The sequence below is a fragment of the Camelus ferus genome, chromosome 21, assembly GCF_009834535.1.
Source record: "Camelus ferus isolate YT-003-E chromosome 21, BCGSAC_Cfer_1.0, whole genome shotgun sequence".
Taxonomy (NCBI): domain Eukaryota; kingdom Metazoa; phylum Chordata; class Mammalia; order Artiodactyla; family Camelidae; genus Camelus; species Camelus ferus.
The window spans coordinates 1,109,653-2,242,710 of record NC_045716.1 but is presented as its reverse complement, the minus strand read 5'-3'; the positions used below and the strand labels follow the sequence as shown (position 1 = coordinate 2,242,710).

Sequence of the window (1,133,058 nt, the reverse complement as noted above, 5' to 3'; positions counted from 1 at the left end):
CGTACTATCTGTGTGACGACAATGTGTCATTTAATTTATCAGCCATTCACTCATCTCATGGGTAACCTGAGAATTATAATATCTGCCTCCTGGGGTTATTATGAGGATTACACAAAGTAATACATACAAAGTTCTTAGAATTGAGTCTGGCACAGCCTAAGCACAGTGAAGTGTTAGTTATTGTTAGTTTTTATAGCTACCTGAGGCATTCAGTATATGTTCTTTATACACCAGAGAGAAACAGCACATTGCTGTGCTGCTAAACCTTTTAATTTAATAGCTGGCAAAATAAAGTTGAAAATAATACTAAACCCAAGAACTGAAAGAGAAGCTTGCATTTATTATTACCAGAGCCTGGAACATAGTGCCACCCTCAGATTTTTTTTCCTAGGTTCAGAATTTTCGATTGTGCTTCTAACAGTAGAGGATGGGGAATGGAAAATAGCTGTGGGCTCTTCAATGACCCATGCATCACTGTTTGGAACAGTGATACACACAATGAGAGCGCACCTTTTACTGAGTGATTTTAGAGGAACAAGCAGATCAAAGAGGCACAGATGAAAAAAGTTACCATCACTGGAAGATTTGAAGTATTTCCGTGTATATGGGATAGGGCGGTACGTGACATGACTTTTTGCTTTAAAACTGGCACTCTTGAAGCAGTAGGAGTAGGAGATTGGAAGACAGAGACTAGGAGCAGGTGAACCCTTCGGTGACCCCTTATTACCAATGGTGGAGCCCCCAAATAAGGAAGTGGCAGCAGGGATGGAGGCAAGGGAATGGAATGAAAGATATTTAGAAAGAAGAATCAACAGAACCTAGAGATGGAAGATACAGTTAGCCCTTCGTATCTGTGGGTTCCACATCCAAGGAGTCAATCAACTACAGAAGGGAAATATTTTTAAAAATCTAGAAGGTTCCAAAAAGCAAAACTTGAATATGCCACATACTGGTAATTATTTACATAACATTTACATTGTATTTGCAACTATTTACATATCATTTACATTGTATTAGGTATTGTAAGAAATCTAGAGATGACTTAAAGTATACAGAAGAATATGCTATAGGTTATATATATAGGCAATTACTATGCCATTTTGTTTAAGGCACTTGAGCATCATGTATTTTGGTATCTGCAGGGTCCTGAGACCCGTCTCCTGTGGATACCAAGGGACAACTGTACTTACATTTGTTATTTATTTTGTGTAACAAATCACCTCTAAACTTAGCAGCTAAAAACTGCAAATTTATTAACTCACACAGTTTCTGAGGATCAGGAATCTAGGAGCAGCTTGACTGGGAGGTTCTGGCACAGAGTTTTTCAAAAGGTTGCAGTCAAGCTATTGGCTAGAGCCTTATCATCTCAAAGTTCAGCTGGGACTGGAGAATCTGCTTTAAGTTTCACTTTCATAGTTGTGGGCAGGCCTTGATTGCTAGCTGGCTGTTGGCCAGAGGTGGCGCACAAGGGAGCCAGAGCTCAAAATAGAAGGCACAGTCTTTTTTTTTTTTCTTTTCTTTTCTTTTCTTTTTTCTTTTCTTTTTTTTCTTATTTTATTGAGTTATAGTCAGTTTACAATGTTGTGTCAATATCTGGCACAGTCTTTTAAAGCAGTCTCAGAAGTGGCCTGCCATCCCCTTTTGTATGCTATTAGTCAAAAAGACCAACCCTAGTCGGGGTGGGGGGTATAGCTCAGTGGTAGCGCGCATGCTTGGCATGCTTGAGGTCCTGGGTTCAATCCCCAGTGCCTTCCTTAAGTGAAAAAAAAAAAAAAAAAAAAAAAAAGAATAACCCTAGTACAATGTAGGATGGGAATTCCAGGAGGAAAGGATCATTGTTGCCATGTTGACGGTTGCCTACCATAGTAATAAAGGAATCAGGAGTGACACCCAAGAATCAAAGCCTGTGGGACATTATGTAGGGAGGCCCACCAAGCGTTTACATATGTTGATCTGAAGCTCAAAAGAAATTTGGATAGGAGATAGAGGTTTAGAGGAATATAGATGGTAGTTGAAACCATGGGAAAAATAAGGTTGTCCAGGCAGAGGGTATGCAAAGTGCTCAGAACAGAGCCTGGGCATGACTGGTACTTGGTGTGCTTACAGAGGAAGCTGCATACGAATCTGCGATGGAGGGATCAGGAGGGATCAGAGACATAACATGGGAGCAGAGCCATCCTCAGAGGAACTCCAAAGGCCTCAAATATGAGGGGTAGTGATGGTAAGAGCTTTCCTTCAGGAGTTTCATTCTTGGAGGAGAATGTAAAGCTCAGAGAGAAACAGACACTTGGCAAATGTCACCAGCCCCGAGGGACCAGGGTCTCCCAACCACACTGAAGGCTTCTTTGAAGTGTGGAAAGCCCTGGAACCTCAGCAGCTGGGTACCACGTGAGGTTCCACTCCCAACCACCTCATCATAGGCTGAACCCCAGGCTCAGGACCCAGGCTCCAGGGCAACTCAGAAGCAGCACAACTTACCACGGACTTCCTGGGCTGCAGGGCAGGAGGCCAGAGCTGGAAGACCAGCATCCACTCCATCCTGGCTCAAGGGAAGGGAAGACTCAACCCAGGGCAGTGGAAGGACTTCCCCAGACCAAGGCCAGTGAGCTGGTAAATGGTTGCTACTCTCTGCTCTGGCAGAGGATGGGGGGGAAAGCCCAGATTTGTAGTGTTCGCCCATTTCTGTGGTCTAAATATTCCCATGAGATGGAGATCAAGACGGCAGAATAAGAGGATATGGAGCTTACCTCGCTCACAAACACTTCAAAAATACATCTACATGTGGAACAATTCTCACGGACAACTAGCTGGAAACCAGCAGAAAAATTCCTATAAAACTAAGGCTGCAAGAAAGACCCCCATGTAATCAGGTAAGATGGGAAGAAAAGCATCAGGCTGGGACCTGTAACCTATCAGGGAGGGGACTAAGCAGAAAAGGGAGCTCACACAGGTGGACACTAGCTCTGGGGAGTGAGTGGGTTGAGCCCAGACTGGGCATCCCAGACGTGAAAGAGACAAGCTCCTTTAGCTGCTTGGAGAATGGCCGGGACAGATAACGGGGCTGGAGAAACCTAGACTCCACTCGTGAGGAGTGTGCAGATGCTGGCTTGCCATCAGACAGGGCGGAGAAAGGTCTGCCACAGCAGCTGCCTCCTTGCCGCGCTCCCCAATATGAGCTGGGAGAACACCCCGGCCCCACTTACTCCTCACCACAGCTTGGCAGTGGACTTTGGGCAGCCAGGACCTGGGAAAAGACTTGATCTACGGATGCAGAGGCAACCCAGGGGTCTGGGGAGCGGTCCAGGTGGGGCATGAGTGGACATTGTTGGCAGTTACTCAAACAGCGCCACAGAAGCAGCCCAGCCTCTGAGGTCAGCAAGGCTGCTTCAACTGCAGGGACCCTCAGTCTCAGCCTGGTGAACACGCTGACTCCACCCACTCTGCACCAAAACTTTCCATTGGATGTGGGATGGCCGTAAATGTGTGTGTGTATGTGTGTGTGTAAGGAACAGGCTTGTTTGATTTTGCCAACATTGTTTGACTAGCACCTGCCTTCTCTGCAGAGTGATTGGATCAGTCTGTTTTACCAGCTGGGCGTGGTGAATCTCACGTCACCACATCACCACCAATCCTTGACATTATTTTCTTTTCTAATTTCTGCCAGTCTAGTGGGCATGTGGTGGTATCTGATTGATGTTTTAATTTCTTGATTCCTCTTACTAATGCATTTGAGCACCTTGAATATACTTTTGGTTTTTCTCTTCTGAAAATTACTTCTTCTTGTCCTTTGCCCATTTTTCTGTGAGGATTGCTGCATTTGTTGTTGTTGTTGGTTTGAAGGAATTCCTTGAATAGTCCAGAAAAGGCAGTCATCTCTTGACAACCTTAAGCATCACGAGTATCTACCCCTACTCTGCCAATGGTTAACTTCCTTCATGGTGTCCTTTACTGAGCAGATATCCTTGCTTTTCACATAATCAGCACCTTTAGTTTTTTGCCTTATGGTTTGTACATTTTTTCTTTAAGATGAGTATTTTTTTATAGATCTTTCCCATCACCCTGTGTGATATCCAGGTTCCATGGACACACTTGTGAAAGCGCCAGAAGAATTTGGCTACAGGATAACCTGGACTGGAAACCTCCCAGGAATACAGAGAGCACCCACCTTGCCTTCCTCTGGAGATCTTGCCTTTCTACCCTGTACTTTCACTTCTTTTGCCTTTTTATATGCTCTTAATGTAAACCTACCACTTTTAATCTAATTTATTCTGGGTTTGAAAGTGTAAAGACTATAATGATTCTGGGAGAATTCTGAGTACAAAGACCTTCAGCCTATTCAGCATATAGGCAACTTCCTATGACTCCAAAGTCTAGCCACTCAAGCTATTAGGAAATCTCTGTGAGCCTTTAAAAAGACAAAAACAAAAACAAACAAACAAATTTTATCCCCGTCTGGATACCGCATTGTATGTACTAGTACAGGAGTGTCGAAGGGCACAAGTGTTACTGGTTTTCACAAGCTTGTGAGTGGGCTCAAAACTTCAACAGCTCTGGCCTCCTCAAGACATCATGACCTTGCTTAAACCCTAGCTCTGGTACTTGGTTTCTTATTTAGTTCCTCCACCCCCAGCCCTTTGCTATTTTGAGAAACAGAGTAACCAAAACATTCTCTCCCCTTTCCCACCATCCATTCCAACAATAACAGCCAGTTATAACCATCTCATTCTCCTTGCCCGAAACTCCGCCTCAGTCTGTTGGATTGGCAGAAATAACAAATAACATGAGAAACTCTGACAGTTTTTTTTCCTATACAACCCACAGATTGAATTTTATACGTATTTTTATAATCTTTATTTTTTACTACACTCAGAAACTAAGTTGATTGATTCATAAATTATTTCTAGCCAAAAAAAGTAAACAGGAAATATTAATTAGTACAATTGAAAAAGACCTTTCATTATTTGATTATTAAAAGCAACCTGTAGATTCAGTTTCAAATTCTTAGGTAGGAAGAATTTGTTGCTTATTTTCTTATCAAGCTTAAAAAAGTTCCTGCACTGTTCTATGCTGCTTTGCTAGCCTCTGTAGTCTTCTAGATAATCATATACTGGGAACAACTGACGGCTGTATTGAACTCTGTCCACTCTTTGTACTTCTGGAGCATGTTTTTGATACTTCTTCTGCAAATGTTAAGGAAGATCTTAGAGGATGCTAGTTGCGAAGGGTAACCTACAAAGGTAATGCCAGTCATGGCTCCCAATCCCCTGGTGACTCTAGGTCTCAGGTGCAAGGCCTAAATTAAGAGCCAAGTCAATGATAAAATTCTCTGTAATCCTTGAGGGCTAAAGATCCCCTTCGGGAAAGTTTATTTATACTTAATATGTTGACACTTTTGCTGTGCTCATTAAATACTACAAAACACTTGCAATCCATTTATGCCAGTTGGGGTTCCCTTATCATAAATATCAGGCACCTACTGCTTTAAGCACCCTGAAAAGGACAGAGAAAAGATTCAGGTGTTTCCCTAAATGATTTTATTCCTAGTTGAAGAGAGCAAACACATGCAGAAAATTTTAAAATGAGTAAATGCTAAACTCTGTTATTCTGATTGTAGGAGCAACAGAATTTTAAAGGGATTAATCACAGTGATCTGCTAGAGTTAAGGAAAAAACATAATGAAAGAGGTGAAAAATAAGGACGGTAGGTTTGATGGGGCCAAATAATTGATTAGTCTGGATTCTCTGGAACAACTCCAACTTGAAATTTTGTGTGTTGTTTCCTTCGTATGACAAACTAACGTTCAAAACTTTAATAGTGACTACTACAATAGTTAAGGATACAAATTGTTCCAAAGACTGAGGACAAAAGGATATCCAATTTGGGCAAAAACAACCTTGCAGGTTTTATCTATTCGTTAAACTAGTTTTTACTGAGCACTTGATGTGCTCAGCCCTAGCCATGCAGGGTTCCTTCCTTCCTGAGCTTACTTCTCTTTCAGGAGACATTCGCGTTAGAGTATCTGAACCACTACAGTAACAATGCCTATTATGTGCCAGGTACTGCGCTAAGGTCCCTTCACATGCCATCTCATTTAATCATCCCAACAACCCTAGAAAGTTTGCACCTGAGGTTTCCGGTTCTGTCTTCGAAGGGCACCTCATCTACCAGGGGTCCCTATGATAGAAGCTGCAAAACATTTTGCTGCATCAAAATGCTATAAATCCCTAACGCCCCCAAAACGTTCAAAAGTAGGTAGCTCACGGCAGGAAGAAGCCGGGTGGGGGTGCAGCCAGCAGGCACAGAGAGTCTCCCAGGCGACGGGACGCTTCCAGCCGCTAGGTTGCCGTAGCCCCTCCCCGCCCCCGGGGCGCCCTCGGGCCCAAGCCCGCTTTCTGCGCATGCGTAGCGCGCTGACCCCGCCCCCTTGGCGCCGCGGCCGGAGCCATTTCGCCGCCGCCTCCATGCAAGTTGAGGTGCGCTCGCCGGTTGTCTGTGGGGAAGACAGGAGTCGCGGACTATCCTGAGAGGGCTGTGCTCTCGGGCACTAGGAGGCGGACGCCGGTAAGGAAAGCCGTCCTTGTCACCCGTTGGGGCGGCAGGGGTGCCCGCGACTCTGCAGCCGGGCTTTGTTGCGAAGCGCGGGCCGGGTGGCGGGTGGGGGGAGGGGGAGGGGAGCCGCCCCGCTGGGTTCCCGGATTGTGGGCTGCGGGCTGCTCCCCGCGCCGCGCTGCTCGGGGCCGCCATGGGGCCCCCAGTTGTTCGCCAGCCGTTCGGGGTCCCACTTCCTCCCCCGGCCTGCACGCGGGGGTGGCTCTGTTGCCGCGGCGCGGAAGCGGGGGTGAATCCCCTGGGGGTGGGCCCGCCGAGGCGGCACCCATGCCAGGATCTCTTCCTTCATTCATTTGTGCCACAAGCAGTGGGTGCTGTCCTGCAGGCGTGGATAGAGCAGTAAGCAGGTTAGGCATGGTCCTGCCCTTCCTTCCCGGGGGTGGGGGTGGGGGGGCAATAGGCAAACATGCCTGCAGGTTTAGGTAAAAAAATCGTGAGAATGAGCGTAAAGAGAGAGAGCTACTTTACACAGAGTGGAGGGAAAGGCTTTTTTGAGGAGGTAGAGATCTTTGAGCTGATGTCTCCGGAATGCGTCAGCTATGAAGATGCGGAGAAAAGCAGATGTCCACTGAAATAAATGCACCGCCTGAAAGTTGAAAGTTATGTTTTATTTGGCGGACATTTCTGAGGACTCACACCCCTTCGACCGGGTTGACAGCCTCCCAGGTCGCTCTGAGGGACTGCTCCAAAGAGATAGGGGAGGAGCTAGGATATATAGGAGTTCTACAACAAAGACCAGGCAGTCCGAACATTAAAAATTACTTGTTAACTGAAGAAAGCCAGACATCTCAAGTTAAAGAATTTAGCGCTGCTCTATGTATGGGAGGGAGCAAACATTTGGGCTTATTGAAGTCATTCCTTTGACAAGCATTTAGCTATTTAGGGCCAGTATCCTGTCCTTCATATTTTAAGTCCTCTCAGGCTGCAGAAGCTGAGCTGCAAGCTTATCTTCACTGTGAGGGGTGGTGGCAGTGACTGATGATTTGATGGCTTTTACTGATAGGGCTTGCAATATTTTTGGTTCACACAGAACAGAGAAAGAAGGGATTAGTTAGTGTTTACTGGCCGAGATCGGAAGGAAACCGAAAAAAGGCCATGTGACTGGAATGTGGCGAGAAGAATGGAGGTAGTGTAGCCAGAGTGTGGGAATTGCTTAGGGCGTTATTGTTTTTCTGCAGGTGTGCGGTGGTGGTGGCAGGGGAAATGGAGAGAAGCGAATGGATTGGATGATGTTTTGGAGGCAGAAGTGCACGGTAGATCAGGACTACCTGGCTTGAAATTCTGGGTCTCCCAATAAGGAGCTCTGTCTCCTGGGGCAAGTTATTCTTTGTCTCAGATTACTCTTCTGTAAAAAGGGAATGATAATAATAATGCACTTAATAAGGGCTCTACAGCAGATGGCTATGGAGAAAGATCTTTAGGGTGTGAATGAAAAATCCTGCAAGCCATATCGGTTAACAAAGAATGCTGAAGCCATCAGGTCAGCAGCCACTGCCGCCAACCCCCAGTGAGGACAAGCCTGCAGCCCAGCCTTTGCAGCCACTCACAGTGGTGCACTCTGAGGGGACTCACAGTAAGAAAGGACAGGATACTGGCCCTAGATAGCTAGATGCTTGTCAAAGGAATGAATTCAGTGAGCCCAAAAGTTTGCTCCCTCCCATACATAGAGAAGCGCTAAATTTTTAACTTGAAATGTCTGGTTTTCTTCAGTTAAAAACTAATCTTTTAATGTTCAGACTACCTGGTCTTTGTTGTAAAACTCCTATATATCCTAGCTCCTCCCCTATCTCTTTGGAGCAGTCCCTCAGAGCGCTCTGAGAGGCTGTCATCCCGGGCTCGAGTCCCCCCGCCAAATAAAACAACTCTCAATTTTCAGGCTGCGTATTTGTTTCAGTCGACAAGGGACTGGATAAATCCCAGGCTGTGACTTGCATAACTTGGTGGGTGGTGGTGCCATTTAGGAGATGGGAATTACTGGGATTGTCGGGAAGAGGTACAGGTTTGGGGAGGAAATTTAAAATTCTAATTTAACTGAGATTCCAAGTTAGGTATTCAAATGGGTACTTTTGTGCTGCAGTTGGATGAACTTGATTTTGGAGCATAAAGAAAAAAGACTAAACCTTCGGTACATATTTGAACATCATTAGCATATTGTTGATATTTAATATTATGGAGTTAGCTGAGACTACCCCGGGAGGAAGGAATTTGATAGTGTAGTTCTTCATGTTTCATGTTAGTCATTCACTCTGAGGGCTTGTTTTTTAAATCAATTATTTAGGGTTGGAATTTGTAAATAGATATTCAGCTTTCCATAGATTCTTAATAGAATGGTCCCCAGGGTTAACCTATGACTGAAGAATAAACTTTATACTAGGGTCCAGTTCGATGACACAACTTAGGTGCTAACAAAATGCTCTAGACATTAACAAGAGACACAGACAGTGCTAGCAGTGGGGTTTCTTCTGACATCACAGCAAACTAAATTTATAGCATATTTTCTCTGGTTCTAAATTTGGTCCCAAATACCTTGTTTGTAATTTAAACTTAAGTGCCATCTTTTGCTGTCGTATGAACTGGATTAGAGGGAGAGTGCCAACAATTGTGGCATGTTGCATTTCAAGAAAACGTAATATCCTCAAATTTTAATAAATAACGAGATCCGAAGGAGAGACTTGGTACAAAATATTTAAGTTAACTGATTACTATTTTCAGTTTAAGTACTGAATACTTAATATTTATTTGGACTTACTAATATAATATTGCCTACAACTTTGAGGACAGTCTACTAAGAGACATAATCCAAGTGAGGATAAACTATTGGATTTATATACAAAATGATTCGTGACCATTTCTTAATATACTAGTTTGTGTTTGAATTGAGGCCTTCACAGTGGGTGACTTGGAAAAGTTACTTAAACTTTCTGTGCTCTAGTTTCTTCCCCCGTAAAAAAGATGATATAGTAGAATCTACCATATATAATGTTATCTATCGTTATGAGGATTAAATTAGTTAAAATACATAAAGTGTGTCTTGTAAAAAGTAGAACATTAAGTAAAATGTTTTTTTAAAAAAATATAAAAATCACGTGTAGTTACTCAAGGATAACCATTTGGATGGGAGGGAATGTTTCTTCTCCAGTCTTGATTTATGTATGTGTACTTACTGTGTAGTTCAAATCATACAGTTTTGTGTCCTGCTTTTTCTTACATCATAGACCTTCCAATTATGCCATTAAAATTTCTTCATAGGCAGTGTTGATAGCAGCAGGATAGAATATCCTGTACTTAACCTAGATTTCCGGTGAATTCCAGTTATTGGTTATTTCCAGATTGGTAATTAACAATGTTTGTTCTTGTAAATAATGCTGTTTTTAACTAACTTGTTTTCTTTCTTAGGTCTGAAGAAGATTTGAATCATGGGTGATGTTAAAAATTTCCTGTATGCCTGGTGTGGCAAAAGGAAGATGACCCCAACCTATGAAATTAGAGCAGTGGGGAACAAAAACAGGCAGAAGTTCATGTGCGAGGTACTAAAAAAATACCATTTACATTTATGTGACTTTTGAGGCTTATTAGAAGAGTGTTTTCTGTTTGGAAATGTTAATGTGTTGTATGATGGAGAATTTTGTTTATTGTGACTTGCCTGCTATTCTATTTCATTGTAAATCTTTTTTTTTTTTTTAATAGATTTATTGCAAGGGTCTCACATGATTGTGGGGTTTGGCTGGGTATGTTTGGCTGGGTGGTCAGGGAGGGCAGGCTGGGCTGAACCTACTTTCTATAGGTAAAATTTCTGCTTTTGGGGAACCACAGCTCTCCTCTTAAGGTCTTTCAACTGATTGAATCAGGCCCATCCAGGTTATCTAGGATTATCTCCCTTAGAGTCAACTGAGTATGGATTTTATATATATCTGTGTATATACATATATATAATACATACATATAGAAGCATAGTTGACTTACAATGTTGTGTTAGTTTCCCATGTCCAGGAAAGTGAGTCAGTTATATATACATACATTCTCTTTTTGATTCTTTTCCATTATAGGTTATTACAAGACACTGAATGTAGTTTCCTGTGCTACACAGTAGGACCTTGTCTTATTTATCTATTTTATATAAACTCCTAAATTTATCTCTCCCACCTCTTCCCCTTTGATAACCATAGTTTTCTATGTGAGTCCATTTCTTACAACTTACTTGTAAATAAGTTCATTTGGTTTTTTTTGTATTTTGTTTTTTGGGTTTTTTTTGTAAATTCAGCATGTAAGTGATATATTTGTCTTTCTCTGACTTCACTTTAGTATGATAATCTCTAGGTCTATCCATGTTGCTGCAAATGGCATTATTTCATTCTTTTTTTATGACTAATATTCCGTTGTGTATATACACTATACCTTCCTTATCCATTCATATGTTGATGGACACTTGGGTTGTTTCCATGTCTTGGCATTGTTAATAGTGCTGTGCTGCCATAAGCAAACATTGGGGTGCATGTATCATTTTGAATTAGAGTTTTCTCCAGATATATGCCCAGCAGTGGGATTGCTAGATCATATGGTAACTCTACTGTCAGTTCTCAAAGGAATCTCCATACTGTTCTCTATAGTGGCTGCACAAGTTTACATTCCCACCAACAGTGTAGGAGGGTTTTTTCTCCACACCTTCTCCATCATTTATTATTTGTAGACATTTAATGATGGACATTCTGACTGGTGTGAGGTGATACCTCATTGTAGGTTTTATTTGCATTTGTCTAATAATTAGCAGTGTTGAGCATCTTCTCATGTGCCTGTTAGCTATCTGTGTCTTCTTTGGAGAAATGTTCATTTAGGTCTTCTGCCCATTTTTTTGATGGGCTTGTTTGTCTTCTTGATATTGAGCTGTGTGAGCTGTTCATATATTTTGGAAATTAATCCTTGTCGGTGGCATCGTTTGCAAATACTTTCTCCTATTCTGTAGACTGTCTCTTCATTTTGTTTATGGTTTTCTTTGCTATGCAAAAGCTTTCATGAGGTCCCATTTATTTATTTTTCTTTCATTTCTAATACTCTAGGAAATAGATCCAAAAAAATATAGCTGCGATTTATGTTAAAGAGTGTTCTGCCTGTGTTTTTCCTTTTAGGAGTTTTAGAGTGTTACATTTAAGTCTTTAATCCATTTTGAATTTATTTTCTATAGTGTTAGAGAATGTTCTAACCTCATTCTTTTACATGTAGCTGTCCAGTTTTCCCAGCACCACTTATTGAAGACACTGTTCTTTTCTCCTTGTCTTAAATGCATGGGTTTATTTCTGGGCTTTCCATTCTGTTTCACTGATCTTTGTGTCTGTTTTTGTGCCAGAACCATACTGTTTTGATTATGGTAACTTTGTAGTATGAAGTCAGGGAGCATAATTCTTTCTCAAGATTATTTTGACTATTCAGGATCTTTTGTGTTTCCATTCAAATTATAACTTTTTTTGTTCCAGTTCTGTGAAAAATGTCATTGATAATTGGATAGGGTTTGCATTGAATTTGTATATTGCCTGGGTGATATGGCCATTTTAACATTGATTCTTCCAATCCAAGAACACGGTATCTTTCCATCTGTTTGTGTCATCTTCAGTTTCTTCCATCAGCATCTTACAGTTTTCAGAGTACAAGTCTTTTGCCTCCTTAGATAGGTTTATTCCTAGGTATTTTATTTTTGATGAAATGGTAAATAAAATTTTCCTTAATTTCTTTTTCTGCTATTTCATTGTTAGTGTGTAGAAATGCAACAGATTTCTGTATATTACTATTGTATCCTGCAACTTTACTGAATTCACTAATGAGCCCTAGTAGTTTTCTGATAGCATCTTTAGGATTTTCTATGTATAGTATCATGTCATCTGCAGACAGTGACAGTTTTACGTCTTTTCCAATTTAGATTCCTTTTATTTATTTTTCTTTTCTAATTGCTGTGGCTAGGACTTCCAGAACTATGTTGAATGAAAGTGGCAAGAGTGAGCATTCTTGTCTTATTCCTGATCTTAGAGGAAATGCTTTCAGCTTTTCACTGTTGAGTATGTTAGTTGTGGGTTTGTCATATATGGCCTTTATTATGTTGAGGTATGTTCCATCTGTGCCCACTTTCCGGAGAGTTTTTATCATAAATGAATATTGAATTTTATCAGAAGGTTTTTCTGCATCTGTTGAGATGATCATATGGTTCTTATTCTTCAGTTTGTTAATGTGGTATGTCACACTGATTGATTTGTGGTTATTGAAAAATCCTTGCATCCCTGGGATAAATCCCACTTGATCATGGTGTACCATCCTTTTAATGCATTTGGAGTTGGTTTCCTGGCATTTTGTTGAGAAATGTTGCATCTGTGTTCGTAAGTGAGATTGGCCTGTAACTTTCTTTTTTTGTGATATCTTTGGTTTTGGTATCAGGGTGATGGTGGCCTCATAGAATGAGTTTGAAAATGTCCCTTTTGTTCTCTTGTGATTTGGTGCCTATCTATATAGTGTTACGTATGGATTCCTTTTTCTTTTTGGTGTGTATGTCCATTAGAGGTTTTTGGTTTGTGGTTACCATGAGGTTTTGGAATAGTGATCTATCTATTTAAGGGCTCAGGAAGTCTTTGGGCAGCTTGTGTGCTGTTGGAGGGGAATGTGCCCCCACCTAGTTAGTTGTTCAGCCTGAGGCGTTCCAGCACTGGATCCCACAGGCTGTTGAATGGGGCCAGGTCTCGGTGCTAATGACCCAAGCAAGGTGTCAGCCTCCAGGAGAGTTCATGCACATAAACACTCTCCAGTATGTCTGCCACTGTGTCTATGTCCCCAGAGTGAGCCACAGCTGCCTCCCCAGGAGACCCTCCAAGACGAACAGGTAGGTTTGGCCAAGCCTCCTACGAAGTTACTGCTTTTGCCCCTGGCCTGCCGAGTGTGAGATTTTGTGGGCGTCCTTTTACAGTGAAGTCTCTCTTTCCCCCAGTACTGTGGAGCTCCTGCAATTAAACTCTGCTGGCCTACGAAGCCAAATGCTCTGGGGGCTCCTCTTCCCGATGCCGGACCCCCGAGCTGGGGAGTCTGCTGTGGGACTCGGAGCTCTCACTCCTGTTGGGGAACCTCAGTGATATAATCATTCTCGTTTGTGGGTTGCTGCTTGGCAGGCGGTGGGTGTGGGATTTGATTATGTCCTGAGTCTGCCCCTTCTACCCATCTCGTTGAGGTGCCTTCTTTATGTCTTTAGTTATGGAAGATCTTTTCTGGTAGGTTCTCGTCTTTTTTATTGATGGGTGTTCTGTGGTTAGTTGTGATTTTGGTGTTCCTGGGAGCAGTTGAGGTCCGGTTCCCTCTACTCTGCCTTCTTGGCTGTCAGCCCTGAGTGTGTAAATCATTTTCAAGTGAGCATTAACTTGAAACAATCTGATAGGTAAATTATTCTCATTAGAACATGAATCTCCCATAGCTCCCACCGTACCAGTAGTGCAGATTAGAAAAGGTGGGTCAGCTGTTCATAACTCTGGTAGAAAGTAGATCAGCTCTTGTTTGCTTCAAGTCAAAGTGCTTTAGGATAAATACAAATATAGAGCTTGTTCTTGGGTCTCATAAAATTTTAATGTGGAACATTCTGTTACATGAGAAGAAAGTATCTGAGCCGTGTAAATTAGCATTCTTTTTCTTGGATTAGCTTATCATTGGCCAACATGATTCAAGCTTCTTTATAAGGCAATCCATGAATTCTTTTAGCTGTTATTTTCAGTGTGTTTACAGGGTATATCTCTAAGTTAACTATTATCCCTTAAGGGACTAGTGAATTATGAATTTTTAAATCTTTGAATTACCCAGGTCAATTTCTTAATGTATTTTTCTCTTGACTGTCAAAGGTCCGAGTGGAGGGATTCAATTACACTGGCATGGGCAATTCCACCAATAAAAAAGATGCCCAGAGCAATGCGGCCAGAGACTTCGTTAACTATTTGGTTCGAATTAATGAAGTAAAGAGTGAAGAAGTCCCAGCGGTTGGGGTAAGTATGGCCGAGCGCTTGAGACATGCATTGTGCAATTATGCTCATCCAGTGTGAAGGAGGCCCAGGGTGATCATTCTTCACTGTTGCTTTCAGATAACGTATTAATGTGTTCCTTAGTGAACCTTGGCATCTTGTTTTCACAGAGAACTAGGAAGAGTTCCTGAAGGTTTGGATTTCATTCTCATTATGTACCTGACTTGTGGGCTTGGGAGAGTCCTTTAGTCTGTGTGTCTTACGGTTTTATATATTTCATTTGTTCATAAGCTGATTTTTCACATTTTTCCTATTGTTTTGTGTACTTCCAAAGATAACATTTTAAACAGAATATAAAAATTAGTAACAATTTAACATTAGTAAAAATTAGTGACGTTAGTAAAATTAGTAGAATACAGTGTTTTCTCCCGTTGACGCTTAGCTTTGAAAAGGTAATATTTAGTGCATTGGAATGTCATCCTTGTGTTTTTGAGATCATGATTATTTTAATTGTGAATATGCAACAAAGACCCCTTTTTGGTACTGTTTTTAAGAAATAAGCTTTATCATTAAAAAAATGAAAATACTAAGTTTCATAAAAATAAGAGGTATTTGACATTATAGAAGGATTCACATTATGATTTAAGTAGATCCTTTTATGTATTACATTAAAGATCCAGTAAAACCTTGGGAATAATATATTAATTTTAACATTTTTTACTGAGTTTTTGTATTCTGATTTGCTTATAAAGGTAAAAATGTTTTATTTTCTTCCATTGCTTTTATCCAGAAATTAAGAGATTTACTTTCCTAGTATATTGTACCACAAGATAACTTTAGAATTTTCAGTTACATTGGTTGAAATGGAGGGATTGGACAAGATGACCTTGAAGATTCCTTCTGCTGTGAAAGGAATGTTGCAAATATCTTCCAAATATTTGAAAACATTTGGTATTTGCTCTATCTGTTTTAGCCTTTTCCCCTCTCTTGTAGTATAGGTTTGCCAGTGACAAATTCTCTTAAATTTCTTTTATGTTAAAGTATTTTTACTTTATCTTCTGTCTTGAATATTATTTTGCACTGGATGTAGAATTCTGAGGTGCCAGTTTCTTTCAGCAGTTTAATTTTCCATTGTTATCTTACTTGCATTGTTGTCTGATGAGAAGTCAGCAATAATCATATCAGTTCTTCCTGTACGAAATGTGTTTTATTTGGTTGCTTCCATTTTTTTCTTTATCTTTGGTTTCCAGAAGTTTGATTGTGATGTAACTAGGTGTGGTTTTCTTTGTACTAATAATGCTTGCGGTTTGCTGAGATTTTTGACTGTGTATTTTTAAGTCCTTCACCAAATTTGGGAAACTTTTGGCTATTTTTTTTTTTAAATGTTTCTTCAGTTTTTCTCTTCTTTTCTGGGACTTTCATGTTATGTATGTTAAACCTTTTATATTATCCCAAAGGTCCTTGAGGCTGTCTCATTTTTTTCCTTTCTCTCTGCTCTTCAGACTGGATGATTATATGTGTGTGTGCATATATATATTCACCATATATTGAAGAGAATCAATTTCTTCTATATTTCTGGTGGCATTTCTTTTTCATTTATTGTAAGAATATGTTTATAATATGAATGTGAGTTTGTTTTATGTCATTGAGCATAGTTATAATAGCTGCTTTAAAATCCTTGACTGCTAATTCTAACACCTGGGCCATTTCAGGATTGGGCTCTGTTGATTGTGCTTTCTCTTGAGGTTTTTCCTCTTTGTATGTCAAGTAATTTTGGATTATATGCTGGGCATTGTGAATATTACCTTGTAGAGATTAAATAATATTATTCCTCCAAAGAGTATTTCTTTTGTTGTTGTATTGTCGAGTAGTTAATTTGGACTCAAACTGCAAACACCATTTTTTGAGTAACAGCTTAGATCACACTTCCGTTTTCTGATCCTATGTTAAGGAGTCTTCGAATTTTTCCTGTATATATGTAGTTCAAGGGTTAACCAGAGATTTGGGGAGTTTATACACAGAATTTGAGCTTCCTCCTTTCCTTTCCAGGATTCCCTTCTCACTTTGTAGCAGCTTTGGTTTCCCCAAATTTTTATCTTCTGATTCTTCAGGCCAGAAAGACTAGGTATTCTGTTGCGTTTTAGCTGCCTCACCTGATCTTCCTTCAGGCTACAAGGCATAATAAACAAAAATTACATCCTTGCTATTTCTTGCTTTCTCATTTCAAGTTCCTTCTAGAATCTGCCAGCTTTTGTTCACTTTTTAGTGCCTGCATGTAGTCGTAGTGACTTAATGTGTATTTTTGTTTTTGTATTTGTTTTCCTAGAGTTTGTTACCTGTAGGAGGATCAGTCTAGTAGAAGCTTACTTGGCCCTACCAGAAACGATACACTATTCTCAGTTTTTTCATAACAGCATTTTAGCACATTCAGATCTTTCCCATTGAATGCTTTGAGTATGCATTTCCTATTTTCTCCCTCACTTCTTCCAGCGACACTGGCCTTCTTGCAGTTCCTCAAATAGGCCAGCACCTTTTCCACCTCAAGACTTTTGTGCTTAACTATTCTTTCTGCCTGGATTGCTCTTCCCCAGCCATCCTGTTTGAAATTGCAAATCTGCTACCCTGGTACTTCTTACCTCCTTTCGCTGTTTCATTTTTCTCCATGGCACTTAGTTAAATTAGCTTAAAGCCCAGTTGACAAAAATCAGCTGGAGGTGATTTTGTCCCCCAGGGACATTTGGCAATATGTGAAAATATTTTTGTATTTTGTTGTTAGAACTGGAAGTGGGTGGCGGCTACATTGACATCTAGTAGGTAGAGGCCAGCCATACTGCTCAACATCCTGCAAGCACAGGATCGCCTCCTACAGCAGTTATCCAGCCCAAAATGTCAGTCGTACTAAGATCGAAAAACCCTCTTCTACTGTTTTCCCCCTTGATCCTCATATTAGAATGTAAATTCATGAGTGCAGGGGATTTTTTTTTCTGATTTTAGTTCATTGCTGTGTCCTTAGCATCTAGAATAGTTCCTGGCCCATATAGCAGGCACTTAAAAGTTTTTTGGTTAAATGAATGAAGGAGGAATGGATGAATTTGGAGAAATACTAATTACAGCACAAGCCAATCTCTACTTTGAGCTGCCATCTTTATCTCACCTCCCCATCCCTGCCAGGCTCTGTTTGTGTCCACTTCACTTGCTCTTTCACTCTGCAGATGGCACTTGCCCAAGATTACCTGTTTCTAAGTGCAGAGGATACTTAAGTTTTTTATTGTGCAAAATGTCAAACATGTATCAAAGTAAGAATACGAATAATATTGTGAATCCCTGTGTTCCCATAATCCAGTTGCAGTACTTTTCAACATGGCCAATCATGATTCATCTCTAGTTTCTGTCTACCTTCTTCTAGATTATTTTGCAGCAAATCCCAGACATCTGTCATTCACCTGTTACTATTGCAGTTTGTATCTCTAAAAGATGATTCTTTTAAAAAAAAAACAGCAATTCTATTATCAAACCTAAAAAAAAAAAGTTAAGTATGGTTTCCTAAATGTCCCCAAATATACATACAACAGACCCACACTATAAATTCCAGTGCTACCACCAATAATACGATTACTGAAAAATTTAAATTTTTTTGTAGTTCTTATCATATTTAGGGTATGTCTCACTTACAGACATATAAATTACTGCCCTTTAAAGTTTGAAATAATTTATCTTGGTCATTATACTATCATCTCTGTACTCGAGTTCATTTGTTTCATTTTGCTTTTGATTTTTAGGGATTGGCTTTTTAAAATTAAATAATTATATGAAATATTTACATAGTTTTGATGTTAACAAAACTTAGAAAAGTCTGGCTTCTGTCTCTGCCTTCTCCATCCTTTTTTCAGTCTTCTAGTTTTCTGTTTTTGTTTTTTTAGTCTTTGGTCAACCTTCCTTTTTCTCATAAGCAAATAATGTGTATATTAATATCCCTTATCTCAACTCTTTCTTAACACTTTTATTGTGTACACTTTTTTCTTTACCTACCTGTTTTTTACTTTCATAGTACCATAGTTTATTCAACTAGCCTTTATAGGTGGATTCCTGTTTCTTTTTACTGTTACCTATAATGCTGAAATGAATAGCCTATATATTATGCATATGTATTGTATTTTTGCTAGTCTCCCTATGGGAGAGATTCCTTGAAATGAGACTGCTGGATCAAAGGATATATGCATATGTGATTTTTTTTTCTTAGTTGAAGTATAGTTGTTAATTTACAATGCTGTGTTAGTTTCTGGTGTACAGTGTAGTGATTCAGTTATACATGTATGTGTATATGTTCTTTTCCACATTCTTTTTCATTATAGGTTATTACCAGATACTGAATATAGTTCCCTGTGCTGTACAGTAGGACCTTGTTTTCTGCATATGTGAGCTTGCAAGCAGTTACCATTTTCTCTCTCCATAGGATAAGGTTGTATTATTTTGCATTTCTACCAGCAGTGGTTCTCAACAAGGGGCAATTTTGCCCCCCACCACAGGGGGCAATTTTGCCCCCCACCACAGGGGACAATTGGCAATATCTAGATACATCTTTGACCAAGGGGGAGGAGGGTTGCTACTGGCATCTAGTGGGTAGAGGCTAAGGATATTGCTAAACAATATCCTGTTCAGGACAGTCCCCCACAAGAAATTAAGTGGCCAAAGTGGTGGTGTCAGGGTAGAGAAACCTGGGTCTGCAACATCACCACCGCTGGATTTTTGTCCATCTGTTGTAGAAATGTCAGTGTACCTTTAATTTGCCTTTCTTTTATTCTGAATAAAGTTGAAGATCTTTTGGCATTTAAGTCCCATGTATTTTCAATGAACTTGTTCTTACAGCTAACCCCTTTTTCTGTTGAATTCTTGATCTTTGTTTTTAAGTTATTTGCAGTTAGCTGTATTAACCCTTCATCTGTGATATGTCACAAGTATTTTCCCCCAGTTTGTCCTTTATATCTTAATTTTTGCTCGTGGTATTTTTTGCCGTACCAAGAAAAATGTTCTTAGTGTAAACTGAATACTCCTTTACTCCCCTTGCCTAATCAGCATTCAGCTTTATTGTGCCGTCTCTACACACTCTTCCTTTGTCTTCTCGAGCACCCATTTTTCTTGATGTTCTTCCTGTCTTTCCCACTGCTGCTTAACTTTTTCATCATCCCTTCACTTAGTAGGGTGTGGTCCCATACCCTTAAGTCTAAGTATTCCATCCTGTCGTTATCCCATCCTTTGTCCATCCTGCTCTGTGAGCTTTGCATTCTGTCAGGTATTGGTACTTGTATCTTTTTGTAATGAATGTATCAATTCTCAACATTTCCTTAGGCTAAATCATAATTAATCTTCTGTTATTACTTGACAGGGAGCCATATATTCCTTCATCTTGAATAAGACCTTTAATCTCAATAGATCAACTTTAAACAGGCATTCCAAAAGACAGAGTGACTACCGTGAGAATTCATGAAAGTTCCCTGTGCAATTCTTTCCTTAAACTTGAATTTTTGTATTATGTATAGTGAGCAGTCTTTCTGGCGTTGCTTCCTTCTATTAGATGAAAATCTTTTTGGGTTTTGATGGGGATTTTGTTTGATTTATTCATAGGAACAATATGCTCTCTGAAATAGTGAACCTATATTGCCACCTGTTTTGGGCGGGGGGTTGGTCACACCAATCAGTAGGTGAGTATATGTTGAATATTATAAATTCTTAATGTGATATTGCAAGATTATCAGAATTCTTGAACCATTTTACATTTCAGTGTATCACTTATATCAACAGAGTTAGTATTTTTGGTGCTCTTTTTAAAAAATTATTTGTTAATTTGAGAGATAAAGATAGTATGTTTTAATTTGTATTTAGTATTAATAGGTCTCTTCTAAATGTTTTATCTTTTCATTTGTATTTCTTTAGTTATTAATAAGTTTCTTTCTTCTAAGTGTTATTTTTAACTTCCTTGTTTGGATTATCTACTCGCTTATCTATCAGTAGTTTGTGTTTTACTAACTGTAAGTTCTAGAATTAAAAAAAAGTGTTTTTTACAGTAATTAGTACATGTTGATTGCAGAAATTTTGGAAACAAAGATTACAAAAAGATGACATAAATGAACTATTGTATTGCCAGTGTTGCTAAAGTCTTTGTATTTTTATTTAGATATTTAAAAGTGTATTTTAACATGATGGTACACATTATTGCATTTACTATTTTATAACCTCCTTTTTTCGTTTAACATCGTAAACATTTTCTTGTTTTATTAAGTGTTCCTTAGGCAGAGCCAAGGTTATACACAGTGACACACTTTTAATACCCTTTCCTGCACCTTAAATCTTAATTGATGAATAAATGTAAAAAAAAAAAGGAAATCTTCCCTGTGTTAGTTAGGGCTGCTGTAACAAAGTATAGTAGATTGGTGGCTTATAAACAAGAGAAACTTATTTCTCACACAATCTGTAGGCTGGGAGGTGTAAGCTCAAAGTTCTGTCTGATTCAGTATCTGGTGAGAGAGCTCTCTGCTTTATTTTTAATAGGGGCACTATACCCAATTAGGGGGGCTCCACCTCATGGCCTAATTACCTCCCATAGGCCCCAGCTCCTAGTACTGTCACATTGGATGTTAGGGTTTCAATATATGAATTTAAGGAGACACAGGCATTCAATCCATAATACTCCCTATCACTGGAAAATAGGAGGTTGGTTGTCCCAGTAAAAAACCTCGAGGAAGAAATTTTTTAAGTTGATGTAGATAGGTGGAGTGGAATTGTGGCCCTGGAGTGGGCAAGGTGGTGGAAAGAGGAAACACAGGTCAGCGTTGTGACACCAGGGCTGACCACTGCATATTTCCGGGGACCTGCTGTTAAGGCTGTCCCAAGACTAGGCTATACTTTGTCTCCACAGCCTAACCTTGGAGGGGGTATCATGCCTCAAGCCCTGTGCTATGTGTATAAAATAATCTTTTAGTCAGAAAGATTGAAAGTAAAGACAAAGTGTACAGGCAAATGAGATACAAAATAAAGTAGGAGTACCAATATTAATATCACAGGAACCTTTAAGGAAGGAAGCAGACAAGACAGACATCATCTCACAGTGTCCCAATGTGTCTAGCATTAGAAATGCTGGTGTATATATTGGTAAACTAAGTGGTAATGTGAACAGGTAGCAAAGGGACCAAAAAGTTCCAGACACTTGGAAATTTGAACACTAAGTTCTAAATGAAAGTTTTGAATTACAATTACAGACTATTTAGATAACATTGTCTATCAGAACCCTGGAGAGCTAGAGGAATAGTCATTTATTCAAAGGAACAGCATCCAATGCTTTTATTATTATGTAAGGAATAGTTTTTTAAATGAATGAAAAAATAAGTTTCGACTCAGAAAGATACACCAGATAAAACAGGAAGAAATTAATAATGACAAAATCATCTTGCTGAGTTAGAAAAAAAAAAAGTAAAAGTGATAAGTAAAAATTGTGAATTCTCTTTGTAAAAGAAATAAAATAGTCCATCCCAAGTCTAATAAAGAAAAAAGTAAATACTATAGATTCCTAGATAAAATCAAAGAATCAAAAAGCCACGTGGTTAGATTGGTCTGGAAATTGAGAATGTTTTGTATTTTAGAAAAGTAATGTGGTGCACATACCATATCTTATATGACATTCAGCACATTTGAATTAGAACCTTGTAATCAGACTTTCTTAACTACATCATGATGAGTTTAGAAGAGAAATATCTACTCGGTGGTCAACTTAATAGAGGCTTTAAAAAAATTTTGACTAAATTAAATGATTATTACCAATAAAGTACTTTGGAAATGGAGTAGAAAAATACTTCCTGACGTGCTAAAAGGCATCTTCTAAAAATAACAGTAAGCGCTGTTCTAAAAACAAGCCCTAGGGCGGTGCCGCCCAAAGTGTTTGTTACAGTTTGTGAGGAGGGAGGTACAGAAATGAAGCATTTGGAAATTCTTAACAGTTTTGACAGCAAACGTACATTTGTTGAGTCTAATAAGTAGAAAATTTGCACTTGTATTTTGTATGCTTTTCTGTTTCATATTTCTAGCAATTCATTTTTTAAATACTTTACAAAAATATTGTTCCCAGTGGATTAAGGGGGGATCTCAAAGCCAGTTCTTCATCACATACAGTTTGAGATACCCTGCACTAGGGGAACTTCTGTTAAGTTAACAAGACTGAGGTGTCCACTGTCAACCACAATACTTAATATGATGCAGTAAATAAGAAGAAATTAAAGGGACGTGCAATATAATAGAAAGGAATGAGGTATAAATATTATAAAGAATTTGATTGGAAAAATATTTGACTATAATAGTAAAAATTATAACAGAATTAAGAATGTGTAGTTTGTAGGACCTGTAAGAACAATACAGCAGATTTTCACTGAAGAATGGCATCAAGAACTCTTAAAAGAGTCAGATTTTACCGTGCTTGCAAGCTGACAGTTCAGACTGGCAGGTTCATAGATGCCGGCAGAAGACACAAGACTTATGAATCAGAGGCAAAGGATGTTATTACTCGGGGGATAGCAGGCAGCGTGAGCTTTGTGTTTGCATTGGCGTACCCCCATTGTCCCTAAATCCCGTGGGGGACAGTGTGGCGTGGGTCCAGGTGGATACTGAGGACACAGTGGGTTTGTATCACAGCTGAGGCACTTTGAGCTTGGGGAATTCCCAGTCTTACAAGGGGGCTACTGGCAAACCTACCACCTAGCTTTATCATTGTTTTAGGAAACAAGCCCCCCTCCTACCCTAGAGGAAGATATTACCTCCATCTTCCATAGTTATTTGCTATCCAAACATGCTTGAAGAAGCGTTTAAATAAGACTTGCAGAAACAAGATATCCGATCTCTGGAGAATTGTCTCAGCAGATAGAAGACTTGATGAAATGTAGAGCCATGCCCTGTTTCTGGGTGGGTGGTTGTGTTATTTTAAGATGTCAGTCAGTTCTCCCTGAGTAAGTTACATAAATTTAACATATTACTTGATAAATTAGACTAAGCTAATTAGGAAAAATAATTGCTAAAGAATACCCAAGAAAAACTGAAAGTTAAAAATACTAGTCACTCCTATCACATATTACTAAAGAATTTTAATTATTTTAAATCTACTGTAACTAAATTTGCATGACACTAGCTTCAAAATGGGAAGGGGAATGTGTGTGTGTGTGTGTGTGTGTACGAAAATAATGTAGGACAGGTCTCAGGATAGGGAAGGCCATTTGTGGAGGATGTCACAAGCAGAAACCAGATTGGACTGCAGAAACAAAGATAAAATAGCATTAAGCAGCATTTAACAGAGTTGAAAAGGACAAACAAAAATTACTTGCAACTTGTATAAGAGTGAATAGCACTGAAATAGTAAATTCTTAGTAATCAGTGAGAATGATGAATATCCTGATAGAATAATGGGCAAAAAAAAAATGTAAATGAAAATGATAGGTTGCCGTAACAAAAAATAAAACTAATACTGGTTGGTACAAGTGTAAGACACATGCTGTAATTCCCAGAATAGGTGAGGATATGGGGAAATAGATTCCCATATGTCATGCTAGTGTAAGTGTGAAAGTCAGCAAGCTTTCTGTAGAGCACTGTGATGCTTTTTTAAATGTTGATGCCTTTTAACCCAGGGATTCACTTCTATGAATTTTTCCTGAAAGAAGTAAGCCAAAGTGCAAAGAGTTTATGGCAATACTGTTCTATGATTAAAGATTGGCTACAATCGAAATGTCCGTTAACATGGTATTGCTTGAGTTCTGTATAGTAGCATCCGCACAACGGATTTGTAAGTCAGTCAGATACATGTAGATCAGTATTTAAAGTAGAAGATGTACATAAAATGGTTTGTATTTGTCTTGGAACTTGGTGTTCCCTCTCTCTGGAAACCTCTTCTCCCAGATATTCTTAAGAAGTTGGCTCCGCACTTGCTTCCTGTCTCTTCTCATGTCGCCTTGTGAGTGCAGCTCTGCCTGTTCTCGGTGTTCAGACGGTGTTCTCCCACAATCCCCGTTTTCCTTTTCTGGTGGTATTGTATCATACTTAACGGGCCACGTGACTTGTTTATTTAGCTCTGTGAGAATACAGAATTAGAGTGTAGATACTTGAATGTAGCTCTGTAAGTACAGAGTATCTGTTTTGTTCCTTGTTTTACCCCCAGTACCCATAGCAGTGTCTGTCAGAAGGAAGTCTCCTAACAGATGCTTCTTGAAAGTTGAACATATTTATAAAGATATTAAGTGGAAAAGGTGAAATTATAGCACATACTGATCCCACTCTGGGAAAATTCATTCATCTAAATAATTATGTAATCTCCAGGTGGAAAATTAATTTTTTTTTACTACCCTTACCCTCTCTTTTGCCTGAAGTGAGAATATAACTGTTTTATAATCACTGAAACAAGATGTTAATATTATGGAGAGACAAGGGCTGACACATGGGCCTCCTCTAAGCATAAAGGATTTAGCAGTCTCTGGAGGCAGAATTACTGACACCGCCTTGACTTTGCCTATTTCAGGTGGCACCTCCGCCCTCAATTACTGATACACCTGACACTACAGCAGATACTGGGGGAGGTTTACTGACAACCATGGGAGGACCTCTTCCTCCACATCTGGCTCTCAAGGCAGGTAAGGGACTTGCATGTGTGCACACGACTGAGAATAAGATAGACACAGTCTTGGTTGATCACTGTCTCCCTTTCTCACTTGGATAGATTGAAGTAATGGTACTAAACATAGTGTTGAGAGAGAGAACCCAAGGCCTTCGTAAATCTGCAAATACCACCAGATTACTTAATCTCTCTAATAAAGAGGTACAGCTTAATTCCTTGTTGTCATTAGCTTTTACTAGTTTTTGAACTCTAGATAGATTTTGCACAGAACATTTGGTTAAAGGGTCTTATTTACTGCCGTTTCTTGTTTTTAACTTACTTCTATCAGATACGTTGTAGGCTTGTTTGTTTGCCTTATGAATCCCAGTCACTGCTGAATTCTGTATATTACTAAAACTTTTATGTAGGCTAGATTAACTAGGATATTGGCCAAATTACCTAAGTCTCAGATCCAGTATTTATGAAACAAGAATAATGTTTGTATTTACTTCATAAGGTTGTTGTGAGGAGTAATTTTTAAAAAGCATGTGCTGAACTTAATAGAATTTTAGTCAGTATTAACTATTGTTTTTAGTTACTCTGCTTTCTCATCAAGATTCACTACTTTTTAACACCTTTTCAGCTTCTCCTCATTTAAATCTCTAGCACTAGCAGTTAGCTTTCTTTCAGGGTTGTCTTTAGCAAAGAAACAATTTTATCATTTAATCAGTTGTTACTGCATACGTAACAAAGTTAGTACATGTGGAAAGCAAAGCTGCACTGATGATGTATGCTGGATTACCAGCTACTTCTGATCATTACCAGTGGCATCCCCTGCATATGGAATGCTCTTTAAGTAAGTCGTAGAGATTTCAGGCCCACTTCCAAATAATTGAAACCTTGGATTTCTAATACTGGAGAGCTAAAATCTTAATTAGGAATATATATTTTTTTAAGATCTGGAATCTTCCTACAGTTTGATTGCTCAAGAGAACAACCGTTTTCTTCCCTTAATAGAAAACAGTTCTGGAGTTGGGGCCTCTGGCTATGGTGCTCCTGGGCCCACCTGGGATCGAGGAGCCAATTTGAAGGATTATTACTCAAGGAAAGAGGAGCAGGAAGTACAAGCGGTAAGGCTGTCCCCCGTGCTGCGTCTCTGGGACTGAGCTCACGGCAAGGCTTGAGACACTTGCAACTTAATAATTTGGTGATTGTTTTAAGTAGTTGTTTGAGACTCTTTGCTGACACAGGACACCATAAACCTGAGCAGACTGTTAAATCTGGTCACTAGAATTGCCTGTGGAATAAAACAGTGTTTATCCTGGTGGTGGAAGGTCTCCTCATCTGCTTTATGGAAAATGTAGTGGGCTTAGTAAGCCTCATTTCATGAGCACTCACAGTACAAGTGCTTTGATAAGACAGCTTACTTTTCCACTTAATACGTTTAAAATGTTAAAGCCAGCATAAAAAAAATTGTTAAAGGTTTCTCAGGAACAGTTTAAATACAGCACATTAACTACTAGCTCATTTATACACTAGGGCCATTAGATGGAGTAAAACCTAATTCTGGCTCAGTTTTGACTAGGATTAGAAACTATTGAAAAAAATAATAACTTTTGCATTATGAAGCATGTGGTACAAAGAAGGTATTTTTATAAATGTTTGTACCTTAAATATGCATAGCCAAACTAAAATTTAGCACAGCCAAGTTTAAGTCTCATTGATTCCACAGACTCTGGAGTCCGAAGAAGTGGACTTAAATGCTGGGCTTCACGGAAACTGGACCTTGGAAAACGCCAAGGCTCGTCTGAACCAATACTTTCAAAAGGAGAAGATCCAAGGGGAGTACAAGTACACCCAAGTGGGTCCTGACCACAACAGGTTTGCTTGTTTCAGTCTTCTCCTTCTATAGTAAGTTAGGGGTTTATATATTCATTGTTCCGTTTTTGTACATGTTATCTGGTTCAGTTTGTGGATTGATGGATTGTGAGAAGAAGATGTGTTATTTTGCACAAGAAAAATTGTCATTGATTTGTAATGTACAGTTGACCATGGTGTTCACTTATGAGTGTGATTTTTAGCTGTGTAAGAAGTTCTGCAAAAATCTGCTGTTTGTGTTGCTAGACTTTTAGGTTCTCATATGAATCTGAGAGGCAAAAATCACAGCCACAAGAGTGATGTGTCCATAATTGACTCGAAAAGTCCGCCAGTGGCAGTGAGTTTATCTCCTTGGTGTTGTTAGAAGTAGTCATGATGTTTATTTCTTTAATGGGTTGAGTTAGACACTTAGGTTTCACAGTCCTCAGAGGTAGATGGCTTTGCATCTAGAACCAAATTTCCTACCAGCTCTGATAGTTAACTACCTCTCAGGAGTCCTGTTCTTGAAGATTCAAGGGCTTATGTAAAGCTGAGACAGCTTCATCTTTGTGAGTTAAATTAGCACACTTCTATTACATTTATAAAGCTGAACACAGAGGGAGGAGGTGGTTCTGACAGTGGCAGTATGTTTCTCAGCCTGCTTGCTGTTCTTCCTGAGAGCGTTCCAGGGTGTGGTCATTGTTACTCCCGGGAAGGCTCATGTGGATTAGACCTTCTGGGGACACTGTGCTTTACTGGAAGGGAGGGAATGTTACACTAGAAACATCCTGGATGATTTAATTTGCTGTCCTTTACTTGTATGAAATAAATTACTCAAAATATATCAAAAGTATTTTCCTTGAAAATCCAAGTGTTCTCCTTTGATGCATCTAGCAACCATAAAATAATTATTACTAAAATAAGACTTCAACACTGTGGTCAAAATGATATTCAGAGCATGGTTCCCCCTGCTTCCTGCTGTTTTGTTCAGTCCTGAATTCTTAAATACTTAATTTTGATGTCAGACTTTTTCAGCTCTCAGATTGTAAAGCAAAGATTCATTTGTTGATGACTTTTCTTTAATAGTTTGTTCTAAACTGATAGAGCTAGGTAACAGTGGTGATTTTAAGAGAAGTTAGATAATTTGAGTATGCCTGAAGCGTATTATAAACTTTTTTTAAATTATTTTTTAGAATCTTACTGACTTCTGATACAAAGAGTTGAAGGATTCAGGCTGTGACAAGGAGGGCACAGACAGCTGGGGGAGCTAGGACAGCCTCGCTTCTTGTATGTCCTTTGTTTAAAGGCGCAACAGACAGCGACACCAGAGGTCTGTGTTCACACACATGTGCTGCTGCTTAGGCTGAACTAAGCAATCACATGGGAAACTCATGTAAACTGATTTCTGGTGTCGCTGTTCCCCCAGGTGGAGGAGAATGAGATTGAGTGCTGACTTTAAGCCTGGCTGAGAAACATACTGGCATCGGTGTCATTAATGAAAGGGTGGATGTTGTTCCCCTGAAAGCCAGTGGCCTTTGACCCCTGAAGCCGCTGTGCCTGAAGGTCAGTTCACAAGAGGTATAGGAAGGAATCTAACGTTTATTTTTTCCTTAAGCCTCATCTAGCCGTATACTCAGCACACGGCACGATTGGCATATACCTGAGCAGTGAAGGATCAGAAAGCAGTTTTCAAAGGACAGTTTTTCCTTTATTAAAACCTAAATTTCTTCTCTTGAGTCTGCTAGAAATTTTAGCTATAATTTTCAAAAATATTTTGTCATCCAGGACCTGATTTAAATAATTGTGATACAAATAAGCTAAACTTTTGTTATCAAGGGCTGCTTCCAACTGCAGGCAGATACCAGACCCCTGCCTCAGAGCCACTGTCGTATGCACAGAGTTTGTATGCCCATGTGTATGTGTGTGTGCATATGTTCAGCTTCTCTTAACAGATTGAAATCGTTGGTGGGTGGCGCATGCAAAGGAATCCTAAAATAATCATGACTATAATTTAAAGAGTTTTAGGTCTGTTTTATTTCTTGGCCTCAAGCTTAGTGGATTCCTTTTCACTGAATGTGTTCTAGCTACTCAGACTGCAACCTTTGGAATAAGAGTTGAGTAAGTAAGTACAGAATCAAGAGCCCTAACACTTTCTTTTCATGAACAATTGGCTCATCAACTTTGAGTATAGCTGTTTTGTGCCATGTTGTGCATTATTTGAAGTTCACATACTTCATTTGTTCTAGGATTAAACAGAAATGAATGTTGACAGTGATTTTTTTGCTGTGATTTGCCCAAGCAGTTGGAAAGCTTGCCAAATTTGGGAGTCCTGGATTTAGTAATTTCTAATAGTGGGATTTCTAACCTTGTTCATATATGTTGTTACAGGAGCTTTATTGCAGAAATGACCATTTATATCAAGCAGCTGGGCAGAAGTAAGTGTTACTGCTTCCCTAATATTCTGAATCGTGTATGGTGTGGTAATACTCACTTTAAAGTCTTGAGGCACATATATGTGAGTTTATTAATTTGAAAGAGTACATGATGTAAGGTAGCATTTAGGGTATTTTAAAATATTAGGAATTAAAGGGCCCAGTTTCCCATTTTTGTATGTGGGAAAAAAAGATTGTACTAGGGTTACATTTCATAGGAGAAGAGATCGTAGGCTACTGAGGAACCTGCCAGTGTCAAAGAATTTTAAAACATTTTTTTAATCTTTCTATGTAAAAGCTAGAGTTCCTTCAGGTAAAACTAGCTAGATGACATTGAGAAAGGAGTATATCAGATGATAGGGTTGGAAAACTAAAAGTGGATGTGTAAGCGTTTAAGAGTCAATAGAGTCAAAAAAAGAAAAAGAAAATCTGCATTTCAGTTACTCCTTGGGTTTTATTAAACTACTCATACAGTTCTTTAGTTAGTTTGTGAATTATGGACAAAATAAGATGCTCTTGAAAGCTGTATTTCCTAGAGACTCCAATAAAGAGATTTTTATGGAATTTAAAAAAAAAGTCAGAGTTGAGAAGGTGAGAAGGTTACTCTGAGGAAACACTTAAGGGATAGATGGGGTTTATTCATAAAAGAAGTAAAAAGGCAAAGATATGCATGTACTCTATTTTTAGTAAGTTTCAAGCAGGCAGTGTGTCATGCTTGAAAGTAAGAAATAGTAGGGGAGGGTAATAGTTCATTGGTAGAACACACACTTGGCATGCACGGGGCCCTGGGTTCAGTCCCCAGGACCTCCACTTAAAAATAATAATAATCATAAGGAATAGCCCTGTGTACTTGGTTTTGTTACTAACAAGTTTTGTGGTTTTGAATAAATCACACCCTGAGTAAATTGCTGGGACTCAGGAGAACTGGAACTCAAAGTGAGAGAAGTGGCCTAAGAGTCTTTCCAGCTTGAGAATTCTGCAGTTAACTGTGATGATTTAAATTTAGTGTATGGGCAACTTCTAATAGAATCAGGCCTTTGAATGAATCATCAGGAGATGATGTTGAATTTTTTTTATCCTAGAACTTAAAAATAAGTTGTTTTGAGTGGATGGGTTGTTAAGGGAAGAAGATAAAGAGTCTGTCAGCCCATTCTGACCGTCAGAATTAATTTGACTAAATCGACCAGTCAGGCAGGAAGGTACCTCTGCTCCTTCCTTCCTTATGTCATGTCTCCTGAAGCTGACTGGTTGGAGGAGAGGAACCTTTATTAACATTTTCTTTAAGAGTATGGGTAATTACTCGCTTCAGTCTAATGCCAGGATCAGCAGACTACAGCTCTGTGACCAAAGACAGCCTGCTTTGTTTTATAAATGAGTGGCTTAACTGTGTTGCAATAAGACTTTATATTTAATAAGTTTATTTTAAACTTACTGCAGTTCAGCTAGTCATTCATTTACATCAGGGGGTAGCAAACTTCTGTAAAAGTCCAGATAAATATTTTAAGCTTTGTGAGTCACGTGTAGCATACATTGTTATTTCTGTCTTATTTTTGCAACTCTTTAAAAACATAAAAACAAGTTAAGTTCCTGGGCCTACAGTTTGTCGAACCCTGGTTTAAGTCTTGTCAGTGAATGCTTTCTCGCTTCAGAGGCAGAGTTGAGTAGTTACGACAGACCGGGTGGCCTGCAAAGCCTAAAATATTTATTACCTGACCTTTATAGAAAGAGATTGCTGGCTCCTGGTCTAGGCGCTTTGGGCCCATTTTCGTTCCTTTGATTGATTTACTTTTTGACGCTTTGCTTTTCAGAAGTTAAACTCTCTTCCCACTTTAATCCACATGTTGTTCACAATGACAGCTTTGTTGAAATAAGTGTGTTTGCTTTTATGAGGATTTGTGTCTTAGTGTCTGCCTGTTATCAAGATGGTTGGTCACTTAGTTGATAAGCTGTTCTGGAATTGCTTTTGGTTAGCAGTTAGAATGAAAAGGAATGTAAAACCCATAACATACTCAGTTTTAGGGCAGCTTTTGTACCTATGCCCCTAGTTGCTTATGGTAAGATGTTCCTTTACTCAGGTGATTTATTCTTCTGTCTTTGGTAATCCTGACATTAAATTACAGGAATTTTTGCACGTGAACACGGATCAAATAAAAAACTGGCAGCACAGTCCTGTGCACTGTCCCTCGTCAGACAGCTCTACCATCTTGGAGTGATTGAAGCTTACTCTGGACTTACAAAGAAGAAAGAAGGAGAGACAGTGAGTCTTTAGACTTAGTAGCCCAGAGAGATATTGTAAGGTTCAGTTTGGCTTCTGTTTAATATTTGGCTAAAGAAGTTTAATTGATAGTTATAGGACTTTTGCCTCAAGAAATGGAAATGATCCTGCTAACCATCTGTGGCGTGATGCTGTGTTCATGGTTGGCAGCGAGTGAATAATCCTTTAAGTAGTTCTTCCACAAGGGAACGGACTCACTGGCTTTAGGAATATTGTAGCCTGGGTGTGGACTACGTACCCTTAACCCTACTATAGTGGATGTGAGTAGTGCTCGTGGGCATATGTTACATGATTTTCATGGCCATCCCTATTCTGTAGGTGGAGCCTTACCAAGTGAACCTCTCTCAAGATTTGGAACATCAGCTGCAAAACATCATTCAGGAGTTAAATCTTGAGATCGCGCCCCCAGTGAGCATACAGCTGTTTGGTTCACCTTTGTATTATTGAACTTCTCTAGTCAGACAAGCAACTGATACTGTTTTTTTGGTTTTGTTTTGTTTTGTTGTTATTTTTTAATAGCCTGATGATCCTTCTGTTCCTGTTGTCCTCAATCTTGGCAAATTGGCTCATTTTGAGCCATCTCAGCGACAGAACCAGATGGGTGTGGTTCCCTGGTCACCTCCACAGTCCAACTGGAATCCGTGGACGAGCAGCAACATTGATGAGGGGCCCCTGGCTTATGTGAGTGCGGTGTTGGCTTTGAGATCAGACTCTTCTGTTTTCCTTTTGAATGTATTTCATTAGGATGTCTAGATAAAAAAAAGGTTTCATTTGAAGCTAACTTACGCTTTTGGCGGCTGCCTTCCCATTTACAGGCTACTCCGGAACAAATAAGCATGGACCTCAAGAGTGAATTAACGTACCAGCTGGAACAGGATCATGATTTGCAAGTAGTAAGTCTGTGGAGTATTTAGACATACGGTGCTCAGAGCTTCAGGACTTTCTAGGTATGGGCAGAAGGACAGTGAATAACATATTTTTGCGTTAGGGAGGTAGATCAAAGATATTAACCTAAATGCTAATCCTCGTTACTTCTATGGTAGTTGTTAAGGGCCTGTGATTCTCAGTGTAAGTGGAGAGGTGGATAATAACTTTCTTGATGTGTTTTGGTATTTTCTGAATAAGACAACTTAAAATGTTAGAAGAAAGGGAGTGCATATGAAATATCTAGGGAGAAGAGGAGAGAATAAAGGTGTGGATAAGGCCAAAACATAGATGCTTCAGAAATTCAGGGAAAAGAGGCAGTTCAATTAGAGATGTAAATATATACGTTCTTTTATGAAAAAGCATATTTTGACTTAAGCCAATGTAAAGGAGTAACTTTTTACAGAGATGGCAGATATTTTTAGAATTGCTTCTAATATATATGCTGGCAGAAATTTGAGGTGTAACTTTTCTGATACAGATCTTACAGGAGAGAGAATTACTGCCTGTGAAGAAATTTGAAAGTGAAATCTTGGAAGCAATTAGTCAAAATCCAGTTGTCATTATCCGAGGCGCTACTGGATGTGGTAAAACCACGCAAGTTCCCCAGTTTATTCTAGACGACTTTATCCAGAATGACCGAGCAGCAGAGTGTAATATTGTAGTGACTCAGGTAAGTGGCAAGCCAGCCTACACGGGTGTGTCCCCGGTGTGGGTTGTGTTTGAGAGGTGGAAACACCCAGAAGCCAGTCTCTTTCTAATTCTTTGATCAGCTCCCCTTTGGAGCCACGTAAAGTTCTGAAAGTGATAGACTAATAGGCCCTTTAAAATAAAAAAAATAGAAAAAGAAAAAAGACATGAAAAGAATTTAAATCTTGCGCTAATCCCCAGTGTCCTTCACTGACAGGCTGAACTGAACCATGCGGGGAGTTCTTTTTGTCTGGACTAGAGAGAGTCTTTGGGTCTAGAATTAAACAAAACTGAGAGTACTTTCTCCTTAAGTTCACATCCAAATCTTGACTCTCTTTATCTTATCACCTCAATATTCAGTTTAAAAAAAAAAAAAAACAACAGAGCCAGAGTAGACAAGCGAGGCAAACGTAACAGTTGACTTTGGTTGAATGCTTACCGTATGCTCAGTTCTGTACAGTTCATATTTTTTAACTTATTTAAATTTTATGACTCTGAGACATAAGTGCTATTTTATTTAGTATTTCTCTTTTAATCACTTAAGGCACAAAGAGATTAAAAAATTGCCCAGTGTTACCATAGGAAGTACTTGAAACTAAGATCATAACCAAAAAACCTGCCTTCGGTATTCCTCCTTTTGACTGCTGCGTGCTGCTGGCTTACCAGCAGTGAGCGATGCCTGCAGGTTTGTCCGGCTGCTCAGGGAGGAGCTGACTAGCTCTTCGAAGCCTTCCTAGGTTAAAGCAGTTCCCTCAGCTCTGACCTGGGTTTCCGGCCCTTGGAAAGAGCAGTGTGAGAGGCCAGGTAACGCTCTTCATGCTGCGCGGACCTTGACTTAGGGATTCTTAACCTGTGAAGCATAGTTGATACTCAGGAGAGTAATGCACCTTGAAATAGCAAACAATGTTCGTGCAGGTGCATTTATGTGTATGTACAAGTCATATTGCTTAAACATGCCTGAAAGGGAGACATGTCTTATAATTGACATCTATGTTGTAAATGAAAGTTGGGTTTGGGGGCCTAAAAAAATTACTGAAGGACTCAGTGTTGCGTTTAAAATTGGTGATATCTTAAGCTTGAAAAAATTCGATAGGTCTCCCTCCATTTTTCTGAGATAGGACCCTTAGGTTTCTTCTTGAAACATTCTTTGATTGCCCTTCTCATTCCCCAAACTGGCTATGAATTCTTTGCCTCACAGTGGAAGTTCCTACTCCAGGTACATTGATCAATAAAATATCCTTGCTCTTAAGGTTTATCTGATCTCTCAGGAGGTATACTGTTCCAGGATGGCATCATTTTACAGAAGAACTTTGAGTTCTGCTCTGCTGTCCCTCCTTACTACCACTGTTCCATTTCTAAACTCAAAAAACACTCAGCCATATAGCAAAAATGTGGAACGCAGCAGATAAGCTGAAGCCCTGTGTTCTCACGCAGAAGTTGTTTGCATGTCATGAGTAGGAAGAAAACTAACTCGTGCCCAAGTGAGAAGTATTTTTTTTCCCTTCCTGTCTCACTTGATCAAAGCCCGGTTGTTCTAGACAGAGGTGGTTTTTATATTGTGGTCTTCAGCTTTGAATAGTTTGCTTACTAACTTGAGTCCCTTCCCAGATAATGTGGACATTTCCAGTGGGTTTCATCTGTAAAGTGCGCAGATTTCTGTACGCAGATTGTAACAGATGTAAGAACATTGAGCTACAGGGGGAAGAGCTACATGTTCTTCTTTTGCGTAGAAAACAGCTCTCACTTACCTACGAGTCCTCCTGCATTTATATTCCTTCATAAAATGATGGACTCATGGAGTTAGAAGATACTTCAGAGAATTATTCTGTCTTTTTATTTAGGGTGGAATGTTCATAATAGGTGGTCACCTGACTTCTGCTTAAAAATTTCCAGTCATGTGGAGATGTGGCCTTGACTTCTGATTTGGGATGAATGCCTGAACCGTCGTATTAGGTCTGCATCCTGTGGCTTCCATGTTCTTACCCAGTGCTTGTCCCCGGACCAGTCTCTGTACCGCTTATGTATAGTAAGCCTCCAAAACTTTGAAGACTTACATAGTGTCCTAGTGTATCTCCTTTGTCTTATAAATGTCTGTGATTCAGCCATGAGGTTAGGGCCCAAGGCTATTAGCCACATTCGAAGCATCAGCATGCCGGCTGTAAAGGCAGGCCTGAGCGTGCTGCTGGGTCACTGCAGAACACAGGTTTCAGTGTTTCTGACGTTATGTGTAGGACTTCTGTCAAGGTAGTCTGAGGCCATGTTAGTAACTTTTGTAGTAATGCCACTCTTGTGCCAGTTTTCCTTTTTCCTTCACTTGCAGTCATGTATAGGACACCACATGAAGTCATTACCTTAAGTTTTTTATGTGCTTTGTTTAAATATGTTATTTCAAGTCCTAGAGCACAAGTTGAAAGTTATTATGAACTAGAATAAAACAGAGTGAGTGGTTCCGACCTTAGCTCCTAACCTAACCACCAGCCTTAGTGTAAATTCTGTACCAAACTTACTGTATTCTTTCTGGGCCTTCAGGCTGTTCATACTGAAGCCACTTAAAACTGTGGTGTGAGTGAATTAGCAGTTGAAAATAGTTATTTTCTGATCTTAAAGATGTTTGAGAGAGAGAAGTTATAACTGCTAGGATGCAAATCAAGTGTGTTAAATTACCATCTTCTGTGACTATTTTGGCAATCCCAAGTACCGTCATTTTGGGATACAGCTGACCCTCGTGTAAAATAAACTTGGACCTTAAGAAAGTAGAGGAAGTGGAGCCCAATATGTTTTGTGGTATCTGATGCCTTAGAAGTCTTGTGTTTTTTTGCAGCCTAGTTCTGCTACCGTGCATTTGAATACCCAGATGAGGAATGGAGGTGCAAAGCTCTGAAACTTGTACTCTTTCAGTTAGATATCTCTAAGATTATAGTTCCAGATAAATGTTGGAAGGGGTGCAAGAGATGCAGATTGCAGAATACTGTAAAAGAGCACCTTGAGACAGGTCGATAGCCACCTGTGGTATGGAAAATTTTATTCCTAATATTAGCTATTTTAATTAATTAAAGTAAGCAAAGAACTGTGAAGAGGAGGTAATCACTTTACTCCTATGGCTAGACTCCAGGCTAGAGTAATAAGATTCTGGAGAGCAACTGAGAGCAGATAAATAAGCGAAAATGAAGAAAAGCTCGTATGCTGGAGGATAATTTGAAGTGCTCTGCTGGAATGACTTAACATCGTCCCTTGCGTTCATCGCCACTGCTTTTTAAATTAGTTTCACTTAAATGGGTTATTGTCTTATTTTTAACATATTTAATCCAAATTCAACATAAAGTTACAACATTAAGAGGCACAATAGTTGATAAAAGGATTAGATTGGGAGTAAAGAAAATTTGTATTATATCTAAAGTCACGTATATGAATTTAGGCAAAATAACTCTTTGAGCTTGTGTTTTTGTCTACTAGAATGGGAAAAGCTGTTATTCTGAAGCACAAGTAAAATAGTATATGCAGTCCTGGTTTTTACTGATACTAATTATGATTGTTTTGGGGGTTTTCATAGTCTTAATTATATTTCCTTTAGGCTGTAGTGTATTTCTGTATACTGTGAAGTATTTGAGAGGGACAGTTAAGCCACGTGTGGAGAGGTGTAGAAAGAAGATGATGTTTTACCAGTGAAGCTTGCTTTGTACTTACTGTAGGACAGTATGTAGAACGATTATTTAGTATCACGGAAAAAGGTAAGTTATTCAGGGGATAAGTAGAGCGACTTCTTTATACGCAATCGGGTGGCGTGCAGTCTGAGAAGTGTTTAAACGTTCATTAATCTTTTGTGTTAAGCATTGTTCTCCTACACAAAATGCCTGTCCTGTGAGTATTTCTAATGAGCTAAGAATTATGAGAATAAGATTTAATTTTTAAATTTTTTTTCTGACTATAACAGTAATATATACTCATTGGGGGAAAAAAACCAGAAAACAGTAAATTTTAAAAGAAACCGAGGCTTACTCAAGATCCCACCATCCAGCAGTAATTTTTACTTTTGGTCTTTATCCTTTCAGATTTCATGTGTGTATACTGTATGTTCACCATCTTAACCTGTCCCCTTTATGTAACAACACGTGTGGTATTAAAGCAACAGCTTAATTTCCTAATGACTTCATAATTTTCCATTTTATGCATATGCCTTTATTAAAATGATGGAGATATTTCAGGATTGTTTCTAATATTTGGTACTGCATATGCTGGGATGAACATACTTGTACATGCATTTTGTGCTCTCATTTGATTATCTCATTGGAATAAATTCCTAGACATGGGATTGTTGGGTTGAAGTGTATGCATATTTTAACTTTTTATGCAATTGCCATACTCTCCTCAGGAAAAGCTACACTGATTTCCAGGTGAATCAGTTATGAATAAAAGAAGCACCTCTGTTTTTAGTTTGTATTTTGAATGCTTTATTTAGAAGTCAGGGCTATTGACGTCGGAAGGCGACAGGTTAGAGAAGCACACAGAGCACGGCAAGGAGACACGGGCTGGTTCTTTGCGGTGTGAGTAGTCGTCTTCATGTCGATGTTTTCTCTTTATGCTCAGGGAAATTTGGCCTGTGCGGCTTCTGGAGATGATGCTTCAGCACCTACTGTATTAGTTGGTAACCACCTCTGTTGTGGATGACTTGGGGGTGGGGGCAGTACGTTAAGAACTACGGCAGGTACTGCTCGCGGAATATGCCGTCTCCTGTTCATCTTCGTTTTAAAAGGCTGGAAACTACAGAGATGACAGACCCCAAAGTAGCCTCAAGGTGATGAAAGCAATCCTTGAGCACCCAGTAGCGTATGAATGCACCTCAGAAGAGTCAGATGTCCTAACCGATCTGAAGTTCTTCTAGAAGCCAGCTGTTTAGTAGAAATGTTGAAAACTGTAGGAAAGACAGGAGAGGAAGGGGATAATAGTAGTGTTGAACATTTATACCTGTTCTTTATAGAAAGCAAAGAACTTATTCAGAGTGCCTGGAAAACTTTGTATTTTATACCTTTAGTGGAACATCGTCTTCACATTCCCTGACATAAGTGTATAGCAGAACTCTTCTGTTGGTGGACAAATGCGTACTCAGGCCTTCATGTAACACTTTTATTCAGGGTTAGCGAGGTGCAGAGAACTAACTGGTCAGTGGTGGTCATTAAAAGCTAGCATCGTTCAGCAAGTGAAGGCACATAAACCAGACATAATAAGACAATGTAAGCTCAGGAAAATACACAGTATGTTTAAGATGGCATCTTTTAATCCCTTACCTCTGTGGACAGATTAAATATGAACTGGGTGCTTATATATACTTATCTGTACTGGTTACTAGCTCTATACCATGAGGGACTCATGCAAGGGAATGGAGTAAATCAGGTTTTATATTAATCCAAGGGATATTGATAACTCTCATGAAGTTACTCGTCTTCTGAATTTTAGGGGGTTTTTTTTGTTTTTTGTTTTTAAAGATTGTGTCTCCTTCTGTTTTCCTGAATAGTCATGTCATAACCTGGGGTATAATCATATAGGTACTTAACTAAATGTGGAACTCAGAAAAAGTTTTTTCATTCTAAGAACTAAAACACAATCTGTCATCAGGAACTTTTTGACAAAATCAAACACGAGGCAACCCAGAAGCGTTCAGTCTATAAATCTACCTGTGTACCTTCATAGCTGAACTTCCAGGATGTAATGTTAGCCATAGTATTCATCAGGTAAATGCAGTTTTGTGTACTTAGAAGATAGGGAACACTTTGGAAGTTTTCGGAAAAATCAGGGTCCAACACTTCAAACACGAACCTGTAGCATTCTCTAAGCTTAGGGTTCAGTTACAGCAGAGGAGGAGATTATTCACCTTCCTAATTAATATCCGTGCGTCTCAGTTAAATAATTCTTTAAACGTGTGCTTTCACCATGGCAGGCAGTTACAAGAACAAACTTTCCCCTTGTGTTCTGTGTGCTTCCCTACTGGAAAATCATTCGATACCATTAAGAGTTGGGCCAATGGTAAAGAAATTTTTTATTTATTTTTAATAAAAGTCTTGGAATCACTTTACATACAAAGTAAAAAAAAAAAAAAACACTTTTTTAAGTGCCATAGAATTAAGTGGTAAATTTTTGTCTTTTTTTTTTTTTTTTTAAACTAAATTTTGGAGCTTCCCAAAGATACCGTGACTGTTATTGTTTCTGTTGACTACTGAGCTGGCAGTGGGACAGATTTATTACAGTAATTTAATAACCCTAATAAACAGGTACAAGTGTCATTTTGTAGCTTTTCAATTGTGTGTGTTTGTTTTGTCTCAGCCCAGGAGAATCAGTGCCGTTGCTGTGGCAGAGCGAGTTGCGTATGAGAGGGGAGAAGAGCCTGGGAAAAGCTGTGGCTACAGTGTTCGATTTGAGTCCATACTTCCCCGCCCTCATGCCAGTATCATGTTTTGTACTGTGGGTAAGTAACGTGGGTTTTTTTGGTCTTTCATTTAGGGTTTATATTTTGGTTATTTGTGAAGAAAACTTTATGGTAACAGCACAGAATGACTAGAAATGGTAATCAAAAAGCCAGTCTCAGAATTCTTATTTAAATAGAACCTTTGGCATTTTTTTTCTGAGAGAGACTTTTGAGGTACCTGCTGGTTGATGTAGCTTAGAGAAAATGAAATTATCTTAGGTTACTAGAGTTATATCTTTTAATACTCTTTTCACTAAGCAAGCGTGTTGCAGAGTACACGATCACCTTTTTAATAATTTAAATATACCAGTGATTATCCTTCCCCTAAAATGCTAGGATTATATTAAAGCGTAGTTGATTGTCTAGACATTTTTTTCTTTGCATTTTTCAATACCTCCCTACTTTAATTAATATAGAAGCTCATCTTCAGTTTTTCCTCTGATTTTCTTTTCAAGGTGTGCTCCTAAGAAAATTAGAAGCAGGCATTCGAGGAATTAGTCATGTGATTGTAGATGAAATACACGAAAGAGACATAAATGTAAGTAACTTGAGAGTTACGGTAAAGTACAAATGCTAGTTGTTCTGAAAGAAGAGAAATCAAAGTAGAATGTCTTTTATTTTATTTCCCTTTTCCCACTGCTGACATCGTCTTGTCAAAATTACGAACTTCAGTCACTAAGATATCGGTTACCTTTTAAAGCAAGGCCATTAAACCTTTTTTTTTTCCTTTGGTAAAGAACAGAATTCTGAAAGTAAAGACTTTCCTGTAAAGCAAGTGTAATTGCAGTGACCACTGAGCTATTAGCATGATTCAACTGAGCTAATGATTTACTGTTGAACAGCTGATGAAATTTTAATAACCAGTTTTTCTTTGGATTGGAATTTATCTGTGATAAATTTTACAATTTTTAAATGTAATATAATTAATAGTGTATTTTTGGATGTTTGCAGCTCCAGTCTTTTCAGATGTTACTGACAATCATGTCAGAATTAAGAAATTAGAATGTATTTCACATCCTCCCCTCTTTTGGTCCTTGGCAAAACTCGTATAGAATTAACTTATTATACAATTGTATAATTCAGAGAGTGTTACCATAAAGCAATGACTTATTTTTATGACAGCATTTTGCATACCAAAGGCGTCGGTGGATTGATAGTATGTCATTCAAACTATTGCCAAGCTGCTATTACTCAAAACATTTGTTGGAGTTCCTCCTCTTTAGAAAATCTTCCATCACCATTATTGTTAATTATCTTTGGTTTTAGTAAAATTTTGACCTTCGTGATTGAGCAAAAGCAAGTAAGAAAGTTTGCATGGTTTATCAGATGACCTTTTAAAATCAGAAATCTGACTATTCAGTAGGATAAAATTTTTATTTTTGTCATTCAAAATCTTTTGTAAACACAATTTTTTTCCCAAATAGCTTAACCAAACTTAAATGCTTCAGTTTTTGTTGTTGCTAGCATGGTAACATACTAGAGTTCTTAGAGTTTAAATTATTCCAGATCATACTGAAAACATGGATCATTACTATTTTCCAAAAAAATAAGTGGTTTTGGTCAACTTTTCTTGAAAGTTTGATTGTCAGGTCCTTATTAATGTATCCTTCACAGTGAAAAATGGAAAAATGACTTTGCAGAAACATGTTCTCTTTCAGAGGAACCTTATCTAAATTTCTCACTCTACAGTTGAAACCGAAAAGAACTTATGGACTAGTTATTATAAATAATAGAATATAAGCAGATAGCAATGTGGCTGGATGAAAGGATGACATACAGAAGTCAGTTGCATTGTATACACTATAAACAAACAGATAGAAAACAACTAGAAAGATACCACTGTACTAGTTAGAGTGTCAAGTACCCAAGTCCAAGAAAAAGACCTGTAGAACCTCCACAGGAAAAATAAAAACTTCATTAGAAACACTTATAAGACTACATTGTGTTCACGGCTAGGAGGACTTAATATAATACAGACGTCAGTTCCCCTTAAGTTGATCCATATTTGAATGCAGTTCTAATCAAATTCCCAATAGGTTTTTTAATAGCCTAATTATAAATACCTGTAAGGAAGACTTATGGCCAGAAATAACCAGGACTCTTACAGAGGAACAGAATGGAGGGTCTTGCTTTATAGATACTGGAACTTAATTTGAAGCTGTATTTTTTGAGAAAGTATAGGACACGCATTGACGGTGTGACCCGTGGAACGATGCAGAGTGTGTGTTGTCTGCAGCTTTGGTACAAGAGTGAGAGAGAGGCGGCGTGTTGCATCAGTGGGAAAGGGAGTGGACTGTTCAATGGATGGGGCTGGAAACAAATGGTCGTCCACGAGGAGATCGTTGAAGTTGGATCCTTACCTCATAACCAAGTGCAAAAATCAACTCCACATAGATAAATCAAGTCTTACATGCCAAAGCAGTTCTAACTCTTAAGTGGAAAGTGTTAAGTGGGCACATGGACAGCACTATCAATAGAAATATAATGTAGACCACATGTAATTTTTAATTTTCTAGAAACATATCTTAAAAGGTGAAAAGAAACAAGAAAAATTAACTCAGTGTACCTAAAATATTTTCATCACGTAGTCAATTTAAAAAATACTGAGGTTTTAAATAAATAAATAAAATACTGAGATTTTTTACATTCTCTTTTTCGTATTGAGTCTTCAAAATCTGTGTTTTACACCTAGAGCACACCTCAGTTCAGATTAGGCACATTAGTTTCATGTGCTCGGTAGTCAAAACTGTATTGGACAACAGTTCTAAACCTGCTGGAAGAATTTCTTAAAATACGAAATGCATTAATCATGAAACAAAAGACTAAGATTAAGATCATTTATTTATTCGAAAGCTGTGTTAAGGAAAATCACAAGCTAGAATATTTCCAATATAGCCAGCAAAGCACTGGTGTAGAAATATATCAACACTTCCTACAGATGCGTGAGGAAAGTACAGATGACTCAATACAAAAATAGGGGAAAATACAGGCACTTTACAGAAGAGGAATTTGGCTGATAGACATGACGAGGTGTTGAGTCTCGTTGGTGAGTAGGAAGATGCAGGCCAAGACTGTAATTTGATAATTGATCAAAAGGATATAAAACCAAATGGCTTTATATCCTTTTGATAAACAAAAATTTAAGTGACGATGCCAAGTTTTGGAGAATATAAGCAGCAGCAGGATCTGTTGCTCATTGTCATGGTGGCTTGTAAGCTGGCGGAGCTCCTTGGGGAGATGGCTGAGCATTATCTCCTAAAGCTCAACATTTACACGCCCTGTGAGTGCAGTTCGATACCCACACTTAGGAAAAGGTAAATTTAAAAATGTGTGTATGCCTGCATGCGTGTGTGTGTTTAGGAATCTAGGTGAGAGGAATGGTACGTAAAAGGAACAATAGAAGATTCAGAATGGTGGATTCCTCTAGTTTGGGGGGCAGAGAGTGATGGGACTTGAGGACCACACAGGCAGAGGAGTTTTGTCAGAGTTCTCCAGCTTTCATATTGTTTGGTGGGTGATGGAAACTTTACATTATTAAATAATAAATGTCTTTTAACCATTGTTTTGTTTGAACTAAATAGTCTTTTCAGCATTTTTAAGATTAGCCTTACAGGTGATTGGAAAACTGATTTTTGGCTCATTATGTCTTTCCCCTTTTATCTAAAGTTTTTGTACCTGCAAATTCAAATTTCGCTGAAATTTTTGAGGTGAATTCTGTGCTCTCATTAATGTTTTTTTTTCTCTTCCCTTCTCGTACCCGAATAATACTCGTTTCTAATCCTCACAACTACTAGGCTACAACTGTTTTGAAAAACAGTTATGCATCCCATGGTAATTTTTTATTTTACTTCTGTAAGCCGCGTAAGAAAATGAATTCACTGATGTCTTGTGGCTGTATAACACGAGATCTTTTAGCTTTATCTTATTAGCGAGGACTTTTTAGTGCATCAATTTTTCCATTTGTGTTTGTGTTTTACAGACTGACTTCCTTTTGGTAGTGTTGCGTGATGTGGTTCAGGCTTACCCTGAAGTTCGCATTATTCTCATGTCTGCTACTATTGATACCAGCATGTTCTGTGAATATTTCTTCAATTGCCCCATCATTGAAGTCTATGGGAGGACTTACCCAGTTCAAGGTAAATTTTTTTTTGATCCTAGAAATTGGAGTAACAGCTTAAAGGATATTTAAAATACCATCCAAATTACAGTATCAGGTGCATCGTCGCATTCTTGGGGTTTCAGTCAAGCAGTAGTGAGTGTCACTCACTATTTGAGTTTGCATATCAAGTAAATTTCTTGCCCTTTACTTATAGCTAAACTTAACTTTTAAGATTTTATACAGTCAAATAGAAATTAATATGGCCTGATGGTGTTCATGGGAAATACTGTTTACAAGTTTAAGCACCTAAGGTCAAATTAACAAGAGAATTTTTCCTAGAGCCAGAGCAGGCAGATTTGAAATGATATGAAAGTGTTTCAAGGTCAAGTATGTTTGATTGTTCAAAAGCTGCTTTATTTAGAAGATTTTATCCTCACCATTTTCCAGATAGTCATCTAGAAACTTGGTTTAAAAAATGAGTTATGGCACAGTCTAATTGAGGGCATGAAAATAAGCTAAAATATTCTCAGTGTAGGTATGAAATTACAAATGGCTATCAGGGTGCCAGCTTTTGAAATTCAAAAGTATGGGTAGCTCTGAAATGAAAGTGTATTTATATCTCACAGGAGTCCAGGTTAGCAATCCTAAAACTGCTTTGTGTGTATACTAGGATTGAAAAAATAAGTAAATACAAGGCAGATGGTGGGAGCCATGTTTGCTGCTGGTGTGAGGTTACAGGTAAGTAAGGGAAGCTCGAGTGAGTCATGGTACTGGATCACAGTTGGAGACATCAGTAAGGACTCATGTTCAGACACAAGTGGGCGGCTACATGGATCAGTATGCATGGACACATCTCCTAGCTCTGTCTGCTGCAGGCTTAGAAGCAGTGGCATCCCAATAGCAGGGATCGTGCCCAACACCCAGCTCTTGTTTCCAGTACCAATCTCCACTTGAAGGAACCAGGTGTCCTTGAGGAGATGGCTGATTCTGAGGCTGAGGCAGGGAATATGCAAGGTGAGCCTAGAACATCTTGTAGTGCCAGAAAGTCAGGAGGTGCTTAAAAAACATGGTACAGGGGAAAAAGAGAACATAGGAGTACAACCGGAAAGCAGTCTCAGTGGCCAAAAATGGAATAGTTTGAACAAAAAAATAAAAAACATAGTATTGGATTATAACCCACAGTATAAAATAAATACACATGAATTTATACAATAGTTGAATAAATAAGTGGGTAACAAAGCTCTCATGTGGAAGTATTTCAAAAAAATTATGTAGATACTCTCACCTCAAAAAGTGGCGCTCATTAACTCCGTATGTTTTGAGTATACTATGGTTAATGACTTGCTTCCAAAGAGTGGAGTGTGGAAAGGGGGGCATGAGTGACTGCAGTGGAGTAACTTGGCAAACACTAGTAAAGGTGGTAAAGTTTTAACATCATCCGTGATGAGTCATGTTGATAGTATGTACCTTTGAAACAGTGCGATGAGAATGGTAATTTGGGGCTCTTGAGGCATAGAGGGAAAGCGTTGAGATTGAGGCACTTCTGGAACACTTTGAAGAACCTCAGGAGCATACCTGGTCAGCAGATGTTCCAACTTTGCATTGAGATCTTTTTTTAGAGTAATAACTGGAAGGAGCCCATTTTATGTGTGTATCCTGACAGAGGAAGGAGGGGCTGGGGTGTGTTACTGATTGTGTTGGTGTCGGTTTCTTTCCGTGTGTAACTCCCACACCTCGCGCACAGTGTGCGTTCCATGAATGCTTGGTTGAATATTGTCCGTAGAGGATACCCCGACTGGCTTTGTAGGCACACATGTGAGAGATGCCCTCACCCTTCTTCAAGGTCCAAGAGAGGGGACAGTGAGTTTGATTAGGAAAAGAGGTTACTGGCACTGGAATTTCTTGGCAGTTGTGAGGAGTCACATTGAAGGATGTGAAGGCAATTTTGAATTATGAATTAGAAAGTGAGTTTTAAAGACTGTTCCATTCTGCAAGTTGATGGTACCTACCTGACTGGCTTGTCCTTTCAGAATATTTTTTGGAAGACTGTATTCAGATGACCCACTTTGTTCCTCCACCAAAGGACAAGAAGAAGAAGGACAAGGAGGACGATGGTGGTGAGGATGATGACGTACGTCATTTCATGAGGAGTTTTCTTTATGGGCAAGTTATTGCAGAGAACGATTTTAGTAAAAGCATGCGATGAGTTAGCATCACAAAGAACTTATAAAAACTGTTTGTCTTTGAATTAATTGGTGTATTTCACCCCAAAGAATTTCACATTCAGTAACAAGTTCTTTTCATACCGTGAGTCCATGAGTTAAATCATCTCTGGCATAAAGATTTTTTTAAAAAGAGGGAAGAATAAGATGTTTAATAACTTTTATAAGGCTTTGCTGCTCAGAGTGTTTTCCATGAGACATAGCACCTGGAAAACTGGCAGGAAGGCAGAATCCTGTGCCCCACTCCAAGTTTACTAAGTCAGAATTCACATCTTTAACAACCTCTCTAGGTGAGCCTTCTATGCACAGTAAAGTCTGAGCAGCAGCAGCAGCTGTAGCCCAGGTTAGAGAGACCATATGGAGAGGGCGTTACAGTTGCGAGCAGCGAGGGGGTTCCTAAGGAGAAATGGGGCGGGGGGTGACACTTCATATTTGTAGTGCTCGAGAGCTGGACCAATGATAATATAAAAGTGCATCTTGGATCTGGAAATGTGAACAGAATGAGTACTGTAAGATAGCCAGCAATGCAGAACATGATAAAAGCATGACCTGGGGTAGGATGTTTTTAGTTAGAAGATTTGAAGATGTAAATGAATAGCAATTTAGAAAGTTTATCAGAGGAAAAAGATGAGTTGTAAAACCTTTCTCATTGCTGAAGGCTTGGTTTATCATTGGTTCTAAGGTAGTTTTTGGAAAATACAGACCACATTATTTCAGAAATAGATGAAGGTGATCAGATACCCTGCCTGCAGGACACCGATGTAAGAATTAAAGGACTTCATATTTGGTGTGAGTCGAGCCTGGGAATTACACAGGGAGGCATTGTGTATATATAGAGTAATTACGTGATAATTGATACAGAGGATCATAGGAGCAGTTCCTTAACTAAGGAACGAAGCATTTATAGTCATAAGAGAGGAATACACTATGTAGAATGAGCCGTTAGAAGTTTCAGAGCTAAGAGTTTGCTTGAATTTTAGTGATGTCTTGTGAGAAATACTGGTCAGTGGAGAAATTCAGTATGTCAACGTGCAGTGATTTTAAGTTTTTAAAAATTAAATTTCTTCTATATGCCAATGTGACTAATCAGCTGAAGGATATTAGGTGTCATTTGAACATTGAGAACAAATCTAGGAGACTTAACTCCTACCTGTAGTAATTGAGACAATCCAAAATATGTCTGTTTTTTTACAGGCAAATTGCAACTTGATCTGTGACGAGGAATACGGCCCAGAAACAAAGATGAGCATGGCTCAGCTGAATGAAAAGGAAACTCCTTTTGAACTCATCGAGGCTCTGCTTAAGTACATTGAGACCCTTAATGTTCCTGGAGCTGTGTTGGTTTTTCTGCCTGGCTGGAATTTGATTTATACTATGCAAAAGCATTTAGAAATGAATTCACATTTTGGTATGAGTCTTTTTTGAGTTCTCAACTATTTGAGAGTGAAAAATGCATATTTTTGCTAGTGCCCTAGCCAATACGTGAAAACAAAATTTAGTTTTTTGTCAGTTTTTGATTAAAAATATGCGTAACATAGCACAGTTTTAAACTAAGCTCCTATTTTTAGACCTTAACCTTTCCATGTTGTTATAGGAAGCCATAGGTATCAGATTCTGCCTCTGCATTCTCAGATTCCTCGAGAGGAGCAGCGTAAAGTATTTGACCCAGTACCCAGTGGAGTAACCAAGGTAAGTAGTCAGCGTTACAGCCGTGGGGTTGGAAGTGGTGTGGATATTAACCAAATGCTACAGGCCTTCTAAAAGCTATCCAAAAAAATTGTAATCCATCTAAATTGAGGAAGAGAAAAGAAATCCTTTTTTCCTCAGCTTGATAGGGTTTTCAATTATCCAGTCAATGAGTGAGTGATTTTTTTTTAAGACTTCTGTAATTCTCTTCTCATTTGTTACGTAAGCAGATCAGTCCTTTTAAGTACATAATAGGAAGATATTTTTTGAAGTGTAATTTTTCTTAATGTTTCTTCATAGGTTATTTTGTCCACAAACATTGCTGAGACGAGCATTACTATAAACGATGTTGTTTATGTCATTGACTCCTGCAAGTAAGTCCCCAAGGAACCCATTCGCCTAGAATAAATCTTTAGAGTGTTCCACATAGTGTCAGTTAACAGAAACAAGAACACCTTACTTTTAAAGCTTGTGTTCTTGCACTGTCACGGTTACTGGGCTTCATCTGTGTGTACCAGGCAATTAATGTTTCTTCCTGGTGTTGATCATCATGTCAGTATCGTGATGGCAAGTGCCAAAGCTTAACACCGCCTGTGGCCGCTCCCCGCTGCTGTCTGCTAGGGCCGCGCTCATTCCCCAGTGGGCTTTTCCGCTGACCGCTGCCATGCAGTAGTGGGAGCAGGTGCTGTTTGGTGTATGAAGATGTCCAATATTTAGCTCGTGACAGTCGTCCTACTGGTAGGACACTCATTTAAGAATTAAAAGACTTCAGGCCCTTTTTCACTCCCTCCCGCACTGTGTCTGTGGAGTGTGCACCTACTTTTACTTTAACCTGAGCACCCAATTCCCACACCTCTTGCCTTGCCTTTCTCTTGCCTTACATTCTATGCAGTATGCATCTCTCTAAATAAATCTACCTTTACTCAAAAAAAAAAGAAATTAAAAGACTTCATATTTGGTATGAGATGAGCCTGGGAAATACACAGGGAGTCATTCTGTAGAGATAAAGTAATTACATGGTAATTGATACACAGAGGATATATCATTATCACTTACTTACATGTACGTGCCAGATTCTGTTTAAATACTATACATTCATTAATTCACTTAATGTTTATAAATAAAAATGCTATGAGGTAGGTAATATTATAACCATTTTCAGATGAGGAATATCAGGCACAGAAGGATTAGCCAGGTGGCCAAGATCATTCAGCTGGTGAGCGGCACACGCCTGTCCCGTGGCCTCGGTGGCTGGCCACTGGGAGGGTGCTGCCTCAGGTCCTCACTGCTGCTGTTCGCAGACAGGTCGTCAGTAGGCGCTGACTGTCTGGAAAGCACCTACCACTTAGTGGAAATGTGGTGGTTATGTGTTCATAGTACATACGGGTTTCAGGATTAACCACTCTTTCCTGTTTAGGCAAAAAGTGAAGCTGTTCACCGCTCACAACAACATGACCAACTACGCCACAGTGTGGGCATCCAAAACCAACCTGGAGCAGCGCAAGGGGCGTGCTGGCCGCGTGCGGCCAGGGTTCTGCTTCCACCTCTGCAGCCGAGCTCGTTTTGAGAGGTAAGACCAGTTCTTGAATAAAGAGTGAAGGTTTTTTTTCTTAGCCCTTCACACACACACCCCTTCCCACGCCTCTCTGCCTTGCCATGAACTTAATGAACTCACTACATAAGTGCCTCTAGTTAAGTTCATTAGAGGAAACTTAGCTTAGATAGCAAGCTTGTGGTGAGAATGAAAATCAGAAATTATCAGTGGTGGCACATTTGATACCAGGTTACTATTTATTAAAACCTTTTGAAAGCAGGGTATAGAAACGTTATTCTGGCACTGTGTAGCTTTATCACTTGGAGATTGCTGGTATTTATGGAATGGTTAAGCTTCTGAAGAATACTTTTGTATTTGTAGAATTCCCACACACCCATACTGACTCACACTGTTAGCACATCACCTCTCTTGTACGATCCTCCTCGTGTGCCTGAGAAACGGGGTATTATTTGGAAAAGGGAACCAAAGCTTAAGGAGCATAGCTGACTTCTTCAGGACTGAAACCCAGGTCTGTTAACACCTTGTCCATTTCATTTATACCACAGAGCCTTTTGGGGAATGTTAGTGGATGGGACCAATTGGTTACAATAATTCTTCTCTGTGAATTACAGATGTTAAGATAATGTATTTAGTTGTATGTTCCTGGAAATCCACGTGGTGTATGTTAGCTCTAACTAGTTGATACTAGAGGTAGAATTAGGAGTTTTGCGTACATGTATGTGTGTTTACCACAGTGAAGAACTGAGGGACAGACTAATTTAGGTGGCCAGATGCATATGACACACTGGAGAAAAATCAAAGAAGCTTTGGTTTGCTTTTACGTTGGTAGCATATGGCTCCCTCGTAACTGTAAATGTAGGTTTATTGGAGCATCAGAGGTTAACCCAGGAGACTGGCTGCAACATTTGGGAGATACTTAGTGCTTTTTAAAGGTTGGATTGTCCCTTGAACAGAAGAAACAAGTACTGTACCCTAACATCTTAAGAGGAAAACCACCTACTAGTATTAATCAGTAACAGCATGAATAGATTTATAAGGGGTTTTTGTTCTTTTCTCTGTAGGATGAGGAATGTTGTCTGCGTTTATGTAATCCTGGTTTAAGCTGATCTGAGTCTTGCCAGCAGTGTTGGAATTCACCTTTAAATGGTTCCCATGAATCTTCATTGTAAATAGTGTATGGAGAATAAGCCTGGATTAGAAATGTAGAGACCTGGGTTTTAATACTGTTTGTGCCTGATATGTTACAGAGCCTTAAACATTTGCACTTCTAAGCCTTTGTTTCCGCATTCTACAAAGTAAGATTAAGCTACCTAACTTTTCTGCATCTCTTTCCTTCATTAATAAAGGAAGATAATGTGATACCCAGCCCAAAGGATTTGTGTGAGAATTAGTGAGTCAATGATGTGAAATACTGAGAACAGTGCTTGGCACATGGTAACCTCTCAGTAAACGTTAGCTGTTATCATTGTTAATTTATATTAATAGTTGTTGTTATTAAAGTTTTAAAGGGTTAGATAATCTGTAAGATCCTTTCCAGTGGTACTAAATTTATATGGACCAGGAAGGGCGGGAGGAGGTTACAGGAAAAGGTTTGTGTTAGCCTGCGTTTCCCACAGAAGGTGTTGCTACCATTTTTAACCCTTGTTTGTCAGCAGACAGGACCTGAGGAAGCCATAGTGGAAGTAGTAACATTAGAGATTTGGGATAATTTTTCATCCTCCTTCACTTCTCGGCCAAAAATACCTTCAAGCTGTAAGTGTAAAGTCATAAGCCACTACTCAGCCAGTTAAGAGGGTCTTGTTCAGAGTCTCTGGTAAATGTAAAACGCTCTCTGGTAATTGTAAAAGGCTAAGGGAAGGGCAGTTCTAGATCCCTGAGTATCTCTCTGCAAAGATTTTATTAAACAAACTGTGTATATGTATATAAGAGAAGATGGTTATTTTATGCTAATTTTGTCTTAGACTCGAAACCCACATGACACCAGAGATGTTCCGAACACCGCTGCATGAAATTGCTTTGAGCATAAAACTGCTGCGTCTGGGAGGCATCGGCCAGTTCCTGGCCAAGGCGATTGAGCCTCCGCCTCTGGATGCCGTGATTGAAGCAGAGCACACGCTTAGAGGTACCTGCGAACACGTGCCTACCCAACACATGCCAATTCAGTCCTTGTCTTGTCCTGGTAATTAACACTTAGCTGTGAACTGAGAAGGGGATGCCGTCCACAGGGCTGTGACAATGTGGCTTCCAGTGTTGCTTCATGTGCTTGGTATAGTCAGGATGTAAAATTAGCAACACGAGGTAAGGGATAGTGTGAGTCTTATTTAGGGGACAGAGATGGAGAAAAGGCAGTGTCTTCTCTGATCCAGGGTTCAGTGATCAGAACATGAATTACTCATGAGACCCACAGTGTTCTGTGCACTTCTCTTAGAACTTGTGTTTCTGTTTGTTGCAGAGCGAGCGGCAGCACGGCACCGTAGGGGGTCGGCGGGGCACGGGGGCGCGGGGGGTCTGAGCCTGAACTTCGAATCTCCCAGTGCTCATCTGCTATGTGAACTTCAGGCTTTTATTCTCCAGATTTCATTTCTTTCTAAGACTTGCCAGGGGCGCTGTCGGACTTGGCGCAGCATGTGGCTGCTTACGCTGCTGCTGCAGTTACTGCAGCTGTTACAGACTTCTCATGGACTGCGCTCAGCTCGACAGCCTGCAGGGCCTCGTTCTAGTGACTTCTTCGTATCTGGTGCTCTAGAATGTGGCTTTGTTCTGTTTTTAAGTGAAGAGAGTTGTTGGCTATGGGCATGGTGCTGGCAGTTGGCTTGACAAATGATGAAAACTTAAGTGCAATAAGGAAGTACTCCATCTTTGCCCAGGTTGCAGGGGTGTTCGTTGCTGTTTAAACTCACAAAGAAATATCTCCCCACAGAGCTTGATGCATTAGATGCCAATGATGAATTGACTCCTCTGGGACGGATCCTGGCTAAACTCCCCATTGAGCCTCGTCTTGGCAAAATGATGATAATGGGGTGCATTTTCTAGTAAGTGCTTTGTTTTATTGCTGATAGTTAAATGGGAGAACAATTTCAGAATCTCACCCCCTCCCAGTAACAACAGTATGGGCTCGGATAGAAGAATATACTAAATATCCTTCAGTGCAGAAGTGACATAGTTTAGTTACTGAGGGAAGCACGAAATATGAACAGTGTTCCAGTAGATGGATACCTGGGCCCAACTTGTTGTGGGGAAGAATACAGATTTCTCAAAAGAGAAATGCAATTCCTCAATTAAGTAGTCGTCCTTGAGAAAGAAATACCATTAGGAAAACAGGTGTATTTTATCAGAAAGTTTTAAAGATTAAGGAGAATAGAAAAGGAAAAGCATAACATTTGGTCACAGTTTGTGGTAAATATGCGTCCATCAACATCAGAGCCCGTTGTTTTTTCCCTTTTTGCTTCTGGAGAGAAGGCTGTGAGTTTCTTTGTTAAGCCAGTCTCAGTGCTGATACAGCAGTACCATAGCCAATACTGACTGACCCACGGTGAGCAGTACTGCCTGAGTTGCTGGGACAAGAACGATCTAGACTGAATTTTCCTGTTTGTTCTAGTGTGGGAGATGCTGTTTGTACCATCTCTGCAGCCACCTGCTTCCCAGAGCCTTTCATCAGTGAAGGAAAGCGACTGGGTTATATCCATCGAAATTTTGCTGGAAACAGATTCTCTGATCACGTGGCCCTTTTATCAGTATTCCAAGCTTGGGATGATGCTAGGTACGGCCTTGAAAGAGTGGAGTTACAAGATGTGGGGGAACTGTCTCTGGTTCATGGTCTGTGCCTGGTTCTCTGGGCTCTGTGCGTGACTCTTACCTTGCCTGTTTGCTTTAGAATGGGGGGAGAAGAGGCCGAGATACGTTTTTGTGAGCACAAAAGACTCAATATGGCTACACTCAGAATGACCTGGGAGGCCAAAGTTCAGCTCAAAGAGATTCTGATTAACTCTGGATTTCCAGAAGGTAAGATTCTCGCATTCTCCACACCTGTCTGAAGTAGCCTCTGTATAATACATGCGCGTTGATAGTGCAGTACATTGTAGCTTTGGACTCCAGGCCCTGTGCTTTTTTTATGTTCCTGGCTGTTTCTTAGTTCTTTGAACTATAGTGACAATCAGTTTTTCACATTAGTTCAGTTTCCCAAAAAGGATGCAAAAGATTATGCTGTTCACATTGTACTGCAGTGCACGGGTGATTAGTAGGTGGTCTGAGAATTGTGCTGCTTTGATGGGGAGGGTTTTTAAATCTCTGTTTCGTGAAGAAGGTAGTTGGGCCAGATCTAAATAACTAAACACGGTAGTTCTCTTCTATTGTAAACTGACTAAATTTGTAATTTTTTAATCAAAGGAAAAAGGAACGTTTTTATATGATAGACTCTTTACAGCCCCTGAGATGCAGGTATCATTGCTCCATTTTGTAGATCAGGAAACTGACACAGGAGGTTAAACTACTTGCCCGGACTCACTCAGTTAGGCAGTACAAGACTAGGACTCAGGTTTTCTAGCACAGTATTTCCACACTCGCAGTAGCTACCATCGTACTTTCCAAATGCTGCGGTGCGCGTGAAGCACCAACGGTGAGAGCGGCAGCCTTCTCCCAGCGGGTCCCTCCTGAGTCGTCACGCCGTCTTCTGTAGGAGGAGTAGCTGTTCAAGAACAGCAGGTGGAACACGTTGTGGTCATACGGTCTAGTTCTGTTTTTTAAGTAATAACTCCAAGCTTATATTATGTTGAGTTTGTAAGAGAATACAGACATTTTAATTTCCTTATTATTTGAAGACTGAGCAGAATTTTTCCTTGCACTTAATCTGAGTGCAGGGGTTCTCAGGAGAGGAAGTTAGGCAGGTGTTTGAAAGAAGAGGGTTGGGAGAGGAGTCAGTTCCTCCAATTCTTGTAAATGGTTTGCATGCAATGTGAGGATCAGCCAGATACCTGATTTTTTTTTTTTTAAATCCCACTCTTAACAGATTGTTTACTGACACAAGTGTTTACCAACACTGGACCGGACAACAATCTGGATGTTGTTATCTCTCTCCTGGCCTTTGGTGTGTACCCCAATGTGTGCTACCATAAGGAGAAGAGAAAGATTCTCACGACCGAAGGGCGCAACGCACTCATCCACAAGTCATCTGTCAATTGTCCTTTCAGCAGCCAGGACATGAAGTACCCGTCTCCCTTCTTTGTATTTGGTGAAAAGGTAAGGAAAGTTTACATTGAAACTCCAGATTCTCTGTACTTACTAATGTGCAGTGGGAACATGAGTTTTAATTTTCAAAGCGTAGCACATTATCATTATATGGTAGTTGATTGACAGTTGGAATGTCGACTATATCCTCTTGCCTCTTTCTCCATTCTTCAGATTCGAACCCGGGCCATCTCTGCTAAAGGCATGACCTTAGTCAGCCCCTTGCAGCTGCTTCTCTTTGCCTCCAAGAAAGTGCAGTCTGATGGACAGATTGTGCTTGTAGATGACTGGTATGGATTTTCAGATATGCACTCAACTGAATTTAGAATTGAAATGCAGTGGAATTCAGCTGCTAATCTAACTTAATTTATGAAACAAACATGGCAAAATTTGATGGCACAAATGAGGAAACGAGGTGCTTTGTAACAGTCTTGGTAGTGTATCTTAGGAGTACAGTTCATACTTGGTGGTGAAGTCGTAAGTCGACTGTACCAGTAGAAGCAAAAGCATTAGGCGTTGGAGCCACATCCACTACCATGATTTTTTTTAATATATTTGTGTGTTTGTGTGCCTTAGAATGTTCTGTATGTTTTGGGGTTTAGAAGGCTTGTTTTGTTTTATTTTTTCCATTTTTATATAATTCCTTATAATAAAATTTTTTATTTTTCTTTAATTGGAGTAGAGTCAGTTTACAATGTTGTGTTAATTTCTGACTTACAGCACAGTGCTTCAGTTACACATGTATTTATATATTCCTTTTCATAGTCTTTTTCATTGTAGGTTGTTCCAAGGTGTTGAATATAGTTCCCTGTGCTACACAGCACAGTAGGACCTTGTTGGTTACCTATTTAGGGATTAGAATCTAACTGGAACTTAGGTGCCTCTTTCGTGCACTTGAGATTGCTGAGAGACGAGTGGTGAGTGTGTAGTAAGCACTTGGCAAAAACTGAATAGAATTTAATGAATAGGTATTAGGCTCAGTCATTTCATGAAAACTTTCAGAACTCCAACAATCCAAGTGTCTTACTTCATTCATTCTTTTACTGGAGGCTGAGGGGTCTGTGTTGCTAAGAGTGTTCTGCTTGTGATAGACTTCATGGTTCACAGCTCCTGCCAGTAGCTAGCGGTGAATTGTAAGAAGTGAGCGTAGATTCTTGTTGTTCTGCATACTGTGTTTGCCTGAGTCTGGGGCCACTGCAGTAGTTGATACTTGGAGGTTGATACATGGAAAGAAGCTGAATTTATCCCATCACTTGCCATGTATGAAGCTGAGGTAATAGTCCTTTCTGTGTGTACCACCTGTTATTTTTAATGTTTTCCTTTGTTAGGATCAAACTGCAGATGTCTCATGAGTCTGCCGCCTGTGTCACTGCCCTCCGGGCCGCCGTGGAGGCTCTGGTTGTGGAAGTAACCAAGCAGCCTGATATCATCAGCCAGCTGGACCCTGTGAACGAACGCATGCTGAACACAATCCGCCAGATCTCCCGGCCCTCGGCTGCTGGCATCAACCTCATGATTGGCAACACACGGTGAGCAGCGTGGTGACTTCTGTTTGAACTGAGTGGAGGGCAGTGATCTCACACTCGCCCAAAATCCCCAGTTAGTTTCTCAAAGCCTTGTCATTTAAGTTAAAATTCTAGACAAATGCTGAAAGAACGTGAAGTTTAGTTGTGGTTAACACGCTCAGAGAAAAGGGTTTTGCGTTTGTGTTAATGATCTGTTACAGCCGTTCACACAGAGACAGAAGGCTACAGCCGGAAACGTATGCAGGGTCACGTGCCAGGAAGGTCACAGCCCAGGCAGCCCTCTTCCCACAGGACTGCTTTGTCTTCTCTGAAGGAAAAATTACGAGGGGTTAACTTGCTCCTTCAGATGAAAAGCATCAGGGTTTATCTTCAGGAAATACAAGAATGTGGGTATCTTAAACCAAAGAAGTGTGAAATTTCTCTTAATTCTTAAGATGTTTTATTTGCTTTAGTTTTTTTCACCTTTAAAGTTTTTCTCTGCCCACTGCTATTTGGAAATACTCGATACCTGCAGAAAAGGCAGGACAGTAGTGCAGTGAGCACCCATGTAGTCTCTTAACTTAGGTTCACTGACTGTCAGCATTTTGTGACGCTTGCTGTCATACATGTATTACACCCACACGTACTTCTTTTGCCTGATCATCTGTGATTAAGATGCAGACATCATGACATTCTACATCAGTATGCTTCATGTATCTTTTAAGAACATAGCTGTAATACCAGATCACACCCCAAACATGTTTTGTCACAGTAAAATTAATATGCAAACATTAAATTTTTTTCTAGTCATTCAAAACTATTTTTTAATCTCTCCATCAAGGATCACTTACTGCATTTGATTATAAACTGTTACAGTCTTAATGTATAGAACCATGTGGCTTATGGATTCTGACTTCCCATTTTGGCCATAACTGAGTTAAATTAACTACTCTTTAAAATGAATCAAACACATAGTACTTAGGGTATGCCACACTGCTGAGTGCTTTTCTCATGTTAACTCATTTTAATATTTAATGTGCCTGAAATGTAGTCAGAGCATTATCCTCTTTAGTATAAGTAAGAAAAGTAGGCAGAAAAGTTGAGACCCAAGGTCATACAGCTAGCGAATGATAGACCTGGGTTCAAACTCAGACAGCATGCCTCCCATTTATTATTGTGGTCCTCTCAGCAGGTCAGGTGTGTAGAAGAACTGTTGAGAAGGAGAAACTTCAGACATAAAGATGGAAGATAAGTGGCCTAGGCAGGAGCAGATGCGGTGCTCAGGTGTTCAGGAGAGACTTTTGTTAGGACGGGTGGTAATCAGGGAGGCTTCACATACAATCTGCTGTGTGAGGGACAAAAGGCCAGAAACGAGAAAGGATGGGATAAATACAGAAAAGAGGTTAGGATGTGTGAGTCTAACGGTGGCCTTAATTGCACTAGGGAGAATTGAAATGAGAAGTAGACAGACTAGACAGATTCGGTAGGAGTTTGTGATGGATTAAAATGGGGAGAGCAGTGCAGTGAGGGAAGGGGGCAGGTCCTGCCGTGTTTCTGACTCGGGCAGCAGCTGCACTGGTAGTGCTGGCCTCTAAGAAAAGCTGCACGGAAGACTAGGCACTTTGGGGTCTGGTGGGTTGTAATTTTGGTGAGACATCTTGATTTCCTGCAATTCATTACTCATTTTCTTTGTTTGCCTTATGGAACAGATTTAGGTGTAAACAGATTGACCCTAAGGCAGTTTTCAGAAACATGCTTCAGAGTTAATGCAGGAAAACGTTTTGTGGTAAAGGGCAAGTAATCTGTTGTCAGCTCTGGGAGCCTCTGTCTAACACACGTTGCTTTCTGAGAGTGCCGTGTAGTTGAGGTGAGTGAGAGAGAACTGACTTCAAGCCATAAGGACATATGGCCGAAATTTAAGATCTTTGAGAACAAACCAGAAAGAAACTTTAGAAGCACATGGTTATACTTACGTCTCTTCTTCTGTCTTTTTTGGATTTAGCAAATTTATTTTGTTTTAGTTTGTATTTGTGCATTTGGCTTCATTCCCTTTATGCGTTAAATTTTCAAATATGACTGAATGTTTGTATTGTGTGACTAGCTGAGGAGTATTAAGGATATTGTGCTGAAGTGGTGGTTTTGTGCTGTTCCCAGGTATGGAGATGGTCCGCGTCCCCCCAAGATGGCTCGCTACGACAACGGGAGTGGATATAGGAGGGGAGGCCCCAGCTATGGCGGCGGGGGCTACGGCGGCGGGGGCTACAGAGGTGGGGGGGGCTACGGTGGCGGCGGCTACGGTGGCGGCGGCTACGGTGGCGGCTCCAGCTCCTACCGGGGAGGCTACGGTGGGGGGGGTGGCTACCGAGGGGGCTCCCGAGGTGGCTACAGAGGTGCATCAGGAGGAGACTACAGAGGGCCCACCGGAGGAGGCTACAGAGGGCCCGGGGGCTTCCAGCGAGGCGGGGGCAGAGGGGGCTGTGGGGGTGGCTACTTGGGACAAGGGAGAGGAGGAGGATGTGGCTACTAAAGCTTGGGTATGGCAGCGCCTGTGCACAGACCGCGGGGGGAGAAAGCATGCTACTTGTTTTCCCAGGTTTACTTGCTGCCGACAAATAAACCCATTTCCCACCCATTCTGTGGTTCATTGTAGTTTAAGGAAACAAAGCACATAGATGTATTGGTGGTTTTGTTTATATTATGTAAAATAGAATGATCTATTATAAAAATACCACAGTTTGTATTTTTTCTTTAAGGAGTAAAGATTTGCCCTTAAAATTAACTTGATATTTTCATGGCTTTAGTTTAAATACAATAGAAAATAAAGTATTACATTGAATACCGGCTACGAAGTTAATTGTTGATCATGCACATTAGAATAATTTTACAACCCCAGTTACGTCTGTTTAAACATCAGAGGAAACACTGTACTGTTTCACAGATACACCAACTGATGTCGTTGCGTGTGGTTAGAGTAAACAGCGTGGACCTCTGTACCTGAGTAAAACTTCTGACCGAGGGCTGGACATACTTACTTTTTCCCAAGCGTTGTCTTTGAAAAATCTGAGACCAAGGTCAGCATTCTCTTTTCTAGTTAGTTTAAAAATTAAAATTAATATAAAATTTTATAAAAATTAATAAAAATTTTAGAATTAAGAATTGTATAAAAATTAAAGTTAATATAAAAGTTTAATTAGAATTAAGAAGGAATCCACATAACTCTTGAGTGAAGATTGATTATATTTAGCCAAAGAACTAAAGTAAGTGGAGCCGCACCGATGCGTGAAGTTCAGGTAGGTATCTGACAGCTCTGTCCACATTAACGTGTATTTCAAAGGACATTTCTAAGCTAGTTTATTTTAGTGGAGAAGTTTATATGCTTATAACACTTCACAGTTTGCAGTGAGTTTTCACATAGTTCCCATTTCAGAAACAGCACAGCACAGTGGAGATTACCGAGGCTGTGGATTAGACAGCGGAGCTCAGATCTTAACGCTGCCCTCTGACACATGAGTGGTCTTCGGCAAGCTGGATTTTGTCTTTGTGTCCTTTTCAAAATCCTCTTGTTCTACGTATGTTCTTTAGATCACCTTCAACAGTTACTAATGATAAGCTCACTAGTCCAGTTTATTTACAGACTCTGGAATCTGTATCTCCAGCTGAGATTTTCCGAGCATCAGACCTACATAAACTGCTAACTAGACATGTATTTCTGTCCAGAAATAAGTACTTTCCAAACTGAAACAAAAAACTCCCTAACTCACCCTGTGTCCTATACTGTCTCCTATTCAGCAAAATGTTTTAGTCGCAGGAGTTGTAGCTACATAAATATCGCCATACCTAGTCAATTCTGCTTGGGAAACACCTTCCAGTTGTAACTTATAAGCCAGCTGCCTCTGCCCTCCTCGGGCTGTCCATTAACTTGCACGTGCAGTGATGCAGCGACCTCAGGTCAGCACCACGCCCCTCCCGGCTCACACCGTGCTTCCTGTTGTCTTCAGGGTGAAGGCTAAACTCTGCACTAAGTTCCACTCAGCAGCCATACGGAGCATCCCGCCTCGTCAGTGGCTGGCTTCTGTCCTTTGCACATGTGAACACTTACATAAAAGGTATAGATTCAGTGATGCCTCACTTGACGCTTACATATTCCTCCAACTTCTTCAACTAGAAATGAGAAGTCAAAGATGGCCAAGATGTCAAATTTACATTCTCTGAAGTTTGAAAGAACCACTCAGGTAGTCATAGTTACAATCTTTTAGAATTCAGCTGAAAACATAAGGGAATTGGCTATGGTGATTTCTAGAACTATCCTCTAGAGCTCCCTCTGTGTCCTGCCCCACAAATCCCAGCTACCGTCCTCAGACCCCAGTGCCTGTCTCCAGCTCAGTGACACTGCTGTGCAGCCTCTCCTGTCAAGATCTAGCGCCTCCACACCGAAAGGGTGATCATAAGCTCACCCAGCTTCTTCCCTTCCTTGGGGGTCACAGCTCTACATTGCCTGTTCAGTGTCTGAAAGCAGTTGACTCATGTAAATGTATACACACATAAACATACAGTTTGCGTATATATTGTTTTTTAAATAGAATTTGGTTTTCTAGTTGTTTATATGGGGGAGGAAATCAAGTACCAGTTACTGTCGTAAGTGCAGGTCAACTTAAAGTCACTTCTAATTGTCAAAGATTCCATTATGACACCTAGAAGTCATCTGTGCGATGGGTTTCCTCTCATTCTCAACCACAGTCTGCCTAGAACAAAGAATATTTGGTTTGTGATGTTGCAGCAGGTGTGAGATGATTGGAAAGTTCTTCCAAAACAAGAGAGCTGATTACACCCCCCTCCCAGTCGGGAGATGAAATAAAAGGGGCTGGACACAGTAGGGGGAGAGAATTTGGGAAGAAGGAACATGTGGGGAAATGTCAAGTTGCTGCTCACCACCATTCTCATTACACATCGGGGTTTGAAAGCACAGTGAGGGGTGGTCTGCCTTTCTAGAAATTCAGGCAGGGGTGAATGGACCTGGTTTTGCACATGTTCTGTGACTGGCAGCTTACATAACTGGCGTCTTCACTTTGCACTAGTAAACAGGAAGGTTGTGGTGACAGCCCAACAGCTTGCTTTAGGGCAGAGAGAGGTGTGGAAGAGAATGGTACATTTCCTTTGGGCTCAGAAATGCTCAAAGGTTAGTAACTGAGGGGATAATCTAATGTGCCAGTTGCAGGAAGCCACGCTGCCGAGCTGCCTGCTGCAGTGTGATGGGCTCTCCCACACTGTGAAGCTGCACATAAAGCTGCACATCACCTGTGCCAAGGGAATAAATCAGGAGACTGAACGGCTGTGTCAGCTTGGGGTCAGCATAGACGACTTCTAGAAAGAGGATCAGCGACCGTGCCAAGCACATACTAGAACGCTAATCTCCCTCCCTCCGGATCTAGAAGGGAATAGGGGTGGGAGGAGAGTAAAGAACCAGAAATGCAATTTTTGATTGGACTGGGACCGATTTATGAATTTGGCTTTTGACTAGAAAAAGGTTCCTGCATCCCACTGGGTTTACTACCTGAAAGATTTAGATTTGAATTGGCCCAAAGACAGGAAAGTTATTAAAAGAGTATTTGTGCACTTTTGACATTTGTAGACTGTCCTATTACATGTGATTTTTTTTAAGGTTTCTCAATCATGGGGAAATGTACAAGACACCTCAGAGAGATTACAGGTTTGGTTCCAGATCACCACAATAGAGCAAATAGCAGAATAAAGTGAGTCACATAAATGTTTTGGTTTCCCAGTGCATATGAAAGTTACTAAAAAAAAATTACATACCTTAGTTTAAAAGTACTGTACTGCTAAAAAATGCTAACCTCGGAGCCATCAGCGAGTCTATCTTTTTGCTGGTGGAGAGTCTCGCCTCGACGCTGATGGCGGCTGACTGATCAGGGTGGGGCTTGAAGGCTGGGGTGACAGTGGCAATTTCTTAAAACAAGACAACAGTGAAGTCTGGTGCATTGGTTGACTCTTCGTTTCACAGACGATTTCTCTGCAGTGTGCAGTGCTATTTGATAGCATTTTACCCACATAGGACTTCTTTCAAATGGAGCCAATCCCTCTCAATCTTCACTAATTAATTAATTAAAAACTCTGCTTTATCAACTAAGTTTGCTATATTCTCAACACTTTGTCACTTCAACAATCTTTGCAGCATCTTCAACAACCAAGAGTAGAGTCCATCTCAAGACGACACTTCCCTTGCTTGTTCATAAACAGCAACTCCTAATCCATTCAAGCTTTATCGTGAAACTGCAGCAATTCAGTCACACCTTCAGACTCCACTTCGAGTTCCAATTCCCTTGCTATTTCCACCAAATCTGCAGCCACTTTGTCACTGAAGTCTTGAACCCCTCAAAGTTATCCATGAGGGTTGGAATCAATTTCTTCCAAACTCCTGTTAATGTTGCTGTTTTGACCTCTTCCCATGAATCACGAACGTTCTTAATGACATCTAGAACGGTGAATCCTTTCCAGAAGGGTATCAGTGTACTTTGCCCAGACCCTTCATAGGAACAGCTACCTATAAGAAGACTTCAAAGTTGAAATTACTCCTTGACCCATAGCCTGGAGAATGGATATTGTGTTAGCAGGCATGAAAACATTTCATCTTTCTCCGCATCTCCATCAGAGCTCTTGGGTGCCCAGGTGCATTATCAGTGAGCAGTAATATTTTGAAAGGAATCTTCTTCTGAGCAGTAGGTCTCAACAGTGCACTCAGAACATTCAGTAAACCATGTTGTCAACAGATGTGCTGTCATCCAGGCTTTGTGAGCACAGGCAGAGTAGATTTCGTGTAATTCTTAAGGGCCCCAGGGCTTTTGGAATGGTAGATGAGCACTGCCTTCAGCTTCAAGTCAGCAGCTGCATTAACCCCTCATAAGACAGTCAGCCAATCCTTTGAAGCCAGGCATTGACTCCTGCTCTGTAGCTGTGAAAGTCTTAGGTGGCATCTTCCATTGTAAGGCTGTTCTGTCTATCTTGAAACCCTTGTTCAGTGGAGCCACCCTCAGTAACTGTCTGGGTACCTTGCTGCAGCCTCCGTGTCAGCAGTCGGTGCTTCTCCGTGCGCTTTGATGTTATGGAGACAGCTACTTTCCCCAAACCTCAGGAGCCAACCTCTGCTAGCTTCAAACTTTTCTTCAGCTTCCTCACTTCTCTCAACCTTCATTGAGTTGAAGAGAGTTAGGGCTTTACTCTGGATTAAGTTTTAGTTTGACAAAATGTGGCTGGTTTGATCTATCAAGACCACTAAAACTTTCTCCACATCAGCAATAAGGCGGTTCTCCTTTCTTATTCATGTGTTTACTGAAATAGCACTTCTGATTGCCTTCAGAACTTTAACTTTGCATTCACAACTTGGCTAACTAGAGAGACAGGGGACTGGAGCAGCCAGGACACACACATGAGTCCGCTGTCTGTTATGGGCACAATATGCAGTGCTCCAGAACGATTATAATACGAACATCAGAGATCACTGGTCACAGATCACCATAACAAATATACTGATAATGAAAATTTGAAATATTTCAAGGATTACCAAAATGTGACACAGAGACATGAAGTTATTAGCAAATGTTGTTGAAAAAATGGTGCCGACAGACTTGCTTGATGCAGGTTTGCCCCAAACCTTCAAATTGAATAAAACAAATCTGTGAAACACGTTAAAGCAAAGTGCAATAGGAGGTCTGCCTGTACTACTGAGTCTGTCAGAGTTACTGATGGAGGTCCCCTGAATTTACCAGACTGAGTGGTAATTTAGCTTTTAAGAAAAGCATCTACTTCCTAGGAACTAACTAGAAACTGTCCCATCTTCACCCAGATTGTGGTTTCCTGAGACATGAGAAGTGCTAAAACTGAGACAGTAGTCGGCAAACTGGGGCGAGTTGGTGGCTCTAGGATTAACCTTAATGGGAGATCTTTCAGGAACTTCCAAACTTTGAAACTGTGTATTTCTTTCAAATCTAGAAGTAAATTTAAGATAAAGGAAATAAAGGAATTGGCTACAAATCTCATATTTAATGTTTCTCAACTGGTAAACCTATATAATATTTTCATGTTAACCTGTGAAATATGTACTTGGTGGTTATTTTTAATACTTTAGTAATTACTCATTTAAATAACTGAAATTTTTAGCTCTTTTCAAAATAACAGGAAGCAAAATAGGGTTAGGTTAACCTGCTGATCTAAATAAAACCTAAGTGTTTTGGCAGGAATAGTTGTCCTGAGCATTTCCCTGTTAACCTAGTATTCTAATACCACCTGCCAGTGGCTTCAGAATTTTATCAGGAAATAAAACAAATGTTTATCTTATGCAACTGCAAAATCTGAAAAATATCAAACTACAAAAAAATGGTATGTTTAGTATTAAAATATTAATGATATAAAGTTGCCTGAGTTTTCTACAGAACAAATCAGTGTTCTGTAGAAAGAGCAACACATTTTGTTAAAAGACAGCTGTTTTAGGCCTCGATTGAATAATAATGAGGACTGTGTAAAAAAGAAACTTAAACACTATCTAGTTCAGTTGTGTTGAGCTTTTGGGGGCTAAGAGGCTCCTTTGAGAATATGGTGACAGTTGTGGACTCTCCAGCAAGAGGCGTGCACACAAAGATCTTACTTAAGATTTCAGGTAGTTCGCACTCTTGGAACCTGTCTATGTACCTCGGCCTAAGAACACCTGATTTGGTTCAGTCACTGAAAATATAGGATTTTCTCATTTTTTGCTTTAATACTTTGGAAAAATTAAGACTCTTGTCCTCAAATGTATTGCTTTCTGGTGATAACTGTTAAATATATAAGACAACGTGCATCTTGAGCGTCTCACGAAGAACGGTGACTGGCTCCTATGGTATTAGCAACTTGTCTGTGCCCGTGCTGCTGGGGAGCGCCTCCCAGCCCTTTGGCTTGTAGCCACCTGCCGCTTCCGTTGCGTCCACCTTCCAGACCGACAAGAGGCTCTAGCACTGCGGTCCCCATTCTGTTCTTCAGTTGGGGCTTTGCCACAGCTGCTCCTGGCCCTGCAGTGGAGCAGAGGAAGTCTCCACTCCTCCTGCAAGTACCTTATGTAAAACCAAAAAGGGGTTCTCCTTCATCCCTTTTGGTTCCACACCAAGATCATTCTTCTCATCTTGATTTATCCAGTCTTCACCTCGAGAATCCTAACATTTCCATCCCCAGCAACCGTGATGAAATGTTGTTCAAAGTTCTGGAATGTAAATCTCATTTCAGTCTTTTGCATAAGCATTGACCCACTGGTAGCATTCTTTTAAAACTTAACAGTTACTACTCGCAATGCACAGTACAGGGTGGGGCATAATGGTTACTGAGACCCCACTGTCTGTACTCCAAAATGTACAATAAAGCAGGAAGCCAGGTCTGTGCACAAACAGGAAGGACAGCCGAAATAGGGAACCTCTCTTCTTTAGGTTCTAAATTAGAATCTCTTTTAAATGCATACAAGCTATACATTGGATAGTTCATCTTGATGGAAGAAACTTCTTAAATCCCACTTGAGGAGGAGAATTAGGATTTGCCTTCCCCTAACCTAGAAAATTGGTTTAGACAGGTGGCAAGCAGAATAATGTCCCCTCAAAATGTGCACGTCCTAAGTTCCCAGGGCCTGTGAACACATCTTACATGGCAAGAGGGACTTTGCAGATGTAACTGAAGTTAAGGACCTTGAGATGGGGAAATTATCCCGGATTATCCAAGTGGGCTCAATCTGATCATGTGAGTCCTTAACTCGTTCACTGCCCACTGTGGATCGGGTGCCCCTGAGGAAACACAACTGTCACCCAAATTTGGGTGACGTGGAGATCAGTATGCTAAAAGTGGAAGGAGGGGGCACGAGAGTGGGTAGGAAGAAAAGACTGAAGAAGAGGCAGGAAAATTCCAAAGCAGGAAAGAGACTCAATCTCGTGTTGCTGGCTGTGGTGATGCAGGAAGGACGTAACCCAAATGCCATTAGTTACTAAAGGCTGGGAACAGCCCTCAGCTGACAACTATCAAGGAACTAGTTCTCAATCCTACAACTGCAAGGAACTCAATTCTGCCAGCAACCCAAATGAGCAAGGACACAAAATCCTCCCCTAGAGCATCCAAAAGAAATAAAGCCCTGTCAACACTGATTTTAGCCCAGTGTGCCCTATGTCAGACTACAACCTGCAGAGCTGTGTGATGATCAATGGTGTTTAAGCCTCTAAACTCGTGGTACTTTGTTATGAGGGAAAATGTATGGGTGGGAAGGTGAAGGAGGGAGAAAACTTAAACTTTATGAATGTTCTAATTTCTTAGAAGATCTTACAAATGCTTTGTGCATGATTAATGGATATGAGAATAGGGAAAAAAACCCTGTATTCTGAAGTGAGCTTGGGGAAAAGAGTAATTAGTTGGAAACCAATGGCAGCAGCAGAAAGGAGGCAGATGACCCAAGAGCTGAGAAGTCTGCTCATGTAAGGCTACGGTTTTCTGCTCACTCTCAAAAGACCCTATCTTCGTCCATCACCTACCCTTCCTAAAGCCAAAAACAGGTAGAGGAAGAGGACTGGAAAGGAAAATCCCCTCTTACAGCTCATGGAACTCATTATGGAGAGACTGTTCTTGTTAAGCCTCCACAGACAATCCCTGTCTTACGTTACCTGGCTAACAAGACCTTGTGGTTTGGTTTGGTTTGGTTTGGTTTTGAAAGCTATTCAATGAAAACACTGAAGAACATCTACTATACTTTAATCCACTCAGCCTCCAGAGATTCTCCACAGCAACACAGGGTCACCTTTGCTGAGTTAACAAAGTAAAAGTCAAATTAAGGAAGGGAAGGTTAAGAGCTAAAGCCTGAGTGCTCATTTCCTTTTATATTCCAAAGTCAAAGTAAGTTCTGCTTTGTGAAAAAGACCAGTTGTGTCTTAGAAAATGAACACCCTATTTTAGAGGACACATGGCCGTCCATTTTAAAGATCGTATTTCCTGGCTTCATTTGCAGCTAGGTTGTAGCCACGTGGTTCAGTGCTAGCTGGAGGGAGGCATGAAAGTTGAAATAATGTGTGCAACTTTGTAAAGAGGCCCCTATCCCTTCTGCTTGGCTGGAATTTACAGGTAAAGGCTTGAACAACAGTTGCTGTCTCGGACCATGTGGTGATTGTGAAAGGAAACCATACAAACGGTAAAAACAAGATAGAAGAAACTTGGGTTTCTACCACTTAACACCCACCCACCCACAGTCCTGCGCTGAGAACCCACGTGAACACCCACTAGCTCTATACTGAGCACCTCCGGACTTCTTGAATGTGAGGGAGGAATACACTTCTCTGTTGTTTGCCTCTCTTATTTTGGATTTTCTTATTTCCTGTAGTTAAGCCTAATCCTGTATAACATAGTGCTAGCTTACCTTAGTCCTTATCTCATCTGCATAGATAAATGGAAATGACTCAGGAACTGGCTATAAATTTTTTTTTCTATTCTGTACATAGAACACCTAATGCTTCTTATTGGACTGAGAGTATGTAAAACAATATTTAACCACTTTTGCTTTTGGACTTAATTGGTGATGATGGTGCTACCATATGCTAAAAATATACTAAATACCACTGAATTATATAGTTTAAAAGGATGAATTTTATGGTGTGTGAATTGTATCTCGAAACTGTTATTTAGGAAAACATGTTAAAATGAATCATTCCGTGAAAGAGCATTAAATATTAACTTTTTTTAATTAAATAAGTTTTGAATTTAATTCAAAGTACCATTAATGTGGGATATGAGAATTATTTATTAAATGTCTGAAATATAAAGCTTTAACATAAATCCAGATGCTTTAATTTGTGACTATTCTGATATCCCCCTTTAAGTTTGCTTCTATTTTATTATTATTCATTTCCAGATTCAGATTTTGCATTACTTTGGAGATCGTATTATCATCTTTTTTATCTCCGGAAGCAGCCCCTTTGTTGAGGGCTTCTTCTGCTACAATAAAAAACTGTTCAGTTGGTTGAAGAATGCTTACTCCATAGCCATTGTTGCTGTAAATATGATTATTAGTCATCTTCAACTTGGGTGTTGGAAGAACCTGTTAAATTATTTAAGGAAATTAGTTTTTCAATAATTTCTATAAAAACAACGTATGAACTAATGAACATGTCATAAACTCTAGAACTTATTCCTGAGTTTGCACATTTTCTTCTTTGTTTTTGTTGGTTTTTGTTTTTTGTTTTTTTTCGGTTAGGGGGAGGTAATTAAGTTTATTTTTTTATTCTTAGAGGAGATACTGGGGATTGAACCCAGGACCTCCTGCATGCTAATAAGCATGTGCTCTACCAGTTGAACTACCCTACACGTTTCTTTAAAACAACTGAATCTCAGTTTTAAACAAGTGTTATTTTTCTTCGCACTGGATTAATGTAATATTAACTGCAAATATGTGTATCAAGGAAATATTAAATAAAGTTTTCAATTTATTTTTATCAGTTATTGATAAAAATAACTGATCCTAGATGGGGATACAGCAATATCCCAAGAAGCTGACTTTTAATATAACATGAGAAATCTGAAAATAATTTCAGGTAACAAAAATGATGAAGATGAAAATAATTTCAGATAATGAGATGTAAACTAGAGTTCTAGGGGAAAACGTCCATTAACTATACAAGTATAGAGAGGGACTTAGAAAGGCAGAATTTATAGAAGTAGAAATGAATAGAAAGGCATTTCACTTATAAATTATTGCTATTAAAGTTTTAATTGGTTAGCTTGAATTATTTTACAAAGTTTAAAAGACAAAAAAGTTCTTAATATATTTATTATCCTCTTAATTTGCTTTACTTTGTGAAAGTGTTACAAATCCGCTCAATGAAAAATCTAAAACATATTTATAAGAGAACTTAACTACTTTTTCATATTCAAAATTATTTGCTCAAAGAATTTAAGTTGAAACTATTAAATTATGAGACTAAACTTGTTTCCTATTAACCATCATTTAAACTGCATTCTAATTATTTGTATTTCTCCAAATCAACAATAACATTTAGACTAAAATTTAAGACTAAAACTAATAGTATCTTTCTAATGATTATTTATATTTCTTACAACAATTCTATGTTAAAAAATATGAGATCACACGGCAGTGGCTGGAGCAGATGCGAGATGGTCATCCATCCCCAGGAGGGCAGAGGGGGGCAACGAAAGAGCCAAGGGGGAGAAGCATCTCAAAGACATGTCCTTCTCCAGGCGAGATGGCAGAGTAGTAGGTCCACAAGCTCACTCCCTCTCACAAACACATCAAAACCACACTGGCTGCTGAACAACTGTCAGTAAAAAAGGCTGCAAACTACCAAAAAAGATCTTCTTCAATTGGAGACACAAAGAGGGAACCACAGAGGGACGGTAGGAGGGGTGCACCTGGGATATAACCGGGTCCCACACCTCCCGGTGGGTGACCCATAAGCTGGAGAATAGTAACACTGCAGAGGCTCAGGCGCAGGAGTGAGAGCTTGGAGCCCCACACCAGGCTCCCCAGCCTGGGGGCCTGCATCAGGAGGAGGATGCTCCAGAGCATTTGGCTTCGAAGGCTAGTGGGGCGCAATTGCGGGAACGCCTCAGGGCTAGAGGAAGCAGAGGCTTCACTCTTAAAGAGCACACACAGAATCTTATTTGCTCCAAGACCAACAACCCAAGCAGTGATTTCATAGAAACCTGGGCTGACCTGCCTACTGGTCTTGGAGGATCTCCTAGAGAGTGGAGGGCACCTTTGGCTTACCCAGGGGACATAAAAGCTGGTGGCAGACATTCAGGAAGTATTCAGCCTCATGAACTTGCCTGGAGGCAGAAATCTCGCTTGGGTCATTAGCACCAAACCTGGCCCCTCTCAATAGCCTATAGGCTTAAGAATTGGAATGCCTCAGGCCAAAGAACTAACTGGGTGGGAACACAGCCCTACCCATCAGCAGACAGGCTGCCTAAGGACTTCCTGATCTTCTAGACATGCCCTTGGACACAACTCTGCCCACCAGAGGGCCCAGCTCCACCTACCTGTGAGTAGACACTGGCCCCACCTGTGAGGAAACCTGCACAAGCCCCTAGTCCAGCTTCACCCACCAGGAGACAGACACCAGAAGCAAGAAGGACTCTACCCTGGGACCAGCTGGCTCCTGACCTTTGGGTCACAAGAGGGGAGTGCACTGCTGGGACACACAGGACATCACCTACAAAGGGCCACTTCTCTAAGGTTGAAAAACTTAAACTATCACATATATATATATATATATATATAGAGAGAGAGAGAGAGAGAGAGAGAGAGGGAGAGAGAGGGAGAGAGAGAGAGAGAGGAAGAGAGAGAGGGAGGAAGAGAGAGAGAGAGACATCTATACCAAAACCTCATGGTAACTGCGAACCAAAATCTATAACAAATATACATACAAAAAAGAAAGAGGAATCCAACAATAGTGCTAAAGATCGTTACCAAATCACAAAAGAAGAGAACAAAAAAAGAAAGGGGGAAAATACCTACAAAAACAAATCCAAAACAATTAAGAAAATTAGAATAAGAACATACATATCAATAATTACCCTTAAAGGTAAATGGATTAAATGCTCCAATCAAAAGACAGACTGGCTCAATGGATACAAAAACAAGACCTGTACCTATGCTGTCTACAAGAGACCCATTTCAGAGCTAGAGACACATACAGGCTAAAAGTGAGGGGATAGAAAAAAATATTCCATGCAAATGGAAACCAAAAGAAAGCTGGAGTCCCAGTACTTGTAGCAGACAAAATAGACTTTAAAATAAAGACTGTTACAAGAGACAAAGAAGGACACTACTTAATGATCAAGGGATCAATCCAAGAAGATACAACAGTTGTAAACATATGCACCTGATACAGGAGCACCTCAATATATATGGCAACGGTTAGCAGACATAAAGAGAAATTGACAGTAATATAATAATACTGGGGACCTTAACACCCAACTTACAGCAATGGATAGATCATCCAGACAGAAAATCAGTAAGGAAATACAGGCCTTAAATGACACATCAGAGCAGGTGGACTTAATGATGTTTATAGAGCATTCCATCTGAAAGCAGCAGAATACACATTCTTCTCAAGCGCACACGGAACATTCTCCAGGATAGATCACATGCTAGGCCACAAAGCAGGCCTTGGTAAATTTAACAAAACTGAAATCATATCAGGCATCTTCTCCAACCACAGTGCTATGAGATTAGAAATCAACTACAAGAAAAAAATCTGCAAAAGCCACAAAGAAAAGACGTGGAGGCTAAACAATGTGCTACTAAACAACCAATGGATCACTGAAGAACTCAAAGAGGAAATCAAAACATACTTAGAGACAAAAGAAAACAAACATGATGATCCAAAACCTCTGATATGCAGCAAAAGCAGTCGTATGAAGGAAGTTATATCAATACAAGCTTACCTCAGGAAATAAGAACAATCTCAGATAAACAACCTAACCTTACACCTAGAGAAATTAGAGAAAGAACAAAACCTGAAGTTAGTAGAAGGAAAGAAATCATAAAGATTAGAGCAGAAATAAATGAAATAGAGACTTAAAAAAAACTAGAAAATATCAATGAAACTAAGAGCTGGTTCTTTAAAAAGATAAACAAAATTGATAAGCCTTTGGCCAGACTCATCAAGAAAAAAAGAGAGAGGGTCCAAATTAATAAAATCAGAAATGAAAAAAGGAAAAGTTACATACAACTGACACCACAAAAATACAAAAGATCGTAAGAGACTCATGAGAAACTATAGGCCAATAAAATGGAATATCTAGAAGAAATGGATAAATTCTTCAAAAGGTACAATATTCCAAGTCTGAACCAGGAAGAAATAGAAAATATGAATCAGTAATTTAAAAACTCCCAACAAACAAAAATCCAGGACCAGATGGCTTCACAGGGGAATTCTACAAAACATTTAGAGAAAAGTTAATACTTATCCTTCTGAAACTATTCCAAAAAATTGCAGAGGAAGGAACACTTCCAAACTCACTCTATGAGGCCACCATCACCCTGATACCCAAACCAAGCAAAGATATTACAAAAAAGAAAGTTACAGGCCAATATCATTTATGAATATAGATGCAAAAACTTCAACAAAATACTAGTAAACTGAGTCCCACAATATATTAAAAGGGTCATACACCATGAGCAAGTGAAATTTATCCCAGGGATGCAAGGATTTTTCAAAAACCACAAATTAATCAATGCGATACACCACATTAACAAATTGAAGAATAAAAAACATATGATCATCTCCATAGATGCAGAAAAAACTTTTGATAAAATTCAACATTCATTTATGATAAAAACTTCACAGAAAGTGGGCACAGAGGGAACATAGCTCAACATAATAAAGGCCATATATGACAAACCACAATATAATACTCAATGGAGAAAAGCTGAAAGCATTTCCTCTAAGACCAGGAACAAGACAATGATGCCCACTCTCACCACTTTTATTCAACATAGTTTTGGAAGTCCTAGCCACAGCAATCAAAGAAGAAAAAGAAATAAAAGGAATCCAAATCAGAAAAAAAAGAAGTAAAACTGTCACTGTTGGCAGATGACATGATACTATATATAGAAAATCCTAAAGACACTATCAGAAAATACTAGAGCTCACCAAAAACTCTGGTAAAGTTGCAGGATACAGAATTAATACAGAGAAATCAGTTGCATTTTTATACACTAACAACAAAATATCAGAAAAAGAAATCAAGGACACAATCCCATTTACCACTGCATCAAAAAGAATAAAATACCTAGGTGTAAATCTACCTATGGAGGCAAAGGACCTGTACTCAGAAAACTGTTAAGACACTCAGGAAAGAAACTGAAGATGACACAAACAGATGGAAAGATATACCACATTTTTGGATTGGAAGAATCAGTATTGTTAAAATGGCCATACTACCTGAGACAATATATGGATTCAATGCAATCCCTATCAAATTACCAATGACATTTTTCACAGAGCTGGAACAAAAAATTTTTACATTTGTATGGAAACACAAAAGACCCTGAATAGTCAATCTTGAAAAGGAAGAAAAGAGTTGGAGGAACACACACACCCTGACTTCAGACTATACTACAAAACTACAGTAGTCAAAACATTATGGTACTGGCACAAAAACAGACACAAAAATCAATGGAACAGGATAGAAAATACAGAAATAAATCCACACACTTATGGTCAATTAATCTACGACACAAGAGGCAAGAATACACAATGGAGAAAAGACAGTCTCTTCAGTAAGTGATGCTGGGAAAGCCGGACAGCTGCCTGTAAAAGAATGAAATTAGACCATTCCCTAATATCACATACAAAAATTAACTCAAAATGGATTAAAAATCTAAATGTAAGACTGGAATCTATAAAACTCCTAGAGGAAAACACAGGCAGAACACTCTTTAACATAAATTGCAGCAGTCTTTTTTTCAAATCAGCTCCTAGAGTGATGGAAATAAAAGCAAAAATAAACAAATGGGACCTAGTTAAACTTAAAAGCTTTTGCACAGCAGAGGAAATCATAAACAAAACAAAAAGACAACCTACGGAATGGGAGAAAATTTTGCAAATGATGTGACCGCCAAGGAACTAATTTCCAAAATATATAAATAGCTCATACAGCTTAAAAGCAAATAAATAAATAAATATCTCAATGAAAAAATGGGCAGAATACCTAAAAGACATTTCTCCAAAGGAGACATCCAGATGGCCAACATGAAAAAATGCTCAATATTGTTAATTATTAGAGAAACACAAATCAAAACTACCATGAAGTATCACCTCATACCAGTCAGAATGGTCATCATTAAAAAGCCTACAGAAAGATAAATGCTGGAGAAGGTGTGGATAAAAAGGAACCCTCCTACCCTGTTGATGTGAATGTAAATTGGTACAGCCATTATGGAGGCTCCTTAAAAAACTAAAAGTAGACTATTGTATGATCCAGGAATCCCACTGCTAAGCATATATCCAGAGAAAAATATAATTCAAAAAGACACATGCACCCCAATGTTCATAGCAGCACTGTTTACAATAGCCAAGACATGGCAAGAATCTAAATGTCCATCGACAGGTGAATGGATAAAGAATTTGTGATAGATACACACACACACACACACACACACACACACACACACACACACACACACACACACACATGATTATTACTTAGCCATAAAAAGGAATGAAATAATGCCATTTGCAGCAACATGGATGGACCTAGAGATTATCATACTAAATGAAATACACCAGAGAAAGACAAATATCATATGATATCACTTATATGTGGAATCTAAAAAAAGATAACAAATTTTATTTATAAACTGGAAATAGACTTATGGATATAGAAAACAAACTATGGTAACCAAAGGGGAAAGAGGCGAGGGATAAATTAGAAGTTTGGGATTAACAGATACACACTACTATATATAAAATAGATAAAACAAAGACCAACTATATAGCACAGTGAACTATATTCAATTTCTTGTAATAAGCTATAATGGAAAAGAATCTGAAAATATATGTGTGTGTGTGTATATACATATATGTATGTATAACTCAAATGCTTTGCTGTACACCTGAAACTAACATTGGAAATCAACCATACTTCAATAAAAAATAAAATTAAAAAATATGAGAATACCTTCATATTAACTCCACCTAAGGTGCTTTTTGAAATGTCACTGGTTCTGAGGTTATTACAGTGATGAATTTCATTCCTTTCCAAAATAGCCATGCTCCCAGGATACAGTTCAACACCAGCACCCTGAAAATTAAAAGCAAATAAAACAATCTACAAAAGATACATACCTCTCCAAAATTTTCTTCAGATTTAAAAATTGTAATTTTATATTAACAATTTAAACACATTAAGTTACATGAAAATATGTGATAGTGCAAACAACAATTTACTGTGGAGATAAAGTTTTAAAATGTTGAAAACAAAGATTATCTGTGTCAGAGAATCATTAGACCCAGAAGGAAGGCTGAAGTCATATGTTCCATTACATTGGTCTCCCACCCAGATGAAGTCTCTAGAAGGGAGTCAAAAATCTCTTTAAGCAATTATTTTTAACAGTTATAAAAATTTATTTATATATATTCTAAGTCCATCATAATGCTCTTAAGGTCTATTTCCTTCATTTTAGTAGAAATTAAGAAAAAGTCATTCTATAAAAATGTCTTATTTTTCTGCTTCCTTTAATCTTTTTTTCATTCAATTTTCTAGCCCTTTAATGATCTTTGGTGATTGTTATCTTTAGACTCAAACTGTCAGAACTGATCACAATACCTTCTAGCAATGTCTGATAACTTATGAGCAGTTATTCCTTTTTATGTAAACCGTCAAATAACTGACTCATGACTTGTTTTACAGCCACGGATTCCTAGATTTTAAAAAAATCACACATAATTCAAGGCTAATAATTCCTTACTTTGGACTGAGGCAGTTCACTTTTCCTAAGTGTGCTATGACATACTTGTTTGTCCTTTTTTTTTTTTTAAATATGGGATGCTGCACAAATTTGCATGTCATCCTTGTGCAAGGGCCATTCTAATCTTTGTATCATTTCGATTTTAATATATGTGCTGCCAAAGCCGGCACTTATGTTTGTTCTTGTCTTCATTTTGTTTATTTTTATCAGTGCTTAAGTTTAATTATATAATTCAATTCAAAGATAAAATAATTGTTACCCTTTGTTTACATATTAAGGTCACTCAAAGTTGTCTCTATCCATACAAAGCCATAAATTTTATTAAATAAAATACCTGGGCACCAGTTATTTCACTGTCTGTGATTGTCAAAGCAGCCCCTGTAAGAACACACACTCCTGTTCCTTCACATTTTAATATACAGTTTTCTAGAGTCATGTGACCAGACTCCACTACCACAATACCATCAACCGTCCCTTGTTGTATCAAAGACAGATGCATTAGTTTCACATTATCAGCTTTGGACACCACAAAACTGTCATGAGAAGGTTCAGAAGTAATCATAATTTCCTCTCTCTTCCCAATTCCTGATTCACAGGGAGAAAAATACATAATTCAATCAGTAATCCCAAAGCTTAAAGCCCTCTAGTCACTCAATAATATTTGTTATTACTAAGTTTTTCTTTTCACATATTTTTAATAATACTGTAATTACTCAATTAACTAAGTAGATACTTAACCAAAACATAATCTTTTGTCCTTAGTTTGATGACATGGTGGAAGAATCTGGGTTTATAATGAATCTAAATATACCTACGGTATTTATTCAACATACTCATTCCACTACATATTTCCCCATATTATACAGTCAACAGTCATCTACAAAATATCTAAGATACAAAAAGTCTCTTGCCATAACCTGGTTTCAAATCCATAATAAATTACCATAACTAAAAAAGACTGGCAGAGACTCTTGAATTAGGGTATAAGATTAACATAATCACATCCACAAGTAGTCCGAGCAATCATTTAAATTTAACATCAGTCCAAAAATTGGTTTGATCTTCAAGAAGGCTACAATTTTTAAAAATTACAAATATGATCCTTATAACCCATATAATTCAGCAAAATACTGAATTTCAGTCATCAAATGATCACAGTCATCAAAATCTAGTGAAAATTTTGCTCTGTTTTTAAAGTGATAGGCAAAATTTAAAACACCTGTCTTTTCTTTTGGCCAGACAGTAAACTCTGCTTTTCTACTTCTATTTTAATAAGCTAGCATGTGAGTTAAACTTTATGAGAAAATGCTGAGTATATTTGAATAGAGCCTTACATCTGGGTTTTCCTATGAAAGTGATACCAATTGCTATGGGGACAGAGCAGACAAAAAGTAGTTTGGGTAGAAATATAAATGGGGCTAATAGAAAATATGATGAACAGATTTTTTTGTTTTTTTCTGTTTTTGATCACTTATTTAGACTCTGTGCTTGCAGTGCTACATTATCACGGGGAAGAAGCAGTCTCATTGATCGATTTGCTCTGGTACAGTATGTCAACACAAGGTCACTTGTACATACTCCTGAACAAGTGGAAAATCTTAATTGTAAAATGCACATAAGGGATTTTTGTGAAACATAAACTCTTCTAATGTCTAATAATCTGATTAATCATGTTTATAATATGCAATTTGTCCAGTATGTAGACATTAAAAGATTGCAAAGGATGCCCTGCTAACCCTTTATAATGATGTCATCAGTCAATAAAGCAAGATTTACAGCTTGATATTCTCCTGGAAAAATAACTACTGTATCTCCACTATAACAACTATCCAAAGCCAAATCCAAATCATCGTGCTGCTGGAGAAGTGTGTCTGAAGATAAGTCCTTTACCTGAAAAGAAGAAACAAAACAATAGGTAAAACTGAAACAGGTTATTTAAATCAGTTAACTTCATTCGTAGCATGTGCTTTTCCCAAAGACTCGCCTTGTATAGGTAATATACTGTAAATACTGTATGTATTTATGTTCATTAATTGCTCAAAGTATCAAGTCTATGAAGGAACGAGGAAAGGAGGCTTTCTTTACGATCACTAATAATTTTACAGCAATTAAATACAGCCAGAAGTCATATTTGGACCTTTACATACTACCTCTTAAGCTTCACAACAGTTCTTTAGGTCAAGTATTATTATCCCCTTATAAGGTTAAGAAACTGACACTCAGTGAGACGAAATGATTCGCTTAAGGAAATAGAGGTAATGAGCAATGAAGCTAAGCTTTAGCTCTAGGTTTTGATGATGCCAGCTCTCTTTCCTACTGGAAACTACTACTTTGTTTTCTTTAAATCAGACTGACCCTACGACTTTGCTAAATCAAAAAAATCTATATATATCATAGATTCTAGAACTAACAGAAATACCAGAAATTTGCACTGGGAGTAGAAAAGGGGAAAGAACTTTAAAACAAAATTTGGAAACTAAAAATATACTCTGAAAAAAAGCCTATTTTATCCCAGTAGGATGGCATTATCAGTCCCATATCTTTTTTTTATTATAAGAGGGGTACTTGTTTAAAAACCACAGAAAATGAAACAAAGCATAATAACAAATATGGAAAATTTAACCTATAAATTTTTACCTAAATAAAATATATTTATATAGATTTTTCCTTCTTGTCTTTTTTCCATACATATATTCATTTATTCACAATACCAATATATCATACCATAGATGCATATGGTTTTGAATCCTGATTTTTTTCATTGCATTTATATATCACATTTTCCCGTGCCTTCAAATATTTTTTCAAAGCCTAGTTTTCAATGGTTGTAGTAAGTACTCAGTAAATGTTTACTATTACTGCCACCACCACCACCACCACCACCACCACCACTGATACCACACAGGGTTTTCTGAGGATGAAATAAGATGTGTAAAATACCTGGCAGTGCCTGGCACACAGTGGGTTTTCAGCAAATTTATTCCCTTTTCTCTTACCCTTATTGCTTGTGTGCTTCGCTGACCAACATTACTACAAGTTCTTCTCAGCATCTTTACCTCATGTCTCACTAACATACAACAGTTCTAAATTTCAATTTATTATTTTTTTGTACACAGCCCGTCTCCAGTCGTCCTGTATTCTCTATTCAGTTGATGTCCTAAATATCCTTCCAGTCAACCAAATTAAATGTCTTTACTTTTCTGATGATATGCAGCTAAAACTTAAATGAACAAATAAAAAAAGTGTATTTCTTACCATGTCAGTAGTCATCACTTTTGCTACGATGTGTGTTATAGTCTTTCCAAAGTCTCTTTTTCCTTTCCTACGCCTCAGAATTCTTGGAAAAAATGGCCCATGAACTCTAAGGTTGAAAACATTATTTATGGTTAAATTAACATGAAAAAGACTCAACATATACTTAGAAAATAAAACTTGAAATAGGTTTCACTGTCTCTAAGCTTCTGGAGAGCAAAGAGCAATTTGAGAGCAATAGAATGACTGAAATCTTTAAGATAACTGAGTATTTAAACCTTTGTACTGTGAAATATTTTCATTTTAGTGAAAGTCTACATGCAACCTACTACAATCAATATGACAATTATCTCAACTTTTCAATATGGTAGAAAACTTTTTGATTGTACTTTCATAATCCATGGAATTGAGAGATGGGTTATGTCTGTGACACTGAGGTATAAGATGTTTTTGGGACAAGCCTAATTTTAGATACTATGTTTAATTAACAGATTTTTTTTTTGTTTCAAAGGATAAAGTCCCCATAGATACAGCTGGCTGCTGGCCTCCCAGCAGAATAACTCCAGCTTCTTTCTTCATTGTTTTCTGTTTACTGTTCAGCACTTTTAGTTAATTCCACTCATTCTCTTCTTTATGCTTCTCTTTACAGGTCCTGTTTCCTATCAATCATTTAAGTGTCATCAAACAAAGGAAAAAAATTGAGTGTAACTTTTACCATTACTGTCAGACAAAAGGGCCACTCCTTTTCCAACAGATGTAGATTTACCAGTAGTCTCCTCAGGTATAATCTTTTCGGTTCTCTGCAGCACTTTGACTACTGCTTGATGCTAATGGAATGCAGCATTAGTACCATTATTTTTCAGCTTATATTTCAATTATCGATATTTTTTGAAGCTTAACATTTCAGGAAGTTACTTTTAAAACTTTATCATGCCAATTATTAAATTTCGAATTCCAAGATATTAGCAATGTCCTCCAAAGCAAAAGTTTGATTTAGTATTTCAAAATCAAAGCCATTCAGCATTTTTACACCAATTTAAGCAAGTGGTTTTGATTTTGAGAAAGAAGAATATTCATGATTTTTCACCATATACCTAATTATTGGTTGTTCAAAAAGAAAAGCATCATGCATGCAGGAAACCCGGTAGTTTATGATACAATCCTAGTTTGAAAATTAAAGGACATTTATCAGAGATTTTTAAAAATTGTACCCTATTTTAAGTAAACCATTCTATAAGATTTCACAAATGTATACACCCATTTAACTCATAATAATCAATATACAAAACATTCCCATCACAGATAAGCTCCCCATGCATCTTTGCAGTCAGTCCTCCACACAAACTCCCAGAAATCCACTGACCTGCTCTCTGTCATAGATCTCCCTTTCTTGGAATTTTTAAAGAGAATTTTAAAGTGGAATATGCTATGTACTCTCGTGTCTGTCTTTTTTCAGTCAGGCTATTTTGGGATTCATCATGTTATTCTGTGTATCAGCAATTTCTTTATACTGCTGAGCACTATTTCATTACAGGATTCTTTACATACAAGATCCTGTTATTTGTAAATAGAGATAATTTCACCTTTTCCTTTCTGACTTGGAGGTATTTTATTTCCTTTTTCTTGACTATTGCTCTGGCTAGAACCTCTAGTACAATTTGAATAGAAGTGACAAGAGTGGACATCCTTGTCTTGTTTCTGGTCTTAGAGGGGGAAACATTCATTCTTTCACCAGTAAGTATGATGTTCGTTATAGGTTTTTCATAGATGGCCTAAAACAGGTTGAGAAAGATCACTTCTATTCTAAGATTTTGAGAATTTTTATCATGAGTGTTGAATTTTATCAAATGCTTTTTCTGTGACTATTGAAATGATAATGTGGCTTTATTGTGTATTACATTAATTTATTTTCATATGTTAAACCAATCTTGCATTCCTGGGATAAATCCCACTTGGTCATATCTGATTCTTTTTATATGTTGCTAGACTCAGTTTGTTAATGTATTATTGAGAATTTTGCATCTGTATGCAGAATATTTTCTGTAGTTTTCTTTTCTTGTGATGTCTTTCGATAGTTTTGGTATCAGGGTAACAACAGTAGCTTCATAAAATGAGTTGGGGAGGTGTTCCCTTCTCTTTCACTTTTTGGAAAAGTTTATAAAGAACTGGTATTCATTTTTCTTTAAACGTTTGGTAGAACTCACCAATGAAGACATCTGGTTCTTGGTTTTTGTGAGTAGTTTCTTGAATTTGTTAATCTAATCTCCTTAGTTGCTCTAGGTCCATTCAAATTCTCTGCTTTTGCCTGAGACGGTTTTGTGACCATAGGTAATTGATTTTAGGTTTTTGATCATAGGTTTAGGTTTTTGATCATAGGTTTAGGTTTTTGATCATAGATTTTAGGTTACTGATCATAGGTTTTTGATCATATGATATATGATCAACATCATATGATATATGATATATTGATCATAGGTTATTGATCATAGGTTTTTGATCTAGGTTATCTGTTGGCATATGATTGCTCACACGATTCCTTAATTCTTTTTATATCTGTCCGGTTTTCATATGGATATGTTTTCAACGTATTTGGGTAAATACCAACTAGGAGTACAATTGCTGGGTTGTATGGTTAGACTAAGTTTAGCTTTTAAGATACTACCCAAACTGTCTTCCAAAGAGGATGTACTATTTTGCATTTCCATAAACAATGAATGTATTCCTATTGCTCTACATCCTTGCCAGTAATTGGTATAGGCAGATTGTTTTTTTGGTTTTTTTTTTTTTTTTTTTTTTTGCTTTTTTAACCATTCTAATAGGTTGTAATTGATTCTTATTTTAATTTGTAATCCCCTAATGACAATCTTGACCATCTTTTTAAATGCTTATTTACCATCTATATATTTTCTTTGGTGAGGTGTCCAAATCCTTTTCCCATTTTTAACTGGGCTATTTGCTATCTGTGGATGCAATTTAAGAGATTTACATATATATTAGATACAAGTCTTTCATTAGATACTTTTGGCAAATATTTTCTCCAGATCCATGGCTTACTTTTCATTCTCTTAAGTGTCTTTCACAGAGTAGAACTTTTTCATCTCAATAAAATAATTTTATCATTTTTTTCTCTCATGGATCATACTTTTGGTGTTATATCTAAAAGCTCCTCATTGCCAAACCCAAGGTCACATAGGTTTTTCTCCTATTTTATTCTAGAAGCCATACAGTTTATTTTACAGTTAGGTATATGGGTCACTTCGAATTAATTTTGTGAAAGGTGTAAGGTCTGTATCTAGTTCATGTTTCTGCATATGAATACTCAATTATTCTAACACCATTTTTTGAAAAGAATATCCTTCATCCATTTCATTTCCTTTGTCAAAAATTGACAAAGACAAATATTATATGATATCACTTATATGTGGAATCTAAAAAAGTGACACAAGTGAACTTATTTATAAAACAGAAACAGACTCACAGACATAGAAAACAAATTTATGGTTACCAAAGGGGAAAGGAGGGGGTATAAATTAGGAGTTTGGGATTGACAGATACAAACTATTATATACAGAATAGATAAACAACAAGGTCCTACTGTATAGCACAGGGAACCATATTCAATAGCTTGTAATAACCTAAAATGAAAAAGAATTGAAAAAAATATATTTGTCTGTAGAACTGAATCATTATGCTGCAATCAGAAACCAACAAACATTATAAATCAACTATACTTCAATAAAAAATAAAGTGACTATTGATATAGTTGGATTAATATCTAGTATATTTGTAACATATTTCTATTTGTTATATTATTTTTCCCCTTCTTTTCTGCCTCTTCTAGTTTTAGATGAGCATTTTGTGATTCCATTTTATCTACCCTCTTAACACATTATTTGCCATGTCACTCAAATCTGGGTGACAACTGTGTTTCCTCAGGGACTCCCTCACCCAGATATGGGTGATGCTTTCCTTCATCCAATTATGCACAATTTATTCTGAATCTATTTCATGCAGAATAATGACATTCCAAGAAGAAATAAAACTGTAAAGAGGTTGAAAATTGAAAATAAAAAATTGTTTTTTAAAACAATTCTAATGATACTGGAAAAACAGATTAATTATAAGCACATACATTGTTAGTGCATCACACGGTGGTGAAATGTGAATTTGGGCCCCACAGGAAACCCACCCAATCCACAGTGGGTAATCAACATGTGAGCATATCAATTTAAAAAAAAATTAGTTTGCCATATAGATGGCAATATACATTTGTAACTAAGTCCATCTTCAAATAACACTATACTACTTCACATGTAGTACAGGTACCTTTTAACAGAGTATTTTCCCAATTCTCCCCTCCCATCCCTTCTGATATTACTGTCACTTATTTAACCAATCCATATACTATTATCACCTAATATCATAAGTACTATTATTTTAAATAGGTAGCTTTCAGACCAATTGAGAATAAGAAAGGATTTTATTTTCCCTTCTTTTATTTCTTCTCCAAAGCTCTCCTTTTGTATACATAGATCTGAGTTTCTGACCTTTAATAACTTTTCTTCTCCCTCAAGAACTTCCTTTAGCCTTTCTTGCAGGGCCAGTCTATTGGTGACAAATTTCCTTGGTTTTCTGGCTAAGAAAGCTATTTCCCCTTAACTTTTGAAGCATAATTTCACTGGATATAGAATTCTCAGATGATGGTCTTCTTTTAACATGTGAGTATTTCATTCCACTCTCATCTTGTTTTCATGGTGTCTTATAAGAAATCTGTTGTATTTCTCACTCTTGTCACCTATCGGTAAGGTTGCCCCCCTAACCCCTTGGCTTTTTTCAAGATTTTTTCTTTATCTGTGGTTTTCTTCAGTTTGAATATGATATTGCCTAATTTATACATTTTTTGGTATTTATTTATCCTCTTTGGTGTTCTCTAAGCCTCCTGGATTGGTGGTTTGGTGTCTGCATTTAATTGGGGGTAATTTTCACCACTATTTTTTTTTTCTGCTGTATTTGCTCCCTTCTCTTCTGGTATTCCAATTACACAGATGCTACATTCTTTGAAACTGTTCCACAGTTGTTGGATGTTCTGGTTTTTTTTTTTCTTTCATTCTTTTTTCTCTTTACATTTCAGTTTGAGACAATTCTACTGATATATCTTCAAGCTCTCTGATTCCTTCCTCACTTGTGTCCCATTTATTAAGTCTTTCAAAGGTATTCTTCATTTCTATTTACAATGTTTTTGATTTTTAGCATTATCTTTTTTTGAAGATTTATTTAATTTTTTTTGGAAAATTTTACTAAGTGACTATTTTATATTATTTTTGTGAGCTTTTGGGGGGAGGGAATCAATTAGATTTATGTATTTATTTATTTACTGGAGGCACTGGGGATTGAACCCAGGACCTCATGCATGCTAGGCACACACTCTACCGTTGAGCTATACCCTCCCCCATCTTTTAATTCATTCTTAGTTTCCATCTTCTGCCTACATCTGCTCTTCCATGTTGTGTACTTTTTTTTCCACTAAAGCCTTTAACATATTAATCAGTTATTTTAAATTTCCTTTCTGATTAATTTCAAAGTCATACCTGAGTCTGTTTCATATGCTTGCCTTCCCTCTTAGTTTTTTCTTGCCTTTTAGCATATCTTACAGTTTTTTGTTGAAAGCCAGGCATGATGTATTGGCTAATAGGAAGTAAGGTAGATAGGCTTTTAGTGTGAGGTTTTATATTAATCTGACCAGGAGATAGCCTGTGTTTGTTTGGTGTAGCTTTCGGTTTCAGAGGCTTCACATTCCAGTAGTTTCCATATTTCTGTATCCTCTATATCTTTGGGCCTCCTTTAAAACTCTTTTGTAGAAGATTTTGTGTCTTGCAGCTCTTTTCACTATAATCCAGTTATTATACTGGAGCCCTGTCGCTATCATTTTAAGGTTCCGCAGAGAGGAAGTGTTCTGTACTCTTATGATTAAGTATCAGTCTTTTAGTGAGTCTATGTCCCTGGACACAATCTTCACAAGTGTTTCTTAATCCCCTCTTCCTCCAGATAGGCAGGCTAGAGTGGGGCAGAGTTAGGGAAATGCCCTTCCTCTAGGTGGGAAAAAGCTCTGGTAAAAGTTTTTTCCCCAGGGGAGCAGATCTTTGTTATGGAGCATGCTCTGGGTATATTTCAAAATGCTTACTTTTCTCTTCACCTTGCCAGAGTCACAATGGGATCTTTCTTGGCTATTTACCTGAGAACCTAGTAAGATTCCCAGAGGTAAAAATACACAAAGGTATGGGGTCTCCCTAAGAACAGCGGCCCTCCAGGAGTTTCTCACTCTCAAAATAGTCAACATTCAGCCTCCAGCAATCTATCAAAATTACCATTTAAATGTCCTTACAATTTATGGCTCTGGTGGGTTCTGTTCAAGGTAAAAAGTTCTTAGCTGTGACTCTGAATTTACCTCTCTCTCCAGATTTCAGGGTGGCAGTTTGCCCTGTGATCTCAGTTCTATAATGGGTCCAATAAAGTAATTTTCAGTTTGTTCAGCTTTTTTCTTGTAAGGATAGGAGTGATGACTCATAAGACCTTTGCAAGTCAGAGCAGAATCTGGAAATCCTTGGTTCTGTTTTATAGTTTTAATTTCTCTGTTGAGATTCTCTGTATACTTATGAACAGTACATTTTCCTTTAACTCTTTGAACATACTTATAATAGCTGCTTTGAAGTTTTCATCTGACAAATGTAACACCTGGCCCACTCAAAATCAGATTCTATTACCTCACCTTTTTCCTCAGTATGGATCTAATTTTCCAGTTTCTTTGCATGTCTATTAATTTTTGGTTGAACACTGGAGATTCTGGATAATTCTATCCAAAGAGAATCTTTGGATCCTAGTAACTCTGGACTGTGTTACGTTCTTCTAAGGATTGTTAGTCTTGCATTCTAGCAGGCAGTTAGCTTGCCTAGCTTCAAAATGCAAAATGTTTCCCTAGAGGTATGCAGCAGCTGACATCTCTGCTCAGTTCTCTCAACTTCCATGCTTCAACATCATGATGCCTTATTTAGCAAAGTTCCCAGATTTCTCTCCTCTGTCATTGCTAGCATAGTTTAGCGGGCAGCCAAGGAGCTAAGCAGAGTTTATGCTCAAATTTGAGGTCTCACCCTTTCTGCAGTTCTCCCACTTTCAGAATATCCTAACTAAATTTCCAGCTGCCCTGACAGCCTGAACTCTGTCCTCTGACACCTTGAAACAGTTACTGCGTTCTTTGCTGCCAGATCTGAGAACTGATGACCATTAGACAAGAAAGCCACAAGTTCCCATTTCTTACCCATTCCAAGGATAAATATATTTTAAGGATAAACTTTTCTGGTTGCTGCCTGCTTTTGGTCATTTAGTAGTACCTTCAAATAGATGGAGACTTTTAATGTTTTGTCCTGATTTCATAATTGTTATCTATGGAAGGGTTTGACCAATTAACCACCACCCCATAATGAGATTTTCTGTGACTGTAACTTTTAAGATGACAGAACTCTGTGTTGCCTTATACCATTAGAATCTAAAGTCAAGTGATGATAAGAACTTGTATTAAAGTTCAGGTTTTTTTTTGAATCTGGATTTCTAGATAAGTGGATTTCAAAAATCTTATCTATACTGATTTCCCAAAGTAATCCTAAGGTTTTATCACACAGGAATCCAAATAACAATGAAACATCAAAAACAGGCACTAGAATGAGACTGTTAGTGATTTTTTTAAAAGGTCAAACTGGAAAGAAAATACAAAAAGATTTAGGCTAATAAGTAATAGTTAGACTAATAAAATATGGCTCAGAATTCCTAAGGCAAAGAATGAGTAAAGGTGGAACACAAGGAAGGAGTTTAACAATTAAGTATGAAATAGTTGTTAAGTCCTTTGGCTGCACTCAAGATTTTCCATTAATTTTGGGAACATGAGCAAGACTTCTTGTTTCCTCTCAACTTAAAATAAAGACAGAAATATAAACTTTACTGCACAGTAATGTAAATAAGTATTTTAATACAGTTGGAAGTATTCTGGAGAATGACGCTGTTTAAATCTGCATTGTTTTATCATCAAAAACAACTCATTAACTTATTTTGGTTAGAAAAGAAGAAATTATGACACACCCAATTTAGTCAACTCTCTATCTACTTTGCATATTATATGTGGAGAAGGTCTAACTACTCTTTTCCTATGTTCTGGCCAAAGTCAAGAAGGAGAAGAAGGAGAAAAAGAAGAGAAAAGAAGGAAGATTAGGAGGAAGCATAAGGAGGAAAAGGAGGAGGAGGAGAAAAGAAGGTAAAGAAAAAAGGTAAGGAAAAAACTAGATTTATGAAAATTTTTCTCTTTTTTTTTCTTTTTCAAATCTTGGTATGAGATTTTTTTCATCAAAAAAATCCAAAGCAATGATTTCAGTGAATTCAGCTAATATAAAAATAATTTTCCAATGTTGGTAGCTGCACTTTGTGTTTATCTAAGAAACTGGACATCTACTTTAATAATCTATTTCAATCAGGGTAACATATATGACAAGGTAAGTGATACAATAAAAGAATGACCATATAATCTTTTTGTTTCCATTTAAAATAGAGCAAGTTATTACCGGAGACGTAAATCTTCCCACATTTTCAATAATCCACAGAGCATTACTATCTCATAGTATTTTTTCCAGCATTCAACAGCCTCTGCTGCAGATGGATCTTCTTTAATATTACTCTGATACTCAACGAGCTCAACACGCTTGTTTTTATACTTCTCCAAAGTTTTTTTGAAACGTTGTGCAATAGGACCAGGTATTGTTCCATCTTGTATATCACACCACCTGAAAAGTAACAGTACAGTTACAATGTCTATCTTATATAATGTGATGAATAAGTTTTTAGCTATACTTACAAATTAATTCTTTCTTCAATCAAAGCAGCGTAATTCTCACAACTTTCTTCATCATCCCAGTCCCTCCAAAGAAAGTCATAAAAAAACCTATGATAAATCAAATTGAGGTGAAAGTGATCAAAATCAGCCAGCAGCAGGTTCAGAATTAAAAAGACATTCTGATGTCACAAATCTTTATATGAATCTTAATTGCTAAGAAAAATATTTTAAAATGATCTTTCAGTGAACTAATATTAAAAGTAAAACTTTAAAAAATAAATCTGGATTCTATTTTAGGTTATTACAGATAGGATGTTTCTTGAAGTGGGATTGTAAAATTCAAGTTCCAAATTTCATAGATTGTGGCTATGATTTTGTTTACCAAAGAAATAATACTTGAGATATAATTGTATTGTATATTGTTGAGGGAGCATTGTAAAAATAAAAACATGCCCCCAAATATTCTTTACTATATTCATGGATAACTTCTCTCAAATGATATCAATTTGTAATGGGGATGATGGTATCTAGTATCTGTAATGACTTTAAATGTGAAAAATGAATTCTAATATATTTAAGAAGCTTAATATGAACAGAATTTAGTGTTACATATTTCCAGAACTTTTAAAACTCAATTTCGTAACATATAATACCAAAAATTGCAAACTTCATTGCCCATATATAATATTTCTGCAAGAGAAAATGTTTCAAGTAAGAGTTACAAATAAATTCATTAAAAACAGATGAATTCAGCAATAAAATTAAATCAAATAAAGTGCCTATATGAATAAAACTTATATTAAATTAACTTTTTGAATGTGAGAACTTTAAGAAGTAAGAAGCTCTAATACCTTACAACTTCCAAGGCCAAAGCAATATCATGTAAATCAGAATCTTGTCCTTCAACAGGGTACACTTCCAAGAGAGGCACATTATGTTCTAGCTCTTCCAAAATCTCATTGACCAAATTCCTTGGAATATTTGCAATGTTAGAAGAAAAGGGCTCAGCAATAGAAACAGTAACATTGAAACAAGATGATGAGCTTGGGCATGGTTTACAAGTCACCTAAGATAAATGTTATAAAATTTGTAATTACATGTGAAAGTAAACCACAAGGATTCTATCTCATATATGGGCCACTTAACAAAATTTCTTCTTTTAAGTTTTTATGACTTCTCTAACCATCAATATACATAATAATAATTAGATCAATGTTAAAAAAATGTCAATACAACTTTTCAAGCCCTACTTCTTAAATAACATTAGTTTTAACACCTTTATTGTGGTAATATTCCTATATAGTAAACTACACATATTTTAGATGTACAATTTGATGAATTTTGATAGACTAAATTACATTAGTTTTTAAGGTTCATGAGAGGAATTGCCTAAGTTTGAGTTTCCAGATTTTTGGATTTTATAAAACAGTAGTATTACAAAAATTTTTTGACTAATTTTGCCATGAAAGTATGTTTTTAAAAATCCTACTATTTATATTACATTATTTGTAAAAGAAGGAGTAATCAAATACCAAAAAAAGTAGAAAGAACATAATCAAAGAGTAAAGTCCTGAAATTGAATAAATTTAGCTTCATAAACAACACACTATATTGTTTACTTGTCTCATTTCACCAAAATATAGTGATAACCTCCAGCATGTCTGAAAACCAGTGCCTGAGAACCAGAGTTGACAGTAGCTTTAAAAATTAATAACTTATAACTGAAAGTTTGTACCCTTTTACCAATTTTTGTTAATTTTTAATTTTGTGTTAATATTTAGTATAAGTTATTAATTTTTCTGAGGACCTAATAAATAACATAGCGACTATAGTTGATAATATTATATTGTATATTTGAAACTTCCCAAGAGAGAACTTAAATGTTTTCACTAAAAAAGAGAGGGTAAATATGTGAGGTGATAGACGTGTTAGTTAATTTAATGGGAGGAAATCCTTTCACAATGTGTATTTATATCAAATCATCACATTATACACCTTATCTTTCAACTTTTTCAATTATATCACAAAGCTGAAAAAACAAACACTTCCAATAATCAATTTTGAAATTTATTAAGTACACATCCAGTAAAATTATTTTTAGGTAGAATTTATTTACCTAACACTACTTATAGCAGCTTTATTCATGACTGCCAAAACTTGGAAACAACTAGTAAGTCCTTCATTGAAGAATGGATAACAAACTGTGGTACACCCAGACAATGGAATATTATTCAGTGCTAAAAAGGAATGAGCCATCAAGCCATGAACAGACATGGAGGAACCTTAAATACACGTTACTAAGTGAAAGAAACCAATCTGAAAAGGTTGTATACCATGTGATCCCAACTATGTGACATCCTTGAAAAGGGAAAACTTTTTTCCTACTCTTATACTTAACTGGTAGCATAGAATTCTAAGTTAGAATATCACTTTTCTTGAAAATGTATTTTCTTAGCCTTTTAAAGTTACTGTTGAGATGTCAAATGCTATTCTGCCTCTTGACCATTTACATGAACCTACTGTTTCTCTAATATTCCTCGACTTTCTCTTTGGCCTTCATATTCTCAAATTTCACTCTGTGCTAACAATCAGTGGGACCTTTCAATCTGGAAATTCATATCCTTTTGCTCTGGGAAACTTTCATGATTTGACAATTTGTTTTCCCCTGTTATTCTTGTTTTCTCCTCTTCCTACTTCTCTCACTCTCCTCCTCTCCTCCCCTCATGTTCTCTCTCTGGAACATTTATTTGGATGTTGGACTTGATCCCCTAATTACTCTCCTCTCTTTTCATTTCTTAGGCCTTCAGTGCTACTTTATGAGAGATTTACTCAACTTTATCTTCTAGTGCTTCTAATCCTTCTAAAACTAAAGTTTTTCACTTCTGCTATCATATTTTTAATTTCCAAAAGCTCTCTTCCTTTCTTGGAATTTTCCCATCATATCGGTTCCAGTTCTTGTTTCATGAATGCTTTGTCCTTTCTGAGAATACAGTTTTATATATGTGTGTATTTATCTTCTCCTTATCATGTTTCTTCCAAATGTCTTTTCTGCTATTTTAACCACCCTTTTGATATTAGAGTTTCCTCAAATGTCTGGTGACCATTGGCTGTCTGCTCATATTTAAGAGTGGAGCACTATAAAAGTAACTGGAAGGTCTGTGTGTATGAGTGGAACACGTCTACTCTGGATTCACTGTAGGATGTTTTCCATGGGAACTTCACATATTGGTACTTTGGGTCTTTTCTTTTGAACTGACCAGAGAAAAATCTTCCAACTCTCATGCCCAGAGGGATATATCTTAGCTGCTTCTATTCTAGAAGCAGAACTGGAGTAGAAGGCAAAAGGATCCTAACATTCAGTACCAGTAGACTGTCACTGTCACTTATTCCCTTCTTTCTAGTGGGATACTCCCATCCTTAACCATACCTCTCAAGCTAGCTTCTTAAATCTGTAGATTTGTCTTTTGCCAAGTTTGGGGAATTTCAGCCATTACTTCCCTCTTTTTTTTTTTTTTTTTTCCCAGCCCAACCTTTTTTCCTTTCTTCTAAGACTCTGAAGACATGAACGTTAGGTCTTTTGTTATAGTCCAACGTGTCCCTGAGGCTCTGTTCATTTTTTTTTTTCAGTCTATTTTCTCTAGGAGGTTCAGTGAGGTCATTTGTTATTCCATCTTCAAGTCCAGTTTCCTTTTTCTTCACTCTTCTGTTGAGTGCAGCCACTGAGTTCCTTATTTCAGTTATTATATTTTTTTAGTTCTAAAACTTTGGTTTTTATGTCTTTCATTTATTTGCAGAGATTTTCTATTTCCTTGCAAAGACCTGTTTTTTCATTTTTCTAGCATGTGTTCGTAATTGCTCACTGATGCATTTTTACAATGCCTGCTTTAAAATCCTTGTCAGATAATTCTAACATCTGTGTCATCTCAGTGTTGGTATGTATTGTTTTATTTCATTCAAGTTGAGATCTTCCTGAGTCTTAGGAGTGATTGAGAAGTAATAACAAGTGATTTTCTATTGAAACCTGGACATTTTGAGTATTATGAGTCGTGATCTTATTTAAATCTTTTATCATTCTTCTTCTGACACCAGTCTGGCATGGAAAAGAGGTTACCACATCGTTACTGCCAGATGGGGATGGAAGTCCAGATTCTCCACTCAGCCTCTGACACTGAGGGGTAAAGTGTCTGCTCATTATGCTATTCAGGGGTGGGGGCTCAGATTCTCCACTAGGCCTCCACTGACACCGCCCTGGCAGAGAGACAGAGGGAGCACCTTATTACTGCCCATCACATTGTCTCCACTGACATCCTGGGGTGGTGGTGAAAGTACTGATTCTCCACTAGGTCTGTTCTGACACCACCCCTGCAGAGAGTGGACAGAGTCCAGGCTTCCCGTGTAGTCTACACCGTGGGGGGCAGGGAAAGTTCCTTATCACCCAGCCCCCAATCTTCTGCCCACTAGGTTTCCTCTAGCATCACTCTGGCAGCAGGGCTAGTGCGCCTTATTACAGCTTGGCAAGGTTGGAAGTCTAGGCTCTTCTCTTGGTCTTTTCTTGAAGGATGGAAGTGAGAGGCAGCAGTTTTTTTCTGTGGTGTTTGGCTACCCTTTTCCTGACTTTGACTAGAGAAAGCAGGCTTTTGGAGGGACTTCTCTTTTTTTTTTTTTTTCCTACACCTGTTGTTGTTTCCAGATTTCCCGCTCCTCTGGTACCCAGTTTAGGATATATGAAGCGACGCCTAGGGAACTCATCATCGTGTCATTCCCTAAGTCACAAGGTCCCTGGCCTATCTGCCTTCTCTCCAACTTTCAGATCTTATAGTTGTTTATATGTATAATCCAGAGTTTTTAGTTGTACTTGATAAGAAAGAAAGGGAAAAGTATGTCTACTCCCATCTTTCTGGAAACAGAAGTCCCTGTTTCTTAAATAGCTTTCAAGCAATTCTTCTTGAATTTAAGCTCCCTCTTCAACCCAACCCAAGTTGTAAGTATAGTCAATTCTTAAGCCTTTGGGGTTTTACAGTGTAAATGAAGCTGCTTTTTTTTTTTTTTTTTTTTTTGGCTTTCCCTTCTGCAAACTTAGAATTCACTTTCTTAGCTCTACCAAGTCAGCTGTCATTTATTTATATGTTTTACACCTTCTAAATTGTGTTGCTACTGTCTCCTTTTCCATCTCTTGTCCTTGGGCAACCTTTAAAAAATTCCTTTGTTGTCATTTTGGTGGAGGACTCTGGGGATGATACAAGAGAAGATACCACAAGTTGTCAGACAGGAAAAAAGAAGTATCATCAAAAAATCAATATTACTGGATTCTTAACCAACAACACTGGAAGCCTGAAGACAGTAGAATAGTATTTTACAAATTCTGGGCATGAAATCAAACCTAGAATTCTTGTACTCAGTCAATTTATCAAATAAATATGAAGATTCCATAAAAATATTTTCAAGTATACAAGATCACAATAATTTTATCTACTTTGTGCCCTTACCCATGAAGCTATTAGGATAAGATCCTTGGCCAAAATGAGAGAATAAACTAAGAAAAAAAAGAAGACAGGAATTTTGGGAAATAAGTTATTTACACAAGAGAACGATGAAAAGAATTTTTAGAATGATGATAGAAGGAGACCCCAAAAGCTATCCAGTAGGTCTAGAGATCACCAATCCAGATTGTAGATCAGAAGGATGCAAGAGATACCCTCTTTAAGAAGACAAAACTGATAGTTATGTTTGAACATGCTGAAGATTTACATAATTAAGGAAGAGTTTGGGGATAAATTAGTGAGAAAACTAAACACAATGTAAAAACAAGGTTATTAACTCAAGGAAATTTCTTCCTAATGTTCAGGAAAGAAAAATTAGCCATAGTATACTAAACGCTTTATCTGTGAGGTGAATACTATCTATCTATGAAGGTAAAGACTGAGTATCTGATCAAATAAAAATTATTTTATAGGTATTTTGGGAACATGAGCATGTGAAAAATATGAGTATAAGGTGGAACAGGGAATGGTAGTGGCAATGGTACATAAAAGTGTTACCCATTTTTCATAGTGGAAGCTATATGTAAAACCTAAAATAGAGACATTAAAGAGCAATATAAGCATGATACTTGGAGATGGAGAATTAATACTATAATAACTGATTGAAATTCGTTGCATCTGGAAAATACAAGAAATGGCAGCAGAGGGTGTAGAGAGATTGGGTAACCACATCATTTTGTAACAAAAATTATAATTCTGACTCTATAAACTGCGCATGTTTAACTCTGACAAAACTAAGAAAACATTTAACAACGAATGGACAGGCAGAAGGTAAGCAAACTGAGACATTTAATGTAACTATTTGGGGGCCTCTACAGTGAAACAAAGGAGAGAGACAGGATAGCAGCCGGAGGGAAGAGAAGGTCCCAAGCAGTCTAAAATGTGAATTTAAATGCCTTCCCATTTGTTCAGAAAGCAAAGTTATAGAACAGGCTTTACAACCAGGGAGTCTATTACTAGAGTTTCAAAGGGACTAGTTCCTCTTTAGAACCATGATATAGTAGAATCCGGTAAATAGCCAGTTTCCAGAATCCACCGAGAATTCCCTTAAATATCTGCAAATTAAACATTAAAGCCTGATCAAGGGATATAAACAAAATACTAAAGCATATTGCCCAAAAAGTGAGGATGAGTATGTACAAAAAAGCTTACTGATGGTGACTAGACATGCTTTTGTACAAAATTTTAAAAAATCAAACATAATGCTATCACCAAAAATAACCACTGTTAATCTTTTGCTCTTTATCTTCCAGTTTTATTCCTATGAACTTTAGCTGGATCACATTGTATATCTAGTTTTGCATCTTCTGTTTTATTTAACATACACAGTGAAAATGTTCCAAATGATTTTTTGTTGTAAGTTTTATAACTACATGATATCCTATCTTAGATATATCATCATTTATTTGACCAGTATCTTATTATTAAACTTTCATGGTGTTCCCAGTCTTTAGTTTTATAAATATCACAGTGATCACCTTAAACACATAAATCTTTTCATACATTTCTGATTTCTATAGAACGAATTTCTAGAAATAAAGTGAACTTTTAAATTTTTATCTATTTTTCTGTGCAGTGGGACCTACTTACTTGTTTTTATTATTTTAATTTTTTCCAGCTTTACTGAGAAATAACTTACAATGAGTAAACTATTTTAAAGTTCTTAATATATTTTGCCAAATTGCTTTCTACAGAGCTCATAAAAGTTTCCTTAATATCCGGCCCACTTTGTAACCAAGATTAAGGATATGCCCTTCCAATCAACTATAATACTTCCAAAATTTTAAAAATTTGTTTATTGCTTGTATGGATCTGTAGTAGGCAGAATAATGGCTCCCAGATGGTCCCCTAATACTTAGAACCTGTGAATATATTACTTTATAAGGCAAAAGGGACTCTGCAGATATAATTAAGGTTAAGGAGTTGAGATGGGAAAGTCATCCTGGATTACCCAGCTCGACCCATTCTAATCATGAATCTTTTTAAATGGAAGCATCTTTCTAGACTGCAGAGAACCACAGAGATACAGTGCAAGAAGGACTTTGAAAATGGAGAAAGGGAACCATAAGTCATGGAATGCAGGCAGCTTCTATAGGCTGGAAAAGGCAAGGAAACATTCTTACCTAGAGCCTCCAGAAAGGAATACAGCCCTGCCTACATATTGATTTTAGCCCAGATAATCTCATGTAAGATTTCTTTCCTATAGAACTGTGAAATGATAAACTTGTATTAAGCCACCAAATATGTGGTAGTTTGTTACAGCAGAAATAGAAAACTAATACAGCATCTAAAGAAAAAGACAGAGAGTGAGGTCCACAGGAATAAATTATTGTGACTTCGGAACAAGGAGCATTATATACCACTGTTGATATTTCAATCCACATAAGACTAAAGTAGAGGCAGACAAAACAACAAGTCTGAATTGTACAGCATAATCTTAAGAAGTCCCATGAGCTAGTCTCACTGCCTTATAATTCAAAGAATTAGAATCCGTCGATATACTATATTCTGCCTTTTCTTCTGTTCTTCCTTTTCTTCCCACCTCTCTAATGTTTAAAGGACATTAGCATCTCCTAGAGGATTTTAAAGCAATCTAATTACCTGTAATCTTGCTTGTTACTTTCGGACCAAGAAAGAGAGCAAATAATCAATGTATTGCCTGTAAAATCTTAGAACTTGATAGAATTTTTAGATAACCTAACCCAGTGAATTTCCATGTAACTTTAGGGATCTTGAAAGGTTTTATGGAGTAGGGGCTATCATGCAATGTTGAGAGAGAAACCAAGCAATGGCCAGGATACCATCCCACATTTCAGTCAATAATGTTCTGTTTTAATGTGCTGTACATATTGGGCTTCATCATAAAACTTGACTGAAAAAAAAACCTAAACTGCTAAAAAAAAATGTTAAAGACACCGATACTGTCCATCTCCTCTTATTTTATCCACATGAAAAAATTCCAAAGAAGTTATAAAAGTTCTCAACAAAATCTACTCAAAATCTGAAGTTGAGCAATCCTCAAAGAAACACTAAAAATAGAGCATTACTGGAAAATTAATCCCAAGACTCTTTCATATTCCTTTGTGGCCTCTATGACTGTATGTATGCTACCCTTTATTGTAAAATACCACTAATTTACTTTTCCATAAAGCATAGAATTGAATTGTTTTAAGGTAGTGTGCAATGTAATGAGTTTCAAACATAAATTTTTCTTGTCACCAAAACCACAGATTTGAAATATCTATCTGAGGCGATTTGTGATGGTAAATATTAATTTCTATACAAGGATATTAACTTTTAGGGGAATCGAATTTATGATGTCAAATATGCCACAGTATTTACCCTACAGATCTTTAAAAGCAAAAGTTTATCATATGAGGTCTTGGAAGTAGACGCATTGCAATAAAAGGGCACTTTTCATAGGAAAAAATTTCAAATTTTACCAACAGTTTTCTGATCCATTTTTTTTCTTTCTCTAACTAAACCTCATAATTCAGATAAATGAAGATTAAAGAGAAATAATGAGAAAAGAGGTGCAAATTAGTTAAAGCTTATGTTACTAATTTTTAAGAAAAGCATTTTTGTTATTTTTATGGTATTTCATCAATTAAATCTAGACTAATAGATATTATCTGGTACCATTAGATTTAATGATAACTGTCTATAAGAAAATGGGTGCTAATATACCTCCTTACCTTTTTTTTTTTATCCTATTTGCTTACAAACTTAAAGTAGAAGTAAACTTTTGTCAACTTCTGTTTAAGTATGAAAGCCCCAAATTAATAAGGTGCTATTTTGGTCTTAAAAAGAACTGATAATTTCATGCAAAGAAGAAAGATCAGGTGAAAATTTTTACCTCAACCAGTATACCAACAAAAGGTATAGAAGCTTCTTCATATTTCATAAAGAATAACTCAGGATTAGTCTTCCAGACCCCAAGCCATTTGTCTTTCAACTTTAATTTTTCTGATAGGTATTTAGTCATAGCGTCATCAGCATCTTCTGCCTAGCAGCAGAAAAAAAAATATGAAATTATAGATTTATAAATAAATATTTTTCTTATTTAAATATGAAACCAATATATCCTTAAATAATGAAAAACCTGGAAAATAATAGATTTTAACTAAATCTATAGTTAATGGAAAATATCATGAATATTAAAAAATTAAACTTAAAAGAGATCTATTCCCTCAATGGAGTAATTCAGAGATGAGACATCTACTTATTATTTAAGTTTTAAATAATTTGTTTTATTAATCCACTGGATAAAAATACTGTAACTATACATAGAAAAAATAATTATCATCTTAAAAACTTAATTATTTTTTCTGAACTTCAAAGATGTAATGACCTATTTAAAACTTATTCAGTACATAAAAATTTAAAATAGAAATCCAAGCTATAAAACAAATGAGCACATTAAGCATTCAATAAATACCTGCCCATTTGATTTTCTACATTTAAATTCAGCTACCCTCAGGATGATAAATAATGTAAGCTATTATGAAACTCAGTCATTAGACCCTGCCTGATTAATGACACAGTAATTTATATCAATGTGTTTCAACTGGCTTTAAGAGATCTAACCTTCTCCAACACTCAGTATCAGATATAAGTTGCTCGTTAAATACCACCCTAGTGTTATTATGATAATGGTATTTTTAAAAATAAAATTTTCTTCTGATTATAAAATGTTTAACCTACAGACAATCTAAAAAATACATATTAACATAAGGGAAACAAAAACCACCCCTAATCCTGGCAGCCAGAAAAACCATTGCTGATGTTTTGGTGCATTTCCTTCCAGTCTTTTTTCTATATATTTATTCAACCACACACATGAATCATATGTTTAATCTTTTTTTTACTTAACATTATAGCATAAGCATATGTATAGGTCCTGAAAACAATTTTTAGAACTGCGTGGTTTTCCATTATATGAAGCCATCACAAATTCTTTACTACGCTCATAGTTGGAAATTTAGTTTCTAGTTTTTAAGTTTTATAAACATCAGTGCAACAGAATCCTCCTACACAAATTCTTCTGCTACACCTTAAATAAAAATACGGTAGAAGTATACAACATCTGTTCTGTTCAGCGTCACCAGGTAGGTAGGTAATCTTCTTTTACAAAACCTCACTACACATCCTAGACTAAACGTTTTTAGTATTGTAGCGTAAAAGTCAAGGCTGAGTAATCTTGTCCTTATGTTCGGGCACAGGTTGTTAAATTAAAACACTAAGACGCATACTTGGGCGACGACAAGGCCTATCTATCTTCAGATAACCAGAAAACACTCCATCAGAGTGGATGCTGTCCGAAGGAAAATGTAATTGTAACTCCTTCAACAGGGCCCTGGAAATGTGCAGTAAATGTGGTTTTTCGAAACGCAGGTTTTCCCTGTGCCCCCTGTACCCGCACCGCCGTAAAAGGGGGCCCCGCGTCCCCGCGTGCGGGTTCCCGCCCGTTGCCCTCTCCACCTACTCACGTTGCAGCCCCGCAGCACCTCGTCGCAGTACAGCGCCACCTTCTCGTCCCGCCACATCCCCCTCATGGGGGACCCGCAGACCGGGGGCAGCGGCCGCGCCTCCGCGTCATCCTCCTCCGGCTCCGAGAGAAGGGGCTCCTCATCCTCCTCCCGCGGCCCCTCTCCCGGGCCCTCGGCCTGAGACACGGGCGGGAGCTGCAGCCGCCGCCGCGCCGCCTCCCGGCCCGCCCTCCCCTTCACCGGGCGCGGGGACGCCACCACCGACCGCACCGGGGACGCGGTTCTCTTCAGGCTCCCTGCCGCCGCCGCCGGGTCTCCGGTGGGCGCGGAGACAACCTTGTCGCCTCGCCGGCCGGGGCTGGTCGTGCGGACCGAGTCGTCAGGCGCCGCGGGCCTGGGTCCCGACGCCATCCCCTCGGCACCCTCAGGACCGGCCGCAGCCGTTGGCCAATTTTCCCACCTGCTCCGCGCCGGCCAGTGGGCGGCGGCAGCTCGAGGGCGTCGCGCGCCCGCGGGGAGTTGGGGGATGGGGTGTCGGGCGCGGGCGGAGATGTCGGAGGGTGACGCTGGGGGCTGGGGACGGGCAGGGACGCTTTGGGGCGTGACGGGAAACGGTGAAGGGCAAGGTTCCGAGCGAGCTGTTGGCCGGGCGCGGCCTGAGGGCGGGGGCGGGCCGTTGCGGGGGAGGCGCGGGGCGAGGGCGGGGCGGGGGCCGGGGAGGAGCGCGTGGAGCCCGGGTGGCGGCGGTGCAGCTCCGTGATGCCCGCGCCTTGGGCGCGCGCTCCGACCTCACCTCTGTCCCTTTAGAGCCGTGCAGAGGCGCAATTCTTCCCCCGAGGAGAGTTTTCATAGATCTCACACATCTTCAGGGTGATTGTGAGTCACCCTCCAGTTCATCATGACCTAACACACGTAGGTATCTAGCCCTCCGCACACCCGTATCTGCGCAAAACACAGCCTGAAAGAAAATTTATTTTTATTCGGGGAGGCAGCGGTAACTGGAACCTTCTGGTTATTACTAGAGGAAACTCTAGTGCCAAATCCAGCGACCTAGGCTTCCCCCGACGTATTCACACGGTTCCCAAAATAAAGTTTCCTTCACATGTTAAGCAAGACACTCATTCTCTGCCAAGAAGTTTAGGTTAGTCTCTTTCCATGTCCCTGTTGTGCTGCTCAAAATTCTCACATGAAAGATTACATTATGTAATTGTTAAACGGGACGTACATTTCCAGCTGGGAGAAATGTGTGCAAACTGTGAAGACTTTCACAGTAAAAGTCTGCCCAAGACAGTGCATTTTGGAGAACAGAGGCCACTTTTTTCTGTTATTTTGCTATTGAACGTACGTTGAGCCAATTGGAAAAACTTTTGTTTACAGTCCAGCTGTGGAGTACCGCCCTGGGGCTGACAGCTCCCACGGAAAAGAGCAGCACTGGGGAAACACCTGCCTGCCTTCACCCTCATCTGGAAGGACACTGTGTTAAATCTGGAGTTTATTTTGAGGAAAATATTAGTATTAATATCGTGTTACTATAGTTCAGGGAATAATTGCAACATTCATCATGTTTGACTCCAAGTTTATTTCTTTTGTCAGAAGTCCTGGACTTGGGGGAAAAAAAAGATTTCACTCACTAAAAGTAAAACCGATTATTCTAGCATTTCTTCAAAAAGTTTTGTTTTTAATAAATTTTGGGTTTGTTCTTAGGTTCAGAATAATAGAGACCACTTGTCCTAGTCAAAAGTGCAAAGCCAACAGCAACCTCCCAGCTAAAAAAAAAAAGAAAGAAAAAAGAAAAGATGGCAAATAATTTTTAGGAAACTGCTATGTGCCAGGCAATGCATAGATGCTAAATTTATAGAAATAAAAGACAAAATTTCTATCCACATAATCATAGTGAAGGGTGCAGATGGGTGAATAGATAATTGTATTTGGTTAGGACCATGGTAAAAAGCTTATATACACATATGTAAGTTTTAATATATATATTTTCCACATTTTGAGAAAAAAGGACTTTTCTTTTCAGAAGCGATACTTAAACTGAGTCTTGATTATGAAAGTAGTATCTGTTCTCTGAGCCAATTTGGGCAATACAGAAAAGCATAAGAAAGAAGAAAATTTAAATAAGAAAGAAGAAAATTTAAATACCTTGTACTTCCAGTGCCTGGCAATAACTACTGTTAGATTTTGTCATATTTTTTCAGTACTTTTTCCTATCACATTATTACAAAGTTTTGATCCTATAACTTCATTTTGTTTTTCATTTAGTTTATCATAAGCATTTTCTTATTATGAATTATTAAAACACATCATTTTCAGTAGCTACACACAATTTTTGTATGGATGTAATTTCCATAAGCCTGTATGTTCAGATATTTGGGTTACATTAATTTTTATAATAATAAGTATGCCATTTTTATCTTTGTTCATAAATTTTTGAAAATTTCAGATTTCACCCTTCCCAGGGAAAAATGGAATTCCTGAATCGCTTTAAGGCTCCCAGTATTGCGAAATTGTTTCCGGAAAAGGATGTATTAACTTCTACTCCAATTAGCAGATAAGATTCCCAGATGGGCTGTGCTATAAAATAGAAGGCTGTAGGCACCTAAGGCAGGGGTAGAATGGGGAATGGAGTAGGGTAAACATTCTAGGCAGAGAGAGTTGTTAGTGGTTTTACAGAGGGCTAAATATAACTTGACCTCGGTAGCTTGGTATTGCTGGAATAGAGGGGGCAAACTGGGACACAACGTCAGGTTGGAAAGACATGCAAAAGCCATTATCACAAAGGGTCACATATATGATGTATATAAGGAGTTGAATTCTAACCATCCTGATAAACTCTCTTATCCAACTTTATATTCTGCTCTCCCGTCCATCGCCCTCAGTATCGATTCCCATATAAACTTTCCCGACTCCTGCCAGTACATATTGGCCACTCCTTCAGTATCCTCATCCTCCATTAGCAGACACAGCACTTCTCTGGCTGGGTTATGTTGTATCTTAACCCTATTTATTGGACTGGTGGCCAGGAGGAAATTTGGGGTAGATCCTCAGAAGTGGTGCACGGAGACTTCGAAGGCAGAAACCTACGCATCACCTCCAGGCACAGGGGAACTAGCCTTTAACAGGGGAGATGTGTGCTCAGAGGGTTTAAAGGATTCTGGGGAATCAGTACTTTCAAATGTGTCAACCAACATGTCCCCAGCTCTCAGGATCTCAGTCCTTCCCAGTCAGAGCCTGACTTTGGTTTAGCAATCTTACTCTGGCTGAGAACTCAACCTTCTCTGAAACTTCATTCCTCTAATAAAAACCTGGAGCTCAGTTTTTTTCTGCCCTTCAACAGGAAAGGAGTCTTTTTGTTTGCTGCAGTGCGGGCTTCTGGCCCCTCACCTTAAATTGGTGATCAATCCCGCAGCATTTCTTTGCCTTTTGCTGGTGAATAGGATAGGTAAGACACAGCAAGAGCCTTCTGAGTCCATAGTCCTCATGAGAACCGCTTGCACCAAACTTCTCAAACCCTTACATTGTACCACCGCTGAAGCTCTCCCCTTTTGCCCACAGTGAAAGTGTCAACAACTGCACCTGCGTATCAAGCTATGAGTTATCAGCGTTCCACCCACCACCCGTGACAGGGTCCTTGTTGACAGTTGGCTAAAAGGTGATCCGTCTCCAAAATATCATTTTGTAAGCTGCTTCCATACCAATGGTGGGGTCCCCTAGGAAACAGGGTCTGAGATGGTGACTTGCATAAAGAGAATTTGAGGGAGTACTTGGAGAACAACATCTGTAAGGGAATGAGGGAAGTGGAAACGGGCAAAGAGAGATATTGAACTGTGATACATTTGGAACAGAGTCCTCAACCATTTCTGCTGGAAGCTCTGGACTGAGGTGGCCCTTTAGAGTTGAGGCAAGGGGTCATTGTACCCCTGCACCTTCCAGCCATTGGATGTGAGCTGCCTACAGAGAGGGGGCATCACCTTGGTATGGCAGCTGCCTTTGTAAGAAACTGCCAAACTGTCTTCCAAAGTGGCTGTACCATTTTGCCTTCTTAGCAGCAGGGAATGAGAATTCCTGTTGCTTCCCTTTCTCACCAGCATGTGGTGTCATCAGTTTTCTGGATCTTGGCCTTTCTAATAGATGTGTGGTGCTGGCAACTCCCTTTGGCTGAAGGCAACTCCCAGAGAGGGATTGTGATGTGAGTCTTCAGCAGGCAGTACTCCCAGCAGCTGGAAGAATGAACATGTTGTCCTAAAAGAGGGACTGGGGCAGCTCGCCACAGTATCCACTACATGCAGTTATCACAATGGGGTTATAAGATAGAGTAGAACTCTACAACCTTGGACTTGACGATGAGTCATCTGAGCTATTGGCCTAAAAGACAGCGTTAGTTCCAGCACTTGAGATTATTGTCTTGAAGTCAATCAATCTTAGCTCTGGTTTTGATCGAAAATTAGGCAACTACATTAGACTATACAGAGTTTGGTTTTTTTAATTTTTTAAAATTGAAGTACAGTCAGTTATAATGTGTCAATTTCTGGAATACAGCACAATGTCCCAGTCATGCATATACACATATATTCATTTTCATAAAAGGTTATTACAAGATACTGAATATAGTTCCCTGTGCTAGGCAGAAGAAACTTTTAAATCTGTTTTTATATATAGTGGCTAACATTTGCAAATCTCATACTCCCAAATTTATCCCTTCCCACCCCTTTTCTCCAGTAACCATAAGATTGTTTACTATGTCTGTGAGTCTTTTTCTGTTTTATAGATGAGTTCACAGTGTCCTTTTTTTTTCTTTATTTTTTTTAAGATTTCACTTATGAGTGATATCATATGGTATTTTTCTTTCTCTTTCGCTTACTTCGCTTAGAATGACAATCACTAGGTCCATCCATGTTGCTGCAAATGGCATTATTTTATTCTTTTTATGGCTGAGTAGTATTCCATTATATAAATATACCACAACTTCTTTACCCAGTCATCTGTCAATGGACATTTAGGTTGCTTCTATGTCTAAGCTGTTGTAAATAGTACTGCTTTGAACATTGGGTTGCAGGTATCTTTTCAAATTAGAGTTCTCTCTGGATATATACCCAGAAGTGGGACTGCTGGATCATAGGGTAAGTCTATTTTTAGTTTTTTGAGGAATGTCCATACTGTTTTCCATAATGGTTGCACCAAACTGCATTCCCACCAACAGTGTAGGAGGCCTCCCTTTTCTCCACACCCTCTCCAGCATTATCATTCATGGACTTTTGAATAATGGCCATTCTGACTGGTGTGAGGTGATACCTCACTATAGTTTTGATTTGCATTTCTGATAAATAGTGATATTGATCATTTTTTACATGTGCCTGTTCACCATTTGTATGTCTTCATTGGAGAATTGCTTGTTTAGGTCTTCTGCCCATTTTTGGATTGGATTGTTTGTTTATCTTATTAAGCTGAATGAACTGTTTATATATTCTGGAAATTAGGCCTTTGTCAATCGCATCATTTGCAAATATTTTCTCCCATTCCATAGGTTATCATTTTGTTTCACTTATGGTTTCCTTTGCTGTGCAAAAGCTTGTAAGTTTAAGCTTAATTAGGTCCCATCTATTTATTTTTGCTCTTGTTTCTATTGCCTGGGTAGACTGCCCTAGGAGAACATTGCTAAGATTTGTCAGAGAATGTTTTGCCTATGTTTTCTTCTAGGAGATTTATTGTGTCTTGTCTTATATTTAAGTCTTTAAGCCATTTTGAGTTTATTTTCGGGTCTGGTATGAGGGAGTGTTCTAACTTCATTGATTTACATGCTGCTGTCCAGTTTTCCCAACACCACTTGCTGAAGAGACTGTCTTTTCTCCATTGTATATTCTTGTCTCCTTTGTCAAAGATTAATTGACCATAGGTCTGTGGCTTTATTTCTGGGCTCTCCATTCTGTTCCATTGATCCATATGTCTGTTTTTATGCCAATACCTACTGTTTTGATTACTGTAGCTCTGTAGTGTTTAGACTATACAGTGTCAGTCACCCTTGCCCTAAGGCTGGGACTCGGGATTTAAGGGATGGAGACATGCAAAGGAATTGAAAAGCCTGAATGTCCATAAAACTGATCTTATTGGACCCCTGTCTTTGAGTTTTCTTTCTATCCAGTACTTTTTCTCAATTCATTTCTTTGCTGAATTTATATTACAAAATGTATAGTCAAAAGCATGGACCCGGGCCAGACTGCTTGAGTTCAGTGGTTTGGCTATGATGTTAAGATAAGTTTCTCCTCCTGTCTGAGGCCTTAGTTTCCTTGTTAATAGAATGGGATTTAAATAAGTTTGCGGTAATGAGGTCACATGTTTTGCTGTCTAGCTCGTGTCTGAAGCACACTCCATCAATGTTAAATCAGTCTGTACTTCCTCACAGCAGTTAAAACAATTCTCATTTGATTAGTAACTCTAACTAACAAGGCCTTGGGTGCTAAATGAGGCCAACTCTGGAGGAACTTGGAGGGAAAAACACATTTCCTCTCTTTTTCCTTGGAGGCTTTTCCTTGACTTGGCTCTTCCTGACCCCTGAAGTGGTAAAATGTGTGATGTTGATAGCTGAGTGGATGCTGCCAGGCCTTGTGGACGTTAGGGCTCAGGCCTGCCAAAAATGAGGAGAGTGTCTGTGGACCCTGCATACTCGGGCTAGTTTCCGTATTGGGTTTTGTGGCCAAAACCTCCTGGTCTTGTCTTACTCCTCACAGGGACCTTGAAGGGGATGCCTGACTACAGCAGAACTGAATTTGAGTAAACTAAGGTCCTGGATGTCTTAATCTCTTGCTCCCGGGGCTCTGACCAGTAGCCATTGTCCCACCTTGCCCATGCTGTCTTCCTCGCCTGAAATGCCTTTCCTGCTTGCCTCCACCTGTGAGGATTCCTCTAGGCCAGGTTCTAATATATGTCCCTTGACAGAACTAACCTTTCTCTCCTCTGTGCTCCCAGAGTGCTTTTTGCACAGTATTGTAACACACTGAAACACTTCATGGGCTGGGACAATGACATTCGTAGTTTTAATTCTCAGCCTTAGCACAATCCTTGGCACATAGCTAGTAAGATTTTTTAAATTGAAATGTGTGTCTGTCCTTCCAGGTTGTCACCTCGCTGGTGCCCAGGATCGGGTTCCACTCATCTTTATGTCCACTGCCGAGCCTTTTAACCTAGAGGCCCCATATTGCTGGTTGTCGGTGCATGTGTGCTTAAGTTCTTTAGAGCACCGTGAATGTTTGTAAGCTGTTATTCTCTTTGAGCTGGGCTATCTGGGGGAGCCCTGGGTTAAATCCAAAGGCTGTCTCCAGTATACAAATGATCTAAATAACAAAACTTTGTTTAAAATTTAGAACTCGTTATTTTCTATCAGAAAACTATTTCTGATCAAAACTTCTTCTCTTCCTAGTTCCCTGTAAAGTAGAAAGTAGGCTTCTTTCAGTCCTGCAGCCTGAACATTAATTCTTTGAGGCTTTCTTTTCTCTTTCTTGGTTGCAGAAGGAAAGAACAAAGCACTGATGAGTTATAACAGCTAGCCCTAAGCAAAGCGAAAACCAGACAAGGCTCACCGACATTTTAGAGATCCACCCAGACTCAGAGTTTTCTTGATATTTTATTGCTATCAAGAGTAGGGACTTGGGATCAGGAGGAGCGCAGATCCACTTGATAAAAATACAGAGGTTTAATAGAGTTGGAGTGTAATAAAACCAGCTTTGGGATTGGAGGAATGTACTAGAGAGAGAGCAGAGACCTGGAGGATTTGTGAAATGTGAGGTAAAGTGGAGTCACTTACGTCAAGGGGTTTTAACATGGAGCCAGGAGACCACTAAGGATGTGGACCCTACGCATGTCCTCACCAGGTGGAACCATGAGCTTTTGAACCAGGCCAAACCACAGACAGTCCAAGAACTCTGCAAGAACACCTGCAGCCTGTCACCGTCATGGACTTCTACCTCTCTCTAGTGATAACCTTAGCACTCAGTCATGTTTAGTCAAGCCTAGCTTCTGCCTCCAACACCAAAGAAAAATCTTTGTAGTACAAACCTCCGATTTTTGCCTTTAAAAGCCCCTGACTCTTACTCCCTAGCAGGACACTGTTTGGGTTGCTGTCTGAATCTATTTGCCTTGAATTGCAACTCCTTGATACCAAATAAATGCTTTTTGCCTGATTACTGCCTCCTATATTTGTTTAGATCAGTTCATGTGGTTTTAGAAGCGGGATCTGAAGCCCTCTCAAAGCCACAGGACTGATGCCTCCTGGAATCCGTGTGGCACATTCAGACCCTCTTGAGTTCACTGTTTCCACACAAACTGGCATCTTCTTCAACTGTGAGTCGTCTCAGGCTCAGGCCTCCCTTCTGCAGGTTGAGGCTGTGTTCGTTGCCTTTCTTTGGGATCAGGTGGGCAGTCGCCCTGGGGATGATTGTCTCACTTTGTCACTTTGTGGCTGTGTCACTAGAGGAGCTTCCCTCTGGTGGGTACTCTGGTTTCTTTGGACGTTTCTTTAATTAAGGGACTGTCCTCTTCTAAGTTCCTCCAAGAGGGTTAAACCCAAGCAGTTTTTATGTTTCAAAACTGGTCCTTCATCTTGTAAATTTCTATCTCAATGGACTGATAACACCAAATACGATTTATAATTACAGTGGCCACACTGGGGTTCTTTTGAAATCCCTAAACTTATTTTTCTGCCCGATAAACTTGAAAACTGCAGAATTAAGCAAATTGAATGGATCATTTACTTTAATTGGTATTTTGAGGCCTCTAAACAAGTCTAAGACTCCAAAATTACCTCCCTCGAAGACTCAGATTCCAAACTTTCTGAAAAGAGTTCTCAGTCACAAAAGACTCATAACTCTTCTGTCACCCCTCTTGCTCCTCAAATCTGTCCACTCCCCGCACCCCCGCTTCCTTTTGCCCTTCCCTTGCTAAGCTCCCTTTTTATCCCTAAGACCCCAAGGCTTCCATTGATCTTCCAGCCCCAACCTCTTCCTTTCAAACCAGTTCAAATTCATTCCTTTAAATTGAAACCCAATAACAAGGGTACCCTTTTAAATGTAATTTACACACTTTGGACTAAGGCAGAATTGTGAGCTATTGCTAAAGAATTTCCCAAGGTTACGGAGGGTCCTCACCATTTTGCAGAGGAATTTAGCATTGCCATTCAAACCTAGGAGGCTGTGTTTCCTGATCTTTATCAATCAGTCCACATGCTTGAGGGAGAAGGCCAGGCCCAACATTGGGTGGATAAAATAGCGAAAACCTCATATGAAGCCACCCGCAGGCTTTCCCAAAACCTGTTGATTGAAATAAATCCAAGCATACACTGAGGACAGAGGACCCTGTGCATGACTATTATAACCAACTGGAAATTATTTTTAAGGAAAACTCTGGACCCTTTTTAAACACAGAGTTCACTAAGGTGGCCTTTAACTCCATGTTGATAAACAGCCCAGATGAAGATTGCACAATTCTAGTGACGTGAGCACAACTTTATTGGGAAACCACAGCAATTCATGATTTGGTTAATCCAGCAAACCAACTGGCCTGGACTATTCAAAATTCAAATAAATGAAAGGCAACTAAAATAATGAATTTATAGCTTCAACTCCAAGACTCCTCCAAGAGGCTTCAACAAGCTGAATTGAAACCTCCAAACTCTAAGCATGGCTGCCATTTTTGTAAGTAACCTGGTCATTGGAAAAAGGATTGCGTGAAACTGAAACACTTTCAACAATCCTCCAGTGTTAAACCTTCAGCTCCTCTTGTGGACTGAGCCTGCTCCAAGGAAAAACAGGAGGTTTTTCTAAGCCTTCCCTTTACTCATCTGAGTGAAACTTCCCTAATGTTTGGAAATGAAGTCCTTACTGTCTTAATTGACACTGGAGCCGCAGTTTCTGTGCTCAACTCCTCCAACCTCAGACCACCCCTTCCTCAGACCACTGGGAAAGTTCAAATGGTTAGAATATCTCATAAACCCCTCGTAGCTTATAAGCCCCTTAACTTACTTTTCCAGTTGGGCTCCCTCCAGGACAGCTCTTCTTTTCTGTTGGTCAATTCTGCTACTGTCAACTTCCTAGGAAAAGACTTTTTAGAAAAATATCATGCTGCCATCTTTTTTCTCTAAGGTGGAATATCCTCGAAGTTGATTCAGCCCGCTCCACAGCTAATGGCATTCCAAGCTCCTCAACCCTATTAGCATTTTTGCCCTTAAGATAAGCTTTGAAGACAACATAAATTTAAAACTCCTCGAAGAAGTCCCTGAGAGACTCTGGGCAAAATCCACTGTCAACATGGGGTGGATTCATTCAGCTTCCCCAATTCAAGTTCAGATTGACCCTGGTAAGCCTTTTCCCAATAGTAAACAATATCTTTTAAACCCTGAGAACTTAGGAATTAAACCAATCATGAAGGAATGTAAGACACAGGCCTCACAGGCCCCAGCACCAGTCCTTGCACTGCACCCATTCTCCTTGGTAAGAAACCCCACGGAAGGGGGTGGAGATTTGCCCTGGATTTGAGGGCTGTTAATACCATTGTCATCTCTTGTCATCCAGTAGTCTCATACCCTTTTCACGGCAGCACCTACAGAGGGTAACATTTTCACCTTAGTAGACCTCTGTAGTGCCTTTTTCAGCATCCCGGAGGATCCTGAAAGTCAGTTTTCACTCTTTCACGTGAGAAGAACAGTACACCTTGCGATACTGAAAGACCTTTCTGCTTTGTGCAGAGCCTAAAAGCAGACTCAGCAGATGGCATTTTTCTATAAGGGTCTGCCCTCTCAACAATATGCTGGTGAACTTTTCTGCTCCTCTTCCAGGCAAGCAAGTCAGCGAGACAGCATCCATCTCCTCAAACTGTTAGTAACTAAAGGTCTCTAAAGAGATTACAACTTGTTCAAATTCAGGTCAAGTATCTAGGACACTTGATCTCATGTCAAGGACTTTTTTAGATCCTAGTAGGATTCAAAGTGTCTCAGATTTCCCATGGCCACAGACCAAAAGACATCTTCTAGGATTTGGGGGTCTGACCAGTAACTGTAGGAACTGGATACCTAACTTTTTCTTAATCACCCAGCCTCTTTTTACATGGCTCAAAGCTGAAAGGCCAGATCCCTTAGAGTGGGAAGAAAACACCTTTTTTTCCCCAGTCCCCCTGCTTTAGGACATCCTAATTACCAGCTCCCTTTTTGCTCTTTGTGTGTGAAAAGGAGGGTAAAGCCTTAGGAGTGCTCACTCAAAGGCACAGAAGTCAGCGCTGACCGCTTGGCTATTGCGCCTGTGGCCAGAGGTGTTTCCCCACGAACGAGAGCTATTTCAGCAGCATTAGCTCTTACAAAGTCAGCTGAGGAGACAGTTATGAGCTGTCCATGCACCATCTGCAATCCCCACGCAATAGAAGCCTTGCTCAACTCTCATCACACTCAGAACCTTTCTGTAAGCCCTCTTACCTCCTATGAAATATTGTTACTAACTTCCCCTCACATAACCCTTTCCTACTGCAACGAACTACCCTGCACGCCTTCTCTTTCTGCCTACTGACAAAGCTCCTCATGACTGTGTGACCCTGACTGATCATTTAATTAATCCCTAGTGCTGACTTACAAGAAAACCCTATTGCCAATGCAGAGATTTCATGGTTTACTGATGGTTCTTATTTGGAAAATGTGAAGGAAAGTATTGTGCTGGGCATGAAGTCATCTCCTTTGAAGGCACTGAGGCGGCTCTGCTGCCAACTGCTGCTGTGGTCCAGCGCACAGAACTCCATGCTCTAACGAGAGCTCGCACACCAGCAGAAGGAGGAACTGTGCCTGTCTATACAGATAGTCGCTATGCCTTTGAGGCAGTTCATGACTTTGGCATGCTGTGGAAACAAATCTTGACAATGGTGGTGGTGGTGGGGACCAGATTAAGAATGGAAATTGGTATGATCCAACTGCCTTTTGTTCTAGCCATCATTAAGGTGCTTGGGCATTCATTCAAAAAAAATTTTTTTTCAATGGGTATTCAAAATTACATCTAGCTGAAACCAAAGGAAGTAATTTGGCTGATCAGGCCACAAGGACAGCTAATTTACAAGCTACCCTACCTGGAACTGTAATAGCAAATTTTGACTGCATTCTGAATGAGGATCCAATGAAAATGGTCAAAGATGCCCAGTCCAAGGTACCACATTAAAAAAAAAAAAGGCTTTCTTAGGCAGATAATAGTTGTGTTTTTAGCCCGTCAGCTAATTTATAGGGTGGCCCAAATAGAAGACTTGTCTTGCCATTGTCCATGAAAAGATCCCTCATGAAAATGACTTATCAGAGGACCCACTGGGCAGAAGATGAACTTGTAAGCTTTGTGAAACAACACTGTTGGGGAAGTATTACTAAGGCCACCAGGGAGGCATGATTAACTTGTGCTCTATGCCCTGAATAGCACCCATATCCAAACTGCCCCTGGACATCTTGACTTACATAAAGGGCCTTTCAAGTTATGGCAAATGGATTTTATCCAGTTGACTTCTTCCCAAGGCTATAAATTTGTTCCTGTGCTTTGCATGTTTTCTCATTGAATTGCAGCATCCCTTTTGCCAATAGGCTACCACTTCAACAGTTGCAAAAACATTGTTAGAGAAGATTATACCCACCTGGACGGGCCCTCAGCACGGCACAGTGACCAGGGAACACACTCTACTGGCCATGTTACGAAACCAGTCTGTGCGTTTTGGCCTATCCTACAGCATTTCCGTTGTGTTTATCACCATCGGTCTTCTGGACTCATGGAAAGAACAAATAGCATCAGTAAGACTCACTTGGCAAAATTTATGCAGACTTTGAAATCGGCTTGGTTTAAGGCACTTCCTTTGGTCCTTTTGAACCTGAGAGCTGCCGTCTTTGGGAAACACAGGCTGTCACTACTTGAAATCATTACCGGCCGACCTGCATTTGGCTCTCTCTGCTCCTGATATATTCAACTAATTAAAGGAGACAGGATTCAGTATTGCAATGGACTAGTCAGAGTCTTAGATAAAAACCATACCGGAGTAGAATGATCTTTCCATGGTGCACTCCCGGGAGACAAGACAACAAACATCGCCACAATCTACATCCAGATGATTTCTGTCTACTTGAAACGACATATTCAAAAAGATTCTTGGGGAGAGGGTATTGCACATGCTTAGCATACATGAGGTCCTGGGTTCAATCCCCACTACCTCCATTAAAAAATAAATAAACCTAATTACCCTCCTCAAAAAAAAAAAAAAAAAAAAGATGCTTTAAAACCTAGATGGAAAGAACCATATCAAGTACTTTTAATTAATCCTCATGTTATAAAGCTTAAAGGTGTCGATTCTTAGATTCATGTTTCTCATTTTAAAAAGGCTCCAATGCCCCACTGGACTTCTGAGCTGACTGGAGACTTTAAATTACTAGGAAGTGAAGCAGACTTCTGATGCTGACAGCTTTCCCAAGATTGGAGACCAGGCTGGTACACACATACACACAGCTCTCGCCTCATTGCTGATCGTTTTCATACCAGATCTGTTCTATCTCACTGACAAATGTACTGAGTTTAATGACACTAATTCAACATTCTTGCTAAGGAAGTATCCCCCAGTGGGCTGGTGGTTTCAGAGTTAATGACTTACTTTCTTATATCCAAGGTGGTGAGTGGTCAGCCTTTTGCTGGAATCTGTTTAATCTTAGTTTTTCCCTTCCTGAGGGTACTTCTTTCGGCAAATGGGAAGATAATATTCTAGCGAACTATTCCCAGACTACAGCACCTGGGTGACATCTCTGAGTACTGGGTCTGTCTCCAAAGATCACGGTCATCCATTTCTAAGGACCCCTTGTTATAACCATCACCAGTTTCTCCTTGGTTCCCAATGCTATGTTAGCTTTTAAGTGTCCAGCCCCTAAAATTGTCTGCAGAGTAAAACTATATGATCAGGAGTCTCCACCTTGCTTTTGGTTGACACTGTCCCAAAACATGTCTCTAAAGCCCTGCTCCTCTAGCCTTCTAACCACCTGTACCCTTTTTTCCCTTTACCTCCAGCATCAAACAAATGGCTCGCCAAAACTTGTAAGGAATGTGGTCTCACCAGTCTATGTCAAGCCTTTCGTCCCACTTGGGGTAGATGGTTGTCAGCTGACCCATAATGGTCTGCAATGGCCACACTGATCTTTGGCAAGAATATATCCCTAAGTTCATACCTCCCAGTGGAAATGTGAATAACCACACTCATGGCAGCATACTATGTCCCCCTCTGGGTACACCTTTGTATATGATTACAAGGGGGGACCATGGGCTTATGAATGTCTAGACAGCTGGCATATGATAGGACGATGCCTTTTGGAAAATTATAGCATTTTATTTCAAGTTCTTGTCAAAGGAAAAATCCAGCTACAATCTCAGAAGCCCCGGAGAGACTTGGCAGCCCCCTTTTTATACCCAATCTACTCTACATTGATTACCGTTGCCAAAGAATTTGTTCCTCGGATTGATGCAATCCATAATGACTGGTTGATAAAGAATGTGTCCCTAACCAGAGCTAAATTAGAAGGTTCCACCACTCGAGCCTTGGCTCAACAGCAATGCTCTCTGGATTCCCCAGGGGGGTCTGCACTAGATAACCGAAAAGCACTTGATTATCTCCTCGCGGAACAGAGCGGTGGCTGTGCCATAACCGACACCTCTTCCTGCACCTGAATCAACCCTTCTGGTGAAGCTGAATTAGAACTCAAAAAAATTAGAAAAATAGCACAAGACCTCTCCAGTTCAGTGTCCTCTGGTTCCCTAGTGATGTTTCCAGCTGGTTTCCTCCAGGTACAGGCTCTTGGACAAGATCAGGGCTTCAGAGTCTGCTTTTGCTTTGGGATTTTGTTCTGTGTGCTTGTGTTTGAGCTCCTTATGCTACTCCTCACTCAGATCTGCTCCAAAACCTCTACGAACACCAAGAGTATGGTCACTCGACAGACTGAAATGGTAGATACGGCTTATTCACCTGAACCTTCATATAACTTGATGAAATTCCCAGACAAGGAAACTGCCCAGGAATCATTTCCTGAATGCCTCCCTGTTGCTCAAATGTGACCTAACCCCTAGGATGCTCACTCCGTGAAATAGTCATTGAAGATTAAAACTCCCCCCAGTGCGGGACGTGGCTTTTTGGGACAAGTCCGTCCTTGCAGTGTGAGACAGAGCACATCTGTAAGTTGATTAGCAGTGCCTTTAGAGAAAGATCTTAATCAAGAGTGGGAAGTGGGAAATGTAGAATAAAATGGAGTCACTTATGTCAAGGGGTTCTTAAAAATGGAATCAGGAGGCCATTAAGGAGGTGGACCTTATGCATGTCCTCACCTGGTGGAACCATGAACTTTTGAACTGGGCCAAACCACTAAAACATTTGACCATGAACGATGTTGGGGGTTATCATGTAGGAATATGTGAAAATAATGTGCTAGCAGTATTAAGAACTTTCTGAAACTGCAGTTACTCCTTATTGACCTGTATGCCCTATCCGAATTGCCCCCTGGGAATGACTGGATGATGGAAAACACTTTCCTTCCTTGCGGCTGTCATGGTTTTCCTCTTGACTTTCTTTATATCTTTACTCCAATGTCACCTGTGGGTGAGTCCTACCCTCCCTGCTCTGTACAATGATTGCATCCCAGCCCCACCCTGCAACCCCCCCATCCCTGCTCTGCCTTTTAGTTTTATCATTCTTCATAGTACTTACCACCACTGAATATACTATTTTTTTAAATTGGAGTATAGTTAATTTACAATGTTGTGTTAGTTTCTGGTGTACAGCAGAGTGATTCAGTTATGCAAACACTCCAGTCAGCTATTTATTCCCAAATACTTTAATTTTCCTCTCTTAGAACTCTAAAATTTTTTCTCTTCCTTAACTCCTTGACTTTAACTTTGTGAACAAATAACTATAAATGTTGGGACGATACAGAACAGTTCTCTGGTAAGCATGTAGCTCCTCCTTTTGGCCAGAAGAGGGCACTAGAGAGCTTTTGGGCTGTTGAATCCCAAAGGGCTGGGTGGAGCCTGAAGCATTCCTGCAGCCCCGCCAGCTCCAGCCCTGACTCAGAAGCAGGCTACACACCACTTTGCTGAAGGACAAGCTCAGACACGTTTCTTTAAAGTCTAACACTTCTTTAACCTCAAGCGTGATGTTCTGCTAAACCTTTGAGCTTTGACAACGTGTGCTCACTCCCTGATACTTTTGTGTTCTGCTTTTGTTTTTAGCTCTTTTTTGAGGCAAATACAGGATTTTTATTTCATTTTATGTAAACCACACGAAAGAAAAGAATCACCAGACATCTTTCAGGGCACATGCACTCCACTAAAGAGAGACAATACAGGGTATGGACAAGGCACAGCCTAAAAACTCTGCCTATCTCCCCTGGTAAAAAGCTGGTGGCCCAAACTTGCCTTAATACCGATCAGAATTCTTACATTTCAATCTTGACAGTAAAAGGCATGAAGAATGACGATAGCTAATTAGCCTAAGCTTTGAACCGTGCGCTGGCATCTAACAGTGGAGCAAACATATTTAAAATTGATAGTGACCAGTGTAAGATATGCACTCTCCACCGCTGTTAATGAGGTAGAAAATGTTAAAAACTTTTAGGAAGCAATTGGCAAAACCTTTCAAAATTTTGTATATGCTTAACTTCAAGCCAATAATTCCGTCTTTAGAAATCAGTTCCCTTGTATATGTGCACCATGATGTTACATATAATAATTATAGTAATAGTGATAATAGTGTTTAGCACTTACTATGTGCCAGGCGCAGTGGAAGAACTCTACATATGTTGACTAATTTAATTCTAAAAGTAGCCCCGTAATCCCCACTTTATTGACGAGGAAACCGAGGCGCAGAGAGGTTAAGTAACAGCTATGAAGTGGTAGAGCCAGGGTTCAAAAGCACACAGTCTGAGTCCAGAGCGCATGCTCTTAGCCACTATGCCGTGTCTTCTGGGCTGTTTACTGTTGCGTTGTTTATAACAGTGTAAAACTGTAAACAACCTACGTCTGTTGCTGGTAGAATAAATAACTGATGGTTAACATCTACTTTATCAAAATAAAGTCAGTTTAAATGTGCTGACTCACAGAAAAAGCCCCGAAGACATATTGTAGGGAAACGGAGGGAAGGGAGAAGAAGCAATTCTCAGAATAATGCATATCATGTGATGCCATTTATGGCTTTTTAAATTACATATTTGAATTTGGACACACATAAAAGCATAGAAAAAGGATGGAAGGACCTACAGACCTACTAGTTGTAACCTTTGGGGAGGAGAGTGATATTGGGGATGAGGGTGACTGTGAAACGTTTTACCCTCTATAATTCTGTATTACTTAAATGTTTTAAAATAAAAAATATTTACGTACTATAGTAACATCCATTCAAAGAAAGAAAATGATACTGTGTAAAAATAGAAGTGAATCTTAGCAAGCAGTCCAGTCATGTTACAAAAGAGGAAACGGAGGTATTAAGAAGTAAAATGGAGTGTAATGTATTGTAATATGTACGCTGGCTGAGCTAAGCCAGAGCCGGCCAGCCTGACTCCTGCCCCAGGGTTTTGTGTTGTCTTGTGAAACCTCTGAAAATGAGTTATGCACCATCTTAATGGGATTTCACAGTCACACTTTATTACAGAGATTCATAATTATGTGGCCTTTAAAAAGTTTTGGAAGGATATATAATGTCAGCCATTCAATCAACTAATATTTATTAAATCAAATGATTAGATATTACTAATTAGATGCTAATTGCTACATGCCAGGTATTGTGCTAAGCCCTGGAAATACGTTAATCCAGAGAAACACAGTTGTTGCCCTCAAGAATTATGAGAAAATGCTTACCACATAACCATATATGAAAAAAAACAAAATGTGAAGCTGTATGTGATAGGAGAAAACGCACAAAAATGTGAACTGCATAGTCTTAGGCGTTTTAGGGGGTTCTTTACATATTTCCAAGTTTTCTTTCTATTAAAAGTTTGAAATTTGCATGTATTTCTGTCACAATCAGAAAAGCAGATTTTAAAAAAAAATCAAACTATACTCATTTACAATGTGTCAGTTGCTGGTGTGCAGCGTAATGTCCCAGTCATGCACATACGTACGTATATTCATTTTCATATTCTTTTTCATTAAAGGCTATTACAAGATATCGAATATTGTTCCCTGTGCTATACAGAAGAAATCTGAGAAAAACAGATTTTAAAGAATCAGATAGTAGCTCCTTGTCTAAGTTTTGAAGCATATTCAATTATGTGAAAAGGGGAAAAGGCCATTTTCCTGGAGGAAATAAAATGTTTCCTGGGGAAGAACAAGGTTTGGACAAGCTCTTCTACTCCTGGCTCCAAACCGTACATCGATGGGATTCTCAGGGAAGAGGCTTCTCAGAGGGCACAGGATGGAGGAGGGAACAGCAGGCAGTAAACTTCAGAAGAAAGAGCCCGGGAAACCAGTTCAGGTGGGCAGGTCAGCCCTCGGGCTCTGGAGAAAGACAGCTCAGCTCCACCCGGTTCTAGGTGTGCAACTTCAGGGAATGCACTTGCCTTTCTGAACTTTGGTTTCTCCACTTGTAAATGGGAACAAGGTAGAAATTGTATCATTGGGTGGTTATGGGAGTCAGGCGAGATGACGTCTGTAAAAAGTTCAAAGCCATGATTGGCACGGAGTTGTGCTTGGTTTCTGTTGCCCGCTACTGAGCTCAGCAGCGGAACTTTATTCTCACCTCCCTGACCGTCTCCGCCCCAACCCCACCCGCTACAGTCTGTGCACGCGTGTAGACCCGCACACTGAGAAACACAAGCCATGCCACGGAGAAAATGCCATTAGTGCAATCTCAGCCAGTCATACAAATTAGCGCATTTATTTAACAATCAGTCTAGAAATAGAACAAGCCGGAACATTAAAATGTAATCAAATAAATAGAGAATGATACATTAGAAGAAAAATTTTCACATTGTTATTTAGGCTTCCTCTATGTTCAGAGAAATACGTCTTAATATTTTGCAATATCCATTGCTTTATTTTTCAGATCCCTTACAAATAACCAGTAATGCAAGGATTCTGGAGAAAACTGGCCATACAGTAATGCAAGAGGGCCTGGCCCTGAGCACCAGGGCTCCCAAATAAGCAAAGGCTGGGGTGCTCCCCTGACGTGTGGCTAGCAGAGCTGTCCAACTGGAGGAGACCACGTGCACTTGGACAGCCAGGACGTCCACGGAGCCCCTCGTGACTTAAGCCTTGGTTGCTGTCCTGCACCGCAAGTTTGGTGCTTCAGCACTTCGATACTTCGAAGAACCACTAGTCAAAGACGCTGCCTCTGTGTAATAATGCAGAACGTGCTACATTTTGACGGAAAGTGAAACAGCTCAGTAAACCTACAGAAGCCAACCTGGAACAGAGCCAGCACAAAAAGGACAGACAGAAAGCTACCCAGGGCCATGATCCAGCTATGCTGGGAGCTTGGAACCATCTCTGGACTCTTCAATTATATGGGCTAATAAATCCTTATGCTTTAAAAAAAATAACCAATAATGGATAGTTTATATTGTATATATTAGTGAAGCCACCAGGGATTTGGTAAAACAAGTGCATTTCCTATTCTGGTTTTGAGTCATAGAACAAAATTTTTTTTCTTCCAGGTTCATTGAGCTATAAATACAGCATTGTACAAGTTTAAGGTGTACCGCATAATGATTTGACTTACATACATCATGAAATAAATGATATCACAATAAGTTTAGTGAACATCCACCACCTCATATAGATAGAGAGTAAAGAAACAGAAAAAGCACTTTTTTTCTATTTGTGATGTGAACTCTTGGGATTGACTCTCCACAACTTTCATCTATAACATACGGCAGTGTTAATTACGTGTTGTGCGTGACACACTAGTGCTTATTTATCCTACAGTGGTAAGTCGTACTGTTTGACTGCCTTCATCCAGTCCCTCTACCCACTCCCCGACATCCCATAACCACAAACCTGATCTTTTTCTATGAGTTCACTTGCTTGTTTGTTTGTTTTTGAATATGATTGACCTTCAGCACTGTGTTAGTTCCTGTTACACAACATCAATATTTCTATACATTTCAAAATGATCGCCATTATAAGTCTAGTTACACTGCCACCATACAAAGATATTCTATAGTTATTGTCTATGGTCCCCACACTGTACATTCTATACCCGTGACTCACTTACTTTGCAAGTAGAAGTTTGCACCTCTTAATCTCCCTCACTGATTTCTTTCCTCCCCCCAACCCACCTCCTCTCTGGCAACCACCTATTTGTTCTCTGTATCTCTAACTCTGTTTCTGGTTTGTTATGTTTGTTTATTGTTTTGTTTTTTAGATTCCACATATAAGTGAAATCAAATGGTACTTATCTTTTTCTGTCTGACTTATTCCACTTAATATAATAACCTCTAGGTCCATTTGTGTTGTCACAAATGGGATTTCGTTCATTTTCATGGCTGAGTAATATTCCACTGTATGTATCCATACCATATCTGTCATAGAACCAAATTTATGGAGCATGGACTTACGCAGAGTCACACCAAAGTTTTAACAGTAGTACATTTGCTCCTTAACACTAGAGATTCCAAATCCTACTTTTTTTGGAATACTTTTAAACTCAGATTCATCTCACATGTATTAAAAGTCTAAGCCATAAGTATGTTTTACTGATGAACACATTTCCTAAGTCAACTTGTCGGCTGCAGGTTTGGAAGGCTCACCAAGTGAAGGAATCACTCTGGGAGGGAGGTGCCGGAGCGCTGGATGCCCTGGGACTCCGGCCAGACCTGGGCTGAGCGAGGGACTCAGGGGTCAAGGGAAGCATGTGAAGAAGCACTGATCCAGGAAGTCACTCACCCATCTTTCTTCTGGCTTTGTTGCTAGAGGGAACATGCCAAACACTAAGGCAAGGGGGAATGAGGTACATTTTAGATAAGGAATTGTCTGACCTAAGTAGAATTTCTCCATACCCTTCTCTTAGCTCTCAGGGAGAGTCGGCGGGGGTGGAGGGGTGGGGGAATGTGCTAGTAGAGAGGTGAGTGAGAAAAGCAGTCATGTCTTTGCCTTATAAATGCTAATAGACTTGAATCGCTGAATACCTTTAACTGCCATTTGCCTGTTTAGGTAATAGAAACCATATATTCAGGCAGCCTAGGGAAGGATGTAGTAATGGGGAACTGGGGGACCCCAGGCAAGGCCAATTCAAAGCAGTTTCCAGTCTGATTTATAAATGTCATTCCTTTTATTGAAACAGTAATACCTTTTTAAAAAACTTAGAGTCAGAGGGTAACTAATGAGTGAGAAAAAAATGGAATGGTTTGGGGTAGAATGATTTGTGGTGGGTTGGGACCCTTCCGCCTCCCCGGTGCCAAACAAGTGAAGATTCCATTACATTCATAATCAATGGCATCTCCCCAGCCTAGAACAGAAAGCACGCCACAAACTGGTCCATGTTTCCTCCTCGCCTTGTCTGCTGCTAAACTTTGTCCCATGCAAACCCCTGTGATTCCTTTCATACCGTTTCTTAGCTTTTTGCTTTTATTCAAGCTGCTCCATTCCTCCTTGGAATGCCCTCTTCCTCTCCATCCCCTCGGTACCTGCCCATCAAATTTAAACTCTTTATTTAAAGCACAGCTCGAAGTTGACATACTCCAATGTGCCTTGCAAAGTTCTCCCAGCAGGAAAGAATCTCCGTCCTCAATGAATGTTACTCATAGTATTTTGCTTGCCAACATGGCACACTTACTGCTGTCTGCCTTGTATCACATTTACTTATGTGTTTATCTTCCACGCTCGGTTTCCAGCTCAGAACGCAAGGGTCACGTGTCCCTCTCCCCTTTGAGCCTCCATCCGTGAGCTCTGCACGTGGGGTGCAGCTCAGAGACCCAGTGCCCTCCTGTGTCCTTATAGTCCTTGTGTCCTACCTGTAATAATAGTTCACTTGTATTCACTCAAGCACTATTTTAAGGGCCCTACATATATTGACTCATTTAAAACACATCACACTGCTGTGAGGTAGGTTACTGTAATATCCGCAGTTTACGGCTGAAGATACTGAGATATTACAATAAATTGCCCCAAACTGGGATTTGAAACCAATAGGTTGGTTCCAGAGTCATGCTCTCAACCACTAAGAGATGTATGTATAGTCACCATGAACCTCAAGCACTGTATTCTTTTGGAGAATTCAGAGACTTTGATTAGCCACGCATTGTGCGTGGAATTCTGGAGGTCTAATCTAAGTACTAGATCAGGAGAAGTTGACTGAACATGGGTATACCCACTGAAAATCGGAAGCTGTTTAAATAGACACTTCTTACATTTTCAGGCTGCCAGCATCTTTTGATCACTCGTGCTACGTCTAGGAAATCTCTGGCTTTAGGAGTCCTGCTTCCCCGAGAGAGAAACCCAGAAAACTCAATCCCCCAGGATCCTTTGAGTTAGTTCATAGGCATTTCAGACTTTATTTGGCAAGCTGCATGAAGAGACTGACTCTGTCTCCATTTTGCAGACAAGGGCAGAAGCAGAGGGGTTGGCTGTGGTCGTAAGGTTGAGTTCTCACCCGGGACTCGGCTTGTCTGCCAGCAGCATGGACACTGTACGGTCAGCCTCTGGCAGAAAGGCCGTGATGTGCCTTCTGTCAGGGAAAGCTGGGCCAGCAGCCGCAGGTTCCTTGTTAGACCAGCTCTCACCATGGTTTTCAGTGCTGTTCCTGAAGTGCAGCCTCAAGCCTGCTCCCTCCAGTGTCCCCACTGATTCTGGGATCCACCCTGTGATACTGTGATTTAAATTCAGTCTTTGTTCTAGTGATGACAGTGATAAGAATGACTTTTATAATGGTAACAAGGTGACTTTTAGAAAACTAGGTAACCCACAGGTGGGGGCTGGTTGCTAGGGGAACCAACCAAGTGATTAGAGGGTTGGAGCTTTCAGTAACCCCTCCCACTCCTCCTCCCCCTCTAAGGGGGGGAGATGGGCTGGAGATTGACTTCACTCACCAATGGCTAATGAGTTCATCAATCATTCTCACGTAATGAAGCCTCTATTAAAAACTCAAAAGGACCGAATTTGAAGAGCTCCCAGGTTGGTGAACACCTAGAGATGTGGGGGAAATGACGTGCTCAAGGCAGTATGAAAGCTCTGTGCCACTTCCCACACACCTTGCCCTTTGCATCTCTTCCACCTGGCTGTTCCTGGGTTACATCCTTTTATAATAAACCAGGTAGTCTGGTAAGTAAATTGTTTCTCTGAGTTCTGTGAGCCATTCGAGCAAATTTATCTAACCCGAGGAGCGAGCCATGGGAACCTCTGATCCATAACCAGTTGGTCAGAAGCACAGGTGACAACCTGGACTTGCTAACAGCGCCTGAAGTGGGGGGATGGCACAGTCTTATAGGACTGAAACCTTGATCTTCGGGATCTGATGCTAGCTCCAGGTAGACAGAGTCAGAATTGAGTTAATTGCTTACTGGTATTGAAAAAATAAAAAAACACTGGCACCCAATATCCTCTTTTGCAGCTTTATTGAGCTATGGTTTATACACCTGAAAATTCATCTGCTTTAACACAAGTATCTTTTAAAAGCTGCTTAAATATCCGGAGTCAGCTTCTGTTGTTTGTAACGGAAAACTGATTGAGGATTTCATAGTCATAAAGTGATGATGGCATTTTCTTTGGGATGTTTTATTGCTACTTTTACTATCATAAAATTGTTAAGTTTTTCATGAGTCTCTTATTTTATTTGTTCAGTTGCATTTCTTTGGCATGCTTTATCACATCCACGATATATTTTAAAGATAAGGAATGTCATTAAATGCCCTGAAGCAATATTAAAGTAGACTCTCTTCTGATGCCCTGCGCTACCTGGCCCACCTGGTGCCCACAGCATTAGCTCTTGTGGCAAGGTGGCTGTCATGCTGCAGCTGTCCTCAGACCTCTTTATGTCAGTTACCCTTCTTGTATGTTCAACCTACGTCGAATTTGACAACGAAGCAGTTTTAAATGATTTGATCTTATTGTGTGTTTCCAAAGCATTCAACTTACTTTTCACAGAAACAATTTTCTTTCTTTTTACTCTTATATTTTATTGACTTAGGTAATTTAAGAAATTAAATTTTGTAATTAGATAAACGCAAATGGAAAGGTCAAAGTGAAATGTTACCAGTCAGGAAACCTATTCTTGGAGGCTGCTTCTGCCTAGTGGCATTGTGATATAAAATTATAATTTATAATTGTATTATATAGCATATAAGGTATAGTTTTACATATAAAGTATGTACAATACGTACATATGAAATAATGTATATTATTTACATATAAAATATACACTATATATTATATAATAATATATTATATAGTAATATACTATGCACACCTCGAGACAAAGCTAAGACTGTCCCTGTGTCAGTGCCCAGAGAACGTAGCTTGCTCATCACCAGAAGGGAAACTGAAGACAAACTTAAGAGCTTGAAGCAGCTCAGTCCTGTAATTGAAAATTGACAGGTACAACCAAAGAATGCAGAGTCCTGTCCAGTGTAAGACTCTGGTATCTAAATGATAACAAAATCAAATCAGACATGACAAGCTGCTGGGTTTTCCTGTTGTCTTTTTTTTTTTTTTTGGTAATCTGAGGACTCAGATGTTAAACATTAAGGCAGCTTATCTAGAAAGTGTGTGTAAAAATGGCCTGGGATGACTTCAAGACAGTAAGATATGGGTAGAATTTTCAAACGATATTTTTAAGATAAATCTAATCATGCCCTTTGTGCATTCAGAACTCAACCACACACAAAGCTATGCCACAACAAACAAAGGTCCAGGGCCTACGACAGGTAGAAGGAGTGAATGCTCCTCGGAAGCTCTTTCTAGCCAGAAAGTAAATACAGCCAAACAATGGAGCATGGTTGTGGTATTTGCCAGATAGGAGCTAAATTCAGCATGCTGTGTTACCAAGCACGAATTACTTAGCATGAACTGTTCCAATTCACAAGGAGGTGTGGGGAGGAGCTCCAGTTTACTTTACCTGCAACCATAAATTTTGGAGGAGAATGAAGTTTAAAAGTTAGTTTTCCTCATTCTAAGGTTTACGTTTGGTTTCTAAGGACTCCATGTCTCTCAGGACATCAGGCAAAGCACATTTTTCTTTTCACTGTAAAGTTACAGTAACTAACTCTAGTGGTTTTTAGAAAGACATAGAATAAGGTTGGTTTGTCGGCAAGCTGTTAGAAATAGACTGTTGATGAACCCCGGCTCAGGGTCTGATGTTTACCTTCTTGAAGTAAACGTTGGCAGGTCATAGCAACGACTCTAGGTTTTACATGTCACTTCAGGTAGAGAGGTGAAGGCATTAATGGTAAACCACGCATTTGATCAGTGTGTCAGTTCCCCAAGGTTAAGAGCTAAAAGTGAATTAAACTTACGAATGAAGTCAGTCTCTTAGATTCTAAACTATAAATTCATAACAATGTCAAGAAAAAATTTTATTACTTTACAATTGCAATATGAAGCCATGGTTTTTGAAATTAAAAAGTTTGCAGCAGAAGAACTACAAAATCTTTCAAATGTTCTAGGACGTGGTAGGAGCCAAAACATTTTAGTGGTTGCTTGATTTCTGGAAATAATTACCTGCAGGAGATTAACACCTATCAACTCGTTAGTGGCCCAGCTCTATGCTGTTTGTTTTTTTTTTTAACATTTTTTTATTGAGTTATAGTCATTTTACAATGTTGTGTCAAATTCCTATGCTGTTGTTTGTTGGTAAAGGGGTTATTCATTTATAAAGCTGGACCCACACAACCAAACAGAGAGACTCTTGGTGGCTGCGCAGGTGGACTCCAGGCCAAGAAGAGGGACTGCTCATTTCCTCAAGACCGAACTTTTGATCAGTGCTGTGTGGCCAAGCTAAAAAGTTTGATGAGATTTTAAACAAGGGTTTAATGGCATTCGGAAGCTGCCACCAAATATCCTCCACTAAGGAAGCAAAGTAACGAGATAGACGGAGTCAGACAGGAATTTATTAAAGAAATTCACGTCTGTTACTACAACGGGCATAGAGCTCTTTTGGCATCTACTGTCAAGGCTGATGGATGTTTTACAAATAATAATAAACTATTCACTCTGGCAAGTCTAAGGGTGTGATATAGGTCTTATTCACAGCTGTCAAGTTTTTAGCAATTAAAATGGGATGGAGTTTTCAAGATACTAGGGTACGACAGACAAGAGACTGACCATGCTCCCCTTCCCAGGGACCTTATGTTCTAGTGCTGGAGACAGGTGTAAACATCTTCTTACAATATATTTTAATAAATTGTGATTAGTGTTTTGAAGGAAAGAGGGTACTGAGAAGAAAATACCAGAGAAGAACTGATGAAATAGTGTGGTCAGAAAAATCCTCTCTGAGTTGGGGAATTTTTTCCCTTCTATTTTTTAATTGAAGTATAACTGATGTAAATATTATATAAGTTAAAAGTGTACAATATAGTGATTCACAATTTTTAAAGGTTATACTCCATTTATAGTGATTATAAAACATTGGCTATATTCCTTGTGCTGTACAATACATCCTTGTAGCTTAACCTCCTACCCCTATCTTGCCCCTCCCCATTTCCTTCTCCCCACTGGTAACCACTAGTATGTTCTCTATATCTGTGAGTCTGCTTCTTTTTTGTTATATTCACTAGTTGTATTTTTTAGATTCCATATGTAAGTGATATCACATAGTATTTGTCTTTCTCTGTCTGACTTATTTCACTTAGCATAATACCCTCTAAATCCATCCATGTTACTTGAAATGGTAATATTTCATTCTTTTTCATGGCTGAGTAATATTCCATTGTGCGCGCATGCACACACACACACATATTCTTTATCCATTCATCTGTTGATGGACACTTAGGTTGCTTCCATAGCTTGGCAATTGTAAATAATGCTGCTATGAACACTGGGGTTCATGTATCTTTTTTTTTTTTTTGCATGTTGAATCTTTTTTTTTTTTTTAACATTTTTTATTGATTTATAATCATTTTACAATGTTGTGTCAAATTCCAGTGTTCAGCACAATTTTTCAGTTATTCATGGACATATACACACTCATTGTCACATTTTTTTCTCTGTGAGTTATCATAACATTTTGTGTATATTTCCCTGTGCTATACAGTGTAGTCTATTCTACAATTTTGAAATCCCAGTCTATCCCTTCCCACCCTCCACCCCCCTGGTAACCACAAGTCTGTATTCTCTGTCTGTGAGTCTATTTCTGTCCTTTATTTACGCTTTGTTTTTGTTTGTTTGTTTGTTTTTGTTTTTGTTTTTGTTTTTTAGATTCCACATATGAGCGATCTCATATGGTATTTTTCTTTCTCTTTCTGGCTTACTTCACTTAGAATGACATTCTTCAGGAGCATCCATGTTGCTGCAAACGGCATTATGTTGTCGGTTTTTATGGCTGAGTAGTATTCCATTGTATAAATATACCACTTCTTCTTTATCCAGTCACCTGTTGATGGACATTTAGGCTGTTTCCATGTCCTGGCTATTGTAAATAGTGCTGCTATGAACATTGGGGTGTAGGTGTCATCCTGAAGTAGATTTCCTTCTGGATACAAGCCCAGGAGTGGGATTCCTGGGTCATATGGTAAGTCTATTCCTAGTCTTTTGAGGAATCTCCACACTGTTTTCCATAGTGGCTGCACCAAACTGCATTCCCACCAGCAGTGTAGGAGGGTTCCCCTTTCTCCACAGCCTCTCCAGCATTTGTCATTTGTGGATTTTTGAATGACGGCCATTCTGACTGGTGTGAGGTGATACCTCATTGTAGTTTTGATTTGCATTTCTCTGATAATTAGTGATATTTAGCATTTTTTCATGTGCTTTTTGATCATTTGTATGTCTTCCTTGGAGAATTGCTTGTTTAGGTCTTCTGCCCATTTTTGGATTGGGTTGTTTATTTTTTTCTTATTGAGTCGTATGAGCTGCTTATATATTCTGGAGATCAAGCCTTTGTCGGTTTCACTTGCAAAAATTTTCTCCCATTCCGTAGGTTTTCTTCTTGTTTTATTTCTGGTTTCCTTTGCTGTGCAGAAGCTTGTAAGTTTCATTAGGTCCCATTTGTTTATTCTTGCTTTTATTTCTTCTAGGAGAAAATTTTTGAAATGTATGTCAGATAATGTTTTGCCTATGTTTTCCTCTAGGAGGTTTATTGTATCTTGTCTTATGTTTAAGTCTTTAATCCATTTTGAGTTGATTTTTGTATATGGTGTAAGGGAGTGTTCTAGCTTCATTGTTTTACATGCTGCTGTCCAGTTTTCCCAACACCATTTGCTGAAGAGACTGTCTTTATTCCAATGTATATTCTTGCCTCCTCATGTATCTTTTTGAATTAGTGTTTTGGTTTTTCTTGGATATATACCCAGGAATGGAGTTGCTGGGTCATATGGTAGTTCCACTTTTAGTTTTTTGAGAAACCTCCATACCGTTTTCCACAGTGCCTACACCAATTTACATTCCCAACAGTGTACGAGGGTTCCCTTTTCTCCACATCCTCACCAACATTGTTACTTGTGTTCCATAGCCATTCTGAGTTGGGGACTTTTAAATTGAGACTTGAAAACTGAAAAGAAGCCATTCATGGGATACCTGTAGGAGGAACAGTGCCGGCAGAGAAGCAAGCAGGCAAGTGCAGAGGCCTACAAGGCAAAAGATTATTTTAAAAAACATGACAGAAGGCATGTGTGACTGACGCATCAGGACCAGCTGCTGTAGGAAGAATAAATTGAAGGGCTACAGAAACGGATGCGTTTGCGATCAGTTGCCGTATTCCTGCAGAAGCCCAGATGGAAGATGATAGTAGCTTGGGCTAGGGTCGTAGCAATTAAGGAGAAATATGTTCAGATTCAGGATATGTTTTAGGGGTAGAACCAACAGATCATAGTAGTGGGCTGGGCAGGTGGGGCTGAAGGAAAGAGAGGCATCAAGAGTCAGTCCCAGGATTCTGGTGTCAGTATCTGAAAGACCAGTGATGCTGTTTGTTAGGGTGAGGAAACCTAGAGTAGGACGGGACATGTGGTGGAAAATAAAAAATTCCTCTTTCAACATTCTGAGCTGGAGATGACGCTGAGTCATCTAAGCAGTTAGTCATACGACTGGGGCTCAGAGAGCCAATCAAATTAGTCTAAAACAAATAAATGGCATTAAAGTCATGGAAGCAGACGAGCTCGCCTAGAGAAAGTATGGGAACAGAGGAAAAAAGTAAGGGCTTCGGAAGGATTCCAAGGAAGTCCAGTGTAGACAGGCGGGGTTGGGGGTCAGGAGGGGCTGGCAAAATGCACCCAGAAGGAGGCCACTGGAATGGGAGCCATGCCAGCGGGCTGCGCTGCCCTGACCTGGGCGGAGCGGTCCTAGGAAGGAAAAGCTGAGCTGAGGGCTGTTGAGGAACCAAGCACAGTGAGAACAGACAGTTCCCCACCTGGCACTATGGAGGCCTTCGGTTACCCTGACAGGGCTGTTTCAGTGTAGTTGAAGGAACAAAAGCTAGGAGAGAACCTGCAGTCCAGAAATGTCACTCCTCCGGGAATGGAAACCAGAAACGCTTTCCAAGTGCACCAAGAGACTCCTGTACAAGATGGTTATAGCTGCTTTGTTTACTGGAGCGAATTACTGGACATGACCCAGATTTGCATCCTTAGGAGAAAAGACAAGTAAATAAATCGCACTATATTCATCGAATGGAGAAGTACAGCGTGATCAAAGTGACTCTCGCGAGCTTCACGTTGACCAAAAAAAAAAAAAAGCCACAAAATACCTGCAGTATAATTTTATTTATGTGAAGTTTCAAAAGTGAAGAACCAAACAATACATTGTTTAAAGATACATTAAACAAGGGAAATTCAGAAAGCCTGTTACCTAGGACATACAGGGATGCTCAAAGATTATATATGTGTTATGTATACATTTTGGTGTGTACAGAATATTTCCTTAAAAATAGCTAGCTAGAGGGGAGGGTATAGCTCAAGTAGTAGAGTGCATGCTTAGCATTCACGAGGTCCTGGGTTCAATCCCCAGTACCTCCATCGAAAAACTAAATAAGTAAATAAAAAAAACCTAATTACCGCCCCCTGCAAAAAAAAAAAAAAAAAAAAAAAAGCTATCTAGCTTTGTCCACTGAATAGGCCTAAATGCATTTATGAACCCACTAGCAATGAGCACTGCTAGCAACCAGACCGTGGTCTCAAAATACTCTTTCCTACTAAAAGGAACAAGGACTCTTTAGGAAAAGGACTGATTTTGAATACAGGACAGGGAATATACAGGACAAAGCTTGAAAGTCTTGTCTTTGGCTGCAAGAAAGGTTTTGAGACTTCTAAGATGATGTCAAAAGAACTCAGAAGTCGGAGGGTGGGAAGGGATAGACTGGGATTTCAAAATTGTAGAATAGATAAACAAGACTATACTGTATAGCACAGGGAAATATACACAAGATCTTATGGTAGCTCACAGAGAAAAAAATGTGACAATGAGTGTGTATATGTCCATGTAGGAGTGGAAAATTGTGCTGAACACTGGAATTTGACACAACATTGTGAAATGATTATAAATCAATAAAAAATGTTGGAAAAAAAAAAAAAAGAATAAAGAACTCAGAAGTCAATCTGAAGAGGTTCTTCCACTAACAAAGGTGGGAAAGTTTAGGCAGCCATAAGGATACATGGATTGAAAAACACATCAAATATATACACTTACCTACTTTTCTTATATAAACTACTACAATTGGTTATCTAAGTGGTAAATAAGGGAAGTTTTATAGTAGTCTAGGTAATAAATGAAGAAGAAGTGAGGAAATATAACCATTTTGCAAATTGTAATCAGCTCATAGCATTGTTCATCAGCTGCTAACGTCAGGAAAAAAGAGAATCAGACGTAAACGCCTCCTGATGGAAGAACACAAACCAGCGTTGATGTCTGGAGGAAAGAAATCAAACCTGAGTCTGATCGAGCTTCTTCATCCGACTACCAACTGCAGGAAATACAGACAGCAAAGGAATATTTTAACTACACCACAAAGATGCAATCTGCAAAGTTCATACCATGGAAAATTCTAAAAGAGAAACAACTTTTTTTTTTCTACAATAACAACAATAAGAACAACTATAACTTCGCAAAGGAAAACTGAGAGATGGAAGAGGAACCTGTACATTCAAAGAGACTTAGAAGTTACCGCAACAAATCCCAACGTGGACCTTATTTGGATTCTGATTTAATTAACGTTTAAACGTTTCTAAGAAATGTATGTGATAAATGGAAATTTGAGTACTGTGAGTAGATAATGAGGATATTAGGACATTATTAAACATGTTTATATGTGATACGGTATTGTGGTTTTATTAAAATTAACTTTACATTTAAAATTAGTTTGGTTTGAGGGTAAAATTAATTATAAAAAGAGCTAAATTAGGTTAAATAAAGGAAAGAAACAGTTAAAATAGCTGATCGAATGTACTTTTACAGTTGTTTCAGTGATAGAAAAATGTACACATATATGTATGAGCTTTAAAGTCAGAAATCCACAAGTACAAAAGATAAAGGGAAAAAAAACAACAACAGAATTTTGGACTTGGAGACACAAGGCCCATGTGCATATGGGGTGTACCAAAAACGGGGAATTAAGGGAAAGCTTCCTTGGCCCATGCAGCTTGGAGAATGTCGGTTTTATCACTTTAATTTGCATTTCCCTAATCAAGAATGAAGTTGATCATCTTTGTTAGTGACCATTTAGTTTCTTTTTTTGTGATTTGGCTGCTTATATGTTTTGCATAGTTTTCTATTGGGTAGTTTGTTTTAAAATGTTCTGAATCCTTTATTGGTCATGAATGCTGCAGATACCTTCTCTGAGGCTGTCACATGTATTTTTCCTTTGTTTTTGATGTCTTCTGTCATACAGATATTTTTGATATTTATGTAGTCAAATCTATAGATATTTTCCTCTATGATTTATGGTTTTCATGCCTTGTTTAAGAAAACTTTCTCTTCTAAGGTCATAAGGGTTTTTCGTGTATTTTCTTCTAAAAGTTTTAAGGTTTTACCCTTCATATTTAAATCCTTGATCCATCTGGTACTCATTTTGGTGTAAGATTTGAAGAAGAGATTTAATAGCCTTTTAAAAAATGTGAATTATCCAATTGTCCCAAGACCATTTATTGAATCGCTCACAAATTTCCCATTCGTTCACATAGCTTTTTCTATCACATACCAAGTTCCCAAACACTCATTAATCTGGTTTTTTTTTTTTTTTCATTCTGTTTCACTGTCACTGATCTATTTGTCCCTTTGCCTGTGGTTCCTTTTATCTAAACCTATGTTTGAATTCTTACAGCATCGAAATGAATCTTGATAGGCATTTGGGCAAGTAGAGAAGGCTTTATTTTTTTAAAGTAAAATCAAAACATATTATTAGAAGAGAAAGCAATTAGATTGAGAAGGGAGAAAAGGCCATGAAGTGCTCCATTTTAAATCATCTGTAATGGCTCATTGTCATTTTTAATCTTCAGAGGAGAATTAACAACATGATTTTTCTCAGCGTAGGATTTGTTCTGGAAGAAATTGAAATTTGTGTTACAACTAAAAGTGAACAGAGAGTTCATACTAGACAGGAAATTGCCCTTTTGAACCTAGTTGTTTATGTACAGGCTTAATTTTCATCCAAGTACTGATCAAATATTGGTAAGCTTTCGTAGGAAGTGAACACATTATGAGTAAATCATCTGGATGAGTTACTTAACTTTTTGTCTTAAGTACTTAAGTACAGCTTGCTACGATGAAGCATATACCAAAGCATGATTAGGAGAAATAAATGCATCTGGTTTTGAAAGAATTTCTAAATTAATAGAACTAATGACTTCCATTAGTGGTTCTCTTAAAAACTGTCTCACAAATAAAACTTGTCTCACAGATATGATCTCTATTTGAAAAAATAAATCACATTTATAAGCATAATTTTTAAATGATAGAGTCAGTTTTATGACACACCAACTGCAGTATGGAAGATCTGGAAAACTCACAGGGAACTATATTCAATAGCTTGTAATAGTCCATAATGAAAAAGAATATGAAAAGGAATATATCTATATGTGTATAACTGAAACTCTATGCTGTATACCAGAAATTAACAGACTGTAAATTGACTATACTTCAATAAAAACAAATCAATTAATAAAAAGAAAATTGGAAAACTAAAGCCAAAAAATCACCGACAATTTCAGTGCCCTAACACAACATTTACTATTATTTTAATGAATTTCAGTATATATTTCACTTGAATATATTTTTATTAATAACTTCTTATTACATTATACATAGACATATATAAATAAATTATTACAGAGTGAACACATCCTCTAACACCACCCAGAGGAAGAGCGTTAACAGAATCCACGTGTCTTCCCCTCCCCACTTCCAACTGCTAATGCTTTCTTTCTTCTAAAGAGAATCAACTATCCTGCCTCCTAAAGCCATAGGTTAAGTTTGTCTGTGTTTTAAGTTTATGTAAATATAACTAAACAGTAACTTTTCTTTTGTCTTTGGCTTCTTTTATTCACTATTCTGTTTGTTTTATCCGTGTTGCTGCATGTAGAAATAGTTGGTTCATTTTAACTGCTATATGTTACTCTATTGCATGGCTAAACCACAATTTATTATAATCTTCATGGACATCTGGATTGTTTAAAGACTAGGGCTAATAAGAATAATGGTGCTGTAAATATTCTTATAGTTGTCTTTTACTGTACATGTCTCTTTATTTCTGTTGGATATGTATCTGGGGGTAGATATGACAGGTCATAGGCTATGCATATGTTTAACCTTAGCAGACAACGCAAAAGTTTCACAAAGTAGTTATACCCGTTTACTCTCAGCACGTAAGAGTTCCAGTTGCAACACATCCTCACCCAGCTCTTGCTATTATTGGTCCCTTTAATTTGAATCATCCTGATGGGTGAGAGTCATATCTGATTGTGGTTTTAATTTGCATTTCCCTGGTGATTAATGACGTTGAGCACCTTTTCATGTTTATTGGCCATTTGAATATCTTCATTTTGAAATCTTAAATCTCTTTCCAATTTTTCTGTCAGGTTTTCTTATTGATGTGTGGTTATTTTATATAAGCTGGTATATCTGTTACAAATACCCACTCCCAGCTTGCGGCTTGCTTTTACCCCTCTGTCTTAATGTTGTCTTTTGGCGAAGACAGGTTCCTAATTTTAATGTAAGCCATTTTATAAATGATTTCGTTTATGCTTAGTGCAATTTGTGTCCCATTCAAGAACACTTTCTTTAAGATAATGAAAACATTCTTCCAAGTTATTTTATTGAAACTTTATTGTTTCACCTTTCACCTAAAAGTTAGACTTCTAATCCACCTAGAATTAATTTTGTATATAATGAGGTAGAAGTCAATACTTACTTCTTCCTAAATTGTACTGTCCTAGGATCATTTATTGAAAATACTATTCTTTCCCCACAACTCTGCAGTACCGCTTTGGTGTAAATCAAGAATCTATTAACCGTGAGTCTGTTTTTTGGATTCTCTGTTCTCTTCAGTCTGTCTATTCTGTGCCAATGCTTCATTGTTTTAATTATTGTAGCTTTATCTTGGTATCCAAGGGTGCATATCCTCCAACTTTGTGTTGAAGATTTTCTTGGTTATTACAGAATTGCTCTTTGCATTGTTTCATACATTTTAGAATTGGCTCATCAATTTCCATGAAATAAAAAGTCATTGGATTTTCTGATAAGGGATTACACTGAATCTTTGGATTTCCTGGGAAAAAACAACTTTGCAATGTTGATTCTTCTAACCCATCAACATGGTGTATCTCTCCAATTATTTAGGTCTTCTTTAATTTCTCTCAAGAATATTTTATAGTTTTCTGTGTAAAAGTCTATCCTTTATTTATTCCTGGGTATTTGATGATTTTCTTGGTACTGCCTCATTATTAATATTCATTTTCTAATTGTTCTTCTATGGAAATATAATTGATTTATGCTATCGACCTTGTATCCAGAGACTTTGTAAAATTCTTTTATTAGTTGTAATAGCTTATCTCCAGTTTCTTTTGGATTTTTTTACATACACAATCATGGCATTTCTGCATTAATGTGTTCTATTTCTTTCTTTCCAACCTTTTTGCTTTTTCTTTCTTTTTCTTGCCTTACTGCACTAGTTACGGATTCAGGACTATGCTAAATAGAAGTTGTGAGAATGGCTTCCTTGCTTATTACAAATCTCAGGGAAAAAGCTTTGAACATTTCACAGTTAAGTTGGATGTTTGCTGTATGCTTTTGATAGATGTTTTTTATTATGTTAAGAAAATTCTCTTTCTCTTCTTAAAAATTGTGAGTGGGTATTGAATTTTACCAAATGTTTTTCTTTCACATCTATTGCAATGAACAACTGATCTTCTCCTATATTCTGCTAATATGGTAAAGTAATATGTTAATTTTCAAATGTTAAATCATTTTCGTATTCTTGGAACTACTCCAACTTGGTCATAACGTATTAGCCTTTTTATGTAACACTGGGTTTGTTTGCCCATGTTTTGTGTAGGATTTTGTATGTAATTCACCAGAGACATTCTGTGTTTTTTTTTTTTTTTTAATGTGTTGTCAGTTTGGATGTGAAAGTTTGCTGACCTCATAAAACAAGTTGGGAAGTGTATATACCTTTTTTGTTGTCTGGAAGTGTTTGTAAGATGTTATCTCTTCTTCAAATGCTTCATAAAATTTACTGGTGAAACTAACGGGGCCTAGAATTTTCTTTGTGGGAAGGTTTTAAAATTACGAATTCAGCTTTTTTATTAGATGTAATACTATCCATTTTGTAAAATTGCATTTTATAGGAATTTGTTCATTTCATCTACATTTAAAATTTTATTGTCATAAAATTATTCTTAATAATCTCTTACTGCCTTTTTCATGTCCAAAGCGTCTGTACTGGTATCCTTTTCTTGTTCTTTAGCCTTGGTAATTTATGTCTTTTTTTAGCCAGCCTTGCTGAGATTCATTAATTTTATTCATTGTTTTAAAGAACCAACTTTGGCTCTGTTAATATTTTTCCATTCTGTGTTAGTTTTTATTTCTCTCAATTTTGCTCTTATCTTTATTACTTTATCCCTGCCAGTTGAGGGGGGAGGTGTTTAATTTGCTATACTTAAATTTTTTTTTAAGATGTTTACTCCAATAATTAACTCTCAGCTTTTCTTCATTTCTAACATATACTTTGAGGAAACTTTATACTCTTTCCATAGCAGCTACCATTTTACATTCCTACCAACAATATGCAGAGGTCCAGTTTCTCCACATCCTTACCTACATTTGTTATTCTCTGAGCTTTTTTGGTAATAGCCATCCCTGATGGGTGTGAAAAGTGGTGTCCCATTGTGGTTTTGATCTGCATCTGCCTAATGTGTAGTGATGTTAAGCCATTGTTGACCTTTTAAAGTTTCTGATACAAATCATAACATTTACTTCTCCCCAGGCGTGGAAGGACCGGAGAATACTTGCTCTCCATTTTCCCTCTTACTGCCTTATATACAGCTATCGTTATATAATTTAATTCTAGATGTATTTTTAAATCCCCTAAGGCATTATTATGGTTTCACAAAGTCGCTATTGATTTATTTTCCTGAAAATGTGCTCTGTGCCACATTGGCTGTTTGTTCTCATCTCTGTTTCCCTCTGTTCCCCTGCTCTGCTCTGTATCACATGGAATCACATTTCCCAGGCTCCTTTGCTAACTGCTCCCGTTAGGTTCACCTGAAAGGGGACACTGGCAAAAGAATGGAAGATAGGGGGAAGGGAGAAGTCAAGGGGTTCTTCTTTTTCAGTGCGCTTCAGGCTATGTCTCCAGCAGTCACTGTGCCTTTTCAATGGCTGCAGCCCCTATGGGACGACCCTCTCCTTGGGGTCCTAGCATCCACTGGGCACCCCATATTGTGGCTGCCTCCCCCTGCTCTGCGGCCCTGCCTTCTAGGCTCTGATGAGAGCTCTCATCCCACTGCCCCTGCTGGTACTGGGTTGCCACCGTGTCCCTGTGAGGCATCTCTGCCTTCATCACAAACATAACCAAGTCTTTGTGTTAAAACCCCTTTGTTCATAGACCTTAGAATGGTTTCCGTTTCCTGACTGGGCCTTGTTATACTCTACAAAATTCATTTTCTCACCGAGGTATCGCATGAAGAAGTTACATAGCTATTCTGAAAAGAGATCCAATAAAAGGAATGCAATAAGGTGTGTGTTAATTGTAATTCTGGAGCATGTGTGGGTTGATTTTTGTTCTGTTATAAACCTTGGAAGCCCCAGATCAATGTTTGCCAAATAGGAAAAAATACATTGGTATTTAGGGGAAGGAAATGTTATTTTTAAGACTCTAAGCTACATATTTAAAACAATAGAATGCTTAAAAAAAGAAAATGTTAAGAATATATAAAAATAAGCCGGTTTCCTCTGAAATACTGCAAATCATTATTTCCTCTATGAAAAAAAATTCAGTCAGTACCTGGTTGGAAGATAAAAATATTCAATTATGTTTTTCAAAACAAATTTAAATTAATTGCTTTAAATTTTTTAATTTAAGTTAAATAATAAAAATATATGGGGCACTCACTATGTACTAGGTAAGTATTATGAAGCATACAAACACTAATAATACAAAAATAATTTAAAATTCAAAGTACAGGAAGAAAAAATGTACGTATCTGAAGATGTGTAAGTCCACGTACTAGCTCTCTATTCACTTAAGTTAAATTTAACTACCTTTTATATAATACTTTTTCTGCTTATCATTGAATCAGAATGAAGCTTTAACATTAGGTTTCTAGCGATATAGTGCTAATTTCATCTTCTTCCATTTCCCCTTTTAGTCGCCCATTCCTGCTGTACTGGACTTACCGCTACCCCTTGAACAAGCGAAGCATGTAGCAGGGGCAATGGAAGATAGTACACAAAATACAAAAATAATACATAAAAATATTAAAATTTATTACTGATGATGGGTGCCAGGAGAAGGGAGTTACAGATACGGAAAAGGAGTAAGCTAGAATGAACACTGTATTGGGTTGGAATTAGAAGTATCGGTGTGCGGCTCATGGATTTCAATGTATATAGATGGGCATAGAAATAAATATAGGTATAAGATACCTGTACTCCCTGATTCTGGCCTAGAGCAACACCCCTCCCCCTCGCCCAACAGCAATAAGCACGCCAACTGCGCAAGTTGGCTTCTACATGCCACTCTCCACTAAAAGGAGTCAGGGCTCCTTATAAGAATGGCTGACTCTGGAGTTGATGCAGGGAAAGTGAAAGGTGAACTTGGAATATTTTATTGTGCCAGACAGAAAGGAAATGCTTAACGGATGATGGGGACATGTCAAAAGGACACAGAGTTCCCACTGGCCAAAATGGGGACTATTTGAACAACAAGGTACTGCTTGTAACAGGTTATGAATCCATGAGTCCATGTTAACATAAATTAATACATTGAAGGTTTGGTGAAACTTTACAAAGTTTCAAAGTACTGCTTTACAAAATACTTATCAATGGGGAAGGGGAAAAGAGTAACTATAAAATGGAGAAGTTTGGCAAACATCACTTTAATTAATTGATCAGACTGGAACAAATCAAAATTCTGTACACCTCGATTAGATGGAATGAGAAGAACAGAGCAGAATAATGTTCCCTACAAAGGAACAATACCTGAACTCACAAGGAAATCTCAGACAAATCCAAGTTGAAGGACATCACACAAAAGAACTGAAAAAAAAATTGTCATGAAAGTCAAGGAAAGACTAGGAACTGTTTGAGTCTAAGAAACACCACAAGTAAATGTAATAGATAATTCTGACTGACTCTGTTTCCTGTAAAGGAGATCATAAGTGTTTGTTTCCTGATTGTGATGGTTGCATTGTGGTTATGAGTTTACAAAACATTCCTATTGTTAGGGCATCAAGTCAGCAACTTAACTCTCAGATGATTTGGGAAAAAGTTCTTTGCTGTGTATTTGCAACTTTTCTCTAAGTTTGAGATGATATCAAAATAATATGATGTATATGAAGAAAAGGAAGGTAACGCTCTCACAATTCTCTGGGTTAGAGATTGAGGCAAGACTCAGCTGGGCAGTTTTTGTGCTCCATGTAGCAAAGGTTGGGGTCACTCACTCAGCTGCATTCAGCTGTAGCTCTGGCTAGAAGTTCCAAGAAAGCTCCTCCCACTGGTTCCTCTGTGCTCCTCCACGTGGCCCCCTCTGTCTCTACATGGTGACTCATCATTCAGGAGTCTAGCCCAAGCTTCTTTCAGCCTGATGGCTGGATTTCCAGAGCAACAGAAGGAACAGCCAGACCTCTTAAAAGTGTCTTCACCTGGCTGGTGGTTGCATAGGTGTGTTCACTTTGTAAAAAATCAATCAGGCTGTATACTTAAGATTTTGTGCCCCTTTTAGTATGTAAGGATGTACTTCAACAAAAAAAAGTAAAAAATAAATTATGATTACTGTTTTCCTAATTGCACATCCTCCTTTCTTACCTTTCCAATTAACACCATGTGTTGTTAGGTAAATTCCTCCTGGGAGGAAGCTAAGATAATAACATAAGCACATGCATTCGATGACCTTACTTTCAAAACGTCTACTAAAACAGCCTAGCAAATATAAAATGGATATATTTTGTCTGACCCTGGAAAATAAATACCTATCTCACCTATATATCTCAAGACTCAAGGACTTTTCACCGAGCTGACGTAAGCAAGAAAGAGGAGCACCAACCTGTTGGCAGTTACTTCTAACCATGCTCTCTAGAGCAAGGTAGGGAGAATGGCTTCGACTCAGGTCCTTTTTGCTTGCTAGGAGAATTGACTTGTTCACAAATACTTATTAGCCTCCTGCCCTGGAGGAAGCCTCTTTATGAGTTTGCCCCCAGAGAAAGACGTGCCTGGTCCTGCTCTCAAAACTACTCAACAGAAAGGAAGCCTGCTTGAAGACATGCTCCAGGGAGATTGCAATCAGTGTGGCTAAAGACTCGGCTCCTGCTCAAAGGAAGCAACCTAAGAAAAAAGAAATGTATTTTAAACAAACTCAGTTAAGATAGATTGTAATTAAATGAGCACCAAATTATGGAACATTAATTGTGTGAACTAGATCTTGGTCAGCTATTTCATAATGGAGAACAAAAAGGCTGATGGAGATTATTAGATAAAAGATAAAAACACAGAATGTAGATGTAAGTAATCTAATGTTGTTTTTAATGCGTTTCAGAGATCAAAACACGGAAGTGAAAAAAAAAAGAAAACAACAAAAATTTATAAGTAGATATGCAGCCAAGATCACTGAAAAAAAATGTATACCTAGATATGTTCTGATAAAATTTACAAATTTCAAAGATAAAGAAATGTTGCATACATCCAGAAGGAAATATACTTTTCAACAAAGTAAAGATAATCAGACTGTATTATTCCAGATAGTCACAAAGATGGATGAAATATTGGAAACAAATTAAATGCTTCTTGATAGAATTTACAGGTTACTTTTTTGAAGGAATGACCACCTTCACAATATTTAGTCTCCTTGTATAGGAACATGATCCATCTTTCCATTGTCAGATTGTCTTTAGTGTCTTTGAGTAAAATTTTTAGTTTTTTCCATTTGGGTCTTGCTCATATTTAATAGATTTCATCTTTGACATTATATGGATTTTTGTGTATTTATTTGTTTTCTACTATATTCTTTTCATTACATTTTATAATGATTATTACTGGTACATACTGCTACAAATAATGACCATTTGTCTATCCCATTTCAAAATTTATACTTTATTTTTTCTTATCTTATTGCAATGCTTAGTGCCTTCAGTACAATGTTGATATTATCAGTCTTTGCTTTTTCCTGACTTAAATGGGATTGAACTAATGTTTCCCCATTAAGTATAATGTTTGCCATAGATTCTGGTAGGTCAGTCTTATCAAGATATATTCCTAGCTTGCTAAGTGGGTTTATAGATGTGAAAATTTTATTGAATTCTATTTTTTTTTTTTTTTTGGTCATCTTTTAAGGTGATAACTTTTATTTACATTTAATCTGTTAATTAGTGAATTTCATGCTTAGATTCCATAAAGTTGATGCGTCTTTATATTCATGTGATAAATCTAATTAAGCAAAAGTACTGTCAATATACTGCAGGATCTAATTTTCTAGTATTTATTTAGCATTTTTACATCTTTGTTTATTAGTGAGGCTGCCTATAATTTTTTTTTGATGTGCTATAATTGTATTTTAGAACTAAAACCACGGTTATGTCTGATTCATGAATGTGTTGGAAAGATTTTTTTAAAACACATTTTCCTAAATAGTTTCTACAACATAAAACTTATTGAAACTAATGAAGAAGTTGTATAAAACTGGTTAATTTTTTTAAAGTGGTTCTTTGACAGATCCAATTTCTTCTATTTTAATGTATTCATTGTTTCTACCCCTTCTTGAGTCAGAAGTAACATTTATGTTTTCCTAGAAAATCATCCATTTCAAATTGTCAAATTAATTTTGCATAGTACTTAATAATATTATCTAAGAATGTCTAGTCTTGCTATATGCATTTGTATCCCTTTCTTGCTTTGAATGATGTTTAGTGATTTCTTCTCATTTTTTTCTTGGTTAGTCTTACCAAAGGTTTTTCTATTTTACTGATACATTCAATAAAGCAGTTTTTGGTTTTCTCAATTAAGATTGCATTTTTGTATTTGGTTTGGTTCATATTTATCAGCTCATTTCTTTATTCTATTAATTATTTGGGGGTTTTATTACGCTTTCCTCTAACTTCTTGAGTGGAATATTTACTTCCTGTATTTAATTTTTAATTTTTAAAATTTACATCAAAATAATATATACAAATAGATGAAATTATCAAGTGGAGCTAAAGGCTTACGTCAGGAAGTAGTCTCTCCTCTTTCTGCCGCCAAACATAACTCCTGAGGGACAGCCATTTTCAAATCTTTTAGCTCTATTTTCTGCTTTTTATCTCCATCTTTTAAAAATTATACCTATGTTGCTGTTTCTTGATTTATCACTTTTAGACAGAACCTATAGATCACCTGCTATGATAGTCGAGGATTTACCTCTGTACTTTCTTTCTTCCATTCTCAAAAAACTTGCTAAAGCATCAGCCAACATGTATATTCATCTGATTATGTAAATATTGTTCACTGTTGGACCAAATAATATACTTTGATATTTTCTGTACATCCTTCTGGTTTTCCTGCAAAATAATTGCCTTTTTTTTATTTGCTTAATTTTTTCTCTCTCTCTCTTTTTTTTTAATTGAAGTATAATCAGTTACAATGTTTGAATTTCTGGTGTGCAGCATCATATCCCAGTCACACATATATATACATATATTCATTTTCATATTCTTTTTCATTAAAGTTTATTACAAGATATTGAATATGCTTCCCTGTGCTATTATGTTTGTTTTTTCTGTACCCAGCTCTAATTTTTTCCAAGTGTTCCTACCATTTATTTTTCCAATAAACCTAGCAATAATTTTTCCAAATGCTCAATGACATCAGATAATCTATGAGTTCCATTTTTATTTTGCTGGATACCGTTGTCCCAAAGTCCACCATCCTCCTGATTCTAATATGAACTGATTGCCCTCTAGGCCTGGTGTGTAGTTGTTAAGATGGAACATTTCTTTATCATCCTCCAGTGGCAGATCCCCTGTTTTCTAGTTCCCATGTGTATTGCTGTAGATTCTTAATAGTCTAGAGGATATTATCCAGCTAGTTTAAGCCCAAAGAAATTTGTTTGACTTATATACTCATTGAAAGAGCTAAAAAAAGAATCTCTAGACTGAACTTCTAGGACCTCTCCCAAAGTCACATCGTGGAACTAGGAAGTGGCTGACTCTGTCATGATCAGGAAGTTGCTGAATCAGGAAGCTGCCTCCACAATGGCTGGCACCAGACACAGGCCACCCCTGCCACATCAAAGTTGCTGAATCTAAAAGCCTCCTATTAAGACAGGAGGATCCCTGGGAATCAGTACGCCACAGCTGCCAGCTCTAGAACCGTATCTCCTCTTCACGATCTATGTCAGTCTCTACCCTCACATAATTCACCTCCAAATCAAATTCTTTCAAAGTGTATCTGCCTGGTTCAATCCAAATAGTCTGAATCTGGAAGCCTGCCACTTGAATCTAAATTCTGGGATGAATAGCTTTCAGCTTTCCAATCTCTGCATTTCAGGAAGGCACTCTGGGACGAGGGTGAAGTAGATGTCGTGCAAACCATTCTACAGTATGAGCGACAGCCCTCTTGGCCACCCAACACCTATACACACCGTCTCCCCCATACTTAAACTTTCAACAAGCGTGTATTCCCACTGAACACTACACTTTGTACAAACGAAAACTTCCTCACCATCTCTCCCAAAAGGAGACCCAAAATCTTCTCAGTCACTGCACTCATCTCTGGGTGATGCTCTTTCTGCCTCTAGTTCAGTCACAATCCTCTCTTGAAAACATATGACAGGTGGACTGAATAAACTCACCACCACCACCACACCCTATAGAAAGTAGCAGAGGAAAGAAAAAGGAAAAAGCAAGCAGGAAAGAATCTGGATCCCCCAGACTGTTAAACTGCCGTACCAGCCCAGATCACCTACCAGGATTTTTATAGGAAAGAAAAATACATTTCATTTCTATTAGTTTTTTACCTTGTTTAAGCCTCTGTATTTTCAGCCTAACCTGTAATCTAACTTGTACAGCCATCAACAGTAGCAATCACTAAATCAGCCTTGATGAGAGAAAGTACATTTTGATGAGCCCATACGTAATCTCCATTATTGCCATCACGGGTACTTTGTACTTGAGTTCATTAAACATTCATTAGAGCGGCTGGAGAAAGAAATTGACTTATATCCAAAGAGCAGATCAGCTTGTCCTCCTGGTTATTTAGCACTTTCTCTAATGTGGGGTGGGACAGCGAGTTGGATGATCATTTACATGGAACACAAATATCCTTGCATTCTGAATCTAGGCTGAGAGGTTCCTATGTATAGCTTAGCCACGTCTCCCTGTGATCATTTCTCCCAGTGAGCATTCTTTCCCGTCCCTGACCATTCATCCAGACTACTGGAGAGTGCCATAAATCATGTTGCTTTTAACCTTTGGCTACCCATCCTTCCAGGCAAAGCAGAGAACCCATATGGTAGCTTAAAGTTCTTCCACCACGAGGGGAATTATCTTTCTGGGCCACTTCTGGATGGAGTTCTAATTCCTTTTTTTTTTTTTTTTTTTGGTGAATTTATAAAATTATTTTTGTTCTGCTTAACAGTGTTTTATTTTTAAATTTTCTTTTCTACTTTTTTCAGTTTTATTGAGATATAATGAACATACAGCCCTGTATAAGTTTAAGGTGTACAGCATAATAACTTGATGTACATATATGGTGAAATGATTACCACCATCTTAATTAGATACAAAAAAAAGAGAAAAACGTTTCTTCCTTGTGATAAGAACATTTAGGATTTACTTTCTTAGCAACTTTGAAATATACTACCCAGCAGTGTTGACTGTAGTCATCGTGTTGTACGTTACATCCTCAACCTTTTACCTTATAACTGAAATACTATACCTTTTGACCACTTTCATCCATTACTCCTCCCACCCCAATCCCGTCCCCAACTTGGAGTTCTAATTCTATGACAATCTGCTTCTTGCCAGTACAAGCATATATTCCTAAAACATCTGCAGGTCAGGCTTGAATTTTTCATCCTGTTACTCGATGATACTGGATTTCCATGAGGCCATGTGTGTGGGTTCAAGGAGAGGAGCCGGTGTATAGTATAAGTGTGATGGAAGAATGAACCACCTGTTCACACGACTCACCTGTCCTTTAAGGACCTGCTTCAAACCAAACTCAACTTGCCGCTTGCACTTAATGATGGAGTGCACTGATTAGGCCCAAATTTTCACTGCGATGGATTAGATAAGAAAACACCCAGTTTGTGATGAGTAACGAGGCTAATTAATCATTTAGTGTCTTATGGTCAGGAGTATAATCTTGATCAGGACCCAACAACAAATTAAGAGATATATCAGAAGGAGAGCAGTTATTTGCTGAAGAGAGAATGTCTTTGTGTTAAAATCCAAAAGAGCTTTAATATAATTCTCTTGTTTGGACATGCCACAGGTTTCTGCATAGCATTCCAAGTTAGTCACAGATAGGTCAGTTGCCATTGTATTTTCTGGGTCTCAGGGACCAGGTACTTGCATTGAAGCCTAGAGCAGTGACATTCTTCTCTTACTCTAGGCCTATTCCATGCCAGTGGCTTTATAGGTTACTCAGGGAAGGCCAGAGATGTACATATTATGGCACATATTACAGTACAGTTAATATGGCACATATTAACTCCAAATGCAAGTGTTGTTCCTTTTTCTCAAAGTAGAATTGCAAGGTGCACCATTGTATATTTCTTTTTGGAAGGAGTATCCCGATGTGTCTCAAACAATCAGAATCTCAGAAACTTTACTGAAGTGGCAGGACCACGCACTTTTATGGGACTTGTCTTCCACTCTTTGGCACACATGACATCTTCTTACCAAGATCGAGAAGCTGTATTGCTGTCCACATTAGTGAAAGCAAGCTGTTTCTAGTGTTCTCAGCTTGTTGAGATAGAAAAAAAAAACTCGCTTATCAAATCAATAGCTACATACAAGATGTGGCACTTTGTTGAACTGACCTAGAAAAGAGCTCAAAGGTGCAACTGTATATTCTTTCTGATCGAGCTTATGAGTCCAGAACCTATTTGTCTTCTGCACAGGCCAATGTCAAGTTCAATGGAGACAAGGTGAGGACTAGTACTCTTGCTTGTTTCAAGTCTTTTAAACCTTTTCAAGACTGATTTCTGTGATTCTCCCAGAAATGCTGTTTTCATTGGGAACAGTGTTCTCTTTGACCTTTTCTACCACAATAGTTATTATTACTTGGACTTGGGGCCAATGCTAGACTTCTACCAACTACTGAGTATACAGTTCCAATTATACCCTCTGGAATAATGGAAGTAACCATAGGATGGGTTTGTAAATGTCAAGACCCACTGTTAAGATGGACTTGAGCCCCCCTGCACTTATGACCTGCCCCGTATAAGTCAAACTCAACTGAGTGACTCCGGTAACATTCTGGGTTCCCAGGGATTCACGGCAGCTTGGAGCTACATGTACAATAATACATGAGGAGTATTTCTATGTGTACAGTCATGTCAGTAAATGACACAGGGTCTTTGGGAAAAATCTAGGAGCTCTGGGTTAGAAATTGACTCAGTATTACGGTGAGGGGTCATGACTATTGAAATGTCTCAAATTGGACTCTATATATCAGACCTAAAAGTTGTTGTTTGTTTGTTTGTTTGGTTGATTGGTTGTTTGGTTGGGTTGACTGGGTTGGTTGGGATGGTTGGGTTTGCTTATACAGATCATATAGAACTTTAGTGTGCTGCCCAGCTATTTAGTCCTAAGGACTCCATGATCAGAAGATCCTTGAGGATAAAACAACTCTGACTGTCCCTCCAGCTTTGCTGCCTGTTGCGGTGACCATGCCCATTTTGTCTCTGCGGTTAAGTGTTGCTGATTAGCCTTTGCATTCCAGGTTCCCATCATCTCCATTGAAATTAAGGATCCCATTCAAATGGCAGCATCTCTTTCCTTCATTCCCAGCCTACAAAGGACAGCCACTTCAATACATTTAAAGAAGAATCTCATTCCTTTCACCATTAACCTTTTTATGCCCAAGTAAAGGAAATACCTCTTGAGATATCCTGAGAGGATACAGGGAATTGCTGAGTTGGTCACACGTGATCAATCCACTCCAAAATCCCTATATCTCTGAGTGTTTAGACTTGTTCTTCTCTATCAGTGATAGTCCTGGGGATGCAACCACCTCCTGAGGGGATTTTGGAAATCTGTAGGACCATTGGTTATCACAGTGACTGGACATGCTGCTAGCTTTTGTTGGCAGGGGCCAGGAATAGTAAGTGTACTACAAGTCATGGGATAGACTCACTCAGCAAAGAATTGCCCTGCATCATAACAACAACGGTCTTACAGCGTTACTGTATGTAAAAACTCTGTTTATAATAATCTGAGCCTGAAACCTAACACCATCTAATATATCAATGCAAAATGCTTTCGTGAGGCTTTCATGTATACTAAACTTTCTGGAAAGCAAGAATCATGTAAATAAAGCTATTAATATATTGTTTTGTTCATAATTTCACCAAAACTCGTTTCATCATTGTGGAAAAATTGTATCCCTGACTGTAGTACCGCCTGTGAACTTTTGTCTTCAAAACTGCACGTCTGTAACAGCCCTTGGGGCTGTCACACCCAAGTAATTCCACTTATAGATTTAGACATATGACTGCTCTGTTGCCATGTCTTCTAGCAGAGGTGTGCTTAAGCACTCACACATTGAAATAATAATACTTTCCTTTTATTTCTTTGTGTTAGTTGGAATATTATGTTGATTTAAAAATAATATGTATAAGTAGGTTATATTAACTATGAATTTCATCTGAGAACAAAGGGAATATTATAGAAAATTATCATAAAAAAGGGGCATGAGTTCAAAGAGGGCTGAGAATCACTGTTTCATGTAATACCAAGGAATTTCTGTTATCTTAACTCAGCATAGAATACCATTAACTCAAAGCCAAGAATTAGGACTATTCTTAGATGCTTGAGTTAGCTCACTGAATCCAGAATGTCTCATGGATACTGCCAAGTGATAAATTCAGCCCAATGTAAAATTATATTCCTGCTTCCTAATCGATCATCCTTGGAATTCATTACCTCACGTATTCACTGTCCAGGATTTGGACAACATAAATGAGCAGTTAGAAGCAGCCAGCGTGACTGACAATTTTTGACTCCTTGCACCGCCCCGCTCCTACCCGACCCTTCGCCTACTTTAGATCTGTTGCAGCGGACATGGCATCCTTAGGTCTTGCCTTCGACAGCCGCTGCCTTCAGAATTATCACAGGTGGTAGTGTTTTATCACTGGTGCTTGGACTAGCAACGTCCCATCTTTTTCTCATTATGGTTTTCTGATATTGTTTCATAGAAGATACGTCTTCTTGCATTTTATGGAAGAGGCCAAAACCAGAAATTTTCTTCTGAATAATGTTCTAGATAATTTCAGAATTACGTTTTACCCCTAACCCCCGCACTGGATTGTCAGTCGAGAAATATTTTATGGAGAATCTATTGTATGCTAGGTATTAGGTTGGTGTCAGAACTGTAAGACTGGCATTGTCTCTACATGTTAGAGATACTGTTCACGTCCTAAGTTCTGCAGGAATTTTTCATGGTCCATATTTAGTTTTTTACCTCTTTCCTCATTTCTCTACGAGGTGAAATCTTTCCAGACTTTATATTTGTCTTTTTCAAGATCAGTGACGGTTGCACGGACCCTTTTACGTGATTCTGGATTATGCCTGAGTGTCTGCTAATTTAATCCAAAGAGCACGTGTCTGCTGCATGCAAAGCACTGTGTTAGGAGGTGTGGCTAATAACAGTCATAGCTAGCACTTACTGAGTGCTTAATAAGTGCAGTTACTTTTGTTTATATTGAAGTCTAGTCAGTTTACAGTGTGGTGTCAATTTCTGGTGTACAGCATACTGTTTTGGTCCTATGTCTACATACATATATTCATTTTCATATTCTTTTTCGTTATAGGTTACTACAAGATACTGAATATAGTTCCCTGTGCTATACAGAAGAAACTTGTTGTTTATCAACTTATATATAATAGTTAGTATCTGCACGTCTCAAACTCCCAATTTATCCCTTTCCAACCCCTTCCCCCCTGGTAACCATAAGTTTGTTTCCTACGGCTGTGATTCGATTTCTGTTTTGTAAATAAGTTCGTATGTGTCTTTTTTTTAATTTTTAGTTTCCACATATGAGCGATATCATATGGTATTTTTCTTTCTCTTTCTGGCTTCAATTACTTTTTGGTACTCTGCATGCATAACATGTTTAGTCCTCAACCATTCTATGAAGTTTTGCTATTATTACTCCATTTTATGGATGAAGAAACAGAGGCATTAAGAGGTTCAGAAGTTTGCTCAAAGTCACACACCAGTAATTAAATACAGGAGGTCCACATCCAGGGCCAACTCTCTTAACCATTTCCTTATGACAAATAAGACACTAAGCTGAAAAAATATGACTTGCTTCAAAAAACTCGCCACCAAGTAGAAGCTTTAAAAATTACTGCAACTTATTATTAGGTGAAAAAGGAGTCCATCAAGATTCTTAAAGTTTTTTAGAACAGCTGGCTCAGGTAACTTTTCTGTCGATTATTTTTCTCTTTCACTTTTTTTCCCCTCTAGTGACTCACTTGACTATTCATGAAATTGTACTTCACTATGTTGACCCTTTGCTCTTATCATTTATCTTCCCTATTAAAATGATTCCTTGAAGGTAGGAACCACATGTTATCTATCTTTTTATCCTCAGCACCTAATACATAACAGAAGATCGCTAAATATCAGGACTAAGTAAATAATTATATTCAAAATAAGTAGCAGTACTTATCCATCCTTAGTATTTACAAATACATTTCACCTAAGGGCACAACAGTGTCTTAACACCTTTGATTGAGTAAGTTTTAGTCACATTCTCATAGGGGAGCTGAACCTTATTATCCAGTTTCATGATCAAGGGCTTAATTGTCAAAAGGTCAAGTGGCTTATCACAAGTTACAAAGTCAGTAGAGGAAAAAACAGCATCTAAGTGTTTCTTTTCTTATAAAAAAAAAATTCCCCCAAGTTAAATGAATACACATAACAACACACACACACACAAAAGCCCCAACAAAAACATAACAAAGATATTTTATCAAAACCAAGCGCTATTTAAACACAAAACATTCACTTATATTAACTTTGTATGAGTAAGTTATTTTGAAAAGCAACTATAAAAATTATGTTCCAAAACTCCTTTCCACGCTATTTTTGTTTTCTACACATTATTTTAGTAATCTGGGCTATATCCTCCCATGAGATCTCCAGGGCGGATATGAGATAAGCCACAGATGAGTTAACTTGTTTTGGCTTCAACAAGGAAATGTGGTTGCTCCAGATGCTTCCATGCTCCCAGCACATCGGCTCTAGCAGGCCATAGAAACCGGGCTAAGACTCAAAGAGGGCTGGTTTTAGCTAATAACAAAGGCTACTGCTTCAGTGTTTCGTAGACAGCATTTTTTTTTTCAAGAAAAATGTTATTGCAACATAGTTATAGAACAATTCTTGGTAAACAAACTCCAGCAAAGGATGATGCGAGGGTCTTGAATCTCTAACTGCAGAAAGTTATTTTTATTCTTACATCTGTTCCAATGACTGTTTTCCCTACCTCGGTTCATGGCTTTACAGTCCCTTGAACAGACCAAGCTGGACACCTCAAATTTTCTGTCCCTGTTCATTCTCCCTCACCCTCACATGTCAGTGGTTTTCCAAGTCCCACCCACTTTATCTTCTAAGTAGGTATAGCTCTTCATCTCTCTCGTGGACTGTGTGGCCGTCTCCTAGATGGTGTTCCTGCCTCCAGTCTCTCCTCTTTCCAGTTCTTTTTCCTCACCAATCTGATAAAGTTATTTACTTACCTAAAAACTACGAATGGCTCACCCTTGCCTGCAGACCAGAATCCAACCTCCTTGGTGTGATATTCAAGCCTTCCCCAATCTTTATAATCACCTGATCTTCTTCTACTTCCCTGAAACCCTCTACCCCAGCTACGAGCTTCTTCTTGCCATTCCCCAGACATCTGCAGTGTCTCAGGCTCTCTCATGCACACGATGTTCCCTTAGCCTGCAAAGCCCTTCCTCTGTGTTCATCACGAGGCTGACTCCTGGACTCCCTTCAAATCCCCACTTAAATGTGGCCTCCCTGGGAAGGATTTCTTGACTCTCCCATATAATTATTTAATCACTCTCACTTCAAACTTTTGCTTCTCACTGAGTAATCTTTGGATGCCTCACATTTTCCAGCTCCCTGCTAGTGAGGTGGGGCCATGTGACTTCTTCTGGTCAAAGAGCCATGAGTGGAAGTCAGATGTGCCACTTCTGGTCCAAAACACTTAAGAGTTGGTACATGACCTTCCAACGCTCTCTTCTCCTGTTGGCAGCTATGGGGGTCTTGTGATGAGATGGCAGAACCACAAGACGGAAATGGCCTAAACACACCACGTGGGCGGAGCACTCTGGAACGTCCTTTGAAACTGCATTAGAGTTCACATAAGCAAGAAATAAAGTGTTGATTAAGTCACCGAGCTTTAGAGTTTATTCGTTACTGTGTGTAATCTCATGTATCCTGACTATTTCAACATTCTGTGTCTCTATTTAGCCTTTTATTATGTTGAATGCAATAATGTGTTCATTATTTTTCTCTTATATTGTGAACCCTCAAGGTCAGACATCATGCCTTATTTTGCATCTAACACAGTGTTATGACCAAAACTGAACTTGTTGAAAATTGAACTCAGCATTTCAAACTTTACCCGCAAATCTGCTCTTCTTCTAGCATTTATATCCCATTAAAATCTCCATTAACCCAGTCACTCAACCAAGAATCTGGAGGTATATTTCCTATTGTCTTCTTAATCTTCTAAAGTCAAGAAATACTCAGGAGGTATTTATTCTACCTCATATGTATGTCTTGAGTTTGCCATGTGTCTCCATCCCCTTATCCATCATTATCTGTCTCCTGTTGGGATAATAGCCACCAACATTCTAAATGACTGTCTTCCATTTGTGATTCATTTTTCATCTGCAATGAGAGAAATCTGCTTTAAAATTTACAGATATGATCATATTACCTCTATGCTTAAATAGTTTCCAGTTATTTAATATTTACTATTCCCTTCAGTAACTTCCAGTTCTGCATTTATGTCATATCCCATCTTACTTTATTATAATTATTTACTAAAATTTTTGTCTTCCTTTTTTGGATGTTCTGAGACCCAGTTTCCAATGGTGGTAAGAGGGATAAATTCCCCACACCAACAAACAATTCTTGGACACCAGAAGCATGTGTTCAAGAATTCAACTCAATTCTGTCACTACCTACTAGGAGATACATCAGATTCTACAGGTTAAGGATGCAGTCCTACGAGGTTACCACCCCACTGCATATAAACTTCAGACACCAGTAGGCTATTACCTGTGGTTTTGACCAACCAGCCAGCTTGGAGGCTCCAATGACCCCCCCTCCTTGGACTTCAGATTCCAGGCCCAAGTCCAGAAGTTACCTGTACTTATGGCCAACTGGCTATAAATCGGAGCTTCCCACGACCACCTCCTCGGGTTTGATTAATTATGCTGGAGTGGTTCCCAGAACTCAGAGGAGAATTTTACCTACTAGGTCACCAGTTTATTATAGAAGGATATAACTCATGAATAGCCAGCTGGAAGAGATGGAAGGAAGAGCCAGCTGGAAGAGATGAGGAGGGCAAAGTATGAGGAAAGAGTTGTGGGGCTTCCATGCCCTCTCCAGGTGCACCACTCTCACAGCACCTCCACATGTTCACCAACTGGGAAGACCCCGAGCCCCTTCCTTTTGAGTTTTAATGGAGGCTTCATTACATAGATGTAATTGATGACATCATTGACCACTGGAGGTTAAACTCCGTATGCTTTCTCTCTCCCCTTCTGGGGGTGGTGGTAGGGGCAGGGTGTGACTGTAAGTTCCAACCTTCTAATCACATGTTTGGCTTCACTGGCAACCAGCTGCCATCCTTAGGTGCTTTCCAAAAGCCACCTCATTAACATAACAAAAGACACTTTAATCACTCTCAACACTTAAGAAATTCCAAGAGTTTCAGAGATTGTGAACCAGGAACAGTGGATGAAGACCAAAAATATATGAGAACTGTATTTTGATCATCTGAATGATAAATATATATGTATATATATATATACACACATATTTCTTATAAATCACAAGATTACGTCTCCCCTTGAATTTCAAATGTTTTCAGGGAATAGCTCTGGCTTGTCTGTTTATTACTATATTTCTAGTTGCTGATACACAACAGGCAGTAAAAAATATTTGTTGAATAAATGAACAAATGATTAATAGTTGGAAAGTAGTAGGTGCTCAGTAAGTGTTCCTTGAATAGATTAACAGCCAACGACTCAGATATACTCAAGCAAATATGAATTTCAATACATTCTGAAATATTCTATAGGTGTATATCTTAACTCTCAGTCCTTTTTCTCTTCTTTTATGTCAGTCCACAGCCTTTGCAGTCTTTAAAATTTGAATGCATGGGTCACTGATTCATTACTGGGGGAGAGGTTCTTTGCATATTAATTCTTATGCACATATGTATTTGAGTTACGTATCACTTAAATTTTTGTGTTATTTTATAAATGTGTTTGAATAATTTTTACGGAATAATTTTTATATTTATGTACCCCATCTTCTTGACTGAACTATAAACTCACTGAAATTGAAACCATGAGCCTTGTTTGCTTTGAAACTCTTAAACTCCTCTCACACCCTTAACCCTCCTGGCGCTTGGCACTGTACTCTGCAGAAAGGGATCACTTAGTAAGTCACAGTGATGGAAGGATCAGCAAGGGTGAGCCTACAGGAGTGAAAGATGGATGGGAGAAACGCTCAGAAGACAGAAGACTGGCATGGTGTTGTGTGTTGCTCTGATATGATTTCAGATCCACTTGTTTGATCTAGGAATGAAGTTGTTTTGTTCTAAGAGGGAAGTTGTTTACTTTGAGGAAGCTGTGTCGAGATGTCATCACGGACCATCCATCGGTGGCTGTGGATAAGCATTCAGTGGCTCAACTACTGATAAACACTGCGAGGGGCTGATTGAGAAGAACATGTGGTTAGGGGACATTTCAGCTTTAAATTCCAAGGGATCTGACCTGCAACTCAAGAGTGTTCAGTCTGGACAAGGCAACCCTTTGCTGATCTATATAGCTCTCCGAAGACACTGAGGCGTTGGCCCCTGCTTGGGCAAGGCCATTCTTTGCCAGGCAGTGGTGAAAACCCTGCAGCAGCCCCTCGGTGGTCACTGGCACCTTCCTGCCCTAGCAACATACTCTAGCAACGAGGGACTTCCACTTTGGCGCCTGCAGTTGGATGTCAGTTCCTGGTGGGCTAACGCAACTCTCCTGAGAACCAGCTTGTACAAAGGTGCACCTCGACTGAATTTGGATGGCACTGTTTTCATCCTCCCCTTGCCTGGGACAATAGTGTGATTAATCCATTACTGGTGGAGCAGGTTATTTCTTTATTAAGAGTCATTATCCTGTATGCTCTTGGCTTGTGGAATTATTTTAATTCCCATGGTGAACCTGTGTTAAATAAATTATTGGCAAAGACAACCTTGGTCTCTGAGCATAGTTTGCTGCCCTAAAACAAAACAAATGGATTCATGGCTTTGTCTCAGGGTAAACATGAACTTTGGGGCTGGCATTTAGGGCTTGGGTCAAAGGTACCAGGTTCCTGGTGTTGGTTATCTTACTTTTGAGGGGCTTCATCCCAAGATGCATTTTTCCCAACTCAGTCAATCAGGCTTAATGGCCACATGTTACGTGTAAGACACCTTAAAAAACAATAAACGTTGAAGAAAATTTAACTTCTCTAAGGTTCTTTTAAATTTATTGGAAACTTGCAATACCGAGGTAAACTGCATTTATTCATTAGAAATTAGTCGATATTAAGATCTAACTTCTCTTTACTTTTTTTTCCTTATGATTTCCTTCCCATCTCTCATTGGTATCAATATTTAAAACAGAATCAAAGCCAGAAACCTTGGGCTTTTTCACATGATCTGGAATATAAAAGATGCATCTCCTGTGACTGGAATCAGGCACACAGGTGAATTTCTTCTTTGTGCGTCACTGACCGTTGCCCCGCCCCTGCCTGTGCTAAGAGGGGCTCTTCCCTTGGCTGTTCTGCCCCGGCAGTGGGAAACATTCTATTTTCTGTAGCTCCAGTGCTGCTGTGTAATTATATATCTCAGATGAGGGGATAAGACGGATCAGGAGAGCAGCCTGATGACAATGATTCTTTCATGCACTCAATGGACATTGACATGATGCTTTTATAATGAGCTGTCTTAAGACGGAAGTTTCAGAATAAGAAATACTCCAGTATTTCAGGATAAAGTAAAGCTATCCTGTTACTTGAAATGATCCTATACACAAAATGAAAAAAATTATTACAGTTCTTAATTCTTACACTTGACTTCCTTGAAAATGCTCAGATGTTACACATGCTGAGTGAAGAAAGTCCGTTCTTACTAAAATCACCAAAATTAAACTTTACCTAAAGTCACAAGATTTGAGAGTTGAAACATACCTTAGAACTACAGGCATAAAGGACTTTGGCATCTTGTTGTGTCTGCTTGAGCTTAAATGAGTTCCTAAGGAGTTACTTTTGTTGGCATATTTTAGAGGTCAGTGAATATTAGATTGTGACAAACTTGGACATATTAAGATATTCCTATTTTTAGGTTTCACAACTGATTAAGAAAAACAGCAGGCTCACCTTCAGTCCACAAAAAGAATCACACTTTCTGAGATACAGCAGGTTCACTTTGCATCGACTGAAACAAAGTGAAGGTAGTTTTTAACAAGTGGTCGTCAGCCCAGGCTGCTTTAACAAATACCAAAGACTAGGTGGCTTAAAGAACAGAAATTTATTTTCTGACAGTTTTGGATGCTTGGAACTCCAAGATCAGGGTGCTGGCCAACCAAGCTTTTGGTAAGAGTTCTCTTCCTGGCTTGTAGTCAGGCATCTTCTCATTGTGTCTTCACGTGGCAGAGAGAGAGAGAGAGAAGGTGAGAGCACTTGCTCTCTGGTGTCTCTTTGCATTAAGGGCAAGAATCTCATCAGACCAGGGCCCCACTATCATGATCACATCTAGCCCCGATGATCTCCCCAGAGCCCCAGCACCAAGTACTGTCACATTAGGAAGTAAGGCTTCACCATGTAAATGTTGTGGGGGGACGCAAACATTCAGTCTGTAATGATAATTTAATGGGTTTTTAAAAAATTTTCTTGAAGCACTTGGACTGTTGGGAGTTGCCATGGTGCCCATTTCCAGAGTGTGTTCTTTTTTTTGGCTTTTACTTCCCAAACTTTGCTTTAACCTTAGTTTTGTGACATACTCAGAATACTTTGGAAGTGGTTATTTTCTTTTTCTGCTTAGGAAGCCATGTGGAATGTTCTCACCTACTTGCCTTGTATAGTGATTGTTCTGTATTCCTGCTTTATAGCCTGGGGTACTTTCGTTGCTAAGAATGCAGTGATGTCACAGAGGTCCTTTCTATTCAGACTGTCCTTTCCACAACTCATTCTCAAATAAATGACCAATGCTTCCATTAGCACAAATATTCGGATGCTATTAAAAACAAAACAAGGGTTCCTTATGCCTAAAAAGTTCTACTGACGTGCATGTAAAACTGGACATCTAAAAGACCATCCATCTCTTTGAAAGAAAATGTCATTCTCGTATTCAGTGAATACTCTGATGTCAGATTACTTCCTGGAATGACTTTCCCATAAAATCATTTTGAGTCAGTATTAATTCTTGCTTTGGAAAGCATATCTTGTGTGGTTAACAAATGGGTATAGTGAACACACGCCATAGATCAAAAGTGAAAGGTTAGTAGAAAACTGTTTTTACTTCAGTCAAATATGATTGGATAAAGGATTGAAAACTCTATACCTAAAATTGCGGCATGCTAACACTTAAAAGCGAGTTAAGGACTTCCACGTACTATATAATTTACTGAACAGTTAAAAAAACGTGATATGTGGGGATAGGATTGCTCAGCTTTGCTGTCATTAAGTTTACATGGATATTAGACCGATGATCCTGTCTTGGATGAACATGGATCCTTTCCCCTTCATGTAGACCCAATACCTAATAAGCCTTATCTCTGCAGCATATTTATGAAGTCCTTGAATGGCTTAACATTAAAGTTTAACTTTTAAACATTAATAATTTAGGTTGCAGCCATGGAAAAAAATAACTTGTGTGCATAACTTAAGGCAAACTGAAGTTTCCTTTCCCTCAACTGCTATTATCTTTAAGTCATTTCTTTTGTTATAGAATTCAATCTAAGACTATGTTTATTTTTATGTAATTATATTTGTCCTAAATATTATTATTTGCAGGTAATTTCTATTGTGCCTACAAATTATATTTTTAAATTTTAAAAATTGGAAAGAACTTTTATTTTGAGTAAAGCATCCATTCAGAAATAAATGGCTCACCATTTCTGACATAATTATCAAGCCTGGGTGAATATTAATTTGATAATACAGTACATGCAAACAGATGGGCTTGACAGCCTGTGTCTTTGATAAGTCTGTATAGCCTGAGAGGTAGTATTATGCAGTAGTGAAAACAAAGACTCTGCAGCCAGACTGCCCGTGTTCAAATCTCAGCTCTGCCACTTACTAGCTGTGTGATCTTAGGTAAGTTACTGAACCTCCCTGTGCCTTTGTGTGCTCATCTATAAGATGGGATGATAATAAAACTCATAGGTTTAGAGTAAAGATTAAATGCATTAATATATACTGAGATTAAATGCATTAATATATACTGAGCACTTGAAATGTCACTACTGCCGAGAGAACTCCAAATAAGCATGTATTATTTGTGTGCACAGTGCTCAGCAGCATCAGCTCCAGTGCCAGACATCCTGAGTTTAAATCCGGGCTCCTCCAGCAGCTGAATGACCTTGGACAAGTCACTTAACATTGCACTGCCTGAGTTTCTTCATCTGAAAATGAGGATAACAGATATGACAACTAATTGAACTAATAGAGCCAAAATGCTTAGAAAAGTGCCTGAGACATAGTAAAAACGCTGAGTAAATATTAACTATGGCTATTATTAACACAGAAGGCAGAGTAAATTATATTCATGCCTCCCAAATATCAAATGAAATATAGTATCAAATGAAAAGTGTTATATCCTCTTTCTCCAGGCTGGAGAATAACTTAAGGTCACATATTTTTAGTAGTAATATGATGCCAAACATCTATCCCACTTATTTTGAAAATGTCTTTCTCATCGATGGATGACTGGATAAAGAAGATGTGGTATATTTATACAATGGAATACCACTCAGCCATAAAAACCAACAACATAACGCCATTTGCAGCAACATGGATGCTCCTGGAGAATGTCATTCTAAGTGAAGTAAGCCAGAAAGAGAAAGAAAAATACCATATGAGATCGCTCATATGTGGAATCTAAAAAACAAAAACAAAAAAACAAAGCATAAATACAAAACAGAAATAGACTCATAGACATAGAATACAAACTTGTGGTTGCCAAGGGGGTAGAGGGTGGGAAGGGATAGATGGGATTTTAAAATTGTAGAATAAATAAATAAGATTATACTGTATAGCACAGGGAAATATACACATATCTTATGGTAGCTCACAATGTGACAATGAATATATATATGTTCATGTATAACTGAAAAATTGTGCTCTACACTGGAATTTGACACAACATTGTAAAATGATTATAAATCAATAAAAAATGTTAAAAAAGAAAAGAAAAGAAAAGGTTTTTCATTTTCTGGGTCTCCATATGATGCTAAGTCCAGGAATCCAGGCGTTGTTACTCAGTCTCAGGGGGTCAGTTCTGATGACTGTTCTCTGCTATTGAAAGGCCACTGCTGGCCCTGCAGTGCACATTCATGGTACTGGTCAGAGAGGTTCTGGTGCCAGCCCGCTTTCCATTTTGATCAAACCCCAGAGTTCTCTTTCTCACCTCCCAAAAGCTCAGCTAGGGGCAGATTCCATGATCCAAGCAAGACAATCACAATGACAGACAGTACATTTCTTAAGGTTCCAATTATTAAATTTTAAATCATGTTGGAATAACAAACGGTATAATAACAAAGATGATTAAGAAATCCCCATATGTTTGGCAATTAAGCCACACACTTGTAAATAACCTATGGGCCAAAGTAGAAATTACAACAGAAATTAGAAAATATTTTGAACTGAATAATAATAATAATGACATGGCACATCAGAATTCATGGAATGTAGCTAAAGTGGTGTCTAGAGGGAAATTCATATACTTAAACATATATATGAGGGGGAAAATGGCTAGAATTATGTATCTAAGATTTAGCCTCAAGAAGTTAGAATAGAATATCAAACTCAAAGTTGAAGGAAGAGAATAATAAAACAGAAATGAATGACATTGTAGACACATAATACAGAAAAACTACAAAGCCAAAGCTGGTCATGTGTAACAAGTAATCAAACTAATAAATCCTAGTAAGTAAAAAAAGAGAGAAAATACCCGTCTCAGGATTGAATAAAGTTCCTGCCATCATTAAAAAGAGAATAAGAGGTTATTATGAATAACTGCATGAAAATAAATTTGAAATTCAGATGAAATTGACAGATACCTTGAAAAACAAAATTTACCAACACTGACTATAAAAGAAACAGAAAATTTAAATAGTTCTATATTTATTTTAAACACTTAATGTACTATTAAAATATCTTCTCCTATCCTTCCCCATCCAAAAAAAAAGCAGGCCCAGATGGCTTCACTGGTGAATTATTCCAAACATTTAAAGATGAAGTAACACTTAAAATAATTCTTCTAGAGACTAGAAAAAGAGAAATACTTTCCAATGTGTTTTGTAAATCCAGCATAATTTTGGTAATAAATCCTGACAGGTATGTTAAAAAAAAAAGAAACGGACATTAACATAGAATTCATATATTAATAGAATAACATTACATAGAATAACATAGAAAAAAATTCTAAATATAATATTAGATACTAAATTCAGTGATAGATAAAAAGATGATAGCACAATCAAACTGAGTTTATACCATGAATGCAAGATTAGTTTAGTATATTTAATCAATAATCAATCTAATTCAGCACATTAACAAAATAATATCATATGGCATGCAAAATAGAAGTCATGTGTATTTCAGAAGATGCAGAAAAATCATGACCAATTCCAACATTCATTCATAATTGAAAAAAAGACCTCTTATCAAACTAGGAGTCAAAAGGAAATTCCTTAATCTGATAAAAGGTAAACATAGAAAATGTACAGCTCATTATACTTGATGGTGAAATGTTGACTAGATTTCCTGTAAGGTCAAGAATAAGATAAAGATGTTTACTATCACCATTTCTATGTAACATTAAACAAAATATGTCATGAACAATGCAGGTTGAGAAGAAAAAGAACTAAAAGATATTTTTAAAAAATAAGAAATACAGCTGTTACTATGTATAGATGACCTGATTGTATAGATGGGAAATCTAAAAGAATTTTCAAAATCTTGGAAATAATAAGTGAATTCAGCAAGGTTTCTGGCTTGCTAGATACAAGGCCAATATAAAATAATCAATTGTATTTTTATATTCGAGTAACAAACAATAGGATAAAAAGGAAAATACTTATCAAAACTTTTGCTTTGAAGATGTGCAAGATTCTACACAGAAAACTATCATAGATTACCAAGATACTCTAAAGAAGACCTAAGTAAATGGAGAGGCATATCATATTAAGGGATGGAAGACTCAATATTGTATAGATGTTACTTCTTCCCAAATTAATATATAGATTGAATGCAATCACAAGCAAAATTTGGGGTATATTTTTTGTTGGAATTTGACAAGCCAACATTAAAATTGCAAGGAAAAGCAAAGTTCCAAGAATGATCACCATGGTCTTGAAAGAAAAAAAGTGTTGGAGAACCTACATTATTGGTTATCAAGACTTATTACAGAGCTACAATTTAAAAAGTACAGATACCTGAATCAGACCACTTGGCACTTGATTCATGATAAAGGTCATACTTCAGAGTAATGGGGGAAAGAATAGTCTTTTCAGTATTAGTGATTAAGCAATTACTAGGCAGCCATATAGAAAAATATACCTTGACCTCTCTCTCACACCATATACAAATATCAATTCTAGGTGAATTAAAGATTCAAATGTGGAAGATAAAACAAAATTTCCAGATTATAGCATAGGAAGATATGCTAATAACTTTATAAAGATTTTTTTTTTAATGAGAGTACAAACAACACTAACTTTAAAGTTCAAAATTAGATTATATAAAAATGAAGAATTTCTTTCATCAAAGGACACCATTAAATCAAATAATACAGTGGGAGACTGGACAAGATGGTGGGGTAGGAAGACCCTGAGCTTATCTCCCCCTACAGGTGCACCACAATTACAATAATTTACAACCATTACAACTGGCCTTAGATGACACATTTGATCATATACTCTTAATAAACATATATAGACCAATCATCCAAAAGCAGCAACATACACATTCTTTTCAAGTGCACATGGAACATTCTCCAAGATAGATTACATTCTAAGCCACAAAGCAAGTCTCAGTAAATTTAAGAAGATTGAAATCATATCAAACATCTTTTCTGATCACAATGCTATGAGACAAGAAATCAATTATAAGAAAAAAAACTGCAAAAAATACAAACACATGGGGGCTACACAATATGCTACTAAATAACCAATGGATCACTGAAGAAATACAAAAGAAATAAAAAAATACCTGGAGACCACTGAAAATGAAGCTCAATGATCCGAAATCTATGAGACACAGCAAAGGTATTCTAAGAGGGAAGTTTATAGTGATACAAGCCAAATAATCAACCTAGCATCATACCTAAAGGAACTAGAAAAAGAAGGACAAACAAAACCCAAAGTTAGTAGAAGGAAAGAAATCACAAGGATTGGAGCAGAAATAAGTGAAATAGAGACTTAAAAATCTACCAAAAAGAGCAGTAAATCTAAGAGCTAGCATTGGAAGTCCTAGCCACAGCAATCAGACAAGAAAAAGAAATAAACAAAATCCAAATTGGAGAGGAAAAATTTGAACTATCACTCTTTATAGATGACATTATACTATATATACAAAATCCTAAAGACACTACCAAAAACCTACATCAATGAATTCAGTAAAGTTGCAAGATTCAAAATTAGTATACAAATAACAAGTTTATACACTGTAGCACGGGAAACTATATTCAATATCTTGCAGTAACCTATAATGAAAAGAACATGAAAATAAATATATGTATGTACATGTATCACTGAAACATTATGGTGTACACCAGAAATTGACACAACATTGCAAATTACCTACACCTCAATGAAAAATTAAAAAAAACTAAAAAAAATTAATATACAGAACTCTATTTCACTTTCATACACTAACAATGAGCTATCAGAAACAGAAACTAAGAAAACAATCCAATTTACAATCACATCAAAAAGAATAAAATACCTAGGAATAAATCTAACTAAGGAAATAAAAGATCTGTATTGAGAAAACTATAAACCACTGATGAAAGAAATTGAAGGCAACACAAACAGATGGAAAGATATACCATGCTCATGTATTGGAAGAATTAATATTGTTAAAATGACCATACTACCCAAGGTAATCTACAGATTCAATGCAATCTTTATCAAAATACCAATGTCATTTTTCACAAAACTAAAACAAATAATTCTAAAATGTTATTGGAACACAAAAGACCCTGAATAGCCAAAACAATTTTGAAGAAGAGAAACAAAGCTGGAGGTACCATGCTCCCTGAGTTCAAACTATACTATAAAGCTACAGTCATCAAAACAGCATGAGAAAAAAAACAAGCATGCACTGGCACAGAAACAGACATACGGACAAATGGAACAGAATAGAGAGCCCAGAAATGAACCCACTTGCAAGTTGGCAATTAATCTATTAATCTATGACATTTCTTTTTTATAGGAGGCAAGGGGGGGGATGGAGAAAAAACAGCCTCTTCAATAAATGGTGCTGGGAAAACTGGACAGCTACATGCAAACTGTACTACTTTCACACATCATGCACAAATAAATTCAAAATAAAGACTTAAATGTAAGACCTGAAACTATAAAACTTCTAGAAGAAAAATAGGCAGTATACACTTTGACATTGTTCTTAGTAATATTTTTTTAGATGTCTCCTCAGGGAGGGAAACAAAACAAAAATAAACAATTGGAACTATGTCAAACTAAAAAGCTTTTGTACAGTGAAGAAAACTATCAACAAAACCAACAAGCTGCCTACTGAATGGGAGAAGATATTTGTAAACAGTATCCAATAATATTCAAAATATCCAAAAACCTCATACAATTCAACCTCAAAAAAACAAATAATCTGAATATAAAATGGGCCAAGGAACTGAATAGACATTTTTCCAAAGAAGACCTATAGATGGACAACAGGCATATGAAAAGATGCTCAAATCACTAATCATCAGGGAAAAGGAAACCAAAATCACAGTGATACATCACCTCACACCTGTCAGAATGCCTATCGTCAAAAAGACAACAAGTAACAAGGGTTGGTGAGGATGTGGAGAAAAGGAAACACTTGCACACTGTTGGTGGGAATGTGATTTGTGCAGGCACTGTGGAAAACATCAATGGAAATTCCTCAAAAAATTAAAAATAGAACTACCATACAATGCAGTAATTCTACTACTGGGTATTTATTCAAAGAAAACAAAAACACTAATTAGGAAAGATAATGCACCCCTATGTTCATCACAGCATTATTTACAATAGCCAAGATATGGAAGCAACCTAAGTGTCCATCAATGGACGAATAAAGAAGATGTGGTACGTATTTATGTGTGTGTGTCTCTGTGTGTGTGTGTGTGTATACAATGGAATATTACTCAGCTATAAAAAAGAAATAAAAAAAAAGAAATGAAGCTTGTCATTTGCAACAGTATGGTAAACCTAGAGGATATTAAATTAGGTGAAATTAGTCAGAGAAAAACAAATACTGTATGATTTCATTTATATGTGGAATCTAAAAAACAAGACAAATGAAACATGACAAAACAGAAAGAAAGTTATTTACAGTGAACAAACAATTGGTTGCCAGAGGGAAGGGGGATGGGGGAGGAAAGAAACACATGAGCTACAAACTTCCAGTTGCAAAATAAATGAGTCACAGGTATGAAATGTACAGTGTGGGGAATATAGTCAATAACTACGTTATCTTTGTATGGTGACATATTATAACTAGACTTATCATAGCGATCATTTTGAAATGTGGAGAAATATTGATTCATTATGTTCTGTAACAGGAACTAACATTGTGTTGTAGGTCAATCATACTTCAGAAACAAACCAACAAACTCAGAGAACAAAGCCATGAGATTTGTGGTTACCTCGGGGTGGAGGGAGAGGGATTGGATGAAGGTAGTCAAAGGATACAAAGCTCCAGTTATAATAAGTACTAGGGCTGTACTGCACAGCGTGAAGAATGTAATTAACATCGCTCTATGTTATACATAAAAGTTTTTAAGAGAAAATCCCAAGAGTTCTCATCACAAGGAAGAAGTTTTGTCTATTTCTTTAATTTTTTATCTGTATAAGATGATGGATGCTCACTAAACTTATTGCGGTAATTATCTCATGATGTATGCAAGTCAAATCATTGTGTTGTACACCTTAAACGTATACAGTCCTTCATATAAATCATATATCAATAAAAACGGAAAAAAAATAAAGTAAGTGAAATTGCATAGTGTCGGTAATTCGGCTTCAAAATAATTAAGTGGTGATGGTGCTGAGGTGGGGGAGAAGGGAGGGAACAGAGCTGAAACAAGATTGGTCTTGCATCTTTTTTGAAGCTGGGGTTTCATTGCATAATTTTCCCTACTTTAATGTATATTTGTATTTTTCCATAATAAACGTTTAAAAAGAAGAGACACTATTAAAGAGGGAAAAGACAGCCCAGAGTGAAGGAAGATGTCTGTAATACACAGAACCAGAGAAGGGGCCTGTCCTCAAATGTATAAAGAACACCTATATAGCAGTAAGAAGATGACGGCGAACTCTATAGAAAAATGAGTAGAAACGTGAAAATGTCCAAAAGAGAATACCCAAATGCTAACAAAGATATGAAAAAGATATTGGTTTAATCAGTAATCAAGGTATTAGAAATTAAAGCCACGGTTTAATACTACACACCCAGTAATACAAGTAAGCTATCATTCGTTCAAATACATATATAACCCCCCTTCAGATACATATGTAAACCAGAATGAGAGGCCCTCAGGCTCTGCCCAGTACCGTAATACGGTGGCCCAGTGTGGACTGCGCAGACGGACAGCACCCAGTGATCCTGAGGATGCAGTGTAGCTACAACCCTTAAGCACAGCTGGTGGGGGGGAGTACGGCACAACTGGTTCGGAAAACGGTTTGGTGGCATCTACCAAACTTGAGTACATGGCTAATCCTATGCCCCAGCAATTCCATTTCTAAGCATATGTTCACAAAAATGTGTGTTTGTGTGTGTGTTTCCAAAGGTCAAGAACTTAGATAGCAGCATAATAACATTAGTCATAATAGCCCCAAACTGAAAATGACTGAAATGTCCACCAATTTTAGAATGAATAAGCAAATTATAGCTTATTTATACACTATAATACCACACAGCAAAGAAAACTAATGAACTACTGTTACATCTATCAGTATGGATGCATATCAAAAACATAATACTGATCAAAAGAAGCCACCCACACACAAAATACATACTGTGTGATTTCATTTAAATAGCAGTCAAAAACAGCAAAACTAATCTATGGTGACAGAAGTAAGGACAGAAGTTACATTTGGGAGAAGGGAGGGGTACTGATTGTCAGGGGACAGGATGGGGCTTTTGCGCTGGAGCCATATTCTATTTCTGGACCTGGGTGGTGATTATACAAGTGTGTGAACTTTGTGATATGAACTACTGAATTATATCCTGGAATTTGTATGTGTGTTGGGGGGCGGGGTTGCATGCAAATTGTACTTCAATGAAAGATGTCTATTAAAACAAAAGAATGATTAGGGCTAGAAGAGGGAATTCTGATAAAAGAAAAAGTCATTTTAGTGTAGGAGAATTATGGATGAAATTGTAAAAATCTTGCTTTGGTTTGGCTGTTACAACAAACAAAATTTCAGTGAGAGGAAAAAGTAACTTAGCCTTTGTTCGAATACACATATCAACTGGAGATGGAGGCCCTTGAGTTCTTTTTGAGGACCATAACAAATTCCATTAGAAAAAAAATTAAAGCTAGTGTTATTATAGTCCCAAAGAGAGCCTCGCTCAAAGAGCTGTGAACTTCTAATTTTGAATAATACAATTTCTAGGCACAGCCTCAAAAAAACAAACAAACAAAAAACCCAAAACCTGCTACACTATATATCTAAATAATTGAATGAGGTAATGAACTATAATCCAATTAAATGTTAGGAGAAAACTACCAATAATAACTCTAGTTTTGAAAGAATTACCCTTTCTAACAGTAATTTAACCACTAAGGGTCAATGCCTTATTAAAGACATTCTGAGTTCCCATGATAAAACCATGTCATCTGCATATAAAAGATTTTTTATCTCTCTCTTCTCTCCAGCGGGAAGCATTCCACAACTGGTTAGTAGAAGAATAAAATTTGTGAGATGTGACGTTCTCTGTTCCTTTCATGGGAAGATTCTGGGTGGCGGAGGGTTTTGGCTTTGCTCCTCACCTTTGGAAATATTTCCTTTTAAAACTGTCTTTGTAACAAGAAAATTCCAGTTTAAATCTTATAAATTATGATATGTCCTTTTCCTCTCCTTTTAAAACTATCACATGGCTTAAACTGGGTGCGTGGGGCTGGGTGGGAAGGACGGGCTTTACCTCATGTAACAGGAATCCTGTCTTCACCTGAGCCTGGCCGCAATGCTATCTTATCTTGTTTTGCTTGGACTTGTCCCAAGGACCCAGGCAGGGTCTATAAACCTAACACGAAGAATCATGTGTAGTTAGTGTAACTTTGAAGAGGGATACTGTAATTCCCTTCTGGTATCATATTAATTTTCTTCTAGTATCAATTCCCATTTGATAACCTAAAAGCCTTGGAAGTTTGAGAAAGCTCTTCCTTTACCCTCTTCTCTTCCATGATCTTTACACAACAGAAAAGGAAACAGTACTGGACCGGGAGACGGAAAGCGCAGGCTCCTGTCTTGACTTTGCTGTTACTTAATCTTTTCGAGCCTTAGATTCCTCAACTGTGCATAATTAATATCCCTTGCTTCAGAGTTATTACATTTTGAAAAGTGTAAAACAGAATGTGAATATAGACTAACATCATTATATAATTGGTAGTAACTGTTATCCTTAGGTTGCCATCTAAATATAAAAAAAGATAAAGTTTATAATACAGTGGTGCTTAACGCTTGTAAAGAATATAGGGAAATGAGGTCAGAAAGACCAGGAATGGAAAAATAAACACATTGGTACTTATAAAAGGATAAAAAAAAGGGCCAACTTGCGTACAAGGTCAATACAATCTTTTAAATTATGTTTCTAATTGTGTCACACACTCTCATTCTTGATGTAGTGGGCATCTGGTGTTATTTATTTATTTATTTTTTTTTTTCTGCTTTATAACCTGCCCTCTTCTGGCAACAGCAACCTCTTTCCTTGGAGACCTGCTTTTTCCTAAGCTCCATGGTTTTCTGAATCACACTAGTCTATTCACCTAGCTAGGGGTGGGTACGCTCAGGAATCTGCAGTGACTCAAGCCAGGGGAATCAGCATCCTTCCCTGAAACTGATTGTGCAGATTCTGATAGGGGGAAATCTCTTTTCTTTGGAGTTCTTAGTGCAATTTTTTAAAAATTCGGAGCTCCTTTGTACAATAATCAACTACATTCCCTCATCCCACCGTTCTTACAGCATAGAGGCACTCGTGATTGGGCACTAATACCATCTTCTGAGGGATCTGAACTCCTTTCTCCCACACCTCCACATTTTTCATGTAAGTACCACATTTGTTCACTATATAATGGAGTTTCCAAGCAGTTAAGAACATGTATTAAAGGGCTCTGAAATTTTTGGTAAAAACAGGGCAACTGGAAGTAAAAGAAAATCTCACACACTTTCACTTAAAAAAATACTAAGTCTATTTAAGCAACAGTGGCTTTTCCAGGTACCTAAAATACTCAATTTGTTATAATCAAAGCTCTAATTAGTGTTCAAATTTCTCAAATTGTCTTAAAAATTTGTTTTAACTTTTGGTTTGTTTGAATCAGGATTCAAACAATGGAGCAAAATTTTTAATCATCAAGCACACTGGCTGGTTATATTTTTACCTCTCTTCAAAACAGGTGTCTCCTTGTCACTGTAACACACTCCCACGATGAGCAATGGATTTAGAAATTAATTCAAAGTTGCTTTATGTGCTCTACAAATACCAGCTGAGGCTCTGCTAATGAAATTGTGGGGCAGGCAAGCATTAGTAATAGCTTGAAGTTACCCTTGGACATGAGAACCCAAAAGGGGGCAATGACAAGGAAGACATTTATTCTTTTAAACTCTTTTTTTGGGGGGGAGGTAATTAGGTTTGTTTGTTTATTTAATGGAGGTACTGAGGATTAAACCCAGGACCTCCTGCATGCTAAGCACGTGCTCTACCACCGAACTATACCTTCCCCTGCAAGGAAACATTTATGTGGACTTGCTGCCTTTGAGATCTCCTTAGGGTGGAAAACAAAGGGAGACCCATGGTTTGGTTTGCCAATATCTAATAAAATATTGAAAATTTATATGGCAAATGCATTAATATGTGTATTTAAACACAGTTACTAACTGGACAGCAGCATGTAAATCAGTGAAGCTAGAACACCCCCTTACACCATACACAAAAATAAACTCAAAATGGATCAAAGATTTAAACATAAGACAAGATACAATAAACCTCCTAGAAGAAATTATAGGCAAAACATTATCTCACATACAACTCAAAAATGTTCTCCTAGAACAGTCTACTCAAGCAATAGAAATAAAAGCAAGAATAAACAAATGGGACCTAATTAAACTCACAAGCTTCTGCACAGCAAAGGAAACCATAAGTAAAACAAAATGACAACCTACGGAATGGGAGAAAATTTTTGCAAATGAAACCGACAAAGGCTTGATTTCCAGATTATATAAGCAGCTCATATGACTTAATAAGAAAAAAACAAACAACCCAATCCAAAAATGGGCAGAAGACCTTTGTTTAGGTCTTCTGCTTCTGTTTAAGCAGTTCTCCAAGGAAGACACACAAATGATCAATAGGCACATGAAAAAATGCTCAATATCACTAATTATCAGAGAAATGCAAATCGAAACTACGATGGGTATCACCTCATACCAGTCAGAATGGCCATCATTCAAAAGTCCACAAATGACAAATGCTGGAGAGGCTGTGGCGAAAAGGGAACCCTCCTACACTGCTGGTGGGAATGAAGTTTGGTGCAGCCACTGTGGAAAACAGTATGGAGATTCCTCAAAAGACTAGGAATAGACTTACCATATGACCCAGGAATCCCACTCCTGGGCATATATCCAGAAGGAACCCTACTTCAAAAAGACACCTACACCCCAATGTTCATAGCAGCACTATTTACAATAGCCAGGACATGGAAACAGCCTAAATGTCCATCAACAGATGACTGGATAAAGAAGTAGTAGTATATTTATACAATGGAATACTACTCATCCATAAAAACCGACAACATAACGCCATTTGCAGCAACATGGATGCTCCTGAAGAATGTCATTCTAAGTGAAGTAAGCCAGAAAGAGAAAGAAAAATACCATATGAGATCGCTCATATGTGGAATCCAACCCCCCCCAAAACAAAAAACATAAATACAAAATAGAAACAGACTCATAGACATAGACTACAAACTGGTGGTTGCCAGGGGTACGTGGGGTGGGAAGGGACAGACCAGGATTTCAAAATGTAGAATAGATAAACAAGATTGTACTGTGTAGCACAGGGAAATATATACAGGATCTTGTGGTGGCTCACAGTGAAAGAGAATGTGACAATGAATGTATGTATGTTCATGTATAACTGAAAAGTTGTACTCTACATTGGAATTTGACACATTGTAAAATGACTATAACTCAATAAAGATGTTAAAAAAGTTATTAAAAACATCTGTAACTTTATGTACATAACTGACATCCTTATCTTTGTCCTTTATGCCCTCATTTGTTCTCAAGTACAGTCAAGGACTGGGATAGACTGTCACCCCCTATAGGTATAAGTGAATACATTTATTTTGCTTTAACTCGAACGCGAAAGGAGTCAAAACTTTGTTACCTACAGCTCCACAACTTTCTTCATTCAAAGAGTAGCTGCCAAAGGGTGAGGAGTTAGACTTTGAGCCATGCATGCATAATCTCCACGCATCTCATGAAATGAATTAACCATGTACTTGCTAAGCAAGCTCACCATTTCGACAAGTCCCCTAGCCCCTCCCCGCCCAAAGACCACTGGGGTCCTACTAGAGCCATCACTGACGCCAACCATAGTAACCATGAAATCTACTTATTTCATTATTTCACATCCCCACTATCCTTGTCTTAAATGGGACAACTGGATCCAAAACCAGGTTATGCCCCCCACCCCTACCCCACACCGTGTATTTATTATTCTCACTTTACTGTCAAGATCTTGAAAAGTTAAAATAAAAAAATCCGTCTCAGAGCATCCAGTCTCCACACCCACTTTGCTTGGGTACTCCAAAGGTTTAAAACCCGCCGCCCTCGGCCATCCACTTTCGCAGCACCCTCCCTTCGCTTCTTTGCTTGTCGTATCAGCACTGGGTAAGCGCCCAGGTTCTGCGCTCGGACTAAACCTCATGATCTTCTGGCTCAGGTTCTGTGAACTGAGTCATCCTGGCACGGAGAATATTCCGTGACTCAGCAGGCCCGAAAAGGAGGATGTCAGATCCAGATAATTTCAAGTCTTTTAAAGGCAAGCTGGGGAACATAAACAACACAGTGGAAGAATTTCACAGTGGGTCTGCGTACCCAGGGGGAAAATGTCATTCCATTCCCAGACTTTTCACTTCCTTCCTTGCCCGGGCTAAACGACTGGTTACACTTTAATTCAGAGGCAGGAAACCGCTTCAGAAAATTCATTTCGATGGGGTGACCAGGCCCTTTATTCTTCGGGGACCGTGTCAGTCCCCTCAACACCCGGGACCTCTCCTCTGAAAGCGCAGGAGCCGGCCCCGCGCGTCAGGGCGCAGCGCCGGAGCGGCCGGCCGGGCGGGGAGCCTGCGGGCGGCCCCTACCGTCCGGTCCCGCGGGTCCCCGCCTCGGGGCGCGGCCCGCCGGACGCCAGAACCGACACCTGGCGGGGCGGGGATCCGCATGATGCGGCCCAGATTGGAGCGGGGCCCAAAAGCCCACTCCCAGAGACCTCATCCACCCGGCGTCGCCCGCTTTAAGGGCCCCTCCGTTACCCCCTCCCCCCACCCGGGGTCTTCCAAGGCCTCGGCGCCGGGGGACCCCGGCGTCCACCTCCCGCGGGACGCTGGCTCTTGGCGGCCTCCCCTTCCCTCCCGGCATGCACCGCCCCGCCGCCCCTCCCTCCGCACTCCTCCCGCTGCCGCTCCCCGCCCACCCCTCGCGCCCCTCCAGGCCCCTCCCCCGCCGATCGCGCGCCGCCGGCCGGAGCGCCAGATGCCGCCGCCCCCGCCGCCGCCGCCGCCGCCGCCGCCGCTACCGCCGCGAGTCTCCGCGGAGGGCGGGGGAGCAGCTACGGGGGCCGAGGGAGCCGCTGCGAGGAGGCCGGGGTTGGGCTTTCTCTTCGGCCAGACCCCACCCCACCCTGCCGACCCCACCCCCTGCGCCTTCCTCCCCGGGGGCGCGCGCTCGAGCACGCGCTCGGAAGTCGGGGGTCGGCGGCGAGTGCGGGCTGCGTACCGGGTGGGTGAGGAAGGCGCGGAGGCGGCGCGCCGGGCGGTGGTCAGCGAGCCGCGCGGTCCTCGCCCGCGGTGCCTGCCGGCTTGTCCCTCCGGTGCCAGCCGCCGCCGCCACCGCCCTCCCCGAGAGTCCGGCCCCCGGGCGCCGAGGCTCAGCCCGCGGAGCGGCCTCCGGGGAACGCCGCTGGGCGAGAGGAGCGCGCCCGCGCCCTGGCCTTTGCCGTGGCCCGGCGCGCGGCTGCGGGGATGAGGGCCGGCGAGCGGGCCGCGCCGGCGCTGCGGCCCCGGGGCCGGCTCTGGCCGGTGTTGGCGGTGCTGGCGGCCGCCGCGGCCGGCTGTGCCCGGGCGGCCATGGACGAGTGCACGGACGAGGGCGGGAGGTCGCAGCGCTGCATGCCCGAGTTCGTCAACGCCGCCTTCAACGTGACCGTGGTGGCCACCAACACGTGCGGGACTCCGCCCGAGGAGTACTGTGTGCAGACCGGGGTGACCGGGGTCACCAAGTCCTGTCACCTGTGCGACGCCGGGCAGCCCCACCTGCAGCACGGGGCAGCCTTCCTGACTGACTACAACAACCAGGCCGACACCACCTGGTGGCAGAGCCAGACCATGCTGGCCGGGGTGCAGTACCCCAACTCCATCAACCTCACGCTGCACCTGGGTAAGCGGTGACAGCCCCCTTATCCCCTATTGCTGCTCGCCAGCAGCTCAGCTCCCGGGCCATCTTCACCCCCTGGCCCAGCCTGCGGGGCCCAGACAGCCGCGTGCTGGCCCTCCTCTCCCCAGCATGGGCCACACAGGAATTCCCTTCTCCGACTTCTAAGCTCGATCTAGCACTTAACAGCCCGCGAGCCAAGGTGCTTCCCGCCAGCATCTCTGTTTTTCTGTTCTAACCTAACCGGATTCTCGCTTCCTCGATTACTCGGCATTTCGGCTGTTTTGGTCCCTCTTTTCTGAAGCGTTAATCAGAAACTTCCATCCTCTCTTGTCCACCTTAAGCATTTTTACCTTATTTAAAACGTCTGTCTCTCCAGGGTTGAGGGTGATTGCTGAAATAAACTGGAGAGGAAAGAATCTAAGTTAAGGGGATTTGAGGGGAGCCCATGCCTTTTGTGTCGCTTTTGCCTGTGTGTAATTAGAATAGAAGTTCACTTTTAAAGTGCTTGTTCTTTAGGGTTGTTCAGCTTTCATTAAGGGCCACAAAGCGATTTTACTGCTAATCCTGGTACAGAGGAAACAAAAGGAAGTATCTGCACTCACTGTAATTGTTGGGTATAGTTTTGTCCCTGGGTAAAAAGGCTCTCCTCATTGTGTTCCCTTTTGCTTTGATTCAAAGCGAGTGTGGAAACGTGTAAGTGACCTTTCAGAAATCAAGGAAAGGATGTATAGAAAACTTCATTGCTGGGTGCTGGATGAGGATGGACATGTTTATCCCAAAGTATTAAAAATCATGTTTGATCTAGGTCAGTTTTTCTTCATCCTTGAAATATATAAACAAGCAGAATGATTCACTATTGTGTTTAACAGAGTAACATATGCATAAGAAAGTGGCATCTGATGTGTAGACAGCTTCAATCCCCATTGCGTTGAGAGACTTGTTACCGGCAACTAGTAGTAATGAACTTCTAGAGAGAAGAGAGTACCACGCCATTCTTCTGTCAAAGCAGGATAGTTGCAAGGCTACAAACATTATGTGGGGAACCTTGAAAGGAATGTTTGGAGGGCACGTGGTTCTTTTGGTTGTGGTTTGTATTTTTCTTCTCATTACTCTTTGGTACATTACACTTTATGTGTCAAGATTCCAGAGAAAGAATATGACTTACAAAAAGTACTCTGAAAAGTGGAGTTAAGTTTCTGTGTGTAGAGTAAGTTTTATAAAAGCAACATTTATCACCTTTATGGTAAATATCATTTTATTTGTAGACAAGTCATTGGGAAGATGAAACTTTTTGAGTGTAAGTCCATAAAATGAAACTCTGAGACAGTTGTTTTTCAGAGATGGAAGAAGTAAACTGGGTTCAGTTTTTCAAAGGTTTTGGAAACATGCAGAACTAGCGATATGTTGGAACAAGTGCCTTTCTCCAAAGATTCTGCAAGAGACCTAGGGACTCCTAAGACTTTGTGGGAATGTTCTTTAGCTATTTTTTCTTATGCATTCATTATATTTTAAAACTTGGCCAAAATTATTTTTGAAATTTATATCCAATTATTTTTGAATTTTGCCTTGTTAAGGCTTCTGTGTTGAATTTTGAATGCCCATAAAGTCTTATTTTGTCTATTTTGAAATGTTAAAAATTTCAGAGCAGAAGTGTGGCCTTGATGTCTCAAATGCCTGAGATTCAATTGAAAATTTCTCAGAATTTCTTATTTAGGTAAAGATAGGGCTGTCAGGCTCAGCCTTCTGAATTTTCTGCTGTTAGCACTATTAGCAAAAGGTTATTGCAGGTGATTGCAGATTACTCAGTGATTACTCCTCTGTTACAAAGATAATGTGTTAGGTAACACAATATCTGTCAAGTTAGGTTGTTGCTACCTGGAGGCAGGTATGTTAGCCGAAGGTCGAAAGAGATCTCAGAGTTCACCTAGTTAGGACCCTTAACATGAATTTTTACTCTGTAAATCATGTTATATGCTTGAACTTGTTTTGCTGAAAAAAGTCTTCAGTTTTTGGTAATCTTGCTAAATGAAGTTGATAGAACTATATAGATTTAAAACTTCTAAGAAAAAAAGTCATGCAAAATAGTTTCATACAAGTATTGTACTGTAAAAACATTCACTTTAAACTTTTTAGATAGACAGTTTCTAAAAACTTGACTAGAACTCATTGAACTTACTCTTGGGTCAGAAATGCTGTCTGGGAGGAAATTGTGTGTGGTGGAGGAGGTGGGGAAGGGGAGGGAGATTTGTGCGTGGTGGGGCTGATGTCTCAATTTGTCTCTGTCTCTGCTCTCTCAGTTTTAATGGCAAGGATGTATGTATTCATGCATATTATGATCTATAACTTACGGCAGATGGGCAAGGCTTTATGTTTCACTGTGTGTTTTGATATTCAGCATATTCACTCCCTAACTCCAGTTGCTCCATGGGCTCTGGCTTACTAATTATTTCCCATGGATTCAAGGACCATGACTGTTTGTGCATCTATTAAATCTCCCATCCAGTTCAAATTTCACATACCCTTAAACAAGTGATGCATATTGTGCCTTGCCCTTCCAGAGCATGTGAAACTCGGAGTGAGCAATGTGAAAGAACTAGGTCTAGCCGCCACTTTTCTAGCCTGCCTTTTGGTGCTAAACTTCAAATAGAGTGAACTTTAAAGTAAGCAAAGTCAGATCGCACTTTAAGTAGTCACAAGAAACATGCATATTTTGCCACTGATCATAAGTCTTTTTTTTAATTGTAAAAATAAAACATGTCATGGTGAATTAAAACAGTAACTATAATGACTAGTGAGTCTCTTCATGTCCAATTACTGAATTTCCCTGGAGACCACAGCTCACAATTTCTTACGTAACTTTCTGGAAACTTTTCGTGCATGCACATGTATATAAAAAATGACACGATCATTTTAACTGGTACCTTTTTTTGGTGCGGGGGGGTGGTGAGGCGTATTTTAACAGATGGCAAGTACAAATTAGATGATTGTACCATTATCATCACTTGTACCAAAGCCAGGAAAATCAGCGTTGATTGTGAAAGCAGCTATGTCTTAAGCACCATATACAGTAATGTATTAAGCATCAGGGTTCAGGGTGCAGTGTCTCCTTGGCTATAAGGAGTTAAAGTTGTGGGAGTCAGGACTGCCTTTTCTGCCTATTGTGAAGAGAAATCTCAGCCAGGCACCCTTTTCTAAAAAGTCTTTCTTACTTTGCCTTCAGTTTCTGGATCTTCTCTTTTAACTTCTGTATGGGTTAGTCAACTGCTTTTTGAAAGTTTGGCTTTCATGTTTTATAATAAGTCATAATAAGTTTTTTTTTTTTTTCTCTTGTCAGTAGAGTAGTTGACAGTAAGATTGTCGCTGAGGATGTGCCTTTTATTAAACAATCCCTTTAATTAACTTGATAGTCGCTGTGGATGGAAACTTGGCAGACTGGGTTTTGATCTTGGAGGAAGGTAGCTCTCCCTCTTTCTAAAAACAATTAGATTAAGGAAGAAAGCACGTATAAAACCAACTCAGTCAAAGTTTATGGAACTCCTAAAATTTACACCAAGACCAGATCTGTTGCCAAGCTCCTCATAAGCTTTGGGAACAGGTATTGATTAAATGACACTTTTAAGCTGTATCTAAATATCTTGTGTGTGTGTCTAAATCAGAATAATTGGTATATAAGGCTATTACTGGTCCTCCTGGTGTAAAATTCATATGAAACAAACAGCAGTTTTTCCCCCAGGAAAATCTTTGCAAGGTAGGCTCTGGCTCTGTCAGGGAATAGTTCACGCTGGTGACTTCACTGTGGTATTTGTGCACCCCGAGGGGACACTGTTTCAGTTTGTCTCACAGAGGCTTGATTTACATTTTGCAGGTTTCAACTTGAGACGTTAAGGAGCTCTCCTTTAATGGCCAGCTGTTGCTGAACACGGTTTTATAAAGTTGCTGTTGGCTGTTTTCCTGTTCTACAATTCACTGCTTTTTCTGTAAATACCTTCTCCATGTTTCTAAAGCATTTAGAAAAACAATTTACACATTAGAAGAGAGAATTTGGGACTGTAACCCTCCCTCCCCCGTTATTTTGTCATTGGCCACATTTGTAGGAGGGATAAAGTTTGACTAGTTCAATTCTGAATCCTTTTCAGAAGTTGGGTATGCCTTTTACTATGCACTCCTTCCCTTGTGCATACGTTCTCCTGTTGCTGCCAGATACTCTGCAAACATATTTTACATACCTCCTAAGTACATAGTACCTGGCAGAAAGTTGTAGAAAATTGAAAGTCCCATCTTCAGAAGTTTATGCTTTATGAAGTGGAATTTTCACACCCAGATGTAATGCCATTACACTAAGAAATCAGAAGTGCCTTTATAATATTTTATAGTGTATAAAGCCTCCAGTTTCTCACTAAGTAGATTTTCACAACCCAGTGAAGGAAGGCAAAGATGAGGATCTGGAGGTTATGATTTGCCAAAAATCACAGAGGAGATAGGTTTTTGACTCCTTAGTCTAACATACTAGCTCCTGCAGCTCTTAGCTTCCCTAACAAATGTCTCAAAAGAATGACTGGTTTATTCCAGAGCAATTTTAAAATACAAGTTCATGTACACACTGATTCAGATACTGACTCCCTTGGTTTTCTTCCTTCTCCCTCTGTTCCTTTTCACTTATGTTTTGAGATTTCTTTCTTTTTCATGCTGCTCACTCTTCCTGAATGATCCCCTCTTAATCTTGAGGCTTCATTTACTCTTCACAAATCAATGAATTCTAAATTTGTATCTCCAGGACAGCTCTTTCTCCAGACCTCAAGACTTGTTGGACACGGTTAGTTTGGGATGTCCAGAGGCCATGTCCAAAACTAAACTCATTCCTCCTTGTCTTATCCAACTCAAAGCTGTATGTTACTGAACAGCAGTGCTGTTTAATCTGAGGCTCTCAACCAGTCTTTTGCCAAGTCTCCCATGAAAGGTCCATGCTTGATATGTTTTCGTTAAGCCTATTAAGATTACTGTGGCCAGCAGATAGGATCTGCTGTTCGTAGTCTCTGGGCAGCTGTAATTCCACCGCTTTCTTTCCCACCCATCCTTACTCCAGTCTGCCCGAGACTCTACCTATATTCAGCCATCATGTCTCTCGAATCCTTATCTTTTTCTCTGCTTTAATCTAGCTCCCCATTGAATTTCACCTCGATTATTGCAACAACTTGCTAACTAATTGGTGGTCTTTCTGCCTCCAGTTTTGCTCAGTTTGGGCAGCTACATTTTGGACTGAGTGATGGTTCTTAAAATGTAAATCTGATATCATTTCCCAGATGAAACTTGTACAGTGGCTCCTCAAGCCTTTAGGGTGAAGAGCAGACTCCTTGGCATGACGTATAAGGTACTTTTGGATTTGGACCTTTTTAACCTCTGGGCTTATCTTTTGTCATTCCACGTGCTCAGAGGGCTGCTGCTTCGGCTTGGAACGTGTCTCCCAGGTGTTAACACTTTCAGGACTCCTTCCCCAGTTTCTCTCTCTCAACCCTTTCCATCCTACTCCCTGGCCTGGATTAGGTGTCACACTTGTGCAACCGTGTAGGTATCCACCACAGCACTTATCACACCGTATTGTCTGTTTCTTTACTAGCCTATCTCCACTTCTAGACCATGCGGTCTTTGAAGGCAGGGTCAAGGACTTGGTCACCTTTTTAGTTCAGTTGAATATAGCTAACATTGGTCCATTGCCTGCTGTGCCCCAGCACCATACAGATTCCTGGATGTATAATGATTCATTGGTCATTGCCCCGACCTCATGGGGCTTGTGGCTTAGGTGTGGAGACCAAGGTCTCTAGACTAGGGTAGGCAAATTATAGCCCACAGGCCAAATCCAGCCCTGGGCTGCCTGCCGCCTACTTTTGAATGGGCCATGAGCTAAGAATGGTTTTTACATCTTTCATTGGTTCAAAAATCAGAAGAAGAAGAAGATTTGGTCACATGAAAATTACATGAAATTCAAATTTTAGTATCCATAAAGCTCTGCTGGAACACAGTCAAGTTCATTTATTAGCATATTGTCTCTGGCTGCTTTTGTACTTCAGAGGCAGAGTTGAATAATTGTGTAATAGTGTGTCCTGGCTCACAAAGCCTTTTTTTTTTTTTTTTTTTTACTATCTGATCCTCTACAGCATAAGTTTGATGACCTCTGCTCTAGACCAGTATGTTCAGCGTTATATAGTAAGTTTTTAGGTAAAAGGTGCACGCGCAGAAAGCATCATTTAAAGGGAGGCTGGAGGGCTTTATCCCCAGTGCTTAGCAATCCGTCTGGCACAGTGTTCAATAAATATATGAAGAGTGAGTAAATAAAATGAATGCCTGAATTATCAGAAGTCCCAAAACACTGCACATTAGTTTACATGCTTAGCAACACTTCGGCTTGGAACGTGTCTCCCAGGTGTTGCCACTTTCAGGGCTCCTTCCCCAGAAGAGCTTGTGTTTATTGTTATCAGTGCCATCTCTGTTTTCTAGAGGTATATGTCGCTGTGAATGTGGTATATGGTGGTTTTATTTCTGTAGCTCTAAAAAAAGTACTAAGTTGGGTATGGAACTGATGGAATTTTAAGATCTGTGATTGTCCTTTTTGGGTAAAAATTCTGCTTTTATATGACTTGAAGCTGGATAAATTTTATGAGTAAACTACCTTCTCAGATTTGAATTTCACATATGAATATGTTTCTGAAATTTTAATGTTAATCTTGTGTGTTCTTTAGAAATGGGCATACATTTTATTTTAAAATATATATTCACGTGTCTGCTATTGAAATAGACTCTTAAAGTGTATCATTAAGCAGTTGTGGGGAACGGTTACAATGAAAATTTTACTTGCTTATTTTGTATGGCATCATGTTTAGTTTGTTTAATTCACTAGGGGTACAGTTAGAAGACAGGCACACTAAGGTGTGTCTTGACTGCAGGACAGTGAAGACAGTGAAGAACACATTAAAGTGGTCAGACAGATGAATAACAACTACTTGTCTAGAGTCCACAGGTGGCAGAGCCAACAGATGCTCCTTTACTTGTTCCTTTTTTCCAGCTGTACTTAATTGACAGCTCTGGTACTGTTCTGTTTGAGTTTTAGGGGAAAGTGTCAAACTTTAGAGCAGAGCTATTTGTTTATTTTTACTGCCCAGAATTCCAGAGACGATTTTTAAAAAATACGGGATTATCTGCTCCTTATCTTAAATTGTCAGTTTCAAAGGATAGCATTTTAAGATGACTGTTTGCTGGGTTCTATTACCTCGCCTGTGTTTCTTGCTCAAAGGTTTGTAAGGGGGCCTTGCTAAGATTTGCAAGCATCTCCTTTCTTGTTAAATGATGAAGTAAGATGTTTGCTCATTTGGGCCTAAAATGGACAGCTTGCTAAAAAGAGTTAGCAGAAGACTCGTTTATAGAAACGTCGCTGAGGTTTTAGAGCGGTGACACTGATTAAGTTTCTCTGGTTTTCTTTCCATGGGCTCTTCCAGGGGCCAGCCTAAAATAACTGGGCCCGGTCAGCCTGGTGCCCTCTGCAGCCACATACTCATGAAATAAAATAAAACAGACTTACTGTTTCTTAGACCATGGCGCTCTCAGGTCTCCTGTGGGAGGAGAGCCTTGTGGCGAGGCTGGGAGATGAACGAGGGGATTTACTTACGTGATTTCTTTTAAAACTTCAGGAGTTATATCCCCTCAGCTCCCTTCTTTTGCTCTTTGTTTCCAGCTGCGTGGCTGCTTCCTATTATATTGCAGGCGACTCTGGATTTTTGCTTTATCATCTTTTTGAGATTTTTGTTATTTTATCTTCTCTTTGTTTTGAAAAATCTTGGAAACAGGAATTCAGAATCAGCCTCCTTCACATTTCTTTTTGTAAAAGATTTCTTGAAATAAAAAAATACAGGTGATCTTGAATAGAGTTAGGGACTCAATGAGTTTTGTGTCACGATGATAAATCACAGTGTATGTGAAGATTTGTGCGACCCAGAACGAGTGCCCGTGGCAGTGACTGCAGAGGTGGCTGGCAGATTTTCAGAGACACTGCTAATGATCAGTCTTTTTCTTCCCTCCTTGGTAGTTCTGACTTTACAATTCTATATCTTGACCTGCACAGAGGTTACACAGGTGTATACTTACATACAAATTTAGAGGTGTGCTTTTAATATTTGTGTGCTTCATTGTATGGAAATTATTCCTCAAATTAGAAAAAAGAATTAAACATTTCAACCTATTAAAATACAAAAAAAAAAATAGGTGATTTTGTTTGTTTGGGGCATGATTTTGGCTTAAAGTAGGACAGCACAGAATCTGTGATTTAATCATAGGTGATATATTTCTTTATTTCTCTTACCATCTTTATACTCTGTACCAGAAGGTGCTGGTGTTCAGAGGCGTTAACAAGTATTTTTTTGAGTGAAGGGACAGTCAAGCCAATAAGATGATTTTCACTGAGGTATCAGCGGTAAACCGAAGTACCTGTAGACTGCGTTCAGAAAAGCATTCGGGTGAGTGTCACGGTAAGTCTCAGGAAGGAGAGTGAGGGCAGGTGTGCAGGAAGAGCTGTTCTCTGCTCTTCTCCTGACTACCTTTAACCAGGTCATGGTTTTGGTTGGTGCTTTGTGGTTTGAAGTGGTAAAACAGTAAGTTTGTGTTTTGGTGGGGGGCAAGTTTAGAGAGTTCTTTAAGATTGTCCCTGTGGCATGTGCTTTGATTACAATGTCTGGGTTTTATAAAACTTGTTACTTAATTTCTACAGTGAAACACCCTAAATGTTCCGCAGATTACATAAAATGTATAATGTGAAGACCCCGTTTTCTTTCTTTCTTTTTTTTTTTTTGGACATGTTTTACTTAGTGGCTTCTTCTCATTGAGCCTTTTAGAAATAAGTGTGAAGCTTGAATTGTGTGACTTTCTTAGAGAAGTTTATGGAATTTGTGAAGTATTTCCAATCAAGGGAAAAGACTTACCTACTCAAAATGAGATGAGTCTGTTGGATTGTGATTTTAATTAGTTAGTGGACAAAGTTCTTATGCAAATAAGAAAATTCCCATTTTCTTGCTTAGAAAATTCTTCATTTATGGGCATTGTAATATGGGGTGTATAGGTAACATTCGGTGTTGAAACTCTGTCTCCTCAGGTAATTTGTAATGTGTTTGAGGAGATGTGACGAAAACATTCATGTACAGGAAATCAGTGGGAGATCATAAACACAGTAAAGAGAATTCAGTTGAAACTTTTTAAAGCGCTAAGGGAATACCTGAAGAGCATCTTGAAGAGTGTGGATGGAAGTCAACCAGGAAAAACTTCTTGGGTCTCGAAGAAAAGTAGTGGGTGTGAGTGGAGGACTTTCCAGGAAGTGTGATTTGTTTGAATAAAGGTCTGAAAGTAACCAGACAGTGGTGGAGGCGTTGTTTGCTTTTCATGGAGTAGTGGAGACGTGGAGGATGTGTTCTGAGGAGATGAGGATCTTGAAAGCTAGGGGAGAGCAGAAAGCAAATTACGTTTCGTTGAGCACCTCTTGGTTGCCTCTTTGAATCCTTTAAAAAATCTTGAGAACTGTTGTTACCCCTGTGAATAGTGATATAACTGGTGACTTCTCTGAAGTTCAGCTGGCTGAGTTTGGGTTCAGATCCAGACCTGCTGTGGATGGATTGCGTGCTTGCTCCTGTCAGGTCAGCACAAACCTGGTAAGTGACAGAGAAATGAAGAAGGCTCTTTAATTGGGAAGTGAAGTGAAAGCATACCAGACCCAAGGACTGCCCCTGGCTCCTCTGCCCGACCTCTGCTTGAGGAGCTCTGGGTTTGGATTGCTTCTTTTAAAAAGGGCTTTGCACTTATTTGTGAAGAACAGAGGATTGTTGGCAATGGGAAAACACTAGGTTTTGGATACTTATACTGGTTTTATATTTAGCTGTTAACGCTTCTAGGAATTTGTAAGGAATTTATTGAATTTCAGAATGAGATCCTGTGTTTTGTCAGTGTCTACTGATAGGAAAAATGTACCAGCTGCCCATTTCCTGAGGGGTGATCGGGGAACCCCACCTTATCTCCCTTCTGCTTTATCCATGACTCCTTTCTGGTTGTTGAGAATGGCTAAGTTTAGTTCAGTTGCTTACTTTATCTGACAGCCTTGAAGATAAGGCTGCCAGGTCCATCTCTAAGTTCTATTTCGTTTCCTCTGCCTCAAGTAAATTCTAACTTACTTGGTGGCTTTTTTGTTCTAGTTTGCAAACTGAGTAAGTCTAACCACCTTTTATTGATAAATAACCACTGTGGTCCTACGAGAGTTCTTTGTCACCAGTTTCTTTTAGGCTCAGAAGTGACTCCCTTCATCTCGATTTCTGGATATGTTAGTTTGTAAATCTGTAACTCTGTCTAATCTGTCTTATCTGTGTATCTGTCTGTTATTCAGTCTTTATCTCTTTAGTTTCCCCAGAGCATTCCTAAGCTAAGGTTCAATCAGGGGACTCTTAGATGTCTTAAAAATTAAAAAAAAATTTCTTTTTGCTTCCTCTCTGAAGGAAGGGGGTTATAGTTCCCGCCTAGATTTTGTATTTTGGGTTGCTCCCCACTGTGTACTATCTTTGCTTCTAGACCTCAAGATTAAGTACTATCGGATCGCAGTCCTGCTTTCTCAGCTTTCTTCACAGGCTTGCGTAGCACGCACTGCGCTTCTGCATACGTGTGGCCAGTGCGCCGTCGCGGTCTGGTGACTGGTGGCTTCCAAGCTCGCACGCTCAGCTTTCTTTCTTGTGGGGAGGAGGGCACCCACTGCTACATTTGAGGGCTGACTCGGGCTTAAAACTGCCTGCCGCTTTTGCCAGTTAGTAAAATGTAGAAGCAGAAGTATTTTCTAAGGGCCTTTCCATCACCTTTCTTCAAAGAGAATAAAAGGATCTTAACTATTTCCAAGAGAAGAGCGTCACAGGTTTGAAAAGGGGTTAGTGGCAGCTTGATGAGAATGAGTTGAACAGCCTTGCTTGGGCGCCCTGTTTGTCGGCGGGGCCCGGGACGCGACGTTTTCCTGCTCTGACAGCACAAATCCCGGTCAGAGGCGGGAATGACCCGCCAGATGTTCTCAGAATCTGAGGTCATCTTACTGTCAGGAACGATTAAGGAGTAACTTATGGTAGCTCTGCACTGTGAAGTGATTAGATCTAGAGATGTTTTTTTGTGTGTGTGTGTTCTGACCCTATCCTGTACAACATTTAGAGCTTTCGTTTTCTGGAGTGTCGGCATCCCATGGACTTTTAAGTATGTGGCTAACTAGAATAGTTCCGGAGTTAGAAAGAAGTGTAAGAAAATTTTGGCTGTAGAAAACATGTTTTAGAGATGGGTCCAGGTTTAATTTATTTAATCTCTTATCCAAGAAGTTAGGGTATAGTTGCTTTGGTTTAGCAGTTTATCTGCACCCTGTGCCTCAGGGTTGCTGTTCCTCCCCCAGTGGTTCCCACTCTTTATGGCCCTTGTTCTGATAAACCCGATGACTTCTCCTGTTGTCTTGGTGTCACTGTTTTTAGGTTATTATTACTTAAATGCCAGTTGTGGGCGGCAGGGGAGGATATACCGCAGTGGTCGAGCACACTCTTAGCATGCACAAGGTCCTGGGTTCGATCCCCAGTACCTCCATTAAATAAATAAATAAAACCTAATTGCCCCCCCCCAAATAGTAAAAATTAAATGCCACGTCATGATCTGGTAGAGATGAGCATCCTGAAATTTTCACTGAAATTATGTTCTTTTTGGAAGTGGAAAGAAATACAGGCTAAAGGTGAAGGTTGTGGAGGGAGGGGGAGTTGGAAACCAAAAGAGCAATTGTATACTTTAAAAAAAAATTGTATACTTTAATTGCTCTGGTCCTGTGATTGCTCCTTCATGGGAAAGAGGTCATGTTCTGTGGGACTGAACATCTAGGATTAACTTTTAGAGTGGCTCTATGCATAGTTGTGAATTTATAGTGAGTATTTTAGATAAGTTCGTGGGATAGAAAGTCTGTCAGATACTAAATTCTTAGAACTCTACTACAGATTATGCAAGTTTGTGGGACCATCTGTTATGCAGCTGTAATAAAATTTGTTTACTTTATCAGGATTGTGTTAGAGGCTCAAGCTGGGTTGTTTTTTTTTTTTTAACTGCTGTTCTCAGCATTTTTGCTGCATGCCAAGAAATAAGTTAGCATCAACTCTGGGTGCAGTTGGGATCATTCAGTTTTGTGGATAAAGCTTTGGTTTTAAACTCATGCCCACTCTAAAGCCCTAATACCCTGCCACAGGACATCGATGGTGAACCTAGGGTGTCAGAAGATGGACCGGTTCTGGAAAGTGACATACTTGCCAGATGTTTGGAGAATGTAGGCTTGTTTTCTGTGCTGCTTTTTGTGTGTTCTGTGTGTATCTGTATCTGTGTTCTCCTGTGTTTTTATAGGAAAGCCCCCTGGGGTTGGAGGAAATCTGCTTTTTGGATTGGGAAATAAAATAGGTATTAAGGCTTTTTTGGCAAAATCTTTGGGTTGGTATTGCCATTTCTGTAAGAGGAAGGAGAGGCAGCTTCCCTTAAGGGAGACTGCTGGGAAGGTAGTGCTGGGGTGAGGTGCTGCGGAAGTAACTAAAAAGACTTCTTCACATCTCTAGTGATTTTCAATTATGAAAGGGGCCACTGATGCTCTGAATCGGCAGCCCTTTAACCATGCCTAACTAAATAGACCTTGTTTTTGAAATTCACAGTGGTGTCTAGATCCCTGCTGTCTTTTTGTCCATCCTGCTAATACACAGCTGTTTTTGTTCATACATCATTTTGTGTTCAACTGCCTGGTTACTTCCTCGGGTCCCTTTTATGGTGAATAATGGACACATGGGAGTTTGAACACCCAAGTGTGTGGTCATTCAAACAGGAAGTCTCAAAGAAGCACAGTAACCTTGTCAGAAGAACAAAAGGTGGAACGGGAAAGGCCATTGATGGTTCTAGGCTTAAAACATCTGCAGGAAAGCATCTGACAGTTTCTGAGACACGGGCATTCTTCAGCTAACAAAAGGGATGATTTATTTGGAACTTGTTTCATTTTTTCCAAACATTGGGAGTAGTAAGCCCTAATCTATAAAACAGATTGAAATGGAGATGAAAAAAGCAGCAGTGTGGCATCATAGGCGTTAAAAACATCCACCTGTGGGGATGGCTGTGGGTCTTGGAAAGAAGGTGCAAGAACTCATCTTTACCAGAGGTCACAGGGAGGCTGTACGCAGGAACAGGCAAATAGGTGGGACTTGACAGGGACTGTCGGAGCTGATGGGAGTGGATTAAAAGATGATTTTATACAGAGCCTTTGATTATTGACCACTGGAAGGATATGAGATAAAGAAGAATGTGGGTTATACATAAAGAGCGTGGAGTCTAGTGGGAGACCAAGAAAGTGTGTCAACAAATACACTGTGGGACAAAATATCAAGGGCTGTAACAGAAGGATACAAATTCCGTGTGACCGCAAAGGACTGATGACAGCTGATCAAGATAAATGACTTCTCACAACATTTATCTGGTGACCTTTCAGATTCTTACCAGCCTTCAGGTTCTTTGATTCTATGATGGAGGATTTGTTAGAACTAGTCAAATAAATCCTGATTTTAGATATAAAAATGAAAATTATATCTGAAAGTTAGAGAAGGGGAGAGCTCTGCATTGACAGTAATTCATATTAAACAGGTAGGGTGATGCAAATGCTAAAGAAAAGGATTCAGGCTTTGGCTTAATTAGTGGAAGCAGCAGTATTCAGAGGAGTACCAGATATGTTCTTGTGTGACTGGAGCTCTGCCCTTAAGTTCCAGTCGTAGTAAACGTGTTCAGACAGCGTGGGTGCTGCATCTCTGCCTGGTTCCTTTGTTTATTTGGCTGCGTCCTGATTGTCCTTCAGAGCTCAGGGCAAATTTCAGTTCCTCTGGGAAGATTTTGATTTCTAATTCCTCCTGCCCCTCCATAGCATTTGCCGTTGTATCGTTCAGTGTGCAGACATTAGTTCATTTCTAAAAATCACTAAACATATTTTAAAGATATATATATATTTATTGAAGTATAGTTCATTTACAATGTTGTGTCAATTTCTGGTGTACAGCACAATGCTTCAGTCATATATATGTTTTCATATTATTTTTCACCATAAGTTACTACAAGATATTGAATATAGTTCCCTGTGCTCTACAGTATAGACTTGTTGTTTATCTATTTTATACATAGTAGTTAGTATCTGCAAATCTCAAATTCCCATTTATCTCTTCCCACTCCCTTCCCCCCCAGTAACCATCAGTTTATTTTCTATATGTGAGTATGTGTCTGTTTTGTACATAAGTTTATTTGCCTTTTTTTTAGATTCCATGTATAAGTGATATCATATGTTATTTTTCTTTCTCTTTCTAGCTTACTTTGCTTAGAATGGCATTTTCCAGGGCCATCCATGTTGCTGCAAATGACTTTATTTTACTATTTTTTATGGCTGAGTAGTACGCATTGTATAAATATGCCACAACTTCTTTATCCAGTCATCTGTCAGTGGACATTTAGTCTGTGTCCATGTCTTGGCTATTGTATATAGTGCTGCTATGAACATTGGGGTACAGGTATCCTTTTAGTTAAGGTTCCCTCTGGATACCTGCCCAGGAGTGGGATTGCTGGATCATCTGATAATTCTATTTTTAGTCTTTTGAGGAATCTCCATACTGTTTTCCACAGAGGCTGCACCAAACTGCACCAACAGTGTAGGAGGGTTCCCTTTTCTCCACACCCTCTCCAGCATTTATCGTTTGTGGACTTTTGAATGATGGCCATTCTGACTGGTATGAGGTGACGCCTCATTGTAGTGTTGATTTGCATGTCTCTGATAATGAGCGATATTGAGCATTTTTTCATGTGCCTATTGGCCATTTGTATGTCTTTATTAGAGAATTGCTTGTTTAGGTCTTCTGCCCATTTTGGGGTTGAGTTGTTTGTTTTTTCTTGTTAAGGTGTATGAGCTGTTTATATATTCTGGAAATTAAGCCCTTGTCAGTCTCATCTTTAGCAAATATTTTCTCCCAATCCGTAGGTTGTCTTTTTGTTTTCCTTTGCTTACGGTTTCCTTAGCTGTGCAAAAGCTTGTAAGTTTAATTAGGTTCCATTTGTTTATTTTTGCTTTTATTTCTATTGCTTGGGTAGATTGTGCTGAGAGAACACTGCTGAGATTTATGTTGGATAATATTTTGCCTATGTTTTCTTCTAAGAGGTTTACAGTGTCTTGTCTTATGTTTAAGTCTTTAAGCCATTTTAAGTTTATTTTTGTGTATGGTGTGAGGGAATATTCTAACTTCATTGCTTTACATGCAGCTGTCCAGTTTTCTCAACACCATTTGCTGAAGAGACTGTCTTTACTCCATTGTATGTTCTTGCCTCCTTTGTCAAAGATTAATTGACCAAAAGTTTGTGGGTTCATTTCTGGGCTCTCTATTCTGTTCCGTTGATCCATGTCTGTTTTTGTATCAATACCATGCTGTTTTGATTACTGTAGCTCTGTAGTATTGTCTGAAGTCTGGGAGGGTTATTCCTCCAGCTTCACTCTTTTCCTTCAGTAATGCTTTGGCAATTCTGAGTCTTTGGTATGCCTATGATGTGAGAGGTGCTAGATTGTTTTCTCCCATTAGACTGAATTCATTGAGGACAAGGTGAATTATTGGTTTTCTGATTCATTCACCTAACAAATATTTATTGAGTGCCTGTTCTGTAAAAGGCACTGCAGAGTGCTGGAGACAGGGCAGAGAGGAAGACCTAGAGCTTAACTTCTGGATGAAAAGCATGTGGAACAGAAAACCTAACTCAAGGAAGGTTTTGTTGGCTTTCTTTTTTACGTTGGTTTTTATAGTCCTAGTGTATAGCATAATACATTTCATACAGTAGTAGGTGCTCAAAGGCTTGCTGAATGAATGAATTCCTGTTTCTGTGAGGCCACAGGTGACAGAATGCAGATGAGGGTGAGAAATGGCAGTTTTGTTTAGATTTGCCCAAGATGCAGTTTGCCTTTTAGAAAGGGTTATTGAAATTGGACAGGCGGAGTGGGGTGGCTCGTCCATGGTGTAGCTTCCTCACCAGGGTTGTTAGGTAGAGACTGCAGCCACAGTAGCAAGGAGCCCTAACAGTGAAGTGGTTGGAGAAATGTAGAGGTTTCCCTTCCATGTGGTAGTCCTGAGCGGGCTGCAGGGTGGTTCTGACTCACACAGACGCTCTGGGACCTGGGGTCCTTTCGTCTTCATGATCTGCCTTCCCTAGGGTGCTGTCCTCGTATGTGTGTTTGAAGCTGGGTGATAGCACCTCTGTGTTCCAGATGGGAAGATACTGTCAAGGGGTATATGCCTAGTTCTCAAGACTGAGACCCAGCAGTGGGCCACGTCATCGCATCGTCTGCCTTTGGAGAGCTCTCAGTCACTTGGCCATCATATACGCAGTGGGGGCTGGGAAACGTAGTTTAGCTGGGCAGCCTTGTGCCCAGCCACAAATGTGTCACAGGGGCGGAGGGGAGAACTAGTTTGGCAGATGGTACTGGCATGCTGACCCTTCTGCATCTGATGCTGTGCCTGCCAGTTCCTGTGCTGCAGGATCCTCTCTTTCCTGAGCTTTGCCCTCCTAAAGTGCCTTCTTCTGTGCCTAGCAGTTTTAGGAGGTGGATCTAGAAAAACTAGCAAACACACTGTCTGTGGGCCTTCATAGTCTGGGTCTTTGGGGGGAAGAGCCTCTGAAGGAAAGGGGTGCATGCTTGTCCTGCTCCTCTCGCTGCAGCCTGCACTCCCTGCCTTCGCACAGTTTGTCCTGAGACTACCAGTTTCATTCCCGCGGGCCCTCTTGGCACTGAGCGCTCACCGTGCTGGTGTTAGATGCTTCGGCTGACAGGCTGTGTGTCAGATCTGTCTCGGAGGAGCACATCCTTGCAGGATCGTTAAGTCTTGATTTTCTTGACAGTGCTGATCATGTTTACCTTCAGCTGTGATAGATGAATCAGAGCTGTTTTAAAATGCAGATGTGTTTCAGAAACAAGGATTCCAGAAGTGATAAAACAGTGCCTTTTTTTGGTACCACTCACAGTCTTGTTCTGGAATCTTTTTTAACGTGTGTTCATCTTTTCCTTCAAGATGAGTTGAGCTCGTTGAGAGGCAGCAACTGTATTTTAACCATTAGGGCAGTGACTTAGAGCCAGGTACCTCATACATGGAGTCATAGTAAATTTAATGAAATGAATGTGCATTATGCAATACTCACAGCAGTAACCCCCCCCCAGTCAAATACTCACTCTCTCTACAGTGAAATGTATTCATACTTTTATGAATTAAAGGCTGCTTAAAGGCTACAAGGGCTTCACACTAGATCAAGTCATGTTTTGTTGTCATATGTTATTGAAAATTCTCTGCTGTTTAGATTTTTTTTAATTTAGAATCACAGATAAAGGATAATGGACTGTCTCCCATTTGATTATATAAGTTACACCATTTTTACAGATAGTGATAATAAAACTATTAAAGACTATGTAAAAATTTGGCATGCAATAGGTATTTGATAAATTGGTTACTATCTAAATGATTGAATAAAGCCCATGTAATAGGAACTTTTGTTTCATTGAAAGGATGTATTCTAAGACAGTTTGAGTGGATGGGTTATTAAATTATGGTAAGAGTATTTAGAAGTCCAAATAGAGCATTAAATAAATGTTTCAAAGAACTAGTAGCAGTTTAGAAGTCCAAACAGAGCATTAAATAAATGTTTCAAAGAACTAGTAGTAGAAAGCTGACAAAAAATTAGCTATACTAAAATTACTTCTTTTTCTGTATGGACATTAGTTCATTGTTTGTTTTTGTTTGATTGTTTTGTAGAAATACAGTTCATCTCCAATGCCTGTCTTAGGAACCTGGCTGCGCCAAAGCCATTTCATGTGAGATACTTTTTGAATTGGAAGTTAATCCTGATTTTCTTCTTGTTCTCAGAAGCAGATGATTCTGGTGATGTCTGGGACCTTACTCTCTCCACACTTTATGCATCTCCCTACTTACCACAGCATTTTTTTCTCTGTCCAGTTGTTTTAAATCGGTGTCTCCAGGAATCTTTAAAGAATCATTTATGTTGAGGGTGACTATGGTATAATGATTGCTTTTGCCTGTAGGGTTCTCTCAGCGTTGTTTTTGCTTTCTAAAAAATTGTGGTCTCCTTGACGTCTTTTTTTTTTTTCCCTTAGTCAGACTGATTGTCTTTATTTGCCATCACCTTTTGCCTAAATATGTATCATGTTGTCCTCTGGGCTTTGTCATCCCAGCTTCTTTTGGAAGGAAGTTGCCTTCTCTCTCTAAATTCTTTTCAACATTCTGGAAGTGTGATACAATAGTGCTTATTGTGTCGTTCATTGGTCACTTGAGCATACCATCTTGTTGTGGAATCTTTTTAATGTGTGTTAATTTTGTTTCTTCATATGAGCTCACTGAGGACAGGAGCTATGTTTTAAACCATTAGGTCAGCAACTTAGAGTTAGGTACTTGACTCATGAAGTCGTAGGCATTTGAATATTCCTTGGTTGTTTTGATGAATCAGGAGACTCAGTTCTAAACTCACAGTGAAGCAGAGGGCTAAATTCAACAATTAAGCATGTCCAGACTATGGCTTTGGAAAATTACTTGAAAGAGATGTATTTACTAATCTTTGGAGAAAGTCCATAGGTCTACTTTGTCAAAATTTAAGACACCATCTTTGTGGACGTTAGAAGACTTGCCTGATTGTTCTGATGAACTTTCTTTTAAGAACAGAAAAACAGCTGAAACCAATCACAATTTTGTTTCTTTTAAAGAAGCTTTGTACTCCTTTCCAGGGTCCACAATGCCAAGTTAAATACCTTTCTTTTTTTAGGAGAGCAGAGTTTCTCAGACTGAAACTTTTAAGAGTTTCTGTTTCACTAAGGAGAAAGTCCTGTAAATTAGGTGTTTAAATTCCTTCTTCATGTCATTTGAAGGTTATTACAATGTAACACTTCTTGTAAATTCTTAACACTAATTGCCAGTGAACCCAGGGATTATTCCTGAGGGAGGAAATCGCATTGTCACCTAGGCTGGAGGTCCTCGAGTACTCACCAGTAGGAAATTGAGTCCCCTCTTTTGTTTTGTTTTGAAATATGTATGGTCAGCTGTGGATTACTATGAGGTGTTGTTTTGTACTCACAGGTAAATACAAGATAAAATAGATAATTCTGTTGTTTGTACAGCAGATACTCTGTTTCCATGCACAGAAATCTAGAGAAGTGAACTCCTCTGAAGTAGATGCATAACTCTAGGAGCGTTTCTGCCCGACCTCCCCACCCTCGGTATCCACTACCCTAGATTTTATGTTTTATTCCCTGGCTTTTAAAAGAAAGTAGCTTTATAATCCTTCGACAAGGTATTGCTAGTTTTTGACTTTATAAAAATGGCTTGTGTAGTCATCGGCACCTTGACGTCTTCACTTAGTCCGTTTCTAAGGTGTAGCTGTAATTCACTCACACGCTCCTTCCTGTGCGTACTCTGTTGTGGTTACTACAGCTGATTGATTGATTATCCTACTGATGGGCTTTTTGTGTTGGTGGTCATAATGAATAATGTCCTGTGAGGATTCTCTCATGTGCTTCCTAAGGCTTATGAGCACATCTCTCCAACTGGGTTGCTGCTGGTTCATAACGAACGTCTTCGTTTTTATGAGTGAATCAAACTGTTTCCCATTGTGCCTGCTTACTGCTCATCAGCGGTGTTAATAGACCGTTGATCCACATTTGGTATTGCTTGAATTCTTAAATTTGGGCTCATTTGGTGGCGTAAAATCACATCTCATAGTCGTTTTATTTATAAGGGTGAACGTGAGCATCTTCTCGTGTGTTTATTAGTCTTTCGTATTTCCTCTCCTGAGAAATATCTCTTCATGTTTTTGGCCCGTTTTTTGGCTTGCCCTTTTATTGACTTGTAGAATGCTTCTTATATTCTGGATATTAATCCTTCATCAGTTACATGTTATCCGTATCTTCTACCAGTGTGTGATTTGTCTTTTTATATTCTCTATGGTAGATTTTGGACAGAATTTCTTAAATGTGATAGTTGATTTGTGTGTTGTCTTCATCTCCTAGGACAAATCCCTTTCAAACTTATTTTTCAATTTTAGAAATATCCTAGCTGTCTTTGGGCCTTTGCTCTTCCATGTACATTTCAAAATCAGGTTGTTAAGTTCTTCGATAACCTCCATTTGGATCTTGATTAAAAATCGCATTGACTTAATGCATCTGTTTGGGTTGAATTGACATCTTGAGAGGTTTGAGACTTTCTGTCCATAAGCATAGTATAATTTAGGCATTCTTTAATGAATTCCAGTAATGTTTCATAAGTCTATCCATGTGAACCTTGCCCTTGTTCTATTAGATTTATTCCCGGGTACATTTTATTTATTTATTTGCTTGTGATTTTAACTTTTTTCTAAATTACATTTTCTAAGTCTTTGTTGCATGTAAAAATGTAACTGGTTTTTCTATATTCATCTTATAACCACTTAATTCTCTTATTAATTCTTTTTATCTTTAGACTCTTTTGGGTTTTATCTGTAGACAGTCATCATCTGTAAATAAGAACAATTTTGTTTCTTCTTACTGACCCTTAACTCTTTTTTCTTTTCTTTGACTAGAACAGTATACAAAGTCCCTGTGTAAACATTCCCCTTAAGTACTTGACTTTTGCAAAGTGTTGCTGATTTGATAGATGAGGAATGTTTTTATTGTAGGTTGCATTTCCTTTGTGATTGTTGAGGCTGTTCTTTACTTTGCTGTGTAATATTTATTTCTATAAGCTGCTTCACTCCCTTTTTTTGGTAAAGAGATGCGGTATTAATAACAAAATCTCTTTGAGCTTAGTTTCCAACTATTTTACTGTGAAACCACCTTAAGGAATGTTTTGGGCACAGGTTTCAGTAAATTGAAATAGCTCAAATTTAGTAATACACAGGTGTTACTCACCTCTTTGGTAACGTACTTACCAACTTACAGAATAGTTGTAATTCATACTATTTGGCGTGATAAGTGATATTTTGGATAATGAAAACATTGCTATTTATAAAATTTACTGAAGACTTGATTAATAATATTTGTTTCCCTAAAAACCAAAACAAACTGTCTCAGTGGCAACTCTGTTAGAGGGACCTGAGTCTTAATTTGTCTTCATAACTGAATCACCCTTGAATTTATCTTTATAACTGAACTGAAGTTTATCAGACTTAGATAAATTTCCCATGAGGCCAGTTGTCATGGTTTTCCTATCGTTAATGTGGGTCATAGACTTTAAGCTTTTTTCTTTTCTTTAAAACTGTCTTAATATACTTTGAAACCTTATTTATAATCTGATAAGTGGATTGGATTTAGAGGTCTTGGAACAAAGAATAGTGATGGGACTTTGTAGAAAGATTGTCTTGTACAATGCAAAATGTGATAAATCTGAAGTTTTTTAAGTCTTTGGAATAGATAAGCCTCATGGAATCAGCTGTAAACCTCATATAAATGGTCTTCCAGGGAGTGTGGTGCTGTCCATTTAGGGGCATTTAGTGGATAGGAGGCAGAGGGGATGAAGTGGGGAGGGGAGGCAGTTCCACCAAAGAAAAGAGTTGCCCAAATCCTGCCCAATTTTTTTATTTCTCATTGGATATTTATGCTTTTGAAAACCTGATTATGAATACTGAGCCTAAAACATAACTTTGTCTTTATACATAAATGTAGCTTTTTCTCCATATAACTTCATTATACATAATTTCCCGGGAATACAACCACCATGTAAATAAATAGTTTTTGAGCTTAGCAAGAGCTAGTTCACCAATTAGGAAGTTATTCTCATAGTATTCTCTGCCAGTAGCCTTGCGGTATTCAAGTTGCCCATTCAGCTCACATGTAGATCCCACTACGTTTCGCGCACTCATAGAGTGATTCTGTGTACATATTTGTATATTCTTATTTGGCCTCTTTTTTCTGAAATATCAAATGTCAAGAAAAGTGTTGATCATATTCAAATGAAATTTTGGAATTTACTTTTACAGCTTTTCCTGCACATGAATAGTTGCTAACATGCCTGTCCTGCCAACATATTTTTTCTTAGGAGCAATGAAATCATTGAGATTAAGTGAATATGTTACAAGGAAACAAGCTGATAAGGTTGGCAGAGATGGCATCATTCTAACTTAGGTTCTCCACTTTGACCGTCTGTAATTTGTCCTGACCTGTTACACCTACTCAGTTGAGGTGATATTTCTCTTTATCTTAAAACACGTAGGTTAATCTGGTGTGTTGTTACTTTTGCTTACACCGCTTTTTATTGCAGTGTCCCCTGTACTTCTGCCCCTTCATTTTCTGTATGTCTTGTACAGAATGGATCCAATCCTATTTTTTAAAATGCAAACTTGCTTGTTATGTAAGGAAGTTGGTGCAGGTGTCTGACCGCTTTGTTACCCCTCCTAGCAGTAATCTGATGTTTGGTCTATTGGAATGCATGTGTTTCCTTTTAATTCCTGCACTGTGTTGCAGGTAGGGTGAGCAGGGGGCGTTCCAGAATGTTTGTTGTGAGAGGGACGGGAGTCAGGGAGGCTTGAGGCTCACCCTGTAGGGTGATCTCGCGTGGGCAGGCTTCTCACTCATCTCCTGCCTCTAGTTTCTCTCTCCTGTTCCTACAACACCAGGTGCTCCTCAGGTGCTGTCTTGTACTACTCTTCGGTGTGTACTTCGTCTCACTGGCTGGAGACATTGATGGGCAGGGACTGTAATTTCTTTGTATCTCCAGCGTTAACATGGTTCTTTGTGCTCGTGTGTACTCCAGAAGCGTTTGCTGGTAGTTTTAGTCTGCTTTTCCCCTGTTATAGTAGAAACCTGAATTTGGAGAAAATTCTCCATGTTTCCTTACTAACTCTCCCTATGTTTTATACACACTGCTCTTTAAATAGGTCTCAGCAGCGAGTATCTTGATATTTTCCATGGTAGAATGGCATATGCATCACCCCTGGATGTAGAAAAGATGCATAGAAATGGCAAGGCCTTAATACTGGTCTGATTCTAATTATAATAGTAGACTAAGTTATGGCAGAAGTGTTTTTAAAAATGTGTTTAATTGTGGTAAAAGAAGTCTTCTTTTTTAAGTTTATTTAAAAATTTTATGTCAACATTCTTGATTTTTTTGATGGCTATTTTCTCCAGTTTTGAATTTGATTTATTGTGTATATTTTTGTCGTTGTTTCCTGGTGAAGAAATTTCTTTTCTCCTTAAACACCATGCTCTCCTATTCTCACTAAATGAAAAAAAATTATTCTGAACCTTCTCTTTTCTGTACCAGTTTTATTTATTTTTTAACCTGAGTATAACAAGAGGAGTTTGTGCAGTATTGACAGTAAATTATATCTGTAGTGGGCAGCATTTTACATGTGTTTCTATGTGTTACTCTTTCCAATTCAGTATATTTATTTTGCATCCTGTGTGCAGGAAATACAGTTCCCAATCAAGATAGTGTTATTTACGAATTGATCTTTGTCAATCACATTTCAAAGTTGCTGTCGTTCCCACTGTATAAGGTTTTATTACCTGTTTAATCTCACTGTGAACTTTATTCTATTAATAATATAACAGTAATCTTTGGAAAGACACTTGTGTCTATATTTAGGTATTTAACCCATCTCTTTTTATAATATAGATTACTTTTACTTTGTGACAGTGAATTAGTACTTTGATATATTTACCTGACTTTGTGTGCCTTTCTGGTTGTTTCCTTAGATTAAATTCTTAAAGCTGGAATTACTGAATTAAAATACATGAATATTTTTAAGGCCTTTAGCTGTTTGTCATCTTTTTTTTTTTAAATTAAAAAACAGCTTTATGTTAGTACAATTGACATACAACATAACATTCCCGTTTAAGACAAAAAATAAGAGTAATAAGGTAAAATATTTAAATGCTTTCACTTAAATATTTTTGGTCAAGTACTGTCGATTGCTCTGCCTTTCAAGTTTTAATTACATTTAGCTAATCTTTTTTGTTACTTTCGTATTTTTCATTAAAATTTTATTGAGGTACCATTGTTTTATAATATTTGTAAGTTTTATGTGTACAGCATTGTTTTTCCACTTCTGTTTACCCTACAATGGGCTCACCACCAAAAATGTAGTTTCCATCCATCCAAGTGTTTCAGTCTTAAGCTCTGAGTGGTAAGGTCTGGGAATATCTGTTGCTATGGAAATTCCCTTTTCCTTATGTCCTTTTAATGTGAGGTAGTCAAATGAATTTTTCTACACCCGAGTTTTAACATTCCCAGTATTCAATAGTTAGCAAATCATGGCTGCCTAAGATGCAGCCATGGTTTAGGTTGTGAGGATGGATTAAAGTTGACCACAAACGCTTGGCCACGCCTCGCTTTGCATGTGGACTGCTTTGACCAGCAGTGGGGCAGCAGATGTGGTGCTGCGCCAGCTCAGTCCCAGGCTTAGCCTTGGAGAGGGGGGCGGCTCCCACCTTGGTCTCCTGGGGCCTGAGCCGCCATGTTGACGGCTGACCACACTAAAGCCCCCAGGCTTGGGGGAGCATGGAGGGACACTCTGGTGGGTGTTCTCAGCAGTGTCCATCCTTCCATCCATCCCTGCCAAGGCACCAGGCCTGACCAGCCCAGCCAAGTTCTATCAAGTGATTTCAGTCAATACCTTGGGGAGTGCAAGAATGCCCCAACCAAGCCCTTCCCAAATTCCTGACTCTCAAAATCGTGAGAGAAAAATGGTGGCCGTGGTAAGCCGCTGAGCCTTGGAGTAGCTTGCTGGGCAGCAGTAGATAACTGGAACAGCTCTTGCGTCTCTGGGGTATTGACTTGGAAAGCCCAAGCTGTTTTTCCCCAAAGGGAGTCAGCCTTTTTTCCTTCCTGGAATGGTTGCTTAAGGGGGGAAAAAAAAACAAAACTGTGGAGTCCCAGCAGAAATTCCCCTTGGCTTCAGCTAGCGAGCAGAGGGAGAGAAGCCAGAAGGATCCTGGGGCTGTGCATTTTTGTGTGAGAGCTAAAGCGTGGCGGGAGTTTCAGACCAAGTTGCTGTCAAGGGAATCTTGTGTCTGGTCAGCATCCTTTTGTGGCTACCGAGTGGGAGGCAGGTGCAGAACCCCCCTGTAAGATGGCCTTGAGGAGAGCCGTAAGTGTGGGCAGGCGCCATGAGAGGGCAGGCTGTGCTCAGGTTCTTGGTGCCCATAGGTTCCTGCCACCCCCCACACCAAAAAGCTTCCCTTTCACCTCCTGCCAAAGGAAATAGGCACCCCCTGCTGCTGTCCAAGGCCCCTGATGCTCTAGGCCCAGCACTGCCCACTGCCTTAGCCGCCACCGCTTTCCTGCAGGCGTCTCACTAGCTCCCTGTCCATTTTCCTGCAGCTCTGGTGCCTTTTCTTTGCTGTTCTCACCTCCTTCAAAAGCACCTCAGTTTCTACTCCTCATCCCATGTCTCCCAAACTGTGCCAGCTGATGACTCTGTTCATACTAAAAGGCTAATAATTTCAGTTGCTTTCATTTTCTGGACATCCTGTATTTCTTTATTCCTCCTACTCATGCTTTTCCTCTCCCTCACCTTGAGCACAGTCAGCTTGGCTTCTGCGGTGTTTGTCTTACATTCCTTAGTAGATTATGAGCAGTTTGGGGACAGAGAAGTTCTTATTTGTTTATAATACACAATAGTGTTCATCAGATTGTTTGGATTGAGTAGACTCCTTTTCTGTATTTGCATTTCCTTCTCTCTTCCTCGGAGAAGCTACATGAAAGTTCTCTAAGGGTTTGGGCACTGGGAACTTAAGGAATTATTGTCTTGAGAGCATGTGGGTTTCCTTATGCAAATACAGGTAGATGAGGCAAGAGACTCACACAGTGGTTATTCTGTTCTTCCTAGCGTTGGCTGGAGTTCTCCGTCATTCTGCTTCCTGTCTGGGGTGGGTGGTAAAGATCAGTCATTTCTGAATTTATTTTTTTGAATTTATGGTACAAGAATGCTGTAAATCAAATCTCTTGCTAAGGTTTTACAGTGCATTAAATGTAAAAACTTGAAAATTTTGCTTAAGATTTAAAAACCTTAGTTTCATTGTCAATTTTTAATAGATCAGTTTTCCCCAGGTATTTCTGACTGTAGCCCATTATAAGAAACACACTTTCTATTGCGACCTAGTCAGTACCTATAACTGAAACAGGTGTCTTAAAATCAGGCTTACTGTGGTATTTTCCGTTTTGTTCTAATTTTTATTTTTTAAGTGCTGATCTTGATCTGCCAACTTTTTTTTTTTTCATTTCAAGCTAACATGTTATGTGAAAAATACTGAGTTAGGTAATGCTTAATTGGTAAGGGTCTGATTCTGAGGCTGGCCAGCTTCCCTGAGAGAATTAATGTTTTAAAAAGACCCCATTGGTGAATGAATCTGATCAGAACAGTCACATTTTGTAAAAATCTTGTATAATTCAAAACTTAACGTAAGGAAAGATTTTCTTACTGGGAAGAAATGTAAGGTAGATGGAACCTGTAGTCTCTGCTTGAATGATACTTTTTATTTTCTCAGCATTATCACTAGTGTTTTGCAGAATGCACACTCTCTCTTTCCCTCTGTCTCCCTTTCCCGTCCTCTCTGTCTCTGTCTCTCTTTCTCTTTCTCTCTGCAGTAGCACTGTCTGAGGCACTTTTGGTCTTGTTCTCTATAAATGGTTTTTATCACCTCCAATTTTCATCTTAAAGTTACTGATTTTTCAGGGGCGTTTATAGCACTAGGGGCGTTACCACCTGCACTTAGCAGCTGGCACACTTACCGAGCAGTTACTCTGTGCCGTGCATGGTGCTGAACGCTTTCTTATATTAGCTTAGCTTTCAGAGCACACGGTGGGGACAGTAAGCTCTCCCGATTTACAGACGAGGAAGCTGAGACACCAGGAGGCCACACACCTTATTTGGAACAAGCCAGGATGTGGCCCCTGGGGTCTGAGTCAGTCTGTGACTCTACCTCTTGAATGAAGTGCCTCCTATGAAGTGTGGCTGTTCATGACTTTGGGGGATCGTTACTGCTTGTAACTCAGCCCTGAAACTCGAGGTCGTCTCCAGCATTCTCATGGCTCTGACACTGTACTGCTGCCCCTTGGAGGTTGATATTCTGGGATCATGTGAAGAGCGAAAACTGGTGTGAGTAAAGTCTTTTTGATACTTAAATGGACCTGGTTGCTTACGGGTTCAAGGTTAATCTACCTTGTGTATCACCTTAAATAATTCTATGCAGAAGTTTCTCTTAGCTTGAAGTTTACTTAGTTGATAAAGCTGCGAACATTTTATGCATTGTCTGTTGTATGCTAGACACCGTAATTGACTCTAAGATTACAAAAGTGAATGTAGGAGACCTGACTCTGATGAGATGATACAGCTCTGATTTATTCATGGACTCCCAGGACCACAGGCACCTGAGAGAAGTTTTTTCACTGAATGCTCTCTGCCAGTGAGGAAACAGAGCCGGAGGGTGGATGGCTCCTCCAGGTGCAGTCAGGGTGCCCCACTCTGTTGCCTTCTCTTCTGCTGTCTTATTCTTTTGGTCAGTGAGAGCCTTGCACCTTCTCTGATGATCGTTTCTTTCACCAGCTTGTGCAATGCAGTGGTAGATATTTTTAACCACTCACCAGTGACTGATTTAGCCGCGTTCTTGACATTTGCTGAGGGTGACTTAGCCCCTCGAAGCCTCAGGGTTCTCATTTGTAAAAATGGTGAAATAGTGCACATAGTAGGACTGATGTAAGGATGAAATGGGTTAAGTGCATTAATAGTGTTTACGGAGTGTTTGGCACAAAGCAAACATCCAATGAATGATTATTTTTTAATGAGCTTAATAAAACAGAATCTAGTTGAGGACACTTCTTTAAAGATACATTAGATATTATAAAGTCACTGTTGCATTAGAAAAATCTCATGTATGGAGTGAGGATTGAGTACTGTTTTCATATTTTCACTTTCCAAATGTCTTCCCTGAGCAGGGCTTGGCTAGCATTGGCGCAGACCCGTCTCCGGCCGCCCAGCCGTGCGGGCGGGCAGTGCGGTGCAGGGGTGCGTGTGCGTTGCGGTGGCACGTGGATCTCATCGCCTGCCTCAGCAGCTTGCCACCGTGTGACTTCTGAAAGCTCTTTTCAGGTGTGAAACTCCTTCATTTTCTTGGGTGTAAACAGTGGGTCATAGTACTTGCATTGTGAGCCTGTAAGGAGTAAGTAATAACACGGTGAATGCCGGGCAGCTGGTGCAGCCCTGATCGCAGGGCCTGCCCTCTGCCTCCTTTCCCTTGTCTCCGACACTGGAGGCTCCTCGTATTCTGGCTCCTCCCCAGGTCCTCCTTGTGTGAACACTTGACCTTCCCAGATCTGGTGTGTCTGTCGTCCCCTGGACACACCGCTGTCTGTGCATCCTGACCAGAGCTGTCTTCCTCCTTGGGCTCCTTCGCCGTCCCCACGGCACCTCGTTGCTCTTTCGCTCCCTCCTGACCTCTCCAGGGCCACCTGGGTGACACCCAGCCTCGTGAGGCAGGATGAAGGCGCCGCAGAGAGCTCGGCAGTCATTTCTCCCCGCACGCTCGTCTTACTGCTGGGGATGCTGAAGTCCAGGGAAGGCTGATCACCGGAGGTCAGGTGTCCTGTTTCTAGAGTAATGCCTTCTTCACTATGCCATGGGCCACGTCATGGAGCTTATTAAAGACAAACAAACAAACAAATGGGGGTTCTGTGCACAGACCTGCGCCTCATGGGGCAGAAGAGCCTCTGCCAAGTGTGCATCCTGCTCATGGTCTGTGTACCGGTTCTGTTTAGATGGTGGGTATAATGGTTGAGTAATACTCTCTTATTTAAAATCACAGCACAAGCACTAATAATGATACATTACTAAGCACTTTAGGCAAAGCTCTGAGGACTGTGAGCTTTACGCAAGGGGCTGTGTCTTTGAAGAGCTCACAGCCTGCTGGGCTATTTAAAAACCATGGGGATGTGGAAGACTCTGGGGCAGGCCTGCACGCTCGTGGGTTTGCTGAGTGTTGTTTCCCCACAGTACGGACTCAGAGAAACACGGTCTGTGCTCGCCGCACGCTCTCCCCTCAGCTCGCCCAGGAGAGAAGGCGTGAGGCGCTGGCAGGTGAGCGTATGTTCCAGCGGTGCAGCGGCGCCCGCCTCGTGGCCTTCTGAAGGCTGTTGGGGCTGTCTGGTCAGCCCTCTTTCCTTACCGCTCCCTCAGCCGTCTCTGGTGGGTAAACGGGTTACACGCTACAGGCCCATGTCCAGAGAGGCTAGGTTGCCTGACTTTCTGGAAACTTCCTGGACCATCCCAAACCACAGAAACTTATTTGAAAATTCTAACAGCTGTCAACTATAGCCTAAGCTGGTAGGGTTGAGAAGTTGAAAAATAAGTGTATATATCACGCTCATTTAGTCTTTACTGAAGTTTTTCTTTTTTCCCTTTTTCTTACATAAATATTCCGTGTCCTAACTAAACATACCGTATATTTTATTATGCCCAACACCTCAGAAGTAACAGAAGTCATAATCAGCAGCCATCTTTAGAAGGATTTGCTCCTGTTTAGCAAATAATAACAGACTTCATCTCTTTCTAAAAATACCCTGTCAGCTTACGTCACAGAGTATACTGGACGCTTCTAAAAAGAGGCGCTCTCATTCTCTCTAACATGGGAGGACATTCATTTTGTTGTCTGTGATGTAATTTTCCGAAAGTTCATCAGTATTTCTGTTCTAAATTTAGTAAATTCTTGGAAGTATACTTAAAGAGTCAATTTAAGGATTTTATCTCAAACCTGCCGGTTGTGTGGCCGAGTGGCTGTGAGCTTCGGCCAGCCGCTGTGGCTTACGCCGGTGGTGCGGGACAGTGGGGGTGACGGAACTTTACAGTGCTTTGTGAGTTTCTGCAGCCTCGTGCTTGTCTGCTTCCTGAAGTGAGCGCACTACCTTTTGTTCTGAAGATTCCTCTGTGTATAAGTCTTTCACCTCCTTGGTTAGATTTATTCCTAGGTATTTTATTACTTTGGGTGCTGTTTTAAAGGGGATTGTTTCCTTAGTTTCTTTTTCTGTTGATTCATCATTAGTGTAAAGAAATGCAACTGATTTTTGAACGTTAATCTTGTAGCCTGCTACCTGGCTGAATTCTTCCTCTGTGGTTGTTTTAATTTGCTTGGCAGGTGTAAATTTAAGTCTGATCCAGTTTCTTCTCTGCAGTGGTTCGATATAATAGAGATCCATGTTATTTTTTGTCCCCAGAAAACACTCAGTGAAGTGAAGAATGATGGATTTGGTGATTTGGGAGTTTTGTGTGTGAATGAATCATTAGGAAAACACATCTTAAAGACTTAAGTTTTGTTGTTCTTACACGTGTTTCCCTTTTTTCTATAACATTTTCTTGTGTCTCAATATGGTAATATTTTATCTTTACTCATACTAATGTTTCTTGTTAAGCAGATTGTCTCCTAGGACTGTTTCTCTAGACTTGAAGTATTTTTTTATGTCTCTGGGTGTGGGTGTTCTATGTACCTCCCAGAAAACCTCCTGGAATTTTTGCCCACCTGCTTGGTTTCCCTGGAGGGTGAAAGAAGGTGATTAATGGAGGAGAAAAAACTTGCAAAAAGCCACCAACAAAAATCTACCTACATGTTTATTAAAGGTAAAATCCATCAGCTCCAATCTCAGTAGTCAAGGGTTTTTCAGATAAGGTGATATCTATATTCTGCTCTGTTTTATTACACGTAAGTTTTTCTTGCCTTGGAATAAAGTCTCTGAAGATTTTCTGGAAAGATAGCTGTGCTACATGACAGGCTCCGTTGGGCGATGTGTCTCAGTCTGCTGGAAGTTTACCGTAGGTAACTCCTTCCATCGTGATCCCTGCAGCTCTTGCTTATCTTGTGATTTTCTTAGATTCACATGGTAGTAAAGTGGCCTCTAATTCAAGCCTTCAGGTATCCATGCTTAGAAGAAGCTGTGTTAGCAGAACAAGAAACCTGCTCAGACATAAGAGAGGAGGCTTCACTGTTGATGACTTTGTTAACTCAGATTTGGCTTCCTGGTTTGAGAGATGTAAATGTTGATGGATGGACTTTTAATAAGTAATACCGTGGTGGACCACAGCATCCCAGGTTGTAGCAGTACACTTGCCCTGTTATATGCCAGCATTTGTGGTTTGTATTAACCCCAAGTGTGTGGCAGGAGAAGGTGGAAGTGATCTGAGAGACCGCCTGGCTTCATTCTTCATTTCAGCCAAGGGAACTAGTTAAGTGACTTGCCCAGTGTAAGTCAACACGTTATTTGTGACAGCCTTGAGCATAGAACCCATGTCCTGCAGCAATTTACAAGACAGACAAAAGAGAGGGCAAGGAGAGTAGTTCGGGGTGCGTTTTGTATGGCCTGATGGATGGAGACTACAGAATCTAGGAGTGCGGTTTGAATGGCATCTGCCACTTACAAGCTGTGTGTTATTCGGACAAGAAACTTAATTTTTCTGACTCTAAGTTCCTTCATCTTAGAGATGTTGTAAAGATTAAATATGATGGTATTAAGTGTCTGGCACAGTGCATGGTACATAGCAGGTTGTATTGTCTCAGTGGGGGGGGGAAGCAAGGAGAGAAGTGTTAACATGATGATAATGGGGAGAGGTGCTGGTCGGGGCTCTCCAGAGAAGCAGGACCAATAGGAGATCCCCCCCGCCCCGTCTCTCTCTCTCTCTGTCTCTGTCTGTCTGTCTGTCTCTCTATATATGTGTGTTTATGTATATATATAAAGAGTTTTGTTATGAGGAATTGGCTCAATTATGGAGGCTGAGAAGTTCCCCAAGCTGCTGTCTGCAAGCCGGAGACCAGGAAAGCTGGCGATGTAATTCCAGTCTAAAGCCAGAGGCCTGAGAACCAAAGGAGCCAGTGGTGTAAATCCCAGACCAAGGGCAGGAGAAGTCCGATGTCTCAGCTCAAATAGGCAGACAGGAAGCAAAAAGGAGTGAATTCTTCTTTCTCCTGCTTTTTTCTATTCAGGCTCTCAATTCATTGAATGATGCCCACTCACATTAGAGAGGGCAGACTACTGAGTCCACTGATGCAAATGCTGATTGCATCCAGGAACACCCTCACAGACACACCTAGAAATAATGTTTAATCTGAGCATCCCTTGTCCAGTCAAGGTGACACGTAAAATTAACCAGCACAAGAAGGGTCTGTTGATCTTGAAAGGAGAATCTGTTCAGAGCAAGTCTTTAAAAACCTCACATCTAATCATGTCACTGCTTAAAAGTCATCCTAGGCTCCTCATCATGGATCTAGAAGTTCAAGCCCACATGAATGGACTTCCAGCTTTCCTTCTTGTATTTGTAATGCTGAATCTTTTGCAGTTCCTGGAACATGGCATGCACTCTCATTTTTCTCTTCAATAGCAGTTGCCCCTTTATCCTGTCCCACCACTCCCCATTAAGTCATCCTGCAGGACTTAATTCAAATTCCATTTCTTCTCTGCAATCTCTTGGACCATGGTTTCTCCATCTCTTACCTTCTTCTGTGGTGAATCACCACCTCTATTGTGTTTCCATAGTACCTTGTACACAGTATTACGACAATTATTAAACTGTGTCCTAATGATTTGTTTACATGTCTGACTCACTGAATTACATTCCCTGTGGACAAAGATCAGATCTTAGTCATCTTTGTATCCCTAGCACTATCGCTAGTGCCAGATACACGGTAGATACTCATTAGATGATTGTATGAATGAATGAATGAAAACGGAGACCCTAATTAGAGGTTCTCTATCTTAAGCTGATATGACAGTGTGAGCAAAGACAAGGATGCAAAATTAGCATGATTTTGACGGGAAGAATGAGACAGTTTAATTGGAAAGAAGAATTTGTGCTGAGAAGTGGGCTTCTGTAAAAGAGAGAAGATGTGATCATTTCATTCGGGAGGCTTTGAACAGGAAGCAGAGTGGAGAGGTGTTATGGAAGGGAGCCATTTTAATTCTTTGTGAGAGGAGTGACATGGTTACATAGCAGAGTTACTGGAAAATGAGTCTAGTGACTGGGTGGTTTGGAATGAGGAAAAGCTTGAATCCTGGGATACTAGTTAAATTATTGTAGCAATCCAGATGTGCGTTAATGACGGCTGAGACTAGGGAGATGTGCCAGCCAGAAAGGCAAGAGGAGAGACATTTAAAATAACAAACCAGTGGTGGACCTAGCTTACTTGTAGATTTCTGACGTTTTGGTTTGCCAAGGGTTTTTTTTTTCCCTCCTTCCCTCCCTTCAAAAGTAAAGTCCTTTCCATCTCAGTCTTTTGGTATTAGAGTCTAAAAACTCCACCGAAATCTGAAACTTTCTACTCTGGTTTTTCAAAGAGGAAGAGAAATTCTTTCTGTACTAACTCTTGCCTTTAGTTTCTTTTTTTTTTTCTTTTGTCTTCTGTTTGTTCTGGGCTCATCTCTGCTGGGCTGTGGGCCGAGAAGGAAATTTGGGAAATAATTTGTCAGTTCCCTCTGGCATTTACAAGATGTTCCTATGGTTTCCTTAGTATAATGTGGCTTCCTGACAGCCGGCTGTGGTTGTGATTGACAGTGCTGATTGGGAAACAGCACCGGTGTCCTTTTTTCTTTCCTTTTTTAAGGTTCTTGTATCTTTTTAGTTTTATGTTTCTTTGAGATACTCCTGTAAGTTCCTTTTTTATGGATGATGAAGAAAGAGAAAGTATTCTAATCAGAAATCAGTCCTGCTTTGTGAACATGTACATTAAAAAATGAATCCTCTAATTGATAAACTGCTCGCTCTCATTTACATTTACTGTTGAGGTAAAGCGCACAGGCCTTCTAAGAAGGGAATGAAAACTAACATGGGTGCCTGCCCTGCCCCAGTCTTGGAGCTGGGAGCTCCACAGACTTTCTGTTGAATGCTCACAACACCTGATAAAGTAAATATTAATAATTTACTTTATTAAGGAAACTAAAGCTTTGTGCAATTAAATTGTGTCACTGTGCATAATTGGGAGGTAGTGAAAAAGGAAGCCTGCGTCTTTTTAAATATGCTCAGTGGACCCTATACATTTACATACAACAGTTCTAAAAACTTTCTTAGTAACAGGACATTGTATCTAATAAAATCAAACTCCCAATGTGTTAAACGGGTAAGAATAGTGTTCAGTTATATATATTTATTTTTTTCAGTAGACTAAATTTCAGTTTGAGAGTTGTGTTTCAATCTTCAACCAGTTTCATCTTATAACTCATTTATGTATACATTTTGTTTGCAAAATGAGAGTTCAAAGTCATGTGGATAAGATAATTCTAGTAGCCTTATTTTGGTTGATTCATTATTATTTAATATTGTTTTTCTTGTCAGAAAGTGCTAAAAATTACAGTGTAGATCTTTAATAGCTTTTTAAATAGCTTGTCTTGCAATTTCAGGGTAGTGTCTGATTACATTGATCCAGAAAACTTGAAGGAGAAATAGTAGGAAATTATGTTTTAAAGTTGAATTACTAATCGTATTTAGTGATGTCCATATTCCTTATCAGTTAAATTCATTCTGGGCACGGACAGGGAGTTAGTGAATACCCCTGCATCCAGTTTCATTATTCATTCACTGTTTGGCAGAAAATGATTTTTGAATATACATTGTAACATTTTAAGATGTTCGTGGTTACTTAAAAAAAGTCAAAAGACTGTCAGCTTTTTTCTCAAAGTCTCAGGATAGTCAGATTTATTTTGTTTTACATGATGAGTCCAAAGACTTGTCTGCAGGCATTAGTATAGTAAGATTGGAGCTTTTTGTGGAAGACAGGCAAATTAATACGTAGATGTTTTGTTTCAGAGTTAATTGATGAAATGTATCAACCAAAAAGTGATTTAAAAAATTTCAGTAGAAATATTTAAATCAGCAAATTGCTCCAGAGCACATAGCAAACTTAGGTATAAAAAAAAGTTGAAACTGCTAGTGTATGGGTATTGATAGCCTGGAAAACAAGCATTTCCAAGAGTCCCTAGTGAAGCTGACGGCTCTCTGTCCTTGTCCGCGACTGTCTGGGAGATGCCAACACTGGGTGCTTACTGCTGAACACACGGTGCAGTTGCCTCTGTAGGGAGTGTGCTGCTCCTCCCGAGGGCTTTTCTGTCACTGCTTTAAACAGTGCGGTATAATGTCCTGTAAATCCTCTTTATAATGTTTTCTGCAGATGCATGTTAAAAGACAGACAAGACCGAGGCACACCTGTCTCATCAAATTGGATGGTTGGAATGAGTTTAGCCAGTTTCAGACCTTGAATGAACTCATATGCAAAGGATGCACTTGCTTGGAATCTTCCCCGGGCAGTGTTATGAGATAATGATATTAAATTTATTTCCACAGTTGCTTGCTCACACAGCAAACTTAATTCTGTGTTTTTTTCCCCTTTTCTTTTCTTTTCTTTTCTTTTCTTTTTTTTGGATAATATTCGCTACCCACATAGCTCATTCTGTGATATGGTAATTTTTTTTTGAATGACAAACTACTTACATTTTTATTGTCAGATTATAAGTTTAAAATACAGTAAGACCTGACACTTTAAATATGTTTTAAGGTATTATGAAGCAAAGTGGGTAACATCTTTATTATTGTAGAATTGGCTTTCACACTGTGGCAGGTGCAGGCACCAGGGGAGCAGGTGTGTTTAGGCTTTCCCTGGCATTTGACTGTGGCACGTGAGGACAGTAATAGTGTGCATGCTTAAAAATTTTGCACAAGTGGACAAGCTCCAAACTGAATTTGCATGAAGACAAAGCATAACTATATATAAGTGGCCTAATTAAAGGCACATGTGTAAGTTCAGATACACCCGAGAGATAGAGAAGAGTTTTGCCGGTGTCTGCATAAAAACAAATTAACTTGTCTGCATGAGTTAATGCATTTGGGGTTAAAATGTTATATATAATACATTTAAGTGTATGTATAAGTCAGAGATCTCTGAAGAAACACAGTGAGTAGGAGAGGGAGGTGTGTGTGCGCGTATGTGTATAAATCAGTATATGCTTGCCATCATATATATGTTTACATACAAATTTGTTTGTATATATTGATTTATTTTAAGAAATTGGCTCACATGATTGTGGCAACTGGCGAACTGTGAAATCTGTAGGCAGGCCAGGCCAGGAGGCTAGAAATTCAGAGTATATATTGCAGTCTTGAGTTCGAAAGCTGGAAACTCAGCCAGAATTTCTGTGTTGCTGTTTGGAAGCAAAATTCCTTCTTCTCTGGGAACTTTAGTCTTTGCTTTTAAGGCCTGCAGTTGATTGGACCAGGCCCACTCACGTTGCGGAGGTCATCTGCATTACTCAGAGTCTGCTGATTTAAATGTTAATCACGTCTAAAAACTAACTTCACAGCACCATCAAGACTGAGGTTTGACCAACTATCTGGGGGCCATAACCTAGCCAAGAAGACACATAAAATTAACCATCACAGTGAGTATTTTTAAGTTTTGAAACATTAAAAATACTTTAAAAATTTAGTTCAATGAGAGTTCTGTGGAAGCCTAGAGCTCTGAGAAGAATGGAAAGTTCTTTACTCTGAGAGGCGTGTGGTATTAAAAGAGCCAAGAATTTGGAGCTGAGCGACTTGGGTTCAAATCACAGCTCTGCCGTTTACAGTTCATGTGACTGTGGTCAAGTTTCTAAAATTTGAATTCATTCCCCCCTTTATAAAATAAGGTGTCACTTCATCAGACTACTCTGATAATTACAACAGAGGATGCTGGTATAGCTCCCAACATAGTGACTGGCATATAGTGACATTCAGTACACAAAAATTTATCGTTGTGATTATTCTTACAGACTTACATTTACATTGCTTTTTAAAGTTTTAATGCTCCCTTATATCTTTTCACAAAACCTAATACAAAAGTGTATGAGTACATGATTAGTATATCTTATGGGGAAAAAATAGAATAAAAACTCAGCATGTCTCAATTTTATCATTCTTTTAAAAAAGAATATTATAATTGAATGGTGAATAAAGATAAGCAGTATTATGATCTCAAAGAGTTGTTTCAAGATTAAATGAGGGATCCTGAAAAGCGTCTGTGAGCTTGGGACAGTAAGTTTTATTCGTTGTATTTTAGTCACTGGTATATAATTTTTCTGAAGTCACAGGTTATGGTTAAGCACATTCTAAGAGAACATCTGAAACTTGATTTCTTGTTTTGATACTAGTGCTCATTGAAATGGAGCCGTATCTTCTAGAAAATCTTTAAGGCAGGTCATGGCCTTACAGATTTCACACGCAGGACCTTTTCTAACAATTATGATTTACAGCTCTGGGATGTGACTCAGAAATAAACAGTAATCTTGATTTATAAGGGTTTTCAGGTTTTTTTTGAATTCTCTTTTTTTAAGTATATTTTTAAAGTTATGAAAATATTTTTATGTTAATTAAAAAATGATTAGTGTGTCTTCTCTTAAAACTGACCACACAACAGCAGAAGGAGTTCTGTGTGTTTCTTCAGCACTGTAGCTCTGCCCTGAGTGTCCTCAGCTTGTCAGCATTGACCGTGATGTTAACAGTGTTGGGAGTGTCACGGCAGCAGAGGGGGCTTTGGAGAGATCTGTTCCGGGGGCTCTGCGTGGGCGCTGCTGTGATAAAATGAATGGCAGAAGGGGCTCAGCTGTTTGTACCTGCTGCTCCCGATCAATCTCCCAGAGAGTAAGAGGATGGAGCCCATTATGCGAGCTTCCTAGAGCACAGCGTGTGTAGTCACCTCTTGTGTAGAAAGCACCTGGAAATACTCAGTTTCTTACTTGAAAATGGAATTTTTTTTTTTTAAAAAAGGCCTTTGCTGCCGTCTTACCGCCTAAGATGATAGTACGTTGTGACAGGTTATCCATTTTGTCTTGTGGTTGGTTTCTTTTTGTGAAGAATGACACTAAATACAGTTATCCCAGTCTCAGATGCTTAAGTGAACTTTAAGTGTGAGGCAGTTATTTTTATGTAAATTGAAGTGACACCTAGGATGTTACAGTACAAGGTAGAAAGAGTAAGCTGGAACGCATTTATCGTACGTCAGCCAGGAAGGGCAGGTGTGTCCACTGGGGTGGGAATGAAGAAGAAATCAAAGCTGGGAAGGTTTTAGGGGCATCGGCACGCTTCACCCATTGGTCCCGGAAGGCTAGCAGTAGCCACTGCTCCTAAAGAAGACCTACCACGTGCAGGCATCGTGCTAGCATTTGATGGTCGTTATCCTCACAACCACGCTGTGAAGTCGGTGCTAAGGGATTGCAGGTCTGCAGTCCCGACTCCAGCACCCTTGGGGCAGAATGTGTTTCAGAACTCATGATTTTCAGAGACATAACACAATGTGTATACCTTTGTAGTATGGACTCCTCCTCTCTCAGTACCCCGTAATTGAACGTATGACAATTTCTGCAGTGAAATAAAAATTCATGCATAAGTGGAATAATGGCTATAAATAGCCCCATGTCATTTCAGGTCAGATTTTGCTAAGAGTGAGTTTCCTGCCAAAGGAGTTTGCTAAGTTTAAAAAAAAATGGTAACAAAAACTAATTTATAGAGCCTTTTAGGTTTCAGATTTGAGGATAAGGGATTATGGACCAATATTTCTGTTTTTAAAGTTAAGGAAATAATGGCATTGAAAAATTAAATAATTTTTCCAAAGGTATTTGAACCTATACTCGTATATTTACCACTGACATTTCTAGAATAAGAATACATATAGATATTTCCTTTCCTCTTTTCCTTTTGTCATTACCTCAGTGTTTCTGATTTTTTATACATCATTGCTTTTCAGAAATAGTACAAGTAAATACTGACTTTTCTACCTCATTCTGTTCCATACAAATTAATGTGCATTTTGACCTGATTTTACTACAATATTGGTAAATTTCAGTTGTGCAGGTGAAATTAGATTTCTATTCATTATTTTCTACAAGACCTGAGTTTTCCCTGTTCCACACACTTCCTGTATCTTGCCCCCTGGGGTGTTTTGCTTATTGGATACCTTCCACTGGTAGATTGTTACTAACCATCCCTTAATTTTATCTCTTTCACAAAATACCAAAATAACCTATTTGGCAGTAAGCCAGTCATGTGTACTGGTTTGTATATGGAAACCACATAGTGTTTAAGATTTTGCTCTGTTTTTCAGGGTCAAAAACACACCTGTTAGTATTTGGGGATTAACTGTAATGTATTTTACCATAATTAGTGTTTACGTTCTTGATTTGATTTGAATGGGAAAAGCTGAGGAAACTCAGAATAGGCTCACGCTGTCAGGGAGATTTTTGCGAGCCTTGCAGCTTAGCTGCCGGGGTCCCAGCCCCGCTGTCTTCTCAGTTTTACTTAGGGTGATGGGGAGGACTGAGTGAAGAGATGCTTGTAATGAGCTGAGAGCCGCACCTGACACACAGCTCTTACCACTGTCATCCCAAGGAGGATGAAGGTTTTAACCAGACGTAGCTCTTTGTCAGATTTGCATTTACGTTTAAGCATCTTGTTGATGCCTCCTCATTTTCAAGTAAGAGGCCTTCTCACCCTTTTTCGTACCCCGTCGCTCCTGGGAGCTGTAATGTCAGGCCCATGGCCGGGCGTGGCAATGACTCGCAGCTGAAGGAGGGGGGCCCTGGGGAGAGGGAGGGACTCCATCTGGGGACGTTTTCTCAGAGTTTACCGAGTCTACGGTGCATTGATTGGTTTCTGCTCCATTCTCTGGGGGCCCTACCGCAGAATCAGTGAGTAAGAAGTCTTAGTGACTATTTCAGAACTTTTAAGTTGTTCACCTCTGATTAAAAACGCACCAGAATACTATGGTCTGGTGATGAAGAGTTAATTAAAATGTGTTTTTTCATGTGACTCATTTCTCAACTGAAGAGAGAAAGCAGAGCAGGTTTACAGCTGAGTGTCTGTTTTTGATAGTCCAGCTCTTTGCCCTTAATTATTTAAGCCATATAGCTTTTTGCAAGTTCCTTTAAATAATACGTGTATGTATGTCATTGTAGGTCTAAATTTCAGTCAGTCATAGAAGCCTCTGTTTCACTGAAAGTCAAAGGTTTGGGGGTCCCTACTCGTTTACACGTGTGAGCGTTGAAAACCTGTTATGTGCAGGCTGTTGTGATAATAATAACTGCTTTTACTTGACGGAGATGAGTTTAGATGCTTTTTCAGTTTCAAGATAATGGAAGGAAGCTTTTGGAGACCAAGTTGTGAATTTACAGAATATTTCTCAAATAATGATTTTTAAATGCTTTTGCCACAACTCCAGTGTTTGTACAACAGAAGTGGTTCAGCAATTGCACGCTGGACTTTTCTGATCCCGTTCTCTCCTTTCTCTTTGTCATGGTGATCTTCCTCCTCTTCTCTTTTTCTTTGAAGTCAACACCAAGAAAATTAGATTCGGTTTCCACACGATGCTACTGAACACTGAGCTTAGCCTTGTGCTCACTGTAGTTCTGTAGATTTTTCTAACGTGATGGGTTCTTTCGCCATTAGAGAATGTGTCAGAAAACTTTATCGCCCATAGTTTTGCTGACTTCATTTGCTAATTTGTCAGTAAATAAAAAGAGGAGATGTTACCTAATATTTAAACATAAGTATGCATCATGAGTCATTTTCCCAGTCTGTAGCTACCAGTTTGCGTTTGATTTCACATCAAACTCTTCTTATGCCTTATGTAATGCTCTGGGGTTAAACAAAGCCTTTTAAACCAAGTGTAAACCATCCTGAACTAATAGTGAAGTTAATTTGTTCCTCTTTTAAATGTGCAACTTATTTGCTACTTGGATACTAATTCTACTTGGTGGTCCTTACTGGGCTATATTATTGCTGTAAAGTAAAGAATCATTGGAAAGAGTGCCTGTGGGAGGAAGGAGGTCTTGGTGGCTCCCAAAGATGAGGGTCTGTTTGATGTAGGTATTTCTCAGCTTTGGAGTGGAATGAGGTTTTGTTATCTTCATAGATGATTGAAGTGAGTTCTTCATAGGGAATTTATTAAAATTGATACTGTTTCCATCATGGTGATTGGGGAGCAGGGACAGATGATGGCAAATAGTGTAAAATGCTGATGCATTGAATATTTGTGCCTCAGATGGTGGAAAGAGTAACAGATGAAATGAAATTATGAGGTTGTGTTTTTTTATTTTTAGAGTAAGGGTAGGAAGTGGCAGGCGTAGAAAGAAGTGAGTATTTGCGCCCACAGTTCTTAAATTTGGTCCTCAAATAATTTTAGTTTACTCATTTATTGATTGAGTAGACATTTACTATATGCCAGGCATGTAGCTGTAGGAAATTCTGAAGACACACCTTTGAGGAACTCAGCCTAGTGGGGAAAGTCTAAATGAGAAACTCTTACCCAGTTATTGGATACATGTAATGAGAGGAGTGCTCTGGGTTCATGGAAAGGGTAGGCACATAACCCAAGAGGTGTTAGGGCAGGCTTTCTAAAAGTTCTGTCATCTGAGCATCTTGAGAGATGAATAGCGGTTGGCAAAAGAAGATTAATGCTTGCATCAGCCAGTGACTTAAAAATGACAAGATTTCTCTCCTCATTGGTGGACATCCCCATCGCATCCCGCATCCCACCCCAGTCTTCCAGTTCAGCAGTATCAGGAAGTGCCTGGTCACCATCAGTGACAATTGTACATAGGAATAGTGTTTCCTTCAATGAGGAAAGAATAAGTTTTTTCAACAGAAGATGCTGGACCAACTGGATAACCACATGCAAAAGAATGAAGATGGATCTCCTAACACACCATGTACAAAAATGGGCTCAAATGCGTCAAAGACCTAACTGCAAGGACTAGAACTGCAAAATTCCTGGAGGAAAACAGAGGTTAACTCTTTGTCCCTCTGTACCTTGGATTAGGTGTTGGTTTCTTAGGTATGACAGCTAAAGCACAAGCAACCAAAGGAAGAAGTAGGTAAACTGAACTTTATCACAATTAAAAATTGTGCTTCAAAGGACACTACCAGGAAAGTGAAAAGATAGCTCACAGATCAAGAGAAAATATTTGCAAAGCGTGTATCTGATAAGGACCTAGTATTCAGAATTTATAGACTCCTACAACTCAACAATAAAAAGATAAATAACCCAACTATAAAATGGGTAGAGGGTTTGAATAGACATGTCTCCAAAGACGATATGTAAACGGACAATAAGTGCATGAAAAGGTGCTCAGCATTATTAGTCATTAGGGAAATACAAAGGGAAACCACAGTGAAATGCTGCGTCACCCCCACTAGGGTGGCTGTAATAAAAAGGGGGGCCAATAACAAGTGTTGGTGAGGATGTAGAGAAATTAGAACCCTCATACACTGCTGCTGGGAATGTGAAATTGTGCCGCTGCTTCCGAAAACGGTTTGACGGTCAGGTTAAACACAGGATTACCATATGACCCAACAATACTACTCCTAGGCGTGTTGCTGTTATGTGTCAGCTCAGCTGGGCATTGTACCCAGATGTTTCCTCAGACATCATTAGGAGTTTTTTTGGATGAGATGGGCATTTATATCAGTAGGCTTTGAGTAAAGCAGATTGCCCTCCGTAATTTGGGTGGCCTCATTCAATTTGTTGAAGACCTTACAAGAACTAAGACTGAAGTCCCATAAGTAAGAAGGAATTCTGCCAGCAAACAGCCTTCAAACTTGAACTACAACACTGGCTCTTCCCTGGGTCTCCAGCTTGATGGCCTTTGGCCTTGAACGGCAAATGTCAGTTGTCCTCTGGGGCTCCAGCTTGCTAGCTCACCCTGCAGGTTTTGGACTTGTCTGCCTCCATAATCATGTGAGCCAGTTCCTTAAAATAAATGTCTTTCTCTCTCTGTACATATCCCGTTGGTCACATTTTTTGGAGAACCCGGACTAATACAATATCCAAGAGAATGAAGAACATGTGTTCACACAAAAACTTGCACACAGATGTTCATAGCAGCATTATTCACAAGAGCTGAACCATGGAAACAATCCACATGCCCGTTATGTGATGAGTGGTTAAACAAATGTGGTGTATTCCTGTAACGGCGTACTACTCAGCCATAAAAAGAACTGAAGCGCTGATACGTGCTACAACGTAAATGAACTTTCTAAACGTTTTACTTAGTGGAACAAATCAGACATACAAGGCCAGACATTGTAGGATTCCATTTATATGAAAAATGCAGCGTAGACAGATCCATAGAGACAGAAAGTGGATGAGTGTCACTGGGACCTAGAAAGAGAATGGCATTGGGAGTGATGGCTAATGAGTATGGGGTTTCTTTCTGGGCTGATGAAAATATTCTGAAATTAGATGGTGGCAGTGGTTGCACTGCTTAGTGAATATGCTAAAAACCACTGAATTACATGCTTTAAGTGGGTCGATTTTACAGTATGTGAATTATGTATCAATCAAAACAAGAGTAGTGTTCTCAGAGAGCTCTCATCCAGCATGTTATACTTGGCACCTTAATCCAGATCTCTTGGGCTTTGCCCATTTTTTATTTATATAATAAATATTGAATTAATTCAGTTACCATGTCCGAGGTACTCTAGGGACTAAAGGGACACAGATGCCAAACACAGATGTTAAAACACAGATTATATATTCTAGAAATAATGTAACCCATATTTGTGGAAGGATTTGTCATTTATTAAAAAATTTTCGCGTATCTTATCTCATTTGATCCTTACTGCAGTCCTGTGATTTGAGTAGGACAGAATTATAGGTTTCTCGTCTGTGTTTTCCAAAGCCTTTCCATACCTTTCACTGTGGTGCCCTTCTTCACAGCAGTGTATCTGTTTGCATGTTCTTCTTAAAGCCCTTATTTATCTTGTCTGTCAGCTAGGAGGAGCTCAGTCAGTGCTTTGTTGCTGGAATCATTTATCCCCATCTTCTAGTTGAGGAGATGCGCTCTGAGGGTTGAGGGGACGTGCTCGTGTTCCCACGCTGGGGAGGAGCATTGTGGTGGGGTAGAGCCTAAGGATGCTGGGCTCTGTCTTTCCGTTTTTCCTCATTTGACCACCTGCAAGAAGGAAGGTGGCCGTGTGCCATGAGGGAAGCTCTACAGAGGGTTTCTGGGCTTGGAGGCGAAGGCAGTGAATTCTGAACGGAGGCTTGAATGGAGATGGTGAAGTGGGCATTTTTTGTCTTGTTCTTGATTTTAAGTAAGAGAATGGTTTACTGTGTTATGGTTGAGCGTGGTACTTACTGAAGGCTTTCTGTAGATAACCCTGTTAGGCTAAGGAGTTCTCTTCCCTCTTTGAGATGCTGCGGGCCTGGAGAACCCTCATTCGATGTTTGTTCCTTTTTTGGTCTGTTTTGCCAATCTGGTGCTTTAGGAATGCAGCCAACCTAAGGTGAGAGATTTTCACTTAAAGGCGGAAATTGGAAAGTACTGTCTCAAAGACATTTGGGTGACTTAAAATGTTTGAGGGAAATAATGATCTCAATATTAAACTTTTCCTACCTTGGTGATGCCTGTTTGAGGCATAAAGATTTTTTGAAATTATATTTCAAGAGTTTGTCCAAATTTACAGCATAAGCTCTAAGTGTGGGTTTTGGTCATAGGAGAAACCTGAGTAGGCTGCAGTTCGGGCACAGAGAGAAAAGAATACTCTGTGGGGTGCTTGGCAAGGACTCAGATCTCTACTGCGTTGCTTAAGGATGGTGTGACCTTGGTTTTGAGCTGTTAACATTTTTAGATCTTGATCTTCCTTAAACCCCCAAAACAAGGTTCTTTTCAGAAGTAACCTTTCATGAATCTGGTAGCTAGTCTACTTTATGTTCCTGCGGTGTTTAAATGGGTTGTACCTACAAATTTTGATAAATTAAATTACTCAAAACCTATCACTTACTGGTTGAGCTTTAGAAGAAATAATTTTACCCTGAAATAATAACAGAAAGCTCAACGATACTCCCGTTTTAGAGGAATTTAATAGGAAATGGCCTGATGGTCAGTTTTTTGTCTTGTTACTTGTTTTTTTTTTTAAATTAAAAAAATCATGGTTGAACTCTGCATGATTTATGCATTTTAAATTTTAACATGTACCTTCACGGCATAAACTGTACGGTACCTGCCGTGCTGCCCGTTCCAGCGACTTCAGAAGAACCAAGTTGAGTGGTTTTAGGCTCATTGTCAGCGAGTGTTTTAGGTCACTTTACCCACTGGCAAATAGGCATTTTAGCTGGCCTTTCTTGCCAGATTCTAAAAACAGCCGTGTATGTTTCTGGGAACAGTAAATACAGAGTTTCATTATCCTTGCTGCTCTAACACATGTTCAGAGTGAGACAGATGGGAGCTATTCACCAAGATACAGAAAACCTCATTATTAAAAAATGCAGTTGAATGTCCTGCTGCGTTTGTAGACTTAGAAGATAGGGCATTGCAGGTGAAGACGGTATCATGGGCACAGGCACTGAGTCCAAAAAGAGAGTGGCCTGGCTGAGTCATTTTAAGCAGTTTGGGATGGCACGGTGCATGACACACAGCAGACCCGTCGTAAATCACTGCTCAGAGAACCAGTGAGCCCATGGCCAGATGAACGAATGTGCTGGGTGGCAGGCTGTGTGAAGGATCAGGTAAGAGACACGTACACTTGGCCATGAACATCTTTCAGGCCATATGTTAAGGAGCTTTTTAAAAGTTCCATCGTGTTCTGGCAAATTTTTGAAAGATCTGAACAAGAGAATGAAATGACTGGATTTGTATCTTCTATAATTTGGAGCTTTTTATTGCCTAATAAAACATCCCTCCATAGCCCCTTTGTGAGGCAGATATGTACTCATGTAGATCAGTCTGTGACTCAGTAGTTGTATTGGCAAATTTTTTAAATCTCTGGGCCTATTTCCTCGTCTATAAATGAGACAGACTTGTAAGGTGACCCTTACAGTCATCCCACCTTAGAACAACTGTGATTTTAAGTAAAGGAACGGGGGCTAGTGCTTCTGTTGGGGCTTCAGAGCTGAGCCCCTTCTGTTGGGTTCCGTGTCCTGGCTCTCTGAGCATCACTCTGGCCTGCTGTGGAGTTGGGGTGACTGAGCTGCTTTGTGGGTGCCCAGATGTTCCTGGGGTACTTCTGGCTTTGTAGGTGATGGTGACATCTGTGTGCCCTTCCTTTGTTGTCTGGGTCATGCTCTCACTGCTGCACCATCGTTGCATTTATTTAGCCGCTTCGATCTCTGGGGTAGTGAGGTGAAAGCTCCTGTTGGATTTTTATAATTGTAAATGGAACACATGCCATATCTAGTTAGTAGTTAGGGAAACTTTACTCTCTGGAGGTGGTTAGGGAAAAAGGATTTACGGTTCCTTGAGATAACAGTGCTGTATTTTAAATCTGTGGCTTAAGGAGATTTTCTTTTAATGTAGAGAATTAGAAATTATTATTATTTTGGGGGAATTAGGAATTTAGAAATTTTTTTTCCCCATTTGAATTCAGTGTAATTCTCACTGTAATGTCACCCTTGGCAAATTTTTTGTGATAATACGTAAAGAATTAATCTGTAAAGGATTCTTGTACTGGTGGAAAGGGTTGGTGAGCAGAGGGTAAGGGTGAGTTAAAGGTGGAGATGGGGCTGTGGGACTGTGTGCTGCTCTGTTCCCTGCGGTGGTCTGCAAGTGTGTGTGGGAGGCATTTGTCCTCGTTTCCTGTTTCATCACTCCCTGCCACCTGCTGTGTCGCTATACAAAGTAACAGTGCTTTTCAAGATTGCTGTTTAGGAAATCATGTTTTGTATGTCAGGAAGCTGATTTTGTTGTTGTTGTTCCACAAAAGGCTGATCCAGGAAATGTCTTTTAAGGCTCTAAATTTGAAAGTTGATGTGTGTATATATACATATATATATATATATGTATATATACACACACACACACACACACACATACACATATATATGTTGTCAAGTTAGGAGGATTGGTGATTGATGCAGGAAGAGACATAATGAGTAACTTGGAATTGTGTGTGGATGTTTTGTCTACACGTGGGTGGAGGAAAATACACTGTGTTCTGTAGCTGTTAACCCTGTGGGATTTCTCACTTGAAAATTGAAACTGTATCCAGATACAGCTGTAATTTAAAATAATAATAAAGAGTAAGTCTGTATTTTCTTTCTTTGGTCACCAGGAGGACTGAGACGGAACCTGTGTTGCTGTTTGAGGTATATGTGTGGACCCTACCCAGTCCATAGTCGCTGTTCACAGATTTAGTATTTGCAAATTCCCCTTCTCACTGAACTTTATTTGTAACGGAAAAATCAACATTCATGGTACTTTTGCAGTTATTTGGAAACATGCTCAGAGTGGTAAAAAAAAAAAAAATGAGTCCCCTGACACACATACGTCCTGAGCTGACGGTGCAGAAGGTGATGCTTTGCCCTCTTATCTCAGCTCTCATACTGTGAAGTTTTAGTACCATGTTTTTTGCATTTTGGTGCTTTCTCTTGGTGATATTGCTACCTAAAATGGCCCATAAGTGTCTAGTGTTTCTAAGTGCAAAAAGGCTTTTATGTGGTGTAGGAGGAAAATATGTGTGTTAGATCTAGGCTTTGTTCAGGTATGAGTTATAGTGCTGTTGGCTTTGAGTTCAGTGTTAGAAACAAAAATGTATGTTAAATAAGGTGTGCTAAAACAGAAGTACTCATAAAGTAAGGTTGTATATTGATCTGCTGACAAAATGTTGTGACCAGAGGCTTGCAAGAACCTAATCCTGTATTTACCCTGGGAGCAAAAAAAAAAAAAAAAAAAAAAAAAAAATTTGCTGATTTAGTGTTCATGGCAATTTTATAGAACATAATTACCAAATAGTGAAAATTGACTCTGTATAAAGGAAGTTTATTGGACCTACTCATGGTTCAGATGTCTGGGTGAACATAGGGAATTTTTTTTTTATTGAAGTATATTTGGTTTACAGTGTTATGTCAGTTTCAGGTGTACAGCAAAGTGGTTCAGTACATGTATATATATGTACTTTTTCAGATTCTTTTCTCCTTCATTATGGTTTATTACAAGATATTGAATATAGTTTCCTGTGCTATGCAATGGGTCCTTATTGTTTATCTATTTTATAAATAGTAGTTTGTGTCTGCTTATCCCAAACTCCTAGTTTATCCCCCTTCCCCTTTCCCCTTTGGTAACTATAAGTTTGTTTTCTATGTCTGTGAGTCTATATCTGTTCTGTAAATAAGTTAATGTGTATTTTTTTTTAGATTCCACGTGTAAGTGATATCATATGATATCTGTCTTTCTCTGACTTACTTCACTTAGTATGATAATCTCTAGATCCATCCATGCAGCTGCAGATGACATTATTTCATTCTTTTTTATGGCTGAGTAATATTCCATTATACACAAACACACACATCTTCTTTATCCATTCATCTGTCACTGGGCTTTTAGGTTGCCTCCAGTCTTGGCTATTGTAAATAGTGCTGCTATGAACATTGGGGTGCGTGTGTTTTTTTGAATTAGAGTTTTTGTCTTTTCTGGATATATGCCCAGGATTGGGATTGCTGGATCATATGGTAACTCTATTTTTAGTTTTTTAAGGAGCCTCCATACTGTTCTCCATAATGGCTACACAAATTTACATCTCACCAATAGTGTCAGAGGCTTTGAACGTGGGGAAAACTTTTATGCTTTTTTAATGACTAAAAAGGTCTCTTGAGACTTAAAGGAACTGTTTAGTTTGGAGCTAAGAGCAAATAATAATGCACAGGTAAAGTCTGACTTCCTGAAGTCTGTTACTTGGGGACACCATCTGTGGTAATGTGACCATGGTGAGCTCCTGAGTGTAGGTAAAGTCTTACTACAACACATTCCAAAGGGAACATTTAATTCAAGTGGTCCTTGCAAGATCTGCAGAAAACTCTTTGAATATCTTAGACTCCAGCAGTCCTGGCTGACTGTGTGTGTATCTGCTTCTGCTTCGTTAGAGATCCCAAGTCGACAGCCAGGGAGCCCCTCACTCCACTGGTTTTCAAACACTTGTGTTCCTTTTAGGGAGACCCTTCCTTATGGGTATGGGCCTTCCAGAGTGAATGGTGGGACAGAGTTTTCTCACGTTATGGTTGCAACAGAGCTGTGAGGGAATCTACTTGGGTGTGGTGAATGGATGCCTTGGGGACGCAGGTTAGAGGACAGAGTCTGTTGGACATCACTGCAGCGTCATTGCTTGGTGTTTTCTTTCAATACCGTTAAAACTGAAGTCTTGCTTTTTAAATTCACCTGTGACCTTCAGTATCCTTCCTCTTTATTTGATCTCATTTACTGTTGTCTGAAGAGTACTTCTTAAACCAATTTTTAGATCAAATATATATGAGAAGTTAAAAGAAAAAGAAAGTGCTAGGTAGGCAGTGCCAAACTAAAAATACTATTTGTATAGTTATTCTAGGAGATGTTCTTTGAACCTAAAGGAGACACACCCATTTTTATATGAATCTTTAGATGAATCAAGTATGTAGGACTTTTGCCTGAGTTGGATATACTCCAAGTTCTCAACCTGATCTGCTGTGTAAATTTTTTCCCATAAAAATTGTTAAATTTAAGTCAGCTTCCAAAGTCTGTTTGAAATGATGCTTGTTATGGACTGAATATTTGTGCCCCCCCCCCCCCATGCTTACGTTGAAGCCCTAATCCCCAGTGTCATTGTATTTAGAGGTGGGGCCTTTGGGAGGTAACTAAGTTTAGATGAGGTCATGAGGGTGGGGTTCTCATGGTGAGATTAGTACCATCACACAAAGAGGAAGAGAGACTAAAACTCTTTCTTCCTTTCTCTGCCACGTGAGGAAACAAGAGAACGTACCCCTCTGCAAGTTGGGAAGAGGGTTCTCACCAGGAACTAATCTGCCAGCCCCTGGATCTTGTGCTTCCCAGCCTCCAGAGGTTTGAGAAGTAAAGGAGCTGTTGTTTAAGTCACCCAGTCTGTGGCATTTTCGTATAGCAGCCTGAGCTAAGACAACCAGGCTCTAAAACAAAGAATATATCTTGTCTTGGTCCTTGGTTCTCGGCACAGCGCTTCAAAAACCCTTTGAATTTCCTGAATGTTAGGAGTGTGTCTGTTATGAAGTGACTGTTGGTGGGTCCCTGGCTAGCTTCAGGGTGGGGCCTGATCACCAGAAAGACCAACTGTGTAATTAGAGGGTTGGAATTTTGGCTCAGCCTGACCTCCAGGGAGGGCACAGGGACTAGGGGTTGAGCTCAGTCACATGGCCAGTGACTTAATTAGTCATGCTTATGCAACGAGGTCCCCCCAAAACTCTGGACACTGAGGCTCAGTGGAACATCCTGGTTGGCAAACACACTGATGTGCCGGAAGGATGACATTCCTGGATTCCATGAGAAGTGTACACAGAAGCTCTGCCCCCCCCCACCCCCCGGCCGCCATCTCACCATGTGTGTCTCTCCATTTGGCTGTTTCTGATCTATAATTTTAAGTATAGCACTTTCCTGAGTTCTGTGAGTCATTATAGCAAATTATCAAACCTGAGGGGGTTATGGGAAGCCCTGAATCTACAGCCAGTTGGTCAGAAGTCTGGGTGGCCTGGGACTTCTGAAGTGCAGAGGGCACTTGAAGTTAAGTCAGTCTTACGGAGCTCCGAGCCTTAAACACCTGGAGTGTAATGTCAACTAATGTCAGGACAGTACTGCACGCACGCAGCTGGATGAAAACGGAACCCTGCATTTACGTTTAACACGGCGGGAAGCTCACTACTGGCTCATGGATTTGTAACACTTTATATTGACAGACCTTTTAATTTTTACCAATCTAATGGGTATAAAATTGTATCTCATTGTGGTTTATTATTTCACTGATTAAAAAGCTTGAACATCTTTTAGTTTGTTTGTTGGCTCTAAGTTCTTCCTCTGCTCTTTATATTTTTGTCTTCTTTTGTGGTGGCTAGATTTCTATTTAGTAGTATGATGTCAAGAAGTAGGCATTTTTGTGTTTACGGAATTCACTTTACCACTGAGTGTGGTTTTGCTAAATTAAAGGTTTTTTGTGTTTTTTTGATTAATACCCTTTATCAGGTTAAGGAAATTCTCTTTTATGTATTGTTTGCTGAATTTTTTTTATCATGAAAGAATATCTAATCAAATATACTTTCTTTGCCTATTGAAATAATTAGATTGATTTCTCAAGATGATAGATTATGTTAACATGTTTTTAAAATTGTTTAACGAACCTCGCATTCCTGGAATTAGCCCGACTTGGACATAATGCAGTATCTTTTTTATATGTTACTAGAGTGGACTTACTTCTGCCTCTGGTAGTGTTCAGTGAGGATTTTTAGCACAGTCTAAGTGGCAAAAAAAATCTCAAAGTGCTATCAAAATAGGTAGGAATCTTTGAGTATAAACCTAGAACAAGTCAGGAATCACAGGGGTAACCCTTGAGTGCATTTTCCCATCAAAGAAATAGCTACAAAACAGATTTTGGCTGCCTCACAGGGCAAGGGAAGCAGAGTGAAAGTGTAGGACTTGTCAAAGGTAGGCAGTCTGGTAACCTTCCCAGACCTTCAGCTGGGTCCCTAAAAGGCACTCATCTGAGAAAGGGGAGGACAGAAACATACCATCCCACAAATAGACTTGAGCCAGCTTTGCATCTCCTGATAATCCAGGGGCACTCAAGCCTTGGACTTGAATTAAGGGTGAGCCAGTTTGGTGTCACTCCCAAGTGCCTGGCATAAGCAATTGAACTTTATTTTGTAGGAAGATACTAGCTTTCAGATTATATATGTGTGCACGCACGTGTGTGTGTGTGTGTGTGTATGTATAAAATGTGTGTATGAGTCACATGTTGTACTAATGAAGAGGAGGCTGAGTCCTTATCCAAGGAATACACCTTACCTATTCCTGTGTGTATTTTAAAAATACAATGTCTAGTGCATAGTGAAAGATAACCAAACATACAAGAAAACAAGATACAGTGAAAGAAAATAAGCAAAATAATAGACAAGTAAAGCAGACACACAAATTTCAGATATTGAAGTTATTGGAGTCAAGAGAAATTTAATTTCTGTAAAGAGAAATTTGAGGTTAATTATGAAATTATTTAAATCAGGTGCATAGTAACATTAGTCATATGTGTCTTTAGATAGACTTACAGGTTAGTGTTACTGAATATGCATAAATTTTTCTCACTCATGTAGTGTTTTTATAAAGTAAAGTGACTGTGCCTTTATCACGTAAGCCCTATCAACCTGTAGCTTAGAAAGAGTGAGTGTTCAGAGTCTGAGTGATATTTGCCTGTGGAAACAAGTGCTGTTATCTAAAAAGTACATCCGTACAGACCTACCGTACAGGGTGTGGTTCACTCTTACCATCACGTCATGCACAGAAAACAGAAAGATATAAAGCCACATAAGCATGGTTTATCAAGCATTCCCCCAATATTCACAGGATGTGATTTGTAATACTAAACTTGAGTCACATGTTTTATTAATGAAGAGGAAGCTGAGTTACGTACCTAAGGAAGAGCTGGATGATAGAACACCTTTTCCGTCTACTCCATTATGGGGTATTTGGACGCTTTATAAGTCAGAAAAAATTATATTTTTCATTCTGACCTGTTAATTTTATCAAAAAAAAAAAATCCTGGAAGCTCTCTATTCAGTGCTGTAAGAATGAAACATGAAACGTTCCCTGAATATCAGGTAACTGAAAAGCAGTAATTGATTCCTTTCATTTATTTATCTACCTGTGAATATATAGACTTGCCTTTATCTCATTTAGTTTTAAAAAGAAAACGTATTTCCTCCCAAATTCAAACACAAACTCAGTCCTACTTAAGTCTAAAAGAATTGTGCTGAAGTAAGATTTGTCCATTGCTTATAGTTTTCTTGTCTAATGGAAATATTTTCCAAAACAGGTTATTAAAATTATAGATATATTTGAGCAAGGATGAAAGGATGTTGCATAAGTTAAGAAGTGAACTCTCAGGTTATTTCAAAGTTACCCCATGTTTGAGTCCCTTGATAAGCATAGGTTCTAAGGGGCCATCTGGTCTCTAAAACTTTTTAAATCAAGCACACTAGTAGTAAAATACTTCTTAGCATATATCCATAATTTATGTTTGTGTATTTTTAATATACTTTTATTGAAGTATAGTCAGTTTACAATTTTGTGTCAGTTTCTGGTATACAGCACAATGCTTCAGTCACATAGAAACATACATATATTTGTTTTCATATTCTTTTTCACCATAAGTTACTATAAGATACTGAATATAGTTTCCTGTGCTATACAATATAAACTTGTTGTTTATCTATTTTATATGTAGTGATTAGTATCTGTAAGTCTCAAACTCATAGTTTATCCCTCCCCTCCCCCTACCAGTAACCATAAGTTTATTTTCTATGTCTGTGAATCTGTTTCTGTTTTATAAATAAGTTTGTCTTTTTTTTTTTTTTTTAAGATTCCACATATAAGTGATATCACATGGTATTTTTCCTTCTCTTTCTGTCTTACTTCACTTAGAATGACATTCTCCAGGTCCATCCATGTTTCTGCAAATGGCATTATTTTATTCTTTTTTATGGCTGAGTAGTATTCCATTGTATAAATATACCACAACTTCTTTATCCAGTCATCTGTCGATGGACATTTAGGTTGTTTCCATGTCTTGGCTTTTGTAAACAGTGCTACTGTGAACATTGGGGTGCATTTATCTTTTTGAATTAAGGTTCCCTTTGGATATATGTCCAAGAGTGGGATTGCTGGATCAAATGGTAAGTCTACTTTTAGTCTTTTGAGCGATCTCCATACTGTTTTCCACAATGGCTGCACCAGGCTACATTCATGCCAGTAGTGTAAGAGAGTTTCCTTTTCTCTACACCCTCTCCAGCATTTATTGTTTATGAAATTTTGCATGATGTCCATTCTGATCAGTGTGAGGTGATACCTCATTGTAGTTTTGCTTTGCATGTCTATGATAATTAGTGATATTGAGCATTTTTTCCAAGTGCCTCATGGCCATTTGTATGTCTTCATTGGAGAATTGCTTGTTTAGATCTTCTGCCCATTTTTGGATTGGGTTTTTTTTCTTTTTAAGTTGCATGAGCTGTTTATTCTGGAAATTAAACCCTTATCAGCTCATATTTTGCAAATATTTTCTCAACATTTCATAGGTTGTCTTTTTGTTTTGCTTATGGTTTCCTTAGCTGTGCAAAAGCTTATAAGTCTAATTAGGTCCCATTTGTTTATTTTTGCTTTTATTTCTATTGCTTGGGTAGACTGCCCTAGTAGAGCATTGCTGAGATTTCTGTCTGATAATGTTTTGCCTATGTTTACTTCTAAGAGGTTTATAGTGTCTTATGTTTAAATCTTTAGCCATTTTGAGTTTATTTTTGTGTGTGGTGTAAGGGAGTATTCTAATGTCATCGATTTACATGCAGCTGTCCAGTTTTCCCAGCACCATTTGCTGAAGAGACTGTCTTTACTCCATTGTATGCTTGCCTCCTTTGTCAAAGATTAATTGACCAAAAGTTTGTGGATTTATTTCTGGGCTCTCTGTTCTGTTCCATTGATCCATATGTCTGTCTTTGTACCAATACCATGCTGTTCTGATTACTGTAGCTCTGTAGTATTGTCTGAAGTCTGGGAGGGTTATTCCTCCAGCTTCATTCTTTTTCTTCAGTATTGCTTTGTCAATTCTGGGTCTTTTGTGATTCCATATAAGTTTTGGGATTATTCGTTCTAATTCTGTGAATAATGCCCTGGGTAGTTTGATAGGAATCACATTAAATCTGTAGATTGCTTTGGGTAGTATGGCCATTTTAACAGTATTAATTCTTCCAATCCAAGAATATGGGTATCTTTCCATTTCTTTGAGTCATCTTTAATTTCCTTAGTCGATATTTTGTAGTTCTCTGCAGATGAATCTTTCAGATTTATTCCTAAGTACTTTATTGTTTTGGATGCAATTTTGAAAGGTATTGTTTCTTTACTTTCCTTTTCTGCTATTTCATTGTTAGTGTAAAGAAATGCCGCTGATTTCTGTTTGTTCATCTTGTATCCTGCCACCTTGCCGAATTCTTTAATCAGCTCTAGTAGTTTTTGTGTGGAGCCTTTAGGGGTTTCTATATATAGTATCATGTCATCTGCATATAATGACAATTTTACCTTTTCTCTTCCAATTTGGATCCCTTTTATTTATTTTTCTTGTCTAATTGCTATGGCTAGGACTTCCAATACTATATTGAATAGAAGTGGTAAGAGTAGGCATCCTTGTCTTGTTCTAGATTTTAGCAGGAAGGCTTTTAGCTTTTCACCATTGAGTATTATGCTGGCTGTAGGTTTGTCATAAATTGCTTTTATTATGTTGAGATATGTTTCCTCTGTACTCTCTTTGGTAAGAGTTTTTATCATAAATGGGTATTGAATTTTATCAAGTGCTTTTCCTGCATCTGTTGAGATGATCATGTGATTTTTGTCCTTTCTTTTGTTGATGTGGTGTATCACGTTGATTGATTTACATATGTTGAAGCATCCTTGTTCATCCCTGGGATGAACCCAACTTGATCATGGTGTATGATCTTTTTTCTGTGTTGTTGGATTCTGTTTGCTAATATTTTGTTGAGGATTTTTGCATCTATGTTCATCAACGATATTGGCCTATAGCTTTCTTTTTTGGTAATGTCTTTGTCTGGCTTTGGTATCAGGGTGATGGTGGCTTCATAGAATGAGTTTGGAAGTATTCCCTCCTCTCAGTCTTTTGGAAGAGTTTGAGAAGGACTGGTATGAACTGTCTGGCTTTGATATCAGGGTGATGGTGGCTTCATAAAAGGAGCTTAGGAGTATTCCGTCCTCTCAGTCTTTTGGAAGAGTTTGAGAAGGACTGGTATGAACTGTTCTTTGTATGTTTGTTAGTGTTCCCCAGTGAAGCCATATGGTCCTGTTTGCAGGGAGTTTTTTTATTGCTGCTTCTATTTCACTTCTAGTGATTGATCTGTTCAAATGATCTGTTTCTTCTTGATTCAGTTTTGGTGGACTGTATGCTTCTAGAAACTTGTCCATTTCTTCTACATTGTCCAATTTATTGCCATTTGGTTGTTCATAGTATTCTCTTATTTTTTTTTTTATAAATGATAACATATGTAGGCTATAGTAATATATTATGTATCTTACAAATACAGTAAGTGGAAAGTTTAGAAGGATAAGACAAAACTAAATATAGAGTTTCTAATATGTTCTTCCCACACATCGCAGTGGACCATCTTGTTTGCTCATTTTGGATAGCTACAATCTGGCCTCCTCTGTCTTTCCCCAAAGATAAGGAATTTACAACTTCTGGAGTTAGCCATTTCAGGTATGGTGTTAATTTGTATAGTGCATTGGAATGAATGGCTACAAGCACTTGGTAGGGTAAACTCATATACTTGGAGAGTTTTAAAACATTTCATTTCCTTTAAAACAAATCATCAAATTCTGGGTGTCTGAAATGTTTTAGCTTGTGACTCTTGGCTGTCTCCTGTGTAGAGAGGAAGGGTAAGAGGTAGAACAGTAACAGTTTCCTAATCTCTTGGCACACTGGGACATATGAAATCAGTGGATTCGACAACGTGTTGTCTGGCCAATTTCTATAAATGCTTCTGCAGCTGTCATAAGCAGTGTATCATAAAACCTCATTCTGTCATTTTCCCAGATCTTACAGCTATTATAAAGAGAGAACTTGCTTTCCTTGGCAAGTCCTTTCCAACAGTGAATCTATAAATATGCCTCTACAGTAGTAACGAAGGATGGAAATGAAGCACCTATTCACCCTGTGAAAGGCTCTGTCCTTACCAAGCTTTTTTTTGTGATTGCCAGGGACGCTTCACATTAATGCCTTCAGCTCCCTTTCATTTGCCTTTATCTCTGAGTAGGGAAGGACATTTGGTCTGAGTTTTTATCATTTGTTTTTTAGCAGTAGGGACAAAAAGAATGTTGTCATGGGATTCTTTTTTTTTTTTTATGTCAAATGGGAAGCATGAGGGAAAACACCTCAGTAATATTTTGTTCCATTAGCATGTTTGATGACTATTCATTTGTTCATCATCCTTTGCCATCTTTGTCCAGCAACCTGGGGATACAGTGGAACCATGCTGGGGGCTGGGCTGGTAAGCCAGGAGGGGTTAACCTTTTTCCATCTTCCCTTTTTCTACGATGACTGAGCGCCAACCTTCACACATCAGCACATCCTGCCTCAGGACCATCGTAGACCTTTAGGATGAGACAGTGCCTGGACCTTACTGCTACTGCGTCTAATACTGCATTAGAGCAAAGGCAGTCTTTACTTGTTTCCCCTGCTTTTCTGCCTTCTCAGTTGTCAGCTCACCATGTGAATGTACTTTCTAACCAGTGTTATAGGTTTGAATACTGAATGCTTGATACAAATTTTGACAAAATCACTTGGTATCCAAAACATTTGTGCACATGCAAAAATAAAAACATTATTTTTTCTCTTAGAGCCTCAAGTGTGTCCCCCTCATTCCTGAACCCCACCAGCCATCCAGTGCTTTGTCATAAACATTTAAGCACAAAAGTATTTTAAGATCACGCCCAACTAGTTACAGAAGGGCCTACTGATTTTAGTTGTTACCTATCGAGTCACTGGCCTTTTCACTAGTTTCTTGAAGTAGCCTGAAAGGCCAAGGTTGGACTTGATGAGTTCATTTTGGTAATTGGTTTAACTAAGAGGTACTTAGAGGAACAGTTTGGGTTGCTTCTTTCTGATTTAGAGAGAACAGAAGAAAGGACCTAAAAATACAATCTCGAACCTAAATTGCTCCTCCATTTCTCCTTTTTTTTTTTTTTTTTGAAAGTTAGGTACACTTGCTGAAAGCTTTGGGGAAGTGGGGATTTCTTTGAAGTACCTGGCAGAATAATTCTGTAGCATTTTCTTTTCACACTGTGATCCCAGAGGTAATCCTGTTGAGTCATTTTGAGTGGGGGACAGTGCTGACTATTTGCAGGAATTCCTTTTCCCTTCTTTCCTGTTCTGCTGCGTCTTTTAGTTGCTTATGTTGACTAGTTCTTACCAATTTTCTCTCTTATCTCTTTGGAGTTGACTTGTTTGGGGCAATAAAGTTCTCTCAAAAGTTATTCAACTCTGGTGTTACTTATTTCTTAACCTTTGAAAGTTGTGCTTTGCTTTTTGTTTACTTGTGTTTCTGTGTTTTAATATACTTTTCCCCTTGATATTCTAGATTCAGATTCAAATGATGAAAGATAATAGTTCAGGAAGATTATTCTTAACAGGACTTTATCTTAGTTGTTTATTTTTGACTAGTTACGGATCCTTTGAATTTCTGCATCTGGAGAGAAGGTGTTACCTGAAAAGACAGGTATCACATTGGAATGTTAATTGCTTTTTTAAATGCACTTCTTAAGTCTACAGGCTCAAGCAATGAGATAAGATCTTCAGATCCCCAAATCTGGAGTCAGAGTGAGAAGATGAAACCTAGCAGATGGAGTAATTTGGACTCACTCTATGTTGTGACTAAAGGCAACATCGTGAGATCATGACGTACAATCAGTGTAAGAAACTGTAATGGCAGAAACTTCAGTGACATGTAAGGAGTATTGAAAAGGGAGAAATAAAGAGTAAAAACTTCAATCTTTGTCCCATTCTTTGGGAGAGAGAGTGCTCTAATTTTAGACAACTGGTCTGATTATTTTTAGAGAGAAGTGTCTCTAGAACAGAGAAGGGCAGTTTGCCATAATTTGATAGAACTGTGGCCTGAAAATGGTCCGCCCCCATTTGCTCCCGTTCTCTGCTAGCCAAGCAACTTCACGAGCTCGGGTTTGGTCTCCTGTGAGGACTTGCCCTGCGCAGATATCTGCTCCTGTTGTTTTGACAAAAATAGTTTATATCAGAAATGAACGTGTGGTTGTTTATGTTGATAAATCAGTTCAGTTAGCATAAGTCAGCTCCTAAGAGCCTAATCAGATTTAATGGACTGATAACAAATTAAATTACTGAATTTGAAAAGCTGCAGATCAGATGATTTTGTGTAAAATACTAACCAGTGTTACCAGTCTTTGTAATAGAGTCCATGGAATTCTACTGAATAGAACATAAATGTACTTATTACTGTGGACGTAACAAAGGGATAGCTATTGAGTAATGACAGTGCTGTGAAAATGAAAAAAAAAGGGGGGGGAGTTTGTTATGTTGGTTATGTTTTCCACAGGTGATGTGTAAGATAACAAGATAGTTTCTACAGTTTCTAGGCAGTATCCTCCATCTTTGGTTATTCATTTCCAGAGAGCATTACACTGAATAGTGATGAAATATACATGGGCACAACTTGGAGTGTGGACACTTATTTTAGCCGTAGCTTCTGAGGGGGCCAGATGGGACGGGGTGTATCCCTGGAGTCCTCAGAGGATCAGCCCCATCTTCCTCCATCCCCAGTGTGCAGTAGCATTATACCTTAAAAAAAAAACAAACAAAAAAAAAACAGAAGGTACATGCCTTAGTTTAAAAGTACTTTATTGCTAAAAAATACTAACCATCATCTAAGCCTTCAGCAAACAGTAACACCAGAGATCACAGATTACCATAACAAATAGTATTCAGCACTTTTAATTTTAAAGCCATACCTGCCTTTGATAATCAAATTACATAAATCTGGGTTAAATTTTTTGCCTCTTATAAATCAAAACAAAACAAAAAAACCTTTTATTCTGTGTTCTATGTAAGTATCCAAAACTTGTATTGTTTGAGGTCATTTCAAGCTGATTTGATTTCCTCACAGTAATTTGTGGTCTAAAATGAAATAATTGGGAAGATTTATAAGAACGGGAATACAGAGCAGCTGTCCCTTTTCTGAAAAGATAATTTAAGGAGGAAATTCTTTTATTATATTCAGGCATATATGGTATTTATAAATAGTCTCTGTCCTTATCTGTACATGTATTCACTTAAATTTTCTGTGGGTTCCTCACAATACTCCCTTTTTTTATTCTGGCATTAAGGGTGACAATGCCAGGCATTTTACTCAATGTGAGTATTCTTAAAACTAAAACACCAGGAGAAGCACTGAAAGAAAATGCTGTTAAGGATATATATTATATTGGTCGGTTTTGTGAAAACCACCCACTTGTATTTTATCAGTTATTCAAGAGAAGAAATCTAAGTTTTTCTATAACTGCTTTATAAAAGTTTCTGGAGTCATTCATTTGGAATCAGTCTGCCCTGTTCATGCCTTTGCTAAAATGTAGCACATGCATTCTTCTCTGTATTGCCCTTGGATTTGTGGTTCCACGAGATTTTAAACTTTATGAGGGCAGAGAACACGTTCATCCGTACGTATTCCATCACTTTGGGCAATGTGCTTGGAAATTAAAAAGTAGGTGCCACTGAAAAATGTTTTAAACATGTTTTATCAATTCTACAGATACAGAAAACTGGTGAAAATCGGTTTATGTTCATACTGTCCCTTCGCTCTTGTGTTTCACCACTTAGCCCTTTTCCCATTTTCATATTCCTTTCATTTCTCATGGTAATATTTTTCTTTCTAGGTTCTCACCGGACACTTAAGCGCTTGGAGTGTTTGACCCTTAGCACGTGTCCACTTAGTCTAGCCTTTTAGGTGAGCTCTCAAAAGTGTTGGAAACAGCACATAAGTGTAAGCAGGCAAGTTAAAAAAATGTAATGCTTGTTACTTATTTAAAAATAGGCAGACCGGCCTACTTTATGCTAAATCACACGTCTGTGTTACATGGTGGACTTGAAGTTATGTTGCTGTGGGAGGAAGGAAAACGTGGAGAAAAACCTAGAGATAGCTCCCTTGACTTCCCCGGGTGGGATCACTGGGCGGTGTGTGCCCCATGACTGCTTCGCAATTGTGATCCGCCCACGTGCGTAAGTCAATGGGGTCTTTGTTCCAAACTTGTGGAAGAATGCATGAGCCAAGTTGTGGTGGGAGTTCAGTTCAGTTCCACTGTTTTGCAAATTGGGCTAATTTTCAAAGGGATCCAGATGGTGACTTTTTCAAGTGAGAGAAGCGAGAGCAGAAAATCCATTCTTCCCTGCTACTGAAGAAATTATCCTAAAACACTATGTGTCATTTGTCCCTCGTGGCTGGAGGTGGACAGAGATGTTTGAGAATTTGCTGAGAGCCTGGAGATTGAACTGCTTCATCTTTTGTGGTCATAGAAACCAAGAGTTATTTTTTTTCTCATCAAAAGTTGGAAGCAACTATTTGAGAACCCTCTGTTCAGTCAGAGAGATTGTAACCTTAAAAATGGAACCTTAATTTCTGTTGTCCTTTGTGGATTATTCGGTGCAAATTCACCTGAGATTATAGGACTTGACTGAGCACAGAATATTGGCAAAAGCATTGTATTAGGCTCAGAAAATTATTTTAAGTCTTTATAGAACTGAGGTTATTGGAAAGCAGCTGCTATTTCATGCCTCTGACGTCATTGGTCTTTGTGAAATCAGTTCCTATGGCATTTTAACATTTCTCTAGAATGTTACCATAAGAAGAGAAAATATTAAAAAGATCTGGTGAGGGAGGTAGCCTTAGAAGTGTCGCTGACATGTGAGATTGTGGAATCAAGCTTTTTGGATCTGGGCATTATCTTGTCAAAACTCTTCTATGGATGAGGAAATATATGGACATTGCTCCTTGCTCCCTAGTTCAGTACTCCTCTCGCTTTGCGTTTCAGTTACTTGTGTCTTCCCTTGCATCTCATGTGGAATTCCTTCAGCGAAAGGACGGAGTCTTACTTCACCCTTGTGTCTTCAGTACCTAAGCATTGCCTGGCACACGGTAGGTTTTAGGGTATCTTTGCGAAATGAACGAATTGGTGAATGAATGAACCAAACAATAAACTGGACTTACCTAATCACTGACTGTCTCCTATTGGCTTGCTGCTTGCTTTACAAGTCAAACATTTCTCTCCTTTTAAAAGGCAACAACAAAAACGTACCTCAGAATAAAGGGATAGCAGGGGACGAGAGTCCTGGTCCTAGAAAGCTTACTCTCATGCCTGTGTGTGTGTGTGTGTGTGTGTGTGTGTGTGGTGTGTGGTGTGTGTGTGTGTTTTGGGGGGGAGAGGAGGGTTCATATAAACAAAATAGGAAAAAACAAATGAGATAATTTTAGGGGCTGATAATCCAAGGAGAAAAGTGCCATGAACGTAAGTCACGGAAACTGAGTTTCCTAAGAAGTGCCCAGATGTCTCCTCCTCCACAGCGTCTAACCCACGGCGCTGGGCATCAGTCCCCCTCCCTACAGAGAGGGGATGCTCGCTGCCACCCGGAGGGCTTATCACATGCTCACGGTTGAAGGAGTTCTCCTGGAGCCAGGGCTGTGAAGAAGGATGAGCTCAGGCTGGGCTGGTGGCTTCTGGTCCTCTTAGGGATGCCACGTTGATGAGTAGGGTTTTTGCCTTTTAGCTTTAGGAAAGGTTTTTTTTCTTTGATCTTGTTAAAAGCTGCCACATACAAAGACTCTTTTTTATGTTCTGTTTTTCGAATAATTGGAAGAAGTTCTTGAAAGGCATCATCTTCAGCTTTATGTCAGTATCTAGAGAGCATCCTTCCGTTGTAGAACTCTGCCCTGTCGTGTGCAGTGGACGGGTCAGCCAACACCAAACAAGTGTTTATTGAGCACCTGTTTTGTGCCAAGGACAGTGCCCGAGGAATTCTGCAGTGTTCTCTGGGTTGTAGGTTACAGCCTCCTAATGTCATAAAATCAGTTATGTGAGCTGTGATGAGCATTTTCTGAGAAATGAAATGGAGAATGGAATAGAGTATCAGATTGCCTCATAGGTAGAATTTTGTTGTTTTTAATCAAACTTGAGTTCAGTTGTGTGTGTGTGTTGAGAGTTGGCAATGTAAAGTGTCTTTTTACTGTGCGTTACGGTCAGAAAAACTTGAAAAATCCTACCATAGAGGATATCCAGAAAGTATAGATGGATTACTTGCTTTTGAATAAGTTAAACTTTGAAACTAATATATTGTTGTAAATCAGCTATACTTCAATAAAAAAGAAGTTAAACTCTTGTGGGGAGAAAGAAACTTACACAGAGGAGTGAATACTCAAGGACTGAATTACGTGGTTTGGGTCGTAAGTACTGTGTGTTCCAAAAAGTTAGATGATAACACAGGTTGGAAGTGTTGTGTAGACAGTGGCACTTGAACTAAACCTGGAAAGATAGGTAGGGTTTGGAAGAACTGAAGGCCAGCAAAGGACTGAGAGGTGAGGCATGGCATATAGATGGCGAGACTGGCACAGAGGTTTCAGCTTGCATTGGAGAGTTTTAGGATGTGGTCTGGAGGCATAAAATGAAGCTCAATTGTTCAGACGTAGGAATGCCTTGCAGTAACACGTCTAAAGAGTTTGTACTGGATTCAGTAACTGGGGAGCGTTACAATGTAGGGTGGGTTTGTAGAGTATTTCCAGCTCCTTCCTGGCTCCTCTTTAGTGGCGGAGCTCCTGCGGGAACTTCTTCTAGGTGGGTGTTGGATACCAAGTCTCTGGCATCAGATCAAAGAGAGCTCGAAAGGACTTTGGCTGCTGTCCAGAATGTAAATAGAAAGGTGGAACAGTCCCATTGTGGTGCCTGCGAAATACTCCCACGGGCGGGAACTCAGCGCTGTCTGTCTGAAATATGGTGAAGGATGGGTTAGAAGAACTTTTCTTCTGATATCACTGCTAAATATTTGCTCTCCATGTAGAAGGCAAAGCAGATAAGAAAGGTTCATGTTTTTGAAGTGCAGGGACTCCGACCCACCTGCCCGAGGCGCGCTGTGTAAATAACGTGTCAGGTGGCCTTCCCCTTTCCCTCCTCTGAACGTGGCAAATGCATAATTTGTAAAATAGTTCTGGGAGTGATCACAAAAAGTTCCTCCTTGCTGAAAAGGGACATTGAAACTCATGTATTGCTTTCTAATTGGAGAGAAATTTAAACAAATAAGCCTCTGAAATTTTAATGCACATTAAGGAAAAGGGGATTTAATTAGAAAAAGTATATTTAAACATGACTATTTAGTCTATAACACTAAATGCACCAGCCTTTTTGATTGACTTTTGATTGGAAGTTTTGATTCTTTGTTGTGGTGGATTGTCAAATGTTTTACCTGAAGGCTGTGCTAGAGAGTACTGAGTGCTTGTTTAAGTCGTCAGAGGGAAGCAAACAGATACGTGCATCAGGAGTGCAGGGTTGTTTGCCAGTAATCTAGGGCCATGGCACACGTTTTAGATACTTGCTGGGGGCAGAATACAAACGCAGTAGTCAGTTCAGGCACAGCCCACGCGAGATGAAGGGATGTGAAGAGCACGAACTTTGGTTCTAAGAGAGAGCGTGTAGCGTGTGCATTTCTTTTCCTCTGCAAAGAGGCGGGTAATGAATGAGAAATGAAGAGGGTGTATTCGTTTACCCTTATCTGACAAAGGCAACTGCTCACAATCAGTTGCTTGTGGAGAGGGTGCCAGCTGGCAGGGTATTTTTGTGATGTGAGTTGTCCATCCTGCTCAGAAGAGCTGAAGCACGAGGAAGCCTGTGTGGAGGACTGAACTCCTACCCAGAGGACAAGGGAGGGATGTTCTCACAGGGACCTACATGGGATCTGCTCGCGTTTTCCACTTTATTTGCAGTTTTCAGCATCACTGTTTCCTGCCGCCGCGGCTCCTGTTGCCGTGGAGCTGATTCATCAGTTCTCCTCCTTTCACTCCTGCTGCTTGTTGAGTCTCCACCGGGGGCGGGTCTGAGGGGGGGGCACCGCTGGGGAAATGGGGCTGCGTTTTCCACCGGTGTTGTTTTCCTTGTCTTTCTGTGTGTCTGGTTTACCTAGGGGACTGTGTAAGAGCTGAAGGTTACTATTACAGATTTGATTTCTGAAATGAGTTAAATCTCCATCCCCTCTCTTTAACTGCTGATCTTTTGCTTGTTCATTTGAAATAATAGTTTTCCTAGGAAACAATAAACTAAGTAATTTTAGGTATCAAATGGATTGGAACTGTTACTAATCTTGAAAATTTTCTATGTAGACTTCGTCCTTCCATATTTTATGTGACCATGGGGGAAAAGTTCAGACTTTTAATTTTAAATTTTAAAATAGGATGGCCTGCTGGACAGAGGTAGACGAGGCTTTAGTAGAACTTTTTTGTTTTTATAGTTGATTTCTTAGATCAGGAGCGGCAGATGTTTTCCATAAAGGGCCACACAGTAGATATTCCAGGCCATGCTGTCTCTGTCACAGTTGCTCAGCTCTGCCCTTGGAGCCAGAAAGCCGCCAGCAACAAAGTGCAATGAATGTTCAGGGCTCTGTTCTGTTAAAACTTTACAAAAAACAGACGATGGGCTAGACTGGTCTGTAGCCTGCAGTTTGCCAGTCTTAGATTTGAAATGACTAAAAGTGTGTCTTAAGGCTTGATTCTGGAAGGAGATGGGATCAGTGACCTTAAAGTATTTCTAAAATGAAAAGAACGCTATAGATCAGGTGTGAATGTTGTGAGAGAATTTAAAATCTAGAATATCAAGTCTGAATTTCCAAAGTGTCTTACAGTAATTCTTCAGTCACAACCCCCCCTTCCCCCCCCTTCCCCGTCTCTCTGATATCAATATGGATGTCTGGTTCTTTGATCTTAAGCATATATATATATATATATATATACACACACACACACACATAAAACGTGTGTGTTTTTAAAATGAATACCTGAAATTTCTTCTCTGAAAACTAAATATTTCTACATTGGTCTTTAACCAACAGAATGTAACACTCTCCCTGAAAATGCCAACACTACCCGACACAGACTGGGGTTAAACAAGTCTAGGTTTCTAGACCAAGGGGAAAAAGTGTTTTCTTATCTTTCTGAGTGTACTGAAGCAGAAGTTAACTCTTTGCTTCCAGATTTGTCCCTTGCCATTGAGAGTTGTCACTGGCGGTGTATCATTTTATTAACTGTTAGTAATTGTTCGGAGGAGTCAGGAAGGACAGAGACCCAGAGGGGATGGAGAATTTGGATTATAGGGAATTTTGGTCAATATCTGTATGAAAAGTATAGCCCTGTGAAACCACGAGCAGTGGGTGGCTTTTCTCAAACTCAAACACACATTTCTCCTTGCCTGGGAAGTAGGGCCTGGAGGATCCTTGCTGAATGACGGAGGAAACTGGTATGGAGAAAAACCTTGCAGAGCTTAGGTCCAGCTGGTCCAGTCGTCCCCAGCCTCCGTGGGTGTGGAGTGAGCAGCCCCTGTGGAGTTTAACAAATGTGTGTGTCTTAGAGAAGACAGACCACTGTTATTCTGGTTCACTGCTCATGCCTGCAGTTAACACTTGTAATAAATTTCACCTTAAGGTCCATGACATGTGCAAGTTGAAGTCACCACTCATGAGTGCCCGAGTGCATGGGGCAGAGCAGCACCAAGGGCAGAGCCTTGCCCACCTGAGTCTTCACAGGGGGCAGCCAGAAACAGGAAGAGCTTCCAGCAGGGCAGTCTTATCTCAGTTGTAATCGTGCATAAGTCACCTTGGGTGCTTTTTACAATGCACATTTGGGGAACTCACCCAGAACCTGTCAAAATGAAACTTCTGGGGATGAGGCATGACAGCTTGCATTTTTTCAGAAGCTCTTGTTGATTCTAACCGCTAGTCTGGTACCTTGCTGCGAGTCAGATTGCAGGACCAGGGCAGCAGGAAAGGCTGGATGGGGCTGGCTCTCCTGGGGAGGGCCTTCCCGGGCTCCTGTGGGTTTTTTAATGGTTTGGGTACCAGATCACTCTTTTTAATCTGAATACTTACTGTGATTCCCATTAATTCCATTATTCTTTCTTGAGGGAAATCTTTGGGAAGGCTTAAAGAACTTTACTGGCACCAAAATGAGTCTCTTTAACCCACTGTAATCCATCTACAGCACCAGAGAAGGTCCTTACCTGTTCAGTGTAAATTTAACTGCTGCATTGGATCATTCCCATCAACACAATATATGACTGACTTCCAATTTTAAAAAGTAATGTCTCCTTGAACCCCCCTTTCTCCCCGCCATCTACCACCTCATTTCTTTACAGCAAAATTACTTGGAAAAAATATGTCTTTATTAGCTGTTGCTTAAGCCACAGCTTCTGTCCCATGTCCAGTCCATCAGTGAAACTGGTCTGCTCTACCCTCAAGATACTGGCTGGAATCTGATCACTGCTCACCACCGCCACCCTGGACCAGGCTACTGTTATCTCCTGCCTGGGTCATGGCAAGCCCCCTTGACTAGCTTTCTCATTCCTCTGTACTCCCCTCCATTGTCTTTTGTCAATAAAGCAGACAGAGTGATCCTTTTAAAATACTAGTTAGATCGTGTTACTCCCTTGTACAAAGTCCCCCCATGGGTTTTCATCTCATTCAGCCGAGAAGCCAAAGTCTTACAGTGGCCTAGAGGCCCGCGTGATAGGCAGGCCCTCCCTCCCCTCAGCCTCCGCGGCCTCGTCCCCCGTGCTTTGCTCCTTGTTCGCTCTTGCTTCACCACGCTGGCCTCGTCATCACTCCCTGGAACTGCCAGCTCTCCTGCCTCAGGGCATTTGCACGTGTGCTCCTTGGGATGCTCGTTCCCCAGGCGCCCGCACCGCCTCGTCAGTGCTCCCCTCGAATGTCACCTTACCCTCATCAGCGAGGCCATCCCTGATGACAGTGCGTTCAGTGGCACTCCTGTGCTTTCTGTCCCCGCTTTATACTTCACCACGTCATTTATCATCTGAGACACACATGTTTTAAAATTTTTGCTTTCTGTCTAACCCTTACCCACCCCTACTCTCTGCTGCGCTGTAAGCCCTACGAAGTTGGGACCTTGTCTGTCTGATTCTCTGCTGTAGCCCCAGTGCCGAGGACAGTGACATAATAAGAACTCAGTAAATATTTGCAGAATGAGTGGAAGAATATGGACTTGCAGTTACCAAGAGCAGACGTGGCTGTTAACCTGGACCTAACGGGTGGCTGTGGTAAGGAATTACACAGCGGTGAAAACCAAGAATGACATTTTAGTATCTAAGATATGTTATGACATTTGTAACTGTTCTGTGAGGACAGACACAGAGAGTATATGATCTGGGGGAGTAGGAGGCTGAGTTTATTAAGGCTTAAGCTGGAGAGTAAAAGGCACTCAGGCAAAGTGAAGGGTTGGGTATTCCAAGCAGCTTTGTCATGGCGCGCTGTCCCTTAAATTCACTTCGCAAGTAGTTATTGACGAAATAAAAGTACACTGTTAGTCAACTTTTTGTGACTGTTGGGGAGGGTTTATTAAAATTGATCTCAGTCTGTTATTGCAACATTATGACTGTATATTAGGATCTCTCTTTTTTTCCCAATCAGAGTTTTTTCACTATGCTTTTACAATTCTTCACTCTCTGTTATGGATGAAAGCCAAAAAAATAATAATCTCAACAGTGTATGGAATAAGAAGAACACGAAATAGCTTCCTAGAAAATTATGGTGCCTTTTTTCCTTTTCATGTCCCACCAGTTAGACATTTTTAAAGTATAGGTTTTACTTAATGCAATTTATTACATTTCACTGCCTCCTTATTTCCTTAGTGTTATAATTAACTGCTTTCTTCATGTGACTCCATTAAATCTTATACACCAGTCAGTTCCTTGTAGTTAGAACTCTGTTGTTCAGCAGAGGGGATCTTTTTTTTTTTTGCCTCAGCTTGGGTGAGTGGGAGTAAATGCTGGCTGCATTCCTTTAGCTTGGCTCGAGGATTTCAGGCATGCTGGTGACCTACTAGCCTGAATCAGGGCTGGTGTTGGGTCTGCAAGCACGTGGTTGGGGTTAATAAGGCATATACCCAGTTCTTGGCTTGGAATTTCACTTGGGAATTTTGCTTGTCTTTTCTGGTGAAGATTTCATATAAAATGGCAGAGATATACACAAATTAGGATAAGTGTATCTTATGTTTCAATAATGGAAAGTATCTATAACCTCTAACGGTAACCTGTACATACTGAAATTACCCTGTGAAAGTATTTGGTATTGTAGTGTTAAGACTTTTCTCTGTTCGCATAACGGCTGTCTGATGATCTCACATTTAATTAATGTGTAAAGCCAAACCGATTCGACCCTTCAGTTGGCCGAAGGGCATGCAGCATTTGTCACTGTTGTAGTTGAGTAATACAGGCAGAAAAATTCTGTTACTTGAGGACTGCTACGCTGGGTTAGTGCCATGGTCTTACTCGGTAGTCGCACCGAGTGGAAGTTCAGCGGGTGTTAGGGAGAGAGTAGAACTGTCTTCTTTGGCTTAAACTTTAAATTTGGTACTTTACGGGATGTCTAGTTTCCTTAAGGGATTTTGGGTTTATTTTCCCTCAAATCGTACCAATCAATTTCAAAACTTTTGTTTTACTCTTAGCTTCACTGTTACAGCCTTTGGTATGGAATTTTATTAGCTTTTTAAAAAATTCTAAAACGATTATCTTCACTTCCCTTTTATCTGCCTACTTTGTTATAGTTCCCTGTGGCAGCATGGGGTTGAAACTGTTCATATTCCATCACTGCTCATCTTGACATGTCTTTTTGTCGTGATGGGGGCTCATGTGTGATAGGATGTGCTTCTTGCGTGTACTCAGGGAATTTGAACCATTTTGTTTACTCATTTGAATGGGCTGCTTTCTCAAATTGTGAATGCCACAGCCTTTGTTTTAATAAACTCGATTAAAAATGACTTTCATATAAGCTATAAAGGTTACTTAGTCCTCATTTGTAAGTTGTGCTGATTTAGATGGAGTTCCGATGGGATTGTCCCCTTATACACCCTTGGCATTTAGCTAATTGGCAAGAGAGAAGCCATGAAGAAAGAGCACTGAAATTTAAGGGAAAGGAACAGGATAATAAGATTTTAAAAACAATCTATTTTGAAGATGAGTGTTGAGCGGTAGAAACCAGCCTTTCATCAGGCAGTTAGGACTGAGTCTTCTGGCAGCTGGAATGACTCCATGTACCCAGACCACCTCAACACACTCTGTGTGTGCTCGGCTGTTCCTCTCCAGGCTTTCTGATCGCCCGTCTGTGTCTACTTGAGGACCCCACGCTCAGCATCCGCGTGGCCCTGGGTCACCCTGGTTGGCGAGGCAGCTGTGTTTGTACGGTGAGGTGGAACAGTAGCAGCTGGTACGCAGCTGTACACGCCGCCCTGGGAACTCTTACCTCAGCCAGCAGTTACACTAACAAAACTGGAAACGTTTTCAAATAGTTGCTTTCTGCGACTACTGTTTGTGTTAGCTGTTTGGAGAATCCCATTTAATAGCCTAAACATCTCCCGGCTCTCACTGACTTTCTGTGCTACAACCTCATTAAGGCTTCCTATTCTCAAGGTCAAGTCTGCATGGAGAACAGTCATTTTCTGGTTCTCAGGAGGGAGCACGTAGGAACAGCGGTGAACCAGTGGCTCCTAACGTGACGCTTGAGAATGAGCTCGTTCTCTTCCTCTGATTCAGGCCACGGAGGGGCATTTTTAAGTTTTGTGAAATTCTGTACAGCCTTTGTCGCTCGTTGCTTCACTGTGAAGAAGGCTGTTTCACAACATCCTCGTGGAATTCTTCTGAGCTGCGCAGAACAGAGGAGCATTCATGTTCCCCAGCAGCTAGTTCTTGAGTCCAGTTCTGAGACAGGAAGGGCTTCTCCCCTACCCAGAGAGATTAGAAATACTTGACCACGTAGGAGGCTTAAGCAGAATTCCTTGGAACAAAGGCTGGATTCTCACTGTCCGGCTGCCCCCTCCCCTGCTCCCAGCCCCTCAGCCGGAGTGAACTGTGGCAGTCGGGGCAGGAAGTGGTAGTTAATTTTGTGTGCTTCATTCTGAACATCTGTGCTTGAGCCTTTTTGTTTACGGAAGGAATGTGGCAGGGGGAGCAGGGAAGGCAGTAGGACATTGAGAAGCTAAATATCTCCCCGCGGGCGTGTGTCTCCTTGGTAAGTCCTCACGTGCGTGGACGTGAGGTGAGCGGGGAAGACGTCCTAGTGGTCTGGCTGCTGGGATGCTTCCCGGATGTGCACGTACTGACTTCCTCAGTTGTTTGTCTTGGTTCTGTTACCTTAACGTCCTACTGTCTGCCTCTGCGTGCCCGCACGGTGTGAAGATAGTGCAGTAGGCATCTCTGGACTGGTTAAAAAGAGACCTGGTCCTGTTTTCCGTTCGGCTACCATTTGACTAGATCTTACTTTGTCAACGGTGAAATGTGTGGGATGGACAGATCAACGGAAGTGATTTGAGAGAGAGTGAGAGAGCACATGGTAGGACCCACCTGTGGCTGTTCAGTGCAGTAAAAAGTACTCTTGGTTTTCAGTTCTTGATTATACATGGTTTCAGGTGGTTCCGGGTAGCACCGAATGCTCAAGCCTTGGCTCTTACGCTCTCTTTTCTGTATTGGCTTCCTTATTTATTCAGATTAGATTCCAAATTCCTCGAGGTAACTTCAGTCCCCCTGCCTTACGGTCCTTCCGTTGCTCCTGTAAAGGGGGTGCTAAGTGCTGCTGCAGAAAATCACGCCTCCGCCAAGATGTCCGCACCCTCTTCTCGGCAGCCTCGTCCTTGCCCCACAAGCCTTCTTTCGCTCTGGTCAGCTCTCTGCTAGTCTCTACAGTCTCTTCAGATACTCCCCGTTTAACGTTCCCCCATGGCTTTGCCCACAACCCCTCAGCAGGTGCCCTTGATTTTCATGGCACAGAAAAGTAATTAAGTCATCAGTGAGCACTCTTTCAACTTCCATCCCTTAAAACCGACTAAGTCACTTGCATTCGCACCACCCAGGCAGAAAGCAAGGGTGCCGGTTTCCTCCCGTGCGAGGCCAGTCCTTTCACCAGCACTGAGTCACGTCCTTGTTCCCCAAGTTCGTTTCCGCAGTCAGTCTTTCCCTTTCTGCTGACTGCGTAACACCGCCCTGTGTTTCCTGCCACAGAAAAGAAAGAGGGAATCTTCCCTTGCCCCAGTACCCCCTCCAGCTGTCATCTGTCCCTTCTCCTGTTTGGCCGGATGTCACACGCGGTTGGCTGCCCTCGCTGTGTCCACCTCGCCGCCTCCTGTCTGCCGTGCATCCTCAATTCCTACTCGTCACGATCCCTGCCCGCGGGACCGCTCGCTCTGAGCACGGCGGTGCCCCTGTGTGACTTGAAGCCAGTGGACACTTCGTAGCCATTCTCTGACTTGGCTCGCTTAGCAGATTTAAACACCGTTGATTCTTTCCTCCTTGAGACCCTCCTGGCTTCTGTGATACTTGTGCTCTTCTGCTTGCCCTCCCCGCTCTGGGCTTCACAATGTCATCTTTCAGCTGCGCCTTAACGGTCCAAGCTCCTCGGCACGATCTCAAAAGTCAGCTCAGTCAACACTCCTGCCTCGTGGGTCTCAGCCGTACCCAGATCTTCAGTATGCACCCACAGGCTAATGAATCCCAAATCTGTGTCTCTGACTCTGTCTCTCTTGGGCCTTCGGACCATTCACATCCAACTGCATACTAGACACTTTTTCTTGTCCAGATGACCACAGACACCTGAAAACTTGTGTGTCCAAAATCAAAGTCACGCCCCCATCCTGCCCTCCACTCCTGCCTCCAGGCCTGCTTAACCTCCTTTGTTCTCAATTTCAGTGCATGGTACTTCTCTCTGGTTGATTTTTTTTAAACTAGAAAACCGAATGTTATTCTTAATTGTTCCACTTGTGGAATGAGTAAAAGAAGCTTTGACAGTGAAGCAGAATGCCAATAGGGGAGAAGTAAAGAAGCCTTTCAGAAGTGACTCCCGCTGGCCCAGCCCCGCCGTCAGTTACCAGATGACTGTGGCAGTCTGATAACTGCGTCTCGCCGCGGTCCATGCATTTCCCTCCAGTCCAGCAGTCCCTGCTCTGAGTTCAGCCACTGCCGGCCAGAATTACTGCCCCATCGTCCTAACTGTTCTCCCCGCCTTTAGTCCTGTCCCGTCTCATCTCCACACAGTAGCCAGACTGATCTTTCTAGAAACCAGACCTCCTCATGCCTTTCCTGCCGTGAGTCCTTCAGGGACTTGCCATCAGCCTGGGGACATGAAGCTGCTGTTCGATGCGGGCTCAGGCCTGCTGTCCCTGCTTGCCCGCTGGCTCGTCTGCCACCCCTCCTCTCCAGTTCTGACCACGCTGCACAGCTCTGACTCCTCCAGTGGCCACTCCTCCGTGTCCTCGGGGCTTTCGTACATGCTGTTCCATCTGCCTGGACAGCTGACCTCTGTTGCCTTAGCTGATTCCTCTGCTTTGCTCAGGTCTTGGATTTAGGTGTCACTTCCTCTAGAACATGTTTCTTGACCTCACAAATCTAGGTTAGGTGACTTTCCTCCATGCTCCCAAAACATCATGGCCTTCCCCTATCATAGTGGTCCTCACGCGAAATTGCAGTGATCTGTGTCCACTGCTGGATTGACTGCAACTCTGAAGGCCACGCACATGGCCACCTTGTGTGGGACGTGTGAGCTGCCTTTACAGACTGCCACGGAGCCCTTTTCCTCTCTCAGCTGTAGCTGTGGGTTAGCGTGAAAAAGGCAGCTATGAACAACGAGGCGTGGTGAAGGGCCAGGACCAGCAGGCTAGGCTGCTTCAGAGTTTCACACGAGCAGAGTTGCTTTCCTGATGTTCTGACGCCCATCACTCCGTGTCTGTGCCAACAGCGAGTGACCACAGATGCCTGTTTCTTTCAGAGTGTGGCTTTGTGATGCAGATGTTGGTCTGGGACACAGGATACCCTGATCCATTTCCCCTTCTCACCTTTGATCCATTCGCCTGTTGGCTGGGTTGCTAAAGAACAATGAGATGGCCGAAGTGTAGGCAGAGAATAGAAAAGCAGAGGTAATCTGTAATCCACAGATTAGCGTGTAAGCCTTTGAACATCCCGAGCCACCTACTCAGGAGTGAAACAGAATTGTTTTATTATCCCAGAATGTTTCAGATAGTCTCTGGAATGCCACACATACTGCGTTATAGCCTCGCCCTCATTCAAAGGTGATGTCCTTACATCTTCGACACAGTAAAGAGATACATTTGCGTACTTTTTACAGGAGGGTTCTGAGCTGTATTTGCATGACTCGTGTCCAGCCAGAGCATCGTGCTGCATCGTAGGAAGGAGATCCAGATTGGTGTTACATTCTTTGGCAGCTGTAGCAGGTGGTCCCTTGTACAATCAGGCACTTATGTGTGAACATACTCAGAGTCCTAGTTGAGGAATTTTCTTCTGAACCCTCCTATCATAGTGCCTTGTATTTGTACAGAGTTCTAGAATTAATTAAATAAATGTAGGATCTTAGTTTGCCCTTCCAACCACTCTTGGAGATTGGTGACTCAGGGGTAATCACCCTCATTTTCACGGAGGAGAAGCTGATGGAGCAGAAGTCACGCAGCTAGCCATTGAAAGAACGAGGATCTGAATTTGGGTCTCACAGTGCCCAGCCCTGTGTTCTTTCCATCATACCGTACACCTTTATGTTCAAGACCTTATGTGTGTGAGTGTGTTTCATGAATAGGGGGACAGTTCATCAAACCCCTTGTTTATGATCTGGACCAGCTGTGAAATAGAGGCAGGTATGGCTGATCATATCAGGTGTGTTAGAGCTAAAACTGGGTTGAAGAACAGAGCCTGGGCATGTGGCTTACATGGGCTTTCTGCTCCCACCCCCACCCCAACTGAACTCACCCACTTAGTCTCAGATCCAGTAGCGGGGCAGCAGCAGCCCCCCCTGCACAGAGCCAGAGGTGCTGTCTTGCATTAAGGAGTGGAGGAGAGGAGAGGGGACTCAGGTGGGCAGTGAGGAGAGCGCTCAGGAGATTCCAGGCCACACGTGAGCACCCCGCCTTCTCCCCTGGGGATGGGTGGGTGTGAGGAAGTGAGAATGGCCCCGTGCAGGAGTTCCTCTTCTGTGCACTTGGATGGTGGTTCTTCCTTGAAGGTAATTCACTTGGGCAGGAGAGACTATAATCTCGTTGAGTTCAAGGACCCCTTATGTCTAACACACCCTGCCCCCCAAAGTTTACAGCATGGGGCTTAGCATGTAGTTGTGCCCAGTAAACACCTGTTGACAAACGGTGATCTTTACTGTAGCGTAGAAGTGGCAAAGTGTAGACATTGTCAGCGATAGAAAGACCCAATATATGAGTGAATGATGATTAAAAACAGCTGCACGTTATCTTTTTTACCCACCTGAAAGCATGCTGACTGACAACCATGCTGCCCCGCCGTCTCTGCTCTGGGCTCTGGCTGCCGCGGGGAGCATCTGATCCGGTGGCTCTTCTTCCGGGGGGACGACAGCCCACTGGCTGCCCCCCCCCTTTGCTGTCATTCCCTGCTCAGCGCTCATAGATGCTGTTTTGAGCACAGTTTCTTTAAACTGCCTTTCTCGTCTCTCTCTTTCATCTCTTTGTTCAACTACTGCAGGATTTTTTCTTTTTTTCTTTCCTCCTCTGCTCCCTGCCCCATCTCTCAGTCACTGTCCTTTACTCTTTCTCAGATGCTCTTTCTTAGCCGGTAAATGAGAGGAAGAATACTGAAGACATTCTTCCTGCATCAAGAAGTGACGTCACAATGAGTTGAAAAAATGGGTTTTTAAAAATCTTGGAAGTGCCCAGAGGACTCATTAGAAAGCCAGCAGATACTTTCTATCTGTTGAGTGAGCTTTTGCTGAAGCAGCAGCATTAAGAATAAATGCACCTTTTCATCCACTTTTCTTTTTAACAATGTAAGTGCAGACCGAACACATGCTACCGTTTTTCACGGCAAACAAAATTTCAACAACACACATCGTAAACAGGCTTTTCCGAGCCAGCTTATGAACCCACTGTAACTTGTCATTTCTGCGGGAAAGCGTGCACCGTTTCCAGGCCTCGCATAGCCCACGGGGCACAGCCAGTGTGTCGTGTGCTCCTGTGTGTCGTGGCACCTTCCTGGTCCAGTGTGCACGGGTGGTTCGTATCCTGTTTCTTTGCTTCATGCACATGACTTAGGAACTCTGATGTGTTTGTCCCACAGGAAAGGCTTTCGACATCACATACGTGCGCCTCAAGTTCCACACCAGCCGTCCGGAGAGCTTCGCCATCTACAAGCGCACGCGGGAGGACGGCCCCTGGGTCCCGTACCAGTACTACAGCGGCTCCTGCGAGAGCACCTACGCCAAGGCCAGCCGCGGCTTCATCCGGACGGGCGGGGACGAGCAGCAGGCCTTGTGCACGGACGAGTTCAGCGACATCTCCCCTCTCACCGGGGGCAACGTGGCCTTCTCAACCCTGGAAGGCAGGCCCAGTGCCTACAACTTTGACAACAGCCCTGTGCTGCAGGTGGGCTCCTGGAAGTCGACGTTGTAGCCAGTTAGCTCCTCCACATGCAGGATGCAGGGAGACCGCCGTGCTGGGGCCTGTGGTCCCACTGCTGAAGTCAGGGCCAGGGGTGGGAGACAGGCAGCGGGCTTTGCTCTGCTCCCCCGTGTCCTCTTAGTAAGTGAAGGAAGGTCACCGTGTTCTCGCTGCCCAGGTGATGTTTGTTCTTACGTTTTCATGCACTTGTATGTGTATCCTGGGACGTAAATTTACCAATTTTTTTCAAGTGCTGAACAATTTTAACTTGAGTCTCTGTACTTGCAGTGGAAACGTTTTGCTTCTGACTTTCCTTTTAAAGGAGAGTGTTTGAATCAACCCAGTTTTTTCGTATTCTTTCTTACCTCTTCTTTGGTTTGACAAAATTGGTTTTTTTTTTTTAATATTAGCAAGAGGAAACAATTGAGGCAAGATGTTTAAGAACTCTGCCTTTCTTCATTATCGTACAAGGAAATTTTGTTGGGGTTTGTCTGGCACTGTTGTCAATCACTATAAAAACGCCTCGTCACCTTAGAGCACTGGTGTTTGTGACAGGATAGAAATTCATTTTAAGGACAGTGGCAAACTTTTCCCTCTGTGACAAAAGAAAGAATGAAAGCTTTCTCTTTTTCATGAGTTCCGTGTGTGTATTCCTCATACACCATAATTTGGAATCTTTCTGTATCGCTTAGACGTCTGGAACCTTTTCTGATGTTCTGGCTGTTTGATTATGGAGAGGCTGATAAGTCTCACGCCACACTCAGCACATTATCATAGAACCGGAGACGCTTCTGTCACGTGGCTGAAGTTAACATCCAAATGTGGGCAGCCTGTACTCACCGTGACGAGAAAGACTGGATGTGGGTTTGCAAATGCCGTGTGCATTTTGTGAGAAGCTTCTAAGCGCATGACTTCTAAGTAAGGCTTCCTCCTGTTGTTCTGGGCTTCCTGCCTTTGTGTCCTCTCATTCTTTCTCTTTGGGACTTTTTATGTTTAAGGACTCTCTTTCTCATTTGCTCCTGTGGCTTTGGACAGTGACAGGATGAGAATGTATTTCTCTCTGGGTCCAGTTCTTCATTTGCACTGGATTTCTGTAGTTTGCTGGGAGATCGTAAATCTTGATTAAACTCTGAGGGTTATGGTGAGCATCCAGCCTGTTTGCACAGGCCTTTCAGAAGAATCTTTCTTTCAGTGGCAGTGAGATGTGTTCAACATAAATGGCAGAAAGAATAACCGACTTCGATAGAAAAGCAGGGAGTGGATTGCCTAGGGGAGAGGAGGTCCACAGACACTCTTTAAGTTGATCAGCTAGCGCACATTTTCTAGCTTTGATTCTTCCTACACAGATGGCTGTGTTTTACTATCCTGGGGAGGGGACAGTATCGTCAGTAGGAACACGTGGTGAGGCGACACTGTGACCGTGGCTTTCTGGCCCCTTTGCTAACTGCACGCCTTGTCAGCCTGCCCTGCAGCGTTCTTCCAGCTCTGGGAATTCTGATGTTAGTTACTCCTCATCCCCCAGAAACTCATAAGACTAACTGTGGCAGAAGGCTGTGAGCGTCTGTAGTAGATTTGGTCAGTTGGTATCGTTATGCAGAAACATTGATTATGTGTCTCTGGATGTAAGAGCTCTGGTCCTGATACGCAGTCGCTGAGGAGGGTTAGCTGATCTGACAGTGAGGACGGAGACAGTTGGCTTCTGTCCCCGGTGCCCCCTTTGCCTCCCTTTAGAGTGTGTGGTCTCCCGGATGGGGAGAGCAGCCCCTTCCTGGTTTCAGGGTATATGAATGTCACCAAACACGTAGTGGTTTATAAGAATATTAGCACTTACTATAGCACTTGCCATCACGTGCTGCAATGTGACAAGTATTGTTCTAGGCCTTTTAGATACTTTAACATGTTTAACTGTCCAGAGAACTCTGTGAGGTAGATACTTTCATTATCTCCATTTTGCAGATGAAGAATCAGAGGCTTGGAAAATATCAAATCACTTGCCCAAATCATACAGTTTTAAGTGACAGAACTGGGATTCGAAACCTAGAAAGTCTAGTTAAGAAAAATCTAGAAAGCCTAGAAAGTCTTTTTAAGATGCCCATTATGAAAAAGGGAGAGTGTGTGGCTTAGATTCGGCCCTTGAGACGCTTTTGTTTCAAGGAGAGCTGTGATAGAGAGGAAGCCTGTGGAAGGTACAGTAAGCATTGAACCCAGAGATGTGTCTAGCCGTTTACGTTACAGAGCTGAAAGGTTCCTGACATTGTGGCCGTGCGTGGGCGTTGTCATTGGAGCCCCAAGTGCGGGTCCGGTGAGATTGTCATCTCTGCTCCTTTCTAAGTGTCTGTGGAGGCTTCGTGGAGATTAGCCCTTGTGAGCTCCCGGTGTTGCTCTGTGTGCAGGTGTTTGGCACGGTGCGGGCAGTGACTCCTGGTCAGGGGTGTGCCTCCCGGGTTCACGTGAAGCCTTCTGAAAACACAGATGGCCGCCTCTGCGCTGGCTTGTTCTGCGTGTCGGCGATTCTGATAGGCAGTCCCTGGAGAGGACTTAAAGGGGGCAGGGTGTCTTTAGGTGGCCCTGTGTAATAGACCACTCTAAACCATAATGGTTTTAAGCAACCATGATTTATTGTTTCTCATGACTCTGTGATGGCCTGGGCTCACTCCCTGGCAGGTCAGCTGGGAGCTGGGTTTTTCTCTCTCTCCCTGTGGTCTTACATCCCCGAGGGGACGAGACTAGGCTTCCTCATGTGATGGTGGAAGTTTTCCAGGAGGGTGAGTCCCAGGGCACAAGTGCTTATCAAGCCTCTGCTTGTCACTTCTGCTGATGTCTCCTTGGCCCGTAAGTCACACCCCCAAGCCTAGAATCAGCGTGGAAAGGGACTGCACGGGGTGTGGACACTGGCAGTCCTGATTCATTGGGATCATTATTATGACAATCTACCGCAGATGTAAACGTCTGACTGAAATTAGCTCAGTGAAAGGGCGTGTATTCTAAGTGCTTGGATCTCACAGAACCCAGGGGAAGATGGCCCAGCCTTCCTTCTTGTCCTTTGCCATCGGGGCACACCTACCGATTTGGCCAGTAGTTCAGATTTGTTCATTGGCTTGGCAGACGTCACGCGAGCACCAGGCATATGCTAAGCACTAGTCAAACTGCGATGAACAAAACAAAAAATTGCTCCCCTGTGGGGCTTCTAATCAGGTGGTGGTGGGTTGGGGGGTAGTGCCGATGGAAGCAGGCGACTTAAACAGGGAAGGGGAACAGGGGGTTGTGGGGAGGGCGGTTTTACATAGGGCGGCCAGGGAAGGTCTCGCGAGAAGTGACATTGTGGGCGGAGTCAAGACCAAGAGTGCGCCTCGTTGGTTCAGGCCAGCGTAATGATTTATTGCTTCGTACTTGGGTGTGTCTCCCAGCTCTGTCGGGAGTGGACTGGAAGTGGAGGGGGAGGTGGTATGGAACCGGCAGGAGGAAGCAGTGACCAGCGTATGACAGTTGTGACACTGCACGTCCTCTGATGGCGTCTCGTGACTGGCTTTGGGGTGTGGACTCAGAGTGGGGAGGTGGGACATGTGCATTGAGGACCTAATGCATGTTAAGCATTTAAAAGTATATGTCTAAAAAAATTTTAAGAATAATAAAAATTTTTAAAAAGTCTATTTCACCGGTACCTCTATCAAAAGTAATAAATAAATAGATGAACCTAATTACATCCCCCCTGAATTTTTTTAATTAAAAAAATAAATAAAAGTGTATTTCATTTCAGTCTCTCTGTAACCTTGTGAGGAAACTAGTATTATTCCTGCCTCGGGGAGGGCTCTGAGTGGTGAAGTAACAAACTTAGATCACAGAAAGGAAGAGTCAAGAAGGAGGAAAATATTAGGAAGCTAAAGGAGTCCTCGAGTGTTAGAATAGATTTCACGCCACAAGAGGGTATAAGTTAAATGATACCCTAGCTGCTTAGAAGATTATGGCACATTTATATCTCTGCTCTTCAGTGCCTTTATCTCCCTTTTCTGTGTTTTTGTTTCCTGGCAGGAATGGGTTACTGCCACTGACATCAGAGTAACTCTCAATCGCCTGAACACTTTTGGAGATGAAGTGTTTAATGACCCCAAAGTTCTCAAATCCTATTATTATGCAATCTCTGATTTTGCTGTGGGTGGTAGGTAAGTAAACCATTAAATAACCTTCGAAGTGTTTGGAGCTTTGGTTTAGAAGTGAATGTAGCATCTTGTTAACAACCATATTAGTAATGTTGTTAGACCGCATTATCCTGGAGACAAAGTAATTAGGTTTTCTAAAACCTTGTCCAGTCAACACACTTAGTGAATTCTTATTGAGCATTTAAGTGCAAAGCTTTGTGATAGGCACTGTGAAGCTACCGAGGAAGTGTAAGACTGACAGTCACCTGCTGAGAAGGACCTGACCTTCCAGGATCCTACAGATGAATGAACGGGGCAGGCGATGCATGAGTGTGTGAAAAGTTAAATACTAGTACAGTCATAGTATTTTAGATTAAAAGAGGCCATGTGTCCAAGAACATCACAGAATGTCTGGTTAGAGAAGCAGACAGGATCTAAGCTGGGTCTTGAAGAATGGGTAGGATTTAGATAAGGAGGGAGGACAGTGAGGTTTGGTGCAGAAAGATGAGCATGTCATGACCAAAACGTAACGTTAGAAGAGTTCAAACCTTCTTGACTTCAGGAAAATCTTACATGAATTTGCAGAGCTGTAAACCAGCGAGGAAGTCTGGCAGTCGCAGACCGCAGACAGCAGGCCAGGGACCTTGGGCTTGCCTCCCCTTGTGTTACTAGGCTGTGAGGTCTCAAGAGCAGGAACATTATTTTTGCTGGTGAGGGGCTGAGGCGTAGTGAAAGCTGACGGAAACTGTGCCCAGTGTGACGCCATGTACTTTTCTGCAGTAGGGCTTTGGTATTAAAACGGTAGTTTAGGAAGATTAGCAGCAGACAAGGTGAAGGTGGAACACGATCAAGAGAATTTATATTCCTGTTGTCATGCTGTGATCTAGTTGTGGGGTGACAAATATCTGACACTAGGGTGGTGACAGCAGAATGGAAAGGAACACTTAGGTGCATTTTATTGTGAAGGAAGAATAATTAGAACTTCAGTCAAAGATGATTTTAAGGTTTAGGGATCAGGAAAGTGGTGGCACCATCAGCAGAGTAAATCAGGAAGGTAAGCTCATTTGGGGAGATGGTGAGCTTAGCTGCAGAATGTAAAGCTTTAGGGCTTGGAGGATATCTAAATGTGTGCAGCAGTCAAGGACGGGAGCTTGGAAGAAAGGTGAGAGCCAGAGATACAGATTTCGGGTTCATCCTGGTCCACCATGGATGTTTGGGGAGGATTTGAGTGTGCTGTTAGATGGTAGTTGAAGCTGTGGAACTGATTGCTATCTGTACAGAGGCAGGTGAGGGAAACGGCAGTACATCAGAGTGCATGTTAGTATCTCAACATAATAAAAGCTATTTATGACAAACCTGCAGCCAGCATAACACTCAGTGGTGGAAAGCTGCAAGCCTTCGCCCTGAAATCCTCACGGAACAAGACAAGGATGCCCACTCTCACCACTTCTATCCAATATAGTGGTGGAAGTCCTAGCCATAGCAATCGGACAAGAAAAAGAAATAAAAGGGACCCAAATTGGAGGAGAAGAGGTAAAACTGTCATTATATGTGGATGTCATGATGCTATATATAGAAATCCCTAAAGGCTCCACACAGAAACTACTAGAGCTGATAAAAGAATTCGGCAAGGTAGCAGGATACAAGATCAACATACAGAAATCAGTGGCATTTCTTTGCACTAACAATGAAATATCAGAAAAGGAAAGTAAAGAAACAGTCCCTTTTAAAATTGCATCCGGAGCGCATGGGGATTTCCACGCGTCTGTGGTGTATGGTGGTACCTGCATCTGGGGGATCCCCCAAGGATTCTCGCCCCAGACAACCGGAGGGATTATCAGTCTGCCAGAGATCCACATGGCGGTGATATACCCTCAGATCAGAACACTGTAGTATCATGATGGCAGATAACTGCTGACATTTCCTGGCTTGTCATATGCCCGTGCAGTCCTAGGCACATAAACCAGAGCAAGCTCTTGATCTTCTCAGTAACTCTGAAATAGACATTCCCGTCATGTCAGGTCTACAGGTAAGGTGCAGAGGCTAAGTCACTTCAGTCAGTCACAGCACAGGGTTTCAGACCCAGGCAGCCTGGCCTCGGAGTCCATGCTTCCTAACCACCGCCCCTGGCTGCCTCTGGAGACACACATTGCACTTCAGGATGTGATCCTACAGGTGACCTTAGGGACTTGCTTCTCATGTCTGGTTCATGCCCCGTCCCTTGTTAAATGAAGCTACCTTTTTTTGGTCTTGTTTAATTTTTCTTCATATAGGAAAACACACAACCACTACTTAATCTTGTCAGTTTCCAGTTCTGAATGGTAAACTCAAAACCGTTCTGATGTACAGCCTTTTTCTGTGTTCATTTCTGGGACTTTATAGCTGTTTCATTCTTTTTGTTTGTTTGTTTCATTCTTTTGAGTGTCTCTTCTCTCCTCAGGTGTAAGTGTAACGGACACGCAAGTGAGTGTGTGAAGAACGAGTTTGACAAGCTGGTGTGTAACTGCAAACATAACACTTACGGGGTGGACTGTGAAAAGTGTCTCCGCTTCTTCAATGACCGGCCCTGGAGGAGGGCGACTGCCGAGAGTGCCAGCGAATGCCTGCGTGAGTGCCCCTTGGCGTCCACCTGCTAGATTGTCTTGAGGATGTCCAGGGGTGGGAGAAGGAGTGGGTGACTTCCTTTGATTCCTCCCTGAAACGAGAAGTCTGAAAGGCAGTGCTTCTTCCATAATTTGAGAGCATAGAACAACAAGCTGCATGCAACTGTCCATAAACATAAACTGCTGGTTTTATATTTTCTTCTTGAAAACGCATCACAGAGAAGGGAGCAGCATCTTCAAGGTTCAGCCTTTTGCTTAGATCCAAACCCCGGGCCGGTGTAGCCTGCTCTACAGTACAGTGTCTCTAGTCTTGTCTTTGTTGCCCTTTTTTAAAATACTCTTCTTCCTACCGATGCTCATTTACTCAAGCAACCAGGTTGTTGATTCACACGCGTCAAGTATGATGAGTTCTAGACCAAGACTGCCTTCAAAAGATTATTTATCAAAGTTACTTTTTCTTTATCTCACTGAAGAGCACAGCGGGGGAGGGTTTTCCCCCTTCCGTCATGCAGAGGTGGGTGGCTTTGAGAGGAAGAGCAGAGCCTAGTGTTCCTAGGAAAGGGTAAAATGAAAAATAGTACGCCGCGTGTATTCCTTCATAATATCTTGGTTTATTCTGAAGAGAGAGGAGTCTCAGGAGAAAAACTGTGAAACCATGTCATCATGATTTGCCAAGGACTTAAAAATAAAGCATCTGTAATTTTCTTAAGTCCTTATAAATATTCCTCATCACACTCTCCTGGTTATAAAGGGAATAAGGAGGAAGACACTCTGAACTTGCAGGAATTATTGACAGAAACCTGGAGAAAGGACCAGCATCTTGACTCATGACTGTTTCCATGAGCTTCCTACAGCAGATTTTCTCGTTCATCTCTTCTTTTCTTAACAAATCCCTGATTTTAAGATAAATTTTATAGCCTCCCCTGGCATTCCTAAGCACTTCCTTGAATCTTTAATTCTTTTACTGAACTGTAGTATCCACTGTTGGAAGCTTCATGATAAATGCTGATAAAAGAAAGAATGAAATACTCCTGAGATGTGACATTTACATAAATGTACACGTGTGCTTGGAAAGTAATCTGCTTAATGATGTCATATTTTGAGTCTGTCCAGGAACATCATGGGAACATCATGGGAAAAACAGGTGTAACATATTGCCAGCTTCTCATTAGCAAATGAACTGAATACAGCAGCTAACGGGCTTTGATGAGGAGCTAAGCCAGTTTGCTTTCCTCTTTGGTCCCTTCAGCACCGTGACCCCTCAAAGCGTGCAGTTTCTGGCGTATGTCAGGATACTGGGGCTAGGGAAGGAAAAACGACAGCTGCCTCCCTCTTACCAGCTGGGGTGGGAGCCACTGGCACCTGCTCTAATGGTGGGTTAGGGCAGTGCAGCTGTGGGAACTGTTCGTCCTCATGGTTTCCAGGCACCAGACCACATAGGTGCGATGGGCTGTGCTGGTGGCGAGATACTCTAGGGAAGCTTAAACAAAGAGACGGAGCTACTAAAGAAATGAAAGGGAGCTTTAAAAGTTACTTAACACCACCCTAATTCTTGGTGCCAGTGATTCAAGTTTCTAAAGAGTTTTCAAATGCAATGATACGAAAGAATTGATTGTAAACGAAGGAAGGGGAAAAATACGTATATTCAAACATTTTTTTAAAAAGCAGCAACTTCCTGCTCTGTCTGAAATCAAATAAAATTTTATTTTTATTTAGTGCTCAAGATACTGCCTGTACTTGGGGGCAGAATCAGTAATTTGAAGAAAATCATCTTAATGTAAACATAATAAAGAAATTTAGTGACCACAGGTACTTGTTCTTGAAATACGCTTGTGCCCTGTAGGGAATAGAGTCACTTAGCAGGTGACGCATTTGGCGTTGTGGCTTCCTGGTGGATGGACGTACCTAGCAGGTAGAGAGTTCCCTTCAGTTCTGCTTCCGTCCACAGAGGCACTAATTTTAACCCACGTGTCTCAGATTACCCCAGTCTGGGCCAGGAGTTCATATCTAATGCATTTGAATTGTCTGAGCCCTGAAAAGTTAAGATAAATTGAAGCCTGCGTATAAATTGGCCCCTTGCGCTTGGACTTGGCATCGGAATGAGGGATAAAGATTCAGAAAAATCGTAAGCTGACTTGGCTCTTTCTTGTATACGTACAACTACCTGGAGATTCTTTTCTAAGTACAAGAATTCGTCATGTTTTATGGTGGTGCTGTCTTTTGATAAGGATGAGTATTTCTTGGGAGGCCAGTAACCTGGCTGTACAAACCCTTTGCTGACAGACATGCTGGTTTTGTTTTCTGATGAAGAAAGCATCTGGTGCTCATTCTTACTGTCCGTCACAGAGGTGTGGGAAATTACGGTTCGGTTTTCTTTGAGTGTCTTTAAACTGCCGTTTGTATAGGAACATGGACCTGATTTAACTTGATGTTTTGGCCAACAGCCTGTGACTGCAATGGCCGATCGCAAGAGTGCTACTTTGACCCTGAGCTGTACCGTTCCACTGGCCACGGTGGCCACTGTACCAACTGCCAGGATAACACAGACGGAGCCAACTGTGAGAGGTGCCGGGAGAACTTCTTCCGCCTCGGGAGCCGGGAAGCCTGCTCTCCCTGCCACTGTAGTCCTGTTGGTAAGTGACAGGCAGCGTCTGCTTCCGCCTGATGGGGGGGAAGACAAAATAAGCGTTCCCTGTGCCCTCAGGAAATAGAGCTTTGTTTCCTGGGGGTTTGCACAGGTTAAGGACGGAAGAGTGCACATCGAGTAACATGTCAATGGTTCAGATCTGCCTCCGCTCTCTTTAACCAAGTCAAGCTTTCAGATGACTTTCTGGTGTTTATAAAAGGGTTGGCCTGAGTAATGGTTGTGTAAATAATTAGCAGTAAGATCACAGAGGCCATTTGAACTTTGGCTGTAAAAGGTGAGCTGCTTCGTGAGTTCTTCCTTGTTACTGATTTTGTTTAGTCTAACCTCCTTGGAGGGCTGAACTTTTTTCAGCCCATTGGTGGTGTTCAGAGAAGCAGAGTTCTCTTAGTCCATTCTGCTTTTTCAAGAGTTTTAACTTTATTTTTGTCATTCATGCCTGTATATCCTTAAATCTACACACAGGCCATGAGGAGTCTGTGTTTGTCCACGAAGCAGTGACTGGTTTTGTGTGCAGTTTATCACTGGATACAGGGTGTTAGTTAGTTAGCGTTTTTCAACAATTATGAGTAGATTCATCTTAAGGTACATGTCTGAAAAGTTTAAATGTCATGATTTAAAGGGGTATGGTTTTTATAATATCGCTAATATATGGAATCTAAAAAAAAGATTCAAATGAACTTATTTACAAAACAGAAACTCACAGACAGAAAACAAATTTATGGTTACCAAAGGGGAAGGGGTGAGGATAAATTAGGACTTTGGGGTTCACAGATACTAACTACTATATATAAAATAGATAAACACCAGAGTCCTACCGTGTAGCACAGGGAACTATATTCAGTATCTTGTAATACCTATAATGAAAAAGAATATGAAAAAGAATATGTGTGTATAACTGAATCACTCTGCTGTACACCATATAGTAACACAACATTTTAAATCAACTATACTTCAATTAAAAAAAAGGGGGGGTATGATTTTGAGAGAGCTATGATTTAAAATTTGATCTTTATTCTCTTGGTAACCATCTAGATATTGAAAACCAGTCTACATACTGGTTTTCAAGTATTGCTTTTAGTTACCAGTTTTCTTTCTTTGAGGCATTAATTTTATTTACATACCTGGTTGACAAGGAGCTCTTTAAATCCCAGGATCTCTCAGCACACAGTGTGATAGCTACGGCCGATGCAGCTGTAAGCCAGGAGTGATGGGTGACAAGTGTGACCGTTGCCAGCCTGGGTACCACTCTCTCACCGAGGCCGGGTGCAGGTAAGATTGTTCAAAACCAGAGGAAGGGGGCAGACTCCAAATGGAGCTGATTCTTAATGGATCTTGAGGCTTACTTGCAGCAGTATGAACATTTTCCCCCATAATAATTGTCACCAAATTTTAAGTTTTCTTCTAGCTGTAAATGATGAGCCAGGATTGTTTGTACAGAGATTAAGTGGAGTTTTCAATGTCTAAATGTGATGGGTATCCTTGATTGAAACCAAATCCAAATATAAAAGTAACTTTAGGATTCATTTTGCTGTTATGTATTCCTTAAAAAAAAAATCTATTAACAGGCAAAACAAAAGATTGACTGTAAGAGTGGACTTCCTTTATCTTTCCTCTTCTTTCACTGTTTTTCTCCATTTTCTGTCCAACAGGCCATGTGCCTGCAATCCTTCCGGCAGCACAGATGAGTGTAACGTTGAAACGGGAAGATGTGTTTGCAAAGACAATGTCGAAGGCTTCAATTGTGAGAGGTAGCGCATTTCTCTAGCTGTGTTGTGTTCTCTCTGTTAGCATATTTCAGGTACCCAAAGCACTGATTGTGTCTTCATCTTTTTCAGATGCAAACCTGGATTTTTTAATCTGGAATCATCTAATCCTAGGGGTTGCACACCCTGCTTCTGCTTCGGGCATTCTTCTGTCTGCACAAATGCCGTCGGCTACAGTGTTTACGCCATAACTTCTACCTTTCAGATTGGTAACGTAGACCTCTCCTTCTCCCCTGGAATTGTCCATCTAGACTTACAGTGTTTAAAAAAATCAGTAACTCTGAGGATTTTTGGAAGGTGTCAACATTTTGGTTTTTAATGTACATGATTTTTCTTGTATGGCTTTCTAATTTAATGAAAACATATATAAATGATTTTAGAATTTACCATAGTGAGTATAAATGTATAAAATAAAGCAAAATACAGCTCAAAGGGTACAGCATGTATAGATACTCTTGTAGCCTCCATTTATTCAAAAACCTTTGTTGATGACTTTCTGTATATATTTTGTGGTACACAGAGGACTGGAATTCAGGATGTTTATAAAGTAATGGCACCTGTGTTTTCATCCTCTCCTTGCAGATGAGGATGGGTGGCGTGCCGAGCAAAGGGATGGCTCTGAAGCATCACTGGAGTGGTCCTCAGAGAGGCAGGACATCGCTGTCATCTCAGACAGCTACTTTCCTAGGTACTTCATTGCTCCTGGTAAGTACGGCTAGGGCGGGCGCTGGCCTGGGGTGTGCGCCTGTCTGTTTCAGTCTCACGTTCCCACTCCCCGTTTGTCTGCCTTGCAGCGAAGTTCTTGGGCAAGCAGGTGTTGAGTTATGGTCAGAACCTCTCCTTCTCCTTTCGCGTGGACAGGCGAGACACTCGCCTCTCTGCAGAAGACCTTGTGCTTGAGGGAGCTGGCCTGAGAGTGTCTGTGCCCCTGATCGCTCAGGGCAATTCGTATCCGAGTGAGACCGCCGTGAAATACGTCTTCAGGTAGGACAGTTTTTTGTTTGTAAAATCTGACTTGACCAGAGTTTTCTTTATCTTTATAAAGTGGTTTCTTTATCCAAGCTCATCAGGCCTCAAGGTGTATATTGAAGAAAAACTTCTGGGTTCCCAAGGTGACTTTGTGAAAGGCAGTCTGCCCTTTCCAGTTGTACTGTGAAAACAACAGACGCATTGCTGACCTGGTTAGATTGGCAGAGCAAGGCGCTGGTGGCAGAAACGAGTGAGACGTGCTTTCTCACTTCTCAGAATTGTCCTCACAGAGATTAACGTGGCCACTCCCTCCTCTCCAGGCTCCACGAAGCGGCAGATTACCCTTGGAGGCCTACTCTTACCCCTTTCGAGTTTCAGAAACTCCTGAACAATTTGACCTCCGTCAAGATCCGTGGGACGTACAATGAGAGAAGTAAGTTGTGATATGATTTAGGAGAATCGTTTAGGAAGATGGTTAAGTAGGAGGAAGTTAAGTACCTCTGAAGTCCTAATACTGTAACACTGATCCTGAAGAAGTGGTATAAATGTCTTCATTATATGTGAATTGTGTATAAAAAATAAGGCATTTTTAAACTACTTTTAAGGACCTGGAGAAAATGAGCCAAAATTAATAAATAGTGTTGTTTTGTAGTGAATAAGCCCTATTGAGGTTGCATGATATATAAATTGATTCTTCTAAGACTCCCAAATAGAATTCTGCTGGCTCTCATTTTTTTGTTCCTTGCTCTGTAAATTACCAAGCCCTTTCAACTAAATTGTCTCCATTATGAAAAATTAAAAATTACTGAATGAACATTTGTTATAATTTTAGATAAACAAAGTTATTTTTAAATGTGCCTTTAAAGATTTCTTTCTCCTATAAATTTTTTCTAATGAAGACCTTTTTCTGTAGAAAGGTGCAGCTCTCTGGGGGAGAGGAGTCAGGATGGTGGTGTGACATTGGAAATGGCATCGCAGCTTGGATGTGTTGTTTTTTGAGATGCCTACATGGATGTCCAGATGAAAATGTCTTATAAATAGTTAGAAGTATGGATGGGGCTTAAGAAGATGTCAGGACTGGAGGTCTGGAATTGAAGGTTGTCAGTGTAAGGGCAATAATTTTTAAACTTGAAAATATGACTGAAAAAAAAGTATTGAAACTGAAGTTAGATTGCAGTGTTTTGATAAGTTTGAAGGTGAAGATGTAAAATAAAGGTTTTTCTTTTAAGAAGTTTGGCTGAAGGGAAGGAAAAGAGATGGACTGTAATTCGGGAGTAGGCACAAGACTGAAGACTACCTTTAGGGCATAGAGACATAATGTTTAGAGTTGAAAGTACATTAACCAGTGGAGAGTTATCTCATGATCTAATGGCTGAAAAAAGCCCATGAATATATTAAAAGTTAACTAAGTTTGGGGTAGTCATGAAAGAGATGTCCTTCGGCCTCAGGTTGTCAATTTCTAAGAATTACATAATTAACAAGTGATATTTCATAATGTGGGGAAATACACTTAAAGGTAAGGCTGCAAGAGGCAGGGGTGGGAGGGAAATGAAGGGGACCTGTGGTGATACAGTCAAACCTGCCGCCTGCATGGGGCGCTGCTGCCGAGCCTGTCACGTGCCCTGTCAGGCTGGAGGAACCGCTGGGCTAAGCCAGTATATGGCTTTCTCTATTTTACTCTCTTCTGGAAACGGGAAAGCATTGTGATACACGGCATAATGGCGTTGTAGTAATTATGTATTTGCCAAAGTAGCCCTGGTTATCAGAACTTGGTTACGTACTTTTGTGGTTTTATGTAGAGCCAAGAATATAACTGAGTGGTTCCGGTTGACTGGTGCTTCTCCTGCTTTCTTACCCTGAACTCTGCAGTCAGTACCTGCTTTGTGGCAAAGAGAACAAAAACATGGCTTCATGGCTACAGCCCTGAACCCTTCTTGTTCCCACATTCCTCTTTTGTCTTTTTCTGCCCCAGATTGTTGCCTTATGCTTTTCATTTTCCACATTGGTGACTGAGAGAGCTGTAAAATCCAACACATCTCTGTGTGTGTACATGCGTGTGCATGTGCATAAAAAATACAGATGTACTGGGCCGCCATTCCACATGCTTGGCACCGAGTACCACCTGATTGTTCTAAATGCAGTTTCTGGTTGTCTCCTTCAGTAAATGAATTAAGCTAATGGCTGACTGGCTCTGACACTCTTTAGCATTACTGACTTTTCGTGAGCTTTTGGAAGACGGAAGCCAGTTCAGTGTCCTCTTTTCCACGCCATACACAGGTGCTGGGTATTTGGATGACGTCACCCTGGCCAGCGCTCGCCCTGGGCCTGGGGTCCCTGCAACTTGGGTGGAGTCCTGCACCTGTCCCGTGGGCTACGGAGGGCAGTTTTGTGAGACGTGCCTCTCGGGTTACAGAAGAGAAACTCCGAGCCTCGGGCCATACAGTCCGTGCGTGCTTTGTACCTGCAATGGACACAGTGCGACCTGTGACCCCGAGACAGGTGAGGAGGTGATCTTTGGGGGCTGCCAGACCTACGTTCTCCTTAGCGGCAGGAAATGCTCGTTGTTACTTGCTCACGCCCTTGCCTGTTTCCTCACACCCGCTCTCCAAACAGGTGTCTGCAGCTGCAGAGACAACACAGCCGGGCCGCACTGTGAGAGGTGCGGTGACGGCTACTACGGGGACTCCACCCTGGGCACCTCCTCGGACTGCCAGCCCTGCCCGTGTCCCGGGGGCTCCAGCTGTGCCGTCGTCCCGAAGACACAGGAGGTGGTGTGCACCAGCTGCCCCACGGGCACCACCGGTACGCCTGCTCTCCTCGCAGAGGCACCTTGCGGGGAGGGCTTTGGAGCTTTTTGGATTTTCTTGCTTGGTTCAGTGATTGGTTTTCCTAGTAGGCAGAAGTTTTGTAGGAAACAAGGTTTATTATGGATTCATAAAATGCGTATCAGACACTAATAATGATGGCTAACACGCTTGTGGCCAGGTGCTTCTCGAAGCACTTTAACCTCTACTGCCTCGTCAGTCCTCACAACCCTCCGAAGTGGCTTCTTCTGTTGTCCCCAGGTGACAGCTAAGGAGACTGAGCACAGAGACGCTAAGTCACAGGTCCGAGGCTGGTCATCGGAGGAGCTGGAATTCCGGCCCAGGCATTTTGGCTCCAGAGATGATGGTCATTGCAGTATCTTCTCCATTATAAGATGAGAATCAAAACTCGATTTTTAGATTGTGAGGCTGCCCTGGGATTCTTAAGTAAAGTGGCAGTTTTACAATTCTTTAAATTCTTTCTCTAAATTGTCCTTTCAGTGTATCAGAGCCTATCACCTTTAGTTGGGAAGAAATATTTTTATAGCTTTGGATAGACCTCTGTTCCCATTCTCCGAGTTTCTTTCTTTTTGATAAGAACATGAAACTAGACCTTTCCTAGCTACTCAAGGAACTGCCTGTGCTGATTGACAGGAGACGGAGGCTCACTGGTGAGCCTCGTCTCCCAGTGACGTAAGCCTCCGCATCGTGGGGAGGTTCTGGCCAGGCTTCGGATACAGCCTTGACTCTATTACCAGCTCTTTGGTCACAAGATAATGCTGCAAAACATGAACATAAGTGAAAAAAAAAAAACAAAACACGGAGCTAATAATCTATCTCCTGTGTCTCGTCAAAACATTCTTTAATCATTGGGAAACATGAAGACTCTCCATCTTCCTTCCACTTCTCCCCGGCCCCCCACGCCGGGCATAAGGGCAGTGCCACACAGAGAAATCCAGTCATTTGCTGAAGATGGTTGAGGAAATGAGTAGAAATTAGTGTAAAATTTCATATTTTTGACTAGTTTGTGCTTTTTTTTTTTTTTTTTTTTTTAAAAAACAGCGGCCCAACAGGGTCTGTTACAGACAGTTTTCCAGCCTGTTCCCCACCACCCACTCCTGCACTTGTCACTCTCCCCCAGCCCTCCTGGGCGTCTTGTAGTCCCTCCAGCGTGCCTGACTCTGGCCGGCCACGTGCTGTCCTTTCCCCGGAGTGCTGACCTGATTCTTTCCTACCCAGACCTCGCTTTTCTTAGCCAACTCTGGTCTCTTCTGTGCGGTTGGGTTGAAACGTCCCTCTCCTGGGGTGGTTTTCTCAGTGAGCGCCCTGCCCTGCCCTCCTGCCCCAGGTTCTCAGGGCCCTTTGCTCTGCTACCACAGTGCGCAGTAGGCGTCCCATGGGCAGCGTCTGCTCTCGGAAGTGCTTAATAGAACATTTTGATGAGCGAGCCCTGTACTCATTCTGTGTCTCACTGGACAGGGAACTGAGACACCTCAGCATCTCAGAGTCATTCTCCTGTCTGTACTAAACAGGGCAAGTGGTGAAGTGACACTTCTGGGGGTGCTTCGTGGAGGGAGAGCGTGTCCTGTGGGAGATCTCAGAAAACGCCATAGACAGGCACGAATCAGATGCTTCTCAGACAAGACTTGTGAAACACACAGTTGATCCTTGAGCAGCACAGGCTTGAACTGCTCAGGTCTGAACTGCGTGGGTTCGCTTACACACGGGTTTTTTCAGTAGTAAGTACTACAGTGTTGTGATCCCTGGTTGGTCAAACCCATGGGTGCAGAGGAGCTGCAGATAGGGGAGCTGGCCAGCTGCAAGTTGCATATGGATTTTTGACTAGCAGTCAACGCCTGCTTCGTTCAAGGGTCACCTGTGTGTGTTGTTAGTTATCACCTGGTTTGAAGGGAATGACCCATAGCAGTGCTTGAGGACGTTAATTAGAACATAGAGGTCTGCATGGAAACAGCACAGACCCACAGACCCTGTGAGAAATTATGCCATCGCTTCTTACGTTCCTATACGCTGCTGGACTTTTTTTCACAGAAGTTTTCAACAACTTGTTATTTCCATGTTTATGTATTTCTGCATTGCCTGTCTCCCCCTCCACTCCTCCACCTGCAGCTTAAGCTCCAGGAGAGCAGGGACTTTTGTCTCAGAATAATGTTTGGCACATGTGTTTGTAAATATCTGTTGAATAAATGAGTAGAGATCGCAGATACAAAGTAAGATGTTTCTCATGTAGACAGCTATCGAAGACTGTGAGTAACTGCTGATAGTCACTGAGACCTTCACGCATGGTATGCTTATGCTTCTAAGTTAATACTGAAAACAGTCTTTTGAGATAAATTAGGAATAATCTATTTTCAACAAAGTGTTTTGAGTGCATGGCTTTGGGCATATGAAGATGAATGAAGGATGGTCCCTAGTCTTCAGGGTCTGAAGGTGGGGAGGAAGGCACAGGTCATTTCAATACAGTGTGGTTAGTTTAGATACAGGAATGCACACAAGATGCTAAAGGGGAAGAAAGATGCCTCTCCCAGTGCTGGAGGGGTAATAAGGGAAACCAAGGCTAAAAGAAGTCTGTAACTTACTCGAGGTCATGTAAGTAGGACTTGTATCTACATCCGAGACCCTACGACAAAGGGGTAGACCAGCTGCACTTGTGGAGGGTCCTTTGCAATGACAGCTTCTCACGGGCGACCATGTAGCTCTGTTTTAGGTTTTCCAGAGGATTTTTTATTAAGTTTTATTTAAAATAGGTTTTAATACATTTTAAATGTGGATCATATCTAGACTAGCTAAATTATCTGAAGAAAAAGGAGAACTGAAATGCTGTCTTAATTCTAATCTGGAGAAGGATCGTGGGTGAGTCTGGAACCTGTTTACGTCAGAGGCAAGCAGTGCCGCTAGCGCCCTGCCTCCCTCAGCATCCTGTGCCTTTGCCTCCTGCCCCGCCCCCGGCCACCCTTCCTGCTGCCATGTCAGTGGGCCCTGCTGGCCAAACGCGGTGGTCGGGTTTCAGTGCTCGTCTGACCTGGTCGCTCAGCAGCGCTGGGCGCTGTTGACTGACTGCTCACTTTGCTCATCGTTTTTGTGACATTTTCCTCTCCTCGGTTCCTTCTGCCTCTCTTCTCTCCTCTTGGGTCTCCTTTGATCACTTCCGTTTCTCACCTGAGGGCTCTCATGTCATTTATATTCTCTCCTTAGGTGAGCAAATCTTACCTTTAGGCTTCAAAAACCCTTCTGTGCCTGCAACTGCAAAATCTGTCGTTAGCCCTGACCTCGCTCTCTTGAGCTCTGGCTGCCTACTTGGCAGCCCCGCCTGGATGGTGGGCTGGAAGCCTTCCGTCTGCCCCTCCATATCCGTTCTTCATCTTTCTCCACCCTGATGAGACCCACACGTGCTCCATCAAGTGGCAGCCTCCGTTTGAGTGCAGGCGATGGGAGCACATGGAGATCAGAGAGGGAGGCAGGGTGCTGAGGGCAGAGAATGTATTCCAAGGCCCCCTCCCTGTAGGGTCCCCGTGGTTTGGTGAACTTAAAGTTCTCAGCTCCTGGCAGGTGGCCTTCTCCAGACAGTCCTCTGTTAGAGATAGAAACTCTTAAATTCTGGTAACTTCTCTGTTCACCTACCCCCTGCGGCCGAGGTGACGGGGCCCTGCAGTCACCACCCCCGGTGCTGCACTCTCCTTGTGGCTCCCCCACACCTCCCCTTCCTTCTGTAGATGGTGTCTTTGTTAACTGCCCTCAAGTCTTGCAAATTTGAATGTGCCAAGTATTTTCTGTCGTGATCTGGATTCAGATGGCTGAAAGGAATCCCACATTTAAGCCAATCCAAGCCGGAGCTTTGATTTTTCTCCAGCCCTAACCCTGCTCTTTCCCCGGTCTTGCTCATCTCAGTAAAAAGCACTGCCATCCCCATAGCTTCTCGGGCTGAAGTCCTAGGCTTGTCCTTGATCCTCCTCTCCTTCGTTTCCCAGGAGCATTCAGCCGTTGTTCACTGATTCTCTCACTGCCACCTCCCTGGCCTACACCACTGTCGCCTCTCACCTGCTTCACGGTGCTCTCCTGCAGCCCGCTCTCCATGCAGCAGCCAGAGCAGTCCCATGTGAACCAGACCTCCTCTCTTCACAAACCCTCAACAACATCTCACTGCACTTTCATTCAGACCCGCATTCCTTACTGGGACCTTCATGGCTGGCTCTTCCTCCTGCCGCAAGGTCGCCTTACCCTTCTGGAACATTCTTCCCTTGGATATTTAGTGGCTTGTTTCTTGTGTCTTTCCGTTGTTGTCCCAGTTGTCTCCTTACAGAGGCTTTCTCTAACCACCCACTGTAATGTAGCCACAACCCTGTCCGTCTGTCACGTGGCTCTCTTGTGTTTCTTTTTTTTGGGGGTGGGGCAGGGGGAGGTGGGTAATTAGGTTTATTTATTTATTTATTTTTAGAGGAGGTTCTGGGGATTGAACCCAGGACCTCGTGCATGCTAAGCGTGCCCTGTACTACTTGAGCTGTACCCAGCCCCCCGTTTAACTTCTTGATGTGTGTCCCCATCTGTAGTGATCTTGTTGGTCTCCCCCAGCCACAGCATGAGCTTGGTGAGAGCAGAGAGCCTGTCCACCCTGTTCACTGCATCATCCCGACAGCCCGGCGCAGCGCCTGTGCACTGCAGAGGCTCAGCTGGTGTCTGTGGGGTGAACACACGAGCAAACCTCTGTTTCTACAAAAAGTTTAGGCTAATTCAGGCCCAGGTGGCTACGGAGATACCAAGAACTTGAGCTAATAATGGTGGGAAAGTGGAAAAAGGAGGAGCAGTGAGTTTAGTACAGTGGAGAGTGCCTGAGTTCCAGCTCTGTCCCTTTTACTATGAGCTGTTTGGTTGTGGGCACGTTTCTCAGCCTGTCTGTTCCCTTAGCTGTGACAGAAGCGAGCGGCAGGTGGTGCTCGCCAGGTTCCTCTGTGTGCTAGCGGACACTGCTCAAATGAGGATTAGCACCTGCCTTTTATTTTCTTGGAGAATGATGCTGTTCTCCCTGTTGTGTAAGAAATTTGTTATATCAAGAGTCATCCTTTGGGGGTGGGGGGTTATAGCTCAAGTGGTAGAGTGAATGCTCAGCACACAAGAGGTCCTGGGTTCAATCCCCAGTACCTCCTCCAAACAGAAATAAATGAGTAAACTAAAAAAAAGTCATCTTTCATTCTTCTTAATATTATCAACAGAAACAAACATAGATGAACGTGCCCGCCCTTGGGACTGGTGAGGCTCATAAACCCCGAGCCAGACCCATTTACAAAGCACTCTTAGTGCATGACTTCAGTTAATCCTCAAAACGACTAAAGCGAAGTAGGCAGGCCAGGCGTTGTCTTCACAGTAAGGAAATGGAGAGGTGTCCAGGGTCACCCTGTTGGTCTGGCCCGGCGCCAGGACTGCCGCTCCGGTCCCCTGCTCTCTGGGCTGGTGCCACATCCACTGCACCCGGTTGCCCCACATCTGATGGTGGCTCCAGACTGTTTGTAACCAGTAGCACTAGAGACGTCCAAGGCCTCTCTTTCGTAACATCAGATTGTCTCGTTCTCAGGTAAGAGATGTGAGCTCTGCGACGACGGCTACTTCGGAGACCCTCTGGGTAGGGACGGCCCCGTGAGGCTCTGCCGCCTGTGCCAGTGCAACGACAACATCGACCCCAACGCGGTCGGCAATTGCAATCGCCTGACGGGCGAGTGCCTCAAGTGCATCTACAACACCGCCGGCTTCTATTGTGACCGGTGCAAAGATGGGTTCTTTGGAAACCCCCTGGCTCCCAGTCCAGCAGACAAATGCAAAGGTACTCAGCCATCGGCCCGCTTCTGTCACAGTTACTCTCGCTCATCCTGAGAACCCATCGCACGGCCTCTTTACAGGTCTACTGTAGTCGGGTCTAACGCAGTGCTGTTCGGTGGCACTACAGTGCAAACCACTTACGTAACTTAAATTTTTCTAGTACACACGGTAAAATACAGAGAAATGGGCAAAATCAATTTTAATACTATGTTTTATTTAACCTAATATAGCCAACATTATCATCTCAACAAGTAATCAGTAAAAAAATTGTTGAGGTTTATGTTCTTCTATTCCCCCACCAAGTCTTCAAAGTCCAGCACGTGTTTCACATTTATGGCACATCTCAGTTCAGACCGGCCACGTTTCAGGTGCTCAGTAGCCACCGGTGGCCAGTGGTCACCGTATTGGACAGTGCAAGTCTAAAGAATCTGTTCGTGTCGTCTGTTCCTGACTGTTTCTCTCGGGTGACGTGCATCTTTTCGCCATCCCTGTCTTGCTGCCTCAGCCTGCGACTGCAACCCCTACGGGACCGCGAAGCAGCAGAGCAGCTGTAACCCTGTGACTGGGCAGTGCGAGTGTCTGCCGCACGTGACCGGCCGGGACTGCGGGGCTTGTGACCCTGGATTCTACAACCTGCAGAGCGGGCGGGGCTGCGAGAGGTGAGGCTACTTCGGAGTGCCTTTGGTGCAAAGCAATCTTTGCTTTTTTGTTGTCAGAGACGAAGTTTTGCGAGTTACATTTCATAGTTGGCTTGACTTTGTTCAGGAATTATTTGAGTGCTTAAAATAGGCAAGGCGCCCTTAGAGTCAATATACTGGAGGGTTGTAATTAAGGAGTGGGAGGAAAGAGGGGAATGCAGTGGCACCAGCTGCGTCAGAGTCACCTGAGCAAGATTTTTTAAAAATGCAAATTGCAAGGTCCTTTCTGAGATGCTTGGAATGAGGCCTTCTAGGGTGGCAGCTGTCTGGAAATTCATGTTTTCAAAGCTCCCGTTCAGTACCCATAGGGGGCCAGATTGGAGAGCCACTGGTCGTGGTTTTAGTACTGGAATAACGGTATTTGTGTGGGTTAGGTTAGAAAAAGAAGTTCTGAATAGAACTCATCAAAATTACTTGAACCTCAGGGGCTTAATAACCCTTAACAGCTGTCTTAATAGCCCTTAACGTTTTGTTTTCTAAAACGAATTACATCAGTCCTGTGCTGCAAGGGGGAAAAAATAGAAAGGATTGCTTCAAGTCTATTTTTCTTACCTGAGAAGTGTCATGTGTTCATTTCAGGTGTGACTGCCATGCGCTGGGTTCCACCAACGGGCAGTGTGACATCCGCACTGGCCAGTGTGAGTGCCAGCCTGGCATCACCGGTCAGCACTGTGAGCTCTGCGAGGGCAACCACTTCGGGTTTGGACCGGAAGGCTGCAAACGTAAGGGGTGTGGGTGGCGTGGAACCCTAACTAGGTCTCCTCTAGCTCCAGCTAGAGCTGTGAGTCCAGGGAGGGCTTGAGCAGTCTCGGTCAGGCCGCCCGGCTCCCAGTCAGGGCAGTACCTAAATCATCATAGACGCTTCACGCAAGGAATAGTGGCTGTTTCTAAAACTCAGAGGGCTCAAAGCCTCTCCAGTTTCTTTGCAACTACCCTGTTTATGTCTTATTTTATGGTGTTCCTGATTCTTTCTTTTTTCTAGTCTTTTATTTTTCCAAATGATTACCCCTTGATGACTGAGCCTTCCCCTTAATGAAGCTTCTACATCAATCCCATTCTTAGCGCAGATAATGAAGCAGTTAGAGGGATTCTGCGCAGATGTGTTTGTTGATGCACTGGCTGCAGTTGCTTCCCACCCCTGGGGCCCTTTTGGTGCGGTTACTTGTCCACATCTGCTGCTTCTTGGCATAAACACTTGCCTGGAACTAGGCCGTGGAACAGTTTGGTTTTTGCTTTCTGAATTCCTTCATTTCTCCTGTGGAATGTAGCATAAGTCATTGACTCTGTTCAGAGAGCAAAGTGGGTAAACAAACTATAAAATAATGCAAAATAAGCATGAGCATTTGGGTTTTCTATTTCCTTGGTGAGAGAAGAATTAAATGGTGTAGAGATGAATTTTTGAAGTGCATGGGAAGGGCACTGATGAGTTTAATAGACTAATTTCTGTAATTATTCAGTCACATGAAATGTACCCCCTCCAAAGGGTGCCCATTTTACTTTAAAATTCGCTTTTGTTTAAAAAAAAACTCTGTCTTCTCTGCTAAGCAGACTTAACCATTTAAATTCTCCTAAATCAGCCTGTTTTTCGAAAAGGGTCTACTTACAATGATAGTGCACTTGGCTTAGTGATATCACTCTGAGTTAAAAGAAAATGCACTCTTCCCTTCTTTTCCTTACCATGTGCCCTCTTCCCTCTATTCCGCAGCCTGTGACTGCCATCCTGAGGGGTCTGTCTCCCTCCAGTGCAAAGACGATGGTCGATGTGAATGCAGAGAAGGCTTTGTGGGGAGTCGCTGTGACCAGTGTGAGGAGAACTATTTCTACAACCGGTCTTGGCCTGGTTGCCAGGAATGCCCTGCTTGTTACCGGCTGGTGAAGGATAAGGTCAGCTGTCAGCAGTGCATGCGTCCCTTCCTTCAGCAGACCCTGAGCGGGCGCTCCCGGTGCTCTAAGCCCTAGGGAAGAAGCGGTGAACAAGATAGACACAGGCCTTGCTCCCAAAGATTCAAGTTCCAGTTGAGAGACAAGTAATAAAAATTAAAGAAATGCTAGCTGAGATAAGTACTAGAAAGAATACAAACAGAGAATAAGTGGGCAGAGCTACGTTCTAGAAAGCCTCTAGGGAAACTCACTGCGGGTGAGGTCTTAAGGACGAGAAGCAGCAAGCCTGGGGAGAAGGGGTGGCTGGGCTGTTCCAGGCAGGGGAGCATGGAGAGTGAACACCTCGAAGCTGGAGGCTGTCTGGAGCCTCTGAATGAGGAGGGAGGGGTTGGTGATCAGACTGGAGAGGTTGGAAGAGACAGCTTATGTGGTACCATGTTGCCCAGAGTAAGGACTTCAGGTTTTATTCCACATCTAGTGAGAGTGCACTGAAGCGTTTTAAGCTAGCAAATCCAGTTTATATTTGAAGAAGAACACTCTTCCTGTGTGAAGATTGATGGTTAGGAGCGAGGCAAAATAGGAGCTGCAGATTGAATTGAATAGATATGTGCATTCAGCGAGGCAGGGCATGAGAAGGGGCAAGGACAGGGAAAGAGAAGAATCAAGGATGGATGTTGGGTTTTTGGTTAAAGTGGTTGGAGACATTACTTACTGAGATGGAAACTCAGAGAATACACATATAAGAGGGGAAAAAAAACCAAAGATGTAGTTCTGGATGTGAAGTTGAGAACACCTATCAGAGAGCCAAGTTGAGACATCAGGGAGGTGATCTCAAACACAGGGGAGAGGGCAAGACTGGAGAATTAGCAGCATGTAGAATTTAAAGTCAGAGGAATCAGCCTGAGAGTTTTTCTTCTGAAGCCAGAGAACTCTATGAGGAAAAACTACCCACATTATCTGTTTGGAAGCAGACGCAGAAGGAGTGTGCAGACCTCCGTGTCTGCGGAGGGTGCCTGTGGTTGTGATTGTTGCAGGCGGTGCCGTTGCGCTCCTCAGGGATGTTCCTGCCTCCTACCTTCCCCTTTTCTTCCTTCATCATGTTTAGGTCGCTGATCACCGAGCAAAACTCCAGGAGTTAGAGAATCTCATTGCAAACCTGGGAACTGGGGATGAGATGGTGACAGATCAAGCCTTCGAGGACAGACTAAAGGAAGCAGAGAGAGAGGTTACGGACCTCCTTCGTGAGGCCCAGGATGTCAAAGGTACACATGATTAAACAAGTGGGTCGTTTCTGTGAGACGGTCCATCTTCAGATGTGGCTCCTGATTCAGGGTGACTCAGGATGGCTTTATAAAATTATTTCTCAATTTTTAAACTGTGTTTAGAATATGAATTATTTTTTTAAACATGTAAAAAAGAGCCTGTCAACTTAATGTTTTAAGATACACTAAGCATAAATGATTCTCTCGACATGCCAGAAACTATAAGATGTTAAAATTCCAAGCATTTTATAAATCCATTCCATTACCAGGTGTTTTAAAATAGTTTTTAAAAAGCCATTTAAAGTATGTGTTTTGGATGTGCATTATTTTAAGCAAAAAGTTTGAACTTTGATTTTTGGTCATTCTGGTGAGTGAGCACGTATCTTAATGCACTGCTTTATTTCCTTAGAAAGGACTCTTCAGGAAAAATTGTGGTCTTTAAGCACTGATTGAACAGCTAGCTATGAAATATGTAATACTTAGTATTTATGAAAGTAAATATTAGAAATTAGCATCTGCTTATGATATTCTCTGTTTAATTAGTGAACAAATGTGCCAATAACATCATGTAAAAGTATATACGTTCTACTTTATACACATATTTAATGTCCTTGCAATTAGATGGATTAGTCTTCTGTACTTTTATCTTATGGGACTGAAAGTCAGCAGAAAAAGGGTGGTCTTTAGATTTAGAAAACTATTTTAAAACACTGACTTTAAAATTAACAGTTTTTTAAACTTTGAGAATTAAAAATGTTATTTTAAGTGATTTGTTTGATTTTTAAATGGCTGTAAAATTTTATTTTTTATTTCTTACTCTCTGGATTCAGCTTCTTTTCTAAATTTGGACAAGCCCTTTTCTGCGTTACTGTGCGCCTGTAGCATGCCAGGCGTTGTGCTGAACAGCAGTAAGGAAAAGGTGACTGCTTCTATCAGGGTGCTCACTACGGGGCCGCGGTCACGTTTGTTTTGGGGTTTCCCATCATCGAGATACAGGTGCTCACCAGATACTCAGTACATTTGCATTAACATTAATACACCCGGGCCTGCAGTGATCAGCTTCCCTGTTAAGTGTGTGACTCTCTCTCCATGTGGAGTTAGAGAAGTCCTCTTGTCAGAGTACAGGTCAGCAAAACGTAACGTGTCGCTTGTTTCTTGTTGTAAAATATCCCTAATATACAGAGTTCCGATTTTGTAAAATTAGGGAAGTGGAGAGGGAAGTGACTCGGTGTATCTGGTTTGGGCCAGTTTGTTTAATCTTTATAGGTGAGTCCAGAAATTGTTCTATGGGGTAGCTTTTTAAAAACTGAAAAATGAAAAGAGAGGTCAAACACTTATATTTTTGGCTTTGGTGGTGGTTACATTTTAAGTCTTAAAATAGATTTATAAGAATTTAAATATTTCTTGTTCTGTATAAACAATGGTAGGTTTTTTTTAGGATGTTCATTTTCAGCTACAAACTTGGACACACATTTTTCCATTAATGTATTCTCTTGTAACAACAAATTCACATCTGTCCCGCCATATCCAGTTGAAGAATTGAACGTGAGTTTATCATTCTTCAGTGCCGATCAGCTCACCTGAGAGGCGGGGTTTGGCGCGCGGCTCTGGTGCCAGCACCATCAGCACCTGGGCACAGTCAGGCGCGAGAAAGGGAACCACTCCTCCAGGCTCACACGTCAGTGCAGCCCTGGCTACACCGAGCTCCCCTGGGCCACAGAGACTACACACTTTCCTCTCCCCAAGCAGGTGACTCTGTTGGACGGAAGCTCTGACAGAAGCCCTGGCCACCGTACCCCCCGCCGCCCCGAGCCACCTGAAGGGCCGGGTGCATGATAGGCCGCTGCTTCTGACAGCTTGGGGAGCTCCACAGTGAGGCTGGGGTTGAAATACCCTCCCACTAAGACCTGATTCATGGAGCTCCTGACTGGCCCTTCCTACTTAGGTTCAGACTAGCCAGGAGTCCAAATATCTTCATTAAGATTTATCTGTTCAGTCTTCATTTGTAGTTTAAGTTGGTTTAAACTGTTTGTTCTGCAGTCTTGAAAGGAGATGATATGGTGCAGTTGGGTCTTGCAGTGAGACACTTGGAATTAGAGGCTTTGAAGGGTCCCACTTAGGTTATCCCTTCCCCTTTCAGGATACTGTTGTTTCTCTAAAGAACTGGCCAGAGGGATCGCTGTCTGGTACCTTCCTGACAGGTCTGAAGGGAAGGGGCTTCTGTAACGTCATTGGCTACTCATGCTTCCTAATTCTAAGTGATTTTCTATGATTTCAACTTGTTTTTATATTTTGTATTTTCTTTAAAAATCCTTAGGTTATCAAAGAATTGTTTAAATAATCATCTGAGCAGGGCCATTTTATACAGTTAGGTGAGAATTTTTCAGTCCACCAACTTTGCACGTGGCCCTGCTTTTCCCAAACGTGTATTCATCCTTATTGATAAATAAGTTTGACCTCCCATCTCTTTTACATTCTTTGGGAAATTTGGACGCCAACCCTGAGCATCATGTTGAAATTAGAACTATTCAATTTTGAATAGAACTGACTTAATGGTCTTTTGTATATTAATATAACTTTATGACACATGAAAATTTTAATGTCATAAGTATATTTGCATGGGCTTTATATTTATCTTTTGATTTATTAGGACCCAGGCATGAGGTGTAAGTTGAATGGGCGTAATTAATAAAGAATAATTTGAAGAACTATTCAAAAGCAGAAATCAATTTAAAAGAAATTACATGGAGGTGCCAGGAGGGTAGGGAGTGGCAGCGAGAGTCTATCTTGTTTAAAATACAACATGAATGTAATGTGCCATCTGTCAACATTTGTTTTGAACCTATTTTTTTCCTAGTGACAAAAATGTCCAGCTCTCAGGACTAGTGGTGCTTTTAATAACATTGTATTTTGATGATTAAATCTTGCATATGCTGGCGTATCAGAATCTTTCCTTCATCAGACATTTGTTTGAGTGTCTTCTCTTTGCTGGTCACTGTGTAAGACTAGGGGTACAGTGATGGGTAAGAAAGAGGAACGTGTGGTCAAGTGGGAGAGACAGTATGTTAGTCTCCAGTTAGGCACTGGTTGGAGACCCTGGGTTGACTGTAACCACGGAAGTGCTCCTGGGCGCAGTGGAGACAGACCAGCTCTGCCAGCGGGCCTGGGGAAGACTTGTCAGAAAGGTGCTGTGTCTGAAACGGTAAAGACAAGTAGTGCCTCAGAGTCCATGTGAGATGATATGTTCCCCCGCTTCAGATCATTTATGGACTTCCTTCTGCACTGCTATTGCAGATGTAGACCAAAATTTGATGGATCGGCTTCAGAGAGTGAATAACACCTTATCCAGCCAAATCAGCCGTTTACAGAATATCCGGAATACCGTTGAAGAGACTGGAAACTTGGCGGAGCAAGCACGTTCCCGGGTGGAAAGCACGGAGCAGTTGATCGAAATCGCGTCCAGAGAACTTGAGAAAGCAAAGATCGCCACTGCCAACGTGGTGAGTGACGGGGGGGTGCGGAGGGGGCAGGAAGTCTGTTCCTGGCAGTGGAGTGCTGCTTCAGCTCAGGTGACTCCTTGTGTCTTTGTATTTGTCTCCAAACATGGAGCAAGAAAGCCACATTGCTCACAGTTGCCCCGAAATAGTTAATCAGGAACTGGATTAAAACCAGCGGATATCTGGGTCCCTTCTCTAGCCTTGTTCCTTCTGTGGCACCAGGCAGCTTAAGCTTCCTTTATTCTTTGCTGGAAATAGAAATAATAATCTGCAATCAAGGATGCTGATATTTAAGTAAAGAACTCTGAAATTAAGAGGAGGCTTTTTAATTTTTTTCCACTAAATAACCCTAATAAAAACTCAGTTTTGGCACTTGCTTCATTCAAGTGTTTCATTCCTTTGAGATTAGTGCTTTGTTTATTTCCTCTTTAGTCGATCACTCAGCCAGAGTCCACCGGGGACCCAAACAACATGACCCTCCTGGCAGAGGAAGCGCGGAAGCTTGCTGAACGGTAACCTCCAGATCCCGGTTTAACGGTTGAGTTATGGCTGTCGTTACAGTGGATACACACCTGTTGTCCCTTCCTGTACCCAAGACACTTTGGACAGAAGCCACTTTTGCAAAGTTTGCTCTTTTTTTCCTGAAATGTAATCAGCTGCGTGGTACTGTTTTCTTCCCTTTGCTTTGAAATTAGAACATTTACTTTGAATGTTAGAATATGATGGTTTGGAGGAAAATTTCGTTTGCGCATCTAAGGAAAACCATAACACTTTTAGGTTTTTAATTTTGAAACCTGAAAATTAGTAGATAATAAAGAAGCTCAGTAGAATTCAGTTAATATTATTTTTAAGTTTTAGATTTTTATTGTTTAATTTTTAAGTTTCAACAGAACACACTGAATAACCCATAGTACATTTTGAAAATCAGCAAAAGAAACAGATTGCTTCATTCCTGATCAGATGTAAGGTATTTCTTGAGAAGACTTTAGATTGTAGGGGTCATCAAGGTAGAGAATTTTTTTTTTAAAAAACAAGTTAAAATGTAGGCTCCACGAAGGCAGGCTTTTTTGTATGTTTTATTCACTGCTGAAGTCCCAGTGCTTAAGACAATGTCTGGCATACAGTAAGCACTCAATAAATGTTTACTGGCTGGATTGCAGAGCAGCTGGTAGACCTCATGGATCTGGGGTGCTTAGGTAAACTTGATGTTAGAATTTTAGCCTCAGTGTCCGAGCAGTTATGTTGGCTTCTTGCTTTAACGTGTGCGCTCCTTCTGTTCTTTGTGAATCTGAGTGTGTGAGCTGTTGTAATTTAGTTCATAGATCATTCATGTTTGCATAGCTGGAGCTTCTGATTAGCAGAAGACAGCTGAAAACATTACAGAAAGCTCCCAAGAAAATTAGGTCTTGGAGATAAATTAATAGCGGTGTACTTAATACATGAATTTTGAAGGAACATTTATCATGCCTAAAAGAACGGCCACATACTGCAGTGTGCCAGTGTAACACGAAGTTTTAGAACTGAAACAAAAACGTTAGCGGCGACTTAGCTGAAGTGCACGATTTGTCTGGAGTCCTGTTGCCATGTTCTTTGCCATTTGGTGTTAAGTTGCTCTTCCTGGCCAGCAATTTGGTTCCATGTGAGAAATCTGAGTAGTCAGAGTTGTTTCAAGACTAGGTAGTAACTGAACCAGAGTAGCGATTAAAAGCTGAGGTCTGGATTTGTGTCTGAGAGAAATAAGTTCTTGCTAGCATACACGGTTTTATACATAAGTTAGTCTTAATTATATTTAAAAGCAATTTTGAAGAAATACAAACATTTGCCCCTATAAATGTTGTGCCATTAATTTTCTTGGAAAATACCATTCTCAGCTTACAGAATGCTATTTAAAAACTCAGCCTCAGTTTCAACGATTGATTGCAAAATTCCAAATTCACAGGATGTTCCAATACTTGCAGAACTCTGCCCGCATTAGTACACGTGTATAATAAGGTAAGCGTCGCCTGAATTCCACTGCTTTCTCTGTTCCATGGTCTGTGTTTCCTTTTATGTTATGCAGCCATAAACAAGAAGCTGATGACATTGTACGGGTGGCAGTGACAGCTAATGATACATCCACTGAGGCATATAATCTGCTTTTGAGGACGCTGGCAGGAGAAAATCAAACAGCATTTGAGATTGAAGAGCTTAATAGAAAGTGAGTGTAATTTAAAAGTAGCTTATAGCCCTTCCGTTGTTCTTGTCTGTAATACCGGTTCAACGAAAAATTAAATGCCAGTGAATTCAGGCCATGCAGTAAGATTTCTTTGTTAGTCATGCTTTTGAAATGATGCAGTAATTAGAACAGGGGATGCAGAGCCACAGAGGTTTTATTTGATCTGGTTACTCCATCAGCAGAGAATGAACAAGACTAGCCATGATGCTTAAAATTCTGCATAAAGGAAAAAAGGAAAAAAAATGTCCTAGAGTCAGTAGAGAAAATACACTTGAGTTACAAATATTTAAAAGGTCTCCGAAATAAGAAAGCATGTGGCAAACCATATGCTATAAATAGAAGCGATGAGATGAAATATAAATTTAAGCTATATTGGTATTAAATAATAACATTTTAATATAGCACTTCTTTGAGATTTTGGAAATACTGTCACAGTGACTTTAACTAGAATGAATGTGGTTAACATTAAGGTGCTAAAAGCAACTAAGGTTTTCATGAAGTCACGTCTGTTGTTCCTCAGGTATGAACAAGCAAAGAACATCTCTCAGGATCTGGAGGAGCAAGCTGCCCGAGTTCACGAGGAGGCCAAGAAGGCTGGGGAGAAAGCTGTGGAGATCTACGCCAGCGTCGCGCAGCTGAGTGCCGTGGACTCGGAAGCACTGGAGGTACGGGGCTGACGGCCTGTGTGCGCAGGCGCTGGTGGCCGCTGCGCCCCCGCCCACGGCCCCGCCCTCTCCCCACCGCACCCCTCAGTCTGGGCGGGGGCCCTTCTGTCCCCTCCTCAGTCCTCTCAGTGACTCACGGTAAAGTTGAGTTCTAGTTTAGACATGTTAATTGAACCTGTTGAAGTTGGAAAAAAAAAGTCCTGTAATTATAAACATTAAAGAGAGAACAGGAGCCAAGATGGTGGAGCAGAGAGACGTGCAGCTTGCCCTCGCCCACAAGTACACCACGGATTATATCTGCAGACCCGCTGAGTCGCACAGAGCACCTGCTCTCTGGCAGAGGGTCTCTCGTTTCGAAATGCAGGAGGATTCTGACAAAATCCGATAAACAGCAAGTTCATACTGCGCAGGAACCACATTCAATAACTTGTAGTAACGTGTAGTTAAAAAGAATATGAAAATGAATATACGTCTGCTCCTATATGACTGAAGCCCTGTGCTGTGCACCAGAAATCGACACAACATTGTAAACTGACTGTACTTCAATCAAAATATATTAAAAAAATAAAAATAAATTTTTAAATAAAATAAACATTAGATAGTAATGTCTCTTTTAGCGATATGAATCGTCACTCCTAAATCTTGAATATAAATTCAGATTATAATAATATTTGAATTAAAGCACAGTACACCCAGTTCGTTACTCCCAGACACTATCTGGTTTTGAACAAGAATGAAAGAAAGGAGAATCTTTTAAATGAGAGAACTGTATCAGGGAGCTTTGGGGCAAGTAAAATACTTGGGGACTGGTAGTAGTTAATTTCATCTGCACTTTAATCGTGACTCTTCCTACCGGGTTTTCTATGAATCGTGTACTTTTTACATTCAGTTTAAAATGTATGGCTTCTTACGTCTGAGGTGCTGGCTTGGTTTTTACTGTAAAGGTTTAGGTCTCCAGACATGTTCATACTGTTACGATTCCACATATTTGGAATTTGACAATAGGCAACCTAATCCGTGTTGATAAAAACCAGCCCAGTGGCAGCTGCGTTGTCGGAAAGGTGGGTGTGGAAACTGACTGGAAAGAGATACGAGGGAATTTCCTGGGTGGAAATATGCTGTCTCTTGATTGGAGTGTTGGTTACACAGGTGAATACGTTTGTGAAAACTCATCAAACTGAGTGTTATGATTTCACTGTGTGTAAAGTATGCCTCCATTTTTTATAAAAGGGCCATAATATCTCAGTCTGTGCCCTTCTTTTAAAAGTACCTACTAAGTATTACAGAGTTACGAAGCCTGCCTTTTCATCAGTTTAGTTGCTTTGCCTGAAATGTCATGATTTTACTTGCTTTTCACAGAATGAGGCAAATAAAATAAAGAAGGAAGCTGAGGATCTGGATCGTCTGATTGACCAGAAGTTAAAAGATTATGAGGACCTCAGAGAGGACATGAGAGGGAAGGAATTTGAAGTAAAGAACCTTCTGGAGAAAGGAAAGACTGAACAGCAGGTTGGTTTGCTTGGCAAGTTGCTTCATTTCTTGAGGCGAGAATGGAAAGCGTCCAGCTGTAAGCTGTGTCTGCGGTGTTACCACAACCGGAGAAGCAGCGAAGCACGGAGTATTCCAGGAGGGCCTCCCGCTGCCAGTGCTGGCTGGGGCGCGGGGTGGTCGGCAGCTTGGAGGTGCCTGGTCCGCTAGGAGAGAGGAGGGGTTTACCGTGGAGGGTTCGCCCTCTAATCTGCCGCGTGTTTGCAGACGGCCGACCAACTCCTGGCCCGAGCGGATGCGGCCAAGGCTCTTGCAGAGGAAGCTGCTAAAAAGGGACGAAATACCTTACAAGAAGCCAATGACATTCTCAACAACCTGAAAGGTATGAGGGGGCTAGGTAACGGGGGGGTTGGTACGCGCATCCTCCACTAGGGTGGTTTTCTTTCTTTTGTGAAACATTTTTACCATGAGACTTTCTGAACATACACAACATGAAAGACAGTAGTATAATAAATCCTATATACCCATCATGCAGATTCAGCAGTTAATATTCTTACTGCATTAATTTCATCCCCCAGCACCTGCCCTAATTTTTTTTATGCTAAAGTATTTCAAAGAAGAATCCCAGAGCTCATGTCATTTTACCCCTATATCTCAGTATGGAACCCCCCCACCAAAAGAGACATTTTTCTTATGTTAGGATCACTCTTGTAACCAAAATGCCTTTAGCTGACTTAATGGCATTAAGTGGAGATTATCTTTAATTTTCTCTGCCAGTTGCATCTCAATCTTTGTGTTTTCTTTCCTCACCCAGGGTTAAAAAAGAAATGTGCTCAATTCACTGTGCAGCCTTGGCCTTGCCTCTAATAAATGTAGGTGCTGTAAACACAGAAGCTTTACAGGGATAATGGTTGAATATATGGATTCTGAGTCCATGGGTTTGGGTTAGAATCCCTGATCCCCCTCTTACTGTGAATCCTTGGAAAAATTATCCACCTCTTTAATCCTCAGTTTTCTCACATGTGGAAGTGACAGGGTGCCAGCATCGCAAGCACACAAGGCTGGTACCTAACACATAGTAAACATGAAATGAGCTTCAGCTTTCCACACGGGGTGAGGTGGAGGCTATGGCCTCCTCAGCGCTCTGCACGGAAGTCAGTTTTTCAAGTGAGAATTTGCCTTCCAGAAACAGGTGTTCATTCATATGAGTCTCCCACGTAGCTCTGTGTGCTTTGTTCTCCTAGGATTTCAGTCCATGCTGTTTTTCATCCTTTCCCCCCAACTTTCAGTTGTTCATAAAATAAAAAAACCCAGTGGCAGCTCCCTGAAAGCTTCCCCTTTGGCTTGTTGAAAGCTCAGTTCGAATGCAATCCTTGTACTTGCTTTAGATTTCGATAGGCGAGTAAACGATAACAAGACTGCTGCAGAGGAGGCGCTGAGGAGGATCCCCGCCATCAACCAGACCATCATCGAAGCCAACGAGAAGACGAGGGAAGCCCAGCAGGCGCTGGGCAACGCCGCCGCAGACGCCACCGAGGCCAGGAACAAGGCCCATGAGGCGGAGAGGATCGCCAGCCTCGTCCAGAAGGTGTGCGACCCCCTCTCTTCCGGGGCAGAGCGTTGGCACGTGTGTTTCTCTAGTCATTTTCCAGTTTCTTTCCAGCCCCCCCAGAAGCTCTTGCAAGGTTTATTCCTTGACTCCAGTGAAGTTGCATCACACCATCCTTGTCGTTCGTTCATTTTTTCCTTAGAGCAAGTAACCACACTGATTGTGGAGGGAGAATCAATCAAAGGGTCCTTTACTCTAAAACTTCTACGATGTCTCAGTGGCAGGGTTATGAGTTGTGAGGAGCCAGGGTGGCTTCAGGGACCCATAGAACCCCCTCCTACACACACACACACAAATCAGACTCTTTCTAAGTAAATACAGTTCCTCAACATGCAGAGTGCGAAGTCAGGACAGTCCTCAGGCCCCTCCTTCCAAGCCTGGTGCCGTATGTAAGCCCCTCCCATTTAGGGTTCTTGCAGCCCCCAATGCTGCGATTCTTCCTACTCCTCTTACGGAATAATTTCTTTTGGCGGGCTTTCTCTTACTTAGAGATCAATCTATTTGTTTTATTTAAAGGCGAGATCAGAGCTGATTTTCAAATTATGTGTTTAAGAATCACACATTTTTCAGTTTCTTTAGAACAGTTGGTTCTTGGATTAATTATATTTTATAAAATAGATCATATTTCAGGATTATGGTCTTTCTGTACATTGGGATGAACTGCCAGGTAGAATAAGGACTAGCTTTGAATAGAAAATGTATCCAAGTGAAAAAGTCTAATCAATATGTTGTGATGGAAAGTACATACCATTCTAAAATGTTGCAGCTCGGTGACACAGGTGGAAGTGCTTTGTAAAATATGAAATGTTATTATGTTTGGTGGTAATGTTATTTTTTATTACTATTACTTGTAGCCCAAATGAATGATAAGTCAACATATCGTACAAAGTACTGTCCTGGTCTTTCTGGATCGTATCTTTGATCCATTTTCAGGTTATAAAAGGGGTAGCAGCATACTTTAGAAAAAGGAAAAAAAATTTTTAATAACTTCTCCCCCATTTTTAATCCTTATTTTTTTACTTTTTGTTTTGTTTTGTTTTTTTAATTTTTGGTGGGGATAATTAGGTCATTTATTAATTTTTTAATGGCGGTATTGGGGGTTGAACCCAGGACCTCATGCAGGCTAAGCACACACTCTACCACTGAGCTATGCCCTCCCCCCAGGAAAGCTTCTTTTCATTAGCACTTGTTTATTTTGTGCTTAGAACGCTACCAGCACCAAGGCAGAAGCTGAAAGGACTTTTGCAGAAGTTACAGATCTGGATAACGAGGTGAATAATATGCTGAAACAACTGCAGGAAGCAGAAAAGGAGCTGAAGAGAAAACAAGATGATGCTGACCAGGATATGATGATGGCGGGGATGGTAAGTGGTTCTGGCACATGTGCTAATGGGCAGAAGGTGAAGGCTGTTTAATAGTGAAGATCCCTCACTTGTTGAGAAGAGTCCCCGTCATAGTGACTTCTGCTTTTCATTGTGTTTTCTGGCCAAGAACTGGGTTAGTAACTTACATAGAAGACAGAGAATTTGGATCTTCCACCAGGCTGTTGCATAGTAGTTCCTTCCCAAAGCTACTCTCAGCTAAAAGCAAAGCGTTGTTTTACACATTTGAGGTTTTAGGACATTTAAAAGTATGTATTTACATTTTTGAATGGGTAATTCATAGATGGTATGAAATCAGAAAGGAACAAGGAAGGAAAGAAAAGTGAGTTTCCTTCCTCCTCCTGTTCTCCCCAGCAACTTGCTCCCTAAAGGCAAAGGCCAGTTTCTTGTGTAAAAGGACGTTTTTATAGATGACAAAACATATCAAGCTTACATCTAATTTAATTCTTCACCTTTTTTGATGATGTGTATACATAACAAAATTGGCTGTGAACGCATGCCCAGCAAAGGACTGGAGTCCATTCTTCTGTTTTATGCTATATTTCACTTTTGAAAGACTTTGATGGGGTCACAATGGAAATACTCCTTTCCAGTTCCACCTAATTGCAGTCACTGTAACGACAGACATGACCCTGTTTGTGCGTTTTCAGTGCAAGGAAGGGACCCCCCCCCCCACTCCTGCTAAAAACCACGCCCTTCACTGTAGGTCATTTGGGATGGAGAGAAGATACACTAAGCCTGTGAATCTAGGTAAAGAAATCCCAAGGGCAGTGATGTGCAAATCCCTTATTTTATTAGGTATTTTGGGGGGTTTTTTGGTTTTGAATTGTCATAATTTTCTGTAGCAAGATATGGCTCAAGTGGAAATTCCCATTTAGTAAAAATGTGTTTTTTTCATATGTGCTGAGGGTCTCTTGATTTTATTGTTTAATACCATTTTAGAAACATTAGATTTAGAGCCTATTGAAAGAAGGGAAAAGATATATATTCTCTGTGAGCCTCAGAAAAGGGTATGGATTGAATTTCAAGGGTAGAAAGAAGATCCGTCTTTTGTACCAAAAGGTAAGTAACTTCTGCCGAGCGCAGAGCACCCCCACGTACTGTCCCACTTACTATCAGTCCTGAAAGGCCAGCGTTGCACCAGTGTTGTTGGAGTCTGTAACCTGTTTTGTTTTTTTAATGGAAAAGAGTGAAGGCTCCCAGTTGTTCCTGGAAGAGGAGGCTGCAGGCAGCAGGTTAGGATGGACAGGGAGGCTCTCGCAGGCTGTGGCAGCGTCCTTTTCTGCTCTCCTAGAGCACTCGCAGGCAGCCGGGGACGGCGCAGGGAGAATGGCTGAGATTTGAACAGAGGTTAATTATTTATATGTGAAGGATTTTCCCCCTCGCTTTCTTTTCCTTCTGAAAATCTTTGCATTGTTTCTATCCAAAAATTTTACATTGCCTTGACCCGGAGAACTAGGAGCAACAGCTCTGTGGTAGGAAGCTCAGAGCTACTCACTCATGACCAGGACTGTTAGTGATCGCGTCTGTTTTCTGATGCTTGGACACTTCCTGTCCGTTGCTGTTTCCTGTGACTCACGCACAAGTGTGTTTGTTCAAGTTTTTTCACGGAATTTTCCCAAATGTATTTACCTTTGGTTCATTTGTTAAATGTAAGTTGTATTACTGGTGTGTGTGTGTGGTGTGGTGTGGTGTGTGTGTGTGTGTGTGTGGCTGCAGAGGGAGAGGGGTCTGTAGAAGAATGTCACAATTATGAAAATTGTCTGAGACCAGGACATTTCCAATAATCAAGTCCCTCAGTGTCCTGGAGGTCATGCTTTGGTTTTAAAATGTAGTTTCTCTACACATCCTTAAAAAAATAACCTGTTTCTGCTTGATGGGTTTTTATTATGCACACCTCCATCTATGCCTGAGTGAGAAAGTGAGAAAAGGAGATACGGATCTTTGAAATAAAAAAATGATCAGTGCAGGCGTAGTGACCGCCCCTTCATGACTGTCGTGTGAGTAAAACCCCGACGTCCTGGACGTGAGGACACCACCCCCCAAAAGACCTACAGTAAGAGATTATAGTGTCATGAGTTAGGCGGGGGGAGCATCTGAAAATTAGATTTGTTTACTCATTGGGGGAAAATTTCAAGAAGACGAGAACGTGCCATCAGGATGACCTGCGTCACTTACCTGTGTTTTCCTGCGCAGGCTTCACAGGCCGCTCAGGAAGCCGAGGTCAACGCCAGAAAGGCCAAGAGCTCTGTCACCAGCCTCCTCAGCCTTGTCACTGACCTCCTGGAGCAGCTGGGTAAGTGCGCAGAGCCGTTTCACGCAGTCTCGGAGTTCCCTGTGCTGTTCTTGGGACCTGAGACAGTTGACTCAAAAGCAGGTTTTATTGTGTAAAGGTTTGCACGAATTGAATTGTGTCTTTAAATTGTATAATTCAGTAAGTTCTTACTAGGTCCTTCGCAGAATCTGATCACAGTATTGGAATCTGTGGTCCAAGGACTTAATACAATTTTGGAAATACGCTGCCAGTCAGGGTGGCTCATTTATAGCCGAGGTTTATGATACAATGAACAGGGATGACTCTCAGCTCATCCTGCTGACAGCGTGTCTTTAAATAAGGATCTAAAGTGGATTTCAATGATAGAATAAAAGAATACTGTAAAGGGTCATTGATTAGAGGATAATCTGATGAGGGGACAGTCCTTCTGCCAAAAGAAAGAAGAGGCTTTCTTTTTGAAGGAAACGGAAGGCACATGGAAATGTCCGTTTAGTCCAGGTGGACAGGGAGCGGGCCTCATTACAGGGCAGGGGTGCTTTCGTCACCAGGCTCCGTTACAAAGTTGCAGCCCTCCAGCGTGCATCCTGTTTTAATGCTCTAGCCTGTAATGTTTGGCTTTGGCTGGTGTTTTGTGGGAGTGGTTTTTTTTTTGGGGGGGGGGTGATATTTTATCTGTCTTAATTGTCAAGAATAATAAATTATATGCCAGCAGATGGATTTTAAAATGAAAGTAAGCTAAAAGAGGTAGCTTTCTATGGCAGAAAAAGCTAAATTTTAAAGGTAGTCAGACTTGAGTTAGAATCTTTGTTGCCTATAAGCTGTTGAAAATTTGGGGCAAATTACTTAACATCTGAGAGTCACTGATGTGAAAGGGTCTTGTGAGAATTTAATCAAGTACAGTTTGCATAAACTGCTGGTCTTTGGGCAGCTAGCTGTCTGCTTTCATTTACTATAGAAGCAATTCCTCTTAAAAGAACCTCTTCTTGCTAATTTTAAAGCAAAGCTTTAAAAATTTGCTGAAATTATTTCAGCATTTCAACCCTGGCCATTTTCCATAGGAGGACTCCTATAATGAAGTCTAACTCCCAGGAGCAGGACATGACCCCCAAAACAACCCAGCTTCTCTGCAGTCTAGAGCTGAGGGCTCAGGGTTCTAGCTCAAAGATTTTTATGTTCCTTAGACGGCACTAAAAAGGCACGAAGATTGCATACATAAACGTGAAAAAGGTGTTAAACATTACCAATTGACCTTCAAAACCACAAGTGAGGCTGAAGGTCTGGAACGTGATAGCTGTCTATTTAGCAAACATTTCACAAAAACCATTTTCTCAGAAAAAAAATCCAGCCCCAATGTTCATGTATTCGACATATGTTCTGACCCATCCTTGCTGTGTTAGGTCAGTGTCGTACGTGGTTTGCGTTGTCCGTGCCCTCGTATGACAGGCGTCAGGTTCTCGGGCGACTTGGGTGCAGTGGCAGGTGCTGGGCTTCCTTTTAAAACGAGGCTGGCAGAGGTCCTTGTGCGGTGATGTGATTCGTACTGAACGTGTCTGTCCTCTTCCGTGTCCTCTCTGACGCTGCAGGGCAGCTGGACACAGTGGACCTAAACAAGCTAAATGAGATTGAAGGCACCCTGAACAAAGCCAAAGATGAAATGAAAGTCAGTGATCTAGACAGGAAGGTGTCCAACCTGGAGGACGAGGCCAGGAAGCAGGAGGCGGCCATCATGGACTACAACAGAGACATCGAGGAGATCCTGAAGGACATCCGCAACCTGGAGGACATCAGGAAGACGCTGCCCTCCGGCTGCTTCAACACCCCGTCCATCGAGAAGCCCTAGCTACTTCCGCTCGGGCTGGAGGGCGGCCACCCCGGCCGGGCAGCCGTTGCTGAGGCCACAGAGTGCCTTAACACAAAGATTACATTTTTTCCAGACCCCCACTTCTCTGCTGCTCTCCACCACTGTCCTTTTGAACCAGGAAAAGTCACAAAGTTTAAAGAGAAGCAAATTAAACAGCATGAATCGGGAACAAAGGGTTTTATCTAATAAGGTCTCTTCCCCTCACGGCGCCCCCTCTTCCCCACACTTCCCCCCTGCGTTGCACGAGGACGTCTGGGCGGCCTCCTGCAGCGTTGCCCAGCGGCTTCAGCACCCCGTGGGAGCCGCTGTCCGCCGGGGCTGAGCAGGTAGCCCTCCCTCTCCCACTGATACCAGCAGAACTCAGCCTCAGCACTGTCGTTTCTATGAAGGAAGAGCTTGGCTACTAACAGTCGCGTTGTGATGGCCAGTATATCCAGTCCGCAGGGAAAGGAAATGCGTCTCCATCTCCCACCCCTCCTCCTTTTAAGCAAAAGGAAATACACGTCCTGTGCCAAAGGTATTATTGGTCATTTAGAATGTCAAGAGCCATCATCAGTTGTTCGAGCTATTTTGAGTATAGGACACTGAGCCATCCACGGGTAAGGATGCAATGATTTATGACAGCCTCCAGGATAACACGAGACTGCAGAAGTAGGCTGAACATCTTCTCAGATGTTGATAATTGACTAGGAAGATAAGCTTTCTTCAGATCTTTGGGCAGCTGATAATTTAAATCTGGATGGGCGGTCTGCGCTCGCCAGTAGACATCTTCTGTGCCTGTAAATGGAATCTATACAGAAGACATAGGGATGTGATAACCACTAAAGTTCTTTTTTTTCCAAAATCAAATGAATTCTTAGAGCTTTTTTAGTATATTAGTCTCAGAACTAGTGTCGTTACCTGGCAGAGAACAGTTGGTCCCCGAGATCTTGACAAAACAGAAGAAAAGCCTCCTCGTCCTAGTCTTTTCTAGCAGAGGGGTAGACCTTAGATGCACCTTGTCTTGTCGGGGTCCCACATCCTCATTGTTCTTTCCGTCGGGGAGAGATGAAACATTTGACCCTTCGCCTCAGTTTCCTCCGGGTGTTCCCATCTCGTAGAATCCCTCAAAACACGTTGCCAAGTCCTGGTGGCAAATACTTGCACTCAGTGTTTCACACAGCTGCCAACACCGTCTAGTTCCTGCACTTTGTGGTTTAAGCCCGCTCTGAGCCTCCCCTCCGAGTGCAGAGGGAAGACCCACATGCGGCGTGTCCTAGTCGGCTTCTCCACCTTTGATCCTCAGCTCTGGGGTTTCCTTCTACGGTCACAGCGTGACGGTTCCCTGCCACGAGCCCCTCCCTCCGACCAGCCCACCTTTGAGATTCACATATAGCCTTTAACACTATGCAACTTTGTACTTTGCGTAGCGGGGGGGAAAGAAACTATTATCTGACACACTGGTGCTATTAATTATTTCAAATTTATATTTTTGTGTGAATTTTTTTGTTGTTGTTTATCATGATTATAGAGTAAGGAATTTATGTAAATATACTTGGTCCTGTTTCTAGAATGGCACTGTCTGTCCCCTTCTTCACTGGCACAGCGTGTCTGTACCTCCTTCCCTTCCGTCTGCGGTTCTTCGGGTTGGATTTGTTCCCCGTGGCTTTGCTCTCCGCCTTGTGTTTGCCGCATGTCCGCATCAGCCTCCTTTCCTCCACACACAGCCACTCTGAAGAGGTACCTCGACCCGTCTGCCGTTGCAGCCCTGGTCTCCCTCAGCCACACACACTGCTGTTCTCCGTGCCTGGTCCAGAGAAGGGATGACAGGGCGTGAAGGAATTAGCAAATTTTGCTCAAGGGCGTCTTCACCATTGAGGCGAGTCTAGCCAGGAGGGAGCTAGCAGTGTCCTTTCTGGCAGTTGCTGGAGCCGGATGGGTCATTTTTCAAGGGGGTGTGTACTGACTGAGCGCTTGCAGGGCATCAGGGGTCGCACTGCAGTGGGAGCGGGAGGGGGGTCCCTCCCAGCTCATCCTCTTCCCGTCTCCTTCATGCCTGCTGGAGCTGATGCCCGTGTTGTGACTTGGCATCCTCCTGAGCTTGCCCTCCACGCCTCCTCTCCGGCCTCCTCCACTGTTGCAGGAGGCAGGGCTCTTTCTTGCCAAGTGTTCACATCAGTGTTTCCTAGCTCGTTCCTCTTGTTACGTGGCCACATCCTAACAGAGACGTGTTGGTCGAGGTTGCAGGAAGAGGACAGAAGGTAGACGGCTCCGGTGGTTCTCCGCCTGGCCTGGGGGGCAGGTTTACTCCCGTCAGTCTTAGGCCACAGGGGAATCTGGGCGGTTCGTTGTCCTTGTTGCTTCTTTCCTCCTTTTCCATCTGTGTGGTGTATTTTTAAACAGAATTTTATTTTTAAAATAAAAGTTCTTTATAAGACGATACCTTAATTACACTCCTGCAATATAGCCATTATTTTACTGTAGAGTTCCAGTTCCCTGTATCTTACGTGATGAAGGTGACGGGTGGCCACTGCAGAGTGCTGGGCATCACAGGGAGCACACGCAGCTGCTCCCGGGGTTCTCCCTTTTAATTCCGACTGTGGCCCTTTTCCATGTGCCTTCACTTCAGCTGTTTGCCTTAATCTCTGCGGTCTTGCTCTCCAGGGTGGTGAATAAAATGCAACACTTGGCATTTTTTATGTTAAAAAAAGAACAGTATTTTATTTATAATAAAATCTGAATATTTGTAACCCTTTATACTTGGTGTGTCCTGAGTGTGGTCCTGGGGATATAAGACGTCTGAAAAGGTGCAGTGAAGAGAAAGCTCCTCGTAATGCTGTCTTCCTTGGGTTATTTATTTTCTTGAGGACAGTATGGGAGCGCGCGTGTGTGCGAGAATATACGTCTATTATATGTATATAAAATTTTTTTTTTACCATTCTCAGGTTGGGGTGCTCTGGTACGGGCCAGAGGTTGGCAGACTCTTGCCGTTAAGAATTAGACAGTAAATACTTCAGGCTTCGCGGGCCGTGCACCGTGGGTCACAGCCGTGCTGCTGTTGCAGCAGGAGGGCGGCCGCGGACAGTCAGCCAGCAGGCGACCGCGGCTGTGGTCCAGGACCGCTGTTCACAGGAGCAGGCCCAGGCCGGCGGGCCGGAGTTCACTGGACCCCTGGTGTGGTCTCAGTCCTCGATTAATGACTGCAGAGGACTGTTTTCTTTTTTTTTTTTTCCTTCTTTCTTTGTTTTTCCTGAGGACTATTTTCAAATCCCTTGCTCTTCCTAAATTGGCAGATGTATGTAAAACGCTGTCTCTCCGCCTTTTAAATATACACATGTCATCAGCTAAAGGAACGGTACCTTCCTCACGTGATGAGAAACACTCTGAGACATAATGGGAGGAAACCGTAAGGGAACGTGCTGGACCAGCAGGCCATCTGGAGGGCTGACCCCGCTGGAGTAGCTGGAGAGCAGGCGGAGAGGTTTGGAGCTGCAGGGATGGCAGCGAGGCCTTGCTTTACTCCGCGGTGCTGTTCACGGCCCGTGAGTGCCTGGTGCCACCTTCCCGGGCACGTAGAGCGCTGTCACCGGGACGCCTGTGAGGAAGAAGCTGCCCCCTTCCCGCTGGGCGTCCGTGCAGGCGGCCTCAGAGGGCACTGGCTACCAACCCTCTTACATACCCTGTTCTTAACCCGCTTGTAGGATGTGGTTCAGATGCAAATATGGCTCCATAGTTACTGTGTCAGCCTGATGGGTGGGATTTTAGAAATGTGTTCTCATTCCTTTCGTTGTTTCAGAGTCAGCCGTTTCCCCAAAGTTGGCATCAGCACAATCCGATTCAAAATATCCCCAAAGGTTTACCTCTTAAATAGGCATTCTAGCCTCTTAGTCAAGCTGCCCTGACCAGCCCCGCTTCCATTACGCTCAGAATGGAATGTCTGCAGAAGACAGGCCTCCGGGCACCCAGGTGAGTCACGAGGTGGGAAAGCAGGTGGCACGGTCCACGTAAGGCGAGAAGGACCCACCCAAGGAAAGGTCAAGTCTCCCTGGGCCCACAGCTTATGGGAACAGAAATGAGACGGCTGTGAACAGCAGGTCATCTTGTCTGTTCACACTAAACAGGGTTAAATGAAGTGGGTCTTAGTAGTTGGAGTGAGAAGTAAGAATTCTCATTCGTGGGTCATCAACCAGAGTGTCTTCTGCTTGTATGGAGTCTCCTAGAGAGACGATACCTGCTCTAGCCAGACAGATGAAATTCTAAATAACAATCGTGTGCTTAAGAAAGGGGAATGTCTAGCAGAAGATCAAAGAAAAGCCCAAATAAGAATTCAAGTAAGAGAAACCTCAACATTTCAGGTGTGGTTATAAGACCTCCCTGTCTTTACTTTAACTCTTCTCTGCCCAGAATGTTTTGTTTTCCCCTCCCCAGTGCAGGAACGCCTGAGGTCAAGGTGTTACCTCCTCTGTTGAAACTGTCCAGTCCTTGCCTGTGTCCCCCACCCCCTCAGCCTGGTGCACGGCCCTTGGGCATGTGTTTAGGGGTCAGGTGTGTCTCACCTTTCCAGCCCCACTCCCTCCTAGCCGCTAAGATCAGAGTCTTAGTCATTCCCATTTCACACCCTCAGGGCGAGGAGGCAGGCAGTCATCACTCAGGTTGTCGTAGTGGCAGGAAGGTAGTCAGCCTTTCGTCCTGTTCCCCCATCCCTGTTGCGTTTCCCTGCTGTGAGCAGAGAGGGAGCCTTGTGGGTGCTCGTTAATTTCTCTGTCTACCTCTCTCTCTCCCCTTCTCCTTCCCACAGCGTTCTGCTCCCTCAACACTCCTACCTGAGGGTGGATTTGCAGGGAAATAACCAAAACCACTGTCTTTCACCCAGTGGCACAGCACAGACCACACCTGGCTGTGCAAGCAGCTGGTGTGAGCTGGTCTACGAGGCCTGGCCCTCTGGCCCTCGCCGTTCCCAGTGCTCTGTGTGCATGTGTCTGTGAGCTTTACCCGCAGTCCCCTCTGTAGGTCTCTCTGGCTCCTGACCCAAGTTATGACATGAATCCCCTTTCTTTTTGTCTAACTCCTGGGAATGGTCCCAGTCAATTTCAACACTTTGGTTGGTGTTTTGTTTTGTTTGCTTCCTACCTTAGAAAGCCTTACAATGCAGGCCACAGAGACACCACTTACAATTACCTCAGTGCAGTTTGTGTTCATTCCTGTAAAGAGCTGAGCATCAGGCCTCTGATCACATCAGAACGTAACCCTCTGCTACAGCATCGTTCCTGTGAGAGTGTTCAGCGCGTTTCTCTGTGACAGGCGCCCCGTCGTACCTGTGAGGGCCACCCTTCCGTCCTCCCGGAGCCCTTTTCCACCTTGGCTAGCAACAGAGGATGCTACTTGAGCTTTAGACGGATGCTTTTGGGGCCCATCTGTGGTGCCTGCCCTAATCCCGAGATCCTCTGTCATTTCGGAAACTAAATGCAATCACCAAATTTTGCAGTGGCAACTAGTGTTAAGGGTTTCTGGTGCCATTTTGTTCTGAATATTCACTGCCTGGTTTCTAGGATGTGTACGATCCTGATATTCCTTCCTCTTTGTTCCGTGATCCCAGCCGTTTCTTCCGTGAACCCTTCTTTCCTCCTGAGCATGGCTTCCAGGTTGAGATTAGTGCAGGGTAAGCACCGGTCCAGCCAGGAGCAGAAATGTCTGGGGAAGATGTGCTGCCCTGGTGGGGATTACACGTTCCTGGGCTGCTGAGCCAGCGTCCCAGAGAAAGGCTCGGGAGCAACGGCTGTGATTTGGGTGATTACACGTTGAGCGTGGTTGGGGAAGTTTGTGTTACAACTTGCTGATCCCTCTTGGCTCAGACAGTCTGCTCCCTGTGCTGTCTCGGGCGGGCAGATCCAGAGGTGAAGACCTGGCCACACAGGTGAGTTTTTGCCACGTAGATTTCAGATAGGCTGCCTGCCCTCTTTAAGTTTCTGAGGGGCTCAGGAAGGACTAGCGCCGTCAAGGTAGCTCGCATCACATCCCATGTTTTAAAAGGCACCTGCATGTTGGGTGTCTCATTTGCCCCTCCTGTGATGAGGCTTTCCATTTGACCACTGAGAAAATGCAAGCCGTGGTTTGCTGCCCCTTCTCCCTAGCCACCAGGTTAGCTGCTGCCTCATTTTCTCTCATAGTTTTGATCCATTTTCCTTTTAAGAACTTGTGTCATATATACATGTATTTTATTAAAAGCTTCCTCAAATCCCTTTTTTTGGAGATACCAAGACAGGGTTTAGGAGATTGAGATTTGCACAAGTAACCATTGTATATAAAAACAGATTAAAAAAAACCAAGTTTCTCCTATGCAGCACAGGGAATTATAGTCAATATCTTGTAATAACCTTTAATGAAAAAGAGTATGAAAATGAATATATGTATGTAGATGCATGCCTGGGGCATTACGCTGCACACCAGAAACTGACACATTGTAACTGCCTATATTTCAGTTAAAAAAAAAAAAGACAGGATTTAAAAATATTAGTAACTTGCCGGATATTAAGGAACCAGTTAGTGTCAGAATTACTACTTGGAACCCGATTGTCCTCAAGCAGCCTGGGCCGTATGCACCTCCCAGTTCACACTTCTCTCTCCTGTCTGGGTTTCTCCCTCCCTTTCTCTTCCCCCTACGTGGGCTCAGGGATAAGGAATGTGAAGCCTGTTCATCTAGCTTTACCCTCACCCAGCTTCCTCTAAAGTTAACCCGTCATATAACCGTGATACACTTACCAAAACTAAGAAATTAATATTGGAGGAAAACTATTAACTAAATACAGTCTTTGCCTTACTTTTAAATACCTTTCTAGACACCATTTAAAAAGTAGTACTGAATTTTAAGACAGAAAATGAAAATACTCAACATTAATACCCACACTGTGGGGTAACAGGAACATCAAGTCCAAAATAATTGATTTTACCTTCATAATGCACTCAGGACTGCCCCATGTATGTAACTTATTCATAGTTAATTGCAAATCAGTCATTAAACAACCTGCTAAAATGTCCTTAATGTTTCAAAAGAGATTTTTAAAGATCCATCAGAATGTACATGTCATTCATAATATGACACAGATTTAAGTATTTATTATTAGAGATAAGAAATTTACTCACAAAGACCTCATTAAAATTTTTTATTCTTATTACATAATTTCAGACTTAGAGAAAAATTTCAAGAATAGTACAAAAAATTCTCCAATACTCTTTCGTCAGATTCCACAAGTGTTACTATTTTATTGCATTTGCTTTTTGACTGCTCTCATTCTCGCTGTCTGTGGGGGGTGGGGGGAGAACTGTTTAAAGTTGCAGACGTGGTACCCCTTCAGCCATAAATATGTCAATGTGTGTTTCCTGAAGACAGGAAACTTTCCCACATAGCGACAGTACAATTGTCAAAATCAGGAAATCCCCACTGATGTAACACCATTATCTAATCGACAGCCCTTACTCAGAGTGCGGCATTCGTGGGAGGCAGAATAAAGACCTCCCCAGAATGTCCACGTCCTAATCTCTGCAACCTGTGAATGTTCAGGTTACACAGGGCAGAGGGGAATTAAGGTTTCTGATGTAATAAGGTTGTGAATCAGCTGATGTTAAAATAGATTATCTTGGATTACCTGGCTGGGCCAATATAACCATGAGGATTCTCATAATTGGAAGAGGGGGCAGAAAAGGAGGTCAGAGTGATGCAATGCGGTAAGGCCACCACTGCCAGCTTGAAGATGGAGGAGGGGCAGGGGCCGGGGAATGTGAAAGCCTCCAGAAGTTCAAAAAGGCAAGGGAATGATTCTCCCCTAGAGCCTCCAGAAGGAGACTAAGCCCAGGGGGACCCCTACCAGACTCTAACCTACAGAAGTATGAAATAATAAGTGTGTATGCTTTTAAGCCACTAAGTGTGGGGTAACTCATTACACAGCCGTGGAAACTGAATACACCATTTGTCTCAATAATGTCCTTCACAGCAGAAGAAAATCTGAAGTTGTGTGTTGTGTTCAGTTGTCACATCTCTTTCATTTCCTTTAATCTGGAACAATTCCTGAGTCTTCCTTTGTATTTCGTGACACTGACATTTAAAAAAAAAAATACAGACATTTATTTTGTAGAATCTTCCTCAGTTTGGTTTGTCTGATGTTTTCTTTTGATTAGATTCAGGTTGTACGCTCTTGGCAGGGAGATCATAGAAGCGATGCTGAATTCTTTTCAGCACATTAAATCAGGAGGCACGTAAGTAATCACTGGCAACATTAACTTTGACATTTGATTGGACTGGTACCTTCCAGGTTTCTCCATTGTATGGTTCCTGTTACCCTTTATGACTAAGTATAAATAAAGAAGAAGGTATAAATAAACTAACTGTTACCCATTAGTTTTAGTATCCATTGATGGTGACTGCCACATAGAGATTTTCTAACTCCATCATTCTGTATTTGTTAGTTGGCATTATGATGGGAGGTAGAGCTGGAGCTTTTCCCTCTCTCGCATTTATCTATATCTATATTTATATTATTTTAGATTGACGGATTCCTATTTTATTTAATATGTTGTTCTTGACATTTATATTGGTCTTAAACGTCCCTTATTTGGCCAGTGGGAGGACTGTAAGCCCGGCCTCTGTGGACTTTTGATGCATTCCCATCATTCTCTGAGCGTTGTCTGACTTTTTGCACATCAAGTCATTTACAGGCTTGTCTTGGACTTTCTCTGCCCTGATCCAGGAATCAGCCACTTCTCCAAGGAGCAAAATTAGGTTTGTTGCTTCTCAAAATTATTGCCAATAGCTAACAATGACAATGACAATGACAACAAAAACAGTTTGCTCGAATGAGTGCAAAAACTCTTGAAACTCATGCTGAATTTTAAGCGAATTGTTCATTAGGCTGCTTGACTTTAGGGGACATGGTCTGTTCTCTCCCCAAAGATGACTGCCTATTTTATGCTTTATCAACAAATATTTTTGGCGTCCTCATTGCTTGCATAGCCTACCTAGTACTGGTACCCGTGGATTTTAGAGTGTGACAAAAGCAATTACTCCTGCTTTGATAAATTTATTTCAGTCAAGGAGGCAACAAAAAAAAAAAAAGAGGAAGATCTATTTCTATAAAGTGGAAATATGTGAGCATGTTGGTAAACAGATGACTAGGGACATTGTGTGTGTGTGTGTGTGTGTGTGTAATAAGTGAATGCTCAGGACTGTTTATTATGGGCAGTGGTTGAAGGACACATTATATTTGTATGAAAAGGTGAGTATTTTTAGAATGTAGTCGGGGAAATGAGTTCGGGGACACTGACCCAAAGATGAAAATACATGCACAGAGAATTCAGAGACGCACACTGTATAGTTGAGTTTTCTTCCTACCCATTCCTCCCTGTGTGTTGAAGACATTCCGGAACCTGCACCCTGTGGTCTCTAATACCAAGGAAAACTCACACTCTGTGTCCTCATTTCCACGTTCTCGTGTTTGATTGATGACTGTCAGCTACTCTTGTACATGATGCTGTCATTTCATAAGACCAACTACAATGTAGCAAATGATTTAGTTATTTCAAACTCTCACTGCTCATTTGAGGCTCTGAAGAAGTGCCTCGTCATTAATCAGGACCCAAACCAGAGAGAGCGTGCCATGCTGAGATCAGAAAGGGTAGTTAATCAAACCATGAGTCGTTTGTTGGTACCGCATCGTAAGTACGAGCTGGCAAAAACTGCCGTTGGCCTAATCGTGCTCTTCTGCTGAGCACTGCGAGGGTTAACTATGTAATAAAGTGAAGTTTGTACTCATGTAGAATTTTGGACTCAGAATGTCTCCTGGAGCAATAGTTCTCAAAGTGAGACTCTGGGACCCGCAACATCTACCTTGCCCGGTAACTTGTTAGAAATGCATCATCTCCGACCCCACACCAGACCTACTGAATCAGAAATTCAGGGGTGGAAGGGTGGGGGGTAGTCTGTGTTCTAACAAGCCCCTTCCAGGGGATTCTGATGCTGCCTCGAGCATCGCAGACGGCTGTGCTCTGTCCTCAACAAGTCCCCCTCCTTGTGTTAACCCTCGTTGCTGGTGTGTCCTGTGCGTCCGCATGTTGGACTCGGCCGAGCGTCGTCTTTACTTTCAGCTGCCCTTGCTAGGAAACAGGTTGTAACCTCTTGAATTGAGGAGAGAGAAGTTCAGAATGTGTTCGTGCTAAATGCAGCGTTAGAGACGATGTTCACTCTTTTCTGTGCTTCTTAAAACTACGGAGAAACTCTTAAGTATTACAGAACACTGAGTTGTTTGATTAATCAAGACATTCCTCCTACGGAGTACAGAGGCCTTCTTAAGAAGCAGGTAGAGATTCATGCATCTATTTTTCAAATCTTTTAATGTAAGTATTTAATCTCCCTGTTGACTTGTCCACTTTTCATAAGCTCTTCTAAATAGTCATTTCTATCCACTAGATGTGAACAGGCCAAAAGATTACAGGATAGACTAGACTTTTTATGACTCATCATTACCACCCACTGCTGTGAATTCGGTGAGCTTGCTCTGAATGATTCTGCAAGTATAAAATAAGAGCGCCAAGTCACTTAATGTGGGGGAGGCGTTTGAAATTAGAATGCCCCAAAATGCACTTAAAGCCATCAAAAGAATCTCAATTCAAACCTCAGGCCCTACTGGGTGGCCACAATGAATTAATGGACGACTCAGCTGTGTGGTCTTAGCTTCATCCTCGACCTGCCAGTGTTTCCCACAATGGGGCCAGCACAGCCTTACCGCGTTGTTCACATAAGCGGGTAAGGATGCAAAACTATACAAAATTTAGTATAGTCAGATAAACTAAGTTTTTGTAGAGCCTGAAGCTTGTGCAATTTGGGGCCTTCTTTAAAAGTATATATATATATAAAAGATCACAGATGCAAAAGTAAGCATAGAGCTGGCAAGGGGCCCATGCGCACCATCACATCCACACGGAAATCCACGTCTGCGTGGTTCCTACGTTTATTTTAAGCCGAGGGAAGGCCGAGCAGTGGCTTCCTTTCTGTCACTGTGTCATGGGGCGTGTGCATGACTGTACTTCCCCTCCACTGCAGACATCTCAGCGGCCGTCTGGCCAGGGGAACCTGTTTGGTCTGCTCACTGCATGACGACGGTGGGTGCGGCTCGGAGGGGAGTGCCCGGCCTCCAGAATGTGCCCAGCGGCTGCAGAATCAGACTTTTTGCCAAAGGAAAAGACGGCGCCCCAAGGCAGGTACTCACTGGGGAGACGGTGGAGGCCTGACTGGGCAGGGCCCACGCTATCTTCTTTTTTTATCTCAGAAATGGAAAGAGAGAGAACTCACTTCTTTGAGATCACTTCTTAAAATAGAACTCCATCCACATCTGTTCTCAGGGAATTAAACACCAGAGACAGTCCAGTGCTGGAGCCACGTCGAGGTGCTTCAGGCTCCAGACTGCTCTAAGCATGCACCGCACTGAGCAGGACTTGAACCCCGGACAGCGAGGACGCAGGCCCCGAGGTTTCAGCCTGGACTCGGTGGCTGGGTTTGCTGTTATTAAAGCAGAACAAAATGGCCAACACAATAAAAGCATTGCTGGTTCAGTGAGCTGGAAGAGCTGAACTCTTAAGCTTGTCTTTCTGAGTCTGTTTTTCTGGATCAGACAATCAGTGTGTCCTTCACTGAGGAAGCCCGCTTCACTGGACACACCCCAGAGGACCCAGTGGACATCTGCTCTCTCAAGTGGCATTGTGAAGAATACGCTTTTTGTTTTTTGGGTTTTTTTCCTTTTTGGGGGGGTGATGGCAGGTAATTAAGTTTATTTATTTATTTATTTTTAGAGGAGGTACTGGGGACTGAACCCAGGACCTTGTGCCTGCTAAGCATGCGCTCTACCACTGAGCTATACGCTCCCCATAAGAATATTCTGGTCAGAAAACACTGAGCAGAGCTTCCATTTAGGACTAGAACACTTCAGATATTTCCCTTTTATCAAAGGAAAATGATTTTGGGTAGTTATTGATCCGGTACTGAAACAGAGCCATTGCATGCCCACCTAGCCTGCTGAGAGCCTCGCCCGTGACTTTCTGAAATACCGAGGAGGGAGGCCTGCCGCCTGTGAACGCCCATTTCTCTAGGCCCGTGTCCGTGGGGGCCGTCGGGAACTCGAGTTCATGTTCATCTGACGTCATTATACAAAGGGGATTGTTAGCAAGTCTTCCTTGCTGACCTTGAGTGCCTAAGAAACGACCTGCCATCCTACACCTCTACACTGAGAACCAGCTCTGGGCAAGGCCCCAAGCTACGTGGCGGGGCCACAGAAATGTGCCAGCCAGCCACAACTCCACCCATTCTAGGGGAGGAGGCACAATAAACGATGGGAGAAATACGAGTCAGCGAACCGGGTGGCACTCAGAGGGATCCAGATGCTGTTCTAAGACCTGCGCAAATATTAAGCCTACAGCCTGATGAGCTTTTTATGAGCTTTCATAAACAAGGAAAGTGAGCAATAGAGAGATTCTTATTTTGACGACCTGATAAGAAACACAGTCGGGCCTTGACCTCAGGCAGATGGACTCCAGGGCATACCTGTATCTTAACCACCACCTTATACTGCCTCCAAGCGCACACTGATGTCTGGTAGGGTAGAAAGGAACACGATTCTCTGTGGAGAAAAATAAAGCAGGGAAGCGAGGAAAGAAAAGTGTTTAGGGGGTGGAGTGAAGCTTGCAATTTTATACAAGATGGTCCAGGGTGGGATCGTGAAGCTGTTACAAGGACCAGCTCTCACTCGGAGTGAGAGGGAAGCCATCGGCAGCTTCTGCAACAAGGCGCGATGTGGTCTGGGTTATCCTGTGACAGGAGGAGTCTGGCAGGGGTGCAAAGGCAGACGAGAGGGGGCAAGGGCAGAAGCAGGGAGATGAGACAGGAAGTGATCACAACAATCTTGCAAAAGAGGAGGGGCCTGGATGACGGCGACTGCAGTGGAGGTGATGAGAAGTGACCGTATTCTGATCACGCTCCAGAGGTAGAGCGGGGCGGCAAGACCCGCTGGGAGGGGAAGAGAGAAGTTGAGAATGACTTCAAGGTGCTTGGCCTGAAGACTAGAAGGACGGGAAGACTGGAGGCAGAAGAGGCATAGGAAGCAGAATACCGGAGCTCAGCTTGGTGTTACACTGGGGACATTAACTACCCGTCCAAGTGCAGATTTCAGTTGGGAAGATGAATGTGATCTTAAGGATTCAAGGGGGACCATGCAAGTAGGTGAAAGATATAAAGGTGAAAGTCATCAGCAGATGTGCTTAAAGCTGGGACTAGCTGAGAGAACCAAGGGAGTGAGCAGAGACAGAAAGGGGATGAGGCCTCGGGTGGTTTCTTCTCCATCAGAAGAGCCCTTCTGTGGAAAGAGGTCAGCAAGATGAGGAGGAATCAGCGAAGCAGACCAAGAAGGGGTGATCCGTGAGCTAGGAGAAAAGCCACGTGGCACACGATGTCCTGGATTGATGATCAGCCACGCTAAATGATGCTGAAAAGGCCAGGAAACGAAGGCTGAGAGGCGGCCATTGGGTTTTGTCCCGTGGAGGTCCTTGAAGGCCTTGGCGGGGGCATGTTGGTGGAGTGGTGAAGGCCAAGACCTACTCACAGAGGTTGGAGGGGCTTCCTGAACTCTAACTGCAGCAGCTGCAAGAGAGACTGCGAAGCAAGAACCCAAGGAGGGCACAGATAGACAGCCCTTCTTGTCCCCAAGGGAGGCCACCGTAAAAGGGAGCAGAAAGGACAGCCGAAGTTGAAGCGTAACGTGGGCCCAAGGGAGTTGTTTTTAAGATGGGAAAAGTCCAGGAGAAAAAGAAAAACCGATGACTCGGGAGAGAAGGTGACGACCCTTCTCCAGGGGGTGGAGCGCGGTCCTTGACGAGGGCAGGGAAGGAGCCCCCTGTGGGCCTTAGATGGGGACAGGATGGGGTGCGGGTAGAGGGGGGCAGGCTGATGGATCTGGCAATAAAGCACATGGTAGAGGTTCTCTTCCGCGGTCTTCTGTTTTCTCAGAGTCTTAGGAGATAGGTCACTAGCAGAGTGACATGGGGACGGGGTGGGAGAGGTTTGGAGAGAGGGGGAAAGTGAAATGGTCTTCAAGCAGAATGGAAGAACCAGCGGACGTGGGTGACGGAGCCTGAGTGCTCAGGACCCCTTGAGGTTAATGAGCATAATTTCAAAGCGTGACAGTGAGTTGTGTGGGGGATTCTGGTGGGACTCAAAGGGAGAGATTCTAAAGACTGACCGTGGCACTGACCGTGGGCCAGGAGGGCCGTGATGGCGAGACGGTGTGGAGGAAGTCCAAAGGCAGTAGGTTCAGTGCACTGTAGGCCCCAGTGGGGCTGCGGTTTCAAAGTCTGGGCACCAGAGAGACTGACCTCCAAAGATCAGAGGCAGTGAGTAGAGACTGGGGGCTTGAAACTGAGGCTCCGGAAGACGTACGGTCATTTGAAATGTCAAGGTCTACATGTGATTGCCGGAGTGAGTAGCTGAGTAGGGTGTGTTTTACTAGAGAATTTACTTGGTTAAATACCACATTTTTCTCTCTTTCAACCCTGTCCCAGTGGAAGCCGCCTCAGTAAATTGCCCCAAAGTTTTAGTGCTCAAATGAAGCCAAATGAAATCTTTGTTCACTGGCAGCCCACAGACCAGAGTGAACCATGGTGATTCATAGATGCTCCGACTGTCCGCGCCCTGCACACAGACACATAACGGGGACATCTGGTGGGAGTGGATGGGTCCGAATCCCGAAAGAACATTAGTGTACATACTTGGGGTTGATGAAGTATACCTGAGTAATTTCTGTAAAGCTGGTGATTTAAGTAGAGATATTTGATTTGCTCTAACCAAATATCAGATTACTGCATTTCCTTTTGCGGTTGCCACATGCATTCTGCAATCTAGCCTTCGTTTAAGTGTTCCCCTAGGCAAAGAATTTGAAAACCATTTACCCAGAAATCCTTAATCAGAACTCTTAATCTGACTGAATTTTTTTTTCAGCAATTGAGTTAACTGAAAAGAAAAACATCTCAAAAATAAAAGCTCATATCAATGATCTCGCTGAAAAAAAAAGACAAGTATCAAAAAATCTCCAAATGAAGTCGAACGGTGAGCAAAAATTTGGCTTACGCTGTCTACATTAATGGTAGTGCTCAAGAGTAAACATAATGATTAAGAATGAACAAGGTCCAAAATCTTCCAGAAAGATGGTAATAATCATGCTTTAGGCAACGTGGGTGACAAGGGAGGGCGCCTAAGTTGTAAAATGCAGGCATGAACGCCTTAGTCTGCAAGGTGAATGAGCCACGCTGTAGAAAACTCTGTTAGCAGAGGTTTCGGTAGCCAGAGACCATATTTGGCTTCACCATTTTCTTTCCTGAACTTTCCATTTAATCAAGGATTCTCCATTTGCTGCGTTTACAGGAAGTGGGAAATTGAGAAGGCTCTGAGCTGACCGGGGTCATTCCTTCTAAAAATCTTCACCGTGATTACAGTGGAGCTGTTCAAGGGAAACCCCCACGACTCGTTTTAATGGCCCGAGATACCAGGTCCACACAAAGGCCTGTTTTCAGGTGTTTGTGGAGGCACAGCAGAACAGGACAAGACAGGAACCCAGGCCTCCACCGCAGGGGAGTGGATGCGCCTGTGCACCACGCCACGGGTGGGTTTCCAAAGAACTGCGTCAGAGCCGCGGAATGCCGTGGCTCGGGCTGGGCCTGACCCGAGCATGTTAACGGTCTCTCTGTCTTGAGGTCAACTTTGGAGGAATGAACAAGTGCCTCATTCTGGCAGCCTGTGCTTTGGAAGCAAATTTGGATGGCTTTAAGAGAAAAGGTATTCTGATAGAACGCAGTCAGTGGTGGCTGAAGCCTGATCCGACCCAAACATACACTCATCAGTTTCACAAGCAGTCTTGCCTAGGAGATGTCCGTGGGGTTTCCCAGCCAATTATCTGAATTCTAATTATTCTAATTCTGAAACACAGAATTTATTCTCAAGTTGCTTGGTGGTGTGTGGTAGGTGGTGAGGGGTGTGTGTGTGTTTAATTTTTAAGAGCAGATGGATCTAAAGAAAGGGGAATGACAGTCGCTTCCTTTTTGGGGAGGGGCAGGATTCATGCCCACAAAAGGAGCCTAGTGGCCCAGAACACTGAGAGCACATTTTAGGACATGCTGAGGTAACCAGTTTAAACTTGCCAAAGGATGCTTTTCCACTTGGCTCACAGCTATTCATTCACATTGGCTCATTTTATTTTTAATTCCTTATTCATTTTCAGATCTTTCCGTGTAGAGTTACTGAGGAATTGCTAATTCCAGAGCTGCTCTTTGTGACACTTGACTAGAAGATTAAGTCAGGTTTTAGAAATCTTGTTTTTGTCCTTTTTCCCCTGTGCCCAGCTTAAGAACACCCCAAAGAGTAATACTTAGTTACAGAAAGTGGTGCGTTTTAAAAGGATAGCAATTTGAGGGAAGTCGGCTTTTGATTAATTTCAGTGGCCCTTAGTAAAAATAAAATAATTCATTCAAACAAAGATTAGACTAGAAAAATTACTGGAGGAGAAAAGACAAATCCCTGACACAGAAGGATTCCAAATAATTCTAAGTACTCTGCCCTCGCGCAGGTTGGGGGTAACTCTCCACCCTCACGTGTGGGTGGCGTGTAGGGACTTCCTTCCAAAGAGACCGATGTGGAAGGTGGAGAAAAGGTAATTTTACAGTGGAGAAACCTGGCCAGCACTGTCTCAGCCAGGCGACCAAGGTCAGCTTCAACAGTGAGAAGTCATGTTGACAATGTGTATCCTTGATACAATGAAATGAAAATGCCTCTGACCTTTGTGATCTTCCTCCTAGAAACTCACAACCCCAGCCTAATAACGAGAAAAACATCAGAAAAATCCCAGTGGGGGGACATCGTACAGAACACATAACCAGGACTCTTCAAAACTGTCAAGGTCATCGAAAACTGGTCTGAGAAACTGTCACCGCCAAGAGGAATCTAAGGAGACACCGCAATCATGTGTAATATGGTGCCCTGGACGCATCCCGGGAGCAGACCAAAGGACATGAGGTAAGAACGAAGGAAATCTGGATTAAAATACGGACGTTAGTTGATAATACCGTATCCACATCAGTCCATCAGTTGTAACAAACATGCCATCCTAACGTAAGATGTAATGGGGCAAATGAACGCGGCGTATGTGGGAATTCTCTGTACTATATACTCAATTGTTCTATAAATCTATAACTTTTCTAAAAAGTAAAATCTATTTTTTTTTTAAATTGCTTGGCTGAAAGGTAAACCCCACTGCTCTCATAAGTCCATCTGACGCAGAGAAGTCTGATGATGAATCGGGCAGTTCGGGGCAGTCGGAACCCTGTAAGGACGAGCTCCACAGGCCAGAGATGTGAAGGGAAGAGAAGTGTGTCCCCAAGCTCCCCGCCCCTCGCTTCTGTGCACTTCCCCTTCCAAAGGTGAGCGCTAATACGTACGTGGTAATTCACCCACTCATGGCTTTCCGCCTGCACGGTAGCGCACGCTGTGAGGTAGGTAAGTGCTGTTACTGTCATTTTATCCAGGAAGAAAACGAGCCCTAGCAAGCTGAAGGACCCGAGATCACCGTGCCTGTAAGGGTGGAGCCGGGGCTGGGATAAAAATCACGGTCTGGGCCCCAGGGAGAGTGGGTTTATATGGTTTTTGTTTTTGTTTTTTATTGAAATATAATTAATTTACAATATTGTGTTAGTTTCAGGTATACAGAAAATGATTCAATTATATATATATGTTTTTTCAGATTATTTCCCTTTGTAGGTTAAGACACTGAATAGAATTCCCTGTGCTATACAGTAAATCCTTGTTGCTTATCTGTTTTCTATATAGAAGTTTGCATCTCTTAATCCAATACTACCTTCTCTCTCCCTGCCTCCCTTTCCCCTTTGGTAACCTTAAGTTTGTTTATGCCTGTGAGTCTGTTTCCATTTTGTATATAGATTCATTTGTATCACTTTTAGATTCCACATATAAGTGATATCCTATAATATTCGTCTTTCTCTGTGTGACTTACTTCACTAATTATAATATTCTCTAGCTCCATCCATGTAGCCGCAAGTGGCAACGTTTCATTTTTTTTTTTTAACGTAAAGCCAGTGTTCTTTAAGCCTCTCTTATTTGTGGACGGCCCTCCCCCATTCACTCCTTCCCTTCCAGGGATCCAGGGGTTCACAGTCCTGTCAACGTGTGTCCTTGGACTATGGGGGCTGGAGTTGCTATGACCCGAGGTGTCGGCGGTACTCGGCGGACCCCGCAGAGAAATAACGGTGGTGCAGGGGCGCGCGAGCAGGGCGGGAGGCGCCGCTCTCTGGAGTTCCGCCTAGTTGCTAATTACGGCACTGGCTCTGATTCCGCGCTCGGATCCCCCGCGGGGGCGTGCAGTGATACTGAGTCCCATCCTATAGTTGATTCTAGCCCTAAACCTAACATTGTGCCCACCTGATGGCTTGGAAACAACCCAACCTTGGGGCATTTTCAAGTGGTTTCTGTAATGAGCATTAGAGAACCCACAGGTGTGCCTGGGTGAGGATTTGGGAGGCTGAGCAGACTTTCCCAACCCTGTATTTCAGAAAGGCTCACTCCTTTTTATTTACAGAGTAAGACAAAATTGTATATACCAGCCCAAACAAAGAGAACTAGGTTCTCTTTTTTTTAGTTTCTTTTTTTTCTTTTTGCATGATACTTAAAAAAATTATTATTATTTTTTGTGGGGGGCATTAGGTTTACTTATTTGTTTTATTTTTTTAATGGCGGCACTGGGGATTGAACCCAGGACCTCATGCATGGTGAGCAAGCCCTCTACCTCTGAGCTATACCCTCCCTCTAATAACTAGGTTCTCTGACATGTTTGCAAAAGATGTGCAGAAGATGTTGAAAAAGTAATTTGAAACAGCAACTTCTCAAACTCTGTCCTTTTCCATAAATTTCCTTAAATGGTCAGAAAGTTCACAACTTTATAAAGACTCTTAGAAAGGCTAGTCAAAGAATAGACCCATTTAGAAACTTCATAAATACAGGCAACTAAAAAAATAAAATATTCCATCACAACTTCCTGCTGGAAAAGTCAAAGCGAGTTCAGATCACATGGAGGGAAGACCTCACCTCCGGAAGAAGCTGTTTGTTTTGAAAGTTCCCCGGGGTGTGGGATGGTGACAAGTCCTCTCTTTTCTTCCCCCTTTGGTTATCTGTGTTTTCTAATGTATCTCCAGTGGACATGTATTGCTTCTGTCATAATAGAAATAAACAAGAAAAGCTATGAAAAATAAAGATAGATCGGATCGCTGTTTTGGCAGGAAGCGGCTCACCTGGAATCTCATGATGTGAATGTGCACAGCGGTGGTTCTTCCTGTGACTGACCAGTGCTGCAAGAGGGCGACTTCTGTGGCTGCAGAGGACTCCAGGGAATGCGTGCTGCTGGTGGACTGAAGATCTGGTCGAGAGTTTGAATCGCCTGGTTCCACAGAATTAACAAATAACTGTAAGACAATGCAGAAAATGAAGCAAGGGGGAGGGGAGAGCTCAGTGGTAGAGCGTGTGCTTAGCATGCACGAGGTCCTGGGTTCCATCCCCAGTACCTCTATATAATAAATAAGTAAATAAACCTAATTACCACCCCCCCAAAGTTTGTTTAAAAATAGAAAACAAAGCAAAACGAAACCAACCAACGAACAAAACCACACATGGCTAAGATTGGAACACAGGTAACACAAGGAATCAGGACTAATCAGCCTGGAGGAGTGGAATGAGGATAAGCCAGTGGGCTTTCCTTCTGAAGCTGCTGTGTTATTTTCTTGTTCAGCTCTGCTCAGGAAAGAACAAGAGGGGAAAAAATCAACATAGGCTGACAGGTGAGCAACCTACATTGATCCCACTGAGTCCAGTTTTCTCTCATCATGTAGTTGTGTCATGATTCAGGGGATTGGACTCAGCTCCAAAGCAGGCCCATGTTGACCCAAGCCAGGGGCTGGCAAACTTTTTCTGTAAAAGGCCAGATAGTAAATGAGGATGTGTAGGCTCTGTGGTCAGTAACTGCTGAACACTGCTGTTTTATGCAAAAGGAGCCACGGATAATCTGCAAAGGAAGAGCGTGACTGTGTTCTAATAAAACTTCCAGAAACAGCTGGTGGGCAGGATTTGGTCCACACCCGTAGTTTGCCGACCTCTGGCCTAACTAAGCCAGTCATAGTTTTTCCGTCTCTCTTGCCAATGATCAGGATGCCCCAGCTTAAACCAATCAGCAAGAAGCATTTTCCTGGGGATAATGACTGGTTCAGAGGCAGGCATACGACCTAAATTGGCCCAGTCAGGAAGGGGAAAGATTTTTGGGTGACATTTGGGAGAGGAGAGAGGGTTCTGCTCCTCTGACCCCTACGTGAATCAGGATGCGCATAACCCTGCTTGCTACTGGCAACCAGTCTGCGGCTAGAAGGGAATCGGCCCTGAGACGAAGTGAACTCTGGATGACAGAGGAGAAAGATGGGACTAGGATCCCTGACAGTATTGTCAGACCGCAGGGTGATTTAGCCCTATTTCCCACTCCACCTCTGGATTTTCAAGCCTTGCGCAAGCCTCGAAATTTGCTTATGATAAAAAACCACTTTGAGTCGGGATTTCTACTACTTGTAGCTCAATGCATCCTATCTCATGGGAAATTTTAAAAAATAAGTTTATGGCTCTCAAAGTTTTTTTTTAATTTAATAGACTTTATTCTTTTAGAGCAGTTTCAGGTTCACAGCAGAATTGAGCAGAAAATACAGAGTTAGCACGTAGCCCTCCCCACCCACACATACATCCTCCCCTCCCCTCAGCATCTCTCATCAGTGCGACGTATTTGGTACAATCGATGAACCAGCATGGACACATTATTATCAACCAAAGTCCACAGTTCACATTAGGGCTCACGCTTGGTGTTGTACGTTCTGTGGGTTTTGACAAATGCATAATGACATGTAGCCACCATTACAGTATCACACAGAATAATTCCATTGCCCTAAAAATCTGTTGTGCCCCATCTATTCATTCCTCCCTCCCTCCCTCCCTGTCCCCAAAACCCTGGAAACCACAATCGTTTTGTTTCTGTTGCTGTGTATGGCTCTCAAAGTTTGCAAACACTAAAAAGAGTTGACACTGTTTCTATCAAATTTCCTTTCTGTCTTTAAACATAAATGGAAAATAGAGAATAAAACCACGACAACTCTTTTTAATTTCCCAGATTGGTAACGATGTGTCTTCCAGGGAGCAGAAAAGGTTGGGTGGAATGACTTTTAATGTGTGGAACTGCGGAATATCTGGATTGAAGGACACTTACTCTGTGATGAGACCAAGAAGGTGGATGCAAAGACGCCCTTGGGATCGGGACTTTCTCTCCGTCTTCCCTTCACATCCTTTGTCGTAAAGGCAGGTCTCTTCCCTGTTTCATCTTCAAGTTCTAAACATAAGAAAGTACTTTTTATAAGCAATGTGTCATTTTGAAATCTGATTTTTTTTACAACACTTTTATTATAGTTATGTGCAATTCTTCTATAGTCATTTTAGTCTCTTTTACTCGTATACATTTATAGCTTTGGCAATCTGTGAAATTATCTTGATAAAATAAGAGAGCTTGAGCCTTAGAATTGTTTTTCTTGCAAGCAGTTATAGTATTAACTTAGTCATCTTCCTAACGTTCTCCAGAAGTAATTTAGATAAGATATAATTTCCCTCATCATATTAATATGTAAACTGGGATATAGAAACAGGTAAGTGAGTTCAGTCTTGCAAAATCAGTACTAAACATGTATTATTCATTCAAAAAGATGTCACCGAGGGCCTACTAAGAGCTGGGTGCTGTTCTAGACATAGTTACAGCACAAAGTCCCTGCTGTCCTGGGGCTTATGTTCTAGAAGGAGAGATGGATGAAAAAAAAATGTAACTCTTATGTCGAGTGATCATAAGTGGTAAGAAGAAGCAGAAAGCAAAGGAAGAAATAGAGAATGATCGGCAGGGGAGGGTGGTGGCACCTGACCACAGAGTTCTCAGGTGGGCTGGGCCCTGAGGTGCATGGGCTTCTTGTCTGAGAAACAGCAGAGGGGCCAGTGCAGCTGGACGGAACGAAGGAGACAGAGACCTGGAGGGGACTGGCTGGAGGCGTGGCGCAGGGCACTTCGGGTATGACCTTAGAGGCTGCATAATGGCTCTGGGGTTTATTCTGGGAAAGATGGGACTCACTGGAAGGGTCACAAGCCTACAGAGTCTCTGATCAGCCTAGATGTCCCCAGCAATACCAAAGACATACGATTTATGAATCCTTTCGGCTCATCAAGCTGATTTATAGTCTGAGCAAGCAGTGGAGTAGCCATTTATTCGCTAGATTGAAAGGATTCATTCATTTCTCTCTTTCAGTTCAACTTACTGTACCAGGATGAGCCTTTGAAACTGCGCGCGCCCTTCACGCCTAATGAACTGTGTTCCTACAGCACCTGTCTTATCACCCTTCTCCCACTGATTATACAGAATGAGCTGTGTTACTTATCAAGTGTCTCCCACCATGCCTGGCCCACGGCACATGCTCAGAAACATTCACTTAACAAGTAGATGGAAGAATGAGCACAGGACAATGTTTTATTGTGATAAAACATTCTCTGCGTAAAAATTATCTCCATAAAATACATTTCTCAGACTTATATAATTTAGCCTAACGTCACTGAAAAATATAGCTTACGAGCATTTCTTTCCTCTTTCTTACATCACATTATTTTCCTTAAAAAGATCAAATCATAAAATCAAAATCTGCATGGTGGTGATAGCTTTTGTAGGTAAATTCCTTTTGTAGGTTATTACAACACCTGAGTAAATTTTCAAGAGTGTTCTAGAAGGCAATTTGAAATACATTTTTGGTGTTTTTACATATGCTAATTATTTAATTCCTCATAGAACACCCCTCAAGTATAGCAATGTGAATACCTTACTTTGCAATTGTGAAAACAAAAAATACGTGCAGCTTTCCAAATTTTAGACTCAAGAAGGTGAAACTAAAAGAGTATAAAACTTAACACCTCATTTCCAGGCATCTGGTTTATAGGACTGTATTAAGACGAAAGCAATATTTGCCAGTAGAAATGTAGGGTTATTTGGAAAAGTTTAGGTAACACATAAGATAAACTTTCTGCTGGGTAAAATGTTAACAGTCAAACAATAAGTTGTTAAGAATGTACTTTCAACAATTTTTTTTTCACCACACACGATTTTATATACCCACTGATTTTGCAAGAACTCAAATTAAGGGACTGTTGACTATAACATACAACACTTAAGGGTGTAGCTCAGTGGTAGAGCGCATACTTAACTTGCACGAGGTCCTGGGTTCAATCCCCAGTACCTCCATTAAAATAAGCAAACCTAATTACCACCCCCCCCAAAAAAAAACCCCAAACCAACAAACAAATTAAAAAAAAAAAACACTTAGTTACAAGTGACCATTGTGAAGGAGGTGCTGAGTGAGATTCCATTTACAAAAAGGGTACCAGAGAAGGTCTTGGACCTGAGCTATTTATGTAATATGGTAGCCTCTAACCACATGTGGCTAATTAAATTTAGATAAAATTAAATAAATGAAAAATGTAGCACCTCAGTGCACCAGTCACATGTAAAATGCTCAATAGATACATGTGGTTAGTGGCTCCCCTGTTAGGAAGCACACATGTAGAGCATTTCCATCACTGCAGAAATGTCCCCTAGACAACACTGCCTTAGAAAGTGCAGACAGGGGACTCAGGCTGGCAAAATCTTTAATAAAGGCAGGCAAGCAACTTACTCTGGAAAAGGAAGCATGGATTCTGGGAAGGAGACATCCGATCACACTAGCATGGCCCTTTGGGAGTATAAGTGAGTTTCGAGACAAGACAGAAACAATAGTTGTTTGTTTCGCTGTTCCAAAATTCCACACCAAAAATAATTTTTCAACTTTCATTACCCTAGAACCGGAAGTCCTATTTTGTTATGCAGAGGGAACTTGCTTAGAGGGGGGAGTGGGAAGGTTTTTGGATGGAGGAAAATGTGCTAAAGGCAATGTTCTTCAAAGACTGGTGTGGTAAGCAACGCTTTCTAAAATGATTGTAAATTACCTGGAAGACATAATACATGGTTTAATCTTCCAAACGGTGTTTTGCTAAAGTTAGTGCTAAATATCGATGCAGAGAAAAGAAACTTTTTTTTGGAAAAGCTCAAAAGAACCTGAGTAAGCAGAAAGTTGAAATGTGAAATTCAATGAAAACTGGTGTTAATTGTTATATTTAAGGGAACGTAAATGAGAATAACAAAACGGTGGTATCTGGATCCAGCTTTACCTCAAAGGCAAAATCAAGAAGCCATGTGGACTGATTCTTTCATTCCCATTTCCCACTGATGGCTGAAAGGAGCCCCAGTGGAGAACAGTTTCCTTCCTTTGGGTACATGCAGGCCCGTGCCCGGGTGTGTGGCTTGGCAGGAAAAGCTCCCTGCTGGATTTTAATACTCTATCCCCACCCGCTCCCCACCGCTCCCAGCCCCCGCCCCGCCCCCCAGCTTCCTCTGCCGGATACTCTTATGCTGGCCACAGCGGTACAAGGTGACCCGCATGGGGCCCTCCATCCAAAACTGTTATGATGCCAGTTTGCAAGCTGTGGTGCATCCAAGCGTAAGATGCTTTTGCAAACTGGTCTCTTTTTGTCAATACACACATGGGAAAGCTTGGCAATGTCCTTTAAAAAGCAACCAAAATCATCACAAGGGCAGACTACTAGATGAGTCTAAAAATAGGACTTTTCAGCCAGAAGGGCAAAGGACATATATTCATAAAGTCACAAGGGATTGGGAAATGGTTGAAATATACTCTGGTTTAGCAAATGCTGAAGTACTAGAACCAGGGATGATTAAGAGGTCCTTTTAGTAAAATAAAAGAAAGTTGACTTTATATAGCAAATGAAAAACGTCTAGAAAATACAGATATTTAAAAGGGAGAGTTGGTTACATTTATAGGTGATAATTCCATAGTATGCTAATAAGTACATTTTAAGGAAATTTTGGACTGTTTTCCTAAACATTTAAAGTTAGTGTCATGGAGGCAACCCACCCCCTACCCCCCAAAACCTCCGCGATGCTCCTGAGAGGTCCAGCCTCGCTCTGTGTGAGGGGACACTGGCCCGAATCAGCTGCATTTTGTGTGTTCTCACTCTTTTGACTCTGTCAGTGTTCTGGAGGGAAAATCAACCTTGTGGTTGACTGGTTACACAAGATCTGGTTCTGAAAGGAAGCTCATTAAATTAATTTTTATTAATACAAATTTATTTATAAAGTTAGTAAGAATTCTTCAGAAAATTTCAACAGGAAAGATTAGCATAAAGATAACATTGGGACAGTTACCTCTGAGATGGATTTTCCATCAGGCCCTGGAGGGGAGAAGATTTGGATTTGCCCTTTTCTTAGAAAATATTGAATGTAGGAGCAAAACCTAAAAACCCAAACAACCAAACAAAAGCCCATAAATTTTACTCCAAAGGAGATTTTCTACCTAGAGTCCAAGTAATACATTCCATGTGTGTGTGTGTGTGTGTGTGTGTAATTAAAGCCTAAGTGAAATCCATTTTTAAGTTTATGTGAAGCATGTAAAATGTATTCAGTTCCACAGAAACAATTCTGCTGCAAAGCCAAGTGGTTATTCTGCTTTAGCTGAGATTTTGTAAGTTGCTTCCCAGGGCTGTACTGACAGAGGACCTCGCGATAAGGAAATAGCAGAGGCATTAGCAGCTTTGTAAAGCATGGCAGTTAAACCTTGCTTTGCTCTGCATTCATACAATAAAAGGCAAAACATTGAAACGATTGTTCAGATGATTCAGGCCTGAAATATATTCTCCTAAAATAGCCAGACGGTTGAGACAAGTGTGTCATTTTGGTTTACATGTCTGAATCACTGCATTAATTTTTCTACTTAATCTAAGTAGACATACCGAGGCTGAGAGAAATTTTTAGGTTAATGAGGAATGTCTCTAGATTTTTATGTGGTTATTTGGAGCTCTTTGCATAATTGCAGTGATCCACAGTTTTACCTTTTAACCGAAGTCTAATCTGCGGGCTTCCTGCAAAAGACCCACCCAGGAGTGTTTGGGGATTTCTGTGTAACCAGGCCCTGGAAAAGCTGAGCCCAGGGAGACAGCTACTAAATCCTGCAGCTCTTTCCGGCAGCTTGGACTCTTTACATCACGCCGAAAATAGTTTCCAATTATTCTAAGGAGTTGAAGAATTGACTAACTTAATAAAGGGCTCCCATACCTGGATTAAGGCATCAGGTCAAGAGAAAACCATCAGGACCTGACTGGATGATGGCAAAGGATTTTGCGTAAAAATCCGAAGTCATTGTACACTGAGGAGTTACGAAAGGTAATGTGAAAAGGAAAATGCACCTCTAATAGCCAAATCTCTATTGCTGATCTTTAGGAGCGGGTGGGGGGTCCACTGCAGAATATAGTATATCTTGTAAAGATTAGGCATTTAGTAGGTCAATTATGCTTCAAAAAACAAACAAACAAACTCATTGAAAAAGAGGGCAGATGTGTGGTTACCAGAGGTGGTGGTGGTGGGGTTTGGATGAAGGTAGTTAAAAGGTGCAAACTTCCAGTTATAAGATAAACAGGTGCTAGGAATGTAATGTGCAACATGATAAGTACGATTAACACCGCTGGATGTTATATATGAACGCTGAGTTCTCATCGCAAGCAAGAAAAGTTTTTCTATTTCTTTAATTTTGCATCTGTATGAGATGATACACGTTCACCAAACTTATTGTGGAAATGCTTTCATGGTATAAGTTAGACAAATCATTATCATTATGCTGTACCCCTGAAACTTATACAGTGCTGTATGTCAATTACAGCTCAATAAAACTGGGAGGGGGGATTCCCTCAGCAAAAATTAAAATAAAACGTTTAGGCATTCCATCTTTTATTTGAAATCCGACTCAGCTTTTTTTTTTAATTGGAGAAGAATGTGTTTATTCAAGTAAGAGGCTTAATTTGTTTTTACATTGTAGTTGAATAACTCTGGAGTGAGGTATTGGCATGGATTTGTGAGGGAGCCTGGGTAACCTCAAAATGCGGATAATAATAGCACCTGCTTCAGAGGACAGCGGTGAGGAACCAGCTCCAAAACCCCTGCAAGACTCCCAGCACCGAGCTGGGCGCACACAGAGCTGTCAGTATTGTAATTGTCAAAACTGTTACTAGATGTTTCAAACACATCCAGAACTTCCTATCTAAAGGCAGAGGGTTAGACTCTTAAAGGCTGTTGAGTTCTTCAGACCTTATAATGTTATAAATTATTAAAGGTGGGAAGTTACAGACTGAAATTAAGACACACACATAGAAACATTATTTCTTGGACTCGCTTCTTACTTCTGAAAGGCAGGGGCGGGGGGGGGGCGGTCTCTGATATAAGGGTGGCCCCCCACTACCCAGCTTTCCACTTATCTTGTCACAGCTGCAGCCCTGAGCCCCACCCCCGCAATCCAGGGAAGAATTTCACTGCAGTGGGCTCCTTAACTCTCATGCAAACCTGAATATCTGTGTCCTCTTATTAGAGTGGGCGAGGAACCACGGGTGGCATTCAATCTACTAGTGGACGTTCCACACGCGAGTGGATGACAGAATTTCAGTCAAAGGGAACGCATTCACAGGTGGCACCCTTCCTGAGTCTACTGAAGTTTCCTTGCAGTATCTTTCATCCTCTCTTGTTTGTTTTTTTCTTTTTTTTTTTTCTATTTTGCCCTTTTTTTAAATCATGTGCCCCTCTTCTCTCCACTCCTTTCCATTTGTTTACCACTAAGTAAGTAATTGATGTGAGTATCTCTCTGTAACAACTACACCAAGAAGATGCAAATGAAGTTGTTCTTCGTGCGCAGCTCTTGACTTCCCCTCACCTCCCCGGCCTCAGGTGTATCACCAGCCGAGCACAGAAGGATCATCTCCCCTTAAAAAGTAAAAAGGCATCACTGGAGCTCTGGTCCGGCTTCTGCTGCTCCCTGAAAACTAGCTGTGGGAGCAGCATATACGTTTCCGTGGAAGATGGAAGCGTGCCACTCCAGCCAGGGTGCTTGCTTCAGAGAACGTTGTTTTCTGGAGTCCGGCCAAGCTCAAGGAATTCGCCCAGACGGTCCAGGAAACGCTGAACCATTTCCATTTATGGACATTTTCCTTTACCAATTAAGAACAAAGGGGAGTTGTTGGTTTGTTTTTTTTTTAACCCCCTGATTGCTGTATTTTTGCCTTTAAAATTTTTATGCAAATGCTGACGTAATTAGAACTATCTGGAGAGATTAAAGGCTTGGAATGGAGACCAGGAGCCCTGTCTGTTGCTGGCATGTTAACAGCCAAGTGCTTCAGTTTTTATCTTAAGTGAGTTTGAAAGCGGGTGACATGCCAGACATTCCTGCTGAAAGTTAACTAAGGTAATGATGGAACGCAAGGCGAGAAATCAACATGTCACTTGCAGTTCTGTTTGGGAGGTTGGGGTGGAGAGATGACAGTTCTGTGAAGTGAGTTGCACAGCCCTGTGAGGAAAAGTCCCCTGCTGGTGACCAAGCTGCAACTGAAACGGGGGACAAAGGGGATTTCCAGGGCGTGGGCTGGGACTTCAGGAGGCTGGCCATGCCCTGTGGAAATGCTCCCGCACCTTCCTGTCTCTGAGCCAAGGCCTTCTGCACAAAGCATTGTCCCCACTGATACCAGGGGTTACACTCTAGGTGACTGTGACAGCTTTGGAAAAGACAAGAGGAAAATCCACGTGCTGACTTTCTAGGATGAAAGTCCAAGGCGGGTTTGAAATCTGTGCTCTGAAGCAAACATTTCAGAAAGGCACCTCTTACCTTTTGTAAATTACCAAAACAGACGCCCCGAGGGGAAACTGCAGTTCTGGGGGGGGGGGGGCATTTCTACGTGAAGCCCTGAGATGCTCTTCTGCTTCAGGTTTCTTGGAACTTGTCAGAAATAGCAGCACGTCAGGCTGGAGTCCGTGCTGGGGCTCGGTCACAACTTGTGCAGCACTGGTGTGTTTCTAGTTCTGAGTTTGACACATTTGAATGAAAGTATTGTCTTCAATTATTAAATAGATTTTTGAGATGTTTTCTCTTATTTTTTAATTTCAGTTTTATTGAGGTATAATTTATGTATGATCAAATTTACCTGTTTTCAGTGTACAATTTGATTATTTTTGACCACTAATCCTATTTCAGGATATTTCCTTCACCCCCCCAAATTATCCTCACACCCTATTGCAGTCAGTAGCCCTGATAACGACTGATCAGCTTTCTTTCCTTGCAGTTTTACATTTTCTAGAATTTCATATCAATGGAATGATACAGAATCTGGTCTTTTGTGTCTGGCTTCTTTCCCTTGGCACAATGCTTTGATATTTAATCCACGTTCTGATGTATCAGTGGATCATGCCTTTTTATTGCTGAATAGTGACAAGATTTTTTTCTCAGTTTTCTTGTGTTAAAATATAACATAAAATTTACTATCTTAACCATTTCTATGTGTAGCTCAAGTTGATTTTTGTCTGAATTTGAAAAACAAAGATTTATTTGGGTCATAGGGAAAAGCAAGTAGATTTTTGTTGCCTTTTTGAAAAGCGTGCGTTAATTGAAGCTATTCGTAAGGATGTATTCAAATCCATCTTACCTTTATATTTTCCCTCAAGTATAAGATTCCACCCCTCAACTTATTTAAAATGAAGTTCTAAATGCAAAACTTTTGAAACATTAGTAAGGTGAATGCAAATCTGAATGAGAAGAAATTTTCCAGATACGTAGCAAGAATATAAATTAATTAATAACTTTCAAGTAAATGTTGGTAATCAGGACACGGACCTGGATTAGACCAAGAGTTTCACAGAAGTTTAAAAACACCCATCTTTCTCATATGATATTTGTTAGTAATTATTTCAAGGAAAAACTAACAGTGCTTAGTGATAGTAATAGCAACAAATATTACTCTTATTAATACTTTATTATTATTATAGCTTACTTGTGTAGTGCACATTATATGCCTGGGCACTAGATAGGTCATTAACTCATTTACTTTTCCCAACAAACCTACTAGGTAGGTGTTCTATTATCATTCCCATTTTACAGGTGAAGAAACTGAGGCATAGAGAAAACTAAGTAACCTGCCTTGAGGAGGGGTGAAGCCAGGATTTGGTTCTGGGAATCTGCTCTGAGCCTTGACATCTGACCCCAGCAATGCACTAGAGGAATATTCAAGTTGGCAAGAGGAGTTGATATTGTCCCTGTGCAAGGGAGGAGATTAAGCCAGAGCTGAGGTTGCAAGCCTGGGCCACACAGGTTGTTTCGACATGTGAAGAGGCCCAGGATAAGGCAATGAGAAGGAATAGGAACTGAGAGACCCTGGATCATACTGTTCACGTGGAAGAGGCGACTCTTGGGCTGGTGCCCAGGGACCTGCTGCCCAGTTTCTGCCCCAGGTCTAATGACCCCTGGGGGTCCCTTCAGAGCTAACACATTAGGAAAACCAGAAGTATTTGTTCAGAGTTCATTGTGACTTGGCTTTATTGATGTGGGCCAAGGGTCCACAGTCTGGTTGGGTTATAATGGAGATGTTGATAAATAACAACACTGACTGCGTATTGAATTCATTCAATATTGTGAATTTGTCTTTTTCATGGTGCTTTTTAATCTGACCTAACAAAGAACTTATGGACTTAGAAGTAGATTTCCTGGGTCCGAATCTTGGCTGTGTCACTCTCGCAGTGTGACTTGGTGCCTGTTACCTGATCTCCCTGTGCCTCTCTTTTCTCTTCTGTAAAAATGGGGAAATGAGTAGCGTGCCTGTTTCTCAGCATTGTTTTGAAAACTGAAGGGTTAGGTAGAAAGGATACACGGCACTTAGGGCAATTAGGCACCACATATGTGTTACTATTATGGTTATCATTATCACAAAAATGAGGGCAGATGAAAACAACTGCCCCAGTGTTTGATTTGTAATCTGTACTAAGATGAAATCACCTTCCAGGCTTTACAGCGCAGGGCTCCGCTCCTTGTCCCTGCAGGGCGGGGCGGCGTTGCACGTCACCGATGAGCAGGCACACAGGGAGCAGAGAACTCGGAGAACTGACTTCAGCCTCTGCACTGCACCAGGTACCAGGAGGGAAAATTCTACATACCTGGTCTCTGTGACCTGAAACTTTGGCAATCATCAGACCTTGTGAATTTGGAGAGAGAACAATCTTTGTTACTTTTTGGAATCCTAAACAGAATAAAGGAAAATCAAGCTTGGCGTAAGAAAATTGGAGTTTACTTTCTAGTCCTCATTTTTCGTTGCCAGAGATTTTAGAGTAAGTGTTGGCCAGTTGGCAGTAACCTGCCTCGCCCCTGTGGGTCTTTGGTGCTGTGTTCAGATCCCAGGCATTCACTGGCTTTGTGCTCCATGTTCTGGACAGAGCCATCCCTCGCTGTCCCAGGCAGCCCGCCCCGGCCTTGATTACACGCATAAACTGAACTCCCTACACCCTTGACACTTAACCACATACTATCTTGTATTGTTTGTTACCTTATGTTGTTAATCATCTGTAGAACTAACTAGAGAACATCCATTTAGTCAGTGAACAATAATTTACTGGGGCCTTTGCAGGCCTTGATGGTGAAAAGTAAGGGTGATTGTTTTAGACAGGTTGTAGATATGTGTGTGTGTGTATGTACATACCAATACACACACACACACACACAAACCCCTGGGAATTTTTAAATCTCTCATAGGCACTAAAGCCTCCTCCCTGACAGCCACCTCTTTGAATTATTGCCGCCAGCCTCCCTGGGGAAGGAGACAATGTAGGATTTCTACAGTTTTCTACAGTTTTCAGTTTTCTAGATGCCACCCACTCACGTAGGACAACGGACTTGGAAGATACAGCTGGACTCAATGAACATACTCTAAGGGCCCAGAGGGGTTGGCCTAGAAATACGCTCTGTGATGTAAAAGGAATCTGAAATCTGGATCCTCTTTCTTATTCAGTCCAAGAGGATATTAATTGAGCACCAACTGTGTGCTAGATACTGCCCTAGGACACAGGGTGATACCTAGCCTTCATATGGGAGGCCCACCAGTCGACACGTGACTTGATGAGTTGCTAGCCCCCGCGATCAGAGAGGAATGGGGATGCAGGAGAGGAAGCCTTGGTCCAGCCTGGTGATAGTGAGGGAAGGAATGAGGAGCGGTAGAGTGGGTAGGTAGAGGTAGGGCTGCTGCATTTCAGAGAGAGGTTGAGCCCAGGCGGGAGAGTGGAGAGGACCCTGCTGGGACTGTTGGACTGGCGTACTTTCCTTGATGTCTTTTAGACCAGAGCCGATGATCAGGGCTGCTGACTTACTTTTGAGTTTGCGCACTTGCAGCTGGGCCTCCCGGTTTGAGGAGGGGGTGGGCTGCTAGCTACCTCTGGATTCTGCCCTGGACCACCCTGGGAGAGAAGGGGGGCTCTGGGGGATCTGGCACATTCCTCCAGAAGGATCCCGGGGCCGCAGCCTCGGCACCACACCCTTGGCCCAGGCCAGGTGTGCGCCCGTCTTGGGGTGGGGGCGCAGCCGGGGCCAGCGCTTTTACAGCTCCGTGTGTGCTGCGTGTTTGTCTGCCTCCCGAGGGCTGGGTCCTCCTTATTCACAGGTGAGTCACACCCTGAAACACAGGCTCTCTTCCTGTCAGGACTGAGTCAGGTAGAAGAGTCGATAAAACCACCTGATCAAGGAAAAGGAAGGCACAGCGGAGCGCAGAGCGAGCGCTCGCAGCCCGCGCAGCACCCCTGCGGCGGCGAACGCGGCGGCCCGGCCATGCCTGCGCTCTGGCTCAGCTGCTGCCTCTGCTTCGCGCTCCTGCTGCCTGCAGCCCGGGCCGACTCCAGGAGGCAAGGTGAGTCGGCTTCCAGGGGCCAACGTCGCGGCCCTGGGCTGTTTGACCTGGCCTTCCTCTGCAGACCGTGATGGCTGAACGCACCTCCAGGAGCCCCACTCTGAGAACCCCTGTAGCGCTCCCTCCTCCTCCCCTACCCGGGGCTTGCCCAGAGATTGGTTTACAGGAATATTGTATTATTATTTACTAATGCTGTATAAAGCTGTCTGATTTTCAAATCTGAAGCTGATAGGTTGTGCCAAGTCAGTTTTCCTTACTTTAAAAATGTTCCGTCTTGATTGCTTTTTTTGCTCAAGGGGCACGTTTATTTAATCAGTAAGATCGTAGTATGTTGGTATATAAATCCTTTTCCTAGTGTGTGTTTTTATTGATGAGATTTTGGTGAGAGTGTTTTTCTGTGGCCGTGAACCCCACAAAGACTGAAAAGGAACCTCTTCGATAACCCTTCTGGAATTCCCGTTTCATCTTTAAGATGGAAAATTGAGCCTTGAGAGTCTTAATAATGCTTTACTTTTGCGTAACATTTTTTTTATAGTTTTCACATAATATTCATTCAACAGGCATTTATTGCACACCTATGTCATAGATCATTTGATCTTATCTAGGGCACCCAGTGGCTGTCACGTTGTGAGAGGTTCAGCTGCTGTAAACAAAACTTTCTGAGCACGTAGCAACAGTTTCCTGAACGCGTGTGTCAGCTGCAAGAACATGTAACGGGTGTTTTCTTTAGTTTTACTTAGCAGTTGCTTAGTTTTACCGATGCCATCTTGCCTATGTAAGTTTTGCCAGTGATATTTGCCTTTATAATTACCCCAAATTCTCATGTTTATTTTGGCTTCCTGCATCTGCTGGCATTTCAGTAATCATTTCAGAAGGTCCAAGAGCCATCTTCACACATGTGCATGTGTGAACTTCAGACCAGGTTCACGGGCGCAGGGAATTACCTTAGATATCCCGTTTATTACTGTGCAGTCTGGGTGATGCTGGCCTGAATTGTATTTGAATGGCATAGATGTTTTTACCCTGGGTTTGAGTGTGTTGATACAGTCCTTTTATTTTTTCTAAAATAGTCTTGGAATTAACTTCCAACCCATCATCTTTGACTACCACTTAAAAATCACTTGTGAAAATGATCACGTAGGTTGGGCTCCCTTAAAGTTAGAATAAATAGCCTTAACCTAGTGAGAAACACCCAAAAAGAAAGAACAGTCTTCCAATATTAGAATTCAGAGGGACTGCTTATGGATTCAAAGACTAGACTCCCTTGGCTTAAAAAATGAAAACATGGGCATGGATTTGTGCAAAGCTACATATGTAGCTACAGGCAGAGATACATCGGGCACTTGATCCTGGGGTTCTGAGCCTGGAGCTTTGGGGACCACATTATAAAGGTAGTAAGGGAACAAGGTGCACATGTTTTACATAATGGGTATTTATTGAACCCATTTCCCCCTTGGCTATAGTTGAGTGTACGTGTGTGTTAGCATTAGATAACAGAAATGAACACGGAGGATGCTATCAGTTGTTTAATAAAATATAACAAGAGGACAGAGCTTGGACTCTCAATTCTCAAGGATGGACAAGCTCTGAGTATTCCCTCCAAATCACTAAGTCAGAAGCAATGTTGAGTCTCACTTCCAGACCTTCCCCTTCCTTAAAGACAGGCCACTTAATATACTAGGCTGCCTCCTCAAAGGCCTTTGCTCAGGGTTCAATGAAGTTGTGAGAAGTTTGCTATTAGGGTCGAGCACACATGCTTTTCCATTCATGGGATGCTTGGATGCAGTAGAAGCTGGACTGAAATCACAGTATTTGCCATCTTCCAAAGTGACCTGCATCTGTGCACCCCTGAGAGCCTAAAGCGATGACGTTGCTTCCCGGGTGTTCCCTTGCAGATGAGATTACGGTGCTGGATATAAACAGCAAGATTCTCAGAGTTGGTTTTAGCTAAAGCGCAGGTTTTGGAGTCAGCCTGACCTGGCTTCAAATTTTGACCAATTCCCTTAACTAGTTCCTTATTTGTAACCACTCAGGCTCCTCGGCTGCTTGGAGTCTGCTCTTTGCTTGTTAAGTAGAGGCAACAGTGCCGTGTAACCTTGTAGGGCTGTTGAAAAGATGAGAGATTACAGTAAAGTGCCTTAAAATGCCTGGGACCATATTTCTCTAAAAAGTCTGATGCCAACAGCACAGGTGTAGTGAACTCGGATGCTTAGAGATTAAGAAAGATAAAGACTCCCATTGGGGAGCTCGCAGTGGGTGTAAATGTGGCATGTGGCTCCAATGGTCTGCAGCATAGTTCACTTGGTGGGGTGGGGGGTGACTGGAGAAAGGAGGTAGGAATGAGACTAGAAATATAGCAAGAATCCGGTTGTGAAGAGCCTTGCATGTCAGGCTATGCAGTTGGGCTGGCGCCCTGTAGGCAAAGATGGGTTGCAGGTGGTTTATAAGCATGGGTGGACGTGGTCAGTTTCATGTTTAGAAAGGTCCTTAAGCGAGCGACCTTAAGGAATTTGAGGATGGAGGTGAGCTATGAGAGGCAAATAAATGGCCATTGCAATAGTCCAAATGGGAGATGACAACGGCTTTCATCATGGTGGTGGAATAGCAAAGAGGAAACAGATTACAGAGACGTTTAGAGGGTAAAATGGAAAGAATCTGGTGATCCAATGAGTGTGTGTGTGTTAGGGATAATGGGAAAGAGAAAGTGTGAGTGAGAAGGAGTCCGAGATGGGTCCAAGTTTGTTTAGTTGGTTAGACAGTGATGCCATTAAAGGAAAAGAGGACTACAGGAGAAGGGTCAGACTTGGGAGCAAGGATGGGTAGTGGCTGGAGAGGAGGGAGTGAATTCCCACGGGGACTGGTTGAATTGAAGATACAAAGGGAGATGGCCAGCCATCCCAGGAAACAGCTGGAACTATGATTTGCTGGAACTTCGATTTAGAAGAAAGGTTTGAAATCTAAAGTTGGATGCCCAAAGGTGGGAAGCAAAGTCTTGACAATAGATGAGATGACTCTGGGACAAAGAGGTGAAAGAAACCTCAACACGTAACAAGGAGAAGGAAGAACAGTGAAGGGGAAGGTGGGGAATGAGCCTTGAGGATAGAGGAGCATCAAGACAGAGGTGAGTTTTGTTAGCCTGAGAGAGTTTCAGCAGTGCAGGAGTCAAGTAGAAATATGAATATACAAAGAACGCGGACTAAGACGGCACTGGTGTTGGATTCAGGCACCAAGTAGGTTTTGAAGCAGCTGGTCTAGAATGGTGGGTTCAGAATCCAAGGTTATTATAGATCACTAACTTAATTTCTTCCATGGCCTGATACTGGAGAAGAAGTACTGTGGGTAGTAGTGGGGGTAGTGGAAAGGTCTGGAAAGACCTTCCTGAAAAGGTCTCTGTTCTCATAGATTCTGTCATTTAAATTGCTGAAGTAGTGTAGCTCATGGATTGGGGTGCAGACTCTAGCAAGACTGCCTGGGTTCAAATCCTGGCCCCACCCTTTACCACTTAAGGGATTGAGGCAAGCTACTCCACGTGTTACCCAGTTTCCCCATCTCTAAGATGAAGGTAATAAATTGTTGTGATTATTACACGTGAAACATTTTGCACAGCGTCCAGTAAACACTCCCTATGTGTTCAGTATTGCCATTCTATAAGTAACTGCTCCGCCAGTACTGAATGTGAGAATAATGTCTTCTGAGTTTTAAGAGGTAAAGTTTTTGAAGAGGCTTCTCTGGTTAGTCCAAGAAAGGTGATGAGGAGCCCTTTGGCTCAGGCTGAAAGGAACCCCAAATTTTTCTCAGTGAAACAAATGGAATTTCTGACAAGGAACCCAAAGCAGACTAGAATTTCAAGATTGGATTTCACATCATTTCTTCTTGCCTTTTGTCACCACCAGACCTCACCACATGCAGAGTCAGCATCTCTGTTGCTCTCTAGAACATGCCCACGTGTAAGATGACCTCGCACTTCCCAGGGGAAGACCTCCCCTTCACACCACCAAAAAAAAAGGTTTGGCCAAGTCGATTATGAAAACATTGAGCAATATAGATGCAGTGGTCACATGTCTTTATATTTAATTTAGTATTAAATTAAATTTAATATTAAATTTGTCTTACAGACACATTTATTTTTTTTAGGTTGTGCTTTTTTTTTCCTTTTTCAGTTTTATTAGGTAGAATTATTATAGTTTGACTGCACATATACATTATATTGCATTACAAACATATTTAAAGTCACATAATTTATAAAATAGCTGAGAAGTATCTGTTCATTTATATTTTGGGTAGTAATTATATTCAAATTCCATCTTTAATATTCCTAAAGCCACTTTAATACAGTTTTTCTCTACTTCGGACTAAGTGGCTTGGGACGCAGCTCTATTTGAATCTGCTTTTGATATTGTCATTAGAAAGTACACCATTTCCAGAACGTGAAAAAAATTTTTAAGTGCACACTGTGATCTTCGCAGCGTAATCATCTTAAATACTTACGACAACTTTCAACGCTCACAATTGTGAGCTAAAGAATAATTATGAGAATCGTATCTGATGGCTTGGCCTCTTTTTTTTTGTTTGTGTGTTTCTTCTTGCAGGGAGAGGTAATTTGGTTTATTTATTTATCTATTTATTTATTTATTTGACGGAGGTACTGGGGATTGAACCCAGGACCCGTGCATGTTAAGCACATGCTCTACCACTGGCTATCCCCTCCTCCAGCCTCTTCCTTTCTGATAAATATCTGTAACACTGATTGAGATCATTTCAGGTTAAGTGTCTTCCCCAAACAATTTTTTTGAAAAATAAGGTAATTAAGAAAGTGCTGTGTAACATGAGAGATTTGGAAAAGACTTTTAAAGGTGACCTTATATTCACCTTATATTCAAGTATGCACAGTAAATTGGAGTGTAGAACAGATTGGAGTGCAAGCTGGAAATTCCCATGTCGGCTTTAATTCTGGGTGTCCTGATCGGGTGGCAGCCATGGGCTTAGCTCCACTGATCTAAGAAGCTGAGGAAGAATGTTGATTTGTGTACAATGTTTGTGGGAAAGTCAGGAGCATGAAGTTAGGATGTTGAGGCAATCCTGGGAATGTTTTTCCCATTTCGGTCCTTAGTGGCTCAACTGTACTGACATTTTTTTTTTTTTTCCTGGAGAAATTTGCCAGGATAAGACTTGAATCATCTGTTACAGACCAGTATAGAGACAGGAGCTCCACAGATTCTGGAATACTCTAATTCAGTCACAAATTAGACCTAGTAGATTACTGAATCATTGCTGGGCTGTGTTCTAATATAACCCCCAGGTAGATGGTGTAATATTTGAATCATATCCAAAGCCAAAAGCTGAGTCTTTCCAGTGTCTGTGGGTGACTGTATGTCTATGTGCCTCCCCAACAAGCATGTGCCACCTTGTGTCATAAAAGAAGAAAAGAATGATTCTTCCTCCAGTGCTGATCCGCGTGAGGACTCCTGCTGGATCAGAGGAAGGTGGAGACCAACAGGACAGACGTGTTCGCATCCTGGACTTCTTCAGGCTTGTCGACCACTTATAGAATTCCAGTGGGTCCTTCTCCAGCTTTAGTTTTTATTCATTGCGTGAATGTGGATCTTCACATTCTGCAAGTAGTTAAATTGCAACCCGATCATTTCCTGCACTAACTTAAACATTGGGGAAAAAATGATCAAATCTTCAGCTGCACTTCTCTGGGATGTTTCTTACAAAAAGATTTGCATGTTTCATTACTTTGTTATTACAGCAGCATGAAACTTCATGATAACGGGTCTTAAGGATTCTCTGTAAGAGCCTCTGCTTTTATAGGTAAGGAAAATGACACGCAGGGAGGCAAAGAAACTGTCCCAGTCCTCGCAGTTGCTTAAAGCAGAGCCAGGCTCCGGCATGTGTGACCTCATTTATAGACTGGAAAGCTGAGGCACAGGAAAGTGACGGCCTTGACCAGAGCCAGTCAGTGAGTGAGAGATTCCAGCCGCTAGTTTAATACTCTTTACCAGGATTCCTCCTTGGCTTATTTCTCATTCTTACTAAGAATTTTCATTTAAATCAATTTTTCAGACCTGATGGAATCTTGGTCTATTACAAGAACATTCTTTCTGTCTCTAGTTGGGGCATCTGTACCCTGGCTATTCAGGAGCCTCGTCCGTGTACGTGAGCCCACGGAGTGGCCTTTCCTTTAAAAATGTCAGCGAACAACAGGTGAAAACCAAGCACAAACTCCGGTTTCTGGGGCATTGGCTAGAGAACAGATTTCAAATTACCAAGTTTCCTCTTCTGTTTGTTCAACTCTGTTGTTAGATTATCACACAGGTTGGAATTGACCAAGTGGCTCTGGACAGTTGAGGGACAGCAAGAAGACTTCCTGTTCTGCCGTCAATGTTTTGAATTGATTTATGCGTCGTTGTGACCTGGGGTTATTTCCTCTCCCTGCTAGAGACGATTGGTATAAATTTTGGAGTCTTTTCGGATGGGGTCACTTTCACGGCCAGGACATTGATCGTAAAGTTTTAAACATACTTACTGCTCTTTCAAATCACTGCCCATTTTGTTCTTGGTTAAAGGGGATTCCTAATGTTTAAAAATCACTTCTCATTGCAATAGGCTGGTCTACTTTGCAACAGCAGTGAATTCAACAGTATCCCCAAAGCTGTTGCTCTTGCCTCATCCACGGGGTTGTACGTGGGGCAGGACAGGAGGGGGTCTTCATATGCTGAGATCTGCGGGGACAGAGGCCAGGCCATAGCTGACCTGGTGTGGGAAGAGGACCAGCAGCACATTTGTCCAGCTGGGACGTGGGTACGTTGCTTCCAGTCCCTGCTGGAGGCTTCACAGTCAGCCTCTTCCTGTAATATTTGTTACTTCTCTTTGTGGCTATATAAAAATGGTCATGTTCCTAAAAGACCATTTAATTCATTCTCCTGACTTTAAGCGTACAATTTTTTTTTCAGTCCTTTTTTTTTTTTTCTTTGAGGAGGGGAGGTAATTAGGTTTATTTATTTGTTCTCAGAGTGGGTCCTGGGGATTGAACCCAGGACCTTCTGTATGCTAAGCATGTGCTCTACCACTCGAGCTATACCCTCCCCTCTAAGCAGTACAGTTTTAACTGTTTTCAAATGGATTTTTTTTTTCAGAAAAGAATTTTTTAAAAGACGCTATATATTTTTTTCCCCAACATTGTACATGCACATGAGTTACCATGTTCTTTTGTCAAAACGGAGAACCATAATGGTGCATAGCAAGCCTGCACATACCTCGCTGTGTGTATCCTTGTGAAGGGATGCAGTGATAGCAAAAAAAAAAAAAAAATGTGGCTGATCTCCTTGAACAAAAATATGTTGTTCATAAAAGCAAGAAAAGGTTTAAAGAGGAAGAATCATTAGGTCACTTTTATTTTTAAGGAGCCAACAAAACACAATTTAAGCGATTGAAAAAACACATTTAATGCACACTCCAAAAAGCGTTTCAGTACAAATCAGAATTTCCTTTTAAACTTTTCTTTACTCAGACTCTTCATATGTGATTTCTTTCTTTTTGTTCCTCTGTTGCTACAGGGGTCGCCTCCAGCTGCCCTGGACTTCAGCTATTCTTAAAGGGGCATATGACACCTTTTGCTGGGCCATGTAGCAAGTGCTCAAAGAACACTGTGCTCTTTGAATAGCAGACAGTCAAATGTGCTTTCTGTACCGGAATGCTTTTCTTTATAGATGGTCTCATGGAAATATAGAAATTTCTACAGCAATTTCTGTGGTCGGAGGGTGTGGGGTTACATGTGGGCGATGAATTCTTTCAGATAGAGTCCTCCCCACGGTCACTTGCTGAGTCTCCATCCTGCCTCTTTCGTGTTGTCTCTTGTGTCCTAACCTTCTCTTCCTGTTCATCTTTGCTACTTGGGCAAAAATTGGCACCCCTGGCCTCCCTGTTCACTGGGACCGTCTTCCCCTCTCCCCACTGCCTGCCTGGGCCCCGGTGGGGCGCTGGGGGAAGGTACCTCCAGGTGTGGTCTCCTGGTCTAACGCTCACCACGCTGAGTCATCCACAGTCCACACGTACCCTTTTTAAGTCTACACTGCAATAAAATGTTCTATGAACTCTTCAGGAATAGAAGTGACTCCTTTTAAGCCATAACCAGTTAAAAGGAAAGCGTGGTGATCTGAGTTTCATTGACTCTTGATGACTTCAGAGTATTTACAGTTGAACAGATTTGTCCATATTTTATCATTCGGACTTGCCCGTGGTTAGAACACTGACCTCTGCTGTTCGTCTCCTTGGAGCACTTCCTGTCACCTCCTTACACCGCTTGGGCATTCCCAGGTCCTGGGGTGCAGATGGATCGGCAGTGGTTCCGCCGCAGTGGTTTGGGTGGCGTTGGCTTAAAAGGCAGCTGTGAAAAGTGTGAGGCACAGAACTGAATTCAGATAAAAGACTCTCAGCGAGGGAAGAGCCACATCACTCTTCTTGTTCTAATTTGAAAACATATTGTGACACCCCTGAAGAAGATGTGACTGGAAGAGACATTTACACACAAAACCATGAAGTTCAAGATCAGTTCCAATGATGAAATGTTCATATTTTAAGTATTCACCCAAGCTGAGAAACATACTAAACCTTGGAAAGAAAAAAATCTCACCTGGGAGGGTTGAAAGCTAGAAAATACCTAGGATCATTTTCATCATCATCTTTCTGTTATGATGTAATAAGGTCACTCACCTCATCATCTGGAGTTTCTCAGGTTTGGGGACTTCAATTTTTGCAAATAGGATGACACCTTACAATGCCTGTGACACCAAACTGATGGATGTCAGGTGTTTGTTGCTTCCGACTTCATAAGCAATCTACAGCTTGAGTATTTGTAAAAAAAAAAATTTTTTTTAAATGCATTAGAGTAGGTTGCTACTTAAAAGGCACTTTCAATATTGCCTTTTTCCTGAAAATCAGCATTTGCCAGGTATTTTTTTAAAGTGAGTAAACTATTCTTGTCTTTACTTTCACTCACCGTTTTCAGTCCAGTGCTTTGCGTTCGGACTTTCTGATGAAGGCCCTGATTACAGCTGACTTCCTGGAGGTGGCAGCTACTATCTGTGAGCAGAAAAGGGCTCTCAAGTTTACACGAGGCCAGGTCTTTGACGCAGAGGAAGGAAATATCTAAATAATAAAATAAGACTGAATTTTTATTTTAATTTCTTTGAACAAACAAAAATGAGGGGGTGGGATTGTTAACCCCAACTCACATCTCCCCACTGCAATGCTTTTCTTTTAAAACAAGAATGTTAAGAAGTGGAGGAAGGAAAGACATCGAGTATCTGTGAAACGAATGGGAGAGAGATGAAGAGGTCCCAGCAGGGAGTGTTATATGAAATCGGGCTGGAAAAGTAGATAGACTTAGACCATGCAAGGCTTTGCAGGCAATGTTAAGAATTCTGGTCTTTATCTTTAAAAGCAAAGAAAAGTTGTCAGAGTTTTAAGCAAAGAGGTATTAGTAAAATTTTAATCTGGGGAAAGTTTTCCAACTCCTGAGTGGAAGGAGGCAAGAAAAGTTGCAGGGAATTCAGTTAGGAAGCTATTGCAGGCAAGAGGTGACTGGGGTTTGGTCTAGAGTAGATGTGGGTGGATTTGAGCTATTTAGTGCATTTTATCAATAAAATTGGGTGCTGAGTAGAATATGGGCAGGTGAGAAAGATGGAGACCGTGTAAGGACAGCTTCCAGCGTTCTGACTTGAAGGAACGACAATCACAAGGTCGCTTTTAAACATGCTTTGTGTAAAGAGATTTTGAGACAACCACTTGGAAATGTAAAGAGCGGAGGGCTGGGCATGAGGGTCCAAAGCTGAGAATGAATTCTGGACCAGAGAAGTATCCTGGCATGTCAGCCCCTGTCGTGGTTCCTGAAGCCCTGGGCTTGGATGAGAGAGTTCTAGGCTGAGTCATGGGGGTTCAGGACTGAGCCTGGAGGGACACCAGCCTTTAGAGGTGGGGTAAGGAGAGGATCCCGCACAGACTAGGATGGGGTGAGAGGTAAGGTCAGAAGCCAAGAGGAAACCTGACAGTAGGGCATGGAGCATCCAAAACGGAAGCAGAGGAAAGGATTCGATGTGCCAGAAAGGGAGGGAGGGGCACAAAGAGCTGGGAAGGAAACGCAAGGCACGCAGCACCGCTCCTCTGCGGGAGCGAGCGCGCTGAGCCCCGCCTCGAGGCGGTTGACGCGGGGGCTCACCCGCAGCAGGTGACGGGCGGGCGGCGTGTTGATGAACTTGCTGCTGTTTAACTGACTCGCGTTGGTGCACTAAGCAGCTGAAACGGCAGCAAGGGCGGCGAAGCTGCACGGAAGGGCAGCCGGCACGCGCTGGCAGGTTCCAACACGGCGCTCGGATGCCTGGCCCCTGAGGTAGTCCCGCAGGCCGCCCAGGGCCCTGCGTCTCCAGGCTGCCGAACGCGGCAAGCTGAGCTCATGGCCGCGCGCCTGCCTCAGGCCTCGCGCCTCCTCCCGGCAGCCCGCGGCTCCTGCCCTGTGAGACTGCAGCTCCAGGCTCCCGCACAGGTGGGAGGCGTTCCAGGCACAGGAACAGTCCGTCCGGTGTGACAGACACGCAACATCACAGCATCCTGAACGTCTCGGACACTCAGAATCACAGTCCTCTCTCAGTTTTTTCTGTTCCCATCTCAGATTGTTTTTGTTTCAAACATTAGCTGTTTTTTTTTATACCCCGAATGCTATGTGTGCCCACCATGAAAACTTTGTAGCTTGTGTTGAGAAAATTTCACATTGGGTCCCTGGACACCTGGGAGATCTCTGTATGTTCTGGTTCTGGCTTAGCTTTTCTTAGAATCAGACTGCCTGCCTCCCTCTCTCCCTCGCTTTTTTCCTCCTTCTGTCCGTTCTTGCATCTACCTTTCTGGTCAGCCACCCTTCCAGCCACCGACCCAGCAGGCAGGGTCGCAAGCCCTGTATTAGGTACTGTGGGGACACCAACGTGAGAAATGCTAGAAAGGAAGGAAGTCCTGTGCACAAATGGTGATGACTCAGGATAGAAAGTGACAAATGCCCGGGGAGGGATGGGGATGAAGAATTGTGGGCACTCAGAGGGAGAAGCTGTTGAAATGTTATCAGTAGGAACCGCATGCGATCCGATGTGTGCCTCCGGACATAGTTCTGGCTGCGGAGGCGGGGACTCGGGGAGGGTGGGAGCAGGTAGGGCCCCAGGCAAGGGAAACAGCCAGCCTCACGGCGGGAAGAGCTTGGTGCTTCCTAGGACTCGTGGGTGCAAGGGTCTCTGTGTCAGAGTGCAGTGAACAAGAGAGAAAAGAGGACCGAGCCCAAGTTGGAGAGGCCAGCAGGGCAAGTCTGCAGGGGTTTGAAAGGAGTCTGGATTGTTAACTTCGTTGTTACTGTTAGAGCACTAAAAAGCAGTGGTCCACCGTACAAGACGGACATTAGATCAGCATGGTAAAAGGCAAGCATGTTTTTTTTTAAATTTAGAACAATAGAAAGAGGATCTGCTTATACACAGATGATCATATTCAAGCCAAATTGTTAGAAGTTCTCGTAACTGCTTGCAGCATTTCCTACGGGGAATCTAAGATGAGGCCTTGATGAGCTGAAGCCCCTGAGGCTGATCATTCCAAGGCCTTGCCGGAGTCCAGCCCTAGGAAATATTTTCCATTTCCTTTCATTCTCCTAAGGATGCAGCTTGGAAGCAGCCTTTGCCCCTGAGCTTCCTGCCCCGACCCGTTGGAGCTGAGTTCTGAGTGAGGCTGGGAGGGTTAGGTGAGCCCGGGGCGTGCCGCACACCTTGCTCCATTGTTTGCCGACTTTCCAGCTCCTGGATGCGCCTCTCATCTGGGGGGGTGGGGTGGGGGGGGAGTGTGGGGGAGTGAGGGTGGCGGTGGGCAGACCAGTCTGTGTCTGGCTGCCCCGCAGGCTTTTCTAAGAAGCACCTTGAGGGTCAGCTGTGGTGTGCTATTATAGTCATTATGATAATAAATGCTTACGTGCCAAGGAAGCAGCGCACATCCCAGGCAGACGGGATGACCACCCACGCTTTTCTTGACTGAAGGATATAGGTGAAAATCTGTGTAAAATGGTTCCGTTTCTGATGTGTTTATGCAGGGCTTGGGGGTAAGTGTGATGAATCTTGCTCGCTTAGCTGTGGAGAGCACCCTGGCAGACAGGGCAAGGATTTAGGGAAGCGGAGTAAAGGGATGGAGGGGGGACAAGACAAACCTTGAAGAGCGGTCCCTACTTTAGAAAAAGCACCGTGCAAATGAAGAGCCAGATAAGAGTAGTGGATGGGACCCGGCTCCTGTCACGCAGGGTTCAGTGAAGGAGGGAGGAAGAACCTGCTTGTTTTAATTCCCAGACCCTGTAAGGCTTCCAGGTCGGTTCAGGGTCTGGGCCTGATTTGTTTGTGTGTTTTTCTGATGCGGTGGTAGCTTAATGCCAGGTCCTGGACCGGTGCCTGTCCGTGGTGGAAGGAGGAAAACATCGATAACGTGACGAGTGTGTGACAGAGCCCAAAGCACATCAGATAAGTCTGTGCTTAAGGTCTTACCTGACAGAGGAAAACATTGCAGCTCCCTTTTTTGGAATCTTGCTGGCTCATGAGATCCCAGGGTCCAGCACCCCGTGCAGCCTCCCTGTTAGATGTGACGGGACGCCTGTGAAATGAACGAAGTAAATGTACACCTCACTGACTGAGGACAGAGAAGGAAGGGGGGAAGGAGTAAGAATCAGTAAAACAAAATCTCTCAGGGAGGTTCTTTGCAGAGAAAGGAGACGTGTCAGGGGAGGCAAAGAAGCACCTGTAACAAAACGGCAGGTGATGGTTTGATACGTTTGTTATATGAATAATTCATGACAATTTATAAGAACAGCATTGTTCCTGATAAACAAATGGCCAAAGACCATAAACAGACCAATACCAAAATAGAAATAAAACAGCAAACAAGCACATGAAAATTTTCAGCCCTCCCTTCCTACCCGCTTTACCCCCCTCCAACTTCCTAGTTCGTTTGCGGCTTCGTGTATTTCTCCATAACAAATGTCACTATCCACGTATTCTCTCTATGTTATCTGTCTTGTTTGTTTTCTTTTCCTCCAACTCGCATGAAAACTCTACGAGAGCTGGGCCATCCATTGGTTTTGTCTGCCGCAAAATCCCCCGTGCCTCGAACAGGGCCTGGCACAGAGATGCTCCATGTGTATTTGTTGGGAGAATGGACTCTGATAACTGGTTCCCAGCCAACCCGGGACATGTCCAAGACCCTCATCTTTATACCTCCATCTCTTACTTTTGTATGAAGGCTCCCTGATGGAAACTAAACAACATAGTTATAAAATTTATAGCTGGCCTTAAATTTGGAAGATGAGCAAGTAGATTACAAAATAAAAATGAAAAAAATTTGAGACATCAAATTGAACAAGGCTAAACATAAAGGAAGGAAAGTATAATAAAAAAAAATTTTTTTTTTAGGATTTCCTCTTGTTTTCAAATGTGTTACAGAAGTGTATGCAGGTCTGTTAACCAGATAAATCACTATAGTTACCAAGAAAGGCTGTTTTCTGGATTGGGGTCACGTGGGGGAAAAGTGTCCCCTCAAGGAGTGGGGAAGAGAGTGATGGCTTAATATTGGTATTTGTACTCATAAGGCGTGTCCGGACATGTGGGGACGCATGGAGTCCTGTAGATGGCAGAAACACACCTAGGGGTTTCCTGAAGCTCAAGAGAACATTCATTCATTTGTTCATTAAAAAAAAAAGCCTTAAGTGCCTACTGTGGATCACTCTCTGTGCTGTGCAATGGGGCTTTATGCTTTCTTTTCTGAAGCATGAGATGTGTTTTCTGCCTGTTAGAAGAGCAGGGTGAAGTGCAAAGATTTGCCCTTGGGCACAACTTTATTTTTAAAACTTAAAAAAAATTTTTTTGTCAACATTTGAAACTCAGTAGATTTCATAAAGAAAGTCAAATTTCTGCCTTTAAAAAAGCATAAATGGAAACGCTTATTGCAATGGGCATCATTCCCTGGTGGCTACCCTTGGCGGGGGGTGAGGGGATGCTTCTCCCTTTAGCCTTTTGTCAGAGTCCCCACTGCTCCCTGCTGCCTGACCCCTGGCCTGGCAGTGCCCTTTGGCAACTGATGTGTCCATAGTAGTAGTTGGGCAGAGATCGGTCACAGAATAAAACAGACCAGGCACAAGTTATATGGGGCCCATTTCATTAAGTCCAGTGGCAAGAATATCCTGCAATTTGAAATATAAATATTTTTCCCCCAGTAGTGAGAATAAATTATAATTGGTTTTAGGGAAGTTAGTCTAAATTTGAGAGATTTGCGAGAGACCCATGTTTCAAATGCATCGATGACACGAAGGATTATTCTCTGCAAAAGGAGCAAACGCTCTCTCGTTCTCTGGGTGTGGGTGTTTAGAAGGCTCAGTGGTGAGCTCAGTGCAGTGCAGCTGAGTGTTGAGCTCAGCGCAGCTCAGTAACTTAAAAGACCCCCAGGCAAGGCCGGAGACGGTGTCTTCATGGCTGTCTCCTGTCATGGCCCACAGGTCCCCTCACTCCAGCCTGCATAACCCTGGGCTTTGACGGAAGCCCATTTGAGAGAGAGGAGGGTAGTTTAGCAATAGGTTGGTAGCTGTTGGGCCAGTCCCTGAGTGGAGATGCTGGGTCAAGAGCTCCCTTATTGGAACTGTAATTGAAAGGAAGAACTTCAGTTCTTTCAGAGTTTTAAAGAAGAAAGGACAGAAGGAGAGGGAAATGGTTTAAAGAAAAGATTATAACAAGCTTATCTATTTTTAAAATAAATCACTTCCTTATGAAATTGATCACTACCAGCCAAAAGTTTGTTCTGAATAATAAAGGCACAATGGACAATTTGTAATTATTTTGAGATTGCTCCCAAAACACAAGGAGGGCACTGGCTCAGCATGTGATGGGCTGAATAACCTCACAAGGACGGCTGGCTGGTGAGTTTAGCTCTTGTACGTGCCTAACAATGTGCTCGGTGGAGATTTCACAACACATGACAGCTGTGTGGCACATCTGTTCGCAATCCCAAGACATCAGTTACACAGGCATTTGTTCGGAAAGACTCAGCTTGGCACCAGCTCTGTGAACGAGCCCTGGGAGCTTGGACTGAATGCAGACTTAATATGCTGTGAGTTTAATGAGAAGTGAGGCTCAACCATGGAATTATAATATCGAGTCCTGTTGTTAGCTGAGCTGTTCAAACCACACTTGAAGAACTGTAATCAATTCTGGTCATTTAAAGAAAGACATTGAAAATTAGAGTTTGTTCCTAGGAGAGTTGTCCAAAAGAATCTAGAAATCATGACCTGGAGAATGGTTGAAAGTCCTAGAGGTGACAGGTCTTCAGTTTAACCTGGAGAAGGAAAGACTAAAGAGGGAGATGCTGTAACTATCTTCAGATATTCAAAGGCTGATGCAGTGCCTCGTAAGACAATGCCTGGAATAAATGTCTGATGAGTAAGTAAATAAATGAAGAAGAGAGTAGGTATGCCTCTGTGTGTGTGTGTGTGTGTGTGTGTGTGTGTATTTTGTTTTCCAGGGAAGAACAAGAACACGTGGTAAAAATTACAGGAAGGGAGGCAGATTTAAAACTGCATACAAAATAATTTACAACAACCAGTGTTATCTAAGGAGGGCCAGGACGTCTTACTAGATGGGGAAGAGTTGCAGAAAGGGCTGAGTGACTCTCTAACGGGGGGGTTACAGGATGAACGCCCACATGCATGGTAAACCAGATCCTCGAGGTGCAGGGTAACAGGGAAAGGCAAGGGCTCTGTGGCCAGACGGACCTGGGGGCAATCACATCCTTCCCATTTAGCTGCGTGACTTCAAGTGAGACATCTGCCCCCTTGAAGCATTCATTTCTTTGTCAGTTGCATGGGAATAATTAAACCCTGTTAAAATGTTCCTGCGAGAATTCCCTGAGCTGCTGAGTGTAAGCAGAGGGGGCTCTGGATAGATGCTTTGATTTTGCCTGGATTAGGTGGGATCCAAAATAGTAAGAGGCTGAGTTTTAGAAGCCGTTGTAAGAAAGTCACTTAGGAAGTTCATCAGACTGCCTTAGTCCCCTCTGTGCCTTCCAAGCTGGCGCGGCCTGCTCAGGGCAGCTGCTCTGGACATGTCGCTACATTTGCTGACTTTGAAATCAGTGCTCCGGGTAAGCCATGGGCCTGGGCACTGCCAGAGCCAGGCTCTCACTGGAGCTGCACAGCCAATGGAGACAGTGTGCCTGGGGGGAAAGAAAGCGTGTTTTGGCATCAGACAGAGATTCAAATCCCAGCTCTCCACTGGGTCAAGTTACTTAACTTTCCTGAGCTGCATTTTTCTCCTCTGAGGCAATGCCTGTCTCATGTGAGTGAGGAATGAAACAGTGTTAGACGAAAGACTCGGCGTTCATTTCTCAGTGGCATCCTTTCAAAAAGCCAGGCGGGCAGATAATCAGCCCAAGTTGATAAAAAGAAGAAATGAGATGCAGAGAGTCAAAGAGATTTGCCTAAGGAGCTAGCAGAACGGGCATTCGACACGATTCTTTTAACCTCAAGGCTCACTGTCTTTTCTAAACCATGGCTGAAACATTTCTCGAGTGTCTGTGGTGCACCAGGGACAATGGGAGGCATGTCCCCTGTTATCTCGTTGACCGTTGTGGTCCCTCATGGAGCCGTTAGTCACTCTGTGAGTCTCTTTGAAACAGGCACAGGGCGAACTTCCCCAAGCACTTGAGAAGAGCCACTCTTCATGGGCCTGGGGTTCTTTTGGACAGCTGGCTTTGGGAGAGCCGTGGCACAGCGAGGCAGGAGGGGGTGCCTGTCTGACAGTCATAGCTCCTCAGGCTGGACCGTCGCTGGAGGGAGGGAGCTGTGGGTCTTGAAAGGCTGACGTCACTGGCTGTTAGACAGATGTCCGAGTGCACCAGCTGGTGTCCTCAGGTCTTCTCCAGGCCATGGACTTGTTCTGTGGGGTTGCACAGAGTTTGAACAATGAATTCCCTGCTAATATTTACATCAGGACTTTTCACCTAAAAACACATGAGATAAGATTTTTGGTTTCTCTTGTGGAATCGGACCGTCTGGCAACCCTGAACTCGTGTGTGTTCTCCCAGGCAACGCGCCCACCGCCCTGCTTCCTTTAGGCAGAGTGGGAACTCCCACCACCCCCACGTGGCCCATCTCGCCCTCTTACCTTATGCTACTGAGCAGTTTAACTTAGTACGTAGCATCCGGGCATGATTTATATCAATGATAATAAAACGCCTGGGAGAGTTGCCCCTGGCTTGTTTTCTGCTGACTTCGTCTCTTTTCCTGTCCCGACCCCTAGTCTGTGACTGCAATGGGAAGTCCAGGCAATGCGTCTTTGATCAGGAACTGCACAGGCTGACGGGAAACGGATTCCGCTGCCTCCACTGCAGCGACAACACGGGTGGCATCCACTGCGAGAGGTGCAAGGAGGGCTTCTACCGACAGAGAGAGAGGGACCGCTGCCTGCCCTGCAACTGTGACTCCAAAGGTGGCTGGAAAGAAGGGGCGGGAGGGAGGGGGTGGAGAGGGAGGGAGGGGGAGGGGGCCAGGATGGAGGGAGGGAGAGGGCAGGGTAAGAGGGGAATGTTCAATTCCTTGAACAACTGGGAATCTACTGGACACTGGTCTTGTTGGCAATTCCAGCCTGAAAGGAAATGTGTTTTTCTTAAATCTGGTTTGTGGGAACCAGCTGTGCTCTCAGGGCACATTCGTTTGAATTCTAGTACAAAATGGGGCACACAATTACTTCTCCCAGCAGTTGACAGGCGTTGAGCCTGGCTTGCCGTGTTTCAGTGACAATTCTTTGTATTCATAACCATCCCTTTGCCCCACCTCTCAGAAAATGAGAGATTAGAAACAGTAACACTGTTTCTGGTGCTATGCTAGGTGTTAGCAATATAAAATGATGCTAATGAGACGAAGAAGGCAGATTAGAGTCATTCACAGGGTTGTGAACGAGCAAAGATAGAGTAACAACCCGGAAGCGGCTAGCAGAGCGGTTGGTTCATAGGAGGGCCTGTTTGAATGTATCACCCGATGCTGTATTCGCAGAAGCACAGGCGATTTTCGTGCACACAAATGCACACGGCGTGCTATGTTCATCGTGGGCAGACGGTAAAGACACGTTAGTAAATACAGAGAGGGAGAGAGTGGGAGTTCTGTTAAGTCAGTTGGGACTTTGTAAAGCTTCCTTATTTGTCTGTTATCTTCCTTGACAGTATCTGTTTCTCCTCTTTGCCAGAAAGTGTTTCACAGCATAATATGATAAATATTAGTCTATCTAAAAGATACAGCCTTAGTGCGTGGCTAAGACTCAGTGTAGTTCTGTGGGGCCAATTCATAGCCGCAGCTGAAAGAATCTAAAAACGGGCAGACTTCGGCCCAGCCATGACTCGCTGGTATTGTGTGTTGGGGTGCCTTAGAGAAAACGGGGGTGACCCTGTGGTGATACAGACCCGTCTACCAGCAGTCATTCCCCAGTTCACCAGAGCCGCTGTTACGATATGGTTTGTGGCTGTGACTCAGCATCCAGAACCCTTGGGATTTAGCAGTTCCCCCTGTGACTCAGAGAACTTCGTAAAGAAAAATGAAAAGAAAAATGGTTCCACTTTCATGGGCATTTAACCTCTCTGAAGAGCCCACATGCCCTGAGGTTATGCAGCTTTGTGTGAGTCATCCCAGCAAACCCAGCAGCCAGAATGTACTGAGAAATGTAACTGGCTCGGCTGGAAAGCCTGGCCTGAAGACAGGGTTGCTAGTCTCCGAGCAGAGGAGGCTGCCGCCCAGCAGAGAGAGAAGGTGATGAAGGACTCCACGCCATCTCTTCTTGTGCACTGCAGTCCATTGCTCGCCCGGCAACAATGAGCCTGGCTCCTTCTTTCCTTTTAGGGAATGGCTATCTCATGTGAACAGCCTGGTAGGAAGCGGTGGCGCCCAGCGATGATTTATATCCCGAATGAGAGCTAACAGGCGTTACTCGTTACACTGTGCCAGGCAATTTTCTAAATGCTTTGATCCCATAATTAATTTAATCTTCCCCAATAACCCTGTAAAGAGGGCGCTATTATTATTTTCAGTTTACAAATGAGGTGTCAGTGGCTTAGGGAGGGAAATGGAACTTGTCGCTGGTGGCAGGACCGTTCGCACCGTGCGCCATCCCCGGCAACGTGCTGGCTGCACGGATCACTAGGTCAGTGGCACAAGTTTAAGTCCCCATGTGATTGCTCAGTCTCCCAGTCAGCCAGAGGGGATTTTTCACTTTCAAATACTAACTGCCCAATGGAATTGGTTGTCTATTCAATTTCAGATGCAGAAAAAATGCATCTTACCCAAAGCTCCCATTCCATGCCTGGCAAATGAAGCCAAGAGCACGCATAATCCCCAATGTGGTGGCAGATTTGGAATGTCACATCAGCTTCTCCTAAAGATTGCAACTAGGCTTATTTTTAGGTGATGAGTTTGTGGGCTGAGTTATTCTCAATTCTTGTAACCACGGGTGTAACCTCTTGCAGCTACTTTGAAATTTACTGTGTGTGTGTTTCCCTCCTCTGACTCCTAAATTCTTGAGATCCGTGTGGACATCAGTGATGTTGGTCTTGTTCTCTTAATTTTATGTTTTTAAACATATATATGACCCAACAGTGGATTCCTCAGACTGTAACATTTGGGTTATTATTTAAAACATGTCTTAGATAGTAATTTAATTATGATTGAATATAATGATTAAATAATATTAATAGTGCTATTTAAAAACGCAAGTGTATGTCGTTTTAAAGAGCTCTCAAAAGGAAGCAAATTGTCCTTAAATATTAATCGATTCAGAATACTCTGGAACTAGAATACGCCCTGAGTCCTGAACTGCGTGGGGACCGTGTCTACTATACAGAGTGTTTAGAGGGACACGAACTTGAAACAGGAAGCTGAAACCTTCCTCTGTCTTTAAACCCAGTTGTTCCCAGTCCCTAAGAGTAGCTCACGATGTAGGAACTGGGACACGTGTTTTTATTTTAATGAGATACTTTGAAAACCCCACGCTATTATTTCGGAAGTTTGGGAACATGAAGTAAATCAGTCCCGTTCGGAGTGAGAGCCTGTGTAAGTCTCCATTCCAACTTGGCAAGACTTGAAGAAAACCTAGAGATATAACCATAAACTACCTTTTTGAGTATAAACTACGTTTTTGAGCATCTACTCTGGGTGAGACATTGACTTATCAGAGCACAAATACAAAAAGGAATGTGCCTTCTCAGCTCTGTCTGCTGCTTGTCTCTAAATGCCAACCCCAGCGGCCCCTCCCCACTCTCACCTGGTTAAATGCTCTCCTGCCTCGGATCCTGAAAACCACCCCACCCTCCTCCTCCCTTCACCCTCCTCAGCGTTCTGCCCCCTCGACTTTCACTCCCCTGAGACCTCTTCCCCCTCCCACCACCCTTTCCCTTAACCAGTGAGGTTCCATTTCTGTCCTAGGCACCTTCCTCTCCTCTCTCTACCCGCTCCCGGAGTGAGCCTACACTCGCTAAGACTTCCTGTCTCACCCATGGGCTGAGGGCTCCTAGCCTTTCATCTCCAGCCTCTTTCTTGAGCTCCAGGTGAACACGTCCGCCTGAATATGCCACTAGAAACTCAGTGTCTGTAACTAAACCCATCACCTTCTTTTGATGTGTCAGTGTGAGATCCTGTCCCACCTTTCCACCAGAAAGCCCTCTCTGGTTTGTCAGTAGCCTCACACCTCGTGTGCACTCCGGGGACCTGGTGTCATCCGTGTGATCCACCCCTCCCCTGTCATCCATACCCCAAGTCTGTTCATTCTACATCTGCAGGGGCTCTCAGAGCATTTCCCTCCCTCCCCTTCCCACCCAGACTCCTCTGATCCAGGCCACCATGTCATGGGAGGACTTTCTTTCCACGAGAGCCCGCTGGCCTGCCGTCCCCGAGCCGTCCTGCAGTTGCTCTGGAGTTGTCCCTCAGAGCTGCTCGTCTGATCTTGTCGCCGCCTGCCTGAACCTCCGGTAGCTCCCCATTATCCACAAATGGATTAGTTTTCCCTCTCTCGGCTCTTAATTCACCAGTAGATACCATGAGCTAATACACATGAAGCGCCTAATTCAGTGTCTCACACACAGCAGGTGCTCAAAAGATGCAGTTGATCGCTGAGGGCCCTTTCAAGCTGTGCAGAGATGACATGGAGACTTTCGCAGACTCTGACTGTGAACGTGACTAATTTATGTCACATTCCACCTGTGGCATAAAAGCCTTTACACAGGCATGGAGCCAATACCTTTATTGATTTGAATTGTACCCACAAGTGAATTGAAGTTTCCTAGACAGATAAGAGATTAGAAAACGAGGCACAACTGGTTAGTGTTCTGCTGGCTTTATAGACTGTGAGTAGCCTGATGACCACAGGTGGGTGAGACACATGGATTGATTTCTAGTTCTGCCAGGCGCAGGGAAGCCACAAAGTCGGTGAGACACCTTCCACCTCGGCTTCTGGCTTCCTCCTAACTCCTTTTTCTTGGCATCTGTGCATTAATTCAGCAGATTTCTGGGCCTCTTCGTGGTGCCAGGCACAGGGAATCCAGCTGAGGTGCTCAGAAGTGAGCAGGGCTAAGGACTGGGGGAGCAGTGGGGTGGGTACTTTCCATGCGGGAGTCAGGGACCATTTCTCTAGGAAGGACTATTCAATCAAGACCCCAACTGCAGCAAATGGGCCAACCAGGGGGGGTTGTAGGGAAAGAGCATTCCAGACTGAGGGAGCAGCAAGTGCAAATGCCCTGAGGTAGGAAGCAGTTAGCACATTCCAGAAACAGGGAGCGGGGCAGCGAGCTGGACCTTAGTGAAAGAGGGTAGAAGATGAGGTCAGAGAGGACTAGTCTTGTAGGCAATGCTGCAGAGTTTGCATTTTATTCTGCTTCTACAGGGGACCCACCAGAAGACTTAGACGAGTCCTATGATCTGAATTCCATTTTAAAAGGAGCACTCTGGCTTCTATAGAGAGATTGGAGCTGAGGGAGGCAAGGATGGAGGCAGGGAGGCGACGGAGGGGCAGGATCCAGGGGACAGAAGAGGGAGGCTGGAACTGGGGGGCTAGAAGGGAGGTGGTGAGAAGTGGCTGGATCCCAGAGTGGGCTCATCTGTTGGTCTGAGCACTCTTGTCTTCCATCAGCATCCAATCTGGGAGGTCCCACTTACAGGGAAGAGCATGTCTGTAAAATATTATCCACAGGACAGGTACCCTACCCTCATGCACCAAACCAGATACAAGGCACAGGGTCTTCACTGCCCACAAGGGGTGATGCTCCCAGGGTGAGAATGTCTACCGCTCCAGGTATGTAGAGCCATTTTTGGTTAAGAGGCCTTTCTGTACTCTTAGAACAAAAATCGTACCACGCAAGCACTGACCCTGAAAAGGTGGTGTTTGCCGGCCCGAGATGAGGGAGAAGGCGGCTCACGGTCTCGTCCTGACTCCCTTCGTGGAGGCTGCTGTGCTCATTCACAAATTGTCCTTCTTCTTGAGAGCTCGAGGGTCTGACAAACTACTTAATGTTGACACCAGAGCAGATACACTAACTAATACTGCTTTCAGGAGTCATTTCTGTTCCTTTCCCCGAGGAAGTGCTCCTCGGCTGTCAGTGCTTCCTCTAGTGGGCGGATGCATAGCCGGTGTGAACAGCTTGCTGGAAGCAGCAGGTGGGGGTTACTACCTAGGGCTTACTGAGCTCCCAGAGGGTGGCAGGTGCTTCCTAACACCATATACACTAAATGTTGCCTTCTCTTCTTTCCTTCCCCCTACCCTGTGGTTGCAGGTTCTCTCAGTGCTCGGTGTGACAACTCTGGACGGTGCAGCTGCAAGCCGGGTGTGACAGGGGACAGGTGTGACCGCTGCCTGCCGGGCTTCCACACCCTCACTGACGCTGGGTGCACCCGAGACCAGAGGCTCCTGTAAGCACCTGCCCCACCACTGCGGCTTCCGCTGTGAATAAAGGCAATCGTGTCCACGTCGGGGGCCACGTACATTTACTGAGCACCGATGTTGTGCCAAACACTGTTTCGAGGGCTTCTGTGGGTTATCTCATTTAATCCTCACAATAACCCTACAAGGTCGGGACTAACATTGTGCTCATCTGAAAATGAGAAACTTCAGTGGTGAAAGGTTAAATAAGATGCCCAGCGCTCCTGTTGAGGGTGGACCTCATGTTCAGACTCCGAGGTCTGACTCTGAGCCCAGGCTCTTCACCTCGACAACCCCCCCACCCGCCCTCCCCACTTTAGATGAACGAGGATGGAAGTAAAGAGTCACTCAAATTTTAACCTGGGACTCATTTCAGTTAAATGGATTTGGAGACGAGCTTTTTGGCATAATTATAATCTCCTTTAGCTTGAAGCATTCTCCATCCCTCCTCAACCTCTTTTTTGGAAGAAGATGGAGCCTAGGTTATAAATCACGCAAGCAATCCATGGAGATGCAGAGCCGGCAGGGTGTTGGGGCGGCTTAGGTGGGGGGAGCTTGGCAGTGAGGCCACAGGCTGAAGGCCGCCCGCAGCGGAATCTCCTCCCCATCGCGGGTAGAAGCCCCGCCGCCCCCAGCCGCGGCGCACCGTCCCTGCCACCGAGGTCCCAGGTTCTCTTACCTTCCGGGTCTTCGTGTGGATTACTCTCTCCCAGCCTTCCCTGACCCCTCCCTGGGCCCTGTCTCCCTTTTGTAACCCTTTTATGTATGTATGTATGTATGTATGCATGTATTTTTTATTGGCAGATAGTCAGTTACAATGTGTCGATTTCTGGTGTGCAGCACAATGTCCCAGTCATGCATATATGCACACATATTCATTTTCATAGTCCTTTTCATTAAAAGTTGTTAAAAAGATATTGAATATAGTTCCCATGATACACAGAATAAATTTGGTTTTTTAATCTACTTTTATATATAGTGGTGAACTGTAACCCTTTTAGAACACGAAGGAGGTTGTACCACTGCTTGGCTCGCCGCCCTCCGTGACCTCCTTTCCCACCCAGAAGGAGGTCCAAACTTCTTATCAAGGCCGGCAGGGCCCTGCCAGACCCTCCCGCCCTCTCCATCCTCTGCCTTAGGCTCCCGCTCCATTTCTCACCCCCTCCCCTGGCTCCCTGCATCCAGCCACCCAGCCTTCCTTTCCTTCCTCAAAGAAGCCAAATGAATGTGACCCCAGCCTTGGCCTAGAGCCCTCTTCCCTCCCACAGAGCCAGGCAGAGGTCACGGGCCTCCGGCCCCACCTCGTCCATCTCCTCCCAGAGGCCCTTCTCACCGGTCCTCACCCTCCAAGTTCTGATAATGCTGTTTTAGAATCTCTCCTTTTCTGTATGTGTCTGTCTGTCTGTCTCTCCTACTGGGATGCAAGCCCCCTTGGGCTTTGTCTTGCTCACCGCTGCAGGAAGAGGCGCACAGAGGGTGCCAGCCGCTCACATACCCACCCTGGGGAACAGCGGCCTTTTCCTTTTTCCTACTCTCCCCGCTGCTTAGCAACCAGTAGCGGCTGAACACCTGTTTCTCAGAGGGCCCAGATGGCAGTCTGGAGGGGCCAGGGAAGGGGGGAGACCATGGGAACTGAGGGAACTGAGGGAAAGAAAGCTTCAGGAGGCCTGATAGGACTTGGCATCTGATTGGATGAGAACTGGGAGGGAGGAGGAGGGGGTTCAGACAGGATTTGATGGGATCGCAGAGCAGTCAGAGGAGGAGCAGGTCAGCTGGGAAAAGACGAGAAACTCAGTTTTAGAACCGTGAGGTAAGTACACATGCTCGTGTGCCAAACTTGGTGACAGATCAGTGCGTCAGTCACCGGTCTGCACAAGACTAGGCAATTGTGCCAAAATTAAATAATGAAAATGCTGGGGGTTTTTTTTTCCACTGAGAAAGTCTTGCAACCGAAAATAAAAAATCAGCCAAAGTAATAGCAGTTTCACTCCTAAGTATACATTCAAGAGATTTGAAAACACACGTACCTGCACAGAAGCGTGCACACAGCTGTTCGTGTTAGCATTATTCATAATAGCTCAAAAGTGGGAACACCCCAGATGCCCAACAGCTGGTGACCGGATGAACACAGCATAGGACACTCATGTGATGGGACTTTATTCAGCTGTAAAATGGGTAAGCTACTGAGTGGCACATGGCGCAACATGGATGAACTTTGGAAACATACCAAGTAAAAGAAGCCAAACACAGACGCCACATGTTGTGTGATTCCATTCACAGGGAACGTTCACAATAGGCAAGTCTGTGGAGGCAAAAGTTTGGTTAGTGGTTCCCTAGGGCCGGGGGTAGGAAGTGGGGTGACTCCTGAGGGGCACAGCGTTTCTTTTCGGAGTAATAAAAATGTTCTGCAATTGGTAATGGGGATGGTGGCACAACTCTGACAGCAACAAAAACCACTGAACTGTACACGTTAAAGGGGTGCGTTGCATGGTGTGTGAATCACATCTCAGTAGAAGTGCAACTAAAAGCAAGAACTAAGTGAACTGAAAAGCAAGTTCGTGGAGTCAGTCGTGATGAAGGCAGACACCGTTGAATTAAACAACAGAGAAATAAATGATACACTTTTTTAAAATGTCAGCTGACCTGAACAGTCAACCAAAGGAAACTAAACAGTTTAGCGATGAATTTGGTCTACATTCCGGCGCAAACCCTCCTGCCTTTAGGAGTGGGCAGCAAGCGGTTCCTGGCCTGGCTGCCGCCCGCGGACCACACTTTGAGTAGCACTTGCACGGACAAGCGAATTCTTAACGGATCTGAGAGAGATTAGCGTGGACAAGAATAGCTGAGAGAGGCCTCCCTGAAGATGAGAGATTGACTCAAGTTGGTGCCATTTGCTTATGAGCACTTGAGCTTTCTGTGTACGTTTGCAAAGCATTTGGAAACACATCCCCAATTTCTCTTTCTTCTTTCCCAGAGACTCCAAGTGTGACTGTGACCCAGCCGGCATCTCGGGGCCCTGTGACGCCGGCCGCTGCGTCTGTAAGCCAGCTGTCACCGGAGAGCGCTGTGACAGGTCTGTGTGAACTGTGGCCCTCCAGGCACAGTGCGGAGAGTCCCTCTGCAGCTAGCATGAGAATTCATCCTCTGAGTGCAGTGACGGAAGAAGGACAGTTAACAGATACCGATTTCTTTCTTCCTGACCACTGTCCTCAAAAACTTAAAAAAAAAAAAAAATGCAGCCAACCCCCAGGTCTCCCTGGGCTCCTGCTTTTGCTGGGTCCCTTCTCTTTGTCTGTGCTGTGACGGGGGACACGCTGTCCAGCTGGCTCTGCATCCCAGGTGCCCCGAGACGAGGGGCGATGCAAGGATGGGCTTACATGCCTCAGCCCGGTCCCCTAATTAAACGTGTTGGGGAAATCTTAGGAGCAGAGACTGTCGCAACATATGGCCATACAGAACCATCGTGTGCAGAGAAGAGCCCAGCCAGGGATGGGATGGTGGTTACACGCACACCCACGAGCCGGGGGGAGATGCAAGAACCCTCTGGGTCTCACCTTTGGGTGCCACGTTGGGGCAAGTGGTGCCACGAGGCTGATCCATCCTCAGTTGCTGCTGCAGGAAATTCCTTACGTACAAGCAGTGCTCAGACTTAAACCTTTTCCCCTCCCTGAGATGGTTGTGAGCAGAGGGCTGTGAGGTAGGCCCCAGAGGTGAAGGCTCGCTCCTTACTTCCTTAAAAGTAAGAAAGCAGGTCTTTGGCCTGCTGCCAATCGCTTATACCTGGGCAGAGGAAATGCCAGGTACATCCCTGGCTTGTGTTTTCAGGGGGTTCTTTGCTGCTGAGGTCAGGGTAGGGAAACAGTGTAAGTGTTACAAGAGGAGTCACTTTGGAAGAACATTTTGGGTTTCAAACTATAAGACAGAAATAGAAAGTCACATAAAACAAATGTTGTCAGTGCCACCAATGATGTGAAACAGGGCTTTGCTAAAAATATGCCACCCCCATGATCACACCCTCCCTTCTTCCTAGAAGTGACCACTATTCTGACTTCCTTACTTTTCTTCATAATTTATTGCCCAAGGACATCCTTAAACACTATCGTTTAGTTTTACCTGATTCCCTTCACTTCCCTCCCTCCCTCCCCCTTTCTTCCCTTCTTTTCTTAATCTCTTTTAATCTATAGGTTTCCTCCACAGAAACTATAATGATTTTTTTAAACCCTTGCCCTATAGGGGAAAACCACAATATTTATTTACAGCTGTTCTCTGAAGTGTCTGCTGTTCACAGCCAACCTGCTTTTCTGTGCTTTTGCACGATGAACATTAGACCACGTGATCTAGCGGCAGCTGTACCTGAGTTTGAATCTTCCCTCAGCCACTTACCAGCTGTGTGACCTTGAACAAGTGTCTTAACCTCTCTGGCCTTGGTCTCTCCAGCCAAGCAAATTGGAAATACCAACTCCTGTCTCACGGGTTGTAGCGAGGGTTAAATGAGGGAGCATAGGTACGGCGCCTGGCATATCCCAGGTGCTGAGTAGATGATCATTGAAACTGCTATCATTTCATGTAGAATGATGTCCTTCACCTGAACAGAGAAAAAGCAAACCCTTGCCAGCTTCCCCTGCCCTCTTCTCTATGACCCCAACATCTGGGACTTGTCTGGCAACTGTGGTCCTCAGAGAAGCCACTGGAGGGCTTGAGCTGGGAGCAGAGGGGGACCCTAGCCTACCTGCTGCTTTTGTAGAGAGCCTCCAGCCATCCTTCTGTGGCATCTCCTCCGCTGCCCCGTCCCCTGTGGGCCAGAGCCCAGGTGCAGGGGGCAGGGGTGCCGGGCAGTGCCAGGGAGGGTGGAGTTCTGGGGAGTCAGCACAGCTCAGCGGGTGCTGGGGCTTTCTTTTCCTGGCTCACACCTCCCACCCTTTTGTCCCCATTAAACACCTGCCCCAGGACAGGGCCAGCTCTGCATATCCCTGCTTGATCCCTTTCCATCTTGCCCATGCGACCTCCACTCAGTTCCTCACCAAGGATGGGAAAATCACTGCTTCCAGACCACCAGGTCAACATGATTCTGCTCTACCAGAATGAAAGTGAATCTTCTTCATGCGCACCCAAAGGGGGGCTGTGTTATCCATCAGGGAGTGGGGCTGGTGCGTGTGACGTGGTGTTTCTCACCTCTGGGAATTAATGGGCTGTGTGGGGAGAAAGTAGAAGTGGTCAGTCATCATCTTCCTTGCAGGGATAAGAAATAACCTGTAATATTGTCCCGATTTCTAAACGCCACTGCAGGTGCCGACCGGGTTACTATCACCTGGATAGTGGGAACCCTGAGGGCTGCACCCAGTGCTTTTGCTATGGGCATTCGGCCAGCTGCCACAGCTCCGGAGGCTACAGTGTCCACAGAATCACCTCTACCTTCCACCAAGGTAAAACGTTCTGTATTCTAGGTTTTTTGCTTTTAATGTTGTATAGGATTTTGTGCTTATAGCCTTCCATCCTCAGGATGGGGTCCTCAAGTCATCTTAGCAACTCACTTCTAGCATTTTTTTTTTTAATTGAAGTATAGTCAGTTACAATGTGTCAGTTTCTGGTGTGCAGCACAATGCCCCAGTCATGCATATGTATACATACATTCTTTTCCATTAAAGGTTATTACAAGATATCTTCTAGCTTTTAATGTATGTTATTTTCTCAGGCAATAACGCAGAGCCTAGTGTCTTGAAAAAGTTAGAGCTGAACAGTTTGCTCATTCCACCTTATGAATAATAACTTAAAAGAATAACGAAGAAGAGACCAGATTTTCCTCTCCCTGCTTTTCCCACCCCATCTATTTCAAAACCACTAAAGAATCACTCCTTTGGATTGGGAGGTGTAATGTGAGTCTTCCTGGAATTCAGTCACTCATGTTGCTGCTTTCACATACGCCAAGCAAGTTAATTTATGTGAAATTAATTACCAAACTACAGAGCACTCTAAAAACATGGGAGATTAATATGACTGCAACTCTGAGTTTCTCTTTGAACACACCGGACCTTCTTACCTCACTAAGATCAGACCCTGTTTCTATAAATAAAATAAAAATGCAAATTACAGGCGGATGAAAACATGCTCTCTTATTGTAAGAGTCAAACTCACAGACGTCAAGGCAGCTGTAGGGTAGGGGCAGGTGATGCTGAGGACCAAGTAGAGAGGTGCACAGAAGTTTTGAGGACTGAACACGAAGGCAGAAATATTAAGAAAAGTCTGCCTGCTGCTCACTGCTAGGACTTTTAGCAACCAAGTCTTGCTTCATTTAACTCAACAGAGGATGAGGTTTGTCCAAATGCAGAACGGTTTTATTTGTGTTCCAGGTGTGGATGGCTGGAAGGCTGTCCAAAGAAATGGATCTCCTGCAAAGCTCCAATGGTCACAGCGCCATCAAGACGTGTTCAGCTCGGCAAGACGATCAGACCCTGTCTATTTTGTAGCTCCTGGTATGTGTGGTATTTTTCCTATAGGAGCCAACTTGTAAGACCAGGAAGTCAGGATAGAAAAATGGAGTTAGAAAATATGGAAATCACATCACTTAGTGTTCAGGGGAGCAGCATCTCCAAAAGACAGGTGGGACTTCAGCCCTATTTGACAAAGTCACAGCACAACAGAGCAGACCTGGGTGTCCAGGTGGTCAGACCCCTGGTGAGGATTCCTGTTTTAGTCCAATGGGAAGCTTCTAGGTTCTCCACCAAGACAAGAAATAAGGACTGTGGTCAACTCTGTGGGTCTACCGAGAAGCAGATGGAAAAGTGAACACAAAGCATTTCTCAAAGCTTTAACCACTTATAAATTTTAAAAATATGTCTTAGTCAGAAAGCCTGGATGGAGGAGCTCTGGCTGGAATTCTACCCCTAGCTCAGATCCCTAGCTGTGACTCCTGGGCAAGGTGTTCTCTTTACCTCTCCAAATGTTAATTCTCTCAGCTGCTAAGTGGGAACAGTAATGCCTCCTGCCAAGTATCATCACCAACAAATGTGGTGATGTTTGTGACCGCGGGCTGTAAACTGGAAAGCACACGTGACGAACGGCACTGTGGCTGGTCTACCTGGGCCCTTTACACGCTGGTCTGTCATGAGGGTCATGCCATGACTCATCTAATGATGGAATTGTCTTATAATGAGGCTGTTTCAGTATTTCAATAACTAACCCATCTTCATAGCCAGTAGCAGTATGCCCAGTGCCATGAACAGGCTCGTCTGGTAGGGCGGTTTGCGGAGGGTGGTGGCCAGATAACGTAGGACTCCCAGAGGGATCACAGCCATCAGCGCTAACTTGCTCACTCATTTGCCTCTCCAGCCCCACAACCAATCTCAATCTTTTCGAATTCTATTTCACAGCCAAATTTCTTGGGAATCAACAGGTGAGCTATGGGCAAAGCCTGTCTTTTGACTACCGTGTGGACAGGGGAGGCAGACGCCCATCTGCCCACGACATGATCCTGGAAGGTGCTGGTCTGCGGATCACAGCTCCCTTGATGCCGCTTGGCAAGACACTGCCTTGTGGGATCACCAAGACGTACACGTTCAGGTAAAAAGAGAGACTTCAGAGTGGGTCAAATAGAGCAAACTGGTCAACCATTCATTCATTCAACAAGCTTTTCTGAGCACCTTTTACATACCAGATGTGGTGTTATGTGCTGAGACAGGTCAAGATTTCTGCCCACAAGCCCTGACAGGCTGATGGGAGAGGAAGATAAACAGATGATGACAGCGCAGCTTGTAAGCGACAAGGGAGACAAGGTGGACACAGGTGTTTTGAACACACACGGGAGGCACCAGTAACTCACGCTGGAGTAATCAAGGAAAGCTTCCCGGGACACAGTGGCAGGTGCAGAGCAGCTCTCTAAGAAAAGGGGGAAAGGTTCACAAGGCAGAAGAAACATGCTTGAGGAAGTTTCGTACATTTAGGAAATTCCAGGCAGTTAAGCATGAGTGGAGCATGGAGTGGGGTGGGGGTGGGGGGGGGACAGTGAGAAGTGAGGTCAGAGAAAGCGGAGGCGAGGTCACGGACGGCCCTGTGTGTGTCCAAGGAGGTTACGTGTTATCCTGCAGAATGGGTGTTTTTTTAAGTGTAATTGACTTACAATGCTATGTTAGTTTCAGGTGCACAACATAGTGATTTGACATTTCTATACGTTACAAAAGGATCACCACGAAAATTCTAGTTGTCATGTGTCATCATGCAGTGTTCACATTATTGACCAGATTCCCCATGTGTACATTTCATCCCCGAGGCTCCTTTATTTTATAACTGGGCGTCTGTACCTCTTAATCTCCCTCACCTGTTTCACCCATCCCGCCACACCCTCCCCTCTAGCAAACACCTGTTGTTCTTTGTATCTGTGTGTGTGTTTCTGTTTTGCTATGTTTGTTTTTTAGATTTCGCTTGTAAGTGAAATTATACAGTACTTGCCTTTCTCTGAGTTATTTCACTTAGCATAATACCCTGTGTGTGCATCCATGTGGTTGCAAATGGCAAGATTTCACTCTCTTTTATGGCTGAGTAATATTCCACTGTATATGTATCACAATATCTTTATCCATTCATCTGTTGATGAACACTTAAGTTGCTTCCATATCTTGGCTATTGTAAATAATGCTGCAGTGAACATAGGGGTGTCCGTTTTTTCTTCAGAAGGATGCCCAGAGGTGCACTTGCTGGATCATATGGTAGTTCTATTTTTAATCTTTTGAACAACTTCCACGCTGTTTTCTGTAGTGGCTGTACCAATTTACATTCCCTTCAACAGCACACAAATATTTCCTTTTCTCCTCATCCTCACCAGCGCTTGTTATTTGTTGTCTTTCTGATGATGGCCACTCTGACAGGTGTGAGGTGGCATCTCATTCTGGCTTTGAGCGGCATGGCCGTGATGACTGGTGCTGTTGAGCATCTTTTCATGTGTCTGTTGGCTGTCTGTATGTCATTTTTTGGAAAAATGTCTATTTAGGTCTTCTGCCCATTTTTCAATTGGGTTGTTTGTTTTTTTGATGTAGAGTGGTATAAATTCTTTATATATTTTGGATATTAACCCCTTATCCAATATATCATTTGCAAATATTTTCTCCCTAGGATGGGAATTGTGAGTGGTGGGTACAGAGCGTCAGGGGAGGGGACTGTGCCTACCAAATGCTTAGTGCTGTGTTAGGGGCCGAGAAATCAAGGTGAAGAAACATGGTTATCGTCTTCCAAGAGCTCATGGTCTAGTTGGATATGTAACATGTCGAAGAGCGCACATAACACAATACAAAATCACTTCCGTGGTGGTGCGTGCTCAGGGGGACTTGGGAGGAGAGGGAAGAGTACCTTCATTCTGCCTGGAGGGGTCAGGAAAAGCGCCACAAAGGAGGCAGTGTGTGGACTGAGAACAGAAAGAAGCAAGGGCTTTCCCAGGGATGAACTCAGGACAACCTGTACACGTGAGTCTATGTGGGAAGGTGGAAAGGCATAAAACAGGGGGGTTGGCCAGCAGTATTTATGGCTGGGACGCAGCATGCATAGGGGGCATGGGCAGATAAAGTTGAGAAGACTGGAAAAGGACCCAGCATAGTGGGCCTTGGACGTCATGTCAAGGTGCAGAGATCTTGCCCATACCTTAAGATGATGGAAAGCTACTGAGAGGCTGGAAGTTGAGAAGTGGCAAGATCAGGTGTGAAGGCTGGGTGCAAATACTGTGTGGAGGTAGGGTCCTTAACTGAACCATCTGAAGACAGTTGCAGTGGTTCACGTGAGGGTTGTTGGGGGTCCACCCCAGAGCAGAGGTAAAGGGAATAGAGAACAGAAGACCCGCAGCGCACACACCCAGTGCCATTTATTCTAACGGTACCCACAGCCAGCTCTCCAACCTGGAACACCAATCCATCTTCTCAGCTTTCTCAGCTTAGTGAACTTACTCTTTAACATTCAACTTACAGGTTCTTCCTTTGTATGAGCCTTCCCGGAATCCCAGGTAGAGTTTCTGTCCATCGTGTGTTTCTACGGCATCCCGTTCACAAATTTGTTACAGCACTCACTGCACTGTATCATGGCTTTTTGCATACCTGCCGACTCCCCTGGGTAGACACTGATCACCTCACTCTAGCTGTCTTTGTGTTCTCTGTCCTAATACAGCTTCTGGCCCAAACCAAGGGCACAGTAAACTATTGTTTAACGAATCAGTGAATGAAACAAAAGAGTTAGGGTTGGCCCTGGAAGAGCCATTGCAGTAAAGAAAAAAACAACATAAAAAGGAATTGTGCCGGGGCTGGTGGTGTGATGCGCTGAGACACTATGATGCCAACCTAGGAAGTATTTGATGTGGACAATGTGGAAGGTGGGGACTGACTTTTGAAAATAGGAGGAGGTGAAATGTGCTCAGATAAGAAATCATTCAAACAACAAAACCAAAAATGAATGACAGTTCTCGAGGACCAGAGCTTCCTGCACTCAGAGACGTCCCTGATACTAGGTTTTGCATCACTAAGAATAGAAAGTGGCCTCTGAGGACTCGGACCAGCACTGACACCCTGACCCCTGGAGCTCGGCTTCCTGCGCTGGGACGCCCTCCATCACAGCCTGTGAGATTTGCGCTCCCCATGGGGTGAGAAAGCTCCAGATCTGCCTGCGAGGATGTGGCTACCAGTCCTTCATCCCCCTCAAGGCAGGACCGCAAAGGGGCTTAGCTGTTCCCACAGTCTAGGGCATACTTCATATCAGATATACAAATTGTAAGATTTGATAAGAGTTGGATTTTTCAGCTTTTGGTTTTAAATCATGCAGGTTAAATGAACACCCGGGCAGTAACTGGAGCCCCCAGCTGAGTTACTTTGAGTTTCGAAGGCTACTGCGGAACCTCACATCCCTGCAGATCCGGGCTACCTACGGAGAGTACAGTAAGTGGCCAAAAGAAATGAATTCCTCTCTTCTTAGGTTTCAGTTTAATTTGCTTCAGCCCTCTAAGGTGGCCTCAGTCTCCAAACAAAGAGACGAACTACTTGATGGCTTTGGTGTAGAGTCGCCGATTGGGTCTAAAGTTTTACATTCTAGAAGTTGTTAAAAAGGAATGTTTCTCCAGCCAAGAGGTCAGCACCAATGAAGAATGAATGATGCTACTTTGCTGAAGGAGTCTCTGAATTTAGATTAAAGCTGATTATTTGAAGAAGATAACCAACAACACGAGGGCACGTTCCCTTAGCTCGGAAACGGCGCCTACGAGACTGCTCTCTTTATTTCTTGAGTAGCTTTCTTCTGGGATTATACTCGGGGCTACCGTGTTCGCACATCACCACGTGTGCTATTCATCCCTGCTACTGAACTTCTACCTACTTGCTGTGTACTCCTAGTCCCTATGGGAAATATTTAAATAGGAGCTCCTCGAGCTTTTTAGCGCTCATGTGAAAAGGAAGCATGGCCTGCACGCACCATTCCCATGCCGCTGATACAGCAAATAAAGCAGGAGGTAGATTCCTCACCGTGCGCTGAATCGTCACCGTGTGCCAGGCTCACTGTAATGTATGCGTTGTCTCATTGAATGTCCCAACAGACAGAGGAAGTAGACACCACTGTCATTTCTCTTCTGCGGTTGAGGAAACACAGTCATGGGGAGGCTAACGTGACTTGCCCAAATCACACAGCTGGTGAGGGTGATTTAAACTCGATTGTTCCCACACCAGAGCCTGTGCCCTCAGTCATGTCAGACCGTGGGCATGGTGAGGGAACGCCACCTGTCTTTGACGGGGCTGTCAATGAAAAACGAATCAGCAGTCAATCTAAGAAAGAAATGGAAAATTTTATTTGAGCCAACCTGAGGAGGATAATCTGGAAGAGAGTCTGTCCAAGCTTTCTGAGAACTGTTTCAAACAGGTGAAGGGGGAAGCCAGCATGTGTGTGAGTTTGGAAGGGTGTGGTACATGCAGGCATGCACACCTCTTGGCAGAAGGTCACTGCTGTTTGCAAGGAACAGATATCTTAGTTAATGGATTTAGCGCTTTTCAAAGCATGGGAAGATGTGGGAAACTGGGTTCATAAAATTTTCTCCTGAGAATACCTCCCCGTCTGAGGGCCAGTTCTGCCAGTTTTCCCAGGGCACAGAGTTCCTCACCCTGAATTCCTTGCAGGGTGTATTGCAGATCAGTCACTGCAGTGGCTAATGATTTGATTCTTGCCGAACAGGACGGTGGGCAACGTCCTTTATTTTACAGTCCCTTCTTTTTAGGGCTTCATTTTATCCCAGGTTTGGGAGGCATTTCTTGACCCATTTGTCCCACGGCGCTAGGAATGCTCATTCCCAGGTCGGGCGAGGACTTCCCTGATGGGTCGCTCAATGTGCCGATACTGGACTGGGTTCTGCGAACAGTAAGCAGAGCCTCTGGACGCCTGCCTCGCTGCTTACTCCCTCTCAGTCCAGGATGGCTCCTTCTTGTTGCTTCTTCCCAGGGCTGGAATTACACTCTGACAGTCACTGACCTTACAGCACTGCATCTTTGATCAAATTGTTTCAAGTCGCCTGATCATCATTAACTTTATCTAAGGCTCAGTCTCACGTTTGGTGATGCAAGCTCGTAACATTAATAGGTCATAAGTATTTAAGCGAGAACTTGCATTAAGTGTGGCCCAGCATCACCCCAGCTTGGCTGACCGGTCTGTTCTGCACCAGTCGTTGTCTTTAAGGGAAATTATGTATCGGCCCTGTACGTAAAGTTCACCAAGGATGTCTGCACCCGCATGGTGAGTAGTGGGTCATCGTGACCCCCGACAGGACTGACAAAGGAACGTTGTCCTCTAAGGAGTCGCATGGCTGGCGCCAGAGGGAGAAAAATGGATCTTCACGGTTGAGCAGGCACTTCTGCCGCAGGGGAGGTCCGGTTAACACGTATCGCAGATACACAGTGCAGCTGATGGAGGGGGAAGGAGGAGGCTAAAGCACAGAAAAAAGTTTTATGTTCAAATTGCTCTTGTCTTGCCTTAAAATGTGAATTTTTGTTTCATCCGGGAGTTAAGAAAAATAAAACCGAAAGAGAGGCCCGGCCTTAGACCCTTGGCCCTTACCGTCTGCTACGTCTAACCTGTTCTCTGTCCTGCAGGTACTGGGTACATTGACAACGTGACCCTGATCTCAGCCCGCCCCGTCTCTGGAGCCCCAGCACCCTGGGTTGAACAATGCGTGTGTCCTGCTGGGTACAAGGGACAGTTCTGCCAGGAATGTGCTTCTGGCTACAAAAGAGATGCAGCCAGACTGGGACCCTTTGGCTCCTGTATCCCGTGTAACTGCCAAGGGGGCGGGGCCTGTGACCCAGACACAGGTGAGTGAAAGGACACCCAGACCAGGCGGTCGGGGGTGCAGCCGGGTGACGGGGTCTCCGGTGGAAGAGAGAGCGGCATGAAGGCCGGGCCTGAACTCATTTCAGAGATGGGAAAGGGCTGTGGGAAGCGGGGCTGGAGCCCGGGGAGATGGACACGGCACTGCTCTGTTACACTCAATCCTTCTCATTGTGGAAATGCCGCGAGGCGGTGGGAGAGGTGCTAGGTTCCAGGAAGTGGCTGTCATGGTTCAGTGCTGGGTGAGGGGGCTGGCGTCAAGTTGCCAGAGTTGTAGGGGGAGATCAAAGCAAAGTCAGGGCCTGAATGAACATGCTGACAGATGGTGCCAGGCCTGGGGGACGGGGAGTGGGGTTAAGTTATGGATGGTTAAGGACAGAGGTGAGGGCGGGCATTCAGGCACTCTGGGGAAAGCTTCCCAAAGGGACGCCTTGAGCTACCAACCTCTGGCTCCCATGCACCATCTGTATTAAAGGAGGGGGAGAGTTTCATTTGTCTGCCCCTCTTTTCTTCCTCTGCCTCCCAGGAGACTGTTATTCAGGGGACGAGAGCCCTGACATCGAGTGTGCCGACTGCCCCCTCGGTTTCTACAACGACCCACGTGACCCCCGCAGCTGCCAGCCCTGTCCCTGTCCCAGTGGGTTCGGCTGCTCCGCGATGCCCGAGACGGAGGAGGTGGTGTGCAACAGCTGCCCCCCGGGCGTCACCGGTGAGGCCAGCTGCCCGCCCCGCCGCTGGGCCTGCCCTGTGCACACGCTGTGAATTCACGTCCAGAGAGTTGTCATTGCTAGGTTTTCTAGGGCGCTGTCATCCCTCAGGGTTAACCTAAATGGTCTCATAAAGACAAGCACAGTTCAGTGCCTGAGAGCAGAAGTGAATGGAGGAAGGGCGGAGTGTGCAGTTCTGGGAGGAAGTGCTGAAAGCTGTCTTAGGAGGCTGGTCATTAGGAGGTGAAGTTTTCAGACGAAATTCAGGGTTTAGCTAAGTTTTTAAAAAAAAAAGTGAACCAAGGTAAAGAAGGAAAACTTCATGACCTTATAAATGTCACACCTCTCTGCCGGTCAGAGCAGTGCCTTAGAGGTGTGGCTCTAAGTCTGACTTTTTCCCAGCCAGCTAGTTGACTGTCTGGAAGGCTCCCAGTGGTGCTGTGTTCCACCATCTGTGACCACCCTCGCGGGGGGGCTTCTGTTCCTGAGGCTACTGTTCTGGGGTCCAGGGGGACACACCTCGAGAGGGCGACTTGTGCTTGTGGCCTCTGCGTCTGGTCTTGCTGCCAACGGATGGTCACTTGGGCTTGGCCATTTGTCCCTTCCAGGTGCCCGCTGCGAGCTCTGTGCCGATGGCTACTTTGGGGACCCCTTTGGGGAACGTGGCCCAGTGAGGCCTTGTCAGCCCTGTCAGTGCAACAACAACGTGGACCCCAGTGCCTCCGGGAACTGTGACCGCCTGACGGGCAGGTGTCTGAAGTGCATCCACAACACGGCCGGGGGCCGCTGCGACCAGTGCAAAGCAGGCTACTTTGGGGACCCCCTGGCTCCCAACCCAGCGGACAAGTGTCGAGGTAGGACTGTGCCCCCAGTCTGTGTGTGTGTGTGTGTGTGTGCGTGTGCACACGTAAAAACACACAAATCAGCAAGGCCAGCCGCGGGTAATAGCGTGATGCCACTTTGGTTTTTCTGACCAACTGGCTCATGAGCAGCCTGGACCTCTCACCTGTCAAAGGCCTGAAAACCAGCTTCCCCCGCAGCAGGGCCCGGGGAGGATGTCGAATGGGTTAAAGCCTGGTGGGAGAAGTGACAAAGGTCAGGTTTACATTCCAAAGTGGAAGAGGAGCTAAAATGGGGCCGCGTCCTCTGCCCCGTCCCGAGGCTGGTGGGCAGGGAAGCGGCTGCCAGACCTGCAAGAGGGGGAGTAAATGACTCGAGACTAAGCCCGACCCCACTGAAGTGGGAGGGGCGTGGGTCGTAAAGGAGCTGAAGGGGCCCTCTCAGGAGGTCAGGGCGACTGATGTGTGGGGGGTGACGGCCCAGACTTCCGTGAAGGAGACGCAGCTTCAAAGCAGCAGCTCTCGTGGAGCCCTCCCCGGGGCTGCTTCAGATCAAAGCGTGAATGAGCAGCTCAGGCCTCTCGCCGGTCCTTCCTCCAACCCTCCGCACATGCTCTGCACTCGAGGGAAATCAGTTCTCAGGAGCCGGCCCTGCCCTGCAGACTCACCCCTCACTCACGGAGGCCCCAGACCAGCCCTACTGCCCGGAACTCAGGTCCAGAGTGGCTCTGGGGACCCAGCTTGGAGGATTCCTGGTTTCCCAGGAGGTCTGCAGGGAGCTCCCCCATCACACCAGAGTCCCCAGCCCTGGAAATGCCTCAGGACCTTTCTGCAACTCGGGGCTCCTCCCTAGGGGCACAAACTCCACCTGCCCTGACCCCAACCTGTGGGTTAGCTGTGATGTACCCACGGCAGGAGGTGTCCACGTGACGTCAGCAGTACTGAGTTCAAGTCCAGTTTTCTAACATGCCTATTGTATTGCGCTGGTCATGCCAGTTAAGCTCTCTGAGTCTCGGTGTCCTCACATGGATGAATAACATACAACTCAAAGTGGCTGTAAAGCACACTGTAAACTACGTAATTCCAGCTATAAGGTGCTGTTCATAGACTGTTCCCTGCCTTTAGACCACACATTTCTTCACTCAGTTATCTTTTATCAAGCACTTATCATGTCCCCAGTATGGAGCTAGATACTGAGGTTATAATAATGGGTAATCAGTCCCAGCTCCCAAAATGCTCATATGCTAATAAGAAAGAGACACAAACATGTAAACAAATGGTGACAATACACTTAGATATATGGTCATACTACCACGTGCCAAATGCTTTGTGAGCACCAAAGAGGGAGTAACCTAGAGAAATCACTGTGGCGCCATTAGAGCAGCGTCTCACCCATGCTTACGTCCTCTGCTCCCAGAATAGAACATGGCACATAGTGGTACTCAATTAACTTGACTGAATAAAGGTACTGCTTTACTGCACTTCCTACATCAAAGGCAGCAGAGCAGGAGGAAAAGAGCATTGGCTCTTTCCAAGTTCTCATTCCAGCCTGCCATTTTCTTGCTGTGTGTCCTAGGACAAACTGCGCAACCTCTCTGAGTTCATATTACTCATCTGTAAAATAGAGGGAGATGTGTACATCTGGCACATCATAGGCCCAGAAGAAATGTTATCCTCCCTGTGAGCAAAGCCCCAGCATCTGCAGACCATCTAACAGGCTTACAGTTTAATGGGGGGAAGTCAGTGCCACTAGAAAGGATGGGCGGTTCTAGTATCTCTCCCTCCACACATACCCCAAACAGACCTGCCAGGTGGTTCCTGAGACCTCTCTGTACTGGGAACGTGCTTGGAGGCACAGCCGAGAGATGAATCTAACACAATAGGAATCAACAAGGGCAAAGGATTCCTCGCCCTTGGGTGACTGGATCTTCCTTCTACCTTTCCTATACCTCCAGGTTCTGGAATTAGCTTGACATGAAAGCTGTTTGTCTGTCTTCTGTCTCTAGCTTGCAACTGCAGCCCCGTGGGCTCGGAGCCCGTGGAGTGTAGAAGTGATGGCAGCTGTGTTTGCAAACCGGGATTCGGCGGCCTCAACTGTGAGCACGCAGCATTAGCCAGCTGCCCAGCGTGCTATAACCAAGTGAAGACTCAGGTGTGCGTGCTAACCAGCCCTCACCCCCAGGAGTAAACCCCTCAAGTGTCTCCTGGGCGGATCTGTCACAAACCCAGGACCCTCCTAGTCTCCTGGGGACTGGCTGGGAGTTACCACTTGTTTCTTTAAGAGTTGGTATATTGTACAAACTTGTGGTTGCCAGAGGGGAGAGGAGGGAAGGAAGGGACAGACTGGGAGTTCGAGATTTGTAGATACTGACCGGTATATATAAAACAGATAAACAAGTTTATACTGTATAGCACAGGGAAATATATTCAAGACCTTATAGTAGCTCATGGTGAAAAGGAATATGAAAATGAATATATGTATATTCACGTATGACTGAAAAATTGCGCTATATGCCAGAAATTGACACAACATTGTAAACTGACTGTAACTCAAAAAAAAAAAAAAAAAGGGACAAGGAAAAAAATGCCCACACACACACACAAAAGAATTGGTATATTGGAAAAAATTTTTCCATATAATAGTGATAGTTGCCACCTATGGGGGGGAGGGGATAAGCCAGTGGTGGAGTGTGTGCTTAGCATGCGTGAGATCCTGGGTTCAATCCTCAGTACCTCCATTAAATTTTTTTTAAATAAATAAATAAACCTGATTACCTCCCCTCCCCCCAAAACAAACAAAAAAAAACCCCAAATAATAATAATAATAATAGGACTTCAGGCTTATGTTTTTATACATATCATTTTCAAAACCCCTTCTGCAGATACTGTCTTATTTGGTAGTCATGGTAACAGTCAAATTGGAAGAAAAAGCATTCTGATTTCAGTTTTCACTGAGCAAAGTCTTGAAAAACTTACAATGTTGCAAAGCCAGGCGGGCAGGTGGAGCCGAGAGTCCCACCTGGGTCTCCTGAATCTGAGTTCAGTGCTCTTTCCACTCACATGCCGCTTTCCGGTTTGGATTTTTTCCCCGGAGATGTTCTTACACAGCAAATGAAGAAAAACACACAAAAGGTGCGAGGCCCCCAGAGGTGCCGCGGCTGTCCAAACAGGTGAAGGCTGTCCCCTCCACCCTAGAAGTATCTCACTTAAACGCCAGAGAAGAATGAAATTATGCTGTTGTTGTTAATTATTAATTATTGCTTTGCTGGGGTGAAGGGTGAGGGAGGAGAGAACTCAGACAGAACCCAAATGTAGAACCCACTCAACCTGTGCTGTAAACTGATCTATTTAACCGGCCCTCCGTAGCCTTTCCCGTATTCCAGGCACTGCCTGAAGCACTACACAAACACTGGCTCATTTAGTCCGGGTGACATGTCTGCGAGGTGCTATTACCATCACCCCATCCCATGGATAAAGGAGGGACTTGCCCGAGGTCACACAGCCAGTGAGCAGTGGGGCCGGGATTCAGGCTCAGCACGGCTGGGCTCTGGAGCGTGCCCTTTGCCTGCCGTGACGTGCCAAGCGCTTCTGGGCTCCTAGCTGCTCTCCCCTGGCTGCCTGGTGACTTCCCTCGTCTGTCCTGACCCTCCCTCCTGTGTGATTTCAGATGGATCAGTTTATGCAGCAGCTCCAGAGCCTGGAGACCCTGATTTCGACGGCTCAGGGTGGCGGGGGAGCGGTGCCCAGCACAGAGCTGGAAGGCAGGATGCGGCAGGCCGAGCAGGCCCTTCAGGACATCCTGAGAGAAGCCCAGATTTCAGAAGGTGACCAAGGCCAATTTCCTTTCACACAGGAGAGAATTCACAGTCCTAGAAAGCATTACGCTAGGTTATAGAATCGTTGGCGGGTAACAGCCCAGCGGACACCTCTGCCTCGTGCGTGCAGAGGAGAAGGACTTTCTGTGACATTCTCCTGGGCCCTGAGTGGTGAAGATAAGAGCAGCTGCATGCATCTATAGGCTGGGTTTTCACCATCTTGCCATAAGCCAGTCAAAGTCACTTGTTCGACCCTCCGTTACTGTTTGATTCCTTGCCCCCCAGAGTGCTCATCCTCCCTTTCCTTGTTGGTGCTCAGGTGCTATTAGATCCCTCAACCTCCAGCTGACCAAGGCCAGGAGCCAGGAGAACAGCTACCGGAACCGCCTGGATGACCTCAAGATGACCGTGGAGAGAGTTCGGGCCCTGGGCAGCCAGCATCAGAACCGCGGGCAGGATGCCCGCAGGCTCCTCACTCAGATGCGCCTGAGCCTGGAGGAAAGCGAGGCTGCCCTGCAAAGCTCGGTAGGTGGTGCTGGGTTAGGGACTGAGGTCATGGCTGGAGGGGACACCCACCTGCAGGTGCTGCTGGCTCCGCTTGTCTCTCGGCTTTTCTGCTCCCTCCGGCGGACAGTCCAACTCATCTTCCTTGCAGAGTCACACCCATTCTCTGTGTTCTTTGGCTTCCTACACATTCCCATTTTACTGCATTATATTCTTCTCCTGGTTTATTTCTCGCTACCCAGAGCCCTGCCTCTTCTTCCTTCTTTCTGCATATCTTCTAGCTTGTTAGCTCCCAGAGGGGCAGGATTCCATTTCATCCACATTTACATTCCCAGCCCATTGCCCAATATGTGGCTGTGATGAATGTTTGCTGCTTGAAAGAAGGAATGAATGAATGAACAAAAGAACAAATGAAAAAGGAAGGAAGGGAAGGGAGAAGGAAGGAAGGACCCCAATGAATAAATGGCTCTGAAAGCAGGGGAAAAAAATTGCCAGGCTGATTTTCTTAATGATGTGATTCGTAGTGCGGCAGGGGGGAGAGGTCTGCAGGAGCACCCTTCTCTTTCTGAATAGAGAAGGCAGTGGTGACAATGATATTAAGTGGGTGGATGGGAGGTGGATCAAGAATAGTGGAAGATAATCAGATATTATGCTGAGAAAATGAAGGATTTAAAAAATAATGTATATTGATTTTCCTTTTGTAGAAAATTCAGAAAAGAAATAAAAATCCCCTATAACCTCATTCCTAAGAAATAACTACTATTAAAGCCCGGTGTATATTCTACTAGACTTTAAATCCATACGAAAATATGAACATATTTTTAAATGCATCTATACCTATATATGGACTTTTTTTGAACTTGGATTTCTACTGTATTCTTGTCTATGCATTTTTTTCTTTTTTAATGTCATGATCATGGTGACCAGGGACTCTGGGTGTGCAGGGTGCAGAATGCTGTGTGGCTCTGACAGGACAGATACAGAACCTGCTTAGGCTCCTTGTCTCATTCTTAGGCTCATGGCAAAGTCCTAACCAATTTTCCTTTTCCACAGAACATTCCTCCCTCAGACCACTATGTGGGGCCAAATGGCTTTAAAAGTCTAGCTCAGGAGGCCACGAGATTGGCAGACAGGTGAGCAGCACTGGGGCACCTCTGCTTCTGACCACCTGGGCAAGGCCAGCCTTGAACAACAGTGCGAGGTATTGGGGACCAAAGCACCATATTCATGACCTCCGGGCTCCCTCGCAGACACACCCCCCACCGCCCCGCCTTGAAGCCACTTCTTAGCCACTCAGCTTTTAGTGTATGTAGGTGGCCACGGGGCAAGGTCGTTCGGCAGGTGCTGGGGGTGGGGCTGTTTCTTTTCCAGATTTCTCTGTGACTCACAGTATGGCTTTGGTGCATGTCAGATGTAATTCCTTGGGCACCGTGAACTGAATCAGCCCTTGAAAGAGAACACTTTGCAGCTTTGAGGGACTCCCAGGCCCCCACACCAAGCCTGGGAGCAAGTAGCAACGAGTTGTTTGCTAGCCTGTGGGAGCCAAGCCTGCACAGGGGGAGCTTCCTGAAAACCGGCTCTGCAGGGCCCCCGTGATAGCAGGCAGCTCCTTCATCCCTGCCTGGCTACCAGTCCTGCCATGTGAAGAGGTTTGTTCCTGGCGGTGGGCTCAGCAAGGTGGCCGGCTCTGCTACTCCCAAGTGGAATTCAATCAGCAGAAGGAGGTGGCTTTGTTCTTGCAGCAGGAGCTGCCTCCCGGGCTTTATTCCATCACTTTCTAGAACTAGGAGGACAAAGCACCTGGGGGACTTTTATTGACACGCTTTGTTCCCCCTGAGGGGTGGGTCCAGTTTAGAGAGTGAGTCGGGAGTTGGATCCTGGATGAAATAAAACCTAGGGGTTTCTTCTTGCAGAAAACAGCTTACAAATATCTTACCACCCTGAGACTTCTCCCACGCATCTCCATCCCCCGCCCCAGGCTTCCCCTGATTATGCCATAAATGGAGAAGGTCACCAAAAATGTCTACAACACGAGGCTCCTTCTCCAGAGCATCTTCTGCGTCTTGGTAGTTCCTCTAATTCCATCTAATCGGGTGTCAGTTCCGTTTGGTTTTTCTAGTCAAACCAGTTCCCTTACTCCTCTCCCTTCATTTAAGTAGAAGTCCTAAAGGAAGCCCTCTGGTATGAAAACTCAAATTCTTTGTTTTTAATCCTTTCAGCCACGTTGAGTCAGCCAATAACATGGAGCAACTGGCAAGGGAAACCGAGGACTATTCCAAGCAGGCGCTGTCCTTGGTGCGCAAGGCTCTCAGCGAAGGAGGCGGCAGCGGCAGCCTGGAGGGCTCCGTGGTGCAAGGGCTTGTGGGAAAGTACGTTTCGACAGGTCCTCCCACGGACCAATAATCCACCGCCTCGCAGGGTACAGGGTAAACTGCGACCAGGGGTGCTGCGTTTAAAATATACCCATAAAGAGAGAGATGAGAGAATGAGAGTGTTACTTTGGAGAAAAGCAGATGCCTGTAAGGCTGGAAGAGAAGGTTGATTAATCTAAGTAAAGTCTGTGTTTTGATGGAGGGATTGCATCCTTGAAGATAGGGTCACCCTCGGTGGTGCCTGAGGGATGTGAGGACGCCCATCGGATGGCCTGGAGGATGTAACCCTAACACAGTCGTGCTGTCAAGAGCTGGGGGACTTGGGTTGCATTTTTCCGACCCAGCCTGTATAAAACTCTAAGGTTCATGTTGTGAAGGTGGAGAGGGACACATCTCTGACACCTGTGCTCAACTGGTTCTTGCAATAATCCCAACGACATGCTTTTAAAACAACAAGATGAATTTTTGCTTTTAACAGAAAAGAGCAAATGCTCAACGTCCTCTTTGTTCATTCCCCTGCAGGCTGGAGAAAACCAAGTCTCTGGCCCAGCAGTTGCTGAGCGAGGCCACTCAAGCTGACCTTGAAGCAGACAGGTCTTACCAGCATAGTCTCCACCTCCTCAGTGCCGCGTCTCAGCTTCAAGGGGCCAACGACCAGTCCTTTGAGGTAAGGGCATCTGGCCTTTGCGCTGATGTGCAGAGGAAGGACCGCCATGCTTTCTCCTCTGGGGGTTAAGCTGTGTTGTCCAAGCATTCAGTTTTTTCTCTTCCTTTAGATTAGGAAGAGTATTTATCCTTCTCATTATCCATTTCCTTGTTCTTAAACCCAATCTCAGTCCCTGAAAAGTCCTTGGCTCACATCCTGAACCTATTAGTGGATAAAGGTTTTCTATCTCTTCCCTAGTCCTGGGGACCATTGAAGCCCGAGGAAAATTATATATATATGGGGGCTGGAAGTAGTTAGGTTTATTTATCTAATTTTTAAATTTTTAATGGAGGTACTGGGGATTGAACCCAGGGCCTCAGGCATGCTAAGCATGCACTCTACCACTTAAGCTATACCCTGCCCCCCTCTGGAAATTGTTATAAATAAAAATTTATATTTACATTTGGTTCCAACCTATAGCACATCTCTGTGCACAGCCACTCAGAAAGCTTCTGTTTTTCTCAGAAGGTTTGCATTTTTTCTGTCATCAATTCCTTTAACTATTGCAAACTTACTAGATTAAGATTCAGCTTTCTACATATGGCAGAAAGCACTGATGATTCCCTCAAATGTTTGTAATATGTTTTCATGTGTGTATAAGCTAATTCATAAAATAATGATAAAAACCAGACACAAACCTTGTGTGACGCTTGGGGGCCCTGCTGCCCGGCTTTCGTGAGGACAGTTGCTTTGTTTCTGTTAGACTTGGGGCCTGGAGTGTTGTTTTTGAACAATGATGTCAGGTCCTAAGAAGGCTGATGTGGCCACTGGTGAGCAGAAAGTCAGGCTCATTCACTTTTTGGGGCTCATAGGTAGAAGTGAAGAGGATCAGACAAAAAGCAGAGTCTCTCTCAAGCCTGGTGACCAAGCGTATGGATGAGTTCAAGCGTGTGCAAAGCAACCTGGGAAGCTGGGAGGAAGAAACCCAGAAGCTCTTACAGAATGGGAAGAACGGGAGACAGGTACCCTGTGTTAATTTTTCAATCAACGAACATGTGTTGGATGCCTCCCCTGTGAATAAATGCAGTGAGGAGAACCGTCGAAAACTCTCTTAAGGAAGGTCGTGGCACTGCTGCTTATAGAGGAAGTAACTGAGATACAGAGACCCTAATGTAACTGGCTCAGCTCCACCCACGGAGTCAGCCCTCAAATCTAGGACTAGGACTCAGGCCTCCTGGGTCCAGTTTTGGTCTAGCTCTGTCCCCTAGCTTGGCTTCAGGAAGTGTCTAGAGTTTAAAATTAGGATTTGTAAAAGTGTGCTTGTCCCTGATAGTGAGCCAGAGTTTTAGACTGCTCTGTGTGTGGGATCCCTTTGGGTCACTGGGTTACAAAGTTCTGTCCCAGGTTGTGGAGGGGTTTGCCACCGCATCCCCAGACTCCTCAGTGAATCGCGGCCCTCTGTCGGCATGGAGCGCAACATGACAGAGTGGCTGTGCTGGCAGGAGGGCACTTCCGAGGTGTGTGTTGCGTTTGCTCTAATCTTGTTCTGCCTGCCTAATTGCAGAAATCAGATCAGCTGCTTTCCCGTGCCAACCTTGCTAAAAGCAGAGCCCAGGAAGCGCTGAGCATGGGCAATGCCACTTTTTATGAAGTTGAAAACATCTTAAAGAATCTCAGAGGTGAGCATTTCATGGCTCAGGTCATTTGAGTATTTTAAAGATATAAGTATGAACTTTGGTTCATTTTGAATCCTCACAGACCTCTCCAAGTGACAGACACATGGAGGTATTAATAGACAATAAATCTCTTCCTGAAGAAAATCATTTTATTAATATTTGATGTAGTAGAAAGAATTGAACCAGGTGTCAGAAGCCTTGGGTTCTGATCTCTGCTGAACCACAAGACCAGGCTGAGCTGGCTGTGTGACCAGAGGCAAGTCACATAGCCTTTCCAGACCCTAATCTCCCTCTTTAAAGGGAGAAATTTGAACTAAATGTCTCTAAGGTCCCTCACAGACCCAACACCCCATTACTATATAGATATTTCTTTTTTATTTCCTTTCTTCTCTCTCTCTTTTTTTTTTTTTGGTGTAGTCTGGCTGGTTCCCATACAGAACCAGCGAGGTTGCTTTGTGGTGATGGTGCAGGGAGCTTTATTCTAGCATCTAGATTCCAGGAAATTTGGGTTTGTGCCTTGCACAGATTTGGTTGAAGTTTCAAGCTTCTTCACTAAAGAGCAAAAAAGAAACCTGAAGTCCTGGGCTTTGCTTCGCAGAAAGTCCCTCTCCACCTGTCCTGCCCAGTCCTCGTGCGCGGCCTTCGGCAGCTTAGGGTTTAAGGCTCCGGCTTGAAACTTCGGTCTTCAAAGAGTCCACCTGCTTCTGAGTCACTTTGCGGTTCACTTTTGCAATAGTGGGGGCCCTGGGCAGGCTGACCGTTGACTGTCGTCTCCTTTAAGATGCTTTCTCCCCGATGAGAAGGAGTGATGGCCACAACCTCCCACACTCTTACCCCCAGGCAGTATGAACACCCTTTCTGTAATTTTTCTGCAAAACCTCGGCCCCTTTCATCTCCGCTTGTAAGTTAATCTGCATCTTTATGGCAGTGTTTTCTTATCTTCGTTTCAGAGTTTGACCTGCAGGTTGAAGACAGAAAAGCAGAAGCCGAAGAGGCCATGAAGAGACTCTCCTATATTAGCCAGAAGGTTGCAGACGCCAGCGACAAGACCAAGCGAGCAGAAACAGCCCTGGGCGGGGCTGCGGCCGATGCCCAGAGGGCAGAGAAGGCTGCCGGGGAGGCCCTGGAGATCAGCGGCAAGATAGAGCAGGTAAAGAGAGATGGAGGCGCAGGCTGGCAGGAGCAGCTCCACGCTCAAGGGTCACGCTGGAGGAGCGAGCGCATCGTGCCCACTGTGCCCCGAGGGCTCAGAGTCCTGCTGTGGCCCCAGACCTACTTGGCTGTCCCTTCTGTGGGTTGATTCACAGGGCTGTCCTTAACTCAGTGCTAAAGCCCACCCCCTCCCCTGCCCCCCCCACCACGTTCAGCTCCTTTTTTGGACAACACCACGGGAAGAAGCATCCAAGACTGTTTTTTATAGACTGCTGTATTAGTTCCCTAGGGCTGCTATCACAAAGCACTGCAAACTGGGTGGCTTAAAACAGAAATTTATTCCCTTAACAGTTCTGGTGGCTAGAAGCCTGAAATCAAGGTGTCAGCAGAGCCATGCTCCCTCCGAGACTCTGGGCAACTTCCTTGCCTCTTCTTAGCTTCCGGGGGTGGCCCTCAATCCTTAGCATTCCTTGGTTTGCAGAGTCTTCACTGCCTCTGTCATCACATGCAGCTCTTCCTCCTGGGTGTCTCCAGCGCTTCTCATAAGGACACTAGCCACGCTGGATTTGGGGCCCCCTCTACTCCAGTATGACGTGCCTTACCTAATTACGTCTGCAACAGCCCTGTTTCCAGATTAGGTCACGTTCTGAGGTGCTGGGGCTTAGAACATCAACATATCTTTTGGGCCAGACACAATTCAGTCTATACCAACTATACCAGTGTTTTTTTTTTTAATTGAAGTGTAGTCAGTTTACATTGTTGTGTCAATTTCTGGTGTACAGCACAGTAGTTCAGTCATACATGTACACACATAGATTCATCTTCATATTCTTTTTCATTGTAGGTGACTATATGATATCTTATTCTTATGATATTGAATATAGTTCCCTGTGCTCTACAGTAGAAACTTGTTGTTTATCTATTTTATATATGGCAGTTAGTATCTGCAAATCTCAAACTCCCAATTTATCACTTCCCACCCTCTTTCCCCGCCCATAACCATAGTTTGTTTTCTATGTCTGTGAGTCTGATTCTGTTTTGTAAATAAGTACATTTGTCTTTTTTTTAGATTCTACATATAAGTGATCTCATATGGTATTTTTCTTTCTCTTTCTGGCTTTCTTCGCTTAGAATGACAATCTCCAGGTCCATCCATGTTGCTGCAACTGGAATTATTTTATTCTTTTTTATGGCCGAGTAGTATTTCATTGTATAAATATACCACAACTTCTTTATCCAGCCATCCATCGATGGACATTTAGGCTGTTTCCATGCCTTGGCTATTGTAAATAGCACTGCTGTGAACATTGGGTGCATGTGTCTTTTTGAATTGAAGTCCCCTCTGGATACATGCCCAGGGGTAGGATTGCTGGGTCATGTGTATTGCAGCGTTATGATTCAAGGTTTTGAAATTCTGCAGTTCTCGATCCCTTGTCCCCATGTCCTGTGTCTTAGATCCACTTACTCATTGACCTCTTACCCTCCGCTCTGTGCCAGCGCTGTGCTTGGGGCTGGGGATATGCACATGGGAAAGACTCAGCCCTTTTTTTCAAGGAACATTCAGTGTCATGGGCAGGGACAGTCTAGGAACATTTCCAACCCATATGTTAAAGGCTACTGTGGAAGAAATGCTTCCCAACTGGAAAAGAGCTTTGTAGATCTTATTTAAGCACAGCTTCTAGAAAGCTTAAGCAACTCTAGAAAACTCAGCAGAAACTCTTGGTATCTAGATGGTGTGGGCTCAGTCTTGAACCACTTAGTAACTTCCAGAAATAACCTCAAATCTTAGGTCCCTTGAGGGTAGACACCAGTTTCATGTGCTTCTCTTTATATGGCTTCTGGCACAGAGACACCTGCAACTTGATGCTAAATCCTAGCTTATTGGTACAGATATTGGTAAGATTTGTCCAGATAAAAACAAAAGTCAAAGCTGTAGCACATTCATTCTCCGCAACCCAGACTTAACTGTCCTAGGGAGTTAAGCCATTCAAAAGACAGTGACAACAAAGAAACGTGACAGAGAATGAGGTGAGTTTCTCGCCCTCTGGGTTTCCCGACTGGCTCCTATTTCGGTCTCCATGTGGTGAGACTGACCTCAGAGGGGAGCAGTGTCTGACCGAGGACACTCCTAGTCCCTAGGGCCGTACCCGAGGTTAACCTGCTTGAGGCAGAGCTTGGGGAAGGGTGTGTCGTGTCCCCAAGTCTGACTCTCTCATTGTTCATCTAAATGACTCCATCAGAGCCTGGCTGCAGCTGTATTTTTTCTGCCGTTGTCTTTGGGATGTTTTTGTGTCTCATTCCTCTCTCTCCTTCCGTCCCTGGCTCTTTTCCTTCTCCCAGGAGATCGGGGGTCTGAACTTGGAAGCCAATGTGACAGCAGATGGAGCCTTGGCCATGGAGAAGGGACTGGCCACTCTGAAGAGTGAGATGAGGGACGTAGAAGGAGAACTAGCAAGGAAGGAGCAGGAGTTCGACATGGACATGGACGCAGTGCAGATGGTGGGTTCCCCTTGCTCTCTGCGGGAGGCCCCTTTGAACTTGCCGGTACGGGAACACCCTTTCAGGGTGGGTTTGTGTGTATCTTTTCCTCAGGTAATTACAGAAGCCCAGAGAGTTGATAACAGAGCCAAGAATGCTGGAGTTACCATCCAAGACACGCTCAACACATTGGACGGCATCCTACACCTGATAGGTATGCGGGCTCTCCGCAGCCTTCCAGCCCCACGTTCCAGGGCTTCTCCCCGGAAGCCTAACTAGACCTGGCCCTGTTGAGTGGGAGTCTCAACTTCCCTTACGAGTGTCAGGAAATTGGCTTTGTTTCCAGGCCCAGATACTTCAGGCAGGACTTTACATTTTCTGGGCTCCGTTTTACCGTCTCTAAGATGGGTCACTGAGCACCTATTGCCCTTAGAGGTAAAAGTCTTTAGGTCAAAAATTTGGGTGTATTTTGGGAAGGTGTATTGAGGCTCAGAGAGGTTAATGATGTCCCGAAGATCACACAGCAAGTTGTGGAGGCAGGATTCGAACTTCACAGCCAAAGAGAAGACTGGCCAGTTTGCAGCCCTGCTAAGGATTCTGACCTTGATCCTGAGAATCTGGTGGAGAGTGTTAAGCAGAGGAATAATATCATTGCTGTATATTTAGGAAAGACCACTAGGACGGCTGAGTCAGGGAGAGGTTGAAGGCAGGTTAGGCAAAAGGCAGGTGAGATCATTTAGGGGACAGTGGCGGTGGCCGAGGGGAGAGGTGAGGGCGCCTGCTCTGAGGCTGTGGGAGGGGTCGGGGGGAAGATTCTTCCAGTCTGCGAGGTCAGGATCACTTGCTGATTCTGCTGGTTTTCCCTCCCCAAACCACATTATACCTTGATGCAACCAGTTATGGAAGCTTGGTAGATGACCCAGAAGAAATGTCCAGGTGTTTGGTCCACAGGACAGTGCAAACATTTAGGGATAAAATAGATTTGCTGGCACTATGTGACAGCAGCTCAGGCTTCCTCCCAGAGTCCCTCCAAAAGGAAAACTGATTTGAATTAAAATTCTGTGTTTAGACAGAACCGGTGTCAGACCCGCCGTCGGCCGGTTTTATCAAGCTTGGACTGTGGCGGATGGGGAACCAGGGACTCGGTCAGAGAGTCCAGCGACGTTCAGGAAAAGGCTTGGTTCTACTTTTCCAGTTCAATTGAATGACTTTGAAACCTGATTTTTCGGTAGAGTGTCACCATTGCCCTGAGAGACCAATATTGCCTGAGTCGTTATCCTGGTGGGTCGGCATTGTGATGCACTGAGCCCCAAAGACTAAAATACCCTCTAACGTTTAAACACACACACACACACATACACACACGAAAAGCAACTTCCCCAGTTGAGAATTTAGCAGCTTTGCTTAGTGTTCTGGAAACGGTAATGAAACTAACAGGGCCTTTAAAGAGCAAACGAGACAGTGGGGACACACTCGAGCATGTACTGCTGTCGGTCACTATGCCAGGTTTTCCGTGGTGTAAGATCATTTAAGTCTTTTAAAGGTCTCATGAGGTGGGTTTTACTATTCTCATTATTTTATTTCACAGAGGAGTAAACTGAAGCTTCAGGGAGTTTAATACTGTCCCACAGATCACATAGTAGTTGGTGGAGGCAGGATTCAAACCGAGGTCTCTCACTCCAATGTACCTGCTGTTTTTGAGAAGCTCAGGCTGCCTCCCCAAGGACGTTTTGTCCCCAAGCCTGCTTAACTTTCCCTGAATGTCATAGGACCTTAAAATCTGGAATTCTCCCCTGCACCCAGGCTGATCCATTGGATCAACATTTTTATTACAGAGCTGTTTTTTGCTCTCTTGAGTTCTGGAACAGTAACTGTTTCCTCTCTCTAGGTGTAATAAACTTCCCCAATCAAATGCCATCACTGCACCTGACCTTGAGTTTGAAGTCACTAAGCTCCACTCAAACGTATTCCACCCAAGTGGGTCTGGCCAGGTGCACTTCATGCTGACACTCGTTTCAGATCATTTATAGATAAAAACATACCTGAACACACGTGACCACATTTCGTATTGGAAATAAACTCATATCTAGCCGGTTTCCCACTGTTTCAGGCCAGAATGAAGTCTTGCATCATTTCCTGACAGCTGGAATTCATCCCCCAAATAGCAAAGCACACCTTGGCTTTCCCGAACCCTGGAGCCCAGCCAGTTTCTAAAGTCTTCTAACAGAAGACAGCAAGCTGTTCCCTAAGGGTGGTTCGGAAAGTGTAATTTGGAGTTGGTTCTGATCTTAGGGATGAGCTGCCGTGGGCAGACACCTCGGGCAGTATTCAGTCCCCTGTGGCCTTCAGTCTTCATCTTGTCAGAGCAGGAGCTGTTGACCCTAATATGACAAGAAAACTCCGAGCTTCATATGGCATAACTCCAGAGCCCAGAGGCTTAAACTGGACTGTTTAAAACCCAGTAACTAGGCTGGTGCACTCAGAATTTTTTCTAGATTATTTCTTATTTAAAATAAGCTTTTTATGTAATAACCTTTAATGAAAAAAATATGAAAACAAATATATGTATGCATATGCATGACTGGGACATTGTGCTGCACACCAGAGACTGACACATTGTAATTGACTGTAGTTCAATTAAAAAAATAATAAAATTTAAAAAATAAATAAGCCTTTTAAATGTATGGCATACTATTTGCACCTGGGCAGGTAGAAACAGAAATTAGTTAAGGGTATAAAGGGCCCGCATGTGTTCAAGGAGATGTAACCACAGCTTTTTTCTGTTAACTCCTTTCGTGGTCCCTAAAACAGACCAGCCTGGCAGTGTGGATGAAGAAAGGCTGATCTCGTTGGAGCAGAAGCTTTTCCGAGCCAAGACGCAGATCGACAGCCAGCTGCGGCCCTTGATGTCCGAGCTGGAGGAGAGGGCACGTCGGCAGAGGGGCCACCTCCGCTCGCTGGAGACCAGCATAGACGGGATCCTGGCTGATGTGAGAAACCTGGAGAACATTAAGGACAACCTGCCCCCAGGCTGCTACAACACCCAGGCTCTCGAGCAGCACTGAGGCTGCCTTGGAGAGTCCTCGACCGAGGTTCTCGGGACATAGACCTCGGCTCACACGGGTGGGGCGGGATGGGGACATCTGAACACGCTGAATGCGCGTGCTCAGGCCAACTGAACCTGGTCCTATCCTGGAGACCTTGGCCAGATAGATGTCTTATTGTACCAGTGTGATGCTATTTGCTTCCTGATGCGGGGCAATGGGGCAAATATCATTGGCTACGAGACTCATCAAGGGCCTGGACACCAGAAGGTAGACTGGATGGAAGGACAAACTGCAGGGGCTGATGTCTGCCTCAGAACAGTCATCAGCTGAGTCCCGGCATACGGACAAGAGCTGCTGGGTTATCGGCAGCTCATTCTTTGAGTAATGTGACCAAAGGAAACTTTTTTTGGCTTTGCCCACGCATCAGATTCTTCCTATTGTCAGAACAGAGAGTGAATTCCAGTCCTACTGTGGCCAGTAAAATGCTATTGCCTCATAGTGTCCGATGTGTTCTTTTTGATAAGAGTGCCTCCCACTTACCGGCCGGTGCATAAACACGTACGTACTCCACTGTCAAGCTGGAAGAAGCGAGCAGTGATGGAGCGAGGAGCTGGAAGGCTGGCTCGCTTGGAGCGGTGGTACCTTGCCACCTTTGGGTTCTCTGGGCCTGAGAGTGACAGCCCTTCCCTGATGCTGCCGAGCAACTTAGAGACTACATTTTTGTTAAAGCATTTCCTGCCAGCAAAGTAAACATTGAGAAAGTATTTACTTTTGGGTTTCAAAGTGATGGCAAATGTAGCTTGGATATTGAAAGAGATGCAATTATCCAGAAGATCAGTCCTAATTCCAACCCACGTTTCAAACCCTAGAAATTATATGCCTTTATGTGTTTTTTCTCTCTCTTCCTCTAGCAGACAATGTTCCTACTCATACCTGAGCTGGGTAGAATCCATCCTTTTATCCTTCCATCCGTCCATCCTTACAACATATGTTTATTGAGTTCCTATTGTGTGCCCGGGGCTGGGGTACAGTGGGGTGACATCGTCTCTGCCCTCATAGGGTTGTCTAAGTGAGGAAGACAAACCATAAAAAAGAATTTTAACTCACAAATCCTGTTCATCACAAGTGTTGTTTATTGCAATCACCCCTTGGTTTGCAACCTCTTTTCCTCAATAGAACATATGTTGCAAGACATTTCCATGGGGACACTTGGATGTTTTGGCAAATAGCTGAGGTGGCTCTGGGTTGTACACACTTCTTTGCATTCCAGCTGTCACTCTGCCCCTTTCCACAACTGATTGCAACAGATTGTTGAGTCATAACACCAGTGGGGATTTCTGGAAAAACCAGAGGCACATCCAACCTCGGCTCAGAAGATTTCGGTACTGCCTCACCTCTGTATTTCCTTGGCTTTTCATGGACGTGTTTTTAAATAAAGAACAGCTCTTAGATGGTGGCCAGTTTCTAATTTGTTAAACTCGAAGCTTAAGGTGGAGTTACCAAAGCAGTGGAAATAAAAAACGCTTCAGAAAGAGCACTGAGCTCTCGAATTAGCATCTTCAACACCTTTTCCTGAGCATCTTGTTTTGTCCTTTTCAACCATGCGGGCACTTCATGAGATTTCATGGATGTGGTCTCCTAAGCAAAAAGAAGGATTTATTTCTGGAGCAACTAGAGCACGGTGGGGGTTATAATGAACATTTTTGTCTTTTTCCTTCATCAGCTATAAAATGAAGGTAGACTCAATGGTCTGAGGTACAGTGTCATGCTTTTTAAGAAACTAAAATTTAATTGAGATCCTGAATTGGCCATCTACCCAAGCGGCTGGGGAAAGGATTCTGCTCCTGTCTACATGGACCTCCCAATTTCTGACACCTTTGATCACTTTGCTTTACCTTCACTGAAAGTGAATTTTTAATCCTGCCTTAGAACACTCATTCCTGTATCCTACAGATTCGATTAGATTAGCTGCTGTATCACACAGACCTAAAAATGTGTGTAACTCATTCATGGCAGACTTTTTTTTTCCTTGCTCTCATAAGAGATTGGATGGGGAGAAGGTTGGCAGGCTGGCCCTCCACAGTCATCCAGGGACCTTGTCGTTTACAACAGCGACCTCTACGGTGGCCCTAGCAATCATCTCCATCCCAGTGGAAGGAAAAGAGCCACAGAAGAAGGAGGCGCATGGAAGGCTTGCGTGGGCCAGGCCTGGGGGGGGGCCGCACCTCACGTTCTCTCACACCTCGTGGTCCAGACCCGCATCTGGTCAGAGATGACCCCATCTACCTTGCAGAGGGTCTGGGAAACATAGTGCTTGGGAGGAGGCCACTTCTCAGTGATGGTTCTGTACTATGAGAGGGCAGAGGGCATCACTAGTGCCTGGCTGTCCCCGCCAAGTGTAGGATGAGGCAGTACATCTTCCAGGGAACTTGGTGGCGAATCCCATCGGTTAATAACCGAGAAACACACAACGATGAAAGGATTCCTCAGTGGGATAGATTGATAAGAAAGTCCTAAGAATGTCTTCCCTGACAAATGGGAGATGACCCTGAGTAGAGATGGGAAAAGGGGAAGTGACCCATGCGACTCCCTTGATACAGAAATGCTTCCCTCATTTCTGAGGACGTGGCAGATTGTCCCTAAGAGAGTAGGGGCCTGCGGCTTAGAAATCACCTACCCAGGAGGGCAGCGTATTGCTCAGTGGCCGAGCGCGTGCCTAGCACACACGAGGTCCTGGGTTCAATCCCTAGTACCTCCATTAAAACAATAAATAAATAAGTCAAACTAATTACCACCCCCCACAAAAACAGTAAAAAGTGAAAAATAAAATAGACATTAAAAAAAAAAAAAAAAGAAAGAACCTACCCGGGAGTTAGACTCTATTACCAGCCTTGACCCGACGCTGCCGGGTAAAGGGCACTGCCCTTCTCGTCTCTCATCAGTGTTTATGATTTGCAGTGAAAACTCTCCTGTGCTTCTCTGAGAGTTTTCTGACTAATTGTGCCACGGGTAGGCTGCCACACATTTCTTCTACTTTGACTCATGGGGATTTCTCTTTGGAGAGGCAGGTAGAAGTAAAACCGCCCGTAACTTCATAGCAGGTGTATTTCTGATCTTACCCCAGGATGTGGTTTCTTTTCAGGACTCCTGGGAGGCTGGACAAAAGGCTAAGAAGATGCTCAGTAATGTCCGATGTTTGGAACAAGTCTCAAGGACCAGGAATATGTTTATCCAGTCTTTTAAAAAATGCTTTGCATGGGCATGGCAATGTTACAGGTTCTTGCTGTGGTTCAAGTTTCCCACCTGAAAGCAAAGAGTAGATTTTTTTTCGCTCTGCTTTCTTTACACTATGGGCTACACGGAACTTTCCAGGAAGTTCCAAGATCTGAAGCTTACTCATGGGTCATAAGGGAAAAAATGCGTATGTACATGTATGTCAACTCATGTTTAGAGTATATATTTTATAAATTAGCGTAAGTAAGCAAAATAAACCAATGTTTATACCCAGTTTTAAACAAGATCTAATCATTACGTAGTCTCAAGACAGAGGGGAAAAAAGTGTTTAGCTTTGTGACCAAAACAGCAAACATAAATACAAGCCACCGATTTATAAGCCATGTTGAGCACCAGCGTGATACGCCACCAAACCCACATGGATACACACAAAGTTGACTAATCTCTGTCTTGAGGAAAAAGATACTAAGAATCAAAATGACTTAAAAAAAAAAACAAAAAAACACAACCAATCTAACAAACAAGGAGCTGAGCCTTAAATGAGCTGGCTGAATGGGAAACTCGTCATTTTACCTTCTGAATCATGACTGATACTGGCTGATGGCGATCACTATTTAGACTTAAACCCATACGTAACGTATGTCCCAACTGAAAATGAAATGGAACTGATGCTCACAGCACGATTGAACAATGAAGTTACTCATTTTTTAAAATTTTGTTTTGTTTTGCAGGGGGAGGTAATTAGGTTTTTATTTTTTAATTTTAAACGGAGGGACTGAGGATTGAACCCAAGACCTTGTGTGTCCTAAGCATGCGCTCTACCACTCAGCTACACCCTCCCCCACCTTTTTCATTTTTTGCTTGTTTGCCTTGCCAAAGAAAACCAGCTGTGAGTTTAACAATTTCTGTCTTCCTTGAGATTCTTTTATGTCAAAAAGTAAGTTATTCAGGTTTCTATTTTTCACAAATATATTTTTAATTCGCAAAGAACTCATTTCATTAAGGATCCAAAGCTAGCTAATGCTGGACCACACAGATTAGGTACAACCTAAAATTTATTTTTTAAAAAAACTGAGAAACTTAGGTACAATTGACAAATCTGTTAAATATTCTTCCCTGCTCAGGACCCTTGGGTTTGGGTGTAGCTGCTTCCATATTACACATATGACGTCAGCTAAACCAGGCAGACAAACTGCTCTAAAAACATTCTTACAGCTGTTGGTGCCTGCCAAGTCAGACTGTGAAGAAAAAGGGATTAATGCTGCAACTCACAGACAAGACTCTAGACCAGGACACAAGACTCTAGTAGCTTCATCTTGTTTATTAACATGATTGAAACATTTTGCCGATAAAACTTTTGCCTGTGACTATCCTAGCAACAAAATTTTACTCAAAATATTTCACTGTGAGGTGGTGTTGCAACTCGAATGTAGTTTTTATTACTGTGTTGACTTCCATAAAGCAAATCTTAAAATGGCAGATTCAATGACCAAAAAGTGATTGAAAAGAGCTTCCGCCTCCCCATGCCAATCCTTGAGCCTGCTTGGATCCAGCTGAGGTCTGGGCCCCGGACTTAGACTGAAGGAGGAAGGAAAGAGGGTAACTCCTGCCTAACTGACCGGTACAGGCAAATCGGACATTCCAAACCGACACAGCACAGAAGCCACGCGAAGACGAGGCGTGGATCAGGTGAAATGGACAGCGCGCATCCGTCCTCTTTCCCGCGATGTCATCCCCAGGGTGCCTGGACTGGATGAGTTACAAAATCGACCCCTGTTTCCATCCTTCCCCTCTCACCTGCCCGCCATCCTGCCTTAGCTTTGGGAGAGACCCCGAGCTTTTCATAGTCTACTGATTTATTTTTGATGAATAAAATATAATAACATGCTTCTCTCTCTTGGTCTGCTGAAGTGTGTGCGTGTGGATATGCGTGCGTTTCTCAGTTTGGGAGTGTGGATTTGGGCTAGTAAAATACAAGTCATTTCTCCCTGTATTTCTCTACCTTTTTGCTGTAGTTGGTTTACGGAGCCTCACTTTTTACTTAATTAGAACAGTGAGTTCTTTTATTCTTTCTGAGAAGCTGGAGCACGAGACTAGAATGTTGGGGAAAGGTTGGCCAAGCTGGGTCAGGAAGAACAGCGTCTCTGAAAGCTCTAGTTCTGGGGTTCAGGCACTTCAGTAAGAGACTTTCCTCCCCTGTTCCCACGTACATTCAAGGAGAATGAAAGCAAGAAGGCTGCCTGGGGTTGGGGAGGGGCTTAGGGAGGGGGGAGACGTAAGAGGTTCCAGCTAGCAGCTCAAACCCCACCCCCTCCCACTCCCCGGGGCCATTCCTTGAGGAGAGAGTCATTGACACAAAGGGTCTCCCTCTGGCCCGTTCTTACACATATCAGCCACTTTCATAAAAGTGGGAGGGAGTTTTTTTATTGGTAGCAGGAAATGAGGCTCTGACCCATCTTGAAGTAATCATTCTAGCCCATGCCTTTCTCATAACCTCTGAGCCCTCGGGCTGACCTTTGTAGGAAGGGGCAGGACCACAGAGTGGAAGTCGGGCCATCCTGGGGCACTACTTCAAACTCTGAGTCATCTTTCTGCTGTTGGCCTTGGCTGGGTCACTGCCACCGTGTCCCGCCCTGGACTGAGAGAGGGACTCTGACTGTCCCCTAGCAAACGAAGAATGGAGCAGGGCAGGGAATGGACAATTCTACCCAAAAGGGGATTCGCTTTTCCTTGTATTAAAGAGAAGGTATTTTAACACAATGCTTGTAATTCATCAGGATAAGATCTGCCCCATTTCATTCCTAGAAATCTACTTCTCTGCGCCTGCTCTTTACCTTAGCCCAGCCCACTCTCCCTTCCAACCCGCCTTTCGCCCCCACACTGAATGCCAGAGCCAGCCCGTTCCTCCCAGGGGCTGTGGACTAGACAGGGCTTGACCACAGAGCCCAGCAGAGTCCGAGTGGACTGAAGAGACAAAAGACATCTGGTCTTTCTCAGATCTGCTCACTCGGATCTTCAGAGTAAACGCTACCCACAAACTCCATAGCCTTGAAAACGTGTGTTCCCCAGGGAGCCAGCTCCCTGTTTCCATTTGTTTCATTTCCTGGCTTATGACTGTCTTGCCTAGACAAAGGCTCGTTCTTCTGTCTTTCTCTGCAGCACTAGTGTCATCTTGAGTACCTTCTGGGTCTTTGCTTTCCACAAAGCAGTCCTTTCTTGGATTCAGAGGGTCACCTTCTGGGATTTCTCCAAGTTGTTGAGATCTCTAGCTGTTGATGTCTCAGGGAATCCTAGCGACAGCCTTCCTCACCACCACATCCTCCCCCAGGACTGGCAAGCACAATTCCATATGCAGGGAGCATCTGGGACAGACATAATTTAAGAGAAAGATGCCAGGTAAAGGCTGAAAATCATGTGTCACCTGGTCAGTGTCATGGGGAACAAAGGGTGTGATGACCTGAAGGTGAGGGAAACATTATCCTTTTGCCAGCCTTTATATCTGCTGTGTGACTTTGGACCAGTCATTTAATTCAGTGGCTCTCGGCTTCCTCATCTTTAAAAGAAATGTGGGATCAATTAATCTCTAAAAGTTTTTTTTCAGTTTTTAATTCCATGATCCTTAGCCAAACACTGAGACCCAAGAATAGGATCTTACTTTTGTCCTTTCGAGATGATTTTCACAATCCAAGAGGAATAACCCCCACCCCCCACCCCAATGCTACTCTTCCGTTGAGTTTAGTGTCTTTTCCTGGAGGCCACTGAAGGATGCTACAGAGGTGAAACGTGTGGCGAAGAGCATCGTCCCTGGTGTCAGATCCCACCTGACCCCTCCTGGGCCATAGCTGGGACTAGATTTTGATAAACTAGCTTACTGTTCAGGGACCATTCCTCAAAAACCCCGAAACCCAAGAGCCAGAGACTGGATGAGAGACACAGGGCACAAGAGAGTAATTTCCTTTTGGTTTTCCAAGCAGGACACGAATGAGGTCTGAATGACTAGGACAGAGTCTGTCAAAACTATTTGCAAGGCAGCAGAGGAAGGTAGAAAAGTGGGAAGAAGAGCTGTGAAAGAGTTTAGTGGCTCTTGAAACTCCCCCGAGATCTCTGTTCTGTGAACCCACGTCCCTGCCGGGCGGAATTCCTCAGGCAATGACTGTGGCTGCTGGGCTCAGAAACAAGGCTGAGGCATGGCTTCTAGAGAAGGAACTGACCTCAGGCAGCGCCTGCGTTTCCAGAGCTAGAGTGGGTGAGAACCACCGGTTCGCATCAGGGAAACAAACTGCTTTCTCTTAGGTCATCCTGGACTTGCATTATGACAGAGACATTTCCCAGCCAAACAGGCCATAAATCATCCCAATTAGCAAAGATCTCTAGGACTGAGTGAATTCCTAGCGTGTTTTATCTCAGAGAGGACTGCATCATTGGGATTTTGTGTTGCCTATGTGATTCTTCTCAGAGGCAGGAATGTGGCTAAGTGTGGCCTCCAAGGGCTTCCATGGTGATCTGAAGGTCCCTTGGAAATGCCTGGGCTGGCAGGGAACCCACACTCTGCCATCAGTCACAGCCCAAGTAAGTAACTGTACAGATGCCACCAAGAAACGGGAATGGGCTGGCTCTGCGTGATCACGCCCAGAGCATCAGGAAAAATGGCCTTCTGAAACTAAGGAAATGGACTCAAACTCTCCTGGGAATTCCTACTGTCCCCAGACTTGCAGCCCATGTTTCAGAACATGGAAGTCTCAATCTTGACCCCAAACTGCTGTGCGGGTGTTGGGGGTGGGGTGGATGGTTGGGGGGCATCGGGAGAGCGGAGGTGGCTCAGCCTCGCCCACTGGGCCTACCCCTCCCACACTTTCCGGGAGCTGAGGCTGGCTGCGGTCTCCTAGCAGAAGGCAAGGAACACCACGGGAATGCATCAAGACTGCAGACATAAAGAACCACGGACACGGATTTGATCCAAGTTCTATGAGGAGTGAACAATGACAACAAAAAGCAAAAAGAAAGAAAAGAAAAGAAAAGAAAAGAAAAAGAAAGAAAGAAAGTTAGCCCTTTGTGGCAAAGGGCACGCCGGGAGGGCGCGGGCCAGAGCCGCCTCCCGGGAGCATGCTGGGAGACGGACGCCAGCACCACCTCCGCGGACCGCACTCCCCGCCCGCCCCTCCCCCACCCCACGCGGAGCCCGGAGGGAAGTCTGTCCGAGGATGACTGCGGAGTAGGGTATGCCGTGGTTCTCTGCAGGCGCCCCACACTGTGGGGGCTTGAGTCAGCAAGTGGGGAGAACAGTCAAGAGGAGGAGATGGAGGCAGGAGGGAGACGGGGGCCGACGACGGAGGCTGGAGGGGCCCGTGTGTTGGCGGAGGACCAGGCGAGAGTGGAGCGGCGCGGAGCGCCCCGTGGCTGCTAGCCCGAGGCGTTGATGTACAGCTGGCTCTTGAGAATGTAGTCGATGACCGGCTGGGACAGGTAATCCACGACGTGGCCGTCCCCGTGCTGCAGGGCCAGCCTGGGCGAGAAGAGACGGTGATCAGACGCCACCCCTTCCCGAAGCAGGGCAGGAGCATCGAAGGGCGAAGGGTCCGCCCAACGCCCAGTTACCAGTCTGCGCTTAGGCTGCGTACATGGCATCTCCGCCCGGAAAAGCCCTTTTGCCCCCAGGATCCTCCCCCAGCCTAGTAGCTCCATTTCATCCTGGCTTTGCCACTTCTCCCTAACTGAGGAGCCTTGGACAAGTCGTGTCAGCCCGTCTATTTTTCCGTTTTCTCCTCTGTAAAATGGGGGCAATATTTGGGCCAACCTCAGTTATTAAAATGATGACATGAGTCATTACACAGAGCACTCAGAAAAGCCCAAGCAGGCAGTAGACTTGTATTTATATAATACTTAGATTTAAATATAAGTATTAGCTGTTCTTTTTTTTTTTACTTCTTTGTGTTTCTCTGCACCGTGGTCTCACAAAAATGAGTTTCATCATTGACCACTTCCTTTCCTTCCTTTGGAAACCCTGATGCCTTCTCTTTTTCTCACAAGCCTTGGTCCGGGGAAGGCTGGCATTACCAGCGACTGAAGGGCTCTGGTCATGCACTTTGGTTTCTGCACAGTTTTGCTCCAGTCTTCGTCTGGCTGCTTCCCATTTTTTTTTTTTTTTTCCCCTGTGCAACACATGTATTTACTCCTGTGCTTATTCATTCAATTGATACTTATTTTCATGTTCTGTTTCATTATAGATCACTGCAAGGTACTGAATATAGCTCCCTGTGCTCTACAGTAGAAACTTGGTGTTTATCTATTTTATATATAGTAGTCAGTACCTGCAAATCTCAAACTTCCAATTTATCCCCTGCCACCCCTCCCCTTCCTGGTAATCATAAATTTGTTTTCTATGTCTGTGTCTGTCTGTTTCTGTTTTGTAAATAAGTTCATTTGCCTTTTTTTAGATTTCACATATAAGTGGTATCATATGGTATTTTTCTTTCTCTTTCTGGCTTTCTTCGCTTAGAATGACAATGTCTAGGTCCATCCATGTTGCTGTAAATGGCATTATTTTATTCTTTTTTATGGCTGACTAGTATTCTATTGTATAAATATACCACATCTTTATCCAGTCATCTGTCGATGGACATTTAGGTTATTTCCATGTCTCGGATATTGTATATAGTGCTGCTATGAACATTGGGGTGCATGTATCTTTTCAAATTAAAGTTCCCTCTGGATATATGCCCAGAAGTAGGATTGCAGGATCATAGGGTAAGTCTATTTTTAGTCTTTTGAGCAATCTCCATACTGTTTTCCACAGTGGCTGCACCAAACTGCATTCCCACCAGCAGTGTAGGAGGGTTCCCTTTTCTCCACAGCCTCTCCAGAATTTGTCATTTGTGGACTTTTGAATGATGGCCATTCTGACTGGTGTGAGGTGATAACTCATTGTAGTTTTGATTTGCATGTCTCTGATAATGAGCGATGCTGAGCATTTTTTCATGTGCCTATTGGCCATTTGCATGTATTCACTGGAGAATGAATTGTTTAGGTCTTCTGCCCATTTTTGGATTGGGTTGTTTGTTTTTCTTATTAAGGTGTATTAGCTGTTTTATATATTCTGGAAATTAAGCTTTTGTCAGGTCTCCTCTTTTGCAAATATTTTCTCCCATTCTGTAGGCTGTCTGTTTGTTTTGTTTATGGTTTCCTTTGTTGTGCAAAAGCTTGTAAGTTTAATTAGGTTCCGTTTGTTTATTTTTGCTTTTATCTCTATTGCCTGGGTAGACTGCCCTAGGAGAGCATTGCTGAGATGTATGTCAGAGGATGTTTTGCCTATGTTTTCTTCTAGGGGACCTATCGTGTCTTGCCGTACATTTCTCTGTGCTTCCCATTCTCATGCACATGATGGTCTTGGGATGTCAGGCCCCAGGGAGCTGTTTGTATGAACTCATATACTCCTCCAAACAGCAAGATTCTAAAAGGCGTCTGTGCACACCTTGCATTGTGAGATCTCCCCAGAGGCTGGCTCACTGCCTTTTCAATGTGTACAGCGTCCTGATCTCTCAGCAAACTAGGTCCCTAAGTGCCTCCCTGCCCAGCTGACAGGGAGGCTTCTTGAAAAAATGGTTCTGTATCCGTGGTTTCCTAATGCCAACCCCAACTTCATGAGAATCACCCAGGAACCAGATCCTTCGGCCCAAACCCCGGAAATTCTGATGCGGTGGGGCCGAACAGGGCACAGGGATTTGTGATGCTGTGTACATTTTCATGGTAGTTGTATTGTGCGGCCATGTCTGGAGCCACGGCCTTCCCCCCACCCCTCACCGGCCGTTGTCACTGGGTTTCCCTCTCGCCTCACAGTTAATGCTGCCATTTCAAGTGTCTATGTAATCACCTTCCTGGGAAGCAGTCCTGTGGACTTTTTAAAATCCTGGGCTCATTTGATTTCTCTGAAACGTGCGACACAGATGACAATGCTCTGCATTTTTGTCCCCTCTCCTGCCTTGGTTCTAGGGCCACCTCTGCCGGTGCTTTCTGAGTGCTCCTTAGCCTTCTTTTAAATGTTAATACATTTCAAATCCTCCCCATATTCGTCTTCTCTTTGCATTGACTCTCCCTCTGACTCAGCTACATCCCCAACTTTCATTTAAACTTACGTGGTCTTGCCTCTTAGTTTCACTGCACTTCAGACCTCTGTACCCCATGTAGCTTACCATTCCACTGGACATTTGCACTTGGGGCTGTGATGGAGACCGTTAACTGGTCCCAAGCAATGATTCTCTCTTTCTTCTGTTTAGTAGAACCTTCCAAGTTTTAGATGGACAGTTGGCTGCCAAGCTATAAAGTCTGCTCCCAGCCTCACAGGCCATGGACTGAGACTGAGACGGTGGGATGAAGGGGAAGTGACACGTGCAACTTTGGGTCACCTTCTGAAGGACACAGATCCTTGCCCTTTCCCACTGGCTAAGAGGAACAGCCACCGTAGCAGCTGTGGACCCAGAGAGGGAGGCTGCACTTTGAAAAGGCTGGGGACTCAATCTCTTTTGACTTCAGTAAACAGGGAATAAACATTTCTTTTATTTAAAACTCTGACTGCCGGGGGTCTTTTTGTTATGACAACTTGACCTAAACCCTTACTAATACAATACTCATGGAAGCTAGTCTAGTCTAGTTTGGACTCTAGCTTGGACTCTAATTTGAGTCCAAACTAAAAACATCCTCTTCCCTCCTCAAACCAGCTAAAATTAGCCAATGGCCTGTGCCCCTTGTAAAAGTAAATGACTGGGGACAAATAAATGAAGTCCAAAAAGAAGGCTGAATACTAGGGCAGCAGGTGTTGGCCAATCTAAGGTCAGCTTGGACTGAGTTGTATGGAAACTTGTAGGCCAGCTTGACCGAGGTCTCTCTGGCCGTTTGTCAAACGTACCTGCTCTTGGTTGAGCTGACAACAGACATGGGATGGTTGATGTCATCCTTCACCACCATGATGTTGTTCTGGGGACAGAGCAGAGAGGGCAGGTTGCCAGCGCCTCACACTGAACCCCCTTGTGCCCTCACTCCCCTGGCCCCCGGTGTCCGGCCTCTCAGGGAAGGGCCACATCGCATCACTACACCAGCAGGGAGATGGAGGACTCACTTTGTATTTGCGGAGTATTGAGGAGTGGTTCATGATTCTGTCTGTGTCGGCTGCGTCCCGGGGCACCACCACGATCCCAAAGTCCCCAACGATTACTTCCATCTGAAGAAACAGAGAGAGAGAGAGAAGGAGGCCCTTGGTGAGATCCTGACACCAAACCCGTACCAAGCAACTACTTAGCAGGGTGGAGCTAGCTTCCATTGGAACCCCAAGCCTTAGTCCCAAACTTGTCTTTTTATCCCCATCAAGTCAGCTCCTTCAAGTAACAACCTGTAACAGTGTTCATGGAATGAGTGGAAACTTCACCTGGCACATAGAAGACACTTAATAAATACCTCTGGACTGAATTAATAAATGTGCTCCTGCGTGTTTGGGCAAGATCTCGCCATTTCCTGCAGCTCCTGTTGAGCTCATAATGCTGAAGAGAGCATGACACATGGTCCTTACCTGGTAAATACCCTCTTGGGTGACACAGAGCTGCCCAGCAAGTAGACCCCACCCCCAGCTGGTCTACTGAGAGGGGCTGGAACCTACCTGGGCTCAGCCACGGCAGAGCCGCGGTGGGACTTGGGGCAGCGAAGAGCAGGGAAGGACTTGGAAAGCAACAGCGTGTGCACAGGCAGTGACGGGGGAGGATTACTATGGGGTCACTTCTGAAATCAGACTCTGATAGACATTTGCTACCATCATGAGAAAGGAAACTTTCTCATTAAAAAAGCTTTTTTTTTTTTTTCCCTGATTACAGACATAACATAAGCTTGGGAAACTCAGGGGGAAAAAAAAAGAAAGAAAGAAGGAAAGAAAGAAAGGAAAGAAGGAAGAAAGGAAGGAAGGTAGGAAGGAAGGTAGGAGGAAGGAAGGAAGGAAGGAAGGAAGGAAGGAAGGAAGGAAGGAAGGAAGGAAGGAAGGAAGAAATCACAACCACACAATCCAGATAATCACTGTTACCATCTCAGTATTTCTGTCCAGGGTTCTCTTCTCTACAAGTAAGTGTGTGTGTCCACAATTGGATTGAATTGCAAAATTCATCATCGTACCTACATATTTTTTTCACTTAGCATTATATTGCGAGTATTTTCTCAAACTGTTAAAAAAATACGGGAAAATACGTTTTGACAATCTGTATATTTCACTGCCCGCCTGCACTGTGACATATCATGATATATTAAACCAAAGTCGTATTATAGAGCGTGTACAGCTACTTCTGATTTTTTGCAGTTCTAACAACACTTTGTTGAAGATCTCTATACATAAATCTTTTACCACATCTCTGGGTTATTTCCTTAGGATAGGAAGTAAAATAATTGGATGAAAGGATATGACCTGGACATACTTCAAGCTCTTGAGACGTATCACCAAGCTGCTTTCTGGAAAGTTGTGCCAATTTTTATGTTCAAAGAGCCTGAGAGTTATGACATCTAATAGACTTGTGCCTAGTCTGGGCATATTACTGTTTAGATCTTGCCAATTAAGGATCCCAGAGGGAGGGAGAAGATGGGGAAAGGCAGGCTGCTCCTGAGCAGTGCAGCTCATTGAGCAAGACATGCTCTAGGGGCAAAAAAACCAAACAAACCGGTTTTTCCTAATAATTCTCCAAACAAGTGCCACAAAAACAGACATTATGGAGCACTATGGCCGTGTCTTCCCTATCAGAGGATTTCTGTCCCGGCAGAATCCCACTTCTAAGTCCGATTCACTGATTGTGTGTGTGCGCACGTGAGTGCCCTTGGCTATTTCCACCTGCCTTTACCCTGCTTCTCCCATTGCTTACACCTGGAGCTAGAGCTGCAGTGAAACACTGGCTGAAGCTGCCCTAGGAAGGAAGTTGTGGAGAGAAATTAAGAGCTGGGTGTACAGTATCAGAGCCCCCACTGGATCACACCATTTGGAAGATACAGAACATTACACAACACGCTGCATTTATCGGTGGCATTCAGATCCCATAAGCTGGCCCCAGGTCTCTGTCCTATAAATCAGGAACATTAGGGAGAGGCAGGGCAGAGAGCTGGAGGTAGATCCACCTCCTCCTGCCGCAGAATTTAGAACGTTGCGCTGGGACTCACCACTTAGGTGATCGAAGACACTGGTGCTCAAACTTGGCTGCACATCGTGCGGCTCCCTTGTGGAGCTTAAAAAAAAAAACCCAAAGCCCAGCTCAGACCCAAGATCAATTAGATAAGAGTCCCTGGGAATGGGGCCCAGGCATCAATATTTTGTTTTTATTCCCTAGGTTTTAATTCCAGTGTGCAGCCAAGTTTGAGAGCCAGTGATCTAAGTACTGAATTAAAACTCCAGGGGGACTGTTAGGATGGCACAAGAGACAGAAAAGAGAAGGCAGGAGAGGAGAGAAGAGGAGAGAAGAGGAGGGAAGGGAAATGCAGGGGATGGGAGGAAAGGGAGGAGAATCTATCTGAGCAGGTGGACATGGAGGTTCGTCAACTGTCTGGCTGTGCAGATGTTTCAGAACCCTGCTGTCAACTGCATAACGTAAGATGTGAATTCAATTGGATCCTGAGGATTTGATGGATGTTTCATATATGATGTGTGAAATAATAGTTTAAAGCATGAAAGCAATGACTCAGAATGGCGGGAGCCCTCACGGGGGGGACGGCCCAGTGGGCCACATCAGTGCACCTGCTGCTTTCTACTCAAGAGCTAATGACCTGAGCGGCCAGTCAGTGACAGTGCGGGCTGCTCCATGGGTGGCAGGCAGAGGGACACCTCGCTGTTGGAGACAGATTCCTTTCCCAGAAACAGGTGGCAGACTTGCCGCCTGGGAAGCATGGATGGGGAGAAGGAGACAGGTCCACGAGACAAGACACACAGCTTTACCACATCCAGCTGGCATCTCTGCAGGGGTTTGGACCAGCGACAGCTGACCTTTTCTGCTCCTTTGACCGGACCTGAGGGTATGGGCTTGATTTTTCTCCTGGAAGGTGTTCGTGTGGGTGTGTGTTTGGGGTGGGGGTGGTGCCAGGTGCTAGAGTTGGTGAGGTGTGCCCTCAGTCCCATAGGCACCCATCTCCCTCCATGGGGCTTAGCTGTCCTGCCCACCTGCACCCCCATTCTCTGCCTCCTGTCTTCACCTGGCCTCCAGGATCCACCCTCCCCTGATCGCCCTCCCACCTCGCTGGCTGCTCTTCTGCGGGCTCCTTGCGCTGGTTCCTTCTCAGCTCCCAGTTTTGAATGACTGGAGTCCCCCCGGCCTCAGTCCCTGGACCTCTTGTCTTTTCTCTGTATATCTACCTTTAAGGATTTCATTCCATTTCAGGGCTTGAAAGACACACAAAAGGCTCCCAAATTTATTATCTCCAGCATAGACTTCTCTCCTGAACTCATACATCCTAGTGACCTTTCCAACATGCCCACTTGGATGAGATATCTCAAACCTAATACGTCCACAATCCCCTGAACCCTCCAACATCCATCAGTCAATCCCCTCTGACATCAATCAATCCCCTCTACCGCCCCTCCGCCCCCGCCACACACACCAAGATGCTTTTCCCGTAGTCTCCTACAGTTCTCATTTCAGTGAATGGAAATTCTCTCCAACTGCTCAGGCCAAAGCCTTGGCATCTTCCTTGATTCATCCCTTTCTCTCATATCCCACATCTAATCCATGCAGCAACCCAATCAACTTGGTCTTCAAAACAAATCCAAGAACCTCTCATTTCTCACTATTTCCATCACTTCTACCTGGTCTAAGCCTCCTTTGGTAGGTTAAGTAATGGCCCCCTCCCCAAACATCCAGGTTCCTAATCCCTGGAACCTACTGAATGTTACCTTACGTGGCAAAAGAGACTTTGCAGATGTGATCACACTACGAATCTTGAGGTTATCCTGGATGATGGAGGTGGGCCCTAATGTAGTAACTCGTGTCCTTACAAAAAGAAGGCGGAGGGAGATTTAACACAGGAGAGAGAAGGTGGTGCGAAGATGTGGCAGAGAGGACGCTACATTGTTGGCCTTGAAGGTGGAAGAAGGAGCTGAGGAATGAGACAAATGCAGCTCTCAAAGAAAGGCAAAGCCCAGGAGACAGATTCTCCCCAGACCCTCTGAAGGGAATTCTGCCCTGACAACTTAGTTTTGGTCCAGTGAAACCTATTTCGGACTTCTATCTTCCAGAAGTGTAAGAGAATAAATTGGTGCAATATACATATTATATGATTATATATAATATATATTATATATCATGTGATATAGAAAATATTGTATATCATATTATATAATATATTGTATATTCTATTATATATTATATATCGTATTCAATCATGTGATATGTAATTGAAGTATAGTCAGTTTACAATGTTGCGTCAATTAAATTGGTGTAGTTTTAAGCCACCAGGTTTGCAGCAACTGCAAACTAATTCATCTCTATCCTCTCTCACTTGGATTTCTCTGGTTTCCCTGTTTGATCTTGCCTTTTGCAGTCTATTCCCAACAGAGAGACCAATAATATAAAAATAGCAGTCAAATCATGTTGCTCCTTGGCTCAGAACCCTTCATGTAACCATCGCCCTCTCAGCGAGACCTCCTCTGGCCATGCTATGTAAGCCCGTGTCTGTGCACCTATAGACCCGCACCCTCTCCACACCCTCACTACCGGCTTCATAGTCCTCCGAGCATTTGTCTCCAACATCTTGTATATGTTCTCTGTTTAACCTTCTTTTGTCTCTTTCTCTCTCCCTTCTAAAGGTAACCTTCATGAGGACAGGGAGTTTTGCGTGTTTCCTTCATTGCCACGTTCCCAGGTGGACAGAACCTGGCACATCGTACATCCTCAGTGTATGCTGTTGAGTCAGTGGAGTCCTGCAGAGTCTCCTCCGGCAGGTGTTCCCGAGTCAGCTGGTAAACCCTCCCCACCTCAGGACCTGGAAGGAAGCCCGTGGCACCTAATGGGAGTCATGGGAGACCCACAGAAGTGGCCCTAAAGAGACTTCAGGTCCCAGTGAAAAGCAAGGGTGATCTTACTTTTGCAGGTTCCCTAACTTCTAACTTCATCTGATTGATCAGTAGAATCACCTGGGGGGGGGGGTGTGGAGCTTTAAAAACAGTAACAACCACAATAACAATGACCACAGCTCCTCCGGGTCTCACCCTAGGGATTCTGATACGACACGTCCGCAGTGGGCTGGAGCCCCTCCCTTTACAAAGCTCCCTAAGCCCCCCTGGTGTGCACCCACCGTTGGAAAATTGTCCCTTTAAGTCATATAGGCAGTTGCTTAAGCTGCCAATACTGTTTGATTTGGGATGAAGTCAAAAATGAGATACTCGTGGGATGAGTACCTCTGGGGACGCCAGCAAAAATGAGGACACCGACCTCGTTCCCTGGGGAGAGAGGGTGGGGAGGGCAGATGTCTAACCCCAGGAAACAGAGGGTTCCTCAAGCTCTCCCTGCCCACGGAGCCGAGCCCCTCCCCTGATGGGGACCACTGTGACCTCATTCGGCCACACCGCAGTGAACAGTATCGGGGTACCACCTTCTCCCCACCACAGTAGACAGTGGCCTCTCACCGTAGCTCTGGCCTCTGTCGTGTCTCAGAGGTGGGGGGGGGGGGTCTGTGACATTCATCCTGCTTCAGCTTCCTGCTCACAGGCACAGCTTTGATCGTATCTTTTCATCTTCTGGTCAGAGGCTCCCCAGGGGAGGCAGTGGGGGGGATGGGGAGAGGAAGTGGGAGGGCGCAGACTCTGCTTCCCCAAATGTGGGGAATCTGAAGAAAGGATATGAGACATGTGGAGGCAGGAAGCAACTTGGCCTTGGGAGAGAGAGCACGGCAACTGGGCGGCCAGTCTCTCAGAAGGAATGTGGACTTCTCACCATCCCTCCAGGAAGCTGAATTTCAAGACCTGCCCTTCTGGGTTTCAGGGATACTCTGGGTGGGAGGATGCCCTGTGGTCCTAGCCAGGCACTTTCCTGGGCACCAGGGACAGAAGGCTGAGCAAGACAGACATGGCTTCATCTCTTGGATCAAACACTCTCTAATGAGAGACATTAAACAAATGATTATTTCAAACGTACTGCTCTGAAGGATAAGGGCAGGTCACTCTTAAGCGGCTAATGTTGTGCAGTCACTAACATCTTACGGGTAACTAGTAAAAGTTTAGGTCACATCTCATGGTGGAGGCTCCCCCAAACAAGCTGTTCCCAGGGACCCTAACATTCTTTCATTCAGCAAGCTTCCACTGAGTGTATGTGACGAACTGTTCCCATGTTGCCCAATAAGACAGACAAGTCTACGTGCCCACAGAGCTTACCTTCCACAGGGAGAGATCATCAACAAATAAAAATGCTGGTGCAGACTTTATGGAAAACAGTATGGAGATTCCTCAAAAGACTAAAAACAGACTTACCCTGTGATCCAGCAATCCCACTCCTGGGCATATATCCAGAGGGAACTCTAATTTGAAAAGATACATGCACCCCAGTGTCCATAGCAGCACCATTTACCAAAACCAAGATATGGAAACAACCTAAATGTCCATCGACAGATGATTGGATAAAGAATTTGTGGTATATTTACACAGTGGAACACTGCTCAGCCATAAAACAGAATAAAATAATGCCATTTGCAGCAACATGGATGGACCTGAAGATTGTCATTGAAAGTTAAGTGAGCCAGAAAGAGAAAGAAAAATACCATATGATATCACTCATATGCAGAATCTTAAGATGAAACAAAACAAAACAAACTTATTTACAAAACAGAAGCAGACTCACAGACATAGAAAACAAACTTACGGTTATGAGCAGGGGAAGGGGGTGGGAAGGGATAAATTAGGAGTTCGAGATTTGCAGATACTACTTTATATAAAATAGATAAAAACAAGTTTATACTGTAGAGCACAGGGAACTATATTCAATATCTTGTAGTAACTTATGGTTAAAAAGAATCTGAAAACAAATATATGTATGTTTCTATATGACTGAAGCATTGTGCTGTACACCAGAAACTGACACAACATTGTAAACTGACTATCATTCAATTAAAAAAATTTTTAAAAATATGTAAATAAGAAAACATCAGGTGAAGTTAGTACAATATTGAATGTAAACCAAAATGACTTTTAAGACAAAACCTAAGTGACAAGAAGGGGCCAGATATAGAATAGCTGGGGGAAGAGCATTCCCAGTGAGGCCACAGCTAGTGCAAAGGCCCTGAGGTGGGAAAACTGCTCAAATAAAGAAACCAGGAGGAACTGGAGCACAGAGAGGCAGGGGAAGTAAACGAGGGCCAGCTCATGATAAAGATGACATTCATTCCAACAGTAAAGAGAAGCCATTAGAACATTTTGAACAGAGGGCTCGACTTCTGTTAGCAACAGAATCCAGTCTTCACTGACCCGCCCTGGCAAATCTAACTGGTGAGACCCTCTGTAGAATCACTCTGAGATCAGGATGCAGAATCCTGACCATCTCTCCCAGGCAGGCCTCCTTCTACGTACAGCACGTGAGTTACTCAGACTCACTTGCGTTTCTTCTCCAGAAGAAGATACTCAGGGCTGAACAGGTGACTACCAGCAAGAAGGGAAGCGATATTGTTATGGTGCCTGCTATGCACCAGGCACGGTACTAGAAGCCTTATTTATTATCACAGTCAGTCCTTACAACAACGATCTTCTGAGCCATGTGCTTGAGTTCTCATTTCATAGATGGGAAACCATGACCCAGTTAAGATTCAGCAACTAGTCTGAGCTGCACAGCCAGGAAGTGAATTTGAATCCCTCCTAGCCTGCTTTAAAGGCTCTTCCCATCACATCACACCTCTTCTAAATCCATTTTTAGGTCTCACATTTTAGTGACTTGAAGCTTTTTTGGCCTGAAAATATTTTATTTTTTCTCCAGGCTTAGCCCGAGCGAGGGCCTTAGTTTGTTACTCTACATCGCCCCCTGGAGTACAAAATTTTGTGTACTTCTGAGCAGATTAAAAGATGCACGGAGCAGCCCATCCACGCAGCAGGTGAGGGGCTTCTGAAACATACCCCACCCGTCTCAGGAACGCATCCTCCTCCCTCGTCCTGGTCCCTGCTCCTCTCTGGAAGGAAGTCAGGGCCAAGGCGGGAATGCATTTCCAGGATGGCTCTCTTAGTGCAAATAAGAAATGGTCCTTCAGAGGGGTTTCCCAGAGGAAATCATCCCCACTCCCACTTCCAGTTTGCGTGGGGGTGTGGGAAGGCATGGGATTCCAGACTCAGATCAAAAGCCTGAAAACCAAACCAACAGTGCCTTTCACAGGAGAACCAGAGCTCCCACGGCCGGGGCTCAGCCTCCTTCCCCTGCGCTGAGAACGCAGCACTGGGCTTATCAGTGCGGGGCCCTAATCCCCAGGGTGGAAGTGTCCACCGGGCTTCCTGGCTGGGGCTGGGCTGTCTGATAAAAACCATCTGAGCCTGAAAAACCAAATGTTTGTCTTTGTTCCATTTGTCCGGGAGCCCTGGGATTTCTCCTGGAGTGGCCAGTGCCCCCGGCTCTTCCTCTGTTTGCTTTCTTTGGTGCTTTTCCCATAGCTGGTGGATGTAGGAAGCAGTTAGCCCATGCCCCGTTGGCTGGAGAAATGTAGACTGTGGCCAGTTAGGGCCAGCCTGCGGAATGCCGGGCTCGGAGAAGCGCAAACAGAAAGGCAGAAAGGAAAAGCAATGTCCTCATCGGCCCATCTCTGCTGCCTCATGCTCCAAGTTTAAGTTTTCAATCCTTTGAGTTAAGTACTAACCCTTGCTCATTTAAAACAAAAATACTGTTTTCAAGCAGCTAATAACAATTAATCGTTAAACTGAATAATTTTGCCTGCTTGCTGAAAAGTCAAATCTTCCCAGATAAAGACCAGGATAAACCTTCTATTTCAACCGACCAGAGCCATCTTCCCGGAAGGTCTTACTCCCACCGCTGGGTCTTTTATAGCCTTCCCCAAACCCCCGAAGCCCTACTCCTCGCACCCACGTAACCCAGTCCTGCCCGTCATTCACAGTCCAGCTCAAGTGCTACCCCCTTGTGACCGGTGGTGAGTTACATGTCCTTTCTTCCCACTTGTCTCTTTCATCTGGATTAGGGACCTGAATGTACGCCAAGTCCTGCTCTGTTGTTCGGTAGCTAAGTGGTTCTTGGACAAGTCAAAATCCATGTGAGCCCTGGTTTCCACGTCTGTAAATGGGAACCAAGATTCCACTTTGCAGGGTCGACTGAAATAATCCACGAGAAACAAAGAAAGTGTTTATTATCTGTCTCTCCCGCTAGGAAGTAAAAGTGCACAACGGTCTGGAACTCTGTCTGTTTTGTTTCTGTGTTCCTCCAGCCCCAGAACAGTGTCTGGCACATGGCAGGTACTCAATAAATATTTTAAAACCAATGAATGACTAACAGCCAACATTTACTGAATGCTCACTAGGCTCAAGAACTCATCTAAACTTTTTACATGTTTTATTTCATGTAATAAAAAGAATTAATAGAATAAAAACCCAGATTTTTTTAAATTGTCAGCGCCTCCAAGACAAATAATGGGCTTATGTTCACACTGGGCACCCAGGGTGAGTTGAAAGATTGATTGAAGGAAAGAATGCTTGAATCAGAATTAATTTGCCAGACTGCCTTCCATTATAATATGATGGGCAGAGCATCTGGCAGCACAAATCCCTAGACAAAGGGTTTTGTTTGGGGGGAAGGGAGCGAGTGTAAGAGTTTCCTGCTCCACAAATCCGTCCGTGGCTGACCCTTCGGCTTTGCCTTGATTTCCCACAGGTCCTGGCCCATGCCTGGACACCCGCCTCGGTGCTGGTGTCAGGATGCAGGACAGCAAAGATCCGGTCTCCCAGGGAAGACTAGTTCTAACGCAAAGTCTGGGAATGGGATGGGCTGGACCAACTGGGTCCTGATTGCCAAGCTGGGTCCTGATTGCCAAACTGGACCTTGGTCTTTCTCAGGAATGAAGAATAAAAATGCCAAGTGCCAGGCCACACAAGCAGCTCTTTTGTATTTCGCGGAGAGAAACTGGATGAATACGTATGGAGTTTTCTCGCCATGGAATGTAAGGGGGAGGGTTGTATCACTGGTCAGAGGTCAGAATTCACTGTGGGCTAATGGATCTCTGTGCCTGTTAGGAAATACCCAAGGGAGGTATCTTGGAGGGGGATGGTTCCTTTAGTTGCATAATTAGATTTCTGGATGGAGAGCAGAGGTCCAGGAAGTCAAAGGAAGAGGAAGAGCAAGGCTGACTCAGCGGAGAGTCTGGGATTGCGCCGAAACAGGGGCTGGCAGCGCTGCTGCAGGGCAGACTGTCCGTCCCAGCGGCTTCCCAGCCTGGGCGGGGCGGGGGCTCCGCTGCCGCCCGGCCCCCACTGAGCGCCCTTTCAGAAGGCGGAAGGACTCTGACTTCCCCCCAGACCTGTTTGAACCGGTGGCTTCTCTCCTGCTTTGTTCTGAGGATTCTGGAGAAGGCACGGGGGACCGGAGGGCATGCAGAGCAAGGGCCTAGGGCTTGTCCGAGAAACCTGGCTCTCTTCCCCGCCTTCCTGTCCCATCATTGGCAGATTCGGGGCTTTTGGGCTCATGGTCATCACTGAGCACAGGTCTGTGGCCAGCAAGTTTCACTTGGGACACCAGGTAATAAAGAGAAATGTGTTCTGATACAGGGTTGAATAAATGAATGAGACCTGGGACAGAGGCGGGTGTCACACCTCACGCCTGGTAACCTCATGGTTAGGAGCTGAGATCCTTAAAATGGGCTGCTTCCAGGCAAACTCCAGAGGGTAGGGCCTTCTGTTAGAATCAGCAGGGCTCCCTCTGTACCAGTTTTGAAAGAAAGACCTTCCTTTTCTAGACCCTGAGCTCCAACCTTGTCCAAATAAGGACAGTGGAATAATTCACTGTTACTTGCTAGTTTCTGGCCCCTATATCCACCTGTGCCCAATCCCCACCCTATTTCAGGCAGAGAACCAGATCCTTTAGGAGAGGAACTTGCAGGGCAGAAAACAGAACATTTTGAAGTCAGTGGCTTTAAACACACTAAGGAGATTTCCCCAGGTGTCCTGAGAAGGGAGAGAAAATCGGGAATGGAATATTTTATCTCAGACTAGAAAGAAGAGGTTCAGCTGTCCCCCCTTCCACGTAGAAAGAAACCAGAGGTCTGTGAAACCTGTCCCGCCCTCCCTCTCTCCCGGACAGCACCCTCATGGCAAAGCCTCACAAGGAAACAGAGCCATGGCCATGGGTGAGTGGGGCCCGGCACCGGGCTTCCCAGGTGGGCCTGGGGCTGCCTGCCACCCTCCTCAGGGGACCGCGGAGGCCCTGACCGGGAAGGTGCCTGTGGCGACCGCGGTGAACGGTTCTTTGTGCTCAGAGCCCACAGGGCCTCTCAGGTCCTGCGAGTCAGTGATGACTGAGACTAACTTCCCATGGTCCCTGTGGGATAGTGACTTGGAGTTGAATCTTAATTTGATTTAAATAAATTAACTGTGATATTTCTGGCACACCTCTGCTGTGGCCTGAGATGCACGCTCCTTATATAAGGAAAAGGTGCCGTGATTGTTGTTGCTTCTCCTTTGGCTGTCGCGATTCTAAGGACCCCACAGACCGGGTGTGGGTTGAATTAGGGAACCGAGCAATGGGCGGGGGGTAGCGGGGGTCAGGGGGTGCAGGGTGGGTAGAGCTCTAGGCTCTAGAAAGTCCCTGAGGGTCTGCTTCCCCCATACCCCCTGCCGCCCATGCTGTGGACTGGAATTCTCACCACCCTGAACAGGAGAGGTGTGGGGTCCCCGCTGGTCTGGAGCGGTGTGCCTCTGGGAGCAGCCGGGCTGGGCGCTCTGATCTCCAGGGGGACTTGGCAGTGGGAACTTGGTTGAATAGGTGAGGGTCTCACTCCACCTCCGCTGTCACGTCCCCAGTAAATCAATGGCTATCGGTTTCTCAAATTTTCTGTTTTAACTAACACATCCCTTCAGTAGCAGGGACCGAGCGGAAGAGGAGCGGCCTGGGCTCTTCCCCCTGGTCTCTGTGTGCATTATCTGCATTCAGAGGGGCAGCTTATTAGGTTTCTTCACTGATTTCCGCTTGGTGGAGGTACCAGGATTGAACCGGGACCTCTCGCGCACTGAGCATGCGCTCTGCCACTCGTGCTACACCCTCCCCCCTCTCTGGTCTCTAAATGTCGGATCTGACAACCTCACACTCAGTCTTTGGAGAGAAGTTAGAGGCCCTGCAGGCAGCAGTCTCTCTGGGAGGAACAGGGAGGGACAGGCCGTGCTGCAGGGGCCCCCAGTTGTGTCAGTTTCAGGCCCCACAAAGCCGGGGTCTGCCCTTGAGAGGCACACATCACACGCCACACTTAGCAAAGAGGCCCTTCAGGCTGCTGGCCCTGCCGACTGCCTCCCTCTCAATCCCTCCCCGGCTGCCAGGGCCTCCCCACTGGCTGGGGCCTCGGGCCACTGCCCGGATTTGCCTGGATTCTTGAAAGAGCTTTGCTGAAATTTTGTACAGAACTTCGCCCGCCTTGCTTTTTACTTTCAAAGCAACTTGGGAAGCAGAGAGGAAAGTAAAAGTTAATTAAGCCTCTTAATCCAGGACCGAAAGGAGGTTTAAAATTTCACCTGCAGGAAATTGCTCAGGGGTGGAGACGAAAGGCTGACACAGTTTAATTTGCTTCCCTGAAACTCTCCCTCCCCTCCTGGTGGTCCCACGGCATGTTCGCACTTAAGCCCTTCACCTTGAACATCTATGTGTTTACCTATATGTCTATTTAGATAAATTCACTTACTAACATTTCCTGTCCGTCACTGTGTGTCAGGGGTCAGGCTAAGCCCTGCACGTGGACAATCTCATTTAATTCTCCCCAAACCCCATGTGATAGGTAGTATTATGATGCCCATTTTACAGATGGGAAAAGCTGATGCTTAGAACATATTTTGTCATGAGCTGCACTGGAACAGAACCGGAATCTTGAGTTTGATCCTGAAGTTCCTCTCTTTCTCTGTCTCTTCAGAGACATATATGTACATGAAAAAGTTTCATATGCAGACATCTTGCCACTTAAGACTTGGGGGCAGGGACTGCACTGTGTATTTCTTTAAAACCTCAGAATGCTGCAGATAACTCTCTACAGATTTAAAAAAACAGCCAAGGCCCAAAGGAGTTGAGTGATTTGCATGGGGTCACACAGCAAGTAATGAAAAAGTACCAGGTCTGAAATGTCTGCCCTGGGAATCCAACTTTCACAGGGCTGTGGGCTTGGGAGCCGGCACTGGTTTTGGCCGTCAGATGAATGAATCAATGAATTAAGAACAAAAATGAATTTATGTCTGAAGGGTGAGTGACCTAAGAATCAGCCAGTTTAGGACCATCCCAGTCAGAGCTGGTAACGAAAGATGTCCACTGAATTTCTAAAGGGTACAGGTTTGACCTGGTTCCTTCTATCCCGAGTCAGTTGCCAGAAGACTCCTCCTGACCTTTGCCATTAACTGCTCCCCTCTTGACCCCTTTTCTCTTGTTAAGGGAATTCTAAGCTGGTATTTACAACCTCTTCAAAAGAATCACAGGAAAACAAAACACACAATAATCTCAGAAGGGGCCACGGCTTTTAAAAACTTCCTCCCTCCCCCACCCTCCCCACCAGCACACACCACCCCAAGCACCACTAGGAGAAGGCGTTCTGTGACCCGGATTGCTTTTCTCCCAGGGGCTTCACGGGAGCAAGCGTGAAGGGGAATGAGTGCAAAAATACAGCAGGAGATAAAGCTTGCGGTGGGTGAGAATTTTCCTCCATCACGATACGAATGGATTGGTCTCCTGGGAGCTCACAGGAGATGGGAGGCTCAAGCTGGGCAGGGAGGCGGGGAGGGGAGGGAAGACCAGAAGCCAGAGCCGAGTGCCCCCCCCCCATTCCTTCCCCACGCCAGCTGTGCGCCAGGCCATAACCTTGCTACTCACATCTGCCTCGTTCCAGAGCCCTGGGATGCAGAAGGACTCCAGGAGGTCACTGCCACACAGCAGCAAGATCCGCAGCTCTGGGGAGGCGGAACAAAGTTTGCGAAGGGAGTAAGTGGAGGCCTGGGAAACGCTCGAGTCTCAGCCCTCTTCCCCCAGTGAGCACAGAAGGGTCCCATCCTTGGGGCACCAGAGCCCAGTTCTTCCGGGCACCCCGGCACCAGGCTCCTTTACAGACCACCCTCACTCCCTGCGGGACGAATCCCATTCGGGGAGAATGGAGCAGAGATGGAGACTATTTGTTCTGCTTGGCTGGTATGGAGGAGTTTTCAGGACAGGTTTTCAAGCTAAACCAGGATGGCTGGCCACCCAAACAGAGACTGAGCCGGCCACGTGCTTTGTCTAAGGTCTAAGGGCCTCTCTCTTGCTCCATTGCAAACTGAAGTGCCAGTGGAGCTCGGCTCCTCCGCCGCGGCGCGTCAGTCGGGGTTGGTCTGAGGGTTGGTCTGCGTCACAAGTGCCCACGCGGTGGCGGGCAGGAGACACGGAGTGCACCCGGGGCAGCTCCGCTCATCAGATGTCCTCTCTTCACGTGGCCACTGTCCTCAGCAAAGGGGTTGAGAAGCAAGACTGCCCCCACCACCTTCCTGCCTCCCAGGCGCGCCTCTGCTTGCCAGCAGTCTTTCTTCCCTCATTAAGCCCACTCTGAATTATCCCAGCAAGGCCACTGTCGTTTAAGATAGGCAGCAGACTGACTCAGGCATGAAAACCAAGCAACAGGGGAAAAAAGAATCCTGGGGGTCTCGGAGCCACGGGGGGAGAGACCTCCACCTGGGGCGTGGCTCAGTGGTGGGTCTGGGTCCCAGGCACCCCAGGCCCTTCCAGCAAGAGGCTGTGGCTGTGGGTCTCTTGCCTGAAACAGTGAGACAGCCCTCCGCTGACCTTCCGGAGACCACTGCCGCCCTGGACCCTGAGGCTGACTCAGACTCTGTGTCTAGCTCTGAGACCCGACAAGGACTTTCAGACAGCGAGCCTGCCCCTGCGGCAGGCTCAGTGGAAGGCTGCCGGGCTGACCACAGACAGTGCCAACATCTCATTGTCCCAGGTCTGGGCAGCCCATCCTCGGGGCGCCCCATGGAGCACCGGGGCCTGAACTCCTAAATATCCTGCAGCCCCTCCTCTCCCCTCTCCTCCACATCACACTGTCGCCTAATGACCTGTTTATGCCCAGGGACCTCATTTGATCTTTATTTCCCCCGGGCCTGGCAGAGTGACCTGCACATCGTAGCTGCTCTGGACATGTTAAATGAGGGAACAACAGACGTGCTGACCACAGAGGCCATGCAGGCAGGCTGTCTAAGAGCCTCCTGGGCGCTCCGGGACGGCAGTCGGGATGGACGCCGTAGCCTCTGCTTTTGCAGCAGGAAGACCCTGGGGGAGTGCCCACCCCAGTCAGTGGCATCTGCCTCGCTCCGTGTCAGGCCACCTGCAGAGGTGAACCAGCCTCGGGATGGCTGAGAGGAGCTGGACCGGGCTTACTCTGGGAACCTGTTGTTCCCTGTCCCCTACTTGGAACCACCCAGGGTTCCAGGTCAGTTTTCTGCTGAAAGGCTGAAGCTTTATAGCAATGCGCCTAAGAGTTCAGTTAGGTGGCTGTGTCCAGAGGGTGTGCCCTCAGCTTTTCCTACGTCAGTGGTTCTCAACGGGGGCAATTCTGTCTCTAGAATTTGGCGATGTCCGGCGAGATTTTCGGTTGTCAAGGCTGGAGGGGGGGGTGCGCTGCTGGCACCTAGCGCTGGGAGGGCAGGGGTGCTGCCCACGCCACCCACGGCTGCCCCGGCAGCACAGGGCTATCCCATCCCTGGTGTCAGCAGTGCCGTGGCTGAGAAACTGTGCTCTACAGCCCTGGAAATGAACCTCTTGCCTGTTCCCAAGCCGGAGACTCACTTTCCCACTCCAGTAAAATGCAGGATTATTTTTAAAGCCAAAGCAGGGCAAGTTAGAGTGGGGTTTCCACCTTTGCTTGCGGGACTGAAACAGAGGAATTTGCCACAGACCAGAGGCCCTAGTAGGGCTTGATCCCACGTGTGGCCGCTGGAGGGCAGCAGTGCTTTCTCCGGCTTGCAGTATGAGACTAAGGAGCTGGAATCCAGCCCACAAGCCCTGGGTCTGGGGCAGGTCCCGGAGCAGTCATCCCGTTAAGAACATGGAAATGGAGTCGCAGATGCTAACTGAGCTGGGAGAAGTGGCTTTTTCCTTCTTGTGAAGTGTGCAAGGGGATTTAAAAGGGGCTTTGTGAGCCAGAGGGCCTCCCAGCACCACGGTCTGGAGGCTGGGCAGCTCCCTCCCACCTCCACTGGGTCCTACCTCCTTCCCCAGTTCAGGACCCAGGACCTGGAGCCAGAACCTGTGGCCTCCTGTCACACGCTCCTCCCAGGAATCCTGGGTGTGTGAATCCCCAGGCCCCACGGCCTTTCCCAGCTCCCACTGCATGCGAGGCAGCCGCCACCTGCACCCCCCGTCCCCAGGCCACGAGTCCCTCCAGACAGCTGTGGCCACCCAGCTGTCCACTCTCTGAAAGAGGGGTAAGCAAGAGGGGGCTGGGGCTAGCCCTGCCCCTCACAAGGCCGCAGAGGAAGAGGCCGGGGTGGGGGGGGGGCACAGGGAGTGTGGCCACGCAAGCACCTGTCACACGGCCTCCCTGTAGGAGGGGAGCTGCCCAGGGCGGGACAGCCTGAGACACTGGCCCTGGGCGCTGGGACGGTAGCCGAGGTCCCAGCTGAAGCTTGGCCACAATACATTCTTTCTGGAACAAGGGGTTGGAGAAAAATATACACTGGAATACAGCTGAAAGTCTGAAGACCGCTCTGCTGGTCAGGAAAGACTTCTCCTGGGAAGGCAGTTCTTGGCCAGGGCTGGAGCCGCAGGGAAGCGGGAGGGCAGGGCTCTTGGGTGTTGGGGAACCTGGGGTCAAACGCTCCTGCCTGCTTTGGGGAACACCCAGAAAGGCAAGCGCCCTTTCCTGTGGCCCTCAGACAGCAATGTCCTGGTAAATAAAGGCTATGAAAACTTAATAAAAGAATTAGGAAGTGAGGAGATTTGAGTATTTATTACCTTTGGTTTTAATGCAATGTATTTAATTTCTACTTAATTTAATTTAATTTTTTTTTTTTTTTAGTAGTTTTAGTATTGGCTGCATTTGACAACCGGTTGGTAAAATGTCCCAAAATTTTACAGATGGTTCTAGCAAACCACTCTGAGCCAACTCAGGTGCGCCTGGGATTAGAGGACGAGACCCGGGGAAGCCCCTGAAGTGCCGTCACGCCTGCCGGCTCCCCCGGGAGAGCCCGGTGCCCAGGGGCAGCCCCGCACCTTCATCCCGGGACAGAGGGCCCACGAGGGGGTCCTGGAGTGTCTTTGCAGCTGGAAGTTGAAGACTGAGCATGTCTGCTGGACCTCAGGCTGCCCCTCATCGAAGAAATTCAAGCATTCCTGTTGTCACTGACCCTCCTTGTCACCGGCTACCTGCGTCAGCTCCAGCTCCAGTCTTGTCTGTCTGCCCTTTCCCCAGCTGCAGACACTGGTGTCTCTAACCTACTCTGGAACCTTGGAAAGATCTGTTTCCTGGTTTGCTTCTGTCTTCCATGGGGGTCAGCTCCTTCCCGTCCTGACAGCTCCGGGTAATCCGCCTCCTCCTGCTCTGGCCGGGGGCCTTCACGGCCCTCACACACACCGTCCAGGTGTTAGTCTCCAGCCCAGGCTGCCCTGGAAACAGCCCTCTGGTGAGGAAGGCAGGGGGGCCCTTCTGCCTCAGGCACAGTGTCTGGACAAAAGAAGAGTCTCTCTGGCCGGCACTAAACTCAATTTTCCTGTCTTTCGGGTGAGGGGGAAGAGGCTCCAAAGGGAAACTTGCCAACTGACCCAGCCCTGCCCCCTGGGAGCCTGCCTGGATCCAGGGAAGTGATGTTAAAGGGGAGATAACTAAGAATGTGACCTTAGCTTGGGAACAGCCACTCATCCTTTGAAGAGCTTTGCTAAGACCCTGCAGCAACCCCCACCCAGGGTTTTCAAGCCTCTCCCCCGCGACTATGTCTGTGGAGGAAGCAGGTGGCTCCAAAGGAGCCCACCTTCCCAGCCCCACTCACCAATCTCTTCATATCGCATCACCGTGCCCAGGTTGGCGTTCTCATCTAGGGAGGAAAGAAGAAATGCAGAAATATCAGGGAATGAACCTCCTGGTACCTGATGGGCATTCTGCCTCAGAGAGAAAACTCAGGATGGGGTAGGTGGTGGGGTTGGTGGCAGTAGGAACATTTGAATGAATGCAGAGCAGGGTCCAGCCTACAATGGACAGGGAGCATCTCCTTGGGCTCTAGGGCCAGGGTTCACTTTTCTGGGACTTTCAGAATGAGACAGCCTGGGTGGGGAGCCAACAAGGGACACACACACGCTCATGCTGGGTGCCTTCTGTGTCTTTCTGTATTGGAGGAGGCTGGCCACAAGAGCAGCATCCTCAAGACCCAGGGAGACAGCTTTCCGGGTCACTAGAAGGTGGCCCTCTCTTGTTCGGGGTTACCTGGTTCAAAGAACAAGCTGAACTGAGCATGCTGGGCTTTTTCACGGGGCAGAATGCAGAGCTCGGGGAAGACGCTAGAGGCTTTGCTGTGCGCCTCGAGCGTGCGCAGCACCGCGGGGATGCTGGCTTGGCCCCCTGGCTCCCTTCCTCCTCCACCACCCCTCTTAGGACCTTTCCAAGGTGTCTGAAATTGGAAATCTCAGGAATCAGCCCCAAACAGTCAAAGGAATGAGGGCCTGACCAGCTCTCCTGCACAGTCGAATTTGGGGTTTGTGGGAGAAAGATCCCCAGAATCAGATACTCTCATCCTTAGGGGAGCAGCCAAAAAAACAAGAGAGAATTAAGGAAAGGGCTGATGTGTTCTTAGCCCCTCAGCAGGAGCACTGACAGTGCCAGAGGTGGGAGGATTCCGGGCCCCTGGGAGCTCTCAGGCGTGCGCACACACTCTGCAGGGGGCTGCGGGGAGCACGGAGCACAGCCCGAGGAGGGGCTGATGGCACGGGAGGTCTCCAGGGGGTCCACAGCCAGGGGGATCATCCCTCTGGGCCCCCATAACAACTTGGCCCCGCGGGCCTGGTGACATCCTCTGCTGTCTCACTCACTGCTCTATAAATGTCCCAACCCACAGCAGGTGCCAGGCGTGTCTGCTGAACAGTGAAGGGAGGAGGGAAAGAAAAGAGGTGGGATGGGTAAAGAAGGTCCTTGCCCCCTTACCCACAAAGGTGAAGCGCTCCACGGGCGGGCGGACACAGCAGATCCGGCTCAGGCTTTGCCCCACCTTTCCCAAGATCTTGGCTGTGGGAGAGAGCAAGACAGACAGGGACAGAGGGAGAGAAGCACTCACAACTCACACTCGTGTCAGCCTGGGGCTGGGGCCACTGTGAACAAAGGGGCTGCTCCGGAGGGGTGGGGACCGGGTCGTGGGAGGCAGAAGGAGGGTGGAGAGAAAGAACAGAAACATGACAGCCAGAATTCCCTCTTCTCATTCACAGCCCAAGGCATCTTGAGCCCTAGACAGGAATCTACTTTCTGGCCATGTTTATTATACTGTTGAAAAGTTGGAAAATATAAGAGATGAATATATATAAAAAGGAAAATTAAAAGCATCCATAATTCCACTGCTAGAGAAAGCCACCACTAAAGCACCTGCATATTGCTTATTTTCTCCCACTTTTATTATGTGTATTATGCAGATATGTCTGTAACGTGCACTGGAGCATCTTCTGCATTTAAAGGGCACGTGTGACACACTTTTTTCTTTCTTTGATTTTGTACCTGTATGAGAGGATGGATGCTCACTAAGCAAACTGTGGTCATCATTTCTTGATGTATGTAAGGGAAATCATTATGCTCTACACCTTAAACTTACACAGGGCAGTATGTCAATTATATCTCAGTAAAACTTGAAGAAAAATATAAAAAATAAAGGACACGTGCGCTGTTAGCATTTTTCGTTTTTTAACATCGTGAGCGCGTCCTCGGCCACTCCCAACGCTAAACAATTACACTCAAATCCACGGAGACCGGGCCAGCGGCAAAGAACTTGCTTGGAATAATTTCTGCTGGGCGAAGGCTTTCCTTCTTATGCGGACGGTCTTTTAATCAGATAGCCTGCTTGGGCTGAGAGGGGTCTGGTTTTTCAATGATCTCTTTGGGCTCCAATCTGGAAAATGTTTCTGAGCTCCCCACAGGTGGCTGTAGGCAAACTATGGAATTCTGGCTCTTCCTTGTGACCTTCCCTATTTCTAGCAGACCGATAACAAACTGGCTTATGGTCTCTAGGCTTGAGAAGTGAACACCAGGACCTGTCTCTTGCAATCGGCCTGGAAGGCAGTATTAGAAAGCACACGGACCTTGGAATCACACAGTCCTGCGTATGAATTCTGCCTCTTTCACTGTGGAGCTGGGTGACCTTAGGCAAATCGCTTCCCTTCTCTGAAGCTCGGCTTCCTCTTTGTAATGGGAACGTACTATCTGTATCACAGAATTACTGCGTTAAACGAAAACCCGCGCAAGGCACTGAGCCCCCTGTAAAGCACCGAGCCCTGTGCAAACATATCGCACTAGGTGCTGAGTAAATGGCGGCGGGGGCCCTTGCTCTTTGTCACGGAAGGGATGGCTAAGAGTGTGGGACTCAGGGTGCAGACCGCCTGGGTTTGACTCCTGGCCCTGCTACTTCTTGACCATGTGATCTTGGGCGAGATCCTCACCCTCCTTGGACGAGCCAGAGAAAAGCATTCCATTTTGTATCTTTAACTCCCAGGTAAAGCAATCATATTTATATTAAAATGCACTCCATCACCTGTCTCTCTTTCTCTGTCCCTGTCTCTCTTTGTGACTGCTTCTTGCTGATGTTCTGTATTAAGAAGTCTCTAAGTATGGTCCCTGGACCAGAGCATCAGCATTGCCTTTTTAAAAATGCAAATTCTCCTCCTTCTCCCAGACCTTCTGAATCAAATTCTGGGGCGCTGCTTGGCCGTCTGGGCTTCCACAGGCCCTCCAGGCGATCCTGAAGTTAGAGAACCGCAGCTATGCGCCCGGGCTCCCCTACCTGCGGTGGGCTTGGCGGGCACGTTGCTGTTCTGGTAAACGGGCTGGGTGGTCTCGTTCTGGGGCTGTCCGGTCACGGGCGTCATGGAGGGTGTGTTGACGTTGGAGAGGATGCAGCCAGTTACCCGCTGGGGAAGGAGGAAGGGCAGAGTCAGTGTCGTCAGCTGAATGACTTACGGAAGCATTTCCCAGGTATCTCCAAATACTCATCTGCTTGGCCATGATGGTGAGCTGTCCCGGAAAGAGGACTGGGGGTGAATTCTAGACCTGGCCACACCCTGGGACCACAAGGCTGGCAGGAGGCAAGATAGCTCAGTGGGAGCAGCATGGGATGTGTTACCGCACAGACCTGGGTTCAAGGGTGAGCCCTGCCCTCTTCGGGCTGCATGACCTTAGCTATTTACTTAACTGCTCATGAACTTCAATTCAAGAGCGTAACACAGAGAGGAAACAGAGCTGCCCTTCCGGGTTGTGGCAGGATGGCACGAGCGAGCAGACGTGAAGTGCCTTTAGAGCGTCTGGCACGTGGCAAGAACTTTGTACCCTACCTGGATGTTGTGACCTTCTGTGGAACATGCGTCCCTGCCCTCCCTGCCTGCTTTGTGGGGCTCAAACGAGGTCAAGTCTGCAAAAGGGCCGTGCAAGCTTGGGAAAGGTCGTGCAAACACCCGGTGCTATCACCACCTGCCGCCTCTCCAAGCCAGAGATGCCAACGGCAGGCCCGGCCGGGGAGCCGTGCCAGGCAGAGCAGGATGTGTCTGTGCTGCAGGAAGGGGGGTGGGGCTCGGGGCCCTCTTGCGCCTGCTCACAGTGTGAAAACACATTCCAGAGCCAAGCGGAAATTCTCTGTGCATTATCCACTGTCCTGTGCTATCTGGCCGGCTGCTTCTCCCCAGTGCCACAGCAAACACAGAGCTGATAGCGCAGCATTCTTCACAGCTGACCCAGAAGCAACCCCCCTTGCCCGCGGTGAGTGGGGCAGCAGCTATTAGGCAACAGAGAAACAAAGGATCAGTTTTCACAGGGCTGTTGCTCATTCAAGTTCCCGTCCCTGACAGTCAGCCTCCCCCCATCCCTGGTCCACCACCCTTTCTGCATGACCGAGTCCCGCTGCCGGAGGACCCCCCAAGTCCCAGGGCCGGGGTCACCCTCCAAAGGCACCTTCCACACGCCACCCTGCAGGCAGATCAGCACATGAGTCCTTCCGAGCCCTGGAAGGGCAGGCGTTTGTCTAGCGGGGTGACCTGTCACTTCTGTAATGTTCCTGACAGGAGACGGTCATGATAGCATCCAGCCACATCTGGAAGCCAGCTGGGGTCGGGGGCCGTGGGGTCTTCTCAGCCTGCTTCACAGGCTTCTCTGCCCGGCAGCGGCTGGTGGAGCGGAAGGGACAGCCCGCCTCCTTTTTTATTATTACTTCACCTCCAGAAGAGAAAACGCCACATTCTCATTAAATAACTGGTCAGGTAGCTGAGGAATTCCTTCCTCCGGCCGCACGCATCGCTGGTCCCATTTGACTTCTTCTACGCCGGAGAAGAAAATGCTGGCCACGTGCCCCGCCTGCCCCCCACAGGCTCCCCCGTCCTCGCAGCCTTGCATCGCTCATTACGCCCTGTGTCTGTCTCTCCGACAGGTCTCCTCTGCATGCTGGAAACACCGGCCTGATGCTGGGACTGGGAGACTGGGCGTTACAAGCAGCTCCCAGCTCCCGCCCCAAGGCAGGGGGCCGTCATGACTGACCTTCTCTGCTGGCCTGGGACCATCACTGCAACAGCGGGGGCTCCTGGCCAGGCACCCCTGGCCCAGACTCGTGCCTCTGGGCACGAGTAACAGAGGGAGGTTCAGGAAGCCCAGACATTTAGACATCAAAACAGTAGTGAGGTTTTCTGGCTGGTACACCCAGGGCCCAGGCACGCCTGCAGGGCCCCTGATTCCTCCCTCCCATCGTGGGCCCGGAGGCTTCTGGATGAACAGGAGGCGCACAGGCCCCCAGCAGCGCCCCCAGCTGACACATAGCGTGAGAAATAAACGTGTGTGAAGCCACTGAGATTTGAAGGATGTTCGCGTATCTAGCCTATCCTGACGGACACACCCTGAGCGGGTAAGACAGGACGCCTCTGTTACTCCTGTTGTTGAGACCAGCCCAGAGGAGCAAGTCAGTGCCACCCTACGTGGCATCAGAGCCCTTTCAAGGGCACCAGGAAAGACTCTGGATGTGTGTGAAGGGTTCTGAGAGCAGAAAGACAGGAGCCAAGTTTTCTTCAATTCCATGCAAGTGGATCTTAAGAGATGAAGCTATAGCCAGCGAGTCCTTCCTACTGCTCTCGCTCTTTGACTCCTGGATGGTCTGGATCCCCAGAGTCCCCCATCTGTTAAAACAAAGCACTGTGCACAGCTGGTGGCGTGTGGGGTCACTGGGGCTGCTGCCAGCCCCTCAAGGAGAAGATTCTGACAGGCCCCTTGACGGCAAACCCAGATGCGATGGAGGCGCCCCTGTGTCAGGACGATGCCCTCCTGACTGCTGTTGAGGGCCAGGCAGGGCCCCGCGTCAGGGCAGGGGAGCAGGATGGACCACATCTTGTCTTGGCAGGGCGGGCTTCTTGCTGTCGACGGCACTGCTTTTCATCCCATCACCGTGGGAGTCCAGGGCTGGTACTGACCTGCGAGGGGAGCTCTCTGCACACTCTGGCCGGTGCTGCTGGCTGGTACAGAAGCTGCACTTAACTAACAACCAGCTCCTCAGTCACTGTGCCTGGCCGAAGCCTCAGATACCCCGGTTCACCTCTCTGTGTTTCCTTTTACCCACAAATAAAGCAAAGGTCAGAGCACCACCGTCTGCCCGTGGACCCTTGTAGGAGGAAGGCGTGTGCATGATGCCTGGCGGGTGTGAGGGCCCACAGTCACAGCATCCTGTCCTGGAGTAAGAGGACCCACGGGTCCCCAAGAGGTGCGGCAGGAGGACCTGGCTGCTGGTACCTGCTCCCAGAGCGCCTCTCTCCTCCTGACTTTCTTTGCCCACTTCTCCTTCTCGCCTCACTTTCTGAAGTTTTCCAACTGTGGTCTCCTTAATCCTACCTTGAACTTGCTGCCAGAAGATGAAAACTGCCCTAAGTCGCATCCAGGGTGGGGACAAGGCAGGGAGCAGTGGCCGGTGCTGCTCGGACCCTGGTCTCCCCCACCGCTGGCTGAGAAACAGGAGACCATGGGCCAGCAGCATCCTTCCCGCAGCCTGCCCGGCTTCTGTGGTCCACCCAGCCCTGAGCCCGGCCCAGCTCACCTTCATGAGGTCCCGATGGTGCTCGAGCACACTGCAGGTCGTCTGCCAGGTGTCCTGATAGCACTCCCACGGGTCCACCCTAACAATCAGAAAGACGTCCCCCTTGGTTTCCATTCTCACACTCTTTCCTTATTGGTTCCTTCCAAAGACATAGCTCAGAAAGCTCTGCAGACCTGGTCGTGCTGTGTACTTAGATCTCAAATCAGATAAAACAAGGGCTTGGAACACCTTCCTGAGCCTCCGATTCCCCTCTGTAAAATGAGAGGAGTATGACACCGGCTTCCATGAGCAGATGCTGGCGCTGGTCTGGCCAGGTTTAATACCAGCACCATAACTGTGGGGCTTTGGGAAAGTTATATGATGCTTGGTGCTCACTTTCCCCATCTGTAAAATGGGAATAACAATAATACCTCTCTTGCGGGGCTATTAGAAGGGTTCCATGAGCTTCATATGCAAAGTGCCTAGTATACATCGTACTCTCATTCTTAGCTGCAGAATGGGAATTCTCCTCTGGACCTTATAGGATTGCAAAAAGGATTAAGTGAGCCAGGCCCTCATCAAGTGGTGACTGCAGTTACCTCAAATGGGGACCCTGCCTGTGGCTGCCTCCCTGTGCAGGGAGGTGCTCTGTGGGCATGGAGGTGGGCGTGGCGCCTGGACCGGAAGGCACAGCCCAGCAGACTGCGCCCCCCACCCCGCCGTACAAAGGATGCGAAGTGAGTGGGGACCCAGCCCCAGACGGATGCAGCACTCGGGCTTAATCGCCAACTTGATGAGCTGCTAAACTGGGATGTTTCTCAAACGTGTTCTTAGCAGTTGAGCATTCCCTGCCCACCTCCCACCACGCAGCGCACCTAAGCACACCGAAGATGAGGTCTCACGAAATGAAAATCCTTAGAGAACCAGTTTCCCTGAGCCTGGCTCCCCCCAGATCTCTGATCACCCTCCCCTCTGAGATAGGCAGACACCTGACCTGGCTAAACAGACTCCCCTGTGTCCAGGGGCCCTGAGCACCCAACCCTCATCTCCACAGCTAGCTCCAAGCCTTCCTAGTGACCTCAGTTCTCGGAATTCTAATTTTCCCAGTGCCTGGAGCAGTGCGGGACAGGCAGTAAGTGCTCAGTAGATATTTGTTGAATGAATGAGGGATTGTTTCAGAATATTCTAATCACACACAAGCAGGAACAGCTTCCTGCCAAGTATTTTCCCCACTGGGCCCCACTTTCCCCAGGAGATCACGAGGTACAGGGTTGAGAAGCTTCATCTCCACCCTGACTCGACCACGGATGTGCTGTTCATGTTCAAGGCCCTTGATCTCTCCTGAGCTGTCTCTCCGCCTAACCGCTCTCACAGGCAGGGATGAGGAAGTCCGTACAGGGCACGTGCTGCTCACACAAACCACTGCACGTAAATGGCAAGGATCACGATTTAATTATTACCGTCGCCTTCCTCCACTGTTCTCATTTCCACCCACCCCCTGCCTCTCCGCTAGCTCTGAGCCCTTGCTCTGAGCCCCTTCATTTCCCTCCTTTCATGGAAACCTCTAGGTGATTTTTTTTTTCTTCCATGGTAGGGAGATGCCAGGACAAATGGTGTGCCATTACTTTTTTAAAAACATCATCTTCTCATGCAAATTATAACTGCAGGAGCTTTGGGGAGCATAATTAGCATAATTAGTGGAAGCCTGCTTTAATTACAGCGCAAGCTCAGCGGATAACAGCGTCTGCTGTCTTAGCGAGGGGACTGCGCGGGGCGCGTCAGAGGGAGAGGCAGTGAGTGAGTGCGCACCGCCCGCACCCCTGGCCCACCGTCAGCCCAGAGCCCAGGGGAGCCTGAGTTCAGGAATGGGAAAGAGCCAAGGCCTGGGACATTCCCTGAAAGGTAGTGAGAGCTCCTGGAAGCAAGTGGGGATAGAATTGGAGAGGCATTTTGGATTTTCTGGCCCTGCCTCACCCCAAACCCAGTGATGCTTTTGGAAGCTCTGGATCCAAAGGTGACAAGGCAGATGAAACACGAAAGCTCCCTCTTAGTTTAATGGGCCTCGTGGCTTGGTTAAAAAATAAAGTCATCAGTTGGACCCCCCTGGAATGTTCACATAATTATCACCTGCATGGGGTTAATATCTGCCCTCCAACCGCCTCCCCAACCCTGTGGGGTCCAAATTGCCCTGAGGACTCTTCCTCTTCTCCACGCATCTCCAGGGAGTCCCAGGGCCACCCATACCTCCGGCATCAACAGGCCAGCCCTACCTGATCCAATCGGAGTTCTGGACGGCCAGCTGACACATGATGAGACGGTGCCGGCTTGACACGAGGCCCTGGGAAGCAACAGAGCAATTGCTGGGAGGCTCGCCCTGCTCCCCACAGCCTCCCCAACACTCCGTCCCAAGCCAGCCCATTATAAAAGTGCAGCGTTTTTCACTGGTGACAGAGAATGGGGTGTGACCCCGTATGTGTCCATCTGCCACACACAGGCACAGAGTGGCAGAAGGGAAGGAAAGGAACGGATGGGAGATGGAGTAGACCCCCTCCAACAGCATCAGATGAGCATCAGAAGGTCAACTGCCCCACCAGCCGACGCGCGGCCAGCACAGAGACGAGACAGCGTGGTGGGTGCTGTCTTGTCTCATGGCTCAGTCTGGCTGGGTGATATCCCCGGGGCTCACCAAGTTGTATCTAGGGGAGGAAGTGAAGGCCTGGGAGAGACTCTAGATTTTCTGAGATGTGTGGCAGGGAGGGAGGAGCAGGGAAATGAATTTTAAATCAGCTAATAAGAGCCACAGGCCTTTTTCTCCTATAATGCTGGGAAAGACTTGCCCAGCCCTTAACCAGCCGCCAACCTGGCGTCCGTGCCAAGCCACCCTTGGCCCTCAGCAGGTGTGCCTGCTCCTCTTTGGGTGCGTTCTGACTGTTCCTCCGAGCTGCTGCCCAACGCCCCCTCGCTCAGGCCTGACTGTGGTCCAGAGATGGGACGCGGGACACCTGCCGTCGGGTATTTTGTGTTCCCAGAATCGCAGCAGAGATGGCAGTGGGGCCGTTTTATACCAGAGGAGCCTTCAGGTCCAGAAGAGAGGCTAGGGAAGAGAGGGGCAAAGGTGGACCCACCTGTTTTCCATAGGAGTCGTGGACCGGAGAGACAATCCCGCCAATGACGATAAACCTTCCAGTTTTGTGCAGATAATCCCTGGCTCTTTCTAACGAAGAGAAGAAAACCACACATGATAAAGAGGAAAGGTGTGGATTAAAGGTGATAATTGAAATCAATACGTTCAGCTCTGTAAGGCTTATTTCCCATCTTTCTTGCCATTTAAATAGAAGGTGCCAACTTTCAAAGCAAACGTTGGTGATTCAGAAAGTTATGGAAGCAGATTTCAGCCCTCAAAGCAAAAGGATTTAGAACTCAAGGGGATTAATCCAGGTTTAAAAGTCCTCTGCTGGACAAGCTTAGAGAGATTTAAAATAAGCACATCACTCAAAGCTAAGAGAGCAGCAGATTGCATTTACCCCTTTGAGCACTTGCAGAAATTGCAAAGTGGAGGAGTAATTTTTGAAAAAGAAAGAAGGAAGAAGCCTTCTTATAATATGAAAGGTGGGCTGATTGCCTAATCTAGTTGCTCGAAAGAGAAAAACCACCAACATAAATTTAAAGGGCCTTCTACATAATTAGGGAGAATTAACAATCAGACCAAAAAACCATCATTACAGTTGGCTGAGAAAAGTTCATCCAGAGAAAAGCCTTTTTTTTTTCTGCTGAAAAAAAATCTGTGATGTTGCTTTTTCAAATTTACCAGACAAGCCCTGTTTCCTTCTCGTGAGAAAATTCAGCCAACTAGGAAGGGATGAAAAGTTTGGTTCTGTCTTACTTCCAATCACTCACTGGATAAATCCAAAAGGGCCTGAGATTGTACGGTGGAGGGAATGCAGTGTGGACTTACTGTTTAGGTGAGGGATTCCGTGAGGAAACGGGGGCTTGGGTGCCAGCAAAACTGGCTGTGGAGTTTACAAGCAAGACTCCAGGATTAGCTTTTGGCTTTCTTAAAACTTAGAAATAATTCTCTTCACACTTGCCCCTTTGTTTCTTTCAATGTGAAATCTCAAGAGATTTTTTTTTTTAAGTAATAAATTATTTTTAGCACAGTTTTAGATCCACAGAATAATTGAGCAGAGAGTAGTACATAGAGTTCTGTGTACTGAGTCCCCCACCCTCTGACCTCCCCGACCCCCAGTTCCCCCATTATAACTATCTTGCATTGGTGTGGTATGTTAGCTATGTTTGTTGGGCCCGCATTGACACATTATTATTAACTATAGGCCATAGTTTACATTAAGATTCACAGTTTGTTTATTATTGTTGTATTTAATTATTCTTATTTTTGTAGGGGGAGGAGGGAGGTAATTGGGTTTATTCATTTTTAGAGGAAGTACTGGGGACTGAACCCAGGATCTCCTACATGCTAAGCACGCACTCTGCCACTTGAGCTATACCCTCCCCAAGACTCACCCTTTGTGTTGTACAGTTCTGTGGATTTTGACAAATGGGTAATGGCATGTGTCCAACTACAGTTTCATAAAGAATAATTTCTCCACCCTCATAATCCACTGTGTTCCACCTACTCACCTCTCCAACCGCTGGTAACCACTGACCTTTTTACTATCTCTATAGTTTTGCCTTTTCCAAAAGGCCAGATAGGTAGAATCATGCATGATGTAGCCTCTTCAGACTGGCCTCTTCCACTTAGCAATTCATATTTAAGGTTCCTCCATGTCTTTTCCTGGCCTGAAAACTCATTTCTTTTTATTGCTGAATAATATCCCATTGTCTATATGTACCAATTTATTTATTCATTGATGGAAGGACATCTTGGTTGCTTCCAGTTTTCCCTGATTATGAATAAAGCTGCTAAAACATTCTTGTGCAGGTTTTTGCATGGACATAAAGTTTCAACCCAGGTAAATATCTAGGAGTGTGATTGCTGGGACACATGATAAGCGTATGCTTGGTTTTGTAAGAAACCACCAAACTGTCTTCCAAAGTGGCTGCATCACTTTGCATTCCCGCCAGTGATGAATGAGAGTTCCTGTTGCTCCACATCCCCACCAGCATTTGACATCATCATTTTTTTTTTTATTTAAACCATTCTAACAAATGTGTCTTCTTTGCTTTTTAAAAGAGTGACATTACTTCATTTGTTTTCAAGTCTTATTTTGAAGCCAATGATAAATTGAAGGCCTTGTAACAAAAACCTTTTTGATATCTGAATAAATTCCATAGCCCCCCTTCACTTCCCTTGGCCCTTTTATACCCCAGTCTTCCTCAGGATCATTTCTGTTCGGCCCTTGGCTGTGATGGATCCTCTACTGCAATAAGTCAGACCTTCATTCTTCTCTCCGTCTTACAAAAAGTGCCGTCTCTCTGCTCTCCACTTACCCAAGCTTTTCATTGGAAGTTCAGCTCTGCCCACACCCAGCATGCCTGCTCTTTGCTGGGCTTACTGACCTACTGGCTACCTGTGCATCCTGTTCAAGGGACCTGGTCTGGAAATTGTTTCTGAAAGTTTATGCCTTCCCTCCTCTTCTTTACTGAATTCTTCAAAGCCAGGCACTTTGCTGTAGATAAGAGGTCCCAAGCTGACAGATCAACGAGATGTACAGTTAACACACATATGAGAAGCAGGTTGAATATAAGATGGTTTACAGTCAAACAACCCTGACCTGTTACACTGCCACTTGACACACTGCAGGCTTAAGAAAACACCCTTGCCGTCCACAAGCAGCTCAGCTTGTCACCGATGCCGAAGACTTCTTGAGCTCTTACTCACTCAGCACAGCGGCTTGCTTGCTGAGCAACACATGCTCAACCAACACTCACACCTAGAAGCTCACGTAGCCACCTTCCTGTGGCGTTTCCTTCCACCGCGCCATGTTGGTCCAGAGAGCCACCCACTCCGTTCCTCAGACGCTCCGGAATTTCCATGGGAAATTTGTTGCACCAAGCAACCTCATTGCCTTGCGAAATGTTACCCTTTTCTTCTTTACCCAAGATGAGAGGCCACTTCCCCTGGCAATGCTCCAAAGTTCATTGTCTCACGAAGAAGCAATGTCTGAAAGGCAGAGCCCCGACCCCACAGCCTGAAAAAGGATGCTTGATCTGAAAGAGTTAAACCCAGAGGAGCCATGATTGTGATCATACAATCAATTCAATTTAGTTAACATTTATTGAGCACAAAATACCACGACGGGTGCCAGAGGGATGAGACGGTAAAGACGGCTTTATTTATTATTCTCCAAAGGTTCACAGTAATGGAGAAACAGAAGGCTATCCTGATGGCTCTAATTAGAGGCAAACTGGGTGAGCGCTGCGGCCGTGGCTGTCAATGCTGTTGCTAGTGATGGGGTTTTACTACAAATCACAGTAAAAAAAAAATCTTATATCCTGATACAATACATACATATGTATGTATACATATAATTAACTGAAAGAAATATTACAATATCTCCTAGTGTATCCCATTCTAGTAATCATAAATTTAAATAAAAAGCTGGGTACAACCTATTAATGTGTGTCAACCTATAGTTTGAACAACTCTGCTGATATCGAAGGGCAAGGGGGAAGAAGGACAGGAGAGATAACTTTGTCTTTCCAAGAAGAGTGAGAAGATTCTGCAAATACCCAGAAGTTGCACAATGTGTAAAGCAGGTTCACCAACTGGTTTAGTCTTAAGCACTGCGGTTGGGCCGTAGCGGGTCCGGTAGGAGAGGCATGGGGTGAGGGGGAGGTACTGTTGTGTAAGCAAGTGGGAATCAAGCTTCAGAGGCTCTGAACGCCAAGCCAAGGAGCGTGACCTTAATTCCATTGTTTGGCCAACGTGTATTCTGTGGACCACTTGCACTAGAATCACCAGGGGGGAGGCTAAAACACAGACTTCTTAGGTCCCAGTCCAGAGTTCCTGAGCAGAAATCTCTGGGACTGGGACTTAACAGTCTACTTTTTAAATTAGTTTCTCCAGGTGATTCTCCTGTTCTCCAAAATTTGAGAACAGCAGCCATACATAGACAGTGACTAAAGTTGAGAAGTCTAGACAATAGGGAATCATTGAAGGCTATTGAATAGAGGAGCAGCATGCTCTGAGCTGGGAGAAAAACTCACAGGAGGGATAATGAAGGTGGTGAAAAATCCTACATTAAAGGAGACAGTCATTCCTGGGAGGAAGTTTTGGGTCAAGTGATGAGGATTAGAGGAAAACTTCCCAGAGAATGTTCGGGGACCCTGGAAAGCAGGGTTTCCGCCTCTCTTCAGACATTTTTGTTTGCTTTGCCTCTGGGGCTTTGCTGTTGGCCGTGGCAATGCCACATCACTCGAGCATCAGTCTTTCAGACCATACCTTTATGACCACACTAATAGCACCGTGTTTTATACTCTGCAATTCACTGGTTCCCTTGTTATCTTCTAACTTAACTGGATGTCAGGCCAGAAAGAAACTGGAACCCAGCTAAACAAACGTGGCCAGGAGCAGATATGATTATTCTCTTTCTTTATTTCCCATAGAGATTCTAAATGCTTGAAAAGTCTACCCAGTGATGTCAAAACTCAGGAACTGTGGTATCGTGGAAACAACACTGACTTGGGATTACAAGACCTCTGGGTGTTAGGGAAGTCACTTAATTTCTCTGAGCCTTAGTCCATGTTTGTCAAATGCCTTCCTTGCAAGGTTGTTATAAGGATCAGCTCAAATTCTGAATATAAAAATGCATAAGGACAAAAGGTTTACTGGAGAATCCCACCAAACATTTAAAGAAGAACTAAAACCAATGCTACAGAAGGATCTAATGTAAAACACGGTGATTCTAATTGACAAGTAAAATGATACTAACACTCAATTCTAATGTGTGTGCATGTATGTATGTGTTTCCCACACCATCAGGCAATTCTTGGACATTAACAAGGTGTCCTAACTCAGTTCTGACACTGTGTATCTGGAGATGAGCATCAGGTCCCCCAAGATAAGGATCCAGTCTTACAAGGGTGCCTCCTCCCCTTCAAACGCCAGATTCCAAGCTCAGGCTGTTACTGTGCTTCTGACCAACCAAGTGGCTACAGACTGGAGTTTCCCATGACCCACTTCTTGGACTTCATATTACAGTCACAAGTCCAGGTTGTCACCTGTACTTCTGACCAACTGGCTATAAGTCAGAGGCTCCCATGACTGCCTCCTTGTGTTTGATTAATTGGCTAGAGCAGCTCACCGAACTCAGGAAGCCCATTTACTCACTAGATTACCAGTTTATTACAAAGGATATTACGGGATAAAAATGAACAGCCAGATAAAGAGATGCAGAGAGTGGGGGTCCAGAACAAAGGAGACTCTGTCCTTATGGAGTCTGGGACATGGCACAGTGCTATGTGGAAGCATTCTGGTTTCCCAGCCTAGAAAGTCTTTGAACCTCTTCCTTTTTGGGTTTTTACGGTGGCCTCATTATTTAGGCACGATTGATTAAATCATTGGCCATTGGTGATTGATTCAACCTCTAGCCCCTCTCCTTTCCCTGGAAATCCAGGGGTAGGACTGAAAGTTCCAACGTTCTATTCTTAGTTGCTTTCTAAAGGTCATCTAATTAACGTCAACCTAGTAGCGGTGGAAAGGAAATGAGGCGAGAGACTAAGTATTGTAACAAATGATGCTCCCACTGCTCTGACTGCTCAGGAAGTTCCGAGGGTCTGGGGAGCTGTCTGTGAGCCGGCAACTGTGCATGAAGCCAAATATATGTGAGAAACATACATGTGGACATCTGAATGACCACATATATATATATCTTATAAAACACAATGTTGAAATAATGCTGTTATTAAAATTGCTAGGACAATGTTCTCATCAAAAAAAAAAAGTAAACAAGTGAGGTGATGAAAGTGCTAATTAACTAGATGGGAGAAATTCTTCGACAATGTATACTCATATAAAATCATCACAGTGTGCACTTTAAATATATTAACATTGTGGATGTTAACTATATCTCAATAAGACAAATTTTAAAAAATTCTAGAGTCTCTTCTAGGAAAAAAAAAAAAGGAAGGAATGCTTTCCAATCCATTTTATGAAGCTGGCATTTCTCTAATACCAAAACCAGGCAAAGAGAGTACAAATCATGCAAAAATCATTAACAAAATATCAACAAATAGAATTCAGCTATATATAGAAAGAATTAGACCCCACGACCAAGTGGTATGTAATCCAGGGATGGAGGGCTGTTTCAAAATTTGAAAAATATTTGAAAAAATAAAAGTCACCGCATTAACAAGCTAAAGAAGAAAAATCACATGATTGCATCAACTGATGCAGAAAAAGAATTTGATATTCATTCATGATAAAAACTCGGAGAATTAGGAATGGAGGGTGTTGACTGAAATAAAATGCACAAGCTAAAGGTTGAGAGTTATGTTTTATTTGGTGGACATTTTTGAGGACTTAAGCCCAGGATGACAGCCTCTCGGATCGCTCTGAGGGATTGCTCCGAAGTGGCAAGGTAGAAGCCAGGATATATAAGTTTTTGCAACAAAGACCAGGTGGTCAGAACATCGAAAGATTACTGTTAATTGAAGAAACCTAGATATCTCAAGTTAAGGAATTTGGCACTTTTCTACGTATGGGAAGGTACAAAGGTCTGGGCTTCCTGAAATCATTCCTTTGACATGCTCCCAGCTGTCTAGGGCCATTGCCCTGTTCTTCCACATCCTGAGCCCCCTCGGGGGGCACCACTGGGGGTGGCAGCAGAGGCTGGGCTGCCTGCTTGTCTGCATCCTGAGTTCTCTCCGCTCACTGTCCAGGGTGACAGTAGTTGCTGATGGCTTGATGGCCACAGCATTCTTTGTTTACTGATATGGTTTGCAACGTTTTTAGTTCACAAAGGGAACTCTTTAACATGATAAAGAATATCCATGAAAACCTACAGCAAACATCATACTTAATGGTGAAAGACTGAACGCTTTCTCCCCAAGATCAGGAATAAGGCCAGGACGTGCACTCTCACCACTGCCACTCAGCATGGGACTGGAAGTGCTAGCTAGTTCAATAAAGCAAGAAAAAGAAATAAAAGACGTAGAGATAAAAAAAGGAAAAAAAAAAGTCTGTCTCTATTTGCATGAAAGTCTACTTAGGAATCCCAAGAAATCTACAAGGAAATACTCCAAAAACTAGTAAGTGAGTTCAGTAAGATCATAAGATATAAGATCAATATAAGAAGATTAACTGTATTTCACATGGAAATTGAAATTTAAAATATAAGATGACATAACCATTCAAAAAATGAAATACTTAGGGATAAATATAAAAATATATATAGAACGTGTGTGCTAAAAACTACAAAATGCTGATGAAAGAAATCAAAGAAGATCTAAATAAATGTTGAGACATATTGTGTTTATTGTTGGGCCACCTGACATCCTTCAGAGTCCACCGCCCCCCATTCCTAGGCTCTCAGATGTCTGCCTGTGATCCCCCAACAGATAAAGTACATTCTTTACCAGGTGTGTTCCCCTAACAAACTATTAGTCCTAGGCAATGCTTAATCTCACAGTTGCTCAGGCTGGCTTGTCTCAGCCCACCTTATCAGAGTCATAAACCCCACCACCCTTCACGGACCCCCTAAACCTCTTACCTCACCTACAACCAATCAGAGACTTGTGCACAAGCTGATCAGGCACCTTGTGACCCTACCTTATAAAAGATCCGAACAACTGGCCCTCAGTGCGCACATGGGCACCGCTCATCTGTGTGGCCTGCTGTTGTCTATGGCAGCGTAAACTAATAAACTCCTTTCTATTCCCATACTTCATCTCTTGTAAATTCTTTTACCAACCTGCGTGTCACTGACTCACTGATTGGCCGCCCCTCTGTGTCCCACAACATTTATGAATTAAAAGACTCACCCACCATAGCAGAGATACTAATTCTCCCCAAATTGATATGTAAATTGAATGTACTTCCTATCAAAATCCCAGTAAGATTTTTTTTTTGCAAATGAAGACAAAATAATTCTAAATTTTATATAGAAAGGTAAAGGAGCTAAAATAATTAAAACCTTTTTTAAAAAAAGAATAAAGTGGGAAAATTGATCTTTCCAAATTTCGAGCTTTATCTAGCTATAGTAATCAAGAGTTTGAGGTACTGGCAGGGAGACAGACACAGAGCTCAGTGAAACAGAATAGAGAGTCTAGAAATAGCCCCACGAAAGGATGGCCAACTGAATTTTGACAAAGGTGCAAAAACTGTTCAATAGAGGAAAGCTAGTCTTTTCAATAAATGGTGCTGGAGCGACTGGACAGCCATGCACCAGAAACAAAATAAAAACAAAAGCAACTTGACCTAAATCTCATACCCTAATGCAAAAGTTAAGTCAAAATGGATCACAGATTTCAATCATGTAAAATGTAAAACTATAGAACATTTAGATGAAAATACAGGAGAAAATCTTCGGGCCCAGGGCTTGGTGATGACTCTTAGATATGACACCAAAACAGGATGCATGAAAGAAAAAAGCCCAATGAACTGAACTTTCACAAAATTCTATAAAAGACCTTGTTAAGAGGATGAAAAAAGTTATAGATTGGGAGAAAAATATCTTCAACCCACGTATCTTAGGACTCATATTTAGTACACAGAAAAGATCCTCAATACTCAACAGTAAAAAAACCAAGAAACCAGTTAGAAAGTGGGCAAAAGACATGAAGAGACATTTCACCAAAGAGGACACATGGATGGCAAATAAGCACATGAAACGACATTCAGCACCATTAAGCATTAGGAAATGTAAGTTAAGACCATGGGGAGATAACCCCTGATCACCAACAGAATGGCTAAAAGAGAAAAGAATGTCAACGCCAAATGCTGGAAAGGATGTAGAGAAATTCGGTTTCTCATTCATTGCTGGTGGAAATGTAACATGGCAAACTACTTGGAAAAGTAGTTCGGCAGTTTCTTAAAGAACTACACACACACACTTACCATATGGCCTCACAATTGCACTCCTGGGTGTTTATCCCAAAGAAATGAAAACGTGTCCTCACAGAAACTTGTAAGTGATCACTCATATCAGCTTCATTTGTAACAACCAAATACAGTAAACAAATAAAACGTCTTATCCTAAGTAAATGGTTAGACAGACTGTGGTACATCCATACCGTGGAATACTACTGAGCAACAAAAAGGAACGAACTGATTCGGAGCAAACAAAAAGGAAAAATGATAAATGCAACGTCTGAGATGGATCACCAATTCATCCTGTTGCGTGAAAAAAAGCCAGTCTCAAAAGGCTGCGTACTGTATGATTCCATTTATGTAACATTATGTAACATCTGCAATTATACAGATTAGTGGTTGCTAAAGGTTAGGGATGAGGGTACCGGAAAGGGAGGTGGGCGTGACCATAAAGCTGTAGCTCCAGGGAGATATTTGTGGTGATGGACTAGTTCTGTATCTTAATTGCATTGGGTACATGAATCTACACAGGTGATGAAATCATGTACAATTACACGTGCACTTCACAGCAATGTCAGTCTCCTCATTTTGCTATTCTACTGTACTTAAATAAAATGTAAGTTTTTTTGGAAACTGGGTGAAGGGCAGATGGGATCTCTCTCTGCACTATCTTTGCAACCTCCTACGAATCTATAATTTTCAAAATAAAGGGTTTTTTAAAGAGTTCATGGTAAACCATGAAACACCATACAATTTTAAGGTAGCAGTGTGCAAATCCAGGCAAATGGAAAGCAAACTCATGGGGTGAGATGCTTCTGGAAATTTAGCTCAGCTCATCCCTTTCCAGTTTTGTTGCTATCTGGGTTCCATGATTTGGGGTTGTTATGGCCTGGGAAGTGTTGTTAAAAGCAGTGTTTCTCCAAACTTATGTGCATGTGACTTCTCTGGGGATCTTGTTAGCATGTAGATGGTGATTCCAAGAGGCTGGGTGGGGCCTGAGATCAGGATTAGGGTGAGGTGAGGGGCAGGGGCAGGGTTGGTCAAGGTCAGATCCTGTCTTCATTTGAAATTGCAATATTTTGTTCATCATGGATTTTTGCATTAATTTTGATTTTTTAAAAATATTATTTATCATGATTACTGAGTTTCGGGGCACCCACTTAAATTTTGCACTAGAGGGGGCCATCCCTCTTGGCCTCACCCTACTCCCGGCCCTGCCTAAGATTCAGCATTTCTAATAAGCTCCCAAATGAGACCAGGAATGCTGGTCTATAGAGTGTATTTTGAACAGCAAGGGACTACAGGCAGGTGGGGCGCCCACTGCAATGATAGGGTACCCACAAAACAGCTCTCCTCCCTCGTCCATTCCACCACTACCTCCACTTTGCATGACAAGGGCATTTCTGGACACTGGCAGGTAGCCCACTGGCAGAGCTGTAGCTAGGGCCCTGGAATTTAATTTCATGCCAAGCTTCCCAAGATGTGGTCTATTTTTGTCCATCAGCTCTGTCCCAGGGACAGAGCCAAATCACTCTGACATTTTGCACTCAGGTCTGACCCACCCTCCGTTTGGCCTACATTCCTTTCTCCTGTTCTCACAGAGGAGGAGCCCAAGGCTGCCAGGGGCATGGTCATGCCCTGCCCTGGGTACCAAGGATCCACTAGTGTCACAACTCATTCCAGGCCACCTGGAACCAGGTAAATCTCCCTTCCTGACAGGCTACGCTGGACCCATCAGCGAAGGATGGACACAGCCCAGATGATTTGTCCATTAATAATAAGTCAGAGGCAGGCATGTTTTGTCTGCCTCCTGGCTGCTCAGTGAACCCAGCTGGTGTGTAATCTGCCCTCCTTTTCCAGGAGGTTAATGGAGGAAACACTGCGGTCAGGACATCGATACTAACTCAATTTTGCCTCTTCAGCTGCAATTAGAAATGACCCCTTCTGAGTTGTATTCACAGCTGAAGCTGCCTGAAGTTTCCTTGTTTGCGAATTTCACAAAGGCAGCCTGGATTTGCAAACGCTCTAAGTCTTAGAAAGCACTGTTAATAAAAGAAGGAACCAAGCTCTGAGTCCCTCCAGGCAGGGTTATTCCTGCTTAGGGGTTAAAAAAATATATATGTATTTTAAAGGAATCATTCTTGTGGCCTAGTAAATTGAACCTCAGGCATTCCTTAAAAAAAATTAATGAGCGTTTATTATGTTCAAGGCTCTGCGCCAGGTGATGGCAGGGGACATAGAGAAGTAAAAGATATAATCCCTATCTCCTGGAAGCTTAGCTTTTCAATACAGGGACACGGCGTCCTCTGCCTGGATACTAGCACCTAAATGAACAGCAGAGACCAATACCGGAGTGAACAGAAGTGTGACAGGACTTCAGGGGAGGGAGCCATCCCAGCGGAGTGAGGTGGCCTGGGAAGCTTTCCTAGAGCAGGTGAGACTCGAGCTGTGTCCTGACCACAGGGAAGAGGAAGGCATATTCACTGTGTCTTTTTATTTTCTATTTCCTGATGCTTTAACACCCGGGGCCTTGCGGACCCTGGAAGGGCCACCCTCCAAGGGTTAGCCAGTTCCTGGAGCTAGTAAACAACTTACCCTAGAGACAGAGAACAACTCACTCAAGAACACACCCTTTCAATGCAATCCAGCGGGTCCAGAGCCCACACCTCCCACCACCTCCCCCGCCTTGCTCTTACACTCAGGGCCACTGGTCCCCTGCTCCGATCACCCCAGACACCTCGAGACAGCTGCCAAGTCACAGAGCCCGCTGGAAGCATTCACACTAGTCCATCCTAAGGCTGCTTATCCCGCCTCCCCGTCCCTTCCCGCAGAAGCCACTGTAAAGGCTCCTGCTCACGGTTCTCCCCCTCCCAGCCTCCCTAACTGACCCTGCTGCCTCCCCGCGTGGCCCCCACCCCTGCAGGATGGCATGTCCTCCCTTCCTGGGACCTGTGAGTATAAGCGTCTTCTCAGTGCAACCGTCTCCTGACCTGCTGGCCTTGCCACACATGAAACAGTAATGCCTATGTTTTGAAACAGAAGGAAGACACTCATTCCAGGGGGGACAAGGTGACGTGAGCAGATGAACTGAATCAGGAGTGGCGTCTCCAGGCCCGACTGAAGGCTCTGTGGCTTGGCTTTCTTTGTTTGAAAACCAACAACGTCACTTGCGTCCACTGTCACTAAGGATGTCTCGCCCTCCCCCACACAGCCTGAGCACCCTCTGGATCTTCCTTTAGTCCCAAATCCTCCAGCGCCGATCTGTCTGGGGAGCAGGGAGCCGGACGATCGCATCCCCCGGGTGGGAGGAACAGCCATTCACACCGGGTCCTGCCTCTGAGCTGTCCAGTCCCAACTGTAAGACAGTTGTCAAGTGAGATTCCTACTGGAGTCTGAAATGGGGATGAAGGGGGGGTGCTGTCTCTGATGCTGATCCGGGGTGAGGCCGCAGGAGCCCACCGCGCCACCCCTTGGACGCCATGAGCTGAGCAGTCTGAGAGCCCTGTCTCATTAGTGCAGGCTAATGATGAACTTACTCCCCTCGAGGAGCAATTAGCTTTGCTCTTCCTTGAAGCAGCCCTGCCCCTGGCCAGCCATGTACAAACGCCTGCCATCACGCGCCAGCACAACTCAGGGAGAGGGTGTGGGTTCACCAGCACGGTAGCCTGTCCCCTCCTTCATAGTCTTTACCTGCAACTCTAGGAGAAGCGATGAAATAGGAAGCCCCTTGAGGTCACGAGAGCACAATTTTTCCTTCACAGTGAAAGACAGCATTTTAGTCCTGCCTCTCTGACTCAGGAAGGCATGTGATGGAACCTACACTTCCTGAGGGGATGATAGGGTCTCCAGGTCTGGTGCAACCTTCTGTCCAGTCTCTGGGGCCAGTGGCTGATCAGCAGAGGTGATCTGAGCTGGGATACACATGGGGATCAAGCAGAGGTCCTTGAACAGACTCATGAGCAGAGCAGCCCTGCAGTCCTTGAGAAGCTCCCCTGGACACAGAGCCCAGCTCTGGGGACCGTCCGTCAGCTCCCACCATCTGCCCCCACCCCCACTGCGTGCACCTCAGGCTATTCCAGCTCATCAGGGGGAGTAACAGGAGCTTCCCAGAACCCCCCGCATGCCTGGCTTTCCTCTGGTTCCTGGACTTCTATCCATTTCTGGCTTTTGCAGCCCTGAGCTGGCTGTCAGGGAGAAGCAGAGTGGCCCCACCCCTCCCATTACTGCTGGTCTTACTTGCTCCGCTCCCTCTGGCTGGGGAGAATGTGAGTCCCTTTGTTGTCACAGCTGGGAAATGATTTATGACCCTCACTTCCTCAGCTGGCACTTGGGACAGACCGTGTCAGGTGAAACTCTCACATGCCCCAGCTGCTGTGCACCACCCCCAGACTTCTGGCCCCCATTCCAATCCTTTCCACTTGAAAAGGTCCCCCAGATCTCCATCCCTCAGCCTTTTCCAACCAGGCTATAAGCTTCTTGGAATGCATCCGTTATCGAAAAAGATTTTTTTTTCTATTTATTTCCTCAGAAATAGAGAGCTAAATATATACATAAAAATATGGCATGAACTGGTTCTCCCTTCAGTGAGACACATAAACACATGAGAGAGTTATTTTAGAAACCCACAGACTGTAATACTAAATATAACTGGGTGGGTGGGTGGTTTGGGGCTGGGGGCAGAGAGGAAGGTGAGGGGGAGAGGAATAAAGACAGGCAGGGGACATGTGACGCAGAAAACTCACCATGGCTTCGCATTAAGCTGACGAGTCTCTGTCATTTGCAACAGATCATGCTCTATTTTTAACTACAAGTCTGTTACTCCAGACTTTATTAACCATTAACCTTTCTAAATGTAAGTTCACTATACAGGCTTCTGATTTAGCAATAATTCAGGCTTTGAAGTAGAGTTTATTGGCTTTGCTTTTATCAAGTAAAACAAGTGGAGAACACGAGGCAGAGAAGGTTTCTTTCAGGAAGGACGTGGTCCTGCTGAGGCTGTCACGCAGGGTAGGACTTCTTAAAGGTTAAAGGCTGCTTTTCTCCTAAAGGACATTATTGGAAAAACACTGTTTCCTTTACAGTTTTCTTGTGTTCATCTTCCCTCTCTGCTTCCCCAAGAGTCAGCAGAAATACCTCTAAACAGGGGAGACAATGGCCCCTTAGCTAAGGGCAACCGGCTGCCCAGTTTTGCCCAAAACTCTCTTAGTTTTAGCACTGAAATTCCATGATCTGGAAGACCTTTCGGTCCCCAGCACACTGAGATGGTTGGTGTGATGTGCTGAATAACAGCCCTGCAGAGATGCCCGTGTCCCAATCCCTGGAACCTGAAAATATGTTACTGTAACGTGGCTGAAGGGACTTTGCAGATGTGACTGAAAGATCTTGAGATGGGGAGATTATCTTGGATTATCCAGGTGGGTCTGGCGAAATCACAGAGGGGATGCAAGAGGGTCAGACTCAGAGGAGATGTGACAACAGAAGCAGAAAGCGTAGAGAGTTTTGAAGATGGGAAGAACTGTAGGACCAGGAAAGCAGAGGGCCTCTGGAAGCTGGAAAAGGCTCAGAGCTTCCAGGCAGAACACACCTTGATTTTAAGATCTCCAGGCCATAAGGTCATAACTTTGAGTTTCTTTAAGCCCGGAAGTTTGTGATAATGGGTTACAGCAGCAGAAGTAAGCCAGCACAGTTGTGCCCTTACCCTGCCTCGCCCAGGGTGCCCAGGGAGCCCGTGGACCACGGAACCTCGCAGTCTTGTTCTTCTGCATCATGTGAGCCAAAGAACAAGCGTCAGCTCCCCCAGAAGCGGGCAGAAGAAAGCAGCTCACAAAAAATGTATATGTGCTGGACTCTTTCGAGGCCAGAAAGGACACGATTTTAAAGTAATTCCACTGTGATTTTGGCATTTTTCTCGTAAAAGAAACCTATTAAGTCAAGAAATGTACAATAACTTATAAACATCCCAAAATAAAGCCTTCGTAATTCCTCAGGTTAAGACACCGAGCTCACCTAGGAGGCAACAGAGCACAACAGGCTCCTGGTTCAAATCCTGCCCCCGTCCTAGAACCTGGGTTTAAACCCTGCTCAGGCCACGGCCAGCTGGGTGATCTTGGGTTAGTTACTCAACTGCTCTGGCTACCAAATCATCCCTAAGCTGAAGACAATAAAATTCTTCAGCTCACGGCATTGTGAGCTGGTAGACGCAAAGCGCTCAGGAAACACTGGCCATACTTTTCTTTCTTAAGGAGGCCTAACAATTCCTTTGGGGAGGAAAGTTTGTGGAATGATAGAAAATATACATATTGGTCTCTGCCCCCAGCTCCTGGCACAGAGCTTCTAAAACTTTTATAATTTCCTAAGTGATAAGAAAACTGAGCACATCTCTTGTTCTAATATTTATCTTTGACCCCATCCCTGACTCAGAGCTCAAAACACCCTTGCAAATTCCTAAGTGATCAGAGCCCAGGGAACATCTTTTGTTCTAATGAGGCACCTCTGGGTGGGCTCCTGGGTGGCTCCTGGATGCTGGCCGATCACCAAAAAGACCAGGCCATGATTCCAAGCTTGGAATTTTCAGCACCACCACTACCCGCCCCCCGGCCCCTGCCCCCACATCCTCCAGAGGGGGTTAAGGGGCTGGAAATGGAGTTAATAATTGATCATGCCTATATGATGAAGCCTCCATAAAAATCCCAATAGAAGGAGGTTCAGAGAGCCTCCAGGCTGGAAACACAACACTGGGAGGGTGATAAACACCAGCTCCACAGGCACAGAAGCTCCTCTGCTCAGGACCCTCCCAGACATTACCCTACGCTTCTCCTCATCTGCCTGTCTGTTCATCTGTATCCTTTATCATATCCTTGGATAAATTGGTAAACATAAGTAAAGCTTTCCCCCCTGAGTTCTGTGAGCTGCCCTAGCAAATTAATCTAATCTAAGGAGGAAGTTTTTTTTCCCCTTTTTCAGTTTTATCAGGTAGAATTATTGTAGTTCTACTGCAATTACACATTATATTGCATGTAAATACATATATACAGTACACTGCACAATTTTTTTAGTTTACATATATGTACTGATAATTGTTTCTAAGAACAGATTAGAGCTTTAGCTTTTTAAACTCACATAGTTATCAAAGGAATAAAGCCAACTGCAAAAGAAGAATCAACAGAATGCAGTAATCCAATCACAAAGGACAGTCAAATGTGCCTACACATATTCAAGAAATCAATCATCTTAGTTATAAATAATAAGGAAGGAGTTTTTAGAACCTCCCGTCTGTAGAGTTTGGTCAGAAGCACAGGTGAAAGGACTGGCTTTCTCCTGGTGTCTGAGTGTGTGTGTGTGGCGGAGTTGGGGTGGGGGAATGGGACAGGCTTGTGGGACGGAGCCCAAGCTACCATCTCCGGACAGGTAGTGTCAGAAGTGAGATAAATTATAGCGCACCAGGTTGGTAAGGCAGAGAATTGTTGCTTGTTGTGGAGAAAAACCTCCACACATTCGGTCACCAGAAGGGGCAGAAATGTGAGTGTTTTGTGCGAAGGGTAAAGGAGACTCACAAGGAAGGGTCTCAGAGCAGGGAAGAGCTGGGGTTTGCCCTACCGAGGAAGGCTGAAAACTGAGATTTTTTTTTCTTTATAAACAAAGTGAAGCTAGGAGAAGAAAAATTCAAAAACCCTTTTTAAAAAGTATGCAGCTTGCCCATGTGGGGGTATTAAGTCTAAGAAGTCTTGCTTTTGACCTGCCATGCTTGTCGGGGTCCCCAGTGAGATGCTTTTCGCTGTGCTCGCTGCCTGTCCTGTCTTGCCCTTCCCTAGGAGAGAAGATGTGCCCCTCTCTGCTTGAGAAGCCACCTCTGGAGACCGAGTGTCTGGCCATTTCCAGACCCTGGTCACCACTCATCCTTAAGTGAAACCAGACAGAGAGCTCTGAGTAATGTCAGCGGGGCCAAGACCGAGGGTGGGGGTGGCGGGCGTGCTGCACTGGGCAGAGTTCCGCTCCATGAGCCTTCGCTGAGTCGCCAGGGTGTGTCTGGATGATGGATGGGAGAGAGAGCTGCATTCAGACGTTTGGCTGGCCCACTGCTCTCCAGGCATCGACTGCGCTCTGCCGGCAGCGGGGACAGAGGAGGTCTCGGGTGCGATGGATGAGACTGTTCAGAAAGGGTTCACTGGCCTTTGTGAAACTCTCAGAGACCACAGAGGTTTTTGCTGCCTCTCCCTGAACCGACCTGAATGCACGACTCCACAGGACACCAGCAGGAAACAATCTTACAATGGCCTTTAGGATTAGGATGTGAAATAAGATACCGTTCCTTAAGGCAAATTTTTTTTTTAAAATGATACTAATTAGTGTCAGTGAGGAGGAAGGGAAGGTTGCATTCAACACACTGTTGGTGGGAGTATAAATTGCTGAAACCTCTTAGGAAAGCAATATGCCCAACAGCACCCACCAGAATGACAAACGGGCGTAACATTGGCTCCAAATTTCACTTCCAGGAACCTGCAATGCAGAAGAAGCTTATGCATGTGCACACAGATGTGTTCTACAGGATGCTTCACTTCAGCATTATTTGTAATAATAAAAGATCAGAAATCAATACCCCACCCAGTCAGAATGGCCACCATTCAAAAGTCCACAAATGACAAATGCTGGAGAGGCTGTGGAGAAAAGGGAACCCTCCTACACTGCTGGTGGGAATGCAGTTTGGTGCAGCCACTGTGGAAAACAGTGTGGAGATTCCTCAAAAGACTAGGAATAGATTTACCATATGACCCAGGAATCCCACTCCTGGCATATATCCAAAAGGAACCCTACTTCAAAAAGACACCTGCACCCCAATGTTCATAGCAGCACTATTTACAATAGCCAAGACATGGAAACAGCCTAAATGTCCATCAATAGATGACTGGATAAAGAAGATGTGGTATATTTATACAATGGAATACCACTCAGCCATAAAAATGATAAAATAACACCATTTGCAGCAACATGGATGTTCCTGGAGAATGTCATTCTAAGTGAAGCAAGCCAGAAAGAGAAAGAAAAATACCATATGATATCACTCATATGTGGATTCTAAAAAAAAAAAAAAAAAAAAAGACAAATGAACTTATATATAAAACAGAAACAGACTCACAGACATAGAATACAAACTTGTGGTTGATAGGGGAGAGGGGGATGGGAAGGGATAGACTGGGAGTTTGAGATTTGTAGATACTGACAGGTATATATAGAATAGATAAACAAGTTTATACTGTATAGCATAGAGAAATACATTCAATATTAGTATCTCATGGTGAAAAAGAATATGAAAATGAATATATGTATGTTCATGTATGGCTGGGGCATTGTGCTGTACACCAGAAATTGGCACAACATTGTAAACTGACTATATCTCAAAAAAAAAAATCAATAAGAAAGCTGTTAGACAAATTATGGCACATCCATCTAAAGGAATGTTATGCAGCCTTTAAAAATAATGAAGTAGGCCTATCCAGTCTGACATGGAAGATCTCTAAAACACATTGCTAGGTGGCGAAAAAAAATCAAGTCACAGAACAATATGTATAGTATGGTGACTTTTGAATAAAACTATACCAGTGTAAAATACTTCCGATAATGACACTGAGGGAAGGGAAAATGAAACAGAGGCTGTGGTGCGGGTTGGCTTCTCCGTGGAAGTGACACGGGGGCAGAGAAGTTAATGATAAGGCATCAGCTGCACAAAGATCAGGAGGGAACGTGTGGCAGATCACAGGGAGCAGCTGGTACAAAGTCCCCGAGGTACAAGAGCCAGGCTGATGCTGAAGTCAGAGAGGTTTGAGGAAGACCTGCGAGGAAGGGCCTTATGAGCAGGAAAAAAGGTTGCGATTTTATTCTCAGTGCTCGGAGGGCTGTAGGCAGGAGAATGATCTGAGTTACACTTCTGGAGGCTCAAAATTGTCTGTTGGGTGGAAAATGAATTGTGCAGGAGCAAGTGTGGAGGCAGCGAGACCAATTAAGTGACAATCATGGGAGTCCAGGTGAGAAATAGTCATGAAGCTGCTAGTCACCAGGCCCTGTCATTCACTTCTGACAGAGATATGTTAACGTACATCTTACAAGGTGTTTGGTAACCAGGCTATTTTTGACAGTAAAAAGATCTCCATTAAGTGGAGAGTAATATTATAGGAAAACTAAATTTTGTTATAGCTGATTAATTATGCAGGTTATTTTGTGATGATCTGGTCAAATTCTTCCCCTAGCACATAGCAGTTTATTCAACAATCTGAAATTATATTGTTAGTTTAGGAAACGGGTAGCAGAATGGCTCCCCCAAACCCAAGAGTCAAAAGGAGACCCCAGGAGTTATGAAAATTGTACAAGATTCGTAAGTATGGTCCCATAGTCTTAGGCTGTTAAGTATGTCTGCATGTGCTGAAGCATACTTCTCTCTCTGGTTTTCCTTCCTTTTTTTAGCTGAAGTTACAGTGCCCCCTACAAGACCAGTCTTTCTTTATTTAATTTTTAATCCTAATTTTAAGCATAGCAAATATTTTTCCTGGATGCACTTTCTCAGCACTTTCCTGAAAATACAGGGCGGACACCCAAAGAACCATGGAAATTTACCCTGGGCGGTCCATAGCTCTGTCCTTGGAATGTAAAAGATGCATTTCACGACCTTCCGCAGAGAAGGCAGTTCTAATTAGGAAGGAAGGAGACTGCCAGGATTAGGTAAATCTCTAGTCAGCCTAGGCGAGGCTCAGATGGACCCTCCCAAACATTCTTGAGATGCTGTATTTTTGATTATTCCAAGCCCCTGGCCTGGCAATCTGGAGCTTGGTATCTCTGGGTCAGCTTCCCAATCCTGCCCTGATCCTTGTGTCAACAGCCAGTGAGGAATGTGACACAGTCCTAACGCTTTAGAACCAGCACGTGGAAAAATACAGCAAGCCTCAACTCCCACAGTGCCTCAGATATCAAAGCACATCTACTGCTCTTCCCTCCGTTAGCCCAGCCTTGAATCAAATGCCTCCAGCTGGCTCTGGTTCCTCTCCTGTCCCCAGTAGTTTCCCAAGAAGGCCAGAAAGACTCCGTTCATTGTTTGTTTGTTTGTTTGTTTGCTGGAGGGGGTAGTTCGGTTGGTTTGTTTGTTTATATGGAGGTACTGGGGATTGAACCCAGGACCTCACACATGCTAAGCACACACTCTACCACTAAGCTACACCTCCCCCAAGAAAGACAACCCCCCATTCTTAAGGAAGTTTCTAGATTAGTCATTCAAAACTGGGGTTGATTTTGCTCCCAGGGGACATCTGGCAATGCCTGGAGGTGAACTGTGGTTGTCACAACTGGAAGGAAGATGCTACCGGCTTTTAGCTGGCAGAGGCCAGGGCTGCTGCTAAAACCCTGCAAAGCACAGGACAGCCTCCTACAACAAAGCATGATCTGGTCCAACATGTCAGTAGTACTAAGGCTGAGAAAGCCTATTCTAAATAACTAAAACAAGGCCTTGGTCTTGGTAAAGTGGAAACTAACAATGCTAACACAGGTGGAAGAATTTACAGCCCCAAGAGGGGGAAGAAAAAGGGGGGTGAGGTTTGGGATTTCAGAGACTGCCTTTCCGCCTCTTTTAGCACAAGGGACTGTTGGAAAAAGTGGCCAAGTCAAATACCATTATGACCAAATGCCTGCATGACAAAGGGATTTCCAAGCCGTCCACATTAGGCCTAGGACCCGTGCTCCCCCAAGGGCAGGCTGTACACATGCCCTGCCCCTCCGCTAGAGTGAAGGATGGACTAGGGTCTGGGACAAGCTTCGGCTCACCTGCCTGCTTCCTCTCCATCAGCTCGCTCCATCCTTACAAACTGAGTCCCTCTAGGGAGTCCTGCATCTCAGCTTCAACCCCCGCCACCCCGCCCCGAGCTGACAGAACAAATGATTTCTGTGCACGGTAGTTAAGGAGCACAGGATTTTAGGACAAGCAGACTGAGTGATTGAGGGAATTCTTGGCTAAAGATCAAGGGACAGAGACCCTTTCTCCTTGCAAGCCCTAATTAGTTAATTGCTTCTTTATGAAAAGCTGTGAGGGAGTAATTCAGACAAGCAGCAGTGGAAGGATTTTCCAGCAGCCTGTTTTCTAGACTGAAAATAATATTATGTAACAATCAGGCTAAATGAATTGCACTGGTTTCTTGGCACTCCACTGGTAAGGAGTTCTTCTTTTGAAAGTTCAAATGGCATGGATCTCTTTGCACTGTCTTGGCAGGTGTGGACCAAGAGGCTGGTCCCTAGTCAAGCTCCCTGCAAGGACCTGCTTCCCACCTCTCAGGTTGGAGGGCAGGAGGGGCTGCTTTATAATCAGGTGATTAAGAGTCAGTGTAATGTAGTTACGACTCTTCTTTTGTCTTGTGGCTCCTAAGTGGACTGCTGCCCAGACCAGAGTAAGATGGTTGTGTGATACATCTCAGACTTCTGGCCACACACACACACACCATCATCATCACCATCATCCTGGTATTCTGCCCAGTTAAACCAAGCAAATTCAGAAATTTATAAGCATATTATGAAATAAAAAACAGTCAGAGAATCATTTTTTCCAGGCACGTTAGTCACAGGTTTTTGTTATTGTTGGGGGGTAATTTTTTTTTAATTTGTAAATAATTTCAGACTTAAGAACAATTGCAGGAATAGTACAAAGAACTCTATATACCATTTACCTAGGTTCCCCGCATTGGCTAACGTCTTACCACATTTGCTTTATCCTTTTTGCTTTCCGTATATTCATGTTATTATTACTTTTTAAACTATTTGATACTAAGCTGTCCCTTTGCTCCTAAATACGTAAATGTGTATTTCCTAACAAAAAAGACATTGTAGTGACAGTTTCTTAAGCCCCTCCTTTTCCAGGTAAAGGAAAGCTGAACATTTGACAAATGGCTTCCAAGTCTGGGCCGGCAAAATCGGATTTTCCAAGGATCTCGTGGTCTATCTGGGTTTAAAGCCTGGCTTTACCACTTTCCAATACCTTCTTGTCTCAGTTTCTTTATCTGTAAAATGGAGGTTATGCTGGTATCTCTTTCACAGGTTGCTGTGAGGATCAAGTGAACTGAGTCACTGAATAAGACTATGCATGGACGTGTTAAACACACACGTGAAATAACACTCAGTAACAACCGTGCTTCTGTATTAGCCACCGTTGCCTCCTTCACTTCTCATCATTCAGGATACGTGCCAGTATTTCTCCAACCGGGGCCCTTTCCTATGAAGTCCAATCCCACGGTTTTCATTGGCGGAACTGGCATTAAACGTACCATCTCGCTAATTTCTCCCTCTCTGCTGCCAGGCCCCCTCCCCCCACACATCAGTCTTCTGTTCATTTTAACCATGACAGGTTTAGAAATTTATGAGCATATGATAGAACAGAAGAGAACAAAAACTCACTTCTTGTAAGGTTATGAAGTACTGTGCTTAAAAGTAGGACAACCACAGAGACTCCAGCATGCTGGCAATCACAGCTCGTCCGGAGCAATAAAGAGCAATTTGCATGATTAGCACCGACAAGGGGCGGTACCTCGCTGCTGGGTATTTGGGTCGACCCGCAGTACTTTCTTTCCCTCGGCGTGGATAACTGGGCATTTGGTTGGGGGGGGGGAGGAATCTAATGTTCAGAATATATTTACTATATTTCTGGCACTCTCACCAGGTACTCAGATATTTCCATTTTCAAGCATTTCCTTTTGAGAAATATACCTCTTAAAATCCAACAATGCACATATAATTAATCACTAATTATTACCAATGCCAGCTCTGAAGGGGAAGGCTGGAAGAAATGCCTTGAAACAGAAAGCTAGGTTTGGCGCCGGCTGCGGCTGGGTTTTCTCTCCAGGGCCCTGCTGGGTGTGGCTGTTGGGAACAGGGTGGCTTTGCTAAGCTACAGCTCTGGGTCTTGTGTTTATAAGGATGAAGAAAGCAGTTGGCTGAGAGTCAGAAGCAGCCTTCAGGGTGATCCAGTGGACCCTTGTGCCTGTCTCCAGAGTCACCCATTCCCCCTCTAATATGCCTTCAAACCTTTCACAACTATTTGCCTGTAGAGTGAGGCCCTAACTCCCAACTAGTGCGCATCTGGCCTTTGAAATCTGAACCCTGCAGCCCCCCTCCTGCAGCTCCTGCCGCAGCCCTCAAGCGTGCCCCGCGCCCTCCAGTGACATGGATTCATGAACACACCCACTGGTGCCTTCAACCATGTGCTCCTTCTGCCTCAGACGTCCTTCCCCAGCTGCTGACACCTGCCAGCCCTTCAAAGTCCATGTCACCATGCCACCTCCCCAGGCCCTCAGCGGCGAAGTTCATTCATTCTTTCCACAACTCTGGATGTACGGCCCCTCTTTATCAACTCATATTCCATAATATGCTACAGGCGCTCATCAAGTGTACAGCTCTGAGCTGAACCACAGCACAAGGTGTGTATAAAGGTACCAGCACCCAAAAACTAGAATTTCCAATCTGAAGGTGCTTTTTTTCACATAGGAATGTAGTAACTTGTTGGCAAACAAACCAACAAACAAGCCAAAAACCAAAATTCCTAATGTCACCTCATACAGATTTTAAGAGCTACATAATTATGTCAAAAGTTTAAGTGAACACTCCAACTTAATATTCCACCCAATTTTTTTTCTTATTATCTAGAACATCGTCCTACCCCAACAAAAAGACGTTGCTTACGATAAAAAAAAAAAAAAATGGAAGAGCACATTCATCATACTGTGATGACCATCTGTACCTGGTTCTGAAATCACTCGGGGCAGACAGAAATAAAAGGCTTTCTGCACATGCTTTTCAGAGGGTCCATTTATATTTCAACTGTTTTAACAAAATAACAAGCACCGAGTTCCCCACTGCTACAGTACTTCCACGTCGGTAAATGCAGACGAGCGTCGTGCGTGTTTGGCGGCGTGTGTATGACTAGTGCAGCTTTCCTTCAGAGGGTAACACCCACCGAGGACACGTATCGTGTGTGTGCGCATCTAACTCCATGCAAATTAAAGACATTGCGTCCAAACTGCTTTTAAAACATTGAGTGGCCCACGAACTGAGCAAGCCACCAAATTCAAAGTAACCAAAGTCTTTAATCTTTGACTCATGGAGGGTTTTTTCCCTCCTTAAAGACTACTGAAAAAAAAAAAAAAAAAAAAAAACCCCAGCTCTCGGGGAGGGGTCAGCCTGTGTTTCTCTTCTTGGGCTCATTTCCGCCCACCCTACACCATCTACAGACCGGGTGCCGGAGGCAGTGAGGCAGCTTGCCCTGGGAAAAGCGGTGACATCACAGGCAGAGTCCCCTCTGACACCACATGCTCGGTTCCCAGGGACTCTCCCCGCTGAAATCTGGAATTCATTCTGACACAGGTCACAGAGAGCCATGTGAACAACGAGGAGGGAGCGGGTGGCAGGGCCGAGTGTCTGTGTCACCCGGGGTCTGTCTCCCGGACTCCTCTCTGAGATCAGCGGCCACTCTGTGGGATGGGGCGCAGAGAGGAGGGGGCTGGCCCATCTCCTGCAATGCAGGCTCCCCAGCGTGAAAAGGGAGCCGACTCACACCAAACACATTCTTCCTGATCCATTATCTCTTTCATGTCTGTAACGACCACATGCTTAGCCAAATGACAGCCCCAGGTTTCTCCCCAGGCCTCCGTAACACCCGCTCCAGGCCCAGGGCAGGCCAGCCCACTAGGCATCCTGGGCCTTCGAGCTGGTGGCCGTGGGTCCCCGATGGACTGTCCAGGAGTGCTCTGGAGGGCAGGACTGGATCTCACCCAGCTTGCTCCCTTACCCACCCACCCCTCCTCGCCCTTTGCAGAGCATCTTAAGTATATTACTGATACTCAACAAACAGTGAGTGAGTGAACAGGAGCGCTGTCCCCACAGGGACGTTGCACACTAGGCAGAATCTGTTGGAAATAGCCCCCAATCCGCCTCCCCTTCCTCCCACTTGTGGAAACAGGTTTTTCCCTGCAGCACCGACTCCTCCTGCTGGGCCCTGGTTCTGCATTTTGGAATCTCATTCATGTCCCTGGTTTGCCCCATGTTCCAGACCGCAGGGCCTCCCTCATGCCCTCAGCTGGCTGCCACTCAGTCTTCTGACACTGCTAGCCACTAGACAGGTATCTATTTTATAAATGTTACCTGAGCCATGTCTAACGTGTGCATTTTAACAAGAGCAGAGTCTCCCCCCAGAAAAGTGACTCTAAACTAAAGATGGCATTTCAGGAATTTGCGTCAAGGTTGGGGTAGATCTCGCTAGACTGGGGCCCTCAGGCCATACCTCCAAAGTGGCAGCCACAGGGCCATGGGGCCACAGGGCTGCCGGTCAGCCCTTTGACTGCACACAGTAGCGCAGCTGCACCTCACAAAGCTCAGCCCCACGTCCCCAAAGCCGCCCTTAACCCGACCCCCGGTTTTCTGAGTCCTTGCTAATCCCCGGCCCTCCGCACTGCAATCAAGTCACCTGAGACAGTTCCTGGGAGCAAGACAGCTCTGTTAGAATTGACCCAGTTTCCCCACATTTTTTTGCCCTGAGACTGCCAAAGATAACCCCCTGGGTTGGAAAAGGATTCTTGAACCCCCACCCCAAGTCCAGTAACTCTAGGAATTTTGTCACTGGTCAAGGGAAGGGCCTAGACCCAGGTTAATGCCCAGAGCTATTCAAAGAGTTCTGACTAGGGCCCAAAGTTATGTGTTTTTAAATTAGTATCAACTGTGAGCTGGACACTGTGCCAAACCCAAGGGGTACGAACAGGGCACCCGGTGTGGGAGAGAGATGCGTAAACAGACACCACGCAGTGCTGGAAGTTACAATAACGGCTAGATTTCTGAGTGGTGGGTGGGTGCCGGGCACCAGGCTGCAGGCTTGGCAGTCACTATTTTAAGGACAGAGGTAAGTGCGTGTGCTACGAGAGTGCTGAGTTCCACTGACAGAGTGGGAAACTGAGCCTCTCGCCCTGGGCCCTGGGCCCGGGCTAACCCGGTCTCTGCCCCACCTGCCCAGCAGGCCCCGGGACCGCAGCCCTGGATCCTGAGAGCTCCGCTTCAGCTTTGTTGGGCCTTTGGGGCCCCCATCCGGAAGCTGTCTGGTCTGTTTGCAGACGCTAGCCCAGCCTGTCAGAGAAAAGCCCAGGGCAGATGAAGACTTGGGCTGGCCTTTGGAGCTGGCTTCTTGCTTGAGAGGAGAAAGGGGATGCAGAGGCGATGGGCCGCAGGAAAGGAGGAATCGAGCTGAGGTCTGTGTTTAGAAGCCAGGTCAGCTCTGGAAGCTTTATTCCCCATTGGTTTTGGAATTTCGAAACTAGAGCAAGGTCATCTTGCCCTCCCTGAGAAAGGAATTCCCCCAAAGAGGGGGAGGAAACTCTGAGGGTTGGTGTCTCTTGAACAGGGAAGGGAGGGGAAGGGGAGGAGAGGGCAGCAGATCACTGCGCAACCGTCCTCTCCCTGGGAAAAGTCCGAAGTCCTTCCTGCCTCGGGTGAGCCAGAGGCCACGGGCTCCACCTGCAGAGACCTTGGAGATACACACGCCAAACAAGCCCGAACTGCTGACCTCCACCTTCGCCCGACTTCCTAAAGGCAGATGCAGGAGCAGACACGGAGCTCTGTGGCCTGGGGTCTGGGTGCCTGGGGCAAGAAGTGCTAAGGATGTTTACAGTCACTTTTTGTTGTTACTGTTTATTTAATCATCACCTCAGCTCTACTGGGGCTGCTAACAGTAAGCACAGTTTACAGATGAGAAGTTCAGGACTTGCTTGCAAGGGGCAGAGTCAGGAGCCACACCAAGTCTGGACTCAGAGGCCCGTACACTGGGGACACAAGTATGCGCCCACCGCGACATGATGCGACCCAGGCCTGCCACAGTGGACACCACCCCGAGGTAGAGGTCAAGATCGATTAGCTCTGGTCTTAACTCCCCCCGAAACAGGTTGGTGGCTCTGGATTTTAGTTGATTCGTTAAAAAAAAAAATCTGCTTTGCTTTCTTCCCTTCCACCAACACTGAGCACCTACTATGAGCCAGTGCGCTATGCTGAGTGCCAGGATACAAGGATCTAGGACATCAAAGTCCCGTCCTGGGGTAGTTTGTACGCCAGTGTGGGGAGAAAGACATACCCACAGATGATTTCAGCGCAAGGCCTGACGTGCCCGAGTGGTCATAAAGTTTAAATGAGATGATACATGCAAATCCGAGGACCACCCTGATTTCCCCAAGGTTGAGCCAGCTCTCCTGTGGGCAGGAGGAGCCCCAAGAACTCCTCCAGAGAATTTCAGGGCGAGCCCACCCGCTCGGCAGTGCCTCCGCTCAGCAAGACCAGGGCTGCCTGCTGCTTCTACCTGGCGCGGTGACAGGGCCCTTCTTTCCTTCTAACCTTTTTTTCCTTCCTCCCTCTCACTCTCTCTCTAATACCTCCCTCCCTTCCTCCCTCCTTTCTCTCTCTCTCTTTCTCCATCGTTCTATGAGTATCCAGGGATGTCCTTGGCGGGTAGACCAGCAGGTATTCCTCTCCCCTCTGACCAAAGTCAGCAACTGAGGAACTTCTCAGCTGGGAGGGTTGGGGATGGAGTGAAACCTAGGAAGGCCTCAGAAGAGACTTTTCCACAATCTGCTCTGTCTTTGAGTGTCTGCGATGTGAGAGAGCTCCCATCCTCTCGTTCCCGTTTTCCTGGACTTACCCAGTGTGACAGGAAGCTCATTTACCCATTTCTATGACCAGCCTGTCCTCTTCTCTGCCTATAGAGGGCGACCCTGGGAGAACACTGTCTTCTCTGCTGAACTGGAGTAAAGGAAAGAGGGGGAACTGAGAGAAACCAGACAGAGTAGATTGATTTCCTCTGGAAAGTAACTCCCTGAGACACTGGTGGAAGAGAAGTAAATAGATCCTGAGAGGGAGATGAGAAGAAAAGAATGACGCAAACATTCCAGGTTCAGGGAGAGTTGTTAGGGGTGTGGAGCGAGGTGACGGTACTCGAGAGGTCACTGTATTTGAAATGTATATGATGAGACAGGCTTTTTCTTTTTTAAAGTGTTGCTCTATTTTGAGCAGAAACCACTTTGCATGTCCTTTGAGAGACTTTAGCAGAGACTGAGATTTCCTTGTGAATGGCTTTTTGTCCACCCGACAGGACAGCTGTTCCTCTGAGTGCATCGCCACGCCAGGACTGGGCCACCAGGCAGCCGTGCTTTGTGTGGGTTACACCAGCATTCACAGAATTCGGTTGAAAGTCATCAGTTCTAACCTCTTCATTTTATTACAGGTAAAGAAACAGAGAGGAGCCAGGCAGACCCCAGTGTTTTGTTTCTCACCTAATTTCCTGACCAGGCAGTGGAATTCCCTCCCATCCTTCTGCTGCTGAAAGGGAATGAGGGGAGACTGGTGAGCAGAGATGAAACAGGAGAGGAGGGGAGAGAGAGCAACCGTCTCCCCCAACTTCTCACATTGGTGCCCCCACATCTCAGCCACCTCCATGCTGGCAAGCAGATCCCGTCCCCTCTCTGACTTTTCTAAAGCTGCGTGGCTTTGGGCAAATCACCTCCTATCTGAGCCTTAGTTTCCTGCTCTATGAAATTGGATTAATAAGAGCGACTAACCTGCAGGGTAGTTGGGAATTCCAAATGAGAGCATGGAAGCGCAATCTGACCTGTAAGCTGTAAGTTGTGATGTGACGAAACCAAAATGTCTACCCCTCCAACCCACCAGAGAGAATCTTTCATGCCAACCTAATTCCACACACCTTTCTCCACTTTGGAAGAGGATGCATTCTTTCCTCCTAGGAGAGAGGCCAAATCATATATAAAATGAAGGGCTCAGAGAAAGAGAGAGGGGAGGGGCGGGAGGAGAGGAAGGCTCAGAGGCTCAGGTAGAATACAGTTTATTTAGGGGAGAGGTTTGAGAATGTCGCTGTGACAGCAGCTTTAGTGTGTAAACTGTACAAGTAGGAAAAGAAAGATTTCAATTAGTGTTGCTGGGACCACACATTTGAGTGCCTTTCACATCCCTGACCATAAAGATGGAATTCCTTTTAAATTATAAGTAAACGTTGAGCTGGTATTTCTGAATGTGACACCCCTCTGAGACCCCACTATCTGGGTTTATGCGGGACACACATGTGAGGGATCACAGAATCATCTGCCTGAGAGAACCCCGGGAGAAGGACACGTCCAGGTGTGCGGTCCCAGGCTCGGAGTGTGGCGGGCCTGGACCTCCGCTTCTTCCCTATTCTGTGCTGCACCTGCAGCCTTGAGGCTCACGAAGCATTGCAACCACTTAGGACTATGTGGCTCCTTCTCATCTAGAAAGCTCCCCCTCCCCCCACCCATCCAGCTGGGCAGACCTCCCCCTCCCCCTACCTGACTCCTCACAAACTGCCCCCAGCCGGGAGCTCCCGCAAGTCACCAGACTACGAGTCTGCAGAGGGAGCAGCAGCAGCCGGCAGCGCATCGCTGGTCCATCCCCTGGGGCCCCAGTGCCCCTGGAGCAGCCATCTGGAGACTCAGCTCTTTTTACCCAAAATTTCAGAACCACACAGTGACGTCAAAGCCCCATTTGAACACTTAAAACTATCTATTGTCCATTCTCACGGTTTCAAATACCATCTGTCTGCTGACATCTCCCAAATTTCTTTTTTTGGAGGGGAGGTAGGTAATTAGGTTTCTTTGTGTATTTTTAAATTAATTTTTTACTTTATTTTATTTTTTAGTGGAAGTGCTGGGGATTGAACCCTGGGCCTTGTGCATGCTAAGCACACACTCTACCACTGAGCTATACCCTCCCCCTGACAGCTCCCAAATTTCTATCACCTTGCAGGCCTCTCCTCTGAGCTCTAATCTCCAAAACTGAATTATCTGCTTGACATCTCTCCCTCGAGTGTCTCACACAAACATCTCAAAACTATTCACATCCATCCGCAAATCTGGAAACGTTTGGGAATCTGAGAATGGAAAGAACTTGGCCCCACTGTGCTCAGCAACTCTGGAAGGAGACAGAGATTCTAGCACCAGCCAGGGAGGCCCTGTTCACGCAGATGAACAGATTTAGGAAGAGAGAGGGCCTGAGATGCCACCTTCCCTGCACACCCTCCCCTGCCCCTCCCGTCATCTTTGCTTCCTGTAAGATGGGGAGTAGCTCTGACAGAAAGCCATGTGCCAAAGCAGGACAAAGGTAAGCTGAGAACTGAGAGCTTGGGGGCCTGATGGGGGGTCGCCAGAAAGTGGGCAAAAGGCTCCAATGTCGGCAGCTTCAGGGCGGGTGACCAAACTGGGACTTGAGACGGGGCCTAGTGGTGAGAGCTGAGACGAGGGCAGATCCCGCAGCAATCACTTCATGTTGTCCAGGGCAAGGGAACAAGTGACAAGACACATGAAAGCAGCCGATACCATCAGAAGGCTAGTGTGGGTCAGACACCCCTCCTTCAACAGCAGGAAGGTCACGAGCCCCTTGGAAGTTTGAGCAAATCCAGAGAGAAAGGGAGAAGGAAAAAGAGGGGGAGGATTCTGAAACTGCTGAAAAGTACTAAAAGCGAGCCCCAGGACTGACCAGGCCATCTGCCCTGTGCCCCCGCACAAGGGGGAAGCGGGCCTTCATTAGCGGAGTCGCATCACAGGAAAATTAACAAAAATAAGTCTTTGCAGAGGACGGTTTCACAGCGGTGAAATGTAAGTCCAGTCACACTATTTCCCTTACTTAAAATGGAATGCAAGCCCCTTACTTTGACCCAGAAGGCCCCCGCATGGTCTGGCTTCTACCCGCTTTGTCCTCCTCATTCACACCCGCTGACGTGAGCTGACTCTCCAGTTGCTTAGTGGTAGCACTGGGCCCGGGTCTGGGCTGCCGACTCCCAGGCAGCACTCTTTCCCCCACATCAGGCAGCTTCATCCTGAATTCAGTTCTTCCTCAGTGTAAGTACAGGAATTTTATTCCCTCTCCTTCAATTAAATGCAAACACAGCCAACTTGTAAAGGGACTGAAATTCACAGATACTCTGGAGAGATACATACATTTATCTGCATGAAAAAAAAAAAAAGTGTCATGTTCTTTAAGAGACCCAGGGAAACCTTCCAGGTTTTCTTTAAACTGCTTTAATGCTGTGATGGTTTGAGGAAGGCACATCAGAAATCTCTAGAGAAAATTCCAATGGCTAAATAGGCCCCAGACATTACACCTGGGCTGGAGCCACTTTAAATAAAACCTTCTTTCACCTCATATTATTTCCCCCGCGGAGCAAAATAAGTCTGTTGTCACTCCTTTGTTCTGTTTCTTTAAATGCAATTTCAGTGTGCTTCGGATATTAAAAGAAGCCAACCCCTTTCCTCCCCTCACACTCAGATAATAGTTAAATCACATGTTATGACTGTCAGCCCTAGGTGAGCAGTCTGTTTAATTTCCTCACTATTTGCCCAACTCACAATGCAATTCTTTGCACATAGTAGGTGCCCAAAAAAGCGGTGAATAAAACCGTATTGAGCATCTGCTCTATCCTGGGTACCCAGCCTGGGCGCTGACGGTCAGAGGTAGACCAAAGAGACATGTCTCTGCCCTCCTGGAGCCTGCAACCTGGAGCAGGGAGACAGGCAAGACAGGTATTTATTTTGAAGTACAGACACAAACACTCTTTCGTGTGTGAATGTACTGTGGAGAAAAATGGCATGAAAAGTAGTGAACAGAATGCAGCAATCAGGCACACATGGAACGCGTGAAGAACACTACTTAGCTACGGTCACCAGGGAAGAGAAGTTTGAAAAAACAGTTTTCCTTTGAGACATGAATGAGGACGATCAAGGCAGAGATTAGAGGGTCAGCATTCCAAGTGGAGGAACAGCAGGGGCAGCCTCTGGGACAGAATAAAGTTTGGTGCGTTCCAGGCCATGAAGGGTCCAGCGTCTCTGGAGTGGTTCAGAGGCCACATACCGGGCATTCTCTAAGGGGAATGTGATGTCACTGATGAGATTCAAGAAAGGGAGTGACATGATCTCACTTGTGTTTTAAGAAAAGCACTCTGGGCTGTGGGGAGAAAGGATTAAGAAAGAGGACCAGCAGATGAGGTGGGAGTGGGTGAGGGCGATGGAAAGGGAAGGATGGGCTCAAGACACACACCGGAGGAAGGATGACGGGGCAAGCGGAGGGCCTGGCTCCGGGGCTAGGGAAGGGCTCAGAGAGCCCAGCGCGTGCACAAGGACTGGGGAAGGAGCAAGATAAGGAGAGGAACAGAGTTAGTCTGCGATCATACCGCACAGGGGCACGGGGCTGGGATGGCTGTCACCGTCACCATTTCCCAGCAGCGTTCATGGTTTTGTTTGTTTTCAAGTGATAGGAAAATAGAGACAGAAATTGGTGAGGTAATTTTTCTCAGTTCACAAGCAAATTCTGGAGATCTGCTGGCACAAGAATTGCCAACCCGGCCAACCAACTAGACCATCTTTCCACGCGATCCTCCTTGTTACCTGACGGTTCATGTGTGCCCGTGTCCTCTTACTATGTTCCAACAGCTCTTTGCGTTTTGAAAATCTGCACACCGCACAGAGACTAGGATTTCCCAGAATCGCTCACCGTGGTGGTAGGGCGAGTGGCTGAAGAAGAGAAGGGATGTGTACTCAGCAGCACAGAGCTCCCTGTACCCCCAAACCAGGTGATTTCCTGGTGCACAAGGACATTCACGAGTCACTAGAGCAGATCTCTTGGGGGTGGCGCCTGAAGAATTGGAAATAAAAACAGTTCCTTTGGACGCTGGCTTTCTTCTTTTGCCCTGGGAGGCGCTGCTTTCCCTCCCCGCTCCCTGGCTCCCCTGGGTTTCAGAGGAGCTGGCACTGAACACCACCTCTTCTCACTTGACATCCTCTCCAATGGAACAAGGGACTTTCTTGCCAAATCTCTAGGTCGGTGGCTCATGGGATGTCAGCTGCCCCCGCAGCTTCCAGGGCAGGCAGGGAGGTTGCGGCAGCCAGCGAGGAGAGAGGGAGGCGTCCTGTGAGGGCTGCGTCACCTGGCCCCGGAACCCGAGAACACACAGCTCTGTGGCTGGACTCCAGCCATTCGAACAGACTGAGTTGGCAGGTCCCTGTAAAAGGTGAGGGGCCAGACACTACTGGCCAAGACCCCGGTTTCCTGGCTTCCCCCCGACCCAGCTGCCCCACCCCTTCTCACCTCCAGACCCTGTGGAGGGGCCGTGCTTTCTGTGGACATAATCTGAGGCTGAAATCAGCAGAATCTGGACCCTTACAGAGCATTTTGGAAAGAACCTCTGTGGTGCTAACCTAAAGGTCAATGAGCCTTTCGAGGAGAGTCCTGTCTGTGATTCACCATCCCTGTCTCTTTGCCACTCCTCCGATGATCCTGGCCCTGTGTCCTCCAGTCCTTTCTAAGGAAGATGGAGATCAGTGCACAGCCCTGGGCAGCCCCGGCCACTGCTGATCTGACCTCAGGTTTGCTTTCAGGGCCAGCCATCCTCCCAGATCTGGTCCAGGGGGCTCGTCTCCGGGTGCCCTGCCTACCGTCCTTCCCAACCCCAACACTTAGTGCTGCCGGGATGAGCTGCAGTAGAAAAGTCTGCCTCCTGCCGGGGAGATCTCATGGAACGTCTGCCCAGTTCACAGCATCGCCCTGTGCTATACCCAGGGACCCACAGAGACAGGAAGCTGGCTGCCATCTTGTATAATGTGACCTCACTCTCCAACTCCACTCACAGTTAACTGGACTAGAAGGACCGAAAGGAATCTCTTCCCTGGTATAAGAATTAGAGGAGAGACAGGAAAACATGGAGATGGAGAGATCCGGCCTTTCTTTGAGGCTGTGGTTGGCCATTTTGTGCTGAGAATTTTGAGATGTAAGAGGCAGCAAGTCAGCAGGAAGAGTGAACAATGAATCAGACACACAGAAAGAGGCAAAGATGAGAGGTAAAAACACTTCAGGGATTCCTTACAGCCTTCCAGATCTGAGTTTCCAGCCTCCCTGAGGCCCACTCCCCCCCACAGGGCTTCACGCTTAGTCAAACAAAGTCCCTCTTCTTGCTAACGTCATTTCTCTCCCCACCACCAACACAGACGAAAGCAACAACAATACTGTCATTTTTCTTTAATTCTAACATGCACCACCAGTTTGAATAATGCTTGTGTGTGTGTGTGTGTGTGTGTGTGTTGGGGGAAAAACAACATTAAAAATAAATACTGTGGGTTGTATGATTTATTCCAATTTCAAAAATGTTCAACATGAAAAGTATGCAACTTAACATTGAGGAAATAGGACACTTCAATTTTAAACTCTCTGATCTTGACTCTCAATTAGGTAAAATGATCTATTTAAATCCAACTAAAGTGTATACGTCTCCAAGTCATTAAGGAGTAACCGGAATGTATCTGCGATCACTTACACGGGAGGAGGCCCACTTGGCTTAGCCTTTAGCTGGCCTGGAGCAGCCTTTGGCAGCTTCCTTGCCGTGGGGAATCATACCATGAGGACCAGCATGGATCATAATCATAAGAGGATCTCCCTGTTAAGAATATCATCCAAGCTCTTACTGTCACTCTCGTGGAGGGACACAGTCAGAGCCACATTAAGCTGCCACATTTCCAGAGGAGGCTGCCCACCCACTGGCTTTTTGCCGAGCGTGTTCACTTTCCTCCCTGCCTCCATCTTCCTCCAGAAATCCCCAAGGTGAGGTCCAGGTGGAGGCAGGGATGGCCTGGCCCAAGCACAGCTGAGCACTCCATGGAGGCCTTTCGAACATCCAATGTTAGACTGGTTTGGAAGCCATCTAGTCCACTCCCTCCTCTGCAAGATGTGGCACTGGGGCAGAGAGCTTAAGGGAGTTGCACACGGTGACTTGTCCAGACAGTGGCATAACCCAGAAAAGACCCAGGTTCACTGGCCTCTGGGGCTGGGCTCTACTCACCCTACCACCACTCCTCTTACGCCAATGCAGGGAGGCTGGCGTCTAGCAGGGATACAAAGGGAGCTGTCATGAGATGCAGCATGGCAGGTGATTAAGAGCATGGAGCTGGAGCCAGAGCGCCCCGGTTCAAATCCCAGCTCCACCACTCCCCAGCTGCATGGGCTCAGGCCAGCTACCTAGCAGCTCTCCGCCATGATCTCCTTATCTTAAAATGGGGATTAAAACATTGCCTGTTGCACAGGATTGTTGCAGCATTATTTTAGTTAGCATGAGTAAAGCATTCTGAACAGTGCCTGGCACGTGGTGTGCTCTACAGGATTGTTAAATAAAATCAAGCAGCTTCTGAAGCAGTGGGGTCTGACCGGAGTCTGGGGGTGGATCCATCCTGGGACACCAGGTGAACAGAGTCCCTCAACCCCAGGCTGAGGAGCTGTGTTACCGAAGCAGCCATGCACAGACCCGAGGAAAGGAGGGCAGCCTGGGTGACCGCAACGCGATGCCCATCACCTTCCCTCCCGGAAACCTCCCTGTCCTTCCTAAGTGCACCTTAGCTCGTGGTGCCCTGAGAACATCGTTGGTGGCAGTGGGACCACATGCTGAAGGGCCAGCCACCTCCAGCCACCCTCCCCACAGCTGGGCTGGTGGAGGAGAGGGTTTCAGAGGCTCCTGCTCAGGAGGCCGTGAGAGCTTCCAGAAGTCTGGGTCAACCTGCCATAAGCTCTAAAAGCGTAGGGCAGGGTCACAAAAGGAACTCCTATATAAAGGAGGTGTTCTAAAAACACATGGTGTTTGTTTGTTTGTTTTTTGCCAGCTTGCATCTTTAAGAGTTAATTCAAACAGGAACAGTGAGGTGAATTCCGTCCTGATTGGCAGTGCCTCCCCTTGGAAGGTCCTCCCTCTGAGGCTAGAGTGAAATATACAGAGAACCCTTTTCGCCTCCTTCAGGGCTCAGCGCCCCCAGTCCTGTCTGTATGATCCTGACAGCCATTCAGACCGGCACTCAGCCTCTCAGGAATGCGGACAGAACCTTCTCTGCTTCTCTCCTGTGCTCAGGCTCGCTCTCGGTCCCTCTGTCTCCCTACCTCTCTGTCTCTGTCTCTCTCGCCCTCTCTCCCCTTTGTTTCCTTCTTCCCTCCCTCCCTCTCTCACTGCCCCAGGTTTATTCAAGATGCAGGCTTGATGTCCAGGCAGAGACGACAGCCTGAGACTCAGCTGGGGTCCCCTCCAACCGGAACCCCTGACGGCAATTCCAGCAAAAGAACTGAGGCACGGGGGGTGGGGGTGGGGAGTGGGCAGCCGTGCCCTGAGCATGCGCACTGGAGAGAGGGACCCGGCAGGGAAACCAGGGGAGGGGCTGGGCGGAGGGCTCCCGGCCACCGCCGCCAGCCCGCCCCGGGGACTTGGGGGGAAGGAGGGCTGATGGGGAAGCACGAGGGGAGAGGCGGAAGCTGGAGGGTGAGGAGCTGGCAGGGGACGCTGCTGGATGGACAGGATGAAAGGGGAGACGGTGCCACGGGGCTGCGAGGCGGAGGGGAGCGGAGGCAGGTCTGGCCCAGGGGTGGCCCAAGGGAATCAGGGGGGCCTGGAAGATAAACACCTCTCTTCTAATGAAGCACCGCCAGGCTTCCTTTTTGAACTGCCTTCCTTTCTGGAAGGCTCCGTGCTCTCTATGGGGTCCTCTTGCTGCGGTCTCAGGCCTGAGTCCTTCAGAGAGAGAGAGACCCACACTGTCGGTAATTCAGGGCCCCCTCCCCAGGGGAACACAGTCTGCCCCCCACTCACCCAGGCGGCCCTCTCGCCCACAGCAGCGCCCCCCCCCCCACCTTTGTAACCCTCCAGAGGGAACCTGTATCCTTGGATAAGAGCTCTGCCAAACATCACACGTGCCTCCCAGATCCAGCTTTGTAAACAAAGGGCCAGTGGGCCTTTTCTAGAATTTGCATGCAGGGCCCAGAGTCACAAAGTTAAGCCTGTTCCTCTCTGTGTTTTCTGATCTCAACAACATAGGATTTTTTTTTCAGACAACTTTATCTTATCTGACTGTCTCTTGGAAACGTGATAACCCAGGATACACAGCAGAGTTAAGTTATAAAAGGCAGGATGTAATATTAATGACTGAGAACATTCAGTTTTAAAAGCACCAAATGCTGAATTAATGAAAGCACTCAGTCATGTAGATGAGACCAGAGGGAGGGGAAACTGAGGGCAACTACAAAGGAGACAAGACTTCAAATGCAGCCCAGGATCTGCAGGAGCACGTGGCGAGGGGTGAGGTGCAAGCAGATGCTGTCACCAGCCGGCCCTGCACCGGAATGGGAAAGAGATTCTGAAATGTCAAGACTGCCTTTGAGTCTGAACGACAGCACGCTAGCTAGGCCCACGAGGACCACCCCAGAATCACTTTTACATTATCCTGGACCAGAAGGAAATCCCATGGCTTGCTTGCATCTAACCATTTCTCTGGGGATCCAGACTCACCATGGAAAATTCCCAGCCTCACCCAGTCCGGCCGCCCTGCCCTCCCACCCTTCCCACTGTTTTCTGAGCCTTGGTAACATCTGCCCAGTTTTCCTCACTTTGTTGGCAGCAGTGACAGCCATCAGCCTGCCAGGAACCACAGGGCAGTGGCAAACTTAAAGATAACGATGGAGAGAAGTTGCCACCAGGCCTACGGCCAGGGCAGGCTGCAATGTCCGTGTTACCAGGCAACGCTGCCCGTTCTGGCACAAAGCCGGGATGCATCGGGCTCCCATTGTGGAAACCCCAGAGAGAAGGACTCCACCCAGCTGTCCAAATTCCTTTCAGGGGAAGGAACAAAACCCCGGAGGAGGCCAGGGCCAGAGAACCCTCCAGGGGATACTTAGAGCTGGTAAAAGCGAGTCCTGGAAACCCCAGCGCTCAGAAGTACTGCTCAGTGTTTCCAGAGAGCTCCGAAGACAAAAGGAAACTCACACTGGAGGTGGGCTGAGAAGGTCACGTCTACTGCAGAGGCAAAAATGCTTACACCCTCATTTCCAGAACCTGTACAAACATCACCTTTCGTGGCAAAGACTTTGCAGATGTGATTGAGTTAAGGATCTTGTGATGGGGAGATTATCCTGGATTATTTGGGTGGTCCCAATGTAACATACGGTTCCTTGTAAGAGGGAGGCAAGAGGGTCAGAGTCAGAAAAGGATATGTGTCGAGGAAAGCAGAGGTCAGCATCATGCGAGTCCACAAGCCAAGGGATGCAGCCGTCTCTGGAAGCTGGACTAGGCAAGGGAACAGATCCTCCCACAGCCTCCAGAAGGGGAAGCAGCCCACCTGACCCACCCATTTTAGACGTCTGACCTCCAGAACTGCACATACGCATTTATATTGGTTTAAGCCACCGAGTTTGTGATAATCTGTCACAGCAGATAGGAAACTAACACTCTTATAAGCCACTTGACTTCTACGAACCATTTCTGGGTAAGCCTGAAACGTGGGCCCCTCTTGACATCCTTCACGGATGACCTGCCCCTGGTGTTCACCTCTCCTGACTTACTGATGCTGCCCTTAATTCTCTCACTTCCAGCTGTGAATTCGTCCTCCTCAGTTTCCTCAGGGACCCACGTGTGCAGTCTAATTGCCCCCAGTAAGAAAGCTGGAAGGCGGAACAGAGGCTTTGAGGAATGTGCATGATGCCTTTTCCTCACTGACTGAAGAGGATGCTGGGAAGGGTCCCCCCAGCACAGAGGTGATCAGACGTTCCTCCATCAGCCCTCCCAGCCACACCAAGACAAATGTCTTGCGTAGTGTGTCACGCAGACTGTGGTTGGCTGTCATACAATGCTGTCTCCGGGGGTGTACAGGGCCCAGGGCCTCCCCTACAGGACAGGACAGCAAGTTATGTGTCCCCACCCCACCCACTGTCACCTGGGCAATCCTGATAGACAAATGGTCAGAGACCTTCCTTGGCCTTCCACACGGCCTCCTCCAGCGAAAGGTGTTTGTCTCTATGCGCCACTGCAAAGGCACAGGCTCATTTCAGGATTCTCTGAGCCCCAGCTGGCTCAAGCCACTCTCTTCTGCTCCAACTTTCCCACCGTAGGCAGCTGCTCTCAGGCCTTCGGGCCCCACCAACATTTAATGCTTAAGTCCTGTTACATTTCAGCACATCTGTGCTTTCTCAAAGCCTCCTGAGGTTGACGGGCATGATCAGCTGAGCTCATTTCACCCGGGAGTCCACCTGCGCCTTCCTGAATAGGGGCCGGGGTGGGCAGCCAAGGTGAGCAGGGCCCCACCCGTCTGTCTGCTCCCAACTCAGACTCCCACGGGGCTGAGCCCTGGTGGTGGGGAGGCGCCAGTGCGCTCCAGGGAGGCGGCTCTGGCCCACTTCCTGTCGGCCCTGGTCAGCGGGTCAGGAATAGGTAACATGATATGGACCTACGTGGAGAGAGAATCAAGTTACTAGAGCACAGTCTGGGGCTCAGTCAGTATGTGTCTCCCACCTCCTCACCGTGTGGATGAATAATAATTGCCAGATACAGCTTCCCAGGCACTTTACAGATGTCCTCTCATCCAATTCACTCGCCGCCTCCACCATCCGCATCTCGCTGGGCTTCTGTGACGTCACCAGACAACCACAACCAAAGCAACAAGTCCCGGCACAGCGGCCTTCCTCCTCCTGAGTAGGTACGGCCTTCATCCACGGCCGCACCGACCGCTCAGACGCCCAGCCAGAAACGTCAGGTAGAAGCCACGTGATCTTGTCCTGCTCCGTGTTTCTCCTCTTCATCCGTCTCCGGGTCCTGAAGAATCCACATCTCCGGCTGCGGGTGCAAGCGGGAAGGAGACAGCTCTTCCCTCCTGAATGTGAAATGCGGATGAAGCATCGCTCGGCCATCGTCTCCGCAGCCCCTTGCGGTGGAGTGGTGGGGGTGGGGCATCCTTTTCTGATCCGTGGTGGCTTTTGCTTGAAGATGTTTCTGCTCAGGTCACCTCCAGCTACGCCTTGGCTCCGTCTCCTTGGGATGAACATTTCACCTGTCTACATGATGCCTCTCTGAAGCTTGAGGGAAAAAAATATAACTTCCTGGAGGGAACAACACCTTGGTTCCTCTGGAAGCCTTCCTTGTGCCCCATGGTGGAGTTGATCAAGCCTTTCTCTGCGCTCCCACGTAAACTTGTGCAAACTTCTTTTTGCAGTTTTGCCCAAGCACTGTCATTTATTTCACTGGATTATTTTTTTTATATATGGTCCTTCAGCTAGATTGTACGCTCTCAGACATCAAGACCAGGTTGACCTTTTAATCCCCAGCCTAGCTAGTGCCCGGCATGTTACAGATGCCCATCAGTGTTTATTGGATAAATAATCTATGAACATAAGAGGCTGGCCTATGCGTTGTAGCACAGGATGGTCTTAGGAGATGAAGAGGTTTACAAGGAGAGAAGGAGGCAGAGACCATCACAGCAAGAGTGTCTAAACTCTCTGAAACTCGTTTCTGGGAAGCACTAAAGCCTGAACCTACATGATTTCCTCTAATTACCAGCTTTATTCCCTGGCAACAGACTTTAATGGCTCCCTAAATCAGCACAATGAACTTCAGTTTGTTGGCTTTTAGCCAGCATTTGCACTATAGTGTCACTAGATTAGCACCAAGATCAAATGTAAGCCTCACGGACTAGATTAGGAATCAAGCTAGGGGGACAGGATTAAACATGATAACTATTAACATTATGAGTCACCGTCCCCTCTATCTTTCTTTTAATCCTTACACATGGCAGACTGAATACATGCATTTATTTCCACTTTCTTGAAACCCCCACCAAACTGACATTAAAAGAATAAAAAGGTAAAAATGTCAAGGGTGAAGAAAATGGGAAGGGAGAAGAAAGATGCCTACACACGTTTGGAAGTTGCAGAATAAACACGTGAGCGGTGACGGACAGCGCAGAGCGGAGCAAGCCTAGAGCTAAGTTGCGCTGCTGAGCCTAAGAATGACTCAGGATTTGAGGCACAATGACCTTAGAAAGCATGCAGCCGAACATGGAATGGGTCAAAATCTGTCTAAGGCTGTTAGATTCACACACCCCGTGCCCCCCCCCCCCTCTGTGTGGCAGGTTTGTTGTCCCTCCCTGACCCTGGCAGGGAAATGGGGCCATTATTCTCTGGAGCAAATGATCTGAAAAGTTTCTAGACTCTGAAAAACCAAAGTAAAGGGCAGAAGGAAAGTGCTTTCTGGAACACAAGGGGAATAAGTGAAAGTCTCTGAGCTACTGAAGAGTAAGATTCACCGCTCCTTTTTTGTGAGGCTCTCAGAACACTTGCAGACTAGTTTACGTTCCTCAAGCAGAAGATTGAGGACTCCTCTTTTTTTTCTTTTTTTCAATTTTCCCCTTGAGCATTTTTTTTTTTTTTGATGTTGCTTGCTTATTTATTTATTTATTTATTTATATTTAAAATTTTTTTTTATTGAAGTACAGTCAGTTTCAATGTGTCAGTTTCTGGTGTGCAGCACGATGTCCCAGTGAGAACTCCTCTTTGGGGAAACTGAGGGGCTCAAGAGAAACATGGACCGATATCAATGGAACCACCCTTGCATGTCCCTAAAACCCACTAGTCAACAGGCTCCATCCATGATTCAGCAAGGCCCAGCTTATGAATGAGCAGTCAAGGATCACCAGTCATTTGAAGAAAGCATCTGATATAAAGGTGGGAAATCAAAATAAACAAAAAGGGGTGGTGGTGGTGTGGGAAGGAACTCAGAGAAACAGAAGAAATGCAGAAAATAGAAAAAAATGAAGATATTATAACATCCTCAGAGAGATATAAGATCTTGCTTTCATGAAATGAGAACAAAAGTCTATAACAAAGAAACAGTTATTCATTCATTCATTAGATATTGACTGTGCCTATTGGTACATGGCACTATCCTAGGTGCTGGGAACATAGCAGTAGCAATAATTAAGAAAACATTTAAACATCCCTGCCGTCATGGAGCTGTCATTTCAGCAAGAGAGACAGACAGCAAACCAAAAAATAGGTAAAATATAGTATGGCAGATTATGATAGATGCCATGGAGGTAAAAAACAGCAGAGAAGGGAGTTAGAAAGAGCTAGAAGAAGGGGCTTATCTAAGTTCAAACATGATGACCAGGGAAGATCTCATGGAGAAGGTGACATTGGAACAAAGAAGTGGAGGTGGCTAGGTAGCAAATATGAGACCAAGGAAAGACTCTTGCCAATTAAAAATACTGAGGCCAAAAATTAAAATTCTAAGAAAAGTTCAAAGATTTGGTTGAAAAAAATCACATAAAGTAGACCATAAAGACAAACCACAATAGGAGAGGGTAAAAAGGTAGAAGATAGAAGATCAACCCAGGAGGTTGAATCTGACCAAAAGGTTTTCCCGAGACCCACACATATACGGTCTACTGATTCTCAACTAAAGCAAAGGAATGGGGAAAGGAATGTCTTTTCAGCAACAACAGTTGGGGCTGAAACTACTAGATAAAAGTATGGGGATAAAAAAGAACTTCAGCTCCTATCCAGACTTTCACAAAAGTTAACTTGACATGAAGCATAGCATATTTATCTAAATATAAAAGCTAAAACTCTAAAGCTCCAAGAAGAAAATATAAGATAAAAAACTTGTGACTTTGCAATAGGCGAAGATTTCTTAGGACAGAAAAAGTACTGACTATAAAAGAAAAAAATGGTAAACTGAACTTTGAGAGAATTTAAAACTTCTGCTCATCAAAAAATACTTTTAAGAAAATGAATAGGCAATTGACCAACTGGAGAAAATATTTGCAACATATGTAACTAAGGACTTCTATCTAGAATATATAAAGAACTCCTACAATTCAGTAATAAAAAGATAACTGAATTAAAGGAAAATGTATGAAAACTTGAATACATAAGAAAACTTAACACATATTTTTAACCCTTTTATTTTGAAAATAATTACAGTCATAGGAAGTTGGAAGGAGAGTACAGAAAGGTCTTGTGTGCTCTTTGCTGAGTTTCCCCCATCGGTTACATCTCACATCACTTTACACAAATGCGAAGACCTACAATTAAAAAGGCTGACAATGCCAAATATTGGTGGTGACAAGGAAGAACTGGAAATTTCATACACCACTGGTGGGATTGTAAAGTGGCAACCACTTTGGAAAACAATCTGATATTGCTTAATAAAGTTAAACCAATACTTATGTGATTCAGTAATTCTATTCCTAAGGACTTGCCACGTAGCAATGAAAATGTACACCCGCAAAAACACTTCTACAAGAATGTTTATAGCAGGTGTGTTCACAATAGCCGCCAATCAGAAACAACCCAAATGTTCATCGACAGATCGTACAAACTGTGGTAAATTCATGTAATGGAATACTGCTTAGCAATAAAAAGGATAAACTACGCTACTTGCAAAAAAACATTATGTTGAGCAAAGAAAGCCAAACAATTAAACTAATATATACAGTATAATTCTATTTATGTGAAGTTCAAGAATGCAAAACTAATCTCTGATGGCAGAAATCAGAATGACAGCTGTGTATGGGGGATATGGATTGCCTGGGTGAGGGATAACCTTCTGGGGAGATGGAGATGATGTGTATCTTGACTGGGGAGTTGGTTACACAGGTGTACCTATTTATCAAAGTTCAGTGACTTGTGCATTTACTTGTCACTCTATGTAAATTTTGCCTCAGTTTTCAAAAATGAAAAGAATGAGGGGAAATATCTTTTTTTCCCCTCACAATGAGAGAGGGAATGGAGGGAAGGAAATAACTGGAAAAATAGAAAGAAAAATTAACTTTAAAATCCTCATTTCACTATTTGTTATATTATTTAGTGTTACTATAGCAACATAGATATTATAAATAAAAACTTGAGACAGAAAGAAGGTAAGTAATCCACAGAAAAAAATAAGGTCCTGAATCTAGGTTTTCTTACTACTGATAAACTTGACCACCTCCCCTCTGTGGCAAAAAAAAAAAAAAAATACCATATGTTTGAGAAGCATCTATAATTGAGAACTGCCATCAGTTTGTGGGCTATTGTAATTATCCCTTCAAGAGTAATGGACCAAGGATTCAGCTGAAGCTTCTCTCTGTTGGCAACAATCCTTTCCTGCTCCATTTTTAAATTCTTAATTACTTGGATACCTTGAGCCATCAATACTCTATATCCATTTGCACTATTACTGCCATTCTCCAAAGATCTAAATGCCTCGTGGACGATGCTAGAAGATGTCACAGACCAGGCTTCTTTATGGAGAGAGCGGCCGTGCTGTGCTCGGAAGTTTAATGCCCCAGTAATGGGGCTGCAGGAGCGTGCACACACTGCTGGGGCTGTTTCTTTATTTGCTCTCCAAATCTAAGGAGTAAACTAGTCGTTCTCTTATTAATTTCAAATAGGTCCCCTCCCTGAAGAAAGTGTGTTCTGTGAACTATAAAAACAGAAATGTTACAGGATGCAGACAGAAAAGTGGGAACAGGTCTGAAAGATCATAACCCTGATACCAGTATCATAACTCTGAGTTCTTCAGATGAGTAAGGATTCACTGGAAAACTGAAAGACACTGGATTTTATTTGAGAGCTCACAGGGTCCTCAGAGATCATTTATTCTAAACACCCTCATTTTACACATGAAAAAAATTGAGGTTCATTGTGTGTGTGTGTGTGTGAACGGGAGACAGACTCAGAGAAATAACAATGTGGAAACAGCACTGAAATTTCAATTAAGAAATCTTGGTTTCATGTCCTGGTTTTCACTTATTAGAAGTATAATCTTGATCAAGTGCTTAACCAAACCACAGATTCTCTTCTGTAAAATGAAAACAAGAGAATCTGCCATGATTACTCACATGGTCTTAGGAGAATCAAATAAAACAGGGTCTGAGAAGCTGTTTCGTCAACACTATATTAATGCCTGTTATTAATACTGCCCAAGTTGGCAAATGGAAAAGCTAAAACTAGAACGCAGGTCTCCTGAGTGCACTCCATCAGTCTGAAAACCGCCCCTAGGCTCCTCAGCAGTCATTTACCTCGTGGCTTAGGAATCGGCATCCGGCTTCAGGGGGCTGTGTAGGAGGGGTGGCAGCTGACCGCCACAGTGAGACAGTGCAGGCTTGGGGAACAGCAAGGAGCAAGCAGAAACTGCCATGGCAGAGGATTTGGCCAGGCAACCTTCTGGAGACTGCCCCCTTGTCTCAGGAGAATTGGGGTGGATTGGGGTGGGGAGGGCAGGACTGGGAAGAGAGAAGGAAATGTCTGAAGGGATCAGGACCAAGTGTGTCTATTTCACTGTTCGCTGAGTTTGAAGGTCCAGCCAGTGGCCTCTTCTCCCCCAGTCCCTCCACAAGGGCTCCCCTGGGGACTAATGTCCCATTATGGACAGGCATAGCAGCTCCGGCTCCTGGGATCACAGTTCTAAATCCTCAGGGATTGATGTCCAGAGTGATGTCCAGATGTCCCTTTCAGCATTTTTGGAAATAGTTCAGGGTTAAGAGCTCCTCTGTGGAGGGAAGCCCAGCTCAGAAGAATCTGGATTCAAATCCTGAGGCCAAGCTGGAGGTTCCGGAGCAAGCGATTTACCTTCTCTGAGCTCCAATGTCCTCCCGCTTGAAATTGAGATACGAGCAATACCTTCTTTATAGGGTTATTGTGAGGAGGGTAATAATAATAGCGATTAACGTTAACTGAACATTTACTATGTGCTGTGCACTGTTCTAAGCCCTTGACATGGATTATCTCAGTTGTCACACAGTGCATTTTTGATAAGTTCTCTGGCAGACTGGGAGGTACCATATGCACCAGTAAAACGAAGCTTCTTTGGGATAGCAGCTCCATCTCTGCCTTCTAGGTGACCCAGGGAGAGGCCCGGAAGGGGGCGTGCCTGCCTCAGGGGGGGATGGGAAGCATCCATTAATGCCTGAACACACAGGCACGTGCAGGGAGGTGAAGCCATCGTTACCATTAAAAACCAGGACCATGCAAACACAAACATGTGAAACAGGCGTGGCCCTTTGAACGCCAAGAGAGCCAGCTGGGCTGATTAGAATGGTTACAATGCATGGAGAGTCTGGTCCCATCATCGCCTTCATTAGGGTCCACCGCCAACCAGCCTTGCAAGGGGCCTCAGCTTAGAGAATCCGACTTCTCCCTTCCTGGGTGCTGCCTCCCTGCAGGGATTACTAAAGAGCAAACAGTGGAGCTCCCAAGCCCTGCCTCTCACACGCCTTCCGGGGAAGGCACACCTCGCAGTACACACAGCTGACTGGTACCCAGGCCGTGAAGTAGCTGGTGCCAATGGCCATCTGAATCCTGATGCTGCTTCCTCTGGTTTGCTCCTTCCTGCGAGCAGCCAGACTGGGAAGCCTTTCCAAACACCTGCTTGACTTAGGTGTGAGCATCCCTACCTGGGTGCTGGGAGGTGTCTGTCCAGGCTTGCCAAGCTGGGCTGAGGAAGAATAACCCCAGGATGATCTGCCAGGTTGCTGGTTTAATTAGAGCCTCCAGCACGTGCACTAATCGTGGGGAGGAAAAGGGTCATGACCCAGAAGCCCCCGCTAACAGCTGGAGTTTCCACTAAGGGTGGGTAGTGGCTATTAGCGTAATAGCGTTCCCTGGGTTGGGCCGTCGTTCACAAAGGCTCCACGTGTGTTATTGCCTCAGATCCTGATGACAAGCCGTGAGCCAAAGCAGGACGTGCCCTTGTGTTACTGACAAGGAAACTAGGTTCTGACAGGCCAGGAGGCTTCCCCACGGTCATACGGTCGGTGGGCAGCTGAGCCAGCACACTGCTTAGAGCTGGCACTTAGCAGGTGCTTTATGAATGAGAAGTCAGTGGACTGACGCAGGCTTTCTCAGCCTCAGCACTGCTGACGTTTTGGGCCAGATGACTGTTTGTTGTGGGGACTGTCCTGTGCATTGTGACAAGCTTCGCTGTGTCCCTCCTCTACCACGGGGTGCCGGTAGTGCCCCCACCCCAGTTGTGACAGCCAAAAAAAATCAGATGTTCCCTGGGAGAGAAGATTGCCCAGGTTTGAGAGCCACTGGGCTCGGGTAACAGGACAGGAACGCCCGCTGAGAGCCCAACCCCGCCCCTCACCCAGCTCTGCATCAGCGCCGCGAGCGACTGGTGACCTGGTGAGGGCTGGCTTCTAACTGTGACCCTGACGTCGAAATAGATCTCCTAGTTTAGAAGCCATTCTCTCCTGACCTCCATGCCAATCCTAATGAAAATGAAATGAATCTAACTTCCCCTATAATTCAACTACCATCTACCAGTAATAAAACTAGCCCTTACATCTGGCCGACCTATTACTGAAGGAATCCAGCAGGGCTGGAGGTGGAATTCCTTTAGTCCACCTAGACTTCCCTTTGAGATAAGGAGAAAACATAAATAAATTTGGAAACACTTCCAGACAATACAAAATAAAATATTTAGAATGTTTACAGCCCTCATTAAGTACCAGGAGGTGTACTGGGCATTTTACATGCTATTTCATTTAAACTCTGTTTTCCTAGTGGTGGAAACTGAAGCGTATTTCCCAGGACCACACAGCCAGCGATGATGGAGGCTAGATTTGAGCACTAGAGGATGAGATTCAGTCTGACTCAGGCAGGGCCAGAGGGGCTCCTCCAGGTCTCCCAGGTCTGCTCTCAGCGGGGAGAAGGAATGTGAGGGTGGTCATCCAATCCCATCTTCCCTCCCAAGGCTTATTCCTGATTCCGCGTGTTGAAAATCTCCCCGCCATGGCCTATTGTCAATTAAAATCACTCTGCTAATACACCACCTCATCGTGCTCCTCCCACCCCTCTTCCTCCCCCTGGCTGACTCATTTCTATTCATAAATTCACCCACCTTACCAAGCCATTAAGCCCTTGAAATCATCTTCGACTCTTCCTGTCCACTTCCTTCTCTCCCACATCCAATCATTTGTCACCTCTCACACCTTTTCCTGATTCCCAGTCTCAGTTCTACCTCTCGGCTCTTTGCCTCACCCCTGGACTGTCAATGGCCCCTCTCTGGGATCCCCTGCAGGCTTTTAACCCTCAGTCCCACTGCATCCCCTGCCGCCAGACTACACACCCTGGAGCCAGCTCTGATCTTCACCTGCAGTGGTTCCCAAGGTCAATACGGTTGAGTCCAAACTACAGACATACTTTGACTTGCCCTCCCTCTACTCTTCCAGCCTCTGTCCTGCTGTTCCCCAGCCAAATGATCCCCTGCACGTCTGCCCACTGCCCTCTGTCTGGGACAGCCCTGCAACCCCCATCTCACCCCATGATAGTCATTTCCTGCCCCCATTTTTTCCTGTGACAAAGCAAAGGGCCAAACATACAGAAGCCCTCCTGACCCTTCAAGACCAAGCTCAGATGCCACCTCCTCTATGAAGCCTTCCTTGATCTTCCTGGTTGGTAGTGACCTTTCCTTCCTACAAACTACCATAACACATCCACTGCATCTTCCCCTCCGGCATTTTATCCCTTTCTCTGTGAGTGTTCTATCCTTACTGTATGGCACAAACTCCTGATTCAAAATCTGTAAAATGGGGATGATACTGGAGCCTTTCTCATGGAACTGTTGAGAGGATTAAATTAGATAAAATAAATTATTAGATGGAAAATGCTTGGGAAATTTAATACCTAAGTAAGCTTTCTAAAAATGTTTGCTATTATTATCATCTTTATGTCTTTGATGCACTTAGCACTGTACTCTGGACACAGGAATTTTTAAAAATATTTTTGTGCATATGAATGATTGCCCTAGTGCTGTTCTTTGAAGATGCACTATAGCTGACCAGCATAGAGCCAGGAGTCCAGTTACATCCCAGATTTGAATGGAAATGATTTTTTCTTGAGTTTTGCCATTCCCCTCATGGTAGATGAACCCCAAAGCATCCTATTCTTTTGGACCAGTTGACTCGAACCTTTTTTTCACGCCGATGCTCTGAGAGATGACACACTGGCTCACTGTACCAGCAACTCAGGCTGGGAGGAGTGAGTGAGGACGTGTACACTGAGAATCATCCCCAAGGGAGTTCCTGATACACCTCTCTCCACCTCCCCTTTAAAAAGTGTGTCCTCACCTATCTTTCTTAAAAAGACAGGACTCGTACATCAAATGCCCTATTCCTTAATTCTCCCAACATGGTGATACATTTTCTCCTTTTCAATTCAGCCCGAGGTTTCGTTAAAACAGTGGCAACCCAGCAAAGACATCTTCTACAGGTTTTTTCAGTCCTTTGAAATAATAAGCAACATGGTGTGTTTGGCCCTAATCTGCATGTGTGACGTGTGCACGCACGCGTGGGTGTGTAGGTGCATGCACAGGCAGCGGTGGGGATGGAAATCACTTATTCTGGCGACGCTGAGTGAGTTACTGGTACACCATTTCTGTCTTCCTTCACCATCAGTGTCCATCCATTGCGCTCCCCAGTGTTCAAGGAGCTGTACCCAGCACAGAAAGATCAGAGTCACAAAGATATTTGTATTCTTTGTCTCTAAGATCCCTGTACTAGTGGGAATATAGTGGGAAAAATAATAATAAAAGGAGATGGGAAGGGGGGTGGGTGACAGAGAAAAGCTAAATGTTTTTGCATAATATGCCAGACCAGCCTTGCAGCCCAGATAATTTAGAAAGCCCCGGGAACAAAGGGTCTTCCACAGTGCGAGCAAGAGAAGGGGCATTTCAGCAGGCTTCTTTACCTTTAACAAAACAAACCCAAACTCCTCTCCTTCACTGGCTCCTGCCACACTATCCAGATACAAGGACGATATTGTGCTTCCTGAGGCCTTGAGTTTTGGTGAGCCCTCGACGCCTGACCGACGGAATTCACTATTCGAGTCCTGATCCTTTCATCAGCTAATGAGCATAGCTTTTCCTTGAAATGACAGCCCCAGCAGAGGATCAGGAATCGAGTCCTTAGAAGTCATTGAAGTTTCTCCTCATGTCACGCTTAGGAGAGCCCGTGACCCAGGTCAGGTCTGTACAGGAGAAGGGGACACTAATGTGAACACAGCGGGCACTCATGCTGCCCCGGGTACGTCGGCTGCAAAGACCGAGGCGGGCAGTGAGGGCGTGACCGGGGGAGTCCTGCCAGCAGCTGCTGACCCACAGCCCAGCCTCACCTGCTTCATCATCCACACTGTCCTGGGCACTGATGTCTGTGTTCAGAAATAGCCCAAGTGAAACCTGTCAAATGGATTATATTTCTCCCAAAGGACAGAGCTGCTGGTTTGCAATCCTGAATCATCAACTTAATAACACCATTCTGCACGGTAGATTTGAAAGCAGGCTTGCAAATGTTTGCTGCCAAATTTAGGTACCTCGGCTTCGTTAGGCAGCCTGGGAGGAATGGTCCACAGTCACAGCCAACATCTCAAACTCTGACTGTTCACAAAAGGACCAGCCATCCTTAAGTGGGCACAGAGACCGAGGAGGGGCAGGACGACTCTCAGGCAGCTCAGATGCTGAAGGCAAGGGAAGAGCAATAAATGAAAAGACTTTAAAAGCATTCTCTTTCCAGCCCCCACTGAGAATTTTAAATGCCTTCTACCCTGACATATTTGAAGCCCGCATTTTATTGTCTGTTTAACTTCCCGGCAAGCTTCCGGGGCAGGCGCAAGCTGTGTGGTTGCATGTTTGTGTCTCCACTGAGGGTGCAGTTGACACTCAAAGCCATAGAGGGAAAAAAATAAAACAGCCAAAATCCGCTGCAGCAGTGCGTGGCCTGGGCCCAGGATGTAAAAGCCAAAGGAGAAATGCCCTGTCTGCATGGTGTGAAGACGGCATGCGATTTCCAGAGCTGCAAACGTGAACGCTGGAGAAGGAAGGGAACGTGTACTGATTTCTTGCTGGAAAGGTGTCTTGGCCTTGCCGACTGGGAGCCCGGCAGGGAGACCAGGGAGGCTCACTGCTCTGGGAGAAAGGCTCAGATGCCATCCCCGGGCTGACCCTGCTGGAAGAGGCAGGACTCAGTCCCCAACAGGAGGCCCCCTTGCTGGCACTGGAGGCTCCAGAGCGCAGTTCTTTCCAGTTCTTGCGATGGGCTCCCGCCCCGCGGGGCCACAATCACACACATGCATGCATTCTTTCATTCGCCCTTCATTTACTGAATTCCTGCCGTGCACCAGGCATCGTGCAAACACCAAGCCCGAAAAGGTGCATGAGACCCGCACAAGTCCAGCATCCATAGTCATCCTCCTCAGAACGTAAGTGCTTTGAATAAATAAATTGGAGAACATGATAATCCAGGTCCGCCTTCTTCTCTACTCCCTCACACACCACGCAAGAGCCACGATCTAGAGTGTCCAACAGGACAAGGTGGCATCCCCATTCCCACCCCATCAACTGTGAGATCAGGGGACCGTCCTGGCCAGCCGTGGAGAACTTGGGAGGAAAAGCTGACATAAGTCCAAAGATACCCTGCAGGCTGGAGGCCTTGATGATAAAGGGAAGAAAGAAAAAGGGTGAAGGAAGGCAGAAGGAAAGAATTATTACATGATTTTATAATTCAAAGTATGTAAGTTATCTTTAGTGAGAAAAATGCATGCCTGGCTTTCAAAGCCCAATTCTAATCTGTCAAAATTCACCTTTGCTATTAGGCTTGATCACAATTCAGCCCCCGGAACACTTGAGTGAACAATTTTAAGCCTAGAGAAGACTCCTGGGAGTGGAGTAAAAGGAATTCTTGATGGACACATTCGAGGGAGCTGCTCCCAGAAATAAAAGGAGAAAGGGTAATTTCCACTGACTGCATGTCTGTCACATGACACACGCTACATGTAATTTCATTTAATTTCCCAAATAGTATGTATTATTTTCTCATTCTTAAAGCAGAGTGAACGAAGGCCCGGAGAAATTACATCCCTTAAGATCGCAAAGCTATTAAGCGGTACAGCTGGGATTTGCTCACTCAAGATCAACCTGGAGGGGGAACGCACTACTTCCAGAATTGTGTCGGCAAAACTGGCAATGAAGGCACACCGCGGAAATCTGTTTTGAGGACTGGGGAAGGGGATGTCCTTGGGAGCCGTGTCCTGTCACCATTACCCGCCAACTTACCATCGCTCAGCATTTCCACTCTTCCCTTCAGAACAGGCCTCATCCTCTGATCAGGGCCCCGGCACCTGGGCCCCACCTTCTTAGGGTCCTGGCTCTTTGCTCAGCCGCTTACATCTTCATCTGTCACTGACTTCACTGTAAGTGATTTGCATTATAATAGAACCTTTTGGAGACAATGCTATAACCAAAGCATGGTGGGATTTTCAGACGCTCTGACAGCCTCATGGGGCCCTAGCAGCCGGCTATTACCTCCATGCTATGCCCAACCTTGCCCTTACAGCTCTTCATGTGGTTTGGCTCCTGTCATCAAAATAGCAAATGCTCAGAACCCTGGATAGACAGAAGCAGTGACTGAGGCAATCTCCAGGGATGCGAAGGGTACAAACCACCAAGGCTGTCAAAGTCTGAGCCCTCCTTCTCTGCAGAACTTCCGAAAGAGCCAGCTGCCCGTTCCTGATCTCATTTACTCCTCTCTCACGTCCCCTGCAGCACCTAGGGGAAGACCACGCCCGCAGGGCCGGTGCTGCACACACAAGTGCACTGGTGTGTCTTCTCATGGCTTTATCCCTCTCAGCCTAGGGGCTTGGTGGAAAGGACTGAGAACCCAGAAGGTGGTGAGCTCTCCACTACTGGCAGCATTCAAGCCTAGCAGGCTAGGACTATCGCACTGGGAACTTGTGTTCTCAAGTGTTGGACTGGAAGAGTTGCTGGTCCTTCCGCAGCTCTGGAAGAGGCTCTAGTGGGCTTCCTGTAAAAAGATAGAAATCAGGTGCCCTTGGAAAGGGACGCTGTTGACAATCAACCCATCCTAAGGGGACATCAGTAGATCAGGAGACCAGGTGCCCAGGGTATGATTTAAGTGGACATATCTGCAAATGATATTAAGATCGAGACAGCTGAAACCCGATGAAGTGTAGCGTGTTACCAGCAGGGATGTGGTCTGAGTGGACCCCAAAGGAACAGAACTTACCAGCACTTCCTTTCCCAGGGTGGCCCTGGGAAGGGAACAGCCAGCTCAAGGGGAAGTGAGCGTTATGCTATAACCTAAAAAACTGCCTGTTGCTGTCAGGGATGGTTCATCAGGGGTTCTGTCCCAGACAAAACATCCTTTGAGGTCATCCACTTCCGTCTGCCCTGAAACTCTGATCGCTAAGCAAGCTTCTGATTACTTATTCTACTCTTCCAAATATTCTGATACTGGATAAGAAATGTGAGAATTCTGGTCACGGAAATAGAGTAACCCCCATTGTAAAATGCGTGTACGGACATCTGAGTTCATATGTCATTTTATTTCAAACTTGGTTATTGTGAGTCAGTCCATGAGACCTGGACCTATAAGCTAATGGCTGGTCACAGGACCACAGTGACCACACTAAGGTCCTGCATTATAGGAGGGTCTTGCCTGAATGAAGTCTTAAAAGCCTCAGGCAGATGCCTGCTCATCTCTCTCTGACTGAAGTACTTTCAGCTCTAACAGTCTATGATTCTAGAATTCTCTGAGTCCTCTTGCGAGGGTGCCTGCGTGGCCTGGGCACGCAGTTTGACCAGACAAGCAAGGGGGCATGAAGAGGGGGCCTAGGGAGAACGCTTGGACCATCTTTTTCTAAACACATCCCCCTAAAGAGGCAGTTCTCAGAGATCTTTCAGAAACAGTCTGCAAGATCTTTTCTATTCAACGTTCTCTTGGTATTTTTCAAAATCAGAAAAGTTGGAAGATTTTGGAATGCCCTGACAAAGAGTTTTAAGCTAGTAGAAAAATCTCACTTCATTGGTGCTTTGAAGTCCATCACTCTCCGTGAACAGTGCAGTGGACAACGGGAAAAGACGCGTTATGAGATGGCGCGTCTAGGGCCTCTACCCTAAGACCACATTACCATTTGGAAAATCATCTGAAACTCTATCAGATGCCAGGGAACCATGTCGTCACAGATCTTTCCAATCTGAGACATGAAAATGAAGAAATACAAGAGATTTTCAAAGCAGCACTTGACTCATCCCCATATTACTGGCTTCCTGGCCTCAAAAAAGAGGTGGCATCACCATTGCCATGGGAACTCCCACTTTGACTCACTGGTATTCAGCTCTCCAGCTGCGAGCATCCTGTTCCTGTCCCTAATTGCAGCTCCTTCCCTACTTCTGCGTGCTTGAACAAGAGGCCCTGGTGAGATACCCAGGAGCCAGGAAGCCCCAGACTCCCACTCTGGAACTGGCTTCATTCCTTCTCTGGCAGAGACGAAGACATGTTAGGCTATGGTTCAAGGTTGCCACAGTGAAATAAGGAGGACAGTATTCAACTTTCTCTGATAAATATTTCAAGAGTTTAGTAGACAAAGCTTGCAAGGCTAGAGCACCTGGATGTGTGGACAATCCTTTCTTCCCACCATGTTTGTCACCCTGGGAACCTAAGCCCACAAGTCTTTTATCAAACCTGCCAGAGCCACGTCTTCATCTTCAGGGAGCCCAGTGCCATAGGAGATGGCTTAACTAGCCCAGAAAAGTGACTGATGGGTATACACCAGCATGAGGACAAAGGTGGGAGAGGAGAAAGGGGGAGGAAGGATGAGGGATGAGGTTAAATAAAGACTGTCCATAGCTGGGGACACAACATGTTCATCACTTTCTCAGGACGATCGTCAGAACTGTCCGACTGCTGTGCCATCTCACTTACCCGTAATCAGCCTTAATGCTTTCCTTTTCTTCTCTTTCTCCCACATGTAATATAGCACCAAATTCTATCCATTTTGCCTCCAAACAATATCCCAGATTTACCGCTCAGCCAACACAGGCACCACCCACGTCCAAGCCACCATTTTTAGCCTGGACTTCCGTAAAAACTCCTTAACCACTCTCCGGCTATCATTTTTGCTTCTCTTCGATCCATCCTTTACACAGTGGCAATAAGCTCAATTTTAAAACTATGAATGAGAACACGTCGTTCTTCTGTGCGGCAAAGGCATCCTACTGTACTTAGCATATAACCCGCAACATTTCCGTTCATCCCCCTAGGCCCTGATGACAACATGACCCCTGCCCCTTTGGCTTTACCTGAATCGCTCTGCCACCACCTCCTCTGCTCCAGCCACACTGGCCTCTTTGCTCCGACAAACCACGCTCCCTTGCTCCTCGCAGCCCCCATATCTTCCCCCCACTCTTTCCCACCTATTCACCTTCAGATTTCAGTTTAAATGCTGTTTTCTCAGAGAGGGCTTCTGAGGCTCTTCCAGTCTGAGTTAGGACCCTCTGATCCACACTCCCAGAACTCCCAATATTTTTCCCCCAAAGAACTTATCACAGTTTGTCATTATATATTAGCGGTTCTCCAACCATAGTTTCTAGACCGACCATCAGCATCGCCTGGAAACTCACCAGGAGATGCAAAAGACCGGGCCCCCCAACCCCAGACCTGTGGAGTCAGAGCTGAGGGCAGGCCTCAACTCTGATTTTCCAAACCCTTCAGGGGGCTCAAACGCACCCTAAGGTTTGAGGATCGGTACCTTATTGTTATTCTTGTGGCAGGTTGATTGACATCTGTCTTCCGTACTTGAACGAAAACTCCACGTGCTCAGTGCCTGGCACACAACAGACAATTCTGCTGAGTGAATGAATTCATCAGTGTGCATCACGTGGGTTGCTTGGGAGGGATGCTAACGAGGCCAAGATCAGACGTGCAGCCCTGGCCCGGTCTCCTGCAGCCGTGTCTGCTCCCAGCCTCTAATGGCGAACGCAGCAGCCGGGCCCCGGCCCCGGCCCCCACCCTGCTCACAGCGGGTCTCTGGGCCTGTAGAGGTCATGATGCTATTCTAACCCATGGAGCCTCTGCTGTACAGACGACGTATCTACTGCCCTTCTCCCAGCCTCAGCACTTGGAGAAAGGTTTTTGGGGTTTTCTTGTTTGTTTGTTTTTTTTTGTCGGGGGTGTGGGTAATTAGGTTTATTTATTTATTTTAATGGAGGTACTGGGGATTGAACCCAGGACCTCGTGCACTGCTAAGCACGTGCTCTGCCACTGAGCCATGCCCTCCCCCTGGAGAAAGGGTTTGACAACCAGAGTTGTACCATCATCCTCTCTACTTTTTGAATCTTCCTTTTGGAAATCTCAGGGTGCCACTGAGGGGAGAGCAGGTTCAGCTGAGTCTGTCGAGAGCCGTGCTTCCTGCTTAAAAGCCAGAACCAATGGGCCAATGGAGAGCGGCTTCCAGGGACGCTGAGTGCCTACTGCTGAGCGCATGGGACTGATCCTCTCACATTAGCCGGCACGTACTGAGCACTCACCCTGTGACTGACGCTGTTGAGAGAGGCAGAATTCCATGGGATCCTCAGAACAATGCCATGAAGTGGGCTATGACTCCATTTTACAGATTTTTTTTTTTTAAAAAAATGAGCCTTCATGAGGTACCTTGTTTTACATCATTCCTTTAGTAGTGGTGGGACCAGGACTTTAACTTAGTTCTGTCCAAACACTCCTCATTCTTTCTTTTTTGTTTTTTTTAACTGAAGTGTAGCTGATTTACAACGCTGTGTTAGTGTCTGGTGTGCAGCATAGTGATTCAGTCATACATTTATATATATATTCTTCTCCATATTCCTTTTCATTATAGGTTATTACAAGATATTGAATATAGTTCCCTGTGCTGTACAGTAGGACCTTGTTTATCTATTCTGTACATAGTAATTTGCATCAGTACTCCTCATTCTTAATCCGTTATGCTGTGTACTATTCTCCATAAGTCAGAGAGAGCCGCAGAGTTTTAGAGCCACTTCTGGTGAACAGCCAGCATGCTGGGTGCATCTAAGCATCTCCCTGGCTCCGAAGGCTTTCCAGTCAGAATCACTAGATGGGTGCCAGGACACCTCCCAGCCCTGTGGGTTGTTTAGCAGAGCACCTGCTAAACGGCAGAGCACAAACGTGCGGCATCATCACCGGGCATTTGTCCCGGATCTCAAGTCTTTTGTTTAAACTTGTGCTCAGACCTGACTCCCATTAGACCATGGAACCCACTAACCCCACGCCAGAGACAAGACCAGCTGGATAAACTGTGGGCCTGAGCCAACTGGTTAAGACGATCTGAGTTCACAGCATGTAAACAAGCAGAGTTAACTACCAAGGAGGTGAGAAATGCTCACCTTCTGAGGGTGCTAAGTTTCCCTCCAGCTGCCAGTGGCTATTTATGGCAACGGAAGATGGAGTTATCTAGATTAAACTGGACATGTCTGAAAACGGACATCTAAAACCTGAGCAACTTTTCACTAACAAAATCAGGTCTACTGCTACAATTCATAGCTAATATTCTACTCAATTTAAGTGCCCACAGTGGTCTGGATCTGTGCCATGTGCTACAGATAATATGGAAACGAATAATAAGACAGGCACCTGCCCTCTAAAAGCTTCTGACCGATAACACGGGCTGGCTGTGGGGGTGGTGGGCAGAGCAGAGAGTGGAGGATGTTGGTGAGGATAGAAAAAATGCACTGAAGTCATCTATGGCAGAACCTAGGTGCCACAGCCCAGTGCTTGGGCGCCTCAGGGAAGAGAGATGATAAATTCAATAGAATATTGCAGGGGGGCCCTCGTGAAGGACATGACTTTCTGAGCTGGGCCTTGAAGGAGGAAAGGGGGAAAGGCTCAAGCAAACTGCAGAGGTGAAACATTGAAAACATACTCTGCAAGATCTTGAGCTGAGTGTCCCAACTGAGAAGAGAGAACTGGAGAGCAAACCAGAGTGGGAGCTACCAGAGAGAATGGTGGGGGACATCTGCCTTGTCACATTCCCCTCCTCATCACTCGGTCTGACAATTGCAGTTGCCTAAACATGCTGGGTCTAAAATCTTTCCAGAATCTTCCAACATGCCAAGAATGTGCAGCTTCCTTCTTTTTCTGTCCTCTCACATTCCTCTCCTCCTTTCTGGCTGGCTACAAATGGAAAGATCCAGGCAATACACTAAAGCTAGTGCCTGCCTCCTGCCAAGACACTCCTAATTCACTCAGGCATGAATGAGCCAAAGCTAGCTGGCAGCATCCTGGTGATGCAGGGGGGAGGGGAGTCAGGAGATACGGCCTCTGCGCTCTCTACTGCTCGCTCCGTGCAACCTTAGGCAAATGACTTAACCTTTTAGTCCTCAACTTCCTCAACTGTAACCAGATGGTTAGATCAAGTGATCTTGGAGGTCCTTCCCCATTATGAGATTTTTCTGACTCCTTCCATTTGATCATTTGCCTTCTCTTTGAAAGGAACCTTCTTCCTGAAGGGAAGCATCACTTAATCAAAACAAGATTTAATGGTGGAGCATAAATAAAATGCTTAAGGGTTGGGAGTAGAGGGGAAAAGCTCAAATGACTTCAAATATAATAGTGGCATTTCAGCCCATGATTGAAGGAATGTGTGTGCCTTGCAATGGAAAACTATGCTAGTGTCAACATGAACAACGTTTGTGTATGTAGGCCAGCAGAAAACAGCTGGACAGAGATGGCACGATTAAAATGTCATTGTTCGTTGAGTTGTTCAAATACAGAATTTTCTTTTGATCTTGGTTTTTCTCTTAAAAACGTGATGTTAATTCCAGTTACAGAACACGTAAAATTGATTTTACCACATAATTGATTTCATTACACAATTTTAATAATTCTATCACACCTCCAAAAATATCCTTTTCTTTTGGAAGTGGGAGGTAGGGCATATCCTGGGTCCCTTAAGGCCTAATGCCACACTTACCAACAGATTACGTTAGTAAAATAAGAACTTCTTCATAACACACACCCAGTGCTGCTGTTAAGAACCTTTCCACAAGGAGATGAAGAACTCTCAGGAAATGGAAATCCTCTCTTCTCCCCATTGCCCACCCAACAGACAGGGACGAGAAGATAGCACGGTGGTGTGCGAACCCCCTGATTTGTTTGTCAGGTGGAACGACACCTCGGCCCATCTTGCACTGTCTGGTTGCTGTAGGATGAGAACAGAAGAAAGCCCTGAAAAGCAGATGCCAGCTGTCTTTGCCTCTTCATTTCCTGGATCAGTTTATATTTGGAACTATGTGAGCTCTGAACTCTGCCCTTCCCTCATGTGAGGCTGCGCTGGCCCTGGGCAAACCTCTTTCTGAGCATAGGAGAACAAGACAGAGGGCGTCTGCGCCATTTGTCAGGGACACATGCGATGGAGCCAGTGCAAGGCTGGGCTGGCGGGAGGCTGCCCCCTTCCTGCCCCTGGCCAAGATCTGGCCCAGTGCTGGGAGAGGGGAGACGGGGAGATGCGTGGCTCTGCGGTAGGACACAGGCGTGCTGTAAAGGCAGGAAGCCCTGGAAGGCATCTGTTCCTGGAACTTTAGCCTGGACATAAACATCTACTAGTTATTTGTCCTGTACAGAGACCTGCAAAAGAAGGATGGCAGTTTTGCTTACAACATCCTGGGAGCTTTCCTCCTGTGTCCCTGTTGTCTGCCCAAGCATACCCTTGTCTTTACTAAAGTTACATGTAAAACAATGAACTTTTGCTCGTTTTGGACTCTTTCCTAGTGGGCTGTTAAGTCTAAATGTGAATTAAGTACCTCCACAGACACTTGGGTTCTTCCAAACCCAGTGATGGGTCACCCGACCTGTCCCCCATCCTCAGTTCTCTATTATTTCACACTTTGCTCCAGAAGCCTATGTGATACATTTCAGGCCAAAGCTAATTAGATCTCCCCACATCCTTGGAACAGAGGGAACATGAGGCCCATTTCAGAGGTGAGAAAGCTAAATCTCAGTTAAGGAAAAAGAGCCTGGTAGAGCTGACATGGAAAACTTAGGGCTGAGTGAGACGGGAGAGGCACGGCCACCCAGGGTGACACGCTGGAGACAGCTTGTCTTCTCGCATCTGGAAGGATGCTGGCTGCTCACCTCTTCCTCTTCTCTCCTCAGCCCCAGGTTCCACCCGTGAAAGTTCGCAGAGTCCCCACCACTCTTGAATCTCTGAAAGGAAAGTCCTGCTTGCAGACTCCTGTAAGGGTCGCCCGTCTAAGCAGGGAGGAACCTGAGAGGCGCCCTCGGCAGGGCTGAGGTCTGAAAATGCCTGCCAGGTCATCTATGAAGATCAAAATTATAACACATTTGCCCATAATGGAAACACAGGCTGAGGGAGCAAGGGGAGTCTGTGAAACTGGCCCCGTACCCGCCTCTCATTGCACACACTCCAGTCTGTGGGCTGCATACAGAGGACTGACTTTGGGTTTCCTGAGAATTACAATAAACACAGATGCCCCAGGTTTTGATTTGTTTTTCCCCAAGTGCACATGCTCTATTATCGGTGGAAGCATTTTTACCAGCCGTGTTTTCTTTTAGAAAGTAACGTGTGATTGTAAAAAATTCAAACATGAAAATAAGGGAGAGTGAAACATCCTTCCTTTACTTTCCCTCCCCCTTCCCCTCCCCCTCCCCACCCCACCCCTCCCCCTCCCCCTCTCCACTCCCCAGAGACAACCTTTATTTCAACTGCAAATCTGAGAGATGCTTTTTTATCCTTTAGGTGATCATCTCAGAGCCACGCCACCTGCATGTGTGCAGAAGAGGCAATAACAATAACAAACGCTCTGCACACTCAGAGTTTGTGCCAAGCACTGTTGGAAGCATTTTTGCATGCATAACTAATTCAGTCTGCACAACGTCCCCAGGAGATGGTGGGGCCAAGATTCAAACCCAGGCCCTTGACCCCAGGGTCTGGGCTGAACACGACTGGCTCCACCACCACGTGTATCTTCCCCTCCCTCACGGCTGCACTTGGCCGCCCCCTGCTCGCTCTCCACTCTCCAACCCAGCACTCTGACCCCCAGCTTTGGAGTCAGACAAATCTTGGCACAAATTCTGTCTCTACCGCTCACTGGCTGTGTGACTTGGGGCAGCTTTCTCAACCTCTGTGAGTCTCAGTTTTCTCATCTGTAAAACAGGGAGGCTTATCTGTGAGGGAAAAATGTAAAAAACGCCAACACCATTAGCAAAGTATCTGGTACACTCTAGATGCGCGATAAATACTTCTTAATGGATGAACACAAGAAAGGGGTGACGGCAGATCATAGCATTGCATTTACCTTTATTATACTGCCGTATTGTACAGATCGGGGGCTGTTGTCTCCTATTGACTGTACGCTCTCAGCGCACCTTAATCTCTGTGAGGTACTTTATTATTATTTGTATTGAATGACATTTGTCACACTGGACCCCAAAGGGACATTCTTTTCTTTTTGGCTGTTTATCAAGGACCTCATTTCCAAGCCTGTTATGTATAGACACTCCCAGCAAGCATTCTGTTGGTCATTTTACTGGTAAAGCCTAACTCTTGGTACTGCATCAGGAAGGAATGGGAAATATGGATAGACCAACCACCAGGACTGAAACTGAATCAGTCATTTAAAAACTCCCCCCAAAAAACAAACGTCCAGGGCCAGGTGGCTCCACAGGTGAATCCTACCAAACATGTAGAGGAGAGTCACCACCTCTCCTTCTGAAACTATCCAGAAATTGCAGAGGAAGGAACACTTCCGAACTCATTCTTTTGGCCACCATCACCCTGACACCAAAACCAGGCAAAGATATCGCACAAAAAGGAAAATTACAGGCCAATATCACTTATGAATATAGATGCAAAACTCCTCAACAAAACACCAGCAAATCGACTCCAACAGTGCATCAAAAGGCTCACTGCAATGCACCATGATCAAGCGGGATTCATCCCACAGATGCAAGGATTTTTCAGTATCTGCAAATCAATTGATGTGATTAACCCCGTTAGCAAACAGAAGAGTAAAAACCATAAGATCATCTAATTCAAAACCCTTTCATCACAGGAGAAGAAACCCCACACTCCTTGGCAGTCACCGTTCCTCCTGTCTCCCGGCCCCTGGCAACCACTCACCTACTTTCTGTCTCTGTGGATTTGCCCATTCAGACATGTCATATAAATGGGATCCTACAGTGTGTGGCCTTTTGAGACTGGCTTCTTTGACTTCTTAGCAAAATGTTTTCAAGGTTCCTTCATGATGTAGCCTATATGAGTTCTTCATTTCTTTTATGGCTGAATAATATTCCATGATATAGATATACCGCATTCATTTATGCATTTATCAGTTGATGGATATTCGAGGTCATTTCTACTTTTGTCTGTTACAAGTAATATTGCTGTAAATATGCACGTGTAAGTTTCATGCAAATATATGCTTTCAAGTCTCTTGGGAGCGGCATTGTTGGATCATATGGTAACTCTATGTTTAGCTTTCTGAAGAACAGACAGGCTGTTTTCCAAAGCAGCTGTACCATTTTACATTCCCACCAGCAATGTACAAGGGTTTCAACTTCTCCACACCCTCACCAACACTAGTTTATTGCCCACCTTTTTTATCATAGCCTTTCTAGTGGGCGTGAAGTGGCACCTCACTGTGGGTTAGACTTGCATTTCCCTAATAACTGATAATGTTGGGCATATTCCATGTGCTAATTGGCCATTTGCATATCTTCTTTGGAGAACTGTCTATCCAAATGCTTTGTCCATTTTAAATATTGGGTTTTTTGTTGGCCTCAGATATTTTTGTAACAGCTGTTGTCTGTGTGGTATGTCGGAAGGCTCACAGGCTTACTGTGTTTGACCTGAACTTGAGTCTGGCTCTATCTCTTAGCTATGTGACCTCAGGCAAGGTTATTTCATTTCTCTGAATCTTAATTTTATTATCCATAAAAAGGGGGTCACACTTCTTTCTCAGGATTGTTCTGAGGAACAAATGAGATGTAAAAGCATCAAGCACAGACTGGCATGCCCAACAGACACTCAAAAGTTTGTTAGACCCTTTTATCTCTGTACCCTCAGCTTAGACATATTTTCCCTTGGGAAGATGTATTTGACCCTGCGGGACAATTTGAACACGGCCAATGGAGTGGACTGAAGTCTCAAAGGCAGGGCCTCCAGTTGGAGAAGGTCAACGAGTTTACTATGAGGTCCCCCCAATGCACACAATGCCTCCACTTTGGGGTGAGGCGCGACCACAACCTTGCTGATCTCTGCATGAGATCATCTGAGCAAATATAAGCCAGTAGCCTGAAAAACAGGACAGAGACAGTTATAAAAGAGGGACTGTAACCCCTCGTGCCAGCGTGAGTACTCTGTATAACCTTCGTGATTCTGAATCGTAAGACTTCAAGAATGGGTGGCTTGAGAGGGCTGAGTAACATGACTTTGAGCCTGGCTTTTTATAAGAGCAAGTCTGGCTCTTGCTTATTAACAGTCTGGTAATGCACAAGGCCTGTCATTTGTTCTTTCTCTAATGAATGGATAGGCTGTTTAATTTCCTGATGGGCAATCTAGTAATTTTAGTCTCCCGCTCCAAGCCTTTGTCTGATTTGTTCCATGTGCATAAAAACAACCTTCTTCCTCTGGCTCTCATGTGCTGTTTTTCTTTCCATTAAAGTTCAGCTCGAAGGCCATTTCCTCTAAGTAGTCTTCTCTGTTAGGGGCTATAAGCCCTGAGGGAGTGGCCAGGCTGATAACTGCACTCAGTTATCAATGCTATAATCATTTATTGAGCATGTACTATGTTAAAGACACTGTGCTGTGTACTGGGGACACAGAAAAGAAGACGACACAGCCTGCGTCTTCAAAGGCTCACGATGTGTTGGGGAAGACGGATGTGTAAACAGATATTTACAAATAACATCATGCTTCAGTGATCGCCCCTCGGTGACTCTCACCACTGGCGCACATGGGGTAGAGCTTGCAAGGATAGCAGACACCAAACTTTTATCTTTCCTCACGCATCCTCTGAGCGACCCCTCCAACCTCACACAACCATTAGAAGGGAAGGGAAGAGAGAAAACCACACACCTTCCTTCATTTTTCTGTGTCAAAGCACACTGTGGAGAAGCGGACCAGCAGAGAAGAAATAAAATCAAACAGATTTTTGAAAATAGTTCTCTAAATAGAAAAATAAAAGGAGAAATCATAGGAAAATATTACAATCAATTTACAGTGCAGTTTTGTTATGTATGAGTAGAAGCTGCAGGGAAGAACTTAGGGAGAGTGATCCTACCGCCTTTGTCCCCCAGAATCTGACAGTTTTTCATCCTGACCCTGCGACTGGGATCCTCAGCCTTCTCTAGACTTCCGTTTGCTCACTTTTAAAATGAAGAGGTTGAACAAGCAGGTCTTGAAGATTCCTTATAGTTCTGAGAATCTACGAATAAGAGTGGGAAGTCTATTCATGGGTTTATTTTTAGCTGGGAAAAAGGAAGAAAATATGAATATCAGGAAAAATGGAGGTGCCAACGTTTATTTGGTTGTAGGGGACAGTGAAGGGGTGAGGGGGACACTGTTCATTGCTTTTCTTTCTCATTGGTGGGACAGAACCACAGCACCGTAGCACAGAGTCCTGTGGAAACAGACAGGAAGCTCAGGGAAGGTGAAGAACTGAGGAAGACAGCCAGTGGGTCCAGACAGCATTGTTTTTCTAGGTTAGGAAATGTGCAACCAATAGTTTGGAGTAACCAGGCTTTAATGCGATAGAGAAGATGTGGGTATCAAGGATGAGTTTTTAAAATAAGGGACAAAGGCAGGTGGCCAGCAGCCCCCAGTAAATGTCCAGGACTCTGTCCTATTTAAAACCCAGGGAGGCCGCTCCCTGGGGGACACTGGTCACGATGTTTCTGTAATGAGGACTGGACAAGGCAGGATGCCAGCATCACCCTGCAGGCACAGACTGCAGGTAAACTGCCCCTGACTCACATCTCCAACTGACACAACACCTTGGATCAGCCACCTTCCTTTCTCTCTTCATCAAGGATGCTTTATCCTCTGATTTCTTTTGATCACATACATCAAATGCCCATGCTCTCTGATGCATCACTACATCATGGGTCAAATTACAACTGCCCAAACAATTAGTGTCTCCTTAGAAAGAAACCCAAGAAATATTTCCCAATCTACTAACTATACACATGGCACAACTTATTACATGCCCTAACCCATCCTGCTGACCCCATTCATTTATTCTCCCATGTCTGTTTTCATTCATTCATTCATTCGTTCGTTCAATGTCGAACGTCCATAGGCTGTGGACCTTGAGCTCTCTGTGCCTCAGTTTTCCAGAGGTAAGTGGAATAATGGTATCTATCTTACAGGTCACTGTTAGAATTAAGTGAGTCATTACATGCACGTGAAGTGACTAGAACAGTGCCTGGCACGTACTAAGGACCATAGACGCATTAGACGTCACCGTTATTATTATTCATTCGTCTTAGCACCGTGCAGCAAGCCAAGCACTCTGCTGGCTTGGAGATTCCGAGACCATTAAACCTCCTCCTTCAAAGGGCACACAATGGCCGCAAACAGTCGCCTTGGAAAAAGAAGCATCATTATTAACATTGAAACAAAATGCACTTTACATGTGGCCAGGAGATACAGTTGAACAGATGGGGGATAGGAGAACAGATGTTAGAGGGGAGAGAGGGGAGGGTCTGCAGTGGGAGCAGGGATAAATGGTGGGGCCACTGATACACTGAGTGTGAGCTGATGGAGAGACGTTCGGGGCAGATGGATACACAGATCTTAAGCTAAGATGAGAGATCCAGAATAGAGACATCAATTTGGAAGCCAGAGAAATGTAAACAGTAACAGGAGGGAATGAGAGCCAGCAAGAGGAGGCTCCAGAAGGTGAGACGGGAACCCAAGATGGAACCCTGGGGCAACAATCTCATGAAGAGACAAGTGGAGAAAGAGACGCCTGCCAGGAAACGGAGAAAGTGGGAGAAAACCAGAAGAGGGACCCCGAAGGGATCTCAGGAGAGGAGAGTTTCAAGGAGAAGCGTGTGATCAGTGGTGTCGAGAAGACTGAAGAGTCCATGGGATTTAGCACCAGGAGTCCACTGTGAGCCATTCAGGAAGATGGAGGGGCCACATCCAGTCCTGACTGAGTCTAGATAGGGGTGAAGGTGAAGTGTCTACAAAGAGGTTTGACTATCATAAAACCTGGCAGCCCAGGCAAAGGAAAAGGAGTGAGTAGCTAGAGAGGGATGGAGGATGGAGGAAGCTCACCTCCCACCTCCCCTAGGTGGTCCAGCCAGGCCCACTAGGGTCTAGCCACAGTGAAGTGCAGGAAATGCCATGCTCTGAATACGCTGTGTCATTTGTAACTTTATGCCATTTTTTGACAACTGTGGTAAAATGTAATATAACATAAGATTTACCATTTTAACCATTCTTAAGTTCAGTGGCATTAAGCACCTTCACATCGTTGTGCAACCATCACTTTCATCCACCTCCAGAACATTTTTGTCTTCCCCAACTGAAACTCTATGCCCGTTCAACATGGACTCCCCATGCCCCTCTCCCCGCAGCCCCTGGTAGCCACCCATCTACTTTCTGTGTGTAGTTCTGACTGCTCTGGGCACCTCGTGTAAGTGGAGCCACGCAATACGTGTCCTTTCGTGGCTGGCTTAGTTTACCCGGCACGTCTTCAGCGTTGATGCCTGTTGTGGCATGTGTCAGGATGTCCTTTTCAAGGCTGCACAGCGTTCCGCTGTACGTAACGCATACGCCCAGTTTTGTTTACCCATTCATCCATCAGTGGATATGTTGGTTGCTTTCACTTTTCGGTTATTGTGAATCATGCTTCTATAAATATGAGTGTACAAATATCTGTTTGAGCTCCTGCTTTTAATCCCTTTGGGTATATGCCCGGAGGTGGACTTGCTGGATCAGATGGTAATTCCATGTTCAATTTCTGAGGGACCACCCTACCGTTTTCCACAGCAGCCGCACCATTTTATACTCCCACCAACAGTGCACAAAGGTTCCTATTTCTCCTCATCCTCAACAACACTTGTTATTTTCTCTTTTTAATATTAGTCATCCTAATAGGCGTGAAGATCTTTATGGCTTTTTTTAGTGCTAACATTAGCCCAAATTCCCTGCCTCCTCCTGTCGTCCACACAAACCATGGTTCTCCCTCAGCACCTTCTCAGGGTCAGTTCCTCTGGGTGGTATCTGAGAACCACCCCTAACAGAGTTAACCACGCTTTATGCCTCAGGTTTGTTACTAACACGTGCTGACTTGATTGCACATGTTGCACCGTGCGATGAAATTATTCGTTTGCAATTGTCTGTCCTCATCTTAGCCATGTGCCCTTTAGACAATGGAGATCAATTCCTAGTCATTGTTTCAGCCCCATGTCCTAGCACAGCACAACCATGCTTTTCTCAGCTGAATAGATAAGCCTAAATAAGGTATAGCCCCTGCCCTCAAACAATTTATGGTTTAATCATAATTTTAAGACAGGCCTAAATATTTGAAACCTTAAATAAAGGGAGGTCAGTGCAAGAAAAGAGATGTCTCAAAGGGGACAGTAGACTTCAAATATTTTTGATCACATAACTCAGAAAAAATATTTTAAGCACAACTCATCATATGTAATATGTATTAATATGTATATGTTGTATTATATAGAATATGTTATAAGGAAGTAAATTATATATGTATCTTTACTACTGTATCTTTCAAATATACACAAAAATTAAAATTAAAAGAGGATGTGATAGAAAAGGCTGCCTACTAAACGGGAGAAGATATGTGTAAATGATATAACTGATAAGGAGTTAATATTCAAAATATACAAAGAACTGATACAACTCAACACCAAAAAGAAAACCTGATTGAAAACTGGGCAGAGGACCTGAATAGACATCTTTCGAAAGAAGACATAAAGATGGCCGACAGACACATGAAAAGATGCTCAACAGCACTAACCATCAGTGAAATGCAATTCAAAACCACAGTGAGGTATCACCTCACACCTGTCAGAATGGCTATTCTCAAAAAGACAACAAATAGCAAGTGTTGGCAGGGATGTGGAGAAAAGGGAACCACTCGTGCGTGGCGGGAGCGTAAATTGGTGCAGCCACTATGGAAAACGGCACGGAGGTTCTTCAAAAAATTAAAAACAGAACTACCTTATGATCCAGCAATTCCATGCCTGGGTATGTGAAGAAAATGAAAACACTAATTCAAGAAGACAGATGCACTATGTTCATTGCAGCATTATTTACAATAGCAAAGATACAGAAGCAACTGAAGTGTCCATCCATATATGAACGAATAAAGAAGATGTGGCATATATACAATGGAAAATTACTCAGCCATAAAAAGGATGGAATCTTGATATTTGCAACAACATGGATGGAACTCAAGGATATTATGCTAAGAGAAATACTCCAGAGAAAGAAAGACAAATACTGCATGATTTCACTTATACGTGGAATCTAAAAAGCAAAAGTAAATGAACAAACATAACTAAACAGAAACAGACTTAGAGACACAGAAAACAAACAGGTGCTTGCCAGAGGGGAAGTGGGGGGAGGGGTTGAGTGAAGCAGGTGAAGGGGATTAAGAGGTAGAAACTTCTCAGTCACAAAATAAATAAGTCGGGGGGTGAAATGTACAGCATGGGGAATATAGTCATAACACTGTCATAACTTTGTACAGTGACAGATGGTAACTAGACTCATGGTGGTGATCATTTTGTAACATATAGAAGAGGGGGTATAGCTCAAGTGGTAGAGCGATGCTTAGCATGCACAAGGACCTGGGTTCAATCCCCAGTACCTACTCTAAAATAAATAAATTGACCTAATTACCTCCACCCACCCCCTGCCAAAAAAAAAAAATGTAACATATAGAAATACCGAATTACTAGGCTGTGTACCTGAAACTAACATAGTGTTGTAGGATAATTATATCTCAGGTTTTTAAAAAAAGAAATTCAAACAGAAGAAAAAAAGAGAGAGAGAGAGAAAGAACACGGTGGAATACAGGCAGAGATGCCAGTACTTTCTCCTGTATCCGGGGACCGGCAGCCTGCCGCAGTGGGAGATGAAATGGGGGCCCCCAGCCAGTGTCCGGGCAGCACCATTTTGTTACTGGTCTGTGACACACATAATAAGCACAAAAATGGAGAGGAAGCATCCAGAACCTTTTACAGCAATTTGACTACATAATTCACACCTGCTGGATATCATAATTTCAAAAGTGGCCTTGTATTTTACACTCTGCTTCTTGTTTCATTTTTGTAATTTATTGCTTCATGTCCTTATCAGATGAACTTAGTAATTAGTCTTTACTGTATTTTGTAAGCGCATGCACTCACGATGGACTGGAAATTAAAACGAAACGAGCCAGAAGCCTGGTCTTTCACCACAGAGAGCTTGGGGGGCAGCAGACAGTTACGTCTTAGGGCCCCGAGCTGCCCTGCAGGGGCAGGGTCCCCGGGGCAGAACTGGAGGACCTTCGTGGCCGCAGTGGACCAGGAAGGGTCTCCAGAGAGCAGGGCCAAGGACAGGGAAGCCTTGTCTCCTGACTGCTCCTGCCCCAGACTGGGATGTCCGCTCCTTCCTGAGCAACCAGAGGCCTCTGGAACCGCACAATGAACGTCACTGGTCTGGAATGAGTTAGGGTGTTTGGGGAGAATTACAGGCAGGAAGTCTGAAGGGACTCCTGTCCCCAGATCCAGCACGACACAGGGCGTGGGCGGGGTGAACTGCCTTCCCGCCTCTGATCCACTGCCAGCCGCCTGCTGCTCTCCGATCTGGACTCTGAGCGCTTGGCATTCTCGCATTCCCCGTGGACACTCCATAAATGTTGGTGGGCAAGGCCAGTGAAAACATTAAAACACCATTCTCTTCTCGGACATACTGTGTTGATGCCATTTAATTGGACGTTTTCCTGCCTGGGTTCATAATTCTTTTGTTCTAGCTTAACCACCAAACCCAGCCTCACGTCAGAGCCCATGACCCATGGTGTGAGGCTGTGCAAAATGGGGCAATTTAGCCAGCAGCCTTCCATTTATAACCCCGGTGCTCGGCCCGGGCAGCGGGGATGCTTCCATTAAAATGCACAGTCACCAGCCCCTGACCTGACAGCTGCCGAACCACGAGCTGCTCCGGACACCAGCTGTGAGACCTCCTCCCACGGCAACCCCCAGCCGGTGACAGGAGTGCTCGCCAAGGCTCCGCCCTCGGCCCCTCAGGCCTCCCTGGTGAAGCGTGTAAGAGCTTCTGTTTATGGAGCATTTCCTACGGCTCTGTTCTCAGTGCTTAACGAGCACCAGCTCACTCAAGTCTCCGCCACATCCTTTGAGGCAGGTACCTTTTGTTTTACTGTGATAAAATATACATAGCATAATACTTATCAATGTAACCACTTCTAACTTGTTCAATTTAGTGGTACTTAGCACATTCACATTGCTGTGCAACCATCACCACCATCCATCTCCAGAAGTTTTTCATCATCCCACATTGAAACCCAGGATCCATTAAACAGCAACTCTCCATTCCCCTCCTTCCTCCAGCCCTTGGCAAACACCATTCTACCTTCTGTCTCTATGACCTGACCGTGCCAGGAATGAGAACTGTATTCTCATTGCCATCCCCTTTACAGAAGAGGAAACAGACAGTTTAAATAACTTGCCCAAGATAACACAGCTAGCACACAGAAGAGCTGGGGTTAGAACTTGGACATTCTGGCTCTGGTCCCACCAGGTCATGTGAGAGTGAGCAGAAGTCCTCTGGGGAGACAGCCAGGTACCTCACTCCTTAATGCGTCATCTATCCAGGGCACATGGCTGTACCCTGATCTGAACCAGGACAGCGAGGTGGTCTTCAGGACCGAGACTCAAGGTAGGGGAAAAAGAAACTGGGATGATTCACACCACTCGGTGCATCCTTTTCTAGCACATCCCACCACACACGTGGGGACACACACACACACACACACACACACACACACACACGGCTGAAGCACCTGACTTTGGGATTCAGACAGACCTGGGCTCCGGGCGCCGTTCTGGGATGTACTAAAATGTCTGGACATCACACAGACGTATCTGTCTTGGATGGTTGGTCTGAACTTTCCTGAACTTCCATTTCTGCTTCATTAACATGGGGATGAGATTACCTACCTTACAGGTAGGCTGAGAATAAGGGTTAAAAGAAATGAATCTGTAAAGCCACCAGGCACAGAGCTGACACAGAGCAGTGACCTCTGTGCCCCCTCCTTGTCCACTGCACCCTTCCTTGAGAAGGAAACACGCTGGAGCCCAAGTGGCCTTCGGCTGGTGGGACTGCCAGGTGTGCCGGGGGACAAGGGTGAGGAAGACGAAGAGCTGTGGGTGTTGGGAAGTTACAGGTGAGCCTTGCTCACCCTGGGGGAATGAAACAAAATCCCCAGAAAAATATGTGCTGCCTCTTTCTTTTTTTCTGTTTGAATTTTTTCTTTAATTTTTTTTTTATTGAGGTATAATCAGTGCACAATGTTGTGTCAATTTCTGGTGCACAGCACAATGCCCCAGTCATACATGAACATACATATATTCGTTTTCATGTTCTTTTTCACTGTGAGCTACTACAAGATATTGAATATATTTCCCTGTGCTATACAATATAAACTTGTGATAAATGCTGGAGTGGGTGTGGAGAAAAGGGAACCCTCCTACACTGTTGGTGGGAATGCAGATTGGTGCAGCCACTGTGGAAAACAGTATGGAGATTCCTCAAAAACTAGGAATAGACTTACCATACGATCCAGCAATCCCACTCCTGGGCATGTATCCAGAGGGAACCCTAATTCAAAAAGATACCTGCACCCCAGTGTTCATAGCAGCACTATTTACAATAGCCAAGACATGGGAACAGCCTAAATGTCCATCAACAGGTGACTGGATAAAGAAGATGTACAGAACTAAAACAAATCATAATAAAATTTATACAGAACCATCAAAGACCTAGAATTGCCAAAGCATTACTGAAGAGAAAGAAAGAGGCTGGAGGAATAACTCTCCCAGACTTCAGACAATACTATAGAGCTACAGTCATCAACACAGCATGGTATTGGTACCAAAACAGACATATAGACCAATGGAACAGAATAGAGAGCCCAGAAATGAACCCACAAACTTCTGGTCAACTCATCTTCGACAAAGGAGGCAAGAATATACAATGGAATAAAGACAGTCTCTTCAGCAAATGGTGTTGGGAAAACCAGATAGCAGCATGTAAAGCAATGAAGCTAGAACACTCCCTTACACTGCACACAGAAATAAACTCAAAATGGATCAAAGACTTAAACATAAGACAAGATACAGTGAACCTCCTAGAAGAAAATATAAGCAAAACATTATCTGACATACATCTCAAAAATGTTCTTCTAGAACAGTCTACTCAAGCAATAGAAATAAAAGCAAGAATAAACAAATGGGACCTAATGAAACTTACAAGCTTCTGCACAGCAAAGGAAACCATAAGTAAAACAAAAAGACAACCTACGGAATGGGAGAAAATTTTTGCAAATGAAACCGACAAAGGCTTGATCTCCAGAATATATAAGCAGCTCATGTGACTCAATAAGAAAAAAATTAACAACCCAATCCAAAAATGGGCAGAAGACCTAAATAAGCAATTCTTCAAGGAAGACATACAAATGATCAAAAGGCACATGAAAAAATGCTCAGTATCACTAATTATCAGAGAAATGCAAATCAAAACTACGATGAGGTATCACCTCACACCAGTCAGAATGACCGTCATTCAAAAATCCACAAATGACAAATGCTGGAGAGGCTGTGGAGAAAAGGGAACCCTCCTTCACTGCTGGTGGGAATGCAGTTTGGTGCAGCCACTGTGAAAAACAGTGTGGAGATTCCTCAAAAGACTAGAAATAAACTTACTGTATGACCCAGGAATCCCACTCCTGGGCTCATATCCAGAAGGAACTCTGCTTCAGGATGACACCTGCACCCCAATGTTCATAGCAGCATTATTTACAATAGCCAAAACATGGAAACAGCCTAAATGTCCATCAACAGATGACTGGATAAAGAAGGTGTGGTATATTTATACAATGGAATACTACTCAGCCATAAAAACTGACAACATAATGCCATTTGCAGCAACATGGACGCTCCTGGAGAATGTCATTCTAAGTGAAGTAAGCCAGAAGGAGAAAGAAAAATACCATATGAGATCGCTCATATGTGGAATCTAAACAAACAAAAACAAAAATAAACAAAACAACAACAACAACAACAAAAGAAAAGCATAAATACAGGACAGAAATAGACTATAGACATAGAATACAGACTTGTGGTTGCCAGGGGGGCGGAGGGTGGGAAGGGATAGACTGTGATTTCAAAATTATAGAATAGATAAACAAGATTATACTGTATAGTGCAGGGAAAGATACACAAAATCTTATGGTAGCTCACAGAGTAAAAAATGTGATAATGAGTGTGTATATGTCCATGTATGACTGAAAAATTGTGCTGAACACTAGAATTTGACACAACATTGTAAAATGATTATAAATCAATAAAAAATGTTTTAAAAAAAAGAAGATGTGGTATGTTTATACAATGGAATACTACTCAGCCATGAAAACCAACAACATAACGCCATTTGCAGCAACATGGATGTCCCTGGAGAATGTCATTCTAAGTGAAGTAAGCCAGAAAGAGAAAGAAAAATACCATATGAGATCGCTCATATGTGGAATCTAAAAAAAAACACACAAAGCATAAATACAAAACAGAAACAGACTCATAGACATAGAATACAAACCTGTGGTTGCCAAGGGGGTGGAGGGTGGGAAGGGATAAAAAAAAAAAGATGTAATATATTTATACAATGGCATACTACTCAGCCATAAAAAAAATGTGCTGCCTCCTAATAGGAAAATTAGAACAGGTAGACACTGGTGGGCTCACACTAACACTGATGCTGTTAAAAAGCCATATCCTTGCCCGAACCCTCCATCCCTTCGGCTAGCAGGCAGGCCAGACAGCTCTTGCAGAGCCCAGTGTGTATCTTCACTGGATCCCCAGAGCCTCGCAGCAGGCTGGGCACACAGGGGAGAGCGCAGTAAATGCGCACTGAGTCAGTGACTGAGTGAGTGAATGCTTGTCACCTGACCACAGTGATTGGAGTGCATTTTTACTTAGGAAGAGCAAACTGTCCGGATAAATATTTCAGGGTGGATTCCCCCAACGCCGTCCACAAGAAAAAAAAATTGAAGTTGAGGGCAGGGGGATTTTGAGTGAAGCTTTCAGTCATCTGGGGCATAAGACAAACTTCTTGAAACCGTAAATCCAAGAAGTTTAAAAGGCCTGAGACTCTGGGGTGCTCGTGAGTTCTGCTGGGATTTGCTTGCAGCTGGAGGGCAAGGAGAGGGGGCGCTGCTATGCTTCCCAAACCTCTCTCCTTTGCAAGGATCCAGGGTATCATAGAAACAATAAGAGCTGGGCGTGCTCTGGCTGCTTCTCGGGAGAAGCAAGGGACGGCTTTAGGGGTACATCCAAAACAAGTAAGGGGCTCCGGAAAGCAAAGCTCACTTCTCTAGGAACTGGGCTGCTGGACATTGGCTAGTGAAAAAGCTTACAGAGAGATTCTCAGCAAACCAGAAAGACAGAGACACAGAAAAGAAGGAGAGAAGGCAGAAGCAGAAACAGTGATGGCAGAGAAATAAACACACCACAGAAAGCCACGGAAGAAAGTCAAGGAGAGAAGGGAACAGTGAAGCCAGGGGGTGGGGACTGCACGAGGGAGTGAAAGCATGGCTGCCGAACAGGGCCGGGAGAGTGAGACGGGGAAGGCTTGGCCTTCAACTGCCGAAAGTCAAGCATCGTCCGCGCGGGGCCACCTGTGCAGAGTAGCGGATGGAAAGCCAGGTCCCTCCGGTTCCTCAAAATTAAGTAGACTTTTTAGTGAGACTAAACTTCAGAACTTATTGCAAAATTGTTTGGCTTCCTGTCCTCTTCAAAGTTTTTGCTTTTGGGAAAAAAAAAGTAAAAGTGCCTTTTAATTTAACAGCTAGATAATTTCCAAGGAGACTGGAAATAAAAAGGTCACACATTTAGGGATGAGGGTCTGCGCCAGGTCCCTCTAACCCTATGCTCACACTCTTAATCATACACTATAGTACCATAGAAAAATCTTAACAAGGAGCATTAACAAAATTTTAAAAACACAATGATGGGTTTACCAAAAGGAAAAATAGACTCCAGGTGCCTGTTTTCATGCCCCAGGCTCCAGGCATCCTCTCCTGGGCAATGCCACTCCTGGAAGTCTGCCCTCAACAGGCTGCAGCCTCAGCACCTCCCACCTCCCGGAGAAGAGCCTCTCTCCCTCCACTTGTGGGGGATCATCTGCTTAAACTAGGCCACAGCCATAATCATTCATTCCAGAAGGGGCTGTGATTCACATCTGAGCTTCGGAAAGTGGTGTTAGTTTAATTTAAAGGGGAGAAGAAACCAAAATAAAATGCTCCGATGCTGACAGATTTCTTCAGACCTTAATTTGCATTCATTTTGCTTTCAGAGCATTTGATTTGTTTTTTTTATTTTCAAACTGTGTTGCACCACATGCAAGGAAAATAGATTTACTTAATCTGGATCCTGTGATTTCATTGTCTGTTGATGTCAATACCGAGCAGATGAGGAGCGCTAAGAGAGAAACATGAGATGGTTTCTCATCTTCCCTGCAGGAAGGATGAGAATCACCAAGCCCAGGGGTTGGAGGCTTCAACAGTCTTGGGGGCTGTCGGTCACACTGTGGGTCGCCTGCCCAGAGCCTTCCTGGGGGCCACACTAACCTTGGCACCAATGCAATGAGGAGGCGCCATTCCTCTCTCTCTAGGTGTAGAATGCGTGTTCATGTTCCCAGTGTGTCCAAACACACCCTGCATTTAACCTGAGTGTTGACATCCATTGACCCACAAGCGTTTCCAAAGAGAGAAGCATTCCAGCCTGGCTTCTGAATCAGGCCTTCCAGGACTGGGGGCTGGGAGGCCATCTAGGGTGAGCACCCTGGTTTCCTGACTCACATCCCTGCCCATGTTCAGCTTTGTCTCTCGTTTGTCCTCCACAGAGCTGCCATCATAATACGGCTCTACCACCTTCTTCAAAGGTCTTCACCATTACCTACCAAAACAGATAAATAAAATAACAACAACCCACGTGTCTGTGCTGCCGTTTACTTAGCCAATCATTTGACAATTGTTCGCTAAGCATCTGCTCTGTGCCAGCACGACCTGGTTCTGACCAGGCTCTCCTGGCACATCTACCCCCCACTCCCTCCACTCCAGACCCCCTCCCTACACCTGCACATGCTCCCTCCGTGCCTTTGCCCAGGCTCTTCCCTCCCCCACACCCATACCTCCCAGCTCCACCCAGCCTCAAGGACAACTCAAGTGCTACTTCCTCTATGAAACCTTCCCATTTTTGTCCCAGGTCAGCACTAATTACTTCTCTGACCCCCTCATCCCCAGGAAGAAGCCCCTGTTCCTGGATCGGAGCTCCTGGACTGCCATGCTCTTTCCACGGCCTTCTGTCATTTCTTTATGACTTGGGAGTATTATTTCTCTACTACTGCCCATCAAAAGCAAAGCCATGCTCGTTCCCCTCCCTCCACCTTAAGACCAGAACCAAGCAGGCCACTCAGAGGATTCTGAGTAAATGGGCACGTGAACACTGCCTCCTCAGAGAGCCCATGGCACTCGGCACTCATAATTAGGTCACTGATCACACACTGCTTAGTATTATAAATACCCGTGCACATAATAATTATAAACCACTGAAGAGCAAAACTCATGTCTTACTTATCCTTTTATCTCTAAAAAGAAATTCCTCTCTCAAAGTGAGCACTTACTAAATGCCATTAATATCAAAGAAAATAAACGTCAATTTCCATCCTTCCAGGCAGGCCTGGGGAGGCACTGGGAGAGGACGTAAGGCGTGCTGGGGAGAGCACGCCAGGAGGCCAGCTCAGTTCAGCTAACATTTATTATGTATATACACATGGCAACATACATATATACACACATACACATATATAGTATCATACTTACACACACATATATAATTAGCATTAATGTATTTATGTAATATAGTATGATGTTAACAATTTAGTAATTAATATTCATCATTATTATTAGCCGACATCTATTAAGTGGGCCACTTTTGAAGGTCAAGTTAGAAAAACAAAGGCGAATGTGACACGATCCTGCCTTCCAGGGGGTCACAACAAAAATATAGAAGACCAAAGTACACAGAAAGGCAGTCATGCCCTACAGCAAGCCCATGAGTACAGGGCCTGTCTGGTCCCTAACTAGGCATTCATTGATCTATGATGAGAAAGATAAAAAATTAAGTTCACTTTTTTGAGTTTTTAATAGGGCTAAATTTTTTTTAGCTTTTTATTTTTTTTGCTGTTTTGTGTGTGTGTTTTTTTTTAATTAATGGACTTTATTTTTTTAGAGCAGTTTCAGGTTCACAACAGAATTGAGCAAAAATACAGAGAGTTCGCACATAGCCCTCCCCACCCACATGTATATGCTCCCCTCCCCTCAGCACCCCTCCTCAGTGCGGCGTATTTGGTACAATTGATGAACCAACATGAGCACATCATTATCAACCAAAGTCCATAGTTTACATTAGGGTTCACTCTTTTTGATTTTTTTAGTTTTTTTTTGGGGTGGGGGGAGAAGGGTAATTAGGATCATTTATTTATTTATTTGATGGAGGTACTGGGGATTGAATCCAGGACCTTGTGCATGCTAAGCATGCACTCTACCACCTGAGCTATACCCTCCCCAGGGGTCACTCTTGATGTTGTACATTCTATGGGTTTTGACAGATGCACAATGACATGTAGCCACCACTGTAGTATCATACAGAATAATTTCATTGCCTTAATAGGCCTAAATTTATTCCAAGTAAAAGGACTGTTCACTATTCCAAAAGTACATCCTTTGTACTTTGGGAGGAGGAGGGGATATTAAATGTCCTTTCATATTGAAATGATGGGATTGCAAATGGGTGCTTTTTGGTCTGAAAAATTAAAAGTTGAGAACCTGATGTTGAGCCTCCCAATTTTTTTGTTTTAATTTTACTGATTCATGAAATCCAAGCCTGGGGTCTACAGTTCCTCCATATTGAACTTCGTGAACTTGAAGATGCATCTGACAGTGGGGTGGCTAGAGTGAAGACAAGCCTTAGAAGATATTTTCCAAGAAATATCTTGGCCCTGTCTACAGGGGCTCCAGCAGCCCCCTCTGTACTGCGTTAGAGTGGCCATGTCTTCAGGCCTGAGAACTGACTGGGGGCCTTAACTTTCACAATAAAAGTCCAATTCTGCTCAGTTGATTGTCAAACATAAGGCTGTCTTTGAGCATTTTTCCTCCAGGAACCTCACCAAAGGTTTTCAGGAATGATCAGGGAGAAAGCTCCCATTGTGCTGCTGGCTGTGGGGTGGAGAACAACAGCCTGCTGAAAGTCCATCTCCCTTCTGCTCTCTGAGGAAGGAAATATTCAGCGGGAAGGACACAGCACATCTGGAAACCTACAGAAGCTGGAGTAAGGGGTTAGGGAAAGAACAAACCAGGAAAGCTCTCCCTCTGGTGAGGCTCTGCCTCTGGTCACACATTTACATCTGGAGGAGGTCTAAGAACACTTGAGAAAGCCACACCCTGAGTTCCAGATTAATAGTGCTGCCTACAGCGGAGACTTGATTGGAACATCAGAGAATGGCGCCTCCCCACACCTATCTTCTTCACACTAGAAAGCATCAAGTAAAACTAATAGCGACAGACAGCTGGGAGACCTGCAAAAGGCAGATTCTCTCCAAGCAGCAGGGCAAAAGGAGACTCAGGTCCAAGGAGGAAGACTAAAAGCCAAGCAGAGAACAGACTTTGACAAAAACCTTCTTATAAATTAGTTTACACAGTAAACAGAAGTTATCATTAGAGGAAGTCAAAGACTTTGGTGCATACAGATGTTGGAGCTATCAGATTAGGAATTTAAAATAATTATGATAAATGTGTTAAAGGGTCTAATGGAAAAAGCAAACAACATGGAAGATCAGATAGATAATTTCATCACAGGGTTGAAAACTATAAGAAAGAATCTAATTTAAAATACTAAAAATCAAAAATACAGGACCAGAAATAAAGAATGTTATCAATGAGCTCATCAGTAGACTTGGCATAGCCAAAGGAATAATCACTAAATCAGTGAACTGGAAAATAGGTCAATAGAAATTACTAAACTGAAACACGAAGAGAAAGAAGAGTAAACAACAGCAATAATAGACTAGACAATTTGAGAGATGTGAGACAATATTAAATACATAGTATTAAATATATATGTATTTGGAATCCACACACACACACGCACACACCCCCCAACACACACACACAGAAGAACAGCCCTGCATGTCTGGGTCGTGGAGAAGCTGACGGAGGACTCCTTTACAAGTGGGCTCCATGGCCTAGTGCCCCTGTCCCCACCACCCATGATGGTACACTGAGGCCCATGAGGGGTCACTGCCGAGGTTTCCACCAGCCTACAAGCATGGCAGCCACCCCCTTCAGCAGCCACCCATGACTACTATCGATGCCGCCTGGGTTCCACTTCAGGTAACATTCCTGTGGACCCTGGAAGTGCTGAGGACACTGAGGAAGTCATCCCCCACCACCCTGGTCTCCCCAAACCCAAACCAGGACACTGGTGGACTAGCTTCTTTTTCAGGGAGTCCAGTCTCCCATTCATGGCCACAGAGCTGGAGTTCCCAGAGCACTGGGAATCACCCCAGACCTCCACCTGCATGATCACCTAGGACCTGGCTGGGGATGCCATGGGGGAATAGCAGCCTGGAGGCCAGCCTGGCAAAACCAACTCTAGGCCCCCATCATGAGTGGCCACCACCAGCTGCCAGGCCTCCTTCCAAGGCACTAGGCTCATAAAAGCCCCACCTTCCTCACCTGTTCCCTCCCCTCCCCGAGACAAAGTCTGCAGCAGTCTCGGAAGTAGTGGGGTCCTTTAATATCAAAACAGCAAAACACCAAAAAGGAAGTAGAGAAAACCCCACTCTTTACTACCCAAGCCACATGAGAGCCTCCCTGACACCTCATAACCCTGTGCCTTGCACCAAGTAGAAAATAAACTCCAAGCAGCCATCAAAAAAAAAAAAAAGAGAGAATGAACAAAAGAAATATTCAGAGAAACAGCAATAAAGATTTTTCCAAAATTAATGAGAGACACAAAACCACAACAGACCCAAGAAGCTTAAAGAGAAAAATCTTGAAAGTGACCAGAGAAAAAGACACATTACCTATGCTAAGAGTTACAGAAGACTTATTATCACAACCATTTAAGCAAGAAGACAATGGAGTGCTATTTTTAAAGTGCTGAAAGGAAAAAAAAAAATCAATCCTGAATCCTATACCTAGCAGCAATGGCTTTCAAAAGTGAGGGAGAAATAATGACTTTCTCAGACAAACAAAAAACTTAGGGAATTCACTACCAGCAGACCTACTTTGTAAGAAATGTTGAAAAAAGTCTTCAGCCAGAAGAAATACAATATAGGAAAAAATTTTGAATCTACATAAAGAAATGAAGAAAGAAAATATTTTTTCTTATTTGTAATTGTCCTAAGAGATACCTCACTGTTTAAAGCAAAAGGAGTGACAAGGTGTTATATGCTAGTAGCATAGGTTAAAGAGAAATAATATAACTACCATGGCACAAAGGGTGGGAAGGAGGAGCTGAGAATATACTGTTATGAGGTCTTTACATTTCCCTTGAAGTGGTGATAATATTATTTTAAGGTAGACTCAGATTATTTTAAAACATGAATTATAAACTGAGAACAGTCACTAATGTAAATAATTTATCATTAAAGAAGATAAAAATAGAATTGCAAAAAAGTTCTAATTAAGCGTAGAGACAACAGAAAAAGAAAACATAAGCAAAGAACAACTGGAACAGATAGAAATCAAGAAGCAAGATGGTAAGTTTTAATTCAATCGTATCACTAATCACTTTAAATATGAATAGTCTAAACACACCAGTTAAAAAGACAGATATTGTGAGATTGGATTTTTTAAAAAGACCCAATTCTATACTATCTTCCAGAATACCACTTTTAATATAAAAAATAGGTTAAAAGTAAAAGGATAGAGGAAGATATACATGCAAATACTAACCAAAACGAAGCTGGAGTAGCTAAATCAATGTCATATAAAATAGACTTCAGACCAAGGAATATTTTCAGGGATAAAGAGAGACAAGACATAATGATAAAGAGGTCAACTCAACAAGACATAACAATCATAAATATGTACGCACCTAACAACAGAACTTCAAAAACAAAGATCTGCCCTTGATCAGTAACCAAAGTTACCTGCACTCTAGCTAGGACCTGGCCACAGATGCTATGGCCTTGAATTCCCAAGTATTCACAAAAGGTATATTCATGGTATATTCATATTAATTCAAAGAATTTCTTTAAGGATAAGCAGCCTATCCATTTCCATAGTTACTTTAAAATTTATTATTTTATCTAGCCAAACCATTGAAAGCTGTGCACTTGATCTGCCACTATTTTAGTCCCTTTTGGAGCTGTTTTCTTAACTGTATTTTGACGTTCTGCCAGCAATTTGAACTAAGAGATGTTACAAGAAACAGGCCTAAACACCTCCTTATTGGGTTTAACATAGGGTTACTGTTGAGAAAGCTGTCCTTTAAGAGCCCATGGCATTCTCTTCATAGGGGCCATGGAAAGATTTTTCTTAGGGTTCAGAACTAGGAAAGTCTCTATTTCTCTGGTCATAATTCTCTGTTTCCTTTGACTGCTGGGAAATTTGCTCAGAGACAAATTTTAGCCCGTGGGAATTTATGGTGTGCATTTTTTATGCTAATTTTACCCCCGAATTTATTTTGTTTTTCCATTATCTCAATTTTCTCATCTGTTTATTTTTATTCATTCATTTATTGTATGTATATATATGCTTTTACTGTATTCTTCTTTTAAAATCAACTTTATTGGAGTATAATTTGTAGGCAATAAAATAAACCCATCTTTTTTTTTAAACATTTTTTAATTGATTTATAATCATTTTACAATGTTGTGTCAAATTCCAGTGTAGAGACAATCTTTCAGTTACACCTGAACATATATATATTCATTGTCACTTTTTTTTCTCTGTGAGCTACCACAAGATCTTGTATATATTTCCCTGTGCTATACAGTATAATCTTGTTTATCTGTTCTACAATTTTGAAATCCTGTCTATCCCTTCCCACACTCCACCCCCTTGGCAACCACAAGTTTGTATTCTATGTCTATGAGTCTATTTCTGTTTTGTATTTATGCTTTGTTTTTTGTTTTGTTTTGTTTTTGTTTTTATTTTTTAGATTTCACATATGAGCAATCTCATATGGTATTTTTCTTTCTCTTTCTGGCTTACTTCAAAAATAAACCCATCTTAAGTATACTGTTCAATGAGTTTTGACAAATACCACCATGTTTTTGTTAGTCATCTAAAAGCATTTTGAAATAAGTAAAGATAAAAATAAATGTCACAAGGCAATCTGTGCTAAGCATTATCACAGAGATATAAACAAGTTACTATGGGAGCATGAGAGAGGATGAAATTCTGACTGGAGGGATAGTGGGGTGGAGAATGAAGGATCTAAGGGAAAAAGCCTCATTTTAAAAGTAGTATCTCATCTTAAATTTTAAAGATGGAATTCAAAAGATAGACGTAGCAGGAAAAGTAATTTGGAAAAGGAAATACCTGAGTAAAAGAATGAAGCAAGAGGTATAGCTACTGATTCAGTCTGGCTGGAGTGGAAAGTGCACAAGAAAGGAGTGTGGGGAAATGAGCCTCCAGCCGTGTTGTAGGAAGTTCTGAAAGCCAAATGGTGTCTTCTTACATTATTGTGCAGGCAATAGGGAGCCATCAAAGGTTTCCAGCAGAGAAGAAACACAATGAGATTTGTTTTAGAAAGACCTGCAGTGTGAGAACTGGATGGGGATGTTGGGACTGGAGGTAGAGACAACTGTGGGGAGGCTTTCCAATGGTCCCGGAGAGAGAGAAAAAGGACCTGAACCAACCATTATGAGAATGAGACAAAGATGAAATGGGACACCCTGTACCAGGCAATCTCTAGGAAGGGTCAAAGAATTGGTTGTGAGAGTAAGTGAGAGAGAGATAAACTATATAGATGACCAGGGGGATAGGCATGCCCATGATCCCTATTTTGGACAGAAGATGGATAAGCCCTGGGTCTTCCTTCTGCCAACCTCTGCAAGCAGAGAAGGTGCAGGTTACCAACCCCAAACTAACCCCTACTTTGCCTGTGGGAGTGAGGGGGTCACCCCATTGGGGCTGATCATGGTAGTCAGTCCCTTTACAGTTAACCAGAGCCAACAGCAGATGTATTAATAATAGCTGTACATTTTCTTACCTCAGTGTAAAAAAAGTAAAATGGTAATAACTAACACTTAACATAACAGTTTTTGTGAGGTGCCATTCTAAGCACTTCACATATTTTAACTCATTACTCCTCACAGAATCCCCATGAGTAGGAACTATTATATACCCATTTAACAGATGAAAGAATTGAGGCACAGAGAGAATAAGAGTCTTGATCCAGATTCCATAGCTGGTAAATGGCAGAACCAAGACTCAAACCAGGCATGTGATTTCAGAGTCCAAGCTCTGTGTCATTATGCTCTAATGCTGACTGCTCTGGACCCTGCAATAATTTCCCAACTCATATCCTCACCCAGAGAGTGAGTGTCTCTCACCGCCTTGAGGTAGGAGGTGCTGATACTCCTGGCTAAGAGAGTAACACAAACTTGAGGAAGGCTTTGAAGATTGATGTCTATGGTGTATTTGGTGCCCCATTAGTCATCAGGTATGGTCAAGCAGAGTGTTAGGTAGGATGTAGCTTATAAACTGGGAGCAAGATCATTGCAATGTAGGGAATAGCCATAACAAACACTTTGTAAAAATCAATGCCCATAGGTACACAGGAGCATGCGTATTCTTGTGTGTCTGGAAAACATGTTATTAATGGTGGTTAAGGTCGGCTGAAGCAATGGTCTATGACCCACAGATGCCAGAAATTCCTGGAAAGCCATTCACCAGCTATCTAACAATCTAAAAGCACACCTTTGGAAGACAGCCTTGGAAGGAGACAGGCAATGGTCTAGTTGAGCTAAAACTCAAAGCAGGTTAGCAGTCTACAGACGTGCTACACTCGCACATACCCCATGAAGACAGGGCTGTGGCCTGGCACCATCACAAAACCAAAGTCATGTGATACAAACGAACAGACCGAGCCTAGATTTTTGGGTTTTTTCCAGAAAAGCCTCCCCATTTAAACCTCAGGCAGTGCCTGGACTCCTTTCATCACCTCATGTATGAGTCTTGGCCACCCATACATTTAAGCAGCAGATGGCAACGATCTTAATATGTATTGCAATCAACAAATATTAACGTCTGCATATGGCATCATTGAAAATTTATACCAACTCTCTTAAGATACTACAATGATTCCTTATCACAGAGGATTGTGTGGCACTTCCTTGTTCATTCATTCCTTCAGGCTTTGGGCCAGGGCCTGAGGTAGTGAGCAAGACACAGTGTCTGCCCTCAGGACTCCTAGCGTCTAGTTAGAGGGCCACACAAGAAAGTGGGTGCACATGAGGCCAACTGGTGAGGCTCCCAGGGTGCTGAGAGCACAGAAGGAGGGCACTGAGCCACTGTGTCAGGGGAGCTCTGGGGAGGAAGGGACACTGGGAGACCCACGGTGCCCGCCGGGAGAACTGTACCAGGGAATTTCAGTTTTTGTGTTCTTCTGGGTCTAACGCTACAGTGCCCTTTGTGCATCTGTGTGTAATAAAGTTTTACCCTCAGCTACAAACGTCAATTTGCATAACAGAAGAACAGTTCTGGTTTTTTTGTTTTTCCTATTACTAGCTATTCATGAGCTCCACAAACGACTACATACTACATGGCTACTTTTTTATTGTTAAAGAATTTTTAATTTTGTGCAAAACATTGATGCAGTAATATCAAAAAGTAGTATGAAATAGGCAGGATACAGAATTATATAAATATAGTATGATTTCACCTATGATGAAATAATATTCAAAATGATTATATTGGTTTCAAAAAGCAATCTTCACAAAGCTCATACATAACATCAACCCCTCGCTATCGTGAGCTTATATCCCCAGGAATAACTATTACACTTGTGTTAAATTTCCTGTCTTGCTTTTTACCGATTTTATCAGATGTTTTGCATAAGCATCAAAACTTGGCATAGATTGTGATTGTTTTAGGTGAATCTAATCTCATCCAATAGTATAATTTTGATGTTCAGAATAAAGTAATTGAAAGGGCACCTCAAAACATTAAAGACTTTGGGAAGACGCATACATGGGATGGCCCTTTCTTTCCTCAGGGGTGTTACGGACTACTTCCATTTGCTCATTTATCATCTCTTGTCTCCCATTGTCTGGTCTTATCCCTGCTTTGCTCACAGCCTGGATTTTTCTTCTAGGTGAGCTTAATTTTTGCTTAAAAGATAGGCCTTCAGGTTGTTGCTATGTATGCTATGTATCAAACAACTTAGACAAAGGTAAAGATACCATGTTCTGGAAAACTATTGGATGATTTGAAAATTCACTTCACCAGTGACAAAGACCTTGGTGTTGAAACACTTGTGATGAGTCTGAACAAAACTGATGAAATGTACGTGAAGAAAAGCAATGCTTATGAATTAATACACTATGTCATTGAGTATATATTTTAAATCTTCAAGAGTAAATATATCCATGAACTAAATGTTATTTTAAATATCATCTATAGCCCTAAAAGTATATACATGAGATGGGAACCTCTATTTATTTTTTTGTATTTTCTTTTTTTCTTTTTTTTTTACATTTTTTTATTGAGTAATAGTCATTTTGCAATGTTGTGTCAAATTCTAGTGTAGAGCACAATTTTTCAGTTATACATGAACATACATATATTCATTGTCACATTTTTTTTCGCTGTGAGCTACCACTAGATCTTGTATATATTTCCCTGTGCTATACAGTATAATCTGGTTTATCTATTCTACATTTTGAAATCTCAGTCTGTCCCTTCCCACCCTCTGCCCCCTTGGCAACCGCAAGTTTGTATTCTATGTCTGTGAGTCTGTTTCTGTTTTATATTTATGTTTTGTTTTTTGTTTTTTAGATTCCACATGTGAGTGATCTCATATGGTATTTTTCTTTCTCTTTCTGGCTTACTTCACTTAGAATGACATTCTCCAGGAGCATCCATGTTGCTGCAAATGGCGTTATGTTGTTGGTTTTTATGGCTGAGTAGTATTCCATTGTATAAATATACCACTTCTTCTTTATCCAGTCATCTGTTGATGGACATTCAGGCTGTCTCCATGTCTTGGCTATTGTAAACAGTCCTGCTATGAACACTGGGGTGCAGGTGTCATGCTGAAGTAGGGTTCCTTTTGGATATAGGCCCAGGAGCGGGATTCCTGGGTCATACGGTAAGTCTATTCCTAGCCTTTTGAGCAATCTCCATACTGTTTTCCACAGTGGCTGCACCAAACTGCATTCCCACCAGCAGTGAAGGAGGGTTCCCTTTTCTCCACAGCCTCTCCAGCATTTGTCATTTGTGGACTTTTGAATGATGGCCATTCTGACTGGTGTGAGGTGATACCTCATCGTAGTTTTGATTTGCATTTCTCTGATAATTAGTGATATTGAGCATTTTTTCATGTACCTTTTGATCATTTGTATGTCTTCCTTGGAGAATTGCTTATTTAGGTCTTCTTCCCATTTTTGGATTGGGTTGTTTGTTTTTTTCTTATTAAGTCTTATGAGCTGCTTATATATTCTAGAGATCAAGCCTTTGTCGGTTTCATTTGCAAAAATTTTCTCCCATTCCGTAGGTTGTATTTTTTGTATTTTCTTATTGAGAAAATATGCAATACCCTTCATTTAGAATTTATACTGCAGATAAATAATTCATTTATGTTTCCTGATCAATCCCTGTAGAGCATCTAATAGATACAACTAGTAAAAAAAAAAAATAGATATCTCAAAAAATTGCAGTAGCTTTGAGTCACTTAACATTGAGGTAAACAGCCCTTACACCCAAATACCTGCACTATAGCAGAGGACAAATTTGGATCTCTGAAAATCCACAATAGTTCCCCATCTGCCTTTAGAGTAAAGTCTAACACCAACGACCTTAACATTCACGTGCCTTCACAATTTGTCAACTAACCTACCACGTTCCCACACCTATCTCTTGGTTTTAACTTCATGCCCTCAACATTCAGACAAATTAAGCCGCCCAGTATTTCAGTGCCAGCTCCAAATGTTCAGCTTCTGCTCTTTTGCTCATGGTGTTCTCTCTGACCAGAATGGCTTTTCCCTCCTGCTCCCCACCGTTTCCAAATGTCTGCATCCATTCCATTTCCAAGGTCCACCTCAAATACCACTCCACCGTCATTTTATGTGTCTCAAGGAAAAGCAGGTTTCTCTTCTGTAACCCCAAATCCAGATCCCCAGGGCTCAGTGCCAACAGCCCCTCTGCTTGGGTGGGGGTGGAGGGATCGGCTCTCAGCAGGGATGGTCTTGAGGGTGAGTGAGGTCAGTTCAAAAACAATGGACACTTAGATAACAGAACACTAAGGGCTGACTCTAAATCAAAGTCTGCTGTGTGCTAGGCAGACATTCTTCTAATTACTTCACACAGATTAATTCATTTGCTCTTCACATGAATCCCATCAAGCAGATACAGTATGATCCACAGTTTGCAGATGAGGACACTACAGCCCAGTTTAAGTAACTTACCCAAGGTGCCCAGCTACAAGTGACAGAGCTGAGAAAACACGGACTTCACCTTTATGTTTTTCTGCCTTACGACTACCAGAAAAAAAAGAGATCCGCTGTGGGCAGGAAGACAGGCTGGTAAACTGGGCGCTATGGAGGCCCACGTGTTTAGTTGGGTGAAGCAAAGGTCAAACATTAAGTAGGCAGAGAGGCAGCAAAGTGAGGGCGCAGAGTGGAGTCCTGCTAAGGCTTTCTTCCCACTCGGGACTAATTTCAGGATCCTGCCAACTGCACTGGAAGAGGCGTAGCATTTTAGGTACCTCATTACTTTTTAAATTACTAATAAACCTGTCACATCTCCCCCATTAACCAGATGCTCCTTGAGAATCCGTGTTCAATTCACATACTATTGAATCTAAAACTGGACTTTGCACATGGTAATTAATCAGTAAAATATTGTCATAAACAAATGTCATAAACCATTAGTCTTCAGTTCGATTGGCTCTTTTTAATAAAGCAAACACATGTTAAAGATATTTTGGGAAGATTTCCATCCAACACTTTAAAAACAATTATTTTGTTTTTTCTTTATAGTTCTCCCTTGGTTTTTCTTAATTGTTTGTCCCCCTCAACAAGTACATAAGCTACGTCAGGGCAGAGACTTCATTCGTATTAATCACTGTATTTCTGGCACCCTAGACAATGCCTGGCACATAAAAAGAGCTCTGTAAATATTCACAAAGTGAATATTTGAAAAGAAAGGACTTCGTAAATGCTCACCAGACCCTTGTGGGCAGCCTTTGTTCTTGCTGACCAACCCTGAGTTAGTGTATCCAGACTATTCCATCACCCTCAAAGCAAGCACACGTCATGAAACACAAGGAAAAGAAGGGTCTTGCTGGAGTGGGTTGGGAGATGGAGGAGAGATGCAGCCTCACACAGAGCAGAGCATTTGGCCTCTTTTCAAATCTCCATTGGGCATCTCTGTCCACACCAAGCTCCAGGCCTGCCAGCGGGTCATCCCTCCACCCTCTCCTGCCGCCCACCGCCCGCACTGCAGCTCCCTAGCTGTTCTTCCTCCCAGATCTGTATCCTCCCCCTTGGCCCTGAGCAATGCAGGGTCTCCAGTTTACCTCGTCACACCTGTGGTCCCTATTTAGCAAGGGGACATGCATGCCCCCTGGGATCCATGCTCCTTAGAAGGGAGTATGAGAATGAAAAAGAATTTTTCTCTTCTACAAATATATCTTAATTTTTTTCTGTCCCCAACAAAGACCTGAATTTGAATCCACGTTTTTCCATGTTACAGTTGCATGACCTTAAATTACATAACCGCTCACCACCTTGATCATCTGATCTTGGAAACACGGGGATAAAACTGACTTTATAGGGCGAAACAGGCAAAAGCCTCTGGTGCAGAGCAGGTGTTAAAGAAAATGTTACTTCTCTTTTTGACCTCGAAGTAAACGCTCAACTGTCCAAAGGAACTTGTGAACTGTGGAGAGTTCAGGATTTACAGGACACAACAGTACAATAGAAACTCATCACCAATGAGAACATTTCCTTCTGCAGCTCCAGGGACTCGGAGGGCACTGACTGCTCAGGGCAGCCCTGTGGGCAGCAGTGGTGAGAGAAGGTGGGGGGATGTCACTGCTGTCTCTGTGTGTGTCGCTTATAAATCAGAGATGGCTGAATAAGGTGAGCTGTGTGCACATCACTGTGAAAACGGCTACTCAGAGATGCCCAGGGTACCAGCCAGCACTGAAAGGGAGATACACAGATCTTTTTTTTTTTTAACAATATCATATATTTTTTAATTGAAGTATAGTTGATGTACAATATTACATGTTACAGGTATACAATATAGTGATTCACACATTTTTAAAGGTTATACTCCATTCATAGTTATAAAATATTGGCCACATTCCCCACGTTGCACAGCACATCCTTGCAGCTCGTTTGACACCTTACGGCTTGTGCCTCTTCAGCCTCCCCCTCCATCCTGCCCCTCCCCCTCCTCTCCCCACTGGTAACCACCAGCTCCTTCTCTACATCTGCGAGTCTGTTTCTTTTCTGTTATATTCACTAGTTTGTTGTATTTTTTTAGATTCCACGTATAAGTGATAACTTACAGTATTTGTCTTTCTCTGTCTGACTGACTTCACTTAGCTTAATGACCAGCAGGAAAATGCCACATACCAAGGTCATAGTCCCACCCTCCTCCTCTCATCACTTCCTCAGTCCTCAGTTTCCTGATTACACGAGATGGTGGAGCCTGAGAAGGCCTCCCGTCCTGCCTCGGCTGGCACATCGCTAATGCCAAGTGTGCAAGCGCCATCACTGCACATTATGATTTCCGGCTGGTACCTCATAATTGCCTCAGAAATACTTGTTAGCTGCTTGATTCTAATGGTAGTTACACAAATTTCACTTAAAACCAAAATTGAAGACTCTTGGCTGCTGTCTAAAAGGCAGTCATTCGAGGCAGCGCTTAGAATTTTTAAAAAGATAAAGTAACCGAGGCCAGGAGTACCTGGCCAGATAAACCAAAGTCGTTTTGGCAGGGAGAAGTGTAAAGGAAAGCCCATTTACCCAAAACAAAACAAATGAGGAATTCCTCTCGCAGGCCAACACTGACTCCCCAGGTAGTGATGCGAAGGGCAGATGAAACCACATGATGCTGCATACATTCGGAACATTTTGAAGGTCAGCTTGCATCAGTGCGTAACATTTTTTCTTTTTACTTTCTATGAAGTCAAGTTTTGAAAAGGCATGGCAGTTCTGATGGCTCCCGCAACTGGAACCATTCGAGTGGTGCAAATGTAAGTTTTAATTTCAAAACTTACGCCTAAAAATTGATAAAGCATCTGACTGAGCAATCCTGAAGGAGGATGAGGGACACCTGCCATGTGCAGCGCAGACCAGCACTGACCAAGTTCTCTCGCACAAGTGCAGGGCCCGGGCCCCTAGAGAAATACCTCCGCCACGTCAATGATGTTCTTCTGTCCCTGCGTCTTTGGTGTATTTCTCTTTCCTCTTCAAGCCCCACCTGATGACCTTTCTCCCCATTTCACTGAGAAAACAGAAACTCTCGGAAGAGAATTTCCCCACGCTTCTACCTCCAGATCTAGCCACCCACCTGCATGTGACTCAGCATGCCCCACTCTCTCTTCTACTACGTGGATGAATTTTTGGTGCTCCTAGGCAATCCCAAGCCCCCCATTTTGCCTTGACCCAACCCCTCTCACCTAGTTAAGGACGTTCTTCCAAAATCTCTCTCCTCTCTCTCTTGCACTAGCAATTTATCCATAGCCACTGGATGATTTCCATCAAGTATAAAAACATGATGTTAGCTCTCCCATCTTAAAAAAACAACAAACAAAAAACAAAGACCGTCTCCTGACCCATGTCCCCATCCAGCCATATACCTTCTCTGTTCCCTTTTAGAGTAACGCTCCTCAAAAGAGCATCTAAATTTGCCCCCTCGGATGGCATTCTCCTCTGGTGCTCATTACGTTTGCTCCAGCCCAGCTGCCGCCCCCACTACTCCAGCAAAGCTGCTCTGGTCAAAGCCCTTAATGGCCTTTGCTTTGAGACACTGACCGTCAGTTGTCATGCTCATCTTAGCTGAGCCCTCAGCAGCATTTGACATGGTTGATCTCGTCCCCTTGAAGCACCAACGCCACTTGGCTTCCTTGACAAGGAAGGGCACACTCTCCTGAGCTCCCTCTGCCTCACTGGCTTCTCTCTCACAGTCAGTGCTGCTGCCTGCCCCCGTCTCGCCTGGCCCGAAACTCTGCAGTGCCTGGACCCCTGCTCCATCGACACACCTCTTCCGTATTCTCAGCCAGACTCGCGGCTTCAAACGCCAACTCTACTGATGACTCCCGAGTTCTTGTTTTACTTTTATTTTCTTATTTTTGGCTCATGCTGGTGCATGCTTACCCAACATGGGCATTTGAATGTGTAATCATCCTCTCGGAGGCAACAAGCCCAAGGCTCAGCTCCTGAAAGCCCCTCCTGCTCTTCCCATGGTCACCCCGCATCCATGAATAGCAATTCCATTCTTCCAATGGCTCAGGCCAAACACCTGGGCTCATTCTTGGTTCTTTTCTTCTTTTCTGCACCGAAACAGATCCATTAATAAATCCTATTGGTGCTTCCTATAAAATACATCTACATCCTACCACTTCTTGCCACCTCGACCTCCCTGGTCCAAACCACCATTGCTTCTCCTGTAGATTACGTGGACTGACTTTCTAACTGGTTTCCCTGTTTCTAGTCTCAGTTCCAATGGTCTGTTCTCATCACTGCAGTCAGAGGAAGTCCGTGGAAGTCAGAACATGTAACACCCCTCTTCGAGATCTTCAAATGGCTTCCCTTCTCCCTTGGAGAAGAAGCCAAAGTCCTAAAAATGTCCTGTATCGCCCTACACTATCGCCCTACACAATCTGGCCATCCTCTCCCCGTCCCTCTTTCTATTCCAGACGCATTCACCTCCGGGCTTCTGCACTTACTGTTCCTTCTGCCTCGAATGCTCTCCCCCCAGCATCCACGTGGCTAAATCTCTCATCTCCTTCAAGTTTTCGCTCAGATGTCACCATCTAGAGAGAGCGCCTCTGACCACCCTTTAAAATCACAGCCCCTACTTTTGGTACTTCCTACCCCTCTCTCTCTTTCTCTCTCTCTCTCATTGTTTTACACCTTAGCGTTTATAACCTTAACACACTACACAATTATTTATTTTGTTGATTGTCTTCCTGTCTTCTCTAGACTGTAAATGCCACGAGGACAGGAATTCTCGTCGGTTTGTCCTCTGATGTCCCTCCAGCAACTGGGCTAGCGCCTGCACATGGCAGCTACTTAGATAAGTATTGTTGGCGGCGGTGTTGGTGAGTGAACTCACAGAGAGCACCTCTGGGAAACAAACAATCTCTCGCTGCTCCAGACATTAATTCTTCTCAAGCGGAAGATAAATTCCATTCTCAGGCTAAATACACTGCTGCTATATCAAGATTATACAACATCGATCATAATAATCACAATAATAACTCCCATATTTATGTGGTGCTTTCCAGCTTACAGATTTTTTTCCCCCATACGGTTGTATTTTATCCTCAGGACTACTCAAGTCGAACAGGGCAGAGAGTGTCAACCCCATTAAATCCCATTTTACAGATGAGGAAGGTAAGCCCTAAAGCAGTTAAATATGCCCCTTAAGGGTCATCCAGACCATAAGGACAAAACTGGGGTGAACCCTGGTCCCCTGACTCCGGGATTAGGACTGCGGCTGCTGTACCAGTTAACCTTTCAAGAAACAACCTTCTGGAGCACTCAGATGAGTCCTGATAGTATCTGCAACCAGCACCATCCTAACTCGTCTCTTGATTTATTCAACAAATGTTAATAGAGTCCTTCCAATGTTGCAGTATTGTTCTAAACACTGGGCGTGCAGGACAGGACAACACAGAGCAGGACAAGGTATACTCTCATGGAGTCTATATTCTCAGAGAAGAGATGTCAGTAAACAAATAAGCAGTGCCTAAAATGTGTCAAAGGGGGATAGTGCTGTGAAGGGGAAAGGAATAGAGATGGATAGGGAACGGAGGAGATGAGCTATTTGGAGACGCCCAGGAATTAACATGCTGCCCACAAACCCTTCCTCTGGCAGTGGCGTGGACAGCACTTCAGATTGCTGGGTGGAAATTCTACAAAATGTATTATTATACACTTGAAAAACAAAGGTGTTCCAGATTCCCATTCTAGATACTGGGGGGGGGGGGGGGGGGGATAGTAAAGCTAAATAAAACAGCCTGGTTGACAGTTTGAGAAGATGACACCAGGACAAGTGGCCGCCAGTTATAGGAACACAGATTTTGTTCACGATGGAAGAGCTTTCTAACAAATGAAGCTGCCCAGCAAGGAAGCAGCCTGGAGATGAGCTCCCTGTCATAAAGAAGTATCCAATAAGCGAGTGAATGACCTCTGGAGTCTCTTCCAACTGCAAATCTGATTATTCCGCATTCTGTGGATCCTCTTTCTACCCAAAATCACCATTAGTTCCAGCGGGCGATGGGGTGAAGACAGGCACAAAAATCTGGCCCCAAACTACGGTTCTCTTGCCAGCCCTCCCAGGAAATGAGCAGCCACCTGACTGTTGGCCGTGGAGCCTCCCAGCAGCAGCCAAAGCTGACTCTTCTGCAGGGAGACTAGGGGCACAGACTCTTCTAGCTTTTCCTTGCAGGACTTACCAAGGGCTCACATCTAAGTGAGGTGCTCTGCCAGGCGGAAGCAGGCGGGGTGTCTCTGCCAGTCACTCTGTTCTCACTGACAGTTAAGCCACCGATGATTATGAAAAGGAGAATTACAAATTGTCCTGGACCGGAAGCCGCCTCCTGTAGCTGACTTCTGGATGTCCACTGGCAATGTCCACACCTCTGCAGGCCTCTGAGGTCCCCACCCACTCATGATACCCCTGGATTGCAGTCACCCACTGCCCTCTGCCTTTCAGCCATTTCCCAAGTCCTCCACTAATACTGGCAGCCAGACCTCCAGTGTGACTGCGTGCTGGCCCAGGCAAGACATCACGAGACAAACACTGGCAACAACTACTAATATTGCCCCCATTTATCCGTCACTTAACTGCGGGCCAGACAGTTTGCTAAGAGCTCTGTATGTGGCAGGATGGACTCTGTATACGTGGCTGGCACATACTTGGAGAACTAGAGCTGGGCAGGGTCTGACGAGCGGTGGTGGCTTTCGGTTGCTGAATGCAGCAGGCCAGCCCAGGGACTTAGAGAGGTGGGAACGGTGATGGAGAGGATGGGCGGGACCAAAGAAGCTAAGTGCAGTGAGAGCAGGGGGAACCAGGGCATTTTGTGGGAAGAACATGGGGAGGTGGGGAGCGGTTGCTGAAAAAAGAGATATGACCCTTCTGCCACAGGGGAGGACCCAAATTTCTCCCCCCTAAAGCGGAGTGGGACATCTTGGAAATTGTTGGTGATTGGCACTGTAGCTTCTGCCATCTCTTCGTAGAATATTTAGTAAAATCTACATCACTTAGTATTTCGAGACTAGACCTGTGATTTTTCAGGGGGTGCAATAATGTATGAGGGCCCAAGGTGGAAGCCAGGTGGTCAAAGGAAGTGGTGTTACAATACATTCATTATTTTATTTCATTCTCACAACAGCCCCAAAAGGTAGGTGTTATTTTACAGTGCATGCAGGGGAGGGAGGTTCCAAATAATTATCTGTAGACACTCTTACCAACTACAGTGTAAAAGGAGAGAATTTCATGTTCATACTTGTCCGCTCTGACCCTGTGCCAGTGAGAAAGCAGAACGAAGGGCAGGGTCACTTCGCTCTGTTCACAGTCACTGCCCAGGACCCTTTGTGATTTGCTCCCCAACTTCTCCTGCTTCCCTCCAGCGTCTCCTGGTTCCGGGCCAAGCCCTTCTCTTGGCTCCTCTCTCCATTCTCTGGACCTGGTTGTAGGCAGAGTCCTCTGGCCCACCCATACTTGGTGGCTTTGGGCAGGGTCCCCAGAGCAGGGCTGGCCTCTCTGCACACAAGCCCTGGCTGTGGCCCACATAGTAGCTGCAAGTTCTGAATGGGGCTCAGCCCCCTTTCTGCATTGTCACAGCCCCTAACAGAGTGCTGAGGGTCCCTTTTCCCACAGCAAATGAGCAAGGCAGTGTCTTGCACTAGTTAAAACAGTGACCTCCAGAGTCAGAGCATGTGGGTCGACATTTCTACCCACCATGCACTTGCAGTGTGACTAGACACAAGTTACCTAACCTCTCTGATGATTAGATGAATGGGAATGATAATAGGATTGTGGTAAGGATTAAATGAGGTAAGGCAAAAAGAGCACTTGAACAGTGCCTGGCACAAAGTAACTGTTCGATAAATGTTAGCTCATGTGTTAGTTTGTAGTGATTATTTACTGGAGAAGGTGTTCAGAGTTGGTCACAACACAGACCAGAGTGTCTGTAAGTGGTTCCATTTCCCACAAAGCCCTTTGGGCAAGTGCCCTCTGGAGATAGTTCAAGGCTGTGGAAAGGGGAGGGGAAAGGAAGCTGAGAAATCATCTAATTGTCAAGTTGGGTTTTCTTTTCTCTTCCCCATTCCTTCTGTTTCTCAAGTTCAAACTATTCCCTGTAGCTATTGTCATTTAAAAAAAAAAGAATCCTCATAAGCAATGTCATTTCTTCTTTCTTTGCTCTTTCCAAGCCTTTTCAAACACAATGTGTTTCTACATTTCTTTAAACAAACAAAAATTTTCATCACAATAGACTGAAACCAATTTGCATCTAAAACAAACATGTATGTGTAAATCACTGTGGGGGTGTGTTGAGTGGGGGATAGGAGCAAATGAAAAGGAGCAATGCCAGAAAAAGTACGTTAAATGACCATGATGGGAGGCCCCATTAGGGAGCCGGTCTTTACCAGGTCGCCCTCATTCCTTCTCCATCCACTGTTAGAGCGCGACACAACGATAAATGAAACCACGAAGAGCCCATCTTAACGAAACAGATGCCGCTGGGAAGAGCAAATTCCATATGGAGAAGTCATTCAAGTTTCTTGCATGAATATTCAGAGCCATGTGATTTACTGGGCAAACTGGGATATCGGGCTTACACACCCCCCGAGGGCTTCAGCAGGGAGCTCCTTTTTCACTACATTTAGATGCAAATGATAAGACAACTGCATGACAATATACTTTGAAAAGTTGATTTAAAACAGCTCAAGGGATGGATTAAGGGACCAATAAGAAGGATTTTATTTTAATTTTCTGCAGAGGTTAAAGGCAGGCCAAGCAGAAGCCCAGAATTCAAATACTAAGGCAGGAGCCAACCTGGTCCCCAAACAGAATTTGTTTAATTATTTTCCTCCTCTTATGAAGAAATGGAAGGGTAAAAATATCCCTTTTTTTTTTGCTCATCAAAGACATCTACAGCTACCTCGCAGGACCCCTGATCAGTATGAGCTTCTCTCATGAAACCAACAATAATACAAGCAAACGCCCAGAAACTTGACACTTAGTTTCTGCCATATTGAGGGTGAATGCATATGCTTAGAGATGCTGGAAACAGTTCCCAGACCCTGATTGTGATTTAGGAGAAACCCTGGTTGTTCAGAGTCCCCAGGCTGGGAACCATTGATGCAGAACATCTAACACAGACAGTCATGGCTTTGAACGACAAGGAATAAAGAGCTGAATGCTGCAAGTGGTGGAAGAATGATGCATTGCGTCCAGTGGGAGTTCCACTCTGGGTGGGAGCCTTGGAGGCCCCAAGTCACGTGAGAAAGATGGGAACCGCCATAAATTCTTTTCTGTAAAGGCAATGGGATACCAAAGTGTCACCCACTGTTGACTGGGGGGAGGTGTCATTATATCTGCTCAAAGATGGAAGTTAGACACTGTCTGCATACCAGCCCTGTCTGCAAAAACCCAGACCGTCAAGCAAACAAACGTAAAATGGGAAGGCGAAAGATCCAGTCTGTACATGGAGGTCGTATAGACAAAGAAGCAATCATGTGCAGCTGAAAGGATCTCACTTTAAAACAATAGGATGTCTGGGATTTGCTTCAAGAGAGTACAGGCAGGGGTAAGGGAGTGGGTAGGGGTATCAATGAATCAAGATTGGCAATAAATTGATCAGTATTGAAGTTGAGTGACAGGTATATTGGGGGTTCATTATATAATTCTGTTTACTTTAGCATATTTGAAATCTTCCATAAGCAAAATGACTTATTTGTTTTTTTTTTTTTAAAGATTCCACCTGCCCAATTTCACTGTGACACTGTCCACCTCTGTTGAAACAAAGTCACCATTGCAGGGAACGAGCATTTTCCCACTGCCCTGGGAGCCCTGGGAATAGGGCAGTGCCCATGGCACAACCACGAGGGGAGGAGCTGGATAAGACAAGAGAGTTCAGAATTCAGTCCCCAAACTAGGGCTTTTAAGCATGGATGAGAGTTGATTTGGAGCCCTTAATGGAATCCATTTGAAAAATAATAGCCCCTGAAATGAAATATTAAGGAAGTTGATAATTCAACAATTTAGAGACTTTCAGTCTCAGCCCTGTCTGGGAACCTGAAAGTTTCTTTCTTATTCTGAAAGCAGTGTGTGGTTGACATCTCAGACAACCAAGTATGTGCATTGACCTGCAAAGTTTCAGAAGATACCCATCTTGGTGGTATACCAATCAGCTTTGTTTTGTTTTGTTTTACCAGCCATGTTTTATATATATATATATATATATATGACTAAGTTGAGTAGCTTAGTCCAACAAATTGACTGGTAAGAGGGATATAGACAATGAAGATATGTTCGAAGAAGATGAGTCAGGATGTTCTGAAGACTAGAAACAGTAATGGATTCCAGCCGAAGGAACTGGGGCTTGTACAGCCTAAAGAGAACGCTGGTGAGGAGGGCAGAGTAGCTGTCTTCGGTTATTTGAATATCTGACCAGCAGAGGAAGACAGATTAGATCTGTTCCATGGATCTCAAGGGAATGAACTAGGGCCAACACATGGAAGTCTCGGGAAGGTCAGTGTCAGCCCAATAGAAGGAATAGTCTTAAAAGAGGTAAAATTGTGCCAAGTGCTATTTGGCTGCTTTGGAAAATAGTGCCCACCCTGGCTCTAGAAGATCTCAGGCCAGAGTTTGATCAAACACTTGTGAAGATGTTTTAAAGGGGGTTTCGGGACTAGGTGAGTGTCTGCATGATTTCTGAAATCTCCAAACTGAGATTCTGTGATTTCTGAATATGAAAACAGATTTGACAAACCAAAGGGTTTTTTTGTTGTTGTTCATTTTTGTTTGTTTGTTTGTTTGAAGTAGAGCAAATAATATACAAAGCTTCCCTTTGCCAGGTACCATGCACATAAAAGCTTTTTCAAACTGTGAGTAAGTAAAAATAAAATTTGACCCCCCTGTCATCCCCAAACCTACTTTTGCCTCACTGAGAAGCCATTCGTGGATGTACCATGTACCTGACTGAAGTATCCGGTGGATGGTTGCAGGATTCGCCTTCATCCTTGACTCCACATCTTCTACCCCTGTCAGGTTACGTACTTAACAGCTCCCAAGCATGACTTGCAGGTTCCCCTGTGGACACCTGGAAAGGCTGTATTCTGGGATAGGGTTTCCCTCAGGACACATGAGCCTTTCTCTCTTGAGGCGACAATCCATCTCAGTTTTGAATTCCCTACGTGTTTGCTATTTGTCCTGTTTTCTGACTCTGTCTTACTTGAATCTCTGTTTTCCTGTATTTCCTGTTCCCAGATTCCTGTTCGATTTCTAACCACATGTTTTGCCTAAAGTTTTTTGAGATTCTGAATATTCCTAAGAGCTCGATTGTTCACTTAGTTGCTAGTATCTTCCACATGCCTAGAGCACTGTGTTGGGCACTTTAGGAGATACAAAAAGCCATATGATGTGGGCAAGGGCCCCAGTCGGATAAAGAATATGAACATGGACAGAAATAGCTGCAGCCGCGGCACAAGGTGCTCCGTGCGAGGACAGAGGTACAAACGAATGCTATCAGGGCTCAGAGGGAGGTGAGATGCCGCGGAGAATCAGGAAGTGACTGCAAGAGCAGCCTGTAAAAGCCTGACGCGGCTCATGTGCTAAGTTCTTAAAATCCTCAAATCTAAAGTATACCAAATATTAGGTTGAAAGAAGGAGGTAGCCGTGAATCGGGAAAAAAGGATGTTCTGAGAAAGTATCCCAAACGTTCGGCAGCGGATAAATGTGCAACATTAGCCAGAGGGGCTAATCAATGTCCAGTGTAAACCAAACACCAGAAAACCATCCCCACTGTGAACACGGTACTTTACTCAGTCAGCTAGAAAAATTACAATTATGAAATTGCAACTACATTTGCGGCTTAAATGAGTCTTCTTAGAGATTTAGTTTAGGCTGAAAAATTGTTCATTAGAGAGTTCCTCTGGGTAATGGACTTCAACTGCACTTCGTATTTTTAGAACCCTTTAAATTCACTCCCCAATCCAGCCCTCAGAGGTGGGGTCTATCAGGGAGAGGCAAACTTCTGTAAGCGGCCAGACAGTAGTAAGTATTTTAGGCTTTGCCGTCCAAACAGTTTCTGTCACAATTGCTCAACTTTACTGTTGTAGTTTTGAAAACAGCCATGGACAACGTGGCTGAGTGCCGATAAGACTTCATTTACGAATATTCAGAGTTGAATTTCAGAAAATTTTCATGTGTTACAAAACGTTCTTCTTCTTTTATGTTTTTTCCACCATTTAAAAATGTAAAAAGCCGTTATTAGCTTGCAAGCCACATGTGGCTGGCAGGCTGTAGTTTGCTGACCCCCGGGTTATAGCAATCACCGTATTTACAGATGATAAAACAAAGGTTAAAGGAGACGAAGTATATTCTCAAATCAATAGCAGTTCAGTTTATTAAGTTCCATATATAGAGAAATAATGAAGCAATAGGAAAAACTGAGACACTTACCCACTCTTTATCAACATGATTCACTGCATGGGAAAATCATGTATTATCTATAAACTTTGATTCCCTGGAGCATAACAAGTAAATAATTTTTAAATTGTGCTTAGCAAGATTGGGTCATGGTAAATGAGGCAGTTATGGCTTAAATTTATATGTATAATACTTTATTGTCTTTCTTAATTTTAATTTATAATGGGTGACAATCTCTAAGGTAAAAAAAATTCCCTTATTTTGAAGATCTTGTAGTTCCTGTGATGAACCACACACTGCTAAATATTTATCAGCATATAAATGTCTCAAAAGAAATATGAACAATTATTGACATGGTTTAACCTCAGTGCTCCGTGGGGTGAGGATTCCACCTCTCTGTAGGTGCTAAGATGAAGGGCTGGAAAAGTGTTGACAAATAAAACATTGAAAACCCAAGCCCCCATTAGAATGTCATTTATTTGAGGCTTTGAAATGATGTAATAATACATTTCAAAGTCATGGAAACCCATAGCCTTGTAGCAAGAGCAGAAATATACTTGTTTAAGACCTCCTGGAAGGATTAAAGGAGAAAACAAGTCTCAAAGGAAAGAATCTCCACGGCCCTCACTCTTTATTTAAGCCTACAGAAAAGAGCAGGCATACGATGCAAATTCTACAAGATCATGGAAAGTCAAACTAGGATGCACGGAGTTCACCGAATCTGAGAAGACTCAGAAGCAAGGGGCAAGCCCACTGAAGTGCAGAAGGGCTGCATTTAGAACTTAGGTGAGCACAGCTTCCTGTCTGAGAAGTGGCTGTTTGGTTTATTTGTTTAAATGGAGCTGTACAGCAGTATAATTTTCCATTAACTTTTATTCCTTCAGTAGATTGTACAATGGACAATGGTTCCATTCCAGAAAATATAAATAAATAAATAAATAAATAAATAAATAAATAAATAAATAAATAAATAAATAAATAAAATTTAACAATCACAGAGGGGAAAAAGGAAAAGCCCTTCATATTTAAAAGAGTGATAATGGAAATAACAATTTGTTCAGATAAAATTATGGTGTCAGAGCCCTAATGAGAACACTGACATTTGAGACACAGGCCCCATATCTAAAATGCATTCTTCTGCCCATCATTAAAAAGACTGGATAAAGTCTAGACTCTTTGGCCCTGCCTGCCCCCAGCCCCTGTCCAAACTTGTTTTCTGGCTCTCTCATCTCCTGCCCTTTCCTGTCCCCACACATACTCCAGCCATCCAGCCAGCTCCCTGGAGATCCCTCAGTGTGCCATGCCATTTGGGGCCTTTCTTTACACATGCTCTGCCCTCAGCCCAGGCCATTCTCCATCCTGTCCACTGGGCATCTTCTACCTTCAAGCTCACTCTCACTCATAACTGCCCTGATGGGCCTCCCACCATGTCTAGAGTGATTACTTTTTCCTCTAGGCTCCCCCTTGCCCTCATTCTCCCCTCTTTTATAGGACTATGTCTTGAACTGCTATGTTTAGTTTATCCCCTCTACAGAAGATGGTCTCCCTGAGGTGCAGGAAGGAATGCCTTTAATTTTCATTTCCCTGAGGCCCAGCACAGTGCCTGAGGCACATTCATAACTCAATTAATATTTGTTGAATGAATCAGTGCCCACTGAGTCCTCTTAAGACTCTACCCTTCCTGCCACAAAAAGAATCTAGACTTGAGATCAGGATGGTAGGTAATTCTAACATTTCATTCATTCATTCATTCAGCAGACATTTAGTGAGCACCTACTATGTGCCAGGTACTCTTCTAGGAGCCTGAGATATATTAGTGTGCAGAGTAAATGGAGATCCCTGCCCCTGGAAGAGCTTACATTCTAGGTGGAGAGACAGACATTGAACAATAAATGTGATAGATACAGAAGTTAACATGCTTTGTTAAAAAGGGATAAGAGGTAAGGGAGAAAGACAAAAGTTGAGCACAGTAAGAGGGCCTGGGAGTATGTGAGCTGTGATTTTAAATTATGTGTTCAGGGGAGTAGGACCTGCCAAGTAGACAATGAGAAGGTTACATTTGGACAAAGACTTACAGAGTGAGTTTGACATGGGGATATGTAGGGGAAGGGAATCCCAGGCAGAGAGGACATTCAGTGCAAAGACTCTAAGGCCAAAACAAGGAGGTCAGTGAGGCTGGCTAAGAGTGAAGTTGGAAAGAGGTGTATTGAGGCAGGGGGGTGAGGGGGAAAGGTGGCAGATCATGGAGGCCTCACAGGCCATTGAAATGACTATGACCCTGAATGAAATAGGGAACCACTGGAGGATTTTGAGCAAAGAAGCAATAGGATCTGACTTAGATCTGACTTACATTTTAAAAGGATCACTTGGATTTTTTATTGAGAATTTAGTTCTGGGGCCAAGGATAGAAGCAGAGAGATCAGAGAGGTTTTGCAATAATGTGAATGAAAGGTAACAGTGGCATATACCAGGGTTGTAGATGGGGAAAAGTCCTAGTTATATTTTGAAGACAGAGAGATGTAAAAACATTTGCTGATACTGATGGGTTTTGTGCAAAGAGAGAATGATCAATCATTAGTCCAAGGTTTTTGACCTAAGCCACTAGAACAGGAGCAAAACTGTAAGTATTTAATCGTACACAGGGGCTATACCTCACTCACCCGCCTACTGCCTGGTAAACATTGAATGAGGTCAGTGCGCAGGCAGCATAGCTACCACGTGGAGGCGACCTGATGCAGGAGAGAGCAGACAAAGGGGGCTGTTTAGCTGCCACCACTTCCTGGGGCTAGCCTCTGAGTCGTGCTCCTTTTCTACCTCCTCCTCTTACCCTCTTGTCCCCAGAGTTACAATAATTTTTCTGGTTGGCTCACTTGTCCAAAACTAAAGAGAACTGTGCAGTAGATTTAGCGGAAAATGGTTTAATGGTAGTAGAGTTTAAAGAAGCTCAGATAAGGTTCACGCCATTAATAAAATGATCACGAGGAAGATGATGGTGCTGGCAGTGTCTATAACATTTGCCCTTTGCTGCAGGGTTCATAGATCATAGAAACATTGTACAAAACGAAGAGCGAGCCAATATCAGGATGGCCTTAGTCACACCACGTCAGCTGCTGAACATCTTTTTTAGGCTAAAATACTTCTGAGGCCATCTGCCAAACTGTGTTTTTTTTTTTTAAAAGGCAAATGTGTTCCAAGCATTTGAATGCTTATAATTGGAAAACCTCTGGCAATGGAAAACTTCCTTCTTTGTAAACTGATGCTGCATTTACATATATTGAGATATGGACCATATCCATAAGTAAAGTTGTGCCTTTCTCTGTAAAATGCATTCATAAATCCCAGTTCTTAGTCTGTTATATCAGATCCTTAAGAATTATTTTAAATGCCTTTGTTTAACCAAAATTTTGTGTTTTTTTTAAAAAAAGAAGCCTGGTGTTAAAAAAAAATATTTAATATATTCCTTTGTGTCCTTAGGAACTTTCTGAGCAATTCAGGATGATTTGAAAACTCTTCAAACATGGACAAGAACTCTACTAGAAAGCGTGTATTTCACAATATCATTAAACATTGATTAAGCAACCACTGTATACACAGCACTGTATTGATGGCTGAGAGGACAATGATATTATAAAACTCAGATTTGAATCTTCTTAAAGAACCACTTTCAAAAATGGATTTTCATTCTCTTTCCAGTCAGGCATAGACTACTTTCACAATTATTGTCTATCAATAGAAAAATAACTGAAAATATAGACTTGTCTGTCTAGTTTTGCATGTTCCTCTCATCCCTGAAGGTCTCTCTGAAGCAGAGTGGGATCAAGATTTGAAGGCTGTCAGGATATGTTTCTAGTTTAGTTTGCCTCCACACTTGAGGCTGCTCATTTGACTTGGTCTAACAGTTCGAAATTGGTGTAGAAATATTTCTCTTGAGAGTCATAACATTTTAGAGGATGTTCCCACTAAGCAGTAATCTGAACTATTTCTTAAAAGGCATGTGAACCTCTAATGCTGATAGTTCGAAGCATAAAGGCTTGGATATGTAGAATAAGATCCAGGAAAACAAAAAGAGAAGAGAAACTGAGAATTAATATTTCTTCATTTCAAAATCCTTAGAACGTCAGCCTTCTTGGTTATATTTTGTCCCTTGGTTTGGGGTGAATTTTAGGCTGGATATTTGCCTTTCATAATCAGCTTGTGTCCACGTGGGGTTCAGTCAATCAATTCAGCAGAAGCAAGTAAATCAAACTACCTGTTCGTGTGGACAAAAATATCTAAATTTTCTTTTTCAGCCATTATTCTCATGTTATGAAAAGACGCATCTCTTGCCAGTGAAAACTACCATAAGTGAGCCATGCGTTTCCATTAATGGACCTTCAGCTTATCAGTGGATTATAATTCCCAAGCATCTACTTAAATATATTATCACATCCATCATCACAGCGAAGGGCAAATTCTGGAGCAGTCTTTTGAACTGCTTCCACTGTTTCCAATTTCACAGCCTCAACATTATAAAAGAGTCAGCTTTAGGACCTTGATTTTCTTCCATTTCGTACTTTATAAAAAAGTCAGCAAACTCTTTACCTTTTTTATTTCCATAATGTTAATGAATTTCAGTATATTTCCTGCATGAAGAATTCTGAATAATGCAATTGGAACCTATTGGGAGTGGGAGCTTTTCATTAGAAGTTTCAGATGTCCCAGCCTACAAAGAGCCTTTGAATTTAGATATTTCCTTCTTTTGTGTTAGAACTTGGTTAGAATACCAAGAATATATTTTCAAAATTTTAGAGTAAGAAATATGAATATCTACTTTTCCCAACAAAACCAAACCTTCCTTCTCTTCCAATTTTTTTTTTTTTTAATCCACCTTGGATGGAAACCTGCCAGTTACCCTGGGTTACTCTGTTATCACTCACACATGAAATCAACAAATAAGGATCTCTTTTATCGCTGAAATATTTTCAAATACACTCACTCTCCATCCCAAATACCACCAATCTGAGCGAGGTGACAGTTCTCTCTGACTTCAACTCTGTATTGCTGAAATAGGTGCCCGGCTAGTTACTACATCTCCATCCTTGTCCTTCACCAATTTGTACTCAAAATTCAATTACATCATACTTTTAAAAATATGATTATGACATCTCTTTACTTTAAAAAATGCAATGGTTTTTTTTTTCATTGTCACTGGGATAAAATCTAAATTCTTTAATGTGACTTACAAGCCTTCATAATTGATCAGACTTCCATCTACCTTTCCAGTCTTACCTCTCACTTCCCTCCTCAAGTCATCCTGAACTTTCTTTTTTTGTTCTAATTATGTCATGGCTCTCTGTCTCATCACCCCAGCCCTTAGACATGGTTGATTCTTCTACTTGGAACAAGATTCTATACATTCATTTATTTTTTATTTATTCAACTGCTATTATGATGCAAAGACTTGCTATTTACAACTATGATTATATTATACTATTATAAAGCACCTACTCCATTCTAGATACTAGGAAATAAACCAGTGATTAGACCAGGCATGGTTTCTGTCCTAATAGAGCTTAAAGTCTAGTATGGAAAACAATCATGAAACATATAATGAGATTAGAATTATGTCATGGAAAGTATAAGGTGATGGGGGATCAAATGTCAAGGTAACCATATTTAATTTAGGAGTCAGTGGAGGTTCCTTGAGGAAGTACTGTTGAAGCTAAAATCTGAAGGATGAGGAGGAGTTAGTTATGGTAACAGAAGAATGGGGAAGGTGGAGATGGGGGAATGGAAAGGTGGAAGAAATGTTCCAGTGACACAGTTAAATGGGAACTATATGACTACTGAGGGAAGAAAGAGTCTTTCCTCATTATAAGCATAAGATATTGGGACCAGATATCTTTACTGAATATATTTTTTTGGTGGCCTGTGTTGCAAAGGAAAAAAATTTATAAAGTTCTCATTACCCTTTGTTGATAACTAAGTTCAGGTGGCTCTTCCTTTTATAAATGCTGTTGCTATTAAAGGAATAAAGAAGCATATTGGTTGAGAGACAGTGTCTAGATATCAAGAAACTGGTTTATCCTAAATTTTGCTCATGACTTACTCATGTATCTCTGCTTCGTCATTTGTAAAAGACCAAATGACTTACTCATGTACCTCTGCTTTGTCACTTGTAAAGGGGTAATGGTAATATTATCCAGTTTAACTTACAGGGTAGGATCAAATGAGACAGGGGTGCAAAAACATAAGTACCACACTGCTTAATGATCTTTTTAAAATAGGCATTTCAAGCATATTAAACAGTTTCTCGATTTCAGACAGTTCTCTATATTAGTAGCAACTCAAATTCATTTTTCTTATGATTTCTTAGTTGCAGCAATAGGGGCTGCTTTTCCAATTCCACCACAAGTAGAAAGCCCTCTTCATTACCCTTTAAGGGAAACAGAATTGGATTATGTTTCTTTAAAAAAAACAAAACTGTTCAAAGCAAAACTATTTTGAAGTAGAAAAACTGGAAAACCCAGTTATTTTGCAATCATCCTAAAACAGGACACATTTCTTTGATCACATTCTATGGTCAAGTCCCTCAATTCCTTTACTTTTTATGGAAAAGTTAATTTATCAGTCCTTTCTTACTTTTGTGTTAAAATCTGCTATCTGATCTCCCAGTGGCATATTTATTGACAAATATGACAACACAAATGCAAGGAAAGTTATACTGAAATATAATCTCTATATACTGAAGTAAGAACTTACATATCAAAAAAAAAAAAAATACCATCATGCTATCTTTGTAGGTTATAAGACAGACATAAAATAAAACATCATTAGTTTATGGGTTTACTTTGCCAAAAACTTTTATTCATCCTTGAAAATATTTTAGTTAAAGTTAAGTATATAAGTATCAAAATATCTCTATCATAAATATTTATTTTTTTCTTATATGTTTCTACATGACTAATAGGAACATCAACTCCCTTTCAGAATAAAGGGACAAGCTCATTCTAAAGCGTTTTACAAATGTTGAGAACCACATGAGTACTAATTTACAGAGGCGAAGAGTGAGTTTTTAGTTCTGAATGCCACTTCTCTTTTTGTTTACAGTCTCTTTTTTCTTTCTTAAGCAATTGGATTTCCAAATACAGGAGCTCTATTAAAGGCATGTAATTTCAAAGTTGTTTGGGCCTTCAAATTTTTTTCTATTACAAATTTCAGGCATCTTAAAGAAAGTCTGATGATTTTTATAGCATTAATTATTTCTGTATTGTTGGAGAGAAAAATTTAAAAGCCATTTAAAAGGAGAAAATAGTTTGTGAATAACTGATGGGAAAGAGCTCTTAAGGAAATGTATATTTATGAATCTCATTTAGTTGATCGCCAATTTAATTCTAATTTCTGTCAGTATATGTTTGAAGGAAATAGAGTTCATGGAATTATGCAGTCAGAAGATTAGTGAGCATGTCTTCCTGCCTTTGGTACAGTGTACAGGCTTATTCAAAAGATATCAGAAATGTGGGGTTCAAGTCTCAAATCTGCCCTCCCATTCTCCATGTCACTTAAGCCACTTAAGAAATCCACTTAGCCTCTGAACATCAGTTTCTCATTTGTAAAATGGAGATAATAATGCCTTTCTTATAAGCTTCTTATTGGGAATAAATGACATAACACAATGAAAATGCTTTGTAGATCAGAAGCTGCCTTATAAAAATAAATGACAAAATTTATCCCTAGCTCAAAGATTCCCATAAGAGATTCTACAAAAAAATAGTTTAATATGTATTTGATGTTTTTGTTCTTGTTTCTGTTTCAATATATATGTACTAAATCCTTCATTCGGTTATAAGCTCCTTAAAGCTACAGAGAGCACAGCATATCCTCTTCCCACGTTGCTCACTGGATTACACGTAACTAATGGATGCTCAGAAGGCATTGCTGATAGGTATTATCCCCTCTTCCTCAGTTCCAATATCAAGCAAGCAGTCACTACTGTCAAAAAGTCTCCTTTCACCTATTCTATGTCTAAACCTCCCTGCTGTAATCCATACCTATTCCCATATATTCTCTCCTCTGAATTCATAGAGAATTGCTGGGTTGGCATCAACTTAACAAAAGCTGTTGCCATTGTTACCAAACTCTCTTTAACTGCAAAACAAAATTCTTGGTTTTCAATCTAAATCATCTACCCCTCTTACAATCCAAAACAAGTGGAATTAAGTACATCCTTAGGCCCAGGAAGAAAAGGGGAGTATCTGCTGGCTTTCTAAAGATTCCTAGAGCCAAGGGAGTTCCAGAGGAAAGCCCATCCCTGTCTGGGCAACTGAGAGGAATAAAGTACATCAACATAAAATGGCTAGAGGAAATACGGACAGAGAAGAAAAGGAGGACAGGGGTGAAGACGCTAGAATCAAAAGAAAGTGAAAGTAGAGTGTTCCCAGGGTACAAACATCCCTTAGAAGACTGTTGGGATGCTCTGGGGTACCCTGATGCTTGAACAAAAAGTCTTTCTTTAATAGGTAAGTTGCCACCAGCTCCTAATACAACACTTCAAAAAGCGAAGGGTTGGTGAGGGATGGCTACCTCAGTCTCCCTGCGTGGATCCTGTAAACGGGCTTATCTGATCTGGGCTCTGCTCAAAGTAGTTCCATATTCTTTTCATGAGGTTTTCAATAAGGAGGCCCAGCTCAACGCACCTTTTAGGTTTAAGAGAGGAATATTTTTAGTCTAAGCCCCTCGCCCAGTCTTTACCAACGTGATGTGGCTTTCATTAAACAGCCCTACGAGGGTCCACGCAATTCTGAGGCTCCGGTAAACACATGTGCCGCCGGCAGCCCGCTCCAGCGCGCCCTGCGTTTCAGCACCGCTGTCTCTGGATAGCGCCTCGCGGGCCCGCCGGGCCAAGGCCTCTCACCCTTCGCTCATCCATCCTCAGTCCACACGCTCCCCTCTTCACGTTTCCCTCAGTGCCAGGAAAAAAGCACCCTAACTTCCTGCATTCCTGCTTCTAAAGTGACCTCCGCGTCCCTTCCTCGGGGTCTAAATGCGCACGCTTCCGCGTCTTTGGGTCCAAGTAGAGCAGCAGCGAAGCCGCGTCGTTTACCCACTGGTGGCCAGACATCGCCGACAGGGACAGGCAACGATCCCCTTTCCCTGGCCCCCGCTGAATCCCACACCAGCAGCCGGGAGCCCCAGCTCGCTCCGTCTGTCTCTTCGCCCCGAAGCCTCCTTGAAAAAAACGCGCGATGATTCCCTTCCCCCACCGCCCCAACACACACACACACACACACACACACACACACACACACACACACACTCGCACGCCGCAAGCCTTGCGGGTGCCATCTCCGCCCTGGTAGAACCTCCACCAACTTGGGCCCCGATCCTTCAATACTAGCTCGCAAAGGGCCGCCCGCAGCGACCGCCCGGCCCCCTCCCCTTCCGAGGCAGCGGTCAGGGCAGCCTAGCCCAGGCCCCCACCCTCCGGCCCCCACCCCCACATTCACCCGGCCATCCACCTCGCGCGGGCAGTACACGGTCCACAATCCTCAAACGTTTGCCCCTGGGCCGCCTCGAACCACCAGCCAAACCCTAAACGAATTTCTTTGAAGCCCAGCCCTGTTCCTGGCGTGTTGTGTGCGAGTGTTTGTGTCTCCGAAGCATATTCCTCATTAACTCCTTCGAGCTTTCAGCCCAACCTAAACAAACAGCAAGTTATCTCCAACCCTTTCCTCCCTTCGCTCCCTTTAGCCCCATCCGGATCCTCACCAGCCAAGCAGCCAAACCTCTGCACCACCGCACCCCGGTTCTCGAACATCGACCTCCCATCCCACACAAACCAACACTCCCCTCCGGCCCCTCCCCTCCCCCACCCCATGGCCCCTTGTGAGCCGGGTCTGGCCTGAGCGAGTGACGCCTCGGAAGCCCAGTCTGCTTCTCTTCCCGGGAGCCCGGAATGGAGGGGCTGACCTCCCTCCCACCAGTGGGATCAGCTGGCGCGCCCCTCCGGAGGGGTACCCGCCTTACTGTTAGACGCCCTGGAAAACACAGGTGCCGGGGAAAGAGGGAGGCGGAAGCAGTCTCCGGGGGTGGGCGGGAGGACTCACCGAACATCTGAATGTGCCCTTTGGTGATGGGATTGAAGCTGCCGCAGGCAAGCAGGATAACGTGGGTCTTGGTGGTCTCGGTCATGGTGCGGGTGGGTCCCTCGCTCTGGTCCAAGGGTCGGCACTCTTTTTGTGTCTCGATATGTCTGCAGAGGGAGAAAGGAAGGCGAGGCTCCGGCGGTGGATGCTGTGGACTCCAAGGAGCCGCTCCAGACGCAAACCGCGTCACTCTCCGCCTCGCATTAACGCTTGCAGCTCCGGCGAGATCCGAGGTGGCTTTTGTACTGCTCTGCCCGGTCCTCTTTCCTTTCTAGCTTCCTTCGCGTCTCTCGCCCCAGTCTCTCGCCCCTCCCTTTCTTTCACCTCCACCTCACCCCACCCCATCACTCTCTTTTGCTTGGTGTTTTCCTGTGAGTTAAGATGTGGTACCCAAGCCCAGAGCCCTGAATTCTTACAGCATGTGTGAGCTCTTTCTCTTACCTCCTTCTGATTTAGTTTTCCTCCCTCCCTCTAATATTTTTCTCTCCACATCTACTTTCTCTAATATTTCCAAACCCAAAAGTGTTCGATTTTAAGAATTGTTTTCTTTCTTTAGCCCTCACAATTATTTCTTTCAGGAGTATTATTTCTGCCTGCCTTTGCCCCCTTATCTCACGGTTTTGAACTACTGAACTGAGTCCAGAGCTTGACCTAGTGGTTGCCAATAAATAGGGGAACCCGAATCCTTCCGCCGGTATATCCGGCCTTTCTGTGTGTTGAAGCAATGCTATCAGATTGAGAACAGGGATGTGGCAGAGTTGCTAAAGCTGTGTTAGGAAACTACTGCGATCTCACACAAGCATCAAAGTTGAGGCAAAGATTTACCATTCAACAAGTGTCTTTGAGGGCTCACTATGTGTTAAGCTCTGTTATAACCCCTGCTGATAAAGCAAAGTCTCTGTCTTCATCAAGTTTACATTCTACTGGAAGAAGACAGACAATAAACAAACGGGAGGAAAATAATAGACGGCAATTGTGCAATGCACAAGAAGTGAATACAGTTCACTCTATGATAGAACAAAAGGTGAATGCAGGAGAGGGGACCCCTTGAAATGAAGAAGTCAGGGAAGGCCTCTCTGGGGTGGTAAAATTTAAACTCAGACCTACATGGCAAGGAGTTGCTAATTCAAATATTTAGGAACAGAGAAGGGCTTACTGTGCTCTTAGAAATGAAAGAAGGCCAGTGTGACCAGAGTGCATCAATAATGGGGAAAAAGCGCTAAAAGAGAAGACTGGACTGTGAGCAGGACCAAATCAAGCAGGGCTTGTAGGCTAGGGGTGGGTTTGGATTTTTTCTAAGAGGGCTAACTTAGAAAGGAGCAACAAAAAGGAAACCACTGAAGCTTTTAGACAGGGAAGTGGTAAGCAATCTACATTTTAATAAGATCACTCTGGTTGCTGGGTGGAAAATGGGAAGGCAAGGAAAGCATTTAGGCAGTCCTGTTGGTAGTCTAGGCAGGTGGAGTTGTCCTTGGACGAGGAACTGGAGAGTTGAAGTTGATGAGAAGCAAATGGTCTCAGGACAAGTTTCATAGATAAAATCTACAGTCTTTGCAGATGGATTGAATGTGAATGGTGAGGGAAGGAGAAATCCAGGACCATGTCTAGAAATTTGGCTTAAGAAAATGAGTGGACTGAGTGAGAAAGGGGGAAAGAAAGTTTCATGGACAACCAAGTGTTCTCTTCTGATACAACAGATAGACCTAATAATTTGAGTTTTTTTAATGGCCTTTATAAAAATTTAGATATAACTGACATATACCATTGTATTAGTTTTCTGAACTTAGAGATCCACAAGTACGAGTATTTACCATTCCTGGGCTTCATGACTCTTGGATAAATTTCTACCCTATTTTAGTGAGTTGGTCATTGTTTCTAATTTAAGAGAGTGTAGTGGGTGTACACTAAATATTTGTTATAAATTATGCAGAGCAGCAAATCAATCCTAATATGCATAAAATTTCTAGTTTAAAGACAAGTCCAAAGAATTGATATACATGTGTAGTGGGATTTGAATCTTCCTTGACCTAGGATGCAGATTAGTGGGGAAGAGGAGCAGGAGATGTTGAAAGAAGCCTGGTTTGGGCATGAAACTCTGACACTTACTAGCTGAGCAATATTTATTGTCTGCCATGTGCCAGGCATTTGATTTAGGGGCTGTGGACAAAACAAAGTCCCTGCTTTAATACAGCTCATATTCTAGAGGGGGAAATAGACCATAAAAAAAATGAACATAATGCTAATAGATATCATAAGGAAAAATAAAGCCGGGTAAGAAGAAAAGGTAAGGGAAGCCCTCCTTTACGCAAGGTGGTCAGAGATGACCTCTCTGATAAGTCGGGGCCTGAGCAGGAACCTGAAGGGAGCAGAGGAGTCTGTCATTTGAATATCTGGGGGGGAATACACTGGGCAGAAGAGCAGGTACAAGGACCCTGGGAGCAAGGGTGTTTGGGCATCTTCAGCAGACACACCTGTACGGCTGGAGGGAAAAAGCAAGCGGAAAAGCGATGAGAGACCGCCTGGGAAAGTAAGACAGATCAGACAGGGCCTCCTAGGCTCCGCTTAGGGCTTTGGCTTTTTCTCTGAGAGAGACAGGAAGTCACTGGGGGGTTTTGAGCGGAGAAGTGACATGAGCTGACTTACACTTGAACAGTATCATTTTGGCAGGAAATATAAATTTTGGAGTCATCAGTATAGTTTTATATTTAAAATCATAGGATTAAATGAAGTCATCTAGGGAATAACAGATCTATATATATAAAGAAGAAAAGAGGCCCTCAGAAATATGGCTAACATTCATTGAGCATCCGTTGAAGCCCAGACTATGAGCCGTTCACAGATGTTAATTTATTTAACACTCGCAATAACTCTGAGTTCAGTTCATTTTACCCCATTTGAGAGATGAGCATAACGGAGGGCGGAGAAGTGAAATTACTGGTCCAAGTAAGTGCAGAGCCAGACTTGAACCCTGCTAGTTCTGAGTGGCCGCCCTGCTCTTGTTCCAGGCCTTCTATTGTCTCTTGTTTCTCTGCTGTGCTATACAGGCATGCCTTGCTTTAATGCACTTTGCAGATGTGGCATTTTTTTTTCAAATTGAAGGTTTCTGGCAACCCTGAGTTGAGCAAGTGTACCTGTGCCATTTTTCCAATAACATTTGCTCACTTCGGGTCTGTGTGTCACAGTATTTCAAATTTTTTCATTGTCACTGTATTTGTCATGGTGGTCTGTAATAGGCTGTCTTTGATGTTACTGTGGTAATTGTTTTGGAGCACCAGGATGGCACACTTAATAAATGTGTGTGTTCTGACTGCTCTGCTGACCATCCATTCCACCATCTCTCACCCTTTCCTCAGGCCTCCTTATTTCCTGAGACATAATGATATTGAAATTAGGCCAGTTAATAACCCTACGATGGCCTCTAAGTGTTCAAGTGAAAGGAAGGGTCAGTTGATGTGGCAAACTCCATTGTCGTCTTATTTTAAGAAATTGCCACAGCTACCCCATCCTTTAGCAACCACCACCCTGATCAGTCAGCAGCCATCAACATCCAGGCAAGACCTTCCACCACCAACAAAAAGATTATGACTCACTGAAGGCATAGATGACAGTTATCTTTTTTTTTTTTTAGGAATAAAGTATTTTTTAAATTAGAATATATACACTGTTTTTTAAAGCCATAATGCTATTTCAAACTTCACTGACCACAGTATAGTGTAAATATAATTTTTATATGCTTTGGGAAACCAAAAAAATTCATGCATCTCACTTTACTGCAATATTCACTTTATTGTGGTGGTGTGCTACCAAACCTGCAATATCTCTGAAGTATGCCTGAACGAACTGCATCTATGAAAATGAAGGTAACTATACCCACCAAGCCACAGAGATGTGACGATTACCAGTAATGTACGTAGAACACCGAACATACAGTAGATGCTCAATGAGTGCTACATATTTTATAAATGAGAGACTGGAACGCTGTAGCAAACTGAGAATTGCCTTACCAAGTCTTCAAGTTTCCTTTCTTTATGCAGGAAAAATGGAAGAGTAGACAACAAAATTCAGTGTAACCTGCTGGAATGACTGGACATGCAATCAACTCTACAAGTTAATTTTAATAAAAAGAAAGGAAAAAAAAGTCCAATTCAACATTCTAACCCACTGGTCAACAAACATTTACTGATGAGTTAAGTACAAAAATCTTTTTACCAGCCCCGGACCCAGAGGATAACAATGAAATGTAAATTTGTAATACAACACAATAAATATGCTTCAGTGTTAAGGAATAGTTTAAATTCTATAAATTATATTAATTGGTTGTGATTCTGTCTCTTAGAGGTTTCTCTTTGCTTATCTCTAATTTGTGAATTCTTATAGAAGTTTCTGGAATTGGAATAGAAAAACATGGAAAGCAAATCCTGGTTCTGCCACTTGCTTATTGTTTGGCTTTGGGCCAAGTCATTTGTGGCCAAGACTGGAGATACAGTAGTCCACCCTTATCCCTCGATTCATTTCCCAAGGTTTCAGTTACTTCTGGTCAACCTGGGTCTGAAAACAGTCAATGGAAAATTCCAGAGATAAACAATTCATAAGTTTTGAATTACATGCCATTCTGATTAGCATGATGAAATCTCGCACCCCTTTGCTTCATCCCGCCTGGGAACCCCGACCATCAACATCATCTGTTTCTCACATCCAACCATAGACGTCGCTGTGGGTGGATGACCCAGGATCACCCAAAACAGATGATTCTCCTGAAAAATCTTCAGAAGATCAATGTAGTAGCCTAACACTGTGCCATTCATCTCACTCCATCTCATCATGTAGGTGTTTCATCATCTCATCATCACAAGAAGGGCGAGTACAGTACAAGAAGAAATTTTTGAAAGAGGGAGACCAGATTCACATAACTTTTATTACGGTATATTGTTGTAGTTGTTCTATGTTATTATTGTTAATCTTTTACTGTGCCTAATTTATAAATTAAGCTTTATCATAGGTATTTATGTATAGGAAAAAAACACAGCATGTATAGGATTTGGTACTATCCCTGGTTTCAGAGATCCACGGCGGGTCTTGGAACATATCCCCTAGGCCCTGTGTACTTTACAAGGGTCCTATATGGATCAAATAAGACCATGGGTGAGTAAATCAGATTTTTTAAAAAAGCATATTATCAGCTTTAGGTCAAATTCCATAGCTGTTACATAGAAAACACCTATTGTTTTTAAGTGTTTTGTTGTTTCTATTGACGGCTTTGTCGAAGATGTTTCTGGGAGTTTCGATCTTAGAGGGTAATAGTTTGGGGAATGTGCCAACAGTGCATATATCAACCAACAAAAACAGCCCAAAACATACTAACAACAGATTTATTCTCAGTGAAGATTCCAAGGCTGGTTCATAGGATATAGAAATAGGAATGTCAACCCTTGCATAATACATGTACCTTAATATATATAGTGATCTATTCTCAGAGGTGCTTATTTTAACTTAGGTAATATAATTTGGTCCAATATTTCAACTTTCCAACAGCTAGGTAATTGCTTTAGGCTGCAAAGGAACCTGAGTCATTCTCCCACAGCCTTAACTTTGCAATCTGCTCCAGTCAGTTCAGTTTCCAAATGCGCTCAAGGCAGACAGTCCAGCCCAGAACCTTTCCTGCTGTAAACATCTATTCTGATGGGCAGGCTCAAGTGTCTACTGGGTCTGATTTGAAATGCGCATGTGTAAAGTCTAGCAGAGTGTGTATGTATGCTCACTCATCTTCCTATTTGCTTAGTCTAGGTTAATCATCCATCTGCATCACAAATCAGGGTAAAACTATTCCATGTTTATGAAGCTGGGTTCCAGAGTAATACTAGGCGTTGTCCTTTACAGGAAGAGCACAAAGTCACACACACACAAATGTGGCTCCTCTCGTTCCTGGGCTCATGTCAGACATTAAATATTTATTTCATGTTTTTCTGGAAAAAATATTATTCCGAGAAAACCTTGATTTCTTGGGATTCTCTTGAGTTCTCTATATTTGTACAGTTCTCTCTCCTTTGCTTTCTCCACTTCCCTTCAAGATAAACACCTTCAGGGATATGGCTAAAATTATTGGCTTTACTCTCCCATTTTCCGTAACAAGCAAATATTTTTACATCTGTGGGGGGAGAAATGTCCCGAAGATTGAGATCCTCCTTCCTCCAGCTCTAAATCCCCCAAATCTCACCCAGATCTACAATTTGTCTGATTATTCTGATCATATTTCAAAAATAAAAGATGTTTCCAGATTTCAAAACCTGGTTTTCAATTACACACATACCAGTACTGCTGGCACCACAGTGAAAGAGAAGAAAGGACACAGGGCTTCATAACCAATAAGCACTGTGCACCATTAAAAATAGCAAGTTTCTTCAACAAGCTTGGATATTTGCTGGTTTATTTACCATGGCTTCTTTCAGATAATGGGGAAGGGGCGTGTACAAATCATTATTTTCATCTTGAGACTGAAGATTTCACTACTTTATCATGAAGTTTTCCCAAGAGAAATAGGAGACAGAAAAAAATCAGTTCTAACAGACTTAGCAAGAAGTATAATTGATTAAGAAGTAAAATAATTCCCTGAAATGACATCTGAGACTATCTCTGCCTCCCTCCTTTAAGTCACCCAAATGGAAAACACAGTTGGCTCAAGGGAGCATTAAATAAAGGATAGGAAACTTGAAATACAAAATATTTTTTCCATCACATCACTATCTCACAATTTGGTTAAGTCAGATATAACCTAGAATTTGAATCCCATGACTTCCCAAACTTACGGAGATCACTTGCCAGTAATAACTAAACTAATTTCAAAGGAAATGGAGGCACAAGAAAAACTCGGACCAGTTGGACCGGCTAGCTCCAGTCCTCACAAACCCATATTCATTCTGCTGCTGGAGTTGAGGCAGCTCAAGAGTGGCAGCTGTGTGTTTTTAGATTTTGTAAGTTGCTAGTATTACTCAGGACTCTTTCAGAAATCCGTAACAGAAATCTTATTCAAACTAATTTAGGGTAAAGAGAAAAAGTATTGATCTGTGTGGTTGGGAAGTTGTTTTGTGTTCTTTTATGAGGTGGGCAGCCAGGTGGGGTCGTAAGAGAAGACACAGGAGAGGCTCAGGAAGACAAAGTTTATTATTCTTACAGGTCAGAATTCATGACAGAAGACAGAAGCCATGACGCGCCATGTAGGGCTACATGCAAAAACACCAGGGTGGCCGGAAGGCAGAAGGAGTGGGGAGCTTTGGCCAGGCCTTTATGGGGGTTTCCACAGGAAAGGCAGGGCACGTTAGTCACTTTAGCATAGACTGGTTTGAATACTTCTGGAGGGCTTTGGGCCACAGGGGTCCTGGCCACAGGATGACTACGGTGGGGGAATATTGCCTTTTGAGGTGCGTGGGCCAGATACAGGGAGCATGGCTCTGGAGGGCTAGGCTGCAATCAAAGGCTTGCTCTTGGCCAAGACCTTTGCTGTCTCTAAGAACTGGCTGGCTCTGGGAGGGGCAGTCTCTCCCTAGCCAGAAAGGCATTTTAAAGGTATTTTAAGGTGTCAAAACACCATAATATACAAGGTGGGAATATATATATTTATATTATATACATAGTTGACCCTCCATATCCAGGTTCCACATCTGTAGATTCAACCAATCCGATTGAACCCAAGAAAATGCCTTAATACTCAAGACTCCAACTCCTCGTAGAGAGTAAGCTGACTCTCTTTTTTGGTGGGAGGGTAGAAGCTGGTGGGAAAGGAACAAAGCATTCCAAGATAAGTGAGATTTTAGGTGAATCCAGGCTGTTTGTGCTGTAGCTTTCAAGGACTGAGGAGAGGGTTGAAAACTCTCTTGAGGATGAGAGCTTAATACTCTGACTCTAAGGTGGTCTTGCTTGGCATCTAGCAGCTTTTCAATTCCTTCAGTCTCTCCCTCCCTCCCCCCACCCAGCCCTTCCCTCCCATCCTCTCCCCTCCTCCCTCTTTCTCCTCCCTCTGCATCATCTGTTGTCTGTGCCACGCATCCGCATCGTCCTTCACTCTGGGTACCAGCTTCTCCGAAAGGTTCTTGGTCCCTGCTGTTTCTGTCAAGAATGATTTGGATTTTCATGGCCCAACATGGCCTCCAGTTTCGAGCATCCACTGACCTCAGTTGCTGTGTCTTGGTACAAACTGAAGAGAGAATTCTCTTAGCTTAGCTTGACTCATGTGACTATCTTGGTTCACTCACCAGAAGCCAAAAAAGAAGTTTGCCTCTACCCACCTCTTCAGTCAGGGTTCTACTTCTAATACCCCAAACACACCCCAAAATTAAACTCCCCCATGAAAAACAGGCCCAGGATCTAGAGAAGGAATGGGAAATATGGTGTGACGTGGTACTTTTACTACCCCTAAGATGGCTCCAGAGAAGTAGCTGAGATCAAAAGATTATCCTGGGATATAATGAATAGCCTGTAACCAGAGTTAACAATTCTGTACTGCATATTTGAAAGCTGCTAAGAGAGTAGAACTTAAAAGTCCTCATTATAAGAAAAAAAACAATTTTGTAACTATGTATCAGGACAAATGTTAACTAGACCTATTGTGATCATTTTGTAATACTAACATATAATCAAATCATTATGTTGTATAGTTGAAACTAATGTAATCTCAATTATACGTCTTAAAAAAAAAAAAGACTATCCTAACAAGAGAATGTAAGGTGATCACTAAACTACGCTGCAGAATTTGAAGGTCACCAAAGCAACAACCAAATGCAAATATAGTCCCCACTCCATCTTTTTCTCCATGTGTCCCTGAATTTGCAATACTGATATCTCCACTAGGTTAAATGACTCGCATGGGGTATTTGCTCTGGGAGACCACTATTACAGCACTGAGCTATTACCTAAGAAAATGAGTTTCTTAAAGAATTTTTGTTTCCTAATTTAAATGAATAAAGCAGTGAATAAAGTAAGACAAAGGAAGAGGAAGGATAGTGGGGGAAAAAATGCACACCTTACTTTCAGTCAATTCCTTCCTAAATATCTCCAGGGTTGTTCCATTTTTCTTTACCCTTCTGCTACTTCTCACCTTTTTCCTCTCCAATTACTGAGGAATTCTGGTTGAACTTCTTGCCAGTAATCTTTCCTTTCTCTAAGCCATTTTCCATATACCAGCCAAAGGGATTTTTCTCTAAAATAGAAATCAGATCGTATCACTCTGTGGCTTTGAATCCTTCAATGGTTTCCCAGTATCCTCAGAAAAACATCCAAACTCCTAAAAATCGACTAAGTCCCCTCATGAGCTGATGCCTAGTTGCCCCCCTCCTCACTCTACTCCCTTTACTCGAGTCGCACGGATCTTCTTTTAGGCATAAGATGTGGCTTGCTCTCTCAGCCAGCAAATGCCAGCTCTGGATTTATTTTATTTACTCCCCGAGCCTCCTGTGAGCCCCGCAGGCCTGAGTTAACACCACTCCTCACAGGCGCTGTTCTCTTGTATCACGGCACGAGCACAGTGTCCTGTATTGTGAATCCATTTTGGTTTGCTCACACCCTTGGTTGCTTCACACCAACATTCATTCAGACCCTACACTATCCCATTTAATTTTCACCGTACCTCAGTCATCAGTTAAGTCGGTTCTATGATTGTATCTTACAGATGAGGAAACTGAGACTCACAGGAGTTAAGTGGCTTGTTCAAGCCACGCAGCTAGTAAGCGGGGGAGGCAGGCTTTGAGCCTGCGCGGTCAACCTGACGCTTCTGGTACCCACCTCACACAAACCTCCATGGGGGCAGGAACAGCTTCTATCTTGTTCACTATTATATCCCCAGTGATTGTCACAGGCTGGCACATAGCAAGGGCTCAAAAACTATTGGTTTCATAAATGTGGGATGATCTGTGCTTATGGCTGGCTCCACTCTCTATGCACAATTTTTATTCCTCTTCTGAGTTGAATGTCTTAAAAACTAAGAAAAGGACCACTCCAAATAAATCCTACCAGGTGTTTTTTTTTTTTTTTCATTTTTTTTTATTGAGTTATAGTCAGTTTACAATGTTGTGTCAATTTCCAGTGTAGAGTACAGTTTTTCAGTCATACATGAACATACATAAATTCATTGTCGCATTCTTTTTCGCTGTGAGCCGCCATGAGATCTTGTATATATTTCCCTCTAACAGCTGTTTCTAAAGCCTGTAAATGTAAGAGCTGTACACCTCCTCCTCCCTTCTCCTCTCAAGCTCTCTTTTAGACCATGGTTGTGTTGTTCATTCTGGGAGAAATAAAGTCACTCCCTGGAAAAGGCTATTGTCAACTGGAAGTAGGCATCCATTCTCAAAGCCCTCCATGTATGTTTCTGAAATTTAAGGCCCGAAAAATCTGACATTTCTTAGACTCCCTTGCAGCTAGATTTCTGGATACTAATTAAATTCTACCAGGAGATGTCCTTGTGTGAGATTTGGAAGGCAGAAGAGAGGGGAAAGCCACCTTACCACTGCTCCTGTTGCTAGGCAACACTGTTGATGTGTGTTTGAAGCCAGAACCCACATTCCAATAGTCCCCAAATTCTAGTCATCAAAGTCACGGGTGTTGAGAAGCAGTTTGGTGTCTGACCTCTGGACTACAGCTGTCATGGTGTGTCCTTGAAATCTAAAGTCCAGTGCCCCTAACTTCAGTTTCTTTAGATCTTCCAATGAATTTTGTAAGCACGTAATCCCTTGTTTTACTCCCTTTCTGGTTGAAATACATAGAGTTGTTTCTGTTTCCTGAGCTGAAAACTGACTGACACACCACCTTAAATGCTGTATCTAGCTGTAGCCACTTTTGGTGCAGGCAGGTGCAAATTATATGTAAATGCAGTTATTTTGGAAATGTAAATATGCAATGAATAAGAAACTGATTGACAGGAACTAGAATAATGGGTGAAAGGATGATAGGTTTTGTGTGTGTGTGTGTGTGTGTGTGTGTGTGTGTGTGTTTCACGAGCAGGGGAAGGGAGGACACAAGCAGAATGACAGATGATGACTGGGCAAAGGGAAAGATGAGCGGAGAACCCTAGGGTTCCACAAGGGAACAGCAGAGCAGAATTAATAATAAGCTATTATGAAGAACTTGATCCAATCTGTTCACATGTGCGGAGCCATTTAGAGCTCAGTGTTCTCACATATGTTATTCTAACTTGATCCTTACAGTAAATGATGCTGTGAACTACAAATCTGCAGGCTCTATTATGGATTTTTCACATGAGGAAAGAAAGCAAGGCTCAGGAAGTTTAAGTGACTTCCTCAAGGTGATGGCTAGAAAGTGAGTGGAGCAGAAACTTGATCCTGAAGTCCAGTGTCCCACTCCAGGCTGCTCGCTACAGAAATTACTTTGGCTTAAAAAATGGGGATAATTGAGAAATGCAGACTGTCAAGGATGGTAGGCATGCTATTTAAAGTCTGAACACAAAGGCTGTAGGCCCCGTCACGAAGGCCTTTGCCCCCCTCAGGATTAGGGGGTGCCTTTCTTCATTCCAGGCCCCATTCCTACTGCAAGGCTCACGTGCCTTTTCGAAGGAAGGCCTGTGGATTGGGGTATATGCCTGCCTCTGTCAATCGCATGAATTGACTATGAACTTAGTGAGGGTCTCCAACTGTTTCCTGTGATTTCTCTTGACTTGCAAATACGGTAACCAGCCAGGATGAGGACAGGAAGACTGCTGTGCCGGCCCACTTTCCAGCCAAAGGCTAAGCCCATCAGTTTACCCAGGAGTGACTGCCAGCCTGAGTCTCGCCAGGTGGCATTCCAGTGACATATGGGGTAGGTAAGGGGTAGACTGACTGCCCGCAACCACCAGCTCCTTGTTCTGCTTCCTTCCCTCACCCGCTCGCCTCTGCGGAGGCCCCTGTTGGAAAGGTCTCTGGCTCAGCTCGTCTGTGAACCTCCTTCTGGTTCTGGGAACTCTTACGCCCAGGTCGTACCTGTTTCAAGGAAGACGTCATGACAGAAGATAAGACAGAAGGCCACTCGGGGTGAAAATGTTTTAAAACTCTTCCTTTAGGCCCTAAAAATTACCCAGGAGTTGAGGTAGTTTCTAAGATGATTTGAGAAAACTCCTCACAGTAGGGGAAGTGTCATTAATGTATAGTAGATGTTTCATTTCCTCAAGTAAACGGCACTGAAAAGGTACTCTCAAGTAATCAAATTTTGTATAATTAGAAATGATGGATCTTTTGCTTTATCAGACTCCTTGGGAAAAATGCAGGAGCCATAATGTGGATTAAAATTAAATGTGCTACCTCCAAGGAGGCAATTTCACAGTGCAATGGTTAAGTAACCGCCTTGGGGGCTGATTCGGACATGTCCCTCTCTCTCCTCTCACCATGCTGCTCTTCACCAAATCCAGGACACTGAAAGAAAAGGAAGCGCCGTCACACGAGAATGACCCAGATCAGATGTAATTTATCGGTCTTGGGAATGCGAATCAGAGGGGTAAGACTGAAGCTTGGTCACACTTTTTTCTAAAAGCTCCATGAAGGAAAAAAAAAAAAAAAAGGCAAGTTTAAACAAGAGGGGGTTTTTCTGAGCATAAATGGGGTTTGGTATATTAGTCTGTTTGGGGTGTGTGTGTGTGTGTGTGTGTGTGTGTGTGTGTGTGTGTGTGTGTAGGGAAATGTCTTGCTCAGGGAGCATAAAAATAAGACTTTACCTGGAAATTTTGGTTATGAGAGATGTGGATACTATTGAAAAAAACACAACTAAAGGAAATCAAGGCAAAAATAGTATAACATGTATTAGGCAAACTTTAAATATGTAAATCCATGTTTACATAAGGAATAACTAGAGAGTGGTTATTTGATTGGTTGATGGATTTTTTGTTTTAGAGAAAGATTCACAGATAGGATTTCTTCAACTACCAAGACCTTGATTGGGAATCTATGTTATAGGATTTAAGAAACTAAGTTATAGATACATTAAGAAGACAATATTGGGTTAATTTGCCTTAGTTTCCTTTAGTTGCTCCCTTGGTTAACCACTCCTCCACCCTACACACACAAAAGATACACATCGTAAACAGAACTGCAGGAGGAGTAGGGGGTGGGGTGTGGTGGAGGGGATGCCTAAGAAGATTGGGAGATCCATTTGGATACAAAGAATATATTTATCCTAGGTGACTAGTGTTCATTTCTTAAACCTTCCTCTGAAGGATTAGTTTTTTGCCTTCACTGTTAAGGCGCTGTTTAAAGTGGGAGACATACAAGTTATGAAAATTCTTCACCACACCACACTAACTCAGATTCACCTTTCCAGTTAGTCTGCATGAGCGCAACAGTATAGAGATTACAAAGTTACTTAAGAAAGTCCAGAGTCAAAGAAAAAGGTGGTCGAGATGCTTTTTTGCCCCTCAGACTTAAAAGAGGTTGCCTTTGAGACAGAAAGTGGAAAAGATACTTTTCTTTTATGGGGGTGGTAGACACTGCTGGTTGCCAATTCTTTTCTTCCTTTTTTTAAGCTGTCATTCTCAGCTCTCTTTGAAGCCAGTGCAGCTATGTGACCCAGTTCTGGCCAATGATACATGAGGGGAATTAGGCTGAGGTGGAAGGAGTTTACTTCTGAGGGGGCTGATTTTATTCCTGACAAAAACAGACATAGGGGTTCAATATAACTATATGAAAATGTGATCTTGGAGCTGCAGCAGCAATTTTGTTACCATGAGATGACTATCTGAGGATAAACATCCAACACGCAAGGATGTCAGAGTGGAAAGATTTTATATGTGTATATTTATATATATAATCTTTAATGGCATCATTGAGCCACTTCCCAATCCTGGAACTATGTACCTCCAGATAAATGTATTAGTTGCTTAAGCCATTCTTTTGTCACATGTTCTGTGATTTGTAGCTATATGCATCCTGACTGAAATAACAGAGCTGGCAAAGACAAGGATTCTTCAGGTAGGGCTGCCATTACCCCATTTGACACTTCTGAGTAAATTTAAAAGATGCTTCTTCCTCTAGATGGATTTCGAGTCCTACTCACTTCCTTTGCCAGGTGCCCTGGTGCCATTTTAGATCACCAAATTGCCGCCTTAAGTACACTGGAGGGCTACCTCTGTTAAAGGGCTCAGGTGCCAATGCCAAATAAGGAGAAAGCAATGAGAGTTCCTTTTGCTTGTTGACTTAATTTAATTTTGAGATTGACTGGCTACAATTTGAGCTGTTGTTGTTATTATTACTTTTCATTTTAAATAGTGACTTTATTTTTAACTCCAAATCCAATACTGGATTTTCCATTTTTCAATAATGCACCCCAAAACACAATTCTGGGAAAAGTACTATTTAGTACAAAATTCTTTTTTGAGTTTATGCTAGCACACTTCTGCCAATAATCTGTTAAAACTGGGCTGATGAAGACCATATCAAAGCAATACACCCGTCTGCAGTGTGAAATTGCTGCGGTGCAGGTGATTTAACCCTACTCCTCTGCCTAAACTGCTAGAAGCGCTTGTTTTGCGCAGTTAGCATGACATCGTTTATCCTTCACTTGACGCAAATAAATGTACATATTAGGTCAGCTGCTGCTCATCCGGAAGCACTATGTCATTTTCATCATGTTTAATCAAAGTTTCAAGTTATTAAATAACTTAAGCCAAAGTATTTTTCTATGAAAATATCTTTCCAATTAATATCATCACTGCAAAAGCTTAGCTTTGCCTACATAACAGATAAAATTAATCAATATGAGTACAGCGATATATGCAGGATAACTATTATCACCTTGACGTTAAGAGATGCAGATTAACAGGCGCCTGATATGCTTTTCCACTCGTTTAATATTATATGCTGCTGGCTTAGATATTCATTAGCACAAACTCATCTAGGAACCAATGTGGGGACTAACATTATATGACAAGATCCAGAAAAATCTTATCTTAGATGACCATAAAATGTAAACACAGCATTTAAAAAATCTTCTTTGAACTCTTAGGTACATTTGAGAACTTTGAGATAATACATTTAAAACATCTAGGCTGACAGCCTGAATAGACAGAGCAATCATCTAAGCAGACTCAGATAGATGTTAGAGCTAAACAGGAGATAATATATATATTTGATAATATATACACTTACATATAAAGTATACATGAGAATGTATTTTTATTTATATATTATATAAATACACATTTACACATTTATGGAAAGTATTATATATATTTAGGGGAGTTATATTACTCAATTTTAAGATGTACTATAAAGCTCTGTATACTTTTATAAGAAAGTATTTATATATATCATACACAGATATGTAGAGGAGTCATACTACTCAATTTTAAGATTTACTATAAACTACAATAATCAAGACTGTGGAATCGGCAAAAGGATAGACACTTAGATCAATGGAATAGAAGAGCCCAGAAATATATAGTCAACTGATTTTTGACAAGGTGTAAAGTCAATTCAATGGAGAAAGTATAGTCTTCCCAATAAATGGTGCTGAAACAATTCAACATACATCCACAAAAGGGAGAAAGAAAAAGAAAAGAACCCTGTCACAGACTTCACACCTTAGGCAAAAATGAACTCAAAGTGGATCATACACCTCAATGTAAAATGCAGAAATAACAAGCTCCTAGAAGAAAATACACGAATTTATATCATCTTGGGTTTGGTGCTAACTTTTTAGATATGACACCAAAAGCACAATCCATAAAAGGAAAAAACTGGTAAACTGGACTTATCAAAACTACAAAGTTTGGCTTTGCAAAAAAAAAATGGTTAAGAAGACTAAGACAAGTTATAGAGTTGGAGAAATCTGCAAATTACATGCCCAGTAAAAGACTTGTAGCCAGGATGTAACAAACTGCTATAACTCAACAATAAAACAAACAACCCTCCCCTAAAAAAAAAGAGACACTTTTCCAAAGAAATTACACAAACGGCAAATAAGCACATGAAAAGATACGAAAGTCATTAATCATTAGGAAAGTGCAAATGAGAACTACAATAGGGTACCTCTACTTACCTATTAGAATGGGTAAAAAAGTTTTTTAATTGACAATTCGAAATGCTGGTTAAAATGTGGTGCAACAAGCGAGCACTCTTAGTCTTTGCTTGTGGAAATACAGAACGGTAAGGCTACTTGGGCAGTTTCTTAAAGTAAAACACACACTTATAATATGGCCCAGCAATCCCAATCCTAGGCAATTGTCAAGGGTAAAGTGAAAAACCTGCATATGTAGAAATCTGTAAATGAGTATTTACAGTATCTTTACTCATAATCACCCAAAACTGGAAGCAACTGAGAAGTCCTCAAGAGGTGAACAGATTCACAAATTGTAATACATCCACGCAATGTATTACAAAATGGCAATTTTTACAAAATGAACTATTGATTCACACAACAACACACATGAATCTTACATGCATTTAGTAAGTCAAAGAAGCCAGACCTAAAAGACAGCATGCTGGCACAGTTCTATTTATATAGCATTCTGAAAAAGGCAAAATCACTGTGGTGGTGGATACGTGACTCTAGGCATTTGTCAACATCAATACAATGTTCCCCCTATTCTAATAAGGTGTAATTTACTGCAAAACTAAGAGTGAAATTTCTTGTCTGCAAATTTTAAAAATCAACCAGGATGATTGGGGTTGGGTGGGGGGGGTGATGTGTGCAGGATCCCAGGATGTAACTCAGATGAACAAATCTAACTATATTACAAACATATGACATAACCTAACTAAAATGGATGGGGGAAAATGGGCTGACCAAAGTAACTTTGGAAATGGGTTTTGACTGGCCACTAGAAGGCTAAAGCAAATGCAACTGAACATAAATGCTTTACTTTCCTTGGTAAATTTGTTTCTCGCAGGGCTATAAGTTAGCAATTCTGAAACTACTGTGTGTGTATACCAGGGTTGGATAAATAAGTAAATAAATTGTAGCTAATGGAAGCCACATTTCTCACTGTCAAAGAAAGAAGTTAAAAATAATCAGAGAGGGCTAGAATAAACCTTGTAGCTTTTAAGTTGACCAAACCTCCATGAATTCACTATATGTATATATACAAATAGAAAGATATAGAAATAAATATGTCTGTGTGTATTTCTGAGTTAGTAAACATACATACATTTCCTTTTTCATCTGCTCAAAGGACCTAGAAACAATGGCACCCTAGGAGCAATGAGCACCCAGATCTGCTTTCTAAACACTATCCTTTTTTGTAGCACTACAAAGTAAGGAAGTGCTAAAAAATTTAAAGGCTAAGGCATGTTTGGGGGCATCCAAGACCACTCACGTATTCTGTGCTATCCTAGAAGGATTCACAGGACTCAGCATATAGTTGCACTAATGACTAAAATTTATTACAATGATACAGTAAGATTACACAGCAGATCACTAAGCGAAAAAGACACATCGGCCAGAGTCTGGAGAAAGTCACCCATAGGCTTTCTGCACTTTCTCTTCCAGTCCAGGAGGGGACACACCAGGTGTGTTTCTCCTAGGGAAGCCCATTTGACTCAGAGGTTAGAGGTTTTACTGAGTGCTGGTCACGTAGGGCATGCTTTGTCTGGCCACTACCAAAATCCCAGGCTCTCAGAAGGAAGTAGGTGTTCAGTGTCTTAAGTGGTCAAAACAACCTTACCAGTATAGAGAATTTTCTCTATCAGTGTGCGGAACTTCTCACAAGCCAATCTCCCAGACGCCAGCCAAAGGCAACCTTGCAAACAGGCCCTTCTAAAGATAGCAGCTCCTGGCCTACTGTGTTAACTCTTCCCTGTACATGGCAGGTCAGAGGGACAGAGGAGCAACCTAAAACCACTCCCGTGGCCACAACGGGAACAATTTGAACAACAAAACAAGTAATTTCAGCACTGGATTGTAATTCAAAGAATAAACTAGATATCCACAAGTCTATACGGCTATAAACAAGTGAATGAAATAAACAAATAAATAAACTGGGGAAAGGGAACCGAATCTTTCTTACAGGAGAATTCCAGTATAGAAGGAGTTAGAGACATTAGAAATGACCATAGGAGTGCCACCATGATAATTACTGCAAGCAAGGATCCCCTAAAATTAGTAGATGAAACTAAGAAACTGACTATCTGTATAGCCTCAAAGTATTTCACCAAAAAAAAATTAATTATTGTGGTGTTTTCAGCATTTGTCCACAAATTCTTTAATAATCATCCTTTCAGGAGTGAACCTAATTCCCTTCTCCTTGGCTATGGATTGGACTTACTGATTTCCTTTAGCAAATAGAGCATGGAAAGGGAAAAACAGTAGCTTTACAGCAGAGAAAGCTTTGCAGACACCAGCTTAACCAAGTGATTAAAGTTAACATCATCAGTTGTAAGTCAGGTTGATACCATGCACTGGTGATATGATGTCAGGGGAAGGGCACTTCACTCTGGGATATCATTTCCAAAAGTCCAAAAGTTCCATCTGGTCATGAGAAAAACATCAGAAAAATCCCAACTAGGAGATATTCTACAACACACCTGACCAAGGTCATGAAAAATCAAGGAAAGACTGAGAAACTATCACAGATTTAAGGGAACTTAGATGCAATGACTAATGTAACAGGGACTGGGTCTCAGAACCAAAAAAAAAATGACATTAATGGGAAAACCAGTAAAATCAGAATTTAGTTAGTAGTTTAGTTAATAGTATTGTACCAACGTTAATTTCACCGTCAATCACTGTACTATGGTTATCTAACGTGTTCAGAAGCTCTATGTTTGCATCTCTTCTGTAAACCCAAAGTTATTTCAAAACAACAACAAAAGAATTTAAGCACTTAGGCTCACACATACTAGGTGCTGACTGATGTTAGCTTCTCTTTGTTAATTTACTTGGTAATCATCCCCCGAGGGAGATAGTGATGGGAAATCTCTCTTGTTGCCTTTACTCCAAATAAAAAGTGTATTCTTAAGGATGAGTGATTTTAGTGGCATTTATAAGCTTGGAGAATTTCATTGTCCTTAAAAATGAACAATATCATGATGGAAAGATATCAGGCTAACAGTTCTAAATGTTAGTGCTTTTGGTCAGTTTTTGAATTGCTGGGGACACCTTGGTTTTACTGGCCTATCAGTGGAGACTGTTTGCTGGAGCGCCAACGTGGCTGGAGAATTAGGCCTGGACCCTGACCGCTCAGGGGTAAGGTGAGCGAGCTACATATACACCTGCAGCAGGCCCCCTACCCCAATAGCCCCACTACCAAGCCTGTACTCTTGAGGCTGTTTGGAAGTATCTGACTCAGAATGCCAGAATCAAATTGACACTAAAGCCAGAAATACCTAAAAATGGAACATTGTGAAAAACATGGCCAATATCGGCCTTACTGCTGGCCCTAAGGGTTCAAGATATTACTAATTTCAAAAGTGGTCAGGTGAGGGGCTGGTGAAGGATGAAGATGCAGCTTTGGAATATTGTAAGTTGTATTGTATTCTTAGCTGTGCTTCATCCTACATTAAAACGTTGGTTTTTTTTTTTCCTCTCATCGGAAATGAACTTTATAGTTTTACCTGGCTAAGTTCTTTCTTGCTCAGTGGCTTGTGGAAAACTACAAAAATAGTTTTTGCTTATTATTTATGTTCCCACCTATTTCCAAAAAGGATCCAAGATGGCTCAGTCCCCAAACAATTTTGGTAACCCTAGGCCTTCATTCTCTTCCAGACCATCTGTTCCTCTTCACCATGAAGTCATAGTACTAAATTTGTGACAGTACAATCGTTTCCATGGCAACAGGATGTGGTCCTCACCACTGCATCCTGACTTCAGTCTGACCAACATCAAGCGGCAGGATGATCAGGGATCATATTCTGACGTTTTCTATTCTTTTTCAAGTTGAGTTTCTCTCAGAAAAAGTTCTTACTTTTGATTCTAAAATCTTATGCTCATACTAGGATATGTGCTTTTGCATAGTTTACATATGAAACATTTTTCCAGCAGATGACTAGACAAGCAAGCCAAAATATAACTTGAGAAAAATCACACAACCCCATACACACATTCACACACACACACACACAATCACAATGATGTTTAAACTTGCTTGACAGTGGGATGATTAGCAAAAACCTTTCTGGTTTGTACAGAAGAAAACAGAACACAGAATCCATTTAAAAGACATGAAACTTCTAAGCCTAAGAAATGGGCTTTGATGGCTGTGATGAGCAGTGGAAGGCAGCTGACCTAGTTTCTATTCAGTGCGCTCCTTATCTTGCTGAGCACAAATAAGACATAAAGGGTCTTCCCACGTGAGCTCAGGCCACCTGATCAGAGGGAGATGAGACAGATGGCCAGCATTATTTATATACATTCATATAAATGACACAAACCTGGGTATTTTGTCCGTTTGTTTTAATCACACCCAGCTGAATTACACGATCTTTGGAGAAACTCCTTAGAACATCATTTTCTACACTGTGGAAGTGAGTGAAGGGCATGCGCTTTGAAGAAGAACTAGTCACTAGAGTATCAGAAAATGCCTGATTGGTGCAGTTTGCAGGCGTACAGGACCCGTGGCAAGGCGTTCCGCTGGGCATTCCACATAACGTATTTTATATACATACATAAAATAGTATCTATGTTATATATAACATGCATTATATATCTTACTGTATAAATGTGTTATATGTATACGTGTATAATAGAGGAAAAGTGTAACATGTACGAACCGTCTTCTCCCTTCTTCTGTTCTCCCCCAGCTTCCATGCTGAGTTGATGGGGTAAATGAGGGAAGGCAGTGGGGGAAAGGGTGATGAGAGTTAGAAGAACTGGGGGAGAAAATAAAATGATTTATATTAATTTTTAAAAAGATAAGAAATTACCCACAGTGGAAAAGATGTGGAAGGAAGAGGAAGGGGAAAGAGAAAGTAGAGAAGTGGGAGAGAAGGGGACTGACTGAAAGGCCGAGGGGGCACTCTGACAGCAGTTGGGTGCTCTGGGGAAACACATAGGAAAGCGGGACTGTAACTAAGGTCTACTGTTTGTCATGTGATGTGAGTCACCACTCTGCTAATTCTTCAAGGCTTCAGTGAAGCCAAAATATTTTTGAAAGCTCTTTAGAGATGGATTTGTGATTCTTCTTCTTTTTTAATATTTTATTTTTATTTTTTTGGTAGGGGGAGGTAATCAGGTCTATTTATTTATTTTTAGAGGAGGTACTGGGGATTGAACCCAGGACCTTGTGCATGCTAGGCATGCACTCTATCACTTGAGCTACACCCTCCCCCCTTGTGATTCTTCTGAATGAGATAAAATGTTCAGATGGACACTAAGGCTGGAGTAAGCCCTATTCTGATTGGATAAATACATATATAATCAGACTCTTGAGGAAAATGACCAGCAGGGTCGCCACCTGCCGCCGTCTTTTACCCTTGGGGAATATGTTGGCCCGAGCTGCCCCACTCCCAAGTCATGTCATGTGTGTAGTGGGTGCTGGCCAGAGATGGGTGACATTTTATGGTCTGGAGTTTTTAACACTAATGAAATTTAATTTCAGACCTAAAGGATTTAGGAATTTAGATGACTGAACACGGAAGGGAAAAAAAGCACTATGACTGCTTCAGAGAAAGCTGAGGCCAAGCCCTGAACCCAGTCTTTGAGGACTAGGAGAAGGCAAGACCAGATTACAGAGAGCACCATGACACATAAAGGGCAGGCCTCACACTCAGTCCTGCTCCAATCAGACCCTGATCTCTCTGGGTCTTGTTACAGACAGACTGTGATTGCCTCAGAAAACGCAGAGCCTCCTGCCTGTACTCGTGCAAGGGAACATGGCAGTAAGTGGGAAGGAGGACCTTGCATGCAGGTCGTCACCATTTTTAATGTCATCACAATGGAGGACATGTAATGATTCGGGGGGGTAAGGTCAGACAAGATGGAAGCAATCATCAGATAGAAATGGAAAGGATCAACTACTTCCCACTATCCTGCATAACTTTAGTCCCTAAGATGCTCTGTGATTTTGTTTAAAAAATAAAAGGTCCTGTGGGAAGCTAATTTTTGACACATTGCATATTTTTCCCCCTTGGGGAAACACATGTGCATAGGCTCTGAGATGTCTCACTGGGAAAAAAAAAATTCCATTAAACTATTGTTGTCCAAACTTACTTGGTGATGGAATACATTATGAGCAACATCTATTAACATCCAAAGAGGCTAGAATTATTCAGAACACACATTGTTTAATATCAGGGTAGATTACGTGTATGTAACCATTTTATGGGTTAGTAACTCTTACACCTAAAAAAAAAACATTGAGGATTCATAGGCCTCTTTGTCAATCTATACTGTCAATTACTGTGACTTTGGACTTTCCTGTAACTTCAGTGCAGGGCTTCACCTGTTATACTTGCTTCATAAAACCTGGGTGAGGTTTGCATTTGCACTCTGCGAAGTCGTATGCCTTCTCCATTTCCCCTATGCACTCAGTGCCTTCATGATGCCTGTTCCTACCGAGGAATGTTTCTTTCAACGTTTCAAGCTCATTTCTTATTTGGCAAATCTCTAGGATATAAATTTTCCTTTGTAGGGCTGCATGCAGCAGTTTTTTGTTTTTTTTTTAACTCCCTCCCACCAAAAGCAATCACATTATTTAGAAAACTGCTTTCTGCTAGGGAACTACTATGAATAAACCCACCCTTAACATTACCAGGTTAGCCATGTTCCATATTTGCCGCATGCTGAAAATACAATGCCTTTATCCAAAAAAGAAAGTCCACGGTAGAGGTTTCCGGAAATGGACAAGTTACCAAGAGGAAATGTTTGGGGTTAGATGGGTCCTTAATGATCCAAAGATTTTACCACTTAAGGAGTCACCTCCTATCTTTACGTGAAGGGAACTTCATTGGCAGGACGATGCTCTATCTGAAGAAGCCAGGCTTGCCTGTGTGGTGTATTTCTTTTCAATAATCCAAGAATTGCTGGTGCAGTATTTCATAAGTAACATTTAATGTGGGGGGAGTGTCTATTTACATTTCATGAATAAATAAATTACTACCTGCATAGCTGTGGGCTTTTTGTTTTTAATTTTTTGTTTACTTTAAAATATATGACGTCCTCACATGATACAAAATGCAAGGGGCACAAAACAGCACACCATTAGAAGTATGGTTCTCTCCTTCCTCTGCTCCGTAGTGACCCTGTTTTTTTCTAGAGGCAACCATTACTACCGATTTCTTACATATCCTCCCGTGGATGTTCTATGCGTCTATGAACACACACGTGTTTTCTTTTTCACACGGATGCTACCTGTAATATATGTACACACTGCTCTCTACCTTAATCGTTTTTCACTTAATGTATCTTAAATATCTTTCTAAATTAGTACATGGAGAGCTAGTGCCTTGGTTACTTTAACAGCTGTATGGTGTTCATTGAATGCCTGTATTATTTTTGTTCACCACTCTATTGAGGACTATATTGTTGCCAATCTTTCATATTATTAACAATATTGGATTGAATGGACTCACTGAATAAACACCTACAAGTGGAATTTTCGTCAATAGGTATGTGCATTTTTACTTTTGCAGGATGTTTCCCGATTGCTCTTCACCTCTCCTACATCCATCAATTATGTACGAGTGGCTACTCGTTTAAATCTCTATTAAAGCAGTATTTCATCAAATGTTTTGATCTTTGACAATTTGTTTTTGTTTGTTTTGTTTTGTTTTGTTTTGCTCTAGTCTGGCTTTACCGTTTTTTTTTTTTTAACATTTTTTATTGATTTATAATCATTTTACAATGTTGTGTCAAATTCCAGTGTAGAGCACAATTTTTCAGTTATACATGAACATATATATATTCATTGTCACATTTTTTTCTCTGTGAGCTGCCATAAGATCTTGTATATATTTCCCTGTGCTGTACAGTATAATCTTGTTTATTGATTCTACATTTTGAAATCCCAGTCTATGCCTTCCTGCCCCCTTGGCAACCACAAGTTTGTATTCTATGGATCTTTGACAATTTGATGGGGAAAAAATGTATACATTTTTATAACGTGAGAACCAAAGATAGTTAGGGAAGTGACAACTCAGGTTAAGTATAAAGGACATTTACCAATCTTTTCCATTTGTAATATGAGACAGATTTCTCCATCTTACTGAGCTCGAGAGCTTGTCCCTAAGTAGAGAGGTATTGGATTAAACTAAGTTGACTTTAAATCAAAAGTGATTGAGATTTAAGTAGATTACCTCAAAAAAACTAACAAGAATTTTGTGCAAACCTAGTCCATGTTGTAATGCTTTTGTTTGATATATCTGTAGCCAGAAATAATATTTGGTATTTGTTTTTTAAAAGTTTACAAGTAGTATCATATTGAATGCAATACGCTGCAATTTGATGTTGCAGAATATTTTCAAGTGTCATCCATGAATTGATACTAGTTATTTGAGCTTCTGTATAATATTTCATCAAATGAATATACCATACTTTGCGCCCGATTCACTCATTCTTGGGGGTGTCTCCAGTATCTTATTAACACCAACAATACTGTAATGACTATCCTTTCCTGCCCCTTCTCACTGGCTGCTACTCCCTAATTATCTCTATCGTGGTAAACGGCTTCACCAGGCACCTTGGCCAAAAACCTCAGTCATCCTTGAACCTTTTCCCTCACACCTCAGATCCCCATCACCAAATTGTCTGTTCCGGATCCTGAATCCAATCACTTGCCAACACTTTAAAATAAGTCCAGGCCACCAGTGTCTCCTTCCTACTGCTGCAGTAGGTTTCCACCCTACCCCACTCATTGATTCCCCTCTACCTCATGGCTTGCTTGCTTTTTTCTAATGTTTCAAGCTCATTTCTGTTTCAGAGTATTTGCATTTGCCATGCTTTCCTGCCTGAAATGCATTTTCCTCAGAACTTAAGCAAAGACCTGGGTCCTTCATTTCACTAAGTCCTTCCTCAAATTCACCTTCTCAGGAAGGCCTTCCATGCCCATCCTACCTAAAAGAGCACTTCCAGCCCCCATCACTTCACCCTGCTAAACTTTGCTTCAGGGTACTCATCCCTCCCTGAACTGATACACAGACTCTTCTTCTAATAATAATTTCTTTTAATACTTACACAATATCTACATCTATCTATAGCTAATCTATATCTATAGCTCTGTAAGTCTGTCTCACTTAGACAGCAGTCTTGTTTACTTTTTATTCCCAAGTCCTGCTATGATGCTTGGTTCAGGAAGGAACTTGATAAATATTTATTCAATCAATGAATTAATGTTTTCTCATGCATTTTCAACATTTCTTTTCAATTATGTGTCTAGAGGTAGAGTTTCTGGACCATAGAATGTGTGCGTTTTCAACTGGACTAGGTACTTCTAAATTGCTCTCCCAAGTGGTTGTCCTAATTTACACTTTTACCAGCAATGGATAGTAGCTTCCACACAACTAACAGTCCACACTCGGTGCTGTGAAACTTAGAAGTAAAACCCGACCTAATGGATGCTTTAATTTATACTTCTCTGATTACTCGGGAGGTTAAGTGTATCTTCTTTTACCTATTTTTCTATTAGTTGTCTTTCTCTTATTTTTAAAAGCAATTTATATTATATGAACATTAATCCTTTGTTTGATATGTATGTTACAACCATCTTCTCCCAGACCATGGCTTTCCTTTGTGAGATATTTTACCAAACAGATGCACTGAATTTGGAGTGTTCAAATTTACTAAGTTTTTCCTTTGTTATACTTTGTGCTTTTGATGGTACATTTAAATAATTCTCCTTCCCCTGTGACCATAATGTGTTCAACCTATAATTTTTAAATAGTTATACTGTTTTTATTCTGTTTCAAGTTTAGATCTTTAATTCGTCTGTAGTTTAGTTTATCGTAGTGGTTCTCCAACTGTAGTATGGAGATACCAGGTGGTCCCCAAGACTCTTTTAGGAGACTTGCAAAGTCAAAACTATTTTTGTAATAATATTAAGACATTATTTGCTTCTTTTCACTCTCATTCTCTCATGAGCAGTGGAATTTTCCAGAGGCTACATGACATGTCATGATGTCATCACTCTGATGGCTAATGGAATCTGTGCTTATCTGTGTGCGTGTTTAATACATTTCTTACTTTTAATTTCTAACATGGCGTCTGAGTTGGTTTGGGCTGCTATAACCAAGTACCCCAAAGTGGCTGGCTTATAAATAGCAGAAATTTATTGCTCATAGTTCTGGAGGTTGGAAATCCGAGGCCAGGCTGCCAGCATGGTGGGTTGAGGGCCCTCTTCCAGTCACAGACTTCTTACTGTGTCACCACACTGGGGAAGGGATGAGGGAGTCCTGCGGGGTCTCTTATGAGAACACTAAGCTCATTCAGTAAGGCTCCACCCCATGACCTAATCCTCAAAAGCCCCCACCTACTAATGCCATCAACTTTGGAGATTAGGATTTCAACACATGAAGTCTGGGGGACACAAACATTCAGACTATAGCGTAATGTAACTATCAGCAGATATAACCCGCATAAACAAAAATTCTATGGGAGCTTCGATCATTTTTAAGAGTATAAAAATCTTTTAGAACTGCTGGCATAAAGGTTGAGATAGGAATCTAATTTCATTTTTTTTTTTTCAGTACAGAAAGTCAGCAGCCCTCGCATTCACTAGGTTTGCAATGTTTCCTCTGTCATACGCACTGGTGTCTTTTTCAGTGTTCTTTTTTGCATTACAAACGCCGCACGACCTAATTACTACAGTTCCGTAAGGAATCTTCCCATCACACTTCCTTGGGTTAGAACTGTCTTGGCTCTTCTTAGACGTCTTTTTCTCTTCCTACTTAGCTTCAGACTTAGTTTGTCAAATTCCACAAAAAAGTTTTGTTGGGATTTTGACTGAAATTGCACTTAACTGCAGAGAATCATAATATTTATGGTATTGATTTTTCTATTTTGTGAATTAAATATTATATACTTGTTTATTATAAAAATCTAGCACATTTTTGTAAGATTTATTCCTGGGCATCTTATCATTTCTGTTGCAATTGTGAATGGGGTCTTTATCTGCCTTATTACACAGGTGTACAGATTTCCTAGCACTTCGGAAAAAATTACAGCAAGCAAATGCTGACTGAAAGAAACTTACAGTGGAATACTAGTATCAGATAAATTCGTTTTTTAAAGACAGTTGGTATTAATAAGGATAAAGAGACATTGCACAATGATTAAAAATTACACTAAACATGATAAAAATTTAAAAAGATTTTAAAATCACCAAGAAGTTACATCCAGATAACTGTATAACCGTGAAATTAAACAAAAAATAACTGAATTATAAGAAAAAGTAGATCAACAACTATATTGGGACGTTTTAATATATCTTTATTAGAAATTCATAGATCAATTAAACAAACCTAAGAGGTTGGTTAATGTTTTTAGCACTGATCTGCCTTGTGCGCAAATTATAATTGGCGGCCCGTCTTACTGGTAGCGTTATCTTTCCACCTCCTCCACTCCATTTCCTGCTTTAGCACAGCCTCCATGTTGATCTTGAGACCCCGGAGTCCAGAGCTAGGTGTCCCAGGACTCCTGACCCTCAGGGATACTGGGGAGACTAGCAGATTGGCACAAGCCCTGTGCACTGATTTCTCTCCTTCCTTCCACTACCACAGATAAACAAGCATTTTATTTGTTTGTTTTTTAAACTATAGATCAGGGTGGAAGTCATTTGAAAGCTTTTCCAAAATCCCAGTTCCACAGTGAGCCTGATTAAGGCGCATCCCCTACATGGAGTGCTGTTCATCTCCATTACTCTAAAGGATTCAAACTCCTAGCCAGCTCCTACCTGCTTCCAGACCCAGAAGACCATCAAGTCACAACACTAGCCTCACCAGTCCAGCTGTGTGGTTCTTTCAGTTCTGATGCCCAGGGGTAATTATCTTCTTAATGAGCCTAAAGACATCTTTTAATAATAAAAAAATTTTTATGATTGAAGTTCTTGGACAGGATGGAGAAATTCAAAGCATAGCTCACAATACGATTTTGACGATTCCTGTGCCTTTCTGGATGTGAGAAACTCTGGGGTCTTGCTACCACCATCTTCTACTCTACTCAGTAATAAGGTTTCTTCTTTTCTTGAATGCCAGAAACCTATTTAGAATCCCTATAAATCTCCTCAGGTTTCTGGCTTGGGATGGGAGGCAGAGTACAAAGTACCCTTGTTTCTTGCTCTCCCCTGTGATTTTTTGTATACACCAATTTGGGGGATTTTTAATGTATTTTGGTGCTGAAAGCCTTACTCTTAAATCATCAGTCTTTGTCCTAAATTCTTCAGAGTCTATGCAATTTTGTAACCTGAAGTTTTAAAATCCAAAAGGGGAAGGGATAAAAGAAAACAGTGGTGGAGGGGAGGAGGGGAAGCTCTATAACTGACAATCATATTATTATTCTACCAGAAAAGAGATTTCTTTCTCTGCACCTGTGTCCTGAAAATTCACCTCTTCCCATTTCCTCAGAAGCCACATTCCTACCTACTTAGCCTCTCTTATCTCTTATTTTTCTATCCTGGAGACTCTCTGCTGAAGTCTCACAGTCATGTCTTTGTAACACAAAACCTCTCCTAGTCCTCTCATTTTATAGCAAGCTTTCTGAAACCACTCAAGTATCTTTAGTTGCTCTCTACATGCTGATGCCTCCCAAATTTACAACTCTAGCTCAAATGTCTCTCAAGTTCTCCAGATCCACAAGACCTCTCAACTCCAGACAACTACAGTTCAACACGTCCAAAGCAAATTCATCATCTCCACATCCACACATCTCCCCAACCGCCTCTGCTCTTATGTGTTCTATTTTCATCCAGTTTCCCGAGCAGAAACCAGGGTGTCTCCTTGATTTCTTCCTCTCTGTCTCTCACACCCAGTAAGTGACCGAGTCCCGTCATTATATTTCCACTTATGAAATTGTTATACCCAAGTATTTATGCATTACTAGAGCCAGCGCAGTATCATGAATTAAAGATGAGGTTAAGGTATTGGAATAAAAAAAACTTAAACTGTCATTCGTTGGATTCAAGGTAAAAACAGGTTTGGTAAAGGAAACACAATTAGTGTTACTCAACAGAACAGAAACTTTGAAAGAATAAAAACTTACAAGCAATTGTTAGATTTAGTTAGAAGGTTCCTGGTGATGTCAGAATCACGAGGGTGAGGGGTAAAAGAGGACTTTGTCCAGAGTGTGCAGCAGCTCAGCAGCTGTCTGGACTGTACTGTTTTGTATTGACTTGTTTTAAATGGGGTTTCCACTCTCACTACGTGGGTAAGAGCAGGGTAACATTCCACAGGGTATCCACACACCAAGTTCAAATGATACATTTTGTTTTGGATGCTATCTGTTTTTCAAGTGGCAATACAAAGTTTCTCATGGTGTATAACCAGCCTTTTTGAACTGGAATCATCTCAAACTGTCACAGATTATAAACAGCAAGAACCAGGAATGTCCTATTCAGAAGATAAGAGATTACTGAGTCTGAAAGTATATTTTAGAGGTCACCAACTTCCCACTTTTTTTTTTGTTTGTTTGTTTTCAATACAGATTGGGGATCTAGTTTCTTCTCAGTATCTCGCACAGAAAGTAAATTCTAACAGATGAACGTCTAACAACTATTACTACCACCAGGCAGTGTGCTTCTTCGCTCATTCATCACTTCTTTCTCTTCCTCCAGACTTTATATTTTCTTTCTCTCTTTCCCTATGCTTGCTTCTTTCTCAGTTCAGTTCTCCTGCCTCTCTTTTTCCTTCTCACCCATAAATAGAAAAAAAAAAAAAAAAAAAAGCAGCAGCAGCAGCAAATGTTGAGGTTCCTGACTGGTCACATTCCAGAGAAATGAGGAAATGCAGGTTGTTATACAACTGGGAGGGGCCAGATGTGGCCCAAAGTTGAAAGATGAGGAGAAGAAAATTACAAAGGTAAGAGAAGGCCAAAAAGCTGAGTAAAGGCTTAATTTTAGACTTTTATTACATAAAATAATTCTTTTGTGAATCCCAACTAGGCATTCCATCCTTCTCAGGCTGTGATGGTTCTCAGTAGACCCCAAATGACAAAGAGGGTCAGTAATGATGTATTCAAAGATGACTACCCTCATCAGTTTTTATTTGTATAAAAGTATCAGTAGCTGATAATGTGTTCGAGTGAGTCTTAGCAAACGCCTTAGGCATTGCCTCCCATAAGGTCTTCTGTTCAATCACCAGTATGTGACAAGTTATTATTACATTTATTTTTAACCTATCTCTTCTTCAGTTTCCAATATTACTTTGAGGCTCCTGTAAGCTGGCAGGTATTTCAGGCATTCTTTAGAAACAATGACAAACAATGAAACTGCTAACAACAACAGCAACCACAAAAACAATAAAATCTACTTTATATTTTCCTTGGTGGAAGATATTGAAAAATATAAGAAATAAAGGTCACCCATAAATAGTTCACCTCACAGAAATAATGGCTATTAATATTTTATTGTATTTATGACCATTGTCTATGCAATTCTGTTTCACAGTTATACATGTTACAGTGTGTGTCATGACCTACGGGGGTTACTCCACAGTTACACGTTACAGTGCGTGATATGGCCTACGGGGGTCATTCCACAGTTACACGTGTTACAGTGCGTGTCATGGCCTACGGGGGTCATTCCACAGTTACACGTTACAGTGCGTGATATGGCCCACGGGGTTATTCCACATGTTACAGCGTGTTATTTCACAGTCACACATATTATAGGTGTATGCCCGTCATACACTGTAATACACACTATAATATGTATAACTGTGAGATAGAATTGCGTGGTTTCTATCTTTCAGGCATATTTTAGTCTAGAATACTTTTAGCCATGGTTTTCCATCACTTTTCTGGTGGCTGAATGGTATATATTCCTTTTCCTACTGGGAAACAGAATTTGAAAAAGCAAACTCCGCAAAATCTCCTTATGAAGAACTCTGTAGCTGACCGGGACACTTATGTGGATTATCTGATTGCGTGTCTGCATGTGATCTCCAGGTAGAATGGTCCCAAAGACCTCTGCCACAGCCTTGTCACTCTGTCACATAACTGCCTCTTTCTTAATTCTCCTCTAAGCTTTAAACTCTGACAGCAAGACTCCATTGTTCACCATTTGCACCCCAGTGACTAGCATATGACCCAAAACAGAGAAAATTCTTACTATATTTTTGAAGATTGAATGAATAAAAAAATGAGCAACTAATTAAATACTACAATTCTAGAGGGTCCAAAACTCATCAACCTTTCTCCTTAGTGTCAGGATACAACCAGACTGAGGTTCCCAGAAATAAAAGATTGGTAAGGTTTAGACTCGTCTTGGGAGAACAAAGACAGACAGGAACTGATCATCAGTTGAACATCCCTATATACTCTATAAACTGTTCACCTTAAATTTCTATTGTGTTTTAATGCTACAGTCTGGCTGTCCCATGAATGCTTACAGAAAATTTATTTCAACGTCTTTCTACAGCTAATTACCTTCTGTAACATCTAGGCCACTGCCACCGACGTCTCGAGAAGGCTGGCATGCCAACAGCTCGCATGCCTTGTGGGCTTACCACAGGGCCACTAATAAAGAGCAACTAAAACCACGTCCGTCCTCGTCGACAAAGGACTGCATCAGCGTGGGGACCACAAGAGAAAGCTCATGGCCAATGGTGGAGAGAGAGCGCGACAAGGAGAGTGAGCCAGGGAGACTTCCAGGGGCGTCAGCGTGGAAGAGGGCGGAGGCAAGTACAGGCAGCTGGTTTTGCTCCTTCCGAGCTTCCTGATCCGCTTCAGGGTGACAGATCCTGGATCTCATCTCATTCAAACAAAACTGCTAATGAACCAAGACATTCTCTGTATGCAGGTGAAAGCTGTTTTGTCTCCTGGCATTGGATACTTGGTCACATGATACAACCGGCCATAAGGAAGGCAGAGTGCTGTGCATGTCTCTCTCTGCAACGTTTTGTGTTTTTTTTTTTTAAAAAAACACAAGTTTAATCTACCTTAACTGGAGTGTGAAGATGAGCGTGTGAAGCTCTTTTCAATCTATACGTGTAACAAGAGCAGCGCCCCCTGTTGAGTGCCTACTAAGTGCCCGGCACTGTCAGGTACACTACATACATCATTTATTTGAACTTGGAGAACCTGTCTGCCTCCAGAAATAGAATTTAAATATCTTACTTACTTTCGAATTGCATATTGCCCTTTCCTTAAGAAACTTACATTAAATTTAGTTAGCCGTAACCCATTATAGGAGGAAAAATAATAAAAATAATACTGCCAGACTTTATAAACACTTTTTCTGGTGAGAAATGCAAAGATCACTGGGCTTTCCATTCTATACTCCGATCTAATTTCCTTTCTGAATTTTTAAATCTAATTTTTCTAGCCTATTTTCCAAGTAGCTGATAGCCTCTTCTTTATTGCGATCCTCTCCAGTGTGTTTTTGCTTCATAATTAGAGGGTAAACTGCTTCCCCTAGTCCCAAATTAGAAAACATAGAAGTTAAACAAAAATAATTTGGACATTGAAGACTTTTTTCCTACGTTGAACTATGAGACTTTGCTGTGAGATAATTGATGAATTATCCATAATCTTTTAAGTGTTTGTTTTACTCACTGCCTAAGTAAATTGCATTTAATTAAAATTTTCATCATGTTAAATATAACAGATGTCAGTTCCTCAGATGGGTTGAAGGCCCAGTAAAGTTCTTTTCTTATTGCTTAGGGATGATATATTCCATAGTAAGGTATGCAGGAATTTTAAGCATTTATATGAAAGTTATAGTCCAAATTTCTATTTTTGTCCAAGATTAGCTGATTCGACAAACATTTATTGCATCAGGCGCCCTGCTAAGGGAGTGATAATACAGTAGCAAGCAAAACAGGCAGAACACCTGCACTCACAGAGCTTACAGCCAACTGGAGGCAACAGACGTTGAACAAAGAATTACAAATACGACAAATGGCATGGAGAAGATGGGCAGGGTGACAGGATGTAATGGGAGCAGGTAATAGGTGTAGCTAACTAGCTTTACTGGGGGGTGGGGCTGAAAAGATTTTTCCAAAGAAGTTGAAGTTTAAGCTTGACGCATAAGAAGAGGAAGCAGTTATCTCAATAAGGGAACAGCTTGTGTAAAGGCTCTGAATAGAAAAGAACACCAACTATTCAGGTGCCTAAGAGAAGGGCACTGCAGCTGGAGTGCTGGCTTAGGAAATGTCAGAGAAGAGGCAGGCAAGGACCCGATCACACAGGTCACCCTAAAGCCCGGGGACTTTATTCTAAGGACAATGGAAAGACAACGGAAAATCCAAGCCAGGAATTAAAAAAAAAATTAAAAGCTTAACATGGCTAAAATGTAGAATATAAGAATACATTGTTTTACTATTTAATTTGTTCTGGGATGTGCTCCCGTATCTAGTAATCCAATTCTATTAAGAATTTTTATAAATATAGGACAAATTGTCCAGGATTCTGATATGTAGAATTTTTCTGAGAATAAAAAAGACCCTAGGATAGTTAAACAAAGCAGAACAGTACTTTGGTACATATCTCTAGGAAGCCTTGAAGCAATAAATGCATGTCCTCAGTTTCTTTATCTATATTACATTTTAACTTGAATTGAAAATGGAAGTGGTGAAGTAATGAAGGCAGGGAAAGGTGGAAGGTATGCATGCATGCATGTGCTTGTGTGCAAACAGGTGGTTTCCTGTGGTTCTGAGGAAGGGCAGATTTATGACAACACCAGTATCACATACTCTGTGCTCAAAAACAGTAGTCTACCCTACAGAAAGTAGGAAAGTGGAGGCTATAAAATAGTAAACAATTTCTTTTCTTTTAGTTGGGTGTTTTAAGAAAAAAAAAATGGCAGCCTGTGGGTAACACAGTAGATTTTGACATGAAAATACATTGATTTTAGACTGGGCACCCCGAGATGCTATCAGTGGTACTGTTCTTGGAGTAGCAAAGAGACCCATGAACACCAAGGCCTTTGGACAACAGAGTATAAGAGGATGAGGTTTTAATTTTCTTTTTTACACTCGTCAGTCTTCCCTATGAGCATTTCTTCTTACCTTCTCCAGATGGTCTGCGCCCATTAAATTAGCAGATGGGGTTTTAAGGTTCTTTCCCAGTGGTATTTTCTCACTGGGAGTTGAGAGAAATTCTTGAGGATTAATAAATTTTTTTCTTAGTAAATACTAGGAGAGTGGAGGAGAGAGAGAGAGAGTTCTGACTACCATTCTCTGTCACCTCACTGTCTCTCAAACCAGAAGTTTTTCTCTTAAATCCTGGACTTCTATGCTTCCTGACTGTTCTGGAGGCTCTTAGAAATGAATGAATAAATATACACTTGGCAAACTGTCTGAGAAAGGCTGCTGACCCTTGTTCTGTGAAATCTTGAGCAACAGTAGATCTGAGTTTAATCATCAATTTGTATCTGACTCACTATTTAAAGAGAATGAATCACTCACTTGATTGAATCACTCAGCTCCTTGTCAGGGGTGTGGTACTAAAGAGAGCACCAGCCAGCCTCACATACAAGGGATAAATTATTCTCATCAAATTGAAACATATTTATTAAGTACCTAATTGTACGTATGACTTGGAAACAATCAGAATATGTAAGTTAAATATTAAAAATAAATTAATGCTTGTTAAAGTTTCATGGAACTGTTGAGATAACTATTATTAAAAAAAAGGAGGAGGCTTGCTATGTATGGTCAGGTTACCAAAGGTCTGGGAAAATTTGGTAGGAATGTTAAGAGTTGCTTTTCAGCAAGTACTTGGCATCTGGTTTAAGACTGGCCACTCTGTTTTCTTGGGCAGAAATGTGGTTATATTAGGCTGTTTTTAGTGATAAAACATTTTTTTTAAAGTTTCAACCCTCTAGAATCTGACTCACAATGTCCTGATATTATATTCTTTTCTGTAATCAGAGTCATGGATAAAGAAATCTACCTTCTAGCACTGAATGAGAATAGATTTGGGTGTGTGGTCAGATCTATGAGCATTAGAGACAAAGACTAGATAAACTATTATTTAAAAAATAATGTTATGCTGCAGTCATTCTAAATTATGCATTTCAGCTTGATACAAAAGAAAAGAGGGCAAAGAGAAAATTAACATTTATCAACTGCCAGTGTTGTATGTCAGGCCCTCATATATTCAGTCATGTGTATTGCCATTAAAGTTCACAGGAAGCCTGTAATAGGTAATGTTTCCATTTTGGTCAAGGAAGAAAGTGAAGTTCAGAGACTAAGATGGCTCAGTTGGAATGCACACTCAAGTCTGCTAGTTTATGACCTTTCCACAAAATCACTTAGCTATAAACTGAAAAACTTAACATCAGGTACAATTAAACAAAATGAGACAGCTTCTCATTTATAATCTCTTTTGGCTTAGAAGTAATCTGTATCTGCAGGGGTGAAAAAGTGAATAAAATCTATTGAAGAAAGATGCTGATAATCTACAAATCTGTTGATAGGGTGGGTAGCAAAAAGAGAAGAGACTGGAGAACGTGCATGAAGTAATATGTAAATTTGGGGTCATAATTTTTCTGAGTCTTTGATTTTTTTTTAAGTTATTTTCAAGATAGGCATCAATGTTTTATAATCTATAAAATGTAAATGTTACTATTCTATCTAGTTTGTAGGGACACTGTAAAGCTATTGAAGAATTTATAAAATTCTTAGGAAAGCTGCTATAAAATACAAAGGTTATTTATAAGTGTGACCTTCACCTGTGCACCTTCATCTGTGCATCTAAAGTACTTTGTTCTTACCTTAATTGCCACACCATCACATTGGATCCTAATTGCTCCCCTATTTTCTGTTATCTCTACCAGAAGGTGGGTTCTGAGACAAGGACCATGTCTCTTCTACGGTGGTATCCATAGTAACCTGGACAATACCTGAAACATAATAAATTCTCAGTAAATGTTTATTGAGCAAACAACACAACAAAAGGATTTTTCTGATACCAGTTTCCTTATTTCCAAAATGAGAAGATAGTACCATTTTCCTAGACTGCTTTCAGGAGTGTCATGATATGTGTTCATATGTTGACTAGAGACAAGAGCCACAGACATAAAAGGTTGTTACTACAATGATTACTAAAGGGGTATTATTTTACATAACATAACCTTTTTTTCCTGGCTAAAATCTTTTTAAAAAAAAAAAATCTAACCAATACATTTCAGGAAGGAGCTGTAGGGTATTTTCAGTAATATGTAGTGGTACTTTCCATCCTTGGGCTCTCAGGGTTGATCTCAAGCCAGAGATGAGAACAATCTTTCACTAGGTGGCTCCCTTTCCCGTGAGTGGGCGGCCCCTCGGTGCTGGAGGGATGACAGGGGGCACCGGACAGCTGCCATCACCACGTGTCACGTCGCATCACAGTAGGCGCTTGCAGCAGAGGGTCATAGTTCAGTTTCTATTCCGTTAACGATAATCTGTCTTTGGAATTTATTTCAAAATAGCCTGTACTTTCGTTTCCTCTAAATTTACACATGATGTTCCAGATAGACATTGGTCCAGTGTTTTAATACGTTTGGTGTTGAAGTGGGAGGAAAGAGGGTGAACCTATTCTCCCCCAACAGTGTCAGGGAAAGATCTAGAAAGCGCCTCTTCGCCTAGCGTAAAAGACAGGTACCCAAACCTAGCCAAACGAAAATAGCCCGTTAAAATCCTGATCTTAAGCATCCAATGAGGGCTGCATTCCTGGGGAATTTATACCATTACACACCCTAAAGTACTTTGGGATGGTTACTTTAAAGACTCCACAATACGAATTGAAAATATAATTCGTAAATGTCAAATAATTCTTTCAAACCATTAGGATGACGACTTCTCCAGCTACTTCTCACACACCCTATACTATTATTGACTTCATTCTTTATTCTGCATTTTTAGTTCCAAACCTGAGACAAAATACACATAATAGACGTTCAAAAATATTTGTTCTAAGAATAAAAATCCTTTCCCTATCGGAAGCCTTTCATCGGAACTTCGCGCCAGTATCTAGGCTTTTCTTGATACTATTTTGCCCAACGGTTTCCTCTCCAACCTGAAAGAGACAGAGTGGCAAGTTCTAAAATACTGCAGACGCAGAAGGAGGAAATCTGCACAGAAGGAAGCTTCGAACTCGGAGGTCGGCTTTTGATAATCAAGGGGGACCTCCATCGGGGATTGCCTCTGAGAAGGATGGCGGTGATCAGCGTCTCGCCACGTCCCTGGCTCTGAGTGCTGGGAAACCACTTGTTATAGCCTTCTAGGATATGTCCCCACTCTCACTCTGGCCTCCTCGCGGCAGGAGGTGGCTCGTGAAGGCCGCGCGGGGGGAACTCCGGGGAGGCTCTGTCACCGAGGGTGTGTGCCGGGTGGGCTTCGGGGGATTTCTGTAAGGGTCGACCCGCAGATGTCCCTGTCGGCAGAATGGGGATCTCGGCAGTCGTGTGCCGTTCTCCTCCCTCAGGGACCCCGTTCTGGAGGGATCCCGCCTCCCGGAGCCCAAGGCAGTCGTGAGGAAACCCCTCGCCCGCCTGGCCGCCTCGCGCCGCAGCCTCGCCCTCTTGGCTCCAGCCTGCCGCCCACCAGCTTTCAGGCCCTGCATCCTCCTCGCAGGCCCGGCCCTCCGCACGCCCCGCACTGAGACGGAACTATGGAGGTGGTTCCCGCCCGCAGGCGGGTGGAAAAGCCCACGGTGAATGCCTCGGGGTCTTCCCCACCGCTGCGGGGAAGGGCAAGCGAGGAGGAAATGAGCTTCACCGCCCAGGATAACTACCCGGATTCCCACCCTGGGGGACGCCTGCAGGTGGAAGGGGAGCCAAGGGGGAAGCCTGGGCACTTAACTGGGAATCCACTCGCCACGGGAGAGCCAGTCTGTCCGCACACACTGGTTACTATGACAATACAACTACAGCCTCCAGTTGCCTTGGCAGCTGATTACCCAATCCGATTGGTTTCTTTTCTCTTCATCCCTGGGCTCCACCCTATCCCCTCCAACAGCCTCCCTGCGTGCAGGGGGAGGGGCCGCAGAAAAGAGGAGGGGGTCCTCAGCGTCACTCTAGAGCGCGAGGGCAGACCAGACGAGGGACTGGCGGCCGGAACTGTAGGAGGAAGGGGCGGCGTTTCCGGTAGGGAAGAGTGGAGGAGTGGGAAAAGGAAGAGAGAAAACGGGTGGAGTGGAAAGACGGGGGAAGGTTTTGAGTGTAACTCCCGGCTGATTAGGGCTCGATGTTCCTGGTGAGGCTGGGGTTGCCCCCTCGCGCGGGAGGAGAGGGGTGGATTGACCGGAAGCTGCCAAGTGCCTCCAGCCGGCCGCTCAGCAGCCGCACCGGCGCAACACAGCTAGCTGATCCCAAGAAGGAGCGCCGCAGAAAAGCGGAAATCACCCGGAGGGACGGGCGCCGCTGAAATCTCGCGAGAGGGACCCCCACTTCCTTCCTCTGCTTCTCCCTCCTCTTTCTCCCGCCCCCATCCCTTCTCCCTCCCCCTCCCCCTCCCGGGTCGGAGTGTCCCTGCGCCCCACGGGCCAGAGCAGCAGCGAGAGCAGCTTTCCCCGCTCCCTCCCCCTCGCCTCACTCACCCCCCACCCCCCCCCGCCGAGCGAGGAGGAGTCGGAGGAGAGGAAGATGGCGGCGGCCGCCAGCGCCCGCGGTGCCGCGGGGCCGCTCCGAGGAGCCTGAGAAACCCACAGAGGCTTCGCGGGAAGACGCGGCGGCAGAGGATGAGCCTGCAGAGCGCGCAGTATCTCCGGTGAGGGCCGAGGCTGGCCCGGGACGTAGGGGGAGCGGGCCGAGGGTTGGGGCATGGAGAGGCAGACACAGAGGTGGCACGTCCGGGGCGGCGGGGGAGTTACGGGGTCCTCGCCTTCCTCGGCCGGGAGGCGGGGGGCTGCGGGAGGGTCCGCGGGAGGGGGCGGGGCGGGCACACGCGCTGGCGCCGGGCCCCCCGCTGGCCGGGCCGAGTTCCAGTGGAGCCGGCTCGTCTCCGCGCTGGGAAGGAGGTTAGGGAGGCGTGAGAATGTGTGTGCGCGCGCGCGCCCGGGGTCGTGGGCTCGCCGGCTCGCCGGAGTCGGGAGGGGGGTGCCCCGGGAGCCGGCGGAGACCCGGAGTGGAGGTGGGTGTGGAAGAGTCTGATCTCGGTGGCGGGGAAGCGTGGAGTGGTGTGGGATTGGCTGGAGCGATGCCTGGGGAGAAGCCGAGGTGGAAGTCTGCACACCTGAGGTGTGTGGGGGCTCCGGGAGGGAGGACCGCAGGAGGCTGGAGTTTGTTCTTCATTCTGGGGTTGGAAGTACCGAGGAATAATATCATTTGTAGTTAGTTGGCAGAGTCGGGGTGGAGGGGTATAAAGAAGGAGAATGGATGAGGAAGTGAGGAAAGAGGGAGGTACTGTGGACGGGGTTGGGTTCCCCCAGAAAAACTGGGTTAGAATCAGTGCAGTCGGAAGATACCATTCTGAGAGTCGTGTGGATTCATTAAGAGTGGTGTAAAGAACTTGTATGTCGGAGGTAGAGTGACGCATGGGTACAGAGTGTAAGAGTATGTGATATGTATCTGGGGAGGGTTAAGGGGGGCGATTGATACCCATTGTTGGAGGAAGAAGATGCAGACACATTGGAACCAAGTACATGATGGCGAGAGCATATTGAACGGAAAGACACCCGCTATTGTACAGCTAGGAAGGTTCCATGGAAGCAGAGTAAGAGCTCGGAGGTAGAAGTAAACGAGGATCAAAATCTTGATGGCAGAGAAAAATAAGATTGTTAGAGCCTGAGATTAATTGGGGAGTTACCATTGCTTAGAAAAGGGGAAGAAAGACCTTGAAACAGGTCGTTTTTGTCTTTCAGTAGCAGAACTAAGAAGGCAAGCTTATGGGAAAATATTTTTAAAAACGGTTTCATACCTTGTGGAGGAGGGAATTCGATGGAGTAGAAATCTGAAATGAGCAGAAAAGTCACTTTGGCTGTTTAGTGGTGTCAGAGTATTGATGTGTGAGTGGATCCCGGTATGTATATTGCAAGACAGGGTATGTAGTTAAGTGATAACATGAGGGTAGCTATGCTCCTTTTGAAAGTAGTAATAGTTTTATTAAGCAGGGTTGTGTAGAGGAGAGGACGATGAGACTTTTCAAGTTATGGTTGCATGTCTGAGTTTAGTAGGGACAGGAGCCACACGACGTGCGTGCCCGCTGACTGCAGGGTCGTTGGAACGATACCTGTATATTGAGGCCCTTTCTTCTCCTTTATTAGCCCTTCATTGTCTAACATATCAGATGAGTTTGACAAATACAAGTGTGGCAGAGATCTCTGAGATGCGCTAGAAGGGAGATTGGAAACTACCAGGACAGTCCTTAATTTTAAGGAATTTGCAGTTTAGTATATATTAGGCAAATAAAATATGGTAAGTATCATAAAAGTTGCCAAGTGTTATAAGAGTCCATAGGCAGGAGATTACCTGAGCAATTGGGGTGAATCAGGAAAAGCTCCTTTTGTTACATGTTCATTCATAACACATGATTCATCATTTTGTTGATTGCCTATGTGCTAGGCATTGTACTAACTACTGAGAATAGAATAGTGAGAACTCCACCCTCCTCTTGCAGAGTTTACAGTTTGCTAGGCTTCAAGGAGAAAATGGCACTTAAAATGGACCTTAAGGTTAAACGGTATTCTGACAAGTGTGGATCGAGAAGGAAGAATCCAGATGGAAGGAAACTGAGCAGAGGTACATAGATAGGGAAGTTGGGGGCCAGGGGAGGTATTCGGTCCAATTAAACAAGGGTATAGGGTGATGCAGCTAGAAAAAACATAAGTTTTATAGATTATTAAGTTTGACCCGTTCTTTTTACAGATGAAGAAAGTATATCCCCAAGAAGTCAAAATTGTTGAGGATTATATATTTGGTATGTGGAAGCTCTTAACTCAAATGTAGATCTTCTAATTCCAGACGAGCTATACTGTGTGCGACATGTTTGAGTTCATCGATTCTTTCCACAAGTATATCTTGAGAGCTTACTGTGTTCCAGGCACTGAGGATTCAGTGGTGAGCAAAAGAGTGAACATAGGAAGGTATTTGCTGGTAGAAGGATGCAATCAATAAACATATGAACAGATAAATTTGTTAATCAGGGGTGACAAGTACTAGGAAGAAAAATAAAGCAAGACAAGGATGTGCTGTTTTATACAGACAGGGTGATAATGGAAAGCCTGTTTGATTAGGTGCCAATATTTGAGAGTGTCTTGAATATTATGATCTGTAGTTTATAGTTAAAATGGGTGGACAATGGAGAATCTGAGATGGTTTGCTTAAAAGGGAATTCACACTTTCGTAACTCTGTATTAGAAAGGTGAATCTGTGTAGTAGGCACTTAAGGGCCAGAAATAAGGTGGTGGCAGTGGAACTAGAAAGGTAGGATGAAAAGCAGGTAGGGAGGGAGGTAGTGACTTTAATGGAAAGATCAGTTGTCTTTGAGAGGCTTCTGTGTTAATACATCTTTTATTTTTTTAAGTTAGCATGGTAGGGAAGACTTATCCTTAGGTTGTGGAATCAATAACAGACAGCTTGAGATGAATTTAGTTATTTGAAGAAAGAAAAGAATAAGAATAAATGAACACAATGTTTAAATAGCCTAAATTTTCCACCTAAAGTTGAACAGGCAAAATTGAACAGGCATAGGACCTGGAATCCCTTAAAGAATCCTGAGAGCCAGTCTTTTCTCAATCTTACTCATCTATCCTAAGTAAATAAAGCAAGTCTTAGGGCTAATAGTAGTCTGGGACAGAGGTGGGGAGAGAGCAAAGAAAGGCTTGCACCAGCCAGAATTTCCTTCTTCTGCTTCTTCAGATAATCTTTCCATTTAAAGTCTGCTGTGGGAGACTAGACAGTGTCCTCAGAGAAGCATGATGTTCACTTTCTTTGATGACAGTGGAACTGTTGGTTTTAGTAGACAACTCAGGGAGGATGCTGTGTACTGCTTAGTGGGTGTGGTTGGGGGTATAGCAGTTATTCTTTGTGACCTTGACTTTAGGAAGAGTTGTGTTGCCTACCGTTGTCAGTGTAAGACCATGACTGGGCAATTTTTAGACTGCACAGCTACAGATCTTCCCTTATGCAGGTAAAAATTAGTTTTGTCTCAGCTGAATTAATTTGTTAGAGTAAATGAGCTGAGGTGTCTGGTGTTGAAATGGTGGGGTGGTGGCACACCAGGGAGCAAAATGGCAGTTTCAAAAGAGTGAGAAATGAGGATATGAGGTAAGAAGCATCAGGAAGACGAAGAGAAGGAATCCAGCATCAAGGGGACTGAGTTAGTCTTGAGTTGTAGAAACAGAGCAGAGGTGAAAGGAAGGAAGAGCTGTCCTCTGTGTGGGTGATGCTCTGGGCAGGAAAAAATGATGAAATTTCAGTTTTTTTGTTAGAGTGGAAGTGTTTTTTTTTTTGTTTGTTTGTTTTGTTTTTTTCATTTTGAGATAGCAGACCAGCAAGACTTCTTATATTTTATAAAAATAAGTAATGGTCTTAGATATGGGAGTTCTTAGCTGAATAATGTTGGAAATTTAATACTCAAATTGAAGAAAATTAAGTGTTTTCTCTTTTGATTTATGACAAAATGGAAAGAATTTTAAAGACTGACATCTCTGTTGAGTGAAAGAAAAGGGTGTGTTGAATACTGGTGAGGATGAGAGAAGGGTGCGAACAGGCCATAGTAGTGAGGGATAATGTCGTGCTTTAAAAGAATGGCATTCAAAAGAATAGAAATATGGAAATTCACATGCCAAAAGTTGGGAAAACAGGGGTGGGGGGAGTATGAAGTACCAGACAGGGAAGACATCACTGAACCTGTTCTGGAAGATGAGAGCATAGAATAACCATAGCCATAGGGAATACCAGACAGGTCAAACCCGGTTGTGAAAGGTGGCACACATCTGCTGCGGTAGTGGGAGGCAGCTGTTCATGCTGCCCCCAACTCTCCTCTTTCCTTCCTTCACTCCTCTCTATATCCCTGCTGTTAGACCACTTTACAGGAACAGTCTACAAATTGTCCATTTTGTTAGAATTTTTTTTTTCGTATGATATCTCTTATCAGTGGAGAGGCCGCATTCCAGTGGCACAGTTCTTGGTCAGAAACTTTGTTACCAGAGTAGAAATAATATAACAGCCACAGGATTATTTTCTGAGACACTAGAAACTGGTTGCCATTTAAATACTAATTAAAATATCCAATATATTGTAAGATAAAATGTGTTGCTGTAAATCTTGGGACAGAGGGAGATAAAGGGAGGGGATATGGCTAGATAAAATAGCAAACAGCTTTACTCTAGCCTGGGGAGAGGTACAGGTACTGTGAGCGTTTGGGAGAAATGTATGTACTAAATGGAGTGGGCTACAGGTTCTGAAAGAATCTGGTAATGCTGGGCTGGCTAATCCCTGTCTCTAGAAGTTTCAAGAAATCCTATAGTACAAGCTGATAGAAGTTTACATGGTCAAGAAATCTTCCCCTTACCCATGCACCCCCGCCCCCACTCCCATGCACAGGATTTAAAATAACTTTGGACCCAGAAAATCAGCCAAATGTGGCTGCTTTTCCAAACATGGGAAAATTGTTTAAAAAAAAGAAATTACCCTCTCTTGAGGCTTACAAATCTACTTTTTGTTATAATAGTGTTAATATCATTTTACCTGCTTGGATATTAACTGGCTGAATTATTTTGGCAGTTAATTTCTGCTTCCCTTGTGGTTTCAGTTGGATTCAAAATGTATACTTCCTGTCGGAGCCTACGTTTCATTGCTTTCTAACAGCTGCTGTGTTTTACCTTCATGGTAGATGAAACATTTGCCGAGTTTTTTGTTTTGTTTTGTTTTAAGATACAAGATCTGGACCCACTCGTGTAGCAAGTTTGTCATGAGGCAACTTTGAAAGAGGGGGAGTTCAGACTTGAAAGGGCTAGATTGTGTTTTAGTGGAGAAATACCGTTTGCAGTCTCCAGCTACATCTCTCATCCTGGCTAGCCTTTCGGATTTTTGTTGCTGGTGGCATGAACGAGTCCTTGGAAGTTTGGGTGGGTTTGTTTAACTGATTGATCTCGTTTAGAGAACAAACGGTTGAGCAGTTACCTTTTGGATAGTAGATTGTTCACCTGTATGAGGGTATTTTGGCAACTGGTCATCACGTATTGCCATTTAAGTTTTGTAATCAAGCTGTATTTTAATTTAGTTGCTGAATTGTGGGTAGATTTATCAACGATCTAGGAGGTGAGAACCAAGAAGGGCTCATCACCAACACAGGAAAATGCAGGGATGGCGTTTTGGCAGACGTGTCACATGGTAAGTGAGAACTTGTCACCAGCTCCTTTCTTGTTAACATGTAAGTGGAGCTGCTTTGGCAGGTTGTTTTCACCTTCCCTAGACTCAATTTTTAAGTCACTTTGAAGAATAGGTGACTGCTAATTGTTTAAGAAAACTGTGGGAGTCTCAGGTAGATTTGGTAGCGATTTTGTTCTGGGCTTTTTTTCTTCGCTGCTTTGTTTAGAACAGGGTTTATGGCAGATAATCCCCTGTTGTGGGGAGCAGTCCTGTGCATCAGAGGATGGTTAATAGCATCCCTGGCCTCTGTGCATCCTGTATCACTCTCCCCCATTTGTGACAATCAGAAATGTTTCCACATATTGCCCAAAGTTCCCTGTGAGTGTGCACATTCACTTAGGTTCATTCTCTTGTTTTCTTCTCCTTCAAGCCACAGATTATTTCTAAGGCTTCTCTTAGCAGTTTTCTCTTAAGTAGTAATAGACTAGTTACTATGTTTAGACTTTACCCATAGAAACTTGTACATGTTTTAAATTTTTTTTAATTTGAGTTTTATTTTATTGGCAATTATTGAATACTTATTATGTGCAGAGCACAATTAAAAGGACTTTGCCTTTGGGAAACTCAAAGATACTAGAAAAAGACATTTAAGTAATAGTGGATGAACTGGTAAGAGCTATGATAGAGAAACAGGTACTGTTTAAGTTTTGGGAAGAAGAACTTTATTCCAGCAGAGTTGGAGGTGAGGTGAGGAAGGTCTCTTGGAGGAGGTGAGATTTGATCTGGGTTTTCAAATATGTATTGGACTTTTTAAAGCGGATATTGGGCAAATTGACATTTCAGGCAAGAGAAACATTTCATGTCTCCTTTATTCCACATACATTTTAAAAAATTCCATTCACTCCCATTTAATACATGACAGTAGAATTCAGGCCAGGCCTTTTCCAAGTTTTTCTTAGAGCAAATAGGTTATTGACAGAGAAGTAGAGATGTACAGGGTGGTAGTTTTGCAGACTTGATAGCTAGCGTAGGTTTCGCAAAGGGAAAAGCAGTTTGGCTAATAGAGTCCGGCACAAGCCCTTCCTGCACCTGTGCTCTTGATTGTGTATTACTAACTACTCCCGAGCCTTATTTCACGTGTGTTGTCTCTCTTCTTGCAGTCTTTTTAATCCCCTTCACTAGTCCTCTTTTGTGGACCAATCTCAGTTTTCTCTTAAAAATCCTTTTCTGTTCCTGTTTCCCTTTAAGCTCTGGCCTTCCTTACCTTTCTTTTATGGCTAACAATTTCAACTGTGACCTATACTGTGTTCTTCCCTTTATTTACCATGTTTTTCCTTAATCCCTTTTGTAATCCAGCTATTTTTCCTTAGCACTTTATTGGAATTGGTATTTCCAGAGGTGCCAGAGACCCAATGGCCAGATTCATCCATCGATTGTTTTCCTTTCTCTCTCACACTCAAATGTTTACTTTCCTTTGTTTCAGTCTCTGTGTCCCTCTCATATCCAACCATCCATCCCACCAGTAAACATTCAATTTGGGCCAAGATATATCCCAGGAATAAAAAGAGAATATACTCTCAAGCAGTTTTACCAGGTGCACAAGTAAGTACCTACCACATAGTTACCACATAGTTCATGGCTGCTGTGATGTACAAATGGGAGCTTCTGAGCTCTGTTGTTTTTAGCGCTGAGATTCCATGATTCTGATTACCCTGCCTCTTTTATTTTGTTTTCCTGGTCCACCTCACCCCACTCGTGGCAAAAAGAAAGGCATAGCCCTGTTTCTCTGTTTTCTTTCACCTTTTTTTTTTTTTTTTTCGCAGAAATGACAGGACTTTCGCTGTCACTCCATCATCACTGTTTAAAATCTGTCAAGCACCTACTTAGGTATAAATCATTGTGCTAAGTCCTGTGGAGACAAATCGGCATACAGTACCATGCCTGTCATTCAGAGAGTTTATAAACTATTTAATGAAATAGGCATAAACGTCAAGTGATACATAGCGAAGTGCAATTGAGCATAGTGCCTTAGAGCATGGTCCCTGAACCCAAACCACAGCCCTGCCACTTACTAGCTGTGTTGCCTTGGACAAGCTGCTCGAGTTTTCTGTACCTCGGTTTCCACACCTGAGAAGTTACGATAATAAGAGCATCTGACGCGTAGAGTTACAAAGGCTGAGGGAGGCGACATGTCAAGTGCTTGGGATGCTTGTGGCACATAGCAAGCGCTGATGTAAGTTTCAGCTATGTATAATGCCTGAAAATTCGCCACTGGCACTGACTAATCTGGTAATTTTGCACCTCTGCCTTCTGGACATTCCTAATCTTTGAAGTCTCTCTGTCATGGCAAACTCAGCATTCTTAAAGTCAACTCTTAATCTTTAATCCTTACCCTTCTCTTCTTACCCTATGTTTTTCTCATTTTCCTCATTGGTGCTGCCACTCCCCATCCTCCCATTCAGGCCTAGAACCTTGCAGTCACCTTTGATTCTCCCAGTGTTCCTCACCCTCTTCCACACATCCATCATTTTGGAAATGTCACCTTCCTGCTGTCTCTTCTTTTTCATTTCCGGCCCTGTCAGTTTTCACCCAGACTGTTGAAGTGGTCTTCTACCTGATACCTTGCCTCCAGGTGTCTCAGGGAGCAAGAAGACAGCATTGACTTCGGGTTTTTAAACGCTGCCCATTACTTTCTCTGCTTTTGAACTAACAACATCTCTGGGTCTTGATTTTTTTATCTTTAAAATGGAACATTGATTCATAAAATTGCAGTCAGTGTTAGAAAAAATAACAGAGGTTTACATACCTTTAACAAATTCTGCTTCTCCATCAGACCCTGTCCCCCTGCTAGTCTTTTGCATTGTTTCTTCATTAATATTCCTGAAAACCATTTGTAAATGGCTTTCTCTTGCTTCGGCTCCTTAGGTCAGCATTCTTGGCCTTCCTTAAAATGACCCTCATCTCCCTCTGCCGCATGTCTCCTTACCTTTTGAGAGGAACCAGCTACCCTAGCCAGAGTCATCTACTCACTGTCTTCTAAACACGGTTTATCCGTTCCTGCTTTAATTGCTGCTTTAATCTCTCTTCCAAGGCCTTTCCCCTGTAGGAAGTACCATCCTCCACTGTCTTAAGCTTCACCTTCTCTTATGACTTCTTGTCCACACTAGTGATTTCTGCATTCTTTGACTTTTTGTAGAATTTCCTGTTAGTCATTTGGTACTTGTAAGTTCTAAAATTTGTAATGACCTCTTTTTTTAATATCTAAGTGAATTATCTCTGCAGCTAGACTGAGTGTGATAGAGATCACGTCTCAGCAAATTTTAAATGTGCATGGTACATGATGGGTGTTGAATAGAGTTTTTATGCTTTTGTCCATTCTTGCAAAACATTTATGGACTACTTAAGAATGCCAGTGCTAGGCTCTGAGAATATAAAAGCAATTGAACTGATTCTTGTTCCTTAAGATAGTGGTCTCCTGGGGGAGATGGATGTTACGCAGATACTTTAATACACAGTTGATCCTCTGTATCCTTGGGTTCCATCTGCAGATGGAAGATATTGGGCAGGGAGGAATCCCAGACAGTTCAGAAAGCAAAACTTGAATTTACCAATCACAGGCAGCTATGTACATAGTATTTACATTGTATTTATGGCTATTTACATAGCACTTACATTGGATTAGGAGTTATAAGCAACCTAAAGATTTAACGTATATGAGAGGGTGGGGAGGATGTGTGAAGGCTATATGCTCGTACCACACCATCTTACATAAGGGACTTGAGCATCTGCGAATCGATCCCCGTGGGTACTGAGAGACAGCTGTAATGTGGTAAATACCAGTTAAATTATTTCAAGGGATGAAGAGTATATTGAGGGAAGTGGAACTTCTATAGCTTGGGACTTCAGAGAAGTCTTCTGGAGTTGAACCCTGGAGCTCAGTCTTAAAGGATGAGTAGGATTAGTCAGGTTAAGAAAGAAGAGAAGAATGTAGCAGGCAGAGGCACAGAATGAGTAAATGCCTGTGGACAGTGTGGTGGAGGAACGCTAAAAAATTTGATACTAGGAATGATTGAGAGTTTGGTTGTTGTAAACATCGTGATCAGATCAGACTGGCAGTCAGGTTGTGTCATGTGAATTTTGATTAGTCCCTGTCTCATTCTGTGTTTCTTTTGGGAGTGGAAGATTTTCTTTCAATAACCTGGTCTTCAGTCTTATGGGAACAATTTATATTTGAATGGCTGATGTTTGTTGTATATGTATCTACTAGAATGTGAAGACACAAGAAAAATGTATGTAATGCCTCCAGGTCTTCCTTGGAGATACGTAAAGATTTAAATTTCTTTTCCATATTTTTGTAAATAGCCTCATCTTAGGCAAAAATTAGTTATTTGGAACATTACTAAATTATCACATAGGGGATGAGAGTTTTAGTGAATACCTGTCATTCTGAAAATAACTGGGTTGATAGGACTTCTTTAGTAGACTCTTCACCTGTTGAGATCAGACGTGGAATGGAGGTGGGGTTGAAGGAAGAAGATCTGCAGCATTATGGGAGGGGGCAGAGCATAACATTAAGTAAAGAAAAAAGTTACAGACCTTCTCTGGTGATTAGCATTTTGTTCTCAGTCCTTGATGGCATTTTTCCTTCCGTAGTGTCTGTCTTAAGTGAGAAGCGTGATTCTGAAATCTATTCTATTTAAAGAACTGCTGTATTGACGTATTAATACCCTCAGTCTGTTTCCAAAAACTGTGGGTCACTGACCACGTAACTTGAATCCTTCTTCCTTCTCTCCTCTTCCCAAAGGCCTAGTATTTCAGTGCTATACTACTTGGGGTACAGTATCCTAGAGTGTGTTTTACTATCACTACCTCTTAGAAAGTTCGTGAATTACTAATTTATCAGGCAGCAACTTTTTTTTTCTGTTTTTTTTCCAACATTCTTTATTGATTTATAATCATTTTACAATTTTGTGTCAAATTCCAGTGTAGAGCACAATTTTTCAGTTATACATGAACATATATATATATTCATTGTCACATTTTTTTCTCTGTGAGCTACCATAAGATCTTGTATATATTTCCCTGTGCTATACAGTATAAGTTTGTTTATCTATTCTACAATTTTGAAATCCCAGTCTGTCTCTTCCCACTCCCCGCCCCCTTGGCAACCACAAGTTTGTATTCTATGTCTGTGAGTCTATTTCTGTTTTGTATTTATGCTTTGTTTGTTTGTTTGTTTGTTTAGATTCCACATATGAGCGATCTCATATGGTATTTTTCTTTCTCTTTCTGGCTTACTTCACTTAAAATGACATTCTCCAGGAGCATCCATGTTGCTGCAAATGGCATTATGTTGTCGGTTTTTATGGCTGAGTAGTATTCCATTGTATAAATATACCACATCTTCTTTATTCAGTCATCTGTTGATGGACATTTAGGCTGTTTCCGTGTCTTGGCTATTGCAAATAGTGCTGCTATGAACATTGGGGTTCAGGTGTCTTTTTGAAGTAGGGTTCCTTCTGGATATATGCCTAGGAGCGGGATTCCTGGGTCATATGGTAAGTCTATTCCTAGTCTTTTGAGGACTCTCCATACTGTTTTCCACAGTGGCTGCACCAAACTGCATTCCCACCAGCAGTGAAGGAGGGTTCCCTTTTCTCCACAGCCTCTCCAGCATTTGTCATTTGTGGATTTTTGAATGATGGCCATTTTGACTGGTGTGAGGTGATACCTCATCGTAGTTTTGATTTGCATTTCTCTGATAATTAGTGATACGGAGCATTTTTTCGTGTGTCTGTTGATCATTTGTGTGTCTTCCTTGGAGAATTGCTTGTTTAGGTCTTCTGCCCATTTTTGGATTGGGTTGTTTATTTTCTTCTTATTGAGTTGTATGAGCTGCTTATATATTCTGGAGATCAAGCCTTTGTCGGTTTCATTTGCAAAAATTTTCTCCCATTCTGTAGGTTGTCTTTTTGTTTTACTTATGGTTTCCTTTGCTGTGCAGAAGCTTGTAAGTTTCATTAGGTCCCATTTGTTTATTCTTGCTTTTATTTCTATTGCTTGAGTAGACTGTTCTAGAAGAACATTTTTGAGATGTATGTCAGATAATGTTTTGCTTATATTTTCTTCTAGGAGGTTCACTGTATCTTGTCTTATGTTTAAGTCTTTGATCCATTTTGAGTTATTTCTGTGTGCGGTGTAAGGGAGTGTTCTAGCTTCATTGCTTTACATGCTGCTATCTGGTTTTCCCAACACCATTTGCTGAAGAGACTATCTTTATTCCATTGTATATTCTTGCCTCCTTTGTCGAAGATGAGTTGACCAGAAGTTTGTGGGTTCATTTCTGGGCTCTCTATTCTGTTCCATTGGTCTATATGTCTGTTTTGGTACCAATACCATGCTGTCTTGATGACTGTAGCTCTATAGTATTGTCTGAAGTCTGGGAGAGTTATTCCTCCAGCCTCTTTCTTTCTCTTCAGTAATGCTTTGGCAATTCTAGGTCTTTGATGATTCCATATAAATTTTATTATGATTTGTTCTAGTTCTGTGAAATATGTTCTGGGTAATTGGATAGGGATTGCATTAAATCTGTAGACTGTATCAGGCAACAACTTAAACAGATTTTCTTTGAGATACTGTGCGGTGATGAGATATAAGGTAATTAGTGTAAAACACAATTGGAAGAAGGGTATTCAAAGAAAAAAAGGGGTCAAAGTTATACTTGAAAATTTTTTTATTGCTGGTGGAAAAAGATAAAAAGCAGTGTTAAGAGAAACACCACAGGACAGATTTGAGTATAAAAAGTATCCTAGGGCATCTGCAGAATTTTCACTTCTACACACATACATAGTTTAAGATAGTCTAAAGTGAAATTCTTGTGTTTTAATATCTAAAATACATGTTTCTCAAATTCTGCTTAGTTTAAATAACCAAAATAATAATATTGTTTGTCTGAAATAGTCTTTAATATTGCTTTGTTTCATTTTGTTTTTTCATGAGAAATGGTCAGAGTATTTTAAGAAGTACAACTCAAATGTTAAGGCTTATTGGTCATAGATTCTCATTTATAAAAGGAAAAGAAAATGTTAACATACTAATCACTTGCTAGTTAAAAATATGTTAATTTAGTTGTCTGTTAAATCATACAGGGGTCTTTTTGGCTTCCTATGAAAGGAGCGTGGTATAATGAGTTGAATGAGCAAAAGCCTTTAGATTAAGATTTGCCTAATTTTTCTTTAGGTTGTCCTGAGTTCAGTCCCAGCTCTGCTACATGTAGCAATGTGACCTTAAACCTCAGTCTGTAGTTTTAGTTCTTTGTTTTGTATCTTCCTGTCTATAAAATGACTATGATAGAGTGGTTGGGAGAATTACATGAGAAGATATAGATGCAGATACAGATGGCACCCACCATAGTTCCAGGTGGGTAAAGAGCCTAATTTATGCATTATTTTCATTTTCTGCATTTCTGAATGTATTAATATTTCCTTTAAAACTTCTAACATAGTATTTGAATTGGTTGGGAGCAGTTGTGCCTTAAGTGGCTATAAGGCAGCTGAAGGGTCTTCCCTGTGAAATGGGCTACTTTATTCCTCAAGAGGACCATCTTCCATTTTACTTCTGCTTTATGCTTTTCAGAGTGCTTTCACCTAATTGTCTTCATAAGCATTTCTGTACAGGAACCTTGTAGAGCTGGGCTGGCATTTTGTGGAGAAGGGAAATGAGACTCAGAGTACCTAACTAGCAGCAGAATTGGCATTGGCCTTGATCGGCTCCCTCTTTGTCGTCTGCATACACTTGGGCTGTGCTCTTAAATATGAAGAATTTCCCTTTTGGTATCTGATTGCCATTGACACTGCCCAGTGGTGTAATATATGTAATGTAGATGGTTCACAATTAGTGGTTACAAATTCATATGTTAGAAAGCACATTTCTTAAAAGTTACTTTTGTTTTTTTTTAAAACTTCAAGTGTAATATAGATCTGGTTCTTGCCACTTTCAGCATCCAGCCAAGTAATACGTGTTTGTTTACAAACAAAACAAAACTCAGAAAACTTTAAGAATGATCACATGACAGTGAAAGAGAGTACTAACTGATTCTGGGACAGCAGGACTGCCCCAGGCACACAGGAGCTTACGGTCCCCATGCCGTCCAGCCTTGTGTAGCCTTCCAGTGTATGTGTGTTAACATAGTCACATGCGTGTATGTACGTAAGCATGTATATACTTTCAGCAACTGGGGTTGGGCTAAATCATGTCGTTTTGTAATCTTCTTCTTTTCCCTCTCAGCGTTCGTAATTCTATATCTACGGCATCGTTAGAGACACCAGCCTACTGTTCTGTTGTGTGGGGAGTACTGTAATTTTCTAAACTGATTCCCTAACAATGGAAATTCATGTTGTTTCTAATACTTTTTATTATTAAAAAATGCCATAATGAACATCCTTATACACACATTTTTGTGTATGCTTATTTGAATGCCAGAGTGTGCACATTTAAAAATATTTTGTTAAGTGTGGTAGTCAGAATGCCTCCCGAAAGACATCTACATTCTGATCCCAGAACCTATGAATATATTGTGTTACATGGCAAGAGGGAATTAAGGTTGCTAATCTGCTGACTTTAAAATAAAGAGATTATCATAAATTATTTGGTGGGCCCAGGGCAGTCACAGGGATGCTTTAAGTGTGGATGAGGGAGGCAGAAGAATCAGAAGTAGAGAGAGAACATCCTGTTGGAATGGAGGGGGCTCACAGCCAAGGAGTGCAGGGCATCTCAAGAACCAGGAAAAGGCAAAAACTGGGATTCTTCCCTACAGCCTCCAGAAAGCAGCACAGCCATGGTGATACCCTGATTTTAGTTTACTGAGACCCATTTAGGCTTTTGACTTTCAGACCTTTAAGAAAATAAAATTTGTGTTGTTTTAAGCCACTAAATTTGTGGTAATCTGTTACAACGGCAATAAGGGAATAATACATGGTAGATACTGGAAAATCTATACTGTTTATTTGGGCCCTAGCAGTGCTTGAAAAGCACCTGTTTCCCCACATTCTCACCAATACTGAAGGTCTCGTGCCTCTCGCTGTTTTTTGAAGCAGACTCCTTGATGTGTTTACATGTATCACACATGGACAAGTCTGTGTGTTCCGCTGAACACGAATTCTCTGGGAAACTCATGTGTGTTAGGATTTTCAATATTTCTAAGGCAAAATGAATTTAAGAATACTAGGTTAAAGTGGATTCTTTATTTCTTCTCATAACTTATAATATGCTAATGTCTAATGTCTATTGTAAACCTGCAAGAGTGAGGTAGAGTTTGATGTCCCCAAAGCTGTGCCACATTGCATAGGACTGATGTTTTCTTGGAACACTCATTTGAAAATGCAGCTCTCTTTTTTCTGTTCTTTTATCTCTTCGCCTTTCTTTTTAATGTATTGACCTTCATGTATGCCCATATTATATCTTAGACTTGTGATTCTTAAGAATTCTTCTACCTCTAAAATCTTACATTGAGCCATTCCATTTTAACCGTAGCCTCATCTGCATTAATCCAACTGCTGTTATTGGTCACTTCCTGCTTTTCTTTCTTTTCTTCCTCCTCCTGTATTTGCTCTTCCCTTCTGCTCTTTAGACATCTGTAGGCACCACTGTGACCTGTTGTCTTACCACTATCCTCAGTCCCCTTGTCCCGTTGTCCTTCCAGCTCACTTGTCTGGGAAGGTCCACTCTGAATGATTCTGACAACATGCTTCTTTGGGTATTATAGATAACCTTGCTAGGAAAAAAAAAAAGTTACAGACTGGCCAACTGCTGTTTAAACGCATAGTCTTCCACTGCCTGTTAGTTCTTTTTCCCGCCCCTGTTTTGCCCACTTCTTTACAGTTGTCAATTTAAACTTTTACTATTTTCTTGAAGTTTTGCTACTCTTAGCAGATGGTACTTATGCAAAAATAAAAACAAAAACCTTTTGGTGGGGCTGATCCTGTTCCTTCCTCTACTAGTCTTTGCCTTTGTCCCTCTTTTCAGAAAGAAGGTTCTCATCCTCCTTATTAAGGTTGTTTTCTTTGTGTTTGGTCTAGATCGTGACTTTTTTTTTTAAATATATTCAGCCTTTTTTCCTTTATTGCAGCTTTGTCATAAACGTTTAAGCAAGCTCCCCTTAACCTGTCCTTCCCCAGCAATGTTCTGTCATTTATCTTCCCCATTTATCACCTTGAAAACATGGTCTGTACCAACTCAGCTTCCTCAAACCATCGTTCCCTTGTTTCTGCCCCTGCCTTTCCCCTGAAGCTGTGCTTGCTCGCATCACCAGTCTTCTCTGTTTGTAACTCGTGGACTCTTTTTATCAGTTGAGCACAGGGACTCTTATGCTGACAGTTGCGTTCCTCAGGCCTCTGCAGTGCCTGACACCTAGTGGAATTTTTGTGTGTGTTTGATGAATATTCATTCAAAGAATGTATGAATGTACCTCAGTTCCTATTGTCTGTTGTAATTCTTTGCTCTGGCCTTGTTTATGTCTTCATGTTTTCCTTGGGTTTTGTTTGTTTGTTTTTCTTTTATTTTTTAACTCTTGAGTTCAGTACTTTTTCTACTTGTCTTTTTCTTGTTGTGTTCAGAATAATTCTTACATTGAAAGCTATTATCTCATGGGATTTACCTTGTCAGTGTGTTACTTTCCTTCTGGTAGTGGAGCTATGTTATCAGAAAGTTTAGGCTGATACTCCCAATAAAGCATTGGCCAAGTATAACACTTAAAGATACCATGATTCAAGAACAAGGCCTTAACTTTCTGACAGCCCTGGATTTGAATACTGGGTGTATGGTCTTGGGTAAGTTACCTAATCTTTTTTTTGATTCCAGTTTCCTCAATGGTAAAATGGAGATAATATGTTTCTTAGAACTTGACAGAGAATAAATTAGTTAACAGAGTAAAAGTTCATAGCATGGTGCCCTGTACCTGGTTTAAAAAAAAAAAACAACAGTAAATTGAGTTATTGTTATTAATTATTTGTAGAGTATACTATTTTGTATATAAAAACCTCACATCCTTATGGAGCAATTGTCCTATATTATCTGTAATGTATTTCTTTATAGTTTTTTTTTCTTTATTTGAACTTACATTTACCAAGTTCTGAGACTGTGATAGATCACTGGATCAGGGACAGTCCTGTGAATACAAGTGCATTTGACTTAAGGTCCATTTTATTTTTAATCTTCTCTGAGAACCAGAAACAGAACTTACTGTACAATGTATTTAGATGTTAGTTTTAAGGGAATTGGGATACTGAGGATGCCATGATGGATGTTGTTAACTGTCTTAAGGGAAACAATTCCAAGAGCCTTTGAAGACTATTCCATCTATAGGACCATTTCCAGTAAAAGGCACAGTGGTTTTGCGAGAGGTATGGTGACCTGCACGTTAGTATGAAGGGTGTGTGTGTGTGTGGAGGAGTGGCAGGACATGGGCTAAAGGGGTGATCAGGTGCAGGATTATCAGATTCATCGTGGTTTGAATTTGATCCCGAAAGCTGTGGCAAGTCATATAAGTGCTTTAAACAGAGGGAGAAAGACCACACTAGTGAGTTAGAGGAGGTGATTAATTGGGGGGTTCCAGGTAAGAAATGGTGGAGGGCTAGACTGAGTAACTGATGTGTGTATTTCATCTTCTGAGAAGAAGTGGTTGAAGTAGGTGCTTTCCTTAAGCCTAAATGTGGAAATAATCTCTTTCTTTATGTTATTCATTTCAGATTCCCAAGTGAGGTAAAATGAAAATGAGAGAGCAGTTTAGAATCTGGGAATTACAGCCATGAGTTTGAAAATGATGCAGTGCAGTACCAAGCTAGTAAAACAGCCTCCAAGTGTCCTGCTGTCCTGTGCTTGCTACCTCCACTGTCTCTTCATGCCTAAGATGACAGTCTTTCCTCTCCACTATGGCTGGCAGCTAGTGTGAAGCTGCAAGTGATGGCAGTGCTCAAAAATGTGTCACCATGAGTAATTCTCTCTCATTTTAAATGCTAACAGGGAGTTGCTTAGTTGCTTTCTTTTGTGTGAGGATTGGGTTGTTTCTGCATTTTGTGGTCACACAGGTATACCCTTTAATGTGTCTTTGTGAGACTTTAAACGAGAATCTTCAGTTAATATCCTTTATCTTAAATTGTTTCGGTATGTCATTTTATGATTTTATAAAAATGTTTTTAGGAATCATTTTGACCTGTTTGTTGTTTGAAGGGCTTCTTAATGATTATGTTCTAGATCCTCTGCCTCAGGGGTCCTGGATTAGCCTCCAATCACTTATAATCTGGCAATGCTAACATACCTTTTGTTTTTTCAGTTCCAACTTTGAGGCTTGCATAGAGTAGCAGTGAGGTTGGATAAATTTATAGAGAGAGAGACTGCTGGTTTGTGCTTTTGGCATGATTAATAATAAGCCAACAATTTTAGTTTGTGCCAGACATTATTCCAGACATTGTTCATTAACTCTGAATCCTAGTAGCAAGCCTCTGAGGTATTTATCATTGGCTTTATTTTATAGAATAGCCAACAGAGGCAGAATAGTTAAGTTCAGTGTCATACACAGAATAGCAGAGCCATGAGTTGAACGCAGGAATCAGGCTCCAGAATTCATGCTTTTAAGTATGTATCATATACATTAGGAAGCCAAGGTTGATGAGAAAAATTTGTTGAGACCATCTATACATAGAAAATATTTATGTATATGTTTTATATAATTATGTTGTGTAATAAACATATAAGTAAAACAAAAATAAAATAAGAGCAAAATCCTGCAATCCTAAGAAAATAAGAAAATAAAACTACAGCAGTAGAGTCCATGTGATACATTCATTTCTCATCTGGTTGCTGTGGCTAGGACTTCCATTACTGTGTTGGTAAAAGTGATGAGAGTGGGCATCCTTGTCTTGTTCCTGAGCTTAGAGGAAATGCTTTCAGCTTTTTCCTGTCGAGTGTGATGTTAGCTATGGGAAGGAATTAGAGAAGTATAAGGGTCTCAGAGTTAGATCCTTAGGGAACAGGTACCAGATGATAATAAAAGTTAAGTTTTATTCTTAATGATTTTGTTACTCTAGATAGGTGGAAGCAGAAAGAAGCAAGAAACGAAGGGCCAGGAAAAGCTACGTGTGCACAAAATTTTAACGAAAGCTTGCTCTGTTGCGGTGGTTCTTAAAGTGTGGTCCCCAGACCAACAGCATCAGCAGCACCTGGGATCTTGCTAGAGGTACAGATTCTGGTGCCCCCCCTCGGACCTGCTCTGGGATGAGGTCCAGCAGTCATTTTCTTTTCTCCCCCTCCCCTTCCTCCTTCCCCTCAAGCAGTCCTTTCCAAAAGCTCTGAGTGATTCTAATGTGGGCTAAAGTTTGAAAACAATGCTTATACACTATAGTGCTGAATAATACTACTGAGAGTTCAGGAAGCATGAGGACTGAGAAAAAGCTCTTAGATTGGGCAAAGTCGGTGTTAACTCTTGAGAAAATCTGTTACCTAATTGCAAGTTTAGACGTGACTAGGTGATCAGAAAGTGACCACCTATATATTTTGTTTTTGCAACGTTTAGAGGCAAGGAGAAGGATGTATGCTTGAGAGGGGTGGGTAGCAGGATTAAATGAGACTTCCTTAGACTGGAAGCACTGAAGTACATTTAGACCTAATGGAAAAGGACATTTATTTTGTAGAAATTATTTAAGTCTGACCTGTGAAAGCTTCCTATGCAGAAAGCATTCTGACTACAAAGTATTTTAAAATTGGCTTCTTAGAGCCCTGATGTATTTACTGTCCCTTTAATGTTACAAAGGTATATGTACATTGAATAAAATTAGGCTGTTACAACGAAAGAATTGTAGTATTAAATTGCCGCCAGCACTGTTCATACTTTCCCGTCTTTTTATGAACGTAGAACATGCATTTTAGTGCTTATACAGATACTGCATTTTCATCAGGTTATGGTCGTATGGCATATACTGTTTTAAATCACGTTGAGGTGATCATATGTAATAAAATGCACTCATTTTAAGTGTACAGTTGTGAATTTTGATGACCATATACCCCTGTAACCACTGCCCTAATTAAGATATAGAACACTTCCAAATCCTGCAAAAGTTCTCTCAAGCCCCTTTGTTAATGAGTCCTAACCTTCCCCTATTTGTTCCTTTATGTCTCAGGTAATCATTTTTCTGATTTTTATTGCTACAGATTATTTTTGCTTCTTCCAGACCTTCATAAGTGGAATAATAAGCTATATACCCTTTGTATCCAAATTCTTTTGCTTGACATAATATTTTTTGAGCATAATCTACTTTGTTGCATGTGTCAATTGGTTTGCTCCTATTTATTGCTGGATACTATTCCATTATATGACTATACTACAGATTTGTTTATCCATTCACCTTTTTATGAACCTTTGAGTTGTTTCTTCTTTTTTGCTACTGTGAATAAAGCTTCTAGGAACATTCTGTAAGTCTTTTTGGTTTTCATGTCTCTTGGTAAATACCTAGGAATGGAATTGCTGGGTCATACAGTAAGTGCATGTATAACTTTACAAGAAATTACCAAGCTGTTTTCCAAAGCAGTTGTAACATTATGTACTCCTACTAGCAGTGTATGAGGGTTCCGGTTATTGCACATCCTCTCCTGCAGTGCTTGGTTTTGATAGTTCTTTTGATTTTCCCCATTCCAGTGGGAATGAACTGGTATCTCATTGTCGATTTGCACTTCCCAGGTGTCTAAAGATGTTGGGCGTCTTTTCATGTGCTTATTGGCCATTTGTGTATCTTCTTTTCTAGTGTCTAAAGTCATTAGTCCATTTTAAAAACTGGATTGTCTTGTTACTGAGTTCTCTCTATATTTTGAATGTAAACTCTTTGTGTATATGTGTACATATGTATCTCCCACTCTAGCTTGCCTTTGCATTTTCTTAAATGATGTTTGTTGAGGAGCAGAAGGTTTAGGTTTTAGTGAATCCATTTTATCAATTCTTTTCTTTTATTGAATCTTGTATTTTATTGAATTCTTTATTTACCCTGAGGTAGTACAATTTTTCTTCTAAATTTTCTTCTAGAAATTTTATAGATTTAAGTGTATGGTCCATATTGAATTTATTTTTGTGTATGTAGTGATGTATTATTTAGGTTAAATTTTTCCAGTTTTTACATTTTTATCCAGTTGTTCTGGATAAAACCACTTGTTGAAAAATACCATTTTTTTCCCATTCAGTTGCTTTGGCACCTTTGTAAAAAGTCCAGTTGGCTCTATACACAAACACACACATCGTGTGCATATACACATATATAATATAGCTGACTTTTAGCAACATGGATTTGAACTTCCCAGTCCACTTGTGTGTGGATTTTTCTTCCAATAAGCATATACTACAGTACTGCATGATCTGCCGTTGGTTGAATCCACAGGTGAGGAATTGCAGATACGGAGGGCTGACTGTAAAGTCATATGCGGATTTTGGACTGTAGAGGGTGGTCAGGTCAGCACCCCTAATTCCTCACATTGTTCAAGTCAGCTGTAAATAGATATGTCTCTTTCTGGACTCTGTTCTGTTTCATTGGTCTATGTATCTGTCTTTATACCAGTACTATACTGTTTTGATTATCAAAGCTCTGTAGTAAGTTCTGAAATCAGGTAATGTATGTTTTCCAACTTTATTCTTTTTGAAAATTGTTTTGGCTGTTCTAGGTTCTTCCACTTCTAGATAAATTTTAAAACTAGCTTGTCAGTTTTTACCAAAACAGTCTGCTAGAATTTTGATTGTAATTGTGTTATAGATCATGTTGGGGAGAATTATATTGATCTTTTTAAAGAATCAGCTTTTGGCTTTTGTTTTCGATGTCTTTGTGTTCTCCTTTTCCTTATTTTCCTCTATTTTTGGTGTAGTATGTTCTTTTTTATAGCTTAAGATAGATGCTTAGGTCAGTGCTTTTAGGTCTGTCTTAATATAAACGTTTAAAGTAGAATCTCTCTGAACACTCTTTGTTTTCATTTTTGTTCAATTTAAAATGTTTTCTAATTGCCTTTGTGATTTATTTTTTGACCTTCTAATTATTAAAATATGTATTATTTCATTTCTGAGTATTTGAGGAATTTTCCAACTCTTTCTGTATTGATTTATAGTTCTGTGATTTTAGGTTTTTTTAATTCCTAGAGACTTATTTTGTGGTTCAGCATATGGTCTGTCCTGCTGAATGTTCCATGTGCACTTGAAAGAACGTGTATTCTTCTCTTGGGTAAAATCTATAAATGCCAGTTAGCTCCGTTTGGCTGTTAGTCTAACTTTACTAGTTTTCTGCCCACTTGTTCTAGCAATGAAAGGAGTTTTGAAGTCTTCAAATCATTGTTAGATTTATTTATTTTTTTCTCTGTTTCTATTTTTGTTTTATCTCTTCTGCTGGTATATTAACCATGTCCCTTTTCGGGGGAGGGGATTACTCTATCTACCATCTTACATATAATATAAAATCTTACAATGGAGTGCTTCCATTTTCTTCTCCTTCTGTTTGTACTGTTATTGTCAAACTTATACATTTGTTTTAAACCCCAGACTGCAATGTTACTATTTCTACTTAAAAGTCAGTTAAATTTTAAGTAAGTTTCAAAACAAGGAGAAAAAAGTTATTTTATGTTTACCCACTTATTTATCATTTCTGACATTCTCATCTCTTTGTGTAGTTCCAGGTTTCCAACTGGTACCCTTTTCTTCCAGCCTCAAGAACTTCCTTTTTAATATTCCTCATGGCATTGATCTGTTGGCATCAAATTTTCTCAGCTTTTGTGTTTCTGAAAATGTCTTTATTTCAGCTCCAGTTTTAAAGGATATTTTTGCTGGAAATAAAACTATAAATTGACAGTTTTTTTTTTTTTCCTTTCAGTACTTTAAAGATACTATTCTGTTATCTTCTGGCTTGCATTTTTTTCTGGTAAGAATTTTGCCATTATTCTTTCTTTATTTTTTTCTCTGCCTGCTCTGAAGATTTTCTGTTTTTCATTGCTTTTCAACCATTTGGTTATAATGCCTTTGAAAGCTTTCCTTTGTGTTCAATGCTCAGAGTTTATTGAGTTTCTTAGATCTCTGGGCTTATAACTTTCATCAAATTTGGAAAATATCCCAGCATTGTTTCTTCAGGGAATTTTTTTGTGCAATTAATATGAGCCAGATTTGGTATAAACTCTTAATTGGGGGTGGGGGGTCTCTTGCCTAAGAGAACTAGCAATTTGATTTTGTTAATATGGTATAGAATTGTATATGTTATTTACTTCACATTGAGCAACTAAAGAGGGTTTTCCCCCTTATTTATAGTAACAAAGAACTTAAAAACTGAGTGATGTTGGAATCACATTGAGGCTAGGCTGTATTTTTGCTTTGAGGAGCAATATGGGAGAGTATAGTAAAATTTGTTTGATCTTTATTACTGATGCTATCTAAGGAAGTGGTATAGTGTGACGGTCTGTCCACATGATACCACCTACCCTTTTTTTTTTAAATCATATATTCAAGAACTCTTTCAATGAATAACTCTGGCACTAAGCCCTGGTACAAATTATTTGAAGGGATGACTTAGAGTCACTCCAAGGAACGTTCTGCTGTTGCTGCTGAAGTCTATGTGTGTTTGTTTCTCCTGTATAGTTTGTGCAAGAAAATGATACAGTAGACCTGTGTTATCTGGTAATTGTCTTATTAAAACAATTTTTTAGAAGTTAGGATTTTTGTTTTGCGTTGTGTTGAGGAGAAAGAGAGGGTGGGAAGAACAGCTTATGAGACCCCAGGACAGAATCTATGCGAGATGCTAAAATCAGGAAGAGTTCCTGGAGTAGGGTTTTTCAGGTTTAGGTGAAAGGGGATGTGGGTGGGTCTTACACTATTCAAAAGGCAAATTCTGAATAAAATCATAAGCAATAAAATATTCACAATTTAGCTTTGAATATGTGGATTGTTGAAAATTGAGGTCTGTATTGCATCATGGAATAATAAATAAATGGAGTTTAAACCATGGCATTCTGATACACCTGGCTTTGAATGCCAGTCCTAGCACTTACTATATTTGCGAACTTGGGCAAGTTTCCTAAAATCTCTGAGCCTTTTTTTTTTTTTTTTTTTTTTTTTTTTGTAAATTGGAAAAATAGTAGTTAGCTTAGGTTGGTATGAAAATTAAATCAGAAATGGCTTACGTAATCCATTTGTCGTTTACTAGGCCCCCCAATAACTATTAATTGTCTTCCTTTATATATGCACTTTAAATTTTATTCTTTCATTCAAGCACCTTTTTACCTTTTAAACATGTGCAGTATTGAAACAAGCCCCTGTGGCATTCATGAGACTCTGTTTTCATCCTGTTTTCCCTCCATTGAATCTTTTCCATGTTGTTATTTATTCCATTCCAAAAAAATATTATGTACTCTTTCTTAAAAACTCTTTGACTCAAACACTTCTCTCTACTGCCTCTCCATCCCAGATGAAGGTGTCTAAGCTCAGCTTTGGTCTCAGTTTCTTTCCTGTCATTTTCTGTTGAATTCATCTCATGGGCCAATACCACCGCTTCTCTGCCCAGATTCTTCCTTAAAAAGGTCCTCAGTGACTTCCATGTTACTAAATCCAGTACTCACTTCTCAGGCCTCATTTTACTTGATGTATCAGCAGCATTTATTGGTTCTCCCCTCTTTTTTGAAGCTTTTTCTTCATTTGGATTCCAGGGCACCACGTTCAACATGTTTTCCTCCCTCCTCTCTGGCCGTTAACTCTGTTTACATCTCTAACGTCTATGTGCTGATGACTCCCAAATGAATATCTGTAGTCCAGACTTTTTCTTTAAACCTCAGATTCTTTAATTAACTGTATACATTCATGTGGATGTATAAAATTTCAAAGTTATCATCGTTATAAAAAATAACAGTAAGTGGCTATGTAATACCGTGTGCCGAAGCACCGTTGTCCACAGTGAACTCCTCTCCTACACCTGCTTATATTATCTTCCTCTTGCTAGTAGATGACAAGTCCACTGTTCCATTCGCTTAGTCTGAAAACCGTGAATCATTTTTGATTTCTCTCTCTCTCTCTTTTTTTTTTATATTTCACTCAACAAATGCTGTTGGTCAGAGTCTGATCACATCTTACCATCTCTACTGCTGTCTTCTGTCCAAGCTAGTCAGTGCTCAACATAGTGGCCAGGTGGAACCTGTTAAAATCTAGCACCTTTTGCTCAAAATCTCCAAAGGTGTCCCATCTTTCAGACCATCTAAGTCAAGTTAAATAACTCAGTCATCCAGCAGCTCAGCCTGACCTGAGTAGTCCGAGATGGCCTTATTCCAACGTCTAGACCCTCAACTGGGGTAGGTGGGAAAACTGAGTTCCCTCTTTCCAAGGGACTTATCTTGCTGGCTTTGTAACATACTGATGCCTACAAAAGGGCAAACCCAAATGGACAAGTGTTTATCAAGCCTCGGTTTTTGTCACACTTCCTGAGGTTTAATTGGCCAAAGTAAGTCACATGGCCAAACCCAGGGTCACTGTGTGAAGAGGGTCCACAATGGTGCAGATGCCCGGAGGTATGTGATTCATTGAGGCCATTAACATGGCAATCTTCCATAGGCCCTCTATGATCTATATCAGGTTTAATTTGTTAGATTATTTGATTATAATACAGCACCCCTTACTTTCATCAGATAGAAAAATAAGAAAGAAGAAAGGAATGTGACTAGGTAAAACTGATGTCTGGAAGTATGGGCTGAATAATGGTTCTTGGGTGGGAAAATCAGATTTGATTTTTGCATATCTTTTATTTGTAATTTCAGAGACCACCTAGAGGTAGAGAATACTTTATGTACCATAATAATTTATAGATTCTTTTATTTAGTTAAATCAGACAGTATCTTAAATATTGTTACTAGCTGAGCTAATTAACCTGTCCATGTCCCATGCTATCCTCCCACTCCAAATTGGCAAGTTGTACTTTATTTTTTTCCTAACTTAAATTTATGTGGTGTTTTACATTATATATAGGACTGTTTGCTGTATCTTTTTCCAGTCTGATTTTTGCTCCCTGTTACCCGTCAAAGGGTATAGTGACACCCCTGTTTCCGCACATCAGCTCTTTATGCTTTGTCTTGTCATGCTGTCCCTGTGTCCCTTGTTTCTCTCTTATTCTTACATTTCCAGTAGGTCTGTCTGTCTGTTACGTTAACACACATTTTAATTCTAGTGTCTGTTCGTATTTTTGCTTTCATATTCTTATCTTTGGGATTCTGTTAATCTCTTAAAATTATGAGTATGTGCAGGCATTGATTACTTCATGTGTCTTTAAAGATAGTCTTACCTGACCGTTTATATAAAGAGACAATAGTTTTCATTAAAATTGCTTTCCTTTTATTTTTCCTGTTACTTATAAGGCATTTAGTTATTTATTTTTAATGTGTTAAGTACGTAGCTTATATTACCTTGTATTTTATTTCAGGAAGGTACAAGAGTTATTGCAAATAATGCATTTTTTTTTAAGGCATTGAGTCCAATAGTGTTGAAAACCTTTGTTCTGGCATATGTCATCTAATAGGGTAGTCTCTGGTGGAGGAAATCTGTGAACAGATAAGTTTATCACAGTACTGTTTGTGCTGTAATAGAAGCAGGCATTAAGATGCACTGGAAGTGCTTGGCCAAGCCAAGTCCCTGTTATAGGAGTTACTGAGTAATATGAGAAGGGGTTAACCAAGCAAGGAGAGAAGAGGGCAGGCATTCCTGGTCGAGTGAAAAAGCATGAATGAAGATACTAAGGGGCAAAATAGCAAGGAACTAAAGGGATCTAGTTTTATTGGGTCATAAGGTATATGGTGGGGAGCTGTGGGGCCTTACGTGCTGTACTAACATGCTTGGGTTATATTGTGAGGTTATTTTCTTCTAGCCTTTCCTCTAAAGTACGACTAGAGCACAGGAGATTGAATACAGGTTTTGGAAGTATGGAGACAAAGTCCACAAAGGCCTCCTGCGTTTGAAGTTTCTCTTAAGACTGGTGTTGTATTGTTAAAAATTATGAATAACTTTGTTTTCTTTTCTAGAATTGATTAGTGTGTGTTCTTAGCTTCAATTTCCTAATTTTAGAATGAGGGTAATAGCAGCATTTACATTTTAGGATTGTTGGGAAGAGTAATGATAACTATAAAGGTAATAATGACAATAATAGCTAACATTTTTTGAGGGCTTACTTACCGAGGAACAGTCCTGGGTGTTTTATTTCTATACCTCATTTAATCCTCAAAACATCCCAGTGGGGTAGATGCTTTTATTATCTCCTTCTTACTTCTGACAAAACTGGAACACAGAGAAGTAGTTTTTCTAAGGTGACACAGTGCGTAAGTGGCAGAGCTTGGTCTGAACGCAGGCAGTCTGGGGTATAAAATACATAACTACTACGTTACACTCCCGTTCTGTGGGATCAGATGTTTAGAACATTTAGCATAGAATCTGCCACAGTGTAATGTAAATATAAGCAATTATCGGTATCCAATAATAATTCCTTAACTTCTTGTCCAAATCTTTGAGTTAAATTGATGTCCCTAAGAAATCGTGCTGTATTTTTTCCTGTGTCTTGAATTACTCCCAGCATGCTGTTGAGTGCAGTGTGCACCCACGTTCATGCCTTTAACCACCGCCTTCTGCTGCCTTCGCTTTCCTCATTGGTCTGTCTCCACATTAGAGTTTAAATCTGTGTAGGGACTGTAATCTGTTTCGTTCATTATTGTATACCTAGTCCAAATACTATAATCTAGCACATAGGAATGACCAAATCACTGCTCAGTGAGGGAATGAAGATCTAAAAACTGGCCATTTTCAGATTATCTTAGAACTTAAGCATTATTTATACCATCTATAATTGTGATTTAATTGCTTTACATGTGTTTCCTTCTATAAGCAGTCCAGTTTGCACCAGCCATCTGCTCCTGTGTTCTGCAGGGTGCTGTCACCTTGGTACTACAAGAACCCTGCTGGGTAACTGGTGTCTGCTTGCTTGTAAAAATCACTCAGCTTTCAGACAGGGAGTGAGATTAGAATAACACTTCAATCCCAAGCTAGAATTTTAGAAATATACAAATCAAGTATATTTGAGGAATTTACAAATTTTAAATGTGTGTTCTAGGAAACTAAATATAAAAAGGAAAAAAAGCTTTGATATTTTTCCTTTACCTTTGACATTGAATCATTTTAACTAATGAGAAAATAATTTAACTTTCTTCAAGGGGATTCTCTGTTGTTGTGGGTTAACTCATGTTTTCCTCCTCTCCTCTGTCTAGAATGTCTTAAACCATTCTACCTTATGAGAACTTGGATGTTCTTGCAGATAGTCATTGTGGGAGAAAACGTTTCATTTAAGTCCCAGATGAGGACCGGAAACTTGAAATCAGAGGAGCATCTGAAATCAAGTAATATTAGGTAGGATAAAAATTACAAGGGGTTTCTACATGTTTGTATTTCTTTTAGAGATATATGTTAAAATACTTCATATACTACGAACACTAATAGAAGAATTAGAGGCTTTCTAAAGCATTTAATATTGGCCAGGATGGGGGGTGGGGAGTGCTAAAAAAATTTCTTTTATTTATGTGGCTTCATGAGAGATTTGGCATGTTTACTTTGTCATGAGCATTTATATCTTGTAGTCCAAGGAAACTTTTTAAACATTTACTAAAGTAAATTCAAGAAATTTTTATGTTTATATATGCTGTGTGTGACTATTTATGATCAGCAGAGGGACGTGTGATCTGTCTTACAGATTATCCTTTAAAATGAAAATGCCTGTGTGCTGGGTTACGTATATGGCACTCATTGGAGTGCAGGGATCATCAGTTCTTGGTTCTGTATGCCAGCCTGGATGCAGTCATGCCTCCTAGGCGCCTATAGAAATAGGCATGTGATGGTGTGCAAGAGAAGCCTCTCCAACCACGTGGTGAGCTAGCAGCTCTTGTCACATCAGCTTGTGTCAGTGGAAATGACAGAATGTGAAGGTGCTTGACTTGGAATTGTGGCTTTTAAACGAGAAGTGATAGTTGCCCCTAGAAGTTGATACCATGACAGTGACACCTATGGCCAGAATATTCCAGAAGACCTGCAGTGCTGTATAATGCTTATGAGCTCTGAAGCCCAGGCGCTGACCCTTCGTAGCTGTGTGACTGGGCAGGGTAAACTTTTCCCCATCAGAAAAACGGGGATAATGTTATTACTTACCTGATAGATTTAATGTGAGAACTAAAGATTTGATAACATATGAAAGCATGTAAATAGGACCTGGCAAATAAATAGTACGTGATCAAACTGTATTATTATTTAGGTTATTAGTTAATTCTTAGCAGATTAGTTTAGAGTCTAATCAATTACCATGACATTTCTAGGCTTGATTATTATCAGGTCCAATTTTAAAATGTATTTGCTTAAGTTATGTAATCAAAACTGATGTTTGGGAAGAAGCAAAAATAAAATACTAGAAATCGTTTGTAATTTTTGTCTGTCTACCTTCAGCTTTATTTTCTGTGCATGCTAGAATGTGGTCATGGTGACATTCAAACAGTGTCTCTTTCTTTTGTGACTTAGCATGATGTGGTAGTAGATGGCCTAGGATTTTTGACCTCCACTTTGGATTGTTGTCTCCTTCAGCCTGGCGTGCTACTTCAGAAGGGATCCTGTGCCAGTGACCAGATTAGGAAAAGTAATTTGGTGGTCACTGAGGTATTCATGTCACAGTCGGATTACCCCTCCCTCCTGGAGTTATCAGTCCAGTTCTTTTATGCAACTTACTTGTTGTCTTATTTATTCCTCATAGCAACACTGAAAGGGAGTTTGTATCAGTTTCATAGACGAGGAAATTGAGGTTTCTTGGAAACCAACTCCAAGGTAGCACTACTAGTATGTAAGAAACGCAGATTCAGACCTAAGTCTTTTTTATTCTATGTCATTGTCTGTTACATAAAATTGCCTTCTGTATGATACACATTGTATTAATTCAGCAAGTTTAGTGAGCAGCTGTGGCGCACCAGGCCTTCTTCTAGGTGTTAGGAATGTAGCCCTGAATGCCGCCTTCTCCCTCACTCCAGGGGCTCTTCTCTTTCTCTGTTTGTACTCTAGGTATGCATTCCTATCCTATTCTCAATCATGTTTTATTGAAATTATTAAATTATTGTATATGTCTTTGTGTCTTCTACTCTGCCTCGAGTTCCTTAGAGGTATGAGATGCCCACTGTCTTTAAGGCTAGCATGTATATTATTTTCTTGATTATTTAGAGTAAAAATATTTACCTGTTTTCATTTGCACTTGCTAGTTATATCTCCTTTTTTGAACAATCAGTTTGGTCCTCTGCCCTATTTATCTGCTTATATCTTGATCTGTTTTCATATTTTTCATTGTGTCTAAGCCATATGGCACCATTCACTTTTCTCAGTTCTTTTCTTTGCCGTGAGTTTCCTGTTCATTTTGTAATTATCCCAGAGATCCATCATTCTCCTCAGTTAATCTCCCTCTTACTTGCAGACACTGATCTGATCTACTTTATCTCTGAATTTGAGGCAGTGTAGCAGTGAATTCTCTTGACATCTCTCCACCCTGCATTACTCCCAGATTTTCCTAGCACGTTTCTGTCTCTTCCTCCTCCCTCCAGTTTCACCCTGCCCCTTTTTAACGCCAGCTGTGCTTCCTGGCTTGTACGCGCATTCTCATGTCCTTTCAACTCTTCCAGTGCCCTGCTCTGTCAGTTTTATTCTCATTTCCCTGTCTTAGCCTAGACCTTTCTCCTAGGTTCTTTTCTACATTCCAGACATGCCCGAGTCGCTCCCATTGAAAAGCAGAAACTTCTCTTGACCCATGGCCCCCTTCTCTTTCTTTTCGCAGTCAGTGTCTTAAGAGTTGATTTAAACTTCTCCCTCTCATTTGTTCCTCATTTTCCCTGCAGTTTGACCTTTTTTCCTTTCTCTGGCAAGGCTGTCGTTGACCCTTGTTCTACCAAATCCAGCACACTTTCCAGTCCTTACGCTGCCTTTAGTGTTGTTGATTCCTCTTCCCTTTTATCCTCTTCTTTTCCGTACACCACTCTTCTCTTGCCCTCACATACCTGTTAGTTCCTTCTTGGTATTCCTTATCTTTCCTTTACCTGCCCCTTAAAAGTGAAGGTGAGGACGTAGCACCACCCTTCTGCCTTTCTGAGCAGTTACACATACTCTGACGGTTTTAACTGCACTGCTGTGCTGTTCCCTGCAGCAGCTGTGTCCCCAGTCTTGTGCCTGCCCCGTGCTTGACACTCAGCTCTGAGTGTCTGCTTACATGCCTCCACTTTCTTGTACACCCAGACGTCCAAGCCAACAGTCTGGGAATGATTTTAGACTATTTTCTCTGCTTTGTCTCTCCTTCTACTGATTTTACTTACAGATATTTCTTGAGTCTAGGCTTTTCCATCCATCTGTATTGTCACTTCCTTGCTTCGGAGTCTTCCAGTTTTGCCTCGTTAAAATCCATCTTCCACGCATCTTGTTGTTGTAATCTTTTAAAAATGCAATTCTGACAATACTGTGTTCCTGCTTAAAATTCAATACTGGTTTCCCGTTAGTTAAAAGACAAAATCTGAGCTCCTTCACATGTCATGTGAGGCCTCACAGTCTGCCGTGTGCCTTGATTCTCCAGCTCACCTTCTGAAGCTTCCTACCTTGCGTTTGATGTGGCAGGCTACCTCTCTCACTGGCTTGCCCGTGTTTTTATTGTTGTGCTGCTTTCTCTGCCGGGAAGAACGACTCCTTATGCTTTGAGATTCCCAGACCTGAACTGGCCCTTAATAACACCTATGCTCATTAACTAAATACTCAGATAATACTCACATACTCAAATAATGCAGATTGTCAAGTGAAGGTTGTGATGTAGGCCATTGGAGTGCTGGGCGGTCTGTAAACCTGTGACAGACTGCAGGGAGCGTAGACAGCAAGTTCGCGTTCTGTTCTCTCTCACTGAGAGGAGCTCCTTTGGGAGCAGCGTCTTCCCTAGGTGCTCTTGTGTGGGATTCAGCAGCGGACAGTATGGTTTCCTTTTTTCTCATCACTGCCACGAGACTCGGTGGTGTCTCTAAGACCTGGGTGCGTGTTCACGTCTGCCCAGGTCAGCTCACTTTAGTACAGTTTCTAGGTCTGGCCTGTTATTTAGCACAAATAATTATCATTAGATACTATGTTTATGATTATAATTGATGGCTACTGTCATCCCAGATATTCCTTAGTACTTTGTGGAAATAAGTAAATAACCAAATTATCTTGAAATAAAACCCGTTATGGCTTTTATTTAAATTTCAAAAAAAAATTCCTCTAGCCTTGTCTTCCAAAACAGAAGAGGCTGATTCACCTTTCCTTCACAACTGAGTTTAGGAGATGCTGGCTTATATTCTTATGTTCTGCTTATAGGAGGGAGGGGGTTGGGAGTCCAGGTAGAAGGAGTCTTCCATTGACTCTGTCCCTGATTTGGAAATATCTTCTGTTTTTAAGTCATGGATCTTAATGTGTGTTCTTAAGAGAGAGTAGCCTATATTGGGTGCCTTGCATTGTTGTATCAGTGCTGTGTGTAAGCAAGCTATTTGTTAAAGAAGATAAGCATTAATTAGCTTTTTTCCTCTAGTGACATTATAAAAATGTTACCATAAAATGTTTAACTATTGAAGGCCCTGATTCTGGGGGGGCTACTTACTATTAAACATTCCAGATTTTTTTTTTTCCTTAAAATCGTGTATAAGAGAGGAACTATGATACAACAGTTAGGAGTTAGGTTCTGAAATCAGTGTGTTAAAGTGCTGCCTCTACTACTTACTAACTTGACGACCTTGTTACTTAACCTCTGTCGCCTTGGGTTTCTTCATAAAGTGCAGGTAATGATAGCACGTACTGTGGATTAAATGACTGACTTCATGGAAGGCACTGACTGTAGGACAGTGGGCGCTGAATGCAGTGCTGGCTGTTTCAGTGCGCCTTGTGCGTCAGAATGCGCCACCTGCACTTGCAGGCCCTGGCGAACCGTGTTGTCTCCAGGAGTGTTGTTTCAGATTGTTAGCTCTAAACATTTGATTATCACTGAATGTTTCAGATTTTATTCAGCCTTTTAATGACTTTTTCTTTTTTATTGTTTGATAGAAGTGCTTAATTTCTCTTATTTACTTAATGAAACAATATATTGGCTGTTTTCAAAGCTTTATATAATTGTTTGGTAGTGCTATTTTGTTACTGAAGGCATGATGACATTAATTCTTGAGTTCTTGGTTTGTTCACTCTTTTCAATAATTCCTTCCGCTAAAAGTAAGAATAAAAAGGAACTCATGTTGCCACACCTTCTAGAAACCAAGGGGAAACATTTTTAAACTTTTTTCTCTATATGAGCATGGGCTATAAACTGTAACATTAATCTTTTAACAATATTAGTCTTTAACAAAACCAGGAAGAAAACAAAACAAAACCAGTAGGTCAGCTGAGGTGTAGTATTTTTTCTTTATAAAAAAAAGAAAATCACCCAATAGCCAATTTTGTGCTAATCTTTATGAAAGCAGTGGGTATAAGATCACTGTCTATTGATTCGATTTCTTGTATATTATGCACTGTATAAAAAAGCCTAATGATTGTGCAGTGGTAGGAGGATGGGGATTCCTCTTCTGGTGAGGTAGTAATTTTCAGTTTAACCCTCTCACCTGTGTAAATGTGTATTTTTGGTACACAGGGAAAAGGAAGAATTAGTGGATAATATATAAACAACCATTTTTAAACAGTTTGCAAATAAATTCCATCAAAAACAGTGTCGCCTACAGGTACTAACTTTGCAATTACATGAGACCACTTTTTAACGTAGTCCTCTTTGTGACAAGATTATGATATTAATGAATAAAAATAGATCTTTACTCTGAGGAAACTATTGTTGATAATTCCTCATATGGGAAAACTGGTTTGGGAATTTATAGATAGATATATATATATATGTAGATATAGACTTCTCAGTTTTTGGATCAAGTACTCCCTAGAGCAGGAGAGCCAAACTTTTTCTGAAAAGGGGCCAGATAGTAAATATTTTAGGCTTGGTGAGACGTGGTCGTGCCCCAGCTACCGTCCTCTGCCCTTGTGGCAGAGAGCAGCTGTAGACAAGCAGTAAATGAATGGGCATGACTCTGTTCCAGCGAAACTGATTTACAAAAACTGACTCAGTGTGAAAGGCAGGGACTTTCACCCACGGCTGACCACTGCACTAGAACATGAATTTTACTCCTTGTGTTCTTTCTGATAAAGATATTATTTCTTCCGTAATATGAACAGATTTTTAATTTAGGCTAGTGGACTTAAATGTTAGCATTTGATTGACAGAGAACAAAACTGAACCTAGATAGATCTATGTTAGCTTTTTATGTCATAGAGTATTTTTATTCTAATTTGAAAGAAATAGAAATAACTTGGATTTTGGAGTCAGAAAACTAAATTTGTACTTAATCGTATCTAATTGCTTGTGGCTGTGGACAAATTCTTTCTGAGCTTCAGTTTCCTGGTTTATAAAATGGGAATCGTGGTAGCCGTTTTATTTTCCATTGAGCTGTCTTTTCACCAGTTCAGTTTAGCAAGGCTGTTTTAGTCACTGACGTGTCTCTTGGAGCCTGGGAGGGAACTGTGCGCAGAGGTGAGCACCTCTTCCCTTGTCATACTGAGGAATCAGAACTCCTGGAACTTCAGAATGCTTGAACATTTCACATCAGGTAGTTCTTATGAGTTTGCATTTTTGTTAGTGTTTGAATTTTCTGTTTTACAGTTTTCTTGGAGAGGCTATAGTATATAAAAATAGAGTAAAATTTTGATCTTTATTAATCAGTAGAAACCTGCTCCAGAATCTGCTACAATTATAGTTCTTCTCTTAATGATGGCCTATCAGAATAGCAGATTATTTGGAGATAGTTCCTGTCATATGTTCAATTTAATCTTCATTTGACTGGAAATTGGTATCCTCATTAGGCAGGTGTTCATGTACCAAAATGGTATTTGTTCATCTTTACAAGCAAATCTTGTCTGGAATGAGAAGACACCGTGTAGGCACATGATCCTAAGTATATCTTGTATATACCAAAGTATGGATTTTTAGCTAAGATATGGAAGCATAGTGAAGTATATCCTTCGCAGCTTTGCAGCTCAGAATGAAAGGTTATTGAATCGTGTGGCAATGCATGCTCAGAGCTGGCTGTCTCAGTGTGAGGTTCTTCAGTTAGTAGTGCTCCAGGAAGGCCTGGGGCCGGGGGGGGGGGGCTGTGGTTGTGACGTTGGTAGGGTAGGATACATGGTAATCTCAAATTGTATAATCTTAGGCTGTAAAGGCATAAACCAATAACCTTGTTACGATTTTTTTTTTAATGGCAGAAGTTTAACATTCAAAGCAAACAGTGAAACTAGGCTGTATGGATGATGGAATTTGACGTGATGTTACATTTTAGGACTGAGTGTAGCTGTTTGTTTAGTATTGTTTGTTTATACTGGTAGTTCTCATATAGCTCATGGTTTCTATAGCATCCTATTGTGATTCTGTTTGAAAGCCTAATTTTTGAAAAACATAGTATCTTTTTAAAAGGTAGAAAAATGAAAAGATTCATGTTACGTTTTGATGAAACTAAACTTCCCAATTGATATTAAATACTTAATAAATTATGTAAAACAATTAAATTTAGAATTTTAGAATCTCAGTATTCTCTAGCTTTTATGTCAATTTTTTTTAAATGGAGATCTCTTAAGTTTATATACTTTTTAAATAGAAGATACGAACATAATTTAACCTTTTTCCTTTCTTCACTTAAAAAGTATTTATTGAAAGCACACTGCATGCTAGGCAGTGTGCTAGCAGGCATGGGGGTTGTGATGGTGAGCATTCTTAAAATCTGAGATACGTACTGTGAAGAAAAAATATGAGTGCTTTGAGAGCATAAAGCAGCAGTATCCTTCTTGTATATAGGGTTTAAGTAAGGCTTCCTGAGGAAGTCGTGTCTCTGACTGAGACGAAAGATGAGTGGCTAGCCAGACAAAGAGGGCAGAGGTATCCCTAGCAGGGGACTCTTCTTTACGATGGCCCTGAGTGGGAAAGGAGCAGAGCACTCAGGGGACGCCAGAGCCCAGGGGCCCGGAGCACAGAGCTCCGGAGAGAGGGAGTAAGGGCTGGAGTGCAGAGTGCTCTGTAGAGCACTTTCATGAAGGTTCTGCTTTTTTACCCTGAGTGCAGTGGGAAATCATTAAAGATTTTTAAGTGGGCAATTGGTAAGGTCAGATTTGCATTTTTAAAAGCCCCCTCTGGCAGCAGTAAAGAGGACAGAATGAAATGAGACGAGAGTGAAGTGGGGAGAACGGTTTGGGGGCTTTGCAGCTGTGACCTGGGCGAGAGTGGCTGAAGGGCCGGTAAAGGGAGCGCAGTAGACTCAGAATGTGCTCGGGCTGGTGAAGTCCTCTGGAGTTACAGAGTGCCAGGGATTTGAGAGGCAGTTGCCGTGAGTGACTTCCAGGTGTCTGCTTCTCACAGCCAGCAAGCTTAGATGCAGATGCTAAGAGAAAGAGAACCAGGTGGGGTGGGGATGAACCAGGAGTTTGGTTTTCAACCCCTTGAACACAGGCAGTTCTTGAAGAATTTGGAAGAGAGAGAAGGAGCAGCAGCTAGAGGAGAATGTAGGGTAGGAAGTTTTAAAAATCTGAGAGACTGGGGCATGTTTAAATACTGATGAGAAGGACCCAACAGAGAGGCAGGTTTTTAAATTATTGAAATTAAAGGACCAGAAGCCCTTAAGAAAGGCTAGAAAGAGCATACCTGAGTGGAATTCCTAGTCTTAAGTAAGAGGTGCAGTACCGCTAGTGTTTTAAAAAGGGTGAGAAAGAAGAGGGCCGTGTGAATGCAGTGTTTGGTAACTGGGCATTGCTCTCCCTGAGGTGTGGGCTGCCCTTGCTGAAGAGGGCTGGGGCTGAGGAAGGGGCGGAAATCAGTAGCTTGACAAGAGTGGAGATTTGAAATAGTTACAGCGGCTGGTGACTTGAGAAACAGGGTTTTCTGACCTTGTTGAAGGAAAACTTTATTTGATGGTTATCATTTAATGTTACCTTAAATATATCCAATTTGGATGCTAACTGTAAGAAAGTGAACGCAGGAGAAGAGTTCCTGATGCCCCTGTGAACGTTTCAGTAATAGCATCGGTTTGCCAAGACCTCAGTGGTCCTCTGGAAGTTAAACAGGAGCGCTGTCTGCAGCGCCGTGCATCCTTCCTGTAGTGTCTGATTCCACTGAACTTCAAACCTGTAGTGTTATTATGTTGGGTGGGCCTAGTTTGTTTCTAACTGATGTTCTTTTTCCTTTTTTCAGGCAGGCAGAAGTCCTGAAGGCTGACATGACAGGTACTGGCTGGCTCATTTGTTTTCCACAGCTTATTTTATACCATTAAATTAAAGGGAGTATGTCTGCTTTTCTGTGCTACGTATAGTTCTGTCCTGGTTGCACTGCAGTACAGGGGATGATAACTTACTATTTGTTTTAAATATTTATTGTCTTTATACTTTGAGTTCTTACTTAGATGGCATCTCAAGAATTTTATGTTTTGAATTCTTAAATGGCTTCTCAAGAATTTTATATAATCTAGCGCTATGTTGAGTCAAATATTACCTAATTTAATGCATATAATTGTTTAATTTTTACCAACTATCAGCGACTTAAGAGATACAGAAAAAATAATTCATACACCATATAAACACAAGTAAGTATCTTGTGATGTTAGGCTCATATCTTTCTGGTTATAGTTGAATAGTAAGTAAACCTTCAGAAAAAGAAAGAACATTTGCAGGAAAACCCTGCAAATTGAAAGTCCTTGAAATTGAGCTACCTTGCCACTTTGCCTTCTTTTCTCTTTTTCATTTTGATTAATAGCCGCCAGGGTGATTTTGAAAGAATAACTGAACTTAAGTCAGTAAAAGCAGCAGATGATTTTAACTCCAAACTTAAGGAATATATGACAGTAGTTGTGCAGCGATGAATATGATCTGAGTGACAGCACAGTAGCACTTTGCTCTGTGTCACTGTCCGAAACTGTAAAAGAGACAGGGCATAGAGCAACTCACTCTGATTTTTGAAGAATTTAATTCTGCAGTTAAACCCACAAAGAGTTAAACTGTTGTTATAACCAGTACACCTGCCAAAACTTGCAACCAAGAGGAAATGGGCTGTTTAGTTCTCTTTTTCTCAACTTCTAGAATTACAGGCTAGTATTCTGAGAATTTGTGGCTAATCTCATCGACATCTTGTTCAAGGCAAAAAGCAAAAAAAAAAAAAAGCCAAAAACACTTTTCGTAGATTTACTTCGCATAGCACCTTATAGCTGTCATCATGCTCGTGTCAGTGTCGGCTCTGAGCTGCTGTATGACGCCCATGTGCCGTCATTGTAAGCGTAAATCTGCACTGTCTGACAGAAGTTGTACATCAGGTAATGCTAAGCTATCTGTACACCTTTTACATTTTCTTAAGTGTTGAACACCCTCAGTAGGTAGACTTAGGGTTTGACTTTTATAGAGGACATCTGGCTGCCCAGAAACATTAACTAAGTTATTAAATCCACTCATTTAAATGATATTCTGTCTGACAGGTCAGAGTTAACGATCCCTTATAATCCTTCCCCTGCCATCGATGAGTTGAAGCAGGGTTGAATAAATCTGTAAATCTCTTTATTTAGTTATTAAAAACTTAGTAAGGGACTAAGAACCTGATACCAAAGCCACCCCCCCCCCAAAATACCCTATTTTTATTAGCCAGGAAACTCTTGTGAGGACTAGCTCAGATAGCTAGAAGATTCTGTGTGCAGAGTAGGGTGACAGTGGCTGTAGATACTGACATCAGACCTGAAGAAGAATGAGGCTCAGGCCGTTGTGCAGCAGCGAATACTGACTGCAGCCAGCCAGCCAGGCTAACTGGCAGGCAGAAATCTGTCACTGAGAAGCCCACTGTTCAGTTCTTCTGTTGAGGCAGCGGGCTGTCAGTTACTGCACTCGTAAGCCTAGTAATCAGAAAGGCTGATGTGCCTTGCGGGACTCTGGCAGACAGTGTGGCCCCAGTTTGGTAGTACGTATGGGCATAGCCTGGCTTGCTGATTTCATCTTGTACCCAGTCTCTCATTTGGCCTCTTGAGCAGTTTAATCACTGTCTGCTGCTGGTCTTCATTTATATTAAATAGCAAGAATGTATTGCTCACAAAAGTGTCTTGGCAAGCAGTCTGCCAATCGTTAAAATAACACTTACTGTCAAGGCTTTATTGGCCTTGGAGAGTAGGAGTAATAGCAGAATGCCCAAACACCTGCTGGACTGTGAGCCGGCAGGAGACTTCTATAAGGACAACTGTGAAAATGATTCAGAATGAAGAGACATTTGGACAAAGAGATATGCGAGTAAACAGACCAATTTGGGCAGTCCATCATTTCAGTCGGGGTGACTTACTGTTGGGCACATGGCTTCCTGTGGTGCGAATACATAGAAGTCCAAGTTAAGAGCAAAGGGCAAACGAGTCTTCTTTTTTTTAGCCTTTTTCACTTCATAGTGTTATTTCAAAACTAAAAGACAAATGAAGAAGCATTTTAAACAGGACTTAGTCATTCGCCAGAACGTGATAGTCATTTGAAACGTGGCAGTATAAAGCTTCCCCAGCAGTCTGTGGTGTGTCCTGAAAGCAGCTTTTGCTCTGGGGAAAGGAGGGTGAAGGAGTCACTGGTATGGTATAATGGTCTTAACTATCTGTTCATCTGTCTGCTGTTCTGTTTTTGTTTCATTACTCAGATTCTAAGCTGGGTCCAGCTGAGGTCTGGACATCCAGGCAGGCTCTGCAGGACCTGTACCAGAAAATGCTAGTTACTGATTTGGAATACGCTTTAGACAAGAAAGTAGAACAGGATCTGTAAGTATTATCACTTGGGATGTCCCTATAACATCAAGAGTCTCACCAAGGCTTTAGAATAGAAGAGAACAATTTGGTTGTTCCTTTTTAACCGGTGTCAGAGTAAGCTTTTTCAGTGAAAAAAAAAAAAAAGAAAAGAAAAATTCTAATACTTGTGATTTTTTGAGCAAAATTTTTGACCACTGGTTTTTCTTCAGACATAGTCTTAGTTGGCAAGAGGAGAAATGTTTAGAGTTGAGCCTTATTGAGGACTTTAGGGCGTATCATAAAAACAAATCTGTGTATATTTCAAGTACTGAGAGACAGTGTTTGGATTCTCTGTATTGTATTGTCTTCAGTATAAGATTAAAAAAAAGAAACTGAAGGGTAGACTTTAGACAAATCTTTCTTTGATAAATGTGATTCTATAAATTTCTCCCAAAAGAAAATGTGTTTGCATTAGAAGGAAAGTTCTTCCTTTTAATCAAATAAATAAATACTTCCTTTTTTCCCCCCAAAATACAGCAAAAGAAGGATTTTGTATGTTTAGGCTGCTCTACTCATTCTTTCTATGAGGGGTGAAATGGCAGATGTCAGATTCCCTAGTGAGTAAATGAATGCCGTTCATGGAAGGCCTTACGTTATAAGTTGGAACAAGGATGTTAGCCTGGTGGAAAATTAAAAATCAAAAATATTCGATTTAATAATGCCCATTATGCTAAGTTGTGGAGAAGATGAGTTTTTCCTGTCTTCCACACCTAACCTTTATGTTGTTAGGAGGTCTAGTAATAGAGCTTAATCACAATCACTCAAAATCCATATTTTTGATATTAGAGTCAAGGATAAGATGGCATCAAAAGTGCTGAGGGAGTGATTGCCCTCATAAGACATTAAAAACCCCAGTGCCTCAAAAGAGCCTGAAAAGCTGCTGTTGATAAAGAATTAGGTACTTTCCAGGTAGGTTGTAAACCCTTTTCAACCATATTGCTTCCTTTAGTCAAGCCAGTAATATCTTCCTTTCCTCCATCCTGGTTCTGGGTATTTTTATTTGTTTGTATCTTTTTCCCCTCTGTAATTTCCAAATTAGGGAGTGACTATATTTTACCATAACTGAATTTTAAATGATTCTCCATACAACTTATTAATGAAAGACAGTTTATAATAAACTTTGGTATGCCACATTTCAGCATTGTGTTGTTTCTTAGTTTATAGCCAAAATTAGTGAATAGCCAAAATTGAAATATCAAAAATGAGCTTATATTTCAAGCTCGAAAGAAAATATTAACCCTAAGAGAAATAAACAAACTATTAAACAGAAAAAGAACGGAGTGCTATGGGAAATAGGTTTTAGAGAAGTAAGAGATATGGCTTAATATTGACCAAAAAAAAAACAGTTTTTTTCCCCAAATCCAGACATGTCACTTGATAAAGAACAGTCATTTTTCGGCACAGCTGTACAATGTGTGGAAGCTTTATTTAATAGCTTATTTTTACTTTGGTTGCCCCTGAGGTTTTGATTTTATACTGGGATCCCTAAATAGGCCCTAACTCTAGTAGCACTAAAAGATTAGTAACTGAAGCCACAGTCTGGTTATTCGAACATTTGGTAAGTGTTTACCAAGGTCAGATGCCTTCTACGGCTTGTCTATTCTTGTTCAAAGGGGAGCATAAAGTTATTTAAATAAGTGAATAACTTTAATGCAAGTTTACTGTCTAGTGTGTTATAATTATAACAGACAGTTCTTTCTTGTTCTCAGGGGGACCAGTGTCTGCCCAGTGAGTCACTGCTATACCAAATAGAATTACATTTTGTTTTCAGCTGGAATCATGCCTTTAAGAATCAGATCACAACACTACAAGGCCAGGCAAAGAATCGAGCAAACCCGAATCGGAGTGAAGTTCAGGCAAACCTTTCTCTGTTCCTAGAGGCAGCTAGTGGCTTCTATACTCAGGTGAGTTCTGTGTTGCCTACCAGTTTCGTAGAATTGGTGGTGAATGTTCTCTTTCTGCACATCTTGTTCATAGAAGCACTTGTGTACCCACTGTGTGATCAGTCCAGGAGTTGATCACCTGTAATCTCAAGGGAATAAAAATGTCCCAAATTGTTTACTGTAAGACTTTTAAAACAGTAAAGACTCTGCTCTTAAAAAGGCGATTGTTCAGCTTAAAGGTTGGCGGTATAATTGTGTGAATGAAAAAAGGGTGATGAGAGCAGTGTATTAGTGAAACATCAGAGGTAGTCGGTTACTGGTGGGGTTAGAGCAAATGTCAGTGTGTGGGTATTGGCGTAGCAGTTATGAGCTGTCAGCTGTATTGTGTCAGGTAAGAAAGAGTCAAAATGTGTGACATCGAGGGAGTCTTCATAGTGTTATATAAACATAGAATTTATCTGGGGCTGGAAGTGCTGTTAAACTAGCTAAGAAATGGAGTAGTTTTTCCTCAGTTTGAGTAATAAGCTACTCTCATCCTCAGAGCCCTTCCTTGTCCTTAGTCACATCCTGCTATAACTTCTAAGTCAGGCAAGGTAAAAGAATAAACGCATCTTTTCTTCAAACAGTGAATTTTCTTTACTATAAGCAGAATTCTTTAGAACATTTCATCCACTTGTAATAGCATTCATAATTTAATTAATAAAATGTACTTAAATTCTCACCTTACAATGACAAGACAGTCTTGTCTTGAGGATCTTGCACTGAAATAAGTTTTTGGCTTGTTCTTTTTCTGTTCTGCTGCTTGACCATTGCTGCCTGTACTTTGGCTCTGTTTTGGTTTTACCATTTCTTAGAATGGTAAGAATAAGAAAAGACCGTTGGAAGATGCCAAGTAGCCATCATCTTACAGAGATTTATTTGTTTTACTTAGGCTAAAACATTCATCACAGTTCATCGCTGAAAGAACTCAAGTATGGTCCTTACTCTCAAAATTCATTTTTAAATTGAGGCTGACTTTTAGCTAGAGTTGATATTTTTGGAGAGAGGGATCATGGTGTGCCACTAATTAATCCTTACAGTGAATTTTAATGATTAATTCATTCTACAAGTAGCTATTAAAAGCCTACTATTTGTAAAGCACAATACTAGACACTGAGACTTGGAGGGAAAAAGGGACCGTCTTTAACTTTCAAGAGACTATTCAGACTGAGGAGATGGATGCATTAATAGATGTAGGTTTTTTTGGCTTTCTGATTATAAAAACATGCATACTAATTTCAAGAGATTTGAAAATTATAAAGTCAAAAATTGTTCATTCTCTCATTCAAGATAAATTACCCCTTTTAATCTAAATGCTGTAGTGTTTTTGTACATGGTTGTACATATCCATTCTTGTATCAGCTTTATAAACAAAATGTACATTTTTCCTTGTATTGTTAAATGGTTTGATAAGCCTCTTTGTGTATAAAGCGTTTTCTCTAACGTATGGAATTTTTTCCGTGTTGGTTTGTCTGAGCTCTTTCTATATAAAAGGATATTAATTAAAAAAAAGGTTTTTTGACAAACATCTTTTTTTCCAGTTTCTTCTTTTGTCCTTTCACTTATTTAATGTTGATTGCCATGTCACCCAAATTTGGGTAACAGTTGTCTTTCCTTAGGGGGGCATCCAATCCAGAGCGGGAGGATCAGCGTGTTAAAAGTTTTGAAATACGGGAATTATCAGATTGGTTTTGTTTGCTTGTTTTTATAGTACAGTTTTCTCTTTGCCTGTTTGTTTGTAGATCAGTGGATGTTTAATAGTAATTATTATATTTAAAGGAACAAATAGCTACTGTAATTCAAGTATTAAAATTTGAAAACACCAGTATCCTACAATAGAGTAATGGTTAAAGAAATTATAGTTTATCTGTAAAGTGGAATTGTGAAATTATTATAAATGATATTTGTGAAGATTTTTTTATTGAGGTATAGTTGGTGTACAATATTATGTTTCAGGTGTACAACATAATGAGTTACAATTTTTTAAAAATTATACTCTATTTATGGTTACTACAAATGTTGGCTACATTCCCTGTGCTGTGCAATATATCCTTGTAGGTTATTTATTTTATAGACAGTAGTTTATACTTCTCATGCCCCTACCCCTATTTTGCCCCTGCCCCCTTTTTTCTCTCTGCTGGTAATGACTAGTTTGTTCTCTATATCTGAGTCTGGTTTTTTTTTGTTGTTATATATATAGTTTTACTTTTTAGATTCCATATATAAGTGATAACATACAGTATTTGACTTATTTCACTAAGTACAATACTCTTCAGATCCCTCCATGTTGTTGCATATGGCAAAATTTCATTCTTTTTTATGGCTGAGTAGTATTCCATTGTTTATGTATGTATGTGGATGTACACACACACACACACACACACACACACCCCCATTTTCTTTATCTATTCATCTGTTGACACTTAGTTTGTGTCCATATCTTGGCTATTGTAAATAGTGCTGCTATGAACATTGGAGTGAATGTATCTTTTTGAACTAGTGTTTTTGTTTTTTTCAGATACATACCCAAGAGTGAAATTGCTGGGTCATATGGCAGTTCTATTTTTAGTTTTTCTGAGGAATCTCTATGCTGTTTTCCGCAGTGGTGCACCAGTTTACATTCCCCCTGGCAGTGTACAGGGTTCCCTTTTCTCCACATCCTCGCCATCATTTGTTATCTTTTTTGATGATAGCCATCTGACAGGTGTGAGGTAATAATATATCATTGTGGTTTTAATTTGCATTTCTTTGGTGATTAGCGATGTTGAGCATCTTTTCATGAGCCTGTTGGCCATCTGTATGTCTTCTTTGGAAAACTGTTCAGTTCTTCTGCTGATTTTTTAATCTGGTTGCTTGGTTTTTGATGTTGAGGTTTATGAGCACTTTATATATTGTGGCTGTTAACCCCAGTATCAGTCATATCATTTGCAGATACTTTCTGTTCAGTAGCTTTGTCTTCATTTTGTCAACAGTTTCCTTTGCTATGCAAAAGCTTGTAAGTTTAATTAGGTCCTGTTTATAAAGTTTTTTTAACATGAGAAAATTGTGTTATTATTAAGTGAAAAACCATGATATAAAATTGTGCATACAGTTTGACTCTAAGTGTTAATTAGTCTCAGCTCAGTGGGATATTAACAAAAATAGTATCTTTCTTTCCCCCAGTCATTACTTTCAACTCTACTTTGTTGAATTCCAGGTACCCATTATAACATCCTGAACAAATTTCATAACATTCTGATTGCTCTTTGGCTTTTAAACATAGTCCAGTTTTAAAACTCCAGTCTCATTTCCGACTTAAATCTCTTTTCCTTCCTTTATGCAGTAGAAATTTAAACTGTGCACACAGCTGAAGTAGGGAGGGGCTATAGGAACTCGATGCAGCTGGCCCTGGTGGCGGTAGAAGGAAAGCATCCACCTTCTGCAGTACATCCCCAGGGTTTAATTAGACACTGATAAATCAGAACAGATCTGCAAGGGAGTAAAGCAGGAATCACCACTTTTGTTAAGGGGGCATAGTACTTGCAAAAACATTTTATAAGTAAGTAAATAATAGAATCATTCAAATGTCTCAAAATATTGTTTTATAAGGAAAAATATGTGGGTAATCTGATTTTGAAATTTACTTTTTGAAATGTTTATAATAAGCATTGATTCTCCCCACTGCATTCCACAGGCAGCGGCTGAGCAATTACAACAATTGTAGAATGAGCAGCAATAAACTTTTTTTCCCGATCTCAACATTAAAAGGACTTTTTACTTACATTTTTGTTGTTATCTTGGTTTGATCATTGAAACAGTTAATGATGTTGCTAACAATAATATTCTATATATCTTTCTTGATTACATGCGGTGCAGATTAAGCTACCAGACTGAGGAAGTAGACGAAGTCCAAATCATTGTACAACTTCATAGACTAAGATGAGTTTTGAATTTTAATCTTAAGTGTAGTTGCAGATCATTGGAAAGTAGGCAAGGAAGTAACATAAGATTTGTATTTTTAAAAGGTTACCTTGGATGTTGTATGGAGAATGAATTAGCAGGAGTCAGGAACAGAAGCTAGGTAGCGTGCTACTATAGTTATGGGAAGATGTCGATGGGTTTTTAACCAGTAGGACTTCCTGATGAATTGGATTGGATGTGTGGGATCAGGGTAGGGAGAGAGTCAAAGATGACTTGAGTTATCAGATTGTCTGGTTGTACCATTTACTGAGGAGAAAACAACTGTGTCCATGTTAAATTAGATACCTGTTTGACATCTCTGTGGAGAGGTCAAATAGGTAATTGGATAAATAAGCTTGGAGCTCAGTGAAAAGTTCAGGGCCAGAGTAAAATTTACAACCGCAATAAAGCACCCTGACTTAGACGTTAGTGTTTGGTATTTAAACCACAGGACTAGGTGGGAACAGGTTTAGCACAGGAGGAGCCACATTGCAACAGGAGAAAATCAGAGAGTAGTGCCTTGGAAACTAAGAGAAAAGCATTTCAATAAGGAGAAGGAGTGATCAACCCTGTTCAGGGCCACAAAGAAGTCATGTAAGAGGATTAAAAAGTGGCCCATTAGATTGGACAACATGGAAGTCATTGGTGAAATTAATGAATACCGTATTTCCTCATTTCTAAATTTTTTGTATTTTAACATCTGTGAGGTAGGGATACGGTTACAAAGGATGGTCAGTTGCCATTTAATTGGGAGGGTTTTTTTTTTGCCTCAATGTTACATAAAATATTAGTTCATTTTATAGTTTATGGTATCTTGGACTTGAAGGTGACTTCTGTAGAGCAGTGGAGATAGAGATCTGTTTGGAGTAGATTGAGAAGAGGCTGATGCACGATTATCCTCAGTCATATTTTCTGCGAAGATGATCCTGACTTAGATATCATCTTGTTTAACTATTTAAAGCATGGTCCCTCAAGCCAGAACCAAATTCCTAGTCCATGTAAGAATGTAACATTATGCTTGTAGGGTTGTTTTTTTTAAAACATCGAAGAACAGAACAGTAGTCCTTATTCTAAGAAAATGGGAACCAAAGAAGATAGCATTATGTTTCTGTAGTGGACAGTTAAAAGGTGATAGTCTGTATGTTTATAGTCGGTTTTCCATGCTTCATGTAGAGTGAAGGGCTAAGGAGCCCTGGAGCTGAGTTTTCACAGAGTGACTGCCATCTGGTTTTACTCAAGGTGTTAGACATCTGTTTCTCCTCCTTAGTTCCACCTTGTTTCTGCCCCCAAGCTCACCGGTGCTCTCTCACCCAGAATCCTTGAACCAGCAGGAACTTCCTGGTATGCCCGCAATTCCTGGGTTCAGGCAGAAACTGGACTGTAAGACAGTCACATGAGTTTCCAGCCATGTGTGACTTACTTTTCGTGAACATTCTTTTTTCTTCTTGATAGACACTCAGCCTTGCCTCGTTTTCCAGTCTGTTCTTTCAGTACCTGCCGAACTTAATTCTTTATTTTCTGGCATGTTTCTTCTTGCCATCTTCCACAGTCATCTATTTGTGGGTTGTTTTTTTTTTTCCTATTTTTTGTTCCTTTCTTGTACTTCTTGCTTTTTTTATTTCTAGACTCTAGCCACTCTGGGCACTAATTTTGTTTACTCAGTTTTAAGTCAGCAAATTTCCTACTCGTTCCAAATGTACAGGTCTAAGTGAAGATGCAGGTAATTCCTGGGTGTCGTGCGAAGGGAATACAGATTTTATATTCGATTATGGAGGTGGTTATTATTTTAGGAAAAAGGGGACCTTTCATATCCTTCTGAGTTGGGTCCTGAGGGTGTCTTATTTTGTATTGTGAATTTTGCATAGGGCAGAGTGGTGATAGAATCAAGATATTTCTAGTTCTGTAACCTTATTACACTTGCTATCTCTGTCACTTTTCTTAGCCTTATCTGAAAAAGTGGAGCTTCATGCCTACATACTGTATTGCTACTAGTTTATCTCAAGGATAAAGTAAGACATGTGTATCAAGTGACCTAGGGAATGAAGTTTATTTTAAATGTAGAGTGTTCTGTGGGCTTATGCCATCCTGGCTGGTATCTCTCCCCACCCTCCTCCCTCCATCCTTCTCTTGCCCACCGCTTTATGTGCCTGTCTTACTCATTTGGCTGTGCGTTCTGTAAGAACACAGGTTTTCTTATTCGTCTCTCTCTGTCACTTACCATGGTGGGTGCTATAATAACCAGATATTTGAATGAATGTATTTATGAGTAAATATTTGAATGAATAAGAACGGAGCGTGAAGAACTGTGTGGGGCCCAGGAATAACACCCCTTGAGGGTGGAGCAGGGTGGGGAGAGAAAAGCCTTTGATTGAAGAACACTGAAATGTTTGGCAAGATACAAAGATCTAGAGAAGCTCAGTTATCAACCATAAGATCAGCTGTTCTAAATGTAGCAGAAGTCCAGTGCGATGATGACTGGAAAATGTCCATTGTGTTTGCTGTTGCTAACCCGTTGTCATATTGACCACAGTTTCAGTGGATGGTGGGCTGGGAGAGGAGCAGGGGTTGTGGAGTGGCCAGATCATGATGGATCAAGGAGTGAGGAGGGGTTGAGAAAGCAGATGTGACACATGTGCCTCCTTTGAAGGAGTTTGGCTGAGAAGAGGAGGAGACGTTAGAAGGTTGCTAGAGGAGAAATCTAGGGACAAGGGAGGGTGCTTTGGTGGTTTTGTTTTTTTTTTTTTATAATAATAGTTATTGTTATTATTATTACTGTTTTTCTGTGGGCAACACTTGATAGGCCACAGCAAATAGGCACGAGAATTTGAAAGTAGATTTAAAAAATGAGGGGATGACAGGCAGGAGGCAGAAAAGAATGAAATAGGCATGCTCAGGCAGAGATGTTCACTCTGACCAGGGAGAGGAACCCTCTCATACTGCAGAACAGAGAAGAAAGGAGGAAAGAGCAGTGGCCCACATAACCTCAGAAGCCCCTTCCAGGTCTGTAATACATGAGATCTTTTTGTATGCAAAGGCACAGGTTGACCTCAGGCTTAAGAAAACAGAGCGCGTGAAACTCCTGCTGTCTAACAAATGTGTGGGTTTGCACTTCAGTCAATTTGTAGCCAACCAACTTTAATGGTTTTTGTGTTTCTAGGTAGGTAGATAGATAGATAGATAGGTAAATTTCGTGGAGTTGCATGCTGAGTGAGTCTGAATACCCTGTTCAGGTAGTCTTTTTTTTTTTAACGCTATTCCTTTTAGATGTATATCCTAGATTGTTCTAATACTTCAGAAATCAAAAGATATGATTTGTAATGACTGTCACTAGGTATCCTATGAAAGGCTCCCCTCTCTGTCCGGTCTCAGCAGTGTGCATACTAGCTACACACATTAACGTATACAGACTTCCCTGTTGGCGCACCTCTGACTTACCAGTTCTGACTTAATACTAAAGCTTGCTCGTGTTTGCCTTTTAGTTATTACAAGAACTGTGTACAGTGTTTAACGTAGATTTACCATGCCGTGTGAAGTCTTCCCAGCTGGGGATTATCAGCAATAAACAGACGCACACCAGCGCCATCGTGAAGCCACAGTCCAGCTCCTGTTCCTACATCTGCCAGCACTGCCTCGTCCACCTCGGAGACATTGGTGAGCCTTTAGTGTGAAGGGATTGATAATATATTCATGCTTTTCTTTGCAGTAGTCACTTTGAGCTGACCATCCACGCATAACTTAGATTGTCATAAGAGGAAACCTGTAAAATGTATTTTAAGGAACTTAGATTTTCTCAATGTTTTGGGATTGGCAAAAGATCTTTAAGGAAGTAACTTTCATATTAAGATTTAAATTTTATTCAAACTTTATGCAGATATAGGCAAGTAATAAACAGCAAAAATGTAATCAAAGCTAAATTTTTCAAAGTGATGTCATAATATTTTCTGAATTGAATCTGTACTCTTTTGGAATGGTAGGGTTTATAAAAAGTACTCCTTCTGAAACTAGATTGCCTTCTTTCCTTCCTACCAGTGCATTAAAAGTTCATTTTTAACTGTTCCCTTTTTACAGTTAAATTTGTACTTCCATTTTATACATTTTATCTGCGAATGTTATATAACTTACTTATTTCTTGTTCATTCCTTTAAGGTGACCTAAAGGGTTATAAAACAAATTAACTATAGGATTATGTTTTGACTGTCCCCAAGTAACAAGAAATGGAGAACATTACTGCTTTAAAGTTCAAAGATTTTAGATTTCTTGGTGTCAGAAATCATTGACTCCATGAGAGGTCACATCAAAGTAAGCACCAAGTTCTGCGAGGCAATTCAGTGAATAGTTTATTTAGGTGGTTTTTGCTTTCAGTGTATTCTTTGCACACATACATAATTAATATTGTAATAGGTATAAGGCGTTTTTCAAAATCACTTTATAAGATATTGAAGAAATACATAAATTTCAGATCCTCTTGTATAGTGTTTTTTGTTTTGTTTTGTTTTTAAGTGCCATATAACTCACCCCTTCTTGTGGGCCGGCTCCAGGTCACCAGCATAGTCCATAGTGGGAGCTGGTGATGCATGACACTGGAGGACCTGAAAATGGGGGCTAGGTAAGCTTTAAAATTGGTTACATGCTGAATGTCCCAAATAGGGAAAGCTGGAGGGACACTTCACACATAATCCTATAGTTAATTTGTTTTAAGATATATCCTGTCTTAATCATTTTAAATTAACTTTAATGTGTTTATTAACTTTAAAACTTAAAACTATAGCTGTTTTGGAAAAATTACCCTGCTGGCTGTTTTATCTGTTTGTTTGCTTGCTTGCTTGTTTGTTTTTAAACTAAACTTTCTTTTTCCCCCTCTCAGCTCGATACAGAAACCAGACCAGCCAGGCAGAGTCCTACTATAGACATGCAGCTCAGCTTGTCCCCTCTAATGGTGAGTGGGCCTCCCACGTCAACTTGCGGTTGACAGTGACATTTTATCCTTGATAGAAATACAGAGAGTAGTTCAAGGCTTACCTTTCAAGTTTGATGGAGCCAAAAGATGTTGAGTTTTGGTATTGATTTTTTTTTCTTTTAACTATGTATTCTATATAGCTGAAAAGAAATTTTAAAATAATAGTGCTGTTGTCAGTAAAACAGTGTAAACAGAATATCCCCTACTGTGATCTAAAATTGTTTCAACAGCTCTGGCTTCCTTAATTACTTATAGAATAATTTTCTCTTTAATACCATTATTTCCCTCCTAGAAAAATTATTATCTCTTATTACCTAAAAGATAGTCCTTTTATCTTTTGATGGCTCCCAAAACAGGTGTTAGCAGTGATTCTTGAATTAAACTACAGCTGATGTTTGGTGGTGTACGTTCTTGTTAAACCATGTTGAAATTCCTTTAAATTCCGAAAGAGCCGCTTTCAAGAGTCTCAAGCAGGGATGGCAGTCGAACACACTTGCATTTACTGTTGTCTGTGGCTCCTTCCCACTGCAGTGGCAGAGTTGAGTAGTTGTGATGGAGACAACGTTGGCCTACAAAGCCAAAAATATTTACTGCCTAGCCCTTTCTGAAGTCTTACTTGAGCTTACAGTGCTCTCCCCCCGAATTGTGTGACTTGTGAACCTAAACATAAGACGCACCATCACTGAAGCCTGCTGCTTTACGTTGTGCCCGTTTGTAAGGAGGTAGTCAGGAGATTTATTTTGTAAAATACTCCTCATTAATATAAAGGTTTGAAAGCTGATCTTCTGTATTCTGATAGCAAGACTTCGTGCATCTTGTGTTACTTTGGAATCTTTACTTTCTCCTCCAGGTCAGCCTTACAATCAGTTGGCTATCTTAGCTTCCTCCAAAGGAGACCATCTGACCACCATTTTCTACTACTGCAGAAGCATCGCTGTGAAGTTCCCTTTCCCAGCTGCCTCTACTAATCTACAGAAAGCACTTTCTAAAGCACTGGAAAGGTATACGATTGCCTTTTCCAAGAGAGTTTTGTAACCTGGTGGCATTGCCCCCTCAAAGGTGGGCAAACAAGCAACAGATGGTTCCCTGTGCGTCTCTTCTCTTACATTTGCCCAGTTTCTGAACCTGTGTAGTAGTTTTGCACATCGTTCTCCCTGAATTCAGCCAGCCAGCCCCTGCTCTGTTCCCAGCGCAGGAGCGTAGGCTGCACGGTACTGACTCACCGAGTGTGTTGAGTCGGAAAGTTAGTCAGCTGACTGCCTTTGGGGATCAGGTGCTCCAGTCATGTGCTTTTGTCCGAGAAGCCCTCCTGTAAGAGGTTCTGGCCGTTCTGCTTAAGATTCATGGACGTTTTTCTTTCATTTCAGCCGGGATGAGGTGAAAACCAGATGGGGTGTTTCTGACTTCATCAAGGCCTTTATTAAATTCCACGGTCATGTGTACCTGAGTAAGAGCTTGGAAAAGTTGAGCCCTCTTCGAGAGAAATTGGAAGAACAGTTTAAGGTTAGACTTTTTAAATAGAGAATTTTTTTGTCTTGTCTAATGAGGAAGCATAAGATTTGGAGAAGGCTTACTCCCAGTTTTTATGTCATTTAACTGTGAACTGTTGGTAAAAAGTAAATTTGAAACATAAGAAATTCTTGCGTATAGCATTCCGTCAGTTAAAACTGAGGGTGCTGTCTGCGTAAAGAAATACAGCAGCAGTGTTTTCACCTGGTAGCTGGCATTTGGCAGAAAATACCATAAAGGGGAAGAAGAATTCCTCCTCGGTCCTTCTCAGACCAAGCGCTTTCTCTTCTCGGTTTTGGAAGCCCTGCTTTTGATGCTTTCTCTGTTTAGGTAAGACTCTGGCATTTACCCTGTAGATCGTGTTTCCATTCTGCAGACCGAGCTCATTGTTCTTCCTGGGCTTGGGTCCGTCAGGATCTGTGGGTGTTTGATGGAAAGTAATGAGAATCTCATTCAATGGGAATAGATTTCACTAATTTGTGTAAGAAGATAAAATTAAGTGACCTTTGTTCTGTTTCTATATATGAAAATAATCTTTTATTAGTATATTAACAGTTTAAATGTATAGTATATATAATACTGGAGGAGTCAAAATTAAGTATTAACTTTATTTTTAGTTCTCTTATTCAACAAACATTTGAATAGTATGTGTCAGTCACTGTTTTAGTCACTGTTTAGTCACTGTTTTAGTCAGTGGTGGATAAGACAGTCTCAAACAACATTTTGTATTTCCTGGTTACATCTGGGTGTCTGCACACTTGGGGCATTGTCTGTCACTGCTTTGGAGCTTTATAAGTATTACAGAAGTTTCACATTCCAGAGACTGTAGAACTTAGACACTTAAGAGACAATAAGTTAGCCAGATATAGTCGTTGTGAAATAGCTTTTAACAGATAATCATATTTTTAGTTGATACTTTTTGTGTGTAAGAGATTATACTGAATAACTGTAATAGAAATAGTTTGTTTTAAAGTAAACTCCTAGAGTCCCCTGCTGTTCTCCGCTTCTTTTAGTGACCTATTTAAACTTAGCCCAAGATTTATAGAGTTGGGTTATGAAGGAAACAGCTAACTTTTTAAAACCCAGCCTAGAGAGAACAAACGTGTCTAAATAGTTTCATTATATGTTTTCATATATGTATATATTTGGGATATATGAAACTTGTTATATATATATAAAAACACATCTTTGTCTTCCTGAAGTCAGAAATAAAATCTTAAAATTTAAATAGAGATCCGTATAGCTGCTGAGGGGTCTCTCTTTTGAGAGCTTAAAAGTCAGACTGACAGCCATCTTTCTTGGATGGTTTACGTGCAGTCCCGTTAAATAGCGGGGGATTGGACCAGGTGGCGTTTTGAGATTGCTTCCAGCTCTGGTTCTATGAAAGATACTCTGTAAGAGTGGGGCTGAGGGGCGGGATCCTACCTTAATGAGGTTTTCTCTGTATAAATTATCCTAGTCTAAAATGTAGTCAGTTTTGTATTTGGTTCAACCTCAAACACTAATATTCTCTTCAGATACGTATTTCTGACTGAGGTTCAGTGGGTATATGTGGGCAATTGCTAAAATACACTTTGAAGTATCATTCCAATGCTCTGAAGTTAAACATAGCATGAGGCAGATCTATTTTAAACCTTACTCAGTACTGAAATATCAGAAGAACATTGTCAGAATGAAATTTTAGCACAGTTGAGTGAGTATTTCTGAAGCATTTAGAGATAAATCGTATTATCCACATGTGAATGTCAGTGTGCCTGTCTCACTAGTAGTCTGTCGCTGCTGAGCAGAAATGTATATCAAATTGAGATTCACGGAAGGGCTTAAGGCCTGGGGTTTAGGAACTGAGATATAAGACTTTGTATCTGTTAAATGTGTCCTGTTTCTTAATGGTATTTAGTTCAGTATATTCCTCAATCCACTGCTGAAAGTGTCTTTGAGTAACAAAAAGTCAGTTCCGGTCCGATTTTGTTCCCAGGGAGCCCCTCTGTTTACTAAAATACAATCTAAATTTTACAAAATGACAACTGAATAATTACACATTTACTCCTAGAAGTGTGGATTATTCCTTCACTGAGTGAGCACCTGCTGTGTACTGGGCGCTTTTCTAAGCCCTTCGAGATACAGGGGAGAACAGGACAAAGTCTGCGCGTCCCTGAGCCTGAGCTTTGGGTACCGTTTGCTGGTGCTAGGCTGCGTGCACGTGCTAGTCCTGTCACTGTGCCTGCACTAGAAACATTTTTAAAGGGCTAGTGGTTCTGCTTTGTAGGGCGTTGCCCTCTAAAACAAAGGCTAGTGGTTTTGTAGATACAAGGGGTACGTCGCTGTAAATTGTACTTACGAGAAAAATGCTTTTTGAAAAATACAAATTAATATTCTCATTTTATGCTAGTATTTTATGCATTTGTGTAAATGATCAGCTTATCTAGAAGGTTGGATGTAGAAGTTGGATGAAGGAGAAGTTTTGTGGCAGAACTCTGGAGAAGAGAGAGCATTTTGGAACATTTGGAGTAACAAAGAGAAAAGTGCTTGATGCCTTTAGGAAAGGAGTAAGCATTCTTGATGTATAGACTGGAATGGCGAGGAGACGGAAGAGAGAGGACGGGGAGAATGAAGTGGAGTGGATTTCTATTTCTCCAGTGATGATGCGAAAGTTCTTATTAATAGAATCACAGAACTTTGAATATTTCAGATTCTTTAACAGTGCAAATAGAAAAAAATCTCAGAACAGGATGGACAAAGGCAGCTATAAATTTCTGAGGTGGTGGGATCTCTTGTCGCTGTTGATAGAACTGTAAGTAACATTCTCTATTTCCCACCATCAGGCTAGTGACAGTGAATCCCCACTTTCTCCAAAAATCTTCCCTGGGGAGGGAGAGTAGTTGGCTACTGCTGAAGTGTAGGCTGAAGCCAGGATATCATTCATCTCTAGTAGCTGTCAACTTTGTTAGGGGCTTGTGTTTGAAAAGCATGTCACATGGAGTGACCTGAACTGCTGCAGACACTGAGGTGGCGGCGTGGTTGAGGTGAGAGCAGCAGCGGAGAGCACGTGGATGAGGTTTTCCTCAGAGTGCCAGTTAGCGGGTCCCTTGACCCCATAGTTACTGAGCCAGAGAAACTCCATAATGAAGACCATGCTTCTCTAATAGGGGAAACATCAGCGTAATGATTTATAGAAGTGCCTAGAACACGTTAATGATTGCTTTGGTATATCATTTACCCTGAGTTCCAGATACGTTCTTGCTTTATATCCCATTTATAAATAAGTTTCTTTAAATGCATCAAGGCTTTGAAAGAGTAAATTTTATGACAAATTTTGGAAGCCATCTGTTATGTACCAAGAGTTCAAAAATGTATTTTTTTGAGTCTTTTTGTTTGAAATTTTGTTTCTTAGTGTGTGCATCTGCTTTCTGCTCATTGGTCCCAGTTTAATATTTTAGTATGTTTGCATCTCTTATAAAACAGCTTCTAACGGATTAAGATGTATAAATATTTGATGGTCTCCCTAAAACATTTTTTCTCAGATATTTTGAAAGATATATCATTTCTTGTGGAAAAGAGTATAATGAAAAAGAGCTCAAACAGCTCTGTGGTATCTGAGTTAAACCCGAAACTTTCGAGGTAAAAAAAGGCAGCATGAGAAACATCAGACCACATCAGACTCATTAAAATACTCGTCTATAAGTGTGGACTCTGAATGCAGACTGCCGGTGTAATCTTGCGTTGAAGGTGGCTTCTGTTCTTGATAATACAGCAGTGTTCCTGTCTTCTTTTGCAGAGGCTGCTGTTCCAAAAAGCTTTCAACTCTCAGCAGTTAGTTCACGTCACTGTCATTAACCTGTTTCAACTTCATCACCTTCGTGACTTTAGCAATGAAACGGAACAGCATAGTTATAGCCAAGATGAGCAGCTGTGTTGGACACAGTTGTTAGCCCTCTTTAGTGAGTATTAAATCATTTAACTTCCTGTGCCGTCTTCTTTGGAAAGCATAATCTTGGGCGTTTTCATCATTATGATAGAGCATTAGTAACATTACAAAGTGTCCTATATTTCTTAATCTTGAATCAGAAGGCCTAAACTCTTAAGTCCTGTCTTTTTACATACTGACCCCCCCCATCAACTGTATCTGTAACATTTTTAACATGGGAGAGAAAGTGCCTTTTTAGAAAGAAGCTGTGAGATATTTAAGCAGTTAAGTAGCATTTGCAGAAGGTTCATAATAATATTGTAATTTGGACTAGTACACAATTTCAGATATCTTACGCTTTCTAAACACGTTTTCTCTTTAAGTGTCTTTTCTTGGCATCCTGTGCAAATGTCCTCTCCAGAACAAGTCTCAGGAGGAGTCCTACAACGCCTACCCCCTCCCTGCAGTGAAGGTCTCCATGGACTGGCTGAGGCTCAGGCCCAGGGTCTTCCAGGAGGCGGTGGTGGATGAAAGACAGTAGTAAGTGTCTTGGCGTTTCACGTTAGCTTGTGTGCTTTGTTTGATTTCATAGATAACGTAGAAACGACCTTCTAAAACACAGTATTGGAACAATGGAAGACTCTGTATTTTCCACCTAACTTTTTGGAAATTGAACTGAAGACTTCTTTGTATGCTTTTCATTCATTTGTTTGAATTCCTTCACGTGAGGCACAACTGTAAGGATCCCTCCCGGTTTGCTCCGCCTGTTCCTGTTTGACATCCTGGGGAAAAGGCATTTTTCATATTTCAAAATGAAGTTGAAATAAAACCATTTTGTTTCTCATTCATTACCGTTATGTCCCTTTTCTGTTTAGGAGTTGAAGGAAAGAGATTTTTACTTCTTCCACTATTTTCTATACGTAAGCTGTATAGATACATAAGCTGCCTTTTAGTAACACCTGATTTGAGTTATATTTGTTTTAAGCATTGAAGATTGGAAGTTATTTTGGCTTTCACCATTTTCTCTGTAATCTCTGCTCAGAATAGTTCTGACAGTTCGTAGGAACTACTCATTTTATAGTGACAAGTGAAAGCTTTCAGTTTACCTTTGCTTACAGAAATAAAAATTTCCAGGAAGGCTTTGCAGTGAGCAGAAAGTTCCTCCCCTGCGGATGCTGCTGGTGGGTGTAAGGAGAGCCTCTGAAATTCCTGCTCTGTGGCCCAGCGTCCACACGCTGACCGAGGTCTCAGCCTAGAAACTGTCCTGGCCACATTTAAGACCCTGGGGTCCCTCTGACTTCACACCTCTCTCTCCTGTTTCTCCCTCAAACCTAACTTGAAGTGCCTTCATTTTTGACACCGTCCTGAATAGGGCTCAGCAACATAGCACAGCAGGCTGCACATCTCCTGTTTGTGCCGACGTGTAGCTTTCGGTGAGTGATGCATAATTTTAGACATTGCTTTCTTGCACAGAATTTTCACTTCTTGACCAGAGGCCATACATTTCTCCTTCCTGTGTGTACTTTAGAACTTGTGTTTGGTTCAGTAAGTTGTATCAATAATGCTATGAGAGAAGCATTGATATTTTTATTTGGGTTTTTGTTCCTGCACAATTATCTTTTAGGCCCACTCTGTGCATTCCCATTTCTTATCATTGCGAAGGATATTCATTCAGACAAGGAATACCTTTTTACAAACTTCATTCCTTTTTGTTCCCTGTCATTTATGCTTCCCCCCTCCTTCTCTCACATTGGTTTAGGGTCTTTAGAATTATAATATAATGAACACCTTGCAGGTATTTCATTCCATCTTCAACTGTGTCACTACCCATTTTAGACTAATGTGGAGTATTTCTTCAAAACTAGAGATTTTCTTCATGTGTCTGATACATCAAGGTCAATAATTGTCATTTATATCTTTTAAACAATGAAAATGTTCCTCTTCCCTTTGTGAACTCAGAATGTTATACATAGTCAAATAACCTTCAGTTTCTTGCTTTCGGACCTTTTCAAGTTCTAGAACTTGTTTTCTCCTGTACTTTTCTAAGAACACGTTATCTTAAGGTAATAAATTTGTGAAATAGTGATGTATTTTTGTCCTTTGTAGAAAGCAAAGTTAGATTAAGTAACCCAGAGTAGGGTAAAGCAGTATCATTAAGTCATTTCTCACACTCTTCTGCAGTCTGTTTCTTGAGATCTCATACTTGTTACATAAGGACATGGTTGTTCTAGTCCAACATTGTTATTAATCTTCTTTTCCAGCTGTCTCCTAATTTGTTACATCCCTGAAAGGCTCATAGCGTTTATTCTTCACTGTTTACTTCCTTATACGTTTTTCCGTATATTTCATTTATATTATTTAAGTAGCATGTTCCCATATTTCAAAGTGTACAATTGTCAGAAATAGTTGTCAACCTCCAGTTTTTTTCTGTGATGTGATTATTTACGCCCAGTTTCTCTATCCCGGGCACCTCACCCTGGGCTCTTTTTTTAACCACACTTTTCACCAACATTGGTTGTTACATATTTCCAAGAAAACCTTAGTATTATCTGAAGTAGATCGTGATTATTTTTAACATTTTAATTAAATATTTGAAATATTGTTTAATATTTTGCAAACTTTTTCAAAAATTTTGTTTTAGGAACCAGAGCTTAGAGATAAGGATATTATAACAATGTGTGGATTTTTTAACATCAAAGGCATGTCCATCACTTTGGACAGAGAATGTGATTTGGCTGTAATGTAACCACCCCCCCGTTACAGATTAAGAACTAGTAACAGGCTCCACAACTGATAATATATGTGAAAAGTGCAAAAGCGTAATACGCTGTCTCTCTGGTCAGAGTTTTCTCAGTAAACACCAATTTTCAGTGTGTAGGACTGATGAATTAATTTTGCTAGCTGTTAAATTAGCCTGGGAAATGACGCGCAGCAGTAGGTCCCCATCAGGAACTTGGCCCTGCTGGTGTACCTTTTACATGGACGTATTTGGAAATACGTTTTAGGAAACCATACAGCCTTTAAAATGCTGACGCAAGGGGAAGATTCATAAAGTCTAGGCCCCTCAGGTAGCATTTTCATGGCTTCTTAGTGTTCTGGTTTCTCTTATGCAAAAGTAAAGTCTGAACTATTTAATTTGCAGCATTTGGCCCTGGCTGATTTCTCTTCTGAACAGCTTCCACCCCCACGAAGAGGATCTTTCAAGCACTAACGGTGAGGGTTGCCCTGACCTTGTGTTGCTGACGCGGTTCGCCAGCACACACGGTGGGCGTAAGGCCGGGGAAAACCAGGTTTTGTCTTAAGTGTTTGACTTTAAATTCAGTGTCTCAGAAGCAACTTTGAACTCTGCATTGGTTCAGTACATGGAGACAGAGGGAGCTGAGGCTGCTCTGTTCTTTCAGCAGCTTGCTCTCTGTGTCGCTGCATTTGAATAGGAGTCCAGAGAGGGTGGTGCCTTCAAGTGCTTTCCGTCGTCTCCTCCTCCTCATTCGTACTTTTTTTTTTTTTTAAAGAACTAATATAAACAACATTACTGTGTCAAAGTAGTACTTATCATAGAACATTTGGGACATAAAATATAAAGAACGCATCACCCTTAGTTCTCTCATGCGGAAGTATTTTGTATACTGTTCACATGGTAGTGTATTTTCTTTAAGACTTTCACCTGTGTGTACACACACACACCTGCATTGATTGGTATCAGATACAGCTTTGTGCCTGCTTTTTAAGTTTAACGTTATATTGTTAGCATTTTCCTTTGCATTTTGAAACATAGTTTTTACAGACTGCTTAATATTCCATCCTGTGGATATGCCATAATTTATTTAATCATTGTCCGTTTGCCTAAAATTTTTCCCCAGTATAAATAATCTCGCACTGAACAGTCTGTAGTTGACTCCTTTCTGATGATTCTTCTTCCATTAGATCAGTGCCCCTCAAGTATCAGATTTGCAAATGAATCACCTGGGGTCTTGTTCAAATGCAGTTTATGATTCAGTAGGTTTGGGATAATGCCGGAGATTCTGCATTTGTGACAAGCTCCCAGGTGACGTCAGTGTTGATATTTAAAACTTCAGTTAACAAGGAGATGGTCTAAACGTTGTGATGATTGGGTCTGAGGCTGTGGGTTTTTAAGCCTGCAGAGGGGGCAAGTCCATCATACCCGTCGTCCCCAGCATTGAGCACTGGCGAGTACCGGGCCATGTTTAGGGCCCAAAGGCAGCACGCAGGGGCTGGGCAGGTACGCTGTTTGACCAGGGGTGCTGTAAAGAAGAGCACAGAGCTATGAACATTATAGTTTTCCTTTTATATAGAAAAAATTTTAATTTAGGAAGCAGTGTTCTACTGAACAGCAATATTTTAATTAAAATGTTTACAGAGCTTGATTTCTACCCCTGTCTAGCTACACCACTTCCGGAGGAGTTTGAGTTACAAGGATTCTTGGCTTTGAGACCTTCTTTCAGGTAGGTGGCTTCTATCACCACTTACCTAGAGTTTAAAAAAGCTTCCTGGTTGAGGTCCATCCCGATGGGGCTTTTTCCATAGCCCTGCGTTGTTGGAACCGCCTCACAGAGCGACTGTGTGGTTTCCCTTACTCACAGAACTGCATGACAGATCTGTGGGAAAGGACTACAAGACAGCGCTGCTAGATAAACTGAAAAACCTGACGGTCATGCTTTTTACCGTCGGTGTTGGCGTACCCCAGCGATCAGTCCTGTTCTAGGGTGTGATAAGCTTAGGAGTAAATACGCTGTAAATTTAAGGCTTGCTTAAAGAGTGTCTAGAACTCAGAACCAGGGAGATCCTTCTTCCCCAACCCCAAATACGTAATAGTCCTAAAGTAAATTGCTTGAGGAAACTGGATCCCAAAGATTAGAGGTGAGGAGCTTTTGAAGTGTGTCCGTGTTCCACTGGAGATCAGAGAAGCCCAACTAAAAGAATCATGGACTGACTGATGTGACAACTTGACTGAGCAAAAGTTCTTTTTGGAAGGGCTATCCTGAAGATTACGACTCACACATTGGAGCAGCGAGGGTGATGGGCAGTGGAAGGAATCAGAACATGTGAAGTTCTTAAAAGATTTATTAACTTAAATAATTTTGCTTATGTTACACAATTAAAAAAAAACCTTTACACTTAAAAACCAAAAAGCTTCCTAATCAGCCATGCCACTTAAAGCTCCTCTCCTTGTGTAGCCCTGCTCTGCTTCCACAGTTGTATTTTTAAAGTTTAGACTTGATGATGTCCCATTACTAATATAAAAAGTTCAGTTTACTCACCCTCAGTTGTTACAGTGTCTTTTTTGGCTTAATGTCCAGAAGGTTAGTTTTTCAGCCACGGTTTCTGCCACTGTCACCACCTCTCCCTGCTCCCCCCGCCCCAGTACTACACATACTGCATACATACTCTCCGTCCATTCTTGAATAGCTCTGTATTTTTATTCCTCCAGAACTTTGTTCTGCTAAGCCTAGAGCACTCCTGTTTCCTCTTCTGCCTTCCCTAACCAACCTATGAGCGCTTGCCCTTACCTGTCCAAGCTCAGATATCACTTCCTGTGAAACCTCATCAAGGCTTATCAGAAGAAACTAGCCCTTCTTTATTATGCTTCTCCTATTCTTTGCATAGTTTTTATTTCTTCAGATTAAATCATAGCTATTTGTTCCTTGAAATAGGGCCTATTCCTCATTCATCTCTGTGTCCTCGGCACCTGGCCTACTGCCTAGCAGTTCCTGGATGCTTTTTTTTTTTTCTTTTAAACAGATAGTTTAATGAGAAATCTGAAAAATTTTTTAGGTTGACTTTTCTAATGTCAGTGAGTCTTCTGCTCTATATACTTTGTGATATTTATGCATTTTTCCAATTTCGATTGGGCCACAGGAACATGGGTGACTTAATATTATTTGTTAGAATAGGCATCTCAGAGACCTTTAGCATTGCCATGGTCGTTTGAAGTAAATTACTTAGAATGCAAGGTAAGTGCTAATGAAACATTTATTCTTATAATAAAAGACTCTTCCCTAACAAACGGTTGTGATTTGAGCTCCTTAATTAGAAACTGAAATACAAGTAAAAATAACACATTCATGTAGTGAATTTTCATACTGTCTTTTCTGCATTGTTTTATTGCATTTAAAATCTTTGGGAGTATAAATTCTGAAAAATGCAACTGATGGCATCAAATGGCTGGCCTATATGGGAAAATCTGAAGCCATCACAATTAATTAGGTGAACTTGGTTGCCTGGAAAATAACTTTAGCAGTTTAATTTTCTGTAATTTGCTTTTCTCAATTTCAGGAACTTGGATTTTTCCAAAGGCCACCAGGGTATCACAGGAGACAAAGAGGGCCAGCAGCGGCAGATTCGGCAGCAGCGTTTGATCTCCATAGGCAAATGGATCGCAGACAATCAGCCGAGGTATCCCTCGCCCAACACACACGCACCACCCACGTGGGCGTAAGGCTTTGATGTGATGCTGTTGACTATAAACTCTTACATCAGAATGTTGGTAACACAGCATCAGATTATGTCCCTAGTGATCATAGTATCTCTCACCTCCGTTCTCTCCATTACACTGTCTATTGTAGAGGCACTGGCCTCGTCTCCCTTGAGTATCAGGAGCGTCTGCTCTGATTTATAAACATCTACGTCAGTCTAGCTACACTGCGCGTTCATAGTTACGGTGATTTGTGTTGACAGGGGCATTGTGGTCAGTTTCAGTCAAGACAGACCAGGATGGTGCTAGTGGCTAGTTAAATACAGAGCAGGTATGGCTGTTGATGTAATGGAAAGGCAGAGGTTTTAGAGGCAGATAGGTTTGAGTTCAGTGTCTGGCTCTGCCTCTTACCCAGGTGTGTATCCAGTTGATTAAAACCTTTTCAGAGTCAGTAACATTTCCGTAAGCGCTTACATGGTTGTATATTCGGTGGACTTGATGCCTCTGAGCTTCGGTATTCATACCTGCAGACTTCTAGCTACTTCAGGCGTCTAGTCTAGTGTCTTGTGCTTCAGACATGCTCAGTAAATGTGGTTGTAATTTTTAGGAAACATCAAGAGGGCATGGGAATATGTTGTGGTAATGTTAAGTGGGACAGTGAGTCTGAGTTTCTCCGTAACTCCTTTTTGTCACCTGAATCCGCACTGTTACATCCCGCTGTTTCCGACATTTTTAGGCTGGGAATGTATTGGCTGTGGGACCCATACACAGTTCAGTTGTTACTGTTTTTTAGATTTATGTTTTTCATATATGGATTTATTTTTACTTTTTTAGGCTGATTCAGTGTGAAAATGAGGTAGGGAAATTGTTATTTATCACAGAAATCCCAGAGTTAATAGTGGAAGACCCCAGTGAAGCCAAAGAGAACCTCATTCTGCAAGAAACGTCCGTGATAGAGTCATTAGCTGCGGACGGGAACCCGGGGCTGAAGTCAGTGCTGTCTACGGGCCGGAGTGTAAGCAGCAGCTGTGACCCAGCAGAGAAGCCCATGGTCACCTTCAAAGAGAACATCAAGCCACGAGAAGTGAACAGAGACCAAGGAAGAAGCTTTCCTCCCAAAGAGGTGAGAAGGGACTGTAGCAAAGGAGTAACTGTAACTAAGAATGATGGAACGAAGGACAACAACCAGAGGAAAACAGAAACCAAGAAATGCACCTTAGAAAAGTTACAGGAAACAGGAAAGCAGAATGTGGCAGTGCAGGTAAGCTGTGTTTGAGCTGCGAAGCAGGTAGAGGAAGGCTCACACAGAAGGCGAGAGTTTGCATTTTGTTCCTAAAGCCTTGCGAACTGGCTGCTCTGGGAGCTTGAATGCATTCTCCAAAGGCTGCACAGTAAGGCCATGTCAGGGGCTATGGGAGATGCGAACTCCGTCACCTCTCAGGAATTGTAATGGGAGTGCAAAGAATCTCAACCTACTTTGACATTTTTGTCAATTCTCTTTAGTTGAGGTGGCTGGAAGTGACCCGGTGCAGAGCTGTCAGCTCCACAGAGAGTTACATTTCCTCTGGAAGGTGTAACTGTCGTTTGATAGTGCTGCCCTGGGAAACGTGGGGTCTTTCGTCGCCCACAGGACGAATGTTTTAAGGCTTACACACAGATTGTTGTTGTTGTTGTTGTTTTTGGTTTTTTCAGATCCACTATACAAAATAAATTTCATTTTTGGGAAAAGCTACAGCTCTTTTCCTTGACATTTATGCCTGTCCCTGCCAGCAGTAGCATCATATGATTTCAGTGTTGTTTGGCCTCATAAGAACTTGTCTCAGAGCGAGAGCCCAAGTCTCTTGCTAGGAAAAGATAAACACTGCTCGGTTATTTGTGACTGTTTTTTTTTTTTTAATACCTTTCCCAAGCGATACAGATGATTTCATATAAACAGAAAAGGGTCTTTACTCTGCTGCTTTATTAATACCACTGATGTTTGCATAAATACCTAAGTAGCCATTTGATTCATTAACACAGTTTGGCAAATGTATTTGCAGTAGGCAGAAAGAATCTTACATTTTTGCAGGCTGCTTGCAAATAAACAGTACTTGCAGTGCATTTCCCTTACAGGGTTTTTAAGGGGGAAAGAGAAATAAGAACATAATAATTCCATTTTAAGATTAATAGTAGGGGGAGAAGCAGAGAGAAAAACATGGTAAAAACTGAGAGGAGGCACAGAGAGAGAGAGAGAGAGGTGCTGGGGAAAGGCAAGGGGAAAAATCCAAAGAACTGTGAAGCCCAAGGACCAGTGTTTTCGGGATAAAGAGTTCAGCGTTTCCTGCCTGCTTGGCCCCCATTCTCTGCAGCTGCATCCCAAAAATGTCCAGGTGGAAAATAAAATCTCTTTTCCAGTTTCTCATCCCTTTTAGATCTGCCTGGTGACGATTACGGAAAGCCTGACAGTAGTCAGTGTATCACCAGCCTCTGTACCTCATCCTGAGTTCTCCATAAATGCTACCTGTTTTCCCTTGTTCTACTCACCTTCACTCGAGCAGTACACGTGGCGTCTGCTCCCCTCCGGCTCCATATGTGGGACCTTAGGCTGTTCCTTACTGCTGAAACTGGCCTTGTTTATTCAGAAGGGTGGTAGGGTTGCAGGGTGGAGGGTGGATGTCTGACTGGGACCCTTAAGGCTGCCCCAGGTGAAGTTAAACTGAGGGCCAGAGTGTCTCATCTGTGGGTTAGTGGTCACTATTAATCCATGATTCACGCGCATGGCTTAGTGAGTTAGAGCACGCCGGGTCCTGGGGCCCGTAGCACGTGGCTTTGGATCACAGGCGCGCTTTTTACATTATTGGCATCAGGTGCCTCATTGGTGAAGCATTTGAGTTCCCAGGTCTTTTCCATGCTTCGTACTTTTATGATTTTGTGAAAGCAGAATAATTATATAAGTAAAACTGAGCCATTGTATCTTTTATTGGCAATTAAGTAATTTGTTTTGATTTTCCCATCTTTTATTTAGGTGAAATTAAATATCTTCAACATATACTTTTTTTTTTTGACATGATGGTGTTTTAACACTTTTTTAGAGTGGGTGCTTCTTTTTGACACATTCGAGCTTCAGATTATTATAGATAGTTTTGCTTCTGGTTGGTCATAGGTAAAATCCCAGACAGAATTAAGAAAGACTCCGGTGTCTGAAGCCAGGAAAACACCTGTCACTCAAACCCCAAGTCAAGCAAGTAACTCCCAGTTCATCCCCATCCATCACCCTGGAGCCTTCCCCCCTCTTCCCAGCCGGCCAGGTAAATAATACATTCTGTCATTTTTTTTTTTTTTTTACTGAATTCAGTATGTGTAGGAGTTTCTGTTCACCCACTGAATAATTTTATACTCTGAGTGACATTGCTAAACCGTAATGTTAAAAGGTAGAAGAAAGTTCTCTTTTCCTGAATGTTTATGAAATCATTTTTGAGCCATTTCTCTTAGTCTATGTATAAGTGCAGGCTTGTTATTATGAAGAATTCTTGTCACTAAACATGACATCTAAAAAACTGCCTTTAGTGCACTCCAGTCACTTCAGTGCATGGAAGTAGCAGCCAATAGTCTATATTTAATTCTTGAAATCGGGTTAAAGATGGATACTTGACCAATCTTATGTGATGGTTGACCCCTGCCTTTTATAATTTATTAGAAGACCTCTTCTCCATCCCACCCCAAAATGACTTATTTTTGCCTTTCTTTTGCTATGTTTCCTTAGAACTAAAGCTGTATTACTCTCTTTTGAAGGGTTCCCGCCCCCAACGTATGTCATCCCCCCACCTGTGGCATTTTCTATGGGCTCAGGTTACACCTTCCCAGCTGGTGTTTCTGTCCCAGGAACCTTTCTTCAGCCTGCAGCTCACTCTCCAGCAGGAAACCAGGTGCAAGCTGGGAAACAGTCCCACATTCCTTACAGCCAGCAACGGCCCTCCGGACCAGGGCCAATGAACCAGGGACCTCAACAGCCACAGCCACAGCCACCTGCCCAGCAGCCCCTTACATCTCTACCAGCTCAGCCAGCAGCCCAGTCCACAAGCCAGCTGCAGGTTCAAGCTCTCGCTCAGCAACAGCAGTCCCCTGCAAAAGCTGTGCCAGCTTTGGGGAAGAGCCCTCCTCACCACTCTGGATTCCAGCAGGTAAGGTGCAGTCTCACACGCTGCCCGGCTGAGGAGAGGCGGGAGGGAGGCTGGGCGTGTTCAGTGCTGGGTTGACTAAGACTGCTGGTTAAGATGCAGCTGCTTCCCGCTTAGACTTATAATGGCTATGGGAATACTTGTCTCCTCTTTGCTGGTTAGGGAAGTTCAAGTGTTTCACTTTTGTAAAGGATAATAGATCTTAACTGCCATTCTTTGATGCTACTGCTTGTCAGCTTTATAGAAAACGATTTTCTGTAAATAATTTCTCCTTTTTGACAGCTAAACTAAAGAAAGGGAATAGAATCATAATCTTGATGAGATTGTTAAGTCTTCAGCCAGTCTTCAACATTGTCATCCCCACAGCACTTGAAGCAGCAGGGGAAGTGCGTGTGCACCGCACTCATGCTCATTTATTAAGGCTCATAACTAATGGGATTGAAAGAGAATATGAGTTTAGTGCCCTTAATCTGTTCCCAGAAAGCTCTGTGTATTGAAAAGCCTAAAGGGTAAAGGGAACTGCGTTGCCTAGAGCTCTGTTGGTGGCAAAGCCTCCAAGGCTCACTGATTCCTGGGCACTGAGTGTGAGTGACATTGCGTTTCATCCTCGTGTTGGTGACAGGCGTCTCTTTTTTAGTATCAACAGGCAGATGCCTCCAAACAGCTGTGGAATCCCCCTCAGGTTCAAGGCCCGTTAGGGAAAATCATGCCTGTGAAACAGCCCTACTACCTTCAAACCCAAGACCCCATAAAACTGTTTGAGCCGTCATTGCAACCTCCCGTAATGCAGCAGCAGCCTCTAGAGAAAAAGATGAAGCCTTTTCCCATGGAGCCATATAACCACAACCCCTCAGAGGTCAAGGTCCCAGAATTCTACTGGGACTCTTCGTACAGCATGGCCGACAACAGGGCTGTCATGGCGCAGCCAGCGAACGTGGACCGCAGGGGCAAGCGGTCCCCAGGAGCCTTCCGTCCAGAGCAGGACCCTGCGCCCGGGATGCCGTTCGAGGTGTGTGTCCTTTCCCGTCACCAGGCCCTCCGCAGATAGGTCTGGGCTGCGTGTCTTTTGACTCTCAAGTAGGTGTTTATAAAGGTCGCTCTGACCCATTAGGCTGCAGAGTGCTGCTGGGTGCGTGGCGCAGCGCTGGGTCTCCTGCACAGGTGCGCCCCGCGCCTGGTTTGGGGCAGCTGGAGAGTTCTGTTCCTGACTGTGAACTGTGATGCTGGTCTGGCAGAGAGACCGCGTGCAGAAGTCTCTAACACAGCGCGTTAGAGAATTCTGAGGCAAAGCTCCTCGCAGTCAGGCTGAATCATCTAAGGTTAAAAATAGGTTTGCTGCGTATTTGAGCAGGTTGCTTTCTGAGGGGAACCAAGTCAGCCAGTTATCTTTGATAGTGGAGCTGCCTTTTATTGCCCCTTTTATTCGTGAGAAACAGGTGTGTGTTTGTAACTTTCAAAAAAGCTGTTTCTCTGGTTTTTAGCACAAGGTGTGCTGATCACGTCGCTCCGCTGCATTGCTTTACTCACTGCCCACGTTGCCCTTTCCTGTCCTGCTCTGTGTTTGCCACTGTTCTGGCTGCTTTCTGTTGCCTTGGCCGTCCTCTGCCATTGTCCTTGTGTCGCTGTGCTTTGGGGTTTCAGAGCCTCTTCCTCTTTGCTTAATGCTGTCTCCCTATTCATCACTTCTTCCTCCTTGACTAAAGTTGCCTTCATCCCCCTAATCGTACTACTGCTCCTTTGTGCCTTTGTCTTACAGCGTCTCACTGTGATCCTTTCTGTCACTAGGACCCCAAGGGCTCCCCTCTGCTCCCTCCGGACCTGTTAAAGAGTCTGGCTGCCTTGGAGGAGGAGGAAGAGCTGATTTTTTCTAACCCTCCTGATCTTTACCCAGCTCTGCTGGGGCCTCTCGCCTCCCTTCCTGGACGAAGCCTCTTTGTATGTATTTGACGTGATTCTTCTTCTTGCTCTAACCCAGCTGCTTTTCTGAGATTCTGTAGTCCTTATAAAGGTGGTGTCTTCTTTCTAGGGCTTTCCTCCTTTACAGAATTTTAAAACTTACTTCCTGACTGCCCAGACTAACCTTCAAGTGTTGGTAGAATATGGCAGACCGTTTCCGACTCCATAGCTTCCCTAGACCTCAACCAGAGCTTTGGTATGCGTGTTCCCCAGAAAGCGCCCTGCAGGGCTGCTCACACACCCATGTGATGCTGGCTCACTAGCTCTCCTTTCAGGGGGCACTGCCGTCCGGATCCAGGAACTCCGGGTGTCACTGAATCTTGCTTAGGAACAGTGAGATTCTTCCTCATGTACTCAGAGTATGAAATGAAATAATGTTCTAGATGTTCTACTGAATAAAAAGATTCTAGAATGGTTTTACCAAACAGTATGTGGTTCTTTTCTGTTGGGTTAAACTCAGAGCCCTGATCTAAATTCAGAGCCAGATTCATAAACAGAATGAGTGAGAATGAAGAGGATTCTGTTTACAAACACCGGAGGACCGTCGATGAGTGAGCACAGAGGCAGATAACTAGAATGGCGGGAAATAAAGTCTGAGAATTGATTAGTGGTAGCTTTCTAAAATAGTCTTCTGTAACCCAGTCTGCCACCGTTTACATGTTTTGTTTTATGAAGGTAGAGGACTGTAAGAAAGATGTGAGTTTTTTTTCCCTCCTCCCTTCACACCATCTTAATAAATCATAAAACAAATCTGAATTCCACCTTTTTTGCTGTTTTTTCCCCATGTTAAACACAAGGGGGAAGAATACATTCATAAGATTAAAGTGCATTGATTTTAGTATTAGGAGAAGTAAAAGCTTAACGGCTCTCGTGACAGAAGCTGCTGTCCCTGGCACGTGAAGTTCCCTTAAAAAATTTTACTGAGTGAGTGGCCATAGACACCTCCCACCCCCACCCCCGCCCCCAAATTAGCAAAAATAAAAGCTCCCCTGGACACGCAAACGCCCGGGGACTGCGGGAAGCCCAGGTGCCACCTGTTGCCTCTGCGTTTCTTGCTGCTTTTCTTTCTTGCTACCTTTTTGCTGGGGGACCTGAGGGGCTGGGGGGTCGCCTGTCTGTCCACTGGTTTCCTGATCCCTCCGTCCCTGCCGTGCTTGCCCTTCGCTGGAAGTGAAGCTGATGGTAGAACAAGCCAGGGGTGGCAGGGGTGTGAGGGAAGTGGGGGCTTTTTAGTGGGGGGGGGGGTTCATGTTTTAAAAAAACCCTTGACTGTAGCCCTTCCTGTATTTAACATTGTTAATGATGTAATGTCACGTGTGACAGTGCCGTGCATGTAGCAGGTGTTAATAAATGCTTTGTGACCAACTATTCAGTAACAGTGAGCATCAGAGAGCCAGCTTTTTTTTTTTTTTAATCTAGTCACTTTCTTAGGGCTAAGGTTGACTTTAGCGACTATTTAATACATACCACAGGTAGAGCTGCTTAGAAACCCGTTGTCAAGTGGCTTTAAAGGCTTCCTTAAAGTCATTAATGTCAGTGTTTTAAAAATTTGTATAGAAAACAGTGCCAGACCAGTTCAGCATCTTGTTTTGAGAGTGTTTCGAACTGAACTGTTGACAAAGGGATCCGAGGTTCTTGCCTAGTGGACACTCAGAAGTGCCAGTTGCCAAGGTGTGTCTGCTTCCTGCCGGGGTCTCTGTGCAAGACTAGAGGCACCGATCACGGAGCGTTCTCCCTGGCGTGCCTGTGGCAGCTGGCACTTAGCTGGCGGCACGGTATTAACAGATTTGCATTTTCATCTTCAGAATTTTACATTGTACAGGAGAGGTGAGTACAAGTGTGCTTATTACATTGTGGTCCTTTACTTCGGTTGTATGGTGTCTTAAAATTAATATGAAGAAAATGGAAGGCATAATTTAACTACCTTTTTTTCCGGGACCGTGAAGAAATCCTTATTGGAGAAGCCCTCAGAGCTCATGTCACATTCATCCTCTTTTCTGTCCCTCACCGGATTCTCTCTCAATCAGGTGCGTAAACAGTGGGAAATCCTGCTTTGTGCTTTTATTGTGGGCTGGTGTTTTCTCTCCTGTTCTGTTGCAATGTGCTTGTTTTTCTCTTTTCTTTCTCTTCCGTATATTGGTATCTTCCAGGTATTTGATTTTATTCCCCGCCCTCCCACAGCCCTCTCCCTCTCTGATGAGGGTGTACTAGAAACTTGTGTGTTACAAGTGTGAACCCTTTAACTTCTCATTAATGTGAAAATCCTTGGGGGCTCTGTTGTTCAGCCCCAAAATTATTCCTACTTTTTAATCAGGGTGGTTTACATAGAGCAAAAGGGTGAGGGAGAGCAAAGGGGAAACGAATTAAATAGGAAAGCTGAAAGAAACAGAAATAAAAGCCTTTAAAAGTTTGTTTGCTAAGAAAAGCTGAGGATGTATCAAGCATCCATAAGCATGAACACTGCGTTTTCTTAAATCTCCTTCTTAGGAGTGAGTTTGTTAACTTGGTGGTTATTTTCTTTCAGGAAAGATACCCAAATAACAGTGTGTTCAACGAGGTGTATGGGAAAAGCCTCACCACTAGCTCCAAAGCGGAACCGCGCCCCTCGGCGGCCCCGCAGGAAGCGTCGCTGTACTCCCTGTTTGAAGGAACCCCGTGGTCGCCGTCACTCCCGGCCAGCTCAGGTGCCGCCCGGTCTCTGCGCCGTAGGCCGTGCGTCTCCCGTGCACGGACACTGATTAGGGGAGAGTGTGGTTTTGAGATTATAAGTATATTGGTGCTTTGGTGGGTTTTGTTCATTTGTATTTGGGGTTTTTTTGTTTGTTTTTAAAGTAATTTCTGAAAGAAAATAGAGGGGGAATGCCTGATGAGCTGGTTCACATAATAAATGCCACTAAAAAAGCTGCTCTGCATCCTCTGTTTAACTAGCGGAGTTGTGAAGGGAGAAAGATACGGGGTTTTACCTAGAGGGTTCCAGCTGTTTTTTAGTTTTATTTGTAGATAACTCGTTCTTTGCAGGAAAAGTTGGCACTTTTTAGAAAAAATTAATAGCAGTTCTTAAGGTTAGGCAGTTCTGTTCTGACAGAGAAGACGAGTACATACTTACCTGAAACAGGCATACCGAACCTGGCGCGCGCACTGGGAAACCTGTCTGCTGCTCTGTTTTAAGGCAAGGAGCGCGCCTTAGATGTGTGCAGTGAGACAGCACATCTGGCAGACTCCCTTTTGGGGCCTTCGTTTTGCCTTTCCCCCAAAGCCGTATGGTTATTTGTAGCAGAATTCAAGGGATCAGAACTACAGGAAACCTTCATTCTTGGGATGTCTGTGGAGCATCTTCCTCTAGTTAATGTACTGTATTGCTGTTCTTTAATAGACCATTCAACACCAGCCAGCCAATCTCCTCATTCCTCGAACCCAAGCAGCCTGCCGAGCTCCCCTCCAACACACAACCATAATTCTGTCCCGTTCTCCAATTTTGGACCCATTGGGACTCCAGATAACAGGGACAGGAGAACTGCAGATCGATGGAAAACTGATAAGCCAGGTGAGTCCGGGCTTCACTGCTTAGCGATCCTTCCCTGGCTTTGGGCATTTGACACTGGTAGCGCGTCATCTTGAGTTACTCTTACCTCTTTTCATTCCTAGCCATGGGGGGGTTTGGCATTGATTACCTCTCAGCAACGTCATCTTCTGAGAGCAGCTGGCATCAGGCCAGCACTCCGGGTGGCTCCTGGGCAGGCCATGGTCCCTCCATGGAGGATTCCTCTGCTGTGCTCATGGAAAGCTTAAAGGTGAGTGAGCCGGGGGCAAGAACTGCAGTCTCTGCTTCTGTTCACAGGGCTAGTCTCACTCCTGAGGCCCTTCGAACTGACTGATTCATGGCACTTCCCTTACCTTTACCTGCCTTATAAAATTCTTGAATAGGATTGCTTTTTTTTTTTTTTAATTTGTGAATTTGGTAGTGATGAAGCAGTATCTTTGGGACGGGCATGAAGTCTTTAGCTGGAGTCTAAGATTAAGAAAATTCTGACTCATCTTGGAATATTTTATTTAAGCCTTTTCTGAATAAGTAGAAGGAGGATATCTAATTTTAGACACGTGTTGTTTGCCTAAAACCTTTCTAGTAAATGCTCTGTGGTCTCACATGGAGCCGAGTTTTAGTTAAAAAAAAAAAAAAAAGACTTCGTTTGAAACAAAGAGACTTTCAGCTTTTCTGGTTTAAAATGATCTTCATGAGAACTGGTCAGTCTGGGAGACCTGGTCTACAACAACTTTTGCTCACAGCTGGATTTTTTTAGGGGTGGGAAATCTTGGGACATAAATGCCTTTGTGTTTGGCTGGGATTAAAAAGCAAATCCCTTTCAGACAACCAGGCACTTGACCTCTGCTGACAAGCTCTGGGCTGTTTTTCAGTCTATCTGGTCCAGCTCCATGATGCATCCTGGACCTTCCGCTCTGGAGCAGCTGTTAATGCAGCAGAAGCAGAAGCAGCAGCGGGGACACGGCACCATGAACCCTCCACACTGAGCCAAGGGGCAGCCCTGGGAACGAAGGCTCCATAAACCATGGCATGCTGGGCTTGCAGGACCGGCCCACGCAGTCCCCTGCAGGTGGCAGCCCTCTTTTCTGTTCCTTGCTGTTGAGAGGGTGTAAGCGTCCACCAGCCCGCTGAGTGTGCACGAAATGTCCGCAGTGCAACAAAAAGAAAAACCACCAGGAACTGTCCGTCCCCCGGGGCCTTGCGGAGGGGGAGGAGCTGCTGCTCGTCTCACTCAGTTACGTGACATCACTGCCTCTCCCCTTCTCCGTCGTGCATGTCCCCAGCCACACGGGCAGTGAAAGCTGAGAAGGGAAGGCAGATGGGAGAAGCCAGTGGGAACTTCTCAGTCCTTTTTTTCCTCTTTGGGGAATAAAATAGGAATCCATTAATGATTGCTTTGCTGACTGAGAATGTAGTTGAAATTACTCCTGAACATCTTTTATTATTGTTATTACTCTCAGTAGTGAAACATCACACTGAATTCTTCCATACACAGACGTGCTTCTAGTCAGTGTGTAGCAAGGAAAGCCCCGTGCGCTGCTCCTGTGCGAGGCTGGCGGTGACCGGAGGGGGAGACTGACCTCTTCCGCCAGTGGAGTGTTCCAGGAGGGAGAGGACAGAGGCCTCCACTTTCACCCAGAAGGTTCTGGTGGGCCCTCCTCTGGCCTGGAGACTCCAGCAGGAAGCGCCCTTCTCTCTGTCGGTGCTCGAGCCCCAGTGGAGGACGCAGCGTGGGTGGTGGTGCTGGGCTGGACTAGCTGACGACTGCTGTAGGATTTTAAATGAACGTTTTCGATTCCTGTACATTTTACGGTAGCATAGCAAGCCGTCTCACGGAAGGCAGGCTAGTCCACTCGCGGCCTGACACATTTTAGTAGGTAGAAGCTTTCAGTGTGGTTATTTTTCATTTGGTTGGTTTTTGTGCCCCCATCCTACCTACCGCCCACCTCCTGCTGTCCCTACCTCCATCCCCCTTTCTGCCCTGCGCTGTGTGCTGGTAATTGTGTTTACTCCTAATGTGTACAACATCTCGCCAGGGAGCAGCAGCACGGGGCCAGGAGGGGGGCCCAAAGACAGTCTGAGAGAAAGGAAGCAGCGGCGTCTGCTGAGCCTGCCGAGGGGCCGCCCGCCGCGGCCTCCCAGCCTCTGCCTCCAGAGTGAGACCCAGGGCAGCACGGACACGTGTGCGTCCCGCACAGAAGAAAGCGCAACGAAGCCCCTTCTGGAAAAGGCGAAAGAAAGGAAAATCAACTTTTATTTGATATTTATTAGAAGGAAAGAGGACTGAAAATGTTCTTGTGTAGAAACAGAAGGACAGCATTTCTGCTAGTTATTTCCTAGAAAAGTAATATTTTAAGGGGAAATGATGGAAACAATCTGATGAATGTCCAGTTGCTGTGCTAGTGGTAGGGTCTGTTTCCTGGGAGGTCTCTTGTGTACGTGTGCGTGTCCGTGTGCAGGTGTGCACGCCCAGCTGCCCCCCAGGGGAGGGGCGGGGTGTGTGCGTGTGTGGGGTTAGTGTGGGACCCCAGCTGGAGAACGGCTGCAGAGCCAAGCACATCCAGGAGCCCCGGGCGTCACTGGAGTCCGGGCAGCCCCAGCAGCGACAAGGGGCGAGGGGAACACTCACTGCTCTTGCTAGAGCGGTTGGAGTCCCGTGTGCTTACATGATTGCTCTTTTAGTTTGACGTGGTGTTTGGGTTTTTTGTTTTTGTTTTGTTTTTTGAAAGGTCTGAAAGGGTGAAGTCCCCCACCCAATGGCAATATGAAGCCCTCTGTGCTTCTCTCCAGCCCCTTCCCCGTGCCACTTCTCCCCCATTCCCTCCCTCCCGAGCCTCCTTCCCTGCCGCCTCTGCCCACGTTGTGTTTGAGCTCTGCATTCAGGCAGCTGCGACATTCCAGTGTTTGAACTGTCACCGGTTCTTGCACCCTCGACAGGCTGACCAGGTTCGTCGTCTCGCTCCCCGAAGTGCCCACATCCCACCCACAGCCCCGTTTCTGCATGAGGATTCGGTGTGTGGAATGCTCCCTGATGCTCGGGGCGGGAGCCCTCGCCCTGCCGCCTTCCGCGTGGAGCAGTGGGGAGGAGAGCAGGCTCTTCACCGGAAGCTGGTTTTGTGTAGTAAACTTTCTTCTGTGCTTTGTTTCTGTTTTTGTTTTTTGTTTTGTTTCGGTCTGTCTGTGCAAGCCCTGCAGCTGCTGAACTCGGCTTTGCCTTTAATTAAACCACGTTCTCCAACCAGCCCTGTGTATAGGTTGTTCTTCTGTCCTAAAAGAAAATCCAGCCAAACGAAAGCCTGAACTGCTCACGAGTCATCTAGGGGAAGCAAAGATGGTCAAGAATCAAACACGCTTCGGGGTTGTTTTTGCTTTTAGTCGCATTCTAAACCAGTATGCATGACTATGGAAAGGGGTGGGTAGAAACTGGCAAAATTCTTTTAATAAATAAATGGCTTATGCAGGGGGGCTAACCCAGCGTTTTTATCCCCTTTGTTGCTGTTAATAAGGCAACTCAGAGGTAGTAACTAGTGTTGCTAGCTTTGGGGCTGTGTTTCCTTTGAGTTGTGTCCCAAATTTCCAGCGGCAGCCCGCTGGGCCTTGGCGGTGCACCCAGAGCCAGTGGCACGGCCCGCCCGTCCGTGTTCAGCACGGCGACCAGCTGTCCTGTCGCCTGATGTTGACTGAGCCTGCACTTCACTTCCTAGCTCTGCTTTCCGCAAGCACCTACACACTTGACACACTGTTCACAATGCCTCGTGTGCTCTGTAAGAGAAAGGGGGAGTGCGGCCACGTCTTTGAAGGTCTAGTATTTAATGGAATCTTTCACCCAAGGTAACCCTGAAAAACCAGGCAGTTGGGGTAAATGATAATCCAAAATAAAGCCGTAGCAATCTATTATGTACATCGGTATAGTACGTATTATAAACGTCATCTGACAGGATGGTGCACTTACCTGTCAGTGGCGTGGATTCAGTATTGAGACCTGAACAAATGTCCCTCCCTGAGGAGGCATGAGGGCCTGGGATTCTAGTATTTTACTTCTCTGTGGGGTTAACAGCTATATTCCGGGGGAACCTAACCCAGTGTAGGTTCTGTTTAAGCACTGAGGATTTTAACTTAAAAAAAAAAAAATTGTGTGTGTGTGCGCGCGCCTTCTGAATCACCCCTAAAATTCCCTCAGGCCCTGGGAGTCTGGGACAGTGATGGTGCAGGAGTAGGGGTACTTACACTTAGGTCTGGGGCCTGCACTCGGCGTGTCTTGTTTTTGTAAATTTTTTATTGAGGCATCACATACAGAGAAATGTACCAATTATCAGGGTACAACTCGGTGAATTTTCACGAACTGCACCCATCTGGTAGCCAGCACTCAGAGCAGGAAGCAGATTAGCAGCACCCCAGGGGCTCCCTGATGCCCTTCCAGACGCTTCCAGCCACCACCCCTCCCTCCCCCCAGGGGAATCTCACGTCATTGTCTGATGGGTCAAATGTTAGCCGGGAGAAGTAGGCGAGCTAACACCTCAACACGGTGATGTCTGTGCAGTATGCTGCAGAGCCGTGCTGGGTCTTGCACGTGGTGGTGCTTCCTTTTCTTGTGAAACCTCCTAGACTCGCCTAGGACTGCTTTCCAAGTCTGCGCGTTCTTCAACGAAAGCTCTGGGGAAGATGCCAACCTTCCCTTTGCACTCCCCTTCCAGCCATTCTTCATTCACTGATAAAAGGAAAAGTATACATTGATTTCAAATCCCGTATATAGGACAGTGACCTCATCTGGATCGTTTACCAGATCTTTTGCCAGACCTTCTCCACCGCCAATTGTGCCACAGGGAAAAGTCAGCATTGGGAAGTGATCGGAGGTAAGAGCGAACATAGGATTTAGCCATCTTATTACTGGTTTTTGTCTTAGATGTGATATCGGAGGAGTGAAATGCAGAAGGATTAGACTTTTCAAAAAGTTACTAGAGAAGCACTAAATTAGAAACTTCCACTTACTTCAGGTTTTAATGTGTTTAATACCTAATAGGAAAGTCACCAGAGACAGCAATTCTGAATAGTTCCTTTTTAAGGCAAAATTTATCCCCTTCCCTCATCTTCAAAAAGTTCATCAATTCAAAGAACAATCATTTGCAGACACACCATAGACTTGGTGCAAAGGCAAAATGATTCCAGCCACCTTCCAATTCATTAACTCTGGGAATGAGAACCCATGGCTTCTAAAACATAGCCATCTTTAATAATCACACTGTGATGTAAGTCTGGCATGTGTCGCTTCCCTGCCCGTGAGAACAGCAGACGGCAAGGCTGACCGCTCAGGCGCGCTCCCTCCAGCTGAAAGCTGGGAAGGAGGCCGAAACCACTGGCTAAGTGTGTAGCTTCCTGATGTTTTCTCTCTGCCCTTGAATTTCTTTTCTGCTGACAAGCAGTTCCTACAGTCCGGGAGTAGCACTCACCCGTTGCTATCACCAGGATCACGTCCCCTTCCAGAAACTCCAGGTCTTCCGGGTGCGTAGCCTCGTAACTGAAGAGTGCTACCACCTGGCTCCCTCCCTTGAGCTGGGGCTCGGATGTCTGGTTATTCGCATCAGATTTTTCACTTTCTTCGGGTTCATCTGGAACGCCCTGGTCACCCTGAAATAGTAAAGGGACTGTTAGCTTTCCTAATGTCTGCAGTGATCACTGAACTAAAGGAATCGGTCAGCGAGACGTCAGTGTAGCACAAGAGGTGTAAGCTCAGAAAGGCAGGTTTGTGGTCCGTGCCTAGCATAGACCTGGCACGTTCTTCATGGACTCCGACTGGCCGGGTGAGTGAAACCAAAGGTCTGCAGGACCAGAGACGGTCTTCAAACCTTCCTGAAACCTCAACAGTAATCCTGAGAAAGGTAGAATAGTTCCGACTGCTACTTCTGAAAAGATGGAGAAACAAGCTGAGTCACAAGTAAGTGACAAAATGATATATACACACGTGTGTGTGTGTGTTTAAACTTGGCTCATGATGTGTTCCTGCACTGAGCTGAGTAGATACTTCATAAATTTAAGCTCACTTCCCTTCTCTTCTAGTCAGGGAATGAGAACTTCCTTGCACCGTCCAAGACTAAGCAATAAGATGAGAAAAGATAGTCCACAGTGGCCTCTGAGGCTGGACTGAGTTCTAAAATGACCGTGTTGGGGGCTTGGGGAGGCTTAGCTGCATACAGCCACTAAACAGATTGAAGCGCTCTTCAAAGGACAAAAAGTAACAGTACTTGAAAACAAAAGTAAAAAGTTTCTTCAAAAAGGAAAATAAAAGCAAACAAACAAAACTTTTCAGTGAAGGAATTCACATTTAGAGCAGAACTCCTTCTAAGCAGAATCCTTTCAAGACAGAACTGAAGGGATGAGTCCAAAGACAGACAATTGGAAAACCTAAAGGTGACCTTCCAGACTTGCAAGGGGCCCCTTGCACTGGCACTCACCCGTGGGCTTCTGGGCCGGACACACTGGGGAGTCTCAGTTCGGGGGGCTCTCTGCTCTTGACTTTCCCCAACGCAGATGAGCACGAAGTTTGCTGAGTGGGGTTTACTGCAGGGCCATCCTCTTTAATCCTTCCCCTCCCACTCTTTTTTTTTTTTTTTTTTCATCAGACATCTGTCTCTGAGTGAGACTCTACCAAAGAGACCCTCCCCTCACTGAGCAGAAGCCATCAATCCAAAGCAAAACCTCCATATTTCCTCCCCTGCTCACAGCATCACCCCGGCACAGCAGGGCACAGGGCCTTCCTGGATCTGACCCCCTGCCTTTCCCACCTTGTCTCCCACCACTGTCCCCACTGCGCCCGGGAACCCTAAGCGCCCTCTCCCACTGTGCAGACTCCCTGGTGCTCCCTCTGTCCGCTCCATCTGTGTACTGCACCCATCCTAATCTCCTCCACCTGGCTAACGCTAGGGACCATTTTAAGGCTAAGTTTCAAGACAATTTCAGCATCATTTTCTCTAAGAAGACTACTGACTTGTCCCACTTCCCTCCAGCATTTCTGGGTGAGATACCCTCCCAAGTGCTTACATAACACAGCGAGTCACGTGTGCATCACCGTCGGTTTACGTAATAACACGTGGCTTTGTAATCTGTCCTCATCTTCCTAAGAAGGACCTACATCTTACTAGTTTTTCTATCTCCAGCGCCTATCTAGAGAGCAGTAAGTACCCACCAAGTGTTTGCAGAAGAATAAATGTTACCAAACGCTGGGAACAGCTCAAATGTACACCAGCAGGTGGATGAAAAAGCAAACTGTGGTATCCACACAGCAGAATACCATTTAGCATTCAGAAGAAATGGACTATTAAAACACAAAAGAATACCTATACTGTGCGATCCACTTGTATGAGGTTACAAAAAAGGCAAACAAAAAAGCATGTTGACAGAAGGCAGGTGACAGTTTCCAAGGGCCATTGTTGGGGGAGGGAATCAACATCTTCAACAAAAGGAAATGGCAACTTTTCCTTTGGAAACTAAGGGACAAAGTCCAAGAGTGTTCGTCGGTAGCTACGACTCCCAGCCTTTACCTTCGCTCTGGCTCCCTGTGTTCTTACAGGGGAGCCAGTGAACTCTTTGCCGGACACCAGGGCCCTTAGACAACCTGCCCTTCCCCTCTCAGAGAAGCGAGGTGTCCCGTACAGGTGGGCTCTGTGCAGCCTTGGCCAGGCTGCCCTCCCTTTGCCTTGCTACCTCAGTTATAAACTAGGCCAAAAATATCTCCCTCGTAGAGCCGTGGGAATTGTAGGAATACTATCCAGAGTGCACTTGGCACAGGCTTAGGCCCATAGGAAGTTCTCGGTGGAGGCTTGCAATGAGTAGGAGGTTATTATCCAAGTCATCTCTTTGTGAAACCAATGCTCACTGTTTTCTTTCCCTCCCAAGTGTTCCTCCCCATGGAAACTTAAGGTGCAGAATGGCTGCGAGCTCAGCCTCAAGCTGTGACTTCACCCCACCTTGCCTGACGGCGACAGGCCTGGAAACAATGGGGTGTGGCAGCAGATGGAAGGGACTCGAGGCTTTCTGTGGGCGCCTGGGCTGCTCTCCTCTTGTGGGAGCCCCTCTCCCGGCTGCAGCCCAGGTGAGGATGCAGACGGAAGGCAGACGGAGCTGCGGCTCGTTACCCACCGTATCCCCAACACAAGCATAGTGCCAGGCACACAGAAGGTCCTTGGTAGGTGCTGGACTGTTCCTGAGGAAGTGACCCAGTAGAAAGGTGGCGTTAGAGGCCCTTGGGCTCACTGCACTCACCACTGTGTTCTCACACCACAAAGTCAGGCAGTAGTTTTTCACTTGGTCCCAGGCATCCTTCATGCCATCTTCCGAAAGGGGCACCAGCTCACTGCTGTCCCGAGGCCGATAGCTGGGGAGAGATGATGGGTAAGAACCAAGTCAGAGAACGTCGGTGCCGGACCATCCTCCTCTTCCGCCTTCCAGGCCAGCCCCGGGTTCCCATCTGTACCCCCACCTGCTCCGCGCACGGCACTCACCTCAGCTTAGTGTGTTCCGGCAGGAGCTCCAGCTTCTTGGCTACCATGGCCCGGACCTGGCTGTAGGGAAGCCCAAGCTGGGTCTCCATGACCACCGTGTACTTGTAGTGCACCTTGAGCATGTAGGCCATGGGGACGCTGACCTTGACCTCCTGCAGGGGGAGGGGGCAAAGGCGATACATGAGTGTCTGAGGCCTCCTCCGAGCAACACGTGGTCTCACCAGGAATTCTCTGTGGCAGGAAGAGGCCGAGAAGTACCTGGATTTATAGCTACGTGAGAGGGCCTTCGGAACTCCGTCCTCCAGCCCAACTCTTGCTTGGAAAAGAATTCCTGCTGGGTGAGATCCGGCCCCCCAGCCATGGACCAGTAGGCAACGTGTGCATGGAGGAGAGAGAGGTTGTCGAGGAGGGGCCCTGGCCCATGGACAGTGTGCATGTGTGTGTGTGTGGTGGCAGCTTTGGGGACTCCTTCTATAACCCAGGGACACATGCCCACGGACATGCTTAGGTACGCAGCCCAAGTGCTTCCCCTTGCTACCATTTGAAATAGTGCAAGAAAAACAATGTTACCTTGGGCTCTCCTTTTTCTTTCTGACCTAAATGGAGAAGGTAAGGAATTAGACCAAAGAAGGTGATGAATAAACACCCTTGCCCGCCCCTGCCACACACAGGCTGAAACCTCTTGGCACAGCGCCCCCTGCTTCTCACCCTTTAGCCTCTGGAGCGATCATTCACCTTCACAAGTGGGGGGGGGGGGAGAAACCCCTCTGCAGAAAGGTGACGGGCAGAGCCGCGAACAGACAAAGGAACCCAGTCTCTGCTTCTAGAGACCACACAGGTAGTCACCAAAGGACCATCACATCCTCCCCAACCCATGGGGGTCGGGAGGGGGCCCAAGGGTCAGTGAACAGCAGAGCCTCAGGCGTGCCATGTACCATGCGAGATTCCCAAAGGTGGGTTAAACCAGTGGGCTTCGGAGACACAAAAAAGAGGGGGTTTGCAATGAGCCAGGGGACCACAGAAGGAGTAGTAGGAACACTTCATTTTCACTTTGTCCTTTACTTTTGGTATGTTTTCTAATGTGCGTAATACGTTAATATAGCAGTCTACATATATAGAACTTAGATAAGAGAAGTGTGTGTAAAGGCGTTCACCACGGGGGTGGGGTGCGTGATCATAAAGCCCGCACTGACTCAAACCCAGCTGATCATTAGAATCACGTGGGAAGTTTTTTCTAGAAATACCCAATTCTAGTCTTAAAAATACAAAATCAAAGGCCTAGGAATCTATATCCTTAAAAATGTCCCTAGGTTAATTAATATATGATCCTTGATGGACCCCTAGACAGAAAAGACAAAAACAGGAAAGCTCTCAAGGACATTTTGGGGGACAACTAGAGAAATGTGAATATGAAACATACAATCTATGTATTAAGGTTAAATGTCCTAAATATAACAATTGTACTGTTCTTGTGGAGAGGAAGGTCCTTGTTCTTAGGAGACACATGCCAAAGTGTGGGCTGAAGGGTCATGAGTCTGTAACTTACTTTTAAATGGTTCAGCCATTTGGAAAAAAATGTTTATATCAGTCAGGGGAGCCAGGCAAGTAGCTGGTGCAAAATGTTAACGACTAGCGAATCTAGGTGAGAGGTAGTCTGGGGTTTACTGTACTAGACTTTCAACTTTTCTGTAGGTTTGGTATCTTCCAAGTAAAAATAGGGGTGGGGAGCATCCCAAGTGATTCTGATGATCAGGTGGGCGTGGCAATCACCAATCTAGGGTCTGGACAAACCACCTATTCAATGCACCTCTACCGAGCACTTACACGCAGAATCCGCTTAACCTGCGTTCATGACAAAGAGCCCGTGACTCCCCAGGGCAGCCCTCTCCGCACATCCGCAGAGTCTCCTTTTCACGCCTGCCCCTTGGCTCTCTGTCCATCCTTCAGGGCTCTGGGGAGCAGTTTCCTTCCCAGCTGGAGCTCCTGAGCAGTTTGGAAAGAGCCACTCCATCCACCTCTGAGGTAAACGTGTGCAATGACTTCAACCTTTCCTCCTGGGACATGGTTTCAGTCCCTCCTGACTGAGAGGGTTTGGTGATTGCTTGAGTTGGGTTGGGACACTCACTGCCCCCAGAGACCAGCTACATTCACCCAAGCCCAGGAGTGCTGTGGAGCAGGGAGGGAGAAAGGGCTCCTATTTCCCGTGTTGTGGGAGGCTGGTCCAGGAGACGGGGGCTCTGGGCTGCGCGGTCCTGAGCTGAGTGGCATGCTGGGAGGAGAAAGCAGAATTTCCTGGAAGGCTGGGGGAGCAGCTCTGTCAGGAAGCAGCCCGGAGAACTCCGGCACCCAGGGCTAGGAGGGTGCTCCAAGGACACTGACCTGGTGACAGCTGGGGTCTTCCAGGAGCACTGGAACTGGGAGGAGCTGGGATATCTGGCTCCAGGGAGGCTTCCTCCTGGAGGGGACAGGAAGAGACGGTGAGAACCTTCATTCAGACAAAGTTCTCAGGCCGGGGTACGAGTCGGGGGTGGGAATAGCCAGATGCAAACGACTTCCTAGACGCTGCAGTAGTGGTGATATTTGGGGGAGACTGAACAAAGTGTTGGCTAAATGGGAGGAAGGGTTGGCCTGGTGAAAACAAATCACAGCAGAAATGAGAATCCTAACCCCCAGCTCAGAGGCCCTTGCGGCCTAATCACCCCTTCCAGCCACACTGGAAACCCGCGGAGCTGGGGCGGGGCCCTGAGCTGTTGGCTCAGCGCACCCTCTCACCCCACATCTCCCCTTCAAAGGAAAAATTCCCCTTCTCATTTGCATGACATTTAAAACTTTTCAAATTGACACAACATTGTAAAATGATTATAAATCAATAAAAAAAAAAGTTTAAAAAAATAAACAAAAATAAAAGTCCTGGAAAAAAAACCCAAACTTTTCAGGTCATCTGAACAGAGTGATTCTGACCTGGGAGGGCCAAGCCCGTTGAGGACAACCAGTTGCAGAGTCTAGAGCGAGACGGGGTCCCCTGGCCATCCGACATCTGCCTGGCAGCTCAGACCCAACCAAGACCACCCCCAGGCCTGGCAGCAGGGCCAGAAGCAGTGGCTGCCAAGGCCGACTCTGACTCTGCTCTGCTCTAAAGAGACATTTTGGTTTCTTAAATGTATTTCACCAGCCAACACATTGACTATCCTTTCAGGTGAAGAAGATATTTCTGGGAAGACCTAACCATCGTGTGCCATGGCTCTGGTGGCGTCACCACTGACCAGGAGGAGTCGCAGAGCTGGGGGGCCCAGCAGGTCCTGCTGATGCCTCCACTCAGCTCATCTGGGTTTTCCCTCCATCCCCAAGTCCAGCTCTGGGCAGCTGGTGCCAGTGCAGGGCAGGCTCGGGGCCAGTGAGTCCTCGGTCCCTCTTTCACACTGCTTTCCCCACCTCCGCCGAGAGGTCTGTCAGTGGTGGGGGTTTGGGGATGGGGGGGGGGGTCGGGTCAGACCCAGACACTACGTTACCTGGGGCTGCTGCTGAGAATGGATCCGCAGCTCAACAGGTTCGAGGTAGTTGCAGGGAACGAGCCCCTTCTGCAGGGCAGCATCGCCGAGTCAGAAAGGCGGAAATAAAGACGTGTTTATCAGCGCCCACACCGCAGGAGAACCCAGGGCCGTGGGGAGGGACGGGTGGGCAGATGGAAGCGGGCGGCGGGCCTGCGAGTGAGGTAGCAGACGCCGCTCCTCCAGGGCTCTGCCGCGTGCTGCCAGGATCCTGAGCCCCAAGCCCCACCCCCGGTCCTCCGAATACCTGCCCGTTGAACATGACCGTGGCCCAGTTATCACTGCCCTTCTTCAAGACAAAGACGATGTTCCCCGGCATGACCTGGAGCTCCTCTGGCGTCTCGGGCACAAACCCAAACAGCACACGGTGGGCTTCCCCTTCCAGAGCCCTGCAGCCGGGGAGGCGGGTCGACACAAGGTCCCGCCCACCGTCTAGGCTGGACAGCATCCCGCCCGTGGACTGCATCCCGTCCCACGGCGCTGTGGACAGGCAGCAATGGACTGGGAGCCGGGAGACCGCTCCAGGCACCTTCTAACTCCACCTCTGACTGCCCAGGTGACCCTGAGCAGGGAGCCTGCCTGCCTCCCGGGAGGACTGGGTAGGGAACCGCACGTGAACAGGCCGCGGGGCGACAGTGGAAGGATCATACCACCGCCACACTAGATAACGGGCCTTGCCACCCGTGCCCGCCCTCCCTTGCGGGGGCTGGCCGGCGCCCGGTTCTGGGTGGGGCGGGAGAGGATGAGAGGCACAAGGCGGAAGGTGGGCGGGAGCCAGCTGGGTGGGAAAGACGACGCCTGGAGGAGGGGGAGGAGAAATCCCCTGGAGCCAGCGTGGGAGGGGACACACAGCCGGAGGGACGGGCTGTGAGGCGTGGGGGGAGGGCTGTGTGGCGAGGCTCTGAGGCCCCCCTGCCTGCTTATGCAATGTCATTTCCCCTCCCCGGCTCCTCCAGACCAGCTCTGCTCCCGGGCGTCCCATCTGTGCCACCTCGGAAAGTGTGACCGAGGCCGCCCCTCACTCACTCTGGCCTTGCTGGGTCCCCGCCCCCACCCCCCCCCCAGCTCTACCATTTTCCCCACAACCTTTCCTTTTGTTTCCCAACATTGTGCCCATTCACCTCCAGGGCACAGCTTCCTCCAGCCCAGGAGAGTTTCGGAGTGAGCAAATCCGAATCCAACCCCCTCACTTTCACAGTTGCTCTGGGACTTTCTCCACTTCTTTTTTTTTTTTTTTTTTTTAACAATCTTCTCTGTTGAGTGGGGAGGCTGGGCTTGCTTCCTCACTTAGAGATAACTCTTAAGAAAGCTGTGGGTTATGTCATCCTTGGCTCCTCATCTTATAGAAGAATGACTTCTTTTTCTCCAGTCCTTCCTTTTACTTCTTCCGAAACCATGTGCAATGGGGAATGAAAGATGCCCACCCAGGAAAGGACATGCCATTCCGGCCTCCTCCTCTGCTCACCCGACTCCCCAGAGCCTGGCCTCCTGGGCCTCCGAGGGGCTGCGGCCCATTCAGAGCCCTCCGCCCTGAGGTCAGCGTGCTGGCCCCTGGGGATGCTCCGCGAAAACACCGCGCACTCCAGCAACCACCCCTCCCCGCCTGGGGCCTGTGCACGTTGACATGGGGACACAGGGACACCAGGCGACTGTAGCCAGGACCCCATGGCCTGCCCCGCCACCGGCCAGGCTCCGTCCCCTCCATCACTCCATTCTAACCTGTGGCGTTAGAGCAGAAGTGGCTGACAGGCTAGGCTGAATTCCACAAGGTTTGGACCCTGACCCCAGCTTCACGCCCTTTATTGCCATCAGTCCAGGCTTGGAGCTTGGATATTTGGCATTTCGGTCTGAATCTAACTTACCTGAAGATCTCTGGGGTTTTGGGCCTGGGTGGAGGCTCAGCTGCCTATTGCATATTCAGGAGAAATGAAGACGTCAGGACAACAGGGAAGGATGGGGAGAGAGAACAGACGGTTAATGGTAATTTAAGCCTTCTCTCAGACCAGAAAATCAAAGAATGCATTTCTGGCTCGATCAGAACCCCGTCTAGGGAGAGGGCGCAGTGTTCCCTGACTAAACACTGGAGAACAACCCCTCCCACCAGCTCCCGGGTGCAGGTTGCACCAGCACAGCCATTCATCCTGGGCCAGACCCGGTTTCTGGAACGTTTAGCTCTCCCAGTGCCACATGGCATCACAAGGGTGCGTTTGACCTTGAGCTCTGTCCCCGTCCCAGGACAGTCTCCCAAAGCTCTGCCCTGTAGTGCACGTCTGCTCCGTCACCCGACGCTCATGGGCACTTAAAAATCAACCCAGGATCCACGGACCAGGCAAGACCCTCCTTTCTAGGTGTGCTCCTTGTTCTCCACTGAGTGCCATGGAGCCCCGCTACCTGGGCCTCTCCCCTTTCTTGGAGTCCCCTGGCTGCCCTGAAAGTCACAGGAGTCCCATAGGGCTTTCTTCAACTTTATGATGAAGAGAGAGATCGAAGAACCTTGACTCCCTTGCTCTCCTCCTTTGCTCATCTTTCCCTCCAGAGCCCCAGTGTCAGTCACATCCAGGCCAACAGGCTGACCCTGGAAGGCGGTCAGCGCTGCTCTCAGAGTGACCGGGTGTGTGCACACTGGACTGTAGGTGCCACGCTCAGAAAATCCTCCCACTGCTAGTGGGGACCGACGCTCCTGCCCATCACGGCTCTGTGGCAACAGAGCTCGGAATCTTCTCAGCCTGTCCTACCCTCCTCCCTTCATAAGGAAGCTCTGCCTTCACATTCCCAGACCCATCGTTCCCCAGTCCATCTGGAACCGTGTCTCCGAGCCCAGCCTGGGCGGAAAGATGGTTCACTCCGGGCACCCTGCCTGTGTTGTGCACGCAGGCAGGTGGAGGGAGCCCGTGGGAGTCCCCTACCAGCCCCTGTGTCCCATGTCTGAGAAGAGGCACTGTGAAAAAGCCTTCCACAGCTTGTGCTTCAATTTCCTGCAAGTTCTCTTGGTACCTAGAGAAGTGAAGACTGCTGGCATTCTGGGGAAAGCAGAAGGGCTGGTCCCTGAGGCTTGAGGTTAAGTCTAAAACTGCCTTGTTCCCCTACCCGGTCATGGAACCCGTGACCAGGAATGGCCAGGCCGTGCCCCTCGGCAGCACTGAGAACCCAGGTGAAGGCGCCCTGAGAACAAGGCAGCTCAGCACAGACATCCTCCCCAGCCGGCTGTTTCAGAGAGAGGGTCTGGAGACCCAGGTCCGTGGGGAAGGACAGGACTGCCTCACCTGTGGCTGCAGGGGGGCAAACCCCGAGAAACTGTCTTGGTCCACGACAGACGCCACGACCTGAAATCGAGGACGGAAGGTGTGAGGGCGCAGCCGGCACTGTTCCCCGTCCTTCTGCTGGTTTCCCTGAGCCCCTCCTTCCTCACACCCTGGATCCACTTCTCGCGGGCGCCTGGTTCCTGAAGTGGCCAGTGGCCGAGGACAGGACTGCTGACCCTCTGGGTCAGAAGCTGCTGCCATCCCAGGGTAGAACCACGAGGCCGGTGCCCTCTTCCAAGGGTTCCTCCCACCCTGCTCTGTGTGGCCACGGGGGACCCGGAGGAAGCTGAGAGACCTCACTCACCGTGGCCTTGCCTAGGTAGTCCTTCTTGACCAGCTGAGCCACTTGCCTCTCATTTGGCCGAAACAACCTGCCCACGGGGATCACCACCGGCTCATACAGCTTCTGTTTCTGTAACACAGAGAACACGATTTTCTTACCTGTAAGATGAGGGGAGTGATGCTTGTCCTGTCTCCCTCACTGAACAGGTGCAAGGATCTGTTGAGATAACCTCCCAAGCATGCTTTTTCGCAACATGTCAGGATGAGATTTCTTACTATTTCAGGGTGTCTAAGGTGGGAACAGCTGGGCTCACTAGCACCTTACTTGGAGAGGCTATCAGGACCCCTGTGGGTGTCATTTGCCCAGCTCCTTCTTTTCCTGGGGGAGCCACCGCTCTCCCACTCTGCGTGGCTCGGGCAGGGCCGTCCCTCATGGCATAGGAGGCACCACAGCCACAAGAGTGGCCCAGGACCCAAGCCAGGCCCACGGCAGCGCTCTCCTGGGACTGGCAGACCACGGCCATGGACACTCGTGTGCAGGCTGAGTGGAGCCCCCTTGTTGCCAGTGTTTTAGAAATCTGATTTAGAACCAGCTTCATCCCCAAATGTGCCCAAACAATGGATAAGTTTCACCATTTGTTCATATAATCAATGCATTTTTGCTGACAGCCATCACAGGCCTGGCACGGTGCCAGGCTGCGAGGACCCGGCGAGCAGTGAGCAGGCAGAAACAGCCTCTGCCTGGGGCTCGGCCCCTGTCCCCAGCCTCCCTCGGGGGGACCTTATCCAGGGCTCCGCTGGCCTGGGCTCCAGGCCTCAGCATCTCCGACTTCCAGACTCAGGATCCTGCACAGAATCATATACCCCCAAGATCAGTGTTACCTGGAGCTCAGAGGAGATGAAAGCACCTCGTTTATGGTTTCCCAGTCCACGTGTGCACTGAACCAAGTACACACCCACTCAAGTCCTCACCACCGGCTCCACCAGTGTGCTCACCCAGACGCTTTCCATGGCTTTGTCGATTTTGGAATGCCTCGGCTCAGACTTCATGCTCACAGCCAGCGCCAAATGTTCTTCGGCCTTTTTCCATTCCTCCTTCTTGGCGTACATGAAAGCAATATTATACAACACCTAGAAAGGCACAGGCCACACCGAGAACTTGAGGCTGCTCCAAGTCTAGGGACCAGGCAGGGAAGAGCTGCATGTCTGCGCTTGGAACGCTGCCTGGTGGCATGTTTCCCTTTCCCAGCTCTCCCGGGAGCAGCTGAAGCAGAACGCCATCAATCCTGCTACTGAGTTAGGCCTAGCGCAAGGATGCTGTGAAGAAACTTCACGTAACACACAAATCCTAAATCGTGTGCATTCTCTCAACGACCAAGTAGGTCGGGGGGAGGACAAGAGCTACTGTGTTGTTTTAGTACCGAGAACAGCGATCTGCTCAAGGCCCCTTGAAGAGTTGGGAGTAACATACATGCGTGTGGCCTCCCAGACCAGCTCCGGCCACTGAGCCCAGGCTGGGATACTGGACAGGCACTGGACAGGTGGAGGAGGGGGGTCCCAGATGCGTCGTCCTGCCCCAGCACCGACAGAACCCTGTCCAGAACACGGGAATGACAAGACTGTGTGATGTAGCCACATGGGCATGGGGAACATCTGTGGGCAAAAGTCCCCTGGAGCTGGAGAGAGACTTGGCATAAACCCAGGGCAACACTTCAGCTGGGGTGGCTGAAAATCAAGATGGCAACCGACAGGTAGGGTTTACTTTGTTTCCTTTTAATGGCAGAGCAGCAAGTTCTTAGGGCTCCCCGCATGAGGCCTGGGGGATGAGCTCCCAGGAGCCGCTGCCGGCCTTCCATGGGTGAGAGTGGCAGGATTCATGGTCTGACGTCCAGGGGCGGGGTGCGGGCAGCGCTGCAGGGCCTCAGAGGGGAAACACAGCTGGTTGACTGAGGCCCCACTGGAGAAGGGGACAGCTGGCCTTCCAAGCTGGAACACGTGCGGCCGTGCAGTGGAGGTACCCCCGGGCTGTTTCCTAGTGTGTGGCCCCAGGTTTTTTATAAAACGGTGATAATAACATTTCCTGCCTCCAGATGGTTGTAAAGAACAAATAATTCACCTAAAGCCCCGAGTTCAGCTGCTCGGCACCCAGCGGGTGCTGTACGGACAGTCACCACTGTGAGCCCTGTCGTCTGCCGAACTATCTTGGGACTGGCTGGGAGGCTCGGCAAGGAGGTCTTGTCTGCCCTTTGAGGGAGAGCCACGCTGCCCGCGTGCTCTGGGGAAGATCACAGGGTTGAGTTTGCAGACTCAGGCCATCTGGGGATTCCCTGTGTTTGTAATCACAAGGCTAACGCTGTGAAGAACTTCGGGCTCCTGGAGCCTGGTGCTGCCTGTCAGAGGCAGTGTCCTTGTCCTTGTCCTGACCATCCTCATTATCATCACCAACCCCATTTACTGACCAGCTATAGGACCAGGCACCCGTCTGCGTGATCTGCAAGCCTCACAACCGCTGACCGGGGCGGGAGCCCCACTTCTGTGGGCCCACAGTCCTCCCATAGCACCACTCTTGCCCCACCTTGTCCCACATGCCCGTGAGCTTCTGGCTGCCGACACCTCGTCCTGCGGACCCCTGGACGTCTGTTGCCTGACACTAGTAGGCGTCAGAAAGGTGCGCAAAAACGAGTTAGTTTATTAATGAATGGCTATGAGGTTAAGTGCTCAGCTTTGCTTTATAGATGATGGCTCGGCAGTGGCACGTAACTTTCCGAGGTTTATACAACCAGTAAGTGTCGGGTGGGGATTTGATCCCTATCTCTCCGATCCCAAGGACCTTGCTTTCAGTGGTAGCCAGCTGCAAGGTGATCCTCCCCTCCTGGTGCTCACCCTCCAGGGTAGTCCCACCCAATCCAAGGGAGCTGCCCTGGTAGCCAATAGAATATTATGGAAATGAGGGGGTGTGGCATATAAAGACACCGATGCTCCATTTTTACCTTCTCTCGGATCATTACTTTCTCTGGGGGAAGCCAGCCACCAGGTCATGACGGCCTCAGGCAGCCTTATGGAGAGGTTCATGTGGCAAAGAACTGAGGCCTCCTGCCAACAAGGAACACTCCCTTGCCAGGCACATGTGTCGCCCTAGAAGCAGAGCCTCCAGCCCCAGCCAAGCTTTCCGATGGCAGCAGCCCCGCTGACACCTTGACTGCAACCTCATGGAAGCCTCCGAGCCAGGCCACCCAGCCAAGCTAGGGTTTCTGACCCCAGAAACTGCGATCATAAACAGTATTATTTTAAGTCACTGTGTTTTAGAGCAGTTTGGTGTTCAGCCACAGGTAAGTAATGACACTTCTCCTCTGTTCCAGTCTGTCACTCACAGTGTGACTTGGTTCAGGGTCTCATCCAGATAAAAAGAACAGTTTATCAAGGCGCGTGTGGATGGGCAGCAGGATGGGTTTTCCCATAGAGCTGGCGGCTGGCACTGGGCAGGCAGCAAGCCCAGGGGCAGAGACCTAGGCTCCCTTCCTAGGCTGTTTCTGAGCCTCAGTGAAGCTGTTGCCTTTTGCATACGTGCTTGGCTGGCCCAGCCCACCCCGACCATGTGTGCAGAGAGAAAGGAGAACTCAAAGCCGTTTGAAACTTCCTGTTTGCTTCTCAGCCACTTTCTCTTAAGAACGTTTCTAGCAACAGGTTTTCATGAGTCCATGATTGGAAAAGCCTGAGACTCTTTTCCAAAAGGATGGTGCAATTTCTCTGCACGCTGGTGGGCAGGGAGGCGTGGCATGATGAGTAGCCAGGTGACTGGAGTGTCCCATGTGGTGGACGGGACCCTGAAAAGTCCAGCCTCAGTTGCAGAGAGGCCCAGAGGGCATTTCCTGCCCCCTGAGTCATTTAAACTCCAGCTACAGCGGGAGCACTCCTCCTATGGATTTCTGCTTTCGTGCCCCTCTTCTAGGGTCCTTTCTCTAGAGCCACGTGGTCCCTCAACCCTTTAATCTGAGTGATTCTCTCTTAGGGGAAACTGGCAATGTCTAGCGACACGGGGGTGGGGTGCTACCGCCATCTAGTGGGTGGAGGCCAGGGATGCTGTTCAACACCCTACAATGCCCAGGACAGCCCCCTGCAACGAAGAATTATCCGGTCTAACGTAACAACAGGGCCGCGGTTGTTCCAGAGGCTGTACCCTGGAAGCTGGCCAAATGCCAGCCAATTCCCCCCAAAAAGCTTCATTTCCCTCGCCTGGGGGAACTGAGGAAGGGGCTATCCTGCCACAGAGCTGTATGGGGACATGTGTCCCAGTGGCCCAGGCAGCTGCGGACTCTATTATTAGCCCTGAGTGACCCTGGGAACGCGTGGCTTCTCTTGCCTGAGAAACTAAAGCCGGGGACTTTTTTCCAACAATTCTTCTAAATAAAGCTCTATGCTATTTGCAGGGATTTTAGGTTTAAAGCTACTGGTGCATAACTGGGGCTTAGAAGGGGAGTGAGGCGGGTTGGCTGGACAAGGTCCATGAACCTGTCAAGTCCAAGCAGCCGTGCTGCCTCCTTTCGGGCAGACGGAGCGTGCGTCATCCTTCTAGGGACACCTTTCCTAACTGTGTGCTCCGAGTCTTTCGTCGAGCCGGGGGGGACGGACTGGCACTCAATTATCCTCACTCTGTGTTTGGGCGTCAGCCCAGGACACGAGGCCAGACCATTCATCACAAAGAGCGTGAGCTCAGGAACTGAGCAAGGTCATGGCAGGTTCTGCACGGAGAGGGAGCCCCTGATTCTGGGTTTGCTAGTGTGATGCTGAGAAACAGCCTCTCAACCCAAATTGTGCAAATCATTCTGAATGCTTCCACAGGCCAACACACTCGGGCTCAGCCAAGCCATTCCAAACAGAGCCCAGCAAACTCGTTTCCGCAGGGTCCTTCGAGCCTCATGTTAATAAAACACACACACGCAGGGAATGAAGACTCCATCAGGAGCCTGAAATGATAGACCTGCGTCTTTTCTTAAGGGAAGATCTGAGTCCCAAGGCTGGGGAGACGAAACGCCTTTTCTAGGCCCCTGGAGGCGTCAACAGATCGCTGTGCATTGGAAGTGCCGGTGCCCCCTCGGCCGCCGGCCGCCCCCCTGGGCCAGGCCCTGCCCCTCACCTCACAGGCGAACAGCTTGAACTGCAGCCCCAGGATCTTGTAGTCTATCAGCTGGTTCCCCCGAAGCTGAGTCAAGGCCTCTTTAAGATCTGTAATAGCAGAATCATACCTGTGGGAAAGAAACCAGTTCAGGGCTCGGAGGAATAAAGGAAGAACAGAATGTGCGTCTGCTTCCCTCTGTCCGTCCGCCTCACTGGGACAAGGGAGCCTTTCCAATTCCCTCCTTTTTTTTTTTAAACTGAAGCATCGTCGATTTACAACCTTGTGTTCATGTCTGGTATACAGCTTGGTGATTCAGCTACACACACACACACGTATATATTCTTTTTCATATTTTCATTATAGGTTACTACAAGGTGTTGAATATAGTTCCCTGGGCTGTACACTTCTATGTGGGATCTGAAAAAATGACACAGATGAACTTATTTATAAAACAGAAACAGACTCACAGACATAGGAAACACACTGATGGTTCCCAGGTGGGGGAAAGGGGTGGGAAGGGGTAAATGGGGGAGCTCAGGGTTTGCAGAGACAAACTACTGTACATGAAATAGATAAACAGCAAGGTCCAGTCACTTCTGACCTGCTCTGGTTTTCCGCCAGCCCTGAGCCCTGTGCTCTGCGGAACTCGGTGTGAATGGGGCCCCCTGGGGTCACGCATCCGGGCAGCCCCCGCCAGCCTCCCGGCCTCAGGCGGTCACGGGTGCTTTCATCTCTGTGGACTGACTGCACCAGCTCCCGCTTTTCTGACGCCCCCTTGTCACTTCCCAAAAGAGCCTCTCTCTCTCCCGAGAGCTTCTGAGCAGGGCAGCCCCTGCCGGCCAGCCCCGGTGTCCCTCGGAGCCGAGTCAGAGCACGGCTCATGCCTCACTCCCCACCCTCAGGCCAGGCCAGCCTGACGCTCATGCCTCACTCCCCACCCTCAGGCCAGGCCAGCCTGACGCGGCTCCAAGGAGCCTCCTCACAGTCGCTGATGTCACCTTCCTGCCAAGAGCTTCTGCTTTGGCTTCTTTTGAGCCCAACTTAACTCTTGGTTTTGTGGCCTTTGTAGTCTCCTGTCCCCTCCCTCCTCCTCCACACACTTTGGGAAAAAGAGAATAGAAACCACCACTCAAGCCAGATGGCATTTCGCCACTGCCCCTGGCACTGCCCTTCTGTTTCCTTGGGTTGGCGTGGTGCTGACTGGCTCAAGATGCATCAGGGCTGCTGCTACTGGATTCACGCAGAGAATGGGGCTGACCACATCGATAGTGCCCACGGGGGTGTGGGCAGGACCTGGACCAGCCTGCTTGGCCTGCCCCTGACCTCCCCAGAGGCCCTGGTCGGGGGGAGACATTCCTGGGTGGCAGGGGGTGGTAGCAGCCAAAATCAAGCTACCCCCACCCCTGCCCCAACCCCTGGCCTGGCAAGAACAAATGTGACTATCTGGTTGTGGCTCCTGCCGGGCAACTGAGCTGTAAAGTCCCTGGGCCACTGTCTGGCCCCAGGCGGTCACGTGTGGCTTCTCTTGGAGGCAAGCCTGAAATGTGGACACGGGCTGGTGGGGACCCTCGAGAGGCGGTGGGGTATAATGACGGCACCCCAGGGACTGGGACCAGATCCATCAGCCCAGCCTCTGACCAGGAGACCCTGGCAAATTCCTTCCCTGGCCACAGCTTCCAGACTGATGTTATAAGGAGAGTGTTGTGCACAAGTGGCCAACAAATTCAAGGAGCACAGAACACTAGGGGCTTGCTGCAACGTGGCCCTGGATCTGATTTCTGAAGTCAAAACTACATGGACTTGCGTCTTGGCTCTGCCACTTGCTATCTAGTGACAAAGGGCACTTTTCATTTCTCTAAGTCTGTTTTTTCATCTTTAGAATTAGAGACTAACAAGAGAACAAAGCATTCAGGTGCTCAGAATGGCGCCTGGCACACCCAGTGATTCACTAACATATATACATATTTTTTCAGCTCTAAATCTTTGGCAACTAAATGCATAGACCAGTCTTTTAATTCGTGCTTACTTAACACTGGATGCTGTATTAGCTATCACTGGGAGATAAAAATACCCAGATGTGGAAGCTGGAGTGCTGATCTCAGGGAAGCTTGGAGCCAACCAGGAGGGCGGACTGGACGAGAGGTCCCACGCTGGCTGGGGGAGAAGCTGGACTTTCTGTCATCGTTTGGTTGGAAGACACCCACACACACAGTGGCTGTGGGAGTAACGGGAGGGGACGGCCTGGGTCTGACACAGGAGGGAGGCTTCCTCTAACGTGCCTTTATTGGCCAGGATGACTGTAAAACCCATCAAAACACGCAAGCTATTCCTTACAAAGTGAGAGGCATTTGCAGTGGTTTACACGTCTTTGCAGGCGTTCCTTTGAAGGGGCGGAGGATAAGCGCCCCCGTTCCTTCTTTCTAAGCTGGAGGATGGGGAGCCTGGCTGTGACTCACTAAGCCAAGAGTAAGGGGACAGGCGGAGATGCAGGCGTCCCGCTTCGTGGGCAGACGCGATATCCACCGTGTTCTGCTGCCTGTTTGTGACAGAGAAGGTCCTCAGAGGGCACGCATGAGGCGTCATCAGCAGTAACCTGCGGCGTGCCTGCCTCCCTGGTGAGCTGTACCCCCGCCTGCGTCCACTTGGTGTTGCGTGAGCCCAGCCACTCCACCTCCGAAGTCCGCCCATCAAGATGGCTAAAGATCTGGCCCAGTGGGAGGGGGAAAGAACTGACATGTTATTAAAGGGTTTGCTTTGTGTTAAAAACAGGGTGGGGGTCCCCCTGCCAGATGTCTGTTTTTAAACGTATCTTTGAAAGCATCGCCCCGACCGCCTGCTGCCGGCCTCTTCTAGCCCCCTTGTTTACCCGGAGCTGCTCCCCTGGGCACCTGGACTGCCGCCCAGCTCTGTTCCCCGCTGCACAGGGTCTGAATAAGCCCCGTATACAAATTCCAGAATAACCTTCAGCCCACGTGCTGGGGGGCAGGCAGCGTGCTCCGGCCTCCCTCCAGCCCTTCTGCAGTTTCCTTCCGTGCCATTTGGAGCCCGCAGTGTCCCCTACGAGGCCAAGGGGTCGGCAGCTTCCCCCTCAGGTTCTGCTGGGCAGGGCCAGAGGGTTTTCCTCACACACACCCCGCCCACACCTGCACGTCACCCCGCCTGGCGCCTTGGCCACCCCAGGACCCGGCCCGGAGCCCCCGCTCCCCGGTGCAGGGCTGGGCTGTGCAGCGGCAAACCCGCCGAAGCGCCTCACCGGCTGAGCCCGAGAGGGCTCATCACGCTCCGTTCTGGACCACTCTCTGGGAAGTCTGCTTAGTAACCACTGACGTTCCGCTTGCTCCGGGGCTGCCACTGCCCGGGGCTCTCTAGAACCCCGCACTCCACACCCTGACATCAGGGGTAATGGGGAGTTTCAGAAAGCTGAAGGGAGCCAGAATGTCAAGCACCTGGGCGCCGGGGGCTGGGGCCGTGCCCCTTCCTGGTTCAAAGACATCAGGGGAAAGGCTTTGCTGCGTTGCTTCCTCCAGCATCTCCTTCCAAAGGGTCTCACCTTATCATCACAGCCCTAGGGTTCAGACGGCCAGGATCTGAAAGGTGAGCTCCTTCCCCTTTTGGAGGAAAGGGCAGGGGTCAGAGAGGTCAGACAGTCGGCCACAGCCACCCCTCTGACACGACCTGCCTGCTCAGAACGACTGACTGCGTCCCGGTGGAACTTTATAATGACAGCAGGGCCAGTGCAGCAACATCTGAAGGTGGGAAAACCAGAAAGGAAGCACCCAACGACGCGCCAAAGCAGGTCCCACCCACCGTGATCTGAAGGAAGGCCTGACCCCCCTCACTGAGAAGCGACTGCTCTTCGGTCCCCAAGGCACTTGTCTAAAAATGCCGCCTCAGCACGTGACCCACTCTGCCTTGCGCCACAGCTACTCATGTTGGCGGCCTGTTTCCCTGTTTTGATGTGGAAGTTCCTTGAAGCAGGGGCTGTATTTCATCCACGTTTGTTTAATTAATTCCAAAGGATTTAACTACCATCCTGGACACTGAAATACGAGTGAGTAAGTGCTCTTTCCTCACGAGCTGCAGAGACAAACCCACAGGCAAGTATGTGTCCCAGAGGAGACAGGGGGCGATTAAAGGAGGCACAGGGAGGCAGTCGCCATAGCTGGCGGGTGAGCGTGCCTGGGGCCAGCCCTGGAGCCTGCGAGCGACGGGCAGGGGCGGAACCAGAGCAGCAGGCAAGGGAAGTTGCCCTTTTTCCTGGAGTGATGGGATCCACTGGAGGGTCTTAAAAGATCACATTTCTTTTTTCAAGAAGATCACTTGGGAATATGGGTGATTTGGAAGTGATTGCAGTGGTCCTGGGGAAAATGAGGTCTACACCAGGGCAGTGCTGGTGGAGAGGGAGAGAAAGGGTGCACTTGGGAGACATTTAAGAGGTCAACTTGACCAGGTTTAGGAAAAGAGATATTCTGGGTTGACCCCAGGTACACACTTAGTAGCCGGCTGGCTACGGTTGGAGGTCAACGCCACAGGAGAGCGTCGGAGCCCCAAGGGCGCACGTATGGTTTTCAGGGGACACTGAACCGCCTGAAATTGCACATAAATGTAGGTACCTGTGTGTGTGTTTCTGGGAAGACAGCCCATATGTTATGCTATGTAACACCCACTGCTATAGTGATAAAAGGGGGAAGAGCCAAGACCTCGATCTTTCTAGGGGGAGAAGGGACACCAGTGCCTATGGACTGAGCAGAAGAGAAGGAGGCGGCTCAGGGCGAGAACAGCGACTCATTTACATTATTTACTCAGTAGATAGTCCTTGAAGTAAAGATAAAATTTGGTAGATTTTTCTCTTAGATTTAACTATTAACCAATCACAGACTAATTGAATCCTGGGTCTTATTCCTGGGTCTAAGATCTTTTTGACTCACTCAAAATAGAAACCTTTTGGATTCTGGGGACAACTGGGCTTTTTCACGTAGAAATTTCTTCTGGGAGCCTTCCCTCTTTGCCATCTCTCTCTCCTCGTTAGAGGCTGTTGGAGCTAATTAAAGGATGGCCTTAGAGATCGTCTTTCGCAACTCAAGATCAGCTGGAGGATTTGTGCTCAGCCCTCTCCAAATATTCTTTACATCTGGAGATTATTGAGGATGGGGGAAGGGGGCACCGAGAAGGATGTTAAGAAGGGAGACTGAAGCATGAAGCCGCCAAAAAGTAAAAGCCAGTCTGTCCTCAAGCCCAGGCTTTCATTCCCCAGACTGCCTGTGTGGTTTTCCTCTGGGGGAGACTTCACTCACTTCTTACTCATTCGGATAATCAGTCGACTGTGTTTGCATCCTGGAAGTCCTCTGAGCTTCTGGTAGTTGCCCCTAGCAACGGCTCAGCACAGCGGCCTTAAAGCCTCTGTTTCTGACTACACCCTAGGGTCAAAGCCTTTCCGGGCTGCAGAGGAGCAGAGCCCAGCCCAGCCCTCCTCAGTGCCTGGACAGCCTCTGCAGCCTCCCCGCGCCCCACCCACGCCCCGCCTCACCTGCTGTGCACGCGCGTGCACGCACGCACGCACGCACCTTATTCCCCATGCCCCGACCATCTTCACTGTTTAGAAATTTCTTCATTAGCCTGAGCTGAATCATCTTCCCTAGAACTTGTTTGCACTGATGGAACAATTTCTGCAAAGGGTCAGTTTGCCCTCCCCTAAAACATTTTACATTGATGCTTAGAATATGTTTTCTTTGTTTTCTGTATGTTTACTGGGGTGTTTGGGGGAGGGGCGTGGGAAGTGAGATTAACTTTCATTTTCTATTTGTCTCTGCTAATTATTTCATGTTGACTGTAAATGCACCAAAAATGCAGAAAGGCTGATAGAAGGAAATGGAAATCCCTGTAATTTCACCGCCGGGAGAGAAATACTGACAACGTTTTGGTCCGTGGCCTTTCAGACTGTTCTTTGGAACAGAAGTGGAATTGTGCTGTACACGCAATGTTGAAATCTGTCTTTTGAAGTTAATATCTATCATGGACTTTTTCCTATGTTAAGATATATGCTGGTTATTTATCTGCACCAGTAAAACCTTGTACATATAATGTTGCCCATTCATATTCTCATTTTGGTGGCTGAATTCTATTTCACTGAATGGATTAAGCCAGGTTTTTGGAAACACATTCTGCAGGAGTGAAGGAAGGTTTGGATGTGGCTTCACGATACTCCTCATTAGGTGACAGCCTGGTGACTCGTAGTGGGGGACACCACGGGTGTTCCCTCGACGGCCACGGTATTTACAGCCAGCACCACCCAGGCTGTGACCCACCAGGGACACGGGCGGGCGGGCCACACCAGGCCTGCGGTGGTTATGTAGGCTGGTCCGGAGCTGTGACCCAACTGGCCCATAGCTGAGTGGTGGGCCTGCCTTCCCTCCCCGAGAGGGCTTCTGCCTCGTGCTGACGGATTGTGTAACTGCCCAGAGAAAGTCCAAGACTTCCCAGCAGAGGCCTGGAGGACACTTCTCAAACCCCACGCCTGGCAGCACCAAGACCCCCTCCGGTTTCCTCCGCGCACTTCCCCAGCTCGCGTGACGCTGGACCACTTACTTCTCCATCCGGAAGTAGAGCATTCCTCGCTGGAAGTAGGCCACTGCCAAGTGCTTGTCTCGGTTGATGCTTCTGGTGAAGGCCTGTGGGGAGAAGAGCCAGGCAGTGAGGCCGCGTGGGATGAACCAGAGAATGAGGCAGGAAGGGTCCCGAGAATGGCTGGTGTCTCAGAGGTGACAGGAGGCTTAGGGGTCAGACACCAGGGCCAGAGCCCCCTGGGCTGTCCCTCCCTAATTTATAGGGTGTTTACAGGTTACCAATCCCCTTGAAGCTTAGTGTTCTCCTCCATAAAATGGGTCTATTCATATCCACCTTTCAAGACAGGATTAAAATAAAAATAATCAAATTTGACAAAAAAAATATTATATACAGTATTTGTTTATTTTGTAAATAACTGTATCATAGAAATGGTATACAATTAAGGTAAAATATATGTGGTCTTATTGCCATTTTGTTCATTGTTTTGAAATACTATACAAGTAAAATAATAACAAATAAGAATGTAAATGAAATGCTGGGAATGAGGACTTAAGCAAGAAACCAAATGAAGGCAGAGAGACTGAGAGGCCAGAGGCAGAAGGACGCAGGGAGAGACCCTGCGTGGAGCCAAGGGGTGAGCAGCCCCGCACAGCCTCGCCCCGGAGCCCTGAGGCCGGACAACAGCCTCTGCTGGCAGAGCTGCGCCCAGGCCGGCTGCTCGGCTTTGCCGGCCTCTGCCCACGACAGCCAGGAATCTCTGGTGCTGTTTGCTGCCCCCCCCACCCCGGGGCAGGCCGCTGAGAGGGGGTGGGCCTGGGGGGCCCTTCTGCCCACTCTGCAGCCTGGGGCGGCCTTGGCAGTCTGTGCGATCTTCCAGCGTCTTCCAAGCAGCTTCTCCCTCCCTCTTTGTCAAGGTAAGGGTGGTTGTAAGAGGAACAAGCCCTTTAAGGGGGCTGGGGAGTCAGTCACCTGTCCACACCGCCTTGCAAACGTGCGCAGTAAAAGGGAAACATAAGAGCTAACGTCTGCACAGGGGTGTGAAGTCACACAGCACTTTAGCAGCTGGTGCCTCACTTAACGCTCATGATGCTGAGAGCCCGACATCTACGCGGCTTCCTGAAGCCCAAAGGTCCTGAGAGAGGCAGAGCTGGAGTCGGATCCTAGAGCGTCTGCTTCCAAATGCCATACCCTTTCCAGCTCACCACAACCAATCTGAGGAAGCGATCACTGACAGGGCTCAACCCCATGCTGGGAAATACGAGAGAAAGAACACCTGAAAAATGCGCTGTGGCGTCCCACAGCGTGCCCTTGGCGGGTTGTCCTGCCACCAGCCCCAGGCTCCTCGCAAGAGGGCGCCAGGGAGCAGATCAGAATTGTCACTTGAGAGGAAACCTGTTTTTCTTAAGTGCCTCCTCTTGGTCTGTTGGGCAGGCAAAACTCACACACAGGAGATTGCTAGAAAGTCAAAGGAGGTGCTTTAAAATCAGGCAGGAAGCAGTGAAATGGAAATCCTGTGGCCAGCAGTTCACAAGTTGAAATAAAAACCCAAAGCGTAACTAGGGGAGTCTTCAGAAAGGTTTTAAAGAATGATTCCAGATGATCTGAATGTGATAGATGGAGCAGATGGAGAAGGAAGGAGAGCAGAACCCACAGCTAGTGGCTCCCAGTCGGGGCTGCAGGTTGGAACCACCCGGGAGCTTTTGAAACCTGAAGCGCCCAGGCCGCTCCCCAGGCCAATTGAATCGGGATCTCTGGGGGTAGGTGGGGCCTGGGCAGTTTCTGTTCTTCTAAAGCTTCTAATATCTCAAGCGCAGCCGGGGCTGAGAACCTCAATCACAAAAGCCGGGGAGTCCTCGGGCAGGGGCACTTCCACTCACCTTCTCCGCCTCAGGCATGTTTTCCAGGATCGTGTGCATGCAGCCAATGTTGAAGCAAATCCTGGAGTGGGGGTCCTGGACTGCAGCAAAGGCGTCCAGGGCTCCTTTCCAGTCCTTCTTGTCAGCTGCTAACACCCCTTCATTCCAGAGGCTGATGGCCTCTGCCAGGGACATGGTCAGGTGCAAACCAGGAGGCTGTGAGCGCTGCCTGGAGACAGAGAGATCAGGAGATGGCGAGCAGGTGTCTCCCCAGCAGGGCTGCCAGCAGCCTTCCCTTTCCTGGCCTGGTGCTCAGAATGGGGCCTCGTCTCCCTTAAGACAACTTCTCAGTGTTGCAAAGGCAGCAGGAAATGTCCCCACCTTTTGGCAACTGACGCATAAACCTACCCTGAGAGAAAGGGAAAGAGAAGGGGAGAGAGAGGGCGAGAGGGGCGGAGTGTGGAGGGGAGAGGAAGTGCATCAGATAGTGCCTGTCATGCATCAGTTCCCCAAAATGCTGCTGCTCTGTCCCCCAGCTCCTCCTCCTCTGTCTTCCCCCATCTGTGGCAGCGCCGTCCCCGCTCAGGGCCACTTCCAGCTCCCTGTCAGATGAGGGTGCTGGATGACAGAATCATGCTTCCCAGTCTTAAATGAATCCCTTGCTCACTTCCTCATCCCTTCATAGACCATCTTGATCTATTTGGTTTGCCCTATTTGAGCTAAAATTGGCAACAAATTTCTGAGACAGGATGGTCTTGGGTGTCCATCTGACCTGAGATACTTTTGTAAACACTTAGGAAGCTCAGAGGGGACTGATTTCCTGCAAAGGAGAAAGTTAGGAGCCAACTATGACAGCGAATTCTGACTTCTCCCATCCTTCCGTGAAAAACTGACAAGACAAGGGGTCTCACTGATGACTTACGTGTTTACTCCACCTAAAACACAGATATACGATTCCTTCCCCTATTGCCCTGGAAGAGTAAAAATCAGTAAAACCTCCCAGGGGAAAAATTGGAAGTGGAGGGTATAACCAATTTGACTTACTAACCTCCTGACTTCTTGTTAATATTAGGTAATGTGCATGCTTCTGGGGGTCAGATACTTAGATGCCAACTCTTGTTCTGTAGCAACTGCAAAGCACTCGTCAGTTATCACCAAGCTTCCCCTAAGAGCCTGGAAATACAACTAAAATGTTCATTCTAAGGGGGGAGGGTATAGCTCAGTGGTAGAGTGCATGCTTAGCATGCATGAGGTCATGGGTTCAACCCCTAGTACCTCTGTTAAATTAAAAAAATAATAAATAAACCTAATTACCTTCCCCCAACAAACAAAACAAAAGAAATTAAAAAATAAAGTGTTCATTCTATAGCACTCATAGGATTGAAGGTGTGGGAATTGAGAAGACCAGCATGTGCCTTTGCACAGACCATGCCCTGCGTTTGGAAGGCCTTCCCACCTCACTTCTTTGCCTGGCGAACTCCTACTCATCCTTTAAGGCCCAGTTAAATGTCACCACCTGTCTGAAATCTAGCTCCACGCTCTAGGTAGCAGGGAGAACTACCCCCTTCTCTGTCCCACTACTTCCCAAGCAAGTTTATTTGTTGGCGTTCTCTTCTCATCTGCCCAAACTCTTACCCCCTTGAGAGCTGGGCCCACGCCTTTTTACTCTAGGATCCCCAGCACCCTTACTCAGTACATGAGGAGGGGTTATATTCTGAAAAGAAGTTAGAAATCATTGGCAAATGACCTGCAGGTAGCAGTGATGTGGGAAGAGGTACTGTTCTCTCATCCAGAGAATAAATACCTAAAACTCAACTAGCACATTTAATCAATGTCCTAGGAAAGCCAAGTGGTTTTTGTAGGTAAACTAGACTTTACTTACACTTTTCTGGGGCCCTGTTTATTAGCCTAGGCTGCCACACAGACCTCTCCTTACACTGATGCCGTCACTCTTCGAGCCTTATTTCCCAGAACGTCCTTCACAAACCCTGCAAGCTCTATGGCCTGTCCCTCTGCCTCCAGGCCTTCACTTCCCACCTCTCCACTTTCGCTCTGCTGCCCCATCTCCCGGGGCCGCCCTTCCATGTCTGCACCTTCAAACTCACCTGGCACTGCCGTGGGCGACCCGCTCAGATGTCACCTCCTTTCAGAAGCTGTGCTGAAACCAGGCCCACGCCCAAGCCCCCAGACCCAGGATCCCACCTTCCCCTGGACGCCCACGTGGGGTTCAGTGTGTGTACGTGTGTCTTAGCCCTGGAGCAGGCTCCCCACCTGGGGCTGGACGTCCTGGGGCCACCCCATCCCTGCATCCCCCAGAGACCCAGCAAGGCCGTCCACGTTCAATCCTGTCCACTTTCCCTCCTGCCCCCAAGCTAACGTCAACTTGTGGATGAACGTCTAGTGTCCTAACCTCTTCCCACTCACCCATCTGTTGGTCACAGAGTAGCCAGACGGATCTTCTAAAAACACAAGACGGATCACATCATGCCCCTGTTTTGAAACCTTCAGTGCCCTTTCATTGCTCTTAGGGTACAACCCAAACTCCTTCCTGCAGTGCAGGGAGGACCCTGCCCCCGGCCCCCATCCCACGCCCGTCCCCATCTCCCCCTGCCACTCCTGTCCACTGTGTGCACCGCTCTCCTGTCTTGTTCTGAAGTCATCCTCCGCCCGGAATGCTCCTCCCTCAGCCCTCTGCCTGGCTGGCTCCTACTCATCTCTCACTTCCTCTGCGTGGCTTTTCTTGATCCCTGGCCACCCTGTGATCACCCTGCTCTCTCTCTCAGAGCACAGACTTCTCTCGGGTCACAGTGTTTGTCACAATTTGTAATTGTATATCATCTGTGAGACTGTTTCTGTTCCCGGTGCAGAGACTGTGCTACTACTGTCTTTAATCACAATGGTCTTTGCCACTGTTAATAGATGACCTTTCTGGCCGCCTTCCATTCTCCTTCCTGCTTCTGGTAGAACCCCCTTTCTGTTCAAGTCTCCATTCTCTGGAGGCCATTTGCTTTGGGGGAGATAGAACCCCAGTGATGCCCCAGGAAATGGGGTTCTGAATGGTATAGGCACAGGTATGAGATAGAATTCTGGTTAATAAGATGTCAGAGCAAATCTGCTTAGAATTTCTGGGAAAAATATTTTTCCCCCCTTCCTTACTGATTAAAAAAAAAAGATATATGGGAAAGAACAATCTTGCTTCTCCCTAGACAGTTTGTTAAGATGCCTGGAGCATTGGCAGCTATCGTGTGACCATGAGGAGAGCCAGCTGAGATCAAGCTATGTCTTAAGGGAAAGAGAATGATAATTTCTTTTTTTGATTAAAGTCAGCTGTTTAGGGAATCTTGCTTACTTCTGCAAAACCCCTTCACATTTGCCACATTCTGTGGGTGAGAAGCAAGCCACAGTCCCTGACCACACGAGGGGCGGGGATTACACAAGGACAGGGGTCTCTGGGGGCCGGCTTAGGCTCTGCCTACCACAACTGTAGGGCTCCAGGCTTCTCCTTCCTTGACTCGCCTGCTGGGTTAATATCACACACAATTGTCATTATTTGTTTCAGTGACTGTTTCCCAGCTAGACCAGTAAGCTCCTGGAGTGCAGGACCTGTGTCTGATTTTTCCACTTTCATTTTTTTAGCCTGTGCCATGGTAGACTCTCAAAATACGTGCTGCGGAAGGTGCTTTTAAACTCACTGTAATGTTTCGTTTGATTGGTTACACGTATCCATCTTGTTATGCAAATGAGGCCTGATAATGCCTATTCTTTTAAAGGATCTTCACATTAAGCACACTAGAGGCGAGGACGATTTTCATCTTTGAAACTTGATACACACAGTATCTAGCCCCTACACTGGTGGGCACTCGGTAAAAGTCTGACGAATGAGCTAGGATACAACCTAATGAAGAACACGTAATGATCGAAGCCCTGAACGGGCTCCTCACCACAAAATTGCTCTGTGGCTTTTCTCTGCACACATGGATCCGGCCCATCCTTAAAAGCCCAGCTGAGCTGCATCTCCTTCGTGAAGCCCTTCCTGACTTAAGCGAGTCTCAGCAATTTTCACTTTTCTGAATTCCAGTAGCATTTATAATCAAACCCCCAAACACAAGCACTCTCTGTTCCGTTATCTGCTTCCTGCCTTATCTATCTGGCTAGCTGCAAGCTCTCTGAGGGCATAAAGTATGCTTTCCACTTCTTTCTATTTCCCACAGAACCTAGCATCTAACAATCCTACTTACAGCAAAACTTGGTAAACATGCACTGACCTCAAAATTATTTCTAAGTATGGTTAATCTGATTTAATGCTAGTCCTACACATCCTGCAATTTTCTCTTCTTGGAGGCAACTGGCCATTTCAATCCTGTGTCTTCTCTCCATAGCATCCATCCACTAAGTGTGATCTAGCCACAGAGTCGGGGATGAGGTCTGCATCTCTCTTGGGCATGCTTAAATACTCCGCGGGTGGCTCTCTCTGGGAAGGTCAGGTCTCTGGAGAATTCATTTATGTGCTTCTTCACATACGGCGCACTTCCTTCAGGGAGGCAGGCTCCTCAGTCAGTGGGTGTCTAAGGGGAAATGCTGCTGTAAGTGAGACGGTGACTGATGCAGACGGAGTGGAAACTGACCACGTCACGATACAAAGAAAGAGGGGGAGTTGCAGGAGAGTCAGAAACTTACCTCATGTTTAGGAAAAGAGAGTTTTTAAAGATTCTCTTTTGCTTCCCCTGTGGTGTCTCTAACAACTAAAATGGTGTCTGGACACAGGATAAATATTTGCTGAATGAATGAACGGATGCATGATGAGTAAGTAATGGATGGTTGTGCTTGTCCCCCTGCTTCTCTAGGGACACAGACAGGGACACAGTAACTTTCCAGCCCCTCCCTGATTCCAGTTTTCCCCAGGGCTCACCTGAGTGCCCAGCCTTAGCCTCTAAGGGACATTTGAAGGCCCTTATAATAAATTTCAGTGTTTGCTTAAGTTTGTTCTAGTTAGTTTTGTTGTATGCCAAAAAAAATTTTTTTAATTGAAAAATAAAGAAAAAAAGAGCTTTGGCTAGCAAAAAGGGAAAATCAGATATGTGCCCCTGGCCAAGACTCCTGGCTTGGCTGAAACAATATATTGCTAAGGAGAGACGGGAGAGTCTCAGAACCAAACATAAACGCGTGGTCCACAGGGATCCCAGAGATGAGAGACAGGCAGAGCCAATGCGACTCCCCAGGGAATTCTCTCCGGAGGCCAAACATGCACAAACGATGGAGGATGCAGCTCCTGACCAAGGAGGAATCTGAATGCTGGGCAGAGCTCAAAGGCCCAGCACAGGGAAGGCTGAAGCCAGAGTGCGCTGAGGCTGCAAGAAGCACTAAGGACAGACGCAGCAGAGAAGGAGCAGGGAGGGTCACTGCCGGGGGTGGCGTCACATCAGCAGATGTCAAAGACAAAGCAGAACTCCTCAGCTCCTGCTTTATTCCCGAGCTACACAGGGAATGGAGACCCAGACGGAGAGAGGATGGGAAAGAAGCTGAGAGCTGCTTTAAAGAAATTCCAGGTATCAGACCTAGATTCGTGAAATCCCAGGAACTGAAAGATTTTGCAAGTACGACCACCCGACCTGGTCCCTGGCTGACGCACTGTGAAGGCTGGGGTAGAGGCTGGAACACCCGGATGGATGGGTTAGTGTGATTCTAGTTTTCTGAAAGACATGATTCTAAAAATGACGTCAGAGATTTACCAGCTGATCCCTGGGAAGAATTCTAAAAGATGGATTATTTTAAAAAGGCACTCAGAAACAAAAAGGAAGCTGGGGTTTTAGGAACTGACATGAGTTTACTAAGAACAAATCAAGTGAAAGCAAACTCACCCCCTTTTTTTTTGAGAAAACTTGCCAGGTAGGAGGACCAGGAAGTTGGCAAATATCAGAAAGATATTTGGCCAAGGTATTTATTCCTTGGATAAGACACTTCAGGCGAGTTAGTTGGCTCACTAGTATGTCCATAGAGTCTTCCTGGTGTGTCAGTGTCAACCCGTGCTTTCTGACCTTTTTATAAACAACTTGGATCAGCTTTACAAACGGCCCAAAGCTTGGAGACAGAACACCAACACGTACAGTAACAGAATCAGGGTTAAAATACGGGCTGAGTCATACTGATTCACAAAAAGTTCCAAGGCTGAAATTTGATGGGGAGACAGGTAAGGATTTACTCTCAAATTTAAAACTCAACTGCCCAAATATAGGAAGACAGTTACTCTAAGAACAACGCATTGGAAGTAGCCTCACCATCTGGGTTGTCTGCAAGGTCAGCGTTGAGTCAACAGGATCACGCAGTTGCCAAAACAGCTCATGCAATCGAGCGTTGAGTCAACAGGATCACACAGTTGCCAAAACAGCTCATGCAATCGAGGCCGCGTTAACAGAAGTGCAACCACCTCTTTTTTTTTTTTTTTTTTTTTTTAAGTGCAAACACCTCTTCTGTCAGTTGGCTCCTGACTCAACCACCCACCCAGGGGCCTGAGTAATCTCTCTGTTGACCTGCGCAGGAGACACACACCAACTCCCTACCTCGGAACATTCTTGCCTACACCCTTTCCTATTCATGGTGCCTGTCTGTCATCCTGGGCTCCCATCCTGACCTGGCAGGCGTTCACCTCTCTTTCCCCAGAACCCTGGGCTCAGACTAGGAGACCTTGTCTAGAAAGCCCCCATTTCAGTCAGTCATTATTCCCATCAGGTCACAGTCCAGCAGCCAGAGAGGACACACCTCACGTAGTCTTCACGAAGGGACACAGCCCCTTCTCTCTGGGGCTCAGCTTCTTTGCTGGGCTTCAGGGCAGTCAACATGGACCGCATTGGCACAGAATATGACTGAAGAGCCTGGCTTAATGATGGGCTTCTTCCAGGTCCTTCTCAGCACTCGGGTTGGCCCACCTGTCCAGGACTTCCATCCTGCTTGACAGCCATCCGACCAAGACCATCACCCCATTCATGTGAGTCAAACCCATCAGAGCTGTGTTTCCCAAGTAGAAGCACTTACCATCGATGTCTCACCAGATGATTTTAGGCAGCATGTGGATGAACATTCCCATCATAATAAAGATTGTAGTATTTTAGCTCATTTAATTTTTTGGACAGATAATACATTCACATGGTTCAAAGTGAACAAACATGAAAAGTTTTCCTTCCATCACTGCCAAACACTTCCCGCCCACTAGCAACGATTTACATTGCTTTATTGGCAGTCTTTTCTCAGAAGAGATTTTAAGCATATACAAACATAGACCCCCATTGCCTCCCCCTTTACACACATCACATTTGATACCCAGTTCTGCACCTTGCTCTTTCTTCCTAACAACAGTTCCTTATCAGGACAAAGAGAGCTTCCTCCCCCCTTTTTTTTAATGGCTGTGTAGCTTTCCTTCATATAATCAGGGTCCTATTGAGAAACAGTGACGTTGTTTCTAATTATATACTACCATAACAATGTTCCAGCGAAATGTTCTTGCATACTGTAGACGTTATTTCACACATCTGTGAACATGTTCATAGGATGCATTTACAGAAGGACATTCTAGGTAGGACAGAGAGTTTATTTATTTTAATGTGTGCTAGAGAAAGCATGCAGTTAGCGCACCAAACCCATAATTTCACGGTTACGTTTTATGATGAGGCTAATGTTTTAAAAAAAAAAAAAGTGAATTAATAGGGGGTGGGCACAGCTCAGTGGCAGAGTGCCTGCTTAGCACCCACGAGGTCCTGGGTTCAATCCCCAGTACCTCCATTAAGTTAAATAAATAAAAACTTAATTACCAACCCCACCAATGATAGGTGGATTGAAAATATGGCTAACAGTTGTGGAAGTGATCTATAAAAGACTGGAGTTGGAGAAACACTGACCTAGTGTGGAGCTATCAGCTTCCCTTCCAGAAGCTCCTAAAATCTCCATTTCTTGCAGGGTTCAGAGGTAGAGGCAACGCACAGAAGCGGGGGAGAGCTTCGGAGTCAGAGACCCGGGTTCAGATCTTGCCTTTCCTCCAGCTGCTGTGGGTCTCCCAGCCTCGCAGCCTCACTTTTCTTGGGTGGAAAGGCGGGTTGTGGGAGAGGAGCAATGATCCAGTCAAGCACTTGGGACGAGAGCCTACCTGATAAATTGGAGGCTGTTGTAACTCAGCTATTTTGAGTGAATCTGGGGGAGGAAGAGAAGTCAGAATCTCCGACCTGCCCAGCCACTCTCCCTTGCAACACTCCTTCTCCACAGAGACGTCTATCACGGCAGCTACGAGGGAAGCCGGTCACCGCGTGTGATTGCGCGCGTGACCTGTCAGTCAGCGGGGCCCCGGGCTTATAAGGTCCCCATGCTTGGTTTAATTCTCTGCTGTCACCATTTTGAAGTGCTTAATGCTTCTGAACAAGAAGCCACATTTTCACTTTGCACAAGGCCCTGGAAATTCTGTAACTCATTCTGTACATACTGTCGGGTACACATGGTCTCCTTTCTCTCACCGCCACCCCCGACGGACTGTCATCCCCTGTTGCTCCTGAATGCTGCTGGGTGGAGCCCATCCCCTCCAGACCCCCTGCAGAGGCTAAAATCTGGCCATTTCTGCTGTGGCCTGGGGCCCCCTCTGCTGACACCTTCTGCCCTGGTCCCACCTCGCTCAGACTTCTCAGCAAATTCCCAGCATCTTTCCTGAGAAGAGCCTTTGGGAGAGGTGCCGAGTTCCCCTAGATTTTCCAGGGAGCCTGAACTGGTCAGAGCCAGGGTTTGGGGGTGTCTCAGTGACTTCTGTCCTCTTTCATGCCCTTGAATTCCGTGGAAGCACATAACCACCGCTGGCCCTCTCTCAAGCTGTGTTTTAACCAAGAAAGCCTGGATTATAATCCTGGCTCTGTCCTGTACTACCTAAGCCAGCTTTCACAAGTCACACTGATTCTCAAGAGCCTCAGTTTCCTCATCTGCAAAATGGTTACATAAGTAGCACCCAACTTGCTGGTTTGTCCAGAGGCTGCCACGAAATGCCACGTAAAAGTTCCATGCAGCTGCCCACATGCAGTGGGTGCTTTCGGATTTCCAAATTTATGACAGGAAAATGAACACGCAGCCTCTGCCTGCTCCCTGGGGTGCTGAACCTCTGTGTGGCATCCTCGCCCTCCCATTCTTGGCTGGTTGGACCATAAGCGTCACAGCATCTGGGCACCACCTCTTCAGCTGGACCCTCGGACGTTCAACCCTACCTCTGTCCGAACTCCAAGCAGATTTCTCTCAGCTTCTGGTTTGTCTGCTCTCAGCTCTGTAGCCATTTTCTCCTTAGAATTTCTAGCACACAAAAGCTTTGCAGAATGCTTTATTGCATTGAGGTACAATTAAAGCCATAAAATTCAAGACACTCCGTCCAGTGTCACTAAATGCTGTGAAAATCTCCTTTTATGTAAAACAGTGGACTTCCTGCTTTAGAATCTAGTGTAATTTTCCATTAAACAGAGCTGTTCGTACGTCCTTCTCTCCCTCTGTGGATTGTCTGCTTACAAGCTGTGGGCGAGACGTCGATTCTTTGCAGCCACAGTCCTTCCAGACCGTCTCTTGCTTTCTCCTTCCATCCCTGTCCATTGGGAAGGAAGATGGGAGAATAAGGTGTTCTGAGCCTGGAGAAGTGGTTCTTATCTGGACAAGAAAACATATTAAGAAGCTGTTGGAGGGGGGTGGGTACAGCTCAGCAGTGGAGGACAGCATGCACAAGGTCCTGGGTTCCATCCCCAGTGCCTCCATGTAAAAGAAAAAAAGCTACTGTAATATTCCAGGCAAGAAATAATAATGCCAAGCTAGCTGCAGGAAGAGAGGAAGGGTGGGAATAAATGCCAAAGATGATCTGTTTTGCACATGGAGATGAAAAAGAGGAGGAATCAAAGATAAAGGAGTCCCTGGTGTTTCCAGCCAGAGTGATGGCGAGGCTGGCACAGCCATGGCCGCCACAGGAGATGGAAAAGATGGAGAGGTAATCCGTCTGCTCCCACAGCTTTGTACCGGTAACTCCTGGCCATACTGGCTCTGCAGAACACAAATCTGAGATGGGCTGATACGGCTTTAAGAAAACAAGGGCTGAGCTTGAGAGCTTTCCTAGTTGAGGCAGGGGGGGCCTGTGAAGTGTTGAGGGAGACAGTGTTCAGCGAGACAAGAAAAGAGTCAGGGCGACGCGGTCACACGTGTCAGGAGGTGAAATACTTCAAGGAGCGGGTGAGGAGGCTGAGGGCCAAGGCGAGGGCTCTGGCAGAGCCGCTGCCATGCAGGGGAGGCAGAAGTCAGGGTGTGAGGCGCAGGGGAGATAAGCAGGGGGCGAGGGGACAAGGGGTGGCTGCTTTCTCATCAACGCTGCGAAGGAAGGAGAGCTCCACACTTGGTGGGCGTGGTGCCGCCCTGGGTGCAGCCCCCACGCCTCTGCCTGGCACTTTCGAACCCCACGCGGGTTCCAGCATCTTTCTGAAGTAACACCTCTCCCCTGACGAAATGGTGTTTTCCTTCTTGCTGCAGAAGCTCTAGCTGCCTGCTTCCTGAACAGAACTGAGCAGCTAAATTAGGTTAAATCAACCCCAACTCTTTTCCACAGTTTCACCAAGTAATCCAAGAAAACGCCTGGGGTCGCAGAGAAGGACTCGGTGACAAGCAGCAGTGACTCTGAGGTCTTCAGAGCCCACCTGCCAGGGGCCCAGGTCTGAGGCAGACGTTTTCCACGTGCACCTCCTCCCCTCTGGGCACAGAGTTTGAGGCGGAAGTGCCTCCCAAGCACTGTGCACGTGGAAGAGGCATAATGACAGAAACAACCCACCAAAAAGCCCTCCCCCTGTAGGTGAGTGAAAGCGAGGAGGGCACAGGTCCACCCGTGTTCCCACTTGATCCTCGAGAAGGTCGGGGAACAGAGGGCTGCGTTCTCAGAACTTTGTCAGAAACGAGCAGGACCCATCCAGCCCCTTCTCCATCGTCCCCCCTCACTGTGTACCCTGTGACTGCCTGTTTGCCACTGCGGGTCCCCCGAGACGAGCCCAATTCCATATCTGCACGCTCCCCCCCTCCCCATGCATCTAACCGCTGTAGTTGCAAAGGCTGGCACCTTCCGGGGTAGGAGGGGCGCTGGCAACTAATCCGAATAACAACAGCCTCGGTCATTCTCTATTGAGCTCCTACTGCGTGCCAAGAAAGCTCAAAAACTAGGCGTGAGTCCTTTTACTCACTCTTTGCAAAAACCTGTTGACAGTAAAAGGAGCGGGGTCTCAGCCTAAGGGACTTGTTCAAGGTTACAGAGCACGTAAATGACCAGGGTCAGGACGCAGTTCTGCCTGACTCCAAAGGCAGTCCCTGCTCAGTAAGGAAGAGGGAAAGCCATGGCCCCCTCAGAAGCGTTTCGCTTATTCTTGCTTTGGCAGCAGTTTTCTTTCCCAGAATCCAAAGGATGTCAAAGACAGTTCACTTGCAAACTTTGCCCCCCCCGCCCCCCGATCAACAAGCAAACAGCAAACAAAACCCAGCAAAAGCGGGGACTCTTTTTCCAGGAGCGGTGCTCTCCTGTCCAGAAGCCAGGAGCGATTTGACCTTTAGAGGTCTCCTCAAGTTCTGAGCCACAATCAGATAGACTCAAGCCCTTGGCCACACAGAACAAAAGCTTCACTTCCTGCTTTAAAGTCTCCGGCCTCGGATGTGTCAGTCCATCAAAAGCTGAGTCTCCCCAGTGCGAAATGAATTATGGGAGAAGCAGTGAGAGACAGCTGGGCCTGAGGGCAGAGGACACAGGGCAGTACGGGCCGGGCTTCAGCAGCTGGGCCAGGGGAGGCTGGGAGCCCGAGGGTGGGGGCTTCCATCAGCACAAGGGCCGCCACACATGCAAGCAGGTTTTGCATCACGGCCTTGACCTCCTAACTTTTTAAAAGCTTAAATATATACTAGAAATGTTTCCTCATTTTGTGACCTCTAACAAGTTTCTATAAAGGCAAATATTAAAAAAAAAAAAATAAAAGCCAGAACTTTAACAAATGTCTGAGACGTTTGGGATCCGGAGCCCCTGGCATGACCCTGTGTTCTTCCCTTATCTGCTGTGGTCCTTGCGTCTCCCAAGACGCCGACCCCGTGGGCCTCCACCTGGAGCCCATTTTAGCTGAAGGAGCCTGGGCCCGCAGCTCCACCCCCTTAGCCACTGCCCTGGGCCCAGGTACCTTCTCAGATCCCCCGGGGCCACCCGAGGGGTCTGGAATTCTTTTCTGGCTCAGGCTGGGGCACCCTGGCAGAGAGCTGGGCAGGGAGCAGACTGGCCCTGTGGGAAGGACTGGGGATCTGGTGACCCCTAGCTTTCCTGAGATGTTTTGAGAAACTTCCAGTAAAGGAACACTGAGGTCATTGGCCAAAGTCAACTGGAGACAACCTCTTAACAACTAGATTGTCTCTGCCTGGGGAGGAAGCAGGTGAATGCTTGCTCGCTGGGGCTTTCATTTTAACTCTGGAAAAATCTGTGTCACCTGCTGAAGCTCCCACTGAGCTGTTTTCAGGCCCTGAGCAGGGACTCCTCAGACAACCGCTCACTTTGGATTCTGCTCCTAGCATCTCTATAGCAACCTGGGTACCAGCTGGAAGACCAAGAAACCCAGCAGGGCCCTGATTACCAGGCTCAAGGAAGAGCACGGAACAGGCGACAAACAGTGTCAGTTACCAGAGGGTTTTTGTTTTTTGTTTTTTTTCTTTCAAGATAGAGTTCTGAGGAATTAAAAAATGTGTTTAGTTGACCATGAGGTAGCTTTAAAAATCAGATGCTTTTAGGTGGGGTGGTGGTGGTGCAATAGCTCAGTGGTAGGGTGCACACTTAGCATGCACGGGAGCCCTGGGTTCGATCCCCAGTACCTCCATTTAAAAAAATTGGATACTTTTGCTCAATTCTAGGAAAATGGTTAACAAATTGGCTCTGGGTTCTGTTTTTAAGGCAAACGTTCGTGTTTTAAATTTAGCAGTTCAAAGTCCAACAATTCACTTCTATTTTGTTTAGGCAAAAAGTCACGACGCTGTACCACTGAGTTAGCTGTTTTCTAAGCTACATTTAATAATCATTTTCTTATCAGTCTCTATACTCGTTGTTTTAACTGAGAGAAGGAAATGGAGACTCGAAACCCAAGGTTGATGTCAAGCTTAGCGGAGTCCTCAGATAATCAGAGAGCTCCAGTCTGCGCACTCTAGCGTCCTCTTAAGCAAAGTCCGGCTCAAGAGCCTTGCCCTGAAAACCCCTACATGTGACAAATGTATTCAAATGATTTCTTCCTTCTTCCAGAATTAAAATGTTCCAACAGCTTGGCTGTTCCGACATGCCATCTTCGGTGAACCAGAGGGGTTCCCTTTTCTCTTTGGACTTTCTCTCAGCCAGCTGGCTCTCAAAAAGATTTCCTGTGCTTCTCATAACATGTGACACTACAACACCTGTCTAGACCTCAAATGATTCTTCCGGGTCCGGTTTGCAAAATCTCGAGCCAGTGTTTGATTGGTTATCATTATTGCTCTTGCTTCAGAAACGATTTCCCAAGCACTCAGCCAACTACCCAAGGCAGGGTTTCTGCACTTCAGCTGATTACTCCATGCTTCCGCTCACCAAGCACGCACTCGGGGAGATAAAACCATAGAGTCTTAGGTTCATTTGCTCCCTTTGAACTAAACAACAACAAAAAAAACCCCATCTGTTACCTTTGGCCAATCGATCCCCCAGTTCAGCTCTTAGAACTGAGCCCCCCATGCGCAGGGACATTTCCACGTCTTCTGGAGGCCAGTGTTAGGCTGGAATGTGAGGAGAGGTGGGAGGGCAGGGAGGGAAGGGGGCCAGGTGTCCAGGTGGTGGATCCAGGCTGCAGAAGCCTGTATCCATAGTGCCTCCTTTCACTTGACCTCTAGCAGACTTCGGTGGTACTCAGAGAACTGAACCCTCTCTCTCTCATCCAGTTCCTGGGTGTCCTCTGAGTCACACTCAGGGATGAGGAAGTAAAAAGGGCTGTGAAATGAGCCTCGTTGTCATGTGGTTCTTTTCTCCTAATTTGGTCTGACAGGCCTGGGCACAGGGGCCTGGGGAACATCTTTCTTGGCAGAGAGAGAGGGGAAATCTAGTACCTTCTGTTTTCTCATTTGATGTCTGAGCTGACCTTCTGGCTGAAAATCTCCAGAGGACAAGAGCTGAGCCATAACTATCTTTTTTTCTTCTTTTTTTCCTTTTCTTTTATTATGGGTCCTAGTTAGGACACACGTGTGATTTCTAGGCTTGGAAAATGCATCTTTGCAATAAGGGTGATACAGAATGCAAAAACCCCCACTGCAAAAAATTGTACTTTTGTGGCAAATATTCATTTTCCCACCAATAGAGATGCAAAAAAAAAAAAAAAAAAGTCTGTATTTTTCCAAACTCTCTATTTTTAGCTTTTTCTTCTGGTGGCAGAAAACATAGTCTTATTTGGTTCCAGGCATACTCAGACACTTCAAGTTTAAACCTACTCAAGTTCCCCTAGTTTGATATTTCCAAACTTTTCTGGGGGCTGTCATTTCTCCCTTTTGAAGCTAGCTGCTTCCAGGAGATAGTGGTCTTCAGTGCCTCTCCTGTGAGTTCCCCATCCAACTGGTCTCTCTCCCTTCTTGATCTTCTAGGGGATGGGAGGGTGGAGGCAGGGAAGAGAGGGTTGGCAGGGGGAGGACTGGTGGAGAGTGTAGTAGACTGACTCAGCCAGCATTCTCCACCCCTCCACCCTGTATTTCCATGTTACATAAGGGCCGCTGCTTTTGAATTTAAAAGACAACAATTTGTTGGCTTTCTTCTCTAGATCCACCATGACAATTCTTCTCTGGGACAAATGGCAGCCTCCTGTTTCTCCATAGGAATGTGGGGAAAGGTCATGAAATGAAAGAGAGGGTGGGGGGCGGTAATATTCCATTAACACTTTGCACTACGACATCGCCATACGTTGCTGTGGAGAAGCTCTCCTGACACTCCATCCCTTGTACAATTGACTCTCACCAGTGGATGCCCCATGGCTGAGCAAAGGGCTCAGGCCAGCGCCAGCGGCTCACGTGGTCCAGGATGGAACCCAGGGCAGCGGTTCCCTAGGTCCTCATTCTCCCCACATCCCGAGGAGGGGTGTGCTCGGACGGACGGGCAGATGTACTCTGGGACCCTGTCCTCTACTGCCCCTCCCTCTCCTATCTTCCCCTTTTTCTTTCTCTTTTATGCTCCCTCCCTCACTCCTTCCCTTCTCTCTTTTGAAATGTGGTTTGCATGTAGTAAAATGTACACATGTGAAGCATACAGCTCAGTGAGTTATTACCCGTGTATGCCATCACACCCAGAGTGCCCCCTTTTTATAGGGAGATCGTGAGTGCAGTCTTGGAACTGGGACAAATACAGCCTAAACTGGGGCACAAAATGGTCTGACCTTGTGTGCCAGCTTTTCATAAGGGTGTCTGGCCTTTGAATTCCTCAGCCCCTCCCACCTCAGCTGAGATAGCAGGGTTAGCAAGACTCCATCAAGAAAACTTCCCAGCCCAGAGGCCCTGCAGGGTCCCTTCCACCTGCTGGGGAGGGAACTTGATGACCACTTGACCTCGGCGAGGTCCCAGATGGGAGTGTTGGTGGTCTGTTCTGGGCTCATCAGTCATGTGAATGTCCTGCCCCAGATGAGGAGCTGGGTCTTGTGGGAACACTTCAGAGTCACCCTGCTTGTGGTGCGGGCTGAGCTGTGTGGGTGAGGTTCACACAGCTACACTTCCTTGTCAAGTACTAGCACAGAGTCACCAAGCAGAATCGGAACCAGAGTCAGCTGAGAACTAATCTGAGGTTTTCTGATTGCAGCCATGATTTTTGACAACTTTTCCTCCACTGCTTTGAGATGTTCTCACAATGAACAGGGTCTTGGGTCCCTGTAAAAGGCAACAGACCAAATCATGCAGGGACTGCCCTCTGAAAAACACTCACTATCAGCTTTGGGAAAGTTGAAATTGGTACAACCTTTCTGGAGAACATCTTGTAATACACTTCGATTCAGCATTCTACTTCTAGAAACCTGTTCTGCTGAAATACGCAAATGTGCAAATACCCGCCCTCTGGAGCCCCACATATGCACACTGTGGCACTGTTTATAATAAGCACGGTAGGTAAGAACTTTTTTTAAACCTAAGTGACCACCAATAGGGGAAATTTTAGATAAATTATGATACATGTGTACAGGAACAGAATGAGGTAGATCTATACATGCTGTTATTAAAAAATGGCCAGCTGCTCACTTCGGCTGCACATGTACTAAAATTGGAACAACACGGAGAAGGTTAGCATGGCCCCTGTGCAAAGATGACACTCAGATTTGTGATGCATTCCATCGTAAAAAAAAAAAAATGGGAGATGGCCAAGCTACTGGGTTAAGTAAGACACAACACAAACCAAACAAAAACCTAAAGAAGAGATTGATAACTTTTTTTTAGTAATTTAACGAGAATATGACATTAGCACGTGTACTGGGAAAAGGGGTAGACCACGAGATGAACACTGCTTACCTCCGGGGTGTGGGAGGAACGTTAGGGGACTTTTATTTATAGCTTTTATATTTTGATATTGTTGGAATTCCACAAGGAGCTTGTATGACTTTTGAAATATGAAAAACTATGTTTTTTTTTTTAAGTATTCTCTTGAGAAAAAGGAAGAAGTCTTTAAACTGGTGAGAGGACAGAGAATTTTTCCCATGACGGTTTCCAGACACCCCAGGTTAGTCTATCTATAGAATTGGTCCCAAGGGCGGGGATTAGTAGAACCGGGGTGGAATGTGCAGGGCAGAGACGTTCCTTCGTTCAGGGGCCGTAGTGGGTACAGGAGGCAGCCCGTGGTCCCCGTGATCCCAGCCTTCAACCCTCTGCACTCCCCTCTCCTTGAATGTGGACTGGACCTACTGCCTTGCTTCAAGTGAAGAGAATATGGCAAACAAAGTAAGAAGAAACAAGTTATTAATATAAACAGAAACAATTTTTTTAAATTAAAAAAAAAAACGGGGAGGGTATAGCTCAAGCGGTAGAGTGCATGCTTATCTTGCATGAAGTCCTGGGTTCAATCCCCAGTACCTCCTCTAAAAATAAACGAATAAACCTAATTATAAAAAAAATTTTTTTTAAATATGAAAAGAAAAAAAATAGAATACTGCAAAAGTGATGGGATGTCACTTCCAAGATTAGGTAACAAAAGGCTGTGTTTCCATCCAGCTAGCTCTCTCTCTTTCTCTCTCACTCACCCACTTTGGTGACATCGGCTGCTCTGTGATGGTCTGCACCGTGGAGATGCTGGTGTGGCCAAAAGGACAGCCTCCCGGCAGCAGCCAGTGAGAAGCTGAGGCCCTTTGTCCAACAGCCTGTGCAAAACTGATCCTGTCTCAGTCGAACTTTGAGCTGAATGTGGCTCCCAGCCCGACAGCTTGATTGCAGCCTTGAGAGAGACCCTGAGCCAGAGGACCTGGTTAAGTTGTGCCAAATTCTCCACCCACAGCAGCTAACTGTGAGATGGTAAAGCCGTGCTGTTTGGAGCCTCTGCATTTGGTAGTTTGTTATGAAGCAGGAGACAGGTGATACAGCAAGGGAAACGATGGGGCCTCTGACTCACTCAAATCGGGCAGAGGCACTGGGGGAGCAGCACCTTGTTGATTAACTCCATCTGTATGAGAAGGTCACCTTTTAAGACTTTTACTGGAGTTTCTCAATTTGAAAACCCAGGGTAGTTCCAAGGAAGACATAGATGCTTCCGGGAATGATGCCCTGCCTCCTCTGTGCAAATGTTGCATACATGGCGGGGTCATAAAATACGCGTATTGAAAAGACGTGTCTGGTAGCAGGCCTCCCAGACGGCTCCTCTAGTCCAAGCCTCCTGGTCATCACGCCCTCGTGCAGGCTGCCCACGAATCAGAGCTGGCCTGTGGGACCCGCAGAACACCGCAGCCCCGACTGCTTGTGACTTCCGGCCATAGGTCATAAAATCGCAGACTGGGACACCTGGATGGTTTTCTCTGCTGGAAGCCAGCTGCTGTGTCATGAGGACACTCAAACAGCTCTGTGCAGAGGCCCACGTGGAAAAGAACTGGGGCTTCTTGCCCACAGCCAGCAAAACTGTGCCAGCCTGGTGAGGGAGCCGCCCTGGAAGCAGGTCTCCAGCCTCAGATGAGCCTTCGCGTGACTGTCACCCCTGCTAACACCTGAGTCCAACCGCATGAAAGTCTCAAAGCAGAAAATACTCAGGAAGCCACCACCAAACTCCTGACCCACAGAAACTGTGAGAGATAACAAATGATTGGGTTTTCTTGGTTTATATATATATATATATATATATATATATATATATGTATTTTAATAGAAGTATAGTCAGTTTACAATGTTGTGTCAGTTTCTGGTGTACAACACAATGCTTCAGTCATACATAACATACATATATTCATTTTCATATTCTTTTCCACCATAAGTTACTACAAGGTACTGAATAGAGTTCCCTGTGCTGTACAGTATGTACTTGTTTATCTATTTTATATATATTAGTATCTGAAAATCTCAAACTCCTAATTTTTCCTTTCCCACCCTCTTTCCCCCTCTCCCCTCTGGTAACCGTAAGTTTGTTTTCTATGTGAGTCTCTTTCTGTTTTGTAAATAAGTTTTTTTTGGGGGGGGGGTTCCACATATAAGTGATATCATACGGTATTTTTCTTTCTCTTTCTGGCTTACTTCACTTGGAATAACAATCTCCGGTCCACCCATGTTGCTGCAAATGGCATTATTTTATTCTTTTTATGGCTCAGTAGTATTCCGTTGTATAAATACACCACAACTTCTTTTTTTTTGGTATTAGTTTGCATTTTAATTTTTTTAACATTTTTTTTTATTGAGTTATAGTCATTTTACAATATTGTGTCAAATTCCAGTGTAGAGCACAATTTTTCAGTTATACGTGAACATACATACATCCATTGTCACATTCTCTTTTGCTGTGAGCCACCAAAAGATCCTGTAATACACCGCAACTTCTTTGTCCAGTCATTTGTCGATGGGCATTTAGGCTGCTTCCATGTCTTGGCTATTGTAAATAGTGCTGCCATGAACATTGGGGCACATGCATCTTTTTGAATTAAGATTCCCTCTGGATGTATGCCCAGAATTGGGATTGCTGGATCATATTTTTAGTCTTTTGAGGAGTCTCCATACTGTTTTCCACAGTGGCTGCACCAAACTGCATTCCCACCAGCAGTGTAGGAGGGTTCCCTTTTCTCCACAGCCTCTCCAGCATTTATTATGTGTGAGCTATACAAAACAAATTACTCACTTGAAAATAAATGAGTAGAAATTAAAATGAATAAAATTATAAAATAATCGATAGTGAATACACTGACCTTTAACTCAGTCATCAAGTTGAAGAAAATCTTAATTTAAAGGTGCTTCTGGAATCTTGATTCAATTTTTGGATAAACAAAAAGAGGCATGATGCTATTCAGCAGCATGGTCCATTTACGGCATTTGTGACCCTAAGAACTGACACGATAAGAAAACTCTAAGCATAAATGGAGTCAGAAAAGGTGATATAAGTTCATGGATTCTATTTAATGACTTTTTTACCCTTAAGGGAAACAAAGTCCCGGGACACATCTCTGATCTCAGAAGGTGATGCCACAGAATCGTGAAAGCTTGTCCATATAAGTTCCCTTGATGCCGCTGTCAGTCAGATGTGAGCTGGAATTCTGTCCGTCAGCCTCTTTCTCTGGTGACTTGCAGAGCCACACACTACAAAGGCTGCACATGTTACCCATCATGGCTCTAATTTCCACCCAAGGCTGATACATTTTCTGCCTAAAGTTCCACGTGGAAGTAAATTGAATGTTTGTGACTAAACTTGATTGGATCCAGGTTATTTGAACCTAGGGAGGAGTTTACTCTTTGCAGAGCTCTCAAATTTGTGCTTCTAGTATCTTCTCCTATTCGGGGAAGCCGGGACCTGTGCATGGAACTTGGGGATATCTTAGGTGATTTGGCTCAATCAATATCATGCAACCAATAGATATTGGCTGAGTATCAATTATGTCAAAGTATTGTGGAGAATGAGTAAGTCACTGCTCCTGTGACGTCAAGAAGGCCATGGGGTCTAGTAGAAAGGTTGGGAGGGTGTCCTGGGGAACATTAGCTAAATGCTGGGCTGGGAAATATGTAAGTCAGGATGCTGGACTGTGGAATTCAAGTGAGTCATATACTGTTCAATTTGTGATTACATACACAGCCTTTGGGTAACTGTCTCATAGAGTAAGAACAGACGCAAACGTAGATAATATATGTTTATTATGTTTATACATCCAAGTAATGTAGGTGATGAAGTTAAACGGAACCGTAGGAGTGAATCTGCGTGCCGAGTTGGTTGTGGTTCATCGATGTGGGGAAGCAGCGCCACCTAGAGGCAGATGATGCGCTGTGCGTCAGTGTGTCCCAGGCTTGGCCGGCTCGTCTAAGGAGGCATCTGCATTCTAGTGCACAGAGCATTTTAACGCTGCGGTTTTCACACCTTCTATCAGGGATGATGGGCTGAGGTGGAGAGGGGTTTGGGGAAAGATCCACAGCAGGAATATGGACAAAAGAAGCTTTGTTTCAGAGCACCCCTTTCTAAAATGTCCATTCAGTGTTTTTGAATTGGGCGTAATTACCTTCCATTCCCAGTCACTTTATTTTTTGTACTTTTTTTTTTTTTTGTCTGTAAGGTGAAGTTATTTATAAATCTAAAGGGAAAATGACGTGTTTAAAAATCGGTCTTCAATTTTGGGTTATTTGCTCAGTTGCTAGCCAAAGCAATCCATGGAAATAAAACAGCATTTTCACAGTTTAGAAATAAGCAATTCAAACACCTTGAGTCATTTCGAGAACTGTGGGAGGGCACTGCTTGCACTAATCTGCCTGAGAAGCACATATTTATTTATTAGGAATGATTCCGAGTGCCTTAGCATGAGCATCAGGTAAACTAACTGGAAAAGTGAGGCAGGGGGATTGGAGAGAGGAGAGAGAGGGAAGGCAGGCAGCAGGTGCAGGGACTGAGGAAAGAGAGAAAGAAAACAGAGAAGAAAAGCATTGGGGCAAAGGAAGGATACATGGCAAATGAAACAAGAAGCGGAAAGGGCAGAGGCGGACACTGGCAGGGTAGAACTTACGCAAACCCATCCAAACCCAACCCAAGGCTGGCCGACAACGTGACGGTGCCGGGCTGAGGAACATAGTCAAACATGCATCTTTGGGCTGGTGCCCTGTGGGCGGTGGGTCAGTTCCTCCTCCAGAGTCTGTGATTTTGATCCCGATTTCCTCAAGCCTGGACTTTTCTCAGGGATTTCCCTGCAAAAACTCTTAATCTAAAACTGGCATTGAGAGTGGAATGTGAGGGCACTCCAGAAGTATGGACGGAGATAAGCTTCCAATTCAGGGTACCTCAAAATTATACTGAAGGTGGTCAGAGTGATTCTTAGGCATTCAATTAAGCAGATAATTTTTAATTTATGACCAGTCATCTGTTGAACTTGGCTAATGAAACGAGAGATTGCAGCTCTGGTTGTTGCTAAATGGAATTACGACAAAACTAATAAAAACAGAAGCTTATTTAGTTAAAAGGCATCATCTATGAAAACATGAGAAACAGGAACCTTCCAAAAACACGGGTAAAGAGCCAGACACCAGGGAAACGCATGCCTTTGAGAAGCCCAGCCCTCAGTCACTTCTCTCTTCTCTAGTGGAGGTATGTGTGTTCTGGGCGTTGACCTCACAGCTTCCTCTCCTAATCTTTCTTCTGACTTCTATGCCTGTCAACTGTGGCCTCTGTGAAGGGCTCCTGAGTGGACTTCACCTCTCAACAGGACCCTCCAACATCAACAGAGGATGGATAAAGAAGTCATGGTCTATATACACACACCAGCAGCAACATGGATGGACCTGGAGCTCATCACACTGAGTGAAGTTAAGTCAGGCAGAGAGAGACAAATACCGTATGCTATCACTTATACGTGGAATCTTAAAAAATGATGCAAACAAGCTTATTTACAAAACAGAAACAGACTCACAGACAGAGAAAACAAATTTATGGTTACCAAAGGGGAAAGGGAGGAAGGGTTAAATTAGGAGTTTGGGATTTGCAGATACAAAATACACAAAATAGATAAACAACAAGGTCCTACTGTATATCACGGGGAACTATATTCAATACCTTGCAATAACTTCTAGTGAAAAAGAACATACACATATGTATGACTGAATCACTGCGCTGTACGCCAGAAACCAACACATTATAAATCAACTATATTTCAACTAAATCAGACAACAGCAAGACATACAGTCCCCTCCAAGCATTAAGGCGTGAGATTTCTAGAGAAAGCTCAGCCCTCCTCTGTCCTGGGGACATCTGCATTTCCTAAGTACTGGACTTGAGAGAAAGTGTGGTAGGACTTTGGAATCAGGCGGATGTACCAGAATTCACTTCCTACAAACTGTGTGTCTTGTATGATAGACAATTCTTTAAGCTTCAGTTTTGAAGGTAAAATCAGATGGGACTGGCAGAGTAGGTACTCAATAAAAGATGGCTTTTGTGTTTTAGCCCACCTCTTCTCACTCAGAATCTTGCTTTGGAAATGAAAAGCCGTACTACTACCACACGCCGGGGGCACCATGCCTTTGGTTTCCTGCTATCTGTGTTCTATTTCATGTAGTTCATAAACGTGGTCACTCTGGGCCACACGGACCCAAGCAGCAGTTCTGATGTTCTTTAAATGAATACTCTGAACATAACTGACATTTTAAGAAATGATCAAAAGTATTTAAAGGATTAAATTATTCCTTCCCATTTTTTGTAAGTGAAGCTCTTCATTATTAACTTGTTTCCTTCTTATAAATTTCCCATTGTTTACTCCTATAAAAAGGGTAAGACTGAGTGACCACTGATGTCTAACTCAGCTAAAAAAAAAAAATTTTCTAAAATCTCATGCCTTTCTTGAATTTTGTCCCATGGAGATACTTTATCAAAACCTAAATCCTCTTAATCACTGTCCATAACTTTATGTTAAAAACACTAAAACCCTAAGAACAGCGACGATTAAACCTGCTTTGGCTTTGTCGTCCCTCTGCTGTCCCTTCTTCCCGCCTGCGCGAGGCCTCGTGCAGACCGACCTGCCTCACTTTACTCCAGGCCACCCGGATCTCACTGTTCCCCCAACGCTGACTATACTTACAGTCAAGTATGAAAATGTGTGACACTGACTTCAGAGTGCTTAAATCTTACTTTGCAACTAGGCTGAAAGCAGCTTGTGAGCAAGGTCCAGACATTTCTGTCTCCTCCGTGATCCCGGGGAACACAGTACACACTTGAAAAGTACTCAGTTAAGTTGTCCAGTTGACAAGATTGATTCCACCTGTGTTAATGGCGTTCCGTGACACATCATCACGCTTACCATCAGGCATGATGTAACTAAACGTTGCTGATCAACAAAGGGGCCATGAGCCTTTAAAAAGTGGCAAAAACAAAACACAAAAATGGCTACAAACGGTAAGAACACCGAGATTCAAGTAGAAGGGAATGGGGTGGGGGGAGAATCACTTTTGTGCCCAAAGTGTCCCTTAGCATTTGTCTTTTCTCCACAGTTCACCCCTGACCACGCCCCCCCCCCCCCCCCCCGACGGTGCCGTCAGCCAGCAGCACCTGGGCTGACGTTTAGCCGAAATGCATGAGTTGAGCCAGTGGGTTCCAGCTGGCATCCATCTGACCCAGCCCCTATGCCGTTCTGGTACCTATTTTTGCTATCTGCCCTGAGTAAAGCTGGCTGGCAAATTCTGAATACACCAATTCTTGTCACTATAAAACACAGAACCCCAGAATTTTCCCCAACACTATGGTTGTGAAAGTGTTGAAATGGATTTTATGAAAAAGTATCGCAGTGTCACTTGCTTTTGTTCTGAGGTTTGTTCGTGCTTATGCATTACCTACTGGTACCGCCTGACACCCGCAGCTTCGCTTCTCTCAGCTTCCAGCCCTCTGAACTGCCTGTGAGTTTCTAAAGCTTTAAAGCAGGTGCAGTGCGGAAGCAAACAGAGGTTGTCTTGAGTCGGTAGGGACAGAAGACCTGAGGTGTAAGAAATAGTTTAGAAGCCGGGAACAAGTGACAGTGGCTGCAAGGCCAACCGGCACATCCTGGTCTCGTCTCTGGCGCTCGGGGGCATTCACGGGGCTGTGGGGTCGCTCCAGAGGCGTCACTGCTAATGTTTATTAATGACTCGCCATGTCTACTGCTTTATATTTGAATAAAGCAGTTTTTATAAACCTTCTATACAAAATTTGTTCTTGTCAAAGAGCATAATGACTTGGTGATAAAACAGGAAATCTTTCCTCTTAATTAACTATACATTCTAAGTATTAAAGTAAGAGTGAGAAAAATAAATTATTCAACACTGACATTTTATTTTCTGAACTTTTTCATTTTTACAAAACAGAACAAAAAGCAGGTATCAAAAACAGCAAAGAGTTTACAGAATTTCTGTACCAGTTTTCACATAAGTCAGTGATATAAGAAATACTAAATATAGTCTGCTCTCTCTCTTGGTCATAAGCATTCAGGTGGTATCTTTTAGAGCTACTGAATGATAACTTTTCAAAAGCACCGGTCATTTTTTTGAAAACTGATTTGGTTTGTCCAACAAAGTAAACACTTTTTTGATGTGTGGCATTATCTTTTTTTAAAAAACACTGAGCTAAAATACAGAATGTGTATGTGTTTGGATCTGAACCAAATCTTATGAGATCTCAGTTACCCTGAAGAACACTGAAGACATTTATAGGACGTATTAAATACTAGTTATGTACCTCATAATGTCAAAGATAGCCACTATAATTCCAAAGAAAACAGTATTTCATTCCGAGGCTGCCCAGAGTTTGAACTACATCAAAGATTCTATGTCCTTTCTGATTTGGAGTAGGTTCCCCAAATAGGGCCATATTATTGGAGCAAAAGTTTTATGCTAGCACCAAACAGGCTCTGGCCAACACACTTTGCGTTTTATAAACGGTCTGTAAGACACGTTGTGTAGAGCAGGACTCCTTGCTCTACAGCCCGGGTGACCACAAAGGAACCAAGAGGCCACGGTTACTGGATGCTGAGAGGAGGACGCGTACTTAGACTCACAGAATCCGGAGGCAAGCAGAAACCGAGCTGGAGCCTGGTCGTGGTGTTCAGCCACCGCTGGTTCCAGAAACACATTTTGCTTAAATAAGGGAAGTATGGTCCAGTTTTGCAATGTTAGTTAATAGCTGCCAGTCTCTCAAACATCTTTGTTTTTAATAAAGATCATTTCCTGGCTAGCAGTAAGTTAGGAAACTGGCCTCAAATTCTGATCAAATTTCTCACTATCAGTCAAAAACAAAACCAAAAAAACCCCCCAAAACCCTTCCAACAAACAAAAAACAAAAAAACCCACACCAGCCAATAGGGGTTAAAAATTGCACAGTTAAACTTGAATGTAAATTATGCTATATACAGACTGGCGTACACACCACTGGAGTAGTTTTGAGAGCATGAAACACTCCTGTTGAAACATTGCCTGTACTATATCCTGATTTTCATTAAAGGAAAACTGATATGTAATTTTCTTCTTTATAGATATGAAAAGGAAGCAAGAAGGCAAAGCTGAGAGAAACGGATGCTGCCCAAAGGGCAGCGGTGGCATTTGGTTGTTTTGGTCTTTGTACCAGCAACTCCCACCCTGCGGGAGACATCCAGTTCCCACTGGACTACACGGTTTTCCTCGCAGTCAGGACTCGAACAATGGATCCCACTCCTCCAGCAGCGAGTGCCTAAACACAGACCAAAATGTAAATAAATGCTGACAGAACCACAGAGGCTCAGCTCTCACACCGAGTAAAACGCTTTTCTTAAAGGAGAAATGTGCGCAGCTACTGACTTTGGATTCACTAATTTTTACGAGTATTTCTTGAGCACCCGTTACGCACCAGGCACTGTTCCCAGCACTGGTGATACAGTAATGAAAAAAACCCTTCAGAGTCCCTGTCCTCAGGCAGGGACATTCTCCTGAGATGCTAGCGTACACTCTGGTGTGTCGTTTTCAAATAACAGTATGTTCTTAAAGATCTGCAGCACAACATTCTTGCCTAAAACAAGTGCTCAGATATAAATTTAGGACATTCATGCTGCTCTCTTATTCTCGGCAGCATCAGGAAGAAATTCAAACTGGGATCAACCGTCCTAAGTTCCGTTTAGTCAGAGTTGGTCAGATTTATTTTTCAAGCTAAGAAAATAACTATTTAATAGCTAAGAACTTGGGAACTTTGACTTTACCTTAAAAAATCAGAAGTCATGATTAAGTATTAGGAATCTGAAGCTCTGGTTTACTCGTGGTTGAAAACACTGTGTACCGTTGTGTATTGGGCATTATGCTAGATGCTGGGGTTACAAAAGGGAACAAATACTGCATTCGAGTCTACTGGGAAGAGACAGACGTGAACAGGTCACGTAAGTATAACATAACGTGTGAAATGACATCAGAGCTATGCTCTGGGTGCTGTAAAAGCACAGAGGAGGGGCATACACCCGACCTGAGGGTGCAGAGGAAGGTGGAATGGTGAGGGAAGGCTTCCTGGAGGAAATGACATATTAAATGGACAAGCAGGGGACAGACTGACATCAAAGGTAAGGAGGCACTCAGGCAGAAAGAAAATCATGAGCAAAAGTATAGAGGCGTGAAACATTATGGTGTGTTCAGGGAAAACACTTCATTATGCTCACCGCTGGAGCACTAGAGGAGGAAGGACATGAAGATGTAGGTCTTTTTTTTTTTTCCCCCTCTTTCTTCTTTCTGTTCTTTTCTTATGATTTGATGACTAGAGAAGTTCCTTTAACATTTGTTGTAAAGCTGGCTTGGTGGTGCTGAATTCTTTTAGCTTTTGTTTATCTGTGAAACTTTAGATTTCTCCATCAACTCTGAATGAGAGCCTTGCTGGATAGAGTACTCTCGGTTCTAAGTTTTTCCCTTTCATCACTTTAAATATATCTTGCCACACCCTTCTGGCCTGTAGAGTTTCTGCTGAAAAATTAGCTGATAGCCTTATGGGAATTCCCTTGTGTGTTATTTGTTGCTTTTCTCTTGCTAATTTTAATATTTTCTCCTTATCCTTAACTTTTGTCAATTTGATGACTATGTGCCTTGGTGTGCTCCTCTTTGGGTTGATCCTGTGTGGAACTCTGTGCTTTCTGGACTTGGGTGACTGTTTCAAGGGCATGAAGATAAGGCTGGACCTGGGCACTTGGACTTTATTCTGCAGGTGACTGACAAGGGTAGATGTGGATGTTAGAAAGAACATTCTGGTGATGGGGTGGAGAACAGATTTGAGGGCGATAAAACTAGCAGCCAAGAGAGCAGTTTAGGAATCTATAGCAGCAAACTGTGAGAGATGCTGTGAACAGTTGTATCAGAGATGGTTCGGGGTGGATGATTTAACGAGTATTTGGGAGTAAGACTGAAAAAACCTGATGACTGTTAGAAATAAATGAAGACTTAACATGTGCCTCAGTTTCCCCATCTACAAAACAGGAATAGCAAGCATTCACTCCTAGTATTTTTATGAAGATTAAATGAGTTAATATTTATAAAGTGCTTGTTATATAGTAAGTGCTCAGTGTTTGCTATGACCCTGAAACTACTCAAACTGGGCTGATAGGTTTTAAAGCCAGCTCTTCATCTGTAAATTGAGGATGATAAAGATATTTATGTATCTCCTAGGGCTGTCGTAAGGATCACACGGAACAGAAACTAATGGTTCAGCAGTTAGCAAACAAAAAACATCCCATGAATAGGATGACTATATAAATTATTCTCCAAACTGGTACACTGCAGAGTGAAAGGAATTTTCATAATGATACTGGGACAACAGCGGCTGTCCTGGGAAAACCTGGAATGGTTATCCCACCCATAGATGTGAGCACTTTTTATCTGACAGCAGACCTGTGCACGAGGACTACGGTGACCTGACCAAGGTGAACAGCAAGCTCTGCTACCTGGTCTCACCTGACGCGTGTGCACTTTCACTCAGGCACACAGACGACAGCTTCTGGAAAACCGAGTTCTGGGAACTATGAGATGTCAAAACATACACCTTACCTGTGGTTGGTTCTATCTGAATGTTACACTGGTTTATTCATACCAATATAATGTAAGAGTTGGGTATTAAAGATTACCTTACCAACTTTTTACCTAAAGCTAAAAATTCTCCTTAGCCATTTTTCTTTTTTTGATGGAAAGTGTACCAGTTATCTGCTTACATTGCAAAATAAAATACATGAAAACAGAAAAAAAAATCTTTTAGAATTCTTGATCCTACCCCGGATTTCATTTTTAAAAATTGTCATAAAATATGTAACAAAAAATTGACCACTTTAATCATCTTTAAATGTAAAATTCAGTGGCATTAATTATATTCCAAATATTGTCCAGCCATCACCACTCTCTCTATAATACTATTTCATCTCTCTGAACAGAAGCTCTGTACCTGTTAAGCACTAACTCTCATTCTCCCTTGTCCCCAGCCCCTGGTAACCTCAGCTACTTCCCGTCTCCATGAATCTGCCTATTCCAGGTGTCTCGTGTATGTGGAATCACACAGTACTTGTCCTGCTATGTCTGGTTTATTTCACTTTGCATAATGTTTTCAAGGTTCATTCGTGCCATAGCATGTATCACAACTTCCTTTTTTTGACTGAATAATATTCCATTGTATGTATGTATCACACTTTATCTGTTCACCTGTTCATGGATACTTTGGCTGTTTCCACCTTTTGGCCACTGTCAAAGTTTTGATTTTATTCCTTATTTTCAAGTTTTGATTTAGATCAAAGCTCAAGACTGTGTTCAATGAGCAATAATCATTACTGAATAAATTTAAGCACTGCAGATCAGAATCTCTTAAGACCAAGGCTATTAAGCATAAATATAAACTTTCATTTCCATGCATATATTTGTAATAACAACAATGTATAACCAGGAAGTCAAAATAGTTATTTAGCTGAGAGCGGCCACCATTGTTACTATGACAAAGGAGCCAGTCATGCAGATCTGTAATTCGTAACTTACCTTTTCATGCCACTGCAATAACACAGCACTGCTATTGTCAGAGGGGCTCTCGAAGCCTTTATAAATGTACTTCATTAGGAGATCCACACCATTCTTGTCCAGAGATTGAACTGCCTTTTCAATGTCATTAGCTTTAAAGGAGATGAGCACCTTCAAGACAATGCTGCCTGCTCGATCCTGAGGGCAAATAAAGAACAGACCATTTAGATGTGTGCGTGTGCAGCCGGGGTGGGGGTGGTTACACTTTTAGAAAGGCCACAGTGAAAATGTGACATCTGAGTAAAGACCTGAAGGACATTAAAAGAGGAAACTTGGGGCATATTTGCGGAAAGTATTGCAGACCGAGGAAAGAGTAGGTGCTCTGAGTGAGTGCTCACTGCGCTCAAGGACCCGAGACGGCGGGCGCGGAGCAGCAGAGGCGGAGCAGCAGGACGGGGGGTCAGAGAGGCAGCGGGAAGACAGCATGGAAGCCCTGCAGGCCGCTGTGAGGGGTCTGGCTTCCAGCTAGAGAAACGAGAAGAAGCTGGAAGGTTCTGAGAAGAACAGGGATATAATCGGACTTACACTGTAACAGGCTCATGTTGGCTGCCATGTTGAGACCACGCTGGGGGTGGTGGGGAAGGAGGGGAGCAGGAGACAAGGCAGAAGCAGGGACCAGTTTGGAAGTCACTGCGATAGCACAGCACGTTCTGGCTAGCATGGTAGCAGTGCAGGTGGTCAGAGGTGGACAGATTCCTGACATAGCTGACGGCAGAGACGAAAGGACTTGCTTACAGATAGGTGTGATCATCTACCAGTTTACTAAGTCAATACATTTTATTTCTTGATCTTAAAAAAGAATACAAACGACAAAAGGAAATTGAATTGCATCTTTACCTTGAACCATCCTTCAGAAATAGGTTATTAATAAAAATTTAAGTTTTTAAGAAAATTTATTCTAAGTTTCATATCTACAGCCAAGTGATGTTCACTTATAATGACCTTTTGTCTTTAATAAAAGGCTGCTCTAACAGCAAAGTTATTATTTTTTTACCCATCAAGCCAAGCACAAGGAACACGTAATTTCCCATTTCGACGATTTGCTTCTCTTTCTATTCAACACAAAGTAGCACCTTTAGCATTCCTACTGGTCAGGGTTGTATAGTTTGTTTCTATCACCTGTTGTTAACTTCAGTTTAAAGACTATGCAATTACCCTATTTAGAAAAACATCCTTGCACCCAGAGCTATCACCTCCCACCCACAAACCTGGATTAAAAAAACCCACCCGTATAAAAGCAGAAGGTGGTAAAACTGAAATTTCAATGCTGTTACTCTTAAAAACCAAAGAAAAATTTCCCCTTACAAAAGGTTATGTTGTCTAGACAATTATTATGCATTTATCTAAGATATTACTTACTCCCATTCAACAAAGGAGATGCCTGGGGCTCCTGGGATGTATGAATAGCCATGGTCAGTAGCGTCAATGCTCTGGGCTTCATTTTAAACAATAAATAACTAATTAAATAGTTTCCTAAGAATCACTGTGAGACTGGCACAGGGAATGTAATTATACATTTTTTCTGAAGAGCAATATGGCAATACCACATGTGCCAAAGCCTTAAAAAAAATGCAGTCTAAAATCCAGTGATTCACTGCTAGAAATTTATTCAAAGGAAACAATTAAGAATTTACCAAAAACTGTTTATTTCAGTACTATTTACAACAGAAAAAAAGGTCAATAATCTAAATGTATGACAAAAGGAGATGGGTTATGTCTAAACTGTAGCATTATCTACATGCAGCCATTAAAGATATTCTATAAAATAAACAAACTTACACTATATAGCACAGGGAACTACATTCAATATCTTGTAGTAGCTTATGGTGAAAAAGAATATAAAAGTGAATATATGTATATTCATGTATGACTTAAGCATTGTGCTGCACACCAGAAATTGACACAACATTGTAAACTGACTATACTTCAATAATTAAAAAAAATAACAAAACAGCTTCATGAAAACAGACTACTTACTAACCCAAGATCCCGCAGAACAAGAATTAATGACAACAGACTCAATAAACTGATGGAAAAAGAAAAGATATTATAGAACTAGGTTTACAGTGGCAGGGTCTGGGGAAGGGGCGGCAGGCACCATGTCTGGCTGGGATGGTGGCAAGAAGCAGCCCCTGAGGCAGCCTAAGAAAGAAGCAGGCCAAGGAGTTAAGGAAGGAAGATAAGGCATTCAAGCAGAAACAAGAAAGAGGAACAGAAGAAACTCAAGGAGCTAAAAAGGAAGGCCTCAGGGAAAGGTGGAATTAAGAAATCTGGCAAAAAGCAAGCTGTTCCGTGTGCCTGAGGCAGTGAACCTTAATTCCATTCCTGTTTAAATATCTAGATTCCCTGCCAGAGCATCTGTTGCCACCTATAGCTAGAATGAAGTGTTGTCTTGGAACCTACTGTACATTTAAGAATAAACTTTAATTTAAAAACATTATAGAAATAACTTACTGCCAAGGAAAGACATTCAATTATACTGCTATACAGTTGAAAAAGGTTATAACATTCCATTTTCATTAAAAAAAAAAAAACACCACTCATAGAAAAGATCTATAAAGCACATAGCAACACCAAAAAGTGATTAATTATCTATGGGTGGTGGGATTACGGATTACTACCTTTTTATTCCCTCACATTTCTGAGTTTTCTGTAATACCTAAGGCTTGTATAATTTTTAACAATTTTTTTAAAAAGCAAATAGAATCTGCTTATTTTATGAAAGTTTTATGTATTCTCCAAGCCTTTGCTCAAATTCAACCTGAGCAGCCTCCTCTAAAAAGACACAAAAATGATCTCTCTCATTTGAACAAACTTAGTATGTCTACTGTGCAGCATTATTATAATTCAACGGTAGAGCCCTATTTTTTCATACGTCAGTTTTCTACCTATCAAACTACATCGGGAGCTCTTCTACATCAAAGAGAGTAAATGGTTAAAATATTGATTGATTCTGCGACACTTCAGAGGATTCTGCTAGGAACGCTAAGATAGCAGCAGAGATCACTTGTTGTCTGTGACTCACCTTCACCGCCTGACTCTTGGTGTTGATAGGGGGGTTTTTCAGAGCTGCTTGTAGGGCAGCTGTCATGTTTCCTGTGACAGAGGTTAAGGGGATAGCAGCAAAGGGCAGCCCTCAGGAAAGTGTAACTCCCAGGAACCACTGATTTTTAAGATTTGACTTTATGCATAGAAAGAAAAATTACTATGATCACTATGTTCAATAGTGGAAAATCCAACATGTTGGTTTCAAGGATGTCAATCAAAGGTAAAATACCGAAAACAAAAATTTTTAAAATAAAGCAAAACTGTTCTAATTATTGAATACCTTGATAACCTGTCATTTCCTGTAAGACACATATGCAAACATTATCCAGAGTGATATTTTTTTAAATTCTAAAATATCTATCAGAACATGTGTATCAGGCCCCAAAATAAGACAGCTCATACTCAACCAGAATATGTCTTTGTGTGTGATTCTCACATAAAAACCAAACTTTAACTAGAATTATATTCTATATTAACTGAAGTTCTGGCAGATGACTCTAGCAATCTGAATGACATAATTAGCAACCTCTCAATATTGATTAAAAAAAAAGCAGCATTATAGAAGATACAATTCAATGACCCTTAGACAGCAGCTTAGTATTTTCTGTCCTATGTCATAAAGGTCATTCAGATTGTCTTAGGCCACACCTATTACATTTAGTCTCACTTTGAAAGCACCAGTGAGTTGCCAAGTATGAGAAACAGAAGGCCAATCAGACTGTCAGAATGTACAGTCATTCCCCTAAAAGGAAAACCACACAGAGTTCACTTGTTCCTCCATCTGTAGTGCCTGAGCAGGGCTTGTCTGTTCTTGTAACAAGGGGAGAAAAGACAGTACCTATGTATTTTAAGATGAATTGATTAAAAAGCTGATCCACCTCATGGATACAGCAGTACCATTTAAGAGTCATCACATGTCACCTAAAGTTAGTCTCACCAGACATCAACAGAAAGAATGTTTTTAAGACAGAATAATTTCCACCACTTATCTTCTAAAGAAAAAGATCTGACCAAAAAAGCTATGGTTGGTGGAAGGCTTTTATTTTCAAGGCTTAATGGACTTCTGGAGAAGCATGCCTTTTGCAGACCGGCTCATTGGCAAGACACCAAACACATAAGTAGTCAAATAATGCAAAATAGCAACAGCTGATTGTAAAAGTCCTGGAAACAAAGAAACACCTGTATGTTGATAAATGTTTAATGTTGTATTTTAGGCGCCTCTAAGACCAGCTGTGGTTGCTACCAAATATTTTCACTTACATATTTCCACATTTAAGTTAATAGGACACTGATGAAGAAAAGGGTCTAAAAAGCCTTCCTTACCGTATGAATACACCCAAGAATAATTAGAAATGAGTGAATTCAGTAACTGAGACTCTCAAAAACTACAGCTTTGGTTATTTCAACATGTATATTTTTCTAAAAAAGAGCTGATGCAAATACTCCCTCAAAGCCATGAATATTCAAATATGCAAAAACAAAACCAGGAACTGACGGCCACATTTTAACTAAAATGTAAACGATTCCAGGATTATAAAAATGAGTTTTGTACAAATGATTCATCTTCTTCTGTTTTTTCATTGGGGTTTATTTCGGATACTTCCAGGGATTCCCCTTCTTTCCATTGTCCTCTGCTTAGCAGGTAAAAGGCTCCCGGCTTCCTTCCGGGCGGTTTTGGTGGGTTTGTACTCACTCCCCTTCCCCAGTTAACAAATTCTGTGCAATCTATATTTTTCTCTTCTCTGAAAAAAAAAAAAAAAAAAAGCCCACAGGCTGAAAGGACAGACGGGCCTCAATTTCTGCAATCCGACCCATGTCTCCCGCATGAAATACACTACCCTAACGCTACCAAAACAAAACCATCACCACGTTTAAAACAAAATCACGGAAGAACGAGGCCCAACCCTCCCAATCACACACGGGAGCCAAAGAGACCCCCAGAAACACCGTCCTGGGAGGACGGCTGAAGCCCCGCGACTGTCCGGCTGACCGGCTCCGGCGCCGCGAGGGCGCGGTCGGCACGCGGGCCCCCAGGGGGCCCAGAGCTCGGGGCGCACCTGAGAAGCCGGGGGCGTGGACGGCGCGCCGGGGAGGGCCAGTGTCCCCGGGCGGGACCCTGGGGTAGGAATGGGGGAGCCCCAAAGAGGCAGCTGGCCGGGCCCGCCCCTCGCACCCGGCCCGCAGCGGGGTCCCGGAAGCAGGTCCGGTCCGGGCCGGGCCGGGCCGGGCCGGGCGGGGAAGGGAGGCCGGAGACGGAAGGATATTGCCGCAGGCAGGAGTCCACCTCGCCCTCGTCGGGCCCAGCCTGCCCGTCGCCCCCGTCTTCCTCGTCCACGAACTTGTTCTCGTCGTACTCATCCACGTCCACCTTCCGGAACCGGGCCGACGACACCGTGTTCTTCGACATTCCCGATCCGGACCGGCGGCAAAAGCCTCCTCTGGGTGCTGCCTCTACCTCCGCAAGTCCAGCCCGGCTGGAACCCGCAGCCTGGCGCCTCCACTTCCCTCTTCCGCTCAGAGGCGTCGCCCGCGGCCGCGGCTCCTGCGCTTCTGGGCCTGCGCGCCGGCCGCGCTCCTTCCTCCTCAGGCTCACGCTCTCCTCAGGCCTCCTACGCCGCCCCCACGCTCCCCGGCGGGGAGCGCGCAAGGGCGGGAGCGCGCCGGACGCAGTGCGCAGGCGCAGACTCTCTGCGGGAAAGGGGCGGGGCTAGGCGAAGCAGGCGGGGGCGGGTGGGGGGCGGGGCAGGAGGCGGGCAGAAAGCGGTGCCGCGGGCAGAGGAAAGGCGATTGGTCGTCCGAGTGCGTCACGTGTTCCCTACGGGGTTTCCATGGAAACGCTTCTCTGCGGTCCTGTCTGGGGGTTCTTAGGTTGGCGGCGATGGGCACTGGGGGCGGGTGGCATTGGCTTTTGCTGCCGCCACCTCCTCCAACGACCTATCACTGGGGTGCTGCGTAAGGCCCGGCTGGCAGGGACTTGTCTGTGAGGTGGAATGGACTGGTTGCCGGACCAAGTGCCCTGCAGTTGGCAGGAGTATGAGGCGGAGTGATGCGCGCCCAGCCGCCCAGCATCGTTCTAGTTGTCAGAGAAATCGCTTCGGACCGTGTGCTGCCCTTGGCTTCGTTCCTAAGCCGGGAGCCCCTTTCCCGGGGTTGGAACTGCGCTGCGCGGCCAGCGGGAGGTCCCCAAGGACGGAGTCGAAAGGTCACATCTTATGTGTCAGTGGTATGTGACAGCATCGCGACTGCACCTGCAGAACCTGAACTAGGTATCGTATTCATTGGGAAGGAGGGGGAGGTGCCTGGGCAGGGGCTGGGGCCGCTTGGCAAGACTGGGGTGAACCTGTGGAATTTGGGGTAGGGTCAGTCCTGGACATCTTAAAATAAGTGGTTGTCTGGCGCAAGAATGCTAGAAAAGGGTGGGGGCGAGTTACGCTCTCTCGTGCTGAGGAGAAACGAAATGTGGAAGGATTAGTAGAAACCAGACCTTTAAGATTTTGTGATTTAAGATTTATAGGATCCCACTAGGCCAGCTTTTTTGTATTTGACATTCCCATTTCTGAGAGCAGAGCTCTTACTGAACAGGTGAAAACGCTAAAACTGAGGAAATGGTAGTTGTGCTGTGTGTGAAACACTGAAGTACACATATTTGCAGAATAAAATTAATTTGGACATTTGTCAGAACTAGTTTAATTCTGCCTCTAGCAGAGCGCTTGCTGTTGCCCTGTTAAGTACCTCAATTCTTGATTTCCTGTGCTGTGTTGAAAAGAGCACTGGGCTGAGAATCAGAAAACCCTGCCTTGAGTCCTGACTCTTCCTTCCACTCATCATCTATTGACTGAGGCACGCCACTTACAATTCTGAATCTCGGGCTCCTCAGTGCTAAAGTGGGGCTAATAATGTTTACTTAACAAGATTGTCCTGAGGATAAATACAGGGAAGCGTTTTGAAGCTCTAAAATTCTACATAAATGTAAAATGCGTTATTATTGGTATCATTGATTTTGGCACTAGTTTTGTACGTTAGTTAATGATATATTGTGTTTATCTTGACCCCGGAAGAGATCGAAAGAGTCAAGAGGACAGAGACTGTCTGATATTTCTTTTGTTTCTTCCTTTGCATTTGACATAAAGCTGAGCATGCAGGTGCTCAGTTATTCATTGATGAATAAAACGTGAAAGGCAATACATTTGAGGGTCATACTGAGAATAATGAATCAGAAGAGGAAGAGAGATCTCAAAGTCAAACCTTTGCTGGACATATATACATACATATGTGTATATGTATATCTGTATCTACATCAATATCTATACATGTTTGTGCTCAGATAGATAGGTGGATAGCCAGATACCCCTCAGGAATGGAATGCATCCTTTTTTTCTTGGGAGGAAGAAGCAATATTTCATTTTCCTTTTCCCAATTAAATTACTCTTTTATAAGATTATCTTTTAGGTAATAGAAGTGACATTTATTTAAATTAACAATCAAGTTATGAGCAAACATACTGGGAAAAGCTCCCCCAAGGGCTGTCTTAAGACAGCAAAGGAAAAATTTCTACCTGTTGTTAATATTTATTTTAAAAAGTCATATACCGAAGTATCAGATCCATTACCGTGGTGAATGGCATTATATAACTTAGAATAAATATTTGTTTTAATATTTTTTCTCAGTTTCAATCTTTTGCTAACTTTAGTAAGAGCTAAACAATATACTTGTTTAAATGCTAAAGATGATTTTACTTTTTGTTCTTCTAAATCAAGATTTTCTTTGAAGAGAAAATTGAACATTAGAAGCGCATTTGAGAGCAAATGGAAATAAGGATTCAAGAGCTAATACACCCCTTCTCTCTTGCAGTTCTATTCTTTTGTATTAGGGTTTATTTAGGAAATTTCTTTATTCTCCTTTTTTAGAACTGGGAAGGAACACCAGGGTAAAAATCACCTTAAGGGAATAGTGAGGGGGATTTTAAAAATCGAGTTGTTCAAAGGCATAGTTGTTTCGATTGCTCAGCATTTTGCTCTATATTTGAATGTGTTAAATATAATTACTTCTCAGCCATATAATGAATATTACATTTGAGATGTAATCATGTTAAAAGTGTTCTTTTCCAATGCAGAGATTTTACTGTCTCACAGTGATAAGCACAGTAGGTACTCAACACCTTTTTCCATCCAATGAATTAATAATCTGACAAGTTAATTTTGGAATCATAATTAGAGATTGAGTTTTTTTTTAAATGGACACATTAATTACCTCCCTACCTTCATTAGCTAATAGTTAAATCTTTTAAAGCTTTAGGGAAATGTGTGTGTGTGTGTGTATGTGTGTGTGTGTGTGTGTGTGTGTGTGGAGAGAGAGAGAGAGAGAGGAAACCAGTCCTTAATAATCCTTTAAATAGAAAAGACATATTCTTCTACTTCTGTGCAAATTCTAAATTTTTAGTATTAGTCATTGCATTTGATTCATTTTAAGTAATATTATTTTTCCTATTTTAATTTTTCAAATGAGCACTTATCCCTGAAATAAAGGTTCCTTATGGTTTTAAAACATTTTATTTATTGGGTTTGGTTCAAAAGTAAGACTGAATCTGAATTTTCTCAAGGTTAATGCTTCAGTGGTAGCTTGTACCTCTTTCTTATTTTGTGTGATGATGCCAAGAGTGAAGGATCTTTTTATAAGAAAGGATTTTAATAAAACTATCCTGTAATAGGTCTCTCTCTTCAGATGTTTTAAACCAAGTACTATTATGTCTTTCTTTTCCCCCAAACTTGTTGATAAATACTTAACAAACCAAGACATTGAATTCTGTGCACTATGTTTTTATTATTTGAAATGAAAGTGAACTGTGTTAATCAGATATGTCAAAACATTATAAATAGAAAGTAAATAAATTTTGTTTCTGGTAATGATAATACCACTGTTCTCCAGCAACATAATCACTACAATATAAAAAGTTTTTAGCATGTTACCCATGGACTGTGTTATGGTTTAATGCTTGTACTTAGTGTGCAAATTAACTGGTTCAGTGTTGAAACACCAATCTGCAAATCTTCAAGTTCTTTTCTTGGTGATTAATTTTAGCTTTACATAACTTTATGATTACACACTGAGGTAGGGTAGATAGGGTGAACTGCTTTACAATAGGACCTTAAAATTAAAAAAAAAAATCTGTACTCCTATCTCAGGAAAAGTTTAGTGCTAAATGAAAGAATAAACCTTGTTTGTTAAACATTGTGAACGGGACTCTTTTTCTATTATTTATTTATTTTACCTCCTTATGATAATATAAATGAAAGCTATGGATTTTAAAATTTATTTATTCTATATTCTTTCCCATTACTAGGATCCCTTATTAATACTATTATTTTAAGGCTACATAATCATTGTAGTTGAGATAAGGATAATTTACATCTTTTCCAATGCTTATATTACTTTGATTTCTTTTTCTTATCTTACTGCGTTAGCTAGACTCTCAAAAACAGTGCTGAAAAATTGGATGACAGTAGGCTTCTCTTCTTTGTTTCTATTTTAATGGAAATGTCGGCATTTCACCAGTTCTTACTTCCTGTTTCTTTATGGTTTGTATGAACGACTTGCTGAAATTATCAAATGCTTTTTGGGGGAACCTAATGATAAAAATCTTACAGATTTTGATCTTTTAATTTATGAATGTAATAAATTAATTTGTATTTTTCTAGACTAAATCATTCCTACCTTTCTAGAATAAACTCTATTTGACTACTATTTTTAATTACTTGCTAGATTTGATTAGTTTATATTTTGTTTACATGATTTCAGAATCTATGTGTATAAGATTGGTCCGTGGTTTTATTTCTCTGTGCTATACCTTTATCCAGTTTTGGCATTAGGGTTAGTCTAACTTTGTAAGATGAGCTGAGAAGATTTCTACCTTGTTTTCTATGCTCTGAAATAGTCTGAATAATAGAAAATTACCATATTGTTTTTTCTTTGAAAGTGGTAGAATGGGTTTGCAAAATTATGTGGGCTTGCTCAGATTTTTAGAGGTAGATCTTTGATCATCTTTATATTCTGTGGTTATTGACTTGTTTGGTTTTCTTTCTCTTTTTGAGTCAATTTTAGGATTTATGTTCTCTTAGTAAATCATGCATTTCATCTAGAATGCCAATTTATTGGCAAGAAGTTCTACAAAACATTTTCTTTCAATGTTTAAAATATCTTCCATGACCACAGACATACTGCTTTTCTTATTGCTACTATTAACTATTTAAGCAAAATATTAAAATCAACACTTTTTTTTCTTTTTCTCCCCCTAACCTGATTTTCACAAATTCTAGTAATGCCTATTTACTTCCTAGGAAAGTGGCCATCTCAGACTTGTAGTTTTGATAAAATTTGAAAGATCTAACAATTCCTATCCCCTTCTGCTGTCTGTCCTTATTCTGTTACTATTTTATGAATAATAACAACCATTTAATGAGTGTTCACTGCGTTTTAGACACTTGGTGAATAATCTCTTCACTTACATTATTTAATCTAAGGCCCAGGAATTATGTTCCCACATTATGGATGAGGAAACTTGAGGCTGAGAGAGGTTATGCAGCGCACTCAGTGATGCAAGTGGCAGATGGGTTTGGGGATTAGGCCTGTCGGATTCTGAAGCTTTCTGCTTTTAATTGCCACTCTCTACTTTCAGCAAGTCTCTTAATTCCCAGCTAAATTACTTACCTTTGCGCCATATAGAGCTGAGTATGTAGCTAAGGATATAGCTGAGTATCAAGGGTCTGAATAAAACAACACAAAAGCTTGAAATAAACCATAAATTATGAACTTAAAAAAGAACTGATTATTGTAATGATTTTTTAAGAACATAATTATTTTTCAGATATTCCTGTGAACTTTCCCTATCTTATCTCAGTATTTTGAGACCAGACACAGAACCTGTTACCTAATTCTAGTCTCCCATGAAAGAGGTCTTTTTTTTTTTTTTTTTGGTATATAGAGAAATCAGTTGGTGTCAGTAATTCAACTTAAGTTTTTAAAAATTGTGGCAAAATACTCATAGCATAAATTTTACCATCTTAATCATTTTCAAATGTACAGTTAAGTAGTTTTAAGTGCATTACTGTTGTGCAGCTATCACCGCCATCCTTCTCTAGACCTCTTTTTGTCTTGCAAAACTGAGACTCTGTACCCATTAAATAATAGTTCTTCATTCCACTGTCTCCCCAGCTCCTGGCAACCACCATTTTACTTTCTGAGTTGGTAAGTTTGACAACTCTAGGTACCGTATATAAATGGAATCATACAATATTTGTCTTTTTGTGTCTGGCTTATTTCACTGAGCATAGTGTCCTCGGTGTTCATTTATATTGCAGCAAGTATCAGAATTTCCTTCCTTTTTAAGGCTGAATCATACTACATTGTATACATATGCCACGCTTTCTTTATCCACTCATCTATCAGTGGACACTTGGGTTATTTCTACCTATTGGCTGATGTGAGTAATGCTGCTAGGAATACGTGTGTGCAGATATCTTTTTTGAGACCCAATTATCCATTCTTTGGGGTGTATGCCCAGAAGTGGAATTGCTGGATCATATTCTTTTAGGGAGCCAATTCCACTTAATTAACTAAGTAGGGTCTCTGGTACATCCCTGAGAACCAAGGACATCCAAGGTAAGGTAATCTCAGGACTTCTGTTTGGCACGAGGTCCTGGGTCGCAGGGAGTGAGAGTGGGGAGAGCGCCAACACTCTGGAATCTAGAACCCACTTAAGTTCTCCACCCTAGGCCACCCAGCCTACCTAGCGCCTTGAGTCTAGAAGATGCCCATTGGTACATTGGTTTGGGCAGAATCACAGAAAAGCCACAGGACTGTTACTAAATAGATACCGATTTTTCCAGGTTTTGTAGTGAGTCCACACTGTAATTATTTTGAAAGGCATTAAGGTACAGTGACTAAGAACATGGGTTCTGGAGCTAGACCTCCTGGGTGTGACTCTCAACTCAGCCTTTACTGTTTGAGCAGTTGCTTAAGCTCTCGTTACTTGTAAAACAGGTGCTGTAATAATATCTACCTCATAGGGTTGTTGGGAGGATTAAATGAGTTAGCAATGTAAGTGCTTAGAAAAGTGCCTAGGCTTTTATTAAATGTTCAGTAGTAATATTTTTAATTAGTATAGATTACCATGTGGCTTTCCTTAAAATCCTTGGAAGGAAGATAAATAGCGTTCCATTTTGTGAGTTAAACTTTTTGGATTGCATACTCTATGAATCAAAAAAAATATCCAATAGCAGTTTGAAGTGGTAAGATTTGCTCCTAGGCTGGCAGGATTAGATTGTAGCTTGATGAAATGTTAACATCTATAGAAAATCAGTACTGGTCACGACAGGAGTTGGTTACCGAGGTTTGTGTTGCCCCCTACAGCCTTAGCCCACCTAAGCACTGGCCAGGGGCAGGTGCTCTTGTGCACATCCCATCATTTCATTCCAAGGGGCCGAAGTCTATCGGCCCAGTAGACAGAGTCTGATACCATCAAGCATTTGAATTACTTTAGGAACTCCTCCAATCCAGAAAGCAGCACTCCGATTATAGTCTGACTTCCCATGTGGCTTATTTACCGGGAGATGCTGTATAGGCTGGGCAGTTCGGATATCTGGTTTCATATCCAGTTGTAAATCTCACTGGAAATCAGTTAGCTTTCTGCTTTTATATGTAAATCTTGAGAGTTTTGGTAATCCAGGTCTGCCCCTGATTAATAAATCCAGTTTTTCTGTGTTGACCAAGCAGGTGGTTGAGCCTCAAAGGCAAGACCCAAACCCCGGACCATGTCTGATTCACCAAGGAAATACCCCCCTCCCCCTACTCGCATCCGCTTCTTGGGATATCCTCCCCTGCCTGTTTTAGCTCACCACACCACTGGCCGCTTTAATTTATTGACTTGTATCTTCTTTGCTGGGATTTCCATGTGTGTGGCGGCAGTTATGATTCTTTGATTTCGCCGTTGCCAGTTTGCTCAGGAGAGGTGGAGCATCCCAGCTTCTACTCTTCCCTACATTTCCGGGGCTGCCGGACACAACCGAGAACCCACTGGGTGCTGAGCAGCAAGACCTGATGACTGCATTGTAAGAGCCCACTCCACAGAGCTGTTGCTCTGCTGTGTGTCATCTTAGAGCAAAACGAGCTGAAGGCAACATTAAGGATGCGCTGGCTCATCGCTCTTATTTTACAGATGGGGAAATGGAGACTATTTGCCTAGGGCCATGTATCTCCATGTTCTTTAAACAGTCTCTTGTCTAAAGCTTGACTGTATTGGCCTGGACGCCTGATCTGTCAGTAATATTCTTCTTCCTAGCCTCACTCTTATCTAACGAGTTCAAACATTTATCTGCCAAAAGCACTGTTCTTTCCTACAGTTGTGGCAACAGTTTCCCCTTTGTTATATACTGCTAATATCCAGGCTCACGTTTGAAATACAAATTCGTCATAGATTTCAGACTGTTTCTAACTGGATCCTTTGTAGCATGATTGATACTGTGGTCTTTTTGACCACCTTGGTGATGGATTTCATAGTGACTAATTGGGTCTACTTTTTAAAGAAACATTTTTGAGGCACCCCCAAAGCAAGAAGTTTCACAGCTGGCCCCCACGCCCCTCGGACTTGCTGACGTTATTAGCTGAGTCACCCACCTGTATCTGTCTACTTTTATAATGATCAGATATGCTGAATTTGTGATATTGGGGTCTTTTTAAAAAAACTCTACATCCCAAATTGTAGACATATGATTTCATGATCTCATAATAAACTTGAACAGTGCCTCTTTAAATAATAATTACTACAAACTACATACATAGTATGATTATATTCTAATAAATCTATAAAAAATTTCAGGCTAACAGTAGAAATTGCTTTTCAAATTTGATTCGTATTTATTTTAATCACAATAGAAATTTCTATTCTAAACATTTTTCTTTTCTTTCTTTCCCCCTCCTCCTCCTTCTCCTGCATGGAGTATATAGTGTGCTCTGTTTTTTCTGCTAATGGCAAAACTATCTTATTAGCTTAGCATTACTTTTTACATATATTAAGAAAAAATTTAGTAGCAAGTTACACATGAATGCCCATTCTTCTTGTAGTGCATTTTTACATATTTCTAAGAGGGAAGTGAGGCAGCAAATATAATTAATTAAACATAAGCAAAAAGTGCTTTCATGTACAATCTCAGCATGTTGGTCAAGGAACACTTGGAAGTGTGTTGAGCAAGATTTTCAGAGAAGGTATAGCTATGCACTGGTGACATAGAAGGGGTCAGAAAAGAGGGAAGTAAAACAGGTCGTGCAGTGGGGTGCTGTATCAGAAAAAGGGGGGGTGGATGCTGGCCAAAAAAATGTTCATTGCATCTTTTTGGTTAAGCAGGCACTTGGCTGGAATGGAGAAGGAATGTTGGGGAACCATGATTGGTAATGTAATTGAGACTCAGATTCACAGCCTTGCTACCCAAATTTTGCCTGGATACTGTGTGAGACCCTAAGGGAAAAATCAAAGAGGGGAGAGAGAGAGAGTGCTTGACCTGTGAGAACTTAACAGTCCTACTGATGAGACAGGGCAACGGGAATCCTGAAAGCCAGTAAGAGTGGCTTGGATTTTATGTGGCGTGTGGTGGAAGGAGCATGTATCATCCTGGCTTTATCATCTGCTCGCGAGGGAAAGCTCAAAGTGAGCAGGTGGCTGGTTTCAAATATTAATTTTTGTAGCTATATCTAATCAATTAGCAAAAGAGCTTTCTCCATGTGAACTATTTTGAAGCACTTTAGGAAAAAAAATGAGCTGCCTAAAATCTTCTGTCCACGATTAACAATTCATGGAAAATCACTGGTATACTTTTGCAAACAGCACTTAATGTTAGTAACCTCAGGCTGTTTTCCAATTTTGCAGCAAATTTTTATACTGAAACCGATATAGGAAGCTATTTAGTCCCTGGGCTTTTTTTTAGTGGGAAGATGATGTGGGTAGTGTAGAGTAATGGCATTTCCTTTTCCACACCAGAATCTTAGCATGTTGCTAATGGCTTCATTTTGATATTGGCATGTTCAAAATAAAGGAGAGAGATCAAGTTGCTTATGGAAACGTTTTAGATTATGTTAAAAACAGTCTAGCTTTAAAAGAGTTGAGGTAATAAATAATTCAGGTTTTGCTTTTAGTGTATCAGTTATCTCCATCTTGGATCTGACCTAAGGGAGAAAGTTTCTAGATTTGTTATTGCCTAATGAAGTCCTTTGGTAGCAGTTTGATCTCCTGTTGTAGGAATGCAGATTTTATTTTTTCCCTTTCTTCTTCTTTTCATCTGTCTCTTTGATACTTGCAAACTGTTCTGTGATTTCTACTCTCTCCACTGGCATCCCAGTGGGAGACCTTCTGAGATCATTGGCTTCCTGGAATGACATTGGAGGCATGCTTAAGTGTCTTATGATATTCCTGGGTTTACGTGGGTTTTGTCCCATGTGGATTGGTGGTAGGTCCCTGAAAGGCACTAGCACGAAAACGACAGGAACCCTGGGGTCTAGGGTCAGATTGGGTTGCAGTCGTCCGCTTGTCACTTGGAAAGACTGCCTGGGAAAGACGTTGTTTACGGGGTGGCCCTCTAAAGCTGCCTGAGCTTTTATGTTCTGACTCTCTTTTGCCGGGGAGAGAACATCCATGAAATAGGGCTTCACACCTGTTATGGCATTGATTTCGCACTCATGGTGCCTGTCGGCCAGTGCTCTCCCGGTCAGGATGGGCTGGAAGACAGGCGATCCCAAGAGGGCACACACAAAGCTGTTGAGGAGAGAATGCCAAACCCCACCACTCACTGGGCTCACAGTGACCTGCGGCCATAAGCTGGCCAGGCTCCGGAGGGCTTCGCGGTTCCAGGCCGAGGCAGGAAATTCAGTCTCAGTGTGATAGAGCTGAGAAAAGTAAATACTAAGAGTGACATCTGGATACATGGTCAGGAAATTGTACATTTTGCTGGTGCAGCAGTGGTTAGCTTCGTCGCAAGGGGAGTTGTTGGAATACAGAATGATATGCCTGATGCCTTGGTGGTTGCGGACGGCCGAGTCCACGGCCGAGTCAAAATAGCCGTTCATCTCAGAGAGCATGGATTCTGCGTGGGTGTCATTCCCACTGCAACTGTTTGCATGGCCCTTCTGCACCAGGCTTCCAGGAGATGTTTTCAGTTCATAGAATGTGAGGTGTTTTGTTTGAGGATATACTGGCCCATAAGGGAATCCAAAAAGCTGGTAAAATTCTGTGTGGGGAACTCTCGCTTCCTCGCCCGTCCGAATGTGGTAAGGACAACTAGAGCAATCGAGAGAGAAGCTTCGCCAGCAATACGGTTTTACTGTTGTTCCGCGATTGGCTAGGAATTCCTCATATAAGGGCTCCATTGTTAGTTTTATTGTCTCCTAGCTGCAACCCTAAACAAGGAAGAGAAATTATACATAAAGCCAGTGCAGGAACAATGAAAGACAAGGCATTGATTTATTGAGCCATACGTTGCTTTAAAGGAAGTAACACTATAACTCCAGTAGCATCTTTGATTCTAAAAGATACTGATAGATTAGAAAGCTCAGGATTCCAGTCACGAGGATTAGACGAACCCTGGGCAGGAGATGGAAGAGAAAGACCTAATCATATACCTTTGCTTGTTTCATGGACTCCGAGGCAGTAGAGCTAATGGGCTAGCAGTGCAAGGTCTAGGAACAGACTGCCTTGTTTCAAATCCGGGCTCTGCCACTTACCAGCTTTGTGACTTTGGGCAAATTGTAGAACGTCTGGGAGCCACATACAGCTCCTTTGTAAAATGAGGTTAAGAATAGAACCTACCTCACAAGATTTGCTTGAGGATGGAATGATGGACTAAATATAAAATGCTTTATTATGTGCCTGACATATATTAAGGACTCAGTACATATTAGCTCTCGGTAGCAGCAGTGTAAGTACTTGGGTTATCTACATGATTTTCTATTTTTTTTATTATTTATTTATTTATAGATGATTTTTTTTTAAATGAAAGTCCAAAGAAATAAGCAGGGGTTTTGCATTTTACTTACTATGCTCTTCCTTTGTCTCTTTTCTGAATATGAAAGTGTCTAACACATCGTGCAAAGGTTTTGAATGTGCTTACATTTAAAATCAACCATTTCTTCAAATTATTGGCGATAAGTTGGAGGTGGTTATCCTTTAGGGATCATAGGCTCTCTTTTGCTTAATAGAGACTTCTTATAGAAGTGTCATTTGCTTATTTTTTGGGTTGTGAACTCATTCATTGACCTTTGAGAGTTTTATTTCCAGTGGGTGGGTCTTGTTAGAGCATTTTGGAAACTACTGTTCTGGAAGGCAAAGAGATAATTCTTTGGGACAGTTCAAACAAGTAATTTCTTGAATGTTAAGCCCCCAAAGTTGAGATCTTTAAGAAATGGTTTTTCCTTTAAAAAATATTCCTTCAGTTATCGTTGTTACCAAGCGGTAACTCTGGGCATTATGATATAGTTTTAGGAACATTTTAAAGTGACTTTTTATTTATACAGGTATTGCATGTTTCTTGTAGAATATTTTTTTTTTAAATAGTGATGCATGCAGAAAATAAAAACTCATACCAGTTTGTGTCAGTTTACATTCCCATCACTTTTTTTTCTGTATATGTGTATTTTTTATTGAAGTATGGTCAGTTTACAACGTTGTGTCAGTTTCTGGTGTGCAGCACAGTGCTTCAGTCACACGTGCGCACTCGTAACCTTCCCATCACTGTTAACAGTCTTTTCCCCCAGGCCTTTGCATGTATGTTCGCGATGCATAGCATAATTAAATCATGTTTCATACTTTGCCCTTTCACTTAGTATTATGTCATGAGGATTCCCCCATGAGAGCAAAAATTCTTCAAAAAACACAATATTCAGTTCTTTTATCACGTAACTATCACAGCCAGGTTCTTGCCTCTTATAAACAGTACTTTGGTGAACATTTCTGTAAATAAATCATTCACATCTCCAATTCTTTAATGCGGGCCACTAGACATTGTATTGTTAGATCAAGCTTTGCTGGGCGGCTGCCTAGGAAGGTGTACCAGTTTCCTCCACTCTCTCCCCGTGCTGTCTATCAAGCCCTTTATCTGTTCGAGGAATGAGCGTCTGTATCTCTTTATGATTATAATTTGTACGTTTCCCATTCCTAGTGAGGCCGAATGCTTTTTCACATGGGTATTGGTCTATAGTGTTTATTCTTCTGTGAAATATATGTGACCCCTTACCATTTTTTTGTTTGCAGTTGTTCTGATTGATTTGCAATGATTCCTTATGTGTTTAAGAATATTAGCTGTCATATTTGTTGCAAATATTTCACCTGGTTTATGGAGCCTTTTAATTATGCTGATGGTATTTTTTTGGTTTTTTTGGGGGGGTCATTAGGTCTATTTTTTTATTTATTATTAGTTTTAAAATTTATATATATATAAAGTTTTGTTTAATGGAGAGACTGGGGATTGAACCCAGGACCTCACGCATGCTAGGCGTGCACTCCACCACTGAGCTATACCATCCCTGCCGATGGTATTTTTAACTGCACCAAATTTTACATTTTTATGTGGTCTAATTACCATTAGTTATGATTTATTTTCTACTATTTTGTTTAGAAAAGACTTCCCTATCAGAGAGGAGTTGAAGTATTCCTCAGATTTTCTTATAGTATATGTGGTTTTTACATTTAACTCTTTGTCCAGGCAGCGAAATGGAGAAAGCAGAAAATTTAAGAGAGAAACTGACCACTGCAACAAAATGTATTTCTCACTTTTTGAAATGTAATTTATCATCTCAAAAGTGTTTATAGCCTCTCCTGTGGAAGCACTTTGATCAACTTCTGCCTTCCTCCACCCAGGGCACCCAGTCATTGCTGCATTTGATCCGGCCTGATCTCTGGGCTGAAACCTGCCAGGCTCCTTGGCTTATCCTGTCCTGGGCAGGAAATGCTTTAGGAGCCTCAGTGCAGCTGTGGAGGGGATGTGACTTTACCCATGTCACCATTACCCTAATGGTTAATGTCGCTGCAGTAACTCTGGGCACCACGTACCCATCAAATAACCTCTGTCATTTCAACTTAGTCCATGTGCCTGGGTGTTTGCCTCAGTTTCCTCCTTAAGTGCTACAGTCTTCTGATGCAACCGGATTCCTGCCCTGAGGCTTCCTAGACTTTGCACAGCTTTTCCTTGGGATCCCGGACCCTTTCCTGCTTAGCCCTTGGCGATGGACTGATCACCTGGACCCTGACACCATCTTCTGCTTGATCCAGAGGGTTGTTTTCTCGTTAGATCTGCTCCTCTTTCAGCCTTATTCACGAGACTGGATCTCTCTGAATAACAAAACTTGCTGAAACCAAGCCCAAAGTCTCACTCTCTTTTGAATATTGTGCCCTGAATGTGCTCTGCCTTTGGGCGGCACACCTGATACCCAGGTTACAACTCAAATTACAGTTTCAGCTCACCTACAGAAAATTTACAGATTGATTTGGCTAAAATGTTATAGAAACTATACCAATAGGCCCTTTCTGCCTTTATTTTTTTGCGGGGGGTGGGTATGGAGATAACTATATATGATGGTTCCAGAATTAGCCTTTTGGGAAGGAGAATTCTTTGTGTTTTCAAGATAAAAGCAGTATGGAAACTCCTAGTTGCCTTTCTGAGCACTCCTTCCTTTGCATCCTTCCCCTACGGCTGTTTTAGCCACGAATGGTGTGTCATTACTGTCTTAAAGGCGATCTTGAGGTCTAGTGGCTTTCTTATGTGATGGCGGGAGTTTTGGAGTTTCATTTTTGTGGGTGGCTTTTCAGCGTTATCTAACTGTGGTTCCCTCTTGGCAAGTCTTCACTTTTTCAGAGGGTCTATCTAAAGGTTGTTCTTTCATCACCCCCATCTGATGGGGAGGCAGGAAAGAACTCCTTTCCCCTTTGACCTCTTACAGAATTTGTGGTTTATGTCATCAGTTTGCCACTGATGGCAGACTGTCTTGTCTTGTTCACTTCTGGTGTCTGCCCTTGCATTCTCTCCTAACCAGACAGAGACATGCCCTGTTTAGCCCAGGGGCTACCTCGGGAACCTCGACTGGTTCACAGGCCAGGTTGGCTAAGATCTGTGTCCCCACCATCCTGTGTCCCTGCCACGTAGTCATTTCCTTCTGCTTTGTGTGTGCTTGGGAAATGCATGTTGCTCACGGTGCGGCAGACCTGCTGGCAGTGAGAAGTGCAGCTCTGCAGAACCCAGCGCCTCACATCGGTTGTGAGTGGTCCCGGGGGCTGCGGCCGTGGGAAGACAGCCTTCCTTAGTTTAACATAAATGAGCCATACATGAGAGCGATCTGCTTTCTCCCCACCCAGCGAGGACTTAGTGAGTACTGGTAAAGCACAGTTTGCACTGGAGTAGTTGGAAAATGGAGTGTGCCCTTCCCAATCTGGGTGCAATCTGTTAGCAGCTAAAAACAAATGTTAGCGGTTATAATTACCATCATGTTGTCTTCAGGCTTGGATCACATTGCAGGTGTTCTAGGAGACGGTCCATTTCCTTTTTTTCCCTCCTTAAAGTCCCATGCCCTGTTTCAGGTAGCTTCAGAGGGCACTTGTGCTGTAAAGATTCACCCCCTGTATCGGACTACTTCGCAGTTTGTGCCCGTCAGCCCCTTTGAACTTGGCTGTCCTGAGTTAGAAAGACTTTGCTGAGGTGTGGCTGCCTCTGAGAACACTGTTGAATTGGTGCCATGGTAACGTTTGCAAAGTAGCTCCTGCTAGGATACAGCTCTGACACTTCGTACTTCATTTGCATTTCAAACCACCTGTTCCAAGGATGAAAATATACATGAATGCATAGTCCATTCTGCATAAGAGCGTAATATCTGACTGTGCAAGTGAACATGTTGGGGTTTTTTCTCCCTCGGGCTGTGAGAGTCAAGTTCTGAGGTCGGCGCCTTTGTCCTGATGCAGACGAGGTGCCCGGCTTGGTGTGTGGACAAGATTTGTTGGTTCTGTTGCCTGCAGAGGGGCCAGGGCCCCTCCTAGGGAGGCTCGCCCTTCTGTGAGAGGGAGCAGAGACTCGACTTCCCCAAAGGGAGGCGCTTTCTCCTAACAGGCCCACAGTTCCTGAAGGGGGAGTCTTTATTTTGTCCAAACCTGGGTTGTTAGTATGGACTGGCAGCTTCCCTCCCCTTACTGGTTCCCTGGGAGATTCTTGCTATTAATACGGGTGTGGCTCACTCCAGTTTAAGACAGGCTTTGCCCCTGGATGGTCTGTGGTCCTTCCCCAGTGGCTGATGGAAGAGCCACTCACCCTCTGCATCCTTTCCCCCAACCCCTTCATCTCCACACCATCTCCTAAGACACCAGGCATGTAGATGGTCACGATTCATTGTGCCCACCCTCCTCTGCCTCGGCCCACTTGAATGAGGGTGTGGTGATCAGTATTCTGTTGTATCTTTCTGTGAGTTACCGCCGCAAGTGCTTAAGCCTATACATTACTCTAAAAGTAACCCAGCAGGGAGGATGGAAGCCCCTAGAGGGCGCCCTGCAGCTCCGTCAGCACTTGATTTGTTTCTCATAGTCAAACTTCAGTCCCCAAAACAGCCACCGCCTTTCCTCCTCCCCTCTAGGGGACTCTTTCTGGCTTAAGTATTTGTGCTGACCTCTGTGCCTCTGAAGGGTCTCAGCGTCTCATCAGCTCCTCGGCTGGCTGATTTCAGGGACGTTTCCCTTCACGCTGTCTTTGGTGCATGCTGGCTCTATTGCATCCCATTCCTTCCCCACCGTTCGTCACTGATCGTGCCCTCTGTCCTCACTTCTTGCCTCCATTTTCTTCTCCTAACCCAGTGAACTGGTAAATATAAAACCTAAAGTTGATGCTTAAATTTCACCTTTTATTTAATCTTAATAAATTATATTCCACTTGAAAATATGACCTGAAAAACGAGCCTCTATCCACTAGCATACTTACCAGTTGTGTTTTAGGGTAATTTTAGAGATAGACAATCCTGAGTGGCCAAACGGTTTTTAAAACAGCTCTGCCAAGGTGTCACAGACAAATAAAAAGTGTGCATATTTAGGGTGCACAGCTTGATCTTTTGATGTACTTGTGTACTGTGAAATGACCACAACAATAAAGCTAATTAACATATCAATCACTTCGTATAGTTATCTTTTTTGGAGGGGGTGTGCAAGAACACTTAAGATCTACTCTCTTGGCAAATGTCAAGTGTACAATAGAGAATTGTTAGTTGCAGTCACCATGCTGCGATCTCCAGAGCTCGCTCATCTTGCATAACTGAAACTTTGTACCCTTTGACCAGCCTCACTCCATTTCTCCCTCTCCCCAGGCCATGGCAATCGTCATTCTCCCCTATGCTTCTCTGAGCTTGACTTAGATTCCACACATAAATGAGATCATGCAGTATTTGTCTTTCTGTGTCTTGTTCATTTCACTTAACATAATGTCCTCTAGGTTTATTCATGTTGTTGCAAATGGCAGGATTTCCTTTTTAAAGATTGAATCATATTCCATTGTATGTATATACCACATTATTTATCCATTCATCTGTCGATGGACATTTAGGTTGTTCCCATGTCTTGACTGTTGTAAATAATTCTGAAATGAATAAGGAGTGCAAATATCTCTTTGTGATCCTGATTCCAGTTCTTTTAGATAAATACCCAGAAGTGGGATTGCTGGATCACATGGTAATTCTATGTTTAATTTTTTGAGGAACCTCTGTACTGTACTCCATAACGGCTGTACCAGATTACGTTCCCACCAGCAGCGCACAAGGATTCTCTTTTCCACATCCTCACCAACACTTGTCATCTCTTGTCATTTTGGTGATAGCTATCATAACACGTGTGAGATGATATCTCCTTGTGGTTTTGATTTGCATTTTCCTGATGATTTAATGATGTTTGAACACTTTTTCATATACCTATTGGTCATTTATGTCTTTTGAGAAATGTCTATTCAAGTCCTTTGCCTTTTTATAAATCAGATCTTTTTTTTTCTGTTGAGTTGTATGCTTTCCTCATATATTTTGAACATTAACCCCTTATCAGATATGTTGTTTGCTAATATTGCTTGCCTTTCTGTAGGTTGCCTTTTTACTCTAAGTTCCCTTTGCTGTGCAGAAGCTTTTTAATTTGATGTGGTCCCACTTGTCTGTTTTTGCTTTTGATGCCTACACATTTGGTGTCTTATTTAAAAAAAATCACCTCTAATATCAATGGCAAGAGCTTTTCCCCTATGTTTTTTTCTAGTAGTTTTATGGTTTAGGCTTTTGCATTTAAGTCTTTACTCCATTTTGAGTTGATTTTTGTATACGGTGTGAGGTGTGTCTAATTTCATTCTTTTGCATGAGCCATCATTTTTTAAGCTACTGTTTTTTACATCTGTTAGGTGTAAGAGAACTCTAAAGGAAGATTTACTTGGCAAAGCTTCATTTAGGTTGCACAGAATGACTTTTGAAACTGAATTTAGTCACAAAGAAACAAAAGACCTTGATCATGGAGTTCCCACTCACAGTTCTTGTTGCTAAGTTGTCGTTTACTGGAAGGAAGCACTGTAGAAACATCCAGCATCACAGACTTCTTTCTTCTATCTTCCTGTGTCAACTCGCCATGTTTCATCTTTATTCAAATGAGTTATAATATATATTATCTTTATAAAAGTAATATGAAGTTACAATGAACAAGCTTTAAAAGGCCAAATTCTCCTACACTGATACCTGTTTCTAAAAGACATTTAGTTTAGTTGTAAATTAAAACTTAGTTCCCACCTATATCCAATTTGAGACATATCCAAGATGGCTTGTGTTGTGTTGTGTTGGCTTGCATAGCTAGTTGCTGCATAGAAGGCGACTTTCTCTTTGAGTGGCAAGAAGTAAAACAATTTCTATTTTATTGCTAAAATATTTTACTTTTATTTGAATGTATATAATTAATTATATAATTCCAATTAATAATTCATTGCTTTCGTAGTTTTGTTGACACTGAATAAATTCATAATGCCTACATTCGTGTAGAAGTAACAAACTACTCAAAAAAAAGGAACGGAAGAGACAAAGCAAACATGACATAAAGAAGAGCAGAGAATTCAGTAGATTTCATGGGGCTCACTATAGAATTAGGTGGGAAGGATAACTGTTTGGGTTCAGAGGAAAGGGAGACGAAGAAGCAGAGGATGCATCTTCTAACGTGGGGTCATAGGAATGGCCGCACGGTGGCAGCACAGACTCAGGAGCAGGAGACTTTCTGTTGGCTCACCCTTAGTTTGCTAAAACCACACTTTTTTCTCAGAATTCCTCCATGCTGGTTTCCCCCGTTATCCTAGGGAAACACCAACAAATGTTCAAAATCAAAGGTCATTCCTAAAACAAGCTGAGAAAAAGTGCAGGATAAGGCACCGTCTTTACTCCCAGACTCTGAATAAATGCTCTAGAAAAGGTTTCCAACCATCTGTAAGGAAGAACCAATGTAAGTTTCCAAATCATCATCCACTAATAATTTTGTAAAATTTAATGAAAATTATTGTATTAGAATGAACCAAAAAGACATTGAAATAGTAAGCTTATTTTTAAAATAATTAGTTCAACAGATATAAACAGATCAACATACAAAAATTTTAAAATTAACATTTACTAAATAGAAACAGAACCCTTGTTTATGTTTGCTTTTATTGCTTCAGCTTTTGATGTCATATTCAAGAAGTCATCGCCAAGACCAATGTTATGAAGCTTTGCTCTGTGTTTTCTTCTAGGAGTTTTATAGTATCAGGTCTTCAGTCTTTAATCTATTTTGAGGGTGTGTGTGTGTGTGTGTGTGTGTGTGTATGTGTGTGGTATATGATAGGGTCCCATTTCTGCATGTGGATATCCAGTTTTCCTAACACCATTTGTTGAAAAGACGGTCTCCTCCCCATTGTGTAGACTTGGCACCCTTGTCAGAGATCATTTGACTGTATGTGTGTGGGTTTATTTTGGGGCTCTCCATCCTGTCCTGTTGGTCTGTATGCTGTCTTTATGTAAATATAAACAGAACAAACCTAATGCAGAAAATAAAGAGAAAAGAATTACCACAACTATACATGTCGTTTATTGAAAGCATATGTACAGATGATTAATATAGAGAATTACTATTACTATATTCTATAATTAAATGAAAAAAATATGAAGGATGTAGTTAACCTTTATATTCAGTGCCCTATATATGTACATTTTGTGGACATCATGTATATCCATTTAAAAATTTTTTATTGTGACCAACTTGCTTCTTGTTTGTTACTCTAGCTAATCTGGATTCACCTGATAATAACACTGTTTGCAGCATATAATGTATATCCAGACTGTTTCTGTCTGTTATAATAGCATCGTAATAGAGAAAGCCAGTTTCAAGAGGAGGAGATCTTAAAGCAATTTCACTAGCTCAAGATACTCATTTTTAATGTTTTTTACTAAAATTTTTCCCATTTATATATGTATTTATTTTACAATGTCATATTTTAAAAATTGAAGTATAGTTGATATACAATATTATGTGTTACAGGTATACAATATAGTGATTCACAATTTTTAAAGTTTATACTCCATTTATAGTTATTATAAAATATTGGCTACATTTCCCCATGTTGCACAGCACATCCTTGTAGCTTGTTTTATACCTGATGGTTTGTACCTCTTAATCCTCCCCCTCCGTCTTGCCCCTCCCTGTTCCTCTCCCCACTGATAACCACCAGTTCCTTGTCTACAGCTGCGAGTCTGTCTCTTTTCTGTTACATTCACTGGTTTGTTGTATTTTTTCAGATTCCACCTGTAAGTGATATCTTACAGTATTTGTCTTTCTCTGTCTGACTTATTTCACCCAGCGTAATGCCCTCCAAGTCCATCCATGCTGTGCACCGGAAACTAATACAACATTTTAAATCAACTGTACTTTAATTAAAAAGCAAACAACCAACCCACCCATTTAAAATATGGGCAGAAGAACTGAACATTTTTCCAAAGGAAGAAATGCAGATGGCCAACAGGAACATGAAAAGCTGCTCAACATCACCGCTATCAGGGAAATGCAAACCAAAATCACAATGAGACACCATCTCACACTTGTCAGAAAGGCCATCATCAGAAAGAACAAAAATAACAAATGTTGTCGAAGATGTGGAGAGAAGGGAACCCCTGTATACTGTTGGTGGGAATGCAGTCGGTGCAGCCATTATGGAAAACAGTATGGAGGTTTCTCAAAAACCTCAAAATAGAACCCCCATGTGGCCCAGCAACTGCACTCCTGGGCATATATCTGAGAAAAACAAAAACATTTATTAAAAAAGATACATACTCACCCTGCTACTGACAGCAGCATTATTTATAATTGCCAAGACATGGAAGCATCCTAAGTGCACATCAATAGATAAATGGATAAAGAAGATGCAGTGTACATATGCAATGGAACACAACTCACCCATGAAAAAGAAGGATATTTTGCCATTTGCTGCCCTTGATTCACTTTTTTTTTTTTCACTACAAAAACCAGAATTTTATAACTGGTGCAAACATTTCCATTGCATCAAAAACAGCAAAATACCTCGAAATAAACTTAGTTTATTTTGACTTTTCAGTCATCTGCTACTGAAAAACATGTTGCATTTCTTCCTTGCTTGGAAATATTAAGATTATTAACATAGCAAAGATTTCAAATAGGCAAGTCTGGCTGTCTAATACATGTCTTTAAAAAGTTAGACCGAAATTGGTTTCTTATCCATCTGAGTTTAGCTCTGAGTTTAATCAACATCCAAACATTCTCTACAGAGCTTTTTTCCTAGATAACCGTTGTACGTAGCGTACAATTACTGGTTGATGGTAAGATTCCATACTATCACATGAAGAGTATAATCTCAAACGTAGTATAATCTCAAGCCTCTGTGTAATTCATAATCTTTACTGTGTCGCTGAGCACATTACTTATTTCTGCTGACTTTTTTTTCATAGTAAGATTTTCTCGATGAAGGAAGCAGTGTGTTGCTTTACGTTCTGGCTCAAGCTCCTTAATCTGAGCATTGACTATAGAACCTTCTGTACAAGGTTTAAACTCCAAATCACATTTTCTGATACAGATCATACAAGGTCATACCAAATTTCTAGAAAAGTTTCTAAATACTTTCAATTTCTAAACTGATCTCTTCACACTGGTAGCAGTTGGTGGACAGATTCAGCTTTGAGAGATGTTGCTTCCGTGTACTTCAGTCCACTTAAGTCACTATTGGGTAGTGATCCTACTTAACTAAGTTCACTGAATTGTATTTAGGTTATTTCCTCTGTCTAGCTTATAATACAAATGACGAAGAATTTAAATGAAAATTACATTGAAAAAAAAGATTAACACTTTACAATTTTAATTTTATTTATTTATTTTTAATGGAGGTACTGGGGGTTGAACCCAGGACCTCATACATGCTAAGCATGCGCTCTGCTGCTGAGCTCTACCCTCCCACTCACATTTGTTGAATAAAGATGGACATTTACTGAATGCTTACTCTGTGACAAAAAGTTTATGTGCCTTACATCCTTAAGAAGTGGCTGTTGTTACAGTTTCTATTTTACAGAAAAAAAAAGGAACAGGTTCAGAGTGTGTAATGCTCAAGATAACATAGGTCATATTCAATGAAGCTGGGATTCGAGCACTGTACAACTCTTTTCTTTATGTCATCATCTCTCCCTCATATCTTACTTTTGAGAGCAAGAAGAAAATAATTTTGAATTCATGATCTTAAGATAAATGGGAAAAAATCATATTTCAAAAGTGCGACAATAACAAAGTTAACAGAGAAGAAAATGTGGGGAAAGTGTGTTATGAAAAAATGATAAATATGTGTAGGAAAACAGCTGAAAATGTTGGCAAGAGGAAAGAAATTGTAGAAATCAACTTCACTAGGTATAATTTACATATAATAAAATGCACTCATTTCAAGTGTACAGTTTTATGAATTTTGACAGATGTATATACTCTTGTTACCATCATTACAATAAAATTAGAGACCATTTCCATCAATCCCTAATTTCCCCCGCATCCCTTCCTTTCTCATCAGTCACCCTCCCCCACAGCTCTAGGGAAGTATTACCTACATGTTGTTACTAGAGACTAGATTTGTTTTTCCAAAGTTTTGCATAAATGTGTTCATGAAGTGTGAACCCGGGAATCTTTCGATGATTGCTTAGCGTAATGTTTTTAAGATTCATCTGGGTGGTTATGTATAGTTTGTTCCTTTTTAACATTGAGTACTGTTCCATTGCCTAGATGTACTATAATTCATGTGTTCATCTGCTGAGGGACGTATGTATTGTTTCTAGTTTTGGGCGATTATGAAAAAAGTTGCTCTGAACATGCATGTCCAAGTCTTCGTATGGGACATATGTTTCTCTCTTTTGGGCAAATACTTAAGAGTGGAATTGCTAGGCTGTGTGACAAATGCATCTCGACTTTCTAAGAACTGCCAAACTGTTCTCCAAAGTGCTTTATTATTTTATATTTCCACTAGCAACTAATGAGCATTCCAGTTACTCCACATCCTTGCCGACACTGGGTATTGTCAGTGAAAGGAAGTATTTAGCATATCGACTTAGAAAGACTAGTTTCTTTTACACTTGCCTTTGTCAGGAAGGGAATGAATAGTGGATAAGATTCTGTAGTACTTCTGTTTCTTCATTTGGATAGCTAATGCCCGGTACACCTCCCAGGGTACCGTACTTAGCGGGAAATTTGATACTTAGCTTATCATTGCTTTCAGCTCCTCTTGACCCAGTCTCTTCCAAATAAAGTCACAGATAGTGCTGAGCGGAGCTCAATTCAATCTTCTCCCTCAATTAGGACAGAGTATGTGGCACTTGAGGGAAAAGAGTATGGTCACAGGCTCAAGAGGAGAGATGTGGAGCTCTGAAAACCCTCCAAGAGCTTGCTCTTGGGAAGTCTATGGAGTCTAACTGCTGTTAGATATAGATGTATATTTTTCAGTCCTACAATACTGTTTTGACTATTAGATAAGTTTCAGGTGTATGGCATTATAATTCAACAGACTGTGTACACTGCAAAGTGATCACCACCACAAGTCTGATTTCCAGCCATCTTTGTACAGTTGACCCTCTTCACCCCACTTCACCCCTCACCCCTTTCCCCTCTGGTAACCACTAATCTGATCTCTGTATCAATATGTTTGTTTTTGTTTTGTTTGTTCATTCGTTTTGGTTTCTTAGATTCCACATATGAATGAAATCATATCTGACTTATTTCTATCTGACTTATTTCACTTAGCATAATACCTTCAGCGTCCATCCATGTTGTAGCAAATGATAGGATTTCATTCTTTTTTATGGCTGAGTAATATTCCATTGTGTATATATGCTACATCTTTTTTATCCATTTATCACTGATGGACATTTTGGTTGTTTCCATATCTTGGCTATTGCGTATTATGCTTCAGTGAACATAGGAGTGCATATATCTTTTTGAATTCATATTTTTGCATTCTTCAGATAAATACCATGAAGTAGAATAGCTGGGTCATATGGTAGTTCTATTATTAGTTTTTTGGAGGGATTTCCATTTACTGTTTTCCATAGTGGCTGCACCAATATACAGTCCCACCAACAGTGTACGAGGGTTCTCTTTTCTTCGTATCCTCTCCAACACTTGTTATTCCTTTTCTTTTCAATAATAACCATTCTAACAAGTGTGAGGTGATATCTCATTGTGGTTTTGATTTGCTCTTTATAGATAATTTACCTTTACATTGATGACTTTTAAGACACTTTCTTTGCCTTTCATATTTTATAATTTCCAATGAGATGTATCTAGGTATGGATTTAATTTTATTTATCCTGCTTGAAACTCAAATTTGGTAATTCTTGTTTCTCAGTAATTCTGGAAAATACTCAGCCATTATCTCTTAAAATTTTTTTGATAAAGATTTTATTTGGAAATAGTTTTAAACTTTTAAGAAAGTTGTAAAAGTAAAGATAGTTACAAGGAGCACTCCTAGACCTTGTGTCCAGATTTGCCTATGTAGATCTGCTTTGCCAGTTTTACTCTGTGAAAGCTCTTTTATTCTTTCTCTCTGTCTTGCTCTCTCTATTTTTTTCTGAACTATTTTAGGTCAGTCATTATCTCTTTATATACTGTACTCCTCCATTTTCTCTTCTTTCAGAACATGGACTAAATATTTATTGAACCTTCTCATTTATCCTATGTTTTGTCTTATAATTCCAAGTACTCATCTTTTAAGGCCACATTTGGGGATTTTTTCCAGATCAATCATCTAGGTCTCCACATTTTTTTTTTTTACAGGTCTGTTAATCTGCTGTTTAACTCACTTACTGAGTTTTTTAAAATCAATGAATATATTTATCTTTTCTAGAATTTTATTTTGTGCCTGTATTTCCCTTCATTTTCTTATTTTTGATTTATTCATCTTTAATTATTTTAAATGCTCTTACTGTATAGTCTAACAAATACTTCCATTATCTTTATCTAAAGTTCTTAGGAGTTTAACTTTGTTTGCTGTTGTTGTTGTTATTATTTCTGCCCGTTCTTACTTATAGAGGATTTTATCCTTTGGGAGTTGTAAAATTCTGTTTTCTAAGTCATGCTTGGTGGGGATCCTGTGTGGCCTGCACTGAAGGCATCTGTCTCTAGAGCAGTGGTTCTCAATCTTTGCTGCACATTAGAATCACCTAGTAAGCCTTTAAAAATTAGGATGACAGGTTGAGCCTCAGACCAGTTAACTCCGCTACTCTGGATGTTTGAGACTGAGGCATTGGTGTTTTTCAAGCTCCACAATCAAGGTTGAGAAGCACTGCTCCAGAGAGAATTTGCCTTTAATTTTTACAGGCATGAGGAGTGTGTATCCTGCCCTCAATCACTTTAATATTAATTTCTCAGCTCTAGATTCCTGAACTACATAGGTAGAATAATTTTTTTAACAGTAGAGAGACATTTTTAATAGAGAATATCAGCATACTAATTTGATTCTTTTTAATTTTTTTTGGTTTGTTTTTTTCTAACTTCATTGAGGAATAACTGACAAATATAATTATATATATTTAAAGTGTAAAGCATGATGATTTTATACATGTATACATTGTAGAATGATTTCCCAATATCAAGCTAATTAACACATCTGTCACTTCATGTAATTAACTTTTTTTGAATTGAGTTGTAGTCAGTTTACAGTGTGTCAGTTTCTGGTGCGCAGCACAATGCTTCAGTCCTACATGAATATACATATATTCACTTTCATATTCATTTTCACCATGAGCTACTACAAGATGCTGAATGTATTTCCCTGTGCCACACAGTATAAACTTGTTTATTCTGTACATACCTGTCAGTATCTACAAATCTCGAACTCCCAGTTTATCCCTTCCCAACCCCCTCCCTACTGGCAACCACAGGTCCGTATTCTATGCCTGTGAGTCTGTTTCTGTTTTATATGTAAGTTCATTTGTCTTTTTTTTTAGGTTCCACATATAAGTGATATCAAATGGTATTTTTCATTCTCTTTCTGACAAACTTCACTTAGAATGACATTCTCCAGGGCCATCCATGTTGCTGCAAATGGGATTATTTTATCATTTTTTATGGCTGAGTAGTATTCCATGGTATAAATATACCACACCTTCTTTATCCAGTCATCTGTCGATGGACACGTAGGTTGTTTCCGTGTCTTGGCTATTGTAAATCGTGCTGCTATGAACATTGGGGTGCAGGTGTCTTTTGGATAGATGCCCAGAAGTGGGATTGCTGAGTATTATGGCAAGTCTATTTTTAGTCTTTTGAGGAATCTCCATACTGTTTTCCACAGTGGCTGCACCAAACTGCATTCCCACCAACAGTGTAGGAGGGTTCCCTTTTCTCCACAGCCTCTCCAGCATTTATCATTTAACTTTTTGTGTGTGTGCGTGTGGTGAAAATGCTTAAGATCTACTCTTAGCAACTTTCAAGTATATAACAAGTATACAATAATATATTATTAACTATTGTCACCATTCTGTACATTAGATTCTTAAAACTTGTAAGTGAAAGTTTGGACCCTTTGACCTACATCTTCCCATTTACTTCTCACTTTAACCCTTGGAAACCACCATTTTATGCTCTTTCTATAAAATCAGGTTTTTTGGTTTTGGTTTATTGTTTTAGATTCCTCATATAAGTAATACCCTATAGTGTCTGTCTTTCTCTACTGTCTGGCTTATTTCACTTAGCATAATGCCTTCCAGTTTTATCCATATTGTAAATGGCAGGATTTCCTTTTTTATGGCCAGGTAATTTTCCATTATATATATTATACCACATTTTCTTTATCCATTCATCTGTTGATGGGCATCTAGGTTGTTTGTGTGTGTTGACTATTGTGAATAGTGCTGTAGTGAACATGGGACTGCAGATATCTCTTCAAGTTACTGATTTCAGTTTCTCTGGGTATATACTTAGGGGTTGGATTGTTGGATCATAAGGTAGTTCTATTTTTAATTTTTTGAAGAACCACTATACTCTTGTCATAATGGCTATACCAGTTAACACTTCCACCAACAGTGTGTAATGTTCACTTTTCTCCACATTCTCACCAATGTTTGTTAACTTTGACCTTTTTGATAATTGCTATCTTAGCAGATGTGAGATGATATCTCATTATGGTTTAAATTTGCATTTCCCTAATGATTAGTGGTGTTGAACACCTTTTCATGTACCTTTTGGGCATCTGGAAAAAAATACCTATTCATGTCCTTTATCCATTTTTAATTGGATTATTTGTTTGTTTTTTTTTGCTGTTGAGTTATGTAAGTTATTTATATATTTTTGATATTAAACCCTTATGTATATGGTTTGGAAATATTTTCTCTTTCTGTAGGTTGCTTTTTCAATTTATTGTTTGTTGTTTTTGCTGCGCAGAAGCTTTTTAGTTTGATGTAGTCCATTTGTTTATTTTTGGCTTTTATGCTCTTGGTGTCTAATCCAAAAAATCATTGCTAAAATCAATGTCAAGGAGCTTTCTCCCTATATTTTCTTCTAGGAGTTTTATGGTTTCAAGTTTCATATTTACATCTTTAATACATTTCATGTTAACTTTTATGAGCGGTGTAAGATAAGGGATCCAGTTTTATTCTTTTACATGTGGATATCCAGTTTTCCCAGAATCATTTGTTGAAAAGACTGTCTTTCCCAATTCTGTGTTTTTGGTGTCCTTGTCAAAGATTAGTTGACTGTAGAGAGTGCTAGGATGGCTGAGTAGAGGGACTCACAGCTTTCCCTCTCCCACAAATACACCAAGAATTACATCTACAGACCCACTGAACTGCACAGAACACCTACTGAACTTTGGTAGAGTGTCTCTCACTTCAAAATACAGGAGAATTTCTCACAAAAACTGATAGGACAAAAAAGAAAAAGAAAGAAAGGAAATTGGTATGAGACCTGTCCTGTGGGGAGGGAGCAGCAAAGGAAGAAAGGCACCCTCACACTGGGATGCCCCCTCTCCAGCTGGGAAGTCAGTGGGGACAGAAGTGGAGCGTCTGAGGCTTGGAGGAGAAAGTGGCAGCCACTTGGCAGACAGAACTAAGAGAAACTAGCACAGAGGGTCCCTGTGATCCCCGGCCCTAGACATGAGCTGGCAGGGTTGGGCTGGGACTGGCTGCTGGAGATGGGTGAGGAGCCCGGGGCTCACTGCACAGAGGCAGCCTTGGGGGACTGGAGGGTGGTGTGAGCTCTGGCTGGGAGTGTGTGTGGAACAGAACAGCCTGGGACCCCCATAAAAAAGTACCACTGCTGGTGTGCATGGGGGGAGGGGCGCAGTGCAGCTGCGCCGTAGCTGCTGTCTCTGCTTGGCTCCGTTATTGGTGCGTCCTCTCAAGAAGAGAGGGGAGGTTTGGTCATAGCCATTGCATCGCTGCTGTGCAGCTCTGGGATGAAGGCGGGACTGAAACCTGAATCCACACCCAGGGGTTCTGCAACTTCACAGGTGCAACTGAGGTTTGTTTACAGCGGTAGGCAGAGGGGGTGGATTTGCACTGCTGATGCCTTTGTGGAACCAGGTCTCCGGGATGCACAGGCAGCAAGTAGAATTCTGGCACATGTGGGAGCAAGTACGGGCGCAGCACTTACGACAGGCCATCCTGTCCACAGGGGCGGGGTCGGGGTCTGCGCCGACCCTGCGGTGCACCTCGGGTTCCGGCATGTGACTGCACTCTCACTGCAGTAGGTCATTGCGCCTGACACTGGCGGATCTGCACTGGTGGCTCTGTAGGGGCAGAACCTGGGGGACACCAGAGCAGGCGGCTGACATTCCCACAGCTACGGTAGGGATAAGGACACTGTCAACAAACAGTACTTTGTAAGCCCACATAAGTGACAGACGGCACCACAGAGGGCACTGCCCAGCGGACATCTCCTGTGGAGGTACACTCAGTGACTCTTATTCCCAGCCGAAGTGCTTCAGCCCCACTTACCACATACCACAGCTCAGAAACAGGTCTGGAAGCCTTTATTCCAGCAACAGGGGAGCAGATCTGGCCCCTGTCAGGGCTGTGACAACCACAGAACGTAAAAGGAGGCCCCAGTCAGCAATAAGAGTCAAGGCAGGCTCTGATCACCACACTACCAACCACTCAGAGGAATAACAGCCAACACACACAGAAGAAAGACATGGCAACCGTCCATACTAAGGACAGCCCTCTTGACAAAACTATTAGATGCACAGTCTACACAGGAATGCTCCCACATTACAAAAAAACAGCCCTTCAAGACCACAGTAGATGACTGATACTCCTGAATTATCCATAGAGCCGGAGAAATGTAAGTAAAATGAAGAAGAAGAGGAACCACTCCCAATTAAAAGAACAAGAGAAGTCCCCTGAAAGAACAAACAATGAGATAGGCCTTGGCAGTCAGTCTACTGGATCATGCCTTCAAAAAGGGGGTGATAAAAGCACTGAAGGAAATAAGAGAGACCATGAATAGAGATACAGAATACTATGAAAAGAAAATAGAAACTATAAAGAGGGGACATTTGAAAACAGAAAACTCAATGGCTGAGATAAGAGCTGAGCTAAAGGCAGTCAAAAGCAGACTAAATAATGCAGAGGAATGAATGAGTGACTTAGAAGACCAGATAACAGAAGTCACCCAATCAGCACAGCAGACAGAAAAGCAAGGAAAAACCAGTGAAAGCAATATAAGGGACCTGTGGGATGATATAAAGTGTGCCAACCTATGCATAATAGGGGTCCCAGAAGGAGAAGGAGAAAGGGGATTGAAAAGGTATTTGAATAAAATCATGACTAAAAACCTCCCAAACCCAAAGAAGGAAACATATTCAAGTACAGGAAGCACAGAGGGTCCCAAACAAGAACCCAAACAGACCTACACCAAGACATGTTGTAATTAAGAGGGCCAAAGTTAAAGAAATGATTCTAAAGGCAGCAAGAGAAAAACAAAGAGTGAGTTACAAGCGAACCCCCATAAGGCTTTCAGCTGATTTCTCTACACAAACACTGCAGGCCAGAAGGGAGTGGCAAGATACATTCAAAGTTCTGAAGGGGAAAAAGCTGCAACCTAGGATGCTCTATCTGGCAAGACTATCCTTTAGAGTAGAAGAAGAGATAAAGAATTTCACAGATAAAAAAAAAAAAAAACACCTAAGAGAGTTCAGCAATATTAAACCTATCCTAAAAGAAATATTGAAAGGTCTACTCTGAATAGAAAAGAAACAGAAAGCTATAGAAATGAGAAAACCGTTAGTGGAAATGCAATAACTACAATGAGTTGCAAGAGAATAAACATGAAGATATAAAAAAAGAGGACATCAAAATAAGGTGGGGGGGGCAAGAAAATATAGATTTTTTTCTATCTTTTTCTTTCTTCATCCTTTCTAGGATATTTTTGAGCCAACATGACTACCAGTCTAAAGCAAACACATATGGTAGTGGGTTAACAAACTTGAAAAACAGGGTAACCACAAATGAAAAGCATACAATAGAGCTACAAAAACCAAAATGAAACCAAGCTAATACACAAGAAAATTATCAAACCACAAAAAGAAAAACAAAAAGTAAAAGAAAGGAATGAAGAAATACCAAATCAACTAGAAAACAAAGTTTATAATGGCAATAAGCACATATCTATCAGTAATTACTGTAAATGTTAATGGACTAAATCCTTTAATTGTAAGACATAATTTGACACAACATTGTAAAATGACTATCACTCAATTAAAAATGTTGAAAAACAAAAGACATAGAGTGGCAGATTGGATAATAAAACAAGAGTCTACAATATGCTGCCTACAAGAGGCCCACTTTAGGGTGAGGGGCACACATAGACTGAGAGCGAGAGGATGGAAAAGGCTATTTCAAGCAAATGGAAATGACAAGAAAGCAGGAGTAGCAATACTCATATCAGATAAAATAGACTTTAAAACAAAGTCCAAACTGATAGGTACATGAAAAAATGCTCAATAGCGCTCATTATCAGGAAATGCAAATAAAAACTACAATGAGGTATCATCTCACACAAGTCAGAATGGCCAACATTCAAAAGTCCACAAACAATTAATGCTGGAGAGGGTGTGGAGAAAAGGGAGCCCTCCTACACTGTTGGTGGGAATGCAGTTTGGTGCAGCCGTTATGGAAAACAGTACAGAGATTCCTCAAAAGACTAGGAATAGACTTACCATATGATCCAGCAATCCCACTCCCAGGAATATATCCAGAGGGAACCTTAATTCAAAAATATACATGCACCCCAATGTTCATAGCAGCACTGTCTACAATAGCCAAGACATGGAAACAACCTAAATGTCCATCAACAGGTGACTGGATAAAGAAGTTGTAGTATATTTATACAATGGAATATTACTCAGCCATATAAGTGAATAAAATAATGCTATTTGCAGCAACATGGATGGACCTGGAGATTGTTATTCTAAGTGAAGTAAGCCAGAAAGAGAAAGAAAAATACCATATAACATCACTTATATGTGGAATAAAAAAAAATATGAACTAACTTATTTACAAAACAGAAACAGACTCACAGACATAGAAAACAAACTTATGGTTACCAGGGGGAGAAGGCAGTCAAAAGGGATAAATTGGGAGTTTGAGATTTACAGATACTAATATATATAAAATAGATAAACAGCAACTTCATACTGTATATCACAGGGAACTATATTCAATATCTTGTAATAACTTATTGTGAAAAAGAATGTGAAAATGAATACATGTATGTTCATGTATGACTGAACTATTATCCTATACACCAGAAATTGACACAACATTGTAAATTGATTATACTTCAATAAAACATATATATATAAAAACCCCAAAAACAGAAGCATAAAGAAAGATAAAGAAGGACACTATGTAATGATCAAAGGAGCAATACAGGATGAGGCTATTACAGTCATTAACATATATGCACCCAATATAGGAGCACCAAAATATATAAAACAAATACTAACGGACATAATGGGAGAAATTGATGGGAATACAATAATAGTAAGAGACTTCAACATCCCACTAACACCGTTGGACAGGTCTTCTAGACAGCAAATCAATAAGGCAATGGAGATACTAAATGACACAATAGGAAGCTGGACTTAGTTGATATTTTTAGGACATTACAACCCCAAAAAACAGAATATACATTCTTTTCAAGTGCTCATGGAACATTCTAGGATAGACCACATATTCGGGCGCAAAAGAAGCCTCAACAAATTTAAGAGGATAAAAATTATTTCAAGCATCTTTTCTGACCACAATGGCATGAAGCTAGAAATCAACCACAGGAAAACAAATGAGAAAAAAATGACTGCCTGGAGACTAAACAACATGCTAAGTAAAACCAATGGGTCAACGATGAAATCAAAAAAGAAATTAAAAAATACTTTGAGACAAGGATTAGCTGACTGTATATGCATAGGTTTATTTCTGGGCTTTATTCTGTTCCATTGGTCTATGTGGCAGTACCATACTCTCCCCCCACCCCTCCGCCATCGCTTTGTATTATATTTTGAAATCAGGTTGTGTGATGTCTCCAGCTTTATTCTTCCACAAAATTGTTTTGGCTATTCAAGGTCTTGTGATTCCATACAAATTTTAGTATAGTTCTTTTTTTCTATTTCTATGAAAAATGCCAGTGGAATTTTGATAGGGGTTGCATTGAATCTGTAGGTCACTTCTGGTGGTGTAGACATTTTAACAATAGTAATTCTTCCAGCCCAAGAGCATGGGATATCTTTCCCTTTATTTGTGTTTTCTTCAGTTTCTTTCATCCGTGTCTTATAGTTTTCAGTGTGCAGATCTTTTGCCTCCATGGTTAGATTTATTCCTAAGTATTTTACTGTTTTTGAGGGAACTGTTTTTTCAGTCTCCTTCAGATAAGCTCATTGTTAGTGTATAGAAACACAAATGATTTTTTTGGTGTTGATTTTGTATCCTGCAACTTTGCTCAATTCACCTATTAGTTGTAATGGGGTTTTTTTTTGGTGGAGTCTTTAGCATTTTTTACATATAAGATCATCTCATCTGCAAACAGAAATAATTTTACTTCTTCATTTCTAAGTTGGATGCTGTTCAGTTATTTTTCTTGTCTGATTGCTGTGGGTAGGACTTCCAGTACTACACTGAATAGAAGTGGTGAGAGTGGGCATGCTTGTCCTGTTCCTGATCTTAGAGGAAAGACTATTTTTTTAACTTTTCACCATTGAGTGTGGTGTTAGCTGTGGGCTTGTCATATGTGGCCTTTATTATGTTGAGGTATGTTCCTTCTATAGCTAATTTTTTGAGAGTTTTATCATGAAAGGATGTTGAATTTTGTCAAATGGTTTTTCTGCATCTATTAAAATTATCATGGTTTTTATCCTCCCTTCTATTAATGTGCTGTATGACATTTATTGATCTGTGTATGTTGAAGCATCCTAGCATCCCAGGGGTAAATCCCACTTGATCACGGTGTAGACCCTTTTAATGTGCCCTTGAACTCAGTTTGCTAGTATCTTGTTGACACTTGTTCACATCTGTGTTCATCAGGGATGTTGGCTTGTAATTTTCTTTTCTTGTAGTGTCTTCATCTGGCTTCAGTATCAGGGTAATGCAGGCCTCCTAAAATGAGTTTGGAAGTGTTCCTTCTTTTCAGTTAGGTAGTGTAAGTTTCATCCTTGTGTCTGGGGTGGCTCCCCACCCCAAGCATCCATCCTGAAACAGACAGGTTCCTTGTCCATCTCTTTCTACTGAGAAAGTAGTGCTTGGAGGGCATGACGGGCAAGGAGGGGCTCTGTCCCACCTCTTCACACTGAGCAAACCCAAGGCTTCATCCTTTATTTCCATATGGCTGTAAACACCCAAGCTTCCTACTTACCAGTATCAACAAATACCCTCCGGACAGCCTAAATGTCAGTGCCAGTGTAACAAAACTATATTTATGTTTTCCCCTGATTTTGGATCTAGAATTTCTCTCACTTCCCTGTGACTCTTACATTTTATCCAGCAATTCTAGGCTTTTTTTGTGTGCTTAGATCATAACATTGCTGGAAGTAGAAGTCTTGCTCTGACTGTGAGTCTGGATTTCAGGGCCATGCCCTGTCCTTGAATTCGTTCTCCCGTTCCCAGTGTCTGCCCGAACCAAGTGTGAGCTTTCGGTGCCTTTGGCCATGGCGCATTGGGTTTGCAAACATCCGCCTGGCAGACGGACCTCTGGAGCTGGTATGTGTTTCCCTAGATTGTGCCTGGCTGGGTCTTGGCTTCGTCTTGCTCCAGCTGGTCTGTGTTGCCAAGGTCCCATCATGCTTTGAATTCCAACCTACCTGAATTATGTCAACCTCTATTCTTTTTCTTCTGTTTCCAAGTCTGTGTCTTCACTGACTTGCCAAACTTAAGTCTGGTTTCAGTTTATTTCCTGAACTCATCTTTCCACAAAGGACTGTCACTGATTTGAGAGTTTGTAGTGTGGTTTATAGCAATGTGGGAATGGGTCCAACTTAAGATTCAGATTTCTAGAATGCCCAGATGGTCTTGGCAAAAAGCTTCTGACTTTCCACTTCATTTCAAAACCAGTTAACTTATTGAGTATGTAAATTTCAAAGACTTTCTATTACATGTTGGTAATATATGTACCCATAGTGTTAATTGAGGATAAATACTGAATTACTCATTTTGTCAGAAAGAGGAGTTTACAGTTAAGAATATCCTTTGATTTACTTTTATTTGCTTCATTTATAAGTAGCCATCTCCCCATGTACCCAATACAGCGTGCTGTGGCTGGATTGTGGCTCTTCTAGTCTGTTCACCCTTTCACTCTGAGATCTTGTGAGTTTGGTGAGAAGCATCCAGTGAGCTCTTGGTCGTGTTGGATAGATCATTTACTCCACTTTGGACTTTCTTATTCCTTTTAGGAAACACTGCTGAGATCACCACTGAAACATCTGTCTTACTCAGAGAGCAACCCCTAGTCCTGGACCAGTGGTGTTAGCATTTGATTCTGAACATGGCTCTGAAGATTAAACAAAGTTTCTTGGTGGCGAGAGAGCACTATGTGCGAGTAATAAGCCCATAGAAACTGTGGGTTGCGTGGTTGGTCAAGTCTAAGAGAATTTTTAATCTTTCGTCAATTGCATCCTTTGGGGTTCGTGTTAGTGTCTTCCTTTCAATCATTTTTCCCTTATTTAGATTTCTCTTCTTATTTTCTCTTTTCCCTTTCTTGGCAGTATCTTCAGAAGGATTTGGGAGGCTCTCCCAGAAGTTGCCTTTGAAGATTGTTGCAAAATGTGTACACCTGTCAAAGAGGATTGACCAAACCATGCTGAAAGCTATTCTACACATCAAGTCCTGAGCCAGTCTCAGCTCTTCTGTTCTGAGCTGACCATCCAGAATGATCTGAAGGGAAACCATCAGAGCTAATTATAGAGCCCAGAGGCACTTGCAGATGCCCTTTTTCCTTCTTTTTCTCGTGCAGGCACTCAAGAATCTTGCACTCTTGCTGAACCCAAATTACGTTTTTGTTGGGATTGGGAAAGTGGGGTTTTAGACTTTCCCAAAACGCTTTAATTTACGTAGGAAACACTTAAATTCTACTTAGTTTTATTTCTCCTCTCTCTCTTTGTTCTCCTTTTTTTCCTATTCTTCCCTCCCCACCTCTCTTCCTTCTTTCCTTCCCTCCCCTTTCTTCCATTCCTCCTTCCTTCTCTCTTTCCCCTTTTCCTTGTCTTCCTTCCTTCCAACCTTCCTTCTTTCCTTCTATTTTGGTAGCTTGGAACATACCTAAGCATTTTGGAAAATGGACATTATTGAAGGGAAAGTATTATTTCTATTACAGAAGTGTAGTTTAGAATAATGAGATCCCAGGTTTTGAAATAAAACTTAATATTCTTCTGTTTTAGCCGTTTAACTAACACTGGAACCCCCTCTACTCTGTCTGTGGCCTGTGATGGGACACTTACACCACCTGCAGTGATGGGTCTCCCCTTGTTCTGAAGTAGCTCATTACGTCTTGAATTGCTCTGACCCTTCTTTATTGTTTATGTTGAGTTAAAATATATATTCCTATAACGTCTATCCATTGCTTTTTAGTTTCTCTCCTTGGGATCATATACAGCAGCATTTTTCCAATTTTGGGCTAAAATCCAAGGGTGGTAAAATAATTTTAGTTGGCTATGGCCAGCATTAAAAGAGAAGACAAAGAAGAAATGGCATAGAACAGATAGAAAAATATCAGAGTTTGTCACACGTAGTAAGGTTTCCATGAGACTTTTGTCCCGATTGCATAATTAAGTTATTTAATTACATCATCAACTGCATATGTGAACTGGATCTCACTGGCTGAGAAAGTCTGAAAGCTGATGAATACAGTGTGTGTAACTTTTCCTCCAGCTGAGCTGTTCTCACGCCCTCCCAAGTCTTTTCTTCTCTAAGGTAAGTATTTCCTTCTGCTCAATCCGCGCGTATCATCGTTTCACATTTCCCTGCCATCTTTAACACACCTGAGTGTACCTAGTTTGCTTGAAAAACACGGACCTGGCATCAAAACAATGTCCCTAGCTGTGCTCTGACAGACAGAGACAAGTAGGACCGTCCCTCGCCTGGGTCAGCGCATTTCAGTGCAGCGCCAAGTGACAGAACACGTGGTTAAATGCGCACGCGCAGGGCCACTGGCTTTGGCGTCTGTCTGCTCAGCTAGCAATAACCTTAGGGTAAGCAGACTGGTAACCCTGAACAAGTTATTTAACCTCTCTGTGACTCAGTTTCTTCATCCGTATGTAGGATAATAATACTTCATAATATTTTTGTGAGTATTAAACAAGTCATTGTATGTAAAGGACTTAGTGCCAGGAATACAGTGAGCACTTAGGGAGCTAGTGTATTTTTAAACCAGTTACAGCAAATTGGTGATCCATTTAACTTTTTGTCAGCTCAAGTGGCTAGAGCTTTTGGTGTGCGCTCTAAATGGTGTGATTGTACGTCCCAGTTTGCCTAGGGCACCCCCAGCTTGTACCTGTTGCCTTAGAGTGATTAACAGTGACCCCTTTTGCTCTCAGAAGTAGCCCAGCTAGAACCTCATGTTTGATTATTCTCAACTATATTTTTGTAGTAGGAATGAATGTTTTCCCCAGTTACATGCCACCCTAGCTAAAATATTTTCACACTAAGTGCTTGATCAATTCTGGATTTATGTGAAAGACCTTACTTTTTAAAAAAATTGAAACCTCACCTCAATTCCCCGCCCACTACCCCTCTTTTCCTCCTTGACAAGGAGTAGAACCAAGATTGAAACCAGAGTCCGCCTGACTCCAAAGCCGAGGCTTTTCCCACTGGGAGCAATTACCTGGGTCTGATTCAGGCCATCATCCTGTCCTGCGAAGGCCTTTTGGTTTCTGATTGAGCCATTCAGGGTATTTATTAATCCCCTCAACTTCATCTTATTCACACATTTTAAATTCGCTCAGGTAGGATTTAATAAGCTCCTGCAGGCTGCCAGGTCCTGTTCTGGGAGCCAGGGATGGAGCAAGGGACCAGCTGGCAAGTCCCTTCTCCCTGGGAACTGACACCCCTTCAAGGCTGCTTTGTGGCCTAATCCAAGTGAACCAGGTTTACCAGGAGAGGACTGACATGAAGCCCCGAGGCTGGTCACTAGATGCTTCCTTCTGGATTAAAATTTTGTATCCATTAAAAGTAGTATTTGGCATTCATCTAGCAGATAATGAGTCTGCATCATCACTCAATTTGTATTTCTTCTTCTTGTCCAAAGGATAGTGTAAGCTCCCTGTCAAAGGCCTTTTTCCTGCTGGATCGTATCTGTCATGTTTCCCAGACTTACTGGTCGGCTGTGAAAGAAGGAGATGGTGTTGTTTGGACTAACTCATCCTCAGCAGTGGCCCTACAGTGTTCTTTAAATGACTGCACATTTTAATAGTCTGTTTAGAGTGTTGAGGTTTAGCAGTTTACAGAACTTGCCTTATTTATCGTTTTGAAAATTGGAACTCTCCTTCCTTCTGCCATTTTCTTTTCTTGCTAAGATTCCTTAAAGATACTCACCGTTGGCGCCATGATCTTGTTTGCTAAGTTCTTTCCATCTCCTGGGATACAGACTGGCCAGGCCAGGAGGCTTAAGCTTCTTCAGAGAAGCTAGATTCCCTCCTCTCTTAAAATCTTGCTCATCATTGGTTTCTGTTCCTCTTGTGAATGTATCAGTGGAATTCTTCACTGAAATCTGGACACTGTGACAGTTGCTGTTTATCAAGCCCTCACTGTGTGCGACACACAGCGGCAGGCGTTTTCCACACACGCCTCCCTTAGTCGTGCTGTGCCACTGCGGCGTCGGTATTACCTCCACCTCAGAGGTGAGGAAGGCAGGTCACACAGGGAGTAGTGAGGGGTAGAGAGGGGACCTGAACCCGGTCTGTCATGTCAGGATGACTGGAGAATGGGGTACCTTCAGGGCTAAAATTTGGACAGAGGTTCTGGATAAAATAGCCTTCTAAAGTGGAAGACCTTCTTCTAATGGGATAAAATTGTTTGCATTTGCAGTTTATCATTTTGTTGATGATTCATAGTCCTTATTTAAAATATTAACTATTTTACTTCCATAAAGATGAAGTTATTAAAGCAGGTGTAGAAGAGTTGGAACTTTGGGGAAAAGGAATAACAGTTTGAGGAAGACTGTCCAGTTTGGTTTCTTGTAAAGCATTCACAATGTCTGTTTACTTTTCTTCATGAAAATGAAGTAAAGAGAATGTGCAGCTGAGGCGAGGGTATAGCTCAGTGGTAGAGCGCGTGCGTAGGTCGATCCCCAGTACCTCCATTAAAAAAATAAATAAACCTAACTATCTCCTCCCAAACCTCCCTCCAAAAATCCCCCCCAAAAAAGTTAAAAAAAAAAAAAAAGAGTATGTGTAGCTGTGTGTGACCGCTTAGGCAGTGAATCACAGTTCGCTTTCCATGGAGCAGACTGGAGCACCAAAGACCGAAGTGCCTTCTTCTGAATGATTTTCTCACTCTCCGTGGATCCATGGTCTTTCCTGCCATGATACCATGACCAGCGAGTCTGATTTTTATTTGTTTATATCAGGCTTACTTCCAAAAAGGATTTGAGGTGATGTCAGTGTCTGTTAACTTATCAGCAACATTAAAAAGATTGACGTCCTCTATTACTAAACAGTAGGTCCTATAAAGTCAGGGACCCCCATCCCTTCTGTTCACTGTGCGTTACCAGCTCTGAGCACCGCTCCTGGCACTTGGCCACATTAACTGAATAAATGAATGAACTGGGGAATGGCAGTCTGCATGTTAGCTTTAAGAGATTTTTAATGTCACCTGTATTTCTTTTGTTGTTGGTGAGTTGAGAAGCTACTGTATTTCTTTATAAAAGTGTAAGGTCCTTAAAAAAAAAGTTGTGACGTTTCAAAGGGCAAGGTTACTTCTTAAGAGTTTCGATTTTGGAGAAGTTTTGTTAGCTTGGTCAGATCCAGTCCCGGCCCTGGCTGTTTATCTGAACAATGGGAGGACTTGAGGACAGCATTTGTGAGGGTGAGACAAGAGACCTCTCACTGTCACTGTCAGTCCCCCTTTACAAGCCCAGAATAGTTTCAGACACTGCTGGGGTGGGGCACTTGCCATATTGACACTTCTCGTTCTTAAGTGGAAAGACCAGGAGACTTCATTCCCAAAGTGGACAGAAGAGCCTCTATGTAGAGGTCCTAAGAACATCATGCAGATGAAAGGCTAAACCCATAATTTGCTCCTTGCCCCTCCTGCTCTAAGGATGGTTAGTGGCACGTTGCTTTAGCAAAGCTGAAAACTTTGCTCTGGAGAACCTTATTTCTTTTCACTTAAATTATAATTATCATCTGAAAGTACACCAATGTTTGATTTAAATGTTTTTGTGTTTATATTTATATGTAGTTATATATTTAAAACCTCATCTAGAGAACTTGATTTAGAGTAATAGCAACTGGGGAAAGGTTTATAGTAATGCAGAGGACATCCTAAATTCGCTTAAGGGCTTTTTTTTTTCCTCTTTGAAATGCTTAAAATTTCTTTAATTACTCAAGAACTTTAATGTTGTTAATAACAAAGATTCTTAAGTCTATAACATAAAACGTGGAAAAATCAACAGCCTGGTTATGAATCAGCAGTGCCATCTAGTGCCCACTACCTTGAATTACACTTGGAAGTGCCCCCAAGGGATATGGAAGCCCAAGAAATTCTGCTCTGCGTTCAGTAATTTACATAGAGCGTGAAAAGTACTCTTCACCATGTTAAGACTTCAGGTTTATCTCATCAGAAGGGGTCATCCTTTTAGTTCAAACTAGCAGAAACTACAGTTTTCTCCAAGGCCCCCTTAGTGTTGAATTAAAAAAACATACTAACATTAGAAACAGCAGTTATAATTTCATAAAGATGACACGGAATCTTTTTTGTAGTACCAGCTCCCTAGGTGTTCTAATAAAACCTTGGGTTACAGGTTAAATTGAAAAAACATCTATAACATAAATAGGGTAAGCAGAAATAAAAAAGCAAAAGCATGGCAGGAATGTAATCAGATAATAATTTCGCAGCCTTCATACTTATTGTCTGGTAATACAGCAATTGTGTAATCCCTAGTTTGTCTGGTACTTTTAAAAAAGTCTTTCCAATGGTGAACAAATATTGATGGGTTCAATCAGAAAAAAAAAAACACCTCTACTTGTTCATTAGTTTAAAGTTTGTAGTAGGTGAATATACGGGATCTTTGAAATTTCTAGAATAATTATCTTTTAAAACCTTAGCACTTGGAAGAATATTCATTGGATTCTTATTTTGCTTTTTACTTTACTGGCACACATCCGTTTACAGTTTAGCAAGAATCACCATCTAGACTAGTTTTATCAGTACTTCGGTAATTCTAAGTCTCACATCGGAAGCTTCTTGAAAATAGTTTATGAGTTGCTATTTTTGTTGCTGTTGTTGCCATTAGCTGTATATGTCATGCCAATTAGTAGTATATGCTCTTGATAAGATTTCAGGGATGAATTATTCTCTATAAACTCAGCCCCTGGAAAAATTTAATTTTTAATTTAAATTAACTGTTAATTTTCAGTTGCTGCATTTGTTAAGGAAAATCTTTTCTCTTTCCAGTGGGTCAGAGTAGGGGCACCCTAGTTTTGCATTCCTCAGTGGTGCTTTTTCCAGGGAATTTGCTGGCAATTTGTTTTGTAACTGGTAATTTATTATCATGGTTAGGAAATCTGCACTTTTCATTCCTGGTCCTACTGTTTCTGTCCTTCCATGGTGTTTAATTTCTTAGGTGCTTGACAAGAACATGTATTTGTACACTGCTAGGAAGATTTCCTGGCCTGTTCAGATATGTATTAACTCTGCACAGAAAGGCTGTGTTGCCCAAGTTGGCTAACATGTGACAAAGCCATGATTTGAATTCCTTCTGATTACACATATCCTGCAGTGTACTTGTCTGGTCCCATGACTTTAAGTACTGTCTGAATTCTGATGAGTCTCAGGTCTGTATTTCCATCCAGCCCTGACTTCTCCCCTGAGCTTTGGACGTGTGTATTTCACTGTTGTTGTCTCCTCCTCCCGCTCTTCCCAGCCCGCTCCTCCCCTCCTCCTCTCCCTCCTCCCCTGCCCCACCCCCTTCTTCTCCACTCTGATGGTCTCCTCCTCTCCCTCCTCCCCTGCCCCGCCCCCTTCTTGTCCACTTTGATGGTGTCTCAAACTTGACTTAATAAAAAGGGCCCATGATGTCCCTGCCCCTATCCTGTTTCTCTCAAGGTCTTTTCCATCTTAGCTAATGGCATCATTAGCCACTAATTTGCTCAGGCAAAAATCCTGGAATAATCCTCAATTTCTCCCTTTCTCAGGCTTGACATCAAATCCATCAGCAAGTGCTAAACCCAACTATTTTTCACTAACCTAATTTCATCTCTGACCTGGGCTACCATAACCACTTCCCAGCTGGTTGCCCTGCTTCTACTCTGTTCCCTGGTACCTTGTTTTACTTTTTCATTGTACTTAACAGTGTAGGCTGTTACTTATTATGGGCTTGTTTCTGTTGCAGTCCGTCTAGAATGGAACACTGCACGGCAGAAGCCCTTGTCCTGTGACCACTGAACCCCTGGGGGCGAGGACCCTGCCGGCAGTAGTGCAGTTCCTGTCTAGTGAATGCATGGGTGAATGAACAAATGAGTGACTGACGGGAAGAAATCTGGTGCTCGTTTTCAGTAGTTGGGGATTCAGGAAAAATTACTCCTTTGCTAGCTTTATTAGGGATCTTTTGTAAAGTGTCAAAAGACTTATTTAATAGTGTGTTCCTGAACTAATATTAGAGTCTTACCATGTTAAATATATGGTGTCATTTGAGCCTCGTAGCCTGCATCTTCTACTCCCTGAGATATTTCTGAGAGGTTTTCTCTGGAAACCTAAAAATGTTTCCTGGGAGAGGTCTGGCCCAATAAATGAATGGGAAGAAGCTTTTGCTGGTTGAGAGAGGTAGTCAGTATACACTTCAACAGTGACTTGAAAAAGAAAAAAGAGAAGTGAATGCAAAACTTCATAATTTACTTTGGATTGCCCTTCTACCAGTAAGGTTAACTTTGAATAAACAGGAAATTGATACTGGGCTGATGTAAATTTTTAAAGTAGAAACTTAAAACAAAGGTCAAAATATCCTAAGATATTATATTTAAAAAAATCAATGACTCTATTAAGAAATACAAAACAAAATGAGGAAAATGGAGAGAGAGAGATTGATTGGCTATTCTATATTTGATGTAATGGAAAATATATATTTTTGCACCAGCAAGATCTGAGCTTTGATTCTAATCTTGCCACTAGCTGGCCACATGTCCTTCTGGAATCGATGTTTGTTATCTCTGTTGGCAGTGTAAGATGATCACATGAAGTGAATCTTGGAAAAGAATTCTTATAAGTATAAAGTATGATATAAATATAATGCATTCTTTTTAAAAATGCTAACAGTGCTTTATTGAGATACAATTTATAAGCTATAAAATGCACAGATTTTTAAAATTATTTCTTTCCCTTCCAGTTTTATTGAGCTATAATTGACATACAGCACCGTGTAAGTTTAACGTGTACAGCGTAATAATTTGACTTACACGTATCATGAAATGAACATCACAGTATGTTTAGTGAACTTCCATCATCTCCTTTAGACACAAAATTAAAGAAATAGGAAAAAGAAAAATCTTTTTCCTTGTGGTGAGAACTCTTAGGATTTACTCTCTTCACAGTTTTCATATGTAACATGCACCGGTGTTAATTACATTTATCATGCTGTGCGTCCCCAGGACTCGTTACTCATTTATCTTGTAACTAGGAGTCTGTACCTTTTGACTGCCCTCATGCAGTTCCTCCCCTACCCCTGTTCCCTCGGCTGCTGGTAGCCACAAATCTAATCTCTTTTTCTATGAGTTTGTTTGTTTTTGAAGTGTAATTGACCTAAAAACATCATGCTTGTTCCTTTTACACAACATAATGATTTGATATTTCTGTGCATTTCAAAATGATCACACAATTAGTCCAGCTATGGTGTGTCACCATCCAAAGCTGTTATAGTCATTGACTGTATTCCCCACACCATGCATTCCACACTCACGACTCATTTATTTTGCAACTGGAAGTTTGTACCTCTTAATCTCCCTCAACTATTTTTTTCTCCCCTCAACCCCTTCCCCTCTAGCAACCATCTGTTTGTTCTCTGTATCTATGGCTCTCTTTCTGTTTTCTTATGTTTGCTCATTTGTTTCGATATGTAGATTCCACATATAAGTGAAATCATACAGCATTTGTCTTTCTCTGTCTGTCTGACTTATTTCACTTAGCATAATGCCCTCTAGGTCAATCCATGTTGCAAATGAGAAGATTTCATTCTTTTTTATGGCAGAGTAATATTCCATTGTGTACATACATCTTTTTTTTTTTTAACATTTTTTATTGATTTATAATCATTTTACAATGTTGTGTCAAATTCCAGTGTTCAGCACAATTTTTTAGTTATTCATGGACATATACACACTCATTGTCACATTTTTTTCTCTGTGAGTTATCATAACATTTTGTGTGTATTTCCCTGTGCTATACAGTGTAGTCTATTCTACAATTTTGAAATCCCAGTCTATCCCTTCCCACCCTCCACCCCCCTGGTAACCACAAGTCTGTATTCTCTGTCTGTGAGTCTATTTCTTTATTTACGCTTTGTTTTTGTTTGTTTGTTTGTTTTTGTTTTTGTTTTTTAGATTCCACATATGAGCGATCTCATATGGTATTTTTCTTTCTCTTTCTGGCTTACTTCACTTAGAATGACATTCTCCAGGAGCATCCATGTTGCTGCAAATGGCATTATGTTGTCGGTTTTTATGGCTGAGTAGTATTCCATTGTATAAATATACCACTTCTTCTTTATCCAGTCACCTGTTGATGGACATTTAGGCTGTTTCCATGTTTTGGCTATTGTAAATAGTGCTGCTATGAACATTGGGGTGCAGGTGTCATCCTGAAGTAGATTTCCTTCTGGATACAAGCCCAGGAGTGGGATTCCTGGGTCATATGGTAAGTCTATTCCTAGTCTTTTGAGGAGTCTCCACACTGTTTTCCATAGTGGCTGCACCAAACTGCATTCCCACCAGCAGTGTAGGAGGGTTCCCCTTTCTCCACAGCCTCTCCAGCATTTGTCATTTGTGGATTTTTGAATGACGGCCATTCTGACTGGTGTGAGGTGATACCTCATTGTAGTTTTGATTTGCATTTCTCTGATAATTAGTGATATTGAGCATTTTTTCATGTGCTTTTTGATCATTTGTATGTCTTCCTTGGAGAATTGCTTGTTTAGGTCTTCTGCCCATTTTTGGATTGGGTTGTTTATTTTTTTCTTATTGAGTCGTATGAGCTGCTTATATATTCTGGAGATCAAGCCTTTGTCAGTTTCACTTGCAAAAATTTTCTCCCATTCCGTAGGATTTCTTCTTGTTTTACTTCTGGTTTCCTTTGCTGTGCAGAAGCTTGTAAGTTTCATTAGGTCCCATTTGTTTATTCTTGCTTTTATTTCTTCTAGGAGAAAATTTTTGAAATGTATGTCAGATAATGTTTTGCCTATGTTTTCCTCTAGGAGGTTTATTGTATCTTGTCTTATGTTTAAGTCTTTAATCCATTTTGAGTTGATTTTTGTATATGGTGTAAGGGAGTGTTCTAGCTTCATTGTTTTACATGCTTCTGTCCAGTTTTCCCAACACCATTTGCTGAAGAGACTGTCTTTATTCCAATGTATATTCTTGCCTCCTTTGTCAAAGATGAGTTGACCAAAAGTTTGTGGGTTCATTTCTTGGCTCTCTATTCTGTTCCATTGGTCTATATGTCTGTTTTGGTACCAATACCATGCTGTGTTGATGACTGTAGCTCTATAGTATTGTCTGAAGTCTGGGAGAGTTATTCCTCCAGCCTCTTTCTTTCTCTTCAGTAATGCTTTGGCAATTCTAGGTCTTTGATGGTTCCATATGAATTTTATTATGATTTGTTCTAGTTCTGTGAAATATGTCCTGGGTAATTGGATAGGGATTGCATTAAATCTGTAGATCGCCTTGGGCAGTGTGACCATTTTAACAATATTGATTCTTCCAATCCAAGAGCATGGAATATCTTTCCATTTTTTAAAGTCTTCTTTAATTTCCTTCATCAATGGTTTATAGTTTTCTGTGTATAATTCTTTCACCTCCTTGGTTAGATTTATTCCCAGATATTTTATTACTTTGGGTGTTATTTTAAAGGGGATTGTTTCTTTACTTTCTTCTTCTGTTGATTTATCGTTAGTGTAAAGAAATGCAACTGATTTTTGGACGTTAATTTTGTAACCTGCTACCTTGCTGAACTCTTCAATCAGCTCTAGTAGCTTTTGTGTGGACCTTTTAGGGTTTTCTATATATAGTAACATGTCATCAGCATATAATGACACTTTTACCTCTTCTTTTCCAATTTGGATCCCTTTTATTTCTTTCTCTTGCCTGACTGCTGTGGCTAGGACTTCCAGGACTATGTTGAATAGGAGTGGTGATAGTGGGCATCCTTGTCTTGTCCCAGATTTTAGTGGGAAGCTTTTGAGTTTTTCACCGTTGAGTACTATGCTGGCTGTAGGTTTGTCATATATAGCTTTTATTATGTTGAGATATGTTCCCTCTATACCCACTTTGGCGAGAGTTTTTATCATAAATGGGTGTTGAATTTTATCAAATGCTTTTTCTGCATCGATTGAGATGATCATGTGGTTTTTGTCCTTTCTCTTGTTGATGTGATGTATTACACTGATTGATTTGCGTATGTTGAACCAGCCTTGTGTCCCTGGGATGAACCCCACTTGGTCATGATGTATACTCTTTTTTATGTGTTGTTGGATTCTATTTGCTAAAATTTTGGTGAGGATTTTGGCGTCTATGTTCATCAGTGATATTGGCCTATAATTCTCTTTTTTTGTAGTGTCTTTGCCTGGTTTTGGTATCAGGGTGATGGTGGCTTCATAGAATGAGTTTGGGAGTATTCCCTCCTTTCCAATCGTCTGGAAGAGTTTGAGAAGGACTGGTATGAGTTCTTCTTTGTATGTTTGGTAGAATTCCCCGGTGAAGCCGTCCGGTCCTGGACTTTTATTTGTAGGGAGGTTTTTAATTGCTATTTCTATTTCCTTTCTAGTGATCGGATTGTTCAAGTGTTCAGATTCTTCTTGATTCAGTTTTGGTGGACAGTATGTTTCCAGAAACTTGTCCATCTCCTCTAGGTTATCCAGTTTGGTTCCATATAGTTTTTCATAATATTCTCGTATGATATTCTGTATTTCTATTTTGTTTGTTGTAATTTCTCCATTTTCCTTTCTTATTTTGCTAATTTGTGCTCTCTCTTTTTTCTTCTTTGTGAGTTTGGCCAGAGGTTTGTCGATTTTATTTACTTTTTCCAAAAACCAGCTTTTGGTTTGGTTGATTTTTTCTGTGGTCTTGTTAATCTCTATTGTATTTAATTCCTCTCTGATCTTTATTATTTCCTTCCTTCTGCTGCTTTTTGGGGCTTTTTGTTCTTCTTTTTCTAATTCATTCAGGTGGTGGGTTAAATTGTTTATTTGAGATTGTTCTTCTTTTTTGAGGAAGGCCTGTATCGCTATAAACTTCCCTCTTAGCACTGCCTTTGCTGTGTCCCATAGGTTTTGAGTGGTTGTGCTTTCATTATCATTTGTCTCAAGGCATTTTTTAATTTCAGCTTTGATTTCCTCATTGATCCATTGTTTTTTCAATAACATATTGTTTAATCTCCATGCTTTCCTTTTTTTCTCCTTTGTTTCTCTGTTGTTGATTTCCAGTTTCATGGCATTGTGGTCAGTAAAGATGCTTGAGATAATTTCTATCTTCTTAAAATTGTTGAGGTTTCTTTTGTGCCCAAGTACATGATCGATCCTGGAAAATGTTCCATGTGCACTTGAAAAGAATGTATATCCTATTTTTGGGGGGTGTAATGCTCTGAAAATATCCACCAAATCTAGTTTTTCTATTGTAGTATTTAATTTCTCTGTTGCCTTGTTTATTTTCTGTCTGGAAGATCTATCTAGTGATGTTAATGCAGTGTTAAAATCTCCAACTATGATTGTATTCCCATCAATAGCCCCCTTTATCTCTGTTAGTAATTCTTGTATGTACTTAGGTGCTCCTATATTGGGTGCATATATATTAACGAGTGTAATATCCTCATCTTGTATCACTCCTTTAATCATTATAAAATGTCCTTCTTTATCTTTCTTTATGGCCTTTGTTTTTTAAAGTCTATTTTGTCTGAAATCAGTACTGCAACACCTGCTTTTTTGGCTTTTCCATTTTCATGGAATATCCTTTTCCATCCTTTCACTCTCAATCTATATGTGTCCTTCTCCCTAAAGTGGGTCTGTTGTATGCAGCATATTGAAGGTTCTTGCTTTATTATCCAGTCTGCCACTCTGTGTCTTTTGACTGGAGCATTTAGTCCATTAACATTTACAGTAATTAATGATAGATGTGTGTTTATTGCCATTTTGAACTTATCTTTGTAGTTGAATTGGTGTATCTTCTTTGTTCCCTTCTTCTTCCTTTTGTGGTTTGGTAATTTTCCTTTGTATTCTCATGGATTTTATTTAATTTTTGTGACTCCTTTGTAAGTTTTTGGCTTGTGGTTACCCTTTCTTGTAAATCTATCAACCCATTACTATAACTGTTTTTATTAAACTGATAGTAACATGATCTCAAACCCATCGTACTGTTAAAAAAATTTTAAAAAAGAAATAAAAAAATATTCTATATTTCCCTGCCTCCCTCTCCCACTCTCAGTGATTTGTATGTCTTCTTTTATAATTTCATGTTTACTTTATTTGTAATTCATGAGTTATCACCTTTCCAGTTGTGTGTTTCTCATTTCTGTAGCATCCTGCTGCTTTTCTATTTAGAATAGCGCTTTCAATATTTCTTTTAGCATGGGTTTAGTGTTGCTAAACTCCTGAAGCTGTTTTTTTGTCTGTGAAACTCTTTATTTCTCCTTCTATCCTCAAGGATAGCCTTGCTGGATAAAGGATCCTAGGCTGCATCTTTTTTTCATTCAGGGCTTTGAATATATCTTGCCACTCCCTTCTGGCCTGTAGTGTTTGTGTAGAGAAATCAGCTGAGAGCCTTATGGGGGTTCCCTTGTAACTTACTCTTTGCTTTTCTCTTGCTGCCTTTAGAATCATTTCTTTATCCTTGACTCTGGCCATCTTGATTATGATATGTCTTGGTGTGGGTCTATTTGGGTTCTTCCTGTTTGGGACCCTCTGAGCTTCCTGTACTTGGATATCTGATTCCATCTTTAAGTTTGGGAAGTTTTCAGTCATGATTTCTTCAAAAACCTTTTCAATCCCCTTTGATCTTTCTTCTCCTTCTGGGACCCCTATTATGCGAAGATTGGGACGCTTTATATTATCCCATAGGTCCCTTATGCTATTTTCATTATTTTTTATTTGCTTCTCTTGTAGTTCTTCTGAATGGGTGCTTTCTATTGCCCTGTCTTCTAGATCACTAATTCGTTCCTCTGCATTATCTAGTCGGCTTTGCACAGCTATTAGATCATTCCTCATCTCTGTCAATGAGTTTACCCATTCTACTTGGCTCTTCTTTATAGCTTCAATTTCATTTTTGACATATTTTATGTCTCTAAACACTATCTCTTTTAATTCCTTCAGCAATTCGATCACTCCTTTTTTGAAATCTTGATCTAGTAGGCTATCGATGTCTATTTCGTTGATCTTTCTTTCAGGGGATTTCTCTTGTTCTTTTAATTGGGAAAGGTTTTTCTGCTTCTTCATCTTGCTCATACCTCTTTGGCACTGTGGTTTATGGAGTATCAGTTGTTTATTTTGGTCCTTAAGGATTTTATCTATCTGATGCCTATTTAGGAATAGAACTTAGGAAAAAAAGAAAAAAAAATAAGAGAGAGAGAGAAAGAATTTTAAAAGAAGGGAGAAAGAGGGTTTGAAAACAGTGTATAACGAATAATAGAAGAGTGAGTTGAAGCAGAGTATTAATCCGGTTGAGACGTCCTTTTAAAACCTTTACAAAAAAAGAGGGGGGGGAGATGAATAGATGTATTTGAAACCTGTGTCTAATCAATAGCAGGACATCAAAACCCAAGAGAAATAGAAATGAATTAAGAAGTAAAGATTAAGAGAGTAGTAGAAAATAGAACAGGTAAAAACAGATTTAAAAAAAAAAAGGGGGGGGGTGGTTTGTTGGTGTTCTCCTGGAGTCTGTGTGCTTTTAATGTGAAGTCTTTCTGTCTTCGTCCTATTTTGGAAGCTCAGCTTGCTGTTTTCAGAGGCCCTCCGTTGGCGCCCTCTTCTGTGCTGCTCCCAGCACCTGTCGGCAAGCCGATCGCGCCTCCTCCTAACACTGGGTCAGGTGCAGCTCTCCTCTGCTGTGGGCGGGCGGGTCGCTGCCCCTCCGGATGCCGCAGTCAGATGTTGCAGACTGGCCAGGTAGGAGGGTGGGTCGTGCCCCCTCCCAGCACCTCGGTCAGGGGCTGTGTTCCTGCCGGAAAGGCGGGGGTGGGGGACGCTCTCCCTCTACCGGCACCGCCTGTAGTTCCGCTGTCTGTGCGGCTGCGCGCCCCGCCCTGGTCGGCGCCCCGCCCTGGTCGGCGCCCCGCCCTGGTCGGCGCCCCGCCCTGGTCGGCGCCCCGCCCTGGTCGGCGCCCCGCCCTGGTCGGCGCCCCGCCCTGGTCGGCGCCCCGCCCTGGTCGGCGCCCCGCCCTGGTCGGCGCCCCGCTGGTGGGCTCGGGGAAGACCGAGGGACATCCCTGTCCCTGCTCCGAGCCAAAACCCAGCTCCTTGTTTGTCTTTGTGGTAGCAAGTTCTCTGAGGGACCAGGATGGAAGGATCCTATCTGCCCCGGGCTGCAGGCCAGTCCCAGTCTGGCCTTTGAGGCTGCTAAGCCCTTGGATGCGGATGCAGGTTTCGTCCCCGCCCCCGCCTGAGTGCTCAGCGCGGAGGATATGGCGGCTGTGCCTGAGCCCCGCCTCTCTTCCCCGGAAAACTTTCCGCGGGTTTTCAGAGATGGGGGTATGCACCCTTCGCCCGAGAGCACATCAACCTTGCTGTTTTATGGGGGGCCCAGGTTGTTTTGCCCTGTGCACCCGCAGCCATGACGCGCAGCCCCTTGCGTTCCCCCGGGGCTGCCTCCGTGCAGCCACTTCCGTCCTCCGCCCGGCTTGTGCAGCCTGGCCCTGCCCGCGACTGCCGGCCCGCGTCTCAGGCTGGGTGTCGGGGGGACGCTCTGTGCCCGTTTAACTTAGTTCTGTTAGTCAAGGGCTGCTCTGTACAGATCCGAGCCTCGGAGGCTCCCCATCCGTCCCGCTGGCCTCTCAGTTGGAGAGGGGTGACCCAGCGAGCGAGCGCCAGTCCTCCTTTGCCGCTCCCTCCCCGCGGGACCCGTCCAGCGCTGCTTTGCCTTTTGTTCTTTCTTTTTTCCTTTTCTCCTACCAGAGTTTTGGCGTCTTTATCTTTTGAAGAGGGCGATGTTTTGTCGGAGTTCCACAGGTACTCTGGTTGGCTGAGTGGGTCTGTAGATGTGGGTCTTGGTGTATTTGTGGGAGAGGGTGACCTGCGAGCGTCCTTGTACTCCGCCATCTTCTCCGTCTCCACATACCACATCTTCTTTATCCATTTGTCTTTGATGGCACTTGGATTGCTTCCATATCTTGGTTTTGTAAATAATTCTGCAATGAACATAAGGGTGCACATATCTTTTCTAATTAGTGTTCTTGTTTTCTTTGGATAAATACCTAGGAAGTGGAATTGCTGGATCATATGGTAGTTCTATTTTTATTTTTATTATCACTAGCTCACCCTTGTAGTATGAAGACCCAGATCTTCATTCTCGCTGTTTTCAGCTTTGGGATCCTAGAAGTCCGACAGCTGTGAAGAGGCCAAGATCTGAATTTATGTTTTTGTCATAAATTTGTGAGTGCCTTCTGGATCTCAGCTGTGCAGTCTCTTTTGGATATATCAGAGGAGAAAGAATGAAGGTTTTCATGTCTTTAAAAGCAATTACAGGCTCCGGTCTCTGAAAAAGTAGTAAGTGCCTGGAATGGCACGTTTGCAACCACTTGTTCTTGACTTAAAAAAAAAAAAAAACTTTTAAAAAGCCAGACTATTGATGCATTTTATTACCATTAGTACCTATTTCTTATATAAAATTAGTTTAGCAGTGTTATTAATTTTTCTTCTTAAATTGGCAGGAAAATGAGCCTGAAGGCAGTATTATTGCATGCGTTTAAATGAGTCCCATTTCCAGATATTGGAAAGCATGGTTTTAAGTGTTTTGGAGGAAAGTAATTTTTTTAAGTCCAAACAGATTGTTTTGTTTTAGAAATACTGAAGATGCAATATGTGAATCATATTTGGATTTTAAAGCAGGATATTAAACTTCACAGTAAAAGTGATTCCATGCTTGTTAAAGCCCAAAGAGAGGTTTATAAAGCCACAGACAGAGAAACTGAAACTCACTTGGAGAAGTGAATGATACAGGAATGGAAATATTGAGTAAGTAACTTAAAAACCCTTTTCTGGATGTTCTTTTATCCCTTGAAGACAGATAATTAAAATTAAAATTGTATTAAACATTTTCTGTGCAAAAATATGTAATCTAATAATATAAGTGTAGAATCAGTCACATATTTTTCCCCCAAATCCTTAATTTGTATTTGTATTGGATTTCCCAGTCCAAAATACTAAATTTGTTTAAGTGTTTCAAAATTCACATTTGCTAGGCAGTGCACCTTAGTCAGTCTTTAAAAATAAATCCCTGTTACTTGGTTCAAGTAAATAATCCTGAAGGTGGAGTGAGTTGCCTTAATTGGAATGTGAGCGAATGTGAAAGGTGAGTTGGCTGACCGAGAAAAGCGAGGAGGGGATAAAAGAGACGTGTTATTTCCACACGTTTATGCCTTTGCATTTGCTGTTACTTTCCTGGGATGCCTTTCCCGTTCTAGCTCATCTGTTAAATTCATACTAATTCTTTCAGCATCTGTCTCAAGCATCCTGTTCTCAGCGATTGCTTTATTAACATCTCTAGATAGAGAGCTGCCTGCTCCATTTCTGCTGTTGCCTTGTGTGTACCTCAGTTAGTGCGTGCAGTGTACCTTAAATCAGTTGCTTGCATTTCTGTCATTTTTGTGTCATCTGTGCCTAGCTTGGTGCCTGGCATGTAGTAGGAGCTTAGTACATGTTTGCAATGTGCATACAAAGGAATGAACAAAATGGTGAGTGCTAGCCCCTGACCTCTGCAAAACCTAGATTCTGCTCAAAAAGCTGTGGTTCTTGGCTTCTTCCTTCTCCTTGGGCAAAGTAGCAGTGGTGGGGCAGAGGCTACCTAGAAGATACTCAGATGCGAGGGTTGATCGTTCAATAAATATTCATTGGGCTTCTGGCAGTGTGTCAAGTGCTGCGGGGGCAGTTGTAGAGATGTGGGGTTCCCTGTATCTGCTCTCAGGGGTTTACCAGCTGGATTTAGAGGTATCAGTTACCTGCATGAATCATTTATAGGGAAATTAAATGCTGAATAATAAGACTTTATGCGTATCAGGAAGCCAGGATAGGTAGAAAGCTATGTGAGTTGAAGGAGTTGGGGAAGTCTTCATGGAGTAGACACAGGTTAATTTAAGCTCAGCTGTATTGACCAAAGGAAGGGCTGAGAAGTTGGCAAGCCTTGGGCCAGGAGAGAGTTGAATGGTTGACTGTGTGGGAATGAGCTTAAGGAGCAGAGTTTACTCTGGGGACTACAGACCCTTTGTACATCCACGGAGAGGCTCTAGAGGGGCTTTGAACCCCTGGAGATATTTGCAAATGTTGTTTGTACATGCATATGGGCAGTTCACCAGTGATGAGGTTCCGCTTTTAAAGATGTGTATGTAGAATTTTAAAAGAATGCTCAATTTTGTAACTTTAATCAAGAATAGGTGCTATTTTAACCATTTGTATTTTCATGAAGTCTTTTCCCTTCATTCTTTATTAAAAACACTTTTATTGTGACATGTTTCCTGTACAGTAAACTACACATATTTCAGATGTACATTTTGATGCATTTTGATGTAGACACCCATGAAACCACCACCACAATCAAGATAGCTAACATTTCTGTCGCTCCCCAAAAGGTGCAATTTTCGAACTTCCAATCTATCCCTTCCCACCCTCTTTAACCCCTGGTGGCCATAAGTTTGTTCTCTATGTCTGTGAGTCTGTTTCAGTTTTGTTAATAAGTTCATTTGTGTCTTTTTTTTTTTTTTTAGATTCCACATATAAATGAAATCACATGGCACTTTTCTTTCTCTTTCTGGCTTACTTTACTTAGAATGATGATCTCCAGGTCCATCCATGTTGCTGCAAATGGTATTATTTGGTTCTTTTTTATGGTTGAGTAATATTCCACACATACCATCTTCTAATTTAATCAAGAATAGGTAGCATTTTAACCATTTGTATTTTTATGAAGTCTGAAAGAGAGGGAAAAGGGAAGATTTCTGGGACAGGGTAGGGAAGGGAAAGAGAGAGAGGAAGGAGATTCAGGCTAATGCTTGAAGAAACAAAGTAACAATACAGATGTTAATATTTATTAATGATATCTCCCTGAAAGTATATCAGTGACCCTGAGGAATCTTTTGCTGATTACCAAAAGAGATCATCTAGCAATGAAGGTCAAAATTCTGGGGGCCAACACTGACTATTTGAGAGAAGCCAAATAACTGCAAAAAAGTAAATAAAAATTTATACCATTGCTGCCCAAATGGAACTCTAGGTTTAGAGGCAGGCAATTCTATAGACTTGACTGGGATTTTTTTGTTTTTATTGTCAGTGTCTTTAATCTTGTAACTAAGTTTGTACCTCCTGATCACTTTCCTCCAGTTCCCCATCCTCCCACCCTCTGTGTTTTGATAACCAAAAATTGACCTCTTTTTCTTTTTCTATGAGTTTGGAATTTTGTTGTTGTTTTTTTAAGATTCCACATTTAAGTGTAAGTGAAATCTACAGTATTTGTCTTTGTCTGGCTTATTTCACTTAGTGTAATGCCTTCAAGGTCAATCTACGTTGTTGCAAATAATAGGATTTCCTCTTTCTCTGGCTAGATTTTTAATATATATATATAATATCACAAATTCTTTACCCATTCATCTGTCGATGGACATTTAGGTAGCTTCTATGTCCTGGCTATTGTAAATAGTGCTGCTGTGAACATTGGAGTGTGTGTATCTTTTTGAGTTAGAGTTTTCTCCAGATATATGCCCAGATCATATGGTAAGTCTGTTTTTAGTTTTTAAAGGAAACTCCATAGTTGCTACACCAATTTACATTCCCACCAACAGGGTAGGAAGGTTCCTTTTTCTCCATTCCCTCTCCAGCATTTATTATTTGTAGACTTTTCAATGATGGCCATTCTGGCTGGTATGAGGTGATATCTCATTGTAGTTCTGATTTGCATTTCTCTAATAATTAGCGATACTGAGCATCTTTTCATGTGCCTGTTGGCCATGTGGACGTCTTCTTTGAAGAAATGTCTGTTTAGGTCTTCTGCCTATTTTTTGGTTGGGTTGTTTGGTTTTTGATATTAAACTGTATGAGCTGTTTGTATATTTTGGGTATTACCCCTTGTCAGTCTCATTATTTGCACATGTTTTCTCCCAGTCCATAGACTGTCCTTTGTCTTGTTTATGGTTTTCTTTGCTGTGCAAAAGCTTTTAAGTTTAATTAGGTCCCATTTGTTTATTTTTGCTTTTATTTCCATTACTCAGGGAAATGGATCAAAAAAAAAAAAAAAAAAGAAAGAAAAAAACAAACATGGCTGTGATTTATGTCAAAGAATGTTTCTGCCTGTTTTCCTCTAGGAGTTTTAGAATATCTGGTCTTACATTTTGGTCTTTAATTCATTTTGAGTTTATATTGTAGATGGTGTTAGGGAATGCTCTAATTTCATTCTTTTGCAGGTAGCTGCCCAGTTTTCCCAGCGCCACTTATTGAAGAGGCTGTCTTTTCTCCATTGTTTATTCTTATATCACTTGTCATAGATTAATTGACCATAAGCATATGGATTTATTTACGGGCTTTCTATCCTGTTCCATTGATCTATGTGTCTGTTTTTGTGCTAGTACTGTACTGTTTTGAATACTGTAGCTTTGTAGTATAATCTGAAGTCAGGGAGTGTGATTCCTCCAGCTTCATTCTTCTTTATCAAGATTGTTTTGGCTATTCATGGTCTTTTGTGTTTCTATACAAAATTTAAAATGTAATTTTTCAATTTAAATTAAAAATTAAGATATCAGTAAACCATATTTTTACACAGAATTCAGTTTAATTGGAAGAGCTGAGCAAATTGATGACCTGGGAAATTGTTGATTCAGAGTTATAAACCTAAAAAATGCATAACTGATATTAATTTAATAATGTTGGGTTTTAATAGCCTTAAAGTCAAGTATTAAGAAAGATATATTATGTAAATTGCCAGATAACATAAATTTTATAAGAAATAGACGTTCGACCCTTGAAGATTCAACATAAAGGGCCACTTCAGTGAATATTTAAAATGCATTAGCATTTCTGGGGTTGTCTAATCCCATTTTTAAAATCTGGTAATAATATATTTATATACACACTATCGATAATGTTAGAATCATATACTATGATATCATTATGTATTTTAAGATTATATAATACATCATATATTGTAATATAGTTGATACATAATATACTTTTTGATTTCTTGATATCTTGTACTTTTAAAAAAGTTGTATTCATGGTAGATATGTAGATGTGGACATTTCAGATAATTGTTCAGCAAGCTGGGGAATGTAGTATCTTCAGAACTTGCCCCTTGCTTGGGACCCTGTTGGACCAAGAAAGTGTACTGGCCAAATGGGCCACTCCTGGGGCTTGGGGCTTGAAGGCTGGAGGTTGACCCACGTGAAATAATCAGAGAATCCAGAAGTGCAGAGTGTGCAGGAGTGAGCGCATCCCACATCCGAGAGGCAGCATGGGGTCAGAACTAGATGAGCTCTATACGTCATCAGTTCTGAATGTGAGGCTGATTAAAAGGCACTCAAGACCTGGGTGAATGAAGGTTCACGCAGGGACTGAGAGAAGGTTCAGGCTTTCGTGAGCAGAGTTGGGTTTTCTGGGCTGCCTGATCCCAGGCTGATGCTGCCTGGCATTAGAGGCACAGGTTCAGATGGCTCACCTTTTCTAGTTTCATGCTTATTAACATAAACTTACATTTTATTTTGAATACATTTCACATGAGTTAAAATAACTGCCGTAACAAGATGTTTAACTTCTAAGCTATAAATAATAGCATTTGTGGTTTGTTTGGGAATGTGAAACAAAGAAACTATTAACATCTATTTATGAAGAACAGGTCAGTGGTTGCTGGGTTAGGAGTCTGGGGAAGGTGTTACTGCAAAGGAACAGCACCAGGAAGTTTCCTGGGGTCATGGTATTGTTCTGCATCCTGACTGTGGTGGTGTTTACACAAACCCATACGGGTGTTACAACTCACAGAACTGTATATCAAAAAAATTCCATTTTACAGCATGATAATTTTTAAAAATACAAACGAAGCACAAAACGCTAGCAGGGAAATAAAAAGATCTTTTTAGTGTATAAAAGGCAAATGATGGTGCAAAGTCCATCAAGGTAGTCCTAGAAGGCTGTGGAGGGCAGGGGTCCTCCAGGTGGAGGTTTGCACGTTTCTTAGCTCTTCAGGTTGATGGAGGGCACACTTCAAAATTGTTACATGGAACCCCAAAATTTTTTGACCCACTAGGTTTTTTTTCCTCTCCCTCTGTCTCTTTTGAAATAGACTTTCCTCTCCTCTTTTCATCCCTCCCTCTTTCCCTTCTTCCTCTCTTTCTTTCTTGGGTTAAGTTCCTGCTATCTGACATGATGAAGCGGCATTCTAGATGACATGGAAGAAATATGAAATGAGGGTGGATGAGGGGCTGGTCTAGTTCTGCTCCAATCCTCAGGGTGGGCAGTTGAGTCAGAATAAAATCAAACTAGAAGCCCTGAGGCTCACCAGAACACACCTGTGATACCCAACCCAACCCGAAGGCCTCCCTAGTTCCGACAGTATTAAGCATTGTTCTGGAGCTGAGCATGTGGTTTGAGTTAGAACTGAGCCAGAGTCCAGAAGTTGGATGCAGTCCAGAACTGACCAGAGGGCCCCTGGCATAGGCCTCCAGTTGATCTTGGCCTTTCAGTGTTCTTCGGGCTGGACCTCCCAGGATTACTCTTGTCCAGTTATCTTTCTGTCCCTTAGAAAGAAAAAAATTTATGTCTTGGGCTTGGACCAAATTTCAGCCAGAATTCTGGAGATATTGAAGGGCTGTGAAGGCAGGGCACAGGACAGCATGGCCTCTTCCCTCAGTACCGTCTCTTAAGTTTTTTATTTGCTTGGCAACCTGATTTCTGATTTTCTGAATGGATCTTCCTTTGATCATTTGCCCAGGAAACAGCTTTGGATGAGGGGACCATAGGAGAGTGTTATATATCTCTTGGGAAGGGAAAGGTTAAATTTTATTTCCAAGAGCACTGGCTGCATGGATTCTTGGAGGCAGCAGTCCCCAGGGGAGTGCGGTGGGGGAGGTGCGGCTGGAGCATGGAGCTCCACGCAGGCAGGAGTGGGCTGTGTAGTGCTGACTGTTTATAGCAGCTTCCTGAGTGCTAGTTCCAGATTGATGGAATAAAAGATTCGTCTGAAGTTTTTGACTTACATTCTTTACATTAAAAACTGGTAATCACTTTTTGTTTCAATCTTTCTGCTAGGTTATTCTGGATTTTAAAATTCAGCTATGAGATAACAGTCAACTAAAATTCTTGCCATTTGCTAACCGGAGCCACAACCCTTGCTTAAGATCACTTCAACATGCAGCCTTTGTCTTTTAGCTAGCCTGACCGTGTATTGTAGTACATTGCTGGTGATAGATTCCTCGGAGTTGAATATTTACGTATAGGATTTGTGATTTTAGTTTATATATCCTATGGTCGTATCGTCATTCAGAGTTGCAAATCTGGGTACTCCCAGCACTCCCAGGCTATTGTGCCTGACTTAATTGCATATTTAAATATAAGGCTAGAACTGAAGCTAGAAAGGCAGACAAATTTGGACGAGGAGATTGTCCTGTTTTGAGGTCAAGTATAAAGCCAAGAAATTGCTAGAGCAGCTCTGCCAGGGATTTCAGGAAAACAGGCTTGTTATATTTCCATTTCTCTTGGTTTGCAATCTGGCTCACAAGGGAGTAAGAACAGCCTTTTTTTCCAAAGGTCTTGGTATTTCTGCAGTTGTTTTCAGAAAGTCTCGAAAATGAAAAGCAAGTCGTCCACAGAATCTCAAGTACCCATACCCCGATCACCAGAAGCTCTGGGATAATCTAAGAGGAAAAGAGTTGCAGCCACCAGATGAAGGTGTGCGGGATGCGGTGCCCGCGTGGAGGCTGCGCTTTCCGCTATGACGTCATGCTGATGACGCCAGAAAGCCGCAGCGCGCGCGTTGGCTCGGTGGCGACCTCACAGAAAAACCCTTTATAAGAGCTCTGCATGTGATAGTTCTACTTCTGTTATTTTAGATCCTTTTTGTTCCATTCACTTGAGTCAGCTGGGCCATCTGTTTAAACATCTCAAACCTTCCACTTGGTCCAGTTCAGTGTTAATATGTCACTTACTTCCACTGCTGAGAAACTATATATGTATATATATTTTTTAATTTTATTTTATTGAATTATAGTCAGTTTACAATGTTGTGTCAAATTCCAGTGTAGAGCACAATTTTTCAGTTATATATGAACATACATATATTCATTGTCACATTTTTTTTTTCACTGTGAGCTACCACAAGATCTTGTATATATTTCCCTGTGCTATACAGTATAGTCTTGTTTATCTATTCTACATATGCCTGTCAGCATCTACAAATTTTGAACTCCCAGTCTGTCCCTTCCCACCCTCCTCTCCCCTGGCAACCACAAGTTTGTATTCTATGTCTGTGAGTCTGTTTCTGTTTTGTGTTTTTTTTAGATTCCACATATGAGAGATCTCATACGGTATTTTTCTTTCTCTTTCTGGCTAACTTCACTTAGAATGACATTCTCCAGGAACATCCATGTTGCTGCAAATAGCGTTATGTTGTCAGGTTTTTATGGCTGAATAGTATTCCATTGTATAAATATACCACATCTTCTTTATCCAGTCATCTGTCAGTGGACATTTAGGCTGTTTCCATGTCTTGGTTATTGTAAATAGTGCTTCTATGAACACTGGGGTGCAGGTGTCTTTTTGAAGTAGGGTTCCTTCTGGATATATGCCCAGGAGCGGGATTCCTGGGTCATATGGTAAGTCTATTTTTAGTCTTTTGAGGAATATCCATACTGTTTTCCACAGTGGCTGCACCAAACTGCATTCCCACCAGCAGTGAAGGAGGGTTCCCTTTTCTCCACAGCCTCTCCAGCATTTGTCATTTGTGGAATGATGGCCATTCTGGCTGGTGTGAGGTGATTCCTCATTGTAGTTTTGATTTGCATTTCTCTGATAATTAGTGATATTGAGCATTTTTTCATGTGTCTATTGATCATTTGTATGTCTTCCTTGAAGAATTGCTTATTTAGATCTTCTGCCCATTTTTTTTTTCTTCTTAAGTCATATGAGCTGCTTATATATTCTGGTGATCAAGCCTTTGTTGGTTTCATCTTTTGCCAAAATTTTCTCCCATTCCGTAGGTTGTCGTTTTGTTTTGCTTATGGTTTCCTTTGCTGTGCTGAAGCTTGTAAGTTTCATTAGGTCCCATTTGTTTATTCTTGCTTTTATTTCTATTACTTGGGTAGACTGCCCTAGGAAAACATTTTTGAGATGCATGTGAGATAATATTTTGTCTATGTTTTCTTCTAGGGGGTTTATTGTATCTTGTCTTATGTTTAAGTCTTTGATCCATTTTGAGTTGATTTTTCTGTATGGTGTAAGGGAGTGCTCTAGCTTCATTGATTTACGTGCTGCTGTCCAGTTTTCCCGACACCATTTGCTGAAGAGACTGTCTTTATTCCAAACAATCCCCTTTAAAATAGCACCGAAAGTAATAAAATACCTAGGAATAAATCTAACCAAGGAGGTGAAAGACTTATACACAGAGAACTATAAAACATTGATTAATGAAATTAAAGAAGACTTTAAAAAATGGAAAGATATCCCATGCTCCTGGATTGAAAGAATCAATATTGTTAAAATGGTCACACTGCCCAAGGCAATCTGCAGATTTAATGCAATCCCTATCTAATTACCCAGGACATATTTCACAGAACTAGAACAAATCATAATAAAATTTATATGGAACCACGAAAGACCTAGAATTGCTAAAACATTACTGAAGAGAAAGAAAGAGGCTGGAGGAATAACTCTACCCTGACTTCAGACAATACTGTAGAGCTACAGTCATCAAGACAGCATGGTATTGGTACCAAAACAGACATATGGACCAATGGAACAGAATAGAGAGCCCAAAAATGAACCCACAAAATTTTGGTCAACTCATCTTCGACAAAGGAGAAACTATATTTTAAAGCACTTTTAATGAGTTCTTCCCATATTATCATTTTGGCCTATAGAAAAAGAAACTAGTGCTTAGACAATTTTGATTCGTGCAAATCACATAAACAGACTCCTACATCGTAAGAACTATAGAACAGTATATTTTATATTGTTAGCTGCTAACTTTCAAGTGTTTGAAGCTCTCCATGTATGTGACATGTATAAAGAAGTCTGAAGCAATAGGAGTTGTATTAGTGCCTTTAAAATATTTTTGGCAAATGAAACTTAGTGTGAAAGCCTGATATATTAAGCTATAGTTTCTATTTTATTAGCAGAAATTTATTTTAAAATTTCAGTTTTCTGATAACTACCTACTTTCAAGTTAACCAGTAACTCTACAGAGTGTTTATGATGAACACAAATATTTAAAATCTGGATTTATGTAGATCCAGATTTACTTAGATCCTCAATATCTGATATGTTTTTAAGTTTTGTTGATTGTCCAGCATTGAAAAAAAAATCTGATTGAGAGATCATTTCCTGCAAACAGGTATAATTTTCTTAACAACTAAGCCTGCTCAGAATAATCTTCAATTAGATTGACTCAGAATCTTGAAAAACTATCAGTAGGAAGTTTTGGTCCAATCTGAATCACCATATAGCTAATCTAAAGAAGGCTTATTCCTCCCATTCTCTCTCTCTCTTTTTTTAATAGTTTTTTTTTGTGGGGGTGGGATCAGGTTTAGTTATTTATTTTTAGAGGAGGTACTGGGGATTGAACCCAAGACCTCATGCATGCTAAGCATGCGCTCTACCACTCCAGCTGTACCCTCCCGCTTCCATTTGCTCTTAAATCCAGTCCAAACCTATTTACTGAAATTGAACTTGTCAAGGTCCCAAGAGCTCCATGTAGCCAGATCTGTCCATAAAGCCTCAGCACTTATCTCATGGGACCGATCAGCTGCACTCAGTACCCTTGATCACTCTCTCCACTTACCTTCCAGGTCTCTACTCTCTCCTGTGTGTCTTTCCACCTCACCGGACACTTCTCAGTTTTCTTTCTGCTCCCTCATTGTCTTGACTACTTTGGAGACCTCTCATCAGCCTTTCCCAATCCCGTTTCTCATCTGAACCACACAACACAGAAAACAATGTGAAGGACTATTTCCTCAATTTTCCCAAGGGAAGTAACTAGTACTGTTCTAGGTGCAGAAGAGGGAGGTTGGTTTGTCACACACAGTGGGTGCCTTAGGGAATTGTCTTACGTTTTCCCCAGAACCTCAGTTCAGAGGGGTTTCCAGGCTCAGTCTGCACATTAGGTATCTGGTCCAGTTTCATGGCTTTAAATTCCACCTATATATTGATGACTTCCCAAATTTATATCTCCAGCCTGGACCTCTAACTGAACACTGAAGACAGAGTGTTTACCCAACATCTATTCAATGTCTTGTCTTAAATATCTGTCGACAAAATAATTAACCAACAGTCAATCCAAGAAGGAAATGGAAAATTTTATTTGAGCCAACTTGAGGGTTATAACCTGGGAGGCACTCTTTCAGAAAGGTCTTAAGACTGTTCTCAAGTTAGAGGTCAAAGCACAGTTATATGAGTTTCTGAGACAAAGGGTTATACATCAGAGTAACATACTGACAGCTTACACAGTCCAACAAGAGGAGCAGTGGGTCGTTGTGACCCCCTACAGGACTGAGAAAGGAACGTTATCTCGTAAGGAGTTACCTTGCTGGCACCACGAGGAAATTGCCTTTTTGGGGAGGGGGGTGGCAAGTAGGCGTTCCTGTGTCTTCTAAGGGGATATGGTTAATGTATAATTCAGATGCACAATGCACACTAAAGGGGCGATGTTAGTGGCTCAAATGGCAGGGAAATTTTTATGTTAGATTTTTCTTTTCCTGTCTTAAAAATAATTTTACAGAACCTCAGTTCAGAAGGGTGGCCAGGCTCAGTCCACAGGCATTAGGTATCTGATCTAGTTTCATGGCCTTAAATTCCATCTACTTGCTGACAACCCCCAAGTTTATATCTCAAGCCTAGACCTCTACCTGAACACAAGGTAGAGTGTTCTGTCCAGCATCTATTCAACACTGTAAGTATCTAACTGACACCCCAGTCTTGGCATGTTCAAACACAAAACCTGACTTTTGTCCCTAAAGCTGGCCCACTCCCAGTTGTCATCTCTCAGGCCCCCAATTTTAGAGTCATCCCTGAACTTCCCTCTGTCTTTTACACCTTACAGCCAATCCTCCTGCAAATCCTACCGCATCTACCTTCCCAATACATCCCAAATCTGACCAGTTCTTCCAACTTTCACTTCTACCATCTGGATCTAAGCCACGTCAACTCCTGAGAGCTTGAAATATCTCCGTAGTCTCCTAGCTGGCCTCCCTGCTTTTACTGTTGGACCCCTACAGTTTATTCCAAACATAGCAGCCAGAATGATCCTCGTCATTCCTCCGCTCACGACCCTTCAGCGGCTCCCCCATTGCACTTGCAGAAAAAGCTAAAGCGCTTACAGTGGAGGACGTGATCTGTGTTGCCTCTTCCCCTGACTCTGCCCCAGTCTTTTTGCTGTTCTTATATTAGGCAACTTCCACCCCGGGGACACCTCCCTGTTCCTGGAAGGGTCGTCTCCTCACCCCACCCCATCTCCATGGCTTATTCTTTTGCTTCAAGTCTTTGCTGAGATGATACCTTCTCAGCGAAGCTTTTCCTGGCCAATTTTTTAAAAATTGTGAACCCCCTCATCACTCCCTACCCCTACTCCTTCCCCATTGTCCTTATTGCTTCCTAATATTCTCTATGGTCTGCATGTTTATTTTTATTGTCTAGTTCATCTACCAGTGTGTAGGCTCCTTGGGGGTCAGGATTTTGTCTGTTCTGTTCGCTGCTCTCTGCCAGGTGTCTGGGACAAAGTCTGCACAGACTGGGTGCTCAAGGAAATGGTTGCTGACTGAATGATGGTGAGTTTGAGTGATGGTGAGATTGAGGAAATAGGTGATGAGTGGAATTGTAGTCACTTTAAATTCTCCTTGGAGTGCACAAGATACCTCTTAAATGTATCTTATGAGATGTTCAATGGTGTCATTTAAAAAAATCTCAAATACCTCAAAGCCTATCTCTTGAATATTTAATCACAGATTCAAAACTGCCATTGGTTTTGTATGTTGAGGCCAAATCTGAGCTTTTAATTGTGTACTGATACTTCATCTGCAGTTCTAAGCACCGCGCATTTCAACCATTGCATGGCCAAATTAATCTAATTGAACATATGAAAAAAAGCAGCAAGATTGCAAGCATTCCAGATCCATTCTCTCCTTTCCCCACTCTGCTCTGTGCCGTAGGGGATCTGCATGGGCATCCTTCTGGCTGGGTTGGGCCAATAGGAGGCACTAGTGGATGATGGGGTTCCTCCCAACCCCTGCCTCTCTGCTTCTGTCAGCCCCACTGGCAGCAGCCAGGCCCACTGCTGGGGTTACAGCTTCCATCAACTGACTCCAGCCAGGGTTGTGCTGGAACCAGCTCATACCTGCTCACAACTGTGTTCATTTTTCCCTCACCAGTGTGTTTAGTGATATCACATCGATGACCTAAGCCTTGGTTGGAGCATCTACACCTTGGAAACTGCAAACTTTCTTCCAACAGAGAGCCACTGTTAAACCTTTGCCAGCACACTCCTGTGGGCCTAGCTGTGGGCCCCAGTAACAGCCCGTTCTTCTTCTTCTTGTGCTGCTATTTGATTTGCAATGTTGTGTTAGTTTCTGGTGTGCAGCAAAGTGATTCAGTTACACATATGTATGTATACATTCTTTTTCATATTCTTGTTCATTATAGATTATTACAAGAGTGCTATACAGTAGGACCTTGTTGTTTATCTATTTTATATAGAGTAGTTTATATCTGCAAATCCCAAACTCCCAATTTGTCCATTCCCCCTCCTCTTCCCTTTGGTAACCAGAAGTTTGTTTTTTATGTCAGTGAGTCTATTTTTGTTTTGTAAATAAGTTCGTTTGTGTCATTTTCTTTTAGATTTCACAAGTAAGTGATATCATATGATATTCATCTTCCTCTGTCTGGCTAACGTCACTTGGAATGATGATCTCTAGGTCCATCCATGTTGCTGCAAATAGCAGTATTTTATTCTTTTTTATGGCTGAGTAATATTCCATTATATTCCATTGTGTCCATGTATATATGAATATATGCCACATCATCTTTATCCACTCATCTGTCAATGGACATTTAGGTTGCTTCCATGGCTTGGCCAGTCCCCTTCTTTTCTGTGCCCAGCCCAGCAGTGGCTAGGGTTCCAGGTGTTGCTGATCCCTGGATCACACTCTAGTGTAAGAAACTGTTTAGGACTCAGGTCCTTGATCACTCTTGTAAGGAATTCCCTGCACTAAATTTCTTCCCTTGTAGAAACAGGAAATGGTTTCTGTTTTCCTGTACCTTGTCTGATAGAATACGTTAAGCTAGAGCAACCATGCTGTGTTTGTGTGAAGTCAGAGAGGATCTTTAGCAGCAGTACAAAACAAACAAGCAAAAAATGGTCTTATCTGAAATATCTGGACCATTGCCTTGCTCTGGAACAGAACAAAGTATAATATCCATACTCTCTGTTAACTGAATTGTGAAGATTTTAGCTTTCTTATTCATCACATGTGGCACACCCGTTTTTGGAGACTCGTGCGATAATATGTGGCCAACAGTACCAGTGTTTCTGAGGCAAGGAAGCCTGGCCAACCAGTACACTCACTCCAGGGTCGGTAGCCCAGAGTTTAGTAAGGTCCCCCCATTTCCCTCACACGTGCTGATGTGATTTGCCCCGAATGACGTTTTAAACTTCGTTTTTACTGTTTGAATGCTACCGCTGCAGACTGCCTAAGCGTCCTTGAAACTATCTCACGCCACTGTCTGTGGCGCTGAATTAGGGCTTGCTCTAAATTTGCCCCAGGCCACGGGCTTGGACTATAACTCCATCTTTTATCTCTATGCCCCCCTTACAGGGTACTCCAAGGAGTGTTCTAGAGAGATCTAGAGAGAGGTCATTCAGTCTAGATCAACGTCTTTCATTCCGAGTGGGGCAAGTGAGGAGATATGATGTGAAAGATACCTTGATTGTAATGTTACCTCATCGCCCGCAGGTTCTGCTCAGGGTTGGTATGAACTGTGGCAGGACCGACCTGGTTTTCCCTGTCTGGGGCCCCCTCTCTCCCCAGTGGGAGCCGTTAGATCTTCTGTACAGGCTCCCGCGGCTTCACGTCCCTCACTGCTGACCGTCTGCCTCTGCCCTCCAGCCCTGCTCTGCATGTTTGAGTGTTTACCTTGTTCTCACATGCATACCCTGTACTTTATTTTTTATTACTGGCCTTCTGACTGTCTTGGTTCCTCCATCCTTGTTCTAGTTTACCTGCCTATTCGTCTCTTCCTTTCTTGTTTTCACTTATCCTCATCCCAGGGCCTGAAGATCTGTCCCAAATTCCGACCTGAAGTCTAGGTTCTACCCATCTGTTAACAGGCTTCCTTGAAGCTTATGGTCTGCATTCCAGACCTTCCCTGGATTGTGTGTCTCCCAGTTTTCTGATGTTGTGTTGGCCCCCCCCCCCCCCCCCCCCGCTGAGATAGTGCCACGTCATCTCATTTGCCTTTGCCATTGCTCTCTGGACCATTATGTGTGGTTTGGATGTGGTGCTTTGCCTACCAGACTGGACCTCCTCTTATTGCGTGAGACGAAACCCATTCTCCCAGTGGCTGTAACCAGACTAATTCTATTTCTGATCCCTCTCCCCACTCCCATCTCCATCCTGCTCAGACCTGAACGGAGTAACAGGAAATTGCCCGCATCGTTAAGCGCAATGATCAACCCAACTGCGTCACTAACCACTGCCTTTTCAGTGAGGAGGGGTGGCTGTGTGGGGAGGGAGGAGCGGCAGGCCTCTGGCGGTGGCTGCGTCGAGTTAGTCCCACTGGGTCCAGCCCCTGAGGGGGGCATTATGGCCGGATTTCAACTCTGTAGTATTACATTGGGAGACTCTGTATAACACTGTTAACACGGATCTCATGTGGAGCCTTCTCATGTTCCAGGAACGTGGACAGAAGGCAGGTATCAAGAATCTCAGGCAACAGATGGGGAACTGAGACTTGGATTAATCAAGTATTGCCCCTGAAATCACACAGGGATTTGCTGAACAGATTCTAGGTATTAGTTTGGGGGACACCAATCCACTAAACCAGGGGCTCCCGATCTTTTGATGAAGAAAGAGTGATTTTTAGTTCTCTGAAGGCTTGACGTTACTTAATACTAGAACCAGCCTGGAGCTGATGCTGGTGGTCGCCTGGTTATCAGTGTGACCCCCGTGTTTGAGGTGCTCATGGTGAAGCTCCTAGAAGAGGAGGAGCGCTTCACCTCCCTGCTTCGCTTCCTCGCCCTGTGTCATGGATTGGAATAGACGGGGTGTGATCTGTCAGGAAGGACCTCAAGTTCTATCTTAATCTGTTGTGCAGTGACATTTCATAGATGGGCACAAGTCAATGAGATTAAGGCCGGGAGCAGTTCCCCCCCGTCCCCACTATTGCCTCCAGTAATCTTATGCTTTTGCTCTTCATTTTCCACCCCTTGTTTTTTTGTGGTCCTTTTTTGGGACCAGTGCTGGAGGTTGGGGACTAGAAGGAAAGCCTCTTCCGGGTGCTTGTCTGGGTTCTGCGGATCCAGCTCTCCCTCGGTCCTCCACGCTCTCCGTTTGTGACGTGCTCGCACGTGTCTCCTCCCTTGTGGGCTGTAATGTAGTTCTGGGTCCTCTGGGGGCCTTTCCCTGGGGACCTCTCTGCTTCGGTGTTCTTTGAGCTCCTGCTTCTGGAGGCTGACTGCACAACCTGTTACTGAGTCAGTCCTTTTAGACGGGGTCCCCTCAAGATGTCTCAAGCCTGGCTACCCTTTGCAGTGTCCACTTGGATCCTGGGGAACTCAAAACACCGTCATATTGAGAGTGTGGCCTCCTGCACTCCCCCCCGCCCCCTCCCGCGTACTCTGCCTTTGCGCACTGGCTCCACTGCACATCTTCAGTGGGAAGCCGGCCCGGGCTCTGCGTCCACAGACACCCAGCTTCCAGGGAACACAGCCATCGGTTTCTCGCATGAGCTGTCCCTGGACTCAGCTCAGTGAACACTTGTCAGTGGAGCGGCAGTCACCCCCAGCCTCAGAGAGCTGTTTTCTGGGAGGCCCCCAGCTACCCCCCACCCCCCGCCGCACTTGGTGGGGGGGGTGGGGGGAGTGGCGGAGGAGCAGCACAGGGACGGGGCGGGTGTTGCAGCCCCTCTTGCTGTCCTGCTGAGTCTCCCCAGCTCCCTCCTTCGGTCGCTGAGGTGAATGGTGAGAGTCTCCGGCCCCTTAGGCTCCCCTTGGCAAGACTTGGGAAGGAGTCTGTTTGCATCCTGTTACAGCTACCTGGGGAGTCCTGTTTTACGTTCAGTGAAACCTGTGCTGCTCGGTGAGGTCAACAGCCATCTTTGCCCTGGGGTGCTCTGTCAGGTAGCCTTCAAGTATCTCCCAGGTATCCCCAGTGTTCCCTTAACTCTGGGAATGGGGGTGGGTGGGAGGGGGCAGAGGAGAAGCAGAAGACACCCGCAGTGAACATCTCCCATAGCAAACAGATGGCGTCACAAGTCATGTTATCTGCCCAAGAACTAAGTGGTGAGTCACAGACGTGAACTGCGGTGTGGCCTTACATAAGCCTCTCAGCTCTCCCATGTGTAAAACCAGAAGAACAGTGTAGATGTACATGGCAGGGCTGTTCTGAGGACTGAAGCACCCTAGATCAAGTATTTCAAATGATCGTGAGGTATTTTTCAAGTTTGAAGAGCTGTAGAAATGGGAAAGATACTTGCTGGGAGACCCAGGGAGGGGCTGTGCTTGGACTGTCAGCTCTTCCTTGGCCAGGGGTGATTTCCTGGCAGGAGCTGGCCCGGGAGGGGCCTTGACAGACATCGCCCAGAGCTAGTTTAAGAAGGCCTGATGGACACATAGTTGTTGTATTATCTTTGTAAAGCTGCGGTGTGAGGCCTGGGGCAGCGGGAGGAGGCCGTGAGACATTCACTTGACAGCCTGCCATGGTCAGCTCTCCGGGAGGAAGACGTCAGTGCCTAGAAGGACGGCCTCGGGGTTGTACGGGGTTCACTTTTGGTTCAGCTGCAGTAACTCCCGCTGGTGATTTAATACTGTGATTTGGGAGCTCTCCGTGCACCAACGGGCCACCCTCATCATTGGTTTCTGAGGCTTTGTGTTTAGGACACTTTACTAGGATGATCTGGTCTTTGGACCAAGAAATGAACACAGTAAGTCATGTAATAATTTCGTTTATGTCTCATCGTTGTGGGCGTAGGTTGGTAGCAAGGGTAGTGGAGGATACGGACCTTACTCCCAGTTCCTGTGGTAGGGTGGAGTTGCGGAAATCAAGTTTCTTGGTGCTATAATAAAGAAATGCTTTGTGTCATTCTTACAAATGGAAGAAAGGTGGGAGCGGATATAGCTCAGTGGTAGCGTGAGCACTTAGCATGCATGAGGTCCTGGGTTCAACCCCCAGTACCTCCATTAAGAAAGAAGGAAAGGAACCTAATTACCTCTGCTCCCCACCCAAAAAAGTTAGCAGTAAAAAAAAAATAATTTTAAACATAAATAAAAGTAAACATTTAAAAAAACAAAAAACAAAATGGAAGCAATTGGGGAGTCCCTGTTGGGTCTTAATCCTGCCACTGCGAATTATAAACGCTCCCGGGTTCCAGGCCTTAGAGATGCTTGCTCCTAAACCGGCTGTGAGGAGGCGATTTGGACCAGTTGGCACTGAGCTGTCTGCCGCGTGGCCGGGACCTGTGCGGCCTCCCTTTGCCTTTGATGACTGGGTGCTAGTGGAAGGGATGGAGGTTTTTAAAAGAAGTGTTACTGCTTTTTTTTTTTTTAATCTAAAAGCACAGAGCCCATTTAAAAATGACCCTTTAGATTAAAACCTTATCTCTTAAATTCCAGGACAAGAGGTAAATTAGCCACTAGAATGAGATTTGCACAGATGCAGGGATTCTGTATATTTCATTCACTCCTGTGTCCTCAGGCCCTGGAACTGAGCCTGGTGCAGAAGGTGCTTGACAAATATTTGTTTAATGAATGAATCAATCAAAAATAAGAGATCTGGCCTCCCACGGGGAGTGAGCGACCTCTGGGGCCCGGTTAGTCCTGCCCTTTGGGGTTCCCCGGGGGGGTGTCACAAGTGCTGGCACCTTAAGCCACAGGGCTATGGAGTTTGTCCCCAGCACAGCGGTCTTCTGTGAGAAGACTAGCCAGAGTTCTCCCCCCCCCCCCACTTCCTGTGAATATGTCTTGAATGAGCACATATCATGGGCGGAGGGCTTTTCTCTTCTGGGGTAGACGCTCATTTATTTTCTTGCTTCATGCTTTATTTCATGCAGATGTGCCCTGTGATGTTTAGCTTAACCTAACTGCAGGGTTTCATGCTTTTGCATCTGAGTCACACTCCGCCCTGGGCCGGAGAACAATGCTGTTCAGCTTTCTAATGGCCACCTGCAGTTTGAAAGCTGGTGTATCTTACTCTTTTTTAAACGAAGGACCACTTAGTATAAACGATCAGACGGAGAACCCAGTCCAGCCTGCTTCTGCTTTGCCAGCATCCACAGACACGCACACTCAGAGCCACAAAGTCATAGAAACAAAATTGCACTTCAGAATAAAGGGAGGTGGATGCTTTTGATAAGACATCAGTGGACCAATCAGATTTTAGCATCAGTAATAATCCTAGCCTGATATTATAGTTTAATCTCCTTGGTTTACACCCGAGGAAGCCAAGCCCCAAAGGAGCGCAGAGTAAGGAACCGGGGTTAAGACTTGAACCCTCTGTCTGGCAGTGATTTTTTTCCATAATAGTGCCACAGCAAGCCACAGGGTGCCTATGTCTGTTTATTATTTTTTTAAAAAATAACTATATATCATATGATTAAAGCCAGAAAAAAGAGTAACAGTTTTTTCTTTCTTGCTTTTTTAAAAAAACTGTGCTGTTTTGGAACTCAAGGTTTTTTCTTGTCGGGGGGTAGGGAGGGGATATAATAAGGTTTATTTATTTATTTGTTTTTTAATGGTGGTACTAGGGTTTGAACCCAGGACCTCATGCATGCTAAGCACACGCTCTTACTACTGACCTATAACCTGCCCCCAGCAATTTTCTGTTTGCACTGTACACCCCCAGGCCACCTGGTAGAGCTTCATCGGCCAACAGCAGTGAGCCTTGGAAAGAGCTGGAAGGACCACTGCTGAAAGGCTGGGGACTGGGAATTGGAGGCAGTGCGGTGGGGATGGAAAGGGACTGAACTGGGGTGGGGTGAGGAACTTGTATTCTGATTCTGGCTTTGTTGCAGGAAAGAAACAACATTTATTGGCCCACTGTCTGCTTCTCTTCCCTACCCTGAGCTCTGAGGTCAAGGACCATATTGCGTTTCTATTCTAAATGCTGGTGCTTCTGACCCAAGAGTCAGCATTCACTGACTGGCGGTCCAAGCAGAATATATGTCGGACATTTGCAAAGTCCTGGAGCTCTCTGCTGGTTTTGCCCTGATTACATGTGGTCTGTTCTCGTAGGTGTAAAGAGAAGGCTCACTGAGGAAATCAGACACTTTTCCTTCAGTCTTCTCCAGTGCACATGGATCTCTGTAGAGAGCAATGAGATGCAATGTGGGGAGAGTGGCCTCTCCCTGAGGAGGTGCTGAAGGCTCTGTCTCCAGATGCCTTGATAGGGTGTTATCTTCTGTTTTTTTGTTTTTTTTTAAATTGAAGTACAGTCAGTTACAATGTGTCAATTTCTGGTGTGCAGCATAATGTCCCAGTCATGCACGTATATACATATATTCATTTTCATATTCTTTTTTCATTAAAGGCTATTACAAGATATTGAATATAGTTCCCTGTGCTATACAAAAGAAATTTGTTTTTTATCTTTTTTTATATATAGTGGCTAACATTTGCAAATCTCAAACTCCCAAATTTATCGTTTCCCACCCCCTTTCCCCTGGTAACCATAAGATTGTTTACTATGTCTGTGAGTCTGTTTCTGTTTTGTAGATGAGTTCATTAGTGTCCTCTTTTTCTTTTTCTTTTTCTTTTTCTTTTTTTAGATTCCACATATAAGTGATATCATCTGGTATTTTTCCTTCTCTTTCTGGCTTACTTCACTTAGACTTACGATCTCCATGTCCATCCATGTTGCTGCAAATGGCATTATTTTACTCTTTTTTATGGCCGAGTAGTATTCCATTGTATAATATACCACAACTTCTTTATCCAGTCATCTGTTGATGGACATTTAGGTTACTTCCAGGTCTTGGCTATTGTGTATAATGCTGCTATGAACATTGGGGTGCATGTATCTTTTTGAATTAGAGATCCCTTTGGATATATGCCCAGGAGTGGGATTGCTGTATCATGTGGTCTGTCTGTCTTTAGTTTTTTGAGGAATCTCCATACTGTTTTCCACAATAGCTGCACCAAACTACATTCCCACCAACAGTGCAGAAGGTTTCCCTTTTCTCCACACCCTCTCCAGCATTTATCGTTTGTGGACTTTTGAATAATGGCCATTCTGACCGGTATTCTTTCATTTTTTTTTAAAGGCCATGAGGGTTTTATGTGACACACCTGGGGGTTACAGGGATGAAGCAAATGTTTGCAAAGGAAAGAAGAAGCAAGTGCACCGGATCTGGTGGGGTGAAGAGAGACTGAATGAAGACGACCTTAGAAGAAGAGAGGACTTAGAATGACCTGAAGGAAGGAGCAAGGAAAGAAACTGGAAGATGAATGTAAAGTGTGGTAGAAAAATTAGCCTAAAAAAAAAAGAGAGTCTGCCAAAAGCAAAAAGAAGGATTCACTAGGATATATAGCAGTAGGAAAAATGTGAGATGAAGTAAGGGAAAAATACAGCTGATACATCACCAGGGAGATATTGCAAGGCCCTTAAAGTCATTAATGGAAAGTTTAATGCTAAAATATTGGAGTAGAAAGAATACTTCTGTGTACACAGCTCGCCTGTGTCCAGCTTATAAAAAACACCACAGAAGAGCCATAGCCTTTGCCTGTGGCTCCCACGCAAGCACGTGCACCCAGAATGAGGCCTTCCATACCGCCCTGGGCTCCCACTCCAAACACAAGCTGTGTTGCTGTTCTTTTATTTCATTCTCACCGGCTCAAACTGTGTGTGCACCTGTAAGAACCGCCCCGATGCGCCAAGGTCTGCATCTTTGGGCTGCCTGCTGCTGGCAGCGGATCAGTTTGCTTACCTTGTCCGTTTCTCCTGCTGTAGTACTGACCCGTCCATGTTACAAGTGCCTAATTGATAATCCGCTTTACTCACGTGAAGGCCCTTCGCATCAAGGATTGAGGCCGTTTTGCTCACATAATAACCCCAGTACCTAGTGTGTGGAGAATGAATTGGATTGGGAGGGAGTCAGTGTTTAGGTAGAGACAGCAGGTAAGAAACAGTCTTGGTGAGAATTAAAGGGGACTGGATCCAGCGTGTTGGAAGCTGCAGCAGAGGGAAGTGTCTATTTGAGACTTTCTGGACATAGGTTGTGATGACAGGGCAGGTCTCAGTGATTGGTTGCGTGTGGGTGCTGAGCAAGGTGGAGGTGTCAAGGATGATGTGGACAGAGCTCTGGAAGGGTGCTGGCATCATTGCCTAGAACAGAGGACACTGGAGGAGAGGAAGTTTAGGAGGGAGATGACAGACCTGAGATACCCAAGTGGGGAGGTTGAGCTGGCAGTTAGATACATGGAGCTCAGATCCACGTCCCCTGGCCCTCAAGTCTCTAGACCTGGCCTTCTTCCTGATCCCAGATCTCTGTTTCCATCTGCTACTGAACACTTTCCCCCGGAAGACCCGCAGTCTGCTCACACTCAGCATGTCTAAAATACAATTTATCGTCTTTCTCCAAAGCTCAGTTCTCTCCCTGTGAGCCTAGTCATTCAATGGGAGTTATCTTTTCCTGCTCCCTTTGTCTCTCCCTGACCTGCAGATCCATTCCACCCACGTTGTGTTAGTTGCTTCGGTTTGTACATTTCTTAATGCAATTCTCTCATTTCCATTTCCACTGCTGCTGTTTACAGATGCTCATTTTACCCCTATTTTAATAACTTCAAACTTGTCTCCCTGACACTACTGTTCCTCAACCTCAAGTGAACTTCCTTGCTGCCACCAGCTGAAATCTTTCAAGGGTGTCTCATCAATAATAACCATAAAATATAAATGTCAATGTCTGTCAGAAAGTGCCCTTCCCCTCCTGGCCCCTGCGCATCCGTGTATACCAATCTCATCTTCCTCCCTCCACCGCTCGGCTCCTCCACACTTTGGATAACCTGCTTCTATCCAAATGTGTGATACTTTCGAACGTGTGTTTCCTATCTTCGGAATGAACTTTCTCCCCGTCAGACCACATTGCATGGTATTTTCTCACTTTGGAATATGTCCCTCTTACCTTGCTCTTTGGTCAGCTTAATGCCACGTTCTCATAGAAACCTCCACTGTGCCTGCAGTTTAATTTAGCTCCGCTGCTTTCACTCTCAGAGAGCGTTCTTCTTTTCCTCCAAGGCACTTACCACAATGGTGATGGTATTACTTACGTGATTATTCATGGAATGACTGTTCTCACTAGATCATAAGCCCCGTAGGGACAGGGATTGTTTACCATTGTGATTCCAGCATCTGTGGTTGCAGTTGAAGGAATGACTATGGATGAAATCATTCAGTGAGAGAATTTAGGGTGAGAAAAAACAGCCAAGACAGAACACTGGGGAACACCATTGTTTAAGGGGCTGGACAAGAAAGCAGATCCCATGAAGAAGTCTGAGGAAGAGTACCGCAGAAGATGAGAGGACACAGCAGAACAGAGTCGTGGAAACCAGGGATGAATAAAATTGCATGGAGGGAACAATGAATGTGATAGGACCAAATATTGAAAAAATCCACAAAAATAAATACTTAAGAGCATTTATTAGGTTTTTTTTTTTTTTATCTAGAAGTGATAAGTGATCATAATGAAAGTAATTTTGATGGAGTGGCAGAGCTGGACGCCAGATTTCAGGGAGTCAAGTCAATGAGAGGTGGAAAGTGGAGACAATGAATATATGTCATTGTTCTAAAAAATGTATCCTAAACTGAAGGAGAATGATTTGTGGAGGTAGTTAGAGGACAATATAGAATTGAAAAGGGGTTTTTAAAATGTTTATAAATTATAGGAAGAAGTAAGTAAAGACAGACTAGTTGAACACATAAGCAAGACATAGGATAATTGATGGAGAGTTTCACAGAGGTCATAGAGCGTTTTGAGCCTGTGTATGGAAATAAGCTTTGAATAAACGGAGGAACGTCTTTGCTTGTGAGGGTGCGCTATGCAATAAGTGAAATAAACATTGAAAGATAAGAATAATGTGCATGTAGATGTGTTTGTAGGTTAGGAAGCAGATAAGATGCCAACGAAACTTCTGCATTGGGATTCCCATAACTTTATGAAGGGAGTAGCAAACTCAACCATTTTTCTTAGAAAAAAAGATGACACTGTGATCAAGTGGGATTTATTCAACATCCACAAGTCAATCAATGTGATACACCACCACATTAACAAAATCAAGGTTAAAAATAATATGAGCCTCTCAATAGGTGCAGGAAAAGCATTTGATGAAATTTGACATCCATTTATGATAAAGACTCTCAACAATGTGGGTATAGAGGGAATGTACCTCAACATAATAAAGGTAAAGCTAATATGCTACTCAGTGAAAAGCGGAAAGCCTTTCCTCTAAGATCAGGAACAAAGCAAAGTTGCCTCTCTTACCACTTTTATTTCACATAGTATTGGCCTGGCCAGAGCAATTAGGCAAATAAAGGGCATCTAACTCAGAGAGAAAGAAGTAAAAATGTCTTTATTTGTAAATGACATGATATTATGTATAGAAAACCTTAAAGACGTCACCAGAAAAACTACTAGAATTAAACAAATTCAGTAAAGTTGTAGGATGTAAAATCAATATGCAAAAATTTATTACATATTGATTTTGTGTTGTGTTTGTGTTTCTATGCATTAATAATGAACTAGTTGAGAGAGAAATTAAGAAAATAATTTCCATTTACAATTGCATCAAAAAGAATAAGATACATAGGAATAAATGTAACCAAGGGGGTGAAAGACCTATATACTGACAACTGTAAAACATTAATAAAAGAAATTGAAGAAGACACAAATAAAGGGAAAGGTATCCCATGTTCTTGGGTTGGAAGAATTAATATTGTTAAAATGTCTATACAACCCAACGTAATCTATAGACTAATGCAATCCCTATCAAATTTCCAATGGCATTTTTCACAGAAATAGAACAAATAATCCTAAAATTTATATAGAACAACAAAAGACCCTGAATAACCAAAGCAATCTTGAGAAAGAACAGAGCTGGGGTTATTATGCTGTCTGATTTCAAACTGTATTATGAAGCTATAGTAATTAAAACAGTACAGTGGTGGCAGACCAAGAGGACAGAATAGAGAGCCTAGAAATAAACCAACACAATTAATCTATGACAAAGGAGCCAAAAACATACAATGGGGAAAGGACCTCTTTAAAAAATGGTGTTGGGAAAATTGGACAGCTACACATAAAAGAATGAAATTGGACCACTATCTTACACCATACACAAAAATTAGCTTAAAATGGATTAAAGACTTGAATGTAAACCTAAAACCATAGAACTCCTAGAAGAAATTATAAGTGGTAAGCTCCTTGACATTGGTCTTGGTTATGGTTTTTAAAGTCTGAAACCAAAATCAAAGGCAACAAAAATTAACAAGTGGGACAACATCCATCTAAAAATCTTCTGCACAGCAAAGGGAACCATCGACAAAACGGAAAGGCAGCCTACTGAATGGGAGAAAATATTTGAAAATCATATACTTGGTAAAGACTTAATACCCAAAACATATAAAGAACTCATACAACTCAATAGCAAAAAAAAAAAAAAGAAAAGAAAAGAAAAGAAAAAAAATCAGATTAAATATAGGCAGGGGATCTGAATAGACATTTTCCCAAAGAAGACATACAAATGGCCAACAGGTACATGAAGAGATGCTCTGTGTCACTAATCGTCAGGGAAATGTGAATCAAAACCACAATGATACACCACTTCACACTTGTTAAGATGATTATTTAGAAAAAGACAAGAAATAACAAATGTTGGTGAGGACGTGGAGAAAAGGGAACCCTTGTGCACTGTTGGTAGGAATGTAACTTGGTGCGCCCAATGTGAAAAATAGTATGGAGGTTCCTCAAACAGTTAAAAATAGAACTACCATATGATCCAGCAATGCCACTTCTGGGTATTTATTTGAAGAAAATGAAAACACAAACTTGAAAAGCGATGTAAACTCTCATGTTCATTGCAGCACTGTTTACAATAGGCAACATATGGAAACAACTGAAGTGCCCCCTGACGGAGGAATATATATTACTTAATCATAAAAGAGAAGGAAACCTTGCCATTTCTGACAACATGGATGGACGTTGAGGGCATTATGCTATGTGAGTAAGTCAGACAAAGAGACAAATATCATATGACCTCACTAACATGTGAAATCTAAAAACAAAACAAAACTAAGCTCATAGATACAGATAACAGATTGGTGGTTGCCAGGGGTCAGGTCTGGGGGTGGGTGGGAGAAATGGATAAAGGGGATCAAAAGGTACAAACTTCCAGTTGTAAAATTAGTAAGTCATGGGGATGAAATGTACAGCATGGTGAGTATAGTTAATAATACTGTATTGTATATCTGAATGTTGTAAGAGAATAGATCTTAAAAGTTCTAATCGCAGGAGAAAAAAAATTTACTATGTATGGGGATGAATGTTAACTAGACTTGTTGTGGTGCTCATTTTGCAATATATACAAATATCAAGTCATTATGTTGTACGCCTGAAACTAGTACAATGTCATATGTCAGTTACACTTCAATTGAAGAAAGCAAGAAAGAGAGAGAGAAAGAAGGAAATGAAAGACAGGAAGGAAGGAAGGAAGGAAGAAAGAGAAGGAAAGAACAAGAAAAAAAGAAAGAAAAAGAAAGAAAAAGAAAAAAGAAAGAAAGAAAAAGAAAAAAAGGAAGGAAGGAAGGAAGGAAGGAAGGAAGGAAGGAAGGAAGGAAGGAAGGAAGGAAGAGGGAAGAAAGAGGGAAGAGAAGAGAAGAGATGAGATATTACTGTGAACCCAGAATGACTCTTGGACTCCAGGGTTAGGTTTATTCCCCTTTTACCCAGTCTCTCATCCATTCTCTTTTCAGAGTTTATAGTTTCTCTTGAAAGGATTGTGAATGTTGAAGAGTTCTATCTGTGAAAAGCCAAACTTGGACTCGCAAATTAAGTCTGTGATTCAGAACACAATTTTGGCTGCCATATGAATCTGGGTTTGAATGTTGGCTCTACCTCTACAACTTCTCATGGGACCTTGGGAACCTTATTTAACCTTTTTAAGGTTTACTTTTCTTATCTGAAAAGGAGGAATACAAATACATGCCTTGTAGATTTGTGAGGATTACATGAGCTAACACATGTTAAATAATTAATAACGAGATTTTTTGAATTAGAAACTTGACAAAGGTTTCTTCCCCTTCATTGTACCCGATTATTCTGGCAGGGAATTTCTTTTAAGCTTCTGAGACAACAATGCCATATATAAGTTCTGCATCCTTAGGGCAATCAGATGCTAGACACCAAGGAGTCTGCAGCACTGGACGAAGTTCATTGGGTGTGGCAGGATGTTGAGCAGAATCAGTGGAAAATTTGGCTTGTGCTTTTGCCCTTTGGCCAACTTAAGGAACAACTGGCTAGCAATTCGCTGAGATGCTGCTTTTAATCCAACCATTAGTACCAAGGCCAGGACTAATCCAGTCTTTATGTTCGTGAGGCAGTACCTCAATATTTGTGGGAAACAGAGGACATGTGGACTCTGTAGGCATTAAGTTGTGCTGAGAACATGCTTATCTATTTTCTTTCTTAAAAAGACTTCTCTCTCGAGTTGGTCTGGATCCTGTACAGAATCTCTAACATACACCACAGAATGTCAGAAAGTCTCTAACCTATCTGAAAATGCATTCCAAGTTGAAAGCAATCAGTATTATAAAAAAGAGTAAATTAACCTATGTGTAAGCTGGGACTAGTTGTATTGTAGTGGCGGTGACGGTCTTGTTGAAGGATTGAGGGGCATAGAGGATTGGGAAGAAGAATCTTGATCACCAATAAAGATAAAGACTTCATGTAGAACATTTTATCTTAATTATTGTGAGTCTTGAAGTTTGGAGGAATCTTTATTTTCTAGAGAGATAGTGGCTTGGGAGTCTTCTATTTAGTACCCTACTATGAAAACCACCTTTGCATTTCAGGGAAATGGAAACAACCAAAAAGAGTAGAAGTTATTTGGTCAGAAAAATTTCTCAAGGGCAAAAAACATTAGGTTGTTGAATACTGTCAGATGAAGTGCTGAAAAAAACTGCTTATTTCCTTAAAACTAGTTATTGCATTATTCAGACGCAAATGATCCTCAGATTGCCTGACAGGCTTTCGTTACATTTTGGGAATAAAGTACTAACTCCTCATTTATTACATGTTCAAAGACTTTTTACAGTTTCTTCAAATATTAGGTGATTTATATCATTCTTCAATTGATACAGGGTTAAGAAATTATATTTTGGGGACTGTCTTATGCTGTATGAAGTTGCTATACAAGTAACAGCTACTTAAAATATGTTGGGGTTTTTTGACATTTACATATACTTTGATTTCCAGCCATGGGGTAGAGTAGGGTCCGCATTTAATCTGCCACCAAAACCAGCTAGAAAATTGGACAAAATATATTTTTTCAGACAACAGGCAGCATAGCACTATGACTTCTGAGAAGGGAAACAAATGATGTGAATCCGGTGATGGTTCTGGTCTTCTCCCTCCAATTTCTGGACCTTGGTGCAGGAAATGAGAACCAAACAGAACCCTGCATTTTGATGAATTGAGAAGACAAATTAGAATTTAGGTGGGCTGAGGCAGCTAGAATTTGTGAGACAGAGTACTTAAAGGGGAACTATGCTAAGAAAGAGCATCAGAAATCTGCATATGGGTCCCCTTGCGTCTTTGGCTGATTAGAAATTTGTATAACCATAGGTTGAGATTTCTGGCACATAATTTTCTTTTTACATACTTGTAAGCTGAACAATTCCTAGAGGTCACACAGGACCAGGAATAACTTGAGTTTTTACCAGCCAGAGTAGAGAGACCTCATTCTACATGTGCAATATTTAGTAGTGACCTTATAAGACTTGGGTGTTAGTAGTAGGGCTAAAATAGATCTGGAGTGAAGGATAATCGAGATGTACACTACAAAGCTTAAAAATAAATATCAGAAGAATCAAACTAATCTGCAAGAGACTTAATTTCCTGTGAGAGCAAATGCTCAACATTTTTATAGGAGTTAAACAAAATCTAATAATTAACAATGAAAGATTCAGAATGTTTGACACCTAATAAAAAATTACAAGACATGCAAAAGAAAAAAAAGCAGGAAAATGTGATCCAAAGGCAAGAGGAAAATCAGTCAACACCAACAAGCCCCCAGATGACAGAGGGAATAAAACTAACAGACAAAGACATGAAAACAGGTATAATAAATACATCTAATATGGCAAGTTACTAAATGGAAAATCTGGACATGATGAGTCGAGAAAAGGGAAGCACAAAGAGAAAGTAAAGGGAACTTATGTCTGAAATGAAAAATTCACTTGATAAAGGGATGAACAGCAGAATAGACATGACTTAAAAAAAGATGAAGTTGAATAGAACCTCTTGAAGACATTGCAGTAGAACCTGTCCATAATGAAGCTTATACCCAGAGATTTAAAAAATTAAGAAAAATAAACAGACCCAAGGGGAAATGTCATATTGACTAACATGTGTACTGGAGTCTTTAGAAGGAGAAAAGAGAAAAAAAAGAGGACAAAAATAATGTTTGAAGAAATAATGACCAAGTGTTTTTCAAATTTTATGAAAAATATAAACTAAGACCTAAAGAACTCCATGGAAATACATAAGCAAGATAAATGCTAAGAAAGCCACCCCGAGAACCTCACAGCCCAACCACAGCAGTCTGCTGATGCTGAGAAAAACCTTACAGGGAGGTATAGGGGGAAAAGACACATTATATACAAAGCAACAAAAGATAAGAATTATGACAGACTTTTCTTCAGAAAGTATGCAAGTTGAAGGTAGTGTGGGGGGAAAGTTTGTCAACCTATAATTCTAGACCCCCTGAAAATACCTTTCAAACCTGAAGATAAAATAAAAACTTTTTTCAGACAGAAGCTGTGGGAGTTTGTGGCTAGCAGACTTTCATTACAAGTATATAGCTATTCAGCCAGAAGGAAAATGATGTGTGACGAAAATGTGGATCTAATACGAACAAATGGAGAACTCTAAAAATGGTACATGTGTGGGTAAATATCGAGGGCTTTCAAAAATCATTTTAAAATTTCTTAAAATAATACACTGTGGAAATTTTAACATGAAAAAGCAAAATGTATGACATCAATAGTACAAAAGGACAGGATAAGGAAATGCAAGTATATTGTTGCAATATTCTTACTTTTTATGTGAGGTAGTATATAATGTTATTTCAAGGTAAACAGAAATAAGATAAACATGCATATTGTCAACCCTAGATGAACGTTTAAGAAATAAAAAGATAGCTAGCAAACCAATAGTGGTTGATAATATGTAAATTTAAAATAGTTAATACAAAAGAAAGTAGAAAAATAGGGGGAATAACCCAACAAAGAACAGATGAGACAAATAGCAAAATACTAGCAAGATGGTAGATTTAAACACAATAGTATCAATAATTTCATGAAATGTAAATAGTCTCAACTCTACAATAAAAAGTCAGAGATTGTTAGGATAGTAAAACCCCCTACTATATGCATGTGGTCTATAAAAATTCTGTTTAAATATAAAGACCCATATTAAAGGGGAAATACTAGGAAAATATAAAGCTGTTTTTAGCTATATTAACAGCAGAAAAAATAGACTTCAGAATAAGAAATATTACCAGGGATAAACAGGCATATTTCACAATGATAAAAGGGGTCAATTAATCAAGAAGTCATAATAATCCTAAGTGTATATCCACCTAATAACTAACTTTCAAAAGACATGAAGCGCCTGACAGATCTGAAAAGAGAAAAAGACAAATCTATTATTACAGCTGCAGGTATCAACACTCCGTTCAGTAACTGACAGATCAAGCAGACAGAAAATAGTGTTATGGAAGATTTAAACATTTCAGTCAGTGGGACTAACTGACATTTAGAGAATACTCCACTCAACAAATGCAAAATAGACATTCTTTTCTAGTATACATGGACATTTACCAAGATAGACCATATATTAGCTATTAAACAGGTCTCTAGAAATTTTAAATGACTGAAATCATATGTAATATGTTCTCGGATCACAGGAATTAAATTGGAAATAAGGAATGAAAAAATACCTGGAAAATCCTCAAATATTTGGAAATTCAGCAGCTTACTTCTAAATATGCATAGTTCAAAGAAGAAGTCACGTGGAGGTTAGAAAATATTGGGGGATGAATGAAAAGAAAACTCACATTATCATAATTTGTGAAATGTAACTTAAAGGGTAATTTATAGGTTCAAAAACTTAACATTAGAAAAGGATAAAACTCTACAAGCAGTAATATAAGCTTCCACTTCAAACTGGAAATATAAGAGTAAATTAAACCTCAAATTAGTAGGAAGCAAATAATAATCAATTTCTTAAACAGAAAATAGAAAAATAATAAAGAACATCAATAAAATCCAAAGATGATTTTTTTCAAACGATCAATATAATAAATAAACCTTGGATATATTGATGAAGAAACAAAAAGGATATAAATATTTCCAATATCAATAATGAAAAAGAAAACATCTCTAAGCTCCTTACACTTACAAGGGTAGCTGACGGGATGTTGTAAACGATGCCAGTGAGCTCAGCAACCTGTATGAAATGGACAAATTCCTTGAAAGACAGTCAAAACTGTTTTGAAAATTAATAGAAAACCTCTATCAATTAATTAACAATTAGAAGCTTTCCCACAAAGAAACCTGCGGACCTAGATGGCTTAACTGGTGAACTGTATCAGAGATTTAAGGTAGAAATACCACCAACCCTACATAAACTCATTTTGAAAATATGGAAGAAACACTTCTCATCTCATTTCATAAGGCAAGCACTATCCTGATGTCAAAGCTAGACAAAAATATTACAAGAAAATGACAGGCCAATATCTGTCATGAACATGGATCAAAAATCTCTAGCAAAGTATTAGCAAACCAAAAATAAAATATGAAAAAGCATAATACATCATGACCAGGTGGTGTTTATCCCAGGAATAGAAGGTTGATTTACATTAAAAATCAGTTAATGTGGTTCATCTTATTATCACAATAGAGGAGAAAAACTGTATGGTCATTTCAACTGATGCAAGAAAAGCATTTGAAAAAAATTCAACATCCATCCATGATAATAATCTCCCAGGAAACCGAGAATTGAAGAGAACCTCTTCAATCTGATAAAAGGCTGACGATTGCACATCTCTACGAATATCCTAAAGTCACTGAGTAAATCAGAATAAATTAAATAATAAATTAAAGTGTACTTAAAATGGTTGAATTTTGTGGCATGTGAACTATAACTCGAGAAAGCTGTTAAAAAAAAAAAAACTATTGCTAACATATCACTTAATGAGTCCTTTTACCCTAAGATCAAGAATAAGACAAGGATGTTGACTCTCTCCATTTCTATTCAAATTCTGTGGGATATTCTTACCAGTGCAGTAAGACATGGAAAAGAAATAAAAAGCAAACAAACTAGAAAGCTACAAGTAAAACCATCTTTATTCACAACTGACATGCTCAAACATACTGCAAATCCTTACGAATCTACAGGAAAAAAAAAAAAAAACCCCACTAGAACTAATAAATAATTTTAGTAAGATTTCAGGATACAAAATCAATATGCAAAAGTCAATTGTATTTCTATATATTAGCAATAAAAAATAGAAATTAGAATAAGAAATATCATTTGCAAGAGCATGAAATACATAAAACCTCTACCCTGAAAACTAGAAATGTTTCTGTGAGAAATTAATGAGGACCTAAATGGATTGGTTTACCATGTCAATAGCTTGGAAGACTGAATATTGTTGAATTTCAGTTCTCTTCAAATTGATCTCCAGATTCAATGAAATCTCAATAAGATCAGTATTGCTACGAGTCAATATTATTAAAATGTCACTTCTCTCCAAAATGATTTATAGATTCAATGAAATGCCAATAAAAATCCCAGCAGGCTTTCTTGTAGGAAATTTTAAGCTAATTCTAAAATTTATATGGATATCTAAATGCTTAGAACAGCCAAAAATATTATGAAAAAGAATAATGAATTTAGAGGACTTAGACTTACTGATATCAACATTTACTATAAAGTTGAAGTAATCAAAACAGTGTGTTATTGGCATAAATTTAGACGCATAGATCAATGACATACAATAGAGTCCAAAAATAGACCCACATATGTATGATCAATTGATTTTCAACAAAGATGCCAAGATAATTCAATATAGAAAGGATTACTTTTTGAAGAAATGGTCTGGAACAACTTATTATGACAGAAAAAATGAACCTCAACCCTTACTTTATCACACACTAAAATTAACTTGAAACAGATCGTAGTCCTAAATGTAAATACTAAAACTATAAAACTTCTAGAATAAACTTTGTAACCTTCAGATAGACAAAGATTTATTAGATAGGACACAAAAGCATGGACATAAAAATGTTTGAATTGGGTTACACTAAAGTTTAAAACTTCTGTTCCTCATAATGTACCAGTAAGAAAATGAAAATTCAAAGCCAAGTCTCAGACTGAGAGAAAACATTATCAACACACATATGACAAAGGACTGCATTTTAGAATATGTTAAAAAAAAATACCTTACAAGTCACTAATAGAACAAATAAAAAGTCTATACAAAATTGGACAAATTTGAACAAAACCTTCACCAAAGGTGATATACAGACAGGCAATTTGAAAAGGTCCTCACTGTCATTCATTATTAGGGAAATGAAAACTAAACCATAATGTGACGTCACCACACATCTATTAGAATATTAGAGCAGGTAATATTAAAATGAGCAGCGCTACCAGGTGTCAGGGAGAATGTGATGCACCTGGCACTCTCATAATACACTGCTGATGGGATGCAAAACTCTGCAGCCACTCTGGAAAGGAGTTTTGGCAGCTTCTCCAAAAGTGAAACATATATTTACCATATGATCAAGCAATTCACTCCTAGGTATTTTATCCAAGACAAATGAAGGCATATGTCCACATAAAGACTTTATGTTCACAAATGTTACTTTCACTTTTGTTTATTGTAACCCAAACTGAGAACAACACAAATGTCCATCAGGAGGTGAATATATAAATAAAATATTTAACACTGGCATACTATTCAGCAATAAAAATGAATGAACTACTCAGACATGTGACAAAATGGATCAATCATGAAACAAGTATGCTAAGTGAAAGAAGTCAGACACAAAGGTATAGATATTGTATGATATTCAGTGTAACGAAACTCCAGAAAAGAAAAATGCACCATGTATTTACAGAAAGTAGATCCCTGGTTCCCCGAATACAGTGATGGGGTGAGATCACCCTGGGAGGGGGACTAAGGGAACAACCTTCGGGGTTGATGGAAATGTTCATTATTTTGATTTTTTGTTGGTAGCCCAAGTGAACACATTTATCAAAAGCCATTGAAGCCTTAAGTTGAGAGGAGTAAATTATACCTCATTAAAATTGTCTTTGTGCATAGTAGTTGCTCTGTTTTTGAGGGCAAGGAGTGTAGCAAAACTTTATAAAGCCGTTGACAATTTCTCCATTGTATTAAAGCCTTTTCTATACTGGGCACTGTGTTGGGCATTCCTGTGACTTTTGCATTTATATTAAAGTTGTGATGAAGCATAGTGGGTTGAGAGGGAAAAAAATGAGCAATGAGGAAGGACAGAACACTTGTGAATTGATTTATTCAACAAATATCTTCTGGCCATCTTATATGTGCTAGCATGTCTTAGATGCCCAACATATCAAGCTGAGCACCAGCAGTCCTTGACCTCTGAGAGCTCACAGTCTACCGGGATGCAAACTACAGCACAGTGTTGCAAATGCTGTGATGGAAATATGAACAACCTACATGGGGAGAGCTATTAACTCTCCCCAGTGGGTTTATCACCACGAGGTAACATTTGCATTTGCTTTTAAAATTTAATGCCGAGTGGTTAAGATGCTTTGGAACCAGATAGATACAGATTAGAATCCTGGCCCCGGCTACTTACTCTTTATGTTGAATGAGAATCAAAATCGGGTGCCATGAGCCAGTGTGTTACAGCGTCAGGCATGTGTCTGCTCAGACAGGTGACAGCTGGTGTACTGGGGTGGGGCACAGCTTCAGCTGCTCTAACAGAGGCGAAGAGGAGGAGAGGGGAAGAAGAGTATTTGGGGGAGAAGTAGTCCATAAACAAAGGCATGAAAGAGCGCTGCTTGGAGAACACTGAGAAGTTCAGCAACGTGAGAGAGCTGGCGAGCTGGAGCAGGGCAGCTGGGAATACGTGACCTGTAGGTCAGGACACAGCCAGGCCATGACAAACTGTATTAAGAGCCTTGCACTCTATCCTGTGGTGACACCTTCATATTGCAGGTTCTTAAGGAGGCCACTGATCTGATTAAAGGTTTTTAGGAAGGCTACCCTGGTGATGGCATGTAGGATGGCTAGCATGGGTCAAGGATGGAGAGTCTAGTATCTTGTCAGTCTGAGACAATGAAAGGATGTTATCAAGCTGGTGGCTGGAATGTAGGGAAGCCCTGATCTGAGATGCCTTCAAAGAAGTAACAAATAAGGAGCCATGTACACCAAAACTGACACATTGTAACTGACTAACTTCAATTTAAAAAAAAGGAGCAGTTTGAGGATGACTCTGAGATTGCCAGCTTGGGTATCTGGGTGGACGGTGTTGAAATAAATTTCTAGGCTCAAGATGGAGCCACTCCTGCCCGGGGTGCCGTGTTATCAGACTGAAACTTAGCTAACTTCTGTGCACCTGTAAACACTCCGCTTGACCAGAAGTGCAGCACAACCATACTCAGTCAGCCAGTCCCCAAAGGCCAGGCCAGCTCGGGGCCTTCTCATCCCATCAAGGCTGACTCTGTGGCCCCAGCCAGTCCTACGTTTTCTGTTTGTCTCTTCTTTGATTCTTACGTTTTATCCTATAAAAGTCTCTTGCTTTCTGCCTCATTCTGTAGTTCTCTGAGAGGAACTTCATGAAGGGTTAAAGTTTGTTTGTATCACCTAAATAAAGAAAGTTCGTATCTGGCCATTAGTGGATACAGGAAATCCAGGAGGAAGAGAAGCATTCTGTTAAAAAGTATGGACAGTGGATGCTTTATCTGCGGAAAGCAGTGATTTTGAAAGTGTTTTGGTTGAATGTTCTTCTCAGTACAATTTTTTAGAGGGGTCCTCCAGTATACATACAATTATTTATAAATTGTATGCATGCACTATTATTCTAACATTTACATGCACTGTAAAACATAACAAATGGAAATAAAACAGAAGAGAAGAGATAAACATATAAATCAGGGCTGTGATTTTTCTTGCGCTCCAGTGCGCAGTCTCGGGGACTAAGTGGAGAGTGTGTTAATTACCCACTTTAGACTCACTGGGTACAAAAGCCATTGCCGGGCCTGCTTGCAGGATTGTGGAGTAGAAACGTGGTGGGTTTTCTTCACCTTGGGGAAGTCTCACTTGATCACTTGACCTGTTTTTTCTCCTCCTTCTTTCTGGATCTTTTTTTTTTTTTCTTTCCTGGAATAGGTATACAAGTCATTACTCGCTACGAACAATATTTGTGATGCTTTCTTTACATCCATAGTACATTGCCCTAGAAGTTCCTTATAGTTCAAACTAAGCAAGATTTTGGCACAAACTTTGGCTGTGACATAAAGCACTTCCTCCCTAAAAACTGGCTAAGACCAAGAGTTAGGGGTTCTCTGCTTAAAGTCCCAAACTGGGCCCAGAGGATGGTGCATGATCTGGCCCAGCAGAGAGGATCACAGGGGAGTTTTTAGCTCACTTTACTACCTCTTCTCCCTGAAATAATGCAGAAAAGGAGAATGAGGGTTTAGGGTGGCTCAAGGGCTCAGACTGAAGCACTGGGGACATTTAAAACTGATGTCACTGCTAATGTGCTGCTCCAGTGTATTGAGAGTCCCGTCTTTCTATTTCAAGTTCCGTTGTGGTTATGTGAGACTGGCTATGACAGCCTGTTGTGCATGGAAGGTGAAGATTGCCAGATTTTAATTTGGAGAATACAGAACTTCTTTTTTGGCTAATTGGTCCAGTAGAAACTGGAATAAATCTAAACAACTCTGGAGGTCTGTGGCAAGGAAACAGAAAGAGAGAGATTTAATCGACCTTCACCCAGGCAGTCTGTTGACAGATTTCTAGGCTGACTTAATCAATCCGTTTATTTCTCAGGTAAGACCTCAAAATGATTTGGACCTGATTTCACTACATTTCCTCCTCTGGTTGATGTTACATTTACCAAGCAACCATCCTGGAATTCCATTTTAGGGCATGTAAAAGGGTACAAAATAAAACCCCATGCTTCTTTTTGTCCAGACTGAAGTGGAGAAATGGGGTGAGTGCACAGATACTGTCAGTTTCACTAGCATGTGAGTCATTTTTCAGTCCACAACGGAGTTAATAGTAATTAAAATCTCTCTGGCATCCAGAATCAGTGTCAGCTGTAATCAAATTGGAGCCATGAACCCAAGCACTACATTCACTTGAGCTGTAAATCATAAACCCATCACCCTCCAGAGCAGAGGCAAGAGTGAAGAAGTCAGTGAGTCCTGTAATTGGTTCCATATGTTGTTTTAAAGAAGGTCTTAAAAAATAATTAGGCTTGCAGATCACCATACTTTTGTAGCAGAAATCTACCATGTGAATAAGAACTGAGAACTGACAATGTCGATTTCTTTCTTGCTTCTGTTTGCTGCCACTTTTTAGAAATAGTGGAATAATTCTTTATTTAGCTCAGGAAGGGCAGGCCTGGGGAAGTGTGATAGGCCCCAGAGAGTGGGGAGGAGCTGGCAAAATGGATGATGAAGGGCGGTAGCAAGAAGCAGACCCTCAGCTTTGGTAGATAAGGAGGCACAGATAAGGAAGCACACACTTAGATAACCCTCTCGGCCTTTTGCCTCCTACCTGAGTGCAAAGGGCTAGTGTTTCTCTTTAAACATTGAAGCTCCAAAGCCCAAAATTAACACAGCCACAATTCTGTGAAAATTCTGAAATGCCGTTATAGAATGGAAAAAGCTCTGACTTTGTTCTGAATCAGACAGATCCATTTTCAAATTTGCATTCTGCTGTGTGACCTTGGGTGGTTGACTTAAATTCTCTGTGTCATCCGAAGTTGGGATGGGGAATTAATACGTTCCTCACAGGGCTCTCAATGTAATGCCCTTGTGTATATCTCTCTTCTACACTTATCCTAGCATTTTGAAAGATATCTCTTTCTCTTCATGACTGTGGACTTCCCAATGGCCTGGATTAAGAACACCCAGCAGGGAAGCCAATTAAAGGAGGACGTGCTTGTTTATCTTTATTTCACCCTGCCTCGTACATACCTGGCACAGTGATTAGGCTGGAGAGGTAAAATGTTAAGGACTCCCCCATCCCTCCTGTGCATGGCATGGTGCTGGGTGAGGTTTGAGCAACCTAACTGTCACGTCCCTGAAAGCTTGCCATCTTGTTGCAGTTAAGTTGGGTCGGTCCATTGACTCCCTCAGCTAGGACGTCAAGGATGCTAGATTGTATATTTGCACAATTGCTATTTACGCTAAGAGGTCTGAATCCAGGACATACTCTCATTCAGTTTCCACCGTGGTTTATTGGCAATAGCAAGGTCAAGCTGTGGCAATGAAGAAAATAAAGTGGAACGTCCTGTAAAAGTTTAAGGAGGGAAAAACAAAGAAGAAAGAAACCGGAGCCCTGTTGCAATGAGATAGTGACATAGAAAGAAATAATCCTATTTTCCCTCAGACAGATGCTGCAGTAGATTTCATTCTGATTTCGAAATGAAAACCGAAACCTAACTGAGTACTCAAACCCACATTCCATCCACTCTTCATTTGTTGATGTTGAAGTTGAGACGTTTCACAAATTTGGCTCTCAAATACTGTATGTATGTGAGAAAAGGGCAGATAAAATAGGCCAATTAGACCACAGCCACATCTACCAAAACTCTAACCCTTAACCTTAGTGAGAACGTAACCTAGGATCAAACACAGAAACCCTGCAGATGTACACCAGTCATTTACTGCAGCCTTTGAGAAGACTGTGACGGATGGCTGCTGCTTTCTGAAGGCCTAATGAGAAACCCAGGCTTGGTCCTGCTAGGAATATTTGCAACCTTAAAGAAAAAGTAGGTTCTAATTCAGTGACTATTTAATATATCCCAGCAAGGTTCTCCCTCCAAGCTGAGTTGAAAACATTCCTGACTCTGTTGCTATGCAGAGCAGTTTTCCAGTGTGTTTTGGAAACCTGTGTGAGATTTGAGAATTGAATTTGGTCTTCAGTTGCCTCATGTAGGCTTACGATCTTGTGGTTCACTCCAAAATAATGTGAGGGTTCTATCCTTCATGGACTGTGGAGGGTAAATTCAGTAGCTGCTTCTCACCTAATATACACATGAATGCAGGATGCGTCCTCTATGGCACACCCCTCCAGAGCATGACATGAAAGAAAAGAAACACGTGGAAGAAATAGAAGACATTGGGGTGTCTTTATAGAGTTTACTAAAAGACTATCTGAAACAATTGGAAATACTGAAAATCCTTGGAAGTAATGATTGCATCTTTTCCAGTATACATGGAACATGACCAGCATAACTGCATTTACTGATGAAAATGTCACTAGGCTCTGGCAAGCTCAAGCCTTTGGCAGGGCTGCGTAGAATTCCATACGATATGGCTTTGCCTTTCTGTTGTGTTCGCTCTGGGCACACAGGTCGCCTGGGGATAAGCCCACAAGATCCATGCAAGAGTCAGAGTCGGGAAGCAGCCTCCCTTGGTTTCTCTCTCTTGATTTCACCGTCTCTCAGAGTCCCTGTGTGCATCCGGGTCATTGAGTTTTTGATCCCACATGGCACAGGCTTGCCCTGTTCTATCGCAGGTGCAGACCAAGAGAACTGAGGAGAAGGTGAGAAATGTGAGCCAGGGGTAGAAGTCACCCTGACCCAAGGCACACAGATCCCTCCCTCCCTGATGGTGGATGAATGTTGGCCCCTTGTTTTGCCCTCAGCACCGCTTCTGGGCATTTGTTCCTGTCTCAGAGGTCAATACCAAGGAAGGAACAACGTAGTCGGGTGGAAATGAAGATGCTGCTCTGAATAGAAAGCTTCCTGCGCCTAGTTAGTCTAGCAAATTGGCGTCTGCGCATTCAGCGTTCTCAGCTAGATTCAATCATCACTGTGTGACACTAATCAGGACCCTCTGTGTGGGGCAAGATGTTATCTGATCTAATGGAAGAGGAATTATAATTAAGAATCCATGTTATATGTAAAAATCACGATGTCCTTGCTGCTTAGATGGCTGGTCTAGCACCAGCTCACTGCACACACTTCTCCCAGAAGTGTTACCCTGAAAGAGATTGCCCCCCATCCCATCGGGGCCTGCCATTATCCTGTGACCCAGAGATTGACTAGTTAAATAGATTGGACTTCTGTTTTTGGTAAAGTAGAAGACTGAGAACAGGCTGCTCTCTAACTTGAGATGTGGAAAGGCCAGTGTATTTGGAAGTTAGTTGAAATGATTTTGTGCATTAACTGATAAACTCAACAGACATCCTTTCTGAACCTAACATGTAAAACGTTTTACATTCCTCCCATGAGGAGCCCACCTCTGAATCTTTTCAAGAGCTCAGATTCCTGGGAATTCAGATTTCTCAGCGCTAACATGATGTTATTTTGTGAGTGGAACGCTGACTACTCTTAAAGTGTGGTAGCGGTGTAGTGTAAGGGTGAGGGCGCAGCGCTGGGGTCAGGATGGCTTGAGAGCAACTCTAGGGCTGGTCCCTTCATCTCCCTTGTTCTGAACTTCTCCTGAGGCCATCCTGAGGATGACCTGATGCTTGCGAAGTGCCTGGCACAGTGAGTACTGGATGCACTGCGGTGGGGGGCAGGGCATGTTATCCACGAGGCTGCTGTTATGACTGGACTTAAAAGATGGCTCTGACCTGAATCAGCTCAACTTCCTTCAACTTGAAGGTAAAAATTAGCCTGATGACTATTGAACTGGGTGATGCTCCGCTAAATGGAGTTTGTATTTTGCCCTCATTCAGCCAGTTAAAGCTGGAGTCCACAGAATTGTGAAACATCTGAGCCTGGGACAGTCATGTGATTTACAGTGTCATCTCGTAAGCTTTCAAGCAACATAATCACGGAGCTTTTTAGCGTAATAAAAATGCCGGCCATAAAAGTTTCAGTCCCTTAGAATTCTCTCTCTCAGAACGCTGAAGGACGCTTTGTCACCACAGCCTCTCTTCTGTTTAGGCGTCCTCTCCCTCCCCCACATCTCTCCTTGCAGACTTGTTTCCAGACTGCCCGTGCTGAACGGAGATCAGGACGGGAGACCAGCTGTCTTCCTTGTGTTGGCTCTCTGGGCCGAGCACAAATTGCTGAGCAAAGAGCACCATTTCTCCAGGGAGGTTCACAAGGGTAGTACAAACTCAGTCTGGGTTTGATTTTTTTTTTTTGAATAATTATTAAAAACTTCTGCCAAATACTATCAGTCAGGGGGAGAAGTACACAAAGTCTGAAGTTCAGCTGGACCAGCCTTTAAAAAATATGAACTTGAATGAAGAAGGAATGCCTTGCACTTTAATTTTCTGCATTTAACGGGAGACAGTCACTCTCAGAGGTCACTTCTGAACCCGCAGACTGTTGTGCAACCTCGCTCAGTATTCAAGGAGACAGTTCATAATTAAAATTCCTTTGGAAATGGTTGCCCAATGATTGACATTTTTTCCAAAATACATCGTAATGGTAAATGTGTAATCTCGGACTCCAGTGAATTTTGTTTTTTTCTAACGGAAAGAAAATAAAATGAAAAAAAAATTTTTTAAGTATGATTGAGTTTTTTTTTTAATTGAAGCAATGTAATTAATTTATGTCAAGTCTTGCTCTCAAAGAGCTTGCAGTCCAACAGGGGAGACAGGGTAGGTTGAGGAAAGCAACAGAGAACAATATGCACCATATAAATGAGTTGCATTATATAGATGAATGCTGTTGAGATTCCAAAGAGGAAGAGGTAACAAAGGTTTTGTTTACCTGCTAATGCATTCGCATAGGCTGTCCCTTCAAACACAGATAGCTTCTGGTATTGCTGTGAAATGATTTTACGTGCCCATTTTCCCAGGACAAATGCTGCCCAACCCTAGGGATCTCTCTCTCTCTCTCTCTGCCATGGCTTCCTGGAGTCCGCTCGGTCTCATCTCTGTCTGTGCTCCAGTCTCCATTTCCCCAGAATCCCTGATTCCAGACAGCTGCTTTCTCTGTGTTCAGATGGAATAGACTGGTACAACCACTATGATGCACCCCTGCAGCTAGGAAAGCTGCGTCTTGAAACCTTCATGGATGCCCCAGCTTTTAAATACCACACTAGCAGTCACAATGAGAGAAACCTTCCACCAAGCTAGGGTTTGGGTGCTAGGGATTGGTGAGCACACCCAGCTTTACAAAGCCTCAGCAGACGTAGAGTTGACCATGTGACAGAGGATGTGGGGTTGTCCCTGAATAGTCAAAACTCAGGTGTTTTATCTACCCATGCTGAGGGGCCGTTCGTGCTGCTTGTTTGACTTCTGAACTGTGAACCCACGCATGACGCGGGAGTAAGTACAGTGGGTGGGCGGCCGCAGGTGCCACAGGCTTTTGCTGTTTTGCTTAGTAGTATAGCTCCTTCAGCTCTGCTGGAAAAACAATCGGTGCATATTAGTTTTGCCATCTGCCTTTGCGGGGAGGTGAGGGTTTTATAACTGGGAAGGGTCTCAGCAGTCTTGTAGGCTGTTCATATTAAAGATGAGGAAACAGGCTGAGAAATGAACTAGTTTGCTCAGGGGTTATGTAGAGAATTTACTGTAGCCTCATGATTTGAACTCAGGTCTCCTGGCTGGAATTTCAGTGCTCTTTGTGAGCACCGAGGGCTCTTCCGAACCTCTGAGTAAAACTAAAATGCCAAGCCTGTTCTTGGTAGATAGACTCTTTAGATGGAAGAATTGTAGATAAAAAGAGATACAGATAAACCTATCTTATCTGAACAGGACCTCAGCTCACTAGCGAGAAGAAAGAGGATGAGAGAAAGTAGGAAGAAAGAAGTTGCAGAAAGACAAGAGCTCCTGGGAAGAGCCTGGAACAGGGCAAGTGCCAGGCATTTTCAAGATTAGAAGAAATCTGAGTTGAGTTAAAAAAAAAAAAAAAGATTTCTTCAGACAGAAGCAAGAGTTTGTGTGCATGAAGGGAATAAAGCAGAACGCTTTATTATTGATATGAGTGATGGAACCTGCAGGGGCAGTGGGAAAGCATGGCCCTAATAGATGAAGACAAGAAACACTGCACCATTCCAGTAAGGTTCTGAATATTAAACACTTTTTTTTTTCTCTCCAAAAATGCGTAAAGAGGAGAGAGAGGAGGAAAAAGATAATGATTTTGAGGGATGTCTCTTACATTATTTACTATCACAGGAAGGAAAGTCAAATTCAGTAAAGTACAGTTTGATTTATCAGAGTCCAGCAGGGGGTTAATAACATAAATACAGATTTCAGTGAAATTGTGCCCTAGTACTTACTTTTTTAAAAATTGAAGTGTAGTTGACTTACAATGTTTCAGTTGTACAGCAAAGTGGTTCAGTTATACATACATATGTTCTTTTTCAGATTCTTTTCCATTATAGGTTATTATAAGATATTGAACATAGTTCCCTGTGCTATACAGTAGGTCCTTGTTGTTTATCTATTTTATATATAGTAGTGTGTATCTGTTAATCCCAAACTCCTAATTTATCCCTCCCCTCCTTTTCCTCCTTTGGTAACCATAAGTTTGTTTTCTAGGTCTGTGAGTCTATTTATGTTTTATAAATAAGCTTATTTGTATCATTTTTAGAGATCCCACATATAAGTGATAGCATAGGATATTTGTCTTTCTCTGTCTAACTTTTTCACTTATTATAGTAATCTCTAGGTCCATCTATGTTGCTACAAATGGCATTATTTCATTCTTTTTATTGTTTAGTAATATTCCATTGTATAGATGTACCACATCTTCTTAATCTATTTGTCTGTCGATGGATATTTAGGTTGCTTCCATGTTTTGGCTATTGTAAATGGTGCTGCTGTGAACATTGGGGTGCATGTATCTTTTTGAGTTTTTAAGCAAAATTTTGCTTCTATGTTCACTGATCAGATACTTGCCTTTATAGACATACAGCTTCCTTTCTCTACCCCACCTCCAACTTAAGGGTGATTTCATCATTCAGTGGTTACAAAAAAATTCTGCTTTGGGTATCAGGTATTTTAGAATGACAGTTCTTCAAAAATGATTTCCCAAAAAGCTTATCAGGACAATGATATTTTAGACTAATTATTAAGTAGAGTTGAAGATTCTGCCTTTTAGATTTGCAGTGATTTTATCTTACCTGTTGAATGAGCTCATATTAGTAGTATTTGTATGGAAGTTGGCTGGTAAGCCTTGACTGTGTGATTTAAGAAAGAAGACAGTAGTTCGACTTCACGGCTTGCGACCTGTCAGAGGTAGATGATCTAAATATGCCTTGTGTTTTCATTCTAACAAAAAGTGGCCCCACTATATAGACTTCTAGCTCATTTTAGGAGAATAAGAAGTCTATAATGCATGAATTGTCTAAAGAAGATATGGAGTGGAACTTTAGAATTGAAGAGGAAAAATTTGGGCCAGCAGCGGGATTGGCTATATAATTTTGGGGTGTCTGGTGCAAAATGAAAATGTAGGTTCAAAAGTCAGGAATTTCAAGACAGTGACAGCAGAGCATTCAACCAAGCCGGGGGCCCTTCTGAGCACAGGCCCTGAGTGACTGCCCTGGTCATACCCATGCAGCCTGCCCTGGTCAGAAGTCAAGATGGGAGGAAAGAGGAAAAGGACTGATCTGTTTTTCCGTGATGTTTCCCTCCCTGTGTCCATCCCACTCTTACCTGTGATCCATCAAATGTGACCAGCTCTCCAGGGCACTGTTATGCCAGGTACCTAAGACACTGATGCTTCAACTCTAGTCCATGGGGGAGGGGCGTGAGAGGGAGAGCTGCTTCCACCGGTGATGCGGTTGGGCTGGGCTGAGGTTGAAGGTCTTCTGAAGTGACCTAGGAGAAAAAGCATGAACTTGGGAACCCTGTAACTTTCCAGCAGTGTGTAAAAGTTCTTTAATCTCTCTGAATCAGACTTTTCATTGCTATAAAATGGTGATATTTACCTAGAAGGGTTATTGTATGGATCTGAGAAAATGTGGAAAGTAAACTAGCACAATGGCTGGGATGCGATGGAAGCCCAACAGATGGTAAGTGATGTACTGAGCATGGGTGAGAGGCCTCAAGTCTCAGACAGACTGGAGGATCTCAAAATGCTTGAAGAGCCTCGTAGGAGCTGGCTGCCCCTCTGCATCCGTCCTTAGCTCTGAAGTGCTTCGGAATGGCTTAGAACTCTGTATTGCATCTTCTTCCCAAGCAGGGTAAGAGGCAGTCTGTGAGAAGTCAGTGCGCAGTGGAGTTCAGTCTCCAACACTGAAAATTTGGGCAAACAGTAGAGCCAGAGCCATGGGTCACTGGGCTGCGTCACATCTGCAGGGCTTCCTAAGACCGCCCTGAGCTTTCTGTAGTTTGTCTGTTTTATCCAGTTACGTTTCCATGATATACAAGGGATGCAGCCCAACCCATTTCATGGAGTTTTTCCACTTTGTTTTGGTTTATTATTTGTTGTTTACAGTATTACCTCCAATAACAACATGGAATTTCCTTCCCCACTAATTTGGCCTGTTTCCATTTTGCCTGTTTAATTTCCTTTTTTTGGACTGAAACCTCCACGTGACTCTCCTTTGTTTATTTCCTCCCATGTATGTATCAGCGTCATTTATTACCATGTCCACTCAGAAGAACTTTGTTCATTAATTATAAAGGTTCTGTTTCCTGGTTCATTGTGGGAGAATATCAGGTGCTCCCTGCTTCTGAGTGCTGCGCGATGGTTTTGATTGGCAGCATCCTCATCACTGTGCTCTGCCAGCAGATTCCTTGCTTTTCAGAGTTTACAGTGGAGCATGGAAGGCAAAGTAACTTGGCTGCAGAAGACCTTTTTCTCAAGTTCTCTGACCTATCTTACCAGTGCCGATTTCCATTTACTTTCATTTGGGCAGCAGCTTACGTGAGCATGAGACCAGCGTTTTGCAGACGTGCTCAATGCCTTGAAGACATTTTCTGAAAACTACTCTGTTGTTAACTAATGAGTGATTGTTGCTTGCAGTACTAGCTACCTGGGGGAGGAGGATGAATGTAAGCTTGGCCCTTCCTTCTGAAAATCTTACAGCTCACTAAGTCCATAAAAATTAAATAGGAGAGGTAACTCAACTTTTAATGTTATTGGAATATATTAGATCTGCTGCCTCGTTTTTCCTGGATTCTCATGAGTGACTGAATGAACTACTCCATCAAACATTTATTTAGTACTTACTCTGTCCATGACATCATCTCTAGGGTTAAGACGCTTAAAAAGACCAGAAGGTAGAAATAGAGTTGAAAGCAAATACATGTAATAAAGTGTTACAGGTGACATGATAGAAATCTGTCCAGAGCACATATAGAGAGGGTGTCTTTATTCTCTTGGCATCATGGGTGGAGGGAAGGTGACACAAACGAAAGCTCAAAGATACTGGACGTATTTGAGATCTGACAGGACTTCCTAACGGCTGAAGCAGAATGGCTGAGGAGGCAGCCGGGCATGGAGGGGGAACGGAGGTGGAGGGAGCCTCGGGTGCCGTGTTAAGGAGTTTGGATTTTTTCTCTCTGGCAAAAGTTTTAGGTGGGTGGAACAGCATGGTCAGATTTGCTTTTTAGAAAAATTACCTGGAGAAGGACAAACTCACGGGAATGTGAATGGAGGCAAGGCGATTCCTTAGGGCAGTTTGGTGCCGGGCAGGCACGGTGTGATTCTGAAGTGGCAATTGGAAGGATGTCGAGGAAACAGACTTTCCAGAATTGGTGTCAGTTTTAACATATCGTCTTTACAGCAGTTGCTGATGAAACTGAGGCTCAGGAAAAGTAACACAACCCATAACTTTTTTTTTTAAATATCTAGTTTACTTAATCTGAATTTGCTTTTATCAAAGAATGCATAGCCCCATAACCAGAACATGGGATCTAATCTTCTTAGAAAAGATAACTGCCTAGCTATCCTTTCGACAAGGTTGGGGGTATCTGACTAACCACACTTGATCCAGAGGTCGGGGTGAAGTCAGTCTGCAGAGCAAGGCTCCTTCCCTCAGGGTTGAATGCACCTATAGTGAGGCACTTAGCATGGTGCTCGCTTGGCGCACGGTAAATGCTCAGTAAATGTTAGGTTGTGATCAGCTTATTATCGGTACTTTCTCTGATCAACAAACAGTATAGCTGTTTTATCATTTTAATCCAAATTTTAATATTAAGCACAACCAATAACTATCGAAGAGAACCTTCCTCTGTGCTCCCCGCGCAGTTTGGAAACAGGATGACGGCGGCATTCTGCACACTGTGCTGTAGTACTGTGCGTTGTGATGACTTGTTGACAGCCCTTTCTGCCCTGAGACACTCAGATTCTCACGGTTATGAACGAAACTCCCGAGTTATTTGTGTGTGCCTTGCTGGAGCCCCGTAGAAACGGGTGTTTAATAGATGCTCCTGAGAGTGAAACTTGCAACACCACAGCCAGTGCAGCTTCCGCGTGGCTGGTCTTACATCCACCCACCTCCCTCTCTCCTGCGAGGGGCCAGAGCAAAGTGACCTGCAGATGTAACAGGCAGGTGATGTTTTCCACTTTGCTTTAAAATTTTTATCACTTCACCATTGTCAGAAAGCATCCCTGGCTCCAGAAGCCTGCATTAAAATACCAATCATGAATATCTGAAATATAAAAAGTGGCTGTAAAGGTTGGTGCCCCTTGTGACACTCTTCTCAGCCATCTCATTATCCACAAATCAAGCATGAGAGCTTGCTTTCGTATTTCTTTTCATGTTACCTAACATTTTAACCTGGCTCACACTTGATTCTTCCACGCAGATCCGTAATGCCTCCTGCCTGGCTCTTTCAAGATGGAGGGGACGCCTGAGGGAGAGCCTACGCATGTGGCTTCTAGATTCAAACTTTCCACCAAGGTAGACAGCACAGGACACTGGCTGGTGGAGGATCACGCGCGGATATGGGAAGCTCTGAAGACAGAGGAGGTAAGGCAGCTCCAAGTGGCAAAGTTGGTGCGATGATGGGTTTTCTTAGACTTGAGACTCTCATGCTTAGTGCAGCCATCATGATAGGCCACGGTGGCAATTTTTTATTCAGGGGACGTAGGCGCAACCACAACCACAACTGGAGAGCAAGAAGTCAGGGTTATGTATGTACCTTGAACCTTAATAACTCCACGGTGATTCAGCCAAGGGAGGTAGTCCTGACAGTTAGGGCTTAAAATATACAAGTACACGTTGTCCTTATAGAATCCTACCAAACCTCAATGGAAAATCAACCTATGGTGAGGACGTTGATTCCTCAGGATCAGTTATAACAAGTGGAATTATGTAAATTCATTCTTTGACAGCATGAGGCTAAGTAGCAGGGCTCTTTGGTGGCAAGCAACAGAAATTGACCCAGAATAACTTAAAGAAAATTGGAAATCATTGGAGGATATCAGGAGGCTCACACAATTGACGAGAAGTTTGGAGGACTACGTTTGGAAATAGGGCAGGAACCAAGTCATTAGGAACTGCTCTGAGCCCTACCCCTGGTATGAATTCCAAACTGGTCTCTACCCTTCCCTTATTCTCATATTTCTCTGCTCAAGATGCAAAACCATGGGAAAGAGGGGCTCACGGCCAAGCTTAGCCACCTCTCATTCTGTTGGTTATTCTGTAAAGAAAAAACAACAGAATCTTCCACAAGAAATCATTATACCGAAGCCTCAGAGCTCTTGTGTTTGGAGGCCAAATCTCTAATATCCACATGGTGTGACAATTCCAGTTCAAGGAATTAACACAAGAGCTACAGTCTTATGCATGTGAAATGGCAGCCAAAGCAGTGCAAACCCTTTCGACAGAACACTTGCACAGCAGGGTTGTTCGTTTGTTTTAATCGATAAAACTCCACAGAGAGCTGTTGACGTCTTTGTGTACCCCACCTAACAGGGCCAAGACTGGGATCAGAAAAGTGAGGTGCTGAGGACACAAAGTTTAAGGAGGCGCTCACTCTGAGGTTTGTGTCCGGCACCTGCATCTGATTCATCTGAAGGTTGATGAATCCTTATATTTTTCACACTAGGTGCCCTCCTTGCCTAGCCCTAGTCCTGGTCCCGGCACCCATTTCTGTTCCCCTCCCTTCTTCCCCAAAGGCAATCACCATCCTGAATTTGGTGTTGATCAGTCTCACGCATATTCCGATATATACACTGCATACGGGTCATCTACATCTACAGTATACAGTATTGATTTACATCTTTTAGATTCTATGTGAGCTTTATGCTATGTATCTACTGCCACACTTCGCTTTTTTTTACTTAACGTTTTCTTTCTCTTTTGTCTGTTTCCTATGATGTTACATGTAGTTCTAGTTTATTCATTTAACCTGCTTTTTATATTGTATTGATTAATAGAGTCAAATTTATTTATCCATTTTCTTGATGATTAACTTTGTTTGTTATGAGGCAGTGTAATACATTTTTATAGCATAGACACCTAGATGTGGTATGCTAGGTGATGAAGTGTGAACACCTTCCTTTTAACCAGTTGTGACCCGTTCGGTCTCTAAGATGGGGACATGAGTATATCCCCGCCAGCAGCATGTGAGAATCTCCTCTGCTCTGCATCCTCCCAGTTACTGATGTCATCAGACCTTTAAATATTGGCTAATCTGATTGTTTTGAAATGAGGCCTTGCTGTTTTAACATGACTTTTTCCAGATGGGTAATCAGTTATCCTAGTAGCATTTTTTTTTAATGTCCATCATTCCTTCTTTAGCTTGTGATGCTTTGTTTCATGTATCATGTTTCTTTACAGACCCTCTTTGCTGATATGATACCCTCTCAACTATTCTAGCTTTGAAGGAAACCTGGATACCTGACAGGGCAGGTCCCTCCACTGAATTACTGCTCTTCGATATTGTCCTGGCTGCTTTGGGAACTTAGATTTTCATTATGAATCTGGGATGAGCTTGTTAAATTCTGCAAATTTGGAGAAAAACCCAAGTCTGCTGGGGATTTGATAGGGATTGCAATAAGTTTGTTGATGAATTTGGGGAGTATCAGAATTTTTATGATTCAGGGAGTGTCTTTTCTTATTGCTGACTTTAAAGGGCACGCTTCAATTTTTCCACCTCAATGTTTCACCAGTATTTTGTCCTATACTCTTCTTGCTGTAAGGTTTTCATAACGAAGGTTAGGGAAGCTCCCATTCCTTTTCTCTTGTTGCTAAATGTTAATTTCTTTACATGATAATATTTGATCCCTATAAAATAATACACATGTAACTTATAGAGTATATAAAGCAACCACTTGCATGCGAGAGGGCGCAGCTCAGTGGTACAGCGCGTGCCTAGCATGCATGAGGTCCTGGGTTCAATCCCCAGTGCCTCCAATAAATAAATAAACCTATTTATTGTGAGCTCACAACCTACTTAAGAACTAGAACTTTACCAATTTGTTGAATCCATATGTTGACTCCTCCTTCCTTTAATTTCCTTCCTTGCAAAGGTAACCTTTTTCTTGAAATCTGTGTTTAATCAGTTTCTGGCTTTTAAGAAGTAATATATATATACCCCTAAACAATATTGTTCAGTTATATGAACTAGATATGCAGTATTTTATGATATATGTATGATTTCTTTGGTGGCTCACTTCTTTCATTCAGCCTGTTTCTAAGATTTTGAGGATTCAGCAACATTAATATATATAGTGGTAATTCATTAATTTTCACTGTTGAATAATACACCATTATATGGTTATATCATGATTTATTTATTCATAGTTATGTTGCTGGACATTTTAATTACTTACAGTTTCTTCCCATAACGAACAATGTTAGTATGAAAATGCTTATACATGTCTTGGTGCCCCTATGTAAGAGATTTTCTAGGTTAATACCGATTAGGTGAATACTGGAGTTGGGTATGTGGAAGTTCTGCTTTGCAAGTTATTACCACATTGTTTTCCAAAGTGGTATCAGCTTACACCTCAACCAGCAGTGCATAAATTTTCCCTTATTCCACATCTTTGCCAAGTTTTGGAATTGTCAGCTTTCTTAATTTTTCCAATCTAGTTGGTATAAAATAGAATCTCATTCTTTGCTCATCAATTCTTTTCGCATTTCAACTCCATCTAGTTTTCCTTTTTCTTTTATAATTTACTTTTCTGAGGGTTTAGCTATAGCAAAAATCTCTTTGTGTGTGTGTGTGTGTATTTTGTCCGAAGATGCTTTTATTTTGAGTACACTCTTAGATAGTTTAAATACGTATAGAATTGCAGGTCAGTTTCTCTCAGTGCATTGAAAACATTCCATTATCTTCTGCATTCTGTCGTTTCTGTCGTTAAACCAGCTGAAAATATAAGATTCATTTCTTTGAATATATAGATCTTCCTTGACTTACAATGAGGTTACATCCTGATAATCCCATTATAAATTGAAAATTTTGTAAGTCAAAAATTGCATATAATGCACCTAATCTACTGAACATCGTGGTTTACCCTGGTTTATTTTAAATGTGCTCAGAATAGTTACAGTTCTAGAGTTGGGCAAAATAATCTAAACACAAGATTTGTTTTATAATGAAGTGTTGAATATCTCGTGTAATTTATTGAATATTGTAGTGAAAATGAAACAACAGAATGGCTTTATGGGTACAGAATGGTTGTCAGTGCAGTGACTGTCACCTTTGTGACTGCATGGCTGACTGCGTGCTGTGGTTTGCTGCCACTGCCCTGCAGCTTGAGAGCATATTTCATTGCATGTCGCTAGCCTGGGAAAAGGTCAAAATTCAAAATTGGAAGCATGGTTTCTACTGAATGTGTATCACTTTTGTACCATCAGGAGTTTGAAAGATTATAAGTTGAACCATCATAAGCTGGGGACCGTCTGTGATACCTTTTCGCTCTAACTACTTAGATATTCTCTCTGTTTTTGCTGTTTCGCAGTTTTACTCTTCTGTGTTTAGGTGTGAGTTTCTTCTTATTTAACTTCTTAGAAGTCATAGGGCTTCCCAAATATGTGGACTGGTGTCTTTCATCAGTCTGGAAACATCTCTGTAATTTTCTTTTCAAATAATTGCTTTTCCTTCATTTTCTTTCTCTGACTCCATCAAGATTTGTATCCATTTTCCTTATGCTTTACTTACGTCCCTCAACCTCTTTCAGAGTTGCTGTCTTTTTCCCTCTCTGTATTGTATTCTGATTAATTTTAGATCTATCTTCCAATTCACTAATTCTTTCTTCAGTTGTATGTAAGATGACATTTAATCATTGAGTTTTAAATTTAAGTTATTCTAGACTTTATTTCTAGAAGTTTAGTTTTGTTCTCTTAATATCTCCTAGTCATTGTTGTAAGTTTCTTGTTTTCTATTCATATTTTTATATTTAAAGCCTATTTGTCAGGAACTTTGAAGGCTATGTGGTTTTGCACTAGTTTTAAGTGAGTGAAAGAAGACGTGACGCTTTTGCCTCAGAGCCAAAAGGCTTTATTAGTCAAGGAAGAAGCAGTAGCCAGAATGGCAGCACGTTTGTGTGGGTTCCCTGTGTTCCAGCTCCTACTGGAATGACATAAGTGGGTGCAGATAGCTGCTTGCACAGGGGATCACTGACCTTGGGAGACTTGCCAGTTTACAGTGGACAGTAAGCAAGCCCACACTTTCTCCTAGTGGGAGACATTATCTTATCCTTGAACGTTACTCACTGCAGACACAGGTCTGGAAAGTGGTCCAGGTCGAGATCAGGTAGAGCCTTGATTTTTTTTTGAACAGGAGAGGCTCATAGAAGAGTGTTTTTCAACAATATTAACTATAATGGTTTTATATTCTAAGTTGGCAATTCTGATAGCTATGGGTCTTATTCAACTATCTGTTTTTTCTATTGGCTCTTGTACTTGTTTTGTTTCTTTGTGAGTTTTATGACTTTTGAATGTGGGTTCATCTTTCTTGGAATGAAAGGAGTCTTCTCCAGAGAGAAATTGCATTTACTTCCGGGAGCACTACCAACTGGGAGTCACTTTAAAATAAATTCTCAGCTTGAGGTTTTTCAGGCCATTCAATGTGAATACAGGCTGGAAACCTATAGATGGGTATCTTGTGGTAATTAATTCTCAGTGGAAATGACTCCCCCCTCCCTGTCCCTATTCAGAACCATATTTCAAGAGAGATGGTTTTCCTTACATTGTCAAAGAGGACATGAGGTTTAACACAATAAGAGTTTATTTTTCAATCACGTAATAGCCTAGTTTAGGTGTTTCTGATGGTAATGCAGCTTTTCTCCATATGGTGATTCCGGGACACAGATTACTTTATTCTTGCAACTCCAGCATTCCCTAGGATCTAGGAGTCTTTTGTGTTCAGCTAGAAATTAGCAAAAAAAAAAAAAAAAAAAAAAAAAAAAGAGAGAGAGATTGAAGAAGACATAACCCAGCTCTTAACCCTCTTGGACCAGAGTGACAAGCATCATGTCACTTTACATTCTGTCACTGAGAACTAGTCCCATTGCCCCACATGGATGTGAGGGAGGTGAGGTGGAGAAATGTAATCTCTAGCTGGGCAACCACTTACTGGCGATGACCCAGTACTATGGAAGGGGAAGCACATGGTTAATTTTGGGGGTCAGTGAAATAAGTGTCACAAAGACCAAAGCTTAAGTTTTCCTGGTTTGGCCAGTGCCCTCTAAATGGAAGCTGACTTCAGTGCCTAACTCTGTGGGTTCTTTTTCCTATAGGTTTTGGCTTTTAAGAGTTCTTAATTTTTTGCCCACCTATCAATATTTTGAAAAAGGTATTTTAGTTTTATTTTATCAAGCACTTGTTAAGTTTTCTTAGTGGGAGAGTTAATTACGGTAGTCAGTCCACAATATTGGTGGAAATGTGAGCCCTGCACTCTTCTGTGAGTAATTTAAACAAGATATGTCTTAAAAATACATGTTTTTTAAACTTTTTCCTCCCACCCACCTGGCAGTCTGGTGCTACTGTGTCACTAGCAACCTGTTTAAAAGGGCCACCGCTGTTGGGGACAGATGGCTTCAGTTATGCGCAAGCGTGTGCTCTGGTGCTGTAGCCTGACCCCCAGCACCACACGCAGGTGCGGTGGGGGCTCAAGGACAGCATGTTTAAACTCATTTTAAAGAATTATTTCATTTGGCAGAAAGTGACATCTAGATAATTTGGAATCTTTATTATTTTTGGCCAATTTACTTAAGTACCTCCTTACACAGTATTCATAACTGACTTCTTATAATCACTTATGAATTTTGTGTAGGCACATATCAGCTTGGCAAATATATTTGAAATTAAAATATTATTTCATCTTTAGTGTAGTAATTAATTTTCACTACTCTAAATATACCCCTAAAATATGAATATTTCATTTTTTAATTATAAACAATACCTGCATATGGCAGAAAATACAGACGTCTTTAATGAGTGATCAAGTATGAAAAATAAAAAATAATGAGGTTTTATTAAAAATTCATTTTTTTTTAAATGAGCAGAGGAGTAATGAGGAGATTGAACATATTTTTGTGGTGATGAAAATGTTCTATCCTTTGATTGCTATTGTGGCTACATGGATTTACATATTTGTCAAAATAAGCTGAATTATACACTTAAAATGGATATGTTTTATTATACATCAATTATGCCTCAATAAAGTTGATCAAAAAAGTGGGCAATAGAGTGGGGGAACAGAGTTAAATAAATCAATAATTGCAATACATTGTGATGACTGCTGCCATAAATATGCCCACAGGTATTTTGAGAGCCTACAGCATGGAGGTGTGACCCAGTGTGGGTGTGAGCCTGCCTAGGTGGGTGGGAGGGTCATGGAAAGAGAGCCTCCAGCGAGGTAATACTTGAGTCCATTCTTAAAGGAAAAGGATTTTAGAAGGGGAATCAGAGCAGATATTCCTGGAAGAGGGAAAACTGTGTGAAGGGCAGTGTTGGAGAGGATGTCCTGCATCCAGAGCATCTGCAGCTGAAGAGGAAGGGCAAGAGGTGGAGCTGAGAGGGACGAATAATGAAAAGTCTTCATTCCTCACTCAGACATTCAGAAATTACCCCGTGGGCCTTGGCGAGTCCCTGCAGGGTTTTAGGCAGGGCTGGTGGCATGGTCAGATGTGTTTTTTAGAAAAACTGCTCTGCCACACTTGTGGAGGATGGCCCAGAACCCTTCAGGTCTGCTGCAGGAGCCTTGGTCTCTTTCTTCTCTGTCTGTACTCCGCTAGTCAGCGCTCACCTGGGGAGTATTCGTGGTGGTTCTTTTTTTCGTGTTGGGACTTCTCTTTCCAGCTAGACTGTCCTTGAGACCATGCCCATTAGTTTTAATTCTGCTTCACCTAGAAAGCCCCAAACTTCGACATGCTGCTGGACACAAGTTGAAATAAATACCTGCTGACTAGTGAATCATTTTCATTGTAAGTATGTAATCAGGATTCCATAGTGTTACCGAAGGCAAGTTCGTGTGCCCGCTGCACCATGAGGCCAAACAAACTGAAACATGAATTTGAAGCAGAAAAATGTTTATTGCAGGGCTGAGCAAGGTGGCTTATGCCCAAGGAAACCCCAAACTCCTTGAAGGGTTTCAGCAAAGCATATTTAAAGGCCGGGTAAGGGAGGGGGCGTTGCATGGAACGCGATCGGCCTGTGCGCAGTCCTCTGACTGGTTGTTGCTGAGGTAACAGAGTGCTCAACACGATCAACCCCGAGGTGCCGGAAGGTCTGTCTGGGGCCACGCGCTCTAGATCCAAGTAGTTCACTTCTTCCCGTTGGTGGTGGTTTTAAGCATCTGAAAAACTCAGGAAAGAGACATGAGGTACTATTATCTGGGTGCTTCAGAGGGCTGCAGAGGGGGCTACAGCAGAGGATATGCGGGGGGAGGGGTCTGACCCTGGAAGGCTCCACAGGGTCTTGCTCAGTTACAATTGTAATATGTTATTTCTCTAAATTGTGACGTCAACCAAAATACTGACGTTGCTGGGTACGAAGGTGATTCATTTGATTCACTGCTGGATAGTAGTAAGTGGCTGCGATTCTTTTTGAGGGAGGGGGGTTATTACTGATTGAATTTGCACTGAGTCATTCACCATGCACTGGACTTAATCTGTGTTTAGTGTCTTACATTTGTGAGAAGGCTGCCAAGATAAGCAACGCTCTCTGTGGCTATGAAACAGAGCTGCCCTCTGTGTGAAGTTAAACTAGGGAATGCCTGTATGGAGACTGGACATGTGACCTCTCCCTCTCTCTCCAGTTCAGGAAAGAGACCCTATGTTGTAACATCACATTTTTGGAGGAAGAAGTAGTAATGTGTTCATCATGCATTCTTTGGAGATTAAATCATACTCATCTGAGGAACAGGAAGAGAGAATTAAAAAAAAAAAAAAAAAAACTGGATGACAGTTTGGACGAGCAGTGGGAGTGCACTGTATTCATCTCTAGAGAGCCAGCTCTTTGCAGAACTTAAAGGCAGTGCTTCGATGACAGCGCTAGGGCTCTTTGTGATTCTAAATGACTTCCTTCTTCCCTCTGCCACAAGCTTAAATATGAAGCAAAGGGATAGAAATGTCCTGCCTAGGAATTTATTAACATATAAACATGCTTTGAAGAATTTGTACTGAGATGAGTTGACATGACCATCAGCAGTGAGAAATGGAATACTGAGATGGAATATTGGTCTGTAAGGGAGCGGGAACATCATTTACTGACCACCCACTCTGTGTCAAGAGCTGTCCTTGGCACTTTCATACTCATCCTTGTGTTTTAATTGTCACAGCCGTAGGGACATTTTTCGTAAGGACTTTGAAGATTAGAGGTGAAGGGGCACATTCAGAGATACCTAGCCGGTAAGATTCAAACTCAGGCTTGTCTCTCTTTGTTTATAGTTTTATCTCCTCATGAATCTCTTTACCAAAATTGTTTAAATCAGTCTGATTCTACGTTTGGTTTCCCTGCCCAGGTGCCCGGACTTCGGCTGATCCTGGCCAGGGCAGCACCCTCAGCACAGTAGGTGGCACCAGTCTTGTTCTCCTGGAGCTTGGCTCGGCGATGTCTCGTGTGAGCAAACACCAGCGTGCCCACTGAGCCGTAACTTTTCTTCCATTCCTCAAAGTGTTGTCCCCATGTGTGTGGCTGGGTTTCCATCTCAGTTCTCGCATATAGTATCCTGGTATCTCACGGTGGCTGCACCCTGCCCTTAACTCCATCCCACGTAAATGGAGCCCCAAACTTCTGCTAAGCAATTTTTAGCTCTTTTTTTCTTGTGTAACTGAATTCTGCTCCACATACCCCAAGGTATTGATGGGGGTCCCATTGTGAACAGTCGGATTGTTTGGAACCTGGGTGTTTTCGCCCATTCCCTGAACTGCTTCCCTGGGCGTGACACCTGCCAGAATCACGTCAGAGTCTCCCTATGTCCTTGAGACACTGCTCACCCAGCAGGCTGCTTTCACCACGGGGCACACGCTGCTGTCAGGAGGTCTCTCTAGCTCCAGTCTACCCACTTTTCTCTTCTTATTTTTATCCACTGGCTCTTGCTGCCAGAATCCCAAGTAGCCCAGTGTAAGACCATGTGAATTACAGCATGACGTTTTCAGTAAGTTTCATAGTCTAAACCGAAGAAGGATATTCCGGATACCAAACTTTTACTATGGTTACGTTCTAGTGTTGCGTTAGAAGGTGCTCAAGTATCATCTCCTCAAGGAAGGCATCCTCGATCCCTGTGGTCAGGGTTAGTGATGCTCCTGTGTGGTCCCACCTCTGCTTGTCTATCTCATGGGGCTCATCACATGAACGGTGCTTAGTGTATGTTTATATATTGCTGTCTCCCGAGCTGGAGTGTAAACTTCTTGAGGGCAGAGCCTCTGTCATTCTCATCTGTGCATGTCCAACATTATTCACAGTGTTTGGCACTTAGTAGGTGTTTAATACATATTTACTGAATACAGAAAATATAGAGAGGGATTAAGAGCATGGACTCGAGCCAGACTTGCTCATGACTTCGTCCAATTTCTTAATCTCTCTGTATTTCAGTTTCCTCATCTGTAAACAGTGTATAGTAGTAGGTTGTTGTGAGAATGAATTGAGATACAATATGCAGAGTGTGTAGAACAGTGTCTCCTACATAGTAAGCAATGGATGCAGAAGTTTTATCATTATTGAATGAATCAGTGATGGGGAAAGAGTACAAGATGTTGTCCCGTGTTGCCCTACTAGTTGCACAGCCGTTTTGACCACTGCCATCTGAATTCAAGACTTCCCCCACATCCTGGAAGGCCCCACACTCTGGGGTCCTTTCTGTGCTTTTAAATGACTGTGGTATTGGGACTGCTAGACACAGCTAGCTCCTTGACTCCAGTGAGACTGCCCCCACTAAGGTTCGTATGTGCTGATCTTTCAAGGAGGAAGACAATCAACCCCAGTTAAAGAGCATTGTGTTGGGATATGCAAATAATTTGGGGGAGTGGCCAGATGGCGGTGTTTCAGAACCACTCAGCTCCACCCTCTCTCCCCTGTGTGAGGGGTGGGGTGGCCAAGTCAGCAGTGTGCTCCTCCGGGATAGTCTTCTTGCAAAGGAGTGGGCAGGCTGGGCTCCAGACCTTGTGTTATCCAAGCTGCCGACTCAGGTGACCTTTTGAATGGGGAAAAGAAGCCCTCTGGGAGGAGAAAATAGGATTGGTATGTCGAGCGCTTTCTCCTGTAAAAAGCTCTTAGACGTTTGCAAGCCAGCATGGCCTGTCCTGTTTGGCTCCCGGTCCTAGAACAAGCCTTGCCTTCACCACATCAGACGTGGACATTTCCTTGCATTTTACTATAGAGAGAGGAAAGGGAACTCCAGGTGAATTTAGGAAAGAAGGAAAAAGACCAGTTTCTTGGGGGCCTGGAAATCATTCCTTCGTGGGGTTTGCATTCATGTGGGTCTTAGGTCTCCAAGAAAAAGCTTGCAAAGCAGTTCTGTTTCAGCTCATTGTCTTACAAACTGTGTCTGCTGTACATCTCAGGGTCTCATTTTATTCCCTTGAAAACTCCATTATGTCAGGACGAGCTTGGCATGAGACAACGAAGAGGCAAGGGATGGGGGAGAGGAGCTCGCAAACTGAAACAGTCTCATGAAAGGGAAAGGAAGTGTCTTCTGTCCTTTAGGCTTATCTCTCCTTCGAGGGGGCAAAGATGAGGCAGAAAGGGCATTATTTAAATGTGTCCTTGGATTACAAATGTAGGGTATTAGGGAGAGGCTGTACTTCTTCCCTGTACTGTACATCCTCCTTCAGGCCCCAGAGGAGGAAATAGTTGAAAACTTGCACTATAAACTCTTCCCCTACAACCTGGCGTCTGAGAAATCTATCTGCTTTACTTGATGAGAAACCCTGGTCTAGGAATCTCAGGAAACTTTATAGATGAAGAAAATGTCAGGAAGATAAAGATTTAGGGGAGGTCACTGGTAGGAAAGGGTTAATATTCTTTTAAGAATTGCACCCTGATATTGGTGGCCCCAGTGCATTTGCACATGATGCCATAGTCTCTGTTTGGGATGCCCTTCCTTCTCCTTTGCCTGACTAACTCCTACTCATCTTTCAGACTCTGGCAACTTTCCCTGATCTCCACAGACTATGTTGTATGCCTTTGTAATTTTTTTCTCATCTTTATTTTTTTTAGCACCGTGTTTCCTTTATGTCCATTTATTACACTATATGGCAATCACTTATTTTGTATTCTTTTCCAATATATTATGAGCTCCTGACAGGAGGAACTATGTCTTTTCTCTTGAAAGTTACCTCACTACATTGCTGAGATATTTGTTGAATGAGTGCATGAGTGAGTGAATGAACAAAGGGATGAACAGGCAAACAGCATCTCACATGTCCGCGCTTATTCTGAGAAGAGCACCCAGGTGGTAGAATTTTGTGGGGTTTAGTGGTGTTTTCTTTGACGTCATAGAAGGACAGATCCAAGGCCCCAAACCATGAGATTTATTCTGTGGCTTGTACCTGCCAAGAATAGGAACCGTTATAATTTTACTGGATTTCTGAGAAATCCACACTATTTGTGTTTAGTAAAAATACAGTGACAACAAAAGCAAATAGCCTGATGAAAAGAGTCCTCAGTAAGCAGAATAACCTCTCCACCCACTCTTGTTTACCCTTGTGGTTAAATCTTGCTTACAAATGAACTCATTGTTGCCTCAAACATTACTTTTAAGTAGGCTGGATGCAATGCAAGAACACATCTGAATTGTTTCCAAGTAAAAATGTTGATCAGGGAAACTAAAAATGACCCAAAGAAACATTGTGATGGAAGAATCATGCTCTGTCAAGGTGGGACAAGAAGTTATTTTTAAGAAATCGTGCAGGGTGGTAGATCTGAGAAAACAAGAGAGAGCCAGGATTTTCAAATGGGAGTCCAGAAGTAAGGGAAGTCCCAACTGCTGACAATACTGTCGCAAAGAAAGTGAGTGATTTCCAAACACTCAGGACTTACTGGAAGAAATGTAGCAAGCCCCTTGATACAAAGTACACATACAGGCACAGGCAGTCCCTTTGGCTCAGGGAACAAAGTGTCATCATTTTCTGAAGGGAGGCAGGGACTGCAAGAAAGAAGGTGCAGAGGCTTAACTGTACCCAACGTGACCTATTAGAGCCACACATGGGCTGACCATTGAGCAACCAAAAGAATTTTTTTTTTAATTGAAGTATAGTCAATTACAATGTGTCAATTTCTGATATACAGCACAATGTCCCCACTCATGCATATAGATACATATAATCATTTTCTTATTTTTTTCCCATTAAAGAGCAACCATAAGAATTTGATCTGAGAGCTGAGACGATATACTGAGAAAAGAGCCACATTATTCATCCCTAGGTTTCTTGCTTTTATTTGAGAAAACAAAAATAGAGGACACTGTAGAAATCATAAGTGACAACCAGTTTTTAAATGACTCAAATATCTAGTCACCTTGTAAAGTCTTTTCACACCACAACCACAGTATTATTGTCATTGTAGGACCAGGATGAACTTTCAGGGGCCATCCAATCTGAATGTAGCTTGTCACCTGTCATCTTTAACCAGCGTCCGTGGGGGGGTCTGTTCAGCCTTTTAATGCTATTTTCTCATTGCCTTGACGGTTGCATGTCTCTTCTGCAGTGGAGAAACTTCCATGGCAGTTATGGCCACTCGATTTCTTATTCTTGGCTGAATGAATCAGGATACTTGTGAATGTAGTGCCCCCACTCAACTTAATTTTCTGCACATTTATGAGATAACAGCACACAACCCATAGCAGGCACTTACTTGACATTTTTTAAGTTGAATGGATGAATAACACATGTGAAACTACATTTTCTGGCTCAAAAAGTGCAATGACTCCCAGATACGGATTGGATTTGAGGATCTAGACAATAAAGAGGAAAGCCCCATGATTTTGGATTTGGGTAGAATTTGGTTTGAACATGGTCGTAACATCTACTGGGTGTATTATCTTGGGCAGTAGTTAATCTTTTAAGTCTTAGTTTCTTCATGCATGAAGTGTGGATACTAATAATCCTTTAAGGACAGTTGACTACACAATATACATAAACCGAGGACAATGAACCAGACGTCACAAGTGCTTAGTAATATTATTTCCATTTTTTTTCTCTCTGGTTAACTCAGGATTGATCACAAAATCATCTCAGTTTTGGCCCTTCGGAAATAGTCTTGAATCGATTCGAAGTAATATGCAAAACTGGTAACATTTGTCAATTCCAGGTGGTGGTAATATGAACACGATTTTGTGTTTGTGTTTCTCTATATCTTTTACATTTCTAACATTTAGACATATCAAAACAAAAGGGCTAAAGAAAATGACAGCTAAATAAAGAAAACATCTAAAATAAATTTATTCCTACCATGTGGAATAGTGAATTGAGTCATTTACTCAGTTAGTGTTTGTTGAGTAATTACTATGAACAGGGCTGACATAATCCCTGCCTCTGGAGCTTGCATTCCAGTGGGGAATACAGATTTTTTTTTAAAGGCACATACATGTAATTAGGGCAGTTAAAAGGAAATACAAGGTTGTAAAGGAGCACATGTGAGGCACCTTTTACCAAAATTTGGGAGGTTAGGAAAAGCTAAGAGTAATTAATGATGTGTAGGAGTAAATGATACAAGACATGGAGAATGAATAGGGTGAACTACACCAAGAGATGGGGGTGGGGAAGGAGCCCTTTGCATGTGCAGAGGGAAAAGCAAGTGCAAAGACATAGAGGGGCTGGGGGAGTGCAGAGGAGTTCAATATGGATGGAAGACAGGGTTCAAGGCAGGAGGTGTGGGGGAGATGAGACTTGAAATGAGGGCAGGGCTCAGATCGTGAAGGGCCATTTAAGCTTTGTGACTCTGGGGCCGAGTTCCTCCTCCACACGTCAGGACCCCTGTCTGCCACCATTGGCGGGGTCTTCAATTGTGTTAATGTTGCTGATGCTTAGGAACCGATAATCCAGTGCTTAAAGGCTGACGGAATGCTGTGTTTTCCCGGGAGCCTCAAATTGTGTTGCTATTTTTAGTGGACAGAAACTCGCTCTACTCCAAGTGAATAAAATGGGTGTAGAAGTTCTGTCTCCCACAGCTCTTCAACCTCAGAACTCTCAGAGATGGACTGAAGCTGCCCTGAGCCGAAGTGCCCATTTCTGCCTGCCGTCAGCGGAAGATGGTTTATTAGCAGTGGCTTATTTCATGTCACTTTCGTTGACATTGCAGAGAAACAGACTTGAAGACAGCCTTTGGGAAGCTGACTTTTTAGTAGATGAGCTTTGTAATAAAAAGTTAGCTTTATTATGTTTTTCTTAGACTGCTGATGTCCTCTGGCATCAGATGGATCATGTTTATGTCCCTGATCCTGAGGTTAGTCAGAGTTTTTGAAACCAATAAATAATTTTTCAGTCTGGAAGATTTTTCTTTTAACAAAACAAATGGCATTTGTCCATTATCCTGTGGAGCTAGGATGAGTGGAGTTTGGTTTGAAGAATCTGAAACACAGTCACACTGGGACAGAGATGAAGATGGATGATTACATTCTAATGACAGTCACTCACATTATCTGATCACATTCAAACATGGGACCATTAACATGGTTTCATAATGAAAGATAAATGGGCCAGACAATTCAGTATACATAAACCATCTGGTGACTTGCCAGCGACTCCTCGGGGAGGGAGTTGATAGGAAAACTGATGATCTGAGATTGTGATTTGCCCAAAGTTGCAGAGTAGCATCATTATATTCTAATTCCCAACTATTGCTCCATGCACTTGGGTTTTTTTGTTTTTTTTTTTTTTGCAATTGTATAAGGTTCTCAAAGACTCTAAGCTTTGCCAACTCTATTTATAGTAAAGTTCCTGGATGTGCTCATTTAGGGGTATACTTTCTATTGTCACTTGAGTTTTTCATGATGAAATCTTCCTTTCTTCCACTCCTTGCCCTGACCTGCATCTTCCCTTCATTTATTTTGAGAAACTTGACCTTAAATTTGGAAGTGGGACGTTTGAAGGGACAGGTCATCTTATAGTGTGTTGTGTGTATCTAAGAAAACCTTTAAGCTACAACTCTGGGTAGTGTTTTTCTTTTCTCCAGTTGTGTTATTTTTCTTATTTAATGTAATCAGTAGTTCAAAGCAGGATCTATTTATTCTTGGCTCAGCTTCCACCCCCCCTGGTTATGACTTTTAGATGTATATGCGGAATCCTGTTCTCGGAGGAGGATCTAAGGAGACTCTTATAAGTATGGGTTAACCACCATGAGGCACAGCTGGGGCAAATCAGCATGATGCAGGGTTATTGGCAGAGCCTGTGCTTAGAATTATGCAGCGAAGAAGAAAAGAGGTCTGTACTGCAGGAGAGAGACGAAGGGAGGAGCTGGGGAGGGAGGAGGTCAGGTGTCAAAGATAAACAGGACAAGGAGACACTGAAAGGGCAGCGGTTTTCCTAGTGACCTCAGAAACAAGTAGTGAGAGGAAAACTATACGGTATGTACAGTTTTACTGAGTACAGGGATGTTCATGTACAATTCTCCATGGGTTCGAGGGGTTGGGGGACCTTAGTTTATACTATGTTCCTGTCGTTTATCAAGGTAAACAGAGCAACTGGGGGGAAGGTAGCTCGATAGCTCATGGAGAACTAGGAGAGGTTCTTGAAGGAAGTTGGAAAGATTAGAAATTCTAGGATGGGGAAAGGATACGGATTCCATATCCCAGACTCTCTGTCCGTAGTCTGATTTGACATGCCGTCCATGGTTCACCCACATGGCTCAGGTTTTGGATCAAGATTTACACAGCACCGGTCTCTCTGAGGAGGGTGGTATACTTTCTCAGATCACTCAAGATAGGCCCAGCCTCCACAGAACTAGCTGTCTCTCCTCAAGGCCTGGCTTCGGTGCTCCTTGAAGGCAAGTGAGCAGTGATGGTGGAGCAGTTTCTGAAAGAGAGGGTTCTGTTCCCCCCGCTGCCCCTGACACAATGGTACACTTGGCATTCCTGAATCTGGGAGCCTCTGTAGACTTTTTTCTCAGTCTTTCAAGGGGCATCTGTAAGCGACTGGAAGGAAAACAGAGAAGGTGAGACTCTGTCCTCCCCTAGAGAACAGACTCATGCCAGTAAGGGAGCAGTGTAGCTGCCCGTTTTCTGGAATCAGGGATTGAAAAATGGTGATTCTTGCAGTTTGGTGCAGCCACTGTGGAAAACAGTATGGAGATTCCTCAAAAGACTAAAAATAGACCTACCATATGACCCAGCAATCCCACTTTTGGGCATCTATCCAGAGGGAACCCTAATTCAAAAAGACACCTGCACCCCAATGTTCGTAGCAGCACTATTTACAATAGCCAAGACATGGAAACAGCCTAAATGTTCATTGACAGATGACTAGATAAAGAAGGTGTGGTATATTTATACAATGGAATACTACTCAGCCATAAAAGATGATAAAATAATGCCATTTGCAGCAACATGGATGTCCCTGGAGAATGTCATTCTCAGTGAAGTAAGCCAGAAAGAGAAAGAAAAATACCATATGATATCACTCATATGTGGAATCTAAAAAAAAAAAAAAAAAAGACAAATGAACTTATACATAAAACAGAAACAGACTCACAGACGTAGAATACAGACTTGTGGTTTCCAGTGGGGAGGAGGGTAGGAAGGGATAAACTGGGGTTTCAAGATTTGCAGATACTGACTGGTATATATAAAACAGATAAATAAGTATAGCACAGGGAAATATATTCAATATCTTGTAGTAGCTTATAGTAAAAAAGAATATGAAAATGAATATATGTATGTTCATATATGACTGAGGCAATGTGCTGTACACCAGAAATTGACATAACATTGTAAACTGGCTATACTTCAATAAAAAAGAAAAAAGAAAAAAAAAAGGTGATTCTTATTTGTAGTATTGCCAACTTGCATTTTCTTGTGACCAGAGAGTTTACAGTGGCAGACGTGCTCAGATTTCAAGGTGTGGGAGATGGTCCCCAGAGTTAGTTCTGTGTCAAGGTGAGAGTGTGATTTAGTCCCCAAGGTTAATTCCAGGCCTGTGTATGTGCGTCTGAGACTGGTGCATGTGGTATTGCAGATACTGATCATGTTTGTGGGTTGTGTTGGAAACCTCAAAAACAAAGAGCTAGACAGAAGTGTGAGGAAAGACAGTTTGGAAGTGTGTTTCTTTTGATGAGTGGTGGAAAAGCATCAGTGCTGGGTTCTGTGGCCCAGCTGAAAAAAAGAAGGCGTTTTATGCTTAGTGTGTGGACGAAGACCATATTTGCGAGGAAAGAACTGAGGCTATTTGAAGAATTATCAGTTAATAAAAGAACAAAAAAATCAGTGTCTGATTAGCATGAAAAATTGCTCAGACCAAATAGGGACTAAAATGATCATTCAGTTTAGTTTTTATATAAAACACTTAGTGGGACAGAAAGGGCTTAGAATTTGATAAAACTCATCTTGATTTCAGTTTCCTCCCTGGCGGGGATACCTGTAAACAAGTTGAACATTCTTTATGTCCTAAATGAAATAACTTTCTCTAAAGAATTATTTTGGTGGAAAAATGGGTTCATAGTTAGTATGATAGCCTTCTTCTTAAAACAGAAATGAGCTGTCCTCAATATGGAGCTGTTTTCTGTCTGATGACCAGCCCAGCAGCTGTGCAGAGATCTTTGAGGTCTGTTGGCGTTATTATTCCTGGATCTCTTTGGAACAAATACCAGGTGGTATCATTTTAATATCTTGATGTGCTTTGTGTCAGTTTTTTTCAGGAGCATGATAAATTTGAACTCGTATATCTCTTTTACTTTGGACCAGTCCCCCTTGTCATCAAGGCATCATTTTAAAAACAGCTGTTTGAGTTGAGGGGATACAGGATGTGGCCAAAGCTAATTGGCCCTCGGGGTAAATAAATGCGCTCATGACCGTGGGCTTATTAGCCTTACGTTATAACTAACTGAGGCAACCTACCTGGGGGAAAGTCCACTTCCCTGAAGAGGCTCTAGAATTTAGAAATTATCCAGAAAGGCTTACCATGATGCTGACCACCCTCTTCTGCCCTGCGATGAACACCTGGATGGTGCGTGAGAAGAGGGGAAAATTCTGTGCTTCCCCTGGGATCACCATCAGGTAGAAAATAATATTAAAGTCATGCTTATTTTATAGGATTTGTATCTGGGCCAACACCGTGGATATTTCACTCAGATAAATGTTGACAATCTTGCTCTCTAATGGAAGCCACTGAGGTAGGTTTTGGCCAATAGAAAGCCTTCATGTGCGTCACAACAAAAGGTGTGTGACAGGTGAGACTCAGTGTAGCGGGTCCCCTTGAATCGAGTCTCAGTCTTGTCTCATCTCTTCACTCTGTCTCTGTCATAAGCTGCACCAGCCTAGGCTGTGAAATGGATTAAGGAAGCTGCACTTCAAGACTGGATGCAAAAGCAAAGGCTTTTTTTTCCCCCCCTTTTCCAAGTCCAAGAAAACAAAGGACTCACGCTGTTCAGTAGGAAGGGAGCCACGAGCAGCTGTGCAAGATCTGTTCTCTGAGGCTGGTTTATGTTCCTCGTACTTAAAGGCCTATCCTTTGTCAGTGTTCCCGCTGAACAGCTCTTGGCCAGGGGGTGGGGAAGGGATGAGAGTGTTCCCTCTGAGGCTTCCTGGACAGCCGGGACAACGTTTTGGCCCCTCATACTCTTGGGCAAGGGCTAGTTCCTCTTCTCAAAGTCCCTTTTCCAAAATAAAGTTAGTAGAAAAAATTAAATTCAATAAAAAGCCCAGATGAGGCAATTATTTTCCTTCTTCTTTCCACTTCCCCCTCCGCCCTGATCCACAGTAAACATCTTTTGCAGGGGCCAACTTCTTCCTCTGTGTGGACTGGAATACTTCCTCTTCGGCTTAGCTGGCTCAGGATGTTACCAGTCTCTCTGCCAAGAATCTCCTTTTTCCTTCCCTCTTTGGCCACGTACCCCATTTCTGTTGAAGACACTAACTCAGAAATGCTTTAAAATCATAATAGAATATTTATCAGTACTTTTACGAATGAGGGGGACACATGAGAAGCCTCCCCTGGTGTCTGATCTCTCTCCCAAATGCCACCCTACCCTGTTAAGCGCTTTTTCCACCCCATCTCAGGTTCTTCACTCAAAGTTAGCCACTGCTGACTATTTCCCGAGGTTCTTCCATGCACACGCCTGAATGTAATTACATGCTCCTCTACATACATGTGTATATTTTAACATACAAGTAGTCACACTGTACATACTCTCCTGTACTTGGCTCCTTTCCCTTAGTGATGTGTCATGGGAAACTTTCCGTATTGGCACCCATGGATCCATCCCATTCTTTTAACTCATCCATTATACGGATATGCCATTTTTATTTAACCAGTCCCTGTAGTGATGGACATTTGATGTATTTTTCAAACCATGACAAGTAATGCTTCAGTGACCATCCTTGTTCATACGTTTCATTGAAGCGTTCCGTGAACATCCATGGGGTAAGTTCCTAATGGTGCCATCACTTGTTCAAAGGGAGAGTGTGTTTTTAATATTGATAGATACTGCTTTAAAAAGGTTATGCCCATTTTCACTCTCAAGATGATAAAAGTCTATTCTGAGTAGAAAGAAAAATGATGTTTTCTCAGACTTGTGGAGCTGGTTTCTGTTTTTATTCTTTATGTGCTTTCTGTGTTTTAGCTTCTGGAATCTGACACGTGAGTAAATGATGCTCACGTCAGCTCCCTCCTCCACCCTCCCCTTGAGGAGCCATCAGGCCCTGAAGCCAATCAATGGAGTAATTCTTGCCCCAGACCATAAACATTCATTTTCAACCTACGTTGGACCAGAAAAGGATGTGGGTTCTAATTGTGTCCACTGTGGTGACATTCTGTCCCCAGGGTACCTGCCACAAGGACACTAGGGCTCCAAATTCCTGGCAAGGTATCTGGAAGACAGGGCTTTGACCATTTTATCTCAACCCAGGCCCACAAGATTTTGAGAGGGTATCACCCGCTCTGCTGCCCCATCAAACCTGTGAGGCAAGAAAGAATCTTCTTTGATGATTTGGCATCAAATCGGCATCTGAAGCTTCGTCAGGGAAACAGAGCTCATGGCCCAGACAGGGCAGCAGGGAGGAATGACTCAGCACTTGAAAGACTTTGCAGTGTGTTTGATCATGGTTGGATGCTTCTTCACAAAACCTGGCATTCTGATGTCTGACTAGCATCGTAGGCCCCCTGACACTGATCCTTCAGACCTCCTGGCCTGGACTTGGCACTATGTGTTTTCTCTTTTTTTTTTTTAGGATTGATGGATTGATTGATTATTTTAAATTGAGTTATAGTCGATTTACAGTGTTGTGTCAATTTCTGGTGTACAGCACAATTCTTCAGTCAGACATGAATATATATATATATATTCATTTTCATATTCTTTTTCACTGTGAGCTCTTACAATATCTTGTATATATTTCCCTGTGCTATGCAGTATGAACTTGCTTATCTATTCTATATATGTCTGTCAGTATCTACAAACAGCTAACTCCCAGTCTGTCCCTCCCCACCCCCACCCCCGGCAACCACAAGTTTGGCACTGTGTATTTGTATAGTTGAATGGGAATGTTAGTCACAAAAGCCACCCAGACATGTGTAATATGACAGACTAATGCAGGTAGAGCAGACCTTGTGGTGGATGGATTATAATTACTTTATTTTTCTCGGTAGAGTACTCTAGCTACCAGACATGGATTTGGTGAGATTGTTGTCATGTTTTGTAAAGAATCTGGAGCTCCTAAGAGTAAAGCTGGAAAGTGATTGTAAAATAATGATGCACAATGTGCTTAACTCTCCCCCGTCCCGCTGCGGCACAGACATTGGCAAAATAAGGGGGCAGGAGGATCTCCATGTCCAGAATGTACTGCCCCACAGGGAACAAGAGGCTGAGTGTTACTCAGGAGGCAAGAATTAACTTTGCCCATTTTAATCATAAACAGGAACACCCACGTAGTCTGGTTTTCCTACCCGTGCTGGGTTGGGGGGGCGGGGGGGGGGGAAATAGCTGTGTTCCCTGGGTCCCCGGGTTTCCCTCTGTCAGTGGGGAAGGTTGCTGGGCACTTTTTCATCACACTTGTGGACCTAGTAGGTGCCGAAAGGAGGAGCTGACGGGATTTGAACTGGGTGACTGACTATTCTGGCTCTGTTTTGGGGAACCATCAAACCTGGGGGTGGGGGATGGGGGCTTCCAGATGTATTTTGGGGTCAGGGGAGATGGGGAGATGCAAAGAGATAACTCCAAGTAGAGAGGCTGAAGGGAAGAAAACAAGGAACACACACACACATGTGTATAGAATAATATTTTATTATTACTAGAGGAATGCTCGGTGAATTTCCTCAAAGTCCACAGTGACAGGGCCCTTACCCCCCCATGTTTCAGGAATGATTTGACCAAGGATGCTAAGCAGGCACTTGACAGTGTGAGCTTTTTCAGCTCTATTCCTTGATGGACCATTACTCATTTTGCAAAACCGAGCCAAGTCTCTCCCTGTCTCTCTCCCCTGGCTGTTTTGCTTTGCTAAGAAATCAGACATGGATCTTATTCCCAGGATGTTTATTTATATTCTTGGGGAGATAAGACGTTTAAAATAAGGAAGAATGCAATAAAAATCCATAATGGAAGTCCAGATAATGAGCTGCAGGAGTTCAGAAGAGGGAGATGTAATTTCCAGCCAGGATGCGGAGGAGATATTGGATGGTCATATTTTGGGACTTAATATTTATTAAGAATTCCTCGGTAAATGGGGATGGAATGGGAGAAAGCTCTTTCCAGGCCGAGTGTTTGGGAGGAATGAATCTGAGAGGTCCGTAAGCGTGGGGCATGAATAGCAAATGGCAGTGAGATTATTTTGACTGGAGTAAAGGATGCACAAAGCAGAGTGAGAAAGAAGGTTCAGTGGTGGGTGGGCCCTAATCAGAAGGGCCTTGCATGTCAATTGTTACAGCTCAAGGTATTGTTAGAAATGGCCTGGTTCACTGCCAAAGACACAGCAAGCTGGTGGAGCCTAGATCAGCCCCTGGGGACAGGCAGGGGCTGGGAGGAATATGGCCACAGACGGCAAGGCGGTCACCCAGGCAAGCAGGGCTGGTATTGGGAGGCGGGTGACAAGTCTCAGGGCTGGGAGGTGCTGGGACTGGGAAATCTGGAAACAGGTGGCGCTGAGAAATGCAATCAGAAGTAAGGGAATGGGAGAGTCGGTCAGCAGTTAGCAGGCTCCAGCCGCTACACTCTGGTTTACGGGCCGACTTCCAAGTTCTGGAAAAAGGAAAGCGTGGAACGGAGAGCGAGAAGCAGGGCCCCCGCCCCGGAGGGAGCAGGCAGACTTCCAAGCCAGGAGTCAGACCTGGAACACGGGGCCCGACTCGAAGGAGGAATGGTCGGATGCTCCATTCCAGCGCGCTGAGCCAAGGGCTTTTCATTCCTTCTGCATAAGGTTATGACTGGTCTCAGACGCTCGGTCTACAGGTGGGAGGGAAGCAGCCCAGCTGTGTGGAGGGGAGGATGCAGATGCTGGAGAAAAGGCAGGGCTCACTGCTGGTCAAAGAGTCTGGGCTCTATTTGGTGGGCAAAAGGTGAAAAATGGAAAAGTGACAACATGGGAATATCTTAATTAGAGTTGTATTTCAGGAAGATCAGTTTGATCCTAGTGGGTAGAATGAACTAAAGTTAAGTAAGTTCTCACCTGTAACAAATTTCTACTCTTCCTCGTCCTGAATACTTCTCCAATGTGTTCACCTCTCTGCATACATCTCTGTAGAACTGTGGGTTCAATAAACTATATTATTAAAATTAGTTAACAAATAAAATATTAACTTCACCTATTTCTTTTTTACTTTTTTAATGCGGCTTCTAGAAAGGTGAAAATCACAGAAGTGGCTCACATTATATTTATATGGGGCTGTTCTGCTCTCATCTTTTCTTCATCCTGCAATCAGATCCTTTTTTTTTTTTTTTTTTTTTTTTTTAGAAACAAATGTAAGCCATATTCACACTTATTTAGTTACCTTTAAACACATATGGTGCCCTAGAATTTATCATTTCATGATATCTCAGAATTTATGTCTCTGGCCATGAAGCATAAAAATACAACTCTTCTAACTGAATCACTTGGCTGTACATCTAAAGCTAACACAATATTGTAAGTCAGCGATACCTCAATAAAATATATATGTGTGTAGATCAGATCTTTTTAATTTATTTTTTTAATTTAAAAAAATTTTTTCCAGAAAAATTTAACAGGTTTATTTATAATTGTTATAAAGTTGAACTGCTGAAAGTTGTTCACTGAAACATTTTGACTTCCATTAATGCTTTATGGCCCCACATTTATATTAAAAATTCACACACAAATGAAAATGGAAAAACTGCCAATACCTGATTTCTGTCCCCTATTTTTCCACTTGCAGTCATATACTTAGGTACCTTTTGATCCCATGGAAAAAAAATAACGTTCAGAACTACCAATAACAGGAAGAAGAGATCTTTTATTTTTTTTAAAGAGTGAAATGTTTCCCATCATAGTGGATTCTTAAGCACGTTCTCCACGTACGCGGCATGCTAGCTGGATGTCTTTTGGCATAATTGTTACACACTTGGCATGGACAGCACACAGGTTGGTGTCTTCAAAAAGGCCAACCAGATAGGCCTCACTTGCCTCCTGCAAAGCACCAATAGCTGCACTCTGGAAGCGCAGATCTGTTTTGAAGTCCTGAGCGATCTCCCGCACCGGACGCTGGAAGGGAGGCTTGCGAATCAGAAGTTCAGCGGACTTCCTGTAACGTCTAATTTCACTGAGCGCCCCGGTGCTGGGCCTGTAACGGTGACGTTTCTTCCCCCCTCCAGTAGAGGGCGCACGCTTGCGAGCGGCTTTTGTAGCCAGCTGCTTCCTCTGGGCGTTACCACCGGTCGGTTTGCGGGTTTGCGGGCAGTCCGCTTTGTACGAGCCAGGGCATAGAGACCTCCTTACTTACCCTCCTTCCCCTTCGGCCGGAGCTCGGCAAGCGAGAGGCGTTGCTGGCGTTGGAGAGCGACGGCGGTGCGCTGGCGGCTGCGAGCGCCATCAGATCTTTTTTAAATGCATGCCTTCTCCTGCCACGCTGCGGTGTGAGGCCTCCCGACGGTCTCCACGCCCCAGGATAGAGCCCGGGCGCCTTAACGTCCCTGTAATCTGGCTCTGATGTCATCTCTCGACAGCGCCTTCCCATTGCCCTCATCCGTCAGGCCGCCACACTATGTACATTCTGTTCTGTGTGTGACATCACTTTCTTCTCGTCGGCATCCACGGCCTTGCTGGTCTTACTCCTTTCCCTGAACTAAGCATGTCTCCCCCTTCCCACCCGCTAACTTTTGCTTCCCACTGAAGTCCCAGCTTTAGATATCTCTGACTCCTCTCACTCCCTGATGCTAGGGGCCACCACGTGCCCTCTCCGTTAAGCACTCACACTCTCTGTAAGGTCCTGTTTACTTCTCTCTCTCCCCTCTAGACTGTAAGTTCCCTGAAAGCAGGGGCTCCCTATTGATCCCCCAGCCTGCCCGGCGCCTAGCACAGTCCTGGAGCACAGTGGCTGCCTGAGTGACTGTGTGAGCAAACAAATGGGGCCGTCAGGCCAGACAACACGAACCTGGACCAGGATGGCAGCACTGGGAGTGGAAGGGATGAGACACTCATGAAAGAGCCAGGAAGGATGTGATTCTTGAGTGCTGGCAACTGTGTGGATGCACCTCTGATTACGAATGGGGATGAAGAACCAACATACTTCATGAGGTTCCTTAAGTCCTCAAACATACAAGCAACAGCAACAATGCAGCAAAAATGTCTAAGAACAAAAATGTGTTCTTTGGGAAGTAACATGAACATGATATTTGGAGTCAAAAGACTTGGCTCCAGCATTTATATTGTCTTTGTCATCTTGGCATTTCAGTTTCTTAGGTCATAAAATGGAGATATAATACCTCTGCTTTGGAGGGCTGCTGTGAAGATTAAGAGAACTAATGTATGTGTAAACTGCAGAATGACAGAAAGCGTTAGTGATGACCAGCACAAAAATATTCACACCTGCAAACAGGTGACAGTCATGCTGTGGGGACTAAATTATACATGATTCCGACCAGCCCCAACGATGTAATTCTCAAATAAACCACCAGGGCGCAGAGGAGCTTGTCCAGTTTACCCCGGGTGAAGTCACGCATCTCCATCAACACGACTCTCGGAGCACTCTGGCGAGAGACGAGCCCCAGGGGCGGCGGGCGCCTGTGCCCACGTGGTGCGGCGGGCCTGGGCGGCCTGCCTCCTCTGCTTGGTCTGTCGTGGCCTTACGTCTGACTCTAAGCTTGGGCTCACACTTTTCCCGCGCTCTGGACGGCTCTCTCCTTTGCCCCCACCCTCCTTCCCCAAACCCCTCTGCCGCCCCCTGAAACTCTCTTCATACTTCATCTCCTTCAGGAGACTCACAGCATTCACTGTCTCTAATGTTGCTTCCCCCTCCTCCAAAGAGACCCCAGCATCCTCTCCACCCCCTGGGCAGGGACAGCACCAACAGCGAGTGTTCCCGAGGCGGACCTGAGGGAGGCCTCTCTGCCCCGCTGGTGTTCCTGCCCCCAGACCTGGGTCAGACGCTCCCCTGGGACGTGCGGGGCTGGCTGTTCTCAGCAGGACAGACTGCAGCACTCGGACTCTGGCTTGGGGTTTAGAGTCTGCGTGGTTCCACCCAAGACCCACAGCCACGCCCGTCCCTCTTGCCCGCTTGCTTCGGTCATTCCGTTGTTTGCCACCCCGGACCAGCCCGCCCTTGCTTTAGATACTGGACCGGGAGGTGAGAGTCAGTGCCTCACACATAGTATGTGCTCTGTTAAAGTCATTAAAATCATTACTTACTTACCTGACCCTTCACAGGGCATTATTTGAGGGATTGGAGGATTACATAAAAGAAAATAAAAGCATACCTCGTATTTCCAAGGCACATGTGTCCAGGTAGTGTATTACACTATTAAGCCAAGTTAGTGCTCAGAAAGTGAAGCTGTGGCTCTACTTAATTTTTAGGGAAGATGTGTAGTTACCAGCATGTTTGGAGCACTTTGTGAACTACTGGGCCGTGTCTAGGATTCTGTTTGATCTGCGATCCCTCTGAGTCCTGGGCCTTCTCCTGTTCTCTTCCCTCTGCCTGGGTTGCTCTCTCCTCCTCCCGCATCTGTTTCCTCTACTAATTCTAGTTCCATCTCACCTTTCAGAGCTCACCTTAGAGATCATTTTCCCTGGGAAGCAACTCCTGAATCTCATAGGCTCAGCCTGTAGACTCCAGTACCAACCCTTTTCTCAGCATTTATCACACTAGAAATATATGTGTTTTGTCTGTTTCTCCCTCTAGTCCGTGAGCACCGTGAGGCAGGTACCACAACTGTCTTGTTCAAAGTTATTTCTGCAGTGACTAGCACAGTGCCTGATATGTAGTGAACACTCGGTAAATGGTCATTGCATGAGTATTGTTATTTTCCTGTTAAATGGGCAGAATTGACTCCTGCTAACCCACGCTGATCCTGTTTTGTTTGAGACAAGAAATGAGGTGTATAGAATGAAAATGTGTTTAGTTTGGGGGCAGGAAAAGGGGAGGAGTCACAACCTTTGGTTTATTCAGCTTCTTATTATGCATTGCATGCATAATAAATAGATAAAAAAAATCCCTTTCAGAGCCCAGAATAATTTCAGAATCAGAGCACATCAGAGTAAATCTTAGATTATTATGATTGAGCCTTTGGCTAAGTGACTGTCTTACCTCTGCTGATTTATGTTCTATATAACAGGTGTATTAATTGGGATGTAGACTTTGGTTACTTGTAACAGAGAGACAATTCTACAACTTAAACAAGAAGGAATTCTGTTTATCTCTTATGAAGCAGTCCAGAGTAGACAGTCCCAGACTCTCTGTTCTACGAGGTAACAGTCGGAGCCGGGCCCTTTCTATCCTGCCGCTCCATCATCCTAGAATGACGCCCTTGTCCACACGGTTCATGGTCACAACAAAATCCTAGGAGGTCCAGTTTTGTCCTGGAATCCTTGGACCCTACACCCAAAGTAAATTTAATTCCTTTTTGCTGCCTGGAACTGATGCTGAGCTCTTCTGGACATTCCTAGGGCAGCCTGAGTCTGGCATGGATTTATAGAACCAACCAGAATGTGGGAATTCTCACTGCTTGACCAACTTCCACTTTACCCCCCCCCCAAGCCTTTTCAGGTGGCAAAGACCAAAAACTTAGCCTGAGTTGGGCACGTATATCGAGAGTGTCAGCTGGTCCTCCCGCTAAGGTCACGAGCCTTCAACCAACTGTGGTGTGGGTTCCTGAGGCACGGGACACACTGACTTCACAGCAGGGCACCCTGGCAGGTTACAGGAGAGAAATGCCTTCACATAATGTTAAATACATTATCTGTTTGGCTCTAAGTAAAAGTATATTACCTCCTTGGCTGTGAGGTTGCCACATGACGCAATTGCACTGTCCCTTCTTTATCGTGCCTTTCTGGTGGGCTTGTGTTGTTCTGGAGAGAAATCACTAGGCTTTATGATTAAGGTTTGCGACGAAGGCCAACTGTGTGATCAGTTCTCCAGTCCCACAATGCATACACTCAGTCCAACCACATACACACGCCACCTAATATTCCAGCTTCTACCATAGCCACCTCCAACTCCCCTTTCTACAACACACACACACACTCACACACACACACAATCTCTGGAGGAAAAGGAGAGAAAAACCAGGGTAGGAGTAGAGCTGTATGCAGCTTTCTAGAGCATCAGCTGTTCTCCTACTTAGAAGAAGCCAAATAAACCAAAGGCTGTGACTCTTCCCCTTCTCCTGCCCCCAAATGAAACACATTTTCACCCTATAGGCCTCATTTCATGTCTCAGACAAAACAGGATCAGTGTGGGTTTGCAGGAGTCGATTCTGCCCGTTTAACAGGAAAGTACCAAGAACCAAACCTCCGTCTAACTCCACTCCTGGCAAAGGCAATATACGAGAGGTTTTCTGATCTTTAAAAAGACATCATCTAATTGATATCCAATTCACAATTAACTCTCGGAAGCGATGAAATTCACTTCTGTTTGTGTTTTTGTGTGTCTTTGTGTGAGTAGTTCCCATATTTGCAGCATTTCTGTTAATGGCTGTGAAAGTTGTATTCCCATTATATATGTTTTTCTTTTCTTTCCACCTTCTCAAAAGTTCTCCTTTAAGACCGAAACTTTCCATTCTTGGTTTCATCCAAAAGACAAATATTTCTGGGAAAACACCACATTTAAGCTATTCAGCAATTCTGGTGTTATGTAACTGACCACACTAAGACTTTCAATTAACTCCGGTTACATTTTATTGAAGAGTGTCACAGAACAGAATAACCAGTGATCACTTCTAAAAACTCTTGTATGTTTTTAAACAGGGACAATCCTTTTAAAATACATGCAGCATCTTGTGGTAATGATGAAGGTAAATCCTTTGTCATTTGAAGTGTTCTAAAGCACACTGCCTGGATTCCGAGGCTGACTTTCGCGGGTCTGAGCATTTTTGGTTGCCGTAAGCTCTCCTTTCAGGGAGTTTGTATAACCCACGCTCTGCTGGCCTCCTTTCCCTCTCTCTCCTTTCTGGTTACTTTTGTTCAATCTTCTTCAGTCCTGGGTGCATTTTGAGACTGCTTAGCCTCTGTGATTCCTCCTGGGGAATGTGACTTCAGGGCTTCAGACAACTTCCTGTGCCTATTAACTTGAAACTCTTTGCCTTTCTTTCTTATCATTTCAGTCTCTCTCTTTTCTTTCTCCCCAGAACTGAACTGGTCATATTTTTTCCCCACAGCAGAGAGTCCTTCCCATTTTCTCCTTGTTTTCATGTCCCCACCACAATCCTAGTGTCCCACTCTTAAAACCTTGCAGGGTTGTTTTTTTCTTTTTTTTTGTTTTTTCCCTTCTCATTTACTGGCAACAGGCTGCCTGTCATTAGGTTGCAACGTTTATTTTTCCAAAATATCACTCAGACTCATTTCTTTATTTCAAAACCCTTACCTTGTCTCAGCCTGGGGCTTAATTATTTGGCGTGTGCATTACTAACAGCTTCCTAGAAGTCGGCTCTGCCTCCCTGCTTTCCTCCCTCTAAGTTGTCCTCTGGACAAGTGTTAGAATCATCTTGTTCACGCTCTGTTTTATTGTTTCAATTTCCTGTTAAGAACAATTCAAGAATCTCCACCAACCAACTTGTTTATCCAAACCTCCTTTTCCCTGGACTATGTGAGCCACTTCCCCAAACAACTATCATCTTTGGAACCTTCCATCCTCCCAACTGGAAGACCCCACCCCACCCCCCAGTTCGTGTTTTGTTTTTTTTTTCCCCAAAGGTAGCGGTTAACACAACCTTACTGGGAACTGCAGTTATCTGCAAGCGCTGTGGCGGTGGCCGCCACCTGATGGACTTCCTCGGTGTCTTCTCGGACGCCTGCTTCTCAGGCTGCCCTGCTCTCTGAGTCTGTACGTGCTGAGCGGTGGCTGCGTAAAGTCATTTTCCACTTACTCCCTTTATACCTTATTTCTGCTTTTAGAGTATAAACAACTTCAAGGCAGAGATAATGTCTAAGATTTATTTACATTACTCACACAATTACTAAGCGCTTCCTGAATTCACAGCGCGGCGTCCATCTATGTATCTATCAATAGGTCAAGTCAAATAGTTATTTATTGAGCGTGTGCTGTGTACTAGGCACTGTGTAAGGTGACAGAGCACAGCGATGAGGGAAAGGCTAACATTACCTCTGCCTTCAAAGAGTTTGGGGAAAATCGATATTTATCAGATAATCATACAATTAAATAAAATTACAACTGTGACAGAGCTACAAAGGGAGGAACATGGTGCCATGAGAGCATAGAATGGGGGGGTTTAGCCCACGTCGGAGAGGAGAAGAGGGAGGGATGTCCCAAAAAGAGAGAATCACATGAGTAAAGGCTCCATGATGGGGTGGGGCCATTGGAGGATGACAGGGGTTCCTGGAGCCCAGAGAGCGTCCATGAAGTGAGGTGGGAGGAGGCTGCAGAGGTCGGCGGGGGCCAGCCTGGCCAAGGCCTGACGGGATACGAGAAGGATCTAGGATTTCATCCTCAGCAATGGGGAGCCACTGGAGGGATTTAAGAATCGGAGGTGGTGGTGTGGTGATTTGAACAGATTACTCAGGTCCGGTGTGGAGACAGTTGGAGGTGGAAAAGAGTATAGAGCATAGTGTTTTTCTGCGCCACGTAGCAACTCAGTAAATGTTGCTCATTGACTCGGCAGGCTGGGGGGCTTGCTGGGTTCTTTGTACCACCACGTTTTAGCTTCATGCTGCAAAATCTTGAGCTATAGGTCTGATTTTGAATGAGTCAGTCTCTTGTCGCTTTTGCAACCCATTGACTTGACATCAGCAGCATCATCCCCACCATCGTCATGAACAACACCGAGTATGAACTGTGGTGCCAGATGCTGTGCTAAAGGCTGGTGTGGATCATCTCACTTGATTCTCACTGTGAGTCAGTGAGGAAGGTGTTTCTGTCCCTGCATTTTATAGGCTTAAGAGAAGAGACCTTGCCTCGGAGAGAAGTGACGGATCAGGACTCAGATCCGGTGTCCCTGCTGCCGAGTCTCACTCTAGCTGTTATGTGGTAATAGCTCTAATTCAGTTGGGTTTTCAGCACCACTTCAATACCATCATTATGGATAAAGGAGGTTCCTTTAGCCCTGAAACGAGATATGATTTGTCTAATTGCCCAGTAACTCCTCCCAGAATCTTGGTCATGCCCTTCATGGCATCAGGTCACCCATCTCCACTTTGCCAAATGTCTTACTGTGTGTCACACAGACCTGGCATTGTGTCTGAGCTGGTTGTCGTCTGCTTTGGTCTTTTCCATCATGAGAAAACATTTCTGTGTGTCCTTTTTTTCTTTCACAGAAATCTATAATTAGATGAGCTTCTGATGCTCATTAGCCCAAGTTACAAATAGTGTTCAAGTAACCAGCTTCCTCCTCGGAGAAGCATCACCAACAATTAAGAGTGACCACCAACAGCCGGTCAGTGTGTGTCATCACGGCCAGAGGAAGCCCCTGCCTTTGGCCTGCCGTCTGTCTGAGTGCAATTTGTTTATGTTTCTTCTGTCTCCATTTTCTACCCCCTAGGGCAGCCTCTTTTTCAGTTGTAGTAGGTCCATCTAAAACTGACTTATAATTTGCTTGCCTAAATGAAAAAAAAAAAAAACAACCTAATAACAGCATTGAAAAATTTTAACATATACCTCATAGCATCTCTGTGATAATTAATAAAAATCACTTCTGGGCTCTCAGAAAATCGAAGCAATTGTCTACAGCTTAAAGAGGACCGGTCATCTTTAACCAAGCATGACTGGCCCCTTACCTTTTGCAAAGCAAGGTTGAAAGTTCAAGCCAAGAGGAGGTGAGTGGGGCAACGCCAGTTAGCATAGCTAGAAACAGCCATCGCAGGGTGCCGCGCTGATAGGCTGCCTCCGGATGCCTCTTCGGCTGATGGTGGGAAGCTGAAGATGGAACGTTAATGAGCACCCCAGCCTGCAAGCCTGGGGTAGGGAACAGCATTTCCTGGGGATGTGGAAAGGATTAAGTAGGTTGAATTTTGACAACGCTTTGATATTTGTTGGGGAAAGGAGTTAAGAAGTAACAAATATTTGCTTATGTCCTCCACCCAAAGTTGTTTGCTTCTTTTAGGGACCTCCAAACAGCTAAAGGTGTATTTGTGAATAACGTGTTGCAAAATGTCTATTATCAATTCCATTCAAAAGTGGGGAAGGTTCTGAAACTCACCTGTTTAGGTAAGGGCTGTAGGCAAACCCAGGCAGCGGGCACTCAGCCGTCCTCACCTGTCAGGTCAGGGAGGAGAATCCTGCCCTCTCACTTATTTAACTCTTTTCACACAGCTGCTTTGTTATTATTATTACTATTGCTGTCTTAGGACTGTTTTCCTCTGACCGTGTAGCTGGGGCGTAGGACATCCTAGTCCGGCATTGAGTTTGAGGACAAAACCAAGGCTTTCCCATCTCTGACCATCTTACGCCAATATCACCATCTCCAAGACGAGTGTTAACTACTGATTTCCAAGTACAATGTCTGTTACACTTGCATCGCTTTTACTTTTCTGTCCTGCAGTGCCGTCTGCTACCTAAGCAAACACCTAAAGAACAGGCAGATTCACGCCAAGAGCAGTCAATGAACACAGATTACATTACAGACAAAGAGGGTGGGGGTAGGGAGGGAGGGAGATAGATTTTCACTCAAGGCCCCCTATGTTCCAAGTATTCTATTGGGTGCTTTAGATAGCAGCGTTTATTCTGTTAGATGCTTTATATAGATGGTTTATTTAACGCTCATGATAAGCATGAAAGGAAACCAGAGGCAGACACCAAGGCTGTGAGAAGTGGGGGGCAGACTCTTGGTTGACAAGTTGTCTGGGGCTGGAATTCAACTCCTGGCCCTCGCACACCAGATGTCTCATCATTCACCCAGCCACAGGAGTATTGACTCTATGTCAACCCACATACATAAAAGCATCTTGTCATAATTTTTATATTTTTCACATCTCCTTTCAGCTAGAGATGTAGAATAAAGTCTAGAAAAGCATGGTGTCATAGAGGCCAGAGAATGAGTAAATGAATGAATGGAGAGTGTAAACAGTATATTCCCACTTCTAGACAGAGTCGCTTATAGAATCTGCACACCAGCTGCTTGTGTTTGCAGCTTTCCGGTTCTCTATTTATTGGCTCTGGTGGAACTGTAAAGCGAGAAAGTTTGTTTCTGTGTTTGTATTTGTTTTTCTTTTTCCCTAGCTTAGAGTCCTTCCACACCTCTTCCCTCTTTCCTGTTCTGCCCTAAGACTCTTCTGTTGCTGCTGACTGTCAGTGAGCACCAAACGTGACAACATGGAACTATTCCCAGCAACGCCCTGTTGCTTTAAATATCGGTCTTCTCTGCTCTCTTTTCCCTCTCCCTCGACTTGAACACATCTTCAAGGGTGCAGCACATCACTGCTAACTATAAGCACAATATTGTCCATAGATCTCTAGTATTTCTTCATCTTGCATAACTGAGATGTGATGCACACTGAACAGCAGCTCCCTATTCCCCGCTCCCTCAGCCCCTGGTAACCACTGTTCTACTTTCTGCTTCTAAGACTCTGCCTGCTTTAGCTACTCGTGTAAGTGGAACCATGCAGTATTTACCCTTCTGTGACTGCCTTGTTTTACTCAGCGTAATGACCTCTAGACTCGTATGTGACTGGGATGTCCTTTCTTCAGGCTGAGTAATATTCCATTGTCTGTATACACCACTTCTTCTTTATCCGTTCATCCATCGTTGGACAATGAGGTTGTTTCCACATCTTGGTTATCATGAATAGTGCTGCAGTGAATGTGGGAGAACTCAGATCTCTTTGAGATCTTGATTTAAATTCTTTTGGATAAATACCCAGAAGTGGGATTGCTGGATCACGTGCTAGTTCTACTCTTAATTTATTGAGGAGTCTCCACATTGTTTTCTGTAATGATTGTACCAGTTGACATTCTTACCAACAGTGTACAAGGGTTCCCTTTTCTCCACATCCTTGTCAATGTTTGTGAATTTTTTTTTAATAATGGCCACCCTAAAAAGAGAAAAATAATAATAATGGCCGTCGTAAGAGGTGTGAGGTGATATCTCACTGTGGTTTTGATTTGCATTTCCCTGATGATTAGTTGTGTTGAGCCTCTTTTCTTTTAATAATTTTTAATTTAATGTTTTTTAAAAATATTTTATTTATTTATTATTGTATTATTTAATTATTTTATTTTTGGCAAGGGGGGGCATTCAAGGTTATTTTTGAAAGAAGTACTGGGGATTGAACCCAGGACCTTATGCATGCTAAGCATGCGCTCTACCACTTGAGCTACACTTCCCCCCTTGAGCCTTTTTTCATGTACTTGTTGACGATTTGTCTGTATTCTTCAGAGAAATGTTTATTTAAGGCCTTTGCTCATTTTTAAATTCAGTTACTATTACTGTTATTTGCTATTGAGTTGTAGGAGTTACTTATATATTATGGATATTAACTCTCTATCAGATGTGTTTTTGGCAGATACTTTCTCCCGTACCACTCGTCACCTTATCACTATGTCCTAACTGTTCCCTTTGCTGTGCAGAAGCTTCTTAGCACAAGGTCGGCTTACTTGTCTATTTTTATTTTGTTGCCTGTGCTTTTGGTGTCATATCCATGAAATCATTGCCAAGACCAATGTTATGAAGCTTTGTGTGTATTCCTCTATAGTTTCAGGTCTTATATTTAAGTCTTTAATCCATTTTGAGTTGATATTTGTGTTTGGGCTAAGCGTTCGGTTTTCAGTGTCATTCTTTTGCATCTGGATATCCGGTTTTCCCAGCACCATTTGTTGAAGAGACTGTCTTTCTCATGTATTCGTGGCACTCTTATCAAAGAGCAGTTGACCAGTATGTTTGTGGGTTTATTTATGGGTTCTTTATTGGGTTTCATTGGTCAACATATCTGCCTTTATGCCAGTTCCATACTGTTTTGATTCCTGTAACTTTGAAATATGTTTTGAAACCAGAAAGTGTGAAACCTCTAGCCTTGTTCTTCTTTTACAAGATTGCTTTGGCTATTTTATGTCCTTTATGGTTCCACATGAATTTTAGGATTTTTTTCCCCATTTCTAAATATTTTTACTTATCAAAAACGCTATTGCAGTTTTGATAGGGATTGCATTGAATCTGTAGATTGCTTTGGGTGGTATTGACATTTGTAACAATATTAATTCTTCCAATCCATGAACATAGGATGTCTTTCCATCTTTTTGGTGTGTCCACAAAATAACTATTAGAACTAATAAACAAATTGAGTAAAGTTGTAGGATATAAAATCAATACATAAAAATCAGTTGCATTTCTTTATACTAATATGAACAATTTGAAAATGAAATTAAGAAAACAGTCCCACTTACAACAGCACTGAAAAGAATAAAATGCTTAGGAATATACTTAACCAAGGAGATGGAAGATGTGTATGCTGAAAAGTACAAAACGTTGCTGATATCCTTTTGCCCAAACTTGACCTGTGCTTTTAGGACTATGCCAGGTCATGAGTAGGTTAGTCTGGTAAATAAATTAAGACTTCGTTATAAATCGCTTACTAGTTTATCTTTCCCACATATTGACCAGGGGTATTTTAACCCAAAAGTGTGTATAATAAGATAACACTGACTGAGCTGCCTGCAGGTGAGATATTTTAAAATAAGTATTTAAAAACTATAAACTGCAACATTTGATTGCTCTGTCTAGCATAAAACCATCCTTTTTGGGGATCAATATCTGGACAAAATCACATACATGATCAGGTATAAATACAAATAGTTTTTCTTGGGAAGCCTCTCTGAAATTATTCAGTGAGAATACGCCATGTTAGATTCCCACACCTCGCGTACATACAGCAACCTTTCAGCGAGTCTGGCAAATTACAGTTTGGGAGGAAGTGCAATAATAAGGGAATGGTGCTTTTTTTTTTTTTTTTGATCACTTACCATGTGCTAGATGATCTGTATACGTATTCTATTTAATCCTTTTTCGAACTCTGTGAGATAGATGTTTGTCCCATTTTACAGATGAGGACGTTAAAGGTCAGGGAAGCAGCACCCAAGTTCACTTTTAATGTTAGGGTGGGGTATCCGCCAGGAGCCTGTTTTCCCCCTTACACACCAGGTGGCCGGCCAGGGTATTGTTGGAGAAGAGAGGAGGGCGATGAGATTGAAACTCGTGAGCCTTATGAGTTACAAGCTGCCCTGTCCAAAAAGGCTTCCTGGAGGGGAGACGTTGAAGAAACTTTTTGATATTCCTGAAGTGGAAACTTTTAAGGAGTAATCTCCAAATTTACAGCCCCAAATCAGGTTAAAGTACTGGTGAAATTAATCTTATGGGTCACTTAACTGTCCCCAGGCGCATCTTGTGTTCTTCAAGATCACTGAATTGGAGGACCTGGGGGCAGAGGATGGTTTTAGAAGCGGGGAGGTAGGTCTTCCACACGATTTGCCTCTGCACACTGGGGACACTCTATTCTGGTGATTAAAGAAGGTTCCAGTCTATTTTTTTTTTAATAGAAACAACCACTTCAGGTTTATAAAAAGATCATACCCTCTATCCACAGTTACTGAGCCCTGGAGGTTCTGGTTGTATGAGGGGAACTTTGCTGAGTGACGTCAAGATGCTCTCAAACGTCCAAAGATCCATTAATTTTCCCGTGGTGCGCCCTCACTGTTATTTATTTTGCTCCCCTGGGAACATGACTCCACTTGATTCTCTAGCTTTTCAGCTTATAATAAATTCATTATTAACCAAAGCCTAGCCTTATGCCTTAGCATGGCAATTAGTGAGAAGCCTTTAAAAACTTTTTTTAAAGGCAATTAAATTGATTTAGGGGTGAATAGTAGAAAAGAGATGCGCCCTAACATTTTTGTAAGTGGCATGGATTTGTCACGTGCCAAGATTTGATTAAATTATCAACTGGTATCTCTCCGTTGATGTACTTTCTGCGATGACAACTCTCCCTCTGGCAGACTCCTCGTGAATGGCTCTTTCCCCGCGGTTACTGTCCCACCGTGTCCCTAGGGTCCAGACAACTCAGCCCACGGTGACTGCTCACAGGCTCACAGAACCTCCCGGGCCACCGGCGGCCCAATTTCCGTGCTGTCAGTCTCAGCAAAGCCCTTTCCTGCTTTGTCCCTTTCCTCCCGCAATGGCCAGTGACGAGCCTTGCCACCCGGGGGGTGGAAAGAAGTCCAGAGCAATTTCCTGTTGGGAGCGTGCTGATGCTGGACACGGTACAGCCCCTGGACGTGGGCTTTGGAATACCCTCCGATTAGTCCTTTTTTGTCCTGATGAAAAACTTCCGGGCTTCCCGTATCGCCAGTCTCACTGGGGTCGCTCCGACTGAATCTAAATTCAGTGGGTAACAGGCAGATAACAGCCGTTTTTCTGACCCCATCCTGGCATCCTTCTCGCACCTCCCCTTCCCCCTGTATTTCTTTGAGCGAACTTAGGAGAAACGCACTGAGATCCCGCACAACCACCCCCGGATCTTTTCTGGCACCTGGTGACCAATCGGGAAAACCTGATCCACTTGAGAGGGTGGCGGTTCGCGGGCCACTATCAGAGCTGGAGAAGTTATTTCCCGCTGCCTTTATCTATGCGGTTTGCGAAGGGGAGCGTGTGCTCACAGCGCAAACAGGAAAGCCTGACATCACGGAGCGGCGGAGTGGCGTGGGGAGGAGTCTGCGGCGCCCTCGCTCGCTCGCTGGCCGCGCTCCCTTTGTGGCCGAGTCGCGCGCACCGGCGGCGGCGGCGCGTGTCCGGGCTCCGCGCGCGGCGGCCGCTCGCTCGGGGCCGGGGCTGGAGGCGCCGTGGCTGAGCCCGGCGGGGACCGCGTCTGCCCGGGAGCAGGGCGCACCATGCCGCGGCCGCACACCGGAGGGAACGCTGAGAATGAAATTGCTTTGGCAAGCTAAAATGGTAACGCGAACACCCTCTGCCTGCTCCCGAGGCTGCCCTGCTGGGGAATCTTCTCCGCTTTCTCTTGGGCGGGTTTTGGAGGGGACGGAGCAATCCGGCCCCATGCCCGGGAGTCCAGGCTTCCTCCCTCGGCTTTGTACGTCTTCCTCTCTGCGTGTCTTCTCCCTCTGAACCACGCTTACTTTCTCAGCAGCTGCCCTTGGTGTGCCTAGGGAAGATGTGTGTCAGGAAAGGAAAACTTTGAAGGCAAGAGGACCGCGAGTCCGGGCGAGCCGAGGAGCGCTCCTGCGTCCCAGCCGCTCTGCATCGCAAACTTGGAGTTTAGTCGGGGACGGGGTGGGGGGGGACCCCAGGGGGCCGCTGCACGGGGGGGGGGAACCCCAGGGGGCCGCTGCACACGGTTGATGGGTTGCTTTTTCTGCACTTGCCAGATTATTGGACGGAAATTAAAAAAACTTTCTACCTCCCGCTAACTGGGGGTTCCAAAGGAGAAAAAAGACATGCCAAAAACATTTCACTCCAAAGGAGCGAGGACTCTTGGCATTTTAAACACTTGTTTGTGGCAAATTTTAAAATGTAGTTTGCTCAAATAACGGAGCCACTTGTAAAAGGACAAACTTTTTCTGCAAGTGAATTCTTTTTCCTCTCACTGAAGGAGGCACAGTTCATCACGACTAAACCAGTTTCTTTAAGAAGGAAAAAAAAAGACTTAAAAAAAAACTATTTAAGATATGTGAGCGAGTCTAGGAAAAATAACTAAATGGAAAAGTCCGGGGATCCTGATACCACAGGAAAGGGCTGGGGGCCAAAAAAATCTCAGCGTTCCCTCTATCGCAATGTGTCTCGTGTTGCTCTGATTCTAATATTTATTTTGAACAGCCCATCTTATGCCCTGAGCTGCTGTTGGAAGCAGCGAAGCAGCTGGGATAGATTGTGGTTAGCAGAGAGGAAAAAAAAATACTCTTTTTCTTTCTCTTTGTCCCATTCCCCTGGCAGAGCTCGATTCAGGACTGGGGTGAAGAGGTAGAGGAAGGAGCTGTTTACCATGTCACCCTCAAAAGAGTCCAGATTCAACAGGCTGCCAATAAAGGAGCAAGATGGCTAGGGGTGAGTAAAGCTGGGGAGACTGTGAAGTTTGGACTTGCAGTGTCTGTTGTTCTGTGAATACCATTATTATTTAGCAGAGGCAGGCTTTTTTCCCCCGTCTTTTCTTCTCTTTGGCCTTAAAAAGGAAACTGCCAATGACCAAGTGTTTGCACTAGCGGTACAGATCTCTTTTTGTACTTAATGTTTTCCAAAGCATCTTCCCTAGGTTTGTCAATAATTCAGAACCTCTTAGAAACATCTTGAGGTATTTGGCAAATAGAGTGGGGGTGGAGTGGCAGAAAGTGACACGGAGTAACAGGACCAGAAAGTAACACTGGGTTAAGCAAGAGCCGTTTGGCCCAGACGCACCCTTTTCTCTCCCTGTCTCCCCCCTTAACCCGCCCCATGGATGCTGACTCCTGCACCTTTACCAAGTACCCAGAATGCTCAGGGGGCAGAGCCTTCCAAATCTGCCTCCTCTGGGGGGGGGTGGTGGTGGCAGATATCACCTCCTTTCAACATCCCAGGAGGAGGCAAATGCGTGCTTAGTGCCCATGATTTGACGCGTAGGGTGCGCAGAGTGCCGGCTCTTTGGTGAAGCACTGCTTTCCTAAACCAGATTTCTTTCCACCAAGATTTGAAAGTGTTAGGTGGGTTCATGGAAATTATTCATTCTCGCCTAATGGATCCTTCAACACATCCCACCTAAAGGGGTTGTGAGGAATGGAAGTCTTGGGCAAACGTGGGCATGTGAAGGAACGGAGAAGTTCTGAATCTGGAGATAGAAGTAATCCTCAGGGAGCAGTCAGAGGGGACGCCGAAAACCTTGAGAAAGAACACAGTGGTAGGCGAGCAGAGGGGACGGAGTGCGGTCTCCCAGGCCTTATTCTAGCCACACTCGGGCATCACAGGTGACAGGCGTGACAGTGAAGAAGGTTCTGCACCCGCATCCAATCTTGACTGGCTTTGAGTTTCCGGAAATTGAGTGTTTTGAACAGCATCCAAAGGTGGCGTGTGAAGGGCAGGAAACAAAACTGCCAGGGACTTCATGTTAAGACTAGAGGCAACACATGGCTTGCAACTCCTGGAAGCCGAAGGCAGGACGGCCAGCGGCAGTGATTTCCTCTGCCGCGGGGCTGCCGGGCTGCTGACACAGGCGTTCACTGCTTCGGGCTTCCCCAGCCGCTTCAGGTCAGGCCTTTCCTGCTCTGTCCACCCACTAGGGCAGTAAACGGTGAGTGACAGCTGCAGGTGTGGCCTGGAGAGCTCGGAACCTTTCCTTTGAAAACCTGAGGTTCTCACTTACAAAGTAGGCACCTGACTCGGAGCATGATTCTGAAATGGACTTGGTGCATCACCAGCAGACCTGACAGGGAAAGCAGAGCCGGAATTCTGACAAGTCAGCGCTTTGTGTTTGGCGGGTGTGTGTATGCATTTTATTTAAACGTGACTGTTGATGTGGTTTGGCCCGACTGACTGTTTCAAAATGATTCACAAGTTCTGAAGCAGCCGCCTTCAAAGGGGTCAGGACATTCTCCGATGCCAGGTTGCTCCTCTCTTTCTAATGGGATTGATGTTGGTTGGGTGGCCGTTTCAGGTTTTAGCCAAACACAGGAGCAGTGAATGCGTAAGTCATGGGGGAGATGGGAGGGGTTGACTCTGCAGGCCCCAGACACACAAAGTCTGGTTCACTTAGATGCTCCCAGTTATTCAGTAATTCCCACTGGCTGTTCTGTTTGCTGGGCTCCTCTCTCCTCTCTCCCAGAGTTCTCATATTTATACAGCATCCAGAGTTGGTTCACCCTGGATGTAGCAGTAGAGCTAAAATATCAAGAGGGGAAATATGTAAACAGATGGCTTCTAGTTAATGGACGAGTCTGTCCCTTCCCCTCATTTCAACAAAGTATGATCCGCTGCTAGCACCCCGGCCCTCGAGGGCACGTTTCTAGGAAATCTCCGATTCCGATCCCACCTGTTTTCGTGTCTTTGGTGTCCTGTTGGGAAGCTCTGATTTTGTCCCTGGAAATTCCAGACTTTACTAAATGTGACTCAAGCAGTCAAGCCATGGCAGTTACAGAGTCTTTCTCTTTAGGCCCCTGAGTGGCTTTTCTTTGTATTTGTTTGCCAGTAACCTTTTCAAAATTCTTCAAAGCAACTAGTTTTCTTTATTTATTATTGAAATACAGGTGGCGTGCCCTATTAGGTTAGTTTCAGGAGTACTGCATGATTCAGCATTTGCATACGTTATGAAATGATCACCATAAGTCTGGTCCATACGATACCATTGACCATATTCCTAAAATCAGAGCACCCAGTTTTAGAGCGAACTAGAGACTGAGGTGAGGTGAGAAGGCGGTATTATGGTTATCTCTTTTCCGCGTGAGGAAACTAATGCCCGGAGAGGTTAAATTGTTTGCCAGGGCCACACAGCTAGGAAGTGGTAGAGGCTGGATTTGAACCCAGGTATTTAGTTCCTTGCTATTAGAAACTGCCTGGGACCTTGGGGCTGTTTCTGTATTAGTGGAAGAGAACACAGACCCAGAACAAGGATGCTTATGGTCTGCTTCCCCCTACATGTTACACCTGGTGCAGGACTTGCGTGACGTGGCTTTCTTTTCTTTGTGCTCTGAGTGATGACTTGAGCTGCACGTGGAGACGTCTGTTGTGAAGCTGTGTAGCTTGTTGATAACCTCTCCATTTGGGATGTGTAGAACGTGATGCACCGAAGATGTATGAGGCTACATAGCCCCTGCGAGTGGGCGTGGCTCTCGCTGCGTGTCTGTGAGTCTTATTCACAAAGCCTAAGTGCCTGAGTACAGTTTTTATATTTTCTACCACTCAGGTCATAAAACACAAGAGTCAGTTTGGGAAGGACAGCAAAATAATTACCTCCCCTTAGATGTGAAGTTTCATATAATCCAAAACATTTAGGACGTAAAAAAAACCACCCAGATTTCTTCTGTATGGCACAGGCAACTATATTCAATATCTTGTAATAACCTTTAATGAAAAAGAATATGAAAACAAATATATGTACGTATATGCATGACTGGGACATTGTGCTGCACACCAGAAACTGACACATTGTAACTGACTATACTTGAATAAAAAGAAATTCAGGACATTCTTTTTTGTTTTGTTTGTTAAATTTTGTGTTCAGTTGATCTTTTGAAGTAAACCCCCCTGTCTTTGGTTGTAAAATATATAACTGCTTGTGGCCCAGACTGGATTTACTTACACATTGCAGCTGCAGCTTTGACCATTGACAGTGAGGTTTCGCTGGACAACTTTGAAAAACCAAATATTGTTGAAATACTGACCCAATTTTTCCTTTACAGTAACATCTTAGACTGGGATAATTTTACCCAGCTATAACCCTCAAAGAAAAATGACTCTGCTTATGTCATAAAATCATCACATCTCAGGATTGGAAGAGACGCTAAAAAGTAGTTTTATCGAACCATTCAAAAAAATTCCAGTCATTTTTGGAAGAGCAAATGGTGAAAAGTTATTATTTTTCTTTGGTCCCGGCTTTGTGATTGTATATCGACAGTGATATGTAGAAATGATTTAAGGATTCTCGGTACTCTCTGGAAGCAGGGAGTGTACTGTTTTAGGAGGAATATTCAGATGGAGAAAGGAGAAGGGTCCAGCTGTTAGGGGAGGGGCTTTGTTGTCAAGAGCCCACTCTGCTGTCTTCAGCATATGGCGGCCGCGGGGTCCAGAGCAATGTGTCAAACCCAAGGTAAAGTCAGAGTGGGAGTATCTGCTTGACAAGCAGGCCTGGTGGTGCCGGCCACCTCCGCAGGGCTTGTGGGGTCTGGAGTGGTCAGTGGACAGTCCCATGGCTTTTCCCTGTTCTGCACTTCTGTGGTTACATGGTCCTCGTGGAGGGGCCCCCCACCTCCTCTCTTCCCTTTGTCTCGTATTTATCACACCTTTTATCACTCAGAGGCCCTTGTGGGTTGAGTTGAAATGCTTGAAAGCTGGGAGGCTGGTAAAGATAGTGAAATAGGACAGGAGAAAGCAGAATATACTTAGAAATAAAAGGAGCTGGAAATCTGTTAAAGATCCTGGTGGGTTAGCTGAGTGCCCTGGTAAGATAACCGCCGGTCACATTGGGATCGAGAAGTTGACCTCACTTGGATCCACTGTTTGGATCGACTTCACCTGATGTCCCCGTGGCGTTGCTGTCCACATGGCCTTTAAATGGCATACAGTTGCTCTAGTTTTCAGCTAACTTCACTCCTGGGAATCTTCTCTGATCTCCCAAGTCTGGAGTGGGTGGTCCTTCTGCGGGTTCCAGTAGCATTCTTCTCTGTCCATCATGCGTTCATCTCACTCTGTTGTAGTTGTGTGTCTGTTCGTATTTCCCATTAGACAGTAAGCTCCGTGAAGTGGGAACGATGACCATCTAGTCGGCAGAAACTCAATAAATGTTTGAGTGCACGGATCAAGCTTCATCCCCTATTGGGAGGTGGATATTGTCTTGACAAATATGAATGTATGGTTGCTCCTCATTGAAAACAAAATCAGCATGAAAATGTTAGCTAATAAAGAAGAGGAGGGGGCGCAAGGGAGCGAGAAGACCCAATTAGCTGCTGATTTTCCTACGTCCTTCCTGTGACAAAGCAGGGCACAAACAGAGGCCATGATTATCCATCTTAACAAAAAAATCCGTGACAGAGAATTAACTACACAGTCCCCCAGTGCCTTTTCGAAGCAAGAGGTCCAGTGTACTTGTTGCTGAATGATGAAGAAGGAGAGGCCATGCACAAGTGAAAAGGTGTCAGCATGCATGCGCAGCACGCTTGGTCGGAGGGCTCAGAGGCGGGGTTTCCGACTTGCAGGAGATCAGCCCTAGAGAAGCCCTCAGTTTACAGTCTGTCGTCTTTGTTTTCATCTGTTAAAACAGGCCCTTGGGTTGCCTTCTTCCTATCTATCGGAATGTTTAATTTAGGCTTTAGAAAGTAAATTTCAAAATTTAACAGCCATCTGCAAATGAACCAACTGGTATTTTTCATTCTGACCTTGGGAACATGTTTCTAAAGTAATCCAGTGATAAGGCCCGTGACCTACACCAGTCAGGAAGAGCTGGTAAATTCAATTGCCTGAGGTGTCAGTGCTGCGTTGGGTCACTTCTCTGCTTTCAGAAATCTTCAGGGACCTGTGTCAGGAGTATTTAGCCTGCAGCCCAGGAATATCCATTTCAGCTCAGCAATCCCAGGGACGCCCGGTCGAGTCCGAGACACACGTCCACCTCCAGCAAGTAAATACATAACAGCTGAAATATACGAGGCGCATTAACTCCTCGTACTTAAAGTGTACTTCTGTTAATATTACGAATGTGTTTCATTCTTATTTCTGTGAAATTATGAAGAAAAATTTCCTGGAGTTTTCAGTTTAGAAAGAAAAAGAGAGCGATGGAGTGGATACGGTGCCTTTCGCCTTTAGCGCGGGGCTGGAGTTTGCCATTTTCCATCCCACTTCTGTTAGCTTCCTTTTTCCGTGGTGTATATATCCTTGTACGCTTCCCCCTTCTGCGTAACCAGAACCTTGTAGTGACCTTCTTATACGCCTTACATGAAAATATGCAATACTAGGGGGCAGGGTGTAGCTCAGAGGTAGAGCGCATGCTTAGCATGCAGGAGGTCATGGGTTCAGTCCTCAGTACCTCCACTAAAATAAATAAACATAATTCCCCCTGCCCACCCCCCAAAAAAAGAATAGAAAACGTGCAATAAGAAGCCAAAGTAAGTAAAACATTTTAATTTTTACCGTGATATTCTCTTTACAGGGGGGAAAGGACGAGATTTCTGTAAACGAAGCAAGGAAAGTCTGGGTGGAATGGGGAAGACCCATGTTGCTTTATTCCATCGGCGAGCTGTGCCTGGGCTGCTGGTGGGTGCGGCTGTCTGCACGGAGTTGACTGGGGGTCTGGAGGCTGGGGCAGTTTCTGAGTTGTTTGCTGGGGAAACATGCTCGCCGCTGTTGTGCGTTTCAGCGTGATTCTGTCATCTGTGTTTGAGCCCACGAACCTCGCCTTCAGTGGGAGTCATTTGTTCATCAAAAGCCAACTTTATGCCACAAAGTAAAAACAAAACACCCTTTGTTCTTAAGGGAATCTCAGGGGGTAGGGGAGATAGGAATTAATTACAATACATTGTGGTCTGTGATCAGTGTTGATGTGAGTTCTGCATCGAGCGTTACGGGAGCCCCGGAGAGTGGCATGTAAGTCGGGTGGGAGTGGGGAGGTGGGGCTCCAGGAAGGCTGCATGGAGGAAGGGCCCTTGAGTGGAGAATCGATGGATGAATAGGAGTTACATGAAGGTGGGGGGCGCTGGAGACAGGCCTTCCAGTCGGAGAGCACAGCGTAGGGGAGGGTGTGGAGGCCGGAGACGAGCCCACTGTGTGAGGCGCATCCTGGGTAAGAGGGAGGGGCTCCTGGTGGGGGAGTGACAGGAAGGGAGCCACATCTCAGAACTTGCGGGTCCGAGTGCCGGGTGGTTATCGAAGGGCCCGAAGCAGCCTGACGTGGTCAGATTTGCATTTTAGAAAGATGACTGACAGCCCAGGAGGGGATGCAGCGGGACTCAGGAAGGAGGCTGAAGCGGTCATGGGGTGAGGACCTGGATGAAGCCGTGGCAGCAGAACAAAGTGGGAGTGATGGGCATGGAGGGCGAGGAGAGGAGGCCTGGTGGGCCTGGATCTTAGCACCCCTGCTTTCAAAGTGCGGGTCAAAAGCCTCCTGGCTTTCTGGGGTCAGCACCATCCTCTTCTCACTGAATGAAATGTCCCGGGACTTCAAGTTGGGCTTCCTCTGTGTAAACACTCGCAAATGCCTTTTTTTTCCTGCCAAAAGGCCCCTGCAGACCAGACCCGGGCAGGCCTGATGTGTCCTGTCCGGAGACACGGTCACAGTTAAGGCTCAGGAATGGGGCAGCGAGCACTGCTTGGCTCTCAGATTCCAGGGCACTTTGAAGAGCTGGCGGTTTCTGTCTTTTGTTTTTTTGTTTTTCTTGTAAAATCTCTGTTTCCCTACAAACTAAACAGATGGCCTCTGTCGGCCTTGGAGAAAGAATAAATATGGAACCCACAGGACTGTGATCACAGAGCTGTGTTTTAGACAGCAGCGGTCAAACTTGCAATTGTGTGTTAGGGACACAAGACACTTTAAGGTGGGGTGTCCTGGTCTTTCTCCCTCTCCCTGCTCAGTGCCTTTAAACCCTTTTTCTGAAACCGTTTATCCTGGTCGCCCACATTCCTGCTCGTGGAGGCTCACTCTGACTGCTGATTCTGCTCATTCTGGAGGTTTGGTAAGGTCCGCTGCTTCCCTAGTTCTCTGTCACCACAGTCTGTCTCTTCTCTTACACATGCACACACACGACCTAAATGAAAATGTCTCTTCATGTTGCATTTTTTAGGATCTGGTGTATCTTTGTAATGTCCTTTCATGACTACATCCGTGTCTCTGATCGAAGCCTAACTTTGTCATATTTTGCGTGGTTTCCCTTAATTGTGTCATTATTGTGATGAACTTTCCCCTGTTTAGGAACTGTCTTTAGTCTTAAAAAAAAAAATGAAAACAAGAGAGGATGGTATAGCTCAGTGGTAGAGCACATGCTTAGCTTGCAGGAGGTCATGGGTTCGATCCCCAGGACCTCTAGTTAAATAAAATAGATAAATAAACCTAATTACTTCCCCCCTAAAACAAAACAAAGCAAAACAAAACAAAAAAAGGAGAGAGAGAGAGGGAAGGAGGAAGGAAGGTATAAAAGGCTGGACAAGTTTACAACATTAAGGAGACACATCCTTGGCGGGAGCCCAGTTAGCCTCGGGCGGAGAGGATCATGTCGCTTCGCACCGAGCCTTCGGGCTCAACGTTGTGGGAGAGCCCGTCCCTCTCCACCCGTGAGGCTGTGCGCTGTGTTCCCGCGCGTGGGGTTTCTGCCTCACTTGGTTTCCCAGAGCCACCGTCTCCTCTGTGTGGCTGCCTTCCAGGGGCAATAACGGTTGTGGTTGGGGGGGGGTGGGTGGTTCTGTATGGTTCTCCACCCTCACAGAATCGTTACCCGACGTGTTCTAGTGTTTAAGTGCCTGTGCCATCTGGGGGCCATTCATTCGAATTTGTTTCCACGCAGTTAACCTCAGCCCATGTCAGCTCCCCCGGCCGCTGCTGTTTGTTTCCAGCAAGGAACTGAGCTGTGTGGCCTCTTTTCCATTCTGTGTCCCGCTGACCTAAATGCTCATTTTCGTCTTTTCTAAGAGCAAAGCCAAGGCAGAGTCCTTCTATCCTTCTGAAGAGAGTTTGAAGGCCCAGACCAAACCTTTTCTGCTGAAAGTCGCCTGTCTTTGGTCAGCGACGTCAGCAGAGGCCCCTTTGCACGTCTTCTCTCGTTGGATGCTCCTCTCGCGGCCGTAACGTCTGTCTCTGCTGGTGACGGAGCCAGAATCTGGGGACCATTTCTACCTAACAAAAGTACATTTAATGGATATAGGTAAAAATAATCGAAACTGGATTACACATTGGCTAAAAAGAAAATGCTTTATAATCATGACTTTTCTCATTAAAATGGCAATACTTGAAATTGTTTGCTGAGATCATCGACACTCCTAAATAGAAAATTCAGGAAGTTGGAAGCATCTGGCTAGTTTGTGAAGCACAGGGGAGACCCTGGCTGTCTTCTAACCAAATGTCGACTCCTCCTGTCGCCACAACACCATGAGCACGTCTGATTCACGAACGACTTAACCAGGTATTGACAGGGCCCAGCGGGGAATCAGCGCCGGGCTCTTTCTCCTGGGCTGGGACCTTGGCCCGTGGGCAGTGGCACCTCCTGGTGGCTCTTCCTTCTCACGGGGGCATTTCCAGCAGGAGCTCCAGTTAAGGGAGGTGACCGAGTGCCCCAGCCCAGAGCCCGCGCTTTGGAGCCAGACAGACCTGAATCCAGAGCTGGCTTCCGCCGCGAGCGGGCGGTGTGGGCGTGAGCAGTGAAGTTACCTGCCCTCCCCGAGCCTGAGCTCCTCGCCTGTGAGGGCAGGGGCAGGGCAGCGCCGTCCGGACACAGCTCCTGGGGGGACTGAGTGGGTGACGTGTGTCGGGTGCTTGGCACGGTGCCTAGGACGTGGCTTGCACTCCAGTACTGAGCACTGGGCTCTCACAGGGACCCCACTGTCCGGGTCCTCTTTTAAACCCTGCCCAGGAAGCTTGTAGAGTTGTGGGTCTCCCCCCGAAACTTGGGGTTTGTGTATAAACCAGGCTGCTTGATTGAGCAACGGTCTTAGCATGGCTTTAAATCATGTCCCTGACATCTCTTTCTCGTTTTGCACATCTGGGAGGAAGGACCACAGCAGGGCTCAGTGACCCTTGTTTATTAGAGTGCTGTCTTACTGTCCTGTTTCCTCTGGCTGGCTGCCTGCACAGGAGAGGAGAGAGAGGAGGGAGGAGGAGGAGGAAGGACAATGCTTGCTTGGGTTCCAGTCTGTCTCCTTTCAAATTCCTTCAGTTTTCCTAGATAGTTAATTTATTGGTGTTCTGATTTTTAGGCTTTTAAAACATTTTTACTACTTAGCAGTGGGCTGTATTCTGTCCTCTATAGTTGGTATCTCTGACTAAAAAGTGGAAATGTAGGAAACAATTTTTCTAAGAATTGCTTTGTAAGTGTCACGCCAGTCATTCTTCACTGGGCATAATTTGGGATGGCAGTAAATTGCATTTGCACAAGTTTAAATAAAGGTAAGATTTCTCATGGTGCCACATGTGGAGCAGCTAATGCAAGACCTGAGCCCCACGCTAGGATGGAGCTGAGTTCCTCCTGGGATGGTGACTTGCAGGATGTCACATGACTTTAATCTTCACTTTCGTCTTCTATGAAATGGGGACAACCCCTGCTTTTCCTTCTGCCTGTGGGTCTTGTGAGGATCATATGCGTTAACCTATACACAGGTACTTTTAGTATATAAATTATTATACAAATACAAGGATATTCTTACTGTTAACTAACCTTAAGGCTCTTTTTTTTTTTCCTTTCTTTACCACCTAAGTGCTCGATTGGCATATGGTCTGTTCATTAGTCCTGACTTTCTTCCCTCATTCTGGAGAGAATCCTTTCTATATTTTTTTCTTCCCATTTGCTAATTACCTAATAATAGCCACCACCATTGTTACTAGCGCTATCCTAGATGCATGGAAAATGCAGAAAAGGCTTCTCTCTGTAGATCGGGCGTGGGAATAGATACCCAGACAAACGCAGTCAATATCTTGCATGTGCAAACCTCCTACTTTCTCTTTCTTTTCTTATTCTCTCTCCAGTATAATTTGGTTTTGTTTTGTTTTGAGATAATGGCTGTTGATTCTCTTTGGTTCTCCCTTTCCTAAGGGTACTTTTAATTTGTTGCAGTGAAGGGTGGTAGAATTAATGCACCAAGGAATGGAAAGTGCTTCCAGCCTTTCAGAGCTGCTGGAAAATCAGCGCTTGGTTTGAGGCCAGATCCTGATGTGGGACTTGAACTCATGACCTGATGCCAGAGGCAAAATGTTACCAACCAACCCACACAGACCCTCCTAAGATGCAGGCATTTAAAATACTTCCTTTGAGTAATTCAGCTGTTGCTCTGGATTCTCTTCTGACTTTCAGCCTTTTCCCTGCAGTGTTCCTGGCTCCCCTGTTAGGAATACAATTTTAGTTTTTAGATCTGTTTTTCTCACTGTCTTTCCATTTGCTTATAACGGCCCCTTCCTTCTAGTTTTCCATTTCTCCTGGGTGAGTTCCTTGTTTTGTTCCTGTTCCTTCCTGTCCTTCTTCTGGATTAAAAATAGCCTCCAGGGTCTTTGGCTTCTTGCCCACAAACTTGCCCTTCCTCTGTTCATGCAGAGGCTCCCCCCCCCCAAGCATCTTAGATCCTCTCCTTTGCTCTCAAGATACTCAGACTTCTGCGTCCATTCCCTGTTATTCACGCCTGTTCTCAGCTGCCTTATGGGGCTGACTGACCCTTGTACTCAGAGCTGTAACTGGAAATTACATCTCTTGTACAAAGGTGCTGAATAAGTGACTTGCTCATGTTAAGCGTTACTGACGGACACTGGACTCTCTCTGCATGTGCTGGCTGTGTGGTGCGAAATGAGAAGGGGTCTTACACACTGACTCAAGGCACATGCGTAACATTCATCCACGTGCAAATCAAGTGAGTCCCAGGAACCAACTGTCATCCATCAGGCGTCTGTGGGTATCCCGGAGGGACCCACAGAAGTGTTTCTCAGGGAGCTAAAGTTGACTAAAGTGTTTCTTCTTGAACATTCTTTGGTCAGAGTTGGAGGATTATGATATTCTTTACAAAAAGACTTTCTATCCAATGTTGACCTAGACAATCCACAAATGAGTGTCGGCTTGTGGGCTAGAGGCTTGTAACACTTTAGATGACTGGGCAGGAAAGCGCTGATGGCAGCAGCTCTGATTTCAGCCCCCAGCCTGACCCTGAACTCCCTGTTTTGCTAAGCAGTCACGGCAACAGGGTTGGTGATAACTTTTCTGTGTGGCAGACACAGGCTCAAATGGTCTCCGTGCACCTGTCCATCCAGCTCCCTAGGTGCTTATGTCTCCATGAAGAGAGCTCACCCTCCCCTCAGCTGAGGGCGCGGAGCTGTAGGTTTCCATCGCCCACAGTGAAGTCCACATTCATGTGCCGCCCTGTCTCCCTCACGTCACATCAGCCCGCAGTGCTTCTCTGTTCACTCGTGGACCCATGAACGACTTACCGTTCAGGTCTCAGCTCAGGTGTCATCTCCACTCTTCTTATCCTGGTCCTCTTCTGGGATAATTACCCTTTTATCTGGGTCTTCTCAGCACTTTACCAAAAGCTCTGTTGCAGCATGTATCACATTGTATCCTTTTCGTGAAAAAAAAAAAAAAAAAAAAAAAGTTTCTCTTTGCTCTGTTCATTTGAGTGACTGAAGGGCGGGCAGGCGGGGACCATACTCAATCAGTCCTCATATTCCCATCACCTGGAACCAAGTCCAAGCCAGTCTGTGCTCAGTAAGCAGAATAAGTTGTTTGACCTTATCTCTATTATAAAGCATGTGTCTTTAATGAATTTTTTTGGCCATTTGGTAATATTGTAAATCTCACTTTTTGAAACAAAAAGGAAAGTATTGGAAAAGTAAGCTAGAGTTAATTTATATTTTATACTCCAGCTAATGACACAATAAAAAAAATTAAAATGCTTGCTTTTGCCTCATTTTTTTCATCATTTTTCTACATCTTTCATGATCTCATAAGCTACACGTTTAATGATCTTATGAAAATTGATTTAACTATTATGGTGATGTCTATAGATAGAATGACATGGTATTTAAAGTTAATCCATCAGCTTCTTGGTGACATGTAGGTTTGAGTCATGAGTCAAGGACAGGCCTCTGGAAACCCAGTTTCTGCTTTGAGTCCCAAAGTTATTTTACTTCGGATTTTTCACATATTTTATTTTCTCTCATATCTGAGGGCTATCATTTGCTTCAACCTTGTATTAAGCCAGTATCGAACCACTTTGGGTTTGTTCTGTGGAACACATTTTTGTAAAGGATCTGTCCCCCACCATGCGCATAACCACTGGGCTATGCATGGAGCGATGCAGCGTCTCTGAGACGTGTGGGGCGGGCTTGTTGCCTGGGGCACTTTTTGGGGTATGCTCCTCTTAACAGGGTTCATTGGCAAAAGGGAACTTGCAGATAAGTGACATACTTCATACTTGATTGCGTAGCATAATAATACCTGTAGACATCTCAGTTTTCATTAGTAACACGGCTCCCTTTGCTCTCTTACCCTCTCGAAGTATTCTCTGCCCTGTGGTCTTACATTCTTACCCCTTAACTTGCTACTTTAGGCAAAACATAAAGCCTATGCTGGAAGTTTTCATAAGTCCAGCTGTTGGTAGGTGTTTCCGCTCCGACTGTCCCAGAGTCGTTGGCTCTGTCAAGGTCAAGTTTTTGACCACTTCTGCTCCTTCTCGCCTTTTGTCCCAGCATGTTATCCTTACCTTTTTTCTTTGTACAGGGATTCCATGGCATATATATTTGCTTTGGAAAAGAAAGAAGAACCTTTTGAAAGCAATGTTATTCTTAAAAGAGTGATTGCCACAACATTTTATATATATATATATATATATATATATATATATAGTATACATATATATATTTTTTACAAGAAGAGAAAAAAATCACCCATAATTTTACTGCAGGAACGCAGTTCTTTCAACTTTGCATTTTATCTTCCAATCTCTGTTCACAGGCACACATTTTAACATAGCTGCTGTCATGCTGTTTATTCATTTTTGTAATCAGCAAGATATATTTTTCAGAACAGACTCTCTAAAAGTTACTCTCTGGTTTGAATCCTGTGGGACATTTGTTATATTTCTGATGTCACAGACAAAGGAATGCATTTGGACTTTGTGTTCAAGGAGTTCCAGAGCGATAATGCTTATTATTGGTTAACAAGCCTCTTTTCTGGTCTTCTTCCTTGAGAAATCTCCCCTCCTTTATCAGGGCTGTGAGCTTTCAGGAGGAGCCGAGAGTGCAGCATGAGATGAGGACTTGTGAGCAGATACGCAGTGCAGCTCAGCGCACATGCTTGGCTCGCCTTCTGTCCACACTGCCGGGCACCATCGTGGGTCCTGCTGCTCTGGGGATGTGGGACCAGAACTCTTAGGGTTTCTCTCTTCAGCGTGCTAGCTGCCAGTCTCCTGTGTCTTTGGAGCACTGGAAGTATGGCTCATCTGAACTGAATGCTTTGTCCGTGCAAAATCCATAGCAGATTTTGAAGACTTAGTAGGACAGGATGAAAATAATGTAACAGAGCTCAGTCATTTTCTATAGTGGTCACGTGTTGAATGATAATAGTTTGATATATAATGGGTTAAAGAAAACATATTGTCAAAATGAATTTCACTTGTTTCTTCTTACTTTTTTTTTTTTAATATGGCTACTAGCAAATTTAGAATTATGCATTGCTGGCTGGCAGTTTTCTGTTAGACAGGCTTGCTCTAAGGCCTTGTGTTTCAAAATACAGGGTGTAGTTTATGATGGCTTCTGAACCTGAATTTAGTAGGTCAAATCAATATTTTAAAATTGGAATGGAATGGAATAGAAAATATTAGAATCGGCATTATTGTGAAACTTACTTAAAATATGTACAGTGTGCATACTGAGTCACATGTGAAATGTGTCTTTTCTATGAGTCATAGTTTAAATGTTTGAAAAATCACTGTGCCGGGGGGGTCCAGCTGAATTCATGCATCACCTAGGAGGCCTGGTCTGCTTTGTAGGAGGGCAGGTTGGTACCAAGAACACCGTAAGATTTTAGGTCTGGTTGGTGGAAGCTCTTCTGGAAAAATTCAACTAGGCCAGACCCTGCAGGAAAGCGGGCGCTCATTCTGGAAGCAGTAGCGCCACAGGGACTGCCAGAGCGGAGGGCGAGCTGAGGTCGGCTCTAGGTTTGCCGACTGAAGTCTGGACACGCGAGCTCAGTGCTAAAGTGCCCACTGAGCCCAGGAGCGACTTTAATCTGACTAGATGCTTCTTGAAGATGCCTTCAAAACTGCTTCATGGGTGGTGGTACTTTCTAAGAAGTAGGGTGGTTTCTTAATGACCTTGGAGCCAAGCTGGGTTGGACACGAGTTCTCTGACCCTTAGATCCTCCGCCCACTACGTCTTGTTGAAATCAGAAGAGGCTGGACTCACGTCTAGGGTCACACCAGTTCTCTTTCCTCTTGACAGAAAACATGTCCTTACAGTACACAGATGTAAGGGCAGTCACCAGGGCTGTGTCTTTGGCTGGATTCTAAATGAAGGACACTTAAAGCCACAGAGGGGGAAGGGGAGGCTCCGAAAATGAAGTTTACGGAGTTGCTTGGGCCTTGTATTTATTCTGACAGTTGTAAAAATTCTTTGGGGCTGACCCATTTTTCCTTTCTTAATTAAAAAAAAAAAAAATCTGGCAGGCAAGAGTAAGAAATGTGAAACATGTGACTAATGCTTCAGCTTTTTCTCCTGGAGCCAGATTCTTTAAAATTATACCTTAGACATGCTTGATGTTATAAAAACAATTGCCCACAAAAGCCACCAGACATTTGTTTCTGAAACTTGTAGACTTAGATGGCATTCATTTGCAGTAAAGAGTCCAAAAGCACAACATTTAGGGGTTATTGAACTGAAATCTTCTTTGGAGATTTTGCTCTGGTGAATTAGATTACTCTAGGAGCTGGCGGAGAGCCAGGCAGCCTTTCGCCTCTTTTGCTTGAGTATTTCCAGTCCTGTTGGTAGTTACCCAGAACCTCTGAGGGAGTTAGGCTAAACGATCCTCAGAATCCCCTGTAGATGGAAAGCACCGTGACCCCAATGTCGGACTGAACTGGCAAGCGGGAGCTGTGTTTATGTTGACCTCCTGTTGTTCTGTACTTACCATAAATACCTCATTCATTCATTCACTTATTCATTCAAATTTGAGCACCTGCGATGTGCCCAGTCTTGTTCCTGGTCTCTGTAGGAAACGCACAGAATTTCAGGGCACTTAGCACAGTGGGTTTGAGGGCTTGCAGAGTTTAGTTCCAGCCTCCCCACTGGGGTCATCCCCTGTGCCTCACCGTTACGTACTCCCCACTGTGACCGGACGAGGCTGCCTTCCTGTCCCCACGGTTGTCTCTGTCAGAAGTGTCCTCCTTTCCCCCAGTGCCCTTCTCGGTAAAGCCCAGCCGTCCAGCTCACGTGCCGACTCTTCCATGAGTCTACTTCTGTTTCCCAGATGGTGGTAAATGATCCTTTTCCGAACTCCCCGGCACTTGGTGATGCCACCTCCTGTGGTGCCACCTGCAGTCGTATTGGGCTGACCTGTGTGAGGTCTCCATACCCGTACATTAAAAATGGTTGAAGATTGGCAAGTTTATATGGTTCTTTTTAATGTTAGGAGTGTTCTTGAGTGGAACTTAAATGGGTCTCTTGACAACTGTGTTACGCTCATGCCTTATGGTTAGCTAAGATTCTCGATCTTTTTTAATTTTTGTAATATTAATTGTTACTAAACTAAGTCTCACTTAACTTGGAGAGTTGATTTTTTTTTAAAAAAAGTCTAAATGAGGAAAATATTTATTTTTATTAAATCTAATTTTGTTAGTCTTAGCTAATTTTTTACAGTTTTTAAAAAAGACTTCTAAAATTCAGTGTACCAGCTGTAACTTTCAGTTCAATTCAGTAAGGTTGTATGTAATTATCCACTTCCTTTATTAAAATCATAATTTAATTTAATTATAATTTAATCAACATGGCCAAAGACAAAACTCTGTGTTATATTGCTGGAGACGTTCCGCTGGTTGACATGGCTTCACCATCCAGCATTCCCTGACTATTTGATTTGAATACAGATCTAGCCAATCTACAACTGTTCAGCTCATAGGGCTCCATCGTATCTGTGAAGATCTAAGGAGACAGTTGATGGAGTAGGGTTTTGACTCTGTGAGCAGCATGTCTATAGTATTCCATGTTACTTGCCTAGGGTCAGGATAGGATGGAAAGTTAGTTTGATGTGATTTTGTGTTTCTCAGTGATTTCGTGTTCACGCCTAGTGATCATTGCTTGCAAACAACCGAGGATGCTGGCAGCAGTGGCTGGCAGGCAGATGGGTCCGTGGTTTCCAGTCTGCCTTAGATTCTTGTCCGAAGGTTGGTATGTTTTCCCGTTGTCAGTGTTTAGACGCTTCTGTGATTCTGTGCTTCTGTGAAGATTGCATTCATCAGTCTCATGAGCACATCTGCTGGTTCTCTCAGCGCCCACCGTTCAGGCTATTTATCTGGCTCTGGGGACGTGAAGTCACTTAAAGGGCTCAATGCTTGCTTAATCTCGCCTTCTCTATCTTGGTCTCTGGTTTCCCCCTCACCATGCTTGTCCTGCTCTTTCCAGTTTGAAGATCATTTTCCTTGATAGTGAAGATGGAAGCTTAAGAGGAGTGAAGTAGTTCTGTTTTTCCTGTTATCAGTTAACATTACCCCACCCAACAGCAGTGAGCCGCTCCCTTCCTCATTTTGCTCCTAATGTAGCTGAAAAAAGGCTCTTTAACTTGACCTCAACATTCTCGCCAGACCCAGCTCACTGTGACTGTTAACTTTCACATTACCATGCTTTCAGATATGTGCTGCCCTAAGTCTGCAGCCTCACTTCGGGGGCCTTCTTTCTGTCTCTAATAATTTGGGAAACTTGTACAACCGTCTTGACTTCTTAAAACCTTTATGTCATATTCGGAATATTTGTCCTACCTTTTCTTAAATCCTCACCCCTGTTACAGAAGGTTTACACTAACTTTATTTTTTATTTATTTTTTTAAAGCTTCTTTTAAAAAAATTGTTTTACTTATTTTTTAATTTTGGTGGGAGGTAATTTGGGTTTTCTTAAATTTATTTTTAATGGAGGTACTGGGGATTGAACCCAGAGCCTCATGCATGCTAGGCACACACTCAACCACTGAGCTATTCCCTTCCCCTGACACTAACTTTAAAAACCATTGTTTTCTTAACGTTTGTAGGAGAACATGATCACCTTCTCCCCAGGTTTCCATAAATCCTGCAGCAACCACTATTCAGTGGTGATCCCAGTTCTGTTTGGAGAATTGCTTTTCTTTCCTGCTATCAGCAGAGCAGATAAAAGCCAAAAGAAAGCATCGTAGCTGTCGGTGACTGCTGTGAGAAGGGTGGCTCTAAGATTGTTGGTGTACTTCACGAAGAGAACAGTGGTGTCCTTGGCAGAAGTGGGGATTTGGGGAAGAAGAGCTTCTCTGTGGTGCTGATGGGAGGGTGGTACCCTGATTATTTCACTTTTTGAGACAGCATATAGGAGGAGTCTCCCAATTAGAAGAGACTTGGGCTAAATTGGGAGTTGGAGATTTGCAGATACTAACTACTATAAGTAAAATAGCTAAACAACAAGCTTCTGCTGTATGGCACAAGGAACTGTATTCAGTATCTTGTAGTAACTTATGGTGAAAAAGAATAGGAAGACGAATATATGTGTGTTCCTATATGACTGAAGCATGGTGCTGTGCACCAGAAATCGACACAACATTGTAAACTGACCATACATCAATTTTAAAAAAAGATAATTAAAAAAAAAAGATTTGGGATTAGAGGAAGGCCTTTGGGTGTCATCCACACACAGGTGAACAGAGCAGTCAGAAAGACCGACACGGAGAGTCGCAGGGGGTCGAGGGCCCGGACTGGGTAGTGTCCCTTTCGGGAGGCAGGGAGGCAGCGGCAGTGAGCCGGGGAGGCGGAAGTGTAGTCAGAGAGGTGAGGGGAGAAACGGGCTGGCTCCTTCCCATAGGATGCAGGGGAGGCCAAAGATTCACTCGGAAACCAAGGGGAGGAACAGCCCTCACTTGCGGTTATTTCAGCTTTCCAGAGCGTGCTTAAAACCTGAGAAAGCTGTTGAAAGAGGTTCTCTGAGCAGCTGGAAGAGCTCTCGCCCCACAGGGAAGGCCGTCGTTCTTAATCTGTACGCCACGTTAATCCCTACTACGTAACAGAGCTGGTTGTTCGCACATCGTCACCATAAACCGCTTACAGCTGAGTGGCTGTAGCAAACGTGGAGAGAGTGGGGCTTTTCCACGCAGGCATACTCTTTGTAGTAACAAAACCCGATGCTCCAGGGGGAGGCTGTGTTCAGATGTCACTGTCTCAGGGAGACTTTCTCTAACTATTCATTAAAATTGCAACCCTGCCCTACCCTGGACCTCCTAATCCCCCAGTTCAGCTTCGGCCTCCTTGCCACTTAACCACTGTCTCATATCCTTTCATTTGTCATTGATTGACTGATTGAATGTCTCTCTCCTGCATTAGAATGTAAGCTCTGTAAGAACGTGGATTTGGGTCATGTTTGCCCCCTACTCTTTTCCCAGAGTCTGTTACAGCACCTAGTGGACAGAGGACACAACAGATATTTATCTGTTGACTAAATGAATGTAAGAAATTGGTGATGATTAAATACCAGGCACTGAGTTGTTTGGGATCATTTAGCTTTGGAATAAGTGCCATTCCCTGTGTCGGTGTCTCTGGGGGCAGATACACCGTCCCCGGTGGCTGTTGGTGGCCCCCTGAGCTATGAGTGACAGGTTAAATCATGCTCAGGGCATTCTGCTTCTGAAGGCAGAAGAACAACATATTTCAGAGACATTTCCATCATATAAATACAACTTTTAGAATGTTGGTGTGTAAAAGACCGCTCACTGGGAGAACAGCTCTTTCTATGTTGAATGGTGAACTTCCCCTGAAGGATCACTGTTGCGCGATCTAAGTGTAGCAGTTTGTAAACTTTTAGTGCTTTCTCTGACCTTGTTCGCACCGTGAACAACTTCCTTCCAGCTCTATTGGAAGGAGATGTTAAAGGTGTTTCCTCCTTCCTTCCCAGTCTGAGGCCTTTGACCAGAAGGTGTGGAGTTAGTTAGATGTTGGGGCTACAGAGAAGTGTGTGGTGGCTAAACTTACAGATAAATTAGAAGCTCTCACTGGTTTGGCTTCCGCACTGACCCTGCTTTATTATGTGACATCAGTGGTCCTGTTTGTGCCTTTTTTGGCAAAATGAATCAATACAGTTGGCCCTCTGTAACCACGGGTTCCTCATCCATGGGTTCAACTAACTGGGGATGGAAAATATTAAAAAAAAAATTTCAGGAAGTTCCAAAAAGCAAAACTTGAATTTGCTATGTTGGCAACTATTTACGTAGCATTTCTATTGTATTTACAGCTATTTAAATTGCATTTACATTGGATTGGCTATTATACGTAATCTAGAGATGACTTAAAGTATTCAGATGTGTGTGGGTTATATGCAAACTGCTACTCCATTTTATATCAGGGACTTGAGCATCTGTGGATTTTGTCATCCTCAGGGGTCCTGGAACCAACCCCTTGAGAATACCAAGATGACTGTCTATGCTTCTAACAGACAGGTGTCCATCAAAATACATAAGTATATTTGAAAAATGCTGCAATTTCTCCCCAGTTAAGACAGAGCTACACAACATAGCTGTTCGGTTCAGTTCTAGCCTGGCCACCCTCTCCACATTCTAAATCTTTCGCAGTTACTTCTAGACCTTAAAGTTGCTTTTTTTTTTTTTTCTCCTTATTCCCTTCTTTCATTATTTACTTTGGACACAACAGCCATGCAGACAACTTCCCTGCACACAACTTAACCTTGCAAGTTATAGCAGAGACCGAGGAGGGCTTTTGAATGTGACAGGGAAGTCCCCCCGCTTTAATTAGAGTGACAAGGCTGTCCGGAGTTATGTAATGGGCATTCGGACAGCGCCATTCGTTACATAACGCAATGGTCGCTCATACCCAGACGCTTAAATCCATCTCACATCCAGGACCATTGTGTCCCCTTGCAGAGACAGCGCTGTTCTTTGTTTGCACCAAATAAGCGGCTAGTGATTATTAGCTTAGCTATTAAGTTAAATCACATTCCTGAAAAGGGAAATGTTGCAATTCCTTTTTTTTTTTTTCAATGGGAGAGGAGAATGCATTTTTGAAAATCCAAACATACAATTACTACTGGCAACATGACCATTGCAGCCCTTTGACAAGAGACGTTTATGTTTTGTTTGACTAAGACAGTTACCATTTCCCAGAGCCCCGTGACCTCTATCCCGTTAACACAAAATCGAACTATTTTGCGTTCGGATTGTTTTGGTGACGTGGAACAGCGGTGTCCTCATTTGCCTGCAGCGGCATCTTTTCTCTCCCAGTGCCACACAGGGACGTGTGACCTGTTGCTTACAGGACCTGAGAGTTTGTGATGCGTTCACAGCATCTGAGCTGGGGTAGGCTCTCACTGCTTGACAGGTGTGGATCGAGGGGTAGAGGGCAGTACCTGGGGGACCTTTGGGCAAATGGGGGTCCGACCTACTGGGGCCACGTGGCACTGCCCCTCAGCATGGCTTTGGAGTCTGAGGGTCTGAGCTGGACGCGGGCCTCTGTCAGTGACCGGTGATGTGACTGGGTAAAAGACGTAGAGCCTCGCGCCTTCACTGTCCCCGTCTGTAAGTGGGGATTGCTGTGAGAATTGAATGAGACTGTGTATACAAAAGAGCTTTGAATATTAGGGCCACACAAGCAAACAGTGTCACTTCCGATCTGATCCTTTCTAGTCAGAAGTGAGCCTGTGTAGTAACCCTGATAAACGTGCGCGGTCCTCTCCTCTGATCTGCTCCACGCGTGGACGAGTGAGAGTTAGTGCGCGGGTCTCCTCTGAGTAAAACTAATGTCAGTCGATGACTGTGGAGAAAGAATAAAACTGACCCCTTTGCCACAGGGAAGGGGGAAGGGGAGCTGGAGAGGAGATGGTGACACGGGGTCCTGAAGAGGGAACTCGGGCCAGATGAGAGCAGATGGTTTCACTGCAGTCCTGGTTTATTTCACCCAATGATCACTGCCTTCCTCCGGCATTATTATTGTGCTGCTTAATCACGAATGTTTGCTGTGATAGCCTGGATGAAGTGCAGGTTCCCCAGTCACAGGGGTTTGCATTTGGGTGGTTGGAGGCTGGACTCATGAATCTGCTTTTCACGAGTACGTCGGGCGGTCCTGATGCTGGTGGACCTTGGCCCACAGTGTGAGAAACTCTTGCTGTCTCTAGTAGTCTTCTAGCTGAATCCTTTTTTATTTCCTTCAGTTCATTCTTCATGTAGACCCATGCTATATTTGATCATGGTAGACTGCTCTGCTTCAGATCTTTTAATGGTTTCCCACTGATATTAGGTTCAAGATCATAACCCTTCACCTTGCTAAGCTCTCTCCTGCCACTCTCCCCGGCCCCCTCTCCTTTGGCCACGCCAGCCTTTCTCTGTCCTTCCTCGATGCCACGTTTCTTCCTACTTCGGGACGTTTGCATGCAGTTCCTTCACCTGAAGTGTGTTCTCTCTCACCCTTGACCTGGTGAACACCTACTGATTATTTTGTTGTTGTTACTTTTTTTTTTTAATTAAAGTATGGTTAGTTACAACGTGTCAATTTCTGGTGTATAGCAGAATGTTTCAGTCATACATACACATGCATGTATTCCTTTCATATTCTTTTTCATTATAGGTTACTACAGGATGTTGAATATAGTTTCCTGTGCTATGCAGTAGAAACTTGTTCATCTATTTTATACATAGTAATTAGTATCTGTGATAGTTGGATAGTAGTTATCAAATCTTGAACTCCCAATTTATCCCTTCCCACCCACTCCCTTTCCCCCCCTGGAAACCACAAGTTTGTTTTCTATGACTGTGAGTCTGTTACTGTTTTGTAAATTAGTTTATTTGTGTCTTTTTATTTAGATTCCACATGTTAGAATGATGATCTCCAGGTCCATCCATGTTGCCACAAATGATATTAGTATTATTAATTTTTTCTTATGGCTGAGTAGTATTACATCATGTGTGTGTGTGTGTGTGTGTGTGTACACCACAACTTCTTATCCAGTCATCTGTCGATGAACATTTAGGTGGTTTCCATGTACTGATTATTCTGGTCCTTGTTTCCTCAGGGAAGCTTCCCCTGACCACCAAGACAAAATCTGAACCCCTTGCCTTATGTTCTTTTAGCACCTTTTTTATGGGGAGCAATGATCTCTATTGTCATTAGATAGTTCGTGGTGAAGTTTATCTGTTTACTGTTTGTCTTCTCTGCTTGAGTGTTGTCTTTATGAGGCTAGGGACCGTGTCTGTGTTTACTTCTGTATTCTCAGTGTCTTATAATATGGTACCTGAACATAGGAAAAGCTCACTTAACATTTCTGAATAAATAAATGAGTGGAAGCTGGATTTGTGGTAAAGAAGCACTGCTCTCGACCCCCACTGAAGAAGGTTAATGACTGGCTGCGAGTGAGCCTTACTGGAAGGTGGAAACCGCCCTCGCTTGGCGTTCTGGGATGAGACGTTAAGAGTGCTTACTCGTTTCAGCGGTAAAAACGTATTTTAAATTTAGAGACCTCAAGCAGTCGTTCTAAGTGTTCAAGGCTTAGACCCTGGCACAAGGGAAAGGGGAAGTTAAAAGACTTCCGATGAAATCCCTCCTTACTTTGTACCACGTCTTTCATGCAGAAAGTGCTGGAAGCTTTTTGGTAGTCCAGCACCCCGTACGTCAGCTTGCAGCGTATTTACTCACGTTATGGAGCTGGTTGATTCGCTTCTGTATTCATTTCTTCTGATACTCCCACTTGGGGTTGTAAGAAGTCAAAACAAGAGCATATTCCCACTCTCTGTTTTCAAAGCAAGCAGTTGGCTCGATGGCATTTGCATCTGATGGAACAATGAGGGCTGTGTCCGGCTCGGAGAATGAGGGAACCTTGTTCTGTGTAGTTTGATTCAGCATCTCAGTCTTGATGGGAAAGGAATTCTGCAGGAAAAAACCCTGTGACTTCAGTAATTTTTATAATCATGATCACCAAGTGGCATTAATTGAGTTTCAAAAAAAAGCTCAGAATAGTCATTTTGATAAGTTTCACTTCAGTTCTCAACTTCTGTGCAGAGATAGAATCAGTTAACTTTGTTTGCCTAAGGTTTTTAGTTCAGGGGACAGAGTTTTGCATTTTTCAGTAAATCTTTGGAGGTTAGCAAGCCTTTGAGTCAGATTTTTAAATAATTTGCAATTTAATGACAACATTAATTTGTTTTTCACTTAGTACGGCAAACATTTATTGAGCCCTCGCTGTGTGATAGACATCATTCTATACCCCAGCGATATAGCAGTGAACAAGACAGATGAAAACTCTGCTGCTGTAGAGTTTGCAGACAGCAAACATGTGAACCAGTCAGCAAACATGCGAATAATTGCTCTATAAGCAATTAACCTGAATAACGTGACCTGGCCTGGCGGGGGAAGATGGGGAGTGTGACACTGGAGAGAGGGTCCAGGGGGTTTATCTGGGGGTACCACCTGTTCAAAAAAAAGTGAATGAGAGGCAGGACCCACCGTGAGAAAATCCGGCTGAGCAGCGGGTCGGGCAAAAGGAACGAATGCCAAAAATCCTTAGGTGTGAATGAGCTTGCTACGCTTTAAGAACCGAAGGAAGACGGGTGTGGCTGAGGCTTAGAGAGGGAAGGAGCTGGCTTCGGTGGGGAGGGCGGGGAGGTAGGCAGGAAGGGCCCGTGGGCCGCGGTAGTCTGCGTATTGCTCCAAGTGTCGTTAAAGCCGGTGGGAGGTTTTACGCAGGGGAGTGACACGATCTGATTTGTGTTTTGAAAAGATTACTCTGGGTGCTGTAAGAACAATCTGAAAGAGTGTTTACTTTAGCGTCCACCTAAGAAGTGATGACCAAGTATTGTATGCTCTTATTGTATTATGATGTACAGACTTTTCTTGTATCTATGTACGGATTTTTTTTAATTTGACTGAACTTGGAAGAATCAAGAAACAGGTTGCTTAGGGAACATAGTGTCATTAGATTCATTAGATAAAAAACTCATTTTTATCTTAAAAACATACTTATTTAATGTTCTTTACTTACCGACGTGGTTATAGGCTGATTTTTGGAAATATCAACATGAATGGTCTTTGCCTTTAATGATTTTACAGTCTCGTGGAAGATGCCTGTAAGTAAACGAAGGCTTACAACATACTGTGGAAAGTGTGTGTGGCTCTCAAGAAATAGCTGCTGTAACTGTTTCTGCCCAAGTCTTCTGGTGGGCGTCCATGCATTATCTTTTGGGAAAGGAATTGCCGAGTCACGGGATAGGCATGTTTAGCTTTGGTAGATACTGGGAAACTTTATTCTAAACTAGGATCTGTTCCTTATAAAGATGATTTTAGCAAGACTAGAGACAAGTGAACTCGTTAATCGCTTGTTCTCCATGCCCAGTTACTGTGAGGCAGGGTGGGGCGAGGAGTAGAATGGAGGGAGAGCCAGGGAGTGGGACAGTTCGGATTTTGGAGGTGAGGGGGAGATAAGGTGGGGACAAGGATGACTTTTAGGTTTAGGACTTGGACCATTAACTAAGTCAGAAGCTAGAGAGAAGGGGTGAGATTTTAGAGGAATAAAACGAGTTTCTTTTTGTACATGTTGAGTTAGAGTTCCTTATAGATTATTCAGGTGGATGTGTTGGAAATTGGAAAATCAGATGGAGAATTTAGAAGAAAAGTAAGGACTGGAGATAAAGATTTGGGAATAAGAAGAATACTTGTGTTATGTGAACCTGGGGGAAGGGGCTGTAAGTATGGGATGGCCAGAAAGACAGTACAGACTAAGAAGAAGAGAGGCCTGAGGGCTAGAAGTGTTTCCATACGGAATTGGTAAGTGAAGCGCCAGGAACTAGCGACCAGCCTGTAGTGTCTCAAGAGAACCTTGAAGGAGATGAAATAGAATTCTGGTCAGGCGTGACGCTGGGTCCAGACCACTTGGATTGGAATCCTGGCTTTGGCCGCTTTTCAGCTGTGTGCTCTAGGACAGGTCACTTAGTCTCTCTGAGCCTCTCTGAGTTTTCTATAAAATACCTGTGAAATGGAGGCAAGAAATTTATCTGCCTTGTAAGGTTATCATGGGATATGTGTAAAGTGCTTAGAATTATTGGTGGTGGTCGAGAAAGTGTTGCTCATGAGCAGAGGGGCAGAAAGTCCGAGTGTCAGACCTGCGGGAGCACCACAGAGGTGGGTGCTGAGCACGTCCACAGGTGTTGACAGCCGGGGAGCAGAGTAGTGATGGCAGAAGTGTACTCTGCAGGCTCGTCTTAATACCTTCCTTTCTTGTAGGAAGACCCATTGAATTTTACAGGATAAACACATAAGAAGGTTCACATGGTTTGTTTGAAAGGATCTCAGCCCATTGGCGTGAGTGTTAATAATACACTAGTTTATTATATAGTCCTTTCATGTCAAGCAGTTCAAAGCTTATCCCATTTTCTGTTTGTTTTGTTTTGTTTTAATCATCCTGCAACATCAAGGGGAACAGAGGAAGGTAAAGGTAATATTACTCCCAGTTTACAAATGAGGACACTGGAGGGGGCCACGTGGCTTTGTCTAAGTGTTATATTGGTTTATCAACTTCTCCTTTATCCCATCAATAAATCTTACTCATCTTTGATTTTTGCGTTGTCAAGCACGGTATTTCTCTAAGGGTGATCAGCAGATCTTCTGCACTTAAAATTACCTGGGATGCTGGCCAAGATGCAGATCCCTTGGTTTTATTCTAGGTCTGTTGATCAGAATCTGCAATATGGGTCCAAGAATCAGTGATTCTTACCCAGCATCTCAGGTGATTCTCTTGAAAACTGTTTAGTGTGTTCAACGAAACAGACAAAGCCCAAAATGTACATTGTTTTTAGTGACTTTTTTTTTTTTTACCAAAAGCAATCTTAAAATATTTTACATTTTGAAACTCAAACTACTATAACTAAAATTTTAGAACCTTTGCTGAACATACTGTCTGACTCGTTACCTTTATGAAGTAGAGTAGTGCCTTTGGTTAAAAGTAAGACTGATTTGGTGTGTACAAATGAATGACACAGTCTGTCGTTCTGTTGCCATAGCACTGTTTCAGGTGTCACAGAGAAGCGACAACTGAGGACCATCTGTATTTACTTCCATTTGGTCAATGGTCCCGTCTCCAGTAACTACTTCTGGTTACATATTACTGATTAGACAGAGTTGCCTTGTACACAGTCGTAGCTCCTACCTGTTTGTGTGTCGTGGTGAGATGAGCCGAAGCTCTCTACGGCATTCCTTCCGGAGCAGCTGTGACCTCTCAGGACGGGGTGATGGGAGACTCCGACTCCTGGAGTGGGCTCCGCTGGACCACGCCCAGGCCTGGTCAGCGACGGCTCCCCCATCTGCTTGCTTGTCGAGGACGTGGTTTTACTTGTGTGAGCTGGCATCTTGTGTGTCTAATTCTCTGTCGTTACCTCTGGCTTTCAGCAGTCACGTGGTAGGGACTCAATGAACATTTGTTGAATGAGTGAATCCAGTCAAGTCTATCTAGGAAATACCAAAAACAATTAAATTAGAAAGAGTGATTCTAGCCCACTGCTAGGTATGCAGATGAAGAGAAGGCACTGACAAGTACTTGACGATTCGCTGACCTGGACCTGGAAACAGGATCTAGTTCCCTGCCTTCCTTATTGCTGAATCTCAAGGTGGCAAGAGAGCTTTATCCCCATCGGTTCTGAAATTCTCTCCGTCGGGCCGCTGCTTATTTACCAGGCATTTATCTAATTTATTAAATGTTCACTAGTGTTAAGCTATAAACAGTCCTTTCCTTCCATGCCACTAAGTGAAAAAAAAAATCACAATCATATTATAATCTCTACAGTTAGGATTTTAAACAGTGTGGTCCTTCATTTCCTTTCTAGGTTCCCCTAGCCCCTCATTTGGGTTCTTTGCACGGTAGAAACCATTTGGAAACTATTTTTACTAACTGACATCAAGAGAGGTTCACGAGCCATGGGAATGATGAGCACGTTATTAGCAAGATAAACAGTTTCTTTACAACTGACACGCCTGTTTTTTTACACATTAAAATCTGGTGAACAAAATGGTTGTTTTCTCAAAAGTTTCTTTTTGCTGGGGGAAATTGGATCTGTGTTTTTGCCAGGTATCGGTTCTTTCTACACTCCGCCCTCTCTCTATTTATTTTTATTAAGTGTCAGCGTTTATAGACCTGCCACTTTGTCTGGCTGTCTCGCATAATCAGTCATATTGCCATTTTGCTTTCATTTTCCTTTCTTTCTAAAAATACAGGGGAATTGTCTCGTGACTAGAGAGATTTATAAACCTAGCAGAGGGGAAAACTAATGAATAATTTGGAAATCAGAGCAGAACATGAGTGTTCCCCCATGGATATCCTACGCTGTGTCACCCAGCGGCTTCTCATGCAACTTAATAACATTGTTCTCCTGACTTCTTCTGAGCCCTTGAGTAAAGTCATTCATCTTTTTTTTAGACTTAATTTACTCTTTTAAGAAACTGTAATAATGAGGGGAGATTGTTGTTTTCCTCCAAACAGGGTGTTTAGCACTAAAACAATATTTTTTCATCTTTAGGTATTAAAGATCTCAGTCAATGTCAGGAAGTAATTGGTAACTTAATGAAAAAGAACACAAAAACAAATATATGTATATATATGCATGACTGGGACATTATGCTATGCACCAGAAACTGACACATTGTAACTGACTATACTTCAATTAAACAAACAAAAAAAAGAGAAGTAATTGGGATAATACCAGAGAACACTTAATAAGACCTAACTTTTGCTGTAAGTAATTGAGGTAGGGGGAAGAAAGTAAAAAGAGAAGAATTTTAGTATTACATACAATATTTTCTTTTACTTGTAGAATCCTAAATAGTTCTTGTAACCATTCAGCAGGACTTAGATCTATTATCTAATTTTATCTCTTTCTCACAACAGTCCTGTGAAGTGTGGAGATCCTGGGCTATTGAGCTGCGATCGTCTCGGGCGTGCAGATAAAGCCTATTGAATGCCCAGTACTGTGTCACTTTGTGTTTTCACACAACACATGGTAATAGAAAGACAGCGCTGGTTTTATGTCCTGACTGTTAACTATGCTAATTGGCTGGCTGACTTTGGGTCAGACCCCTATTTCTCCAAACCTCAGAGTCCTTAAGTGAAATGAGAATAATTCCTGTGCCAAAGCATTGTCTTAAAGATTGAACATCTAACTCCTAACGGCTGAATAAATATCTGTTAACTCTCTGTCTTCCTTTTCACTTAAGGCATAAGGATGGTTTTCTTAGACTTAATGTGCAGCTTATGAAGAGGAAAACTTATTTTTTTTTAAAGCCACTTTACTTCGGTGTATCTTTCAGAGAGATGTGCTCAAGATAAACTAAATTGGTTTTCTTACCATGCCCTAGATTGGATCACCTGATAGCGTTCTTGAAAGATCCCTGCTCGTTCTATTGGTTGCCAGTTCTGCAAGCCCGTGGCGTAGGGACAGTCCCTATGCCAAACACAGCCCTGAGGGGTATAGTGCTTGCCAGAGGCTTTGTGTCCCAGGGCTTTGTGGGAACTGTAAAGTTAAACTACATTTGAGCTTATAAGTCCACATAGACAGGAAAGATTTCGTTTTGGAGGGGGAAAGGGGCAAGCTGGATAGATAGAGTCTTCACTTGAATTCTGAATTCTGGGGAAGTAATGGTTTTGCTGGTGTTTTGATAATGGGGCTTGATTTTTATGCTTATAATAGGTGATAATGATAGTGGAAACTAAATGTTTACTTTGCTTAAAACTGAACGAATCCCATAGGAAAGTGGGGACGATAAGAGATGCCGAATGAGAATCGAAACTAGTGACTAAATCGGGGAGCATCTGGCAGCTCCCGGCCCACCCAAGGATTGGTGAAGGAGCACTTCACGTCCCAGCAGGAGATAAAGCCCCACGGAGCTGTCTGGGGGGCTGATGGAGGGCTGGAAAGGCTTCTGGGCGGTGGGGAAGACTTGCCATTCACAGCAGGCATCATTCACAGAGAGTATTAGGTCACACAGAAGCGTGCTACCCCCTGCTGACCTTTTCAGACAGAGGTTGGCTGGACTGCACAAAAGCAGGATGAATTCCAGAAAGCCAAGGGCACCTGTGAACCTGTGACCTCAGGACAGGAAGACATCGGGCACTTGAGGTCTGAATGTGAGAGAAAGGAGGGAATTGTGACCTCTGCAAGTTCACCCTGGACACTGAAAGCTGTTTGTGACGATTTGTGATGTAATTTGGTACATGCAACAGTGACTAATTAATTAATTAATTAATCAATGCTCTCATAGACATAATGTTTTATTTCTATACACATTTGGAGAAATTTACCTATATGTACTGTTCATTGTTTCTAAGAACAGTTTAGAGCTTTAGCTTTTTAAACTTACATAGTTATCAAAGGAATAAAGCCAACTAGTAAAGAAGAATCAACAGAATGCAGTAATCCAATCATAAAGGACAGTCAGATGTGCCTACACATATTCAATAAATCAGTCCTCTAAGTTATAAATAATTAGTTCATTTGTGTCCCTTTTTTTTAGATTCCACATATATGAGGTATCATATGGCATTTTTCCTTCTTTTCCTGGCTTACTTCACTTGGTATGCAATCTCCAGGTCTATCCATGTTGCTGCATATGGCATTATTTTATTCTTTTTTATGGCTGAATAGTATTCTATTGTATAAATATACCACAACTTCTTTATCCAGTCATCTGTTGATGGACATTTGGGTTGTTTCCATGGCTTGGCTATTATAAACAGTGCTGCTATGAACATTGGGGTGCAGGTGTCTTTTTGAATTATATTTTCCTCTGGGTATACACCCAGGAGTGGGATTGCTGGATCATATGGTAGGTCTAATTGTCGTTTTTTAAGGAACCTCCATACTGTCCTCCACAGTGGCTGCACCAATTTACATTCCCACTAGCAGTGTAGGAGAGTTCACTTTTCTCCACACTCTCTCCAGCATTTGTTGTTTGTAGACTTTTTAATGATGGCCTTTCTGGCTGGTATGAGATGGTATCTCATTGTAGCTTTGATTTGCATGTCTCTAACAGTTAGTGATGTTGAGCATCTCTTCACGTGCTTCTCAGCTGGCCATTTGGATGTCTTCTTTGGAGAGAAGTCTTTTTAGGTATTTTCTGCCCATTTTTTGATTGGGTTGCTTGTGTTTTTGATATTAAGGCACATGAGAACAGGACTATTTTAGTTCAAACCTCTCTCCCCTGCTGCAGCTCTAAAGCCTTGAATGTTTCAGAATAGCATGTGATTTCTTCATTTTGCAAAACTGATGACCAAGACATTGAAACTAAGTTATTGCCCTATGTCCCATAGGACACTGGCTTCAGAAAGGGAAACAGAGGCCGGATTCATTCAAAACCTCTTAATCATCAGCATTCTGAGTTTCAAGCAAAAAAGTAGCATATAAAAATGAAGTTATTTTTCTTGGAAAATGTAGGCCTGCAAACTCCCTAAAATCCACTTAATTTTTGAATCTGCCTCCTTAAAGCCTCTGGAATCCTTAAAGGAAGACCAGAATGTCAGGGGTCTGCAGTCAGAGAAGATCTGGTCTGTTGTGGGTGAACACTGGGCAGGAGCAGATTCACAGTCAGGAGGACCACCATTTCTTGGGAGATGGAAAGCACAACTTCCTGTTTCCCCGGGAGCGTGCCCCTGGACTCTGCGGGGGATCTAGGAAACCCCGCTGAGACAGGTCGGCGGCCGGGGCGGGTTCCTGTGTGATGATACACTGACCCTTGTTTGCTGTTGCAGCTCTCTTAGCATTTTCCTGCAGATGAAGGTGCTCATCATAGAATCCGACTACATCCTAACACGAACTTCAAGCAGAGTCAACTTTGGGGATCTTGTCTCTCTCTCTCTTGTTTTTTTTTCTTTAGAGCACATTCATTTGTCAGGCACGTGCTCCTCTGGCCGCTCTTCCCTCACGTGGCTGCTGTCTTCTTAGTTCAGGGGCATCGTTTTCTATCTTCAGTAGGGTCAAGATCACGGGGACAACATAGGCAGCCTTAACTGGAGTGGCCCCCGAAAGGGAAAAATGACCTACCAGTATGCAGTCTCTTGAATTGAGAGTTGACATGATCTGAGAGGGACTCCCAGGCAGTGGTGTGCTGATAAATCATCTCTCCAGACCAAACGCCCTGACTTGCCACCAGTTTCACCAGTTTCCATGGTGTAAGGATTTCCACCATGGCCAGGTTCGCATACCAACATGCTGTCATTGAGCACAGATTTGAGAAGGTGTGAACAGTTGGCAGGCGGGACAGGCTGGCCCCAGAGTGCTCCTGGCTAGACCTCAATACGTTTGCATGATCAGATGGAAGGCGCAGATGTTGGCATGTATGTGAACCTGGCAGTGAAGGTTTCTTCTGGGTTCTCTGCCCAGAAAAGCTACCACAGATCAGGTGAGTGTAAACTCACATGTGCCGGGGCTTCTCCTAGCGCTGACGTCTTTGCTCTTGGAACCCTCTTAACTTGGGTATTCTTGCAGATGGCATCCTTGGCCCTCTTCTCTTTCCTGTTCTGCACGCTCTGCCTGGAAGAGTGAAGCCATTTTAATTGATGTAACTCCTACATGTTTCCATTTGAGACCCCTCTCCGCAGCTTTTGGATTCTGATTGCCTCTAGGACCGTAACATTGGAAAATTCCAAAGATGCTTCAATTTTTACATTTTTAAAAGTGGAACTCAGTGCTTCTGCCTCACCAAAATCTGGCCTCCCCTCCTCAATTTTCTTTCATGAGGGTGGCACCATTATCTTTCCAGTCACCTTCAGATGCCACCTCCCTGTTGGGTCCCTCCTGGTTCTTTCATGATGTCTGCCTCTCTCTCTACTGTTTTACTCACACTGCATCATAATGGTTTCTTTGTGTCTGTTTCCTCCCCCAGACTGAACACCCTGGGTGTCAGAACTGTGTACTATTTACCTTACATCTCTACTGCCTTGGATGGTTCCCGGCACCTGGTATCATTTAGTTCATGTGTGGCTGAGTAAGTAGGTGAATAGATGAGAGAACCCTTCTCTACCCTTTGTATGCGTTTAGCAGAGGGCTGCCAAACTTAGCAGATGAAAATACAGGATGCCAAGTTAGTTTGGAAATTCCGATCAATAATTTTTCCATATGAGTAGGTACTAAATACTGCACGGGACATACTTTTGCTCCCAAATTATTCAATTATTTGTTATTTTTCTGAAATTAGTATTTAACTGGGTGTCCTGGCAACCCTAACCTAGCAAAAAAAAAAAGTCAGTTGACACCCAAAGTAGAAGTTGACACAGTGCAGAAGCTCACACCGAGCTTGACGCCACATGGCCTGGGGTTCGTACAGACTATGCCTTACTTTTCTGAACGTCCCACGTGTAAGTAACTCTCCATGCTCAGATACACTGCCCTTCCCATAACGTTCTGCTGTGTGCCTTTACTTCCACATATTTTTTCTTTGCCTGGTGAAGACATTTAATCTCTATGTATTTGGGCAACACGGACAGATGATCAGTTGACTTGTGAGTTGTTTCTGGCATCTCCTATCCTGGGGTGGTTTCTTGTTACTGGATGGTGGTTGTAGGGCATTTGAATAGGAAATGTCAAATGTCCCCTTGGTGTTCTGGGATGAATGGTCAGATGGCGACGTGTTCTGTAAAACCCTGGCTCTGGGTTTCAGGTTTTCTTAGGAAGTTATGACTCGAATAGTGTTCACTGTTGACGTTTGGCTCAGGTCAGGACGCCTGAGAACTGATGTACTGAAGGCTAAGCCTGACGGGGGGAAGGACTCCATACCGTCTCCAGTCTCATGAGGTTGTTTACTTAACACATTCCCTGTGGAAGTATCAGATGACTAAAGGATTATTTTGATTGAAGGAAAAAAAAATTTTTTTCAGATTAGGCGCACCCAAGTTGTGAACAGTGTGTGTTTTAGAAGGTGAAAGTATATTTCTCAGTGACTGGAAGCAAAATTGAAATATGGCACATTTCATCTCTCACATACTCTCTCTCCTGTCCCCCTCGTGTCCAAATCGGTAATTATGGAAATTCCATGACTTGGACAGTTGGGCAGAATTTTAGATATTTACCCCACAGGAGTCAGCTGTGTTCTCTTAGGAAAAGCTGAATTCTAATGGCAGAAGGATTGGCCAAAAAAACAATCATGAAACATTTTTGTGGCCTCAGTATCATGATCTTGTCAGTAAAGCGATGGTCTCTGATTAAATCCAGATTGAGCTGTTTCCTGTTAGCGTGCTAACCCAGAGGGCAGGCTCAGTGCCCCGTGCCCTGCTCTCTGTGTCTGGGTTAGTTTGCCAAGGCTCTCCCCCCCACCTCTCCCAACTATTCTTTTAAACTAGAATTCAAAGGTATTGAGATATTACAAACAAAAACAGATCCTAAAATCTCTTGAAAGGGTCATGTAGCTATTGAATATTTTGCTGCAAAAATTAAACTTAAATTTTAGCTTCTCCAGTCTGACCGTAAGGTGTAGTATCTTTTTTGTGGTTCACTTTTGTATATTTTATTTCCAAATAATTCCAAGCAGATAATTACAACATTTTTATTTTCTAAAATGTACTTTATTTGAATGTTGATCAATTAAAACTCATCTTCAGAAACCTGGTCTTCCCCCTGCTACAGCAAATAGATGCTAGGGTGCTTAGCAAATGTGCAGAAAATGACATTAAGCCAGTGCTCTGACACCTCCCCATGCGTTGTAAATTTTTGTGAGGGTGACTTTAGGCATCAGAGCAGTTCCCAGACTTCATTTATGACATTGCCATGCTCACTCTTTGCACTTAGAGAATAATTTTTAAAATAGAAATATTCATAATACTCTATTAGTTCAAACATGGTTCTTCCTAATGTACAGATGCGAATATTGAGGAACAGCAACCATTAAAGGGACTTCTGAGGCTTAGGCGTGCACGTTGAGATTTTTTTTTTTCAGAGTGAAAGGAAGACTGAAAGGAAGCGACTGGGTTAATGAGCAACGAGATTCCATTCCCAAGGGGGAGCCTTGGCTTCCTGCCAAATCTCCTTTCTGGCAGGAAAAGGGACCCACTTCATCAGGTTCTTTGACAAGCACTTTTCTCTGTGTTTGACTTTTTCGCCACATCCCTGCTTAGGGAAAAATTAGTTCTTTTAAATAGTTACTACTTTCAGTAAGAAAAGATTTAGCTTTTAAAGTGGAATTTGCGTTGTGAGTAAAATAAGAATCGTTTAATTACAAAACAGTTTGGTGAGGGAGCGCTGCCACTGTCCCACGTTAAGGAAGCTTGATTTAGAGTCAGAGCTTGAGCATCCATAGAAACTGAGAAGTCACCATTCCTTTTGTTTTTGTTGTTAACATTTGACATTGAGGCATATTTCTAAACCATACTTTTAAATATTATCAAGGTTGCTAACTATTTTGACCAGATTTTTTGAAGCGACAAAGTAAAACACATAAAACACTCCTAAATTTTGTATTGAAGAAAAAGATCAAAGGAATATAGATGTATGAAGATAAAAATTAACATTTTATTTTTAGAATGTCTTGATTTTTCTTTTTTTTTAAGTGAAAGGGGGCAAATGCGAATTAATTTTTAAATACATCACAGTGTCTTACGACGCTAACATTTTCCAAAGAAGGTTCACTCTAATGCTATGCAAGATGCCCTGAGACTAAAGGGAAATCCATTAGGAAATGTCATCTACCATATCTTTCTCTTGGAATTTTATAACATGTTAGCATTTTAAAGACTTGAAGAAATTCTGCAGCAAAGAAATATATTTGACCTCGTTTAACTCTCAAGTTCCCAAACCTGACCACAGGGCTTTTTGTTTTGGAGCTAGTGTTTACAGCACACCCTTAGGACAACACTGTACCTAGTAATTTAAAATGTAATTAAACTTTGAAACCATGTATCTTTTTCATTTATTGTTTCCAGTTAAAGTTAACTGAAGCTCCTGGAAGACAGGTGGGTACTGATAGTCCTAAAACTACACACAGAGAGAGAAAGAGTAATTGTTAAGCCAGGATCCGAGTCCACAGTCCTAAGGGGCCTAAAGAAACGTTCAGTATTTCACCTGAACCAGATTCCTTTCCTTAGTAAACTCAAAGTATCTTTCAAAATTAAATAAAGAAATAAAAGCCACCCACCACATATGCTGGAGTCTTAGCATTAATTCCTGCTAGCAGTTAGCCGTGATGACAGTAAGCTATTCTAAGCCCCTTCTAAAAGTGATGGCCTCCACTCTGGTCTTAATGGAATGCAGTCTCGCCTGCTAATTTCCTTCTAGTGGTTTAACTTCCAACAGGCCCAGCGAAGGAAGAGCAAACATGCTGCTTAAAGCATCATGTCATCATTTAGAGATTTGATTCTCTCTTTTCCCCTCCCTTTCTTTAATTTTCACGTGTCTGATTGTTTCAATTCAGCACCATCCAACGTAAAACAATACCAAACTAACACTTCAGGGACGTCGCCTGGTGATTGTTTGGATCACTTAGAATGATTATTTGCTTTCAGGAAGGATCCTCTCCATAGGCCATCTTCCCCTAGCGCCTGTGAAGGGCAGGTTGAACTCTGAAAATCGAATCGCTGTATGATTTGTTAGGTACAGGTTTATTGCGGCGTGTAAGGCACACCCATGTTTTTCTTCAGTTTAATTCTCTTCCCTCATACTCAGTTTTTAAGCTTCACAGATTTTATCACTAATCAGTTTTTAAATAGTATGGTTTATGTTCCCAACGTGCAGGTATACCTATGAATATTAGTCACGGTGTCCTTCTCATGTGATGGGTACTTTTGATGAGCAAATAAATGTCTTCTCTTGTCCATCGCAAGTCTCCAGAAGGCGGGGGTCATGCACCCACCTACCCTTTCCGTTACTTATCAGAGGTTAGCCGAGGCCTGTTTGGTGCGGCCCCTTCTCAGCCATCTCTGCTGACTCCTGGTGATGCTGAGTCAGAACGTATACTGCCTTCCGAGGACGGTCGCGCATCACATCACGGTCAGATCTCCCTGCTTTTCCGTGGAGAACACACTCCTTCCATGGCTGATTTTTTTTGTTTCAAGCTATCAACATGATGTCACCTGGTTTACCCAAATCTAAAAGTTACAAAATCAGCTCTCCAAAGCCAGTACGAGCCGGTTCCAGCACACCAGTGTAGGAGCTGTCTTTGAGAATGAGTCTGAAAACTTTACTGTGGAACAGTGCAAAAGGGAATGACTGAGAACATTTGCTAAACTCAGTCCTGGGGTCATAGAAAACATTCTTGACAGAATGCGCCAGCAACCTAGTCCTTGGTAGGGAAGTACGTAGGAGCCGATGTAACGTCTGCGGAGTAAGACCTCTGCTTCTAGAGAGGAAGGGAACGCACGTATCACCTCTGCAGCCCTACTCCCGTCCCACTCTCCTGTGCCCACAGGTGAGAGGTTTGCCTCACCTGACTTGCAGGGAAATTAAATCACAGCAAAGGGAAAACGTGACAGGCCATCCCTCAGCTACTGCAGTGTTTTCAGGTTTACTTTCATTTCCTGATGATGCTCGTGAACTTGTTGTACAGGTTGAAGGGGACCAGCTTCCTCCGGGACATACAGTCAGTCAGTACGAGACCTGTAAGATCAGGACCATCAAAGCTGGCACCCTGGAGAAGCTTGTGGAGAACCTGCTGACGGCCTTCGGGGACAATGACTTCACCTATATCAGCATCTTCCTGTCGACGTACAGAGGCTTTGCCGCCACCAAAGATGTGCTGGAGCTGCTGCTGGACAGGTAGGACCCTGCAGGGTGCGAGCGGTGACGGGACCTCGGGCGCGCGGCCCTGCATCCCCTGCACCTGATGTGCCGGACAGATGCACAGGGAAGGAGTAGCCAGGAGGAACGCCCTTTGGAACTAAGGGCGTGAAGACTATTCACAGTCAGTTTCTGGTGAAAATATCTCAAAAAAAAAAAAAAAAATCTGTGAAAGGGTTAGGAGTATATACCGGAAATCTAGTCTCAGTTGCTTGTAGATTTTGGTTGCTATTTGCCACCCTAAAATTGTCTCCCCAGTTTTCATAATTTTATATAATTCCAGTAAAGAATCAGCTAACCAGGAATCTTCCTAGGTTGTTGTGGGAATTAAACATGCTAAGTGTGTGGAGTATGGAGCTCAGTGTTAGACCCATAGGAAGTGGCCAGGGGACAGTGGCTGTGATGGTGACGACGGTGCTGTTGGTAACTGTTAACAGTCACCTCGCCATGCACTGGCTGCTTTATGGATGTGCACGTAAATATCTTCCTTGATCTGTGTCATTAAGTCACGGGTTACACAGAATAAATAGATCAGTGTACATTATAATTCACACATTGATAATTGTATTTTCCCCCACTGTTTTTGTTTTGCTTGTAATTAAACTTGGTCTTTTAAAAAATTACTATTAAATTGACTTGATATTGGGAGGAAAAAGACTGTCAGCCAGACAGATGTTTTAGGACCATGGATATCCTCGCCCAAACTCTTATATTCTGGGGTTTCATAAGGAAGCAAGGGAGATGAGGGGTTTTTGTTGGAGTTAGTGAATATTGATTTTTAGTAGATCTTTTAATTTTGAAAGTAATGCTTGCTCCTGTTAAAAATTCTTATACCATAGAAAGGTATAAAAAGAAACTTTAATGTTTTCTCATATTGCTACTTTTTCCTAAATAACATTTATCAGGTTTTTTTTTTTAAATATGTGGAAGTAGAAAGAAAAAAAATTAAACAGACAAGGGCAGACTTTAATCTAATTATGACACATATTAACATTTAAAAAATATAAGTAATTCTTGTACATAGTGAAAAGTTTAAATGATTCAGAAAATTATAAAAATGAAAAGTAAACATTTCTATTTCCCCAAGTACCATTCCCAGTCTCACTCATTCTTCGATAACTGTAAATTATTCCTTCTGTATTATCCCCCAGTTTTTCTGTGTGTATATAAGTGTATGTGTATATATTTTTATTTATATATGATGTTTATCATATATACAGTATGAATAGAGTCATAGCACACATGCAACATTCTTTTTTCGCTTATTTGTATCTTGGAGATTTTTTCAGTAAGATCATTAACATACATAAAGGGCTTAGAACAGTGGCCGGCATATTGAAAACTCAAGAACTGTAAGTTATTGTTCTTTTCAAATCAGCACATACAGATTAGCTATATTCTTTTGAGTGGCTTTATGGTATTTTATGGTTGGAGAGTTAAGCTCTCTCCAGTTTCTTAATTTGTTTCTAAACTTTTAAACAAGGCTGTGAAGAGTGTCTTTGAGTATGTTTTCTAAGAGCTTGTTTGAGAATTCCATAGGATCATTTCATAGAAGAGTGGTTGATGGGTCCAAGTAGATGAGCATTTTAAAGTGTGAAAGCTGTTGCTAGACTGCCCTCCAGAAAGCTGCACCAAACACACCCTGTCCACGAGAATGAGAGTGTCTGTTCCTTCTTTTCCCTCCGCCCTTGCCAACTGTGGGCATTCTCATCTCTACCGTCGGAGCGGACCCTACTGTGATCTGTCCATTGAGAAGTAGCTCATTGTTTTTATATTTATGTTTCTTACATTTATGAGTGAGGTTTAGCATGTTTTAAAATACTTACTGGGCATGTATGTTTTCTGTGAGCTCTCTTTTCACGTCCTTTTCTTATTTTTTTCTTGGACTACTATTGTCTCATTACTGACCACTTAATTGTAACTCTTCATAGATTAACAACATTAAAGCTTTTTCTTCTTATCATATGTTGGAAATTTTTTTTTGCTAATGTGTTCCTTGGTTATAAAAGTTGTTGACAAATATTCTTTTCAATGAAGACATTAAAAATGCTTTTTATGCAGTCCTGTCAGTCTTAAGAAAGGCCTTTAATAAGTTCTGTTATGATGTGACTAAGGTTACTGATAACAGTGGGTTTTTCTTAAGAAATTTTCCTCACAGATGCATACAGAGTGCAGTCGTTTGGATCAATGATTCTTCATATGTTCACTTTCAGGAACATTCACAAAATATCTGCCCTTTATCACGCATTGATCCTGTTAGCTCTGGACTTCAGCACAGGTGGGGAGTTCTGCAGTGTTTTTGCATAGCAGCACTTAAAATGCTAAGCCCGGAGCACACACCTGTGGGATTAGTGAGTCATTTCCTTCATAGTTTGTTTGCTTGCAAAATACCTCATACCTCTAAACAGAAACTGAAGAATTGTGTGAATTTTCTTTTTGCTATTTTATATTTATTAAAAAAGACGCAGTGTGCTAACTGTTGGCAGGCAGAATGAGGAAATACGTCAACACATCAGAAACTCCTCCAGGTTTTCCTTGGAATGGTAACCTCTTCTGCTCATGGGGTGACCCCACTGCTGATGGGCCACAGATGTTCACAGTCAGCAAGGGAGCGTGCACGGATCCCAGCTGCGTGTCACAGTGGACACACACACAGGAACAGGAGTGTTTAGTCTGATTCACGTACATCCAGCTTCTATTTGATGATTAAAAAAAAAATCTTCTGCTTGTTCTCCTACCATAGTGGGTAGACATTTTTTTAAATTTTTAAAATATTACTCGATGACAATCGTTAAATAACAGAATCAACATGAATTCCAATTATGTTCAATCCAAACTACCATTTAAGGTATAACTGAATGAAGAGATAAGATATATCTTGAACCATTTAGATGGGCCAAGGCTCGAACTTGAGTTTAATCGCATAGTCACGTCCTTTGTTTGATTCTGACATGAGTGTAATCAACATGTACTGAGTGTCTATAAAATGCCCTGTGTTCTGCAAGACACCGTGTGGGTGAAGCAGAAATGTGAGACCTGGTATGTTCTCACCCTTGTGAACTTACTGGGAAGCTGCTGGGACTTCCCGCCCAGGGCCCCTCACTTGTAGTGCCCTCTGCATAATTTATATTCATCATTTTATACGCTTTGTCTTACAGAGGCCCCTCAAGTCATGTATACTTGCCCTACGAAGCTGAGATCCATCCCTGAGAACTTAATATTTTACTGCAAAAGAGAATTACATTCAGAAAACAGGTAGACAGCTATGCAAGACTGTGTAAAAATGAGCTCTGACATTTTCTACAAAAGTTCAGAGGAATAAATCCCACTTGTTTTGCTTCCTATGCAGAAATTTGGAATTGTTCATATATGTTCATAACTTCAACATGAATGTTTTTTCCTCACTCCATTTCCCACTCCCTCTTAGATTTTGTGGCCGAGTGTTAATCTTTGATTTTAAGCAAAATGCAGATCGTCTGCAACACTGGGTTCTTGAATTGGTCGTTGGGAGTTTTAATGTCTATGATTGGGAGGTAAGCAACTAAGATGCATAAATTTACCTTTCTGAAGATAAGCTAACTATACTATTTTCTTGTTAGAAAATTGTGGTGACTTGTTTATGGCTATTTAGTATTCTTACGTGATTTTTAAAAAATGAACCCTCTTGGCTTCTTAATAGTAGATTGCTCATCCTTTGTGAAATTAACACCAAGGAGTTATTCTAGGATGTGCTCATTCTAACCAGTCAAGAATGGATTGCAGGCAGATGCTGTGGTATTTTTTTCCCACCAGAGCAAAGTGTATTTAAAGTTAAACTTTGATTTTTCTTAAGACGTCCACTCGTGTGGCTTTTCTCATATGGAACTGTTCATTTTCTGGGATTTAAAAACATTGTTAATAGTTTTTTTTTTTTTTATTCTGCCAATGTGAGCCTTTGTGGTTGACCAGTGGACGGTGGCTTGAAGTCCTGTTTGGCTAATCCCTTGTGTTTGCTTTGTCCCTTACTTGGGGGTGATCAGCAGTTAATAAGAAGCCCTGTTTTCCGTGCTTCTCACTGTGGCGCAGAGTTAATTCTAGGGCTCACTGGCTTCCCTTCTACCTAAGAGTAAGTTTCTGCATTGTGGTTCAGCTATTTGTGTTGGGGCTTTGAAACTTTATATTTTTCTAACTTTAAACATAACATTTCACTTGAAAATACATTCTTCCCACCGCACCATTAAAAAAAAAAAAGTGAGGAAGTTAGATACCGCTGAAAATACCCAGCCTCAACTGTTGGGAGGAGCCTGCTCCAGCTGGGGGGCCTCACTGAGGACCGTGGCACGTCCGCACAGGTGTCTAGATTCTTCCTCAGACAGCCCTCCCATTAGCTAGTTTGGGGCTCTTGCTTGGCCATTCTTTCTCTGATGCCAGAAATGAGCAGAGCACCAAGGTCAAGTGGACTAGGGCTCCAGAAACTTGCTGAGTCACCCGTGGCACTCAGGCCACAGTTTGGAAGGGACTGAGTAGCAATCTGAATTTCCCTTCATTTTAAGTGAATTCTCCCACTGGAGGGCTTTCAGAGAGGATGGAGGTCGAAGCCCTCCGTAAACACTCTGCTTTAAAGACCAGACTGACTTGAATTTGCTTGCTTAGGTCACAGAGAGGAGATTCATTCAGTGGCACTTCCAGCTTGTTTCTTCCTCCCGTGTTTGATTGCCATGCATTTTCACAGACTTTGTCTTATTTAGTTCATTCATCATTACCTGCATGTTCACCAATAAGAAAATTGAGGCTCAGAAACATTCAGTCTTAGAGGCGGAGCTGTAATTAACACCTACCTCTTTCTGACTTGGATGCTCTTTGCAAGCACGCCAGGTCACCTCCCACGGTTTGTTAACGTCACTTTTAAAGGAAGGGTGACTTGGGTCTCCTGCTTGGGTGTCCTTTTCTCTGTTACCTCAGTTGCTTTTCCTGGGAAGCTGCATTTCCTGTGGGATACTCCCTTCGCACAGTTGTGAGCAGCTCACTTGCACATCAATGCTTCTGTTCACTTAGCCATTCAGATGATATTTACCAAGTGTTTAATATCTACCATGCACTGTGCAAGGTGCTGTGCATAAAGTGATGGACAGACCAATTCTGACTCCTGCCCTCTTCATGCTTCATGGCTGAGAGAAACATTAAATAAGTAGACAAATAAATGTGTATAATTAAAATCGATACAATCTTCGGGAGGTAAGAGCTAGGCTCTGTGACAGAGACAATGAGAGGATTTTTTGCGGGGTGGGGGGTGGAGAGGAGGTATTTCCAAAACAGAAGTGGATATTGGCCAGTGGTCTGAGGTGGTTAGATATGTCATGGGTCATCAAGGTTGCTGTTGGGTTGATGTGAATGGACTGTTTCTGTTTGGTGTACTCAGACCAAATCCCCTGATGTGAATCCACTACTTGCCAAAGAGAACTCTTCTGGGAGGGTAGATATACAGAAAATGCAGAAACTTGAGAGGGTTTATGCAAATATATATATACTCCTATGAGGATAATAATGTAAAATCTATATTTTCTTTTCTTTTTTTTAATTTAATCTTTATTTATTGTTAGGGGAGGTACTGGGAATTGAACCCAGGACCTTCGGCATGCTAAGCATGCACTCTACCTCCGAGCGGTACCCCACCCCCAAATCCTGGAGTAGTAACACCTTCTTCTGTAAAAGGTGATGTACCAATAACCAGCAAGGGCAGAGCTGCCCTTGCCAGTGAAGCCACTTCCTGCACAGCATAGAGAAGGCGAGCAAATAGAAAGCTTGAAAACATTTTTATTTATCTCCATAGATTTTGTTGTAAATGCCAAACATGATTCCTTTTTCTTTCAGAGGTGTAGGATATTTTACGGGAAAAGCAATTTTCCTGTCTTTTGGTCATGAGATTTACGCCTGAGGTACAGGAATGGTTAAGAGCATGGGCTTGGGAGTCAGAAAACGGATTTGACCCGAGTTTTGCACCCCTTAGTGGCTCTGCAACATTGGGCGAGCTATTTTATCTTACTAGCTTCGGTTTTCTTACCTATAAAATGAATGAAAAATAACCCTAATTTGTAGGATTATTATGACGGTTAAGCTTGATAATACAAAGGCCTTAGTATAGTGGCTGGCAAGTATTAAGTGCTTAAGAGATTACCATCACCTTGTTTTCCTTTGTTCATGGCACTTACCGCTATTTGAAATTACCTTTCTTGTTTATCGTGCTTATTTCCTGGTCGCCTCTCCTACTCAGAGACCATGTCTGTTGCTCACTGCTGTACCCTTAGAGAGGAACAGGACCTGGCAGTAGGTGCTGAGGAACCATTTGTCTAACAAATAAATCATGGTTATTATTATTCATGCCTATTATGAGCAGGTACATTGGAAGATTCGCCAGTGAACATTACCCAGCCTCTGCCTACGTTTAGTGGGAGAGACAAATAAATCTGTAGACTCATACCATTACCGTCAAGGCAGTGAGGGCTCAATGTGTCCTTTTAAAAAAGATAGACTTTATTTTTCAGAGAAGTTTTAGGTTCACAGCGAAATTGAGTGGAAATTACAGGAACTTCCCATATACCTCCTGCCCCGTCCATGCCCCTCCACTATCAACATCCCCCACCAGAATGATACATTTGTTAAAATCATTGACACATTTTTATCACCCAGAGTTCATAGTTTACATTATGACTCACTCTTGGTGTTGTACATTCTATGGGTTTAGACAAATGTATAATGACATGTATGCATCATTATAATATCACACAGAATTATTTTGCTGCCCTAAAAATCGTCTGTGCTCTGCCTGTTTACTTCCCTACCCCCGACCCCAATCCCTGGCAATCATTGGTCTTTCTACTCTCTCCATGGTTTTGCCTTTTCCAGAATGTCATATAGTTGGAATCATACAGCATGTAGCCTTTTCAGATTGGCTTCTTTCATGTCGTAACATGCAATTTAGGGTCCTTCGTGTCTTTTCAGGGCTTGGTAGCTCATTTCTTTTTAGTGCTGAATAACCTTCATTGTCTGAATGGCCCAGAGTTGATTTACCCATTCACCTGCTATATGACATCTTGGTTGTTTCTGAGTTTTGGCAATTATGAAGAAAGGTGCTATAAACATCCATGTGCAGGCTTTTGTGTAGACATAAGTTTTCAGCTTCTCTGGATAAATACCAAGGAGCAAGAATTTTGGATCATAGGGGAAAAATATGTTTAGTTTTGTATGAAACTGTTAAAACTGTCTTCCAAAGTGGCTGTACCATTTTGCATTCCCACTAGCAGTGAAAGAGATTTCCTGTTACTCCACATCCTTGTTATTGTCAGTGTTTTGGATTTTTGCTATTCTAATAGGTATGTAATTGTATCTCATTGTATTTTTAATTTGCAGTTCCCTAATGACATGGAACATATGGAACATGTTTTCATATAGTATTTGTCATCTGTGTATCTTCTTTGGTGAGGTATCTGTTCAGGTCTTTTACTCATTTTTAAATTCTAGTTGTTTGTTTTCTTATTGTTGAGTTTCAAGATTTCTTTATATATTTTGGATAAAACTCCTTTATCAGATGTGGTTTTGTTTTTTTGTTTTTTGTTTTTTTGGCAAATATTTTATCCAAGTCTGAAGCTTATTTTCTCATTCTCTTGACATTGTCTTTTGCAGAAATTTTTCATTTTAATGAAGTCCAGTTTATCAATTTTTTGTTTCATGATTTGTGCCTGTCTTGTATCTAGAAGATCATTGTCATACCCAAGGTCATCTAGGTTTTCTCCTACATTATTTTCTAAAAGTTTTATGTTTTACATTCAAGTCTGTGATCCATTTTGAGTTAATTTTTATGAAATGTCCAAAGTTTGTGTCTACATTCATTATTTTGCATGAGGATGTCTAATTGTTCTGTCACCCGTCATTTGTTGAAAAGACTATCTTTGCTCCATTGTGTTGCCTTAGCTCCTTTGTCAAAGATCAGTTGACTGTATTTATGCAGGTCTATTTCTGGACCCTATATTCTGTTCCATTGATCTCTTTGTCTTTCTTTTCACCAATACCACTGTGTCTTGATTACTGTAGTATTATAACATGTCTTGAAGTCAGGCAGAATCAGTTCTCTGACTTTATTCTTCAATATCGAGTTGGCTATTCTGGGTCTTTTGCCTCTTCACATAAACTTTATAATCAATTTGTCAAAATCCACAAAGTAACTTACTGGGATTTTGATTGGGATTGCACTGAATCTATATAAATCAAATTGGGAAGAAATGACATCTTGATAACATTGAGTTTTCCTATCCATGAACATGGAATATCTCTCCCTTTATTTAGTTCTTTGATAACTTTCATCAGAGTTTCGTAGGTTTTCTTATATAGATTTGTATATTTATATTTAGATTTATAGCTGAGTATTTTAATTTTGAGGGGGCACTGCTATAAAGGGTAATATGTTTTAATTTCAAATTCCACTGTTCATTGCTTGTATTTAGGAAAGCAATTGACTGTTGTATGTTAACCTTGTATTCTGCAGTCTTGCTGTATCTGCATATTAGTTTCAAAAGTTTTTAGTTGATTCTTTCAGGTTTTCTACATAGACAGTTGTGTTATCTGAAAAAATGACAGTTTCTTTCTTTCTTCACAATCTATACCTTTTATTTCCTCCTCTTGTCTTTTTGATTAGCAAAGACTTCCAGTGCAAGTGTTTAAAGGCAGTGTGAGAGGAAACATCCTTGTTAACTGGGAAGGCTTTGAGTTTCTAACAGTTGTGTATGATGTTAGCTGTAGAGTTTGTAGATGTTATTTATCAAGTTAAAGAAATTTCCCCCTATTCCTAGTCTGCTATGAGTTTTACTGTGAATGGATATTGGATTTTGTCATGTGTTTTTTTCTGCATCTGTTGATATGATCATGTGATTTTCCTTTTTCAGCCTGTTGATATGGTGGATTGCATTAACTGATTTTGAAATGTTGAACCAGCTTTGCATACTAGGAATAAATTCCTCTTGGTTGTGGTGTATAATTTTTTTTCATGTTGTTTGATTTAATTTGCTACTTTTTTCCTGAGGATTTTTGCATCTGTGTTCATGAGAGATCTTGGCCTGTAGTTTTCTTTTCTTATATCTTCGTCTGGTTTTGGAGTCCTTATAGGATGAGTTAGGAAGTAATCCCTCTGTTCGTATCTTCTGGAAGAGATTGTAGAGAATTGCTGTAGTTTCTTTACTAAATGTTTGGAAGAATCCACCGGTGAACCCATCTGGACATGGTGCTTTCTGTTTTGGGAGGTTACTGATTATTGACTCAGTTCTTTAATAATATAGGTTTATTCAGTTTGTCTCTTTCTTCTCGTGTGACTTTTTTGTAGGCATAAATTTCTGACCTATATCATTTCCTATTCTGTGAACTTCTTTTAACATTTCTTGCAAGGCAGAGCTACTGGCAACAAATTCCCTCATATTTTGTTTGAGAAAGTCTTTATCTCTCCTTCACTTTTGAAGGATAATTTTGCAGAGTACAGAATCCTGGGTTGGTGGTTTTTTTCCTCTCAGTGCTTTAAGTATTTCACTCCCTTCATGCTTTCATAGTTTCTGAAAAGAAGTCAGATTTAATTCTTATCTTTGCTCCTTTTTAGTTAAGATGTTTGTTCTCCTCTCCCCTGGCTTCCTTCCAGATTTTTTCTTTATTGTTGGTTTTCTGAAGTTTGAATAAGATATACCTAGGTGTAGTATTTTTAGCATTTATCCTGCTTAGTGTTCTCTGAGCTTCCTAGATCTGTGTTTTGTTTCTGATGTTAATTTAGGGGAAATTATCAGTCATTATTCCTTCAAATGTTGCTTCTGTTCTCTCCTCTCTTTCTTCTCCTCCCAGTGTTCCTGTTACATGTGTCACATGTTTTGTGTTGTCCTGTAGTACTTGATATGCTCTTCTGGTTTTTCTGAGTTTTTTTGTTTTGTTTTGTTACTTGTTTGTTTTCTTTTCAGTTTTGAAACTATTATTTTCTTATCCTCAAACTCAGAGATTCTTTCCTCAGCCATGTCCAGTCTATTAATGAGCCCATAAAAGGCAGCCTTCATTTCTATTACAGGGTTTTTGATCTCCAACATTTCTTTTTGAGTCTTTCTTAGAATTTCCATCTCTCTGCTTATATTATCCATCTGTTCTTTTATGTTGTCTATTTCTTTCCATTAAATTCCTTAGCATATTAGTCATAGTTTTTTGTTTGTTTGTTTTAATAAATTCCTGGTCTGATAATTCTGCCATTTCTGCTATATCTGACTCTGGTTCTGATGTTTAGTCTCTTCAAAATGTGTTTTGTGCCCTTTAGCATACCTTATAATTTCTTGATAAAAGGTGGCTATGATGTACCAGGTAAAAGGAAGTTGGGCTTCGGTAATGAAGTTGCAACGTGGGAGGTAGGGGAGGTGGGGAGTGTTCCACAGTCCTATGATTAGGTTTTAGTCTTATGATTGGCCTGTACCTCTGGATCATGAACTTCATTAGTGCTTCTTAGTTGTTTTTCTTTCCTCCTTTAGGAAAAGGATGGCTCGATGGAGCTGGAGATAAGAGGGTTCCTTTCCCTCATGTGGAAGGCTAGAGAAGACTAGAGTCAGGTATTTTCCTTCCCCTAGGTAGGCTAAGCTCTGATAAAACCCCAGCAGGATAGATTCTGATAAAATGGCTTGTTCTGAGGGCAGGTGTTGTTTAGAGGAACGGAGTGCTCTGGTCTATCTCAGAATGGTTCCTTTTCCCCTCCCCTTGCTGAAAGCACAAGGAGACTTCTCCTGTATTAACTCTCAGAACCTGGTCAAGCTCCTGGAGGTAAAACTCACAAAAGTGTGGTGGCCCCCCTATGACAGGGTCCCACTGGAGTTTTTCTCTCTTAGACTTGTCCACACTGAACCTGCAGCAATGCATCAATTACAGTTCAGATTTTCCTACCCTGGTGCTGGTTCCCATGGAGATTTCTGCTCTGTTAAGTTGTGGTCCTCTGTATCTGCCTGACTATCTGTTCAGATTTAGCAGATGAGTATTTGCCCTGTGACTTGACTTCTTGATGGATCTAAGAAGAGCTGTTGACCTTTCAGTTTATTCAGATTTTTACCTTGTTGTTAGGTTAAAGTGGGGACTTCTAAGTTCCTTACATGATGGACTGGAAACTGGAAGTCCTCTTCTGCCCATTTTTTAATCAAGTTGCTCATTTTCTTATTGTTGAGTTTTAAGAGTTTTTGTGCATTTTGGATAACAGTTCTTTATCAAATATGCCTTTTGCAAATGTTTTCTCCCTGTCTGCAGCTTATCTTCTCATTTTCTTTATTCAATGTGTACTTTTAAGAAAAACCTTCCTCCCCCTCTTCCTCTGAGAGCTGTGAGGTGGTTGTAGTGAACCTCCTTTCAAAAACTCTGAACACAAATCCATTCAGCTCTCAAACGCTTCCTTAGCATAAGAAGCTGGGTTGGCATTTTTGAGTTGCTTACAATATGTTTCAAATTATTTTTTGTTAAACCTCACTTAAAATTAATTAAGCTTTTAAAAAAACTTTAGTTCTGTAATTAGACTAGGCATTTGCCAAATATTCCTAGATGCATGCTGGCATGCAGTGCTCATTGGATTCTATTATTTCCTTCTCTTTCAGTAGGAGACAAGGCTTCTAGTATCTTTCCTCTGCTCTTCTAGGTCCAAGGAGAGGGGCTTATGAGCAGAGAACACTTTAGGGAGCAGATCCTGGAACTGAACCTACTTAGAGGGCCTCACAGCATCTTATGCTGGTGACGACTGTAAGTCACCCCCAGGTGCTTGTCTCTTACAACAGTAACACTTACATTAAATGTCACTAATATGATTTTCCCGACCCTTTCGTGTCAGAGTTATTTATGTCTAAATTCTACTAGTTACATAGGAACGTTTTTCAAGAGAATGCCATGCCATTCTTCATTTATTTTAGTAACTTCCCTCCTCAAATCCCAACAAAATCAGATGGAAACGAACAGAGTGGTTGATTCAGCCATTGAATCCTTTGTCCCACCCATGAGTGAAAAAGTTGAGATTTATTGGTCAGTTGGTTCCAGGATGCGCATTCCATTCATAGAGTGGGAAAGCTTTCAGGAAATCCTAACATTGCTTTGTTCCCTTTTTAGCTTTAGATGCAGACATACTGGAATCCTGACTAGGGTGAGAATTTATTAGAAAATGAAACCCGTTTCTTAAGATTTTTGTTATAGCAGATGAGTTTCAATAGGTTTTCTCTAGGTTTAAGTATTGAGACCACATGGGCAAGAACACCTTCAGTGGTGTATATGTTACAGGATTTTTTTCAAAAAAGGCAGATTGATGAAAGATAAATTGAACTTATTCCTTGTGACTATCAGAAAGATGAAAGTATTTGCTGATAGAAGAGAAAAAGAGGGTTGTAACAAGGGCTATGAGAATCTTTGGGGGTATTGAAATGCTCCTAACATCAGAAAGAGCATTGAGAACTTTTGTAGGGCCTGTCCATCGTGAAAGGTCCTATGCTCTTGCTTTATTGAGGGGAGAAAAAGAGTTTAGCTCATAAAACTATAGAAGATACAACGTCCGTAATGATTTACATTCCCGCCCGTGGCAGAGTAATGCCCCCACCCCAAAGATGTCCAGTCTTAGTCCCTGGAATCTATGAATGTATTTGGTTACGTGACAAAGCAGAATTAAGGTTGCTAACCAGCTGACCTTTAACTAAGAGATTAGTTTGGATTATTTGGGTGGATCCAGTGTCATCAAAAGCATCCTTAAAAGTGAAGGATGGAAGCAAAAGAGAGAGAGAAAAAAATGCGAGGATGGAAACAGGATCGGAGAGATGCTGTGTTGCTGGCTTTGAAGTTTGGGGAAGGGGACCCTGAGCCAAGGAATGCAAGCGGCCCCTAGAAGCTAAAAAAGGCAAGTACACGGATTACCTCCTATAATTTCTGGATCACAGTGCTGCTGACACCTGGACTGTAGCCCAAGGAGACGTGTTGGACTTCTGTTAATTTTGTGTAACTGGTTTGTGGCAATTTGTTGTAGCAGCAATAGAAAACTAATATATCATCAATAAACTTTTGGTCTATTAGGGAGGTTGTTCGTAATTTGATAGGAGACAAGGAATTCTTGTCAGGGAGACTGACCCCAAAAATCTTGTGCTCGTGGGCTCGGGGAAGTTGAAGGTCAGGTGGGGGCTCACCTTCCCTTTGCTCTGTCACGGCGTCGTGCCGCGTTCAGCCGTGGCCCCCACACTCAGCCCCAGAAGCACGGTGGTTACCCTCAGCCTGACAAGCGCTGTTAACTCTCTCCTCCCTGCAGCTGTGCCTTTGCTGTGGGTTAACCAGAAAAGTTTAATGTGGTGCTGTTTTAGAATTACATTCAGCCGTAATCACGTGAGGGCAAATGGAAATAAATTCCCTTGCCTGCTGGGTTGGTTGCCTTTGGCCCATCTTCACTTTTGGCTAAATGGGCCTGCCTCTCACCCGGCAGCGCTGTGGGAATTCTCCATGGAAACGTGCCGTGGGGCAGCAGGGCCCCAGCTTTGTGGACGACAGTGGTGGTTCTGTTAAAGGAGACCCTAAAGGGACACTGGCTGTCAAAGACTTCGTCCCAGATCCAAGCAGGCCAGCTTGGGAAAGAAATGAGATTAAAATGTTTCTATGAAGTTGATTAAAAAAATTTTTTTTCACTTGGCAAAGGGAGACAGGACATCCTTCTTTTTTAAGAAAAGAATACCAGCAGGTTTTTTTCTTTTTTAAATGTGCTTGTGTTTGGAAACTACAGAACAAAACTGACCAAAAAAACCTGAAAGGCAAGGTACATACATTCTGAGTGGTTCCTGGAAAGCTGTAAATTCAGCTTTGATCATCTAAAGCAGTGGTTCTGACCATTTTCTAGCAGTTGGTGGGAGGGGTTGATGATAAACCCCTTTAAGAACCTGCTACACAGTGTGGGCTCTCTCTAGAGAAAAAAGAGCACGTTACCGGACTGCTTATGGCTTGGGGACCCCTACGGTTCCCTAAGCTCACCCAGGGGCCCGCGGTTATGACTCTCCAAGCAAAGGCTCCCAGGCATGGATGGCAGGGAACACGTAGGTGGCCACTATGAGTCCAAGGAGAGTACCACTCCTGGCTTATATTGTGGATGGGGCAAGTATCTAAAGTATGGTTCTGAAAAGTAAATTCATCAATCTCATTAAATTTAATGATTAAAAAAAAGTATGTCTCTGAAACTTGAAAAGGAAAAGGGATTGGCTATTTTTGAGTTAATTTTATGTTTTTCTTATTACTTTTATTTGATATTTCTGTTCTTCTTTTTCTTTTCTTTTTTTTTTCTTTCTTTCTTTCTTTCTTTTTTTTTTTTTTTTTTTTTTTGATGAACTTAGCCCTTGAGAATGACATCAGACTCCTAGTCCTAATTCTTTCCCTTTTTTTGGTCTCTACTAAGGTTGCCAGCAAGCACCAATTGAGATAAATTGATGTTATACTGAGCTTTTGTAAGTGCAGGGGAGAAAAGCAGATCTAAAACTGGTGGGATGCCGTGATCTGAAACTCAGCGTCCTTGTGTTTGGTTTTACACAGCATTGTTCATAGTGAAGAGCTCTGCTATAGCAGCTTTCTGCGGCTGGGGAAAACCGAGCCGCAGGCTCGCGCTGACTTGCTAATAATGTATTAATTCATCTGAAATGCAAGGAAAATCCCGACTTCTTAACACATTCTGTGATTGTCAGGGTGCCACCAGCTCCCTCCCCCCAGTCCTAACCTACTTCTTCTGTCCAGTTGTAGCATGCTAACAAGACAGGTTTGCAATGGATGGTTTAGAACTGTTACAACCTACATGTGGAAGGAGGAGGCACTGGTTAGCCCCTGAGCTCTGGGGGAGGAAGAGAAGTGGGTGACCAGGACTTGGAATAGGAAGTGGAAGAAACCTTATGGCAAGGGCATGAAAGCTATCAGACTTAAGATATAACTTTACATGTGAATGAGAAGCAAGTTATAGCAAGAGACACTACTTTGTTTTCTTTCTCTGGTCCATAGTGATTGTGAAATCTTTGTTCTTTTCTTGGTCTCCCTTTCAGACAGCTGTGGGTTGGGGCTGGGGGTGAAGGTATTATCCTCAGGGGAAATCTCGTGGCGTTTGGTAACTGTCACGTGGCACAGAAACACTGGGTACTTTTTGCTGTCAGCATTGTCTTAACTGTCAGGGACTAACAGAGATAACGTGGTGAGTCGAAGGGCAAGAAGCGGGCAGGGCCCTTCACAGCAAAGGCCTAGAGGGGGAACTGGGGCTCTTGCTGGGTCTTCTAGCATTGTCTAGTCATGGGGAAACTTTGCACAGAGAGGCAGACCTTGTGAGTGAGAGCACCCGCCAGGTTCTCTGTTCAGCATCGCTGGCCCCTTCCTTTCTTGCTAGGGAACAAGGAGTTTTTGCCTTGTTGTCTTTGACCTCTGTTTTCTCCTTGAATAAGTGCCTCCCCGGGGGTAACAGGACCTTTCCAAGGTAGACTTGGTGGCCATGACCCCGTTCTCAGGTCACACTTGGGTGGAGAGGTGCCTGCCATGGAGGAGATTATTCAGAGGGATTAAAAACCACCCTCGTGCTGACTGTGGTGTGCAGTCCACAGAGGCCTCGCTGGGTGTTGCAGACACCTGTAGACTGTTGCACCGTGTCAGTCTCCCGAGTCAAGGTCAGCTTCTGAACATTTTTCTCATACCTGACCTGTGTTCTTCTGGGTCAGTTAAAGAAAAAAGCCTCAGCTGCTCCTGGGCTGGGGGTGATTGGAAGAGCAAAAACTCCCAGAGGCCCCTGAGGCAGCGGCTGCATGTGAGGTCCCCCTGCCCTGCCGGCCTCCTCTCTGTTCTTCCCTCCCCAGCCTCTCTTTCATTCGTGGCAGCAGAGGGCACTCATTGATTCATTTACCAAATGTTTATTGAGCATCTGCTAAGAGCAGGCTCTACTCCGGGCTCGGGACATATGGCAGAGAGCAAGGTAAAAGAGTGGAGATGTCACAGGAGAGGGAAATGTCACACCCCAGGACACTCCGCCAAGTGAGCGTCCTTGGGTTCGAGTGAGAAAGAATTCAAGAGTGAGCCGAAGCAGAATGAAAGCGGGTTTATTCAGGGAGAGACACACTCCATAGGCAGAAGGCGGACAAGAGGGCCCCTGGGTGTGGGGCTGTCTGCGGGCTGGGTGACTTTATATGCTAACGAGTGGGAGGAATGTTCTAGCTATCTTGGGGAAGGGGCGGGGACTTTCAGGAACTGGGCTACGCGCTCACTTGTTGGCCTTTCGTGGTCAGCCCCGGAACTGTCACGGTGCCTGTCATGGCAGGGGAGTGGTTTTTAGTAGTATAATGGAGGGGTCGTCCTTGGCACCATCTTGGTGTTAGCTGGTTCCAGCAGGGTTTTGTCCTATCCTGTTTTTCTCACGGCTGTGTCCCCCTCCTCATTCTTTTAGCTGTTGTGCCCTGCCCTTCTTCCTTCCTATCTCAAAACCAAAGCCCTTACCATGGCCCACCAGGCCCTCATGATCTGTCCCCACCACTCACAGGCTCAGTTTCCTCTCTGCCCCCACTTACTCTGTTCTGCTCCTTCCTCACTGGCCTTCTGGATGTTTCTTAGGCACACCGTCCTACCGTTGCCCCAGGGCCTTTGCACCAGCTCTCCCCTCCACCTGGAAGGCTCTTCTCCTGGAGATCTTTGTGGCCCACTCCCTCACCTTCTGGAGGCCTTCAGTCATTGTCACATGTCACATTGTCCAGGGCCTCCCCTGGACATTCATTCGAAGCAGCCACCTCCGGCCCTCCAGTCACGTCTGAGCACCCTCACTGCTTTAATTTTTCTCCATCGCACTTTTTACTGTCTGACTTAGTGCGTAGTAACTAATTATTAGCTCATCATTTATCTACCCCCACTGCAGTGTGCCCTGTGAAAACGGGGGCTTCGCTTAGTTCACTACCATGTCCCCAAATCCCAGAACAGCCCCAGAACGTAGGCTGCAACAAATACTCATTGAACGAGGACTAGATGAGTGAACAAACGGATGAGTGAGTGAATGAATGAAAAGCTCGAGGTTTCTCTCCTTAAAGAATTTGTCATTTGGTGGCAGAAGACATAGAATAAATCAACCAAATAACAACGATCTGTCTGAGAGGCAGTGACTCGGAAGCTGGGCTCTGTCTGGAGTCTCACCGCCGAGGCTCACATCCCTGCTTCACTTAGCAGCTGTGTCTTTTTTTTTAAGCTGGGATTGTTCTTTTTTTTTTCTCTTTTTGTTACTGTGCATTTTTGTTGTTGTTAATGGAGGTACTGGGGACTGAACCCAGGACCTCGGGCACGCTAAGCGTGCGCTCTACCACCGCACTCTGCCCTCCCCCCCATGTCATCAGGGGCAGATGACTTAAGCTCTCTGGGCCTCATTTTCTTATTCATTAAATAGAAATAAAAATAATTCTGGCATAAGGGTTAATGTGAGAATTAAATGAAACAACCCCTATGAAGAGCTTCGCACAGCACCTGGCACACAGTGGGCGCTCAGTAATCATTAACTGCGGTTATTGGTCTTACTGGATCTCTTGCCGTAATCAAGTGGAGACTGGCAAGCTCTTCAGGTTAGTTCCGTTGTGGCCTGGTGTGTCTGAGGCATCTCTGTTAGGGAGCAGAGGCTAGAGGGCTCCCCCACCAGAAAGGCTGTCCCTGGGGATAGCTTTATCCTGAGATTTCTTGGAGCCGCAAGTATCCCTGGTCTTCCCTTCAAAAACACACAGTAAACATTTTATCTCCCCAGATAGGCTGCAAACAATACATCCATCCCCTCTGGAAATAACTGTTTCCTGTTGAAACATTAGCAGCCAGTTAAACATTATGTTGGGTTTTTTTTTTTCTTTTTCTAGTGATTTTAAGGCTGCAGTTATGGAGTTGCTTAAGACTGTGTTTTGGAGACATTTTAAAATCTTTTTTTGCCTTGTGAGAGAGAGAAACCATGTAAAAAGTCATTCCAACAATTTGTATTTTAATTTAAGGTTTATGAATTACCATTTGAAGAAGGGCAGTTTCTCACTGGTAAGCCTTCTTAAGAGGTGGGGACTTTGATCTTAAATCCTAGGGAGGCTTTGCAGAAATTGGAGGTGACATTGTTGACAGGTTTGTCTGTAGCTATTCATTAATTAAACACATACATACACACTCTTTATTTACTCCCCTGGAGTAAATGAATTGAACTTGACTTTGGGTTTTTGATGGGAAGCTATGAGAGGGGCCAGGAAACATCAAAGAAACACTCTTAATCTGGTAGAACTAACTCTCAAATGACCTAGCTTGAACATTAAAGAGTTCTTGATTCCAACACTAGTCTACTTTCTTTTCTGTAAGGCTTTAATTCTCCTTAATGATACGAAAGGCACGGGGGCAAATAATTGTTCCCTCGCTCGTCTGTTAAATTCCAGAGGGTTACAGGCTTTTTAATTTTACCTTGCTTCTAAACATCTCCTTTGTAAAGCTGTGTATACATTTTTTTTTTGCATTTTCATACTGCTTACACCTTCAAGATCTCCGCTTTGAGATCTTAAAACTATTTCTTTTGCATTTTATTTTATTTATTTGGGAGAAGGTAATTAGGTTTTACTTATTTATTTATTTATTTTTAATGGAGGTACTGGGGATGGAACCCAGGACCTTGTGTATGCTAAGCACACACTCTACCACTGAGCTCCACCCTCCCTCCTCTTTTGCATTTTAATTTTAGATTTTTGCAGTGATCACAGCTGTCCTCAAGCTTCCTTATCCTCCTAGAATGTTAGACATGAAGGCACAGGTGGGTTAAGACACTTACATAAGCAAAAACCCAGATGGTACGTTTGCAGACACAAAACTGAACCTGCCTTTGGGAACCCCGCTGGAGCACTCATTTGTTCTCAGCCTACTGGGTGCCAGGCACTGTTTCAAGCTCTACAGAGAGAAAAGTCCTGCTCTCGCGGAGTTTATGTTCTGATGGACAATGAACACAATAACTATGTTGATTACACAGTATGCTGGAAGGTGTTAAAGGCTGTGGAGGAAAACGGAGCAGCGGTGTTAGTGGTGGTTCTGCACAGGGTGGTCGGGGAGCCCTCACTGCTAAGGCGACATTGGAGCAAAGACCCGCAGGAGCTGAGGGCGTGTGCCATCGGTGCTGCACGTGGGGCGAGGCGGAGCGAGTGCAGAGATTCAGAGGCAGCAGGATGCCTGGTGTGTGGGGGGAGCAGGAAGGAGGCCAGTGAGGCCTGGGGAGACTGTGAGTGTGGGAGTCGTGGCCGGGGATATCAGGGGCAGGTCACTTGGGGCCTCGTGAGACGGGTAAGACTTCGGCCTTTTCTCCGGGTAAAGAGCAGTGGGAGCCCGGGGAGGGCCCTGAGCCGAGCAGCGGCGTGAACAGGACCGCTGTGGCTGTGGGGCGGGAGCCAGGAGAGGAGTTAATGGCTGTTGCATTGCTGGGGTGGAAGTGATGAGTGGTGTCAGGATTCAGGATATGTTGTAAAGGGAGAGCCAGAAGGACTTGCTGGTGGACCGGGCAGAGGAGTGTCAGGGATGACTGCCGTCTTTGAGCCTGAGTACCTGGGCCATGTGCGCTGACACACACATGCCTTATTTATTTTTTTAATTGAAGTACAGTCAGTTTACAATGTTGTGTCAGTTTCTGGTGTACAGCATAGTGCTTCAGTCATGCATATACATACATATATTCCATTTCATTATAGGTTACTACAAGATATGAATATAGCTCCCTGTGCTCTACAGTAGGAACTTGTTGTTTATCTATTTTGTATATAGTAGTTAGTATCTGCAAATCTTGAAGTTTATCCCTTCCCACCCTCTTTCCCCACTGGTAACCATGAGTTTGTTTTCTCTGTCTGTGAGTCTGTTTTGGTTTTGCAAATAAGTTCATTTGTGTCTTTTTGTTTTGTTTTGTTTTGTTTTGTTTTTAGATTCCACACCTTCATGTCAGATCTCATATGGTATTTTTCTTTCTCTTTCTGGCTTTCTTCACTTAGAATGACGGTCTCCAGGTCCATTCATGTTGCCACAAATGGCATTACTTTATTCTTTTTATGGCTGAGTAGTATTCCACTGTATATCCAGCCGTCTGTTGATGGACACTTAGGCAGGTTCCATGTTTCGCATGCCTTACTGTTGATGGTTCTCTCTGGTCTCCAAGTTATTACCAGCTGATCGTGCTCGTCCTGATTGTGAGCCTCTGGTCACTCTGCTGGCGGGGAGAAGTGTCTGTGTGGTCTTTGAGCAGATGGTACCAGGTTAATGAACGAGAAGGAACCTTGCTTACTCACCAGTGTAAGTGGCTTGGTCCTCCTGGACACCGTCTGACCGCACCCCCCTGTGGCATCACATTCTGGGAGCAGAACCATGATGGGTGTTTGTGGCATCCCAGCCAGCATCTAGGCCCTGAGCCTGAAAATAATGTAGAGGAAGAGCAGCAGAGTATGAGAATCTGAAGTAAAGCCAAGGGGGAGGAAGGTCAGGGAATTTTTTAGTACACTCATCTCCGGAAAGAAAGCTATCAGGAGCAGTAAAATGTGTGTCTTTCCCTTGTAAATGCTTCCCTTTTGTTTCTACCTCTTGAGCTTCCAGCTGGGAGATAAAAGATGCAGTATTTCCAGGATGACCAGAAGGAGAGTCAATGAACGAACACAGACTGGGACAAAAGGAAGATCACACCCACATTTAGTCACTGGGGCTGGCAGGAGGAGGTCGGGGTCACCCCAGTCAGGAGCGTGGCAGGCACAGCAGCCCCACTCTTCACTGCACCCACCTCATCTCTCCTACTGAGATAAACCGCCGAGTCTGTTTCAAGGGAACATGAGGACACAGCGCGCTATGATGGTGGCCGAAGAGAGAGCCAAGAAATCCCACTCTGTTTATTTACTAGGAGTCCCACTTCCCAGCCCCGCCTTGCCCACCGGGGGCTGCGTACATTTTAATCTGAGTTCTTATCTCTGGGAAAACAAAGGGTAGCCCCGGAAGGCCTCTAAATAGCAGGTGCAGGACAGAATGAAGAGGCACAGGGAGGGCGGAGGCCAGTGGAAAATCTCTTCGGGAGGCCAAGAAGTCCATAAGGCTGATGAGCTCGAGAAGGGAGCAGGTGGATGGGGTGGGGCGGGGGTGGGGCGCCTAGTGCCTAAGGGCGCAAACTAGAACCTGCTGGAATCTGGTGATGGGGAGCCAGATGGACTGGCATTCGGTCAAACCAGATGGCGGGCTTTCATTTTTAAAAGGACTAGTAAATCCTGGGAACAAGGAACCACAGGGGTACTGGGGCCCTTAAACCCATGAGTAGAAGACAAGTGTGCTCTTTAAAAATGTAAGCCCCATCAATTAGAGAATTTCTATTATCAAAACTTTGGGACAGATTACCAGTTTGTGAAACTCCAAGGAATCTCTCAATTCTTCACTGATGGGAAGAGAAACTGCAGAAACAGTCTAGGCATTACAAGTTAGTATAAAGTTTCCTCCTTAAGAATTTAAGTGAATTTGCTAAATGTATGTTCTGAGCCAAGCAAAACGTGATGTATTTGTTTGCAATGGGCTTGTTTGCCTGTGGAGTTGGAGGCGTGTGATGAGGTTATTTAGTTAGGTTGTGCTTTTGTAATGAGACCGATTTTAGAATTTAAGCACCTATCGCTTTTTAAAACATTGTGGCCCTGTGTCCCTTCCCCACCCCGAGGCTGGGGATGCGAGCTCAGCCTGGCCCCGGTGTGCCCATGGCTGCTCTCCTGGTGGCCGAGATGTAAGCGTTCTGCTCTTCAGTCCTTGTGTCCATCTCAGCCTCTCCTTGAGGGTGCGGAGTTACGTCCGTAGCCCTTCTCCAGCAGCGCTTATCCTCAAAGAGTCCAGACCCACAGGCAGAGCGTGGGGTGGTCATTGTGCGCTCACGTGCGGCTCAGGTGAGAAACTGTGCAAACCAGAGCCACGTCTCCCTTCGGTAGATACGCGGAGGGCGGGAGTGTGGGCTGCGTGCCGCAGAGATCGTGAGGAGCCTGCCGCCTGGGAGTCCCCGAAGACCGGATTCTCCTGCTGAGGGGAGCAGCCAAATTTCACCTAAAAATCTAAAGAAAAAAATGTTAAATATTAAGGGAGAGCTTTAAGTAGTGTGATTCACTGTTAAATCACTTTTCTATTTAGAACATATGCGTACACACACACACACACACACACACACACACACACGTATTTACCTATCAAACAGATATCACCAGTGCAGGATCTTATTTATTTATTATTTATTTATTTTTAGACTTTAGTTTTTAGAGCAGTTTCAGGTTCACAGCAGAATTGAGCAGAAAATACAGGGAGTTTGCACATAGCCCTCCCCACCCACACATATACACTCCCCTCCCCTCAGCACCCCTCCTCAGTGCGGCGTATTTGGTACAATCGATGAACCAACATGGGCACATCATTATCAACCAAAGTCCACAGCTCACATTAGGGCTCACGCTTGGTGTTGTACATTCTATGGGCTTTGACAAACGCATAATGACATGTAGCCACCACTATAGTGTCACACAGAGTAATTCCATTGCCCTAAAAATCCCTTGTGCTCCATCTATTCCTCCCTCCCTCCCTCCCTCTCCCCAAACCCCTGGAAACCACGATCTTTTTGTTGTCTCTGTAGCTGTGCCTTTTCCAGAATGTCATTTGGTTGGAATCGTACAGTTTGTAGCCTTTTCAGACTGGCTTCTTGCATTTCGTAATGTGTCTTTTAAGTTTCTTCTGTGTTTTTCATGGCTTGATAGATCTTTTTTTTTTATTTACTGCAGATATATTTTTAAATTTACATTCCTTTGATAACTATGTAAGTTTCAAAAGCTAAAGCTCTAAACGTTCTTGGAAACAGTGACCACTGCATATGTGCAGTACCATTTTTTGATGCTATTTTATAAATGTTACTTTCCTTAATTATTCCTGAAAAGTGTAGCTGTTATCTTGTGATTGGAATGAATAGACACTGTTCTATTTCCAACACTGTTGACTGATTTTTTTGTTCACTTGCTTTTCTCTGTGAAGGTACGGAAACCTGACAAGCCCAAGCTGTGAAGACGATGGAGGCCACAGTTCATCGGAGTCGAAGACGGTGATCAGGAAGTGAGTCTGCCTCTTCTCGGCCCTGCGAGCGCTCAGTGTGGCTTATTGTCTTAAAAGAATGTCATTTAGTAGAGTTCTTAAATTCCTTTGGAACATCGCCATGGCTTTTTTCCCACAATACGTAAAGTCATAGAACTATTTTTTGACTATCTAACGATATTCATTTATTCACTCAGTAAAAATGTATTGGGCACCTACTGTTTGCCAGGCCCAGTGCTAAGGGCTAAGCTGTGAACAAAATAAATAAATCCTGGCTCTTACAACATTTATATTTCAGCAGAGAGAGACTGAAATCCACGCAAAAAGGCATGAAGCAGGCAGGGGGGCTGGATCGCAGTGGGGAGGCTGGCTAACATAGGATGTCAGCAACAGAGCTGCTGGAGCACGAGCTGAGGGCAGCACAGGCCAGGCCTGGTGCGTGTCCAGCAGGGAGGACGTGGGAGAGGCTCTGGGCAGGCGCCGTGCTCGAGAAACAGAGGAGAGGGCAGTGAGGCCGCAGCAGAGCAGGCGAGGCAGCGTGTGCCCGGGCACGGGATCTGTGGGCACTGGGGACCCGTGTCGTGTGGGGACTCGAAGGCCTGGGGAAGGATGTTGAATTTTATTCTGAGGAAGATAAGCACTTACAAGGTTTTTGGAGAACAGTGCTGTGGCCCGATTTATATTGAAAAGGCTTCCTCTGGCTCTGTGTGGAGAACAGACCATGACATTGAGAGTGGGAGCCGAGGGGCAGCACAGAGCCCGGTTAGGACCCTTTCATGGTCCAGGCAAGGGCTGATGGCAGCGTGGACTTGAGTGGTAACAGGAGTCGTCGCCATCATCATGGCGACAGGTAGTGGTAACAGGAGTCGTCGCCATCATCATGGCGACAGTAACGGCTTGGAGGTGTTGCTGACAGGAGGCTCTGACGGAGTGGATGGGGCATATGAGAGGAGGAGGAGGCAAGGATGCCTCCAAGAGTTGCGGTGTGAGCATCTGACAACAGAACCTCGGCTTCACGAGATAAGAGTCTTGTGGGAGGAGCAGGTGTGGCGGAGAGCCTGTGTCAACAATTTCTCCTGCGATGTGTTAATTTTGAAGTAATTGGGTGCGTCTGGATTCCAGGGAGAAGTCCGGACTGGAGGTGTACATTTGGGCATCCTTAGTTTATACGTGGTGTTTAAAGCTGTGGGGCTGGATGTGACCTCTGGGGACGAAGGGTAGAAAGAGAAGGGAAGGGTCCAAAGACTGAGCCTTGGTTCCCTCCAGTGTTGACAGTTAGGAAAGTGGAGGGTCGAGCAGAGGAGACTGGAGCAGAGCAGGCAAGGGGGCAGAGAAGAAAGAAGCTGTGATCCAGAAGAGCATCGAAGAAGGGGTTTTGGAGAGGGAGTGACAGGCAGTGTCTGAAGCTGCCCAGACTTCAGGTGAGGAGTCTGGGAAGTGACAGCTGCCTTTGCATCACTTCGATCTTTGGCCCCCTTGGCAGGTGCAGTTCGGTGGGTGGAAGTGTGACCCGAGGGAGGGTGAAGGGGAGGGCGGGGGGACGGCACGTTTAACAGCTCTTCGGAGGAGCTTGGCTGTAAAGGGGAGCAGAGAAATAGGGTGGACGATGAGGGCAAGGGGTGGTCTTTTTGTTGTGTGCGTGTTTTTTAAAAATGGGAGGTAGTTTATGCTGATGAGAATGACGGAGGCGCACTGAAGCAAACGTCCACGTGGCAGGCGTACGGGCTGCTGTAGGAGTGCGGCTCCCGAGCAGACGGGTTATGTGCCAGGGCGCTTGAACCCCCTGTGCCAACAGTCACTTTGGGGTCAAGCGTAGGGGGAGGTCACCCTGCGGGATTTTTAACTCTTCAGAGGATTGACCGATGGACTGCTTTTTCCAGGAGCCGGGGATGTGAACATGAGAAAACTGAGTATCTTTTTAACTCCTGAGTTAGGTGTCAGGTAGTTTTATAATTTTATTGGTTAGATCATAACCTTCCAGAAAACCAAACACACTAGTGTAGATATTTGAATGCCAAGTGCGAGATGTGGCGAGTGGAGGGAATCAATGCCTCATTCCTAGAGGGTCTGGGGAGGCTTCTTGGAAGAGGTGACATTTGAAGCAGACCGTGAAGGAGGATGAAGAGTTGGGTGGTAGGAAGAGGAAACAGTGGGACCAAAGCAGGGAGACGCAGTGCGCGTGACATTTGGGGGAACAACGCAGAACTGGTGCTTGCTGCCGCTCTGTGTTTATGCTGGGGGAAGGCAGTTAGCGGAGCTGAAGCTGCCATGGAGGGGTCTAATTTCTCGCAGGAGAATTTGGACGTTCCTGGTAAGCAGTGGGCAGTCTGCCCTACAAACATTTTTGCAGGAGGGAAACAGTATATTCAGATAGGTGACTTGGAGAAATGGATTAGCCTTACAGACTTCTTTTTTTTTTTTTTAATTATTTGTAGTTCTTTATTATTGTGCCCAATCCAAATGCCACTGCCTAGCCCATAAATCCTTCACGACCAGGTGCGCCCCACCTCTCATCCGCACCTACTTCCTGTTCACTAGCATGTACGGCAGACGCTCCTTAGAGTCAATGATTAGTCCCACGTCGGACTTACAACCTTCTTCCTCAAAGTGTGGTCCGCGGACCAGCTGCGTCAGCATCCCCGGGGAACTTGTTAGGGATGCAGACTCTCAGGCCCTGCCCCAGACCTAGATTAGAGTCTGCATTTAAACCAGGTCCTCAGGTGGTTCCCGTGCATTTTAAAGTTCGAGCATCGTAGGATTAGAGGGGTTTTGTTGCTGTTGTTTGTTTTGTTTATCCACGAAAACGTACTGAAATAATATTTTTTAAAAAGAACCTTTTTATAATAAGTGTCTTTAAACATGTATAAAAAAAGAGATACTATGAAAATTGAGTGGCTTGCTTGTCAAATGGAACCTTGACCCGTGACCAGATTCAGAAAGAAGCGTGTTGTTACCCACGTGCTTTGGAATCGCATCACATCTAGACCCACCATGCAGCTAGCCGTCTGAACGTTCTGCTCCCAGGAGAGTAACAGTATGAAAATACTTGGAGCTTTCCTGTTCTGCAGGGGCTGTTTTGAGATTAAACAGGTTTCTGGGAAGTAGCAGTTAAGGAAAATTGATCTGTACCCTGGATGTGAGAGTCACGCTCATTCCTTTAAAGGCCTATTCTAAAACGTCATTCAGACTCATTGTGCACCGGGGAACAGAAACGTGGGTGAGACTCCAGGAGAAGCTGTTTTAAAGGGCTTTACAGTTTTAAGCATCTGAGGCCTTAACAAAGAGCTTCACACAGAACAACTCCCCTGAGGGGACCATCGTCTGGGGACAATGGTCCTTTCGTAAAGCCTCACAATGAATTGGTAGAAAGTTCTTGACCCTTTTTCTCAGACCACATTGCCTTTTTTAAAAAACCAGGCTTGATGAAAATGTGCCTCTTTATCTAATAATGGGTCACTCTGTCCTGAGACCCTTGGGATGCTGAGATGCCTCCTCTCTGCTGACCTTTCTTCTTTCCATTCCCTTTTCTTCTCTTTCTTACTGTTTTTCCCCCCACTTCTTTTATTATTTTTCATCTCACTCCACCATTACCTTTTTGTTCTCTTTTTCAAAAGCTCTGATCGTTTCTATGACTCGATTAGGGTCACAGCTTTGTCTTTCCGGGAAGAAATTAGGGAATACGATCCACATATAATGTGTTGAAAGGTCCTTGATCGTCTCAGCACTCCGGCTTCTGACTTGTGGCAGTGACTGAAGGCGCCTGCTGGCTGATGGATGTACGGGAGACACGGCCACTTGGCAGCTTCTCAAAGGGGCGATTTTGCCCCCAGAGGACATCGGCAGTGTCTGGAGAACTTTGGTTGCCTCAACTTGGTGGGGAGATGCTGTTGGCACCTAGTGGGTAGCGACCACTCACGAGACAGCCCCGTTCCGCCCTACAGCAAGAATGACCTGACCCTCAGTGTCAGTAGTGCCTTAGGTAAGACACCCTCTGTATGGCGATGAGGCCGCAGTCCTCAACTGAAAACCGTCTTTCTTTGTGAACATCTAAATGTCCATAAAGATAGGACCACACTGACTTGGGAATTCATTTATTCATGCCCCTACTTATCATTAGGCGACTCAAATGCTGTGGTGGCCGCGGGGCCAGCCTCACGCCACAGGAAGGGCCCTGGGTGAGGAGGCTGGAGACTTTGGGTTCGGGCTCCTCCCCCATCACTGTCACTTCCCAGCCATGTGACCTAGTCACTTCACTTCTCTCGGTTTCGGTCCCTTCACCCGAAACATGGGTGCTCTGAGGTCTTTTCAAGTTCAATGATATCCCAGGATGAAATCTATTAAGCTTTCTCTTCATCTTCTTAAAAATGAAAATGAATATCGGAAACAGAGCTGTGGTCCAAATATTATGCTGACTGAGAGGTGTCCCTTGACTGCTTATCTCTGTTGGAAAGACGGTGTAACCAGTTTTGATAAAACAGGGAAGAAAGAACACAGCCTGTTACTAATCGCGACATCAGAGCTGCTCACTAAGCTCATAAATAAAGAGATGGGCCAGCGCACCGGGTGCGGGGCCGGGCGAGGAACGGCAGAAGGCCCCTTGTTTTCCTTTGCTGCCAGTCCGTCGTCTGGTGATTTCAGGTGGGAAACAGGCGGCAGGAATTCAGTGACATCCTAAGAAGCACACATCCCGTTTTAGGGCAGATGCCTTCAGTTTTGTAGGCCAGGGGTGACAGGATGGAGGTGGGGAGTCACTACTGGCTTCAACTGTGACAAGAAAAATGTTCAACTAATTGTTTGGCTTTTCAGTTTTTGATGTAAAGCATGGAGCGAGGCTTACATTTGATACAGGCTCCCAAGTCCCAAGATAACAGCCTTTCCTGTATTTCTAAATATGGATCTAATCAGCCTTTCAGAGGATAAAAGAACTTGAAAGAAGGAGAACGTGGAAATGCAGATGAAACAGTCAAGATGAAAGGTTGGTTTCTGGTGTCTTGGACCACAACTGGCTAGTGTTCCTCATGAATTTCAAAAAAGTATCAGGTTGTGCCGTGACTCCACTTGTAATTCCAGCCCCAAGTATGCCCGGTTCCGGCTTTGTGTGATAGCAGAACCTTTAAAGTCATCTGGCAAAACCCAGGAATTCCTTTAGTTGCAAGGAATTCAACTCCCAAGGCTTCTAGAAGTTGGAATCTGCCACACAGCGACTTCTGATGTTAGCGCTAGACTTGCTGGCCATGCTGAGCCAGTGCCAAGTTTATTTGTGTAGTCCCTAAACTGGTCGCTACTTGGAGAGCAGAAAAGTCTCTTCCTACACCAGAAGACAACACCTCTGCCCATGTTCACCCTACCTGCGCCCTCTTCCTCTTTCCTGCTGACATGCTTACATGATGAGATGCTGTCTCTTTAGAGTAATAAAATCTGAACCAGATGGAAAAAAGAAACCTTCCCTAGCATTGGTTTATTACATTCGTTGAGTTCAGAAGTAAAGAGCGTGTGAAGAAGGGATGGAACCACACAGAGCCTTGACACAGGGAGTCTTCATTCTCTGAAATACATTTGAGATCAGAATATCATATATATACATAACTTATTTAAAGAGGTTCAAAACTCTTCAGGAATGACATTTTTTAATTCCTTTTTAAAATGACTATTATAATGTTGAAGTCGTTTCTGTTTCCTGTTACTGACCCCCATCGCTTCCCTCCTGGAGGGCCTTTGTTTTGTTTTCTCGCACTCCTCACCACAGCAGTGCTTTAACCTGCTGAAATCATTCGACTGTAATCGGCGCACATTCAGATAATATGAATGTCATTCTTGTCATCTTTTCCCAGAAGTTGTGAATAGCGACACCAGATTTTAGTCACTGGTGAAGAGTCATGTAAATAGGAGCAATCCAAGATGTTGGAAACAATTTAAAGAAAAGGGAGATGAGTTCAAGAGAGTTGGCTGTGATTCTTAAATATCTGGGAAACTTCACAGTGGAAAATATTTTTTTTTTTAATAAGTCCTCCCATTGAGAGAGTTTGCAATCAGTATTCATTCCAGCAAATTCAAATGTCCTACAAAGGCAATTGAAATCGATCTGAGTGATTGTAACAAAAACGGGGAAAAGAAAGAGGGGTCAAGAACAGAGCAAAAATCAGATTTAAAACTCAACTCCAAATTTAGAAGAATTGAAAGCTAAAATGTGAAAGGAGCATTTTTTAAAAAGTAAAACCCAAGAAATGGAGACATCATATGCCATGTAAAAGAGCCTGATATGTCTTTAAAACACCCATACTGGACAAAATGAAAAAGAGAAATTACAGTTTTAAAAGTCGTTGAAAATCTTGAATCAAAGTTGTGCACTTCAGGGACGAGTGTAGGCTCCCAAGGAAAAGTTCCTTTTCTGCTGAAGGAGGAGTGAGACAGCACGGACCGTCACCGATGCAGAAAGAGGAGTAATTGGTCACTTGAGAATCTCTTAAGATGGTCTGCGTGTTAGAGAAGGGTAGACAGACACCACATCCAGCCACTGTCACTTGGTTGTCCTGAAGCCTTGCAGAAGAGGAAAATGATGACACATACGGCGCCGGCCCCACCACCGGCTGCAGGTCGGGGTGCATTTGCTTTGCCGGAGGGCTTTCCGCTGGGCATTGTGTACCTGCTTTTACCGCCAGAGACATGCTACAAGCTGTTGTCCTCATTTTGTGGTGTGTAATTTTATGGTGTGTATGGTGTAAGGTGTGTAAACTGAGGCTTCAGAAAAGTAGTGCACTTTGACGAAGGTCTAGGAGCTGGTCAAGTGACAGGTCTGGTGTTTGACCTCAGGTCCACCAGACTCCAGGACCGGGGTTGCTCCTCCTCATTTTGCTCCTGGTCCTTGCATTTCAAAGAGCGTTGGGATCTCCAGCGCTCGTGAATCCCCCTCCGCACCCACCCGTTTGCCTGCATCACAGTCAAAGCGTTGCGGACAGAAGTTCATCAAGAGCCAGGGTGCAGTATCACTGTGGTGATGGATGGCTGAGCTGGTTAGCATTCTGAGATTTTAAAATTTGGGATTATTTCCTTTAGCCCACGCTGTTTTGCCTGGCTCTGTTAATAAGGAACACCCCAAGCCAGGTCCCCACACAGCTGCTAGAATTGTGGAAGTTGGGCTTGTTTCCTGGGGAAGGAGATGGGCTGCAGGATGTGAGGAAAGGAGAAGGAAGGCCCGTCCGCCCGAGCGCCTGCTTCCTGTTCCTGCTGCCTGGTAGCATCTGCCGTCATCAACAGAAAGGCCATCCCAATGCTGAAAACTGCAGAATGCCTCAGCAAATTTTTCATTAGAGGCCTATTTATAGCATAAAAACTCCCTTCTCAGACTGTGAGTAATTGGAGAATAATGAGTTATTGAGGTCCCTGAAAACCAGCTTTGCTGAGTGGCAATATCTCTTTCTAATACTGAGGCTGGCACTCATTGACGGCTTCGTAGGAGCAGTCCCTGGGTGAAGCACCGTGTACGCCTTCAACATCCTCGTAATAACGCTGTGTGTTATTATTCCTGATTTACAGATGAGGGTCCGAGACATCGGTTAAGGAACACGTCCAAGGTCACACAGTGAATGAATGAAAGAGTGGGTTTAACCCAGGCCTTAACCTTGACACGCTGTGGCCTCTGCTTCTTCCTCTGTGATAAAAACGAGACTATTTCTCTTTAAGTACTTCAGTTGGACTCTCCTGTTCATTTTTTCCCTCCCCATAGGACATTTTAAGCAACAATTTTAGATTTATATAAAAATGGAGCAAATGATACAGAGTTCCCACATACTCCCTTCACAGTTTGATACGTCACTAACCTCTTACATTAGTATGGTACACTTGTAACAATTAATGGACCAGTGCGTTGTTAACCCAAGTCCATAGTTGAGTCAGATTCCCTTATTTTTTACCTCATGTCCCTTTTCCGCCCCAGGTCCCCATCCAGGACACTGTGCTCATTTTGTTGGTGTATCTCCCTAGGTTCCTGTTGGCTGTGACAGTCTCTGACGTTTCCTGTTTTCGATGGCTGGGGCAGTTTTGAGGAGTACTGGTCAGGTGTATTTTAGGATGCCCCTTTATAAGATTTCTTTTTCTCGTAATTAGGTTTGATATTCTTCCTTATAATCAGACTGAACGTCTGAGGCTTTGGGAGATGCGTCACAGAGATGACGCGTCATTCTCATTCCAAGGCATCAAGGCCACAGAACGTGAACACGGTTTATGACTGTTGATGGGTTTCGCCTTGATGACCTGGCTGAAGTTGTCCTTCTTGCAGTTTCTTCACAGGAAATGTCTTTTCCCCTCCCCTTCCTTTCCGTATTGTATCATCTGGGAGGACGTCGCTACGCTGAGCCCACACTTGGCGAGTGGGGAGTCCTGCTCCTCCTCTTTTAGGGTGAAGCATCGACCCGGTTGATTTGGAAAACTTCTGCGTGAGAGTTTTGTCTTCCCCATTTATTAATTTATTCAACCGCTTATTTACATCAGTATGGACTCATAGATTTTTTAAAAATGTTATTTTATTGAGCTATAGTCAGTTTACAATGTTGTGTCAATTTCCAGTGTAGAGCACAACTTTTCAGTTCTACATGAACATACATATATTCATTGTCACATTCTTTTTCGCTGTGAGCCACCACGAGATCTTGTATATATTGCCCTGTGCTATACAGTATAATCTGTTCATCTATTCTGCATATGCCTGTCAGTATCTACAGATTTTAAGCTCCCAGTCTATTCCTTCCCACCCCTCTCCTCCTTGGCAACCATAAGTTTGTATTCTATGTCTGTGAGTCTATTTCTGTCCTGTATTTATGTTTTGGTTTGTTTGTTGTTGTTGTTTTTTTAAGATTCCATGTATGAGCGATCTCACATGGTATTTTTCTTTCTCTTTCTGGCTTACTTCACTTAGAATGACATTCTCCAGGAACATCCATGTTGCTGCAAATGGCATTATGTTGTCGGTTTTCATGGCTGAGTAGTATTCCATTGCATAAATATACCACATCTTCTTTATCCAGTCCTCTGTTGATGGACATTTAGGCTGTCTCCATGTCTCATGGATTTTTCTTTTATACTGTGGGATATGATGCCACGCTACTTTTATTTTTTTGCTCGGATTGTTCCAGCTTTGGCCATTGGGAGCTCTTTGGGTTGACTCCCCTGTCACCTGGACATGCCCCCATTATTGTGTTTGTCCTCACTTTGTGTCCCCTCCTTACTTTGTGGCATGACAAGATGTTCTAGACTCATCTGGTATATTTCCCACCCCAGTCCTAGAATCAGCCATTTCTTCAAGGAGACCTGGTCCTTTTTATTGGAGAACGGTATTAGAAACCAAGATCTGGGCACTAGGTGTGCTCATTGCGGCTGGGCATCATTTCTTTTAGGCCCCCTCAGCTGACATGGCTAGGACGTACATGTGTATTATTAATTATGTAAATATACATATCTATAAATATATAAATATTTCTCTGTATAACCATCTGTATCTGTATTATGTTAAATATGAGTTCTTACTGATGTCTTCAACTCTAGTCCATTACCACATGGACCATTCCAGCCACCTCCCGTTACTTACTTGTACATTTCCGCTCCCACAGCGTGAAAACTGGCTCCCACCACCTGCCCTCCGTTTACTGAATTGGTCAGCTCCGGCACACAGGTGTAGCAGCATCAGAATCGTTAACTCGTGCCCCTGGGGGAGACAGCTCTCAGCTAGAGTCCGGTGCTTAAGTGTCGTTCCTTCTGCCTTTAGTCCTTAGGCTTATAGACGGCAGTTCTTTTTTTAAAAAATGAAAATAGCTAATTTTTTTTGAGCACTTATTATGTCCTAAGGACTGTTCTAAATACTTTCTATGTGTCATCCCTTTTGGGCCTCAAACCAACTCTGTGAGGAGGGATATCTTCTTGTGCCCATTTTACAGACGGGGAAGCTGAGGTGGAGAGAGGTTAGGCTAGTCTGACTCCCGAGAGCGTGTTTAGCCACACTGGCTACACTGCTCATGAAAAACAGGCATTTCAGAGACCTCCTAGTTTTGTTCCTCTTCTAATGGAATGCAGTCGCTGACGTCCTGAGGAAGGCCTGGTGATACAGGGTTACGTCTATGCACAATAATTCTCTTCCATTTCTTAAATTTACCTTTAGATGCCAGGGCCTGCACACGTCGTTTGGGATGAAAGACAGATGTGTAAACATTCTTGGTTTTGAGGAACTGGTTTTGGGTCCCTCTCCCCACCCTCCTCGGCCCTTCCGTGCCCCCAGTCACTCTGTGTCCCCATGTGTCCTGCCCATCACGGTCTCCCCTTCCTCCTCCTTGCCTTGGCGCCTCCTCTGTTCTCCCCCCACCCCGTGGCCCCTCGCATCTTCTGTGCTTCTCCCTGACTCTGGCTTCGTTGTGTTCATACCCCTGGGTCTCTCTTATTGACTCTTCTTTTTCTTTCCCTCCCAGTGTTCTAATCACCGTTAGTACCAAAATTTACAAGAAAACATTGCGAGATAACCTTGACGAGCCTGGATAATAATGTTTCCATGCTTTTTCAGAAAAAAAAAAAAAAAAAAAAAAAACAACCAGGGGGGAGGGTGGGAAATCTCTGTACCTTCCTTTGTTCTTTCTCATCAGGAAAACCATCTAGCTGGGAGTCTCAGAGGCAGCCTGTAACTGGCAGCCTTCCCTGGAACAGAAGAAGACTGTTCTGTGACTAGGAGAACAAGGTGGAGGGTCTGGCTCGGAGTCAGGGTCAAGGTTGCTTTGCTTTCTTTCCCTGAAGGGCAGAGAGCAGTGGCTCCCACCCGAAGGGCTTGGCAGTGTCCCGGGCAACACTGCTTCAAAGGCCACCTTCTGCATAGATCTTACCTTTTCATTATCCACATCAGGGAAAGAGCTAATCCTTGGAGAATATCCTAAAATAGAAAAATATTTTGCTGCTTTTAAAAAATGTTTCCATGTCTTATCTTCTGCTGACGATTGAGTAACAATAAATTATTATCTCAGATTTCTGGGGCCGGAAAGGAGCTCTAAATGGACAGAGTTATTCTTTTTTGTCATGGTAATCCTGTTTCTTGGCCTGGAAGCTATGCATCATGGGAGAGATAACTTCTTACGTAGAAATTTTTTTATTAAACCTTTTACCAATTCTGGAGAATTTTACTACCTATGGGACTGATTGTAATATGATTTAATGCATTTACCTTAAAATCCATGTATGCATTAAAAATCTGTGGTTTGAGCATAATAGCAGCCTAAAGCCCTTCTCAGTGAGCCCTCTTACTCTGCATTGCATGCCTGAAGGGCCCCGAGAGTGACTAGAAATTCTGAGCTATTTCCCTGTACCTCTCAGCTAGGACATCTGTCTAATATCTTCCAACCAGGTATTATTAAGTGTGATTTCAGTTTGGCCAGCAAATCTCATTATGCTGCATTCCTCCCTCTTTTCCTATTCCTTAAGCAGCTCTTCTTTCCATCGCTTGCGAGCATTGTGCTCTCTCCCACCTCAGGTCCTTTGCTTATGCTGTTTCCCCAGAGTCTTCACCCCACTAACTCTCCCTTACCTTTGAGATCTCAGCTTTAACACTATTTCCCTGGAGGGGTCCTCCCTGGAGCCCTGGCCAGGTTCATTCTCTCTGAAGGTAAATCTTTCTGTGGGACCCTAGACTCCCCTATTGTGACATTCACCACGTAAGTAGTTTTTGTGAATATGGAAAATAATGGGCACTCAATAAATATTGGTTTGATCTGTGAATTGGTTTTCTTCAGGAATCTGTTTTACTAGAAGAAAAAGTCTTAGAAACCGCCTCCAGGTCTGGGCATGCCTTCCTTCCCACACCACTGCAGGCTGGGAAAGGAGCAGTGCACTCCAAGGGTTTGCGTCTTGTTGAGAATGCCTGTGGTAGAAAAAGCAACCCTGCTTGTCCCCTCAGCTCTCAGATTTGGGCCCCACCCTGGCCACCCCTCACCGTGCTTCCTCAGATCCACACTTCCCCTTGGGACGGAGGAGTTTTGCTCTGTAACCGACCAAAGATGACTTTGGAAATTCAGGAGGCCACATGCTGGTTTTTCCCCTTTCTGAGTTTAGATTATATCACAGTCTGAGTCTTTCCATTTTGCTTCTGAAATTATTTCTTCCGTCTTCGCAGATCATTCCAGAAGCATGTCTTGTAGTTCAGATTACACTTTGATGTTTCTGAATTGGCCTGTCCTGAGGAGGATGCGTCAGGGCTGTGTGTGTGTGTGTGTGTGTGTGTGTGTGTGTGTGTCTGTGTGTGCCTGTGTGTGTGTGTGTGCTTCTGTGTGTGTGTGTCTGTGTTTCTGTGTGTGTCTGTGTGTGTGTCTGTGTGTGTGTGTCTGTGTTTCTGTGTGTGTGTGTGTGTGTGTGTCTGTGTGTGCCTGTGTGTGTCTGTGTGTGCCTGTGTGTGTGTGTGTGTCTGTGTTTCTGTGTGTGTCTGTGTGTGTGTGTGTGTGTGTCTGTGTTTCTGTGTGTGTCTGTGTGTGTGTGTGTGTGTGTGTGTGTGTGTGTGAGATCTGCTGTAGCGGCATGGCTTGTATTCTGTGCCATTCTGTCTATTACGGGTGGCAGTTTCTCTGAGTTTTTCCCGAGCGCTGATTGCTTTTCACGGAGCCATACCCTTTTCAATCCCTTCATTCTGTGACTTGTGGCAAGTAGTTTTAAGTCGGCTAACAGTTATGTTTCTCCCCAGGTATCCCAATGTCCTTATTGACAGGGTGTCACTTGAAATTCAGCTGATCGGTGTCAGGTAGACGAAGGCAGGCGGTATTGTGTCCCTTCTCCAGATAAGGGTCAGTGGAGCTAAGTGACCCGTCGGCTCCCGTGGGTCACGAGTGGCACGGCCAGGATGGGGACCAGGTTTTCCTTCACTAGCCACCTTTCTTGTTCTGTGAACAGAGCCAAGAAGCATCTTGGGTTTAACAGTCACACCTTCGTTGTAAGTTTGTGACTGTAAACTAGGCTTTCCCTTCATTATCAAGGTTCGTTACATCTTTCCAACAAAGCAGTTCTGGTTCGGATGTAAGTTAGATGTTAGGAGGGGAGCCAGGAAGGGGAGGATAGAAGAGCCGTTGGCCAGCAATCCTGTTGTCTCTGTCATGATTTTGTGATGCTCCTTTCCTTTTAGAAATGTTACACGTCTCACATTTTAACTACTTCTTAGTTTATCAAGAACAGAAAATTTCTCTCCAGGACTGGCAAGCAAACATAAAGCTGCCGTGAGCTTTGGGCCCGTGTCCAGGCCTTTCCAGAAAGCCCGCTCCCCCGGATGCTGAGAAACACTCCCACGACAGGAGGGCAGGGCCGGCCTCGTGCTGTGTTGCCCTGTCTGTGTCCGTCTTTCCCTTCTCTGGCTTCTCCCTCCTCCGGCTTGCTGCCTCTTTGGCCTGAAAACCCTTTTCCTAGCTAATTCAGTGTCTGGGTTGGTAATGGACTTTCAAAGCCTTCTTGGGCCAAGCTGTGGGAGGGGCACTGTCACAAAGCATAAAATGAGTCAGTAGATTGATGGTCCGAGTTTGTGCACCTAAAGGCAAGTCCCTTTAATTCTGAATGAAGGGTCCCCTTCAGATCTCCCCGGACCTACCGAGGCCGCAGCTTGCTGTGGAAGGAAGCACTATATAATGTGCTTTATGGAAGTAGGCAGGTGCACAGAGATGTACACAGGGACACACATTTTGTAGTTGTAGTTGTAAGACCCTAACAGTAACTTAAATACCTGCGCACAGTAGAATACTTAACATTAATCATGTGCGTGCACACAGCGGACACTGTGTGACCCTGAGAAGCTGTGGGAGCTAGAGGTGGTGGGCAGGGATGTGTCCATGACATACTATTCGTGGGGGAAAACATCCACGTTGGTTTACACATATGTGCTCTATCTATCTAAATCTTTCCATAGAAAAGCCTAGGAGGATAGCGTCCAAACTGGTAACCCAAGGTCATGTAAATAGGATTAGAATGAAGGGAGAGCAGATATTTTGCTGTTTTAGTTTATACACACTCATAATATTTACTTTTTTGCAATAAATAATCCATTCTGTAATTTTAAAACAGTGATGGAGGTAAAGGAGTAGAAGATATTTTAATATCTTTTAATATCTATCTTTTAATGTAATTTTGGGTTTCTACTTGGGTTTTCATTCAAGTTATGAAACTCCAAGGGGCCCTTAGGGTCCTTGGGGTGCTGGTCTCATTGTGAGGGGGAGATGCTCTTTTTTGGCTCCCTTAATTGTGGGGTGTGAATCCTCATCCTGGCATATCTAGGTTTTTCATCAGTGTCGTCAAAAGAACATGCTCTCGCTGAAATATTAAAAAATATTAAGTGAGCAGTAGTGCTAATTAAATTAAATTGCCTTTCTTTTGAGAAGGGCAAAACTGCTCTGTAAGAGTTAAGCTAACGTAGCAAACGTCAGGCTTACCTGTGCTCCAGGCTGTCACCCCACCTGTGTGCCCATCCTGGTTCTGGGATCGATGCTTGTCAGCGAAGAAGGGAAACTGTGGAAAAGGTCCTATCCCTTTTACAAATGAAATATTAGAGTGCCGCCTCATTTTCTTCTGTAGCTCGTGATACCTGATACTTCTTTTGGTGAAGAAAGGAGAAATAATGAAGGCTGTGTGTGGGGTCCCAAAAACTAGAAGTCCATCATCTTGGGGGGAGTTAAGGCTTCACCTTATGAAGTCGGGGGCAACACAAACATTCATTCAAAGCAGATGATGTAACAAGTGAAGCAAATATTGAAGGTTCACTGACTAGAAGTTCATTAATTTCATTTCGCTTGTGCTTTCAATTAATCCCAGAGCCCAGATTAATTTCTTCTAGCTTTCTGCAGGGGAATGAAGTGTTTGTTTACCTTTTGATTTAATCTGGACGAAAGCTTTAGAAAATGTTGAATTATTTCTATGGTTTTAAATTCCAGCTTTAAGTGATGGTTTGATGTCATCTGTTTCTGCTGTTGGTACGTGAATTTTGCAGCTCCAGATGCCTACATGACCGTGTTAGTGAAGCAGTGATCCCCGCAGCAGTGAGAACAGTTCATAAATTTACTTTCCTTCTGTGTTTGTACTTCAGTTCCAAAAGTTAAGCATTACACTGGCTTCAGTTGTATTTATGCCTTGATTGCAGTCCAGCTCTCTGCTATGAAATTGAGACGTGAAGTTTAGACACACCCGAGACAGCCCAGCCTGCAGTGTCATATGTGCATGTTTATGGGTCATAATACTTTTTAGTTTCTTTACAGTTTGTTAACTAAGCAAGTGATTAGTTTGAAGTACAATTCGATGGTAATTTTAAAATTTGCCCAAAGTTTCTTTTTTCAGCTGAGACATTTTGGTTAGGTCTTCAGCTAAAACCATGTGTCACATCTCTGTCAATAAAATGTGCATCGATGAATATGTAGTCCCTGTCCTCCCCTCCAGCCGTCATCAGTGAAGACGCCCTGTGTCCGGGGATGGCTGGTCGTCGGTGGGACAAAGTACCGCGCCCTCCGTGGACACAGCCCAGCACATGCCGACCCAGGAGAGGCTGTAGAGTCTTCTTTGAATGTGGAGCCTGGAATACTAGCACGCAAAAGTTTTTATCCCTTCTGTCAGCCAGCTGTGTGCCTCTTCCGTTGAGCGGGAGGCTGCCCCTCACTGAGAGGGAACACGCTCGTGTTATCAGCAACGTGTCTGAAGGGAACTGGGCCCTGGTCCTCGTTCCACCCAGGGCGGACTCTGCCGAGTGGTCAGAGGACACCGCCTCCGCAGGGGCTCTTGCTTATCAAGTGTTTCCCCTTTACCTTGCAAACCCTAACTTCTCTGCTTACAGTTTCTCCCAGTTGAAACACATTGTCCTCTTGTAATTTGAGAGGCAAAAAGGATAATTGTGTGAGCACATTTTTGGTGGTATGCCGAAACCCCTGGTAATCTTTGTAAAATTAAATTTATACCTTTATCTTTCCGAAAGCCAGGCCCTTCCTTTGCTCAGATTTCTGGCCTGCTGTCAGTCATTTATTTCCTAAAATGTTAGTATAGTAGATTTTGTGGTCTCTGACTTGAGTGAATCCAGAATTGGAAACACGTAATCTTGTTGCATACAGATTACTTTGAAGTTGCTTCGGGACTCACTAAATCTTCTTCTGCTTGTCTTTTTTTTTTTTTTTTTGCTCTCTGTGGGTTTTTCCAAAGTTTCTGGTCCCCCTTTTTTGTTTTTACTTACAGTCTCCCCACTGCTCCCCAGCCACCACTGAAAATAATAAAAGGTAGTCAGGCCGTTTTCAAATGCTTTACCTTCACTGACATTGCCAGGAACTTCTGGGTGAATTACCTGCTGACCACCTGCCCGCGTCCCCCACGGCACGCCCACGCCAGGCCCCGGCCGGGGCTGTTCTGCGTCCCCTCGGCCCGCTGGATGCAGTGACTCTCCGTTTCTCTTCCTTCCTCAGCGCAATCGCCTCCATCCTGAGGGCCTGGCTTGACCAGTGCGCAGAGGACTTCCGAGAGCCCCCGCACTTCCCTTGCTTGCAGAAGCTGCTGGACTATCTCAAGCAGATGATGCCAGGCTCTGACCCGGAGAGAAGGGCGCAGAACCTTCTCGAGCAGTTTCACAAGCAGGAAGTGGACGCCGACAGTGAGTACTTGTCTGGTTCCCGGGGAGGAGCTAGGCTCTGGGTCTGCGAACCTCTGTGGTGGGATGTTCCCACTATGTTTGTAGAAGAGGAGGCCTTGGTTTCCCTCAGGACAAGCCGCTGGGGGACTGGCGGCAGGTGTGACATTCTCGAGGTTATCGAAGTGCTAATTTCAGCGCCTCTAGAGTTTTAGAGCAAAGGGGATATTCAAGACTATGTGGTCTGGCTCCCTCAGTTTATAGACGAGGAAAGTGATTTCCCAGAGCTTCTTTCCATACTGGAAAGAGGACGAGCTCCTCGGGGAGCTTTTACCTTCCTCTGTCATGACAGATCGCACGGAACCTGAATTCGCTTTTCATCATCTGCCTAACCGGGTCCTCCTTCTGTCAGGTGAGAACCCATCACAAACCATCCCCCATCCCCCCCCAGCAGGCAAGGAATTCAATCCAGTGCTGCTCCCACCCTCACAAAAGCTGGAGAAGTTGGGAAAACATGCTTCTCCTTCAGCCGGAAAGCATCTCTGGAATGTGTCCCCTGCCAGGGCCGATCACCGTCATTTATTTAGTGTCTCCCATGGCCTCACCAGAGGGAAGTTCCTGTGGCTGTTTTTTCCTCACTGAGGAGCTGACAGCCTATTTTCAAGGACAGAGGAAGGGCCACCGCGGCAGGCCGTGGGCTGCTCGAACTGTCAGGCTTTGAAGAAAGTCAGAGCGAGGTCAGGACGGGCCTGCAGCGTGACGTTTCACCCCCTCACTGGCCCGCGGGGTGGCGGCTGCCATGGCGGCTGACCCACTTGGAGCTTCTGACAGGCATTTCCCTGAAGTGACGCCCGATTTCCTCCGTGGGGGAAAGGAACTGCTTCCTCAGCACCGATAAGGGAAGCTGCATCAGTGCCAAAGAAAACAGCCTTAAACTCCAAACAGTCCCTGTTGTGAACTTTTTATGTATGGAGGCCAGGGAGGGGGAAAATGCGGTTGCATCACTGGCAGCTGACTGCCAAGTCCGCTGTATCGCAGATGACTTCACCCCCCGGGAATGTCTGAATACCGGGGGCACTCCTCCAGCTGCCGGCCTCAGCTCCCTTCAGGGCCTCCCCTCCTGTCTTTATGCTGCAAGTGGATGCCCGGGTAGAGCCCGGATCTCCCCACGGGGGCTGCCCCTGGCTCCCGGCCTAATTGGGGAACCGGTGGGACCAGTGGTCATTGTTTCCAGCCAGAATGGAAGGCCAGCCCCTTTGGCAGGCTGAGGCAGGTCGCCCGACTTTGGGAAGAAAGGCTTTTAGGCAATCCCAGGAGTGAATTTTCTTTTATGTTTGGAAATTTTTAATCAAGAAAGCTCTAAACTCTCTGTTTATTAAGTACAGGAATCGTTGTTGGAAAGGGGTTTTAGGAGCTGGGTCCCCAGGTGCTAACTTTACCCAATTTGATGCTGGCGAAAGCAAGCGAAGTCTCCTACACGTGTTTCAAAGGGGAAATTTTGCTTCAAGTGTTTACCTACTTACCTCTGGAAGACAGTCAAAAGCAGGAACAGTGAAAGCGTGGACTCGACCCCAGAGAGAAAGGACTGTGCCATCTTCCAGGGCACAGATCAGGCCTCATTCAGGGTTGAGTGACTGAGATCAGCCTTAGCACCCCAGGCCTTGGCTGCAGTGGGTCAGCCCCAGCGCCGCAGAGCGCCCGGGATAGATGTGCGTACAGTGCTAGCAAGAGGGCTGAGAGGCCCATTCTGACCTTTGGGATTTCAGTCAGATGTCTTATTCCTCCACCAGATGAGACAGGACCAGAATTATGTGGAGGAAAAGTGGTGAAATCATAGGGTTTCCACTTGCTTTAGCCCATCCCTGTTTGTGTCCCAGACTCCAGAGGCCGGCAGTGACTCCCTCCCACCTTCCCCAGTTGTGGCCCAGACCCAGTGCCTTCAACTCCAGGGTGAGGGGGCCAGTCTTAAATCACATACTTGTTACCGGAATTGGCGGATATCCACATGGTCCCCCTCAGCACCCCTTTTCCGCTAGGAAACCAAGAACAGGCCACCCCAGCTTGACCCACCATGCCTAAAAGTCTTACTTCACAAAGGCTTACGATGCAAGCATTCTGGGGGAGCGGTAACACACTGATTTAACTGTCTGCTGAGATGCAGCTGACTGTGACTCGATTTTTCTTCTTGAGAATGGACTCAACAGGCAGGAGAGCAAGGAGTGTGAAGAAGGAGGCTGGGGAACCACCCAGCAATCGGGGAAGGTTTCCAGGGAGGGGAGGCGAGGGAGTCAAGGTAGACCTCTAACGATTCCAGTCCTGCAGAATGCGGCTCCCAGGCCGAGCCCGTCTGCTTTGGATTTGGAGTCCTGGGCCTTTCCCCACTTCTTCAGTCTGTGCCTTATTAATTTGCTAATTGATGATCTTGTCTCTAATGAGGTTCAGGTGGATTCAGGTTAAGACTGTTCTGTGGCTTCTAGAATACTTTCAAGTGGAAGCCAAAAGCTGCTTCTAAAATTTTGAGAACTCTAAGGACTTTTTGACAATTCTGAAGACTTCATCAGCATTTCTGATACCAAAATGGCCCCTCTTCTACTCCCCCTGCCTTCATGCCTAGGCCGTCTGGGCTGGTTATAAATGGCCCGGTAATTAAGAGCTGCGTAATTCGTGAATGTATGCGCATCCATGCATGACTGCGGCATTGTGCTGTGCCCCAGAAATTGACACAACACTGTAAACTGACTATACCTCAATTTAAAAAAAAAAGAATTGCATAGTTAGCTTTAGGAGATAGTTGGATTAGTGCTTGTGTTGATCAGAGAGGTTGAGGGAGCCCAGAATGAGGCCCCCGAACGTAGCCCAGCTGTGCTTCTCCAGACTCTGCCCAAGCTGGCCGTCCTTGGCCGGGGAGCCAGTGGTTTGTCCAAGTGACACCATGAGGCCTCTGAGCTTATAAAGCATCTCGGAGCAAGCAGAGGTTGGGAAGACCCTCATCCCAGTCCATGCTGTTCTCTCCCTGTGGGTTTGCTGAGGGATTGTAGCCGTCCCCTTCCTCAGTTCGAGTCCAGTTTGACTCTGTGAACAGGGTCATATACAGTGGCACCAGATGACTGATTTTTTTCCGCCTGTGTACAGACGGGTTTCCCAACACCATCTCCTTCAGCCTGGAAGAGGAGGAGGACCTGGAGGGGGGCGGGTCCGCGGAATTCACGTGCTTCTCCGAAGATCTCGTGGCCGAGCAGCTGACCTACATGGACGCGGTACGTCTCCCCCTTGTGCCTCAGACGCGCTTCTATGTAAAACGTGGGGAGTGACAGTACTGGTGGCCCCAGGGAGGGCAGTGGGGTAACGTGATTTGAAGTCTTTTCAAATCCTTGAGAGAGAGGCTGTGCCTGCAAATGCAGAGTGAAGATGTGATTTGAATCACTCATCTGAATAATTCAGGCCTGAGCTCTTCTTACAATTCTGGGCGAAGGTGCTTTTCACTTGGCGCTCAATACCCAGAGGGAACCAAGAATTCTAATCCTGGTGAAACAAAATCTGTCCTGTTCCCTAGGTTTTCCTCTCCCTTTAGACTCATAAATATTTCAAGATCTGAACTGTTTTATTTGGAGGATTGTAAAGGGGTCAAAGTATAAGTTGGGATAAAATAAATTCACTGAACCCACATGTGACTCTATCTGGCAACTCATTTCCACATGTGCTTCCTGGTCTTTTGAAGTTTGAGTATTTTTGTGAGCTGTACACACTCGATCACATCAGTCACACCTCACAGCTCAGTGTTAGCTGGGTAAAGAAAAGAGGGCCATTACAGATCATCACAATGGTGTTAGCTCTTCTGCACTTTTATCACTCTGGAGGAAGCAGCGTAGAAAGTGGCAGAGAGCTGCCATCCAGTTAGCCGGCAAATAAACTAGCAGAAGTAAACCAGAGAGTCTGCACAAGGTAAGTCCTGGTGCTCCCTCTGGAATACAAGCCCTCACACAGCTCAGATTGGGTTGTTGTACAAAGCAGATTCAGACTTGTCCACAAATTTATTCTTGTTCACAACTGATAGTGTAAGAAAAAGATGGAAAATTTCACTGGTTATGACTTTTAGGCAAGACCTGGAAACCAGGCTTTATTTAAATCCCTCTTTCTTGCTTTTACAGTGCAATGTTGAATAGTTTTTCCTTTTATACGTTTCTTACTTTCTTCATTTCAAATGACAGGAAATAGTGACACTGATGAGTGTCACGTGTCCTGCAAATCACTTTTCAGGTGAACCGGTATGCATCAAACCCAGTTCATGATTGTGAATGTCCAGAACATACTGTGGATATGATTCTGAGGGCAAAATAATCTTAAACACTTCTTTTTGATTAGCAGTATAGATTTTTACCTGGCTTTCCTTCCAGGACAGAAAAGTCAAAATGTCTTTGGTCATTTAAATTTTCTTTTGGTCTTTGTGTTCCGTTTGTTCAGTTGAGCAGATTTAGAAAGAACGTGTGGCCTTTTCTGATCAGTTAATATATTAATCATTTACTTTTGTCTACTGAAATGGACACCATGAGGGAAAGCAAGTAGGAAAGGATCATTTGTGCCTTCACAAAATACCCATTTACAGACGACCCAGATGACGTGCTTTGCCATATGAAATGTCTGCGTTGTCCTTAAGGTCCATTCCTCTCTTGTTCCAGCAACTGTTCAAGAAAGTAGTGCCTCACCACTGCCTGGGCTGCATCTGGTCTCGAAGGGACAAGAAGGAAAACAAACACCTGGCTCCTACGATCCGCGCCACCATCTCTCAGTTTAACACCCTCACCAAATGCGTTGTCAGCACCATCCTGGGGGGCAAAGAGCTCAAAACCCAGCAGAGAGCCAAAATCATCGAGAAATGGATTAACATTGCTCACGTAATTGTCTTTTTCAAAATGTTATTTTTATGGGAGACGACTCCGTCACTCTGATGTTTCCATTTGGTTGAAAGGCAATCGAAGGACTACATGTGAGGGCGTGCTGGGTTTTGGTTGCCCTTGGTGTTGCCCTTCCGAAGTAAGAAAAAAGAAGCTGCTTTTCTTAATGGGGGAGTTTATGTGTTTTTCCTCTTCAAAAAAATTGTCCCCTTGCTCACTTCTTCCTGCTCATCGGCCCCCATACTACTGCTTCTCCTGGGTGAAATGGCATGTCTGCTTTTTCACAGACTGAGTGTTGGTCCTGCCCGTGTTCAGTAGATATAAACTCATGGTGTAAGTGTCTAATGGACCGCTCTTCAATGCAGACGGATTCCGCACACATTCTTCCAGCGCCTGGAAGCGTTATTTGTATCTTGTGCAGATTTGAAGAGCCGGTACCTTCTCTGAATCCTAAATCTCTTTTCTAAAGAGATACAGAGATTCCACATTAAGTGAGGGCTTTTCTGAGGGCCTTACATCTGAAGTATATTCCTCTGCCTGAATTACATTCTGCTGGCTGTCAGTCCCTTGGGTCAACTGCTTCCACGCCATATGACCCTCACTTACGGGCATCTTATTTCATGATTGAGGAAAAGGTGAGCAGTAGTCAGTCAGTCAGTCAGTCACCAAACATCTCATGAGCCCCTAAACGCTCCTGAGTTGCAGCGTTAAGTACTTTGGGGTCATATACAGGCCCAGCACAATTAACGTGGCCCTGCAGGAGCCTGTCGTCAAACAAGGAAGCTCAGATATGCTTGGAATTGGCTCAGCCCAGGCTGAAGAGGGGGGGCGGGGGGGCCTTACCAGATGAGCACTGCGAACGTGGAGGAGGGAGGATCTCTCCTGACGGGGGTGGTCAAGGAAGGCTCGGTACATAGGGTGACCTTTGAATTTAGCTTTGAACAACTGATGGGATTTGGGGTATTTGAAGGTTGGGGAAGATTTTTTTTTCTAGGCAGAAGTTACATCAGCAAAAGCTATGTAATTAACAACAATTTTGACAAAAGTTGTCATGTAAATATCCTATGTCCTGGGCTGTAGGGGTCGGCGCTCTCCAAAACACATTTTGTTTTCTATCCCATTATGTACTTTTCTCATTAAGCCCCTGTCTATGGGCTTAATGCTGAAACTTTCATGTTTTCTGTTTGTTTGTTTTTGCATTTTCTTTTGTGGTCTTTGACTAAATAGCAAAGCCATAATTGTATCGGAGAAGCTGCTTTATTTTGAATCTTGAGGTGGTCTGATACCACAGACTTTTTCGTATATGAAAAAATACTCTATGGAAGAAACGAAGAATATCGTATGTGACTTAGATTTCTCCTGTTCTGAATTTAGCTTATTTATCAACAAGTGAGAGCTACAGAAGAAATTCTGATAGAGTGTGAAAGTGCATGGAACTTCTCTGTCTTCTTATAATGATTAAAAAAAAAATATATATATATATATAATTTTTTTGGCCACAAATGTCATATCATTTACAGTCATCTGTGTGTCTCAGAAGAAAATAATCTACCTTTAATCCAGTCAACTGCTTAGAAAATCTATGGACGCCTTATAGCATCTGTGTATGTGAGCGTGGGGCTCAAACAATCACTTTTGGTCCAAATTAAAGATAAATTGTGCATTTATGTGATAATGAGAAATCCAAATTGTATAATTTGAGATATACTCCAAACCCCACAGCACATGCTTAAAAGCCAAGGGTCCTTCACTCTTGGAGGTTTAGGTTCCCAGTGTTGAGCATGCTGGGAATTGTGTGGGTTACTTAATAAGATAATAAAACTCACAGGTGGTTTCCAGCCAAGATATATTTTATTTCTCCTGCATTAATCACATTTTCTGTTGAGAGGATGTTTGAAAATTGATCATTTTACATGCAGAGACTATCTCTGACCTAATGTGACTGTATTTTCTTGGACTGCCCTCACGGCTGCCTTTTTGCTTTTGCATCACATCTCCCTGAAGATACCTCTTCTTCTGGAAAGGGGGCCAGATGCTTCTCGTATTCCTTTAAACCCTGAGCTTAAGCCTCTTTCTGAATAATGTGTTCCATATGTTTATTACAATTTGCATGAAATATCTGTGCCCGAGTTCCTTTATTTATTGCAAGTTTCCTGATTTTTAGAACATAACTTGGATTCTGAACCTCTGTTGAACCGTGCTCTCGTGGGCTTCGGTTTCCAGGCTGACTAATTCAGAGTGCATGCTGGCTCGCTCGCGCGCTCGCTCTCTCCCTTGCTTTCTCTCTCTCTCTCTTTCTTTCTCAATAAAAGGAAAGCATTGAGGCATTTCAAAAGAGTGGGCATGACTTTTGTAAAGAACTTTGGCATTTACTCTAAGAAAATGTCGTGGGGTTTGTTTGGCACGGTAATTTTAAGTAGCCAGATTTGGGCGTACTAAGTCAGAGAATGCCATTTTCCCTTCATAGTCAGGATCAGCATGACTTCATGAAGTGATCTTGTAAGCAGTGTGCATTTACACCCAACCAGCCTGGGACCTCTTGCCCCGGAAGCCCTGCACGAAGCCGAGCCCACGCGCACAGTGTCCTCGATCGTAAACAGTGGGTGTGCTACACTCCCACACGCCCGCGTAGGAAGCTTCTCCGCGGACGTGAGGCAGGCGTAGTCCGCTGTCTCCATGCTGCCACCTTCTCTTTCCGGCTGAGAATGGGGCCCTCTCTCCGCTTCGCTGTCCCTGCCGATCCTTCCGCAGGACGTTAACTCCAGGGTCACCGTCTGCTGCTGCTACAGCCTCTGAACGCTAGCTTCAGTGTGGGGATCAGGGAGCCCTTCTCCTGCCCCAGGAAATGCCATCCAGAATGCTTCCTGTTCTCTTTCTATTTTGTTTTAAAGCGCTGCCAAAATGAGTTTTATTTTAAAAGCCCAGGTTATTTTGGAAACATTGAGGTACCAAGGTGTTTCTGAATGTTTATGATTGAGGCACAAGCCAGTTTGAAACCAAATGAATGTGTATAAAAATACTCCCTCTTGGCCAAGGAGCATAAAAGCCAAAGTTCAACTTGTGGCGAATTTTTACTGCCAAGTTATACGCCCCCCCTCTGGACAGGGGTGGGTCATGAGATGTTTGATACCGTCTGACCTCGAAGTGGCTGCTGCCCGGTTCACTTTGTGGGTCTAAAGGATACAGGCATCTTTCATGGGTATTTTTAGGGCATCTGGGTGCTCGCAGCAGAAGAAAGTCTGCTTTCTCTCGCATAGATCTGCAGACTCACCTCTGTCCGTGTTTTCACTGGGAAAGCTGGAAACTATAAAACTGTAACAACAACGCAAAAAAATATATTAAAGGGAGAAAAAACAAGCCGGTGGAGCCAAAACCTATAAAGTGTTTCGGTGACCGGGGTGGGAGTAAGGAGCCACTTTTTTGATGTTCAGTATTTACACAGCTGCCTATTTAGTGGTAAGAATTCATAGCGGCTGTGATACTTCTAAAACAGGAAGCCACCAACTCACTGTATTATTGATATTTAAATGCCTTTTATGTTTTGATCATTCTCCATACAGGAATGTAGAATCCTGAAGAATTTCTCCTCCTTGCGGGCCATCGTTTCAGCTCTGCAGTCTAATTCCATCTATCGCTTAAAAAAGACTTGGGCTGCGGTCCCAAAGTAAGTTCCCAGGTGTCTGCTCCGCTTTCTTTGGCTGGGCTGGTTGGTTGCTGCGTGAATGGCGTGGGTCCTCACCTGCCAAGCTCATATTATGTACCTAGAGAAACACACTTGAGAGCCTCTGCGTGTTCCAGGCGGGGTGCGTCTTACACATCGCCGCTAATGAGTTCTGAGGCAGGGCTGCTGCGGGAATCAGACCCATCCTCAGAGGGTGCCAGAGCCAAGATGACTGGCATGGGGGGTGAGTTTAAGGATGTGCGTCTTGTCGGGGGTTCGAGGGCTAAGGCTGTGGAGTGATGAAGTTACAGTGTGTTGCCGTTACTCCCGGTTATTTGGCAGCCACATTCCAGAGCCCTAAACCGTTGCAAGCCGTGAGGGATGACATGTGCAGACGGACGTTAGGTCTTGCTGTTCGACAGGAATCCGTTTAGCTCGTTTCCGCTTCAGCATATTAAAAGCTACCTTCGTGATGTTACAAACCTCTAAGTGCTCTTTCCTGGGTACCCGACAAAAATTATTAACTGACCACTTTCTGTGTTGTGATTTTCTTCATATTTCTTGCTGTAACCTTTGGAACGATGAACAATAGAATGTCCTTAACTGTTTCACTGTCACTCTTGCCCCCATTCCCAGAGCTTCACTCACAGACCAGAGGGTCTGGCAGGTGGTAGAGTGCGTGCTTAGAGTGTACAAGGTCCTGGGTTCAATCCCCAGTACCTCCGTTAAAAACTAAATATAAATAAATAAATAAACCTAATTACCTCCCCCTCCCCCCCAAAAAAGAAGAAATCAGGCCATAACAGGGAAGGATGAGTGGACTGTTTATATATGCTACTGAATGCAGCATAGTCAGCTCCGGCCCGGAGAGGGGCCATCTGGCTCCCCAGGCAGGCCTGCCTTGTAGAATCGGTGGGTTTGGTCCTTAGAGTCCACGTGGTCAGTTCCATCAGCTCACTCAGAGCTGGCTAAGCCTTCAGGGAATGACACTGTCCCAGCTTGCAAAAGACTCAGGTTGGTAAACCAGAGCTTCGAAGATTTATGCTGAGAGGAGTCCCAGAGCACCCAAGCAACCAATAAGCTCGGATTCTTAATCAGGGGAACGTCTGCTTGGGGGACGTCACATTATTTATGACGTGATCCTTTGATGGGTAGCGGGTTTGGAAGTGGGCGATCCTAGTGCCTGGTGTTCCGGGTCTGCAGACGCCACCGCCAGCTGGACTCCAGAGCTCGGCTCTGTTATCTGTCAGGAGAAGGAGGGGTGGACAGGCTTTTCAAAGTCGAGTGCAGTTTTCCTGATTCCCGGTCTTTTCTTGGGTTCTTCCTCCTTTTCATTAATTTCAATAATCAAGTTGACTCTGTGTGTGATAGAGAGATTAGTTGATTGATATTCTCTGCACGGGAGTCTTAGGAAAGACACTGGATCCTATCAAGTCGTTAGGTGACAGGGCCCGGTGAGACAGGGAAGGAAAATCAGATGCCTGCAGAGCCCTCGTCCTCGACACCCCGCCCCCTCCCCTCACCCTCACCGCTGCGCCCCAGCCGTGGTGTCAGAAACAAAGGGACGATCAGGGGCCGACATGCAGCCAGCCTTGCCCCACTGCAGCCTTCTCTGGTGGCAGTGAAAGGTAATCCTGTCTTCCCTTGGTGGTCCATACATTGCACTCTATGGAAAGTCACTTAGGCAGCCTAAGATTTCATCCACAGCAAATTTGAGGCTAAAACACAAGTTAAAAAAAAAAAAGTAGACTTGTTCTCTAATCTCCTTGGTTATCATATGAGAAGGTCCATTCTTGAGCTGGCTTCTGTATTTAAGAAGGACCACAGAACCAACCTCAAAGCCCTGTTCTGCACCATATGGGCGTCTGGTTTGTTTCTTGGTTGGTTGCTGGGTTCAGGTTCTAGCAAGGACGCTACAGAAGTACCACAGGTCCTTAGAGAAGCCACTTCCGCACCAGCTTTACATAGTTCCCATTGCTAAATGCGAGGGACGGGGTTAAGACATCTTACTGGTTATCACTTTCCCCATGATCCTTTACGTTAATAACTTTCAGAAGACAGCTGTCTATTTTTCTCTGTTTAAGCCCACGTGTGATTAAGTTCTTAATGGTTCTTCCCAAAATATAGATAGCTTTAAGGATTCTTTTTTAATTCTAAGAGTAATATATTCATTGTAAAACACATAAATTCTTAGCAGTGGCTTTCTCATGATAATGAAAGTGTTGCACAGATAGTACCCTCTCTGTGGGTTCTTTGACTTCAGAACCATGCACTCAGCAACCCTAGAGGGGCCAAGGAAAGCAGAGGCCCGTGGAGACGCGGGGACTAGGGCGGGGCAGGAGCGCAGTGGGCGCTTTGTGTGTGTGACCCTGCTGATTTCACAGCCATCCTGTGAGGGGCCATCGGGGCTTCCACTGTGCAGATAAGAAAACAAGCTCAGGAAAGTTCAGCCACTTGGCTGAGATCTTTTAGGGAGAGAGTGGCAGAGTTGGGATCTGAACCCACGCCCCTCACTGCAGAGCCCATGCTGAATCCACCGTATACTTTGACTTTGAGAGGAAGACCACCAGCCTGTGAGTCTGGAATTTGGGTTCTGTGCTGCAGCTCTCAGCAGTTAGTCGTGGAAACTTGGGCAAATCCCTGACCCTGGCATCTTCACCTCTGAAATGAGGGGACTGGCCAAGATGATTTCTCGGGGCCCGTGGGGCTGTGTGTGTGTTGCTAAGATTAAATTTTTTTTAACTTGCTAAAGGCAACATGTCCCAATCAGGCACCTTTAATACCCCAATTTAACAATTCTTTTAAAAAATTTTTTCTTAATTGAAGTACTGTCAGTTACAATGTGTCAGTTTCTGGTGCACAGCAGTGTCCCAGCCATGCCTATACATACATAGTCAACGATTCTTTTTAATGATTATAACATGCATGGTTAGGAAATATCCCTACACAGGCTCTTTACGCAGGTGACCATGTCTACCTTAAAGAAAAAAAGAGGCCACCCTGCATGAGAAAAGTCATTGGCTTCACCTGTGCTCACCTTGCCCACGGGTCCTGAGCTCGGCGCCACCACCCCGTGGCCCTGGCTCCTGAGGACAGCCACCCCCCGGGGCCCTAGGTCCTGAGGACGGCCAGGCCGGGGGGTTCGGCTTTTGCTAATCTTCATTTGTTAATATTTTCTTCATCCCTTTTGTAGGGACCGAATGCTGATGTTTGAAGAACTTTCAGATATCTTCTCAGACCATAACAACCATCTGACCAGCCGGGAGCTGCTGATGAAGGTGAGGGCACTGGGTTGACAGCCTGGGAAGCCATTCCCAGGGAGAGTAGCTTGGAGGCTGCTTAAATTCCTGAAGTCCCATGAGAAAGCCTAACGGGACCTGAAGGCTGAACTTTTGGTTGTTTTGGGTTTTTTTTTTTATGCCAAATCTGAGAAGCTTGGGGCTGAGAAAAGCTCAAAGTCCAGCACCTCAGCTTGACTGTTGCACAACCAGATTGTGAGACTCGTGTTGCCACGTGTAGCTCCTGAAACCTGCTCTGTGATCGCCGCGCGCTGGCAGGTTGGTGGGGGAGAGGCCCCAGGTTATCCTTCTCAGCGGGACATCTCCTGGAGGCACAGGGGCCAAGCCTGCAACTCCACGTCCTTTATTTGGACTGAACTGCACACGCTGGCAGTCAGCAGTATTTGTGGGACAGCAGACGAGGACTGACTTCTGAACTCCAGGCCAGGCAAAGCGGTAGCTTGGTTCAATTCATTTCTCCAGGAGCTTGTTGAATGCCTAAGGGTTTGTAAAGCGTTGGGCCTCTGGGAGTATGGAGATGGCTCATACAGACCCTGTTTTCAGGAACTCACCTTCTGGTGGGTGGATATAGACCCTAAACAAGACTAAGGAGGCAAATAGAGGTACAGATAACAGGTTGTGAACAGTCACCAGAGGGGAACATGGCCCAGGCATTATCTTTACAGCCTGTCCATCCAGTAGGCTTGTATCTTCCTCATTGGCAGGTAGCCAAGACTCAGAGAGCTAAGGGACGCGCCCGAGCCCCACACCCGGCGGGTAGTGGGGCTGGAACGCGGATCCAGCCTGGTGAGCTTTGATCTGTGCTTTTAACACCGAGGCATAAAACTGTTGCTTCGACCGCTTGGGAGCAGGAGGCAGGGTAGGTGAGGTAGAACTTCAGAGAGAAGGTAAACTGGTAACTCCGTGCACGTCGATGGAGCTCTCACCCTGCTCGGCGTTGGGGGTACGACCGACCGCACGGAAGGCGCTCTCTGCCCTCACGGGGCGGGGGGGGGGGTGCTGGAGGGGCGGGCGAGAATGAAAGCCCCGGATGTGCGCTGCCGCTCGGGGCCGCCCTGCGCCGGGCGAGCAGAGCACAGGGTCCTTGTCCTCAGTCTCCTTTTCTATGAATGGGACACGACAGCAGTACTGGCTAGTCTACCGACATCACAGAACCGTTTTTAAGATTGACTAAGATAAAATATGCGAAGGCGATGAGCAAATGTAACTCATTTTTAGTATTTGGCAAGCTCACTACTTGCTAGGCCGAAGTATGCCTCACAAATGAAGCCGAGTCGAGCGTGAGCTACGTGTACAAGCCTAGAGCCGACGCTAAGAACAGGCATCGGGTGGTACCGGTCAGATGAGCCGTTCCCGGACGGGCACCCGTTCCCGCCCCCCTGACTGTCCCTCCCCAGTGCTGCTCTTCCTTCAGGTCTCAGTGCGGACTCCCCTTCTTCCTGGATCCTTCCTGGACACACGCGGGTCTGACCAGGCACTTCCCGCGTGCTCTAGAAGCCCGACACCCCTCTGGCCCAGCTCTTCCCATGTGCGCCCTTAGAAACTGCCTGATGAATGAATTGTGCATTTACCCTGTCTCCCTACTGGCCTGCAAGCCTCTTGCAGGCGAGGACCTTTTCACCATTATATCTCTAATGCCAAACACGTTAGGCATGGAGTGAGTGCTCAGAAACTCTGACTCCGTGAATTGAGGGGCCTTCTGATTCACATGACTTGAACAACTTGCCCCCTATTAGCCCTTCCCAGAGAGGTGATGCCAGCGGGGCCGCGGGGCTGCTGTCTGACTTTGGGTTTGGCCCACTGGGCAATGCTTGCTTGCTTGCTGAGCTCGGGTTGCTCCCTGCTTCACATCCCCCAGGAATTTGCAGGCTTTAAAACGGAAGCTCATCAGGCTCGAAGGAGACGGCTCAGTGGTCTCCCTGTCAGCGATACAAGGCTAGACTCACTGGAGCCACACATTCAGATCCCAACAGCTCCGAGTCATCCCTCCAAAGCAGATAAATTGCACACTCCGCAGCCCGTGGCCTGGTGGCCATCTTCTGGCTGACAACTTAGAAGCAGAGCTGTATCTGGACATTAAAGGTCCCATAAGCCTTTCTCAAATGTAGACGCTTACCCCGCGCGCTAAGTTAAATCTCTCATATATGGCTCAAACCCCAGAGAAGTGAAAACCTTGGCTCTGGATTCATGTGGTCTGGGCCTCATCATTAAGGACAGTGGAATGTTTGGGGCAGGTCACATGTATATGGAGGGCCCTCTCCAGTCTTCTCTGTTTATTATTCTCCACATGAAGTGTATAACTCTGGGTGTTAATTCTCAGTGCAGTTCTTTTTTTAAAAAAAATGAAATCAGAGTACTTAAGTTTTCAGAAGAGCCACTAAGGAAAAATGCCGGCCTCCATTTAACGCGCCAGGCTGCACCTGCCCCGGTCTGTGGCGGTCTTACTCTTCCGTGGCGTCTCTGCTGCTCCTGGGTGGACGTAATGGGCTACCTCTAATACTGCGGTTGAGGCGACATAATAATTAGCAAAAGTCTATGGTTTTCCTTTTGACTATTGGAAACAAATGCTTTTATTTGACTCAGTGATTACCTTAAACCTGTTACCTCTTCGTGATTTTGGAAACTTGGATCATTCCAAGCAGGTAAACTAAGGAGTCCACACACTTCAAAACAGCAGGGAGGCAGAGGACCACCAAACCTTCTTGGCTCGTGGGACCCTTGGTGAGCATTCTCCCGGATCGAATTGCTGTGAACACCTCCTAGAAAGGCGCAGGCATTTGGCTCTGCTGGCGCTGTCCGCTTAGCGAAGCTCCGAAACGCACTGCTGTCAGAGCCGGGGCAGAAGCCTGTTAGGGCTGTTAGGCCTGTTCACATAAAACCATTGACTTAACCGGTGTGGAGTGAGAGGAGTCCAGTGCCTGTGTGTCACCCTAGTGGGAGAGGCTCCTCCGAGGCCCAGGAGCAGGATGGATGCGGGCAGCTGACCTCTGCCAAAGAAGAGAAAGGAGGACACAGAGGGGACGAGACGGGGGACAGCGGGACGCTGATGGAGGGAGAGGTTTGGGATGCATCCAAATGCGGGTGATGATTAAGGCCATGGGACTGAAGATGGAAGCATAGCGAAAAACAAGAAGATGACTTTGTCAGAAAGAAGCATCACTAAGAGGGTGTGACCATGAGCAGCGGCAGGAGGCAGGAGGGAGAACCAGAGCAGTGCGGTCACAGAACCTGTGAGGTCTTGAGAAGTTTCAAGGGATGGGTGTTGTGGGACCTTGCAGGGCAAAGGATTTAGGGCCGAGGAACGAAGACACTGACATGGCTGATTATGGCACATGGTGGATTTTCACTTGGCACCTCATTTGGAAGAACTGACGGCAGCCAGTCTTTAGTTTTCCAGCCAGTAGGGGAATCTCACTCTCATGAAGTCATGGAATCAGCGAGTCTTCTAGCCCCCGGCTGGAAGGGAGGAGGTTGTCCTCAGCACTCTTCCTAGAGCACCCCCATTTCAGTGATTCTCAGGAGCCTCTTCACTCTTCAGAAGTCCTTCTTAAGAATTTCGGTTAGATCTGCAATAATTTTCCCTACACTGTGCATCTGCCAATGATTGAGAAACCGGAAGGGGAGCCAGAAGGAACTGGAAAGAGATGACACTTGCCTTCAAGTCAGAAAGAGTTGATTTCTCACTGCAAGCACATTCTCGAGAATTTGGGAGGACCCAGAACCACCCAGCCCAGGAAGCGGCACATTTCAGGCCACTTTCGTTTCCCCCCCAGGAAAGACTCTTAGGTAGGAGGTCCTCAGACGATACCTCTCCTTGTTACCGTTCGTAACAGAGAGCCTGAAAGTAGGCAATGTGTGGCTGTGGCTTCTGTCCCTGGCGGTGCCCCTGGCCCGGGGGAAGGCTGGTGAATGATGGAAGATGCTGATGCCGCACTGCCGTCGGAGAGGCCGAGCCGCTGAAAGAGGTCTCCTCGTAGCTGTGCGGCGGTGAAAGGCCACATGCTGTGGTAACGTAACAAGCCCAGGGCAGCTGACTGAGGGGAAACCGACGCAGAGGTGACGCGCTGCCGAATTGTGAAATTCACCTCCCATTCATACAGTTCCTGGAAAATGAGAACTTAGCAAGACCCTGAAACCACAAAACCAGAAACCCCTTCTGTTCAGTCAGCAAACTGGAGATCAGTCATTATGCAGAAGAGTTTGTTGTTACAACAGAGGGGAGGCGACACAGAGCAGCCATCTGTCCCCCGGCGCCAGGAGGAAGGGGTGATTTAGAGGCAACTGGGGGGGATTGACTGGGGGAGAAAAGAGGGGGAAAAAATGTCTGAAGGTCTGGCTTTCGTACATTAGTGCTGGCCTTCCTCGGAAAACTTCTGGTACAGAAGTTTCATTTAGCTGAGCCATACCACAGAAATGGTCTCTTTTCTTTCACAGCACGCGGGGACGTGCGTGTCAGGCCAGGATCAAGAAAGCACAAAACAGGCAGAGGAAGAGCTCGTCACTTTCCAGGACAAGTGATTCCTTTGAGGGAAATTTGGGGTGTGTAAAAATTGTCTCCAGCTCCAGAAACGGCCTGCTTTGTATTAACGAGAGATTTTACAACTAAGTCAGGGGGCTCTTCTTACAAAATAGGGGGCGAGCAGGATCAGCCGTGGTCGCCAGGCCTCCTCACACACAAGACCCCTTGCCACCAGCCAGCCCGAGGCCTGCCTGGACAGCGCAGGGCCTGCTGGAGGCCCCTTGGTGTTGCGCGGCGTCCAGATGGCGGGGGGCAGGGGTTCTGCCCCGGAACCACGCACCCCTTGCTCCTTGGTGGTAGCATCATCCTCCGTAACCCTCCTCCGCGTGTGTTTCTGTTTCTTAGGAAGGAACCTCAAAATTTGCAAACCTGGACAGCAGTGTGAAGGAGAACCAGAAGCGGACTCAGAGGCGGCTTCAGCTCCAGAAGGACATGGTATGTCAGGTCCCAGGCCTTCCCAAGGCCACCCCCCCCACGGCCAAGAGCACAGCCCCGTGTGCGTGATGGGCCCCGGTCTGCTGGGTGCCCCAGCTTTCCAGAATGTTCCTCCATTCTCACCCTCGTTTGTTCCCAGCGACCCTGGGAGGGCTGCAGGAAAGCCTTCCTCCCTCCCACTCAACCCAGCAGGAAGTAAACACTGAGAGTCGCAAATCATGTTGTTTTCTGGAACTTTTTCTTTTTCCTGGAAGTGAGGGAAAGTCTGCGGCAGGTAGATGTCTGTCCCCTTTTGCTGTCCTGTGCCCACGCCTGCCCTCAGGAGCTACTCCTCCCTTGGCCTCGAGACCTCCTGGGCTTCAGTTCCCTGACGGGAATGCCATCTGCGGTCAGCACTGAGCACGTGGTGGCCCAGGACAGAGAGCGTCGGCTCCCAGGAGGACTTGGTCCTTGTCCTTGGAGATCATTTGTTCCAACCCGTCTGTTCATTTTCTGCCTCCCCTCACTGACCCCACGCGCGCACCAGCTCTTTCTAGTTTGTCAGGACTCGAGGGGGCGCCCTACCTCCCTCTTTAAGACCAGAAGTCACTTTTAATGTCATTGGCTTGAAGTTTAAGCTTCCCCTAGCTTTTGGCACAGAAGGGGGAGACCAGAGAGAGGAGGTCAGAGTCTGACAGACTGTAAATACCCTCCCCGCTGCTGTGACAGCCTCCTTCTCCTGCTCTGGAGGGCTGGTCATGAACCAGGCGTGTTGTTTCTGACTGACGGGCTCTTCTGTGACACGGCCCCGAAAACACCCGCAGCATTGCAGGCTGCTTTTGGCTGTTCAAAGACAAGTTAAAAATAGCTGGGGTTTTTTTTTTTTTTTTGAAAGAGAGATTATTTTGGTTCAGGATGAGACCTTGGACGCATGATAGGGAAGGACAGGCTGCAGCTGACAGCGAGGTCCTGGAGGACAAAGTGCTCGTGGGCGCAGCCCTCACGAAGCGGCCCCGCAAGGAAGCCCCGGGCGGGCCCTCATCTTCCTGCCCGGGTGGGCTGTAGGGTCAGGTGTCGGTTCATCTCCTCTTCGGAATGGCTAGGGCCTCGGCGGCCTGGGGGAGAACAGAGACAATCTCAAAGGACATTTGGTGAAATTAAAAGGGCACAGACATACCTGCCGTTGAAGGGCTCCTACCTGCATTTCCAAGGGACAGGTTTTTTTTTAAATAAACTTTTTGTTTTAGAATTTAGAGACGAGTTCCAGGTAGTACAGAGAGCTTCTGTGAGCCCGTCGCCCATCCCCCGCCTTTGTGAGCATCTTCCGTAATCATGACCCACCCTTCTGTCAATACTAAGAAACCCACCCGGGCACAGCGCTGTGAACCGGAGTCCAGACGTGGCTTGGATTTCGCTAGTTTTCCGTGAAGTCTCCTCTTTCTGTTCCAGGATCCAACCCGGCCCCTCCGCCGCATATAGTTGCCTTGTCAACCTGGTTTCCTCTGCTCTGTCACAGTTTCCGAGTCTCTCCTTGTTTTGCGTTGTCTGGCAATGTTCAGGAAGACTGCCCTGGTATCCTTAGAATGTCCCCCCCGCCAGGGCGTGTCTGCTGTCTCCCTAGTGGTTGGGCAGACGGAGGTTACGGGTCTGGGGGAAGAACACCACAGATGTGAGGCGCCCTTCTCAGCCATCGCAGAGGGGGTGGCATCTGGTGTGGCTGATGCGTTAGCCCGCATCACTTGGTGAAGGTAGGGGTGTCGGGTTTTCCACTTCCAGGTGACTGGTTTTCCCTGTCCCTCCTCTGTTCTTCAGAACCGAGCCACCAAGCTGCCATTTAAATAGTGGCGCCCCACGCTCCTGTGGTCACACTTCTCCAGTGTGCCCCCGCCCACTCCTCCACCGATGGCGAGGCCACCCCTACCGGGGCCGTCCTCAACCACCTGAGTGTCTGCACGCTGTGAAAGGAGCAGATGTCCCTCTGGCCTGAGTCTAAGCAGTGTGGAAACCCACTGTGAACACGTGGGAACCGCCTCCTGGCTTTGGGGCTTGGTTTTCGTGACTTTGAAAGTGACCCTGGTGATGGAGTTCCTGACCCATTTGTGTGGGAATTTAAAACAGTTCATTCATAGAGGTTAGCGCTCGTGGCCTTAAAATAGGCCTGAAATGGTCCTTAATTATCCTCCAAATGGTGCCGAGGCTCACCGAGCCGTTCCAAGAGTGCCTGCGCCTTCATCTGCACGTGGGCACGCTGTTGAAGGGAGCGGACCACAGGTCCGTTTGGTCCGGTGTGCAGGTTACTGAAGCCCTAAGCTTTTCAACAACGGCAACGACGGGTTTGCTGTGCTTGCCTTCCAGGGTGTGATGCAGGGGACTGTGCCCTACCTGGGCACCTTCCTGACCGACCTGACCATGCTTGACACGGCCCTCCCGGACTACATCGAGGTGAGTTCTGGGCCGGCGGGGCAGTTGGACCTGCCGCCTTCTCACTGGTTACCCCAGAGGGAAATGTGCTTCTGTGTCTGCGGGGGGCCCACTGTGAACGTGGCGTTATGCTCCGTGCTCTGAGGAGCCCAAAGATGAAGACCGCCAGCCGTGGCCCCCAGTGTGGTGGAAGGTGTACATCCAAGCAGGCAGTGGTGGGTAGAAGTGATGAGAATTCAAACAGAAACACACCGAGAGAAGAGGAGACGAGGGCCACGACCAGTTCCAGATGAGGGGGCGGCATGGCAGGGCCTTGTGAAGGAGTGGGTTTGAGCAAGACTGTGATGTTGGGCAGGACTTGGACAGGTGGAAATGAGGGGATCATATGCCTTAACACTCTGCCTGGTGGGGCAGGGGGTCGGTCCAGTTTGTGGATTTTTAAGTATCCTTCTTTGGTTTGTTTGTTTCACATTATCACCTTCTCGCTCTCTCTCTCCCCACAAATGGGAAAGAAGTGAAACCCAGTCAAACAAGCTACGTGTTAGTAACAGTAATAGAGTATTGCATGGAGGAGAGATTTGATATTCGAGATGAAATTTTGAGGACTTCTTGCGTATTTAAATGCATCCCACCTTCCTCGTCGTCACTTGCAGTCAGCCTCTCACTCTAACCAGGAGCAGCAGCCACTTGGCGCGTGCCTCCCTCCGGGCGCGCCCGTCACAGGGCCCGTGCTGAGTCTCACACCCGCTGCCTCAGCTGGGCTCCGGAGACACTCACCAGTGTTGGGGATTCCGGTGGTGGGGCGCGACCAATGATTTAGAGATTAAATTCAGCCTTCTGAGAATAGGGTCGGGGGAGGGGGGGATGGAGAATTGAAACTTAACTTCTATGATGATGTTATGTAGAAGTGTCTTCCCTTTCGATAAACCATCAACAATTTGGTTTCCAGTATGAGTCAGTAACCATCTGTCTTCATCGCTTTGGGGCCAGGAAAGGAAAAACAAAAGTGTAGCCGGACATTCACTCAAGCTTTTGCCTTCACTGACTCTCCGAATGTATTTGGATTCTCTGAGTTGTAAATCCTTTATCATTGCTGTTTGAGTTGGTTTCAGACATTCTAGGAGAAGGCTGTCTGCCCATCCTGTCCTATTATAATTAAAAGAATGTCTTTCTTTAAGCGAATGAGACATCTCTTCCTCCAAGGTAGCCATGATAACGGTGCCATGAATAACTGTGACTTGATTGTCCCTTTGATCTAGTCCCTTAATACGACCCAGAACAGACAGGGCTGTGCTTCAAAGTAGCTTGGTTCGTCACTCTTCCTTTTTCTAAATTCTTTCAGGGCGGCCTGATAAACTTTGAGAAGAGGAGAAGGGTAAGTGGGGGCTCGGCTGGCTGTGGTTTTCCGTTTTACTTCATCTGGGCGTGAACAAAATTATTAAGGAGTGGAGACAAGTTTTTTGTAGAGGCAGGAGAAAGAGAATTAGCATTTATTGAACATTTATTGTGTATCACTGTGCTTGGTGTGTTCCTGCGTGTTACTGCCCGAGAGCCCTGTGAGGTAGGTTTTATCATCCTCAATTCAAAGGTGAGGCAGCCAGGACCCAGAGAGATGAAGTAACTCGACCAGAGTCACCTGGGAGGACAGCCAGGGTTCAGCTCCTGTCCTGCCTCTCCAGAGACCACATTTCTTTCTTAAACCCCTTCATCACCACCTTCTTTACAATCAGCTTCAGTAAGAATAGGTTCATCCTATTAAGGAGAAAGGGTTTCATAGCGCAGATGATATCGAAGAGGGAATAAAGACGGTTGGCTTTTGCAGGCCTGCTGGAGGGAGGGGAGGAAACAGTCTTCATGGTCACACGTGGATAATTGCTTTTCTTCCCCGTCAGCAGAGGAGGGGGGGTTGTCCATCCACTTGAATTTTTCTGGGGAGAGCAGAATAGTTCTGCCCCGCACTAAAAAAGGCAAAACAGAGCTTTGAAAATTCGCTATGGCGTTAGTGTTGAAATGGTGTAGTTGAGCGATTCGAAGGGACAGGAATGAGCACAGTGATAACTTCACCGTCCAGTGTTCACACTGTTCAGTTACCCACTCACGCTTCTGTCCCACGAGCACTGGCTGCACACGGCCCACGGCTCAGGCACTGTGGCAGGCTGGGGATGGCAGGAGGAAATCCCGGAGCTCCCTGCCCACCTCACGTCCACAGTCAGCGAGGAAGGTAGACAAACAGGCAGTTATAATGCAGCCTGATGCGGGCTTGTGAGCAGAAGTTGCGGGTGTTACAGGAGCGCACAGGAGGGGCGTCTGCCCCCAGCCTGTGGGGGTCTGAGAAACCGCCAGGAGGAAAGGACATTGAAGTTAACACCAAAGTTGCAGGAGTTAGCAGGCTGAACTCGTAAGTAACAAGATAGGCTAACCTAGAAAAACGTACGTCTTCTGTCCCTGGTAGCGGATGATGACACATGTTCCTTGAGGATGCTAAGCCCGAGGGTGGCGGGCATTGAATGGGGAGTTGACACCCATGGAATCTTCTAGTTGCTAAGCTGCTTCTGCCATGTCCTGTAATGACACAACAAATCCAGCTACTGCCTCCACATTTACCCATCTTTGTCCTTCAACTTCAGAATAACCCTGGATGGTGATCTCTTTCCTTTTAAGACTAGCATATTAAACTTTTGGGAATTTTGAGTATAAAACCTAAAGCTATAGCTTCTACCCATTGCTGACTTTAAAAAAATCTTTACTGAAACATCTAAAGAAGTATAAATAATTTTGGACGTAATTATACACTTGTTTCTCTTGTGAGCTTTAAAAGACTCAGTTAAGTGATTTACTAGGTAGTGAAATCCCAAGGACTTAGGCAATCTAAACATCCAAGTTTATGAGGCCCTGGACTGTTTGGATATTCAGCTCTACCAAGACTTATTTATTGAGGGGTAAGGGTTGAAGAAGATGGGGGTAGGGAACTTGAGAGCTTCTCAAAGTTAAGTTTTTTTCTATATCTTTTAGGAAACAGAATTTTAAAATACATTTTAGCAGGACTCAACCTTAAAAAATACGTTTTCTGTCCCAAGAATAGAAATGGAAGAGAGAAAAAGGAAGCCACTGCGACCTGAGGGAACCCCTAGCTTGGGGTGCCCTGGTGGCCAGTTTTATTCATGTAAGTTGCTTTCTCAGGGAGGAAGGAGGACTTGACAACTAAAGCGTGCTGAGAGTCAGAGCCAGAGTTAGGACGGACGAGTGATTCAGCTACTGTATTTCTAAGGAAGGCAGTCTTCTCCATCACTTACCCTAATGTGCTGTGGTTTCATGTTGAAAAGGCGTCTACCTGATTGGCCTTGTTCACTCCTTCTTTTTGCTGGTCTGTCTGCTTTAGGAATTTGAAGTGATTGCCCAAATAAAGCTCTTACAATCTGCCTGCAACAGCTATTGTATGACCCCAGACCCAAAGTTCATCCAGTGGTTCCAGAAGCAGCAGCTGCTGACAGAGGAGGAGAGGTAGGTGGCCACGCCGCCCACCGGGGTGCAGCTGCGGTGCTGGCCAGAGGGACGCTGCATCCAGTTCCTCGCCCGGCCATTTATTCAGCAGCGACTTCTCGAGCAGCTCCTAGGTTCTGGGTCCTTGGTTTTCAAAGGCTGATGGTGGAGCAGGAGAAGTTGGATGGATGGTGTCAGAACTCTTGCTACCGTTTACTTATCTTTGTAACCTTGAACAAGTGACTCCATCCTCCTGACCTGCAGGGTAGGATGCTCATCTGTAAAGTGTTTGTGGGGATTAAATGCAACCTCTTTGGGGACAGCACTGTTCAGTGCTTACCACCGCCACCACCGTCATCACCATGCTTGTCACTAAGTGCTAAGTGGTGTTAGCTTTGAGGGAGCTTTCAAACAGAGAGGAGAGGAGCTCAAGAAGCATGGAAATACATTAGGTAATCAGTGGGGAACAGTTCACTGGGCCAAGGATCGGGGGAAAGAGGGAAGCTGTCATAAAGGCCTGAATGTCTGGGCTGGGCTGTGAAGGAGAGAAAAGATTTCACCAGAACTGGAGAACAACAATCCAGACAGAGAGGAGAGCGTGAACCCAGGCCCGGCAGCCTGACGAGCTCGGGGTCTGGAAGGACAGTCAGAACTCTCGTGCGGCTGGTTCACAGGGGACGGGTCTCAAAACAGAGAAGGACAGGCGTGGACGGGTCACTCATCCCTGGGCCTTGAGTGTTGGCCCAGCAGCGCTGCGCAGCCCTTACCCTGCAGTCCCAGGGAGTAGAGACCGCAGGCTGAATCCTGCCCACTGCCTGGTTTTATACTTTCAAATGGTTCACATAAAAAAGAATACTGGGACATTATTTGAAATTAAAATTTTAGTATCCAATAAGAAAATAAAGTTGCACCAGAACACAGCCCATTCCTTTACATCGTATTTACGGTTGATTTTATGCTTTAAAGGCAGAGCTGCATAGTGGGAACAGCGACCACATAGCCTGCAAAGCCTAAAATACTTCTTATTTCATCCTTTACAGAAAATATTTGCTGACCCCTGCTGTAGACCAGGGGGTTTCCTTGAAAGTTTATCACCAGGGAGATTGCAGTTACCAGCAAAACAAGTATCTTGCCAATGAGGAAATTGAGGTTTTGAGAAATATTATAACCAGTTAGTGATAGAGTTTGGATTCAAGCTCAGGTCTCCAGACACTACGTCCTAAGCTCTGAAGGTGGTTATAACGTTGAGCAGATCATGTAAACTAAACACGTCCATTTCCTCATTTGAAAGATGATTTCTGAGATTGTTTTTAAAATTTCAGAATAGGTTCGTCCTGTTAGGTTAAAACCCTTGATTCGGAGCACTCATCCGTTAATGAAGCTGGTTTTTTTTTCTTTAATGTAAGAAACAGAACAGTTTCCCTCTCTTTACATTTTCTGGTCTGATGATCAGTTTGTACGGACTTCCTCTTTCTGTGCCTCCTTCTCACGTATGGAACGTACATACCGTGGCTGGTGGTTTGGATCAGAAAGCACGGGCTCTAAGTATCAGCAGCGCAGTGGACCTTTTAATGATTAAAGGAGTCTTGTTAAGCATATCTCACTTTTTCTTGCTGTTTATAAAACTCCTATAGCTAAAGTTAATAGTTGAATAATTCCTGTATCAGTAAATACTTCTGCTTAACCAACTCCCTGGAAACATCTTTAGGTTTAGAAAAAGTACTCATAATGAGCAACTCCCCAAGCCGACACTCACCACTCTTACCCTTCCTCACCTGCGCAGGACCGAGTACACCCCCTAACTAGAGCTACGAACTTTCACAAAAGACATTTCAAGTAAGATGTGAATTCCTCTTGTGCCCATGGAAGTCAGCCCTGCCTGGCATATAGATGTCTCAACCTGGAGCATTTTTAATTTAGGATGTTTTGGCAATTAAAAATTACATTTCTATGTTTTGATCGGTAATAGAGCTGCCTGTGTCTATTTACTGAATATTAGATAGTTTACAAAAGCCTCTTCTTCCATCTCCCTTAGAGGATAGGTAGGTTGCACCCGTGCGCACACATACCATGTAACAGGAGGCAGGTGGTAGGGGCGGAAGGATTCCTATCCTGGTCTGGCCGTGGGATGAGAATGATCAGGGAACAGAAGGGAGTCAGCTTTTGAAGCAGGCAGATCCGTGCTTTTTTGAGGCGAACCAGCACCAGCCCAGATGTCAGTGGGGGGCCGAGGGGAGGAAGCACACGTGTGAATGTGCGAGGTCTGGTCCTTAAGCCAGCGCCCTCTGACAGTTGTCGCAGAACAACACAGTGCCCATCTTTACTCTGAATCATCAGAGCCTTCCTCTGAAGGAAAACCAATTAATCCCGTGAATTTAGATCTGTTCACTTCTCCAGCTCCGCCCTCACCAGCCCCTTCTCTTCCCCAGCTACGCCCTCTCCTGTGAGATCGAAGCGGCCGCGGACGCCAGCGCCACGTCGCCCAAGCCTCGGAAGAGCATGGTGAAGAGGCTGAGCCTGTGAGTGTGACCCTGGGGTCCCAGGGCCCCGGGAGGGTCCCATCAGAGTCGGGGAGAGGACGGGGATTCAGCGAAGCTCCCCTGAGCCCATTGGCTCACTTGTTAAATAGCTGATCTTTCTGCCATGAATTTAGCACGTTTTCTGAATCCATCCATCTTTCTCCACTGTTCTCTCTGGGAGGAGCCACCATTGGCTCCCGCCTGGACCACTCCAGCAACATCCTTACTGGCTGCTGGCCCCACCCTTGCTCCAGCCATCTATTCACTCCCAAATAGACTGGTAGTCTGTTAACACGTACACCAGCTTAGTTTGCTTCCTGGCTTTAAAACTTCCAGTGGTTTTGTTTAGACAGCACCTGAATGCCTTACCCTGTTTTGCATGATCTCCTAATCTTACCACCTTCCTGGTGTCCAACCCCCTTGTTCACCAAGATCCAGCCTCGCCCGACCCCCGGCCTCCTTCAGCCCCCAGGCTTGTTCCTTACTGGATGCACTAGACGCCTGTACCACGTGTCCCTCTGTCCCGGCGTGTGCTTTCTCTGGGGCTTGCTCCTTCAGATGTTGGCAGAAACGTTACCCCCCGAGAGGGTATCCCATCTAATGTTGCTGTCTGCCCGCACCCCTCAGCCGTGCTGGCTGTTTCCTCCAGCGGAGTGTAAGCCCCAAGAGCAGGAACCTTGTCCACCATGCTCATGGCCGTCAGCCCAGCTCAGTGCCGGGCACACGAGAGTTCCCGCCAGAGCTAACCTGAACACCTGTCTCCCTTTGCACACAATCCAAAGTCTTTACACGACTCTTCACCATCTGTGGTACCATCCCAGCCCCGTCCACCCGTCCCATACCTGTTTGTCCTCACCTTTCCCCGCTTACTGTCTGCACCCTGCCACCCAGTCCTCCCTGAACACACTAGGCACCCTCATTTTTATTTGCCATTTCTTCTGCTCAGAACACTGTTCCTCAGATAGCCAAATGGCTCCCTCCCTCACTTCCTCCAGATCTTTGCTGAGAAGCCCCCTTCTCATGAGCCTTCCCTGACCACCTCATTTAATGCTGTAACCTAACCACACCCCACGTTACCTGCCTTTGGCGCCCACTCTCACCGTCACCTGCTTTGAACGTCTCCATTGTACTTCCGTCCAGCGGACATGCTGTGCGTTGTGTCTGTGATCTAGAGTGCAAGCTCTTTGAAGACAGGCGTTTATGTCTGTTTTTTGTTCATGGCTTGTATCCCCAGAACCTCGACCAGTGCCTGACGCATAGTAAATGACTAATAAATATTTATTGAATGGATAAATGGAGCCATGAGCCAACACTGTCCTGAGAACAATACCTGTATATTTCTCATACAATCTACAAAATAACCTAGTAGGTCCTGCTATTATGCCAAATTTTAATCAACCAGGAAAGGAAGGCCCAGACAGGGCAAAGAGCATGCTGGCTGTTGTGGGGCCTGGGCTCAAGCCCGAGGTTTGGCCCCAAAGCCGAGGTCACAGCCCTTTCACCATGCCACCTGTTGGATAAATACTTTGGGAAGGAAGAAGGGAAGGAAAGATGGATGGGAAGTGAGGAAAGTAAGACGTAGAAGAGGCGAGAAGATGAGGAGGGAAGGGAGAGAGGATGAGGAATAAGGGAGGGAAGGAAGGGAGATGTTAGTTTAATTGGACCCTGTGCTTGGATCTCAGCAGTTTATATTAGAAGAGTCTTAAGAGAACCTAGTCTCTGTCTTGAAGTTCATCTCTTAGACGTTCAACTCTGAACGACATTAGGCCGACGACTCTCATGGAGGCTAAGGAGCTTAGTTCAGAGAGACAAGGGTTATCCTTTGATTAATAAATTTGTTCTTCTCTTTTGAAGATGTATACCCGGGTCTGATCTTTGGGTGACACAGTCTGCACTGGCCAGGGGCGCGCAGGGACACTGATCAGGGAACCCGGACGTTGTTCGCGGCAGAGTGGGCTCGGGAACCACGCTGACCCCACAGATCCCAGCGCCACAGCCACTTGCTGTGTGAATTTCTGTCCTGTCCTTTGTGAGACGAGGGTGATAATGTTCACTCAGTGGGTTGTTGTCAGGGCTAGCAGGCTTGTCACACCCCTAAAACAGTGCCCGGCTCACAAGGGGTGCCTGAAAAGGTACTGGTTTTATATATATATATATATATAAAATCCTCATTGTTTCTACTACTGTTGTTTTATACAGACAATGTTTGTTTGGGTTTGGGCCCATTTGCTAGTTTCTGCGCATCCCATTCCTTCTTGTGCCTTACACCTTCCCTCCTCGTTGTCTGTTGATGGTAAACAGTCTTTGTCTGAGAAAGCCTTTATTTTGCCCTCACTCTTGGGATTCTGTTAGGTGGGTACAGAATTCAGGGATGACTGGTACTTTCTCTCAGCGCTCTGAAGACATTATTCTATGCCTTCTGTCTTCCATCGGTGCTGTTGAGATGTCTGATGTCTGCTGAATTATGGCTCCTTTGCATTATGCCTCCAGCCATGTTGCTTTTAAGAACTTGGGTCTTCTATACCATCGTGCAGGTTAAGTGGGGATTTAGCCTTATTGACCCCAGATGTGGTTCCTGGATCTGAGGATTCACGCGGTTCTCTCATTCTGGAGTCTTCTCAGCCACCGCCCCTTCAGCCACGGTCCCTTTTTCCCTTCGCTCATCTGTCTTCTTGCGGAACTCCTCTTCACACAGGCAGGCCTTCCGTACCCCATTCCCTGTGCCTTTTAACCTCTTTCATTTTTCATTTTGATTTTCATTTTCATTTCATTCTTCATATTTTGATGCTGACCTCTGAGGATTTTCTTCAGACCTATCAATTCTGGTTCACAGTTTTTCTCTTCAACATTTGATCTTTCCACTGAGTTTTAAAATTTAAATCACTACCTTTTCACTCTAGAAGTAAACTTCTTTTTTTCCAAATTATCTTCCTGTCCTCTTGTTAGAATGTCTTGCTTTTAACTCCTGTTCTCAATTTCTTCTTGTATCTCTTTAATGTTTTTAAACACACTTGCTTTATAGCTTGGCTCATGGTAGACGCTTGAATATTTGTTAAATGAATGAATAAATTACTCATCTCTTTCTGAGAGCTCTTGTAATCTTAAGTCCTCAGGGGTCTAGATTTGCTCATTTCATTATGCCTGTTGACTCCTGCTTAGGGTGGGCTGTTTCCTTGTGTGTATTTTGTAATTTTATATTGTGAGTTCATCTTTATCAGGGAATTCTCTGCCGCCTAAGTTGAAGGAATATTCCTCCAGAAAGGTGTTTGGGTATTTCTGTTTGTCTGCTTTTCTAAATTCTAGTTTCTTCAAAAGTCTCACTCACTGGCCTGGGAGTTCCCAGTTCTTAGACCAGCTAGGCAGCAAATCTGAGAGAAGTGTTGGCTAAGATCGCACGTGATTTCGAGGAGACATTTTTCTTCCACCCAAGCTCAGGCCGGCAGATAAGTCTCCCCTGCTGTCTTTCTATGCCAGCAGGAGTGTATTTTTCTAGCCCATCTTTTTACTCAGGGTGCATGAAGCTCTCTGAGGGTCCTGGCTCTGTATGAGGGATGTCAGTGCCCACCCGCCACCGTGCATGAACAGAAGCCCTCATCTTTGGATGCTATGTGTGTGTTAAAACCCCTGTCGCTAGTTTGCCGCAATCGGCCCCTCCCGCCCCCCGTCCAGAGCAGCTGCAGAAGGAGCTCGCCTGCTTCTGGTTTTCTGTTCCCTTTTCGTTTCTGGCCTGCAGGGATTTTCCTTACTGTCTTGCAAGCTCAACTCTAAAAAGAATTGTCCATGTTTTTACCGAGTTGTTTTATGGTGAAGGGGCTGAGGTTATTTTAGTTCATTAGATTATCGGAAAAGGAAAAAAAAGCCTTCCCCCTTGGCTTCCTGCCCAGCGCAGGGCTGGTCTTCGCCTTCAGCCTCCTAGAATTTGCTTCCTGGTGGGAGGTGATGGGGTGTGGCCATGGTGTTTCGATCCTGCCAAAGTGGCCCGTAGACTTTCACCAAAAAACGGAGAACTGCTGACCCACAAAGACCTCAGGTTAACATGGCCCTTCACTCAGCCAAGCAGTCCGCGTGCTCTTTGAGGCTGCAGGTAACACCCTGGGACAAGATGTTTACTCTGATCCTGTTAGAAACTTGCTAGCAAATGCTTTCCTAAAATAATAATGACAGGGCGCACACGATTAAGAAAACATCGAGGACTTAGTTAACACAAAACTATTTGCTTCACCATGGATTCCAGACTTGTAAGAGCCCGAATGCCTGGCGTTATGTTTTCCGCAGACTGTTTCTGGGGTCGGACCTTATCACCAGTAGCACGCCTACCAAAGAGCCGCCCAAGTCCGCTGCCAGCGGGAGCTCCGGGGAGAGCATGGACTCCGTGAGCGTGTCATCCTGCGAGTCGAACCACTCGGAGGCCGAGGAGGGCTCCATCACGCCCATGGACACGCCCGACGAGCCTCAGAAAAAGGTGCGCGCTCGGCCCCTGCCCGTGACTCGCGATGCCGGCGCCTGGCACGGTGTCTGCCCCGGGAGCAATGTCTGTTTGCAGGTTGCTCGCTCGACAGTGTGTTGCAAGTCCTGTTTTTTCAAGGTGTTAAAAGCATAGTTCATTCTGGGAATTCCTTCCCTATAGAAACGTCTAAAAGCGACAAGCCTGCTGGTTTGCTCATCTCACCTTTGAAATGCTGTTCCCCGCCCACGTCCAGAGGCAGCTGGCGGACTGTGACGTGGAGCGGGAGCTACACTTTACTTAGGAGATGTAGAGTGTTCTTAGAAGGAGCAGAAAGTCAAGAGACAGAGATGCGGCAGTTTCTCGGTGTCATACTGTGTCTCAGCCAAGCTTTTACCACAATAATGCTGCAGAGCAAATCACTCCAAACCTCAGTGACTTAACACAACCACCATTTATCCTCTGTCATGCTCCTGCAGGTTGGTTGACTGGGGTTGGGCTTGGTCCTAGGGCCCAGATTTGGCCCAGGTCTCCTCTACCCGGCCACGTTGCTTTTGGAGTGAGGAGCTCCGCAGGGCAAGCTCTTAGCATGCCAGACTGGTGAGCAAGAGGGCGGTCCCAGCCCTGCAGCCACATAACAGACCTTCCCTAGGGTGAGATCAACATTATTGGCCAGAGTAAATCATGTGGCCAAATCCCCCATAAATAAATGAGGTGGGGAACTAGACGCCGCTTCTAGAACTATGGTGTCACAGGGCAAAGGGCACGGATGCGGGAGATGGTGAGGAATTGGTAACAATCTACCGTGTCCCCCCAAAAGGGAAAGTGATGGGAGGTGATAAAGGAATTCCTGGAGAAAGCTTTTATTTTCCATGGCTATTTTTCGTATAAATACATGAAAGAAAAGACCCACCTTAGTCTTCTGTACACATCTGCTTGAATCTGTTGGTCAAGGAGCTGACATCAGAGATGTCACCTCTACATCTGGTCACACTTGCTGTGTGAGTGACTTCTGACCCCTTAGCTTCTGCTTTGGCCAGTGAGGTGGAGTGTTAGGAACAATGCCTTTGTTTTGTTTGTATCCGCCATCCTGCATGGGGATCTGTGTGCTGTCTCGCTGTGTTATAAGCCACAGCAGCGATCTGGGAACCATCAGGTGCCCTTGTCACAAAGTAGCCAAACCAGGAGGGACTCATGAGACTGAGATGCCTCAGATGCTGCCCCGGCGGGTGGGACTTCTCACCTTTCTGCTTTGAAGTCTAGGTGAGAACACATCTTTAATGCTCCAAATATTGAAGGAAGGCTTGGCAAACACCTCCAGACTGGCTGTTCTCTCCAGCGTGCCTTCTTAACAAGGGGTGTAAGCATTCCCCGTGACTTGACAGTCAGCATTGAATTTGTCAGAATCCTGGAGCAAAGTCTCATCATTCACCTTTTGACAGGTTCTCATGCTCTGTAGGCCCCATGTCTGATGACAGACATTGTGCAACAGTGACAACTGAGATACGCCCACGCCTTTGTGGGGTTTCCCTCTGTCCGGGAAGAAGGGGGAATCACATTTGCATCTGCTGGTGCAGTGGACGTGCACATGGCCCAGATCATCCATCCCCTTTAAAACTGTGCTGGAGCCCCATGTGTGTCCTGGGCACCCCCCCCCCCCAACCGGCTGCATCCTTTTGGTCTCCTCCCTTATCACACTGACTCTTTAATTTCTTGCACAAGTCATGAACTTTAATTCTTTGGATGAACCTCTCAGAGTCATGAATTTCCATAGGTTTAAAAATGAGTAATTGAGTTGGATGTGAGTAGTTGCTGGGCTGCAGAAGTGCTGAATGTTAACTGGAGAGGCCTCACTTCTGCTCAGCACACGGCTGGGCCAGGAGGCAGTGGTCCCTTCCCACCCTGCAGCCCTGCGGCCCTCCTGCGTCCACCCTGCCCTCCCCACTGGCTACATTGCAAGGTCGCCCTTTTGAGTAAAGTGTAATCATTCATCTTCCTTCATTCCCCTGATCACGACTTTTAAACATTTACCTAACGTCTGCTCCTCGCTACTGAAGTTCTCAGTAAAAATTTGGGGTCTTGTCAGGTGATTAGTTTGGAGTTTCTGTAACCCAGGCATCTTCAGGGCATCATTTGAGTTATGGATGTCATTAAAATCATGGAAAATCTAACAGGAAAATGGGTTTATGTGGAGGAAAGGGAAGGTGAAAAAAATTGAACCAATAATTGGAAAATGGACCCTCTCGGCTACTGTGTGGGGCACCTGCAGGCAGAGTTAGGCTGCTGAAATTACCCGCCACCAGTTAGCCCTCAAATTGAGCCACGAAGTTGATTCACGTGGGAACCTAAGGAGTATAACTAAACCACACTGTGATGGGGGCCACAGTTTGACTCCTGCGCGTCAGAGTTGCCACTGGCTCTGATTAAACCAACGTATAGTTATGCCACAGGGGGGAAAAATCCGTAGGAAATAAAATAGACTCCATTTTACTTGGAAACCAGATAACCAGAAAACTAAACTTCCATGCTTTGTTTCCATGGAACGGTAGACAGGTGTGAAAGAATTGAGTAAGTAATTTATTTTTTAAAGGACTTCCAGATTATTTTATTGGATTAATATGGTATAATTTAGCTTAACTTATTCTGAGAAATTACTTACAGTTTTCTATAGTAAGACTTGCTATTTTAAATGATTCAATTAATGGTTTTTCCTAGAACACCATCTATCTAGTGAGTTGGGGGCGCCCCATTTCTTTGCTAACTGGTGTTGCACATATCAGAACTCTGTCGTTAGTCAGAAAAACCCACTAACTTCAGCGCCTCGCTCCTTAGTTATCCTTGACACCCAACATGAAAACGTACGCAGTCGGTTCTCGAAGCCAACGTGGTCAGTGGCGGAGCCTCTCGTGGGTTGCGTTCCCTTGGGCAAGTCGCTGTTTCCCTGAATCTCATTTCCCTCATCTTTGTGATGCTCTGCACTTGATTCACGAGGTAGCTGTGAGGCCAAAATGAGACCCGACCTGTAAAAGCTCATCACAAACCTCACGGCGCCGAGCGCCCCCGAGGTGATCACTGCCCTGTGTTCGTACCGCAGGCTGGGTCTCGGCGGCGCCCTTGCCCTGTGAACCCGGCCGTGGAGTCAAGAAGCTTGGTGCTGGCGGTGCCCCAGGTTCCTCCGCAGGAGAAAGGGAGGAGTGGGGCCAGGCGACCCCCGGGGCCCCTTCCTGGGCTCCTGTTCCACGCAGAGCTGTGTAATCTGTGGTCCTTAGTTTAGACACTTCTAAAAATATAGACATTTCTCTCCTGCTCCAAAATCTGGGTGTGACGTGGTCAGGATAGCAGTGATCTCTGTGGGCAGGTCGTTATCCTGCTCAAGGCGGCAGCACCGGGCTTTCCTCCGGCCTGGAGAGCCGCCCACGTCTTTCCGCAGCCCGTGTCGCCTCTAGTCTCTGCTGCCCCCTGCTGGTCAGCCTCCTTCAGAGCAGCTAAAACCCCAAGTGAGAGACCCACCTGGCGTCCCGATGCCAGGTGCTTGGGCCAAGTAGGGTCACTGACAGGCGTCTGCCAGGGGGATGCGCACACCAGGGACGAGACGCGTGTGCCCTGGGCTGTTGTGGGGGGAAATGACTGACTTTATGAGCCTCAGCATCTGCCTCTGCTGAGAGACGTGCGAAGCGCGCCGTCGGCCGGGGCTCTCACGGCTGCCTTTCCTCCCGGGCTCTGCTTGCCCTTTCCAGCTCTCCGAGTCCTCCTCATCGTGCTCCTCCATCCACTCCATGGACACAGCTTCCTCAGGGGTGTCATCCGTGACGAACCCCGTCTCCTCCCCGCCGTCCTGCAACAACAACCCCAGGGTCCACAAGCGCTCAGTCTCCGTGACATCCATTACCTCCACCGTGCTGCCCCCCGTTTACAACCAGCAGAACGAGGACACCTGCATAATCCGCATCAGCGTGGAGGACAGCAACGGCAACATGTACAAGAGCATCGTGGTAAGACCGCCCCCCCCCAACCCGCTAGTGCGTGCCGCGTCCGTCTGCGCACGCGGGTCCCTGCGCACGAAGGCGCGTCCCGTGTGCAAACGCCCGCGTCTCCCGGGTTACAGACTGGTAACATTTATATAAAGATCGGAGGGGACCGGGTACAGCTCATGGTAGAGCGCCTGCCTAGCATGCACGAGGTCCTGGCTTCAAGCCCCAGTACCTGCATTAAAACTAATAATGAAAAATAAATAAATAAACCTGATTACCTGCCACCCACCAAGAAAATTTAAAAAATTAAATAAAAAGTGATGTTACTAAAAGCATGCACGAGGTCCTGGTTTCAAACCGTAGCACTTCCATTAAAAATAATAATGAAAAATAAATAAATAAACCTAATTACCCCCCCCCCACCAAAATGAAATAAAAATAAAGTGATGTGACTAAAAAACAGAAGGAAAAAAAGACATTAAATAAATTAAATTTTTTAAAAATCTGCATGCCATCAGTGAGTATAGGATATAATTCTTACATTTTAAAAGTTGCTGAAACTTACTCATCCAGGTCAGTGTCACCCTCTTCAAAACTGTCACTCAGGATGACTATATAAGAGTATTGCAGAGAAGATGCCATGGCTGCACGCCTCCTTGCAGATCTTCCTGTGGGTTTACGCGTCTGCGTTCGTCACTGAGCTGCCATGCCTTCTTAGCAGCATCCTCCGTGGTGGCAGATTTTTCCCCTTTGGTCGTTTGGAATCAGACCGAGTAAAGTGGATGATCAAGTTGGACGTATGGTTTGAGTCCATGAGGAACTATACTTATAAATAAGAGATTGATCTTTTTGAGCATCTTGTAAAGATTGTGTGTTCTGAGCACAGTACCCAAAATATTTTGAAATACATGCAGAGCCTCTCCTGGTGTGTGAGGTCTGATGTGTTTATGGCAAGAGGAGACTTACTTTGTAGGACATCACGTATTGAAAAGCAGACTCTCCTTTGTAGAGAAATCCTGCATCTCACGCCATCTTCCTCACTTGCCTTCTTTGAGGGCACGTGCTTACAAGCCCAGCTCTGAATGACAGAAGTGACATGGGGGTACTGTCTTTTAATATCGAAAGGAAAGCTTTATTAAAGCATTCACTGAATCAGCAAAATATTTCTTGACTTTTGAAATAGTAGTGTAGAATTCATTGGGCCAGACTTTAGGGACAGGAAGATGAATGGGACATTTCTGTCTTTGAGGAACTTACAATCAAAAGGGAGTCATAAAGCATTATTTTAAATCTGCTAAATATTCCGAGGTCAGACTGGGTTTTGAGGGTCCCATGTGAAGGAATCTGCGTTAGTCCTGCGGGCAGTAGAGTCTTATTGAGGGCATTTATGTAGTGAGGACACTTGTTCTCTAGAGGAGTGACTGGCCTTGTGCAGAACTGATGCAGGAATGCAGGGGGTCGGCTGCAGGTGGGGAAGAAGGTAGCAGCTGCCACCATGTTCCAGGCAGGAGATGATAAGGGTTCGAATGGTGCTGATGTGACTGCAGACAATGCGGAGTTTTGAAAGATTTTGATAAGGTAGAATTGTAGTCTCCATCCATTTAGTTATCAACTTTTTGGTTACTGTTGTGGGGAAGTGGAAGAGGGAGGAACTAAAGGCTTTCCAGGCAGCTGGATGGTTGGTGGTCCTGTCAAGTGTGATGTAACCACTGGAGGAGGAAGTGTTGGGTGCACTTAAATCAGAGGTACCACCAGTAGGACATCCAGATGGCATCACCAGGTCGATGGTCAGAAACACAGGTTGGCGTGAGGCTGGTGCTGGGGTCGGATGCTGGGAGTCATCCAGCCCCCCAACCCCCACCACCCAGTGGATGCGGTAGATGTGGTCATGCAGGGAGTGACGGTGGGCCGAGGCAGGACCCAGGGGGTGCATCTCTAAAACAGCATGCTGAGCCAAAAAAAAAAAAAAAATACCCCCAAAAAGCAAAACAGAAAAACCACCCCAGGCATCCTGCTGGAGTCTCATCCTTCAAAAACAGGCCTAGCCTGTAGCGTTAGAAAAGTAACCTCGGGTCAGGTCAGGTGTTTTGCGTTCCTATTTAAGGTGCCTGAAGGTGACATCCACGCTTCATTCAGGAGTGTAGCCCCCAGCCACGGTGTGGTGGTTACGCATTTGAAGTGCAAAAGGTCCACACTGAGCTGGGCTTTGAGCGCAAGATACACACGAGGTTTCAAAGATTGACAACAGCAACAGAAGAACGTGAAATTGATGATTCTTGTATTGATTGTATGCTGAAGGAATGTTTTGGATGTATCAACTTCCCTTTTGAAAAAGGTTTTAGAAGTGGGCTACTAGATGTTTACAGTAACAAATGAGGCTCACGTTTACGCATCCGCGTGGCAGCGCTGGTTCAGCCCATCAGCGCAGGGCTGCCTGGCTGAGCTGTGAGTGCTCTCTGATCATCAGGCCCTCCCAGCAGCTTCAAAAGTACAAAGTAACAAACACTCAAGGGTCCCTGGCCATCCCATCCTTGTTTGCACATACCTAGGGAGGTTTGAGTTAAGTTAAAGAAACTACGCGTAGCCTGGCTTTCTCCGTAAGCAGGTTTAAAGGTGACATCTTAACACTGACCACCTTGACCCAACAACCATCCCCCAGGCGGTGGCCTTTTCCCTCTAGCTTTAAGCTCCTAGTCCAGTTTGATCTAGCGGTGGGAGCACTTCCTTTAGACTATCAAAAACCATCTTTCCTCCTTTAGGATGTTCTGTGCATCCACCTCTCCCTTATATAAGGATGTGCCAGGTGTTTTGGTAATAGACACCGGAGCCAGGTCTTTGCTGCTGACAGAGGCGCCCGTTGTAACGCGTATCGTTTATTGACTCACAGATACAGCCGCTGCCCCAGACCAGGGGGAGGCATGCGGGCCTGACACCCTCAGGCTCAAAATGACAGTTCCTTGGAGGAAATTAGATTTCTTCTTCTTCTTTTTGGCTGTCTTTCCTCTCACCTCCTGGTGAGAACAGTTTGTGTCTTTAAGTAAGAATAATCACCCGAGGGCTGGTACCTGAGTCAGCCCCCTTTTCCTGTTGCTCTGAACACCCTGAAAATGGCTGGTGATGGGCAGGGATGAAGGGGGTAATGAGCGAGACGAGGCTTTACTCACACTTTATAAAAAATGTTAGATTTATTCTTTGTCAACACTTAGCTCATTTTGATTGAAGTTATCTGTGTAGACCTTAAGTGTTCAGTTCCTTGGGTTCTAAGAACTACACCCATACCCATATGTACATATGTAGCTACGTATGTGTATCTGTGTCGCCACCACCCCCAGTCTGGATAAAGAGCGTTTTCCACCCCCCTCTGCAAATCCCCTTGTGCCCCTTCCAGTCAGTCCTGCTTTTACCTCAGTTGAAGATAAGCTTAGCTGAACTCAGTCTCCTAACAGCACAGGTTAATCCGGCCTGCTTTTGAAAGAACAGACCCGCAATCTTTAGTGTCTGGTGTCTCTGGCTCAACGTGGCGTTGGTGAGATGCCCCACGCGGCTGCCTGTCTCGGTTCTCCGTTCCCGGCACCCCCCGGGCCGCGCCCTGTCATGATTGCACTGCGGTGTCTTTATCCTCCCTGTTCCCTCGTGGATGGAGAGCCAGTGTTGGTTCCAGGTGGGGCTGTTGGGAATCAATGTGCTGTGAACACCTGTGGACGAGTCCTCGTGTGGACCTGCGTTTTCATTTCTCCTGGTGAATTCCTAGGGGTGGGGTTCCTGGGTCCCGGGTTCCCTTGTGCTGTTGGAAATGGTCGGCCTGTAGGGCCGCGGCCATTCCTGACCCCCAGGTGCTGGACCAGGGCCACAGCAGGAGCTTGACAGGTTGGGGCGGGCTTTGGCCCAGGACTGAGAACGTGGTACAGTTCTCACAACACCCTCCTATATAGTTTTCCATCGGAACCTCAACCCGTGTGGGGAGATGGCAAGGCACTCAGTCTCTCTGTTTCTATGGGGGAAGATACTGTGGCTCTGAGAGAATGGGCGACCATCGTCTTTTGGCCTCTGAGGGTGGAGCCAAGACTAGAACCCAGGAGTATCGGCTCTTGGTCGGCTCTCATTCCACTGGGCCGTTTCCCCTGGAAAGACACAGGACTGTAAGAATAAGGTCAGGAAAACTCTTCCAGGAAACGTGAAGCTAAGCACTTTACCAGCCTTGCCACTGTCTTTCCAGCTGACGAGCCAGGACAAGACTCCGGCCGTGATCCAGAGGGCCATGATGAAGCACAACCTGGACGCGGACCCCGCGGAGGAGTACGAGCTGGTGCAGGCCATCTCAGAGGACAAAGGTGGGTGCGTCCTCTCTGGGTGGGCTGCCCCTGTGTCAGAAGACCGAAAATGGCTACAGTGTCTTTTTCAAATGGAACCAAGTCAGGGTTTTCAGTTGGGCAAGGGTGGAGTTGTGTGGGGGCCCATGCCATGCCCTCACTTGTAGAATTAAGCATCTCAGTTGACCCCCAACAACCCTTGGGGTTTTTTTCCTGCAATTTTGTTGCACATCCCTCCTCCGCTTCTTTGTAAACTTCCCTTGTCGAGCGTTCTTGGAGGAAGAGGTCCCTCCCTGCGTCAGGAGGTGGGGGGTCAGCGGGCGCTGCTGGGTCTTTGCAGATGGGCACGCACCTCCTTTACCCCATGATGTGTGTCTAGGCTGCGTGCGATCCTGAAATGTAGCAGGTCCTGTGATAATTTCACGTGGTCTTGGTTAACCATTTATGACAGTTTGGCCTTATTCACGATCCATCTTAGTGCAGCGAAAGCTTCTAACACCAGAATTTGAAGGGGTTCTTTTGTGAGGTTGCCTCATACTTACTGAGGCAAAGAACTGGTGAGCTGTGAAATGCTTCGCTTTGCTAGGAATCCATTATTTAAAGATTTTTTTTTTTAAATGAAAACTCTGGGCAAAGAATCACCCTGATCGTATCTACTTGCTACCCTGAACTGGGGTTACATTTGGTGAGCGGAGCAGGCATGCTGGTTGGTGACCCGTCTGTGCTGTGTCATCATGGAAAGTGACTCAGTCAGAGTAAGTCTCTTTTCCACGTGCAAAAGGAGCAGCAAATACTGTTGACTGAGGCCAACCCTGTCTACTGACAGACCCAACACTGGCCAGTGCGAGGGTCCTAATGTAGGGCTGACCCACGGGCGGCCCCCCTGCAGTGGACACACCTCACACAAGCTGGGCGTGTGGGAAGGAAGCGGCTGTTCACGCGCCATCTGACCCACAGGTCACCCGGGGCTGTAACTTGGGCCCAGAGGAGGGAGCTGAAAGCACAGAGCAGTGATTTCCTAGAGCTGAAAAGCGATGGCCTCTGAGAAGATTCTTTTTCAACCAACTCCCTCTCGGAAGTTTTCTCCCTGACCCAGCTGAGCCCGACCTGGGTGGGGGACAAACCTTTCTCAGCTGTAAGATGTTTGTTTAATGTAGTTACTGTTGAAAGGCTGAGCGTAAAGAGTGGGCTCCTGAGTTTTACCATCTTGCCTACAAACCAGCGCTAAGGTGGGGCCGGTGGGTCTGAAGATGCAGGAGCCCCAAAGTGTGGCCGGGGCCCAGCCGCGTCCACCAGCTGTGTGGTGTCCATCAGGTGGGCCGCCTGACCTCCCCGGGCCTGGGTCCTTGGTTAAACTGAGACAACACCCTGCCGGCTCCCCGTGCATTGTGGGGCGAGTGCGACAGGAAATAACGTGCCCGAGAGGAGGTGTGCTAACTGATACGCAGCTGGGAGTGAGCAGCTGCTGAGCCGGGAGTGTGTGGGCAGGAGGCTGAGGACACTTTAACAGAGTTCTTCTTCAAGGAACATTTGTGCAAAATGCACCAGAGTCACTTAGGACCTGACTGCACCAGTCTCGCTGTAGAATCTGTGTTTCATGAAGCTGACTTGGTTGACTTAACCAGTTCCGCAGTCAGGTGCCTCCGCCGGTTCCCTCCCTCCCTCCACTGCCGCAGAGCCAGGCTTGTGGTTTTATTTTCTTTATTTCTTGTTTGTGTTTTTAGATACCCATTACCTCTGAGTGCTAAATAGTATATAGACCTTCTTTTAAAAATACAAATGAATATAAGTCGCTTTATTCAGTAAGTTCATATTATACTTGGAATTTTAACCCTTGTTCAGGAATTGCAGCTGCCTCGATGGGAGCCGTTGAAGCCGACGACAGTTTAAATGTTACAGATCCTCACTGTCTTGTTTATATTCAAGTGTAAGCTCTTGGTGGAGCAAGGCCTCGTATGGTGTAAATACTGGTTTAATTTGGGGTTAACTTAAAAAATATTTTGATATTCCAAGTAGAGGGTTCTGGAAAGAGCTGTAGACTTTCTGCCTTTTCCCTGCATCATTGGATTCACTTAGGTGGTGAGAAAACCTTCATAGCAGAGTAGAAAATGGAGCCCAGAGGAAGGAAACTGGGCTCTGGCCCCAGGGCTGCCACCTACGGCTGCGTCCTGGGAGTGTCGCCTCACTTCTCTCGGCCCCTGTTTCGTGCCTGCTTCGTTCTCGCTAAAACAGTCTGCATTTGGACATTCAGTCCGTGGCTTGAATTTCTAAGATTGTATTGTATTCACACTTAGGTTTTTAAAACCGGGACTAGGATCTGGGGGGAGCGAGGGGTGGTCTCTGTCTGGCTCCGTTCCCGTCCCAGGGGCAGAGGGCCCTAGACCCAGCCGTGCGCCTGGCCGCAGCTCCCACCCGCCGCGCTCAGGGCTGGGCCGTCCCGCACAAGCCGCACAAGCCGACCACCTCCTCTTTCCTTATCTTTTTTTTTTTAGAACTCGTGATCCCAGACTCGGCGAACGTCTTCTACGCCATGAACAGCCAAGTGAACTTCGACTTCATTTTACGCAAAAAGAACTCTGTGGAGGAGCAAGTGAAGCTGCGCAGCCGGACCAGCCTGACGTTGCCCAGGACAGCTAGGCGGGGCTGCTGGGGCAGCCGGCACAGCAAGATCACCCTCTGAACGGAGGCGCCGAGCGCCGCTTCCTCGCCGAGGGCAGGCGCGGGGCCGAGGTCAGGCCGTGGTGGTCGCAGCTGCCACCCAGCGTTAGCGGATCGTTGGTGAAGTCAACAGATATTTACTGAGAACCTCTGGTGTGCAGGGCATTCTTGAGAGGCACCGTGGGGAAATCGGAGACGAATGTGAATGAGAAGGATGAACGATTCGCTGATTCTCGTTGACTTGTTTGACTGAAATGCAGAATTATCCATGTTTATAAATATATAGGTATGTACACATATTTGGTAGGTATGTGTATATATAGATATATAAATATGAGGGGCTTATGGGAGGTTCTGGACAATGGAAAACCAAATTTGCACAATGGCCTGGGAAGTCGAGGTCACTTTTTACAGGGAAATAGAAGAAACTGAGAACCCTAGTCTCATACCTTCCAAGTAAATGGAATCAACCCCAGGAGTACAGCGTGTCCTTTGTGCCTGTGTTACAAGAAGTCCAAGCTATTTTTGTAAAGGGGGAGGGTTACTTTCTCAGTCATGTGCCACCAGACAAGAGCAGCCACAGAGGCGGGAGCTGCCATGGGCTGGACGAAAGGCCACTGCAGAAAGGGTTTCTATGAGCCAGTGGCTTGTGACCTGTGCTCGCGTCGGCCACTGTCTGCCCCCCCCAGGGAGGGCGAGGGGCAGCTGCGGAGGCCCGTGACCCGCCGGGCCAGCCGTCCTGACGCCTCTGGAGGCAGCGCGAAGCCCATCTTGATCTCTGGCCACCGCACTGCGTTTCTCCCCTTAAATAGCATTATCACCATCATTATTGCACAGACAGCCATGTTCTTTGGTAACCAATCAGCCAGAAAAGACAGCGCACAAGAACGGTGACTCACCCGGACTCTGGGCTGCCGCAGAATGCCACTACCCCACTGTCTTCTCCGATGGCCCTTTGCATGTGACACCACGTCTGCAGTCTCTTGCCATCTGCATTGCAGGCCCTCTGTATTATGTGCAATCTGTTCCTCAGGTGTAGACATTTGTACTGCAGTTGACTCTGATCACACGAGCCTGTGCGGTGTGTCTGAACGGTGATTTGCTGCGTCAGTAGCCCCTGGGCAGACGCTCCCTGCCGACAGCAGGGCCCTGTCTGTGCTCGTTCACGTCGATGGCATTCCTGTGCCTGGTCGCGGGGAGAGGAGTGGGGCTCCGTGGCTTATCCAGATCATTCCTAAAGAGGTACATTCTTCCAGATGGAACCCGTAACTTTTGTTTTCAGGTTCCCATGCTGGGTGTCACGGTGTCATTGTTAAGTGACACTTCGGTCTCGAGTTACACCATCACCCTCTCCCTTCCGAATCTGAGCTGTGCTGGGGTTTGAACTACAAAGCCATACGTGCGGGATGTTGACGTGTGTAACAAGCACTTTCAGAATGTTGTCCTTTTTAAGAAAAAATTCTCAGAATACCAGTTTTTATTCCAAAAATAAAGAACGAACCCAGATATGACGTGCAGATTGTAATGTGGAGCTTTCTTTCCCCCGTCCTGTAAGACAGCTCCCAAAGGTTAGGGGAGATTTGTGTTGCGTAAATAGGCCATACGAAGTCTGCTAGAAACACCAGGGAAAGTCAGAGATTTGTGTCAGTGGGCCAAAGGGTGAGAGTGAGCCAGGAAGGCCTCAGGTTTCTCTTAGGTCTTCCTAGATCAGACTGTGCGTCGTGAAGATCGACTGGTTTCAACTAAGTTGAAAAGCACTTTTTCCACTCGTGAGGCTTGGTCCGAATTGCGCTTTGGTTCTTGGAAAAGAGATGGCCAGGGTGCTATACATCACAGAGATTGAAGTAAACGTAGCCTCAGCCTGAATTTCTTGGTTTGAAAGTCAAAAAAGAAATGTGGACCCATCAGCCTGTTTAGGGTGTGGCTACCAAGACATACATGTTGTTCCCGTGTGCTTGCCACATGTATTTATACTGTATATGTAGAATCCAGACTTATACGCTGCAATGTAAAATATATATGTATTTTTCCTTTTTTAAAGACAATGGAAATTCCAAGTAGATAAAAACATAGCATCATTTATTTAATGCCACTTTAATTGTCTTAAGTTTGTCTCCTGGGGGCCAGCCAGGTCATGCTTTTACCTGCTCACACGCTTGTCTGTCTCCATCATCTGTTTACCTTCTGGTTAAATTAATAAACTGGTCTGGGTCTTGGTTGGCATGTGCTGCCAGGCCCCGAGGGGTCTGGAATGTGAATCTGGTGGATCCGGGTTCCGGATGTGTCAGTGAGCGTTCTGGAGGCCCACTCTGGCTCGGCTGTGGGGAGCAGAGGGAGAGCCAGCGGCAGCGTTAGGAGGGCGCCTCTCCACTGGCAAGCGTCCTGTGCATGCAGGGGAGAGAGTGACGTCACAGGGAACGGCCATCAGAGGTGACACCTTGCCGGAGCTGTTCTTAGCAGCCGTGTGGTTGGGGACACTTCAGATAAAGTCAAACTTAAGAGTTCAGCTCCCAGGGCATACTTTGCCTTGCTTCTGACAGCCTTTTCCTGAGTCTCCATTTGTGACCATCTGCATAATTCTTGAAACCATCCACCGTGCTCTGGACGCCGGGGGTTTGGGGTTGGGGGAGGAGAGAAGGGCTTCCCAAAAGGCGGTCGGACTGAGGCCAGCTTCCCTCAACAGATGCGCGCTGTCATTCCATTATATTACTGCCAAAAAAATGCATTCCTAAATGGAGGCAAATTATCAAATTTTCTGGGCCCATGGGGCTTTTGGAGAGAGCCAAGTAGGTATTTTAATAATTGGTAATATGGGCAGGAAAGAGGGATTTCTATCTTTGGCACTAGGTGACTATTTGTAAGGTCATTTGAGACAATGGTTTTCCTTGTTTTGCCTTTCTCCAGAAATTGAGCTTGGTGACTTTGCCTGAAGGAAGAGTGCCTTAAAATGTCCTTCTTTGGAGACTTCAGATTTGCAGCGCAGGGCCACTGAGAGGCACAGTACTGTTCCATGTCCTGGTTTCAGTGGTGTCGAGAAGCTTCCCTGACGCCAGTCCCCTTTTGGACAGAGCCACTGCAATGCCGCCAGTTACACCTGGCGGTTTCCACGGTTCCCCTGTGAGAAGGGGTCGCCATTGTGGTTTGCATGGCTGTTTCCCTTCGGGTCTCCGTTACAGTGAAACTTCCGGAAGGGGCGCATTAGGCTAGGCTGAAGTAACAAACCATGGAATCCCAGTAACTTGCCGTTTTGCTTTTCACCAGGTCGCAAGTCGTGCACGTCAGGCAGCACTCCTTAGTGGCTCTGCCATCTCAGATTTTTTTCCTTCAAGTCACAATGTTGGGAGAGAGAACCCACAGATGCTCCTGACTGACTTAGATTTGAGTGACCTGTCACTTCCATTCCCAGCCCGTTGGCCAGTCCTCGGCCCCGCCCTCAGCGCAGGGGACCCCTGGAGTGGACGTGCACCTCCGTCTCTGCACAGAGGAGTTCTGTCTTCTCACTAGAGTGCTGGCCTTGCTCGCATCCCCACAGTCACATGGTGTTAGGAAGAGTTGGCAGCGAGGACCGAGACAGGGGCTGCACAGAGCACAGGAAGGGTTGACGGAAGAGATGCTCAAAGGAGGAGAACATACCAGAGAGTAATTTAATTTGGGTTCAGGTTAGCCTTACAGAATCTAATTTTTAATTTTTAACATGTGGTCACCACCAATTTATATGCTTCTAATGTGGTCCCCGCTTTGACTAAACTACAAGCTGCTTTACAGATGTAGATGTAGGTCAAGTTTTTTTAAAAATCTAGGAAATTGAAAGTGTTTACACACAAGCCGTGCAATCAAACAGAAACCAGGCAGGTTTAGTTATCTTAGACTCCAAATTGAAAAACCACCATTTGCTGTGGATTCTCAACATTTCTACCCAGAAGACTGTGTTTAAGTAATTCATTTATTTGACAGTTGTAAGAAAAGTTAAATACACAGGGATTCCTCAGAGTTGGAAGGCATCTTACAAATCATGTAGTCGACCCCCTCATGTGACAGATCCCCAGCCTGTGGCAGAGCAGTTTAGCTGCCACAGGTGAGGGCTGGGCTCTGAGCTACCAAACCCCACCGTGAGGGTGTCACGCTGGGCTGGGCTTTCCTGACACATACACAGCCTCCTGGGGCTGAAGAGAATGCCTGGGGTCTGGTGCCGATCCCCAGGCGTCCAATCGTGTGAATTTACACAATGGGCATCTGGTCAATTCTTTAAAGTTTCCAAGGACAGCTCTCCTGCTGGAGGAAGCACTGTGGCTTCTTATCTTGAGCGTCATTCTGGGGAGACGGGCCTTAAGGATCAGTGTTACACTGTGACTCGGCGCCCAGCTAGGAGAACTCCATGACGCAGCCGGCCTGGGGTCGGGTGGATGGAAAGCAGGATGCGAGCGAGTTTAAAGGAGTGGACGTGACTGAGGCGTGAGCACACCTGGCTTGGCCTCTCTCTACTGAGTTATCAGTACCAAGAACTTTGTCACACGCTTCTCAGGAGAAATCATTTTTATTCCCACCTCTGTTTCACCCCAAAGCAACATTTTGTGCTGTAGTGCCAATCTCTTACACAGAGGCTACTGGTAAATCAAGTTGAAAAAAAGAAAAGACAGTGAGTGGTTTAAACTGTTTCTGGATTGCTCCAGCCTTCAATAAAAATAACAAGGCACCAGTTTCAAACTGGGAGAAGCACTCTGAGACTGTCACCTCGCCCCCAGATGCCCACTTCGGATCATTGTCTATACGATATTTGACATCCAAGCCTCCAGCAAAATGTCAGGGAATCAGGCTGCTCAGCTGAAAAAAAATCAGTGTATGAGATTTCATAGGTGAGACGTAAACAAAAGGGTTAGAGTTGCAAGCTTATTCATATATCAGATTGTGTGTGTGAAAAGGAAGCAGGAGACGGATGGAAACATTAGCTATCAGAGGACAAGAAACGGGACAGACTCCCCAGCAGCTCTGCGTGGATGCAGGTAGGTGTGGGCGGGATCTGCCTGCCTGGTTCTGGCTCCCAGGCCACTTACTGTCTTAGGCAAGTCATTACATCTAGCTGTTGCCCCGTCTAAAAAGTGAGGTTCAATCACTGTTCCCACCTTCTGAGGTTCACGTGGTAGGAGATGACACAGCCCAGGTGAAGGGAGCAGCCCCGCCCTGCGCTCCCTGTGCGAGTTCGCCGCTGCCATTGCTGGGATGCTCCTGGCCTGGGAGGAGGGAGTCCAGCTTCCCTCCCCGCTGAGCGGCTGCAGGGGGGACAGGACCCCTCGGAGGCGGGACTTCAGGCGCTTGAACAGCAACCCTGGGAAAGTCGCGCTGCTGCTGCTCTGGGGAAGGACTGACTCACGGAGTTGGAGGACAGCCAGGGCTCCGCTCGCTCCACAGCCGTGGCCCAGAGGCCCACCGAGAGGGGCACGTGGGCCCAGCGTGGCCCTGACCACAGCGCCTCCTGGCAGGGCTGCGGCTGCACGGGGCCCACACTGGACAGGCTTGGAAGGGAGCCCCGGGCCCCCCGGGGCGCAGCCCTGAGCTGGAGCAGCCCGCCCAGAGCCTGCGGCCGTTCCCCGTAGCGTCCCCACCTTCTCGGGTTCCCTCTGCAGTTGTGGGGGGACAGTTTTCTCACCAGAAGCCAAGCCCCCGCTCCTGGGTCCACCTGGACCTGGATCCTTCCTGGCAGGATGGGGCTCTCCGCTCCGACTCTCGCTCTGTCCCGGGAGGACTCACATGCAGGACTGTGAGTTGCTGCTGTTCCAGACACTGGGGGCGCTGGACAGCCCAGCTGTTCCTTAGCAGGCTGTTCGGTGCCCTTCCACCTTAGCCTCTCCCATCGTGGCAGGTTTGCAAGGATAAAATAGTCACTTTAGGGACCAGGGTTGTCCCTTCCGTTCCAAGCCTCCCTTCTACTATTTTTTTCCCCTCTGGGTCCCTCCCTTCTGATCTATGAACTGACCTCACTTCTCCACTGTTGGGCCTGAATCTGTTTTCTTACCCCCTGCCCTTGCTCCTGGACTCGCATCCGTGTGCTGTGCCCTGGAAGCCACCTCTCTCCTCTCCCTACTAATTCCCCGTGGCCTGCAACCCTCAGCTGCCCCCTCCCCGCTCAGCTGTGGGCATGGCTTCCTCCCTGGGTCCATCCTGAACAGTGATACCCCTTCAAGTCTTCACAATTCATGCTGGCATCGTAAAAAAGTTAAAACCCTTCCGACCACACCGTCAGCACGGACATTTCAACTCGTCTGGGGGTCTTCCCCAAACTGCTGATTCCCCTCAGGAGAGGACACCTTGGCATGAGTTATTTCCTAAGCTGCTCTGAAGAACGGAGAGAGAGGGCTGCCCGGTATCCTGAAAATCAAGTTCCCCGACGACCAAGAGCCCAGGTTCTGTCCAGCCTCCCCCAGAGCGGAAGCATGCAGAGGAGCCGCCTCGGGACCAGCAGGGGCTGTGTGTCCCGACATGGAGATCTGGTTAAGTACCCATTCCAGAGGAAGACACGCTGAAGAAACTCCAGGGAGGGGCAGAAAAATAAACTCAGTAAATTAAAAGCAAAGAGAAACCAGTGCTCGGAGATGACCCTTCATTCTTTCCATCCCTTTTGAGGGCTGACGGGAGGATGGCTTTGGACTGCGAGCAGCCTGGCTGGGGTGGCGGGAGGGACCTGAGCTAAGGTGGTCTCAGTACCGTGCACCTGCGGGTGGAGGCGAAGACAGACCGTTCCAGGCAAAGTCGCAGACCAGAAAGGAAGCCTCTCTCCAGCTCAACAACAGAGTTTAATGGAGCCATTCCACCACTTGCCTGGGAATCCCGTTCAGTATTTAATAATTCTGTCAGTCTACGGCCATACCACCCTGAACACACCCGATCTCGTCTAATAATTCCGTCAAATTCTCCCCGAAAGCTCACCTAAACTCTTTGTGCTGAAATGCAAGCCATCGCCCTCGATCTGTGTGTGTGAGAAGAGAAACCATTTTTTATGTAATCTGTTGTAACACGATATACTGAAACCAGCCATTTCCAAGCAAAGACAAAAAACAGAATGACGTACTGGTCCCCACAGGCCATGCTCTCGCCCTTGCCCCAGCCGCCCTGCATCCACTCGGGGCTGCCAGCCGCCCGCTCGCAGGCGGCCCCTCACAGGTCACTGCTCTCTCCTCCGGGCTCTCCTCTGCTGCGTTTAATCAGAGCATCTCCAGGGGAGGAAGGTTCTCGGTGAAATAATAAACACAGAATGTGGACGGAATGATTACCTCCGAGGCTGCCCACGCTGAGCCTTCTGAACGCCTCACCCAGGACACGCCGTTTTCTTAGCAAGTGACCAGCCTCACGGTAACTGACTTGGTAATTGGTTAATTCCTCGGTGAATTAGTTTCTTGTCAGTCAGAGACCACTTACTTGGAGAGAATGTCTCAAAAGCACGCTGGAGAAGCCTCTCGGGAAGACCGCCTTCCTTTTACAGTTACTGATTCGAGGGATTTGTTCCAACCGTAAGGGAAAAGGTCCCCAAGTGTGTAGCAGAATAGGGGGTTTTTTCTTGTTTCCGACACCAACTTCTTATTGGAAATCTCTGCGTCATCTGTCAGGAGAGTCACCCGAGCTAGAATTCCCCCAGGAACAGTGGCCTCTGCAGTCATCCTGCTAGCCCGGGGTGGGAGGGTGGGAGGGGAGCCCGCTCCCTTGCCATCATTATGAGGTCTCAGGATTGTTTCCTGTCATCAACTCCAACACACTCCTGACTCTTCGGTCCTGCCCAGCTCCCCACCCCGCCCCAGGAAGCCCTTTCAGTCCCACACCTTCCCAATGTCCAGACAGCATTCCCACCCGCTGTGCCCAACCCCCCTCCCTCTCCTCAACTCCCATTCTTGCTCCAAAGCCCAACACGACCGCCACCTTCCCCGCAAAGCTGCCCCCGGCGGCCCTCCTCAGCAGGGCCGGGTTCCCTGGGGTCCTACGGCCCCGTGTTCCAGTCTGAAGGACAGCCATCCAGTCTGCACGGCGGCTCCCTGGACCACAGACCCCACAGCAGGTGGGGTCTTTCCCAGACCTCTGAGCACCTCAGCGCCCCGCACAAGACCTGAAACAAGGCAGGGCTGACACCTGGTTTTTGAGGTTTGGGGGGAGCTTGATCTGAAATTCAAGGCATTACTGAGGCCAACATGGGTTCTCTTTTTTTTGCCCCAAGACAAAGCCCTTTGGCCTTAGACCAGCATCCCAGTGTCTTCTGATGAATGGACAGGCTGAACAATAACGCAGAGACGCAAGATGCACCCTCCCTCCCCCGCCCTCTCCCACTGGGACTCCTGTCTGTCTGTAGCCTAGAACCCTTTTTGCTTCCCCACTTCTCTCCAGCAATCTAAAGCACCCCTCACTGCACAGGAAGGCCGGCGGCCACCCTCTCTTGCCGTGGGGGCTGCACAGCATGACGGTTGTCTCTGGCCTCCCACATCCTTGGTCCAGTGCAGACCTGGGAACTCCAGCAGTGCTGGTTGCTGATCAGCGTCGGAGGAACCAAGGGACCATCACAGTGTTGCACTTTCTTTTTTTTTAATTTTTCACAAAGAGCTCTAGAAGGCAAGTCGTTTACCACGTCCCCACCCTGACAGGACACAGCGTGACAGACTGTATAGGACGCTGGGATGCCGGCTCTGTCTTGTCTTCCAGAGTTCCTGCAGCAGGGCCCCGGGAACCAAGCGAGGCCCAAGCAACATGTCCTCTGCGTGTCATGGACACTCAGTCCACACTCAGCAGCACCGGCACTGCTGACGTCAGGGTCATCCGTCCAGAAATCCCACCTTGGATCTCAAGATACAGAGAGGGAGCCAGATAGCAGGGGTCCAGACGGAGTCTAATCTCCAGAGGCCAACAGCAGGTGCCGTGGCTGGAGGCAGAGTCCTCCTCGGACACTGCGACGGTCAAATGTCCCGACTTAAGGCTCTCAGGCGGGAGGCGGGAAGGATAATGAGGTCAAGGAACCCCTGGGGTGCTGAAGAGACGACTTTGAAAGAAATGCTGGGCCTGCAGTTCACAACGCTCACAACAGAAGAACACTGCGTGGGATTCTAGACCTGAGTGGAGAGAAGCACCCAGGGCTGACAGAGCCAGAACTTTATTCACAGTAGAACAGTCCTAAGCTAAAGTTCTAGATTTTATGAACAACGTCTTTTAAGAATGAGAATTCATAAACCCACCAGACCAGCTGATAGGGAAAAAGAAAAAAAAACAAAACCACACCAATGTTCTCTATTAAACAACGCCACACAAAAATCAATTCAACCCTCCTTCACTCCCAGTGCCTCAGCCTCCGCCCACCCCGTTAAAAAATCATGAAATGCACACACACTTGCACACAGTCAAATACACAAACGAAGTACGAAATACCCAAGGACGCCTCAGCAATTGCCTGGGGGTTTCGCTAGCTCCCCAGATGGTCTTTCTGTTTCTCTAGGGGGAAAAAAGAGAGCCAAGCTCTGCCGGCTTTGTCGAAGCAGTAAAAATCAGAGTCGGCCGAGATCACCTTCCTCAGCCTGCTGGCTCATTGGTCAGCGCAGAAGAACCAGCCACAAGGGAACAGCGAAGGTCGGGGCCGGTGTTCTGTGGGAGGACGCTGCCCGCTTGCCCTGCAGCCGGGGGCCCTGCCCGGGGGGCAGTCAGCTTGGTACCACCAGCAAGGCCACGGCGGGTGCTGCCCCAAAGCATGAAGCTCAGGTTGCTGGCCCTGCAAAGCCTGACACCAAGGACACCGAGAGAGGAGCGTGTGTGGATGGGGTTCCCGGGGAGGGGGTTTCTGGAGGCCAAGTGTTACTGCTTGTGGGCACAAGAACATAAACCAAAAATCATCGTGAGACATCCAAAGATCGCAGATGGCGGAGCTGAAGAGGTAAAAGAGATGATGCAGTCCAGCTCTGCGTTTTACATGAAATCCACTTAGAAGCAAAGCAGAGAGGCGGTCTGCCCGGGCTCCTGCCTCCCAGGGCTTCCCTGGCTGTCGGCTTCCATCAGTTGATCAGCCCGTTGTTTCTAACCAAGTTCTCGCACCTGCAACGGAGACTCGTTTGTTTCCGGAAGGTCAGACTCTCCCACTCAGCAGGCCTCCCTGTGAGAGTCAGGCTGGGAGACGCAGGAGAACCAGATCCCCGACCCAGGGTGTCCACACCAGATCCCCGACCTGACCCAGGATGTCCACACTGACCCCTCCCCAGGGGGCGGTGAAAGCTTGGCACACCTGTTTCGCTGCCTCTTCCTGCAAACATTTCCCCTACATTTTGTAAAATAAATAATTCAAAATAGAATGAAAATCCCAGGCAAGGACAGCTGCTGGCCTAAAAATGTGCTCTGCCTCTTAACAGTGACTCATAAAACTCACACCTGCAATTCATCCCCAGGCTCAGGTGGAAGGGAGAGTCTGACCTACGGCACGTGACCCCCTGGGACAGGAGCCACACACCAGCCCTAACCCCTTATATATTAAATTTATCTTCATAAATAGAGCACCCCCACCCAAGTGACCACAATAAAGAAGGCCAAAGTTTGAGGGTTTTCCTCAAATATCTACACAAACCCTCAAGTATCTACCAAACTATATCCACATGGCAAACGAGACACCTCTTTGAGCTTCAACTGCCACGAGAGTCAAAGGCCACGTCTCAGACAGACCCAAACGCCCATCCCTGTCGGATAAGGAGGACTAAGATGCAAAGCTCACTTTGCAGGGAGGCTCATGACCAGTGCCTTTAAAGAAAAAGCCCAATTAAATTGATTTTAAGTGATCTGATTCCCCGCCCAGCCACCCAAACTTGGAACGTATTCAAGTTTTCAAGGTCACATCTAGGACATAAAACGCGCCCAGCAGGCCAGATGCGGTCCCGCTGGCTTGGCCGCCCGGTCTACCCATTTACTGATGTGACAGTGTGGGGACGGCCTTTCCTTCGGACAAGTCCGAGCCATACTGTTCGACCTTGATGTGGGAGCCAGTGTCACATGGGTGATGAGCTGAAGGGCAAGGCGACTGGACTGAAGTTCATCTTAACAGTTGCCATAAAGCCTATTTTCCAGTCACCCTAGGGAATTCGGGTTTCGTTTCCCTAGTCTCCTCCCCTGTCAGAAATATATTAATTTGGACCATTAGACCACTCTGGTTAGATGGCCGTCATGACACTAAAAAGAAACTGGAGCAAACCCGGATGAATAGCCCATTAGGAAAACCAAAGGGTGGTGAAGCCCCCGTGGAGAATTCATAGCTCATCTTTTGAAGGCACAGTGTCCAGGGAGGTTGGTGGTGGCAGGGCCTCTGTGTTCTTGCCACCGCGGGGGATGTGAGCTTGCTTCCGGGACTTCCAGGCATGTGTCCTGTCCCAGTCAGTGGCCACCGTCTCATTGTCCCAGATGGTGGAGGTCTCCGTGTCGCTCAGATACCCCGGCTGGCCTGTGTAGTGTGTCGGGTAGATGAGCAGCGGTTCTGCGGAGAAGGCTTTCAAGTCTCTGGACTCGTAATGCTCCATGTACTCGGCTCTGAGAACGAGAGAGGAAGGCGTGCTTGCACAGCAGGAAGAAAGAGCCCTGCCTGTCACCTCTTACATGCTTGTGGATTCATTTGATTGTTTAAGTTGTGTTCTTTGTGGAAAACCTTCATCTATAAACACCACACAGTCTTCTTTAAAAGCTTTCAAATGATCTAAACAAATACACACAAAAAGGGCCAGGTAACCTCTGCTGTATTTGGATAGACTAGTTTAAAAAATGAATTTCGGGTCTTACTCTAAAAACGTATGCTCTGTTGGACCATCATGATAAATAAGTGTGACCACTTTGTAGAAATGCCCTGTTCCTGGAGTAATCAGTCAGACGGCTGGGAGCCGGACGGCAGCGGTGGGGTGAGTGCGCGGTGCAGGCTTGGAGGATGCCTGCGAGGGGGAAGGGGAGGGAGGACCTGGCCTCCCTGTCAGGGCTCCCGTGCAGATTATACGGGGCGACAGCTGCTCGGCTGCTGGCCAGTGAGGGCACCGCTGGTCTTAACTTCCTCTCTGTTAAGGGGATGAGGGTTGACCTCCATGTTTCTGCTGGGTCGCAGAGATAAAAGTCAGTCTCCCACATGTTGTCCATCTTGACTGAGGACGGGAGACCAAGTGAGGAAGATGCAGGACAGGACAGCTCAACTGCAAAATGAAGACCATCTCATGAGGAGATCGCCCAGCAACTGAGAGAAGCAGCCGAGGTCAGAACTCGGTTTCCTGCTCCATTAATGAATTTAGGAAGCACTGATTGAGCTGCTGTTCTGTGTAGAGTTTGGACTAAGCTCTACGGACACAGAGATAAAAGACTGTTCCTGCCTCAGGGGCTCACCGGTTAGTGGGGAGAGTGACACCAGATCATCAGTCCCCACGTCCTTGAGAAGCGTTAGGTCAGAGTGAACGCCTGGGCTTCGGGAACCCGAGCGCCACACTGCCTTCTTGTATGGACTCCCTGCTCAGGGGCCACCTCCTCTCTCCCTGAGCCTCTAACGCATCTGCGATCGCAGACATCACAGTACATCACGGTGACTGTTCACGATCTGGGTTCCCAACTAGCTTGTGGGCCACCGCCTGGCCAACAGCACACACAATGGACTAAGAAACGCGCTGAAAAATCTGAGGTGCTTAGGAAGACAACCTTCACCTTGAGGGTATGGATTTACGGAAGTAAGGAAGGAGGAGAAGACTGAGCAGATTACGTCCAGTTAAACGACCCACTGGGGGTCAAAGAGGACTCCTACGCAGGACTCGTGACTCCTGCCTCTTCTTCCCCGTCTGGAAAAGGGGATGATCACTCACGTCAGCCTCTCTGGGTCACGACTGTGGAAAGATCATTTGGGAAGGCAGCACCCCTTTAAAAATGCCAAGCGTTACCCAGAAGCCAAGTAGCGTAATTCACAAGTGGGCTGTGCTCAGAGGGACAGGCGGGCAGCTCAGGGCGACTCACACAGGGTGCTTGTTGTACATGATCGGCAGGAACTCATCCACCGGCAGCATCTTCCCAAACGGATTGGCTCCGACCAGCTTCTGCGCTCCCTCCAGGGAGATGGCGTAGCCCAGCGTCCAGTAGGAGTAGTCGGCTTCAACCAGATGCGCCACGTGGGGCACGGCTTTCTCTGGCCCTTTCACTTGCATCCTCTTCCTGCCAATGTAGCTAAAAGGAGGTGGGCGGGGGGAGATTCCAGTTCAAGTACGAGACATCCACGAGAACAGATCACAGCTTTGCACACACTTGTGAAAGCCTGGACCAAGTGTGTCGCATACTGAACGCATCACACGGAGACACATCACGTCAACCATGGCTGTCGTCGGCCAGCAGTGGGCCCATTTCGCTGGTTGCCCTTATCAACACCCCAGCTATTTTTGCCTGGCAGACTATTCAAGCCTGACTGTTGAGATGTAGAGAGATTTAAAAGAAACTTTGAGATCACTTCTCAAAGACAGTATGGGACTTCCAGCTGCGCTCACAGAGGTTGGAAGGGGACAAAAACGGCCAGATGTGAGAATCTGGAGTTTGCTTTTGAGTCCCCAGAGTTTTCGCCTTCAGTATTTCCTGCACAGCTCTCCAAATGCTGGTGGTAAACATACCACAGAAGAGGCCGTGGGGAAGACACAGCCTGCAGTAAAGGAGGTCGGAACCCAAGAGGGGCCCAAGGGGGTTTCCTCGGGAGTTGGGGGGGGGCATAAGGCATGACAACACCTGTGGGCCTTCTCCCCTTCCCCAAGCCGTGCCCACGCTTCCTCCTGGGTGCTCTGTCCCCAGGCGTGTCCTGTCGTTCACAAACAACTTCTGTAACACAGGAGGTGCCCTCAGCCTTCCCACCTTCCCTAGCCCCGTCATGCATCTGCAGCGCATCACTGTGTCTGGAACCTAGTCGCTTCCACTTGTCTGGAGCAAGCTGAGGACATCCGCTCCCCGCTCACTCGATAAAGCTGACTTCCTCTGTTTTGCCTGAAACTATCTCTTTCAATACTCAAGGGATCCCTCTTGCCGAAACATCCCAGGATTTGCAGAACAAGTCTGTGTTCACCTTCAGTCCTTCTGAGGACAAACACATCGGCCTCCCAGCCACTGTCTCCTCAGGACCCAAGAGCCTGGATTTCTCTCTTATACAAAGTGCAAGAGAAAATTCTACTCAACACTTGAGATGCGGCCAGAGTGGCTGAGGGATGGGGGTTTGTACTCAGTTTACTGATTTTACTAAATTTAAATTTTAATTGAAAAATTGAAGATGTATAAAATATTTTTTTCCACTACACAAGATGTACTATTATATTTTGGCAGGACCACAGGTTACTTCAACAGCTGAAAATTTATCTGGATGGAGAATGTGTTGTATCTGCAAAATACACACTGGATTTTGAAGACAGGATGAAAAAAGAACATGGACTCTCTCATTAATAGTCGTAAAATACTGCTTACATATTAAAATAATTTGGATATGTTGGGTTAAATATAATTATTAAAGTTAATTCCACTCATTTTTATCTTTTCAACAAGATCACTAGAAAATCGGAAGCGTTAGGTGGGTCACGTTACACTTCTGCTGGACGCGCTGCCCTAAATAATGACTTGCTCTTTTCTCCCTTTTTACAACTTCCTTTCTCTGAAGAAACCCAATACAGCAGCCATGGACAGCCTGTCCGCTTTCACATTCTGAATTTAAGTAATATTTGTTTTATTCATTTTAGAAAGTGAGATGTGAGCAGTCTGAAGCCACTATAATTCTTGATGAGTCTATAATAGATCTCAGTGTGATAGATCAAGTCTGGAAAACATCTTTTTTCCCCCTGTATCTTTATCAGGACGATCATTCTTCTTTCTTGGATCTGCTGGTACCCTGTCCCGGGAAATGTATCAGAGAAACTACAAGTGAACAGGGGCATGTGTCGATCCCAAGCCTCAGACTCCCCGAGCCCAGCCCTCTGTGATTCCAAGGCCTCTGTGCATGTCATGGAGGCATAGACTAGCTGCCCGGCTCCATGCCTGTGAGGCCTGAACCACAGGCTGACGAGCAGAGGATTCTGGAGGATTATAGGAACAATGACCTTAAGAGATCCTAGTACAGAATCTAATCACATGACTGGTACCTGACAGGGAGCCAGTCTTTTAAATCACTTAGTACCGATTTCTGGGTCTACTTCCCATGGGTTAGTTGAGCCATTCCTAGGTTCCTTTCAAGCTCAGAATGGCACATTTTCTAAGAGAACAAACATTCCACCTGGGCCCACAGCTAAGTGTCCCTCTGAGGATGGGAGGGGCAGGGACAGCCTGTCTCCTGCAGCTGCTGCAAAGGAACAGCCCCTGGTCTGATGAAACTGCCTTTGACACACAGCTGGGAAGTGCACATCACGCTTGGGAACTTTCTGCTTCACTGGAGAGAAGTAAAAAGTGTTATTTTAGTGTAAAAAGAAAATGAGAGAGAGAGAGAGAAAGCTCAGTTCCCAAGGTAGCAGGCAACGAGCATTAACTAAATGTCGGCTCAGAGCCAGTGCTCCCTTGGTGAGCCTGGCTTTCCGAAGACAGCCTCTGACCCCTCAAACCCAGCTGTCAGCGTTCTGTCCTGTTGGGCAGCCTCCCTCCCCAACAGGAGCACACCCGCTGACTTTCCAAACCTCCCACACCATCAGGGGCTGCAGAGGAAACCCGTCCACCTGGGAGCTGAGGCTTAAGGGTGACACAGGACCCTTGCCCTTGAACGAACGCCCCCTCCTCCCTCCACACACTCCCACCATGTACCACTTCTGCTGTGTTCCCAGGTGAGCGCTGAGCCTGAAGGCCCTCGATCTGCAGCCAGACCCTACGTCTCAGAGAATCTCCCATAGCTTCTCACCCTGCAGCACATAGACATGCAAAAACCGGAAGCTCTCCTCCACTCACTTCTTGTATCTGGGAACATTTATGGAGGAAAACCAGGAAAATGGAAGCTTGAGCCGTATCTTCTACGCGCTGGGGAGAGGAGGCACTCTGCCCCTCGGAAAGAACCGAAAGCCCCCAGTGCTCCTTGAGAAGCTCTTCTTGTCACTCACATCAGTTCCCAGTCCAGCTGAGCCCGGTCAATGTCATCCATCAGCGTCATCAGTTTCTTCTTAAACTGATGTTCAAAACGCACGTCGTCCTCAATGACAAGGGCCTTCTCCAGCTCTCGGTCAATCACCTGTGAAGGGCATCAGAGGACGTACTGTGAGAAGCTTGGCACCTGTTCTTTATTTAACAAGTATTGAACAGTTGAGTGTGTGGTGGCGCAGCGTGTTAGAGCTCAGAGCTGGAGCCCAAGCAGATGCCGTCACAGGAGGACAGGCAGATAAACTGGCACATTCACAGCAGTGCGAGGAACGGATCTGCAATTAAACGCAGCATCATGGACGAATCTCATAATGTCTGAGAGATTCTATGTGCCATACAGTCCCTATTCATATAGGAAGTGGACAAAAGTGGACAAAACTATTCTGTGCTGTTAGAAGCCAAGACAGTGATCACCCCTGGGGACTGATGGCCTGAAAGAAACACAGAGGGGAGACGAGCTTCTGGGTGCTGGTGACCTGCCGGTGACCTGCCAGTGACCTGCCACGTGAGCCACGTGCTGGTTAACGTGGTCGTGCTGCTTAACTTGTGAAATTTCACTGGCCTGCACCTTATGTTCCGTATACTTCTGTCTATAAAATTTCATGTAAAGTGTGAAGAATAAAGAAGACGGGCATAGACTGGATCATTAAGAGAAGGCCCTTTCAAGGGGCCTTTCTCTGGGGACTGTTTTCTTGTGGGAACTGACCCTTAGTCTAGAACCCCCCACCTTCAGTACCACCCCCATCAATGTCTGATCTGTAAGGCATGGGTTCAAGTCCTGGCTCTGCCACTTCTTGCCTGGGCAAGATATTTATTTATTTTCTCTTGGGTAGAATGGGCCCATCCCCCTGCCACCCACCTCACGCGGCTTCTGGGTGGCTTCCTGTGTTGAATCACTTAATAACCGATGACATGCTAGATACACACAAGGCATTCCTACTAAGGGTGAGGACGCATCAGCATGAGTGTGGCCCCCGGAACATGAGCGTCGTCCCCAGCCATCAGTCCCACGTGGCACCAAAGCTACCCCTCCCTGCTTGTCACTAGTCTGGTGTCAGAAGGGACACGAGGGAACACCAGCTTCCCAGCATACTCCCAGAACAGCTGGGAAGCTGTTCACTTTATATCTGGCCCTAATTCACCTACAAAGTCCCACTCTCCTTCTTCTTCATCACACAACTGCACATCTGAATGAAGCATCGTTTACCTCTTTCCAGACAGAGTAGTGGCTAAGGAAGCAGCCGATCTCACCCCTGGTGAGAGGCCTGGACGAGTAGGGATCACGATATCCAGGCAGCATTTCGATATTCAGGGCCTTCAGCTGGCTTGTGTTGAGTGCCCTGCAGGACAGAACACGTCTGGAAATCAGCAAGTTGAGAGGTCCGCACCACAGAAGTCAGAAGAGGGGGTGCTCTGCATCTTCCCAGAGCGTTTCTACACACTGAGAAGGGCGCCCGAGTCTCCCCGTTATCTCCGAGGAGCTCCTCGGGGCTCAGGCGTTGTGGTAGCATGGTGCGCTTTGTGAAGACGAAAGATAGAAACTGATTCAAGAAATAGATATTCTGATCTGAATACACCTATAACAAGTAAGGAGGTTGAATTAGTGAAAAAAAATTTCCCACAACATGGTCCAGGAACAGACAGATTCACTAAAGAATATTGCCAGACATTTAAAGAATTAACAACCTTTCATAAACGCTTACCAAAAATGGAAGAGGGAACACGTCCCAACTCATTCTGTGAGGTATTATCTTGATACCAAAACCAGAAACAGACATTACAAGAAAACTGCAGACCACTATCTCTTATTAACATAGATACAAAAATCCTCAAGAAAATACTAACAAACAGAATCCAGCTATGTATAAAGGGGCTTATGCACCGTGACCACGTGGGATTTATCCCAGGATTGTAAGGCTGGTTTCACATGTAAAAAAGAAAGTGCTCTATCATTATTGACAAATCACAAGATAGAAACAAAAAAAGACAAAACCCAACTGTATAGGGACTAAATGTTTGTCCTCCCCCAAGCTCACGTGTGATGGTGTTAGCAGGTGGGGCCTTGGGTCATGAGGGTGGGTGTCTCGTAAACAGGATTAGTGCCCTTCTAGAAAGAGACAGGAGAGCTCGCTCTCCCTCCTCTCTGCTGTCTGCTGTACGAGGGCACAGAAAGAAGACAGCGTCTACCAGCCAGGAGGACGTCTCTCTCCATCACCCAGCCACGCTGGCACCCTTCTCTGGGATTCCCCAGCCCCCGGAACTGTGAGACACACCTGTTGTTTAAGCTACCTGGTCTATGGTAATTTTTACAGCAGCCCAAACTAGGACTCCATCAGCCTTTCATGATAAAAACACTCAACCCAATCAAAGCCATCAGTGAAACCCCAGTATCATACTTCATGGTGAAGGGCTGAATGCTTCCCTTGAGCATCAAGAACAGACCAAGGACGTCCAAGGACGTCCACTTTTCCCTCTTCTGTCCAACATTGCACTTGAGGATCTAGCCAGCATAACTTAATTAGGCAAACAAATGATACTCAGGTTGGAAGACGAAGTACCACAATTACATTCACAGATGACACAGGGTTTTCTACACACAAGATTAAGGGATACACACACCGTTGAGCTGTCCCTTGCAGGCTGGCAAGCCTTGTAATGACCTAGTGACAGCCGACAGAGACAATCAACAGTTTACTGGATAAGGGATCTTATACATCCAAGCAGAAGGTCCTGGAGCAACACCCCACTGAGCACAGCAGCCAGCGGGCAGGACATGGCAGCAACCTTCGCCTCTCAGGGAGCAGGAGGCCACAATTTACAGGAGCAATTGACATCAGGTTGGCCCATCAGTTACCAGGGAAACCAGTGGCTGGGGCGGGGCAAGCACGTAGGCCGTGAGTGATTAAGCCCTATAATTACGAGGGTTGGATAAGTCATGTGAGTGAAGCGGGGTCTGGTCGAGCAGAGGATGAGCAGAGAGCAAGAGGACAGCCATCTTGAATGGCCTGACCACACACTCCACCCCTACATACTCTGCCTGTTCCTTAGGATCCTGGCCATGGTCACCCCTCTTCCACGATCTCCCTGGGGTCAGGTGTGTAGAAGTGCACTGTAACCGAGTACCACAAAGGCAAGACAGACACCAGCAGCTAAAGAGGATCAAGAGGAAGCCGGGTACTTGGCATGGGGGACAGAGAAGGTGGGAGCCTTCAGTCATCCCTGCGTGGTCACGCTGGCCGGGCCAGCTGTCCACGGCATCTCGCTGCAGACCCAGCAATCAGACTCATTGCACAGCGGGGCCACCACTGTTGCCCAGTCTGCGAACAGACACCCCTACTCAGGCTGGAGAGGGGATGTGAGATGTCCTGATAGGCACAGTACGGGGGAGGGCGTGACCATCAAGCAAAACGCGAGCAGCACCACACCCTGAGACGTACCACCCCGCCGCGGTTCCTGTCCTGGCCTGAGGGTCAGGCCCCTGCTCCACCCTCGGCCCCCACGGCAGGCACCTAACACTGGAGAGGTGATACGACTCCGAGGCTAGTGTAATGGCGCCTTTCCCCAGTCGGGGCCCTGATGGATTGCCTTCACAGGCTTCAGTGGGGCCATGCAGCGGGGCCAGGCAGAAGACAGGTGAAATCTCTAAGCCCCTCTTAAATCCTATTCCGCACGTGGTGGCAAACTCTGAGCACCAGGGCCTTACCCTGCCAGGCCCCGGGCCATTTTACAATGTGTGCCCCCTGGGGGTAGATCCTGAGACAAGGCCAACAGTGAGTTACTGTCCTGACTGATAGCTGGCAATGTCCTTGGGTGGTCACCAGTTGAACTTGGATGGTGTCGACCAGCTGCCTGTGGGTTAACATGGCACAGGCACTGGGACGACTGCTCCCGGGGTGTTCAGTTACAGCTCGTAGGGCTACAGTCCGCCTCCTGGTCCACACACTGAGAGAGCGGGCTTCCCGTCTCAGCTGCGGTTTAGACAGTCCACCCATTCATCCTTTCAGTTAGCCAGCGAGCAGTGGGATTATTGGGCAGGTGGAAATGCCGGTGCGTGCCATTTTTATAGACCCATTTCTGAACTTTGTGGCCGGTAAAGTGGGTTCCTCGTTTGCTCTCTCTGTCCATGGGGGTCCTGTATTTCCTGCACAGCTGTTCTAGACCCCAGATGGCGGTCTTCTGCTTTGCTCGACGACTCTGCTGAGCGGCCTGTAGTGTCTCTCACCTGCTGTAACACATCACAGACTGCACACAGCTGTTGTCCCATCACACCATATCGTTGCTCTGCCCGCTTCCAGAGCTGGGACCAGAGCCCAGGGGTACTCTTATTATTTTTCTGTGGCCAAACCCTTCTGGGTAATTGGCCACATCCAATTAACAAGCCTGTCCCTGAATTAATATCCCTAAAGGCTGTGTCTAATTGCTTGGGGCTGGAACACATTACAAAATCCAGGTCCTTGCATTTTGTCAGTATTCACCAGCCAGCCCTGTGCAGTCAGATGAGCCACGGGCATGGGGCTGCTACTTTTAAACTGGAATGAGACTCTGAGGCTAACAGGATATCATCAGTATAATGGCAAAGGAAGCCATCTCTCCTGGTGGTCAGCTGCCTCCAATCTGGGAGAGGGAGCCATTCATCTGTACCCTGTGGGACAGGGACATCTATGACTTTTTCCCAATCTTCCTCCTCTTCTTCACCAGTGCTCTTGGTGGGGTATCACACCTTGGGGCTGCAATTTGGACAGGCCATGAACACCTGGGCTCTCTTAACAGCCCCAATCATCAAGGACTGCAGCTACGGAGCCCCACATGCTAGCAGACGGCCACCTCAGGATCACCCCTGCAGCTTCTCCTTCCCGGTCCGTATTTCCCAACGTCTGGGCACTCACGGGGAGCTTCCTCACCCTCCTGGCTGGCTCAACATTGATGGGCTGCACCCTGCAGGCCTCGAGCCGTCTAACTGCCCAGCCTGGAGACTGAAGGAAGAGCCTGGAGTCATTAGTGGTTTATTGGACGGGGGGGAACCTTACAAGCCTGAAGCAAGTGGTCCCAGAGCAACACCCCACTGTGTGCAGCAAACAGGCAGGACATGGCAGCAATCCTCACTACTCTGGGAGAAGGCTATCATCTATAGGGGGAATTAACATCACGTTGGCTCGTCAGTCACCAGGGAAGCCAGCTGCTGGGGCGGGGCAAGCACGTAGGCAGTGACTGATCAAGCCCTATAGTTACAAGGATTAGATCGTCACGTGAGTGAAGCAGAGACTGGTCAAGCAGATGTAGAGAGAGCAGACGAACAGCCATCTTGAATGGCCTGAACACACACACACAAAACGCACACACATGCACAGCCACCACAATATTAGAACTGATAAATGAGTTCAGCAAGGTTGTAGGATACAAGCTCAACATACAAAAATCAATTGTATTTTTATGCACTTATCAATTTATAATCTAAAAATGAAATTAAGGAAATAATTCACAGCATCAAAAAGAATAAAATACTTAAGAATAAAATTAACAACATGAATGCAACACTTGCACACTGAACACTGAAAACTATAAAATATTATTCAAAGAATTATAAAAGATATAAACAAATGTAAAGATATCCCATGGCCATGAATCAGAAGACTTTATATTATTAAGACAGAAGAACTCCCCTCAGTTGATCTACAGATTTGATGCATTTCTTATTTAATATCCTAACTGTCTTTTTCTTTGTGGAAAGTGGTAACCCAATGCCAAAATTCACTATGGAAATGCAAGGGACCTAAAATAGCCTAAATGATCTTGGAAAAGAATAACAAAGTTGAAGGACTCCTTATGTAAGAAGCTAGTGTGAAGCATAAGGATTGGCATAGACATCAATGGAACAGAATCGAAAATCCAGCAATAAACCATTACATTTGTAGTCAACTGATTTTTCACAAGGTTGCCAAGACAATTCAATAAAGGAAAGAATCGTCTTTTTAACAAATGATGCAGGGACAACTAGATAACCATGTGCAAAAGAGTGAATTTGGACCCCTACCTCATACTATATAGAAAACTTAAAATGTATCAAAGATCTAATGTGTAAGATATATGTATGAGATAAAACTATAAAATTCTTAGAAAAAACATAGAAGTAAGTCTCTGTGCCTTTGTATTTGGCAATGGATTCTCAGATATGACACCAAAAGCATAAGCAACAACAAAAATATAAATTGGACTTCATCAAATTAAAACCTTTTGTGTTTCACTGGATACCATCATGAAAGTGGAAAGCTTTTGCACAGTAAAGGAAACCATCAACAAAATGAAAAGACAACCTGTTGAATGGGAGAAAATATTTGCAAATGATATGACTGATAAGGAATTAATATCCAACATATATAAACAGCTATTACAACTCAACATCAAGAAAACAAACAACCCAATTAAAAAGGGAAGGAGAGCTGAATAGAGATTTTTCCAAAAGAGAAAATACAGATGGCCACCAGGCACATGAAACAATGTTCAACATTGCTAATCATCAGTGAAATGCAAATCAAAACCACGATGAGATATCACCTCACACCTGTCAGAGTGGAGATCATCAAAAAGAACACAAATAACAAATGTTGGCGAGGATGTGAAGAAAAGGGAACATTTGTACACTGTTGGTGGGAATGTAAATTGGTGCAGGCCACTATGGAAAACAGTACGGAAGTTTCTCAAAAACATAAAAATAGAACTACTATATGACTCAGCAATTCCACTCCTGGATATATATCCAAAAAGAACACACAAAAAACCCAAAACACTAATTCGAAAAGATACATGCATCCCAATGTTCATAGCAGCATTATTTACAATAGCCAAGACATGGAATCAACCTAAATGTCTATCAACAGATGGCTGCATAAAGACAACATGGCATATATAAATATATGTGTGTATGTATATATATATATATATATATATGGGGGGGAGTGAGAGGCACAGACCACTGGGTGTAAGACAGGCTCAAGGATGGAGTGTACAACACGGAGAATAGAGCCAACATTTTGTCAGAACTGTAAATGGGAAGTAACCTTTAAAACCTGTATAAAAGACAAAAATAAATAAATATAAATGAAATAAAATAAAAACTAAAAAAAAAAAAGAAGTAACAGGACAGTCTTATGGAGGTAGAGAATATGATTCATCTCTAGTTTTAAAAAGCTTATGGTGTCCATCAACAAATGAATGGATAAAGAAGATGGTATATATATATATATATATATAGAGAATACTACTTAGCCATAAAAAGAATGAACTATTGCCATTTGCAGCAACATGGATGGACCTAGAGATTATCGTACCAAGTTAAGTCAAAGACAGACAAACATCATATGATATCACTTACACATGGAATCTTAAAAAAAAATGGCACAAATGAACTTACTTACAAAACATAAACAGACTGACAGACACAGAAAACAAACTGATGGTTACCAGAGGGGGAAGGGGGCAGGGGTAACTTAGGAGTGTGGGGTTAACAGATACACACTACTGTACATAAAACAGATAAACAACAAGGATTTACTGTACAGCACAGGGAATATATTCAGTATCTTGTAATAACTTATTATGGAAAAGAATCTGAAAAAAAAATCTATATAAAACCGAATCACTTTGCTGCACAACTGAAATCAATACAATATTGTAAATCAACTATACTTCAAAATAAAAAAACCACTTTTGTGTTTCAGTGGACACCATCATGAAAGTGACAAGACAGCCCACAGAACCAGTAAACTCTACTGCATCCAAGAATAGTGCTGCCAGATATAGCAAGTAAAACATAGACTGTCCAGTCAAATTTCTATTTCAGATAGACAATAATTTTTTAGTATGAGTAAGCCCTGTGCAATGTTTGGGACAAATTTAACGAGTGTCCTGTACTTTATATGACAACCTTACCCAAGAATCACCTTGAACTTCTTAAATGCAGATTCCCAACTCAAGATGCCCTCTTAACCAGACCCTGGGGACATCTGACATTGGTGTCCAGGCTACACTTTAAGAAACTCTGGGGAGAGACTCTAAAGGAGTCGTAAAAACTTTCACAACAGCTTCTAGCCATACTCCTTAGAGCCATTCACATTCCAAACTGACACAGAACATGAACTGTAGATTTTGCAAATCTCCATGCTTTGAAATAAGAGTGTCAACTAAAAGGGCAAAGCAAATCAAAACAAAACAATAAAGCAATAACAAAAACCCCTGAAGGAATCCAACCAGGTACCCTATGTGACTTTCCTGCCACGTTCCTGGGAGAAGTGATTGGCCCGGGCAGACTGTGGCAAGCATCTCATGCAACAGGACACACAGACCATTATGCAGTTTTTCCATTTATTTTCTTCAGGTGGCCCAAGGTTTAGACATTTTTGCTCTAAATCAGGCTCTGAATGCAACTCTGAACGCATTCTGTCCAACACAGGGCTGGAAACCACCACAGCCACAGCAAGAACACCCAGAGAGTGGAAAACCACGTCCAGGATGAGCCTTCAGTGCAGTGAACACCAGAGAGCACTGGATGGTGAGTAGATTTCAGCTCTACTCAGTGAAATGAACACGTACAAGCTACTGTCAGTCAAAGTTTTTCCCAAAGCAGGCTGCACTGTAAAACCATGCCTGTCTCGCAGTGACGGCAGATTCCTCCCATCAGGACTAAATCTCTGTCAGAGAGATGCTTCCCCACTCCAATCACAACTGCAAGGAGTCGAGAGGGAAAATAAAAACCAACTCACTTTCCATCCACAGCCTCGACAATCTTGACCTCAATCTCCTGCTCGTACAGCGTGCGTAACATCCGGTCCCGCCTGTCCTTCCTCCGCTTGAGGTTTATCATGAAAATCTAACTCAGGAATTGAACAGGAAGAGAAACACAGATTATTCAAGTCTCATTTCAGGCTGTTTGAAAAGTAAAGTAAATGTAAGGAACAAAGTTGTAGTTAGGATAAGGAATGGAAAAGGTAGGGAAAGCTGTGATGAAAATTCGCTTATATTTCATTTCAGGTCAAAAAGCTACTCTTCAGGAAGCCAAAGGTGAATTAAACCCAAAACACATGAGACTAAGGGGTAAGAGGCAGCCTGGCAAGTGGTTAGATTTATCAGCGGACCTAAGTTTACAACCCGTTGTTCACTAAGTGTTTGCTCTGGACCATTTCCTATGCTTCAGTTTCCTCAGCCATAAACCTGAGATAATATAAGTCTTATCACATGGGTACTAAATGTTAGCTATTCTTTATAATTTATATCCACTGTAGAAAAATTTAAAGTCATTCAAAGAATAAGAAAAACCTAGTCTCAGCAAATTCCTATTTCCAAAGGTTCCAAACTGAATTATCAAGGTCTCAATTTTAGTAGCTTCTTTGCCAGGGATCTTCAACTCCCTTAGAATTTTTCTAAAAGAAGCAAAGAGCCCTACCCTTGGGGATAACTCTTTGGTAAAAGGCATAACTTCCACATCACGTGGATGTGGGGGTAACCTTATAGAGAGGACACGTACCGCTCCATGAAGTCCCCCAAAATGTGCATTCAGACTATCCCTCATGAAGGCTGGGGCCACGTGAAGCCCCTCACCTTAAAACCTGAATTCCCGATGGCTGCACTGAACACACATATAACTTCCCTGTAACTACAGAGTCACAGATAATGAGGCTAGCCTGACTTAAGGAGCCACAGAAGTACCCAAAGCTTCATGAACAGTATTATAGCTAACTGTGTGTTTTAATGAAGTCCTTTTCTACAAGCAGTAATAAACTCACCCTGAATATTAAACTAGTCCTTCAAGAGAGAGAGATTTCAGCTGCTAGCAGGAAATACCGACTAGCACTGAAACATCCGTAACATATGGTTTAGTGATAACGTTTGCTTTATGCTACGTCTAGAATAAAGAAGAAATTATGTCTTATAACCAGGCTGGAGTTCAGACCCTGCTGGAGGTTAAGCTGTGGTTCACATGGTCAACCTGAATGTAGTCATCAAGGTGTTACATGTTTTACTGGATCAAAAGCTATGCTAACTAAAATTTCAACCCTTCCTTACAAAATATTCTCACTCCTGTCCAGTCCTTGACGCAGCTCTGGGCCAAGACACTGACGGAGGAGTGTCTCCTCTCTCATCTGAATCAGAGCAAAGCACATTGGGTACATCATGATTTCATTACTTCCACTGTTTACCAACTAAGTAATTATTATTATTTTTTAAACTTTTAAAAAACTTTTAAAATTTTATTTTATTTGGGGGGGTTGGTAATTAGGTTTGCTTACTTATTTTATTTTTAGAGGAGGCACTGGGGGTTGCACCCAGGACCTGTGTACGTAAGCACGCGCTCTACCACTTGAGCTGTACCCTCCCTGCTAAGGCAATTGTTTTTTAAAAAACGATTTCTGTGGTGACTCTGTTTGCCTTGTTACTTGGGATTTTATAACTTAATGAGCTATTTTCATTTATATTTCATTTTATTCCTATTCAGAATCATACTGGGCTGGGCCACGTTCCACCTCCTGGTTTTCTGGCTCTGGACAGGAACGGGCACTTCCTCATGTGTACACACCGAGCTCCCTGCGGTCACTCTGGGAGAACAAACAGAAAACAAAACAAGACCCCCCAAAATAAGAGAAATACAGCACAAAGTCCCCTCAGACCCAAGACCTCTAGTCTGGGAAGACTTTAGTAAATAATAATCCTGTCCGGGGTTCCTGCCCGGGACATGTGCAATAAAAACCATAGCCGTGAAGGAAAAACACAGACGGCTCTGCTCATACTTAGTGAATGGCAAACAGAGAAAAAGTCACAGAGCCAAATGCAGCCCAGACACCACCAGCAAGGTCACGGAGGACAGGGAAGGTTGCAAAGGTCCCTGAAAATCCCTTTTCCCACTCTCCTACCTCTGTTCCAGATGGAGAGGTGATGGCCAGGACTCAGGAGAGGAGTCCTCACGTCTCCATCCTTCACAGAGCTGGCCTCTCCCAGAAGGCTTCTAAGAAGGACCAGGTCCCTCCACTCACAACCCAGGGGACAACCAGAGCAAGAAGATCCCGCTTTTGTCCCATTTCATGTGCTTTGGTTTGATCCTCATCAGAATGTGTGCTAAGAGGAAAAATGAATATATGGAAAGACCCCTGGGTCCTTTTACCTCGAGTCCTGAGAGCTGGTGAGAGCCACAGGGAAGGGGAGCTGCGGTGATACGTGGAGCCTGGTTCAGCGTGTGGCAGGGGGGCAATGCTTCTGCAGCCCTAATGGTTTTTAAAACTATTTTCACTTTAGTCTAATTCCTCCTGACTACACTTGAAATCATCTCTTCTCATTCTGCCCTCTGTGGAAATAGCATTAATAGCTGCTAACTCTTTTCCACTTAATAATCATGAAATCGTCTTTTCCATTCCTGAAGTCTGCCTGTAAATAAATTTTATAGAAGAAATCCCAATTCCCAGGTCCAGGAGCAGTTTAAGAGGATTGTACTTTGGAGAGATAAACAACATGGCACAGGGCGATAAACAAGGCATTTGATTTCAGCTAAGCAGTGGCAATGAGCACAGGGCATAAAGCTTGGTCTAGAACATACTCAGAATCCCCTGAGAAGTTCTACCTCAGTTTGCATATTCCTGAGGCACTGTCCTGGTCTCTGGACCACCAAGTTCCGGAACACTGATCAGCACCGATGTGACATGAGGGACCCGTGGAGGATTCAGTGACTGGAAGTCACAGTTCTGGCCCTGCCAAGATCTGCTGTGGATGTTACTAAGACAAGCATCTCTTTCCGTTTCTGCTTCATCCTTTACACAATTGAAACAATAATAAGTATGGCCCAATAATAAATATAACAGAGCACTATTATAAAGTTCTGGTCTGCTGAAAGGGGAAATTTAAGAACGTTTCTTTTTTCTCTATTTCTTTGTCCTCTAAACCCTGCCCTCCAACCTTTTCCCGTGGGAAAACAGCAGAGAGAAAATAAAGCAGAGTGTTCCGGAATGGTTTTTATCTACCCAGAATAAAGTTAAGAGGACCAATACCTAAAACACGTATCTGCTCTACCCTACCCTTGAATCTTGATTTAAAAAGGTTCATAAAATACGGTAATATCTGCTCCTAGAAAATATCAAATTCACCTTCATAACTAAATAGTAGCTGCTTTCTGACTCGATGATTAACTCACGTTTACCATGATGCTCCTTTTTTTTTTTTTAACATAAGTAGACTAAGGTACAACAAAAACTGAGGCCCTTTTCCAAGACCTCGGTGTCTCTTCGGCAGCCGGGCCAGTCTGGCTGGCTCTCAGATGTGGGCTCGGGCTCATGTTCCGATACAGACAGGGAAACGTGCCGTCGCCTGGGCACAGGTGCACGTGTGCGCGCGCGCGCACACACACACACACACACACACACACACACACGCCTTTCCTACCTCATCAAATCCCATCTTGTCTGGATATTTAGGGACCACTGAGACAAACTGGGAAGGTTCCATGGGAGGACCGTCAACTGGAAGACACGAGAAACACAGAGAGTGCTTTGTTAGTGAAAGGCGCGGAGAACAGCACGCCACCCGCACGCCTGCCTCTAAGAACACAACCCGGGTGCCCAGGCAGGGGCAGCCAGCCGCTCCGCAGTGTCCCAGGGCTCAGAGGCGGCACGAGAGCCCTGGTGGGGGCGGCGCTGGTGCTGAGGGCACTTGTTTATATGCAGATTGCACTGTTTGCTCTTATTTCCCTTAAGACCTGTTTTAGGAGCATTTAGGAGGTGGTTCAGGGCCGTGATGAAGGGCTCTGGAGTCAGATGATCTGGGTCCAGACTTTGGTCTGTGAAGGTCTGGAACAGCTGGTGACGTCTCTGAGCTTGTTTCTTTGCGTGTAAACTCAGGATAGTAGAAGTGTATCTCTTAGAGGGCTATAAAATTTAAACTAGACCAACAGGCAAAGCACTAACCACAGTAAATTAAGTAAACATTTAATGACTCCTAGCTCGTACTCACCGTGGCCCACGAGGCAAGAGCTAAAAAACAGGCAAGATTTTTTTTTTTCCTGAAGAATGCTTTCTTCCCCCTATACATTTAAAGTTGTCAAACTCTGGGACTAGTTTTTATCCCATCCAAGCAGGTTGAGCTAAAGGTCCTTTATTTTAACGTGAACTCACCTCCGAGGGCCAGCCCATATCCCAGAACTCGGTACAGGGAAACAGGCAAGTTTCCAGAGGTGTGTCATGTCTCAAGTAGTAAAAGTTTTATGTATTTGATACTCTGAAAAAGCTTTCGTTAGAAACTCTGTATTCTAAAGGTTAGAAGCAATGTTGAGGAAAGAACCTGAGAAGGTCTTGAAGACTTTTCGTATTGCACAAACTCAAAGTGCCCCTTTGGTTTGCCTTAAAGACGTAATGCAAGGAAAATTTTAAGTGCGAGCTGGTAACTGAAAAACGATCGCTGATGGCCATTGCTCCTGTTCACCAATCACCGATATCCATTCCTCTCTATTTCAGGCACGTGAGAGAGAGATGCTTTTTCATCCTGGAGGGTGGTCATGGCCACATGAGTTGCTGCCATTCATATCTCCAAACCCTCCTCCCACCCCCGCCCCAGCCCCACCACAATGATCTTAGCAGCCTGTGTTGATATGGAAAAGTCACAAACTTGAGGGTGCCTGCCAGCATGTGGAGGGCGGCTGTCCGGGAAAGACACCAGGACCACCGCAGAACTTGCACAGCAAGACAGGGGCCATGGCTGTATGAAGCCGGCGAGATTTCAGTGCTGTTCGGTATCCCAGCAAAACTTCGCCCATCCTGACTGAGATACTGTCCAAAGAATATCATTGATTTACCTTACCCTTCACTGGGGGGGTTAAAGACAAACCATGACGTCCAGTTTGACTTATGATCAAACGATGTGAAACTGTACAAGGTGGTGGAAAAGGTTCCCTAAGCCAAACATGAGAGTTGGTCTTCTATCAAACCCGACCCTCACCGTCACATTTCTGTGAATACACAGTGTGTGTGTTTCTGTTTCTATTAGCAGCCCGGAATATTTTGGTCCTCTCTGCTCCACCCCACTCCATTAATTTCTTTTAAAATCAACAAATGTTGACTGCAGGGCCACCACGTACAGGGTTAGGTTTTTACAAGTAAAAAACACAACATACAAACTCCTTCCTGTTCGTGTTGTTTGAGGAGCTGTCTAGTTCTCCCTGGTTGGGCCCTGGACTTGGGGCGGGGGTATGTATTTGGGGTTACCCTTTCCGCCCTACTGGTCTCCACTTGGCACTCTCATGGACTGCCTGGCTGTAACATTTCAGCCACAACTCCTACAACTTTTAACCACTTTGCTCCCATGAAACACGGGCAGTCCTTGCGTTCACAGGGCAAGTATCCCCAGAAGCCACAAGCGCCTGGCTCCTGAAAACCACCACTGAGCAGAAACATGAGCCTCAGGCGTGGGTTTTGTCACTGCAGGTAGAGCTGAGTCATAGGGAAAACAAGAAATTCCATGAGTTCGACCTGAAAAGCTCACTATGTGGGGAGAAGGGATGCCCTGGCTGACATCAGACTTGAAGGTGAGGTACATGCCAGCTTCTGTCTGCAGCCATTCCTGACTCCGTCATTCATAATTAATCCAGTCCCTCACTGAATCCCTCCCTATCCACGTCCCTCACTGTTCCACCAACTGAGATGTGCTTCGTTGGCTCCTGGATAGTTTCGAGACCTCGGAATAATAATAGTTCCTGGTAGAGAGAACGTATTACTGAACTCTGGGCTACACTCTTGTCATACGTCATCACATTTATTTAATCTTCACAACGTGCACTATGGGGTGGGTCTAGTGTCACTGTTTCATAAGGAAACAAAGGCTTAGATATCTTGCCCAAGGTCACAGAGCTGAGAGAGCTGACATCTGAGCCCACATCTGACTCCTGCACTGAACCCGCAACCCCCACTCTACCCTGTCCCCAGAGTTGTTCTTTGGTAGCCACTGGCATCAAGTTGGCCTTGGGCAACTGGGCTGGGCTCATAGCAGCTCGGTTAGCTAAGTCCTTGTTCCTGGGCAACCACCACCTGTCGCTCCTTCTGCGGTCTACACTGGAGCACACACCACCCAGCATACAATGGACCAGCCCAGCCACGCCTGGGAAGGTATTTGAGAGATTGTGCTTGGACCAAATCATCACTTCTCTATAGCTTTTCCTGGATTTCTTCCATGGCTGCAGTCACACCCTTGCGCAGTCCTCACTCACCATGCCTGGGCTGTTCGACTGTTTCTCAGACACTCACATGCTCTTGGTCTCGCCTCACTGTCACTCATTTTGCGTACTGTTGCCAAAATAATCTTGTCCCTCAGACACAGCTCTGCTCTCCGCCATGACAGTCACGCTTGGCCCCTAAGTGCATTACAATGTGCTAAGTGGTTTCATAATCACCACATCGCTTTTTCCTCACTTGTATTTTTTGGGAGGAGGAGGGTATTATTTGTTTTTATAAATGTGGAAATTGAGGTCAACCCAGAGGTAGTCTTGTCCAAGGTCAAAGGGTGAGTGACTGGTAGACCTGGAACTCGGTTTTGGACCTTCTGCCTTCAGATCCAGTATTCCTAACAACCCTTCCGTGACATTCTCTTGCCTCAAAACATGTCAACATTGGGAACAGGCACCTAAGATTTCCCACTGCCTCGTGCTCTGATTTCACGACCAGTCTCCCCGTGCCTCATAACTCACTCACTCCTATCACCTTTGCAAGAGCTAACCTCCTGTTAGTCGTGCTCAAATTTTCTGTACCGGATGCACATTCCCAAACTTTCTGTACAGCTCCTAATGTATTAAGTGAGTAAGGACATGTGATGCAATGGGCAGAGTGCTTCTAAAATTGTTAGCCATCGATGTGGTTTTATCCCATCTCCACCACACCCAAAGTCTTCCACTCTGCCCTCTGGAAACTCCAGTCTGAAAGTCATAAACTCTCTGATATTTTCAGTCCCTTCACTATTTCTGAATATCTCTTCGTCTTTTTATTTTGACTAAAACTCGGCTTTCCTTAGAAGACACTGCCTCCTTTGCAGCAGAGTGGAAGCTGCTTTTTCTCATCTCCTTCAACTCACTCCAAACTGTTTTCTCTTTCATCCTTCAAAACCTCCAGCTTTGAACCATATTTTAGCATCCTCTACCTCCTAATCCTCTGGCTCACAATCTCACTGTCTCCACCATCATTCTTTGAAACCTCAGCATCCACATGGTGATCCATCCACCAACCTGGCTTCTAGGTCCTCAACTTTAGCACCAACAAACATTCTTTCAGTGACCCATTACCATATCTGCAACCGTCACAACCTTCTTGTCCTCACTTCCATTAGCAGCCAACCTAGATTTCATGGTCTAGCACTCAAAACATCCCTTGGAAAGACTCTTAAATTCCCTTCCATTGATCTTGCTTGGTAAAACTCCAAACTTGGAACAATGTGTGAGAAATTCACACCATCATGTTGACTGGATCACTTCAAAACGACAACCACAGATGTCAGAATGGCACTCGATATTGCCAAATGATGCAACAGTAAATCTGCTTTCCCATTCTCTGAGAGATCTGTTTTATGTCGTTTCCTCTCTCCTGACATCTTCAGCATCTCTCTTGATCTGCTGATTCGACTACATACATCATAGAGAAAATGTTTAAAGCCAAATTAGGCCTACCTTCTCCTTCCATCTCAAGTCTACAAGCCCAGCTGCATCCGTCCCTACACATTCTGCCTTCCCACCTGCTACAGCAACCCTGTTCTATCTAGAACGTGTTTTTCTCAAGGACTTCAGACTAAATTTACTTTCCTTTCTACATCATTAAATTCTCATTGTATATTGGCTTTTTCTCATTAGCATACAAACATGCTAAAATCCTATCTTAAAAAAAACAAACAACATAAAAAACAAAACAAAATGAAACAAAACCAAACCACCTCTCTCGACCTCTCACTCTCTTACAGCCACTACGCTAGTCTCCATGCCCACGAGATTCCACTTTCTCATGTCCCCATTACCCTCCCTTCAGCCCCCTCCAGTGGACTTTGTCGCCATCATGGCACTGAAGTGGTTCTTGTCAAGGTCATCACAGATCGCTATCTCGAGAGAACCAATGATCAGTTCCCTTTCTTCATTGTACTTGACTTTGCAGCATCTGGCTCCTTCTTGAAACGCTTCCCAGTTTTTCCTTCAGGCTTTCTGGCTGTCTGTCTCCCCCAGGGATCAGTCCTCCAGCCTCTCCTCTTCTTTTTCTATGTTCTTCTACTAAACAAGTTCACACTGTTCCATGGCTTCAAATATCCTCTTAATGCTGATGACTCTTGAGGATCTGTTTCCAACTGGAGTCTCTTCCCTGAACTCCAGATTCATCTACCCAACTATCTCCTAACTTCTCCACTCAGATGTCTAAGAAAAATCTTAAGCTCGCATGACCGAAACTTCCTTCCTCAACTCTTTTCCTATAAAGCCCTTCTCATTTCATTAAATGGTATACTAGGCCAAAATCCTGGAGTCAGCCTGGGTTCTTTGCTTTCCTTCATGGGCTGCATCCAGGTCCTGTTTGTAAGTCCTGTTGGCTCTAGTCCAAGATCGATTCCAAATCCACCTGCTTCTCATCACCTCTCTGCTACAGTTTGCATTCCAACCACCATCATCTCTCACCAGGAGAGATGCACTGGTCCCTGCACCCTAGTATCCACAACACAGTCTGAGCGATTTACCTGAATGCATGAGTCATCTCCTACCATCGTCCCTCCCTCCTCTCACACGGAATCCCACTACTCTCAGAATAAAATCCAGATTCCTTACAGTGGCTGCAAGGTTTTGCATGATCTGAAAAATGAAAACTTCTTTCTCCGTGACCCCATCTCCTTTTGGCCTTTGGCTCCTGGAGTACCGCAGGCTCTTTCCTAAGAGCCTTTGCATGTGTGTGCTTCCTGCTTGAAACACTGTTTCCCCCAAATATTCATGTGGCGGCTTCCTTGACATATTGTGTTGGAATACACCTTTCTTGGCAGAGATGCTGCTGGTTTTGTTGCCTGCTGTATCCCTAGCAACTGAACCATCCATGGAACATAGCATGTGCTTAATAACTACTTCTAGCCTGAATCTCTCTTCTAAAGCATCCTTACTGCTTCTAGGGTGGGCATGATGCTTTAGCTGGGTATTCAAGGACCACAATACCCAGGCCACTCCAACCCTCAGCCTTGACTGCCTTCTACTTCTCAAAGCCAACTCTCTTCCAGTGTGATAATGCTTTTTGAACAACGTCTTTGCTCAGTCTGTTTCTTCTGCCTATCACTCGCTCACCATGTCATTCCTTTTGTTTAAACGCCACACTTCTATCAAAGCCCAGTTTAAGAACCACCAGGCTCTCCTAGATTGCACCAGCCCACGGCAATCTCTCCTTATCCCAAATCCCTACTGCCCTTGTATCTGCTCCTTTCACAACGCACTATACTGCATCACTGGGTCTTTTTTAAAATCTGACGTGTCTCCTCAGTTAAGTGTCAACACCCAGCAAAGAATTGGTTGTAAATGTTTTGAATCGCCAGCACCCTCACAGGGTGACCCCCTACAGTGTAGGTGAGCATCCAGCGTTTGTACAGGAATATGATGCCTCCTCTAATGCTTCAACTGTACAGTCTATTCGCAGCCATTTATTAACTGCCCACTGGGCTCCAGATGCTGGCAAAGGGCTTTTAACATCTAGCTCATCCTTCCTGAGATGCTTGACAGATACGGTTCCAACATCACCAGCCTTTTATTAATCCTACACAGGCCTCCAGTCTATGTTCCTGTGTTCTTACCCTCAAAGGTTTATTTTCAATTACCTTCTTTATCCCAGTGATGTTCTGTCTTTTAAAATTCACAATCTGAAATTTTAACAAAATAATAACTAGGGAAGGTAAATACAAGAATTAAATAAAATGTGATTATCCAAAGGGCCTCGTACCAGAGTTGAGACGTACAGGGGATCAGCAATGACAGCTGTGGGTCACAGGCTCAGCCCCGGTGAGGACCCCACCCCGCCCCAGCACGGAGTGCTGTGCGTGTCTGTGATCACTAGCACCGATGTTGACAGTGTGTGTGCTTCTGTGCACAGGGAACTTTCTATGCCGTCAGTTCTAAGGGGGAAAAGAAGAGAAGGCAAGGCTCTGGGCAGCCTCTGGGCTGACGTCTACTGGGAGTCAAGACTGACAGCCACGGAGCAGGGTTTATAAGGGGAAACACATTACCAAGCGTTAACGGGGAGTCCTAATAACAGCAACACCTCACTCGTCCATGAAGTTGATGTGCATTATTTTATTTGCTCCTCCCAACTCTGCAAAGATCAGTCTTATTATCCTGTCGACTAAAACAAATGCACCACCTAGAAGTTGAGAGTTATGATTTACTCGGTGGACATTTCTGAGGACTGGAGACCAGGATGACAGCCTCTCGGATCGCTCTGAAGGACTGCTCCGAAGAGGGAGAGGAGGAGCCAGGATATATGGGAGTTTTACAACAAAGACCAGGTAGTCTGAACATTAAAAGATTACTTGTTAACTGAAGAAAACCAGGCATCTCAAGTTAAAGAATTTAGCGCTTCTCTATGTATGGGAGGGAGCAAACTTTGGGCTCACTGAATTCATTCCTTTGACAAGCATCTAGCTATCTAGGGCCGGTATCCTGTCCTTTCTTATTCTGAGTCCCTCAGAGGGCACCACTGTGAGTGGCTGCAGAGGCCAGGCTGCAGGCTTGTCATTACTGGGGCGGGGGGAGGGCACTGATGACTTGATGGCTTCAGCATTCTTTGTTTACTGACATGGTTTGCAGTATTTTTCGTTTACAATCCTCACTCCACAGATAAAGGAACTAAAGCTCTGAGAGGTTGAGTCTCCCTTCGTGCATGACAGAGCCTGAGTTCAAGTCCATTATCCTGGCTTCAAGTTCACTGCTCTTTGCAGTACAGTTTTTATTCACTTACTTATTCTCTCATTCACTTGTCTGGTCATGCACTCAGCAAATATTTGTTCGTTACCCAGCAAGTATCATGTACTGTGCTAGGTGTTTGGGATAGAAGGCAATAAGACACTGCCCTTGTCCTCTAGGGTCTAGAACACAGACAAGAGGCAGAGGCAGTATCTATTGAAGACACTCACAGAAGAACTCCTAAGGGCTGGTTCTAGAAATACTATCACAATGAACCAGCTGCTATTCAGCCCTCACTTCCCCCCCAAGCACTGTTCCTTCCCCCATTATCTCAGTTGTTCTCCTTACACATAGAGAACAGAACTGATTTCTTGTTTCTCTTTTCAAACCCAAGGACACTCAGACTAGGAGAGACCGAGCGGCTTGTAAACGGTCAAGCGCATCAGCAGCGAAGGCTGCGCTGTCAGGAGTGCTTCGCTCCCCATCCGCGGGAGAGTCGACGGATGGGCGGATGGACCTGGCTCGTCACCCTGATGCGCCCCTGCGCACTGGGCCGCCTGACGTTTTATCAACAGAATCCTATGTAAATACAGTAGGAGAGCTTCACATTTAAAGGGATCTTCCGACGAATCTTTATAATCATTGCTGTCTTTCTTATCTTCTGGTCCCAACTCCATTTCTTTAAAAAACAAAAACAAAAAATTCTGCTTTCTCTCTATGTCCTTGCTTTTTCATTATTTCTCAAACACTTTGAATTTCTGAGTCAGCCTTTTCTGAAACCATTCTTGTCATGGGCATTAGCTGAAAAAACACCCATGGACTCTTTTTCAGTCCTTATCTTACTTGAGCTTTCCCCACACCGCATGCTCCTGTTTTCTTTGGAATTCTGGGTTATCACATTACTCTGCTGGTGAATCTCAGCCTCGTATCTTGAGGCTTGATAGCACTTAAGTTCCAGATTCATCTCTCCACCTACTCACCGGGCATCTGCACCTGAACTCATTCATTCAGTTATTTGACAAATATTTACTGGGTGCCTACTAGGTGGCAGGTAACGGGTTACATCTTGAGACTAACATGAACGAGGAATTTATTGTCTGGGAGTGGGGAACAGGAAATTGGTGTTTTTATGGGCAACTCAGTGAGTCTAAAAATGAAGTCATAATTTTTCTTTGCAAATATCTTCTTAAATCTACACACACTTAATGTTTCTATAGTCATTCCAGACGCTCAAGTCAGAACTTAGAAGTTTCCCTCTGCTTCCCTTCTGCGCATCCAAAACCCTTGGCTAAGTCTTTTCAAGTCTATGTCATAAGTTTCATCTCCATTCCCACCGCCCCTGCCCCAGCTCAGATCCTCACCGTCTTTCACCTAGTTTACCACACAATGTCCAAAATGGTCCCTCTGGCCTGAGCCCAGCGCCCACTGCCCCACCCTGCCCCGGTCGTACTTCCCTTATCACCAGGTTTCAACCTGATATTTCTCTGCTAAAATCTCTTAAAAAGCTCCCTTCCTTTCAGGAACAATGCAAACACTTTCTTATACATTAGAGGTCCTTCTAACTGGGTTCCTGTCGACTTCCCAACCTCACTTCTCACTGTACCTCCCCAGTGACCCCCACTGGCCATGTACGCACAGCCTTGCTCCAGTGATGAATAACAGAATTTCTCAGATGCTGCGTGACAGTTCAGTGCAAACCTTCCCTCCCCTGGGTGGACACTCCCAAGATCCTCCCCTAGCAGAGTAGCCTGGTCACTCTCTCCTTTAGGCACCAGGCACACTGGACATAATAATTAGACATAATAATTTGTGCCCTGATTATTGAGCATTTACCAATCCTGGCATCATGCCAGACCCAGAGGCAAGAACAACAGTGTTTAAGAACCTGAGCTTTGGAGAGAGCAAGAGTGGTTCAAATCCCAGTTGACAAATAAATGTGTCATTTACTTAGCAGAATGGTCTAGAGCAGGACACTTAAACCCTCTACACCCCAATTTCTTCATCTTTAATGTGAGGATAATAAAACCCCTTTCACTGAGTAGTTGTAAGGATGACTGAGACAAAGTACAAAAATGTCTATCATGTTATGTGTTACATCATAAGCTATTACTAAATTGAAGTCAGAATGATCATTTTTGGTAGTAGACGTTTTATATACATCTCATGGAGAATTTGCCCCCAAACACTACATGTTTTAATCTTCATTTCACAACTAAGGAGGTCAGATTACTTGCCTAAAGCCATATAATTAGAAAGCAACAAAGTCAGAGTTTAAATCCAGACCACAAAACACCATTAGAGCCCTTATGTCATTATGTGAAATGTATTTACTGCATACCCAGCTCTCCACCTGCTCGGGAAGCCCCCTGGGGGCAAAGACTTTGTCACATTCATACTTCACACAGGGAAAGTTTAAGAGTGAATGAACAAGTGAACAAATGTGTTTCAGCCAAGGCAGCCTGACGGCTATGAGGCTCCAGGCCTGGGAGAGGGGAGCAGAGGCTGGTGTGGGCACCGTGGCAACGGACCAAGAGCCATCCCCGGGCTCCTGGGTCACTCACTCATTGCTTCTGTCTGCACGTGGACGAAGTTCTCGACGTCCTCCTGCAGGGTCTGATGGGGCTTCAGGGGTATGGGCAGGTAGCCGTAGTGCTCTCTGTTACAGAGATACATCTGGATGCCTGAGGACACAAGAGAGGGACAAAACTGGCCAGTCAGAGAACACATTTCTTAGTTTATAATGACAACCAAGGAAAAAGAGACTGGCCTGGGGCCGAAGCTGAGCTTGGCACAGAAATTGAACAAGTAGTTGTTTCAGGCACTGTCTGTAGACCTCAAAAATGCTCCTTTATTAAGAAAGTATAACATAGCACTGGGGGCAAAGAAAAATCTTGGGCCATTCTTCAGCTTAGAGGAAATTGATTTTTTTCCTCTCTGAAGAAAAAGCATCCTCGTGGCACGAACACTAAAGGCCTGAAAGGATCAAAAAGGAGGCCAGGAATTCCTGCTCCGAGAACAGAATGGAGCACTGCAATCCACCCACGGGAAACAGAGAGTGAGGGACAGCAGCCACGCTGGATGTGAAAACAAACAGGAAAATCCTGTAAGGCCGACAGATTATTATTAAAGCTAACTCTAGTCACATGTAGAACAAAAAATAAAAAACAGAGGAAATTTAAAATTTTCCATGATTCTCCATGGCTTTATTTCTTCTGTTAGCAAGCATGGCTTTGGAGTCAACCAATAGACATGAAATTTTGATAACAGAGTCAGAAAGGGACCAAAAAAGAGCCTGCATTTCAAGTCCAGTTAAGAACCCACATGAAAAGACAACCTATGGAATGGGAGAAAATATTTGCAAACGATGTGAATGACAGGGGCTTAATTTCCACAATATACAAACAGCTCATACAACTCAATAACCATAAAACAAACAACCCAATCAAAAAATGGGCAGAAGACCTAAACAAACATTTCTCCAATGAAGGCATACAGATGGTCGACAGGCACAGGAAAAAAAAAATGCTCAATTTCGTAATTATCAGAGAAATGCAAATCAAAACTACAACGAGGTATCATCTTACACCAGTCAGAATGGCCATCATTCAAAACTCCACAAATGATAAATGCGGGAGAGGGTGTAGAGAAAAGGGAACCCTCCACTGTTGATGGGAATATAAATTGGTTCAGCCTTTATGGAAAATAGTGTGGGGATTCCTTAAAAAAGTAAAAACAGAGTTACCATATGATCCAGCAATCCCACTCCTGGGCATATATCTGGAGGAAATTCTAATTCAAAAGGATACACACACCCCAGTGTTCATAGCAGCACTATTTACAATAGCCAAGATATGGAAACAACCTAAATGTCCGTCGACAGATGACTGGATAAAGAAAATGTGATATATATATACAATGGAATACTACTCAGTCATAAAAAAGAATAAAATAATGTCATATGCAGCAACATGGATGGATCTAGAGATCATCATATAAAGTGAAGTAAGCCAGAAAGAGAAAGAAAAATACCATATGATATGACTTACATGTGGAATCTTAAAAAAAAAAAAAAACCAAAAAAGGATGCAAATGAACTTATTTACAAAACAGAGACAGACTCACAGACATAGAAAATAAACTTACAATTACAAGGGGGGAAAGAGGGTGTAGAGGGATATATTGGCAATTGGGAATTGCAGATAATAATGACTACATATAAATAAACAAGGTCCTACTGTACAGCCAGGGAAATATTCAATATCTTACAATGACCTATAATGAAAAAGAATATGAAAGGGAGTATTATATATGTATGTATGTATAAATGAAGCACTATGCTGCACACCAGAAATTAACACAACATTGTAAATTGACTACACTTCAGTTAAAATAAAAAATAAAAAAGTAAAAAGAACTTGCAGTATGATAATGCCAGAGACATATCACAGCCCTCGTTTTCAACGCTTGTCCTCACAGCCCCCACTGGCTAACTCCATGAATTCGACAGCATGTGTCTTCAACCAGGTAGCTAGCGATACTGGAATCCAGAGGGGCTCAGAGACGTCCAGCGGCTGGTGGGCGTGACTAGGGAAAAGCGTGCTGAGGTAACGGGAAGAGCCTGCCATGCCCTGGTCCACGTGCCCAAGCTTCTGCTGTGTTAATTTCTACAATCGCCCATGCCTTCCAGACCGAGAATCGCCTGCAAGGTGACTTCTCTATTTTGCGTAGATGACATTTCCTCCAGTCAGCTGCATCACCTTCCAAATCGGGTGGAGCTGTCTCATGGCATTAACGGAGAAGAACAAACAAAGAAAAGAACCTTTGTCCTCTCCTTTACCAAATCTGGCTCCCGTCAGGGCTGGTCCTGCAAACACTGTCACCGCTCTTGCCTTCCCCAGGTGAACTCACTAACTCTCCTGTGTGCCCACACGAATGCTTCTGAGAAACTTCAAACCAAAATGTACCCTCCTGCAAGGTCGTGATGAGTTCAGGAAACAGAAGGAAAGTGATTTAATGTTTAGGTTGCCTCTCTACCCTAATTAGGCAAATCATTTTACCAATCAACTTTCCAAAGCTTCAGTAAAAGGGAGATGAGACCTAGCCAAGCTATCCGTCAAATGTGAGGGGACAAGAAAGGCATTTTCAGACACGCAAGATCATAAATATTTACTTCCTATCACACTTCCTCAGACGGTGACTGGATGATGTGGGGGAAGGAGAAGAAAGAGGAGTAAGCGGGAGGAAAGGAGAGGGTGGGGGTTACAAAACAAACAATCAGACAGGGAAGGTGTGGAACACAGCGAACAGGAGAGTCATTGCAGAAGGGAAGAGGAGGAGCCCCAGGTCCCCAGTGCTGGCACCTCTCAGACAGAGAGATTAGGAGGCTCCCAGAGAGACGCCTTCACACACAGGCACAAAGAACATTTATTTGCTAAATCGGGCCTTTCCAAGAGGCACTTTAGGCAACTGGGGATCAGCTTTGGACTGTGTTAGTAATAATAAAACTAAGCAAATAAAAAAAGGCAATCACTAAATTAGATATGAAAGGAAAACTAACCATAGTCTTTAATTGGAATTGGGGTCACTTGATTATGACAACAAAAACACTGACCATCGATCTGTCTTCAATTACCATGCAACTCCATCAAGAGGACAGGGTGCTGGGAAGAATGCATCTGTGTGGAGGGGCCAGAGGGCGGACAGAGAGCCAACTCCTCGTCTTCTGTAGTGGAGTCAAAAGGCGAGGCCCAAAGTAAAACCAGGGTATCGAGAAGGAGCGTCGCAAAGCGTGCTGTTTGGAAACGTGGATGTGACTGCTACACCTGTGTCGTCATCTGGAGATCAAAGCTCTGGTCTTCCAGACCAGGGAACTGGCACAGGAGGGTGACGTGCAGGGGGTTTTACAATAAACAGTGGGGGCTATTTGGACTGTCTCAACTATGTGCCTCAATAATTTGATTAAAAAATTTTAAAAGGAAATGTGTTAATAATTAAGTAAAATCTGTGAAGGAATCTGGTAGTCTCCGTGAAAGCTACTTCTGGCACAAACAATTTTCTCTTTGAAAGAGAAAGGCCTGAAGGCTTGTACTTCTCTTATGAAGATAGCAAACATTTTCTTGCACACACATGGCACCTTAACACTGCAGACTGATACGCCTACCTTTATTTCTGGTGATGGAAACTCAGACGCCGAGAGGCTGTGATTTGCCCAAGGTCACCCAGTAAGTCATTAGTGCCAAAGCCCTGTCCCTAAAGGGCCAATGCCAAGAATCCTTCTATCCACCCAGAATCTGGAAGCCACGTCTCAGGACCGGCAATCACTCTGATCGCCATCCCTGAACACGGAAGTCACTTTTGATTACTCCCAGTGATGTGCAGGAGGCAGGTCTGCCTGCCCGTCACCCACATCTCCAGCCTCTTTTGTCTCACATCTGGAAGATATCTGGAAGATGACTGGCTGGTGCCAGAGACGGTTACTGTGGCCACAATACAGGGCCCAGATCACTGGCCACAGTGGGAAGTGGACTCCTGACCCTGGCCTCATGACAGCCAGAGACTCGCCCATGCCCCCTGGGCTCGCTTGCTGGGCTAGATGGGCAGCCTTGCCCAGCACGCCGGCACCCTCGGATTGCTGCTCTCTCTCATCACCCACACGTGGCAATGCCTGGAGTCAGAGGTGAGCCATTAAGGATCAAGCTTAGGTGGTCCTGCCTGGGACATGGGGACACTTTATTTTCTTTCGGACATAAAAAAAAATGATGCTCCAAAGGCTGATACCTAGCTAGGGAGCTTCACAAGAGTGGGACCAAAAGAATATACATCATCCTTCATTAAGACTCTTTTAAAGAGAGAATGGAAGTGCTTTGTTTTGGACCTAAGAGGGGAAGAGCCTGGGAAACACTCCATGGGCTGCCCAGGACTCCCAGGCTCATTTGAGTCTCTTCTCAAAATACTTCAAGGGGGAGAGTGTAGCTCAAGTGGTAGAGCACATGCTCAGCATGCACAGGGTTCTAGGTTCAATCCCCAGTACCTCCTCTAAAAATAAAGAAATAAATTAACCTCATTACCTACCCCCTTCAAAAAAAAAAAAAAACCTTAAAAAATTATACTGCTTAAAGTCAGGAGAATGAATTAAATGTTCTCTTAGGAGCCCAATCATTTTTATATATCCACAGAGAGAAGCAGTAAATGTTACAAGAAGAATCTGACCGTGAAGCCTCCAGCAGGCGGGAAGCGGGCAGGACACAGCCACTCATGGAATGCCAGCAGTTAACACCAGGATGGTGGGAGATTTGACCCCCAGGAGGCCTTGAGGCTCCAGATGGCAGGAGATTTGACTTCTGGGAGACCTTGAGCTTCATTATGCGCTCACTGTAACATATCAGCATGACAAATAACATGCCCACAGGCGCCATGGCAGTCCCAAGGCTGACCATGAAAGGTCAAAGAGTGGGCGGTGGCCCGAGTCCTAGGAACCCCAGCCCCTTCCCCAGCGGCGCTGGAATGGTCCTCCCATTTGCTGGCGTGTGAAGCTACCGAGCCCGTAAAAACTGGCAACACCGTGCCCACCAGCTCTGTCGAGGGGGGTGTATTCACTTTTACTTTAACCTGAGCATCCAATCCCCACACCTCGGGGCCTTTCTCTTGCCTTCTGAAACAGCCTACGCTCTACACAGTATGTACCTCTCTAAATAAATCTAGCTTCATTCAAAAAGAAAGCAAGCAAGAGAGAAACCTAATTACCTTTCCCCCCCAAAAAAGGTTAAAAATACTTCAGGATGAGTAAAAGAGCTACCCTAGGACCACCGACTGTCAGCAAAGCGCTGACACCCCCCTAAATGGCAGTCACTCTTTCCTGCCCTGCCTCCCACCCCGTTCATAGTCTGTACCAGTAATCTGACCCTCAGCTCTCACCGCTTGTATCTGTGGCCTGCCTTCCCACCTGTACACATCTCCTCCCCCACCATCCCAGAGCTACCACAGCGCCAGGCACACAGGGAAGCCTGGAAGGCTGAGCCTCTCTCCTTTCTTTCCTGCCTCTCCTCTCTCTCCCCAGCGGAATCACCAAGCAGCTCGTGGCCTCCGCACCTGCTTTCAACGTCCCGGGAAGGCTATGGGAATGTGACCGACCAAGATGAAGTCCCAGAGAACAGGCCACACAAGGGGCAGAGCTGAAAAGTTCCTATGCAGCCCATGTCACTCTTCCAGCCCCAAATCTAATTTTTGGTTTAAAAAAATATATCATAATAATTTAGTGCCTGGGTCACAATAATGCCTTGTGCCATGGCTACCAAGGAGGCCTTTGTTAGGTGAGGATCATTACTGTAATTGTTAATAGCTCACTTTCTTGGAACATCCTTACTTAAGCTCTTAAGCAAAGGGACTGGCACAACCTGAAGGGCTGGGAAGGCCCTGCGTCTGCTTCCCATCCTGGAGGAGTCAGAGCCAATCACAGGCCAAGTGGAAACCAGCAATCACCATTCGTAATGACACAAGGACTGTCATGAGAACTTCCCGTCCACATGAGGATAAAAAGCTCACTTTTGCCCTGACACAGGCCTAAAAAATGCCTACACTTGGCCAAAGGCTCTAAATGGCTCTAGCAGCCAAGGGAAGATAATCAGCCTTCCACATTTTCACCAAATATCCTCGTTCCTATCAAATCTGCAGTGGATGAGGGGGACCCCTGTGGCTTCCAGGATGGCCTGATGCATGAGCCGTGGCTCGGGTTTGTATTAACATTCTCAGCTGCCGGCACCCTACCTCAGCCGCCTGGGGTCCTGACATCATGCCATTCCCCCCGACTTACATGGCCACGTGGGTTTACACACCATCTGCCTGGTTTCTAAACTCACTTTCACTCGTGGTGAAATGGCACATTTCTGGCTCATTGGTCGTGGGACCTGACTTTTGTCAGGGAGGCCTGAGTGATCTTGAGAATAAAGCTCTGCTTTAGGAATGTCGTGGACCCGCACGCTGAACTCCTTCAGGGCATTGCATCCTTCCTGTCTTTCCCACCGACTTGTCCTCAAAAAGCCTACAACGGTTCATGAAGGAGTCAAGCCTGGCTTGGCCTTTCTTCCCATGGGGACTGACCAAGACTGCTGGGTGCCTCCCCAAATCTGTCCTTCTTCAAGAGAAAGAACTGGGGCTCTGGACTGAGTAGGATACAGACAACATTCGGAGCCTCCCTTTCCACGAGGTGCTGCCCTGTGACTCAGTGTGGCTAATGGGCTATGCACGGAAGTGGTGTGGTCATCCTCAGGACCATAGCCCCTGAAGGGCGGGACAGCGCCCGCCCCTCTCTGGTCTTCACTCAGTGGCTGGAATGCTTCCACGCCGATGAGACATTCTGGGCCACATGATTGAGGGAGACACCTCCTGGAGGGCGGAGCAGCAGCAGAGGGGGGGCCCGGCTGTCTGAGACCTCCATGGAGCAGGGCCACTCTGCTAGCTCCAGTCCTTTTGAGAAGAAATAAACTTCCATTGTTTTAAGTCTGGGTCTTTCCCAGGGTTGTTCTGGCCTCTGTCACAGTTTTTCAGTGAATACAAGGACTCCTGTAACGAACAGAGCGCTGCAGCAGTGTCACATGTCCAGGGCTCCCGCCACCATCGCCACCGTCCCCCAGCCACTTAGAAAAAAAAGAGAGAGTGGGCTCCTGGGTAGGGCTGGTCCTGGCCCTTGGTCGTTGGTGTCGCTGGCCATCACAGGAACAGCAACCCAGAAAGTGCTGGTGTGATGACCAGACAATTAACTGCCTCTAACACTACCTGAACAGGAAACCTGTTTCCTTACATAAGAGAGCTTTAAAATAAAATCCACAAAGCAAAGGAGCTGGTTATCTGCAGTGTTTGCACGCTGGCAGCACAGCCGAGTATGAGCAGTACCTGCTTGCCTGCTGGAGAAGGCGAAGACCATGATGTCATCGAAGGCCCAGGTGTAGTCCTGGTGCGGGGGGTAGAACGCCAGCTGGTCGGAGGCCTCCTTCCTGAGGTCGATCAGGAACGTGGAGTGGACCATGGGGACGGGGAAGCAGCCCAGCCTCTTCCACTCTCTAATCTGGAGATAGTCTGGGGTCCGTTTATAGAAGCCCTGTGAAGGAGCCAACAGGTGGGTTACACTCTCTGCTCTGAGGGCTTCCGCTCCCCCAGTCTTCTGTTAGGCTGATTCCTAAGTCATCACCAGTTCAGCACAAACCCCCAAGCAAAGTCACCTTTGCTCTTTTCATCTTGGCCTGAGAATTTCCAACTGAGCTCAAGAAATGCTACTTACACTTAAAAGAACCCTAAGAGGGTCTTGTTATCAGAAGCAATTTTGCTTTCAGCGTATCTCTTGCCTTAATAGCCTCATAGAAGCATATTTTACGTTGACTTAGGATTGAATACGACGTATGAGCAGCCAGAGATGGGGGAGCAGAGCAGTTAGGAGCTCAGATTCTGGCATCTGGGTGCTTGAGTTCAAGGCCCATCTCAGTTACTCATCGTCTGTAGTTATTGGTCAGGCTGCCGCGCCTTGCTGGGCCCACTTCCTCATCTGTAAAACAGGAATCACTATCTACTCCACAGGATTGTCTGTAAAAATTAGCTGAGGTAAGACCTGGAACCTGCAGCGCATAGTGCCTAGCACCGAGAAAGCATCGATCAACGTTGGCTGTTACTAAAATGACTACATTACATCGGCGAATATTGGTAACAAAACATGCGGTAACTTAAACATATAAACAGGGCCTTGTTTCAGTGCAATTCCTTATTCACTGCTCCACACTTTTTGAAGGGTTCTCCTTCTGACAGCTCCCTCTGGGCGAGCACACAGGACAACTGACCCTCTTACTTTGTGGTTTTGAACACACTGGTTTGGAACAACCAGCTGGTTTTCCCTCCAAACTCAACTTTTCACTCAACAAACATCTACTGAGTACCTACTGTAATCCAGGCTACAGGAGGTGATGGAGCTTTAACAGTAAATTGGCAATGCCAGTCTCAGCCCCCACGGAGTGTAGAAGCCACTGACGCTTATGCTCCAGCGGCACCAGTGGTGGCCTGACTGTTGCCAAAGCCCAGATCCATCCCAGAGAAGACGAAGACGTGTCTCAACAAAACCTACTTTAAAGGGTGTATAAGCTTTGAGAGGCATTTCCAAAAACGTTTCAGGTGACGGCGGGCTCGGGGAATGCGAGGCTTCACAAGGCAGGCACTCCGAAGGGCACGGTACCTGGTGGCTCCATACGTTCTTGAATATTCACCCATCAGCCCCATTATTGTAGGGTCACATTTTCTGCAGTGATGCCAGGACTCACACGTTAGGCACTGCCGCCTCTTCCCTGGCATTCCCTTCAGTGTCTGGACTGGTGTTCCAGCTAAGCTGACCCTCACACTGACCACGTGATAAGGCAGAAGGACCACAGAGCAAGACTTAGAAGATGTGGGTCTTAGCGTCATCTTAACCTTCCAGATGTTTGATCTGAGCCTGTGCTTAACCTCTTTGAGCCTACATTCCTTCTCTTGAAAAAATGGGGTAAAGGCTGATTATCTCACAGGGTTGTAGAAGGGATGGCACATAGTAAAGGTCTAAGAAGATGCTTTGGAAACTGTAATGCATCATATGAAGTATTATTATTCCTACAATTTTTTATTAGCCTTTCACTTAAGGATCACTTAACATCCTTCGACTTCTGAGCATTCTTCCAAGGGATAAAGGGAAGACTGGTTCTTTAAAGCACTGCCTAAGAACACCGTCAAATATAAAGTTCTAGACTACTTAGGGACGATATTCTCAGAATGAGAAGACTGGAAAATTCATAATGATGATGAATCACTGGATATCTGGGGGGCAGGGATGATGGAAGCAAAGAAGAAATAAAGAGAGAAAAGAGACTTAATATGCTTCCTGCAGACAGGCGTGGGCAAGAGATGTGTCTCTTTTTCCACATAAACTGAATGTTGTTGGTAATAATTCCCGCTCATTGGTCAGTACAAAACCAAGGTCATTTTGTTTTGAACGTGTTTAAAGGCTGTGGAAACCAGGGGCTGCTCTGAACTCATGAAGTCATTGGCTGTTTCCATTCCTAGCGGAAGCCTGCCCAGGAATGATAGAAAGCCAGAAACAGAGATAAATTAGAATTGTCCCTAAATCGCTTAGGTTTTACTTTTGCTGCGCAAAGTAAGTGAGCACATTTCTCCTGTCTGCTTTTAATAGGAAAGCAAAGGAGATAACAGAAACCTGGAGGCTGTGGTTACTAGAATAATCCACACTTGTTGCTGGTGCCAATGCATAACTCACTCAAAACACTCCAGGGTGATTCTGACATGTGAAACACTGCCGGTTATTAACTAAGAGTGCATGAACTTAAACGAACTTAATAGAACATCTTCTTCCCAAGGAACTTAGTGACTCTTATAAATAGGAACTTAATGGGTCTCTAAAAGAGATGCGGATAATATGCACTAAAATCTCTCAGATCTGCAGGAAATAACTGTAACAAAAGAGGAATGCCCATCCAGTAGTGTGCTAGGGGCGCCCACTGTCAAAGTTTCAGAAAGTGTATGAGCCAGTTGACATGCTAGCAGCTTGAAATCCGTAAAAACAAAAATCACGTTAATCCCCACCGTTCTAAATAGACCATGGACAGCAAGCTTCGAATATTTTTAAAAATTATATCACCAAGTGGATGTACTGCAATTTACTTAGCCTTTCCCTTAGCTTAAACAACATTTGCATGGTGGGCGTCCTTATACCATAAAAACTGGCAAAAGCTACCAGTCAGGGCTTTCCCCCCTCCGAGAGCCGGCATCAAACATCTTCCAGTACATCACTGGCCTCATTCTTCATCTAAAACCAAACCAGGTGTAAAAGAGAGACTGAAAGTTTAGCCCTTTTAGCACAAGAGCACACTTAACATACATTTCCCCCCTTTATTCTACACTGATCGTACATTGATCAGTTTATTTCTCTTATTGACTAACTGAAAAATAAAAAATACAATCAGCCATAAACATTCACTATAACAGATCTCTAGACTTTGAAGATTTTAAAATGGAAAATACAGATGATGGAAATTTAAAATTTTGCTTTAATTTTGAAGTTTGTAAAAACACCTACCATAGCAGTTCTAATTATTAGTTCTCTTTGGAAATAAACTTGGCAACATATCAAAGACCATTAAAATATTTAAAACTCTTTGACTCACTAATTCCACTCCTAAGAAGCTGTCCTAAGGAAATGATATTAAATGTATAAAATTTTATATTAATCACGATAGTCCTTATAACATTAAAAGTTGCATGGATGTCCCTGGAGAATGTCATTCTAAGTGAAGTAAGCCAGAAAGGGACAGAAAAACACCATATGATATCACTCATATGTGGAATCTTAAAAAAAAGAGAGAGAGAGACAAATGAACTTACATATAAAACAGAAACAGACTCACAGACATAGAATACAGACTTGTGGTTGCCAGAGGGGAGAGGGGTGGGAAGGGATAAACTGGGAGTTCAAGATTTGCAGATACTGACAGGTATATATAAAACAGATAAACAAGTTTATACTGTATGACACAGGGAAATATATTCAATATCTTGTAGTAGCTCACAGTGAAAAAGAATGTGAAAGTGAATATACGTATGTTCATGTACAACTGAAGCACTGTGCTGCGCACCAGAAACTGACACAGCATTGTAAACTGACTATAAGTCAGTAAAAAAAAAAAAAACATTAAAAGTTACAAACAACTTAAATGTTTTTAAACTAAGAGAAAGTTTAAATAAATTGCAGTTATAGCCACTTGATGATACAGTTAAAAACATGCAAGCTGTTATTGCTGATGCTAGAGTGGCAGAAATTAACATGATTTTTTTGTTACTTCTTTCTATTTCCAATTTTTTATTGTCCTTATGCTAGTTGTGATGACAAAAAAAAAACTATTTAATTTTTTAAAAAATCTCTGAATCAGGGAGAAAAAAAGGACAAATCCCAGCAAGCTTTATTGGTTAATTTAAAGCTTCTAATGCTAAGCTCATCAGAATATTTTACTCATAATTCACTAATACAGAAGAGCGCACTGGGTTGTGGCACTGGACCTGAACTTACCTCCTTTCCGGAGAATGCTTGCTCTAGTAATACACTGACATGCGTGTTTCAAGGGAGAAGATGAGAAAAAGCTTAATGGGGCTACTGTGGACTTGTGGCTGCCTTATTAAAACTCATAACCTTTAGATAAACAACAGGGACCTACTGTATAGCTCTGGAACTATATTCAATTTTTTGTAATAACATATAATGGAAAAGAATCTTTAAAAATGTATGTGTATATGTAACTGAATTACTTTGCTGTACACCTGAAACTAATATTGTAAAAATCAACTATACTTCAATAAAAAATTAAAAATAAAATAAAAACATTTTAAAATCCTCATAACCTTAATTCATCAGCCAAAAGACTTGCCTGAGGTGTGATTCCACACCAGAAGTTCGAATACAGGCCCCGAGACTCCAGCATGGGGGCCACGATGGTTTTGTTCTCTGCCATCATTAGATTGAGGGTCTGTGGGTTAGTCAGGAAGTTGTCAACATCTATGAACTAGGAAAAGAAAGGGAAATCATCAGGTGAAAAGACACTTTTCAGTAGTGGGCACGAGAATAGACCAGCACTCCCAAAGGATCACAGGAACTCGCCCATGAGACGTGGAACCAACGATCCCCATTTTCCTCATGGAAACCGACTGCGGCCGAGTGGCTTTCATTCAGGAGCAGTACATCTAGTCTAATTTCCAGATGTTTATCTCTGCAGAAGGCACCAAGCAGTCATCTGGTGTTAGCATACTGGGCACACGCTCAACCAGGGCTCAACCCACACCTCACTTGACCCACATCGTGGTTAGTGGTTGAAGGACAAGAAATCAATGGCTCCAAGCCCTTAAAGATTCACTCCCACAAACAGAGGTCCCCACCGTAGGTAAAAATGAAAAGACAGATTTAGATTGTCTATCGTAATGCCCAAATGACTCAAAACAGATCCACTGATACCATTTTAATGTTACAGTTAGGATTTTTGCTTGCATTACACCAGCCCAGGCTAACCAATGAGTCTATTTCCCCTTATTGCCAAAAGTCCATGTTAACACTAATCCGTTTACAGGGACAGTGTAACGACGGTTTCTATCATATAAAATAAATAATCACACTAAGCTGTATACTTAAAAACGACTAAAATGGCAGGTTTATGTTATATATATTTTACCACGCACACAAGTCAATAAATAATCAGCTTTCATTCTTATGATAGTAAATCTGTTTATTTACCAAAAATTTTGTGGTTCAGCACTTGTACACAATGCCATTTAAACAGCTGTACAATGTTAGATATCAGCACAATTTGAGAACTTCTACGAAGTTATTTATACTGAAAGTGATTGCGTGGTAAACTACTGGGTTGGGTTTTGCTGTGGTTGAGGGGCTGGGGGTGTGTACAGGTTAAATGTATTCCCTTTAGGAATCAGCGTCTAGTGACAGAGAGCAGACATCTGCAAATTTAATTAAATGACATTGGCTTTGCCTTCTTGGTGTTATTTCTAGTTTTGTACTGGGAAACGTTTGTCAAAAGAATTAAATGGGAGTTTAGGGGCAACAGATGAAGAACCTGGAGCCCATAAACTTGTGGGGGAAAAAAGCCTCTAGTCAATTTTCAAAAGGGAACTGGGACCATAGCTCCTTGCTGCTTAGGAAGCTGTCCTTTACAGTTGAGACAGGTTCCAGGGGGACAAGGACGGAAAGTAATGTTGATTCTTAATCGTCAAGTCCAGTATCTTTCAGGACCACTCTCAAAGTTCCAAGGGAAGTAATGGAACCCCGTCACGGAGAGAAATTCTCCAGGGGAGTCCAGCATAATTAGGAGCAACCAGGAAGCCAAGCAGGCAGTGCCATCCCCCAAACACTCAGGAGCAAAAGGGAGCAAAGGTTCAGAGCTGTTCATCTGAATCTCTCTCTCTCTTTTTTTTTTTAATATATATATTTTTTTACTATTAGTTTTTAAAGTTTTTCAAAGTTAAGTTTTTAATTTTTTTTAATGGAAGTACTGGGGATTGAGACCAGGACCTCATGCATGGTAGGCATGCAGTCTACCACTGAGCTATATTCCCCACTGCCCCAAATCTCTTTTTATGTAATTAATTACCCATATCTCCCAAATTTTTCCAAAAAGTTTTTTTTTTTCAATTTTATTAGGTAGAATTATTACAGTTCAACTGCACATACACATTATATTGCATGTAAATACATATTTATTTTATTTTTATTTATTTATTTTAATTTAATATTTTATTGTTACTAAGACATTGTACATTGCTTTACCCACTGCGTTCCCTACAAACTAAAAAGATTCAGAGTTTCTCATGCCTACTATAATTCAGGCGCTTATCTGCTCACTCACTGAAAATGCATTTAAAGAACAAGTCTGAGGTGAAGTCCGGGTGTCACGATACTAAGTTCTCCAAATTTTTTTCTTGTGCTTTTATTAAAAAGTTGAGGAGATAATGCCTAAATAAATGTTGTTTTGATTGCTTCCACAGTCCTAGGTTATCAACAACTGATTCGGACACATTCTAGATAACGGTTGTCAAGAAATCAAACATCCGTTTTTACCAGAATGTAGTCTGACCATTTTTCCCTCGCAGTTCGAAGGGCTGCCTGACGTAGTTTCATCACATGAGCAAAACGGGAGCCAGCCCAGTGCTTTGGTCCAATTTCATCAGGGTAAGACCTAAAAAAAAAAAAAAAAGATAGTAATATTAATAATAGCCAATTATAATCACTGAGTACCTGTGTATTCTAGGCACTATGTACTAATTCATTTAATCCTCCAGTAGAACCCTAGGAAGTTGACAGTATTATGACTTTCATCATCCCATTATCACAGATAAGAAGCTGAAGCAAGGCAGGAGTAAGTAATTTGCTGCTTACCATACACATGAATCGTTATGTGAGATATTTCAGTGGGTTCTTAATAGAACTCAGTCCTTACGATGGAAGTGCCAGCACTCTCCCCATTTCACAGATGAGGGAATCAGTTAGCTGGTTAAGTCATCTGCTTAACGTTACGTAGTAAATAAGTAAATTCACACTTAGGATTTGAATCCAGGCATAACCCCAACGTTCATGTTCCTAGACACTTTCTTCTACATTCTACCATCACATAAATCTGGAAAATGTTACAGCATCAGAATACAAGTTTTCCCGGAAAAACAAAAGTTTACTTTCCATAGTCACGTCTCAGGAAAGGATTCCACAGGGCCTAACGCATGGATCTACACAGAACGACTGAGGTCATGGAGCAAATGCATAATGCTGCTGGGATCTCTATCAATGTCCACAAAACAGCCAGGCCAGGACTTCACGGCCACGGAGGCAGGCAGGTCGGCACACCCTCGAGAACCTTTCTGAAAGCTCCCAACTGGTGTGGACGTCGATAAAGTGACAGTGGCCCCAAACTGGCTGCCACATCCAGTTCCTGTAGCTGCACTGGCAGGCACTGGCTTCAGTGAATGAGAAACCACAAAAACAAGGCTGTACCCATACACATAAGATGAATAAAGCTATTTATTGCACAAGAATTTGCTGGAATGTCTTCCCTAATTATTGTTTCTACAAAAATCAGTGGAATTTCTGTTTTTTTTAATACTTTGCCCCAAAAAACGCCTTCCCTGATATTTCTCACAATGACCTTGGCATACAATATACTTAGTCAAAATCTGGCTATGGAGAAAATGGGCAGTTATAGGTACATAGATTGTTCTGGGCCATTCTAATTAGACCAAATTCCATTATAAGGACCTCCAAAAGAGTGTTCAAAATCTTTTATAAGTGGTCAAGTTTGGTTGTTCAATTTTGCTCCATATATGAACCATATGCTGAGATCTGAGAGATACACGTAGATACGTGTATATGTATGTATATATATAATAAAAGTATGATAAAAAGAGAGACTAGAAGAACAAAAAATTTGTTTTGGAAAAGTATTTATTATTATAATACAAATTTGGCTTTCAATAAATGACTTATCCTGGGCAAATTTCAACAGCTCAATCCATCCTGCTTCTACAATTCTACAATTGTAGCAGCCTTGGGAATGTTCAGAATAGTAAGTTTTAAATATATTTATTTATTTTCTCATTTATTCATTTGTTCACCTGACAAGCATGAATTTAGTGTCCCACCAAGAACATAGCATTGGGTTTAAAATAAAATGTTTTTATATCTTGGCCCCTGCCAAAGAAATTTTTTAAAATACTTAGAAAAAAAATGCATGAATTAGTAAAAATTAGTTAAGTTTATGGTTGTGCCTCACTGGGTGATACAGGAAATAAGCAATGCAAGTGTTGAGAGGAAGGTAGATCTATATAAATGGAACGATCGGCAACAGCTTTTGGTAGTGGCTGGGATTTGGGGTAAGAGTTGGTTACAAAGAAAGAAAGGAAAGCTTGGGGTTGACAACAAAAGGAACATCTAGATAGAGCACTTTTAGGAAATTGGTGCACAGGTATGAAGGCTAAATTTATGGAATCTTTTAAAAATATAATCAGATATTTGAACTCAGTTCTGTAGGTCCTAGAGAGTCACTGGAATCTTTTCAACTGAGAAATGAAAGCACATTATAAATGTTTTAGGTAGACTGATTTGATTGTATTGTATGTAGGATGATTTAAAGATAGAAACAACTAAGAGATTGTTATGGTAAAGACTGGAAATAACCTAAATGTCCATCAGTAGGAGGTTGATTAAATAATCACAGTACATCCATACAATGGATATTCACTCTGCAGTCATAAAAATAATGAAGATGCCTCTTCACTATTGCTATGGAATGATTACCAAACTAAGATAAGTGAAAAAGCAAGGTGTATGTAAAAATTACACAAACTTTTTGCTACAGTCCCTAAGTATAAAAGGTTTACACTCAAAGTATGAATAAATGATATCAATATTTTAATACATACTGCTGTTGGTAACATACTTGAGAACTAACGAGAACTTGAACTTGGCTGGTAGCTGCAGGAGTGCAGAGGGAGAGAGAAGATCTCTCAAAGCAAGGAACGGCAGGTCTTTGTAACTTGCTAGATACAAAGACGAAAGACAAGGGAAGTCACATGCACCTCCAAGACTGGGAGCCCGGATGGCGGGAAGCCTGGCTGAGCGGGGCACGGGTATACAGTGAGTTTACAGAATGCTCTCTTGCTACTCACTCAGGTTCATCCATAGGCCTCCACTCCACATAGTGGTAGACTCTCTGCACATTTTTCAACCACTCCCTGAGTATTTCTGTTGTATTATCCACATTGTGGTCTGTGGCTGCCCTGTGTGAGAGAAAGCACAGCACAGCTGAGTTATGATGTCATCCAGAGAAAGAGGGAAAAATCCAAAAGACCCCAGATGAATTGAACAGCAAAGGCCAGTTCTAGAAATTGCATATATGAAAATGATCCCCTCATCATCCAAACTAGACAATGAATTTCCAAAGGGAGAGATGATGCTTAAAACCATCTCTGTGTCATTAGCTCTTCAAGCAGGACTTGGCCAATAGCAGAATCAATAAATGGTTGTACTAAAATAGTATATGCAGAAAGTGAATTAAAGCCAGTTAATTAATATTCTTGGAAAGTTTCTCATTTAATTTTTTAGTTATCTAACATGTAAACTCTGCCTTTTAACTTCAATAACCAGGACCCTCAACTTTAGCAATGATTCAGTTGCATTTTCATTTCAAGTCCAACAGATTTTTTTCAGCAGCGCTGTTTTAATCACATGAAATAGAGGGGAAAGTCACGATAACAGTTCCCAGCATAAAATTAAAAATCCAAGGTATCGTCTCTTCTCTGTTTTGGATTAATTCTACCACCACTTACACAAATTTGAGTACCCTCAAAAGTCTTCCAACAATGTACACAAAACTTGCTTCTGTTCTCCCTTGAAAGTTTAGCAAACTGACCCACCTAAAAAGGAGCTTAATCACTTATTAAAACAAAGATATTTCAAATTATATCACAGAGCTAACTCATGCTGTGTGCACAATACACATCTAAAACAAAGCTATTCAGGATACCTAAAAACGAACCGATGTTCCTGTCAACTGGAAAAGAAGGAAAGCAGGGGTTGTAATCTTGACATCAAATAAGGCAGAATTCAGGCCAAAAGAAATTAAACATGACAAAGCAAGATTATAATTATAGTAATAAAGCTAGAGGATGTAATTCACATCAAAGATATTAACAAATGTGAATATCCGTGTACCTTCACATAACAGAGGGGAGGGGTTGGCAAACTTTCCTTTGAGTCAGCTAATGACTGCTTTAGGCTTGCAGGCCATACACTGTCTGCCGCAACCACTCAGCACGGCCACTGTAGCAGTAAAGCAGCCATGCACAACATATAAAGGAATGAACACTGCTCTGCTCTAATAAAGCTTTATTTACAAAAGGTCTGCAGGCTGTGGTTTGTCAACCCCCGGTACAGCAGAAAGTAGAGAGACTGCAAACAAAACAGAAACACAAAGAAAAAGAGGTGTTAACTTACTACTTTCAGTTGAAGCTGACATAGTGTAAATGGAAAACAAGTAAATATACAGAAGACCTATACAACACAGTACAGACAGAGATTATATCTTCTTGTCAAATACACATGGAACAGTCACAAAGATGGACCAACAATTACACTAGAAAGCAAGCCTCTAATAAACTGGAATAACTTAAACAGCATTCTTTGATCACAATGTCATAAAACTAGAAATTAGTAATAAAATAAAACAACAAAATTCCATTAAAAACTCTCTACTAAACAATTATTGAGTGAAAGAAGAAATACAAATCAACTTTAAAATTTCTAAAAATAAACAATGAGGAGTCAAGACGGCGGAACAGAGAGACTCACAGCTCGCCCTCTCCCACAAATACATCAAGAGCTACATCCACAAACCCACTGCCTCACACAGAACACCTCCTGCACTCTGGCAGAGTGTCCCTCGTTTCGAAATACAGGAGGATTCTCACAAAATCCGGTAGGAGAAAAAAGGAAAAAGAAAAACTTGGTGCAGGACCAGTCCTGCAGGGAGGGAGTGGCACAGGAAGAAAGGCACCCTCACTCTGGGACACCCTCTCCAGCCGGGAGGTCAACGGGGACAGAAGCGGAGCTTCCGAGGCTCAGAGCAGAAAGTGGCAACTGATTGGCAGACAGAACCAAGGGAAACTGCCACAGAGGGTCCCTGCAAACTCCAGGCTGAGCCCCGAGCCAGCAGGGTTAAGCCGGGACTGGCTGCTGGAGATGGGTGAGGAGCCCAGGCAGGGGACAACCACAGAACAAAAAGGAGGCCCCGCTGGACAACAACAATCAAGGCAGGCTCTGATCACAAACCAAGCACCCCCCAATTAAAGGGATAACAGCCAACATTCATGGAGGAAAGAGGTGGCAACTATCCATACTAAGAACAGCCCTCACAACAAAACCGTTAATGCACACAGTCTACACAGGAATGCTCCCACTTTAAATAAAAACAAACTAATAAAAAGATAAAACAGCCCTTCAAGACCACAGTAGATAACTGACACTGCTAAATTATCCATAGAGCCAGAGAAATGTAAGTGAAATGAAGAAGCAGAGGAACCACTCCCAATTAAAAGAACAAGAGAAGTCCCCTGAAAGAACGATCAAGGAAATAGACCTCAATAGTCTATTAGATCATGACTTCAAAAAGGGGGTGATCAAAGCACTGACAGAACTAAAAGAGACTATGAATAGAGACAGCGAATACTTTTAAAAAGGAAATTGAAACTATAAAGAGGAGCCAATTAAAAATGGAAAACTCAACTGCTGAGATAAGACCAGAGGTAAAGGTAGTCAAAAACAGACTCGATGATGCACAGGAACAAGTAAGTGACCTAGAAGACAGGGTAACAGAAGTCACCCAATCAGAACAGCAGGCAGAAAAGCAAATAAAAACCAGTGAAAGCAATATAAGTGACCTCTGGGATGATATAAAGTGTGCCAACCTATGCATAATAGGGGTCCCAGCAGGAGAAGAAAGAGAAAAGGGAATTGAAAAGGTATTTAAAGAAATCATGACTAAAAACTTCCCAAACCTAAACAAGGAAACAGATATCCATGTACAAGAGGCACAGAGGGTCCCAAACAGACCTACACCAAGACATGTTATAATTAAGATGGCCAAAGTTAAAGGTAGAAGAAGGATCCTAAAGGCAGCAAGAGAAAAACAGAGAGTCAGTTACAAGGGAACCCCCATAAGGCTCTCAGCTGATTTCTCTACGCAAACACTGCAGGCCAGAAGGGAGTGATACATTCAAAGTCCTGAATGAGAAAGAGTTGCAACCTAGGATGCTCTCTCTGGCAGGACTACCCTTTGGAGTAGAAGGAGAGAGAAAGAATCTCACAGACAAGCAAAAACTAAAAGAATTCAGCAACACTAAACCGATACCAAGGAGTTCCTACTGGGAGGGAAAGCTATTGGCCTTATCAGCAACAGCAGGTCCCTGGGAGCACGGCCTTGATAAGAGCAAATGAAGACATACGGACAGTGGTCACGTCTTCCACTTATGGCAACTTCAGTCAATAGGATTTTATTAAACCCAACTTATAATGGTTTTTGGTCTTCCTACCTGAGCTTTTGGTAGTCACTGCTGCTCCAAAAGTAACAAATGAAATCTTTAAGAGACAGAATATTTAGGAATGTTCAAGAGAAAAAAATAAATAAATCATTATGCCAAGCATGGCAGAACTCCACGTTACACAGGGAATGAATTTCTGTAAAACACAGAGTAACTAAAGTGAAGGTATGTAACTTAAGTCATAAGGTATTAAAAAATGGGGACTAGAGGTATATGAGTAATGTTTGAAAATTTTATTTCATAAAATGGGTATCTGAATGAAAATTAGCCTTAAACATTATTCAAAAAATAGAGCATCAGGAGGTGATGTCACTGGTCACCTTGATCTACTTTCATATCTTTCCTGGAAATCAGATTAGAACCAGCTCCTTTCTCCAGAACAAGGTTTAGGAGGGAGAGAGACCCACAGAGCCACCCAGACATCCCACTGTCTGGAGGGCCAAGAGGTGCGGCGTGCAGCCGACAGTGCCGGAGGACACCAGGTGTGCAAGCTGGGACAAAGACGGGGCAGTGCGAGGAGGTGGGAGCGTGGACCAGGAGGCAGCGTGGAACAGAGCCACGGGCTCCACCCAGCTTGCAGCTGTGCCGACATCCACTGCCACACACACACGGCCACCAGCTGCCCGTGTCCAGCAAAACGTCCATCATCAGAGCCAGGACGGGCCCCAGGAGAGTCAAGCCACTCTCCCCCGGTACGAGGCATGCACAGAACACCTCCGCTCTGATGCACATTACTCTTCATGCAAAGAATTACAGGTAAGAATGAACTGAAACAAAACAAAACAAAATCTTGACTACAGTGTTCACCGGGAGTTTCAGGGAATCTATGTTATCCCCAAATTACTTACAAATAGTGTAAGAAAATTTATACAGCATCTGCTTCGATCATTGATTGCTGTTTACTCATTACACAGGACTTCTATTCTCTTTGCCCTCCCTACATGTGGATGCATTTCCTCCTAATCACTTTAACAAATCTAAAATTTAACAAAGGTCTCATTGGGTGAAATTTATTTTCCTGGAGTACAGACCCCAGACTCGGCCTCAGTACCCACTCCTGAGAAACATCCTTAGGAGTGAGCGGCTTGGAGTGTGCAAAGATAGATGTGTCTAATTAAGGCAGAGATTTCAAACATTGTCCTTATTGAGTTAAAAAAATTTTCCTATACAGTTACTTCCCCGAATTATTAAGATTCTCTTTGTTCTCAGATTACTACGGAAACGAGCAAATCTTCCAGCTGTGGCCGCAGGTCCAGCCGGGTCTTTGATGTGCAGTGCCATCTCCTGCATGGTCCCACTGAGGAAGGCTTGCAATCCTCCCTCAAGACCAACTGCCCTGCCCCTCCACTCCCCTGGCGGAGGCAAATAAACAGAAATCCAGGCAGATACTTCTGACCGCTGCCTTTTAAGCCCTCCCATGACAATGTGTTTCCATTTGAATACATAATCATTAAAGCATGCAGGCGCTGGTCTGTTCGGAGGGTTGGAGAGATACAGCAAAGGCCCAGATGCAAGCTCCCTGGAGGAAACATGAGGCTTGAGTTAGAGGTTCTATTTTCAGAGTCCTGTAGAAAATGCAGCAGTGCAGTGCCTGACCTGCTGTGAGTCTCCACAAGCAACAAGACACAGAAAACTCTGCGGCCAGGATGGATTTTTCCACCAAACTAGGAAGCTGAGGACACAGAGAGTGTCGGGAGAAGCCGAGGCCTCTCTCCCAACCCGACGGGTCCTTCCAGTCCCATGGAGGATGAGTCTACCATCCTTCTCCCAGTCAGATCAGGGGAGGCACCCAGAGAGGTAACAAACATCATTTAGGGATTCCGTGAAGAAAACAAAGGATGAGGAGAGACATCTGGAGAGGCTATCGACAAGTGATTTACAGTCACTAATCAAAACTGGAAGCCTACTGTTTGGAAAAGCACAGGCAGGCCCTGGCTGGAAGCCCACACTCCCTGGAGGCAAAGCCTGTTCCATCTTTGCCTCAATTCTCCCAACCGGAGCAGAGTCACATTAAATCATCCCTCTGGCTCCAGATAAGGCAGCGAGGAGAGCTCAGCTCTTGAGCCCTGCCTATCCTCACATAACTAATTTTCTTTGAAGGCCCCACGGGGACAGTGACTTCCTTCGGTCTCTAAGGAGCACGAGGACCTGCCAGCCACTGAGAGGTCTCCCTCCTCCGCCTTCAGGAGAGCTGTGGCCCTGATGTGGCCGCAGTGCTCCTGGCTGGTCCCCTCTTTGTCCATCGGTCTTTGCTGGCTTTCTCTGGAGCGCGTACCTGGAATGGAAGAGCTGGGAGATACAGGTGCAACAACCACTTGGCCCCCGAAGAGGGAAATCCAGGCCCCTGTCACCACAAAGCTACGCATCCGCTTTCTCTCTGATTCTGCCTCCAGTTCTTCTTTCCTCTTCCTCGTCCCTAGCTGTGCACGTCAGCAAAGGCCCACGGGTCCCCATTTCAAAGCCAAATTAGGACAGGGGCAAACACATCCTGCAAGTATAATCAACAGCATGGTCAGGGGTCTCCTTGGCTAGTGAAGCTCCCGGGCCAGCAGGTGCACTGTCACTGTTACAGGGAAAAGCAGGAGCCCCTGGAGCAGACCAGAAGGTAAACCTGTCTGCAGGATGGCAGAGCTCGCGGTGGCCAAAAATGAAACTCAGAGTTCTTTGACAATGCCCAAACACACTGACATTTCTCCTTGTTTTAAAAGGTCAGTTTTCATTCCTCAGTCTTGGCTCCTACACTAATAGCCAACTTAAAGTAATCAGAACTGACTCATTTATTTTTAACACAAATCCTACAAAGGTTGTGAGGCCTAAACTCACGTGAGTTAAGTGAGGGGCCACTGGAGCCACATCAAAGATGCAGACTGGCTCTCTCAGCAGGTGGAGCACGGATACTGAGGACACGGCACTCCTGATCACCTCCACCTGCACTGACCCTCTGGGGATGTTCTTAGCCGCCCTGCCAGCCCCGCAAGTCTAGACTTCTGGTGCGACAGAACAGCAGGACTGCCAGCAGTGGGGCAGGCTGAAGGTAATACCGTGCAGCAATTGATCTTTGCTGCCTCGGAACCTGCAAAATACGTCCCCCGGAGGCTCAGGGGAACCGTGACGGAACGAACAACAAAGTCAGTCGCCACCTGGACCATTCACAACGTGACTAGTGAGTTGGCAAAAACGAGTTTTCCAACTTGCGGCTTCAAAAACTGAACTACCCTCTTAACTGCCTCATGCTTTCATCCAGCAAGGAAGGCTCCTTGGTGGAGAAAATAAAGAGCTCCACCTAAAAATAAAATTTCACTCTTGGAAGCAACCTAGTGAAGTTCACTTTCAAGAAAGGGCCTGTCTTCAAGTGCTACCACCTCTGTCTCTGCGCTCAGGGCAAGCCTCACCGGCAGCCGTTCTGGCGAGGGGAAGAGAGATGCGTGGCCACTTGGCAAAATATGACGACGGACTCTTGCCTCTTCGTTACTGTATCCAGTTGTTTAAAGATCTAGACTCTGTCTGTTGCGTGGAGACCAGATATGGACACAGTTAAGGATACGGACGTGAACTGGGGGCTGGGGAGTCCTTTTCCTAGATCCTATCAAGTCAGCTAGTAGCACTTCTCCCCAGTGAGCTCAGAAACCAGGAAAACTCACTTCTCACCAACCCTCCTCGCCAATAAATAAATATTTATGTTTTCTCAGTGTCCCTCTTCGGTATGTCCCACTTAATTCCGTAAACAATCACAGACATTATACCCCTGAAGACTGGGTGAGGATGATGTAAAGAGAAACGTTTAATTTGGGGAAGGCAATCAACCAAGCAATCAATCTCATTCCTAAAGGGCAGGAAAGAGGAATGGTGAAATTTGCCAACTGATCGGTTAACAGTCAATTCAAAAACCTGGTATCGTCTTAATAAAGTCAAGATGAATTTAATTAAACGTATGACAAATGAGCTATTTCTTGATACTTTGGGTTGTGAGCTGTAGCTTTCCTCTCTTGATGTGAAGAGCCCCTCACCCGTATGTCATGTACTGTTCCATTCTGAACCTTGTGGGTAACTAATTAGGCGTATTTTTATCTCCTCATGTTATGGAAGAGAAGGCTGAGGATGAGAGGCCACGGCTTGCTCAAGCCACACAAATGGTGGGTGTCAGAGCCTGGACCTTTCCTTCAGGGCGTCTGATGCCCACTCCCAACCCGGAATCAAGCCCCTCCACCACGTTCGCCCACAGACAGGGGATGCCCACCTGTCAGACTGTAGGGGAACCTCTGACCTGTCAAGGACATTAATCAACACAACCCACGTATCATCACAGCATGAAAGGATGGATGTGCCCCAGCAGGAAACAAAACAACAGCAGCAACAAAAAGGGAAGGTTCATCAGTTCTCTAGAAGCTTTGTTGAAGTTCCCTTCAGCATAATTTTCCTTGGAGTCAAAACCCTTGGAATGCCATGAAAATACCGATGGCAGCGTCTGAGACAAGATAAATCTGCTTCTTGTTGGTCTAAGCGCTCGTTTTCCTGTTTTTCTTCTCCTTTGTCCTTTGTTTATTCTTCTTCCCACCATTTTTCACCCACTCTTCATTTCCTCTTTTCTCTTCCTTGCTGGATTTTCCAACTCTATTAAGTCGCTAAATTTGTGGATGTGCCCTGAAGAAATGGAGTTACTGGTGAAGCGTTCTCCCATGTGGTCAGCAACTAAAGCACTGATTCGAAAGATAGGACACACGGGACGCAGGAACACATTCTCCAGGAGCCCTGTGCCTCTCCGCCCAGCTCTGTAACTACACATCAGTTCCCGGCCTTCACGCCCAGCATCGCACCTGCTCCTGTACCATAATTAACTGGTTCTGTGTCCTTCTCCGTGAACCAGACTCTTCCCTAAGGATAGGGCTATCCGAGCACCTGACAGAGTTTACTGTGCAAAACAGGCACTAATCATGGGCTTGATGAATGAATGAATGTGCAATTTCGGAGGAAATTTCCCCAATCTGATGCAAATGCCTACAAAGGCTAAACACAGATAATATAAAGGAGGGAGTGAGATGGGCCATGTCTGAGCTGACAGCATGAGACGTGTGGAATCTAAAAAAGAAAAAGACAAATGAACTTGTTTACAAAACAGAAACAGACTCACAGACATAGAAAACAAACTTACGGTTACCAGGGGGGAAGAGGAGGGGAAGGAGGGGGAAGGGATAAATTGGGAGTTCGAGATTTGCAGATACTAACTAATACATATATAATAGATAAAGAACAAGTTTATACTGCATAGCACATGAATATCTTGTTGTAACTTATAATGAAAAAGAACATGAAAATGAAAAAAAAAAGGACGCACACAGTCCCCATCTGATCGTTGCCATATGTGCCCCAAAATGCTAGATTTTCCAATTGTTTCAAGAGAAGCCAGATATTCAGTTTTTTTTGAGATAAAAGGGGTTTTGTTTTTTTTACAGCCTATCAGGCTGAAATGCCATGAATATATCCCAGCATGACAGGGGCTCTCTGGAAACCAGGGACCCGTCACAAAGACCACATTATTTCACCTCTTGGTAGCCACGGCCCATCCATCTGCACGTGCTCAGGGCGTACATTTCAGTAAAGACGTATTTCAGGTATGGTTGCGAGGACAGTAACAATATCACTGCCCTGCTTTCACACACCCAGAAAGCACCTTCGATGAAAAGGAAAGACTGATGTGTGTAGGCTGAGCAAGGTCTAAATAATTCTCTCAGGCAGTCTAATAGCAATAGAGTTGGAAAAATAGAAGAAACAATGATTCGGGCACCACGGGGTGAGCATAAGGGTACAACTTCCCACAACCACCTTATGTAACATCTCTGCATGCAACTAAGGCATAATTACAGCTACCCCATTTTTTAAGTAATAGCTTTACTGAAATATAATTCACATACCTAACAGTCACCCTTTTAAAGTGTACAATTCAGTGGTTTTTAGTGCATCCGTAGAGTTGTGCAACCATTACCATGATCCAATTTCAGAACACCTCTGTCACCCCGAAGAGAACCCCTGTCCCCATTATCAGTTGCTTCCCATCCTCCCCCTCTCTCCAGCCCCTGAAAACCGTTCTTCTATTTTCTTTCTCTATGGATTTGCCTTTTTGGGACATTGCATATAAATGGACTCACTCGGGTGTGGCCGTTTGTGTTTGACTTCTTTCAGTTTAGCATAATGTTTTCAAGGTCCATCCATGTTGGAACATGTGTCAGTACTTCATTTCTTTTTATGGTTGAATAATATTCCAGCATATGGATAGACCACATTTTGTTCATCCATTGATTAATTAATGGAAGTTTGTTGTTTTCATGTTTTAGTTACTACGAATAGTGCTGCTGTGAACATTCACGTACAAGTTTTTGTGTGCGCGTGTATTTTCATTTCCTTGGGATTGCTGACCACATTTAAAATATCAGGAAGGATGAAGAAAACAGATTTTCTTTTATTCTCTCCCATTTATGAAGAATCACTAAGTTCCAGGCACTAAGCTGGGCATTTTCCATCTACATCTCTAACCCTTGTGATAATTCTCAAGGTAGGTGTTATTAGCCTAACTTTACAGGTGGGGAATCTGAGGCTTAGAGACTCTCTCCCAAAGCGTGTTCTCTGTTCACTTCTGCTTCATCTCTGATATGTATTTTTCTCAATTTCTGAAACTCTCGGTTTTCTGTTCCAATGCAGCCAAGAGGGACCCTTTACTCTGCTATGTGAATGTTTTGATTGTACAGAACAGGATCAGATGCAGCCCAGGAGCCTGGGGCAGCCACAAGCACACGAGGAGGGTCAGGTCTCAGCGGAGGAGCTGGGAAATGCCACCGGTGTAAACAGTCAGTCCTCAGGCCTGGTGGGACAATGCCTTGGCCAAACCCAGAGCCATTGAACATGAGGTCATGATGAACTGGGGCTAGGGTGACCCCAAAGAAAGTCACAGCCCAAGGACTGGGCTTGCTGAATGGCCCACAACGGGAGACCTCACCACCAGGAGCCACTCTCTGTGTGGAGAGGAAAACCAGCTGATTTAGGCTAAAAATACAAAGAAAAGGTGGCCATTTGGGTGGGGGATCAGGAGAAAGCTAAAAGTGCCCGTATTCTTCCCAGAAAGGTTTACTTTGATTCACCCATTTGTACAGACAACTGCAGATCAAAACAACAGTAAATATTCCACTGGCCACTAACCACATCCTTCAACAAATAAAAAAGTATCACGTCAGGAGACATGGCTCTCCTGCCAATTAGCTCTATAATCTTAATGAATCTACTTGAACTCCCTGTGCCTTGTTTTTCCATCTGTAAAATGGAGTAACAACACCTGCTGTTCATACCTCGCTCAGTGGGTTATTGTGATGAGCCAACGGCATGTTAAGGAGCCTTCAATAACTTACTTTGGAACCTGGGCCCTCCCTAGCTGTCCCCAGCACACACACACCCGCAAACAAGAAATAAGACAGCCTGATAAACAGGCTCTTACGAAGCATAGTAACAAAATTCAATACGTGCGTTTGAGTCAGAAACCAGAATTACCACAGCCTACCGTTTTTACGAATAAAAAAGGCACCTGCGCATTGAAACACAGAGAAAGTGAAAGAATAGTGCGGCAAAGGCTGAGTGTCTCACTGTTAGTTTTCCTCTTCTCCCCTAGTAAGAGAATTCTTAGCTGAGCCCAGGACCAGCAGCTTGAGGAGGGGCTTGTGAGCGCCGTGACAGCAGGACAGCTGTCTGTTCTGGCCACTGCTCCATCCCCAGCATCTGAAAGTGTGCCTGGCACATAGCAGATGCTCAACAAATATTTGTTGAATGCTTCCTTTCCCATCAAATGTCTAACCTAGTAAGAACTGTAAGAACACCTATTCAGCGCTCTCGGTCCAACAGACACCTGTGCGTCTCCTGAGCTCCCTCTGTGCCAGGCCTCACAGCACCTGCTGGAAAAAAATAGTTGAACGGGGACTACAGGTGTGCAGATGGTCCCTGAGTCAGTGATGGTTTGAATTTACGATGGTGCTAACGCAATTCGCATTCAGTAGAAACCATTCTTCAGATTCTGAATGCTGATCTCCTCCTGGGCTAGCGACAAGCAGTATGAGGCTCCTCGTGATGCTGGACAGTGGCAGCAGCCGCGGCTCCCAGCCAGCGACAGCATCACGACTGTGACAGTGATTCACTGACAACCATCCTGCACCCACACAACCATTCTGCTTTTCACTCTTAGTGAAATAAATTACATGAGATATTCAACATGCTATTATCAAATAGGCTTTGTGTTCGATGATTTCGCCCAACTGTAGGCTATAATGTAAGTGCTCCAAGCACGTTTTAGGTGGGCTTGGCCCAGCTGTGATGTTCAGTAGGTCAGGTATGTTAAATGCATTTTCAGCTTCCAATATTTTCAATTTACCATGAGTTTATTGGGAGGTGATCCCATCACAAATCAAGGAAGATCTGTATAAAGAAAGAACTGTCAGCTAGCACGGCATTTGCAATGGTGGTGGATGGCAACAGCCCCAAGTGCCAGAGAGGGGAGAGCGGCAGGTAGCTGTGGGAGGAGGCAAAGGATGAGAAGCCCAAGCTGGGACTTGAAGGGTGAGCAGGTGTCCAGAGGGAGGTGGAAGGCAGACAGAATATTCCAGAAGGAGGAACAATACGTGTGGAGGCAGAGAAGTATGAAACAGTGTGATGTGTCTGCAGTAATTTTACTAGTCTAGGACTATAGGTCGAAGGGGTGAGGGGGCTGCCGAAGGTTAGGGATGACACAGCTGTCTCTCAGGAAGGGAGTAAGTGTAGGAAGCAGTGAAAAGGTTATGTCCCCCCTTCCTGGGCCCTCAGCATCTTGCCTTACTGGAAAAATAAACTGATGAGTAATTCTCTAAAATAATAGATTTTGCTAGATTGTGACAGGTATTGCCTATAACACGAGTGTATTCTTCGAATTCCTCAAAGGGAATTCAAAATACACATGAAGCTCTGACCCGCTTTATCCCACTTTCATACACAGGCGCACCTGCCTCATACGATGGGTTTTCTGGGAAGGAGTGATTTCTGACATTTTGATCCATTTTCTTTATAACTTCATTTATACTTCTCAGATCACGTGTGCAAATTTCTCACTCAAAAACTGTGCCCAGTACATAGTAAACATTTAGCACATGCTTGTTGAATGACTAAGACAATAAATAAATGTTCCCATAAGTTGATGATAAAATAAAAACATGGTCTCTATATTTATTAAGGGTCTACCACTTAAGCAAAAGAAGCAGCAAACAGAATCACACAAAACCCATATAAAGCATTCCGATTTTTTAAAAAGCAATCAAACTTTTTCCTGCTATAGTTTGGTGCAGCCACTGTGGAAAACAGTATGGAGATTCCTCAAAAGACTAAAAATAGACTTACCATATGACCCAGGAATCCCACTCCTGGGCATATATCCAGAAGGAACCCTACTTCAGGATGACACCTGCACCCCAATGTTCATAGCAGCACTATTTACAACAGCCAAGACATGGAAACAGCCTAAATGTCCCTCAACAGCTGACTGGATAAAGAAATGTGGTATATTTATACAATGGAATACTACTCAGCCATAAAAACCGACAATGTAACGCCATTTGCAGCAACATGGATGCTCCTGGAGAATGTCATTCTAAGTGAAGTAAGCCAGAAAGAGAAAGAAGAATACCATATGAGATCACTCATATGTGGGATATAAAAACAAAACAGAACAAAACATAAATACAAAACAGAAATAGATTCATAGACATAGAATACAAATTTGTGGTAGGCAAGGAGGCAGGGGGTGGGAAGGGGCAGACTGGGATTTCAAAATGTAGAACAGATAAACAAGATTATACTGTATAGCACAGGGAAATATATACAAGATCTTATGGTAGCTCACAGAGGAAAAAAATGTGACAATGAATATATGTATGTTCACGTATAACTGAAAAATTGTGCTCTACACTGGACTTTGACACAACATTGTAAAATGACTATAACTCAATTAAAAATGTTTAAAAATTAAAAAAAATTAAAATAAAACAAAAAACTTTTTCCTGCTATAGCACTTGTTTCCCCATTGAAAAAGCTGGGCTAGAAACATCAACAGACAAAAAGTGTCCAATTTACAGACTGAATTCAAGGCTGTTTTTTTTCCACAGAGTCACCTAGAATGAAAACTTGGCTCTAACTGATGAAAAATTTCCGTCCAGTCCATCACTGTTACCCCACACCTGTTGTCTTGGCTCCAGAAATAACATGCCTGGCGAGCTCAGGAGGGAGAGAGGAAATGTTTGCTTGAATTTACCTGCTTTGAAAAATTCTAATTCTGGCCTTCCTACATCACCTTGTTTAGGGTCTCTTTACTGGGGGCTGGGAGGCAGGGACCACTGTTTGGCAGGTGGTAGATCCATGTTCGTATTTTATACTCACACTTATGCAAATTGAAGTGTGCCAAGACATATTTTTGAGGCATTTCAAGTTACTTTACTCTTAGTCTTGGTGTCAGAGGCAAACAGGAGGCTACTCTGATGGTATTTTTTCCAGTCTCTACTATGGAAAACTACTGTCAGAGGGGAGGAACACTCTGTGTTCCTAACATTTCCAGGATCCACATGGCTTTGTAACATGCTACTGGGAAGGGGGGCACGCACAAAATACACAGGGGGGCCCTGCTACCTTCATTACTCATTTCTTTCTGCAGGGAGGGGAGCAACCTCAGAAGAGCCTCATCACCAGTCAGGCACTGAACTAGAACCTTGCACTTGTGACATCTCATTTAAACCTCACAGCAACCCTGTGAGGCTGTATTCTTATTAACCCCATTTTACAGATGAGGAAAATCAAGTCCAAGAGGGGACACATCATGCCCCAAGTCTCAGAAGCAGTAAGAGAGCCAGACTTGAAGTCACACAGCGGGACTCAGATGATTGGCTTGTTACACCTAGGTCTTATTTTGAAATTGTACTTGGAGTGAAGTTTAAAACAGAAGGAAGTACTTTTTAAAAGTACATTGTGACTTTGTCTTCAAAGTGCTAGCTGTAACAACAGACTTTATGTGATTAGTCAAATGGCTGCAGCCAGGGGACATCTGCGTTATTTTAGAGGTCCCGGGGGACCCTGGCCCGCTTACTTTTATGCCTCGGGAACAAACCTACCCAACCAAGTGCTCATAATTTTGAATAATGCCCTGAAGAGAAAGCGGCACTTAACAATATCTGATTGATTTCTCTTTTTAGTGTTTCTCAAAACTTTGTTAACTTTATTATCTCCTCTCTAACAGATAGACTTAAGGATCTTTGCCTTTGTTGTGAATGAAGGCATGGGATTTAGAGAAAAGAAGACCGAAACAGCTTTTTAAAAGGCTGCCCCAAATTTCACCCAGTGACTTTGGAAAGTAGGACAAAGGTCCCAGACTATAGGCATCCCAGGTCTTCCCTGACCTCCCCTGCGTGGGTCAGACCCCTGGTTACAAGTCCTTTTGGTTCCATGCACTTCTTCTTTCCAGTACTTATTAGAGTTGCGATTTTATATTTATTTCTATGATACTGAGTAACTACTTCTCAAATCTGGTCTGCAAACTGCATTGAGGAGAGAGATGTGTTCGCCTTTGCCCATCAGCATAACTTCAAGCCCAGGGCAGTGCCCGGCCTCGACACTGGGTGAAGGGTTGCTAAATGAATAACTGAATGCAAGATTGCTGTCCTCACCCCTTTTCTGAATCACTAAACATTTCCAATGTGGACACTTGACCTGGAAAAATGAAACACACAATCAGACAAGACTGGGGAAATACCTTTTGCAGAAAATCCCGTCTCATCATCCTTATCTGGAAAGTCTGACTTTCAGGTGGCCCCTGGAAACGGGCTGGGGTCAGGATGTGTTTGGTACTGAGCTGCTGAAAGGCTCCGAGGAAGCCTGGGAGCCTGTCCAGGGGGAAGCGGGGTCTGTGACCAGTTGCTTTGAAGGCAGCGCACAGGAGACATCTGGCCAGGGCAGAGTTCACACAAATGTAATTGTGGTCATGGTAAATATGGTGACAGGTGAGTCATTCTTCCCGGCTTTCATTAGGGTGTGTCCCTTGAACCGAATTAGAAATCCAGCAGAAGGACTTGGCACTCACTGTCATAAACAGAGTTCAGGTCCAGCCAATGCTGGGAGAAGGCTGCCCCTTCCCTTTCAGACCTAAAAGAGGGCGCGATGCTTCCCCAGGACCAAGCAGCCCAAAGCAGCTCTCACCGCCCTTCCTTCCCCAGCCTCAGGTCAGGCCAGGTTCAAGGCAAGCTTCCGCCTTCAGTTGCAGGCACGTGCTCCTGGACGCATCGTGCGAAGGAAACCGATGATGTCCAACATTCAAATTCATTTCCCCAGAAACTCCCGACCAATTTCTCAGTTCAATTTTTCTGTAAATTACCTCATAACATGTCACTGGTGAAATTCTCATTTTCTTTCCTACATAGCTGATGTTTTGAGAGAGGGTCAGGCATGACGAGAGCCAGATTCGAACCCACTGACCCAAGCTCCTTCAGCAGAGGATCAGAGCACAGCCTGAGAAGAGCCACACTTTCCTCAGGACCACGATTTGTGTGAAGACACAACAGGAGCCCTTCGGTGCAACGCGGCACGCAAGATGAGGCTTTGGTGAAATGAATCACATGTATTGTCTCATTTAGTCCTCACAACATCCTAGGAAGTAGGCATTCTTCCCACTTCATGGATGAGAAAAGAGTCACAAAGCAAGCTAGTAAGTAATGGGCCCGTGATTCAAGCCTAATTAACCTGCAAATTAAAGGTGAATGTTCAAAAGCAGTGGGTAAAGAGATTTCCTTGTGGTCAAGTCTCAAGGGCAAGAATAACAAAACGCTCTGGCATAAAATCAAAGATTGTGTACTTGGTCAGATTTTTTAAAAGTAGAAAATAAAGTCCAAGTGTATCTGACTATACTGTCTACAGATGGATTCCATCCTGTCCAGGAGGCTGCGCATTGACTGAAATGGCTTCTGGTGCCCTTCAACTACTGAATCCTGAATTACCCACCAACTCTAAGCCACCATTGTTATCTGTATTGTCTAAGGACGAAGAAACAATATATGGAAAGAAAAAGCTTAACAGAAACAAACAAAATAGAGCGATATAATAACACTGATGCAAAACTTTAATAGTCATTTTTTGAGTATATGAAATTTCTAAACTTACATAGCAAGAAATTATAACTATAAATAGCTCATCAATAAAAGAAACTTATGCCGTAACCCAATAAAGGCACTTGGCCCTGATTCAGTGCGGGAAAATATCTTCCAAGTAACCAAGGAATCTTTAAAACTCGAATTTATTGGTAAAAATGATTTTTGAACCCTAAGTCTATAATGAACAATTTCAAATCTATATAGCTATGTCTGAACATAGATTTAAAAAATTTTAAATCAAACCTTTGCAAAATAGAATACAATAAATGTGTTGAACTCAGTAAAAGAAATATCCACTTGGGCCAGTGGGGAAGAGGGGGAGAAGGGCGGCACCCCTTCCAGGCTGAACGTCCTGCGAGTGGAGGCCCGGAGCCCGGGGGCCAGCCCCGCCTGTGGCCAGCAAGTGCTCAAAGGCCTCTTGTATCACTGCTTTGCTTCCAGCTGGTGTGGTTTGTTTTGCTTTGTTTTGATTCTTTGATTTTTTTTTTTTTTTTTTTTTTTTTAGGTTTGACTATTTGTTTTTCTAAGGAAACCTTTTGGGCTTTCTTAACAATTTTTTTTCTGGTCAAAATCCCAATTTACTTCAAAATATCCCAATTACTTTAACACATTTAAGTGTGTTGTCTTCATTTATACTCTTTTTAATTGTTGTTTTATGGGGTATTCTAATTTCTCATCTTTCTCTCATCTCTTTAGGATTCTTACAGTTTTCTTTAAAAAAGTATAACTGTTTTTATTCGTGTTTTTACTCCCAACTTTTTATTTCTTGTCTCTTCTCTTCAGTCCCAACCACAAGACATGGATGTGTGTTTTGCTCTTTTAGCTACTTGCCTGTTATCTCATTAAACAAATCTTAGGGTTTTTTAACTTTAAATCTTACAGTGTTCTTTTCAGCCCTCTCCTAAGCAGTCTGACAGTCCGATGCCCAACACAGGGTGGGGCCCATGAGAGACATAAAATTCATAAAATTCCTTTGCACTAATGGAAGAAAACCTGTATGAGGAAGGGAATTCAGAAAGTTCAAGTGGGTGAAGTTTAGAAGCCACTAGAAGCTGAGTAAATCCATCTAATGATCAAGTGATTCAAAGGTATAGAGTGACTGGGCTTCAGTGTTCAGGAAAGGAAACCCATAGTCAGGGCCGATGAGACAAGTGGACAGAAAACTCAGAAGAAACAGTAAGGAGACCGAGCTCAAACCATCGGACTCTGCAGCTCTGAGAGAGGAACGGTATTTTCTGCCAAGTTCTCTCTCCTCAGGAAAAAATCAATGTTTTGACGTTCCTGCAGGCGCAGTGAGCCCTCCGCCGAGCAAGCAAAGGCCGGCCTGCTTGAGGGGCAGGACCTGGGCTGCCCATCTGCCCTAAAACCTCAGGGCGCCGGTGCTCTTTAAAGACAAGCAAGGGTGTTAACTGGAGAAGACTGAAGCTGTCTGTGTGAGCATGCCTGCTGAGAGAAACCGCAGGATGGGTTACGACACACAGCAGGTGTCTGAGATCCTGAAGAAATGCATGCAGGCTGATGGATGAGACCTAGTAGAGACAGGGTGAACAATACGCCAGTGAAGCCATCCGGAGCTGGGCTTCCGTTTATTGGGAGATGTTTGATGACTGTTTCAATCTCCTTACTAGTAACTGATCGATTCCAATTTTCTGTATCTTCATGATTCAGATTTGGAAAATTGTACGTTTCTAGGAATTTATCTGTTTCTTCTAGGTTAATCAATTTGTTGGCAGATAATTGTAGTAGTTTCTTATGATTCTTTGTATTTCTGTGATATCTGTTGTAGCCTCTCTTCTTCCATTTATTTTATTTGAATCCTCTTTCTTTTTTCTTTGCTAAACGAAGCTAAAGGTTAGTTGATTTTTTTTTTTGTCTTTTTGAAGAACCAGCTCTTAATCTCAATGATCATCTCTGTTGTTTTTTAGTCTCTATTTCATTTATTTTCAGTCTGATCTTTGTTATTTCCTTCTACTAATTTTGGACTTCACTTGTTCTTTTTTTTCCCCCTAGTTTGGGTATAAAGTTAGGTTGTTTCTCCGTTTTTCTTTTTTTTTTTGAGGCAGGCCTGTATTGCTAAGAACTTCCCTTTTAGAACCGCTTTTGCTGCCTCCCATAGACTTTGCTAAGTTAGAAACATCAGTCTTAGTGATGCTTTTGTGGATCTGACTCCAAAGGCAAAGGAAACAGAAGCAAATATAAACAAATGGGACTACATCAAACTTAAAAGCTTCTGCACAGCAAAAGAAACCATCATCAAAATGAAAAGGTAAGCTACTAAATGGGAGAAGATATTTTCAAATCATATATCTGACAAGGGGTTAATATTTAAAATATATAAACAGTTCATACAACTCAACAACAAAAAAACAAATAACACAATTTAAAAAATGGGCAGAGGATCTGAAAGATGTTTTTCCAAAGAAAACATACAAATGGCCAACAGGCAACTGAAAAGATGTCCAACATAGCTAATCATCAGGGAAATGCAAATCAAAATCACAGTGAGATGTCACCTCATGCCTGTTAGAATGTCTATCATCAAAAAAACAAGAAAAAACAAATGCTGGAGAGGATGTGGAGAAAAGGGAACTCTCATACACGGCTGGTGGGAACGTGAACTGTCACAGCCACCATGGGAAACTCAAAGAATTAACAACAGAATTACCAAATGAGCCAGCCATTCTACTTCTGGGTATTTATCCAAAGATGTGAAAACAGTAATTTGAAAAGATACATTCACTCCTGTGTTCACTGCAGCATTATTTATAATAGCCAAGATAAGGAAACAACCTAAGGGTTCGCTAATGGATGAACAAAGAAGATGTGGTACATATACACAATGGCAGACTACTCAGCTATAAAAAAGAATGAAAACCTGCCACTTGCAACCACGTAGATGGACCTTGAAGATATATACTAGGTGAAATAAGTCAGATGGAGAAAGAAAAATAACATATGATTGCACTCATATGTAGAATCTAAAATATAAAGCAAATGAACAAACAAAATGAAACAAAAACAAACTCATAGGTACAGAGATCAGATGAGTGGTTACCACAGGGGCAGGGGATTGGGGGTGAGCTAAATAAATGAAGGAGGTCAACTGTATGTTGACAGACAGTAACTAGATTTGTGGTGATGGTCATTTTGTAGTGTATACAGGAATTGGATTATAAGGCTGTACCCCTGAAACACACACACACGTATGCATACATATATATATATATGTCTACGTATGTGAAATAAAGTGAATATGTACCTGGGGCCCCTGGCACTCAGGTAATCAAAATATTAACTACTTAAGCTTTTTACATTCTTGAGCTTTATCTCTCGGGAGAATTTTAATAGTACAGTGCCTGGGTTGACAAAGGGGACGATACATATTAAATGAGTGAATGAGTGGGTAAGTAAATAATAAACAAATGAACCCATGGCGTGGGATGATGGCGCGCTGTAGAACTCTCTCTCTAGAACAAGTGGCTTGGGATCTGGCCCCAGCCACCCTAGTGTGGAGTTCCAAGAAAATAAATTTATACCTCAAATTTGTATGCTGTAGCATGAAACTATCTTTTACTTAACAGAGATGTTATGAAGATAAACATAAAGTTTCATCAGACAACATTACATAAAGCTACAAAATTACAAATTGTCGTATTTCTTACTGTAAACTACATAACACAAAAGTAGATATAACATAAGTTTAGAAGAGTGGTAAATGCACCCATGTGCCCCACCACCACCTTGCTTAAGAAGTATTAAGAAGCATTATCAACATCTTTGAGGTCCCCTATGTGCCTTTCCTAGTCACTCCTTCTCCTTCTAAACCAGCCATCTCTAGTCTGAATTGTTGGCTATTTATTCCCTTGTTTTTCTTTCTGGTTTCACAACAAATGTATACTATCCTAAGCAAAGAATACTTTAGTTTGGACTGTTTTTGAACTTTATGTAAATAAACTCATACTACGTGTGCTTTTCTGTGGCCTCACCACTGACTTTAAAATTCACACACGCTGATGCTTGTTTCTATAGTGAATTCATAGTCAATGCCATGGTTTAGTGATCTATTGACTTTCAATGCACATTTAGGGTGTTTCCGGGTTTTTGCTGTAAGAACCATGTTGCTCTGACCTTTGTGGTATGTTTCCTCTGATGTGCATGGACAATAGTGCATTTAGGAGTGGCATTCCTGCAGGAGAGGTCTGAGAACATTCATTTTTATGAGGGAATGCCAAATCGTTTTCTAAGTATTTGCACCAACCCATACTCCCATCAGCAGTCTAAGTGAGTTCCTGTTGTAGACTTCCAGCAGTAAGTGGTGTTGCCAGGCTTTAAAATCTTGGCCAATCTGGCTGCTAAGAAACAATACTTAATTGTGGTATTTATCTGTATTTCCCTTTTTACTGATCAGGTAGGACAATGTTTCATGTGCATATGGTCATTCCTGTTCCTTTTTTGTGAATACCTGTTCATGGTTTTTGCTCATGTTTCTATTGGGTTCTTTGATTATTCTTATTTATTCATAGGAGTTCTTTATTTATTCTCAATACTATTCCTCTGTCAGTTGCAAAAATAATTTTCTGCAATTTTTCTGGTGTCTTCAGAAAAAAAAAAAGCCCCCCGCCCCAATTAGTTCTTTTGTTTTAGGAATAACTTAGGTATTATCAGTCCTTCACTATTTCAAATAAACCTTATAATCAGCTTCTCATAGTTCATGGAAAAATCCTCTTGAGATTTTGATTAGAATTACATAAAATCTATAGATTAGCTTGGAGAGAATTAATATGTTTACTGAGTTTTCCTATCCATGAACATCTCTTTCTCTACATTTATTTAGGTCTTTTTTATGTTTTTAACAAATTCTAGAATTTTATTATAAAAATGTTACCTATTTTTGTTATTTGTTCCTCTGTATCTTACATTTTTGGTTGCTGTTATAAATACTATCTTTTCTTAAATGGATTTTCTGTTGGTGGTAGATAGAAATTTAGTTAACTTTTTTGTATGTGGATTCTGCTAAATTTTTCTATAAATTCTCATAACCTACCTGCAAATTCTATTGGGTTTTCTATGAAGTCATATCATCTGGGAATAATGATGTTTTATTTCTTCCTTTTTAATCCTTAACCTTTTAGTTCTTTCATTGGTGAGGACCGAATCTCTAGAATAATGCTAAATAAAAGTGATGACAGTTCAACCCTTGTCTTGTTTCTAATTTTAAAGGAAGTGCTTTAGCATTTCACCATCCAATATCATGTTTGCTACAGTCTGTTCTGGTGTTTGGCTTTCCTTGTTGCTTTATTTTGGTTTGTGGGTAGCATTTATTGGGTTGAGAATTTTTTTTTTTTTTTTTTTTGCTTTCCTAGACAGTGAAATGCCATAATTTTTTTGCATCTATTGAAATGAATGAACTTTCTCCATTAGTATGTTATTGTGATAAAATACATTTATAGAATTTCTAACGTTGAACTAATTTTCCATTCCAGGTGTAAATCCAACTTAGACATGATAAAACGTCTTTTGACATTGCTGGATTCAGTTTGCTAGTACTTTACCTGGGATTTTTACATCTGTGAACATGGGTAAGATTTGCCAGTATTTTCCCATCTTGTGTTGCCCTTCTAAGGTCTTAGTATTCAGTTATGTTAACCTCCTAAAACAAGTTGGAAAGTATTTGCTGTTTTTTTAATTACTCAAAGAGTATACAGAATATTGGAATTATCCATTTATTAAATAGTTGGTAGAACTAATCTGAAAAACCTTCTAGGCTGAATGACTTCTTTGTGGGAAGATTTTAAACTATTGGCTAAATTTCTTCAATGGTTATAGGGACATACAGAATCTCTCTTTCTGCATGAATCAGATTGTTTAAGAATTTTAAATAATTTACCTAATTTCTCAAATGTATTAGTATAAACTTTATAGTATTTTTATATTCTTAATATTAGTTTTATCATTATTTATACATTCTTTTTTCAACATTTTTTATTGAGTTATAGTCATTTTACAATGTGTCAATTTCCAGTGTAGAGCACAACTTTTCAGTTATATATGAACATACATATATTCATTGTCGCATTCTTTTTCGCTGTGAGCTACCACAAGATCTTGTATATATTTCCCTGTGCTATACAGCATAATCTTGTTTATCTATTCTGTATATGCCTGTGAGTAACTACAAATTTCGATCTCCCAGTATATTCTTTTTTTCATCTCTTAAACTGTTTTGCATGATTAGTCTTACCAGGTTTTATACTCAGTTTTGACGTTATTAATTTCTATCTTTATGTGCATTACTTTGTGCCTACATTTCTTGTCAGATTTATTCTATTTTTATTCCCTAGTGACTTAGTTTCACCACTTAGCGTATTTAAGCAGTATTCAACCTTCAAGGTCTTCTAAATTTCCATTATTATTTCTTCCTTCACCCTTGAGCGATCTATAATTGTGATTTTCACTTTCAAAATATATGGCAATTTTGGAGTTATCTTTTCATCGCTGATACCTGTCTAGCTGTGCTCTAATCTGAGGATGTGAGCTGCATGACATCGTTCCATTAAATGTTTCAAGGCTTGCTTTCAGCCTGTATGGATTTAATTTTTGTAACTGTTCCATGTGTCTGGGGAAGAATATGTGTTCTGCAGCTATGGCACTTTTTTCCCCCCACATTTTCCTCTCTTGACTTACTTTAGACTGAGATATTTCCCTCTCATTTCATTGTTTTCTCCTCCAATAGTTAGTAGGTATCACAGAAGTTAGAATATATGCATCTAACTTAACAAGTTTTAAATTTAGTAAACATTTTTACTCTCTGCAAACCAATACAAGGACCTTAGAACTATTTAACTTGTCACATCACATCCCAAACTAAATGCTATTGTTATACCGCATTTTAGTTTTATCTTGATATTTTATCCTTTAAATTAGACATATTGCTACCATTTTACAAGGTCAATAATTTGTTAATATTGACCCACACGTCTAACATTTTCCTTGCTCATCATCACTTTCTGCATCTTCAGTCTTCTCTCTGGTACCATTTTCCGTCTTCCTGACATACAGGCATTTAGATGCCTCTTTAGTAAGTATCTGCTTATAGTAAATTCTCTCAATTTTGTCTGAAAAATGCCTCCATTCACCTTCCTTGTTGAAAGGAAGCTTTGCTAGTTACAGGATTGTAGGAAGGCAGTTTTATTTCAGCTCCTGAAAGATGTTATTCCAGCTTTGATTTTGCTCTTGGAAAATCAGCTGTCGTATGTAGTGATCTATCCTTTCTCTCTGCTGTTTTTAAGGTCTCATCTTTTTTAAAAAACATATTTTGCAGTTTTTAACTATGATGTATCAAGTTGTGGATTTCCTTTTACTTATCCTGCTTGGGATTCATTGGGATGTAGATCTGAAGATTGGTGTCTTTTACAGATTCTGGAAAATTCTCAGCCATATTTTGTCTAAATATTGCTCTCCTCTATTCTGTTTAAAATCTACTTCTGGAGTTCCAACAAGCATATATTTAACCATCTCCTCCTTTCCTCCATATGTCTAAACCTCTCTTTCATACTTTCCACCTCTTTGACTTTCTATACTGAATCAGGATAACTCTTCAACACTACTTTCCAGTGTATTAATTTGCTCTTATACTGTACTTTGTCTGCATTTCTGACTTACAGCATCACTATTTTTTTCACTTCTAGAATGACTCATGCATCTTATTTCACACTTTCATATATACAGGGAATCACATTATTTCCAAAGCACTTTCATTACAAGCCAATTCAATTCGTGTTATTTTAAAAATTATTATTGAATTTAGTGTACGAGTCTCTCTGTTATTAGGAAAGTCAGCTGGAATCACATAGAAATATTCTGTCTCATTTATAAAATGCCCTGCTCCAGACCCTCCTGACCCCTGAGTCTCAAAGTCATTACGATCTTTTTTAGGTTGAGTCAGAAGTCTAAACCCTTAGCTATAGTGGGGAATGTTCCACAGGCCTGCAGGTTTGGGCCTTATGGCTTCTCTGGTATAAAATCTCATTTTTTCCCAAGGTTCTTTCAATTGGAGCTTTTGATTGGCAGAGTTTAAACCCTCCAGCTATGCTACCTTCTGCCTTTATTCCTCCTCTGCATTTCATTTTGAAGACTATGATTTTCCTGTTTCACTGCTGCAGAAAGCACACGCTCCTCACTGGGATTTGGGGACGGAAGCCCAGTGCTCACTACCAGCTGGTCCCGGGCTCGGTGCCCCTACCACCAGCCAGTGCGTGACAGCTTGAGCCCTGACAGCAGGCAAGGCCACTTGACCTGGAGTGGACCGCTGTCAGGTGACTGCCCTGCAGGCTGTGAGAAGACACCCGGGTTGGACTCCAGGCCTGCAAATAAACTCATGGCCATCTGCATTCCCTCTCATGACTCAGCCGTGCTTCATGAAAGGATTCACTGTGTGTGAGGAGCAGAAGTCTAGACGATCTGAAATAAGAAACAGCAGAGGAGAGCTGCAGAGATGAGAAAGTCACTGAAATCAAGGTGCAAAGGCTGCTGTCCCAGGCCACTGCTGCTTTGTAGCGACAGGAAGATAGTTTTACACTTAAAGAATAATCATCCTGAGAAAGCTAATCTTTGTGTACATAATGCAAACACCACAAAAACAAAACAAGACCAAATCACCTTACTGGGATCTCAGAAAAAAGCAACAGTGTTTTAGAACAGGGTGAGTAAATGCTGAGTTTGTAGCTGTAGAAAAAGGACTCAGGTCTGAATTATTTTTCCATACTTTCTATTTTGGGGACCATAGGCAAACTTCTTACCATTTCTGAGCTTCACTTTTCCTTATTTGAACAAAGGGCATAAAAATAACTATGTCTCTGGGAGAATCAGAGATGATACATGTAAAGAAATGATACAGAAATTGCTAGTTGTCTGCTGGTATCCAGTCTCCTTTTCTTTCCAAAGTTCCAAATAAGAACTTTGATTTTATCTGGGCACATCACCACCCAGAGAAAAGGATACACTTCCCTAAATCATACAATTATGTATGTATAAGATTGGGCTAATGATACATAAATATGATAATGATAATGTGCAAAATATATGAGGAATATTGCACGAGTCTCATGAAAGGCTCTTAAAGGAAGGGGTGGCCTTTGTTCCTACTTTGCTTCGTCTTACTGCCTGGAACTTGGGTGAGACACGAGCAACCATTTAGGACTAGGAAGACAAGTGATAAATTTGTCTTTGATTCAAATTACAGTGGAGATTCAGAGTAAAGAGTAGGAAGAACACTGGGTTCCTAACAATACTATGGACGCACCATACTGGCCTTGGGCTCTTTATCTCCAAATTCCTTTATGGGGGGGAAAAAGACTTTAAGTCAGTATTATTTTGAGTTTCTTCTTCAAATTGCACTCAACCAAACTTAATTCTGATTCAAAAAACAGGCTTAATATCTACCAAAATTAAAATTTCACATTTTTGACCCATCAATCCCAGTTAACTATATATATAAGATTATATATATTACATAGATATTAAATATATATATAAGAATAAGTGTATATATATATAAGATGAAGGTGCACATTGAACATCAAATTTCACTTCACATCTTCCAAGCAGTAATGTGTATATATATATCTTTCCTATAAGTGCACTGGGATATGTGCATAGAAGATATAATCAAAAATATGGACTACATAGGGAGAAGATGGCGGAGTAGAAGGACGCTCGCAGGTCACCCTCTCCCACAAATACACCAAGACCCACATCTACAGACCCACTCAGCCAACCAGAGCACCTGCGGAACTCCGACAGAACATCGCCCTCTTCAAAAGATAAAGACGCCAAAAATCTGGTAGGAGAAAAGGAAAAAAGAAAGAACAAAAGGCAAAGCAGCGCGGGACGGGTCCCGCGGGAGGGAGCGGCAAAGGAGGACTGGCGCTCGCTCGCTGGGTCTCCCCTCTCCAACTGAGAGGCCAGCGGGACGGATGGGGAGCCTCCGAGGCTCGGATCTGTACAGAGCAGCCCTTGACTAACAGAACTAAGTTAAACGGGCACAGAGCGTCCCCCCGACACCCAGCCTGAGACGCGGGCCGGCAGTCGCGGGCAGGGCCAGGCTGCACAAGCCTGCGGAGGACGGAAGTGGCTGCAGGGAGGCAGCCCCGGGGGAACGCAAGGGGCTGCGCGCCGTGGCTGTGGGTGCACAGGGCAGAACAACCTGGGCCCCCCATAAAACAGCAAGGTTGATGTGCTCTCGGGGGAAGGGTGCACACCCCCATCTCTGAAAACCCGCGGAAAGTTTTCGGGGGAAGAGAGGCGGGGCTCAGGCACAGCCGCCATATCCTCCGCGCTGAGCACTCAGGCGGGGGCGGGGGCGAAACCTGCATCCGCACTGAAGGGCTTAGCAGCCTCAAAGGCCAGACTGAGACTGGCCTGCAGCCCGGGGCAGATAGGATCCTTCCAACCTGGTCCCTCAGAGAACTTGCTCCACAAAGACAAACAAGGAGCTGGGTTTTGGCTCCGAGCAGGGACAGGGCTGTCCCTCAGTCTTCCCCGAGCCCACCCGCGGTGGGCCGACCAGGGCGGAGCGCAGCCGCACAGAGCTGCGGAGCTACCTACGGCGCAGGTAGAGCGAGAGCGGCCTCCCCGCCTTTCGGGCAGGAACACAGCCCCTGACCGAGGTGCTGGGAGGGGGCACGACCCACCCTCCTACCTGGCCAGTCTGCAACATCTGACTGCGGCATCCGGAGGGGCAGCGACCCGCCCGCCCACAGCAGAGGAGAGCTGCACCTGACCCAGTGTTAGGAGGAGGCGCGATCGGCTTGCCGACAGGTGCTGGGAGCAGCACAGAAGAGGGCGCCAACGGAGGGCCTCTGAAAACAGCAAGCTGAGCTTCCAAAACAGGACGAAGACAGAAAGACTTCACATTAAAAGCACACAGACTCCAGGAGAACACCGACAAACCACCCCCCCCCTTTTTTTTTAAATCTGTTTTTACCTGTTCTATTACTCTCTAAATTTTTACTTCTTAATTCATTTCTATTTCTCTTGGGTTTTGATGTCCTGCTATTGATTAGACACAGGTTTCAAATACATCTATTCATCTCCCCCCCCCCCTTTTTTGGTAAAGGTTTTAAAAGGACATCTCAACCCGATTAATACTCTGCTTCAACTCACTCTTCTATTATTCATTATACACTGTTTTCAAACCCTCTTTCTCCCTTCTTTTAAAATTCTTTCTCTCTCTTATTTTTTTTTTCTTTTTTTCCTAAGTTCTATTCCTAAATAGGCATCAGATAGATAAAATCCTTAAGGACCAAAATAAACAACTGATACTCCATAGACCACAGTGCCAAAGAGGTATGAGCAAGATGAAGAAGCAGAAAAACGTTTCCCAATTAAAAGAACAAGAGAAATCCCCTGAAAGAAAGATCAACGAAATAGACATCGATAGCCTACTAGATCAAGATTTCAAAAAAGGAGTGATCGAATTGCTGAAGGAATTAAAAGAGATAGTGTTTAGAGATATAAAATATGTCAAAAATGAAATTGAAGCTATAAAGAAGAGCCAAGTAGAATGGGTAAACTCATTGACAGAGATGAGGAATGATCTAATAGCTGTGCAAAGCCGACTAGATAATGCAGAGGAACGAATTAGTGATCTAGAAGACAGGGCAATAGAAAGCACCCATTCAGAAGAACTACAAGAGAAGCAAATAAAAAATAATGAAAATAGCATAAGGGACCTATGGGATAATATAAAGCATCCCAATCTTCGCATAATAGGGGTCCCAGAAGGAGAAGAAAGATCAAAGGGGATTGAAAAGGTTTTTGAAGAAATCATGGCTTAAAACTTCCCAAACTTAAAGAAGGAATCAGATATCCAAGAAGCTCAGAGGGTCCCAAACAGGAAGAACCCAAATAGACCCACACCAAGACATATCATAATCAAGATGGCCAGAGTCAAGGATAAATGATTCTAAAGGCAGCAAGAGAAAAGCAAAGAGTAAGTTATAAGGGAACCCCCATAAGACTCTCAGCTGATTTCTCTACACAAACACTACAGGACCAGAAGGGAGTGGCAAGATATATTCAAAGCCCTGAATGAAAAAAAGATGCAGCCTAGGATCCTTTATCCAGCAAGGCTATCCTTGAGGATAGAAGGAGAAATAAAGAGTTTCACAGACAAAAAACAGCTTCAGGAGTTTAGCAACACTAAACCCATGCTAAAAGAAATATTGAAAGGGCTATTCTAAATAGAAAAGCAGCAGGATGCTACAGAAATGAGAAACACACAACTGGAAAGGTGATAACTCATGAATTACAAATAAAGTAAACATGAAATTATAAAAGAAGACATACAAATCACTGAGAGTGGGAGAGAGAGGCAGGGAAATATAGAATATTTTTTTCTTTCTTTTTAAAATTTTTTTAACAGTACGATGGGTTTGAGATCATGTTACTATCAGTTTAATAAAAACAGTTATAGTAATGGGTTGATAGATTTACAAAAAAGGGTAACCACAAGCCAAAAATTTACAAAGGAGTCACAAAAATTAAATAAAATCCATGAGAATACAAAGGAAAATTACCAAACCACAAAAGGAAGAAGAAAGGAACAAAGAAAATACACCAATTCAACTACAAAGATAAGTTCAAAATGGCAATAAACACACATCTATCATTAATTACTGTAAATGTTAATGGACTAAATGCTCCAGTCAAAAGACACAGAGTGGCAGACTGGATAATAAAGCAAGAACCTTCAATATGCTGCATACAAGAGACCCACTTTAGGGAGAAGGACACATATAGATTGAGAGTGAAAGGATGGAAAAGGATATTCCATGCAAATGGAAAAGCCAAAAAAGCAGGTGTTGCAGTACTGATTTCAGACAAAATAGACTTTAAAACAAAGGCCATAAAGAAAGATAAAGAAGGACATTTTATAATGATTAAAGGAGTGATACAAGATGAGGATATTACACTCGTTAATATATATGCACCCAATATAGGAGCACCTAAGTACATACAAGAATTACTAACAGAGATAAAGGGGGATATTGATGGGAATACAATCATAGTTGGAGATTTTAACACTGCATTAACATCACTAGACAGATCTTCCAGACAGAAAATAAACAAGGCAACAGAAATTAAATACTACAATAGAAAAACTAGATTTGGTGGATATTTTCAGAGCATTACACCCCCCAAAAATAGGATATACATTCTTTTCAAGTGCACATGGAACATTTTCCAGGATTGATCATGTACTTGGGCACAAAAGAAACCTCAACAATTTTAAGAAGATAGAAATTATCTCAAGCATCTTTACTGACCACAATGCCATGAAACTGGAAATCAACAACAGAGAAACAAAGGAGAAAAAAAGGAAAGCATGGAGATTAAACAATATGTTATTGAAAAAACAATGGATCAATGAGGAAATCAAAGCTGAAATTAAAAAATGCCTTGAGACAAATGATAATGAAAGCACAACCACTCAAAACCTATGGGACACAGCAAAGGCAGTGCTAAGAGGGAAGTTTATAGCGATACAGGCCTTCCTCAAAAAAGAAGAACAATCTCAAATAAACAATTTAACCCACCACCTGAATGAATCAGAAGAAGAAGAACAAAAAGCCCCAAAAAGCAGCAGAAGGAAGGAAATAATAAAGATCAGAGAGGAATTAAATACAATAGAGATTAACAAGACCACAGAAAAAATCAACCAAACCAAAAGCTGGTTTTTGGAAAAAGTAAATAAAATCGACAAACCTCTGGCCAAACTCACAAAGAAGAAAAAAGAGAGAGCACAAATTAGCAAAATAAGAAAGGAAAATGGAGAAATTACAACAAACAAAATAGAAATACAGAATATCATACGAGAATATTATGAAAAACTATATGGAACCAAACTGGATAACCTAGAGGAGATGGACAAGTTTCTGGAAACATACTGTCCACCAAAACTGAATCAAGAAGAATCTGAACACTTGAACAATCCAATCCGATCACTAGAAAGGAAATAGAAATAGCAATTAAAAACCTCCCTACAAATAAAAGTCCAGGACCGGACGGCTTCACCGGGGAATTCTACCAAACATAACAAAGAAGAACTCATACCAGTCCTTCTCAAACTCTTCCAGACGATTGAAAAGGAGGGAATACTCCCAAACTCATTCTATGAAGCCACCATCACCCTGATACCAAAACCGGGCAAAGACACTACAAAAAAAGAGAATTATAGGCCAATATCACTGATGAACATAGACGCCAAAATCCTCACCAAAATTTTAGCAAATAGAATCCAACAACACATAAAAAAGATTATACATCATGACCAAGTGGGGTTCATCCCAGGGACACAAGGCTGGTTCAACATACACAAATCAATCAGTGTAATACATCACATCAACAAGAGAAAGGACAAAAACCACATGATCATCTCAATCGATGCAGAAAAAGCATTTGATAAAATTCAACACCCATTTATGATAAAAACTCTCACCAAAGTGGGTATAGAGGGAACATATCTCAACATAATAAAAGCTATATATGACAAACCTACAGCCAGCATAGTACTCAACGGTGAAAAACTCAAAAGCTTCCCACTAAAATCTGGGACAAGACAAGGATGCCCACTATCACCACTCCTATTCAACATAGTCCTGGAAGTCCTAGCCACAGCAGTCAGGCAAGAGAAAGAAATAAAAGGGATCCAAATTGGAAAAGAAGAGGTAAAAGTGTCTTTATATGCTGATGACATGTTACTATATATAGAAAACCCTAAAAGGTCCACACAAAAGCTACTAGAGCTGATTGAAGAATTCAGCAAGGTAGCAGGTTACAAAATTAACGTTCAAAAATCAGTTGCATTTCTTTACACTAATGATAAATCAACAGAAGAAGAAAGTAAAGAAACAATCCCCTTTAAAATAACACCCAAAGTAATAAAATATCTGGGAATAAATCTAACCAAGGAGGTGAAAGAATTATACACAGAAAACTATAAACCATTGATGAAGGAAATTAAAGAAGACTTTAAAAAATGGAAAGATATTCCATGCTCTTGGATTGGAAGAATCAATATTGTTAAAATGGTCACACTGCCCAAGGCGATCTACAGATTTAATGCAATCTCTATCCAATTACCCAGGACATATTTCACAGAACTAGAACAAGTCATAATAAAATTCATATGGAACCATCAAAGACCTAGAATTGCCAAAGCATTACTGAAGAGAAAGAAAGAGGCTGGAGGAATAACTCTCCCAGACTTCAGACAATACTATAGAGCTACAGTCATCAACACAGCATGGTATTGGTACCAAAACAGACATATAGACCAATGGAACAGAATAGAGAGCCAAGAAATGAACCCACAAACTTTTGGTCAACTCATCTTTGACAAAGGAGGCAAGAATTTACATTGGAATAAAGACAGTCTCTTCAGCAAATGGTGTTGGGAAAACTGGACAGAAGCATGTAAAACAATGAAGCTAGAACACTCCCTTACACTATATACAAAAATCAACTCAAAATGGATTAAAGACTTAAACATAAGACAAGATACAATAAACCTCCTAGAGGAAAACATAGGCAAAACATTATCTGACATACATTTAAAAAATTTTCTCCTAGAAGAAATAAAAGCAAGAATAAACAAATGGGATCTAATGAAACTTACAAGCTTCTGCACAGCAAAGGAAACCAGAAATAAAACAAGAAGAAAACCTACGGAATGGGAGAAAATTTTTGCAAGTGAAACCGACAAAGGCTTGATCTCCAGAATATATAAGCAGCTCATACGACTCAATAAGAAAAAAATAAACAGCCCAATCCAAAAATGGGCAGAAGACCTAAACAAGCAATTCTCCAAGGAAGACATACAAATGATCAAAAAGCACATGAAAAAATGCTCAATATCACTAATTATCAGAGAAATGCAAATCAAAACTACAATGAGGTATCACCTCACACCAGTCAGAATGGCCGTCATTCAAAAATCCACAAATGACAAATGCTGGAGAGGCTGTGGAGAAAGGGGAACCCTCCTACACTGCTGGTGGGAATGCAGTTTGGTGCAGCCACTATGGAAAACAGTGTGGAGACTCCTCAAAAGACTAGGAATAGACTTACCATATGACCCAGGAATCCCACTCCTGGGCTTGTATCCAGAAGGAAATCTACTTCAGGATGACACCTGCACCCCAATGTTCATAGCAGCACTATTTACAATAGCCAAAACATGGAAACAGCCTAAATGTCCATCAACAGGTGACTGGATAAAGAAGAAGTGGTATATTTATACAATGGAATACTACTCAGCCATAAAAACCGACAACATAATGCCATTTGCAGCAACATGGATGCTCCTGGAGAATGTCATTCTAAGTGAAGTAAGCCAGAAAGAGAAAGAAAAATACCATATGAGATCGCTCATATGTGGAATCTAAAAAACAAAAACAAAAACAAACAAACAAACAAAAACAAAGCATAAATAAAGGACAGAAATAGACTCACAGACAGAGAATACAGACTTGTGGTTACCAGGGGGGTGGAGGGTGGGAAGGGATAGACTGGGATTTCAAAATTGTAGAATAGACTACACTGTATAGCACAGGGAAATACACACAAAATGTTATGATAACTCACAGAGAAAAAAATGTGACAATGAGTGTGTATATGTCCATGAATAACTGAAAAATTGTGCTGAACACTGATATTTGACGCAACATTGTAAAATGATTATAAATCAATAAAAAATGTTAAAAAAATATGGACTGCATAACTGTTGGTGATATCAGAAGACTGGAGACAAACTAAATGTAGGTGACTGGTTATGCAAGTAATTTGTACTCAAACAGTATATTAGTATGCAGCTGCTAGCCTCAGAGATCCATATGGAATAATCTTCAAGTGCAGTAAATTCCCATTTGGGGGGAAAAGGATTATTACGTTTTCCAAAGATAGCTGCAGCACTGTCTCCATCTCATGCTGTGACCTTGACACTCCTCCCATCAAGACATGGGGGCTAAGTTTCCTCATCTTGAATCCTGGCAACAGAAGTGACACAGGGCTTCCTGTGACTTCCAGAGCTAAGTCAGAAAGCTGAGGCAGCTTTCTCCTTGTTGACCGGAAGACTCAAGTCCAGAGCCCAAAGTCACCACGTAAGAGGCTGCCTTGCTATGAGGAAACCACACCACACGGAGAGGCCACGTGTAGGTGCTCTGCTCGGCAGTCCCAGTCTTCAATGCCGCCCAGGACCAGACATGGGAGTGAATGAGCCTCCAGATGATTCCAGCCCCCTAGTCTTTCAAGCTGAGGCTCCAGATATCATGGAGCAGAGGAAAGTCATCCCTGTGGTGCCCTTTCTGAATCTCTGAGTCACAGAGGTGGTGAGCTTAGTAAAATGGTTGTCTTTTTTATGTCACAGAGCTTTCAGTGGTTTGTTGCATCGTAATAGCATGGTTTTCTGTGTATAAAATTTTTCAGGAAGTCTATAAAATAAAGATATTAATCTTGATTGTTTCTGGAGAGTGAGATAGGGGATCTAGAGTGAGTTAAAGACTTAGCTTTCACTGTGTGCTTTTTTCATACCATTTCAATTTTTCTTTTATTATGTACATGTATTATTGTACCTTTCAAGCATGTATAAAAAAGGATATTTTTAGGAAGATGTGTGACACCAGGGAGCAGGTCTGCCAACTCCCACTAGCAACATGAGTATAAAATCTCCAATTGAGCACATGTGCTAAAGAGTCCAAAGAAGATAAAGACGATACTACAGTCATTCCAGGTGTTTAAATTAGGTGACGTATTACCAACTTTAACAACTATAGTATCTCAGTATGATAAAATTTCTGTCAGTTTCTTTTCCACAAAAACTTATTCATTAAAAAAGAAAATTACCATCATCTAGCCCAGTGTCTAAAATAGCATTATTTTAATCACAGATTAAGGTGCACGTTGAACACAAATTTCACTTCACATCTTCCAAGCAGCAAGCTAGCCACAGTCTTAAATCCCTGTGCTGTCTAACCAGGGGAGGCAGTGGGCAGTCAGGCAAGAACCTAAGATCTGAAAGACAGGCAGTCGCTCTTCCCCAGTTGTTGCAGGAAAGCATGCATCCTTAGAATTCATACAAATGTCTTGAAATCTGGTAATGCCAGGGGAAAAAACACTTACCCACCCACTTCACCAAACTGCAAAGTTAAGGGATAAAATGGGATGTAGCTAGTAACGCAGAGGACCTATTCCAAATGGTTATCAGGAAATACGAATAGAAATCATAAAGCAAAACGATTTAAGTTCTAAACTGTGCTCTACAACAACTTCCTTAAGCGTTTGAAGGCATCTTACTTCTTTAAATTTGCAAAGCCCTTTTAGGAGGAGTTCTAGCAAGAGACAACCAGTTCTCTATAAAAATTGCTCAGCAGTTACACAGCACACATGATACAGAATTTTCTATTTCCTTTATCTCTAGATCGGCAGAGTGGATGATTCACAAACATCCTGAGGGACTGACTGACCCTCTGTGGACACTGAGGGAACACGAGTGTCCTGGGAATTTCTGTAGAAGAAGTGCTATACTTCGCTCTATTACAAAACAGTCTCAGTGCAGAACAACAGGAAGCCAAGCACCCGGGACGGGGATGGGGAGCTGGGGGCTGCTTGCCGTGGTGGGGACCAGTGGGCAGGCCAGCAACTGACTCTGAGTATCATTCAAAGACTTCCTCATATCATCAGGTTCATGAAAATCATTAGGAATAAGGAATACTTCACATCCCAAAGGAAGCTGTTTTCTCTACTAACAAGTGGGTAATCCCCACACTAAGGGCAGGAGGCACCTGAAAACAGAAAGCCCGAGGGGACGCTGGCACAAAGCTCTAGCAGGTGCTCAGCACCCGCTTGCCTGTGGCCGGGGCAGACGGATCAACAGCCCAACGCAGAGGGGCACAGAGTGGGGGCTCCATGAACATTTTCTGAATGAAGAGCAAGGAAACCCCAAACTTCTTCAGGCTTCCCCAGCCTGTGGGCACAAACCTATCAACAAGTGTCAAATCTCCAAATTGCCCGACTTTATCCGTCACCTCCTCGCCCAGGACCTGCAGGGCCCCCTGCACCCAGCAGCCCACGTGACCTGGTGCCTCCATCTTCCCCCGTCCCTAGTCCCTCCCCAGCCATAGAACTTTGCTGGTGGCTGGATGACCAGGAGTGTAGTATTCAGAATTTCCACTGGTTGCCCTTCCTGCCTGGAACGAGTCTGAAGGGATCACTTTCCTCTTGGAAGCTGTCGGTATCCCGCACAGCCCACCCACACCCTGCCCCGCCGTCTCCCCCCCGCCAGCCCCTGCATGCCAGCAGATCTGGTCCCCGGGGACTGACAGAACTTGAATTACTTCCCAGGAGACGCCTCAGCCCTGGAGTGACCATCAGACCTCTCCTCCGCCAGGCCTACTGTCATGAACTGAGTGTTTGTGTCCCCCCAAATCCATATGTCGACATCCTAACCGCCAGTGTGATGGTACAAAAATTCTAAGTGATAATACAATGTATGTTATAGTTTAACTTGCAGGTTTTCTTTCTCTGTAATACATAAAATCACAGTGTATCTTAGATTTGATAAAATACCGTGTCTTGAACTATGAGCATACTCTCTAATAACAGAAGCTGAATCAATTTTTAAAATTTTTCATATTGCAACAAATCAGAAGGCTTTTACTTTAATCTGCTTATAGGTCTTTCCTTCCTAATATATTGTCACTCTTTGAAGAGTAAGAAACGAGAGTACATGTCTTTGGGACGGTGGGTTCTCTGAGAACCGAGACCCCAGCTTCATCTGGTGTGAATTCTGTTAAACAGGTTCACTGTGGCCACAGACTCCCCGAGTTCTCAAACAAGTATTCTGGAAACAGCCCCACCCTACTATTCTTTAACCTTTCTTTTACCAAAGTTAGGTCATCTTTCTAAAAAATCTCCGAGAACTACTAAACTAGAATACACACGGAGATCCATTTTATCCAACAAATACTGAGCACCCGCCGTAGCCAGGTCGCAGGCTCAGTACTGCAGATGCACTGGGGAATGCAGGATGCTTCCTGCCAGCGAGGAGCTTAAAATCTACTGAAGCAAATTACTAATTTCAAAAGGAAAGTATTACTGTCTGATGGAGAAACTGGAAACACGTTAACTAAATGGCCAGAATTAACATCACCAGAAAGAAGCAAACAGACGTCAGCCTCCATTGGATCCCGCAGGCCTCTGACACGCAGTATTCCAGCCCAAATGCATACGCAGAAGCTAATCATGAGGAAGCATCAGAAAAACCAGACTGAGGGACATCTTAGAAATGACTAGCTTATATAGTTTTTTTTAATGTCAGTGGTATGAAAGATAAAGAAAGGCTGAAATTAAACATTTATTCAGATGAAAAAGGCAGAATGACTTAATGCAAGAAATGATCCTCCATTGGAGCCTGTTCTTAAAAAGAAAAGAAGAAAGAAAAAAAATTCTGTAAAAGGTGTTTTTAGAAAAATTCAGGAAATTGAAATGTAGATTGTAGATTCAAGTAGTGTTGTATGAATGTTAAAATTCCTGAATTTGATAACTGCTGCAGATATGTAAGAAAATATCCTTTTACAAGAAAAGAGACACTGAGACATGACATATGCAAACTATCTCACATGGTTCAAAACAGAATAATACATCTATACACACACACAGAGAAAGCAAATGACACTGCAAATATAACAAAATGTTAGTATAGGAGAGTTCTTTGTGTTATTCTTGCAGCTTTTCTGTGATGTTTTAAATTATTTCAAAATAAAAAGCAAAACATAGATCATTCACATGAAAGTTCTTTGTATATACTTGTAAGGTTATAGCACAATTAAGAGAACTCCACTTTTTTGTCTTCAAAACATTTTAATTGTTCTTCAGTACTTTTATTTTTAAAAAACTTTTTATTGAAGTACAGTCAATTACATGTTAGTTTCTGGCATACAGCACAATGTCCCAGTCTTGCATATACATAAATATATTTGTTTTCATATTTTTTTCCATTAAAGGTTATTACAAGATATTGGGCATAGTTCCCTGTGCTATACAGCAGAAACTTTTTTAAAATCTATTTTTATATATAGTGGCTAACATTTGTAAATCTCAAGCTCTCAGATTTATTCCCTCCCACCCCCTTTCCCCGGTAGCCATAAAATTGTTTACCAAGTCTGAGAGTCTGTTTCTGTTTTGTAGATGAGTTCATAGCGTCTTTTTTTTTTTTAAGATTCCACATATGAGTGATATTATATGGTATTTTTTTATTTCTCTTACTGGCTCACTTCACTTAGAATGATGACCTCCAGGTCCATCTATGTTGCTGCAAATGGCATTATTTATTCTTTTTTATGGCAGAGTAGTATTCTATGGAGAACTCTATTCTTAAACTAAAAAAAAAAAAATTCCTATATTCAATATCTTGTAACACTGTTAATGAAAAAGAATTTGAAAATGAATATATGTATATATATATGCATGACTGGGACATTATGCTGTACACCAGAAATTGACAAAGTACAACTGACTATACTATAATTAAAAAAAAAATCCAATGAGATGTATTGACAAGTAAACTTGCAAACCCTGGGGTTAGGAGTTCTAACACATTAATCTCCAGATCTTGAGAAATGAACCTAAATGAAGTCAAGATCAGAGAAGGAGTTGTCAGCATTAAACATGATAAATTAAACGTGAATTAAGAGCAAAAAAATTTCCCTCTGTTTCAACATTCCTGAAATTTCATTTTATTAAGAGGTTGACATTTTCATAATCACCATTATTCTCTCAAATCCTTTTTGGAAACAGGTGAAGAGTAAGGAAATTAACAGATGTTAAGATTCTTATCGTGGTCTCTTTCTCAGCCACATGCATTACATTTGGCCAATTATTCCAGAAGCCTCTAACTCTGGATTGAAACTGGCAACTCTTTAACCTACTGGTCTTACACTCTTCCCTCCATATGAACCCCTCTTCCTTCCTTTGAACATCGCAACGGCAGTCTTTGTGTTCCCTTCAGATTTCAAACAGAGTTACGAGTAGCTCACTTGGGGGATTGTATTCATATTATTGACAGAAGATGGCACGACTTTTTCCCAACTGCTGAACTCCCAGAACACTGGTGGTGACACTGCAAGCAGTCAACAGAGACAGAGTGAAAAAACAAAAAAAGATTTGGCATAAAGTTAAAATGTGTGTTTATTATCATGTTTTAAAATATGACTTCTCTCCCTACTTTTTGGACAGGATTTATTTTCATTCCACTCTTGCCCACGCTCTGTAGTTCATAACAACAGTGGTTATTGTAAGGACAGAAAGGAAAATGACAGGGCAACTGAACGTTTGCGCCCAGAACTGCCAAACACTGTGCTTTTGGCCAACTCCTGGAGGAAAGGGCTTCCAGATTCCTTTGGACTTGCGCCAGTCTTTGCTCCAAAAGCACTGGCCACCTGTCCCAGAGGCACCAATGGAACTCCTGGCCAGATTCTGGGCAAATGAAACAAATGACCATTAGCTTCCAGGAGATGAATCACAGCCACAGAGCAGGGAGCCAGTGGTGCCCCACGGACCTGTGAGGAGCAAGGTCTGCTTTGAATTTTCAGTGGCACCATGCGGCAGCTCAATGAAGGGCTGCGAGTTGTGAGAAGGCCATTTCTCGACCCATAATCACCAGTGGCAGCAAGCTATGGAGGGAGCCAGTGGAGACCCAGGGGCTGCCACGGCCTCGCAAGAAACAATTCAAAACCTAATCAGAACAGTAATGTCTAGATTTCAGCTCCCTGCTCAGTGCACATCCCGAGCGCTGAACACAGGAGACACTGTGAGCACTTCCAAGAGCATCACCTACGCAAGTGCCGGCCGTGGTTGGTTTTAAGAGCCTGTTCAACTGAAAGCTGGAATCTAGGCCAGCAAAGCTTTCATGCTGGCACTCCTTCTCCTACGTAGCTCCCCTGACAGCTTAACTGGGGAAGAGAAATTATCCAGAAAGAGACAGCAGACTGCAGACCATTCTGCTACTCACAATCTCTTGTCTCTTTTTCCAACTCACCCCAGAGTAATTCCAACTTCCACTGACCTCCAAAGCTGTCTGCTGCACAGAAACCCAGGCAGCCTCCACTCCTACTATCAACTCCTATTTAAGCTGCCAGCCAGTACGTGCAGAACCAACTTCCTCGCTCCAGTCAGCTGTCACAATATTTGACACACGGTCAGGGACCACTCGCTTAGTAATCCACGGTGTCACAATCATACACTTGCCTTTAACTCTCAACATAAGGATGCAGTTAGGATCTTTATGTGGTTCTCTGAGTTGTCTGTCGTACCCCGCTTTTAGAATGCGTAAACCCTCTGTGTAAAATCCACATGTGAGGCACAAGCGGGCGGCAGTCTGATCTACTGGTCAATTTGCTCCCAGACTGTTATATAAACCAATAATTAAGGCGACCTGACCACTGCGGTTTGGCAGGAAAAGCAACTGTACAAATCCTCTGCACTTACATGGGCTCTTATTATAAAATACTTACTACTGTTATCTTCAAGAAGGATATAAGAAAAGAGACAGAAGAGCGCAGAAAAAGAAGGCTATTGCTTTGTCCTTCTGAGACAGGAAGGAAGGAGGCAGGGCAGGCCATTTAAGAAGTAACACAGCAATTAACACCAAGGTGGCGGCAAATTCAATTCCCCACAGGCCTTGAGGCCCAAGGTGGCGGGAGATTTGACTTCCAGTAGACCTTGAGCTTCACTACATGCTCATTTTAATATATTAATATGGTAAATGACACACCCACAGGTGCCATGACAGTTCCAAGGCTGAGCATAAAAAGTCAAAAAGTGGGCAATGGCCCAGTTCCTGGGAATCCCATCCCTTCCCCAAAGTACTTGGCATAATCCTCCCACTTGTTAGCATATGAAGTTTTTACCCAGCCCACAAAACTAACAACCCCCACACCTCGTGGCTGCCCCCCCTTCTGAGGGAGACGGCCTGCACTCTGTCTATGGAGTGTGTATCTCCCTGAATAAATCTACCTTTACTCAAACGTGGCTCTTGAATTCTTTCCTGTGCGAAGCCAAGGACCCACACTTGGCAGGGCACGTCCCAGGGACTCAACTGAGACCTACGACATTGCCATCCTCTTGCCCCACATTCATTTTTCCTGTGTCACTTCCTCATGCCTGCTGAGAATACATTTCTCAGACCCCACATCTCCGAAATAAGAAAGAAAAATAGAATAACAAAGCAAAAAGAGAGCAGAGGTGCCCCCAAATCTCTCCTGAATTCAGCCCATCATAGGCCCACAGCTTACAGCGTCTCTGCTGCCTCCCTCTTTAGGGTGGTGAGTACAAATGATTTTTTTAATCCATTATATTTATAAGCATTTTTGTGCAGATGTCTTTATAAGTGTTTAAAAACATTGAAAGTGTCATCTGTTAATACAAACATAGAAAACAAACTACTTCATCAGGGATTTTGGGAATCATGAAAGCTAAATTAAACTGTGTGTGTGGTATCCCACAGCAGCTAGGATTATCAGAGGGGAAAAACAGAATCACCATGATGGATTACATTTCAAATTTTTTTTTTTTGAGAGAAAAAAGATTGAATTGAATCTGCATAATAAGGATGGATCACTCTTTGAAACAATGAATCACTGTTTTTATTGACCTTACCATCATGACAAAGAAACTGTATGTTTTCAGAGTGGATGTGGGATTCTAATAAACATGAAATTCATCCTCACTGTGCACTTCAAAACGCACTCCATTTGCATCATCAAATAAGCAAAATAAGAGATGGGATCCTACAGAAGAGAATTCTAATTCTCCCGCTTCTGGAAAAGCAGCATAAGATCTCAGTGTGAGCCCTGACTTTGTAACCAGACAGGCCCCTGAGGAACTGGGAAGAAACCATTATGATAAAACCGAGGAACTGGGAAGAAACCAATGTAGACTTAGAAGAGTGAAGAAGAGAGTAAGAAGCAACTGGGAAACAGAAGGATCACTGGGCCCACCTGAGGCCCACAGAGCTCAGGTCATGTGGCCAAATTAGCATGAGTGTGGGTTGGGGGGACAAGGAGATAAACAGGACCCCACAGCAGAGACTGCAGGAGGACTGATCTGGGACTGAGCTTTTTCTAAATGACAAGAATCTAAGGCATTTGCAATGGGTCAAGGCTAGAAGGAACTGAAGACCAAACGGGACTTTGGCAGCAAGCAGGATCAATGAGGTCTTACGGAGGACAAAGATCAAAGATTGGACTGTAGAGGGCATGGCAGGGTGGGACTGAAGGCTCCCTATGGAAAGAAATCCTATGGAAATGGAAGGGAAATACACACCTAATCCTGGTACTTTTCTGGATGGCCATTAACATGAAGCCATAACCAACTTCTCCAACTTTGTCTCGGTGCCCCTCCAGGCTCTCTTGCTCTAAACTCCCTGTGCCTCTTTTGTGACACTGGGCTTCCAGAGGGAGAAAGAGACAGTACTTCACTCACTTCCTGAGAGCAGAATTCCTGACATTAGAAAGTTTATTGACACCGTCAGTGAACGAAGAGATACAAGTGTACCTCCATGTATTTGCATATCTTCTACTTTGATGAAATTCAGACTGTTTTGCTCATTTTCCCTGCACAGACAGGTACATGTGGAACATTCTCAGTTCTGAAATCCACATTGCAGAACGCTGGCCCTGGGCCACGGAGTCATTATAGCGAACGTTAGTAAAGAAGCCATGGAAGGAACCACATGGCTGACATGAGAAAGCGAAGCTTCAGCAGGAGATGACCAGCCACTGAGTTCACTGGGCACCTCCTGAGCTGTGCAGAGGATTTGGTAAATTAAATAAAAGGCTATTTACGTGAAACTATGAAAATACCCTAAGTCCTAGCTGTGGACATCACAGACGTGTGTGAAAGTCAGACATATTAGAAATTCTAATTCATTGTAATTTCTTGACAGACACTATTAACTTTAGTGAAAATGCTGCAGCACTTAAAATGTCAAAGGTGATGCAATGAAAATGAATTCTTAGTCCAAGCCTCAAACTGTCATGGGTGGCTTTATTTATAGACACATGGTGGTTTCTGAGGCCATATGCGGTTAATAAAATGTGACAAAATGGGTTTTTTTATGGACTAAATGACCCTTAGTTACTACATTAATCTCAGGGTCAAAATGATTTTAAAATTTCCACTGTGATTATAAATTATGTCACAAAAATGTTTATCATTCACTGAATTACACCAAAGATCCAGGAGAGAATTACACAGCCAGCCTGGAGTGGGCTGTGTTGTGCTCCGGACTGCCCTTCTGGTTGGCAAAGTAGATGTACAGAATGTTCTCAGGGCATTTTATTGTGGGAAATGAATGTGGGTGTTGAAATACTATTGATAACTACCAATTTGGGGGTGTTGGTTTCCTTTTTCTTTTTTTATTTCAGTGTTAAATAAGGATAAACTTCATTAATTCAGAAAACCCTAACATGAACATATAATTGAAAGAACAGCTGGCTTGCGAGACAAGCAAAAGGAAAAACAAGGTTTGAAAGGGACTGTTTGTACCACTCACGTGGGTCTGAAATCTAAGGGCTTGGGCAGGATTGAAACAAGGTTTTGTGAGGCTTGGAGCTTATGCACCTTGGGAGAACCCACTTTAAGAAAAGGAATACAAGATTCCAAATGTAAAATTAAGTATGAGACTGAATATTTATTTAGAATGAGGAAATTACTATATAAATAATTATGACAAGTTAATAGATTTGCTTTATAATTAAGTAATTATAACAAATTTTCAAGGGCTGTGAAAGGCCACAGACATCAAAAAACCAGAAAAATATTTTATTAACTACCTGACATACTTCTATAAACTTACTTTCTTAGATTTTTTTTAATATACCCTCTGATCGCCTCGTCCTATGACGATTATTTTCACAATATCTCATTGCATAAAGAGAAGAGAAATATAATTTAGTCTTTCCTGAACCAATGTTTGCTGAAATTTGTTCTTTAGTATTAATAACACAGAAAGCTTTCAAGCCATTTCACTGTATTGGTGCTGGTTTTGAACTCCATTTCCAATGGAGCTGCCAGACTTTGTGAGGCCAAGGTGCCTTCCACCTGCTGGTACACAATCTGAGGTGTTGTGATGCACAAAATGTGCATGTACTCAGACACGCTACCTCTGGTTTGTGCTCTTCAGACAGCAATTCTGATTCAATTTGTGATTCCCATAGAAGAAAGCAAAGTGTCCGAGAGCTTTATAATTATATTCAATAGTATTCGCTGCATTATCAAGTGTGTTTCTAACAGAAGGGAAGTTTTTGTTTTGACGAGGCACCAATGAGAACTAAACCATTCACTTAAAATTGCTCATGTCTGATGGCTGGAGGTACCTTCCAGAGACAAGATTCAATCACTGTTTCTCCTCTGCACCTCATTTACTTCTGAGACCAGCGAGGCAGCAGAGCCTTGTGGTTCTGGGTGTTAAGTGGACTGCTAGACTAATAAACTATACGTAGACACGACCACAAACCATGTTTTTCCTGCTAACCTCTAACAACATCCCCAAGGCCGGCTTCCCCTTAACCAGACCCCAGATACACCCACTGCCACTTCGCCACGGCCCCAAACAAGGGGACGTACGACGGAGGGGGACCTGGATAAGTGGTCTCCGCCCACCGCTGGGGAAGTATTTTCCCTTTGCACATTTTACCGAAATAGACGCGAATGCACTGCGGAGGGGACCCCAGCAACGGGGCTGAAGCACACCTTCCTTAGCTTCCAAGTCAGTCTGCCTCTGGCCTGGGCCAGCTCACTGCTCTGCCACTAAACATGTGGCTCTGGAAGAAAATCCCAATTGGTCTCAACTCCAGTTTCCCCTTTTTCAGATGAGGCTACTGCTAATAACACGTGTTTCACGGGGGTGTGGTGAGCTCTGAAGGAGTTGACTCGTGGAGAGCTATTCTTGGAACACAGTAAGTGTTCAACACATGTTGGCTCTCCATATTAAGTGAACGGTATTGTATCGCAGAGGACCATATAATATAATAAACTATGTAGAAAAATAATTCATATGCCAACAATAAAGACATTAAGCAGACACAACAGCCATATATTAATTAAAAATGATTCTCAAAGGATACCTGTAGCATTGCCCTAAATGACCATATGTATTTGAAAACAAGGAACCAATTTTAAAAATTGTACTTGAGAGACTCTACAAAATGAACACCTCTTCTCCCCACCTCATTATGTTTGAACTGGGAGAGGGGTGATTTGTTCCACCACAGTAATATGGGGGCAAGTAGGACGTTGCTTTTTTGTTATTAATTATTCTAAATGATGCGTCATATTTCCTTTCCTAGGGAGCGTAAAAAGAATTCCATTCCCAGAAATCGAGGTTTCAAAACATCTTCAGAAGCAAAGTAAACAAAATGAAAAACAAATCTTAACAATGATTTCATTCATAGGAAACTTCTCGTTGCTCATAAAATCAAGGAACACTCTAAGCCTTTTCCAGACTATACACATCCTACACTTTACCTTAAAAATCTAGGCGTCTAATAAAATATACAAACAATGGTCACGCAAATTATCTAAGTGAAAAGGCATGAGATATTTTAAAGCCAAACTTGACACAGAGGCCCCTACAAAACAAAATATGTGATCTTTCAAAGTCATAAGTGAATATGCTGGAAGATGCTCCGGACAGCAGGGATCAGCATAAATTGAGAAGGAAGAAATATTTTCTGCCAGTAGCAAGCAGTAAGAGTGCCAAATGCAGGGGGGACAGGAACGCTTTTAAAAAACAAAGCGAGAGTTTGTGGAACCAGACATCTGCTTAAAGCAAACCAGATTATAATTACTATTTTACTAGAGATTAGATTTTGAAACATCTTGAATTGGAACACTTGAATTTGAATGGCTAAAGGCCCTTCTCACAGTCCCCACAGTCCCTACAAATGCCCCTCTCTTCTGGAATAAATAAATCATTGCTCTCCACTGATTTTTGGCTTCTCAATACCCGCTTACTTCCTGGTTGAGCTTTATGGGAGGCAGAGGAAATGTCCTTGACTTCAGAAGCTACATCGTAAGGGGTGACAAGCAGCACTTGTGAGAGCTCAGGTATGAGACAGAAAAACCCTGGCAGTTATCTTATTTTTCATGAAGAAACCAGAGCTGAGCTTTGCCAAGCAGACAGCTATGAACTCACCGGTCTGAAATAATTACTCATTGAGACTTTCCCCGGGACAGAACTAACGGGTTTATGCAGAAAACATAACTCGAATATTGATTTACAGAGTTTCTCTTTTTAAATCAGTAATCAGTAGCCTTTGCCTGTACTTGAGCCTAAGTTCTCTCGATTACATTAGTGACAAAGCAGGAGATTAAAAAGAAAATAAATATTCCACCAAAGCAGACTGGTTTTTTTTTTAACATTTTTTTATTGAGTTATAGTCAGCTTACAATGTTGCATCAATTTCCAGTGTAGCGCACAATTTTTCAGTTATACACGAACATACATGTATTCGTTGTCGCATTCTTTTTTGCTGTGAGCTACCACAAGATCTCGTATATATTTCCCTGTGCTATACAGTATAATGTTTATCTATTCTGCATATGCCTGTCAGTATCTACAAATTTCGAACTCCCAGTCTATCTCTTCCCACCCCCCACCCCCTTGGCAACCACAAGTTTGTATCCTATGTCTATGAGTCTGCGAAGCAGACTATTTTTAATTCACAGTCTTTATGCTTGGTGGTCTCGTTCCTGTTTTAGGAGATAAAGAAATCAAAGCCTCACAACAACTGATGCCAATAGGAGAGTGTCTAAGGAGGTTAACACTCCATAGTTGCAACTCAGAAATTAAGCACAAACTGAGGCAAACTCAAAACAAAATTCTCTGTTTAGCCCAGAGCCAACCTGAGAAATGTTCTTTTTAATCAAGATGAGATGTGCTGTGATGTTAATGGAGGGACCAGACCTCAAAAAAGGACTGTGTTCAGATGATTTCCATGGGAAGATGCAGAGCAGGATGTAAAATGTTGATCTACATTTTTGCAAAATTTGGTTTATGCTTCAAGAAAACAAAGTAAAGTATGGCAAATAACATGCATCTAAATCTCAGTGATGCATGCTGTAAATTTAGCACATCCTTCCAACAACACCTACCCTGTGCTTTAAGTAAGAGATACATGCAGAACTGGTGATGGCCAGCATTCACCTGTTTTTTAGACTCTCTTGATGGCTCTGTAGAATGTCTTCATTTACTGCTGGGGTTGTTTGCTGTGTTTCATTTTATTTTGTCATCTTAAAACAAGGCTCTTTAATTTTTTATGAGTTCTGCCCCCTGAATCTTATTATTAATGGCATTACCATTGATGACAGTTCAGAGAGAAGGGAAAGAAAGTCTTTGGGAAACATTCCACTGTGTAATCAGGATGCAGTGGATGCTAAAGAAGGGAATTTGCTGACGTACTCAAAGGTTAACAGCACAGCTCAGGCTTGTTTCCACTAACTGGTCAGGGTTTAATTGTATAGTTACGCAGGTTGATAAGAATTAGAATAAAAATATGATAATATTGTTGATGATACTGAAAACTGACCCTATTTTCCCCAAGAAGCCCAGAGAAGAATGAAATGCCATTTACAAGGCAAATCTGACATAAGTCCAAAACAGACCAGCCACACTGGCCTGCTTTGCTCTCTTCCAGCGAGTGGAACGTTCCTCTGACTTGGGAACCTGACGAGTTCCCCTTCTCTTCTCCAATCCCACCTCTCTTGACAAGGCGGTTCCTTCTCATCACTCAGGGCTTGGCTCAAAATTCACCTTTTCAAAAACCCCTTCTCTGACTACCTCACATGTGAAGTACTCGCCTATCCAGGTAGTTCATACGTAACCCGTTACCCTGTTTTACTTTCTCCTAACACGTGTCTTTTAAAATCAGCTGCTTTGTTTATTTCACGTTCACGGCTGCCCTCCCTCAGCACAGCATGAGCTCTGTGGGAGCAGGGGCTTCATCTGCACACCCACCACCTCACGCAATAGTGGTGATAATGGTCTCAGACGTGTTGGTCAGGTGTTTAGGGTATTTGCACTTGTCTCCTCTCAAGAGCTTGTAAGTAGATGTCACCTGAAGGCCAGACTGGGCTGGAAGACCTACTTCCCAGGTGGACTCCTCCCCCGGCAGCAGGTGGGTGCTGGCGGCTGGCTGCAGACCTCAGTTCCTCTCTGCGTGGGCCTCTCCTGGGGGCTGTTTCAATGTCCTCGCGGCACAGGCCCCCCCCCCCCCCCCCGCTGAGCAAGCAACCCAAGAGACCCAGGCAGAAAGTCCAGTGCCTTCTATGATCTGACCTCGGGAGCCACACACCCTCACTTCCACCTCTTCGACTGGTCACGTGAGTCGGCAGGCGCGGAGACTAGGGAGGAGTGAGCCCAGGAGGCAAGGATCGTTGGGAGCCATCGTGGAGGTCAGTTACCACGCTGCTGGTTACAGTTAGTCCGCTATTGAAAAAGCAGGCCTTTGAGGTAAGGTGAGCAAATACCTGTATACCTCATACTTCAATAGTTAACACACTTTTAAAGAAATAATCAAAGCTTTCTACTTTTTTATGGAGCCTGAAAAAAGCATGAATCTCTTCTCAGTGACTGAACTGGATGGAAAGAATCATAAAATGACTACTGTGGTCCCTCTCACTTTTCGTTTAACAACAGGTTACTGGTTTTGTTTTACCGTCTACTTAGCTGGGGATGTGCAGGACTCAAGCACTTTGCAATGTAAAAGTGAGATGCAGGCCAAGTTCAGATTAAGCTGGGAGGGGTTTGCTCAAGTATTTGGAAGCAGGTCCCCAGACAGGATCTGCAGCCCATGTGTCTTTTGAGACAATGACACATACAATTCTTCAACCAAAAATGACCTCACTTGTTAACAGCTGATTGTTCAAGGGTCTGGAAACCATACTGTATTATTTTACCACCCAGCGTGAAATTAACTACAGACTGTAGCCATGTGAGACCCGGGTCTTCTCAGGGACCAAAGGCCAAGGAAGGCAAGTACGGTTGATCTTTTTTTAAGTTGCTGAAAATCAGGATTATCTGTCTGGGTTTTTAAAAGTCATAATCATTTTGAGCAAGGTGATGCAAAGAATAGATTGTCCTAATTATTTCAGATAAAAGACCTGAGCTTCTAGTACTGCTAATTCTATAGATAAATAAACAAGTAAATCCATTAATAGATAAACCAAGACCTACCTAGAAAATGCCTCTTTATAAAAATGAAAAGGAAAGAATTGGAGAAGAGAAGTTGGAGCCAAATCTCTGATGTTAGTAAGAGAAGTAGTAAGAGTTACTAAGAGGAGTTAACAGCAGTAACAGTGAGTAAAAGCAGAGACTTAGAATGAGAACTCCAAAAACCTACTGCAGAGAAACGCTTTCAGAAGGCAAAACGCAGACTGTGGTTTATTTGCCTGCTGCCCCTCGACATCAAAAAGATGAAGCGTTCCTTTTAAAGAAACCATTTGCTTTCTAGCTCAAAGCTACAGAATGTCAAGACAATTTATTATCTAAAACTTGACAGCTGATACACAGGGTTAAGAGGAAACACCACCAAGTCTCAGCTACTTTGTTAACGGAAGAAAGAAAAAGCTTCAGAACCCACTTCACTTCAGGGCAGAAACTGACCCTCTGTCCCTTCAACCACACTCACTGTTATGTCAGGAGAAAAACTCATTAGGGTGTTTTATGCCACCATGCCTGGACCCCCGGGGTTGCTAACGCATCCTGGAAAAGTCTTACTGCAGAAACTCAGAATGGCTGGCGCTGGGTTGTGGGGGAAACAGGCAGCCGGTGCACAGCTGGATCAGCTGAGGAGCCAAGACCAGAGAAAGCTGGGAGAGGCAGCCAGAGCGCAGGGCTTTCTCAAGAGAATTCTGACCCAGCAGAAGGTTTTGCTCTTTCATTGCCTGGTTTCGGCTCAGAAAAGGAAGACTTTGACTTTAGAGACTGAACCCCAGGAATGTAAGTCAAAGAGTCACCAAAGAGAACTCTCTTTGGAAAAGAAAACTGTTGCCTTCTTGGTTTTCTGCAGCCTATAAATTCAAAATCAGGAGACAAGTGATTCTATCTCCCCTCTCACCACTCCCCCAACTTCTTCTTCTGCCCCAGCATTAAAGCACTGACAAGGAAGCACACGGCTCTGCCCAGCTCCATGTCACAAGGACCTTTCACAGGCTCCTGGCCTCTGAAGGTGTCAGCACGGACTGATCCGCAGCACCTCCGCGCTATGATGACACCACTGTGAGGTAAAGCCTCTCCCTGGGGAGAAGCTGCCACATCAGTGCAACAGCCCATTTGACTTCCACTGCCAGGTTCTCCTAGCCCCACAGTGCACACGAAGCAGACTGAGCGAAACACACAGGTCTGCTCGAGGGCCAGGAGCTTTTGCAAAGAACAAACATACATAGTTTCCCGTCACAATGGTAAATGTCAAACTCCTATTTTTGTCTTTTCAAAAAAAAGCGGGGACCTTCTAGGGCCGACTTGCACTTACTTATTTTGCACGCGTGAGAAAAGTCGGCATGGACACTCATGCTGCAGCTACTCCGTCCTGGGAGTCCCCAGCAATGGTTTTCCCAGCTTTCAGATCTGGAACTATCTCTTCTGATGTAATTCTCTGGGTTCTTTTTCTTCTCAACACAGCCTTTCTTTTGGCTGTTGTTGTTCATGAAAGGATGATATGTTCTTTCAGGTCAGAGGTTATATTAGTCAGGGTTCTGTAGAGAAACAGAACTAATAAAACAGCTAGAGAGCAAGAAAGTGAGAGTGAGGGAAGGATTGAGAATATATATACCTCTAGATAATATGTATTTACTTCATATCTATCTATCTGGAGAGAGGATTTTAAGGAATTGACTCATGTAATTATGAAGGTTGGCAAATTCAAAGTTTGGAGGGTAGCCCAGCAGGCTGGAGACTCAGGGACGAGCCAGTGTTGCAGTTCAAGTCCAAAGGCAGTCTGATGGCACAATTCCTTCTTGCTGGAGGAGGTCAGGCTTTTGTTTCACTCATGCCTTCAACTGATTAAATGCAGCCCACCCACATTATGAAAGGCTTTATTGAAATCTCATCTAAAAACACCCTCACAGAAACATCCAGAATAATGTTTGACCACATATCCAGGCACCATGACCCAACCTAGTTAATGCAGAAAATTAACTATCCCAAAGGGCAAAACTTTTTTTTTATTTTTATAGTTTTATATAAGATATGAACCATCAGTTATTCAGCAAGGATATGATATAATAAAAAATAAATAAGTGTGACTCCATATTAGATCTGTTTCTTTGGCTTTAATCCTGTGCCCTGTTTTCTAGGCTCAGTCTTCCCAGCTCCTCACCTTTTGTAAAACAATGTTGCCTTTAGCCTGAAATATACAGGAGAGCCTGTTCTCAAGGCTCTGACCCTTAAGGATGTTAACACTTTTGCACTTATATAAAGATAACAAGTTACAGAATGGAAAATAACATTTGTTTTGTTGGAGGTTTACAGGGATACCATGATCTGACCCACAAAGGAGTCCAAGAACAAAAAATTCCTATACCAAGAAGTTTGCAACAACCAACCACACCCCCTCCCCTTTTAGTATAAAAGGAGCCTGAATTTGACTTGAGAAGGATGGTTCTCCCAAGACATTATTCTGCCGTCCTCTCGGTCTGTTGGCTTTCCGAATAAAGTCGTTATTCCTTGCCCCAGCACCTCATCTCCTGATTCACTGGCCTGTTAAGCAAAATGAGTTTGGACTTGGTAACAAATATGGGACACTGGATAATTCAAAACTACTGAAAGTTGTGTCTAAGTACAAATAAAGAAACAAAGGCCCAAATGTCATCTTAAATATTGCAGCAACAGAGTAAGTTGTTTTGTTTTTCATGGTATCAGTAATGGAACTGCAAATACATAGCATGCTGTGGCTAGAAAAATCTTTAAAGTCAGCCTGTCCAGCACTCATGGTATAGATGGAGGCCAAGGCAAGGCAGAGGATTCGGGAAAATCTGAAAATACGGAGGCGCGTGGCACAGATGATGCAAAAGAGCAAACAGCTAAGAAACTGGATAAAACTGGTATGGAATGCCTTACGTGGAATGTTAGTGAGATAAAAATCACTCTGTTGTCTAAATACACAACTCTCGTGAGTGCTGAGAGAGGGAGAAAGACAGCTCAAGGGTGTGCTAGGTGATTGGACCAAACTGATCTGTTATCAAAAGCTGGCCTCTGTCTATCCAAAAGACAGACAAGCCATGCATGGGTAACTGACAGTTCAATTACTGCCTTTATTTTGATAAGACACATGGGAAAATGAGGGTTTGGCCATCACCATGCCAACATCAGCCAAGACTGGCCAATAGGCCTGGGGCTTCCCTGCTTCCCAGAGGGACCCTTAACAATCTGCCTCTTATGGGGTAAGGGAGGAGTTCAGTAAATACTAGTGAGTTACTGTCCTTTCCTCCTCAGACAAAAGCCAGCAGTGTCCCTTCAGTTCACTAGTATTTGCACAGGCCTTGGGAAAAGCTACTAAGATTCCACACCATTATCAAAAGGGGACTTGGCAGAATCTAATCCTTGGGAGGCAGAAAACCGGCCCAGAAGTGGGGCTGTAACCTTCAGCCACTTGCTGGCGTTGCTGCAATCTGACGCCTAAGAAATGAGGATCCAGTGTGTCTTTGATGCCCAGTCCAGGCTTTGAAGTTCTGTTAAGACCACAGGACAAAGGCAGCCCTGTTTATGCAGATCAAGAAATAAAAGAAGCTAGAATCCAAAGCCATTAAAAGTAACATCAGAAATTCAATACCCAGAGGCGATTAGAGGCCCTGCACCCATGTGAAACAGAATGCCTGAAAGCGAGGCTGGGCAGCTCACCAAAACACACATTCGGAAGAACCCCTGTGGGGCCTCAGCCTGGCTGGGTGCGCTCTAAGGCCTGATGTCTGCAGCTATTCAGCCAAGGGGCAGGATCTGTGTGTTGCGGGGAGGCCCCCTGGGCTCCTGACACTCTGCACCCCATGCTCACAGCCCCTTCCTGAGAAGTTCCAATCTGTGCCCCTGCAAGGCCAGCCCTCTTGCTGCCATGTGCCCTTGGCAGTTCAGTCATCATGTGGGACACGCCTTCCACAGGAGACAACACTGTAACAACCGCAGGAGGGAACACCCATGGGCACAGGACACAATAGGATGAGATACAGGAGGCTTCTGAGAAAACTTAGGTTTTTTTTTTTTAGGCCACTCCAAAAAGATCTAAAATTGGTCCAGGAAGCATCAATCATGCAGAGTTATGACTCATGAAAATTCTTAAGAAACGATCATTTCCATGAAGGGGGTACAAATGTTGGCTCAGGAAGGGACCCCAGAGAACACCTGTCTCATCCAGACGTTCTCAAGTTTGGCTGCATATTATCACTCCCTGGGAAGTTTTCAAAATATGTCACTTGCCTTGATCCTACCCCAGAGACTCAGACTTAAACGGTCTGGGGATGGGGCCCAGGCATCAGTATTTTTAAAATCTTATCGGATGATCTCATAAGCAGCCACACTTGAGAACCACCACCCCAGCACATCTCCCTTATGTTACAGGAAAGGAAACTGAGGCCAGAAAGAGTAAGTGACTTGTTCAGAGTGACACAGCATGAACAAACGAGCAATGCCTCCCGGTCCTTCCACAAAACAACGTAAATAACAAAAGTATGATGTTCACACACGGGGGCAGGGGGATGGACGAGGCTGCTTTTGGCCAGAGACAGCCGTCCTGCAGTTCCCCAGGTGCACCTGCTTCACCTTCCTCCCCAGGTGATCATTATCTTCTTGGCGGGAGGCACTAAGCTGTAATAGCAGCTCACATTTTTGAGAAAGAAAAGGACTTTTTCAAAAAAGAAAATGGACACATAAACTTGAGAACTTTTACTGTGGAGTTTGTGGACACCTAAAGGACACAATAAAACGAGGGTGGAGAATAGGATGAGATTTAGCACCTGAGCTGTGACCTTCCCCAGAGAAGGCTGCCGGTAGGTGAGGTCGTAATAATGCTACTATACCAGCTCTGAACTTTCCACAGTGCAGCAGCGACAAACTCAGAACAACCCTTCCTCTGTACAGTGGACTCGAACGGTGTGAATTTCCAGCAAGTTCTATTTTTAGATTCATAACCAGTGAAGACACCAGGTTAGGGACTTTGTAATATCATATAATGAAAGGTAAGCTTCAACTACTAACAGCAAGCTAATTTGACAGACTGGTTATACCTTTCCCAAATGAGAGAAGTTTTTAATAGCATGCCAAAGAGAAAATCAGAGGTAAGAAAATTAAATACAAGCAACCAGAACACCAAGATGAGGAACTATGGGTCCCCATTGAAGGAAATGCGCTGGTCTGGTTCCCCTCCAGCGTATTAAGAGCGGTTCATCAGTGGGTATCTTTTCTTCTATAAACCTAAATGCGCGCACGATGGGAGATAACTGAGCAAAGAAAAGGGTTTTTGAGGCAGTGTCATTTTACACCGAGCCCCAGAGCAAGGTGTTTCAGACAATGGGCAATTTATTAGGGCAACGCCTTTAAAAAAATCATTTTTTTTAAAATAGCCTCTGTTGGAAGGAGGGAGAACACATGTCCTTGACTCAATAAAAAGACACGAACAACGCCGTCCTGGCAGGGCTCCTCCTTTGTAATCCTGTACTTCACTACTTCTCTGAATAAGAACCCCCCTGGCCTTCTTGATTGCTTAAGCATCTGGAAACTGGGGTTTAGAAGATTCCAGAGTGAGCCAACTTTCCACATTTTGAAAATCCCACGGTCTGCACTTCAGACACGTCCACAGCCTTCGGTCCTTCCACGAGGGCCCCCTGTTCCTCGTGCGCTCTCCTGGGAGCTTACCTCCTGCAGCTCCCAAACCCAGAGGAGCACAGAAATAACCGGTGTGCATTTTTAAGTTGCAGACTCCCAGGCCCCTCCCAAAGGCCACCCAATTGATCGAATGTGGCTGAAACGGGGCCCAGAAATCTACATAACTAATCAATGTCCTAGGTGTTGTGATGCAGCTGGTCCCTATTTAGGGACCACTAGTAGAAGCCCGGCAGCTTTATACCAAAGGTCAGTGGAACAGTGATGAGGGTCATGTCCACTCACGGGCAATGAACTTGACCAGTGCAGGTGGGTCGCTTTGAGGCCACCTCAACTACTAACTCCAACATGATTACCTGGATTTATCCTCATAGACAATCCGTGGTGGCCAAATAAATAAAGGGGTATGTATAATATTTTTTAATCTGCTTTAGAAATTCATAGTTTATCTCACTAAAGAGAATTTTCTAGGATGGAAATCTACGCACCCCATAAATCTTAAAGTCTAACAAGATTGAGGAAAGGCAGAGATTTGTGATTTTCTAAAATATTTTAGTATGTTTTGAATTTTTCAGGCCAGCTCCACAAAATCCACTTGAAACGCAAGACGCGGTCTGTCTGACCTTGCTCCCACCCCACCTGCTTCTGGCAGAGGGAATGAAACAGCGCGGGAGCTGCACCTAAGCTGACTGTTCAGTGGTGCGGGGATGACATGAACAATCCTGATTCCACTTGGCAGCAACTTTCCACTACCTTGGCAGGTCTCAGCCCTAATCACTGTGGTGTGTAGAGCTTGGACTATGGAGCTGGCTGGAAACCAAGAAACTAAAAAGCAGTCCAGCAAGGGACTCCGTGTTGGAAATGCCACAGCCCCAAATGTCCATGACCATATTTCTCACAGATAGCCCAGGAATTTAAGTTCCACTGCTAGTCTCCAGAAAATCCTGCCTTTCCCAAGACCCCAAAAAGCAGCAATCTCTCACTTAATATGACTTTTACGGAGAATGTCAATCTACATACATCCATACATGCCCCTCTCTCAGAATCATCTCTCACCCCGTGAGAATAGGAAAGCTTGACGTAGCCCTCTGCCCTCCCCACCTCCAAAATGTACACAGTCACTCTCAGAAAGAAAGGGGGCTGGAAAGAAAGGGTTCTACCTCCTCACTGCCTGGAATGCAGGCACTGTGGGCTGCCTGTATGGTTTTCTTGGGCTTGACAGCTGTCTTGGTCTATTCCGGCTGCTATAACAAAACACTGCAGACGGGGTAGCTTACAAGCAATGGAAATGTATTTCTCAGAGTTCTGGCAGCTAGAAGTCCAAGGTCAGGATGACAGCATGGCTGGGCTCTAGTGAAGGCCCTCTTCCAGGGTGTGGCCTCCTTGCTCTGTCCTCGCGTGGTGGAAGGAAGGGGTGAGGGGGTCTTTCTGGGGCCTCTTTTATAAGAGCACTAATCCCATTCATGAGAGCCCCACCCCTATGACTTAAGCACCTCCCAGAGGCCCCACCCCCTAACACCATCATTTTAGGACTTTAGGATTTCAGCATGTGAATTTGGGGGCGGAGGGGAGGTACAAACATTCAGATCATGGCAAGAGCCAAAATGGGGGAATCGCCATTTAAGGAACTTTCTCTCTCCAACCTGACATGTCCCTCAATAGACTCTGAAGTGATCCAACCTAGAAGTTACAGAATTCTTCCAAAATAGCCAACTTATCGCTTAAACCAAGTACTCATGAGAATGCTTCATCGGTGGCCTGGGCCCACACTCAGCCCTCTGCCATCCTCCAAGGGACGTGCCACCCAGGGTCATTACTTACGTTAACATTTATGTTTCTAAAATGCACATCTTCTAAGGGGTCTTGAAACTAATCAGAACATGCTAGGGGGAGGGGAAGTGTTTTGCATTATGTTTGCAGAGGAACAAAATCTCATCAGCTAAACCAGCAAGTCAGGGACAGGCCTCGGCTTGCTGAATTTGACCAACAACTAAAATAATAACTACTGCCTCAATTAAATGAAATGTGTTGTAAAATCATAAGTTCAGCCTTGGCAGGGTATCAGGAAGCTATTATTAGAAGTCTAAGTCCAAAATGATTTCTGTACAATGCTCCTCGAGAGGAAAGGAAATGCCCTCCGGCCAAATCTGAGGTTTAATTCATGCAAGAGGCTTGGCGAATGTCACCACCACAAATGCCGAGTTTTCATGGCTCTGAACGGCAGCAAGTTCCAGTGCATTAATTACAGCCACTCTATTTATATTCTGCCTGTCTTTCCAATTACTACCCATAATGAGATGCTTTTGTACCTTCAGAAACATTAACACACAGCTTTCCAACCATGGGGGCGGAGAGCTGAGGGGTAGGTACTACAACCCTGATCCTTTTACCACTAGGTCACTCGCTGGCAGCCTGCCAACCCTGCTGGTTCTAGAGAGCAGTTATGAGGGCTCCTGAGGGGCCTGAGCCGGGACAAGGGTCACCATCCAAATGCCTGTGGGGCCCGGCGAGCCACGTCAAAGAGTCAGACAGCAGGGGCCGATTGCAAGGGCACACAGGGTGGGCCTAATGGGGACCTGACTCCCTGGACAAGGCCCAGGGGACAGCAGCTACTCAGCCCCACAACGGTTGCTGCGTCCAAATGCAGGCCTGGTGGGGCAGGTGCTGCTGACTGGGAGCGTCTGGTTTGCGAAAAGTTACCTGGTTATACATTTATGATAAATGCACTTTGGGGACACATTTTATACTTCATAAAACAGGGTTTTCAAAAAATGGGTTGGGGCCAGAGACTCAAGAACAAGAGAGCAGGATGGGTGTAGTCAGGGAGGGGTTCAGAGTAACTGCCTGCAACACGCGTTGTGTGAAGCTGACCCCGTGCCAGCCAGGGTGTGGGTACAGATGGGCCAGCAGCTGAAAGAATCTGGGATGAAGAGGTAGATGCATTAAAAAAAAAATGCGTGTAAAACAGGATATGTCAAATGCTCACACTGGGTTAACATTAAAAGGAGATAGATATACACAGGAAGTTTCTAGAAGAATACACAAAAACCTGCTAACAACGGCTGCCCCTGGCAGGTGGTACGGAGTGGAAGGGAGATTAACTTTCTGTCCTATTCCCATTCACACTCTTCAAATTTTTACTATGGGAGGGTATTACTTTTTCAATTTAAAAAAGAAAACATCAGGAAAGAAAATTCGTAAAATAATTAAATTGCTATGACTAAATCTGCAAGGACGCTAAAGGATTTAGCCTTCTTATTTTTTTAATCAGCAATTTTTGATATGCTAACAATGGAAACGCAATTCAATGAACAAGTCACTCCTTTGAGAATAAAAATGTCAAGATGTCTACAATGCACATATTTTGTAATTCCTGATGAATAATAGCTATGATTTAAACACACAGAGTGAAACCTCTTCTTGATATGGTGACTGGGGAAGAGAACTAACAACCAGAGGCCAGTCATTTTCGCTCAGACTTTAACTGCACTGTATATTGTTACGTTATTTGAAGAAACATGCAGAAATGAACCTCATAATGGTTCTACTATAGCCCCTCTATAAGCCTTGTCATGGTCCCACCACAGTGCGCTGTAGACGTGAAGACATGCCACACAGTGATAGGACCCACGAGGACACTTAAGTGTTGAAAAAGCGACCAAGGCACAACCAACAGCCTTTTGGGTTACAGAGCCTTCACTGTTCATTCCTGCCCCCGCCAGAGACGGTCAAGGGCGAGGGCCCCAAGGAGCACGCCTGCGTACCAGGGATCACAAAGGACGTCCGTGGTGGGATCACCTGGAGAAAGGAGCTGAAGACAAATATATAAAACCAAGCCCCACCTGGAATGACTGGCATGCTCCTTTGAACCGCGAATGACCTTCGTTATAAAATAACCAACATTAAAACAGCCATACAGGGTTCGAAATCTAGAAATCTGCTCTCTTACCCTGACACTTACTCATGATGTAATATACTGGGGGGGAAATCCCTTCACTTCCCTGTGCTTTCGTTTCCCCGTCCAAGGAAGCTAACAAAAGGATCCAGGACAATGTAGGCATCCATTCTAACTCTGCAAGCAATTTGTGTAAACTCAAGTGATAAGACAGGTGACTTCAGTTTTTACCCAAAGGAAATACATAATTCTGAGGTCCAATCGTGTTTCGAAATTGTAGGGTGGAGGAAAGATGGATAGTGTTATCCAACTATTTGGAAGAAAATTGAGTTTGGGTGTTAACCAAATCGAAGAACACTAATAAAAAACTGACCCTCTGTCTTGCCAACATGAACCCAAAGCGCTGCAGCCACCACACATACGAATAGTGCTACCGCACTCACTGGTCACTAACAATTCTTGATACATTTCTTTCTGTTGCTGTGTTTCTTTATGGGGCTGTGATCATAGCGAGTGACCTGCATTTTTAAATCTCATTCTGTTCCTAGTAACTAAAAAGTGCCTAAGCCAAGTGACAAAATTATCAAGACAGCGGAAGGGAACCACCGAGTCCCTTGTGTCATTCAAGCAGAAGGGGCCATTCTTCTCTGAAAGAAACACTGGCGCTCTTATCTTCCCAAGTTGGGTCAACTGACAGAAGCAAAAACTAGAACTAATTGGTCCTTTCTTGATCTTAAACAGACCATCTGTACTCAGTCTGTGACATGAGCTGCCCGAGTCACATCCTGGCTCCACCACGCGCTAGCCTTCTGACCTCAGGCAAGTCACTTAAATTCTCTGTGCTTCAGTTCCTTCCCTGGTAACGTGAGGACAGTGATGACACTTTGCACCTGGTGCCGTTGTCAGGAGTAACTCAGGCATCATAGCACAGTGGACATTCTACAACAGCTCCTCCATGAATGTCAGTGTGCATCATGCTGATGACTTTTCATTAGAAGGAAGAAAATCAAAAGAGCTCCTTCTGAACACATGCTCTTTTTTAAAATCTTCATTTGGGAAGAGAAAGGTAGGGAGATGAGACAAAAAGGAAAAGATGTATGGGAAATGGCAGTCATTCTCTATTCAGTCGCACTTGTGTAAAAGACATTGTAATGCATTATCTCATTTGCTTGTTACAATAACTCTTCGAGGTAGGTGTTATTAGTCGTTTCCAGATGAGGAAGGCAGGCTTAGAACTTCACTGATGTGCCCACGATCACACAGGAGATTTGAGCCAAAGTCTGACTCTAAGCTTCATACTTTCCCCTCCGCACTAAACTACCAGGCTGGAAAACTAAGGAAAAGGAGTGGGTGAGATGAGGAAACTTGGCTAACGAAGAGAAGGAGACTAAAGCACCATTTACGGTTTCAGCCATGAGCTGATACTTCTGTCTATAGTGACAATATAAACATTTAATGTCAAGATTATAGTGATAACATGTGACATTGCGCTCACAGTTGGTGCTGAGAACTATCATTCCTAGTAGTTTGGAACACTTTACAAACACACTTAGATTAGTGTATCAAGCTAAACATTCACCAAAACACTACTAGTTGGACATCAAAATGTGGTAAATCCAAGCTAATCCTCAAACACTGCACAGAGAAAGTTTGTGTGCAAAAGTAATTGACTGTACTTCAATTAAAAATTTAAAAAAAAAAATGTCAAGCAGCCTCAGTAGGCCAGAACAAGCAGAAGTTCACCATCGTTAATGTTTATGTCAACAGAAACCCACTGCTCTATTGAGAAGCCATACGATGGTTTCCAAGTCAGCCTACATATTACTTTTCAAAACTCTACCAAATGAAATGCCCAAACTGTTCTGTAATTACATGGCCGTTATGCCTTGTGATTCCACAGACTCTGGGGATCCCAACTGTCTTCCCACAAAGAACAGCAAGCTCTCCGAAGACAAACCTGATGTATCTCTTGGGTCAAACGTTGTTTCTTGTGCCCTGCTCCATTTTTCATCATCATGTTACTTGGCACTGCCCTCCTTAATCATAGGTTTGGGCAAGGGGATGAGGTCAGCCTTCCCTCTGCTGCTAAGGCCACTGTTCATGGCTCCACCGAATAAAAGAAAGGCCACTGAAGTGCACTGCATCGCATGTCACTATGTACACGGTTCCCTTCATCTCGGCACAGCAGTGATCCCGTTAACCGACTGCAGGTTTTAATTAGAACACAAGGAAAATCTCAGTTCCTCACCACAAAGTTGTGATATTCGAAGGAAAACAATCAGCTTGGTGGGCTTTGGTGATCAGATAGGTAAATGTGACATGTTTTCCTTTTTGCTGGTACAGATTATCTCTAAAATGTAAACTTTCCTTAATTCAATCGATTCCAAATAAACTTGATGCTAATTGAGATAACTCACTAAATCTCTCAAAAAGTTTTCAGGTCAGTTTCTTGATACTCAGTGCAGATCTGGTCTAGAATTTTAAGTGAGAGGAGAAAAAAAAAAAAAAAAAGCCTCACCACCGGCAAGCCTGACTAGGTTCTCAATTATTCATGCAGGAAAGAAGTCTTACCAGGTGCTCCTCCAGCCACTGTTAGAGGGACGCAGATGAATGAGAAAAGTGAGTATACAGAGAGTTACTAAAATAAGGTTAAATGGAAGCCGGCAGCCCAGGCCCCTGCGCTCTAACACGGTTCTGTCTTATAAAGTTCTGGGTAGCTCATGGCCATTCTGACCCTGACCATTTCTGACATCAGCGTGTGCTGGCTTTGCAGAGTGGGTACTAGTCAGTTCAGCATCTCAGAATGCTGAGTAGAGCCTTGGACTGAGAGAGTAGAGGTAAGTAACTGGCAGAAGCCCCACAAAGCTGCAGCATCCTGAACTGAGGTACCACCTTCTCCTGGAGGGTTATATCCCATCACCCTCCTGGCCAAATACTCCCCCAGCCCCAACGTCAGCAGCCCCGGTGGTGCAGTGCCATGAGTGTGGAGATTTGCATCTGCAGACCTGCCATTCACTTGCCCTCCCCTGACAGGAAACTCTGGCTAGCATCCCAGTATCTGGTGAGCACCCCAACCTTTTTACTCATCTTGCCATTCCCTCTTCTTGGAACCTTCCTTCCTTCCCAGATTTTAGTGGATTCCTATTTTTCCTTCAAAACTGAGTGTCAACTCTTCTCAAGAAGCCCTCCAGGACCCCAATATGATTGAGAAGTCTTTTTGGCACTCACCCTATAAATGCCATTCAGATCACCTTACACTGCCCAGTTTAAAAAATAAACATATTGGTCTATGAGGAGCCACATCTATCCAATCTTTTTCAGCCCAAACCTGGCATACTGCCTGGTTCTCACCAAAAACATCATTAGGAGCACATGCTTGGACAACCTCTCTGTACCTCAGTTTTCTCATCTGTAAAAGGGTATAATAATAATATATACCTGATAGGGTTATTGTGAAGATGAAACCAGAAAATAAACATAAAGTGCTTAGAAGAATGTGGGCTCTTATTATTAAATATTTGTGAAATTAATAAGTAAATACAATCTGCTGTTAAGTCAGTTACTTAAGACAACATTTTCTGTGAAATGGAGATAATTCTGCTTCTTTACAGGATGGGAGTAAGGATCAAATGAGATAACAGTTGATGAAAGTATTCTGAAAGCTATAAAGGACTATTTTAAAACTGGCATTTTATTATTACCTAATAAATTATATGTGATATTTAAGCCAAAGAAGAAACTTTAGTGGATTTTGATTTTTAACTGAAAGAAGAGACTTCAGTGGCTAAAGGAGGGGTTGCCCAAGGCCTTACCCAAACTTTCCAACACTGATCATAAAGGCAGTCACAGGGACCATGCACAAGGGTGAAGGGAAAGACCCCCAAGGTCTGTGCAGAACTGGAGCACTGCCCATCCAAAGCGAACACCTCAGGCCACAGAATCTGGGACACCCAGGGAACTCAGGACGTACAACCACTGCTGGGTGACGCTGACCATGTTACAAAATCTACACAAGTCAAGAGCTGGAAAGAATCTTTTGAAATAATCGATTCCAATTCCCTCATTTTATTGATGAGGAAACTGATGTCTACAGATCCCAAGCAACTGGCCTAAAAAACACACATCAAGCTAGTGACAAAAACCCTCAAATCTCCTAATCTGTAGCTGATAGGTTTATACACATTTTGCTTATATCATGTTCCCACCACTACTTTTCTTGGGTGGTCTTCAGGCTTAAACTCCAGTTCCACCGTTTATCAGTTCTGTGACTGAGTTACTGCACTGAGCCAAGTTTCATGTTCCTCATTTGTAACATAAGGGTTATAGGGTCTCTTTTAAAAGTTTACTGCACGAGAAAAGGGGCAATGTCGGTACATCAGGTAGCAAAGCCTGTGCCCTGCGCTTGCTTCTCCCCTAGCTTCCTACAGCCACTGATGAGACGTTCCTTAAAACCGCACAATGCAGGAAGACCAAGGCCATACTGCAAAACATCCCTTTTGAAAAAAGCATCTAAGAACTGATGTCTGTGAAATTTTCTTTTGGTATTGAAATGGTTAAAAAAAAAATCCTTCATTCTGGTTTAAAACCTGGCTGCACTAATGTCCCCCCCTCCACCCAGCACGCCCGGCTCCGTGGCGGCCGGCACGTATAGCAGGGTATGTAGCGCAGCAGTGTATAGCACAGTGCGGCACTATATCGCATGTTTGCTTTCTCACCTCGGCGCCTCTCCCCCTTAGGCGGCCAATGTCAGCTACAGCTTTACCCTTCCTTTTCCTTTTCTGCCCAAGAGGCTTTAAGGATGTGTCCTGCCTGTGGACAGCTCCCTTTATCAACACACGATAGAAACTGCCCCCAGTGACCTGGGCTGTCTTCCTCAGGGGACCAGAAGCCTCTTGTCCATGCACCTAGCTGCCTATCTCCCTGGGAGGGGCCCACCTCCTCCTCCATCTGGTTCACCTGGCCACCAACTTCCTACCCTCTGATACCTGCTTTTAAAAAAATAAAAAATGCGGGGCTAGACCAAGTCCTAAAGTTGAGGTGGGCAGCCACCCGCACTAATGCCCTGGCCCTCCCCGCCGCAGCAAACACAGGAACCTGGCTCGGGGCTCTATCCTAAGGGCAACAAGACTTGGCTGTTGCCTCCCCGAGTGGGGCTCCAGGACGCAGTAGCCTAGGGCGCCCCCACGAGGTTAGCATATGTGGCGGGCAAGCAGCCCCAGGGAAGATGCACGGGCGGGCGGGTCAGCCTGGAGCGCTCAGAGCAGGCAGCATCCCCGGTGGTGGTGGTGGTGTGGTTGGAAACACCGCGGGTCCCCGCTGGCCTCCAACTCTGGGTCCTGATCCCCTCTCCCCCTTCCCTAACTACCCGGGGATCACCAGGAGCCACTCTTGCCAGCCTCTGAGGTGGGAGCAGGAGCACGGTACAGGGAAGCAAGGGCGGCGCACGCTTTGCCACCCCAGCCACCCCAGCCACCCAAGAGCTCCCCTTGTCGGCCGCTGTTACATTCGACGTCGCGTCTGGAGGGGCCGGCGGCGACCGGCATCCTCATTCCCTCACTCCAGGGCGAGGGATATGAGGTTAGGGAAAAGAGAAACCTCGGGAACGGAAAGGGGGAGAAGCTAGCACTCTCACCGGGTCTCCCCAGCCCCGTCGGGGAGAGGATCGAGGTCACCCCCGTCCACACTCTCCCCGTGGGAGCTCGGGACGGGCTGCTTATCCCCGTTAGCACCCGATGCGCACACAGACCCGCGCGTCCTTCCCCAACCCACTGCGGATCCGCCAGGACCCGCGCCGGCGGCGAGGGGTGTGCGCACCACGTCTCCCGCGTGCCCCGAGAGGTCCCCTGGCCCCGCGGCGGCACTTCGGGCACCCCGGACGCCACCCCCGCCTCTGCCCGCGCAGCCGGCTCACCAGATGGCCATCCTGTCCTTGGGGTAGTCTAGCCGCTCCAGGCAGCCGAGGAAGTGAGGCAGCGTGTGCGCAGCGTTGCGCGCGAGAACAACCACCAGCACCGTGGGTCTCTGCAGGGGCGACTCGGGGAAAACCAGCGCCTCCTCGGCGTCGTCCTCGGAGTCAGGCTCGGCGGCGAAGCGCCCTCGGCAGCCGCCGCGGAACAGAGCCCCGGACAGGAGCAGCAGCGCCCAGGCGAGGGGGGCCGCGGGGCGCGCGGCCATGTTCAGGGCCGTGGCGCGCGGCGGGACAGCCCGGCGAGGATGCCCGAGGCTGGCGGCGAGGGGCGGAGGGGAGGCGGCTGGCGCGCGCGCGCTGGCACCACCTCGGCAGCGGGGGACCCTCCCGCCGCCGCCGCCGCCGCCGCCCCGCCCGGGCCTGGCCGCCGGGGACCCCGGGACCTGCCGCCGCCGGTGCTCGCCTGCGGCTCGGGCTCGCAGACAGTCGTGTCTGTGCGGCTGTTTGTCCCGAGTCCCGCGGAACGTTCCTCTAGCCCAGACTCAGCCTGTACAGCTGAGGTCTGCGGCTTCCCCCAAGAACTGTGAGGTGTGGCCGCGTCTGCCGATGGGCGTGTGAATGCGGGCGTGTGTGTGTGTGTGTGTGCGCGCGCGCGCGTGTACATAGCGGTGCAACTCCGAGAAAATTTATTCTGCTTTTGCAAACCGCAGTCTAAAGTCCTTCACAGTGATGCAATGTATCCAGCTTTTCATAATGCACCTATTGACTAAACGGGTAGAGTTCTAAAATGGAAAGTCACCCAGTGATTCATGACTAAGATAAACAATTTTTTTAACTTCCACAAAGGCATAATGTTTGCATTTCCTTACACGCTCAAGTTCTCTTTAAATTCATTCTTGACTAGTAGACCCCCGATAAGATCAAGTTGGAAGAGCTGGAGAATTTTAGAGCCAGATCGAACTCGGGAAATTAAAAGAAAGCCTCTTGTGGGGCAAGTGTCTCCACCGGCCAAGCCGCGGTCCTGAGCTTCTCGACAGGGTGGCATGTTAAAGAGGAGATTCGCTTAGATGGTTTTCTTCTTCCTTAATGACTCAAAGAGACAGAGTGACAAAGAAAGGAGAAAATCTATACACGTTGGAGGACAGGTATAAGGAGGAAGAAAAGAAGAGGTTATGGAAGAACACAATTAGCAGGTAAAATGAATTGCTAGGGTACACTGCCATGGGACATTTACTCTTGAATGTAACGGAAGGAAAGCTAGCAATGAAATCTGGGTGCCTTCTCTGTGAAACTGTATAGACTTTGATCAGTCTGTACGCAGGATTGGATTGATACCAGTGCACCTTCATGCCCTCCAACCCCAGCTTGCCCTCAGCACCGTCCCGCAGTCTTTTTTACTAGTTGTATCCATCTTTCTTGGCAACTATTAGACTTCCTCCCTGGATCATTTTAAAGATGGGGGTTGTGGGGTGGGGAGCAAGGAGAGGAAGCTTTGGGAAAGTGGAGTCCCCATCATACTAATCAGATTTATGCCATAAATTCTTTAAAAATCAGTGATGCAAATCTTGGATGGCTTTTTTTTTCCCTAATAGAATCAATGTTACAAAACAGTTCATCTGTAAAAACTTGTCTAAGAATAAAAGCCAATTATGTTTTTTAAAATGCATTGCTTATAATGCTCTTTCCATGGAAAATTTGTTGAATTGGAAGCCACATGCATCTCCTTGTCTCCACTGCTAACAGACTGTCCCCACAGTTCTTGCCTGAATGTTGAAAGTAAGCACTTTTGCTCACCTCCCCTCACCTCACTGTGCCAGCACAGGGGACTTGGAACAACAAAACCTCTTTGACTATCATCCTCAGTGCAACCGTGGCGGAGGCAGGGCCTCTGAGATGGGCAGAGGGCTTCTTGCAGGAAAGAATCTTGCAGTGTCTGTGGCTCCAGCAGCCAAGCAGAGGAGGGAACAGCTGCCTTTGGGCAGGAGTCACATGCCAGAAAGAGCAAGGGACGCTTAGAGTTGGAGCTAAATTTTTGTCTCACGTGTGTCACTTACTCTTTGTGTGATTTTGGAGACTCGATCTCTCTGGACATCAATTTCTTCCTATGTGAAAACATTTTCAAATGCCTGCCTTATTTTTTCATTCAACAAACATTTACAAAATTTCTCAGTGTCAATCATTCGGATGTTGAGTGTTTGAATCCTTCCTCCCTAGAAAAAGGGGGAGACGGTGTCCCGCCCCGTTTATCCTGCTAGGCCAGAGCTGGAGGACCGAGTCTCCTGGCTGAATCAGCAGGGCTTGTTTCTACCTGGATTTTTTTATTCCATTTTCTTATCCAGCCCCAAATCCCTACAATATAAACATTCATTTGAATTGATAAATATGTCATTTTCAACATGAAAATACTGGAGGGAAGAATATCAGGCAGTAGTCATTCCTACATTTGTGTGAACTCATTAAGTCAGAGCTCTGACTCTCAGTTCCTTGGCCGAGGTGCGCCGCGAGAAGCTCTGATGAAGGGAACTGAGTGGGATCCTCATGTGATGACAAAGCAAGTCCTATGGGTTCTTGATATGTGGGCTTGAGGACACTGGGTCCAAGAGAAGGCAAGGCTATGGGAGGGTGGAGGGAGGAAAAGAGCAGCGACTGAGGAAGGGAAGGCTAAAATTCAACTGTTCAAACTTCAAAGCTTTGTCTGTGCTCTGGCCTGCCTCCAAAAGCTATACAACAGTTACCATAGACAAATGCTTTCCAGTTCCAAACACATTTATACAAACTGAAACTACATTCCTTTGTGCCATTTAAAAGGATCAGCTATGTTTCTTAAACTGTATTCACTGATTTGTTCCAACATTTTCTCAGTGCCTACTCTGTGCCAAGGCACCAGTGCTGGAAATGCATGGATAATTAAGATCGATTGAATGAATGAATAAATATAATAAATTGGCATACGTGTTATGGTGGAAAAGGAGAATACAGAGGGAATGAAGATGGTCAGGAAATGCTTCATTAAAGAAACGTCTTTGAACTGAGCATTGAAAAGTGAGTAGCATGTTTTAGGAAAATGACAGTGGTGGGGGGGTTGGAATTTCAGGTGGATGGGGATAAAGAATGAGAGCCATGGCACAGAGAAATTGCAATGAGTAGAACGTGCTCGAGGGTAGGATGGGAAGTGGAAGAGAGGGAATATTATATGATTTTATGTAATTATACATATGATCATTTCTAGAAAAGTCAACACTTTGGTTAAAAATGGAAAAAAATGAGCTAAATATCTGATGTCTAGTTGGCCTACATAGTGCTTTCAAATGTTCATCTGATTTTAAAGATACTGAATGGTCACTGTCACAGGGCAGCGTGGCAGGTTCCAGGTGAGTAAAGCCTCAAACCCCAAGTTTTAATTTAAATACCCAATTTTTCAAACTCAGTAATTTTGAATTTATATGGTTAAATATTTCACCTTAAATACATTTTTAAAAACCATTCTAATTTTAAACATATAAATCATATGAAGAACATACAAAAACAAAGTTCTTCATTTTATTATCTAAAACAATAGTTCCTACTACTTTTTAGAAGGAGGAACCTTTTCTGAATGCAAGGAAAAAGAGAAGACCCTGTGCACGACAGCAATTGTGCTTTTGGAAACCACCAAACACGTACATACCGGCACAATGTGCTCTGGCCTCGGCCACAGAGAACAAGGAGGTCCTTGGACTATCCTGCCCAGGCCACAGGGACTTTCAGACATTGCCCTTTCCCTGCGACGAGATGGGTGACGTTTCTGGGTGTATTTCAGTTTTCTGAATGGTCCCCTTACTGATTTACAAGCTAAGCCTGTTAATTAATTATGGCCAAGCAAAGAAAATGGGAATTTCCCCTATCTTGGCAGGCTCCTAAGACATATTAATAGAATGTACTTTTATTAATCATAACTGCATGTATAAAATATGAAAACAGTAGTTCTTATGTGTGAGATGTAGAATAGATTTAATTAGTCCATAGACAAAGCTTGGTGCAGAAGTCGATTCCATGGTAGATTACACAATCTTTGCAAAACTCTATTTATTGGGGTAGCTAATAAATGAATTCAGTAAAGTTTCAGTATACAAAATCAATATGCAAAAATCAGTTGCCTTTTTATACACTAACCACAAACTATTTGATTTACTGATAATCTAATTTACAGTAGCATCAAAAACATTAAAAAACTTAGAAATTTAACCAAGGAAGTAAGAGATCTGTAAACTATAAGATATTAATGAAAGAAATTGAAGAAGACACAAATAAATGGAACTATGAATCTTCATGGATCGGAAGACTTAACACTGTTAAAATGTCACTACTACTCATCCATCTATAGATTCAGTGCAATCCCTATCAAGATTCCAGTGGCATTTGTTTTTACAGAAATAGAAAAAACAATCCTAAAATTCATATGAAACCACAAAAGACCCTAAATAACCAAAGCAATCTTGAGAAAGAACAAAGCTGGAGGCACCACTCTTGCTGATATCAAACTATACAAAGCTATAGTAGTGACAACAGTAAGGTACTGGCATAAAAACCCACACATAGACCAATGGAGCAGAATTTAGAGCCCAGAAATAAATCCATGCATATGTGGTCAACTAAAACTTGACAAGGGAGCCAGCCACAAATACTCAGTAGGGAAAAGGATATTCTCTTCAATAAGCGGTGTTGAGAAAACTGAAAAGTATTCACATGCAAAAAGGCTGAAACTGGACCTTTACACCGCTTGAAAAATTAACTCAGAATTAACTTACATGTAAGATCTAAAACCATAAAATTCCTACAAGAAGACACAGGGGAAAAGCTCCTTGACATTGGTGATGATTTTTTTTTTATATGACACCAAAAGCACAGGCAACAAAAGGAAAAATAAACAAGTAGGACTACATCAAACTAACAAGCCTCAACACAGCAAAAGAAACAGTCAACAACATGGAGAAGCAAATATTTGGAGAAAATATTTGCAAACCATGTACCTGATAAGGAGTTAATATCCAAAATAAATAAGGACAGGCAGAACGTTCTCTGATACAAATTGTAGCAATGCTCTCCTAGGGCAGTCTGCCCAGGCAACAGAAATAAAAGCAAAAAATAAACACATGGGACCTAAGTAATCTTATAAGCTTTGGCACAGCAAAGGAAACTGTAAACAAAATGGAAGCCAGCCTATGGAATGGGAACAAATATTTCCAAACAATGTGACTGACAAGGGCTTAATTTCCAAAATATACAAACAGCTCATACAACTCAATAACAACAATAACAACAAAACAAGAACCCAATGAAAAAGTGGGCAGAAAACCTAAACCGACATTTCTCCAATGAAGACATACAGATGGTCAAGAGGCACATGAAAAGATGCTCAACATCACTAATTATCAGAGACGTGCAAATCAAAACTACAATGAGGTATCATCTCACTAGGGTCAGAATGGCCATCATTAAAAAGTCCACAAATGATCAATGCTGAGAGGGTGTAGAGAAAACGGAACCCTCCTCACTGCTGGTGAGAATGCAAATTGGTGTAGCCACTGTGGAAAACAGTATGGAGATTCCTTAAAAAACTAAAAACAGACTTACCATATGATCCAACAATCCCACTCCTGGACATGTATCTGGAGGAAACTCTAATTCAAAAAGATACATGCACCCCAATGTTCATAGCAGCACTATATACAAAAGCCAATACATGGAAGCAACCTAAATGTCCTTTAACAGATGACTGGATAAAGAAGCTGTGGTGTAGATAGATAGATAGATAGATAGATAGATAGATAGATAGATATACACATACACACAATGGAATATTACTCAGCTGTAAAAACAATGAAATAATGCCATTTACGGCAACATGGATGGACCTAGAGGTTATCATACTAAGTGAAGTAAGCCAAAAAGAGAAAGACAAATATATGATATCACTTATATGTGGAATCTAAACATAGAAAACAAACTTATGGTTACCAAGGAAAAGGAGGGAAGGATAAATTGGGAGTTCAGGATTTGCAGATACTAACTACTATATACAAAATAGATAAACAACAAGGTTCTACTGTGTAACACAGGGAACCATATTCATATCTTGTAATAACCTATTATGAAAAGGAATATTATATATATATATAAACTGAATCACTTTGCTGTACACCAGAAACTAACACAACATTTTTAATTGACTATACTTCAATTAAAAAATAACGAAAAACAAGATAAGAAATTCATGCACTGCAATAGTAAAAACAAACAAACAAGAAACAAAAAACCCAACCACCAACACCAACAACAAAACCAAATAATCCTATTTAAAAAATGGCAAAAGACCCAAATAGACAGTTTCCCAAAGAAGATATACAAATGGCCAACAGGTACGTGAAAAGGTGCTAATCATCACTAACCGTCAGGAAAATGCAAATCAAAACCACATGGACATATCACCTCACAGCTATTAGAATGACTATTATTAAAGAGACAAGAGATAAATGCTGACAAGGATGTGAAGAAAAGGTAACACTTGTACACTGCTGGTGGAAATAAAAGCTGGTACACTCACTATGGAAAGCCATATGGACATTTCTTAAAAGATTTAAAATAGAACTACCATGTGATCCAGGAATTCCACTTCTATAGATCTGAAGAAACTGAAATATTGAAATTACTATCTTGAAGACACATCTGCACCCGCATGTTCACTGTAGTATTATCTATAGTAGCCAAGACATGGAAAGCTAAATGTCTGTTGATGTATAAATGAGTAAGAAAATGTGATATATATCAGTCATAAAAAAGAAGGGGCAAATCCTTCCATTTGTGACAACATGAATGAAATTTCAGGGCATTATGCTAAGGGAAATAAGTCAGACAGAAAAAAGGTTGATATTATATGAACTCTTATATATGGAATCTGAAAAAGCCAAGCTCAGAAACAAAGAGTCCGCTGGTGGCGGCGGGGGCGTGGGACGAGGGACATGGGTGAAAGCGGTCAAAGGGCACAGCCTTCCACAGGAAATCTACAAGCTCAATAGCATCTCTATCAAAATATCTGTGGCAGTTTTCACAAAACTAGAACAAGTAATTTTAAAATGTGTATGGAAACACAAAAGACCCCAAATAGCAAAAACAATCTTGAGAAAGAAGATTCTGGAGAACCGGAGGTATCACACCCCTTGACTTCAGACTATACTACAGTTTACAGTCATCTAAGAGTATTGAACTGGCCCCAAAATAACACATAGATCAACGGAACAAAATAGAGAGCTCAGAAATAAACCCACACACCCATGGTCAATTTAATCTATGAAAAAGAAGGCAAAAATATACAATGGGGAAAAGACAGTCTCTTCAATAAGTGGTGCTGGAAAACTGGACGGCTACATGCAGAAAAATGAAATTAGAACATTTTCTCATACCATACACTCAAATAAACTCAAAATGGGTTAAAGACCTACAGGTAAGACCAGAAACCATAGAACTCCTAGAAGAAAACTTAGGCAGAACACTCTTTGATGTAAATTGTAGCAATCTTTTTTTTTGGATCTGTTGCCTAATTTAGCCAGAAGACTGGAATAGACATTTTTGCAAAAAAAAAAAAAATGACATATGTATGGCCAACAGGTGCATAAAAAGATGCTCAACATCGCTAATTATCAGAGAAATGCAAATCAAAACCACAAGGAGATATCACCCCCATATCTCTCAGAATGGCTATCATCAAAAAGTTTACAAATTACAACTACTGGTGAGGATGTGGAGAAAACAGAACCATAGTACACTGTTGGTGAATGTAAATTGGTGCAGCCACTATGGAAAACAGTATGGAGGTTCCTCAAAAAACTAAAAATAGAACTACCATATGATCAGGCAATCCTACTCTTGGGTATATATCCGAAGAAAATGAAAACACCAATTCAAAAAGATACATGCACCCCAACGTTCATGGCATCATTAGTTACAATAGCCAAGATACTGAAGCAACCAAAGTGTCCATCAACAGATGAATGGATAAAGAAGACGTGGCATATACATACATACAATGGAACATTAATCAGGCATAAAAAAACAGAATGAAATGTTGCCATTTGAAACAACACGGATGGACCTGGAGGGTAATACAGTTAGTGAAATAAACCAGACAGGGAAAGACAAATGCTATATGTTATCACTTATATGTGGAATCTAAAAAATAAAACAAGCAAATGAATATAACAAAACAGAAACAGACTCACAGATATAGAGAACAAACTAGTGGTTACCAGTGGGGAGAGGGAAGAAGGGGATATGAGATTAAGAGGTACAAACTACTGTGTATAAAATAAATAACCTACTAGGATATATTGTACAGCACAGGGAAATACAGTCATTATTTTATAACAGTTTTAAATGGAGTATAATGTATAAAAATATTGAATCACTATGTTGTACACCTGAAACTAATATAAAATTGTAAATCAACTATATCTCAATTTTTTAAAAAGAGGGGTGAGAAGAAATCAGATTTTGTTTATGGTGCAATTAGGGATCCAACGTCTTGTGTGTGTGTGTGTGTGTGTGTGTGTGTGTGTGTGTGTGTGTGTGTATTCATTGCCTCAACTCTGCATTGCATCTGCAAAGTCATCCCTGTCCATATTTGTATGACTCTCTACTTGGTTTCATTGGTTTATCTATCCCTGCAGAAGTATCACATATTCTCCCAGTTTGTTCATCAGAAAGATCTTGGTCATTTTTGGCCCTTTAGGCCCACATTTCAGAATCAGTTTATGAAGCATTAGGAATATCCCTGTTGGGACTATGATTGAAATTGCTAGAATTTATAGATCAGTACTGTAAAGATGGCAATTTTCCCCAAACTGATCTATAAATGTTATTGAAGATCATTACAGAAGGCCTAAATAAATGGACAAACATACTTCAATGATGTTTATAATGTTCTCAAAAAAGGGCTTGCTCATCTTTATCCTAGGTACCTTATTTTTGTTGTTGGGGTTTTTTTGCATTCCAAATGTACGTAGTATCTTTTAAAAAAATTAAATATACTATATCCTGATTTTGTAAATGGGGAATTTAGATTGCAGTCTTAAATTTATGAGAAACTGGAGAGGACACATTTTGATTATTCTAAATTCTTTTCTTATACGTATGAAATCCTTCACACATACTCATGCATACAAATACTGAAACATCACAGCATTCTAAATATTTTACTAAAAACATTTCACCTATTCTTGAAACACGGAGAATGGGAAATTGTATGCTTTGTGTACAAAAGAAGGAACAAGATATATATGAGAATTCTCACGACCAATGAATTAAAAAGCTGATCCAGAACGCTAGCCTACATTTTTCGGTTTGAGATCATTGTCTTATACAATACCGTAAAAAAGCCTTTTCTTTTAACACACTAAACATTCACATGACAATTCAAAGTTCGTTTTTCCTATGGAGACTCTGACTGAATTAATATGTCTCTGCCTAGACATTAGATGTTTTTTGTAAGAATAAAATGGTCTGGCTCAGATATCAAGATGGGAAATCAGTAGAGAAGTGCCAGATTACACGGAATTTGATTACATCCAGTATACTCAGGGGAAATTTCATTTGTTCTTACTTATCTAGCTTTTTCCCTAACCTCTTTGGTTCGCTAATATAGTGAACCATTGAAGCATTTATGAAAGGAGACATTCTTCAATCAATCAGAAGCTGAAACTCTAACCTGTTCTTGGTGGACTCCCCTCTAGACTGTCACAATAGCCATTTTGACTAGACTTTAAACACTAGGTTCTTTAAGTGTTCCCGAATCTTTTGCTTTCTTTCTTAGCCACTCCCAATCACCAAGATTTATTTATAAGTTTCCACTGCTTAATATGGAAGCCGAGGGACATTCTATTTTCATTTTTCAACTCTTTGTAATAGACAATGACATTAAAGGTCAGAAACATTTAATATTTACACTTAAATGCATCATGATTTTTCTTAGCAATAGAACTTCATCTATTTGCCTAAGGATAGCATTAGCATGTTGCTTTTTACAGTTAATAGTTCTTTCCTCATACTTTTGGGATTCCATAAAACACCTCTCCCCCACTTTTTTCCCTTAAACTTAAGCTAAAATCTTCCATTTATTCCCACAGTATTTGTTCTCATAGTACCTAATTCCATTGGATCGCCTTATGGCTTTATAAAATTTCCCCTCATATGAGGAACAAAATGCTTTTAAATGCTTCTATAAAAACCATTATCTGAACTGATTGGAACCTTTAGAGGTGAGACAGAAAGATTTACTCACCTCTAATTACTTGAATTAGTGTCAGTGTTCCATGCTTCAAGGAGCTTACTAATTTCAGTGTCATTCGCTTCTTCAGGGCTTAGCAGCTACTTTGTAGAGGCAAAGGTTAGTGATTTCATTCAAATGCGGTACATTCTAGGGCAATTTATGAATCTTCACGTGAGGTTTTACATCACTGAATGGGATGTACTTCTCCCTGTATGTAATGCATTAAAAGAAATACATTCAAGCTTTTATCTGGCTTTCAACAGTTTGACTTCAGCAGGGACTTCATCATGTTGATTTCACTTGGTATTCATTTAGCATTTTGTACGTAAAAATTTCTGTCTTTCATCAAATTTGGGGAATTTTTAATTTCTTTAATTTTTTTTCTGCCCCCTTCTATTTCTTTTCTCCTTCTGGTATTTCATTTACATGTATGTTGGGTTGTTTGATAACATGTAGCAGGTCTCTGAGGCTCTGTTTATTTTTTTTTAAATCGTTTTTCTCTTTGTTGTTCACCTTGGATGATTTCCTGGATGGTTGCTCTACCCTCCAGTTCGTTTAATTTTTTCCTCTGCAATTTCCATTTGGCTGTTAAACCCACCAGTGGATTTTTTTTATTTCTAAAATTTTAATTTTTGGTTCCAGAATTTCCATTTGATTCTTTTATCTTTTTCTCTGCTGTTTTTTTTGTTTTTTTTTGTTTTGTTTTGTTTTGTTTTTCTTTTTTTTTTGGTCTTCTGAGAGTTTCATTCACTGAAAACATGTTTTGTTTTACTTCATTGAAGAGAGGTATAATAGTTACTTTAAAATCCTTATCCGTCAGTTTTCAGCATCTGATTCACCTCTAGAAAATGTGATTGGACTCTAGAAAATGTGATTCATTTTCTTGATTTTTGTCAGTAATTTTGAATCATATCTTGGACTTAATGAATGGTAAGTTGTGGAGATTCTGGATTGTGTTATTTTTCTGCAAGGAGTGTTATTTCTCTGCAAGGAGTGTTATTTCCTTTGCATTTGCAGCTAATTTCTCGGCTGGATTTGAACTGTGAACTCCGTTTCTTGGGGGACAACTCTAGTCTCAATTCAGATCTTTCGTTTTTAACTGAACTGCTGTGATTCTGCTTCAAGAGTCTGTCAGAGATGTGAGTGGAGTTCGGGATCCGCTCTCTGGCTCCTGCCCTTTCGGTATTTCCCAATCTCTTCAGCATTCAAAGTTTCCTGGCTTCACTTTTTTGGTTCCCCAGAGAAGAAAAACTGAGAGTTTTCCCTTGTGCACCCCTGCTGCCGCAGACCTTGCCTCCTGGATTGCACTTAGCTCCAAGCTAAACGCCAAGGAAAGGGGGACTTTCCTGTGTGGTTCCTTAACTGCCCTTCTCCAAGCAAGCTTGCTCTCCTGACCAGAGGCAGCCTGCTTCCGTTTGCATCCTAGGATATTAGGGTAGTTGCTTTTTGTACTGTGTCCAAATTCATAGCTGTTTTCTGCTGGGGCCTGGTCCACTAGGGTCTTAGTCTGTCACATTTGGAAGCAGAAGTTCTATCCCTGCCTGGCACTTTCACTCTTGAAAGTCATTTCTTCGTAACTAGCCCCTGCCCCGACCCTGGCCCCGCCCTGAGGTCTATTCTCATCACTTCATGCAGAGGGATACAATGAAAACGTAACGAACTTTCAGCGTCTCCTCGTATCACTCACACTACATCCATAAATGCTTAAAACGTCCTACTCGGCTTGTCTGGAACTCCTCTGCCTTGGCTTCCACGTCACATGCTTCTCTACTAGTTTGCATCCTAGTGTTCCGACCGCTTGTGTTTACACTCAACAACTCGTGTTTACTCCTGCTCCTCTGATGCTGAAAGGTGGGCCCACCCTAGAGATACGGTGCTTGGCAGTCTGGTCTTTCTTCCTTCCACTTTCTTCTACAGAGATCTCATCCACTTCCACCCCTTCGGCTTAACATGTCAGGACGGTGGACGAGGCTCCTCCTGTTCGCAGGAACTGAAGATCTGGACCCGACGCCGGCGGCGGCAGAGAGGCCTTAAGTCTTTATTCCCACTGTCTCAGAGGAGCTGCAAACAGCGCTGGGGTGGGCAGAGTTCAGGGCTTCGAGGCTCGGCGTAGCTTTGAACCCCGTCCACGCCAGCATCCGCCCGGATGTGGCCAAGCGCAGAGCGGAAGGAGAGTGCGTGCGCGCAGGTTCCAGCTACGTTTGCCGGAAGGCGAGGTGGAGGGAACCTGCCTCCCGGCGTCGAGCGCTCCTCCCGCGCGGACCACGGGAAGCGGAACCCAGCCGCGCGGTGCCGCTGTTTCTGGCCGGGCCGGGGACGGCGGAGCGCGGTGCACCACGGGCGCGCCGCACGGCCGGGCATGGAGGAGCGCGGCGAGCCCCAGCCCCCCGCGGGCTGCAGCCGTCCGGGCCCGGGCGGCGATCGCGGCGGCGCGGCCGGCGCCCCGTCATGGGCCCCCGAGGACGCCTGGATGGGCACGCACCCCAAGGTCAGGAGGCGCGAGAGGAGCAGGGCGCGGGGGCCGGCCCCTGGCCTGTGCGGAACGCCCGGGCCGCGCTCGCCCGAGGGCCCTGGACCCCCTGCCCGGCGGGGTCGCCGAGCTTCCCCGCCGCGAACCTCACGGAAGGGGGCCTCTTATGCACGGGCAGTATTGTCTTTCTTTGTTGAAATGAGTTGAGCTGTTGCTCTGACCTCGCCCCCCTCCTCTCTCCCTCAGGCCATTGTAACTTGGGGTGCAAAGCCTTAAACCCATCGCGTCTCAAGCCAGATAATAACTAAGTAATTTTCAAAGTGAATAATACAAATGCAGACCTGGAAAATCCAACACCCAGTATCTTTCCTTTTGAAAAGCCCACTAATATGCCACTAATATCACAGTTTTGCTTTCTAGGGCTCGTTCTGGGGATGGTCTCATTTAATCCTCACATTAACCAAGCAAAACAGTTAGTGGGCCGTGGATAAGAGGCCGGAGTCCACCGTGATAGAGGTTTGGGCACAGTCTACTCTTGCTTCTATTTGGCAAATTGCTCCCTTGTACGAGTAATGTTCCAAGCGATGAATGGACAGTGAATGGCAATAGGGGTTTTGTAGGAATCTCAGGAACTGGATACTTTGGTCTAGTAACTTTAGTTGAACTGTAGCCTTCTGCTGGGGAGCAATATTTCATAATCATCTAAAAGCAGTCAAGAAAAAGAAAAGCGTGAAGATTTAAGTCTGAAAAGAGTTAATCCTTTTGCATCTTCTTTTGCTTGATTTTATCCTCCTGCTCTGATCCCCTCAAGGTGAGAAAGTCAGACACTAGCGTGGAGATGTTATTCAGGGCCTTAAAAAAAGTGTCTTAGCATGGAGAGGCCACACGATGATTAGGAGCATGAACTCAGTGTCAGACTGCCTGAGTTTGAATCCTGGTTCTGTCACCAGCTTTGTGATTTTTTTTTCCTCCAAGTTATTTTATCTCATTGTTCCTCAGCTTTCTCATCTGTAAAATGGGGATAGGAAAAGGACTGACCTTATAGGGCCGTTACAAGATTGAATCAGTTAATAGTGGTAAAGCACTTGACATATAGTAAACACTACATAAGTATTTAATAAGTGAAACACCAGTAACAGGTTTTAAAAACTTCATCTAGATTTGATGGTATGATTTAGTTTTCATGCTTACAGATTTTTTTTCTCTTTAAAGTCAGCAGCCCAATAGGCTCTAACCATCAACTTTTCTCTTTTGACTTTTCTTCTTGAAGGATCTAATTGATTTTAAAAAAAAAGAAAAGAAAAAATATTGGGTGTTTGATTTTCCAGTTCTGCATTTGTATTACTCACTTTGAAAATTACTTAGGTTCATCCAGTAACACGGTATCAACTTTATTATCTTTAAACACCACTTTCATTATATTACTCTCATGCTTAGAGAATTTCCTTCTGGGTAAAATTCAAACTTTTAGCTTGACCATCCAGACCTTGCCACCCCAGTGGCCTTTTCTGTGTTATTTTCAAACACATTTGAGATTTAGGAGTTAACTAATAAAATCCTTCTCCTGCACCTGCACATACCTAGGAGGATGCTGATGGGAAAGTGTGATTTCAGATCTGCACCCCTGCGGGCCTGCTGATGCCTACCGCTGCATCAGCCCTGCTTACCCATCTAGTCATTGACATAGCTGCACTACCTCAGGCTTCTCCTGCAGGGGCAGGCTTCTGAAGAATGCTCACCCAATGCTGACCGACAAGTATGAAAGCAGCAGCGGCTTGCTCGGTCCTTTCTTCAAGATCCAACAATTAAAGAACTCCCTACTCTTGAACAAGAAGGTGTGGGGAGAGAGGCCAGGAGTGGTCTTCTAGCAGACTTTCTCCACAGGCAAATGAGATACCAGGGAAATAGAGGCTTACATTAACATGCTCCAACAAAAGTCCCATTAAAAAATGTCTCTACTTCTTTGCGATAAGTTCTTTCTTTATAGGCCCTTGCGTATGTGGTGCTTATTCCCACTTTTGTGTGATTGCTCACATCGTTGCTCTGCCTTCTCCATTTATGCAAATCCCACATGTCCTTCGGGGTCCTAGTTTGCATCCCACCTCTGCCAAGAAACATTCACTAACCAAGCCACCTGAGTTGAGCTCCTTTGACCTGTTGTGTCATGTTGTTTTTTTTTTTAATTCCATTCATTTGATTTTTAATCACTTACTGTCATCTTTTATTATTTACTTAACAATTGCAAGTGTGCAGTGTTTGCTCTGATAATCAAAAGTTTTTTTTAGAGTCAGGGAGCAGGGCTTAATTGCCTTGTAACTCCCACTATACCTGTAAGAGAGTCTTAATATATTATGTATTTGATGAGTAGTTATTGACTGAAAGAAAATATTAAGAGATTCTTCTCTGTTTGACAATTACATTTTGATTTTCAGTATTTAGAAATGATGGAGTTAGATATAGGAGATGCCACCCAAGTTTATATAGCATTCTTGGTTTACCTGGACCTCATGGAGAGTAAGTCATTTGTTTTATTATTGTTTTGTTATTGGGGTTGGGGGGGGAGGGGATGGTGAGTTGGGTTGGGATATAGCATTTATGTATTTGCTGTTAATTTTGTCAATTTTATGATTTCTTTATTCATTTACATTGAGAATTACTGGGTAACAGAAAATACTAGAAGATAAGAGAAGACAGCTTTATAAGCAGTGTTTGCTCAGCTCAGTATTAGGTAGATGTTTGGAATTTTTATCTTTTATTTTTAATAAACATAACTGTCCATTCGATGATGCACTTTCAGGTAAAAGTTGGCATGAAGTGAACTGTGTGGGATTACCAGATCTCCAGCTCATCTGCCTTCTTGGTACTGAGATCGAAGGAGAAGGACTACAAACTGTGGTGCCTACACCCATCAATGCGTCCCTCAGCCATAACAGGTAGGCAGGTGATTTTGATCTTTGTTTAACAGGTTAGTCCCTTTCCTGAAAAAAGCACTAGGAATCATTCAATTAAAGGCAGGAATATATTTTAAAAGGAATTTGGGGTGCAGGGATCATTGCTTTCCTCTTGGTTATTTGAGGAATATGTTAAATATGAGTGGTTAAGAAGTATTTATTAAGTTAACACTTACTGTATTTTTCATGTTTGTTATGAGTTGTTTTATTTTTGATCTTTTTTAACATTTTTTATTAATTTATAATCATTTTACAATGTTGTATCAAATTCCAGTGTAGAGCACAATTTTTCAGTTATACATGAACATATATATATTCATTGTCACATTTTTTCTCTGAGCTACCACAAGATCTTGTATATATTCCCCTGTGCTACACAGTATAATCTTATGTATCTATTCTACAATGACTTGGATTTCAAAATTATTTTCGATCTTTTTAACTTTATAAAAAGGTATGTAATATCTTGAGGCTGACTTTATAGACTTAATATTATATTGCTAAAGTTTACTGTGTATTTTTGGGGGTGACTGCTATATAGTGTTCTGTCGGGTGATGGTACCAGTTTTCACATCTACTCTCTTGATGTTGGAGTGTTGCTAATGTTCAACTTCAGGGGATAATTTCAAACTATTTTCCTAAGTGGTAGCCTCCGTTTACTTTCCCCTGCAATGTAAACAAGATCTTTTGGAGCTGTGTGGTTTCTGGTATTTAGTGTTGTCTGACTTTTACATTTTTGCCAGTTGAATGGGTTATCTCAAATTTCTTAATTTGCATTTCTCTGATATTGAACATTTGTTTATATATTTATTATTTCCTCTCTTGAGAAATGTCTGTTCATATCCTCTGCCTGTTGGATTGCTTGTAGTTTTCTCATTGACTTCTAGTAGTTCTTTATATATTCCTTGATAATAATCCCTTTGGTTGTGTTTCCCAACTTTAAAAATCTGTCTTCCACGTATCTTTTGATGACTAACAGGTCTTAATTTGAGTATAGTTAGATTTACCCATTTTTATAATCAATATCTTTGTGTCTAGTTTAAACTTTATGATCTAAAGGTCTAAAAGAAGTTCATCTATATTTTCACTGAGTTTTAAAGTTTCCTTTTTTTCCAGTGGTGTGAGAGGAAGATTAGGGACCCAGTTTCCATATGGATGACCATTCTTTCTACCTCCACTTACTGAATAGTGACCTTTCCTTATTATCTGACGTATCATCTCTGTCATTTTCCACAGCTCTGTCTATGCATTGATTCACTTCTGGGCTCTCTTTATATTCCATTGGTCAGTATATCTATGCTTGTGCCAATACCACACTTTCCTAATCACTTGCTCCTAAGAAGTCCTGGTATATGGTTAGCAGTCTCCCTTTTTGCTTTTCCTCTTTAGAAGCTGTGGCAGGCAGCCTCTAACATGGCTTCTTATAATCCAGCCTTCTGATGGTCACGCCTTCGTGTATTCCCCTGCCCTGGAATGTGGTCTGGAGCTAGTAACTTGCTTTTCACAAATAAATGTTGGCAAAAATGATGAGATGTTACCTCTAAGATGAGGTTATAAAAGGCCACGGCTTCTGTCTTGGGCTCGCTCTCTCACCTGCTCATTCTGAGGGCAGCCAGCTGCCCTGTGAATTGTCCTACAGAAAGTAGTGAAGGTAATACTGATGGAGCAACATTCTTGAGCCGTGGGGAGGGGTGGATTCAAGAGACTAGTTGAAGAGATTAATACTGAGCTGGAGGAGGAGCCCCTCAACCTCTGAGGCTGCGGGGCAGATAGAAAGGACAGTCTGCACATAACTGTCTCTGAGAGTGTGTCTAAGTAGTGAAGAGGGCAGAGCACCTGAAATTTCAGCATGAAGCACTTTGATGAATACCTGTTTTTTTCCTTATTCTCTGTGGTTAAATGCATAGTGATCTAGTGGAAAGAGCACTGTACTGAAGCCATAGACCTGGGTTCTGGTCTTGGCATTGACACTTAACATGTTGTTTGATGATTGGCAACACACCCAATTTTTCTGGTTTCGCTGTATCTTTTATTGAGGGATATAGATTATCAGTAGATAATGTGTAAGTTCCCTTCCAAATCAAAGCTACCATAATTGGGTATTTTCATTGTGTGTCTTCCATAGAACTGTATGAAACTCGTTTTTAGATTTCTATTAAGTATTTTTTGTACATGTGCTTTGTTATGAGAATTGTTTGTTTGATATATCAGGCTATTCATACACTTCTTTCAGAGGCTTCTACTGTGGGATTTTTCTGTGTGTTTGAGAATCAATACACAACAATTTTATTCATACCATTTCCAAGCCTTCCTCTGTCTAAGAGACTTCATTCATTCCTTAAATCTCTCCTTTTGTGTCTTTTAATTACTGTAACAAATACCATCCTAGTATTATTGTTGTATTATTTGCTTGGACAAGGAACTACCATTTAGAATTAACCTAAATTTAATCCTAAAAAATAAAATAGCCTATGTGAATCAAAATCATTTCAAAAGTTTAGAAGTACTATTTGTGTCCTGTTAATTTCTAGTTTTTCCCAGCTGTTTGTTATTGCTTTTCTAGCTTCTTAAGCTTGTCTTTTTCTTTAAATAGAATTAGTTGGAAGGATAACTTAGTGATCTATTTTTACACCTTTGCACTTAATAACTCAGAGGGCTTAAGTCTACATGTCTTGCTTTTATATAAATATAAATATATTATGCAGTAAAATTTAGCAAATAGCACAAATGAGCCCAAAAACAGATGAGACTTATTATGCCTTTCATGCCGTAAAATTTTCTCAACTCAAAGCATGCAAATAACCTTTAGCAAATAAAGATTTGTGTGTTTGTTTGATTTCCTTCCTGCATTTTTAACAGAAGTGACATTTTTAGGTAGAAGGCAAACTCTTATCTATTTTTACTTCCATGTGTACTTTATATGTGAAATGTTACATATCTAACAGTCATGCTGCAATTTCAGATGTTTGTGGTTAATGTAGGAATTTTCCTTCATTAGTAACACAGAGAAGAAAATTACTGACTTTGAATCTTTGGCAACCTTGTATGGGGAAGAAATTCATTAAGGCAAGTCCTAAAAGTATTTGGGTAGGAATTTATGAAGGCAGCTCACCGTAAAAAAAATACACTTTTTCTAAATTTAAGAGAGCAAACAGCTCTTACTTTGTTCAATAATAAATCGTCTACAGAGTAAATCACTCTGTGTTCACTTTTAAGTTTCATTCTTTTTGGATAATGTCGCTTAGACTTTTTATCTTTATGTAGCAAATGTTTACTGAGTGTTATGTGTCAGGAAGTGACCAAAGTGCTGGGGATACCGTGTTGAGCCAGCCTCTTTCTTTTTTGAGGTATAATTGACATACAACATTATATATTAGTTTTAAATATAATGATTTGATATTTGCATATATTTCAAAATGATCATCACATTGAGTCTAGTTAACATTCGTCACCGTACATAGTTAACAGAATTTTTTTTTGTGATGAGAACGCTTAAGATCTACTTTCTTAGCCACTTTCAAATATGTGGTACAGTATTATTAACCGTAGTCACTGCTGGACGCTACGTTCCCATGACTTACGTATATTGTAACTGGAAGTTTGTACCTTTTAACTCCTTTCACCCATTTCACCCACTCCCGACCCACTGCCTCTGGTAACCAGCAGTCTGTTCTCTGTATCTGTGAGTTTTTGTTTTTGTTTTTGTTTTTTTAAGATTCTGCATATGAGTAAGATTGTGTGGTATTTAAGACATCCTCTTGAAAGTAATGTTCTAGTACTAAATGTTGGCTTGGAAAATAAATTTTATTTCACTTTTTTGGTAATTGTTAGATGAGAGCTAGTAAAAGCAGAATTGTCCTTTGTTCAGAGATTTAATTAACTGTGTAATTGGGGACCACCTCCACTTACTTTCTTGTTAGGTAATTGAATAACAGGGGTGATGGAGTACTGATAAGTACACGAGGTTGTGTTAGGTCCCAGAAGGAGGACAGGAAAGCTTCCTGAAGGTGGTAGGAGACCATGTTTTAGTAGGATAACTCAGGTAGTTAAGCATGACTGCCTGCCTAGCATGTAGGTGCTTAATGATATCAGTTAAGGCCGCTAATGAACAAATGAACGTGTAGAACTCATGAGAGAAGAAGGGAAGGACGGGAAACAAGGGGGAGGGTCTGCCTGCGTCATGAAGACCGTCCCTGTTTTCGCTTTTTTGCTGTCACAGATTGTACTGTCGTGAGTAGCCATGGAAGTGTGTCCTTGTTCTCACGTGTGAGTTTCTCTAAGGTCAAAGCCTGGGGGTAAAATGGCTGGGCTAGGATAGACAGCATTTACACCTCTGTCTCTATTGGTTATTACTGACTTGCTCTCTAGAAGGTTATCAGTTTGTGGTCCCACTGACAATATGTAAGTTTCCATAGACTAGGAGAAGAGATTTACTGACATGTAGCTGGCAAAGATTAATTCAGAATGTATAAATAACTTCTGTGACTCAAGGCAAAAACAAACCAATTAAAAAACATGGGCAAGGAATATGAGAAGGGCAGTTCAGAGAAGAGGAACCCAGATGCTCAAATCTGTATATAATCAGGGAAATTACAAATACAAAACGTGCTTGTTCATGTCTTATCTTAGTGATGCAGAGGCTTTTCAGACCGTTTACATTGTTTTTGTTTGACAAAAAGAAGGTGTTAGTTTGGGGGGAACCTTTGAACAGAGCTACAGCTAGCTCATAAAGTACCTTTGAGTGGATTAAAAAATGATACTCCCTCTGGTCATCCAAAAAAAGTCTCTTCATCAGAATTCAAGGTTCAGGAAACAGCATAAACCAGATTTCAGATGCACTTGTAGCAGGCATCCTTGTGCAAGGCACAGTCTGTAATATACGTGATTCCCTGGCCCTGAATCACGTCTGTTGAGTCCTAGGTTTCTAGAAAGAACTCTGTAAAAATGACTGCTACGTGGATAATGTCATTGAAGGGCTTTGACCAGGGGAGTGATGCTGTGGGTTACTCCGTGTGGTCATAAGTATTTTGCATTCATATAGAATAAGTATTTCAAAGTACCTTCACAAGTATACTCTCATTTTACCACCTCTAAAATCCTTAGTGGTACAAAGGGTACTTGTTTTATCCTAGTTTGACATACGAGAAGCTTGAGATTTTATGCTCTGCTGTTTCCAAAAGACAATAAAGGATTAAGTCAGTTACACCAGGATCTCATATTAAATAGCGAGGTCTCCCTGCTACTAGAGCTTTTCCTGCCTTGTTGGTGATTTGAAAGTCTTTCACTGTAAAATAAAACCAGATGCAGAAAACCACACAATGTAAATGTATAGACTGAGTTATAAGGCAATCATCTTGAACACTGGTAACCACCACTAAGTCAAGAAATAGAGCTTTTCCAGCCATCCCAGAACCCCTTCCCTGTGCCCTGTCGCAGGCATAACCTTTTCCTTCCCCACAGAAGTAACCATTACTCTTACTTTTATAATAGTAACTTCCTGTGTGTCTCTGTAGTTTAGTCATGCCCTTTTTTTTTTAAGGGAAGCCAGACTTCAGAGGTAAAATACATGTACAGTAAAAATCACTCTTTTCAGATGCACAGATCTGTCATCTATATTGTATAGATTACAGTATCTAATCTTAACGCATATGCTGATGTAACCAGTGCTGCAGTTCCTCAGAAACTTCCCTCATGCCGCTCTGTCATCAGTTCCTGTAGTTTGTCTTTTCCAGAATACCGTATAAATAGAATCATAGCCTTTTGGGTCATGCCCCATCACACAGCATCGTGGTTTGGAGAGTCTTCCATGCTGTTGCACGCATCACGAGGGTGTCCTTTTTGTCGCTGAGTAGTATTCCATTGTATGCATGTGCCACAATTTGTTTATCCAGTCATCAGTTGTTGGATATTTGGGTTGTTTCTGGTTTCTTGGCTTTTATGAATGAAACCTCTGTGAACATTCTCATATTGGTCTTTGTGTAGACATCGGCTTGCTGTTCTCTTGGGTGAATACGTAGGCATTGAATTACTCGCCCACATGGTAAATGTATTTTTAACTTTATAAGAAACTGCCGAACTATTTTTCAAAGTAGTTATGCTATTTTCTGTTCCCTCCAGCAGTGTGTGAGAGTTCTGGTTGCTCCACATCCTTAGGAACATTTTGGATTATCAGTTTAATTGTAGTGATTCAGTTAGGTTTTTAGAAGTATCTCATTGAGTAATATGCATTTTCCTAATGACTAATGCTGTTGAGCATCTTTTCATGTACTTATTTGCCACCCGTAGCTCTTCTTTGATCAAGTATCAGTTGAAATCTATTGCCTATATTGTACAGATTGTATTGTTTGTCTTCCCATGAATAAGAAGAGTTCTTTATGTGTTCTGGATACAGTTCCTTTATCAAATACCTTTTTTGAAAATATTTTCTCCCAGTCTGTGGCTTATCTTTTTGTTTCCTTAATTCCCTTAGAATGGAGGTTTTTAATTTTGATTATGTCCAATTTATCATTTTTTTCTTTTATAGTTTTAGCTTTTGTGTTCTGTGTAACAGATACTTGGTGAACCTCCAGTCATAAAATTCTCTCCCATATATATGTATTTATTTTAGAACTTTCATAATCTTAGTTTTTACTTTTAGGTCTTATGATTAATTTTAAGTTGAATTTTATATATGGTTTGAGCTAAGGGTCAAGATTTTTTTTTCTTTTTTATCTTTTTGCAAATGCATGTCCAATTGTTCCAGCATCATTTATTGAAAAGATTCCATTTAATTACCATGTGAGCTCTGTTGGAAATCCGTTAATCATATTGTGTGGGACTGTTTCTGGACTCTCTAGTCTGCACTGTTGATCAGTATGTCTGTCTTTATGTCAGTGCCAAACTGTCTTGATCCCTGTAGTTTTAAAGAAAAAGTTGAAATGAGGTAGCTAAGTCCTCCAGCTTTGTTCTCCTTTCAGTACTTTTTGTTTGGCTGTGCTATTGTGTGGCGTACTCGTGGTGCATTTCAGCGTTTCTCTGTCTGCTCTGTTTTCTGCAGATTGGCAGCTGGGACCAGCAGCTTGATTCAATACAATTTGATCATGTTAGTAAAGGCTATAGCTCCTAATCTATTCTTTCTTCAGGGGCACATAGTATCTGGTTGCCTCTCTGTGTGGTCTCAGTGGCTGCCCCTCTGTGTGGTCTCAGTGGCTGCCCATGCTGAATGCCTAGCTCTTCACGGTGCTTCTCACCTTTGTTTGTGTTGTTGTTGTTCTGAACCGTGATACTAATTCATTCTAGTCTGTTCCCTTCAACTGCAGCGTAGAAACAGTAGGGCTTCCGTTGATAAGTTGTTGCCAGCACCTCCCAGGACCTGACTTCCCCCTTTGACTCTCACTCAAAAAGCACGGTAGAATGTGAGCCAATGAGAATGGTGATACATTACGGAGAATATTAATTTTATATTAAAACGCGGCCTGCCAGCCCTGATGCTTTATTGTGCACAACCCACCTGAGCACACTTCTGGCCTGTGTTGCTTAGCTGCTTGATTCTTCAACAACGCTAATGACGTTTTCATTACTAGGAAGTCTGGGTGGTGTACAAAACCTGAGAGCCCGAGGAGCGGGCACAGTTGCTGCGGGCGCAGTTGCCGGTTATTTACAAAGGGCATGTTGCGTGGAAGACACGATGGCTCTCTCCTTTGTTCAAGTCCCAAGTTTTGGAGTCTGTTGTTTGTAAAACTGGACCACACTCTTATCATTTACATAGTTCAGTACAACTTAGTTGCAAAATGTTTCCCCAGTGATAACAGTAATCGCACTGCAGCCCTTAAAGCTACCGCAGTAGCTGTCCTGCTGCTTGACTGCTGAGGGGCAGAGCTGCGAATACATTTGCATGGCTTATTCATTCCATTATTTATTTTCTGGTGTATATGTATCTGGTGACTCCTTAAAAGGTACCAATTCTAGATGACATTTCGTGTGTGTGAATTTCTAAGAATACCCAAACACTTTCTGTATCCATTTCCTGCTTACTTTCCCAGGCTTTGGACCTGGTGATTTTATGTACGTAGTTCCTGGCAAGAGTACATTGCAGAGAGAATGTGTACTTGAATAGCAGTGAGTGAATGCATTACTTTGAGCAAAGTACAACTTGTGACTAGTGTTTTCTGTAAAACATTTATACATAATATTTGTTCATAGGTGAAACACTTCAGCATTTTTTTCACGTCTCAGAGGGTCTTGTGAATACTAGTCCCTTGTGAAAATATTGACTTAATACTACTTGCTGGTCTCCAGTGGGAGAAGAGAATTGGTAAAGTGCCCATATCTGCTATCTAGTGGGGAAAGTATGCTGGTGGAGTGGCAAGTTGTTTGCACTTCTTGAAGGGAGGGACTCAGCTCCTTTTTCTCTCATCTAAAACTATTTCCTAAAGCTCATGTAAAAGAATCTTTAGCTTACATGTTAGGATACTACATTAGGTTATGTATTTGGGTGGTATATGCATCTGGAAAGGACTTCAGATTGTTTCATACTAAAGTGAATCCAAGACTCCACGCAGCAGGTTTGGTCAGTGACTCTAGAGGTTATGACTGTGGTTTCCCCAGACCCTGCAGTTGTATAAAATCATATGAATAAATTCATAGGGGTCACGGAGAGCTGGTGAATTTATTGGAACAACCAGAGGAACCCTAATGAAATCCAGGGGCTTTTATCAGAGCTAAGGTAGCAGGTGGAGTCAAGCTGGTGTTCGGATATCTTAACCAGCTTCTCTCGCGGGTGAAGCACACCACGACAAAGCTAGGACAGCAGCGTCCCGGGGCTCTGTGACAGTGTTAGTGTTCTAGGGGATTGTTTATGGGGAAATAGCGTAAGAAACTTACACGAGGACCCAGAGCACATTGTGAGGAAAAAAATTTTCTTCTATTTTTTAACTACCAATTTTTTTTTTCCTAATAGAACTTACGTCATCTTCCAATTTCAATGTCGATTTAGTTTCTTCGGTAAAATATGAGGGATGAGCTAAAAACTGAAACCTCAGTTGCCATATTTTAAGCTTGTCTGTCTTTATACATAAGTTTTTAAAAAAAAGCTGAGCAAAGTGTTTTGTGCAATTAGGAGATCCAGGGACAGTTAAGATACTGTTTTTTGAAACGCTCTATGAATCTCCTTTGTTACAAAAGATCGTAGTTGCTTACTTAGTAATACCAATGAATCATTCATCCTTTTACACCTGACTGAAGTGTAAGTGGCCCTCTTCTCTCGCTGCCAGAGCAGGATAGTGGATAGCTCAGTGAGGATGGAGCCTCTCCAGTGACCATTTTATCCCCCAACCCCACAAATTAATGGCATCTCTCTTGGTCTATGGTGATTGATAACCTCTTTAAAATGGGTACCATCAGCCAATTTATCTGAGAGATACTTTTTCTAAATGTTCTCTTTCTTAGCATCTTCCAGTCTGACTATTACTTTAGAAATACAGAAGAAGTCTTCAACATTCCATGTACCAAAGTGGTCTTCGCCACTTCAGCGGCCATAAGGCTAAAAGTCTAAGAACTTTTGTCGTTTGGTTCGATCAGACTTCTTCTGGCAAGATTCTTGTACAGTTTATGCCTTAAGAGAAGTGAAAACAATTCATTACACAGAGAAATGAGTGTCAGAGACACAGTCAGGATTTCTAGCCTGTGACGTTTTTAATTTGGTGTCTAGCTTATTGAACCGTATCAACCTGTTTCCTACAACATTGTTGTCAATGTTTTCAACATTTCGAAAAGGATACATTCTCCCTTCTTCCTAACGTTGATTCAAAGGAAGTGCAGTTCTTTCTTCTCTGTCGGCGTCACTGTAGCTTTTAAATATAGTTCATAAAGACTGTAAATAGTCATTTTCTTTTTTTAAAGAGCATGATTATTTTAAAAATATTTTATTAGCTGTTTGTGTGTTACCACAGCAGTAACCCAGATAATAAAAATGGACCAGCTGTTTATTTTTAAATCCATTGTATCAGTGGCTTTATGAGGAGAAGAAAACCCGTATTTTAAAACACTGAGATGTGTAGGGAAAATTAAAATTTTATTTATTCTTATACTAAAGTAATGTTCATTAAAAAAATTATGAATGGATATAGTTATACTTTTTCTTTAAGCATGAAATATAATGAATATAAATACAGTTACAGACTATCTAGAGGCAAAGTAGGAGCACGTTTTGTTTTGTGGGAGGAGGATAAAGAAGTAGCTTGCATATTACCCCAGCGTTTTCTAGGTTGCTCATCCATTAATTAGCCACTTGTTGTGTGCTGCACTCAAGGGGTACAAAACAAAATGCTTACAGTCCAGGGCTGGGACAGGCATTTGTATCAGACGTAGTGAAGGCGAGGAGGGATGTGTCCAGGGCTCTGAGGGAGACTGCAGAGGGAGGACAAGGAACCTCGGCTGGTGCTTTAGGAGGTGGGGGAGTCTGGGAAAGCTTCCTGCAGGAGGAGTCGTTTGAAATATGTGTAGGCATTCCATGTGGAATGGGTTGGGAACGGATGTTCATGGCAGAAGTAGTAACAGGAGCAAGGTATTGAGGGCCGAAAGAGCATGACAGTTGCAAACGGTCGTTAAAACTGGGTGTTAGTAATGGCGGGGGGGGGGGTGCCTGCCTGCAGCTGGTGAGCGAGCCCTGGGTTGTGTGTGTGTGTGTGTGTGTGTGTGTGTGTGATGTGAGAGAGATGAGAATGGGAAAAGGAGGAGGAAGGGAGGAAAGGAGAGACAGAGAGAAAATATGAAAAAAGGAACCCTCCTGGGAAGTAGTAGATCAGAAGAGGCCCCGTGGGTTAAGGGCTCCCGCAGTGAAAGGAAGCTAGGTCACGAGCTGGCCACTTCAGGGTCTTTGGGAGACACTGGTATTTCCTGAAACAAAGGTGGGGTTATTACTTGGATCCAAGTATTAGGAATTGTGATGCTTGTTTTCTGTTTTCTCTAAAGATACCAGTGAAAATACGAATCTGTTATAACACGGGAAACGAACAGCTGTTGGTACAAGAGTGTAATTTAGGGATTTGCGGATATTAAGTGACTCCATCTCTTGCCATTTCATAGCTTCTTTGCTGAACCTTTTCAAGTGTCTGGCGTCTAAATGTTAAAGTGTTCCAGGGCTCAGACCTCGGGGCTTTTCTGTGCTTTGTGCTTGCTCCCAGGTGCCCTCATCTGGCTCCACAGTTGGCGCATCACGGATACGCTGATGCCTCCCAGGTCTGTGTCTCTACCTCTGCCCCCGCCACGCACCTAGGGCTCAGGGTTAACTCTACTGGACATCTCCACTGAGACCTAAAAGGCATCTCAAATTTCCACGTCCCTAAAAGAACTCTTGGTTTGCCTCGTAAACTGCTCCTTCTTCCAGGAAATAGGCAACTCTGTTCATTCTGAAGCTCAGGCCGAAAGCCTTGGAGGTCTGTGTGTGCACATATGTATGTGTACGTACATATGTATGTAATTTATTTTTTAAAACAATTTTAGCTTTACAGGAAAGTTGAACAGACAGTGCCGAGGTTTCCCATATAAGCTTTAGTTCAGCACAGTAGTTATTGGTGGTTATTACTGTCCTGCCTCAGGATGGTACATTTGTAACAGTTACTGAACCAAGACTGATACATTATTATTAACTAAAGTTCATAGTTTACATTGTAATGGAGTCACTCTTTTTAGTGTGCAGTTCTATTGATTTTGACAAATGTTTAATGTCATGTATCCACCATTACATACCGTATAATTTTACTGCCCTAAAAATCCCCTGTGCTTCATATATCCATCCTTTTGCCCCTACCCTGAGCCGCTGGGAGTCATTAAACTTTTACTTTCTCTATAGTTTTGCCTTTTCCAGAACTTTTGTGTAGTTGAAATCATACAGTATGTAGCCCTTTCCAACTGACTTCTTTCACATAGCAGCCTGTCACCGTGGCACTGTTAGTTTTTTGAGTTTTAGCTCCTGTAATTCATGCATAGTAGTGCCTCATTGTTTTTTTTTTTTAATTTGAAATTTCCTAATGACGTGATGTTGAGCATCTTTTCATAGATTTGTGTGCCATCTGTGTATCTTCTTTGGTGAGGTGTCTGTTCAGATCCTTCACCCTTTTTGTTTTTATTTAGGCTTTTTGTTTTCTTTTTGTTGCATTTTAAGAGTTCATTGTATATTTTGGATACAAGTCCTTTATCAGATATTTGTTTTACAAACATTTCCTCCCTGCCAGTGATTTGTCTTTCCATTCTTTTAATAGTGTCTTTTGCAGAACAGAATTTTTTAATTTTAATAGAGTCCAACTTAACGATTATTTCTTTCATGGATCATGCTTTTGGTTTTATATCTAAAGGCTCATCACCAAACCCAGTCAACCTAAATTTTCTCCTGTGCCGTCTTCTAAAAGTTTCATAGTTTTGTGTTTTACATTTAGGTCTATGTTCCATTTTGAATTAATTTTTATGAAAGGTGTTAAGATGTGTGTCTAGATTCTTTTTTTTTTTTTTTTTTTTGCATGTTGATGTCTAGTTGTCCAGCACCATTTGTTGACAAGATTATTCAAAAGCAAGACTGGATTGCTTTTCCTCCTTAGTCAGAGATCAGTTGACTGTATCTATGTGGGTCAGTTCTGGGCTCTCTATTCTAGTTCATTACCCTATTTATCTGTTTCATCCCCAATACCACATGACCTTAATTAGTGCAGCGTCATAGGAAGTCTGGAAGGCAGGTGACGTCAGCCCTCTCACATTGTTCTTCTGGTATCGTGTTGACTTGTCGAGGTCTTTTGCCTTTCCATATAAACCTTAGAACCAGTTTGTCAACATCCACAAAATAGCTTGCTAGGGTTTCGATTGGGATTGTGTTTCATTTATAGATCACATTGGGAAGAATTGACATCTTAACAATATTGATTCTTCCCATCCAGGAATATAAACTATTTCTCCATTTATTTAGATCTCTTATAATTTCTCTTATCAGAGTTTTATAGTTTTCCTTACATAGATCCTGTATATATTTTTCTTAGGTTTGTATCTTAAGTATTTCACTTTTTGGGGTCTTTTTTAGCTTTCTTTTATCAAGTTATAGTCATTTTACAATGTTGTGTCAAATTCCAGTGTAGTGCACAATTTTTCAATTACACATGAACATACAGGATTTCACTTTTTCAATGCTAATGTAAATGGTGTAGTTTTTATTTGAAATTCCAGTTGTTCATTGCTGGTGTACAGGAAAGCAATTAACTTTTGTACATTAACTTTGTGTCCCATAACCTTGCCCTATCTCTTACTAGATTTTGTCCACCTGGTTCTCAGACTCCCAGATTAATTTAACAAATTCTGTCAGTTCTCCCCTAAAAGTATATCTAAAATCTGACCATTTCTCACCACTTCTGCTATACTGCATCACTCTGGTATAAGCTGTCATCTCATCCACTGTACAATGTGGCCCTCCTTTATAACACTTACCACATTTATTGCTACTCAACATATTACATATTTTTTTTGTTGTGTTTTTTTGCTGTCGTCCTTCCCCACTTCCTCCATGGAAGCAGGAAGTTTGTTCTTTTCGTTGCTGTCTCCCCAGCGCCTAGCCTGGTACCTGGTATTTTGTGTTAAATAGGCATTTGTTGGGTAAGTGAATGACTTTTCTTAGACTGCTCAGTTCCTGCAGCAGTGACTTGCTAAATAATATCTTAAAGAACATAAGGATATGCTACAAGCAACCATACAAGAGTTTCTTAAAAAAATTAGAATGTCTGCAGAATGCATCTGCCTTCAGGCTTTGTCTGTTACTCGCCACATGTGACACTGTAACTATAACTGTGTGCATCTGAAGATAGAGAATAATCGTAAATCTGAGAGCCACTCTACCAACGCGATGGGTAGTCTCCTTACCTTTTAGTTAAATTCCTTTTTATCTGTATCTTGCCCCCCGACCCCTCTTCCCCTTCAATCCTTCTTTTCCTTAGAGTCTTGGGGGAAGGACTTGTATTAATGGTCGAGTAAAGGGTTAACAGAACTGAGTTCCTTTTTCGAAACATTTTTAAAGATACTCTTAGTTATGAGATTAAAGATACTCCATTATTATTTCCCTATGATTAAAAAAATTTCCTCTCCCCAAAAGTATGTTCTTTATTGCAAATCCATTTAATGGCCATTATTTTATCGGAGGCCTGAAGCCTCGTAACTAGTAAAATGACATCTGTCATCTGGCTCCCCAGCGTGTCAGGACTTGTGCCCTCACACGACCTCTGTTGGAAATCCGTTGCTGGTGAAACCCCCAATTCTGGCAGCTTCTTTCAATTGACATAGCATTTTTTTTTCTTACCCTGAAAAAACAACCTTGCAGTTTATTTTAGCAGAATGGCTTCCCACTCGGTGAATAACCACACAGGCACTTAATTGTTCAATAAACCCCCCTGGGATTTTTAACTGTCTTGATTTTTTTTTTTTTTTTCAGCAGGAAGGCATTGGCATGATTCCCAAGGAGGTGGTCTGTTATTCCTGAAACTTTCCTCAGGGTTGAGCCTGTGGATGAATAAGGCACCTTGGGCACCAATTTAGTTTTGCATTGTGTTTCAGGAGTTGCATTACAGTGTGTCGTCTCAATATATCATAATGAGGCAAATCAGGGAGTTATGTCTTTCACTGATGAAGCTACAGCGTGGTTCAGTTTGGCCACATTGAAGAGGGCAGAAGGAGATAATTGCTTTCTGTGGGTCGAAACTAATAATAATTTTAACCCATGATGCATTCTATTTCGACAACATTTGAAGTTAAAATTAATGTTGTCTTGACCTTTCTTGTCCTTTGTGCGAATCTCCAGAGATTGCTGAGTCCTTATGGTGGGACTGTTACCAAAAGAGGAATGCTGGGATTCTTGGAAGCACTTAAATAGCTCGGAGGAAGGGCAGCGGCCAGATAGTATTACCTGTGTGTCTGCCTCAGGCTCGTTTTCACGGTAGCTCTGTTAAACTTCAGAGCGACTCTGTTTTCAGTATGCTGGGCTTCCTCTCTGAACAGTTGTAAACGTCAGCTCTGTTACTGTTGATCAACAGCTATGACTATTACTGATTTAGCTCTTTCTTTAGGTGGGCTTTTCCCCTTGTAATATGACGAACTCAAGAACCTGAAATTCTTACTATTCACACAAAGGTTATGTTTCACACAGGTGAATTTCTATCAAATATGAATTATAAAGGGTCTTGTTATCTGAATTATTGTTTTAGATTTGTGTGTGGCAACATCCCTACAATATCTTTCCAAAGAACTGAGCTTTTTAAAAAATATGCATATAAGGAACCTTTGTCCTGTGGTTTCTGAACTAAGACTTCAGACCGGAAGCTCGTTAGAGGCTGCCTCTGTAGTGTTTTAGTGGCGCTTCACTGTTCGCAGCATCTTTACAGTCATGTGTGGTTTTTAAGTAGAACTTTGGAACTTTTGTTGTGACGTTGAGAAAGTGCGAATCTGTTGACTTAAAGGCAAAGTAAACATTTTTAGGAGTTTATTAGTATCCTATAAAGGAAATAAACAAGACAGACCTCAAACAGGGAAAGATCGTGGCATTACTTTAAACATATGCTAGAACTAAACTAGAGGAGATCTTGAAGAGGAATCTTTCGAAGACTTCCCAAGTGTGCTTTGAGTAACAGAGCCAGTGAGTGATTTCACTCTGTTATTCCTGAGCATGTTCATTGGTAATTTCCCCCCGCACACTACCAAGGAGGGTAAACAGAGTGCTGAGACGGGAACTTCCACTTCATTTTGGACAGTGATTTCCCTCAGCTCTGAAGACAATACCCCCTTTACAGCTCTGAGCTAATTTTCAAATGTTAGTGTTTCCCACATGGGTGTTTTGAGTAAGTCTGAAAATGTTTTGCTATTTATATCGAAGGACTCTGGAAACAAATATGAATGAGATGGAAATTTTTACCCTAAATTTCAGTATATGGGTCAGAGTACCCACACAGTTTACGTTAGGGAAAAACCGTACATGTGGCTACACACAGATACGTGTGTATGTTTCTGATTTAAATAATATCACATCTTGAGAGAAGGAAAATATGTAAAGTTGTCTTAATAGATTTTCGCCCGCTTCCATCTGAGCCCCATCTTTGTCATACTCTGCCAGTAAGGGAAATTTAAAGAAACTTACTTCTAAGTTGTCTGTTGCAGTGGCTTCAGAGTGTTACTTTCTATCAGTGCTGTGTAATGAGGTTTCTGATTAATACACGTGGTTGCTTCATCTAAATATCTCTTTCTAAAGTGGATCTCTTCTATGAATAGTAAGCTAGCTAATTGCCTTGCAGTTTAACATCGGTGGTAATTATTTTTTAAGGGGAAGGTGGTGATACAACATATGCCCCAGTTTGTAAGGTGGCAACGCTGGTAGAGATACTATATAGAAAGACTGTATTCAGTGACCGCTTGCCAGCTTGCAGAGCCTTGTCATGGATGCCGCCTCACTGATGCTTACCGCGATCATCCTGTGGACGTAGAGGGGTACAGTTTTCAGATTATAGCCCCATCTATTGAAAAGTCTTTCTCCATCGAATTGCCTTTGTACCTTTGTCAGAAATCAACTGACCAGACTTACAGCATATTATGAAGTAATACATATGACAGTATTACACGGAGGATGGGGCTTTATAGAAGCAACGGAGTGACATCAGAGAGTAACTTGAAGAAATGAATAGTACCAGAAACATTAAATATGTAGGTTAATATATTTTTTATCCTTCTTAACATTTTAGAAAGACATGGCATTGTATAAAGCAATGCTATAACACTGTATTGAGTTTATAATATATAGATATTATGTATCTATATATATATATGACAATAATAGCACAAAGTGGGGAGAAAGGAATAAAACTCTACTGGAGCAGTTTCTGTGTTTTTTAGAATTGGACTAGTGTTAATCTGAGGTCAGTTGTAATAAATTAAGATGCATATAGTGATTTCTAGAACCTTCACTAAGAAACTGAAAAAAATACAGTTGACCCTTGAACAATGAGGGGGTCAGGAGTGGCAACCCTCTGCACAGCTGCAAACCCACGTGTGCCTTTGCAGTTAGCCCTCTGTATCTGCAGCTCCACGTCTGCAGAGCCAACCAGCCAGGGATCATGTACTGCTGTAGAACTTATCTATTGAAAAAATATCTACATATCAGTGTACATGCACAGTTCAAACCCATGCTGTTCAGTGGTCAGAAGCCACAAAGAAATTAAAATGGTGCACTAGAAAATATCTATGTAATACAAAAGAAGGTGGTAAACAAGGAGCAGGAGGTATAAAAAAAAGACATGTGCTGTATAGAAAGCAAATGGGGAAGTGTCAGGTGTAAATCCAGCAATATCAATATTAATTTTAAATGTGAATGGATTCAACACTCCAGTCAAAGGACAGAAATTAAAAGACTGGATATAAAAACAAGATCCAGCTATGTGCTCTTTGTAAGATTGGCACTTCACAATCAGAGACGCCAGCTTTGGAAGAACCCCAGCTGTCTCCTCTACCCTCTGAATGTATCCCCTCTCTTCCATGCGTTGAAACCCCGAGCTCTGATCGTATTAGGAGGTGGGACCTTTGGAGATGCTTAAGCCACGATGGAGCCGCCCTCGTAAATGGCATTAGTGCCTTAAAAAGAGACTTCGCAGAGAGCCCCTGCCCCTCTCACCACGTGAGGACACGGTGAGAAGGTGCTGGCTGTGAGCAGGGAGGAGGACCTGCGCCAGAATGAGGCCAGTGCTGGTGCCTTGATCTTGGACTTTCCAGCCTCCAGCACCCTGAGGAATACATCTCTGTTGTTTATACGCTGCCCAGTCTGGCATTTTGTTGTAGCAGCCCGAACAGACTAAGGCACGCACCGTTCTCTCCTTCCTTTCCTTCTGTGATTCTGCTTACACGGACATCACACGTATGTTAAACTGATTCTGCACCAAAGGCCTCTGACGTTTGTTTTTTTAATTTTTCTTTTTGTACTTCAGTTAAGTTTCTTGTGACTTATTTTAAAGTTCACTAAATCCTTGCTTGGGCTCCACCTAACCCACAATTAAGCCTAGTCAGTACCTTTAAAAACGTGTTTTGATTCTAGACTTTTGTTTAGAATTTACATTTTTTTGCTTAAAGTTTTCATTTTGTCACCCATTTGTCTGTGGTTTTTTTTCTCAATACTGTAACATTTATTATAGTTATTTTAGAGTCTTTATTAATTCCAACATCTAAGGTTTTCAACAACCTTAGTTTTCTGAAGGTCTTCTTATGTTGGCTTTAGCTCTCGATTCCTGGATACACTTCCCTCCTTCTTCACCCAGCTTAGAGTTTTCACTGGAGGCTGGACACTGTGTGTGAAGAACAGACTGATGCTGATGCTCTGCCCCCCGCCAGGGATCTCGTCCTTCCCTCTGTCTGGCAAGTAGAGCCAGGGTCTCACTTGGTCAGTGTAATCAGAAGTCAGGAGGAGTCGTGGCCGAGGTGCAACGTTAGTTACCTCGGATCTGGTTTCAGATGTCTTGAGGATGGGAGCAGGGCTCCCTCTTCGGCAGGGCTTTGTGATCAGAGCTCGCTTGCCATTTTGCGTCCCTTCCCCAGCTTCCCATGCTGTTGCTTAAACATAGCAAAAGTCCTGTGAGGGAGAATTGGTGAACCGGAGGGACTGGTGTCCCTCTGGATTCCAGTCCCCACACCGGTTCACGTGTGGCCCTTACAAGCAGCGCTGTTCATTCCTGGTCCCAGTGGAGCTGCTGGCTCACCCCTCCAGCCCCTGTGCCCAGACTTAACAGCTGGCCTTATGGAAGGAAGTGGCTATCTGGTGCTCTCTGCTTTACCCAGGAAGGGCTCTTTTCTTACTGAGATTTAGTTCCTTTGAACTTCTTTGTGTTTACCTGTCTTTTATGGCATTGAAGAAAAATGGCATGTTTTAAAGCCCTTGTCATAGAAATGGTGGCTGTGAGGTCTTCTACATCCTGATTAGAAATGGAACCTTCTGCTGCTCTGACTTTTGAATGAATAATATTGAAAAAAAACCACTGCTTTGTGATCATGTCTTATGATTCTTACCTTTGCCCTTGTCATAGTGTAGCAGGTGGGGGCCAGCAAACGTTTTCTTAAAGGGCCAGCTGGTAAATATTTTGGGCTTTGTGGACAGAGTGGCAAAATTGAGGCTTTTTTGTAGGCACTAATATATGACTATTCAAAATGTACCACTTAAAGACATAAAAGCCATTCTTAGCTCACGGGCCATAAAAAAACAGGTGACCGTAGTTCACCACGCACTGGTGGAGCGACAAATGACAAAAAAAAATTTGAATTTTTTGATGAACAAAAAGCAAACAAATACAAGATACTTTTAAGAAATTAAATTCTAGAGGGTTCTTTGTTGCACCATCTACCAGATTTACCCACAGTAAGTACCAAAAATGATGATCCTGAGCTGTCAAGACAACTCTAAGTTTTGTTTAGTGTCATAGAATTGAATAATAAATTTTAGAAAAATGTTTGTCAGAAATATTTTTTTTAAGTTTATATAGCTGAAGAGTTGGTTATAGTCATGTGGAAACCTTCATTTAAAAAGCCTCATTCATTCCACTGGAGTAATTCTACTATATATTGAGCATTAACAAAGTTTTTTAAAAAAGCTATAAGCCTCAAAATGGGTACATGAGTAGAAAACAGACACTTAGATGTATAAATACAAAGTAGTGATTACAGTAATGTAGCTTTGCCCAGGGCGCCTCTGGAGGATTGGGGAAAGGTGACAGGGAAGACTTCAGAGAGAAGGTGATGCTTTGCTGACTCCTGAAAAGGAATTGAGATTTTGCCAGGTAGACATTTTATTCATCCAGTATTGCCATATTGTTGGATAAACTCTTTCACAGTCACTTTAGAAATAGTCTGACTATGAGGAAACAAACTTAGAAACTCATTCTCTCCTTAGACGGTTACATGCCTCTGTAAATATAAATGGTAGGTGGTAGATAAACAGCCTTTTGTGACTGTTTTAACAAACCAGTTATCACTCCAACATTATGCAGTGATTAAATAATAGCTTAGCAAGAGCAATTTGATTTCAGCCTTTCGAGAAGTTTATTGCTGTTTTAAATCACTCTGTAGCACAATGGTGTTAAAAAATAAAATACAGATAAGAATCACTGTAAAAATCTCATCTCTACTGCAGATTTAAAAAGAAGCATTGTAGTTGTTGTAGTGAGAGTATTTCAAAGCAGAGAGTTTTCTTTTTAGGTACTTTGTAAATTCAATAGCTAACAGAATGGGAGAAGAATGACCATAGGAATTTTTGCTTTGGGATGGGAGTAGAACTTTAAGGGGACAAATTGGACTTTTGCTAAAGAGAATATAGTGTTGAGTTATTTATGTATTCAGTGGTAGCATGTTAATATGCTAGTAAATCATTTTCCAATTCATGGGAAGTTGGTTAGCTTAATGAAAAAAACAAACTGATCATTTTTTATTTGCCTTTTTGAGAAAGCTCCTCTGGAAGTCACATTTTACTGAATTATTAAACACAGGCTTTATTGAGTAGGTAATAAGGATTTTTAATTTGTGGTAAACAAAGGTTAATAGTGCTTTGAAGAGCTAGACATTAGGTATAGTAGATTATTTTCCATAGCAAGCAAACTGAAATCCTTTCTAACATTGATGCTTGATATATAATTTTTTTTAGTCTTTCTCTATATTTTTCTTTTAGCTTTTAAGTGTCAGAATACATATTGAGAATTACAAAAATATCTACATTCATATCTAATAATTCTGATACTTGGAAAGACCCAACAGAATTATTTAAAAGCAAACAACTACCTGCAGAAAGATGCTCATCCCAGCTTATCTTTATCAGCACCCTCCTTCCCACAGAAACCTGAAAGAGCTTGACAGCAATAGGGGGATGACTGGGTAAATTGTGAGTCAGTGGAATAGTATATAGCCATTTAAAGTAGTAATTATGAACACCATGTTGAAAGATGGGGAAATGTTGTTATAGTCTGTTTTTTAAAAAACAAACCTGAATACCAAATTGTTCCACTGTAAGACACCAAGTTGGAAAATTGGGAAATGAATAATCAGGATCTTGAACTAATTTTGATGCACTAAACACTCTTAAGGTCCCATTCTGTAGGTTTCTAAATACAGTTTTGATTCTCTCAGAGATGATGATCAGGAGAGATGGGCGAATACAAGAGAGAAGGGCTGAAAGTCAATGCATAGCCCTTACTTTGAGGATTCTCTGTGTGAGAAGACAGCTTTGAATGTTTATGTTTGAGCTTTCAGACATTTCCTAAGTGAGCATTCTGGACATAATGTTATCGCCTACCTCTTCTCCAAGATTTCACGGGATGTCATCTTATTATCAAGTGAGTGATTGTGAATCCTAAATGTATTGTGACTTTATTTTCAGGATAAGGGAGATCTTGAAGGCGGCTCGGAAACTGCAGGGTGATCCAGATTCCCCGATGTCTTTCACTTTGGCCATAGTGGAGTCCGATTCCACCATCGTCTATTATAAACTTACTGATGGATTTATGCTGCCAGATCCTCAGGTCAGTTTTGAGGCAACTATCAGTAAACAGTTAAGAAAAAAAAAAGGAAAATTATAACATGATTTTAGGTGTGAATCAAGCCATTCATAGACCTACTTATTGCTTCTTTTGTAATATGAAAATTCAAGAAAATGACTTGATTTTTCGTACCTCAGAAAACTGGCTATGTTCTGTTCAGAGTAACAGGTTCCTAGCTGTTTTCGCAAAAGTGACTTGATTTTCTTACTCTATGGAAAATTTATAGTTTCCCAGAGCTCTTCATGAAGCCAGGATGCATTTAATTATTTGATGAGTAACTGGGGTGGAATATAAAGGCTTATAATAGTTTTAACCAAAAGAACACTCCTTTAGGAAGTGTTAAATTGGGTGACATTTTGACTGGAACATTTCAATAAATACATGTATATGATTTCTTTACATACTTTGTTGGCGTAATTGGGATGATCACATTAAATATTCTAGTTTTGATTTTAAATTACATTGTCTATTGGGGAAAAGGTCCATCCTGATTTTTTTTTTTATGTTGCAGAATATTTCCCTTAGGAGATGACATCTACACTTCCTGGTGCTTACTCTGTTCACACAAGATTGGATTGAGACCCAGCAGCCTGGTTCACCTTCTGGCACAGAGATGGTCAGGGTTGACTTAGCTGGTCCCATTCCATAAGTTTTCTTTTTGGGGCATAAGTCTCTCCCAGATAGAAGAATTTATTTTGTTCAAAATAGAGGGTAGTTGCTTTCTTACTTATCTTAAGAACTCTCTTATCTGGAGACCGTTTAGTTATAGTTGTGTACAAGTGTATGCCGAGGATGTGCCCAGAAAGGTGGAACACGTGTGTCTTCTGTCATCGCTACCACTGCCAGCTCGTCCCCTCCCTCAGCCTCCCAGTGCCTTTTCATCACTATAGCTAGCCTGGAATAGCATTCTATATACTCGGTGACACCTGGAGAGTTTAGTCTGTTTCTTCATCCCCAAAAGAAAGTAAGGGTTTTCTTTTGATTGGTATTCATGTTGCAATGACTGTTACTTCCCTCTTAGGTTGACTTTAAATCAGAACTAAAAATATGCTCACCCAGGGTATAAAATTACATGTCCAGAATAATAGGGACCAGAGAAGTTCCACCTGCAGGAGTCCTGGGCCTCTCTTTCCCACGTTTATTACCACCTCCCACCCCTTACTGTGTCATAGCTAGAATATTTCAAGAGGGATAGTAGGGGATAGTGTCAACCTTAGAAACATCTTTATGAACTAGACCCAGTTTTTCTACTTTTGTTAATACCTCCCAATTAAGTTGCCTAAAGTATAAAAAATTATATGCACAAAGGTGTTTCAGGTGGCATTTTGGGACATGAAATAGCTCAAATTATAAACCACTTAAAAGTTTAAGGCCAGGGTCAACAAACTTTTTCTGGAAAGGACCGGAAAGGAAATATTAGGCTTTTCAGGCCATATAGGCTCTCTCACAACTTCTCAATTCTGCTGTTGGGCAAAAATAAATGGACAATATGTAAGGGAATGGGCATGGCTGTGTTCCAATAAAACTTTATTTACAAATGCAGGGCCATAGGTTGCCAACCCTGGTCTGGGGAAATAGTCAATAAACATACATAGCTAATGAATGGTACATTATGTACCCATTAAAAATTAGTAATGAATGTAATGAAACACATGAGAAAATATTAGTGAAAAAAAAAAAAACAAGGTACAAAAGTGTATGAATGGGTATGGCCAAGGCTATAAATAACACACCAAGTTCAAAAAGATGAGAAAATAAGTTACTAACTGTGGTTATTATAGGATGGCAGGGTGGTGAATGGATGACTTTGTCTTTTTCAGTATTTCAGTTTTTCTTTATTTGTATTACTTTTATAAGAAAAATGTTCTAAAATAAAGGCATCCTGAAATCTGTATTAGTTGTCACTTAGCAACCTGAAATAGCACGCATTCAGTATCTCAGAGTCGGGTCTTTGTTGAGGCTGCAATCAAGGTGTGGGCCGGAGCTGCGCTCTCATCTTCACTGGGGACGGGTCTGCTTCCTCACTCATGTGCTTGATGGCAGCCTTCTGTCCTCTGTGGGCTCTTGGACTGAGGGCCTTAGTTCAGTGGGCTGTTGGCAAGGGGCCACCCTCTTTGCCACCTGGGCCTTGCCAGCACAACTAGTTTTTTTCCTCAAAGCCAGCAAGGGAGTCTCAGCAAAGTGGACCTCATAATCTTAGTAATGTAGCCATGTGTCCTGTTACCTTTGCCATATTCTGTTGGTTGGAAGCAAGTCATGGCTAATTACTCTAGAAAATAATAACAAGAATGGAAAAGTGGCCAAAAGTAGGAAAATTATGAAGTAGTATAAACATCATTCTTTATCTGTAGTGGTTCCTGACCCCTTTCCTCTGATGTTATTTGAATTTCACTTTTCTTCTTGAGAGAAGGTTTACCATCTCCTTCGGACTCCCTCTGCTTTCCCAGTCGGCCTGGCGGTGTGCCAACTCAACAGTGTGTGTTTCTGTGGCCCCAGCTGGCAATCTGCAGATCTCAGGATCCTGAAACAGTTTATGGTCCGTTCTTAGGGTCTCTGCTATTTGATTCCTTTTGAGGCTTTTCATTACGGTGCTCGAAAGACAGTCTGCATTTTCAAAATGGAGCATAAGGCTTAGTGAACGTTAGGTACGTGTGTCAGATCTGGTGACTGGTGGGCCCCCCATGTAACTACAGGGCCGGGGGCGTCTGGGGGTGGCCTGTGAAAGGAGCCTCCTCACAGGGATCTGTAAAGCTTGGTCTCAGTCTCACTGTATGTCCTGGGGTGTTTGTTCTTTTTCAGAATATTCCCTGTGTACTTGACTAAAATTGTTCTGTCCAAGGCCAGTCAGATACCTGCTAATGTGAATAATGGTCCAGAGCAGTTTGGAAATGGAGACGACCCCGCTCTGTCAGTCTCATTTTAGTGAAAAACTAGGTAAAGTGGTTTCTTTTACATGATCAAGTAACTTTGTAATTAATTGCACTGACTTCTGTCTCTCTCGTTAGACTGTGGGCTCCTTAAGGACAGAACAAGGAACCAGGGCTTTTATTTTTTAATTTGTCTCATGAAGTGTTGTTGATTTATAGTGTTACACTAGTTTCGGGTGTACGACATAGCGACTTGATACTTTTATAGGTTATATTCGTTGAAAGTTCTTGGAGCACAATGGTTATATTTCCCCGTGCTGTACAATATGTGCTTGTTGTTTGTTTTATACATAGTAATTTGTATCTTTTAATCCCTGACCCCTGTCTCGCCCCTCCTTCCTTCCTTCTCCCCTTGTGGTAACCGCTAGTTTATTCTATATATCTCTGAGTCTGTTTCTGTTTTGTTATATTCCCTAGTCTGTTTCATTTTTTAGATTCCACATTTAAATGATAACAAACCATGGCTTTTTTCACACATCTGTGTATCCCACCACCTTCCACAAACTGGGTCATACTAAGCTTCCAATAAATACTTGGTGAAAGGATAAATGCTGAATGTACACTTACTTAATTATATAGTGGTTTGCTTTTTGCCTCAGGGTAAACTAAAATGATCCATGTGGACAGCAGAGGGCACTGCTAAATAAGCACAGAATTTTCAGACTTGAGGGATGGATCAACTTGAGAAGTCATGCTCTTGAAAATTTATTTTCAATCTGTGGGAAATGGCACAGATAAAAATATAAATAAGTTTTATGTGCTCACAGCCCCCCCTTTTCTTTCTAGCATACCTCTAAAATTACCCTCTCTACTGACATTAAATATGTGATTTGACTCATTATTTGCTCAAAATATAGATCAATTTTAAAATAAAAGCTTGTTTGGGTCAGGGGTGGGTGGGGGGTGTTTTTTTCTAGATTATAGTTTTGTTTATACCCATATCCCATGATGATTTCATTTTTTCATTGCAAAAGCTTAGTGTATTAAATAAAATTTCAAGATCAGATCACGGAACAAGAAACCCCTGCTCTGAAACTCGGTGAACTGGCTAAATCCTGGTGGTGAGAGACATACATCGCTACTGTTGTGCCTGCAAACTTTTCCGTTTAAGGGCAGCCCTCTCTAGGTGGGGGCAGTAGGGGAAGGGCACGCTGTGATCTCTCCAGTGCTGCCTTTGCCTCTGTATTTTGGATTCCCTAGTCAGTGCACCCTCCGCGCTGGGACGGCTCAGTGAAACACTGAGTGATCTCGGTCCAATGACTCCTCCCGACTTAACTTATTTTGCTTCCCTTGCCTGAGGTTCTGTAGGAGAATGTGTGTCTAAATACCACAGATCCTTCCTGAAGAACGTGAGGGTGGGGGCACTTTGGAATTCTAAGTTACAACTAGAATAGAATAGTTACCTACAAAGTTCATGTAATCTGCATTAAAAAAAAAACTAAAACAAACTTTACACTTTAATATGCCTCGAACCAAATGACTTAACCAAAACTTCATGGTGTTTCATCTTCTCTTTTCTGAGCATTTCAGTTCTGAATTCCTCTCTGAGGTCACTTTTTCCATTGCAGCCCCAGCAGGAAGCCTTGCGCTGCCAGCAGCCCAGTGGTTCCTGCCAACGTTTATAGTTCTTCTAGACAGAAGCTCTTTATTCATCTGCCGTATTTAACTTGACTGTTTATGTGTGCAGAATAATGTCGTATTCTCTGAACAATTAGTACAATTTTCCTTCCTTTCAGACCAAGGCTGGCCCGTTCCTTACCACCCCCACTCCTGCAGCCTAATCCTCTTAGTAATCTTTGAAGGAGAGCTGCCTGGGCTCCCCAAGGAACAAGGATGGGACAATCCCGTGACTTACTGGGGGGGTCTGCCTTTAAAATGTTTAGATGATTCTGGAAGATTAACAACCAATTTAACTGAAATCAAAGATTGACTTTTTAGATTTCAGAGTACTTGAATGGAGGTAATGTTAAGGAAGTATTTAATTAAAGTTCATTAATTTACTAACATACTTGTTGATCTTCAGACGTTAACTGGGCTCCTCCTCTGTGGCTTAGATGACTGTGGTAAGGGCTGAGGCTACAAAGGTTAGCGTGATGTGCCCTGTGCCCTCGAGGAGCTCAGATAGCCAGTTACAACTCTCACTCTAAGAGTGTTGCCATTGTCAGGAACGCGCATCACGCAGCATGTGACGTTTACGCAGTTTACCTAACCGTGAAAAGGTTCAGCAACTTTTGGTGAATTAAAACAGGTTTTAAACAAGCACTGTGTGTATATCATTTGTCCCAAAGGGCTGAACGTTGAACAGGATGCAGAGAAATATTCCACAGTGCACTTCTCCAAGACATTGTCTGGCTTGAAAAGAGAAAATCTATGTGTACGAGATAATTTGAGAGCATTACAGGCAGTATTACATAAAAATGCTAAATGATAGTTGTATAGTATTTTATTCACTACTAAACGCTTCAGGACGCTTTGATTCTCACCACAGAGCTGGTGTTATTTACTTGCTATTATTAATTTATTATCCTTATGTAATAGATGGAGAAATTAGGGCACCAGGTGGTTAAGGAACAGCTTCATGCAGTAGCTAGTGAGGACTAGAACCAGGTCTCTCAGCATCTAGCCCACTGGGCTTTTCAGAATCTTGTATAGTACAGAGAAATACATTAGGATGTGTCACACTGCCTTTGAGAAGAAGAAAATAACTCTCCTCAGTCCCGAGGGAGCTAGGAAGTGGTTTAGGGGCCAGCTATAGTGTCCCCTTGTACTCTAGAACAAATCTACCCAAATGTCAAGCTGCGTGTGGATAATTTGTAAAAGCATATTCATAGGCAACATATTTATAAAGTTTTATTCCAAAGAATAAATACATTCATGCCCATGCTCTTATACAGGCAAACCTAAAACAATATTTAGTGTTAAATGAAAAACAGCTCCAGGTTGGAGGTGAATTCTGTGCTGGTACAAAGAGCAGCCTCAGGGAACTCTGAAATGATGATCTCACCCTCAGGGCGGAAGGGTCTTGCATCCTACAGATCCCCCAGATCTGCCTGCTGTTGCTTGAGATCTGACTGTAATTCTGTTTCTTAATCATGAAGCTTTGATCCAGTTTAATTTGACAAGCATTTTTGCAGGACCCTGTGAGCAAGGCCCAATGCTAAGATTTTGGGGGACTATAAGCCCAAATAGTGTATTATTAGACTCAACAGATTAAGTTAATCAGTTAAAATTGTTATACAAGTTTCTAAATGTTTATTCTCAATTTCTTTACCTACCTTATCGCAGACCAGCAATATTTTGTTGACTGACACCTGTGTACGGACCACACTTTGAGTAGCATGTGTGAGAGCTCAGATGAGAAGTGCTGAGAGCCTGAAACCCAAGAGTAGCCGAGGTATGTTAGGATGGGCAAGATTATGATGCTGCTGGTTCACAACCTTGGGAATTTCCTGGGTGACATCTGAAACTGGCCCCCGTACGTGGAGGGCCAGGAGAGACTGAAGGGAGAGGCAGACCACTCAGTCTGGTAGGTGGCAGTTTGAATAAGTGAGGGAACTTACGTACGAGGCTTGCCTTGGGCAGCTGCAAGACAAGTACATCTCTGCACCTGCCCTCCGGAATCTTAAAAGTTTATACTGAGGCCTTAACTGGGTTCAGTCACATATTCAGTCCAGATGGTTAACAACACATTAGCATCTCAAGGCTGTGTCCTTGAGAACGTCTCACACTGTGGATCCCCTGTGTGTTCCAAGGACAGGGGAGGGGTGAGGAGCCTCCATTGCCCTGGGGGTCAGCTGAGGATCACGTCCTCTTGATAACCTTTCCAACAGCTTCAGTAACAACCAGTGAATCAGGTAAGCAAATGTTTATTTCTTGCTCACGTTACTAGTCCCCTGGAGCTCTTACTCTGGGGAGCAGGGCAGCAGAGCCTCCGGCAGCTGGGACGCTGTTGGCTCCAATGGCAGGAAGAAGAAAGCACTGCAGTGTCACACACGCAATTAAACACGTCCAGGAGGAGCAGCGTGTCACCCCTGCCCACGTTTTATCGGCCAAAGCAGGTCGCACAGCTGGCCACGATCAAGGAGAGGAAGTGTCAGTCCACCGTGTTCCTGGACTCAAGAGGGAACAGTTGGAGACCAGCATTCCCAGGCCGTGAAAAGGGGAGGAGGGACAGCATGAGGTGAACCTAACAACTGACCAGCTGCGGGGACGGGAAAGGAGGGGGCGTTAAACCTCAAGGCACTCCGAGTCACTTTAATGTGGATGAGTTTCAGGTGGCAGCGGGGAGACAGTGAGAGGACTTTACAGGAGGGACCCTGAGGTGGGAAAAGGGCCGACCTGGGGGGCTGAGGAGGAGGGGAGAGTTTGGAAGACAGACTTTCCCCACTTTTCTACTCAGGCTCTGGATTTAACATCTGAGCCCGGAAGGGAGATCTTTTATCATCAGGAAGCTGGGATCACGGTGGACCGTGGGCGGTTACACAGACAAGACCGTCTGGTCTTCACTTCCTAAGAATGAGGGGAGAGCATTGGTGCCTGCCGTCTAGGGGGGTTGGTTGAACCCTGCAAGAATACTTCTGAAGGAAGCTGGTTAATGTGGACACGTGGATGGGCCTGGGTTTCTGAGGCTCTGGGGACCTTCTTTGGAGGATGGATAACTGTCTAGTGGGATCGTGAGCCTGGAGTGTTCGTGTAGATCTCGGGGGCTTCCAGGGCGTATCAGCCTGGGATAGGGACAGAAAGCCGGGGAGACGCCAGTCCGCAGGGCTTCTCATCGGTCCAGGCTCATCCTGCAGTGCTCTGTCCACGGTAAGCCTCCACCGTGTCCTCCTAACCCCTGGCCACACGATCTTTTCATGCTCTCGGGCACTTGGGGAGTGCTTGGTTCTGGCACTGAGCTCCATGGCATGCAGAGCAACTTTCAGACTCTCCGTCTAGACACGCTTTCCCGGCCAGATGGTCCTCTCTGCTGTCTTAATAAGTTGTTGGCTGGAGGTCCATATGGGTTTGGGGTCTGAGATTTCACTGGAGCCTGGGGCCAGCAGCGGGCAGTTGGGGACTGGCTGCTGGCCTCAGATTCTCCCCACGTGGATGAGGGGATTTCCCCTGGAGTGTCTGTTGTCTCTCCTCTGCACCAGGAACTCAGTTGGGGGGGGGGGTGTGGAGCGGGGTCAGGGCGGAGGGGATGGAGCACAGGCCTCTGCCGAGTGACCCAGTCCAGGGTCCAGCCGCCTGCTTTTCCTCTGACCTGTCCCCACAACCAGTTTTTTTTTCCCCCTGGTTTTATCTTAGGGGTAGAAAAAAATATGGTGACCATTTCCAGATCTATTTTTCTTCCAAATATACTGTTTTTGCCAAGATTTCAGGTTTTGAAACTCAAAAGGCCAGAATTTGCCTCTTTTGTTCTATAGTATAATCCCATCCCCGAGGCACTGTGCCAAGGAGGCCTATATAGGGAAAGGTTCACATGTAACAGGAATTACTGAGGAGGGAAAACATATCAGTTAATACAGCAAAATATTATCCTGCTACATCCGCAAACAGAAGGTGTTAATTACAGTTAACACGTGTAATTAGACTCACAAGAACTATTTAATTTTCTTAGTGTATATCATATCTTGCTAATCAGACTGCACCCTGCCTACTGGTAATGCAGTACTGGGTGCAGAGTAAGAGCTCAGTAAGCCGTTCTATTTGATCACATTCAAGGGTTCATAAACAGGCTGCTCCTCACCCAGTCCCACCCCTGCCGCTCCAAGGAGAGGACAGGGACCAGCCGCCTTTCCGCCCTGTCAACCGTGTAGGAAGGGGAGCTGCCTGTTCTTGGGCCAGAAGAGAGGCCGCACTCGTCCCGTGCCGTCTGCTCGTGTAAATGTGCTCAAGCTGTGAGATCCAGGGTGTTTTGATCCCTTGCCTTAGTAGTTTTGAGAAATCAAAACAGGATTTTCTAAACAAAATGTATCTTCTTAGTATTTAAGTACACATTCTTTCCTATGCTAAACCTGCGCGTTTTAATTTATCCAACAGTTTTGGGGAGGAATGTGGACCCGTGAACACTGCTAAATTTGGAAACTCTACTTAGAAATGGCAATTTGCTACTCATAATTACAGAATGATGACGATTATAATTCTGTTTACGACTACAGATAGGGACAGTGCGGTTTTATAAATGGGTGAAACATCATTCAGCTCTTCTTCCATCCCAGGTAAGACCACTGGAAAACGTGGTTCCTGTAAACACAGCCAGAGGTGTGCTCTTCCTCGCCTGTAGGCTCTCATCCCAGTCCTGTAGGGCTAAATGAGTGTAATTCACCCTCTTAGGGCCTTAGGGTTCCACCCTGTGAGATGAAGGAGCTGACGCAGGCAGCGCGAGGCCCGTGAACGGCCCACCTGCCTGCACGGGAAAGACCTTACCGCGTGCATCCTTTCCATCAGCACTTTATCACTTTCTTCCCACCTCCACTCTTATATTTAAAAAAAAAAAAAAGTTCTTCTAGTCATGGGTTTTGATACCCCCCTCAGAAGCGTGCTCCTGTGAGTCTCTGCGGCTCGGGAGGCCGTCCAGAGGGGTGTGGCGGCTGTGTGAGCTCCTCAAGCCTCAGCCTCTCGTCTGTCAAATGATGGACAAAATATGTCCCTCTAGGTTGTGTTTTCCTCACACACTGGGATGATTCTATGGTGATAAACAAAGCTTGGCCCATAATAAGCGGTCAGGGCTCCTCTCCTTTGCAGTCTCCAGGCACTTCCCACTGATGTGCGGGTTGCCACCTTAGGAGGGGATACACAGTAACCAGCTGAGAGCCAGGTCTCCAAGGAACTGGACCTAGATGTGCAGTCGGGTGGGAGGAGGAGGCAGGAGGCCACCAGAGATCAGCTTTGTCCCTGAGCCTGCTACTGCTGCTGGCAATGATGATAATAAAATTTTTGGCCCCATTTTGGGGAACCCTTTAAACTCAGATAAATTGCACAAGAATAAGACAGCTAGACAGCTACCAGCTATGTCACTGGAGGCTTATCTTAAGTAAGGGAAGTTTCCACTGCAGGGAAATGATGTACTGGAATATTTCACTGGGACTGAAAAACAACAGAGTTAAACTTAGCTCAGCACAACACAAAAGCACATTGAAAAGTTCCCTCTAAATAGCATCTGGAATGTTCAGGCTGGGGTCAAGTCATGGGACCTGGCATGGAGCCTTCTGTTGATGGTAGGGATCGGGCCTCCTCTTGAAGGAGTGAGTACGTAAAGGCACATGAAGGAACAAGTAACAACCTGTATTTGTGGAGCATACTTACTGTAGACTGGGGGGTGGAGGGACTTTATTTTGCTCTCTGTGTTCCCAGAGCTTAGGACAGTGCCTGACACGTAGTGGGTGTTCCCTAAGTAGTTGTGGAAGGAAGTAAACAAATGAATACCTATAAAATAATATCAGATGGTGACAAACGTTAAGAAGAAAGTTAAGCAGGGTAGGAGGACAGAATGAAACAGGAATGCACCTTTAGTTAGGGAGGTGAGGAATAACTTTTCTCTGCAGGTGACAATGGAGCAGAGACCAGAATGCAGTGAGGGAGTGAATCTGGCAAGGATTGGTCATGCAAAGATTATCCTTGCAGGCAAAGGAAACAGTAAGTGCAAATGTCCTGAGGTGAGAACATGATGGGATCTCAGAGTCTGCATTTCCAACAAGCTCTCAGGCAATGCTGATGCAGCTGGTACATGGACCACACTTTGAGTAGCAAAGGAGCCTGACCTTGGAGTCTGTAGCTGACATGAGGAGGTCAAAGAACTGAGAGGTAAAGTCATTGCTTGGGAAAAAGAGGATGAAGAATTGCATATGCAAAATAATCTCATTAAGTAAAATTATATGCAAAAATGGGTATTAAAAATATCTGTAGTGTCTTCCACAGTGAGGTCACATTTCAGTGATTTAAATTCTGTTTGTCTTTTTAGACTTCCAGAATTTCTACTGTGTGTATTTATCAGAAAAATATTTATTCTTAAAAAAGTTAATTTTAATATAGGAAATACATTGTTTTCTAAGACACTAAGTTCAAAATGTGTGAAAAGCATTTTTAATTAAAAAATTTATGGACATATGGAAATTGTCTGGGTTTGTTGGCAAAGGCGTCATGGGGGAGATGATTGTGAAGTGAACCTTCATGTCTAAGTAGATGAAACCTAAGTCTGAGCTCTTAGCGACATCTCTCTTCTCTTTCCTCGGGTGGAAGTGAGGAGGAGATGTAAGGGGTGTGGTGTGCTAGTCATCTGTTTCTATGTAACAAATTATCTTACAACTCAGCCTCTTCAAACAGCAAACATTATCTCACAGTTCCTGTGGTTCAGAAATTTGGAAGAAGCTTAGCTGGGTGGTTCTGGCTCAGATTTTCTTAGGAAGCTGCAGCGAAGACACTGGCTGGAGCTGAAGTCATCTGCAGGCTCGACTGGGGCCGAAGGATCCATTTGCAAGGTGGCTCACTGCCATGGCTGTTGGCAGGCGGTCTCAGCACCTTGTCACATGGAGCTCCCCACGTGGGGCTGCTCGACTCTCCGCATACCGTGGCAGGCGGCTTCACTCAGAGTGAGCGATCCTTGGGAGAGACAGGGTAGGGTGAGGGAGGGAGAGAGGAGGAGGGTGCTCCAACACCTTTTAGATGCACACTGCTACTTCTGCTTTTCCTATTTATTCTATTTATTTAGTCTCTAAGTCCAGGCCATACCCCAGGAGAGGGGAATTAGAGTTTACCTTTTAAAAGGAGGAGTATTAAGGGATTTGTGCATATATTTTAAAGCTACCACAGGAGGAATGAAGTATGATGGTTCAAGGGCATCATAATTTTCATTTAAAAGTGGGCTGTGTAAGACTGTAAAACACCCTGGCTTGCTTTTTCAGTCATTGAGCATGCCTGATGTTTAGCATGGTCTGAGATGGAAAAGATAAAGGAGGATGTGATAAGAAGAACTTCTAGAATATAATGCAAGTCACATATATATATTTAAGTTTTCTAGAAGCTACATTAATAGATGTACAGAGAAACGAGTACAATTAATTTTAATAATGTACTTTAACTCAATATATGCAAAACATTTTTATTTCACCATACACTCAGTGTAAAAGTTATTAATGAGATATTTTACATTCTTTTTCCTCTGACCTAACTCCTTGAGGTCTGGTGTGTGTTTCATACTTACAGCACCTCTGTTTGGACTAGCACTATTTCAGGCACTCAGGAGCCACATGTGGCTCATGGTCACCGCAGTGGACAGTCAAGTCTAGAGAGCAGGTCACTGAGAACCTTGGGTAGAATCCATGATGCAAATAGTGGGCCCAATAAGCAGTTTAAGTGGAGGCTAGACTTGTGTTTTGGAAATCACTCTGACTGCCGTGCGGTTAGGACCTGGAGGGATGGAGTGGGTCAGACTGGACTTAGAGAGACTGTTGGGTTACTTCTGTGTAGGAGATTGAACTAGGTTAGTAACTCAGGTGGTGGAGAAGAGGGGACGTAAGAAAGCGCTGGGCTGCACCCCCAGGCCTGCCAGCCCTGCGCTTGTCCAGCCTCAAGGCTGGAGATAGAGTGGGAGTCAGTGACAGACATCAGTGGTTTAGTGGATGGGGGCTCTCGCCTGTCTGAAACAGAGGTCCTGGAGCGACACCCCACCATGTGTGGCGGACAGTGGGCAGGATGTGGCAGCAGTTGGCTACTGGGGTCGGGGTGGGAGTGTCACTGGTTGTAAAGGGGAATAGGTGTCAGGTTGGCTAACCTGTTGTCAGGGAAACCAGCAGAGGGGCCCGCCCCTTTGATAAACTATCATAGTGAGATAATTCTGATTAGAGATTAGAACAATCACCAGCCTGGCCGGGGACAAGTACGTAGGCATTTACTGATTAGGCACTGTGATTAAGGGGGAGGGCCAGTCAGGTGAGCAGGCAGGCGAGGCAGGGACTGGGGGAGCAGGAGGTGGACAGAGGGCAAGAGAGCAGGCATCTGGGTGGCCTGCCCGTAGTGAGTAACAGCTAGTAAGGAGGTGGCTGCTGCTTGGTCCAGTGACTGCTCGGATGTGGGAAAGTAAGTGGTCAGAAGAGAGAGAAGCCTAGAATGATTCCAAGGCTCCTGGCTTAGGTGATTCAGGGAATTCAAGAAGGAAACACTGGGCACAGAACATATTTTGTTCTGGGAGGATGGCAAGTGGAGACTTCAGATGTGGCTTTGGAAGCTTCTCCTGAGGGTAACTGTGGAGGACGGAAGTGGCGGTCTGCGGACAGTAGGATGGGTGGGTCGGGGACTTAGCAGGGAGACGCACCTCCAGGAGAAGCATCACAAAGCCTCCTCCCTCTCTGTACCGTCGCTGTGAAGCCCTAGAACACGGTGGAGAGTTCTCGTCTTCTCAGTTGCTTACTGTGGAGGCAGAATTAGCTGAAAAGGAGGGAGCAGAGCCACCTCAGGTTTCCAGCGGCCTGGTCACTTGGGAGCAGGAGAGATGCCACAGGAGCCACGCTGAGTGGTCCTCAGCGACAGGCAGGAACCCCTTGGCCTGAGTATTGTGCTGTCTTATTGAGGGGGACTAGGAGGAGAAGGAAAAGTGTCCGGATAAGGTGTCAGAACTGAAGAACCCCTGTCCTGGAGTGCAGGGTGGACCCTCGTATGTGTGTATCCTGTCAGTGAAGTATGTCCAGCTACCTCCCTGTCATTACTAGATGCCTCGATGCCAGGATTGCAAACCAGAACGCCTTCAAGGGCCGTGCAGACGACCTACCGGAGCGAAGCAAGTGCAGAGAGCGCACGATGCATTTGGCCAGTGGGAGCGGCTGCCCCTCAGGTCCGTGAGGCTTTTGTGAAGAGGCAACAGGGGCCTCGTTGCCAGATATTCTGCTTTTTGTGTGTGTGAACTTTTTGTGATGTTGTCAGCCTTCTAGCTATTGGGTACACTTCATTTAAACACTGAAACCCCGGTAAGACATGCCCGTAGGCTCCAACCAGCCCATAGTCCACCAGCAGTCAACACCAGTCTCAACGCCTTACTTGTGTCGTGGTGTAGCGTGCTTAACTGTGTTTTTCTACTTATGTCTCCTACTTTACCCACCAGTTTCATGTGGGTTGCTTTTGTATGTTTGCTTTTTGTTTGTTTTTAATTCTCCAAGAGAAATTACAATGGGGCCAACCCTATTTGTTGATTAACCTCCTTTCTAGGAACTGGATAGAGCTGTGTGAGGCACTGAGGTGTGTCACTCTGTGAGAGACCTAACACAGCAGACCACACAGAAAATGCCATGTTCCCGTGGCAGGTTCGGACCTCACAGCTGGGGTGGGAGAGGACTAGCCAAGATGCAACTGGCCATTTTTCAGTGATGCCTCCTCTAATAAATTGACAGATTATTTGAAGTAGGTCCTTATTTACTAACAGAATGAAACATAGGAGTCACTCACAAAGGTATTAGGTCTCATGATGAAAAAATATTTTTTTCAGTGCTCAAGGCTAAATATATATTTTAAGGTTGAAGGAAGAATGAGATAAGAGAGAAAATACAGGAAGAAACTAGTTGGGGAAAACAGGAGAGAAGTACATGGGATGAGATGGACGAGCTGTGCCTCACCCATGGGTGCTATGGAGCTACTCCCCTTAGGCTTATGGAAGAGGGGCAATGCATCTCTCATCGTGTTCCTTATCCCTCTTCCTTCTTCTCTGGGGCAGGGTTGCTGCAGACGGGCGAGATTCTGGGACACTGGACCATGTTTGCCAGTAGGTCCATTAAAAAATCGTGTACTGTCTACTAAAAGATTGTGCACAATGTCCATACAAAGACTTATACGCAAATGTTCACAGCAGCTTTACTCACAATAGCCAACGACTGGAAACAGCTTGAACGTCCATCAGTGGGTGAATGGATACACAGTGTATGTCCATACAATAGAATACTCAGCGATGGAAGGGAACAAACTGCTGATGTACACATGATGCCTCACAAAACATTCGGCTGAACAAGAGGAGACAGAGCCCAAAGAGTTCACATCATGTGATTCAATTTATACCAAATTCTAGAAGAGGAAAATCTAATTTATAGGGACAGTACACAGATCGGTGGTTGCTTGGGGCTTGTGGTTGAGGGTGTGGAAAATGGAAAAGCGTGATGGAATTTTCAGGAGGGGTGATGGAAATGACTGTATCTTGACTGTGGTTGCGGTGGTTACATGTGTGGTTATAGTTTCAAAACTCAACACGCTTACACTTCAAATGCGAATTTATTTATTTATTTATTTATTTATTTATTTATTTATTTTGGTAAATTATCCCTCCATACAGTTGATTCAAACAGAAAGGTCACGAGCAAAGGTCAAGTTCTCGCTGGCGCTCTCCTGCACCTTTCACCTGTGCTGCGGAGGCAGTCAGGAGGGCGAGCTCTCCTTTCTGCTTCCATGTGGCCTGACTGAGGGGAAAGTCAGGGCCTTCCTGCTCAGGACATGCCCAGATGCCCCTTTGCTCCGGTCTCGCACCCGTCTGGTTTCCTGTCTTCCTTTATGGCAGGGGAGGTGTGGTGAACTCTTGAAGTTGGGTTTGGGCTCATGGGGAGGAAAAGCGTCCCCTCTCTACGCCTTCAGACTTGCTCAGGGGCTCCAGCCCAGCTGGCAAAGGCGCCGCACTGGGGACGAGAGCCCAACTTCAGCTGAGAATGGGACACTTTCTCTGCTTTTCTTCACCATTGTTCTCAGGTACGGAGCTCCCTCAGGGTCATTTTGGAGAAAGGTGGCTGAGGTTTAGGACATGCTTTTGATAATGCCAAAACCCTTGGTAAATTGTCTAAACATCATAATTATTTCTAAAATGAGCTTTCCATTGTCGCAGTGTGCTCACCCAGGCCCTAGGGCCTTTGCACATGTCGTTGCTTCAACCAGGAAGCCCGTTCTCCAGTCTCAGTGCCTCTCTGGCTTGTCAGACACTTATTTTTCAAAACTCCAGCTTGAGTCCTTGTCCCTTATCCTTCCCACCCAACAGTCTCAAAGCAGATTTGTGTATTTCTTGCTACATGGTACAAAAGAAGAGACAAGGGCTCTTGAGTATCATGTAAGTCTGAATTTACGTCTTCACCTGCCACTTTGTGACTTTAAGCATGTTATTTATCCTCTCTGAGCCCCAGTATATATATATAATTACCAAGGTTTAAAGATTGATATACATATTTATGGGTCTTTTTTCTTTTCATTTCTAAAGCGGTGATGATAATTCCTACTTTTTAGGCCCTTGTATATATTATATGAAATCATTAAAGTACACAATTTGCCAAATGAAGATGCATAATATATTCTAGCTATTATTATGAGACACCAGTGGTAGAAACAGCTACCAGGCTGTTCTTGCATCTGGGTGTGGACATTTGGCACGGAGACAGTGGGATGTGAGTGCTGTGTGTCACTCCTGGGGCGTGGATTTTAGAAGACGGTGTCCCCTGTCCACCTCTCATTCACCTTGCACTGGCTGGAAGCAGGAGACAAAGGGGCCCTAGGAGGTGGTGGGACCACAAGATAGACGGAGCCTGGGGCCCTTGCATCACCATGTGGAGACAGCTGCCTGCCACCCAGCAGCGCCTGCGCTGGACTATATGAGCAAGAAATAAGCTTATTTTGTGTTGAGTCCCTGACGTGCTGGGGTTAATTTATCACAGTAGCTAGCGTTAATTACCCTGGTGAATTTAGAAATGGGCGTTTTGAAGTCGGGGTGAATGTAAGGAAAACCTAAAATACGTTGCACTGACTCAGCAGATAGACGAAGGGGTGGCATGGACCCTGAGATCGCAGGCTGGGTGATGGAGGCCTGTGGAAGCGATGGCAAAGCATTTGGTAAATCTGTCGCTACTGATCATTTAAAAAGCAGGCCAAGTGCCTGACAAGTCTGTCTCCAGGGAAGGGACTGGTTATCACTTAGTGTGTTTAGCAAAGTATGACAAGACAGAGAGACGCTCAGACAAGAAATGGTTTGTATGAGAGCAGAAATAAAAGGACCGCTTCACAGAACTGGAGAGGAAAATCACTTATTGGCTCCAGCCAGTAGAAGATCCGAATGAAAAAAGACTTTGAACGAGAGGCACATTTAAAAATCTCAGTTCAGTAGATGCCGCACTACCTTCTGCAGAGGTTGTGAAACAACTGGGCACTGCTCTCTGCCCGCAGAGTGCATCGCTCACTTAAGAAGGCTAAAACATGTCCGAATATCCGTCGTGGAAGGCAGTGACTGAAATGTCGGTTGCTATAAATAACGGAGGAATTACAACCTTCTGGGGGAGCCCAGAAAAGGGCTTCTCACGGGGACTTAAAAGCTTGGACCTCCGTTTCCCGTCAGGGCCTCAGATCCATAAACGAATGAACCTTGGTCATCTTTCAAACTCATCTTTAAGTTTCTGAAACACCAGCGTTCAGACCTGGCCTGCGGACTATCAGCTGAGGCCCGGTGCCCTGGGGGGACCCCGCCAGCCAGCCCGCGACGTCCCTGCTGACACTCCTCCTTGACCTTCCAAGGGGTTCAGGCTGACTCCTGCTCGGGTTCCCCTCGGGGGCCTCACTCCTGTAGAGGCAGAGAGGACTCTGCTCCCCTCGTCTTCCCTCAGCTACCCCGTTGTGAGACGCCCCAGACCTAAAAGCGCTGTGTGTTCGCAGAGGTTGCTTATTTTTATTGCCTCTTGCTTTTTTGTTTTTTTTTTAATAGTCATCTTTGGGCAAAGAATAAGAACTTGCAGCTTAATGTTTCCTGGCAGGAGCCTGGGACCTTTTTAGCTTGTTTTTATTGCCTCTTTGGCTGCACAGAGCACTTATCTAAATATAGAATGGCACAGCACTGTGGACAGGGCAGGAATAAGATAACATTTTCTTTCAAATCAATTCCCTTGCATCTTCCCCTGCGGAACAGCCAGGTACTGCTCTTTCCTGAGAGTGGCAAGAGTAGGCAGCAAAAAAGAAATGATGCCGAGTGGCAGCCTTCCGAAGTGGAAGCCAGTCACCGCAAGGCCTCTGAGGGAGCGAGGCCCGGGCCGCTGGTGCTCGGGGCCTGGCTCTGCTCTGCCCCTGGGCGCGTCGTGCTACCACCAGGAGCGTGCACCCGTCCTTCAGAAGCACGGCAGTGCAGTAGGGAGGAGCACCGGCTTCCGCAGACCCAGACTGGATCTCCTGCCCAGCCCCTCATCCAAGGGTGACCTTGGGTAGATTAGTTAATCTCATCTAAAACCTCTCTCTTAGGGCTCCCACAGGGGCTAGATGAGATGAATATGCGTAAATTATTGAGCACATTTTTCAAGACATGGTAGCTATTATCTTTTTGTAGGCTGGTATTCTATAGCATTCATGTTTCAAGTGCGACCACATTTTCGACTTTGTTTCTGGGGAAATTATACAGATTGACTGATTGATTGATTGGCTGATGAAATTAACAAAAAGCAGCTCTCACCTACCGTATGAATCGGATACAAGTCACTTAGCACCATCATTCATTCTGGGGGGAGGGTCTCATGGCTGCAGGCAGCGCCGTGTGGTAGTTAGAGCAGGGGCTCTGGCGCGAGACTCTGAGGCTCAGATCCTGGCATGTGATCTTGAGCAAGTTGCTTAACTTCTCTGGGACATAATCTTTTGTCTGCGCTTCCAAAATGAGACCTTTTATGAGCTTTATCCCACTTGGTATGAATCTCCCTAATTTTGATGCAGAAATACTGTGATTGAGTCGAGGGGACTCCCCAGCACCCTGAGGGGGCTCTCTAATATCTGTTACATGGGCCGTGTTACCTTTATTAAATCTGAATGCTGAATTTCAAAACTCATCTGGCTCCAGGGATTTGGGTTAGAGGCCTCTGACACGCCCTCACAGGGCTATTTTGAGCTGCATTAACTTCATGGAAGCCTCTTGGGACCTCGTTAGCTATTACTGTCATCTTTGGAACATCCTTTTCATCCTTATTTGAGGGAGCAATTATTATCCTTTTAGGTAGATGAGGAAAATAAGGCACAGAGACTGTTAAATAGCTACATAGCTCCTATGTGGTAGACCTAGAATCCAGACGAGACAGTTCTGACGCCAAATCTCATGCATTCTGTTGAAACATTTGTTCCTAAGGCCCTGTCATTGCCCTGGCAGAACAAATCCCAATAAAGATTCCACTCAGAGAAGTTAGGAAAACTGGGGCTACCCGTTCCAAATATCTCCACAGAGAGACCACCTCTGATGTGGGCTCCCCACCCTCTTCCCATGGCTGTGCAGAGTAGGGAAAAGTGGGGTGTGGGTAAGGCTCCCCACAGTGGGCTGCCAGCAACGTGGCATGATGAGGGAGCCCGGTCTGCACACTGTCCTGCTGCGCACCTCTGCTCATTTCTCTCACGACCACCCTGTCTTAGTTTGGGTCCCTCCAGAAGCTGACACTGGTAGAGGATTTCAGTGCAAGTACTTGATTTCCGAGACACAGGAAACACCATTTGCCATTTGGCAGTGAAGAAGGGAAGGGAAGCAGCCGATAATAGGTATGTCGTTATGCATTTTCTGCTGTGAGTAACTGAAACTCCCCGGGGAAGCGTGAGGTCACAGTGTAAGACACATGCCTCAGAATGATCCCCCCCAAGGGATGAGGGAGTTGATGTATTTATACCCCACCCCTGGAGAGTCGTTGGTTGAGGGCTACTCCCAGGGATGTCCTTGGCCAGCAACCAGAAGCAGCACGGCCTTCCTCACTCTGAGATACGAGGTCTGGGAGACAGGAGTGAAATGTCGACAGGGGCTGGTACACACCCTTTAAGCCAGTTCTGTGTAGCAGCAGGCGTAGCCTTATTTGTGAAAAGCTCAGGCTAGAGAATGTCTCCCTCACTGTGGTTTTTGATGTCCATTGACAGACCCACCTACTCTCAAAAAATTCCCACCATACCGCCTGCTGTGGTGCCTGAAATTTGTGCCATAAGTCACCAGTCACCAGAGGCCACCAATAAAATGTCAGAATATTACCCAGGAGAAGGAACAAATGAGCTGTGACTTTTCCTTTCCTAGCCAGAGACTTGCCTCAAGGGAAAGGGAGTTGGAACAAAGATATTTTAATGGAAGAAATATCAAGAAAGTTCTGGACAGGGGTGAGGGTAAGGGAAGAATAATCAGGGTTGAGTCACCACCAGTGAAGACTCTGAATAATCTGGGGTGCCCGCTGCCAGATTGGAAGGAGACATGGAAGAGCTGGCCTCTGAGAAAAGTGGCACCAATGGGGGACCCCAAAGGGTGTCTCAGAGAAGGAAGAGGCCCAAAGGGACATTTTTCTATCCCCCAATTTTATCCAGATCAGGGCCTTCACTGCTGCCAAGACTGTGAGCCCCTGGAAGACAGTGGCCATGTTTTCTTGTCTCTGTGTTCGGAACTCTGCACAATGACCAGTGACTCATCTAAGTGAACTTATCTTTCTTTTCTCCCCAAATAAATATTTTATTTAAAAAAAATTTTTTTTTCTTGTCTTCTGTATTGCTGGGTCTTTGAAACTCACAGAGGAAAACAGCATTTTAGAACACACCCAATCTAGACTGCCCTGGTCTTCATTTCATGTAGCTGAATCCCCAGGCTTTCCAAACACACCATATTCTCCTTTTCAGGCAATGATCTGCTGGACACCAAATTTTTAATCTCTTCTTCAGTTTCTGCAGTGCTGGAGGGCAGGTCTGGCCTTTCCAGCTTCTTGTTCTTCCAGAAACTTGACGTGAAAGGCTCCGTCCTGATGAATCCACTGCTCCGCTCTTGTTTCCACCTGCCAGTTCCCTTCTGACTTTTCTGAAAATTAGCAATCCTATATTCATACCACAGGACTCTCCATTTCTCCACTTCTCCTTCTATAAAAAGAGCAACACCAAAACCAACAACTTACTTATTGGCAGTGAGACTTTGGGCAAATTACTTAACCCCCAGTTTATTCAGCAGTAAAAAGCAGAGAACGCCCCTGACTTCCTGAGCTTGCGGGAAGGACTCAGTGAGGTTATTGTGAGCTGAACTGTGTGCCACCAAAATTCGCACTGTTGAAACTTACCCTCAATGTGACTGTTTGGAGTTAGGGCTTAAAAAAAGGTAATCAAGTTAAAATGAGGTCATAGGGTGAGGCCTTAATTCAGCAGGACTAACGTCCTTGTAAGAAGGGGGAGAGACATGAGGGGCCTCTCTCTCCTCGTGTGCACAGAGGGAAAGCCATGTGAGGACGCAGTGAGAAGGTGGCCATGTGCGAGTCAGGACAAGAAGCCTCACAGGAAACCTAATTTTCTAGCTTCCAGAACTGAGAGAAAATTGATTTCTGCTGTTTAAGCCACCCAGGCTTAGGTTTTGCCACGGAAGCCCCAGCAAACGAGCACAGAGGTAACGCATACGAAGGCTGCCTGACACGGGGCAGAGCTCCATTAAGTGCAGCAATTGTCATTCTTACTGCTTCTAATAAAATACCACCTTTCTAGGAGGGAAAGAGAATTCTGGAAACCCTGTACCAAACAGCCTGCAAATCCACTTTAACCTTCTGATGAGAAGTTGAGGACATCAAAGAAAGCGAACCGATGCTCAGTGAGCCT

At 43.3% G+C, this 1,133,058-nt stretch overlaps 12 protein-coding genes, 6 long non-coding RNA genes, 5 other non-coding genes and 1 pseudogene across 51 annotated transcripts; 12 read left to right on the top strand and 12 right to left on the bottom strand.

Moving 5' to 3' along the window:
• Positions 1-1,682: 1,682 nt before the first annotated feature.
• Positions 1,683-1,754, top strand: TRNAA-GGC. The gene has a single exon. It is a non-coding gene; the product is annotated as a tRNA-Ala (tRNA).
• A 4,668-nt stretch (positions 1,755-6,422) lies between these two features.
• Positions 6,423-58,853, top strand: DHX9 (DExH-box helicase 9). Of its 3 annotated transcripts, XM_032463566.1 has the most exons (28): positions 6,423-6,561; positions 10,006-10,136; positions 14,466-14,606; positions 25,126-25,237; positions 26,218-26,330; positions 26,933-27,081; positions 29,446-29,492; positions 31,610-31,746; positions 32,083-32,172; positions 32,284-32,445; positions 32,580-32,657; positions 33,170-33,361; positions 39,694-39,835; positions 40,291-40,373; positions 43,815-43,971; positions 45,965-46,065; positions 47,351-47,564; positions 47,751-47,845; positions 48,143-48,216; positions 49,260-49,412; positions 51,359-51,519; positions 52,318-52,429; positions 52,996-53,157; positions 53,272-53,399; positions 54,403-54,632; positions 54,795-54,910; positions 55,949-56,149; positions 58,280-58,853. In XM_032463566.1, exons 2-28 carry the CDS (start codon positions 10,026-10,028, stop codon positions 58,650-58,652), a joined length of 3,834 nt encoding a protein of 1,277 aa, XP_032319457.1. In that variant the 5' UTR covers positions 6,423-6,561; positions 10,006-10,025; the 3' UTR covers positions 58,653-58,853. The 3 variants fall into 3 exon arrangements, with proteins under 3 accessions (XP_032319457.1, XP_032319459.1, XP_032319458.1); XM_032463568.1 differs by lacking the exons at positions 54,795-54,910; positions 58,280-58,853 and having other exon boundaries at positions 55,949-56,114; XM_032463567.1 differs by lacking the exons at positions 6,423-6,561; positions 10,006-10,136; positions 14,466-14,606; ... (1 more) ...; positions 26,218-26,330; positions 26,933-27,081 and adding an exon at positions 28,484-28,620.
• SHCBP1L (SHC binding and spindle associated 1 like) lies at positions 58,715-111,455 on the bottom strand. 12 transcript variants are annotated; one of them, XM_032463571.1, is made up of 13 exons: positions 111,416-111,455; positions 108,790-108,868; positions 99,570-99,734; positions 98,777-98,953; positions 97,144-97,293; positions 88,599-88,813; positions 87,769-87,855; positions 87,479-87,697; positions 78,879-78,984; positions 77,360-77,513; positions 75,958-76,208; positions 74,834-74,956; positions 67,853-68,225 (listed from the first exon to the last, which is right to left on the bottom strand). In XM_032463571.1, exons 3-13 carry the CDS (start codon positions 99,624-99,626, stop codon positions 67,974-67,976), a joined length of 1,791 nt encoding a protein of 596 aa, XP_032319462.1. In that variant the 5' UTR covers positions 99,627-99,734; positions 108,790-108,868; positions 111,416-111,455; the 3' UTR covers positions 67,853-67,973. The 12 variants fall into 12 exon arrangements, 5 of the variants coding, with proteins under 5 accessions (XP_032319464.1, XP_032319462.1, XP_032319461.1 ...); XR_004313823.1 differs by lacking the exons at positions 67,853-68,225; positions 108,790-108,868; positions 111,416-111,455 and adding exons at positions 58,715-60,286; positions 60,750-60,867; positions 61,978-65,369 and having other exon boundaries at positions 98,777-99,922; XR_004313820.1 differs by lacking the exons at positions 67,853-68,225; positions 108,790-108,868; positions 111,416-111,455 and adding exons at positions 58,715-60,286; positions 60,750-65,369 and having other exon boundaries at positions 98,777-99,922.
• On the bottom strand, positions 75,690-75,793 carry LOC116658840. Its single transcript, XR_004314132.1, has one exon. It is a non-coding gene; the product is annotated as a U6 spliceosomal RNA (small nuclear RNA).
• A 17,940-nt stretch (positions 111,456-129,395) lies between the features above and the next one.
• Positions 129,396-149,738, bottom strand: LOC106730740. The gene is made up of 3 exons (XR_001367200.2): positions 149,517-149,738; positions 138,626-138,903; positions 129,396-131,405 (listed from the first exon to the last, which is right to left on the bottom strand). It is a non-coding gene; the product is annotated as an uncharacterized LOC106730740 (long non-coding RNA).
• A 21,221-nt stretch (positions 149,739-170,959) lies between these two features.
• LAMC1 (laminin subunit gamma 1) lies at positions 170,960-289,973 on the top strand. The gene is made up of 28 exons (XM_006192996.3): positions 170,960-171,374; positions 247,337-247,641; positions 251,686-251,816; positions 254,233-254,399; positions 256,840-257,028; positions 258,194-258,311; positions 258,692-258,790; positions 258,878-259,014; positions 259,388-259,510; positions 259,600-259,789; positions 260,095-260,207; positions 262,052-262,273; positions 262,388-262,576; positions 268,163-268,408; positions 268,910-269,063; positions 269,682-269,824; positions 270,808-270,986; positions 272,089-272,245; positions 275,540-275,745; positions 276,175-276,254; positions 277,802-277,939; positions 278,478-278,622; positions 279,982-280,131; positions 280,378-280,492; positions 281,499-281,698; positions 282,925-283,083; positions 285,298-285,397; positions 286,960-289,973. Exons 1-28 carry the CDS (start codon positions 170,960-170,962, stop codon positions 287,214-287,216), a joined length of 4,827 nt encoding a protein of 1,608 aa, XP_006193058.2. The 3' UTR covers positions 287,217-289,973.
• A 12,271-nt stretch (positions 289,974-302,244) lies between these two features.
• LOC116658797 lies at positions 302,245-308,809 on the top strand. Of its 3 annotated transcripts, XR_004314105.1 has the most exons (5): positions 303,574-304,002; positions 304,095-304,311; positions 304,539-304,715; positions 306,585-306,769; positions 308,527-308,809. It is a non-coding gene; the product is annotated as an uncharacterized LOC116658797 (long non-coding RNA). The 3 variants fall into 3 exon arrangements; XR_004314106.1 differs by lacking the exons at positions 303,574-304,002; positions 308,527-308,809 and adding an exon at positions 302,245-302,352 and having other exon boundaries at positions 306,585-307,353; XR_004314104.1 differs by lacking the exon at positions 308,527-308,809 and having other exon boundaries at positions 306,585-307,353.
• An 11,226-nt stretch (positions 308,810-320,035) lies between these two features.
• On the top strand, positions 320,036-374,274 carry LAMC2 (laminin subunit gamma 2). The gene is made up of 23 exons (XM_006192995.3): positions 320,036-320,214; positions 337,563-337,751; positions 343,069-343,204; positions 346,189-346,287; positions 348,501-348,637; positions 349,562-349,684; positions 350,582-350,771; positions 354,003-354,115; positions 356,306-356,524; positions 357,067-357,249; positions 357,856-358,101; positions 360,093-360,238; positions 361,754-361,910; positions 362,221-362,426; positions 363,459-363,538; positions 364,625-364,774; positions 365,300-365,444; positions 366,296-366,445; positions 366,988-367,102; positions 368,050-368,249; positions 370,592-370,750; positions 370,844-370,943; positions 373,541-374,274. The coding sequence occupies exons 1-23, from the start codon at positions 320,136-320,138 to the stop codon at positions 373,792-373,794; spliced, it is 3,576 nt and encodes a 1,191-aa protein (XP_006193057.2). The 5' UTR covers positions 320,036-320,135; the 3' UTR covers positions 373,795-374,274.
• Positions 374,275-380,597: 6,323 nt separating this feature from the next.
• On the bottom strand, positions 380,598-561,667 carry NMNAT2 (nicotinamide nucleotide adenylyltransferase 2). Of its 6 annotated transcripts, none has more exons than XM_032463562.1 (13): positions 561,440-561,658; positions 559,372-559,500; positions 523,572-523,717; positions 413,536-413,624; positions 412,681-412,748; positions 410,432-410,510; positions 407,156-407,282; positions 405,319-405,399; positions 404,174-404,218; positions 400,032-400,108; positions 386,120-386,221; positions 385,910-385,977; positions 380,598-382,513 (listed from the first exon to the last, which is right to left on the bottom strand). In XM_032463562.1, the coding sequence occupies exons 2-13, from the start codon at positions 559,386-559,388 to the stop codon at positions 382,411-382,413; spliced, it is 1,002 nt and encodes a 333-aa protein (XP_032319453.1). In that variant the 5' UTR covers positions 559,389-559,500; positions 561,440-561,658; the 3' UTR covers positions 380,598-382,410. The 6 variants fall into 6 exon arrangements, with proteins under 6 accessions (XP_032319453.1, XP_032319454.1, XP_032319452.1 ...); XM_032463563.1 differs by having other exon boundaries at positions 561,537-561,658; XM_032463561.1 differs by lacking the exon at positions 561,440-561,658 and adding an exon at positions 560,882-561,253.
• Positions 396,139-403,121, top strand: LOC116658622. The gene is made up of 2 exons (XR_004313818.1): positions 396,139-396,713; positions 400,048-403,121. It is a non-coding gene; the product is annotated as an uncharacterized LOC116658622 (long non-coding RNA).
• On the bottom strand, positions 465,794-470,245 carry LOC116658623. The gene is made up of 3 exons (XR_004313819.1): positions 470,235-470,245; positions 469,576-469,580; positions 465,794-466,476 (listed from the first exon to the last, which is right to left on the bottom strand). It is a non-coding gene; the product is annotated as an uncharacterized LOC116658623 (long non-coding RNA).
• An 11-nt stretch (positions 561,668-561,678) lies between the features above and the next one.
• Positions 561,679-637,410, top strand: SMG7 (SMG7 nonsense mediated mRNA decay factor). Of its 4 annotated transcripts, XM_032463556.1 has the most exons (24): positions 561,679-562,345; positions 590,182-590,320; positions 599,256-599,287; positions 601,707-601,824; positions 603,623-603,755; positions 611,192-611,363; positions 612,577-612,648; positions 613,520-613,670; positions 614,037-614,172; positions 617,954-618,116; positions 618,466-618,622; positions 621,225-621,295; positions 622,485-622,545; positions 624,377-624,496; positions 625,350-625,638; positions 627,658-627,802; positions 628,287-628,675; positions 629,310-629,681; positions 630,458-630,607; positions 632,575-632,655; positions 633,153-633,312; positions 634,002-634,172; positions 634,274-634,419; positions 635,042-637,410. In XM_032463556.1, exons 2-24 carry the CDS (start codon positions 590,205-590,207, stop codon positions 635,153-635,155), a joined length of 3,519 nt encoding a protein of 1,172 aa, XP_032319447.1. In that variant the 5' UTR covers positions 561,679-562,345; positions 590,182-590,204; the 3' UTR covers positions 635,156-637,410. The 4 variants fall into 4 exon arrangements, with proteins under 4 accessions (XP_032319447.1, XP_032319449.1, XP_032319450.1 ...); XM_032463558.1 differs by lacking the exon at positions 590,182-590,320; XM_032463559.1 differs by lacking the exon at positions 630,458-630,607.
• Positions 622,594-622,724, top strand: LOC116658856. Its single transcript, XR_004314147.1, has one exon. It is a non-coding gene; the product is annotated as a small nucleolar RNA SNORA18 (small nucleolar RNA).
• Positions 637,411-638,425: 1,015 nt separating the features above from the next.
• On the bottom strand, positions 638,426-663,860 carry NCF2 (neutrophil cytosolic factor 2). Its single transcript, XM_032463560.1, has 15 exons — positions 663,354-663,860; positions 661,498-661,580; positions 654,931-655,039; positions 650,793-650,927; positions 649,819-649,926; positions 649,476-649,535; positions 648,075-648,118; positions 646,460-646,601; positions 646,174-646,242; positions 645,044-645,119; positions 643,235-643,260; positions 642,665-642,816; positions 642,426-642,537; positions 639,617-639,794; positions 638,426-638,877 (listed from the first exon to the last, which is right to left on the bottom strand). Exons 1-15 carry the CDS (start codon positions 663,525-663,527, stop codon positions 638,771-638,773), a joined length of 1,575 nt encoding a protein of 524 aa, XP_032319451.1. The 5' UTR covers positions 663,528-663,860; the 3' UTR covers positions 638,426-638,770.
• A 15,738-nt stretch (positions 663,861-679,598) lies between these two features.
• On the top strand, positions 679,599-679,703 carry LOC116658838. Its single transcript, XR_004314130.1, has one exon. It is a non-coding gene; the product is annotated as a U6 spliceosomal RNA (small nuclear RNA).
• Positions 679,704-687,780: 8,077 nt separating this feature from the next.
• On the bottom strand, positions 687,781-698,176 carry ARPC5 (actin related protein 2/3 complex subunit 5). Its single transcript, XM_032463554.1, has 4 exons — positions 697,835-698,176; positions 695,548-695,620; positions 692,484-692,660; positions 687,781-689,193 (listed from the first exon to the last, which is right to left on the bottom strand). Exons 1-4 carry the CDS (start codon positions 697,975-697,977, stop codon positions 689,131-689,133), a joined length of 456 nt encoding a protein of 151 aa, XP_032319445.1. The 5' UTR covers positions 697,978-698,176; the 3' UTR covers positions 687,781-689,130.
• Positions 698,177-698,429: 253 nt separating this feature from the next.
• Positions 698,430-956,250, top strand: RGL1 (ral guanine nucleotide dissociation stimulator like 1). 3 transcript variants are annotated; one of them, XM_032463546.1, is made up of 19 exons: positions 698,430-698,836; positions 797,813-797,976; positions 837,094-837,204; positions 874,234-874,442; positions 897,501-897,578; positions 913,985-914,169; positions 917,278-917,402; positions 918,822-919,037; positions 922,598-922,701; positions 925,892-925,976; positions 930,862-930,951; positions 933,286-933,372; positions 934,694-934,726; positions 936,731-936,852; positions 939,261-939,350; positions 943,626-943,812; positions 947,532-947,786; positions 951,982-952,096; positions 954,568-956,250. In XM_032463546.1, exons 2-19 carry the CDS (start codon positions 797,845-797,847, stop codon positions 954,753-954,755), a joined length of 2,412 nt encoding a protein of 803 aa, XP_032319437.1. In that variant the 5' UTR covers positions 698,430-698,836; positions 797,813-797,844; the 3' UTR covers positions 954,756-956,250. The 3 variants fall into 3 exon arrangements, with proteins under 3 accessions (XP_032319437.1, XP_032319439.1, XP_032319438.1); XM_032463548.1 differs by lacking the exon at positions 837,094-837,204; XM_032463547.1 differs by lacking the exons at positions 698,430-698,836; positions 797,813-797,976 and adding an exon at positions 835,869-836,097.
• APOBEC4 (apolipoprotein B mRNA editing enzyme catalytic polypeptide like 4) lies at positions 707,835-709,211 on the bottom strand. The gene has a single exon (XM_006196031.2). The coding sequence runs from the start codon at positions 708,975-708,977 to the stop codon at positions 707,865-707,867; it is 1,113 nt and encodes a 370-aa protein (XP_006196093.2). The 5' UTR covers positions 708,978-709,211; the 3' UTR covers positions 707,835-707,864.
• Positions 716,612-726,975, bottom strand: LOC116658620. Its single transcript, XR_004313815.1, has 3 exons — positions 726,966-726,975; positions 717,865-717,867; positions 716,612-716,893 (listed from the first exon to the last, which is right to left on the bottom strand). It is a non-coding gene; the product is annotated as an uncharacterized LOC116658620 (long non-coding RNA).
• Positions 803,946-804,084, bottom strand: LOC116658861. The gene has a single exon (XR_004314152.1). It is a non-coding gene; the product is annotated as a small nucleolar RNA SNORA76 (small nucleolar RNA).
• Positions 821,915-822,590, bottom strand: LOC102510603 (annotated as a pseudogene).
• Positions 956,251-963,273: 7,023 nt separating the features above from the next.
• Positions 963,274-1,086,760, bottom strand: COLGALT2 (collagen beta(1-O)galactosyltransferase 2). Of its 4 annotated transcripts, none has more exons than XM_032463551.1 (12): positions 1,084,626-1,086,760; positions 1,009,968-1,010,078; positions 1,007,371-1,007,488; positions 1,005,176-1,005,310; positions 1,000,623-1,000,827; positions 993,296-993,415; positions 983,240-983,316; positions 979,579-979,685; positions 972,030-972,162; positions 970,786-970,913; positions 967,703-967,909; positions 963,274-966,256 (listed from the first exon to the last, which is right to left on the bottom strand). In XM_032463551.1, the coding sequence occupies exons 2-12, from the start codon at positions 1,009,979-1,009,981 to the stop codon at positions 965,980-965,982; spliced, it is 1,521 nt and encodes a 506-aa protein (XP_032319442.1). In that variant the 5' UTR covers positions 1,009,982-1,010,078; positions 1,084,626-1,086,760; the 3' UTR covers positions 963,274-965,979. The 4 variants fall into 4 exon arrangements, with proteins under 4 accessions (XP_032319442.1, XP_032319440.1, XP_032319443.1 ...); XM_032463549.1 differs by lacking the exon at positions 1,084,626-1,086,760 and adding an exon at positions 1,074,317-1,074,935; XM_032463552.1 differs by lacking the exon at positions 1,084,626-1,086,760 and adding an exon at positions 1,025,194-1,025,698.
• A 120-nt stretch (positions 1,086,761-1,086,880) lies between these two features.
• TSEN15 (tRNA splicing endonuclease subunit 15) lies at positions 1,086,881-1,113,482 on the top strand. Its single transcript, XM_032463553.1, has 5 exons — positions 1,086,881-1,087,101; positions 1,089,516-1,089,597; positions 1,089,881-1,090,016; positions 1,111,429-1,111,570; positions 1,112,100-1,113,482. Exons 1-5 carry the CDS (start codon positions 1,086,973-1,086,975, stop codon positions 1,112,118-1,112,120), a joined length of 510 nt encoding a protein of 169 aa, XP_032319444.1. The 5' UTR covers positions 1,086,881-1,086,972; the 3' UTR covers positions 1,112,121-1,113,482.
• LOC116658621 lies at positions 1,093,341-1,098,107 on the top strand. Its single transcript, XR_004313816.1, has 3 exons — positions 1,093,341-1,093,579; positions 1,094,403-1,094,412; positions 1,098,097-1,098,107. It is a non-coding gene; the product is annotated as an uncharacterized LOC116658621 (long non-coding RNA).
• Positions 1,113,483-1,133,058: the final 19,576 nt, after the last annotated feature.

Bases quoted from the DNA above. Each gene is read 5' to 3' on its own strand.
- SMG7 (XM_032463556.1), top strand. From the start codon at position 590,205: ATGAGAACTTGGATGTTCTTGCAGATAGTCATTGTGGGAGAAAACGTT. The intron at 603,756-611,191 runs GTGAGTTCTGTG...TTTGCCTTTTAG, and splicing joins CTAGTGGCTTCTATACTCAG to TTATTACAAGAACTGTGTAC. The intron at 622,546-624,376 runs GTAGGTGGCTTC...TCTCAATTTCAG, and splicing joins GCTTTGAGACCTTCTTTCAG to GAACTTGGATTTTTCCAAAG.
- NMNAT2 (XM_032463562.1), bottom strand. The intron at 404,219-405,318 runs GTAAGGGGGCAA...TTTCCTCCCTAG, and splicing joins GGAGCGCTTCACCTTTGTGG to ATGAGAACGCCAACCTGGGC. The intron at 400,109-404,173 runs GTGAGTGGGGCT...CCGCCTCCCCAG, and splicing joins GATGCGATATGAAGAGATTG to AGCTGCGGATCTTGCTGCTG.
- LAMC2 (XM_006192995.3), top strand. From the start codon at position 320,136: ATGCCTGCGCTCTGGCTCAGCTGCTGCCTCTGCTTCGCGCTCCTGCTG. The intron at 348,638-349,561 runs GTAAAACGTTCT...TTTGTGTTCCAG, and splicing joins CACCTCTACCTTCCACCAAG to GTGTGGATGGCTGGAAGGCT. The intron at 368,250-370,591 runs GTAAAGAGAGAT...TCCTTCTCCCAG, and splicing joins TCAGCGGCAAGATAGAGCAG to GAGATCGGGGGTCTGAACTT.
- ARPC5 (XM_032463554.1), bottom strand. From the start codon at position 697,977: ATGTCGAAGAACACGGTGTCGTCGGCCCGGTTCCGGAAGGTGGACGTG. The intron at 695,621-697,834 runs ATATCCTTCCGT...AACCTCTGTCAC, and splicing joins GTGGACTCCTGCCTGCGGCA to AGGAAACATGACAGCTGCCC. The intron at 692,661-695,547 runs GTGAGTCACAGA...ATTTGCCCTCAG, and splicing joins CCAAGAGTCAGGCGGTGAAG to GATCGAGCAGGCAGCATTGT.
- APOBEC4 (XM_006196031.2), bottom strand. From the start codon at position 708,977: ATGGAGCCCTTATATGAGGAATTCCTAGCCAATCGCGGAACAACAGTA.
- COLGALT2 (XM_032463549.1), bottom strand. From the start codon at position 1,074,579: ATGGCCGCGCGCCCCGCGGCCCCCCTCGCCTGGGCGCTGCTGCTCCTG. The intron at 1,000,828-1,005,175 runs GCAAGTCTTTTG...GCTCCTTCACAG, and splicing joins GGTGTGGAATCACACCTCAG to GGCTTCTATAAACGGACCCC. The intron at 993,416-1,000,622 runs GTACTGCTCATA...TTGTGTCCTCAG, and splicing joins CTTCTCCAGCAGGCAAGCAG to GCATCCAGATGTATCTCTGT.
- LAMC1 (XM_006192996.3), top strand. From the start codon at position 170,960: ATGAGGGCCGGCGAGCGGGCCGCGCCGGCGCTGCGGCCCCGGGGCCGG. The intron at 259,015-259,387 runs GTAACGTAGACC...CTCTCCTTGCAG, and splicing joins AACTTCTACCTTTCAGATTG to ATGAGGATGGGTGGCGTGCC. The intron at 269,825-270,807 runs GTAAGGGGTGTG...TCTATTCCGCAG, and splicing joins TGGACCGGAAGGCTGCAAAC to CCTGTGACTGCCATCCTGAG.
- TSEN15 (XM_032463553.1), top strand. From the start codon at position 1,086,973: ATGGAGGAGCGCGGCGAGCCCCAGCCCCCCGCGGGCTGCAGCCGTCCG. The intron at 1,087,102-1,089,515 runs GTCAGGAGGCGC...TTTGATTTTCAG, and splicing joins GGATGGGCACGCACCCCAAG to TATTTAGAAATGATGGAGTT. The intron at 1,089,598-1,089,880 runs GTAAGTCATTTG...ATGCACTTTCAG, and splicing joins TTACCTGGACCTCATGGAGA to GTAAAAGTTGGCATGAAGTG.
- RGL1 (XM_032463546.1), top strand. From the start codon at position 797,845: ATGGAGGGGACGCCTGAGGGAGAGCCTACGCATGTGGCTTCTAGATTC. The intron at 797,977-837,093 runs GTAAGGCAGCTC...TTCCCCTGGCAG, and splicing joins AAGCTCTGAAGACAGAGGAG to AGCTCGATTCAGGACTGGGG. The intron at 939,351-943,625 runs GTGAGTGTGACC...TGTTTTCCGCAG, and splicing joins ATGGTGAAGAGGCTGAGCCT to ACTGTTTCTGGGGTCGGACC.
- NCF2 (XM_032463560.1), bottom strand. From the start codon at position 663,527: ATGTCCCTGGCAGAGGCCATCAGCCTCTGGAATGAAGGGGTGTTAGCA. The intron at 649,536-649,818 runs GTGAGTGAGGTC...CCTCGATTTCAG, and splicing joins ACTACCTAGGCAAGGCCACG to GTCGTGGCGTCTGTCGTGGA. The intron at 642,538-642,664 runs GTGAGTGCCGTG...ATCTCTCCCCAG, and splicing joins CCGGAACACACTAAGCTGAG to CTATCGGCCTCGGGACAGCA.
- SHCBP1L (XM_032463569.1), bottom strand. From the start codon at position 99,187: ATGGCGTCGGGACCCAGGCCCGCGGCGCCTGACGACTCGGTCCGCACG. The intron at 88,814-97,143 runs GTAAAAATTTTC...CATTTATCTTAG, and splicing joins TTGTTGGTATACTGGTTGAG to GTGACTTGTAAACCATGCCC. The intron at 74,957-75,957 runs GTATTTTATTTA...TTTAATTTTCAG, and splicing joins GTGAAATAACTGGTGCCCAG to GGTGCTGGTGTTGAACTGTA.
- DHX9 (XM_032463566.1), top strand. From the start codon at position 10,026: ATGGGTGATGTTAAAAATTTCCTGTATGCCTGGTGTGGCAAAAGGAAG. The intron at 31,747-32,082 runs GTGAGTCTTTAG...CCTATTCTGTAG, and splicing joins AGAAGAAAGAAGGAGAGACA to GTGGAGCCTTACCAAGTGAA. The intron at 40,374-43,814 runs GTAAGTAACTTG...TGTGTTTTACAG, and splicing joins TACACGAAAGAGACATAAAT to ACTGACTTCCTTTTGGTAGT.